A 1,016,115-nucleotide genomic window follows, 5' to 3' on the forward strand; every position below is an offset into this window, starting at 1 on the left:
TGTGTGTGTGTGTGTTATTCTTATGGAGACAAGTCTAAGGCACAAAATATTCCATAATTTACCCTTAACTGCCGTAACTGTTATCATTCGAGCCTTCTCTGTTACTCTAGTGGCTAGTGTGCCTTTGGTGCAATGCGTCCCGGGTTCGATTTCCGGTAGAATCACCTTGAAATTTGAACGAATTACGGTGGTTCGGACTTCGCCTTAAAGTGTAGGTCCACGTTTTATATAACTTAGACACTAGAAGGTACGTTAAACTTCAATCCAATAATAACATTCAATTATTCGAATAGTCGACAAACACTTGTCACGATTTAGAATTTTTATCTTAATATTAAACAATAAGTAACATCTTTAAATTGCATTATTACATCAAATCATTTACAGAACGAATAAAATATCTAAATGGAAGTGAATTTCGATGCTGGTGTTGCCCACACGACGAGAAATAAGGCTTTATTGTCTCGTCTCATAAATTTTGCAGTCTCGTCTCGATTCTCGAAGATTTTTCATATCTCGTTTTATAAATTAACGTATAAAATTTATAGGGGGACAAATCTCATCTACAAGGTATCAGGAGTTCTTCTTTATATGTCACGAGAGATCCAAAGAGTGTTATAATAAGAACATTTAAACCATATTTATTATTGGAAGATGTTGCTAAATGGTCTTCATTATGTCCATACAATACCTTTATCGATTTGTAGTTGTTTATATTATGAATCATGGAACATTAAAACAGTACTTGATATCTATGACTTGGATAACTAGTGGTGATAACGGGACTCGAGAATTTATCATCTCGTCACAAAACAGGGTAAAAATATTAGTGTTTCTCAATTCGTCTCTAATTTTAAAAATGCACTTCTCGTCTCGTTTTAAAGACGAGAAGTTTCTCGTCGCATGGCCAACACTATCCACTGCATCGAGTAGATCGATACCGTAGGTTTTACTTCTTGATGTTCCCCCTGAACGTAAAGACTAGCCACATTATACACAGTATGATATACGTAATTTCGGGATAAATATCTTGTCGTGCTACCAGACTTCGCAGAACTGGACCCTACGATCTGGGTTCTATTTCAGTTGATATCTGAATGCATGTCATTTATGTTTAAGATTCTATGGACAATACTATTAAGGATACCATGTTCTTTTAATGGGTCCTTGGCCATTGCTGGTTCAAAATAGATGTATCCCCATCACTTGTTGAATATAGACGATTGGATAAGAGAACTATCTTCCAACGATCCTAAGGCTGGAACTTCACTATTACTTCTTGATAGCATTCTCAGGACTGGTTTCCGACTAGTGTGTCGTTCACACGTGAAACTACTGCCGCCAGCTAACAAGATTATCTCGATCTTTCCGTCTTTTGTCAGTGGCATTGTATCAACCACACATCAAGGCATTAGTGATGAGCAAATGCAAGACCAAGACCACGACCCGGGTGGTCTTGGTCTTGCTTGCAAGAGTCATGCAAGTCTTGCTTTTAGGAAATCTTTTGCTTTTCACAGGTAAATTTTACTCTGGATATAAGGGAAAATAAATTCTTCAATGTGCCAATAGTAACGGAAATAAAATGTATGTTTCTAAATGTAATATAGTTTACCTTCGTGTAAGTATGATGATAGTGTACAACGTAGCGATGACCTTTATTATTATTTTTTTCAATGAGTGCCCAAGCTTCACTACTTATAAGATAAATTACAACGTTACGTAAGCGTTTTATATTTTTTAAACATATCCAATACTCCACCGGTTCCCAAACTGAGGACACTAACCCTAAGACACATGAAAGAAAATCAAGACGGCACAGATTACTGAAATATTATGAATTGCAAAATTATTTTTACACACTAAAGGCAAACATACACACATACATACATATTTATATATATATATATATATATATATATATATATATATATATATATATATATATATATATATATATATATATATATATATATAGTCTTTTTAACTACGATTAGCTAATCTTTGTACTGAACAAACTTCCAATTAAATACTGAGATTTTGTTTTGCTGATCTCAATATGTACTCTATGGGGCAGAATCAATGGGAAAAAATGGAGGCTTTCGAAACGTGGGCATGGAGAAACAAGGAGATAATTAGCTGGGTTGAACGGAAAACTAATGTGTTAGAAAAAGTAGTAGTAGGTGAGAAAAGAAGAATTTTAGATGTAATTAAGAGAAGGAAGATGAACTGGTTGGGACATTAGCTGAGGAGGTACTGTATTATGAGGGACATGCTAGAGGGTATGGTGGAAGGAAAGAGAGGGAGGGGTGAAGGAGACTGTAGTTGAAGGGAGGTATTAGAACAGAAAATTGCTACGTCAAGATGAAGAGACTAACTGAGGACCACCGTATATCGAAGCTTCTCTGTTGCAGCAAGTGACATGCCAATAGTGGCAGAATAGCTATGATGATGATGATGATATTTTTTAGCAATATTGGTCAAAAAGGGAGAGAGAAATTAAAATAATAATGATTATAATCAAACATCTTAATATTTTAGAATTATTTCAGTGAAAACTGAAAACGACTAAAGTGTCTGTCTATTGTGTAAATTCAATTTATATAAATACCTTTGACCTATATTAGAAATACAAAATAACAGCACCAAATTCCATGTTATTTGAAATAACTACAAAATCCCTCTCACTTCTGAATATGGATTATTTATTGTTGTATAATGTTATATCACCTAATCCTCGGTATGCCGAATACCTAAGGAAGCTAAAAGTTATATTGATAAATAATTATTGAACGTATATGCATCCGCCCATGAAATCAAACTTGCGGTCACATGCACTAAGCTTTTGTTTGTCATGAAAATGTTATTTCGATATTAATTTTATGAGCACACACTAACAATTTCCAATGGATGCTTGAGCCTCGGAGCCAAGGCCATACCTATGTAGTCGGCACCTATAGTGTACGTAATTACTAATGTTCAATACTACATTTCTCTTTAGTTTTGGAAGAAGAACACCATTAATATGTTTTGAAATGAAATGAAATATCTAGTTTAACGTCCCACGTTATACACCGAAGCTAAGGGAGAAAAGAAATTTTAGGAGGAAACGGGAAAACCCCGAGAAATTCCACGCATACGGTGTTTGTTCACCAAGAAAAGCTCACATGGCGCAAGCTGTGATCGAAACAAGAACTCCATGCGCCAGAGGTGAACGCTCTACCACGGAGCCACCGCGGCCACAACATGTTTTAGTTTACTTTTCGCTTATCCGTTTCTTATGGACATAGGGGCAGATCGATTCACAAGGATTGCATAAACTACTCCAACAGCATTTTTACTGAAGAAAATAAATTCAGGTGGAAGTTGTAATGATTTCCCCTTTCCTTTTTACATTCTATAAAAAATCAAGTAGTACCGGTACTTGTGCAAGACTCTTGGGCTCATCATTACAAGGCATATCCTGTTAACAGCACATGATTTCTCACAATTACACAAATTCACATATTGTACGAAGTAAGTTACTACAAACATAAAAACAGCTTTTACCTTATCACAGATAGTGTACCATCTTAGTATTCATTTGATCGTTTCGCGATTTTTAGAGCTTCTTTGTGGCTATGTGGTTAGCGTATGTGCCTTTGGCATGGGGTTCCAGTTTGACTCCCGGCGGGAGCTCATGTGCTTCAGATCCCACGTTAACCTGTAGATCCATATCTCATATAGTCTCGCAGTTCAAATCCAATACAATCCCAACTAAGTCATTTTTCATGAAGAAATCAACAAAGGATACTTTGCGTTTCGGAGCGAGTATTCTTCGGACGAAGTTTTCTGAAAACTTTTAATAGTTTTGTTCGTATTTCACAAATAAATATTTCAGTAATAACTGCAGCGTAACACGATTTAGTTTAAGAAACTCAAGCAAGAAAGTTTAGTGCGGTGGCTCGTACCTTTTCTATTTACAATAATAGTTATAGTCAGTGGCGTATTTACGATTTTGTTTCGGGAGGGGCTTTGCTAACTTTCGGGGGAGGGGGTTTGCCTGGAAATGTGAAAATTCTGCAAGATATTTTTTACTTTACTATATTTAGTAAGATTTCGGGGGGGGCTTAAGCCCGGAAGCCACCCCCTAAATACGCCACTGGTTATAGTAATAGTTTGAATCTATCTTAAATTATTTTGTAGAGAAGATGGTCTACTATTTTTGCATAACCAGTATATTATGCTCGATTTTCGATTTTCCTGTTTATCACCGTACTATCAAAAGAGAAACTAATAAGTTGTACGTAGGAATTACGTATAAACAGACATGATTTTGAAATTACGGTTTGTGTGAAGTTCATTGCGACAAACACAAAAGCTTAGCATTGGATTGAGAATCCTGATATTACGCATTTGTTGTTACCGCAAAAGCAGCTCATTAATATTTTGGGGTTATAAAAATAAAAGAACAAATCCAATATAGCCACAAGCGATATGTTGTTCAAGATCCACACCATCATCATGTATTGTTGATTTGCACTACGTTTCGGATAGCTTGAAACTAGCTAAGGGCGCTTCTAGAAAAACCGGAAACTTTTTTTTTTTTTTGAAAACATTAAAGAAGTTGTTTTTCAAAACATCCAGTTTTGAAGAAAATCGAAATTTTGGGTTTTCGATTTCCGGATTTTCGTATTCCAGTTTTTCCATCCTTACTAAAAACTTCAGTTTCCCTATAAACCCATTTGTCACGGGCGGAGTGGACCCAGTAATGATTTGAACGAGGATTGAACGGAGAATAATCACGTCCCCATTCTGGATCAAACTTGTGCTGTTCGGTTGAAAGTACACACTACATAGACTACACCACCCACCGCTTGATTGATTCTAGTTAGCATCCTCTTCCAGCACCAAGGTTATATGAGACGTGGTCCTTCTGTGTAAGGTAGAATCGAAGCCGGGACCCCGTGCATTAAAGGTGCGCACTAGCCATCTACACCAGCCGAAAGAGCGACTACGCTATCGCAGTTAAAGTCGTAAGAATATAGCTAACTGTGTGCTGTAACAGACTGCGGATTGTGTGTTATAATCAGATCTCACTTGTGTCATCTTTCTCAGGTCTATTCCGCAAAACTGTTCTCGAAGGCCACGAGCGTTTTCTTTACAGTCTCTCCTCCATCAATAGAAGGGCAGAAGCAAATTAATTCATACATGATGTGGTGGGAAGTGTGTTTCTCCCATTTCAATCGATAATAAGGTGGACATCGCTTTCTTGCAAAGATTCGTGTGTAAAACCAACGGGATATGGTAGAAATCACTGACATCTTAGGTGTGATTTTCTGCCCACATTAAGTCCATCCACTGTCCAGCAGTCTGCCATTATTCTTTTATCACGTTAGAAGACGATGGGAGATTTCTCTCCGACCGCCCCCGCAAAGGATTCGGGCAAGAGCAGATTCTGTAGGTACTTGAGCGCAGTCGCACATGGCTTTTCCTTCAACGTCCAGCATGCTTTTCGCACGGTCCTTCGATCCGAGACTACAGGAGGCGGGGCCTCGGTGCTGGAAAAGTGGGGGTAAAGACAAGGCGGAGCACATCACGCGATCTGAAAAAGAGATTCTTGTTTTCCTTTCTTTTATTGTAGTAAAAATAACTTTTCTTTCCTTCTCTCTCTCTCTCATATATATATGACTGAAACTAAGCTTAATTTCTCAAAAACCAACAATCCTAAAATGGGGAGGAGATGAAAAGTAATTCTTCCAGAAAATTATTTTACTTATTTTCTCGGGGCTTCATAATGGAAAAAAAAAAAAAAAGATAGGGAAAAAAGTTCTTTCGAACACAATATAAAAACTACGGTACTGATAGCTTTCGAGATTGAATAGATTATTCATCTAGAATAAACTGAGCAAAAGGAAACAAGTTACTGAAACAATTTATAAATATGGGTAAATTCACCTTCTCACTGGCTTCACAATGTTTTGAGTGATTCTGCTAAATAATTTACACAAGATATAAATGTTCAAACTTTAAAAACTTTGTTACATGTTTTTATAAAGTCATTTTAAAGGCAATCCCATATAAGTCTACTTATTTGTTCTTAAATTGACAATGACGCAAATATTTGTGAATATCAATTCCCAAATGAGGGAGTATCTGTGAGGTGCTCTCAAAAAGTTACTTTTTTTTATGTGACTAAGTGACTGATGCGCGTATTGCTATACGCTTGATTCCGAATCTGATTGCAATGGTAATACCATAGCCTCGGACATAAAGTGATCCGGATTTCTCAAAGCAGAAGCCCTGTCTCATACAGCCTTGGAGCTGAATATATATATATATATATATATATATATATATATATATATATATATATATATATATAAGTTTTCCAGGAATTTTGATTTTACCCTCCTCCAAATTTACGCTCCCAAAATTCATTTTTTTTGCAGTAACAGTAATTTGAAGCTCTTTGGCCTACACAGCTTCCAGGTTTAAAATATTTTTTGTGGTGGTATTTTACAGAAAACACACGGACGTTCTTCGGAGCATACTGACCAATATTCAAAATATAGTGAATTGTGTTTTGCGTTGCCTTGCCGCCGATCATGACCATTTTCAATACGTTATGACGTAATCTAACACACCGTACACTTACAGTTAAGCACAGTTTAAATGTCATTATGACATTTTCAGTACTATAGAAATCATTGGATAAAATACTTATTGAACACACTGTATTGAGGGAAAAAAAAGGATTACAGTTACACAAATCAAACATAGTTTTATACATAAAGTTTGCGATGTATCATGACTCACATTAAGTATATTACATAAGAGCGAAAAAAAATAAATAGATAAGAACTAGAATTATTTATTTATCGAATTTCAAACGGGACTTTACGTGTCTGGGGGCACGGTGGCTCAGTGGTACAGTGCTTATCTCTGATATGCTGGGGTCCCTGGTTGGATTTCGACCAAGTTAATTTGTGGTGGATAACATCGTGTTAGTGGATTTTCTTGTGGTACTCTCGTTTCCTCCCACATTCCGCTCACGTTCCCCCCTCATATATCACGTATCTCTTGATCATCCAACGTGTGATATTCGGATATCCACGAATGATAAATGCGTAAAGAACAAAAACACGAAATGAATAGGTTTGTCACTCTAAAGAATACTGAAATACAGGAACCGCGTATAGTGCAAATTAAGAAAACGAAGTTACTGATACATCGTTTCTTTTGTATAATTCAACTATTTTAAAAAGTTTTACTTTTACTTAAATAAACATTAAGAAATTTAGGAAAGGTTCCTTTTCATCTTTCTGTATTTTTATTCTTATTTTCTCCGCTCCCAAGACTGTAAAAAATGCAGCTAGTATTATCGTCATGGTGATTTCAATGCTCTTATATAAGGTTAACTCTTAAACTCTCCAAAGCGGCTAAGACAAAAGTAAAAACTATTACCATCATTTACTATGGTTAATGTGATAGGGGGGAAATGTCGATGCGCAGCTGCTATTTACAAGAAAGCTAAACTGATAGCATACAAGACACAAGGAATTTACATCGCTCAGATTCCATTACCAAAGAGTTTCAATCTAGAACACACAAGTATTCTATAAGATTTAAATATTTAAATAATTTAAGACGAGCCATACTCCTACTTGCAAATATGAGATTGTATACACACATAGAAGAGAAAAAGGTAAAAAACAAATGTATCAATAATCTTTACCAACAGTTTCTCAATCAACACTATTATCTAGGATTACTTACGAGACAAGTTGAGGCTGTTTCGTCTGGAAAAGATGTCAATGTGATGACTCGTCTCGGAAAGTATATGCTTCTATTGGAAAAGATTTGTCTAGTCTCGTATTTCGTCAAGAAAATTTGTATCATATGCAACCCAACTTTTAGTCAAGCTTTAAAAGCTGCCCCTGCAAGCTGCCTAATATTCTGTCACTTAAAAAACTACCAACGGGACACATGTGTCCCGTGCGAATAATTCAAACATAGCTAGGATTTTTTTATATATAGAAAATTCTAAAAACATGTTCTCCCATCGGTTCAGATGTGATTAGGAGACTGTGTTTAGTTTTCAAAACTGAGTCGTACATGTACACTCAAGTCCAAAATTATTGTCGCATGTCTATAAATATATTGTAGGAATATAATTTGATAACGAATTCGCACGGTATTTCTTATAATGTTAGTATGTGTATAATCGACAAAGAAATGTATGTGGTAAATTTCATGTCAAAAGAGCCGTAAATAAGAACAATAAAACGAAATAAAACTTTCTTGTTCATTTAGCACCATTTTGTTTTGCTCATTCTAATTTTAGTATTTACAATTAATTCCCTATGAAATTTACCATAAATACATTTCCCAATTATACACATAGTATCATTATTAAAAGTATCCTGCAAAATCATTATCAAGTTATATTCTTACAAAAAGACAGTTATAGATATGCGACAATCATTTTGGACATGAGTGTACATATAAAAGAATATTCACGTTAAAAAATTGGTAGTAAAAGGATTAATACACACAAGATGCTCGATCATTTGCTTATTTTGATAATTATAATTACAGGACGGAGGGGAGAGAGAGAGAGGAGTGAGAGTGTGTGTGGTGAGTGTGAGTGAGTAAGGCATGACAATCAATGTTCAAAACAAGATAGGAAGTTGAAGTGCGTGTTCCAAAACGTAACTCAAAATACTACACAAGAAATTTCTCTTTTTATGGACAACAACAGCCATCTGCACCGCCTGGAAGTTCATTTTCTTGTTCGTTTCTTGGCATAACACATGATCTCTCAAAATTTCCTGATCTGATTCTTTGCAACGGGAAATTTTGAAATGAGTGAACAACTCTGAAATCTCACGATCCATATGGAACACAGGTTTGAATCCTACTCCTCTCATAGCATCATGGGCATGCTTCCAGCTTTAATCATCTACATACATTTGCGGTATAATCAATATTTCTGTTAATGTCATTACTAATGCAATGAAGACCACGGCAAACACCAATCTAATCATGCACTCCTTCCTCTGGTACATTACATATGCATACACTCAAGGATCGATTATGCACAAAGCAAGCTTCCGCCGTATCCAAGCATTACAATATTCGTCAAAGTACGTCACAAAATAACCCCCCCCCAAAAAAAAATCATCAAAAGAAAGGGAATTCCAGTAATTAAATGAGGATGTGTCACGTAGTTTGTAAGTTAATGGGTCTTGAAGATGAAATAACCACATCGACAGATAGGGATGCGCACGAGACAAGATTTGTGGCTGTCTCGTCTCGAAAATGTGCTGTAAAAGTAATGTCTCGACTCGAAAAATGTATATTTCTCTATTGGAAGAGCAGTGTCTCGACTCGAATTTTGTCAGGAAAATCCTGTCTCGACTCGTCTCGTGCGCATCTCTATCGACAGAAGTAACAACATTAAACTGTTTTTACGAAGGAAAAACACAAATCTTGATTGCTTGAGATTACAATGATTCGAACGTCGAGCGGGCTAGATAACATTATACACTTCTGATATCTCAGGTAATGTTCCACCAGTTTCGCTGCTCCCTTACTGTTTGCAAATTAAATCTCAATCGTGAAATATATATATAATTCTGTCTCGTCCCAGTCTCGTGAGCAACACTAACAGAAAGCACATGTGAATGACATCTGTGTCAAAAGATCTGTCTTCCTGGTAAAATTTATCAGACGAATATTAATTGGCATATACAACTGTTTAGAACGTGGTAATATCCCAGATCTGTCAATGGATGGATCAAATATGATGGTTTTCCGCCAGTACTTGAGAAGTCGTTTCTGGTGGATTCCGAAGACATGTGCTATAAGTGGAATTTACAGTGTTGTGTTGACCTATTAACATTATAATGGAAGAGAAAGAGAAATTGTAATTTTGGATTACATTTTCCGAAATAAGAGACATTAGAAAATAAATTCAGATTATACACCGGCCTATGCTTTCTTTACCTAATAGTCATAATCTTTGGACCCGCCAAGTAAATGGGGTAGAAACTGAGTGAAACTCGGACAGTGAGAAGACGACAAGACTAATGTTACGTGACACGACATATCACATGACACAAAAGGAAGATTGACGGAGTGAGCGAGTGATACACGATTTGTGCCAAACCAGGGGCGTCATTTAGGGGGGGACAGGAGGGCAATTGCCCCCCCAAGAGTTTGAGCAATACGTATACCTTAATTGATTGTCTTCTAATATACTAGTACAAAACGTGAATACCTTATGTAGGTGGTGCTCTGCCCCCCCCCCCTCAAGCAAAGTCTGAAATGACGCTCCTGTGCCGAAGTTTCTTGATAGAAGTTTCCGATTTGCTACTTATATACATATATTAAAATTATTTTTATTAAAATTGAAAAGTCGTATAAAATAGGATAATACAAAGTGATATGGGACAGAAATATACATTCAGACAATAATTTGTTATATTTTTCACCGTATACACTCTCTTTAAATGTACTTTAGCACTCACTAGTGTATATCAAGCGTCAATTAATAACGAGGAGCTGAGGAATGGACTGAGTGGGCTTAGATTATGGAAAAGTATCTGAAATGGTGAACAAAAAATTTCAGTCCATTTTCATAATGATATCATTATGCTAAATGCTGTCTTTCTTGTTAAATCACATTTTCTCCCAAGGAAATAAGTAATTTACCCAATACAAATATTACACGAAAGTATCACAACTACATAGAAAACACAAGTACTGGCACTTTATACATGGATATTTAGAATAGGATTTCCTGTTAAGAATATATTTACTCAAATTTTAAAACAAATTATCAGGTACCAGCACTATGTTCCCTGCCTTCTCTTTAGTTTACTGACAACTACTCACACATCAAACCAACCATTCGGAATTCAGTTAAGGAAAAAGAAAGCCAACATAGAGAATAAGTTCTGTTGAACATGACTGCAAAACTGCATACACACATTAATGTCTGAATATTATTTGCGTTGCGTGTTACTTGCCACGGTGTTACTTGCCACTATTGGAATTTCGTGTTACTTGCCACGGTTACCTTATCGCATATTTATCTATCTATGACAACGTGTCCGTTGCCACGCATCTGCATCTGGATTTGACCTTAAGGGGGTGGGATTAATTTAACTGTGTTGTTTTATCTTGGCTGGAAAGCTCAATCTAGTTTCTTATAACAGCGAAACACACTTCCTTCCACAATTTCTTCTTTATATATATATTTCTTCTTTAATGCTGGGCGTTTCTCTATTTCCTCAAGTAATTTTTCATAGTCTTTATCACTAATTAAAGACATGCTAGTCACTAATCAAAGAATGTATTAGTTTCCATTGCGAACACTTCTTTCCACGCGCTACACACGGAACGAACTGTTACGTGAAAAAAAAATTGTAGAAAACATTTATTTTTTACCTTTCTACTTGGAGATATCTCGGCAACTTTTCTGTTGCCGTCGCCTCAGTGAGCGGACTCCCATAAGATTCAATGCATTTTTAGATGTTGCGCAACTGTTCCGTCGCCGAGCTGTTGCCCTGCTGTCACCCTGCTTAGCAACACCTCGGCAACTTTTCTGTCACCGTCGTCTCAGTGAGCGGACTCCCATAAGACTCAATGCATTTAGCCAGAGCAACAAGATAGCTGCCCGACAAAATGTTGCCAGTGAGCGGTAGGCCTAAGGCAACCGCTTGGCGACGAAACAGTTGAGCAACATCTGCGGCGACGGCGACAGAAAAGTTGCCGAGGTACATCCAAGCAAGAGAGATAAAAAAAAATATATGTTTTCTACAAGTTTTTTCACATAACAGTTCGCTCCGTGTGTAGAGTATGAAAAGAAGTGTTCGCAATGGAAGCTAATACATGTATGTCTTTAATTAGTGGTAAAGACAATGAGGAAATAGAGAAACACCCAGCGTTATATAAAAAGAAAAGTTTGCAAGAATATTCAGATATAAATTGAGAGAAGAAATTGTGGGAGAAAGTGTGTTTCGCTATTGTAAGAAACTGGAATGAGCTTCCCAGCCAAGAAAAAAATAACACAGGTATTTACACAGGAGTCTATTACATTTTGCAATGAAAATTAAATGAAACCTTGGAGTTTTGTTCCACGGTTATGCCGGGTAGGCTAAAGGAGACGGCGATGATGAGGATGAATGAAATGGCAAGATGAAGAAAGTGGGAGGAAATGGGAAAACCCATCTACATGGTGTTTGTCCACCACAAACCCCACTTATAATCATTATGACGTGCGACACGCAAGTGACAAGGTTCGTATTGGAACCACCTAGGAGTATGGATTGAATGTAATGTAATATATAAATCATTGCGTTTCTTCCATGCTTTCAGGCGGCAAAATGAGCGCTCGAATTACTGAAGAACTTCAATTGTTTGTGTAGATTTGCAAGAATACTCCTTTCATCAGAATCTTGTTTTGTTTCTTGTATTTCGTGCGAGTTTTGTGAGTTTTGTGACACGCATAAATGTAACAAGGCAGGGGCGTCATATAGGGGGGCAGGGAGGGGCATTTGCCCCCCCCCCTGAGTTTGAGATTTATATAGATTTTATCAACAGAATAGTAGCAAATCTATGAAAAACGCGAAATTTTACTTATTTCAAGGGATCTTACCCCCCCCCCAAGCAAAATTTGAAATCACGCTTCTGTAACAAGGTTCCTATTTCTTAAATCAGAAATTTGGTTTGTTTCTTGCGTTTCAGGTGATTGCCTTGCTTTGAAAATTGCTTGGGAAATTACTCCCACCCCCTCAAGATCAAATCTAGATGCAGGTGCGTGGCAACGGACACGCTATCATAGACAGATAAATATGCGATAAGGTAACCGTGGCAAGTAACACGAAATTCCAATAGTGGCAAGTAACACGCAAACATTATTTGTTAGTCAATTACCAATCAAGTTCAGATGTTAGACTAGATCTCTTCAAAGTACTGTTAAGCTTTTGCATATTACTTCGCTTGAGGATTCTAACCCTAATTAGCACATACAAAACAAACAAATAAATTAATGCTATTAAACCATTCTAAGCTCAACAATGGTATTTTTTTTTTCCTGAGCGGTTCTATAAATGAACAATTACATAATACTACACAACACAACGTCCAGTACTGAAGCTCCTGACGCAAGTACAACATTGTTACGTACAATTATAAAGATAGCCTCTATAATACAGCTCAATATTGAGTTGTCAATCGGGTGTATGTAGCATGACTTTAATCTGACAAATAGTTTTAATAAAGAAGAGAGGGTCAGCAAGGACATATCAATAACACTGTTATCGAAACGTTCACCTAACACGCAATATATTAGAAGATAATAAATACTTTATTTATATTTGTTTTATCACGAAATGACTTGCACGAAGCTTTCAATAAACAAATACGTACATTTTTTTCAAAACCAGGTTTGGATAAAAGAACAAATAAATAAGCACTTTGTTACAAAATAATTATATTTTTGACTACATGTACACGAAATACATTAAAATTTAGAAATTATGAAGTAGATGTCACACTAGTCACTTTTACATTTCAAATAATATATATATATATATATATATATATATATATATATATATATATATATATATATATATATATATATAGCCCTATCCTGTGTAGACACATAAGAGATGGTGTGGTTTGTAGTTTGCCTTGTTCGGAGGAACAAATCGTGAGGCAGTTGAAAAGGAACTTGAATTAAGATGTAAAAAGGCAGAAAAATGGATAAGTGTGCTGACTAAACACATCAATCAATCCACCTGACTGACATGATCCATTGATAAATTCTATCACTTTGAGAATCTACACCAGTATTTTCCAACCACGGTCCTGGATATAATTTTATTATTACAAGTTACATGTCAACAAAGTTGAATGAAAACTGGTAAGTGTCAAGCAAGTGTTGGCATTCGTTGGTCCAATAAACAAAAACAAAAAAGTGTTTCAACCACAGCGTTAAAGCAAACGGATCAGCTACCTCGTTATCCCGATATAATGAGACCTATATCAAGAGAATTGTATACAGTACAAAGATGAGGTCTATCTATAACGCATTAATGTTCTGATTGTATTGAATGTTTAACATTCTGGGCAGCGCGCATGATGGAATTATATATCTTGGACATCCTACAAGCAAGCAATGGTATGCCTGTAAAGATATAATACTGAATATAACGAAAAAAAAAACTTTCATTTCTGGATATATTGGAGGAATGTAAGTCCATTGTTCTACATTGTACATTCGTTTTGCAAACGACTTGTTACAACTAGTAGAGGAGCTAATGCATTTTTCTGCAGTCCCTTTCGCCCCCCATACATTTCATTCAATACTATACTTCTAGAGGAACTGGCCATCCCAGTGGCTCAATGGCCACACGTAACTACTTAGGGTAAGTAGGGAAGAACCTGCCTTCGGGAAGAACACTCAGGCATCTGTACAACTTTCCTGTTCACAATCTCACTACGCCTTCAAAATCTCGCTGGGTGCCTCAAGCCATGAAGTTCCCTACAGTTAAAGGGTATAAAGGATGTGAAAATTTTGCGCCCGGGAAATTTGCGTCCTACCTACCTCAGAAAGAGGAGAAAATGCGCCTGCTATAGGTTGCACTGGGACGTCTGCGCCCTACAATTCAACTTGTTTTTGTAATGTGTAACATAGCTTCCCCTCATATTTGAACCAGGCTTGCCTTTCGTTGTCTCAGTGATTGTTATTTCATCAATTATAATATCTCGTACTACGCGGAAAAAAATAGTTCACTAAAGGGCAATCCATACGAATACAATTTTTCATTATACTGCAATATTTACAATAAGAGTGTAAGTTACTGTTACTAATAATATACTGTAAAGTTGCTAATGAAATTTGTAACAACTGTAATTTGCAAATTAAGCGTTACAAATTGTATATATAATTAACTAAACTCTAAACTAACTATGTGAGTATAATTTAATCTATATAAGGCTGTTTGGCTCTACCCAGACATCTCTGTCCACAGTCCTTGCGAGCTGTTTAGCTTTTAAGGACAAAATATAAAAGAAGTAAAGTAGGGATGGTCGGAACCGGTTTTCGGCTCTGAACGGAACCGGTTTTGAATTTATGTACGATGTCTCGTAAAGAGGAACGTGTGAACGTAATCGAACAGGAATTTTGTGTGTCAAAGCTACAACTGATTTTATTTTTCGCAAACGAGTTCTGAAACAAATGGTGTAAACAAAATCAATACTGAACACAAATAGTTCAGACTCATTCCAGCTTTCACTAATGAAACAACTTTTAATTTTCCTGTGTGTATTTAAGTATTTCCGATGAAAAATTACCACAGTAATATATCTACGGACAATTTTAATTTCCTGCAAATTCTAAACATATTCCCACGTAAAGGCAAAATTATAGCTACAGAAAAAAAAAAAACCTATCCATAGGGATGACCGGAACCGGTTGCTGGTGGAACCGGTTTTCGGATCTGGACAGATCCGGTTTCAGAACCGGGTTTTTTGATCCAGGTCCGGAACCGGTTCTGAAAACTGGATCTCCAAGAACCGGTTTCTGGTCATCCCTAAAGTAAATGTAAAATCATTTCAGTAATGTATTATCAAGAAAACTATGTGCAATATGTTTACTTGTTAGTTGTTGGAATTACACTGATCCGTTGTGTTTGTTTGACTTTTAATTGAAGTTTATTCTCCCCCTTATATAGCTCCAAGCTATCACAATCAGCTAATCAAAGTAAATCACAGGTGACACGGCTGTGGGGGAGGATTTTTTTTATGCTGTAATGTTCGCCCTACAACGATAATGTTATATTTTGTATGTACTTTCTAAGTATTCTATTTTATTTTACGGACAAAAGTGCTATTCAAAAGGTACAAGCTTTTAACGAGAAGAAAATATATAAAGAAATAATTTAAATATTTGTATTATATTGACATATTTCTTGCTTTCGTTGCTATGACAATTTGTTTATCTGGTTGTTGAGGTAACTAAGAAAAGATATAAGGAAGAACCATCTTGTTAGAATAGAATGTATATTATTTCAAGGTGTCCAATTTGGTATATATGGCGAAATATATATTGAAAAGTGCATAACTGTGTTGTGTAATTCATGGTAATATCTTGTACTCTATAAATATCCCAAATATATTTGGAATCAGGGAATGTAGCGAAAGAAATAACGTTACAGCCCCTTCGAGCAGGTGCGTGAGTTCGAACAGGTTCTTTTATTTCGAAGTGCGCAAACTTTTCAGTGCAGGTACATCGCGGGCGCAATTTTCTCTTCTTGAGATAGGGCGAAAAATTCTCGACATCGGTAAAAAGATGTATATCTCCGCCACAACTTCCCAATACAAAATGACTTCAGTAAGTGAAAAAGTATAGGTAGGGGAAAAAATCCTATTTCCCAGTCAGCAAAATTTATTCGGGCCTTTTCTGATTCTCATCACGTAGATAAAAGGAAAAATGTAATATCAAGAGATGGAAAGCCATCTTCAGTGAAGTTCTCCGAAGAACAGGAAAAATAAGAGGGGATAGTGCCACGAAACTTTAAATATAAGTATAAAATTGTGATAACCTAAAAAAGGAAAAATATTACTGACTTCCAAATTTGTTCAGATATAGATATTTATTTTATTTATTTGTTTAACAATCACCAGATACAGCTCAGAGGCCATTTTATACTGGATATCTAACAACAACAACATCAATGGAAAGGATTTGGGAAGGTATCGGCCAGGGCCTGCCTTAGTAGGTACCATCCCGGCATTTGCCTGGTAGGATTGAGGGAAACCCTGGAAAACCCCATTCAGGATGGTCGGCAGCGGGAATCGAACCCGCGACCGCCCAATGCGAAGCCAACGCTCTAACACTTGAGCTACTTCGCTCGGTAATTTATTAATACATGTAACTATTTCTGCAGAAGCCGATACGAAAATTGATCTTAATATTTTTCGCCCTTGTGGAGTATAATTTGAAATTCACACTTTTTACACCCTGATTACAAAATCCGAAGTTACGTGGAGTTGCAACATTACGTAAAAGAAAAGCAAGTGTATACTGTGCATATTTCTTATTTACATGAGCAGAAAATGTAGGTACTGCAACAGGAAGGTAAAAATATAAAGTCAAAATTCAAAATACAATAGCCAAGCCCTCTTTTTTTTTTTTCTTACTTAACTCACTAATTCAGAATGTTTTGAGATGGAGAATCCGAAAATCTCCAGAATGACTTTGTTCACGCGTGCAAAATAATACTAAAAAATAAATATGTCGTCAAAAATTGTCTTCTCAGCGTCGAAGCACTTCACCAAAATCAAAAACCCACAAAAGGAAAAACAACCATACTTGTGAAGATTACGTCTATCACCTATGTTTTTAAAAGCGCCTACTCAAAGGGAGTAGTTTAAGCAACGAAAAAAGGTAAGTCAGTCTTACAAATTTGGTATTATGAGAGGTAAAATTCCATATCCTAAGTCACGTACTATCAAGTTTCTAAGAAATATAGGCACAAATATTAGTAGGTAATACATTATGTCCGTTCGCCATTACTGTCTACTTCTGGTGTCGATGTTTCATTGATTGCACTTCGGCATAACCGCGGTCTGATTTATGTATGTCTGAGGAGCTAGTGAGTGAGTACAGACCTGCACCAGAAACACGCTTAGGAGAATGAATGTGTGTTTTGTTTGCTGGACTGGCGGATTTCAGATCTTGTATTGCCTCCTAACCTGTTTGAAATTTCGCAAATCACCAGCGAACAGTAATGATGGTTCATTATGGATATTTCAATTAAAATGATGTCATAATTATCTCCGACGTTGGTAAGAGATTTTAAAAAGAACTCAGTTCTAATACTTTCATGTTTCTAGCCTATTGGTTCAGAAAAAGCATACTTTATGATCGAATCACAAAAACGTCGTATCATTCTCTTCTCCACCTTCAATTGTTCACATGAAGAAGAGACTCTTTTGAGTTTGATGTGGTCTGGAATCATAATATTTTCGCTACATAAGAATCCTATAATCCTTAAGAACAAAGAAGAACTAGTTTGCAAGACCAAGTTACGGAGTTTATTCAATTTAAATATAAAAGTTACGTAATTTCACGGAGAAACTTTGTAGATGTACTGTAATCTAATTTGCAAGACGTTTACCGATTACTGTAAGAGAGTCTACTACAGACAAGACGTATTCTATACACGTATGCTAATGAACAGCAATGGGATCAAAGTTGCAAAGCTATTTCACGAAATCTAAAAATTACGAAGTATTTTCAACATTTAAGAAAATCGATCCCCATACATTGTGCTTAGGATTGTTTTTATTCTTTTTTTTTTTTTTAGTTCACTCTCAACTCATTAATTCCTTTCATTTTTTATTTATTTTTTAAATGTAAAGTATCTTAGTGGAATAGGTGACAGCACGCAACGTTGACAGTTATTATCCGGGCGGCACGAGCAACGACATAGATAACAAGTCCTTATTTATCAGATACGTTTTCCAACAACAACCTGAGTAACGCAAGTCGCGACGTTAAATCATACTGAAAGGAGAAAAGAAAATTATTTGCGAACATTCTGCTCCATTTTTGGTGTATAATACTAAAACAAAATAATGTCCAACAGAAGTTAAGTTGTCCCAAGTTGAGAATATAAACTAACTTGGACATTGATTACGTGATTTATACTAGTTACTTCAACGACGCTCGCACACATGAAAATACTCAACTGAACTAAAAGCAAATGACTGCGAAATTATTTTCCTTAGTTTTCACGGTGCCAATATTCCTGTAAAAAACAACTAATAAGGGAATAAAAATAATATACGGGAAATTTAAGTGGAATATTCATGTGTAAATCGTTAAGGATACATACTAGTATTGTGAGTAACGTGACGCAGGAACGTATATCATACTTTGCTACATTTTTGAACGTCTTATCTCAGTTTGCTACAGGTTTGAAAAACTGATCTGCAAAAAGAACTGTGTACGTGCGTTATTAAAAGAAAAGTCTCTGAATATTTTTAAAAGCAAAAACAATGTCTCAACTTGTTCGACAAAAGTATGCTCATTGTTTGAAATGAATTCCTGCTAGCAAATCAGAATCACCTGAGTGCCATAATTCTACTATATTATTGAAATATTTATATGGCTAAACGTCACAACCAAATGTTTATAATTCCTAACAAATATAAAAGTAGCCTACAGGGATCGAAGATCAGACTGTTTACATAATTTCGTCTTCGAGATCGTATACCGTAAAAAGTCTACCACTTTTTAGTGCAGAAAGATGGTTTTCGGTAGTGATACTATTCAAATCAACCAATATGGCAGAACAAAGTGAATATTTCCTATAATTGTCTTCTTGACATCAGAATTAGAACTGATATTCTACACTGTTTCCAGTTTGCACCATGAGCGTTTCTTTACGTTACATTTGTCCAATACTATTTTATTCTCTACCGTACAGGATCGCAGATTTTTGAAGCATGTAATACAGAATGTAGAGTGTATTAAGAACAATGGCTATTTGGACTGGATTTCACTTCATTTATCCACTTATTGGTCTACTTCAAAACGTCGGATCAGCAAATGATACTTTAGTCCATATCTATAATTTCTGATTTTATCCGACCGGAAGGATGACAAACTACAACCTAAAACTATACTGTTGTCTACTGAAATTGCAACACTATGAGAGAGAGATTAGTGTTACATTTGAAAAATAAGCCTTTAGGTACCAATGATTACACTTACGGTTCAGTGTAACGTTCCACGATGCTTCAGGATCCCAAAACAACAACATACTTAGTTCCATGTTGCACCAAGCAACAAACTATTAGTAACTATTGCGACACAGCAAGGCATCAAGAGGAATCAATACTGGCTGTCTTGAGGTACAGCATGTTATATGGCGTGGTCACACTTCAAATTTCATCTGTTGTACGTGTTCACTACGCGGAACATCAAGAGATGCACGGGCCAACGAAACAGAACATGGTGTCCATGCAGGACGTTGCGTATCAAACGCGATCGCTAATGAATGAGATTCGTCATTCAATTTAAGTACAAGGATCTAAAACATTGTATCTTCCAAGCAAGATGTCTACTAGGTACACAAAACATAGGCCAATATAGGTTTCACTTTATTTTCGTGTAAATAGGTTTCCTTACTTACTTATCTTTCATCAATTTGCTCTTTATGAAGTTCACTCTTCCAGAAACTTCTTTAAATTTAAATTCTTTCTTTCAATATGATATTTTTACGTCAATCCAAAACATAACCATTGTTAAGCTTCATGTATAGCTCACGACTATGGAGCCCTGCGGAAACAAACAACAAATACCTGGCGCAATTACGTTATGTCTAACCTGTCCATTGTCCTGTTAGAAAATGGAACTACTGAAACAGGACCATAACAAGTTATAATACCTCTGCGATGTAACGGAAGTCTGTCAACACACCGTTAATGCATGCTTGACACAAGCAGGAACCTGGGATCCCTTATAGTTATGTGTAAAGTCATTGCACTTTGGCGCGGGACACTTGGGTTACATTCCTGGCGAGAGCTCATGTGGTTCAGATTCCACGTTAAACTGTAGGTGCAAGTCTAATATAACACCGCTACTGAAAAAGAACTAAACTGAAATCCAACCAACCAAGTAGCAACAACTGAATGCAACGGAATTTTATATCATAACACCTGATGAAGGATGATAATGTAAAATGCATGCATCGCCCAGTCTATCTATGAGATATCGCCGGATAAGGATAGGATCATCGTGGTGCTGCAGGCAGGGAAGCTATTTTTCCGCCATGTCCGACGTTCTTTGCACTATTCTAGTTGCACAAGCTCATAGTGCTCAGTGAAAGGGAGCCTCAGTAATTGTACTGAGCCGCTGGTACCATATTCACATTACTGTACTGAAGTTCAACACGGGCACCAATTTCGCGGAATAATGATTCGCGCTCTTCACATGCCACAAATTTTCCACAACTAATGTATGAAACCTGCCGGTATGGCAACCGCATTCGCCACGAGGTGTATTTCTTCCTTCAGGAAACTGAGATTTCCACTAAGTATCAGCAGCTCTCAACTCCTTCCTCAGTTAAGGTTATTAAAATTCTTCACTACAGCGAATTAAACTACCACTAATTTTAGAGTTTTTCTGTAATATCTTCAAAACAAATAAAAATATTCGAAAAGCAGAAACGTAGTGAACTAAACAATGCAATTTTGAATGTGATATCTTTAGCACAATTCACCTATCTGCTTTTAGTATGGAAACCGCAAAAAAATGCTAAATATCTACAGTTGCAATTCGAAAGAAAATAGACGAGTTGTGATACAGGATGTCTACAAGTGTTGAGAATTCAAATTTCTTGACTTTTTCTTGACGATTTTACAAATTTTCTTGACCAAGTACTACAACGGCCGGTGAAGATGAACGCTGAAAGCAGTGGCGGCGTTTGGACGTTAAAAGTGGGGGGGCAAGACATGATCTGAATATTTGTATGTCAATCTTAGTTTTCCTGGTTGTTTCTAACACTTTGTTTCACGAAAGGCTGTATAACTAATAGGATACTATATTTTTAAGTTAAAATACTGTATATCGTATTTCATATTTTATTAAGTAAATTGACAAAACCAACGCAAGTAGGTACTAGACCTTTGTACTCTGAAATAACGAAAATGTAAGAAGAGATTTGATTCCTTGCTCATGAATATCTTAAAATTCTGTCTGAAAAATTGTGTAATCAGATTATTTAATAACAAATTTGAAAACCAAATAAATAGAAATAACAATATTAATCATAGTAATGAATAAGGAGTCTTGTTTTGTAGATGCTATACTGAAACAGGGGATAATTGAACAACTTAATTTTTAGTTCCACACATGCTATTAAATGCATATTATTACTCTTAGAAAATGAAAGACAGTAAATACTACAAGCATGTGCTACGACATTTAAGCAATATTTGCTTTTGCAGCTTCCCGAAGCATGTTCGTTACCACTAGGTGTAGTTTTCACTTTCTTGGAACACATCAAAAGACAACAATACTTAGAATCACTCTACACTTTAGCTATACAAAATAATCCTAAAACCTAGAATTATGTTGAATTCACTAAATTTAATTGTATATACAGTTAAACCCTTAACACACACGACTTCACTCGTATATTACATTATAAACAATGGAAAAGGTAGAAGTTGTTTCTTATTACGCTCTTTTTAATCAATATTCCTTACTTTAGAAAGAAGATAAGACATTTTAGGAATTGTCAGTTTTTGCGCAATTAAAGAATAACTTGTGAAATACTTCTTTTTTTGCGAAATGTTCTCTCAATTAGTTTCAAAGCGGCTGACTGACATATCGAGCCTTTGTAAGAAGGGGATATAGAAGCAAAACCTGCTAAATCCATTTTTGAATTTTGTCTGGGAACGAAGAAAAAGTGACGCCCTCATGTTTTCAGAATTGTTGAACAACTTTATTTGTTTAATGGTTGATTTCACTCATTTGTATTAAGTAGGGACCTCTAAACAAGAAAATTGTTACAGTTCTGAAACATAAGGACATCACTTTTTCGTTTCCTGACAAAACTGAAAATGGATTTAGGAGGTTTGGCTTCTATACCTCTGGATTGAAAGTATACTCGAATTGTTGTGCTCCAATAGGTTAATTTTAGGTTGTTTTCCGTCGCACTTAAAACGCAATTCCTGTAGCTTTCTTAACTTCACGGGTAGACAACCAATACGTACTTACGCAACGGCAAATGTTACATAGCACCATTTTTCTTATGAAACAGTAATACATACATAAAATTTATATTTACAAATGAAACTACGATATATACATTAATGGGTTGCTTCAAAAAAGTGGGGGGGCAACTGCCCCCCTTTGCCCCCCCTAATCGCCGCCCATGGCTGAAAGTATTTTATCTTACTTTTGTCTTAGCAACTTATAATTAATAAAGACTGCACTTCTAATTTACCTAATATTATCATCTCAGTGTTACCTCTTAGAACACACTAACTTTCATCCTGGATGGAGTATGAGTTTATTTATTGTTGTGTCATAATTAACACTTTTACTTACGAGACACTCGTAATGAGCTATTCGCCATTACATCTGGTGAAAGACAAGAGGCCTCTTTAACAATTCTGCAGGCCAATGGGTACTTTTCAACCAGTTTATGAACAGAGTGATCAAAAATTCTCTGCACTGGTTCCGAAATGACAATATCTCCAGATCTTTTAAGCCTTTGCAAGTAGCAGAAGCACCAAAACTAACATCTACATTCTGAGTCATTTTGATATTGGACGGATTTCTCAAGTCAATGGGAGTGAGCTTTCTGGAGTTGTTTATTCCATTCAAGACATTTTTGCGAATGACTCGGGTTGCAATACTATACAATTCCCTCTACATGAATGGCAGAAGTGAATCATTAGACAAATATGGCAAGAAAAGGCTCCAACTCAAGTGCAACTGACTGAAGAAACTAAAGCTTCGCAACTAGAAGGTAATCCCGCAGAAGTTCTTAGTTCTTAGTTTGAGGCGGCTTTTTTTTTTTGGGGGGGGGGGACACCACTCTCATACCTCCTAAGAGGTGAGATCATTTCTAAGGTTCATTTAATGACTTTCGAGTTTTGCAGCCACCTGACTGCATAAAACCTTAAAGAAAATCTTAATGAACCAGAAAGGCGTGTGTAATCTGCTTGTCTGGAACGATAATCATTGAAATAGAATGAAGAAACTCATGAAGTCAAGTGACCACCCAATCTTGTATGAGCAGTTTGGTAGGCTCCATGTACAATATGCAAAGAACATGTTCAAACGCGAAAAATGTCTGGCTGGTCTGGATCATCTGCTTCAATTTTGAGGCGTTCCTTCAAATCACGCAAACATTTAATGTTCATATTGGAACCGTCCATTGCAAATTCTTGACCTACGGTACCATTTTTTTTTTTTTTTTTTTAACTTTTCTTGACATTCTTGACCTAGAGTTCGATTTCTTGACTTTTCCTCGACTTGCTTGACCTGTAGACAACCTGTGATAACGGTATCACACGCAAAGTCGTATTGTCTAGTTCACTACGTTTCTGCTATTCAAATATTTTTATTTGTTTTGAAGATATTACAGAACAACTCTACAATTAGCGATAGTTTAATTTCGCTGTAGTGAAGACCCTGTAAGAAGTATAACAATCCTGTGTGATGCGCAACATCTTCCTACCGCCTAGTGTGGACTTTGTGGAGGACAAACACCGTGCTCGTGGGTTTTCTCGGGGTTCTCCCGTTTCCTCCCACTTTCTTCATTCCACCATTTCACTCATCTCTCATTATCACCGTCTCCTTTAGCCTAACCGGCATAATCGTGGTACGTAAAACTTAAAGATTTCATTTCATTTTTTTCTTACCGCCTACACATACTGTATGTGTCTAATCTGTTGGAAGTCTTCTTCCTGGTGTCACAATAAAAATGGTCAAACTGATTGGGGGACATGCATATTTCCATATTAATTTATTTCGCATGAGCTTACAATTCGCAAATAAGACAGCATGAAGCTGTCTTCCGTTTTTGTCTATTATTACTTAGTTTTCTGATAAGGCTAAATAAAACTTCATTGTACAGTAATATTCTACCGCAGTAGATACTTACTGGCACATAACAGCCGTCCAGTTCAGAAGAAGTAAGTAGCCACCACATTCTTTTCCTCCAGAAAGAGCTTTAACTGAAGTAGTTGTTCCACTTGTATGGCTATCCATCAGTGTCTACTTAATTGCTCTGACTCTTTTTGACAGTTATTTCCACTCGCCCTCATGACACGGGCATACGATTTTTAAGAGAGCTTCGAACCAGTACTAATATGTTAACAGCGTCAGCCTAATTAACAAGCAACTGCTTTGACAGCAAAGAAAATATTTGCACTTGAACTCAACACTAATGGCAAATGTATGTGAAACAGATGAATGATTTGTACTCTTTAAAATCGGTTTCTTTTCTTTCTCTCTCTCTCTCTCTCTCTCTCTCTCTCACTTTTTCCTTCTTCTGAATCAAAAGGTAATGAAATCAGAAAGAGTCAGAAGTTTGCCAACAAACCTTGTTAACAACCCTGAATAAACTTGCGAAAAGTTATTTATAGGAGAGAGAAGGAAAAAAAAACTTTCGTTCCGAAAGTTTTTCTTCCTGTAAGAACTTCAATTCGTAAATAGTTACCTCTATTTTGCCTTTCATTCAGCCAACATATCATTAACATTCACGACGTTTAAAAGGTAAAGAAACCTAACGTAACTCAAACCAATAGGGATTAAGTAAGGATAAGTAATAATTTCTACATTACAGAAAAAAAGGAAAAAAAAAAAAAAAAACGAGTCCTCTATTCAATTTCTTATACCATTTCCTATTCTGAGAGACTTTTAACTGTTTCATCGGATACTGAAATATAGAAAAGCTAGACCATAATGGAACCACAATTGGACGAAAACAACATTTAAAAGGGCCATATCATCAATATTTTAAAGACACGTTTATGTACAGAAATATTAAAAATTACACCCTCTTATTCTCACACTTGTCCTTTAATAAAAATGTGAATATTCTATCTCAATGATTTTTTTTTTTTTTTTAAGATGATATACCAAAACGCGATACTTACGGATGCGAATAGGGGGTCCTTTTCTCACTTTAAATACACTAGAATGGGTAATGATAAAGTCGGAAAAGTATACTTCATATTTTTTCAATATTTATATTATTAGTAGAAGTAGTAGTAGCAGTATTGGTAAGAATATGGATAAGTATAGTGACTAAATATGTAAAACGAAAAGTGGGCCACGAAAAAAAAAATAGCTAGGTCACACAAACTAATAATATGACGAAACACTGTATTTCGTTACGGAATGTGGATGATTCTTCCTTTAAGTTGCTTCTCAAGGATACAGTCGCACAACAGAGGCACAGAGTGTACGTAGGTTTCCGTGAGCAAATTTCCCTCAAATGGATCAAAATTTTCTCTTATCAAATTTTCCCTGGTCTATTGAGTGTCCAATTTCTACAACAGAACTTGTGTGATAAAATTAATTTAACTATATTAAAAGAGGTGCTAACCATATTTGTCTTATTCATTTGCTTGCTCTTTTTCCCTTCATGTTCTTTTACAAACACACACACACACACACACACACACACACACACTCTCTCTCTCTCTCTCTCTTACTCTCTTTCTCTCTCTCTCTCTATTGCTATTGTATTGGTTTATTTCTGAAGAAAAATTTAAGCATTTATACTGGTCAATAATAACTAAGTGCGAGAATTTCCCTGGATTTTTAACGTTTTATCGACAAATTCTCTTTTCCCTTGTTGATAAAACGTAGGAAGCAGGGCTAAATTTACCTTCGAAATTTCCCTAGATTAGGGAAATTTTCCTTACACTACAAACACTCAGAAGCAGTGCACAGTTCATTCATAAGCGAGTAACAGATGTCAAGTAAACAATTATGATTTATTTATAGTCAAACCAATAAATATTAATATTAACCTATGTCTACAAATACGATACAGATTTGAGAGGGTACACAGCAATTATCATAACCCATAGTTTGACAACAACGCGGGGACACTATTTTCCAAAAAGTAACACGAGTGAACCTGAGATCTTTTGTCATTTTGGAAAGGATAGGAGGGAATGGAAGTTGCTGCTGTTTCGTTCAAATCCCCTCCCCACTTTGCCCTTCAAACCATCTCTTTTTCAGTATCTAATTCGAGTACATTCTTTCATTCTGTAACTTCACGGCAATCTATTGCTCCCCTTACTATGCTCCTGGTCTTATGTAATCCAAAACCAGAAATTCAGAAAATACCAGTTGAATTTTCCCGCTTTATCTACTTCTGTAAGTGATGGAGAGTACTGATCATATTTATATTTAAAAGAAAAAAAAAGCGTCTCAGATAACTTCCACATTTCACTTTCATTTTACTTTCTAACTTTTATATCATTTTGAAATGCATCTCCCACCTCACCCTTATTTTTATATACACACAAACATTGTGTGTGGTAACTATTAAAAAAACTTTTTTCAAAATTTGACAATCACTAATGCTTTTGAACAAAACATCAGACAGAATTAAACTTCATCACTTTTCAATTAATATTTATTCTTCTCTTCCCTCCCTCCCCCGTTACGTACCTGACCATTGCAAATGTCAATGTCAACCACAAAGCTTGTGTTTAGTCTAAATTGGACGATTGAGAGGGAAATTTTTACAGCTCTTAAAAAGAAGAAATAAAAACACAAATTAATAAAAAGAAATTAAATCATGTTGTCACCGCCAGGTGTTAATAAGAAAACAAATGAACAATGATATGTCACATGTATTTGTCACAGAATAAACGAAAAATATTACAGCTCCTACATCCGCAGTTAATCTCCCTTCTCCGCTGTTTTGAAACCCTGATAACAATAGCATGTAACGGTTAATTTTCATCAAGCATTGCACGTTAATTCAACACCAACAAAATGAAACTAAATGTTTCAGTTTTACGTCCCACGATTATGCCGGCTAGGCTAAAGGAGACAAGTAATAATGACAAATGAATGCAATGGTGGAACGAATAAAGTGGGAAGGAATCCGGAGAACCCAGAGAAAACCCACACACACGGTGTTTGTTCACCACAAAGACGACTTGGCGCGAACCAACAAGTAATTCATAATGCACCTGGTTCTTTCACTAACAAAGCTTGCTCGTGTCCAATTTGAGAGGTTTTGGTTTCAGCATCTTACGCCCCACAAATTGTTCTCGATTGAGTCATACATAAAGCTGGGATAATCATTCGACGAAACTAGACTTGAACGATTCAATCTTAGTTCAAAGTTCACTTAGTTTCAATGATTATCCGAAGCTCCAAGTTGTTAATTTTGGAGATTATATTCATATATTAAAATGGTAATCACAAGCTCTAGACGTATTGTTCTCACTAAGCGATTACAAATTTTGTGTAATTTGTCAGTTCCTCTTCATTATTATTATTATTATTATTATTATTATTATTATTATTATTATTATTATAGAGAACTAGCCGTTATTTTTGTATTCAACGTTTTAAGGTCATTTTGAGTTCATAAGATTAACAATGTTACTAAGGTTGCTAAGGTTGATATCCTTGTATTAAGCAACTAGGAGAACTAAGTATAGCAGGTTGATTGATAAAGTTTCAAATATATAAAGTTTCAAAACAACAACAACGTTTGGGAGGTGATTCCTGACACCAAGGTAAGACAAAAAGTATAGACCAACCTAGGTGCACAAATGCATCCTTTTGGGAGTTATAGGCTGCGGAAACATATAAGAAAAAATTAACTTTAAAAGATCCACAGCTCCAAAACAGTAGGACCTACCGTAGTCGGGTCAAGACTTCAGTTAGGAACTAGTATGTGCCCTATCCAAATATCCATGTTTCAGAATCCTGAGATACTACCGTTACAATTTTTATAGAGGGAATTTAGCTACGGGCATATGATTTGAAGTACTCACCAACTACCTCTATAAAAATTGTTACGAAAGTATCGCAGGATTCTGAAAGATGTGTTTTTGGATAGCGCACGTATTAGTTCCTGAGAGAAGTCTTGACACGACTACGGTAGGTCCCATAGTTTTGGAGCTATGGACCTTTGAAGTTCATTTTTTTTATGTTTTCGGCGGCCTATAGCTCCGAAAGAAAGCATTTATGCACCCAGGTTGGTGTATACTTTTTTGTCTTCTCTTAATGTCGGGAATCACCTCCCAAACGTTGTCGGTATTGTTTTGAAACACCCTGTATATACTCGTTATCCTTAGTTTGCAACATTGCATGCCACGTGTGGTACTGTACTTCCCTTTTACATGTAGATTTGAAATATGTAATAACCTGACGTACTGCCATTTGAAAATATACAACTTGATGTTTGGTTGACAACACTGTTAACCTTGTTGGGTCACAGATGGTATAAAATTTCAGCGGTTTTTGAGCATTAGTTTAAAAGTTACAAGGGCGAATCAAGATAAATGGTCCACCAACATAGAATATAACATCGTCTATCACTTCTCCAAGTTTGTCACAAATTCACCCTGCTTATGTTTTGTCTACAGCAATTTGCTCTGTTAGTCGTCCCGTCCTTCACTTGCGTCTGTAATACTGGGTTTAGCTAATTAGTACTTTATTATACTAACTTCGTTCCACCCGCTTGCTCGGATCACCTAAAGGAAACAGAATTGTTTATTAATTTTCAAAGTTGGTTAGAAAAGTTTTAAAATAAGAAAAATTAACATAATTATGAACAATATGCCGAAAGTGCAATAATGAAAAATTTGAGCGAAGTGAGTGGTCTAAGTTCGCGCAAGTTTTATGGAAATTAAAATCAATGTACGAGTAGATATCCAGTGACCAGACCAACAGTGAGAACACCTAACTTTACATACGAAGAATATCGGGAATATTTCTCATTTAAAATTTGTCGAAGACCGGAAAGAGAACTTGGAAATCGCTAAGGGTAACTTTCAATATCATTTGGGTTAGTTTTTTAACAGTTCCCAAAGCAATTCCAATAGAAATATGAAACGGACACGACATATGGCATTCTTTGCATAATGCAACACAATCAAAAGAATAGATGCCTGGGAAGCCTGAAACAACGGATACACAATGTTTCACAAAAATCGAATAATTTTTAGGAAAGTATTGGCGTGGTTAACATGTTTTCCTATGATTGAGTGAACTTACTCCAAATAACGGGAATAAGTCTCGAATCTCAATCTATGTTACATCTACAGAGAATTTTTAAGAAATTTTCGGAGAAAGTCGAATCATCCCCAAATCTTGACTGATTTCAATATAAAGCAGTGAGCATTGAAACAAAAATATATGCACCACATTGTATCCAAATGGAATAATTTTAAGAAAGTTATCGCGAAACTACTTTTGAAAATCGAGTGATGGGGGAGAGCGTGAATTCACTCTTATCATATAGAAACTTTAATCTCAAGCAAACCTAGTTTTACCTTAAATTTCATAATATATACGAAACTGTGGAAGATACTTTTAAAATACGAGTAGTAGTAAAATTAATTCTCATTCTTGACAGATTTCAGTCTTAAGAAGTGAGAATGATTGGAAAACCCTGAAAGAAAATACTGTATCAACATCGGATTTTGACGTAGACTATATAGGAAAATTGATTTATCGTATGTGAGCGAACTTACATGAGGTTGATCTTACGTCCGCTCCAACTTCAAACACAAGGCTTACTTCCTGAAGTTGGATGAAGGAACAGCAAAATTCCTTTCATTAACAGACACAAATCGGTAAATCTCGATTGAGCCGAGTATAATATTCTGGTAAAAATCAGTGAATGTTGACGAAGTACGTATATAGTGCCAAGGAAGACTATAAGAATACACACCAAGACAGAGTGAACACATTAAAAAAATGTGCAAAGGACAGTCATCTCCTATCTACGGAATCATTCAGTTTCGATTCGTCAAACAAGTAAACGAATCAACTGTAGAAGAACTACAAATTAAATCGGCAAGTATGAAGAATAAAAGCTTATTGCTTTCTATTCTGAATATATGAACACTTAGCGCTACAGAATAGTTATTGATTGATTTGAATTTAAAACAATCAATCAAGGCCACATGGGAAGAGACCTGAATTTGAAGTGGGATCTCTCAACAAGAGTTTAAATACATCAACATTCGTCAATATTTCTAATAACAAGACGGTTCACCGATCTATTGTGAAGTGTCTTTCATTCAATCTTAGATCAGCGCATTTGTTGGGCTCATGCCTGTGAGATTTCTTGAATAGGGTTTTCTCATTTTACAGATTTAAACAATTCTTTTATAAGCCATTTATTTATTTATTTATTTATTTATTATACATACATACATACATACATATACACACACATACATACACACACATACATACATTACATACACACACATACATACACACACACACACACACACCTTTTTCTTGGCTTCATGTCCAATTTCGTTAGAAAACCTTCTTCGCAGATTTGGTGGCTAGCTAGTACGTGTACCTTTGGTGCACAAGCTCACGGGTTCGATTACCAGTAGGTTCGGACTCCAGGCATTACGTTGGTTCGGATTCCATTTTAAATTATAGGTTAACGTCTCATATGGCTTCGGAGCTCAAAAGGGACAAACTTCATTGGAAAATTCATTCTGGGCTAGAAAACTTTTGATAGTGTAACACTAATATTTTTCGGCGCCTCTGACCACCAAACACACCAATTTTGAACCTTGTTTGAACAGAAGTAGTAAAGATCGCTACAATTAGTTCCGGTATCACCTAGAACTCATATCAGTGTATTTTCATTAAACGACGAATAAGTAGAACCTTACTAAACTCTAACGATAAATTCAGAGAACAATTACCAGGCATTATTTTTTTAATGATTTGTTCATATTGTACAAAATAACTTGTCATTTGTATTTTAAAATATTACAATGCTACTTAAAATACTAGAGAAAAATATGATATATATATATATATATATATATATATATATATATATATATATATATATATTATTGTATAAAAGTGCCTTGACATCCCTTAAGTCTTAATATGAAATATTTCTGAGAAACTCAATCCTATATAATGATTATTTTCCTATAACGAAACGGAACAATAGGAGAAATAACTTGCATCAATTATTTCAATTCTTTGAACCTTAGTCATCTCAGATATATATATATATATATATATATATATATATATATATATATATATATATATATATATATATATATTCATCTTTACATTACAACAATCAATTTCGATTTAAACGAAGAAAAAAGCAAAAAAATAATCTTCAGTGACTCTGGGTCTTTTATTTGCTCCGTATATTTTTTCTGAGCTTCATTATTTTCTTCCTCTTTCCGACTCACTTTTTTTTCTTCAAATTTTTATTATCTGAAAAAGTCCTCACCCTATTCCTGCCATTGTCATTGTTGAAATCGCGCACACAGCCTGTGTCCCCATCAAGAAGACAAATAGAGATTTAATGCCAGCCTGATCTCTATTATTGCGCCCTCTAGTTTGGCGAACAAGCGGCGAATTAAAATGCTGCTTTGTCTCGGGCTGCATGCATGGTATAGCGATCCCTTGTTAATGAGGCATGGTTTGAATAGCATACAGCACTTTTACTTGTAGTCTGCCTTCATTATTTCTCCTTTCCACACCAAAAGAAAGGAAAAAACTTCCTACCCCCTTGTATCCTGTCATTCCCCTCAGTGTTCCCTAAACTACTACTGTTCTGGCTATTGTCACCCCATACCGGTTCATTTTCCTCTCTTTTAAACGAAAAAACAGTGCACTATTGAAACAAATAGCTTGGCTAATGCAACTGTTTAGAAGCATTGACCAGATAATAATAATAATAATAATAATAATAATAATAATAATAATAATAATAATAATAATAATAATAATAATAATAATAATAATAATAATAATAAAGCCCGTAACGGTAGTATTTTAACCCCGCTTCGATGTATAAAGTACTAAATTTTCAAATGATAAATGAAAGATTTAAGTGGGGCAGATTTAAATGTCCTGCTGAGCACAGAAACCAGATATAATAAATGTCCTAAGAAGTTTCCATTCTCAAAAATGCGTATGAAATTAATTAATTATTTTGGATTGAGAACTTGCATTTATAACGCTGATACTATAAAATTTCCTCTAATGTAGATCTAGACTAATACCACATTTCTTGCACGGCCATGCACCTTACTTTATAGAGAAGCCAGCAAGAGAAGGTCTCTGACAACTCACAGTGGTGTTGTCACTACTCACGTGCTTTTTCGGCACCTCTATAATGGCAGTTTTCAGAATGGTGTAAAACAAGAGTGACCGTCGTTGATAACACTAGCAGCAAAATAGGGGCTGCATTTTTCTTTCGCACTTAATGAGAAACTTTAGAGACCATCTCCTGATGGCTTCTCTTTAGTAAGGGAATAAAAGCGAAACACATATCTTTCAGTAGCTTTATTTCTTTATACCTTCAGTTGTTAATTGGAAAGTAGGTCCAGGATTCAGCATGTAGTCACATAGGGACATGCGCTCACCCAGATTTTATTTTGAGAGGTCGAAGCTTTGAAAGGGGGGGGGGGGATTCCAATACTACAAGCCACTATGTCTATGTAGTATTGGTCTATTATTCTGCACCTGATGTATTACCACCAAAGTGTATTATTCTGCACCTGAAAAGACAGTAAGTAATTGTATTTTCAGGGAAAAAAATGACAGAAGTAGGTTGTTTTATAAGAGAAGGAGTACAGATGAAGTGTAAGATCAAATTTTCATTCTACATCAATCATTCCCCTCTTCTGAATAAGTACTGTTTTATTAAAAAAGTGTACGAATGTGTGTTGAATTAGGAAGTTTTGGGGTAGGGGGTTCGGATTCAGTGGACCCCTGTGGGTACGCCCCTGTATACGGATAGTTAGTTAGCATTAGGAAAGGGCTATCAGTATACTTCTTGAACTTAGTCGTCATATGATTTAAACATTTAAGTAGTTCGTCATTTAACTGCAACAGATAAATTTACTTGGCTTATGGAATATGTGGCCACAGGACAGGAAGTTGAATCATGCAGCAGGTATGATACCTGAAAAAAAGTTTTCTAAATTGCACAAAAACAGTCTTACGTTATGCTTGCAAAAGTATAAAGTCAGTCAACAACAAATGTTACAACCTTTGATAATAGTTTAGTTGCCAATCGAATTAAATTTTCCTAATATATATATTTAGTATTATGTGTTTGAATGAAGAATACGAAAAGGTAAAGTTATTGGAAATTTAAATACCCAACGAACACAAATATAAGAAGTAGGGTAGTTTGATAGGATAAAAGTAAAAAGATCCGATCTTCTATTTTCCTTATTCAATCCCTTCACTGAATAGGTAGACGAGTAAATAATAATAATAAAAAGTCGTATGCACGTACATAGTACAATATTCGAGCTCACATTTTTCTCTCCTCTTCCTTCTTTCTCATCCTCATTCATTCACTCTCGCTCCCTGTCTGTATTTTTAAAAAAAATCGAGGATGGAGAGGGGTGGAAATCCACTACAGCAGCTTTTGGACTAGCCGTTGCAGGTTTTTCGACAATTGAAGTCGACCGAAGCGCACGGTCGATCACCACAATTCGTCAACAATACTGGCTTCTCGGAAGGATAAGGATGCGGCGTTCCGGCCCAACAAGACCATTTCGTTTCCATTTATTCCCGTCTTTCCAATGCGTTTTCCATTACTGAAATTAAACCTCAAACTCCAGAAAGAGAGAGCTATTGAGAGGATAGAAACACATGGAGGGATGAAGAGGAAGAAAGGGAGAATTGGAGAAAGAGGTAAAACGAATTCAACAACAGCGACGGAGGTCTTGTTCAGAAACCAGGCACAGGCAGTCAGGAAAACTCTTCAGATACACAACTTCGGAAGGCTATTGTATGTGATACAGCTTCCGCCGAGACGCATCAGAGTTGCGAACTCAACTTCTTTATATGTTTTCTCGTCAGAATTGTATTGTTCTGAGTTGGTAATGTACATCAAACAAAAACTATTGACAGACGCAAGAAAACGTCTATTTAAATTTATTTTCAATATACTCTAATAGTAAGTACAAACTAGATTATTATATATTAAAAATAAGAAGAAAAGCAGACCCATATAGTATTTAGAACCAAGTTATTACAGCGGTTTACTACGATACAAATAGAAAATTCTTATGAAAAACGTGAAGAGATGGCGGCAAGATCTTCGATTAGTGTCACAATCTAGTGTTTACTTGCGTAATAGTCGCCTTCGCATAATAGTTGCACCTTAAGTATGAAGTAAAATATTACCCCCCCCCAAAAAAAAAATCCCCGCATAGAAATCGCAGTCTACAGGATTTTTGTCTTCGTGAACGAGACTTCCTTCAATTTTTTTTTATCTTGCGTGAATCCGAGCTAAAGAACTTTTCGTGTTTACTGATACGTAATACTGTGATTCATCAGTCAACAGAGATCAAGCAACCTACTTCCACCTTCTATTACACAATGCTGTATGTATCAGATTTTTTTTTTTTTTTTTTTATCATCAGCGATAATCGAATGGCAGCTTTACTCGCGTAATAGTCGCAGTTGAATTTCCACATTGAAAATTGGTACAAAAAGTGCGACTATTACGCGAGTAAACACTGTATTCCACTAACTATAATTATTCATACATTAAGAACATAAAAATTGTTCAAAGAATAATACTCGAGAGAAGTTTTACCCTCTTCATTAGTCTAGCTGCTAGCACGCGCAGCTTTGAGGCACGAGATTCCGGGGTTTGACTCCCATTCCTTTTAAATAGTAGATCCACGTTTCTCTTAAGGGTAGCTTTATTTTAAGCAAAAGCAACATTTAATTAAAAAATTCTGCGTTCACACTGTGAACATAGTACTTTCGCATAAGAAGCGTGCATTATGAATCATAAAAAAAAAGTCTGATAACTATAGTGTTACGTATGCGAAAAACTCAAAGGTTTCCTGACGTTAAATGCGGCAGTAATCTAGTACAATGACAGCATAGAAAAAAAACTAATATCACTCTATGATCAATGATTGAATATGTAAGGAAAATGTTTAAAAAGGCAGATTCTGAACATACCAAAACGTTCCTTATTTTGGATGACCGTTGTAAATTAACGTAAGTTTCTCACTTTTAATGCCAAGTACGGTCACAATCGAATGCGCATACCACTTTTCTACATATTCTATCAGTTTTTTTTTTTTTTTTTTTTTTTTAAACGATAAGAGAATGTAATTCTTTTGTTTCTTACAATGTACTCTCTCCGAAGAGGTAGGCGGGAGGCAGAAGTGTAGAGGCCACTTCTGTTGTCGACTACATGGCAAGCCTCAAACACTGAATGGAATATTCACTTGCAATTAATTATATAAATGTTAAATTAAAAAAAAAAATGGTACATGTAAACTGACAATTCCAAAGTATCTGGGTGCTATAAACCAAACAAATCGCCTGATTATAGTAACCACCAGTAACATATATCGTACTGCAGCACTGGAATAGAACTTGGTTCAGACCGGAATATTGTTTGAAATGAAATGTAAGGATATCTTTTGAAAATAAATACTTAATTAAGAGTACGGAAAATTGATGAATATGGTAATGATGTGGCACTTAAAGGATGGTCAATTTTGGTAAATAATATTAGAAGTACGTTTACATTTTATTTTGATCTAGCTTTCGAATTACAAACTCTCTATACATATGTAACAAAAGATCTTCAGGAAGTTGGTAATAAGAATGAGCAGTTGGCAAACTGAAGGAGCATAGTCGCCCAGCCACTCGGTAACATCGAGGACAGTTTCATCTTACAACTGAGATTAAGAAGAGTTAGAGAAAAGACTCGAACAGATGAAGGAAAACAAAATGGAAAGAAAAGATGGAGAAGGAGACAACTGGACGATGTAGAAAAACGGACAGAGTGTGAGAGAAAGAGAAATGAGTAGCGGAGAGAGTTGGAGGTAAAGGGAAAAAAATCCAATATCCTTACCTAACTAGTTCCGAAGTAACTAGTAGCTTGCATTTTTCAAGAAGATCCGAACAAGAGAAAGAAAGAAAGAAAAAAATAATCGTTTATAGTTTTTCCTTTATCAGTTCCCCTCCTCTCCCCTTTTCCAACTCTGGCAAGGTAATTCCGATAATACGGTGGCTAACTAAAAAGAAAAAAAGTACTATACGAAAAGAAAATGAAGAAAATATTAGAAAAAGTGGACAGAAAAGAAATTATTAGAAGACGGAAATCTACTACAAAAGCTCGCCAAACATAAAAGTCCATTACGGATATTGGAAAAAATGCCCGCTCTCTAAAAACCCATGAATGATACAACTTAGTGGCGGTGGGATGTATTCTCACGAGTAGCGAAGCAACGAATCTCAGTTCCACAAAATCAGTAGCTGTTTTATCAGAAATACTCTGCTCGTCGGACGGTTTTTACTTGAAAGATGGTTGTTAAACACACCTATTCCCGTAATAGTTACCTACTTATATTCTTATTAAAATACGTCTATAATTCACATCATGACCTTATGACAGAAGTCTATTACCATGCCATTAGTTCAGTTTTTGAATTCTTGCTTTGCATCATTATTCAATATCGAAGTTATCGAGGATGGGACCTACTACTAACATGGACTCCGAATCTCGAACGGGACTTGAACTCGGTACGGTTGGCTTGTGCACAGACAGACCATCATTCAAGACAGTAATAACTCTATAATCTCCAACACACAATTTTTCATCCAAAGGAGTTGAATTACAGGACCACGTCTACACTACTTACAATTAAAATTAGTGTTTAAATGAATGTTAATTTTGAAACTTAGTTCGAAGCCAGCACTTACTCAATATTGTCAAGGCGTTGAACACCAACTTACCACCTCAGTTTATGAACCACAAAAGATAACAGTACCTCGGTATACGTCCCTAATCTGTTTGAGATCCTTGGATTTCACCAAACAGAACTATTTTTTCTCTCGTAAGAACTAAAGGCAGAATGGATATTCCGTTCAAATACAAATAATAATAATAATAATAATAATAATAATAATAATAATAATAATAATAATAATAATAATAATAATAATAATAATAATAATAATAAGTCCTATATAGAGTGAATACACTGCTCTATTTTCTAGTGATTTTTTTCTACTTCTCTAACAGTATTTTATGGATACAATGTGAAAATGAAATAATTTAAAATATATTCGTACCTAAAGCAGAATAATTCTCACTCTGAATGTAGAGTATCGAAGGCCCATTATTTGCTATACGCTCTTTACGTGCAATAAAGTCTATGGTATGTAATACTCTATTAATCTATGATAATGACGCATGTGGGCAGTGTGACTGTCTCGACAGAGGTAAACAAGATACCGCGACGTGTAGTGACTAATTTTGACCCCATACAAATTTTTAGCACGTGAGTCTTATTCCAAACAAAAGTCCTATACCAAGCACATATGTTCGTGTCCAAACAGGACGTACACCAACTTGAACTTATTCCAGTGGACGTATACCGAGGTACCACTATTTTTAAGAAGATGAAAACTAAATATATCCTGCTAAAACAGGTTTTCGTTCTACTTAGCAAAACAATTTCCTTCTTAAACATAAATTGAAAGAGTTTTCTTAACGAAAGACAAAAAGTTACAAATTATTTATTAATAAAAGAAAGTAGAACTTCTAGTATTTCTAGAAGCAAATCACAGAAAACTGAAGTGATAACACCTTCATCCTAAATGGGATTAAGTGGGCTGAAGAGATTTCCTCATGTTCCTCAAGTTAAATATTCTTTTCTTTAATATCTTAGATGCTTCTTAGGTCTGCTACAGATTAATGTATACACATTACATATCTTTTTCTTTCCTTATTTCTCTTATAGTTTACCTGTATTCTAATTGTTTGTGTTAGCCTTTTTCTCCTTTCCATCTCTTGCGGTTACTCGTCCAAAGACGCATTTCTCCTATGATCCCGCCGGTTACGTCCCCAAATAGTTAAACTACTCTTATTAGTACATGCGTAATTGTAATATCATGCTTTATTTGCAGCGAGCATTGTTAACATTCTCTACTGCAGAAATTTTCTATTTAAAATAAGAGAAAAGTTAAGAAAAAATTAAATCTAATAGTCTAAACTTCTTCAAAATTAACTTTTCTGTCCGGTAGCGAAATAACTTCCTTAATTGTAGCCTATGAAGAGATACTTAATTAAGTGATCACTGGTTTGCACATCAGCTTTTATCGATGCCATTTCTACATTTTTTTTTCTTTTGGACAAAACATTTTTTTTCACGATAATGCCTCCTTTTAGAAATCAAGTTGTATCAGATTTATACCTGTTTCACATGGAATATAGAGAGGTATTTCCTAAGTGAATCGAGTGCCAATCTCAAATTAATTAAGGCTAGGACGCTAACCATCTTGATCTAAAGGGAGCTGCTTCGTAATCCTGTTATACTCAACGATAAGAAAGAAAAATCTGCTTTGGAAATTGTAAAAAAGCATGACACGTACCAGAAACAAAGATAGAAGTTATTTTAAGAATCGAAAGTTCAGAAATAAATTCCACATAGAGAATACCATAATTTAGCACGTTTCTCTCTTCCGGTATTACATTGCAACCGCAAGTTATGCAACCGCGCAACACCACACTGTTTAGCGGGCTTGCATACGCTTACTACTTTTCAACAATCATTAAAAATCTTGCACTTCTCTCGATGTATAGTCATATTCAAAAAGTAAAGTAATACTTTGGTTAAACTGTGGTCTCCATCAGTTCCATTTAAAAATTTTACTTTTATGTCTTACAATAATTGGACACTAATGAAAAGTATATGCATGGTATAGAACAAGCGGATCCACATGAAATATCATTTGCACGTATATACTAATTCTCAACTATATTATGACATATTAGGACTATATGTTGTATTTTTTTCTCGCAATAAATTGTATGTCGAACTGCGATTTATGTTTTACCACGAATCTCTACGATTTTTTTTTTTTAATTTGGTGTTCGGCCTAAGGCAACAAAGAGGTGTATTGATCGTCCTTCATTTTTTTCTTTTACAAAATCCAATCGCACGAGCAGTTTATACACATACTTATCAAATTAATGGAAACACATGTAGTTGGAAATACATCATATGTCTCGGTTGGTAACGATCATGCAACGGTAGCAGCTTGGCGCTGCTCTTGGTGATGTTTTAGGGCTAACTCAGTACTACGTACAACGACATTGTATATCTGTGAGTTACTTCCGTTTTTCTTTTAGCTATTTTGGGCAAAGGTGCTACTTAAAAGTGCACAATCTGTTGTTAAGAAGAAGAAAATATATAGAATATATGTAGATGTTATATATATAATCTGTAATCGTGGTTACAGTAACAACAGATAGTTGTTTGTTTCAGGATGCTATGACAACCGGTACTTGTTAATGGTGACTAAGAGAATAAAACTTGTTGTGATGTGTGTATTTTCAAGATTATGCAATCAATAGTTCTTTCAAATATAAACTAAGGGTACCTGATAGTGGTATTAGTATTCGAACTGGGCTAATGTAACGGAAAATACGTAAGAAAGAAAATATAACGTTACATACGTGAGAAGGGAGTAGAAGTTTAAAGCGAACTGAGAATACAGTAACACTGTAAAATGGGCGACCTATGTGATTTCCAAAGAGGGCAAATTGTTGGCGTCCAGTTATGTAGTGCTATATGTGTTCAGTGTATTGCAAAAGATATAGTATTCAAGGTGATGCTGGTCCTTATATATATATAAAAGTAAACCATATCGACGAAGAGGAACAGTGGTCAGAAGAGTCCTCAGTAACTGGTCTCGCCGAACATTAAAATGGGACTGTCACTCAGAACTGTCGTCTGATTGCGAAGCAAGTGAACTCAAGTAGCACCTCCCAAACTCTGTGTCGACAATCATAAGCCGAAGCGAGTTACATGATATGGACATAAGAAGTCGGGTTGCATACGAGCGAACGTACTGATAAACCATAACGCTATACATGACATGCATGGTGCTGCGAACATACAACATGAATTGCTGATGACTGAGAACGTGTGATATCGTCGCAAAGAGTTATCGCTCACCTTATTTCAAACTATGGGTCGTGTCTGTGTGGTGGACGTCCAAAGAAGCGGATGATAGCAAGGGTGTCCCCGTCCAACCGGACCGCAATATTATAAAGTCGGCCCTGCACTGACGCTTACCGGTCTTGTCACTGTCCGCAATCATATCAGCATTTTGGATTCACAGAACTGGAGCTGTTGCGGCGTGGTTTGAGGAACATAGAGATGAAGTTGGAACATCTCACATGGTCCGTCCAGTTGCCAGACCTGAACATAATTAAACATATGTGATCTCATTTGGAAACATGAATCCAGCGCAGATTTTCTTCTTCATTCTCGTCCATGGAACTCTACACGGAATATTCCACTATGCACTCCACACGGAATTTATAGCTACCATTCACAACCTCAATGATTAAATTTCATGTTAGAGCTTTTTGAGAGCAAAAGGTAGTCCAACGTCATATTACTCTGGTAAATTACACTTATTTTCAGGCATTTTCATTGAATTGATTGGGATCAATATATATTATGTGATTGATAAAAACTCTTACAATCTGGACCAAACTTTACTTGGTATTAGATCTTCATGAGCTTAGTACACATTAAATATTATGATGTGTATGTATTTGGTTCTTTAGTTATGGACCATCAAATGATATTTATCTGATTGCATGAAACAAAGACGTTATTCGACGTTAATTTAAGGCATAAGAAATTAAATGATTAGCTACATAATAAATGCAATGCGCATACTTATAATGAAGATTTGCTTTAAAATACCGACCAAGGGCAATTAGTTAATGAATACAATTAAAGACTGGTTTAAAGTTGTTACGCTACTAGCCTTATGAGAAGGTGCCTGCAATTCCGTTCAGGGAGAAGAGGTGCACAACTTCCTCAAACATGTCCAAAGCAGAGTCGTTTTAGTCTGATCTAATGACATTCATGAAGACGGTCTTTCAAACAGCAGTGGATAGCCAGCGTAATAATAATAATAATAATAATAATAATAATAATAATAATATAGTTGTGGTAGTGGTTATAGTAGTAGTAGTAACGGTCACCCACTTCTGGAAAGTTCTGTCTTCTTATACAACATGGAATTAAATCACGAAACATGTTTGGTCAGTTGAGATTATGTTATGTCGATCCAAAACATCCATTTCCTAAATACGGCTCCGAAAATACAAATCATGAAAAGAAGTGGACTTTATATTATATATATATATATATATATATATATATATATATATATATATATATATATATATATAAAGACGGTACATTAACACAGCGTAGTACATTACAATAAACATCAGATTGACAGTAAAGATCCTGAAAATGTATTTATTTATTTATTTTGTCAATATTCCCAAGAAATTCACGTTGTTTAAAAATTTACCAATCCTTTGGCAGTCAATGAGACAAACAAATAATAGTCTTGACTACGTCAGGTCCAGTCTAACATCCAAAGGTCTCTCAATTTTTTGACGAGTCGTTGGAGTTGTCTGCGGTCTGTCCTTGACAGCGTGGTATACGATACACTTTCTGTTGACTACTTTCGGCCGTTTCTTTTGAATTGCTAACTGCACTCGCGCTAATTATAGGTTGCGGCAACCCTTCCAATCCCATTATATGCACAGCATAACCACCTGGAATTTAGGGTAGATTTTGCCACAGACTGTGGAGCTTCTCATAGATCGACCATGATTTTTTCCATACATTGTTATCGTTCGTTACGTTTCAGTAGAGACTTTCAGATAAAAATTCTATCGAGTAAATGTTTTTGAAACATCATGTAGCACCCAAATGTTGAGCTTTTTCCACAGTTGTTTAACCCCTTCAGTGTGTAATTTTCAGATGCGAACCGCTGTAAAAAGTGTAGTCTTTTTTTGAGAACTTTGGATGTTGATTCTTAATCTGTTTCAAAAATCACTTACATCAGAATCACTAATTACTAACTCTTCCTCGATGTCAGCATCGTTGAAATATCGTTTTGAACCCATTACTGTGCTGTCTGCTCTCAAACAAAACAAAGAATGAAAACTGTATTTGACGAAGCCCAAACTCTATTTTAATTTCTTTCTTTTTCCTCTTCTTCTTTTAATTAAGCAACAATTAAAACCAGCTGAGCGCAAACTCGCTAAATATTGTCGAGATAACATTAGTCATACTATGGGCAAGTATATTCGCCATACGCACAGCAGGTGCGTTTTGAAGATACGAGTTAACTCGCCACCCACACTGAAGGAGTTAACACTGCTTGGTGATGGATGATAGGTCATACTCATTGGCAATGGCATGACTGCTTGCTTACATGCTGGTTTTGCTCGGCTTTTGCCAGAATATCATCTACTTTTTCTTGACTGATCGCCACTGCGAAGAGCATCTTACAAACCGAAACTTCTAGAACGAAAGCAGTCGTACAGTCTTTTGGTTGTTGGTACTGACTACCATCTTGCTCATAAATACAAATTTCTTCACGGGCCTGTGCAGCATTTGCGCCTTTATAGAAACAAAATTGTGAAATATGGAGCAGTATCGCGGAAAATTTATTCTTCACAGTGAAATACTTTTTTTTTTTTTTTTTTTTTTTGCATATCTACTAGCTCCAACTATCAGTTGTGAAATAACATTAAGCCTGACCTCTTATGACTCATATACCCCGCGATTTGAGAAACTAACGCCATCTCGTGTGCAAAAGGGTAATTATCTTTTAGATACCTGATAATACAGACGTATAGTACATTGGCTGTGGAAAACAACAAACACTAGTAGTAGTGGGTGGTTCTTTGTATATCATTACAATAATTTGGCTTCTAGTCTTCCGTTAAGCAGGTGGTCTGCTTATGTACTCAATACATACTTAGATGGCCTTCCTCCTTTAAATAACACTCGACATGATTATTTTCAACACCTGTCATGAAGGAAATGCTACCTAAAGAATTACCTACAGCTACTCCAACCAACCGTGACTGATAATACAAAATTAGCATATAATGACAATGAATCAACCATCTCTTTTAATTAATTTGCATTATTTAGTTTCCGTGCTCACCGTGTTTTTCATTACTAATATCGCGTTTTTAAGGTGCCGTTGTATGTAATACTCTGAAATAAAATAAACACGTTTATATAGACGAACAAGTAATTATGAAATATGGATAACATTAGAATAAAGTAAGTTAAAAAGTTGGAATTATCCTTGAGATGTTAAATAGTAACTTCTGAAAGCACGTTAAAAACAAAACAATAAAGCGTTATCATCAAGACAGTCATACAAATATCAATGGTCTTCAGCAAAAGTTTTTATTTTTTCACTACAAACTGGAAAACAAAGGAAATACAAAAATGAAATTATATAAAATCTTTGTTTTACGTCCTACAATTATGCCGGTTAGGCTAAAAGAGAATTGAAGACAATGGTGGAATGAATAAAGTGAGAAGAAATAGGAGAACCCCGAGAAAAACCCATACGCACGGCGCTTGTTCACCACGAAGTCCACTTGGTGCGAGCTGGGATCGAACCAACGACTAGAGGTGAACGCTGTACCACTGAGCCAACGCCACAAAGGAAAGACTAATGCTATTCATTCACGAAATATTATTTGTGTTTCTTTTCAGGTTTAAGAATAAGCTATATTGACTGTGTTTAAAATCGATCAGGGTAGAGGACTGAATTCCTTTGAAAATTGAGGGAGGGGGGGAGATTCGCTCTGTGCTACCGTGCACGCCGCCCATGCGAGGTACTACACGGCATTTCAAGAGACGATACATGATTTGAAATCTGAAATCTTTAATTACAATAGTGATGATGATAATTTCTTTCACAAGATGGAATCTAGCAAGAGAGAAACACAAAAGTAAAAGTATTATAGACAGAACATACGCACTAACATTTTCCAAATTCCTAAACTCAGAAGAAAAAATCTCATGAAATCCCTCTAATATTGTTTTGAATTCACTAGTTTTGGGTTAAAGCCAGGCTTGGTTTTGTCTTTATATTCTCCTCGCTTGGTCCCCGAGGGAGTTCTCAAACTCGCATATCGGTCTCCATTATACGGTATAAATTCCAAAATCCTCTTTCTTTCTATTTTTTAAAAACTTTTTTTTTTCCACTAGTACTTCTTGGGAATCCCTTTTCTTCTACTGGCTTCTTTTAACTCAAGAGCAGCAGCGAAACAGGGGAGTTGAGGAAAGAGGAGATGCCGAGGCAGAATGTAGGAAAGAAAAGAAAAAATAATACCGGAACTGTCCCACAGGCGACAGGCATGTCTTTTTCGCTTTAATTAGGTACATTTTTTTTCTATTTAGATTTTTCTCTACAAAAGAACTCATCTCTGCCAGTTTCTCTCAACTCTCTTAGAATTTTATCTTTTTTCTCTTTCTTTCTTTTCTAAATCCAATGAGAGAAAGGAGGAGGAGGCGGAGAAGGAGAGAAAACCGCAAGCGAAGTCCTATTTTTATTTCTATCCTACCTTGCCCTCGCCCCTCCGTCATTCTTTTCTTTCCACTACCCATGAAAAAATATAGAAAAAAGAAACACATGCACACATACACAAATAGACCTTATTTCAAGAGTTATGAATATACCTAATCAACGAATTAAAAGCAAAAGATGAAAAAAAATGCATATTTTTTTAGTCACAACTCCAGCAGCTGATGCACAATCATATAAGATGTTTTCTTCTGCGCACAAACAGAACACAGTTTGTTTATATTATATATATATATATATATATATATATATATATATATAAGCTAATAAGAATTAAAAAAAACTCCAAGAGAAAATAAAGAAGGTTTACATACTGAAAACAAAAGAACATACAGGATGTTTAAAAAACGAAAACTCTAATGATGATGATGATGATGCCAATATATCTGTTCAATTCTTTTTCTTTTAAAAAAAAGGAATAAAAGCTATGAGGAAAATATTTTATCTTTCACTTTTTTAAATAAAAAAACGTTCTGGTATAGAGTTGTATCCTTCTTAGTTATTTTTAAAATTCAAAATACGTCTCAGTATTAGTGAAAAAAGGCTTTTACGTAAATAAGCCATTAGAGTATTCTTGAAAGAAATGGTTCGAGCTAGAAGCCTATAGATACACACGGTAAAATAAAACTAATGCTCCTCGCCTCTACGTATTCATTCCTTGAAATACACCTTCTGTAATTCATAGAATTCTTCACTCTCCCCCTCCCCCTGTCGCCAAAAGAAGGGATATTAACTTCTCGTACTTAGTCATCCATATTATGTATTTTTCTAAGGTTTCTCCAACACATAAACAAACAAACAAACAGATATCGTTAACCAGGAGTAAAACACAACATACATCTCAATAACAAGGCTTCTGAACAAAAGAGAACCTTTCTATGCAGTAGAGTGGGGGCTTCTGAAATTCAAGCACACTTGCCATACTAAACAATAAGGAAGGAAAGAAAAAAAAATCTTGGAATTACAGTATGCGTACACATACATGTTAGTTTTAAATACACATAATATTCAAAACTTCTGCAATGTGTGCAACTACACATCGTGATTTTTTTTTTAAAAAAAAAGAAAAAACTACGAATTACATCTAAACTGTTTCATTAGGAGTAATTCACAGCAGATTCACAGTTTTCTTTAAACAAAATATTTTTCAAGGAACAGATAAATGAAATAAAGAAAAAGCAAAATTCAGAAATACGAACTGTAATAATATAAAACAGTGTTGTTAAAATCACAATAAACAATATTTGAGTAATAATAATAATAATAATAATAATAATAATAATAATAAATTCCAATAATAGCAGCAAAAAAGTTCCAGGGAATAACTGTTTAAATAATTATTTCTTTAATAATAGCAATCATATGGACTTGAGTTTGTCTTTTTCAGAAGCGAGGCTATATGAGACGGGACCTACTGATTAAGTGGAATCCGAACCACATGAGACCCTTCCAGGAATCTAACCCGGGTTTCCCACGCCAAAGTCGCGTACACTAACCGCTTAGCTAAGAAGGAACTCACAGCAATCATATGGGCTTGTCTACGCTCAGACGACCCTTTCTCAAACATAATTGAATCGGATAGTAGAAAAAGAACATCATTCCAAAAATAAAGGATAACATTCCACGATAACAATTTCCCCATAACTAAATATTCAATCCCATTACATTTTTGGAATTTTGGCAAATGAAAGGTCTTAACATACGCTACAAATCTCCCATACAGATAATTTTACGTAAGCAATGGTATTTCCGGTAGGCAGTTTTCGTTTTTTCAAAAGTAACGTGTTGGGGAATATTCTCCTTTTTCTACTCACATTCAATTCAAGCGATACTCTTGGTTGATTGAAAGTTTACTGTCCTTTTTCACAACAGACGCTACACGATACGGACATGAAAAATCTTATATTAATGGCTAAGCGGGTAGAGTACGCGCTATTGGTGTAACAGACTCAGGTTCAAATCCTGGCGGGAGCTCGTGTGGTTCGGGTTCACGTTTCATATAGCCTTGCTGCTAAAAGGGACACTAATCAAAGAAAACTTGAAACGAATGCAAAACAATGGATTAATTATGCCATCATGGAAGGATATCTTTTGAATAAATTCTTATAGAATAACAAAATTTCTACCAAACTTGAAAAGCAAGAAGTTAAAATAATATATTGCGTGGTCTTTATGAATTTAGTAATATATTTACCAGAACAAGACTGTTTACAAAAAAAACTAATTGAATAAATACTTCTAAGATTTTAAAGAAAAATTTCTACCGAAAGACAATGTCAAAATAGTTGATTAATTATATTATTTAAAGATACCTTTTGGTTGAAAGGTTTTGAGTGAATTGGTGTTGGATCTTAGGGAGAAAAAAAAAAAAAAAACTAAAAATAGTGGCTTAATAAAGTTACCATCTAAGGTTATATTTATGTATTTAAATGAAATGCTCATGGAGTATAAAATTTGTTTCAAAACTTAAAAAAAAAAAAAAATGATTATATTTTTGAGAAAAAATTAAATTTAACCCATTTGAAAACAATAGATTACAAAATTTTGAACTTAAAAGAAAACTAAAACTAATAGACTCATTATACCATCATCTAGGGTTATCTATTTACTGTAGTAATTTCATATGAGATTTTATAACAATTTCCACTAAAAGTTGAAGAAAAGAGTAAAATAATGAACTTATTTTTTCCTCATCTAAGGATGTGTATCTCTATTGCAGTATTTTAAAGACTTTTTTTTTTTTAACGAAGAAAGTAGTAGTTTCATTTCCTTACTTAAAAATATATATATATATCTGTTTCAGTTCTCTTCAAAATATTGTTTGTTCTTAGGATATCATTTCTTAATTCCATTTTTTTTTCATTTTTCCTTAATTCCTACTAGCTGCTCCCTCTCTCAATGCTTCCTTTGCAACACATTTAATTACTGTAGCAACGAAAAAAAAAAGTGAGGAGATACCAGTATTTTACGTTACATTTATTACACGTTTTTCTTAGGTAGAGAAAATTTTAAAAAAAAATTACTAGTGGTTATTCTTCTGTACTCTAAAACGAAATGGAAGCGATGAAGCCCGAAGTAGAAAGGGAACAACATACCAACATTAACATTAAACTTGATACACAAGAATACTCTCGTCAAACCCCTTCGCTTTTGCTTCTGTACGTGCACAAGTGTGTGTGTGTGTATATGTGTGTGTGTGTTACAGACGACTACAACGACAATGATACATGATATTTGCAAACAAGATGGCATAACACAGAGAAAATGTAGCTTGGGAGAACATGGAGCTTGTTAGTCAAGCAAGACTTTCTGTAGCCTTCCTGCAGCAAATTCTACGTGGTTGAAGTCTCGCAGTTGGCGACACCCTCTTTCTCTTTCTCCTTTTAATTATATCATGTATCACCACGAGAGATTTATCACATGCTCATTAGCAAGTCTGTAGTAGGAGGATAGAGATGGTGCCTCCTTGCTGCAGGTTACAGAGGAACACGGAGCCGTTACATCTTTGAGAGCGACAATGGAAACGTATATAGAACCTTCCGTGTAGCATATGAAACTGCTCATTTTTTTAACGCATAAAAATTCATTTTTTAAAAAGCTCAAAACTAAATAAACATGACTCTTCTGAGGTAATGTGGAGCACACACGCTTATAAAGAAAACAACGGCAAAATAACTCATATTTATTCTAAATCATGAATGAGTTTTCTTTTATAAACGAATGATTGAATACTATTAATTGTTACTTATATAAAACAACTCCGTGTTAAAATTACGTATCGCCAAACGATTTTATAGCTATGCCCATCTTTACACACTGTAACGTAATTTACATCTGAAAACAAAACATACATTTAACACGTTTAAAATTTATAATACAATTTTAGCTATTGGTAGGTATTGAAAAATCCGCTTGCCTGCTCGCCAATGGCTAGTACTTTTTCTATATTTAGCGAGTAAATCTGTGTAAACGCTATGACTGTAAAATAATCTGGTTACTAGATTTTTTGGCTGGCTAGTACTTGCAAGCAAGATTTTTCAAGCCCTGGCTATTGGCGTACATGTGGTATAGACAACGTACTTGCGAACAAACAACAAAAAAATACTTAACTATTTTTTCGAAGTGATAATTAAAACTTTATGACTACCCCTCGCAGTACTGTACTTGGGAATATTATGAACCCTTAGTTCTTTTAACAATGAATACAAGTACAATGTGTACCATATCAATGCTTTCCTCACTGGTCTAGTGGCAAGCGCGCGCTTATGTAGTGAGAGAGTATGTTGAACGTATCCATTTTAACTGTAGTCCCAGGTCTTACACAGCCTCGGTGCTGAAAAGGGACTCTAAACGTCCAACAATCTAGAAACGCACACAATGACAGATGTACTTTCTATGTAGTAACAAGAAACGTATGTCACAGGGATGCTGTTTCAGACCATTCATTCGGATAGGTAGGAAAGAATGCACAAGTATAGAAGGACCCTGTTAGATGCTTCTCAACTAATGATGATTTACTCTCACCTATTGGAAGCTACTATTACAACAAACACTCCACGTACATGCATAAGTGTTTTCTTTTCTTTCTTTCTTTCTTTCTTTTTTTAAAGTACTGGGATTGAGGAAGTGGGCTCTGCATATGGTTTATGCCTGTTGGTCTTTCCTTCTTTCCTTGCCCAAAAGACACTATTGTTAATGGTAATTAGATCCTCCATGGGACACCACACCTTCTAATGATGATAAATGGTGTCTCTGGGAAAGAAACATTGTCGTCTCGGCTGACCATCAGGGGGTGCTGAGTATCATTACCATAATATTCATTCAAACCAAGCCTCACCCTACACTTGGAAACACTGTTATTAACTGCCGCCCACTATGCCCACCACGCCTGTCACCTCATTTAGAGTAGCCTTGTTAAATAATTCACATATCCTCTTCTTTTCCTTTCTCTTCCACACAGATAAGATTTAATCTTTTACGCACGAAAATACAAGACTCACGTCCTTTATAGTGTATTTCCATGAAAACTTTTGTCTCCTATAAATGTCCCAACTATTAACGTTGATTACAGTTAATAAAAAGAATTTCATTACCTATGATCAATTGAGCCACAGTAGTTACAGACGACACGCATCAAGTCCTGCACACAAGATTCAAAGAACACTATAATTTCGGAGTTAAGAATGAATGTTTTCAACTTTAGCTTCCGCCCGTAAACTGGGAATATTTAAACTCATTTACGGTTATTATATTTTACATTTTTCTGACTAGTTAAAAACTTGGACAAAATATCAAGACAAAATGGTCTAAAAAAAGTTGGTTAAAAAAAAATCTGAGCCAATATAATGACAACCTAGCTCGAAAACAAAGGAACCTCTAAAAAGTTATAATTGGTATCAATTACTTGTAAACAGTCAAGTTACAGAATAGTAAGGCACTGGTACAATGATTTTTACTCTGCTTGGCTATTACAATACCGTCTACAGTCGAAAACTACACACACTCCGCTACTAAAAATAATATTAGCACAAAACAATAATATTAATTACTAGGGCATAGAAGCAGGGACATACGTAGGGGATGGGTCATGCTGGTACGGATCTCGCCGACATCCCGACTTGCTCTAAATTTATACTTCAATTTTAGGGGTGACTTTTCCAATTTTTAATATAATTTATCCTTCTATTGAATTTCCCAAAAACTCTGAACCTATCCCTGAATCCCTGCGTACGTACCTGTAAGTATATTGTCATTGAGTATGGTTAAATTATCTTGTAAACCAAATAACTATACATATAAAATGATCTTTGGAAATATGCAATAGTGTTTGGTCGTCTGAACAGAACTATTTTGAACATCTGAAGTGGCGCCCAGCACGTTCCAAACACCGTGTATTACCACACTTTATTTTAAACTTAATATATATCTGACGTAATTTCACAGGTTAGTATATTCAAGTTTAAGGGGAAAAAAAAAACCTTCTAAGTTATGTGTTATGCTTGACTGCAAAATCAATATAGTGGAATCATGGTGGCTCAGTGGTAGATCGCTCATTTTCGGTGCTAGAGGTCTCTGGTTCGATCCCAGACAGTGAGTTTGTAGAGGACAACATCTTATCCGTAGGTATTTCGGGGCTCTCCCCTTTCCTCCCACTTTCCATAAATTCTTTCATTACTACTCACCTTCATTAATCTTCCGTTTCTTTTAGCCTAAAGAGCATCAAAAAGGAGTAACAGAATCCGAAGGAAACGTGATCAGAACAAGCTTTGCCAACTCTATGATACATAATTTCAGAAATGTACAACCGCCAAATTAAATGAAAATAGATAAATAGTTCGTGTTAGCAGTTCATAAGTGAGAAGTCCCGAGTTCAATATCACAAGCAGCCATCACGACTAGGATCTTTCCATTGCTTTCTCAATCCTACCAGGTTATCATCTTGCGCCTTGCATCGTTATGGCAATTCAGTTCCAAAGTTCTTATCCTGCTTAGTTAATATTTCAATATAAAACGGACTCTTGGTAGTACCTGAATTTTTATTAATAAAGACACTTCTTAGACTGTTAGGAAACTAAATTCATGCATCTAAGATTGCTAAATAAATGAAATCTAAGTTTAACGTTCCACGATTATGCCGGTTAGGCTAAAGGAGACGGTAATGATGAGAAATAAATGAAATGATGGAATGGAGAAAGTAGAGGGAGAACCCCGAGAAAATCCACGCACACGGTGTTCGTTCACCACAAAGTTCGCTTGGCGCGAGCTGGGATCGAACCAAGAACTCCATGCACCAAAGGTGAACGCTCTACCACTGAGCCATCACGGCCCCTTCCAGATTTCTAGTTGTTCTGCAAGTTGATTAGGCAAATTGCATTACATTTATTTGATCACCCAAAATTCTTTATCCTCGTCCTCGTGTGATTAATGCTAAATTTGAATTTCTAGACTATACTACGACATATAACGCTACAGAAGAGTTACAACATGACGAAGAATATCTATATTTTAAAATACTAACGTTAAGTTCAAAAGAAAAATGAAATTATGTCTTTTTGGTTCAAGAAGACAGATGATTGATAAAAGTTAATGATTATTACAGAACTGGTGGAATGAGACAATGGGAATCTCCCAAGAAAATCGTCAAATACTATGTTGTCCACCACAAACTTACACAACCAGGTATCAAACCAGGAACCCTTTACACCAGGGATGACTCTGCCACTGAGTCACTCTCCCCCTAGCTCCCAAAGAACTTTACAAAGTACTGTGCACCCCTCCACTGCGCAACGCATAATTATAAAATTTCTTGCTCGTGAAGGAGTTATAGCGGCAGAAATTTGTCAGAGATTGACTGCACAGTTTGGGGATCAAACATTGTCAAGGACGCGTGTGTATGCCTGACATAAAAAGTTCAAGGAAGAGCGAGAACGTGTGGAAAATCAGTAACACTATCGCCGTCCTCGGATCAGCATTACGGACGAAAACATTCGTGAGGGTAAAGGCATTACTGACGACGATCGACGAGTAAAAGTATAAAAAATTGTAGAACAAGTCAGAGCAAGCAATGAGAGTTGTCAAGCAATCATTAAAACGACCTACAGTTCCGTGAAGTGTGTTCCAGACGAGTCCCTCACCTTTTGACCGAAAATCTGAAGTTGAGACGTTTGGAGGTCTGTCAGAGGCTTAAAGCACGGTCTGCGGAAGAACGTGATGCATTTTTGAGTCGGATCGTCATTTGCGACGAAACATGGGTTCACCACTACACTCCTGAATCCAAACAAACCAGTAAGGAGCGGCGGAGCCAGCACCAGTGAAAGCCAAGATTCGACTGTCAGCTGGGAAGGTTCTTTCAACCGTTTTTTTTTTTTTCGATCCGCGAGGCATTTTGCTGATTGACTTTTTACATGAGCAATGCACAATAAATGCTGAATACTACTGCGAGCGGTTGAATAAGGCGAGAGTTGCATATCGTCGCAAAAGACGAGACCAATCGATTTGACAATCCTCCTAATGCACAACAATGTGCGACCCCATACTGCAGCTCGAACTGTCTTGAAGCTACAGGAAATGCACTGGACTACACTTCAACATCCTCCTTACAGCCCGGACTTATCGCCCTGCGATTTTCATTTGTTGGGACCGCTTGAAGCAGCTCTAGGAGGGCAACGATTTGAAGATGACGAGAGTGTGGTAGAGTTCGTGTGCAACTGGCTGGTGACACGACCCTGTTCTTTTTACGATGAGGGCATCAAAAAGTTGCCCATACGCTGGGACAAATGCATTTCCAAAGGAGGAAACTATATGGAAAAATAAATTGTAAATGCCTTGTGGTTTACAATAAATGAATTTAAATAAAAATAAAATCCCGTTTATATTTGATCAACCCTCGTATCTCAAAATATAAGCGCCAAGGAACTCCTATTTATAGAAATATAACCAGTTTTATCAAAAAATTCCCAAATACGATAGATTGCCAGGGACAGAAAAAACAAGTCTACTTTGTGTCATGTAGTGCCTGTGTACGTGGCCGGTAGTACGAAAACATTTGTTTTTACTTTTCATCCATATTATCCTTCCGAATGATTTTCGCTTGACGATTTGAAGAGAAAAGCAAGGAATACGTACTGACTGGTTCTTTTCCCTTTACCTCTGATGTGGCGGAGAAAGTCAAGATCATCAGACTAGAATTCTTTCCAAGAGCACTGACAAGGAAATAATGTTTGTTTGGTGGAAGCCGAGCTGACATACAAGCTCTATGTGTATATATATATATATGTGTGTGTGTGTGTGTGGATCGTGTAGTTTGGTCTAATAGGGCAAGGTTTGTGAAGTCAGTTGGAGTTAGGTCATGCGTTTAATTCGACATTGGGAACCAGAACAGAGCGAAAAACGAGTGGTTATTATTTGTAAGCAGAAAGCAAATAGTAAGGCAAGCACACACACACACACATACACACACTACCCCTTCTTCTATAGCTGTTTCCCCTTCCCCTAAAATTCCTCCCACTCCACTTGCTTATTCATCGTTCTGGCGTTAGATGGCAGCACTATCAGAGCTCACAATATTTGTATTGTGAAGCGTCGTCCTGGTTTCTTCATAGTAGCGAGTGAGGTGGAACTTCTCGTGGTGTACAAATGAGCAATGTCATCGTGATGCCAAAGTATATATGGAGAAGGTGTAGGGAGAGGAAAGCACAGGAGAACTGAGTAAAAGAGAGCCCCATCAAGAGAAGAAAGGTGGAGAGAGACGAGGAGAAACTAATTGGACGTAGAGATGGAAAGCCAATGTGGAAAGTCGAAAAACGAGCCCCCCCCCCACTTGCCTTATTCTGATTATTGGCTTGGCAGTCTGCTTGCTTGCTGACTATAGATGCTAGGGGAAAAAAGGGCAGAAAGAAAAAAAGCTGCTGTGTCATTGCTCAGCGGACCTTGAGCTTTTATTGAACTCCACTCTCGTACATTTGAGTGTACTAGCTTCTAGGATATTAGGGTGTTCTTCAAGTTTGGTAGTGCTTCGTGACCTTTTGAAAAAAGGTTTGTTGGCTCGCTCTACGCTCCAAAAATCGTATGGACTGATATATTAAAAGGAAAAACGAAAATAAAAAATTATACCTGACTGACCCTTTGCTTTCTTATCTATTCTGTTTCTTCCCTACCCTATCACTTCATCATATGTACGCGAGCTCTTATAAAAGGAGAAAAAAATCAATCTTTCATCTATTCCATACAGTAAATGTATAGCCTTCCCTATATGTAACTGCTATGGTAAACTCGAGAACTACTACAATAAAAATCGCTTCCATGTTATTTGAGGGGGGGGGGACATCTTACCTGTTACCATTTACTATAGTATTTAACAGAAGTAACTCAAATATAGTTCGAACCTTCTCAATATTGATTTAAAAATACCTATATACTTCGTATACTGCTTCCAAGGTACTACGTACAATGCCCTCACCAAGAACATTTTAGTGCCCAACTTGAGTTCACTAACAAATTTTATGCAATTACTCATTTTCAAAAGAAAGTTGCTGAATGCTAAATGTGAGATTGCTATCGTTAGCAAGGAACGAGATCAAGTAAAACTTGGTATTATAATATTACAAGGAGGCTGAATAATTCGAATAAACCACACCACATGGTGTAACAGCCTTTTCTGGGCCTGAGCGACTCCAACGTCATCTGTTAGTGACCGGCTGAACTACGTCCAACCTAGCGACGAGCCCGTGGTCAGTGTGCTGCATATTGCCCTGTCTCTATTTAGGCTTTCTAGACCTCGTGGCCGTCACGCCTTTTATTTACTTCCTAGTCAGCCAGGCCGGTAACCAGCCAAAAAATGTAGGGAGGTAGCAGAACTTAGGGGAGCCCGATCCAACCATATTATAATTCATTTGCAAGCCTACCGTGAAAATTTCAGGGGGCCAGGCCTCCCTAGATCCCCCCTAGATACAGGCCTGCAGTCAGCCGGCCGGGAATCGAACCCGGGACTGTGCGGACGTGAGTCTAACGCTCTAACTACTAGACTACGGTATCCATCTGAATATTCTAATAAGTTATTTTAAAAATTTTCCTAATGAAAGTCAAGTTTCATTTAGTATCAACAGGTATTGAAATAAAAAGGAATGTTTAAACAAATCCTATTCAGATCTTTATTTAGTACGACCTCGATTATCGAAATGTTACGGAAAAAATCACGCAACACTCGTACCCGCGATAATCGGGATAAATAATGCGTGTACAATGGATGCGTGAACATTGCCAAGGATTTTTCAAATCTATTAATAAAATTTTGTGTGGTGTGTAAAAAAAAAAATGTGTTAAACGTATTAATTAAAATATAAAGGTTCATTGAAACACGATTATTCTTTAAATGTTTATTCATACACGAACTTTCTCTATTTCACTCGTACAGCTTCTTGTCAGATAAAAAAGAAAGCCCTACTAGAGCGCTATCTAGACACTAAATACTCCAACTAAATACAATTCGGGTTGCATAATGTAGTAGACTACATCTCGCGACAGCAATAATTCATATTTGGAACGGAAAAATCACAAGGTGATAATCGAAGTATTTCCGTAGATAGTTAGGAAAGTTACTAAAAATACAAAAAAAAAAAAAAAGGGGGGGGGGAAGGAAACATTAGCTTCATTATCGTAGCCTCCTTAAACCTTAAGAGGATATGTAGGACCCATTTCTGGGTTTCATGATAGTCAATATGTCGAATTAGAACAATACTAGTCTCTGGTGATAAACAAGTTACGGAGAGCTATGGCCAGCTACACGCTTAGTTAAACGATGCGTTATCAGCCCAGTCTGGATCCCATGAATTCGAATTTTCAAAATTATTTTAACAAAACAGACACACACTGGATTTAATAGTAACACAGTAGGATCCCAACAGCCTGACGGTCATTTATTATACATATATATCTATCTATATAATGTTATCGCTTATACATGGCACAAGACTATATCTACGTTTTAATTACTGTATTATTGTAATTACAGTATTTTTTCGTATAAATATTAGCATATTCTCCTGTTCTGTTCAAAGCTTGTTTCCGGCATCCAAGTTTCAATTCTTGTTCTTTTTCCTTTGTTTTCACTAACTCACAGGAATTATCTAACAAATTTGGTGATTTATTTTGTTCTTTTCATCGAAATTCTAACCTACCATATTCCTTCTTTCTAATGTTAAAAGAAATTGAAAAAATAACTCACACTGAGGGACAAAAGACCGCTGATGGAATGTTCCCTTACTTGGAGGAGTATTGACATTTTACGTATATGATGAAGCTGCACGATGCCGAAATGAGTCTGAGACAATCTAGTAATATGAAATTTTGTTTTCTGCACAGAACTAGTCAGTTATTCAGTTTTCTATGTTAAAAAAAAATAGTGTATGCTATGCTTTTTCTATGTCCTGTCTTGTGCTAGAATCTTCATTAGAGTAATGTACAGTAAAATATTATGACTTCATTCCGTACAACTCGACACTTACGAGTAACCCGACACACACTCAGTCTACATTACAACGAGTTTGCGGGACTCTACTGTATTAACACAATAATAATAATAATAATAATAATATATTATATATATATATATATATATATATTAATAAAACTAAAAAGATGTATCTACTTTAAAAAGGAATTGTGATGACGTATGTAGAAGTTGGAAGAGGTGAGAGCGATTATTACTTCGAAGGCGAGTCACCTTCCACAACATTAGGTAACTACGTTAATGATAGTTGTAGTGTCTATGTTCATAACGTGTTAGGCGTTCAGTTTCCAGGGCAAAATTTGTTCCAATTCGTCATTCAGATTTCAAGTTGTTCTTGTCTGGGAACCTTTGGTTTCCAGAGGCCATACTGCATTTAGACTCCGTGTATAAAGAATATTTCCATTCTTTATATACAGGATGGCCCAAAAGTAGGTATACACCCCTGTATTGATCAAGTATAACATTCTAATTTATAGGTTTATTTGCTTCGACTGTTCCGAGCTTAAGATATAAATAAAAAAAAACCTTAAGAACAAATAATAAAGAAACTAAGTCTACCTGATGGATAACAATAAGAAATGATTTTAAAAAACAATGCGTTGATCAGTACGGAACAGTATACCTATTTTTGGGCCACCCTGTATAAAACGAACCACCATTTCAGGATTTATACCGAACTCGAAAACTACGTTAATATAGTGATATTATATTATATGCGCGTTATTTGGTAATGACTGTTGTGTGACCTCCGGAAGACATTTAATTAAGAACTTTCACAAAATCCGATTAGTAAGGAATAATATCCAAGGCAGAAGCTACTTTTCAAAACCTCACTTAGTGGTTATTGGTACAGTAACGATGGTACTGACAGTAGAAACACATACTCATATCCAACGCTCTTATGAAAAAAAAGGATCAAGTGACAATTTCAAACGCAGAAGAGTTACAAAGAAAGAAAATATATCACGAGGGGAGGAAGCAGAAAGCAAAGAGTGAAATATTGTTCTTCAGGAAGAAAGAGAGGATATCTATCAGGAAAACTGCCTATTATCTTGAAGAAATAATTAGATGGTTCTGCCGCTTGTGCCAACCGCAGTGACTGTCGAAAGCAGAACGTAAAGTCTACATGAGCAAGTACGTGAAAGAACCTTTTCATAGGACCCTTTCTTACTCTTTTGTTTTAGATTTCCCTCTTCGATGACAAATCACCAGGACATCAGGACCCCTTTCAGCAACTTCATTCACTACTCCTATTGGTTCGTAAACTGATTCGAAGTCTTCTTACGAACAAATCGTACTGCATGACGAAAAATAAATAAATAAAAACTCAAAAATGTTTTCAATGTTATTCAGAAGCGGATCTAATCTAATGAAATAATACTACAGCAAAACTATTGAAATAAAATTGATCTGACACGGAGAGAATATCCTTAATCTAAGCAACCCACTGAAATGTAATGCTTTGAGGGTTGCCTACCATCACGGCGATGAAAGCCGTACTTCCATAGCTTGTGCTTCTTCCAGAATTAGTACAACAAACTGATTAGAGAAACAAATTGTTAAACACAGTGGTGACAACCAAACATGAACATGCCCTCCCCGCTGGTTTACTAGCTAGCACATGAGCCTTCTGGACACGAGGTCCCGGATTCGATTCCTGATAGGCGAGCATTAGAAAAAACTTTCAACCCATTACGGTGGTTTGAATTCTTCCTTAGGCTATAGGTCCACGTCTCACACAGTCTCGGTACTGAAAAGGGGCACAACTTCAACACACAGACAGGCAGATAACGAAAATCGATGGTTTCGCCCCTCTTCGCCCAGAAAAAGAATGCATTTAACTGCTACATCCATTAATTTTCAAGCCATAATTGTATCTACGGTTTCACGAAACAAGAATACAATCCTGAGGAAACAACCATATCTTGCAATGAGTCACTTCAATCATATTAGAATTTTATTTTATTGTCCACCTGAGTAAGACAGTGTCCTTCATATTTTCATAATTTCTCACCTGCTTCGCCTATTTAAAATATATGGTCTCTGAGAGACTTATCCAGCTAAAATTGTACAGCATCCATCTCGAACAACATGTCCTGCTGATTTTCATGTCCTAATATCTGCAACACATTGGGTATTCAGTTATTGTCATTTAGAAGCTTCTTAGGCAATTTCTGTATCTATACCGCTTAACGAGTATTTTTGAACACCTTTACCACAACTTGGTTTCTGTTTCGTTTAAGAAAGAATGAGTAATCAATAAATCTGATTGTCTTGTTTGTTAAGGGTCGTAACAACGGACTTCTGCACAATTTCATTGTAATTGACACCTCTCTAGTTTATACTATTATTCACAGTTCGACAGTAATTTAATGTTATTTTCTAGATGGATATAACATTCTTGAAACTGGGTTAGATCTACTCATTGGAATGGTTTAGTGTGGCACTTTAAAACTTAAAAAGACCTCGATTTCTGGCTCTTCATTACGCTTTACACCACCGTAGTGAACACCGCGAAGGCTGCCACATTGAAAAATTAGGAAGTAGGCCATGTTGTATTTTAAAAACATGTCAAAATAAGTATGGTAACAAGTAGTTGCCGATGGAAGTATTTTCTACAGAACAGAAATCTGAAAGCGGATTATGATATTAATTTAAGACCTTGAAATTTCTGTACCATATGAATATTTCTGAAACCAACCATTAGCTCGTTAAACAACATATTACACATAACAAGCCTTCCAAAAGTATCATTCTATTAATTGTTATTTAACAAAAACTCAGAAAATTAACGACGAGCCTTACAGCAATGACACACAGAGATTGTATATGTGCTTGCTTGCTTTTACATGAAAGTTCTTACGAAGTCCTACTAACTCTCGAATCGTCCTTACGATGGCGCTAGTGGAGCATTCCAGTTGTAGAACGCGCGCTCTACAAAATTATTACGAATTGCTTCAATGGTAAACATCGTGACTGCTAAGGAACATTACAAAGAGAACAGAACACGTAATACAAATCAGAACTGCAAACCTAGTTCTTGTATTCCCTCAAAGTAAAAAAAGTTTTCACCTGCATAACTACTACTACTGTAAGAGCAAAATTATTTCTTCGTATTCATATGGGATGCTTTCACGGCCAAGTGGCTAGTAAATTTAATTTCTGCGTAACGTTCCCGAGCTCGATCTCTGGCGTGCCGCGGACTGACACTAGCCTCGGATAGACAAAACCTGAGTAGCAGTTTAGATCCGACTTCGAGCAGCAGGATCTGCCTCTCAAACTCTCTACCAAAACGTCATATTAAATCATGTGCTCTTACTACAGAGACTGTTTAACCACTAGTCTGGTGCTATTACAACGTAAAAAATAAAAGTAAACAAAAAAAAAACGGAGTGTAGACAAGAAATAGAGAAACGAGAATAAAGAAAACGATTGTATTGAAAGCTTACTTGAATATTTAGCTAAGTGCATGATTACACTTTCGCTTCACAGTCTAGAGGCCTTGAGTTCGAATCCTGTGATCAGTATGTCAGTTCAGTCCATATTATTTCGGTTTCGCAGTCCTATTATGCAAACAATGACTTTACATATAAGCACGGGTCAAACTCTGGAATTCCTTCGTCCGTGTATTATTGTTAGTACTAACAATACAATATTTCTTTTGTTAATTTCAGAACTACAAATAATAATAATAATAATAATAATAATAATAATAATAATAATAATAATAATAATAACACGAACAAAAGTAATTAGTACCTTCGAAACACTAGATATTAGAAACTTGTTTGCAACTGTACAGCTAATTATTTCTATCGTGCCACAAAATGACAATTCCAAAACGGATAATATATGAGAAAATACTTTCTTACGCACTAAAATAGATGACCTATTCATCTTTGCTATGTTGTCCCCAAATACGTATCACATGGACAATGCAAGTCAAACTGTTGATGAATAACGAATCACATAACTAAAGGATAATAATATCTAGAACATTAAGGCTGACCAAACACTGCTACGTAAAGACAACAAATTCGTATAGACTTAAAGGAAGGAAAATCCATTAAAAAAAAAAAAAAAAAAAAAAAAAAAATGAGACATTTAGGAAGGCGCTGCAATTATTCCAGTCATATACGTTAACAACGGTACATTAAAATAATGCACTGAGCCTGTCTCGAGAATCAGCATTACTCGAGGCATTCTAAACACCTAATTTGCCACCACAGGGAAGAGGATTAAGACAAACCATGCAGCTTCCAATTTGAACTGCACTTTTTCCCTCCAGTTCTCTAATCAAGATTTGTTTCAATCACCAATTTGCATTACTTGATTCCTCGTTTCAGTCTTACTACGATATTGAAAGAAACAATTCAAACAGCATAACGGTAATTGATTAGAACACTCAACGACCGATGCTTAACATTGTTAAGTGATTGAATACATTGTTCGTGTTCACGCAAGAAATCTTGAGGTGGAAAAAGTAAAACGAAAAAAAAAAAAACGAACAAGCACACCTCATCATGACTATTTCTTAAGACGTAAAGACTTCGTATAGACCATTTGACGTCACACAGCCCCGGCAGTGACTGTTCTGACGCCACTGTCATTAGTGCATATACGAACAAAGAACGGAAGATGTCTTGGCAAGCTAATGCACGTTCAGGAGCTAAGGACATTTCGGAGTAGATAATAATTGAACTTTAGCGTGAAAAAGAGAGAGGGAAAGCAAGAGTGTAATTTACTGATGCGGTTAGCGTGACTACAAACAGTCAAGGAGCGTTAGAGTAACAAAAACCTAATTAGTGCTATCTACACATCTTTTCAAAACAAACAGCTTCACTACTGTGTTTATTTTTTTTATGCAAAGTCAATGCTTATAGTGTCAATTTTTTTTTGAACGCACAGAACCGTAACAATCTTGTAACTTTTCGTAAGCATCTTCTTTCAGCCATGTTCATACTTTTCAAACATTTTAATATCTCGATTCCAATAAAGAATATTTGAGGAAAACATTATACAGAGAAATCGCCGTTTAAGTACACCTTTCAATATTTTATTTTTTATTTATTTTTTTATGTCCCCGTAAAAATACACGTATTATTACAAGGCACAACCCGTCCTTCTATGAACACAATCAGATCCGGACATGAACACTTTTGTTCTCTACAATGTTTTATCAATCTCTCCATACTGAACAGGAATTACTGTCAGTTCATATGTATATATCACAGAAAATACTTCTTGTAATTTAAAAATAAATACGAGATATAATACAGTAGACAGAAAACTTCTTCCCCATAAAATATATTTTCTTATGTATACATATAAGACGGTAACTTGTTAACCATCTACACAGAACAGTTGCAAAACTTAACTTGAAAATTCTCAATTTCTCTGTCCAAAATAAATTGCTTTCTGTTGGGAATCGCAGAAAAACTTTCAATAAGTATAAACAATCTCGAAGAGCCAATCCTATGGCTAAGAATACTATGCGGAATACGTTCCTTTCCCACATAAATTCACTGCTTTTTCTCCTGAGGCTTCCATCTTTTCCTGCAACTTTAAAGTAGAGGTGTAAATGTAGTTTGCTTTTACAATAAAATTTGAACAAGAAAATTTGTCCTTGTTCACACAATCTCTGTTTCGAAAATACACCTAATAATTCAAACCTGAGTACAATCCCTATTTCAACATTAACCTCTATTTACATTAATGCATTTGCTGTATACTGCGTACAATTACAGCACGAATGTTAAGTTATCTATATTTGTGTAACCCCTCATTGATAAATTGTAATGTACCAGCGGTGTCCGTTATTCAGAGGTTTCTCTATATATTTACATTAAAATAAAAGAATACCTCCAGTTCGAACGCGAAAAATAATTACGTGAATATTTTTCAAGTCGACGCTTTAAAAGAATGTTTGCGTACCAATTTCCGCTTAAAATCTCTACTTTTAACGTTATACGGTTTTAAGATGTAGTTCTATAATTACGTATATTTTGCGTTTCGTAAAACATTACATAAAATAAAGTTTTATTGGTGTCTTTTGGACTAGAAATGACAGATCGTAATTGGAAGTGAATCATCGTGGAAGAATTGGAAGAATGAATCTACGCGGAGAGAAAATAAGGTCGAGAAAACCAACTGATGTGATTAGAACCACCGACTTGATGTGAGCTCTGCTCTTTTCCTCTGTAACACGTATATACTGCATATGATAATGGGCTATATTATATATATATATATATATATATATATATATATATATATATATATATATATATATATATATATATATATATATATATATATAAAAGAATTGTTGGTAGTCTTCGCAATATTTGGCGCTTTATTATAAAACTAGAATAAATGTCTCCTCATAAAATCTTCTGATTACGAGGTTACAGAAACTTTTATAATAGATTTTTTTAAAAAATGCATTCCCTGTTGTTCCCATTGATAAGCTGTGGATAAGGGTATCGGACTGAGCACAAAAACACTTGATGAAAGCGAAAGACTTACCAGCCTAACCACCTGTCAGCTCCAGGCGCTTCGGCTTGTGAACGAAATATGGAAATCGGAAAGGTGGAAGAAACACGTGCTCCGAAAAGGGGACCTCCCATGATGAAGCTGGGCCGTAACGCCATATAACTATGTTATACAAAATAGCTCATTCAAATGGGAAGGAAAACTGCCTCTTTTTGCACATCGTTCAAGCTACATATTAAAAATTGACATTCGTATTATACGCCTTTCGCTCCCATCTTCACAATGTCAATAAACTTTCTTTCTAACTTCCGTTTTTGTACGCTAATGAATTTCAAGTGAATTTAATGCTAGAAACACGCAAATATTTGTTTTCTTACACAAGTAAATGTAGTCACAAAGAGTGGCTATAAAGAAAGAAAAAATACTATTATTAGTAATATACGCCAGCAGTCAAATAATCTCCTAACAGTGTACTTAAAAGAAAATCAATTACAAAGATTTACCTAGAGCTCCTTGCTTTGGAGTAGGAGACCCAGCTTGAATTCTCTGCGGGAGTTCAAGTAGCCTGTAGCTTAACCCCTACGTTAACACTCCACGTTAACCTGTAGGTCCACATCTCATATAGCCCCGCTGCTGAAAGAGTCGCTAAACATTGAAGATTTATTTTTAATGACAAAATACAGCTAACAAATACTATATTTTCTCTCTCTCTCTCTCTCTCTCTCTCTCTCTCTCATCATCTTTTTCTTCTTCATCTTCTACTACTATTACTACTGAGTAACTTTACAATGTTCCTGAGTATTGATCGATTTCATAGTTTCTAATTGGTAGGATTTATCAATTGTTTTGGATGTACCCCGTGGACCAGGCCTGGCTCTGTTCACATCTCCGCTGAAATTTTGTCAAGTCTTGTATTCTTTAATATCTTTTTGAAGAGTATGAATAGCAGAAACATACGATGAAGATGAATTAAGAAAGGTGTAAAAGCAACATTAAATATTCACCATGATTATTCATAAAGATTACATATTCACCATGCTTTTTCATTAAAACTGCTCTTTTCAGCTATTTAGGCAGTGTGCATTTTATTATTGTTTCAGATTTATAAGATTGTTTCGCTATGAAAAAAAAATCTTCACGATGCTTCTTTAATATTTTCAATAATTATTAAAACATTATTTTTCGTTTTAGCAAAGACAATAATTTTTTAAAAAAGACAAAAGGATTGTTTTATTAAATTTTTAATTACTTTAATTGTATATTCAAACCGTTATTATTATTCAGTTTGTTATTGTCTGGAGACAAAATTGAGAATGTGAAAGTAAAGAATGACGAATGAGGAGTCAAAGAAGGAGCGATAAAAGGAACAACAGGAATGAAAATCAGCAATAATAGTGTGAATAGAGTATAGAGCATTTCAAAATGATTTGAACAATAAAAAGAAGCTGCGTTACCACAGTTTAAGCATGGTATGTAATATATTCAAACAAATCATCAACTTTAATTAGAATAGATCCATAGCATTTCAAAATACTGTACTGCTGTCTGGTGGCAGGCTGACTGGTAGCAAAATGGTTGCTAGTGGTAAGAATTGCATGTGAGTACGTCGGTTTTGAGTGTCCAGCGGGAGTTTCGTACACGATTTAAAAAAAGAACCAAAGAAGATCTCTATTTGATGCTGGTATGATAAATTCCAGTGAACAGGTTGCATTTGTAAGTTCAAGTCGTTAGGTACACCTTTGACATCTAAAGATAGTGTAGAAGAGTGCTTGGAACGTGTACAGTATGACAGCAAGCCGGAGTGTATTATTTCCCAAACAACTGTATAGCAAAGACTGTGCAAGCCTTTATTACAAATATACTCTTATCGAGAGGTGTTGCTACAACATCTCTTATGACGACAAGAACATATTGAAACGCATCTTCCAGGAGTTAACATCACTGTAATGACATTTACAGATTAACGAAGGGCGCTCACATTGGGCATCTGTGGTATAATTTCACAATAATCATTGGTAATTAAATTTGACACATTGTATATACGTCAAACTGTATGTTATTTATACACTCTAAAGTAACATAAATCACTTTAAATCTCTCAAATCATTTTGAAATTCTATCAATCTATATTCTTAGCGAATTAGTTTTCACTTCTGAAAACAAGGGGGAGGCGGAAATGATTTAATGAAAGAATATAAAACAAATATAAATGTTTCTATATCTTCAAGTACAGAGCTAAGTCCCAGTCACCTACACCACTAAGGAATGTCATTAATAGCCGTTTTGTAGCGTCGAGATTTAAATGATTAAGAAAAAAGTAAATGAAGGGTATTAATGAAATAAAAGACTGCGAATGAACTTCTGTCCTCCTAAAGCACATTTAGCCTACATTTTCACGTATTTACTACATACACGTTACATAATTACAATAAATTTGACAATTTAAATCTGTAATGAATGTTAATTAAGTGTTGAAAAATGATGCGTTCAGTACATAACGGAATCAAGTCCACTTTTTTTTTGGGGGGGGGGGGTCATTTTAGACATATTTCATATTTAAGATCTTTATCTGAAGCTCCTTTCAGAGCTTAAAAGATTCATGTTCAGATATTGTAACTAACTCTAATAAAGAAAAAAATCAATGTATTTAAGCATACTGTACACACATTGTCCCTATCACAACTGTGGTAACTATACTATTCCCTTGTGCCCTGAACACAACATTGGTATAATGCCAGTTACCAAAAAACATTCATTGACAAAGACTCTTATACGTGTAGCCAAATATTCGATGGGAGGGGGGGATAGTAATAATATATATCTCCTTCATATTGTTTCATACAACACATATTCGCTTCTTCCTCTTATACTGTCCTCTTCATATAACATCTCTCTTCACTCTTTCATGTTCAGATTCCAAATACTGTACAAAATTCGATATTCTGTGTCCCCAGTATTTGTCCATTTCACGGAATGCGTCAGTTTGTATAAGTTTTCCTTCTTTACATCGAAATAATAAAGTATGTAGACATTAAAAGTACCTCCTCTGGGAAATCATGGAAGTGTATGTATTATAATCGCGTGCCTCTCACGATGTCTCTCTTGTCCAATGTAACTATGATGTGGTACTCCAGCCTATCGTTTCATACAATTTCTTCCGACTTTCAGTTTAACTTTGTACGATTAGATGAACAGTCAAATTGCTAGAAATTCCTTTCACTATCTTTAACTTCAATCATAAATTTCCACAAATCCCTTCGTCTTCTTTCCAACTCTAGATAAGTAGATACTACTCTACCCACTCATATCATCTAAGCTTTTGGAAGTGACGTATCGCCATACACAGAAATTAACAAGAAAACGGAAATTTCCATTTCAATAGTATATGGAAGATTCAATGGCAGGGGTTACATCCCCACTAGTCCCTCCTAAAATACGTCAATGGAGAGATTGATATGGTTGACACTATTTGCACAACTAATAGTTGAACTTATTTATTTACTTACAAAGGCAAATCATTCAGCATCAACAATAACCAAGTTAATATTATCTATTTGGAAGCAGACATAATGCAGCACCAACACAAATAATTGAGAATATGTATAAGGTTGCAGAAGTGAATCATGAAAAAGAAAGAAGTAAATACAAGAGCGAGAAGAGAGAGTGCTTTTGGTCAGCCGAGCCAACTAACAGCACAGCACATTGGTGGACCTGATAGAAAATTCATTTACGCAGGGCAAGGCGAAAAGCACCGATGGCCTATAATTACCTCTTCATACAAGGGAGAATGAAAAACTAGAAGGAAAAAAAGAGAGAATAGAGGAAGAAAAAAACGGAAGGGGCTGGGTAGAAAGAAAAAAAAGAGCTAAATGGGCCTGTCATTTTCTCTCCGCTATCAGCATCTCCGCTCCCTTCCCCCTCCTATCGTCATGTCTATTACTTAACGTAGAGGTTGGAAACCTGAACTCTTGGTGTAGGAACAATGCATGCCCCATCCTATAACAATGAAAAATCTCCTTCTTTCTAAAGTCACCATGTGCATCTATGATAAAAGAGCTATGCTGCATCAAAACCAACGCAAATATAAAACAATTGCTAGAATATCTGCACAACAGTGCATCTTCGTAGCCAGGTTGCTAACGCGTGTTTTCTCTACATGTGATTCCAAATTCGATCCCCGATGGGGTCTTACTTAGCCTCAGATAAAATCGAATAGTGATTCGGATACAACTTTACATAGGATATACCGTTTCATAGAGCCCAGGAGCTGAAAAGTATCTACTGTTCATCTCCAATCAATTAATCCTATCTTACAACGTAACATTGCTGCATATTCAATGGCAGTTCTTGAGGAAAGTCACATCGGCAGAAACCAAAATTCTATGATCACATCGTAAGGAGGAAACCCACCCAACGTCAGAATTCCTTTTTATACAAGAATTAATATACTTGGTAAATGTTCACACCTAGCCCGCAGAGATGAATTTCCAATTTTTGGGTTAACTCTAGTAGTGCCCCTCAGTTTTTACTAAAAATTTGGAAAATTTATATGAGAAAGCAGGTAAGAAAAGGTGATTTGGAGTTCTTATGTGGTCTTTAAGTCTGTAAGCTTCGGAGTAAGCTTGTGTTTAACACGAGAAATTATATATAGAAGTTGGTACTATTTGCAAGACGCGAAAGGTTTCGATGCTTCAGGAGCATATTTTAAAAGGTAACCTAACAATTTTTAATGTTTTAAGTGCTTTTTTGTAGGTCTGGAACTAAAGTGAAGCAACAGCCACCACTGATTATGATCTGTAATTCAACGCAATTTCTTCCCACAATTTATCTGGATACGCCGCTATTTTGGCCATAACTATACAGTAAGTATTAATGCTGTCAAATTTACTGAGCTAATAACTAAATCTATCATTGGAAAAAACTATTTTGCTCCTTAAAATTTTCACATCACACTAGTAGAGTCTGACTTCGGTGCTGTCACTTTTTTTTTTTTTTTTTTTTACCATCCATCTTATGCATGTATAAGCTTAATATAAGTGATCATAATTGCAGTAATTATAATCTTTGGTCAGGTTGTATTATATTTTGCATGTTGCTAATCTGAAAATAAAAAAAAGGGGGGGAAGAAACAAAATAAAGACAAAAAAAGGAAATTATGTGCGAAGTCACTTAAATACTAGAATCATGCAAAACAAACCTATCATTAGCACAGAAATCACTCAACGCTATGTTCGTTTAATTTTTTTTAACATTTTATTTTTCTATTACCTTGAAAAAAGCCTTAAATTAAAAAGCAATTGACTGATGTTTTTGTTTGATAAAAACATGAAAACAAACAACAAAGCGTTTGATGCAAAAACAAGAAGTGAGGTTATTTTGGAAGTAATTTATCGATTTAAAAAGTTTTTTAATTTTTTTTTTCCTTTTTTTTTTTTTTTTTTTTTTTTTACTAAGATCTACAATAGGACGATAACTAGAAACGTTCTTTTGCTTTTTGTTAGTATTTATAATGTGATTACATTGTTGCCAGTATTTACTATCAAAATGTCAACAGTTAATGGACAAAATATTTTCTGTCTCCACTTTCCACACTACAAGACTTGAAAAAAACACGCTTAAAATTAATACTTATGAATAAATAATAGGTAAAGAAATAGATCATGTATAATTGCAAACTCTACTTACACCGCAGCAAAAAAAAAACATTCTAATTATTCTTTAAACTTCAACTTTTCCGTTCCCTCAGTAACAATCTTAGTTGTCCCAATACTTATGCATACTAGTAATCACTGTAACTAGGTGCAAAATCCAAAAGTAATCGTAATGTCCCATGATTATCCCCGTCGGATAAAGGATGCAGACAATTGATGATATTGAATTATTATGGAAGAACTAGTGGAATGAGAAACAATATGCGAGGAAACGGGAGAATCCCATGTCCACCACCATATATTTACATGTTCTGAAATCTATTCAAAAACCCTACGCGCTGTACCACTGAATTATAGTATGCATAACTCTCAAGTCACGTTATGTTTTTGTGCATATTATATTAACTATTTACAATATAACTTTTTGAAGTATACTAGTTTTACTGTTAAAAAGTAATAAATTGCAAGAGTAAATAGTTGCAGGTTATTGTTTGTATTTTTTAACGAGCTGTAAACTCTCATGTTGAGGAAAAAAAGAAAAGAGCACATGACATGAGTCAATTTTCAAGCGTCAATTAAATATTATAAAATTGTTATTCAACCACTCAGCAGCTTATTCTCCACGTTGTGTCATTGGTTTTCATCATCATCATTATTATTATCTGCTTCATTTGTTCCGTCTGATCTCTTCAACAAAATAAGAATTTTTACAGTTCAATTCTACAGCACCAAAAAAGATGGAATGTTGGATCATCATTCCACGTCGTCTTCACATAAACATCTCAAGAGCGGAAATCAGGTTTTAATTTAAAGAGGCTTTAATCCGTCTGAGAAATGCCTCTTCAGGCTCATCGAAACATCCAATACTCTTGTGAAGTGAAATCCCGATATCTTCCCGTCCCACGATGCTTTGTGACGCATTTTATAGCACTGTCGATTAACTGCACATGCAGCATTGGCTAACAAAACTACTTCCAGGATCTATTTGATACTAAACTGTAAGGCATTATAGTTTGCAAAATGCTTATTGGCTGGTATTCGGCTTTGTTTTCGTTGGCTTCTAGCATCACAATTTCTGGTTTTCCAGATTGAAGTCTCACGATTTTTAGTAAGCTCCGAAAAACCATGTCCTAGCTCTTTTTTTTTTTTTTTTTTTTTTTTAAGTGTGATCCGCGAACCACAGGTGCCTTGATATTTGTCCTTGTGATAGTCTTCGATTGAACATTAATAAAATAAAATAAAAAAAAAACTCAAGTTAACTGCGTTGAACAAGACTATAAGTTGAGAATCTCAAACAGGACAATTTGATAACGTTATACGAACTCTAACAGCGTATAGAGGTATACTGTTATAAAATACTCTTAACAGCATTAATTAACAAAAATACGTAATAGCTTTAATTAATATCGATATAAAACAAAGGGAATTTCTTGGTTTCGAAAGGGACAAGGGTGGTCTATATATCATTCAGATTAATAAAATTGGTACCCACTTCACAAAAGTTTGAGAAACCCTGTCCTTAGGAATAGGACAACAACTGCACCAACAGAATATTAACCCATGTTTTCTTAATATTAACTACAAGAAAAATACTTTTATTTTGCTAACATTTTGTCATCACGCAATGTCAATAATGTATAAAAAATCGTAAGCCATACTAAGAATTCCTGTACAAGGCTACATACATATGTTTTATATAAAGGACTCACTAGTATATGTGTGTGTGTGTTTGTGTACAAAATATCACGGCGACGCACATTTTTTCTTTTTCTTTTTTCTTTTTTTCTTTCTTTTTTTTTTAAATGAGACGTCACTGCTGAAATAGTGTGGCAAAGTGACTGGACAATTCCTGGAACAAAAAGCTGCTACAAAATTGACCACAACCCAACCTTGAAGCAGCTGTTAATTCCCTGTCTTCGAAGCTTGGGTATGCTTTGCAGTTTTCTTTTTTCTCTCTCCTCGTTTCTTCTGCCATGCCACCCAAATAGAGGGAAACTTTAATGAATAGGAAGTTTTAACTGCAAATAAATTTAACATTAACAGAGAAGTCCTTAATGGAATTATATGCAACGAATCTTGCTTTCAAGATGAAAAACGAGGAACGGAAAACGTCTTACGGAAAGGGCTACTATACGAATACTTTTATTATTATTATTATTATTATTATTATTATTATTATTATTATTATTTATTAATCAATTAATCAATCAATTAATTAATTAATTATTATTTCTCGAGGTTCACAGATTTACTTACATATTTTCATTCCGCAAATTATATTATTATCATTGACTTTCATTAATCCGCAGTTTTATTTAGCATAAGAGGAAAAATTGTAGGGATTCACACTAAAAATTTGATTTTATTGCCTAGTGGCATGATTGTTTCCGACCATGAGTTTCTAGACTAAATTTTATCAACTAGGATTCTCTCTTCTGTCCTAACAAGCCATTACTGATATATTATCGAAACACCTAACTTTCCAGTACCTAAAAGAAAGAAAGAAAGAAAGAAAGAAAGGTACAGCTCTAAGCCATTGAAGAAAAGAGTGAAATCTCGGTAACAAACTATCGAAAATTAACTATAAACTGAAATCGTTTTTGTTATTACTAATAAAGATATCTCGTCAAAAACAAATTAGAATGTCGAAGGATTTTAACAGGTTGTACCAATTTTAAACTAAAGAAAATTCAAGACATTCGTGCAGGTAATATTCTTTGAAACAAACAACACAATACTCTTCCTACTTGTCAATTATCACGTATGAATCATGATGATTATAGTGGTCAACCAGATATGTGACTTGTTTTTGTCTGCATAGAGGAAAAAGAACGTCTTCAGTCTTTTCTTCTTATAAAAGAAATAAATACGAAAGAACTGAAAAGAATAAAGGAACGAACGAAAGCAAAATTTAAGAAAAAGAGCGAGAGAGAAAGGAAAATAACCACTAAGACAAACAACGGTGGAAATAGGGCGGGATTGATTCTCCAACGTGTCTGTAATTGATATCCAGTTATGCTGGCAGGGACAAGGTAATAGCAGAGTACCTTAGGGATGGATTGTAGGTTAAACGAGAGAAAAAAAGAATAAAGGAAATTCCACAAGAACCTTGTTAATACGTTATTTCCGCTCTGAAAAATTAGTTGATCTCTCCACAAACCTACCGCTTGTTAACTTGATGTTGATTGGCCAATATATATTTTAACAACACTTTTTATTTTACCTGTATGCTTCTCTAAACACAATTTAAACATTAATAACCAACCATCTTAGTCACCAGCTTTAACTAAAAATTGAGAGAGAAAAATCTCTCACTCTCACGCGCACACACAGCGACAGAAAGAGAGAGAGGCACCCAACACCCTTTTGTTTTACTATTAACCGAGATTCATTGAGAAATGTATCAAACCATTATTATAGTATAAACGAGGAATGTTTTGTAAGTAAATGCAATTGTGCTCCAGTTGACAAGTTGTAGCAGTGCAAATCCACTACCGGTATATAAGATGAAGGCCACAAGGAGTTCTTAATGTCACTATCAGATGGCGTCCCTGTTAACGGCAGGGAACAATCGACAGAAAAGGATATACGAATTAATTGATCATTCAGACCAGGAGCGTCATTTGGGGCTCCAGGCTGGCAGCTGCCCTCCCCTCTACGTTTCATATTTATATACACTTTAATCCGTAAGGTAAAATAATATTTTCTTTTTTAAAAAAACTGAAAATCTACTGACATTTAGGCTCCTTCCCCCCCTCCCTCAAACAAAATGACGCTGCTGTTTCAGGCTTTAATATGGGCAAACCAACAGAAAGGCACAAAGTAGGGCTATGGTACATACATAGCACAAGCTTATACACTTCAAAGCAGTCACTAATCATGTTCATCGATTTTTGCCAGTGATAGTATTACACTCTTGTAGTTAATATATATAAACAAGATCTAAAATAGCTCTCTTTTAACACTGTATTCTCATTGTTATTTTCTAACCTCATTACGCCGTATTTAAGCAAGCTATAGAAAGAAAGAAAGAAAAAAAAAGTAAAATTTGTTTGATTGAAATTGAACTTTAGTCTGCAGCACCAAGGCTATAGAACGTCAACCTCTAGTTTCAACTTGGATTCGTACAGATATGGACTCCCACTTCTTATCTTAAGACTAGTAAACTACTACAGTATATCCTTACGATTATGCAGCTCGTATCAAGTCCTGGCAAAGGTTATAGTAGCATATCGTCCAGGATAAGAAGGAAAATAAATTATTAGTAAATTAAATTAGTGAGAAATCACTAATGTAAGATGCAGCAAAACCAGATATAAACACTTACTTTTCTTCTTTTAATACGCGAAAGACAAAGACAGTTTTGCCTACCTCATAATTTTATCTCGTAGTTGATTCTAAATGTATGCGAAACATATTTTATAATAACAAGCTATTTAAAATACAAAATTACGTATTTTTACTATTATATATATATCAGATTTGTCTACAATAACAAGAGGGCGTGCCCACCCCCACGCGACTCTGGCGGTAATTAGCGGAACTAAAGAGAAACAGAAAACAGGTTCTTGTATGTTCGTGCAGTATCTCGTCATAATATTTTACGGTCCTCTTTTCGCAGCTACGACGACGATGACGACGAGGAAGCAAAGTAAAGAGGGGAAGGATGTCAGGGAAGTACTTTTATCTTTTTTTTTTTTTTTTTTTAAGCAAAAAATATATAAAAAGCTTTAATGCGCTAGATCCGTAAGGGGCCGCCGTGTCATGTCATTTACAATTAACCACGGCTTTGTGCCGCACAATTTACACTTGTAACATCACAACACGTGAATGCAAATGCCTTAGTGGCATAAAAAAAAAAAAGAAAAAAAGACGAAGAAATGAGCATGCATGGCTACAAAAGCAGAAGAGAAAATTCAAGCAATTTACGTACTACGTGAGAGACAGAGATAAAGGAAGAAAGAGCAGAGCAACACATAATCTTCTCTAAAACAGGCCTCGTATACAAAAGCATATATGCACACACATAGTGTTCAGATATTCCTTGCTGTTACGTCAGACCCCCCCCCCCCACACACACACAAATGAACTCAATTGAAGGCTTTTCCCGCAAAAGAAATTAAGTCTAGCATCCATCATTTTAATGGAAAATTTTAGGAATCTTAAATGACTCATACACTATCTAAAAAATATTTTGAAATTGTCAAAATGTGAAATTTTCTTACGGAGTGTTCGCAGATATTTCCAAAAGGTTGTTGGATTAAAATGGCAGTATTTTCAACTATTTCTTTAATTGTTGTTCTCCCTTTTCGCACGGAGGCTACAGAAATTTGAACGTACACCTTAACGTAGATCCGAACCATATAGGCCTCCTAATGGGAATCGAACCCAGGTCTATTGCTTTTTTTCTTTTGCCGTACGTAATTGATTTTAATTCATGTGTGCCTCCGACAGTTAGCAAGATCACGTACGAACAAATTTCTTTAATTTTCTTTACTTCTTACAATTTTCTTTAATTCCGAAAATGACATTATATATATATATATATATATATATATATATATATATATATATATATATATATATATATATATATATATATATATTGTATAATATAATGTCATTTTCGGAATTAAAGAAAATTATATGCGTTTCAACCAAGCCAACACTCTTTACATAAATATCCAATCAGTTATTTAATAAGCTTGAAATACTATGTCCCCTGATAATAAAATATTATCCCCAAAAAAAAAAAAAAAAAAAAAAAACCTTTTGATTACATCATTGTTTATCCTTACCTAGAACTAATAACATAGGAAAAGGTGTGGCAAAGTCAGATGGTCCATCCGAAAGACCAGCAGTATATTTACGCAGTAATATTCATTCAAATAAGTAACAAGCTGTAACTGGAGTTTGTGGTTTTGTGTTTACGTTCTCATGCAACGCCTAGGGTATGAAGGACATTCCAATGGTTCCGAACCACACCTGGGGATTGAACCCATTGCAAATGACAGGGAAACAGACTATCGGGCAAGATCAATCCTCACAGTACGGGACTTTCCCCACCACTGTCTCCACCTCAAAAGCTGTTACTCAAGTTTACAAATACGTTTTTAATACGAAAACTTAATGAATGGACGAAAAAGAATAATTTAATGAGAACACTGTTTAAAAAAAAAAAAACGAGGTACATACAGAAAATATATAATTGGACAAACAATTACTTTCGTGAAGACAAACACTTTCGACAATCAACAAACTTAATATAAATCAATTGAAATCAAGGGCACACAAACTATTTTGTTGTCATGCGTAGGAGACTGAAGCAAAAAATTTTGAATTAATACAAATCAATTGAAATCAAGGGCATACAAACTATTTTGTTGGCATGCGTAGGAGACAATGACTGAAGCAAAACAATTTTGAATTAAAGCATTATGATAAGTTCTAATATGATGGTAGAAAACTGAACTATGCCTTGACTCATCGAAAAGTTAACGTAATGATTAGTTACTGTGTTGAGACGAGACCATTGTACTTAAAGCAACATCTCTGTTTAAGTCTCTCAGATGGACCAGCATTAACTCTTGCTAGAGCGCATTCTAAGTGACTATCTTTGAGCCCTTATTACCACAAAGAAAACAGAGGAGAGGAAGATCTGTTCCATGGAAACAAATAGTTCAGAAATGTTGTAACAAAATAAAAAGATGGAGTACGGAATTACATATGACTAAAATTTCAAATTTCAAAAGTGTGGCACTTTGTAACCCCCTTTCCCTCTGGTCCCACGAGGTCTAAATCCCTGAACAGTGTCTCTACAGACAATGCATAAAAAGAAAAGAATCACTGGTGGTGTACGAAATGTTACTACAAAATCCAAAATAAACACCTCATTACGACATTTCATAGAATGTATTTTTAGCATTTTAACTCTGTCAAGGAAAATTAGATCGAAACTTCTATTTAAATACAATGATTATAACACGTCTTCCCGATGATCTAGCAACTAACGCACGCCCCCTTGGTGCACGGGATCCCGGGATCGATCTCCAGTAAGAGAGCACTGAATGCATTGCGAACGTTTACATTCAACCTATATTGTGGGTACACTTCTCACATAACTTCGATGCTTAAAAGAGACATTAAGCTTCCACAAGTAACAAGGACTTACTTTCAACACGAGAAAAGTCATTAAGTAAATAAAATTTACGTTCCAAGCGAGTAATTTTCTCCTTTTGTAGTGTCAGCCTCGCTGAGGAACGTTAGAGTGCAATTCTATGAAAAGAATATGGCCCTGGTAAATCTGGAATATTAACAGACCATGAGAAACTAATTGGCCTCTACCAGATCAAACTGCGGGAAACCACAACACGGAAATTTCTGTGACTGCCCGCCATACTGTTACTTTATAAAATAATAGTTACTCAATATTTCGGAGAACTCAGTGCTGGAACTCTTCTCACATAATTGTACTTTTCCTGCCATTACGAGTTGCTGATGCACGAAAGTCATCCACAAGCCACAAACAACGAATCAAGTTTTTCAAGAAGAAAACCTCGACACTATCAGTTAATCATCAATCCAATACTTTAACAACGTTTGTTCTGTTTCACCGTAACTTCGTTTCTGAAACTAGTGTTACATAATCATGTTACATTCAATCTGTTTGAATATCTGCTTTTTTTTTTTTTTTTTTTTTTTTTTTTTTTGGTAATCTTTGGATTCAATGTTATTTCAATCTGTATCTATTCACCTTCTGATGAAATTAAACCAAAAAGCATACATTGACGGAAGCAGAACTGAAATTAGCTCAGATCTTCTAATGTTTCAGTATCAAATATAAGATAACGCTGATGAAGTTCCGAAACAATGATTTAGATAAAACTAAGAAAATTTAAAGCATAGTAGAGGTGCCGGCGGCTCATTGTTAAAATCTTTATATTTGATGCACTGAGATTACTAGTTAGATCCCAGCTCACGCCAAGTGGACTTAGTGCTGACAAACACTGCATTTATGGGTTATTTCGGGGTTCTCCAGTGTCCTCCCACTGTCTTCATTTCACCATTTCGTTCTTTACTATCATAATCATTTCTCTCTCTCAGTCTCGGAGCATAAACGCGGGTCGTTAAAACTAAAAATAAATAATGACCCAAAAACGGAAACTATAAAAACAAGTCTCCCACTGATTATGCCATGACCCTAGAAATACTAATTTAAATTTTTCGTACACTAAGGAAGGGAAGAGTGGGACTCACATCAAAGGTAGCACTGGAGCCAATTTCTTAACTGACTACATCAGAAGGTGTACATTTAACCCAGACAGCCTGCAGCGCCGCCTAATCTGACCTTTTCTGTGCTTAAACACAAAATTCTCGATCACAAAATCAGAATGTTAACGCACATAAACATCCCAGATTGAACATTCTGGTGGCGCGTATCAGACAGAAGGGAGGGGAAAATAGCGTAACTTCACAAATAAAAGCACTTTATTACTCACCACGATATCCTACGTGTTAAACTGAATCTGATACTCACCTGAAAAGGAAAGAAAAACAGAAATTACGTTAGAAAACAAGTATTAATTAGACATATCACTTAAAATACATTCAGTTTATCCTATCAAAATAGCTGTTCACACAAGGAAACTATTTATAACAATTTACGAAGTAAGGATGTCTTACAACGTTCAATATACTAGACCGAAAGGACAAAATTATTTGTATTATTGTATTGCTACTGTTGACTGGCACAGTCTGTTTGAAAACTGACAGGCTTATCATTCAAGGTTTCGTGGTAAAATATAAAATGCATCATAAAATCTGAGACATATTGCTTTCTAAATGGCATAAAACATACTTTGAATATTAAAATTTCGTGGCACAACCAATGGGGTTACGCAACATACCAGTAGAGAAAAATAGCAATATTGCTATTTTAAGATTATATATATATATATATATATATATATATATATATATATATATATATATATATATAATTAGTATTCAACTGGTTAATATCATTTCAATAAATTTACTTTATACGACAATCATGTCCGATTACTGTTTATTTTTCCACTTCCTGTATTTATAATTACCCTCTCCCTGCATCTATACACACAAACTTTTTAACACTTCTTTTTCATTCTTCCTCCATACAAAACACCTCAGTATGTCCCCTCTGGATAAATTTGGAAAATACACTTTACATACCGTAGTGCCAATGAACAAGAAATATATATATGTTTATTCTTACCACGCAATGCTTCTTGCCAATAGCGTTGTACTACATTTTTATACTTTTGTTCCTCAACGCTGTTCTGACTCTGTATGGAAAAGAAACCTCAATTAACTTTTTAAAAAAAAAAAAAAAAAAAAAAAAAAAAAAAAAAAAACTAAAGAAATGAATCGGTTAGCAGCTGATCTCTTCAAATACGCCAGGTGCTTTGAAGTCAAAACGAAACCTGTGCAACACAAATTGTGTCTTTGTAATTCCTAATTTTATATTAGAAACATGTATATGGACCAAGAGAAAACTTACAAGCCTAAAGCACGAAAAATGTTACATTTTCTAGTTTATATAAACTCAATATTATAAACTTCACGTGCTTTTCGCTTTTTCACTAAAACCAGACGACAATTCCTAACCATGTTAACACATCACTTTTTTTCTCTCCTTTATTCATGAAATAACACTTCCTTGAAAATTAACTGATGACCAGTAGACTATTACATAAAAAAAAACTGTTTTATATTAAATATGCGTTATATTCATAAATAATCGAAAGAAATAAAACATTGTCCAAGTTAGGGCAAAGCATTATGTTCAGAAGAATGGCTCATTGTCCAATCATCTGAATTTTCAGTTTTATAGTCATGAAAACTATTCCACACTGTAGTCTCTTAGTTTACAACACGCACGTCAATCTCAGTATCTCAAGGGGTCAAATAGTCATCAGTATACAATAGAGCGGGCCGTTAGAGAGAAATCCATTTCCATGCTTAATGATGTATTTAGAAAACTGAATACATACATAAAATTTTGACCTAATACTGTAGTTCTTTAGAGGGTCCATACGAAAATCCTGGAAATGGGTAAATACTTGTTATTTCTTTCCCGACACTTGGCATATTTTTCCTGCAACCAGCTTTTGGATGTCTGGCTGGAGACGTGCTGCTTGCACTAGTCACTACCAGAACAGGGATCATATAGTTGTCTCTTAATCTGGATCTCCCTGAGAACTCATTCCTCGGACACTGAAGGCATATCAAAAAAACTTTACTCAATATGCCTTACATATTTATTGTAAGGCAATAAAGGTTGAAACCGGAAGTCGTTAATTTGAACCACTTTAGATTGAATACGTGGTTAAGGGAGGATATAAAACCTATGCATGGGAAGCTGAATCGACTGCAAAAACCACATCTTGATATTCCTTACCCTGTTTACTCTACGGAAATCAGTATTGAAACATGTAGTAGAAATTTGTTCCGGTTTTGGTACAGTGTTGTTATGTACTCTTGTCACCTCGAGGATATCTATCGATTCACCTGAATAAATTCCACAAAACCGTTTTTGTCGCTTTTGCTTTATGGCGATAAATATTGCAACAGGAAGTGGTTAATTTGTACCACTTCCAGTCTGAATACAGGATTAATCATGAAGAAAAAAAATATTCTTCATAGCTGAAACAATTGCAAAAAAAAAAAAAAAAAAAAAAAAAAACATATCTCGATATTTCTTGCCGTTTTTGCTCTATAGAAATCAATATTGAAAATGGAAATAATACCCTAAATTTCAGCAAGTTACAGTTTTGATTAGTGTTATAAAACCTACCCTTGGGAAGTTGAATCGATTGCAGAAAAACTGCATCTCGATTTCTCTTACTGTTTTGCTCTACGGAAATTAGTATTGAAATCGGAAATGATAGTAAACTTCAATCACTTTCGTTAGTGGTGCTGGTTGTAATGATTTGTCACATCGCACAATGAGTCAATCAGTAAATGAAACATTTTGCCCTCAAGACCTTATTTGGATTATTCCACATCATTTGAGTTAACGTGATAAAACATGTATACACAAATTTTCCGGAGTTCTATTTTCAAGTTCATATTCTACTAACTCACCGATCATTTTCTTACATTTATTATCATTCTTCTTCGGCATTCGGAGGAAATTCTAAGATTTAAACTAAATAATATTACTATCCCTCAAAACCTAAGAAGACTTTTACAAGGCAGGCTAGTCTAAAGGCAGAAAGTAATTGAGACAGTACGAATCCTGCAAACAGACTTAATGTTAATGTATCTCCAGATAAGCATGAATAATATTCCAACATCGTCGATTTTTTTTTTTTTTTTTTAAATGCGAGAAGAGGAATTGTGTGTCGAATACCTGTGGTGTACCAAAGAATCCTAGCTCCTCCTCGGTATCTAGGAACGACAAGACTTCAAGTATCTACTACCATCCTCTGGCCTCAGACAAGTTTTATGCAGGATGATTTCTCTCTCTCTCTTTTTTTTTTTTTTTTCCTAACAGTAAGTCCCAGTTTTTCTCCTTTCCCCTCTCTTCATTGTCTGTCACGTTTCGAAACATAATTGAAGCAGGCGAGAAAAGCACCGAGATATAACACATCGAATGGCGTGAGCAAGGTTACACACGAATTTAAAAAATAATAAGTACAGCCACCCAAATGCTTACTATTTTGTTTATGTCGTTACTAATATAAATTGCTATATGCGCATACGTCCAAGGTTGCTTCTCACTTGTCTTTTATCAAACTAAGTTCATCGGTTTTCGTTCTCAGTTCAGCAGGATGTTCCCTTGGCCGTTTACCATAACAATACAGAATTGCTGGGAAACGAATTTAGCATTTATATGCTAGATTCTCTCACACAACAATGTCCACGTCCCCCGTGTCACTTTTACGTGCCCGTTTGGATGGCCTGCTGATCTGGAACCGTTGCATTTTCATTTAACATAAGGTCTCTTGCCAGTGTAGAAGCCATACGGAGAGCAGAATTGGCAAATTTCTCAATTCTAGATTGAAAACCACCGATTTCTACCAACTTTCCTCTTTTTCCATTTTTTCGTTCCTTTACTCGCAACGGAGTTGGTTCGTGGCTCCGTGCTTCTCGTACACCCGGTGTATTATATATATATATATATATATATATATATATATATATATATATATATATATATATATATTAGTGTATAACTTAATGTAACAAACGTCGGGAGGTGATTTCTTACATTTTTGCGAATTCATCAGCTTTATGGAAAAGATCAGAGTTACTTACGATTTTGCCGTGATTTACCAAAACAAATAAAAATTGTGTACCAGGTAACAGATGGGACCTTGGCCTTTTGCCAGTTCAGCCACCCTGTAGGTACGCCCCTGCTCAGCACATATTTCCACATATAGGATATGAACAGCCATCGCCAAAGTCATTGTTATCCGCGATGTTAACGGATTTATTCGATTAACAAACTCGGACGAGATAATTAGTTCAAAAGTTATAATGTGATTAACAGGCAGATGGACGTATTAACATTGCAATCAAGGTCCACTAGTGATCCTAATAAAACTTCAAGTAAACCATGAACAAGGCGAGAGAATTATCTGAAGTAGGATCTTATTTATGACCCTCCAAGAGTAGAAAGGACAAAAATATCGATGCTGAACTTTCGCCTCCTTGGTTTAGTGGCTACAATACGTCCTTTGGTGAAGGAAGTCCCTGCTTCGATCCTCGCTGGTAGAGCATCGACCGTACTACGGTTGTTCAGATCTCGCTTTGAACTGTAGAACTCGTCCTATATAACCTAACTGTTGACAAAAGACAAATACAAACTCAAATTATCCCCATTCCTTGGCAAAAACTACTATATATACTAGTTTCCATGGCATATGAAACTACAGAATCTTGACGCAAATTCAGCCATGTTTGAAAACTGACTAATAAAATACAGAGTGGCCCAGAAGTACGCATACATCCCTGCCTTGATCAAGTATAACATTCTAGCTTATAAGCTTATGTGCTTCGGCTGTTCTGATATAAATAAAAAGCCGTTAAAAACAAATAAGAAAGAAACTAAGTCTACCTGATGGATAACAATAAGAAATGATATAAAAAGCAATGAGTTGATCAGTACGGGACTGTATACCTACTTTTGGGCCATCCTGTACATTGAAAGCTTAATTTAAAAAACTCGTCAAAACTTCCTAAAAATGTAGTAATTGTGTCCGTAATTTACTGCTATGAAGGAAGTTCTTAGGAAATAAATTACCAGGATTCAGTAGTACGTAATTTTATCTGCTACTTATTGAATTCATAATGTCGACACTAGGATGTAACACTGAACAACAGAAACTCTGCAATAATATTTGGTCTAGGAATTAATTCGTGCGGGTGGACAAGAGATGGCGCAACGAACGGAGCGTCCCACAGTTCCGTGTATCCACACGTGTTGCAAACCCCTGTCATCGCGTATCGTTCGTAGTATAGGGCAGTAGATTAAAGCGTCAACAACACCAGTTTGTAGTTAAGTGAACATGGCGCAATTTGTGCCTGATAAAGTGTTTTTGCGGGGTGTCCTGCTGCATTACTTTAACATGCAGAAAAGTGCGACTGAAAGTCATCGTATTTTGGTGGAAGTGTATGGTGACCATGCTCTAGCTGAGCGAACGTGTCAGAAGTGGTTTGCACGGTTTAGAAGTGGTGATTTCGACTTGGCAGACCAAGAGCGAGCTGGACAGCCAAAAAAATTTCAAGACGAAGAATTGACAGCATTGCTCGAGCAGGATTCGTGTCAAACGCAGGAACAACTTGCAGCAGCATTAGGCGTTGATCAAACAACAGTCTCCAAACGCTTGAAAGCCATGGGAATGATTCAAAAGATGTCACATTGGGTTCCACATGAATTGAAAGACAGAGACGTTGAAAGACGAAAAACCATTTGCGAATTGCTGCTTCAACGACAGAGCAGAAAGGGGTTTCTGCATCGAATTATTACGGGTGATGAGAAGTGGATCCATTACGAGAACCCTAAACGAAAAAAGGCCTGGGTGAAACCAGGTGAACCAGGTCCATCACAACCAAAACGAGATATTCACTGTGCAAAGGTTATGCTGTGCATATGGTGGGATATGAAAGGTGTGGTGTACTATGAGCTGCTGCAACCGGGTGAAACTATGAATGGAGAACGTTATCGACGACAATTAATGCGTTTGAAGCAAGCTCTGGCCAGAACACGACCAGAATGGGAGAACAGACATGATAAACTTATTGTTCAACATGATAACGCTCGCCCACATGTCGCAAAACCGGTCAAAACCTATTTAGAAAATGTCGGATGGGAAGTTTTACCCCACCCGCCGTATTCACCAGACGTTGCTCCTTCGGACTACTACTTGTTCGTTTGCATGAACAACGATTTGATTGGACAGCGGTTTACTTCTTCAGAAGATATCGAAACATGGGTCTCTGACTGGATCGCTTCCAAGGATGAGGACTTCTTTCGCCACGGAATCCGTACATTGCCTGACAGATGGGCGAAAGTGGTGGCTAGCGATGGACAATATTTTTCTTAAGGTATTTATGTATTTTGTGTTTGTACTACAGCTTCAATGTGTGCGTACCAACCGCACGAATTAATTCCTAGACCTAATAATAATAATAATAATAAATAATCCAGCTGATGACCGAACACAGCTGCCCTGTTTTATGACTGCCAAATAAAATAGTTAATCAGTTCGTGGTATTATGATTATTACGTGAATAATTCTAATCATAAACAATTATTTTATACTACGTTTTATGTACCGTGTGGGGAAGACAAGGTCAGAAACTGCATACCTCTTCAGTGCAAATGTTCACTGTTCATCTTTTCACCTCCCCTTTCCCACCATATCGATATGCTAAATATGTTAAACCAGCCCTTTTCAACATAATGACTACCTTCGCGCTGCAATATCCCTCAACGTAACAGGTCAAAGTTCATCAACATGAACCTGACTATTCCGTTCCTCTCCGAACACCTAACTTAAGAGGCATGACTTCAAAACACACACGCCTTTTTTCGTGCCAATTTAAAATTCGTCAAGGTGTGGGCCGTGAATACTTAACAAGAGTTAAAAAGGCGTGAGAGCATTCACGACAAGCCAGTGTGCAAGACACAAACGCTGCTATGAATCGTAAAACACAAATATGGCAACAAATGCATATGGCTATCCTATAGTGCTAAGGTGGCTGACGACTTCAACCTTGAGTACTTGTAGTGCACAGTTCAACCATTTCTTTTAATGAAAAAATCATAATGACCATCGTGTGCAGATGGAACAGTCTAGCAATTGCATATGAGCTGTCCAGTTCCAAAACGTTTCTTTTGTCTATTTTACAAAGCTGTCGGAAAATAAAGTTCTTTTTCTTTTCTACAGCCGACAATAAGAAAATAAAGTTTTATAAAAAAGTAAAATAAATACCTCAACCAATGTTAAAATATTAACAGATTGTCTGAATCTATACATTACGGGCCTTATTCCGTACGTTATTACGTGTAATTAGCGATATGCTAACGGCTTGACTAACCACTGAATCACGCGGTGGTCAAACTCTTATCATAACGCTAATCACAAATTGTGAGAACGGTTCTAAGGCCCAACATGTTCAAATGGTTAATTTACAAGTTTCCCCTTTATATCTCACTTTTTATATGTGTATTTTTAAAATTGATTCTTTACTGCCTGAAAATCTAAAGGCATTCTATGTGATAACTTACTTCCACAATGTCCTAATAGGCTAAAAGACAGTAATGACATGGATACTCAACACTGTTTATTAAACTGATAATTCTTTAGTGCAAAAATGCACCAGTAGAACGAGCTGATCACTAATGATAGGTTAAAATACAATAAAAAGATGTTACACAGTCAAACGGAGCTCAGATATTAACTAGTTACAGTTCAACGTTCCTTTTCAGCACCGAAGGGGTCTTGTTTTGGGATAATGCACACATAAAGCACTCGCTTAGCCACTTGCAGAAGATAGTAGCGAGAGACTCAGTGGGGCCTATGCAGAGTCGTCCTGACTCGTGATTAAATAGTGCCATACTAAAGAGTTCGACTAACATATGCTTCCTGCAGTCGTCATGCCTTTAATTTGACGCTAATCAAACCGTCAAAACGACTCTGCATAAGGCAGAGTGTCTCTTTCAGCACTGTGGAACTGCAGTTTAACACAATCCGAATCACCGTAATATGTTCAAAGTTTACGCTCTCATTGGGAACTGAACCCGAGACCTCGTACACCAAAGGTACAGAGTGATACTGGTAGCAGCTCAAAGTGATTTTGTTTTTGGAATTTGTTCCACACATTGCCAATACAATGTTATTTTAGCTTAGAGTAAATTTGCAAATTAGTCGTTTCAGTATATCACAAAATCAATGTGGTTTGCATTTCAAAGGTATATATTTTCTCTCAGTATCTTTTCATCCTTCATTCCCTCCATTTTTTCCTGAAAAATCAATCATAAATACACATATATATCGTATCGTATGAATGTCATTGATCTGAATCCCCCATATCTCTTAGTTCCCTACATGCCTTTTGGTGTGCATTAGCCAAGTTCCCTAAGTTATATGTAAAATAATAATATGAAGGGTGATTTTCTACGACTGTGTGTAAGGTTTACCAGTTGTTTTCTCAGTTCTTTTTTCAACACAAAAATTAACATCTAAAAGGTCACCTTTATTTCAACGTCTTAAACTCTTTGAGCAACACGTTTTTCTACAGTCGAATTATTGAGTAAATGTGATATAATCAACAAGAACTGTTGAAAATCGCTACAGATTCTTTTCGGTCTGCCCCCCCCCTCCTCTGCCTTCTAAGTTCTTTCGGTAAACCCAAAACGTAGACACCACGCAAAAGCACTTACCACATCATTACGGCGTGCTTTCTTCCTTTTCGTTCCTTCTCTCTATTCATCCCAAACAAGATAGGAAAAGCGGACAGCGAGTTAGAAAGAAAGAAAGGAGGGGGGAAAGGAAGAGAAATATTTGATGAGCACTCGCCAGCCTAATCCAATGATGTGATGCAGTGCTGTGCTCTCTAGAACGCAGGGAAACTAAATGGATGCTTATTGAAGAGAGATGTGAACTTTTTTTTTTCTAATAGGGTGGATGTTATTACGGGTGGAGGGAGGATATATGGGGATAAAAATGTAAAGAGGCTGCCCTCGGAGGGTTGCATCAATCAGAGGGTGGGTGCGCTGAAAGGTTTTCATGTCTAATATTTAACTCACTATGTTGCGGTTTATTCTTCTACAAAATCATCGAATAGGGTGTTGTGAAGATAATACGCATATAATATAGTCATAAATGTCGGTCGAGATGATCTGGAAGGGTGCGCCAGTTATTGACCTTCGCCCTTAAGGGATGAGGTTTGGCAAATGGAAACATTATGGGTTTTCAATTGTTCACAGCTTTTCACTCTCTTCAGCCATGCATTATGCATGCGCATATGAGATACTTTCATATACTGGAAGTCAAAAGGCCTCATATGGATTACAACAATCACAAATCAGAAATGAATATTTTTAAAAGCCGTTTTATTATTTAGTACAACAATATCAACCTTCGTGAGTAGGATGGTGTTAATTTTTGTATTAGTTTTTTTTTTTAATCATATTTTAGTGAAGAAATTAATAATTGGAAAAGTAGTCGATATATCGCAGGCCAGTGGCGTATTTAGGGGGGTGGCTTCCGGGCTTAAGCCCCCCCCCCCCCGAAATCTTACTTAGTATAGTAAAGTAAATGAAATACCTTGCAGAATTTTCACATTTCCAGGCAAAGCCCCCCCCCCCCGAAAGTTAGCAAAGCCCCTCCCGAAACAAAATCGTAAATACGCCACTGTCGCAGGCACATTTTTAAAAGATATCTAACTATAACTTAAAAAATTTTTGACGTTTATTTCGAGTTTATAGCTTGTTAATACCTGTACACTACACAGTAAAAGTTGACAGTATTTCCCGACGATTTCCTTCATAAATTATTCTGAAATAATTTGAAATTCTCCTAGGAAGAAAAAAAATGACTATAAAAGATTACTTATTGATTACCTGCGTAATTTCTAGATGAAGTGGAAACATGCTTCGAATTCTGAGCATATGTAACCACTAGTGCTGCACACGAGTTGAAACGAGTCAACGAATAAAATTAGGGCCCTATTTTTATTTCTTAATTTCACCTACAAGTCATCATAATCCTTTCATATCACAAAAAGTCTACAAATGGTGCGATAGAACATTTATTCCATATTTATCACTGGAGCATATCGTATAATGACTTGGGTATTTTTAATGTTGATAAATGTTCATCGTGTTCGCACAATCACTTTATTGATTTATAGCTCTTGATTCATGTTAATACTAAAGCAGGGTTTGGGATCCAAGACTTGCAGGAACTAATATTGTCCACGAGATTAGAAAAATCTCTTAGTCTCGGATTTGAAATGTACTTCTGGTGTCGACTCTCGTCTCGTTTTCGAGAAAATAGGCGAAATTTCACGTCTCGTGGGCAATACTAGTGACTACAGTCTCGAGTAAAATGTAAAAAATAACATCCTTTGAAAATAAACAGAAGTGAAATTTAAATGGTACTTGGTCAAATATGTGATCTCTAAGTTCTTCCTGAGACTGACTAGTTTAGAAGCAAGGATTTACTGAAAATGAAGCGAAATTTCTTAGGAGGAGAGAATTAGATTTCTAGGCTTTTAGCATCTATGGTCATGTTTTCTCGTCACATATGAGGTATGACGTCCGTTGGCGATTACACTATCTCAGGAAAGGAAATGAAGAAAGCAGTGTAGAAGGAAGGGAACGGCCTGGAATCTTTATGTTAGGTACTATCCTGGCATTTGCCTGGTGTGAATTAGGAAAACCTCACTCAGGATGGCTGGCCTGGAAAAGCTTTTAGTTTTTCGACCGAGTGTCCCCACCGGGGATCGAACCCGGGACTCGAAATTTCTAGTTTAACATACCATGATTATGTACCGAGGAGGTTAAGGGAAACTATGAAGATCCTAGTGAATTAAATGGTGAAATGAATAAAGTGGGAGAACCTCAAGAAAACCCACGCACGGTGTCAAAGATCTTTTGATTAAAATGAAGACAGAGAGAGATGTATCGTCTAATATTTCCGCTCGGTTCTTTGTCTTTAAAGTCTTTTTAACATTTCTGAAAGGAAAACACAACCAAAATACTATGCCCTTGAAATGTATGTTTATTCAACCTAGACACAATGTGGTGGTCGAAACAAGTAGTAAATGAAGAAATGGATTAGCTTTCACAGCTTAATTTTCAACAGTTTTTACAGAAATCTGCATATTTACAATATACAGTATTACCAATTAGTAGTCACCAGAACGTAAATATCTAGGGAATAAAGAATTACTACAATAAATTCGAAAAGAATGATATATCATTAACTCGGAAAAATTCAATCAAACTGCTTCTATCACAATTATATCACACGGTTAACTACTTTTAAAACTAAATCTTATGGAAAAAAAAAAAAGGTACAACAGCGAATCTGACAAAATGATTCTTGACTCAGAGCGAAAGAAAAGATTTCATGGCAATTATTTTTAGATCGTTCTTAGTTCTGAGTGATATTTCGATATATTAATCAATATTCTATTATTTTCCACATTTTATACAATATACTGTCTATTTAAATATTCGACGGTGACCCCGCGTAGCGTACGGTAGCCTTCGGTGCGAGCGGTCCCGGGTTCGATTCCCGGTGGGGGGCACTCGGTCGAGAAAGTGTAAAAAGCTTCTTCAGGCCAGCCACCCTGAATGAGGTTTTCCTCATTTATACCAGGTAAATTCCGGGCGGTACGTAACACATAGGTTCCATACCGCTTCCTTCCTTCCCCAATCCTTTCTTCCTTCTCTTTTCCCGGACAGTGTGATCGCAGAGAGACGTCAATACGTGACGGGCTAACATGGTCATGGACACAGAAAGCTCAAAAATCTAAATCCTAAAATCAAATATTCTACGTTAGTTTTTGAAACAAATTTTTGTATTTGTAATATCTCAGGAGACTAACTATATTAGCAACACAGTTTTCAAAGAATAATCATTTAAATGGCAATAATAATAATAATAATAATAATAATAATAATAATAAAAACAAAAAACAAATATAAGTTAACTGGAAATCAATACAATGTAAAACAAAAGCACTGAATTACGAAGACATATAAATTGTAGTAGCCAATGACAAGTAATTCTGTCTCTTTCAGAATAGAAGATTCAATAATAATTTCTTACGACTTCCCTGACTTTTTTACGACACAAGCCTACATGATGTTGCCGCATAAAAAATTACGCTTATTTAGAAATTACAAACACTAAAGTTAAGTAATACGGTATACCGCAGAAAATTGTGCTTTAAATAGAGTTTCTATTTCATGTTATTTTTGAAACAAATAAAGTTCTAGCGGACAAAACAAAAAACTGTTACGGGTGTGAGCAATTCACCTTTTGAAACTAACTACTGTATTTGCTCTTCTGAAATGCATTGTAGATATATTTTTGCTGTTGTTTAACAAAAACTGGCAGATAAGAATCAAATATTGTGTTCACATATGAATGTGCTGCCAGTTTTTTTTTTTTTTTCCGAAGGTTGGGAGGGGGCAAGAGAAAATCCCCTGTGGAAGCATTCTTTGAGAGACAGGTGTAACGAATGGAATTGCAGGTTTCATGGATCCCTACCGCTCAGGGGACGCACAGACCTCTGGGTAATTATCACGTTTGTTTCATGATTTCAATCACCTCTTCACGTCACTCATCACGGGAGTCCTTTGTTTTTACAGTGTCAAAGCAAGTGTGCCTCCCCCTTTTCTCTTCACCAGGTCCTTGCCCCTCCTGCAATTTTCCCTCCATAAATTCCATCGTGTGTATTCATTTAATAATGGGGTTGCATTTTTTTTCTTTATATATACTCCAACGTGTAAATGTGTCAGTTAGTTTGATTTACCTCGTTGGTTTGGACTCGTTCTTCCATTATTTTTTAAAATAAAAACTTTTTACATGACTCTCAACATGTAATAGAGTTATTTATTAATTTACTTACTTGTTTGTTTTATGTACCGCACGTGATTAAAACCACATACATTACATATATAGATACACTGAGATTAATATCTCCACTCAACATTACACATCTGTTTCCTCAATTTCAATGTTAAGTACAATTACAGATAGCTTTTTTTTTAATTTTTTTTTTTAAAAAGTGAATGTGATTTACTAAAGAGTAATTGGTTCCCCACAATTACATCCCCCCCCCCACACACAAATCTAGCAAGTTTTCATTACTATAACTTAAAAAAAAAAAAAAAGGAATAGTACAATACACAACTCGAACAGGGTAAATGTAGCCTAAGATTTTATTGTATTTATACATATTTCTGAGCATTATGGGCATACATGGTCTGAAGCCTATCATGTACGAAGGATGACGTCCTTCGGCCAGTACACTGTCCGAGGAAGGAGGAAGGAAAGAAACGCCCTGGGACATCTACGTTAGGTACCATCCCAGCTTTTGTCTGGTGTGATTAAGGAAAAACCTCACTCAGAATGGCTGGCCTGCAAAAGCCTATTCAATCGAATGTTCCCACTGGAAATTGAACCCGGTACAGTCTAAAATTTCAAATTAATAACTGAATAGCACGTACTCGATCCTCCAACCAGGCACGCACATATGCGCCTTAAGCGCAGCAGCAGCTATACATGGTTATCTGAAGAGAGTACAGGGAAGGACAAAACAGACTGATTATGAATCACTCGAGTGTGGTGAATGTGGAACGAGTAAGGCTAAGTCAGCAGGGCTGAATATTGTATATTTATTCCAACAATGCTCGTTTTTCATATTTGAACTTACTTCCCTTCCCCCCTTACGATACACATTTCAACGAAAGTGTAATTATAAAACCCTTAAGATACTTCATTTCTGGCATAAATGTTGGACTCCTTTACCCCTTAAGGCACGACGTGATAAAAGCCTCTCCCCATGAAAAAAGTTCGTGTTCCTTTGAAAGGTAGAAATGAAATAAGATTCTTGGAGATAACGGTATACCTGGCCCTTGGAAGTTCTAGTCGACACACAACCTTGTAGCAAACGAAACAAAGCACTTAATGTCCTGATTGATTTAAGTGTCTTTCGAGAAGAAAATCAAAACACTTTGTTCTACAGATCATTACTAAATCTTGTGTTCCACGTGTCATTGTTCAGGGACAGGTAGTCTGGAGCAGAAATGAGGTGGGTCAATGAAAAGTTGACCCACCACCAAAACCCATCATCATCTGCGACCCATTGATCAACGCTCTCCTCTTTACTGACTAAAGAGTTTACACTTGTAATAAAACAAAGCTGTGAAATTATTACAATCGGAGTTTGAATTTCTACGGTCAATCGCTCAAGCACCGCCCTGCTATCTGACCTTCAGGATTTAAAATAAAATCTGACCTTTCCAGTGGAAAATAGAATAAAATTTGAGTCTGAAAAGCAGGCTAACGTAAAGAAAGAAAAAAAAAACAGTGTAAAATTCTACTCTACTATTAAAATTACAATTGCAAATATCAATATTCTGAAAGCACCTGGAGTTGTTTTTTTTTTCCACTTAATAGAAACAAATGAAGAAAAATGAAGGCCTTGAAAGTGAATCGTACACAAATTTCGAGTGTTCAGAAGATGCCGTCTACAATGCACTAAGCTGATGGGTCGGTAGGTCATAGTGGGTCATGAAGAGTCGGTGAGTCAGTGGGTGGTAGGTTGCAGTGGGTCGCATCCTGTTGGCCCACCACCCACTGACCAACTCCATCTATGGCTTGAAGAATGGGTAGCAGTTTTCAGCAAATATTTTAAATATTCTCCAGGATTATCCCCACCGTGTGATGATAACATTGCGTTTTATTTTGGTGACCAGAGCAGACCGCTTCTGCCGGAAAATGTTCAAAACCACCCATTGTAGCTGTCCACAGTCCACCTGTATTAACGTTTGACCATCGGGCAGAAGGTCATATACTGAAAACAATTTCTTTGTCCTATCCACCATACTCAGCAATAACTCCTGTTGTCATCCATTCATGTGATTATTTGGAATTAGTGTGTGACACCAACTTGTCACTGTACACTGAGACTATTCCGAAAAGGATCTCTGTTGTGACAGGAGAGTAGTAAGGGTCATATAATGAGACGAAGTTCGCACAACCAATGGTACATTTTCTATCCTCCAGTAACAAAGCTGTTGATTGCTTATTATACAAAGGGCAGTGTTTCTCAAATTGTTCTCTGCAGGTCCTTAAAGTTCTCTAAGCCCTTGTAATCCTCATGGTTTGAACATTAGTATAAAAAAGATAAAATAAAATAAACAAATAAATAAATAAAATAAAATTTAAGTGAACTACATTTCACATACTATTGTTGGGAATCGCAAATTTTAGAAATCATATATACACAAGCGTCTTTCAGTTACCCATCCAGCCTTCATTAATATTAAAAAAAAAAAAAAAAAAAAAAAAAAAACTATATACGAGTGTTTTGTACTATTAATATAACATTCAAGTAACTTTAAATACAATTTCAGGAAAAAAGATAATTGTAGGCCTGAAAAAAAGTAAAAAGTCCCTGCAGTTAGGTACACTCATGTCCAAAATGATTGTCGCATATCTATAACTGTCTTCTTGTAAGAATATAATTTGAAAATTAGAATGAGTAAAACAAAATGTTGCTAAATTGACAACAAAGTTTTATTTTCGATTTATTGTTCTTATTTACTGCTCTTTTGACATGAAATTTGCCACATACATGTCTGCCGATTGTACACATACTAACATTATAAGAAATACCAGGCGAATTCATTATCAAATTATATTCCTACAACAACATATTTATAGACATGCCACAACAATTTTGAACATGAGTGTACATTGTAAGTAGAATTTTTTCTCATTTGCATGAAGTTTATGCACTTTCGAGACGGATGATTGGGTAATGTAAGAGAAAACGGGGAACCCTGGCAATACTCACGGACACGATTCCGTCCTCACGTAGCCGGGTATCGAACAAGTGATCTCTCTCGCAACAGAGGTGAACGCTGTATTACTGGGCCACCGTGTTCCCCAATTTTACTTATATTTGAACTTAAAGGAGCAGTTCGACTTAGAAATGCATTTTTTACAATTTATTTCCATTTGTAGAGTTGAAAATTCTAAAAGGAATGGTGTTTGTTTGATCGCGATACGTTCAGTCGTTAGCGAGTAACAGAGGAAGAAAGATTTTGTGATGACGTCATAGGTGGGCAAAGAGCGAGAGCAGGCTTACAATACATACTACACAGTACCAAGCATTTCGATTGTGAGAGGTGCGGTGGCACGTTCTAAGTGCGGTTTCCTTTCCCAGAACTGATTGCAAAGACTTACAAATATCATCTGCATGTAGAACATGATATCTGATGGTGGGCTGTACAAATGTTTTTATAATATTATAAAACGTATCCTATAAAGCATGAGTTCAGCGTTTCAAAAAGAAAAAAAGAAATCGAAACCAATATGTAAATAGATGGCGGACGAGATTGCTGCAACACCTAAGTACCTTTCCTTTAATCATTCTTCCGATTCCCAAACATAAGTATGTTCATTTTCACGTTTTGTTGCAATTTTTAACGCTGACCCTATAATTTTGTGCTTCAAGGTATGTACAGGAGCGCAACATATGAGGCAAAAATGAAATAACATCTGTAAAGTTTGCCAGAATACGAAAAACACTTCACCGGTTAAATTTCTTTTATTCTCATAGCTGTCCGCGGAACAACTCTCATCACCCGTTTCATCATCATTGTCACATGATACAGAGAAATTAAACGATGAATCAATGTCTTGAGGAACAGTCATCGTCACTGATTCCTTCTACAAGCCGATATATTTCACTCCCTAATTCACATTGTACAGCTTATTTCTAAAGTAGTATCTTCAGAATCATGAGTGACATTGTCTCTATTACCCTCTAATGCCTCGTCTTGACTACAACCGTCAATTGCGTCTTGTACGATATTTGTACGTTGGTAACTGGACATAGATCGGTGCTTGTTCAATGGCTCGGATTTTAAACCTTTCAATAATATACTTGGAACAGCATTCTTTCTCAGTTTGCGTGTAAATAATTCTCCTGTCATTAGCCATAAGTGGATCTAGACGGTAAAAACTCAGGGGGGGGGGGAGTCAGAACCCAGACTATGATATGTATATCATGTTTACTAAAAACTTTCAAAAATATCTAAATAATAGCTTAAATCAATTTTGTCACTCAAAAACTGGGGGGCCTAGGCCCCCGGCTCCAGTCTAGATCCGCCACTGGCATTAACTTTTCTTTCAGTAAACTTCACTTCTTGAAGGCAGGCTCTTCAAGATGTTTGGAACACTAGTTAATATATTTGGTACATTTTTTCCCATTGATTTTCTTGAGCCATAATTTATATCGGTCTGGTGATTTTTCACGACTTAGAAACGTAAGAAAAGATGCTTTAGTCCTCAGCTTCAATTGCACAAGAATTACAACCGAAAACACAGTAAGTGTTAGGCATTTGTATTTCACTTCACAGAGACAGCACGTGCTGTACTAACACGTGTTTTCTACTTCACACTAGTGTTCCTTTCAGAAAAAAAAAATCCGGGGGGGAGGGGGGCACTTAGTATTCGGAGAGGCACATTATTTTTACACAGTACTATTATATTTATTACATTACAGACGTATTTTGGTCTCCTCCGGGGGAATCTCTCAGAGCTCCGGGAGACAGTGCCACCATAAAAACATGTCTGGGAGAAACACTGTTTCGCACAACAAACGTAATTACTGCTGTCTCTCTCTCTCTCTCTCTCCTCTTTTTTATACTAATGCTATAGGAAAAACAACTAACAAAAACTTCGCTCAAGAATTCAACACAGAGCAACTAACAAATCCAAAACACAATCTATTAAATCCAATGCACTATTAAAGGTTTATCAGCTGCGTACAAAGGAGTGGTTGCTGACTCACATTGAGTTTCTCGCGTATCCCACCAATGACGTAAGCAGTTACGATTCATCAAAAACAAATGTCTGTAGAAGCTGAACGAGACGGCCTATCAAGATATAAAAAAATACGGGTCTCTTATTTTTTGTTACTCTTTCTATTACACCAAACTTGTTTTTAACTCGAACTGCTCCTTTAACAATCAAAAAAGATTTTTAAAAAAGAATTGAACTGCAAAGGTCTTTAACGAAAGGAATAAGTGGTTCACTATGTGGGCGAAAAAACTGAAGCTCACGTCACATTTTCCCTGAGGGAGTTGGTGTGAATAACTCCCAAGTTCAGAGTAAGCCTCCATTGGCTATCATCAGCAAAGAACAACCCTGTTATTTTCTGTTATGTATCATTCATAGGCCAGCCCTGCTATTGTTCCCATTATTCAGGTCGTTACTTTCTTTTCGTTCATTCATTCCGCACTGCAGTAAATAGAAAGGTAATTTGATACCTCTAGATTTACGGCGTATGAATAGAATTATTGACTTCAAATTTCAACTTCATATACCATCAAATTTTCTTCTACACACACACTTCAGCAGAGCAAATATTTTTGTCTTATGACTGTGTCAACTCTAACTTGTATTTTCCTGCACATAAAATACATAAACAAATAAATAAAATAGTCTTCCAGCAAAATAAAAGCTGTCAATTGTTATTGGCAAAGAAGACATATTTTTTACGCCACAAAAGCAGTGGCACTTTTTTCTTTCTTTTTTCTTTAATTTTTAGGGGAAATTGAACACTGCACATTTCTAAGGAACACATTTCTGCAGGCAGATGATTTAAATATAATACAGCTATGTTTTATGTTTACAAGTGTAGTGCTACTAGTCTAAAACAATTTTAAGTGCTAGGACAGTTAAAATTCGTGTGTGCATATGAGAGGTTTGTATTAGATACTGCATTCTAATCTTACACCGCTGTAGAATTCCTGCACAGTCTAGTTTATTTATTTATTTTAATTACAAATGGAGCGTTCTTACTGTGGAACGATTAACATTGCGCATTTTACTGTATCGAAGAACTTGTGCCCTTTAGAAGTGGATTGGGTTTCATCTCCTTTACTTCGTGACATACTATACTGGAAAATAATTTGAGCCTCTCCCATAATTAAAATGCAATATTACGAGATCAACTAAAGCCAAACACTAATCTGTACATGTATAGAGACGCAGTAAAATTGTGAAATTTCGCAAACTATACATTGGCAATAATAAAAAAAAATCCTTGAGGGATCTGTTTCCTTAAAAAGATACACTAGGAAGTGTGCATTTAGTATCCAAAAAGAATAGTTAGCTGCAATGCCACTTCAGAATATGAACATTGGGTTGTCTAACCCTTTCTCCGGCACGTACGTTCCCTGAGAAGGACGACCAAGCGGACAACGTAAGGTTATGCATGGTTAAGGTAGTGTGTTCAGAGTTTCAGTATATGAGGGTGTGAATGTAAAGCACAGGGGAGACAGAGCAATTTCCACAGCCCCTGGAGGCTTAACAATTTGTGCGAAAACGGGAGGAAAAATGTTTTTTATACGAGAAACGCGTGAAAATTCTACATCTCCAACTTTACTTTGTTCGTAACCTGCACATTAATAGCTTTCAAAGCTTATCACAAATAGTTCCTCTCCCTTCTTTTACTTTATATAACGCTTTCCCTTCCCGCTCTATTGCTATTCTTTCCCCGTACCTCTTCATTCTCATCAACTTTCTCACACGAGCAATTTGCATACGTTTTACCTGCCGCCTCCGTCTGTTATTCTTTTTGAGGAAAGGTACTCTCAGCTGCATCAAGAGGATCAAAAAGAAAACTACTCTCGATGAAGGTTTTTGCCTTTTTCATTCTCTAGTATTAAATGGTGGGAAAAGGTTTGCATAACTTTTCTTTTTATGGGGGTTACAAGTGACACATATGAAGCGATTTAGTCTGTGCATAATTTTACAGAAGAAATAACATGGAATCTTTAAGGTCTTGCGATCAAGCTCTGCAAGCTAGAGCAAACGGATGATGGATGCAAATTCATGATAGTTTACCCTGAACTGGTGGAATAGGAAGATGTAGCATAATCGCTGGTCCAGTAATTAGCGCAAGCGTCTTTGGTACACGGGTACATTTGACAACCGGTAGGAAAGCCTTTAAAAAAAAAAAAAAAAAAAAAAACTCACATTACAGTGACTCGGGGTTTCACCTTAGTCTGTGGCTATTTGAGAATGTGTTTTCGAAGCGTTATACCCTAAAGCGAACGCGACCAAGGTGGCTATTTGGTAATTTTACTTTCACCAGAGTTATAAATCATACTGTGAGCCATCAGGGTTTCCAGGTCTATAATAGAGTTCCAATACTCTGCACAAAGCATCTTCAAAGCAGTTGTTTCTTGTTAAAATCCCTTTGCCTGGCAACACGTCTTTCCTTTTTTTTTTCCCTTCCTTTTGACATCTTTCTAACAGCAGGCGGTCTACTGTTCCGAAACGCACCAAATATTCTCGAGCTGACGTTTTCTCCGCGTTTTATTGCTTTCGCGTTTGTGATTAGCTATCTACATTTAAATACATGGTCAGCGTATTCCAAGCGTACGCATGAGCAATAAAAACGCTTTGTAAACGCTACAATAAGCCGGGGACTTAAAGTGTAAGTCCGCGTTCCATGTTGTCTTGGTGTTTGGAAAGGGACTCTTGTAGTTCAATAATAACAAGAAAAATAAAGAAAACTTACGGACACGACGTTGTCCAACACGGTCCGCGATCGAATTAAGAACTCCTCGTATTAGAGATCTTCATTCCAAGATGGCCACCTTGCAATTGGAGCTCACTCGGGCTCACGAGCTTAGCCTCATAATCCTCAATGAGGATCACATTCACTGATTTCAATGAGGCTTATGAAAGCTCAAGCTTGCGCTCACAAATCTTATTAGGTCTCGAGCAAACTCGGACCATAAGCTTTAGTCCGAAGCTGGGTTTTCGTGTTTGAGCTTTATATCGTTGTATATCACACAAGCGCGCACAATACTTTATACAGGGTGTTAATGAACTATACCGACAAACTTTAAGAGCTGATTCCTCGCATCAAAATAAGAGAAAAAGTTCATATGGACCTATGGCGAAAAGTGCATAGTTTCAGAGCTAGGGCTGTCCAAAATCGCGAAAAAGCCGAATTTCAAGAGGCCATATTTCTAATTCGAGAGACTGTGGTTAGTGGTCCCTACCAGAGTAAAGGAAGTCTCGCATACGCAATCCAAAAACGCCTATTTAATTAATGTCCAATGTGTGTACAGATTTCCTGCAGGGTGAAATTCCCAGACACGCCATCAAACGAATTTTTGAGATATGCTCTGACTTTATGATTGGTTCAAAATAAGCCTTGATAGCAGTGAACACGGAATCCTTTAGCGCGATGCCGGAAGCGTTAAGGATCGTCAGCACCTCACGGGTCTCTCGTACTCCTGAAAACGCATGGTGTTATGTTTTCTTTTACGCTTATAAGTGAAGAAAACGTAAAATATACAGTGACGAAATACATATCATACGTTATTTCGAACAGAAAGAAACATGGAGCTGCCGGTTCCTAAGACTTTCGTATTCCCTCCGAAGCATTGGATCTCCATTGTTGTCAAAGTATACCTCCTGCCTACTTTGGCCCTTCTTAAAATCAGGGTATATCTGAAAACTCTATTGAAAACATATCTGAGAATTACACCCTGTAGGGAATAACGTCTACACCTATTGAAAATTGATGAAATATGCATTTTTGGATTGTGTATGCGTGGTTTCCTTCACGCTGATAAGAACAATCATCCACAGTTTCTGGAATTCGAAACAGGGCCTAATGAAATTTAGCTTTTTCGCGATTTTGGACAGAACTAGCTCTGAAACTATGCACCTTTCGTCATAGACCCATATGAACTTTTTCTCTTATTTTGATGTGAGGAACCACCTCTTACAGTTTGTCGGTATAGTTCATTAACATCCTGTATATTAACCAATGTGTTACCTCGTTATCGAAAAATGAAACATCACTCACTAAAGAATGAAAGAATACTTCAATAAATAAATAAATAAATAAATAAATAAATAAATAAATAAATAAATAAATAAATAGATAAATAAATAGATAAATAAATAGAAGTAGAGGACCATATGCCTTTGGTAGCTTTAATCTGCAGGTTTCTAGCATTATGATAAACCACCATTTCATCATTTTAATTCTCACAGAAAACGTTGATATGAGATTCACTCATTTTACATTTACCTTCGCGACAGTTAGGTCCTGAACACGGAATTTCTAACAACCCAAAAGTCAAGATTACGAATGCAACAGATAACGTGGTAAGCATTTGACCAAAACTCAATCAATCTTCGCCAATTACTTTCGCCACGGTAATATGTACTCTTGGTGCTCGTTTTACTATCTTCTTATACACTTCCAGTCGGTTAATTGACAGACAAAATTATGTAATATCCCAGGGGGTGGTAGAGCAATATCGAGTATTTACTTCCTTGATTGGAAAAAGATTTGTACGATGATCATAATAGAAACGATCGATTTCGTTGAAGTCCTCTAATTTACAAGAGCAACAATAATAGAAATAACTAGAGCACGCGTGTTCCCTTTTCTATTATTATTATTCCAACGTTGCATCATCTCCCCTATCCTACTTGACGAAATGGTTATCCCTTGCTCTCCAACAATGAACACAAGGGGTGGATTTTTTCCTTGTCCTGACACTGACAATAACAAACCCATGTGTGTGCATCTGTCGGGCAGAGCAATCCTTTTCCACTAAGGGCAACGACAAAAGAAAAGAGATTAAAAAAAAAAGTCATCCTACGCAGAGAGGTCCTTTTCCCCTTTCTACATAACATCCCACAATGATAACGCAAACTAAAATATTCCACCCCTTTTTCCTCTTTTACATTCTTTTCACTCTCATGTCAACAAACTTGTTGGAACAGAAAAGTTGAAGAAAAAAAAATGCTTGAAAGAAGTTGCGACAAAATCTTTAGTTATACGTTCTTCAATAAATGTAACTGATTTTCACTATTGCGTAATGGGTACTAGTGCTACCATGTACCTAACAAGAGGGATAATTAGAAATATAATGCACATGTGTATTATAACACACACAATTCACATATAGACATATAACACACATAATCAGGGGTAAAAGTGGATCTGAAAAAGTAGGGGACGCTTGACGTCACGCCGTCCCCCTGCTTATCTTTCCCTTGTAATTTTTAGAAAGGGGGGAACGCCGCAGACATTTTCTGGAAGTGGGGGGACGATGTCCCCTCGTGTTCCCCCTCACTTTTACCCCTGCACATAATATAATACAAATAATACACGTAATATTAAGTTTTTTCATGTGTAAATTGTATATTCATAACCAGAAGCATCATTTCAGATTTTGCTTGGGGGGAGGGGCAAGACCTCTTGATATAAGTAAAATTTCGCGATTTTCACTGATTTATTACTATTTTATTGATAAAATCTATAGTAATCTCAAATTCAAGGGGCAATTGCCCCTCCCTGCACCCCTTAATGACGCCCCTGTTCATAACGGAATGCAACTTATTATTTTGTTGTTGAATATATTTAGGTGAGCTGCAATTACAAATTAGAGCATTTTTTAAACTCAATTTGATAACTTTCTGAGTTAGACATGCCCAGTCTTGTTCTTAAAAAAAAAAAAAAAAAAAAAAAAATCTTAGCCACCCATATCTTTCTCTCTGAAAAGCCCGATAGATCTAAATGAATTAAACGAATATGATTCATATTTGGCCAATTATCTTGATATAAAGTCATAATATTAACCTTTTTTGTACAGCTGTGAAATTATGTCCTTTAAAATGGTGGGTGGCCACGCTTTTTGAGCTTACTTGATTGTTAATACTCAACAGTCTTGGATGGGTGTAAAGGTGAAGGTTATACCATCAAATGTGGCCTCAAAATAATATTGGTAATATTACACAGTCCTGGATGTTTCGTAAAGCTGAAGAATATATTGCCTCAAAATAGTATCAATCTTAAAGAGATCCCGATGCTTTGTAAAGATAAAGGATATATCAAGAAATGCTTCAAAATAGTATCGGTAATACTACACAGTCTTGGATGCTTATGCTTTGTAAAGCAGGAGATGTATTCAAACTGACCTCAAAATAGTATCAATTACTCTTGGATGTTTTATAAACTGGAGAATTAATCAAAAGTCATTGAATTATTTCAACGAACTGAGTTGACTGGCCATGAAAAGTTTCATGGGACCAATAAATAAATAAATAAAATAAAATAAAGGCTGGATGCGACAGGTCCGGACTGTATAGTGGGTCTGTCGGCTCTTCCGAATTGCTTCTTCAATGCTTATGAATGACAGTAGCATTTCGGCGTTTACGTGACAACTAGTGATATTTTTGCGGTTCATGCATTCAGCCCATACATTTTTACCGTTTCTTTATGACTTTTGTTTGGAGTTTTCCATTATCTCACTGCCCTTCTTTCCACCTCCTTCGCAGAGGATAGACAATCCAACTATATCGATCTCTACATGAACTCTAGCTGCTGCCAAATTGCAACTCACAAAGAAGAAAAACCTAAGTACTTTTTCTTTCTCTTTAGTTATTTTAATTCTTAGATACAAAGTACTATTGTCAATTGCAATATTCCAATAACACACTCTTTTTGAAGTTATCCTGTTATACATTAATTTGAACTGGACACTGTTAGGAACAGTGAGCTCTTTTGTTATACTTTTCTTCATATATAATTCCAAATCAACTGAACAACAAATGATTAAGTTAGTCACAGGCAGAAACTAGTTTTTTGCTTCCTTCTTTCTTTTTTCCTAGCTTGTTCCCAGCACATTACCTTTTAGGTATGCCATTCATATCTTTACGATACATATATATCGCAAATGATCTCCCCGATGGTCTAGTGGCTAGCGCGTGCGCCTTTTGTTCACATGGACGCGAATTTGATCAAATGGGATAACAAAAAATAATTTCACAATCATCACTTTCGTTACTCATGCGCTTCCATAGTCGTGTGACAAACTTAAAGAGTGAAAAATAATATAATTTCATGACAAACCATTTGAACATACAATGAGCTGTTCTGCTCTAAATGTATTTTAAAGTGCAGCAAAATTAGTGGCATACTTTTAGTAAGTGTATGGCAATGAAACTTCAATGGACGTTCTTTCTGATCTATGAAATAAATGTTGTGGGAAACTTAAGTACCCTACTTTAAAAAAGGATGACAAGATGATTGTCGCTGAATTTAGCTCATGATGGAAGTAACGCAGTTTTAAAAACCAAAAAATTCTCAGGAGAGAAACGAAACAGACCCTTAACCATCTGTAGAATATGACCTAATCTTAAAGTACAACCCAATCCTATCGAATTTCACAACGTAATGGTCCAATAGATTACTTGCACCAGATTATACTCCAGCTAGACTAGGGTACCCCACGAGCGAAGGTCCCAAGCGGAAAGGGATAAACGGAGAAACAAGGGAGAGCAAAAGCCTCCTCCTCGCCTGCCCCGCCAAAAACACATTGTTACAAAGAGAACATTCAATATGGATTTCTCGTCCTCTTTCCCCTTTCCCCCACCTACTGCCTTCTCTTTCACCGGAGTTTTCCGGTTCGCCGGAGCCAATTGAAGCCCGGAATTTATCCTATCAATTTCTGCTCGGTAGACCAGGAAAAAGGTGGAACAGGCAGCAGACGTATTGCGCCCAAGCCGCCTCCTCCCCAGCCCCTATACCTAACAAAACAACGGGCGCTAGAGTCTAGTAAAATGGACGGAGAAAGTACAAGTGTATATGTGAATAATATATGCCGTGTGGTGTATATGAGTGTATGTGTGTGTGTCTACTCAAACCACTCGTAAACCGTACGGGTCACATGATTTCAACCGAAACGGAACAATGACAACTCCATCCATACACAAACATAGCGTAGCACATGGCCGTTAAAATTTACTCTGCATTTCGTAATGCTTTGCTTATCTACATAAATTTGCTTCTCGCTTTTGTCTGAAGAGTAGATTAAAAAAAACAGAGTTAAGAGACGTTGTTCGAATACAAATGGCTATTCACAAACCACTTTATTTAAAATAAATAAATAAAAAAAAGTTCAGGTTTGTTGTACACAATTTACATATTAAGAGGGAAAAAAAGCGCAGTACTGGAAAAATTAATGTGAAATATTTCAATAACGACAAAATCGATTCTACTAGAAATGTCAGCGTGTGTGAAACCACTATTATAAATTATCTCAGTTGTTTAAGGAGACGGAATATTCATTACTGAATATACAAATAGCAATACTACAATAGCAATGTACAATATAATGAATAAATAGTTACGGTGAATCTGAATAACAAGAAATGTAAATATAAAAGAAAAAGGGTTTAAGAATTCCAGTCGTCGGCGCGGTCGGATATTACGCAATCTTAAATATATTGGTCTATCAAGCTTGAGAGATTTTTCTAAGAGAAACTATGGAAGGGAAGAGAAAGTGGCGGAAAACCAAGTCGTATTCTGTCATGTAACTTCGATAAGGGTAGTGTTGTAAATAGAAAAAAAAAAACGGTTTGTATTTTTTCAGAAATTTACGTTTTTTTAGAAAAAAAAACATTGCCTCTCGTTTTTTTTTTCTAAATTTCGTTTTTTTTCAAATAGTCATTTGTAATGCATCTTACGTCAATTTAAGTATGAAATATTTTTATGTAGGTGTGATTACCGTAAAATGCAACATAAATTATACGCTAGATACTGATACGCTACAAATATTTTACAATTTACATGAATATCATACCTATTAACAATTCGGGTTTCAGCAGTTTTCATCACTGTCAACTAAGAAATAAAAGTTGAAATGAATTTTTTTTTGTTTTTTCGTGAAAGCAGGCCTTTAATAAGTACAAAAATAATGTCACGAACAGTATCCAATAACTTGTCTAAAGGTAAAAACTAATACTAATTTGCCTAATAGTATTTTTCTAAATGTCATATATAAATAATTTGTCGACTAGATATATATGATATGCAGAGCCGACTCTACCATATATGCAACACGTGCATTTGCGTGGAGCGGCAAGCTTGGATGGTCCGGCAAAATCTGTCATAAGTATATTGTAATATCCTATGTGATGTGGTAAACAAGCAATTCCACATCAATGTTCACAAACACCTCCACATAGTTCGGCAAGAGGATCTCCCACCAGAGGGACCTATAATCACATGCAGACGACGGCTTCTGGCCCCTCCCACGGAGCAGAAGACGACATCGGAGCAGCAGCGTCACCGCCACCCAAAGGACCCTATAAATTGGATGGACGAAGGCAACTCGATACCAGTTTTCTGGAGACCCTCCTTTAGTCTGCTACGGGACTCTTGGAGTAACCTAGCCCCAGGCCTCTAGTCTGCTATGGGACTACGCCTTCCCATCTCCTGGCTTAGCCTGCTACGGGGCTCTGTCTGGGAATCCTAACCTCAGCCGCTTAGCCTGCTACGGGGCTCTGTTGGAGATCCTGTCTGCGACCTTACGGTCAAAGACCACCTATAACTCACCTTGATTCTAGAAAGATCAATTTGTATAGTATTTTGTGAAAATACTTTTATAGAGGAAACTTTTTATAATAAAAACTGGTAGTGGAGAGTCGATTCCGGACGCTCTTTTTATTAACTCCTCTACCCAAAGATCCTATATGAGACAAAGTTTTACAATATTATTTAAATTAAATATTTCTTGTTGGAAACAGACTTCATGAGGATGGTAGTTACATTTACTAAGCTAACCTTCTATTTGAATACTACATTCATAAATTAAGTTTAGGTTGCATTAGTTTAAGGCTACATGGACAATGCTAAAGCAAATGGCCGAATAAATCCGAGCACAAATTGCTTGATTGTTTCAAATGCAAGAATTCAATTCTCGAATAGTAGTGAATATCTGTTCCATGTAGTACGCTATCACAGTTTTGATATGAAACTAGTCTTGTTTTTGTCAGAAACAAGTTCCTTATCATTGAAGATAGAAACAAGTTTTTTTTTAAAAAAAATGTTAGAAGATGTAGAAGAAAAAATCAAGAAATAAAGATAAGAGAGCTAGTTGCACTGGAATTGCAAACTGATACATTGCGATTGAAGCTCGATAGTGAATTCTATAAAAAAGATTACCATCTTTCCTCTGCAGGTGTGTTTGCTTTATCTTTCACTAACATAATAGATTAATATTTAAAAAAAAATAAACAGCCACGACGGGATTGCATTTTTAGTAAGTATTTAAGCCTTTCTGAGTGCGACTGCACTTACCCTCACCTTTGTTGTTCATGCTGGAGTAGCATACTTAAAATCATGACTTTTAAGATTTGTTCTTTCTGGAGAAAGGGGGAGGCGGCAAATTATGGCATTGCACGAGGCGACAAATTGACTAGGACCGGCCCTGATGATATGTACATAAAAGACATGAATATAGGATGACTCAATTTGAAGTAATGCAGGGTGTTTCAAAATTAATATTAGGGTTTTGAAACTTTGTAGTATCTATTACAATTAACTTACAATTATAAATATTATATCAAATGAAAGAGCAACTCAAACAGTTTTGTACTCACGCATGTACATGCATTGTTTCTTCTGTCTGCCGTTAGAAAGAGCAAGTAGCAAAGATGGAGACTAGAGAGCAGAAAGCTTTTTGTGTTTTAATAAAGACTGAATCTGTAGTTACAGTGCAACCGTTTGTGTGGAGAATATTAAGGAGACGCTTGCAACTACGTCCTTATCGTTTGCAGTTGCTACAGGTCTAAAGTCTACAGACTACGGTTTACGTGCCAATTTCGCAAGTGAAATATTCCTGCATAACAATGAAGATTTTCTGGATCGTGTCGTCTTCAGTGATAAATCGACCTTTCACCTAAGAGCTAATGTGAACACTCATAATGTTTGCGAGCTCCCTCGTGGCTAAGCGGTTAGCGTACGCGCCTTCGGCGTGGGAGACCCGGGTTCGATTCCCGGCGGGAGCTCATGTGGTTCGGATTCCACGTTAATCAGTAGGTCCACGTCTCATATAGCCTCGCTGCTGAACGGGACGCTAAACTAAAATCAGCTCAACTCATAATGTTTGCATCTGGCCGTCAGCAAATCCTCAGGAGATAGTACAGTTGAAACGAGACTCCCCTAAATTGAATGTGTTTTGTGTCATATGGCAGAAACTTTATGGGCCTTTCTCGCCTATCGACTAGATGTGTGCCGTGTGACGAATGAATCTCACATCGAACACTTGTAGCAAAGACTGTTAGAGGTGCTCTTTTACTTGATGCATTGCTTATAATTGTACATAAAATGTAATAAGTACTACGAAGACTTAAAGCCCCAAAATTTATTTTGAAACACCCTGCATTTCTCACCAACAGTGTTGGAACTAAGATGTAAAAAGGAGAGAAAATTTTCCTTAAAGTTATTATTTACAACGATATTATTATTAGTCGAGACTATAACTACAAAACAACATGAGTTAGTAGTCAAAAAATGTAATCAAATGTATACTCGGTGGCCCAGGTGGCCAAAGTGGCACACACGGGTGTGTCAGTTGTTTAATCCGCTCCTGTGTGGACACTAATTAAGATATCGGGATATTATTCTTGCAAAATATGGCTGGACTATAGTTTATCATATTAATTTCTTTTTCTTCTGGTATCGAATTTCCTTTTCAAATTTCACCCCAGTCAAAAATTCGAGAATTTTCTAATTTCGAATTTCCTTTACTTCTTTTTTCCCTGTAGCTTCCTTCGTTGTAGAAAGACATCCTTAAGACTTGCCAGGGAGATACCTCGGATGGATACCTAACTGTTGACATCAATTGGACGGGCCTGCGCGCAGTGTTGCCAATTAAGGAAATTTAAATTATCCTATATTTGGGCAAAAAATTAGAAATTTTTGTTTATAAATCGGTATTTATACGTCCGAGTGCAAGTCAACTTACGCCAATCGAAAATTTGTCCTTACTTAACAAACGCAAGTACAGATCGTTACAATGGGGCAATTAGGGGGCGTACGTAAAATTCGTATTTAGGTTCTAACCCTTGATTTTTCTAGTTTTTGCCTACTTTTCTGTTTACCGTAATATATTTTTGGTAATTAGAAACTTTATTCCTCAAATATCGCCATCATACTTGTAGGATATATTAGTGGTGAACCAATGTTTAATTTAAGATAATTTGCGTCTGTCTGGTAGCAGTGTTGCCAGCTACAGAAAATTTTATTTCCAGATTTTAGGGGGAAATTTTGGAAAAATTATATGTTTTGTCTCTATTATTTACCTCTTGTTGGCTATATCGGAACAAACGTACCAGTATCTGGAAGTCTCGTCTTTGCTCTACACAACGCACTATAGAAAGTTTCAATAGGATAATTAGGGGAAGTACAGTTGAGGTTTACAGTAGACCTTGTTCTCTAATTAGAAAGATAACTGATTTTTTTAAAGGTAGAATGAGATATTTTTTATTGACATGCTTACTTTATTAGATATCGTCACAATACTTGTTGGATATATTAGAGGAATACCAAAGCTTATTTTAAGATAGTTTGTGTGTGTCTGATGGTAGTGTTGCCAGCTACAGAAAATTTTAATTCCAGATTTTAGGGGCAAATTTTGGAAAAAAAATCCCTTTTTATTTCTATTATTTCCTTCTTGTTGGCTACATTCGAACAAACGTACAAGTGTATAATAGCCTCATCCTTAGCCTACACAGCGCACCACAAAAAGCTTCACTAGAATAATTAGGGGAAGTACAGTTGAGGTTTATAATAAACCATTTTCTGGAAATGGTTAGAAAATGGTGAATTTGTGAGGTAGAATGAGATTTTTTTAAAATTTCATGCTTACTTTGTTATATATCGCCAAGATACTTGTAGGATATATTCTTGGAGTACTACGGTTGATTTCCAGATAGTTTCCCTCTGTCTGATGGCAGCGTTTCCAGCCAAAACAATTAATTCCCACTATTAGGTGAAAAATTCGAAAAAAATCCCTTTTCCCCTCTATTATTACCCTCTTACTGGCTACATTGAAACAAACGTATCACTACCTGAAAGCTTCCTCTTTTCCCTACAGAACGCACCATAAAAAGTTTCAATAGGATAATTAGAGAAGCTGTAGCCTCGGCATATTTGATTTTTGCTTCTGAGGCCTAAAAAGTGTCAAAATTTCATGTGTATGACAGAATTTTTTTCCCCTCTTTGAATGGAAGCCAGCGACTTCAGGATTTCACTGTACCTTGTCAACACACCAAAGATTTGTTTAGGTGACTTGAACTCATATAGCAGCAGTGGTGCTAGATACAAAAAATTTTGAAATTCGGTTAGGGAATTTTTTGTAAATTTTCACCCCTACATTTCCCTCAATAATTTCCCACCCGTTGGCAACAATGCAATGCAACTTACACCAAAAAATACCCACTTCTATTTTCTAAAAAACAAGACCTTAACCATATCAATCAAGGAATAGTTTTTGAGCAATAAGTCACTAACTGAAAATGTAGGAAAACGCCAAAAATGACCTGAAGCCGAAAGGAATAATCGCATAATTTTGCTCGTATAGGTACAAAGAAACAAATGATTTGTAAGTTACGAGGGCTTCGACTCAAGTTCTGTTGATTATTTCAATAATCTGCCACATAAATCAATAAATAATAGTTGCCAGAAAAAAAAACAGACTTTTGAAAAAAACATGAAAGAGAACGATGTTTTTTATTGAAAAAAAACTTCACAGAAAAAAAAAAACGTTTTTTTACAACACTAGATAAGGGTTACAGCACCAATGAGGTGGGCTATGATTTGTACTCTGTATCATTCCACGACAGTCTAGAGCCCCAATGGAACCTCCTGCGGCTGTGTTAGCGTACTCGGGTTCATTCCCACTCATATTCAGATCCAACGTTAAGCCGTACATTCACATCTCATAGCCTCGCTGCTGAACGATACACTGAATTCCAAATCAAGCAACCAATCGAATCCCAGCAATATGAAACATGCACATCCCTCTCAAGATATCCTTTGACTACATTTCCTCATGTACCCCATTCTGATTACCAGATCCGATCATCGACGTTATTATTGGATAATATTTTTTTCCTATCGCACCTCATCATATTATAGAATTGATTTCGCAGTAGTAACAATAATAGTAATCACAGCAATTAAATGGCCATGGCCTTAACAGCAACAATGTTAATAAGACGCTCTGACGCTGAGTAGAATTCTTAAGTCTATCCCACACTTAACGAGATCCCACCGTTGTAACTCACTCTTAAATCGACTACTTCAGGATGAATTCCTATTAATTCCACTCTATTTACTTATTTTCCCACTCGGATAGTATCAATTGATTTGTCTAGATCACTGATTACTGCAGTAACGGATTATTTCAGGTGTTCACATTTAAAATGTGAACTTTTAGTGCTTATGAAGTTCAGTTCTTCACTGTCGAGTACTACGTCTAGAGAACCAAAACATTGTATATTTTTTGCGTCCTATCGCCCAGAAATGACTGAGTTGTTAATAAATGCTAGTTATTTTACTTTTTGTAGTACATTGGAACATTTAAGAATAAGCAGTGTGGTTCAATGGATAATAAAATAAATAAATAAAAATGAAATAAAAAACTCTTAGTTGTTAATTGACTTTCGTAGTAAGCTTTTACCGGTATTTGTCAGTTTCGTCTCTAACGAGTAGCTAAATTCCTGAATCGTTTGAAAGTGCCTCTTGCACATGCGTACTTTATTAAGCACAACTGCTTACTAAAACAAGAGATGAAATAAGATTAATCACCCAGCACTTTTGAACTGCGGCTTCCACGTCCACTTCCTAACATCCGCACACGGAAAAGGAAATTCATGGAAATGCACTCGGGAACCATATCTTTTGACGTATGACACTATCACAATAAACACGAGCAGATACCAATGGCCGCAGGTAAAACAAAAATAGAAAAAAAAAAGAAAGAAAAGGACACAAGAGGCAACAGACGGACGACACCACTCCAGATTCATCAAGCATCTCTTACTCAACTCCAGGTTTCTACATTTTTGTGTTCTCTCAAACAATCCATAGATCCATCCAATCATCTTCGTTAGCTGCTGACATCCACAATGCTCCTCTCCTAGATCTTGTGACTTATCCAAGTGGCTCTTGACCATCATTCTGTGGGAAGGTTGCCATGTGGCATTGTGTGTGTGTGCGTGAGTGGTACAGGGCTCAGGCACTCCACTTGAACCAGTCTTCATTGAGATTCTCTGCGTGTGTCCTCTTGTTTCCCCTCCTTCCACCTCTTCTCGTCATTCCGTAGTTTTTGGCACTGCTCGACATAGTGTTGTTCTATTTGCTGGTGGCTGACTCTACGAAACCCAACAACAAACTGATTCCTCTACATCGTTTGTCTCTTCTGCACATGCCACTCAACATTCCATCCCCTGAAGAACAAACAACCAAAGCTCATCTTTCAGTCGTAAGTGCGAGTTTGTTCAGAGAGAAGTGCGGTCAGTTCTTCCACTATATTCCTCACTTGAATCCTGCAACGAAAATTCAAAGTATGGATGACGGGATACAAAGCAGAGTATTAGTATAGTTTCTTTGTGGAACATTACATACAACGTAAAAACAACATTCTAGGTTTCAGTGCAAAGCTGCAGACGTTTTAACTTTATGTCTTTAGACACATTACCAAACTGGTAACATACACATTTCTTGCTATCTTCATAATTTCTAAGTGGGCGTAACTCTTGTCTTTCTGTAATATACAAAAGTAGATAGATTTACTTTTTGCTTACAACAGGAAAAGGTGCAAAAAAATTTATACCTTTCCTCGCCTGAAGAATTCAAAATTTAAAATTAGGTAAGAACAGGAAACTACGTAGTTCCTTGAATATAAGAAAAAAAAGGGGGAGAAAGTGGATTTTCCATCTCATTGTGAAACTGCTTAAGACTGACTCCCAAAATATGGGATTCAATATTAAAACCGGGATAACTATCATTTCCAGCTTCAGTTAGAGGGATGTGATGCCGAATTCAAATCAAAAATAGGTCATCACTCTCTCAGTTTCTGTTCTATGGAAATAAGGAGTTGGAGCGAATTTGTAGCAACTCTACCACTTCTGAGTTCATTAAAGAAAACTTAGATGGAATCTATTTGGGATACCGAATTCCTATTTAAAAAATAATTTCTCGCTATTTATTACCGTTTTTCATATATGATTATCAATATTGAAATCAGATCTGAAATAATTCTTACCAACAATTTCGATTTTAGGAGAGAGAGAGAAAGATGGACGCTGTATTTTTGCAATGGGATTTTTTTTTCTTTCTTTATGATTGTGTTGAAACTGAAATCCTGCTCCTGCCAATTCTGGTTTGAACAGAGGAATAGGGGCTATAAGTTTTGAGATAAAACCTACTCCTGGAACGCTGATTCCATATCGGAAAACCGTTTCTCCATACCTCTTATAGTATTTGCTCTGCGGAGACCAAATACTGAAACCGGAAGTAGCAGTAATTTACTACTACTTTTAGTAGTAGACAGAGAAGTGAGGAGATAGAACCTATTCTAGCAACTCTAAAGCCAGACAAAAGAAAATCTCGCTATACGTTACAGTTTTCGCTCAATGGTGATCAATCTTGAAACTGGATATAGCAATTTCTAGCACTTCATGTTTCACTAGAGGGTTAAGGGAGGAGATGAAACCATTTATCTCACTCTCTCTTATCGCTTTTTTGCTTTGATATCTGTCGACAAACAGACGACATTGCAGTTCTACAAAACTTCCTATACTTACGCATATTATATTGGTAATTGATATATGGAAGGTGGGGGTAGTATGTGATGTTCTCACATTTCTGAAGTATCTTCTAGACCGAAATTTCTAACAAAAATCTAATTATTGTCAATATTGTATGTTTAAGATTATATCTGTCCCGGCTTTAATTTGAGCCAGAGCTGAGATATTCCACGCAATTTTACGCTTGTCACATATTATAAAGCACGCATCATAAAAAAAAAAAAAAAATCAAACCGCCAGTTCTAGATCACTTGAAATGAATTCGCTATTATTAGCATTATTGAGGGGGGAATGATATTTTTCAGTTTAACGACCTACCAATATCCCTTTTCGGCTAAGAAATTCTAATCATTAAGACAAGTGAATGATCATTGAAAAAAATCAGTGGAATGAGAATGTGGAAAGAAATGGGAGTACCCGACAAAACCCACGTACACGATGTTATCCACCACAAACTTGACCCCCACACACCAGAGATAAACACTCTACTACTGAGCCACCACCATGCCCCTTAATAAATTATTGAGGAAAGTGTATTTATAGTTACATTGCCAACACATACTTCCCCCTTTACACCCCCTTCAAAAAAATACACAAAAATAAAGTTCTAACCTACTACTATGACACACAGGGTACTTCGGTTTCTTGAAAATTGAATTTACAAATAAATATAGTCCTTTAAAATCCGTTGAGTGTAAATCCTCACGACGACTGAAACAAGCCAGCCAATATTGGAAGAGGCAAACAGGAATGTCAAAAGAATACGCTTCTGGTATCTTCAATATTTTCACTCCAGAGCACAGAAAATTAGTATGAGAGAACAGTTTCTTTCTACTACAAATCCCTGTAAGAATTGTACTTCTAGATGCTTTGCTCTTACTGTGCTAGTCGCGGCTTCTTGATCAACGAACTTTCAATACCACAACACAAATACCTTTCCCCATATTTCGACCGTCAGACTCGGAGAATCAGTTAGCCAGTGCCTCTCTTGTCGCCAGTACAACAAAATTAGACTTTACAAGTCGTATGAGATGAAGCAAAAGAGAGAAAGAGAGAGAGAGAGAGAGAGAGAGAGCGAGAAGGGTCAAATTTTCAGCAAACTGAACAATACGATTGAAATTTCAGAAAATGATTAAGAAAGCCTTCCTGTAATCTTGTCTGTGGACAAGAATGGGGAAGAAAGGGGAGGAAGAGAGAAGAAAATATATCGAATATACGGACAGACAACATGAAAAACGAATACGAGAGAGAGAAAGCGAAGTAAATATATAACTAGAGACGAAAACCAGAGGTGAACTCACTCTCTTTTCCAGTTTCAGACGAGATCAAATTCTTTTAGAGAACTTTTTTATTTCCTAGGCACAGTTAGGTTTGTTCTTGCTGAGCATCCCTCCCTTCCATAACTTTTCACCGATCTATCTCCCTTCCTGATGTCGAAACACAAGAGGTTGAGCAAAACGAGAAAAGCCGAGAGAAAGAACGAGAGAGACTGGAGAGGAGAGACAGATGACCTCGAGGCAGAGCGGAATGCTTCGAATGCCAATCCCTGAAAGAGGATCTCTGACCCTCCCATGTCCTCATCCCCCAACCTAGCTCGTTCCTTTTACTTGGGACGAAAGTCGGAATTTTCATTCGATTCAAATTTGATGCTTGGTCAGTGGATACTTCCATTAAAATGAGGAATTCTTGCAAAGCTTCAGAGTGGAAAGAAGCCACCCTAAGCAGACAACGGGTCACTGGATCGGCGGACGAGACGAACGAAAGCAGACGAACAGCATACCAGCAAAATTAAGAAAGCGGATGAGAATAATGCTTAGATCCGTAACATAAATACCTATTCTCTCTCTCAACAATGCACACTTACAATTAAAATAGAAATGGATTCAGTGTACTTACATGGATATAAACGATATGTAATTTTCAGGGATTTCAATGTTTAAACTCTTGTATAACCTAGATAGGTTTAATTATTGTAATTCTAGGGCAAGTGCAGTACAACCGAAGTTGATCTTGGTTTCACAAAATATATATATTATACAAGTGATCAACTTACTATACAACCAGAGTTGCCGATTATCTACGTAGAGTACAGTGTGCGGAAGAACATTGATTGCAGTTTTAACGTTCTTTTCCAGCACCAAGACTAAACGAAATTAGATCTACTCCTTAACGTGAGATCCGAAGCCTAAGACTGCGTACAGAAAACACGCGCATTATCTATTTGGCCACGAAGAGACTGCTGCGACAGAAGATAAAAGCATATTGTGTATATATCATGTAATTCCAAAAAGTTTCCGGTCCCATACTTAAATATTGCGCCACTCATAAAAAGTCTGATGACATAGTAACATCTACGGGAGAAATAATTATCACTTCAACTATCTAGCTTGGGCAGTTGGTTGAAGCCAGTCACTTGAAATCAGTCGTGCGTCGAGCTCTCATACTGCATGGCAATGCTGCTGATTACATGGTTGTTTTTTTCCAAGGCTACGGTGAAAGACTGCGGTTTCTAGGAGATTCAGCATCTACGCTACAGCCCAGATTTATCTCCAGCCTTGAGAACAACAGCCATGTGGATTGGGTCATTGTGTGACATGCAATGTGCGAACTCACGTGACTGATCCAAATGACTGCATCTAACGAACTGACACAGCTAGACATGTGAAACTGATACGTTATTTCTTCCATAGATGCCAAGCCACTAATCATATGTCATAAACAAGTTATTATCAGTATCAAGACCGGAAACTTTTGGAAATACTTTCCTACAGTTTGTATATAAGTTATCACATTTTATGTATCTTCATCTTAATTTTGAAACTGTACTTCGATATATTTTACCTTATGCTTACTACTTCCTGATACTTATTTAAAAAGGAGGGAAAGGAGGAACAGAGAGAAAAGGCTACTAGATGAAATACTGTTGCTCTGCGTTCACTACTTTGAGGTAGTAAAATGTCGATAAACGCACTGAAATGATTTTAACATTTTTGCCAATGTTGCTCCACATATATATCTGATTCGCTCATTATACATTTCTTCCATGTCCACTGTTACATCATATGTATGTAATTTCAATTTGCAAACCACTTCGCATACAGTAGATATTCTGATAGGATTGGTATTAAAAAAAAAATGCTTATCTAGTATTAACTGGATTTACCTCAAATTCTTAAATTAAAAGGTGTGTGAAAGATAGGTGCAAGGCAGCTAGAATTTTCTCAGGAACAATGAGGTCGATTTCTTAAAATTCGTAGAAATAAAACATCTTGTCATTTATATTGAGCAAAATGTGTTTCTTAAAAAATATTTCACGACATGTGTGATCGGAAAAATCGGTCTCTCCATTACATAATGTGTCACAGGTTCTCTTCGACAAAGATACATATTTGTACCCGACGAAAAAAAATTTCCATGAAAAACCTCTGAAGTGACAGTTATACAGACCTCAATAATACGATTCTTAAGGTGATCCACATCACAAAATTTAACGGAATACGTACACAACAGTCTCCAAGAATCCCCATAGAAAAAGTCCAAAGGTGTCAGATCAGTTGACTGTGGTAGCCACCACACTGGACACGTCGCCCAATCCAATGCTTTGGAAACTATTGATTGAATCACTCAGTAACACAACCTTCATACTGAGGTGATTCTCAGTCGTGCTGAAAGTACTGAGGGGAACTCTTCTTCTCATTTAGCCAGTGTTTGTTCCAGATGTTTATGGGGAGGCATTGCCCCTCAGAGTTCTGAGAGTGCCTCCCGGAAATCAAAATAATAAGTCTATAATATAATAATAAATAGATTAGTGCCAGCTGCGGCCGTGGAACATTTTTTTGAAAGAAACATTGCATTTAGCAAGATAGGTACGACAGAATTCCCCAGTATCTGCAGGTAGTTCGTTGCATTTCGGTTCTCACGGATGAAAATGCAACCAATTAGACGTATATCCCAGATGCCACACCAAACCATCAGTTTCCCTAACCTTGTAGCTCGCACAGATGTATCAACAAATTGTTCTGATTTGACCAACAGCATACGTTCTGTTTGACTTTCCATGTACATAAAAATATCCTTTTATGTATACATATTTGTACAAATTAAAAAGACTTCCCTATTGTGCTTCTGTGGAAATTCTATCATTCATTTATGTATTGCACATTTACCTTTCCACACTTTTGAATTGGGCTAACTTCAATATAGTATTTACTGTAGTTGGTAATCACCCTGACAGGTGTTGTCCCCACAGTTCATGTATATTCTCGAACTAATGCTATTTGGTGCAATTTTCTCAATAAATAACCAGTCCTGACTTTTGGGACAACCTGTATATCGAGGTATGAACAATAGAATCTGTTCTAACTTTTAGAAATTTTGCTTATCAACAGAGTTCAGCCATTTTACAAATAATTCAAGTGGATATTAAAAATAATAGTGTCGATATTGAATCACTATACGGTACCTGCCTGCATACCACGTAACTACTTTGTTACGCAACATTTATTCTGGTTTAATTTAAGGTAATACTATATTTGTCGGTTGGAAGACTAAGCTTCCCGTATTTTCAACTTCGTAATCACGAACTAAGTTTACTTCAACCCTATAATATGACAATATCTTAAAGAAAATGAATGGCGCAGAATCACATATATCCACAACAGAACATAAATAATGCTCAATAACAAGAAACAGCCATTCCAGTGTTGTAAGGTTAGAATTTTTCGTATGTATATGAACAACCGTTTTCAAAAAATTAGCGTGTACCTTCTCCCGTAAATTTATTGTTGTTGTTCGTAAATTTAAGAACAGTACACACTAGACCACAAAACTATTGGGTAGGTATTAAGGTATATACCCCATTGCTTTTCTGAGCAGTAGCTATACAGATTCATGCGTTAAAGACTGCAATAAACAGCGTCACATTTCTTGAAAGCATTCATGTTACAACAAAAAAAAAAAAAAAAAAAAAAAAAAGCTACTTGCGTTTCTACAATTTTTGTTGGATACAGAAATATTCTTTTAGACTTCACACATTAAAGTACATTACATTAAATTTATCAACTTTAAACCGTATATTATCCGCATGTGGCTTTTATTTTTTGAGCAATCATCCTGGGATGAGATAAACGACAATTTAAAAGATTGCCGAACATCTTCCTCATATTCAGAAGAAAAAAACTGTATCGTACACAAAACATGAAAATACTAATGACTTTTCTATGATGGACCGTCCACCTGCCTCAGCATCCAGAAGAGAAAAAAGAAAGAAGATATGGCTATGCGACGGAAGGTATGGTGGGGGATGCTATGTGTGCAAGTGGTTGATCGTGGTTGGCAGTTGTTGCTGTTTCCAGGAACTGATTGGTTGCTGGACTCGCGTCTGCGGCTTTTTCTTCTCTTCCTAGAGCACTAGCTTTTTCTGCAGCAACTCCCGAAGGAAATCTTTCTCTTTTCAGCTCTCTCCCTATTCCTCTCAACTTGATGGAATATTAACAAGAGGGGGACTGTGCAGAGGGACATTCTTTCGTCCAACAATTGGCACGCCTAGTTTAAACACACAAGAGAGGAGAGGAAAGAAGAAAGGGAAGACATAAGCATTGTGAATCCGAATACTTTTTTTTTAATCTATTAAGGGAAAATGTGGGGTAGATTGGATACATCTCTTCTCGATACAAAAGAGATTAAGTTACACAACCACGCCGTCCTTTTTTTTTTTTTTTTTTAATTTAAGTCGTCCCATCCTTTCCGTTAATGATGAACATGTTAATGAACTACTCTTGACAACAAGCCATTCTATCACAATGGTTGGCTGCATCGGTCGAGTGGTCGTTTTCAAAATATGGCTTGTACGTAATAGTACAGATGTTATCCTAATGAAGCTTTCGTTAAAATTATATAATCTCCTTTTTGCACACAACTGCTAAACTAACCCATTACGTACAATTTACCGCATTTCGATATGTCACTTGTGATCATAATACCCAAATTCTTGGAGTACTGTCTTGATCAATATTCAATAATCCGTTAAAATCATATCGAGGTGTGAAAAGAACTCGGACGAATTTTCATTAATACTTTATTGTGCTTTCCCTTTAACCCGACAAGTGTAAATATAATTTAAACTTTCTTCGGAAATTGAATCCGGAATTAAGTGTGCAAGAGACAGAAAATAAAAAGAAGAACTAATTACCACAGATAACGAATTCTGAAACCAATTTTATAAAAACATTACAAGAAAAACGGGAAAATATTGAATAAACATTCCGTTTAATTTAGTTAGAAATATTTTCTTTCATGTACAACAACGTAGATCCAAGGCAACGTAACAGTTCTTAATTTTTTCACTACAAGCATCCGTTCAATAACGATGCTTCATTTTTTTCTCTCTCATGGTTCTTGGCAAAAATGAAGTTATTGAATTATTTTAAAATGTTATCATTTCTTCCTGACAGTTACTCTTAGAAGTTGCTTATATTCTGTGCCAATAAGTTTGCTTAACTTAGCGATTATTTTTTTTAAAGGATATTAATAATCGTTGGTTCTACTTCAGATCTGAACTTCCAGTGGACAACATCATGTCCACTAAATTTAAGGAGTTTTCCTTTTACTTTGTTGGAGTATTGCTCTTTCATCCATCAATTCTTTCCAACACCATTCACTTCCACCCTACAAGACATACTAATATTACGTTCAACTACAGATTTTACTTTCTTTCATTCCTCTGGATCAAACTATTTGTGTTGTAAATGTGACGATATCAGACAGAATTATCGTGACAATGTGCAAAACCGAATTCTTACAACACGCACACACACACACACACACATATATATATATATATATATATATATATATATATATATATATATATATACTTTTCGAGACGAAACAGCACATTCACAACATCTATTCGCGACGAGGCAGCTCCAAATCTCGTCTCATTGGCAACACTACAAACTATCAGGTGGCAATGCACACGAACAGAATCCTTAAACACAGGGTTCAAGTTAAGACGGGGGGGGGGAGGGGCTTTGAATGTTATATGTCGATGAGTGTATGTGTGTTTTACACAGTGATATCTATATGTAAAATGGGGAGGAATATTTCCCCGAAAAAAAATATATTCTTTGGCGAGCCAGAATAATACCTGATGAGACGGGAAAATCACTCTCATTCTCTACATCGATTCGGACCCTGTTTGGATCAAAATTTCGTGTATTATATAGCCATTCCCTGAGAAGTCAGTGTCCGGCAGAATATTCCAGCGGGGAAGGGGACTAGTGTTATGTATAGGTTTAACTAAAATTTTCTTGCTACAAAAACAAAAATACATTCTACCATGGAAAAAATAAATTAAGACAATACATAGGTGAAATTTCTGAAGTTAGATATATTTTTTTAAAATTAATTATCCTTTCGGCAAAATACGAAGAGCAATGACTAAAATAAAATTAGAAAGTCATTTAAAAAAATATAAATCTTATACACTGGAAACCCAGAATTTCTACCTAATTACTGTACAAAAATATATCATGTAACTATATGATTATCGAAAGTCTTTTACCTATGACAATAATACTCAAATCTGTGCAACGTCTATTAAAAAAAAGTATCAGTGTTGAAATTATTTGTCCTCTTCCATATGTTCATTCCAACCACTACAAAGGTAACTCCGGAAATTATAAATAAACTTTCGTTGTTTTACATTTTAATGCTTATGTATGTTGTTGTTTTAAAATTTCCTTTCTTTATGATTTTCTTTCAGCTGAAGGAGAGGAAGGGTCTTGTTTTGCTTGCCTGGAGGAAAGTTTGAGAACCCTTCTTTAATAACAAACAAAGGAAAAAGACTATGTCGAGATGGAGGAGAGAGAGAGAGAGAGAGAGAGCAGGCATGTAGGCTGTTTCTCATCTGCGCCAACAAGATTGGCCTTGGGCCGCCTTCTCCATCACTTCAGCTCCCCAAAGAGGCGCAACGAATCCTCATGAACAATTAGACCCGACAGTGTACACACCTCCCACCCTTGCTTCGACGTTGGACGTAATCACTGCTATTACACATCACTCACTCACGAACAAGAAAAAAAAAAAAAAAAATCAACCCACACACCCAAACTGACACCCCTCCTGCCCGCCAAGTATGTCTGACCCATCCGCTAATGAGCCTCACTCACTCCACTCCGTTTTCTTATTGAGTTTCTTCAGGTTCATCTTCTTTCTTGTCTCTCGAACCATTGGAAGTAGAGGTGCTCCTAATAATCTTTTCTGCTACCTGTCTCTTCTTTAATGATCCTCACCATTAACAGTGGGGCTGTGACGTAATAACTGACTGCCAAATTCACCACCCACGGTGAGAGAATATTTGCCGACGTCTTTTCAAACTAGATTCCTTTCTTCTCTCTCTCTTCCTATACTTGTTTCCATTTACAAAGGGACACCGCAGAATAAGCCCATAATTACATCTGTACATACATATAATTTTTCAAAACTCCTTCTACCATTACCAATTTGCTCTTTTCCATCTCATTTCGTATGTCATTTATATCCTCCTTTAAACAGTGTTCACATACTCCACGTAAAGCATTAGCAGGCGTAAATACGTGAAGAAAACTATAATGAATGATAGTGAATGAAGAAATAGACCACACAAATATAGGGTTAGGATCTTCACCTTCTTAATGAGTTTCCTTCTCTAAACACAAAAGTTAACGCATATTTATGAGTACAAACAAATTTTGCGTGTTCGTTCAGTATATTACTAGGCTTGTTAAGAAAGTAAAAGAAATTGAAATATTATGAAGCAATTTTAGAAGGATAGAAGTAATAAAATGTAGCATGACGCAGAATAATATTAGGCTTTAGCTCAACTCTAACGAATAAGAATGAAAAAAATATATTCTTATTAATATTTCTGGAGACCGTTATATTACCAGTGCTTTATTTTCTTGTTATGCCTTTATTAACCGACTTTATCGCTATAGCGTTATAGCTGCAATAGTGAAGAAAGTTATCAATAACATATGGGAAGAAGTCATCCAATCTATTCCAGACTATTTAAAAGATATTACCTCAGCCTCTGTCTGTCTAGTAGAATTGAAGAAACAAAATTCCTTCAAAAACCTAGCGTTACACCTTCGAGAAGGGTCACCCAAGTTTTGATTCTTAGTGTGTATCAATGTGATTCGGATCTCATATTTCGCTCTAGTTAGTCATTCTGTTTATCAACCATAGTCGAAGAAACATATAGCCGAAACTACTTTGTCCAGAGAGAAAATTATTTTGATATGCAATGAAAAGATGGAGAAAACTTAAAATGGTGGTGTGTTAATTCCGATTTTCTTGTTGCTTTCTAGACTTTTCTTTCTCTCTTTCTTTCTTTTCTTAGGTACTCGAGTGTAGGTTTCTTGCTTTGTTTGTACAGAACTTGCAGTCGCTTCCGTGAAGAGCATGTCCAGTCTGATGAATATCTGATTTTTTTTTTTTTTCTTTTTCAATGCATTTGAAGAAATTGTCTTATGCTATTGCTGATGGTGAAATGCTACTAAGCCTTTCAGTCTTAATAGTTTTTGTCTTGATAGGTCTATTTGTATAGTTTTTGTGTTCATCTTTGAAGTGATTTTGGTAGCAATCCTTGGGTGAAAGTTTGTCGAAATATTTCAGGTTAGTCATCAATTTGTCGACCTATTAGTTATTTTGGCTAATTACTGAATTTGCTGGTTGTTCCCAACATGAACTTTTCTTATCCAGCGTATCTCAATTTTTGCGATTTCTTCTGTGCTTTCTCGGTTATACATAGAATGAATTGATATGATGATGAGTTTGTATTTTGTGTGGGGGAAGGGGTTAGATCGATGTTTATCATAGTTTGTTGGATTTTCAGCTCTAGGCTCACGTTTCATACAGCTTCGAAAGTAAAGAAGGGCGCTAAATTCCACAACTAACTAATCTGGATACACCTTAGTCCTCCACAGGATCCAAAACCACCAAGCACCACCTCCCAGTTCCGAAGCGAGACAGGATTCCGTCCATCACCGATGGCTCCGATAAATAAAAATCGTTAGTATAGTAAAGATAAAATGCTACAGGAATCGCAACTGTCATTATCCACACAACTAATCAAATACTTGCACTATATGACACGAAGGAATACACTGACCAAGTAGCCTGGTGTCAGATTTAAACTCAGATTTCTTTAGAAGTATTCCTATTAAATGTTAATCGTCGAAACGTTTATATTATAAGACCGCCAAGTGTTTGATTAACTAATGTTAAAATGTAGGTGATCATAAATGTTTCGCTAATTAGCCCTAAAATCAGCCACTATTGAGACAGCCCAGTCAAGAAGATAATTTAATATTAACAAGTGCATTACAAAAATAAATAAATAAATAATGAACTTTGCTAAATACACTAAAGATGATCATGAGAAACGTACATGTATGAGCTTGCGCTTATGATAAGGATTAAGAATATCTAAATACGAGTATTTTCGCCTAGATCTTTATGCAACCCTTCACTCTCACAGGTTTTGTGGTTTGCATATTAGCGTTACGTAAACTACAATTATGAATTAATGGGATACGGATAGCCACTGTTACCTATGAACGAACTCAGTCGAAATAATCGCTCTAGCTGTCTACTAAAAAAAAAAAAAAATAAATAAATAAATAAAATACAAAAAATCGAAAATTCGCTTTTGTTCAAGAGTTATCGTGTGTAATAAAGGACATACTATCATAAAACTCACTAGATCGATTCTAATAAAATATGACACCAGCTAATAATATCTGTCTTGTCTGAGTATTTTTCCTGTCGAAAGATTCTAGCTCATTTACCCAGTATAGATAGGTGAAGCCACCATGCCAGAAGAGAAGAGGGAGGATGATCAGTTTCTTTCCTACTGTAGTTCAGAAAGATATATAGATACAGAAAACTGAAAATTAGGAAGAATTACATCTCCATGTACACAAGGGCTGAGTAATCACATGTCAATACTCCTATAATATTAGGCACTCCACTACCTAATGGCGAAGAAATCTTGCTTCTTCATTCGAGTCAGTTTTCAATATTCAAGTGGGAATTTAAATCCAAGCTTTCTTATTTCTTAATCACTAACAACAGAATTACTGGGAGATCAAGAGCTAAACTCCTTTATCAAAAACTGAAAAATGCACAGGATTCAACAGGTCTTTCAGTTCTGAAATGTCCAAACTCGCAAGCCTAGATCTCAGGTTCAATCGGCCTCAATTGGGAATTAGATTTCTCGACTTGCGGCATTTATCACCATCTTAGCCCGTCATGTATGAGGGATGACACCCCCTGGTGATTACACTACCCGGGAAATCAGAGAGGATAGAATGGGCAAGCGGCCAGAATTATTATGATTGATATTATCCCAGCATTTGGCTGGTGAATGAGGGAAACCTCACTCAGGATGGCTGGCCTGAAAAACCTTACGACCGAATCTTCCCACCAGGAATCGAACCCGAGACCGCTCACGCTACACAAAGGCCACTACAATCGATCGGCCTTGAGTTCAATTAATTAGCAAGAGTCATTAAGTAGCCAGCCGGAGTCCCAGTCCGAGTATAATGAGATTAATAAGAGCAAAATCCAGTCAGCGTGAAGCGCAAGCCTCATCATTGAACATAGTGAGGCGCAGTTTGTTCAAGTCTAGTGAGAGAGAGTGTGATCTTCACCGACTGTGAGATCAGTGAGTGTGAGATAGTGCCTTCTAAATAGCATTATAGACCCCTGGGCAAACCATTTGTACAGGGGCCTCTACGACTAAATTTTACACGTAACCGATGTAACTGTCTGCACAATCCGTAACAGGTAAAATTCTGCTTGTGGAGCCCCTGGGCAAGTAACAATTAGGTCCATACATTATAGTACGACAGCCCTGGCGCAAGCTCCACTGAGATTAGTGAGGTTGAGCTTTCGCAAGCTTCGCTCGAAAAACGGTCATCAACTAATACGTTCAATTGTATATAAAAAAGGGGGTGTGAAATTTAATCCTCGTCAAATATCAAAATAATATGTGAATCATCAGAATTTTGTATTTGATGGTCCCACTTCATGATTACCATTTCTTAGTCTTTACAAGCAGAAATACGCAGTCTTTTTAACTTTTTTTTTCATTCATATAGAGAAATTTCGAAAGTTATTACAAGTATTTTCTTTTTATAATACTTGAAAACTAACTATGGGAGGTAAGAAGAAGTACGGAGGAGAGGATCAATCTGTTTTCTTTCTTTCTTTTTTTCCAAATTCGAATATACCTCAGCCTTTTATCTTCTTAAGAACAACAAAACGGTCTCTTTCCCAACGTCTTTCCTCCAAGGCACTCGACAAATCAACCGCCATCGGCAACCTCGCACTAGATTGACTCTCACGGGCCAAATCTTCCCCACAAAGGCTATAAACAAATACTACATGCTCTTCTCGAGTGGTCCCCGTCCACTACTACCTACTTCAGGGAATTGCAATTAGGCTAACAATGGAGAACAACAACGAAAGCAGGAAAAGGAACGAAGAAAAACCAAAAGAAGTTTTTCCATCCCCTTGTTATATATCCATCAAAAAATGAAGTCGTCCTATCATCATTTCTCCACATCTTCCTTCTTTTTAAGTAGAAAAATTCAGAAAGCATTATCGTGCAATGTCTCTATGTAAATTTCTCGCACTTTCGAGATATTATTCATTGAACTAATTACAGTTTCTAAAATATGCCCTATTGTTAATATAGGTTTTCAAATCACTTATACCGTCATATACTCTGACGAAGAACTACTCAACAATAAAGAGGATTTCGCAAACAGTCTTTCATTTAATTTCTTTTCTCTATAACAGTAATATTCTTTTTTAAAAAAAAGTCTGTCAGAAAGACAGTATACAGGTACATAAATCACAGAATACATCCGCTCTTGACCAAACTTGGTATGAAGTTACAGAATTTATCTCCTCTTGACAAAACTTGGCATGGAGTTAACGGAATTCATCCAATCTTGACCAAACATTACGCATTTAACGAGTAATCACTAAAAGCACATGCTGAGATGTAAAATTAAGTACTTTCAATACCTAGTAGTATTTTTTGCCCTTTTTCTAAAAAGCGATTTTTTTTTTTTTTTTTTTTTTTTTTTTTTTTTTTTTTTTTTTTTTTTTTGGTTACAGATTCAACTTGCCTTTCGGGACAGTTTTAACCTCTATATTTTGAATTTGACTGAGGTATTTGGGGAATATTATAATTGTATAAAATATAAAATGCTGCCATAGTCATCTAGCGCCTAGCGCCATATTTATCTAGGGTTCCCACTGTCCCGGTTTAGATGGAATTAACACAGAATTTCTACATCTTGTTCCGGAGTTTTTTTTTTTTCACCTGGACGGTTAAAATCTCGGATTTCAATCTTCAACTGTTTTGAATAATGAATATACGCTATGTTGTTACAAAAATAAACACAAAATGAAAACTCAGCTGAGGTAACGAAGACTGATCTATCTAGTAGCAGTGTTTACAAAAAAACAATTTATATTCCTGTCTTTTTAAACAGATTATACAAAAAAGTTATCATTTCCTCCTGTATGTGTAAGTATGTATGTAGGGTTGTACGCGAATACATTCAGAACTGTTGGTCATACCTCGATGTGGTTTAAACTAATCAAATAAGCAATTCCCAACGAAGGTTTATAGGTCTGCATATAAATATTTGAAGATTAATGAAATGTTTTAAAATAATTATTACATAAAAAATGGATCAAAGGGCTAATTAGTTTTTGGATCAGGGTCTACAAATTTTTGAACGGCTCCTAAATCGAGTTTACGTATTTTCTACGGAATAAGCACATCATACTGAGTGAAGTGATAGTTTGGGTTTGGCTACACTTTATGCAGTTGTCCAGATATAAAGCGTACGTACCTAAAAGAAAATTTTTGATTGAAATATATTGGATCTTTTGAAGCTGGCTTTAATAATGATGGATGTTTAGGTCATTCGCAACGTTATGATTGTTTACATGCCGATCTTGCTAAACTTTTGCCAGGATGTCATCCACTTTTTCCTCTGATGCACATACCACTGCGATGAGAATATTGGACGGAGAAATTTCCGGAATTGTTTTACTGAGTCTTGTATCATGTTTTCTATCTGAAATGCCTAAATATCCGCAGCTAACAACGAACCTAACAAAGTGACACTGACCCAATGGTAGAGTTCTTACATGTTATTTTAAGAGTCGGAGATTTGATCTCAGGCAATAAGGGTTTGTAACAGACGACATTGAGAGAGAGAGAGAGAGAGAGAGAGAGAGAGAAGAGAGATTGAAATGTGGGGACAGGCAGGGATATATTCACATATGTAAGGTTAGAATTGGAGAAACAAATGATTGAACACCACCCATATTCTGAGGAAAACTGTAATTTTGTGAAGCATAAGAATCAAAGTTTTTCATGGAACTTGCATCACACCCGCAGTTGTCGAAAAAAGTGGAGAATACTTTTCTTAAACCATCAGATGATTGCGCATTAAAGGATTTTAACATTTGGAGAATGAAGTAAAAATATCCCATCTCTTGGAGAAGAATTACAAATCAAGAACCTCTTGATTATAGAGTCCCGAACCACTAACTAATGGAGAATGCTAATTGACGAACCATATTCTTGTATATCTCAAGAATGTTAACACTTTCGAGACATGAAAGTAAGAAATATACCTTATTTCTATTAGAAATAGTTATAAATACTCACATAGGTGATGTTCCAATGTGACGAGAAAACCATGTTTATGGTGCATGGTACGTGAAAAAGTTCAGTGTTAGTACATATTTCTGGGTATTACTGTTGTCTATGGCTTTCAGCCAGGATTAGCAAAAACCATGGTTTTTATTAAACCCTTTTTGTTTGTGTTTGTTTGTTTAAACCAGGTTTCTTTCTTTTTTTTTTTTTTTTTGTTTAAATAATTTGCTCTATGTATTTACATCACATATCGATAGAAATAAGTTTATTTCGTCTTGGTGTTATTATGCAACAACCGGGATATGCTCCAAGAGGTCACATACGCTTAAAACGGAATCCAAATCGCTTCTCGGCTTACATCCGAGAGAAACTGTCCTCCATTTGAACTCGAAACCGGGACTAATTGGCCACAAATGCGATACGTCTGCCGACTCACGAAGGACTCCTGATAAAAATACCTTTGTACTCATCTTTACATACTTGTTAATATAATTGTCAAGTCATTTGAGAAGGACAAAAAGATAAAACAGCTGCACAAGTGAAACCATTATACTGAATTACATATGGACAATTTCAAAATACTGCAGAGTACAGAAGAACTAATTTGGTCCAAGTAAGTTCACTACGACTTTTATTAGTATTTGCATACCACTAAGAAAAGTGAATAAAGATACGAATGATTTTAGTCCACTTTGGCTCTGACCCATTTATACATAAATAGATACCAAAGATACTTCTGATTTCAGTAAATGTCTCTCGTGGGATTTGTATGACTCCCCCCCAAAAAAGTACTGCATTTCGATGTTTCTTTTTTTAATCAATAGTAAACATTATTAACACGAAACAATATTTAGAATTTTTCTTTGATTGCAACTGCATAACAATAATATTAAACTATAACAAATCACAAAAGAAACATTCATAAGCTTATAAAAAAACGTAAGTTGCTTTTGTAGTATAATCTCTGAGTAATAAATGGGGAATGTAGATCTGAATATAATACAAATAACATACGGGAGTGAAACGTGACAACCCGCAAATATGTATTCATATTCATCACGATTTTACGAACACTTACACTTTTACGAACATTTCTGTTGTTTGGTTTAAACCAACAAGGTTTAAACCAGCCAACCCTGCTTTCAGCCAATCATGTATAAGAGATGACGTCCAGAGTAGAAGAAAGGGATGGAGGGAAAGGAAGGGCCTGGGATTAGTAAGTTAGGTACCATCTCGTTATGTCCCTGGTGTGAATGAGGAAAACAGGATAAAACCACTCAGGATGGTTGTCCTGAAAAAGCTATTGCACTTTTTTGACCGAGTGTCTCCACCCAGAATCAAAGCAAATTCCACTGAAAGTACAATCATTCTTGAAAATTCTTATCTCCTAGCTATGATAATTAAAACATTTAGATAATTTATTTATTTATTTGCCTGTTTTGCATACAAATGAGAGTATTCTCGAGTACGCATACAGTTGTCAAAATTACAAAATAATTATATATATGCTATAAAAGCTTACAAATAGAGAAATACATACATAACCATGACTTTCATAAGCTTACACAGTCATAACATAATTAACAAAACACATTTATACATTATCTTCAAAAAACTCATTTACCGAGTAGTAACACTTATCTACTAAGGACTTGGGAAGAGGAATTTAAACTTAGAATATGATTCATTTTGCTTTAGAAAGTCAGACAAACATCCGGTATTATAAGCAAAGGTGTAAGGCCATTTCTCCTTTCATGGAGGATACTGTCAGAACTTTTGTATCTCAACATGCTGCAGACATCGCTATACCCAAAGACAGAAAAGGAACATAACGATTTCATTTTTCAACAGGATGGGGCATCACCACATTTTCATAGAGATATCAGAAGTGAGCTGAATAGGAGACTATCACATTGGAGGTGTAGGTCGTAGGGATGAAGAGCTGCTTTCTTGGCCTCCACGTTCCCCTGACATTACCCCGTGTGACTTCTTTTTGTGAGGTCTTGTGAAAGAAAACGTCTACCAGCCACTATAAATGATCTTCAGACCTCGCTATCTGTCGATCGAGAAATGTTACTACAGAACTGGTGTGTGTCGAGTTACAAAAGGGGCTCACATGGAACATCTGTGATCTGAAAAATAACATGAAATGAAACAAAACTTTTTGAGTTCCTCTTTCATTTGATATCATTTTCATGTATGGGCGTGTTTGGCAAAAACTGCATCGTGAAGTAGTCAAAACAATACAGTAGTACGGTATGGGACAAACTGAAGGAAAAGCCTAGAGGTCAGAAAATCTTTAATATGGCGCAAGAAAATTACCTTGAAATATTTGCTGTGTGCATTCACTGGAAACTTTAATTTTTTCGAAGTTGCAATGACTTCCCCCATTCCATAATTAGTCTATACGACTATCAATTATTCCCCCCACTATATAATTACTGTATATGACTATCTCACTAAATTATTCGAAACTGCAATTACTCCCTCATTCTATTATTATCTGGCTGTATCTGACTACTACTATTTTCAAAATAGTCATTTCTAGAAAAGACAGTTCTAGAGTCAGAAGCAACAGGCCGTAGATACTTGTCTGGAAACGGACCATCTACTTGTTGGTCGTAACCTGATTCGCTGTCTGCAGTGCCTGTTGACTATCGTCTCCCCTTGCCCAAACATTACGAACACTACCACGCTTCTTCCCAATGGGCAGCCAAGGGTCCGTTACAAATATCCAAACAAACGGAAGAGCTAGGCAAGGTTCATGTGAATGAGAGAGAATGTATGTGTGGAGGGTCTTCGCTTCTCCCAGACTGGATGGTCAAACTCCCGAGTAAACAACCAAAGAAAAGCGGGAAACTGGAAAGATCAAAGGGACTGATAGTTCTCGTCTGTTTGTAGGATGATTCGCCTTCTCCCCTCTTCTATTTCCATGATGCATCTCATTCATAACATCCCTCAAGCCACTAATACATAGCAATGAAATGAAATACAATTTAAATTCTCTTTTCTATTATGTTTGTTTTTCCTTTGGTTGCAATTTCTGCAACGACTCCCACAAACATTATATATAAGGAGGGAGATGAAGAAAACAGAAAAAAAAATCTACTCTCCATCACAACAAGTTGTAAAAAAATATATTTTACTGTGATGTAAGATGCAGAATTAACGCTCCGCAAGCAATGGATTTACTCTTAAATTTTCGAAACAAACAACTTGAAGATTCAATTATTCACCACCCGAAATTATTACTACAGACACTTTTAATATTACCAATAATCACTGATCAGTCTCATTTTTTCTTCAAATTCATCGAGCCTCTGCTTTCGAAATTTGACTCCGACCAATTGCGAAGGCCATTAATGTCTACAAATCGCTCAAAATGACTCATTTCGATACAAGGAGATAACAAGACAGGTGGTGTATAAAAGGGGATAATGAAAGTTGTACAGACGGAATATTATGTTTAGTTAGGAAATAAACTGATAAAGGATTAAGTTTATAATAGTTCATATTGTGGGAAGTAAACAGACAATTAACACATTGTTTGGATACTTGAAAAGCTGTGAATATAAAACGAAAATAAACGAAAACAAAATGGTACTGGTAAGAAGCTGTCTATTAACCATAGAAACAGGAGGGGAGAAAGAAGAACAGGTGACCAGTTCTAGATACTTGCATGGTGTTACTAGTGAAGACCTAAAGTGTGGATGTAAACAGGAACCAAAGATAGCAACGGCAAAAAGTCTTCTGGAAGATGAAGACAAATGCATCGTGTGGGGTGTCAACAAAGACAGACAAGAAAAGATTCACTCGCGAAAAAATATCCTACCGTAGTACAGTAGCGAAGCCTGGATGTGTTGGGGGGGGGGGGGGCAAGTGCTGTTACAGGTACATATAGAAAAATTACAAACAAAAAATATATAAACAAAAATATATTTAAAAAATTACCAACATCAAAGTACCATAGTACATTGTCGGACCTCTTTGGGGGACTGGCTCCTCTGCCCCCCTTCCCTACGCCACTGCCTACCGGAGATAAATAATAAATAATAATAATGATAATAGAAAAACTCTTTCAGGGTAAAAGAGTACGAGATTGGGATTGAGTGCGTTATACAAAGTCTCATTGCGCCCGTCAATTTGTGAAATCCAGTAACGAGTCTGCCACAAAAGACATTATTATACAGAAAAATTGCAAACACAGTGACAAAAGCACACGAGTAAAATTACTAGCACAATGGGATAGAATTATATTAATCTTTTGCCAGGAGTATGCGGCAAGGGTAAAGAAACACTCAAGTTAGTATAAAAGATAACCGTAACAGACATGTCGGGATTGCCACTAAAACTAGAAATGAAAAGACATTTAGTGACAATATACACGGGACAAATACATAGGAGGGAGTGAGAAAAGAGCTACACTACGACAGTCACAATGCGAGTAGGAAGGACATGGTGATGAAGAAACATAAAAGCTTGAGAGATCGTTCTGTGATCATCTCCGAGCACTGTTGGTATTAATAATAAATAAATAAATAAATAAATGACTTCGGGCTCTCGAGTTGAGAATGAAGAAGAATGGAGGAAATAACATTACATGTCATTAAAAGAAAAGAAGATGATGGTTGAAATATTGAGATTAAATCATATTTTGAAAACGAAATGAAATCTGAGTTTTACGTCCCACGGTTATGCCGGTTAGGCTAAAGGAGACGATGATGATGAGTAATGAATGAAATGGTGGAATGAAGAAAGTGGGAGGAAACGGGAGAACCCCGAGGAAACCCACGCACGCGGTGTTTGTCCACCACAAAGTGCACTTAGCGGGGGCTGGGATCGAACCAGGGCCCCAAGCACCAAATGTGAACGCTCTACCACTGAGCCACCGCGGGCCCCTAAATCATGTTCTGAGAAACGTGATTAAAAGTAATACACAAATAAGTAGAGGTCTGCGCGGATGCGGATATCCGCGGATATCCGCATCAAAATTGGTATTTGCGGATATATATATCTTATCTGTGCGGATAGCGGATAAAGTTGCGGATAATGTTTCCTACATTTTTTCTACCTAAAAAAATGCTGTGAATTTTCTGATAATGGTGGAAAGAGCACTAGAAACGTTCGTTTTGAAACCAGTTGAAAAATACTAAAATCAAAATACAAGTGTGTTTGAAGTTTGTGACTCAGTGACAGCAAAAGGACAAAAAATGACACGAGAGAGTTGTCCTTTTATTGTTGTTTTCAATATTTTTAGCAGCCGTTTTGTAGGTGAATGACATCTCTGACCTAAACAGAAAGAAACGACAGGCCCCATCGCTATTCCTCAAGTACCGCTATTTGCTGAAAAAAAAAAAAAAAAAAAAAAAAAAAAAAAAAGTAATTGCCGCCAAAGCCCCTCTGACAAAGCTGAAAATTTTCAGACCATTCGCCTTGAAGAGGAAGAAATGTCTTCAAATAAAGTTGTTCTAGCCTGAGAGGTCAGGAACCAATACCCTAATTTAAAACACCGCATCCCCTTCCATAAACTGAAAACTGGTCAGCAGAATTATCTTTGCTTTTTGTGACAAACTGGAGAAGCGCGTAGGTTACCGAAATAGTAAACAAATCACATCATATGCTCATCTTTCTCTCTCTCTTTAAAAAAAGAGAGAGAGAGAAAAAAAAATCACTGTTTCCTTTGAAGTATAGCAGATACTGAATACACATTTGCGACCCCACAGATTTCTCGCTTCGGAGAGGTGCCACGGACCTCAATGAACATTCCGAGGGATTGGAGTTTTATAACAGCAATTGTTTCTCTCTCTCTTTCTTCTTGTGTGTATGTGTATATGTATGTATGTTCTGGGCCTCTGCTAAAGAAAGAAAGAACAACCAATGCGTTGTTTCTCCTACCCTAAATGTGTCCAACAATGAGTGGGGGCTGCAAAGAAAAGCAGTAAATTCTAAACTACCTCTATTGCTTCTTCCCAAAATTAACGGTAGGGTCTTTATTCCTATTTGCATTCGAAGTTATTTTCACTCCTAGTTTCAGTAAAAGCGTGATCGTGAAAGCTTGAGTTGATTTTGAGTTTAACGTCCCGTTCAGCAGCGAGGCTATATGACACGTGGACCTACTGATTAACATGGAATCCGAACCACATGAGCTCACGCCGAGAATTGAACCCGGGTCTCCCACGCCAAAGGCGCGTACGCTAACCGCTTAGCCACGAATGAACTTGGTTGTGAAAGCATGCATTGTATTGCGTTGTTAGTTTCGTCACTTATTTTTTTTTTTTTTAATTTAGTGCAATTACTGGTTCTAGTGTCAGTTCGGGATATGTGGATGTGTTTGCGGTCCTGTGATTAATTTTTATTTATTAATAACCATTATTTCTATTTCGCCTTTGTGTTTAGAACAAATGCCCCCTTTTTTTTATGAGTAATGATGAAGTTTAAAAACTTAGTGACGTGCTCTAAAACTAGTGGATTGAGGGGATATTACCTACGTGGCATTATTTTGGTCCGATATCTACATTTGAATATCTCGGGTAAGTATATAAAACGTTCATTAATTTTTAATTTGTATCTGCACGGTTTATATTGCATTTTACTTATCGTAGTTGGTATTTGATCACGAGGAAACTGATATAATATATTATTTCGCTTGATTCAGAAAACTACGTGTATTATAGAATATGTAAGTTGTATATATTTGCTACCTCATTATCTGCGGATGCGGGTGCGGATAGAGATGTTGCGGATGCGGGTGCGGATGCGGATAGAGATGCTGCGGATGCGGTACGGATGCGGATGCGATATTTTGTATCCGCGCAGACCTCTACAAATAAGGTAACGGAGAAGTGGAAAAATATACTTTTTAAGGATACTACTCATTGTACCTTTGATTACAATTTCGGCAACACACCACTGTCCTCATTAGACACATTAGCTAATGAGGATACGGCGTTTAATGTCTGGGAGTAATTTATTTGATGGAGATGATATACTGTAATATGGGTTATTAAAATATAGGTATTTAATTTGGTTAATTTAAAATTTAAAAGAAGTAACAGTGTCACTTATACACCCCGTGAAGTTTGGTTTGTATGGCGTGATGTTTTTCAATTATTGTTGAAACCGGAAGTAGTAGTTTTATACCACTTCCGGTTTTAGTAGAGAGAGCGGAGATGGAATAAATTCTTGGGACGCTTAATTGATTACAGAAAACATAACCAATTCTAGTTATGCATTACAGTTTTTATTCTATTGCAATCAAAATTAAAACCACAAGTGGTTGATTTAGGCCACTTCCGTTTTTTTAAAAAAAGTTAACAAGGAATATGGTATCAATTCTTAGAATGCTAAATTGATTTCAAAAGACCGCTACTCGCCGTTGTTTTTGCTACGTAGATCAATATTGAAACCGGAATCTGTAGTAATTTCTACCACTTCCGGTTTCAGTAGAGAATTAAGGATAGAGATGTATTGTTGGGACGTTTAATCGACTTCAGAAAACCACCTCTCTCTATTATGGTTTTGCTATATAACGACCAGTTAAAAGCGGAAATGGTGATTTTTGTACCACTTCCGGCTTGAATATTGGTTCAAAAAATACATTCAATTCCTACCTTTTGACGCTCTGCATTTGTACCAAATTTGGTAGTTCTTGAGGTGCTCTTCTTTGATCCTGGACAGATCAACAGGAGAAATACAGAGAGTAAGTCAAAATGATGGACAGACATTTATTGTGAAATCTGTAAACAGTCCAAATTTAATTCAAACATATCACAAGTGTTCTATGTGAGCACGTGTAACACGGCATACATTAAGCCGATAGTCTATTTCTAGCCAAGTATTTTGTAGTATGTTGCGCAGTCAATATCAGCAATTAATTTTATGCTAGCTGCTGACTCTTAACGGTAGAAAGTGGGTTAACACGTTTATTAGATTTCACGGAATAAACTCCTGACATCGGGTCCATCCTTTTTACTTGCTTTGTACGTTTTGGTACTGGTACTGGTGGTACAACTACAACTACAATAATAATAATAATAATAATAATAATAATAATAATAATAATAATAATAATAATAATAATAATAATAATAATAATAATAATGATGATGATGATAATGATGGTAGCCTTATAAGAACTGTCCAGATATCAACAGATGACCTGAATAATTTATGACAACAGGGACACGTTGCTTTATTCAACTAAAATTCATTAGATGAAAAAATTATGATATTCACATTTTGTGCATCTGTGCGCTAAGGTTGTACAAAATATTGTGTGGATGTATGTCACTCGTTATCCACACTCATTAAGATATTCAACAACAAAGTTCATACTGTAGCCTACTTCAAAAGAATTGTGCGTTCCTTATTCCCATACAAAAATGTTTTTCTGGAGAATAATTTATTTATTTGTTAAAATAGACATCTGTATTCAGCACTACACAAAGTGAATATTACATTTGTTAAGAATTTAAACTGCGAGCAGACGCGAGATTTCTCCCATCTAGTTGTCACATAGAGTTCATTCGCTGTCTCATTCTCTTATCATTTCCAGAATCACATTCACATTCTGACGTTCTCTCACACAAAATGTTTTTTTTTTTTGGTATTATTTTAAAAAGCAGTTTCCTCTTTTCTCTCCATTTTTATTCTTATTTTAAGGTTTTGAAAAAGTGAGATAATGTATGTGCATGATCCCAGACGTTCAAACAGCATTTTCTCAGCGTTTTCAAAAATACCCAAGCATTTTAAAGAGAAATATTAAATCTCTCTCTGCCGGCAGTTTATTCGAGGAAACATGTTTGTCAGGAAAGAAATGTGGAAATGGAGTGGTAATGAGGAGGCGACGAACATAACACCCCATCATATCTCTTCTTCTGAAGCTTTCTTTTCCAGTCAATCTTGCAACTTATATACAGTTGGAGAACAGCCAAGGAGAGAAAAAAAATGACATGTATAAGCTTTCTTTAGTCTACATTATTCAATTGTTTAATAAATATATATGTACTGAAATCTGGAATATATATATATATCATTATTCACAAAGATATGTATCACTTGAACTTCAATATTCAATGTTAACAGCAATAATATATTTTCTGGATATTTCGGGACCTACTTATAAAAGTACAGCAATCGAGTGTCCCCAATGGCATCAATGATGTAAGTCAGTATTTCCCAATCTATGGTCTGCAGACCCTTGCGAGTCGCGAGATTTTGAAAGGGTATCCGTGAGACACTTTCTTCATCGAACTTAATCTTACCATGTTGGGAGTCGTCTTTCCCGACTTTTCCTTTAAAAAAAAAAAACTGGATAAAAATCCCTTTTCCGCACTTATGAAGTTTTTTCTGTCCAAGAACAATAACTTACGGAGCTGTTTCGTGATTCACATTCAAAATGCTCTTCCCTTAGCTGCCGTGATTTAGTTTTGGTTCCAATCTATAGTTGTTTATCCTTAAATTTCCAAAAAGGCTGAAGGACTTATGTTGCCATTTACCAGTATATATCTGAGAGATTTTCTCATTTCATACATATGAAAAGCAAACATAGAAACAGGTTTAACGTAGAGTCAGACGTAAGTCTCGAAAACAGCATTAGCCCTCACAGTAGAGAGTGCTGAATTGAAATTAGGCCTAACTACTACGATAGCAGTTTTTTATTATTATTATTTTCATTTATAACAGCATTATAGTCATAAATTACACACTTCGTATTTTAAAATTGTAATTTATCATTTTAATTTTGTGATACGTAAAATACACTATTTTATGGGAGCTTATGGAAAATTAACAGTCGCCGCGGGGGTTTTGCGACATCAAAAAATTGGGAAACCATGATATACGTAATTACGGAAATTCGGGTCTCGGTGTTAAAGCGAAGATTATTTCGTGATAAGCACTATGAATTAAATGGATAATAATTGTTTACAATTGACCATTTCTTTTCAGCATTGAGACTATGATAACAACGAGACGCAGATCTACATTCTAGCGCTATCCGAGCATATGGTATCACTGGAATAAAGTTGATATTCCACGCACAGAAATCAGCGGCTGCTAGGAAACCCTAATAGCCAAATGTTCATTATAATATAAGATTAACGACAACAGGATATAACTAAACTCCGTGATCTCCCTTGTGGCTATGTGGCTACCGTACGTGCTTTAGGGGTGGGAGACCCGAGTTCGATTCCCGGCGGGAACCATATGGTTCGGATCCCTTGTTAAGTTGAAAGTTTACATCTTATATAGTCTTGGTGCTAAACTCGAATTCAATGAAGGTCCGTCACTGCTATGATCAGAGCCTAGTACAAGAAACCTAAATTCGATATCCAATGACAATACATGTCTGGCTCCACGTTACATTGTACAGTCATGTCTCACAAGGCTAGATTCTCAAGAAAAGAACTGAAATCCCACGCTACACGAAGCAGTTGATGATGTAAAGCAATTATGACATATTTAATGGAACCAGAAATTGAAGAACCCGGCGAAAACTCACAAAGTTGTTTACATGAATTCACAACAACCAGAACCAAAAAGAAGCCGGTGTTTTCCTGGATTTGCGTTGCGTACGTACCGAAACAAAAGGCATAATACTGTAAAATAACCTGAAGTTTTAATAGGTAGGTCAGCTTGTCAGAACATTATAAAAGAGAACTTTAAAAAGAAAAGTAAATGAGTTGCATATTTTGAGCATTTTCATGTAACATCCTTCCCGTTATTATTATTCCTATTTCTTTCTTAAAAGTCCGTTTATTTCGTTTTCAGCTACATGAAAAAAAAATTTTAAAAAAACAATCCGTATGAACGAGTACAGAATCCTAATTTTATGAGGGAGCAATTAGGAACTACAGTAATATCTATTTCAACATAACATCCACGCAGAAATCACATAGCATGGGAACTGACTGATTCGACTGCAATGAAAAATTTCGAATTTATATTAATGATGTCAATATATAATCTTTAAGGTCACCATCCACACTAGAAAACTTCCTGTTGAAATTGATAGGCAGTTGATAAAGTATTAAAAAAAAAAAAAAAATACAACCAGGCTGTAAATCAAACTATTTCACTATTAACTTTGTGACATTTGTGAAAGAGCAACGAACCACTCACCGGCTTTGACGGATCCCATGAGAATATGACAAAATACAACTTTCTCGTGGCTAAGTGGTTAGCATACGCGCCTTTGGCGTGTGAGAACCGGGTTCAATTCTCAGCGCGAGCTCATAATGGTTCGGATCCCGGATGTTAAGCTGTAGGTTCGCATCTCATATAGCCTCGCTGCTGAATGAAACACTAAAAATCAAATTAAATTAAATATGACAAAACGTATGTTGAGCGTTACTGTTAAGTTGCTCTACCATAAGTGTAATCCTATATTCGAGCAAACCGACTTACAGAAAACCGATTACTACCAAGCATTGCTGAACTACATCTTTCACTTGTAACTCAGAAAAAACTTAAAGCGGTTCTTTAAAATACAAGTTCACTTGATACTGTCGAATTCTTTTTACAAGTAGCCTGCGCGTCAGTAATATGATTATATGAATTAGTGGAGAAATCACTCTACTACAATAAAAATTATCAACTTAATGTGACTGGCGCCGAACGACGGCCATAAAAATTAGTTTTGCTCAATTTTCTCGAATACTATGCCTAAGAATGTCATTCTGTTCAGTTCGATGTGATCTATCGATTTGTAATTGCACCCCTCGAATAAGACCATCGTAACTCTAAAATAGCAATTTTCCAGTTAAAGGGGGGAGGGACTTTGTATCCAAAGAAACTTCATTATCTTTCCTATTCTTGGGAATTGTAACGTTATTTCAACATGTATAGCATTAATCATTGTACAGCAAAAACATTTCTTAAATACATACAAATTACAATTCTTAGAGACTAAAAGTTGATAATTTAAAACATACTTTAAGTTACGATAGTCTTGTTTTGGAGGTGCCATATGTATTGTCTTGGACCGCTATGATAGTTAAACAAAATTTAAAGTTTAAGGGTTAATTATATTTTAGCTATACATCATTACCCATCCATACTCTATGCCAGCGTTTCCCAACCTTTTTCAACTTGCGGCACACTACGGGTGTAACTTGAATTCTCGCGGCACACTCATAGATATTATTATTATTATTATTATTATTTATTTGCAAATATAAAACAACATGGTAATTTTTTTCTGTGATTACTGATGATCTTCTCCCAGAGATGAAAGCTCGATCACTGGTTTTCTCCTATGCTAATTCATTATGCTTATTTTTTATTCTAATTTTAAAATAGAAAACAATTGCAATGAAATATAAGACTCAGATTTTTAAAATTACGCTTTCTTCTTAGAAAATTGTATCCACCCTTTTACTAAAAGCGAAGATCACTAAATAACGAACGAACAAACAAATGTCTTGTACTTTTGACTTTGCTGTTTTAACCAAAACCGGTGCATATTATTGCATTCACTCAGCTTGCGATGCGTCGAAGTCAAAACACAGCTGTTGAACAAAGTGTTGTTCTGTCATTCACGTGCGAATGAGTGTTCTACGAACGTTCACTTCACGCGTACTGTACAAGTGCTTCCATTTCTCGGTGTTAGTATGACTCTCAATTGAAGCGTAACATAGATGCTAACCGTGGAAATGTGTACGAGCCGAAATACTGTCTGCTACACAGTAATAGATGTAGAATAATATATTACAATTACAGTAATTTTTTTCCATGGTAGAAATTCATAGTAATGTGAAATACAAAAATATACATTTTTTCCTACGTCTTGCAATTTGGTTGCTATAGAATTCATAATTTTGTTTCGATTTCTTCGCGGCACACCAGCGGTCCATTCGCGGCACACCAGTGTGCCGCAGCACATCGGTTGGGAAACGCTGCTCTATGCTGTAGTTTTGCTAGTATCATAATGAAACGCTTTGCTAGTGTATAGTTTTAGCTTAATAAGTGAAGTGATTATCGTGAATCAACAATTTCAACAATTTTTAGCTTCACTAACAAATCCTTTTTTCTCGATATTCTGGAAAACTATGCATATGGTGATTTACACTTCCCCATATCATGTCAGCATTTCTGTATATGGTTTACAAGTGATATACACTTTTTTTCCCCTTTCTTCTAAACTGACAAACCGTTTCGCTGTTCTTATTGCTAGCATTTTCAAGAGAGACAGTACTGACGCTGAGGAGGTTGGCAATAAGACAAGCTAAATAATCGTCAGTTTAGAACCAAAAATACACGACGTATCAATTGGAAAATCATAGACAAAAATGAACTCTTGTTGTTAAACCTTAAAACAACGAATAGACATACTTTATTCTGCTCAACAAGATCTATCGATTTCTGTTATGTCTCATTCTTGAACTTCTTTTTTTGTTAAATGTTAGGCCCTATGTAGTACTTCTAAAATTAAATCATAAATGCCGGGTCAACATCAAACATTTTGTGCCTCTACCCTGAACCTTACTTTTTTTTTTTTTTTTTTTTTTTTCTAGAAAGGCATACTTTCTTGAATCACTTAGTATCAGCATTAGGGTTACCAGATTTTGTAAACGAAAAACCGGGACACCAATCTCACAGTCAGGCTATGTATAAGGTCAGGGTTAGAATCAATTAATTACCTTCCTTTTCCAGATTATTACTCACAATTTTCCAGTTCATTCTATACACAGTTAACATAAATGTAGCCGCACAATGGGTGTATAAATAATGTAAAAAGGTAACATAAGAAGAGCTGTGTAGCGTCCCTTATTTCGAATTCCAATTTGTTATATTTAACAGATCCTAATATAGCGAGCAAAAGCTTAAAATACTCCTTCGCAACAACATGGGTTTTGCTATTACCAATATTTTTCCACTGTTGTAAGTTTCTACTGGCAAAATTTATCTCATTTTGAATTTAGCGTCCCTTTTAGAAGCCAGGTTATATGAGACGTGGACCTACTGATTAACGTGGAATCCGAACCTCTGAGAATGGAACGCGGGTGTCCTACGCCAAAGGCGCGTACACTAACCACTTAGACATGAGAACTCTGCAAAAACAAATATTTTATTATTGAGGTGTTCTAAATTCCCCTGCCCTCCCCTTGCTACAGTAATGTTCACAAACTTCTTGAACTCTTTTTCCGCTAATATATATTCACAGGCGCAGTTAGTGTTATTTCCAAAACAAAAGTACTTAAGCTAACAATAGATTTTGTCACTGTAAGTCCTGCTTGAAAACAATAATAATAAAAGTGAAAATTTAAAACTACGAGTCGGCATTTCTTTCAAGCACGTCTTATAAGAAATGTCTGATATAGTAGAATGGAAGTTTAAAGCGACATGTTCTGAGTAGGCAAAATCATCCAATATATAATATGGTAATACTGTCACTCAAGGGCGCCCATCAGGGGGGCAAGGTGGGGCGCTTGCTCCCCCTAGAGGAAATTGTACTTCAGAATATCGAAAACCCAACAGAATTTTTACATTAGTTACAGCAAAATTTGAAACGTCGCTTATACTTGAGCCCCTTGGAAACCACAGCTTGCTGTCACTATATTGTAAAAAAAAGATTATTATTATTATTCAGGAAATGATTCTCATAACATTATGCCCCCCTTTCGAATATATATATGTCTGAACGTTATACAAACTATAGGACAAAAGAATGGATGTGATTTTCAAGCTGCTTCTTGTGTAGTAAAATTAATTGGGTACACAAATCTTCCAAAAAAACTTCCGTTTTTAGTTGAGACATACTAGTTCTTGCAGGTTGATTTTTTTTCAAACTGAAGAACGAAAACCGGGACAAACAGGTGTCCCGAAAGCCGTTTTCGGGACAGTTAATTATTTCATTGAAAACCGGGACGTCTGGCAACCCTAATCAGCATGTACAAGTAGTAAGTAATATATTGATTCAATTGCAATTATCTGCGAAATTTTTTTTACACGAAAAAAAAAAAAGTTGACTGACCAATCAAAATTTCACTTCCAAGTTCTAGTTTTTTCTTGCAAACACCTCTTAAATTGACCACATGTAAATTGATTATAAAATCTTCTGGTAGTTATTACTCTCACAACTACTTTCCAAAGTAGTGTAGTGTGGAAAACACTCCCGTGTTTGCAAATCGAATCATGAACAAATTGACGTCAATCGTTACTAAGGTGACTTCATTTTTCGTCACTACGGAGATGTTATCCAAATAATAATTTAACTATCAGTTCATTAAGGTTTTACTATTTTTAACGTGCATCATGTTTTTTATGTTATTTCCATCAGTGTCGAAGATGAGCTTTCGTGTGCCTATCCTAGATGATCATTCATGTGACCAGGAAGAGGACAGGGGGTAACACATATTTTTAATCAGTTATTAACTAATAAAAACTTGAAATTTATCTCGGTGAAGAACGCACCCCCTCCCTCAAAGCAAAAACTGAAATGACGCTGCTGCATGTGACATGCTATTCACAATATGTGACTCACTTAAAAAAAAAAAAAAAAGGCTTCTCGAAAATTTATACATCATTTTAATTCTTTAATCTGGAACATTGAGATTCTATATATTTAGGGTTGCAATTAACTTCAAGTATCCAGTTTATTCAAGAATAAGTAATCTATTACTACTATTATTAGTATTACTCAAAAACACTGTTTCTAGCCATCTCTCTATCGAGATTCCAATCCTGCAGTACTGCAAGGGGGGTGGTCTGGCAAAGCACAAAACTATTGTGTAAGAGTAAGTAATCTCCTTGAAACAACAAAATAAAACTTCGTATGTTCACGCAGTTGCTGGCAATATCTAGAGAGTCTAGGGTTATTCTAACAGTAGCTTATATTATACCCTATATATCATGGCATATAGCATACCATTAATGGAAATAAAATAGTTACATGTAATTTGGTACAAGATCTTGTGTAATATTTTATGAAATTCTTAACTGTGTTCTTAATTATGCTACGCAACAAAGGTTTCAAAATTTCAAGCCCAACTTGCCCTTCATTTCACTTCCCATGTGATGCACCCTCTAACATTTTCTTTCTTCTTCTTATTTTTTTTTAATTTTTTTAAATGATTATTATATTTAAAGAAAGCCAAATCCGACAACGCGGTAAATAAAAATGAATAAGGAAAATTGTACTAGTTTGTATCAGTGGCGGACCTAGCCCAGAGCCGGGGGTTCTAGGCCTCCCAATTTTTTGAGTGACAAAAATAATTTAAGATATTATTAATGTATTTTTGAAAGTTTACAGTACACTCATAATGTACCTATCATAGTCTGTGTTCTAGCTGGCCCTCCCAGATTTTACCTTTTAGATCCGCCAATGGTCTGTAGTCTTTTAAATACAAAAATACAAAATTAGAATAAAATTATAAGAATTGAAGCTTTCCTGGTGGTGTGATGAATACATTTGTTCTCGGGTTATCAGCTAAGTCAATTGGACAACGTAAAATTCACCTGGCCGATTGCCCGAGAATAATTATATTCAAAATTATTGATGGTTCACAGGAAAAAAATATATTTTCTTTAAAAACGTGGTGTATGAACACGCATTGGTTACTCTGCACCTTACATTTCACTGATCATTCATTACAAGTCGAACTACTACTTACACAGCCCCGTAGTTAGAGTGTGACCCCCCCCCCTTTCCCGCGTTCTTGCTGCGACCATCAAACCCGCTGAAACTTCCACTTGTTTGTTGGTTTATTGGCCTAAGTATGGTGTACGGTGAAAAGTTAGCCCTTCCAAAAATTATCTCCCTATCCTTGTTTAACGTTGTGGCTATGGGCCTAGTAACGCCCCACACTTGTTTCGCAATACAGTTTACGATCCCTCGCGCTATAAGATAAAGTTTGACGGGATGATAGGAACGAATATTCAGTTTTATGGCTAACATATAAAAGCTGCTATTTTACCGCAAAACTGATCAAGAATAGGTCTGATATTTTCAAATTAACTGTACAAGAGCGAACACTGCAAACAAAATAATAAAGATAATTTACAAAAAAAAACAAAAAAACAAAAAAAAAGTAACTTATTCATCAAATGAAATGGTGTACGAGTATAACCTGATATACTGAAGAAAGAAAGCTAAAAACACAATGCAAAAGAGTGTACACATCTAGCTATCTGAAATGAATTCTCAATTACCCTCAGCAAACATTCAACTTCTTTTCCCAAGTACTACTTAGTGTCTGTTTCAGGACCGAAATAAATCAAAATAATACCATTTCGAAACAATGACACATACATTTTGAAAAGCAAGCTATTTATATCTGCAACTTTTTTAACTTCAAAGTGCGAAGAAAAAAAAATTCTCAAACGTAAAACTTTGGGCTTACTCATATTAACATACCTTTAAATATGTATAAAACCAAATGTATTTACATAACGGTGAGAATTCTTCTTGTGTATCTACTGTATGCGATATGAGATTATCGGGATTTTTTTCTTCTCTTACTTCAACATAAAGGAAGTTGGTATGACTGTAACAAGTTCTGAATCTATTGTTGTGTTTTGTGTCACTGGAAAGTTGTCGCACAGGAAATGCTATACAGTACCTACAGATAAGACATCCTGGACAGTTCAAAGTGTTCTTACATGTCTTTGTACAGATCATCAGCATATAAATGAGTCTATTTCTACACTCCGACATGTACATACGTCTCGGTCAGGTAGCACAGACGAAACAGAATTTGCTTCGCACAGTTAACATGGTGTAAAACACATTAGCTATTTTTTTTTTTTTTTTAGTTTTCTTTTTCATATTATGTTGGAGAAAGTCTCCATGTAGAAATTGCATTTTTTTTTAATGCTGATAATATTTAATGCTGAGAAAAACATAACAAAGCTACATGGTGATTCGTAACCACCCGTTATTTTTAATGGTTAAAATGAATTATGTACTCAACATAGTCATCAACCTCAATTCCACTTAGGTCTATACTACATTCCAAAAATATCCGCTATTTTTACGAAAATGTGAGTTACATACTTTATTACACGATAATGCATCTTACGACCAACTTAAAGACAACAAGTTTAATATTTTCTAATTTAACAAATATGATGTTTATACCCAGAGATGGATTTAAATTTGATGAGGTCCTATTAGCTAATGTGTCCGAGCTGTACAAACTAGTGATACTGTAGAGACCAGGTTAGCAGGAGGGATTCTACTACCTACATCATAGGGTCCTAAACAACATAAAACACTATTGCTATACGTAATTTTCTTTTTATCTTAATTTTTCCTTTAAATTTTTGGGGCCCCCCAAGAGAGTGGGTCTTAAGCTAATCGGGCACTGTTAATAAATACATATATGAAAAATATCCATATGGAAAAGCCTTATTTTTCAATCATATACACGGTGAACCATTTATCTTGATACCCCCTTGAAATTTTTGAACTAATGGATCAAAAAAAAAAAAAAAAAACGCTAGAATTTTGTATCATGCAAATACAGGTAAGGGGACGTTATTTGGCATGCTCTATATCACACGGTCAACCGCGCTGACAAGCAAATACTGTTATTATTTATAAAAAAAAAAAAAAAAAAGGCACTACGTTAGGTTATCACACATTTTAAATCAGCATGTTAAACGAAAACTTATTCAGTGCTGCAAATTGACAACGCTACAGCATTATAAATATCCTAATTTTGGAGGGTTCTACAACAATAATAGCGCAAATGAAATGGGCGGTTTCCATTTTAAATGTAGATTTGAAATTTGTAATAACCTGACTTGCTACCACTTGAAAAAAAAATAAAATGTATGATTCCTAACTTTGTGGTAGCACAGAACATGCCAAACAATGTCAATCTGTCGATATTTACACGGTACATAATTTCAAAGTTTTCTGTGCATTAGTTTAAAAAGGTAGACTACAAAGGAGTATTAAGATAAATGGTCCACCCTCTATGTATGTCCGTCCTTATGAGTACTCCTAAGGAAAGTAAGAAATTGAAAAATGAAATGAAATCTTTAAGTTTATCGTCCCACGATTATGCCGGTTAGGCTAAAGGAGACGGTGATAATGAGAAATGAGTGAAATGGTGGAATGAAGAAAGTGGGAGGAAACTGGAAAACCCCGAGAAAACCCACGAGAACGGTGTTTGTCCACCACAAAGTGCACACGGCGCGAGCTGGGATCGAACCAGGGACCCCAAGCACCGGAGGTGAACGCTCTACCACTGAGCCAACGCGCCAAAGTAAGAAATTGATGTCATGTCAAGATATTCTTTAATGAGCGTCCCAGCGATGTGCGCGGAGGCTTGTTTCGGGGCGGTGAAAACAAGAAATCCAACAATCTGACCACCAACAGCTGCAAAAACAGTTTCCCTGCGTTCCCAGCACCTTGAAAATTTTACTTTTGCGATTACCCTCGTACAATCACAATACAGTATGTAAATACTAACAGTTTCATGGTCAGCAGTGTCTACTTTGAATCAAGAGTAATTCATCATCTGCTTTAGTTGACAGTTAAGCTTTGCTACACTTAATTAGATTTTATAATTCTAAAAGGTATCTAAACAAGAAAATCTTGAGGTTCACCTGAAAATCATAACTATATTGTCATGCAATATTATTATTACAGTGTTTATTTATATAGCTTTATACTACCAAACAAACTTAACTCACTTGCACAAATATTGGTAAACAGCATTAGATTTCAGTTTACTAGTATGGAAGATTAATATAATGTCTAAAACATTAACAGACAAATACTAAAGAATTTAGATTAATATGTGCACACCGTTAATTATGTTCAAAACAAATTTAAAACAAAGCATAATTTGTAAGATAAATCATAATGAGGATTGGTCTATTATTTTCAATACCTTAGCAAATTTTCTTCTGTGATCTGCGGAAGAAAAATCAACGAGGTCATTTGCAAAAGAAACAAGAAAAAAAAAACTCTCCAGCCATTTGTCGCCAAACACACGCTCCTGGTCAGGAAGTATTCCTGACCCCTTTCCACACACACAAAGTTTTTAAAAAGAAAGAAAAGTACTATCCATATAACCTCTACTATAAATGGTTAGAACAACATAGTTTGTATGGAAATAATATACACAATTCTTTCTGTCAACGAGTTTCACTGATTACAGAACTACGACAAAACTGGTTTTATTTGCTATTTCACTTCCCCTTTCCTTCCTTCAAACTCGTTTGAATACCATTTGAAATACCTGAACACATACAAAAATACTAATCTTATAGTTACTTGCTATACATGTATTACAAAAATGTTATCTGCGAACTTATTTAGCTTCACTTTTGTTTTCTGTTAGTCACTTTACATCTCAGATTATTAAATGAAAATATGCCACTTCTGAAAGATGCGTATTGAACGAAGTATGATTTGAACGCATATATATATATATATATATATATATATATATATATATATATATATATATATATATATATATATATATATATATATATATAAATAAATGTATGTAGCCTACTTATAGACTAGGTATCCCATTTAAAATGCAAAATTAAGAATTTAAGCAAGTTTATCAAGTGTCACTGTCCTACAACGTCCGCTCTTAACAAATATCGGGAAGAATATGCTTCTATGTTGGAGGTTTTCTCACGTCTTCCCCAAGTCGCCCCAAAATAAGTTTCTGAAAACTATGATCTAACAAAATCGAATTTCGCATTCCACAGTTGAGAGCTACACAGCTTTCAAAGCACCCGAAAACAGCACAACTACCTGATTTAATGAAACCGTTAGGTCTCTCAAAATGAGTTTCTCCCGAATTAGTTTCATCTCAAATTTGTAGTAACACGTAACACCTTTTCAGTGACCAGTATTATTGTACAAATTTTGATGATCACCTTAGCTTTTTCCGTGGTTTGCGAACTCAAAGAAATATAGCGTTCATGAAATAGTTGAACTCCTAAACGCTTGTGGTTCTTCAAACACTTCTACTATTTTTTCAAAATACAAAATGGATCAGAAATCCATTACGAGGAAGATATACAAAATACAAAAAATGGAAAAAGATAATTGTTAGAAATCCGTGGTTTTCTATCTAAAATAGTAGAATCTTCTCAACATGACCAGTCTTTTGGGCTCCACATTAGTAAACACCCCATGTTAAATGGGGGGGAAAAATGTTAACTGTTCAGACGCCTGTTCGAAATGGAAAGTAAGGGCACGTGGCAATGCAACGAGTAAAAAAAGCACATTGCTGTATGAGGGAACATTTCGAATCAGTTTCTCGAAAATGTTGTATTTTTGGAATGGTGAGGGCCTGTCATGTACTGATTCCCTATTATGATTACTGAAATGAAATTATAGTTTAACATCCCAGGATTACACCACGGCTAATGATAATGAATGAAATGGTGGAAGCCCAAGTAAATTCTTGCACATGGTTTCCGTTCACCACAAAATCCACTTATCAGAGCTGGAATCAAACCAGGGACCCTACGCACCAGATATGAGCGCTCAATGATTAAGCCACCGTTACACATTGTTGTTATTATTATTTCAATAAGTGAGTTTCATTTCATAGTGTGAATCTACGGTAGACTTCCAAACTATAAGAATTCAATACTCAAACTTGAAGTAGTGCATCTATAACTACTGGTTAGAACCTGTTCCTCGGACGCACAATCTATACAAAAAGCCATTACTTGGTATTCCAGATCTTTTTTCTTCTGATGATAAAGGTTAGATCTATCTTCTGAAGATAGATGGTTAAGGGAGGAGATAAAAACCTATTCTTAGAAAGTTAAATCGACTGAAAAAAAAAAGCATCTCGATATCTGTTTTTACTCTACGGAAATCAGTATTCAAATCGGCAGTAATAGTACGTTTCAACAGTTTTGTGTTTGGGTTGTAATAGTATGTACTCTTGGGACTTTGAATCGATTGCAGAAAACCACTTGTTGCTATATATTACCATTTTTGTTATACGGTGATACAAGTCGAAACCTGATGCCGTTAATTTGAATTACTTTCGGTTTGAATTGAGGGTTAATGGAGAAGGCGGAACTTACTCTTGGTAAGCACAATCAATTGCAAAAAACTGCATCTCAATCTCCCTTACCATTTTTGTTATATGAAAAAGAATTGAAAGTGGCAGTAGTAGCAAATATCAACTACTTCTAGTGGGGTAGGGTAACGTCACGAGATAGGGGAATCTTGCAAATCATGATACAAACATGCCACTTGGTAATTTAGTAGATATATACCTAAGAATGAAATTTAGATGTAGACCCCAAAAATCACACCCTTTATTTGCCCCTGTGACGTCATCATACAACATGGCTGACATGGGCATTACAGAAACACAGTAAAGGCACATAAACCGTTGATTACAAACGATGTATTCTATATTTTGAGGGATGAACTGAATTATGTATTGATTAAAGTCTTCCACATTGCCATAATAGAAAAAAGTATCACTATATAACGAGTATTAAACAGAGGCGGCTCGCGAGGGAAGTCACACAGGTAAGATTTGGATTTTTCTATTAAAACTAAAAGATGGAAACTTTCCCAATTTACTGATTGTTATATATAACAATTATTATATTAATTAACTGTTTTTACTTAATTTGAAGAGAAAAAACATTAATTTTTACCGGTGCAACTTCCCTCACAAGCCGCCTCTGGTATCAAGATTATCAAGAGTGTACAGATTACACGATATTTTTTCCTGTAACATTAGCATACCTCCATCACTCACAGATCACTAATTTCCATTGGAAGTATTTGTTTTACACTGACCATCGCACACACACAAAGGTGTGCAGGGAAGAGATAACTTAGCACATTTACATGCACGCGAACACAGTGATTTACATCCACAGTGAAAATGCTCTTGGTAGTGTTCAGACAATTGTTTCAGTAAAGACCATAAAGGTAAGTATGAGGGATCAGCTTTTTTCCAGGCCCATTGCTGAGGATCGGGTATATTAGGTTTTAACTTATGCCACTAAGACCAAATATATCCACCTTGAAACACTGCTTGTTTCACATGCTGAAGAAGTGCTCCCTCAGTTGGAGGTACACTTTCCAGTGAACGACCTTTCTTGGTAACGAGCATTTTCCGACATTCTTTAATACTCTCCGCGGTGCTTCTGCGATCATACAAGTACACAGTAAAGCGCTGCATTTCCCCGAATGAACTGTCTGCAATTTCCGAAGGACACTGTGAAAGCTCCACAAATGCATCAGTGACATATGAGTTTGCTTGCCAATCTTCCCAGGCTGTTTTCTTCCCACGTCTTGCAAAGGCTGATACCGTATCGCAGCCAGTGAATGCGTGCCAGAATGGTATTGCTTTGAAAATCTTTGTTCCAAGCTTTTTTGCATACTCATGGACAGAAAAGTATCCTCGATTCCTTCCAACTCCGTAATCAATCCATAGATGAGAGAGGGTTAGGTTGGTAAAGGCATGTAAAGCTAGCACCACCACATCAGAATCAACTGTTCTGATGATAATCGATTTGTGACCAGAGTCACTGGCCTGTTCGGCATGCAGAAGTAGTCGAGCATCGGCTTCTTCATGTGTACAGGGTGCGATTTTGGAAACATCAACATTGGGCGTGATCCATATGCCAGTGTCCTTAGTGCAGGCAACAGTCTTGCCTTCTGGTGTGTGAATATTTGACAAGAAGTGTGCAATGAGTTGGAATAATCGTTGTTTGTGTCTTCATTATGCAGAAACATGGTCCAATTTTTAGGAATCCGCGTAGAGTCCCCAACTCGTACTCGTGGCGAAATTCCTCGTTTTCGACGTTCTTCCGTTTTCAGGCTGCCTGGTAGATAGCGGTTAAAAACAAAGTCCACTCTAGTTTTGTCCGTGAGGATTGATAATATATATGGTTTCACTTTCGTATCAAAGTAATCTCGGAAGGTTTCTGTAGGAGATGGTTTCAACATGTGTATGACAGCAAAACCATCAAGTATCACACATGTGGCCTGGGGGAGCATTATGCTGGGAATCTCCGAACTTTTCCAGCCACGTAACAACATCTGACTTAGTTCCCTTGCGAATGAAACCATCGTCAGAAAGAGATGGAGGATACTCCAAATTTTCATGAGCGAAGAAGTCAGAAAGATCGCCCTGTCGGCTCTGGCAAGCAATAAACATTCCGCTGAAAAGAGAACAATCATTTTTCATGATACTAACCTTGCGGTGTGCGGCAGTGGTTTTTGTGATTTGTTTGCGTTGGAGGGTTAGATTATTTCGATGAATTGGTTCAAAAATTGATTTACTTCACTACATTAATCGTTCTTTTTTGAAGCTGTCTACTGGTCTCTGCCGAGTTTTTCAGCATTGTACACTGATGCAATTGCATCTTCGCTCATAATTACGTCAGACACTATGCTTACAAGGTCAGTGCCGTCTTGCGTGAGAGGATTTCTGTCGTCTTCTGAAAATGTACACACCAGTCTTGAGACGTCTTTTACAAATCGTTTATTGGCAGGCAGAGTGTCTTCGTGATGAGTCTGACAATCACCTTCATCAAGTAACAATATATATTCTTCTTCAAAATTGGAAATGAGATTGGCAATAACTGGACCAGACACCATCCACTTCAAGAGTGCTGAAGAATTGTCAATTATTCCAACTGCTACGCCTTCAGACTTGACGACTTTGTTGCATTGTTCATGCATTTGATCATGGCCCATACAAGAATGAGGACGACTTGTCTTAGTACTAACGAAACCTCCTCGCACAAACTCTTCATAAATGGTAGGATGTCTGCAACTGAGCTCCTGTAATGACTTAAATATTGGCATCTAACGTGCGTAGTGCGTGTGGTCCAAGGCGAACATCCAGGGACACAACTCTGATAGGGAACTGATGTAGAGTTCAAAATCTGCAGAACGCAAGCTGCGCAAGAGCCTAAAGAGAAGCATTTTAAGTTCAAATACTTACACCATTCATTCTGTCTAATTTTAACCCACTGTTCAATTCTTTGGAGACATTCAGGCGATGCACTTTGAGTATGCTTTCTTCAGCATTTAGTACAGGGCTGCAGATGTCACTTCGTGAGCATATCTCGCTCGCTTCACGTGGAATCCATGTAAGCAATTATCTGCTTTTCCAGCAGTGGTTACGCCTGCTTCCACTAGAAGATTAGTCCACCCACTCTCAGTCAACCAGTTACCCAACATTTCTAAGGTTGTCATTTCAATATGAAGTGGACCCATCGTAGCTACCATCTTGTCTTCCCCATACTGAAGAGGCTGGGACCACTGAACTTGCTTTGCTACAGCAAAAACGGGTTGATCACAGGTAACCACGGGGACTTGGGAAGGATTAAGTGATGACACAGTCTAAATGATTATGTCAATGTAATGACGAATCATGGCAGACGAGTTTATGGAGTCTGGCAACAAGGTTAGTAGAACACACCTACTTGTAGGTTGAATCTTATCACGAAGTTGCTGAGAATAGAAAGCTGCCCAGGTAATATATTCTTCAGAAATACTGCGCCTTCTCTGTGTTAATAATCTCGATTGCTTTCAACCACATATTTGATAAAATATCTTCCTGTAGCGGTAATTCAACACTATTGACGGTAGAAAGAGGCACACATGATTTAAGCATTGACATCTGAGGAACATTTGTGAACCATGCATGCAAGTCACCTTTGCATTTGCCGGACCACTTGTTGATTATAACCCCAGTATCGCTGCGAGGATAAGACGGCTGAATTCTAGATATCCCTGTCGCGTGAAATGCTTGCATAGAGGTTGCTGACGACGGGTTGTGATCGATATTATCTATGGCAGCACAAGTAAAAACGCCTGTTTGAAGGTTATCTTGATGTACTCTATTCTTAGTTTCAAATTGTTCACACAGTGCATTGGTCATGGTGGCCGATACCTCCCGAACTCGATCATATGATACACTCACACCTACTTTATTCAGTCTATCTATGATCCCTCTGTTTCGCGCTTTTGAATGGATCATTAATCCAATGTACAGGGGCAGCGGAGTCTCGCTTGATAGTGGATGGCGTACATTTCCCTGTCCTTGCTTTCTTTCTCGTTTCACTGCGTGTCAGTAACTGAGACACTGACAGTGAAGCACGGCTTACATCAACAGTTTCTTCATTTGCAATATTAGGACCTTCAAGATTCATCCGTACAAGTGTTACTAGTGATTGTGGAACTGATTGCTCCTGGCAAGCTGTGGTAAAATGCCCATTGAATTGTGGGAAAGCTTTAAACATGTGCTTCCGCATGATGGATTCAGCCCTAGCCAAACATATACCATCATCTTCTGAATTCTGTAAGCAAGCACCGCAAATCAATTCTGCAACGCCAATTCTGAAAATGTTGGTTGCAATAGGCAATCTCAATTACATTTACATTTAACATTGGGGTTCATAACATTCTACGGTCGCCCAGATATGTACCTGGAGTTTTGGCTATTATACTTCCATTACTTGAGGTCCAGGTACTTATGTGGGTGACTGTACAGCACAAAGTCTGCCCAGTTTTAAACGTTGCAACATATTAAATTTAAGATGACATATTTCCAACAATTTTGCTTTCTTTACATTTCTTTATTTCTGCAATAATAAGGGAATTGCCCGATTTCAACGGACTTTTGTTTCATCCTGTATAATACTAATTACAGGATTCAGTGGCAAAAAATGTACCTTTTATTAGCAAATATGACTAACACGAATTCAAAATTTGATGTGAATCGTTTGTAATCACCGTTTTATGAGCCTTTATTGTGAGAAACGGTGTTTCTGTAATGTCCGGGCGGCCATGTTGTATGATGACGTCACAGGGCCAAATAAAGGGTTTGATGTTTGGGGTCTACATCTAAATTTTATCCTTAGGTATTGGTCTACCACGTCACTAAATGGCACGTTTGTATCACGATTTGCAAGATTCTTCGGTTACCCTACACCACTATTCCGGCTTGGTACAATGTTCAGGATAGTCAGTCATCGCTGAATCGGCTTTGAGGCGCTGAATCGTTCGTAAAAAAAACCGCTGTTCACTATCTGTTACCGTTCACGTTCGATAGCGATAAACGGTGAAACCGGAAATGACTAATTTGAATCATTTCCGGTTTGAATAGAGAGTTAACGAAGGAGATGGAACCTATGCTTAGGTCGCCCAAACGATTGAATAAAACTACATTTCGATATATCTGACCGTTTTTGCTCTCATACTTATCGAAAGATGAACGAACGGACTAAACCGTTCTATAAGTCCTTTGACACTTGTTCTGTAAGCCCTTTGCATAGTTTGGAAGTCTAAAACGTAGACGCACAGTTCGATACTTGAAGCTACCATACCTAGTTTACCTTCTCACATCAACGGACCTCTATATTTGAGTCCCTAAAGCGACATTATAAGTGTTCACCCATACTGTGCAAACGATCTGAGTTCGATTTCCCGGTGGAAGTATATAGACTATATCGTACTTAGAGAAGCAAATTTCATTTTGCTTCGGTACTCAAAAGGATCTCGAAAGAAACGAAGACAACAAGTAGATTTATGCTCAAATAAACGCCTTTCCTTACTTGAAATTCGAACATTCTGTACTAGCAGCAATTGTCACCACTACTCACGTCCCAAGGCCTTTTCGGCACATCTATAATGGCAGTTTTCTGAACGGTGTAAGAGTGTCCGAGGCTGGTAACACTAGCACTAAAGTAGGGGCTGCATCTTTCCTTTGTACGTGGTAAGGAACTTCAGGGACTTTCTTGTCATGGCTCCTCTATAGAGCTAGTTCTTCGAAAGTAGGACATTGAAGTAGATTATTTGGTATTCCAAGTCACAGTACAAAACGTTTCTATTCCAAGTGTGTTGACACAGTAGCTTTTCTATATTAGTGATAGCAGATCGTACACCTGTTATTATTAATACGTTATTACTGTTTATAGGCCTATCTGTTATTATTAATACGTTATTACTGTTTATTAGTTCTCGTATTACCATAGGTTGTTGGTAAATAATAACGACTTCACCTAACCTTGACACCCAGTCATAAGTGCAAGTTATCGAATAACTGTATGTGGTTCCCTTACCTTCTGTATCAATTCTTCTATTCATCTCAAACTATTAAGAATGGTACGTTAGAATCTCGTAAAAATACTATTAGCTTGTATGATACTAACAGCACCTATTGTTTAGCATATTTGTCCATATTTATCAAACATTTCAATGGCCCTCGGATTGACCACAGACATTGTAACGAAGTATACAATATACTTGGGGAGTTTACCTTCTTTCCTTACGTTAATGTGATTAACTCGCTGTATATGCTATCAACAACTAATACGCTTACAGGCTACAAAAACACATATTATATATAGTAGTTTAGGTTATCGCGTATAGAAGTGTCGATGAATATTTTCAGGAGGTTACCACGAGCCGTGCTATTGCCATGGCAACCAACCAACCACCAAGAACGCCGCAGGGTACAGCATGGAATTGAGAGGTAAGCAGAATGAGAGAAAAGAGAAATTTCCAGCAGGGAAAAGGAGGGTGCATTCGGCGACTACCATGAGAAGTTTGGTTATTCGTATATAAAGTCGATATCCAACTAATATTTCTTTTTTTCTATTTGTGAATTAATTTGAGTTTCTGTGTTCGCCTTCTCTGAGGAAAAAAGCTTCAAATATTTTAAGACTAAAAATCCTTTCTCAGCAGTGCTACTTCCTTTCATATCCAGTAAATAGATGTGAGGCGTCCCGGGTGCTAAAGGTGAACTCAACGAAAGGCTTTGTTTCCAGAAAATATACTCCATCAAAATAACCATCCATTTATTTTTAAACGAAAGGAAGGTAGAATGACTGTCACAGAGCAGTTTCGTATTACTACTTGAAAATTTCAAATTAAATTAACGTAACTTCTGTTGACTTCGCCTTTGCTATACGGAATGCTTCATATGCAAACGAAACATTGAAAATGAACATAGAATTTTTGAAGTTTTTAATTATGTTTTTCCATCTTTCGGATTTTTTTTCTGTCCTTACGTACAAGGAGTGTTTTCCAACTGTCAAACGAGTCTTGAAAATCTGAAACGCCAACTTCGTAGACCTCATCGAAGTTGTACTTTTTACAAAGTTGTAGCTCCTAATGTTCATAAATTTACAACACAATAAAGATTTGATTTATCGTAAAATCCGATAATTATTTTGTTTTGAAGGTAACTTAAAACACATTATAAAGTTACTACGTGTTCAGGCCAATTGACCACAAATGAAACTATAAACAAGATACAGTACCGCCCCGTTCCCTACAGAACTCCACGGTTAACTTTTGTTTTATCTCGGAATTTCTGCTTTTTAGGCCGTCAATTTTTTTTGTCGATGGAACATGCAGCATGTTGATTCACTGAACGAAGCAAATCTTTCATTCCAATGGATAATTTTCACACACACCGGCCATCTATTTGTTATTTGATTATTGTTAGTACAAAAGTAATTAGAAATCGATGTAATGCCTAAACTTTGTTTAATTTAGAATTCATTTATATGTACGAAACAGAATATTTCTGTTTGGGTATGCACGAAGGTGTCATATTGGTAGAAAGAATATACTTGTCTTGCATGAAACAGCATTTCAAAGCTTGATAGACCGAGGATAGATGCTGGATAATGCAGGAAGACTAACAATAACAAAATACATGAAAAAGAGCAATTTGACATCGACGTAAGTAGTTCAAGAGAATCTGCTCAATCCTGTTCACAAAAATCATACAGACGTAACGAATAATGTGGCCAGAACAAAACTAGCTTTAGCGAAAGTAACCAGAAAACAAAAGACTAGGGTTAAAATGCCTATGATCGATTCGTCTGCTAGTACAGAACATGGTCATGCGGTTAGATACTGGACTATCATGCAGGGAGCCAGTCATTGAATCACATAAAGACTACTAGATTACACCTTTAGGTGTCAAATATGAGAAAATTCATCACTTTGAAGTGTGGATTCACTATCAAGCATCTCTAATAATTATTCAAAAGGCAGGAGAAAAACGTTGGTTGTAAACTAAAAACAACAAGTATGACTTTTTTGTGATAATACAATATGAAATAATGATTTACAAAAATTAATAAAAATTTCTCATATTCTAACAACACTCTCTTCAGCTCATATAGAATAGCCCAGAACTAAGTTACCATTTTCAATGGACTCAAAAAGTTCGTTACTGAATTCTTTATGTCTGTATGTATGTGTGTGTCTGTCTCTGTTATTTGCGATTTTTTTCAATTTTGAATCCTCCATTCGATAGGGCATCAAAAACTCTGAAAGAAGAGATGGAATTTCTCTCGTTACTCTTACCATTCGCGAGATATTGGCCAAAAAAGTTCTGATTTCGGGAGATTTAAAAGAAGCCATATATCGAGAACCGAAGTCATAGAGAGGAGATGGTGTTATCAATACCAATACCAGTTACTGCTTCAATAATTTTATTGCGTTATCAGTTACTAATTCAATAATTATTGGGTCATTAGTTATTCATATAAATCTCATAAATTTCGAGAAAAAAAATCTTTTTAAGTCCGTTCTGGCAATCCTTTTCGAGCATTCTCAACTAGTTCTTTCTGTGTACTAGATGGTGACAATATTTCTAATGTTATTATATTATAGATTTTTTCGCTATACGTATTATATATATTAAAAAGAGATGACATTCTCTTAAATCACAAAACGTGTTAATTCCTTCCGTCATTCTACTCCTGTAGTAAGAATCATTCTAAATTCTAGATTAAAATCATAGCTATGTTCTGAGTTTAATGCCAGTAACTACAGACAACTTCTAGAAAGAACATGTGGCAAGTAGCTTCATCTATCGGTTTATTGAAGTACCCTTTTCTAGGGAATCTGTGCAAAGACGAACTATTCCAATTTGACTATAATTGATTTGGAAACACATCCAGTCTCCCTCCTCACCTCACCAGCCTCAACTAAAGACTCATTATAGTAAAACAAACGTTCATAAATCAAGAGAACGGAATGGCAAAAGAAATTTGAAATACCCAGGGAAGAATACAGAATTACGAAAACACACAAAGGTTCAAATAACGAAGGGAATGTTTAACCAACATTACTAATAAAACCTTAAATAATAATGACGGCATACTTCATTACTACGGTAGCGCGTTACACAGACTATTGTCATCCATAAAAATTAAACGAAACGCGCAAGAATCATGGAACAAACCTATGATGTATATTTTCTTATCCATTTTCAACTGCAAGAAGCGCACTCCATACACGATGCTGACAAATTTACAATTCGAAAATCTCGCTGACATCTTTAAGTTTAAAAGATAAACTTCAACGCTGAACGGAACAGATTTATGAACACGATCCTGTACTTAAAAGTACAGTTACCCGCGTTGGTTATCCAATACTTCATTTAAGTTCATATGATTTTGTTGAATTAAAAACGAGGTGATTATTGGAAAAGAAACAACTACTTTGTGGTAATAGTAAACCGGATTTAACCAATTTCTGGGATACCTTTTGCTTCGAGTGAAGTTTAGCGGACTTGATCAAAAGAAATTTACAAAACTCGAAACGGTCTTTTAAACATTTGAAGACCGCAAAGTTTCACAATGTAATGGAAAACTAATAATAATAATAATAAACTCACTCTAGTCTCCAAGAGAAACAAAAATGAACTTATTCTTTTAACTAACCTAGCCTATTACAGTTAAATCGATATTGTCGTTATGGTATGCACAAACAATGAGATGCTTTAACTATACGTTTCACAAAAAAATACCAGCCAATAGTACTATTCTTGTGATGTCAAGTATCTGCATTATATTGGCAACAGAAAGATGACGAAGACTGTGAAGGAACAAAGGACTTCCAAAACAGGGAAGATGGTCAATGTTCATGGCTTCTTATCTATTTTTTTCGAACACAGTTTTTTTTTTCTTCTTTTTTTAACGAGTAAACAGGGCTAGGGTTGGGGGAAGTGACGAGAAGAAAGAAAAAAAGAATTAAAAGAATACGAGGAAGTGCCTGACTATAAACGACCACCCAAGTGAAACCATTTCCACATTGTCAAGATATGAATTCAATCACTGTTGAGAAAGTAGCCATAAAACACAGATGAGAAATGCGTTTTCAATTAAAAGTCATCACAAGACCTCAGAACAGTGAGACCTTGTTTATGATGATTTCTTATTTGAAACGGACAGCGAGACAGAGAAAGAGAGAGAAAACTACATTAATTTCTCGAAATAACTTACACACCTATATTTGTCTTACCAACTGCATTTGAAAAATTATGCAGCAAATGGTAACCAGAAAATAACTGAAATATTTCAGAGTATGTCTGATGCACAAATAATCAATACTAGTGGTGGTTACAAAACAAAATTTTCGTTATATAAATAAATAAATAAATTTAATAATACATATATTTATTTATTCAATATTAAATCCCCATAAAGAAAAACAAAAAGGTTGATGGTGAAATGATCTAAACGATTAATTAGACGTCGTTAATGTTTACACAGCGTTCCGTACATAAATCCAAGACTATTAAGGACAAAGTTACACTCTCATTTTTGAAACACAAAGAAATGTCATAATACGTTTATAATTCTTTCCAAAGAAGAGAGAAGAAAACAAGCAACATCAGTTAATTTCTCCTCCTCTCAGACAACTTGACCTATCTCTGAACTGCAAACACACAAACAAGAACAAACATCTAAGGATAATAAGTTAAATGTTTGCAGCAAGTAGACGAGGGATCAGGAGAAAGCAAATCCACATGAACGAGATTAATCGTTCGCACAGCCCACAGAGCATAATGAAAGAGACAACTACTTAGATCTACAAATTTAAAAAAAAAAAAAAAAAAAAAAAAAAAAAATCCTTAGAAAATCAGCAGACCAACGACGACTTCTTGTTCGCAGTCTTTTTCGCACACGAAAAGTATTCACTTCTTCTCGTGAACACCGCAAACTTCCATCTTCTGCTAATGGTGGCAATATGCGGTTACGACAATCCATCTTGTACGACGACGGTACATAGCCGTCTTGTCACAGCAGCGCAGTAATCCTTTTAACACGCTGTCTTAAGTCCTTTCCGCCTCTGTAGGGAAAGATATAGAAATAAGAAAAGAAAAAGATTTGTCTCCTTCGCCAAGCTTAGCTTTTGAGTCTTGATTCCTTTTAGGCTGGAGAAAATCCAGGAACAACCACATTCATCCATCTATCAGCAACCGTGGCAGTTCCAACAGCAACCATGTCACCATGAAACTTCGTCGTCTTAAACCGCACCAACATTACTTGACACATGAAACAAGGTTTTAGACGAAACAAGAAAATTGGAAAGGCAAGTGTCCAAATGTATCTTAATTACAGTCACAACAAGACTTCCGCTGCCAGAAAACACTGAAAATCTTTACCTTCTGAGAAAACTCATTTGTTCGTCTTCTGTGGTTTATCCCACGGCCTTCTTCTAATCACAAGATAAGAAAGTTCTTAAAATACTGAAGTTAATTGATAGTGTTGGTGTGCTTGTAGAATTACAGTAAGCAGTCGGTGAACTAAGTCACCAATTGATCAAAACAGATGAAATCGAAATGTTTACGCATATTACTTTCGTTTCCAGTAAGAACAAAACTGCCAGAATCAGCAACTTTCTTCACACTATTGCAGAAGCCTGTGATGAAGTGAAACTATCGTTTTATTTATTTTTTTGGTGAATGAATTACACGTCGAGTAAAAAGTACGCTACATGTGTAGGTATTGGGGAATGTCAAAAAAAACACACACAAAGAGTTAAAAATCAGACACAATTTTCCATAATTATTTCTTACGAATGGAGATGCCAGTGAATATATTTAACAGGACAATCTTATTATTCTACTCATTATTATTATGAAAGTTTTCGAAATATTGCTACCATTGGTATCTGACGTGAAATCTTAATTATTTCACAAGAAGTTTCATTATTATTATTATTATTATTATTATTTTAAATTCTGCTTCTCTTCCCGCTTAATGTAAGAACATCTTCGTTGTCCAAATCTAAAAACCCTCCAGTCGGTGAGTGAAATATGAATATGTTTTTTATACTTTACAGGAAGAAGTTTACTTGGGTAAATATAAAACTAAGTAGTTAACTCTATCGTGTATGAAACGCGAAGTCTCAATCTCGCATTCAGGAAAGTTCTTTACTGACTTCTGGTCTTAGCCAATTGCGTTCCTCCCATTTCTGTGAGATTCACCTTAATATTGACTTCCCATCTCCGTCTAGGTCTTCCTAATGGTCTTTTTACAATTGGGTTTTCAGTTAAAATTTAAAAACATCAGTACTTTTTTCCATGTTGGTTATACGACTAGGAAGGACAGACCCCAAAGCTTCCTAGATTTAATGACACTAACAATGTTAGTTAGATAAACTGTGCAATTTCTCGTTATGAAGTTTTCGCCATTCTCCATTCATGTCCCTCAGTATTCATTTTCAGTTACTTTCAGCCTCGTTTTTCCTCAAAGTAAGAGACCATGTTTCGCAACTATACAGCACAACAGGTATAATTTTCGTTTTATATTATTTCGTCATTATATATTATTATCATCTTATTTTTACTTGGGTTAATATTGCATAATTAACGGTAAAATTTCCTGAGTTTTTGTTTTTAATAAAGCAAAACACACAGTTTCCTTCTAAGTAAGAAGTGGGGTTTACGCAAGCGCTAAGTACATTTCTTCCAAAGTGTTCTGAACTGAAGTTTTGCCACTGAATCAATCCATTATAAAAGTACTGTATTTTATTTTTCAACTTACCGCATTTAAAGACTATTACATTCCCTATTAATGACAGGTTCAAGTCAAACGAAAATACTCACCTGAAAAAGAAAGAAAGAAAGAACATTAGTGGAGTTACAAATTAAAAACCAGAATTATATTATTTGTGAAGTTACTACTAAAACATTCTCATACCTTAACCTAGTAATAGTCTAATTAATTACGACTTGCATGGCACATCCCACACAAACTGAAAAATATTGCATGAGAATTGTTAAATTTATAATACACTAGTCTTTCGTTTAATCGATGGTGCTTCGGTTGAACGAAAATTCGGTTAAATCCGAATACAAGATTTTTCATAAGACAGTTCACTATATTTGATCAATTTCGATATATTTTAAGTGTGAAAAGACTTTTTTGGCAACAATCCCGCCTTCAAAACTGAACACTACTAAACTAAAGTCGTAGAACTAAAATAACGAAGTTCAATTCAGCTTGCGAAAAAGGAAAACAATCATATCTTAGTTTGCTTAAGATTAGATGAACGGTTCTTAGCATTATATGTAGCATATAAATAGTGTATTGCATATTTTGATGAATCTCATATGGATCGCATGCATGCTAAAAAAGCCTAAAACAAAACAAAAAATGGATTAATATCTTCATTCAGTTTTACAGCAGAGGGAGCAAGTGATTAAATAAAAAGAGAGAAAAATTAACTTTTTATCAAGCTTTCCATTTTTTTTTTCGAAATTAAGATATTTACTGTACAACCGAACACATTTTCTATGAGATGTACGGAATAATAGAGTTTGTTTTTATTTTATTTTATTTATATATTTTTTTAAATAATGAATAGATGTTCCAGAGAGAATCTCTACATTTATCGTACCTCAGGACGAAGGGATGGAAGAAATTTCTCTCCGATTTGCTCACCAACGACAAACCAGACAGTACGTAGGCAGTATACAACAAAGAATGTATCACTTGTTACCCACCTAGGAATAAACCAACACAATCCATTTTCAACACCAACCAAATGTTTAAGAAACTTTGTGTGTTCATTACTTCATCTACAAAACAAGCTACAAGTTAGAAATCGTGCCAATTATGATCGAGATATTCCTCTACTGCAAACAACCAAAACAAATATAAATTCGAACATTAAATTTTACCTCACCTATTAACTCCGTACACAGTTCAGAAAGATCCGTGTTATCTGAATATAAGATCGGTACATGAGAGATGTGAACAAATACACATCTTCCCTATAGGTTCAACTCAGCTTTCAACGCAATAAAACATACAAATCACAACTATTACGAGATCATGTAAACATGAAAAACAAGCTACAAACGAGTTGAATACGAAGCTGTTCACTGTTTAGTACTCCATTGCAATCGTTAAGGAAACATCTAAATTTTGAAACTGGTATCTGTGCCATTCTCGCAATACAATCCATGCAAAATATTTTGTACCATTTAGTCTTACTTTTCATGATTTTATAATACTGTGTATTATATGCAGACGTAAACGGCATGACAACTCTTCACTTTTGAACCTGATAAGGTATCATATATCATTGGTGATAGAACTCTTGTATCAAAAAGAAGTTAAAAAGTTTTCAAAATATAAACAATTATGTCTCATGTTAATCCAGAAATTTAATTTGTTGTTATGTTGTTTACACCTGCGTAAAATACAGTTCTAAAACTATGAAAAATAAAACTTAATAATGCAAAGCATCTAGCACGAATTGTACTGAGATAGTAACACTGTTATCAGTTTCTCAAGTTCTGTTGACACTGGTCGATCCCCAAACCACCCATATAAAATACTGACGCTATAGCAGACGAACACACACATACATGAGCAAGTACTTAAGTTTCTCGTGTACGAAGGTGTATGTGTCACGTACTATAATCAAATTCCAGTGGCGTGATGGGCAGTTAAAAAATGTGTGCGATCTACCAAGCGATGAGCACCAACACCATTGTATGCTCTATGAATTTCGTAAATGAAAAACGGCAAAGATGGCAGCAGCCAACACTAATGAAGCACATCTACACCTGTGAATATAAGAACGTCAGAGATTGAAATATTTTGAAACAGGGGAACTCGTTGTTCTGATGTTTCGGCGACACTCTCCACGTTGATTCAGTAAGGCTCTGAGTTATAGCGGAAGACAATTGGGAATAGATGTAGTACGAAATCGAAGGAACATCTGGCATTGACCATGTTACATTCTGACATTTGCAAGCAATGAAAAAGGAAAACAAGAAATGTATTTCGCATGCTTTGACGAGAACCAAGAAAGTGTAACACGTTACCAAAGGAACTTTTTATGTTTTTTTGGATCGGATTATTAACGAGGATGAAAAATGAGTTATATCACAATCCCATGCAGAAAACAATTAGCACCCAGTGACACACACACCGAAAACAACCTCAGATCCTGATCTGCATGGGAAAGTGTGATTGTGCATTTGGTTGGAACGATGGGTTGAAATTCATGAGTTTCTTAATCCTGAAGAGAACTGAAATTGACTGTGCTCAACTCGATCGTTTACAAAAGAAAGTTGCCTCTCGCTAACAGAAAAGTAGTCTTGTTACTGCATGATAGCGCACACTTGCATACATAACGAAGCCCACAGCAAAAGTAAGTGAATTTCGTTGAAAAGCCCTACCTCACCCAATTCACAGTCTAGATATAGCGCCGTCTATTTACAACGCGTTTCGATCCCTGCAGTAGTTATTATTAGCCTAGAAACATTTCTACATATATGAGGTTCTTTAGCATATAATTAAAAATTAATTAGTCTTCAACCTACCGCATTTTAACAGCAGCCTGATTTTCAAATGGGAAATTGCGATATACAGTGGAGTCTCGTTAATTCGCACTTGGATAATTCGAAGTATTGGATAATTCGAACAGAAGTCCATTCCCCTTGAAAACTGTATTGAAAACAATTGTAAAAAATCGTGGATAAATCAAACTTTTGAACCCATGTTTTGGATAATTCGAAGTAAATACAGTTCAAAATTTTTAATGTTGGACATATGTAAACAGAGAACTACAGTTTTAACGTGTTTTCAGTTATCCAGATGCAGCCATGGGGAAGAGTGATACAAAAGATAAATAGAAAATCTATGTAATGATAAAGATGAAGCTGAATTGGGGAAGAAGTAAAGATAGAGAACGTGTGCCAATCTCATCTTGTTTCAGAATTGGTTGAAAATTTAAGATGAATTATTGATCAAGTCAACCAAATGTTATTAATATCGTATTTTACGCAATACATGAAATTCAAGATTTATTGACCGTACAAAAACAATCAAATTTAAGCAAATGAGGTTTACGACTTCTTAAAACAGGAGAACAGAATATTCAAATTGTTACTGGTGTTTAATTGTTTGGGCTATTTAATTTATGTTGTAGTGTTGTACGTAAATACATTTTCCATTGTACACGTAGTTTGAATTATGTGGAGTCAATGTCATTTGTTAGTTTGCGGTATTTGATCACGCAAATAATAAGCTGCTTTAAAAGGTAAAGTCTATACCATATCAATGTGTTTCTGATGCACAATACTTTGGTTTGTTTGTTGTTATATATGTGAAAATGAATGTTGTTGGATAATTCGAAGTTTTTTTTTGTGTCCCCTTGGACTTCGAATTAAAAAGACTCCACTGTAGTCAGATGACTAAATTACTGACTAAACTCTCAGTGCTTTGGGTTCGATATGATCTCAAAGAACGGTTCTCAAACAACAGAACTTTTGGAATGAGAAAACATGTCAGAAAGAATTTCAAAGAAATTCCTGTCACTTCAATGCATTGTCGTTCAAATATCCATTTTAAAATAATCTTTATCGGATCTCTCATTTTGAATCAAAGGTCACAATTACAAAATTAGAACCCAATTCTTATAATTCCTGTTAACTATGTTTATTATTACGCTTTCCGATATACTGTGCATCCACAACAATAATAATAATAATAAAAAAAAAATCAAGAGCTTTTAACTAATTCAAGTCCATCATCCCATGAATGAGTCGTCTTTAGAATTTAAAAGGAGGATAGATAATAGGAAACAAAAAAGTAATACGCATACGGTCGGTCGTTCAAACGGTATCGTACGCGCCTGAAGCATTCAAGCCACTAACTAACTCTTTCTCCACTGAGAATCAACAGAACCAAGCATCTCTCCTACCTTCGAACGTTAAGCTTATTTCTCCCTTTTCTCCCCGATGATCCTAACAGCAAGATTGTATTGAATCCTCTAGGTTCCAAGCCTTCTTTTTCTTCAATTAAGCCAATCATAACAAATTACGCTTCGGCGAGTCCTTTGTGTATCCAAAAGCGACGTTAGCACGTTAAGCATGCTTTGATGTCTTTGGAGATGCGGAGAGAGGGAGGGGAGGCGGATCAGAAGATTGGAAACGAGCGAGGAGGGCAACAGGAAAAGTGAAGTGTGTGTGTGTGTGTATAGATGTGTATATGGTATGGCCTTGCTATGCTTGCAAAAAGTGCAACAACCACGATTGGTAGAAAGTGAAAGAGTTTTTCTACGCGGAAACGATGAGAAACGTATTGCATATTTGTTGAAAAGCACGCTCACTATATTAGGAAAGAAGAAACATTAACTCTGGACTCTCCAATGTTTACCTGGACGGAGAAAATTTCCTACTGAAAAACAACAACTAACTAAACATACCCAACTCTAAAAGTAACCAGTAAATAATACCAAATCACAGGTACAGAAGTCATCAGGGTTTAGTTTCCAAATATTCCAAATACTATCCGCTAGAAGTTGATTCACTGAAGAAAGAAAAAGAAAGAAAAAAAAAAGCACGACTGAATACAAGCCATAATCAGTTAAATCATAGTAAATGCAAAATCTAGTCAACAAATCTATGAAATGACATAAAATCTTTAAGATTACGTTCCACGGGAATGTCGGTTAGGCTAAAGGTAATAAATGAATGAAATGGTGCAGAAAATGAGAGGAAACGGAAGAACCCCGAGAAAATCCCCACACACGGGGGTGTTTGTCCATCTCAACAAATCCAATTTGCAAACTTTCAATCAAAGAAAAATATATATTTATAATGGACTAACAGAGAGGTGACTGTTCTTCGCATGGGAAAAAACGGGATTAATGAATATAAAACCGAAAACCTGAATATGGTACTCCTTCATCCCCAACCATTTCTTCTTCAGAAATAGAATTTTTTTCAAAACGCTGAAACAAATGTTCTGTTATTTTCTACCAAAGAGTTAATTTTCTGATTTTCAGCTTCTAACTTAATCGAATCTTTATATTGGGAATTTTCTGAATAATAAAGAACCAGAAATTCATCCACTTTAAGAATGAGTTTGGAAAACGCTGAATCATGTTTTCTATTATTTTAATAAGGAGGTTATACCCTAAGTTTCATCTCTCGAACTTCATAGATGGGGTGAAGAGAAAAATTCTCTTTATTCGTGGAAGAAAAATTGAGCCCTTAAGATACGTGCCGGGTCTGTTCTAAAAGTAGAATAAATCAAAAAAAAAAAAAAAAAAAAAATTGCAGATTGAAGTACAAATTACTAAAATTCTTCAAAATAGCTTCCTTGTGCATTGACACACCGTCAGAGGCGGGCTGGGCCGCCCGGATACCCGGAAATTTCCGGGTGGGCCCTGCTCTCGGCAAAATCACTTACGATATTGCTCGATTAGTTATAACTAATTCAAACTCCACTCTCGTTCTTAGTAACCACTGGCGTAACTAAAGGGCCCGTACTGCTAGCGAAAGAGGCACTAGTCTGAAAATGCAATCTCGCCCATATTTTATGTATTCAATAATGTGAAGTGCAATCGATAACATATAAAGAGCATGGAGCTGATTCTCCTTCGGTAAGGAAACCATGTTAGACATGGAGTTGTTGGACACGAGTGTGACAATAAATAATGGCACCCTGAGCTCAGCGGTGATATCAGAAAACGGGCCCCGAAGTTTCGAGCTTGGGTCTCTTCTATTCACCAATAAAATATGTAGTTCTTGGATATGGGAGGTGGCAATAGAAAGGTCGTGGTCCCCTGAGCACAGCGGTGATGTCACAAATCAAGGCTGGGGACTTATGTCCCAAGATATCGGGCCTCGAAAGTATAGAGCCGGATCCCTTCTTTTCACCAATGAAGCATTGAGTTTTTGGATGTGGGTGGTTGCATTGGAAAGGGTCTATTTCCCCTGACCGGTGATGATGTAAATCTGGCCCGGGGCCCGAAGCCCAAGAAATCGGCTCCACAAGATGTTCATGCCATATTTTCCATGCTTTTTGCTCACAAAAGTAAGTTAAGACCTTAAGTAAGTAAGTTTCCTTATTATCCTGCCTGAATGTTATTCAACCGAACATTACAAGACAGTACTGTGATGCTGCATGTGAGTAAGGGAAACGCAATACGTATACTTATATTGAATAGAAGGGGCCTAAGCCCAAACATGTGGGGCCCGAATTCTTGGGTGTCGGACCACGGAACCGATTTCTAACATCACCGCTGAGTTCAGGGAATCCGGTTCTTTCCAAAGCCACAACTCGCGTTTCCAACTCCATGTCTAGCACGGTTTCCTTATTGTAGGAGGATTTTCATGGAACAGGGGATTCTCCATGTTCTTATCCAGGAGTACCAAAGACATTAGAAAGTTGTCGGAATGAACAGGGCATTAGATTTGGATATTTTTTAATAACTTACTAGCTAAAATATCCATTCTTCGCATAGGGGCTGTATTTGGAAGTCAACGCCTGTGAGAATATCACCATTCATCTCAGCGACCGCGAAAACTATGGATTTGACACTAATATCGGTCATATTGGATTATTTTTTCGTCTCCCCCCTCCTCTCCCGCACTGGATCGAATTAAAAAAAAAAAAAACTTGGGACTTGGACCTAGGTACCCGTTGCCAAAATTTGGTAACTCTAGGTCCACTCGTCTGGTCCCAACGCCGCACACAGACAGACACACATAGACAAACTTTTCATTTTATTTATATTAGATTAGATTAGATATAAATTACACGGAAAATAGTGAGCCCGAATGGAAAGGCACCACTCCTTTCTAGCAAGTCTTTTTTTTTTTTTTTTTTTTTTTAAGTTATGATTTTTATTTGTTTTCAAAATTCGGGTAGAAGGAGGCCTCTATTGCTGATGCAATTATAGTTCTTTTTTTTTTTTTTCGAGTCTATAAAGAGGAAGGGGGATAGCAAGATGGGATTTCTAATTCGGTATGCCCACAGTAGTGCACGAATATTGACAGGAGCCCACTTGCGAATATTGCCCGGGTTCGGTGCATGCGATCTTTCTTACGCTACTAAATAGTAACACTAAAAACAATTAATTTAAACTGTATTTATGCGTGGATATGGAATAATTCATAAATGTATGGATTCCCTAGACATTCATATATGTCTTCAATACGAAGAGCCCCCGAAGCAAACAGGTCACGCCTTCCCAATTGGCTGCTCCGGGAGAAGACTTACGACGCTGGGTGAACGCCGATAAGTTGCACCCTCACAGGAAATCGAACCCGGGACAGCGCAAACAGAGGTCCGACGTTCTAGCTACTAGATGAAACCAGGACAATTGCTCTGTATAGTTTGTTTCTCTTTGAGTTAAAATTAAAAAAAAAAAAAAAAAAAAACACTCATATTCATCAAGGCCCTTAAGCATGCATCATTCTCCGGGTGGGCCCCTGTACTCCCAGTCCGCCTCTGCACACCGTTGCCAGCGCCTCTACCAGTCGCCGTATGCTTCCTGGAAGACGTCGACGGAAATCTCGTTTAGGCACCTCGTCAAGGCCTCTTTGATGTTATCCAACGTTTTTAAAATTGTTTGCTTTTCAGCTCTTTTTTGTTCTTTGAAATAAAAAGAAGTTCGGCGGTGCCAATTCGGGCCTGTAGAGCATCTGGGCAGCGTTGCCATCTTTTACTTGGCCATTTACTGGGTTGCAAGGAAGGCGGTGTGGGACGGCAAGTTGTTCTGCTGAAGCCTCCAGCTGGGGAAGATCTCCCTGACGCGTTGCACTGTTTTCCGCATAATTTTGAGGATTTCCATGTAAAACTTCACTGTCTGTTACTGCGGCACAAACTCTTCATGGATAACGCCTTTTCAGTAGTAAAAATGATGAGCATCACCTTCACCGGGATTTTCTCATCCTTGCTTTTTTCGGGCGCGAGTAACTCTTCGTGTGATTCACTTTGTCTTTTTAACTCGAAGTCGTACTCAAAGACGCATGTTTCATCTCCAGTAATCACGTTATCTAAAAAATGTAAGTCACTTTTACAGCGGTCCAAGAGTTCACACGAGACTGTCACACAAGCAGCCTCGTGATGTTCCGACAGCACACCTTGGCAGACATCTTTCTCATTACTAAATCTTCTGCGAGAATGCGATGCACTGTGGTTTCCGGAATATTACACTCTTCTGCTAACAGTCTGATACTCTGGTGTTGGTCGAAATAGATCATGTCTTTTACTTTATGCATACTTTCGTTGCACTGTTATTGACGGACGTCCAAGTGTTCCGCGTCGTCAATCTCCTTTCTGCTCTCCAAATCATCTTGTGCCACCAGATAAACATTTCTTGGGACATTACTTCATCCCTCCAACGCTCTAAGCATCCTTAACCATGGCGAGCGAGGAGAGTGAAGGAAGTTCCTTTTAAACAAAGAAATATTTTTAACATTCTCTAGGATGGACTTCTTTAATGAAAATACCACATGATAATGAAGAAACAATCTAGACAACGTAGCCAGCAACTGCTTAGCATTCTTTCATTCCCTTGAGAGTGATAAATAACCTGATTATGTCATAACTTACAAACCTACGCCTGCTTTACATCGTATCACTACAGTGCTTTTGTTTAAATTGGGAATGAAATGGCGTGATCGACATTTCATATTTCAAAATATAATCAAGAGAGAATTTAACGCTCTTAGCAATTCGCTGGAAGCAAAGCAAGGCTCTTTTGAGCCCATACTTCCGAAATAAGGTGGACAATTGTTCTTTCCATTCACCTACATTTATTAACTGATACAGGGGTTAGACAAAAAAGTTTGCAAAAGTGTGCAAATCATACCTAATATGGTGTGGGGGCCCCTTTCGCGTCCAAAATAGCTTGGATCCGACGTGGAATGGACGTATACAGCTCCTGAATCGTGGTGTGGAATTTTGTACCATTGTTCTTCCAAAACATGCTCCAGTTCCTTAAGGGATGGACCGAACACGCCTTTCTAACTCAGACCACAATGGCTCAATGATGTTCAGATCTGATGATTGTGGGACCTAGAGGAGGTGTGATAGCTCCTGGTCATGCTCCTCAAACCATGATTTCACCGTTTTTGCAGCGTTACAGGGTGCCAAATCATCTTGGTAGATGTCATCACCATCAGGGGACAATATTTGGGCCATGGGTAGAACCTGGTCCCCCAAAATGGCCTCATACGCCTTAGCATTTATCATTTCATGCAGGGCTATGATGGGACCTGCAGAAAACTCACTGCCCATACTGTAACAAAACCACCCCCATGCTTTACAGTTGGGAGCAGACAGTTTATATCATAGGCCTGCGACGGTGTTCTCCATACGTAAACACGACCGGTTGTTGGAAAGAAGGCGAAGGTCGATTCATCGGACCACATTACAAGTTTCGACTGCTCATGAGTCCACGCCTTGTGGTCCTTGCACCACTGGATACGCCTCTTCGCATTTACTGCTGTGACCAGGGGTTTGACGATAGCGGCCTGCCAAGAATTTTCATTTTATGAAGTTCCCGTCGCACTGTTTTCGATGAAACCGGGTTCTGTAGGCCGGAATTGAGTTCAGACGTAATTTTCATTCGTCTTCTTTTTAGCTGCTACAATCTGTTTTAATGCCCTCCGGTCCCTATCTGACAGGATTGTCTTTCGACCACTGTTGTGCTTTGCAGACGTCGTTTGCCCATGAGTTGTGTATGCCCTCGTGACATTGGACATAGTGCCTTTCGATACCCCCACAATGTTCGCCACTGTTGCCACTGAAGCTCCAACCAGACGGGCACCAACGATCATGCCTAGGTCGCCCATTTTATTGCACCACTTTCACACCATGACACTCACAGGTGAACTGGTTACTGCTGACGGACGAGGCAGTTCCACATGACATTGAAAACAAAAAGCGATCGGCAACCACAACACGTGTTGTACAGTAGAGTACCAAACTTACGTGTCCTGTGTGAAGTGTTTTTAGATTTTTTTGTCTACTCCCTGTATTTCTGGGCATTACCGGCACCTATGGACTTTAGCCCGTCACGTATGAGGGATAACGTCCATCGGCGAGAACACTATCCGAACAGGGAAGGAATGTAGCGGCCCGCGACTTGTATGTTAGGTCTTCCCGATATTTGATGTGAATGAGAACCCAGGAGAAACCTCATTCAGAATGACTAGCCTGAAAAAGCTATTACATCTTTTCGACCAAGTATTCCGACCGGAAATCGATCCATTCAGATGCTCTTCATTATCTTATTGGAATATATTACGAAAAATTTAAAGATCCTTTTGAATCACCTTGTACTTTGTATAATGGCAATATGCTCAGAGAGTTGCTACAACAGAACATGAACACTGAACAATATATAACCTCCTCTTTATTTCGTTACGTTTCGCCCACGTCCTGGACAGAGCGAGAGAGAAAGACAATAAGAATGGAAAAAAGTCTTTTCCGAAGAACAATAAATCTGGCGAGACCGTTAAACTCTTCAGTGACCCGCGGCCCACAAATCTGGTGTTACGAGACAGTTTACAGGTTGAAGCTGTCCAAATTCAAGTTACAATCTTTCCTTCCAATACACACACACACAACAAAAAAGCATATAAAAACCACTTTCAATTTGAAACTCTACGCACTGCTTGCAGAACAGTACATATAGACAAAATAGACAAACAGAATAGAAACCAATAACATACACTAAAAAGAATCGTTTTATTATTATTTTTTTTTTTTTATTTTGACTCGTTTCGCTTTTTACATTGGCTCTACAGGTAGAGACAAAAATCTAAATTGCTTAGTCACTTAAAAAGTTTGAATAAGTAACGTACCTAGGGCTATGATTCACTAAAATAAATCCAGTTTCAATATTTTACATTTAAGATCCACGAGGAAAATGCATTTCGAGAATAACATTCCTTCTGTTCAAGCATAAATCATACATATTTCACCACTTTCTTTTACAAAAGTATATACGACTTTGTTCAGTAACCCTATTTCATTAACTCTGGGAATATTGGAAAAATTATGCACATCGGAATAAAAATGAGTCCTCTATTTATATTAGTGTTGTAAAAATTAGAGTAATTCATTACTGGAATATTTGAATTATTCCAGTCATGAATAATGTTTTTTTTTTTTAAATATTCATTTTTCGAATAGTCGAATAATTATTCGAACAGTGACTCAGATAACGAATAATTATTCGAACAGTGACTCAGATAACGAATAAATAATAAATATTTAATCGAATAATTTGTATTGTATTCTATAGTTTTAAGGTTTTGGCTCCTTGACACTGTTGGAAATCAGATTCCTTTATATCCGAGGAATATTAACTGACATGTGCAAATGAACATCTCGGTAATAAAGCTATAACATATATTGCTATATAAGCAGTGTCTCTAATCCTTGTTCTCAACCTATTTCTTTACTCCAACTCCGTATTTCCACTTTACCAGATTTCTTATAGCAATGACTGTTAGATGGTAACCCGCGAACCAGATCCGGCCCGTTAATGAAAACGAAAAATGTGCAAGTTTTAAAACCACACCTAACATTAAAAAAAAAAAAAAAAAAAAAAAAAAAAGTGTAGCTGGTCGTCATAATATCTGAATCATCTACTTTTTTACTGAAAATAATTACTTAACCTTTTGGTACACCAAGCCCATTCTGGAAGGGTAAGACAGTTATATCTAACTGATTATTTTTTTTTATTTTTTATTTATTTATTTAAAGAAAAAATGTGGTTTCCATATAGCTACTTCCAAATGTTAGTAGCTCATACCACACAAGGAACAAGAAGCAACATGCTCAGTCAGAACAGAACAAAGATCCAGAAGATAAGTGACAGGCAAATTTAGCAAACCGTTCCAACAGGGAGGGAGCAGAAAATGTCCCCCAAGTATTGCTCTTCTTCTCGTCCTGGCCTACAGTGTTATAAATTGTCCATCACTGCCTCGTAGCACCTTTTTTTACTTCAGGATACTTTTCTTTTATGCATGATAAATCGGGAAAAGCACCAACTCTCTTAAAATATACACAACGTGATACGCAATTATTCTTCATAGGGAGCACTCAAAAAAAAAAATAAATAAATAAAAATAAAAAAAGAGAGAGAGAGCGAGAGAAGGGGTGACGAACAGCAAGGAATTATAGTGATGACTGGGTAATTTCTAAACCTAACCTCCCACTCAATCCGCGACAACCCAAAATTTCGTCTTCATTCCTACAAAACTGAGCAGAACGACCCTTGAAATCCAAGGACTCGATGGTTCAGAAAAATCATCACTGGAAAGTTTGTTCGCCGTCGCCGTATATGGGCACGAATTCACGACCTGGGCAGAGAGTATTTAGGAAGATTAAAAAAAAAAAAAAAAAAAAAAAAAAAAAAACTTTCACAAACAGGCCAAGAGTGGGAGAAGAGGTTCAAGCCTCAACCTGCTGAAAAATAAGAGCCTGCCAGATCTCAACAAGCCAACATTCACCCCCAACAAGAAAGGCGGGGTAAATGAGGGTGGAAATGTGGAAGGGGCAAACACTCATTTTTTTTTCTGTCCAGAAAAGAACCTATTTCCTCTCCTCTTCCACGAAAACAGTGGCACATATAGTAACTCTCATCCTCCAGCCACTCAGTGATACTAACTAGTAAAGAATAAAACCAAAAACCATACAACACTCGAACACGTATTTCAAATTATGGCAAAACAAAATCCACTGTGAAAAACTAGAACGTATACGCAATAGTTCTGCTTTGAGATGTTAGTTTCTCGGATAAAGATGTCTCCATTCGCCTGTTCCATGTCAATATGGAAGCGGACTGTTCCATTATCTTTTTCTCCCTCTTGAAGTGAAGTATCAAATCTCAGCGTCAACTCCAGAAGACGAAAGCATAAAAGACAGGGAAAGCAGAATACTGCTATTAGGTTTTTAACCCCCCATTGTAGAAGCTATGCATATACTTTTTCCAAAATGAAACTTTTCGGTTCTTTAAAATTCACTTTTACATAAAGTTATCATCTATTGTCTGTAACAAACAATAGATTACAGAATATTCAGCATCATGTGTGCAATACACAAATTGTTATTACGTACTATTAAGTAGTGGTATGCGATATCCGGAACTGGATATTATTGTTGTTCGTTGAAGTTTTGTATCCCTTTTCAGCACAGAGGACCTACAATTTAACATGGAATCCGAACGACCGTAATGTTTTTTTTTTTTTTTTTTCAACCTTTTTAGACCCAATCCCTTCCAATGCACGTGTGCTTTTATTTTATAATGGAATGTTTTCACTAAGAACATTTGGTACCATACATGGATACTTGATTATACTATCAACTTTTATAATTTGTCACCTGACTACTTCCTTTTTGATTGTGTGAAATACATAAATACTTATTTTAATAATTTTTAAAAAATCAGGTTAAAGGATTAATGCTCTCCCACTCAAAGCAGCACCACTGAGCACATGCACCAAAGGCGCACGTGCTAACCGGTAGACCAGCGATGAGGGTGGAGTTCATACCGAAAATAAAATCGAAGCTTTTTCCATGCATCGAAAAATACCAAATACCGACCACTAATCTTTCAAATATCGGATTTGTTATTATTCGAAAATACTCGATCGATATCTTGCATAGTCCTAACCTCAAGTACACCTTTCATAAATCTGTAAAGCAGTCATGCAAAACATTAACAATCTGGACTTGAAATTACACTTTATAAATCAAATTTTACACGAGGATATAAGTACATCATTTGCACGCAATTAAATTTTTCTGAATATAAATATTCAGCTGAAACCGCCGTCAGTTCACTCAACCTCAAAATTTACTACTGTTTATTATGAAAAGTTTCTTAATAGTGCAAGCGATTAACTCTACCGTCTCATGAGATATATTCTTCAAAAGTACAATATTAGAATTCAAACAAATATAAGTGAACAGTATCTACTAGCAAAGTGTAAGGCCACCTCATACGTTTCGCGACAACACAAATAGATGTTCATACTAAAGTATCAAGTAAATTAAGAAATATGAATCTTAATACATTTGAGGAATTTCCCTCGTAGTTAAAAAACTATACGAAATCATTCACATGAATATAAATTTGTTCTCATCTTACGTCATCCAAATATTGAACTCATGACACGACAAATATTCTATTATTAGAAACAATCCTATGGTCCAGCAAAGTTCCAGTTTGGTATTTTAAATATCAAACCGCTAAGTATAGTTTTCATTGGAGATTATGAATTTACTATTATATGTATTACACAGCAATTTAATGCGCATAAATTGTCATCATTCAGGATTTTTAACGAATAGTGTCAATTAATAGAAGTTTTCAATGCGTTCAAGAAAATTGCAAAAGGAAATTCTCAGTTTTTAAACAATTTGCAATTGTTTAAAGAAAAAAGGGAGGGCGTGGGGAAAATGATGAGCAACGGAAACAGCAGTACAAACACTCAATACAATCGTTAATATTAGAATGCCGTAATCAAAGGAAACGTAAAGTAATTAATACACAAACTTTAATTTGGAAGCATTACGATATTCTGCGGAAGTTAACACTACCAGAGTACAAGAAACGTTCTCAATTGGGCACAATCTTGCTATGATGACAAATTCCGCTTTCAGAAAATCTGTACAATGCTCACAACAACAATGTTAACATTTCATCACTTTAAAAGTTTATTCTCTCTTTAGTGGTTCCTTGATAGGAAGAAACGTTAAAATTAACACCTTTTTGTAAGACATAAATCTTGCCTCTGGAGCTCTTCAAATCTGGATGTGTGTGTGTGTTTAAAAGTGGCAGGTGTAATAAATGGCCCGGGGATTTGGAGGGATCTCATTATATGTAATTATATACTTCCAAAAAACTACGAACAGAAAACACGAAATGTAGACTTCTACTGCACGCATTCGCTGGCTAAAATCGTAAGAATACAATATAAACAAATACATGTAGTCTTTACACTGTACAAATAAAACAGGCGTTAACATTTGCATGTATTTCATTTTAAAATTGTATAAATAGTTCAGCCTACGCTTCAAATCTATGAATGATGCAATTCTTTTCTATATATGAGTAGTATAACAGCTGTTGTCGATTTTGTGTAGTACTTCTGGAAATCGATGTTACGTTATAGAACAGCAGCATTTGAACATCAAATTTATCTTCCGTCTGTACAATATACAATTTTCTGGGTTCGATAATGTGAACAAACAACATTTTCTGTAAAATGTACTTCGTTATATTACATTAGCCATATCTTCGACTATATATAAAATGATTTAACGGAAACTTACTCTAATATTTTCGGCCTGATTACTTGCCGTGATAAGCACACGGGTAATCCAAACATATGAAATCAAGGAAACAAGACATTTGGGTAGTCTAAAAAGTAACGGGTAACAGAAGGTGATTGGCTGGATTCTGCCTTGCCTGGACTACCTTGGAAGAGGGTCCAATGATAGGCTTTTGATTTTCCGATTATGAACCTTGGAGATAGTACGCCGTACAGTTATTTATGGTTCAAAGCGTATAATACAGTCAGTCACGTGCCTTCCCAATTAATTTGTTAAAAAGAAAGAAAAATGAAATAATTATAGGCATTTATTCCTGTATACAAATGAGAATCGACTTTAAATTTTAGTTAATTTAATATGTAGTCTGCATTCCTGATTGATATCTACGAGAGATCTGACACTATAGCATAGGTCACAATGATTATGTTACCCTCTGTTCACCGTGTTCTGACTTGTCCCTTACTAAACATTCGCGTACAGTTACAGAACAGTTCATTTAAACGTCTGGCCGTGTCAGTGTGACGGCTTCTTCTGGGACAGAAAGAGATGCACACATTATTTAAAGGGTGAGAGGACACAGCAGTAGATTTTCGAAGCATTAAATTTGCTTTGCGACGCTCCTATACAAATTATGAAGGAAAAAGTAGAATATTCTCTTTTAGTGTACTTTACAATTTCGAAATTTAATAATACCTGATGTATGTTTACGTAATTTTATTTCAAGCACCTAAAAAACGAGTGAATATTCTTGAACTATTTTGTTTAATTGATTCACACCTCAAATGTTAACTGTGAAATAAATAATGCAAAGTCACATACAAATATGAAAATTTATACTTGTAATCCAAATAATTTTGAAAAAGTAAGAAATACAGAAATGTCGAAAAGTAAAATTTCAAATTTTATAAAAGAAATGTCCTCACGAGCCTGAAGATCAGAATTATCGTGAATTCGAGTTAATTGTTTAACGCTAGGAATCTTACGAGGAGTCCCCACTTCACATACAATTTGGAGCTTCCTCGCAGATAAATGGTTGCGAAATGCATTACGAAATAAATATCATAAATACAAAAATAAGAAAATGGCTAAAACTCTTCCAGTACTGCGTTCTGCTGCGTACAACCAGAAAAACGATTGAGCGTAATAAACATCGTATCCTGGTATATACACCTTCACCAATAAAAATAAAAAAGTTACAAAAAGAAGTTTAGTGTCCAATTTCTCTAATGCGAATCACAGATTTTTCGTAAAGTCTGAATCTCAATCTCTCTCCCTAAATATGAGACTTCCGTCGTTTTTTTTTAACGGATATCCAAACTTTCATCCAGTTTCACTTTCCTGTATTTATTTATTTATTTATTTATTTTAATATTGATATTTGCGTTTCATTTCTACAAACTAATGAGTTCCCTCGAAATATATGGTTTCCATGAGAGAGACCGCAGTTCGATCCCTGGTGAGAGCTCGTGTGTTCGGATCCTACCTTAAGTTATACACCCACGTCTCGCGTAGTCTCGATGCTGAAAAAAGATGCTAGAAATTCCAAAATCAATCAATCTGCATAATAATACACACACTTTTCTGGAACTTAGAAGGTATTTGAGAGTGTGAAGGTTCAATCTAACTATTCACGAATTGAACTACAATTGCTAGTACATCAAATCACAATTACAATATACTCTTCATTGATTTGATACTAATGTGTCTTTGACCCGATAACTAGATGAATGCTTTTTTCAACAATATATGGAAGTGTTACTTTTTGAACTGTAAGGGATGGATATACTGTAGAAGTTCCCTTCAACTAGCTGAGCAACCTGACTTGCTTCAAGGTCATCATTAGTTCAAACACTTCCAAAAGCCGTTGTCTACTACGGGCCTTTCAAGAGGAACACCAAGGCATCCAATACTTCAACCCAAAAGAATTGCATTTATTTGTTGTTGTAAGCATCCCAACCAAACACGGGACTATACACCACGAGTATTCAAGAAGAAATTCGTATTGATATAGTGTTTGTTGCAACATAAAAAGAAAATCTTTACACTATGCAAAATATGCGCTTTAAACTGATTAAGGAACAGTGAGAACACATTATACGATTAATAAAATCACATACTACGTACACTTTTATGTTCATGATTAGTTGTGCTAATGTTCAACAAAGTATTTCCAATATTCCGGAGTAAGTTACGCTCCCTTTGAGGATTCATCTTAACGTTCGAGTTGAGTTGAGCAACTTTACCTCCAACCAACGTATGTAGCTTGGTCGCTATGACACTCCTGTAGTACTCACTAGGAACTGGTACAGTATGTACAGTTACATGTGTATTTCTCCCTCCCTATATATTAATGAGTGCAATTGATAAAATTAGTGGTAACAGTTGACACAGAAATATCTACACTAATCCTTGTAAAACAGTAAGTATCGTTAAGGAACTCAAAAGCTTCGTCAACAGAGGGATAAAATCGAACGGCGTCGAGTCAAACAGTCTGATTAATACCTACTGTCCTCCTCTACTATAGCGGACCCGTAGTCTAGTGGTTACAGCGTTCGAGTCATGCCCGCGTGGTCCCGGGTTAGATTCCTGGCCGGAGCTTCTCCAATTTACAGCGTACACCCAGCATCGTGAGGCAAACTGGGGAGTCACGTGAATAAAAGACGTGACGGCCACGAGGCGGCGCGCTGACCACGCGTTCGTCGCTAGGTTGAACGTAGTTCCACCAATCGCTCACAGATTGTGTGGAGCGGCCCGTTACGCCTTTTTTTTTTTTTTGTCCTCGTCTACTATGCTTTGTTCTATTTATCTTCTTAGCGTACCTGAATATCTTTTTCCATAAGTTTTCCCCCACGGGAAGCGTGCTTTTTTTTTTCTTCAATATAAAGCGTCTTGATTTAATGCCACTATCAGAGCAGAATTTGGTAATCTGTATTTATTGTGAACTCCCGCATAGTGTAATTCTCTAAATTGGTAGCTTGTTTCTTTTTGCTAAAATACATACTTTTATGAAAACTTCTGAAGCTACATGCAGCCGGGGTCGGTGGCGTCCTCCTGAAATCCAGGATTCTTAGAGGCGAAATAGTATTGTGAGGAAGGGTCTAGGAGCAGTTGTTCTTGAATGACGACCTGGGTGTGACCTGTCAACTCACCGGATCAGAGCTCACAATAGCAGACCCTGTCCTTCATAACCTCGATGTCGCACTAACGACGCAAAGCACATAAAAACACAGAAAAAAATATTTAAAGGACCTTCAGCCACCTTTTTCCGGCAACAAAAAATTAAAAAGAAAACATCCTCACAGGAACCATGAGAGAGTTTCTGATTGTCCAGATCGTACTTTTTGCGAGAAAGTTTGGTTCTTGTTAACCATTTACATTTTTTAGTTTGTACGAGTGTAAAACTACAGAAATTCACAATTTTCTTCACATCGACTAACTAGCTGAAGATGATTTTCATTTAACAACCACTGCAAGGTGGCAGCACCTATGTGGAATACGTACAGTGCTACAAAGATAAAATGTACGGAATAAAAGTGAACTACTTAGTTACTTTTCTACCAATAGAAAATGAAAGTGGTTAACTAATTTTCGAGAGCTTGCAGGATGCTGACAGAACCGACTGTAATCAGTAGTGCCAGTAAACAGTGACGTTATTTTAGGAGGGCAATTCTTCTAAGTTTGAGTAATACATATATTTTATTCAATTGCATACTACCGTAAAACTCTTATGCCAGTGGAGAACTTCCCATCCCGTTCCTTCTCTAAGCAAAATCAAAAAAGACGCTGCTGCCAGTAAAACTCCATTCAAACAGGCTGTTTTCCATTTTGGTACGAGTAATTATGTAAATAGAATACCATCGTGCGATCAAACGCACTAATGTATAATATAAAACATAACACCTTTGTGCAACTTCTCATCTTTACATCAGGACGCTATTGATCTGCTAAGTGTCCAAATAACATTATGTATGATCACTTAGTTCTTGCAATACACATACAAAAGCTTGTTTTGACTACACATTAATTGCAATTTTCTTTTTGTGTTTGTGCCAGTGCATTTAGTAACTCATTTTGACATTTTCCGTTCTTGAAACAACTTCTTCCTCACCTGCCTTCCACAGGAATGATCTTATCCTTTACCACATAATGTGCATAACATATATATCGAAAATTGTTTTTTTTGATGCAGATCGTTTTGATTCTATTCTGTTTACATATTTATCCATCAAAGAAGGGTAAAAGCACACACTGTTCTGTACGTGCTCAATCAGTCATTTCTACGTCAAAGTTTACATCGAGACGCACATCACTAATGGAGTTGAGTTAAGTTTAACGTCCCGTTCAGCAGCGAGGCTATATGAGATGTGGACCTACTAATTAACGTGGAATCCGAACTACATGAGCTCCCGCCGGGAATCAAACCCGGGTCTCCCACGCCATAGGCGCGTATGCTAACCGCTTAGCCACGAAGGAGCTCTACATCACTAATGGAAACGTGAACATGATTACTCGTATGAAATCAAATCTTTCAGTATTACGTCTCAAGAAATACCCTGTAAGCTAAAAGAGACGGTTGATTAATCAAAGTGAATGAGAAAGTGGGAGGAAACGGGAAAACGTCGAGAAAACACAATGACGTGATGTTGTCCAACACCATTAATCATATAAAAATATTAAATTAAACCTTTGAGTTTAACGCCTCACGATTATGCCCTTTAGACTAAGGGAGACTATGATTAAAGCAAGTGTATGAGATGATGGAAGATCGGTGGAATGAGGACGTGGGAAGAAACAGGAGTACCATGAGAAAACCCACAAGTATAATGTTATCCATTACAAACTAACTTGGCCGGGAACGAACTAGGGATCGCACGCACTAGAGGTAAGCGCTCTACCACTGAGCCATCGTGTCCCCCGATTAATCATATAAACCAAGCCAATCACCATCAGGGCAACCTTAATCTGGCCGTTCCAAAAATTAAATTATCAAAGTGAATATACGTAAAATGTAAGAAATCAATATAACTAAAAGTTACTATTGAATAAAACCAGTGGCGGCAATGTCAGAGGGCGCGTCAAAAGGGGCATTTAAGCGAAGATTAAATTTATGATACAATGTTAAAACACACTTCTCAAATTTCATATTATTTCACATCCCTTCTCCCAGTACAAAATAATAAATCCTGTTGAATATCCCACCACGGTCTTCTGATTTGACACCTCTGGAGGACAGTCAAGAATGGCGTGTATCGATAAAAACCAACAATAACCGACGAACTACGTGAAAAACTCATAGTCATGTGCTATTATTACGCTAGACACATTAACAACCGTAGTTCGGCGCCATAGGTATTGCATAGAAGCGCTGATGGTCATTTAGAAAACATACTATAATCCTCTCTCAGGGCCAAATATTGTTATATCAAGTCAAATTTATCACGAGCTATGGACTAGCAAACAGCAAGTATATTTTCTGGACTCCTCTGCATATGAATTACTGTAATTAATTTGTATGCTTTTGACAACAGTATTTTATTTATACACAGTCCCAGAGAAATTTTAGAGAGAGGAAATTTTCTTACAAAAATATTAAGTGTGAAAAAAAATCCCCTACTTCCCAGGATTTGGCACTCTGGCGTCTAAATGTGTGACTAAAGAAAAACTAAGACTGTAATTCAATGTTTTCTGGAGTCTCCGACTGTCAATTAAGAAAGCATTGGCGTGGTATCCAGAACTTTTCATGAGGGCATGCATAAACGTATACTAATTAAAGCCTACCCACCCTCTCACGTGCTCATTTTATTGGATTTTTAGTGTATTAAAAGTCGGATAAAATGTTACTTCACTACACTGAAGATCTACAGATAAAAATTTAGAATTGATGACAAGTGAAGATTTATTTTCATAAAGACAATTTCATTTCAATAAGACGCATTTTATTAGCTTTTACACAGACATAACCCGTAGCTACCCTTATGTCCAATGAATAAGGTAATACCTTCACTTCAGTAAGGTACTACCCGAAGGATGCTCAAAATATTTAAAATAAGTGTATATCAACTGACTTATTGCTCACCCTGTTCTATAATTCTACGCCTGTCAAAAATTCTGCGTATATACCTCAAATGTGATATCATGAATTGTCATGTCAAGTCTCTGCATTATTAATAAAAAATGGTGTTCTCAAAGTTTTTTTTTTTTTAAAAAAAAAAGAAAAGAAAGCGAAACTCTTAGAACGAAATTTCTTGTAATGAACAAAGAAAAAAAAAAAGAGAAGGGATTTGTTATTTCACAATGTCATTAAAATCTAATATGTTACATTATTTTTTTAAAAATACATCTGTCAAAAAATGTTAACAAGCACTGTCGGGAAACAATATATGCCTGTGAAATGTTGTTAGGCCTTTATGAATCATATACTAGTTTTAAGCCACACCTGGCTTCTTTGACATGAAAATTAATTCTTGCTGAAAATCCTGACTGGCGCTATAGCTTTTAATACTTCGTGCATCATTGGGCAAATAAGAGGACATGATGTTTATCTGAACAGTACTTTAATTTCTTTCTTTCTTGAGACTATTATATATATATATATATATATATATATATATATATATTACACCATTTGAGCCATTTGTATTTTCACAACGAAATCTTCAGTGCAAAACAAAATATTCAATTAATTTCGCCAGCTCATTTCTTATTTGTTTTAAAATTCACTGTTCATTTCCCGGGTCCGCCGTTCTCAAATATTGGATTTTGCAGCGGATGCTCAACTTTTGGCTCTCCTCCAGAAGAATAGAAAACAGGACCCCATTTATTTAATTTTGCTCTCTATGGCACAAGATCTATTTAGTATATTTAGTACTTCATCTTCTTTCTTTAAATTTTCGAACTGAGAAGTTGTGTATAACAACATAAAGTTAACTCCCTTACGACCAAGGACATATTTGTCCCATCCCTTTCAACTGCCGTAAAATTGTGTTGGTTCATTTAACATGTTTCAATTTTCATGTGATTGGTGTTAAAGATACTGGAACTACCTATTATGAGCTTGAATATAAATTGCTCTCTAATAGTTATACAATCAGGCGCTGGTTTTGTAGTTTTGACCAGCTACTTATAAATTTATGAAATAGCTATGACAGCTGAAAGTTTAGCCTGTTGGTTAGTACTATCCTTATTTTTTATTTATAGATATATCGGTAGTTTTGTTGAGTATCCCACCTTACCTACAATGCCACACAGCAAGAGTTATCATCTGTCCACGTGATCACCAGTTGTAACCAAGAGGGCGACTGGTATGAAAGTATGGTTAAAGCAGAGAGCTGTATATAATTCTTAACGGCGGAAGGAGTTTCGCCTGACCAAATTTTTTGCCGGATGCAAGTTGTGTACGGTGAGGTTTGTGTGGGCGAGCGTGCCGTTCAGAAAATTCAAGGTCTGTGCATCTGCGGGAAAGGCCACGTTGACTATTTTTGGATGCGAATAGTGTTGTCCGAGTTTTTTTTCTTTCTTTCTTTCTTTTTTTTTTCAAAAGGATAAAATCGTGAACTCAGAATGATACATCGAAACCCTGAAGAAGGTCAAGACTCGACTGACAAGCGTCAGGGCTGCCAACAGAGCCCCTCTTCTTCAGGACAACGTCACCAAACTGATCACCGACGCCTGAATACACTGTCCTCCCATACATCTCATATAGCTCTGATCTTGCACCCAGTGACTTTGCATCTTTCCTAAACTGATTGAACACTTTATGGGTACCCATCTTGGTGTCGGTCCAACGGCAAGGATTTCGACCATAACGCCATGGAGGACTGGTGTGCCGTCTAAGGAAGTGCGTGGAGATGCCTACTATGTGGAAAAAGTGATGTTTCAGAATTGACACCTAGATGTGAAGGTACACAATTTTATTTCATTAAATTACGTTCACTATAACCCGAGGTATTAACAAGAAAAACATTCCAATTCACCCGCGTAGCAAATACTGCTATTGGCATACACAGGCATTGTAAGTGCTAATACTGTATGCAGGAATGAATTTAAAAGAATCAAGTAGGACTGCTTGCGCCTATTTATAAAAAATCTCTTAATGATCACAGAGCTCCTTCGTGGCTAAGCGGTTAGCGTACGCGCCTTTGGCGTGGGAGACCCGGGGTTCGATTCCCGGCGGGAGCTCATGTGGTTCGGATTCCACGTTAATCAGTAGGTCCACGTCTCATATAGCCTCGCTGTTGAACGGGACGTAAAACTCAAAATCACCTCACCTCTTAATGATCAAGCGAGACATATTTTACACAGATAGATGTCAGCTTAACCTAAATGGATTAATAAATGTTTTTCTTACAATTCTTTTGATGTAATATTAAATTATTAAAGGAGTGGCGGCGCCACCTAGGGTAGAGGCCTGAAATTGATTGTGTTAACCTCATATCAGTGGTACCCATCAATGGGTAAAATTCCATTTCATGGGCATTTTCGTCGCAATTGAGTTGAGGGTATGTATGGGACTTTTCATATACAGTAACAAAATTTTCTATGGGAGGGAAATAAACTACTGAGTTCCAATAATCTTGAAATCAATGTATAAAATCAACTTTTATCACCGGAAAATGCAGGCTCGTGTAGAAACAGCTTGGGATTCTTTATACAGTAAAACCTGCTTTCTACGGACCCTTTATTAAACGGAAAACTGTCTTAAAGGGAAATATTTCATGGTCCCATGGATTTTGGAGTAAAAGCCATGTAAAAGTCCCTTCATTAAGCGGAAACTGTGTTATGCGGACAACGGAAAGCAAAATAAACCTTTAACGGAAAATTCTGAGTTTTAGACTACATCGTTTAGAAAATTTTTAAACATCCTGTGAGAGGGTAAACATATACTGTCTGCGATAAATACTTCGTTCTTTTGTTAAATCTTTATGGGCAGTGTTGACCTTCGTCAATCACTACTCATATTCAGCTCCCACAATTTTTCGCTAGTCCTACGTAGCATGTCAGCTGTCAGTCTTCTTTGTAGGCGTACTTCTGTTCCGCTTGTGTAGCAACTAGCGACAGCCAACAAAAATGAGAAGAAAACTGACAAAAAGTTCTGGAAAAAAGGAATTGAGGTGAAGCAGAAGTTATATATCTCCATCATGTGTCGTGAAAACAAGGAGGAAAGAGTTCAGAGGACTTTCAAAATTCCAGAGAAAGCTTTTCTGTGTCCTGAAGTATACCGCAGCCAAGTAGTAGCAATGTATGCAAAAAATCCTGCTTGACTATTGGGAAAAATAAAGGAAAGTGTGCACAGCATATTTTGTGTTTATTTTAAGTTTTTTTGGGGTATTAATCCGTAGAAGGAAAAAGTACTGTAATTGAACAAGTTGCGTACATCAATATATATTCTCATTATGTCCGTTATAAGCATATATATATTTTTAACGGAAAGATCTATCTCCATTAAGCGGAAACCTGTCTTTAACGGAAATTTTTGCGAGTCCCGCTCGATTCCGCTGAAGACAAGTTTCACTGTATTATATATATATAACCTCCACGAAACTTAAATCGTGCTCTGATATCTTTTAAATAAAAACTGGATAAAAAGTAAAAACGAAATAAAAAATAGCTTCGATAAAAAATAGCAACATTCCACATAAAATTGCCTGAGAATGAAGTTCTACTATCGTATGTTCATTCGAAAGTAATGGCTAAAAAGCAATGATGTAAATACTAATTCCTGACAAAGTTGTAGTTTTCGTAAACATTTCTAATTCTCTTTCAGTCATGTACAACACTCCAACTACCGGTATCTGTAAATGTAGAGGATTGAAATTTAAGGATAATTCACATACATATTGATTTTTCTTCGGGAAAATTAACGACCAAAATGGGAATTTTCGCCTAGTTTTAAAGCAGGATTTTATAACGTTTCAGGGTAGCATCACCGTCAACCACAGCTTTTTGACGATTCCAAGTATTTATACTCTTAATTCGATAATATGAAAAATATCTGGTAAGAAATACGTACTCATAAATTTGTAATAATTTATAAATAAAAGTACGAGGGCTATCCAGAAAGTAGATTACGTTTTGGAATAAAAAATCAACAAAGTATAGGAAACAAATTTTATTATATACAGATGAAAGCCACACACAAATACTACTTTTCGACATAGTCACCATTCAAATTAAGGCATTTATCGTAGCGATGTACGAGCTTGGAAATTCCTTCGTCGAAAAATTCGGCCGCCTACGACTTCAACCACTTCGTTACCTCTTCTTGCAGCTGTTCGTCGTCATCAAAACGCTGCATAGCCAGCCACTTCTTCATTGCTGGGAATAGGTGGAAGTCGCTCGGTGCCAGGTCGGTACTGTACGGCGGATGAGGAAACAACTCCCACTGAAAAGATTCAAGAACTTCACGCGTGACATTTGCCGTGTGGGGCCGGGCGTTGTCGTGAATCAACAAGATCTTAGAGCTCAACATTCCTCTGCGCTTGTTTTGAATTGCTCTTCTGAGGTTTTGCAGAGTTTGGCAATACCTTTGAGCGTTTATTGTAGTGCCTCTTTCCAGGAAGTCCACCAAAATCACACCTTTTCTGTCCCAAAAAACAGTCGCCATCATCTTCCTTGCCGACATTGTTTGCATGCATTTCTTGGGTTTTTGGGGAGAACCTGTGTGCCCCCACTGCATTGATTGCAATTTCGTTTCACAGTTCACGTGTTTCACCCATGTTTCGTCACCAGTAAGGATGCGATCGAGTAAAGAGTCACCATCCTTATTGTAGGCGTCCAAAAAGTGCAACGCTGCAGCCATTCGCTGATTTTTGTGGTCCTCTGTCAAGATTTTTGGAATCCATCTTGCACAAAACTTGTGGTAACCAAGCTTTTCGCTGATGATTTCGTGCAACAAACTTCGCGAAATTTGTGGAAAACTCAAAGAAAGTTCCGTTATTGTGAACTTTCGATTTTCACGGACTTTAACATCGACTTTTTCGACAAGTTCGGCAGTCACTTTGCTGGGTCTCCCACTTCGATCTTCGTCGTGAACATTGGTTCGGCCATTTTTAAATCTTATGACCCACTGTCGCACTCCACCTTCAGTGATAATGTTGTCCCCATACACTTCACACAGCTGCCGATAGATTTCTATCGGTTTACAGTTTTTTGCTGTCAGAAACCTTATTACTGCACGCACCTCGCAGCTCGCGGGATTTTCAATTAACGCAGACATTTCAAACCGTCACAGTATCTTAACGGAGCACAGCACGAACCTCTCACTAGCACGGCTAGATGCCGACTGAGCTGCGCAACGCTCTGACCCCAAGATGGCCGCGCTAGCCCCGCCCCTAGCGGACACAGACGAAAACGTAATCTACTTTCTGGATAGCCCTCGTATATAAGCGTTTTTTTTTTTCTTACTTATAACTTTTTATTAAGAGCAAGCTAACATTTTTCGTCATGTTCACAGGCCAACACATGACGGAAATGTTCCGTAGCTGCCAGAAAAAAAAAAAAAAAAATGAAATCTAAGGGAGGAAAAGGAAACCAATTAATAGCTAGGAAGACTATTTTTGATGCACAAGTGTAGTGACTTGCTTTTTTTTTTTAATTTTCTCTCGTCTGTCCGTTCCTATGTGACATGTCTACCGAGAAAAAGAAAATAATAATTCTTCTGTGCGTGCAATAGTTTTCGATGGCTATCTCACAGTGATGTTTCCGGTGTTGACAATCTCAAGATTGCAATGTTTCTGCAGTGATTTATGGATGGATCGCCATCAATGTAACAGATTCACATACGAAGAGTTCTGACGAGAGAGCGAGAGAGAGAGATGTACTCTTGTTCTTCATCTCATGTTACGTTGCTCTTGTCAGTCAGAAAGAAAGAGAGAGAAAGCTGTTGATGTGAAGGTAATGATGCCACAAGCATTGTTCTATCATTTCACGGCTTTATCCTTCTCAGAGGCATTTCTTTTTTTTCTTTCTTTCCTTGTGTTACTACATTGTAATCATAGGCCACGGTTAATTAGGGTTATTGTCACCCTGAAGTGATCTGGATCTGTTGTAACTACGAGTTGAGAGCAATAAAAATATTAACATCAGTAGTTATTCCATTTGTTGCATTCTTTCTCTCTTCATATCAGCAAATCCCATGTTCTCTGCAACATTTGAGCCTAGTAGTACTACTAACAAAACAAAAATAATACTCTTTAAGGTTTTTTTTTTTTTTTTTACTACTACTTAAGCATGTGTTCCGTCATTGCATTTTTTGGTCTTGTTTCTGTTAACTGGTGTTCTAATCGATTTGCTATCCCAGGAGTAACCATTACGTTTGCATTTCATCAGAAGCTAAAAATATCCACAAGGATTCCGTCGAGGATATGTGGACATGGTATGCGCCTCTGGTGTGTGAGATCTGGGTTCGATTCCCGGAGGAACCTCATATGGTTTGGAATCAACGTTAACCTGTAAGTCTACGTCTCATATCTTCGCTGCTGAACGGGATGCTAAACCCAAAATACAACCTAATCTAATCAACCACATGTAGCTGTACTGACACACACCCATTCAACTAATACTGTGAAACCTCTTCATACCACGTCACGTTTCCCTATTCCATTTACGTGCTTTGATATAAATTAAACTATTGTTGTTGCCCAACATTAAGAGCTAAGGTATTTGATAACTGAATTATTACGATATTCTTCGCGATAGTTCATTATGTACAGCAGTCATAGAACGAGTCACCGGGTCACGACTTTTGTCCAAGTCACCTGGGTCTGGATCTTGCCTCACTATTAAGGTTCATAAAGATTCAACAAAACACTGTTTAGGTTCAGTGATACCTTTTATATTGTACACGGCAAGTTTTACTGGAATTTTATTGTCTCTCATAATAAAAAAAACTTTTAGATTTTCTGTGATTATCACGCGTTTGTATCCTGAAAGTCCTTGTAGTTGTCTTTTAGTGCAATGCTCTGACACACAAAGACTCTCACAACAAAACAACTCACAAAACAAACGGCAAAGGAAATTATCGATTTACTGAGAAAAGAGACACAAGAGAATGGTGTTTGTAGTAAGCACATTAGAAGGCTCATGCACACTCTCCATGTGAATGACGAGTTTCGTCGTCTCCGGGTCACATGTCGTCTAGATCACTCGTCACTCCAGGTCACTGGATCTGTAGATAACAAGTTTGATTGCTTCCGAGTCACGAGTTACGAAATTTGAAATTGGCGAACCGTTCTAATCTCTGATATACAGATTGACCTTCAATGCTTCACCATGCTCGGTCATTATTGAACAATTTGGGCTTCGAAAAGTAATCGGATCCGGGACTAGGCGTGCTGACGTGAAATGAATGTTTAATAGGACAGAATATATAATAATCCACACCCTGAGCGGAATTCGAATCCACCATAGAAAGATCTTGTAATCGCCAATCAGATGTTTTAAACTGCTTCATCATGCCAGTTGCCCGACTTGCAAATTCTACGTTTCACAATGTGCACGATATGTGCCTGCTACTCAAATACAACAAAAATCTCTACCACTGTAGCGTGATTACAAGTAAATTTAAAAAGTACAGGAACAGATATAACTCGTGCGTAAATATACATATTTGAACTGCAGAGTTCCTTCAGGTAATCTGCCAATCACGTCGATCTTATCAAGGCAAGTCAACTTGAAAAAGCAAAAGATATCAACTCTCGAATTGTGATAGTACTGGGATGATTGATTGAAAGGCATTTATTTGCAAAAAACAGTTTCACGATTAAAGGAAATACATCGTTCATTTGTGGCAGCATTAAAATGACATTCCACTGACTATTATGATCAATTAATTTCAAGTAATTTTGTGTATTTTCTTATATTCTTGAACCAAATATTCAAAATTAAACTTTACTAAATTTGACCCTATTTGCAGATAAATTGTTTTAGTACAAGAAAATAATGAAAAACATAGTAGACTAATAAACAGAAGTCAATTACTGAAATATGTAATGAAATTAATCTTTAAAATATTGACAGAATATCAAAAGTTGACATAAATGCAGGTAACCAACGAATTTAGTGCCTAAAAAGTTACTTTATTGGGGTCTACAGTATTAACACTTGATGTAAAGAACCACATTTAATATACGAAAAGAAGTCAGAAAGTTGTTACTTGACCGAGACAAAATTCATACCTTGACTGCTTCGTGCACAGAATTAATTTCAGTGTTTCATACTAGAATAGGTGCGTAAATGGTGTCGGGAATTCAGTGGTGGTCGCGCGAGTCTGCAAGATGAACAAAGGAGCAGGCATTCTCGTACATCAGAGCTGATCCCTGCAATTGATGAAGCTGTACAAGCGGATTGCCCAGTATCATTGACAGAGTTGGAAATACACGTCATAATGCAGATGATTGTCCACGAATGTTTAAGTTACGGAAAACTGTGCAACAGGTGAGTTCCGAGATAAACGACAGTCGACTACAACAAAACCACTATAGACACAACTACCATCCCTCGTACATCTACGCTTTAATGAGCATGGGAAGGATTTCCTGAGCAGAATCATTACTGGTACTCCTAGGGAGTCAAAAGTACAACCAATCGCATGGAAGCATCTAGGATCTATGTACAGTCAAAAAGTACAAGACAAGACATCAACCAGCACTGGCAAACTAATGGCAACGGTCTTCTGGGATATCTATGGTGTGCCCCTGGTGGATTTTTGTGCCCGTGATCATACAGCGAATGCCGCGGCTTATCACACAACACTCCAGAAAGAAGAGATCAATTCAACGCAAAAGGCTTCAACTGTAAACTTACTCCACGACAGTCAGTCACAGTGCCCGTGCACCGCATGCAATATTAGGGTTGGGAAATACTTTCGTACTCACTATACAGCCGGATCTGGCTCCCGTCTGATTTCCATCTTTTCCTCAAAATGAAAGAACATCTGCGTGGGAAACTAGTCACACCACACGATGACGAAGTATGTATGCTGACTAAACATGGCTTCGTGATTAGGATCCAATTTCCAATAGCCAGGGTTTCGATAACAGATTTTCCGCATAGACAAGTGTCTCAAAGACAAGCTGATTCATCGAGATAGAGAGAAAGAGAGAGAAAAAGAGAGAAAGAAAAGAATCTTTAGTCTACATATACGTAATCATATCATAAATACTGTACTGACAAATTCTGAGGCAGGGTGTACATCCGGTTTTCAAGGTCGTGATCAACCCGCCTGTGCAAAAGGATGGAGTGGGTTATTGTGAGTTGAGCTGTCATAGAGAAAGTGTGTTCATGAAAGTGTAGCTACGGAGTGGGTCGATTACGAAAATTGTGTGGCAGTAACAGTTCTTCATTAAATGGATCAATCAGCCCCCATGATTTTCACGCTGAATATTAGCAAATCTTTCGTATATCCATCAAGCGATTCAAGGAGACTGGGAGAGTTGACGATCGCCCAAAGCAAGGCCGCCCACGCAACATAAGAACCAAAAAGTTAGTGCAAGCAATTGAGACTCGTATTCGAAGAAATCCTGTACGAAAGCAGTCTGTGCTTTCTCGTGAGCTGAACATTTCCAAAATATCAATGGCTTGTGTGTTAAGAAGTGACTTGGGGTTGAAGGCTTACAGGCAAAGTACAGGTCACTTCGTCGATGCACGCCTGAAAGAGCAAAGGGTGATCAAAGCAAAACGCCTATTGCAGCGTTACGCAAACAATGGGCACAGGAGAATTCTTTTCATAGGTGAAAAGATATTCAACATTAAGGAAGTTTTCAATCGACAAAATGACCAAGTGTATGCTTCAACTTCCCATGAAGCTCGGGAGGAAACCCCGAAGATCCAGAGGGGTCATCGTCCCGCCTGAGCCACGTTTTAGTGGGGAATGACGTATGATAGCACCACCAAGCTGCATTTTTGTGAAAAAGGGTGAAAACGTCAACCAGAGAGTGTAAGAAAGTACTGTTTTGAACTTTGTTGTGAAGCCTTTGAGTGATACTTTGTTCAGGAACAGACATTGGACTATCCAACAGGATTTCACACCAGCCCACAAGGCACACTCTACCCAGGAGTGACTCACGAGAAATGTCCCGGACTTCATTGCTCCAGCTCCAGATGATTGGCCTGCTAGCAACTTTGACTTCAACCCGTTGGACTACAAGTTGTGGTTAGGCTTGAGGGCATGGCCTGTAAGAAGAGGGACGCCAATATTGACAGTCTGAAACGTTCCCTGGCGATGGCAGTGTCGGATTTCCCTATAGAGACAGTGCATAATGCTATAGATGAGTGGACGCAGGGACTTAAGAACTGTGTGAAGGTTAAAGGTGGCCATTTTGAAAAGTAACTGGTGCTGTGTGTTCGTTAGACTTTTAAGTAACCTATACAATAAGGATATTAAAGTATTTTTAACACTTTCATAATAATTCACTTTCAATGTTGTGTTAGTATTTATGGTACGACTAGGTATCTCTCTTTAGTATCTACAACATATCCGAAGTAGGTATCTTACTTTCTCACGTTCCCTCGTACCTGAATACTCGCTTTCCTTTCAGAAGTAGGGATGCGCACGAGACGAGTCGAGACAGGATTTTCCTGACAAAATTCGAGTCGAGACACGGCTCTTCTAATAGAAAAATATACATTTTTCTAGTCGAGACATCACTTTTACGCACATTTTCGAGACGAGACAGCCACAAATCTTGTCTCGTGCGCATCCCCATTCAGAAGATTCTTATCTTTATCTAACGGTGGGATTACAGGAAACAAACATGTAAATTCCATCATTCTGTGCTTGATGCTTTTCTTGGAAGAGAATATACCAAAATATGCGACCACCCCACAGGTAATACTGGAGAGTACTTAAAAAGGAAGATGAATGTTTAAGTTCTCTCTTTTTACTCTTATATATCAATTATGAGCCTGACTGTGAACAACTGGGAATTAGCGTGACTGACAGACTGAGGCATGTTGCCTTTGTAGTAAGAATTAAATATTTTGCCTGGACATTTATGCAACCTGTAACTCTTCAATATTTTCAAGTTTGGATTGTAGAGACTGAGTAGTACTCAGACATATATTTTTACATTATAAATACGATACGATTTGTTACGGAGAAAATAAACCCATGTTGAGGCATGACTTTACATCACGGGAAGAGAATGAACTTCATTTATTTTTAATTCAGATATTTCCACAATTTTGTATCTGTCAAGATGTTGTTTGAAATATTCTCTATCCTCCGGAATTGAACCAAGGATTACAGACAAGCACAGACGATGACAATGTAGTTACACGGAAGCACGCAAGTAGGCAACAGAGAGCCGTAATTTATTCTGAATATGTGACAAAGTTTAAGGAATAAATCTACCTTATTTTATTTCTTCGGTACATACAAAGTGCTCATGAATATTCTGGTTTCAAAAATGCTAACATTATAGAAAATAATCATAAACAGTAAAGTTGTTTATTACGTATAAACCTAATCAACAAAAGTATTTCAAAAATCTATTCTACAAAGCTAGTCAATAAACTCCACCTAGATCTTTACAAATGAATGACTCCAAAGAAAACAGTGGAAGACCATAAATTTGTCACAATTTAAATAAAATGTGACACACTTTAACAAGACATCACTTTGTTTCCCCCCCCCCCCTCTACTCACTGTCAGATATGGTCACTCAATTGGAAGAACTCCATTCTCAAAGAATGAGCAAAACGCCGCAAAAGAACACTTGCAATTCACAGCGATTACTACTACTACCACTAACACCTGTCTACTTTTCTTCGGCCTTCTCTTTAATCTTTCTCCCATCCCACCTGTTTCCCACCATATCACCACGCCCACACACCGTGGGGCGGTCTCTCTATAAGCGGCGGCCGCCAGTGTTAACGACAGATCAACTCAACACTGTGTAATCGGTCTATAAACTATGAGCACAAACTCAAATCATCAAGCACTGGGGCTGTCTTTTCTTTTTACCGGCAGTTTTTCCTCTTACCGCTGGACAAGCACAAGCAACTAGCCTATATTCCCCTCCCTCCAAGTTCTTCATCTTCTACTACTCCGAGTTTATAAAGTAGTAGTGGTAGTGGGGCATGGAACCAAAGGGGGAAGAGTGCACGGCATCCTTCAAAGGACCTGCTTCTTAACCACCGATACGACAGGAAAGACCATTGCCGGAGCTAGTGGTCTTTGATCGTGTGTAGAACCTTGCCACGCGAGCTTCCACAACTCGTCCATGGATGAATTGAGAGAAGAAACGAGCAATTCCTTCTCGCCTCTTACCCTCCCCTCCTTCAGAAAATCACTAACTTCTGCCCCCTCAGGATACCCCGTGCCGAGCCTTCTCTTTTAAGAGTCGCCGACACTGAACCCGACCTGCAATCGCGAGAAGTGACAGCGCTAACAAGTAGGCTTTAACCAGGTGCAAAGTCAAATATAAACAAAATTTTTACCTCGAGGTGGCCTTTGCTGCTTCAAGGCATTCATTCTACTCACATAACACGGCAAGCAGCCAAGCAAGAGGAACTAACAATATTGCGTATGTACACTGATGAAAAGTCACTCCCCCCACCCACCTTCCTCATAAATTGAAAAACTAGACAGGTAATCAACATGGAAAAATATTAAAAGAACAACAAAAAATAGTACATTATTCCATAGCTCCCCCCTTCTTCTTCCTCTTCTTAACTTTCAGGAATGTGTGTTCCAAAAGGTTTCGCTTTTGTTACCTCTTTCTTCACGCGCCTTTCAAGAGAAATTTAACCAGGTAGATGCACAATGTGGTCTTTCCTTAAGCTGTTTACTTTGGAACTTTGTCAAAATACACAACATTGCTCTCCTCTCAAGCTCAACCAATGATTGCTGAAACTACCTCCTCCCACCAACTGAAGAACCACACAACAAATGGCTATAAAAAGTTTGACATTTCTCTTTCTAAAGTGGACAATGTTGTCCAACAGAACTGATACCTTGAGAAGAAAAGCTGGCAGATTGTAGACACACTTATCAACATATTTTAGACAAATAATCGTAAAAAGCTTTTTCATAACAGTGCAAATATTTTCATGACAGCAAAGAAAATCAAAAACAAAATGCTAACAAGAAAAGCTACTAAAAATATACTATCTTAATTTTAAAAATACACTACAAACGCAATATGCACGGCGACAAACTATACAACTTTGCAAGATCACAAATCACAAACTATTTGTTTCCGTGTGATTTGTGACCTACTTGACTGGCCTATTTTGAAACGATACTGCTGTTTTTGCCAGGAACGCTGAACTTCCCTTCCACTCATGGGGACTCCTCAAAAAGTCTCGTAACACACTCTCCGAAAAGAATAACTTACATTTGTTTAAAGTTTCTGACCGCCAAAGTTTCCCTAGAGACGGTCTTGACTATATATGAGTTCCTCTTGTATCACTGTACAGTGTTAGAAATATTCGGCTGCAATCTTGTTTTAATGTTTTGTTTTTCCTCGATCTCAAAAACAGGGAGAATGGTGGATCGGTGGAAGAGTTCGTTTCTGACTCGAGAAGTTCACGACTACGCAGAGTTTGCGGCGGACAACACTGAGTTTGTTTTCTTAGGGTTCTCTCGTTTCCTCCCAGATTTCTACTACAGTTACTTTCATTAATTATCTGTCTCTTTTAGCCTGAAGGGTATAATCGCGAGACGAATTCACTTCATTCAGCATCAAAAATCTCACTCACTCAGTCTGCACTGTTCAGAAATGTTCAGAAATTGCGAAAATTGGTTGAAAATCCACATTGAAATAAAATGACAATATAAATTAACGCAAGTCTCCATTCAACATTACGCTACTGCAGCACAGGAAAATAGGACATTAGTCAGTAAGTCTCATTTTATACATACACATTAAACAAAAAGTACGTTCTTACAAACAGATATTGCGAGTTGTATTATGCGAAGATTGTTTTCTCATTACTGGCTTTTTCCAAAAAAATTAATTTAACAACAGAAATGAATATTGTATTTCCTGAATTTTACTTCCATTACACCTACACTGTGATAGATAAAACGAAATAGTATTACATGGAAGTCAAAAAGAACGGCCGACAACGAGAATAAATGAATTTTACTACCGTGTAATAAATTGTCCTCCAGTTCCGTAAACCAGAGACCAGCATTACCGTCCACTGAGAATAATTCTTCCTGGTCATGATTGACACACTTGTTTTTATCGCCACTGTTTCTGGGCTCCTAAACCCATTTCTCTACCTCTTAATTTAAGTGGCTTATGCCAAATCAAACACGAACATTCTGCGTTCATACTGAAAATCGATCACGATGAATATGCCTCTCAAAGGAAAGCATACTCACTACTGAACAAATAATAGGACAAACTTTCCTAAATAACTCCACAAGAAAATGCTGACTAATTGAAAGGGAGTCAATGCTGACTTCGGGTATGAATTAGAAAGACACTGATAAGCTTATTGAAGGGATGGCTATGAGACGAGATGAGAAATATAGTTTTCTCGTTTAATATAGTCTCATAAATACTTTTCAAATTCTCGTCTCGTCCCGACTATCGGAAAGCTTTTCTCGTCCCGTTTTATAAATTTACGACCTACTTCTCCCTCTTTAATTTAACTAGAAATTGGTCAGTATATTGTGTAATGATAAGACGTTCTGAGATCTAAGATTTGGGTGAGCCAGAGTTACCCACGAGTAGTAATAAGCAATAGGTGGGTCATGTATCATTGCCTGTGTTATTGCGTGAATAGAGTAACGGAAGTTTTTTTTTTTTTTTTTTTTTTTATGAAAAAATGTGAGTATGATATGATATTGTGCAAGTTCAATATCATATTTCACTTTCTTCTACAGGAACTTTACTAACACGTTTCGTTAGGTTTATTTTTCAACTACCTCTTTATCTTAGGCACACTATTTTTTTCGTAGGATTTCACAGAATTCAACCATAGGCTATCGGAAATAAATCAAATGAAGGATAAAGTAAATCTGACACTGGAAAAAAATCTGAAACATAACAATTTATAGAATTGTGCCCTCTGTCGTCTTTTACACACCTTTCCAATTCACTGCCGTGCTCCAGGTAAGTTCCAAAGGAAGGCCAAACATATACGGAAATTGTTACTCTTCTTGCTTGCTTCTACTAAGGAGGACTCTTGCCCATAACCCCACTCAACCAATGATAATGAGACTAGTCACGGCTTAAGATAAGCTCTGGCAGACAGAAAAGATTGATCAAAAGTAAAATTACTTTCGAGATTGAAGAGCAATACTTTGCTGTGGAATGAATCCGTGGCAATACAACCATCAGTTGCATCTTACTCACTCTTACGAATCTTTTGTTTCTATCGTAAGTTTAGTGTAAGTATACACACAAAAAGACGGAAAAGAAAGAACAGTAAAGAGCAAGCATAGTATGAATTTTCCAGAGTTGTATTGAAACATGTAAGTCTGAAAAGTAGTTATGTATGAGGTGTGTTCAAAAAGTATCGAACCTTTGGTTGGCAAAAATTAATTTATTGTTTTGAAAATCCGAAGCAATAATCCGCTTCAAAACAGTCTCCTTGGTAATGCACACACTCCTTCCAGGGCTTCCGCTATTGTCGGCAACACTTCTGCAACGCAGTTTTTGGAATAGTGAGCAACCATGCCGTCGCATTCCGCATGATGTCTTCTTGACTCAAATTGGATCCCTTTTAGTGGCATTTTCAGCTTGGAAAATAACCAAAAGTCACATGCAGCCATATCGCGTCAGTAGGGAGCCTGACGACACATAGGAATGTTGTGTTTGGCGATGAATCAAATGTACAGAATGTGCTCCATTGCTAGCAGCTTCAGTACAAATTTCATGCGTCGCCTATGCCCAAATTCTCGTTTAAAATTAAAGTACCGATCCGATGCTTACCCTTATATCGTACGCAATTTCTCGGACTGTGATACGACGGTCCTACAAGACGGCAGTCCGCACTTGTTCAATGACATTGTCATTCCGGATTCTTGAGGGCCTACCTGAACAGGATTTACTATCCACTGATGTGCGGCCACCTTTGAAGCGGTTGTATCACTCCTTTATGCGTAAGGTGTTCATGGCATCAACCCCGAAAACCTGTTGAATCTTGCGAATGGTTTCCGTTGGGTATCGCTAAGCTCAAGTTTTTCTGTCATTTTACAAAAACTTAAATCCGACGACCGCTCACTACACGTCTTCACCAGCAACTAACGCTTTCTGCGAGCGAGAAAAATTCACGACTGCGCATGAGTATCCCTCTACATCTACACTGGAGAAAGTCTCCCGCGCTTGATTAGTTGATGCGGAGGAAAAAAATACTGTTCGATACTTCTTGAACACAACTCGAATATATAAACCTCGAAAAGATACCTTGTACAAATGAATGAGATCTGTATATTTTATATTTAGCCTTGGTATATAAATACCAATTACTAATAGCAATAAATACACATATTTCCTTCAACAAAACATAATTTATTTAACAAAAATATTCAAGTAGTACGTGTGCAATTCGTCTCGAATTTAAGAATGTATTTCTCATAACGTTTTCGTGACGAGAAAATTTTCGTCAACACCACACAACAATAAAATTAATTTTATTTTAGTATTATTATTATTATTATTATTATATTATTATTATTATTATTATTACAATAGAAAACGTCTCCTAGGATTAAAAAAGTCAATCACAAACATTCCGAAAAGTAAAAGCAAACAAGTGGGCAGTAAAATCTACTCACTTGTTACACGGTAACCAAAGCTACGGAAGGAAAAATGTGGTCGATTGGTAAATGTTTGCGAATTTCTTTTATAATCAAAACAAGATCTAGCGCTCTGAATGACTGAATTCAACGGATACTAGATACTCCCCCCCCCCCCCCCATTGCTTTTAAAAAATAAAGTTTTCTGCTCTCTGAACCACTTTCATCACTTCAAACGTTCTTCGAAACGCCGATATCTTGAAGTATTCTTTTCAGTTTTCTTCTCTTCACTGAGATGGGATTGGAAAAGTGAAGGATTCTCTTTCTCTCTTCTTTAAATATTAAAAGTAGCGGCTGGGTAATGGAATGCACGGTTAATGCTGAAGCGTTTCAATCAATCAACCGCCTTTTCACTTTACCCAAGATTTAAAGACAAACACTTCGAGAGGCCCTTCCTCCAAAGCTTTTGCTGCAGTCTACTTAACAAAAAAGTGAAGGAAATGCTATACACAACGGAAAGGGAAATATACGCTTCGCCACTGAAATAAATGTTGAATATGTAACGCTGAAGAATAACTTTGGAATCTCCTCTTCGGCTTGAAAATGAAAATACAAGACTTTTTCTTTAACAAAAAAGAAAAGAAAGTAAAAGTGAATTAAGGAAGAGACATCATACACACACATTTTCTTCTTGGAGAGCTAGAAGGCGCCAAACGTTCGTATCATTTGAGATTTATACGTGAGGTATTAGTTTATCGTCTCGTAAAACATTCACTGAAAGCTTAGGGAAGAAAGGGCATATGTCACTCCTTTAAAGAAATAGTTTTTCGTTCATTATATGAAAGCTAATATAGGGTTCCTACTGATCTGGAGGAAATCTATTTCCCTGACTTCTCCCTGACCTTTGACAAGAAATTGACTTTCATGACAGGTGTTCGATGACGTTGGCATATAAATATGGAATAAATAACGGTGAATATTTATATGAGAACATTTATTCTATAGAGACACATAATAATCAATTGCTCATATGTACACTCATGTCCAAAATGATTGTCGCATATCTATAATTTCTTGTAAGAATATAATTTGATAATGATTTTGCAGGGTACTTTTAATACTGATACTATGTGTATAATCGGGAAATGTATATTTGTGTTAAATTTCATAGGAAAAAAAAGTTATAAATACGAAAATTAGAGTGAGTAAAACAAAATGTTGCTAAATGAACAAGAAAGTTTTATTTTCGTTTTATTGTTCTTATTTACTGCTCTTTTGACATGAAATTTGCCACATACATGTCTTTGCCGATTTTAAACATACTAACATTATAAGAAGTACCGGGCGAATTAGTAACCAAATTATATTCTTACAAGAACATATTTATCGATATGCTACAATAATTTTGGACATGAATGTACATTCCACTTACCACCCATAAAAATCTGAGCACCGTTCCATACTGTGATCATTAATGGTTGGCTAAGTTGAAATTGGTGTACAATTAATGTCAGAAAAAAATATATTTTATAAAATTTTCCCTGACTTTTCCTGATTTCCAGTCTTTTTCCCAAGTTTCCCTGACCTTAACATTTTCCCTGACTTCCCTGACCAGTAGGAATCCTGTAATGCTATCTTTTATTTGCGATTTAAATTTCTTTGTTGTCGGATATGTCAAACTTTGTTTAATTTGCTAGGTTTACTAAATTTTGTATAGTCATCCACTCTCTGTCTTTCTCGAAAACTTTAAATGCTTTGCTCTCACAAGGCTGAAAAAAGGGGATACACATTTGTTCCACCAGGCTCTTCAATATTAATATCACGGACTTTTCAAATAAAACATTTTTCTTACAACAGTAAGTTGAACTCTTGCAGCATTTTGGTACACAACATATCTGGAGTCATTACAGTATAATGAAACCACGTTAACATTCAATTCATTCAAGGTATAGCCCCTCATGTTGAACTGCCTGCAGCCATCTTTCTGCTAGCTCCTCGATATTTTCTTTAGAGGCAAAGAAGTTCAGCCATGCTTCTTCCACCTCTTGCTCGTTGATGAAGCGTCGTGGTTTCAGGAAGAGCGCCATGGACCGCAACATTTACTAGCCCTACAACGATAGTGTATATTTTCTATGTATTTCTAAATATTGTTTCTATTTACGGGCGAAAAGTGCTATTTAAAGGGTACAAGCTATCAAGAAGAAAAAGAAGAAAGTATATGAAGAAATAATTTAAATATTTGTATTATATCGAGATACTTTTTTTCTTCGTTGCTATGACAACTTGTTTATCTGGTTGATATGGTAATGTAGAAATATATAGAACGAAGAATCATATTGTTATAATTGGATGTATATTATTTTGATGTGACAAATAAGGTATATGTGGAAAAATATATAATCTAAAAGTGCATAACTGTGGTGCAATTCATTTTTGATCTCATGAACTTTATCAGTATTCAAAATATATTTGAATCAAGGAAGGTAACGAAGAAATAACGTTACAACCCGAAGGATAAGGGTCAAGACTATATGTCGGTTGTGGCATCACTTGGATGCCTCAATTTCCTGTTGTTTTTCTAACGATTATTATTATTATTATTATTATTATTATTATTATTATTATTATTATTATTATTACATTGATTCATACAAAAGTTAAGCATTTGGAAGGAATGGTCCGATGTCGATGCAATTTCGTACAAGTGCAAACTCTCAGCGAATATGTAAATGATTCGAGTTGCAATGGTGTCTGATGGTTAGAACGACCACCACAGCGCATTAGTGTTCTCATTACGTTATTATGTGATTCTAATTCAGTATCCCCTCGAGAATGAATGCTTGCACAGATTCAGTTTGGAAGGGTTTCATACAACTCTTGTGTCCTCTCGTGAGGCAAGTTGGCCCAGGACTGTTGTAATGGACCTTGATTTCCTGGATATTGGCACTGGGACATACTGGACTAGCAGATCCGCTGACATCATGAAGGTCGTTCACTGCAAATCTAATCACTTACATTTCCGCCGATGGTATGAACGTGTACGAAATTATGTTGGCATCATATCATTCCTTCCAGGCGCTTCTTTTTGTCAGTCAGTGTATTATTATTATTATTATTATTATTATTATTATTATTAAATATTTGAAATTTAATGCTGCATTTGAAATCGCATAAGGGTTCACAAACACACAAATTATACCTAATGACTTGGAACGAGGGAGGCGTAAAGTATGTAGGGTTTACGAAGGTGGACGCCCTACACAGATTGGGAACCATGATTTAGATTAATGCTTAATTTGACTCAAATAGATCCCAACTCTAATTTGCTAATTAATTTAAAAATTAATTGTACGGAAGTAGATATATTGTATGGATGTGCTCAAAATAACTTGACTAATGTTACTGAGAAACGTGAACGAGTCAGCATAAATGGCCTGACAAACTCGAAGTGCGATATTTAATATTAATTGACGCAAGTAGTTCAAATCCGGACACTAACCAGCAATAACGTAGCACTTAGAAGTGTTTTATTTCTTGCAATCCAACAGTGTACGGACTAACATCATACTAAAAGAAAGACGCATGTGCATTTCTGAGAAATTGGTAACTCACAGAATTGTGCATTAGAGAACCATTATCAAACTTACTTCATGCAAGGAACTAACATAGGCATACTTAGCGTAGTTTTCTAGAATTCACATACTTACGTATGAAATAAATATATGATACTCCACTGCTGATTACTGAACTGACAATTAATTCATCCTACATATTTACAGAATAAGAAACGGGTAAATACGATCAAAAAATAACGAATATGTATGTCTGTTGTCACTTAATAGGCTACATGACCTCAACAGGTTTCAGTAGTAATTATCATCATTTAACCTGTTCGACGAATAATTATCGAATAATAATAATGATAATAATTTAAAAAAGATTCCTTTGCTCTACAGGACACTAGCAATAAATCAGGCACTAAAGGCAAAAATCTACATGAAATTTATGAACGAAGTAGATATTTATTAGTGGAACGTCTCCTCAGTCAGTGAGTATTTGGCATAAATTTCTTTTGAAACAGCGTTACCAAAATAGTTTATGAGCTTCCATGATTTGGCAATACTCCAAGCACCCTACTCTCAATAAACAAGTTTCCTACTACACCCCTCTCAGAATAAAGAAGCAACATGTCGGAGACCCAGTGTTGCTGAAACACATTGCCCAAATTACTTGGAAAGAAATGTAAATAAATAAAACGTAGGAATCACAAGAAAAAAAAATTACTTAAGCTTTATTTCCTCTCGCTTTAAGCTTGGTATGTAAAAATACAGAAATCAAACTGAAAATTTCATAAACATACTTCTGTTGAGTACCGATCATGAGTCCTCAATGAACTGATAATCACTTGCTCTATTATGTTTATAAAAATTCAGCCACATACTTCTCAGGTGAACCTTATCAAACACGTTATCATTCTACATTACTTTTTAAACTTTCATTACAAACTTAAGTATACATTTAAGAACAGTTTCTGAAATATCACAAAACCTCACGTGCTGGGAATAGTTTCTAAGATAAAATTTCCAGGATACAAATTTGTTTTTATGTATGACTACATACCTATAAAATCAAAAATAGGCCTATATATATTACACCAAGCCTAAGTGACGATGCATTGATCAGAGGAATCGTGAGTTGGACTCCACATGTGTATAAAAAATAAACCCCACGATAAAACCGTGCGCTTTCCCGGAATAATTCCGTTCCTTAAATTTCATCACTCTACAATTAATAAAATTATTCAATTGCATTTATCGTCTTTCAACCTTCCAGGTTCAAAACATCAGTCTTCATTTCATTTTGATACATTATTAACAGAAGAAAAAAAATTAACAACCTATTAAATAACTAAAATATGCCAATTTTACAAATGAAGAATTTCTGTCTGAATCTATTGCTCTTTTCCTTTTTTTCTTCACTGCTCAAGGAAAGCCAAGGCCATTTCCATCCTTATTCTTTGTTCAACAGACAAAGTATTGAAGTATAGAGACTTATGATGCTGGTAATGGCTACAAAAGTAATAAAGATTCAAATAAAGGATTTTAACGAGCAACCTCTAGCTTTTCATTACCAAAACAATTTTCTTCCAGTTGGTACCACTGATTTAATGCATGCCAGTTTCGACGAGCGAAGAACATGACTAGTTAGTACAACAAGACGAGGAACAAAAGAAGAAAAAAAGGAGTGAGAAAAAAGGAAAAGGGGTAGGAGGAAGACCACAGAAGAAGAAAGAACAGACTAGGAAAGAAAGGGGAAAAAAAGAAAGAGCTGTTAACACATCAAACTTCTGCATCACCTTTACTTCATAATGGGATCGTCGTCTATGGCAGTCTCATTTTCATTCTTTCAGACTCAGAATGGTTAGCTTACAAGAAATCAGGTGAGGGAGGGGAAGATACATACTCAGTGAGAGAGAGAAAAAGAAGTCTCGAAATGGAATATGAAGGGTGATGGACTCACTGGATCCGTTCGTTGTGAGCGAGCGAATACACACTCACGAAGTGACCGAAAAAAAAAGAAAGAAAGAAAGAAAAAACTTTTCGATACAAAAGATATTAGATTCCGTTCCGGATCAGTGATTTCGATTTCTAGGAACTATTTAACTCAAACTTCATGTATTTTATTATTTTAACGTCAATAATATAAGGATATGAAGTTAAAATTAACCAGTGGATTTCTACACACAAGTCTACTTAAAATTTTCAACGGTATCTTTCAATTTGTAAGTGGATCGTTTGGTGAGTTGGAAGATATAAATAGCTAAAGTTCTTGCAAGTTAACCAAGAAGTTTGCGTATTATATCGACAGGCTCCATTACAACTAAGCAATTCGTAAACTCAAGTTCCATTAACTGTCACGGAAACCACTTTATTGACTTCAATGAAAAATCACAAAACGTTTCCGTTTGACACCACTTTCGATCCTCTGGGCAGATTCACTGACAAGGTCTCATATGAGATGTATCCAACAGGCTAAGACCCAGAGTAATTTTAAAATGTACATTGAAAAAAAAAAATCCCTAAACAGCCTATATAAAAAACTTCTCACTTATGAACCACACGAGCAAAACACATTGTATCGACCTAAATGTGCATCACTATTGAAAGTTGTTCTACATGAAGTCCATCTGAAGATGTTACGTTAGCTCTATATTGATCATCTTCTACCCAACGTTCTGCTCCGGCTTTACGATATTTGATCGATAATTGCACAAAGAAAAATTGATGTAGAGTCTGAAGACCTCGAAACCAAAGAGCACTTCTTGTGTTACCATTACCATGTACAATTCCATAGTTTAGATTTTACAATTAGGTTATTGCTCTCTTTTCGAGTTAACAAACAATTCATCAGGCTTATTTGACTTGACTCGAATCGGAACTCAATTCCAAAGTCACCGATACATCCTGATCACTGCTCCAGCTGACTAGCAGCTGTTCCGCGACCTTGAGCTCAACGCTTTCTTTTTGTAGCTGGTCCAAAACCTCACGACTGAGGTGGCTGCAGGATGGAGGTGGGGGTGAATGAGGTGAAGAAAAACGAAAAGGAAATTTTAAAATAAAGGAAAAAAAGAAAGCACCACTACATTTCTCAAGGTGAACAAAACTTTAAAAAGTTTAGATCACCACAAACATGCATCTCCAGAAGGAAAAAGTTCCTTCAAAAGGCTGTAAAAGAGAATATCAGAAACTGAATGATAAACAAATCGTTACAACTCGCTCAGAAATAAGTATTTAGTTAGTAGTGAAGAATAACAAAGTTCTAACTTCAGCCGCAGCGGAACGATTTGGATGGAACGGAACTAGTATTGCATGCTTCTTCGTTCGGTCTTCGACCTCCTCCTAATTTCCTCCCACAAACAAGACTCGATCTGTTCATCTATATACTATTTTCTGGATCGTCAAACTTAAATATATCCAAAATTACTGGTAATACCTAGAGCACAGAGCTACCTTGAGTACTCCACCCACTTCGGTTTAATATTCTTGATACAACTATCAAAAGTACGCTATCACTCATTTAAACGATATAACGTTTGGACCAATGGTTTTCAACCTGGAGAGCGTGAAGAATGAGCGAACAAGGGAAGGGGCGCAAAAAAAGAAAAAAGTTAATGCGGAGGAGAGAACTTTTTAAACCTAAAACATGATTGTATGGATGTTACAGGTTATAGGTACAAAACATGATTATATGAATGAAATGAGAGATAGATGTTACAGGTAGAAAGGTTAGGCATGTGCCCGGCCGGCCAATATTTACGTGTGTTCTGTTTTCATGTAATGTTGTTAAGCACGGAAATTAAGAGAATTGCAATAATATTATAACGAAGATTGAACAGTTCATGGGACTAGCCAGACAGCTCGGATTGTTTGTGTATAACAAGTGTTCAGATTTAGGTATTATCATACATACAATACTTATTGTTTGACTTTAGTGATTGAACCTTTGTACTGTATTTTGAAGCACCTCCGTATGACTAATAATACCTTAAAATTCAACTGGATTAATTATCTACCTGCACTGTTAAGTTATTTATTTGAAGAATGACTACACTAATTATAAATAAGAATGTTGAGCAGTGGTGGATTAGCTGGGGGACGGAGGGCCTAGCCCCCTCTCCCCTAATTTTTTTTTGGGGGACAAAAATAATTTAAGCTAGTATTTATATATGTTTGGAAGATTATAAACTTATGATATACCTATCAAAGTCTGAGTTCTGCCTGCTCTCCCCCAGTGTTTACCTTCTAGATTCGCCATTGATGTTGTGATAAAGGTGTACAAACACCGTACAGACACGAAATCATGTTAAGTAAGAACGGTAATGAGAACAAATAATTCTTGCTGGGAATAATTATAAACTGGTGAGAGAGATTTATTACTAAAATCTGAGAATTCAATGCATCTGAAATTACAAAAGGGAACCGACTAACCAGTGGGAACGGATGGGGCGTTAAGTGTGCTGGGTTCACGAAAGGGAGGGCAGGTAAAGACGGTTGGGAACAACAGTTCAGACGAAAAATGAAATAGATAATCATATTTATTTGTAACACTTAAATGCAGTTGAATCCATCACAATTAATTACTACGACAAGCTTATTTTTACAATTACTTGCTTCAATTCTACAGAGTGAGAAACCCAAAGTTTGGGATAGTATAACTTTTGAATCTGAAGCGATACACAAATAATGGTTATACCAAAATGCACCTTTGTTCATGCATGTATTTTTAAACTAGGAAGCAACGATTGAAATACACTAGGAACCATGAATACCGGTAGCAGTGTTGCCGGTTGCATGTAAGTTTTATCATGATAATTTCAGTACTTAATTTTCGTTGTTTCGTTGTGTGAATTTACGAAAACTACGATTTCCCTAGTTCCCCTTACAGAGGCTTCATCCGATTAGTTATTGGTGGAAATGAAAAATTCTTTTTTCTGCTCCATAGTTTCCAAGCTACTCCAACTAAACAAACTGAAAATTAACGGCAAAACATCCATACGTATGAGTTATGAGTCAACTGACATATTTTACATGTACACCTTCGGTTACATCTGGCAGCACTGTGTGGTTCCTAGTGTACTTCAATCGTTGCTTCCTAGTTGCTTCATTTTGGTATAACCATTATTTGTGTATCGCTTCAGGTTCGAAAGTTCTACTATCCCAAACTCCGGGTTGCATTGTATATTGGACACCCTGTACAATCACTTGTAAAGAGCCGAAAATGAGGAAATTGATTAGTGCATTACATTTTAAACATGATACAACACCTCTGCTAACTGCAGCTCCAATAATTAAAAAACGTTATTATACACTGTTCAACAATAAAGTAAGTAAACATAAAAGTGGAAATCTCACACTGCAATTGGCCCAAAACTTTCGCTTTGATACCTTTCGTCCAAAGTTTATTGGCAACAATATTCCAACAAACTAACATCCGCGCGACTTTTATTTCTCTGTGTGTCGCAGGTTTAACTTCTAATGATGGATGGTGTGAAGTGTTTAAAATGATGGATGAAAATGTTACGTGTCAACCTGTTTCTTCTTTATTAAAGAATTTTCGGTCCAAATTTCGAAGCCGTACATTATGCCATTTAATCAATAACCAAGAATCGGGAGAAAAGAACTTTTCTTGTTTTTTTGCCTTAAAAAGAAAGATCTTTTATTGCAAATCGTTACGAAATATACTCACATAAAATAATCTTCAGATTGCATGTTCTAAGTGTACGCGTGAACCTTATCTCATATTGAACCTTCAAACTACTATAAATTCGAATCTTGAACTAGGAATAATTAATACAAATGAATGCATCAGTTTAATACAGGTACATACACTGAACATTGAAATTACACGTAAACTATAGTACAATTTATTTTATTAATATTCTAACGCTAGTTGCCCAATTACATTCGTATTAAATTCTCTTCACAAATTTACTTAAAATCGATCTAATTGTTCTTAGTTAATCTCAATTTTAAGCTGTAATAGCAACAAACTTTTGAAAATTGTCTAATGCGGAAATGAGCATAAAGATTCATGTCACTCGGAAGTGGACCTGTTTCAAATTACAAGTAGCATCGGAGTTATCGATAAGAGAGAGAGAGAGAGAGTTGTTTTCCCTTTATTATTTAATCTTCCTTCTTTTCTGGAAATATCGATCTTTGCTGATCACTGTAATACATATACACCTTTTTTTTTTAAAAAAAAAAAAAAGACATTTAATATATAACATATTTAGTAAGTTGAAAAATTAACATAACATGTACACTCATGTCTAAAATTATTGTCGTATATCTATAAATATGTTGCTGAAAGAATAGAATTTGATAACGAATTCGCCCGGTATTTCTTATAATGTTAGTATGTGTATAATCGGCAAAGACATGTATGTGGAAAATTTAATGGGAAAAAGAGCAGTAAATAAGAACAATAAAACGAAAATAAAACTTTCTTGTTCATTTAGCAACATTTTGTTTCACTTATTCTAATTTTCGTATTTATAATTCTTTTCCTATGACATTTACCACAAATATACATTTCCCGATTGTACACATAGTATCAGTATTAAAAGTATAATGCAAAATCATTATCAAATTATATTCTTACAAGAATACAGTTACAGATATGCGACAATCATTTTGGACATGAGTGTACATTAACAATACATGTAAACATAAATATAACACGTTTAAACCGTTGGGAAGATCAACTAGATAACAATTGTTATGAGAAATATCATTACGTGACATCATCTATGTAGTACCGGTATTTTAGGATTCGGATGAAGAATCTGAAGAGCGAGAAAAAAAACTAAGGGCTGTGAAGAATGCGGGATGAAAATAAGAAAGACAAGCCATGGTGATAGGAACGAAGGAGTCTGTGTCAAATATAGAAGTAGGAGGGAAGTAAATAGAACAGGTGACTAGTTTTTGATACCTTGGTAGTATTATTAGTAATGATATGAAGTATAAATATAAAATAAAAGCAAGGGTAGGAATGGCAAAAGTCTTTAGGAGGAAGAAACTACTATTTTGTGGGACTTTGAATAAAGAGTTGAGAAAAAGACTCAAAGTGTTTCGTCTGGAGTATTATGCTGTATGGGTTAAAAACATGGACAGTACGCAAAAAATATGAAAAATGACTGGAAGCTTTTGATATGTGGGTGGGGAGAAGAACTAAGAGCACGGGCGTCTCTGGTGGGAGGACGAGGGGGACGCGTCCCCCCAATATTTTGAAGTACAAAATATTCAATATTTCATTCAATTTTAATTTGTTTACTAACGACAGAATAACATATAAATAATAATAATTATATTTATTTTGAATATAATATTTAGGCTGTGAAACGATTATAACCGAGTTCTTGATATACATTACGGAGTCCATGAAGGTAAGCAGAAAGGTAACCAATGGGATCGAAGATAATACACAGGTAGGGCTAGGTAGTACCATTTAAATAACTTTCTTTTATGTCCCCTCCCCAAATTTTACATGCCAGAGACGCCAGTGATGGAGAGAATTAACAGGGTCGAGTGGAAAACGAATGAGAGGGTGTTAGAAATGGTGGGGGAGAAAAGAACAAATTTAGATATTATTAAGAAGAGGAAAAGAAACTGAATGGGACATTGACTACGAAGGAACTGTATTATGAGAGACATTTTTGAGGGTATGGTGGCAGGAATGAGAGGGAGGGAGCGAAGGAAACTATAATTAATGGACGATATCGAAACAGAAACCGCAAGTGAAGACAAAAGAGGTAAGACCGTGCAGCATGGCATGGAAGCTTCTCAGTTGCAGCAAGTGACCTGCCAATAATGGCAGAATACCTATGAAGAAGAAAAAGATGATGTACACTTGAAGACATGTACAGGATATAAGATTATTACAGATTACGGATTTTAAGTTGCATAATTTTATGATAATATAATGGGGCATGACCATTACATGCTAAAAGAGATATTCACTGAATCCAGAGACTCAAGTTACCATTTTACAGATAGACGAAAATGTTTTAGAAATAAATAAGGAATTAACTTGTACGTAATTTATTAAATTTCAACACAAGAAATAAAATATTCTATTGTTATTCAGCATTATCTGTCATATTCTCAAAATAATTACTAGAATAAGTAAAACAAAAACTTAACACGTCTTTTAAAAAGCATAAACAGCATATTGATCTGAGGATAATTATTCTTCTAATATACTTGATGAATCCTTAAGAATAATTTCAGAAACCTGTTAAAAGAACAGCATTAACTCCATGCAGAGCAGAACTACGAAAAGCAATTCATCCATCGTCTATTATCTTCCCTTTCCCTTAGTCTCATTTTTATTTTCAGTCGAAGGGAAAGGAGAAAATAGGAGCTTTTTATCATTTACAGCTCCTTCTTGCCCTCCCAGCCATGAAGCCGACTAACTCACCATCGTAGAAAGAGAGAAAATAAGCCAAATCCACCAACTGCCTGACCTAACAGCCAACTCACTACTAACAAAAGACTATCGATTTGAGAACTCAGACAAAAGAAGTTCGATCTGCGCTCACTGCACATTAATTACAAGAGGAATTCTTACAACTGGCAGGTAATACCTTGTCATCTACCCTTCCTCACCCTCTAACTCAATCTTTCGCTTAGAACCCTCTGCTTGCTTTTTTTATTGTACCCGTATCACACAGCTAACCCCCTTTCACCTTCGTTGATTTTTCCATCAGGGTTGCTACAGGTCATGAAAAATTGCCCTTACTAGAGCAATACAATCAAACCACTGACTAACCTTAGGTCAAACGTTTAATGATGATGATGACTGTTCCAGGCTTCCACCTTTCATTCCAAAATATACTTTAAAAAATAAATAAATAATAAATAAAAATGTTATTATTGTTATTCTCTGTGGCACTACCAATCTTCCCAGTAAGTCTGCAGCATCTGATGAAGTCCAATTTAAAATCTTCCTATCTATTACTCACAATCTGGTTCTTCATTATCATCATCTGCACACCTACAAAGAGTCCTTTCAAGCCTTTCTGATATCAGAAGTATCTCAAACTGGATGAGACTGGTTGTAGCTATTCGTCCCATGTTTTGTCAAATTACAATCTCATATTAGATCTATCATGGTGCTACACTGTTCAATTAATTATTATTATTATTATTATTATTATATTAAGGTGATAGCAAAAGCGCAGCCATTTCGAACCTTTTTTCATTTATTTCATAATTCTGCCATATTCATAGTTACATAATACGCTGATCAATTTCGAAGTAAATAATTTTCTTAAATACTGTGTAACATTTTTAAAAATATGTTATTAGTGAGAATGCCCACGGACTACCAACACTGCTTTTACAAGACCAAAAACCAATGTTCACTATATAAATAAGAAAAAGGGAATATAACCATAAAAATCTCACCTACATAAACAGAAACATCCACTGAGCAGAAGGTATGCGCAACAAAAAGTTAGGAACAAATAATGGGATGGGAAGATTGGCAAATGCGAAATATTACACGATGAACGAGAAGGTACAAAAAATAACACATGGGGCAAGAAACAATATATACTACTCTGTCCACCTCCCCCTCTACTCAGACAACAAAGATTGAAGATGATTAAATACAATATAATGCAAATATGCATATAAACCTGTGAAGCTTATGCATACAGCTCTCCACTGTACAAATGTCATTTCCTATCTAATAGGTCTGGGTGTTGCTGTATATCCACGTTTCACATAATCTCGGCTGAACGAGACACTAGATTCCAAATCAACCAACCCAGTAAATTATTTTAAAAAGAACATATACCAATGCAGGTATTACACAATATGCAGAAATACAACAAATCAACAAGTTTGGGATTCATAATAGTTACACTCTTAATTCCTCCGTATTTAGCAAGAAATTAGCTTCTAAGTAGTCTGATGTTATTGATTAAAGATTTATTGCTATTTCTATCTTGTCCTTCTCTTGCACAATTTTCATGACACATTCGAGATAACTCTTAACATACTGTATTAAGAGAAATTACTGTCATTAAAATATATTTCTAATATAGATTCAATTTGCTTTCAATGATCTAAATTGATAATCAAATTTAGTTTTGTTTATAATACACACATATATAGTAAACTAATCCCTGAGTATACACTGGCTAACATCGTTCACCTCCCTCTCTCCGTCCTTTCACACATACATCAAAGCTTGAAATTCTCATTATGCAAAACCTACATATGTTCGTTTATTTTTCTCGGCAGTAACCATGTGTAATCAAATATTAAAATCTCTAGCCTCGTCTAGCACATTAATTCAATAAATCAGAATTCAAATCTTTGGGGAAAACATTCCAACTTATTAAACATTAAACTATATTATATATTGTTGAACAAGAGGACACTTTGGGTGTTATTAGCACATACAAGTTGATTTATTTATGAATATGAGCTGGTATCACATTACTGCTTCCATTTGAGTAATGGAGTGGACATGTTACTTTTAAAGCGGAAAGGGATTACGACCCATCCTTTGTAGAGACTACATTAGGAATTTGATGACAGCGAAAGAAGTTCTTCAGCTGTTTTGCTATTAAGATGCTACACAGGATCAAAGACAATAGCGCCAAAAACCAAATGAAAGGGTGAAGACAAACACTATAAAATTTAACCCTTCACCATACAACATTCTCATAGTTTGTTATCCTTACACGAACGTGTTATTTTAAGTGTAATGAATTAGTTAAGTTTCTTTGATCAAGCTTCCCCAACCTTTCGTCATTGGTATACCCGAAAAATAGCGTAACAAGCGCAACATCAAAAGACTTCTCACACAAAGGATATACAAGATCAAACCCATAAAACGTAACTGAAGAGATGTTTGCAAAATCCACGACCTCTCATGTGTACGACCGATGCATTTCTTTTGTGTCAAGCATATCTCTTTAGGTTTAGCGTTAACTTAACAATAGCTCACAAACACCCTTAACCATATTAGAAGCCTAAGGATCAAGATTTAATTCCTGGTAATTATATTTCTAGTATGGACTGAAGTTGCAGTAGCCATTTCGTATTTGAAGTTAGCAATTGGGAAGAACTATTACGACGTACAACAGTTTTATTTCATATTTTGAACACAGCTAGATGAATTAGCTTTAAATTGCCAACTGGCAATGAACAACTTTCAAGCTGGATGAATAAAAATGAGGAGCTAATTATTGATATAAATAAAATATGCACCTTAAATTTTTATAATGTTAAAAGTAAGCAAACCAATACAATAATAAGAATTGATCATTTCTAAGTTTCTCGGAGTTAAAATATCTAATAAATTCAACCGGGAAACATATATAAAATTTAAGAAGTAAATAACCAAACTGTATTATGCAGTTAGATGTGCAAGAGAGAAGATTAATGTAAAAACAGCTAAGTGTATATTTTACTCAAATTTCCATTCTATAATAAAATATGGCCCGTGTACTAGCAGAAGTAGAATGGAACTCTATGAAGAAATATTTTTATAGAACTTGAAATAATGACATTTCCCTCAATGTATTTGTTTGAAACATGAACATATATGAAAAATATAGTAGTGAATTTATTGTCCAAGACATTCACAGAAACCACAAAAGTAAAAAGACACTCACTTGCATACACAGAGAACAAAAATAAAAAGCTCACACAGATACTCTATGATGCTACAATCTACTTCCATTATGAATTAAAAAGGAAAAAAAAAAATAAATCAGGTCTCTGTAACAGCTCTAGAATCAAACTTAGAAGATAGAACGATGCTTTTCCTCTGTTGAAGAATATGTTCAAAATAATTCGTATTCGTAAAATTAAACGTAAATTAGCGTAATAATAACGTAAATTAGTGAATCTGAAATAATCCACGGCTAACTACTGTATATTTGTTTCTGTATATATTTAAAACCGGCATGTCCAATTTTATTGTACGACGATGAACAGATGCAATAAATTATGTTTGTGATTAATTACAGCTATAGAGTAAATGTCTCTAATTGTTTTAAGTAATATCCAGTAAAATTGTTTTACTTTATGACATTCCAAGCCACAAAATACTAATTGCGGATCTCTGACTTCATAGAAGAAATCAAATCGCGAAAATGATTATCTAAGAAATATGAGAAAGCATACAATATATTTTAGATATGTATCATGTTGCTGTGTTCGTGGATAATCTCTGCATATGAAATACGAAGTCAGATTAAGTATTCAAAAGTAATACAATTAAGGTATCTCCTATAGTACACAAATCTATTTGAATAACAATTTCTAACTTTCGTAATTCAAACGAATGTTCGTTTAGTAAAGGCCTCCATTCCAAGACCAAAAGGTGTGAACAAGAAAAATTGACAGACGATCAATTTTGGCAAGTTTTACAAAGTAGTTCATTTAATCTAGGAACATTACCACATGAAGATTGGTACTTCGGTTAGTACTTGAATAATTCACACGAAACAAAGCAAAAGTTACCTTACTTCAAGCTTAATATGAGAAACTACATTACCCAGGAAGCATTTGAACGTTTCAATGTGAAAAATGTATAGAATAGATTCTGAAGTTTTCCTTAAATAACAGTTGAACAAATAAACGCATCATTCTCTGCAAAATCCAACCACAATATAAACTTCAAGTTATTGTCTTCTGATTTTAATTATAGGATTCTACAGAGGTGTTTTCATAAAGGTGTAGACAAGGACAACCTTTACTGTGATTTCTAAACACGTTTCTTAAACGTTCAGAACAAAGCTTTTTTAAACAGTACTTCCATTTCTTAACAAGACATGCTTGGAGAATGATTGCTGTTTAACAGAAATCATCAAAAGTAAAAGGGAACCTTGTATTAAGTAAGGTCAGGCAGGCGCCCATTAAAAAAGAGATGGTTGCCATTGTTTTTTGCTCTTTTTCTACTTATAATTCCTAAAGTATAACTTAAATCGAATGTGAGGTGAGTTATTCCACCCAATAGATAGATAAAGAAAGTGATGTGAAAACTAAGCTTTATAGTGTCACTAAAGTGTTTCATCAGTGTGGCGCCAGGGGTAGAGTAGACAGACACTCCCTTCACTTCTTACTTCCTAGATATGGCTGTACCTGATGGGTCCTTGAAATTTCTTCTTCGGATAAGAACAGACGAGAGGAGATAAAGAAATATTAAGTCTGTATACGACTGGAAATAAACCAGGAGGGATGAAAACTCTCAAAAATATCGGACAAAGTCACACTACTCAAGGTTACAATCTTCTAGCTCTGAAGTAAAAAGAAATCCAGACTTAAAAATAAATTCATGACATGATTAGTACTTTTGCTCTAAATTTCTATACGTAATACCAGCATAGATAATCAGTATATTTTTCTATATATCTAGCACGAGAAAGGTGTGTATGTGTGTGGCTTACGAAATGTAAATAATAGTCTGTACTTTATTCTGGCATGCATACCACCACTTGTTTGGAACATAGTAGGCCTTATGCAGAGTCGTTCTGATGCGTGATTAGTGCCATACTACAGAGTTCGACTAACACATGTTTCCTGTAGTACTCAGGCCTTTAGTATGACGCTAATCATACGTCAAAACGACTCTGCATAAAGCCCACCATGTTTTACGTTATGCCAACACCCAAGCCGCATTGGAAAATAGCTACTCGTTAATTCAGCGAAGCACTGGATCTGATCAGAGAAAAATAGGTGACCGTTTGTACTCACTAGATGATGGTGTTCGCATGGGGGGTCAATCCAGCGTAGTGATGAGAAAAAAAAAAAAAAAAAAAAAAGTGAACTCCGGTCTACAAGCCAGCATTAACAGTGAGAGGAGCTGATGTGTTAACCACACTTTACTCCAAAGGCATCAATGCAACAATCCTGCTATTAAGCTCTGGGCCCAGGCCCCTAAGAACTCTTGTGCTAGTTTAGTTTCGATATTTATTTACAAATTTTAATGTTATACCTACGGTTGAATATTTCTGTGTGACTACTAGCAATGTGTCTACATATACTTTTGAGGTATAGTAATATACAGCTCTTTACATTTTTTTTTTTTTTTTAAATTACAGGACTCCTAACTTAATCAGGTTTGTCATTAAACTGAACAAAATTTGCCAATAAAAAAAAAAAAAAAAAAAAAAAAAGACTGAGAACCGAATTCGAGTCGAACGTAGGAAGCATAAAACAGCAAGTGGAGCTTATATATATATAAAGCTCTCCTATATATATAAAAGACAAAGTTAAAATATGAGTTCAAAATGTCATATTTATATTTGATTCTGTGAACCGAGGTAAACATTACGCACTATTTGGCTTGGCTGTATTATTATTTACTATGTACTTATTATTTATTGTTTTACACAGAAAATCATACGACGCAAGTATCATCCACTACCCTTTCCACGCATACCTATATGTGATATCTATCATGCATAAGAAGCAAATTTGAGTTAAGTACACACCGTACTCTCAGCAGATGACAAAAGCTTGCTTGTTAGAACGGAAAATATAACGGAACTAAAGCAAAACATGAAAATTGATGTAAACGAGTTCATATTAAATGACTCAAAAACACAATACGTATTCTTTCACATACGCATATTATACACACGCACAAAAAATAAATAAAATTCAATACCACATAAGCCACTTCAAAATTTGGAGTCACAAAGTAGTTCCTTAGGTTTAACAGCAAACGAAACAGACTGGTTGAACCATATACGATGAAGAACGAAGGAAAAAAAAGTGAATTATATGCTTTTAGAATTTTAAAAGAAACGTTAAATGTATTGACTAATTCATTCATTTTTAAGGTATAAGGTCTTCTGGGAGAACAATGATAGCATAGTCATTTTCAGAAAACAAAAATAAGCCCTGCGTATAATCGCTGGCGCGCGCGCACAATTCGTCACTCTCGAGACAAAACGGCGTATCTCATTTTCTTTTCCAGAGACAAATTTAAACCTTTTCTCATTATTCTATCGCCTAGTTTGATTTTCTTCGTTTCAGGTATACAACTTAGGAAATCAATTAAACATAACACGATACATCTTTAAAATTGTCTCCCGGAAAAGTTGAAAAATAAAATGAGATACGCCCCTTTGTCTCGAGAGGAACGAATTATTCAACAAATACGGAATTTTCACTGTTCCATCATTATAAATTCTGGGAACAGCTACGTGCGACAAGAATGAAATAGACACTACCAATACTAACACAGCACAACTATAACAAGATTTTTTTTTTTTTAAATGTTAAAATCTACATATGTAATATATTCCGGGCTTTAAGAAAAAGGTCAAATATATTTCAACGTTAAAAAAATCTCTGAGCAATAAAATTATAACTGTTTTTTCCATGTATTAACTACACTTATTCACATTTAGTTTCGTAATGATTGGTTACCATATGGAATTTAATGTAACATTTACTACTGTATAATTAACTATATCGACGAAAACTATCAAATTATTGCAAACTTTAAATACTGTATGTAGCTCCAACATCATGCAATATATTTTGAACCTATGTATTCTGAACTGAACCGCCAAACGCTTATTATCTTGGTTATGCAGAGTAAATAAATGAATAAAGAATTTCCTTGCATAACCCAAGTTGAGTCTTCCGACTTGAAACAGAATCTGCTTCTACTGTTTCCTGCTCGCTGCACGTATCACGCTCAATGACAGCACTAAGAGCAAAGGGAAAATTATTTCCATTTATGGATCTCTACTGAAGATCATGTAGTTCAATAGCATACGCGAAGATTGTTCATATTGTATGTGTAAAATCAATTAATGTATTATTAAAAGAAAGAAGAAAAAACTTCAGTGATTAAAGATGGCAATCATTTCTGTCGTTACTGAAAATATTCGTTAGAAGGTACCATTCTTTCTCCCTTGTTTTAACATAGCTTGTCAAAGATGTCTTCAAGGACACGTCACGACGGAAAACAATTGACTATCAATTTAGTATGCATACTTTCTTCCCCGGAGACAAGAAAGTAGTTTGCCGTGGTCGAAATGTAGTATTATCCTCCTCCTACCAGTTCACTCTCAGATAACTTCACTTCTGCAAGAGATTTTTGATGCACTCGACAAACTAAAGTATCAACTTTAAATTGCATAAAGCACTTCTCGTCATAACTATAATACATGTTCTGTGGAAACTTGTCAATCAATCGATTACTATAAACATTGGTGTATTTTTATTTTACAATGCATACATACGAGAAATATTCCCAAAATTCCCTAACAAATTAAATTTAAATTTCTAACTATACATAGTTCAACAGTCCCAAAGAATTCCTTCCGAATTGCTTCTCCCCTTCATTCTTAAGGACAAACTTCATGAACTCCATACAACAGCAAACAATACACTATATTTTTGACATATTGACATGTATTTCTGACTGCTTCTCAATAATTATTACTGGTTTTTAAGAAGAACCAACCAATAAAGTTGTCTCTAAGAAAACCAGTCTCGTGATGAAAATTTCTAGTCACCTAGGTAGCATGATGAACCTTAAAAAAAAAGATTAACTGTTGGGTGGCAGATCTATTTTCCTTATTACACGTACTGATAGCTTAGTTACTGAATTTACGGCCAGCTGTCATATATGCAACTTGTTTTACTATACCGTAACTATACCATAATGTCACCACAGTATTCTCTGAACAGAGTATTTACAAACCAGGAAACATGAACCAGAATGACGTATTAATCAAAATTACAAATCTCTGAATAACGCGAAGAGCGACAATTCAAGCATTTTACAGTATTTTATACCTGTATTTTACAAAAGTACATTTTGAAAGCAGTATTTTACTTGAAATTTCCACAGCGGCATGCTTTGGCTCATCATAACTGTCCACACAAAAACACTTATAAATAAAATACCTTCACCTTCCAAATCTACGTTCTTCAATGATACTAATCAAATTCTTTTGCTCCTTCAGATAAAATAGACTAGAACAAAGTTCTGAATCTAAATCAACCTGTTCTCCAAATACTTTCTTCTAAGCTCTACAAGTTGCTTTATTCGTTTCATTATTTAGTTTCATTCGAAGTCTGCAGCTTTAATTTAACAAAAACAAAAAGTAACAGTATCAAGAGGACAAAGAAACAAAAAGTATCAAAAAGCAGGGGTGAAGTGAGTGTCAGATATAAACATGGCGTCGTCGCGGGATGTATTTCATCACAAACGCCTGAATAGCATGACAGACTCTCATTTGTCTTCCTCCCAAGATAGCCCTTCGTTTTCCGGCTATTGATGAGGTGGCGGTGAATATGCGTTTAGCCAACTCTGAATGAGCACCACCACTCGCTCGTTTGCCCGCATTGCCCTGGGTCTGTACCGGACCTCTTTTCATGTAAATATTTTTTTAACAAAAGCTTAGATAATTATTACACACCACGTCGAAAAAGAATAATATCCAACTACCTAATGAGACTTGAGTTTTCTTTTTAATACAAGATAACCAAGAAACGTTTTGTAATTTTATTCATAATCTTAGATTTTGCTTCTAAGTCAACGGGGCCCTCAGTAGTAGAGCTTTCAACTCTAGCAGAAAGGGTTCATGGTTTGATCCCAGGCCACGTGAATTTGTACACGTCTACGGGTTTTCTCGGGAGTTCTCCCGTTTCCTTATACATTCTCATTCTACGGATTCTTTCATTATCATTTACTTACATTAATCATATCATCCGTCTCCTTTAATCTAAAGCGTATAAAATAAATAGGATGTAAAGCTAGACTTCTTTCATTTTTACGTAAGTCAATGCTAGATTATTCAAGTTAGATCCTCAGGCTGAGAAACTTGTACAATCCACACCAATGTCTAGCTTGAGGACTCCGTCTAAATACATTAAGCAACCGAGCCAAAATCTGTCTTCGTGTAAAACATTCAGAAACACTTTACAAAGCTCTAGTAAACTGTACTAGTCTTCTAAAAACATATTAATCTTTCATCATTTTCTTCTCTCTTCTGGAATTTGTAGTCATCCGACAACGGAAGTTCAATACTTCAGTTGTTTCACGAAGAGTTCTTAATATTTTAGTAAGTGGTACTACCGATTATTCTGAACACAAGAACTCATACAAAACTATCTTTTAATTCTCAATGGATGCTAACACTCCATTGTTTGAGCGATGAGTCATTTACCATGTTAAATACCTTTTCGTAACAGTTATCTACATGTACTTTCCAATTTAAAATGGCTGTGCCTCGGAATCTACCACATAGATTTTTTTTTTTAAGTCACTACGATTAACGAGTTGTTGGTGAGAGGAAATATAAACGTTCAAGAAAGGATCAAATCAGAAGCCTCTTAACACCAGAGTTGTGCGCGCTACCATAAAGCCATAATGTCTTCATTTCTATTTTTGATAATTAGCAACATTAAAATAAATAAATAAATAAATAAATACCCAGAAGCCAGAATATTCTATGATACTCCTGATTGAAATATGTATATTTTTACCTGAAACACGTGTGTTAATTAGTAACCTCCTCTTAAAAAGACTTAAAAAATCGTTTGGGGGTATAAAAAGCCCTTATTTTGGGGAAGAGGGAAGTCTTCACTTTTATTTATAATTTTATGACTTTTTTGTTCAAGTACCACTTTTGTTTCACCGTAGTGAATTCTACAATTAAGAGAATGTATTTACAACATCCAGTACTAACTGTAAGTCCTATATTCAGTCTGGGGTTTGTTTTCGAACTAGCACTGCAGTTGTTTACAGACATGTGTAAGTTATGTAACCCCCACATCGAAAGTGTCGTTTTGGTTGCCTAACAATCTTATTAAGTACCCGGATGTTTACATCTTGATATACTTGTTTTACTGGCTGCCTGAATTCCATCTGGTAGGCAGGGGGGGGGGGGAAGAGATATATAAAAAAAATGCTTTGATATAAAATATTGCTTACAATCGCTCTGTTCGGGGAACATTTCTTCCTGGATATGATGTTAGTTCAACATCATTCACAGAATCCCTTTCTTCTTTATTGCCATATAGTGTGATTTTTTTCAAATGCTAGTGGATAGAATTTTAAATACCTCGCCCTTTAGTAGTCCCAATAAATGTTATACATAGTTAAAATGAATTTTTAGTTTATTCATAAATTTTAAATATTTCCCCCCCCCCCACGAAATCTGCTACATTCTCAGAACAGTTATTTCTAATACTACTGTTAAACTTTATTTAAAAAATATTTTTGTTACTGAACATTAACTCTATAATAAACAAATCGTTCTAAATGGAAAATCCATTGCTTCCATCGACTTGCACTCTCTCTTTCCTATGGAATGATCGATTTTTTAAATTCTCGAGATATATATATTTAAAGGATTATCTCGTCAGAATGCAATAATTAAATGCATTTTTCGTGTTATAATGGAAAAACAAAAATTGAGCGTATTGTTATTTCTTCACTAAAATTGGAATATTTAGGGAAGTCCAAATTTTCCCAGACAAAAAGTCGATTTATTTTTTCAAAAAGGCTGCCTTGAAACCAGCCCTTAGATCTCTATCTCCTCTGCAAAATATTTGAAATCTTGTCTAAAATACTTTTTCCATCATTATTCAGCTTTTATATATGAGTGGGTGAGTGCAAATTCTCATGAGTAAATTTCTCGTTACCTACTACTTTTCTCATTCCACAATTATTATCCACCTCATCATCACAGTCTCAGTGTATAATAGTGGGATGTAAAACAATAGGAGGAAGAGGAAAAGTTTACTACCATTTAAAAACTTCTTTTAGCTTTTTAGAACTTCCAACTTTTTGGTTACTCATGGTTTATATTTGTTTATTTAATGGGTTTTTAATTAATAATATTAAATAATAAGTGCCAACCCAGAGCAGGTTTCTTCACTTAACTCTATGAAAGGCCAACCTAAAAATTGTGATATAAAATGATACCTGCAACCGTATCTGAGCCTTCTTGAAACTTATTACTGATCAAAAATAAACTATTGCTTATTTTGACGAAACTAAATGTTCATTATAAGTAAAGACAACGTTCTGTGACCAATACAAGGGCAGAAACAAACAACGAAAAACTTGTTATTTAGCCTTTCACATGACCCTGCGAGGTAAAAACGAAAATTTTAAAGAACTGTTATCATTACAATATCACAATAACAATATGCTGTAGTGTCTAATATTTTGTAAAGATCTGTTCAATTATTTTCTCGTACATGCATAAAAAGAAGAAAAAAAGGATTATTGAATTGGTGGTATTATACAGGGTGGCACATGGGAGACGAACGTAATATTGAGAGTGCGGTGGTGGGAGGTGGTCGTGGTGGGGATAGTTCTGCTCTACACAAGACGCCATTTCATTTACTCAGTCACTATGGATCAGTGGGACTTGCAACGTCGATTGTTTGTCTATGACAGTTTCCTGAGAAGTGGTGAGTCTATTACAGCTACGCAGCGATTGTTTCGTGCGCAGTTTAATGTCGGTCGACGTGGAGCTGTTCCGAGCCGTAACAAAATCTTCAGCTGGGTGAAATACTTCAGATCGACTTTGATTTTGTGTAAATAAACATGCATTAATTTTCAAATCGGCTGAGTGTTATTTCATTAAAAACCGTCCATCTCCCATGTGTCACCCTGTATTATAGTTGAATACACTGAGCGTGAAATGTTAGTTCAATAAGCCAATTGGAGAGGTACGATCCTAATGGTAAGACGTTCGTGCGACATTGTAACAATTGTAACAGCTAACGACAAAATATACTTATTCAATATTTATATTAATGAGCAATAATTTAACATACAAACATATTAACCCGTCCATGCGAGTTTTTATTATAGTGTGCTATCGAAGGAGATTTATATAAAAGAAGTTTAGTGGAGTCAGATTACAGAGGACATTATCCTTTCGATAAAGACAAAAAAAGGAACATTGCAATGCTGACTTCTAACGCCAGATGCCGTGACAGCCACTAAATTTCTTGTGACGGTTAAGATCGCACAAAAATGTTACCAACCAAATACGGAGGATGGGCACAGATTTGACAGTGGAATTGAGGGGTCAAACGAAAATGAAAAGTACTCCTGGAGAAAAAAAAAAGAAAAAAATCATTCACTGATTTAAGTACAATCTGGTTGCCCACATATTTTATTTGGGACAAATGAACGACACATAATCCCCTTTTAAAGTTTATGGACAGCAAAATTTCACTCACAGATTCTAATACTTTGTTCATTGAAAGCTATACGAAACAAAGAGAGATATAGAAGTTAGAAGAGGAAAAACTTTTGCATTACATGGATAGATACATTTCAACACAATACTGATATTTCGCTCTTTACAGAAGCACTTTATATAAGACACACACATCTATCCACACAGTGGTCAACATGAAACATGCCGTGCGTGCACTCTAACTCCAACTCAACTCCACCCGTGACAAAGTTAATTTCACCATCAGACGAGAAACAACCATCTGAAAACATACATACACACACACACACATACACACATTATATATATATATGCTGTGCATGGCTTCTCAACAAGGCGAATCAAATCGAACGTTAACTAACCAAACGCGAAAACGTGTTCTTCACAAATACATGCTAGTTTGACTAATACCATCCAATTCGCAAGAATTAACGAAACATGCAGATAGTATATTACTATTACTAATGGAGCATCCATCTACCTGTATAACGCTATCATTAAAATATATATGAGATACAAAATACAATCTGTGCTTATAATTTTTTGACGATAAAAAAAAAAAAAAAAAAAAAAAGGAAGTGCTCTTTGGATAATTTCTCCCCTTAAGTCTTGTCCCCCTTCTAAGCCTCCCACTCTTTCATCTCCAAGAGTCAACTCCCCCTCCCCCTGTCCTCTTTCCTTTAACTCTTCTTTCGTGCAGGGAGATTTTATGAGCGAACCCTCAGACATGCGAACAACTGCACGCATCAAGAAAGTGAAGTTAAAAAAAAAAAAAAAATCTTCGAAGCCACCAAGAGTGTTGCCAGCGAAATAAAAAGCTACAAAACGAACATTATTAATCTAGTAATCTTATGACAAAAATCAAACAAAACTGACTTTATTAGCAAGATACCAAATTAAATAACAACGCACAAAGATCATTTCTCAACAAGAGTTCATGTGCCGTTACACGATTCACAACATTGGAATTACGTTACTATCATAATAATCATAACCAACGGTTGTCAAACCATGATATCTAGGGGAGGGATTCGAATTGTACCACTTTTAAATGTAAACGAAGGCTTCCTTGTCTCTTGGTACTCAGGGGCCGTATTTGGAAGTCAACGCCTGTGGGATTATCACCATTTATATCAGCGACCGCGAAAACTGTGGATTTGACACTAATATCGGTCATTTTGGATTATTTTTACATGTCTCGGTAAACCCCGGCCCGCATACAATGGTAGCTGGACTTGAAATTCGTCGCTAATGAAAGTGTCAACATTGATCTCAGCGACCACGAAAACAGTGGTGTCATAGTGGTTCCGTATCTTCTAAATAGTTGAAAAGTGATCAAAAGCACATAAAAAAAAAATAACTTTAAACCTTCATCCCAAACTTGAGCATAAATTGAATTTTACATTAAAAAAAAAAATCAAAATAGGGCCCGCTGGATCACAGCTAAAATACGTAATGTTTTAACATGTTAAGACTAAAAATTATTTTACTTAATTTGTCAGCTCATAAAAAAAAAATCGGATTACTTGTGTTTAGAGGTTCATTATTAATTATATACTTTGTACGGTTTTATATTTCTACTTTGATCTGGATGGGGTAAGGCCAAATTTCTATATTTTCACTATGTCCAACCGAGTCATGAAGAAAATTCATTCTTTTATATTTTTTTTTCTCAAAATTCTCCGTTTGGATTTTTTTTTCCTGGTAGGGTCATTACACAAAATTTCCGTTTTCAGTAGTTATCATTGCCAACTCAACTGGGAAGTTGACATCCTGTGTCGGTGGTTTGTGCATTTCAACCTTCCTCACGACGGACTGCAGGCCTGGATGCCGAGCTTCGAGTTGTGATGGAAGATGCTCTGGAAAAATCTTCTTTGGGCTAAATTTCAGTTCCATTTTCCGGAGACAACTGAACTGGTGAATGGATTAGTGATTGCTGGTAGCATATTTACACGGGGCCCAGTACGTGTCGCGACCACCAGTCAGTAATATATTTGCAGAATCCATAGTCCTAAGGAAAGTTAACGTATTATATATATGGTAGGATCCAGGATTTTCTGAGGGGGTGCACCAATAACTACCAATACATTTGAATTGAATTTGATTTCTTTTAATGCCTCTAGGCACCTGTGATGTGAATGAAGAAATGCCCTGGAAATGGTAAGTGATCTCGGTGAATCCTTTTCTTTCAATTTTTAGAAAATTGACTTAAACTATCGATTTTGCAAAATTTCCCCTTTAAGCCCAAACGAAAACATGACAGCAGATATTTTCGGAAAGTGTTGTTATTTTTACTGCTAGCTTCTAACTTTATGTAGTATATATTTACAACGAAAGGGGAGGAGGTGCAAGTGCACCTTTGCACCCTCCTAAATCCGGCCCTGTATATTATATATATATATAATATTTGTAAAAATGTAGAAGGGGCTCCTTCTAAAGCAGTCCTGTGATACCCTTGAAACGTTTTGCCCTTGAGATGACAAACTTTAACTGTGCTTTCCTTGGTGGTTTTTTCAAAATTTTAGAAACTGACTTGTACTTTCCAGTAACCATGAAGTATGATTTCTTCAGAGGAAGAAACTTGAAGAAATACTCCAGAGCACTGAGAGGTTCAAGAACTCTTCCACATGATTTTTCAAGTGTAAGCCGCCATGAACTTACATCTATATTATAAAAGAGAACGTACAAATCCTTTGTTCCCTCATCACGCTAATACGGCTGAACCAATTTCTTTTATTTTTGGGGGGTTATTAGGATTTGGACCCTAGATGGTTTTTATCATATCACTTTAATTTTTAATTACCAGTGTCTTGAGATAATTGACCATTCAAGTGTCCATAACGTACAAATCCTTTGTTAGTTCATCATAGGTATAAAAATAAACGTATTTATATGCAACCCGCATGACCGTGTCACTCGGCGGGTTAACATAAATGACAGGCGCTATAATGTTAACATTTACTGCAATTTGAAAGCGAAAAAGTAAAAATTATCTAAGTAACAAAGTTTATTGCGTTCCGGGGTGACCGCAGCGAAGCGGGGTGAACGCTGCTAGTGTTTGATAAATCTATGTTTAGGCAATCCTAACTTACTGGCAATCTTAGCAAAATCTTCCGACCTTGATGGCCAATCCTTGAGAAAAAAAAAAAAAGCACACATCGATGACAAAATCACTCATTTCAATTCCAAATTCTTGAAGTCCTTTTTGGAACGCGTTATGAACTTTCTGTATGTTACATGTTGCTATATCAAGCAAACCCCTTTTCTTAAATGTTTTCATGTCCTCATTTATCATTCTGTGAAAATTTTTATTAGTACTTGGTCCATCATATAAAGAGTTTCTCTCTGGGAAGGTTTTAACTGTCTATTGCTAGATTTGTGTGTTTCACGAGTTCTTCTGTGGTTCTTTCTAAGTAAAATGTCTCCACACAGCCGTTTCAATACGAAAAAATGGCTCTACCCCTCACCCCCGCAGAAAAAAAAAACGTAGAGACAAAAAAAAATAACTTTTAGTAACCAACGTGAAAAAAGTTAACTTTTAGTTTAAAAAGTGATTCGCTATGAGCCCTGTGAAAACTATGGATCTGACACTAATATCGGTCATTTTGGAATATTTTTACGTCTCGGTATCCTCCCGGTGACCTCGGGCCCGCACCTGAATGGGGTGAATTTTGAAGTTAATGCGATCGGAGTTCACCATTGATCTCAACGACCGCGAAAATTATGAATTCAATACTAATATCGTTCATTTTCTACTACATTTAAATGTGCCGGTAAACACCTCTCCCCTGAGTCCCCCTAGTTTGAAATTAAAAAAAAAAAAAAAAACGCTTGTCTTGGTCTGCGGTCTGGATCAAGGGTCAAGATACCCGTTAATCAAATTTGGTAAGTCTCGGTCCACTCGTCTAATCCCCAGACAGACACACAAACAAAAAAAATATTTTATTTATATTAGACTAGCAGCGTTCACCCCGCTTCGCTGCGGTCACCCCGGAACGCAATAAACTTTGTTACTTAGATAATTTTTACTTTTTCGCTTTCAAATTGCAGTAAATGTTAACATTATAGCGCCTGTCATTTATGTTAACCCGCCGAGTGACACGGTCATGCGGGTTGCATATAAATACGTTTATTTTTACCTATGATGAACTAACAAAGGATTTGTACGTATGGACACTTGAATGGTCAATTATCTCAAGACACTGGTAATTAAAAATTAAAGTGATATGATAAAAACCATCTAGGGTCCAAATCCTAATAACCCCCCAAAAATAAAAGAAATTGGTTCACCCGTATTAGCGTGATGAGGGAACAAAGGATTTGTACGTTCTCTTTTATAATATAGATATATCCTCTCGTTTAAGTACTATTAGGCAGTATAATCACAAAAAAGTTTTTTTCTGAAACATACTATATTTGAGAAGCTAGACAATAAAATACCCTCACCTTCTGGTAAGAAACCTCTGAGTGACATATTCAAGAGCGAGCGAGCGCGCGCACCTTCCCCTCCCACACACACAACGTGATATCTTTTTTACTGCATGTATGCTAACCCAGTTCTACAACGCAGAAAACAGCATTAATAGTACCATATGTTGTTCAAAGGGTTTTAAAACGGATATTTACTAATTTATCAGCACACTTACCCTCGTAAAGAAAGTTTTATTTAGGTATAAGAACAGTCTCTAAGAAAGATTCTGAAGTGTCTCTCAATTTATCTCTGTGCTGGTTGAGTACAGACTTGTGTATATGAAGAGATAATATTAGTTTATTATTATTATTTAGACAAATTAAAAGGACAAATGTATTATGTAACCTAATATAATGCAAAGAAATATTATTTACGTACAAGCTGCAGTACGCTTTTTATAAAAAATTACAAAAGAAAATATTTTCCACGGCTAATACACACACACACACACACTATTTTTTCTTTTACCATCAATTCCAGAAAAAGACTACCAGTTTTAACTCGATTTCTTTTGGCGTAAAAATAAAACAACACTGTACAGTACAGGACTTCCATGGCAAGTGCAATAGTGCTGTTGACAACTCGTCTTCTAATTAAGGAACAATACCAGACTCACTTTATTGCCTTAAGCTGCTCGCCGTTAACATCGAAACACAATCAGCAATCTCTCTATATAACAGAAGTCCTAACTGGCTGATCAACACCCAGGCCAAATCGTTTCAGCTAGAAATTTGAAAGGCATAAGATTTGCAATGTAAGATCTCACTTAGGAAGTATTTTGGAAATCCGATGAGAAGAGGGATGGCAATTATTATCTTAAAATGCCCATATCTCCGAATCTATGAAGAGTACACAACATGGAATTTGGTATATGGACTTCTCATTTAAAGTAATTCGACATGTGTTTCACTGTTTTTCTGTATTTTTCCTACAAGAGAAGAAAAAGAGTGGAGAACACATTTCGAAATTTGTTAAGGTTCGAAACATGAAATTTGGTATTTAGGTTTTTATTTAAAGTAATTAAAGACGTTCCTTGTTCTTTTTTTTAAATGCATATTTTCCATAGTAGCATGTAATATGTACCGGTATGCAACTTTACAGAAGCAAGCCGAATGTAAGTCGTCAAAAGATGCAATAACATGGAATTGATAAAAATTCCCAGAAAATTTTTGATAATTACAACAGATTTCAATTTGTTTTTGTGCAATCATATTCTAGAAAATAATCACCTTCCATCTTTCATGAAATAAAGTGTCAGGTATTTCATCAACTGGGCTTCTAATAAACGTTTAGAAGTTGCAAAAATGCCCAACAACTGGCAATCCTGACACATGGATTGAATATCCAATAAAGAGATTGACTGAAGCTAAGAACAACGTGGGAGTCATGGCAAGCCTAGGGCCAACATCCCCTTTGCCTCCCACTTTCCTATCTTTCAACGAATTTTTTTCCTTCTTTTTATTATTTTTTTTATTTTTACGACCTTCAACTAAAGAAACGTCATCTCCAATTTAACCAGTGAACTAGGCCCTCGTTAGTCCGTTAGTTGGCTGGTGAGTAAAACCACCCCTTAAGGTCTTAATATAATAGCACTTGCCACAAAGGACTGGGTTTTATTGTTGTTATCATGAAATGGAAAACAAGACAGGCTCCAGCAAAGAAGGAAAAAGAGGACAACAGCTACAAAGAGTTGACAGGCCTTGGAAATACAAAGAAAAGAAAAAGAATATATGTATACGAAAAGAGAATTACATGGATCAACAAAACCTACCAGAAAAAGTAAACAAAGATATGACTTATTAATTAAAGAATGAAAAGCATATGCTTAGTATGTTCTCGACAGTTATATTCTATAGCCCTGCAGTCCTCATTTGTTTTTTGTAATTACTTTGGTGCCATTTATTCGGCCGGTATGGAAGGATTTTTTTTTTAATAAAATTTTTATTTTTGCATGTGTCTATGTGACCTGAACTTTGGAAATTACTATAAATTGTATTTTTAAAAACTCTAAGACACATGGAGAAATCATTATTGTAGATCTTTATGATGCCCTATTGTCAATTACTCTTCTATTAGAGCACCTTTACTTTCTTCATAACTCTTCTTACATGAAGTAATGACAGGCGCACACAAAGAATTTTTTTTTGGATGGGGTCAAACCTTTGGGGGCAGTCCAATATTACAAGCCACTACATCTATGTAGTACTGAACGGATATTAGGCCTATTCTGCACCCGAAAAGACTAAGTAATTGTAAAATACTTCCACCTATATTTTCAGGGGGAAGGGAATGATAGAATTGAACTGTTTTTATGAGAAAGAGTACAGATGAAGTGTAAGATCAAATTTTCATGCTACATCAGTAATTTCCTGTTAAAGAAGTATAGTTTTATTGACAAAGTGTACAAATATATGTTGAGTTTGGAAGTTTCTTTTTGGGGGGAGGGATCTGGACCCGGTGGGCCCTCCATGGGTGCGCCCCCGAGTAATGATACATATCAAATATACTTCCGCGCGTTGCAGTATACACATACAAAAATTTCGAACTTGAATATCCGAGTTCCACAAAAATACTTCAGCGCAAAAAGAGATTCCAAAAATTTCACAATTATGTTCTCATCGCCGGGTACGGTGCGAATAATTATGCCCATTTTGAACGTTATAGAACTTCCCTCCCGCCCCCAAACATTTATTTCTTTATTTATATAATATAAATTTTTAATTTAACATCCCGCGGTTATGTCCTTTAGGGTGAGGTAAGTAAACGGAGACGGATGAAAGAGGATGATTATTATATAATTTGTGGATGAATAACAAAAATTGTCAGGATTCGATTAGTACATGAAAGTTACACTGACGACCTTTCGTACCTGTAGCACTGGACCTCGGACGACGTTTCCTCACCATATTTTAATGGATGAATCAAGCAAGTTCGTCACTTTCATTGTCAATCTACGTCTAAGGATCCAAAACTCACATTTTCGGGTCCAAACAATACATTTGCTACGTAAGAAAATTATACCCTAGGTCATTTGATTTTCTGGTAAATTAATTTTATTACATTTCTTATTTTTGATACATTCGCTCTTTAAGGAGTTCCTTCTTTCGGAAATTTAAACAAAAATTGCAAAATATTACCACTATAAGTTTCATATGTAGTTCACGTTCTTGGAGTCCACCGGAAGCAAATAATGCCGGAAGTACATCATATTTAACCGATACACTTACACAACACAAATTTTCTTAATCCCACCAAGAAATTCAATCGCTACACTGTGGATTTTAGATAGATACTATAATCCTCACCACGAGAATAAGAATAAAATGAAGAAATATGCGACATTATTATTATTATTATTATTATTATTATTATTATTATTATTATTATTATTATTATTAAAGTTCGAATTAATTCTTACTTCTCAAGTACGGAATGCAAAGCCATTTTTTTTTCAAGCGGGCATAAAATTAAAGAAATTTTCGCAAAACAGGGTAATACTTCAAGTCTTACACATTTCATGATCTCTGTATGAAAAAAAAAAACTTCAATCAGAATGACCAGTCTTATGATTTGAACTCGATACTTCGAGATCGTGGATAACGCTAACTGTTCACCCACACCGCGTTGTAATTTGACTAAAGACTGGAAAATTCAGTTAAGATACATTCATTATGTAGGAATGTTCCACTGAATACTGAATCTATTTTGACTGTTGTTTAGCCTAAATACAAAAGCAGTTTAACAAAGGAAGAACAACTGTTTTAAAAATAAGAATATCCAAAATTCCACCCCTTTAAGAACAAATCAATGAATATCAGAAAGAAAGAAAATCTTTCAGGTTTTGACTTGGAAACACGAAAGTAACAGAATCCATCATACAATGGAAAGCTCGTTGCACGAAAACAGTATTTGCGTTTCAAATTCTCTTTAAAAAGTTTAGGAAAAAGAAGAACCAAAATAGAAGACGTGGCCACCGCTACACATTGAACGAAGACGTTTCTGTTGTAGCAAATAATTTCAGATTTCTGACTGTATTAGACCCTATATAATCACTTATTAAAAAATATGCAAATGGGAAGCGAAATTCGTGTTATACCGTAGTAAGATTCAGAATGTGGCATTTTAAATATCAAATACTGCACAATCAAGCATGGGCGCCGATCCTGGGGGGCCAGAAGTTCCCCCCCCCCAAAGCTCATGTAGGCCCCCTAGTGTATTTATGAATATACAATATTTGGCATAATTTGAATGCAATTTGTCTTAACATCCTCATATATATATATACACACCTTCTGCGTCTGAGTGGGCCCCACCAAATTTACAGAGAAATCGGCGCCCTTGCAATCAAGCTAGGATTGCCAGATCTTACGTTTCTCGAGCACGTTTTTACCGTTCCCGTAAAACAATTTTTTCCATTTTTTTTTCTTTTTTAAAGAAATTAAGTAATAGTATGTACAGTTTAAAAAGGTTTCTATAAGTTAATGCGATTTTTTTTCTCTTTATAGATTAGAGGAACTGATTTTAATATGCACTGTTGACAAAGTAAACCCACCGATATAACAGTATTCAGGGAAAATGCAACAGGTTGCGTTCTTATCTCCTATTTAACCAGCGCTCCTTGGTTTTACCATCTTACCCTTCGTCTGTCAACACCGTCTCTATTATATCCGAGTTTACACCGATCGTGATACACTGATGTGAGGAACAAAAGCTGCTTTGAATTAGGGATGGCCACATTTTCCGGAAAAACGGAAAATATTTTTTCCGGAAACCGGAAAATTGAAAACAAAACGGAAAATTTTCCGGAAAGTCGGAAAACGGAAAATTTTCCGGAAAAACGGAAACGGAAAATTTTCCGGAAAATCGGAAAACGGAAAATTTTCCGGAAAAACGGAAACGGAAAATTTTCCGGAAAATCGGAAAACGGAAAATTTTCCGGAAAATCGGAAAACGGAAAATTTTCCGGAAAATCGGAAAACGGAAAATTTTCCGGAAAATCGGAAAACGGAAAATTTTCCGGAAAATCGGAAAACGGAAAATTTTCCGGAAAATCGGAAAACGGAAAATTTTCCGGAAAATCGGAAGACGGAAAATTTTCCGGAAAAACGGAAAACGGAAAATGTGATTTCCGGAAACCGGAAAACTCTTTTTCCGGAAATGGCCATCCCTACTTTGAATTAATAAAAGCAAAACTCCAAGTGCTTCTGAACTTTGTAAATATATCCTGCAAGTATTTTTTTTATAACTATAATAAAGGATGCTGGAACTGTTAAAAGAGACCCAAAGTATTAATTAAAATACAATTAAAAGGGAACAAAGATTCGTGTACTATACTTGGTTGGATTTGAGTTTCGAATTCCTTCTAGCACCGACACTAATTGAGGCGAGGTTTAACGTGGGATCCGAATTACATGTCCTCCTACCGCGAATTGTAATAAATTTTGTCCATGTCCGCCCGTAGCGGTCGCGACAGTGCTTATGTGCCGGCCTTTTGCCCCCTCCCCTTTAATCGTCTATTGGCCCTACTGTAAAATTTCTGCGGGCGTCCCTGTCTAAAATCCATCTATACTTCCCTATTCAACGATAACAGGTATATAAATAACTTGCAATACATTAAGCTGCAATCGAATTCGCAATCAGGTCGACGATTAAGCTGTGTAGACGAGCAGTAGAAAATGTAAAATACTGAACCGGAATGAACAGGAAATGTCAACATAGCACCCTAGGATAATTAGACCATCGTTAATTACCACTAACCTGCTATGCTCCAACTTTCAGTACGATGCTCAATGTTTAAATATAAAATTTTCACCAAGAAAAACTCGGGATTATCAATGATGAAAAGGTAAACTAAAAAATTCAAAAGTATGATCACATGGAGTAAGGCGATAGCCACAACAAAGGAACCTAAAATCTCCAGAAGAAAAAGGCTATTACCCTCTATCCTAGTCAGCTAGGTATATAGACAAGTGTAGGAACTAGTCGTATGTGGCTGTCTTTTTAGATGAGACGTGAAACAGTCGTTGACAGAATATCGGCTTTTATTCACTCTATCATCCCAAAATTTGCCTTCGTTTGAAAAATACGTCAAATCTGACAACGAATCAGTCAATTTTTACTGGAAGTTTGGAAGTGTAATTACAATAATTCCTCAATTATGTTGTTCCTATTTACTAAATTGACTGGCAAAGAGCTATTTAAAATACTGGCAGAAACCAGAACATCTCTTTTTCACATCCTTCGAAATAATCATTGAATGTAACAATTTGTATTAACAATATGAATTTGTAACATTTGTAATTACGTCTAAAATAAAATAGAGTCACATAAGACAGAAAATTTTAGACAACTTATCTATAATAAGTTTGAAGAGTTAACTAGGTACAAATACCATATTTCTCTATGGTTATCCTTTTAAAAATGTTTGTTGTGTTTATATATATATAAAAACATAATGGAAGCGAACACATAGAAAAAGAAAAATACACAGGGCAATTGACAGTATCATGTCATGTAATTATGGTTACTGCAAGTTGTAACTTAATGAAGGATCGATCCGTTTCGGCGACGACAAGCTCTTACGGCTAGACATACAGAACAATGGGGTAATTAAGCATGGGAATACGATACTACATGTACGCATGATAACATTTATTAATTTCATCTGCAAACACAACAGTATCACAAAACGGAACAATTACGTAATTTGTCTCGAATATTGAAAAAATATACATATATATATATGCAAATGAGAGGATCGAAACACCAATGATATTTATATTTATATTTCATGTTTCTTGAATTTAGTTCTCTCTCTCTTTTTTTTTTTTTTTTATCTATCATTATAACGACATGTATGTAATCAAATTTCTTTGCGTATTTTTCTCTAATAAAGGCAAAATTCACTACTAGTTCCGTCAATCCGTAAAAACAATTCAAGGATTTTATTTACTCACAAATATTAAATCATGTTCAACCACATCTTCTAATTTCAGCTTTCCTTACGTTCGTATTAATTTCACCCTCACGTCTTGTACTACGTTAGATTCCCTTGTTATTTAAATTCGCGAAAATACTATTCAACTTTAAAATTTTAATTTCATCTTCGTCTTCGTCTTTATCACTGTATTAAAACTGGAAATGATAAAAATCTGCCAATTCCTGTTTCAATACTGATATACACAGATTAAAAAAAAAAAAAAGTCAAATAGAAATGATTATATATTATATATAGAAATTTAGCATCCCAAGAATAGATTCTACATCCTCCCTTACCCCTTGATTGAAACCGGAATGGAACTATTTTCATTATCAATATATGCACTCAGCGTCTTAGAATAGGATTCATATCAGTCATTATCCCTTTATAGAAGTTAGAAATTATATCTATCACGTTTGGTATCAACATCGGAATCTTCTAGTTTTGCAAGTTCACCATAGTTTCAGAATTTCAAAAAGACACTTCTGGGAAAGGTCAGATGAGATGCAAAGTTACTGGTAAAATACATTGAATATTAAATTTACAGGAATATCTAGTTCTTAAAAACCAAATTAATTGAATACAAGAATTTCTCGTATCAGTAATGTCTGTTGTGTAACTGTTCGCGCCTCAATGTAATAAGGAAAGGATTAAATCGTAATATTGCTCTTATTTAGACTACCACCATATTGCAAAGACGAGTGAACAAATGCACAGAACTTACAAATATTTTGGTTTTAAAGTTTAAGTTTTCCTGTAAATATGATATTCAATATATTACCAATAACCTACAATTTAAGACCCCCCATTAAACAAGTCCGCCGGTAGGATTAAATAAACTCAAAAAATTCGGCTTCTTTACTATACAATTCTATGGTACGTTTTAGTACGACATTTTCGTATCTTATGAAAACAACCGTCCTGTCACAGAGAGAGAGAATTAGTTAATTACAATAATTACTGTCCTCGATACAAACCATGTTATATATGTTGGTAAAAGCCACAAAAACTATTCTACTGCTTTTTATACTTGCTTCGGTTAATGCTGACCATCACGTGTTTATGGTCCAACCTCGGTCTAAGATTTTTTTAGATAACTAGTTAGATAATACTACAAATAAATATTTCTTATTACACCTCTATTACTTGAATACTAGTGAACGTAACTTGAATAAATAAAAAACAATAGTAACTCTCTCAGTATTTACAAAATTATATTAGATTTTTTTCAGGTTTCTTCTAATCGAGAATTCGAGGGCGCAATCTTGACATTTGGTTCAATTTTTAATCAATTCCATTTTAATGTTGACCTGGTTAACTTTATTAATAAATTTCCATCCCACTTCCTATTGTTGACACTTCCAGTGCAAAATTATCTCACGACATGAGGTAAATACGCAACACAAGCCAGTGTCATAAGAGGTTTGTCAATAGTTGCTTTATAACGGTTTCTCTAAGAATTAAGGAAACTTCGACATCCGACAAAGATTATTGCACTAGTAACACTAAAAATTACTAGTTACTACCACCGACCCAGTTTTAACAACGAATTCAAGACTATATCAAAGCCCAGTAGCAGAAAATACTCTCAGATACAATTCTCAATATAATACTAAAATTTAATAATCAGTAATTTTATTTACTATTTAAATACAAGCTTTCGTTTTTGAACATTCTTAGTCGGGACATGAGGCGTAATACTGTAACCCACTTCTCTTTCAGATGAAATAATGTGATGGGGAAGGTTATATTGTGAAGGTTGATCCTGCGTGATGGTATGTGCACCCGGCAATTGCACGGCCTCAAACCTGTCATGGCTGGGAATCTAGTATAGATTATGTTCTTCATCACCTCGGTGATTAATAAGGGCGCAAAAAACACAAACAGACTCGAATATTATTATACTTCCTTTTATTTACATTTCAACTATCACAAACTACCTATCTTATGTTTCTTAATAGCAGTGCAATATGCTGCAGCTAAATTATCTGAATATGTCCGTCCCTTCTTTCTTTCTTTCTATGTGATCTGCTCAAAACATTTTCTTTCACTTCTACAGGATATGACATGTTAACATGCCCTCGTACATAATGAAGTACTATCATTATTTCCAAGACATCGATCTGCAAATCAAATGCACCCTCTCCAATCGGAACTCTCCATCTATTCTTGCGTGACGAGCAGCGCTTTGGCGTATTAAAACAAACCGAACACAGAAAACACTTATGGCAACTCTCGGACTATTTAATAACATGTCACTTGCATACAATAAGAGGCATCGACCTCGTGTTCAAATAACCTCTTCCTTTTTGCGAAAGTTGATGTGTTTACATAACCAAGAATTAAAGAAAGAAAAAAAACTCAAGTTTTTGTTCATGTTTTGTTTAAGGTAATGTGTCATTCATTCTATGTAACAACAGTATATTGCTTCTATTGGTTGAAGGCTTTTCACAAAGCCTGATTAAAACAATTCCCGGATTTCACACTTGACTCAAATATTGTATGACTAAACTATAAAGAAACAAAGCCTGAGTCCCTTTCTTCGTAATGCAAATTATCATTCTTATCATTTTAGATCGTAATTTAAAATGTAGGAAAATGAAAGCTTATAACTATCAGGATGCACACACGAAAAAAGAGAGTTATCAGATTTTATTAACATTATAACATTATAATCACCAAAAGGAAAATTTACATTTCATTTTACTCGTGAATAAAATAGCCGAAATTGGACTGGATATTTCATTAATACCATATACCTCATCATATCCTAACCTACTCACAGAGATTTACCATTTCGATCGGTATTTAACACATGGGTTTATGTAAATACATATGCAAAAACTGTTACGCTTTTCGTACACCTGAAATGTCTTCAAACGATAGCACATCTATTTCAAGTCCTCATATCCCCAATCTCAAGCTTTTAACTTCAAAAACAAATTTTAAAAACTACAAGACAACTTTGGTACATAATTTCTTTTAATAAAATACAACACTGTGGGCATGTATTTTTATTACAAGTGCTTTCCGAGGCATTTCTCGATCACTGATATAAGAAACACAGACCAATTGAAGGGTAAGGGGGGGGGGGGGACAAGGAATGTCCATGTATGTGCTTTTTCGGGTGCTTTGTCCTATCTGTTGGTGACTCTTGGTACTATTTCACTGTATATGCCATGCATACATAGATGTAAAAATGTCCATGTAGAAAGGAGCAAAGGATATAACTAACCCTATTCTTCTTACGCGGTTTTCAATATTAAAACGCAGTTTTCTCGAAAATGCAGTTTTGTGATATTCCTTCTTTTTTTCCCCCATACCCTTCAATTATAACCTGGGTGCCAAGTTTGTCCCCCACCAAAATGCTTGAGCCCCAAGGATCTGAATAATTTGCTTGCATATATGACAATAAAACACACGCATGCCTGAATCCATATTATGAATACATATATATATACACTTCCCAAAGTAATCTTTTAGAACTTCCTTTACCTTGATAAAACATTTTATAAAACGTTCGTCAAATCCATTCCACAGATGTTCGATACGTTTTAAATCGGGAGTTTGTTGGATGCATGCAGTAGTGTACGCAGGATTTCTCAATGGGGTTAGTTCCAGCTCCCAACTACATATTGCCTCAGTACTTTTGTATACCTAACTATTTTCCAAACTGCAAGGTTAAATTTCTGGGAAAAAATAACATTATGCTTGCTCAACAGGAGGCACCAGAATCGTCGGTCTGGCTGTGCAATCCAGTTAGTGGCAAAACAGTAATATCAATACGAAGGACGGACGCGCGTTTGAGCTTTGAAGAGTGGAAGCAGGTTATTAAGTGTTATAGGAGGTTTGAGAACATTGTTGCGGTTCAGAGACAGTGGAGATGTGAGTATGGGACTGATTTACTTTCAAAGATGACAATTACACGTCTACGAGACAAATTCGAGATTCGTGAAAGTTTGTGATGTGCACAAAGATGGATCAAGGTAACCTCGCACGGCTACAAGTGCTGCATTCTCAATTACGGTGCTGAAAGTGTTTCAGCATTCACTACAGAAATCTTCAAGAAAGGTAAGGTCAAGAAGGCGCAGATATATATGAGGCGCAGTAGAAGATGAAGTGTACCTTTGTAAACCGTGTAAAATGTGCACACTTTGGGGCGAAACTCAAACGGTGCGCGCAGAAATCCGACTGGATACTTTTGATGCGAAATATGGAAGCAGTTGTGGCTCGTATTCAGATATGTATCGATGCTAAAGGCCACCATTTTTAACATTTACTTTAACCACCATTTGAAACATTCAGTTTGACCAGAAAATAAATTTTCTATGACAGCTCGAAGTGTGTGTACTTTTTTTATGCACTCTGTCTCCCAGAACGCCCCCTCCTCCTGAATATGACACTGGGGTGTATGAATATTCTGTCCATTTTGTACCCGAGAGAATGCAAATTTCCAATTTTATGTGCACTCATGCGCGTTTAGACGAGTTTTCCACCTAAAACTTGAGTGTATACATTCCACTGTGCATTGTGTTAGCTCATCCGTCTAACCTAAATACAGCATCATTAAATTTACGTCCTTACTGAATACAGAATTCTGGAAGATCATTTGTTTACGTTGTTTATTCTTGCAAACTCGATATATATATATATATAGTGCTTGTCAAAAGTTACGGAACGGCTAAACATCTTGGTTAGAATGAGTTTTTCTGAAAATTTGAAAGATATCAACAGGCCTATTGAAAACTCGTGCCTGCCAAAATGTGTGCGGCCCCGTGTGGCCCATCTGTGATTTTTCAAATGAGAGCCCCCATTTTTTTTTTTTTAAATTCCAAATTCGGTATCTACGGAACGAACTAAATCAGAATATGTACTGCTCAAAGCTGTAGGATGTGAACATTAGGCCCTACAGGGCAGGAAAAACTATTAGGGTGAATAGTGTGAAATGTTCCAGAACGGCAAAATATCTTGGTTAGAATGTGTTTTTCTAAAAAATTTGAAAGATACAAAAGTTGCAGGATATCGATACAACTATCGGATGCCCGTGCCTTTCAAAATGTATGCGGCCCTGTTTGGGCCCCATGGGGCACATTTGTGATTTTTTAAAATTAGAGCTTCCATTTTTTATTATAAATTCGGTATCTACGGGACAAACTAAATCAGAATATTTACTGCAAAAAGCTGTAGGATGTGAATATCAGGCCCAACAGGGTCGGAAAGACTATTGGGGTGAGTACTGGGAATAGTTCCGGAACGGCTAAGTATCTTGGTTTAGAATGCGTTTTTTCTGAAATCTTGAAAGATACAAAAGTCGCAGGATATCAATAGAACTATCGGAAGCCTCTGCCTTTCAAAATGTGTGCGGCCCTGTGTGGACCCTATCAGGGACGTACGCAGGAATTTATTTCGGGAGGGGTCCAAAGCTTTTCTGGGGGTTCCAAACACAATTTCAGGCTAAATTATATTAAATATTGTAAAATTTCCCCTAAAATTAGACTAAATTTACAAAAAAAGGTACGGATTTTGGGGGGGTCCGGACCCCCAGGACCCACTCCCTGCGTACGTCCCTGTGCCCTACGGGGCCCATCTGTGATTTTTCGAATGACAGATTCCATTTTTTATTCCAAATTCAGTGTCTACGGAACAAAGTAAATCAGAATATGTACTGCTCAAAGCTTAAGGTGTAAATACCAAGCCCTACTCGACTGGAAAGATTATTACGGTGAGTAGTTTAAAACGTTCCGGAAGAGCTAAATATCCCAAGTAGAATCTGTTATTCTGAAAACATAAAAAATACAAAAGTCGCAGGACATCAACAGACTTATCGGAAGCCCATGCCTATCAAAATATGTGCGGCCCTGTTTAGATTCCATGGGGACCAACTATGATTTTTCAAATGAGAGCTCCCATTTTATTTATTCCAAATATCTACAGAACAGACTAATCAGAATATGTACTGCTCAGAGCTGTAGGATGTGAGTACCAGGCCCTACATTTCCGGAAAGACTATTAGGGTAAGTAGTGTGAAAAGTTTCGGAAGGGCTAAATATCTCGGTTAGTATGAGTTTTTCTGAAAAGTTCTAAGTTATAAAAGTTGCAGGAAAATCAACAGGATTGTTGGACTGGTAGGAAAATGAAAATGTTTTGACCCTATGGGCAGCAGGGAACCGAACTGTTATTTCGCAAGTAGGTGCCCCTGTACCAACAAGGTGAATGTGTGGTATAGATCATAAATATGTTCTGCAAAATTGATGTATTAAAACAAAATTAGTGTAACTGTGGTGTATGATTGGTAAAGAGAATAGAGTGCAACAGGCACAGATTAAGAATAAAGGTTTAGAAGAATTCAAGTGTGTATTTACGTAATTATTGGCGTCTTCACCTCTGAATATTAGACACAATTGCATTCTACAATTGCATAGTTTCTTGAATTGCATTCTATTAGCCACAATGAATTTAGCCGAAAGAGTTACTAGTCTGATGATGAGACGTTATGGTGATAGAGTAAGGTCATATCATAGGATGGTGATAGAATAAGGCCATAGAATGGCCATCTAGGTCTCCTGATCTGTCTCCGCTTGACGTTTTGTACTGGGGATATCTAGAAAGCAAAGCGTATGAACAGAAATCTGATAATATTGAACAACTGAAGGAAAGAATAGTAAATATTTCGAGTTAAATTACATCAGATATGTTAGCTGCACTTATGGATGAGTTTTATTTACGTCTGGGTCATTGTCAGGTCGCAGGAGGATATCAATTCGAATACTTAATTAAATAGTAAGTTTTCTAAAATGCAAACACAACATTTGCGACCGAGAGGGTTTGAAGTCGAAAAATACTAAGGGAGTGACGAACCTTTGGGTCCCTGTATTTCTAGTGACATTTTGTACAGCACATAACAGGCTGCACGTAGACACAGGCAAAAGGATATGAGGTGCATTTTACAGGAACGATGTTGCTGATCCCCTTAGAATTTCTTCCCACTTAGGCTTGCATAACTACTCATTCTGCAGCTGTTCGACATAACAGGATTTTGCGACGTCGAATTCATTTCTGACAACCCCAGTAGCTAATGTTTCATAATCACCTTATACTGTGGAGCCATACATACTGTATTATAATACTTTCCTAGAATCGGAATCTACTATGATTACTAGGGACTAGCATTTAATAAAGCAAACTTGGGATTTGTAGGGCTCCTATACACTGTTAAAAATGTGTACACGTTGTTATGAACTCTCACGTCAGTAAAGTTTCGCACAAGTGTTGGTATTGCGTTTTCATTTACATGAAGGAACATCACAGAGTTGTTGTACGGATCCAGTTGCCAGTTTTATACGTGTGCAGAATGCGAAAACTGTTTCTTATCGTATCCGTCAATGCAATTCTGATCTAGTATTTGCTGCCGCCATCGTGATCATTCATTTTTTTACAGAATTTGGAAATATTTTCAGTGAATGACAAATTTGATCTCTAGATAACATTTGCAAATATGATTAAAATGTGACTTAAAGTCGTGTGCTTAATGCAGTTTATGTTCTCGGAGTTCAGACAACGCACTTCCGAGCTTCAATTCTGTTTGGATCTGAAATTCTCTGTTTGGAAATTTAATGAAATCAATAGGGTCCTGGATTTGTAATATATCAACTCAAGTTCAAACCTTATTCAAGGTTGCCGTATTCTTTTCTCTTTCTCCCAGTATTCCTGAAAACTAAACGGTGGCTTTATTTTTTTTTAGCCAAGTTACTGGAAATGCCCAGAAAGCTATGGTTGCTTTCCATTTTACAAGCAAGTTTTAGAAGATTTTTAAGAGTGGTGTCCTATACCAACCACGTAGTATCTACTTTCATGAACTACGAATCTACTTGTCAGTACGATTCGTGGGATTGCTTTTAGCAAATTCAGATTCCTGGGACATTTCATCATTAACCCGCTTTTGAGCACTTTGGGGAACATCGTCCAAAACCCAACAGAACTGAGCATGATAGCATGTTCACATATTTTCGTACAGAACAATTTCCAGTGAAAACTGTATTCTGTAGGGCCTGGGACTAGCTTTGAGCACTACATATTCTGATTTAGTTTGTTCCGTTGATATCGAATTTGGAATTAAAATGAAGGCTCTCATTTGAAAAATCACAGATGGGCCCGTCGGGCCCACACAGGGCCGAACAAGTTTTGAAAGACGCGGGTACCTGATAGTTATATTGGTAGCCGTTCCGGAACTTTTCACAGTACTCACCCTAATAGTTTTTCCGGCCCTGTAGGACCTAATATTCACATCCTACAATTTTGAGCAGTACATATTCTGATTTAGTTGTTCCGTAGATACCGAATTTGGAATAAAAAATGGAGGTTCTCGTTTAAAAAAATCACGGGGCCGCACACATTTTGGCGAGCACGAGTTTTCTATATAGGTCTGTTGATACCCTGCAACTTTTGTATCTTTCAAATTTTCAGAAAGACGCATTCTAACCAAGATATTTAGCCGTTCCGGAACTTTTGACATGCACTATATATATATATATATATATATATATATATATATATAAAAATTTTACCACCACTGCATTAATTAAAAAAAAACTAAGTTTCATTTTCAGACTGCCGTTTAACTGTTTGTCAACTTACTTGCACAATACTGTTGTCATATTAGCTTTCTACAGAAACTACAAATATGTTGTCATGATTTTATTGATTTATTTGGACGTTTGTATGCTCGTCCTTGAGCAAAATCTTAAACGCATATTTATGAAATAGCTATCAACAAAATGCACACTCCTTTTTTTTTTTTTTTTTTTAATACATTTTATAATCTGATCAGAGGAGGCTCTTGAGCAAACTCACATCGGTAGAAAGTACAATTTCATCGAACTTGCTAAGGTATACACAAACTAGAACATTAGGTGTTTTATTTCCTCGCTGCAGCCCATGGTCTAGTTTCACACTGTAAAAGAGGGAACCTTCTCTTCATAATGGTCATGATGAAATTTATTGTTGAAAAAAAAAAAAACTAAAATTAGGGGAAGACCAAACTACATTTGGAATTCGTATTACATCAGGATTTCTACTGATCTGGAGAAATCTATTTCCGTGACTTCTCCCTGACCTTTCGCAGCAAATTCCCTGACTTTCATGACAGGTGTCGGATGACGTTGATATATAAATAAGGAATAAATAACGATTAATATTTATATTAGAACATTTATTCTATAGAAACAAATAATAATCAATTGCTCATATCTACATTCCACTTACCACCCATAAAAATCTAAGCAACGTTCCATACTGTGGTCATTAATGGGTGGCTAAGCTAAAATTGGTGTACAATTAATGTTAGAAAAAATATATTTTATAACATTTCCGTGACTTTCCCTGATTTCCAGTCTTTCCCTGACTTTCCTGACCAGTAGTAACCCTGTACATTGTTAATACTGATTAAGAATAACAATGATAGAATATTGTGTGCATTATTTGGATTTCTGTGAACTGCGGGAATCTTAAAATAAATAAATAAATACAAACGAAGTGTATAATGACTCGTGTGGATCTCCAACTAGGGTCGGCAATTATGCTTGACTAACAATCTCAGTCATCTCCAGTTATTATATTAAAACTGAAATAAATATATTTATGCTAATTTTAGGTATGAGAACATGATGTAAGACGTTGGAATTCACCAGCACCAGATCTGAACATTACAAAAAGGTGCAGAAACTGTCCATGTATTCCAGGGTTAAGGAGCAGCGACGTATCAACCAGTGACAAATATAACAACATCCGTTAATAAAAACTTTGGAATAGGTATATTTTTATCTGGATGAATAGAATGAAATTCAAAGCTTGCCTTGTACTTATATAGTTGATCTCTGATCTGTCTCCATTTATTTGTACAGTAGGTGTGCTCCATTCTCCATCACATTCCGCAGAACATGCACGTCCAATGCTCTATATCAAATGGGCTTTTGTTTAGTTTTATTTTGAGACATGGCTCTGCAGAGAAAAATGAGAACATGAGCAAAGAACGGAAGTTCAAGCCAAAACAAAGTCAGAGAATGAAAACGTGATAGTTGATAGGTGTTAGGATTTATCACCGCACTACGCAGAAAGCTGACAAGCGATAAACTCTACACGAAGAGTGCAGACGTCACAACAATCTCTGCTCTAGCTTTTATTCTCTTTCTTTCTTTTTCAGTCATAATAAAGTTTGTAATGAATGAAGTCTACTGCTACAGGTGCAGTAGACGCACACATTTGATTATCATTTTTTTCGCCTTCTATCTTCTTATCTCCTGCTTTTCTTTAATGTGATCTTTCGGAAGGCACTTCTAACAATGTAAGTTGAGAGCCGCCGATATGACTTCCTAACCGGTGTATACGGGTTCTAAGACATCCTCTTTCATAAACGTTACATTTATTCTGCGCTTACGAAGCAAAGATAATAGTTTCTCATGTTTTATTTTCATACAATGCTTCACGAACGCAAGCATCAACTTTTCTCCTACAGACTTATCTAGGGACCTTCACTCTTAATATGTTGCGTGATGATTCAAATGAATGAATGATACTGCGGAAGTATAAATCCACATAATATACAAGTGAAACTCAACTACGCACATATTAAAAAAATACTGTTGCGTATAAATAGATAAAAAAAATAAATTGTGCTGACCTAAACCAAATTTGGGACCAGAGACACTTTTTTTTTTTTTTTTTTTTTTTATTGTAGAAAAGATGCGCTATTATGACATTCTATTCTTAGTTAATTCGGAATGGCATGATCACGATGGGTAAGACAAACGTATACTGAAAATTGACGATAAATTCACCAGACTATCAGATCTTTACGAATTAAATTAACTGAATCTGAAGTTGTACTGTCCGCAGCAAAAAACCTGCAACATGAATATGTAAGTTTATTGTGAAACTACGCCTAACAGCCCAGAGAATCACCATAACGTCTAAGTGGCACGAATCACGCCAGGAGAAACCTCGTCGTCCTCCCCTGCACACTTATTTTGGAACAAAAGACTTCGTCGTTTCACAATAAATTTACATGCTCATGTTGCAGGTTTTTGCTGCGGACTGTACCAAATAAATACAAAACTGACATATCTCTTTCAGTATAACGAATAGAAGATAACGTTCTCCTTTCTAGCAAGCAATTGTGTCATTTGTCCCCCCAAGTTACCTGCAAGAGTCCCAATTTTCAACTCGCTCTCCTGAAAAAGTCCGTACAAATGACATTGGTTAATACAGCAGAAAGATTTTCTCTTCTGTGTGTGTGTATTGGCTCCGTACGTATCTGCAAACAAACCTAAGGCATTCGATTGTGTTTAAGTAGCTACACTGCTACCGAAATTTTCGTTATTTCCTGTACCGAACTGAATTGAGTTTTCTTTCTCCCTGTAGTTTACCGTATTAATTTGTTTTGGTGTATGGATGATTCACAAGTACTGTAAGTTAAGTTTCTCATTAAGAATTAAAAGTATGTATCAACTTAACTACCCGGAAGCCACAGGTCTCTTTTGCATTATCTTTAGCTTTTTCAACCTAAACTTCTTCCTACATACCGCTTTCAAACAAAGAAACTTTGCGATTAATTCACATTGTAAGTTCAGTTATCATTCTCCTGCATAACCTTCTTATCATAAACGTGAAAGATGTGAGATACCGGTTACCTACTGATTTTCGAATAGAAGACAATCTGCGTACTCAAGTCACCTCTAGAGCAAATCATACAGTAAAGATAATTCCTTCATTCTAAGAGGAAAACATTTCAATTCCCTTACTCTCATTCATCAACTGTGATTGGCAGCTGAGTGACTGAATTAATCTTCTACAAAACGCTCTGTAAACATTATAATCAAATCTGAAATGTTATTATTGAATGCTTGTTACATAGTTGATAGAAAAAAGGTAAGTTTAAAATGAATTTCTTTCTAGGTCCTCTCGCATACCTCTCAGAGTTGGAAAAAGATTATTTAAATAATAATAATAAATTCACCGATTTTTAGAACAAATATTTTATTTATTATTTACTTACATATTTCTGTGTGTGTGTGTGTGTGTGTGTGTTATTTATGATGTAAATAAATATATTATAATATATATATAATAGTCAAAGTTTTATTTCTTTACAGAAGCTCAAACACAGAATGAAATACTTGTGGGGCGAATTTCACTCTTGTTACGAATGATGGTGTGTGTCTATATAGCTAACTTGCTAACGCGTATGCGTGCCTGTGTATATTTGGGCCAGAGTTCATTTCAAGAGAGGAAAAAATGTCGATGATTTAGAAATACATAGATTCTTTACTTAAAACTACGTAGATTCTACGAAAGCGGTACATTCAAATTACTTTTGGTTGTTCGAAACTAAATCAGATTGGTGAAGTGACCTAAGGAGTCTTATATTCTATTGCATATAAATTTACTCTTAAATATTTATGATATGGAAACCACTTTGAGATATACTAAAATTTTATAATGGTGACGACATTCAGACAAAAGAATAAGAAGAAACCAACAGAAACAACTGTTACAGTTTGGATAATAACATGAAATTTAATACCAGCCCCATTTCCTCCTATTCCCCTTATTACCCAAAAAGTGATGATAGTATAATATTAGTTATGATCCTGAACAATATACTCCCATAAATAAATAAAGCACACCTCGATTATTTTTTAACAGTCAAGGAAACGGGCAGGAGCTCACGAGACAGACGATGAATGTCACAATTAGGTAGGTAGGTATTGGCTTAAAATAAAGGAAATCATAATAAGGATCAAGGAAAGTGTTAGGGAGATAAAGACATAATTTGGGATTTATTTAAAGATTCTGAAAGTAATTTCTGTGTTAGTACAATACAATACTTTCCATAAATTTAAAATTCAAATCGAGACAAAATATTTCTAAACCATACATTTTGACAGGAAACTCACACTTAAGTTAGACACAAGCAATCTCAATAAACATGGCATAACGGTTTCAAATTGAATAAAATTCATCAAACGAGTTACCACAAAAATGCCAGAAGTATGGAATATTATTTGCAGATTTTAAGTTAATGAGTATATTTTTAGTGTTGACCACCACTTAGCTTCTCGGGCGTCGATAGATCATCTGAAAAAAACGGACAGATTAATTTTTGGTATAAGAATACCTTATCCAACTGTCAGTAATTCATGAAACAGTTGTTTGTTTCTTTTTGTTTCAATTTTCATTTGTTGACATGTCGCTACTATAAAATTTTAGTCTACCTTAAAGTTGTTTTGTATCTGTTCTCGTACGTCAACCGAAGTAGGAACTTATTTGATATACATGATTGGTGATTTTTGCTTTACATCGTCACTTACAACACCAAGGTTGTGAAAGCCTAGTCCTATCCCAAAGCAGTGAATCTCAGGACCACAAACGATCATTCATCATCATCATCACAAGGATACTATTAATCCGAGATTCGTTACAAGAAACACTTCTTCATTCGCTCATCTCAATAATGACTAACATTAACACTTGGCGGACGGGGACAGGGTCATTTGACCCATCAACGCGTTATTTCGCTTCTAATTATATTTTTCAAAATAGACTTTATACGGTATATCTTTTGTGAAAATCTTTAAAAAGCTTTGAGAAACTAGGAATGTTATAAAATACAATATGATTTGATTTAAAATTTATCGGAAATTTTGATGGGTAAAAAAATTACCTTATGTTCGACAAAAGCGTTATAATACGTAACATCGCCGAGTTAGTCTTAAAATCACTACGAAGTTCTGGATTTAGAACAAAAAAAAAAAAAAAAAAAAAATGCAACAATGTGTTAAGTTACACTTTAATTTAACGTAGACTTCATGACAGCAAACTTAACGAGTATTTATCGTTTTACAAAAAAAAACATACTAATGGTCTCAATTTCTATTACATTCAATAATTCAACTAACTGTTATTCTAGTTTAACGTCTCAATTTTACGCTCAGAGGATAAGGGAGGCTGATAATGAGCAAAATGGTGGAATGAAAGAAGGAGGAGGAAACGAGAAAACCCTGAGAAAATTCTTGTAGATGGTGCTTGTCCACCACAAAGTCAACATGGAAATAGGATCGAGCCAGGGACCGCACACACCAGAGGTGAGCGCTCTAGCACTCAACTGAGCCACCGCGGCCAAGAAATATTTAAACTGTCCACACATTATCAGCCCTATCTACGGCATATGAGGATACCAAAGATAATGTGTTTGTAAAACAAGAAAAATCTGACTATCATAGTATAAAATTGTTTCAAAACACTATTATGTACTTTTATTTCTCCCAGACCATTCTTTCCCCTTATCAATGGCGTGTTTACTGTGTTAGACAAAACGACTCAAGAGATTCATCTTAGACACCACAGGGTGAAAAAGAAAGCAAGAAGAGTGGGGAACGTGGCAAGGCTATTCCCAAGCTAACCCAATCGATCCACTAACGACAGGGCAAATAAGATTACTCCGGATTCAATAAAGGGAATGAGAGCTCGAAGAAGATGGGAATGGAGCGGGAGAGGGAAAAAAGGGGGAGAGGTCTCGATCCGATTTGCTCTTCCACAATCATAAACAGCACATTTCAAACTCTGTCGCACACAGATGCTCATATTGGCATCACATCGCAGGAAACTAATACAGCTACACGAGAATATATTTTATATATATTGATACAAAGAAGAAAAAAAAAAACATGGGAAAACTGAATGTTTCAATGAAGGTTTTGTCTCTTGTACTTTTACAGCAACCCAAATCATGTACAGTTTTATGATAAAGACATTTTTTTAAAATAACATCTACGTAATCACTATGTATCTAGGTATATGAAGAAATTATTAAGTTACGACAATGCAACTTAACTGATTAATAAAGCATTTTGATCACATTTGGTCTCTAGTACAGTCTGTTTGTTATGCAATTATGCACATGACTCGTGATCGTTTCTAGAACGATATTGAACCATTCTTCATGCAGAGCAGCACTCAGGTGCACTAGCGATGGTGGGAAGTGAAATTCACCACAGATGCTCAATAATGTTCAAATCGAGAGAGAGTAAGAGGGCCACGAGAAGTGTTGGAAGTTCATCCTGATGTTCTTTACACCACACCTGAAACAGGTCTGATTTTGTGTATTGGTGTACTGTCATCTTGAGAGACTGTGTTGTTGTTAATTATTACTCAATATGATCAACGGAATACTTTGGAATTGAAACCACCACAAAGTGCCGGCGTTTACTGGTAACAAGTAGGCATCCCGAAACATACATCTTTTAGGCGTTCCGCCATACATAAACCAAGCCTCTGATTGGAAACAAGGAGAAAGGTTACTCACTGAATCATCTCTTCCAGTCATCCACGGCAAACGACTGCTCGGCACTAGCTTTCTCGAGCAACTATGTTAGCGCAATGATCAGAGACTTCGTAATAGCAAATACCTGAAGCACGGTGGTTCAGTCGTAAAGCGCTCATCTCTAGTGTTAGGGGTCCCTTGTTCGATCCTAGCCCAAATGAGTTGGAAAATGAAATTTGAGTTTAACGTCTCACGTATGTGCCTGTTAGGTTAAGGGAGAGGATAATTAAAAAAAGCGAGTGATGCTGAAATAATTGGTGGAATGAAACAGTGGGAGGAAACGGGAGTACCTCGAAAAAAGCCATAAGCACGACGTTCACCACATACTTGACCGGGGATTGAACCAGGAACCCCACACAGCAGAGGTAGGTGCTCTACCACTGATCCACCGTGATCTAAAGTGAGTCTGTGGTGGACAACATATTTTCTCAGGTTCTTCTCTTTCCTCTCATTTTCTCATCCAACGAACTATTTAATAATAATTCACCTTCATTATTCACCTGTTTTCCTTCGCCTAAGGGCATGACCGTAGGACGTTAAGATTAGATTTTTTTTTTAAATATTTGAAAATCGCAACCTGATCACAGATGTTAAGATTATGCAGCTCTCGTCGGACTGTAGAAATAAGTTCTTCCAGTTGTGTCACATTATCTTTACGGTTTTTTCTTTACGGTTATTTTCTTCAATATTACGGAATTCATCTCATCTAAGCTTGATTTCCGTCCGTTATTCCTTTTCTCTGATTATGGCTTGTCAGGATTTCTGTATCTCGCCATCATTTTGGATCTACCTAATATATAATAAATTTCATTATAGACTTTTATTTAATTATTTTTAAATTATTCCCTGAGCACGAGTAGTTTTCGAATAATGTGCATCAACAAATTAAGAAAATACCGTCAGAAGTAAAGGTAAATGAGAATCAAAACGTGTTAAGAGAGGAAAGAAAAATACTGGCTATTACAAAAATATTCAATCAGCGCAGTTTCAAAAACTGCATTCCGTACTTCAAGTCTACATGATGTACTTTAATTAAAAATTGTCAATGCTTTAAAGTAGAAATATTTAAACTGCAATTTTCTTTATATCCTAAAACTTACGACACATCAGCAATTCTAACTTCACAACGCAGAAATGCTGGAATGTAAAACTGTACGTCTGTTCATGAAATACACGAAGTGGCCATACTGTACGGCTTCATCGTCGTCTGTACGTTATCTGTATGCAGTGTTGAATTCAGGCATGTTCAAGGGGATTCTGAGCCCTCTCTAAAATATATATGCGTCCCCCCTAGAATATCTCCAAACATGCACTGAAATATGCTTTTATTTGTTTCGGAAATAAGAAGTCTTAAAAGCAAATACTTTTTTTTTTTTTTTATTTAAGAAAATTAGTTTCTTCTTTTGCAAAACCTAATTGTTCTAATTAACAAACCGTGTTTTCATATAAACTCGAGGTTAAATAAAATAAAAAAATAAAAAAAACTTGGATATTAGATACAAACGCACACAAACGCTTTACAACATTAGTTAGGTAAAAATGGCAATATGTTGGTTATTGCAATCTAGAACAGAGCCTCTCCTTAATTTTTATCCCTCCCCCCGTTGTACAAAAGTCTGAATTCAACACTGTCTGTAGGTCTCATTATTTAACGTGTTCTTGTCGGGGAACGAACCCGGGACTTCATTTATCAAACGCACGCGGCTGGTCACTAAATCATACAGGAGCTCTTTATTGATTTCAGTATTTATACACAGTACTACTTAGTGTAAAAGTATTGTGATGTTGAATAATGTCAGGTTTCCAAATCAATTAATGTCATACGCTCAATAGTAAACATCGCAAATATCGGATTATCTTAGAAAGATATCTTGTAATCATTAGAAGAGAAGCTGGCCTATGAGGGTACTCTCTGAATTTTGCATATTCGAAAATTAAAAAGTGGTACCACTGTATTGACGAAAACCCCAGATTGATTATGATATTCGATGGCATTTTGATATGAATACACCGATTTACGAAAAATTCAGAATGGAAAATTTGTCATGCCGCGCATAGAAGCTAATCAACATATCAAGTGACCTGCAAACTCTCTGTATACAGAATACCGTTAAGCCTATAATTCAATGAATTAATTTCATTTGCAAAATCTTCTATCTAGTAACAAAACAGCGTGTACAGGATATTAACAAGACAAGTAAAACCAACCGACCTCACGATAAGAAGCAACAACATATGTCGCGAATCACTCATGAAGAAGCAACTACCTTATACCTGAATGTGTAGTACATCAACTTTAATTATGTCTTGCATACATGAAATCATCGAACCGTAAATAACCTATTACATCCTTCGTTTAGTAGGATTGAAAAAGCAGCACTATTTTTGTTGTTCAACGAACTCGAGAAGGAAAGCGCCGTAATGTTGTTCCTCCCCCCTATTTTTCTCCAACCTGTCATAACCTTGGCACGCCAGTTTAGGCCCAAGTGGACGTTGAAATCAGAATTCCACACATGCTTACACATATGTCGTTTAGTCTTTATTTTTCGTAATGCATCATGGGTGTCGTCGCTCACTTAGAAGCCACCTTGTCACGTGGTTGAAACTCTGCTACCGGATTTACGTTTAGCTTTTTTCTCTCAACCTGTATGATTTCAACCTCCCACCGCACCAAACAACAAGGATCTCACTCCAGACAGACCAGAGAGATCAGCTAGTGTTGCAAACTTACGTACACATGGTACCACCATGCCCCTTACTCAATATGGATTAACTAGAATTGAATGTCCCATTCATAATTATATGAATTGAAAGGTAGAGTAAAAACATAGGAATAATAGAAAAGAATAGACCGTTTCAATAACATTGTATATCGAATTGCATGTTTCATTTCGAAATGTACGTAGAAGCTATTTACACTCAAATGTACACACATAGGATAACAAAAAATGAGACATATAAAAAAATGTAGCAGCACAAAAGCTTATTTTGAAATAACTTGATTTCACTGTAAATCAGTACTACCAAATAAAATGAACAAAATAGTGTTTATTGAAAGTTAGAAGCATAATAAAGCAATATTACATAATGAACATATAACAACAAAACTTAATTATGGGATTTTGTAGTGAAACGACAATTCCGATTAATCGAGATTTATGGTCACCCCAGATAAAGCCGGTCTCCATTACACAGTATTTCAGTTTGAAGACAGTAAGTAGTAATTACTATATGAAAGCGTTGATTGTGTGCTATACTACGAGTTGACGCATGCAGCTAATATCAGCAAAATTACCGACACTAAAAAGAAACATCTTTCGATGCCCACTCACTTTGGTAGGACGCATGCAAACGAGGAAAGCTTACTTTTTTTTATGTACTCATGAATACAAGTCCCCGGTATTAACATTATAGAACCCATTTTCTATTTTTAAAAAGTGATAGCATGCTTGCCTTGCTTATTGCGTCCTCGTCTTCCTGAATTATTTCAGCTATTTTTAAGGTTTATTTAGTTACATGAAGACTGAATCACTTAATGAAAACTGATACATTTTACGTAAAAAGGACAAAATGTATGCATATTGTTTATTTGATCTTTATGTGTATGATTAAACCTATCACAAAAATCTATAAAATAAGTGGCTGAACACGCAACATACGAGGTTGCTCCAGAATATCACTTTTAAAATGTGTAAATTTCTTCCTTTAAATAAATTGTAGAACTTATTTTACACTAAGAAATATACAATTCGATCTACAAGTTTACTGAAACATTATTATTATAGCCTACGTATGTTCCTTTACTCTGCCTTTTAATTCGAAATGAATATATGGCAGTTTGGTTCTTAACCAACTAATCCATGGGAATCATCACACAATTCCAGTCATGGACGAGGAAATGGAATGAAAAGAAACTGTTACGTTTTACGTCCCACAGTTATGCGGCTAGGCTAAAGGAGACGGTAATGATGAAAAATGAATGAATGAAACAGTGGAATGAAGAAAGTAGGAGGAAACGGGAGAACCCATGCACACTGTGTTTGTCCACCACAAAGCTCACTTGGCGCGAGCTGGGATCGAACTAAGGACCCCATGCACCATAGATGAACGCTCTGCCACTAAGCCACCGAGACCCCAGTCATGGAGGATACAAATTCTTTTATTATTATTATTATTATTATTATTATTATTATTATTATTATTATTATTATTATTATTATTATTATTATTTATGTACTCTATACACAACTTTCGGAGTTTTTATATTAAATGTAACTACGCAAATAAGTCTAGTTTACTGAATATGAACAATAAAGATAAAAACTATGAGTTATAATCTGCAATTTTTTTAAAGTCTTAATTACACTGGTAACGTAAATTCTCTCGACAAATGAATAAGACGCAATATTATACGGAAATAGGAATCCCCTCTCTGAAAAACAAGTAAGGTACGCTTTTCTGCTTGGCACTACTGAAACTTACGAAACATGACTGTTTACTCACGAAATCCTCCCTTTAAACCTGAACTTTAAATCTGAACTTCAATCATATTTGAGTAACTACTCTTATTAATGCGACCTGGACAGTGAATACACTTCAGAAGATGACACGTTGGTAGTAAACTGAAGAAATCTTGAACCGTAACCTTTTAAATAAATATTGCCAGTCCTTCCTGTTTCACGTGATCTGTTTATAATTACTAAGTTCCATGAGCTCGTGTAACACGATTTCGAGGACTTATTCGAACAGTTTATTACTAGATTTTCTCATCCGTGTCGAAGTACCCACATAAGCAAATGTTCTGTTATCCTGATCACTTTACCATTAACTGTCACTACTTCGGCCACTTCTGTAATATCTTTAGGACATGTAATGAAACTTTTTTTTTTTCTGGAACATTATCTGCATTAATATATAACCCTGTTTATTCCCAACAGCTAAAAAGATCTGGTTGGTTGCAGTTAAGCGTCCCTTTTCAGCACCTCAGTTACAACGTATGTGGACCAACAGTTTTAAGGTGGGATCCGGACCACTAATTTTAAGGTTCTTTCACACGAAATTAAACCCCGAACCTTTGCACCAAAAGGTGTGTGCGTGCTAGCCACTAAAGCAACAGATAAAAAGAGAAAAATGGAAAATAAAACAATCGAATCTTAACCGGAAACCTGGAATTAAATATGAAATATTGAGTATTCTGCGTATAAGCATAAGTTATTTCAGTGTGAAAGGCAAAAAGGTATTATGTAATTAATAATAATTACTGGTAGGTAGACTGAGAAATGTTAAGTGCTTATCCATTTATATATTCCACACATAATGACTTACTTCATGTCTTTGACGGTGATAGCATTACAACATCTTAGCTTATTAAAGCTGTCACTGGATTGTTTTATCATCCAATTACAATGGTTTATTAAGAACGAACAATTTTACGTTACATTCACTTCCATTTGATAAAGTAACAGCTTCTTAAGAAATTCGTAAATTTAGTTTCAAACTATCTTTACCATCAGTCACCGTGATTAACCAATACATGTAAAATGAAATATCAGTAAGATTTACCAAATAGCCATTGCAGTTCGCGCCCTCCCTTTCCCCATTGAAAAACATTCGAAGTCGGTATTTACGTCTGTAATAGTAATCATGTAATTTTTGAAACAGTATATATTACACTGAAATATCTCATTCACATTACCAAATGACTTACGGTAAATATCCTTTGTCCACTTACACGATTTATGAAAAGCTGAATAGTTCTATTGACTATGTCATTTTTCGATGCTGACAGATATATTCAGCAATAAAACAAATAATTTAAAGAACAGCTTCTAGCCAAGGATTTTTCCATGAAAATATTGTGTCTATCATTTTAGAACTTCCACAACTCTACTACCACTTCGTCGAGGATCACTAGTAGAAAATTGTCAATAATTATTACTCCACCCCCCCCCAAAAAAAAAAATCTAACCTTTATTTTATCTACTCATTCGATACTATAGGATGTCTGTTTACCTACTTTTGGGCCACTCTGTATTTGGTGATTTACTTAGAAAGTTTCAGCACTACATTATTAACTTCACTATTAACAGTAGTAAACAGTTCATTATTACAGTATTCCATACGAGTTTCAGAGGATTAAGAATTTACTATTTTTTCTAGGAACATTACACAGGGAAGGACGATCCTAACAAAGTGTCCAGTTTACAATTATAAGATGTTACTGAACAAAGTGTTAAAGCATACCGAAACAGGTAAAGTGAATCACCAAAATTTGAGATACGAGGTAAGAACCGTTCTTTCTAAACTTTATCTGTACAGGTAATTTTATTCTCTCTCTCTCTCTCTCTCACTCTCTCTCTCTCTCTCTCTCTCATCTCTCTCTCTCTCTCTCTCTCTCTCTCTCTCTCTCTCCTCTCTCTCTCTCTCTCTCTCTCTCTCTCTCTCTCTCTCTCTCTCTCTCTCTTCTCTCTCTCTCTCTCTCTCTCTCTCTCTCTCTCTCTCTCTCTCTCTCTCTCTCTCTCTCTCTCTCTCTCTCTCTCTCTCTCTCTGTCTGTCTGTCTGTCTGTCTGTCTGTCTGTCTGTCTGTCTTTCTCTCTCTCTCAAGTAGATGAAATTTATTCACCGACTGTTGAAATTTGAACTACTGAACTTTTTTTTTACATTGGTAATTTTTACAAGCACGAAATCCGGTACAAAAATGCTATAGAACAATCTTCAATTGACATTTTGTAATATATTTAGGAATGGTTCGACAGTGAGCAATTATGCTATTTACATTCTTTATAAATGAGCGAAAACTAATATCAAGTGCCAGTGCCACGAGAGAACGAAAAAACACCTAGAATTGGTTGTGGAAACTGTAGGTAGGGAATCAATGGTTCAAAACACTGACTGAACCAAACCGCAACGCACAAAACAACCAAGCAATGTTGCCATGATTGTCGGACACCTCTTCTTCTTTGTCCAACAACACCGCTAACACCTGTACGACGAAGATTCTCCCACTGCCGAGCCCAGCCTAATCACCTGTAACCGCCAAGGATTCAGAGAGGCAGCGAGAGCGGTGTCTACCATCTGGCAACGTCTCACCTCAGCGAATCTGGCTCCTGGCACAGGGCCGGCCAGGTTTGTTGGGGTTTTGATTTACGACTGGCGTCAATTCTGGCGTCTCATATTCATAAATTATCCCCCACAAAACAGGCTAAAAGTTCTTTCACTGGCAGTGTGGCTGCCCCTACATCACATACACACCTTACCCCCCACCTCCAAATACCCTCCACTACCGCAATAAAATCTTGTCAGGAATTTATTCATACTTTTCTCACCCTCGAAGGCATATGTTGTTTATCTCCGCCCGTGAGTATAACTACAATACACGTTCAGACATTGCATCCTTTCGGGAATGAGTAATCCATACAAACAAAACATGTAAAATACATTCTCTCTCTCTCTCGATTTATTAGTTTTTCCAGTAATGTAATATATTATTAGCCTCCGACATCAGATTCGTAGCTTTGAGGGAGAGAGAGAAAAAGCCTTTGAGGCTTCATATTTCACAAGTATTTAATGAGTGGCTTTCATTAAATAAATTTACTTCTTCGTAATCAATACTAATTATTACATTGCTTTCCCGTTTCGTAGTAATTTAGCTTTATCCGTTTCATAATAAATATTTCATTCGTTCCCTATAAATTCATAATTAACAGCATTTCTGTTTAACAACAACAACAAAAGCAAAACAACTTTATATATATATATGTAGTTCCTTCTTCATTACTAAATAATGAAATGCAATTACAACGTGTTTTCATTTATCAAAGATTAGTGGCTGTGTTCACGTTCTGAATGGCAATTTGTGATTTAAACATTTCTCCTGATGTCAAAACTATTATTCCCCCTTCGTTTTTTAAAAACAAATTATCAGTTACTCAATTTACCTTCTGCACATGAAATTAAGATAAAGGAACGTTAACAGATAAGAGTCTGAGTTACCTGTTTATAAACTGTGTTAATATGGTTATAATTACTATTGCAATGAGGTTAAAAATGAAAAATTCAACTAAAGCATTGACTTTATTTGTACGACGAAAACAACACGTGCCTTTTCCTTCCCGACTTTTTTTTTTTTTTTTTAAGCAATGTCAATGGATTTTTTTTTTTTTTTCAATTTACCATTCTTTTCCCTATAAATCCAAATTACTAGTTTACTTGATGAATGAATGCCTTACCCATCTAGTGCATTTTTAAATAGTGTCACTAAAAGTCAAATTCTAACGAAATCCGGCCTCAATTTAGTTTTTTATATTTCAGGTACTGGGTTGTTAAAACCCGAAAAAGTTGTGTGTGTGCAGAAAGCAGCGGCTTGTAACGTCGGCAGTATCAAAAGTCAGCTTGCATTTATCAAAGCAATGAATAACAAAATTGGAAATCTGTGGCTTACAACTTTCCACCGTATTGTGTGTGTGTTCCAATAAGCAATAACACAAATTTCTCCATCGTCACTTAAGAGAAATACATATGCAAAAAGGCAGAATAAATTGCTGCATAAGTCCTTGGCTCAAATCTGTTCCTGAAATAAATCGGCGTTTCAAGGAACACTTCATCTTACACTGGTAATATTTACTTTACCTTATATATTTATCTTCATAAATGTGTATAACATCTTATGGAACAACAATCAGAAAACATTTGTTAAATGAAAGAATTCCGAGAAACTTGTGATCTAGCGATCATAAAACTTTTCGTTTACTTAATTTTCTCCGTGTTTGTTCCACAAGATTTTATATGCATTTCTAAATGTGGAATATTATCAATATAAGATGAAGCAGAGGCCTTGTTCTGTTGAATAACGGAAGTCGTTAGGTCTACCAAATATTCCAATACTGAAATTCATTTTTTTAAAAAAGGAAGATGGAAATACGTTTAATTTATTTTGTACAGGTACTTACTGTTGTTAGAATATTTTAATTGTAGCTTTGAGAGGGTATTGTTTGAAATGTAGATCTGAGATGGGTTGGCAGAAACGACTTATTAATACAAGACGATGAATGTTGTTTGTTGACTACAATGGTGCGTTTGAGGAGTGCTCATGAATCAGAAGTTAAGACCGAGGTTTATCAGCCACCTTTCATCATCGTGGATTATCTCATCAATATTACTATTACATAAAATAATTATTAACAAAATTTCCTGAGGATATAAGTTTGCATCTAAAGATATAAAATCTCAATTGATGCTACGAAACAAAGAGTAACAATAAAATTTATTAAGATGTTCAGAAAATGGTCCGTAACTATTGTAATTATGGAATGTATTATTGTATTGAAACTAATTATGATTACCATTGTGTTAAGCCTTGCATTTTGATATCTTGATCGCTTATATTCCAATTACAATGGCCTGATGCAAAACTTCCATTTGAATCTACATCAGGCAAGTAGCGACAATATTAACTATTAGGAATTAGTTTGCATGTAGACTGGTGTCTTTACAGTAAGATTCCATTATTCTCGAATTTTCACTTACTCATATTTGTATCTGAACAACTTACGAAAACCTTAAAAGATAGGAAAATGACATTCTTCCAAATTACAGAGAAATGGGACACTTCTCATTGAAATCAATACACGATTTCTTGTTTGATTTTTCTTCTTTGTTTGAAGAAGATATTTTAGGAGTATAAAAAATTGGTATGAAATATTAAAATTGGTATGAAATATTAAACTATTCACTCTAATTTGTACTCGAGTACTCGCTCGACTGGTCGAATGAAGCATTATTTAACAGCACTACATACATCATCGAAAAGGTTGTAACTGATACACATTTCCTGGGAAGAGGAAGGGGGACAGTGGGCTCTACTGAAAATAATTGTTGATGTTCAAAATAACGTATACACTTCATTGACGTCTTTTTGGAAAAGAAAAAATACACGGTGTGCAGGGAAGAACTTTCGGAATGAATCTTTAACAAAAACATGATAAAGAAAATAGATTCGCATACACGAATTCGTCATTTGAGGGGGAAAGGGGGATTCCACACCGAAAATTGGTCGGAACGATAATATGAGTCAGTCAGAAAGAAAACGAAATGGGGGAAAACTGAAATGAAATCTGAGTTTTACGTCCCACGGTTATGCCGGTTAGGCTAAAAGACTGTGATTATGAGAAATGAATGAAATGGTGGAATAAAGAAAGTGGGAGGAAACGGGAGAACCCCGAGAAAACCCACACACACCGTGTTTGTCCACCACAGTTTACTTGGTGGGGGATGGGATCGAGCCCGGGATCCCAAGCACCAGAGGTGAACGCTCTACCACTGAGCCACCGCGGCCCCCACGAAATAGTGGAATAAGGTAGTTAAAACAATTTTTCTCCCAGCCAAGATTCCATTACTGTACTAGTCAATAACAGAGACGGGATTAATCTCGAAGCACAGAAGATACATGAGGGCTGTAATTCCGAAATGACGCATTTGTGCACTTATGTTATTATATATATAGTTAGTTAGTTTTCGTGTGACGATTCTTTCTCCAATTTCTTTTGTTTTAGAACATCCTGTATACTATACATATAAAGAGAACTGCTGTACGATACAGTATCATCTGTTCTCACAAGTCTTATGTATTATATCCTTGTCGCGAAACTAACAGAGTCTGTCCGGGTCCTACTATAGTACTCACATTCCTTTGATTCCGCTTGTGCGTCACAGTTAACACGAACTTGTATTCTCTCTCTCAAGGTTCTCTCAATTCAATCTCGTCTCTTCTACCACCACCACCACAAGAGTGAACCACACCCTCCTCTAAAATCACTCCTCCAAGTCATCAGCTTCTAAAACCCAACAATGAAAACACTTCCCTCCTCCCTCTCCGTTTCCCCTACCAACTTCTTTTACTAACGTACCAGCTGTCTATCCTCTGTTGTATGTGAATGTGTGTGTACCTGTCTTGCCGGAGGCTGGTCAGCTTATTCTTCATCTAGTTTGTTGGACCATAATCAGTACTTACCTGAAAGAAAGAAAAAGAAAAAAACTCTTGTTAGCATTTTTTATTTTACAACTCTTCGCTTACAATTCAAACAGAAATTATGAGGAAAAAATAATAAATGTTAGAATTACTCTCTTAGTAGGTGTGTGGTGGGGGGGGGGAATGCTGAAAATGAATGACCACCAATTTTGAACCTTCTTTATGTTTGTTACCTGCACAATATTTTGAAATAATATATGAAACCCTTAAAAGTGAATGGATGAAAATTAGTTGGTATATTGTTTCAACGACTACTAGAATATTTTTTATCACATTGAAATTCGATTAAAACGTAGCGATTATTTTATTCATCACACAACGATAATTTTTATACCAATATCTGAAATAAATGGAAATGAAATTATATTAAATGAAACCTCTCATACGATAAGAGAGATGGATGATAAAACGAGTAAGTGACGAAAGACATAGGACGATCAGAAAATGTAAAATTGCAACGAGTCACAATGTTGTATAACACAAATTATTATAGCTTGAAATCGAACAGAGTTCTACAACTACCTATTTCTTTAAAGTAATTACAGTATTTATCGTACACCAAAGGTATATCTGAAAGAAAAAAAAATCCTACTTCACACATTTTCTCAGCTTCCCGAACAACGAAAACTAAAAAGAAATACTCAATTCAAATATACTGTATATAGAGATGCAAAGAAGCAGAAATTTTAAGAATGGATCTTTTTTTTAAAAACAGCTTTTTGGGGGAGCGGGAACCGGAAATTTCCAATTTATTTATGCCTTTCTGTTAAAGTACCACTTTTATTTCCTTGTAGTGAAGTGCGGAAAGTACATATGCAACATTTAGTACTTGCCTCTTATATTCGATCCAGGACTGGCTGTCTTGATTGTTTCCCAAACTGGCATTGCAGTTGTTACCTTCGAGTGTAAGTTATATAATAGAATACACATATCCTAAGTGTTGCTTTGGCTGCCTATCTTAAGTACGTGGAAGTATGTGTTTTATCTGATTGCCTAATTTCAATTTGACAGGCAAGGAAAACATAGGCCTACAATAAACAAAGAAATAGATACAAAAATAGAGATAGAAATAGTTTGTTCTCCGTTCGGGAAGCTTACAAAATGAAGCCATAAACGGCTATTAGTTTAACATCATTACTTACATATTCTTTCCTCTCTACTGTTATATTGTATCATTTTTTTTTTCAAAGAAACTTGTGGATAGCATGTTAAACGTTCTCGCCCTCAAACTTTAACAATCTCAATAAATGGTATATTAGTTATAATAAACTTTTAGTTTATTCGTAAATTTTAAACGATAATTTTGGTTCACGAAGTCTACTACAGATTCAGAGCAGTTCTTGCTAACACTATTAAACTTTTACTGAAACATTTTTATCGTTTAACGTTTATCTAATAGCTCTCAAAAACAATTCGTTAGGAATAGAAAATCCACTGTGTCCACTCATTTGCCCATTTTCTTCCTTTTCAAATGACCAATTTTCCCCAATTCTTAAAACTTCAACAATTAAATGTTTTTTCGTGTTAAAATGGGAAACCAAACTTTGGAAGGTACTGTTCTCTCTCCAATAAAATTGATTTAAACAAAACATCGCCAATATAACAGGCACAGAAAAACTTTTTTTAAAAGCGTTTCTTTTTCGAGTCCTTGCAGCCCTAACTGTATATACACAATATTCTCTTCCCCCATATTACTTTTCAAAATAGTTATTTCTTTATAATTTACTGTATTTGGTTAAAATTTTGCATTTCTTTTTCAGTACTGAAGTCATGTACTGTTCGGAGTAGGACGTACAGCTGAAGCATAATACATGAAACCGGGAAAAGAATAAGTCTCCGCAACTAAAGCAAAAATGCTAATTATCTATATTTACCATTATACTTTTTCTTTTTTACCCTTGAGAACAAACGTTAGAGTTTCATTCAATTTTTGTTCTTCGCATGACAAGGCCTCTACTAGTCAAAAGCTTATCAGAACTAAACCCGCTGGAGTTATCCCCACGAAAGGCTCTGACCGCTCAAGTGGTTTTTGATTAAGTTATGTGTACTTAATACATCAGTTCCCATCAACGTTATTTTGATCCTTGTAGTTCGGAGTTCGATATTTCGTAATTCAAACAATTCGTTAGTTGTCTCACGATATTTGATCTATATCTGCCTCCCATCAGGAATAAAAATACGGAGTAGGAAATTTTTCAAAGAATAGCAATAAAATGGTGTTGTTTCATAACTTTATATTACACTACAATTTTAAGTTTTATTATATTAGGTCGCTTGACCAATATATTTATTTATTTATTTATTCTGATTACTTTTTTGTTCAGTTCCTAGATTCATAATGAAGATTTAAACCGTCAGTAACTCTCATGTAGAAACAAAATTCTGGAGCTTTGATGCTTACTTTAAAATACAAGGTTCCTACTGATCTGGATAAATGTATTTCCTGACTTCTCCCTGACTTTTCCTGACGTTTGGCAGGAAATTCTCTGTCTTTCATGACAGGTGTCGGATGACGTTGACAAATAAATAAGGAATAAGTAAGAAATAAATAAAGTGAATATTTATGAGAAAATTTATTCTATAGAGACAAACAGTAATCAATTGCTCATACGTACAGCAATAAAAACCAAATAGGTATTATAATGGTTGGCTAAGCTGAAATTAGTACAGCTGAATAGAAGATTAAATAAATAAATAAATAAATTTATTTTATAAAATTTCCCTGAATTTTTCTGATTTCCAGTCTTTCTTCCTGAGTTTCCCTGATATGCACCATTTACTCTGACTTACCTGACCAGTAGGAACCCTGTAATAGCATAGCAATAATTTCCATATAAGAATAAAACTCATCTTTGCTCCTGACGTTTAGAATCACAACAGTCATTTTTATAACAAATTTGGATCTCGATATTTACTTTAGTAGTATCGCAGCAGATATTTTCATATGGAAATGAATTTCTGCATCTCTGATGCTTACTTTACTATTACCGTCGCAGAGAATAAGTCACTGTTGCAATCAAAAACGAAAGAAAAGTAATTTATGTATTATACACATAATTTATTATTATCATAATCACATGTTTTGAAATGTTGACACCTTTACATTTCTCAACCATGCAAGACTGTACAACCGTGTAAATATCACATTACCAGATACTAAATACCACTTATCTAACGCCGTAACGTGGTTCTACTGTTCAATATCGAACATTCCTACTCCCAAACATACTACTATATACACTTTATCATGTTCTTCCACTGAAACAGAATTATACGTAAATGATTATTTATTGTAGTGAAGAGAAATAAGTTACATTGCATGATGACTTCGCGACCCAATCTACAAACCTGGACGCAGATATTCTTCCTTTTTTTTTTTTTTCTACTACCAAATTTCAAACACCTGTCGACATAACTAGCCACCGTTGTTTCGCTCATGCATGCCCTTAAACAAGAGAACTTTGTTATTCAAATCAACGTCCAGCCACATTTAGTACTTTCATTTGAAATCGTGACACACGAGAGAAAGAATAAAATAAAATAAAATAAAGCAAAAAATAGTAAATTCGACAATTTACACTATAAAAAGGAAAGTAAGAAAGAGGAAAGTAATCATGATATCCACTGGAAATAAGTGAACAACAAGGTAAAACCGGTTTTAACAATACAAAAGAATCTTGAAAAAACATCCAACAAAACTGCTTTGGGTTCTTTTTTCTATTTCTTTCGTTTTATTTAATACATCAAAATATACATAAGGTGATAACAATGCATATAATAGGTGTAATATGTTACGAGAATAATTTTGAATTAAATTCCCGAAGCACAAAAAATCATTCGAAGTATGAAAACTACCACCAAGTTCATATTAATTTACAGCAAGATAATGAACGTGATGTATTTACAAGTAGTGTTACGTCACTGTCTCGAATATATGTGTCACTGTTAGGAGTATGTTCGTCACCGCAGAAAAAAAAAAGTAGATACGATCAGTTTCATTTTCACATACAATAAATGAATACACTATCTGTTCAGCCAGCAGAACTGATAGTTGTATATGCAATATGTAACAACCAAGTTTTTTTTAATTATTATTATTATTCGATATTCTTAGAAACTATTCACGAGACTTTCACCTCAAGCATTTAATTTTGTTCAGCTCGATGTGATCTATCAATTGGTGTATGCCTCGACTTAAGGACAATATTACGGCTTAACAAAAGTTTATAAGAGAACTATAATTTTGGCCTATACTTGATTAATCATATTGTGTAGGCCTACTGTTATCTTGCTACTGTCACAAAAAAAAAGTTGATGTTATTACTATTACATGCACTTACTCACCTCCTATAACAATGTATTATACAAGTTTTGCATAAATTTACATTGTATTTTTACACTCACCAATCTATCTGGAAAAGAAAAAGATTAAAGCAATGTCAAAAGTATAGGCGGAGCCAGGATTTTGGTAATGTAGGTGCAGGCTAGGATGGAACAACACATCCTAACATTGTTGCCAAAACGCTCTGCACTATTGAGCCTAAGATCGCAAAAATAATCCCTAAGTTTTCCTTTAAAAAACACTAGAAAAACACGGTATGATAGCAGGAAGTAACTTACGAAAGATTTAGCCCTGTACCGGCCAGTGAATTTGCTGCGGTTCTTTGTGAATTCTTGAGTGTACGGACTTCAAGAGTCCTTGTACTATACTACTAATGAACCATTAGCGCAAGTGGAGGTTTTTTTTTTTTTTTTTTTTTTTTTTGCCGAGTCTATACTGTGCATAGCGACCAGCAGTATTGTGATTTTAAGTTGTGTTATTTTGATGTTATAAACGAATAGCGGAAGGGAAGAACATTTGCTGTTGCAGGTATGTATCTAAAGAACACGAATTCCTAATTTCTATTTTGATAAAATAAATAGCATTTGAGAAATTGATTGAAATGTGGTTTGTGATTTTAAAGTCACACTGAGCGTTAAGATCATGTTTTTCTTCACTGAAGCAGGGTGTGTTCATTTTTCACTTTAGTTTCCAAAATCAAATGTTACCAAGTCTTGTTGATAAAGAGAAAGATCTTAGCCCAAGAAAACTTAATTGAGGTATGTGATTTGAAAATCACATAAACTGTTTGTGACTTGTTTCATATTTTTTGAATAAATATGTATATGGTATGTATGGAATTATACGATATGATATATAAATTGATTGTGTAGAACTTTTTTGTTCTTCCGATACCTTATTTATTATACGAGTAAACATCTCTGCTCTATGATGATATATATGAAATGGGTTTCTTTTTCTTACATAATACGATACAGACTCATGGATTGGACTGCCTGCTAGTAACAATTGGAAATTAGGAATCTGTTGTAATGTACAAAACTGAACAGATACGGATATACTTTTCAAATGCCTATATTTTCTTTTTATGACAAATTCATACATTTTCGAATGGAAAGTATAATCTGTTCTCATTTACTATTACAGATTCCTATAGCGAAACTAATGATCTCGATTCTTCTGAAACAAACCAGGAATATCAACCCAGTAACCAGGTACATAAACCAAGCAATCAGAAACATCAATCCAGCACGCAGGAAATGGAACAGCTCAGTGTGTTGCATGATCAACAAGAAGACCTATTTCGCGAAACATGTCTGGAATATGTTCCTCGAATATTTTCCTGGAACATGTTTGGAATACATTCCTTCCACAAATGTACAAAGAAGTGTTGTTCTGAGTCTTTGTATTTATATATTTTGTTGTTACAGCATTTAAACTTTGTAATTTTTCAAGCATAAATGAAGATTTGTGGAACGTATATGTAGATTTACCAGTATATGTAACTTACCGTCCAATGTGATTTTCAATACGCATTGCCTTTTCTGGAAAGTGTGCATCAACTTTTGCCAAAATGATTATTTTTTTAGTTTCTAGAGACAAAATTATATCATATAAACACAAAAAGGAATTTTTTGGATGCTGTTAAATAATTCGGCCGGTAAAAGGTTAAGAAGTCACTCAAATATATCCAAAAATAGGAAACAAGAAATATACAAAGTAGAAAGGATTCTTACAGGAAATCTGAAAATCGAAGTTAATGTGAGTGTCGGTGCACCCACTGTGGCGCCGCCTATGGTCAAAAGATCATTTAATCAAAGATTACTTGAGCTATGCACGATCCAGCAAATTTTCTAACAGAGTCTTGCCGTTCTTCTTCTTGTTAACTCATCTTCAATTTAATTAAGAACTAAAAGAATTGAAACAGCTACTGACAACTTGTGAATCAACTTAAAAACTAGACAGTCATTCATCAACTCTCAGCTTGAAACTGCTCTCATTATATACTTGGTGAGAACTGTACACACACACACACACACATATTATATATATATATATATATATATATATATATATATATATATATATATATATATATATATATATATATATATAATGTACAGTAACTAGCACAAAAGTTCCTAATTACCTGTGAGGTATAGTGTTTCACGGTGACCGCAATTAGTTTTCGACCCATAAATGGACAAAGACATACACACAAATTTGCTAACAAAAGGTAACATTTTTCTTTGGTGAACCAAACGACAAAAGGCTGCACGAAAAATAAAACCGTTGAGTAAACAAAAAAAAAAAAAAAAAATCAAGACAAGAGTTAACAACTCATCTGCCGTTAACTACTCACATTAGTTCATGGTTAATCACACTTTTCTATGTAGGGAAGAAGGACTTTTTTAATTTATAAAATCACATTACAAACAACTTCGACATACAAATAGTAATAATAATAATAAAAATTAGGAACGTCAAGTCAAATATCACAATTCAGCCCACAATACTATTTTCACAAAACCGTAACTTTTCTTTTGTTCCAACATTTTTACTCCAATTCTGCAAAAAAGAAAAAATGTTTCCCGTAACACTACACAAACAACCGCGTAAGTAAGTTTGGACAAATAATAATCGCAGTTTGTTATTAGTTATTTAACTGCCTTGTGTATTTTCCATTATGTACTACAACTTTCAATAAAACCCTTACTACACAAATACTATCATAGGCCCTATTTATTTTATAAATAACATCAAATAGATCAGTTACTTTTAGAACTTACTGTAGCCGTAAGTAATAGAACATCTGAAACTTATACTTAGGTATAGTGCAAGTACTACTGAATCATTAATTAAGTTTTTGCTAGCTTAACCACATAGGCAGAAACATCCGCAGATTTTTTTCAGGAGTGTGTGTGTGTGTGTGGAGGGGGAGACAGACAGACACACTAGCGAAGTCGCAAATATGCATATCATGATTACCATAATACAATTACTGATGCACATTGCATAACTTCATTAACTAGTGAATATGTTAAATATTGTAAAAACTAAGAGAATCTGTTTTGACATTGTTTCAAAATACTAAACACTTTCCAAAATCCAGGAAGAAACAACTGACCCCCAGCGCCGGCTCAATTAAATATATATGCAACATGTGAATTTGGGCGGGACGACAATCTTTTAGTGTCAAAAAAGGGTCTATAAAACTAAAATATGAAAAATATTATTTAAATCTCTTACTGGAATCTAGCTTCATTATTACTAGAGCAACCTACATTATGCTTTATGTTTTTGTTTAATTATGCTTCATTTTTTTTTCCAAACTATGCTTTATTATGCTTTATTGTTAATTTCAATCATTGTTTTACATTAATCCTGTATAACGTATAATATTTACTATACATCAAAAATTCTAAATATCTTGATCTATTTATTAATATTTTATGCATCCAGTTTCTTTCATATTTAATGAACTTTGTACTTAACACACTGTAAAGAGATATGCTTTAATAGAGTCAGCTTTTTTTTATCACTTGTGTGAGCCTTAGAAGTACATATATACAAAAAGGGAAAGTAAAAGATGCCACCAAAAAGTTCAGAAAGTGCTCAAGTTCATACTACTCATTGCTGGCGGAAAGTTTTCTTCTTTTCCTTTTTTCTATTCTCCACATCAAAGGACTACCCTGAATAGTTAACAGAAATAAAAAAATAAGCTTTTTATTGTTGCATTGTTATGTTCTCAATGATTTTGCAATGTAAATATTGGTTTAAAAAAATATTAATTCTGTTAAACTTGCAATTAAACAGAATTTTCCAAGAATTGTGCTATATATTGTAAATTATGCTTTATGCTTTATTTTCTAAAATTATGTTTTATTATGCTTTTAAAATTAGTTTCTTCTGGACCCTTAGACAACCACAACCATGTTCAAGGTACCAACAATATGTGTAAATTGCTGTTATGCTTTTTATGCTTTTAAGTTGCTCTAATAATTACGTTAAATTTACTAATCCGATCAGTTTATTTTCATATTTACGTTGCATTAATTTATTAGTTTATAGACAGTTAACATTAGAGAACGTAACGCGACACCACAAAGCAGGTCAGTTATAGAGTTGAATAAATACATAGTACGAATAGTAACTAAGAGGTCCGCCGAACCACGGATTGGTTTTGGTTTTGCACGCACCTCTCAGTCACAGTTTTCAATAAACTTTATACTCGTAACCTAAAACTATTATTACTACTATTCAGTGAATTCTATATTTTCATTAACGTTACTAAAATTGTGATGTTATAATGCTACTTAAAATCCTGGCTTTTCAAAGTATGCTCTTTCTACGGAAGGAGTGATTGCAAAATAACGCTCTTGCAGGAGCGGCAAATTGCCTAGGGCTGGTCCTTTTGCTCCGCTACGGGTGCCCATGACCAAGGGTATGCTTTGTACGCTAAACCAAACGGACAGTAAATCTGGGACTGATATTGTGGTCCTATGATCCAGTTCTCTTGGAGGCGATAATTGGCCCATAGACACTGTGTGGGTTGATCTTGCATGATGGTATTTGAACCGCTAGCTCTACCAGATTCAAGCCTTGGTCGTGGTTCGGAGCCCATATTAATGGTAGTTTCATCATTATGACCTCGGTGTTGCGTCGTCAGCACATAAAACACACCTATAATCTGCATTACTCGAATTGGCGTATGGCGTCAGCCAATAAGCTCGCAGTGCGCTGTTATCAAATCTTTACTGACGAATCATTCATAATTATCCATAAATACGAACAAAATCAATTATGGATAATTAGATCTCTCCCTGAAGGTCTAGTAACAGCGCACTGCGAGCTTATTGGCTGATGCCATACGCCAATTCGGGTGACGCAGAGTATAGTCAAATAAGCTCAGATGGATGATAATTCAAATGAAGGGTGACAAAATACTGTAAAGTAAGGGAAAGTACGAAGAAATAATAATGTCCCATGAAAAGACTTAAATTCACAGGAAATCAAGCTTCTATGGGGTAGTAATGTGGTATGAGACAAGGAAGATTTTGCTTTACATACTTACAACGAAAAGATTGAGAGAGAGAGAGAGAGAGAGAGAGAGAGAGAGAGAGAGAGAGAGAAAAGAAAGGATACACTACTTACATGGGTTCTGATTCACGTCAACTTAATTCAGAGCAGTTGGGAGCAATGGTGATCATCATATCAGAGGGGAAAGAAAAAAAAAAAAAACCTCTTTCATATCCAAAAATGCATATTACACGAGCACACTAAAAGGACTCCGGCGAGGTACATGACAAGTTTATAATTTTGCCACTTACCCCTGAACTTTCTGAATGTTCACGGCATACATCAATTACCGTAGCGCAATAAAGATTAAATTGTTTTGAAGCTAAAGAAATTTAGTTTTAATTTTATATACTATATATGATGAGGTAACCCTCAGTCGTATCTAAAATTGGAAAAAAAGAAGAAAAAAAGCAATATTTTGGAAACATAATGAATCCTCCTATTTCTGGGTTGTCAAAACATTAAAGGATCTACATGTATAATCTAATATTCAAATATATTGAAAAACCTACCTCTTTAACAGAAATTTTCTGGAATTTTTTCAACATATCTTTAAAAATAACAAGAATTTTAGGAATGGTCCAAAAAGTAGATCAAAAGATTGCAATCTTAGCCAATAATTAGTTTTTGGATCAGGGGCCACAAAATTTTCGAACGGCCCCTAAATCGAGTTTTCGTGTTTTTTACGGAATAAGCTCATCATACTAAGTTAAATGATAGTTCGGGTTTGGCTACATTATATATAATTCTCCAGATATCAGGAGTACAAGAAATTTTTTTTTTTATTGAAATATATTGGATCTTAAATCCAAAAATGTAAAATTAATTACTAATATAGTCAATTTGAATTAAAAAAAAAAAAAAAAAAAAAAAAATCCATCATTGAATAATCCTAAATTTCCAGCATAATCACTAGTAATCAATTCCATCCAACACTCAACGCAAGTTAATGAAACGAAATGAAAATTTTACTTTAACGTCCTGCAATTATGCCCTTAAGGCTGAAGGAGACTGATAGTTCATAAACCAAAATGATTATAAAAGAACTGACCGAATGAAAGTATGGAAGGAAACGGGATAATCCATACACACAATGTTGTCCACTACAAACCCAATGATCTAGGAACAAACCGTAAGCAAACTACCATGTTCCCCAATCCAAATTAATATTGCAACGAAAATGTAAAATGTTACTTTTCTTGTCTCATTCCTAGATTATCTTGTGAGTTATTCTTGCACAACAGCAGCTCTCTACGACAATATTTCAGTCTCTCAAAACTACGAAGAAAGAAAGCAGAGGCTAGTGGGATTCATCACTCTAAAAACGTATTCTGCGTTGAACTAAGATTATACATCTGAAGTAATCTGTAGTTTAAAACTGAACATACCAAAAGTATTTTAGTTGCGTTAAGTTTTCTTTAATTTTATAATTGTTATTTAAGTTAACTATTGTCATATGTAACGGATTATGCCACTACGCAAACAAAAGACGTATATCCACTAACTGTCTTGTACCTGTCATGTCCAATCCAAAACCAACATGTATGCCATGTTGGTTGAAAGAATAACTACTTCGAGTCGGTCACAGGACATAACAAATTAATGTTTCGAATCTGGTTAGCTGTTTAACGAGAAACGAGCCAACAAGGCCGACATAAAGGCATCAATTCTTGTACTTCTTTTCTTCTTCTTTGTTTGACTGCAATTCAACATCAAATGTTACACAAACACACACACACACACACACACAAAACTTTTTAACAAGTTTAAAGACAAACACGAAGCTGCAGCCGTAAATAACGCATATTCGCCACTTGTTACCACGTCATGCCCACGGACATCAACATCTATTCTTACTTTTATTATTGTGAATCTCTGCCCTCTGCAATGAATTATTGTGCTCCCAATTTTTCGGATTCTGCGGTCAAAAGAATTACAATACGTAAGCGCTATAGTAAAGGAAAAAAATATTTTTCAGAACAAAATAACGCAACTGTAGCATTAATTTGAATATCGAAAAGTAGCAAATCTGACATGATTCGTCATGGATTAAATACAAAAGTTTGACGAACCTATAAACTACAGCACTTTCAGCCTAGTACTAAGAGAAAACCTAGTCCCGACAGCAGATCCCATTTCATATAGCCTCTGTGCTGGTAATGGCCGTTAAATTCCAATCAAATACAATCGAGCAGCGATTTTGAAATATTGCTAGTAATGGAGAAAATTTGTAATCTATTCTGCGGCGCCATAATTTCTTGTAAAATTGGATTATTCATGCCCAAATTGATGTCCATGAAATGGATAGTGATGTTCAAACACTACCACTCAACGCCTCAGTCCTGTTTCATAAAATATCCAGACGTATTGGACTTGGACTTGTAATAAAATTACACATGCATATACCATAAAATTTCATGTGTACATAACAAATTACAATTAAAAGCACGTAAGTCCTGCCAAGTGGGCTTTCTGATGGACAAGCACCGTGTGCGTGGGTTTTTCAGTTTCCTCCCACTTCGTCATTCCATCATCATCATCCATATTATCACTGTCGCCCCACAGTGCGTAATCGTGGGACGTCAAACCAATAAATAAATACAGCATCTGTACGATATTAACCAATAGCTTCTGGTAAATATTTTTTTAAAATACTGAATTGGTCTTGCTATTTCATGATAAACAACAACTTGAACAGGATTCATAAAACTCTATAATAGTAGTCCACTTGATACTTAGCTCATTCCTTATAAAATTCCTCCGTAGACCACTGAAGTGCTAACACACACTACATATATCCTACATTACTGAGTTTAGTTATTATGAAAACTTAAAATGAACTACGATATCTTTTAAAGAATTCAATTAAGTAATTCAATTGAATACATTTACAGCTTTGAATGAAGCCGTAATATACGAATAACTAAAGAGGAATGAATCGCCTATGAAAAGAATACATAGGCATATGCGAAACTACTGTACTCAAGAATAGCAGAGAAGTAACGTTTAAGTCGTTTTTTTAAGAATGAGATTTACTCTTTCTGATCTGAAAAAAAAAAATCTATAAAGGTTTATTCATGCGTTAACCATACAGAAAGAAAATATCAAATTAGAAGATTTTTCTTTTCATTTAGAAATACACATTTTAGAAAAAAAAAATACATATGAAGAAACACATCTTAAGTCCAGTGAGTGAGTCATTTTGACTTGATACGTGTATGTGTCTGTAAATGAAAGTGTCAGTCACAAACAAGACAGGTGTTTCGACCAGTAGTTATCATCTAAAGGAATTTCACAATGAAAAGAAAGGTAGATGGGGGAGAGAGAGAGAGAGAAATGTTGCTCGTTTTTCCCTCCCATAAACAGCAATGTAACGGAATTTACACTCATTCACACATAGGTTAATGCTAATTTCAGATCTGTTAACAAGTCTCTACGAAACATTTTAAAGAAAGAAAAGCACTTCCTTGGTGTTTTTCAAGTTTTTTTATTTCTCTTTTTAATCTGTTGTATCGATTCCTTCTCTATTTTGTTCTTATTGTGTCCAAATTGCGTTCTAATCTGTAAAAACAACGTGACTGGGAAGAAGGTTCATGATCTTTATTTAAAAAACAAAAAAGTTTTGCACAACACCAAATGTTTATTGACGTTAATAATACCTACACTGTTTTCTGCTGTTTCTCGATGTCTGAGAATTCTATGCTTAAGCCGAGTAGAGAGAAAGGAGGCGGCTAATACTAAAAATGAATAAATTTGGATTTTACAAATCGAGTTACCACAATGAGATTGTGTTCAATTATCACACTATTACCTAATCAAGACGACCATTTCCTTCTTGGGACGTATAATACCTCTTTCAGTTCCCTTAGAACTCGTGGAAGCCTTTTTTATTTGTCTCCCAAGATGGACACCCTTCCACCTAAATAAAACGATAATGAGATAAGTAGAGTAACAATTAAAATAATTTGGAGAAATTTCTGGAGGAAGAATGTGTGCGTCATCGACTCTTTTATGTTGTGTTCATGGGACTAAGATAATTATTTTAATACACAACAAAGCAAAGCTAAGGATTTTCTTAGGAAACACTCCACTATATTTTAGACACTTTTCCGGAGAACTTAAGTTCTTAACATATAAGAGGGCAACAACTCAAAGAAAATTCAGACTATTTCAAATCGAAAACTTATGCAAAGACTTAATTGTTGACTACAATTAACAACACAAAATTTTCACCTTACTCAGATACATGAGAGATGAATGTCTTAATAAATAAATAAATATCAAAATAATAATTACAAGGTAATGACGACAAAAGTCGAGTTAAGAAGCACAGCCTGTTAAGTACACTGTTATGGGCAGAATTTTACTTCCATGTTAAGTACCTTCTCACCTCACAGTTGTCTTTGATTATTCACTATTATATCTCCAACCAGTATTAATTGACTGTTCTCCGAAGTTCATATGTGCAATTTCAATCGTCTAATAAAAAAGCTCAGGGCTGCATTTTATTTAATATTGAAATAGTGTAGGACTAAATTAGTTGACGTTTACGATGTATATGGCACAGATGGTAATTATGATTCAATCAACTATGCTGTAGTATTCTTCTCTCACAGAAATTACGCTGTTGAAATTTCCTCATTACATTGAAAACATTATTAACCTTGTAAAGTCAATAAAACACACATATCCAATAATGGTTTATTAAACATACATGGTTTTTACATATGTGCTATAAAATTGAGGCGCTGTGCGTTGTGATATGTAAACAAAATTAAAATACCTAACAAATGAAACCTTTAAAATTATCAGAACGCACTGAGAGGGCAGCAGTATTTGCGCGTAAGCTGTGTCTGCCCATTAATGCTACTCATTAAGTAAGTTTATCTATATTATATATATATATATATATATATATATATTATATATATATATTATATATTTGGTCTAAGAATTAATTCGTGCGGGTGGACAAGAGATGGCGCAACGAACGGAGCGTCCCACAGTTCCGTGTATCCACACATGTGTTGCAAACCCCTGTCATCGCGTATCGTTCGTAGTATAGGGCAGTGGATTAAAGCGTCAACAACACCAGTTTGTAGTTAAGTGAACATGGCGCAATTTGTGCCTGATAAAGTGTTTTTGCGGGGTGTCCTGCTGCATTACTTTAACATGCAGAAAAGTGCGACTGAAAGTCATCATATTTTGGTGGAAGTGTATGGTGACCATGCTCTAGCTGAGCGAACGTGTCAGAAGTGGTTTGCACGATTTAGAAGTGGTGATTTCGGCTTGGCAGACCAAGAGCGAGCTGGACAGCCAAAAAAAATTTCAAGACGAAGAATTGACAGCATTGCTCGAGCAGGATTCGTGTTAAACGCAGGAACAACTTGCAGCAGCATTAGGCGTTGATCAAACAACAGTCTCCAAACGCTTGAAAGCCATGGGAATGATTCAAAAGATGTCACATTGGGTTCCACATGAATTGAAAGACAGAGACGTTGAAAGACGAAAAACCATTTGCGAATTGCTGCTTCAACGACAGAGCAGAAAGGGGTTTCTGCATCGAATTATTACGGGTGATGCGAAGTGGATCCATTACGAGAACCCTAAACGAAAAAAGGCCTGGGTGAAACCAGGTGAACCAGGTCCATCACAACCAAAACGAGATATTCACTGTGCAAAGGTTATGCTGTGCATATGGTGGGATATGAAAGGTGTGGTGTACTATGAGCTGCTGCAACCGGGTGAAACTATGAATGGAGAACGTTATCGACGACAATTAATGCGTTTGAAGCAAGCTCTGGCCAGAACACGACCAGAATGGGAGAACAGACATGATAAACTTATTGTTCAACATGATAACGCTCGCCCACATGTCGCAAAACCGGTCAAAACCTATTTAGAAAATGTCGGCTGGGAAGTTTTACCCCACCCGCCGTATTCACCAGACGTTGCTCCTTCGGACTACTACTTGTTCGATTGCATGAACAACGATTTGATTGGACAGCGGTTTACTTCTTCAGAAGATATCGAAACATGGGTCTCTGACTGGATCGCTTCCAAGGATGAGGACTTCTTTCGCCACGGAATCCGTACATTGCCTGACAGATGGGCGAAAGTGGTGGCTAGCGATGGACAATATTTTTCTTAAGGTATTTATGTATTTTGTGTTTGTACTACAGCTTCAATGTGTGCGTACCAACCGCACGAATTAATTCCTTGACCAAATATATATATATATATCTGAAGACGAGGAAAATATCGTTGGATGGAAATATAGAAACAAAGCAAATGCTTCGCATATTTAAAATTATGAAATTTTGGAATACATTAAATACCATTCACATGTTATTTTTTTTTATCTAAAAAAGTATTTTTTAAAAAATTACTTGCTGTTCCAAATAAGGAACTGTACTGTATATATGATACTTCAAATAAATGTACGTAAAATACGAAAATTATGAAAAATTATTAATACGTCTATATCATACAGCTCGAACAATCACAACACAGTTTTAAAATAAGATAAAATTAATTGAACTCTCAGTGCGTTTTAGGACATAATAAACAGCGCTCTACAACCAAAAATTCCTGTGGTAGTTTTCTTAAAACCCAACAAAAACCACATACAGAAACCTCGGTTTTATCCACTACTAAAGATTGTTGACCCATACATTGCGTGATGTAACAAGGGCCATATAACTTGGTCCACCTCTTAGATTATCTTCAGTTTCTTTTTCAGCACTTGTTTCACGAAATCACACGAAGTTAGCTGAAGTCAGGTAGACAGAATTGACGCAAATTCAAACAAGATCTGTTCCTCAGATAAAAGAAGAAAATTAGATACACATAATGTATTGCCACGAGTTTGAAACTTGCATTATGAAGTCCACTGATGTTATATAATCATAACACTCCCAGGATGTAGGAAGTTAAATTTCTAAGCTACTATATATCTTAGGGTAATTTCGTGCTGCGATACGCACATCCGCTAAATGTATTCTATGTGACGATAAACACATTAGTGAAATAGCACCTCCTTATGAGAACGTTAACCCGTGCCGACTTGACGACAAAGTCATGAAATGACGTTTCCACATTATAATATAATTTAGAATGTCTAATCCTGATAACGGAGAAACTAAAAGAGACAGAGAAACAGAAATTTGCACGAAGCAAGTAGAGAAAGAACATTGTCCGTGTACTAACGAACATCACTGAATGAACAATGTTCCCAACCCAAGAGAAATTTGTGTTTTTGTAAATAGAATGACCTAAACTGAATATCATCATTGTAAGCAACAATGAAAATAAAGACAAAAAGAGATGGTAAACGCATATCAGTGTTACAAATTTTTCGATATTATATAACTGGTGTTAATACAAACACTCAAACTAACAGGACTAAAGTAGAGGAGAAACTGATATGACTAATATATGTTCTTCAAATATGAAAAAGGTCATACATTGATAAAAATATTAAACTTCGTTGTTTGCAACAGTAATTAATACAAATCAACGCTTTTAACGACAGATTTGCAAAACTTTTTTTTTTTTTTTTTAATATAAATTTACTGTAATTCACTTTCATTATATTAAACGCAGCAACTGTAGCAACTAGACTCTCAATGAAAAGCTATGAATAAATGTTTTGACATTAATTGATTGACCCCTTCCGCTCAAATCCTTTCTTGTAAAAGATAAGTCGACAAACCACTCAGTCATTTAATGTATTACAATGTCATTATTTTTCTTATTGCTCTTAAAACTACACTTTTAAGATTAAATATTAATTAACAGCATTGCTAATTTTATATTTCCTTTAAACAATTATTCGCGGTAATTACTTAAATTATATGAGAACACTATACGAAAAGAAGAAGAAAACTAAAAAAAACTCAAACTGCACCTTTTCACAAATATACTGTGTTAAGTAACTTTTTTTCTCTGTCTTCCTTTCAGTTAAACGCGTGTTGATATAGGTGTGTGAAGAATTTTATTGACCATAATATATGCCTGCAAGGTGGGCAAGAAAACAACAGAATGCTTTCTTCTCCCTCTCCCCCAACTCTTCCCATGAAATTTTCCGTCAATTAAGACTTGGTTTAAGAGAACTCTTTTCTGCTTCAACTCATCCCACTTTTAAAATGGTTATTTTCATCCTATTTTAACCTCTTCTTGATTTTCTGCCTCTTTATATTCCCCTAAAAGGAGTCATCATAATCCTTCGGACTTGCTCTTATACATAGTCATATCATAGGAGGCACAGAGGAAGAGAGAAATACACACACACACAAAAAAAAAAAAAAATACTAGTAATGAGCATACACGTAGAAGAAAACCAGCCATGACGCATGTGAGAGAATAACTGCAAGAACCAAGATGGAGACAACAATAACGTGAGAATTTTACCTTCGATATATAAACAAAACTAAAAAGAGTTCACTCATTCATCTCTCACCCCTCTGAAAAACCTAAAACGTCGGCAATAATAATAAAATAACTTCTAAAAAAATAGAACCATAAATATTACTTCATTATTTTATGTTCTTTGTAAATGAGACAACAAAATAGCCGTTGGCTGTCCTCAAGAGTGGTATTGGTTACACGCTTCAGTACGTATGTTAAAAGGCAATACACAAAAGTGAATAAAAATAAATAAATAAAAAAAGCAATACAGTGAAAGACCGGAAATGATCATACATATCCTAATACCATTATACATCCGTCAAAACTTAATATGCAGCATACATGGTATGAAGCATAGGGGGCGAACACGCATTTGCACACAAACTCATTTTAACAACTGAAGTTGCCGTATGTTTTTTAACGTTCAATTTTTGCTTTTATACCCCTAAAAAGGGGAGGGGATTGGTCTAAAACAGACCGAAAAAAAATTAAGGATTAAATAAATATGGAGATTTCGATATTGTTTATAGTATCACCAAGGAAAGACGTCTATTAGCTTTCCTGCCTACTCCCATAGAAGCTGGTTGTACTAATGAGAATCACGCTCCTGTCAAGACTTGGATTAGTACAATGTGGTAATCTAAATATCGATACACACTGCGGCAATTATGAAACGAAATTGCGTCTGTAGACGATAAATGGATAACATGCGGAATCAATTTATCTCAAGATTATTCCAACCAGAAACATCCTTTGTCCACACATGCCTTTGCACGATCCAGTTACAGTAAGTCATTGAATAACTTCTGAAAATCCTGGACTCTTTAATGATGTTCACGATCTCCGTCGCCACTTTCTGGTTGGTGGAAACATAGTCAAACGAAGAAAATCAACCCTTTAGTGGTGCTTTTAATTTAGGAAAACATAAGTAATCACAGGTGGACAAGTGTGGTGAAATGTGGAGTGTAGTAACATACGAACAGACTTTATTATTATTTTTTTTTTTTTTAAAGCCAAAAACTCACGGACAATCACTGCGTTTTATCTGCTGAGACAATGATGCATTCTTTCCAGTTTCTGCTCCTCCGTTAAGAAATGCAATACAAAGTGCGCACATACCTTTTGCATCTTTAAATCCTCTGTTATTTGGCGAACAGTCTCTTAGATAGACACGAGCTTTTATATTAAGCTGAGATTTGCATTTCGGTTATTCAAAATATTCAATCCTTTGTGTGTCAATCCTTTCACTTGTTTTGACAGACCTGCTTGAACCTGGATGTTCGTTAGCTTCCAGAGACTCCCTGCTAGCATTGAACCTCTTATGCTGTTCAAAAACACTGAAAAAGGTTTATGGCGACTTTTTTTTTTTTTTTTTTTTCATTTCAAATCTTTCCGTAAGAGCTTTCCGTAAGTGCGTACAGAACTTGCTATTCAATTTTTGCTTTATTATTTAAACGGTGACGAGATATCAGAACACCACACACTTAGCCGCTTCAACGTGCTACAATGGCGACAGGCCGAGCTGGAACCATGCTCTTGTTCCCAAGGTTACACACAAGATTCACCACTGTGAAAAACTTCCGTGCCAAAATTAACTTCGCACCAAAACAAAGTCAGTCAGTCTCGTTCCCTAACTGTCACACTATACAGAAATTCCCACTATCTCTTACCATTTTGCCTTTATAGTAACAATTATTCGAACAAAAACTGTTATTAAAAAAAAAAAAAAAAAAAAAAAAAAAAAAAAAAGTTTCTTGCTTTTATTACCACCCTTGCTCTATGATGACCAGTAAGAAAACTAATGAATTACAATGAATTTCAATCACTTTCGGCTTTAGTAGAGTGATAAGAACAAAGAAGGGAACTATTCTTGAAATGATGAAGCCAATCATAAAGCAGTTTCTTGCTCTACTGCGATTAATACAGAAATAAGAAATTGTAGGTTTTTACCATTTCTGGTTAAAATAAAAAGATAAGGGCAGAGATGGCATATTTTCTCATAACGCTGAATTTATATCAGATTTCTTCCTTTAACCATTTTTGCTCCGATACCTGTTGACCAAGCTTGCCAACCATACGATAATTTATCGTGAAATACGGTAATTTAAACCTTAATGCTATATACGATAAAGCCCTTGCAATAATAAGTGAATATAGGGCCTACGGTAATTTTAGAACGCATTTTTATTTTTTATTTTTTTAAGTTTTTGAGTGTTAAATTGTAAATGTGCATTAAATAACTATAAAACACACACACTAGGTTTTTAACAGTTATTCCCGCTGAAGTAGTCAATAACAATTTGAGAACTGATAAATGGTACCCCTGCATCCATTCTTTAAATTCAATTACGTTTACGAGGGGTTTAAAATATTGTTGTTGCTCAGAGTAGTGTGAGGATTTTAAACATGGTAAGAACAGTGACGTCGATTTGGAGTTCGAAAATGAAGATTACTACTAAAGTTTATCAATATTGCTATTATTATTATTATTATTAATAGTAGTAGTAGTAGTGTATCAATATTGCTATTATTAGTAGTATCATATTTATTTCTACAATTACCACGTGCATAATGACTATACGACTTTTTTTTGTAATATACAACTTTAAAGACTAAAATCGATAATTTTGTTATCTGAGGTTGGCAACTCTGCTGTTGACAGACGGACGGACATAGCCGTTCTATAACACTTCCCATACTTATGCTTACCGTTGTTTGAAAATCGAATTAGTCTTTATTTTCTAGAACCTTTTTTTTAAGTATGTATTATGGATTTTCCGCCCCCTGCTTAAGTCATGTACGCTAATGAACCGAATCAATTTTCATTGATGGTCTAGGAGCTATAAATACCTGTACAAATATAACTACTTTAGAAACACAATCACAACAAATAATGTTTATTTTCTTTGAAATAATGCGAATTAGTGCTATTGAAATTCAAATAATTCATTATGCGTATATTGAAAACGAACCAACGCAAATAAAAAGTTACGAACAAATGTGCCAATCTTCTGAAGGAAGAGGATTAAACTCCAGTCTCCCGGCCATTCTCTGACTCGTCACTGGGTTAAGACCACTGAAAGATCCTGAAATTTTTTTGAACAACAGACGTTTAATCTCACGAGGTTGGCAGACATATGACTAATAACTAGAGGTTGGCAGACATATGACTAATAACTATCTTATTAGCCATTGTATTGTGAAGTGTGCTTTAGTGTAGCAGAGGCCTATCAAAGTGAACGTCGAAGTTACCAGATCTGAGAGTAATTTTCCTGCAACTCGCTCTTTTTGTTCTTGGTACTTGCTGCCAATACTGAAAATACGATGCTTGGACCAGAGAAGGTGTTATTAATAAATGTGTCCAGTTGTAGCTAGTTTACGAAGTCTCATGCATTGCCATTCATAACGCTGATGTCCGGAAAGTGCCTGTTCCATGTTAAGTTAAATTATAATACTCTGGCTCGGCGTCTTTTAGCATATGGAAAGCGAAACAATTTCATACTTGTATTCAGCATCGCCAAACTTCAGTCAACGACACGCTTTGCGCATTCTCGAAAATATGAGTTAGGAGTTTTGCATTGGATTGTTCCCAGTCATGATGAGGTTATTCTGGTACGATTAGAGGGAAATAATGGCTGAATTATGTCCAACATCTATGGTGACGCCTAAAAGTATCTACTGCTTAATATATCTGCAACTGGAATCATATTTAATGCTTTACATCTGAGTTCATGATGCAAGTTTTGAAAGTAACTGCATTTCCACCGTTTAACTACTAATGAGTACCTGTCAATTTACTGCGTTCGCAATTCTACCAATGTCACGCTCATTGACTATTCCAATGTTACGCTCACAAAAAACGAAGACAAATAGCATGAAACTAGAAATTCAAGAGAACTTCTTCTAAAAGCTGATGATTCAAAAAGGAAAGCAGAAGATTACATGAAGAGTGATAACTAAACAGTGCAAAGGACAGGTAAAGAAGCTGCGTAACAACCTCACTGAATGTTCGTCACGGGGCGTGCGTGCATAATAACAGGTTTTTCTGACAAGCGGAACCAAATGTTCCACCACCTATGAAGGAAACACACACTTATATTATATACATATATACACATACCCAAGTCACAAAAACAGAACTGCTTAATAAAATAAGTGAAAAAACATTATTTTATCCCCCTTCCCTTCTTTCGGCTTCTTATCTTGCCTATATAAGAAGACGTGATTTAAGCTTTCAACACACATCACAACTTCCGCATTACCATTCGATTTACTTGCTACCGGAAAAACTAAGACAAGAAAGATGCTTTAGATTAAATGTTTCCCCACAAAGCCCTTGATGCAACTTACATACAAAAAAGTAGTCTTTATATCTAGTGTATTACTATTTAAATCAACGCAATTTACGTAAAACGTTCTCCTTTAGTGCCTTTTCTTGATTTCAGTATATCAAACTTTGCTTATTTTATATGACAATGGACCACAAAACATGATTAGTCCGCACCTAAACTTAAGATCATTTTGCTTTCCTCACATTCGATGGAAGTAAATTTTATGTAATGTTACTGAACCCATACCCTATGCCTTTATATGTTCCGATTTATTTATTTATTTATTTATTTATTTATTTATTTATTTATTTATTATTATTATTATTATTATTATTATTATTATTATTATTATTATTATTATTATTATTATTTGGGGGTTAAGTCCCTTTGCAGTACAAAGTTATATCATTTCCTATTATTTGTGATGCATCAAAAATATGCTAATATAAGCAAAACCGTGTACATGAATTGTGTCAGATTGTATAATAAACTTCCTCTATACTTGAAAAATATGACCGATGTTTCCATTCTTGGTAAGACGTTATATAATCTACTCGCTTAAAAAGTGCTATTACATCATTAAAGAATATTTAAATCAGGGGGTGGATAGGCCCACCGGGTGGCGCCCGGTGCGCCCCTTCAAAGAATCGCCCACGAGATGCACCATATAAAAGAAAATTTCGAACTGAATCGACCAACTTTTAAATCGTGAAAAGCGATGCGTCCTCGTAGAAAGAAGGCAAAGCTATTAGAAGCAGATACTGATGCCTGCAAAAAGATCACATACCTATTCAGTGCTTCCAAACCTGCAAGACTATCAACTACTGACTACCAACAGACTGAACACAGTATTCAAGTTGGCGATCCTACCTCATCTGCTACCAATGCTGCTGTCAGAGAGGAAAATGAACAGGAAAACTTTAGTTTCATGAATACTGAAATTAGTGCTCCCACTACATCAGCTACGAATGTCATTGTCAGAGTGGAAAATAAACAAGAAGGTCCCACTTCCTTGGGCTTGAAATTAGTGAGCTTCCAACATCAGCTACGATTGTTGCTGTCAAAGAAGAAAATGAACAGAGATCAGCTGTTCTAGTTTGCTGATTCCGAAGTCAGTGAAAACATTGAAAAGAGCGATGCAGCAGCAAACAGAGCAACGAACTGTCGACAAATGTACGGACAGCCGTCCTATAACACTTCTCATATTCATGCACAGCATAGTTTGAAATTCTAATAAGAATCATGAAATTGGTATCAGAAATACTTTTTTTTTTTTTTTTTAAGCAATACATCAATTTTCTTCCCGTTAAAGCATGGAAAATTACTTGCTATACCGAAGATGTTCTGACTCATGTAATGAAAGGTATATTTCTCATAGTCGACGGTTGCTATTGTTAACCAAACATGTCCTTTTAAATATACACCATCAGAAACACAAAACCGTAGCTGTAATTCGCTTTACTATTAAAAGCCGGAAAAACTACGTATATTCCTTTATACATATTGTTATTACTCTTCCTAAATATTGTTCACAGAATCTATGCTTCGTTGATCTAACGTCGATTTTTCCGTCAAAACTATCGCAGTTGCTAGTTTAAGTTCGCTAAATAAATTGTACGACACCCTGTACAATTTCTTCTTCCTCGTCCACATTGAAAAGCATATCATTAAAACAGACCCATTTCTGACAATAACGTCCATAAGCATTGACACAGAGAATCAGGAAATGAAAGAGGGGGGCAGGGGAGAAGGCAAAAGAGACGAAAAGGAAATAAACAATAAAAAGCGTTGCATCGTTCAAAGATCATGATGTTTCAACCAATGCCAACACAGCAACCTAACATACTTTCAGTGAGAATGCTTTAAAACATACATTGATATTTACGGTATGCAGGAATTAGTCGATTCGAATTAAGAATGAGGTTGAATCTGAACCATTCCCGAAGAAATGGCCGGCCTGGAATCGGCTGCATTGTCAACCGTCACACATCTGGGAGCTGAATAATGGTTGTGTGTGCTAGACGCGTTCATAAAACTCAATTGGCGGTGACGAAGTCGTTCAACTAAAGAACCGAACCGTATCTTTATTCGATCTAAGAGGCTTTCGATTCGTTACGGCAACAATACATCAACTTTTAGTAGTCGATAAACACTAATCGGGAACTAATCTGCTTCCCAGCAAAACTATTGCTTTCTGAAGACTTTGTGTTCATATAACTACCTGTGTTCAATTTCCTTTTTATTATTGGTGTTGCTTTTATTTGTGCTGTCATTATGATATCGAACACTGAAATGTTATCATCACAAGAAAAACAACAGAAGGGCACAACACAAGGAAAACGATGGAAGGATAAGAGATTCCAACGTATGCATCGATGTGTTGTCATATGTACAGTACTAATTTAACGTCTACCGCTAAACAATATAATAAAGAGAATCACAAAACTCAGTTACACTACGTCCTTTTCAAGTTATTCTAGTAAAGTTCTTATATACTTCCTTTCTCCCACCAAAATTATTTCCTGATTCGTGAAACAAAAACAGCATTTTGTTTCTATATGTCGACAACTGCATTCGCAATCTTCAGAATAGGAATAGTGTTATAGTCGAATAAATTTCCGATACAGATTCGTATGGTGAGTCGGATTCCACTGGAAACAGTAATTCCGGTGGTAGTGAAAATTACAACTTCAATTCAATTGCAAATTTAAAGATTATACACTAATATACAGTCGAATAACAATGAAGTTATACAATATTTTACTGTCACCATTGTAAACGAGAGATCCATAGCACCTTCCCTTAACCTGAAGTACAATATCTCGAAGACGATAGCCGTGACTACCGAAAATATCTTAAATAAATACTTTGTTATGTTGCCTCAATATACAGGATGTGTCAAAACAACGCCAACAACATTTGGGAGGTATAACACAACCAGCGAACGAGTGCGGGCGGCCGATTTTGGAACTAAAATGCAAGCAGCAGTGTTTCTAACCGGACGACTAGTAATCAATCTATCACAGTTCTGTAATCAATCTATCACAGTTCTTTCTGTCTTGTTCGTAATAAACCACTTCACGCATATGCTCAAGTCAGGGGCGGAGCGATCGGGGTCTTGAGTAAGAAAATTCTTTTGCATTGACATCATATTCGGATGTACTTCAAAAATTAGGTGAGAGAGAAAACTGATAATCTTTCACCGCCACCCTCCTAACCGTCTCCCCAGGGGTCCTGGGTCCACCCCCTGATTGAGATAGTACATAAAGATAATTTTGTCTAATCTCTGTCATTATTTAGCATGGTTTAGTAACTTAGAAACAAAAAATATTTCTGCCACATTTTGAAAACTTTCAAATAAAGTTTTCAAAATGTGGCAGAAATATCGTTTTTAAAAAAAAAAAAAAAAAAAAAACTAAACCATGCTAAATAATGACAGAGATTAGACAAAGTTATTTTTATGTACCATCTCAATCAGGGGTGGACCCAGTACCCCTGGGGAGACGGGTAGAAGTGTTGCATTGACGGCAGAGGGGAAGCGATTAAAATGGGGTGCCTGATAATTGAAGGTTCCTTATAACTCCAGTAAAATTCAGACAAAATCTCTGAATTACGTAAAAAAGAAAACATACAAAATACATTTTCAGGGTAACTCTTACAGCCATTACTTTATTCTAAGATTAATGTTACTTCTGAAATTGATTAGAGCGAATATGTATTTGAATAACAAAACCACTTTCATAAGTTTTTCAAAGTATCAAGTTTGAAAAGAACGAACTTTGTTTTCCATTGTTATCTCATTGCTCAAAGATACCGGTGATGAAGTAATTGGCTGGAAATCAATCGGCCGTTTCTTACATCAATTTATAAAGAAGATGAGTGCCAATGTTAGATATGTCAGTTCAGTACTTTAAAAAAAGCCACCCAACCAACCTCTTGCAACCATGCGTAGCGCATTTTAATACTTACACGAAATAAAAATACAACTGAATAAAGACGATTGAATTTGCCTTTGAATTTCATATGTGAATAACAATATAGGACTTTTCAGATAGAGGACAGGGAGGAGCAGGTTTTATTAAACAAGATCGTACATCTGATATGTTTGAACTATAGGCAACTTGTATTTACGGGCTAAACTCAGTCCCTGAAGTCAATCGACAAATACCTTTAAGATGTTCAACAGAATAACGTATCAGCATTATTATATACTACAGACACAAATATAACACTAGGCTCCCAAGTTTCAAAATTATATTGTGTGTGAAAACAGCAGATTTAGTACAGTTAGAACAGTTAGTAGTTCTTTGTGACCTGATAGCTAAAACCTGAGAGAAATTCAGAGATAATTTCTTTCCTCATAAATAAAATTTATTGTGTGCTGAAGCAATGATACTTACTCTTACACTACCCATACGCTGATGTTTTATCAATACTTTTATTCGAACTCTACCAAAGGGCTGGATTTCTATAATGATCCTAAAAGAAGGGTGCACTGAACCAAATTGTACAAATCAATCCCTAAAGGCAAGCTATCCAATCCCATAAATCTTTAAAAAATGAAGGAAACATTTCTTCACCCCCTTTTCCCCCAAAGGGTCCACATTTCTCGAACAAAAAAATGAAATTTCTTTATTTTAACGTCCCATGATTATGTTGTTTATGCTAGAGGAGACAGATGATTAATGAAAGTGAAGGATTGTAAAATTAAATTTTGTTCTCTCAATGGGAATCAAACCCAGAACCACATACAATAAAAGCACATGCGCTGGCCAATAGACCAGCGGAAAGGACTTTCACAGTTCTCGAGAGGAAACGTTTCTAGATTCCTCCAGGCCCGTAGCCAGCCCCAAAATTTAGGGGGGGGGGCGATCCAACCATATGATAGTTCATCACCATATTATAGTTCTTTTGCAAGCCTACTGTAAAACTTTTAAAGGGCCAGCAAAAATTTAAGGGAAAAATTTAGGGGGCCTGGATACGGGCCTGGATTCCTCCCTAGCTAAAACTCGAAAAAATAATTTATTTGTCAATCGATAAACATACACTTAAACAGCAGCACCATGAGCCTTAACCTTAACTTGATTTAAACTTACAGTTACAAGATATTACGCAAAACTCTAAGCTATCAACCCAAAATTAATCTTTTAGTCACTGACATTGTCATTCCTGCGTTTTACAGGCTGCTACTGTTTTATAATGAAATAGAATAAAACTTAATCAATTTTTATACAATCTGCTCAATATACGGTAGAAGCTCACTGAATTGTCAACTGTGCTATGTTGTTCTTAAATTGGTAATTTCCATTCATAAATCACTATTCACAATACATCTGCATTACTTCAGGGATGGTTCACTACAATACATACATAAGTTACGGCGTTTTTTATTAAGCGTAGAGAGATTAGACTATGCACAACATCTAAACTGCAACTTTAAAAAAAACGTTGGATACACTGCAAAGTGAAACTCTCCGCTCCCCTGTCCCACCGCGCTTGCCAAGAAACTGATGTAAACACAACAGCAGCGCCATCCTCCCAAAACCGCACAGCTATAACTCCTGACATCAAAATAAGACAAAAAGTATAGACCATGCAGGGTGCACAAATGATTCCTTTCGGAGTTATAGGTTGTCGAAAACATGAAAAATAAACTTTAAAAGGTCTACAGCTTTAATCTATCGGACTTACCGTAAAACGGTCAAGACTTTACTTAGGAATTAGTATGCACCCTATCCAAGTATCCAAGTTTTAAAATTCTGCGGTACTTCCGCAACACTTTATGGAGGTAATTTGAGTGCTTCACATTAAATGCCTGTAGCCAAACTACCTTTATAAAAATTGTTGCGTGAGTACCTTAGGATTCTGGAACACGTATTTTTGCATAGTGCACATATTAGTTCCTAAATGACGTCTTGACCAGACTACGGTAGGTCCCAGTTTCGGAGCTATGGGCCTTTAAACTTAATTTTTTCATATTTTCGGCACTCTGTAACTCCGAAACGAAGCATTTGTGCACCCAGGTTTGTCTATACTTTTTGACTTATGTTGGTATCAGAAATCACTTTTCAAACGTTGTCGGTGTTGTTTTGAAACACCCTGTAGATAGGTTCTTGTTCGGATAATTCATGTTTCAAATATTTAATTGATCTAAGAAACAAAAAAGGATAGTAGCAACGAAAAAGAAAGAAACACATTCGCTACTAATTAACATTTTAGAAAAAAAAATGTCTCTCACCATGTCATCAACAATCATTACGATTATTATTATTATGTTATTGTTTACACATGTCAAACAAACAAGAGTAAGCGAATCATGTGAATAAACAGGAAATAACTCGCGTCTGCAATCTGTATATTTACCACTGTCAAGGGGAGTGAGTTAGTGAAAGGAAAACAACAGGAAAAAAGAGAAGCGAGCAAATCTATCTACTACCCACCCGCCATTACAAAAAATGAACAAAAATATAAAAAATTAAAAAAAAAAGCAGGAGGTGATATTACAGCAGGTAAGTGCTGGAGCCTGATTCACTCTTTCCTCCTTTTTAACTATTCACACAGTTTAAACGACGCAATGGGTAAAGCGGAAGGTCGCGTTTCGTGCTGGGAGGAGACACAGAGAGGAAAAATATAGGGAGGACATATGGCCGCCGTTTAAAATTTTTAAACCTTCGCTCACCACCATTATGGTCTTTTATATATACATTAACCAGAACGTAAGGTAGGAAGATTTGCTGAACAGAAAAAAAGGCAAACAAAAAAAAAAAAAAGTACATAGCGTAAAGGAGGGGAGAACGACGATCTGTATTGCAAGGACGAACGATTGATCGCGTCGATTGAGTGACACTTTAGTTCAGCGAAAAACCGTTCACATTAAAATTTGAGAAGGATGGAAAAAAAGACTGTCGCAACAACTCAAAGAACATGTACACAAAACAGGGGGAACAGAATACATAATGGTTTGTTTATATATGGCTGTGTGGATTACGTATACATACAGAATGATTTTCCAACTGCTGTTTCAAAATATCACTACCACCACTTCTCAGTACAAATGTATTTTGCCGTAAATTTCAAAATGATGCTTAAAGAATAATGGTTCATACAGTTACTTCTGGTGTTTCATAGTACTGGTACGAATACTATTTCCTCAAAGCCGATCGAAAGAATTCACATTCTACAACACAAGTCATTTAAAATATGCGAGTCTGATTTCAATCAATCTATACTTAATTCACACAGAAATCACTCTTGACAGTTCACCAACTTAAATACTTATTAAAAGAAATGGTCAGCAACTTTTAACATACAACAATTGTTTAATTTTGTAATACTGTATCAATAATTTAAAAAGGCTTTCCACTATCACTGATCACAATCCTCTGACTATAATTCCCAAGATACGAACTGTAGTGAAAGAAAAGAGTACCGGTATCTGTTGGTGTACGCCACTAAAATGCATAAAGGATAAAAATTATGTGCTCACAAAAATGTAAATGCATTAATATCTCGTACCTTTCCTGTATACGTTATTCTAAGGATATGAAAATCTATACTCATATCGATTTTTTATTAGTTAGTATCGAAATTCCAAAATCTTTTTTTTTTTTTTTTAAGTGATAATGCACAAAATGAACTTGATTGCACAAATTACAAACAAAGTGACATTTCTTAAATGGATACAGCTGATATAGATGAAGAGCTTTGACTTAAAATGTGTCAAACACTTATTTTATATATATACATATACACCCTGGAGCATTCGACAAGTTCGCGGAATACTGATGATGTAGTTTTGGCCTCTGCGATGCAATCTCAATGAATCGTCTACAGTACAGTCCTTAGGTTGTCTAACTATGCAATTGACAAGTGTAAACAGGTTCATAACAGGCTACAGGCAGTGTTATGAGTAGCATAGTTGAACGAAGGAGTGCGCGATCAGCTGGCACAGTGTCACAGATCGAGCAACGCACAAACGTCAAGCTCGTGTGCAAAATTAGGGTAAATCTGCTTCAGAGACTTTGCTATTGTGCTGCCAAAATGTCTTGAGCCGTGGCAAAAATGCGAACTAAAGCTCACACCCACGCGTTGAGCCAATAAGGGTTCAGTTGTTGCTAAGCGAGAGAAAGCTATTGGAATTCCTTCAGCCGATAGCAGCGCTTGCAACGGAAGGTTAGGGATCAAGTCAATGTGGCATATCTTTAGCCTTAAAAACAATTTAACGCTATCAAAAGTATGGCTCTTCCCAAAAATAGAAATAGGACTTTTCCGTCTTGCCAACGTAGAAGAGATCAAAACAAACGCGGCAGTTGAACTTCCGAAGATACCAAAAGAGGCTTTTCGTCGGTGTTTCCACCAATCGCAGGAGCGGTGGAACAAGTGTGTGTGTGTTCCGAAGGTGCCGATTTTGAACGCGATTTAGTTAATGTATACTTATATAGTGGTAGAGCTACGGCCCCTCGTATATAAATTTCCTTACGGAGTTTTCCATTATGAATATTACGGAACTTTTATTATGCCCCACGAAGCTTCCATCGGTACACACACGTTAATGCAGTTGTACTGATGACAGCTTCGCGTGGGACATAATTGAGTTTTATATTATTAATAATGGAGAACTCCGAAGGAAATTATTAGTAAAATGATAAATAATAACTTTAATATACCTGTGAAGCTTCCATCAGTGCAGATGAATTTACGTACATGGTGCTTCTGAACTTTTTATTTTTTAAACTTCATAAACCTGGGATTTTACATAGTGTTTACAAAGCCATGTTAAATTTTAATCCATACTCGGCTGTACCTGTTAGTAAGTGAAACGGGAGCAAATATTTTCATATAAATTTAAATCTATACTGGTTATGAAGGAAAAGCACATATCTATCCACATTTATGAAAAATATATGCCAAAAAAGAAAAAGTAAGAAAGATAAGAAAAATATAAAATGTACCTTGCATTTTTTGCTTTAATCTCTTGCTCTTTCATACATCTACTTAACCTTCTTCAGAAGTCAAAGTTAAGGCTAATAAATATTGTCGATACGTAGCACAGTCGTAATATTACGACTATTTAGCTGACATATACCTCCCCAACGCAGACTTCCCCTCCCCCTCTCTGCAATGAGGACCTTGTTCACCGATTGTTATCACAGGCAGCCACGTAACAAAGCATAAATAATCTCTATTGCCCTCATCTGGGACACAGTCTTCAGCAAGAGAATGCTTTATTGAACAAGCCCACTTCCAGCAAACTCGCACTGTGGCTACACCCTGTACTAGGGACGTTAATTTACTACAACTTTCTTTTGTCTCTTACACCGTAGCTACTTGCTGCACTAACGGACCGAAAAGGAAGAAACAATGAACGCACGTGCACTGCCTGAGTCAAACAATACGCCCTGATACGCTTAAGGAGATGCAAAGGCGCCATAATATTGGAGGAGCAATTAATCCGAACGACCCGGAGGCCTTATAAAGATGACATAGCCTTAAGCACAGCTGCCTCTGTAATAAATTGGGTACCACCCTGGTTTTTTTTTTTTTTTTCCAACTCACACGGATAATACAAGGAAGTGTGAGAAAGTAACTCAATGTTGTCTTCTCTGTCCCATTCATTTAAGTAAGAACATAATGAGTTACCTCAATATCCACTACATAGAATGGGTAGCCCTAGCCTCATCAGTATTTTGCATTGTGAAAGGTTATTTAAAAAAAAAAAAAAAAAAAAAAAAAAAGTACGTGCAAAATAACAGAAGAAGAATTGAACTTTTAACTAAAAATAGTTTCGTTTCACACTGTGAAATTACTATAAACTTCCACCTAATATGAAGTCAATATTGAAACCAAAAGTTAATATAATCTATAACAAAGTCAGAGATGGAAGGAACATCTTGCGCTAACGAATCCATGTGAAACAGTAGCGTAGGTAGAATTTTTTCAGAGGGGAGGCCAATGAAGGGCCCAAGAAAATTTTGAGAGGGACATTTCCAATGAATGAAAAATTTTATTCACATGATATACGTATACATACATATATATATATATATATATATATATATATATATATATATATATATATATATATATATATATATATATATGTGTGTGTGTGTGTGTGTGTGTGTTTGAATTGATGTCTAATGTTTTAATTACGGCGTTTAAAATGTGTGTGACTGGTTGATTTAAGTGGAAGCAGAGAAACACACTTTTACAGGTAAAGAAAATACCTTATAGGTTCATGCCTCTATTTAAGAGGATCTTTCTATTCTTGTGGGCAGCAGTAAACATACCAACAACTTCAAAATCTAACGATTTAGCAATTTTCTTCTTCAATATAAAATAATCCTAAGTTTTTTAACGTATCAGTCATTGAACTGCGTATGTGTCTTTAATCTTTTCAAACATGAGAATGACCTTTCACATATAGCACTAGACACTAATATAGTCACAGAGATGATATCTGGCTTATAGGTTTCTAAGAGTGAATTTTTGTAGACACAAAAAGATCAATGAAATTCACCAAGAAATCAACTTTGGTTGTCTCTCGTCTTGATACAACTTTGGGAGGATTTTGAGTTCTCATTTGAATATTTCCGGATCACTTTCATAATGCTGGGCCACATACTCCACAATGGAGTTTAGAGAGTTTTCACTTTTTGGATGTAGAGCGGTGATTGATCTAATGATTTTACAACATGATCCAAAGCAGTTTTCCATCTTAGTGACTGCCTTATCAATAGTAGTGTGAAGTGCAGATTTACGTATCCACTATTGTTCCTATCAATATGTAAATTAACTAAATATCTGCATATCAAAATGTAAATCTAGGGCAATATCTTTTATTATTATTATTATTATTATTATTATTATTATCTTTAGAGTACTATTAATTAGTGTAAGCGTCTGACTTCAGATTACTAATTATTCAGAAAGCTAATTTTATTATTTTCTTGGTATAGCAGAATGTATATAGAAAATTAACATTATATGCATTTCAAGTTAGGGTTGTCAACGGGAAACTCCGAATAAGAATAAAATTTACCATTATATCGGTTATCTGCGAAAACCTTTTCTAAATTTCTTTATTTTCATATTCAAAATAAAGAGAACATTGGTTGTTGTGAATGAGGAAGTATGCTTGGTTCCTAGACGAGCTTACTATACTTTTGGCTGCTTCTGGGTAGAAACATTGCTAATTCTGGGCAACTGAATGCTGTCAATTGGATATATTTTTGTAAATAAACATACCTTGTTAGGAAAATTACACAGTAATATACACATTTACATCTGTGTATATCCAAATGACATATCTTCGAGGCAGTGTTACAAACTGTATAGTAGTCTACTATAAGCAGTGATTGATATAGTACTAACCATCGTTATTTTCTTTTTCTTTTTTTCTTTTTCTTTTTCTTTTTTTTTTTTTTTTAGTAGAAATGTTAATAGAATTTCATAACCAAGTATCGTTTATGCTAGTGGAACGATGTACATTTTTTCTGTCAATCGTACCTGTGTGTATTACCGAGTAGAAACATTATCCGTCTGATTACTAATGGAATAATAAACATTAACATTTTTGTGAGACTATTGCGAAATCCACTCTTATGAAAGAAAAAAAAAAAAAGTGGCGAAGAACGTTGAGCATGATACAAGTTGTACTGAAAGGGAAGCGAGTACAATGAAGATCACAAGGATTAACCCGGAACTGTTTTAAGAATATCAACGTATTCTGTGAAAATAAAATAAATATTGAAAACATAGCTGTTACTCTTTTCGCTCTATGACAATCAACGTTAAACTTGAAATGGTTGATTTCTACCACTTCCGGTTTGAATGAAAGCGTTTCTCAACCTATAGTCCGCGAAGATGATGCAGGTGGTAAAAGTCATGACCGATAATCCATTCCAACATTGCTGTATACAACAAAAGAATAAACTTTAAAACAATAAAATAAAAAAAAATCGAAGCAAAAGGGTAGACTTATAGTTTTATATTACAAAATTACACGCTACGAAAGATTCTATTATTATTATTATTATTATTATTATTATTATTATTATTATTATTATTATTATTATTATTATTATTACAAAAATGCACGACCAAAACATTCTATCATTCTTATTTAACGTTGTTAGTACTTATGTAAAATGAACTTATTTCAATGACCTCCACCCTCAAAACAACAATGGCTTATATACGTAAAATACTTGGAAGTGTTCGTAGTGAAGGGAAATAAATAAAGAAAGAAAAACAGATTATACTATGTCATTTCCCCAGTCAGTAAGTTGTGAGCCTGTTGATATCTTTCGCAGGCACATCATGTCTTGTCAGTAAATTATGAAGAAAGGATGCCTAAGCCTTCACGGTACCACTAAGAAATTCGCCTTATTTACACGCCTCGCTACCAAACTAAAGCTAAATTTGAATGAAAATGGCAGATGGTTTTGCCACAAATATCAGACAACTTGAACATTAATAATTACACCACCATTTCTACTGTACGCTCAGTGTATTTATAATGTATGAGATTTTCAATATATTTTCCAAACAGCTCAACGAGAAACAATATGTATAACAATATAGTCTTCATCTTGCAAACGTATCAAGTACTAGGGTAATTTTAACATTTAATACAATATTTATTTGAATAATTATTTCAACACAAATAAATGATTTTATTAAAAAAGAAAAAAATCATCTATTGAAACAGATCCTCTTGCCTTTCTAGTTCACAGCATTCTGCTGAAGCGATTAATATTATGAATTTATAAGCATACTTGATAAAATTTACGCAATAATGGTTTTACTCTAGCTTCCAACCTGATAGTACACCGGTTGGACAGTTATGCTCTCAAATGTGGTTAGTGGTAGTATCTTTGATTGATGAAGTGAACAAGTCACCGACACTTTCCTTTTTTATTATTGGGAGAAAATGTTTTGTTGAGAAGGTACTGAATGAATATGTTCATATTAGTTAGTATCCACTTGGAATCACATGTTCAACTATTAAAAGTTAACAGTTTTTTGATGTTTGCTGCATCATTCAATCAATATTTTTGTAGCGTGAAATAGACAGACATATAATCTTGCATTATGTACTCAAATTATGTACGAACATTACTATAGTGCGATACACTCTTAGCACTGTACAAAAAAAAAAGGCTTTATTTACACAAGGATATAATCGATTTTCTCAGCTTGTTTCTTTTCCCCCTTTTTATCACCTTCACGTCCTTCTCATTCTGCAAACTCTCTCCTGCGCAGTAACACCTAATTCTGATAATAGGATACTATTAGAAGTAACAATACAATCTACTGTTATTTACCGTTGATGACAACCTTAGACAATAACCATTATCAGCATTCCGAACACATTTCCATTCGAGAAGCGTAGACAAAGAAAATGAAAAGGAACAAGAAAAAAAAGAAAATTATATGTTTCTTAGTCACTTAATCGATATTCAATATATTTTATTTCGCCGCCTTTTTATTTCTTCTTTCGTTATTTATTTCGAGGGAAGTCAGTGATGGATCACAGTGACTGCCAAGATACATCGTCGCCCTCTCAAGAAATCGATAAAACAACAATCGCTCAATAGATATCGGTGCTTCATCTCTTTTCTTTTAAAAAGAAAGAAAAAAAAGATACGCACGCAATTCTACGTGAGAGACATGTAAAGGTGAATAAGCAACAATTTGTAACAAGAACTAACTCTGAAAACGAATTTTCTGGTGTAACATTCCTCTTCACTATGCCAGCCCCATTTTTTTTTTTTTTTTTTTTTAATTTTAGTGAATAACTTAAAATACATGAACATCAAATATTAAGAAAGTGAACCAGATGTTATCCGCAAAATACTACTTACTGTATTATATGAGCTTAATAATGGCTTTTATTAATACCTTTCATATAGAGGACCGTTTCTCGAACTTTTTTTTCAATTGAGGAGCACTGTTATTAGTGTTCAACAGGGGGAGGGGAATGGTGGCTCAATGGCAGAGTGCTTACCTCTGGTGCCATGGGGGTCGGTTCCTGGCCAAGTAAGTTTGTGTTGGTCAACTTCGTGCATTACTCCCATTTCGTTCCACTTTCTAATTTCACCAATTTTTCCATCATTCACTTGCTGTTATCATCGTCTTCCTCAGCCTAACGGGCATAATCGTTTCATTTCATACAATATTCAACGGATTCTTGTCCCCTTCGAAAGCATTTTGTTGTTGCTGTTACGCTTTAAACCAGGGTTGGCAAAAACCATGGTTTTCATTTAAAAAAAAAAAAAAAAAAAAAAAAGTTTTTTTTTTGTTTAAACCAGGTTTTTTTTTGGTTTAAACCAGGTTTTTATGGTTTAAATGATTTGCTCTATATATTCATATCATATATGGACAGAAATAAGTTTGTTTCGCCTTGATGTTATTATGCAACAACCGGGTTATGCTGGAAGGGGTCACATAAGCTTAAAGCGGAATAAAAACCGCTTCTCGAGTTACATCCGAGAGAAATTGTCCTCCATTCGAACTCGGAACCAGGACTAATTGGCCACAAATGCGATACGTCTGCCGACTCACTCACGAAGGAATCCTGATAAAAAAAAAAAAAAAAAAAAAAAAAAAAAAAAAAAAAAACGTTGTACTGATCTTTACATGCTTCTTAATATAAATGTCAAGAGTCATTTCAGAAGGGCAAAAAGATAAACAGTTGCACAAGTGAAACCATTACCCAGAATTACATATGAACAATTTCAAAGTACTACGGAGTACAGAAGAACTAATTTAGTTCAAGTTAGTTAACAACAACTTTTATTGGTCCAAATTAAAGAAATACATCGACTTAATCTGCATATCACTAAGAAAAGTGAATAAAGATACGAATTATTTGAGTCCACTTTGGCTCAAACTCATTTATACATAAATAGATACCAAAGATACTTATTTCACTAAATGCCTCTCGTGGGGTCTGTATGACCCCCCCCCCCCACACACACACACACAAAGTACGGCATTTTCGATGTATTTTATCAATAGTAAACATTGAAACGAAACAATATTTAGAATTTTTCTTCGATTGCAATTACATAACAATAATAACAACTACAAAAAATCACAAAATAAACATTTATAAACTTGTAAAAAAAAAGTTGCTTTTGTAGTATAATCTTTTTGAGTAATGAATGGGGAATTTAGGTCTGAATATAATACGAATAATATACGGGAGTGAAACGTGATAACCCACAAATGTGTGTTCATCAAGATTTTACAAACACTTACACTTTTACAAACATTTTTTTTTTTTTTGTTTTTTTTGTTTTTTGGTTTAAACCAGTTGGTTATTTTGAAAAAACCAGCTGGTTTAAACCAGCCAACCCTGCTTTAAACACACGTTAATATCACTGTACCTAAGTACACATATTTAAAAAATAATATTTATTAAAATTTCATTTATTTTATATTGATATAAGAAAATATATATTAGTTTTTAAAAACATACTAATTAAAGACTATTTATTTATTAGCCTGTTTTGCATACAAATGAGAATATCCTCGAGTATGCATACAGTTGTCAAAATTACAAAATAATTATATATGTGCTATAAAAAACTTACAAATAGAGAAATTCATACATAACCATGACTTTTATAAGGTTACACATTCGTAACGTAATTAACAAAATACATTTATACACTGTCTTCACAAAACTCATTTACCGAGTAGTAGCACTTATCTAAGAACTTGTGAAGAGCAGATTTAAACATAGAACATGATTTATTTTCCTTTAGAAGAAAATTAGTTTCTTATTTTGCCCAAAATAATTGTTCTAATTTCAAAAGCGCGTGCTCGTATAAAGTCGAAGTTAAATAAAAACTTGGAAATTAGATACAGACGCACAAGACAGTTTTACAACGTTAGTTATAGAAAAATGACAACATGTTGATTATTACAACTGACCAATGACTATGTTGGTTCTTACAACCGATCACACAATAACAAGCCGCTAGTTTAGTTGCGGCAGATTCCAGCCGCTTTATTGCAATCTAGAGCAGAGTCCCCCTTAAATTTTTATTGCCCGACACGGCGTACATAAACCACACGATCACGATCGAATTTATGAAACAAAAAGCAACCCATTCGCGAATATCAATTTGCAAAACTAGAACATCATGAAGAAACTATAACTTGACTTCCGTTGCCTTCAGATGGTCATAATTCTCAAATCGAATTTGCTCCCTCCTCCCTAAATATTTTAAAATTACATACATGTCAACAAAGGATTGTGAAGGTAGTTATAAAATTTAACAGAAATGATTACATTACATTGAACTTGGGGACAATAAGCGTATTAGTTTCAACATCCATTAGATATCATTCCTACTAATCTAGGATTATCACAAATTTTTCGGTATGCAATTTACGAAACAAGCGAATGAAGTATAAGATACGCCCCCTTTCATAATATTACTTCATTTTACTGAAAGAATTTTACACAAATAATTTTAGGAACATTTTAAACACTTCCGCAAGATATTGTCATTGATAAATTATTTATGTAGATATAAGCATTAATAAATTAATTAAATACGTAAAATTTCAAGTGAAAAACCTAGTGCGAAGTAGTAGATAACTATATAGCAACAAACTCAACTCATTATGGCATGCCTGTCATGTTCACTTTTCGAAACGAGGAAATATTTATACTAAGACAGATAGTTGGAAAGGTCAGGGCACAATGAAATAATCTACAGTGCAAAGCGAATGACCTTTACACAAGATACGAGATAAATGCAATGTTGTCTGATCGAAAAGAGAGCTGCTAAATAAACACATTTTACAACCATGTACTTATCATGAAAAAAACTCTCTCCATATTACAGACATATGGGTGCCAACAGTAAAGTTTTCAGAAACTATCAATTTTCCTTTTAAACATTTAATGGAGGTACTCCCATGCACTTAAAAGATCTGTTACAATGTTCCAAGATTGAAGGCAGGCAAAACTCTCATTTGATGCATCAAAGTTATCACACCTTAGCTTACGAATTATGGATACTTTTCTCAAATCACTAATATTCTAAATTTCTGCTTCAAAAAATTTTACTTTTATATAACTTTATGAGTAAATCTAGATAGATAGATAGAGATAGAGAGGGGTGGGGGCAAAATGTGTCCAGCATGCTCTCATTTTCAACTGTTTTAACTTTTTTTTTAAATGTCAATTAGTACGTCTAAGGTTGGAATCACCAAAACTGAATTGCGAAAGGAGCAGCAAGCTCCTTTTTTTTTTTTTTTTTTTTAATTTTGGTGAATAACCCAAAGACAATGAAGAACACCACAAACAATAAACTGATAATTTATAAACCTTTTCTTATAGGTCAGAAGTCTAGGTACGAAGTTTATGACGACATATTTCACTATACAAAATGTCTTGAAAACAACTATCAGTTAATTTTATACCATTTTGCAGACTGGCTCGCTTTCTACATTTTTGATATGTTTCACTGTTGTTATTTATTAAAATAGTTTCTCAAACTGTGGTACACGAGCTACTGTTGGCAGTACGTACGACTTGCGGTGGTATTACATTAATAATAATTATACTTTGGTCTTGGTGATACGCCTGTGTAAAAGATTGGGAACGACTGCACTAACATTCACAGAAGAGGGACTGATGTAGGTAAGACCCTTAATTTCATCAAATCTTTTGACGAAAACGACAACACATTCGGTGCGATGGAGAAAGTATAAAGATATATATCAGTAAAATAATAAAATATTACTGATTGAATAGTAACGTAAATAAATGTGTGTTATGTTCAAAACTTTTCACTTCTGACTCTCTGGTAACAGCACTTTTGTCAACAACAGAACTGTAATAGATGAAGGAAGGGGCAAATCGTCCATTATAATCACCTGTATTGTATATCAATGATATTGTATATATATACACACTACATCCATGTCACTCAAACAGGATCCTCATAGAGGAAGCCACCGCATCAGTACTGAACTCTTGAAAAGACAATACGCTTTTCAATTCTCGTTAATGCTGTCTTCCAAGGTTTATGTATTTTAGCACACTATACAGATACGAGCAAGTCTCTAGTGTCTATTCCGTATATTCTATAAACTTTTCTTCAACCGACATACCCAGATACACAACAGAAAGCTATTTCTATTGTATTATCTCCCTGCCTTAAACCACATCTCAGGATAACAAACCCACAGCCTCAAATTGTATGTGTGACAATTGTGCCCTTGAGAAGTTCGCAACATACTTGTCAACTCCCACTGATTGTTAGTATTGTTTTCTTAGTGAATGATGTAACAACTAGTAAACATGATTTTCATTAACTTTAGAAGACATATTTACATTTGTACATGGAAAAATAATGCTACAAAGTCAGTCACAGAACATTAGAGGTGGTCTGTTTACAACGATGTGGTTGGAAATTTTCTACTCAGGGTTTTCTCTTTCCTCTTTCGTTTGATTCAGATTTTTAAAATTAAATAAATAAAAAAGAGGATGCTTCTAGAGATATATTAACTTACATATAGAGGGGAAATCAATTTAGTTGAAGAGCCTCGTTACCCAACCACGAGCCATATTTGTCTAAACGAAGAAATTAAGAAATTTGCTGTAGGTTGTAAGGACGTATCTTCGCCCTTACTGGTTTGCTGTAATAAGGTAAAAAGATTAAATATATTTTATACATATTTATATGTTAATTAGTAAGACTATATATATATAATCTATTAGGTCTGGCCAGACACACATCTATATATATATATACATATATAATTGTAGAGGATAACTTGTGTATAGAATTGTGTTCATAGTTTGTGCTTATATTTTTTTTTTAACGTACTTTTTTCCTTTAGCTTTTAAATATTTGGTGGCTGCAAATTTTAGAATGGAATTACTAGAATCTCGGAGGGTTTGCCTACCCAAGCTGTTCTTTTTCTTTAGCGAAAATATAAACCTAATAAAAAAAAGAGAAAGTAACGCGTCCACCGACCATATAAAAGAAGACCCTCAGTCGCATTTTTTTAGAAGATGGTCAGGAGGGCTAAGTGATGTCCTTTTGAAATTCTCTGTCTTCTGGTAGGGAACTATCTAAATGATGATAGTTGCAGAGAAAAGGAATTTTCTCTGGGCCTAAGTGATGGCCGTAGAAATATTATGTTGAAATAAAATTCATGTAGGGGACTATCTAAGTGATGATAGTTGCAGAGAGAAGTAATTTTCTCTGGGCCTAAGTGATGGCCGTAGAAGTATTATCTTGAAATAAATTCATGTAGGGAAGGCCTGAATGATGGTCTATACAGAAGCGTTAATTTAACTTAGTTCTGAGATTCAAATGGCTAATATATTGAAGTATTAGATATTTTTTTTTATTTAGGCCAGAGGAGACCAAAATGATGGTGTTCTCTTTAAGGAAGTTAACCTTCTATGTTCACAAGTGGGTGTCATAGATGAAAGGTTAATCTAATTTTTTTTTTGGATAGAAAGTTGAAATCAGGCTTTCTTGATAGAAGTAGGACATCGGTCGAAGCTTGTTCGAAGTGGCGGACAGCGGGTTTCCGAGTAGAGTAAATTTGGGAATCTGTGGGCATCGATTAAGATACTTTTCTATTCAAAAGATACAAAGGTTAATTAGTTAAGGCTGAAGAACTTCAATGACAGAATTTTGATTATATGTACATATGTATATTTGCACTTTTATTCTAAAAATAAATTGATATCAATTCTACAAGTGTTATATATTAAATATATATTTCTCAGAGCAAAAACCTACGACCTTAGTTTGATAGATTAAAATTAGATTTCAGCTAAAACCTTCGGTTGTAGGAGAAGAAGAGGATTAAGACAATTTATTTTATTAGTAAAGGTAAGATAAGAGTAATGCTTTATGAGAGAAGCATTATACTTAATTATGTAGTGGCCTGTTACATGCTATGCATTTGAGGTTATGGAGAAGAACAGGTTAAACCACTAACAAGGTGTCAAGCCATGATCAGTTAAATTAACAAAACAATACGATGTTTATTAATAAATATTAACGGATGTTCAACATTTACCCAAAAACATCAGAGTAACATAGTTAATCCAAATGTTTGAGCGATAAATTCTCGTTACCTTCAGTGCATTCTTGAAATTCTACATTCCTTGAAGTACTATACTTTGAAAACATCTTTTTTTCCTTTTTGATGAAATTTCCCCTTGCAGGAATACTGGTACAGAATTGCTCGTTAGTAGTTTAAATCTCTGAAACCGTTCCACTATTTAAAAATACTTGAAGTGAAGAAACGTTGACAAACTGTAAATATGTTCACAAAAAATCTACACTTCTTTCCAATATAGCGTATTATGAAACTAATTTTCACCGCCTGCAAAACATTAACAAATTGAACTACCAAACAAATGAACAAATGAAGAAATGGAAAGTAATTGCCAAAACTAATGTTTCACAAGCGGTGGAGAGTAGTTTCATGATACGCCATATTGAAAGGGATGTAGACTAATTCCATTTTTTTTAAATATTTAAATTTATAATACTATATATATAATTTGTCAATATTTTTATACCGTACTTCAAGTAGTATCTCAAATAGTGGAAATAATGAGTAGATTTAGAATACCGAAGCAATTCTTTACCAGTATTCTTGTACTAAGATCCATGAAAAACTAAAGACTTCAAAAATTTTAGCATTTCCACCAACGTTCAGAATCCAGCGACGATGGCGAAAATTTATCGCTGAAACGTTTACCGTAAGTTTTCAACTTGGATGTTTTGGAGTACAACAATATTAAACGATTTTTTTTTTTAAAACCTTCGTGTAGAACAGTTCTATTGTTGTTAATAAAATAATTAGCACGTAAGATATTTCCCTACACAAAAGAATGAACCGAACTACTTCGCTCGCTGCGTGACAGAAATAACAGGTCCTGATTGAACTTAACAGTAGCTCAGTAGACGTTATCATTGTCGGATCAGCGCTTGGCAAAGGACAAGTAACTTCATATTTATATATTCTGATGACAGCACTTCCACTGTCACCGCTAGTAAACATCACCAGAGGTGTAACTAAGCAAACAAGTGTTTCGTTTTGATGACGTTATTTATACTACACGTACGCTTAGGGCTAAAGCTATTGTGTACAGAAAAAAAAAGGAAGAAAAGAACTAAGGACCAATTAGACAATTATGAGAATGCTTCGGCCGAATTCTAGAATTGATGTTCTTATACTTAGTTCCATATTTAGTATAAAGGATCAGAGTTAAGGACACAGTTAACAACATTTAAAAATTAATGCGTGAACATATCAACAGAAAGTACGATTAAATTGAAGCTTAGAACTTAAATTATCTATTACTACGGAATTGCAGGGTTATTAATTATCCTGAAGTCTTGATTTGAAAAAAAAATATATATATATATTTTGTGCGTTACGCTACGGAACCGATCCATTGTGTACATGTGAAAGTTGGTCGCGACTTTAAAGATAATGGATGGGTCGCTTTGATTCTGCTTTTCGGTTGTATGATAAGTAGGCTTAACGTGGAATCAGAATCTCATAGGGTACAACTAAAACTGAACCAGTCTGACACCAAAGGCAGTAACGCGTACTATTTTACCGCGGAGAAGCTTAGTAATTTGAATAAAATCAGAATGTTTGAGCATAGCTTTGAGGAAAGATTTAGTATTTAAAAAAATGGATAAAGTTAAACACAGTCCAACTTCAAATGTATTTAGAAGTCCAGACGCCTAAGACAGAAAAGATATATTCCCAGTTTGGAAAATACGAACATAGAATATATTCTGGTTCTGGTTGAAAAGCCTATTAGAAAGCGACTATTTGTAAGATTAAGAATAATATTGGAGGATATAAAAAACATATATCTCAGATCATGAGTTGTGGTATAAAAAAAAAAGCATTGGGATTCTTCCACCTCCTCATACATTCTCATTCCACCATTCTTTCATAATCAGTCATGCACTTTCATTAGTTACCTGTCCCCTTTAGAGTTAGACTGAAGGGCATATCCGCCCACGTTAAATTAAAAGTTTCAGTTTTAAAAATAATATAAATGACTTACGACTATCACCCACAACGCCTGTCTTTTAGCACATTGAATAAAAACAATCTCAACACACCACACACAAAAACAGTAGTTTTCAGACTGATTAATCAAGGTATTTTTGAAATCATTAACGGTGCTAATTACGGAAGATTCCTCAATTACACTTTGATCCCTCAAAAATAAATTGAGGGCCCGATCAAAAATTTCTACCAGGAATGCTTGTCCTCATTAAAAAAAAAAAAAAAAAAATGTTTAATGAAAATAGTGGCGAATTCTACTTCCTTCTATCCTCTTATGAAATTTTAATCCACTCGCTACATTCCGAAATGAAAGAAACTATTCACTTTGGGGTCCTCACTGTTACAATAATATACACATTCTTTTCAGCTGTTTTCACTGTCAACCAGTTGAATTACCGAATTATGTTTATAGTTGTCCGTTATCACTTGCAAACGTATTCTCATACAATGCAGTTCGTCGTCGGTAGCGAATTAGATTGATTACGTTAACGAACTCCCGTATGGATTTGTCAATTATCGTGCTTACTTTCTACATATGCAATATAGAATAGTTTGTATCACGTACTACAGGTTACATATTCGAACAAGCTAAAGAAGGTACAAGTATTTAAGGCAACAGTATAGTTAATTTAGATATCGATTCGAAGTTCACTGATTTAATCAATTTCTTCTTAATTATTGTGGCAGATATTCATGTGTATTCATGTGTTGGAGGGAGGAGGGGCGTCACTCTCTCCTTTTGAAATACAATATTTTTACACTTTCGTTTATTGTCGGGCTTCACTCCACCCCACCCCATATACGTAAATAACCTAATCAGCACACAGAAATAACAAACAAATATCCTATGTTTATAAAGTTTAACGGATTTATTACGTATTGCTGTTCTTTAAAGATGGTACAGTGGTAACTTTAACCATTAAACTCCTTAATTTCGTCCTTCCGTAAGTGAATACTCTTTCCGTGTAAGGGACACATGTTTTGAATTGTCTGATCTTCAGTGAAAGAAAAAGATCCATGTGTCCCGCTGAAAGACGGGCTTCGAAGAACCACGGTGCGGCATATTTCAGTTTCCGGTTCCAATTTGTTTGTCACACAAGAACGTGGGAGGAGAAAAATATGTTGTAAATCTTTAACAAAACGAAATTGGAAAGCTGAAATATCGAGTGGACAACCATGGTGGTCCCCGAGCTTTTCATATCCCATCTGAAAGTCCTGTGGCCACACTTAAGTATTAGTAAAATCTAAAATGTGAACTTCTATGTGACAAAAAATCTTGCAATTAAGGTTGACAAGTTTTCGGTGCTCGCTCACATTTCCTCAATTTTCTATTGCTATTATATTCTGCTTGTACGATAAGAATCTTCACAACTTACATGTAACAAATATACAGAAAACTTCATGCATCAACCTTTTATTTTAAAATAATATATATCGTGCAAGCACGGCTAATATGGGCAATTTATAAATTTGAATTTCAAATACTGACATCTTCCTTACCTTACATTGAAAGTATTGCGATTTATTATTGATAGTTATAACAGGCAGAGGCGGATCCAGGACGGACTTCTAGGGGGAACGGTGGGTTGGAATACTGCTACTTTTAAGAGGTCCAAACTCTGGGATTGGTATAAAATAAGAAAGTTTCCTCTTCTGGGGCGGGGGGGGGGGAATCGCCCCGATCGCCTCTCCCACTCGATCCGCCACTGATAACAGGTATTTTTCAAATTTGCTTTTTTATGCTAATTATTCACATACGTTTCTCAGTATCAATGATACTAAGAATCTGCTGCAACCTTCTTCCACAAAAGAAAAAAAAAATATGGTACCGGTAGTTAAATACTGAAATACCCTGCTCACCATTAAATTTCCTTTAATCCTTGAATAATAGAATTTACCACATACGGAAATATGAATTGCACGAAAGTTTGGAAGTCTTAAAATTTAATAATAATTTATTTTCAAGATGTTCAAGATTAAAATTATTTGCAGTTTGATGTTCAAGATTGCTCTGTCATTTTTTTTTTTTTTTTTTTATCTGGTGCTTAAAATAAAATCATGCACTTTTAACCGCAAAAACACTTAAGCAAAACATTAGTCTTTTGTATTTACTTAATTTTTCAAAATCATTATCATCATCATCGGTATTCTTCCATTATCGACACATCATTTGCCACAAACCGAAATCCTTCCTTCTAGCTACCAAAGTAAGCAGCTAACATTTTCGTTTTAATATAGCAATCATAGTTTATCATCTGTAGTTTCTTTCACCCATCCCTCACGATACAGTTCTTCTCAACCAAATGTTCCAACAAGTTTCTCTTCATCTTTTTAATTACGTCTCTCCCCTACACAGTATATTCATCATTCTTCCTCATTCGTTTTCCTTTGGACCCAATTCATTTTCTCTATTCTCCACATACACTTTTTCGAAAGCCTTTTTTCATAGCTTTTGGGTAGTATCTCTCATGTTTCTCTCCCACAGAGAATACAACTAGCAAGGAAGCGTCACAGTTATCAGGTGCCTAATAAATTATTATTTCTCATCGGAAACTGTATTAACTTTCAAACAGATTACACGCTTATTGCTACAAAATTCGATCTTCGGTTCTACTTATATGCCAGTTAGCAGAAATGATTAAACCTAATTCATATTTTATCATTTGGTGACCGTTTCGTTAATCAAGTATTTGGAAAAGACGAACTTCTTTACCCACGGTCCTGGTTGAGCATTCCGGACATGAATGTTTGTATTGAATACCAAGACGTTCAATACAGCACAAAAGTTAAATGCCTGAGGTTGAATTTCAAATTGCCCACAAAACCCAAGTACACAATGAATAGTCAGGCGATGGATGACATTGAACAATCACGTATTGCTATAAGGGCATGAATGTTAACACCGATAGTTGATATATACAACAAACACAAAAAGTTGCGTGAACAGTTTTATCTCAAGTGCCCGAATCATCTGAAGTTCCTATTTAACCATGAGAAATCCTTTCTTCGTTTGTTGGTGTGTTATCTTTTCCGTATTTTTTACCCCCTTCAGAACTAATAACATTAAATAAAAGAAAAGTCACGAACCAATTAATCAAAAGTTGATTTTCCCCTTGAGTTGCTCCACAGGCAGGAAAATCTGCTTACAAATTGTTTAATTAGATTGAATATTCAACTTCGTGTGAATCGTTTCATCCGCAATCTTACAGCTTTTGATTTTTTTTTCTTTCTTTAATGCGAGCACCTTTACAAAAGTTTACGAAGAAAATAAGACATTTTCTTCAGTCATGGTGATTTGCCAAACATAATGTTGACTTTTTTCTTTTCTCTGTTTTCTTAATACTGTATATATTACGAAAAAAAAAAAAAACTTCGCAAAGTTTTCTTTCCAGTTCATCGAACTTCGCCTGACATTGACCTCATCCATTCATCTGGTCAATAATGAAGTATATCACCTAAAGACCGTTTAAATTAACCGTACAAAAAATGGCCAGGTTCCAATCACAGTTAGAACACACAGAAAGAACACTACATAGTTACGCCTTCAAACTTCGATTTTCAGATTCATTCTATGCCTGTTGGCAGAAGAGAGTATAGTAGCCTACCTGCTCTTCAAAAAAGATAATCTGTACTGTCCTTATTTCAAATGTCCTGTAGCATCTAAACTTTATCCATACTTAAAAACAACCAATAAAATACGATTTCTCTACACTCAACAAACTATATATATAAGCTGTAAAAAAAAAAAAAAATAAAATAAAATAAATAAATAAATAAAAAATAAGTTCTACTATATTGAAGTACACGAGAGAGAGCTCTATGCACACGAGCATATCAATAGTACGATTTTAAACTCGACCACTGATTAGAATCGTACTTGGACCTCTGCAACTAAAATTTTAAATCTTACCTCAACATTATTAGTATAGTTATTCGTATTTTAAAAAATCGAATAATTGTAACAGCATTTCTCCAAAGTTTAAATACTGATTTATAGGTGTACAACTATCAAACAAGGTACATCCGTTATGTTTTATTTATTTACAGTAGACTACCGACTATCCGGTCTTCATGTTACTCGGTTTAGTTTAAAGAAAAAAAAAATGAAACTAAAAGTAAAACTCTCAGTAATAAAATTTAGAATTGTTTTAAACGACCTATTCGACCTGTAATATTTTTATAAAAACTCGACTTTTCCAAGGAAAAGCACTTTCTATCAAGGATTTTTTAAAAACTAAAAGCTGCAATTATTGAATATTTTAGGCTTACCTTTTCATATTTCAACAATCATTTGTCAATTTAAATCATTTATTTAAGAATTAGGTCTATGTTTTAGGTTTATGTTTTATTTTAAAACTGTATGTATCCATACTATACAATACAATACAATACAAACCATCGTAGTTTCTTGTCTAAGTTAAGACATTATAAAATGTATTTTCAGTAGTGTACAATATTTTATTCTTGGACATCCTTTTTCTACATATTTTTAAAAATGTACAGCACCATACATAAAGTATTTAAAAAGTACTAGTCTATACGAAGAGGTCAGAAAACAAGATTAAGTGCGGGTGGAGCAAAAAGTGAGTAATCACGTGACTACGAACTATCGGACTTTTTTTAAATCCGGCCTGTCCTTCCGCTTCGGGAGTCTACATTATTTATTTATTTATTTATTTATTTATTTATTTATTTATTTATTTGAGTTTTACGTCTCTCGCCTGTGCCTTTGAGGGTAAAGGAAATTATGAGGAATGACTGACCCATGTCCTGAGAGAGATTCAGTCCCGCAGACAGGCCTCGCGAACGCCAGCCCAGTTATCGTACAGCACTTGACCATGCCAGCTGACTACATCCGCAATGAAGTTTGGAATATTAAAACGAAAGCATACATGGACAATTTTTCTCAATTAGACTCAAAGCTAGGATCAAAACTAGAATTTGAGCCTTTCAATACAAAATATATTTTATACAACTAAGCCTATAAAACTTATTTGTTGAAGAAGCAAATAAAACTAATGTAGTCTAGTATGTATTGACTCACAGATCATTATTCAAGAGATTAACTATCAATTTATATATAAAATACTTTAGCCTTTAAAAAAATGAATAAAATAAATCCATATTGAATTTCGTTGGCTGAGAGTCAATTGTAGTCGGAAAGATTATTGAAATTTTTCTTTGGTGCACATCATCAGATCTAATGGTATTTATCACTAGAATACAAATATTAAACGAACTAAAGCCTATTACACTGGTTTACAAAAATGCTCTGAACAATTTCCAGGTTTCCTTAATTCAGTTATAAATATATACGAAGAAGTGAGGTCTTGACAGTTGATATACGCATCTTACTGAAGCAGTCTATTCGATTATGCTTAATTGAGCTTATGAACAAAATGTTATTTGTCAATTAAAATATTCCAAAATTACCTTTACTTAGTGGTATCGAAATAGATCAACGATATGGGTTTGTGATACAAAATAATCAGTAAACTGTGAAAGATAAAAAGAAAAAAGGAAGGGGAAAAAAGCAACCCTGGTCGGTCTACAATATGCTGCAAACATCTGTCCTGTCCTCTCCTGTGACGGTGACCTGATACTTGCTGACGTAAAAAAATAAATATTTGACAGCAAATGATGACATAACCAAACATCTGAACTGTAAACCACGTAAAATGGTGAGTGTAATATTAATGGGAGATTCAAAACAACTACTAAGATCACAACACAAAAATGTTGACATTCTCTTCCCAATTCATTATATTTTTTTGCTGTAGATATTATTTTAGCTGGAAATTAGTACACTGCTATCTAAAATTTACAATTAAACAGTTAACTTCTATAACTTCGGTAATCGTTTACTTCCAAATATTAACCCCAAACGTAATTTCATGTAATCTGTATTTGTTGTTAACTAGAACATAATAATCAATTAAATCTGTACCTGATGTTCTATAAACAACGAACTAACTTGCATTGAGTCAAATTTCAAATACAGTACCACAATTGTGATTTACGATCTCTATATAGCCTTCTAGTTATTATCACACGAAAACACGTTAAAATCTAGGAAAGTTTTTGCCTTAAGTCAACAATTTTGTATTTATCCAGCAAACTTAACCCTTTGGGGATCCTATGGTACAATTTGTACCATATGCACTTTTCATGGTACATTGCGTTATTTCTCTTCTATTTGAGCTTTTTCGTCCGGGTTTTTTTTTTTGTTTTCCAAGTCCAGAGGCCTTGTAGAAGACATTACGTATGGTTTCAGACCGTCTTGCGTCCAGACATAGGAGGTGATGACGTCATAAGTCAAAAATTTATTTTCTCATTTTCTAAGCCTATGTTCAATATTTTTTGGCGGGCTTATTTTTCTACGTAGAAGATTGAAATTTTGCACAAACATTCAGTCTACCGAGTAGTATTTACCAGATTTTTTGTTCCGATGTCAGTGCCAAAACAGGGGGGGAACCAGAGGGGAAAAGGGGTAAAAATAGGGATTTTTTGCCCCCAAAATCCCGTTTCTCGTCATTTTCCCGCCTCACATACAAGATAGGACTACGTGAGTCATACCGTCTGAAAGACCGTTCTATTCTGAAGAGAAAGACGGTCGAATTATTATTCTAGGGTAATTAGGGACGTCTCAGGGATTTTTTGAAAAATTTACTTCTATATAGGGAAATATGGGGCATTGTCGGTATATATATTTTTTGGCGGGCTTATTTTTGAACGTAGAAGATTGAAATTTTGCACAAACATTCAGTCTACCGAGTAGTATTTACCAGATTTTTTGTTCCGATGTCAGTGCTAAAACAGGGGGGGAACCAGAGGGGCAAAGGGGTAAAAATAGGGATTTTTTACCCCAAAAATTCCATTTTTCGTCATTTTCCCGCCTCACATACATGATAGGACCACGTGATTCATACCGTCTGAAAGGCAGTTCCATTCTGAAGAGAACGACGGTCGAATTATTATTCTAGGGTAATTAGGGCCGTCTCAGTGAATTTTTATCCAAATATACTTCTGTATAGGGTAAAATTGGGGCATGGTAGGGAAATTTTTTCTGGCGGGCTTATTTTTTCACGTAGAAGATTGAAATTTTGCACAAACATTCAGTCCACCGAGTAGTATTTACCGGAAGTTTTTTTTCCGATTTCTGCGTAAAAACAGGGGGGGTCCAGAGGGGCAAAAGTTGAAAAAAGGGAAATTTTGCCTTCAAAAATCCCTTTTGTGAGGAATTTCCCGCCTTAGATACATGATGGAGACATATGAATGGTACCGCCTGAAAGACAGTTCTATTCTGAAGAGAATGATTGGCGGATTATAGTCCTAGGGTAATTAGGGATGTCTCAGGAATTTTTTTCCCTGAGATCATAGTGTTTTATGGTACTTTGGGGCACTGTGGGAATTTTTGATAAAAATTCTCCCGCCCTTACTATTCAAGATAGAAACTTGAAATTTGGCCCACACATTCAGTATACTAAGTACTATTTCTCAGATTTTTTTAAGATGGCTTCGATCACACAGGGGGGGTCCAGGGGGGGCCAAAGTTCGAGAAAAAAATTTTTCTCTCCGAAATTTTCACTTTGACATTTTTTTCCCCGCTTCTGGTATATGGTATGAGCACGCAAGTGGTATCATTTGAAAGCCAGCTCTATTCTAAAGAGAATGAGGTATGAACCATGATCCTAGGATAAATAGTGACGATACAGTAGCTGCTTGACTGAAAGTCTAAAAAATAGCCCAAAAAGCCAGGATCCCCAAAGGGTTAATCTACCTGATATACAATTACAAATATTCTATCATCAATTATGGACAGTACTTAATTGGCGTACACATATTCCCTGACTTTTCCAAGTTTTTCAGGTCACGATTTACAAATTTCCAGGTCTGTATGTAACATTGTAAATACATTAGTTTTGCAAAACATTTATTTTATAAAATATTCCGTAACATATAGCTGTGTAAGAGAAAAAGAGAAATGGGTTCTGAGCAATAAAAATCCTTACTTAAAATCCCTTACTTTCACCAATTTTTTCAACTTTTCATGAAATTTACCAACTTCTCCAGGATTTTCTTCGAGGTTGGTAAAATCCCTAATGAAGTATTTACCTATATGTTTTACCTAACGTTTTTCGAAACCGAAGATTCAAAGAATGAAATGTAAATACGTACTTCCATTGCAGTTAGAGCAATTGTAACGTTAGTTCAAAATTTTTCCAAACGATCATTTATCAGTTTACAACAAAAGGAATCATTATTACCCTATCGTTCGGGAGATATATATAGAAAAGTACCTTCATTTGCTTCAAATATCTATTGCTCCCTTCCATTTACAATTCCCACTGCGTCCACTAGATTTCAAACCGGAGAATTGGTAATCAATTACACTAACAGATTTAGACAGGAAAAATATTAAATACTACCATCCCAGTCACAAATCATTCAAGAAAAACTCATCTTCGACAGATATTGCGTGACACGAAATTTAAGTTTGATGTCACGGTTTTATATATATAAGAAACCATGACAGTCTTGTCACAATCACATCCATCAAACTCACATTGAAGCTTTGCTAAGTACCTCTTTCGATAGATCAAGACAATTTTGCACAACCAAATTTGAAGCAACTGAAGCAACTGAACTCACATTGAAGCAACTGAACTTCATTAATTATTGCACGGAAAGAAACAAGAAAAGTATTAAACTTCGTCCAATTTTATTTCGAAATTACACGTAATACTTCAATATTCCACCAGTGCTCTGAAGTGATCTGTTTTTCGAATCATTTATAATTCCTACACTCTTCACTTCCAACTGGATACTCTTTGACGTAACAGTTTACTGCTCATATTCTTAGTGAACTACAAAGAAAGGAAAAAGAATAGAGCCAAAGCTAACCTCGAATTGGCTGTGAAGACAGTGTTTGCAGGCAAACAAGGCATCGTTGATAGTTTTACAGATACATAATTCGTGAGTTCATGATGAATCGTACAGTGCCAACAGTTATTTTATTTCATTTCACTATCTCGTTCCCTCCCATTCTTTGCTTAACCCCTTCTGTATGCCCTGGCTCTGATCATTAAAAAAAAAAAAAAAAAAAAAAAAAAAAAGTTCTTATGTCTTACATCGACCAGTAGGGGCTTACTATCCTAGGCTCAACTTGGAAAATAGGACATGCGATATAGAAAACTCAGTCGACTTTCAAAGAGTAGGTCATGGCCTATATTTACAGCATTCAGCAGTGAAAACTTGTCAGGATGACCGGCCGCAAGATTCCAACCTTGGACCTCCCGATTGCAAAGCAAGAATGCTAACCAATAGAGAAAAGGCAAGGGGTCAATTTCTAATTATTTACTTATTTATTTTCAATATATAAAAATGTTTTCAATATATAAAAATGTTTTTCGAGGTTTTCAGTCCCATCATCAGGAAACACGAGTCAACTATTTGAAATGAATTTTTGAACACAGTTACCACTTGGGCCAACATGTGTTTTTATCATGTCACTTTTGACTGAAATGCGTACTCTAAGGGGGAAAGGAGTTTAAAATTTTTCGCAAAGAATAATAAAGCTGTAGCCCAAACAAATCCAGGACGATGTCCTCAGTTAGCCTCATGTCCAACTGTATCATACAATAAGTGCATTGAACAGAGAAAGAATGTGAAATAGCAAGAGAAAGGAAACGCAACAGTTATGAATGGACATAATGGTTGATCAGCTGGATTAGCGTCCGTTTTCAGCATCAACAGTGTATGAGACATAAATTAGTTCAAGATAGAATCCGAACCACCGTAACGCGTTCAAATTTTAATAATCTCCCAGGGGAAAACGAAGTCGAGGCTCCGTGTACCAGCGTACGTTAAATACTAAACCAGCGGGGGGAGGGGTATAAACATGAAGACGTTCGCTTGAAGATCACATGAGAAGAAATAATACATCTCTCCGCACGATAGATGGAGTGTATGATAGACCTCCAATACTCACTGAAAGCAATTATTCAGGTGGAGGGAAGAGAATAAGAGAAATACGAATATCTTATATCCAATTCCGGGCCTCCAGATTTTGAAACAACGGAAACTATCCCGTTCTGGACAAACAGCTTATAATACAAACCCATGTCAGTCTGTGGATAACGCTAATTCCTAATAGTACACAGTTAAGCTGATAGATGTCGCCATCTGTGTAACCTGCCTGCCTAAAGCCAATAGATGCCGCTGGCGTCCAGACAATTTGCAGACCTGAAACTATTGAGACTGAATTGCAACTTCAGGACTGGATTGTTTCAATCTAATTATATTTTAAAATAGGCCAAGTGCAATCATATTTAAATTTGAGTATTAATATTTGTGTACAGTAATATATTGTGACGATCTAACTGCAATTTAAACTTTATTATTTCAATTTAGTTATTTGAAAATGAACAATGATGATAATGAGTAAGAACGTGCTTTGAGGTTTATTATTAGGACAAATAAAGAATTACTGCTTTCAATTAAGCACGAATGTAACCTATAGTGTACAGAGGGCTGAAGGCTTGGGCGCAACAATTACATTTTTTATGACATAAATATTATGGCTTAAGGCTAACAGCGTTTCTTTCAGAAACAATGTTCTGGGGGAGGGAACATACTTAGTATTCCGGAGGGCACTGCTGGTACTATTCTATTTATTATTATATTATTACAGACTAATTATTTTAGTCTCCTCCGGGGAGAGTGGGCAGTGCCTCCCCAAAGAACATGTTTGGAAGAAACACTAATGGCTAATATAAATATGTTACTCGCAATAAATAAACGCTGAAGACAGTATTTCTTTAAATCGACTTTCTCATTTTAGTATGAACTTTTAACATTAGTTATCTGGAAAACATAGTTCTTTTATCGTATAAAAAAAGCTCTTTATCTCTCAACATCCCATTAAACTTTCTACATCTACGATGCTTCTAGTTTCCGGAACATAACAACCGCAATTACGATTTCAAATAGTCTATAGTTCTTGTTATTTTCTCGCGATCACCATGCAAATCAGAAAACTGAATCAATAATGCCTTATTTTTGCATTTTATGAAATTCACGCTTCTACAAGATCCTTTTATTCTTTCGCAATACATTGAACGGATTTATGGATTAATAGCAATATTGTGCCATGACAATTCAACAACTCTTCTTATCTCTGAAACATACCTTCCATATCTTTACTATTCTATGATACATATAATACGTATATATCTACACACACGCGATTTTTTTTTCTACGTTTCAGGAAAAACATTTTTATCCTCTCACTTCGCTTAACTTAAACTTCCTTTGCATTTCCCTTTTATAAGTTTTCATTATCATGAATCATCTTGTACACATCTCATGTCACTCCGCCTTTTAACGCAATCTCATATCACTTAACACACACTTCGCACGAATAAGTTTCAGGTCTAAGCGGCACGCGATTCACTTTACAGGGGGAAAAATGGAAATAATACGGTATCTCCCAAGACGATTTTTTTTTTTTTTTTGTATAAAACACAAAATATGGTTACAACACAAAAGGAAGAATTAAAAAGACAACGAACGTATCACCATGAAGAACTTTAAAAACTTTTATTTTTCTTTCTCTCCACACATTACTCGACAACTGTTAACTTTTTATTATTATTATTTTCCTGAACCGCAAAAACAATTGAAGGTTTTCATCATGTGGGGTGCGCATCTTCTCGATTACGTGGTGGAAGATACGAAGAAGAAAACATTTACATGATGATACAATATTAGGATATATCACATCACGCTATAGAGTCCTCGCCGAAGTCTTCCCTAAGCGTGTGAAGAGGAAATTAACTTTCAAATTCGTTTTCATTGTCCGTAATTTGAAATTCACACCTCATCAAGGCAGGAAACAGTCTCTTCAATATTCTTCGAAAGCGTTTCCATAAAAATATTCTTTTTATTTTCTTTCTAATCCAAATAAAAGTACACAGAAGAACTGTAATTTTACCATTCTATACAAAACTTGCTTTTATTACAGAAGAGGATGGAACGGGCGGCGCACCTTAAAAAACTTTTTTTTCGTTCTCTTCTAAACTCTCCCAAGTAGGTAACTTGGTTTGGCACCCACGACCCTGCTCCAAATCCTGACTTTTCTGTAAATTTGGTCTAATTTTAGGGAATCTTCATACTGAATTTGAACATCACTCAAGAAGCTTTGGACCCCCCTCGAAATAAATTACTAGGTACGTGTCTGCACCCAAGGATAGAATGGAGTCCTGAATTGTTAAGCAACATGAAAGCCACTTTAATTAAGAGGTATCGAATTTCGAAGTAGAAAACCAAAAATTAACTCATGAAAACCGATGTGCTAACGATACATCAACTACTTAAAACCGTCTGGCCTGCTAAAGTCTTTAATGAACTATAATGTTAAGTATTTAGCAGGTTAGTATTACCTGCTATCAGTAAGTCAAGAGTTCAGAGCTTAAAAGTAGTATATGTATCTTAAGTCTGTAGATATAAAACGGTACAGGTCTGAGTTAAAACGATAAAACTACTGTCTTGATTTGAACCCGACCGATATTAACTTAGTAACTAAAGTCAGGAATATTTGCTATTTAAATTATTTCTTTCCTTTCTTCGTTCAATTTACCATAGAGGAGATAGTACTTCCATTTTTAATTCTGTGTATCCGTTTGTTTCATATTTTAGGTAAAACCTAGTACGTAAAATATGAAACTAACAATAATATAGTTCATGTCGTATAATCACTACATCCCTTTATTTCAAACTCTTCGTGCTTACTTCTTCACGACAAATATCATTGCAGTTAGGGCCTATATATACCTATGTTGTATCAATGATATTCCGGGTCAGACTCTCTCATAGACAGGAATTCACGTATATAATACTATAAATATTTAACATAAAAACCTTTAGTATACTTAATTTCCACTTTGTGATATTTGCATCAATGATCCTTTTTTGATTACTGACGTGCAATTTTCACTGCTCAACTTTACGAGTCACGTTGACTCGTCTTATCCTCCCTACCTCTCCCCCCTTCATTGCCGTTCACCTAACAATCCCTAATTCCCGTGATCTTACGCCACAACATCTAATCTCTCTAAAGTGTATTTTCCCTTCTCCTCGCCTTGTCGCGTCCATATCAAAAGTAAATACAGTGAATGAAATTTATGTCAACAACATAGATTAACATGTATCCCTCTTTGAAAAGTTTCTTCACTCAACATTTGCTGACAAGTAGAAAAGATTACAACTGTTCATTCTTGAACAAAGGAAGAACATTGTCACTTCCCAAACACGAAGGGGAAACGCGACCTGTCAAAGCAATGACAAATTTCTTCAAAAGTATTATGGGAAAATTATTGTTTGCAGCATCCTGACATGTTTCAAATACAGGCCAAACTAAGAACTGTAAAAGAGCTTTGGCTCTTACACCATATCAATTATATATCCTCAAAAGCACAATGTCTCCAGTTAGGAGTACACAATTTAATTAACCGTTCTCTGTTTTTCCAATAGAAGTTCCGGTTTTCTAATTGCTACTGGTAAATAAAACCACAGCCACGCCTTATCCAAATTCTACTATTACTTGTTTTAACAATGAAATTAAGCAGACAACTATGGCCAGACCATAAAGATCCTTAAAAATGATTTAGTTTACGAAAATGTCTAAATTTTGACGTATATATAGAGAGAATAAGGCAATTTCAGAATTTGTTAATGTTGTAGTCATTACTGGTCACCAATGCACATTCTTCAATTAAAAACAGTATATATATATATATATATATATATATATATATATATATATATATACTTCGAAGGGCTCATTTGGACTTTCTGAATATCTGACCGTCAGAGAAAACCTAAAATCGCACCAGAAACATGGAATAGCATTTGAAAATTATATGGAAAAATAAGGAGAGTTCATATGGTAGTTTCTAAGAAAGTCTTATGTATTGGGAAAAAAAAGTAAATATACTTGAAATAATTATGGAAGTGGTGTGGAAAACGTCCCTTAGGAGAATACACTATTTGTTTATTTATTTTTAGTTGGAAAGTATATTTAATTGGGTCTGAAAAAAATAGAATTTCTTCCTAAGCTCTAAGATTTAATGTCACTAACTGCCATAGAATACCGATGAGAGGGTTCACCATCCCTTAATATTTTAAATAACAGGTGACTGAATAGAAAAGTTAAATTTTGCAACGTATGCTTAAGTTTCATCAACCTCATGAAGACGTCCCACAGTTATACCGGCTAGGCTAAAGGAGATGGTGATGATGAAAAATGAATGCAATAGTTGAATGAAGAAAGTGGGAGGAAACGGGAGAACCCCGAAAAAACACGATGTTTTTCCACCACAAAGCCCACTTGGCGCGAGCTGGGATCGAACCAGGGATCCCACGCTCCAGAGGTGAACTCTCTACCATTGAGCCACCGTGGGCCCGTTCGCTAAAGGAGACGGAGGGTAAATGAAACTAAAAGATGAAAGAACTTATGGAATTAAAAACAAAGGGTGGAAATTAGAAAACCCGAAATAAAAAAAAAAACGATAAGGTGTACTCCATCACAAAATAACATCCGAAATCGAACCAACGGCCAACTGTACATGACGTAAGCGCTCTGTCAACAAGCTTAGCTAACAGCTTCTCCAATTGCAGATCTTGTTCCATCACTCCACATTCATAACAAACAGATTTAAATTTTCATTGCAAGTACAAACGCCAGAAAATAAGTTATGAAGTTTCATGAGCTCCACAATAAAATAAAAATAAAATAAAATAAAAAAGTTAAGTTACAAACTTCCATCCATATCACACGAAACAAATTTTGTTAGCAGGCTTTACTCAAACATATACACACAAAGCAGGAACAAAAACAAAAGTTACCGACATCTACACCAAACCAAATATAATGTTTGTTCATTAGCATTACCTCGAATTCTCTCCTCCCTGAATCCCCGTCACACTTGAAGATCAACCGACAATTGCATACATAGAAGACAAAGATATATTCGTATAGTAAGTAATACCTATGAAGGTATGATTATGTAATTCGTATTCAGGCAGACGGAATTGCAAATAAAACGTCAGTTAGCAATTCGGAGCTACAATTAAAATAATTGTTCTATTACAACCGTCAGAGAAGAAAACTAAATTGTCAAGCAGCAAGCATAATGGTTGTGGAAGTTTATGTGGTGAAGTTTCGGAATTTCCGTTGGTAGAAGTGTAATTACAACCTTCTCCAAAGTTATTACAACGTGCTACTCAATTTTCAGCCACAATTAATTACGACTTCCAAGTACCTTACGTACCGTTTCTACATTTATCCATTTCTATGTAACTGAACTGGAGAATGTTTTGAATATTGTATTATATTATTATTATTATTATTATTATTATTATTATTATTATTATTATTATTATTATTATTACTATTATTATTATTATTAAAAAGAGGAAACTCTCAATCATAGATAACGAATCAATGAACATTTTTAATTTATAATATACCTGTTTTAATAATTAGATTAGTTCTAGTAAATTTTCAGTGGTCTGCACTAAATAAAGACCACAAACAGTAGCATGAAGTGTATAATTGAAAGCTCTTGATGATATAATACGAGATGATACAACAACTTCCTGGGAGGAAAAAATAAATAATACGAGGACACTGTGTCGAAAAACGCTGAACATAAGGGTCATATCACAAACATTGAACCTTAGTCCCCGTTACCTCCTTCCCCATTTTTTTTTATAAGAAAGTTTTTTTTTTAATTTCAAAATTATACGAGGGCAGGGTGAAAAATTCTCGGCCTGACCCAGAGATGGCACTTCAATCAGCAAAATTTTATTCTTCTTGCCTGGGGGAGTTTTTCAATTGTTCGTATAACAAGTGTCAATTTGTTCTCTCAAGTAGTTTGTGTGCTGGCATTGTTGCAGTTTGACGTCTTGCGTGTTAGTTGTGGAAATGGATAAACTTTAATATCGTGCGGTAATCAAATTTTTCGTTTTGGATGGATTAACCCCTACGGAAATTCATCCTAAGTTGACAAAAGTTTACGGGGACTCTGTTCCTTCCATGCCAACCGTTAAAAAGTGGGCAGCTGAATTTAAACGTGGTTGCACATCCTCGAAGATGACCAACGTGAAGGAAGGTCAAAAACCGCAACAACACCGGAAACAATCGAAAAAATGCATGTTGGACGACAGGCGAGTAAAGGTGAGTGAGATAGCTGAGAGTGTGGGAATATCGGAGAAACGGGTGCGAAACATCTTACACAAAGAACTAGGGATGCGAAAGCTCTGCTCAAGATGGATGCCACATTTGCTGATTGCCGACCAAAAGCAAATGTAAAAACGATTTTCGCAGCAACCTTTGGACCGATTCAAAAGGGATCCGACCGATTTTGTGTGGCGATTTCTGACAATGGATGAGACATGGGTTTACCACGCCAGAAATGAAACAGCAGTTCAATCAGTGGCTGGAAGCCGGTGGTGAAGTGCCGAAGAACGCGAAGACGATCGTACCGGCTGAAAAGGTTATGGCCAGTGTGTTTTGGGATGCGAAAGGGATCCTGTTCACTGATTACCTTGCAAAAGGGAGAACAATTACAGGCGAATATTACTCCAATCGTCTTGACCAGCTGGAAGCTAAAATTTGCGAGAAGAGGCCTGGCTTGAAGAAGAAAATCATCTTTCACAAGGACAACGCACCTGTGCACAAGGGTGCGAGGAAGATGGGAAAACTGCGGGATTTGGGGTACGATTTGCTCGACCATCCCCCATATTATCCTGATTTGCACCATCGGACTTTATCTGTTCCCAAGCTTGAAGAAATTTCTTTCTGGGAAGCGCTTCACATTGAATGGAGAAGTTGAGATGGTCGTAGATGACTTTATTTTCACAACCTTCCAGACTCTCACTTCCAGGAAGGAATACTGATGTTTTAGAAACACTGGACCAAGTGTATTGAAGTTAAGGGAGATTATGTCGAAAAATAAAATCATTTTTGAACTGAAATTCGCAGTCTTTCATTGTCAGGCCGAAACTTTTCACCTCGCCCTCGTACTTCCCTGACATTTTTAATTCAAGACAGGAACAATAACGTGATTTTTTTTTTCAAGTTAAAAAGTCCATGGATGGATTGTGTTCAACAATTGTACTCATAGTGGGCATTCTTTTTACAACACAAACAAAACTGAAGCTTGAAGCAATAAAAGCCCAACGACTCATACCTAATTATGTTTTGTGTGTAAAAAGGAGTGTTCTTAACGAATAGTAATCTTTATGCATACACCCAAGAAGTCCTGACTGACTTATCAACATCCAGGTCAACCCGCTTAAGCTAGAAACTTAAAATTTGGACACTCCATAGGATTTGTGATATAAGGTCCCACCAAGAAAGGATGTTTGAAAACTCGGCGTTGAAAGGGAGGAAAGAGGAGTACAATATCCGTATCTTGAAATCTATAAATGTTTTCGGCATATGGACTTCTCATTTAAAATAATTAGAAATGTCTTTCAGCGCTTTTTGATATTTCCTCTAAAACGGAAGAAAAGGGGCGGATGAAAAAAAGAGTGGGAGTTGCAATTGTTAAGAATATCGAAGATGGTTATATGTCGAAATTAGTTAAGGTTAAAGATATGAAATTTCGTACTTACAGTCTTCATTTAAAATTATACACGTGTTTCACTGATACAATTATTATTCAGAAGGTTGATCCGTTTGTGTGTGTCCGATTTGAAAACCTTCAGCTCTACTCACAGAATCAACCGATCCAAATGATTCAGACAGCAGAATAAAGCCAAAAGGTTTCTATATCGCGGCAAGTTCGCGTGCGTGTGGTGTGTGCATCATAGCTCCTAAGGTGATCTGGTTTTGGAAAAGTTACTTCTTTCCCTCTTGTAGAACTTTTCAATATCGTCTTCCGTGATAGATTCAACAACAGTACAAGGCAAATGGATGTGCGTAAGATCAACGACGATCAGGAACATAGCTAGTTTGGCCTATTGAAAAGAGCACTTGCATCTCGTCGTGTCACAATTCTTCGTGACCTCTGGAAAGCCTACGTACCTGGAGGACTGACTCAAAAATCCCGTCAATGTACTTGAACAGAGCCTCCTACAATGGAAGTTGCTGTGCACGACTATTAATTAGCAAGATACATGCTGCTCACATCGAGAGCAACCATTGTGGTATCGTGGTTTTTCCTAAGGTACATGAGATGTCAAAATCGGACACACACACATGGGAAGGGAAAAAAGGTAGGAGCTGCAGATGGCCATATCTCGAATTCCCTTACAAGATATGTTAGGGATGTGAGAAGTGTGAGGGTCTGAGGAAGTCCCCAGCTGGCAGAATGAATGAATGAATAAATAAATAAATAATAATGAATAGTGTAGTGTGTGTAAATTTCTTAAGTCATCCAATAGGATCTATAATTTGTTTTGGGGGCCAGAAGCAGATTCCCTTTTATCAAAATGTAGCGCAGCTTCTAAGCTGTACAGTGTTAGTCATAGAACATGTGGCAGTGGAGGCTAGATCTCCATATTTATGGACAAGAAAACAATATGGATTTTTCTTAAAAGTACGAAGAAATTCATTCAATTAAAATCATATGTTAATTGATGACCACGTATTGTCATTTAACTATTGTTTACACATGCTTAATGAAATTGTAAAAGCCTCCCGTTCAAGACACAGCTGCAAAAGTTGTTCATTACCAACTATTTTACAACAGTATCTTCATCAATTCTATTCTGCGTGCCGCGCAATGCTTCTTAATTTCTTCTTACAATATGCTATACCCATTGCCACTTTCGCGCCTTTAAAATTTGTAATATTTGTTACTTCTGAAATCTTCATCTGTGTTATTATATTCTTATCCTCGCAAACCTCTGTGTGGTTCATGCTATACACAGGAGATTGTCTGATTTTAATGTAGTACTAGCTGAATCTGTGCTGTCTACACAGCCTATCATTCCTTTTTCTTATAAATACATATCAGAGTACTCCTTACTGCGGCTCTACAGCCTTTGAACGTTTGAAGTCCTCATGGGTAATAGGTTTTGTCACTGAAATTAAAGGACAGTGCCTGTAATGCCTCCACCCGCTACACGTAGCTTTTCTCCTGGTTGCCTAATATCGACCTAATAATCCCTAGCGATAATGTTATAGCCTTACTGTGGTTTCCGAGATCTCACTGTCAAGAGGGTTTGGTCTATGCAGCATTTTAACAAGTAGAATATAGGGGCATACTATTCAAGTAGATAGCTGCTCATAAGGGAAGGAATAACCCTGACCAGTGTTGGGAGGGACGATCCATCGGTGGTCTTGCGTAAAAATCTTTTGATGTTTTTTCTTCATTCAATTGCAATTTTTTCTTTATCAAGTTGAAATTCCCGACAGGGACATAACAATCCTAACTTTTCTAGAGAATAAATTAAATAAAATCAAGTATGAAAATGTTCATTTCGAACTTTCTAAACTCCCTTTCGTGACATGAATAAAGTTTAGTCCACTAATAATACAAAAATTTAGCCACTTTTGAAGTGTCACCTGGCTATTTTCATGAAATTCATGTGCGGCCCTCAAAGTTGTTAATAACATTCTCATGACTGAAAGGTCGGGCTAGATCCAAATTAAACATTACTGATGAAATTATGAGTGGAATAATAAAATCAGCAGGAATAATAATAATAATAATACAGTAACAAACCGTTCCTTATCTACGAAATCTATGTGAAGCAACGAGAATTCTAACTTACAACTTGTGCGATTTGGAGACAAGCATTTTGCTACTAAGTTACCTGCGAAGTACGTATACAATTGACAGCCTTTATTCGTTATACGAGAAAGCATTGAATTCGCTGTTGCTGCTTGATACTTGAAAAATCGTCTTGGATAGAACCTCTCAACTATCTCCCATTAAACTGAAAGAACAGTATGAACCAAGTATAACAAAATTTCAATATAGTATTTTATAGAAGATAGTGGTAATACAATATAAAAGCATTAAGTTTTAAAAATATATATTTTTAAAGTATGATGTTGTCAACGTTAGTAATCGAATCGCTACCAATAAAAGTAGCTTTAGATTTTTTATGGGAAAAATATAAAATTTTACATTACGCTCTGGCAACACTGTACTAAGTTAACTGGATAAAGAAGATAAGATGAAATAAGAAAAAAAAAGTTAAGAGCAACGCTGCAAGCTATGGAATTCGGGTATGTGAGTGGGTGGGAGAAAGGGCCCCTGCATGCCCTTCCACTTCCCCTCTGCTTAAACCATAATGTACTGTTCTGCGGAGTCACGTTTTGTAATTCGTGCAGCTACGAGTTTCAGTGGGAGTAAATACCTTACACCATCTTCAACTACTCGTTACCAGCGTTGCCAGCCCATATGTGGATTATATACATCTCAGTGTTTATACCGAATGTAAGCGCTGCATGAACTAGAAACAGGGACACATTGGAGACCTTCGGTGTAATGTCTGGATACTGGAGGTATGGGAAGAAGTTAAACACTCCACAAAACAAATGCGCTAACAGATACATACTATGTTAGCAAAAGCAAACGAAAAAAGATGCCTTTTTGGCCACAAAGAAGAAAACTTATACCAATGGTTTAATTCGTTTCATGCTGTTGATGGGAAAAACTGAAACGAGAGAACCAGTTGAAGATGAAGAGGGGTCCCTATGAACATCCTGGAAGACGAGCACGTATAAATGGACTAAAATTTTCTTCCATATTGGCTACCAACCTTTGGTCGAGGAAACAATCACATGACTTGTTTAACAATGTGAACATTTACTATTTCCTTCTCTTTTAGAACTTAATTATAATTGCAGTGGTGAATAACAAACTCATCCAATCCAATGTCCTATAATTTTATGAATGCTAGTGTCCTAACCACATTGGAATATCACTTCTCGAGACATCAGTGAAGACAAGGAGTACCAGGCCTGGTCAGAAGAAGACTGTTAATAATCATCACATGATTTTAGGATTGCTGTGGCCACCGAGCGTCATGAGATCAATTGGGGAGATACTAGAGAGAATGAAGTAATGGATTCAGGTCTAGAAAGCCAACATTAACGGTGAGGGGAGATGATGCCCTTAAAAAATTCTTGCATTAAACTTGCATTAAAGCAAAGGATGTTCCAAAACAGAAATAAGTAGGAAATACACTCGAACTACTTCATCGAAGCTAAATAGAAAAATGGGAAGGAACGGTGGACTTGTGATAAGAAAGCTAACCTCTGCTGGGAGGATTCCTTAGTTCGATCCCAGTATGCCATGTGAACTTACGATAGACAACATAGTGTTGTTTTCTTCGCTCGGGTCCTTCAGTGTTTTTCTCACATTCCCACTATATCAATTCAATCATAATAGCATGCATTCACTTCTCTAATCATCCGTTTCCTATAGCCTACTAGGCATAATCGTGAAACATAGAACTACCAATTTCATTTCATTTATTTCCAATACAATCTGGAAGTTTTAATAAATAAATGTAAGTTAATTTCGATATTATATAGTATAAATAACCGTTACTTATAACGGGCATGTATGTATTGGTACAAAGTGACTCCGAATTGACAACTGTAATTATTTGCGTCAATCGATTGCTATTGTTGAACAACATGGTGTGTCACTCTTACATAATGACACGTCATTATTACTTCAAGAATATCATGAAGAGAATTTACGCATAACGTATGAAGTAATTCTCATTGATTTTTTTTTTTTTTTTTTTTTTTTTTTTTTTTTTTTTTTTTTTTTTTTTTTTTTAACATCACAGCCATGCTGCATGGTTGATTCTAATTCATTTCCTGCCTTCATTCCATTCCATTTCATTTCGAAGGGCAACCGAGAAAATTGTTGTTTCCTTTGCTACCAAGCAAAAGATTTGAGTCGCCTTTGTGTATTTAAACCAGTGAGAGAATGCTTAACTATGCTATTAGCATGCAGTAACGCATAATTAATTCAGAACCTGCAAGTCGAACAACCAAGTATTCGCAGAATGCGTTTGTTTCATAGACGTATATATATTCATTGCATATGCATTCAGAATTTCGTTAGTTTTTCTACACACCAAACCTTAAACACGTTAACAGAAATTACCGTTAAAATGACCGTGCTCTATTCTTTCAACACTGGTTTACAAACTTCCTATACAAGCTCTCTCTCCTGCATCCAATTAGCAATACTTTCAATGCGACACACGTACAGTTAACATTTGTAAAAATCCTTTCCTTTGCGAAACGAATTTCAAAATGTTACGAATATGGTATTCCATTTTCTAATCTGGTACGTTTAGCCATTTCTTGTAATTTTTCTATCGTGATCCTTATGCAATAAATACTTAACACAATTGATGTACTAACATTTTCTTACATTTCTTCTATATACTGAGTTTTTCTCTTTCTTTCTTTCTTTCTTTCTCTCAATCCATGCATACCATAGACGACATGCGGATCTTAAAAAAAAAAAATCACTATGCAAAATCAAAGAAAATTATTATATGGTAAAAATGACAGCCACCGTGTTTTTAGTCATAATGTCAGTAACGAATCAATAAAATGACCTTCCTTCAATGTGCGTCGTAGGTCTATGTTTCACACCTGTCGCCAAATTTTCGCAAAAATAGCTATTTATTTATACATATTTCTAGGCATTAGCAACATCTATGGCCTGAACCCATCATATATGAGGGATGACGTCACTCAGCGAGCACACTATTCGGGGAACGGAAAGCAAGGAAGCGGCCTGGGACCATTATGTTAGGTACAATTCTAGCATTTGCCTGGTGTGAATAAGGAAAAAATCAAGAGAAAACCTGTCTCAACAGCTGGCTTGAGAAAGTTGTTACACCTTTTTGACTGTGTCCCTAGAGTGAATCAAACCAGGGACTTTTGCACTAAGGGCGAGAGTGTTAGCAACAACGCTACAGGTGGCACTACAATTCAAGTTAACGATAATACTGCTAATGATACGAGGAAAGTTTATTGATACTTTTATGAGTTCAAATTTGCAATATCAGGCCTCCACAGGTTTTCAATTTCATGTGCTACAACTTAGTTGTCTGTATGTCACTAAAACTTCCTTGTGTTACAATTCATAACGGATTGTGCTGTTCAGATAGCTTTTCGTCGAGTGATGGAAGCCGATGCGCTAACCACAAGTAATTAGTTATTATTTCAGGTGTTCTAGACCAGAGTTTATTGCCTTTAATTCCGAAAGTTTTCCAATTCTCTTGTTGCTAGGTCAATTCAAAGAAAATTCTACAATATCACTGAGAATCGGACCTGGAGCCTCATCAGCACTGAGAATATGACAAGACTTTGAGATCCAAAACACTACTTGTGTTTGTGACTTCTATAGAAGGCTAGATGTTACCCACTGACCATCGTAGTTCGTAGTATATAAAAAAATCCTCGTTCCATACCCCAACTCCACCATTCAATGACTTTTTTTACTGCTAGCCGGTCTATAATATTCAGTAAGGCAAAACTCCTGTAAGTTGCCGATCAAGTAATTACGTAATCCAATATTTCGAACAGATTTGGAGCCAGTAGATTCACAATTTCTCAAGAGTAAATCAAAATAAAACTGTTTCGTGTTGTTACCATGCTGTTTTCTGGTCGCATCAAAAGATACCAAAGCATGTATTAAAATTTCTTGGAAAATGAATTCTACTGTTTTGTTATAGATAATGAAACAACTAGAATTTCTAGTGTTACGATTACGTCGCACAGTTAGGACCTTTACGCTAAAGAGACGGGTAAATAAAATGATTATGGAATAATTGTGAAATGAGAATGTGGGAGGAAACCAGTCCCGATAAATCCACTGACATTCATGATATTCACCACAAACTCACATAGCCCGAGATTGAATCAGAGTCCCCTCCAAACAGAGGTGAGCTCTCTACCAGGGCCACTGTATCTTCCTTGTGTTGTGTACAATGTAATTTGCTCTATTATTTTCCAATTTCAAAATAAAGGGAGACCACTGTGCACCAAACATAGCCTATCAGCTTTCATTCATAACATGATTTCTAGTTAATTTAACAGAGAGATCACACAGAAAATATAAACTTGGCCATTAAAAAAAAAAAAAAAAAAACTTGGATTCGTATTACAGTATAAGTAATTTCATAGTATGCCTACTTGTTCCTAGGTTTATAGTTCTTTTTAGAACTTCGAGTATCTTAAAATACCTTAGCACAATAGCATTGTAGTACGTAATGCAATTAAAAGAAAATACATATTCCTCTTAATTCTCCTATGAAAGTTTCCTCTTGGTTTCACTATCCGGTAATGCATCATATAAAATTACGCTATAATACTTCGCTAAGTAGTTAGTTACAAATAACGATGAAAAATGATCATAAAAAAATCAATTATTAAAACTCGCCCAACCAGTCTTCATAAGTTCTTCTGCCCCCTCTCCTTTTCCTTTAATCTTCCAAGCTTCTTTAAATACCCCTTAGGTTATGGTTGTTACTGGGCAAATTACCCCATGATTTTTCACGCCGACTGGCAAATGAACACAGTGGCCAACTAGCCTGTCACTCGCACTACAATTACTAGTTTAGCGTTACGAATCCACACCTCTCCGCCCCTCCCGTCCCATTTTATTTACCCATCCCCCTTTCATTACAATCTCCTTGGCGTCAAGTTGGCATTTCCTCTCTCTCCCTCTCTCTCTCTCTCTCTCTCTGTCAGTACAAATGTTTTAATGAAGAAACTTTAAAATAAAGTCTTGTTAAGTTGCATGTACTGACAGTATCAGAACAAAAAAGAAATAATAATCAATTGGTGTAGAAAATTATGACTCCCATGATCTAATTCCTTGTTTCAATCCCGTGTTTTCATTATTGCCTCGTTCTTTGTATCTTAAGCAAAATACTGAGCGAGAAGGTTCTCTTTTAATACAATTACTGGAAAACTAATAATAAACATATCTCACACATGGAATTGTAAAAATTTCCTCTGTATTCTTATCTTCTACGGGGGTCCCGCGTAGCGTAGTCGTTAACGCTCTCGCCTTCGGTGTGAGCGGTCTCGGCTTCGATTCCCGGTGGAGGAAAAAGTGTAAAATGCTTTTTCAGGCCAGCCACCTTGAATGAGGTTTTCCTCATTCACACCAGGCACTTGCCTTATAAGTTCCATGCCGCTTACTTCCTTCCTAAATCATTTCTTCCTTCCCTCTTCCCGGATCGTGTGGTTATACCTCAAACGTGACGGGCTAAATGAGCATAGAAGCCGAAAACCCAGAAATCTAAAACCCTAAAAATCTTCTTAATTACATTTTTGTTGTTGTTACTCAGTAACGTTAAAATAATTCCTAACTCCACATGAAATATTCAACATTTAAATGAAATCTTTAGTTGCACTCTTTATGCCCTGTAGGTTAAAGAGACGGAATGGCTGTGGAACAATTGTTGGAATGGCACTCAGTGAGGACGCTAGGAGGAGTAGGCAAGGAGACCATCGTCCCCGGTAGCTACGCCTACTCCTTAGTCATTTATTGTACTATAGATCAAATATTAAAACACTATTATTTTTAGCATACAATATATATATATATATATATATATATATATATATATATATATATATATATATATATATATATATATATATATCCGCCCATACTTACTCCCATCCCCCAGAATGGAAAGTTGGCGTCGTCATTGATGAGACCAAGGGAGAAAACGAAAAAGATTCAGAAGGGGAGGGGCAAGTATGGGCAGGATGTCGTTCTCTACAAGCTAAGCAGCCTAACCGCCCCCCCTTCCCCTTGCACCAGACATGAGCGTACTACCACTGCTATAGTGCCCACTAGGGTCGGACTGTCAAACTTTGGTCCACCCGGTTTAGGAGAGAATTGGTCTGCCATCAGAACTGATTTACCTAGAAAAGGAATTTTAATCTTTAATTATTGCTCACCTGGCGATGGACACTGGGAACCAAATCCACGAACATGTATCACTAAGTGAAATGTGCTAACTATTTGGGTATAATGGAACTCTATATAGAATATGGTGCTAGTAATAAATCGCTACTTCAGACAAATTTCGGATAGTGCAATAATTCCTCATCTCATTTTCCATGTTCATTTCACTGAATCCACCACTCACTCCCTGTTTCTGAAGCGAGCGAGCGAGAGAGAGACAGGGAAGTGGTTGAAACCCAATAGCGAATTCTACCAAGACTTTCTCCTCCCATTCATACACACAAAAACCACAGAAGCGAACACTCAAATGAACAAGTAAAGGTTTGTTCTCGACTAGTGCAGCAGCAGCATAAGCATACTTAGGTATTCCGTGCAGAGGATTGTCCCTTCCGAGTTTCAGAAAAGCCCTGTCAGCCTCTCCCGGCAGCAGCACGCATACACACACATTATATATATATATACGCCCGTCCCACCTTTTTCTCGTTTATAATTGCTTCCTTTGAGTAACGGAGGTGTAATTTAGTCCAACCAACAACCTTAACTAATTAACGGACGGGTAGTAGAAAAGAGAAGAAGATACGAAAGAGAATGAGGGATGAAAGAAAAGTGAAGGAGAGATGAGGTAGAATAGTATTAGCACCAATGCAGTGTAGGCGCAAGGCAAGGCAAGGGCTGCTGGCATAACAAGACGTCGACGAGAGGGTTTGCACTCGAAGAAAAGAAAGTTTAGAAAAGAAAGAAGTATAGCAGAAAAGAGAACAGAGGGAGTAGAAATAAATCTTTCATATAAACTATGGGGTCTGATGAATTCAGACATAATGACATGCCTTGGATCCGATTACCCAAATTAAAAGGACTTCTCGAGGGGGAGGGGGTGAACTCTTGTCTCCCTTTGGTCTTGAGGAGGAATAGAGACGGAATCAGATAAAACACACACACAAGGAGAACAAGAAGGAATTCCCTTAAATTCAGCAAGCAGGAAGAGAGAGAAGAAAAGGCAGCAGCAGCTCAGAAATATACACAAACCCAACTGAAGAACTCACTAAAGATGGGGTTTTGATACTCGCATATTCTCTGTTCATTTTCTCTATTTCTTTCACCCATCGTTGGTACGACACATCTTCATTTACTCACATCATCCTCGTTTCTTTATTTTTCCTTTTCCTTTTTTTCTGAAAAAGGGAGCAACACAGCTTTTCGTATATAGTACAAGTTTCAAGTATACTTCTTAGACGGCAAATTTCGTGAAATTCCCCATCTTTTCTCTGTCTTCCCATTCAAAGTTACTCACAATATGCCATTTATGTCTTTCTTACAACCATCAACTACCATCTCTCCCCCTATCCGCTATTCCAAGCGACAACCATGTCAATCAGGATTACAACACACTTCGTCAACGTTGAATAGAGAGAGAGAGAGAGAGAGAGAGAGAGAGAGAGAGAGGCCAAAGAATTTACTTTCTTGTGAGGCTTTTCATAATACATGACATCGAGTATTAATAAATATATGCCTATGGTTTCCCCTTATTATACACCAGCACTGTCACATAGCGTTCTGTTAACAAAATCAGGGTAAATCAAATAAGAAATAGCGAAAATGAAGCAAGAATAACATCCATGACGATAATAGTAGTTTCACTTCTTTCGACGTAAAATCTATTGACAAGAACATTTCGTCGAAAAGACGTTCTAACTAATTAGGAAATAATTATATTTGCAAATGTTGTCGAAGAAAAACTACGATGATGCTAACTGCTTGTTTTTATTATTATTATTATTATTATTATTATTAAACTCGCTTACTCTATGGCTTATGGAACCCGGAGGTTCAATGCCGCGTTCACAAAAGGTGTCCACTGACTTCTATACTTAGCCAACTGGATCCAGTTTCTACTTTGTATTTCTACTTCTGCGAAATTAATCTTGTCCTTCCATTTGCGCCTAGGTCTTCCTAATGGTCGTTTTCCGATTTGTCTTCCATTTTATTATTATTATTATTATTATTATATTATTATTATTATATTATTATTATTATTATTATTATTATTTTCAAGCACCCAGTTACAGAAACCACACATATGCAACGATGCCGCTACTTTTTAAGGAGCTCTATAATCTTAGCAATCATGCACATTAGCAACGGCGTGTATACGTTGTCTCTTTGAATACTTTTCAGCAAGCACATAAAGCATAATGCTTGTGGGTAGAAATTTAAAAAAAAAAATTGAAAAATATTGCTGGTATTAAAGTTTTTCTTCTTTCGTTCTTTAACATGATTGTACAGCTATATTCAAAAGTGGATTCCTTTTCTAGTAAAATTTCTTTCGTCAATATCCTGTAGATATGCTGACAAACTGGAAGTTACAATCTTCAGTTAACAAGTATGATAAATGCACGTGAACTATGATCAAATCATTGTTGATACAGATGATTATATATATATATATATATATATATATATATATATATATATATATATATATATATATATCTTCAAGTTTAAACGTCACCTTAACTATGATCTGCAGGCTATAGAATGCGAAGAATTAAAAAAAAATGATGAAAAACTACTGCAGTGGGAGAGGAATGGGAGAATCGATGAAGGCTACAAACACACCCAAAAAAGACTTGACACGATGAATAATGTACAGTCATCCGTAAAAATGGCTGCACATTCTCTATTTGTTGTTTTTATCAATTTCAGAATGAACTAATTAGAATACAATTTGTAGTAGTATACGAAGTTTTTTTTTTTCAACTGCATGCTCTGTGACGTCAGTCTGGTGATTCTATTATCCGTAAGCCCCACAGAGAGAACAACAAGCAGCCAGAACCTGTAGCTTAATAAAAGCAGTGGTGACAAGCAAACAAGAACATCGAAGAAATAATAAACACTTCTGACCAGAGTATATACACTTGTTTATTAAAAACTAAACTTAAAATTTCTTTCGTGAGTTCCAGAGTCGTGATGGATAGAGTTGCATGGAAGAACATCGATGGCGTCATTGATGGTTTTGAACATGCGCTACTCTTGCATCCGTGACTATTCGTACACTGCCAACACTTGTTTTATTACACTCCCTTTCTTCGTCCCCCTGCTTCTTTGCTACACCTATTTCTTACTGTCTCTCCTCGAGATTCGTAAAAGTACGCTCCTACGTCATACGTCGACCAGTTGGAAATGATTGGTATAAACAATTACGTTGTCTTTTTATGTGGAATCTGATTGAAAAATCTTGTCAACTAAAAGTGGATACCCACTATTTCAAAAACAACACTGGCAATGTTTGAGAGGTGATTCCTGACATTTGACTGCTTATTGCCACGTTCTGGTTCATTAAAATGATAGACAACTGTACTCCGAGAAATTCACAAATACAATGTCTCTCTACAACAATACAAATTACGGGAGACCCGGGTTTCCATTTTCAGTGACAGTTCATATGGTTTGGATCTCATGTTAAGCTGTAGGTCACGTCTCATATAGCCTCGCTGCTGAAAGAGGTGCTGAACTTTAATCCAACCAACCAACAATGCACAAGAAGCCTGGGTATCAAAGTGGAACTCGATATATTAAAAGTAGCACTCTTCATTGCGCCATTGTACTCTTGACCAATGAAAATATAGTTCATCCAGTTTTAACTATGTAAGAGATTTAACTTAAATGATTCACTTATTAAACAGGAACACACACTGTTAAGTGTTATGCGATAATGATCATTACTAATATCCAATTGAACTCAGTAGTGATAGTTAAGATTTTTTTTCAATGAACGCCAATCAAGTTTAAATATCATTATTCGGTAATTTAAAAAAAAAAAAAAATCTATTGCATTCGACACAACTGCCAGAATTATTCCTATTCGATCCAAAATGGCGTGTTTGGTACAGTACCAACCAGATGGTCCGGGAGGGATTTCTTCTTTCTCTTCTGCCATCGAAGAACTTCATCCAGTTTCTGCCACATGGATTGCTGGGAAAACTCCACAGAGTAAACGCTACCGGAGGTGGCCATATCGCATCCTTCCTCTATGTAACGAAGTCCCGAAAATGGGTATCATTACTCTTACCCTGTTCGCATTTTACTTTCTCTTAGATACAGTGTTCCAATATTCCTTTCGATTTGCTTATTTCCTCCTACACAAAAACAGATATTCATATATACCAGTGTGCATTTCAAGGACTCTTCGAAATGATTACTAATTTCGTTAGAGTGCGTAAGCATTAGATAATGGAAAACTTGTATCAAGTTGTTTCTACGAAACAAAACGTACGGAGCGGAAATACAAGGGCCATCAAAAATTCCACTCGCGATTACACCGTGGCGCCATTGGTTATCTGTACACAACACGATGCATCACATTGAAACGAGGGAACACACACACACACAAATACACACACACACATACAGTGCGACCTTCTTCGGCTTCAAAACACGTGACATCTTTCCTAAATTTATTTTTAAAACCCTATCTAAACGTTACATTTCAACTAGTTCTCGTCCAAATAAAATATTTTAGATATATTACTTTTCACACAAAAAACTCATATTCTTTAGTAATAAATTTTACTTTATCTTAATTGTATATTCCTTAAATTTGGTTCTATTTACTACGAGCTTTTTTTAAGTTTGTAAATGTAGTACTTTTTTTCAATTTGATTAATTTCAGATTTAAAAAATAATAATCAGCTTACCAGGGAAGATCACATTGAAGTGTCGATTCGAACACTTACCTATAAAAACAAGAACAACAACATTAAATATGACAGTTTTTTTCTTTTTTAAAATAATTACATTCTATAAAAGTAATTACAGGTACATATATAGTATGTTTCAAAAATGGGTTGAACGATGAGAAATCGTTCCATAAACGTTAAAACTCTACCCACAATAAAAAATAATATTGAAATATTTTCGACCCTATTCTCGTGTTTTATTTGACATGGTCGTAGTAATTCGAAATTCTTCCGCCAGGTAACAGAGTGACAGGTTGCAAGATGACTGCCTATGGTGCAAATAAAGCATTATAGAACCACTCACGCGCACATTAAATATAAAAAAAATCGCAAGTGGTATCAACAATTCAATATAGCACGATGGGTTTGCAAGAGAAAATTATCTCATAGGCCTCCACGTCTAGGTAGATGCCAAGAGTTCGAGCTTGTTTCCAACGCAGCCCTCTAAAGTTTACAGTGATAACTAGTAGGGAACTTACATTGTCTCGAATTGTGGCACATAGTGCATAAGCATTTACAGAAGTATCCCTATCGAGTGCCATTATTATAACATAACAATGCTCACACGTCCTGCAAAGGATTTTGCGAGCCATTCGAAGTTATGCAGTGATTTTTTTTTTTTTTTTTTTTTTAATGTTTTAGTGATGAAGTTACATTTCATGTGATGGGAGAAGTGAATAGACAAAATATTTGTATCTAGAGGACTGAAAAGCCTTATAAAAATCATTGAAATTGAGCGTGATTCACCAAAAACACATTTGTTTTGTGCCATTTTATCTTCCAAAGTGTAGATTCCGTATTTCTTTCCTGAAGAAACTGTGGAAAAACATTCCTACTCTTTTGCTACATGGCTTACAACACAGCTTGAACATGATAGCGCAAACTATCTATCAACTGAATGGGGCCTCTTACCACTTTCATCACAATGAGGGACTGTAAGACCGCTGGATTGGGCAAGCTGATCACATTATTCAACAGCTTTTACGTTGGCCATCAAGTTCACCGGACTTCAATCACTGCGATTTTTGGGGGGGGGGGCATCAAGACATTGTGTACAAACCCCTCTAACCCAAGAAGTTTGTGAACTGCAAGAGCGCATTGCTGCCGCAGTGCAAACTGTTGACTGAAAACATGCTGGAAAATTCTGGTAGGAATTGGATTACCGAATTGATGTATGGAGAGTAACAAGGGGACACCACATTTAGTGGGTTATTGTACTACAAATTTTTACCACTAAAAGACAGTTATAGTAGGCCTACTTGCGTGTAAAATTTTAAGTAATTTGCACAACTGAAGAGTTTGATGAAATAAGAGCGTGAGGTTTCGCTCTTCTTGATCAAACACATACGTGGCTTTTATTATCATGTTTGTTTAGCCTCCTGTCAAAATTTCAACTCAATATCGGAATAAAATGCTGCATATTACGTTGTTTTATGTAAGAAAAAAACTACTTAAATTTTCAACATCGTTTTTCTGCAAATGCATATTTCAGACTTACGCTCTTATTGCATCGAACTCCTCAATTAATAAAAACATGAGAAGCTGAAATCATTAAAATAATTTTGAAACACCTTGTATATTACATATATAATTCAAGAATTACTGAAACTTGCACATAGAGTCAAATATTGTAGTCAAAAAATTATATCACGTTACCCTTCTGAAAATACGTATCATGTAAGAACGATTTTGTTTGTATCATGTAACACTTCTTATATTTATGAGATACCAGATCAGATCTCTCGCTGTTCTTTTAGACTAACGGAACATCAAGGTTACTCTCAGGGAATAGCGAGGAGGATAATTGTACAGCCCGTGATGTAACATTTTAGCTTCAATGTTTCAAAATTTCAGGTTAGGATCTATTCTGACATTGACTAAAACAAGCTGGATGAAGGAGCGTGAGAAATTTTTCTTCCGAGTTAGAGTTTTTATAGGCGGTACTGAATACATTTTATTTTTGAAATTCCTTTTTTTTTTTCATATTAATACTGATGCACCGATTAAAATCAAGATTTATATATATATATATATATGCATACAGTAGAGCGTCGATTATCGGAACGTCGGTCAACCGAACGACCGCTTAACCGAACTGCGTACTCGCTCGCACCTGTTACTCTCCCACCCTACCGTCCATCATCCCCCCTCACTCCCAAACCAAGTTTCCCACAGTAGTCACCGCACTGAGCCACCGCTGGCGGAACATTGCTTCTAATGGGGCCTTCATAAGGCGCTGCTGACCGGCCAAGCCGCCAGTCGCTGTGTTTCAACAATCAGCACACTTCTGTCGGTTTGGCACTGGCTGTAGAAGTAGCGGCAGTATCAAAGCTCTTCACAGCAACAGCTGCGCCAGCTTAGAGTTGAGGCGTGCCGCTCCGCGCATGGCAAATAAACATGTACAGTTCGATTATCCGAACAAACCAGTTTTCCGAACACCCATGTCCCCCAATTACTTCGGATAATCGACTCTCTACTGTATATATATATATATATATATATATATATATATATATATATATATATGGTATCAACATAGCTATTTTATGAACTATGATACTATGTTAATTTAATTTATGGAAAACCTGGTATATGAATAGCTCAGAGCTCACATTTGATCTTGTGATTGTTAAACGGTATGGTAATGGACAATGAAACAGTTAATTGGTTTAACCCTTTCAACAATTCTAGCAGATTCACACGTTCTATTGCCACATTAGGTGAATCCTCGGGTGATACCTAGTAAATTCTTCCTGACATTTGCTGGAAATGGCATCGTCAAGGGACTCGAACAACTGCAAAAACGTTAACCTTCAAGTATTGTAGATCAATTACATTAGAGCATTTAAATACTTGAATAATAGAGATGATTAGAAAACGTTTCCGAATACATAAGATTTATATATGGATATCAGACATATTCCATTTCATGATTATTTTATGAAGCAGGCTGTTCCGCTAATATAAAATGTGGAAGTATCTGAAGAACGCGATAATGGAGTAAAAAGAAAAGAACGAGTTCAATCAGGCAACCAAAGAACATAGTTGTTCTCATTACCAGTCTAGTGGCTAGAACGTGCGCCTTTACTACACGTGGTCCTCTGGAAAAGCCTTAAAAACTTGTACAGGAGTAGATTCACGTCACCTATAGCCTCGAAACTAAAAGGGATGATGAACTTAGACACACACACAGAACCAGTGTCAGACTGCCAAGTTGAGGACCTTTGGCGTGGGTCCTTAAACGTCCCATATTATAAATTTAACAGGTCAGTTGCAAAACAAGTGACAAAATCATATTTTCTGTACTGAATAAATATGTAGTACAAAAGAGGTCTAAAAAAAAAAAGTCTAAAAAAAAAAAAATACTGAGACAATCAAACGTAATCGTGAAGTTACTTCAGTTACTTTGACAGTTTTGACTCAAAAGAAAGCATTTGCGATCGCGAAAATTCGACCAAGGCCTACCACGTGATCTCTGCGGGGACCCTCGGGCCCTTGGCGAGTCCGGCACTGCACAGAAGGCAGTTTTACTTCAAACTATGCATCAACGTAGTACATGCATTTCTGAAGAATGATCCTTTAGTGATGAATGGTTCTCGAAAAATTTTTAAAAATTTAGTATAGAATTTTACCTAATATACATTAAGCAGCAACTTTACCAAATAGTTCAACAACAAAAAGTTACACAGAAACTATAAATAAAATACGATCTAAATAGTCATTTGAAAGCTGATTAGTTCCTAGAGATATTAATAATAAAAAAAAAAAAAAAACAGACAAAATTCATACGAAAATTTCACGGAAATACACATGATACAGTATTTCTAAAGATTAATAGTCTTAAAATTTCTGATTTTCTAACAGTTTATTACTTTGCTTTGGAATATAAAATACAAATAAAAACATTAAAAGTGAAACAAAAATGACTAGGAGATACAATTTGTAATGTGAATCTACAATATAGTTAGTTGGTTAATTCACTTAATAATTGACCACAATCCTTTGCTTTCGAGACCAAATTACCTATACAACAAATGGGTAGCGAACTCAAAATCTTCCTTTAAGTTAAGGGCAAATTATGCTTAAAACAAACAAAGAAAAAAAAACTTAAAAACACCAGATTAAACCAATTGCTTTCCTGAACATGAAGCTAAAGAAGAAATTATGAAACCTTGAATGATTAACGTTTTTCTTTCTTTCTTTTCCTATTTTTTCAATGTCTGAGATTGAACCAAAGAACTAACACCTTGCTTACTCCACACGCACACCAAAAAATAAAGATATATGTTATACTGTATTCTCTGAAGACGCAAACACATTACAAGAAAACAGCGCACTCGATACATCTACAGCTGCTAGGTTTCTCATAAACAATGAAAAAACCTCAGTCACTTTGAAATGTTCTCGGTAGCTGTTTCTATATACACACATACAGTATATTAATACTATAACAGACCCAAGGCCGTGCACATAACAAGTTGCTTTGTCTTCTATTAGGGGGCTACAAGTGTTAATTTTTACAGCAGCATGTAAATATAAGAAGACAGTGAGGGACATTATATGCGACTAGCGATAGGGTTCATATGAAGGAAGCTACGGCAGACTGGAACCAGCTTATAGTTACATTTAAATGACCCTGTAATTACACATCGTGCAGCTGCTTTGCATCAATACAAGAACGTGTGATAAAACAGGTGGTTAGTACAAAAGAAAAGTTAATATGCTTTGATAATATGGTAACTGTAGGAAGATATTAAATTAAAAAAAAAAAAAAAAAATCAAGAAACTTAGACCTTATCAATTTGCAAGTCGCAAGCAATTCCCAAATCAGTTTTCAAGAACTTCTCGAAAGACAATGAACCGCAAAGTCTACAAAGGTGAATGAATTACACAGCATGAACATGAAATCATTGTACTATTCGTTAAATCAAGTTATACAAAGGTATATACATAATTATCAAGACCGAGATATTCAGACTGACAACCTACATATGAGGATAACGCACTGATGGTTACCAATCATATGTTTGTTCTCGTCCAAACACACAATGCTCAATATAGAATACAACAACACAGCAATCTAATTCATGAACTTATTGGATGTCATCTAATTCTCGAATTCTTAAAATTACTGTTCTAATGAGAAGTATAAATTGTCAATTGTCGAAAGTGTCAATTGGCGAAATTCTCTAAATAAATGGAATCCGTCTATAAAAGTATATTTGTGGACCCTAGAAAAATTCTCAATACGTTTTAAGGCTGAATTTATTTAGGATAATATTATTCAGGATAAGTTATTCACTTAATTATATTGACGATTTACAAGAATTCTATTGGAGTAAAATGACTTAAAATTTCCTCTTGTACAAAGAAGAGTACATTTTTTTTTAAAGTTTAACCTCACAGCTCCGAGGCTGAGAGAGAAAATGGTAATGTCGATGAATGAAATACGTAGTGGAGTGAACAATAACGAGAGGATGGAGAGAGCCCACGCACATGGTATTTGCCCTCCACGAAACCCACTACAATGTTAAACAATCTTCACCATGTCTCATCATCTCTTGTATTATTATATTTTCAAATAATGCTTCAGTAAACAATAGGAAAATTTTGAAACGAAAGATTATTTAACTTGCGATATCCAAAAACAAAGCATTGAACATGTCTCAATATTTTTTAAGACTATGTGCCTGATAATTATGACGTCATTACGTCCTAAGAATTCTGCTAACTTAGTAACACTTTGTAGATACAGAAAGTCTTATTCTACGTTTCTGATATTCTTCGTTGTCTTTAAAGTATAAAAAGTAGGCATAGTGAAGAGCTGTATTATATATCTTGAATGTTTTGTTTTCTTGGCCGACTTCGCATAAACTGGGTTTATTATTTAAATAACACGTTTCCTAGAAAGCCGCTTAATCTCTTATTGTATTTCGGGATTATCCGTTACACAGGAGCTACGTTGTGTTCTTTTAGTCCCACGAGCCAGGAACCATTCCTACTGGAATGCGAAAAGTAATGTGGAATATTCACAAAATCAGTAGACCTGAAAGAATAAAGAATACGACTGAGGTATGGAGGGTTGGGGTTTAGATACTGCCTCAAGACTAAATCAAGAGTCTTCTTGGTCAGCTTTATCCAACATCAGCAACAAGATTTTGGTCGCCTCTTATGTTGGTTGTTAAGTCAGTCATCCAGTTATAGACAGTAATTTAATACCTTTTAATTCTTCCAAAAGAATAAAACTGTACTCTTTGTGATAAGTATTTTTGTGTGTTCTTTTCATGTATTAAGATGTTTTAACCAGTCTTCGTGGTACAGATTTAAATTCACAAGCTATTTTCATTCAGCTGATATATCTTCTAGTCCAAATGCTTTTCCAATCAGTAAAACTTCACAAAACTTCTTAGTAACTGCTATCATTGGTGCTAAGGGATTTCTCGAGGATCTTGAGACAAGAGTAATCTTCACAAACAAGAATCCAATGAAACTCACGAATTACACAGACAGTGAAAAATGCACGTAGTTTTTTTTCTTTTTCTTTCTTAAATGTGTCTTCTGATACTCTTCTCGTGTTTTCCACGACTGCAAAATTCCATGCGTTACATACACAGAACAAAAATTTGTTACGGTTAACGGAAATAAAAATCCTATGCGACCCCCAAGATTGTTTTTCCCTTTTCTTCCAAATCCCTAGTACATTTCTCGAGGGAAGTCGACAAGATGACATTTTTTTTTTCTTTTGAGACATTTCCGTTTCCTTCCCTTGCAAAGTGAATCACATTGGTTAACAAGTGTAGATACATCAGTCGCATCCTCTAGTTACTGTGTGTGACGATGTTTGAATCAATTACTAATGTAGTTACGCAATGGGAAATCTCATTAACCAGCGGATGGATTCAACGTTAGTTGGAACTAGTTTGCAATTTTAGAGACAGGTGAAATTTGATACATAAAGACGAATTACGACATACATCTATTACTATTATTTGAGTTCTAGACATTTTTGTACCCCTGTAGAATGCAATATTTTAAGAAAAGTACTGATATCAAACTACTTCGTGTTTCGAAGACATTTACATCTCTCACATTCACACCAAAGTAAAGTTACTTTTGCATTCCTGTAACGAATAGGGCGAAGAAGTTTGGGAAAAGCATGTTGCGTACTCTTCTTCTTAGATAGTTTTCTTTTAAGTCCCTTTTCAATATACAGATAGGGGTGTTTTGCTTTGAAATGATAAGCGAAGATAAAAATAGTAATGTAACGTAACGTTTACCCAATTTTCCAGTTCTGATGGAGTCTACGGAATGAACTGGTGCGAAGGACCCTTCATTAGATCCCAGGCCATGTCAATTTGTATGGACAACATCCTGTCCGTGAGTTTTTTTCGGGGTTCTTCTGCCCTCTTCCACGATCTCATTTCATCGGTTTCTTTTATAGATAATTTGTTTTAATCATCCGTCTCTTTTACCTTAAAAAGGACATAATCGTCGGGTTCAAACCTGAGAGAATTTGATTTTCATTTTTGATCATTAATGTTGCCTCTTTAACCTTCGAAGGAAACGTGTTCATTAATTCTACTTCTTTAACCACGCCAATGAACGCAAAACCATTGATAATTATGTATGTAAATCTGGCCAGGGAACATCTTGCATTTATCTGTTTACATAGCTAATATTTTATATTGTTTTGAACATGATTATTTTTTTAAAAAATATCTTCACAACAATTTTATTTTAAGATATAAACAAAGAGTCTATGATCTTATTTCTAAAATATATTTTGTATGTATTTGTACACTAAGGGACACTTCTGAATGGTACACCCATATGGAAATTTACGGCAAAAGTGTACCATCCAGAAATGTCTCTTATTGTACCACAGAGTATATTGTAAATATTTTTTTTTCTCTTCTCATGGCTAAATAATAGGTTATCATGCTACTATGTGTATAGACTAAAATAAACATCATACAATGCTTCCATTTTAACATACAAGTACATTAGTTTGTGTGACCTATAGTTACAAGGTCCGGTACAAAAATCCACCGAAAATCGAACCCGCTTCTTCTTCTTTCAAAAGTTATCTACTCATCCACAAAGGTATATTCTTAAGACTTTTGCCGCAACCATTGGAGGAAGAAAAAGTCATGAAATATGATACTGAAATATTAAACTATTCAACACGGCTACGACAGCAATACCAAAGCTAGACATTTAGAAACTATAATTATTAGAACTTATTCTTCAAATCCCATCCCGCCTCCGAAACAATTACACCCAGGAAAAAATAAAAGAAACTTTTACAACTCATGCTTGAATTGAAACGTTAATTGGTTAACTTTTATGATCAATCGTAAAAATAATAATTTCTCAACCTGGTAGACCTTTCACCCCGACATTACTTTTCAAAGTGATTAGAAGAAGAAGAATGTTATTGAAAAGATGTGGGAAAAGTGCTGAATTTTCAGATTTTTATTCTATTAATGAAAGTTCAATTTTTTAGTCTAATTTTTTAAGGACTTAATTAGTAAAACATACATTGCTAGCATCGATTCCATGACAACCATTTGTTTCGTTAGGTTTATTGCTTTTCAAAAGTTAAAAACGGGGCCATAAAGGCGGCGATGGGCAGACTATTGTGTTACTAAATGCTATTCTATCAATTGTATTACACTACTAGACAATGCGAGAGAAATACGGCCGAACAAGACTTTTTGTTTATACTCGGACCATTTGCTGTTAAAAAAAAAAAAAAAAAGTTTGTTCTCACCAGACCCTCTCTCTCCGCCTTTAATCTTTCTCCCCCCAATCTCCTTAACGTTACTTGCTTTTTTTTTTTCCTTTCTACCTTCTGCTTAACGACGTGTTGAGGTCACTGATGTTCATTCATAGTTATAGTGTCAGTCACCGCAGTCAAACAGACGACCTTGAGCTCGGGTGCGAAAGAAAAATAATAATAATAAAATGGAAGGTGTAGATTGTCGGTTTGGGGGATAGCACACGACGAAATCTATAATGCGAAAAAAAGGGAGTACATTATTAAAAAGAAAAGAAAAAAGAAAAATTATAAAGCAAACCTAAAGAAGAATAGGTTTAAAAGAAATGTGCTACACTACATGCTTCATTTAAATACCGAAGCAGTTATGTTTATCCTCGTAACGATTATTTCCCTACTTCTACAGCCTCTATTTCTTGTTTTTACGTACCATAAAAACTAGAAATCTTCCATTATTATCAGTAACATGTCTGACCATCAACTAGTCAACAAGAGGCTTTTGTACAGTTAATGCTTGCTTCATTTTTTTTCTCCTTGTTTTATCGCTGCAAAGTTTCTTTTCCCTCATTTTATAACAGAATGGAAAGGTAACAACATTCTCTTACTTATTAATAGTCACTAGGGAAACCGAAAAGTGTTCAAGCTAGTTTTTGTTTTTAAAATAGTGAAAAGTTTCTTTCCATAAACCTGCAAGTCTCTATCTTCATTCTCTCATACGACTTAATGGCATCTGTATCCTCCAACTAAAATACTCAATTCATATTAGTACTTGAACAGGGTAACAAAACATGAGTTTCTTTCCTTTTAATCCGGGTTCCTCTATATTCTTGTTACTATCAGCAAAATTATCAAAATCTTGACTCGCTTTGTCGTAGTTTGTAATTTGATACCAAACTCCAATTTCTCCGCTCCAGATTCGAATTATCGTGACCCCGAGATGTATTCCACTACATATTTAACGAGAATTACAATTAATTCGAGTTTCCACACGTCAGTACATGTGAATTGAAAACTCATTAGAAAATTAAAAATTCGTCCACTAGGAATTTATAGCATTTCTTATCGTTTTCCTTTTATTTGCAAGATCCTTCCCTTTCTTTATTGTTTAACATTACTTATGTGTGTTCAATATTAATATAACATTTTTTACTAGGGTTCGGTATTCTGAACCGCCGGAGTGGTATGTCAGAGCATCGCTCCTGGAAAAGGGGGGTGCCATACTTGTATATATTATATGTAGCATTTTTCTATATTACATTTACTTTACTTACTTTATAGTACAATTTCTTAATGATATTTTAAAATTTATTAATTTCATGTGATTATTACATTGGTGTAGACAATGAAATTATAAAATGATTGTATTAATATCATACATTCGAAATCCAATTTAGTTCATTTGTAAATATTCCATGTAAATTCAATTCAAATCCAAAAATTGAGAATTCCATCCGTTGCTACCGAATTTTCTACGAAGAAAGAAAAAAAAAAGACAGGAAAATTCTACCAGTCAATCCCACACCAATCCAAGAAAGAATAATTGAAGGTACGCATATCACTTCTTAATAAAGATTAAAGAATGATCATGTTTTCCTAACTGAACCTTCAGTTTTCACTTACCACGTTTCAACATCTCTATTTCTTCCCTCATATACAAAATTTGATTTGAAAAAACCTTGACAATGATAAATTACTTTTACACGCATCCGGATTATTACAGGTTCAATTATTGAGGTATTTTTCGTGATAAAAATAACATGTAACGGAGATACTCCTGTGTGTGACATGAGTTCAAACAAGCAGCAGTGCTGAAGCGTACACTAATGTGAAGTAGTTTGGTTTATACGGCGTGATATATTATCAGTTAATATTAAAACCGGAAGTTATACTAAATTTTTAACACTTTCGGTTTTAGTAGAGAGTTAAGGATTCAGACGAAATGTATTCTTAGAATACTTAATGGATTGCAGGAAACTGCTTCCTGCTACCTTTACAGTTTTTACTCCATATAGCGATCAACGTTAAAATCGGAAATGGTTCATTTCTACAACTTCCGGTTTTAATATCACCTACATTAACGAACTCGATTTTCAGCTTTTGATCCACCTACATCCTGGCCGAAATTGAGGATTTCCTGGACGGACGAACACCACCGAACTCCATAAAAAGTAAGCACCCGTTTTATTTTGTTATACATAACATGGTCAATTACACACTCATAAAACAAGACTGAAATTGTTCTTGGACACTGATGCCATATTACTTCTAATTTCAGAACAGATCGATCGTTTCGTAGGTTTTGTCGTCAGTTTCTTCAGGATCTTCCTTCAAAAAGTCCTGATGAACCTAATGACGAGGTTAGTCTCAGGATCTTTCTTCAATCTAATGACGAGGTCAGTAAATCAATCATCGTTTCTTAAATGACAATTTCACGAGCAATGCCTGACCGAGAATGTATGTCTCGCTCTCAGGAATGTATAGTCTAGTTGATTCATCTGAATACAATCCTGCTTTAACCCTGCAAATGAATAAACTATACATGAATATCTGAAAACTAGCACTACAGGAAATTCGTAAGACATTTTCTAGGTGATTTTGTATCTTATTCATGAAAAAATTAAAGCTCCTTCCAAACTCTAAACCTAATAATTATTTTGACACTAAAGAAACCTTAATTTGGAACAATATTGGTCTTTTTATGAAGATTTGCTTTTCAGAAACCAAAAAAGATACAAATTGTTTTCCTTTATGACATGTACTCAGCATTTACAACTAAAACAGTAAACGGGAGTGAATGGACGATCACCATCTTAATATGTAATCACATAAAGATGACTCATCTAACAATGATGCTTCCTACTGTTGTATACAGGTATTAATAATTGGTGATCTGAAAGGAAAAGAATGGTAAAGAAAGAATTATGACTTACTGTACTAATGGAACTGTTTTCGTTTATCAACTGTCAGTAATGTTCTATCATCATATGAAAACTTCAATACTACTATTTTTTTTTTTTTTTTTTTTTTCCCGAAGCGTCAACATAGCCAAGTGAATATTATTGGTAGGGAAGAAAAGAACTCCAACATAAACTTCCTACTTAACTTGACTACACTAATTACCCCTGCTGTTAGCCTGTACATTATAGCAGGTGCTTCCCACTTATTAAACCCAACGTATTTCATGCCAAAATAATGCGTTGAAACTCTTTCAAGAATGCAAGTGTTTATGTGCTGTGTGTTAGTTAGAAATTAGCATCCGAGCTCTACACCTGACCTTAACTGTCAATCACTGAAATGACAAGAGCACGTTTTCTAATGATTCAGAGGTCAGTCACCTGCGGTTATGTCCTCTCTTGTGTGCCTTTTACAACTGGTAACTAAGTGCACTCGGGCTATTTTTGGTACAGCTTATTTTGTTGACATCTGTGCATTTCCATTCTTTCAATACAGTTGCACGTGAAACAAGCTTTCAAAATGCTGCTTCTTCAGTTATAAAGAAAAACATTCAATGAGTCCTTCCACCACATCCCATTATTTCAAAATGTTAAGAAAATCAAAGAATAATACTAAAATTTCAATGCTGTTATTTGTGTTGAGACAATATTCACTAAACAGTTTAACTGTTCTCTTTTGTCTTTAGATCAATTATGATGTTACAGGCTGAGATGAACTAGGCGAGTTTGAAAACACTGACTCGTTTACCATGTAAGTAGAAATTTAAACCCTCCATAGCCTGCGTACTCAATTGTAACATCACGGTACGCGGGCGGAGTCTCATTCCGCAATATTTATTTATCTTGATTTTAATGTGAACTTTATTTTGAAGCGATATTAAATTGCTTAATATTGCAACGTTTCTGACAATTGCCCACGTATATATTTACAGCACAAACTCTTTTAACAGCTCTAAGAAAACTAAAATTCCTCTATCCGCGGAGTGTTACTCCGCTGCGCGTGCTACGGCGGGTTAAAATTTGGCGTTTACGCATGTTTACTTACCAATGGACGAACAGAAAAATACACGACAGATAGACAGACATATCTGAATCAAAAGATAACTTTCCAAGCATATACCTAGGTGTAGGACATGAAACGTGTAAATCGACTGAAATATTGTATTCGATTTTGTTCTCTATCGTATCTCTTATTCTCGTTCAGAAGAAACAAGTAAGACATTTACAATATGTTGACTTAAATTAACAAATCTTGCAAGTTATATCGGGGACGATGAACGAACAGTTCAATACCACGTTTTTCTGCATTGTAGGACTGACGAATATATAAACATTTTTGGATAATTTATAAAATTTTCATGTGTTTTAATTCTAGCGATGCTGTGCGATAGTAGTTTTCTTCTTCTTAAAATAATAATAATAATAATAATAATAATAATAATAATAATAATAATAATAAAACTATTAATATATTCGACTGTAATTCGTTCCCGCAACTCAATTATTCTTAAACTGTAACTTGAAGTTTATCTTCTGATTGTATCAAAATGTTACATTATATAGGTCATGAATTGATACATTTACTTGTTTTTAATTACTCCTAGCACAAAGGCTAGCTCCCTAAAAAGTTACACCCTTTAGAGTACTTACTTATGATCTGTACCACTATTTCAACACAGGCAACAAACAAACAACAAATGACTGACTTCGTTTTATGATTTCAAAATTTCATAGTGCTGATGGTTAATGATCTAATATAGAAATTTCCTAGTCGCATTTTAGGTGAAATGCGAATTCCTCTCTCTACTAAATGAAATGAAATGAAAGCTTTGAGTTTAACGCCCGACGTTTATGCCTGGTTAAGGGAGACGATAATTAAAACAAGTGATTATGATGGAAGAATTGGTGGAATGAGAAAGCTGGAGGAAACGGGAGTACCTCGAAAAAACCGAGCATGATGCTGTCCACCACAAGCTTACTTGGTCGTGGATCAAACCAGGGACCCCACACACTAGGTATAAATGCTCTACCACTGAGCCACCATATCTCATTTTGCCTAAACGGTGGAAATTCCTATCTCGGCGAAATCAGTGGCTGATAGGCCATTACGCGAGATGGGAGGACACCAACACATAGGTGAAAATTTTATAGTTTGCAGTTATAGTTGGAAAATTTTCATTTTTTTTTTTAACATCTTTTGTTTTCTAAGGCACAAGATAAGATTACATCGACTGCAGTTTGACATTACAAATAAATTTAAAAACACTTTCTCTGTTCCAGAATTTATGTTTCGTCTGTGTTTATTTATTATAGTAAATTAAAAAAAAAATCGTTCGTCTGTTTGATGTCTTCCTTAGAAGCCTAAGTATAAAAATTTACCATTCGCTGGTACGAACACAAGGTTTCAAAGATATTTGTGTCCAAGTTTATTAGAACATGACTGTATACTGCTACCAATCAAAACAGTGCGTGTATACACAGGTGATCTAACAAATTTTATGTATTTCTTGTAAAAAAAAAATAATAAATAAAATGTATACGTAATATATTTAAATAAGTAAACTCAATTTCAGTAATCTGTTTGCTATTACAAAGAATTTCTTTTCCACAGTTCTTTAAAAAAAATGAAAGGAAAACAAAGCTTTAAAGAAACGCCTTTATACTTGATTCTTACGTAGTTGAAACTTTGTTTGCAAAGTTTTTGCTAAGATATACTTGTCTGCATCAATAATGAGTGCCTTCTCCCTTTTCTTCTTCCTCTCGCCGTCTATATACACCTTCCATTGCACAAGTCGTTGTTTAATGACCCTTTTTAACGATCCGTCACACATATCTGCTCTTCTGGAACCACGCATCCTTCGGAGGCCCTCAACGATCTCGTTATGACAGTCACACCACCAACTATCAGCGGAAGCCCTGGGCTCATGTTCGCACATACTACTTAGCTAAGATCAACAGACATACAAATTGGAAGCTAAATAAAAAGAGAGGGAAAAAAAATCCCTTCGTGTACTTCACATGTTGCTTACGGTTATTCTACGACTAAAAAATTTACTTCAATTTTGACCAAGAAAAATAAAACTACAAAAACTTTCATATTGGTACTTAGAGGAAATCTGTAAGCGAACAATCGTAAATTAAATATTTTAATTTCCCCCTTTGCTTTATACATAAATCATTATGTTTTATTAAAACAGCTTATGTGTTAAATAATATATCACTTAAATTAAGAGAGTGAGATTTCTTTTGCTTGCATGAATTGAACCTTTTATGTGCCTGAATGCAAAGATGTGAAAGCTGAGCAAAGAGCTCTTAATATTACATAATTTTTTTTTTTCATCTCAAAAAAGACGACAAAACAGATGTATATATATATATATATATATATATATATATATATATATATATATATATATATATATATATATATATATATATATATATATATATATATATGTGTGTGTGTGTGTGTGTGTGTGTGTGTGTGTGTGTGTGTGTGTGTGTGTGTGTGATATATACCGAGTTTGGGATGTGATTCCTGACACCAAGATAAAAAGAGTATAGACCAACAAGGGTGCACAAATGCTTCCTTTCGGAGTTATAGGCTCCCGAAAACCTGAAGAAACGAACTTGGGATACTATGGGACTATTTCAATACTATGGGACCTACGGGTCAAGACCTCACTTAGAAATTAAAAATATCTAAAAATACATGTTTCAGAATCCTGCGGCACTCACGCAACAATTTTTATGGAAGAAGCTTGGTTACGGGCATATGATTTTAAGTACCACCAACTACCTCTATAAAAACTGTTGTGGAAGTGCCGCAGGATTCTGAAACTTGGATATTTCGATAGGGCACATATTAGTTCCTAAGTGAAGTCTTGACCCGACTACGGTACGTCCCTTAGTTTTGGAGCTAAGAAACTTTAAAATTCATTTTTCAAGTTTTCGGCAACCTATAACTCCGAAAGGAAGCATTTGTACACCCAAGTTGGTCTATACTTTTTGTCTTATCTTGGTGTGAGGAATCCCCTCCCAAACGTTGTCGGTGTTGTTTCGAAACACCCTGTGTATATATACAATATAACTCGGATTTCGAATACACGCACTCCCACCGGGATCGAACAGATTCCCACAAAAGGACGAGCAGAAAACCATTGTATGGAGAAGCAAGAAATTTAAACAGTAAAAAAGGAAGTTAAAAATAGGAGAGTTTTCTAATGACACTGATATAGGCATCCAACTAAATAGAGTATGGGACACAATCGATGACGTGTGGACTAAACAAATGAAACTGTGGCCGCGCGCAGCGTAGTCACTAAAGATCTTGCGTTTGGTGCGATTGGACCCGGATTCGACTTCCGGCGAGAACACTCGGTCGACAAAGTGTTAAAGCCATCTTGTGTGAGGTTTCTCCCATTTACACCTGGGAAATGCCAGGATGGTACCTTATATAATGGTTCCCGGCCACTTTCTTCTTCCCCAGTTCAGTTTGATCACCGGGGGATGCCATCCTTTATGAGTATAGATGTTCATTTTACTCTAACCTCACTCACCCTCACAATCGCAGTGGCAGTTGGCCCTTGCCCTCGTTCACCCTCACCCTCGTGTTGGAAACGCCCTCGTGAAGGAAGTTGTTTGCTCTCGCCCTCCTTCACCCTCGTGAGGATGGTTGTCCATCGCACTCGCTCGCCCTCGCTCCGGTACTGGAAACTTCTCCTCGCCATCGCGAAGAGAGTTCTCCATCGCCCTCGTCCTCATATCATTGAGGGCGAGGTTATTTGAGAGTGAGGAAACCATGGCGAGGTCCTCCCTCGTGAAGATCAGATCCTCAATTTTCCAGCTATTTGCTGAATTATTTCCTTAACATACGTCCTAAACAAAGAAAACTAAACATACTATCGTATAACTTACTACGGATCACCTAAAATGGAACAAATCATTGACTACTCCACGCTTAATATTACTATGAATAAGTCCAGATGAAATTTGAATAGAGTTTCCTTTACATCTTTCGGTGTAAGAAGGGTATATCTAACAACATTTAAACCATATATATTATTGGAATATATTGTGATTTGAGTATCTTTAAAAGCTTATAAATAGTGTTTGAGACCTAAGACTTGAGTGAACTAGTGTTGCTCACTTGATTCGAAAAAAAAAAAAAAAATAATAATCAAGAAATGCGTATTGGTTGGTGAGTAAGTGATATTGTCTATTGTCTAATAATAATTAAAATGATAAGAACGTGTGTCCGACCGAACTTGATTACCTGCAAAAAATAAAAAAAAAAACTAATTAAGAAATTAACATATTTAATGTATTTTAGCAGGACAATATGTCTCCAAACACATAATTTGAAGCTTTCTTGCTTCAAAGTAAGGGGGGAAAAGGTAATCTAATGGGCTTAGAAGGTGCAGGGCTCGATTGGGAACACTACTGCGGGACCATTATATATATATATATATATATATATATATATATATATATATATATATATATATATATATATATATATATATATATATATATATATATATATATATATATATATATATATATATATGTGTGTGTGTGTGTATGTTGGGAGAAGATAAACACAAAGATATCGCACCAGGGCTATACTATCCGGGTGTTCATGGATGTATCATATCACTTAATATCTATTTTTACAACAGAAGTTGGAAACGTAAAGAAATAAACTACTGCTCAATTAACTTCCGAACATATTGTTTGGTTCCAGAAACAATACAAACTACTCATTTAATAATGAAGTGCTAGCCAAACTGAGAGAACTGAGCCCGAGCACGAGCCCAGTTCAAAGAAATGTGCTCGAACTCGAGTGAATGCGAGCCCAGTTGAGAGAAATGAGGGCGAACCCAGTGCAAATAGGCCATCTATGAAAAAAAAAAGTTATTCCATCAAGTCTTTTTAAATCTGATTCTCTAAACATGACAATGTAGACACTTTTTATCCAAAAAGTCTACCATAGGCTGGGCAACAATGAGACACACTTGCTTCTAAACGTGGAGTTATTTCTATCCGGAAACATTCATGAGAAACATGCAAATATTATATTCATTTGCATTATTATTTTTAATAATTAAGTGGAAGTGCACAAGAGAAATTGTCTATTGCAATTAAATGAAATGAAGACCAATCTATAATCTTGCTATGACATCAACTTTTCATCTAAGGAACATGGCAAAACTTATTTTAAATATTACATTCCTCCAAAAATGGTCAAACACCAAATTCAAATTGTTGTTGTTAAGGAAGCTTGTCCTCCCTCGCGTGCCCTCGTTCTCGCGAAGAAAATTGTTCCTCGCCCTCGCGCACCCTTGCAATCGCATTGGAAGTTGATCCTCGCCTTCGTACACTCTCGCCCTCGTTCACCCTCGCTATCGCGAAGGGAGTTGTTCATCGCCCTCGCGGAACCTCATGTTGGGAATTTCTCCTTGCCGTCGCGCACCCTCGCCATCGCTGTCGAAACTTGTCCGCGCCCTCGTTCACACTCGCCCTCGCAGTGACATTTGGTCCTCGCCCTCGCGAAGGTAGTTAGCCACTCGCCCTCGCAGTGACATTTGGTCCTCCCCTCGCGAAGGTAGTTAGCCATCGCCCTCGTGTTGGGAATTTCCCCTCGCCCTCACTGTCGAAATTTGTCCTCGCCCTTGCGATTCCCTCGAGAGGGCCACCCTCACTAGAGTGAACATCTCTGCTTATGAGTGACGGGCTAACATTGCCATAGCTGCTGAAAGCCTAGAAATCTAATTCATAACCCTAACTCTGGACTAATGAAACGATGGTTGTGACGTGACGGTGTAGTATGGTAAAGAAGAGACTAAGCAAACGCACTATAGTGCTACAAAATGAGAAGGTGACGGACATCTATATAGGGTGTAACTTAATTGATATAACATCGGCAGGTGATTCTTGACACAGAGATAAGCAAAAAAAAAAAAGTCCTATGAACATATAGCACAGTGAGTATATTGACAGAGGTAGAGAAGGCCGAAAGCGTGGGAACAGTAAGTTCGAAGCGGCAGATATCGACGTGCAGAGAGAGGCGAACATACGTTCGTCGAGCACATCACATATATTCAAAGTATCCGCCATGAACAGCAACGCATGAATGACTAAGCCGGATCAAGGATTGGCGAACCCGTTCGAAGATACCTGGGTCATGGCGCTATGGATACACTGTCCCAAGTCGTTGACAGAAATAGCATACACCACATTTTTCATGTGTCCTACAGATAAATATTCCTGTGGATTTAGATCCGGAGACCGGACATTCCAATGCACTCGACTGCTACGCCCGACTCAACTTCTTGGGAAGTTGCTGTTCAACCACCAGAAGACATTAATATTGAAGTGTGCGAAAGCCCCGTCATGCATGTACCACAAACTGCGGCAAATCTCTAGAGGAACATTTTTCAGTAATTCGGGCATTCTATCCTGCAGAAAGGTCAAATACTGTGCTCCAGTCAGTCTTCGGGGTGGCATGTATGGGACTATCAGTTGATCATGGACAATACCACAATTGAGTCCAAACTGGTTGACGATGAGGTCACAACCGTACAATGGGGATGTGAATCTGCCCACGTGTGTGGGTGATGCATGTTGACGATACCATCTCTTCGAAACGTGGACTCGCCGGTGAACAGTACTGATGCCTGAAACAGAATGATGGTAGTGGTCTGTTGAATGAACCACTGACAGAATACTCTACATGGTTGAAAATCCGCTTCTGTCAGTCCTTGTACCCTTTGTATGTGGTGTGGATACAAGGCATTTTCATGTAACACACGCCACACAGTCATGTGACTAACATGCATTTCACAGGTAAGTTTCTCCACATCCTACATGTCTCGTTTATTTTAACACGGCTTTACAACTTCCAGACGTTGTTAAAAACCGTATGAAGTCCTTAGCGACAATTAGTACCAGAAATTGAAAACTGGAAGGGAAACGTGGTTAGGTTAGTTTGATTTACTTTCGTTCAAAGCCATCCCTACGCACACTAATCTTATGTTTCTACTACTTTAAAGAAATGTTGAATATAATTGGTGAGAAGCAGTCTTGTGGAACACACTTCCGACTTCCACTTTCCACTGTAATTTATTTTAACTCTTACCAAACCATATTGAAATTTCCTACGAGCCCTGTTTTCTATTCGACCCTAAACGTCTTAAACGTTAAGTTTTGTTCATTAACAGCAGCATTATAACTTTCTCAGGTCGAGTGGGGAAATGGAATATACAGTAAAAAAATATGGACCAACTGCACAATAAATTAGACTTAAAAGTTATTTTATGAATGGAACCAAATAAACTAGCCACATATTTTGTAGAATCGCATAATGTTCTATAGATAAAAGCAAATTAAATGCAGTGTTACCCTAAATGTCCGAGTTTCTGCAATTGTTTAGAAAGCTATTTATTGTTTACTGTGAAATCAAACTTTAGTCAATAATCACTCAGAAAAATAAATGAAAAAATAAAAATAGTATTACGAGTTTTCACGATCAAGTCAGCATTACAACAGAAACTAAGAGGAGACACGAAATAATTTCACTTACTGAGGATAAACTGTTGTTTACCAGCTAGGCTTGGAAAACTTTTCTAATTAAATATTGATTTAACAAAGCTATATTGAATTGTCTTCTACTTCGTCCGACTAAATCAAATATACTGTATAATTGATTTAGTCCAGTGAGAATACAATTCATGTAGATAATTTGTTTACAGAGTACAAATGTAGAACGCTGAAGCAAATAATAAAAACATAAATATTAGGTACTTAATTTATTGTTTAACATCGTATATGTAAAGTTATTCCAGCTTTTGTACACAATCTATTAACAATTGATACATATCAAAATTATATATGTATATAAAAGCCATCGCCACAAACTATAGCTCGTCATAGCACTCAATACTACGCCAAGAAATGCCAGAATTAAAGTTATCCATCTGCATCTTGGTCTATTTTCACACACAGGAGCATCCACGCGATAGGTTCACCGGGTGCGGAACTTAACCCTACCCCCCCCCCCAAAAAAAAAACTTTGTAGCTTGATTTGTACATTTTCTTAATAAAGTTATATTTATTTTGCAGTAAAATCATTGATGTAGTATTCTAACTTAAAGAGTTGATCTATACAGATCACATACGCTTTTCATATAAAAACAATCTAGTTCTATCATATTTTTTGAAAGTGTAGGTGGGAGTACTTAATAATTACGTATGGTCTTTTTGCATACAGAATAACACCTGGTAAAATACTACACACATGTAGTATCTTTTGTATTGAATTCCCGAAGTGCTGAACCTCAGTCAACAAAAATTTCTGGGTAAGCGCCTCTCTTCATAGGATTCGCTGAGCTAGAACTCTACACATCTCACGTCTATTTCAATGAGAATACCCATTACTACGCTTTTAGACATAGTTAACTTATTATTTGTATGTTATTCCGGGATAAGTTTATACAGTTTTGCTTCGTGTACCTCTATCCCGTCTGCCAGTTTTATTATCTATTTCTTTTCCACTTCCCAAAAGCAACTATCAGCTTCTGTTCTCTGGAAGCCAGCTAATAATAATAATAGATGAACTTTTATATATATATATATATATATATATATATATATATATATATATATATATATATATATATATATATAAGAGCAACATGCAACACCAGTCAAAACTAGTTCTATCATAGTTTAAATGGAATCTCAAATTTCTGAGCACTGAGACTTGTTTTGCGAAAATTAAGGTACTTAGTAATGTTAAAATTCGAATATTCGAAGAAAACTTGTTGAGTTGAGTTTAACGTTCCGTTCAACAGCGAGGCTATATAAAGACCTGGACCTACTGATTAACGTGGAATCCGATTTTAAAAAATGAAATTAAATCTTTCAGTTTAACGTCCTACGTTTACGTCCTTTAGGCTACAGGAAATGGAAGTATCGATGGAATCAGAAGTGGAAAGATCGTCACGGGGAAAAATAGCCTCGATGTTGACATCCCTATTTTAATCAATCAATCAAGAAGTAGGATGAAACGAGAGTAGCCTACCTACAGAGAAAACCCACGGACGTGATATCGTTCACCACAAACTTACTTGGCCAGGGATCGAACCACGGAGAAAAAACAGAACAACATAAGGAAGCATACACCCAAAATTCACTTTCTCGGACGCAAAGAATCATTAATGTAAACTACGTGACAAGAACTGTATAAACCGTCCGAGCTACTGACAGTTTTCAGATAGATATGTTTTTCTTTAAAATAAATAAATAAAATAAAATAAAATAGTGGTCATTTCTACCCGAAACTGAAAGGCTAAATTCATATAACGGTCAGTTTCGCACAACATAGTTAATGCATCTTTACTTAATTTTTGAAATTTTAACAAAACTGACCGTATTATCAGCGTCTATTATAAAAATAATCAATATAGCAATAATCAATATGGAATAACTTATTCACCTTAAGATGCCTTCAAAATTTTACAGAAATGCTTGTTTAAATTTAATGAATGTTGGTAAAGTCGCAGTAATTTCTTCTTTATACGTTTAACAATACGAAGCGGAAGGAAATTTCTTATTCTTATCAAAAGACTAGGTTGAACTACAAATTGAGGTCAAATCAAAGCACTGCATTTACTTTATTTTGTGTACGAAAAGAAAAAGAGTTCATAATGCTCGTAAGATAAGGTCTTTCGTGCTTCAAGGCTGCTTCCATGTGCATTTTATGACTCGTATATGGGCTAGTTCACAAAATTTGTTACAAGCCACAATGAAACAACTTCCCTCCAAAATACCAGCTTGACACAGGTAGAAGTTAATTAAAGGACCCCGCACTTTTCTTATGGAAAGTGGCTTTCGGCTAATGTTGTTGAAACTTCGCTGGTTGATAGTTCTTAACATGTGGATCAAAAGTCTCAATGGGCACAAAGACCGAAATCCACTCCTTCCCCCCCAAAAACCGCCTCCAATTAGCTGGGGGGGATCGAACTGATTTCAGCATGTAAAACAATTTGTTGCTTTAATCAACTCAACAAGGACCCCAAACAACCACATGTTAGACTATCAAACTACCCCACTTGACACCACCCTTTGCCCCCCACATATCCCCCCCCGCGAATTACCTTATGGATGTTCCATATTACTGTAGTTTATAGTTCGTGTATGTGTTGAAATACCTACAGTTTTGGTCTCACCTTCGATATAATGGGTTTCATGTATCCCTGATTACGAATCTGAGGTGAGAGTTCTAGAATTCAAGATGGATGATCAATATGGCGGATCAAAAACACGAAACTCCTGAATGTAGCCACAAATAGCTGTTTACTAGGGTATTTTGGGTCGTTGGTTACGAATCTGAGGTTAAAATTCTTGAATTCAAGATTGCAGATCCAATATGGTGGATAAAAACGTCGAAGCCACAAACCGTAGTAGACTAGAGTGTTTTTAGATCGCTTTTTAAGTACGCAACATTCCTTGATACTTCAGCCACCATGTAGAATTTTTCTGCACCCTTGGCCTTTACCAAAACGCACCACAGATATCTTAATGCTGAACGGTGTTAAAATAATTCATCAATTATCTGTTCATTATTTTCATCATTTCGGTTTGCAGCATCTAATGTGGTATTTAGCAATGAGTCATCGGGATATCTAATATTCTGTAAATGTCATGCATGGCCTAAATACCACAAGACACTTGCAACGTGCGCACATGTACCTAATGTACGAGCACCGCTTTGACATGTACAGTAGTAACCTTGAATAACATTTTGATCATAATCCTGGTCATCTTCATCATTGGCTACATATGCTATGAAAACTTGATGTTTAGTTGCATTGTGGAACCTTGAGTAGAGACGTATGCTCAGGAATCCCGGTTCAGTTACGTTTTCGTCAAGCTGGAATTGCTCATCCTTATCTCGTATTAGTTTATCTTGGACCTAAGAGGATGAGAGATCTACTTGATATGTGCCTACAGTCAAATCTCGTAAGTAGTTTAAGTTAAGTACAAAGAAATCAATTAGGCCTTGATCATTCAGCGGTACACATTTACCGTTCCTTCTAATAAGATTATCTACCTCCATTCTTGCTTTAACAACGTTCGGCATGATTGACCTATTTCTCATTTCTCTAGCTAATTCAATGGTTGTATCTTGCATGAAAATAACGGGATGGTATCTGTTCAAAATAGCTCCAGCTATGCGATAGAAACTATTAAGTTTCTTTGCATGTTGAAGATTCAACGTTTGTGCTAGAAACTTAAAAACAGATCTTAGATGCCCGTTTCTTGCCTCGACTATCCATCGACTTTTAGTAACTAGTCGAGAAGTATTCGCATCTTCTGTTGATAGTTGTCTTTCGCGTGGTAGTAGGAGTGCGGGCATTCTATGATCAATTCCTAAATATTCCAGTAAAGGAATTGCATCGCGGTATCCTCTGTCTACTAACACAATGACCAGGATTATGATCAAAATGTTATTCAAGGTTACTACTGTACATGTCAAAGCGGTGCTCGTACATTAGGTACATGTGCGCACGTTGCAAGTGTCTTGTGGTATTTAGGCCATGCACGACATTTACAGAATATTAGATATCCCGATGACTCATTGCTAAGTACCACATTAGATGCTGCAAACCGAAATGATGAAAATAATGAACAGATAATTGATGAATTATTTTAACACCGTTCAGTATTAAGATATCTGTGGTGGGTTTTGGTAAAGGCCAAGGGTGAAAAATAATTCTACATGGTGGCTGAAGTATCAAGGAATGTTGCGTACTTAAACAGCGATCTAAAAACACTCTAGTCTACTACGATTTGTGGCTTCGACGTTTTTATCCACCATATTGGATCTGCAATCTTGAATTCAAGAATTTTAACCTCAGATTCGCAACCAACGACCCAAAATACCCTAGTAAACAGCTATTTGTGGCTACATTCAGGAGTTTCGTGTTTTTGATCCGCCATATTGATCATCCATCTTGAATTCTAGAACTCTCACCTCAGATTCGTAATCAGCGATACGTGAAACCCATTATATCGAAGGTGAGACCAAAACTGTAGGTATTTCAACACATACGCGCAACTATAAAGTACAGTAATATGGAACATCCATAAGGTAATTCGCGGGGGGGGATATATGGGGGACAAAGGGTGGTGTCAAGTGGGGTAGTTTGATAGTCTAACATGTGGTTGTTTGGGGTCCTTGTTGAGTTGATTAAAACAACAAATTGTTTTACATGCTGAAATCAGTTCAACCCCCCCCCCCAGCTACTTGGAGGCGATTTTTGGGGGGAAGGAGTGGATTTCGGTCTTTGTGCCCATTGAGACTTTTGATCCACATGTTAAGAACTATCAACCAGCGAAGTTTCAACAACATTAGCCGAAAGCCACTTTCCATAAGAAAAGTGCGGGGTCCTTTATCGAATTCCACAAGTGGAAATTTGCGTGCACACTACGGTTGGTTTGTTTTACAAGTCTCTTTGTGGATTCCTACAGAAATCTTAGAAGTCTATCAAAACTAATTCTTCTTCTAATACATACAACAATCAAAATATTCTCCCGAGAGAAAAGAGAGAGAGAAAGAAAAAGAAACAATGACACGCAAAGTAATCAACAGGTTTTAATTAAATAGTAGAAAACATAACAGAGGTTTAATGACAAGCGAAAAACGACAAGTAGTCATTCATCTGATTTATCTAAGAACAACTTGCTAGGATATGAAATAAAAAGGAGGTATACGTTTCTATAATTGTGTAAACTTTATGAAATACAAGTTGTTTTTTGAAGAATTTTAATATATATTATAAAACAACTCAAAAAGAAAGTAACCATGAAAAATTTTTCAAAATAAATATTTAGTGTTATAAAACGAACTTCCATTTTCGAAAACTTGCATAAAGCTGAGGCCATGTAGAAATGGAATATCCGACAACCTGCTCCTCCATTTCCCCTTTCTGGTTTGTAATTTTTTAAAAACAATATGGAAACTAACATGAACAGATACGTACTTACACGGCATTTGAGAGTCTGGCACCCATTAATATTATTATTGTTACACTTTTAAAATATTGTAGAAATTAAAAAAAAAAAAAAACTAAAATTTATCTATGTAATTATTACGTAATTAGAAAATTATACTTAATTAAATAGTCTGTTACCAATAAGTTCTACAGAGCTCCTTCGTGGCTATGCGGTTAGCATCGTGCCTTTTGCGTTAGGTTCGATTCCCGGCGGGAGCTCATGTGGTTCGGATTCCACGTTAATCAGCAGGTCCACGTCTCATATAGCCTCACTGCTGAAAGGGACGTTAAACTCAAAATCAACTCAACGATAAGTTCTATAGTGTCAAACATGTATTTAACTGAATAATGAGTGATATAGTCTTACACTGAACAAGATTATCATCAGCCCTTCCCTTCCAGCAGAGTTATTTCAGATTTTGTTCGGGAGGCAAGACTACCGATGAGTGTAATTTTCTCGTTTTTCATTAGTATGTTATTATTCTATCGATCAAACTGTTATCCCAAATTCAAAGGGCAGTCATCCTCCTTCAGTTGTGCCCCCATTGGAAAAACGCCTCTCCTTCCTTCTTCTATGAAGAAAAGATGTATACTACAGTATTTCAAAATTCTGGGCTTTGAAAACCTGTAGTACTATAACGTAAATCTGATACAAGTAGGTAGGTTACATACAAGGGCACAGAAGTTACTTCGAATTTGGGTTGAATCCGGTTTTGCAAAATATCATGCGAACGTTCAGTTATCTCCCGTTTGGAGAAAAAAGACATCGCACAGGACAGTTAATGTTCTAATTTTCCCCTCTTAATGTACGTAGATCGATACGACAAAACACTGTTTTGTCAAACGCAATATTATGGTACGGTACTTGGAAACTAAATCAAGTCAACTCTTGTTCCCCATTGGCAACAGATTAAAAAAAAAAGCCAAGTCTCTAAGATTGTGCTGCTAAACATTTGTCCATGTTTTAACTACATTCTTGTAACTTTAACAATTATCTGGAACGTTAAAATCATATGAAGCTCCACTTGGTAACAATCGAAAGCTTTGAAATCACTTACACGAACATATTTCTCTCTCATTTAATATAACTGGCGTCTTTCTCACCTAACCTTGTCTGCCTCTATCTCTCGTCCCCGAAATTATATTATATATATATATATATATATATATATATATATATATATATATATATATATATATATATATATATATATATATATATATATATATACATACACATATATATAAAATAGTGAAAAGGCACACCACTAGCTAAATTCCCAACTCCATTCATTCATTGTTGCTGTCAAGTACGATCACGCAACAGCACGCCCCAACTGCCCCACAAACACATATCCTTTCTACCTAGACACGAACACTAATATTTTTTCTCTCTCTCTTTTCCCCCTTCCTTACACACCACAATATAAAGCACCATAACCATGAAAAAAGCATTGGTGCGGTAGCAATGGAAAAGTGCGTGAGTTCAAGGTAGCGTTAAGAGAACAAAAATTATTACTCTAATTTCCTGCACTTACTTCCCCTCACTCACAACACCTTGCGATGACTCTAAGAATTTCCCTATAAAACATTGATAATCTGCAAAAATAACAATCCGATTGAGTTTTATTTAATCAAACTAATTTATTTACCAATCAGCATTAACAGAGCACATGCCATTTACACGAATTTAAAATCCAATATGATTTGCATTGATATTAATGCATTAGGGTATTCTTCAACTATATCTTACAAATCATGCTTTCGGATTTGTAACTAGTAAACGGAACTAGTAAATACTACAGTAAAGATTTTATGAACCGGCGGTAGAGTTCATCTTTGATGTGTGGGGTCCATGGTTCGATCCCAGCCCGCACCAAGTGAACTTCGTGGACAAACATGCGTGGGTTTTCTCGGGGTTGTCCCGTTTCTTCTCACTTCCTTCATTCCACCTTTATCACCGATCTCATCGTTACAGTTTCCCTTAGCCTTGGTGCATACTCGTAATCAAATTTCTCCCGAAGTATAAATCCATAGATAGCTACAGATACCTGAACTCACTTATTGAGATGCAAACTTCATGTATGAGAATTTTAATACAAAAGATGTGGTTATCTAAGTTCCGTTGCATGTCTAACACATTATTTCGGTGGTTAACTCCATTCCATACTTCTGATCATATACACATATAACATTTAATACTGATGTAAATGTTATCGGTGATTATTGTTTCCTTTTTGTCTTCTCAGAGCCTACGCTCCAAATTAGTAAATAAGCATACCGCTCCTCAGAACAGAAATGCGACGTATTTTAATGAAACAATGTGCGTCACCAACGAAATGTTATGTAAGTGCGAAATGCGTATTTCAACTGATCTGGCAAAGAAAAGTGGGCGTATTCCCTCCAAGTGATTAGCACATATACATCACAAAAGGAGAACGCATCAAGTATAGATAAATTTAAAAACTGTCAATCATCGGTTAGTTGGTCTCTCATAATTTGTTTCCTTTATAAGTTCTTAAACAGCGTACTTTTAATGCAACATAGCCAAAAACAAAAAAGTTCAATCACTTTCGTTCTGGAAATGTCAATATTCAAGATGCTCTAGCAGTGGGTGATCAATCACAGCAAAAGCGGGCGATATTCTGGTAAAAGTCGAGTAAGACCGAAATGTAAGCAGTTATGCCATGGCCAATGACCTAAATCCGTCAGTAAATAGTAGTAAACCGTTTGGAGAAAACTGGATACAAAAAGAAGCTTTGAGTGTCACATGATCTGACTGATCACACGATTCCACTTTACTCGATCGAATTTTTATCTGTAGATCTCTACTGAATATAACGAACTCATTCTTGAACTCATTCAGGGTTGACCATGGGGGGTAAAAACTAGATAACCTAGGTAACAGTAGATTACAATGATCGGAAAAGATCATGGTCAAAGTGAGAAGTAGCTCTGCAATCTGTGGCGCAAAGCCCACCCTGACGCCCATGAAAGATATGCTGTGCATTTGGTGATACTGGAAGTACATCCTACATCACGAGCTGCGGCCACCGAGCAGAATGATAGAGACTCGGCCCTGTACTGCGCGAGTGCAACCAACGATTCAAAAGAAACGGCCGAACCGAGCAACAGAAAGAGTAACGTATATCAACGTCAGACATCATACATCTTTAACGACCAGTCAGAAATCGAGAGAACTTGGTTGGGAGGTTTTAATGGATATAAGCCCAGACTTGGCACCGTCAGACTATCACTTGTTTCAGTCTTTGCAGAACTCCCCGAACTGTGTTAAGTTAGTATCAAAATAGGTTTCTGAAAACCACGCTTTTTTTTTTCAGTAGAAACCACAGAAGTCCTATAACGACAGAATTATGGTGTTGCGAAAAAAAAATGGTAGATTATCGAACAAAACGGTGCATATGTGGTTTCATTATATTTTCAATTAAAGTATATGTATTCCCAAGTTTTACCTCCAAGGTTCAATTCTTTTTAGATAATCTGATATAATATTTACAAGTTGTATGAGCATCACTGATAGAAATGTGCGTGTCACTGTCAGAACAGACACAATAACAGATACAATCTGCTAGTTAACTGTGTATTTTTTATTTTTTCACATGTACGAGGGTAAGAACTTTAATAGTGGCAACCTTGTTTTAGAGATGTTACGCAACGGAATTAAATAATGTTCCTTGTAAGGCTACCACATGTTATGTTAAATACCTACAGGGAGTGATTGAAAAGTATCAGAACTTTTCCCGCCACGCGACTCCCTGGCGTTCGAAAAATATGAGGGGTGGGGGGGAAATGTGCGCGGAACCTTCCTCTTTCAAGCGGAACTTGGCCCAGTGCGCTGCGAGCAGCGGTTGAGAAAGCATCGCTGTCCGCGCGAACGTCGTTTTGGTCGTCGGTCACGTTTTTTGAGCGCCGAAAATGGAGTCAAAGATTGACCAACGCTACACCATCAAGTTCACCGAGGGGTCGTACTCGTAGCACCATGTTTCATCACCACTGATCACACTGTCTAATAACTCTTCGTCGGCTTCCATTCCCGGCGGGAGCTCATGTGGTTCGGATTCCACGTTAATCAGTAGGTCCACGTCTCATATAGCCTCGCTGCTGAACGGGACGCTAAACTAAAATCAACTCAACTCTTCGTCGGCTTCCACACAATCCAGCACTTCACGACTCATTTTCACTAGCAGTTCTTTTTGCTCCTCGGTCAACACCTTGGGGACCAGTTTGGCGCACACCTTCCGCATGTTCAATTCTTCAGTCACAATTTTTTGCACTGCATAGTATGTCAAATTAAGTTCTTCGCTGATCTCCCGGAGGGTTGTCCGACGGTCCAGGTTCAGGTATTCGCGAACTCGGTCGACGTTTTCATCGGTTTTCGACGTCGGCGGCCTCCCAGAGCGTGGTTCGTCATCGGCGTTCTCCCGGCCTTCCCTGAAGGCCTTGTGCCACTCAAAGATCCGAGTACGGGATATCACATCTTCCCCAAAGGCTTCCTTGAGTAGGTCTTGGGTCTCGGTGAGCGTCTTTTTTAGTTTGAGGCGTAGCGTTGGTCAATCTTTGACTCCATTTTCGGCGCTCAAAAAACGTGACCGACGACCAAAACTCCGTTCGCGCGGACAGCGATGCTTTCTCAACCGCTGCTCGCAGCGCACTGGGCCAAGTTCCGCTTGAAAGAGGAAGGTTCCGCGCACATTTTCCCCCACCCCACACATTTTTCGAACGCCAGGGAGCCGCGCAGCGGGAAAAGTTCCGGTACTTTTCAATCACACCCTGTACCTTACCTCAGCGCAAATGAACTCTTCCGACGTCACGCACAAGAACAGTAGACAAGAAGAATAGAACTTCGTGTAGCGGGTAGGATTAGCTCGGAGAGTACCGCTCCCGGAAGTATGAACAAAATACACGGTTCTGATTGGTTGGCGTTATCCATCTTGCCACGTACCATTTATATACCAGAAATCAAACTCTCGCTGCTGTTAGTCCTCGTTGCCGAGCGTGCTAGCGCTAGGTGCTAGTAATGCAAATCGCTTTTGGCGTGGGTTCATACCCGGCCCAAGGAAAGGTCTTTTTTTTTTAATTTTCATAAAACTTTTTTATTAAAATAAGATATACAATAATACTCAAAAAATGATTTAGTTACTTTTGTGCAGATAAGTAGTAGTAGTCGTAGGAACGGGTTAGAAGCCCCGCACAGCTCGTTTTGTTCCACCTTAATATAAATTTTGTAACCAACTTAAAACAGCTGGCTAGGATAGCGCATGAAACAGCTGGCTAGAGCAGCGCACGAAACAAAAAGTAGTTCCGGGAGCATTACTCTCCCGAGCGGGTCGTTAGCAAGTACGCGAGTAATGTAAAGCCATATTATTCTTGTCATGATGTTTTCTAAATAAGAACAAAGGAGTTGGATAAAAATTTATGTGCCAGAAGCCTTACAGTACGAGAGTGTTATCAAGGTCTTCAAGAGTCTTGCGGGAAATCTGTATTGCTATACAGAACAGTGGCAAGGCAGGTACGAACCTTAGGACGGACGCGAAAATATGGAAGACCTGCAACGGTCTGGTCGTCCCCGTGTCAATGAAGAAGACATTAATGCTGTGATGAAAATAGGACAAATCGAACGGGTCACAATTGGAACACAATCAAATGAGTGGTCTCATTATGGGTCACCACAAAAATCCTAAGTTTGTCAGAAGACCAGAAATGTGAAAGTTTTGGTGATTCTCTTGTGCCACTGGGATGGTGTAATCCTAACGCATACCTCCCCCCCCCCACATCAGACCACCAACGCGGTAGTGTTTTTGTTCCTTTCTGGAGCACAACTTGAGAACAGCCTTGAGAAACAAGCGGCGACATTTTTGCAGAATCTATCCATCATTTTGGTGGACAACGCGAATACAGCGCATGGTGTGACTGATTTGTTAAATCGATGGGAGTGGAACGTGCTGTATAATTCACACTTCTCCTCGGACTTTTACTTGATTCCTAAGATGAAAGAACCTTTTCATGGCATTCGTTTCAGAACTGTTTAGAGTTTCTTCAGGCAACAGACCGGTACATTTAAACTATCAATACAACAGGTGGTACAGGTATCTAACGGCTTCCATAATGCTGGTGACTATATTGAAGGACTGTAAATCTTTAAAACGTGTATCTATCTTGTTTGCGCGATAAAAATGATTTTTTCTCGATTTTCTAGGGAATTATGCATGACAATTTTACCCACAAGCATGTCATTTTGTTCAGCTCGATCTCATTTATCAATTGATATATATCTTATCACTGGACAATGTTAAACAGAATTTAAAATTTAACAGTTAATGATAATTTTAGGCTCGTTAAGGCACTACACATGTATTTCAGCACTAGTTTCAATCCAATAAATAGGATGGCTCACGTACTGCATCAATTTTTACATTTGCAAATAAATTGTTTTCTTCATTTTCTCGAAAATTATGCATGAGGTTTTACAGTCCCATATATAATTTTGTTTAGATCTATAATATATTTGGTGTATCTCATGTTTGGGCATATTTTTGGTTAAACGCTGATAACTTTGATGAATTTCAGCCGATCTAAGTATACCAAATATGTCAAGTGACATGTACGTATATTGATCTATATATATATATATATATATATATATATATATATATATATATATATATATGAATGTTAACGAGAATCCTAGGTGCCAAAATACCCAATTCTGCTTTTAAATTCTCCTTGTCATAAATAACACTTCAATTATGGAAGATTGAACAATTTTAAGTATTCACATTACGTGAACAATTTATCTGTTGTAAAAAAGCTTACACACGTCCTCTCCCCCTCTTCTTTCTACAACTCACACACATGTAACCCCTCTTTATTCCAGTAACTTTGTTCTTCTGCCCCGTTTCTACACCGCATTCCACGACACAACCTATCTTCTTAGTTCTTAGCATACCATTTTCACGTCTGAAAAGTAAACAGCGCTGCACGCACGCTCACAGGTGTGAACGCAAAGGCTCCTGGGAAGGCAAAGGATGAGAGGAAGATTCTTCTTATTTCTTTCTAGATCTTCTTTTTTCTCTTCTTCACTCGTTTGTTCGTTTTTCCTTATAGCATGTGGCAACGACGCAGTTCCAACAACTCAGACCACTATCCCATCTACCCCTTTATCTTCCAGTCAGCTAACAAAAGAAAATTCCCTCACCTTTCTTCTTCTAACAAACAGAAGGAAAGAGAGAAACTCCCTCCGCTCTCCTTATACCCGAGGCTGAACCTAGCTAGTTTCATCTGATGAAGGAATTATCTGCCTGGCCACCCTCTCCACCTTAAATCCCTTTCACACTTTTTTTCTCTTCTATAAAATTTATTTATTTCTTTTCCACCAAAAGCTCACAGTTTAACTTCACTTCACCCTGGTCTCCAAAACAACATATATACACACCCCTCTCTCCTCCCTCCTCTCTCTCTGACACACAAATACCCATCTTAACCCACCCGCTGTCTTTCGAATCCTACAAGAAGTTTGTCAACGTCAAACTTGCTACTGTTCACCCGAACTGTCTGTCGACCGACTGGGTGGGTCTTCAACGATGTTGCCACATTCTCATTGTATAGATAATTACAACTATAACTCCCACACATTATTACAACTACTCACCTTTCTGTTATTTCATTATAGCTACTAAGAATTTACTCGAATAAGGAGTGGATTTTTTTAATGTTCTTAACACCCTATCGTAATCATAACAGTATTTAATAATACATTATCTACTTTAAAAAAAAAAGTTTTAGTTACGGGAACTTAAATCTCTATATTTCTTATACAATATCTTTCGGAGGAAATTAAATAAATGCATATATGTCCAGAGTTAAATTACTGTTGAACTAACGCCTCACTATTTACCAGGACATACTTAAAAAACGAAAATGAGACTAATCGGTAGGTCTCATCGAGAATAACAAAATAATATGGGTGAACGTGAATCCTCATGCGTAGTTTTCGAGAAAAGCTAATTTTTCATGAATGTAAAAACTGATGCTACACGATAACCACGTCACCTATTAATATTAAATTTGGCTGTGAAGAAAGAATGCGTTCATTTAAGTTTTACATTATTACAGAAGCAATAAGACACTACACATTATGCCTAATGAGATATAGCCTACAAATATTATCATCTCTTATTGGTTTTTGTTTTACTCATATTGTCCGAATATTAAGTTGGCTAAGGACAAAAGTCAATGGACAGCTTTCGCGAACGCGGCATTGAACCTCCGAATATGACATGTGTATCAGTCAATAACATCACATCGAGCTAAACAATAATGTGAGACGCTTAATAATGAATTCTGATGCATAGTTATATATATATATATATATATATATATATATATATATATATATATATATATATATATATATATATATATATATATATCTATATATATATATATATATATATATATATATATATATATATATATATATAGAGAGAGAGAGAGAGAGAGAGAGAGAGAGAGAGAGAGAGAGACAGAGACTAATTTTTGTGGTGCTAGAAAGTGTCCTTCATTACCAATAATCGAAAAATCGTATTTTTCTTGGTGCCCTTGACAACCACCATTACTTTTTTAAGCGCCGATGTTTTATGAGAGGATATACATAAAAAATAACGTGGAAAATATTATATATATTATATATATAGTGGCGGATACAGGATATGATCAAGGGAGGGGCTAAACCATAGTTTGCAGTTTTATCCAGTGTAAAGCAGGATTGAAGCCCATTTTATCCAGTGTATACCTGAGCGTCAAGGGGGGGGGGCTATAGCCCCTATAGCCCCCCCTTGGATCCGCCTCTGTATATAATCTACTTGGATCAAAATAAGAAACAAATTGACATTCTACGTCACGTGGAGTACATGATCGCTCTGTTGCCAGCCGTCCGTTGTGCCACCTTCACTTCAGTTGACAAACACTTCTGAATACGTAGGCGGCAACATTGCAATGTTGTCCCTTCTTGAAACTATATAGCACCACGAGCACGACATTTGTATCTAGCTTCTTTCTTAGTGAACTTAATACCTCCGTGACATTGCTTCCCTTCGCAACACAAGTTTCCACGTTGTTTTGAACCGTCAATTCATTTCTAATTTTGATTCGAGTTTCGGTAGAAAAACACTACTTTCTACCGGGAATCTAACCTAGATCTTCTGCAATAACATGTACGCTAACCATATAACCATCCGTGAGCTAATAAAGGAAATCGTATTTTGATTTCTTAGTACAAAAGTACAAGCCAACAGTATTCCTAGAAGTGAAAATTTTATAGAGCTCTTAGTTTTTTTTACACGCATTCAGGTTCAAGCAGGTAACCAAAATTCTTTCTCCAACAAAAATTCCGTTACAAGAGAGCATAAAATAGCATTACAAAAGGTGAGTCATAAAGGGCAAGAAACAAATATTTACAGCTAAACGTCCAGCAGAATATTTTTGAAAACTCCTATTCACTTTCCCTTGGTAATCAAAATATGACCACTAAGTTCATGATTTTACCGTGACCGCCCAGTTCCAAATAAAGCACTGTCCATCTGACAGGTGAAACCGCCTTCCGAAGGGATACCGTTTATTTCAAATTAGACAAAGGCCAGTCAGTCAACGCATACACGCAGGGAAGGAAACCAGACATGCTGAGCGACTGGAATTTTCCTTTGAAAAATCTCTTTTGAAAACCAGAAACTAAATCTATTGAAAAAAATGCTGTCGGCCTGGAACATATTACCTGAGCATGAATGAACTTCACTTCTTTCGCTCGGTGCGGTACTCAAATTAAGAAGTCAAGCCCAGAAGTTTAACATGTGTCTGCGGTATGATCACAACAATTTTTATGCATTTGATATCTCTACCGCTAATGACGTTCAATGTGAATTTTACTCCGAAGTAATTTAGAAATATTTTCACCACTTCCACTAATATACACACACACTAACACTATACTTAGGTTGTAATTTTATTTTTCGATATATCAATTATGTCTGAATATTATTCAGAAGTGCAAGATCACTTGAGGCCATTCTCTCCAAAATCCATTGTTCAATACTGACCAATTTTAACCTTTTGTCACCTTAATTCACCCTCACTGCTATTCCTCAAGTGGTTCCTCCCCCTCTTACACCTTAAAGCTCGCTGACGTGCTGCAATTGTAGTAGTTTCCAGTACAGGTTGAGGAAATAGTTTCGTCTGTGTTTGCTTTTTTCAGACGCGCGAGTAGTTCCGTGATAAAAGTAGCAAGCATATATTTTTATGGAGTTTGAAATTTTCCAACGCGCGATCGTTAATGTGATAATTACTGTTTATGAGTAAAGTTTTGTTTTTTCTGAGCAATGTCTCGCTTCTTTAATACAAGCGAGATACAGAAGTATCTTGACAATATTTATGATTAGTCTGATGTTAACTATCGAAAATTAGTGGCTGCTGAAAGTGATGCGGATTTAAGTAATGAAAAAGTGAATGAAGATGGCATTGATCATGATACTGAAGCAGATAAGAACAGTGTAGGTGCAGACTCAGATGCAAAATATATGGATGTGAGTTACAGTTACAGTGAAAATAGTGAAGATTGTTTCATTGGGAAAGACAGAAAAACAAAATGGAAGAAGTAACTGGCACCATCGGCAAAGACAAAGTGTAAAAACATTTTGAAAAAGATGCTAGGACCGAAACTTACTGCTAAGGGTATCACTGAGTAAATTGATTTTTTTTTTTTTTTTAATTTATCGATATATCCGTGATTGATGAAATTGTAAAATGTACTAACAAGTATATGAACAAATTACGAACAAGTTTCGACGAAGAATGCACTACAACTGTACAGCAACTTCAAGAGCGGAATTAATGGCTTTATTTCGACATCTTTATTTGATTGCCACAAAGAAGGGGGGCACGTGATGATGTAAGATCACTGTGGGCATGTGACGGAACAGGAATTCCAATCGTAAGAGCAGCAATGAGTTACACGAGCTTTTTACTGCTACTCAGGGCATTAGATTCGATGATTTTGAAACCCGACCTCAGAGAAGAGGTATTGACAAACTATAGATATACCACATTGACTTGACGCCTAGTCTTCTGTTTCAAGCGCTGCTATCGGCTGAAGGAATCCACTCTCTTTCGCCAAGGCTCTCTCGTTTAGCAACAGCTGAACCCTTATTGGCTCAACGCGTGGGTGTGTCGATAGTCTGAGCTTTAGTTCGCATTTTTGCCACGGATCAAGACATTTTGACGCACCATAGCAGCAATTCGAAATGTTCAAAGTAATTTACTCAACAAGTGCATGCATTACTTCAAATAAATGTTACTAAATATATTGTTTGTATCTCAAAATGTCAATGTTGTAAAAAAGCAAACGCGCGAGTAGTTATGTTACTAAATTTGGCGCGAGTGACAAAAGGTTAAGTAAGATACATTTAAAAATGAACGTTAATAGTAATTTAATATGAACTACGAAAACAAATATTTGCTGATATTTGAACATGAATACGAAAAATATACTTCAATTTATGTATTACAGTGGCGGATCTCGGCCGAGGCTGATGGAGGGCCTAGCCCCCCCCACAATTTTTTTAAGTGACAAAAATAACTAAAGCCATTATTTACATGTTTTTCCAAGTTCACTATAAACTCGTGATATACTTATCATACTTCTGGTTCTATCTGCAGCCAGTTTTTATCTTCTAGATCCACCAGTGATGTGCCACCCATTTATCTATATGAATATTGCTCAGTCTAGCTTTGGAACTATACGTGTAACTTAAAATAAAAATAGCCTAACCAAAGCAGCCACTTATTATTAACAATCTATGTTACAGCTCCGGCAATATATCGTTACTTTCATCAGTAATTATCAGATAGTATCTGTCAGTGGCGTACAAAGAAGTTGGTCAGGAGGTTTCAACTTGATAAAATTTCAGTGTTTTTATTCATATTGCAATATGGTAAAACTTTATTTTTGCATATCTTGTTGAAGGAGAAAACCCATTACAAACGCCACTGGTGTCTGATGAAAACAATGAATGATATCTTGCCAAAACGGTAACGCATTAGTAAGTGGTCAGACTTTAGTTAATTTCCTTTTTGCTAAGGAAAATTCGCCGGCTACACCCACTAACTGGTATAAATAATCACTTATACCGTTAATGGATGTAGTCATAGGTCTAGTGTTACCTGTGTTCGCAAAACAATTTTACACAACCGAAGTCTAGTACCAATTTAAATCAGCACTATTAGTCAATATTTGAGTTTAGGCCGAAGAGACTTAGGAAGCTCTTTAATAACAGCAATACTTGTGTCAATGCAACCTAAATCAAGTACGAAATAACCGTACTAAACCAATACTTGACACTAGCAATGTAAGTTACAAATACAAAATACACAGTACTTTCGCAATTTATATATTAGATAGTGTTACAGTTGTTAAGTCTTTACATACAACATATTCGTATTATCCAATAACGATTATGTACCGTTACAGAAGTCCGGCGTTAGCTAGTAAGAACCAGCGGCGCGAACAAGGTCACTGTTAAGTTTAGCGTTCCTTTTCAGCACCGAAGATATACGAGACCGAGACATGGACACACAATTTAAAGTGGAATTCAAACCACCGTGATGCGTTCTAATTTTAATGTTTTTCCACCGGAAATCGAGCCCGGAACCACCTGCACTAGGAAGTGCGAGTGTAACCAATCACTTCATTATTAACGAGTTCTGGATTCTGCTCTCTGTGCTGACCACCCTCTCTGTTATGTTGAAATCTTAAGTCTCTCAGGTCAAGTGGTCATAATTGTCGCAAACCGATCATCTTGCTGGACACACAGTAAATACAACTGTCGACTGATGTTCGAACCATTTTACTTTATTATTTCAAATTTGAATGTATTTGTAAAAAGAAATGTATCATTCTTATTATCCGACACAAACAAATTTTCAATCAAAATCAAACTGTAACAACATACTGTATCAAGAATAAGCAAAAACCACAAGTTCTTAAAGTAATGCACGTATTACGGAATGTTTCGTTCCAAAGCGGGAACCGAAACGGTCCGTTATATTGTTTCGTTCACTGTTGACGAAAATACAACCCGAGTTTAATTTCGCCATGCAACCCTCGATCAAAAGAATGGACCGTATACATACTGTCACAATCTTCATTTTTTCCTGTTGCATTAATGAGATATGTTATTTTATTTTTTTAAAACCCCTCGATATAAGATATTTCCGATTCGTCCTCAGAATTGTTCTTGCGCATGTATGCATAGAAGTTTACCGTTTATTTATTTATATAATTTTCCCCTCGACATCATGTTGGTCCTATCACGTTCTTTTAATATTAATTGACAGGTTTGTCATTTTATTTGTATTTCCGCAAAAACTGGAAAGGAGGTTGGTTATCCAACCATTATAATTATATTAAGTCAGTGTTCCAAAGACAGTTGATCATGTAAAAGGATGTATAGGAAATGAAATTTGTAAAAAAAAGAAGAAAAAACTGCCACCCGATATTTTCAACCATTTGGATGAAACCCACACTCGCACAGCCCTTGGAACCTTGTCGTCGAAGGTTATGGGAAAACATGAGAAGGGTATATACGAGACTAGAAGGCTAGGGTGTCTTTTAAGTTGAAGCTTCGAATTTCAAACTATACACACAATTCCTTAAATTTTTCTTTCCGTCAATGCGGGAGGATGCAGACACCATTTGCTTCCCCCCTCCTTTCCCCTGCTACATATCCTCTGTCGTTTCTACTTTTCTTTTGCTTCGTTGGGACAAAAGATTATACGTGGTACCCTGGAGCGCACGAGAAAGGACCCACAACACAAAACTCACCACTGCTAAGGATTTCCGTTTCATAAGAAAAACGTGGACGCATAGACCTTACGACTGCTTAGTCAATGAGTCAGTTTTTTTTTTCTTTCTTTTTTTTTTTCAATCTCAATCCAACTTTTCTCTAATCCAACTTCTCTTCTTGTCATTGTTGGACTAAACTTGGTTCTTTCTCTTTTTTTTTTTCTTTCTCCCTCCACGGTCTGAGTCTCAAAAGAAGACAAAAGACGAAGTCGCGTACGGACAGGCTCAGTTAGGATCAATGCGTTTTAGTCTTCAAGTGTTTCCCGGAAATATACGGTTATTTTATTTCTCCGTAAAATTCTTCCTTCTTTCAGAATAGTAGCACAACAGTACACCATGTTTAAAAATTACGCTTTGTCTGGTTCATATGGTTGTCACACTCTTATACAGAATATTTATACTGAATGTCGTATAGAATAGTAGTATTTAAAAGGTATTATTTTATATGATAGTATTAAAATAACTTTACGTAGTAAACTTTGTTAACTTTGTCACCTGATTAATGTGTCGAAAGTAACAATCTACAGTGATGCGCTTTTAACTTTTAAAATTCTAACATTTCACAAAATTCATGTTTTTAAAAGCATGCGAACTACTACACAACACGTATAAACGAAAGTGGATTATAACACAAATTGTATCTTAATAATGCAGAGCTGTGTGTTTATTTCCTTGCAACTTGAAAATAATCTTAAAAAAATAATAAAATAAAATCTTAAGGTGCACTTACGGAAGCTGTGCTTCGTCTTTCACCTTTGTCCTCGAAAACTGCTTGCGAGCAATGTACCTCAGTACATAATGATCAAGTTATAAAATCCCAAGCCAATGCTTCGCTTTATTCTTACCAGAATAATTGCAACGCAATAAAAATGGCATCTTACACTCCTGTACTATTTTTCGTAGTACGTACATTTTTATAATAAAAGCCTGGAGAAAACACTAAAATCCACGTAGTCAATCCCGTCAAATTAACACGAACTGTGATTATCATTTTGCTTTCATACAAAGCTATATGCAGCAAACAACGTTTTATGCTGTCACCGCGATAACGAAAAATGTTGATCCTTAGCTACTCATTCGTCGTTTTAATTTCGTAAGTTTTTAGTGCAACGCCTTTTTTCGGTACCGAGACCAAATGAAACAATTGACCTACAACGTTAACGTGGGATCCGAATTATATGAGCTCTCACTGAAAATGGAACCCGAGCTTCCCAACGGCAGGCGCGAGGTTAGACATTTAGCAACGTGAAGTTCCGTTAGTCTCTTATATACTTTGAAAATTTTAATTGGACCAAGAACAGCAAATTAGGCTACTCTGCGTAATTTTATCCTATTACATACTATTATAATAGGTATAATGCAATTTTTAAAGGGATTAACAAATTCGAAATCTCACTGTACTACACCAAATAATATATATATTTTTTTAAATGCTCTTCCGCTATGGTTTTGAATTTAATTATAAACACATTTCTCGCAACACACCCTTCACAAAAATTACTGATCTTAATTTTATACAAAATTATGCGTAACGAATTCATCCCGCAATAATATTTTCAAACTGTATTTATGAGTCTGTTCGAGATAAGCAACTAACACTATTCTTCTACATTGATCGGAGCAAAGAAGCAAACCCTTAACATTTTTAAGCATGTTTCGCGTTAAATTAATAACATTTTATGCAAAAGCTTACGTTTCTGCTTACAAACTTTTGCTCTCACATTGATACGAACATACTGAAGTGTTCCCGAAAGGAAGCAAAAATTATGAAGGGTGAACATTGGCAGATTCATGTATCTGATACAACAGATCAACTAGATCCATTGAATGGATTCCCATATAATTATAATAGAAAGATGTACAGAACAGAACACTTTAACTGGTTTATTTCTACTTTTATTCCTGTCGGCTTCTCCCTCTTTCTTTATTTTTCCTTTCATTCTTATGTTCCTAATTTTCTTCATAATTTGTTAGATAGCTCTTTTATGATCGATATTGATTGTTTCCTTTTCTTTCTCTTTTTTTAAGGACAGAAGAGGGGGCGAATCTGATTTTATCTCCTATGTTACTAAAAGGAGCATTATGAAACTTCTATCTGTCTCCCTATCTATTCACTGCATTTAAATCCATTTTAACTACTGCGAAATTAGATATGCATGTATATACACACAGCTATTGACTCAGAATGTGGTGGCCGATTAGTGAGGTAAATTAGCTGTTGACATCTACTAGATATAGAAACATTTGCTTCCGCTATGTAAAGCGAAAGCATGAAGATATACGTTTTTATTGATATCAATCGAAGCAAATTCTTATAAATCGACGTTTTGCTTAACCAAATGTTTTTTACATCATGTGTGTACTGCGAAAATTGGCTTTTTTTATTCATCCCGCTTTTTTCGAAAGTATAATTTTCGCTGTGATACCGATTTACCAACACAATACGCTAATTTGTCTCACCAGTTAAGTAATTTCCACTACGGAAAGTGTTTCTTCACAACGATTGAACTCTGCGCTATGGCATTGGCCAGAATGATGATGTACATCTTACAAGATAACAACATTTGCTCCGCAACTTCGAAGAATTTCAAAAGTACTTTCATTTACTGTCTATTATTCAGTTTTACGTCGCGTGGCTCTGCCGTTTAGGTTAAACGACATAAGTAATTAATGGTAGAAAGACAAAGTATAGATACCACAAAATATAGAGGAAATCTAGCACTACTCATATCCTAATTGAAATTCAAATCCCGTCAGACAAATCTTACAGTCATAAAATATGAATTCATCTTTAACGTTGCTAGAGAGTTTTCAGAGAGAGAGAAAGAGAGAGAGAACTTAAGTGATGTATGATATTCAAAATAGTAAACCGTACCGGAAACACGTAAACCTTACAAGAAATACCTAAGACCTTGCAATTCTACTCTTCTCTAATTACTTCCCATATTGTGCTAGGGTTGCCAACTTCGGAGAATAAAACACCGGCACCCCCAAAATACCCTATGATATAAAAAATATCTAAGTGGGAAGTATGTTCGCACCCATCCATGGGGGAGGAAATGTACTATTGTGAACAAAAGTGCATTAGCGCCTGTATTCTGCATATTCTTAGTATATTCACTAATAAGTTTAATAGATACATCGTAGTATAAATGGGAAAATGAAATCGGCATTGATCATTGTATTGTACTTAACAGTAACTGCCACTTCAAAATTATCGAAACAAATGAACAAAAGTATATTAATCTTTACGTGACAATTTTGGATTTGGAAAATAAAATTTTTAAACTTATACTTTGACTACAGAAAATTGCTTTAAGAAGTCCTTTTTCACTCTCAATAAATGTATAAAATTCCTTACAAGTAAATTTGAAATTTTCCCTGATACAATCCCTGTCATCTCAGATGAACAAAATATGTTACTCGTTGATAGATTGTAAAAGGTGACAGTTTTGAATTTACAGAATGAAAGTTACTTTTTAAATCTATACTTCGAACTAGATTCAAATTTGAAAAGAACGGTCATAAAGAGGCTGGTAAGAAGTTTGAACCGGTCACTGGCTTTAATCAAAATAAGAGCAATATTTCCGGCCAAGCCGGTGAAAAACCGGCCAGTTGGGAACCCTATATTGTGCACTTCCCATAATAGCATTTTTTTTTTTTTCCTAATCTAATACTCAACAATCAGCACATCTCGGAAATTGTGACCCTAAAATTCTCAGTTATATTGTTCTCGGTTTTTGTTGCTGATCTGAAAAATAATAGCGTGCAAGTTATAAACATTTAAAATTATATTTTTCTAAAGGAAACAAAATAATTTCTATACTTATGTTCATAATCGATATGTGCTGATATTATTTCTGTGAAAAAAATTTAGATTGAGATCCGTGATTCAAACTGATTACGAGGTTTCCAGTACTGAGTTTTGTTGTTACTTTTTTAAGTGGCGTCACTTAAGGAAATAAAAATCCGACGAAGACCTCCCTCAGACGCGAGTCTTTTGTGGTTTACTTAAAAATAACGTAAAAATGGGAGGTGCACTATGTCCTTGTTAGGTTTAGCACTGTTGGGGGTCATTCCGCTATGAAAAGAACGTCCAAGGACCACGAAGGTTTCCAAGGACCCAGCGGCCATTATTTTAGGTGCACCTGCTGTTAGTGAAGTTACAATCTGTAAAGAAATGACCATACACCGACCATATAAGTTCAAAACCAAGAAAGGACAGGCTAATTTTGTTTGTTTTCCATGGCATGCAGTAATTCCCTAATATTTCTTTACTATTTTAAACTTGCACTCTACAATTCTAGATAGTCGAACATTTCTAGTTACTTTGCTGCTCGAAAAACGACTTCAAAGATTACGTTGGTTTCGTATTATCTTATGAAATAATATATATTACGCAACCGCTCATATAGAAATACACACACGATATATTTAAATTTTGAGATTACAATCCGTATACTCTCAGTGAAGAAAGGTTATTAACTTTACTAACATCGCCATGAAAAGGACTACAACAGTACAAGTAAAATACCAGTCTACAGTCAGGGCTGTAGTCGAAAATATACGCGGTATAAGTATACTCCATCTGCTGAATCTTATCTTCTTCTTCAAGATGTATAGTACTTTTGTCTATTTAATTACATGGTTAATTGAGTCATGACTCCAGTGATGAAGTGTCTATAGCACTTACTTTTTTATCCTTTCTTAGCCATTGTTCAAGTATAGCGATCATGCAGGAAAAATATTTTTTCTGACTACTTTTCTCTACGATTGTAGGGAGCGACAGAATACGGAATATTACGTCAGCTCAATCTCTGTTCAAGTTAATGTTGTTTAAATCAGTGAACATTATTAGTACAAAAGTTCTGTTTAACTGTGATATTCACGTTCACGTATCCTATTCTTCACCACAATTTTCTTACAGGGCACGGTGGTTCAGTGGTCAAACTTCATCTCTGGTGTGTGGGGGTGGTATTCCTGGTTCGCTCTCCGAAAGAGTAAGTTTGTGGTAGACATCGTGTCCCGTATCCTCCCAAATTCTCATTTCACCATTTCTCCCATCATCATTCCCTTGTCTTAAGCATCTGTCTTCCTTAGCCTACAAGGCATAATCGTCGGACGTTAAACAGAGATTTTTAAAAACAAAAAATCCTTTTGATATATCGGGGGCGATTTTTCTGTTCTTTCTCGTAGTTCGTTGGTTCCATCTGCGTACCTATCGCAATTAGGTACCAACATTACACTATACTAATTTACCCTACCCCCTATGGAGTATTACATCAAGGAATAGAATAAAATGCTTTTAGAGCAGGCCCGCAACTAGAGGGGACTACGGGGGCCTGCCCCCCTAAAGTTTTCGTGCATCCCCAGACTTCAATACAAAATGTCATCATTAACACAAAAATACACAATTTAGATATTTGTAAGAGAATTTTTAATGAGAGCCCCCCTAACTTATTCATTCCCCCCCTCCAACCTCTGTGGCTTGTTGCGGGCCTGTTTTAGACTATAAAACAGTATCACAGCCTTTATATTTTAATGGTGTTTTTAAATCATACGTTTTACAATGTTAATTTTTTAATGTCTTTTCTATTGTGTTGTGTGCCCACCATAGATGTTCAGAAATGTCTACCCTGTGAAAAGTTTAGGACCAAGCACTGTCAGAGTGCAGGACTGTCAGAGAAAGGCCAATATTATTTTTCACACATAACTGTATGAAAAACAAAAATGAAACCTATACATTCTTAAGTCTTCTACTCGCACTTATCTGTAACTTGTTTCTACCTACTTCAACGGGGTAGACCTTTATTAGCTGCAAGCCTAACAATGTAAAAAATTCTAATAGTCAAGAGTACCTTGTCTTCTATCTGAGGAACAGAGTAAACAAGTTATTATCTTTGTAGTGACGCCTCAATTACTTGGTTTTTGAAATGGATGTGTACGAAGCTCAATCCATTTATTCCAATACCCTAATTTAACATTTTCCATATAACCCTTACGAACAATAAGAGCAAAGGAACTGGTAGCCCTACTCTTGGTCTAGTGCTCTGGTAGTTCTGCCTGTCTACCTGGTAACGGTAAATGGCAGAACACTATGCGTACACAGCACAACACTCTACAACAAGATCCTTTATAAGGAAAGAGATTTAAATGTTTTACTGTTTGAACATCACTATACAATCAAAAACACAAATGCAGTTTGCGTTACAACTGTCGATATGCCATCAATGCCGCAGAATTCTAATTAACGAGCTTAAAAACCACCAAGCAGTACAGTCTAGAAGAGAAACCATGCACGATTGTTACTCTTATGATTTGGAGTTTTATAGGGACTACCAACCGCGTTTCCTGTCATGACTGCGGAATCAACAGCCAAGTGGCTGACTCAACGAACAAACGGAATGGGAGTGAACAACTAACACTTAAACGAAGAATTATTTCCCTCATTCACGCAATCTCCAAGTTATATACAACACACACACACCATACACACAAAAAGAGAGAGAAACAAGCAAGCGAGTGAGAGGGAAATCCCCCTGCGGCACCCGACACAACATTTTTGTTAATGATTATAGAGATCAACAACGAGCCAACAAAAGAGAGGGACTATTTCCCAGCGGTGTAAAAGCTATTATAAAGGTTATCATCAATTTGAAATTAGCGGTGCTGTGTTAAAGGAGGGGGAGAGGGGGGGGGGGTACTCTGGTTGTAACATTTTTACAAGTTGTCACTAGGCTGTAAATTACTAGCAAAAACTAAATTATAACTAATTCTGCAAGAAAGTGATGGAAGTCAAATTAGATATTAGATTTTGACAGCTAATCCCACAGACTTGGAATCGCGACTTCGTTGTAACAGAAGAAACAATTTATGACGTTCACTTGTTTAGGTATAAGCCATCTCAATAATGTGTATTTGTGTGGGAGACCCGGGTTCAATTCTCGGCGGGAGCGCATGTAGTTCAGATCTTACGTTAACCAGTAGGTCCCGTAGGCATATAGCCTTGCTGCTGAAAGGGACGTTAAAAATCATGAATAGTGTGTAGTCCTGGATGCGGCTTTCAATGAAGGGAAAGGTCGTCTTCAATGCTAAAATTAGCATTATTATAGCATTTTGGGACCTAGTTCTAGAAAGAAGTTAGGAGTCAATATGCTAACCTCAAACATTACCAAACTAAAAGTTATGCACAGGCCACAGTGCCTTGTGAATAGTGCAGTGTATCACGAGAAAGTCTTTGTGTCATTATCCAAAAAGAGAAGGAAAAGTTCGACGTCCCTTTTCAGCCTCAGACTTCATAAGACGTGGACCCATAGTCAAAAGTGGAATCCAAACGAACCCCTGTCATGTGTTCCAATTATAATGCTCTCCCACTGAGAATCGAATCCGGGACCATGTGCAAAGGTGCGCGCTTTAGCCATTAGACCAGCAAGAAGAGCAAAGATGCGATGGAATGGAGCAAACGTTGATAATTATTAGCTAATGAAGATCTTTACTTGAAAGCAAAGTTGAAAAGCTACGTCCAATTGCAAAGATATGGCCTTTAAGGAAGGGGAAGTGGGTGGTCAATGATTTTGAACAAAATAGTGTACAAGCTTAAGTTACTCTGTGTTAAAAGAGTCAATGCTTAGATAATTTTCTTTCTAATTTTCGAACAGAAAATAAAGTAAAAGCTGACTGAAGAAAGTTATCTGATTTCTGTATTGAAAACTTAAGTTTGTTGTTCGATTTCAAGAAATTCCGAACACAATAAATTGCGTGAATATATGTAATTGTAATGCTCGAAATACTACGCAATTATACGGTAGAGATGTCTTACGTTAGGGCGAGACATAGGGAAAATATGCACGTGACATAGGGGTCTACAGGAAGTCTATGGGGACAAGACCACTGAACAAACAAACAAACAACAGCTTGAATTTAACATTCCACGATTACGCTCTTTAGGCTAAATGAGAAAAATGAAGAATGGTTATGAAAAAACTAGGAAACTAGAGAACCACGAAAAAAAACTAACAGATATGATGTTGTCCACCATATCAGGGGCGGATCCAGGAGGGGGCGATCGGGGCGATTGCCCCCCCCCCCCCAGAAGAGGGAACTTTCTTATTTTATATATATAAATAAAACCCATTCCAAAGTTTGGAGCCCTTAAAAGTAGCAGTATGACAACCCCCCCCCCAGAAGTCTGTCCTGGATCCCCCTCTGCACCATATACCCATTGGGACCTTCGAGTGAACCAAAAAGATGCTCTCATAGAAATGAGTAGGGCTTCTAAATTCGATTGGGTTTTTCCTTACGCGTGTTCTTAGCGTCGTAATTCTTAGCGTTTAATTAATGTTGTCGGTACCCACTGTCTTTTAAGGAGCTTCCTCGTGTCTATTGCCTATATGGTTACCGTACGTATCTTCGGCGCGGAGGAGGCCAGGTTCGATTCCCGATAGAAACTCATGTGCTTGTATCGCATGTCGAACTATGGGTCCACCTAGACCTCTCTACATGTATAAATATGTACTCATGTAGTTGGCGCGATATTCACCGACACATTCCTTGCGATATTTGCCAACGATTCGAAGCATATACCATATTATTACCATTGTAATTCAATGCTTAAACAGTTATTTGGAAAACCTATCTACAACGACCGACTACCCCTTTTTGAAGCACGAAGAACGAGAAGAAAAACACCGTTAAAGGATTTCTACAATTGTGTGTAGCAGGGAGACGGGGAAATCAACCAGATGAATTCCCGTTTGATCCGAGTCCACTTTTCACGCTCAAATGACTAGGTCTAGATGGATTACACACGCATATGGACGACAATGCAGATAGTGGACATCCATTCCGCTGCAATGGCCAAGTTCCGTGATTGATGTGAGTGTGTTTAGTGCTTATTGTTGGCTGTGACAAATTCACCGTGATAAATCATTTAGAGTAAACATTACGCTGTAAGAGAATAAATGTTGTTGTGAAGCACAATAAACAGAAAGGGAATAATCAATGGAGAGGAATGAAAGAAACAGAAAAAGGTGCCAATAGTAAATTCGATCATTGAACACTAAGTTTAGAACAGACAGAGAGAGATACAACAAATTTATTGTTATGAATAACAATAATAAATGTGTGAGCATATCAAAGTCAGAACAAACATTGAACTGTAACCATCTACTCCTATAAAGGAGACGAATACAAAGAAAAACTTTGCTCTACTGAACATATGTTTAATAATATCGTTTATGTTAATATCGAAATAGCCCACTGTGCTGCAACAATCAATTAACAACTACGTAAATTGTATTCACATTTTAAAGTGCATATATCTACGATGTTCCCTCAAACTAGATACAACTAGTTTATAAATTTGTCTGCAGCGGAATTTCTCAACCTGGGAGGTCGAGACCTCTAAAAGGGGTCGCGAAAGGAATACATGGAAGTCGCGAAGAGAGGTGAAGATAAAATGTAATTAACATCTTGTAGCAGAAATATATATTTTTTAAAAAAGATTAATTTAAATTTCATTTTAATAGACACTTATTTCCATGCGTATTGCCAAATGTAGCTATTACTTACTCTCAAATATCGTCGACAATTAGAAACGGATTAACTGTATTTGGAATCCTTTGTGCTCGTGCCAAGTGAACTTTGTGGTGGACAAACACTGTATGCGTGGGTTTACTTTTCATTCCACCATTTCATTCATTTCTCATTATCACCTCTCCTTTAGCCCACCCGGCACAATCGAGGGACCTAAAACTCAAAATTTAATTAATTTCATTTAATTTTGGAATCCTGTTATTCTTTCCGGAGTCGTATACGTGTGTAACGCTTTACAGACATGTACAACTATAAGCGACACGTAGCGATAATGAAATCGCTTACTACAAACCGAAAATTACTTAAGGTCGCTGACTGACACGAGGATATGATGAAAAGAGGATCGTGATCGTGATATGAAATAGGTTGAGAAAATCTGGTCTACAGAGTTGAAAGAAGATTGCCTTACGTAGATAAATTCTACAATACTATTTGCTTATAACAAACAAACAAACGAAAGAAGTCCAAAGATGAGACCCACACCAATCAGTAACCTCGCTGAGGTTACCAAATGATGGTAGGTAATCCTCATGAGTAGTTAACGAGATTTTTCTAAAATTAAAAATGGATGTTATACAATAATCACACAACGGGTTAAAATGAAGTACATTCTTATCAAGCTTTTCATTATGACATTAGCAGTGCTGAACATTGATCATAACAGTACTGATCGTGAAGTATATCCCAAAATATCAATCAACTCAAACTTTTTGTATAACTATAATATTGTGCAATAATGAGGGACATATCACACATACGATGTATGATCAAAAAACACGGTGATTAATTTTATTAGAAACAAAGTAATAAGCTTATATGGAATTTGATTTAATCATCTTCAAAGTACCGTCCTTGGCTAGCAATGTACTTATCCTAAAGCTGCTTGGCTAGCAATGTACTTATCCTAAAGCTGAATTAGTTTGCTGTAAGGCTTCTTTTGGAACAGCGTTCAGCTACTCTGTCATGGCCCTCTCAATGTGAGGAATGGTGTTGAAACGTTTTTCTTTCAGCAACGTTTTAATTTTTAGGAAGTCAGAAGTCGCATGGTGCTGTCTGGAGTGAACAGGGAATGTGGACAGACAGGAATATTTTTTTCGGCTCAAAACTCACGGATCAAGAAGAAAGAAACCATTTGCCACTTAATTGGCGGTTAAAATGCTTTTCACGGGCCCATACGAGATGTTTAGTTCTTCGGAAAGCTCTCGAATAGTTATCCGCCTGTTTGAACAGATTATTTGTGCCACTTTTTTGCACGTTCTCATGTTTGTGACGTCTCGACCGTCGCTCGTTTGTTTTCAACCGCTCCCTGTCACTTTTGAATCGCTTATACCACTTCTGAAAAGTCTCCAATGCCACCGCTTCATCGCCATGCACTGATTTTATACTTCGTGGGCTTCTTGGGCACTTTTCTGCAGTTTAGAACAAAACTTAATGCAAATTAAATGGCAAATGCAGTCTTCTGCCTCTGGAAGCCAACTAGCATGTCACAACTCGTTCTATCTCGACACTGATTGTATCAAAAGGTTTACGCTACCGGGCTTACTAGTTGAAACTAGATATAACCTCGATAGATGGCACTGTGCAACTACATTCAACGTACTTTTTGATCATACCTTGTATACACTTAACCAACAGATGCTATGTACTGTTTGCTACTGATTATACTTAATGTGTTTTACTTTAAGAGTGACAGCACACATACTAACTGAAATCACATAGGGAAAACACTAAAAACGTAAGAAAAAAACCTTTTCATTATTTTTAACAAAGTGTTCCAGAAGCAAACGAACAGCAATGATTTCTCCTTGTAATTTACTACTAAGTACAAAATGTTACTCAGTATGCTAGTAATATTACCTAGTACGCTTTTGAGATAACATTCTTTCTCGCCCAGTTCGCAACCTTAAGTCTAGCACTTTCTAATTGGCTTGAAGACTTATTCGCTGATCGTGGAGAACATATTGACTGTAAGAACTTTTTTTTAATAGATAGTGTCCTAATACTCTTTTGATTTACGCAACATTAAAGAAAGAGAAAAAACTGTACTGATAAGCCCTTCAGTATTGCAGCAGTCGGAGCTGAGAGGCTATTAGAGAAATAAATTATTCAAAAAACCTAGTTTTAAAAACCAAAATGTCACATATAAGGTGTGGCAACATAAAGAAAACACTAAAACAAAAAGTGGGAAAGAAGTCTCATCATGGCCGTCGGTTGAGCGTCAGTATCCTCGTTAAAAGAGAACTTACGAATCTCCTGAGGTCGCGCGACCTATGAATTATGAATAAGTAGAAGATCTCTGCCACAGATAACTCATTCTTTACCGACGTCTAGTTGTCGATTTTTCTTTTTCGTTTCGAGAGAGAAAAAATGCGCGAAAATTTCACCTGCCATGTTATCTTGCAAAGCAGTATTTCAAACATACTAACTAACGTGCAAGCAACACATTATTTTTTTCCCCAGTGCGCCTGCCATATAGTTCACAAATAGTGAGGAGGAATATAACTACCTCTTGGGTGGTGGTGGGCTTATAGGAGCTAACAGAAAATGATGGCAGCCAACAAAAGCAGCATCTACTTACATTTTGTTCTCCTTAAAAACCCAACATTTAATACTCTTTTATGCTTGGGCGCCGGTTTTAGTGTTCGTATTTTATGAGTCTCGGTGGAAAAAACGAACAAGAGAAAAAAAGAAATTTGCCTGGTGCGCTGTAGTACGTGTTGTTTTATGATCTGTACCATGAAACTTAATTTTCATTGCATATCTCTTCTGTTTTTCGTTCTCTCCCGACCCACCCACATCTATACATTTCAGGAACATAAACACGCATTCATATATATGTGTGCTCAGGTAATATCCCATATTGCATTGGACACGCGTGCATGTTGCTTTCTGAATGGTTCTCCCGTTTCTGTAATAGACAACACGAAGATTGGTATCTTTCTTCACTCGTTACAAACCTAGGAAAAAAAAAAAAAAAAAAAAACACCACACACGTCTACACAACATTTACAAGTCAATCCTGTATGTCTGAATTAAATAAAATTTGTATATTGTATTTATAAACTTGTCAGGAAAAAGGAAACAAAATTATTTACCTATTCCCGTTATCATTTTCCGAAAAACAAATATCTGTAATATTGTGTACCATATTTACATCCTCCTCCCCCCCCCCCGGTTGATTTACTAAATGTGACTTCGGTGCTTGTGATTTATTTTATTTAATTTTTACGACGAACCTTTCAAGAGCCAAGCGCCCCACTTGCTAACCTATCACGATGTCAAAAGTAGATTGTTGCTACCCACAACAGAACCCAAATTAAACCCTAATAAGAGCGCAATAACCAGTGAATGCTTTCTGTGTATATGAGAGATACAGACATCACACAATTAGCTATGGAGAGAATGATACAAGGAAAAAGACATAACGGAAGGCCGCGATTGAAATATAAGGTTCAAATAATATACGGAAGAAAAACATGAGAAATGTACAGTGACTCAGGACAAGGAAAGAGTGGTCGAAAAGACTGCTGACCCAAAAATAAAGAAGTGCTATATTACTACAATATTTTCGTTAGGAAGCACTGCGGAACAGAAAATCGTAATCAGTTCGAGTTCTCGCTCCACCATCGGGAGGCTTTGGTTTCAATTCCGCGACTTAGCATTCTGACTTTCTCCTCTGTCACACTATTATGCAAATGCGGGATATTATCTTTAAAAGTATATGCGCTGAATTCCTACCAAAATTGCTTCCTATGTTACACTGTGAACGCTATGCAAAACACATGTCTTCAAAGTTCTACCTGAAAATGTTAACTAATAATCCTCAGGGTGGTAACCAGTGCGCGTGTATGTTAGCATAAAACCATACTAATAACAGCACAACACTAATATTTCATTTATTCAAGACAGCATTCATGATTTACCCTAAAAATTTGATCTGATTTTCTACAATAATTTCGTAGATAAAACTGTTCTCTTAGGGCAATTTAAACACCTCCCTGACTATTGGAATACCTATCTAAGGGATTAATTAATAAATGTGTGGGTAGTCACCATTTCTTTGAAGACTTCCTTGCAAAATATGCGTGTGCCAAAATAGGCTATTAACATGTATATATCTTAGCAGCAAGGTTTTTGATTTGATTTTAGCGTCCCTTTAAGCAGCAAGGCTATGAGACATGGACCTTGCTTAACTTGAGATCCGAACCGCAAATCACTCCTCCTCGTAATCGAACCCGGGTCTCCCACATCAAAGGCGTGTACGTTAACCGCTTAGCCACAAGGGAGCTCAGTAAGGTTATTAAGTGGAAGGTGATGTTTTTTTTTTTTTTTAGTTGAAAAATAACCGCTCTCTCTCTCTCTCTCTCTCTCTCTCTCTCTCTCTCTCTCTCTACGGAGCTTATTTCTCATCCGACCTGTTTCCTTTCTCGCACTGAGCAATGAGCAAAACTTACGCACAACTTAAAATGTATAAATTAGGAACCAAAAGTCTACGCACACCATAATCTTACACAAGCTTGTATTCTACAAGCTCAAGATCTACCATCATGCCAAATTTAATACAGATCACATTAGCTCGATTGAACTAGTATGATATTAGTGGCACTGTAGATTTTATAAATGGACACCATCTTTAAAAAACAAACCGACAACGAATTTACTGAATAGTGTTTTCTACTTCAGCAGAAGATTACACTCACACAAATGTATGCATTTTATATATAATTTGATTGTTGCCATCCAGATTTTTTAGTTATTTTCGCACATCAGGATGCCTCAGTATAGTGATACGTAACGAGACAAATACATTTCTAATCTAATTTTATTCATAAATTGGTCCGATTCTTAATTGGTTGTCGAGTGTGAAGTATACGAGTTCATTATAATTGCTGGAAATTACATACGCAAAACCGTCTGAATATAAAATAATTTAACGAGTTTATTTCATAGTCGAGATTTTTAAGTGTGATGACATTACATTGGAATAAATAAGTTTTTTTTTTTTTTTTTTTTTTTTTTCTTGCGAGCTGAGTCATTCGTTGCGTTTGCCCCTTTTCCGTTTCTTGCTTAATTTAGAGGTCGCGCTAAGAGAGTTGCGGGAGGTCTTCTGTTAGGCCAGTGAGTAGTAACTTATCGCAAGAAACTCAAACCACCCATCTCGTTATCAGACTGCGTATCCTAGCTTCTGTGCGTGAAAGGAGACTCTTGTTTGGACTTCCATCAGACAAGAAGGCAACAGCGGGAAATGGAAGAGAAGCACGGGGGGAGGCCTTATTTTGTAATCTTGCAAAGCGACATTTCTACATTTCATCTGAATATAAACCAACATTTAATTTTTTGCTCTTTCTCTGCAGAAAAAAATTAACATACAGTAATGGAAAAATTCATCGTAACATCGTGTTTCGTGTAAAACCACCATTCAATACCAGCACAGTCTAAATGATTAGTGAAAAAGATACAAAGGATCGTAAGAAAATCTTATAAATGTAAGATTTCCTCCATATTTGTGTTGTAAAACTACACGAAAAAACTGGACGGTACTCGTTCACTCCAAATGAAGCATCTGTTTATCACATTCCCATTCCACGAGTAATTTCTTTCTCGATTTTCTCACATTTCAAATTTTCGAAATTAATATCTAAAAGTGAATTTCGTGTAGCCTGACAATAGCATTGTGCGTGGTTCTGGCTTCAACTTTCATTGGAAGCATGGAATTTTAAGTATTGACACTTTATTCTGCAAGATACTTGAGAATCTACTTGAATTAACCAGGCAGCAGACTCCATCTATAGGAGCAGATCAACCGTTTGGCAGCTCATTCTTCATGGGCAGTAACACCAAGTAGGCTTAAATTGCTATCTCACTATAGTTATTTGTGCAGTAACTAGATCCTTTACGATGCATGCACGCATTTACTGAATTGACTTGATTTAAAGAATTTTATGGACTTCCTCCCCCTCCCATCGACTCTAGATAATGCTTAACGTTTTAACCGAGGTTTCTTCAAATATTCTCGTATTTAATGTATGCAGTACATTTGCTTGTTTCTTAAATATGAGGCAATATCAGCCATTATCGCAGAACCAGAACAGTGGACGATTTTGATTTGACTTAAATTTCACAGAACTGTTCACAATTATACAGAGTGTTTCAAACCAACACCGACAACGTTTGGGAGCTGATTGCTGACACAGAGGTAAGACAAAAAGTATAGACCAACCTGGGTGCACAAATGCTTCCTTTCGGAGTTATAGGCTGCCGAAAACATGAAAAAGTGAACTCTAAATGTCCATAGCTCTAAAACTATGGAGTTGCTGAGTACTTCAAATTATAAGCCCGTAGCCAAACTCCCTCTATAAAAATTGTTGCGTGAGTACCTTAGAATTCTGAAACATGCATTTTTGGATAGCACACATATTAGTTCCTAAGTGAAGTCTTGACCCGACTACGGTACGTCCCATAGTTTTGGAGCTATGGGCCTTTAAAGTTCATTTTTTCATATTTTTGGCAGGTTGTAACTACGAAAGGAAGCATTTGTGCTCCCAGGTTGGTCTATACTTTTTGTCTTACCTTGGCGTCAGAAATCACCTCTCAAACGTTGTCGGTGCTGTTTGAAACATCCTGTATATAATGTTATTAGCCTAACACTTTTTATATGAATTCATCCAAAATAACGTTACTTTCAAATTTTAATTGCATGTGCGAATAGTATATAACTACTTCCATTAAATTTTGCTCACTTTACTTACCACACTATCAGGAAAATTTTTGTTGAAAGAAATCTTTCACTTACCTGAAAGTAAAAGAGAAATATATGTAAGTAAGATGAGTTGTAAAACGTTTGGTGGTGTTAAAATTATCTACTGACTTTCCACTTTTCTTTACATTCCTAGAAGAGATTTTATTCTAGAACTGAACCAGTTTGCTTGGGATTAAATTCGAATTTCAAATTGTACAGAATATGAAATTCATACAAAAGCTTCGAGGTTTCGAGTACGTTCATGTGAGCAAGTAACAGCCCAGACTATTAACGACATTCAGACAATTCACAATTTTAAAGTACTTTCTTCATTAACAAATTTGAGACATGTTATACTCGTAGCTTTGGAAAAGCGAATTTAGCAAAGAACATTTCATTTACGTGGACTATTTTGATTGGAACAATCTTAATTCTTGTTTAATATATTACCATTATGTCACCAGAGACAGAGTATGTGAATGTGTGTAGAAGGGGTAGGGCATTCACCCGAAGTAGTTCTTTCTTGTTTCGTATCATTCATTACCTTGCTTCATTCTTTGGAAATTAGTGGTTTGGTATTGACGAAAGTAAGTGACATGGCCATATCTTCTTGAATTAGGCTGGATGAATAAGAAAATGTGCAAGTTTTTAATTAATTCCCATAATGAATATTACTGCAGGAAATGGATATCACAATTTATTATTATTATTATTTAATAAAGACATTATGTGCTTTGCTGCTGATGTGCTTAGTGAGACAAAACTGATAACTGTTACTGTATATCAAATTTAGGAACTCTTCCTTACAATACAAGCGGAAGATTTATTCAATAACCCAGTTAGTGAAGAAAAAAATGATTTAGACTTATTTTTCCTTCGGTAGGCACATTTGTGTTTAATAAATGCAGGGAAAAAGCTACCAAATTTTAAGCACTTGACCTAAAATCTTTCTTCTTTTAGACTCCTAAGAAACCTTACATAGTACGTTGATTTCTCGGTAATTTGTCTTCCCACATAAATAATATTAACATACGAACATATATAGATAAAGATTGGATGGATGGGAGGGAGCGAATGATACAAAAGAAGCGAAGAAAGAAACATAGAGAATGGAGATCATCAATCTCCGCGGAAACATGTGGTACGTGACAAGTGTTTTTTGCCAAATCATGACCGTGAAGTGAAGGTTACAGGTCTCGTACCCACTGTTTCAGTGTCGTGGCCAAGGTGGAGAGACTGGTCATTACAAACACTATGATCAACGGCTACAAACTCACGACCTCTGGTTTGGGAAAGCCAGACAAGGTTCTATCCTTCGAAGGAAATAAGGAGGGAGAAAAGGGATTAGGTCAGGAACCGCAACAATATTAATTTCTCCTTCGCATCTTTTCCTTCGTTCTCCGAACACAATAATGTTCTTCCAATCTTTGACAGAATTTTCTACTGCATAGGACAGAGAAATTTGTGCGGTGTATGGCTGTGGTGTTTTGTGTTGTGTTCCATCACTGGCTTGAACACAATCTACCAGCTTTATAATCTACTTTTGGGAAAGTCAAAATTTCAACTTTTCCTTCCAGTCATTTACAAGAGATGTTCCGAGTAATAAGAGTGAAATCACCAAAAGCTTGTTCTTTGGAAATGACTCCGAACAGTGAAAATAATCGTCCATTTATTTTGAAACTATATTTAAAAAAAAAAAAAAAAAAAAAAAAAAAGAAAGACGAACGATTTCCAGAAATCATACACACAGGCACGATAACTGAATGCCACAGAGCAGTTAGGTTCTACTACTCGAACACCTCAAAACATAATTTTCCGAGTATTGAGATTGTAACTTCTGGTAAATTAGTCTTGACTATCCAAAACGCCTCATGTCTTACTAAATAATTCACATCTCATAATTTTGATATTTTCAATAAGTCATACGGTTGAATTTCCTTCAATGACATTATTTTCAGTGGTTTATACAGCGCCTCCCTTACCCCTTTCAAATACATCGTTATGATCAAAATTAATTTCTGGACCTTCCGCAGCTATGACAATGTATGAGGAATGACGTCCCTCTCTCAAGGAACAGGAGAGAAAGGAAAAGAAAGGAAGCTGCCTGGGACCATTATATTCGGTACCATCTAGCATTTACCCAGTGTGAATTAGGAGAACCATAGAAACTTCATTTAGGATGACTGGCCTGATGAAGCTTTTACACTTTTTCAAACGAGAGTCCTCACCGGGAACCGAAGCCGGGAGCGCTCGCACCAAAGGCGAGAGCGTAAGGAACTAAGCAACTCAAATTCATCGTAATCAGAGCTCTTACCTCGGTTTTGGTATGATCCTGCTGGCATTACTATAACTACAGTCGAAAGAAATTAAGTTTAATGCTCATCTTGTAAAGCAATGATGACTTATTTTACTTCTTTATTTTATGTAGGTGAGTGAGAGTTATAACAGCTGGTATCCAACCATATAGATTTTTTTCTTTCTAAAATGCAGTCCAACAATATTAGTTTGCTGTTAAGTAAAGAAATTTATTTCTAACTACACCGCTTGGAGTTTCAACTACAAATCACATCTAGTACAATGGAAAGGGTGGGCCAAACACATCATTCGTCCCGTTAATATTACTCCAGAGGCGACAAAAGCAGCACATTTGGTACAAATAAAATTAATTTCCGCGAACATTTAGTGTTTTAGCGTTGAAATATTACTTTCCTGTATATTAAAATATAATAACAGAACGAAATTTGTTTTCAATACTTAAAGGCTAAAAAATGAAATCGAAATAATTTAACGTCAGCCAGTTAATGTCCTTTAGGCTAAAGGAGGTGAAAAGGGCCGGATTTAGGGGGGTGCAAAGGTGCACTGCACCCCACCCCCCGTTGTAAATATGCACTACCTAAAGTGAGAAGCTAGCACTAAAATAGCAACACTTTCCAAACTTTCAGCTGTCATGTTTCCGTTTGGGCTTAAAACAAAGCGAAGTTTTGCCAAATCGACAGTTTAAGTCAATTTTCTAAAAGTTGAAAGAAACGGATTCAGCGAGAACAGACACTTAGCATTCCCAGGGCATTTCGTCATTCACAGCACAGATGTCTGAAGGCATTTAAAAAAAAAAATCTAATTCAATTCAAATGCACTGGTAGTTATTGGTGCACCCCCCTCAGAAAATCCTGAATCCGATCCTGGAGGTAGATATTATGAAAAAAACTGGAGAGAGAGAGAGAGAAAGAGAGAGATGAGAGGAAAAGGGAGATCCACAAGAAAACTCAAGGATGCAAACAGTAGCTCGAACAAATACTTCAGAAATACACATCATTTCATTTTGCTTTGGAGATTTCAGTTTTGAAAATACATTAAAATCGTAATAATATCTAAATTACAAAGATTGCCCACAGTACGAGACAAAATATGACAAAGGTAGTCTATGGTAACGACCATATTGATTACTTTTATTATTGACTTTACAGCATCACTATTTAAAAAAAAAATCAAATAGTTTTGTGCTATTATTACCGTCATTTGCACCATTACATACTACGATATACTAAAATACGACCAGCCACGGGCGGGGGGAGGGGGAGGTCTGGAGAAATGATTTCCTGACTCCGAAACGGATTTGCCTGTTTAAAACAAAAGTTTATTTAACTAGCTTTTAATAGGCCTATGTGAAAAATCCGGCCCCTTCAAAAACTCATGTCATGTGGCCTCCTCCTTTAGACCACTTGCTGGTTACACAACCAAATGCAACTTTGATCATGGTGAATAAATAAATCACGAGAGTATGATAAATGTTTTAATGATGTATGTTGGGTAAATTTTATCAATTCTACATCAGTTACATTATCTTCCTAATAGCATATTTTGGCCTAACAAAATTTGGTGGTAAGTAACACAGTGATCACAAAAACCTCAAAAAGCAAATATACAGCTGAAGGAAAATCGCATGTCAGGGGGAGCAGGGAAGAAATCAGCACTGAATAATACTTTATTATTCACCTGTTTTAGTTTTAAACATTCACACGTTAAGTAACCGCTCTTGGAAACGCATACAACGAAAATAGTTTTATGATACACAAAAGATTCCTCCATTTCTTTCTCCCGTATCCAAGACGATCTCAACTCCTACGTGCACACGAGAATCCTTAGCAATATGAAGAGGATAATCCTACATGTATATAAGAAATCGAGAGTCAGGTTTTTTCGATCACCAAAGCTGCTTCCGTCTGGGAAGACCAACAGATAAGAGATGTAGGGGAAGGGTAGATAAAGACGAGCCAAGGATAACCGATGTGTACACAATCTGACCACAGCAAAAACACAAAGGGTCCAGATTCCCTCAAGAAGGAAATAATCCCACAGAATCCATGAAGAAAAGAATATTGACCCAAGCTTTTGATTCTAAGTTGGGGATACACGTACCCAGCAACATCTATAAACTATCATTCAACCATATGCATGTATGGTATAATACAGTACTATTCAATGAACAAATAAAAGGAGAATATATCACGATACAATGTGCATTTTGAAACAAGGATCATCCTATGCTTCAAGTTAAGTTTTGATGCGGGTACGGAAGAAGAAATTTCAATTCCACACGTTTATTGTATATTTTTAAAAAAAATAAATAAATAATGTAAAGGAAGTTAAGAACATTTTAAGAGAAAGACCAAGCAATCGGAATGTAAACACTGTTAGGAATGATGTAACATTCAAAATAATGTCCAAATGCAAACACAAATCTCAAAAAAGACTTATTATGTTACAGTTCTATCGCTTCCTAGTTCAAAAGCTTTAAAAATCAGAAATTATAAATTGATGACATTAATTCATTAGAATTAAGATTAGGAAATCGATTTCTGAGCTTTCGGCAGCTACAGCCATTCCGACACGAATACGGAATGATGTCTCTCAGCCATCATACTGCTCGGGGAATTGAGGAGGAAGAAAAATCGGAATGAAGGAAGCGGCCTGGGACCATAACGTTTGGTACTATCCCGGTATTTGGTATGAATGTGAAAAACCCAGGAAACCCCCACTCAGGATATCTGGCCTGAAAAAAGCTCTTACCTTTCCGACCGAATGCCCCACCATGAATCGAAGTTGGGACGCTCGCACTAAACGCAAGAGTGGCAGCAAATACGCTAAACAGAGCAACATGATATTAATTCACATACACAATCAAGATTAATATACTAAATTAAAATTTTTTGTCGTCGATTTAGACAAATCTCCACACTACACAAAAATATGTACAACAGTCATATCAAATATCACGTGCGCCTTTGCTGAGCGTTCCCTGTATTCGATTACCGGTGGGGGCCATTTTATGTGTTTACCCGGTATTGAGACCCGGAAAGCTACTTGGAATTAATAGATAGTGGACTCTCAATTCCTAGAGCCTGGAATATGCCTGATGGAAGCTGATATGCTAATCGCAAAACCACTCCGTTTTCCGTAGACTATGCCGTCAAGGAGTTTTCTAAATGACGATTCTAATACCCACTGAAGCTAGCTACATTGTGTGTGCGTGCGAAATTTAAAGGACTCACACACAGTTAAAGCCACTACCACACAAAATAACTCGTGTGTCACTCGCACTAAAAACAGTGAAATTGGCTTTGCTCTCCACCCCAACACAGAAAACAGATCCTCAGGACCGTGGGTCCCTTGGCACAATAAGGTATACGGGGCCGCTATCGCTACCACTGGCTTTCACTCTCCTACATATACCAACAAAACTTGATCACGTCTCCCATAAATCACAAGGCAACGAACTACTTACACTGTTGGAGAGGACAGGAGGGGAAAGAATCTTTGAAATACAAAAGCTGTTAAAACGAATATTCTAACTGAAGAAGCAAAATTATTTGAGTAATTTTAACAACAATACTGAGTAAAACAAAAGTTGTTATTGCGATTGTATTATGACTGAATCTGAGTTATATACAACCAAAATTTACCAATGTTTTGAATATAACATCTTAAGGTTTCACCAACGGAAATCTGATGGTATACAATATTCCAAAGATTGATCGATCTTAATTGCGCATTACAACTGAATATACGATACCCAAATGCACATATATATAATTCTCGAAAACCAGCATTTTAGTCACGAAAAAAATATCGATCCATTAACAAATAAACCTCAAAGCATTACTAAATGGTGAACAGTAGATAAATAGCTATTATTATTTACATCCTCGTAATTTTCTACGAAAGGAAAAAAAAAATGGTATTGAAAAATATATTTGAAGATGACATCTACAAACCATATACAAGTGCTACATTTTATAGCTTTTAGTTAACCTACAGTAAACAATCTTCCCTTTACCTTCTTCCCCGCCCCCTGTCTTTATATATATATAAATTTATTTCTGATGAAGGCAATGTTACATTGCTGAAACTGTAGTTTGCTTCAGTCATATTTTAAGTTATACGTATTTCCAAAGCTAGAATGTACAGTCTTTCATTTACTAAACAAGAATAATACATTTTAATTAGAAGAATGCAGATCCATGGGGGCAATAATTCCAAGATATTAGTGCGACGATAAGGATTTGAATTTCATTCTGATTTGAAAAAAAAAAAATGCACGAATTATGTATTCGTATGAAAATAAAACATGCAGGGAGCGAAGAAGATGCAATTCAAGTTTTGTTCTATATTTATTACGATCTCACTTGTTTTGATCTCCTAGCTCGTATGGTCAAGCGATTCGCAGGAAGAAATAAAAAGTATTGTGTAGTTTCATGTTTCTCGTACTCATTAGCTGCTCTTTTCACGAAAGGCCACGACGAAACCTGAAACCTCTGCACTGTTCAAACGTGGAAAACCACTAAACATAACACACATTATGAGGCATATGAAGAGAAGGTAGAGGGGGAAATAATCGTGTACAGGGGATATAGGATTAAGTATTTGTGGAACATTGAAAAGGAATTATATCTCGGATGTATGTATAACAGTCGCCTGATTTGCCGGCTGTTAGAATGATGAATACAACGGTTAAAGGCTTATGAATCAAGAACATAAGAGAATCGAAAGGGGGGAGGAAAGTTACCCGATGCTGTTATGATTTTAATAACAGTATTAGCCTTTCAACTGAAGTGAGACCCGTAGAAACGCTCTGCTCAGGGGAGAAGAAAATTGTTGAAAGAAAGTGAAGAGTGAGAGAGGGAATCATATGTGGAAAGAAGAGCAGGGGGCTGGTTGCTGGAAATATAGATGAAGAACAGCCCACACAAGAGAACCACACTAGCAACATAGAAACCACATGGTTATTACTCGTCCATCACTATTACCACCACCACCATACTTCCCCTCCTGCTCGTATAATTGTACCGACAAATCGACAACCCCTACAGCAAGGGATGACAGCTTATGAAAGCTACAATTGAAAGGATATTTAAGAATGGATAATATATGTACCAATATAAGAGGGAAGGGGCATTAAAAAAGGAGGGGTGAAATATGGTTCACAAAATAGTAGCCATTGTTAGCTCAACCAAAGGAATGAAGATGAAATACTATACGTCTCCCAACCCTTCTTGTAAAAGTTAAACCTTCCTCTTTATGCCTGACACATTAGCATTCATAAAATAATAATCGCAAGAGAAGGTTGGGCGGATTATTTTGACAGCCAGGAAGGAATAAATTAAGCAGAAGCACTGGGCTTTTCATACCTCAGTCGTTTTGCAATACGTTATACAACACACTATACATTCTGCTACTTCGAGGTTAAATGTTGGTGAGATCCGGGTTCGATTCCAGTGAAAGCCTAAAAGGTAAATTTATACATTAATTCTCTTACGTAGAACGCTGTACTAGAAACTTACCCTATGTCTTGATTGGGCATTTGAAAAAAAAAAAAAAAAAAAATCCACATTATTTATTCTCGAAGTAAGTGTGTATTTAATTTACCAGTTATACCTAACCTAGTATAACATTAAATTAAACGCTAAATTGTAAATAACACAGGTAACGAATTCTCCAAAATAATACTTGCAACAAACACATTTATATGAAAGAGTTACAGAACATAGAATTTTACCACATTGCAAATGATTTGATTGATGTCTACAACTGAGTGGGACATTACTCACAAGTAAAATAAAAACTCGCAAAGCAAAATGTGCACAAATTTGTAACTGAGGATCACATATCCTTTAAGTAGGGATACCATGACAATATACGGGTATGTTCGCAATTTCAGAGTAAAAGTTTCTGTCCGCATGCATTTTCCGAAATTCCCTGATTTGTCCAGACTTTCTAATCTTAAGTGTATTCTAAATTCAATTTCAGACGTTTTACACAAAGATACGTTTGGCCATTTGCACTCAAAAGAAGGAATTATCAAAAAGTTCAAGTCTACTGAAAAATATTAACAGACAACGTTAACATGATGCTCTGGTTTAATTATTTTTATTGAAGTAAGAATTCTGATTCTTGTGTCGAAATGTTGTTTATATAATGAGAAGCCAGGTAGAAGTGTATCCACATTTTGGCATTTCATAATATGGTAACCCTACCTTTGGACAAGCCAAGACGGTGGAAGAAAAATAATAAAATGGATTTTGAGAGCACAGACATGGCCATTTTGTTAACCGAGGCTCACTCGTTCGAGCTCAGCCACCATCTTCAACAAGGCTTGCATTTGCAACCTCATTAGGGGTTGTGCTACTTTTAGACTTGCCATTTTAGACAATGTTGCTTGAGAGAGGATTTTGACTGGACAGATTTAGCACAAAGCACAGGGAATTGGTTTCTTTGGTGATGAATTTTCTATGGTTATATCCTCAACGATTTTGAGCTATATCTAAAACCCAATATTAGGTACGAGGCCTAGAACTTGTCTGAGACAGGACACTCAGATATGGTGACACAGCAAAGTATTTCTCGAGGAGGATTAAAATTGAGATTTCTGGGCTTTCTGCATCTAAGGCTATTTAGCACTCACGATTTGAGGGATGACGTCCCTCGGCGAGCACACAATCCGGGGAAAGCGAAGAAAGAATGGATTGGGGAAGGAAGGAAGCGGACTGGGATCTATAATAAGTTAGGTACCACCCTGGCATATGCCTGGTGTGAATGAGGAAATTCCAGGAAAGCCTCATTCAGGTTGGCTGGACTGAAAAAGCGTGCTACACTTTTTCGAGCGAATGACCCCACCGGGAATCGAACCCGGGTCCCAAAATATTTCTTGTATTACTTGGAACTGTAATAATAATAATAATAATAATAATAATAATAATAATAATAATAATAATAATAATAATAATAATAATGAATTTTATTATCATTAACCTATATATAGCAATAGACAAATCTTCTCATTTAAAGATCTGCAAAGTAACAGTTCTGACGATATAAGTATTTGATGAAAAGTTTCTGAAAGGTCCTTTACTAAGTTGCTAAGTAAACATACAAAACTTTCTTCAATTGCAAGGGAAAAAGAGGAAAAATAGAACTTTGAATTTCTACGGGAAAGTTAAGGAGAAACTAAAATGTTTGTGGCAAAAAACATATATATATATGTGTGTGTGTTAGCTTTTGGTCATGGTAGTGCACGCTATCATAATTGATTCTATTTCTGGAGCTAATTGAAAATTTGTGTGCTACCTTTAGCTTTTTTTCCCCCCTCTCGTCTTCCATACTCTAAAACTCATACGTCATCTATCATCATAGAAAACAAAAGAACGAATCCGAAAATAGAGCTAAGAGCGAAGAGAGAGGAAAAAATCTCCGTATGAGGTAGATTTATACAGTGAAAAAGAGTATATGAATGCATTGAAAGTGCTTTTGACTGACGTAATACTTCACGGTCAATATTAATAATACACAACATAATAGCTGTCGCACGTGAGTGGGGAACTAGTGATGGTTTCTCAGCCTGTTTAGTCACCCTTTCTTCCGCAGCTCTTTGCCTGCGTGCATGACAAGGACGTGTCCATAGCACGCAACGCTCGCTTACTGTTTAACGCAATACAACACACACACACAAACAGAACTCGAAGTTCTTTTCTCTCTGTATTCCAGACAAAGCACATTAGTCTTTCTTTATACATCCAAGTTTGCTTCTGCAGCAAACCATACCACAGTAGTAGGTGGCAACAACTGAAATTATACTTATGACAAAAAAAAAAAAAAAAAAAAAATTAAAAGTCTGAAGTGGGTTTGCCACACAAAACTAACAGACAATCTGATTTTTCTTTTCTATCCTGGTTTTTCCTGCAAGAACTAAATATTCAGTACCATTAGAGTCACTTCTTACAATCCAATGATCTGCCTGAAAATTATAATATCAACAGTTGCGATGCGAACTCACTGCTATACGAAAGCTTCCTCAACTCTTCTACACAACCAAGTACGTAGTTGGGAAGTTGGAACAACATGGAGGATGACCTCTAGTGCGAGGGGTCCCTGCTTCGATCCTCAACCACATGAGTGCGGTAAACTGTGTGTGTTTTTTCGGTTTTCCCGTTTCCTCCCACATTTTAATTCCACCAATTCATAATCATCCAGCCTTTAGCGTAAAGGGCATAATAGTAAGGCACAAAACTAAAAATATCACTTCATTCCAGGTTTAGTTATAAAACTTTAATCATTGTGCTCGCAATCACTTATTATATTTCTATTTGAAAAATGAAGTGGTACGTACTCTTTCAGAACTGGACTATAGCAACGCAAGGGCGTCGTTTGGGGCTTCTAGCTTCCCCCGAGTTTTATATATGTTACTGATGTAAGTAATGAAAAACGAGAAATTAAGTTTATATCGGAGATACTTGCCCTGCCTCTCCCCCCCCCTTCAAGCAAAATTTGAAATGAAACCTCTCAAGCCCGCACTATGCTACGTTACCAATAAACAGTTAAGTAAATATTTTATACAGTTATCTCCTCTGCGCTCTTTCATAGCCAAGGTACTAACACGAAACCCCTCCGTGCGCGCGGTCCCCGGTTGCGATTCCAAGTATGGAGAACACTTTTATCGGATACAAACCCAAGAATAAGTGGGATCCCACTTTTAAACGGTAGATTCCGTCTCACGTAACCTCGCTTCTTAAACGAGACATCAAACTCCAAATAAATAATTAATGAACCTCTTATTTGTTTCAAATACAGACAACATACACGTCTGTTCTTGAGCAGGAAAAACTGTATAAATTATATTATAAAGACTTGTCAATGTCCTAGCTGTACAGTGTCTGTGCCATCCACATGATCGAAGCAAATAAACTATGGATAAACAAACCAAGAAAAGGCAATCTAGAGGTTTACATAAGTTTAATTGCATGGATAAGTGCTGTAGAAAACGAAGAGTGACAGTTAATTTTTTTATTAAAAAAAGAAAAAGAAAGAAAAGCGAGAGGGAAAACTATACGCACAAGCTACACATACACAGGAAGACGGGCGCCGCATGTATCGTCTGAAGTTGACGTGCCATGAGTTCAAATAGCTGACAATCACCATCGAGCGCTTCCCCTTCATATGAACACATTGCAAGATCCATTATCTACTCATACATAAACTGATCACACAGGCAAATGATGTTTTCTCTAGTTACGCTCTTAATGATACACATTTTAACAGACTGGATAAGCATTCGGCTTTTTTCCTCCTCCTTGAATTTGTTTTTCTTTAAATTCGTGCTTGGATTCGTCCATGCAATTAATTTTTAATGTCATATATAAATATATTTTAAAAGAAATGAATCATGACATTTCTGGAAGTGACACCATTTGCTACATACATGCTTACTAACGTGTAAGGAAGTATCTATTTCATAGTATGAACTGAATGATAGACAACCAGCAACACAGGATGTTGGGTTGTCTAACTCACAGGATATAACATTCATTAGTTACAGGTATTATGTAGAACAAAAACAACCAAAATTATCGTTAGTTTAAATGGTGTTTTTGATCGTTTATTTTTGTTCCGTACATTATATTTTCATTTCTATCTATTTGAAGCTGATGATGGGTTAGCGTTATACACGGCAAGATACAGAGATATGTATGTGTTCGTTTTTGTAGCAAAGAACCTTTTCCTGGTTTTCTCACCTACAGTGTGTTCATTGATGAAACAACTTGAGCTAATCAATGGTTTGTCGGTTTATTTATTCCGAATATAGCATGATACCTACAGTCGTTTCAAAATAATTTATACTGTAGTTGAAATTGTGTAACGTAATATATCATACAGTAAAGGTACCAGATCGATATGCTGTGCCGGCTGCAGTAAAATACCTTGCTGAATCCATCTATAACTGAGCAACTACCGAAATCCAAAAATCACATTGTAGGTGATTCGATTATAACTGGAAACCGTAACCTGTAAACTAATCCGAACGTCATATAAACATGATTTCCTCCGTCAGATGCTAAACAGACACTTCTCGTTATGTTATATGACTCTTGGTATTCGCATAAGAATTTTAACATTTTTTTTTTAAAGATTGTGTTAATCCTTTTCTCAAATTGTATCCAATACATTATTTTCCTAATTCTTCCAAGAAATTCTTATTCCTGTTCTTGAGCTCCTGCAGGGGAGGCCAAGAGGAGCAATTGGCCCCTCCCTGGATTTTTGTAAAGGATTCGATTCCTCAAAATATGTCCGAACATAATACAGATTTGCTTACTCACACTATAGAGTGTAATATATTTTATATAGTTAAAGTCATAGAATGTGCGTAAATAATTTCTGCTTAACATTAAGTATTATACACATGTAATAAAAAATTACGTATGTATGTATTCGCGTTTTCGCTTGTGTCAATTTTTTTCCTGGGGAAGGGGAGGGAAAGCAAAATCCTGCGGACATTTCCATTCCTGATAGGAACTACTAAATAAATACGTAAGCATCTAATAGTACACATATATGTTGAAATCACAATTAACCACAAGCAACAAAATGTAATCACCACACGATAAGTTTCTTAAAATGGTTGCATTATTAAACGAAGAAGTTGTCTTGTAAACAAAAATATCTTCAGAGTCAATTAACAAGCTAACACTAGTGAAGAAATTGTTTAACCTAGTAATAAAAACAATATTCGCTTGTAGTTTTGCTATAATGGTACTAGAAATCTCGAAGTGGCTTCTATATAATTCACTACAAAGAAAAATATTCTGTGCCATCCCTTTTTGGTTGCAACTTTTTTTCTCTCTCTCTCTCTCTCTCCCTCTCTCTCATTGAAGCAAAATGAGAAAGAACGTCGATGGGATGTTGAGCATCCCTCGAAGGATGTTTTTTAAGAAGGGACACATACTAGACACGGGAAAAGGACTCGCGTCTCCCAAGTTGATTCCCCAAATCCACCACATTAATATTAATGAGACCTCATCCTCCATCCGTCGTTGTCGCTGAGAAGCAATTGCCTTCAGCTTTGCCACCTCTTCACTTGCTTCTAGTGAAAACCCTGGAAAAGTCAACGCGGTCTTCCACTTGCCACGATTCCCTCCAACACAACTTAAATGGACTCTGAATAATGGAACAACGTGAAACCGGCAACTTGTCCCACAAAATCTTCTACTTCTCTGCCTTGTCCTTCCTTTCTCACACTTTATACTAGTCTATGTAGTTATATACTCATCCCAAAGTGTCACTCCATTTCGCAGTCGCTTCAAGCCTATAATGGAAACGGAAAACTGAAGATTTCTTTAAATCTAAATTTGTGTAGTTTAAGTACAAGTATCGTACTCCTGAAATTTCAATAACATCCCTACCAGACAGAAACTTGCTACCTAAGTTAACAAAATTTAAATAATAGCGTAATTTGGTGAATCGATAGCGTGTGGAAAATCTGAAGTTCGCATTCAATATAATTCCTTCTGAGTGTGTAACCGGCATTAAACCCGTGCTCTCAAGGATTAACCCTTTTAATTTTTTTGGGCTGTATACAGGCCATGGCGTCCATCTTCGGAACTTGGTTTATAAATCTCTAGTAAAGCTTTTTACACGTTTTTCTTTCTTTTTTTTCATTTATTCAAGTATGGAAGCATTAAAGAACATGTTTTATGGGTATTTTGAAGTCACGTGTGCGATGCCTGGGGGCAGTGACGTCACAAACAACGAAGGTGGCTTTTAAAAAAGGGTAAATTTTAGAGCTTTTTCTTTAAAACTTCGTGACGCATCCCTATTAATCTTAAGAAACATAGTTTGTACCTCGTTGGTTTCGTTATAAAGCAGAGTTTCCAAATGTAGCACTCAAATTTCTCTATTATGTACCAGAAGCGGCAAAATCTCATCCAAATCGATAAAAAGATTTTTTCACGAGAAAATTTTCATTTTTTCAAAATTTCTCCCCTCAGGGACATATAGACATATTAGAAGTGGTACCGTTAGAAACCTACTCTTATTTGGAACAAAGTAAAATACAAATCATGATCCTAGAGTAAATAGAAATGTGCCAGGAAATTTTCCAATTTTTGAATTCTTGCTTTATTTACACATTTTTAGTCAATTTGTTTAGTAAAGTATCTACAGTATTATCACTATTTATCTTAAAATCATGAATCGTACCTCGTTCTCTTTGGCATGAATCCGCCTTTCGAACGGCATAACTTGCATATCCGTATCGTGCACCTGAGGGGAGAAAATTCCCCCAAAAGGGAATTTTTTGTGTAAAAAAAAAAGGAAATTTTCTCCCCTCAGGTGCGCGATACGGATATGTAAGTTATGCCGTTCGAAAGGCCGATTCATGCCGAACAAGACGAGGTATGATTTATGTTCCTACAATGATTAGTCTTTATGCTGAAGCGGATTGGATAGAAATTGACTGAAAATGTCTTATCGAGGGAAAATTGGTAAATCTGCTATAGCGTCAAGACTATTTTCCCGTACATTCTTCGTTCCTCATTATTTTCACAATGAAGCAAAGTTGTTTTAGTACCATTGGCATGTGTGTGTCATATACCTGAGCGGAGAAATTCGCGATAAAAGAGGATTTTTTTAAAAATCCCGTTTTCCCGCTTTGAGAGGGAATTTCTCGCATTTGGTATGTAATAGGGAAATTTGACTGATGCAGTTGGAAACTCTGCTTCATTACAAAAAAAAAACGCGTCAAGAGTGTTGGTACTGTAGCTCCTTGACTGAAAGCCTAAAAATTACCTATAAAAAATTAAAAGGATTAAATATGAACCTTGGCTATCAATTGTGTCAACTAATTAAATACGAAAGTGCTTAAGCTAATCGAGTAGTGAAGAATTCAAATATATCTCGATCCCTGGAACTTCACTTTAATCCGATCCTGCCTCATATAGACTTGGTACTGGAAAAAGGATATTGAAATTCCAACCTATCAATCACTATAGTTTCAGAAAATCTTCCTATTTTTTTTCAATATTTCATATTTATATGCATTGTAATGGATAAATATTCAAGTAAGGTACATAAGAGATGTCCCACACGGTCTCACATACACAAATAATTTTATACAGGATTCCCAAGTACAGACGAGTAAAATGTAAATTTGACAAGCATTTTGAAATCAATCTAGACATAGACTAATGAAGTCAATATCTAAAGACTCAATCGGAACCGTTGCTGGATCAGGTCTGATTTTTGCTGGATCACATTATCCTTTCCACATGGAAATCGAAGGCTAGTGTGTAGTAGGTTTAAGGTGTAACTGTTGGAAGGAAGGTGGGCAAAGTTGTTACTTTAGTAATAATAATAATAATAATAATAATAATAATAATAATAATAATAATAATAATAATAATAATAATAGTCTAAGATTGATTTATTCTAGAGATGTTAGCAACATTCTGAGAAAGGCTTGTGATTAAATCTTACAGACTAAGAATATTTTAGCTAAGAGTACATTACCTACAATAATAAAAAAAAGAAGCATCCCGAGTTTCCCTTACTATGATTATGCCCTTTAAGCACCAGGAGACGGATAATATTAACGAAAATGAATTACTATTAAAAACTTGGTAAGATTACAATGTAGAAGAGAACGGGAGAATCCCGGACACTATGCTATCTACCACAAATTCACTTGGCCTGCTACTACACGAGGAAACGTAGCACCAGAATTTAGCAATATGCCATTAAGGCACTGTGCCTCTTCCTCAGTATGCCCTTCAATCATCGAGAAGTTAGTTGAGTCTAGTTAATGACGAAACAGGTCTAGTTAACAGAAGTTTAACGTCCCTTTATGATTTACAGATTAACGTGGGAGATGAACCAAACGAGTTCTCGCCAAAATATCGAACTCTGGCCCCACGTGCCAAAGGCGTGTACGTTATTCTTGATTAGAACTCCGGTCTGGCTGTGAAGTGTACGAAACTACTCAGAAAATGTTAAAAGAGTCCTTATTTCCACAAGCAAACAGATTAAGTTTTCGAAAATTAGAGGTAAAAGTTGAACACGCATCAGAATCAAAAATCACACTGATTCATCTTCAGTCAGTTTCCTATAACCATTATAGAGTCAATCGTCAATCCTAGGAGTATTCCGTGCAGCACCCTTTTTTTCCAGACTAACAGGTAAGGACATGGATAGCTGTTCTCCCCTGAAATTACCCTTCCACGAAGGTAGAATTAGGAAGCACTTTGGGGACAAGGAAGAAGACTCGGAAAGAAGCCACAGCAAGTAGCGATTTGATTCGTGGGTCATGCATAATACAGAGTCAAGTGAAGAAACTTACCATCGCCCCACCTGGAGGGAGCATGTTAAGTGGTATCTATCGACGAAAAAGAAAACTAATGGGAACGGGGAAGAAGAAGAGAGAGAGCTTATACAGGATTTAAGACGTAAAAAGCGAAGAAGCACGAGACATGAAAAGGTATTAAGCAATAATGCTCACTAACTGCCAGATTTTCTTTCTTCCACGGTTTTTAAATTTAGAAGAGGTACCACGCCACCTTATTCATTGATGGCACTTTTCACGCAATACTAAAGGAAAATAAAACATAAGTTTCACACGAAATTCTTTTTTTTCTCTCTCTCTCTTCTATACATAAATTCCAAATTCACTCCCGTTTCTTATTTTAATTTTGTTTCAGTCAACATGCGTTTGAGAAGTGAATTTTCGCTCTTAGAAATATTAAGAGACAGGAAATGAGGGGAAAAAATGTTACTTTTTTTTTTTTGTAAAAACCCACCCACTCTGCTAAACTAGATGAAAGCTCTTCAGAACACATTACGAAGTTCAATGCTCGTGAATTACGTACAGTTCTTGAAACGAAACTGCCTAGAAGAAATTACCTTTACAAAAAAAAAAAAAAAAAAAAAAAAAAAAAAAAAAAAAAAAAAAAAAAAAAAACTTATTTTGCAAAACTGAAATCCAAAAAACTGGCGATTGTATGTTACACGAACGAAAAGAAAAAATGCGAATTTTCGGACATGAATAGAAAATTATTTCCAAATTTCATGTAGTGGGGTTCTCTCGTGGCTCAGTGGTTGTAGGCTAGTTTCTCCCTTTGGGAGAGAGACACGATCTACATATTCACGTTTCACACAGCCTCAGTATTGAGATGGGACATTTATGAATATATTAACAATATTCATTACAGAGATTACTAATATTGTATTACAGCCGCGGTACCGAGAAGGGACGTTCTTCAAGCTGTTCGAAACGAACGTAAGGGCACACAAAAAAGACATGGAGAACGTGCATAACACCTCCAATCAATTTCGCAACAATGCTGCATTGTTAGTATGATGAGGATCCAAGGGAACATCGTGCTGAAATGTAACGTCCTAAAAAAAAAAAAAAAATCATTGTGCGCCTTATCAGCGTGAAAATCAAACGGTACTGGGATGAGAAAAAATCCACAATTTTAGATTTAAAACCGCCTATTTCCAAGAACTTTCTTCAAATTTTTTGTATATTTTCTGATAACGGAGTTAGCCTATGGTTCCAGACTCCATAAAATGATAATTCTACTTAACCAGTACGGTCCACCTCTGTTTTCCCATTACAACACGAAAAATCCTGGGAAAATTCAAGAATCTAAGAAAGAAACTTGCTCACTCAATAGGGAACAAAAACTGCAAATCAGTGGACGTAGTGGGTTTCTAATTCCAACGAATTGTTTCGAGACTTCATTAAAGTTCAACAACGAGAATGTTTTACTAGTTTTAATAATGTTAGCAGTTGTAGATTTCGTGGAACAAAATTATAGTTTAAAATTTACAATGTTTAAAATCTTATATATAAAAGAGAACGTACAAATCCTTTGTTAGCTCATCACGCTAATACGGCTGAACCAATTTCTTTCATTTTTGGGGGGTTATTAAGATTTGGACCCTAGATGGTTTTTATCATATCACTTTAATTTTCAATTACCAGTGTCTTGAGATAATTGACCATTCAAGTGTCCATAACGTACAAATCCTTTGTTAGCTCATCATAGCTAAATCTAACCGTATTTATATGCAACCCACATGACCGTGTCACTCGGCGGGTTAACATAAATGACAGGCGATATAATGTTAACATTTACTCCAATCTTCTATGGTTTTTATCATATCACTTGAAAGCGAAAAAGTAAAAATTATCTAAGTAACAAAGTTTATTGCGTTCCGGGGTAACCCCAGCGAAGCGGGGTGAACGCTGCTAGTTTACAATAAAACTAAAACTTCATTATACAGTAACTATATATAATATTATTGGGACTGTTAAAACTCGAGAAGGGAAAAACGTTTAAAACGCTGCCCATAAGTTTCTCATTTCAAAAATCTTGACAGGACATAACAGTACAGAAACAAGGGATTCTGTAAATAATGATGTTCAACTAGAATCATACCCAAAATAGGCGTTTATGGCATTAATTTTGCAAATTGAATTCTCGAAAGCTAGGCATAAAATATTTCCCGAACGGAGGACAAAGATGTAAACACTGTAACAGAAAAATAGTTTTGTCTGTTTACTAGTTTATGGTACATTTTTCTTACCTGTCAAATTGAATTTAGACAATCTGTAAAACACATATCTGTATGTGTAACTTCCAGGTATTAGATTAAATGTATAGGCAGCCAAAGTGACGGTCGGATTGGATTAGGAATTCGATTTCTGGGCTTTTGGTATATACCTGCATGGCCATGTTAGTCTACCACGAATGAGGGATGATGTCCCTCGGCGATTACATTGGCCCGAGAATTGAGGAGGAAGAAAGCTGATTGGGATAATTATGTCAGGTACCATCCCGGAATTGGCCTGGTATGAATGAAGAAAAATCCTCGCTCAGGGTGGCTGGCCTGCAAAAACTTGTATAAAACCTTTATTCATGTTTGTGTTACCAAAGTTTACCAATTTGTGAAATTCTAAAGCCTAATAACAATGATCTTGTGTTGTAGAAGAAATTTGCTTTGGATATATAATGATTTATTTGATAGTTGTTACTATAATCGTGGTAATAGATGTAGATATTGGAAAAAACTTTGAGTTTTACGTTCCGCGGTTAGGTTAAAGGAGACGGTGATTATGAGAAATGAATGAAATGGCGGAAGAAGGTGGGAGGAAACGGGAGAACCCCGAGAAAGCCCACGAGAACGGTGTTTGTCCACCACAAAGTCCACACGGCGCGAGCTGGGATCGAACCAGGGACCCCAAGCACCGGAGGTGAACGCTCTACCACTGAGCCACCGCCCACCCCCTTGTAGGCATTGGAATAAGCCTATCACGCAGCTACAGTTGTAGTTTTTAAAGTATCAGCTGACAACACTACTTGCAATCGAGTAGGAGGGAAAAGTTTTGTGTTAAGCAGGTTCTCAGGAAAACATTCCACCACTACACTGTTTCGATTTGTCCGCACCAGAAATCGAACCTGGGACTGTACCAACGGCGAGAGCGTTAGCGACTAGCCACAAAGGGACATTCGGGATAAGGGGATTGCATAATTTACTGTTGAAGGTAATAACTGCAACGTCAGTTTAAGAACCAACCAAGATAGCTATCTCTGGACTGACCATACAACTCACAATGCTGAATGATGAAAATGCACCTTATTAAGTGTAGAAACATTACAGGGAATCAAAGGCGACACTTGAACAAAACAAACAAACAAACAAAAAAAAAAAAAAAATAGAAAAATGGCTCTGTCTTTTGTATCTCTCAAGCACGACACATCTACCTGTCGGGGATGATTCACAAGAAACTAAGTATTTTAATAATAATACTACGAATATATTCTGATGCTATGCTCAATATACTGCTATTCATACATCATTGACAATCTCGAACATCAATATTGAAACTATACAAATAATGAGTGCATGCTTTCGTGTTTAATTTATCAAGTATCTGTTTTTCTCTCTCTCTCTCTCTCTCTCAATGACATCCTCTTGCACACAAATATTGGGCACCATGTTTCTCACTTCCAGTATCCATTATACATATAAGAATGCACTTGGGCAAAGCAGGCAAGTTCTTTGATATTTTCGGCACACTTTTGTCAATTGCATTTTAGCATCTTGAGGTTCCTTTGATCTCTTCTTCCTGAAGTGCTTGAATTTATGTTCCATGACCAGATGGTTTGAAGGGTTGAAGAAAAAAAAAAACTAAGTCTGAAGCACGTGAATCTGTTTGTATACAAGACTACAATCTCCTTGCCATTAGCACTACTACTACTACTACTACTACAAGGCAGATTAAAGCTTATAAGTCTTTAAAGAAATACTCATTTGCAGCACAAGAATACTGTATACGTGTACTGGAACAAGCATGCTTACACACCTCCTGTACACGTCACTTCAGCATCATCGTTACTGGAATGATGATCGGTATTCAGGTTTAAATGGATTATCATCATCATCTCCACATAAGAGTAAGCAAAACAGGGAAAATAGAAAAATAAACGAACCGGCAGTAACAATATAAGTCATACACCAAAAGTTAACGGAATCGTGATACACTGTAAACCTAGTACTTGTAGCACAGCATACACAAATATTGTTCAACCTTCGTTATTAGTTTGAATTCAAGATTGAAGAAACTTTAACCCGGTTCTTCCTAAAATAAGAATCTTCATTTATTGCCTGAAGACTGATATGTAAGTGAATATGTACTGTAGTACTGTCAAAAGCAATATCATGATTCTTTTACTTTGATATACGTCGCAGTAAATGATCTAGTTGGGAATCCTAGCTCTACGACCTTTTGTTCGTAAGATGTATTCAATAGTTTTAGGTCGCTAATTTTAATATGTTGTAACTCATGATAATACAAATCACCACAATCTGATTCAACTAACCTTATGCAAGGTAAAATGGCACATGGCAGTTTCATTTCTGCTGTATTAAATATAGTTAATTACTTTACATTAATACACCCGTACTTCTTTCAGAAGCTTCCTACCATTATTCTCAGGGAGAATCGTAGAATACTTATATTTAGAAAAAGTGTGAGAGATTCTGAAAGTAACGTAAGTGTTCTTGTTTCATTCACAATATGCTGTTCCATGTGGCAATACTCTCCAATCAATCATTAGTAAACGCTAATAATGAAATTCTAGTTCATAACATTAAAGCCTCCCCTCCTCTGCTTCAAATGTAAACGGTAAATGTTCTTTGGCATCCAACGTCGAAACAAATAAAATGATTGTCCAACACATATAGAAGACAAAAAAAGATAGAGCATGGCTTCATTCGTTGTAAGGAGTGTACTACCGATAGAGTGATTTCTGGGTATCATGTAAGTCTATGAAAAAGAGAATCTCAAAAAGCCTGCGTCAAAATGCTGAAAAAGAGCACACACACATTTTTCCAGCAACTTTTTTCTATAGCCGCTTTTCCTTTCAAAGCACGAAGAGGTTACACATATCGGTCCCACATCACAGAAGCACTGCATGTTATTTTCGTCACTTGTGCATCTTTAGTGAGCAATATGGTACTTGCAACATTTAGACAAAGTAAGCCAACCTCTCTCATAGCAACAGACACGCTTTAAAACAAAATATCCAACTTGCATCCAGACGCACGGCTGGCACAGACATCATGTAAAATTTCCTGTCCATCACATTACGTGCTTCGACTGGGCATTGCTATTTTGCCAACTCTTAAACAGCCGACAGCGCCTAAATATTTGATAACATCTGCGTTGGAAGAATGGGATTACAACCATCACGATGAATCGTAACTTGGTGCTACAGTGGGAAGGGTCAAATATGGCGTACACACGTTATAAATACAGGCGCGTAGTTGATCATAATGATGCATTATGCAGTTCTAGTAACCGTACGTCACGTTCGGCAGATTAGAATTATACACACATCCCATACAATATCTTTATTTATTGGTAGATGCATTAATGCTGGTCATAAGGATCTGTGTGAGTTATTCTGATGTATTTTGCTCTCTCGTGTAAGTTTCTGTAATGCAGTTAGGAACTGGAACACCAATTCAATATACTATTAAAAAAAAATACAGTATTTTATTATGTCGGAAGAGCGCACAGTTTTAAACCAACAACAAAAGCTACAGTATTTACTGTACAGAAGCACATAGCCTTCCAGCAATTCTATATACTCAATCGTAATTAATAATAAATAATTAATTAACTGGTCATCATCGAAGATATAATAGAAGTACATAAGTGCATCATATTGACAACAATATTTATAATAGTAGCTGGGGACGCAGTGGCTCATGGCAGAGAACTCATCTCTGGTGACTGAGCTCCCTGGATCGATTCCAGCCTCCTCCAACTTCGATCATTCTACCACCATCTCACCGTTTCCCTTAGCCTCGGTGCATAATCGTGGGACAAACAAAACAAAAAACATCAAACACTTTTCAACTAAATTGATTAAACTAAATACATGCATATCACAAGCACATCTGTGTGTCAAGCTTTTTTGTTCATAAGACACTGCCATTCAAGTCTCAAAGTCGTACCTAGGAAGTTTTTTTTTTTTCTTATTTTATTTATTTTTTCAACTATCAAACTAGACCACAGAAGATTCGTATATATATAAGGTTTTACCAAGAGTGTTCGCTAACAACGTTTCTTTCAGTATTCCGTCTGTTGATGCATTTAAGTTCGAAGGCCTTCGGTCATATCACATTGTGAAGATAATTCAAATAATAGTGGCTTTTTAAAATCAACTATATTCTTTCCATATTTAAATAATCTGGCAATCTTGCTGGCACTGCATTATTTCCCCTTTTTGTAAGGATTTGAGGTAGTATTTTATTTTAGCCAATTTATTCCATGATCGGACTCCTTACAAACACATTCAATGGTGAAATGATTTCACAATCGTAATACAAGTCAACTTAATTTAACATTATGTTACCCTATACATTTATACTTTTCTAATATGAATACCGTGCAGTCCCAGTTTTGGTAACCATTCTTAGATTCAAGATATATTCACTTGTTTCATTAGGAGGAACTCTTACTACCTTAAAATGTTTCTTAAGGGAGGATTACATTACTGGGTAAAATTCACTTTCGGAAGGCTAATCCGTTATGGCTACAAATATAGCATGGTGACTTGTCATAAAAACTTTAGTGCAAAAAACGCTAGCAAACGTTGATATGTGGCCACTAAAAAGCGATTATATCTAGCCGAGTTAGGACAAGAATGCAAAAGGGGCCCCCTCACAGTATCGTAGAGATATCTCCTTAGGGGTTAAATTCCAAAGTTGGGCGTCCGTTTCCAGCGAAATTTTTAAAATTTACAGGAAATATATGGATAATTTGATCGTTTGTGTGCTTGATAATATATAAGAGTCTCGAAAAATCTGTATATTTGTTGTATATAAACGGTTATAAACATGGAACTATATGGCGAACGGAGGGAACTACTTGGCGCAAGGTAACCGAATAGTTGCATTATGGAAAAGAAACGAGCATTTATGTTACCAACATGGCGAATGTACAAGGGCAATGAACTAGCATTTTTAACATTTGTGAAGGAATACATTAATAACGAGCAAAATCTTTTAAAAGTTTGTGAAGAGCACGGATTAATGAACCTAATAACACATTGCAGAAAATGTGGAAAGGAGATAACAGTGAAAAAACTTAACGAAAGCGGACGCCCAACTTCGGAATATATGCCCTCCTGAGGAAGCAGACGTGCTAGCGATGGTGTATATGAATAAACGAACATACATAGTGGAAAAACACTATATAACATACAAACACGTGCTTTGCGTGTGGTACAGCTATGCGATATTTTTATGATCATTTTGGCTTATGTTTAGCAGAAGGATTCCAGTAATTGTTTCCAAAAAATGTTACAACTTTGGTAATTTTTGTTCACATTAGGTGAGGTTAGGTTAGGTTAATTTGTTACATTGTTAGTGTAGCGGTCCAGCGTAATTTTCCAAAAAAGACAGAATTTAGCTTATTTCTATTAATTTTAGGTTAGTTCAGGTTAGCTTCAGTTAGATTTGGCCACGCTATGTTAGGTCTAAGTAATTGCATCATCCATTTCTCCTGTAAATTTTATGTTTTTTACGTGCTTCTGGACCCCTACTGCTAAACAACCCATCATTTTGTGCACTGTTCTTCACTGCATAGACTTCAGTTCTTCATAAGTACCTTCGGAATATAACGTGGCAAAGAGCACACTTTGCATTTCGTATTATTACAAATGTGAGTGAGAGTAAGATCCCGGTATACTTCCAGTACTTATACACTGGTCTTCCAAAGTAACAACACATTTTTCCGTAATTCTACAAATCTATATTTATCTAACTTGGGACAGAACTATGAATACTGTTGAAACCAGTAACTATAATGAATAAATAAGCTGCTTAAAGTAAAATCTAACCAGGCTATGATATTTACCTACAAATTCTTGAATTAAGAATACTAGTTCCGTCTTTGTGGCTGCTAATTTGTGTAACTAAGAAAACATCAGATCATTATCTACCATTATCTGAATATTATTTCCATCGATTTCACTTCACTTCACTTCATCAACACCTTGACAGGTGTTACTTTAAGTCACAGTTAGAAATTACAGTCGACTGCATGTATTAACCTATTTCTGCATAATACATGTATTAACTGCATGTATTAACCTAACCTAAGATTGCTGAATTTCAGAAATAATTGGTTGTTGTATCTGGTGGTTTAAAAGTGACGTCCTTTATAATCTTGATGCTATATTAGAACGTTAAACAAAATCACAATCATAAAAAGCAAAGAAACCTTTATGATTATTATTATTTACAATTTCTATTGCGGACAAAAAGTTTTGTTTTATTTTTGGTGGACTATCATGAGCCTTAATACTAAGAGCCACGCTTTTATTATTGCAATCATGAAAACATTGTTCTGGTTTGTTCAGATTGAGTCTGATAATCCATGAAACCTATCCCTTCATTGACACTTATAACAAGTATAGCACAGCTGGCAATGCGTGGGATACAATCACGAGCAACAGATAAGATAAAGAAGTAAACAGATAAGCTCAGGCGTGAACATTTTATACAAAAATGATAGTCAGGAAAAAAATATTTTCAAATTCTGACATTTAGCTTTTAATAATACATCTCGTTACAATGTATGTGGCTGGCTGTTAAACCATATAAAACTGTTTAGTATGCATTGGATTGTTCTTGAAGATTCTTCTCAGGCAAAGTCATTCCGAGACAAACCTTATTAGTATTTACAAGATACCTTAAAATTTAACAATTTTATTCTAATGAAGACAAGTTTTAGTACTAGTTTACTTTTGGCACACTACATTTTGGAAAATTACAGGTAAAATTTGATACTTTGATGAATTTATGAAGAACAAATTTCTACAAGTGATTCAATTAAGTACGAAGTAATACAATTATTATTTTAGGTTTACAAAATCGTTACAAGTGCTTTACAGTTGGTAAAATACGTGAATGCATATGAAAGAGGACTGTATTAGAAAATATTTTTTCCACCGGCGGTGTATTTCTACCAATATAAAGAAGCTCTATTTCATGTTTAGAAATGTGGCGCTACTAGTATGAAAGCATGACAAGTGCTACTGAAAGTCGTATCATTGCCAAAATCTACTTGAGTTCATTACCCTCGCTTACGCGTATACTCATGTTGCCGTCGCGCCTGCTCCCTTCGGATGCACCCCGCGCCTTCGCGTGGGCCCAAGAGTTTCTCCCCGCGTTGCAATTAAATAAAATTCATGCTTTTAGTGACCACCTAGCATACGTTGGTTTATGTTTTTTGCACTGTAGTTTCTATGCCATACATCCGGACGTCGTATTTATATCCAAATTGTGAAAGAACTTTAATTTTTCGAAAATTACTTCTGATGGACCCCTTGAATTTTATCTATGCCAAGTTATGAAAGCTCCATCACCGTAACGCGACGACTCTCACCGCGTTCGTTGTGACATTACTGACTAGAATCGGTGTTGCCGCGGCCATCGTACAGTTCCGACATGAGCGCACTGGACTGTTTCTTATTCCACAATCTCAAAAGAAGCTTGAACGGTCGTCGTTTTGACAATGTTTTACCCATCGAAGCAGCAATGACGGGTATTCTGAGGGAGTTATCAAAAGCTGACTTCCAAAAGGCATGCACTGCGTGGAAATCGTGTTGGCAGCGGTGTGTCTATAGCTAAGGGATATATTTCGAAGAATTTTAACAAGTTATATCAATAAGACCAAAAGTTTTATTTCTTGGACCCAGTCTCGCTCCTTTCCGTACAAACCTTGTGGAAGATACAGAAGGGACATAATTTATGGAAGTTGAGAGAAGGACCCACGCCATGAAATGTTCTCAAATTGTGGAAAGCAACCTGCCAGCAATGACAGGTTACTTATAATGATTAATTACATGTAGAAAATGCTCATTTAGTACCATTACGTCGGCATCCTCTAAACATAAAATTTTCCACATTTAATTCAAATTATAATTTTTACTTAATTTACACACACACACACACACACACACACACACACACATACATACATACATAAATGCATCAAAGTTCTTTGAAAATTTCTTTGCATTTGGAACACAAGTCCAAAAAATTACTGATAACCCTCAACAGCCTGTGCTCCTCGTACGACGAGAACTAAAATTCTAATTCTGGCTATGACCTGAATATTAGGAATTTGAAGTTTTTGTATAATGACTCTTTCTCTGCTAAATATCTGCTATACATGTGACGCGTCATGTTATTTCAGATAGTACAAGACAAATATAATATAAAACGCACATACAAATGAAGAAGAATGTGTGTTTTCAAGTCCATTACTACTGAAATAATAAACACTTCTGACCAGAGTTAGTGTCTGATGAAGACAACGTTAAGTTGTCGAAACCGTTACACTGTAATTTAGTTGTTAATAAACAAGTGTATATATTCTGGTCAGAAGTGTTTATTATTTTTTATTAGTGAGTTTCAGAGTCGTGATGCATAGAGTTCCATTACTACTCTCTCGCGGGGAAATTTTTCGCGTTCCCGTCTTCGGTTTGTGAATCCTAGGTTTGTTTTCTGATGGGAGTTCAGGTTTACTCGAACATGTGTAACAAATTGTCAGTGTTAACGCAGAATGAACTAATAATAAAGGCTATTCAACAAAAAACTAAGTAGTCTAACCCTAATTTAATATATCTTCTTGCTTCACCGGCCAGCTCTATACAATGTAATTCTTCACTTATTTAAGAGAATCAATCGTATTGACCCAAGAAATAAAGTTCCGAACAAGTGCAATGAGAGCAGATGTTATTTGTATGCAGTCGACGGATTAACAAACGAACAATCGAAAAAAAAAAAAACTATAGGTCTTGACAGAGCACGAAAGAAAAAGGAACTTGTTGTGGGAAGACCAACTGCATTTCTTTTTATTTCTGTTTTTCTTCTTCTTTACCAAACAGTAATAAAAGCAAACAAGGGAAAGAAAATTCGTTATAATTTGGTATTTCCGGTGTTTTGTTGATTTTCGAGTGGTGCTCGTCCTCTTAACACTATAACTACATGGCATGCACACGATTCATCTGAACTGCCACACACCACACTGCAACCACCAACTAACGATCAGGATCACGTGGGTTTCACAAAGGATGACAATCAGTGTGCAACTTGCCTCATGAAATTCTGTAACAAACTAGTAAGTTTCTCTTGTAGAAGTACGTTGGTAATGTAGAATAATTTAGAACTGTAAATATTAAAGACGGCAATATTTAATTTAGGAATAAAAGATAAGCCAATTATAATCCTGACCGTACACAGACCGACAGGACAGCCAAGTCTAGGTACATAATGTAAGCAATGGAATAAAACTTCGTACCGCTGTTCACTCGATCAGTGCTAGTCAAAAGCCTCCATAAACGTTGTGACTATGAGCAATACAGTCAACTCACTCAGGCCTGCCTCTCATTGCCTCGACTTGGATGGCCTTCCTCTGGTTAATTTACAGCCGGCCTAACCACAGTAAAATAGCCGCGATCTCTGGCGTGTTTCTATAATCCAAACAGGTAAGACTAAGATGGGTGGAAAGAACTGCTGAATCCAGGAAGGCCGTAGGTCATGTAGGTCTTCTAAATTACTGCATTATTTTCTTCAGATAGTTCGAACAGGGGCCTATAGCTGGTCAATTTTGGCTCTCTAGGGCCTGAATCAAGATCTGAGGATAAGAGAGTACGTAGTGAATAGTTTATTCTGTGGGAGATGCATGATGGTCGATCATGTCAAGCGAACTGGATTCAAGTCCGTATGTGTTCAAAGCTCACATAATCTATTATAACTTATTTATCTACGGTTCAGTTCACTCAGCCTCTGTAAAATGGGTTCCTGAGAAAACTTATAGGGACCTAGGCTCATCATCCCCTATAATGTCAAGCCATACTTCTACACAACCTCATGGTCAGTCTCTCGATAGGGTGATTTTCTTTTACCTTCATAACCTTTGTATTGCATAATGACATGAGGAAAAATAGTGAAAATATGTATGAAAACAAACCTTGGTATTTCGATGGCTAGCACCACTTACGCAGTTTTATGTATTAAAAAAACACGAAAGTATATCTTGGTAATGAACTGAAGTTCACACACAATCAGTCTTACTAAAGGAATATTGACTTCTTGTACGATTCTGTTTTTTGTGTCAGATTGGGTACACGAACAACTTGCAATGTCAAGAGTAAGATTCCTTTTTCAATATGAACGTTAGTCATGAAAATGCTGTGTGTATCATATGAAAGCCCCTTGATTTTTTTTTTTTTAAATAATAATACACTGCTATTGTATAGAAATACAGTAGTAGATAAATAATAATAGTAGATTATCAAAGCAGAAAGACCAACTCTTCCGAAATTATGATAAACACAAAATGTAACCTAGCCTTGATACTCGGTTCTTGAAGGCGAGATACTGTGCTGGGAAAAGCCTGTATGTTACGTGATATTTAACGTAAGAGAAAACATTCAAATTACAATATATGTTTGACTCAATTCATTTCTAAGGTATGTGTAGGCCTAATTAAATTTTCAGACGCAAATTATGAACACTTTCTTCAAGCTATCTACCACCCAGTACTTGTTAGGATATTGCTAATTAACTATGTAGTTCCAAAACGATACACATTGCACACACACTCAGACTAACTCCTGTTTGTTGCTAAGATCAAATAAATTCATAATATCTTTTCTACGGTAGATTCAGATAACGGTGCAACCGAAGTTTTAGCGAATGGTCTCAGGATCGATTCCAGGTGGACATAGCAAGCTCTGGTCTAGAAGGCCAGAAATAATGAGATTGGAGATAGCGGAGAGAACAAGAACAGTTTTTTAGGTTTCCTATAAAAAACGGTTTCGGATTCAAACCAGGTTGGGTTTTTCGGTTTTCTATCAAAAAACCTGTTTCTGTTTTAAAACAGTTCGGTTTTAAACCAGATTCAATTAATTAGAACAAATTCCAGTTTCAATAGATCGTTACGAGAAGAGACAGAATCTACTGTTTGGCAAGCTGGATAGATTGCAGAAGCCTGCATCTCGAAGTATTTTTTAACGTTTTTGCTCTACAAAAATCAATATTAACACTGAAGCAATAATAAATTTCTACCACTTCTGGTTTTGGTAGAGTATTGCGGATTGTGGCGGTATATACTCTTGAGACCCTAAATCAACAGCAGAAAACTAATTGTCGCTATTACTATTTTTGTTCTATGGTGATAAATAACGAAACCGAAAATAGTTAATTTGAACCACTTCCGGTTCGAGTAGACTATTGACGGGAGATAAAACCTATTCTTGGCACACTAAATGAATTGAAAGAAAAAAAATCGATATCCCTTATAGTGTTTAATTTATGAAAATCAGTATTGAAGCCGGAAGTGCTAGTAAAATTTCAACCACTTCCAGTTTTAGCAGTGTTCAGAGTAGTCATGGTACGTTTCTTGAGGCGCTGAATCGTTTGCAAGATACCGCCTCTCGCTATATGTTACCGTTTTCGTTTTATGGTAAAGGCTGAAACCGGAAATGACTAATTTGGACCACTTCCGGTTTCAATAGAGGCTAAACGGAGGAGGTGAAACCTATCCTTGGGACGCTGAATCGATTACAAAAAAGAAAAAAAAAACTTATCTCAGTATATTTTACCGTGTTTGCTCTGATACGTCTCGACACAAACAGACGAATGCACAAAGCTGTTCTATAACTTCTGACACTCAATGCATAGCTTGGATTTTTTTTTTTTTTTAAATCGCACATAAATGAAAACTGTTTCGGCGAAAAACCTGTTTTGGAGAAAACCGAAGAGTCAGATCTTTCTCTTAACGTTTTACCATCCCCAGTTTAGCACATATGCTGATCTAATATTGTCCATCTAAGAGAGTCCTTTGGTCTGGCAGACTCCTCTCTAAATGATGGTAAAGTTGTTGTTATTATTATTTTAAATCCCTCATATCCGTACCACGTCACAAATATCGTGGAACTTTTACGCTTTTTTCATGGAGCTTAGGTTTCTGTTCACTTGTCATAAAATTTTATTCCACCTAAACTTACGTCGTTCCTTTAATAACTGGAACTACTTGCTATGGAACTTTTTTAAATGCCTTTATTTTCAATTATACATTTGAGGTTATGCATATTTATCAGACTTTAAATTAATGTTAACAGCCTTAAATAATTTATATAGTGCGAAATATACCAAAATACATACATATAAAACGCTTGAGAAAATAACGAAATATCCCTTCCCCGGGAAATTTCCCTTTCAACATGACACCACTGAATGCAATATTCCCAACGCATTTCAGAAAAAAAAAGGGAGATGAGAAATGGAAAAGAAAAGACCTTGAGATACTGTGGACGAACCAGGAGATAATTGGCAGTACGAGGTGAAGTCAGCAGGGCGACGAAGAGGAGAGAGAGGAAAAGAAGCGAGCGGAACTGAGAACAAGACAACGAGAAAGAGAGAGAGAGAGAGAGAGAGAAGAGGGGAGAAAAAACCAGTAGCAGCAGTCATTTTGTTTCTCTTCTTAATTTAATTATTCATCACACGTACTTGTCTTTATGCCGTAAAACTAGTTCCAGTTTACACCACCATCACTTCACATTATCAACAATCCGCCTGTCTAAAAACCTAACCCCTCCCCTCTTCCCCCGGCTACGTTTTTCTTTCAAGCTTAAGCATTTGAATGTATGGCATAATTCAGCATGGCTAACGTGACAGCTTCACCCATACTACTATTCGTACTGTATCATAGACACAGACCAGCTGTTCCCGTAATGCAACAACATTCACTTGTTATGGTCATAAAAATTTTTGCACAAATAATAAAAAAAAAAGTGCACAATTTACTTACAGGTGTGACTGATACAGTGTAAATATATATCTAAAAAAAAAAAAAAAAAAAAAAAAAAAAAAAAAAAAAAACCCGAATTACAGACTTCAGTGTCATAAATTGTCTAACACAATTGAGGGTTTAGGTTGAGAAAAGGCCAACATCATGAATTAACTTTCCGCAGAAGCATTGAAATGGATACTCCGAGACAACGGTGCTGATATCTGTATAACATTTGCACGGACACGTCCAAGTATGCTTAATTTTGTTCTAACAGATATGAAGATTTAGATACAAATACGAGCAAACTAAGAGAACTTCGAGGGGGAAGCCGACATCTTGCTTCCCAAGGATCGGCGCCCGTGCTTCGAGATATCTTTTCGTTTATGCTTCCGAATAACTCCTAGATACAACTCATTGGCCATTTTACGATGAAACATGTGATAGTAATAGGCAATAGAATAACATAATATAAACGAAAATACGTACGAAAAATATGTAACCAAACTATAAACACTTTTACATTATAGATAAAAAAAAAGAAAAAAAAACTCTTTAGCGAGTCATTATCTAAGGTAGGTGGAAGCCTGCTGAAATTCAGTAGGAAAGCTATAGACTGTATATTTTTTCTACCTACTTTTTGCCACTCTTGTCAGCGAAGCTCCTCAATTATCAGAGACCTAGTTTTTGGTTATGACAATTTTTAAATGTACCCTCAAAAAATTGAACTGCATATCATTAAAGTGTGTCACAATTAATGTTGTAAAATTTCCGGAAATTTTGTACCTGCTGGTAAAAAACAGTTTCTTTCGGTTTCTTTCCGGAAAAAATGAAAAAATTGGGGAAATAATAAAAAATTTTGTATTAGGTTAGTTTTACTAGTAATGGGACCTTTTTTTTTCGAACGCGTGAAAAATGTAACTTGAGAAATTTCAATATTCTGATTTTTTTTAAAAAAAAAGCATTCGAAAATAAAACTGTTGTAATTATTCTTCCAAATTAATAGTCTGCACTCATTTCCTTTATGTGCCTTTTAGTCGTTTACTCCTGGTTGTGCATTAATTACAGAACTTTTACAATTGCATACACATCTACCATCATGAAGCCTTTCTGTTTTGCAACAAATAGGGCTCTTGAATGAAATTGAGTCCTTAATGTGCTCTTTGATCTGGTCAAATTTTGTTAATTTTAACCAAATTATTTCTTAAAAGAAAGAGCAGTAGGCAAATTTCTCTATTACTCATGCACTTAGATATATAATTACTATAATTTAATATTTAAATACAGAATTTACTATAAACTTTATGTACGAAATTTTGTAAGTAAACAGATACCTGTTTTCTACTGCGACAAATTACCTATCTATCTATATTATATATATATATATATATATATATATATATATATATATATATATATATATATATAAAGGAAATAGCCGGTATCAGTATCGAATCCATAGTTTTCGAGGACGCTGAGGTGAACAGTGACACTTTCGATGCCGTTTCAATCCAAATTTATTCCCGCAAACTAGGGGGAGGGGAGGTAGACTATATAAAAATGATGCAAAATAATAGATATTAGTATGAATGCATAGTTTTCAGGACCCCTGAGATGAACAGTGACATTTCCAATGCAGTTTAAATCAAATTCAACGCCAAAACTTTAGAGAGGGGGAAGGGGATGATATATATATCTTATATATAAAAGAGAACGTACAAATCCTTTGTTCCCTCATCACGCTAATACGGCTGAACCAATTTCTTTTATTTTTGGGGGGTTATTAGGATTTGGACCCTAGATGGTTTTTATCATATCACTTTAATTTTTAATTACCAGTGTCTTGAGATAATTGACCATTCAAGTGTCCATAACGTACAAATCCTTTGTTAGTTCATCATAGGTATAAAAATAAACGTATTTATATGCAACCCGCATGACCGTGTCACTCGGCGGGTTAACATAAATGACAGGCGCTATAATGTTAACATTTACTGCAATTTGAAAGCGAAAAAGTAAAAATTATCTAAGTAACAAAGTTTATTGCGTTCCGGGGTGACCGCAGCGAAGCGGGGTGAACGCTGCTAGTATATATATATATATATATATATATATATATATATATATATATATATATATATATATATATATAAAACGATCGAAAACTACTGTTACTAGTGTCGAATCCATAGTTTTCGGGGTCGCTGAAATGAGCAGTAACACTTCTAATGCCGTTTAAATTCAAATTCAGCGGCGTGACCTGGGGGTTGGGGAGAGGGGAGTTATATATACAAATGATCGAAAATGACCGATATTACTGTCGAATCCATAGTTTTGGGGGTTGCTTTGATAAACAGTAACACTTCCGATGCTATTTAAATCCAAATTCAGGCCCATAACTTGGGTAGGAAGAGATATATAAAAATAACTGAAAGTAGCCGATATTAGTGTCAAATCTATAGTTTTCTGGGTCGCTGAGATGAACAGTGACATTTCCGATGCCGTTTAAATCAGAATTTATCCCCGTAACTAGGGGGAGAGGAGAGGTGCCCGATATTAGTGTCGAATCCATGGTTTTAGGGGTTCTGAGATGAACATTAACACTTCCGAAGCCGTTTAAATCCAGATTCAGCCCCAAATCTATAGTTTTCTGGGTTGCTGAGATGAGCAGTGACATTTCCGATGCCGTTTAAATCAGAATTCATCCCCGTAACTAGGGGGAGAGGAGAGGTGCCCGATATTAGTGTCGAATCCATGGTTTTAGGGGTTCTGAGATGAACATTAACACTTCCGAAGCAGTTTAAATCCAGATTCAGCCCCATTAGTACTAGTAAAGGGGGAGGGTGACATGTAAAAGTAATTGAAAATGACTGATACTAGTATCGAATTCATAGTTTTTGGGGTCCCTAAGTTCATTGGTGACAGTTTTGGTGCCCTTTATACCCAAAATGAAACTTATTCTCCCCGTGCGAAGAACGGGTATTCTGCTAATCTTTAATAATTACGAACGGAAGTTACACATGTTAAATTTATTAATATATTTGTCACTGCTCAAATTTACGCACTTGTACGGCGCATGTGGTAATGTAAATAAGATCATCTCTCTTTTTGAGTTGTTCGAAAAATATACAAATAATAAACAGGGATTTTTATCAGAAATCAGAAAACTAAAAAAGTAAAATTAAAAGCTGTTGCTTTAAATATTTTTCCTGCTAGCGAAATACATTGTATACATTCTGCAGACACGTTACAGCAAATAAGATTAGCATCAGGCGAAGAAATAGTTTTTAAATTATATTTTCCAGGATTTGTCAATATTTTCGAACAAAAGATTTTTTCTAATGGGTTCAAAATTTCCGGAAATTTTACACAGCACAAGGAAGATACTATCTCCATAAAATATATATTTGATTTTAACACTGGTTATAACTGAAATGATTCTGGTCCTGTTATATTTTAACACCTCCCTGCCGTAAAACGGTAACTTTATAATATTACCTAAGACAATTTAAATACGTCTATATTAATTAATCTAACTAGGATTATATTTTAGTTATCTTTTGTAGCCATAACTTCATTCTATCACGGTGCGTACTTTAAAGGAATAGTGCAAATATATTTGTTGCCACAAAATTTCCCTATTCTAATACAAGAAATGTAACTACTCACTGATCTTAATTGTAAACTAGTAAATATACAATAGTTTTCATTTTAAAAGCATAACGTAGTAAAATATTCGAAAATTTCAATTTTTACCAATTTTTCCGGTTTTTTTCAAGCTCGGGGAAAAAACGGTAGAAAACTGTTTTTTTACTCAAAATTTCCGCTTTTTTTTAGGCGTTTACAACACTAGTCACAATCGTGAATTTTTGTTTTAATCCACCCTGCTAACAAATCCCAAGATCTATGAGAATTTTGTGCTCCCAATTTTGAGTTTTTAACATATCACTTTAGATTTACAAGAAACAATGTCCAGATCGTACACAATTCCACAGATATGACAACAAAAAGAAGTGGTGTCGTCAGGAATTTATTTTGGAAGTGCTTTGATTAGAGTCAGTTCAAACTAACGATCATCTTTATTCTATTATATTGAAAATCTACAAATTTGTCCTATAAATCATAATTCACAACTTCTGTCCAACATGTAACTGATTTACTCCGATAATAAAACAGGAAATAATACGTATATTTTGTACATATATCACTTAATCTCTTTTCTTCAAGATTGGAGAAGCTGCAATCCTTTTGCCGTGTCTTAAGCCATCTCTAAATTGAATTGGGCAACATAACTGATCTACAATCAAATTATTTGTAAGGCCGTACAGATAATATAGATATCATGAACAACTGATAAACTCGAGCTGTGCCTATATAGATAGAGCACTAACATTTTTGCGTTTCGCTACACAAGATAAGATTTAATCTCATTTGCTATGGTTAAGTATGTGATTTATGAACTTTTTCGTTAACAAATTCGATTACAGTCTCCTCTAATGCCATGGCAAACAGTAATTTAAAGAAAATGCACTCGCCCACCAGATGTTAAAAAGCCAGTATGCAAATACGTTAAGCTAGATTAGATTTTAGCAGAACTCACTAATACAAGAGAATACGAACGATAAATTTATCAAACTGCATTCTGTGATACGTAGTATGTTATTAACTTTCAATATCCTTCAGTGATTCCCTTGTATACACACGCTTTGCTTGTTTCCCAGGCCCATAGGCAGCCCAAAAATGTAGGGGGGGGGAGATCCAACCATATTATAGTTCATTTGCAAGCCTACCGTGAAAATCATAGGGGGGTCAGCAAAAAGTTAGGGGGCCTTCCCCCTTAGACTCCCCTGGATACGGGTCTGTAGTTGCCCCACCAGAAATCGTTTATATAAAAAAAAGTGAAAAGAAAGATCAAGGCTACGTACTTTTATATATTGGTTGTTTGGGTAGTTGAACTGTCTGATACGTGAAACACATAACAGTTCTACAAAATCGACAGAAAAGTTATATTTATATAATGTAGTATCATTTTGATTTATTGATAGAAATTTGCAAGTAGGTGTATACGTCTAACAGGGATATGTGAAGACTAAACATTGAGAGATTCACACATAAGAGTATATTTTCTTTACAGGTTCAAACCTGACTATTTTACACAACGGCGTCGATCCTGGGGGGACCGGGGCCCCCAAAGCTCATGTGGGCACCCTACTGTATTTATGAATATACAATACCTGTCATAATTTGAATGCAATTTGTCTTAAAATCTTCATATATACACCTGCATCTGAATGCCCCCCCCCCCCAAATTTACAAAGAAATCAGCGCCCTTGATTCTACATACCAAATATTAATTAGGTTTCGAAAATTAAAACTGTATGACTTACGAACAAAACACTACCCCAATGATAGAGATTATCCAATCAAACCGATAGATTTTGGTGTCCATAACAGGAAGATTTTATACGTAAGTTGTTCAGTCTACGTTTGGCCAATTTCGTTTCTTCCCCCTCCCTGGCAGAATGGACTCACCCAATCTGGCTCGTGGCTTCCTGCAGTGTTGTGCAGTGGCTTCCTGGGAACGGAGTTGTTTTTCCACGCGGACGACAATAACGCACAAAACAGGACCACTCTTGTGAGTGTTGTGTTAAATTTGTTTCCAAGTGTATGCGTTTCCGCTCTGTGACCAAAATGCAGCCCAAAATAAGCCGGTTTTGGGAAAGCTATTTTGCGGCTCTTTATGAGGCCCACTTTAGTGTTTGTCATTAGAAAACATTGCAAGAAGAATGTTTTCTAACATCATTCAACATTGCAACATCAGTTTAAGTGGAATAAAAAATGTTATTAAAAAGTACAAAGGCAACGAAGCTCCACCATTTGGATCACCAAATGAAGTTGCCTAGGAAGCGGGAATGCACCAAGGTCACCTCCGCCATGCAGAAGAAACTTTGCTAAATGGCAATACAAGAAAATCCCCCAACACAAAGGTGTATGGCTAATCGTCTTGACGTGTCTTTGGGGACTGTGAGCCGGACGTTACACCATCAACTCAAGCTGGAAAAGGTCATGAAAGGTCGCGGCCATCTTCTCACGGATGTCCACCAAAAGGAACGAAAGTGTAACGCCCGGAAGCTGTACGAACGGTATCTGGCAAAACAAAAGGTGGATGTACGTCGTAACGTTCGATGAAGCATGGATTTACCTTTCTGACTGTGGCAAACCGAGTGCCATCATGTATCGAGAGAAAGGCGCAAGAACAGAAGGTGGGTCCGTGTCTGTAAAGAATCCTTTCCAAAAGGGTTCATGGTCGTTACTGGCTACTGTTACCGAGGTAAACTGAAGATTCGTAGGGTGGCGAAGAACTGCAAAATAAATTCGCAGTACTTTCAGGAGCAGATCATGCGACCGATCTACGAGCATGAAATTCCAACAATGTACGGAAATGACGCCAATCTGGTACGCATTCACAAGGACAAGGCCTTATCACATACCTCACGATCGTCCCTTGAATTCTACAGGGAGATGGAAGAGGCAAGTGGTATACAGGTGATACCTTTCAATGAGGTACCTGTTAATTCTCCAAATGAAAGTCCTATGGACTATTGTGGATTTGGATTGCTGAAGCGGGCTTTGGGAAAACGGTGTGTGACAACTGTGGAAGGACTTTGGAAAGCTGTGCAAAGGGAATGGGACAAGATTCCCCTCCCAGTTCTTCAGAGAATCCTGTTACATCGGAAATTACGCTATCGGGCTATTGTTAGGAACCAAGGGAAATACATCGAGTACTTACGGACCTGGCGCCATGGATTCTTCTAAATTTTTAGATAAGTCGAAATTGGCCAAATGTAGACTGAACAACCTCTGTATCTAATGATTAGTGAGCACTGACAAGCTCATATAACGTTAAGTCAAACCAGGAACCCGTCATAGCTAAGGTAGCAATCTGCTTCTGAGCAGTGTGCTCCCCTTGAAATTAGCCAATTAATGTATTATTTCCGGTCTTTCTTGACTGACGGATTTAGAACTTAGCATCAAATTAGGAGTTTTCAACATCTTTGTTTTATAGAGTGGAATTCATATGTTCCTAATTTGCACAGCTCCTCAACTGTCAAACAATATTTTGGCAAAACTGTTATCTGCAGGAATCGAATCTCCGATAATGTGCAAAACCACTCAGTTTGGTTTGTTGAGTTTAGTGTTCCTTTAATGCGCCAATACCGCAGAATAATAATAATAATAATAATAATAATAATAATAATAATAATAATAATAATAATAATAATAATAATGGACTATTAGTTAAAACGAACCAGTAAAGCATGCTGGCACGACGTATACCATCATCAACTGTGAGGATGTAAGATGTTAAAGTCATGAAAATCTTGGTTTAATAGTTTCGGAACCTGAAAACAGCATTTCACAGACGATTACCAGCAACAACCCAACGAATCAAGCATCGCGCATTGATCTGTGTGTTCATAAATAATGACACAAAAAATTGGTCTTCATCTAGTCAATTTACAGAATAAGGTCTTCATCTAGTCAATTTACAGAATAAGGTCTTCATCTAGTCAATTAACAGAATAAAGTTCCAATGTGTTAGTCGAGAGCCTGAAGCAGACTTCATGTAGAAATGATCCAGTATTATCTACTACCTCGTAACTGACTACTGTAAAAGGAGGACATAAGAAATAATTCTCCAAGGCTTTAAGTCAACAAAATTTCCTAGTGCCAGATCACATACTACACAGATAATTGTTCTGTGTCACTGAAATGAACCCAACAAACATATCAGTATTCAAAAATTATTCCTTTCATACTTTCTGAACCTTAATGCTCTATAATCATTAACAGCATTTAAAATTAAATATAATGGTAACATTTCATTCATTTCTGCAAATCTCTACAAACAAGTTTTGCTTTAAGCTCGGGAGTAAAGATTAGTAATAGTTTTAATCTCTTCTATCATACCACTGCTCGAGGTCACAGAGTGTATTAAATTATTTTCACATATGACAAGGTTGTTGATACATTTAACTTGTATGCTACAGGGTCATGTATGATTGACGATTTTGATAGCAAGTACTTTTGCAGGAACTGATATGAATGTTCAGTACTATACACTTAACTACAGCATTATTGGCAAACAATTATAATTTCTATCAACGAAGCTGGCTGGTTGGTTTGGTTTTCAGCGTCCCTTTCCAGCACGAGGACTGCATAAGACATGGACTTACTACAGCTTACCATGGAAGTTTAATGTAACAAACTACATGATTCCATCGAGAATCGAACCTGGGTCTACGACCACCAAAAACGCGTAAACTAACCATAGCTACAATGGAGTTCTGTTTTATAAAGCCATAGGCAAGTGTATTTATTGGTAGTAGAGTTCCTGCATCGACTAAACACTAACTTATAACTCAGTGAAGTAATTTGGGTTGTCGAACTTAAAGGGCGTCTTAGAAACGCTATACTTTTTATATCTCGAGAACGTATAATCCTGAGTTCTTTCCCTTGTGAGTTGAAAAATGAAAACTTCAAACGCGAGGTACTTCGAAACAAAATTTGGTGTATTTAGAGAACATCTTTCCATGCGAAAATCTGACACACAGACAGATATATATAATTAAAGGTAAGGATGGTAACCGTTAATCTACTGAAAATGTATATTCACATACAGAAGCGCATCCCAAAATCTTTCTTGAAGAGTGGTCCAATACCATGACACAACGTCTATGTAGTACTGAATTGGTGTTATTCTACACCCGAAAAAATGGAAGTAAATTTTAACTATTTCCACCTATTCTCAGAATAAATGATAGATGTACAGATGTTGTGTAGAGTCGAATTTTCAGGTTACACCAAGTATTTCTCTGATAAAGCAAGTATAATTTTAAGAAAGTATACAAATGTCTGCTCAATTAATATGTTTGGACGAAGTCCGGACCGGGTGTACGTACTTCCCGTGAGACGTTCTTGGTGCAGACAAAACACCACAAGTAACCTATATTGTTGGTACGTGCCTTTCCGAACGGAAGCCAGATGAGACAAGACTACAGCTAAACGTGTCATCCAAATCACGTAAACTCGGCAAGAAATGGAACTTGGATCTCCTGCACATAAAAAAAAATTGTAATTTGTATATAATATTATATTAAGTAGGTATGTAAAAATGTAAGATCAGATGCTTAGTAGCAGGTGGTTCGCTTCTGATACGAATGGTCCCGTAATTTGGCCCTACTTCCCACGACAATGTGGTAGAATATAATTTCTAATTCTCTCATTCTACTGATATTCTTTTGTGTTGTCTTGAGTGTCTAGGACATAATCACAAAAAGTGACTGCGAACACACACGAATGTTATTATATACAGACTTATATGTATCACGGGCACAATAGCAATGCACAATACAACAATGATACAAAACAGTGGAACACTGTTTAGAGTGCCATGCAGTGATTCCCAACCTTTTTGGACTGACACTGCATTTCACTGAATGGACATGACCTACAAACATACTTGTTTGACTTTCCATTAATAAGAATACAGTATGAACAGTAAACCGATATGTTTCTATGAAGTACTTAATATTGTTGCTGTGGAAGGAGGTATTGCCTGGTTTGTATCAAGATGTATTTTAATTAACAATTAGGGATGGCCATTTCCGGAAAAAGAGTTTTCCGGTTTCCAGAAATAACATTTTCCGTCTTCCGTTTTTCCGGAAAATGTGGCCATCCCTATTAACAATGCTTCACGATTTTTTAAAGTTCTACACTCTCCCGACAGAACAGTTGGAAACCACTGCTTTACCGTGTATAATATATTGCAGGATTGAAGCCCATTTTATTCAGTGTATACCTGAGCGTCAGGGGAGGGAGCAATAGGCCCCTCTTGGATCCGCGCCTATATACTATATAAATTCCAAGCATCATACTACAGCCACTTTATTATTACTAATGTTCTATATTATTATTATTATTATTATTATTATTATTATTATTATTATTATTATTATGCAGGATATTTCTTCCTGTTTGTACATAAATAAAAGAATTACAAAACCACATTCCCTGCTTTCAAATCCACTTCTTGTTAAAGTAAGGTGTATTGCAATTGTAAAAGAGCGGCTACTGGAACGTGAAATGAAATTTAGCTTCCTCGCTTGAAAACCAGAGATAGCTTGAACACTGAAATACGGGAGGATAAAGCTTGCCTTGTTTCCGCTTATCCCGCTGCAAACAGCCATCTCACCTCCAGCCACCATACGTCAAGGACAGGCCATTCCTACTGATTTAAGACATGCACGCTTGTTCCCGCACTAAAAGGGAAGTCCACACACACTCACATATACAAATAGGCACAGTCTCACTGCTCATACTACTACGTATAATCAGGTTTCCTTTAAGATATATATATCGCATACTGTACTTACATAAATTGATAAAACATTATGAGACAACTAATATTAAAAATTATATTTAGTGAGTACACGTAGAATAAGAATTTCGAAATTTTGTGTTTTGCGTTTTTCTGAAATACAGTGATTATGGTGGGGAGGGCCACTACTGGAGTGGGCTCCGAACCACGTCCGGAGATCGACAACCGCGGTGGATTACTGGTATACATAAGATAACCATGACTTGATCGCATAGTGAATTAGTATTATAGCTAAATATACTATTAAGAAACAATAATCAAGCCAGCAAATGCCCCCAGGAGTTACTCTGAGCAATGTGTTGCATTTTTCCTCCTGTGTCTTTCATACAGAATTCGTTTGCACTCGGAAATCTCTATGAAATTTTAATTTATCGTGTATGGACATCATTTGAACACCAAAGCCTCTTTCTTCCCTTCTAGGTCGAGTATTAAAAAAAAAAAAAAAAAACGCTGAATATATATATAAATATTTTAAACGAAGGGTCAAAACACTAAATGTCATGTCTCTTAAACTTAATGGATTTCTAGTATTGGACATCTTATAATAATTGCAAGTATTACCCCCCTCCTTTCCAGATTTCTTCTTCCCTCCTAGAACAATATGAAAAAACGCTGAAACACGTATCTAATTATTTTAAATGGACAATTCATATACCAAATTTCGTATCTCTAACCAGCACATTCCGAGATATGGCCATTTTAATCGCAACAACCGTTACCTCTATTTCCTACTGCCTTCCATGTTGAATTCCCAAAACTCCTTCCTCAGAGGTACTTGTACGTCATACATCTACACCCTGACAAAATTTCAAGTTTCTACCTTAAGCGGTTTGACTTCAGCCTTGATCAGTCAATCACTTACATAAGACACCACTTTTATATCGACGGATATTGCAGGCGCTACCGCTCAAACTGAATGACAAAATCTTACATGCAGGCAGGCAAACTTAACAGAAATGAGGTGTGCTAGGATATGGATTTATTAGGAGGGGGGGTGGGTATTTCGATTTGACATCAGCTATCACTTCTATTTGCCACAAACCCACCCGAACATTTATATATTAAATATGCTACGTTTATATGTCTGTATATTGAAATCCACTCAATTTGTAAATTTTCGTCGTCCTTTACTTGTTCTAAAGGGATATATACAAATAGCGAGGTAATACGAAGGAGACTGATGCTCACAATACAGGTTCAGCCAGTCCACTTCTGAGAAACGATCTTACTATATAGCGCTAAGTTAAAAGAGTTTCACTCTTAGAGGCTTCCCAGATTTCAAGTAAATGAGTAGGGTTACATGGAATTCAATCGTTCAACAACAATCAATCAAAGCTTCACGATCTCCTTGGTTCTGACAAATAGTCCTGGATCCACAGTACATGCCCGTAAAAATTTGTGGGTGCACGGAGTTTTATTGTTGTATCGTCTTCTTCAAACTATCGTTATCTGCTTTTTCTTGGGTAGACTTCTCAATTATGGTCGCTTATCTCCACAGACGCCATTTTCCAATATGGCTGCCAAATAAGCATCAGCATACATAACTAAGGAACTAAGTCACCTAGGAAAGTCATCTTGATGTCCAATCATAGGTTTTTGAGGTCAGAGAATTCAAATATTACTACAAAATTGCTTACATTGAAGTATTTTATATATTACCGACAAAAAATACACTTTATATGTAAAAGATGGACTATTTTAATTCATCCACGGGAATATGTCGAAAACCACAAATCGAATCAAGGAAAGTTTTCAATTATATTTACTCGCCACAAAGAGGGACATATTTTGGCCTACTCTTTAATACCACCAGATGAACAGTGTTGCCAATTCAACACAAAGGTATTTTTCAAGTGTCACCACTTCAGGTTATTACAAATTTCAAATCTGCATTTGAAAAGAAAGCAAGCAATACCACATTTATTGTTCGGTATTGTAAACTAACGACGCTACAATATCAAAAACATTTACAACAACCCAACTTTGAAGGCTTCTAAAACAATACTAACGCAAGTGAGGTGCGAGGGAAGGAATATCGAATGTACCTTAGTGTCAAGTACTACAGTCACGATGTGACATATTTCGATGAACAAAGTTATAAGAAATTAAAAATTTTACTTTTTCAAAAGGCTTCATTTCGAAAAATTGCATAGGTAACTATCACATCTAATTATGTAAGTTCTTTTCAAAAAGCATGAAAATCATAATTCCGTTTATAGCACTTGGTATCTGAAACTATTGGAGAGCAGTGGCGTCACTTCAGACTTCGCTTGAGGGGGGCAAGAGCACCACCGACATAAGACTTTCACGTTTTGTACTAGTATATTAGTAGACAATCGATAAAAGTATATGTGTTCCTCAAACTCTTGGGGGAGGCAATTGCCCCCTCCTGCCCTCTAAATGACGCCTCTGTTGGAGAGATATGGCAATTAATGTTAAATTTGGCAAGACTGCTTAAAATCATTAAGTGTGAGAACTTGTTGCAAATACAACTGCCAAAAACTGTTAACACTACAACATTGTAAGTAATTTTCAATTTCTTATCATTTTCTTCCAATTATTCGAAATACGTCAGATTATAATGGTAGTATTCGACACTAAGATGCATTCGATATGCCTTATCCGTTCGTCTCACTTGCGTTATCATTATTTTATAAACCTTCAAAGTTTGGTTATGTTTAATGTTTATGATACTGTAGTGTTGTTAGTTTACAGCGCTGAACAATAAGTGTGGTATTGCTTGTTTTCTTTTTAAATGTAGATTTGAAATTTGTAATAACTTGACGTAGTGACATTTGAAAAAATACAACTTTGTGTTGGAATGCAACATTGTCAATCTGGTGGTATAAAGAGTACACGAAAAATGTCTCTCTTTGTGGCAAATTTCATTGTAAAGTTCTTTTGATCCGATATATAGTTTCCGAAATATTCCCGTGGATGAATCAAAATGATCCACCCTATATATATGGTGTATTGTATTTGTTACAGACATTGGGGCCCTGTCTATGTTAACTTAAAAAGGTGCGAAAACAAAGTTGATATACAAAATGTTTTATGGTTTACAGTATATGTAAAAGCAGTATATAAAATATTGTGATATTAGTATCATTATGAATTATTTGTTAATGGCTCAAAATATCATTAATCCAAAAAAATAAACCATTAGAAAAGTTGCTGATGTGACTAAACAACTGAGTATTCTTACAATATTTCCCACTTATAAACAACATTATACACAACATTTGAGCAACCACAATATTTACAGTTTCTAATATTATTTTGTCATTTTGTTGAGGTAACTGCAAAAGTTTTGATTTCTCGCTACATTCGTTCATAAATCTTAAATATCAATCTCTTAGTTCTTGACTTGACACTAACAGTTGATTGTGAAGTAATTAACACTTTCCTTTTGCTTTATTTTGTAAGGCCAGTCGAAACTGATTTAATTCTTTATGCAAATTGTTATATGCTTCCTTTTCGTTATAACCCCAGAAAGCATCCCTAAATCATTTTATCGAATGCTTCAGAGACAATTAACATTCCTTGAAACGCCCGGGAAAATAATGTTTTTCATTTAGTACACTCTTAACTGAATTCACTCCGAAGTTCTCTGTTTCAACCAGAGCATCATCGAAACCGCTGCCAAGGAGGTACTTCCCAGCACACCGTAGAGCCACTTTTGTGCAATGAAATACTCCAAGCATTGACAATATGTCATAAAATTCCTCTGGATTATTTGGAACTATGTCTACAACTGTACAGAACACTCCTTCGTCGCAGAAGACCGGAAGATTGGGTTGTCTCAATTGTTGTTTTACAGATTCAAAGTTTTAAGGGCAGTACAAACAGTAGCGTAATCAGTAACTGGGGAAGAAATAACTGACAGAAACCCAACTTATTTAATTGGTACAACCTCGGATGAAATTAAAGAGTGTATACTGCTCCACTTTGGTGATGCATGCTGAGTGTTGCCTAAAAACGCACCACACCGAGTAAGAGAAATAACAAACTCAGTTTTTAGAGCACATGTGGATGCCTCATCAGATACATAAATGCCAACATCTTCAGCGACTTTTAAGTTGTTGTGAAGACCAGGGTTGGTTGTATTCTTTCTTTAGTTTAGTATTTTTTTTTCGACACCTTAGCTCACACTGAAGTTTACAAGTTCTCTTCATCAGTAGTGTTTGTGGAATATTTTTCTTTCTGTGGATCTCTTCTGATGTCTTATGTTGAAAAAAGATCCATGGCAGTATGATGGCTTCCAAATGCACCTGTGAGGAGCGATGACTTGTCTTCGAAGTCGAAGTTTCAAGAACTCCTGTTGTAAAATCTCCTAAGTTGAAAGACTTGGTATTGGTGTGTCAGCAATTCCACAGGCTTTTACAGAGTACGCAGAGGTAAATTTGTATCTCTTATTAAATCTTAGTAGCTAATGGAAACACCAACCCGATTTAAGGAAGTTATTAACGTTTTACTTTTGCATCGATCATAAATTGTATACGCCATCATCATATGAAGTAGTGTTTTCTTCATACCATGCCATATCTGATAATACATTATTTGGAATAGAGAGAATAGTGGAAAAGATTTGCATTATAGTGCATTAGTATCAGAAATGACATCATCTTCCAGTTCATTATCATTATTGATGTTTGCGACATCACTATCTCCTGCTGCTTTCATGAGTAAGTGTGTTTTGCTAATATTGAATAGGAATGAAAGAATGGTAATACATCAGACATCGTCATTATCTTCCTGGATTATAGAAGGTCTATGGAATCATAGACTTTGTCGCTTAAGTTAAAATCTACTTCCTTAATAGCATTACGTAGAAGTATCCCAGCAGTCTTCACGGCATTGTGGGATCTAATCATTTGGGCTAAAACTTCTGAACTCAGATCAGAAGAAAAAACAAGCAAAGGTTCCTTTCGGTTTTTTGATGGACAAAACTTGATTCTGTCCTCATATTCCCTAATCAAAAATATCTTCAACTCATTGTTATAAATTAGAATATTGTCATCGAAGTTGTTCATCAGCTTCCTAATTTTAGAAAGCGTGAAGCCATAATCTTTACTGAGCAAAGGTCAATAACTGTTTTGCTTCTTTGAATATATGGAATTTCTGTAACAATTTTGTACTTTTCGGCTCTTTAACACTTGACAGGCAGTCATATTTTCTAAAATAAGCTTTTATGCAGTTTCCATGGGCGAGTACATCGGCTGCAAACAACTTGTACTATCTAAATCTTCAATATGATCTAATACTTCATCTTGAAAGAAATTTGCAGCTGCCAGAAATTTGTGGGCTTTATTCTCTTCACACACACGAAACTTATTTACTCCACGCACTTCAGTTATTGTAGCCGAAGTATTTCCGCAGATAATCCATGGAAGATTATCTTGGAATTTTCTGATTAGGACCTCGGCGGGAAGTGGTCAATGACCGATTTTAATACAATTTGTCCTCATATTGAACTTGGACTTCCCGAAAACCTTTGGACCTCTCCGAAATAAATTTCTGCGTACGCCCCTGGCTATATTATGCATCAGAATTCAATATATCGCAATTTTAAGATAATATTTGAATTCTCTGATCCCGAAAACCTACGATTTGACACCAAGATGACTTTCCTAGGTGACTTAGTTCCTTAGTTATGCATGTTAAATGCTTATTTGGCGGCCATATTGGAAAATGGCGTCTGTGGAGATAAGCGACCATAATTGAGATGTCTACCCAAGAAAAAATAGAAAGCGATAGGTAAAAGAACACGATGGAATAATAAAACTCCGTGCACCCAGAAATTTTTACGGGCATGTACTGTGGATCCCGGACTAAAATTCACATCTAAAACCTAGATTAACATCATATTCACAGAAAGAGAAGCATCCCCTGCGAAGTTTTTCAGTCCCTATAAGCAACGTCTATGGCTCCAAAATATGTTGTGATCCAAGTGGGTAGATAGTTCTTGAGGGAATGTATCAGTATTCTCAGAAATACATACGAATCTGTTGGCACACGTTCTACACAGAGGGAGGGAAGTTCAAAACTAATATAGTAAACATTAATAGTTCAATTTAAGTTTAGACCCCATTTTTGAGGCATCGTGGCTGCGTGGAGTAAACTGATAACATGAAATCGTATGACTATTAGGACAACAGGACTCAGCTGCTGTTGACTGCGGGAGTAGTCACAAGCTACAAATTAATGGATGAGTTAAGCATGTCGTGTTTCCTTCCGGAGTCATTAGTTTTTGGTGGGTTCCACAGCTATGATCCACATATGCAACTTTTGGTTGTATTTTGAGTTGATCGATTTCAAGATTATAACGAGATAGGGAATTGTACTTTTTGTTTAAATTTCTGAAAGAAGATGATTTAAAGAGCAAATGAGCCAAAGATAAACTTAAAGAAATCTATCTCAAGGAAATAATAATAAAACACACTGGCCTATGCTTTGTTTACCTAGCACACATTTTGTTTTGAACGGAAAATGAGCCTTTTGAGGTCTTGCTCGTAAGTGACAGCGGAAATGACTAAACTAGGCCTACTTGACTCAGCCATTGTCGATATCCGGTATATTCCTATACATTTGCGTATACCAGACATACTAAAAGCTGGTTAAGAGGTAAATAAGTTTACTATCAAAAATGAAGAAAAAAGTCACACAAAGACATTAATAGTTGGATTAACATTCTAATGAAAATTAATAACTCGAAAGTACAGAAGTTCCACATCTCCGCCCCCCCCCCCCCCCAAAAAAAGCAGTTGTCCCCCAAAGAAATACAATTGCCACAGGTCATGTTTTTGCACCGGGTCCACGTTACGTTTATTTGCGATTCTCAGAGCAGATCAGGAAAAGAGAGAATATAAGGATGTCTCGTAGTAGCGACCGTGGGAGAAGTGTACGTGAAGAGGCAAACAAGCACCAAAACAATCATGCATTATGTAGGAGGCATAGACAGAAAACAAGAAAGAAAAACACGAGATGTGAGTCTTGATTCATCGAAACCTGTAACATGTTGTTTCCACGACTCGATTTGGTTGAGTGATTGACCGAGGGCGTGCTTACTAGTGGTGGTGCTAGAAGTGTCGACTTCATTTCCCCCTTGAATTTTTTTTTCTCCCCTTCCACGTCGCCAAGGGCAAAATTTCTGTCCACCTGCATCAACGAGGTTAGAAAGAAAACGAGAGAAAGTAAGGGGACCGGGGATTTTGGGAGAATACATTCTGGAATGTCGTACCCCTGACCTCCCTCCTATTGTTGTCTGGTTTGAAGCTATAGGATCTACCAAGGGTCTTTTTTTTTCTTCTTATAGAGGGGGTTGAAGGGTGAGTGAAGTGCTTCGACAAGCAAGATCAACCAAGGTCTCAAGCTGACTCGTAAGAGGAAGTTCCACTATCTTGCTTTTTTTTTCTTTCATTCTCCTCCCCTGCCTTTATTTCACCTGAATCGTTCCATATAATTCGGTGACAAAAGGAACTAGTGATGTTTTTATAGCTCAATTCGAAATAGCTCCAAGAAGTTCAAATCGTTCAAGAGCACGTGGAAATACTAATCAGAGACTTCTTATTAACGTGCCAGAATCTCAATTTTTATCAACTTTCTTCGCTTCTACTGTAAGTTTCCCGTGTCCACAATATCCCCCTTTTCCTTTACACAAATGCCAGCAATCTTTCAGTTACACACTCCACTATTATAGGATAAAGGAGACAGGCGTTTCCTTTAAATGAGACTATGTAAATGAATGATTATGAAGCAACTGATGGAATGAGAAAGTGAGATGAAATGGACACAATCTTGTCTACCACACATAGCCTGGGATCGAACAACGGTCTCCTCGTATTAGGGAGCGATCTAGCATTGGGTAATCGTACGCCCCTAATTAAGACCTATGCTGGATTGATTGACGTATGAAACTATATTGTAAGGGACTATACCTATAGTTCATAGTGGATCTGGTCTGAACCACTGTTCTGCATTGTATGTTCTCCCACCGGGAATAGAACCCTTGGGACCGTGCGATTAAAACACGTGTTAACCACTAGACCACAGCAGAGAGTTTAAAGCAATGAGTCGTCCCTGCATTTACCAAATACCAAAATACGTGTGACGGGCCGAAACGGGAAATTTATTCAAATTTCCAACAAAGCAAATCAGGTTACGTACGCACTGTTCCACTATTGACAACATAAGTGTCCAAAAACTGTATGACTCGAGCTGAACTCAAAAGATGGTAGTTTTAAGCAGTTATTATATTACGAGATGAATTTCGTAATGCCATCAGATGAGTATTCCCGAATTTCACATCAAGAACATACGCCTACGTTGTAATTTACAGCTATTACCCACAAAGAATAAAGAAATTCAACATACTCTTCAAATTCTTGGGACAGAAGAATTTATATAAGTAGGTCAAATGTGATAGAATAGATTTGCATTTCTTATCTGGTTCGTATACATTACAAATCTGTAGATGATCATTATTACTTACTAGGTTTGTGCTTGGAATCGTCACGGTTTGTCGGAACATTTTGCAGTAATAGTTCTGAGATTTGGCACCAACACTAAGCTCCTACAGTAAAGACTTAAATACCTACTTCTTTCCCTTCCCCTTACGTACAATCTGCCTTCTCCCGATAAGCATCTATCGCCAGCTTCAGTGGTCACGAATTCGTGAAAGAACTTTAAGGAATACACAATCCTAACCACACCGTGACAACCCGGGACTTGCCTACTAGCACCTCTGAAAGGCACTAATGTTATTGAGAAAAAAAAAAAAAATCTTAAAATTTTGGTGGTCAGAACAGCAAATCCTCAGATGAGGACCATTTTCTTCAATGATACTTTCACTTATGGTCCAACATGATTTTGATAATGTATGCATGTATAATGAAATATTTGCGAGACAGTTCCTTTGAAGACTTGGAAGTTCATTAGCAATTATCTACGAACTAACAGCTTTGCCAACTGGCTGTAGAGAATAATACGTCCATATCAAATGTGGATAAATACCAGAAGTTCGGAGATTGTGTACACCGTACAATGTAGGTAGTGCCCACAGCTGTAGTTCTTTGCAATCACCAGGTAAAATAGGTACAATCCGGAGGGAAAAAAAAAACTGCAACATGAGCATGTTAAGTTTATTGTGAAACTACGCCTAACAGCGCAGGGAATCGACATAACGTCTAAGTGCACGAATCACGCCAGGAAAAACCTCAGCGTCCTCCCCTGCATACTACTTATTTTGCAGCAAAAGACTTCGTCATTTCATAATAAACTTACATGCTCATGGTTTTTTCCTGTGAACTGTACATATACCCTACACACTCTTCTGTCATTAACTGTCATTCAAAACTGTGCAACTGGAATACAATATTCAGGACTCATAGAGAATGAGGTTTTTAGAGAATAGAATTAAAATTCGTGGATTCGTTTCAATGATACTGATAAAATAATATATCGATACGTGTATATTCGTATCTACTGAAGAATAGTTTAATATAAGATTCAGTAGTCATCAGAAACGTTTCTCACTAACGTCACGGAGAATTAGAATTTAACAAGTCTTTTATATACAGGTCAACATCTCTTGGGTTTCTAAGCGCTTTTCCTAAACAAGAAATCCGTAAGTCAGCTATTTTCATTTGGCCAGTGTATGACGTAGGAGCACAAAAATTTACGAAAGGGCCGGAAATTATGTTCTGTCGCCCCTAGCCCGAAAGGTGCTTACGCTCCTCACCCCGTCGTACAAAATTTTACATAAATAGAAATTTGGAAGGGACACATACTATTCATACAACTCAGAATGATTAATTTCATTTTTACAATTTGCACAAGTCTAATAAAAGATTCACGTTTGGTTTTTCGTTCAAAATAACGTGAATACTACAACGAACAGAATAACTGTTTTCATTACAAGGAACAAAACTTTTTCAAGATTATTTTCTTATTTACACTAAAATCATATAAAAGTAAACGGAAGAGGAGAGAAAAGGGTATTATGAAACAGCATAAGAAAAAAATCATATTTATTATTATTAAACTGCACTTCGTTCCCGTCTCGCATATTAAAATTTTGTCCAACGTGCGCCTCTACGAACGTTGGGCCCTGGGGAGAGAGAATATAGAGCAGAGGGGGGGAGGAAGACTATACGGTAAGGAAATTAAAGAAGGAAGTCTTGACAGTGTACTCCTAGTCATGGCTTCGCAGCTAGTATGCTTGCTAAATCACGGACAACGCTATGTTGCCTATCAGTGTAGCCAATAGTTGACTTCAGAAAATAGCAAAATGATGCATAAGATCTAGAAAGTCTTCATTTCAGCATTTCTCGTGAAAAGCAAAAACAAATATCAGAATATTGTAATAAAATGCGAACAAAACTATCAACTTCAATAGTTCTTTTGTTGTAGGGTATTGTTAGAAATATATTGGATATTAGACTTTCCATACCTATTAACGCATTATTTGTATTTTAATACCTCCTCATCGTAAGTAATCTGTCTTCACTGACATGAAATTCACTGCAAACTGAATTTTCCGTATATCATACTGATCGTATTCTTACAAGAGTCATACATATTACAATTAATTCTTCAATACAATTATTTTTTTCTTATTCTTATTTTTCATTCCATATTATTTTCTATCATACTCAGGCACGGACGCAGGAATTTATTTTGGGGCGGGGTCTAAATTCAATATAGATGAACTGTATTAAAATTTGTAACGTTACCCCCTAAAATTCGACTAAATTTACACAGGAATCCTGATTTCCGGGGAAGAGGTTGAGTTGAGTTGATTTTGAGTTTAACGTCCCTTTCAGCAGCGAGGCCATATGAGACGGGACCTACTGATTAACACGGAATCCGAACTACATGAGCTCCCGCCGGTTCGGAGGAAAAGGAAATTCGAACCCACCCTCTCTGTGAGTCCCTGATCATTTCCTCAGAAAACTTCTTTAAATATTAATTTATTGAATGAGACTGTTAATAAAAGTTAATCAGCAAGTGCGTACGAGAAATAAAACTCTCATCTCTAATTCTACCCGCACAAAGTGCTGCCCATTATGTCGTAAAAAATCTGAAAATTTTACTTTCCTAATTTCACCACCACCTTCAAACTAGTTATCTCACGTTTGTACGAAAATATTCCAGCTCATATGGCCTCGCTGCTGAAAGGGACGTTAAATTCAAAATCAACTCAACTATTTTCCCCTTCAATGGAACTTCATTTTCAAGATGAAGCCTAAATTGCAAGGAGCTAGACCGGACGAGTAGGGCAACAGCAGCAATGTTTCATATGACCTAAAACGATGGTTTCATTGATTGTCGTTGAAAAGATTAGGAACAAACTTCGCTGCAAAATGCATCTCATGTTCAGTTCATCCGTTAGAATATGTTAACATGTTCCATAACCATAGTAGTCCAACTCCACTGCAAACATGTAACTGACTACCTACTTGTCCTCAGGAGTCACTTTATGCACTTCTGCAATTGTTTCCGGAATTCTGCATGATGACGATAGAGCCAAACGTTTTGTAATCCTTCACAGACCTCCAGCCATTTGTGGCACATTTAAACCATAACAATGTACTTTGTTTAGTTTAAGACTCCCTTTCTCAAAAGGGAACACTGTAGCTCAGTAGTTGAGCGCTTGCCTGTGGTGCATAGCGTCCCTGGTTCGATCCCGGGCGTTAGGTACTCCTGTTCCCTCGCATACTCTCATTGCACCACCAATTCTTCTATCACCATTGACTTGCCTTAATTATCGTTCTGCCTTAGCCTAAAAAGCATAATAGTGGGACAAACAAATATTTCATTTCCTTTTCATTCCCCTCCCCAAAAAGGTCTCTTTCAGTATGTAGTTGTTTCAGCTGCAGCTTTCCTTTACTCCTTCACTCCAATCACTTCATAACTATTCCAATTGGCAGACTCCTGGCTGAAATACATATCACAGAGGAAACTACAACGGGAGTTCGTACTGCTGTCACTGGTTTGGGAGGAATATTAAAATGCTGTATTTGGAAATCTTCAGTAGTACCTCGTACATCAAATTTGAAAATAATCACGTACGAAATATGAATAGTGTAATATTTATTATGAAATTTTCTGAAACTTTAAATAGCCTTATAATAGGTTATAGATTGCATTTCCCCCTTCGACTATCTTCAGCCTCCTGAAACTTTCCGTTGTTTGCTTAGAACCCTATGTTCCCCACTGAAATAAGCAGTCAAGAATGAACGTGAATTTAAGTATCTCGTTTCCCCACTCCTGTCTTAGTTTACTGACTACGAGCCTACCCCCTCCTTTAAGATTCAATTTTATACTCATGTATGGTACTTGATCTACCAATCGGCAAAATCATATACAGCAGGTGGGAAACCGAAGGGGCGGAGAAATATGTCCTTACATCACTTTGTCCGCTATAAGTGCTGCTAACCAGAACACCACTCGGTCGGACGGACATCTAATCTATAGACGGATCTAGACGGGATTGTGTCAAAATGGTTAGCAAAGTCAATGTAGGTAACGGAAGCACGTTAAAAAGAGCTTCGATTATAATATTACCCATCTAAAACTTGTATTACGTATATTTTAAGACAAATTCCGTTTAATCGGGACTTTTATTAATCCGGACAGGGTCTGGTTCCATCTGGTCTCGATTAGCATATGACTACTGTATAATTAAGGGATATTAGTTATAAATTTGGAGTCGTCCTCTTGAATCCATGTCACCTAAATCAATATTAGGCATGGAGATAATTTCTTTCTTTCTCTCTAATATATGTTTTATCCCCCTCTAATTTATTAAGTTCTTTAATTTCTTCTATAATAAGTAAATTATTCTCGAGGTCTATTCCACAACTACACACAACGATCCTAAGCATGCGAACTCTTGTTGCCAGATTAAAGATCAACAGATTTAGAAAAGAAAACTCGTTATCGATATCGACACTGCTGACCTCTTATCTGTCCATAAATTATTACCCTGACAGTATCCTTTTCATTACAGAAAGGAATAAGCTGTTCTGTGGAAAACAAACTTAAAAGAGTCCAATAACAAACCAAATAACCTATGGATATATTTTTTTAAAGAAACTTTTGTAGCAGTTATATAATTCAAAAGAACTACTACTACGTAAGACTCAAAGTAAGTTACTAACAGTGAGTGACATTACATGATGCACTTAACTAGTCAATGTATTTAATTTTATTCTTAGCACCTACTTATCACAATACAGGACTCGATGATATTTAAATATTTCGATCATGTTCAAAATTTTCGCTTAGAAGCATGTATCAATACTCAAAGGTAAACCACAGGTATAAATACAAATAAAACTAAAACTGGAACTTCTCGAACTTTATAAGCAGATTCATCGCCATTAATTGTTAGGCTTTTTTAACAGAAAATTTTCTCCGGGAGGGCAAAATCAAAAGGTGAGGTGTGGCTGCACTTGGACACTATTTGCTAAAAGATATAGCCTGGACAAGATTGACATGTCATGCCAATTTTACCTCTAAGGGAGCGATAGGAAGACTGCATATCATACAAAAGTTGGTCTAAAAGTTACTAGGGATAGGCACGAAAACAACTGGGGCTGTCTCACTCGAAAATGTGTTGTGAAAATTGTCTCCTTTCAAAAATATATCAGTTTCTATTGGTAGAGATTTGTCTCACCTCGGGGCAACCCTAGAAAATATTACCAAGTACTGCAATCAACAAGTATTACAGCATCATAGCTTACAATATTGTACGTAAAGAACGCGCACCCAAGATCTATTAGTAACTTCATTTATTTTACATTGCAATAACAAAAGTTGAATCAGCTTTGTACACTGTAACTACTTCAATATAGTTTTATTTATTAACAAAAAAAAATCTTTGTAATTCTTATTTCCTGAACTTATTTTGTCAGACAGTTTCCCTATCTTAATAAAATATGTAGGTGTTAAACCCTACAAAGAAACATTGAAGCCACATGTTAGATTATGCATACTGAAACACGAAGTACGAAATGTCACTGCAAACTTTATTGCTTTCTGCCGCGGAGCAGTGCACTGTCAAGCATTTGAGGCAATGGCCAGATGTCGGTACTTGACTTCTTATTACACACTACCTGGAGTGGAAGAACTAGTGTAATGCTGTTAAACGTGGCATGTTAATAACATGATATACATATGATGTTGCATGTTAAGCAAAGGATTATACCACAATCTTGTGTGTGTGTCCTGCATGTATTAAAGGTTATAAACAAGATTGTCCCAGTACACTTGAAGTATTGTTCAACATAAAATACCTAATAAATCACTGTATTAGTACTTCCGGTGTCCACACTTCGAAGCTATGGTCATTTCCTCTTGTAACATTCTTGTATACCGCACTCATACTCAGTAAAGTGTACTTCGCTAATTCTAATACAAAAATTAAAATACGCTCTAAAGCCTTGAAATGCTACTTCACAATCTGTAAAATTAGTTTAACAGACTGCAATTATGTTCTGAAAATATCCTCTATTAGAGCTATACCATTAATCATTTTTCAATGTATTTCTTCCAAAAGTATCAGCAGCTTATTGCTTTTAAACTATGTAGCGTATCAATTGAAACGCTTCCGAGAGAGAGGGGGGAACAGTAAACAGTAAATAAATCCCATCCCCCCGTTTCCAAGTACTGTATATACATAATATGACAGCAGGTAGGCTATATGAGACGGGACCTACATTAAACGTGCAATCCGAACCACATGGGCTCCCGCCGGGAATCGAACCCGGGTCTCTCACGCCAAAGGCGCGTACGCTAACCGCTTAGCCACGAAGGAGCTCTAATATGAATGGAACTCATAGCCCGTATCCGTATTATCATCATCAGAGTGATCTATCGACTCCTCACAATATACCTTATTCTCTATCAATTTCTTAAAATAAATTTCTATTGTTATAAACAGAAAGCAGTTAGTAGCTTCATTACGTTGGATCCACGGTAGCACTTCTATCACCCCATCTTCAGTACTAGACTAACTGTAAGACTTCTCCACAAGTAATTTGAATTCCTTACTCCTTGCCTCTTTTTCGGTTTCTGTTACCAATCCTTGAAGCCCATACAATTATCGGTAAGTTTGGGTGAATCCGGACAGTTCTGACGTTTCTTTCTTTTACTACTACCCCGCTAAACGAAAATATCCAATACTTCGTCATATTATTTAATGATATGTTGGTATGCATGCACAACTGAAATAGTTTTCCTGGAATGGCATGTTAAGAAATAGAAAATAAATTTCTGAAAGTTGACGAAATCTTTGATTTGCAAATTTAGAAGGGTGAATCCGGACAGTAGGTTGGCGATTCCGGACACTGAACTTTGAAGGAAGATATATATATACATGATAGGTATATTTTAGCTTACTACCTTGCTACACTGACATTTTAACATAATAAGTACAGAATACAAATACATGATAAATACATACAAATTACGAACACAGCGATTTCTATACTAATTTCTTTACTGTTGAAATTGTAAGCTAAATGCACAGTAGTGTAACTATATAGCGTTTAATCATTAAACATAGAAATCACATTTATTTCCACTAGAACTACATTGTACTACTATTTTTTGCAAGTAACAACTAGATTATTAGTAAAATGTATAATGTGTGTGCATCGAGACTAGCATTTATTTTATTTATTTATTTTTTGCGTTAATGACCTCTGCCAGTTTCGTGAAGCACTAGTCATAATTGAGACATCATCTACAGATAAAAACAGTTCCTTATCACCTGCAACACATCTTTCATGAAACCAGGTCTTACACACAGTACAGGATACCCAGGAATCGTATTTGCTTGATGATGGTGCATAATAATTCATCCCAGAAAATCTACAGTTGTTTTCATCCATACCTTCGATTATGTTTGAGGAGACAGTTTGAAACAAACTGCAATTCGTGACACTTAATCTTTTAGCAACCCCTGGCCTTTGGGATTTGAAAGAAGCAACAGCAGGAAAAGATTTGAACTCGGAAGGCAAGGCCTGAGGACTCTGAAGGCGATTGAGACGTGTTTGAGGATAAGTCTGACAACACAGAAGAGGAATTGTTTCCAGCTACTGGCCTTCATTTGACAAAAGAAATTCATGTTCCCGAACTTGTTGCGGATCGAATGGGAATATACCAGATGATGTAGCCATTCAGTAGTGTAGAGTTTTTGAGCACCTTGTGATTAACATTTTGTAATTTAGTTGTGTTTGTAGATCCTAAGACAATTTTATGGCTTTTTCTGGTGATTCCTCGGAGTCCATTTATGGCAAAAATGAATAGACGGTAGACATAAGCAACAAACCTCACGTACTATTTCGCACTCATAAACGTGAAAAGCAAGAGAAGAGAGTGTGCTCTGAATTTTCTTAGTTCACTAATCACATTGTCCGGATTCAGCTTAACGTAATAAACGTGTCCGAATTCACCCTTCCCTAAACGTCCGGATTCGCCCGTTTCGAGCACTGTACACTTGAGCACGCGTTGAGCAGGCACTCACGAAGTAATAGAATTCTTTCAATATGCAACGAGTAAAGTAGGGTCTTCGCTTCGATAATGTCTTACTTAACCATTTGCTGACCACCACTTCTATGTAAGACTAACATATTCCACTAAAAACTTACATCAGGTCAAAAAACGTGCATGAACTTTCCTGTTTCTTCTTCTTCTTTCTCCCACCGTCGAAACTACGTGTAACACTCTTTGCACTTCGTACTCAGCACTGAACTGTAGGAAGGTACGGTGCTTCAAATAGGCATCACAACAAGTCTCCACATTACACATGAGAACAGTATTAAAGTAAGTTTAGGATGTCCGGATTCAGCGACTGCCCGGAATCACCCAAACTTACTATATATATATATCAACTTCTATATACAAACTTCTAAAAAATAAATAAAAAGTGAATGATGGATGGAACCTACTACACAGTGTATTTCCAACCATGTTGGACTTGAACTTAGTCCCTTCAACGAGTTGATAGACTAGCGTACAAAATCCCGCACAGCAGTGTTTCTCAAACTTTTTTTAAGAAGGTAATAGCCTACTTTCAGTAGTTAGAACGGACCACTCTATTCTTGTTCCTATTTATACCGTATTTATTATTATGTTTTAAGCATATGCAAGCATACTTAAAATTCCCTTAACTTTATATTAGTATTACCAGAAGAAAAACTATAATATATTTTATAATAATAATAGATCTCCATAAGCTATTAGAATATTTACGATCTTTACCTTATTATTTATCTATTATTTGTGTAATTGGAGTTTATTAATTATTATTATTGGACAAATGTTCACCCTGAGAGGACCGCAAGGCCTAACCTTGAGGACTCCGTGTGTCGTGCAGACCACACTGAGAAAAACTGTCGCACAGTATTTCTTGCAAGTACATCTCATCTCCCAAGAGAGAGAGAGAGAGAGAGATCCGATTAAAATAAATAAATTAGAGAAAATGTTAGAAGTTAAGACCTATTAGAATTTAAAAGGCAAATACTAGTTTATGCTTACGTGATTTTTTTTAAAAACACATTATTATCTGCCGTTAAGAAGCGGGACTGAGTTACCAGTTTTTAAAATAATGATAATAGTAATACAGCTAAAACGAATGTAGTTAAGGTTTAACACCGTGTACTTATTAAAAATCTTAATATATGAAACCAAAATTTTTAGTTTGCATTATGAAGAATACAACCACCGCTTTTACGATAATAATAGAAAACGCCAAGCACATTATTCAGAAACCGGAAATTTCTCACAAGAGGGTATGCAATTATAACAGGGGACGAAGCCTATCATATTCTACTCAAAACATTCAAAAGGGGAATAAGGGAAACCAGGGTATCTGCCTTTAACTTAGAATATCTGAATGAGGATCCAAGACATGCAAATATGTAAATCGAGCATGAACACCCATAATGTGCTCCAGTGCTGAGATAAAGTTAAACAACGTTTTCCGGTAACGTGTTTTTATACTAATATCGTACTTCGCGTGTTTATTTAACTTAATAATTCCTTCAGGTATATGTAATTAAAAGAATGGCAGTAAAAAACAAACTTTGGGGACGGAAGAGGAGAGTAAGATAAGTACCTTCAATTATATAAGATAAGTGAAAGTTTTATTTTTATTTTATTATTATGAAACTGTAATAAATCCAGCACACTTGTAGCTTTTTCATCGTCACACTTCAACATGTACTTACTTTGCTCGTCTCTTGAGTGTCATGCTTCAGTGAATGCCGTGCATAACCAACTGCTGTCCTTCAAAACTGTCACGCTGTTTTTTGTCAAATAAAAAAAAGAGGGGGAGGGAGGAGGTATCTCTCTCTGTCTCTTTCCAATCTATTCTTTCTTTACCACTTACGACGAATATAAATGAAGATAGGTCAGTGCAGAGGCACGAAGAATCCTCAATCAACAGTAAGCTGCGTGCGTTTCCTACCCCATTTTCACTTCCGATCTTACTAACCTTTATATCCATTTCATATTATATCCTGTCTGGGTCTGGGTCCTTTATAATTTAGCACTAGGCCACTGTGATGTTTCAACATATTGATTGATATTTTCAAATATCAAAATATCGAAACTGACAGCTTTTACTAATCGATATTGTCGATATTTTCCATTTTATTTAAATGGACCTCTTATTCTTATGTTTGATGATTTCCTAACCCAGTGGTTCCTAACCGGGTGTCCCGACATGCTGATTTGTTGCGGAATATTAGAATTTAAAAATCAATAAGCATTTAAAAACTAGTTAAAAAATCATTTTTAGAGAGACTTTATCAGTTGACGCCCTCAGAGCTAACAACAAGACTCACTACTACATAAAAACACTATTTCATAGTAACTTACACTTAGTGTTGTCAACGAAACAATAAATTTTTTGTCTCCTCGCGAAAATCAGACGAGAATTACATCTTCAGATTCGATACAAGACGAGAACTTTTTCTTGTTTCGTGGATAAGTTTCATAAGTTCACCCAAATCTTAAATCACAAACACTATTTTAGTGTTCCATGATTCATAATATAACACTTATAAATTGATACAGTATTTGTACGAATATAGTAAAGAAAATTTATCAACGTTTATCAACGTTTAAAAATGCGTAAGTCATTATACAATATATTCCAATAATAAATGTGGTTCGTATGTTGTTATATTACAACCTTCATGGACCTTTTGTGGCACGAAAGGATTCGGATTATCTTTTAGATGATTTTTTAAAGAAATCAGAGAATAAACGTTATGCATATATTTATAAATTATATACGAGAGAAATTTCGAGACAAGAAAAAGAAATCCGAGAATCGGGACGAGATGACAAAATAATTCTTCAAGAACTAAGACGAGACGAAACTTCCATAAATTTACGAGATCGAAACTAAAGCCTTATTTCTCGTCTCATGAGCAGCAGTACCACCACCAATATTATTATTATTATTATTATTATTATTATTATTATTATTATTATTATTATTATTATTATTATTATTATTATTATTATTAATAATAATAATAATAATAAATGAATTAAGTGTTTGATGTTACTACAATACTAGTGATAAAAATCTAATCGGATATTTCAATGGTTTCGCATGTTTCGTACTCTGTACTGTCCCCTTCAGAGGAGAATACAAGTGCGGGGTGAGGAAGCGGGGAACAGAGGGTATAGCGGGCAGCAGAGGGGAAGTAGAAGAAACAAAATATTGTTACACAAGCCTGTACTGTTCTTAACGCCGAAAGATCCAGATCTTTTGATTAAAAAGTGTGGTGCTGATGTGAACAACAGTGTCCGTCCACTAAAGGTAGGGACTATAAAAGAAGCGCATCTTCCTTCTGAGGAACGCGAACAGGTCACACACACTGTGGGGAGTCACCTGCATTGATCATCTTCGTAAATGAATGCGGAAATATGGCAGCTGACTTTGCAAAGACGCGCTGCTTTTACGTACCTATCTCCCTGTTCACGGTACACACAAAACACGCCATCCAAAAGGGAAAGAAAGGGGCAGGAGAGCGAGTTACACTAGTGAGTGACGCACTTCCGGTGTTATTTTCTTCCGTAAACTGTACTCGGCGCCAGAGTTGAAGAGAAAATAATAAACTAACTAGGTCGAGGTTGGGTTTGGAGGAGACTGAGAGAAAAATTATTATAGATCATTTGAATCGCCCCTTCCTTTCTTTTTCTTATTCTTGGCTTAATTTCGTTTTACCTGATTTCTTCGCCTTTTTCAGTGATCAGAAACATAATATTGAAGCACATATGGTTCCCCAACATGAACACATGAGGTAACTCCTATTCCTCCCTCCCCCTTCCACTTCCTTCCATCCCATTCACAGTTTGTGCCACTACAATAACAATCTTGGTTCACCAATCACACACACATACAAATCCTATTCAGCAACTAAAAATTAAGTTCCAACATGCATACCGTCACATATGTTTTTTATCCTCTCTTCCTGTTTTACGAACGCTCTTTTTATTCATTTATCAACAGACGGTGTTCGAGTCAAAGACCAGAAAATGTAAACAATGATGGAAAGTGTCATACCAGATTGCTATTTTGAAAATTACACGAAATTGTTCTTATATATATATATATATATATATATATATATATATATATATATATATATATATCCCTTCAATTTACGGGATTTCTTTAACGTCTTATATATGCACAATTTTTCTATATTACATTACAGGTATGTTTTCAATTTTTAGTAGTCGGCGTAGTGATGAAAATATGGAAATTTCATCACATTCAAATATCAGGATGCCAAGAAAGTAAATAGTGTATCTTTTATTAATAGTCACTTCTGTTGCTAAAAATGGTGATTTGGACGTGGAAATAAATCACAAAATGCAAGAGGAATGGCGTAATTGACCGCAGAGTCACGGTAAAGAATAAAGAAATGATTTACCAGCAACGATTTAAGCAGAAAGATGCCAATACATAATGCACATTTAAAAAAAAAAATGAGTGTTACAGAAATGAAAATGATACGGTAGATGTGTGGGAGAACAGGAAGAGGCACAGCGAGGAGTGAGTATAAGGGGAATAATTAAGGTTGTAGAGAGATCTAAGAAGACTCAACAAAGAATACTATAGTGGAATAGTCAGCTAATAAGAAAAACAAACGATTATGTGGTCAAAAGAGAGATGGCAGTGTAAGTGGATGGGAAGAAAGGTAAAGGAAGATCAAGAAGGACATGGTTAAAGAATGAATTCAGGGAGAAAGGCCTGACAGGAAAAAAAAATCATGGAGAAGATTCATCAGAAAAGTCGATCCCGCATAAAAGACGGAGAAAGAAGTATCTCAAGGAGATAGTATAGATATCTGGATGCGGATACAGATATCAATCTAGTTTACCTTCTTTGTGGATGGTGGATAAAAAAGAAATGCAATGTTTATGGAAAGAAAGGAGTTTTCTGTGATTACTCTTAAACACTATTAATCATTATTATTTGTTGTATTAGAAGAATTCTTTTGGGACAAATAAATGCCAGACCTAAATTATGTTTTGTTGTTTTTTCTTTCTTTATTATTGCTTTTAAAACCTTGTAACAAACATTCATGGTTATTTTATTTAGTGTTTGAGGTCGCTTACTCTCATTCTTTCACGAGGGTTATCCATTTCAGCTTTGTGTTTCTGAACAAAGACACTTACGTTCAGTATGCTCTAATACTGACCCCCTTTGCCCTTATGTAGGATCATGATTTTAACATGTGTAGAAAGTAGACATCTTATGATGACTTTATGCCGCAGTGCAAGTTATTTGACCATGTACTTTCTTCTTTGCAGGTGTTTGCAGTAGAGCATCTGTAAGAACTCTGAAAATGGAAAATAGTGAGGTTCGTGCGGTCATCAAGTACCTGCAATTGAAAAACTTACAGCCAAGGGAAATTCATGACGACTTGGTACAAACATTAGGACAGTCTGCTTCATCATATCCCACAGTTGCGAGATGGTGCCGTAAGATCAGATGTGGAAGACAATCATGCGAAAATGCCCATGCAGGTGGGCCACCAGTAACAGTGACCACCGAAGAAAACATTGCGAAGATTCTGGACATGGTTATGGCAGACAGACGAGTTACCATCATCAGGTATTTAGCAGAGAGTATAGGGTTGACAACCGGCACAGTTCCTAACATCTTGACCAATCATTTGTATATGAAGAAAGTCTCGGTACGATGGGTCCCGCGAAACCTGAATGCTGATCAGAAGAGGAGCAGAGTGACATTTTCAAGGCAACTTTTGGACAGGTATCGTGCAGACCCAGAGGACTTTTTGACACGATTTGTGACTGTGGACGAAACATGGATCCACCACTCTGACCCCGAATCCAAACAAAGCTCAATGCAATGGAAGCACACCAGCTCCCCAACCCCGAAGAAATTTCGTGTTCAACAGTCAGCCAAAAAGGTTATGGCAACTGTTTTCTGGGATGCCAAGGGAATCCTGCTGGTGGACTATCTGGAACATGGAACCACAATGACGGACCAGTATTATGCTGACTTTATACCAAAATTGCGAGCTGCAATAAAGAGCAAAAGACGAGGAATGTTGGCGCGTGGAGTGTTGCTGCATCAAGACAATGCTCCCGTTCACAAGTCCGGTGTTGCCATGGCTGCAATTCATACGGCTGGATTTGAATTGGTGCCTTATCCCACTTATTCACCCCACCTAGCCCCAAGTGACTTCCACTTGTTTCCACATTTGAAACAGGATCTCCGTGGACAGGTTTCTCGGGATGACAATGCCGTCATGGATGCTGTTAATACGTGGTTGCAGGAGCAAGAGGACATCTTCCAACAGGGTATAGAAGCTTTGGAGCGGCGATGGACTAGAGCATTGAAAGGGCAGGGGATTATGTTGAAAAATAAACATATTTTCATTTCTATTATATTTTGCTTTCTTGGTGAGTATTAGAGCATACTGAACGCCCCTCGTATGTGTAATGAGTAATAACATGATGGAGGAAAAAGACACCGATTTGCTCTTAAATTATTTGACAAAATAAGATGTTGGCAAATTAGCAATTTCCTTACCAAAAATTAGCATTTCAGAGGACCTGACTTAAGTCCGTGTGTTTTCCATAAATTTTGTTCTGTTTTACTTTGCGTGGTTGATTACAATCGGAAGATATACTGCTGAGTTTGAATTTTACTGATATACAATATCATTCACGAAACTTCAAAACGAAGTATTCACAATTATTAGGTTAAAAATTATTATTATTTTTTTTTTTTAATGTACTGTAACTGTTATAGAACAAATAAGCTGTATACATTTAAGCTGAACGTTGACATTAAACTAAAATTCAAATCAAACAATCAGAGAAAGACACTGTACATGCATGTTACTTGAAGTACAACTATTTGACTAAAACACATTGTAGCTGAAAAGTGTTGTGAAAAGCAATGAAATATTTAATTTGACGTCCTTCACATACGTTGTTTACAGTACATTAATGAGTGCGGATAATAAAAGTGAGTGAAAAATTAACAAGAGAAAGAGTTTGTGAAATAAAAAAATAACAAAGATGAAAGAAGAATCCTGAAATAACCCACTAAGTTTTTCAATGTAGGGTCATATAGGCTAGAGCTGAACCAGAAAAGTCTCATCCGAGATGCTCTTCCCGAGGCTTTATTACTTGTGCATAACGAATCAGCTTTTCTGAAGTTATATGACGTTATAGTAGGACTATCTGTTTCATTGCCCTATTTGCCAGTTTGAGCTCTAAAGTTATTTTTTTCAACCTACAAGAAATAAGCATAACATACATATTGTTATTCTATACACATTCATGTGTGCACATAACAGTTAACATAAGAAAAGCATCTTGTGTTTACCTTCCGCTTTTCTATAGTGAAAGTAGCTAGAATAAACATTTTTAACAATCTCTTAATCTATTATAATTATTTCAATCAGTTTTAGGAAAATATTGTTTTTACTACGTAATTCATTAGCACATTGCACAATCCGTTGGCAAAGTATGTTCTTGACGTAATTACGCGAGAGTAGGAACACACAAGCAGGGGGATTAAAAAGCAACTAAGTGGTCGTGCAAGAGAGATGTCACTGCACCAACTATGTCATTAATACTGCCGAGTGACCAAGCTGGTCAACTTTCACTCCATGATAGCCTATTTCCCCGCCCTTCCACGTAAAAACTTTTATGGCTTCATTGAGACAGATTTATTTTAATCATAACCAGATGAAGTTCAAACAAAGTTATGTCCTAGTTCATATAGAAAACTGGTAAAGCTGAAGAAAAAAAAAAAATATCTCGCTAATGAGGTGGTAGATCATGGCCACTATATAAAATAAACGATCTGCCGTAGTTACCAAGAAGCAAATTTAATAGTTGAATTATTTTCTTTCATCAGTGTGCAGTTTTAAACTTTTATTGCATGCGGAATTTCTTGTAATCAGTTATTCATGAAATATGGCTAGGTAAATAACATTTAAAAGATGCATATTTCTCAACGTATATACCAGACAAAGCATATTTCTAAGTTTACAAACATCATACCGACATTAAATTTAAGACTGGGGGAGGGAACAGTATTCGGACATATTCTATACACTAGATATACATGAGACATAAAAATATTGTTGATCCGAAAAGCCGACCCCAGCTAACTTGGGAAAAGGGTTTAGAAGAAGACAAATATAGTGTTGATGAAATGTACTAATATGTATGCAAATACCATTGACGATTATTTTAATATCCAAAGGGGAAACCATGAAACATATGTATATAAATTTAAAGGATTAGAAATCAATCTAGGATTTTACATGTTCACTATTACATGCATTATTTTTTCTTCGGAACGTGAATTTCTAAGAGTATATACAGTGGTGGCTCTAGCCCGGGGTTGGGGGCTAGCCTCACCAGTTATTTTGAGAGAGTATACTAAATTCGTGATAAGCCTATCATAGTCTGAGTTCTGGCTTCTCCGTCCCAGTTTTTACCTTCTAGGTCCGCCTCTGACTATGTATTATAAAGAGTGTAACTACTAACACAATTTCTACTACATAATCAGTAGTTCTTAATTTAGCAGGCTAAGACAAATGAAATGAATACTAGTTGCTAAAAATATTTTAGCATACTCTTTCCCCCTACACACATTCCAAATTTTCAAACCGACTACATGCTTCGCGATAAGAGAATTATTTTACGATCGCAACTTGAATGTTATAAATGAAATTCATCCTCAATTTGTACAAATTTTCACACCTGCTAGCTCTGAAGAAGAAACAAAACGTGTCCATATTGTGAATCTTGCTTTTACGTCATTGTTTTTAACCAATACTGAAATGTAGAATTGCCCACGAAACGAGAAGTACATGTTCAAATTAGAGACTAAATAAGAAATTTCTTGAGTCTCCTGATAGTAATCAGTTGACCTACGGCTTAAATCTTACACATTGTTACAGCGATACATGATAAATAATAAAAACTACGGATGGCCAAACTGGAATCGAAAATTTCACTTTCCGAATTTCGGAGAAATTTCAGATTTTTTTTTTCGGTTTTACTTTTTCGGATTCTGGAAAGTAAAAATTCCAGGATTAGCCATCCCTGATAAAAACTATATAAATTGATAACACGATTGTATGAACATAATGAAGTGAATTTATTGCCATTTAAAGATACGCAAGTCATTACACAATATACTGTACTTCAATAATAAATATGAGTTAGCTATTGTTATATCACACCTTTCGTAGACTTCTCATAACACAGGAAAATTCTGATAACTTCGTTGAAATTAAGAAAAAAAAAAAATCAGGGCGCATAATTTTTGAACATAGATTTACACAATGAGACGTGAAAAGCATTCCGATAATCCAGACGAGAAGAGAAAATCATTTTTCGTCTCGTCTTATGCGCGATTCCCTGGCAAGTGGTCCATTGTCAGTAAATTTTCAAATTTAATTTGAAACTACGATATTTATGTTTTTTTTTTATTATTTAGAAATAGTATAACTATATACTAAGACATTTAAAATCTTTTTGTAAAATATATTTACTAGGTTTTGACCACATAAACTTTATCTGTTCTATACCATGCTCAATGTTGTTCACATATCCCAATTTTCTAATAATTTTCAAACTAAATTCGAGATTTGTAATTATATGAACAACAGCTAAAAATATAAAGTGGACCCTTGGCAAACATTTGACAATTTTGTTTTATTTAATGTTTTATTCTGGTAGGCAAAAATCGTAGTTTACTCATGTCATGTTTTGCTGTCCCGTGCGTAACAGAAAACATGTATTTTTCGTGTTTTCTTTGTAATCGTAGAAGATAAAGTATTGAAACTTTTGCTCCAAAGTAGAATTATTATTAGCCTGTTAGCGGTATTTATTAAATTTGTTTATCATCATCCTCATTTATTTTATGAGGTATACATGAATAAAATTAATTAAGATTTCAATACCTGTTTATTGTTATTGGGGGTTAAACAGTGAACAATACACTTTTATATTAACTCAAAGAAACTAATTTATTGAGAGAAACTAAACCAAACATAACTACCAAAAACGTCTACGTTAAGTTACATAGAAACATTTACCACGAGGCTTAAAAACAAATTATCATGATAAATCACACTTCTTCCTTTTCATTAGAAACGTAGGTATCCAAGTTGGTTTGACACTCTTGTAGGGGGCAAATGGATTCGCTTCAAAGCTCTTTAGTTCTATACAAAAACGGCTATTGATTCTGGAACTTTATAGTATGTTCTTTCACCCTTTATCAGCAAATTAGGTGCTTGAAGTATATTTAAAACTTAATCGAATGAGACATAAGATCTGCTCTTTTCACCAAAAGAAAACCCTGTATAACTGTTGTCCATGCATTTCAGATTTGTTACTCTATAATGTCCCCGTCTTCTACATCACTTTCAGATACATACACATACAGCTATTTAATCCCATTTCTCGAAGAACCACAATCAAATTTCACTAGGAGAAATACACCTGTTCTAATATTGCCCATTCTGAGCTCAACAGTTGGAGGGTTGGAATATCATTACGAACATCGTCTTCAAACTTGTATTCTGAATTAATGTCGCTCTCATCACTTGATGAATATATCATTCTGTACACTGGCACTATTTTCGTTTTATCATTCTGTAAACTGGCACTCTTTTCGTTCTCCTTGAACCAATCTAACTTGAATTACCTTGTTCTTCACATTTTAGAGTGTTTTCCTCTTCTAAATGGCCAACAACAAACCAATGCGGAATGAGTTTCGCAAAAGGAACGTGAGAGGAAAAAGAGTTATTTTTTTTTAACTTGCCTGTAACACTGCATCCTTACTTTATTTTTCAGTCTCACCTTGTTCCTATGTTTAAGTCTAAATTTTCTAGCCCTTGCAGCGCAACGCATTGCTTTTCTTGATCGATTTAGTTCATCACTGACAATATTAGTTGTAACAGATTTACTTGCTCGTGAATCTATATTATTTCCTTTATTAAAAAAAAAAAAAAAAAAACTCACTAAAGCAAATCTTTACTTCAATTCACTTTCCTGCATTTCACCTGACAATGGCAGCGTTCAAACAACTCAACGTTTGGTAGGTAGCACAGAAGATCGAGCAGCTCAACAGTTGTACATTATGTGGTTTGAACGCCACCAATCAGCGCTCAGACAAATACCCCAAAGACATGGTACTAACACTAAGCCAGTTGCCTAGCAAAGTTCGACTTTGATACTTTGGAATGTAATTTAATTCATTTAAATTAAATTATGAATGCAAATTTTTTATGCTTGTCGATGTCTAAATGTTAATCTTAAAATATCAATCTCTTTAGTAAGGATATTGCATAGTCTTAGAACAACCAAACAATTGCATGACTACTTTTCTGTCCCGTGCGTAACGGTGAGTCGAAAAGAAAACATAAGGTGAAGTTAATTAAATTATATTTTCCAATTTAAAAATATCATGCACAGCAAGGAGAATGAATGCAGAACATAAGTGATGGCATATAAAATGAAAATGCTGCCATAAGTCGCAGGGAATATCCAATGAAATTGAGGTTGTCAAATGAGCTTTTGGTCTGAGTACCATGCGTAACGCTTAATTTTGGCTTATAACTCAAATTTGCAATTATTTTGAGTGTTTAATTTTGTTTAACTATGCACTAATAATTTCCCCCCCTAATTTTGACATACTTTTTTATTTGAAAATACATTTTTGTTTAAAAAAGCAGTTTTTATGTACAAATGTCCCGCGCGTAACGCTGAGAATCGCCCTTAAAGAGCAAGAGTACTTAAATGTCTTGAACGTTCATCTGACCATGAATTAAATTAAATCACAATACTTTATATGAAAATGTTCCGGGAATTTCGCTTGTAACTTCATTCAACTTTAGTTAATAATTTCTTCTAAGTTATATCAACAAATCGTGACTATCAAACGCAAAAATCCCCATCTGTTACTGAAGGTTTTGAAGTCGAGAAATTTGTTTAATGCACTTACTTACAATGCAATAGTCAAGTGTTAACACTTGTACAAGCAAGTTATGGTAAAGATGTCCTAAGAAAAGAAAGACGATTTACAGATAATAAACGTGAGTAAGAACTGAGGGAAAGAAAAAAAATCTAATATATGTTAATAATTCTCCTTGTTTTTAAGAAGTGTAATCAAGCCACTAAAAGTCTGTCCTCTACTTCGCACGCACACAATATTAAAGCAACACAAACTAATTTCGTTGGAGTAAATAATAATTACAGAACCACGTTTTAAAACAAGACAACGTGCAAATGAGCTTATTAGCTCTCAACACTTGACTTCTCTCTGTTTCAGAGGAAACGTCCCCACACGTTTTGTATCGCCACTTGTTTAAAATTCCGTATAACTAGAAAACTAACTCCTACACGCAAATTATTGTCCCTGCACAATCATAAGTACAAAATTTGTATTCTCCAAACAGTTTCTGACGTCCCTCCCCTCCTCCCCGCGGACAAAAACGAATATTTTAATTTATATGTTTCCGTTTCCGAACAATGTTTTTTTAAAGTTACTCTAAGAGGATTCCTCAACACTATTTTTCTTTAAATACAAAAATTATTTTCATAACCTTACAAAGTGTTTATTATTACGAGAATTCACCCCCTTATAAAGTACATGTTTTCATTTTCGGTGTGTGTGTGTGTGTTGAGCTTCCGGACAACGTACACATACATACATCACATGACAAGCATGTGAGGAATTAAGTCTTCCTTATTTCTCTCTTCACCCTTTTCCCGCCCAACTGTCTTCAAAGTAAAAGAAGAAGAAGAAGAAGAAGAAGAAGCCTCCACAACATCAAGTTTATAAATGGGTAGAAAGTATATTTGTATTACAATGCCACTCACGTATGCAGTACCTTAGCGACTGGTCTTCGTTCCTATTGTTTTACTAGGACAAGTACAATAACATCCAAGTGTTTATTCTACGACGCAGAAGCAAAATTTAGTAAGTACTACGATAAGTAAATTTTTATCATTAAAACTGTACTAATGAAAATGCCTTTGCTTAATTTTACATTACAAATTTGTATATTTAGCCCAGAATTTAAAGTATATATAAAAAAAATCAATTTATGAAGTAAATTGCTTGGTTTGAAGTTTATTTCCCTTTCAGCACCGAGGCTATCTGTGGCGTACGCTTACCGCATACTGTAAGATCCGAATCGCATCAGCTCCTACCAGGTGACAAATTTGTGTCTCCTGCACTGAAGACACGTATGCTAAAACCATATAATCACACAGAAGCTACGTAAAGTATAATTTTTCGTGAAAAAGAAGAACAACCATTTAATTACACAGTAGTATTATTACGTTTTCTTGACGCTCCCCGATTTTTCCGCATGTGTTCGGTTAACGAGGGCTCCAATGAGTATATCTCCCAGACGTCCCAGTTTAGCCGGGGCACTCCGGGATTTACATAATCTTCCCTCTTCCTAATCCAAGAATCCTGGTTTTCCTCCTAAACATGAAGTAATAATAATTCGTGTAATATTAAAATAATCATAATAATACCGCTTTTTATTAGTCACCGATACTCAACTAATGGAATAACGTAATCTCCGTCACTTTAGTGAGTCTTCGCACATTTAATTCGATTATTATGATATTTCAGCAAATAGACGTTCGTAACTATAATGTAAATTTTCATAGGGTGTCCTGTCTTTTAATCTGAAAATTTGGAAGCTCTACCAATGAGGCTAGAAAGTGCGATCCCCATTGAGGATAGCGAACCCGAGAACCAAATCGAACATGAAACAGAAAACTGCATTTGGGCACTGGCCTGCAAATCTACCACCACCCGAGCCTGGGCAAAGACCTGAATGAAGTTGCAAAGATCTCCGTGCAATTGGATAGTAGGAAAGGAGACTAGACCAATGATATTTTGACCCAATAGGGTCTTTCAGGAAAATGTAAAAAAATCAATTTGGCAGACTAAATTACATCTAATTGTGATTATTTAATTAATAGCACAGCCGGTCTATGCTTTGGTATATTAAAAAAAAAAAATCTACACCCTTAAGCAGTAGAAGTTCGTATACTTACATAACTCAATTTCGAAAGACTTGTACTTGGTCTAGTCTGCTTTGTAACTATCTAATCAATTATGAATCCAAGGGTACCGTACAAGTTAGTTTTCATCTCCAAGAACTCGTAAAAGGCTATCTAAAATCTGCAAAAAAAAAAAAAAAAAAAAAAAAAAAAAAAAAAAGATGACTAATAATAGTATTTAAAAGCTGTAAGTGTGTAGATCGATAATCCAGAAAGATGAAGAAAAGAAAATAATTATATATTCCAACTGATAAAAGTGCGATTGCCCGATTGAAGGACGAACACCGAATGAGAGAAACAGCAGAGAAAAGGTACAAATGCAGTATTTTAAGTTAGACTGAATTTAGTCAATCACAAACCAGGAATAGGAATTGGTTCCAAAGCACTGAAAGAGAGTTAGAGCCCAGGATTAGGTAGTCTGAATTTATTTTCTAAAAGATCGGTGTTCGCAGAGTGAGAGTTTCGCAGTAAACAGTGAGCCTGAGAATGAGCGTATGCAATTCTCAATGAGAACAGTGCGCCCGAGACCCACTAATGAAAGCGATATTGAGCTCGCGCTAAGATAACTGAGTCCCATTAAGGATATTGCATCTTAAACCCCCTTGACGTGAAACGTTGGCTGGGAGTAGCACTATAGTACAGATTGTTCAGTCTACATTTGGTCAATTTCGAATTACCTAAAAATTTAGAAGAATCCATGGCGCCAGTGCTCGATGTGTTTCCCTTGGTTCCTAAAAATAGCCCGACAGCCTAATTTCCACTGTAATAGGTTTCTCTGAAGAACTGGGAGGGGAATCTTGTCCCATTCCCTTTGCACAGCATTCCAAAGTCCTTCTACAGTTGTCACACGCCGTTTTCCCAAAGCCCGCTTCAGCAATCCAAATCCATAATAGTCCATAGGACTTGCATCTGGAGATTTAACAGGTACCTCATTGAAAGGTATCACCTGTATACCACTTGCCTCCTCCATCTTCCTGTAGAATGCGAGGGACGATCGTGAGGTATGTGATGAGGCCTTGTCCATGTGAATGCGCACCACATTGGCGTCATTTCCGTACATTGTTGGAATCTCACGCTCGTAGATCGGCTGCATGATCTATCTGCTCCTGAAAATACTGCGAATTTATTTTGCAGTTCTTCGCCACTCTATGAATCTTCAGTTTACCTCGGTAACAGTAGCCAGTAACGACCATGAACCCTTTTGGGAAGGATTCTTTACAGACACGGACCCACCTTCTGAAGTTCTTTGCGCCTTTCTCTCGGTATATGATAGCTCTCGGTTTGCCGCAGTCGGAAAGGTAAATCCATTCATGCTTCATCGAACGTTACGACGTACATCCACCTTTGTTTTGCCAGATGCCGTTCGTACAGCTTCCGGGCGTTACACTTTCGTTCCTTTTGGTGGGCATCCGTGAGAAGAAGCCGCGAGCTTTCATGACTTTTTCCAGCTTGAGTTGATGGTGTAACGTTCGGCTCACAGTCCCCAAAGACACGTCAAGACGATTAGCCATATACCTTTATGTTGGCGGATTTTCTTCCATTGCCATTTTGCGAAGTTTCCTCTGCATGATGGAGGTGGCTTTGGTGCATACCCGCTTCCTACCCAGACAGCATGTTTGCTTACCGCAAGCTTGCCTGTCGCTTTTATTTGATTTTATTTCGCTTTGGCTTATACACAAAAGCTTATTTCTGCTTAGCGCAAGCTGTAGTGCGGGCAACCCATGCTTCACTTGCGAGACGCTTTTCTTTAGATTGAAGTAAAAAGCCAGCGCGCGTTCGATTTTCAGTTGTTCTCAAAAACCACGTGACGCTGACCTCTTAACTTTTGGCGACAAGGTAGTGTACGCGTTGTTAGCGTCTTGTTAGCATTCAGCTTGAATAAAGGACAAACTTAATTATTTTTTAATTGTGCTGTCTAGTACTCTAGTCCCACGTACCTATAATATCACTCTTTATTTTCTCATATTTCGGTAACCATGAGGCATAACGAATTATAGTATTTATATATAAAGCATAAATGTGAACATAGATGGCAGCAGATTTGACCCTACTTATTTTGCGAAAGAATACAGAACTGTTGCAGATATTTTAATATAAACTTCAAGTTTAACTTACAGTATAAACTTTATCTGAACGCTGTGTTTAAAGTATAAACATTTTTCTGCGTTTTTATATAAAAAGGTAGAAATTTCAAATACTCGCGGCTAATATAACAACGTATTAAATATTTGTAAGAAGCAACGGCGCGTTGCTTGTCACAACTAAAATGTAATAATTATGCTTATTTTGATGTTTTGCAGAAGTGGATCCGAGACTTGGGTGTTTTCACGATTGTGCATTTGCTTCAATAATTGGGAAGGGGAGAGGAAAACATATTGTAGCATAGATTTAGTCAGACAGTTAAATTATACTGTTTTATCTAAATTCGCTTACTGAAATATTCCATATAACTTGTTTGGCGTGTTTTCGCTTGCAATAAGCTTAATAAAGCTTGCCATTGATGAGAATACGCTTATACTTGGATTGCGTTTGAGATAATTTGACTTGTGTTTAACTTGTGAAGACAAGCTTGCGCAAGCCTTGCCCAGATGTAACTAACTAGCTTGCCACAAGCTTGCAGCAAGCTAATTGGCTTGCATAATATAGCTTGCGGCAAGCTAATTGACCTTGCCACAGCAAGCTTGTGGCAACTTGCAGCAAGCTTAAATTGCTGTCTGGGTAGGCAACTTCGTTGGTGATCCAAATGGTGGAACTTAGTTGCCCTTGTACTTTTTAATAACATTTTTATTCCACTTAAACTGATGTTGCAACCATTCTTCTTGCAAGGTTTTCTAATGACAGAAACAATAAAGTAGGCGTCATAAAGAGCCGCAACATAGCCTTCCCAAAACCGGCTTAGTTTGGCCGGCATTTTGGTCAAAGAGCGGAAACCCACACACTTGGAAACAAATTTAACACAACACTCACAACAATGGTCCTGTTTTGTGCGTTATTGTTGTCCGCGTGGAAAAACAACTCCGTTCCCAGGAAGCCACTGCACAACACTACAGGATGCCACGAGCCAGATCGGGTAAGTCCATTCTGCCCGGGAGGGGGAAGGAACAAAATCGGCCAAACGTAGGCTGAACAAGCTCTGTATTAGCAGAGTGAATAGAACAGATTCTATCACTCTGGTATTAGCAAAAGTATCAGATAAATTAAAAGCTAATAATACGACTGAGAAATGTGCGTATATCCAATATTTTTAAATAAGATATTTCTGTTTACAACCACATTAAAAACTAATTAAAAAGCTATGTAATAACAAAATTTTACAATTTACTTCTGACAGATGTTTTTCTTCTCTGCTTTGAAAAATTGCTATGTCATAACTACTACTCCAGCAATATTTCAATTTATATATCAAAAAAAAAAATCTGTAATTGGAATTTAGAAACGTCATATCGCTATCAGCGTATTCCTAATTCTCCAATAACATTCCGACGTAATGATAAAGCAGATTCAATATATAAGGAAAGCTAATTACAAAAACAAAAAGACATATTACAATGTCAGAGTTAATGAAACTGTCAAACCAAAAAAATTAAGATGGACTGGACAGTTTACTTTATATTATATATATACAGGGGCGGATCCAGGATATGATCAAGGGAGGGGCTAAACCATATTTTGCCGTTTTATCCAGTGTAAAGCAGGATTGAAGCCCATTTTATCCAGTGTATACCTGAGCGTCAAGGGGGGCTATAGCCCCCCTTGGATCCGTCACTGTATATATATATATATATATATATATATATATATATATATATATATATATATATAGTTCTTCTTGCTGACATTCTCTCCCACTTTTCTAAAATAATAAAAACAAATTCGCCAATATTATGACTGAATGTCTATAGTTTCATAAGCATATTTTTTTTACTATTTATGCCACAGGATATGGAGACCGCCCAACTCTAGTCCTCGTAAGCTCCGAACCGAATATAACTAACTCACTTGTCAATATATGAATTTGAATGTTACGAATCATTTCTTCCCAGTTGAATTCTGTCATTTTCCTTTCTGTGAATTAACTGTAAAGATAATAATACGAGTTCTAAGAACTCAGGATGTTTATATAAAATTCTGTATTCCTATCAGTTAGTTAATTCCTCTCCTCATTCTGCAAACTGCTTGCATGCTAGCGACAACTATCAGCCTAAGAACTATTAGAAATTAATGCGACGGACAGACTGATGCGTCTTGAGTTCCTAACCCTTTGAAATTCTAGTACCAATTTTTAGGTATTAAAGTAGTGTCTTCATTATTCTATTAAAAAAAAAGAGCCAATAAAGCTTTTTACTTCGGTTTTTTGTTGTTTTTTCAAGTCTAGAGGCATTGTGAATACATTACGTATGGTTTCACGACTTTCTGCGTCGAGACATAGGAGGTGATGATGTCATAACTTTAAAAAAAAATATTTTTTTTTTGTTAGGTCTATTTTCATTATTTTTGGCGGGCTTACTTTTACACCTAGAAGATTGAAATTTTGCACAAACATTCAGTCCGCCGAATAGTATTTATCATATTTTTTCAGATATCTGCGCTAGCACAGAAGGGGGGACGGAGGGGCTCAGAGGGACAAAAATGTTTTTAAAACAAGGAATTTTTAACCAAAAATCCCCTTTTTCGCGGTTTTCCCGCCTCAGATACACGATGGAGACATGTGAATGGTACCGTTTGAAAGGCAGTTCTATTCTGCAGAGAATGATGGGCGTAAAATGATCTTAGGACAAATAGGGATGTCTCACGATTTTTTTTAAAGCCTGAGATCAGGGTTTTTGCGGCAATCTGGGGCACTGTGGGGATTATTTATAAATGTTTTCCCTCCCCTTACTATTCAAGATAGAAGGTTGAAATTTTGTACACATACTTAGTACACCCTTTAGTATTTTTCAGTTAATTTTCAAGTCTTTGCGTTAACACAGGAGGTCCAGAGGAGCTCTATTATATTATATATTATATATATTCAGAGAAAAATACAGAAAAATACAGGGACATGATAGGGAAATGTGAATGGCACCATTTGAAAGGTTGCTCTGTTGTGAAAAAAAACGATGTATGAACCATAATCCTACGAAAAATAGCGATGACGCTGTAGCCGCTTGACTGAGTCTATAATTTACCTTAAAAGGTTCAGAACCTAAAAGGGCTAATAAAGGTTATGAATTTCTTAATATGTTTGCCTTTGTGTTTATGCAACCCGAAACTCTTAAATGTTTTGCAGAATCCATATTAATGTTATTCACAGGATAAATGTTTTCGAATTATAAACAGGACAATACGAGGGCTGTCTAAAAAGTATCCGACCTTTGGCCAGAAAAATAGTTGCGAATACCTGACAGATTTGGGACCCTAATCCCCTTCAAAGTAGGCCCCTTGTGCTTCCACACACTTAGCCCACCGATCCTTCCACTGCTGGAAACACCGCTGGAAGTCTTCTTTTGGAATGTTGTTCAGCTCCGTCGTCGTGTTCCGCATTATGTCTTCTCTACGCTCAAAACGGGATCCCTTCAGAGGCGTCTTCAATTTTGGAAACAACCAGAAGTTACAAGGAGCCAGGTCTGGAGAGTAGGGAGGTTGGCGAACGGTTGTAATTCCATGTTTGGCTAAGAACGTGTGGATCAATTGGGATGAATGTGCTGGGGCGTTGTCATGATGGACGTGCCAGTTCTTTGCTGTCCACATGTCTGGTCTTTTGCGCCGGACTGCGTCACGGAGTCGCCTGAGAACATCTTGATAGTACTCCTTTGTCACTGTTTGTCCTTCCGGTGCGTACTCGTGATGCACAATTCCACGGGCATCGAAGAAAACAGTCAGCAAGACCTTGATTTTGCTTCGCACCTGCCGCGCTTTCTTCGGCCTTGGAGAATCGGGATGCTTCCATTGAGACGATTGTTGTTTTGTTTCTGGGTCGTACCCGTACACCCATGACTCATCTCCAGTTATCACGGAATTCAGATACCCAGGATCAGTGTTGGTGGTGTCCAGAAATTCTGTCAAAACGTGTGTCTTTTTGTTCCTGAGACAACAACTTGGGTACAAATTTAGCAGCCACTCGTTTCATGTTCAAATCGTCACGCAAAATTGCATGTGCAGAATCTTTACTCACTCCAACATCTTCTGCAATCTCCCGCACTGTCAAACGGCGATCTGCCATCACCAAATTTCGCACCCGCTCAACAACAGCTGCATTCCGAGCAGTTTGGGGCCTGCCGCTACGCTGCTCACTCTCGACTGATGTGCGGCCATCTTTGAATCGGTTGAACCATTGTTTAATTTGTGTTACACCCATCGCATCTTCTCCAAACACCTGCTGAACCTTACGAATTGTTTGGCTTTGAGAATCACCCAGCCTTTGACAGAATTTGATGCAGTATCTTTGCTCAATTCGTTCAGTCATCTTGCGTGAAACACTAAATCCGACGAACACTACCAACAGCACCTCACTTCGCGACCACCAGCTCACGACTGGCACACGCGAACGCGGTGAAAAAATTCAAGCATGCGCATTAAGGTTCCTCCTTCCACCGTGCACGGTGGCGCCGCCTGAGAATCACTACTTTGCGTGGAAAAAATTAAGGTCGGATACTTTTTAGACAGTCCTCGTATACCCTAAGTTTGTCTATCAAGCTTGATCCCAACGTACAAGTAACTTGGAGCCCATATTATTAATTCAGGACAGATTTTTCACTGCTACAGATTATAAGGAAAACACATACCTGATTGGTATCGTTGATAGAGACAATAGTGACCGGCGATGGATAGAAACATAATAATGTACTCGTATACCAATCAGCTACCAAACGCCTACTGTATCTGGTTCTCACAACCTCATTATTAGATTATTTGACACTTGATCTGTTTACGAATAGACGGCTTAATACACTCTAAATTACATTCCACGAATACGTACTACTCAACGGACTATACATAAATATAAGAAGCAAAATATGCTATAGTGTAATCAGAATGTTTCCTTATTATTGTCCTCAGATTTTGTGTCATATTAAATAAGATTCCTACTAAGAATTTTAATAGAAAGCGTTCTACTTGCTTTCTACTGAGAAATATCAGTAATTTTATGAAGACAATATGAGCATGACACATGTATTTCACAGCTGAAAATAACAAGCCTGAAACTTGTATTTCACACACCTTCTCTGTTCTCTAAATTTTAGCACTGCTGATTTGTTTTACTGTCACTCTGATAGTAAACAAGGCGCAAATTTTACACAGAAGAAATTTAACCTCGTACCTTTTCCTCAAACCTTCCAAATTCTAGGGGCGGATCCAGGGGAGACGATCGGGGCGATTGCCCCTCCCAGAAGAGCAAACTTTTTTATTTTATATATAAATAAAACCCATCCTAGAGTATGGAGCTCTTAAAAGTAGCTCCAAGTAGCAGTATTACAACTAGAGATGCAAGGGCTCGGAAAAAAACCGGCTTTTTTGGAAAAAAACTCGGTTTTTTCTGCTTTGCTTTTTTGCTTCGGAAATTTTGGGCTTTTTTCAAAATACTGCTTTAAATTGATAAAACAGACTTTGTATCGCTTCTCTATAACACAAAAAAATCATTTAATTAGTGGTTGATGCTGATAATAATATAAAACATCGAAAATAAACTATGAATTTCGAAAAAATATTTCAAACAATTTTTCTTCAACATATTTACATTATGAATTCCACAGGATTAACCAATGTATATAATAAGAATTTTTTAACCTCCTATATACAAAAGTAAGCAGAGTTGGCAAGAACCGTGGTTGTTTTTGAAAATGCCAAAAACCCGTTTTTTGGGGGATGTTTAAACCAGGCTTTTTTGGTTTAAACCAGGCTTTTTTGACTTAGATTTTTTGCTTTATGTATTTATATTACATATTAACAGAAATAGCCTAAGTTTGTTTCGCCTTGATGTTATTATGCAACAGCGGGGTTATGCCGGAAGAACTCCCATAAGCTTAAAGAAGTGCGGTCAGTAAATTTCTTAATTTGAGAATCTCCCGCCCTAGCCATTGGGAAAATCCCGTCATTACTTGAAATGTAAGACAATAACGGGAAAATCCTGTTATTGCTTTGCATGTAAAATTTAAAGGTCAACGTACCATAATCAGTACGCTAAAACTGAGGTATTAAATTACAAATTTAGTACCGGTACGTAGATATCATTGAAAGTCCAATCCAAGCTAATGTTGGAAGCTACGTAGGCAATCGATAAATTTTGCCAATTTCTATCAATATATTTAAGCAATATTGGCTTCTTTATAAAACAACACGCATCTAGGCATGTAGAAATATACAATTTGGTTTGTTTCGTATATTTAGGCTTAACATCCTTACGAAATACCGAGGTTATCAAGGAGAAGACTTTCGCTTAAACTGACATCCGAACCGCTACTTGGGTTACGCATGAAAGAAGGATTGTGGTTCGACCGAGAATTGAACATGGGACACCTTGATTAAAAGGTGAAAGGGAAATAAAACTATTGCAGATAGTTTGATATCTGGAAACGTCACCATGAAGTTCACACGATTCGCATTTTTCATTCTTTTTATTTTTGTGGTTTAAACCAGTTATTAAAAAAAAAAAAAAAAAAAAAAAAAATTGGTATAAACCAGCCAACCCTAAAAGTAAACACTTCTTTTTAAAGAATACACAAATAACTAGCAAAATAGTATGTAGTATTTTTACTTCAAAATATTCCATACCCTCTTTTTGAAACAAAATAAAATTAAAATAAAACATAAGAGAAATACTTAGATTTATATGATACACTTAAAGGCTGCACATCTAGAGCTTTTGGTTCTGTATATTCTTGAAATTCTACAGTTAAGTTTTATAGAACCACCATCACAGTTTACCCAATCCTCAAGTTTTCTGAATTTTTAACAAGAGGGATTCAACATATCATTACGGAACTCCCCCCCCCCCCAAAAAAAAGACTACGGAATATATTTAAGTTAAGCTAAATACAACTGCACAACAAACATGACTGAGTGATTAGCTTTTGCGCTTCTATCGGGAAGTCCGGGATTCAACCAGCATTCGACCATTCTGACAAAGCTTTTCTTCATTCCATCTGTGAATGTAGAAATAGTGCGTGTACTGAGAGTTGGGCGACTTCCTTTTTTATTGTTTTTAAATCGTTATTATTACTAATTATCAGCAGTGACGGTTTTGCGAAGGTTAGGGGGGCGGTCTTTCGGACTGAAGCCCGTTTCCCAAAGTTACGGAATGTCTGCAACAAACGAAATATCTATTATTTATGCCTTTACTCATAAACTTGAAGCTCCCGTCAAATAAAAATTACGAATGTTTAAAAAAACTAAACATTAGTAAGAAATCCTTCCCAAAATACTTTTCTAAATCCGTCACTGATTCTCAGTATAAAATGATTTTTAAAGTTGTATCCGGAAGATTATTGCTAAACATATAAACGAAACGAAATATTAGTTATGCCTGTACTCATAAACTTCAAGCACTTCCCAAATAAAATTAGGACTTTTTAGGAAACGAAACAATCAGAAAAAATCCTCCTAAAGTACTTTTCTAAATCCGCTACTGATTATTTGTATAAATTGGTATTCAAGGTTGTGTCCAGAAAATTATTGCTAAATCACTTCACAGCTACAGTATAACAGAAATGTGGAAGTACGGTTTGACGGATATATTGAAAAACGTACGCTTTGACGGATAAATAGAAAAACGGGCAAGTTTAACTTTTGCGCTAGAAGCTAGAGTACTAAAAGCTCCTAGAAATGAAACACGGATGACAAACTAGAGAAGAAAAAAGATGTCGATAACTCAAAAATTAAAATAAAGTTAAATAGCCTCTAAAATTACCCTCAAATACTACATTCTTCATGTTAGCTTTAATTCGTAAAACATGTGCTGCATCCATCTTGATGGTGAATTTCAGAGCGAAATATCACATTCAGGTCATGGAATTTTTATCTAACTATAGAATATACTATAAGAAAGCTATTTAGATAGAAAAATCATGAAGTTGAAAAAAGCCAAAATTTCCAAAATTCTTGTTTTTTTCCCAAAAAAGCCGGCTTTTTATGTGAAAAAAACCATCGATTCAAAAAAGCCGGCTTTTTTGCATCTCTAATTACAACCCACCGCCCCCCTTCCCCCGGAAGTCAGTCTTGGATCCGACCCTGCCTAATTCCACCGTGTGAGTTCAATCTATGATAAAGACGTTTTCTCAGTGCGAAATATTAGAACTTAGAAATATTTCCACACCCAAATAAATTCCAAAGAATATCACGATATATACCCTTATCCAAATATTCAAACAAAATTCTTTTCGAACAGCTGTTTGAATTATGAAGAATCTAATAACACCACTAGTCCATGACAACAACATCTACAAATATTTCCATAAAACCCTTTTCTTGTTTAAAACTTATTTCCAAGCGTCAAAAAAAGAAAGAAAGAAAAAAGAATGAATCACATACAGTAGCTGTAAATTATATACAGGGCGTTTCAAACCAACACCGACAACGTTTGGGAGGTGATTCCTGATACCAAGATAAGGCAAATAAAATATGTAGGCCAACGTGGGTGTACAAATCCTTCCTTTCCGAGTTACAGCCTGCCGAAAACACGAAAAAGTGAACTTTAAAAATCCTAGCTCCAAAACTATGGAACCTACCGTACTCGGGTCAACACTTCACTTACGAACTAATATGTGCCCTATCCAAAAATCCATGTTTGAGAATCCTAAGGTACTTACGCAACAATTTTTATAAAGAGAATTTGACTGCGTTCATAAAATCTGAAGCACTCACCAACTACCTCTATAAAAATTCATGCGGAAGTATAGCAGGATTCTGAAGCATGGATATTTGCATAGGGCACATATTAGTTCCTAAGTGAAGTCTTGACCCGACTAAGGTAAGTCCCATAGTTTTGGAACTATGAACCTTTACAAAGTTACTTTTTTTTTTTTTTTTTTTTTCATGTTTTCGACAGCCCATAACTCCGAAAGAAAGCATTTGTGCACCTAGGTTGATCTATACTTTTTGTTTTACCTTGTGTCAGCAATCACCTCTCAAACGTTGTCGGTGTTGTTTTGAAACATCCTGTATTGTTTAATATTTACATTTCTTACACCATTATTATGCTTGCAATCTTAAATACTGTAATAAAAGAAAGTTTTTCGCAAACCATTTCATGGATAACTTATGGCACTACAGCTTCCTAAAAGCTTTGACTGACCGAACGAATTATATGATCCTAGGTGAAACACGTATGGTTACCACTCCAGTTTCATCACAACTATCTCTGGTTTGCACTACTTCATAATTCAAGAGCTCTCCACATATAAATATAAAATACGTGGAAAGAAACTATTCTTTGCAATACACGACTCCATATATAGAGTTATGCTGAACACAATGCTAACAAAAGTGAATGAAATGGAAGAGCTGAACGCTCATCTTGCGGTTTTCCAATTCTCATGCACACTTCCATCTGTTTATCTGAAATCAACAAAAGCGCTATAAATGACTCCTCTGCTTACATACATTTTCTTCCACACACATACACACACAACGTTCGCTGTTCCTTCGCACACGAAAAGACTAGATTTGAAAAAAATAAAAAAAAAAGTTTCTGCTAGTTATCTGGATCGCTGAGTTTCTTTTTTAGACCACATCTACCTTCCTCCGCTTAGACAGGTCTACAAACAGCGCGCTTTTTGTTCCAAGGGAAACGGGATGTGATCCATGTACTTGGAACAATCACACACTGTGTACATATTTTCGGGGTTTCAATCCTGTATAATCATCCCTCAACGGTATTTATTTACCTGTCAGGCCTTTTGTTTATGCCGTACGTGAAGTGTAGGACTTTTTGTGTATTATTGTAGCTTATTTTGATCTTTTGATAGCTGCAAAATAAGAGGAAAAGAACTGTTTCTGCATGGATAGGTGACACTCGGTTGTTCTCCTGATATTTTCTCTTACACAAACATACTGACACTAAGATTCTATATTAAAAACTTCCGTTCCTTTTTTTTTTTTTTTTTTTCCTCTCTCCTCAGTAAGTTGTTCATGAACACATGTGTTCAGGTACGGATAGTTATTAACAATATCTTTCAATGCTGCACACCGCTCATCTCTTCTCAACGAAAAGAAATAAACTATCAGTTTCCACACTGAGATGTTTCTTTCATTAGCTGGGATATCATTCGATTTACAACTAACAGCTTATTTTTAGAACACTGCTAAGTAGTCCTAAATAAGTGCAATTTCCATTGGACTTAACATGAAAAAACAAAAACTATAAATATTTGCATTTCTAACGTCTATTACAAAACTCTTTTGAAGTATGGTGTTCAAAGCTCAGAACGTATTAAGCTATTTCAATCAAATCTTCAGCACTGACATTATTTTTATTATTATTATTATTATTATTATTATTATTATTATTATTATTATAGACAACCTAGAATCCAGCTTCGACCGTATGGAACTAACCAATCCACAAAATTGGATGAATCTATCGTTTTCGAGTGTGAGAATGCAACTTAGCTAGAACTAGACTTCGGCAACGCAACTCAAGAATGACTTCTTTAGGAAAAGAGGTTCTTCGGATCTGCAATAAAATTGAAACAGCTCGAGCTTGCTAAGCCAGAAGCCAGAATAATTCAATTAATGTTACTCCTTACAGGTAACTATCTAGAATATATTTTAGTATATACTATATAGTACATTTTAGTACCGATATAGTATTCGATCTATACAACAATACTGTAACTTCAAACGTAATACCGGTATGGCAATTTTTGTATCAGGTCTTACATAAGTGAACCTTTGAAACTATGAACTTTTTTAAAAACTCACCCATGAACACTAAAGATACAGCTAATCCAGCTTCAACTTACCTGAAAAGATAAAGAAAATAATAATTTAATTATCTACTGAACAAATAAATACAGCGTATGCAAAAATAAATAAATAAATAAATAAATAAATAAAAATAAAAAAAATCATGCCAAACTAATTTGTACTCTCATTAACTTCAATGTTACCCATAAATATATAAATAAACAATAAAATGCAACATTCAAAAACTTCCACAAAATAGCTATTTTCTAATTCATGAACAAGCTAGCATTGTTCAAACTGCTTGTTATGCTTCAAGAAACCGTTGTACTTCTTTTTATTCCATATGTGGATTTAGAAATTACATTTCTGGGTTTTGGGCACCTATGGCAATGTTAGCCCGTCACGTATGACGGATGACATTTCTCGGGTCAAAAAGGGAAGGAAGGAAGCGGTCTGGGACATATATGTAGGTACCATCCCGGCATTTTCTTGGTGTGAATGAGGAAACCTCAGAAAAACCTCACTCACGATAGCTGGCCTGAAAAACCTTTACACTTTTTCGATCAAAGTGTTCCCACCGGGATTTTATAGGTAGAATAAGGCAACTCTGTTAACTGTTGCTTCTAACGTCAATTGTGAGCGCAAGTATTAAACTTACCTACTGTTGGTAACAGAATGCCTTTTAATGGAGGCTGATAAACTGTAATATACGTAGTATTTCTTTTCTAGTCTGTGTAGCCAATAGTAAAAGTATAATATTATTATATGAAACCACTTTTGCTGAAATTAAGACTCATTTTCGCAATGTACAATTCATATAGGGAATGCTAGTCAGTAGATGTTAAAGATCACAGTTGAAAAATATTTAATACTGAAGTTCCAGATCAAGTCAAGTACACAAAAGGACTTATGATGGAAGAAGAAACTTGGCTTTTTCAGAACTGTGTTTACTGGATCTCCATGTTTTTCTCCACGTATTCCTCATATATTTAAGTCAAAAGAAAATTAGGGTTACTGAATACTATCCATATAATGTATTACGGTAACGCAATTAAATGGATAGAATTTAAAGTCCTTCAGGATCTTTGATGCCGGCAAGTATTCGAAACAGTCTTACTCTTATTTCTGGTAATTATCTTTACGCCTGCAAGTATGATGTAATCGTAACACATCTCTTTACCCAAATGATTCTGAAGATCGAACCCGGTAAACCTTGAACTCAACTGTGTAATGCTGTATCAAGTACCCCAGTAAACTCTGCGTTACACACTAAAGCATTACGCCTATTATTATTAGCCATATACTAAAATGCTATGTGTGTGTGTTTGTAGCCAACTTTCTTTTGACAATGAGATCAAGGAAACCGCAAGCTCCAGAAATGACCCGTTTTCGCTGGTCGAATCCAAATTTTGTGTAGATTTACTAGTTCTCATATTCATTTTTGTTATTTTTCTGTTTAGCGTTTAACGGACCGCTTGGAACCTGTAAGCAGTAACATTGTCTCTAGGGTGAGGCTGATATACTTGTATTATGCAACCAGCAGAAGAGATATGTATATCGTTTTGATGGACATTGCAAGCGCTTTGCTTTAAAATCTGAGTGGCAAAACTTACTGGATCTGGCAACCTCCACATGTAGAGGCACACTGAAGCGTACTCGGATATGGGTAGATTTATAAGAAAAATATATTCCCACTTGATATCTATGATTTAGCAATTCTCCAAGTTTAGCACAAACTCACCCGAACTCTATACAATAAAATGCCACTGTTTATGTTTGTCTCTAGTACTTTCAGAGTCCTTCACTACATGTGCAGATATCGTGAGGAAGGAGATTAATGATCATATTAGAACGATACCCTGTATAGGCAGCACAGGTTAACTAGTTATTTTTTTACATTAGTTACTGATTTTTTACACCCACCTCTCTCCTTACTCTCACATACTGTTCATCTCTGATTTTCACGTTCAATCTAATATTTTTAATTTAACGTACACGACTGGATAGTGTATGTAATCCTAAATCTGATTCCTTGTGTTCCAATCACCACGTCAGGCAATCCGAAAAATACTTGATTTAATCAAGAGTCAGACTTACGTCGTCAAGGAAGGCAGCAATACGAGGAATTACGACTTAATATGTGCTGACCACACATATCTCAACTTAAAACGCAGGCAGGTCGACTTAAGCCCTTCAAAGTATTTACTGCTGCTACATGTAAGAAAATAAACTGACAAGTTACGCATAAACTTTGGGAAGAATGAACAATACAATCATTTCTTATATATAATCTCTTTTATATATATTCGACATGAAATATTAAAAACACCTACACAAATACTTCTAATCTAAATTTATACCCTAAAGGCGTTGCTGTTTGTATAGAGTATATGAAACAGTAGTTAGTCTTGGGGTCAACAAATCATCAATGTTTCGCAGTAGGTTGGTATTTAGAAAGAAAAAAAAATCCTCGTACACCGAAATTTTCAATTTGTAAAGCGTCTCCCGATCGAACGAACTATCGGTGACTGACGCAGACTTGCCACAAATGGGGAAGAAAACCCCTTTTTCACCACTAAAAAGACAGCACAAAAGCTATGGCAAAAAGAAAAAAATGTAGGTGATGAAAAAAGGGTGAGAGGGTATAACAGAGGAAAGAGAAACATGGATTTTCCTATAAAGACACATTCTCCCCCTTTCGCCCGTTTACGTAGTTCCACAATCATCGCTGCCACCTGCCTGCCAAACGCCGCAACAAAAGAGTAGACCCGTTTGATGTATCACGTTCCTTTAGCCATGCTACGAAGCTGACAACAAACCCATTCGCATTCCCCCTGCAGTGCCCATCTACAGTCAATAACACAAGAAGAATGAAGGCTGGCTGGAATGAGAGACCACGGGAAGATTAAATGCATCAGCCTATATAACCTCCAGGTACCCTATTCTTCGACAATTTCTCATGCCCCTCCTCTTCTGTCACGGTAACAAACTCGAATCTCTCCCCCCAAACCCTTTTCTATCCAAAATAAGAAAAGAAAGAAGAACAACCTGCAATATATTCGTCCGGGAAACACGGTTCAAGCTCTTTCGAATTAAATCACCTAATTTTATTCTCATGATTTTCCATTTTATGAAGTGTGTTAGCGAAAAACTTGCAAAAGATTATAATAATAATAATATGAACACAACGAAGTTAAGGATAAATACGGTATATCTCCGTGTCTAACTTGTTCATAATTTTTTCTATTATTGGACTGATGACATTCTAAACTGATGATTTATACAGTGGCTCAATAAAGAAGTCGGACATAAACCTACTGACATATTCTGAGAGAGAATAAACATTCAAGAGCATGCTTCAGACGAAAAAAAAAAAAGTATTTTAATTACCCTATATTATTTACTTATGGAAAATAGAAATAGCAATAACAAAACTCAATTTCATGACTATAAAAAATACAAAATAGTGAAAATACAGCTAAAATCCATGCCAAAAAAGAACTCGGACAGGTGGCAACACTCTCTTTTCGGGATTAATAGGGGAATTTGTAAGGTTGTGTCTACTTGACAGTTTTAGGTGTCAAAGTGAAACGAGTTGAAGCCGTGCTGTTTGTAGGTGGTGAAACTGTGTGTTGAAAAGTTAAAATGAGAAGTCAACGTGGGCAAACTTCTGTAGCAGCTAGAAGTTATTTTAAAATATTATAAAATAGGAAAATCACTTCGTGATTATTGTAGAAATAGTAAATAGATCACACTCCACAGTACATGACATTATTAGATGCTTTAAATCAACAAAATCAGTGGAAAATAAACCCCAAAAAGGTAGACCTAGGGTAGTTTCAAAGTGAGACTAGCGATGGATTGTATTACAGGTTAATAAAACCCTAAGATAAGTGTCGTAAACTGACCAAAGAAGTATGAGGATATCTTAACGGAAGCGTATCCCGAAACGAAAAGACTGGTTTTAAGAAGATGCAATTTACATAGAAAAGTAGCCCTTAAAAACCCGTTTATGAGCAAGTGCAATAGAAAAAAAGAGATTGCTTTGCAAAAACTTGTAAAAATAAAGATTTTTCGTTTTGGAGCACTGTGTTATTTGCGGGCGAAAGCAAATTTAATTTATTCCTCTCAGAGGGTCAATGTTATGTCTGGCGAAAACCTAAGGAAAAACTACGATCCACTGTAAAACATGGAGATGGCTCGGTAATACTTTGGAGCTGTATATCTGTTGCTGGTCCAGGTAAACTGTGTGTAATTGATGGAATTATGGACCAAACAACGTATTTAAACATTCTGAAGTAAAAAATGGTACAAAGTGCTGGAACATTGGGAATAACAGAACTTCCAGTACTACCAGGATAACGATCCTAAGCACAAAGCACTCAATGTGCGTCTGTGGTTCCTGTATATTTGTCCGCATGCGCTCGAAACACCTCCGCAATCTCCTAATATCAACGTTATTGAGCATTTATGGGCTTATTTGGGAAAAAAAATTCAAAAAGCGTACTATTAAGACAAAGAAAGACTTGGAATCAGCACTTCAGACTGAATGGGCAAAAACTGATCCTTTCTTCCGAAAAAATCTAAAACTTTCTAAAATTTTCATACAAATTAAAGTGTCCAAGTTCTTTTTTGTCATGGATTTACGCTATGTTTTTACTTTTTGTATTTTTTATAGTCATCAAATTGAGTTTTGTCATTGATGTTTCTATTTTTCGTAAGTAAATAATATGGAGTAATTAATATATTTTTTGCTCTCCGAAGCATACTCTTGGAATGTTTATTCTCCCTTGGAATGTGTAAGTATGTATATGTCCGTCTTCTTTATTGAGTCACTGTATAAAACTTACGGAAGTATTTTACTCTGAATATCGAAAATTTATGTTGTTTTTTTTCTATTATTCTGTAAAAACTTAAAACGCAGAAACTAACAGTTTACTCTATGATAGTCTTTAACGATGTAACGAGTAACAATTGCTGAATAACAATATTGTTTTGAACTGAATTGCTGTACATGATCGATAGGACTCTTGCAAAATAAAGTAATATTAGCCATATTACGATCTTTCAAATAAAAATGGTTAACGTTCTCGTCTTCTGTGTTGTAGACCCAGGTTCGATACACGGATTAAGTTACCGTGATCCGGATCTCACGTTAAGCTGCATACTCATAATTCATTCATTCACTTATTACATCCGTTAATCGTCACAGAACGGAACTGGGTATGTCACTTTAAAATATATGTGTATACATAAATATGCAACTATTATATTTAGAATACTCGAAATTCATTAATATACTTTATTGTACTTTTTTTTTTTTTTTTTTTTTTTTTTTTTTTTTTACATATATGGATTACTTTGAATATACTCTTCAATTGAGTAAAAGCATTGTTCTATCTCATATAGAAGGTACTAAAAATAGACACTTAACTTCCAACACCACAGCTGTCAAAACGAGCATAAACCTCAAAAAATTAGTTACTGGAAGAATATAGAATTATGATCAATTTAGAATACGGTGTGAAGATAACTTACAGGAAACAATTATTACTATTATTATTATTATTATTATTATTATTACTGACGTGTAGCGCGATCATAAGCTCAACATACAATAGCATGCGTATTAAGACAGTATAATATGTATTATAATAAACGAACAAGGTACTAATGAGATAGAAATTAAAATTTATGAATAGTACATCAATTTGTTTTAAAAGCCTGAGCACTCCGTTGGAGTACCAAAAACTACTGTTCCTCTCACATAACACGAAAACTGAAATAAAATTCACCTTTAAGCTAAAGAAGGTGGATGGTTACTGAAACTGAATGATGATGAAAGCATTGGTGAAATGAGAGAGTGTGGGAGGAAACCCGAAAATTCATAGACAAGATGTTCATTAGAAACTCTCATGACCTGGGATTCAACCAGACATATCTTGCACTAGAGGTGACCACTCTGCCACTAAATCTCAGTTGCTCTTACGCATGCTTTTTCGTGTTACAATTTTTAATCCTGTCACTGCAAAGTCTAGCAATCCTAGTTGCCAAGTCTAGCGATCATCATTGTCAATCCACTACTGGATGAATTTCTCTCGATTCTACTCAACTAAATCATGAGCATTTCTCTTCCACGTTATTCCACAGTGCTTCTCAGTTTCGTCACGAGGATGCTTCCTAGTTATTCTTATCTCTTAGTATCCAGCGAAGAATAGTTTTTGTTCATCCATCATTTCTCCTCCTAATATATCCATGTCAAGCTTACTCCCATTTTAATGCCTTTTTTTTCATGATGTCTGCCACAGAAATATAGTGCAAAATACGTTATCAACAATGTCGATTTCCTTTACCACTAAGAATATTAGTTCACCTTGGTGATTCGAAAATTCAAAAAAAGTCATCAAACGGCTTAATTCGAAGCAGAAGTTTTTGTCCTTCACTTACTTCCCAAACTTCACTTTTTAATTTTTATATTGAAAAAAAAAATATCACTGTGCATGAATTGCAAAATACGTGAGAAAGATATTTACAATCTTGATCTGAAAGAAAGCCATAAAAGTTAATGTTTTTGATTGACAAGTCTGGCAACACTAGTTTAATATTTACTATATTTTTTAAACATAAAGCAAACCACATGTGGGAAACTTGAAAAAAGAAATAAAAAATGGAACAGTATGTAAAGAGTTCAATATTAACAGTACTTTTCGATAGAATGGCAACCCATTACTCAACCCTATTCAGGTGTACATCTCAGCCCGGCCGATATCAAATGTTTCTAAGTAATACGTGTTTGCGTGCGAGTTGTATGTGGACACTTATTATATTACAAACATTTGAAAAATTGGATTAGGCGTTTAAGACATGTAGATTTATGACTCAAAAATGTCATCCGTGTTATAGACGCTAAGTAATATACTCTCTCACACAGACACCGTACGCCTTTCAACAATAGTGCCAATTTCTTATCCTGCGCTGATCAATCGAGCATCCCCTGACAGCTTGGCAACTAAGGGTAATCGTGCCATTTATATTTCTCTCACCTGCCGCGAGATTTTTTTTTTTTTTTTTTTTTAACAAGGAAGGATCCATTTTTTGAAATAAAAAGTCATAAATATTTACTTCTTTCTTTTTACCTTTAACCGTCCTAATACACAAATTTTCATCCTTTTTTCTATTATCGATATAAAAAGGAAAAATAACCGGAAAAGATTTTTTTTTTAAAAAAAAAAAGCTTTCAGTGTATATTGGAAAGTGGTAACAAATGACGTTAATATAAAATAAATATCCTCATATGTTATAACAACTGAGATGTTAAGTAACTGAGCCCCAAAGGGTCATAACAACAGATGGTTTTACTACAGATTGTTTCGTTGCCCACAGCCACTGTGAAGTTTTTACCGTGCTACATGCATCGAGAAGGAATATGGAGTGAGAACGTTCATACAACATTTGGATGCACGTTAGCGGTATATAACAGCTGGCTATATAACCTGAAGAGCTTTGGTTCAGATCTGATTGTAGATAAATCTTGACCTTTTTTAAGGTTGGATTTTGATTGGCATGCTTCCGGGATCGGGGATAATTAAATTAATTTGCTATTTGCATATCACTCTTGTGCAAAATACATCGTTCAGCAAATACCTAACGCCTCAGTACAGCCTCTCACTTTTTTTTTATTTATTTATTTATTTTGTGCCTTACCTGGACAGTTTTCTAAAGAAAGCTGTCTGGACTGCTATATTTTTACCAGAGAAACTTCGAGCAAACTTATCAATTAATTCATGGTAAGTACATGTCAGACTTCAATTAGCTTGGCCTCAATCCCAGTCAATTCGAGAAATACTAGCGAAATTAATCGACAGTCAATCAACATCGAACGCGAAAAGAGAGGAGTTTTGCTGAATGTATATTCCTCTACTTAAGTCTACGACACCGTCTGTCTACCTGGACTATTACGCACCATGGATTTCTATACTGTGAATGTCTCACAGCAAACTATCCTATCGAATTTACAGGGGGGGGGACTTCCCCCATCGACAATGCGATTCGACATAGTTGACAAGTATTAAAAGAAAACTTAAAAAAAAATTACTTAAGACAAAAGTCTGTAATATTTTAAATGTTTTTATCATGATACAATATTCACATGGGAATGTGCAATATTTTGAGTTTCAAATATCGAAATATCGATATCAAAAGTATAGCACATGTAGGCCTATTAATAAAGCACACCGATCAAGTAAGACTACATATATTAAAACCAGTTGTGTAACATATGAATCACCGTCATCAGACACACACCAAGACTAACGTGTCTGATGAAGGCGATAATAAATTGCCGAAACTGTTTGATAAGTGGTTTCACATTTTTTAGTGTTTGGTCAGTATACATGTGGAATATCATATATTCAACGCTAGAATGAACACCATTCAAAATGATTGATCGTTATATTGATATGTGGATCAAGTCTCGATTTATAGTCTATTTTTATATCCATATCCATTTTTAATATGCAAAAGCAGAAATCGTACAGTCCTAACTATACGATGGATCGTAATGGTGTCTGAAGTAAGGTTTTGCTTGTAAGAACTAACATGTCGAAATGAATACTAACAGAAAATGCCCATACGGTATTTTTAATTTTGGTGTAAGTACTTCCTCATTCCAAGTTTCATTATACAACGAAACTACGCGTCAATTTAACTTTTGTATCAGTTTAATTTATAGTCTCATCTTCTATAAACACGCAGATATCGATCATAGTATACTGTCATGTATATATACTAATTGTACAGTAAGCGACTTGCACAAATTGTAAATAGATGTAATACCTATAGTAAAACACGGAAAATGTACTGTCAGTGTGTGGGGATGTTTTGCAGACAATCAAGCTAGTGATTTAGTCCAGATCAACATAATGATTCAGAAAAACGTGTATCACAACATTTAAATGAGGTACACGATTTCATTATGAACGCGGATTTTTGGGGCTGTAACCTTGTACTGTATCAGGATAACGATCCCACACATTCTTCCAAGTTACGCAGTACTTATCTGCAGAACAAAACACCACCAAAAAGTTGCTCGCATCGTACTGTCTCAGGATTCGAACTCTTATGAGATGAATTTTAGATGACAGTCCGTGAACACATGCCACGAATAATGATCTCTGGAAGGCTCTTCAAAACGGTTGGAGTCGCATAGCTTTGCTTGGGCAAATTGATCAAAGAAATGCTTGGGATTTGTAAAGCTCTTATCAAGGCTAAGGATCGGCACTCCGATGAACGCAAATTTCCTCACAGGACAGTGTATTTTCGTTTCCTTATGTGATTAATGATGTTTATTTTGCAAACCAAGTCCAACAAGTACAACACAAGTTTGTATGGATATTACGTATTTTGTTTGGAAAACTCTGAAAATCAGTAGTGTACTCAGACTTTTGAGAATGACACTATATATATATATATATATATATATATATATATATATATATATATATATATATATATATATATATATATATATATATATATATACCGCATGTATATGAAAATTCATGTTATTTCTCTTTATTATTATCATTATTCATTAAACACATGTTCCGTTACTTGCATGTTTTACTGTTCCCGTAATTTTGTAGAAAGAATAAATTAATGTGTATATAATATGAACTTCTGACTTAAAATCAAGACTGACAATAATAAAACTGCAGCTAGTAAACATATTATGCATGCATAACTTAACGGTCAACAAATAAAACATGCAAGCACATTTTTCAATACCCATGGCCTTGCTTTGTGACGAACATCCCTGACCAGCCGAAATAATAAGTGGCCACAGTAGGAAAACAATTAACCAGCCATGCCAATTCAGGAGTAGTGATGAGTCACCATTCATCACAATTTCTCTCTCTCTCTCTACATGTAATCCTACCCATCAATCAGCCATATCAATAGCCTCATCATTCTCATTGGTAAGCATTAAACATAGAAACATATTCTATCACTTTAGGAGATTGGATGACAGATACCATTATAATCTAAGCATGTACTGTATATTAGTCGAGTATTGAATATTAATCTCGAAATAAGTTTTATATTCTGTCACATGAAAGTCTTTAAAATTTTATTTTCTTCCTGATTAAATTTGTTTGATACAACTAATAAACCTAACCAAACATAGCTACAAGGAAAATACTATACTCAAACGTGATAGAAACGAAGCGTACTCTCTATTTCATTAAGTTACTAGCACCACAAGTAAAACTAGTGGCGCTAAGGTAGTTTAAGGAGCGTTCAAGTCAAACTGGGACTCCAGATACAAAATAAATAAGTTTAAAAATGAGGAAATCGTGTTTGTTTTTCGGCACACAATTCTGTTACATTATTTTCCCCATTATTTTAACTAATGCCTAGAAAGCTCCAACAGAGAAAGATTTGTCAGTACGCCTAACCATCCCAGAAACCAGGACATCCTGGTCTTCCCTATCAAAGTGCTCTTTCATCTCAATGCACGACTTCAACTCTTCTGTGCCGATCTAAAGCTGAAACGTTGTGTTGGGACCTAGCATGCGACTTTTCGAAACATACAATTGTCCGTTACGCTTTGAGGCACGGTGGGAAGTTGTGCTTACGACCTTTGATATTCATTTTTTAGTCCAACTATTAACTGAAAAATAAAATTAAATTTATTTGGCGTGTTTTGAGATTGGCTACATGTATAATTTTAATGAAAATTTAAAAAATTCAAAAGAAAATTTTTTGTGCAACAAGAGAGACAAAATAACGCTGGCTCCCGTGCCTCAGAGTTAATGATTGTGGTTACCATACCGACAGAACTTAATATCTTTTGTAATTTGATGACATTTATGGGTCGAATACCTAGAATCAAAAACGCTGACTGTTCACACGAATGACACCAGCGACTGTGAGCTGGAAATTTACACCATTCAAATGTCTTATTGAGGATTAACATCTCACTAACGCACGCTGCTTGAAGTCTTCTTAAATATTCGCAAGTTATACGCCTTCATTTTTAACAAGACACACACTTCCATGAACGTAATAACATAGTTGCCTCCTATTTTGATTACAATCTTTGAACTGGCTCCTAACAAGTGCACAATAATACAACACTTTTGCCACTTACTATTGCTTGTGATCTAAAAGTCTCGGTTTGACTTGGACTTCATTAAGTATAGTAAGGGAATAACATGCAATGTTAATTAGACTATCATTACAGCTTAGCATAGAATCCAAACCACATGTGCTTTTACCGCGAGTCGAACTGGCAAATCCCGATCCGATATCTAACACGTCATGAAATTTCTCCACATGCTACACAAATATATAAAACGCACTTTTGTTCTGAAATACGGGACGCGAGAGCGCTTGTGTTTTTCATATCTAAAAAATAAATATATTCAACTCTTCACCGATGTTCAATTACTGTGTTGCAGTATGTATTCCAGATTTATTGAGTTCAATGTTGTTTGTCTATGATAATAGTGACATAGTAGGTCTCCTTTCGTTCATTTTGTGATACTTCAACGGACATTTGAAATAAGAGTAAGTATAAAACATGTGAAATATGTAAAACTACAAATGAGGAACCACTCTTTGAACACAAAAGCCGAGCAAATTTTCTAGCATAAATACAGCCAAACTTTCTTAACGCACACCTTTCAATAGTGCAAACCTCCCTAACACCATGTTTATCTCGGAAAAATGTTTGTATTATTATGGGAGAGAACCTCTCTCCCTTTTACGGTCCCACCAAATATGGTCAGTATCCTTTCATCCTCAATGTGTTAACAACGTCTTCATAGAGGGCAGGAATTTTCTCAGCTTGAGGCATTTAGCACAGAAAATCCACTTTGCAACCTGAACATCTTCGACAGATCCAGTGGTTACAAGCAAACGTCGAGCAGAAACTCATGTCTGTACGATTAAAATTATGACTGATTCTGTCCACATATTCAGTATTTAAAAAAGAAAAATATTTTAGTTTTACGTCCCACGTTAAGCCGTATAGGCTAAAAGAGACGATAATGATGAGTTGGTAAACAAAAATTAAGATACTTTTGTAGACATATTGCGTTTTGTCTACTGCTACATTCTGCTGGAAGTCTGCTAATAATTGCGTCACAGATTTTGCCCTATCCTGTTGTACGAATCTCGAAAGTCTACATTTTTAATCAGGGATGGAAAATGAACCGGTTCTTGTGAAAACGCTCCGGACAGGTTCCTACCTTTAGTATGGGTTCTTGGTGCCTGAACCGGTTCAAAAGCGGATCAGAACCGGTTCTTTTTCCATCCCTGTCTTTAATAAAATGTGGTCGCTCCACTTCTTGTAGTTATGATTATATTTAAGAAGAAATTACTACCACATGCATTATATTTTGATTACATGCCCATATAAATATGTTCCATCAATAAACCAAACCAACCACTTAGCGTAACAGTCCTTTCTGACATGAGCCACTAATACCATCTCTTAACGACCGGCTGAACTACGTCCAGTCTAGCGACTAAACACGTGGCCAGCGCGCTGTGTCACCGTCTTTCTAATAGGCATATCAGAAGCTTTCTAGACCTAGCGGCCGTCAAGTCTTTTATCCCAATTTGCATCACGACGCTGGGTGCACGCCGAAAATTGGGAAGCCTCGGCCGTGAATTGAACATGAGGACACGAGTCCAACTCTCTAACAACTAGATTTACATCTCAATAGATATATTTTTGTTTCTCTATAAAGGGGGACTGATTTATCTCTTAATCCAACAGTAATGCAAGCACTGAGTACGGTATTTCAATATTAGCCTATATTTAAATATATAATGAAATGTATCGTTATTTTACTGTATGCTGCGTATAACAATCACCACGTGGATTTGTGTAACTTCTCTGTAACGGACACTTCTCATTTGTGGGAAAAAAAAAATCACGTCCCAACCTGGTTCTTTATTTTGACGGTGTTATGCATCCATTGACCAAGCGCTAAAACATGGTTCTGAGATATTGAAGGAAACACAAAGATGTGACCATTATGATCCAGTTCTTGGCGCTTGGTCGAATAGATTTTTCTGAACATTTAAGCAAATAGTATGGTTTCAAACATTTTTTTTTTTTTTTTTTTACATTATTTACATTGTCTCCTACACACTAATGTAAAAATCTCGAAAATCGAAAAATGGCGCTTCGTCAATTCATGCATAACATCGTCCAAGATATTTTGACTGCACTAATTTATATCCTCTATTTAGAGATTTCATTGTACTACCGGTAATTTAAATAATTTAAATCCTTTATTTTAAAGATTTCACTGTACTAATTTAAACGCTATTATCATGCAAGCTTAATATATTTTTCAAGAGATGTACTTCAAATTTGAGTCATTACAATTCTAAACCATTACAATCTTGAATCGCTTTCTTAAACGCCTTAAAATGTTAAAATCTATATTTACTTATGTGACTTCTTATGTGAAGTACATGCGTACATATTTTATGCATAAAGTATGTTCATTCATAAATATAAAACATTTATTCCAGCCAATTTCAACGACTAATTTGAATTAGAGCCAATTATATAGGTTCAGCAAATAGTTATTTTCAGTATTGAACAATAAAGACTTTGTCATTCCAAGTTTAACGCACGACGTCACATCCTCTGCTCTCTTATTTATAAAAAAAAAAAAAAAAAAAATAATCAAGAAATGAGCTTTTAAACATGTTACGTCCTCTCTTTATGATGAATTACGATTCCTCTCTCGTCGTAATTATTATTTCTTTATCAAACGAGTATATGAATGAATATTAAGAATCATATTAATTTCATTATGAGGATCACGCTTTAGAAATACAATTCCTTATGCGCACAAGGAAATAGTTAAAAGCTTTCTTTGGAAGAGTTAAGACTGAAATTAATCATGAACGAATGTAATGAGAAAAGTGCATACAGTGTCAGTGACAAATGGAACAATTCATATGCAATAAATTCAGAATTCACATACATATATGTATGTATGTATATTATTCCATTTCAGCACGTAAAACAACTATCGAATGCAACGTCACATAATGCACAAACAGCACCAACAAACAGAACTATCACTCAAGCCAAGTGGTCACTTTTATTTGTGTTGCTATAGTGTTTTGTGTTGAAAATGTCACATTAAACAAATAAAAATAAAATAAGAGACACTATGGTGATACTTAACTTTTCTTCTTTTATTTGAATACTGACGACAATAAACTGGGCTACAGAAAAATGAATCGGTGTAATTCTGATATTAAAATTGAGAAAAATATTTTCAAGGAAAGTTGTTAAACTTGCATATCGTTGCACATGTTTTAACGACTCATTACAACTCCAGCTTAGCCTGTCAACCATTAAAATCGAATACATTAAGCTTAACCACTGTTATTTTAAGACTATTTAAGACGGTTTGCCAAACATGCAAAGTTTAAATGGGGAAATTGGAGGGAAGGCATTTTCTCAGATACGTCACAACAAGGATTTATACGCAATAATACTGAAGTGTCATGTTTCGAATAAGATAAACATAAAACATTTATTGGAGCACTGCAGATAATTTAAAGTAATGGTACTGCAGATAATTCAAAATTTTTCCATCAGTTTTGAAGTATTTTTCTCAGTGTTTGCCTATTAACTGTATAGTCAAGTAATTTTCTATTCTTCTTCGTCATATATTATTTAAAAGTCCCATATCATCATGACACGTGGATACAAAGGACCCAACTATGGTGACAAATTTAGAGTTTGGAATATTCTTTAAAATTATTTTAATTCACTAGCTGAACTTGTGCTATTTACGCAAGCGTAATATGAGCGTGAATCTTCTTCCCACTTCTCACTATATCTGTGCAATCCCCTTAACGGGCACATGTAAAGGGGAGGAAGATTCTCAAAGAGAGTGAATTACTGTAGACAAACATATAAATGTAGTATTTTAATATATAGAACGTTGGGGTGAGTTTGTGGCAAACTTGGATAAGTGATAGACGATACCAAATGCAAATATTTTTTTTTTCTTATAATTCCATATCCAAGTACGTCTCATTGTGGGTCTATAAGCTTTCAAAGTTACCAGCTTTCAATAGGTTTTGCCATTCAGATTAAAGCAAAGCGCCTGAAATGTCCGTCAAACCGCTATACGTAGCTCCTCTACTGGTTGCCTTTCACAAGGGTATCAACCTTAATGTCCTAGTGGCAATATTAAACTAATAGGGTCAAAACGACGCCTAAAATATGGAATAGAAAAATGAACTTTAAAAAAATAAATGAGTTCTAAACATTGTAGTGTGATGACACCCACATTGATACATATTTTCAAGAAAATCTGCACTGCCGACTAAAAAAAACTTGATACATACGCCATAAATGCAATGCTATAGTCAGGTGCCAAAATGTTAATTTGTTTACACGCAATAACAGACTGAATAGATTAACCAAATTCGATTTATTCTTCAATAATGTAAATGCATACCATAACACCCATTTTATTCTTCCTTAACATCTAATCACATTCTTTTTCACAATGAATAATATTCCAATTTCTTCCAATTTGCATAATGGATAGCTGGATGGGTGTTTTTAGTCAAGTCTGTTACTATACTTATCAGTCATTCTATGCATAAAAACAATATACGAAATTAGCATTAATGTGAAATGATACATGAAATACCAGCATACAAGGGTGTTAAGAAAACTATAATATGGCTTTAATATCAATAAATAATAAATCGTGAATTATGTGAAAGTAACTACACTACTTCGGAATTTCAGGTTCTGTAGATCATTTCCTCTAGTTTCTTCGCTATTCATTTTAATGATTTTTTCAGCTTACAAATAGAGATGTATACACACCATATACCTTCTCTTTATACAAAAATGTAACCTCCTGAAAACAGGTTTAATAATAATAATAATAATAATAATAATAATAATAATAATAATAATAATAATAATAATAATAATAATAATACTTCCTTTACATAAAAATAATATATAGTCTATTGTTGACTGGCACTATTGTATGAAAGGTTTCAGATTCTGAAGTTATCCCTACAAGCAATATCAAGTAGCAGACTTTTAGTTAACTCTACAGCGTATGGAATTCCATGTGTTTTATTAATTGCTCCCGATTCTTTGTCTAAAAGAATCGAATTTTCTAACGATGCAAAACTACAATTCCGTAGTTAAAATATGAAACTTTTCTCAAGAGGTGTATAAATGAATACTACATACGTATACAACTTCATTTTTGTTAGGATAAGAAATGGTAACATTTTAGATCTAAACTGTGGTCACCAAAACCTCCATTATCTCTCTAACCTCAATTTTTCAACGAATGTAAGCTACAAAACTTAACGTTTGACTTTGAGACTTGTTGATAGGCATAACACACGCCAGGATAATGGGAAATTTCACGTCTCATTCTACTGAATGATAACTCGCGTATCGGAGACTAAAGTCACTGCTTTATATGATCATTCTCTGATCTTAAATCTCAGCTCGCACCAAGTGGACTTCTGTGGACAAACACCGTGTGCGTGGGTTTTCTCAGAGTTCTCCCGTTTCCTCCCACTTTATTTATTCCCCCAATTTACAATTATTATAATTCTAAACTTTAAATATGACAGTTCGCAGTTCTATCTATTAAGAGGAGGCTGGAGTTGATATAGCTAATATGAATTAAGAACTTCGACTTAACTAAAGATGGCCAAAATTATCCGTATTACAAATTTTCCGGGAAATTTCATTCTGGATTTCAGAAAAATTTCGGATTTTTTTTTTCGAAATTGGAAATTTTTAAATTCGAAATTTTCTTCGAACCCCGGAATTATTCCGACATCGGATTTTTTTTTTCGATTTTACTTTCCGGATTCCGGAATTGGCCATCCCTACATTTAACATAGGTCACGAACACTTCATTCTCGTCTCTATGAAGTTTGAGCAAAAATAGCACAATAGTTCAATGTATACGAGTTATAATTTATTATACTGGTATTTACCTACTAAAAAAATTATCGATTATTAATACAATAGATTACATCTTTAATATGCCCCATGAAGCTCCCATAGGTCCAGTTCCGTAAACATAACTATTGTCTCACGTTGGGGATGCTTTACTTGTAAGAACTGACTATAAATGCATGTGTGTGTAGAAAATTGCTGAGGCAGTAGATAACATCGCGATGAAGACAAATGATTAATAGAATATATGTATACACTTTTATTTTTCGTTGCTATGTTCCGTAAAAAATAATGCTTCTAAAGCGTTTACTATCTCTGATTTCTTTTATTACGACTGCAAAACAACAAGTAAGGAAGTTGTGTGTACACTTTTATACGTTTTTCTTAAACGCGCAAGTACTACTAAAAAACTCAGTTTAGTGCCTTTTATTTCAAGTTTTGAATTACGGTGTAATTTGCATTGTGCAATTCCGTCAATTCAGAAGTATCCCCCCCGTTATATTTTCGTTCGTACCGGTATCAGTGTCTATACGAATGTTTTGATTTCTTGATTTTGATCGACTGCTCTTAAAATTCTGTATTTGTTGTTCGCCTAATTATCCTGTGACAATATTTCAGTTATTTATCGTCGTTTCACAATCTAGTGGTCTGTTACTGTGCCGTGGATAATTATTACTTATAAATGAAACTATCTTAACTTTACATTCGTAAGATTCGCTGCAAATTGCATCTTCAGTATTATACATTGCACATATAAAACAGATTTCATGATGCAAAGCAATTGTTTTCAGAATGCATGATGCAGTGTGGTATATTTGATATACTCGGCATAAAGCACGTATTGATAAAAAAGGTGTGTGTGTTGGAGAGGACGGGGAGGATACATGGTTGTATGGCTGTGGAAGTACTTGTTTCATTATTCTCACATGGAGAGTATTGTATGTTTCTTGAGATGAACACTGCCTTTTACTTGCTTGCGTATATTGCGTACGCCGCAATGAGATAAGAATAGGGAAGTCTTTACGGCAAAGTTTCAGCGTGTGCTGTAGATAATATACCTTTTGTCCTGTCCAGAGGAAAGAGAAGTCACAATATGCATCGCGACCTTCAGTGTAGCCAGTGGAGCGGCAAATAACGTTATAAAATAGTATTTTTAAATTCAAATGGAAATACTTTGTTGTCACAGTTTCAACCATTCGCAACTTCTTATTAACAATTGAAAGGGGGTTGCAAGCAATACATTCACTGATTCTCCTATTTACTGCCCTGGATGTAGTTCTACTGGTAGCGCGCCCGCACGCATACACAAATATTATATATATATATATATATATATATATATATATATATATATATATATATATATATATATATATATATATTGAAATGTAAAGATTTCTGAGTTTGATAACCGTAAGGGCTAGCTGGTTATCAGGAATTTTCTTAGCAATCACATTAGTCGGTGCGGAATGTTCATTTCCACAGAGATTTAGGATTTTAGATTTCCGGACTTTCGGCATCTATGGCCATGTTAGCCCGTCACGTTTTGACGTCCCTCGGCGAGCACACTATCTTGGGAAAGGGAAGGAAGGAAGGAAGCGGCTTGGGACCTATATTAGGTACCACCCCGGCATTTGCCTGGTGGGAGAAAAACCCAGAAAAAAAACTCATTCAGGATGGCTGGCCTGAAGAAGCTTTTTACACTTTTTCAACCGAATGCCCCCACCGGGAATAGAATCCGGGACCGTTCGCATCGAAGGCAAGAGCGTTAGCGACTACGCTGTCATTTCCACGAAGAATATTTGTTGAGAATCTTGCTCATCAAATGTGAAATAGGCTATACGTATAATATAGTAGTGAGGGATATACACTACCGTCTGAATTACCGAATTTTACGCAACTAATTCACGTATCGTTGATTTACGTGAAAAATTCTGATTTCACTTATTTAATGCTTCTTTTATTTTCATAAAATTTGCTTTTACAATGAATTCACAATAAATTTATAAATCGTTACTTTATATATCGTTATGAAGTAAAACGCATTTAAAAACCGCTGAAGCAATCAGTACAATGAAGAAACTGAAAACCTTCCATTTTAACAAGAAACACAACAGGAATCATCTTGAATAGATAAATAAATTAACGTATCCATATAATTCATGGCAACCTTAAGCCTAGAAACCTTAACTCTTTTCCGACAGTGCAAGTACCATCTGATTTGCACAAACATCATTTCTCCTGTACCGTAATATCGAAGCCTAACCGCCTGACGAGACTCCTGAGTTACCTTTCCCCTCAGCATTGTTGAGCAACAATATAAGCAAAATTTATTTTTATTTGGTCTAATATACCCTCGCTATACTATAATTTACTATCATATCAAATTATAGTAAAAAAAATTAGTTGGAAAAGGGTTAATATCAGTATTAGTTTTTTTTTTTTTTTGGTATAATTTCTGCTCCTTCTGTCCACACAATAAAGTTTTAAAGAAAGAATACTTGGTAGTATGACTATTAAATATTGGCTTTATACGAAGTCATAAACGTACGCGAGTTACGTTACTGCTACGGAAAATCTAAATATTGGTATTTAACGTCCAATTACTATGCCCTTTAAGCTGAAGGAGACATATCTTGCTCAAAGATGGAAATAAAACCCAGAAATCCACCGTGCGTACGCCACTGCCTTCAAATGATTATTTCATTCCGTAGTATGTGGCTAATGATAGAGCTATGCACTTAGTGAACGTAGGAAGTCAGATCCTTAATGCCTTGAAGAACACGAAAATGCATAGCTGTACAGGTAATAAAAACAAATGTACAAAATTTCGTAATTCGCATGAATACTAGAATATAATAACACAATGTATCATCAAACTAATATTCATAATAAGAGTGGCTAACAAACGTCTTTCCGTGCACTCTGCTCGATTCCCGGTCGCATGGATTGCCTCCGATACAAATCCGAATAGTACCTCAAGGTCCACATGAAAACAGATCTCGTCTCTCATAGCATCGGTGCTGAAAAGAAACGATATAAATTAACAAAAAGGAGATACAGTATGGTGGAGAACATCCTATGTTATGCGGATTGATCTGAAACAGTGTGGTGGGGAACATCCTTATGTTATGCGGATTGATCTGAGACAGTGTGGTGGGGAATATCCTATGTTACGCGAATTGATCTAGACACGGTATGGTATGTGCACACGCCAACTGCATTGGATTCAAGACTTGGTCGTCGTTAAGAGGCGACTAGTAGGTATCGTCCTTTATAACGTCTACATTTCATAATTACGCACAACTCCAACTTCCTATCGTTACAGCCTACAAAGGGTTATAGTCGATCAAATTATTAATAGCTGGGTGGTATGTGGTCAGCATCCGGTTCTCATCTATGTTATTTCTGACTTTCTACTTCAGAATTCGCCCTCTTAATTCTATTAACTCTCCAATTACCTTACGTTGCTGGGTAAACGCTAAACTTGTTCCCATCGGGAGTCGAAATCATATACCGTAGGTCATGCCTAGCACACTGTGATTATTGCATCATTTTTTAGTTCCTGGACAAAATATTTTTAAAAAAATATTTAAAGAACTGGTATTTTAAAAAATTCCTGTGGAATATTATTACTAGATTGAAATATTTATCTACTACTTTGGCTCTAAATTATGACTACAAGCAGAAGTTAAAAAAAAGTATTATTATATCCCACTGTTAGAAGATGCATAGGTTTTTCCACATTCTCTAGTAACGGAAGTAGAAATAAGGAAACGTAGTCGATCTCTGATAGCGTTAAGGAGAGAAGGAAAACCAGTCAATTTTATCACAAAATTAGTTGGCCACCTTTGATATGAACTACAGCCTCACAAAGTAAAATGAACAATATAACTACATATAAAATAGTGAGAAAGAATAGATACTGTTGATGATTTTATTTTTGGCGGGAGGGACGCTATACCTACCAGATTTTCCAACCATCATCCCACACATCAACGGAGCAGCAGTAAGCATGATGGCGGTCACCGGAAGTCCCGATATAAACACGACGACTTGGACGCACGCCCTGTCACGCCGGGAACTGCACAAGAAGAACATCTAAATTCATACAGTTTAGCTCTGCCACATGTCACTCTTATGTGAGAGAAGTTTATGATTTTAAAAAGAAAAATACACAAATTACATTGGAAAATCTAATGAATTGAATTACGTTATCCGGAGAACAAAATGTCAAAAAAGCCTGGTGACAACACTGTAATAAAACGAAACCATCACATACGTCTACGCGGCATATCAAGTGGTCAAAGCTGTCTTTTGTACAATATACATATTAACACATATGGTCTCAACATATCAATTATCAAGCGAGATATTTCGGGAAAGCATGTAAATTTACATTCCACGGTTATTCGTGACAATAAAAATACAGGAAAGTGAATATTAATGCACCTATCAAAATTATTATGTAGTAGGAAATGCGAGGAGGCTGGAACTCACGTGCGACACGAAAAAGTAAACCTCCGAAATGACTCACTTAAAGCGACAAACGGATCAAGGACGATCTTAAAGAACATTTACTGAAGCTACTTAGATCGTTTAAAAAACTAAACTAAGATAAAAGCACTAACATGGCAACGTTATGACTTAATCACACTACTATTTTCAAATATTTCACTCTGAATAAAAGTATTATCAAAGAGGTCTTAAATCTTCCACTCGATGTCAATACACCCCGATTAAAATATGAAAATAGGGCAAACATAACACAATATTGTAAGTAATAATGTATATATTGACTTCGCATTAACTTTGTTGATCAGATATCTGTTTCTTGGAATGAAAGTGTTTCTTGGAATTATAAAGGAACCAAATCATGGAACACGTCACACGACGCTGGAATAGAAAGAAGCTAATAAATCTTCTTACCAGAGTGAGATTATAAATACTCTCTGCGTATTTTAAATTGTACTCTAATTTTTGTTATTGAAGTTCATAGACACACCATAATATTTGACGGCTAAACTAATTTCTTTATTGTATATCTTTACATCGAGAGAATTCACATTTGCAAGCGATTGGATTTGCACCACCGGCGGAGTACAGGACACACAGCTGGGAGGTCTCGGGCTCGAATCCATAGGTCGGCTATCGCGACAGGTTTTTCCACAGTTCCACCACAGATGAATACTGGGATAGTGCCTTTACGCCGATTTCGTTCCACTTTCTTGCCAATTGTTGTTGTTGTTGTTGTAAATTTATGTAATTCCCGATTAAACTGCCCTGAAAAGGTTGATCTGGCAAACTGGTTAAATAAATTAAGATTAGGAATTACATTTCTGGGCTTTCGGCATCTATGACCATGTTAGAACGTCACATATGAGGGAAAACGTCCCTCGGTGACCACACTATTCGAGGAAAGGGAAGGAAGGAAGGAAGCGATCAGGGGTCTGTATGCTAGGTAACATCTCAGCAATTGCCTGGTGAGAATGAGGAAAACTCAGGAAAACCTCACTCAAACAGGCTGACCTGAAAAAGGTTTTGCACTTTTGCGATCGAGTGTGCCCCCGGGAATAGAACCTGGGACCGCTCGCACCAAAGATGAAAGCGTTAGTGACTTCGCTGCGGGGGGTCACCTGGTTAAAAAAAAAGAAGTATTTTATGTAATGAAGCCACAATTACTGATGTTTTTATATACATGGTACCCATAACCTTAATCCTCCTTTATTCCCATATTACTCCCCATTGTGTTGGAGCACTACATAACGTGTTTCCTAATTATGTGGTAATTGCGATATAATAAAAACAGTGACTACTACTAGAAATGAAATGAAATGAAATATTTCAATGTCACGTCCCACGATTATGCCCTTTAGGCTAAGGAAGACTGTAATTAAGGCAACCGAATGATGGTGGTAGAATTGGTGGAATGAGAATGTGGAAGAAAAAATGCGTACATGGTTTCCTACCACACACTGATTTGGGTGGGGATCGAACCAGGGACCCCATGCACCAAAAGTAAGCGCTCTACGACTGAGCAACCGTGTTCTCAGTAACAACTGCCAAACTGCGAAAGAAAACAAATATATTTTTAACTTTATGACCAATGTTTGTACCCTGTAGGACAAAGACGAATTATTAATGAAAGTGAAAGATTACGAAAGGACTTGATGGAATAAGAATGTGGAAGGAAACAGGAGAAACCCCACCACAAAGTATCAGGGAGGGACTGGACCCATCGCACCAGGGTTGGAAAATATCACTGAGCCACAATAGCAGCACGAAAAATAACTTTTTTACTCACCTGACCCCTTCTTCTCGAGAGAAAATTCTGTCAAAGCGGTTCCTTTGTTTTCCAAATCATACAAGTGCCCGTTCTTCGTACGGAGACTGAAAAGTATACAACCCGTAATGCAAGAGAATAGTTTGAATTGTCTAACTTCAGTGGCTTCTGAGATACTAGTTTTTGAACCTCCATCCTCCCTCGAGTCGAAAATCGAAAAACATGCTTCGTACGCGATTAGATATGATTAAGAGTGTTATCAAGCTCGGATGAGTTTTTGTCTCCTCTTCTTTCCTTCGGTAAGGTGCTTCTTGAAAACTACTGCCATGGTTAAGACAGAATTAATTTATCTGGATATTTGAATAGATTAGTAATCGAAGAAATTGCACCCTTATTCCGAAGTGTAAGTTTACATGGTTTCATTTAATTTGTATCCTTGTATCCACAATACTTTAAGAGGAAGCTTTTAGGACTGGTGGTACACATCATTCCACCAACTAAGCATTCACTAACCATGTAACATAAAACATATTTATTCTTAGTCGAATTTATTTCTTGAGCAGTCTCTTCCTTCGTTATGATATATGATCAGAGTGAAAGAAAAATGCATGTTTCCAATAACCTGTCCCCTATGCAACATCAAATTTCCAAATAAAAATTTTTGAAGTCATATACATGTATAATGCTTTGATTGGAATATTTTCCTTTTTCATTTATAATAAAAGTCAACTCATCCCTCATTATACTCTGCCTACAGGATTTGCAAATGATGCTTGTTATCTTCATTTTCTTTTTAATTTATTGTATTCTTTCCAAATGCAAAAGAAGCCAAAATATACTAATTTTCCCACGCCTGCCCTAAGCAAATTTTTCAGTAAAAACAAAAAAAGCCAAGTTGTGTGACACTAACATGCGAAGATGAAAGTATATATTTTACAATTAACTTCATGTGAAAAGTATAAGGTAGTTGATGCTGAAAACAAAAAAGCAACAAAAAAATGTTGCCAGAGCCTGAAGGAATGTTTCACGTGACGACAGCCTCGTTTTCCACGACTAGCATAACTCGTGACGTTCTTCGGCTGGAGGCTGATGATTTTCTGCGCCACACTCCACAACAGATTAGTTCAGCCACACGTATCAAACGGGCAACCAGTAATCACCAACTTGGGTTGGCGTGGCGGCCAAAACCCAGGGGTGTCCAGGCGAACAGCATCCCACGAGAGAAGAATACTTTACTGTCTCACTCACTCCATATCGTACGTTTTTTTTTTCTTTTGTTTTCGTTTTGAGCTAAAAGTCTCCCGTTGATCATCTGTTGTATCATGTAATGAGGCTGCCACTGAGCCACGACTATTCTGGTGTCTACAAAAGCAATTGTAGCTTGTTTCAAGCCATAACATAAACCAAGATAAGCTAATTATGCTCTGAAAGATCATATATAAAACTATTGTTAGTGGAGAAGAAAACTTACTAAAATTTACCCCACTGCCGCGAAACCTTCCACTAAAAATCTTTAGCGTAATAAAGGGTACTGAGGTTCGGAAATGATCGTACTGCGGTTTAACAGCTCATACATATATTTACTCTGTTTGTCAAGGTGACCAGAACTTTTACTTTCAAAAACGGGACGCATACGAATCGGCGACGGGGAGTGGGGGTGACTTCCACATTGCATTTTAGGACTCTGCAGCGTTTTCAATTTACAAAATACACAAGTAAGAATGATAACAGAGCATATCTAACTTAAGTACTACCCAAAAATACTTCTAACTACTTCAACACTCAGAATTCCCACTCAATTCCCACTTGAACCACAGAACACTCAATTCTCATTTGAATATTCAGAAGTTCTAGGCACGGCTGAATTTTCACAATGAGTGTTGGTACGGAAGAGTGTACAATTAGCATTGACCATTTATATTTTGAATAATAATTACGGGACACCTGGGTCATGTTTGCTTAAATACGGGACATTTAGGCGTCCCGTTTGAGAATCAGAAAAAAAAACGGGACAACGGTTGAAAATAAGGGACTGTCCCGGGTAAAACGGGACGTCTGGTCACCTTGCTGTTTGTTCATGTGTCCATCTGGGAGAGAGAAAAATCTCAAGAACTATTTACCATCAATTCTTAGCCAGCATATAGATCAAAAGAATTGATTTCGTTAATGAAGCGGATCCATCTAGTTGATCCAAAGATATGGTCAATTAAAAATATCTGTTAACCATGCATTCTTACGGGAGTAATTATAGATATTATTGCCTCGTAGAATACCCATACTGCTGTTGACATTAGCGGGTTAGTATAATGCTCAGCATGTAAAATATTAACCTGTACATGGAATTCAACACAAAATGAATCTAAAAATTACTTTCTATCGACAAATCTAAGGATTTGAGTATTTTCTATTTTCAGACATTCATACATGTTCAAGTATATTTCATTTACTTTGAGGTAAAACACTACATTCAAGCCTAGGCTCGTTATTTAGCTTCTTAAGCTGCTTCCATTTTGAAAGAATTAAATTGAAACAATACAGGTATAATTACAATTAAACAGTCAGAATATTACTATAGGAATACACATATATTAATCCTCAAATCTAAACGTGGTTGTGGCCCTCGTTCTATTTTCAAATAACCATTCCGTGCGTAAAAGGTGTATTATTTTTTAGACACCTCAAATATCACGTATAGAATAAATCAAAGTATGTGGTAATGTAAATCTAACAGTAATTTCCTGGACACTATAACGAATGAAAAATAGAATACGGAATCTGTAAGAAAAGTAAAGAAACATTTCTTTCGTAATGTCCGAACTGTTTCTCTTGTTAATTACAGAGTTTCGACTGGCAACAATGAGATATTCCATACGATTATATATATATATATATATATATATATATATATATATATATATATATATATATATATATATATATATATATATATATATATATATATATATAAAACTGATGATCATTAACAATACTAGTTACTATACCTTAATCTAAGTTTCTGAGATTCCGACAGCTCAATAATAATAATAATAATAATAATAAACTAATGTTGAGAAAGCGGAAGGTCTAACTTGACCAGTGCTCCCTACCCTACCCGGTGGTTAGGCTTGATATAGTTAGCAAAAAAGAACCCTATTCCCCAACGTTCTCTCTTCCTGAGCTGAAACATCGGAAAATTTTTAAATCATACTGTAGTGAGTTATGATTCTTGTTTTAAACTGTTAATTCATTTTAATGACAAAACGACCACAGATGAACATGAGGCGGGCTAGCAGAGAAAACGATTCTGCAATGACACCCGACCTACTTCTGCTCCAATGACATCACGCAACATTTCGCAAAAATAACAGTGCCATATGTGCGACTGTGTTTGTCCAACACTAAGCAAATAGGAAGAAAAGCTGTTTCAACACTAATCAAATGCAGTTTCGTGTGAATCATGAAGTGTGGTCCCCAATTCATATTCCAATGTCAGTTTATTCGCACGGAATGGAACCATTTAAATAATGTACAAAAGAATCATGTTCTCCCTACCTCGGAGAAATTTAATATTAAACAATTCTACAATTTTCTCCTAGTTGAAAAATCTGGCACCTGCGTTATTTGCAGCAGAAAATGCTGACACCTGTAATTAACCACGGCAAAAACTCATTCCTGTCCTGAGTCCTATCACGTATTCTTTGGCACAAATTTCATTGTGGTCCAATGTGGAAGCACCTTTTTTAACATGAAGTGTTCAGAGCACAAGGGAATCAAGTCACATTAAGTTGTGAGAAAATATATACAAAGTTTGCACGGAATACTTAATTACAGAGGAAAATTTACACTATTTTACCTTGTAAGGAGTTATTTATTATACAATATCTAGACAAAAATCTTGTAAGCCCGAAAGGGGAGCTTCCGATCTGGTTCTGAAAGATGAAATACCCCCACCCAAAAAAAGGGGGTCTTGATTCCCTAGCGCACTAAACGACCCAACATTAACCATATACAGTACTTTATGCTTACACTAATTTTCTCTTGCATAAATTATGTATTTCTTTTATTCATCCTGTTCTTTATGTTCTTTACGTACGATTTATTTTATTAACTGTTATGAACATTAAAACTAGATAGTCACGATAAAACAATCTTTTTAATCAGTGGTTTTATATCATTTGAAGCTAACGTTTCTTCACGTAATTCTTTGTACAATAATAATAATAATAATAATAATAATAATAATAATAATAATAATAATAATAATAATAATAATAATAATAATACAGTGAAACCTCTCTAAAGCGGACAGCCGTGGGGAATCAAAAATTGTCCGCTATAGAGAGGTGTCCGCCTTCAAGAGGTTTCAGTATTTTGTTATGTAAATTAGTGAGCAAGATAATATACAATTACAAAAAAAAAAAAAAAATCCATGAATCACGTATTTACAAATATTACATGCATTATCCTCTGTCATCCAATACTCTATGTTCGAGGCACATATGGAAAAAAACTTGTTATAGTTCTCTGCACTTTACACTTATCAGTACTTCCTTCGTTTTCAGTATGGCGCTATAATTTGCTGGATAATTGCAGTCCTGAAGTGTCCTTTTTGAGACAATATATATACATGAGGGCAAAAAATACTAAACTTGTCTTCTGGTTGGTTAGAGACTCCAACGGGACAGTAGCATAACGTGTCATCCCTAACGGCGGGCAACTGTCAATCACTTCTGTGTCTAAAACAGCTTGGGTGGGAGTTGGATGCAAGCAAAGGACATAAGAGTGTTGTTAAACAGAGACGCTTCATCTGAATTACTGAGCAGACAGTTGAGGAGGCAAAATGTTGTCACAATGCATCCTTGGTGACACATGTATGAATTACTAAAAATGTATTTTTACTACACTTTTCAACTTATTTCTAGAGAAAGTGTCCGTAATACGGAGGTAAATAATACTTATCAAAGACAGAAAAGTCTGTCCGTGTCCGTACTAGAGAGTGTCCGCTTTAGAGAGGTTTGTCAATATGTTTTTTCCTATTATAGTGTTTGGAGATTACAAAATATGGCCGTTAAGGGAGGTGTCCGCTTTATAGAGGTGTCCGTTAGTAGAGGTTTCACTGTAATAATAAAATTCAAAAAAAAAAAATAACGTTTAGTTCAGTAGCGTCAGCATGTGTTTCTCAATCAGAGATGACAAATGTCCCCAACCTGACATCCCCAAATGACGCCACTTATTTAGCTGAATCATTCTGTGATTTGGGGTGAATATGATCTTTCGCATAAAAGCTGAGGCAAGCTCTACTAATGGGCCACCAGGTCCTATCAAACTTACATATGTCGTTAAATATTTACTTTCTAAACCAGCAGTACAAAATATGACCTCTGAAGTTATACAATTACAAAATAAGATAGTTATTCTCAGTACTGTACAATACCAAATAAAAAAAATTAAAAAAAGACAAAAAAAGTCAAGTTTATTCCTGACTCGTCATGTCCGATAGCTAATGTAAGAAGCAAAATATCTTTTAGGTCATCCTTATTACCAAAATGGCACTGGGGAGATAACATTCTTCAGAAGCCAAACCCCCGCTGAAACAGCATTCATCTCTCTTTCCTGGTAGAAGGTTTAAAGTGATATCACTGATAAGAAAGCGTCATTAGAGCGTTATTTCCAACAAGCCACAAAAAGACAGCTAGAATTGCAACACAAATTTACAATTGTTTGGAATTCCAAGTGCAGCTATTTACTCTTAAAAGTTCACGAAACTAACATTCCAACCAGAAAACTCTTGACAGTAATTGGTTTACTGGCACATTTTTATATAACGTCACCTTCCATTTCCCCTCCTCTTTTTCTTCCTCAATCTCCAGCTTTATATGTTTGATGGCGTCTGTGTATACTGCCTGGAGCGACAGATTCAAGCACTTAACATTACAATGCAAAGTTTCGCGGTTGCAGCTTACATGATGCATTATTATAGACAGCCGCACATATAGTACAATAAAACGTTATTTGCTGTTACATTGTACTATGAGCATAAACCTTTATTTAACATTGTCTTCTACCGTCATACCACTGCATGTTAAAAACCATGTACAGTATAGTAAATCATTCTAAACAAGTTATCACACGATTAAGTCTCAAAGGCAATATATAGAACTAATTTTGCAATGAGCCATAACCCCTTAGCTTCAATACAAAAGCAACTAAAATCACTGATCCGCTAACCGGAGCTTCAACATACGTTTTTGCAATGATCTTGTTCATACTGATCAATATATAATGCAGATAACCTTCGTGGCATAGTAGAATATTGTAAGAATGTTAAAATCTTTGGAATGGAAGTTCGCAATTTCATCGTGTTGACACCATGTGGACTTCATAGAACACAGAATAGCCTATTTGGTTGGATTGTCTTATCACACACTATTTTCTCATTTCATCAATTATTACGGTAGCAATTATCTATCTACAATTTCAATTTGCCTTAAGACCACAACTTGGAGAGCTAAAATCATCTTCAGTGGTGGCTCGTCAAGGAAATTAAACCGATAAAAATTCAGGTTTTATCACTTCAAACGAAGGGAAGAAAAGTTATCTTGCTCCTCGAGAACGCTCTGGAGCGGTGTTAAGTCCCAGATGAGGGAGCGGCAATTTAATCAATTTTATCCATAGGCCTATATTAAAATGTTAGGGTTATATGTTTATGATCAACTGCTTTCGACAATGAGATCTCGAGAGCCACAAGTTCCAGAAGCTTGCCGTTTTCGTTGGTCGATCCCAATTTTTTTAATATATAAGATTTGTAATTTCTCATTTAAATTTTAAAATGCAGTTATTTTTCTATTGAATGCTTAGGATAGTGTTAGCTCCTTGCGAGAGCATTGTTAAGGTCGATATCCTTGTGTTAGACAACCAGTAAAAGACCAACGTATAGCGGGTAGATAGATGTTGCAGGCGCTTTAAATTGAATGGGCAAAAACTATTCAATGCTGGCAATTTCAAAGGCATGTAGGGCCGCAATGAGGAGCACTTGGATATGGATTTATATTATATTATATTATATATATATATATATATATATATATATATATATATATATATATATATATATATATAGAGAGAGAGAGAGAGAGAGAGAGAGAGAGAGAGAAAATGTGAGGAGATTCATTCTCATAATAGGATAACGCGCTGTGTAAATTGCGTAGATTCACCTAGTTTTAAAAAATTTTAAAGGATTGAATATGTTAAACAGAGTCAATGTTTCAAATCAAAAATTGTTATGTACGACAATAAGTACATTGGGTAAGTTCTCTCACCTTAGTTTGAAGCGATAAAACTAATTTTTACCGATGTGACTTTCCTCGCGAGCTACCACTCAATTATTGTTTGTTCGCACGCCACCATGACTTAGTATTCGAATAGGGAAGATAGGCTCATCTTTTCCTCGCTGGATTTTTCATACATAGTAAACAACTTTTATAAATAACTTTCATTTGACATTGTGAAATTATGATAGATTTACAAAAATATGGGGATCCAAACGTGATAAAATGGAGTTGGATCTTATTCTTCGTATGCTGCTTCCATATTAAACAACTCGTTGACACACATACGTATTATATAATACGTGTTTGTGTGTATGTATACAGAGATTGTTCAGTCTACATTTGGCCAATTTCGACTTACCAAAGATTCAGAAGAATCCATGGCGCCAGGTCCAAAAGTACTCGATGTGTTTCCCTTGGTTCCTAACAATAGCCCGACAGCGTAATTTCCTTGTAATAGGCTTCTCTGAAGAACTGAGAGGGGAATTTTGTCGCATTTCCTTTGCACAGCTTTCCAAAGTCCTTCCACAGTTGTCACATGTCGTTTTCCCCAAAGCCCGCTTCAGCAATCCAAATCCACACTAGTCCATAGGACTTTCATTTGGAGATTTAACAGGTACTACATTGAAAGGTATCACCTGTATGCCACTTGCCTCCTCCATCTCCCTGTAGAATGCGAGGGACGATCGTGAGGTATGTGATGAGGCCTTGTCCATGTGAACGAGCACCAGATTGGCGTAATTTCGGTACATTGTTGGAATCTCATGCTCGTAGATCGACCGCATGATCTATCTGCTCCTGAAAATACTGCGAATTTATTTCGCAGTTCTTCGCCACCCTACGAATCTTCAGTTTACCTCGGTAACAGTAGCCAGTAACGAGCATGAACCCTTTTAGGAAGGATTCTTTACAGACACGGACCCACCTTCTGAAGTTCTTGGCACTTTTCTCTCGGTACATGATGGCTCTTGGTTTGCTGCAGTCAGAAAGGTAAATCCATATTTCATCGAGCGTTACGACGTACATCCATCTTTGTTTTGCCAGATACTCTAAATATTTAGTTAGTTTTCCCCTTGGTATAGTAAGTGTATTCATAGAGATTAATTCAAAATACTAGGAAAAACGTATAAAATATTGTTAATGTAATGAAAGCATTCTCACGTATTAAATTCAGGTAGAGCGAAACTTTTCATAGTACATTTTGTTAGGTTCTAAATCACATTAGCATGAAACGAGTTAAAGAAGAGAGAACCTTATCTTCCATTATCTTAGTATGAACGAATCGGTGACTCACAGGACAGTTAACAATTCCTGTCGTTAATAGGACTGTCCCAAGTGGGACGACACCCAGGGCAGAAGTCTCATAGTGCAGCCCTTCACATTTCACTTCTGCCCTCTCCTCGGACAAAATTTTCTACAGGAAAAGTCTGCTTATATAGAACATTGTTTCTGAAGTCTAAACATTTATACCCGGAAGAAAAAAATCTGACTGAAAATTTTGAGAGCATTTTAAAAATCCCATACTAACAATGATCAACTTTCAGCAATGAGCATCATAATAAACTTTATTACGTTGTTAAAAGGACGCTTATATTTTATACCTATACCAACTTTACAGCTATGGATACTACTAATAAGCATTATGAAAATATTAGCTTGCAATTATTATTAGATGGAAACACTTTTGTAGTATATTTTGCTATCCATCGAGAAACATTTTAAAGCTATGGTTAACAGCTTACAGAGAAATAATATACACTATTAACTTGAATTAACTTATTATAATTACACAACAACATTTATTTTGTCCAGTTTGAACACAAATCATGGCACGGAACTGGTTTTACATTACTTGGGATATAAAGAAATCATGACATTTAACTTTTCACTAGATTATATACCTTGTTTCACAAAATTTCGCAAAAAATAATTTAAAAAGAAACTAATATTACAATCTAGAGTGTATCTAACAAACAAACGAACAAAAAAAAAAAAAGTTTTCGAATATTAGCTCGGTTGTTTAGAAATTGTCTGCCATCAGTTGTAATAAAGTGAGAAGCTTTCCAGCACTAAGAGACTTCTAAATTTCACAATCTGCAGTGTAGAACAAGTATGTATTTAAGTAATTGATAAATTGAAGTGATACGAACGCTTGTCATACAGAAAAAAAAAAATGTAGCTTTGAAATTAGAATTCTATCACACAAGCATACTCCCTTTTGTCCTACATCGTAAAGAGAAGCTACATTCGAAAGTGCTGGACATATCGTACAGTTTTCATGTGGTGACCACAGAACAGTGATTATTTTAGGGGTTGACAAGGGGGGAGTTTCCTTCGTAGTGACAAAATTCCCTGTTAGGCATACCTCCGATTGTGTAGCTACAAAATTCCCTGTTAAGTATATCTCCGATTGTGCTCAAGTGAGTTATCAGCATTTTCGCAATAATACTTTTACCCGATCTACTAAAAGTCCGTCCCTTCCTCCGTCCGAGGGAAATAATCTGAAATCACCACTGGATGTAACAAGTGAACGGCCGGTAAAAGTTTCAAAAGCTGTGTGATATGTGCCGATTACAAAGGTAATACAAATCTACTGTGGGTAACCAACAGCTGTGTTTGTCCACATTACACACATTTCAAAAATACTTATAGAACACCAGTCTACATAGTAATAACGCATGACTTTTAGTGCTCATATAAAAAGAAACAGAATATCCATTCGTTTCAAACTGTCACTCTTGAATTTGCTTATGTTGGAAGATATTCTGTCTAGGATGCCCTTTGACCTCTGGAGATCGACCCTTATTGGCCAGGAAGGTCACTGCTATCACTCACTTCGCAGGAATGCGTACCCGCCTCAAGGAGCTGCCGAGAAAGAAAGCTTTCCACTGACGAGATAGATGCCAACAAGAAAGGTGGGGAAATACAAGAGAGAGAAGAGGATGAAATGGTGTGGGCAACAAGCTGGTCTGCAGCAACAAGACTGACCAGTGTTGCCACATTTCCCAAATTTACATCACAAACAACAAAACACACTTCCACACGACGACAACGAGGAACAAGAAAAGAGGAAAGCAGACAGCGCACAGCACCTGTCCCGTTGACGAAATTCCAAAACAAGCATTCCTCGTGATTGTACCTCCATTTCCATTGGGGAACACTATTTCTTTTTAATACCTGTGCACAAGGAAATCGACTCTGCACGAACACCTTCGTTGTTGATAGTGGTGTATTAGGCGCCAGATGCTTTCTGGGGAAGATCACCAGAAGGAACATTCACTTGACCATAGTTGCGCCACTATGGCAACATGGCGCACTGAAAGGAAACGACCCATAATATGGTTAGCAAAGGGAAGATGTGGAATTAGACGTGCCTAGTGGGAAATAAACAAGGGCAGAAAAGGAATAAAAAGATGGAACAGAGAAAACAGGTTGCGTAAATTAATTTTACAGAGGATAAATCTCTAGGTTGAGACGGTTTAAGTGGACGAGTGACTACTCTTCCCTCTTCTTCTTCCTCTGCATAGAGTTAAGACGAACAAAGAAAGGCATATGGATATAAAACCACGTGATCAGTAGCAGAGGCTCCAGGTACACAACGATTAGCAGGAGGTAGGGTGTAGTTAGTCAACAATTATAGCCTTTGTAAAAAGACAGCAATTATCCTTCTTCTACTTATCTCTTTGTATACGATTTATTACATCAAGTCCATACTTTAAGTGCCAAGTATACGCTCCCTTCCTTCGTCAAAAACATTACTCTCTCGCTCTTTCATACTTTCTTTGCCATGCCCCGTGCAAACACGAGAGTTTGCTGCTGTCCAATTCAGTTGTGTTGATCGACTTCCAGAAAGCATTTTTAAAAAATGCCTATGACGAATTAGACCTAAAAACGCACAAAATGTCTTTGCACAAAACTCTTGGTATCGACTGAATGCATTTCGTCCACCGGCAGGCAAGTGGTACCCAGGAACAGAGAGGTTAAAGGGAACAGGAGTACAGTTAGCATGGGTTGAAAGTTATAGAACGGTTCTCAATGCGTCTATGATTTCTTTTCCTTTAATGGCACAATAAGTCAACGTAAAAGATACATATGTTAGTGCAACTGTATCGATGGAACCTCCATGAGGCACATTATATGTTGTAATTTATTATATTAAAATGGAATGCTCCATAAGGAAATCTATTAGATCTCACGAGGGACGATTATATTCTTTTGGTCGCTTACTCTGAGGGAAGAATAGACTAAAAGTATTTGAGTACAAGATCCTGAGACGAATATTCGGACTCAAGAGGAAAGGAAATGGCGGAAACTTCATAACGAGAAATTGCATAATTTACACCGTTTCCCAAACATTGTTAAAGTCATCAAGTCTAGGAGGCTTAAGTGGGCAGGTCATATAGCCAGAATGGAAGAAAGCAGGAACGCTTTCAGAGTTTTAACTGTAAACCCAATCGGAAAACGATCATTAGGAAGACCTAGGCGCAGATGGGTCTTGCAGAAACACGAATACAATGTAGACACTGGATCAAACTGGCTGAGGACTTAAGTCAATGGAGAGCTTTTGTGAACGCGGCATTGAACGTTTGGGTGCCAGTAGTGTAGCCAGGATGTGTGTTTGGGGGGGGGGGGGCAAGTGCTGTTATAGGTAAACGTAGAAAAATTACAAACAAAAAATATATAAACACAAAAATATATTTAAAAAAGTAAAAACATCAAAGTACCAAAGTACATTGTCGGACCTCTTTGGGGGGGGGGGCGGACCCACTGCTACCCTTCCCTACTCCACTGCTGGGTGTCATAAGTCATAGAGTTAGTTATATGCATATGAAGCTTCATCGACGTAGTCGCATTAACGTGCCTATCGTCTACACTGAACTATTGTCATTTCAACTAAATAACTTCATAATTTCAAAATATACAATTAGAAGTGCTTATAGTTCATGTTCACATCAAAACTCTATCCAAATTATCATTTAATCCTTGCACACTCTTAATTGATTTATTCATTCATTTTTTATGATTTTTTAAAGAAAAATATAATATACCCAATGGTGGCTCTTGAAGGAAATTACATCGGTAAAAATATACATTTTATCGGTGCAAACTAAGGTACGAAAACTTCATACAATTTCAGCAAACTGAATACAAGAATTCGAACTTTACGTAAGTTTTGTTCTTTTAGTTTGTAGTGATGAAAATTAAAATGTTTTACGTACCCTAGGCGAAAAAGAAACATATCCATTACAAGTGTTATTTAAATTATTGCTTCTTTCGTTAATTACAATACAAACGTAAAATAATTCATTAATTCGTATTTCTACTTGTTTTTTTTTTAATTAATATTCTAGTATTTCCTTCTAGTTCTGTCTTTTTGAAAAGAAAGCCAATCACGCCAGGTATACTTCACTCTCGTTATTTCCTCCAAGAAACAAGCCAAACTGAGAAAGAACTTCAAAATGGTTTAAGGGAGTACATTATGCGCCAAAATACATATAAAATAAGAAACAAGGATCCAGTCATAATGACGATAGGCTGTTTCAGTTTTGTATCTTCATTCTCGCGTTCATGATTAATCATCTCAAACTGTTTAATTTGCGCATTCGGAATACGTAATAAGCAATAATAAAATGTACGTCAAACAATATTCAAAAAATCCAGACAGTCCGGTATATTTAATACTCTCTACTGGTGTTTCTTCCAGGCATACTTTCAGATTCTATGCATATTTATGTATGTAAGGCTACGTTATATTTTGTTTCCCTTTATTTGAAGCAGTGGCCGGGAAAACTAAGAAGTAATCAAAACACTCAGCGTTTAAAAGATACATTCTGTTGGGATGGTATACTCAAAACTGAAAGCAAAAAGTGATAATCCTGCTATAGTATATAGTAGAGGACAAAAAATATAAATAAATAAATAAATAGCTTGAGTTATCATTATTCTTAATGACAATTTTGGTCCTTTATTTCTGTTCTGTACTTTACTACACCTACGTAGTTTTAATAAGCATCATCATAATTCTAGTTTTCTGATTAAGGAAACAATATGTGACACCTCTCCTTACTTATATTCATCTCCTAAAAGCATAAATATGCACTTCATTTGGGTCAATACCGTATTTTTCAACTTGTCATGATCTGGATCAGAGCATACACTATTAAAGACTTTCTCTCCCGGAAATATATGCAACAACTTATCTGACAATGAAAAGAAATCATTCAATTGTAGATTTCAAAAAATTCCTGAATTCTTAATTGTGTATTCTTTTCGGCTTCAGAAAAGGGTGTCCTCATAATTAGTCATCAAAGAACAATAATGTGCCATTTCGGTACATACTAGTAAGGAAAAAAAAAAAAGAATATATATACGTACGTACAATCTGTGTGAAATGGCCCCAGCTGGAAACTTTTTAAGAATTTTTAAACACTAGTGAAGCATTGGAATATTAAGTTTCGTTGACAAGATCTTCGTACCACGTGCTTGCAAAGCATTGTCTTTCTTTTCTTGTTGTGGAATCTCGGCTTAACCACAACTACAAAGGGATCCGACATCGGCGTGTACTACATAACGGAATATTCACGTGGTTTGAATGTTTCAAAAGCACATAGGCACACCTTTTCAACATTTTAATCATTCTTCCATTCCTTATTAAGCAGTACGAAACAGGATTTAATATCTTACAAAGATGATAATACTATAATGCCCTGTTCAACTAGTGGAAATAGTTTCTTTCATTTCGTTTCTTTTCTTTCTGCCAAACACTGTATGCACGGAATGTATGCATAAAACTACTGCAATTATTTTTATTTAATAAAAGAACAATATATATATCTAAAGGTATAAACTCTCCGAAGCATGGACAATATCTAATACATGCTCAAGATCACGAGACACGCGAGAATGTTAAGACTGTAATTTATAGTTATTTCCGAAAAATAAAAATTCTGTTTACATCATGTAAATTGAACAAAATGATGATACCGAATTGAGTACATGTTCTGTTTTCTGTTATTACTTTTTTTTCAACTACTAGCCTAACACCAAACTAAAAAGGAAAATGAGATTCTAATACTTGTAGGATATACATACAAATATTTTCTTTCCATTAACCAATTCATAACAGTTGATCAAGAATAAATCATATTATCTTCTTCACTTGACATGTTTTCATATCATTAGTGATCCAGCAATCGCGGTTAAGCTTTTATGTATTGAGTGTAGGTTAGTGGTTAGCGTTCTTACTTCACAAATCGAGAGGTTCCGGGTTCGAATCTGGCGGCCTGTCATCCTAACATGTTTTTCCTTAGTTGCACCAGTCGAATCCTGGGGTGACAGCTTTAAATACATGTCCTAGCCGACTTCTATCTCACTGTTGATGTTGGCTATTGATTATCCCAGAGTTAATTTGCTTCACGGGTTGTATTAGGATGTTTGTAGAATAAATAAAATTATTTTTCACCCTCTTTAATGCATTTGTAACAATCAAGTCCTGAATTACTGAGCCGATTTCAGTACTTTCATATTTACAGAGAACATATTTCAACATAAAACAGTCCACACTGTTCTCAAATTTGACAATTCTTGTTAAGTGCGAGGAAAGTGATTTCTTTAGAATTTAGATGGAATATATACTCTTTATAGTGTACAGTCATGCTTTAAAAAATAAAAATTCCGAAGGTACGTTTCCTTCTTACCAGACAAGATTCACAGAATTCCAATAACAAATAAATATACCTACTACTTTGAACTTACGAATGCATAAAGAGATTTAAAAATACCCTGTGTTAATATTTTATGAAGATGACCGTACACTTTTGTTCTATTTTTTTCTTTATCAGGAAATCAATTCATTAATTCCACAGATTGATCCAAGTTACAACTCGAGACATCCATCAAATCAAGTCAATATAGTCTATTTATCCCCCTTCGAGAAGAGGGGAGGAGACTGATCTGCTAGTAGCTATTTTGTAGAGTGTTAGTTCCATTTGAAGCTCAAATACTATTCTTGCTGTTGGGTATATTTGAACTTCGTCTAATGCCTTCTATCTGATTTACGATACTTTAGTTTAACAGCAACTAGCTCGAATACCAAATATAAGCACACTCATGCGTTACTGCATGCTGCTTTGCGGTTTAAATCGCCTATTAGCAGTTCAGCTAATTCGTTTACTCCAACAGAAATCATCCATCAACAACTTTCTTCATTAGAAACAATGGTTTGGTTAGACATGGTTCAATGTTATAAATATGGGGTAAGCAGTAGCTAAACTGTTGGCCGCTGTCAAGTTTTGCGGATGAGAAGCAGCAGGAGCAGGTTCATATACAGTGTATCAAATGCATACATATCACTTCCTCCAAAAAACCAGAGAATTACGCGAGACATGGATTTCAGAAACTTCTACTCTACAACAAAGGACTATTCCCCAAACTTTCCAGCAGTCTAGAACTGAAATGGAATTTCCAGGACTTCGTCCCACGGTTGTGTCCTTTAGGACAAAGGGGGGACGGAAAAAATGCACGGGTACGATGTTTCACAATTAACTTACATGTCCTGGGATCAAACCATGGACCCTTAGGATTAGATACACTACAGTAGTATGGCAAAGACAATTTTGAGCAATGCCACCACTACAGTAGTGTGGCACTGTTCAAAATGTGTTTTGTGAAATCAATGAACAACGTAACACTTTACTGGCAAACATTTAAGAATTCTCGTAAAATTGTTTCCATTTGTTTTTAAAGTTGAAATACATCTTCCTGATCACGATTCCGTAATTTTAAAAATATTCTTGTACTTTGGATGCAAAATACAAGATGTTTATTTACGAAAAATGAGTTGTTAATTTTTCTCTTTTTATATTTTTGCATTAACTGCGAAAGCACTTTTACCTTACTCTGAAAAAAATAATTGCAAAGGAACTTTAATGGCACAAGTTCCTTTAAATATGTTGAGAATACCAGAACTTCGAAAAAAATCTCATATTAACAAATATGCTAAGTGAATTTTCAGCCTAATTCTTGAGCAAATGCATATGGGGAAGAGAAACATCATATCACAGGGTTCATACAAAAACATTGAACTCAATTTTCCAGGTTTTCCAGGTATTAATTTTGCAATTTCCAGGCCTAGTGGAAGAAACTAACAGTAAGAGAACACACAAATTTTAAGAATAATATATTTAAGAATGGCCACCCTTCTTACCAATGAACGATTGCAATTAAATATTGAGTCAAAAGAAAATAAAATAATTAAACTAAATAAAATTTAAGTTGAAAAAATATTAAGTTGAGAAGCTTACTAAGGGAATTAATAAGTAAATACTTTTGTTCCATACTTGAATAAATTTAAAATATACAAAAATATTGAACTCGATTTCCCTGGTATTTCCACGTTTTTTTTTACTAAAAATGATCGATTTCCCTGAATTATCCAGGATTTTTTCTTCCAAAATCATTTCCCTGAGATTTCCAGGTTTTCGAGATAGTGTATGAACCCTGTATCATCAACCAGGGAGGAGTGATTTCTTTTTCGAGAAACTGTACAGAACACTATACTATACTCCAATAATAAGATCAAGTTCTTAATTAAATTGTACACTCCAAAATTTAAGTATTTCACTAATGCAAAAGACGATACACATTCTGCTGATTTGGAACTTATTCCCGGTTAACCTAAAACCAGAATTCGTAACACAATTAAGTGTGTATTTCCGCTCAAATTAGTTTTTAACAATATTCTTTATTTTCACTGTATTCACGTAAGTAACTGTGTTATTGACTACCCACAGTTTACACCAATAAAATATCCAGGTCCTTTCATGATGTACAGAAAGAATAGCCTTTGTGAAGAGTACGGCCTTCAGTTCCAGAAAATATATTGCTTACAATAGAAATAGGGCAGTCTACAATGAATGTCCCCATTTTCCAATGAAAAGATCCTACTGTGCAGAAAATGAAAAGGGAATTTTCTTTAAGTAAATGAACCTAAAATAAAACACCTGCATACACTACGTAAATGATCGCTCGCTAGTAAAAGCAATGCAATTCAAGCTCACTGAGATTTTAAGAAAGGTCTTTTAACTTCAAGTATCTCAATGCGAACCCAAAACTTTTACAACACATTTTTTTTCTTTCTTCGTTAAATGTCAAACCCAACACGACAGAAAATATTTTGCGATATTTGAGGAACATTTAGGACTTGAATCAATATTTTAATTGGAGTGGATTGAGTTTAATGTCACTTTTTAGCATAGAGGCTATAAGGACAGGAGCTATTCGGGTTTGCATCCAAGACAAGACCCTCCCACACAGGTAACAGAATCCGAGACTACATGAAAAAAAAAAAAAATGTGCATCGACCACTCGGAGGAACATTGTTGATTTTAAATCTGAAATCAAGACGTGAGTAACCCAAATAAAAAATGTATGCTTTTATTTATCATGGAAAAATTATAGGGAATAGTATAAATTATTATTATTACTGTATTATTATTATTATTATTACATAAAAAACTTCTTTTCCACAGCAGAACGTTTGAAGGGCTTCGTGTGTCGCAGCGTTACGCGTACTACTTATTATTAGAATATTCGTCATTCGGATAACGAATTACGATTCGATCACTACTTTCAACCATTGGTTTAGCGAGAATCAACATGTACGCTATACCACTGGCCTACAGAAAATGACCTATCATTTCTACGTGCATATAAAATAATATGTGTGTGTCACTGTGGGGACTGAATTTCAGATACAAAGGAGGCATCGAATTTGGTATGCATATAGATCTTTCCCAGATCTAATCATGCAATCATGTTTTTTAACTTTCATCTCGGGAGGGAGGGAGAGTTCAGTTATTCTTATTTGCTTATTTCTACGAACGCACTGTCTGTATGCAACCCACGTTACTTGTTTGTTATGCGGGCTCACGTAACAGCCGATAACAATAATAATAATAATAATAATAAAACGGGCAAAGGAATAAAAATGAATTCATCTTCCTCTCTTATTTATACGTATACTAACTTTTCGGACGTTAGGAACTACATGACAATGATTTTGTGAACCGTTTTCGCTTCTGCACATGGGTGGTTACAACACGACACTCCAGATTTCTCTCTTATTCTATTTAACGAGGAGGCAAACTTTACAGATCACGGAAAAGTTAACCTAAGGAACATGCACTTACTATTGGTCCGTAACAAATTCACATTGGCTTAGACAAGTGAAACACCTGCTCCTATGGCAACCCTGGTGTACATGGGTGAACATCTCTTTGGACTTTTTTTTTTTTTTTTTTTTTTTTTTTTAATACATGGGACATTGAATCCTGACTGATACATACACTTCCTACAAAATGAACTGCCAACACTATTAGATGACATACCGCTTTAGACAAGGAGGAAAATGTATCAAAATGACGGGTACCCAGCTCACACTGCACGACGCACTACAGCATGTTTGAATTAGGTTTCCCAACAGAAAGATTTAACGGGGAGGATCTACCAAATGGTCGGCTCGTTCTCCAGATTTCGGTCTCCCCGGATGTCCAACACCTCTAGACGGTATCCAAGAACCCACTAGGGCCATTTCACACGCGATGCTACATTCTGTGCGATGATCTTAGCATATGTGCCTGTATCACAGGGGACAGACACCATTTTGAGCATACACTTTGACAGAGTAGGTTTACGCTCACTGCACATGTCAATCTCTATGATTCTTCGACATACTATCATGATCATTCTCATTACACTTGAATAAATGGTCGTTTCGTGTTTCTTCGTCTCTTCCCATGACTTCTAACAGTTCATACTTACCGTAATATTGATGGTTAATTGGGTCATTTGCCTTTCTGTTCACAACCATTGTATGTGCACTAAAATCAAGACAACGGCGTCGTATATCCCCACGTGTACCCTTTCATGTTATTCATGTTTGTGTCTATCGTTCCACTACACACACACACACACACACACACACACACACACACACACAAAAAATCACTTCCTGATGGTCGCTTTGTTGGTATTTTTTCTACCACACCGTTCGACGAGCCCAATTTGATATTGCTGTTTACCGGAAAACGTAAATTGCTGGTTTCTGGTTTCTTCGGTATTTCTGGTGGTAGTCTTAGATGTCTCACCCTGTACATATATCATTTGAGTATTCGAGTCCGACTGTATACTGTATCGGGAGAACTTATGTATACAAAATAAAAGAGCTGAAGAATGGCTACATAGAATGTATCGGCGAAGAAATAATAACATATGACTTGAAAAGATTACGAACTAGGCCTTTAATTTAGCATGTCACCCTTAGTAATAACGCTCAATCCCCATTACCACCGTCTTCAATTACACCCTGCTTACTCATGCACGTGGTCTTTCATCTTACGCTACACAAAATAATCGACTTCTAGATTTTCGGGTTAAATGTTGGCAATCACGCGACTTGACCGTCAACTAAACTGCCAATCAAACGAAAAACAATATTTTCTCTCACAATATATATATATATATATATATATATATATATATATATATATATATATATATATATATATATATATGTGTGTGTGTATGTATGTGTGTGCACGCACGACATACGCAACCGTTAGTACTATGTTTCATTGTATAACTGGTTGTTCCCTGCATTTTGACACTCATATAGTTAAGTAATTTCCTTGTATTTTTCTAGCAAGAAAACTGCAAAAGATATGTTATATATTGTACAATATTGTCAGCGTTTAACAAACAAACAAACAAAGAGGGGCCAAAGATCAGCCAATAGATCTTATTGAAGTGAATATAAAAAAGCGCGAGTGTAAAACCTGATGCGTAATTTGAGAAAATTGAAAATGAAATATTTCAGATTAACGTCCCATGATTACGCTCTTTAGGCCAAGGGAGACGATGATTAAAGTAAATGAATGATGATGGAAGAATTGGTGGAATTGAGAAAGTGGGAGGAAACAGGCCTATCCCGAGAAAACCCATGGACACGATTTGTCCAAACTAACTTGGCCGACGATCGAACCACAGACCCAAAGTATCAGAGGTAAGAGCTCTTACCAGTGAACCGTCGTGCCCCATCTAGAAAATTTAGGAAACTCAATTAATATGTAAACTTAAAAAGTTTGTGTTATACGAGAACCATGCCACTTGTTGAGCTGAAACTGATATTTAGAACATACCCTCATTTAAACTCTTCATTATGAGACTAGCAAGGAGACAGTGTATAGTACGGTTGTTGACATACAGCCTATAATTATGATTAAAGTTTTTGTTTAACTAAAAAAATTTCCAAATATGTATGAGATTTAATAGTAACTAGCTGAATAAAATGTAATATGCCTGAGAGCAAATTGTCATAGGTAGTGACAAAATCAAAACAAATTAACTTTTGTGGCATTAATAAGTATGACGTTCGATGCCAGAAATAACAACAATTAACTGAGTTTTTAATTTGTTGGCACATTGTTGTTGCCTTTACCTAATGCTGACATAGATACTGCTTACGTCTATACTACTTGTAACTTAATCTTGATTGCCTTCTTTTAAGCCAGCAATGAGCTCCCTATTAAGAAACAAGAAAGTTAGTCCTTCATTCATTTCAGCAAATCTTCACGGTAAATACACTTTTCAATTATATAATGTTTAACCTCAAATGCATCTGTGACAGATTTGTTCCATTTTGTTTTCCCCTAATCTTTATCCCAAGAGCAAATAGAGAAACCTATTGGGTAAATATAACTAAATCAAAAACAAGGAACTTATATGGCTCACAACCCAGAGACAAAAGTTAATTTAACGTCCCATATTATATCCTTGAGGCCAGTGGCGTATTTAGGGGGGCTTCCGGGCTTAAGCCCCCCGCCAAATCTTACTAAAGTATTTGAAATATCTTGCAGAATTTTCACATTTCCAGGCAAAGCCCCCCGAAACAAAATTGTAAATACGCCACTGCTTGAGGCTAAGGAAGACGATGATTAAGGCAAGTGAATTATGGACGAATTAGTGGAATGAGAACAGAAGAGGAAACCGGAGTATCCCGCGAAAATCCACGATGTTATCCACCACAAATTTACTTGGCCGGGATCGAACCAGGGATCCCACGCACCAGAGGTAAGTGCTCTACCACTGAGCTCTATGTCATTCGCGTATTAAAAAAAATAGTTTGGATACTCCAAGCACACCATAATATGAGATATGTACGTACAACACCAAAGAATCTGAAAATCTACTGTTTCTTTTGTCACCTTCCTTGTAAACCTACGTAACTGGGCTCAACAATATATCGACTACACAATTTCTAGCACAGAACGACCACCTGAAAAGTCAAAATAATTATGTAAATTTATGTTGAGAGAGCTTATTTACAGTTCTGAAGAAGGGGAAGAAACAATTCCAAGTTCCCTATAGTGTGCTGGGAAGTGGTAACCATTTTGTTTTTTTTTTTAATAAACAAAAACAATATTATATATATATATATATATATATATATATATATATATATATATATATATACACTAACTTTTTATCTTGTGGGTTCCCAACATGGCATATATTTTATGGAGAAATAAAAGACTTGGACGGAGGTGCAGGTGAGAGAGAGGAGGGAATTTCTACCTGTCATCCGTAAAAGACTCTTGTTGTACCCATAAATTCCGGAGGATTTTTCTTTCTTTTCTTCAAGATGGCTTTACGAGTGGCAAGTTTGTATTCCCTTGGAAATGTGACTAATTACAACCAACTTCACCGTGAAAAATCTCGCTACTTCACATACTTCACGGAATAACATCGAAGCATCACGGTTTAATTCGTAGACAAAGGTGCTTTCGCCATGTTGAATACGACAGGTAATCCTTCAGCGGGGTTCCACGACCATATTCCACGCCAATTTATGTCCCAAACAACAAACGAAGAAACAAGAAAGGGGGTGGGAGGCGCAATCCATAAGAAAAGCGGGAAGTGTGTGCCCAATGGCAGCAAGATTTTGAAATCCAAATTCGACAAGGACGGAATGTTTTCCAAGCCACCAATGCAGGTCATTGGCGAATGCTGCATAAGAGCATATTAAATGAATATCCATCCTTCAGGTATGGCATCGTATCGCACACGTAAGCTTTACTGTTAAAAAGACGTGTACGGAATAGCCATAAAAAGGTGTAGCTTGATTTCTTTTATATTTTTTCAAGGTTCATTAGATACACCTACAAGGCTTCTCACAGCCTGTTAATAAAACGACAAGCAGTCATAAGCAACGATTTTTCAAGCTAAGCCGTGCGAACCGAGTGGCCACAATAAAAGCACATCAAGTTAAGTGGAACTGCCAACTAAACGAGGATCTTGACCAATAGAACAAAACATATGCTTACAGTAGTCACATACACACATATGCATCGTAGACACACACTGTCGACCAGTGGTAGTCAACAACAAACATCCAACTGAATGCAATCAACAACATCGCCTCCCCTCTGAAATCAAACATGTGTCTGTTTACTTTTCACTTTTAACAATTCAATTCGCATCACCTTCCCCCTAAACCTACCAAAACACACACAGTTTAAACCTTGTTTCTGATCCAACATCCTTCTTTCTTCACAATATATTATTTTAAATATTACTTCTACCCCACCCTTCAAAAAACTTAGATCAGAAACATGATAACTAAAGCAGAAACTTCGCAAACGGATTTTTTTTTAAAGGTTTTTATTCTCTGAACTCCTATTCTCGTCCAATTTAGTGTTTACATTTCCTTTGCAGTACTTAAACGTCATGCGTGTGGAACGCACAGCGACACACAGGATGCTACTGTTTTTCTGAACGATAAATCATGCGTTGTAGAACATCATTTCGTCTTTTGGCAACTACTATGTTCTCGAGAAGTCGACAGTCAATAACGAAAACTTGATATCCGTTTGTAGTAAACATTTGGGAGAACTAGGAAGAAAACTTCTGCAATTTCTTCAACGCTGATCAACATGCGTTCACGACTAGCAGTTTAAGCAGTAGGTCTCATCTCGTCAAAATCACTCCATGAATAAATCAGCTAATCAACATACGATAATTGTTACTAAGTAATATCCGTCACTTGCTTTTAGTAGACCCAGATAATAAATCTGGAAAGACAGGAGCTACAGTCCATTGCTGTAGGGATAATTAAAGGTTAATCACAGCTAGCTGATTCTATTCTCTACCAATGCTATCAGATCTGTTCATACCATGTATCTGAAATTTTATTTAAAATATCCTTTCTCCTTGTCCAGATTTCCCTAGTCAAGCGTCATACCCTGCCCACCTCAGGCTATTACAATTTAACAATCCGTTTTGAGACAAGTACATATTGTGGATTGCTTACGCTTTTACGCAGCAAAGCTAGATGAGAGATCTCACTCCTTTATATACATATACAACACTACTCATACCGACGCCAAGTAGTCCCATCGAAGATACAACACGTGCGGTAGCCACCTATTAGTGTAGAACTCCATGTAATTTAATATTCTGTACTTACAATATTTACCTCAAAATGTGTCTGACGCCCAACAACATCTGTGTACATTTCAGCAAAAAATCAACGGACTTTTGTTTGAAACTCCAAAAGTGAAATATGCTCGTCCTACCAGAGGCTATTTCGCATTCGGAGCTCACTCGGGCACAGGTTCACTATTCCCAAAGGGGCTCGCTCTCGCTAATCTTCATCAGGCTCACCCCTAGCTTGATATCGTGCTCATTAACCTCAATGGATTTGTGCCTCTAGAACTCCGGCTCTGGTTCAATATCCGCTTATAGAGTTTGTGATCATTTATTACACTCTAGGCTACTGATACTCAACCTGAGGGTGTGCCACCCAGGAGGGCCGTAACTTACTGGAAGTAAGCAAATTGGCGGTTTTTTTTTTTTTTTTTTTTTTTTTTTTTTTTTTTTTTTTTTTTTTTTTTTTTAAAGAATTTAATGCTGGATCTCAAATCGCAAAACGGGTCAGACAAAAAACACGTATTACAAAGAGTGTCTGGAAAAGAGAAGGCATAAAGAGAATACGAGATTGAGAGTGAATGCGTTATACTGCAAAGGTCTTTTTGCACCCGTCAATGTTTAAAATTCAGAAATAAGTCTGTCATGAAAGAAAATATAAAATGGAAAACATGCAAACACTGTGATAAAAGCACTAGGGTAAAATTAGTGACAGATATTAAACTCCGCGGCAAGGGTATAATATATATATATATATATAAAATAAAGTCGAGTTAGTATGAGAGAAACAAGAAGTCGGGATTGTCAATTGAACTGGAAAACGAAAAATGCCAGATAGCGGACAAATAAATAGGATGAAGCAAGAAATTAATTAAGTATCAACACTAGGACCATCATAATGCGGGTAGGTGACGAAGAAACAGGGGGGGAAAACGTGGGAGATCGTTCGGTGGTCATCTCCGAGCACTGTTAGTAAGTCTGCTGGTATGACAAAGTGAACTTGAAGCTGAGCATGAGGACAATCTACAAAAAATACTTTACCTAGCTCCAAAGGCCGCACACACTTATAGATTTTCGCCACGAAGTAGAAATTCGTGTGTTTGTGTAAATGGCTAATACAAAGTCGAGTCAGAATTACTTTCTCTTGTCGAAAAGATCTTGAATTGGTGGTGCAGACCCCAAGTGTGGGTTTGAGAACATGTAACATATTGTTGACAGCCTGGCTCCATTCTAGCTGCCAGCGCTGATGCAACTGAGCAGTGAATATCGAACGCAGATATTCGTGCTGTATGAGAAGATGGAAGTTTTGTTCCTTCATAGGAAGAGAGCGAATAAAATAAGCACTTTACAAAGGAGGGTGCCACCTAACTAAATAAGGTTGAAAACCACTACTCTAGGCTCTAGGAACTCGAGAGCAAAGCTCGCAAGTTTCTGCTTTCTAATTATGTGAATAACAATGAAACTGCACGTTATGTATATGTAGTCCTGAAAACATGTGAAATATAAAGCTTTCACCTAATTTACTTCACTTTTAGACTTAGCTTGAAAATGAAGTATTTGTAATGATGTGATCTTTCTATAATTCCAATGATCAGCATTAAGTTAATTTAGAGATATCTGTACCAAGTTCTGAAAACTGATATTGTGATCTCTAAGATATTCAATATTTCAAAGGAGTTTCCTGAAGGAAGCAAGATAACTCTAGGATACTCAGTTCTAACGAACTCCCTCCCTCAAAATAAAATAAAATAAAATAATTAGTGGTACGTAATTCAAAAAATGAGTAAACATTTGGTATCAAATTGTTTTAGAATAAATTAGTTGAAATGCTCGTTCTTTGCACGGCCAGAACAGGTTTATGGAAAGTATTTGAACTCCTTAGGATCCCTTTATCATCTTGCAGAAAACATGTTAAAAATTTAAGTTAGACCAGGGTCACTCAACTGTCAAATATAATCGGTACAACGGTCTACGAGGACTTAAACATCGTTACATTCTCTTTAATTTATGTAGTATTAAATTAAGAAAACTGAACACACAATAAATACATAAAATGTACAACTACAACCTTCGGAAGAGCGTCCGATGCTTTTTCAGTCAGTTTCATTCTATCTCCTAAAGACCAGGCCGGTAGCCAGCCCAAAAATGTAGGGGGGGAGGTAGAAGTTAGGGGGGCCGACCCAACCATATTATAGTTCATTTGCAAGCCTACCGTGAAAATTTTAAGGGGGCCGGCCCACCCTATTCCCCCGCGGATAGGGCCTGCTAAAGACTATTTATGCGTATTATAAAAGCACTTATTACAGGTTATTATTCAGTATTTATTCAAAATACTGACAATTAGTTACTCCTAATCGCCAGCAACCAACAAAACTTCAGTTCAATATGGGTTGTATAAGCAGCAGGCACTTCATAATTACTTCAAACTTCGAAATTTTACAGTAAAACGACAACACACAATATTTTCACTGGAGCTTATCATTGGGTTTATATATCTGCACAAAGGAGTATAGTGGCTCAGTTGTAAAGTGATCAATCCTCCTCGTGCGTGGGGGCCCTGCTTCGACTCGAGCTCCCTCCAAGTAAGCTTTCTATTGGATTAACATCATATATGTGAATTTTCTCGGAGTTCCCCAGTTTGTTTTCATTTTTATCATTTCACCATTATCATCAATCTCATCATGAGCGTCTCCTTTACCCTACGTACATAATTTTGGGACGTAAACTTAAAAAAAAAATACCAAGCTCTAATCAGTACTGAACAATGTGTAATTTAAGTTACAAGATTTAAAAAAATAATCTAATAAAATGAATTTATATAAATTTGTATATATTCATTTCTAACTATGTTGAATTTTGTATATTAATTTTTGGAATACTTTTGATACACCTCTAATAAATATGTACTTTATGGTTGTATTAAATAGAATACTTGTGTATATATTTTTATTAGGTTACTTTGTTTTTCAAGTCAAATCTTACAACTTAAACTTCACGCACTTTCTTGCTAACAAAAGCTTTTCGTACCGAAACATAAACCTAATGACAATATATTCCCCATACGTTTGCTGTAGCGTTTTGTTTTAGTGTAACATTAATAACTTAAAAGTAATTATATAGTGCCTGCTACTTATACAACCCAAGTCGAACAGGAGTTTGGTTGGTTGCAGACGATTGGGCGTATGTAATTGCATGATATACATAATTCTTTTTAGTATTTTTGATACTGTATTGTCGATGAAAGAATATGGATATGATATAGCCCTATATCGTGTACTACACATGCCCATCAATTGTATAATACCATACAAGACAGGGCACAATTTCTTTTTCAAGGTAATATTTAACTAAGTTTTCAGCTTTAGATATCTCTCTTATTTGTGAATTTAAACCGGAACGATCCCATAAAAATCGTTAAAACATCTGATGCCAATTATAATTCAATATACTAAATTGGCATAACTATTTTTCTCCCCAAAATATCTTCTTTCTCTTTGTTTTCAACATAGTAACTCTTCAACACTCTTGTATCTTCCCAGAAACAACTACTTAACATGAAATCCTTATCTTCAACTCTTAACAAAATTAAGAAAGTATAATTAATATCTAGCAACAGCAATGAATGCACCAACCAGAAATGATTTATATTATATACTTCTACCTACATATATTTTTTTAACGAGATGATAAACTTAATTCTTGTAAACATGCCATAGACATAATTATATCAAGAAAAAAATTTACTCATGTGGTAAATCCATAAATTGTCTTAAGAGAGAACAAAAGAAAAAAAGAACGGAATTATGCGTATAATTTTATGCGAATAAGCTAAACTAAGTTTATATGTCCTTCAAACTTTCGATGCTAATGCTATCTGACGTACAAAATTCGGAAAACCGAAATTTACATAGCTAATGCGGAGTATTAAGCCACAGCTTAAATCGACACCTATTTAAGCCAATTAGTGTATAGTTTTAATTCTAGTAAGAAATACCCGAAAAAGAAAATAAAATGAAGCTCATGATTAAGTCTTGTAAAATAAAATTGGATAATAGAAAAAAAAGGCAAGAGAATAATTACGACAGACTTGATCCAATGAAGAAAGAGCAGAAAGAAACGAGTAAATTGGCAAGAAAAATCCACAAATATGAGGTTGGTTACAAACATTTCATACGACGTGGATCGAACTAAGGGCACCTTCACTTAAGTGAAGTGCTAATCTTATTTTCAACAAAATACTATGCGCAGTTTCGTATTACAGAGCTCAAATATACATAATTTTTTAAAAGTTAGCAATTGGGTAATTGAACTAGTAGTGAATTTCTAAAACAGGTATATGGCAAAAGATTCCAACAGATATTTATCACACCACGATCATCACATCTAACGTTTTCGTTTTCACATACAATTTTTCCCCTCAACTGTAGATTTGTTAGGTCCCCTCCCTCTCTTTTCTACCACCACACCTAGCACATCCCTTATGATGCAGTTCCTCCTCAGCCAATGTCCTACATAACTAGCTTTTCTTTCTTTTCAATTAAACCTAAACTTGTTCTTTTCTCTCCCACTAACATCTTATTTTATTCCGGTTCGATTCAGCTAATTATCTCCATTTTTCACCACATCTACTGTACATTTCGAAAGCGTCTAGTCTATTTTTCATCGCTTTATGTAATGCCCATGTTTCTGCTCCGTATAGTATAATCCTTTACACGAAGCATTTTAAGCGTGAAAGTAAATTTCCATTTGTGTATTTGCGAGAAAATCGAGATTAAAAAATCTGATTTGTGATAACTACGCCATCTACTACGATACTGAGACTTAAAAATTCTCTCGCGTATTTTGCAAGGAAAACGAACAGCGCGTCGGTTGTTGCCAATAACAACATAGATTTCACTCTGCTGGTAAGATAGTTTTATAGCATGCTTTATATGGAACTTGCATCTTTCTCACTATAGCTTAGGAAATATTCCACAGTATTAATAAAGCTTAGGAAATATTCCACAGTATTAATAAAGCTTAGGAAATATTCCACAGTATTAATAAAGCTTAGGAAATATTCCACAGTATTAAAAAAGCTTAGGAAATATTCCACAGTAGTAATAAAGCTTAGGAAATATTCCACAGTATTAATAAAGCTTAGGAAATATTCCACAGTATTAATAAAGCTTAGGAAATATTCCACAGTATTAATAAAGCCTAGGAAATATTCCACAGTATTAATAAAGCTTAGGAAATATTCCACAGTATTAATAAGGCTTAGGAAATATTCCACAGTATTAATAAGGCTTAGGAAATATTCCACAGTATTAATAAGGCTTAGGAAATATTCCACAGTATTAATAAGGCTTAGGAAATATTTCACAGTATTAATAAAACAAAACAGACCAAAAGATCATTTACATACCAGGGCAGTTCCCGCAATGTTGATGTAGCTTTGGCATTTGTGACGCAATCACAATGACTCTTGTACAGTACAGCCCTTAAGTTGTTTAATTATCAATTTGACAAATGTGAAAAAGTCATAACAGGCAGTATACAAATAATATAGCTGGACGGAGCAGTGCGTGGTGATTAGTTGGCGCAATGTCGAAGTTCAAGCAACGCGTAAACATCAAGTTCATGTGAAAATTGGAGAAATCTGATTTAAAGACTTCAATAGCCTTAAAACAGTTTACGGTGATAATGTTTTAAAGAAAAAATTGGCCTCAAAAAGGTACACGTTACGCCACCGTGGAAGACGAACAAAACCAACGTGACGGCTAAATTTCTCAAGATATCAAGACGATTTTCGTCTGTGATTCCAGCAGTGGCAGTAGTAGTTGAGCAAAAGAGAGAGAGAGAGAGAGAGAGTGAGTGAGTGAGTGAGAGAGAGAGAGAGAGAGAGTGAGTGAGTGAGTGAGAGAGAGAGAGAGAGAGAGAGAGAGAGAGAGAGAGAGAGAGAGTGAGTGAGTGAGTGAGTGAGAGAGAGAGAGAGAGAGAGAGAGAGAGAGAGAGAGAGAGAGAGAGAGAGAGAGAGAGAGAGAGAGAGAGAGAGTGAGTGAGTGAGTGAGTGAGTGAGTGAGAGAGAGAGAGAGAGAGAGAGAGAGAGAGAGTGTGTGTGTGTGTGTTTTCCGAAAATGCCTACCTTGAAGGCGATTAGGTAAATGTGTACTTATATTGTGGCAATAAAGAACAGCAACAAAATTCCCGAAACTTTTTGACTACCTTCTAATATATAATAGTTTCAGCAATGTAACATCGCCTTCCTCAGACATGCTATGCAAGATCCAAGAATATTCATATGAATATTTAAATTGTTATTCTTGGGATTAAACGTTCATAACATGTCTGATGAAGGCAATGTTACATATCTGAATCTGTTACACAAGTAGTGTTAATATATATTTGCTGGTCACTTTTGTTTTATTAATATTGTGTATGTGAAAAAAAAAATACATTTTTAAACAGCAGACTGTATGAATTGTTTTTCTTCTAAGTGACACACACTCTAAAATAGTGAATTACATACTCGCTATAAAGACAAGTTAAAAGCGTCTGCTCAGTTTAAAATACCAGTAAAATTAAGGAAGTATTTGATTCTCTATTGGAAACGTGAGGAAGCGCCAGCTCTACAGCGACTACTAAATGTGCTTCCGGTCACTTGTTATAATAGGTATTAACAATTTAACTGCTATTACTTCCATTGTGCAAATGATACAAACTGTTCTTCCAGCAGATAACTTTGAGGGTATTACACATCTAATTTGTTGACAATAGGTTGGAAATGTTATCTCTTATAATCCTGATTCGAATGCTTTTCACTTGTTCTTCCTTGCGGAATGAACACAATTGGTCTCGTTTGTTCTGCTTTATTAATGTTGACGCTGTTTGGTAGTGTAATATGTAAATACAAATACACATTGTGAACAGCGATGCGCACGAGACGAGACTCAAGACTGTCTCGTCTCGAGGAATATAATATGATATTTCATTTCTAAGACCAGTTGACAGAATGGAAACCCACTAACACCAATTGGTATGAGAATTCACCGTCGCCATTATGGACATTATATCGATTCTGTTAAAATATTGAAATACAAAGCGGATTATTTAAAGGATTTTTTCTGAACTTTTTTCGAAATACTAGAATGGTTTCATTTGGGGAAAAAATGTAGATGTTAAACCTGAGATGTTGGCATCGTTGTATCTGGGATAAATTACTTTTAAAAAATACAATGAAGATGGTCTCTATGACAATAGAACATAGTATGCCTACGGCAAAGATTCCGAAAACATTAGTATTAATTTGATGACAATTTTGCTAGACCCCATCATAGAGCCTTGCAAATACTTCTAAGTTTTACTTATCTTGAATTCAGTTATGAATACCTCAAAAACGAAATCAAGGTAAGAAAATCAAAAATACATTTTTGATAGGATTCTAACCTTTAATACGTCACACGTACACATGAACCCTTTGGTGCTTCAAAACGTCGATGCAAACACCTACAAAATGATGTCCATAAGGGCAAAAGCTTGGGTCTCATAAGCATACAGGATCTGCACTGTTGCTGGGTTTTCCAGTTTATATATATATATAAAACGATATGTGATAACCGTGCCAGAGAACTTCAACACTTACCGAAAAAACGTAAGATCTAACAACTCTAATACTATCAGTGATTGAACTGAGCCGGTATCAGATACCAGTATTAAATTAATATATCGAAAATCATACCGGCTGCTAACACTTAAATATATACTATAGTACATTGACGTATATCCAAGATAGGTATTGCACACATGCACACCTGTAGTAATTTAAAATAATTTATTACCAATACGATAGAGACCTGACGGGCCGGAATTTTTAGCCCGGGTCCGGCCCGTGAATTTACAATGTGAGGCCCGACCCGAGTTCGAAATAAGTTTGAGCACTTAGGCCCGAGCCCGTGAGATAATCAAATGAACCCGAATTACAGAAACTTAATAATTAACGCAAAATTTTATTTTTATTTACAGCAATTAGAGGTAAAATTTTGCAGTTGTGCTTTAAAAGTTCTCCAGAAAGAACGGTGTAAAATTTTATATATATATTGTTGTACAGTATATTTACAAAGTTAGGCCCAAAAAGTCCCGAGAAATATGGTTGTATATTTAAAATTTTACGGCCCGAGCCCGTGCAGACCTCCACAATACGACTACTGTATAATTTATATTTGGTTGTCTTAACAAGAATCAAGCGTTTGAAAGTAACATTATGAACTATTTAGTTCGATAACAGTGTCATTTTCCAAGCAACCGTAATTCCGTTGTTATAGAACTTCTGTAGTTTCTGGTATTAAAAAAAAAAAAAAAAAAAGCCGTGATATGTTATTTTTAAAGGCTTCTTTCGAAACTAACTTAACACCATTCAGGGAGTTCTGCAGAGACCAAAACAAAAGATGTGATGGTACAAGGTCCAGACTATACGAGGGATGCATTAAAACCTCCCTCGGTCGTTTTCTGACGGCTTGTTAAAAATGTAGGCCGTCTGGTGTTTTCACAGTGGTATACGATACTCTTTCTGTTGACTAGTTTCGGTCGTTTCTTTTGAATTCCTAGGTGCATTTGCACCAGTTGTCAACAATGCAAGTACCAGCTCGTGATGCACGATGCCTTTCCAATCCTACCTAACGCACAAAATAACTGTCCTGGGTGTCAGCGTTGTCCTTTGCAACAGTCTTTAGAGCTGCTTCTCATTTCGACAAGACCTTTTTCGCCCCTTTTTTGTTGTAGGTTATTCGCTTTTAATCAATCGTAAGCAACAGCTTCAGAAATTACTCGACTTCATTACGTCACGTCACGTCACGTTTCGTTTCGGACAGATTCGCAGATAGAAATTCGATTGAATAAATATTTTTTCGAGTCAGATCATGTAGCACCTAGGAGTCGGGCTTTCTTTTGTAGATAACTTTCTCAAAATGGTTTGACACTGTTTGGTGATTGTGTTTAGGTCGTTGGCGATATCAGGACTGCTTATATGTCAGTCTTGCTCAACTATTGCTAGAATATCATCCACTTTTTCTGTGACTGGTCGCCTACTGTGAAGAGCATCTTGGTCATCGAAATTTCCAAAACGAGAGTGACATTTTTTTTTGGGGGGGGGGCTATTGCTTTTTGATAACGTATTTTGCCCATAAACAACACAAATTTCTACAAAGACTTGCGCAACATGTGTCTTTATCGACATAAAATTTTAAAATGTAGCACAGTTTTACGGAAAGTTCATTTTCACGACGCAACACCTTACCTCTGATAAGAATTCCAATACTTTTTCCTATTTTCCAGCTTAAATAGCGTTAGGTGAGCCGCTGCAACTCAAGTATTATGAGGTTTAGAATCTCGTCCGCAAAAGGCTCAATAATTCTTAGACTACCCAATGTATAAATCTGTTGTAAGCTTCTAGTTTTCATTTTCAGAGCAACTTATAAATCTGTATAAAGTAGCCTAACATGGCAAAAATACTCTTGATTATAGTATGTCGCATCTGTTGCATGAAGGAAATATGGACAAAGCGGAAGTTACTTCGTAACTTAATTTACACACCTTCATAATGAAACATGTTAACATGTTTCTCACGATATTGCTTCTGTGAAGTCTTATACTGGCAACGAAAAATCAAATCTTATCTGTTAAACTCTGTAGCCAATCACTATAAAGAATATGACTACGAAAAAAAAAAAAAAATCCACTGCTTCAATTCATTATGACCTTGCACGTGAATGATGCCAAAGTCCTCCCTGCAGAAGATGATCCGAGACGTCAAACTATCTACATAGCTGCAGGCAACAAGCACATAACAGGTAAATTGCCTTCGTTGCGTTGATGATCACCCATCCATTTATCGTGCAAATGGTTTGTACACTCAACAGCCTTTTCTCATGATTGATGGTATGAATAATCAAATGCGATTTATTAAGTCCCGTGCAAGAAAGAAAGAAAAACAAAGAATTAAAAAAAAAAAAAAAAACAGGGGGAAATGTCTGCACTTAGTTGTTCTCACTTTCAATCACCTAATAGTGTATCTCATATGATGGCTAATGTATCCTGAAAGCTACACACACTGAAGACATTACTCTGTTATTTTTAAAATTATGTAACTGTAAGAAACGTTTTTCTTTTCTTAACCTTTTCAGTCTTTATATCCACTTTAATGGGAATGAAGTTTATCATGCTCTTTTTTTTTTATTATTTATTTATTTATTTATTCTTATAGCAAAACATTTTAGTTGAAAGCCTGGTTCCCAAGATGGACACCTGATGGTGCTGTCAATTAGTAACTCTCGTGTGTTATTTACTCGTATATTCCTGTTAAACTTCCTCCAATGAAATATTAAGAAATATTTATTAATGCCTTAAGTGTAATGAATAACTTAAAGACAATGAAACATATAAATGCAGAAAGTGAGTCAGAAAGTATCTACATGAAGCATATAAAAATGCAGAAAAAGAGCCAGAAATTATCTACATGAAGCATATAAAAATTTAGAAAGTAAGCCGGAGAGTATATACAAAACTCAATTATATGAACTGATAACTGTTTTGAACACCTTCCGTATAGTGTATAAATCTGGGTGCCCCACAATTAGGACGTCAAAGAATTTCTTCTCTATAAGAAAAGGTTTAGAAACTTTATTGGTTTATTTTATAACATGTGTAGATATTACGTGGATCACTTTCCTTAATTTTAATATTTTTCATTGTCTTTAGAAGTTATTCACAAACTGTCAAAAAAAAAAAAAAAAAAAAAAAAAAAAAAAAACCGAAGTAAATAAGCGACGAGACTTAAAAGTAATGATTTCGACAAATATAAGACATAAGTTACATACATTAATGATCGTATTAGTGTCAAAGTTTTGTATTGTTATGACACTGAATGTTGCTGGATTTATCACCGGAGGTTTGACAACATCGCGCTGAGAGCTCATTGGTTGACGCCATCCACCAGTTAGGCTGATGTGGACTATAGTTCCAAGATTTATGAAGGAAAATCTCGCCAATCTTAATCACCCTTTAGATTTAACTTTAAATAATAATAATAATAATAATAATAATAATAATAATAATAATAATAATAATAATAATAATAATAATAATAAGAAGAAGAAGAAGAAGAAGAAGAAGAAGACCTCGTTCATAGCTACCCTAACATTAACTAACAAGTAAGGTTTCCCAGGTGATACACGCCGATTTTAATCAAACTTCACAGGTTTGTAGAACAGCAAAAAATAAGCGACACGTATTTTTTTATAGCGGCCCATATGCATATTTAGGCGGTATAATAGGGTTGTCAAATTGGGACAACAAAGCATACTTTATGTAATAGCACGAAAACGAGAAGAGATAGCCAACTGTTGTAAACGAGCAAGTTGTCATGACACGATAAGCATTTCAATAACACATAGCGCTTCCACGGGGATAACCCACAACATCCGCAAATGGACCAATCAGGGATGAAAAACAGCACAGAGCTTTATCTATTACGCGGAATCCAAATAACGTAGGTAAGAATAAAGAATGATAAAAAATAAGTGATACGTGTTTTTTCGTTTTTGCAAAATGAGACAAAAAACGTAAATAGATGCATCGTTATCTCAATGTCGAAAAATTGGAGAACTGGGAATATGAAGATGTGAACGCCTGTATGAGAGGCAACCTGTCAATCAGTGTTGTAGAACTGGTTGCAGGTGACAGGTAGAATCCTGCTCGAGAGAGAAATACCAAACCTGGTATTGTTGTTCAATGGTTTATATGTTATATCTATTAGTAGTTAGTGATTGCGAACAGTTCAATGCTCATAATCAGTAATTCAAAAGCCACCCAGCAGTAAACGAAATCAAGCCTTTCCTGTAAGAATCGGTCGTATAGGGTAGTAATACAAACATTGATATTGTTTTGCAACAAGCCCGTTGTAGGGATAAATACGCCCTTTGCGGGATACTAAACAACATGTTGAACACAATTGAACAGGTTGACAAAAATAGACAATTCATAGTCACATGCATATGAGCATGCATTTAAACCAAAACACATGAATATGTTACACAAGCACTATTTTCGGTAACATGCTGTATGTTGAACCATAGCCGGCTGCTATTTAACAGAATGTAGCGTAATGTGGAATATTGTATGGAACGAATATAAGCAATTGTAGTAAATATTCGTCATACAAATGATTCTTATTGAAATCGGACATGAGCCTAATAGAACTTCCGGCCACCAACTTGTGGAAGGTACGCAGGCTGAAACCATAATTTGATTATTTCTTTGGTTACTTTGCCGGATGTCGATGCACAAATCAGCAAGATTTCTGGTCGAAGCATTGTCTGTTGTACCCGTGGCCCGAACTTCCTCTGAGGTTCTTTCTAGACGATGAGCATAGGCGACAGTAGCTTTCCATTGGCAGATACGATTGGCTGTATCGTGTAACTGTGTGTCGTCGCAGACAGAGACTGCACATTTGCGTAGACCTGTTTCTCTCCACGCATTACCAGACATCTACCCGAATGAAATTCCAAATTGAATCCACTCTGATCTGTATTATACACATTCTCCGCGCCATGAGAATTTATACATGAGCGAACACTTTGCACGAACCTATTAGCATTATCATGTATATCTTTGGATTGTTCTGCACTATTGTACGTGACATATTTTGTAATTTTCCGTGATATGATGTGATGACGCTTTTTAAACTGTCATAGTCATTTCTTTGACGCTTTAAGCCCGTCGAATCCCACAGTTTGACTAGCTTCTATAGCCCAACGTCGTAAGTCTGTGTCATGAATTATAAGATTTTTGCATTTAGCAGTATGAAATTTCTCATATACGATTGCATCAATATGCGTCCCTTTTTCATAATTTGTTCCACCGTCATGCAACTGTCTTTCTCATTCATAGAGATCTTTCCTACTTTTGACGAACTTGAACCTATGTTTCACAGTTTCAAACGACAGAAGCCTCTTCTTTCCACTTTTCCAAAACTGAACTGCCTTCACTTTATATTCTGTGTCTACAGCTTCGCTGGTGCTCCCTTTCTCCGCAATACCGACGTTGTATTGTGATAATCCTTCGTCTTTGTTGCTTTCTGTGATCTTCACTCGCGAGTGAAGAAGCGACGTCATGTACATCATTATCAATAAATACCAGATCATCTTTAACGTCCACTTCGGTATTACAACCTTTCCAGAAACTTTCCAGGACATCAACAAGTATATCCTTTATTTCCATTTCATATTTTGTTTTTACAGTGTTAACACGTTTTGTTTCTCTGTGTGTGTCCATTAACATATCCAGCACATTGTGTGGATTTACATACATCATTTTCACAACACTGCAAACAATAGCATACCATTTACACACACCTCATGCTGACTACTTCACAACACACGGGTTCATATGTTCAGGACTTCTACCGGTATCTTTACATGGCATATACACACAAACACACGTATATCCACGTATAGGATGCACAAACGTTCGCCATCAACCGGTCATCTATTAGTTTCAAAACACAACTGTGCCCCCACTTCCACACTGTAGGGCTTCCGTGTTTGACGTTGACATACACTCGCACGTAATACCCAGTTTTCGCCGCATTTCTGGTTCTGCTTCTTTACACTACAATGTCCTTGAACCAATGTCTCTCTTCTGGCGTGTCTGCAGCCAGTTCTACAACTCTGATTGACGGGTTGCCTCTCATACAGGCGTTCACATCTTCTTATTCCCAGCTCCAATCTTTCGACATCGAGATAACGATGCATCTATTTACGTTTTTTGTCTCATTTTGCAAAAACGAAAAAACACGTATCACTTATTTTTTATCATTCTTTATTCTTACCTACGTTATTTGGATTCCGCGTAATAGATAAAGCTCTGTGACTGTTTTTCATCCCTGATTGGTCCATTTGCGGATGTTGTGGGTTATCCCCGTGGAAGCGCTATGTGTTATTGAAATGCTTATCGTGTCATGACAACTTGCTCGTTTACAACAGTTGGCTATCTCTTCTCGTTTTCGTGCTATTACATAAAGTATGCTTTGTTGTCCCAATTTGACAGCCCTATTATACTGCCTAAATACGCATATGGGCCGCTATAAAAAAATACGTGTCGCTTATTTTTTGCTGTTCTACAAACCTGTGAAGTTTGATTAAAATCGGCGTGTATCACCTGGGAAACCTTACTTGTAAGAACTGTTCCCGAGACCTTTCGTATATAGCGTACAAATTTGAGTGGCAAACTATTATGACATACACTCGTACACAAGAAACTCTGGCCCCTACGAAAATATTTGGAAACATACTAAGATAGTATTTTATTTACAGTTTATTTAATAGTATTTTATTAATGCTGCCTGGCTTACTTTCTACATTTTGGATGCGCGTCACTGTGTTTACGTTATTTCACTAAAATTTTACAAAGTAGAGGTGGGTTTTTAGCGAACGGCCTTAACGCAAAGTACAAACTTTTATTTATTTATTTATTTATTCATCGCTGAGCATAAGAAACCAGCCTGCACAACAACAATCCGTGTGGGAGAATATGGTTGCCAAGTAACTGAATTAATTTTGTACTTGATGAGGCGTCAGAAATGGTAAATCACAAATGTTAATGCTATGAATGTGGTAAGAATTATTGAAATATACCACAAACAACTATGACAGCATTTAGGAGAAAGCGTAATGTGAACTCTCAGCAATAATAACAACATAGAAGGGAAAGATTATTATTATTCTAGTCAGAAATTACAAGTTGTTTTATTTATTGTAATTTTGGACTAGAAAAATGACATTCTTTTCCTTCTATGTTATTATTATTGCTGAGAGTTCACATTCAGTATGTACTGAACATATTTAATAATTTACAGATGCTATACCTTCAAATTACAATAATCAAATCATGCCTTCTCGTTTCTGCTAATATAAATAAGCATTCAAGACCGCAGGGAGGATGATTTATATTATTATTATTATTATTATGAAATTTTGAGCTTATGGAAGGACATTATCTATACAAATAAAATTTCAAGTATTATTTTAATTTGTTACGAAGTTCTACTCCCTAGTAAGGTTTCAATACACGAATGAATACACGCATCACTAAGTAAAGGCATATATCAAAACTACAAATGCTCTCGCTTTCTTTCTCTCGTTCCAGTAGCAATACAAAATGCAGTTTTTTCTTCTTTTTTTATTTAAAAAAATGTTGACTATTGTTCATTTCGATGAAAATATTACGTCATTTAACTTTCGTGTCGTAAATAAAAAGAAAAGACATGCTAAGGAGTAAATTATTCTTTCCTGTAATCTGTATATTTAATCGAAACTGGCAAACGAAAATACTAAAATATATAATACATTCTTCAGAATTCCTATACATTATTTTTTAAAATATGCAAAGTACAAAATACGTAATATCTGGCACCGGTTCCTATTCCCTTTTCCCCAAAGATACCAACGTGCACTCTGCTCTAGCAATTGCACTCGACGAGTGCAGGTTCTTCAACCTTTGTAACCGAGCATTTGCTCAAACCTTGGACAGTACCGAATGCTCCTATATATGGTAGGAAGAGTGGAGAGTTCAAAAGGTAGAGGCAGGAAAGAGCGTGAAAATATTACACATTCCGAAGTACGTTGAACACTACAAAGTACAAACCACGTGCTCATAAAAACAATAGCTTCTTTCTGTATTGTTAACTTGCAACAGGACTACACGATCGAGTCAAAAGTCACCTCACACAGGACTTTTCCCCTCCTAGTTTCAGATAACCGCGTACAGTTGAGAGCTAACGCACGTCGAGAGGGCGGAGATGGTTTTCATGAGTGACAGTCACAACTGCAACAAGAAAATGATGCTTAATTGAATGTCCAGTTTTCTGACACAAGGATGGGTATTAGTGTGGTCTCGTCTAATGGTCACCGCGATCTCCAGATCTGACACTGATGACTTTGGTCCGATTTAACTCTCTGCTGACTAACTCATTTTTTCAGTAGATGGAAGTTTTCTGATGCAGTCCCAAAATTCGTAGAAAAAGACTCGCTTATTTTAAAGACATGACTGAAAACTACAAAGCTTGATATAAAATATAAAGCAAAGGGAAGGTCATGCACATTTTTCGTCTTACTGGATGTTAGTTCCACGACAGCTAGAGCCTACCACTCGCCTGGAATATGTTAACCCTTTAACTGGCACATTTTCTGAAAAAGTGTACTCTCAGGTGGATCCCTACGTAGTACTACGTCATAACCAGTTAAAGGGTTTTAAAGATGGTGGGATCTACTCAGCTAAGATTTAGAATATCCAGCATCTCAAGAAACACAGTGTGTCATATATAGACATTATTATTCTGGACGTCCTATGAAAAGTTTCTGAAAACTGGAAACGAGACTGACATACAAACATTAACATATACTATAAATCCCTGTATAAACTAACTTTTACATTCACTTTGTATACTCTTTTACTTATACGAACTCATCTACGAAAGAGAACTCTTAAAGCATGTTCATAAGGTCTAAAAAACTACATGCAGTTTACTTCAAACTATGAGGTAAAACTTTCCTTTGATCAGAAAGACAGTACTGAAGGCACTATCTGCTGAAATAAGCTCAGAAGTGAAATATGTAATCGCGCTTTACTACACATGACAAAATACTTCATTTAAGATTAAGATTACTTTGATGCTTTAAAAATGCAAGATTTGATTCTTTTGTAATTATGGATGATTGATTTATTATTGAATTTATGTATTTTCCATAGCAGAGTGCGAAATTTTCAGCTTCCAGGTCCACATTGGCGGTAGGCACTTGATCCTTACTTTGTTTGACTTCGAACTGCGAAGAAAAAAATTGCGACCAAACTTTCTGATCTGACTACTACTTTCAGATCTAAAAGTACGTGTCCTGCTACCTAGATTGCTCAGTACATTGTCCTTATTTCAACCTCATTAATTCACTAGGATCAAAACTCAAAATAAAGAAGCGAAGTATATCTTGATTTTGACACATTCACAAACCTAGCCTATAAATTTCAAAGTAGAACATTTAAGAACGTGTCCTGGAAGGCCGGGGTTCTTAAACACGATTCAAGTTCACTTCTCTAAACTTTGAAACTATGGAAATTCAGGAGACGGCAAGTTTACACAATATTCGATCTTATTACCGGGCATAGACACATTAGCTATATTTGCTGCTTTCTTTTGTTAAATATTTCGTAACTGAAACGTGTTTTTTCTACCCATTGTTTTTTTTTTCCTATCATCCTGTCCACAATAACGAGGTGGTCTTTTTTTTTTTTTCCTTTACGTGGTACCATTAATATGCTATCAGAGCAACTCTGCAAAAACAAAGGCATTATTGGCCAGTGACTCCTAACTTTGCCTTGTCAAGTCTCACAATACATCTTCTGTTGAACAAAACTGGAAACACGGACAAAAACTGTACAGTCAATCTAGTTCTTATCACTCATTAAACCACGTAAAAATGCGCTAAGGCTATTATAGTAATACTGAAAGAAAGAAGAAAAAAAGTGATTTGTCACACATTATAGCGCTAACAACCTGGTAAAACGTACGAACCGCCTCATTTATTTAATTAACAAGATAACAAAAATCCAGCATCATCATCATTATTACTAACACCGTCAGTGGGCACATAAAATGACCTGCATTACTATAAAATCTTCCCTTGCTTCAAGGACAAAGATACAATAGTACCATCATCTCATGATGGGTGCTGGAAGCAACCAAAAAAATGAAGAGGGAGAACAAAATGCAAAGAGCAAAAAACAACAACAACAATGTTTAAAGCAAACAAAAGTTTCCTTGCAAAAGCTTGACAGCAAAAGACGACATTTGTTCTTAACTTTCGTTGCACAGACGCCTCGGGAATTGCTTACTTCTTGTGCACAAGAAAATGACAAAGAGAACGCCTAAGTTTCTGGGGTCCTGCAGGCAGCCTTTGCCATCAAAGGACAAGCAAAGCATGTAAAACAACCTAAGCTCTCATCAGAAGCATGTTTACGTTACTTAATGGCTAATTCCAGAGGAAGTCTCAAGGAGAGGACCACAACGCACTAACTCTTATGCAAACGTATCAGATATAATCCAGCGAGAACTTTTCTAAAAACCTGTTTCACAACAATAGACGAATGTTGATAAGTTTGTGTGTGCTGAATGAAAACTTTACATGCAAATCTTGATGGCCAATTGACCCTGAGCCAACGAAAACTTAAATATGTTTTTTTTTTCCTCTCTCTCTCTCTCTCTCTCTCTCTTTAAGTCTCTTGCAAATGGACGACTTTCAAAGGACAATAACCATATTAAGACAAGTTTACAAATACTAGTTCTTCTGACTTTGAAATATAAAATTTATTATAATTAAAAATCATTCAAGTACACAACGCAAGTACCAATTATCCTATAGACAATCATCTAAAGACACAAATTACTTCAATCCTGGCATTCAACAAGTAAATTAGATTTTACTTATTAAGGTAGAATTTATAACGTTTTACAGTAGTAAGTTTAAAAATATTGTACTGAAAATATCTAGCAATAAATGGAACATGGAATTCTTGCTGTAGGTTTATACTTAAAATCTTCGACAATCATGAAGTCAAAAATTACGTACAGCCGGCCCTGCTCTGCCTGTTGCAAAACGACAGTGAGTGAACAACAGATCTATTCGCTCTGCTGAGAGATGAGATCGTAGTTTCTGAAGCACGTAGAAAAAAAAGTAATTTGTATTTTTTTTGCGTTTTGGTACGTACATAGGCGTCACCAATATGTTTCAATGGCCAAAAATAATATATATTTGTGTACTTAATGCAGAAATTTCATGGCCTCGGACGGAAAATTTGCTCTATTATGAAACAGACAACACTATAGTCCTGCTTCAATCTGTCCTACAGTGGCGGCCCTATACGCGTCAGATGCTATCGTGGAAAGCGCAATCTGCAAGCACCGATTGTCAAAACGCAATAGCACCGAATGTGATGTGATTGCGGGAGCGTCATTAGATAAGTGAACTTGTGTGGAGCGGGTATGACACGTTGGTATCTTGCTCGTTACGGTCCTCCAGCAAACAACATCGATGTCTTGTGGAATCCCATACAAACACCGTGTCAGGCGACTCGTCAGAAACAAATCTGGCAACTGTACCAGGATGTACAGAGGCTCTGATAGAAGCACATGGAAGCTCTAAATCATTTTATGACTAAATTTAGCCATTTTCATATAGTGTTCAACTGGTAAAAATTTAATTCTTGGCTATTTCGCACTCATAATTGCTAATTTCCACTTATTAGCGTTTAGTGTTAATGCTTTTTTGTATTCAACCCAAACTTCTATTAACAAATATGAATAAAAACAAAATGAAATGTAACTTCCTTCTGTTTGCAGTCGGTCAGTGCTTAGCTTGTATCATTCTCGCTCACGTTACGTATCTTGATTTCGTATATTTCGACTTCCATAGCTAATTTCAACGTGTGGTGAAATTGCATATTAGTGTTTCGAGAGTATTTTTTTTATTGTTGTGTGTGTGTGTGTGTGTGTGTGTGTTGTGTACTTTTAGTGTTTTAGTCTATCAGATCAATAGTGTAACGATACTTATAGCCAACATTAGTGTAGAAATTGGAGAAACATTCAAGAGTTGCTTAGTATAGCTGGTTCAAATAAGTGTAAACACTGGATTATCACGAATAGATGATAGCACATTTATCTTTCCAATGCATTTTCTAGGGAGCAATAATATTTCAAGTAATTCAGCTTTTGAATTTGACAATCATTTTGAATATTTTTGCCCCCTACAAAATACATTGGAAAGAAAGAAGTAGTATTGCGATCTATTGGTCATTACAGTTTTTTTTTAATATATATATATATATTTCATAAATCTTAATGACGGCTATCTGATAATACCTTAAATGTGAATTAAGATATTATATTTAGCTTGATATACGATTCTCAGGAAGAATATTAATGGTGTTCAAGTATGTTCAGTAAAACTAAGGAAAGAGCTTAGCCATTTTTAGCTACTTTGGAATGGTTCCTACTGGTAACAGTGACTTTCACGCCAAATTGATTTATGAAGGTTAGATCTATAGGTCTTGTAGAGTTCTGAAATTGTAATAATTTCTGTACAGTCATATAACGAAAAACTGTTGTATAAAGCTCATTCCAATTACACATGTCTTTCTAGATGTTCCAGTTTTCACAAACATAAATATATATTTTTAACCGTCAGCACAAGGTGCGTAGAGCAATCACAAGTAATCACAAAAGGAACATTAACGATAGTCTTAACAGTAGTGATTCAAAGTCTCAAGATAAATATTTGGCAACAATTTTCGAAGAGCTTAGCCATTTTAGCCATTAGCTTATATAGACAGAATTTACATAAATCGAAACATACAAGGAATCGCAAGTAACTCACTGCATCGCAAGTAACACTTTCAACTCTACGTAAAATCGACACTTGAAAAAAAAAATACAATTATCTGCTACTGGAAAATGTAATGAACTAAAATAGTGTGAAGCAGTACGGTGAAAAACTTTCCCCTGTCAAAGTTCCAAAAATAGCAATGATGCCTGTCACTCGTTACTGAATAGTTTCACAAATACCATCCTTCAAATAGAGGTATATAACAACTAATGTTTCGTTAAGTCGCACGAAACACATACTAAATTCATCCCTTTTTTTTCTGTACTAACCCTATAATACGCAAAAGTAGTTACAGAAGAATATGCCAATAATATAGCGCCAACATATGTTAATTATAAATGCCATCGAAAGTTTGATATGATACTGTGATCAATCGCTACAAGTCCCCATCCCTTCCCTCCTGAGAGAAAGAAATCAATAATAAACGCATGCAATCTGTCGTTGTACTTGTGTATAAAGTACACGAACTGAAGAACTTTGAACCACACGCAATATAATGCAATCTACAAACAAATATGTTTCAAACCGAACGAACGTCACTAATAATGTAGAATTAACTAGTATACGTAATTAGGTAAGTAATTCGTATCTGTAATGTTATTCCTCGGAATTCTCTATACATTCACAGTAGCTTTTTTTTTTAATTTTTTTTTTTTAAATGTACGTTTCCAATTCTACCTTAGACATTTTGTAATGCTTTAATTACCTTTAAAATCAGATTTTGGAAAGGTTCAGGTTTGACTATAGAACGACTGAGACATTCCCGGTAATGGGAGAAAACTCGACAGAAATTACGTGCAATCAGAACGATCAGAAATTACATCTGTGATGTTCTAGTAGTAATAGCAAAATATTCTTTGGCAGGCAGTTCTCATGCGCAATAGATATGGTTTGAGGAACTCATTTCTCTTTTCCTTAGAAAATAGAATTTCACAATAAATGAACAATTATATGGACCGTTCTGAGTGTACACTCTGGAAAATAAGCCTTTTCTGTAATCACATTCCCTATGCGGTACACTTTGTTTGGCTTGAAAACAAAATTCACAAGATACAATCAACCTTTCAATCGCGAATACAAATCTGAATCAATGAAATAAAATAGAATTAAAATTCTCTTCTTCCATACACGAAGGGAGGACAGGTGGCACATAAACTAGAAATGGTTTGAATAGAACATGCCTTACACAGAACGTATTCTGCGTAACACTGTTACAAACACAAAAGTTTAATAAGCAAATACGTCGCATATGCTAAGCTTAGGGAGAACGATCAAGCTCCAAATAAACTTACTACGATTCGGCTCTCTAGCGTAGTATGATTGATTGTGCTGGAGGAGCAAAAAAAACAGGGCATATTGAAAACGGTAATTGTATTTTTATTTTCATTTGCGGTCTAAAGAGAGATGCAACATGTAAGTTCTGTTCCAATTACGTCAGGCCCAAGTGCAACCTGTTCTGTTCCAATCATGTGAGGCCTTAGTCTCGAACATTAGCATTTCAAAAGGAGCTTGAGCAGACCCAGTTTAAGGCCTAGGTTAAGTAGGCTGGAGACTCGGGCGACACTTTTGACTTTCTCTCTCCCCCCTCCTTATATTCTACAGAATACATTGATTTATTGTATTCGAAATTTTCCATGTGAGTGAGCGTTTTTGCATTATGAATTATAGTAATATGCCTTTTCGTTTGCGAATGATCCTGCTTTATAAGCGTGTACTGAACAACGGGATTTTGTGTAGCCATGACTGAGTAATGGATCCATTATCAACATTGGTGGATGTAACTTAAAACCGTCTAGAAGTTCGATCAAATATGGAATTTTCTTACGAAAACTGCGAACAATGTTGTCTTCAAATTCGGTAAGTAGACATACATTCGAAATTACTTTTTCTGCGGAGGGAGGAGACTGTTTCAGAAGTACAGTCTATATGCAAGAGAATAAGTGATGAGTGCTTATCCGGTCCTGAGTGTCTCACGTTTCCCCCCACATTTTTTTTTTTTTTTTTACTTTTTCTTTTTAAAAGTTCAAGGGTGCATCAAGGAAAGGAAAATTTGTAAATTAGGTCCCATTCGGGCCACTTTTATGGGATATATCTCCTGTCGACCTAGACGTACATGGAAGGACAGAGCGCAACACGGTGGCTCAGTGGTAGAGCGTTCACCTCTAGTGCGTGGGGTCCCTGGTTCGATCCCAGTTCGTGCCAAGTGGGCTTTGCGATAGACAAACATCGTGTCCGTGGGCTTTCTTGGGGTACTCCCGTTTCCTCCCCCATTATTCATTCCACCACTGCATTTATTTCTCATCATCATCATAATCATCTCCTTTAGCCTAGCCGGCACATCGAGGGACGTAAAACTGAAAGATTTCACTTCATTTCCAGGGAAGAACAGAATTTTATTTGTAAAATCTTTGTTCGCTAACTGAAGAGGTATGCATGCTGTAAGTTTTGTTCTTTCCGGACAATCGCTCTAGTCTAGACCAGAGAGAGAACTCTTAACTCTTGAAAATGCTAATTTAGATTACGTAAGACTTTTAAATTTTTATTTTTTAACATACAAACAAAATGCTGAAATTAATTTATCACCTACTACCAATGACTTTGCATTGACCTCTTTGCACTAGTGCACGATGACATCACTGTGACAGCAGATGATATCAATTTGCATACGAAATATTTTAATTACTTCTTCCAAATAACCGCATTTCTTAGTAATAATATTTATCTGGCATCCATCTTCGTCGCAATGGTTTTCCCATTTCCCAAGAAGAAACAGCCAAATTGCTGAGCTGAGTGTTAGGCCCGAGTGACGATGGAAATGCTCCTAATGAATGAAAATGGCAGCAGATGTACAGTATTTCCTTACGCGTTATTTTTGTTAGCGATAAAACCGTGTGAGATTATGAATGATCTCGCTGTTGTTGTCTGTTAGCTGGATGTGGGATTATTTTCGAAAACAGCTGTTTCATTCACCAGGGCGTTCTACTTAGTTAACACGTCGTCTTGCCTTCCTTCCGTACATTAGTGAATGCTCTTTATATCAATATACATATACCAGCTACTCCCATAGCCACACCCGAGAGTGTCAAAAAAAAAAAAAAAAAAAAGTTTGTTGGTTTTTCGTATACATAACTACTCACATCATCATGAAAGATCACATGTTTGCAAGTAAGCCAAACATGACTGACTCATGTGCTATACGCAATGTTTACCTGTTACATTTAAAGGAATTTGACAATTATTGAGCACGCATTTAGAGTAAGTAGAACCTTGTTGTGGTAATTGACCACGAATAATTGTTTATCTTCCCTTTATGCCTTATATAAAGGCTTTTTTTTTTCTCTCTCTCTCTCAGGCATCCTCACAACTTGAGTAAAGCTATCGTAACAACGAAAAAGGATTTGGCAATGCTGTTCGTGCGTTTGGCAACACTGCACAGACCAGGCTCCTGGCCGCGGCTTGTAGCCAAACCAAGCCAGTTTCACTCCTGCCAGCTTTCTTCGAACGAAGGGACAAGCTAGTTGCTAACACACACACATACACACACTGTACATATATATATATACATAGCATCTCGTAAGTCTTTAACCGTATGAGATACACAGCATAAGCTTTAGCTCTACCACGGCAACACAACGAACGACTGGTCCCTCGATATACGTAACCGCCTGCTTATCTCCGATCTCTGCTTCGCTTCTCTTCAAGCTCTTCTAAACTGTATTGAAACCACGGGTATCCTTTTTGCATGGTCACCGTCAAACAACAACACTCCTGTCTTCGGTGTTTCTACTCAACAGACGTTTTAACTACAAGCAAGCATGTACACTATACACGCACTTCGTATACAAAGAACGAGTTTTTCAGAAGTCACCATTCATCTGTGCTAAAAGTAGGAAGAGTAGTGAAATGGACCAAACTGTATTCGATGCTGAAGTCAAAACACATCTAATTCTAAAGTACCTTATCCCATTGGATCATTTATATTGTTTATATCATCTATCCCAGAAAAATGATGCATTAAAAGAAAAGGAAAAAACAACCTTTGAGTCACAAAATTGTCTTATTCCAAACCACACTTTTCAGGGGATATTTCATTAACATTTTACATTAAAAAAAAAAAAAAAAATCTCCAAAAGCTGCTGTAGTTATTGTTTAACAAGGAAAGTCAAAATAAATAAATAAATAAAATAAATAATCCGAAAATACTATCTCAGCACTTGCCTTAACACGATTGAGAGAAAATCCCAACAAAATAATCAGCCCCGAGATCTAAACCACGGACATACCTAGATGGAAATCGCAGGGCCGGATTTTCCATGAGGTCCGGGCGTAGGGGTGCACGTTGGACGAAAACTTAATTAGCATGACTATCTATCTATTAAAATGCTACAATAGCAATTAAAAGCGCCTGAGCTCCAACCTATAACTTTAGCTTTCAAATCTTTCATTTACGGTTATGTGTGATTTCACGTTTAACAGAGACAAACATTTTAAGTATTTGTACTTTCAATAGTCTAAATTAGTTAACTATATATTATTCATAAAGTTTATGATATAAAATTATTGTTCAAAGCCTTTGTATTTTAATGTCTTCTCTAAATTCAATGCATGTGAGTTGTGCTTCCATCTTTTGAGTTCTTTTAAACTATGTTTATGTGTTTGTGGTCAATCCTTTCGACAATGAGATCTCTGAAACTACAGGCTCTAGAAAGATGCCGTTTTCACTGATCGATTGCAAATTTTGCGTCGATTGTCCAGTTCTAATTGAATATTTAAAAAGCATGGTCATTATTTCTTTATTACATTTTTAAGGGTACACTGGAAGCGTTGAAATTAAAAAAAAAAAAGAAAGAAAAAACTAAAGCATCATATCCTATGCGTCACATTCCAACACCATATTGTATATTGGGGTTGTATATGACTCAGGCGTTTGATTCATGGCCAAATAATAATGAAAAAGGAAGGATAACCATTTCTCGAGTCTAAAATATTTTTTTATTTTTTTGAGTGTTTTGCCCAATGAACACCATATATAACTGCCATTATAATTAATTGTATATGTAATGTATTTGCTTATTACATACTGCATGCAAGAAGAAAGAAAACACTGATTATATATGAATTAGAAACTCCAACCGGAAGTAGGCTTAAATCTTGCAAACGGTGCGACATATTGAGAAAAAAATAATCAAAAATCTCTCCTTTATGATACCCCTTGCCGATTTTTTTTTTTTTTAAATCAAGACGTCTTTCACTTGTGTCTGTAAAGGGACATGTACATATGTTGTAAGGAATGAGAAGGATATTTATGCTCATATGCGAATGATGCGCTGTGTAGAGAGCGCAGGTTCAGTTTATATATATACAGAATGTTAATGAACTATACCGACAAACTGTAAGAGATGATTCCTTAATCAAAATAAGAGAAAAAGTTCATATGGACCTGCGGGGAAAGGTGCATAGTTTCTGAGCTAGGGCTGTCCAAAATCGCGAAAAAGCTAATTTCAACAGAACCTATTTCGAATTCCAGAAAATGTGGATGGTGGTCCTTATCAGTGTAAAGGAAGTCACTCATACGCAATCCAAAAATGCATATTTCATTAATGTTCAATGAGTGTACAGAGTATTCCATGCAGGGTGAAATTCCCAGACATGCCATCAACCGAATTTTGAGATATGCTCTGACTTTAAGATTGGTCCAAAATAGGCAAACGATAAGCCTTGATAGCAGTAAAACGGAATCCTTTGGCGCGATGACAGAAGTGTTAAGGATCGTCAGCAGCACGGTCTCTCGTATTCGGGAAAACACATGGTGCGATGTTTTCTTTCACGCTTATAAATGAAGAAAATGTAAAATATATCGTGACAAAATACATCGCATCGCACGTTATTCCGAACACAAAAAACACAAGAGCTGCTGATTCCTCCTACTTCCCTCCGAAGCAATGTCCATTGTTGCCAACGCTTACCTCCTGCCTACTTTGGACTCTCCTTGAAATGAGGGTATATCTGAAGACCGTATTGAGAGTATATCTGAGAATTACGACCTGTAGGGAATACCCTGTGTACCTATTGAAAATTGACGAAATATGCACTTTTGGATTGTGTATGCATGGCTTTCCTTGCGCTGACAAGGAGCACCATTCACAGTTTCTGGAATTCGAAATAGGGCCTGTTGACATTTTGCTTTTTCACGATTTTGGACAGCCCAAGCTCTAAAACTATGCATTTTTCGCCATAGGTTCATATGATTTTTTTTGTCTTATTTTGATGTGGGGAATCAACTCTTACAGTTTGTCGGTATAGTTCATTAACACCCTGTATATTGCAAAACGATTAATACGAGTAAGAATAAAAAGAAGGAACATGGAACTCAGAATAAACGCCCTCCAAGTAATAATTCCTGGTTTCCATTATTGGTGGTTGAAGTTGAATGGATTTTTTTTTGGTAGGCAGTTGCGTTAGGGCGCTGTTGTGCTAGTGCTCCTCGCGCGCCCGCGCATGTGCCCCTAACAACATGGTATTACAACACTAAAATTCATTAAATTTGCATTAAAATGTTGAAACATAAGTTCGCATAAAACAAGTTTATTTTTTAATTTTTGTGTGTTAAAATTTTGTACGTTAGAGTGAGCTCGGCAAAATACTAAATCCGGCTCTGGAGATAACTACTGTACTGCAAAATGAGAATACTCAACTTTTTATTTATTCTTTATTATTTTTATTTATTTTTGTAAACTATACAAAGTACATCGGGGCTGACAACGATACATGAATCGAGAGTTTGATCAAAGCATTGTGTTCGCCATCTTGTAATGATGTTGCAAATTATCTTCTTAAGTCTATTCGAAAGAACGGAACCTCTTTTACAAAATCATTGAAGAAAAATTATAAGTTCTTTGGCAATGTGGACCGTGATGGATAAAAACTTTGGATGCGGATTGCCCCCACGGTTCTTAAGTTTTTGTGTTACTTTACCAACTGACTTATTGTCAGCAAAATTCACAGGCATTTGTCCGTTTCCATTAGTCTAATGACTACCAATTCCAAGTCAGTAGATCAAATTCTAAAAAAAAAAAAAAAAAAAAATTAAAATACAAAACATTTCAAAAATTAGTGTTCGGTCAGAATCCCGCTAAATCTTCAAATATCGCTGAATAGTTGGGCAGCAATAAATTTCGACGTTTACGCATCTTCATCTTATTAAAGAGGTTATCAAAAGTCCGGGACCATAAACCAACCCAGTTATGAGTAAAGATATAAACAAAATTGTAAATAAAGGGAAGTTGTTGAAATAGGTGGTCTCTAATCTAAAAATGAGGATTTTTTCCAATTGCATAAGCTGTTTGGGCTTTACATTGGTAAGGCGGAAGGGCGCCATATATTAAATGAATGAAAAAAATGTAGTTCAGTAGGCTGTTCGAATTGAAATATTATTTATATATATATATATATATATATATATATATATATATATATATATATATATATATATATATATATATACGGGGAACGTTTACATTGTTATGTGAAGGAACCTAGAGCACCTCAAATCCGTTTCTCGACAATGCTGTATTGTTGGTAGAGTGCCTTATCAGTGTGAAGCCCAAATGGGTCGTGTGATTGGGAAGTTTCTACCATTTAAAATTGAAAACCATGTATTTCCTACAATTTTCACTTTTTGTAACTTTACTCATAAGAAAGTTGGCCTATGGCCCAGATATTTGTTACGCCCGGTATATCTCTTGAGTATACAGGGTAAGGCCTACCAGTACATTTACGCATAGAACATGTGCCTCTGAGCATATAGGATAAGACCTACATGCAGGTCGTCTATGTGTAAAATACATACTGCTACGATTACAGGTAAAATTCTGCTCTATTGGTCAAAATATCGTATTTACAAATTTCGTCGAAATCAGAGACTGTCAACATGCGGAATAAACAAATTATAATAATACAAAAAAAGTGCTAAGGAAGGATGAAATCGTTCTGTTTAAGATTTATGGCCTACATGATTTGGTAAATGAATTTAACTGGTGTATAGAAAATAAGCTAAATATAAAAATTGGCAAACACATATCCATTGCCTTCATACGTAGTAGAAATATATTTGATTATTCCTACACTTTACATAACATTCAATTAATTAAAGAAGAAAGAATTAAAAATCTTGGTTTTATATTCGATAGTCATTTGACATTTGCAACTCACATTTCGCCGGTACTTTGAAGCTACCTCGTATCTCAAAAACAAAACACTACTTTACAGAAGAACAAAAAGTTTTAAAAAAGTTAGAAATTAGCTGAAAGTCAGCGACTTTATTGATGGAGAAGTGAAGAAGAAAAGTCGCTGATTTTTAACTAATTTCCAACGTTTTTTCAAACGTTTTTTTTTCTTCTGTATAGCTTTGAGATAAGATGTACTAGCTACAGTGTAAAGTCAATTTCTTTCATAGTATATGAAGAAGATTTACACATGATCTTGTGTTTTTACATAAAATACTACACGACAGAATTTACTTTACTGACTTGTTAGAAAAGATCAATTTTAGGATGCCTCATCCAAACACACGAGATCGAAATAACGTTCTCTTCTTTTGCAATAAAGCGAAAACAAATATCAAAGTCGTCTCATACATGGCAAATGTGTGCTTCCTACAACAGGGTTTACGACTTTGGATGGACAAAAGATATTCTTACTAACAATGAGACTAAATTAACAATATAACACGATAAATTATATTTAGGTATGTTATAATCAGCATCTTGTGCATATATTCTAATGAATAGTCTTAATAATACTATCACGTTACTATATTAATTAAACATCAAGATTATAATTACTGTAACTTAGAATAATGTAATTGGTCAGTAGCTTGTTGTATTCTTCTTTAAGTAAATAAATAAAATAAATATTAATGGCAAAGGTATCTCCCGCTCCCTCCATTCGAACAGACCAACGTAGTGCACAGGAGGTATGAAGGTTTAAGTTTCGCCACTGTCAACCTCGGAACATAGAACGAAAAAATAAATCCGCCTCCGCCGGGTATTGAACTCGGCCTGTACGGTGGTAGGCAGACACCTTACTGACAACGCCCCGTGACTATGGATGGAATACATATCAACACAGATTTATTACGAACGTAAAAGTTACATGTAACTGACATCACAAAGGAACTAAGAGAAACGATCCCATCCTAAATAACAGTAATAATAATAATAAAAAAAATGTCCATAGATTTATTTCCTATACATTTATTTCTAAGATAATAAAATAGTGCGTGAGTGCGTCTGTCTCATCAGTATTTTACATAGAAAGGAGTGACGTAGAACCACCAAATTTTCACACGATCTAATCGCCTACGAAGCCTCCCTTTTTCAAATTTCGGCACCGGGTGGGGTAAATTACGGGGGAGTTTAAAACGTATGCAAAAGACAATTATATAAATATCCGATATCCCGGATATTAGCGTGAATTTCATAATTTTCAGGGTTGCTGAGATGAATAGTAATACTTCCGACGCCATTCAAGTTCAATTTTCGTACCCATCGTTATGAGGGTTGGTGGCGTGAAAAACAACATGTCCAAAATGACCCATATTAGTGTCAAATTCATAGTTTTTGGGTTCGCTACGATGAATAGTAACACACTCAACGCCGTTCAATTCCAACTTTAGCCCCTGTCGTCGTGGAGGATGGGAAGGAGACGAGAAAAACAGGATATCCAAAATGGTCAATATTTAATTCGAGAAAAAATATAAACAAAAACACTTTTATAGCATTAGAAAATACGTCGCTTGTTTCCAATCTGACACAGTTGACATTTATTCTACAACAGCATATTATCATTTTATGTAGTATATATATGAAATATATGCCCTTAAAATAGCATATTATATTCATTGTTTGAACCCTATATACCCCTATTATATACTTTATATATATCCCTAACAGTGACGTACATTTAAACTTACATTCTTACAAGATAAGTCGTGTCTATTAAAAGGTCTCTGAACGCGTATGAATCGGGGGGAGGTGTCTGGGTCTGTCACTCATTCAAATACACAAGGTGTCTGCAATTCTTTTCAAGTTACACAATACCTAATTGGCAAGTTAAAAGTTTCATAGGCTAGAGGAGACGGGTGACTAATTGTAAAATTAAATTTTTATGCTTCTCCCTCCAGGAATCGAACTCGGGACCACATGACCCATAGATATACGTGCTACCTACTGGACCAGTAGAAAGGGCTGCACGGAAGAAAAAAAAAATCTGAATAAATATTGATACCAAAAATAGCTCTATACAAAGTCATGTAGAATCTGCTACGATCATTTAGGCCCTATATTTTAAAAACAACTTATAGTATACTCATTTTTTTTCATTGCTTAAAATAGGGGCATTTAGGCGTCCCGTTCGAGAATTTTTTTTTCCAAGGGACAACGGTTGGGAAAAACGAACTGTCCCAACTAGAACGGTACTTTTGGTCATCTTAGTCTATTGACTTATTTTGTTTAAAATTTAAGTGCAGAGCAAAATTCTACATGGATGAAATCTATTAACAACTTGAAACATGCAATTCTAGAATGTAGTCTGCATAATCAATATATTTTTCTTCACATGTTCACGCCCACCATGTAGCGATAAGATCAGTATCCCTACCTGGTAAATCCTTTACACAAAATTTTCGCATCACGAATATCGATAAATGGTGGTAGTTCACTATTAAAAAAAAAAAAAAAAAAAAAAATCGTATATATATGTGACGATTCAGTCAATAGAATATGAAAAAGATTTTTCAGTATCATTTGAAAAGGAATCGCTCTCAAAGGATGGGATTAGGTTGTGTCAGCTGGGAAGGTGAAAAGAAAGAGTGAGTTGAATGTAGGGAGAAGGGGAAGCGAAGAGGCGGAATAGAAAAGCAGAAAACTGGGAACAGAAAAGGTTTCGAAAGATCTTGTTTCACGCGAAGATTTTTCTATTCACAGCTCTCTGTGGACAGGTAAATATTTGCATGGTGCAGACCAAGATATTGGCTGGGGACTCAAAAGATGTCCTTAAATAACAACATAAAGTCTTGACCTGACGATTAGCTTGAATGGAAATAGGGAACAAATAAAAAAAAAAAAAAAATTAGGGTTCTGCTGGAAGAACTTCCAACCCCTCTTTTTGTTAATACTTACAAACCTGTGCGTTGGTTGACATTTTTTTTTCTGCCTGTAAGTGAAATTCTAGTGTGTATGTGTATCAATTTCTATGTAGGTGGTATTGATATAAATGAAGGGGGAAAAATGTCAAGACTTCTTCGCTGTTTGTGAATGAAATCCTAGGATTAAAATAATATTAACAAGGATACTTACCAACCTTATTCCAACTGAGGGGCCCTAAATCAAAAGTAAATGTTAGACTGAGCTCTGAAACGTCTTACTGCGATCATGAAATTTGGGGAAATATTACTATTCAGTAAACCGGAGTGTGAGCGTGCTGTACGTCCTGTTTCTTTGGAATTTGACGTTTTCTTTTCGCATGGAGGTTACACAAAGATTAATTTATACTATTAGTGTCAGACAAAATATTATAAAAAGGCATTTCCCAAACTGTGGTTCACGGATCCACAAGTAGATATCGAGCTTCTCTTACATTCATAAGGTGACCATACAATGAAACAGCTGCAACTGTATTAACTCTGGTCTTCATTTTTCCTAAAACAATTCGTCTACTATACTCGCATCAGCTACTACGGTCCACGCTGGAGGCGCTACCTGTCTGAAAAGATATGATACTCTAAGTGTAAATGCTTTCATTAAAAAAAAAAAAAAAAAAAAATCTTTTCCAGGTTACTCCTCAGTGCTTCTTGATCTTGTCGCACCACATTGTATAAGAACGTTCCCTAGGCCCCCTCTTTTTGTATCTAGTCAAGAGCTGCTTTTGTCCAGATATCAGTTTTCCTGTCATCTATCTGAACCATACTGATTTTTTTCTTTTTACCTATCTTTGTGGGTGACTTCTAGCATATATGTCTCTCTTTACTTCATTATGTAGTATGCAGACAGCTGGATGTCTGATTTTGCTCGTGTCGAAACATGTTAAGGCGGCAGACTACTAAATATTTTTGAAAAACTAATAATTTTTCTTTAGCCCGTTTTTCGTAACTGGAAAGAGGTAATAAAATGTAATTTACTACAATAATAGATAATGTTATTCTACACCCGAAAATACGAATCGGAAGAATTTTCAGTGTTGCCATCCATAGAAATTACAGTGTGAGCAGAATTTGAATTACTCAAAAATCCTGGTTAAGACAGCGACTAGAAAAATGAACTCAACGGTAATTGATGACTTATGTTCACGCTGTATATGTTCCTTGTTTACTACTTTTTAAATAATATTTCTATTTCTATTATAAAACTTACATAAACTATTACAAAATAAATAAGTTATTACAAAATAAATAGAAACATTATTTAAAAAATAGTAAACAAGGAACGTAGACAGCATGATAAGTCATCAATTACCGTTGAGTTCATTTTTCTAGTCGCTGTCTTTACCTAGATTTTTGAGTAATTCAAATTCTGATCACGCTGTAATTTCTATGGATGGCAACACTGAAAATTCTTCCGATTCGTATTTTCGGGTGTAGAATAACATTATCTATTATTGTCGTAAGTTACATTTTATTAAGTCTTTGCACTTACGAAAAACGGGCAAAAGAAAAATTATTAGTTTTTCAAAAATATTTAGTAGTCTGCCCCCTTAAAACAAATAAAATACATTGATTGCAAATTTTACATCTTAGGACATATTGGGTTAAGCTGATTTTGAGTTTAACGTCCTTTTCAGCAGCGAAGCTATATGAGACGGGGCCTACTGATTAGCGTGGAATCCAAACCAAATGAGCTCCCGCCAGGAATCGAACCCGGGTCTCCTACACCAAAGGCGAGTACGCTAACCGCTTAGCCACAAAGGAGCTCTAGGACACATTGGATATATAAATAAAGCCTTAAAAGTGGGACCTAAATTAGGAATCTAATCCCTTTCTAGCACCGAGAGGACAAAGTCTGTCATACAACTGAATGAAAAAGAACTGCAATTCTCATCATTCATTATCAACCAAAGAGTACATGCAGCCCTACTTCAGAAAACTAAACTGCAGGAAAGAGGCGTAATTTGAATACACAAATCAAGATTCCTTAGATTGAAAAAAAAAAAAAAAAAAAAAAAAATCCGATTTCAAATAGATTGTTGAGTGAGCATAACTCAGAGGTAGTTTATAATCATTTCTTTAAATATATATATATATATATATATATATATATATATATATATATATATATATATATATATATATATATATCTGTACTTTAAAGGCAATACTATTTCTCTATTGTATTGTATTCTATTGTATTTGAAAGACAGAATACCAAAATCGCGGCTTTCTAATATCGTGAACAAACAATGGAAATGTCATAACTGATAGCTTTTAGGGGAAAGAAAAAAACTAGTGTTTTTTAAAAGGTTTTTTCACATTTCAAAACAAGAAAAAGCACTGTTTATTTACTCTGATAAGTAAAATGTGATTTCTATTGTAAATATATTCGTTTCCTAGCACGGTTCTCGCAGTTATACATGACGTTGTTGCTTTTAATAAGCATCTCAGGTCAGTCGGTCCTTCACCCATCCTACATAAAGATTCTTCTGTCAAATGTCAATTACTAGGTTCCATATTTTAGGTCTATCTTATTTTCCACTCCTACTTTCATCATCCGTACTTTAGTTTCCAGGCATTTTTCATTTCAAAATATTATGTACAGTTTCGAAGAAGTAGTGAATTACTAAAGTTATCGTTGTCCCTATTTCATTCGAAAACCTACATTTAATAAAATTGTAATTGTCACTATTCTTCCTCTACTATACCTCCCTCATAGGTATAAGGTTAAACGACATCGGCGTGGGTAAAGCCGGCGAAAGCTCATGTGGTTCGGGTCTCACGTTACGCTAGGAAAATCTCCCCCTAGGAAAAGCTGACAAGCTTAGTCGGAATGCTTTTTTTTCCCCCCCCCATATACACTCAATTCAAAAAATCTTGGATCCCAAACGTTGGTGCTATAGAAATTCCACCATTTTAAATTTAAAAGCACATATTTCCGGCGCCAATAACTTTTCTTTCTTTCCTTTTCTCATAACACTGTTGCGTCTATGGCCCTAGACTTCTGATATACTAGAGGGATATACTGTTAAAAAAAAAAAAATCCTAGCAGCTCTATTTTGAACTCTACTAAGATTCCAGCAAATTAGGTATATACTATATTCTTCATCTCTCTTAGTTCTTTCTCGCTAGCATATAAATCAAAATTTACCATTTGCGTGTGCGAATAGATAACGTTGAAGTGAAACTGTAGCTTTAATTTCAGAACACCTACTATAATCCACTGTATATCGCAGCACCACTGCATCACTCACATTCCAGTCAGTCAGGAAGAATGACTTCGTCATAATCTTACTCAACAGTTCTATCGAACACAAATCTAATGTGACATCTTAAATTTTGTACAGTAATTTCGCTATACATTTACGTGCAAAAATACCTTTAAATGATAATAAAAAAAAAAAACGCTAAGCGCATTTCATTAAAATGACTACTCTTATCTATAAGTGGAACTAGATAAAACAAAAGAATATAGTCTTCAAATCAATAATTTATTTCAAGCCTCAAATATCTTTCCTACAGTTGGAAGGTCATTGAAAGAGTGGTGGAGGCCGGGTGATTTTGAACAAGACTAAATACAGAAAGAATCGTCAGTACCTTCGCCATCCTTGCTTCTTAGCTCATTGATTTTTTTTTTTTTTTTTTCAATTACCAGGGATTTTAATAGTTTGGTTTTACTTCAAGTCTAGTTGACCTTCAAATGCCCTTTGACGCAAGACTAAAGACCTCAATAACTCAGCCCCTAATTAAGCCAGGAAGATAATTTTGGTATCAATGTATTCCTGAAGGATGAAGCTTTCCGCCGATATGCGTTTTATGCATGTGGGGAGTACCACGGCGGAGTGGAAAGGGTAAAGTTTTTTTTTTTTTTTAATTAGAAATTTTTGGGGGCCATTCCCCCTTGCGAATACTCATAACAATTGGTGTGTGTGAAGCAATGAAGTAGTCTACTACAGGGTAATACATTTAATACACATTAGCATCACTGTCAGCGTAAGGTGATTGAAAGAACTGCAAAAATCTCCCAAATTCTATATATATATATATACGAGGGCATTCGGAAAGTAAAGAACGATTGCGTATCCCGCCCGAAACCGACTTCCCACCATTGTGATCGACTGCGCGGCAGTTAGCTCTTTCCTCCACCTCACTTTGAGCCGAGTCTGAATGCTGTGCGGTCACGCTATTTGTTTTTGCAGCGATTCAAAATGCCAGAGCCAATCGAAAATCCCGCCAAATATTAAGTACGGAGTTCATGGCAAGAGGAGCAACAATAAACTCAGAAGCCTATTATGAAACTCTCCAACGACTTTGACGCGTCATCCAAAACAAGAGACGTGGAATACTGTCGACAAAAGTTTTGTTGCTCTATGACAATGCCCAGCTTCATGCATCAGCACGAACACAGCAGGAACTTCGTCTAAAGTGGGCCATCTTTGGACATCATGCTTACCGTCCTGACTTGGCACCAAGTGGTTTTCACTTATTCCCGAAACTTAAGGAATTTTTGGTAGAAAAACAGTTACCAAGCGATGATAAACTCAAGCAAGTAGTGACAGTCTGGCTCAAATCTTTGGCGGCAGATGAGTATGACATCAGCATTGAAAAACTGGTCCCACGCTATAACAAATGTTTTGACAACTATAGCGATTACGTAGAAAAGTAGAGTAAGGTCATGTTGCTTTGTAAACAAAGTTTTGTGCTGATATCTTTTATTTTCATTTAACCATACAAAAACGTTCTTTACTTTCTGAATGACCCTCGTGTATATATATATATATATATATATATATATATATATATATATAATTTCTTATTCAAGAATAGGGCGGGAATTACACAAATGTTACCTTGCTGGAATCTGTGTTCCATAACCTTTCCAACGATGTAACAACAATGACTGTGATAATTACGAGAGTCAGTCACCAGGGCCCCCAACGTAGGAGTCTCCGATTTCGTTCAAATCCCTGGCGGGCGTAGAAAGGTTAAATACCCCTTGCCATGTCAAACTGCATTTGCATTTTATATAAATTTAATATTACTTAAATTACCTTTCTGATCATCTATATTATTCATCTCACAATATAACACAGCAAAAAACATTCAAATCGATTTGAAGAAAAAAAAAATCAGAAAAATCAAACAACTGGAAGTCCAGTTAATATCACACGAAAAAAAAAATTAAGCATGCTTCCGCATATAAATAAATGAGCTAAAAACAAACGATGGCTATAGTACTCAACATCCTTCATACATTTCATATCATGGAGCTTGCCTTCTGTATCCAATGGACGAAGCTAAAGTCATTTCTTTGACACGTGAACACTTAAAAAAGAGAGCAGAATTGCTGCAATAACTTGAAACAATGGAATCACATCCAATTACATTGTCCTAAAGTCAATTAAAAAGATTTCTTTGCTTACACCAGAATAATGTGATTACAGTATCAAGAACTCTACCACCATTAAGAATAGCGAAAACCAGATCCAAAATGTTAGAAGCATCCCTCTTATATTAAACACCGATAACAGTGAACTTGGTCAAAAGACATTTAATCGTTTCCACTTTATGCTAATTCTCATTCAAATAAAGTAAACGTAGTAACACTTCGAGAAATAATAAGATTACTTCTATTAATCAAATATGGAAATTTTTTCAACTGTAGTGTATGCACATTGAACACATTTAAATAACTCAGCGTGGCTATAATGGCCATAAAACTACAATAAGGAATCTCGTAAAACTGTAAACTGATACTTAAAATAGAGGAAAATACGTAGTTCAGTCTCATATCTATAATAACCACAATCCCGTTACAAATGCGCTATTACTTGCAAAGAAATATGTGTACGATTTATCGTTATACAGAGAGCTGTCAAGCAACTAGTCCTTAACAGTTGTTTATATTAACATGAAGTGCATATTGTGACATGTGCTGAAAACACGCATGGTTTTACTTTTTATTATTATTATTATTATTATTATTATAAATCCACAAAATATTACCCTCTTTTACTGCTTTCAATTCACCCTTACAAAACAAGTCCAAAACTAGGATACGGGTGAAGGGGGAAAAGAGGAGAATCGTGAAAACAAGAAAAATATTCTTATCACAACCTCTTGTGGACCAAAGTCCTCATGAATCACAAAACTTTCCTCCCCCTTTCAAATATACGATAACATTTCGTTATCAGTATGTAAAGTAATTAAAGACTACAACAACGGCAGAACAGAAACAAGAAAGAAGAAAGAAAAAAAAAAGGAAAATAAAAACCAGTTTCCGGTAAAGCCCTTGGCTCTACCATTTATTTTAATATTTATTTAGTAGACCTTGCAGAACACATGCTGTTATATTGAAATGCATATTACCATTATTTAATTAAGAGAAAATAGGTATAAATGCATTACTGCCATACGGTCTTCGAACTATTAAATAATGAGATGTCGTTAACAGCATTTTTACCATAAAATGTGCTACGGAGACTGTACCTCTGTACAGGGGCGGATCCAGGACTGCCTTCTGTGGGGGGGGGGGGCGGTGGATTGTCATACTGCTACTTTTAAGGGCTCCAAACATTGGGATGGGTTTTATTCATATATATAAAGTATGAAAGTTTCCTCTTCTGGGGGGAGGGCGATCGCCCCGATCGCCCCCCTGGATCCGCCCCTGCCTCTGTAATAAACATTGAGGAAGGAGAAAAATCGATGACTGGGCCTATTAGAGGTACCCAATTACACAGATGATGACACAGTAGCCTAAATATTATGCTGACGTATTGCATCCTGTCATGTCCTAATCTCGGAAATTTGAAAACTGAAATGAAATGAAATGAAATCTTGCAGTTTAACGTCCCACGATTTGTGCCCTTTAGGGTAAGGGAGACGGATGATTAAGATAAGATAATGATGATGAAAACTGGTGGAATGAATTGCGGGAGGAAATGTAGTACCCCGAGAAAACCCACGGACAGATGTTACATACCACAAAATTACTTGGCTGGGGATCGAGCCGGGACCCCAAGCACAGAGGTAAGCGCTCTATTACTGAGCCACCGGGTTATAGCCTCGGTGCTGAAAGGGACACCAACATCCAATCCATCCACCCAATCGCATGGGTCTGTAGAGGACAATATCTCATTCGTGGGTCTTCTCGGTTTCGCTGCACTTACACAATTCTGTCATCTGAATTCATCTCCGTTAGCCAACGGAGCGTTAAGTGGTAGGTCAAACTGAAGATGCTATCCTTACTCTCCATTAATACGACTGATTAACCTTGCTACGATTTTAGTATGTTAGCGCTACCCATTTTAAAAGAGACCCGCTCTACAATACATCAAGTTAGCACGTAGTTTTCTATTCTTCTGTTCTGTCCTACAAGCTCGAAATAAATCACTAAATATATAAATAATAATAATAAAAAAGCATCAAATAAAAGTAATACAACGAAAGTATCAGTACATTTGTCACAACCGCAAATAACTTCTGCATTACCTAAATATTTATATTGTGCCTAGATTCTTTATATCCACTGACAATACAGAAACCAGCCAGCCAGCCAGACATACAGACATACATACATAATAAACATATTCGCGTGCACGGACGGACTAATGAACGAGAGAGGGGAAATTTAGAGAGAGAGAGAGAAAAAAAAAGTCGACGCTGGCACAGGCCGAAAAACCCTGAAGGAACATCGTAATTTGTCACACCAAAGACACTACCTCCTCCGTCGATTCAACCGCCCCCTACTTACACTCAGAACAAACATTATCTGTCGCACATATTCCCCATGAGCACGCAATGAAGAAAAAAAAATTGAAGAAAAACTTCTAAAACGCACGACAACGACGAAACAAACACTACATGTTTGAGGAAGTTGTTCTCAGCAGCTGTGAAAGCTCGATGGTTTCACTCTTCGACATTCAATTGTTTTGTTTCATTTTCTTCTTTCCAAACCTTCGCCACCTTTAAGTCTACTCACAAAAAAATCTGGCAACGCTGCACATCAGGCTTAATGCCAAACTGCTTCGTTAGTATAAAAACTAAAGACAAATATAGGTGCAGCCTGGCAAACTACAAGTGCTTAGCGTCTGAAATGCACACTCAAAGCAAATAGTTACAACAGATTGTATACAGTATTTGGATAATGCATTTTTTTTTCCTCAACAGCAGGAATTGAAATTGACTTTTGCCTACAACTATATACTAGCTACCTTGCTACTATAAATTCGACACTTGATTAAGATTAGTCACATTATGCTTAGTTAAGAACAAGGAGTTTGGGACAATGTGTAAACTAGTAACTGCATAGCGAGCGAGCTATTTCTAGTTTTTCAGAAAAAAATAATTTAAAAAATTTGGGCATTCTTGTATGTTAATTAAAGCCATACAAAAAAAAAAAAAAAAAAAAAAGTTCTGTTCAGCGGACCCAAGAGTAAGGATTCGATGTATTTTGTTACACAAAATCCAAATTTCGAAACCCCAGGACGATTGACCGTGCCAATTGTTATATGGGAGAAAACTTTTGAGCGACTTTGGATAGGGAGGGGACACGTTTTACGCCCAGAAAATAAAACTGACACGGTCCTAGGGTTTCGAAATTTGGATTCTGTGTAATAAAATACATCGAATCCATACCCTGAAGTCCACTAAACAGTTTTTTTTTTTTTTTTTTTTTTTTTTTTTGCGCGCGTGTGTGGCTGTTATTAATCTGAAGTATATCATACCCAGGTAGTTCTTTCGATAGGATGCTACAAAGGACACTGGGACCGAATGCACTGATCACACATCATTCAAATGAGTACTCAGTATATACTGATGTTTAAACGACTGGAGCTATAACTAACTCCCTTCTATTATAATAAAAAAAAAAAAAAAAATCTAAAATGGTAGAAATTTTTCAATCGCATCAGACATTTGGGATCTACACTAGGAGTCGTCCTATGTTAACCCTAGGAACACCAAGGTATTTTTGGGTTACATGGAACACCAACCATATTATATTACTATTTTTATACCGTGCAGTTGGTTTGGTACCGTGCTCAGAGTGACCTGCATGTTGTAATACCAAAATTGTTTCAAAGGAAAGTAACGTAAGTAGTCAAGACACTGGAATATAACAGTTAGTGTATGCGGTGAATAGCCCCTTAGTACTATCAGGAGGGGGAGAAGGGGCTCTGAGGGCCATAACACTTTATTTGTAAATAGAAAAAACAAAACACTAAAAACTAAGCAAGTACGTTTTTTTTTTTTATTAATCAAGGTGTCAAGCTTGACAATATTTTTTTTTCAGATTTTTTATGCAATTAGAAATGTTAGAAAATATAACAAAAATAATTTGTGGGCCTCCGAGTCCCCCCCCCCTGGTGTTCCAAGGGTTAAATTAAAAGGTGACATTGCCAGTTCAGCACGCTGTTCGCAACGGAACCCAAGGACACGAAAAATAATGCGGGGAACTCGATATCTCGAATCATTATTATTGGGAATGTTGTATTGTTGATATGATGAAAGCTTAATGAAATAGCCTGAGAACTGGCAACGTTGTCGATTCATTTAACATAGGGCACGTTATCAGTATAGAACCCGAACTGTTGGTACGACTAGAAAATATTAACTATCTTAGATTGAAACCCCCTACTTCCAACAGCCTTCTTCTCTTCCCATTTTTTTTTTCTTTTTTTTTTCTCATAACGAAATTGACCTATGGCCCCGGACCTTTGATCCACCCGGTATGTACTATTTTACAATATACAACTAGTACTTTCGTGATGAGGTCATATATCTATGCTGACGGTCCTGACAAAACATTTAATCACGTTGTTCTCAATCTGAACCGATTATATGCTTTGTTTTGAAATTAAGACATTTTACACATGTTTTCTAATCCACTAGTGGGAGTCCCAAAATGAATAAATTAGATTATTTATATATAAGTTTCAAACTAACTTTGCTCGGTCTTGTTAACATCAGATGGGTAGTTACATCCATGAAATGTGGAATTTGCAGACATCAGAGAGCGAACACAGACTATATAATCATTACGTCTGAACACTGTAAAAGATGCCACATTACCCACGTTATGCACCGGAACTCACGACTCGACTACTTCACTATAATTACACACACGAAAACAGTCGCTAAAAGCATGATGATAGCTTCCGTTTTGCAACGGAAAAGAGGCACAAAATGTCGCAATTCACATAGATATATGATGCATTCAGTCTATCTATCTTTGTTTATTTGTATGGGTTTATTACATTTCAATGTTCTAGTGTATCAGTGCAAACTTGATCGTTTCTTTCTTGAATATAAAGAAACAGTGAATTTATACTGTCAAGTCTACGAGCGGACGCAAACTGAACCTAACATCCTCGTCAGTAGCGTATTTAAGGGGGCTTCCGGGCTTAATCCCCCCTGAAATTTTATTTACTATTTTTAAAGTAAATGAAATATCTTGCAGAATTTTCACATTTCCAGGAATAAAGTTAGCAAAGCCCCCGAACAAAATCACAAATACGCCCCTGTCCCTCGCGCTACATTCAAGAGGCTCTTACCATTCACGCTGCTTTTGTGAGAATTAGGAATTGTATTTCTGGTTATCACTGATATCTATGACCTACCTAAGCCCGCCACGTATGAGGGATGACATACGTCGCCAACCACACTGCCCGGGAAATTGGGAAAGAAAGAAAAGAATGGAGAAAGAATTGGCTTGGGGCTAATATGTTAGGTACAGTACCATCCTAGCATTTGTCTGTTGTAAATGAGGAAAACCTAGGGAAAACTTCTCTCAGTATAGCCTGAAAAAGCTCTTACACTCTTCCGACCAAGTGTCCCCACCGGGAATTGCTCGCACTACCTCACACACTGCTTTTGTTGAATCTCAGCACACCAACTCCTACCGCTATTAGTTCTGGTACTTCTACCCAAGTCCGCTATTCCTCAAATCAAGTAGCGAAAAACATGTTTCTAGGTTGCAAATTCTTTGCCACTGTAAGAATGGAAACATCTATGCGCCCAACGTACGAACCCTAGCTATCGAATTAATACACTGAATCGTAAGTAATATAGAAAAGCTATTTGTGATTTAATACAACCTCAGCGATAAGAACAGAAGTCAGTCTTGTACATTTTTTTTTTTTTTTTGGTAATAAAATCACACTGAACTAAACAGCAAGTTGTCAAATTCTATTAATATCTTCCACATTGTCATATAATGAATAAACAATTTAATATTTGATTTTACAGGAATTTGGTATTTGTAGATTAACAGGAAAGAAGTATTTATTTTTCCAAAGTATACATTTTCCATCACCAAGCGAGTGTAAGCTAATGATTAGCGTTCAGGAAGTCCCGGAACTAAATCTAGTAGCCTGGCAACTTCACTAAGTTTCCTCCAGAATTCTCCAGAAAAATAACTGCTCTACAGCTTTAAACTTCTTCCCACTAAAACTGAAGATGAATTTACAACCGCGCTGAAATAATAATAAAAATAAAAACTACATGACCCCAGCCAATTACACTGTTCAACAACGAAAATGTAAATTGAACAAAATCAGCTAATTCTTATTGATTTTGTGGTGCTGATCACGAATTTGAAAGTTACTTTCGAATATTAGCTCTACTTTTCGTTTTACAGGCATGTCTAATAATAACGCTTTAAAAATAAATCTATTCGCTTCGTTTGGGGTAAAATGTTACACTGATCCGGCAACACTGGAGAAACTATATGAACGCTTGGTTTCATTGTGTTCCTTATCTCAGTAGTGTTTTGCTATTGTTAGAAAAGACAGGTTTAGTGCAGTTATCAGCGTTTTGGGTGTGACGTTTGTGTAGTGCAGGACATAAAAATACAACTACAAGTACGCAAAAATACTGGTATTTCGAATGTATATTTTTAAATAGTTGTCGGAACTATTTCAAGTGACATTTTGAGGATTTCAATAAACAAAAATGCCGCGAAATTGTGTACAGTGCGGATAGCTTCTGCTACGTGTGTGGGGAAGTGACATTTTCCTCACAAAAGCAGACTATAACACCACTAATAAGAAAAGCCTATCAATATTACTTTGGTTGTAAAATTGGAGACCAAGATAAATCTTGGGCACCCCACATTGTGTGTAACACTTGTGCCAGCAATCTAAGAAATTGGATTAATGGGAAGGGGCGCTTAATGCCTTTTGCAGTGCCCATGATTTGGAGGGAGCCAAGCGACCACATCAGAGACTGTTATTTTTGTATGGTTCCTTCCGTCAAGGGAAATTCCACGAAGAAGAATCGGGCCTTGATCTATCCTAACATTCCTTCTGCAATGCGCCCTGTTCCACATGGAGAAGGACTACCTGTTCCTGACCCACCTAAAGAATACGATCTTTTTTCTGATGATGATCAAGAAGTTGAAGCTCCTGAATCAAGTACTTCGAAGGACCCTACGTTTGTTGTAGAAGAACCTCCATGTGAACTACATAGACTTACTCAAGAGGAACTAAGTGATCTAATCAGAGACTTGGACCTCTCGAAAAGCAAAGCCGAAATTTTAGCATCACGCTTAAAGCAATGGAATTTATTGCAGGAAAAAGTAAATATTTCAGTGTATCGGAATAGGGAGAAGATGTTCACTTCATTTTTTTACTATGGAAGACACACTTGTGGCATGTACAGATGTAAATGGTCTCATGAGGGCACTTAAAATTAATTACGAACCTACGGAGTGGAGGCTCTTTATAGATTTGTCCAGGGTGAGTTTAAAAGCAGTGCTTTTACATATTGGAAATGAACTTCCTTCAATTCCTGTAGGTTACGCAGTTCATATGAAGGAATCTTATGAAAACTTGAAACGTTTACTTCAAGCCATTAAATATTACGATTTTCTGTGGCTCATTTGTGGTGACCTCAAAGTAATAGCACTGTTGCTAGGTATGCAGTTAGGGTATACAAAGTATTGTTGCTTTATAGGTGAATGGGACAGTAGAGATCGTGGATTTCATTACCGCAAAAGTGATTAGAGTACCAGAGAAACTCTTCAGCCAGGAGTGAAAAATGTGCAGCATGAACCACTGGTAGATCGTAACCGAATTTTGCTTCCCCCTCTACATATTAAATTAGGTCTTAGGAAAAGTTTTGTTAAGAGCATGAACCAAGAGGATGAGGCCTATAAGTACCTAAGAGGACAATTCCCTCGATTAAGTGATGCCAAAGTTAAAGAGGGTGTTTTCATAGGGCCACAGATTAGGCAACTATTCAAAGATCACAAGTTCGACGAAATTCTCCAAGGTGAGGGGAAAGCTGAGTGGGAAAGCTTGAAGAGTGTTTGTTCACAGTCTTGGGAAGACACCGAACAACAAATTACAAACTGGTAGCAAAGTTGTTATTGTGCTACGAAAATCTTGGTTGCAATATGTCTCTGAAACTCCACTTTCTTCATTCACATCTAGACTTCTTTCCCGAAGATTGTGGAGCAGTAAGTGATGAACATGGTGAGCGTTTCCATCAAGATATTGCAGCCATGGAGAAGAGATATGAGGGAAAGTGGAGTTCTAACATATTGGCCGACTACTGTTGGACTATTGCAAGGGATGCTCCAGATGTAACCTACAAAAGGCGACCCAAGCGAAGACGCTCAAAATAAAATAAACAATCCTGTACAAGGGATCACTTGAAACTTTTGTCTACATTGCAGTGTAGTTCTTGCACAAAAAAAGTATTTGTACATATTTTTCATGTTTTGATGTTAATACTGATTTTTATTACGGAATTGTAAATGTTTAACTTGACCACGGTTACTTTATTTTCTGTATCGCTGTGAAACTGGTATTTGCGCAATTTTGAAAAAGGAAGTACAAGGGTATAGAAAGCTATAGGTTAGGGTACTTCTTAACTCCCCAGCTTATCACATCACAGTGAAATAGATTTAAAAAAAGTGAAATGTAGATTTTTACAAGGATTTTGCTTAAATGTTCTATAAATATTAATACATTTGTATATATACAGCTACTGTTGTACAAGGGCTTTATATATATATATATATATATATATATATATATATATATATATATATATATATATATATATATATATATATATATATATATATATATATACAACCTGAGCTAAGAAAATTCTTCTATTATCATTTCCTTTCATATTATGCTTAAATGAATGTAAAAATCGCAATTTCAAAGAATTTACATACTTTCGATCAAAATTTGTTGAACAGTGTTATCTGAACGAAAATATTTGACTTCTATGATGCTCGTCATTACGGCGATATCAAGCTTTACGAAATAATCATTTTAAAAAAAATCTAGTGTTGAACACTTTATTTCAATGTGTATGTTACGTTATCAAATCAATATTTCACCTTACAAATAGTTTCGTGTGTTTGCTGAGTAGAGTTATTTAGCAAATAGATGAAATACATGACAGTGCGTGTGAGATTTTATCCATTCCTCCTCCTTTTATCGAAGAATCCAAGACATAAAAATCAAAACACACGGAAGGAAAACCCAAATAAATCGAACGTACATTTACATTCCCCCACGCCAGCAGATTGAAATTATCATGAACATATTACTACATGCACACACAAGGAATTATATTACCATTTCTTCACGCGCACCGCAAGTTCACGACAAAACGCCAATAAGATACGAAATATAAAATCTTGCTTCACAAAGTAAACTTTTTTATTTTATTATTAAAAAAAAAATGCGGGGTAAAACTCTCTCACAACTAACTTCTATTCAATTGTCTTAACTTCGAAAATCATGACCTCGTCACGAAACCCCGTTTAACACCTCTTCGTCCCGTATATGTTACATATATTTATTAGATTCCGTTCAACTTACCATTGAGACGGGGATGGGTCCAGCAGTTCCGTTGGGGTAAGGGTATGGTGTGACCAGATATCCCATGTTGAGAGATGACGGGTGCGGCATGGGGTCCACTTTCCCTGCAAAAGAATTAATAAGCATCAAATAGCAAAATCACCTATAAATTCTTTGCTAAATTACTTTGCATATAATTCCTGTAAATCATACTGAATTTTCAATCACATTCCAACTGTGTCGTAATTTCTAAACTGAACAAAACGCCACATTGACCATTCGTTACGTTTTAGTTCCATTTTACATGTTTACGATTATACTAATTTAATAAGGTTATTCCAGACATATTGTATGTATCAAGTAGAAGAGCTTGAAATCACAACGCTTCTCAATGTTTATACACAAGCAGACAATAGCTAAAATATTACATATGATAGAAACCGTCTCCAAAAACGTATACCTAACTCATTTTATCATTTTCATTATTTTCCTATTTAATACTGTATCTATTTTGATGGAGCGTATAACAGCCGCAACAACGTTTTATAAACACATACCGGTACTGTGAATAGGGAATTACCAGTGTAACTTAAGGTATCTTTGACAAAAGACAATATACATACCTCATTTTCTACAGAAACATATGTTTAAAATAAACCAAAAAATAAATATGTTTTTAGTTCCATATCTGCTTTATTAATTTCTTCTAGTGTTTTATTTTCCCTAAAAATTGCTGAATATTAATTTTAATCAAAGAAAATTACAAGAATTTTTCATTTTGCGTTTCTTCTAGTAAATATAAAAAACAGTATTCAGTAAATTATATATTATATATATATATATTGAACGGGATAGAACTCATCCAGTCCTAACTAAACTTTGTACTGTGGTAGACCATAGTAAGTATAGTATGCACATGAAACATTATGACGTGTAAACCTTCGGTTTCTGAATTATTGCCCATTAAATTTGGATCTGGAAATTTTCGAAGAAAGAAAAAATTATACTGTTTAGAAGAAAACTTCTATTAAATGCTAATTTGAAGCATAAGGCAGTACACGGTTGTTCATATTGCAAATGTAGTGATAAGATCTACTTAAATTAGGGACGTTTAATTGATTGTAATAAATAGCTTCACAACTTTTCGATGATTAGAAAAATAAGAAAATATTGGGAGTTACAGGAGAAACACACAGGATTGCCATACTTCTTAAGAATCTTCACTACAGAAAAATTAAACTACCGCTAACTTTAGAGTATTTCTGTAATATCTTCAAAACAAAATTATTCGAAAAAAAAAAAAAAAAAAAAAAAAAAAAGCAGAAACGTAGTGAACTAGACAATACGATTTTGCATGTGATACCGTTCTCACAACTCATCTATCTGCTTTCGATTTGCAACTGTAGATAGATTTAGCAATTTATTGCAGGTTCTGTAAATAGCGGCATACCAAAAGCAGATAGGTTAATTGTGGTAAAGATATCACATGTAAAATCGTATTGTCTAATTCACTACGTTTCTGCTTTTCGAATATTTTTATTTATTTTGATGTTACAGAAAAACTCTAAAATTAGCGGTAGTTTAACTTTGCTGTAACGTAGAAGAAACATTTCTATTTTATGAGGAAAAAAAAAAAAAAAACTACTGGTCCCAGTACATCCCAACACGTAGAATACTGAATAATACGCTGAACTATGCGAATTATGCAACTATGGAAATACTGCAAATGAAGTTGAATCTATTTTCAGTTACTAACCTCGAGAAGAAATTACGTACACTTAATAAGAACAAAAAACTAATATTATAGTCTATTCCTTTACCTAACACGGATGCGTGTTCTTAAACATTAACCTTAGACTCTTAGCTTATCATATCCTCAGAAGTTGAAAAGGTGACATTTAAATTTGCTCATGTGACAGTTATGCAAAAGTAAAATGTCTGTACAGTCACCCACAAAAGAAAATTGCATAGTACAAACCGATATACAGTATGGTATTTTCTTTTATCGCACATGGGGGGAGAGGAACAGAATAGTGTTGCATTACCTTGTCACGTAATTTCGTCATTTGCGAGCGATAAAACAGAGATCGAGAGAGAGCTTAGTGAAACGGTTCCCGTTGCAAATGACTTCCATAGGCATTATTTGTTCTGGCGGGGGGGGGGGGAAAGGGGAATAAAAGAGACAAAAATTTACGAGTTTGTGCCTTAAATCTTTGATGGATTAGAAAGTATGTGGTGTCTGCTCTTTCTGCAGGATGATAGAAAAATCTAAATCCATAGGACACTAAATTTATTGATCAGAACTTTACACAAATGCTGTGTGTGCCCACGTTACGTACTGTACGTGGTAAATTGCACATTATACGTGGGGAAAGCAAATAGTAAAAGAAATTCTGCAATTTCTCGCACTAGGGTTTGATAACACTACTAGTATCCAGCGCTGAATTAGTGTCGCCTGCAACACTTCTATGTAACGTGTCACTCTTAGTTAGTCCTACGTTAGTCGGAGTGTAGCAGACAGTTAATCTTCTGGAGTTCTAGTACCTATTTTTAGGTACTAAAGCAGTCTCTTCATCATTCGATTAAAAAGAACCAATAAAGCTTTTCACTTCGTTTTTTTTATCATTTTTTGTTTGTTTTTTCAAGTCTAGAGGCATTGTAGAACACGTCACGTATAGTTTCACGCCTTCCTGCGTCGAGACATAGGAAGTGACGTAACTTTTTAAAAAATATTTTTTGTTAGGCCTATTTTCATTATTTTTTGGCGGGCTTACTTTTGCACATAGAACACTGAAATTTTGCACAAACATTCAGTCCACCGAGTAGTATTTATCAGATTTTTTCAGGTTTCTGTGTTAACACAGGGGGTTCCAGGGAGACAAAAAGTTTTTAAAAAGGGATATTTTAACCAAAAAAATCCCTTTTTCGCGATTTTCCCGCCTCAGATACATGATAGAGACATGTAAATGGTTCCGTTTTAAAGGTAGTTCTATTCTCAAAAAAAAAAAAAAAAAAAAAAAAAAAAAAAAAAAAAGCGAACCATGATTCTAGGGTAAATAGGGACGTCTCAGGAAATTTTTACCTAGATCCTGGGGGGAAAATGGTGAGGCATATATTATTTTATGGGAGGCTTACTTTCGCACCTAGAAGATTGAAATTTTGCACAAACATTCACTCCACCGACTACTATTTATCAGATTTTTTCAAGATCCGTGCGTTAACAAGGGATTTTTTTAAACCTGAGATCAGGGTCTTTTGCGGTAATCTAGGGCATTGTGGGGATTATTGATAAATATTTTTCCCGCCCTTACTATTTAAAATAGAAGCTTGGAATTTTGTACACACGTTTAGTACACCTCCTATTTTTCAGTTTATTTCAGATTTCTGCGTTAACAGGGGGAGGGGGTCGGACGTGCTCAAAATTTGCAAATATATATATATATATATATATATATATATATATATATATATATATATATATATATATATATATATATATTTCAGAAAAAAAAATCCCGATTTCTCTCAACATTTCCTGCCTCAGGGACATGATAGGGAGATGTGAATGGTACCATTTGAAACATTGCTCTACTGTGGAAAAAAAAAAAAAAAAACGAGGTATGAACCATATTCCTACGATAAATAGGGATGATGCTGTAGCCGCTTGACTGAAAGTCTATAATTTACTTTTAAAAAGCCGGAATCTTTAAGGGTTAAACATGGCAACTCTATTGTCGATCTGCAGCAAGGAGGAAATTAGGTCAGTGCTTCGCTTTTTGTTTGCGGAAGGTGTTAAACCTGCGAAATTATTCGTCGAATGCAAGCGCAGTATGGTGACAGCTGTTTATCGGGAAGCATAAGGCACAAAGATTGGACATCTCTCTCGTAAACATCTGGCCTGTTATCGTCGCGAGAGATGGAATTTTACAGCAGATCATTACTATAGATGAAACTTGAGTACATCATCAGGAATCGGAAAGTAAGGCTGCGAGCATGCTTTTGGAAACACCCATCATCAACCATCAGCCAGTCATTGATGCGGTGGAAAATTGGTTACAGGTGAAACCAAAAAACTTTTTTTTTTCCCCAACGGAATCAATAAACTTGTGAAATGTTGGGAAAAGTGCGTTGAAGTGCAAGGAGATTATGTAGAAAAATAATGTACGTTTCAGTTTTCTATCATTAGAATAAATGTACCTTTTTCTCGTCCTTTTACATTTTGACTTTCCCTCGTACATTGTTTAAAAGCAAATCTCTACATAACGTCATGTTTTAAGTTACGACCGCTGTTAATTTATCTCCTGGCAACTAGCACTAACAAACATCCAGTAGGAAATAGTAGGAATCCTAGTAATGATTTCCGGATTATATTCAAAAACGTTCGAAAAATGTTCCTACAGCCTTTGGGATATGCTAAAGTTATATGACAGACCTGAGAAAGAAAGAAGGAAAGAAGATGAAATAGAATAATTCAGATTTCACAAGAAAAAAAAAGAATCTCTTAATATCACGGTGAGAGAATTTAATTTATAAAACTGAATTTTTACAATACTGATTATGTTAAATATTCCTTTGCGCTAGCTTATAGTTGCCAAACGTCCCATTTTAATTGAACTTAAAAAGAAGAAGAAAAGAGTCATCCGGTACAATGAGAAAAATGCAATCAGGATACAAAATGTCTTTTAATTTATTATTTTTTTAAAATATAAAAAGTCCAGTTTTTGGCTCGCAGTTATGTAGTATAGTTTTTACATGTTCTTGAACTCCACAGCTTTGGAAAGATTCCAAAATTTTGTAAAATTTTGTTTCATATTTTTCGAATAGATGGCTCCGGAATAAATTCAAAGTTTCGATATTGAATTCCTTCCCTGGGTAGATAATTCTGAAGTTTACTTCTTGCTCACTTGCACAAATAACGACATGACGACTACACCTAGGTGAATTATTAAATTATGCCAGTTTGTCAAATGTCTTGGCTTTCTTATTTTATTTCTTTATTTTTCAAAATCTGGTTACTCTACGCCAGCTTACTGTGTTATATTTCCTCGGAAATTAGATGTGACAATATTAACATGAACTACTTTTTACATGTATGTTATACATATTACGAATCTTGAAGTGGAAAACAGTTGTGTTTATTCTTCATTTATATATATATATATCACAAACCCATCCGGATAATTTTTAGGAAACGACAAAGAGGACACTTTCGAGTAGAAGAGGGCGTCTGGTACCAATTTACAGCTGTCGGGGTCATGATAGCCTAACAGAAAAGTAAAAGAGAAAATACTGTATGCAGTATTTTTCTACGAACACAGCTCTCTCCCACGTTAAAATTTCACTAATTAGCTATATCATTGCTAACTGATTTCATTACGATTTTTTTGCGATTATTATTTACTACGCACTTTAAAAGGCAAAGTGCCACAGTTATATTTATAAATCCAACGCCTACATTTAATTTGTTCTCTAGTTGCACCTGCAAGTACAATAGATTGTTTCGATTTTTTCTTCCAGCTATTGTCAGGGAATAGTTTGGAAATCATTGGAACCGTTGCATAAGACAAATTCTACTATATTGTGAACGTGTGTTTGGTCTGACTACAGGATTGGAAAAAGAAGTTTTGTCTAGAGACGCCGGTAAAAGTATATCAAATGTTCACTAAGGCTTTCTTAGAGAAACTTTTGCCCAGGGAAAGGGGCAAAATCTAAATGCACTGAGACAATATTTTGGTATATTCGCAATAGCAAGTGTTTTTTCTTAACTCGAGGAGGAGCACGGAGGCTTTTCCTGCACAACCTATGCCTAGCAGAAAGAAGGGACCTTATGCAGCTGACACGTGATTAGTGCCATATTAAGGAGTTCGACTAACATGTTTCCTGCAGTAATCAGGCCTTTAGTATGACGCTAATCATACATCAAAACGCCTCTGCATAAAGCCCAAGAAAGTTATTCATGAGTTTTCAATTAGATACCTTAAAACATATACTATAAATTATATTGACCACACGAACTGTAATGACAAAAAATCCAGAGCTTGCTTAGGAGGCGGGCATCCAATATATCTAACAAGCCACCGAATGGCGGCTCTTGAGGGAAGTCACATCGGTAAGAATTTATTTATCGCTACAAGCTACGGGGAGAAATCTTACTTAATGTACTAATATCCTATATACAGCTTTCTGAACACAATTTAAATTTCTGCTGATGTGATTTCACCTTAGGAGTCTCTTCTTTGATCACACATTACAAACACTAACAAGGAATCGGGGTGGTAATAACAGCGGATTATGAAGCGATGTAAAACTATGCTGGCATTGCAAACCATCGCCGGCTACGATCTCTTAGCGCCTTACCATATCTCTCTCGTAACATGAGATTTAGCGTACAGGGGATAGTTGACCTTTCGGCCGTTGTGGCGCTACTAACGTGCACTAAACAGAAGGACAGGTTGTCTGTCACATAAGTCTGAGTGGATTTAGACAAGTGTAGTGTGGTCAGGATTGCCAAATAAAAATAGTCTAAATAAGGGATGGGTTGACTAGTTTCTATGAGTATTAACAGGAAGGGTTTTAATAAACATAATCTAGCGGTAGAAAATGAACCAGGCATCAAATAAAAAAGTAATCATTTTAGACTGAAAGGAATACAAAAGTATGAACTAACACAAAGAGCTAGCTAAGAAAAAATAGGTAAATCTTACTTTTAAAACATTGAATTTACGTAATCTAAACTATTTCAAAAATCCTACTTTACGCTTGACTTAACTGTACTGATAAAATTTTTGAAGTTTGGATTTTTCTTTAGGCTGTCGAAAAACTCAGCTGTCATAAACTGGGCAGAAACACATATTTCTGTGTCAGTCAATTTCAAATTCATATGTGAGAAAACTCTTTTCACAAATGAATTTGACGGTGGGATCCTTAGGCAAAAGGGGACGACTTTAAATAAATTTGGCAAGTCTGAGCTTTTCTGAAATAGCATTTGCCATTTACTGACCAGGCTCATGACGACTCAATAAAAATTGCGGGCTTTAAAGTCGTTGTCTGAGGTAAATTTGTCATTTGGGCAAAATATGGGACTTTTGCTGCCCCGTATCGAAGCTCCCTGGGATGCGGGACAAAATCATAAAATAAGGGACTGTCCCTTAAAATCCGAGACATATGGGAACCCAGAGTGTTGTGTTTTACGTAATTTTTCTCCTTGCTAAAAAAAAAGTCACGTGGTGTATGTAGGCACTATAGTTGCATAATACTTGCAGTATCTTTATGTACTGAAATTAACAGCACAAAAAGTATTCTTTTATTGTTTTAACTATGGTATATTGTTGTGTATCATTTTGTTTGGGAGCAATGATATGTAGGTTAGCAGAGGCATTGTGCACAATAAATCGAATTTTAAAAACTTGATTACTATCTCTGTCTTCCACCGCAAATTCTACTAATATTTCTAAGGAAAATACACATTCCTAGCCACTTTCCTGATTCTGAAGCATATATCCCCATACCAGTTACAGAATTGTTGACTGGTCTTCATATTGATCCTAGTAAGTGTTGTTTTTTTGCTTGTGTAATTAATTTTATTTATTTATGTTTCTGAGTAGTAATGGGATCTATGCGTAGATTGGTTCTTTTCTAAAGAAAAAATAGATCTAAAACCTTTAGCTTATGGGCGAGTGCCGATTTCTGTGTAACTTTGGGGGAGCCCTATGGCAGATATGCTTTAGTAGAACAGGAAAACGAATTACCATGTACTGTAGAAACTGGAGAACCTACTTCAACTTAGCATTCCTCTCCCCGCCCCCAATTAGGGGAGCCAATTTCAACTTCGGGGGGCCCGGCCTCCAAAGCTTCCCAAGATTGATGCCCTTGCTAATGGAATAGAAGAAGAACCCAGAGCCTTTATTTCAGATACTATCCCAGTATTTGGTGTGCCAGTGGTAATCCCAAATTTCCGTAATATTTATCTAAATAAAATGATTTTATTTGCTTTTGTGAAATATCGTAGTAATATATTAGTAGACTCCTATTTACATCTTATAAAACAGATAATATACAAAGATCCAGTTTTGTAGAAATATATTTATGTATTTCTGTCAATCTACCATATGAAACCTACTAATACGATAATGCCAGGGAAAAAAAATAACCATTTTGCACTAGGAGAAAAATAGACACATTCATTAAAGTGTAAACTAAAAGTGAAATTCAGTTAAATCATAACGCAAATGAAATCCAATCCTTAACAATTCAGACTGTACACACTATATACACACTAAGAAATTAGTCAACTCATAACATTTTTAAGAAATTAGTCAATTCATAACATTTTAGCCTATTGTTCACTACTATTGTCACAATTTGTATAATTCTTTAATGTACCCATTTATGGTTTTCAGACATTTTATCAGGAACAGTGAAATTAGCGTCTACTGTTTTCTTACGAAGTTTTGTAGATCGGAAAATTATTCAAAGTATAGATTGTGCCTCATGTCACAAACTTATCAGTCAGAACAAATATAATTCCACGCTTATGAATTTGATATCTAAAAACAAGACAGTAGAAACGTAATGTGCTATCCTACAAAAGAACTAGTGTGGGTGATTCACGTTGTTGAAAAGGCCCATCGGTTTGTGAATACCCGAATTTCGGAAACTTTCCGCCTATATTGTTTCCTTTCTGCAACACTTTAGTGTCTCTTTTCGGACAATCATTCATTCAAATTAAGTGTAAAAAATTGCGATGTAATAGTTCCAGTGTTGCTGAAGAACATAGCAGATGTTGAAACAGGATATTTTGAACATACAAAATTTCTAAATGCCAAGCCATTATCTGGCAAAGTGCCCCGTTTGTAATTTGTAAAGGATTTCTTGTCGGTGTGTTTGTATTATTTTTTATTCTTAATTAATGGATACTAATTGTATTAAATTTTAAAAACAGTTTAGTTTTGTGATACTATATGGGGGGGGGGGCTTAAGAATTCTTTTCCTGTTATAGCTAGCCGTTTCATTTGCCTGCTACACAGAGAAGATATTGGTGCACGTAACTAGCGCCACAGCGGCTCCTAAAGGAACTAGGCCGTGTTCGCTTGTCTCTGCTATTTGGGAAGGCGCTAAGGGATCGTAGCCGGCGATGTTGCAAACAAAGCATATTCTGGAACTGCATATGGAATTATTTTCAGTTGCTTCCATTTCTGATATTTTCCCTTTGAATTTGTATCCATTATTAACAGTAGTGTTTTATTTTCGATAAACTCATGTTTTTGTGTCTAATGAAAACAGATTTCATAATCCATAAAAGTAAAAACAATCATAGCCCTATACCCAGAATCTTCGGATGTGAATAGAGTAACTTTTCACAAAAGTCGACGTATCTTACCTGCCCCGACAGTAACCACTAACAATTGTGCAAACAAAGACAGCTAATTTCCTCACGGCCTCTTGGCGAAGGAGGGAAAATACGAAAAACATACGAAGTCCATTTTACGATCTGGCGAACATACTAGAAATCCTGGAAAGAAAACACTGACTTGTCCAAGCAATGGAAGAGAGAGAGAGGGAGAAAAAGTTTATTTTCTCCCCTGCTCTCTGCAGTAGATGATATCAATTCCAAGGCCATTTTCATGGTCACATACTTGCGAGTGTCGTGGTTTCCCCCGAGATTAGAAATAGTATACGGCACTGTTTACCTTATGTTAATTCGAGAAATGCTACGTCAACACGCCACTGTGGCGAATATTGTGACCAATCTCAGGGCACAAAGCTAAGCACGTTTTACTTTTCAAATCACAGCCAAACCCACCTATTTAATGCGCCATCGGTCTGGTTTGCAAGGTGCCCTTTCACGTCATTATTTGCTGATGAAATTTTGCGGAGATAATTACAATACCCGTCGATAGTTAATCATTCACAAACGAACAAAGCAAAGGGAAAAAAAAGCATGATTCTCTTGCATTTTAAGCCAGCTACTACAGTATTCAAACATCAAAATAATACACAAGAAGTAGTAGATTCAAAGCAGGCAGCCTTAATTCATATACAGTTCAATTTGGCAGCAGTGAACTCAATTCTACATTTAATACCGGTATGTCTTCTACCCACAAACTATCTTCCTTGAATATGCGTAATCACTACGAAAATTCTCTAACCTACGACACTCGAATCCGTTACATTCTTTGATGTAGACAATCAGAAAATCTGATTCGGTATAATGTGGTTCCCATATTTCCCATATACACAAATTCGCTATTTTGAATTCAAACTGCTACCCAAATACTTCAAGTAAATGTTCAATGGGTCTCCCCGAAGAATGTATTATACACATGTTCCATTTTAAACGTTAAGAATCTAGGACAACATAATTTAGAGAATGTAAGCTATTTGTACGGTTTTGCCATATCACACCAGAAGGGGGAAAAAAAAATCACCAAATAGGTCCGTGAAGGAAACGACTGAACTAATAATAATGCTTAGAACAATGGAAATGATTCATTTAGATATACAAGAATTTAGTTGTATCCCTGAAGTTACTGAACGAAATACTACAATTTCAAATATTGGTATTCACTCGTGACAGTACTTATTAAATGTACAGTTTTCACATTATGTTCTACAGAGTTAAAGAAAACGAGATGAAAGTATGTAGTTTTCGTAAATTTACGAATTTCTAACACGTCCTGAAGAGGGTAGTTGCCAGATTGCCGTTCGATTAACAGAACGCGTCACTCCTACTTTTTTTTTTTTCAGTTAAATACCACTGATCTACAGCCCTCCTTGTCCAATGCGATGATGTAATCATTTTGTATGAGTCATTTGCTGATAGAACAAATGTCCACTCATAAATGAAAATATAACACTAACATTTCCCGACATAAAGGATAAAATTACCATCCCTCTTTATATAGAGAGAAATCTATAATTCATTTTTACAAAGGTGTTAATGGTGTATCTGAATCTTTTTTTTTTTTTCTTCTTTCTTTTAAGTTTCCAGTGATTATTAATTTATGTTCTGCAAACTTTATTACCGCTGTGAAAATTTCGAACACGCAATGAACGAAATAATCTTTATAACGATGTAAATATGGTTATTACGGAATATATTATCCTTAGATTTAATACAGTTATTAAAAATTAGACAATTTTAATATAATATTAATATCACATTAATGTTATATCAAGTACTCTGAGCATGATTAAAAAAAAAAAAAAAAAAAGGAAAATAAATTGCTCTCCAAATCTATATTAGTTAATTGTGCTCGACGACAGTAGGGAGTTGTAATCTTCAGTGGTTAAAATCACTCGTGAGTTGGATAACGGTAACAATTACTGGTTAAATGAATGAATTGTACACAGTAAGTTTAATTTCTCCCTTTTCTCGAACTCTTTCATATTTATTGAAAAAGGTTTCCAGTAATAAGTACTTCTACAGAAACTTTCGAATGAATCAAATCAAACGGTGAATATAATCACTTACTCCCATTTTCAAGACGCAAAGCCGCCTAGCACATAGTAAGTTATTCTCAGAATCCAATATAGCAATAAACAAAATAACATATAAAGGATAAACATAGAATCTACTAAATGTACAGCACAATGAAATTACTATCCCCACCAACGAAACCAAATAAATAAATAAATAAATCGTTTTTGTTGATATATTGACTACTTTGTTCACGAAATACAAACAATCAAGTCGGTTACTTAATCTAATTCAATCTGGTATAGAATAACGATACATGTAACTTAACTTGCATTAGTAAAACTAGCTTGTTCCGCACGAGCCTTCGGCCGTATATTATGGATTAAAATCATGCTTCTTTTTTTAGCTTAACGTCCCTTGCCCTTTTAAGCTAAAGGACACGGATAATTAATGAAATTGAATGATTGTTAAAGAGTTAAACTAAGCTATCGTGCCGGGAATCAAACTCGGAGCCACGTATACCAAAAGCACGTATGCTTGCCACTAGATCTGCGGGGAGGATTCATGTTTAATGAAAAGGTCTTATTATTCAAATTTAAAGAAATTATTTGACTTTGCCCACCAACCACAAAAAAACAATGAACAACTTACAGTATGTTATACATGCAAGCGAGCGACATCTATCAGCGTGACAAACGTTTGCCACTTATTGTTAGGGCAGCCAGCCCAAAACTTCATCAAGGGCTTCATTATACAGGCATGCGATAGCGCAGTGATATAGTGATATCTATTTAGCGCCAGGTACGCAACTGGTCGCACAGATAGCAACATCGATTAGTCTGCCTCATTATTATTAGGTTTAGCGTAACGCACAGAGACGTACGACGTATAGGGCTATCATTAGGATCCCATTGCTATTTTGAAATTTATATTAAATTTATTTCTCCTAAGGGTATGTTACATTTATTTCTCCTTAGATAAAAAGTATCCGCGGTCATCCGGTGTGAATTCCAATATTACCACATTAAACTAAGCATTTCCATTGACAGCTTCACAGTGAAACAACTCCAGAATGGTCTTACAAAAACGTGATACTTCATTGTGAACGTGTAGAATGCGAGAGAGAGGAAATGTTAGATAAATGATGTCAAGAAAAAAAAGTTACGCTTATTCAAATTGTGCAGGAATTATTGACAATACACAGTAGTTTCAAGAAACGATGTTGTAAAATTGGCACTTACAAGTTAACATCAAAATGTTCGGAGATTTCAAAGAATATAATTTAATGTGTATATTCTCAGCCTGTAATATCATAATATATTTCATTGCAAACTACGCGAGAAATAATCTCTCTACGACAGGCACCGGTAAACCTGATAATCGATTAACTGCACGGAAATATCTTTTGAAGATGGTTGTCGAAAGACACCTTTCCGAATTGGCTGGAACTTTGCCTACATCTCAAATTATTTGAAGATCAAAATACACTTTCACGAATGTACGCGAAAACCGTAATTAAAAACATCACGTCATTTTAATTAAATAATGCTTATTTTGTACTCTCATCAAGAACTGCCTTATCTTTTTGAGATTCTACTTTATCACCATTATCTATATTGCTTTTACATGTTTACTCGTGTTTCAATTACTAATACAATTAGTTGTTCACTATAGTCCGCTAAGATAAGCCTTACTATTTTTATTTTTACCCAACCTTGTCACATAAAGTTATACTTAGCGCCAACATATTTCCTCCATTCTCAATATCATCCAAATGGAAGTTAGTACGTGTAAATATTAGTAACATCTAAATCTATGTAAAATGACAATAAATATAGTACACTCACTAACATAACCGAAGGAACAATTTGTTATAACTTGTCTTGTAGTTTCAATTTGTTCTGCTACAATTCCGGTGAACATATAGTTTTCATAAGTTAGCAGAAGAAACAAACTTGAACAGATTCAGAAGAAACAAACTTGAACAGATTCAGTACGGACGATCAGAGTCATAGCCTATTGAGAATAAAGAACTGTTTGGAGTGTTTCTTCCAGACATGCTTTTTTTTGGGGGGGAGGGGGCGTGTTCCCCGGAGGAGGCGGAAATAGGGATGCGCACGAGACAAGATTTGAGGCTGTCTCGTCTCGAAAATGTGCTGTAAAAGTGATGTCTGGACTCGAAAAACGTATATTTTTCTATTGGAAGAGCTGTCTCGACTCGAATTTTCTCAGGAAAATTCTGTCTCGACTCGACTCGTGCGCATCCCTAGGCGGAAATAATATGTCTATAACATAATAATAAATAAAATAGTACCGTGTGAAAATAACATGTGCCCCTCCAAATACTAAGTGTGCTACCTAAAACACTTTTTTTCCTGGAAGGAACACTGTGTAGGAGGTTCTAACTCACTCACTATTCTATTATTCGAAATCTAGGAACAAAATGCAATTGTCGAACAAATTTACAAACGAACTGTGCCACATTCAGTGTACAAAATTGTGATCTGACGCATGTCAATAATGATGTTTAGGATGATGTTCTGTTCTAAAATTTCGAATTATAAATCTGTATACGACAGAAGCAGAAATTGTTTCTGCTAAATTTATTCTAGACTAGCAGCGTTCACCCCGCTTCGCTGCGGTCACCCCGGAACGCAATAAACGTTGTTACTTAGATAATTTTTACTTTTTCGCTTTCAAGTGATATGATAAAAACCATAGAAGATTGCAGTAAATGTTAACATTATATCGCCTGTCATTTATGTTAACCCGCCCCGCTTCGCTGCGGTCACCCCGGAACGCAATAAACTTTGTTACTTAGATAATTTTTACTTTTTCGCTTTCAAGTGATATGATAAAAACCATAGTAGATTGCAGTAAATGTTAACATTATATCGCCTGTCATTTATGTTAACCCGCCGAGTGACAGGGTCATGCGGGTTGCATATAAATACGTTTATTTTTATACCTATGATGAACTAACAAAGGATTTGTACGTTATGGACACTTGAATGGTCAATTATCTCAAGACACTGGTAATTAAAAATTAAAGTGATATGATAAAAACCATCTAGGGTCCAAATCCTAATAACCCCCCAAAAATGAAAGAAATTGGTTCAGCCGTATTAGCGTGATGAGCTAACAAAGGATTTGTGCGTTCTCTTTTATATAATAGATTATATAACTAAGCAGAAATAAAAGGAAAATCTGCAGAATATAATTTTTCTGCCTTAATTTTCTACAATTAAGAGAATACTGAGTGAACAGTCAGTGCGCTCGAGACAGCATTCAACCGATTCAGCTCTTGAAATTCAATGGAAAACAACCATCCACACTAGGAACTCTTATGAAAATCCTGACGATATATTTTCAAAGTAGATTAAAAAAAAAAAAATACAGCACAAGTAGGCTGTGAAGTATATGCGCAAGCATTACGAATTTATATTTTGGTTCATAATTTAACAAAAATTCTTCATCTAAGCTCTACTGATACCATCTACCCATTTTTTAAAGCTCTTTCTTTGGTTGATTGATTAAAGCTTAGCGTTCTTTTTTAGCACCAAGGCTATAGGAGACATGGGATTTACAGCTTAACCTGGGATCCACTCAGAATCAAAACTAGGTCTCCCGCGCTGAATCGCCACAAGTGAAATTTCCTCACTGGTCTAGTGGTTAAGACATGGATTTACCACACGACGTCCTACAGTGGCTCAGATCTAACTTAAAATCATAAGGCTCCTTGCTATATAGACTCGCTGCTAATAAAGGACGTAAATATACTCTAGGAAACCAATCGATGTAACTATCACAATCTTACGATTTGTGTAATCCATCTGGTTTAAAATCTGAACTGTTTCCGGACTGACTTTTCTCATTATGTAAAGGATTATGACCGCCCGTTGGAAGATCCGTGGTCAGCTCTTCTGACTCGAAATATCTTATCTGACATTTCCAACCAATAGCCCGCTACCCTGTACGATTATGCTAAACCAACACCGAAAATTAAGTACTCCGAGTGTGGGTGAAATTGAAATTACTTACACCAATGTAGCTATTATATTGTTATCGAAGTAAATGAAACTAGATAAAAAGGGTGAAAAAAAAAAAACTCAATTTGAAAGAATCAAACTGTACCTAACTTTTACAACAAATCAAACTAAATTTGTCATTTTTCTTTCTTTAACATAGTTCCAAAAACCAGTAAAACAGTTACGCCAACGCTTGTTCTTCACGATACGGAGGAATCAATCAATCAATCAATAATAATAATAACTTTTCTCTGCCAAGCAGGCAGAGACGGGCTCGGAGGAACCTACGCAGCGAAATATAATCTACATAATAAATAAAGTTTGCCACCCAAAATGTAATTAAATATAAACAACTACAAAGTATTCACGCATAATCATGAATTATCTCACAGCCTACAACTGCACCATTTAACCTGTCTGTATCAGAGACAGACAATAAGTAAAACTTGTTTCGTATAGTACCGTCTTGTATTGACGTGCGGGAAGTTGTAGCCCCTCATACTACCTTTGTATCTATGTATACCTTTATAAGATAAGTTATCAAAAGAATGAAAAAGTTACAAAGAAAGAAAGAAAAAAAGATAAAAAGGTAACATAGCACAGTACAGCTGATAGCAAGAAAGTAATCAATCACAGCTTTCATGGCAACTATCACTTATTATAAGCAATACTGTCCTCTTCACTCATACGTATCCATCTAAAATACCATAATCATTATTATTAATATTTACCTAAAAGCATGAAAGAAAGATCTCTCTTGCCCTTAAAAAAAGCTGTACTTTCGCACATATATTTATCATGCTATTGGTAACTAATCACATAACTGCGCATGAATTAATAGATAATGAATTAACAGTCAGGGCACTGTCCATTAGTAATAGGCCTTCGGAGAAGTAATCCTATGCTGTATTATGATATAACGGGAGTGGAAGTTCAAAGATAGGGCATTCCAATCCACGAATCTCATTGCGGAGATCAACATAATATAGGAGAGCAAATCCTTACGCGTAACTTTCGAGATTTTTTTTTTTTTTTTATTTTTTTTAACCTAAACCAAATAACAAGACACATACCAATCGAGCTGAGCATAAATTCTTGTCGTTAAAAAAAAAAAAAAAAAAAAAAAAAATCCGGTTGGGAACTACAGCTTTACTTCATGGGCTACTTGCCCACCAAATCTGTTTCAGATTCGGCCAGTAGGTTACCGAGAAAATAAGGTATCACATACTCATCTACAGTTGAAATGAAACTATTAAAGTAACTGGCTATTTATTTACTGAATATAGTTAAGTAGCAAAGGATTTATAAACACTACTCTTCTCTAAACAAGAAGACACATACATACTCCTAACAGTGACGTAATGTCACAGCTAGAACATTGCTGCAAAAGTTATAAATTTCATCTCATTGTCTACAAGTAAAGGTGATAAGCAGCAGAAACGAGAGGGAGTGTGTATATGTTCTTGACCAAATCTACACGAACCAATTGGAATAACTGAAACCTGAAAGGTTAATGCATGCCATGTTTCATGAAGATCAAATTTACTTCTTATATTTGACAAATTCATCCTTTAGCTTGGCAGACTAACTCCGAACAATGGAGGTACGCGAAACATACGTTAAGTCCCGAACAAAACACCCTATATTTTATAAAAAATAGAAAGAACTTTACCAAATATAGGCCATCAAGTTTTTATATTATATATATATATATTATACGGAAGTTATCGCGAAATACACAAACGCATGTCGGTCTAATAGTAAAGACTTGCCTTAGTCAAGCTACTAGAAATGCTAAGAATTTATTACTCGCAAATGACACTCCTCATAATATAAATAACGAATATAATTCTCTCTCACCACTAAGAATTATAGCGTGCATTTGAAGAATATCCTCGCAACACCATTATGCTGACCTCCAGACATGTATCTGCCCTTTTAACAACAAATTGTTTAATATGTATCACCGTTGCAATGAGAATGTTACGCTGAACGCAGAATCTTAATGACGTTCTAACTCTCCAGAACGTACCGCAGCGGTGGGTCCTGGGGGTCTGTTCCCCACGGAATTTCGACTTCACTGATTAAAGAAGAGTATGTAAGACCCATTCTTCAAGCGAGATTCGAATCTATGAGAGAGAATTTGTGATCGCAAGCGTAAGCATTTGATCGTTCGACCAAGACTTTATAATGCTGAATGACTTATTATAACCAATGATAACAGGTGTTGCCTTTTGTTAATTTAAACATGTGGCAGGCATCTGGAGTAGATACCGCGCTTTCAACTTTTTGATTTGATTTGACCCTAGATTTTTTTTTTTTTTTTTTTTGTCGTAAATGACAATCAACTTTAAAATTGACAAAATGACTCCATTGAAAACATACCAGCAACAAATCTGAGATCTGGAACTACACCAAGTTAGAAATACGTATTCTGTTATGCGGGATCTTCGATTTCGAGTATCCATATTATGCACCTGTCAGACCATATTTACGTAGCGGTGGTAAGGTGAAGAACACTGAGATAGCACAATTGATCCTGTAGTACACAATATTAATAAGCAACATTCAGTAATGATTGAGGAGACAACACAGATTGCTTGTTTGGAACTTAAAAGCTCTTTCCAGCACCCAGGCTACAATGTGAAGGGAATGAAGTGAAACATGGAATCCGAACTACATATAACACTATCTACAGCTAAGTCTTTTGCTCTCTACAACTATATAAAAGTTCAACAGAAACTAAAGAGAACACAATATCCTTACCACAGGCGTATGAAATAAAACTTTGAGGTAAATAAATCAAGCAGGACTAAGGGACACGTTTCTCCTAAGTCCCACTTACCCTTAAAAGTGGGGACCTGAACTTTTAGTTTTAACGATAACAAAAAAAAAAAAAAAAAAAATATTACGGAAAGCAAAATAAACCTTACAAATATGACTAGAAACATTGATGTATTTTGTTGTGTGTGTATTGGAATCGTGAAATAACGTAAATATACATCATTTGTCAGAATAAAACCGAATTTTACTCAATTCGCGAATAAAATCGCGGTTAGCGCACGCCTTTGGCGTGAGAGACCTGGGTTCGATTCCAGGCGAGAGCTCATGTGGTTCAGATTCCACGCACGTTAAGCTGTAGGTCCACATCTCATACTGCTTCGCTACTGAAGGGATGCTAAATTAAAATCAAATCAAATCGAACAAATCGCGAAATAATATCATGCTGTTAAAAATCTAGTGTTTCAAGAGCTGAAAAATGAAAGGGAGATAGAGAAAATTCTCTTCAAGAGATAATAAAAGCCTACGTTCCTCTAAAATAGACACCATGGATGGATCGCCTGAGAACAAAAAAACATGTGAACCTTGTGGAGAATCTATGAGCACTTGAAATTGTACATAAAGAGTTTACTGCTCAGGGTATTCAAGCAATATTAATCCCTCCTTCGAACTTAAACACTATGAGAGATTTTTCTCGGAATACAATAATGTGGTCACAGTGAGAAAGCAAAATCTCTCAGAACAAAATGTAGGAGCACCAACAATTTTGTCCTTCAGGAAGTGAATGAAGAAAGGGGAGAAATATTCAGTACCAAGTGAAGCATAAAATATATCCATTTGAAGATACAGGTGCAATTTGTACCTGTGAACGTTTCTTTGTGGAGTTGTGCGAGAAGGAATATATTTTTAAGATAATAGCTATATTATAAGTGAACTGCACAAAATATTAAATTATATTCTTTGTCCGTGAAAAGTTTAAAGTGGTTTCGTATGAAATATTTATCCACATTTTCCTCTGAATTTATGTGAGAACCGTGATGACGTTTGTACTCATTACTCGGATATCTATATTGATGCTTGGCTAAGTCTAGAAGTATTATTTTGATAAAAGCAACGGGAAATCATGTTTTTTTGCAAGCAAAGATTTTAATCGCAAACTTTTTGGACAAATGGGAAAAGTACCGGTACAAGCTATTTTAATTGTTATAAACAAGGGACAAGAACAAGACTACTTTGACGAAGTTCTAATGTCGATTGTTTAATCCTTCAGCTTAATAACACTGCATGTAAGCTCGAGCATATTATTTTCCAGAATGAATCGAGATACTACCGGTAATTTATCTGAAAAGTTACTTCTAACCATTCACGTTTTTTGCAGCCTATGCAATGAAGATCCATTAGTCCAATAGTTGCGTGAATTTTCTGAAGCTTCTTAGCATATTGTTGTAGTTGCATTATTAGTATCAACCGTCGGTATAAACATGGTTACAGCCCGGTAGCACCCACGGATCTGGACCCTCAAAAAATCTTTCCTTTCTTTAATGATTGTGTTTTGTCTGTACCAGGGCGCACTAATGGGAAGTCCATCCGATCTGGACCGCATCCAATCTTGGTAACTTGACAGACATTTGTGCACTTTCTTAATAAAACTATACTCACTTTAACAGAGAAATTATTAATGTGGCTTAAAGATTTGATCTTACATTATATCTGTATTCTTTCCTTTCTTATAAAAACAATCTAGTTCTTTAATTTTTTTCTTTTGCATATAGGTAAAGTAGGGGAAGTCATGCGTACCTGGGAAATAATTTACCAGAGGACATGACCCTCCTTAATTTCGTACCAATTTTGCCTTCCTATCACTGAATTCAGTTTTCTATACTTCATTTCAGCAGCATAAAGTAATTGCACATAGAGGCAAACAAGTCAATTGGAAGAGATATGTGTTTCTTGTATTTTTTTTTTATTTATTTATATATATATATATGTGTGTGTGTGGAAGGACTTTCTTGCTGCGCGTAACGGGAAGTAACAAGTAAATGCTCCAGCACATTTAAGATACCTGTGTACTGCTTCTACATTCTGAGGACTTTAATTTACTATGCACTCCTTTCGTAAAATTTACTTTCATTTATAAATAGGACGATCCAAGTACCAAGGAACACGAATTTTCACGTATCAAGGGGCAATATCATGATTGATACCTATTTGATGTAGTGATGTTAAACTTATGAATTTGTATTTTCCTAAAACCAATATGCCTAGTTCCATACTTATTGCACTGAGAAAAATTCGTTCTCCGGACATCGGTATATTGTACAAATATACGGAATCCTCTTGCTTACTACAGAAATCAGTACGGAGCATACGTTATCTGTATGCTACATAGTCACTGCCCTTGGATGTGGCATCATGCCGTTGCAGGATGCCTGATATCTAAGTCTTCCTTATATTACATACATATATTTATGGTACCTTCGTCAGCCATATGTTATATACGTCCATTTGTATTTGAGATCCTATCCTGACCGCCTATATTGTTTCATACGGAAAGTACGTACAGATGGAACACTTATACAGAAAGTATTATAAAACATGCGTTTGGAGTTATATGTTTGCTGTAGGTTAAGTCCCAAAACTACAGGATTTACGTTACATACGATTGCTCTGGCCCTTGTTATTGCTGTGATACTCATGTAACTTTTACAGTATGAAACAAAAATATCATGTTATCGGGAACATATTTTTTCTTTAGCAAAACATAAATATACACAATTTTCAAAAGCAAAAAACAAAAAGTGTTTCTGGGGTGCACGACTTCCGCTACTTATTTATCGTTTACTCGGGTGCGGAATAACGTCGTATCTGTGTCTTGCAGTATTATACCTCTCCCAACTTTCGACACCTGCACAAAAATTTCTGGGTGGACGCTTGGTTCGAGTTTATACTTTAAGAATGTAACCACAAACTTTAGTTCATAAATAATAATAATAATAATAATAATAATAATAATAATAATAATAATAATAATAATAATAATAATAATAATGAAAAGCCACAAATGACTTTTGAATGGATATTATATGCATGTATAAACTTACTATGTCAATAATGTTAATTACTTGAAACAATACAAAGTAATTTAAATTAATGAAGTTATCAAAAAAAAAAAAAAGCGCAAGTTGAGATGTCGCAATACTGCCCACTACAACATTGGTCCAGGGATATTATTACATCCAGGCACAAAACCATATTTAAAAAAAAAAATTGATGGTAAGACTACTATAGACACTATTAAATATGTCAAATGCAAGAATCACTACAATTGTTATGCATAAATTGAGGTAAATTAATAACAATTTCATTCAGTAGAAAAATTCTGGGGAAGGCCAGCTTGGCTTTCTAGGGGAGGCTGGCACCACCTGGCTCCCCTCTAGTTCCGCCTATGGGTCAAATCTGGGCGCACCGTGAATCTAAATTATTGTGCTCATTATATGCTTTTAGTGTATCAGTCAGTAAGGGCAGAAAAGAAAATAGCACCATAAAAATACGTGATGAAATTAATTATTCTGCGTGAACATTCTGGCATATTAGAATATGGCGAGGAGGTCCTACACCCGTTGGTTTGGAACAGCAAAACTGAACGCGGACAGGTAGGTTATCTATATGAGCAAATAACGTTTCTTTTACAATAAGTCTGCCACGAAAAGTAAGGTCTTTTACCACTGAGAATAATAATAATAATAATAATAATTATTATTATTAATAATAATAATAGTAGTAATAATCTTTAATAGCAATCATTACAATGAACCTAACTGACTGGAATCTAAAGATGCTGAAGAACTCACATGTAACATACAGTAAGACAGTAACATTAAAAGATCGGATGTAAATGTTGTTTCATACGTACTAAATAGGAATGATCCAGTTTGTTCTACTGAATATCAAACAGATTCTTTACAGCTCATGAAGGACCTGAGTCTGAGCTAATTGCACTTAAAATTACCTTATCATAGGGATGGCCCAACAGTAGAAAAGTCACATTGCGAGTCTCACCGTGGCTCTACCGCTAGCCATATCAATACGCACTGAACGATATTAGTTTTTTTTTTTTTTTTTTTTTTTCCCGAGAAACTATCTCGATAAATTTATGTCCCAGTAATCCCTCCATAATAATTTACTTATCTAACATCGACTCTTTAGCAAAGTTGAAAACAAATACTTGCTCTGTCTCGGGGAAGGGATGGGACTGTATAAAAGAAAGAAGAAAAAAATGATTGCCTTAGAGATGAACAATCCTTATACCGCTCAAGATGTATAAAAACCTAGCAGAATACAGCCTCACTGTACATTACTGGAACACCGGTAGGCCCTTAGCGTAAATTGAAATATATAACGCATTTCAGCGCTGTTAACCTGATCGTCTGCATGTAAACACCATCAATCATCATCTTCACCCTCCTCGTTTTCCTTTCACCATATTCTTCACACAGTTCTTTTTAATAATTTTCTTTTTAAAAAAGTGTATCAATTATTCTAAACTCGCTTTTCCAAGTCTTCTAAATTCATTTCTTGTTGCTTTTGAGCAGCATCCACGTTTTTGTAATACATTAACCCAATAAACTATTTGATCAGTCTTTAAAATATAGAACTAAAATTAATATCTAGGTACAGCTTTTTTAATATATAAGGATATAAATTCTGAAGCAAAATCGAGACATACTTTGACAAAGTTGGATAATATAGTCAACATTGTAGCTATTTACCGTTTTTCACCTTCCATCCAACAAAAATACCGTAAAAACGCACTTTGAGTGTTCCAGTTCCCTCCGAAGTTCCAGCTCCGTTTGGCTATTTTAGCCTTTTCTTATGGTTCTAAATCAACTACAAAATTAGTTTTCCTAAAGTATACTCTACAATTAACGACGAGTTAACGGAATACAGTACATGCGAGATCTAGATACGAAGCAAGGTGTCTTGATTAATTCTCAATGAGGCACCGTCTTCTTCGCGTGAAAGAATATGTAATATAACTTGATACTGTATTAGTACTGCTCGGGGTATCTAACCCCAAACGTTCGCAAGGTCTGAAAGTTACATATGCGTGTAGTTTCGAACCTCTATAACTAACATACTACAGTGCGCAAAAACTTCCAACAGGAAAAACAGTTACTTTCCGTTCCTTTTGATACTAAAATTGCCTGCCTATAAATTAGTTTTCAGTGGAAGCATTCTTATGAACTCCCAAATGTTCGGTTTGAATAGTCTTAAGATTAGCTATGTTTGGGAAATAGGTTACCAAGCAGTCTTTTCTTCACGATTATGATGTAAGCCGCACGATAGTAAATGATATTACGTTCACAGAACTTATGTCTTTTGATTACAGCTGAGAAAAAGTGTCATGCCGCTGCCAAAATGCCAATACAGTGGACGTCCGTTTCGAAGTATTCATATTTGTAAACTAAAATTAGTTTTCCGTTGAAATTAAAGCAAACGGCCCATTTCAGCCACAGAAACATGGTACTCTATGCAGTTCTACATTTTTAACTGCTTTTCTGTGATGACTATAAAGGCATAGCAATCCTTTTTATATATAAACAAACAAAACAGGATGAGGGCTAAAACATCATAAAGAGGGGAAAACGTAGCTTCTGAACACAGGACTTCGACGAATAATGTCTATGGTAAATACGCAGAACAACTTCTGGGCGGGTGAAACTGTGACTACACATGTATGCGTATTCGTATCCCGAAATATTGTTCGTACGCCAAAGTAAAGTCTTTTTACAAAACTTGTTCGTAAACGGAATGTCCACTGTACAGTTAAAGTGGAATCTATCTTCTGCAACAGTAGCCGTGGAAGAAACCCCGAATATAGTATTTGATTCCGGTCGGTGCCCATAAAGCGGGTTTTAGAGCGCAGATTGGATAAATGGGATTACTTTATGGTTGGAGTGACAAGTTTTCATTGAAAATGGCTCACGCCTACACTTTTAATAATAAGAGTTCTGAGATAGAATGAAATTCAGAATACAAAAGTTTTCAAAACTTTAAGAAGTAAATTCGCAAATTGAGCCAAAGCACACTGAAGAAATATCAGTGGTTCAGAGCGTAAAATTGGTACACCCTTTCTAATTTCAGGGTCCCGTAAATAATGTACATATACTTTTCGGGCCCGTTTATTCATAAAATGTTACTTCACAGCTTTCAAAGTACGATTTTTCGTACTCCTCAGATCCTGATTTTTATTAGCGGCGCTGGCAAGCAGATAAATATGAAGCAATAAGCCAAACTGAGCTTTCAATCTAAACATTGGCACCAATCCCGGGGGGATGGGGGGGACATATCCCCCAAATAATCCGATTTGAAATGTGTTTTGGGCGGGAAGAAATGTGATGATTAGTGTCCGATTGCCACAAAGGAAAATGAGATGAAATTGAAATCTGCCCGCGTCACAAAGTTGAACACAACCCTTCTCCCCTAATCTTCCCCAGCACTGTTTTTCAACTTTATAAATAGGCCTATTTTAAGCGTTGCTTAATATATATACGGCCTTACCCGTCCCCGCCCCCTTCCCCCAATGTTCTAGAAAGTATTGCGCCGCTGAATCAACTATCAACAACCGCCAATTTTATTTTTTATTCAGAATAAACTTTTGTAATTTGACCACTACCCTTTTGAATAACCACCAAACAATCAAAGCTTCAGGTGAATTAGGAATGTAACTTAGAAAACCTATAACTAAGAAAAGAACGAAATAGAAGGCAGAATAATTTCGATTACTACCTCGCGACTTTCGTAACTGACTTTACTCACTATTAACCAAAGCAAAGGCCAACATTTGAAAACCCGTATACCGGAGTATTCACTACAGGTCGTAGATCATTTCAACAAAAATACGTACAGCATACAGAAATTACTACTCTCCCATATAGAAATAAACAGTACCACAAGTTAAATATTTGAACTTGCCAATGCGAAGCAAGATTCCATTACAAGAAAATACCTACATTACACGTTCATGTCCCGATTACTCCAATCGGAGGGGCAATCCACGGGTCATCTAGCCTATGCAACTCTAGTAGTGTGGAATACATGTATATCAAGTACGCGTAGATGGAGGATGATTCGAGTTTTTGTATTGCAACCAGGTCTTGATTAGTGGTTCTCATCCTCAAGGGCGCCGAATTCTCTGTAAATTAAGGGGGGATGGGCATTCAGATGCAGAAGGTAAATATATAATATGAGGATTTTTAGACAAATCGCATTCAAATTATGCCAAATATTGTATATTCATAAATACAATATGGGGCCCGGGCCCCATAGGGTCGACACTCTTGCTCACCCCCCCCCCTCCTTCGCACACACACACACACACACACAAGGAAGGGGTACCTTTTACTTTCCTCCCATAATCTTGCACATATAAGATCTTGTGTTACTTCAGAAAATATAGCTGAGCGACTGAAGGGGGGTAAGCCCAACAGGGCTAGTTCTCTGCCTTCATCACACTTTAGACAAAAACAAGGTAGCCTACTCGGTTCTGGAACCATAAAACGAGTCGGGGAGATTCTAAATGCCATCCAAAAGTAGTAGAAAAGACCAGTGTTAGTTGTAACAAAATCAAAATAATTGGTTTATACACTGAAGTTCCATCAATTAAGCGTTCTTAAATCAATCATAATTAGTTTGAGCCAATTTCAACGAAAACTTACACAATAAAAAAAAAAAAAAAATCCTTGGAAGCAAACAAGCCTGTGGAGCCCATGCCCTGATCAAACGTCACCTCAACGTCAAAATACTCCAGTGTACGAGTAGCAGTGAAATGGTGCCTTTATAAGATAATGCCACCTGTACACAGATGTGGTATATAAATCAAGATACAAGAACCGAAAGATTATCGGAGCGCGTTAACTCAATAAAAACTTCGGTGCTAAATAGTTAGCCTATATCACAGGAACTAAAAACTGAAGGAAGAACTTTCGTGGTAACAAAGGTTCCCATTGACAATGGCCTGGGATAGAATTACGCCCGTGCAACAGAATGCTTGGTAGGACTACTTTACAAAACGGAATTTTTGACACCAAACTTTTTATAGTTTAACGTTGATTTATGAATTTAGTACTTGAACAACCGAACCCGAAAGACGAAAACGAATTGTTTCGGCAAAACATTTACCGAAATTTACCCACATGTATTAGCACAACACATTAATAAAAACATAATATTAAAAACAATAGCATTAAAAACGTAATTGCTATTGGGGACAATAAAATTAAAACAAAAACTAAGAATGGCAGCAAACGCACTGAATAAAATACTTCAAGAGCGTTTGAAAAATCACCAAGCTTCTGCTACTGTCAAAAGTGACTACAGAAAATACCACCGCTCAGCACTTGGCTGGCAAGCTAACAGCAACCTCGCGGGAAGTAGTCCTGTCAAGCACGGTACAATTTATTGCTCGTCGAGTAATAGACTGGCCCTCGACAGAAAGCCCTTTTCCCCTCCACACCCCTCTTTAAATAATCTCCATCCCCGGCGGCGAAACGAACAATGTGGGACATTCCATCAAACAAGAACCAACAGATAAAATGAATACTGCTACGACGAAAATAATAGAAACAAAAAAAGAAGAAAACCTGTCACAAACTATTCAAAAATTCCCAATAACCTTATTCACCAACACTCATGTCCCAACTTTATGACTCCCTACAACTATTTATATTAAAAAAAAAAAAAAAAATCTTTAGAAAGGGAAAAGGCTACAAAATATGATGGTTCAGGTATAAGTAATACAAAATCCAAACAGATTTATTGTTTAACAACCGGATCAGAAACTCCTTTGCTAAAGTCAACTTCAGAAATGGTAAATCAACAATACTCCCAACAATAACATTAAAATAATAAAACAATGGGTCATATGCACTCTCACTGCTTTCAATTCAGAACAATATTTGCTGCAGTGCAAATAACAAATATCCCCACCGTCCTTTGTTCTAATACGCAATTAATATACAAAGAGGAGCCCGTCAATCTAGGATAAACAGACAGAGCGATAGACATTAGACAAGTTTAAACACCTAACAGGAAGGCTACGTTATAGAACGCTAAAACCATCCACATATAAAAGGGCCTACTTGTAGATAAATTTGGTCATTATTATTACTACAATATTCCCTGTGTTATTTCATCTATGCAATACGTCGCCTCTGCTAACAAGAACATAAACTAAAACAGACGAGACGAAAGAAGGGAGGGGATACGAATCCACGTGACCTCAGTGTGAGGCCAATATATAAAAATTCATGCGCACGCGTTGTCACTAACACAAATATAGCACGCGCATTTTAACTGTTTATCTATCCTGCAGCTTAAAAACACATGCTTTGCAAAACTTTGTGATTAAAAAAAGGAACATAAACAAAAATGAAAACCTCTCTCTTTAGTTTTAGCTTCCACGTTAGGCTTAAAAAGCAAGCAACTCTTGTACTCGCATGACTTGAAGTGAGCATGGTTTCTATTCACCCGGGCACAACGCCAGACCTTGCCCAGGTTTTCCTGCCGCCTTATGTCGTGCGTTCGTTCTTTCAACCAAGCTCTCTGGCATTCCCGCGACCTTCATACGAAACATGCCCCTTACAACAAGCATGCTCCTCTCTCGCTCGCTCTCCCTCTTCCACGCCCGAAACACACCAACAAGGTTATCTATACTCTAAAGAATTCTTGTTATTACACAAAACTAATTTCTTATTACATTTTTAAATATTAACTTTACAGAACAAGAACTTCACTCACCGAAAACAGGACTGGGTTCCGATCTAGGTACATTCTTGCTCGTAGAATATGGTACCAAAGCTCCCGAAAGATGATCAAGTCTCTTTTCCTGAAAACAACAAAATCAGGTATCAGATACCTTTGCTCTCTTACGCCCCTCTTTCTCTCAATCTTCAAAAACTTCATTTTATTATTTTTTTTTCAAAAGCACAAAAATAACAAAATTGAGAAATCAGAAATAAAGAAACACAAAACTGAAACACTGAAAAAAAGCACACGTATTTAAAAAAAACTCACACAAAAACACACGACGGTGAAGAAAACAAAAATAAAAGCTGTAGCACGTTCTATATAATAATAAAAATAAGAGGAAATTATATATAGAACATAAAATAATACAACACAAAACACATTTAACACACTGATTTGTCGTGGTCCTCATCTTCCTGAACACACTGTGACACTATTATACGGAGGATTTTTTTCTTAAAAAATGAAAATATCGTGGCACATGATTTACATACCTCCGATTCGGTAAGGTCTATCAAGCTACTTTTTTCTTCAGTTAAATTTTCGGATGATCTCTTCTCATCCTCCCCCTCATCTTTGAATACTTTGACTTCATCTGTACTACCCAGGTCGTCGCCGCCCCCGCTACTCACATGCGGCATCTTCAAAAAAAGTTTTTTTCCCCTACTACTTTAGTAGGGGAGAGGGGGCACTTATACTGTAACGTCCAAGTTCCGAATCACTAAATTTGATGCACCCTGACGATCAGACCGGGAGCGGCCATCCCACTGACTTGCCGGCGCGCTTTGCTCCTGGGCCGTCAAAACGAGGCTCACCCGCCGACCAATCAGCGCTTTGCTTTGATGTCTACAGTACTAAAGCATAGACGTTCTTCTCCCTTTGCCCCTCGCGACAAAAACGAACACTAGCGCCGTCTGTGAAGAGGAAACGGTAATGGCAGCCGACTAAACGAACGAGTGTCCCGAACGGCGCAGCGTCGACGCGCGATAGCTCAAGCTCTCAGCTCAACGAAGCAACTAGCGAGTGAGACCTTACCAACAGTGGAAGACAGGCAGAGCCACGCAAGGCACGTGGCGAAATTCACAAACACGCCTGCGAAAAACGTTCTAAAATTCGGGAGGAGAGAGGGAAGAGGATAAAGTGGGCAAGAAGTTACCATTAAGATTTTTTTAAAAAAAGAATGAAGTTTCTTGCTAAAACAATTAGCAGAACACATCAAAAAAAGAAAACAAAGCAACTAGCTATATTCTACAAGGAAGAATGGAAGCGAGTATTCTAGAATTGTCTGCAGAGATTTTTGTCCTCCGACATTTTGAAGCGTCAAGGAAGTCCAAATAAGAAACTGATTATTTGAAACTCATTTAACCTTTATTGGCACTTAGCTGTTGTATCCTCACAACTGTCTTTCAAACTTTATTTTCGTCGCAAAAGGAATATGCTTCATTTTTAACCTATAAAGAAGAATGAGAAATTATATTAAATGACTTTTCGTTTTCAGTTCAAACTTTCGACTATTTGTTTCGTTTGTAAATAAGGAAGGACCGCGGTGGCTCAATGATAGGGTGCACACCTCTGGTGCGTAGGATTTGTTTCGATCCCAGCTCGAACTTTGTAGTGGACAAACACTGTGTGCGTGGTGGGTTTTCTCGAGGTTCTCCCGTTTCTTCCCACATTATTCAGTCCATTTCATTCATTCTCTCAGACCAGGCAAATGTCGGGATGGTACCTAATACAGCGATACAGGTCCCAGGCTGCTTCCTTCTCCAAATAGTGAGTTCGGCGAGGTACGTCAGCCCTCGTACTTAAAGGGTCGGTATGCCGCGTTCGATTCCCTTTTCGCTACCATTACCGGCTTCCACTCCTGCCAGCTTTTTCAGGCCAGACATCTGGAGTGAGTTTTTCCTGGGTTTCCTTCATTTACACCAGGCAAATGCCGGGATGGTACCTAAAATAATGGTCCCTTCCTTCCTTTTCCATTCATTTCTTCCTTCCCTTTCCTCGGATAGTGTGATCGCCGAGGGACGTCATCCCTCATATACGTGACGAGCTAAATGCCTTAGATGCCGACAGCCCATAAATCTCATTCCTAATCCTAATCCTTGAAGTGTCGGTAATCTCCAGAAATATGTGTGAATAAATACTATAAGTACTATAAATACTATAAATAATAAATTCTATTTCATTTCTCATCGTCCCAAGATTACATACCGTCTCCCTTACCCTTAGTGTGTAATTGGGGACATTACACTAGAATTTCCTTTCATTTGTAAATAAAAAGCGAATCTTTAAACAAAAATATTCTTTATGTCCTTTTAGTGATCACAGAATGATTTATTTCAGTACACTGCTATACTGTGTATTCAAGGCAGCATGAGAGCTGCCTTTACTATATTCTTAAGTTTTTAAAACGATCATTAAGGCTGACGTAAGAGAACAGTTCCTATTGATTTTGTGTGTATTTACGTCCTTTATCAGCAACGAGGGTATTTAAATGGCTGAGCGGTTAGCGTACGCACCTTTGGCGTGGGAGACACGGGTTCGATTCCCGGTGGGAGCTCATGTGATTCATATTCTACGTTAATCAGTAGGTCCACATCACATGTAGCCTCGGCGCTCAAAGGACGCTAAACTCAAAAACTCAACTCAACTTGGCTAAGCGTTTGTTTCAGCATTCTCTATAGGCCGTTCCAAACTCGATTGGATAAGATTAGAAATTTTAGATTTATGAGCTTTCGGCAGTATGGCCATGTTGGCCCGTAACGTATGAGGGAGGACGGCCCTCTGTGATCTCACTACTTAGGGGATTGGGAAAGAAAAAGGAATGGGGAAGGGAGGATGAATGAGGAATACTCACGAAAACCTTACTCAGGAGGCCTCCCTTGACTAAGCTTTTACTCTTTTCGGATCACCCGAAATCGAATCCGGGGCCGCTCGCACCAACCATTCTCAATTGTAGAATGGGTCAGCATTATTTATACAACCCTGTGTCGGTACCGTATACTTGTGTGCAGATCACTGAATTACGGAGAAGGAAAGGATACCACTTGCTAGGCAATGCGAGATAATTTTCTAAGGGGCTGTTTTAAAAATTGTTTTCAATATATATTGAACATACGAGGGTGATTCAGAAAGTAATACCTCCAAGCCCACTACTTGGCCAATAATAGTGCAAACATTCTGAACTGTTTATCATTAATGCACTGATATTTAAGCTATAGAATGTTATTTGTTTCAACTTTTGGATCTTCCCCAATGCAACTTTTGGATCTTCCCCAAACGTAGGATCACCTTAAGCGTGTTTGCACACGATACCGACAAAATCGGAGGAAGCACCGATAATATCGGTGTCGGTGTCGGCATACTTTGCACACGTCGCCGACAATATCGGTGGAAACCCCGACAATATCGTTGCCGGTGATGAGCGAAGTAAGCGACACACACAATATACTCTGCACTGTTTCTAAAAAATCTTCTCCATATATGAAAACAAATAAAAGTAATAATAATCGGGAAAATTAATTTTTTAAATAAAGATTACAAAAACTGTTCTGAAGAGATGTGGAGAACGGTACAAAACTTAGAAAAAAATAGGCCTATGCCTAAACATGTTTAGATTTAACAATGCCGTTTTAAATAGATGTAAACATATTTGTACATTGCAAACTATATTAGTTTTTAATTTTTGTTGAAACACTGTTACATATTGTATGTATGTATATTATTTTGTTTTCCATGCAATTAACATTAATGTCATAGTAGATTAAATTACTGTATAAGATTCGAATTAGTGATTTTGTTTTACATTGCTCCATACATACACTGGCGCAAATCCCGAAGGGGTGAAGGGGACATGTCCCCTCCAATCTTGGAACTGGGGAGATTGTCCCCCCCCCCAATAATCCGATTTGAAATGTGTTTTTTGGGGGAGAAATTTGATTATTTGTGTCCGGTCGCCAGAAAAGAAAGTGAGATGAAAGTAATGTCCACTCAGAATAAGCCTCAAAACTGCCCACCTCCCAATGTTGAAGACAACTCTGCTTCCCTGATCCTTTGAACATCGCTATATATATATATATATATATATATATATATATATATATATATATATATATATATATATATATATATATATATATATATATATATTATGGGAACGATCTTACCCTCTCCCCCCAATGTTGAAGACAGATTTGCGCTCTTGCATACATACCTGTCGTTTCTCGTTTCTTTTCGTCCATGAACCAAAATCCTGGGTAAGGCTTGCATAAACTTCTCGCCATGCTTTTTGCTTTTCAATTCTGTCCTTGAAAGAGTCCATATATTATCCCATATGCAAGGTCTACATTCCACAAGTTCAATAAGGGTTAAAATATCGAATGGAAAAATTCTTGCCATCTCTAAAAATCTAAGCAAAACTAGAAAGGTAAAAATGCAATAATACACAACCTTTTCATTCAGTCACTGTAGCTAAACTGCAGAACTCTATGAGGGGGTCGATCCCGGTACAAAGAGGATAGGGAAAACTTGGATACATAGCTTTGGTCTTTGTTTTCATTGCCATTCCACAAATTCTTTTTAAAAATGGGGGTTTGGGATAGTTTTGGAAGTGAGAGAGAAAATCTGCAACAAGAGAAGCATGAAGTCACATCCCTGCTATTGAGATCGCAATCAAGAAAATGCTAAATGAGTCACTTGTCCTTGGAGCTTTGCAAAGAGTGTTTGATTGTGCTGGTTTCGTTTCAAAATAATAATAATTCTACTTTGACTTGTCAACAAATATTCTATTCAATCATTGCTTATTGAGTGGGACCGAGAAAAGTGATCTGTACACAATTCTGATGAAAATAAAAGGAAGTAATAATAATCAGGATTTTTTCCATATGCTTATGTTCACACAGGCACGTAGCCAGGATTTCGTGAAGGGGGGATCCGCGACATGAAATACTGTGGTCATCACACCAGGGGCTTGATCATTCTAAACTATTTTCTGGAACATATATTGGTTCTTTTAGCCAGGATTTCGTAACAGGGGGAGGGGATATGAAATTCTGAAGGCACAGGAGATCGATCAATCTAAACTACTTTATTATCAACATATATTGGTTTGTTAGGACAATAAAATGAGGATATGTTGGTAAGTATTTTAATAACAAACTATGAAGAAATGTCGAGTAAAATAATAATAAAAAAAACGTACTGAAAAAAATTACAATATATAGTCCTTCCTCTGTTTATTCAAATATAACAATTTTCCTTTCATTATGGCCTCAACTATTATAAAAAGTACATACTCAATAATGTCTTATAAACTATTTTACAATATCTGCATTTCTTTCTCTGTTGAATTAAATTCTAACAGAAATTTTTTCCACATTTTTTTTTTTTTTTTTTTTTTTTTTTTTTTTTTTTTATTATTCCGTCAACTATTGTCGGTTCCAAATGACAGGTTATTAAAGGAGTAGTAGAAAATTGTTCTTGAAATAACATGTTTGATACTGCAAGGATGCGATGATGAAAAATTATGATTTAAAAAATGGCCACAATGTTACACAACGGCACTATGCTTTTGGAAGCTTAAAATCTCCCTGACTAGCAGCAGAAATTCTGAGAATTCCGTAACTTTTCTAGAAATTTCAAAGTCCCTGACTCTTTCAGGATATCTCGCTTACCTCGAATATTGCAAGTAATACAAATCTCCTCATAAGAAAGAGTAACCAAAAGCTTCCTGTAGTTTTTTAGTTTTATTTTTTTTTATTTTTAACGCTGATCCTTCTTTTTCTCATTTCATTTTGTTTCAGCTTTCCTTATTTTTTTATTTCTGGTTTCGAAGGGGGAGTCCGGACCCCTCGGACCCTCCCCCTTGGCTACGTGCCTGGTTCACAGTGTATCAAACTTTGAAAATTACGCTTAAATTAATTATGTATTAAAATGTATTAAAATTTAAATGCATTAATAGATTAAAAAATATACCATCAAAGTGTGTGTGTGTGTGTGTGTGAGAAAAAGAACAAAAATAAAAAAAAGAGTGGAAAATAATAAAGAAATTGGTTATCTAAATTTCCTATATTCTATTTGGTAATAGCTATTTAAAGGGAAACCAGTACTCTTCAGACTTCCCACATTTTATATTTATTTAATAAAGGGAATTAGCTACTCCAAAACAGAGACTGTAAAAAAATAATAAGCTGTTCCGAAGTTGTTTATAGGACAAGATAATAATAATAATATTATACAATTGTAATAGAAAAAATGGAAGCAACAACATTCCAAAGACAAGAAACGAAACAAAAATACACAGCGCCTTGTCACTCACTCTCTTCATCTAACCCGCTGGCCGGCCGACATTATCGGATGCATGTGCATCCAATCATAAGAAAACATTACCCCCGACAAAATCGGTGTGGGCGATATCGCCGACAATATCGGGGGCTTGGCCGACAGCATCTGCGTGTCGGAGGATCGGCCGATAATGTCAGTGGCGTGCGCAAGCTACGATTTGAGTACATTGAAGTCGATTTCACCGCCGACATTATCGGCGCTTCCACCAATATTATCGTTGCCGTGTTCAAACGCACTAAGGGCCAACGCTACAGTTGTGACGCGAAGATGGAAGCAGCAGTTTGCAGTAGCCACATAATTCTTCGACGACGGCACGAAAAATCTTCTTTCACGTTGGCACAAGTGCATTGCCCATAATGGGGACCATGTTGGAAAATGGTGCCACCATTTGTAGCTGACATTGCAATCTTTCCACTGATACCTGTATCGGTGCTGTCTGATAAACACAAATAAAGGTGTCACCTTGGATGCATTACTTTCTGAATCATGCTCGTATATATATATATATATATATATATATATATATATATATATATATATATATATATATATACACGAGATAGATAGATAGATATATAGATACAGTGGCGAATCCAAGGACTTGACACTGAGGTATACACTGGATAAAATGGGCTTCAATCCTGCTTTACACTGGATAAAACGGCAAAATATGGTTTAGCCCCTCCCTTGATCGTATCCTGGATCCACCCCTATATATATATATATATATATATATATATATATATATATATATATATATATATATATATCATATGATTAGAGATAAGTTAGAAATAACGTCAGATATACTATGTGTTTGTGGTTAAAAACATCCGAAAACGTATCACATGATCCCTTCCTATTAAAACAATGGTCCTGAATCTAAGATGATAGACTTCAAGATGCCCGCCATGATGGTACTATATAGTAATAGACGAGGTTCTGGCTTCATTACCCTATCTAAGATATTGTATCACTTCTTCTAGCCGTTCTAAACGTTGGTATCTTTGTCTCATATTATGTATTGTAAATGCGTTGAAAACTTCAGGTCGCTATACACCATTTAATATTGTTGAGCTAATGAGTTACTTTGGTCTGTTACAGAACCATTTTGATTCCATGTCTGAAGGGCCCGGACAAAAGGGCGAGGACTGGAAGGTCCGAGTCAAAAGAGTCCGGGTAAAACCCGCCCACGGTCAAAAACCCTGAAATCAAAGCAGGAGTGGAAATCAAGGGGCACGAAGGGATGACGTCTCTTTAGTAAGTTTAAGTGTTTGTTCAAAAGAAGGAGGAATATCAGTAGTTATTAGTAACAAATAGGAAACTAAAAGATGATCTTGATTTTGTTTGGTTGTTGTTTATTCTGCAAAATTGCTATCCTTTAAGTCGGTTCCCCACGAAATTTGCTTTCGCCCGCGTCTCTCTGGGCTTGTATACTTGTGACAGCCTATCAGACTACAGGATGGCCCAAAAGTAGGTATACAGTACCGTACTGATCAGCTCATTGCATTTTATGTCATTTCTTATTGTTGTCCGTCAAGTAGACTTAGTTTCTTTATTATTTGTTCTTAATGTCTTTTTTTCTTATACCTTAAGCTTGTAACAGCCGAAGCAAATAAACATATAAACTAGAATGTTATACTTGATCAATGCAGGGATTTATACCTACATTTAAGCCACACTGTATATCTATTAATGACGCCTCCTTAGTTCTGGAATTCAATTGGAATATCTCATCCTATTGAAGCAAAGAAAACCTGCATTGGATGATGGAGCATCATAATCAGTATCCTGAAAAACTGAATGTTTGGGCAGGATGATAGGAAACATCATTATTGATTCTTTTTCACTGACGGTAATTTGACAGGTAAGTAGTATTTGACAGCGGTTCGTAAACAAATTCTTCCTGCCATCACGTCTCCACATATAATTTTGATCGCGTTTGGTTTCAACAGAACGGAGCGCTGCTACATTATGGACTAAATTTTTGATAATACTTACGTAAAACCTTTCCACAATGATGGATCGGAAGACGAGGTGTGATCGAATGGCCTGCAAGCTTTCCCGACCTATCATTCCTGAATTACCTTCTATAGGGGTACAGTAAGGACAAGGTGTATCACACTAAGGCACGTACTCTAAATGACTTACGGCGTCGCATTGTGAAAGAAACAAAAAGACCACCGTGATATGCATGCATTTTCCAATTTTTACGACCGGGTGGCCTATTGTCAGACAATCGACAAAGTGCAAGTAAATGTCATATTTCTTTGTTCATGTTCTCTTTAATATGCAGTGTGCAGTTACCCACACGAATATAGAAAATCTTTCCGATAAATCTCAATTGTTTAATGTCAAACGTAGCACACTCTATCTCGTAAAGAATTAGTAATAGCTGAAAACTTAGTACAGATTCTCGTCTCTGGAAAGATCCTACAACTGTCAAACATAATATACCTACCTCGTAAAAGAATGGCAGTAGGTAAAAAAATGAGTTCAGATTCTCGTTTGAGAAGGACTCAAGTCTAAACTGATGGGGCAAACATACTCCTATCCAGGATGCGAATTACCAGGGGGATGAGGGGGATTTCCCCCCTCAATCAAATTTTCTCCACCCCACCCCCCAAAGAAGTCAGCTGAAGTATCCCCACCGGGAATGCTCGCTTTTCCCCCCAAACTATGCTTAGTATAACGTCAAATTTCACTGATTTTTGTCATTTCTTGTAAGTTTAATTTTCTAGCTGTATTTCGAAATGAACGATGTAAACTATTCAGTTTTGGTCATTTCTACTTACCACCTAATTACCCACTATTTTCAACGTTGTTTAGTTGAACTATATATGATTATGACTACGGTTGTTACCTGCAACCGTACCTTCGTACCCTTCAGTTCGTCATCGTAATTGCGTATAACAAAGTTACATATGGATTTATAAATGTTTTTAGCGGTTGACCAAGAAGAAGCAAAGAACTAGTTTCTTCCACCATACTTGGCGAAGTTCGAACATGTCATATTCATCCTCTGCATTTGTATCGATTATTATCTTATTTTAATTTTTGTTATATTTCATTTTCCAGTGTATCCTTTGTTAGCACATGATCCTCATTCCCTAGTAGTTTGTGTACATGCAACTCAAAAGTTGCATTTAATTTGTGGTAATTAGCATAGTAATCACTGCCTTTTACAGTTTACGGAAATGAACTTTTGAAACTCTACTTAAAATCTGAGATATAGGTATTCTCTCATAATTACATGTAACGTACACGCTGGAGATGCGTCCGTAGTGAGGAGACATGTTAGTGAAGGTGAGTAAGCGCATAATTGAAGATTTGTTTCAGCATTTGTTAATATTACTGGTTCTCCCTGTCATTGTCCGTGTCTGTATAAGCACTTCAACTGGAGCGGGCCCTTTAAAGTTAAACCATTTTTCCATCTTTCTTTTCGCTCTACAGTTTGCTGTCCACACCAATAATGTTCTGTGAAAAACTTCAACGTAATGTTTTACTTTATTTGAATAACGTAGCACATAGTGAATCAACTCATCTGTAACCTAATAGTATAGTAGTTATAAGTGTTTACTTCCTGAGCTCCATCACGCAATCGATATTTGGAGAAAAAAGCCTGAAAAGCGCAGCTTTAAAGGGGAGTAGAAGCACAAGCTCGAAATTCGAATTGAGGGGTTTTAAATATTTGGCCTTCGATTTGACCTTGATGCCAGAAATCGGGACCAGCATTAATCCATTTCTCGTATGATAAGCTAATACCTAGATTTTTTTTTAAAGTAAGTCCGGTGTATTTGATAACTTTAGTGGTTTTCATAATACTGAAGAAGGGTTTCTTTTGCAAGCTGTGTGTAATAACGCGAAGTGGAAGATTTCAATATGAGTGAAAAATTAACATAAGCTTGTGACCATCGCTATCGCTCGGGCCGAATTATTAAGTAAATAAGCCTTAGAGAGCTACGGGGACAAGAGTGAATAAAGGTTAGGTCGTGGGATGTGTATATGTCAGACAATATATACGTAGATAGTTATTGTCGGTAGATTTATTGAATTAATAAATCTCTAATTTATTACACATGTCATTTTTCTATGTGTGTGGGGAAGGGGTAAGGCACTATTGTCTCATTTTGAATTATTGCACTTTAGACTTTACGTCATGTTGGCCTAATTTTATCGCCCCCCCACACTGCTCCTATCCATTAAAAATGTGTAATAATGAAAGTAATTGAATGATCGTTTAACTGTTGCTTTTGACAACCTATCTTGCTCATAAATAGCATACATTACAGGCCTGCTCAGCATTTGCGTCTTTATCGAAATAAAATTATAAACTACAGTGCAATTTTAATGGAAAATTAATTCATCTTCGAGGCGATTATAAGAATTCTATCACTTTTTGAATATCTAGTAACTTCAATTGTCAGGTGTCAAATGACGTTACCTGACCCGCTGCGATTCATGCCCTTAGATTTGAACACTTAACGTCATCGTGTGCAAAAGGCTCAAAACTTTTTAGACTACCTGATACTTAAAAAATGGGGCTGCGTTGCACACTGGACGAAATGCACAATCTACAGCAGCTGTGGAAAAGTCCAAAATCAAGTTGCTTGGAATTGCACCCATTATACCCGTAATGAGTCACAAAGAAATCACAGGTGACAGGAACAACAGTAGAAAAATATGACGTTCTACAGGGAAATGGGTTTGCACGTATAAAAAAACGAGTTGTGATGCAGCAGTAGGTATTACTAATGGTGATCAGATTTAGAGAGTCAAAGTTAACCTATCATGCTCAACGGTTGCTCGGCTGTTAGGAATCGAAAACTGCTGCATTTGCTACTGCAGGAATGTACTATGATTGAAATACAAATTGACTGGAAAATTAAATGTGTTTACCACAAGTAGCACGTATAGAGCATCGGAAGTTGTTGTTCGTACAAAAAGGTACTGTATGTAATATTGCATTTTAAGGAAACAATAAAGATATCCAGCTATATCCACCTCCAAATTTGTTTATGTGCAATAAATGAATGTGCACGATTTCTGCCATTTTTGATACACTTTGCTATTAAAATTGTTTACTTGCTGCTGAATGTACTCGTTTTCATCTAGATTTGTCTCTACAGTCCCAGTCTGCTCCACACATACGTATGTTGCAACTGCACATTTTTGGCAGTTAGAGTTCTTTTCTCACGCCAAGTACCAAACAGCTCTCTCCGGGATATAGACATGGTATATGAAATTATTAAACACATCATCAGGTTGCAATTTGCTGCAGCTAATGTCACTATTATTGCATACGAGAACATTAATTTATTGCACATAAACAAATTTCGAGGTGCCTATAGGTGGATATCTTTATTGTTTTTCCTTAAAATGCAATATCACATACCTTTTCCGATGTTGTACGCGTGCTGCTTGTGGTAAACGCATTTAATTTTCCAGTCAATTTGTATTTAAATCATAGTACATTCCTGCAGTAGCAAATGCAGCAGTTTTCGATTCCTAACAGTCGAGCAAACGTTGAGCACGATGAGATGGATAACTTTGACTCTCTAAATCTGATCACCATTAGTAATACTTACTGCTGTATCACAACCCATCTTTTATACGTGCAAACCCATTTCCCTGTAGAACGTCATATTTTTCTACTGTTGTTCCTGTCATCTGTGATTTCTTTGTGACTCATTACGGGTACAATGGGTGCAATTTCAAACAACTTGATTTTGGACTTTTCCACAGCTAGATTGTGCATTTCGTCTACTATGTGGCGGTTCAAAGGTAGAATTTTCACCGCTGGTGCGTCGGATCCCTAGTTCTATCTAAACTCGCGTCAATAGGGTTTTGTGTGGACAATTATGTGCGTGAATTTTGTCAGAGTTCTCCCGCTTCCTCCGTCTTTCTTCATACCACCATTTAATTCACTCTACTTCTCATCATGAGAGTGTCCTTTAGGTTACACGGCATAAACGTGGGGCATAAAAGTGAAATTTCGTTTAATTTTACAGTAGCAAAGGAGTGTTTTTTCTCTTTGCACCACCTCTATACTTGTATGAATTCAATTATGTTTCTAGGGGTCGCAGTGGCTCAGTGGTAGAACGTTCACCGTTGGTGCATGGGGTCACTGGTTCGATCCCAGCTCGCGCCATTGAATTTTGTGGTGGACAAACATCGTATGTGTGTGTTTTCTCGCGGTTCTCCCGTTTCCTCCCACTTTCTTTATTCTACCACTTCATTTATTTCTTATCATTACCGTCTCCTTTAGCCTAGCTGGCATAAAAGTGGGACGTAAAACTTAGTACGGATTTCATTTATTTTTTTTTCAATAATGTTTCGAGTGTAATATGACTTCATACAAATCAGTGTGGGAACTTTATTACTAAACAAATTAATTTTGTTAGTTTCTGTAATTTCTTCTAGCATCCCTTTCTCTGAGGTGGTAGCGTCCCTTTTCAGCGTCGAAGCTATATGAAACCATTGGTGGCTCTTAAGGAAAGTTGCAGTGGTAATAACTAAACTTTTATGGCTTCAACCCAAGGAAAGAAAACTTACCTAATATACAAACTCTTATAAAGAGCAATTAAATTAGAACATTAGGTAGTTTTCTTTTTTTAGTTTGAAGGGATACAAGTTTAGTTAGTACTTCTGCAACTTCCCTCAGGAGCCGTCACTTAGTGAACCTACAGTTTAAGGCAGAACCGGAACTACCATAATGCGTTCAAATTTTAGTGCTCTACTACCGGGATGAGAACCGAGGATCACGTGCACCAAAGGTACCCACGCTGCACACTAAACCAGTAGGAAGAGCAAATTATTTAATTATTAACAATGATAACGGAATAAAAAATTATAATGTAGCACTCACTTAAAAAGTGGTAAGAAATAGGAATGATTGAGCAGTATGACAGTAGGCAATGGCCATAGGTTCTCAAATTGTGTGTTGTTGTTTATCTGTTTAGAGAAGAGCGAAAATCGTGTACTTGTTGATGACTAGCATGTATTGAACGTTATCCGCAATGCCAGTTAATAACAATGCCAGTTAATAATTTTATAGAAATAGAAAAGATCTGTAATGTGGGAATTACCACGTAATCTGTCTTAAAATCTCGCAGACAACAAACAGTTCTTATTCGCTTTTGGCTACGAATCTTTGTTTGTTTGTTTTTTTCGCAGTCACAACTACGATGAGGTATCTTCCACGTCTTTCATTCACGTTACTCCTCAGTTTGCCTCACGACGCTGGGTGGACGCCGAAAATTAGGAAGCATCGGCCGGTAATCGAACCCGGAACCACGTGAATGAGACTCCAACACTCTAACTACTGTACTACAGTGTTCCGCCGAACTCATTAAGCGGATAAGATTATATGGATGAGTATAGTCGACTGAAGCAGGCGGTAAGAAACAGGAGGATTAGTTGCCCTCCCCCTTCCGGAATTTCGAAGGATGTTCAGTTCTTCGAAGTATATATCATGACAATCCGATTTGCTTCCTCACTTACTTATACTTATGATATACTATAGTACTGTAATTAAAAAGGGTAAATGTTTAAGTATTGATTTACATGATGTGTTATGCACGCGTTATTAAAAATATGTATTTGCGACTGCGGTTGTGTGTCGGTCTTCTGCCCTCCCTTGGAAAAATATCCTGGAGGCGCCACTGTGGGAAAGTAACTAAATATTTATGCATAGTTTTCGAGAAAATAGAGAAAAATAATTTTTGTAATCTTAGAAATTTATGCACTACGATAATTACGCCATCTATTAACATTAAGCTGAGATTGACGTATTCTTTCAATAAGCTCTTTGTTACAACATTAGCAAGACGGAACTGCAAGGCATGATTAATATATATACAGTGGCGTATTTAGGGGGGCTTCTGGGCTTAAGCCCCCTCGAAATCTACTTACTTGCAGAATTTTCACATTTTCAGGCAAAGCCCCTCCCGAAACAAAATTGTAAATACGCTACTGTATATATATATATATATATATATATATATATATATATATATATATATATATATATATATATATATATATATATATATATATAGAGAGAGAGAGAGAGAGAGAGAGAGAGAGAGAGAGAGAGATACAGGGGTAAAAATGGATCTGAAAAGGCAAGGGGACGGATGACGTCACGGCGTCCCCCCGTGCCTATCTTTGCCAATTGTAATTTTTAGGAATGGAGGAACGCCATACATATTTTGGAAGTGGGGGAAGGGAGTCCTCCCGCGTTTCCCCAAATTTTTACCTATATAAATCTTAAAGTGTAACTTTTGTTTACCTATAATATTGCTGAAATATAAAAGGTATATCTATAGATAAATCAAACTGTACTAAACATATTGACATGCTTCAGGGTAAATTCTTATGTGTAGTTTTCAAGGAACTCGAGAAAAACAAAAATTTCACGGCCCTAAAGAAAGTATTCAATTCGTAAGCAATGACAATTGAATTGTTTAATCTACTGGAAGAAACTGTTTATTTATCTATTTATTTATAACGTACGTAATAGATTATATCTACTATTTTTTGTCTTCTCTATCGATAACATTTGTACGTAGTAATAACAGTGACACACACAGGCCCGTATCCACGGAGGGTCTAGGGGGCTGGGCCCTTCCTAAATTTTTACTGCCCCCTACAATTTTCACGGTAGTCTTGCAAATGAACTATAATATGGTTATGAACTATAATGTTGTTAGATCGGCTTCCCCTAACTTCTACCGCCCCCCTACATTTTTGGGCTGGCTACCGGCCTTGACACATACACCTAACAGTAACGCGGAGACAGCGCCATAATTTCGAATCTTTCCTACACAGATAGACAAGCATTGTATTTAGCACTTCTTACAAAAATTTGAACTTGGTTCCCTTAACAAAAATATGAAATTTGGGACACGTATAATTCAAAACTTTTAAACATTTTTACTCTAGGGGTCATGCGCGCCGAGTTTTTTTGAGTTTTTGAGTTTTATCATGCGCGCCGATTATGTGGTTGCTTCTGGGCTCCGGCACCCTCACCACACCACAAGAATTTGAGTTTGGACCCGTTTTTGAACCCATTTCTCTTGTTTCAGTCAGCCGTGTTATCGACTGAGTTAGGGCAGCCTCAACTTATCCTTATAGTACCGGTATATTTTACTTATCACAGCATAGCCCTTTAAGACAGTGTCCATAAAAGATTTTAACTAAAAATAAATCAATCGAATATCGAGACGTCCCACCATTGATATGCACCCACATAAATTTTTGGGAAGTCGGCGCCGTTGCTAGGGGTCCAAGTTGCCGTTTTATTGACATAGAGCCCAGATTACATCTATGCTTCATATTATTAAGTGCTCTAGTGAGCGCATTCCGTGCTTTACAAGTTAAATGAGGGGACAATATTTAACATAATTCAAACCCTTAAGAAATATATATTATTTCTAGTGACCCTATCAATAGACATTCTACTGTAAAGGGCGAAGATCACATTTTCGTTTCATTTCTTTGCAAGGAAGGGGTGAACCTATTTCATGCTTTATTTTACATAGCCTTTTGCGCACGAGATGGCGCTAGTATCTCAAATTTCAGGGTATATGAGTCCAAGCGAGCCAGATCTAACGTCATCTTACAGGTGGGGTGCTGACTGCCACAGCCAATTATTGGTGCTGATTGCCACGACTGGCGCTGATTGCCAATATCAAGGTGCTGACTGCCACGATGGCGTGCTGACTGCCACGAACCTGAGAGAAAGTTGCTAGACTTAACATTATCGGACGCCAAGAAACATGAAAGAAACTAGATGATCCTTAGGATCGTGTTGTTCAGACCAACACCTAACAAAGTTAAACAGGTCTCTGTATGTACACTCATGTCCAAAATTATTGTCACATGATTATAAATATGTTGTTCTAATATATAGTTTGATAACGAATTCGCCCGGTATTTCTTATAATGTTTGTATGTGTATAATAGGCAAAGACAAGTATGTGGTAAATTTCATGTCAAAAGAGCAGTAAATAAGAACAATAAAACGAAAATAAAATTTTCTTGTCCATTTATTTTCATTACTCATTATGATTTACTCATTATTTTACTCATTATGATTTTCGTATTTATAATTATTTTCCTATGAAATTTATCACAAATATAAATTTCCTGATTATACACATAATATAAATATTAAAAGTACTCTGCAAAATTATCAAATTATATTCTTACAAGAAGACAGTTATAGATATGCGACAATAATTTTGGACATGAGTGTACTTTCAGTTTTGTCAGGGAGCGGTGCGTACAAAATTGGTACAATTTATGTATTCTCACTTGAACTCCCTATGTCAGCATGAACTGTGTACAGCTGTGCAAATTGTTTCGAGCAGCTCTTGAAAGTTCCATCAAAAAAGCACTGCTGGCTGTCGCTCACAAGGGAAGTTCAGGAGAAAGCACTCGCCTGCATAGAAATTAATCATGCCATTTGAAGTCCCAATTCATGCTGATTATAACAAGCTAATAAAATTCCTGTACGGTTGAGAACGGTTCGAGATATTCAACTTGGAAGTTTATATGAGAAAATGACGATATACGCATTTATAGGGCCTACGTGTTAAGTACAACATAATTAGTAACGAATATTGACATACGAATTGAAAGCTGTCGGAAGTAACAGAAAAAAAGTGTTTCGCAATAACTAACGGGTTTGTTAGATACAATTAGTCATTACATTGTTCACAATAATCATAGGTTAGAGATGAAAATTGATCACTGTTGTTCTTCTGTTTTATGAAGAAATGACGCAGGCAAAATACTCCCGTGCACCATGAACATTTTATAGGTGCAGTTGTGTTGCATCTGTCAAGAGAACAGTTCGCAGAACCAAAGCAAAAAGCAAATTCGACAAGTGATTCAAAAGTTGTTCGTAATTTGCCTATAATTTGTTCGTAACCTGCCTTGCAGAACGCAAACTGAAACAATCAAATGTATCGCAGTGATCGGAAGTTATTCGTATGGACACGAACTTTATTTGATTGTTTCGTTGGTACATTATAACGTCCAGATGAAGGAGATTCATACTATGTACAAATCTCCTGCCATAATCTTTGATTGATCAGAATCAAAACACATCAAATGGTTGCACAAATCGTGTGCAATTCTTTGCCATCTTCTCAACCATCCGTCATGCAACTTGTAATGGACAATTTGTCTGTGAATGGACCCCAGTGATCAAGCAATAGCAAGTTTAAACCATCAGGCTTCGCCATGGGTGAGAATACTTAACGCATTGAAACGTGAATCCACTCATTTTCTCATATAAATTTCCAAGCTGAATATCTCGAACAGTTCTCAACGTACAGGAATTTTATTACCTGTTGTAATCAGCATGAATTGGTCCTCCAAATGACATGCTTATTTCTCTGCAGGCGAGTGCTTTCTCCCGAACTTCCCTTGTCACCTGGCTACAGACCATCATATCCATTAAATAATAAAACAATAAATATAAACAATAAAATGTGCAAATTGTGCATATAACAGAAAAGACAATCCCTTTATAAACATCTAAGTGTATGTCGTTCCACTTAGTGAGCAACTTTGTAACTTATAGGATGCCACATAGATTGGCTGCGATGATTACTAAATTAATCCCTACTAAATTAATTAATAATCATAAATTTAGTATGAGGGATTAATTCCTCTCTTTCCAAATACAGTTTCTCCCAGGCTCGTGGCAGTCAGCACGCCGTCGTGGCAGTCAGCACCTTCATATTTGCAATCAGCGACAGTCGTGGCAGTCAGCACCAATAATTGGCTGTGGCAGTCAGCACCCGTGGCAATCAGCACCTATCCATCTTACAGCTGACAGTTGAAGCTATAGTAGCTGTTCAAAAAGGGTGGAATTCTTATAATTATACCGTACTTGAATTCGTCGTTATTTATGATCTGAGCTTTCGGCTAAGACTTATTTATGCCATTACCATGGTCAAAAAATTGTCGTTAAAACTGATTCGAGCTTCGAAAATTGGTTTTCCTATGCAGAAGTCGAATTTCTTAACAGTGATCTCAGAATACTATATGGAGTACATATTGGATGCTTAACCAGGATTAAGTTAGACTTTCTTCCCACCAGTAATGCACTGGTCAAAGTGACTCTCTCAAGTCCTCTACCTAGCTTTTAAGGGGTCTACCTAATATCGTGTCACCCTAAAACTAATCAGTGGTGTAATGGATTAAGGCCATCAAGTTTGATATTTTGCAGTCTATTAACCAGTCTCCTATTCATCAAGACGACTCGTCTAGCAGCAGGAGTCTCCCAGCATCTGCAATACAGGTACCCGAGTATTTTTAGGTAAGATCACAACCTCTTTGGCAGCGGGTTCGACCGGCTTCAACAAGTACTTACCGAACCCACGGTATGCCACAGCTTGACAGTATGCTAACTCTGTTTTTAACTGAATTGGAGTACCATGGGCACTACCGGACCCAATGGACGTGATAACCGATTTGGAAGAATGAAAAATTTCCTGTAGTGGACTAGTCCCTGCATGATTCCCTCTTTCCCAGCAAGAAGCCAAATCAATAAAACATTTTTTTCATATCAAAATATTTTAAAAGTACAAACCGAAGAATATCACAATGAATTAAACAAAATTATCATCAAAGAAGAGAGTGATGTAAGAGGAACTAATATGAAATCTGTACCAGTTTTCGGCGTGTTGAGTGGACAGTTGATTGAGGGGAGTTGTATATAGATATACAGTACGTTGTAACAAATTAAAGTTTGATTCAAACCTGTTTGGTTGTGCTGAAAGTTGAAATCAATTGAAAAGTGTACAGATAACAGATGAAATTTTCAGCGAACTTAAAAAGTTCGTTACTGAATTCTTTCTTTCTTTCTCTCTCTCTCTCTCTCTGTGTGTGTGTGTACGTATATATATATATATATATATATATATATATATATATATATATATATATATATATATATGTATGTATGTATGTATGTGTGTGTGTGTGTTGAGAATTTTTCAATTTTGAACCCTCCATTCGATAGAGTTTCTAACTCTGTCTGAGAAACTGATGGAATGTTTCGCGTCATTCTTACCGTTCCCGAGATATTGGCCAAAAAAGTTTCGATTTCGGGGGATTTAAGGAGCCGTAAGTCATAGAGAGATCATATTGGTGTTGATGAATACCGAAGAGGAGTGAACGTTTTGATTCCAAATAGTAACCGGAAGCCACTGTTTATCTGGCCACTGGCTTGGCCAGTGGCAACTGGTCACTTGGTACCAACATATTTACCATGCTCTTAGGTATTGATCAACATCAATAGCATCTCTCCATGTCTCATCGTTCCTGAGATATTGTCCACAAAAATTTCCGATTTCGGAAGATTTAAGGAGCCATATCTCGGGAACCATAATACATGGAGAGACGATATTGATGTTGATCAATACCTAAAAGTATGGTAAACATTTTGGTACCAATAGTGACCGGTGGTCACGGCCAACTGGCGACAGTTCCCCAGATATTAGAAAAAGAAGTTGGGATTTCGGGAGATTTAAAGAGTCATATCTCGGGAACTGTAAATGAGAGAGAGATGATATTTTGCGAATTTTTCAATTTTGAGCCCTTCATTTTGAGCATGTTTTCGTAAAACAACGTAACGTAGAATGTTTTAACAGGTTTCCCCTCACGTATAAAATAAACACTTTCTCATCACTTCCAATTTCACGGTTCCAGAAGTCTTGTGACTTGTTGATGTGTGTCCTTGCGAACTCTAATCAAGCATTATATTTGCAACTGCTAATTTGACCTGCAAAGTAGAACACATAATATGAGTACAGTTACATGTCTGTGCATTGCATTCGAAACCCAAATTTGTTTTCAGGTTAGTCGCAGCAGCGAATGGTTGCATGTGTTAGCTTCAATAATAGACATTTTTATCTTCAATTGTCAATTGCGGTCTACCAACTTTCTGTTTAGTTTGTAACCCCTGTTCCTTCTGCTTCGAATCGTTCAATCCAATGTCTTACTGTTTTAAGATCCAGTTCCATGGCTCGAACAATTTGTTTTTTAGGCATTCCAGCTTCCCACATGCCAATTATTCTTCTTCTAGTTATAAGGGGCGAATAGCCTTCCACCTTCGTTTTTTATTAAATCAATTTGCCGTACACAACAAACAGTTCTTTCCAAGTCCGTTCCGGCAATGCTCTGGGAGCATTCTCAACTGGTTTCTTCTGAAGTTGTTTTTCCAATTCGAACGGGTTGGTACAAAATTACTAAGAGAAAAACTGAAAAGAGATACCCTCATTTCTTTACATTGACTAACAAAATGACGTAAACAAGACAAAAATCTTGTATTGGGTGTAAATCAACATTGCATTTAAATTCTGAAAGTTTTCAGAGAATTAGACCAATAAATGTAGTTGAAAAATTTAGTTATTTTGAGAAACTGAGTATTGGTACTTTTACTTGCCAGTGAAAATGTCGCAACCTAATGTTACTGTACTAAAATTTTCAAACTGTAGAGTTCCCAGAACATTGTAACAGGGTTATGCTTTAGATTATAAAATGAACACTGACATTTTTTCAGATGTGACAAAAAGTGGAAACAGAAGAGCTTAGGTTAGCAGAGTTCGTCTCCTCTCCGTTCCAAAATAAGTAATGAGAATATTATCAAATTAAATATGTGAGACGCAATACCAATAAAGAATCTCCATTTAATGAAAGTAATATATTTTTCATCAATTCACTAAATGCTTTCACTGGACAGATACAATTCCTCAGGAATAAGAGAATCTTCGTCTGTGATTTAGTACTGATTCTGTTTACTGTAAAAGTATCGCAACCTAATGATACTATACTAAGATTTTCAAACTGTAGAGTTCCCAGAACATTGGAACAGAGTTGTGTTTTTGATTATAATATGAACACGGACATTTTTCAGGTGTTACAAAAAAGTGGAAACAGAAGAGCTTAGGTTAGCAGGGTTTGTTTCCTCTACGTTCCAAAATAAGTAATGGAAATGAGGAAGAATATTGTCAAATTTAATATATGAGACGCAATACAAATAAACGATCTCCATTATATGAGAGCAATACAGGGTGTCTAATATACAACGCAACCCGAAGTTTCGGATAGTAGAACTGTTACACCTGAAGCGGTACACAAATAATGGTTATACCAAAATGAAGCTTTGTTTGTGCATATATTTTTAAACTAGGAACCAACGATTGAAGTGCACTAGGAACAACACAGTGTTGCCAGATGTACCCGAAGGTGTAAATCAATTCTTTGCAAAACATGTAAATTGACTCATAACTCATACGTATGAATGTTCTGTCAGTAATGTTCAGTTTGTTTAGTAAGAGTAGCTTAGAAACTATGGAGCAGAAAAATATTTTTTTCTTTTCCACGAATAACTAATCGGATGAGGCTTCTGCAAGGGAGAATTAGGGAAATCGTAGTTTTCATAACACTTTGAATTGGCAATATTGCTGTTTCAGTAGATCAAAAGTTGTGTTAAGGATCTGTCTACATTATGCAATTCATGAAAACAACGAAAAAGAAACTGAAATTATCGTCATAAATTTTTTACTTACATGCACCCGGCAACATTGCTATTCATTTCTATGGGGCTACTTGAAGCAAGAAGTATACAAGAACAATCCTCGAAATATACAAGACCTGGAAACGAACATTCGCAGTGCCATTGAGAACATTAACACTTGTACTCTTCGTAATGTTGCTGCCAACTTGATGAAACGTGTGAACCAGTGTTTGAATCACTTCCAGCATCAGCTGTAGAACTGATACCTCATTCGTGATAACACCAGTGTTTTCCGGGTGTATGTAGACAGATCTTTAACACACTTTTGATGCACTGAAACATCAGCATTGTTGCCAATTCAGAGTGTTAACTTATGAAAACTATGATTTCCCTAGTTCCCTCTTACAGATGCCTCATCCGATTAGTTATCAGTGGAAATGAAGAATTCTTTTCTCTGCTCCATAGTTTCTAAGCTACTCCAACTAAACAAACTGAAAATTATCGACTGAACATGCATACCTATGAGTCATGAGTCAATTTAAGTGTTTTGGAAGAAAAATTGATTTACACCTTCGATTACATCTGACAACACTGTGTGATTCCTAGTATACTTCAATCGTTGCTTCCTAGTTTAAAAATATATGCATGAACAAAGCTTCATTTTGGTATAACTATTATTTGTGTATCCCTGCAGGTTTAAAGTTCTAGTATCCCAAACTCCGGTTTGCATTGTATATTGGACACCCTGTATATTTTCACCAATTCACTAAATGGTTTCACTGGATACATATACAATTCCTCAGGAATAAAGTAATCTTCTGTGATTTAGTACTGATTCTGTTTACTTGGTTGATTTCGGTACCATTTTTTTATTTTATTCGAAAATGTTAAGTAGCTTTGCACAAATATATCAAAATTCATTCTACAGATAGAAAATTGTTTGCCATTATGTTTTAAATTTTTTGCTTCTTGCTCAGATAATTGATAAACAAGAGTGTATATATGTGATACATTATAAGCACATCTATTATTCGAACTTAATCCGTGTAAATTTAATGTCAACTATTTAATTTGTTTTTACATTCTAGTGTCAATATATTCTACTGGTGATTGCATCAAACAGTGCAAACTTACTGTATCATCATATATACTTAAACAAAGTTCTCGAATGGTATTTTCTTATTTAAAAACTTGAAATCTTGAATATCAATAATGCATTGACTCACACATGGATGAATTTCACATGAACAATGTATCAAAAAAAAACGAAATACTTTTTCCAAGTAACCTTTACAGGACGGATAGGGATTTCAAGAAAATCTAGACGTTTACGTTGGCGGCCCTAGCACCTTTTTTAATTGTCACATGAACATACACTGTGATCAAATGTATCCGGACACCCCCAAAAACATGTTTTTCATATTTTGCGCATTGTGCTGCCACCTACTGCCAGGTACTTACTATCGGCGACTTCAGTAGTCATTAGACATCGTGAGAAAGCAGAATGGGGCGCTCCGCGGAACTCACGGACTTCAAACGTGGTCAGGTGATTGGGTGTCACTTGTGTCAGAAGTCTGTACGCGAGATTTCCATACTCCTAAACATCCCTAGGTCCACTGTGTCTGATGTGATAGTGAAGTGGAAACGTGAAGGGACACGTACAGCACAAAAGCGTACAGGCCGACCTCGTCTGTTGAGTGACAGAGACCGCCAACAGTTTAAGAGGGTCGTAAAGTGTAATAGGCAGACATCTATCCAGATTATCACACAGGAATTCCAAACTGCATCAGGATCCACTCGAAGTACTATGACAGGCGTGAGGTGAGAAAACTTGGATTTTATGGTCTAGCGGCTGCTCATAAGCCACACATCACGCAGGTAAATGCCAAACGACGCCTCGATTGGTGTAAGGAGCGTAAACATTGGTGATTGAACAGTAGAAAAACGTAGTGTGTAGTGACGAATCACGGTACACAATGTGACGATCCGATGGCAGGGTGTGGGTATGGCGAACGCCCGGCGAACCTCATCTGTCAGCGTGTGTAGTGCCAACAGTAAAATTCGGAGGTGGTAGTGTTATGGTATGGTCGTATTTTTCTTGGAGAGGGCTTGCACCCCTTGTTGTTTTGCGTGGCACTCTCACAGCACAGGCCTACATTGATCCTTTAAGCACCTTCTTGCCTCCCACTGTTGAAGAGCGATTCGGGGATGGCGATTGCATCTTTCAACACGATCGAGCACCTGTTCATACTGCACGGCCTGTGGCGGAGTGGTTAGACGACCACAACATCCCTGTAATGGACTGGTCTGCGCAGAGCCCTGACTTGAATCCTATAGAATACCTTTGGGATGCTTTGAAACGCCGACTTCGTGCCAGGCCTCACCGACCTACATCGTTACCTCTCCTCAGTTCAGCAATCTGTGAAGAATGGGCTGCCATTCCCCAAGAAACCTTCCAGCACTTGATTGAAAGTATGCCTGCAAGAGTGGAAGCTGTCATCAAGGCTAAGGGTGGGCCAACACCATATTGAATTCCAGTAGTACCGATGGAGGGCGCCACGAATTTGTAAGTCATTTTCAGCCAGGTGTCGGGATACTTTTGATCACATAATGTATCTTGTGGTAAAGGTTATGGAACAAGATTCGAACGAGCAAACTTTTATGCACCCGTTCAAATGCGTAGAAGATGAAGAAATTTTTGTAAGAAATGAGATTTTTTTTTGTTTATGCAAATTTTTGAGGAGTTGCCAACACGGTTACTTGTCATACGGAGGAAAAAATATTTTCACATGTATGCCAGGCATTTTGTAAATCATGTAAAGAAAAATGAATGGTGGAAGTCCAATACTGAGAAAAAAATTCCAAACGTGTTTCCTTCGAGAATTACCTTTACAAATTTTTAGAAATAGTTTGATCTACCCTGACGCCGCTAATCGTGACAGAAATATAAGCCATACTCATTGGAAAGCTTATGGAACACAGATTCCAACGGTGTAATTTTTGTACCCCCAGTCCCCAACCGGCAAAAGAAGAAGAAGGAATTTAAAAAAAAATACAAGTTTTCGAAGTTGGGAACTCATATTTGTCGTGCGCAAGAATGGCCATACACAGAGTATGATTAGTAAGGATGTTTATTTATCTTTATCGATACCACTTTTTATCCTTGTAGCTCCTTTGGGAGAGAGTTTCCTTCCCCCAAATGCTGAGGGGGAGGGGATACTGAAAACATCCAACTTTCCCCCTACCATTCCGCTGCTGGACCCCCGATGTGGGCGAAATGCAAACCGTTGGATAGTTTCATCCGTTCTGAAGAGATGGACACCTGTCAGCTCTCTAGGTTAATTAGGAGCGTAGAGATGGAGGTTTTAACTGCTGGCTCAGTCATTGAGTTGTTAGTCCTGTAAAGGTTAATAAGGCATTAGTTGTCGCACAAAGTTTGTGATTGAGATTTCGCTATGCTTTTTTCGAAACAATTCAAATAATTCAAGAAGAGTTTTCTGATTCGATAATTATTGTACTGCATAAGCACTAACCACTAATGTTTTCAGGATTCACCATCAATTGATTATAACAGAAGTATATATTTGTTGGTTTTAACACACGTTAGACCTTGCCTAATATCATGCTGGTTCTCCTCAACAAGAAAACCTAGACTTTCCAAATCAGATCAGAAAATTTTGGTTTCCTTTTTCTGAGATCAGAGTGGTGTCATTTTCATAGACTACTTGGAACATAGCTTCACAATTAACAAGGAGGAGTATTGCTTGTCACTGGTTAAAGCACGACGACGCTCTCCAACTCCATCATGGCAATTCCAAGCCTCACAGAGCCATGACGACACTGCAGAAAATCATGAAAATGGGATGCGAAGTTATCCCTCAGCCTCCATATAGTCCGGATTTCGCTACTTTGAATTTCTTTCTATTTGGCCGTCTGAAGATCCACCTGCGAGGAAAAACATTCGACAGTGACAAGGCCTTCATTTTTTTTTTTTTTTTTTTTTTGAAACAATGTGTGAAAGCCACATGAATGTTAACAAAGTGCATTCAAGGTATGGAAGGAACGTTGGACGAGATGCGTCACAGCAGATGAATGCTACATAGAGTGACTTGGTCTTGTAGCCAAAGGATCAAAGTATGTTTACATAAAATTCCATGAACATATAATAAATAAAAATATTATACCCATCTGTCCAAAACTTATTGAATGCACTTTGTATGTTAATGGATATTTGAATCTATGCCCACTGAAGCCTATCACGTATGAAGGATGACGTCTCTTAGTAATCAAATAGCCTGAGAAAGTGAAGAAAGAAAGAAATGGGTCCGGGGGGAAGGGGCCCGGGACCTTTATGTTAGGTAGCATTCTGGTTGCTTGGTGTGAATGAGGAAAACAAAGGAAAAATCTTACTAGAACAGCTAGTGTGGAAAAGCTCTTATACCTTTCCGACCGAGTGTCTCCATCGAAATTCGAACCCAGGATTGTTTGTACCAAATGTGAGATCGTTAGCGACTACGCTAAGCGAGACCACTGGAGAAAAATATCATTATTTCAAAGTTTTTTTACTTCAGTTACCACATGACAGACTTTAAAATGGATGACGTTCAGTTTAAGTTAGTTAACACGTTTTTTAAGTGAATTTGTATTATATAGTTATAAAAATCTAATGTAACGTAAATTAAATTTGATTAATAAATACTTAAAAACATATATACATCTTTAACCAAATTTAATTTTCATAAAGCAAGGTCCATTTAAATAAATTTGAACAAGAAATCAATAAAATCAAATAAAATTTAAGTTTAATTCAAAGAAAACAGAAAAATATCGCACCAGTAAATCAATAGGCTAAAATATCAATTATGGTGCAGATATTCAACACCGTTAAGTTTATAGTAAGAAAATATAATTTATACAATTAACTTTTGCAATACCAATTACGGAAATAATACGTTTTCTAATTTCGCGCTTACAGCTGGTTATGATGTACTACACGTTTAATTTATTTGTGCATGCGACAAATTTACGAACTAATTTTCTTACTTGCAAGTTAGGTTAGTCATATGGCAGGGTTGCCAGAGGTGCTAGTTTTGCTTGAGATTTCTTTCATACAGGTATGCAGCTTTTAAAGAGAACCAAAAAAATTATACTGAACGGAATCAAATTTAATGCAAGCAGTTGCGTATATATACGTTAAAGTCGTTTTGCGCTGAGCACGTATATATACATAAGGTGTCCAGGAACTCTTTACAAAGCTTGCACATTTATTATGGGGATATTTATATATGTATGAGGTAAACGAAAGTCGTTAGCACATGAGTAAGAGCAAAGACCAAAGTTCTGTCCTAACTTAGTTCAAAACCTCTCTCTCTAGCCATAGCTTATCAGCTCTCAGATGTAATTGCTGTATTTCTGACTTTCTGAACTTCAGTTAGATTAAATGAAATCCTTCAGCTTTACGTAGGGTTGCCAACTGGCCGGTTTTTGACCGGCCTGGCCGGATATATTGCTCTTATTTTGATTAATGCCGGTGGGTGTCCCGACAAAACGTACCAGCGACAAAACGTACTACTTGAATTTTCGCGACAAAACGTACCACTTTTGACGACCTGTCATAAATGACAACCTGTCATGGTTTAATTATAGCATTTCCACGACAAAACGTACCACTTATATAAATTACAACCTGTCTTGGACTAATTAAAACATTTCGGATATTTAATCCGCGACAAAACGTACCACTTCGTTTTTTTTTTTTTTTGTTTTTTGTTTTTTTTCAGCGTGTTCACAGACTATTCTCCAGATCGAACAAACTTCTCTTAAAAGTTCTGTACGTGACAAACGTAACATTAAACACGTTTATCAGCGAGTAAGAGAACACGAGTCTTCCAAAATACATTAGATCAATGTGGGTGCTTACATATCTAACAAAAGAGAACATAATGTTAAGAAATTACTTCCTCATGAACAGGTAAAACAACGGCAGTATAAGGTTGACAAGAACAGACAGGTTATGTATCGAGTTGTCAAAGTGTAGAAACTCATTGGTAAAAGAGGGCTCATTTACAGAGGAAATGTAGCAGCCTATAAACTGAAAGACACAGCTATAGATCATGGAAACTTTTTGGATATTATTCCTTTCTTAAGCAAATTTGATCTTCCGCTTAAAAGTAATTTAGATAAGGTTACCGAGAAGAGTCATATACGAGGAAGTAAGCAGGATAGTGGTCGCATAACTTTTACTAAACACGGTGAATTATGTTTTCAATGCTATCAGCACACTGATCAGAGAAGATATTTCGAAAGAAGTCTCTCAAGCTTCAATATTTTCTATTCTATTAGACACTACTCAAGGTATAGTAGTTTCAGACCAGTGCTCTGTTGTTTTACGGTATGTTGTTAAAATGGTTGTTAAACAAAGTATTGTTGTCATTGTAAAATGCATATCTACCACAGGCCAGTGTCCTTGCGGTTTACTGCTAGAAATTCTGCAGAAGTTGAACCTTGATATTAAGAAGTGTATTGGAAATTCAACCGATGGCTCAAGTAACATGCAAGGACAATATTCGGATTTTTTCAATTCACCTATGATCAGTTACACCGTGATTCAGTTGATTTTGAGTTTAACGGCCCTTTTAGCAGCGAGGCTATATGAGACGGGACATTTATTTATTTATTTATTTAATATATACAACACAACAGGCTTAATACCCAATTACAGTGTTGTGTACATACAGCAAACGTTACATATATAAATTTCTTAACTATTACTACAGAAAATTTCTTGTTTCACATATGATCTGAACCTGTTTTCTGAGAGACTAAATACATCCACTTTATCAAGCTTATTTACAATATCATTGTATAATTTACACAGCCTCCACATAGGGGATTTATATAATATATTGCTCCTGGCTTTTGCACAATAAAATGTCCCTGTATTTTCTACTCTGGTTTTGCAAGTGGGAATCCGTAATGATATTTTCGAGACCAACTCCATACAGTCAATCTTATTGTTTAATAACTTGTATAAGAATAACAAGTCCAACATCCATCTTCTTTTTTCTAGAGTTTCAAAATTAAAGTTGTTTACTAGATCATTGTAGGAAAAATATTTGGGATAATAATTAGTTTTTTTTGTATGTAAGCATTTTCAAGAATTTTGTTTGGATGTTTTCTATTTCTTGAGAGTATTTTTTATTATTGGGGGTCCATATTGTAGAACAATATTCTAATTTTGATCTAACATATGTAAGTGTTGTAAACGTTGTCTCACTGGAGAAATCTTGCCCTATTCTGTAAATTAAACCTAAGTTTCTATATGCGCTGTTTGTTATATCTATGTGTTGATTGAAATTTAGTTCAGGATCAAAAATAACGCCTAAATCTTTGAATTTTCGACGACATACTGATTTACGGGAAATCCGAAGCACTGGAGCTCCCGCCAGGAATCGAATCCAGGTCTCCCACGATAAAGGCGCATACGCTAACCGCTTAACCACTAAGAAACTCAGTTACACGTGTGGTGTTACGCTTATATACTCAATCATGTCATATGTGATCTGACAAAAAATTGCATTGATTCTGTGTCATTGTTCTGCTGAATGACTGTGCGATATTTATGCGTGAGTCTTATCAGCGAATGGACATTTGGAAGATCAAATGTTAACAAAGGCGTCTTACAGTTATTGCGGAAACAAGATGGTAGAAAACACACTGTTTTTCAGAAAAAGTTTGGTCATTTTTCGAACCCAGAAAGTGCTTTGTATATAGAGTTGACAATAACAATTAAGAAAATTGCTTCTACAGAAAATATCAAACCAAAAGCTAGGTGTAAAGCGAAAGGATATGTAAAAGATCTTCTCGAGTTCAAAACAACTCGGACAGCACAAATGTTCCTTAAGATATTTCAAGTGACGACCTCTCTGTCAAATTATCTCCAAATAGAGGGTGCTGCTAGTGTAGTCCTATCGGATGGTGCAGACTACTCTGTTCCAAGTGAAAGAGTAGAGAGATGATTTTGAATCCGTTAAGAATGCAGCATTAAGCTTTGCAGAATGGGCCAATAACAAATTTGAAGACTTAGAACGTGATTTCTTTTTCTTTTTCTTTTTTTTTTCTATTGACCTGTCGACAATTCGCCTTCAGAGATGAACAAAGATTTTCCTGTGAATATGAATATGAAGCTGCTTCTATCCAATGACCAGGTACTGCATCGAAGCATCCAACACAATATTGGACGTGGTAGTTTCGAGTATTTCTTCAAGATTCAAGAAGCAATGTACTTTATGGATTATTTGGACCCTAGACACTTCAACCAAGTAACAGAACTTCCAGATGTGCCTTTCGATAAACTTACATTTTTTCTGAAAAACTTCAGTAAAGAAGTTTCGAAGAATAATATAAATGTATTCTCTTGGACTTTTGAAGGACGTGGATATCCTTAAAAGTCAGTCTTGATGACGAGCACAACCGAGAAAAAATGACTGTCCTGATGGTGCAAGTGATTCAGAATTAGGAGAAAATACATTTGTTTACAAAGAAAATGAATGCAAAACGTGTTGCAAAATTGTCCAATGTGCTGCTTTTTTAATTTTGCAGAATTGTAAATTTTGCAGTAATACTTATCCAGGTTTCCAGCATACAAATTTTTATTGACTTTACCCGTAACTCAGGTAACATGTAAAAGAAATTTTTCAAAACTTAAATAAACTGAAATACATTAAAAATAGGCTAACGAGTACCATGTCTCAGGAACATTTGAAAACATTTATGTTTATGTCTATTGAAAAAGATTTATTAAAAAATATTTCGAATACAAAAGTGATAGATACAGTAGCATCAAAAACTAGTACACTAAAACATCTGCTAATTTTGTAAAATAGTATACGTTCTCCTTGAACTTCATATAATATTTTGAACAATTCAGAATAATATACTGATGAAAGAATATCAGGTTTTAATTGTCAATAGTTAATACTATTGACTTACTGTAGAAAGAAAACTGTGCAACTTGATTTGTGACATTGGCCCTTGTGGGAGAAAGCGCCCCTCTAATAATACCTATCCGTCCCTGGTCCAAAGCCTGGATAAAGTGTGATGAAAATCAGCAAACATTCAAATATTACATATGCAAGATTCTTGCTGGTCTGGAAAGAAACTTGCAGGTATGGTCTTGGTGTTGCGAGAATCTTGCAGGCATGGTCTTAGTCTTAGCCTTAGTCGTAGTCTTGGTCTTGCATCGGTACTTTTCTCACCACCAATCTGTTCAACTTTTAACCTTATTTTGGCCGATATATATATACTTATATGCTGTCCTATCAAGTGGTACGTTTTGTCGCCTTTCATTATTTGATGGCTGATTGGAAGAGTCTTCGCAAGTAGCCCTCCAGTCAAGTGGTACGTTTTGTCGCTTGTCATTATTTAAAGTGTTTTTAGAAAACCCTTCACAAGCATCCCTCAGGGTAAGTGGTACGTTTTGTCGGTGGTACGTTTTGTCGCTAGTACGTTTTGTCGTGTATTCATGCCGGTGACCGGGCAAACTTCTTACCAGACTCTTTATGACCTGTTTTTTAAAATTTGTATCTAGTTCGAAGCAATTTCATCTAGTTCGAAGCATAGATTTTACAAGTAACTGTCATTCTGTAAATCCAAAACTGTCACCTTTCACCATCTATCAAGATTAATATATTTTATTCATCTGTTTAGATAATTTTAAAAAGATGACAGGGACTGTTATCAGGGAAATTTGAAATTTACTTGTAAGGAACTTTACACATTTATTGAGAGTGAAAAGGGACTTCTTAAAGCAATTTTCTGTGGTTTAAATTTAAAGAATAAATTTCATTTTTCAAATCCAAAATTGTCACGTAAAGATTAATATACTTTTGTACACTTGTTCCGATAATCTTAAAGAAGTGGCAGTTACTGGCAAATACAATAAATTGATCAATGCTGACTTCAGTTTATCATTTATTACATAATGTATCTATTAAGCTTACTAGTGAATGTACTAAGAATATGCAGAATACAAGTACTAATGCACTATTGTTCACGATATTATATTTCCTTCTCATGGATGAGTCTAAAGAGAGATACCTCACACTTAGACTTCACACATAGAAAATTTTGAGGGGTGCCGGTTTTTCTTATTTTCCAGAGTTGGTAACCCTATTTACGTCCTACGATTATGCTTTGGAGGTGAGGAGGAAAGATAATGTGAATGAACGGAACGGTGGAATGAGGAAAATGACAGGACACGGGAGAATCCTGGAAAGTTGACATAATGGAAGTTGTCAATCGCAATGTTCACTTGGTCTTAGTTGGGATAAAACCAGGGACCCCACGCACTAAAGAAGAACGTTCTACCACTGAGCCAGCGCGGCACTTGATGATGAGAGGTCAACACCGAAAGATGTTAATGATCCAATTGGGAGTAGAACCAGGGAAACACTACGAATCGAAGACGCGTGCACTAACAATTCAGGTATGCAGGAACTCAATAAATTTGTTTTGAAAGACTTCAACACCCTGTTTCTTTTTTCTTTTTTTTTTTTTAATGCTTTGTACTCGCACCCAGAGATGGTAAATTTTAATGCCTAAGCTGATGAGAAAGAGCTCCTCTCCCCAAAAGAAAAATACAGTACATAACCAGTTTGTTAAATCTTATGCAGGATTAAAAGGAGCTTCTGGGAAGTAAATTTTTTGACGTGACTGTACAATTCTTGAGATAAATTATAAGAAAAGTTATTATTCAAATATTGTAGGATCAAACTATGTAAGCCCTATAAGGAAGTCACCTGAAAGCAGGACTACCTTGGAAGATTTTCCGAGAACTTTCCCAGAACTCTCGATAGAGTGCAGCACCTTACACGAAAGTACAGCGTGAGCGTACTTCTCCACATAATGTGTAAAAGATTTTTACACACTTCTGCTCATTGTTGAATAAACAAAGTGTTGTTCATTGTAAGGACCTAAATACAGTTTTCTGTTTCCATTTAGTACTGTAATAATGTTTTAGATTTTTTTAAAAGTATTGTCTGAATGAAATTCCATTGCTTAATAGGTATTTTAAGTAAAAATGAAACGCGAATGAGTCAAACACGAGGTTTCCTCCGCCCCCATTTTGGGGGAGGGGGTGTACGTGGGTGTACGTGAAGTTTTCAAATGGGAACATAGGTCGAGTGATACCTCGTTCGAAAGAGCTTGGAAAATTGAACAATTTTTGTAGGAAACAATTTTTGATATAGGGCACCGTTTTCAAGATGGCCCCTAAAAATGGTCCTGTAACAGGTAAAATTTCCAGTACTATTAAATCAGAAACGGCTGAGTACAAAACGGTGAAACAAAAAATGAAAAAGGAAAACGCCAGAGGCAACGTGAACTGGTGTTGTCGAGGTGTCCCCAGGGTCCCCATCATGGGGTCCCGGGACCAACTTGAAAATTTCAAATGGGAATATAGGTCGAGTGATATCTCGTTTGATAGATTGATAAAGTTGAACATCATGAAAACTGATACCGTTAAACTTAGCGACCTCAAAAACTATGAATTCAACACTAATATCTGTCGTTTTCGATTAATTTTAAAATGTCTCCATGTTGTTCTTAGGGGGATTTTGCACCCACATATCTCAGTTATGGTGTAATCTAGGGAATATAGGTCATTTGGATAACTTCTCTGAGAACTTTAAAAAATATTAAAATTTGAGTTCCTATCAATGGTGGTTTTCGAGTTGAAAAGCGCTACAGACAGACAGACAGACAGTTTATTATATTATTAACAGTGGTCAAAGTGAGGCTGTATGCGGTGGTATGCCATACCGCCTCTGGTTTTTCAGTGATCAAGACATACCGTCAATGGAAAGTAATGCTAAATACCTTTAATAAATCCATTTTTATACACAGTAATTGACGAATGGCGTTGCACGTAAAAAATATTTTATTTCTTATATATAGAAATAATTTCTAAGTTGAAAACACCAACATTTCTATCTTTTTCGTACCTTTTGTTTTTAAAATGAGTCTTCAAAGAAGTTCATCTAGTTTATATTTTGATGTGCCATATTGAATTGCTTCTTTCATATATATATATATATATATATATATATATATATATATATATATATATATATATATATATATATATATATATATATATATATATATATACGTGTGTCTTCTTGTCTTAATTCATATAATTGTCGTCTTTCGAACATGGGCGGATTTAGGGGTTGTCCGCTGTGAGGACAGTAGTTAGATGTAAGGATGTCCTCAGGATATCCTGTTTGATAAGACTGATTTATCAATGTATTTCCGGTATTGGTATACACTATGTTATAGAGAGACCCTATGTTTTGATATCAATGTTTTCCGGATGCTGATAATGATAAACGTTAATTGGATGTAGTGGAAGGGGGTGAGTGGTATGTTGTTGATAAGTAGAAAATGATAAATAGGAACAGGATGTAGTAGAAGAGGGGTGAGTATCATATAAATGATAATAATAAAGATAAGTTCCGGAAAAACGCGACGTGGCGCGGGGGTGTGGGCGCAGGGACGCGAACGGGAAATATGTGCGGGCGCGGGCGCGAGCGCGTGACGTCATTGAAAATTTTTCTTTAAATATTACTGTTAAAATTTGAGTGTATAGTTTTGTTAGCCATGGACAAGCATCACTTGGTTGAAGAACTTGTTGAGAAGCGAAAGTCTGACGATGAGAATGATACATCTTGTAAAAAGAAATCAAAAATAGAAGACCATCCAGATTCTCCCGATTCATCATTTAATGAAACGTTGTTAGAAAGATATGCAAATAATGTAGAAGTTTATCCTTGCTTATCATCAGATAGTGAAGAAACAAATGATTTATCCGATGACGAAGTATACGAGTTTTCGGAGGATCAATTGGATTCTGAGGCGGAATCACACGAAGCCGTGGTATCAAATGTGGATACGTCGGCACCATCACCTGCTGCATCGGAATTAGCTTGGAATTGTGAATGTAGTGATAACCAGGTGGATGTAAACTGTATTAGAGATTGTATTGTGAAATGGATTCCCGATGGTTATGTGATATGTTATGCATGTTATTGGAATGAAACATTTCAGTGGGCTCATGAATGTTTTTATTGTGAGGATGACATTTTAGGTATACGTGCATGGTCTGTGTTGATGACTCCTCGTGTACAAGACGAATTGTTTTATATTTACGGATTAACTCATGCTATTGGTCCATTAACAAGAGACTATTTTAATATTACATATGGTGAACTGACGGTTGATATGAATGCACGAGAAGATCTCGTACGCATATTACTTGAAAAAGACAGATATAATCCTGATAGTGAATGTGATTGAACTGTGTTAACAAAATGTCTTGCGAAAATAGTAAATGTGTATATTGTAGTGATGATGAAATTAGTGAACAATGTGTTTTGAGAACTATAAACGTATACTTACTCTTTAATCCAATTGTACTGAATTCTGAGAACGTTGGTGATTTTGCAGTGCAATATTTATCCAATGAAATAACTCTTATTGATTTGTTTGAAGTGTTTGAAGAAAGACATAGTGAAATCTCAAGTATAAACTTTATACGAAAAACGCGTGAATGTTTAAAGAACACTGAATTTGTTGGACAAATTATTCCATTTTTATTGCAACGTAAACATGAAATTTCACCATTTGCTAATGAATACATTATTGACATACAAGGTTTCAAGATTTCAAATCATGAATTTATTATTCGTGAATTTTGTTTAACTGCATGTGATGATACAGTAAATTTGCATTGCTTAATAAGATCACCAATAGAATATAATTTACTACCGTTAGGTTGTCAAAAACAAATTGATTGGTTAACATTACACTTACATGGACTAAGTTGGAATGATAAATGTGGTTATACTGTATCACACATACGTAACCTTGTATATCAACTTTGTAAACACGATGCAACCTTTTATTCCAAAGGTGCAGAAAAATCAGTTTGGATTAAAAAGATTTTTGCATTAGATAATGTTATTGATTTAGAAAGGAAACAATGTCCATCATTAAACACATTGCATGCGAACGTATTTAATGATTTGTGTTCGTTTCATGAACAAAATATTAAACTTGAGAAAAAATCCGGATGTGCATTTCGTAATGCACAACAATTATGTTCTTGGTGGAAACATGTAAGATCAACATCATTAACTAATGCATTTGCAAGAATGTGATTATTGTTGTTGTTGTAAATAAAAACACAAGATTTAAAATTGTAAATAAAACATTTTATTAATCTAATCTACTTGTTTTTTCTTTTTTTTTTAATATTTTGGTTACATGGTTAAATACAATTTTATCATTTTGTTTAAGATTATTTATATTGAATAAATTTAAACATGCTTGAAAATTTTTCTTGCGTACAATATGATGAAGAAAATATAGAACGAAATATCCACACAAGATTGAATTTCCATCTTGATATGCGGAACTGTTTGTAAAATATATTTTGCAATTTTTATTTAAAAACGTTTTTATTTCTTTTGGAATTGGTAATGCCAGGCTATCAAAGTAATAGCCTCTTTGATTTTCATCAATGAATACACACACCCAATGTGATCCAGTAGAAGCAGAACTGTCCAAGTTTATGATAAGTCCACCCGGTGGTTGCACATTTTTAGGTATTCTATCAATTGCATAAATTCCAGTAATACTTGCACCAGTGAGTTTATCACGAAGTAACACTTTTATTATATCGTCCGTGTACATGACTTTTTGGAACACATCACATTTTATACATACGTGCGTATATGTTGGAAGACTTAGTGACGTATATGAAATATTCTCATGAATTCAATTAACATATTGAAAATATTATTGACAGATATTTTTATAACTTTACCAATAATTATAAATGGTGCTAACGATAGGAAAATACTTTTCACACACTTCATGGTATGACACCTTGCAAACTCTTTTAATAATCAGGCAGTATATTACAATATAGAATGTCTAGCGCCAACTTTGTACCAGTAGAATACATGTAATTTGATTGATTGATTAGAAGTTTACAGTTATACTTCTTTTAGTAAAATGATAATTTTAAAAAGTATTATCGGTATATATATTCCTATCTTTATCAATTTGAATTAAGGAATCGAACTGTGCATATACAATACAAGTTATAGGTTCAGTTAAATTTTCAGAAAAAGAAACTTTGATATTTACAGGTGCATCATGCACAAGGTCCCAAGTGCAGTCATCTAATGTTGCTGTAGGTGATAGGATAAATGCATAAAGAGTATAGCCGTGTGGATATTCTTCAGGAGTAATAGTATGTGCATCATCTTTATAATATAAACCAGTACCGGAAAACAGAGAATGGTAGCTTAGAAGGTACAAATCATTTTTAAAATCAGGGGTAAGAGGGTTGGGAGGAAAAGATTTTGATCCGACCTGTAGCTGCAGTTTGTTAACGTTAAAGTGTTGAAAATGAAATGGATTTAGTTCAGATTTTCCATTAAATGCCGAATTAGAAACAAACCCAATAACGAGACCTTTAGGTACGTTACCCAAGAAAATATTATCAAGATTGTATGAATTAACATTTGCAGGAATAGTATAAGATCTGGTTTGAACTCTTGTGAGAGGATATTTTGTTGTTTCCCGAACCATGTTAGTATTAATTTCCATTGCTAAATGGGGTGCAACATCTATACGTCGAATATGTAAAGTTACATCTTCAAGTTTTACTTTATAAGAAGTATTTGCAGGAGACATTAAACAAAAAGCATCTTTAGTACGATGCAATTTTATACGAAGACCTACTTTATTTACCAGTGCTCGTGGCAATCCAGCAATGTCTGTATACAAACGACCATACATTTCAAACGATTTACTATTTTTAACATAATTAGCACGTTGTTGAAAACCTGTATTATCAGCAGTTAATGTATTGAATTGTTTTGCGGTATCTTTGTACCACATACCTAATTTTAAATGTGTATCAGTAGCATCACGGGAATAATTTAATAATGTTTCAATGTATGCACGATAAGGATAAAATCCTGATGATGAAGTAATTAATTTATCATTTAATGAAATGTCAATTTGACTAAATAATGAATGTAAAAAATTATTGGTTGGTGCTACCTTATCATTTTCACCTAAAGGTGTATCATCGGGTTTTGTAATTTTACAACGAACATATAGATAAAGATATGCAGTATGAATAAATTCACCTGTTTCACCCGGTATAAAAAATTCAATAGGACCATCAGAAGTTAATGTAGAAATAGGACGATATTCAGCATTGATTGAAGACTCAATTGCAGTTTGTGTCATTGGCGTACTAAATAAATCAAAATCATTGGTGCAACATTCTACACTGCCTGAATTAAGTAATGCCATTATGAAAATATATCTTTAACACGATTTATTTTCCTTTTTCGTTTGCTTTTACTTTTGTTTGTGCGTTTATGTTTTGTTGGAGGCCCAAATCGAATAATGGTCGGAGCTTTACGTTTGCGTGCCCGTCTCTTACCACTTCCAGTTAATAACTGACCAACTTTGTTAGCAGCTTTTGTCTTTAATGTTTCACCAGCTTCTTTTACACGTGCGCGAACAGACTCTTTAAACGGTTTATCTTGTAATACATCACCCGCTACTTGTATTCCCGTTTGTAATGCTTGACGACCTATCGTTTTTGCACCTTGTTTAAGAAATGGTAATGCAAATCGAAATAAACCTTGGAAAAAACTACCTATGCCATGTCCCCGTTGATATACAGGTCCTGAAAAGTATGGGATACCATGCCCGTAATGTCGTCTAAATTTCATGTTTTAAATAAATTATATTTTATTAGGAGCACGCTTAAAATGAAGTGTTACACTCAGCGTCCTAGAACGAAATGGCAAATTTCTCCCTGCATGGTCTTTTAGTAGTATTTCAATAGTGTTGAAGGAAAATTTTGCAAGTGGTAAATAATGAATATCTTGAAATGTTAATGTTCGCACTTTACCATATTTCACATTTGATATTGTTCCAATACGTAATAAAGGTGCTTTTGTATCACCTAAAAACTGATATTGTATGATATCAGTATAAATAAAAATTTGATGTGGATAACCAATATCAACGTACGGTTGTTTAATTCCGCGAGGATAAATTACAAGATTTTTATTTTCAGGAAAACCTAATTGTAACGCTAATGTTGGTGACAAAGTAACCGATTCAACGCGTTCATTACAATCTACTTGCACAATAGTTGATAGAGAAAATTTTATATCTTTTGACACTTTATTTAATTCATCAATGATATGATGTACAGATGGATAATATCCACTTACAATTTTACTTTTTTGCGGTTCATTGTTTTTTAGTTTATACCAAATAACATTTTCACCATCGGTAACATTATAACATGTTAAAGGAACGTGTAATTCAGTTAATCCTACATACCAATCGGTTTGTGATAATTGAATATTATTTTTTAGTTGATTTATAAAATGTGACGGATTATTTTTAGGATACACATCGGTACTAGCTATTTGAAACTAATGTGATGTAAAAACTATCATCTATACTTTCAGAAATCATTTTCGTTTAAAGTGAAGTGTCAAGTTTGAAGTTCCAAATTGAAATGGCAATTTTAAACCGTGCTCATCTTTTAAGTTTACTTCAATTGTGTTAAAATATGATTTTTCAACTTTTACATAATGTGGTGTGTGAAATAGAAAACATTTTACATGCCCATGTTCAATATTATACGCACTAATTTTACGAAGTATCGGGCCAATATTTTCTTGCTGTTTTACAATATCAACACAAACATTAATAATGTTTGGTATATTGTACTCTAAATTACATGGAAATTTTGCTCGTGTTATTGATGGAACTTCTATATTAAAAGGTTTTAGAAAAACAGTATCGTGAGCATAGCTTGTATTTTCATTTAGAAATCCAAGGATATGTTGTAATCCTTCTGTTATACCAATTATACATTGATCTTTTAATTTTAAAGAATGCTTAATGTTAATTTGATTTTTATTTTTATAATATTTTAACATGCGTACATGTTCCGGAATCATATCTAAAATAGATTGAACGGAAGAATAATATCCTGGTATTATATGAATATCATTAATTTCAAGTTCATCATCAATGATGCTTTGAATTACAATTTTTTCCTTTTCACGAACATTATAAAAGCTAAATGGTATATTAAGTTGTGTTAATGCAACATACCATTCTCCTTCACTTAAGTGAATAGGTTGTGCAAGCTTTACTGTAAATGATGACGTTGTATTATTACTAAAAATATCACTACTAGCATTTGAAGGAAGAGTAACATAGAAATCATGTTTTATCGTTGAACTCATTTTGAAGACTGAACAGAACTCGTTTTAATCCATGAATTCATACTTGACGGATAACCTAACCATTTTACATACATCATATCTTTCTTTCGTTTTAAGACTTTTTCAATTAAAAATGTTTTGTTTGAATTAAGATTTATTTTTTGTAATTCTTGTGTATAAAATATACCTTTAATTTCTTCCCCATTCCAATCTTTTAATTTATACGTAATAGGATTTGTTGGAATACATTTATCAATAATAAAAATTTCCTGTGACCATTTTGGTAAATACCCTTTTTCAAACTTATGTTTATATTTACTAACACGTACATAATCACCTGGATGAAATTTACATATTAATTTCTTTTTATTCAGTTTATTACCGTATAACGTATTCCACACTTGATCTACATTAGAATCATTTACTTTAGCAGGTGCCATTTTAATACTTCTGTGATACGTATGATTATAATTTTTTACAAATTGATCTAAAACATCTATATAACGATATGTATTTTTAGCAGTAAAATAACGATACAATTTTTCTTTTAATGTTCTTATAAACCGTTCTGCTAATGCACATTTAATTTCTGAATGCACACTATAATGATTAATTTCATATTCTTTAAATAAACGTTTTACATGACGATTATAAAATTCTGTACCTAAATCAGTTTGTACATTAAACATGGGTAGTTTAAAGTTTTTTAAAATTTTTGTGATTGCTTTTACCATTTCAGGACCTGTTTTTGTTTTTAAGGGAACACAATACGCGTATCGTGAAAAAATATCTATACAACACAAAATATATTTAAAATTGTTGTTATACTTTGCAATATTTTGCATATCTGCTAAATCCATTTGTAATGTTTCATTTGGTGCACTAACATAATATTGTTTACGTTCAAATACTTTACGTGCTGGTGCATGCAATGTATAGGCATCTTGAGAAGCTAACCAATCTTTAATTTTCTTTTTTGATAATTTGGTTTTCTGTTGTATTGTTTTAATACTAGATAAAGAAGCAGGATTGGTATAATCATAATATAATTTTGATAATTTTACCATTTTCACATTTTATAATCTTTCCAATTTTTAAATATATTGGCTACTATTGACGGACTTCGTGATTTTTTAATTTTATTATGTGATTTTACTATAGGAGTAGAAATAAATTCACGTGGTACATTAAGATCATCTAATAAACTTTTAAATTCATGAATGCCTATTGGATTTCTTGAATATTTTCGTGTACGTACAACATCATTTATTAAATCTATAATATTAGAACCTGGTATTGTTTTTCCTTGAATACGCACTGTTCCTGATTGATCCCAATGAATTTTATTGGAACTTGTTAACTGTTTTAATAATAGGTTTGTTTTCCTTCGTTGTGTTTTTGGTACTGATTGTAAAATATCAGATACAAAGGGTAAAATAGAATTATTCTTTTCTTCAGTTGTTGTTTCAACAACATCTTTTTCAATAATAGGCAATGTGATAGGATTTTGTGAAACTGATGAAGTATAATTTAAGTACTGTTGCAATGCTTGTTGATACAATTTCCATTTTTCATCAATACTAAGATCATTACGTTTTAAAATATTATTCATTTCTTCATCTAAACGAGATTGATGTGAATCTATTGATTTCATATTTGTATGCATTTGTTGCATAGCATTTTCAGGAACTAATATCATTTTACGAAATTCTGACATAACTACCTTCCAAATAAACTACTTGCTACTGCACCAAGTAATGGTCCTAAGATTAATGGTAAAAATGCACCTCCTTTTTGTAATAAAATTTTCTTTTTCTTCTTAAGTGATGAACGTTGCGCAGATAAAGCACGCAAGATCTTTTTATGTCTACGTAAACGTTGCTTCTGACGCGAATTTAACGGAATGTTTCCTTTTATTGTATTTTTAGCAATTTGTGAAATAGTACGTATTAAATCACCAGACGCATGTTGAATCATTTGTTTCCGCTTTGCACTTTTGCATTTGCACAAAGCACGGAGACTATCAATGTGTTGTTTCACCTTCAACATCTTGAACTAAACTAAACGTAAACTACAGAATTACTGTCTTTTACATTTGCATATACGTGCAGTGTTTCACCAGGAAAAATATTTGTACGTAATCGTAATGCATCACTTGTTTTTTGCGTTAAATCAAATAACAAATAAGTGTGAGGTTGGCGTGTTACTTCTTCGAAAACATTTACAACTTGTTTACTATATCGGGGCATGATTTGTCTAGCTAAATATTGCATTTGTAATTTATCACGTGGATTTTTAAATACTATAATATAATGTGCATTTAAACTTATATCACGTGCATGTTTTCCTTTTGGAAATAAATTTTGTACGATGAATATAACAGTTAATTTTTTATGATGTGCATATTTTGTGAATAAGTTTGCAACATCCCCATTGGTTTCAGACATTAAGTCATCTAATATTAATAATGAATTTTCTTGTATTTCAAAATTATTCATATCTGGAATTCCTTCTACGAATCTAATTTGTGCACTTACATCCAAATTTGGTATTACTGCACCATAACACCATACAATTTCATTAAACTTTATAGTAAACATTTCATTGCGTTCATTTAATAAACGGTTCACAAAACAGGTTTTACCTGCACGTGAAGGACCAGCAATTAAAATAGTAGAAGGATGTTGAAACTTTAACATTTTGTTTTAAACTGAATGCATACAACAAATACTTTACTTTATATACATTCATTCAAATACATACACACACACACACACACACACACACACACACACACACACACACACAGACTTAACATTTTACAATGAGTTCTTAATATAATCACACATTTTAGTATTTTCGAAACGTATAATTTTATTCGATCACAATCAATTTTAACAACGAGTTCCCAAAGGAAACGATCCAATAAATAATCACAATCTACGATTGTTCAGAGCTTCTATAAGAATTTTAATATTTTCGCATTTTAACAACGAGTTTCCAAAGGAAACGATCCAATAAATAATCACAATCTACGATTGTTCAGAGCTTCTATAAGAATTTTAATATTCTCGCAACTATGTTGCTCTCAGTTTGCATAGCAAGCGACACAACTATTTATAAGTGTACACTGTAAGTGTTCTTACGACTTTTCAAAGAAAAGGAGAATATAAAATATAAGAAACGATCAAATAAAATAATCACTTATAGGTCAGGCTAAAATTACTGTACATAACCATGAGGTAAACTTCGTGTCTTTGGTATAGGTCCAGTATAATGTATGTCGTCAATTCGTTTTCGTTTTTTGTTTACCTCCTGGTGTGTTTTTGTTTCTTTACGTGAAAAGATCCTGAACCCCTGTTTTCGCACAATACTATTTGGATTCTCTATAGTTGTTGAATTTATTTCACCACTAACTAATGCATAGAAGCTCTCAAAGTTTATTTTTTGAGAAGTTCTATCATTCAATGTAATTCCCCTAATTTTGTGTATATATCGAAATTCCCCAGAGGCATTTTTAAGCCTAATACTGTAGTTTTTGGGCCCAAGACCTATAAATGTTACAAACTCCCACCCTTCTTCTATTTCATCAGTTAGATCACCCAAATAGTTTCCAAGCTTTAACGGAGGTTCCTTATCTTTTCTGCACGTAAACATAATACTGTCAGTGTCACAGTAAATAGCGTCATCAGGTCCTACAGTTACAAGCAAGTCATATAATTCTAGCCTAGCCCATGAGGTAATAAACCCAGCAAGTATGACGTTGGAAAATTCCAGAGGTACATTCTCAGTTTCCAGGTCTTTATATGTGAGAATAAGATGTTCGTCACCAACTGGAATAACACTATGAACCTCATATCGCGGTGTTGTAAGATACCTATGGAACTCTGCCCCACTATCAACAATCACACACTGCGTCATATCTGTACGTTGTCCCCATTTTCCGTATAAGGAATTGAGGTACAACTTTGCGCATTGCCTAAGTCCAGGGTTCGTCCTAATATTTTCTTTATTTAATTTGATGCCTTCATGAGCATAATAATCGTCAATGTATTTTTGTTTGTCTTCTTCAGTTTTGCACCAAGCAGGATAGCCTGAAGCTTCCTGCTTCATTTGAAGAAACGTATTCACATAGTCCCGGAATAAACTAGGTGAATTTCGATCTTCAGAACCCATAAGTTCGAATTCCCAAATTTCATATATTTTGACGATTTGATAACCGTTTTCAAGAGCACGGTGAAGCTCTGGTGTACAAAAAGTTCCAGTCATTGCGCGTTCAGAATCGCTATGTGTGCAATTGTCAATATTTTCTTCTTCCATACATGTTCTACAAAGTCCAAATAGTAATCGACCTTGTGCCACGTACGGGAGAATGGGAAAAAAGAGTTGTTTTGGAGCCATTACAGTACATTTTATAATCCCATTTATTTTTCCCACATCTGGGAAAACTGGCCCCTTATGCACCTTAGGTGGTCCCACCGGAAGAGGTTTCCTTGCCATGACATGGGGGTATAACGATGTAATATCGTAATATTTTACGGTTTCATTATCCGTACAATCCACATACGAACGAAAGACTTCTGTACGTCCTCCGTTATAGCAACTCTTAGGAATAAGAAAGTCGCTTGCATTAGTGCAATGTTCTTTAAGGAACTTTTGCAACTGTACATCTGTGCGAACTTTATCATCCCAAGAGCACTCCCATATTTCATACAAATTCATTTTTAGAATTTCCTTGAAATATTTACGACGGAGTTCCGTATGTTCGTATCTTTTTTCGAATGTGCTATACGGTCCATGTGCGTTATCTACTACGGCATTACGGTTATACGGGAAACAAAGCCGGCACCCGTGCCAGAAACAGCCCAGAAATTCAAAAACAGCGTTAAGCTCTGCGTGGTATCCGTCAACATTATACCTTCCAAAAGATTGTTCTCCGTTTCGTCCAACATGCTGGATTTCTATACCCAATTGGTGTTCCATATATGTTAGCCATTTTATTGCTTTTTCACTAGTTTTAGTTTTATGATGGAACCCCAAAGGTGGTATAACAGAAATACTTTCTTCAGGAAGATATGATGTACGATACGTTTGCATGGCTAAACTTGCAATTGTAGACGAAACAAGAAAACATTGTAACCCATCCGTTTTCTCTTCTATAATATTAGTAAATTTGATAACAGCTTCTGTGAGAATTCTCACATCGTTTTCACAGTACTCCAGCATTTCCTTTTGCAAATTAAATTGCTCTCCCAAACGCACACGTTCTTCGTGCCATGCCTCCAACCGCTGCTTTTCTTCAGCACTCCGCGATTCAGGGTCATAGTATTCTATTTCCGGATATGGTCCTACATAATTTTGATTTTCTAAAGTATTAAACAAATATGGGAAATCTCCCTTCTTCAAATTTCCAGAAAGGCCTAATGTTTTTGGTAATTTGCTTAATTTGCATCCAAGAAAAAGAAAAGAATCTCTAAAAATGATTTTATCTCGAATAGAAATACTAAAAATCTTTTGACCCTGAATTAAAGTTTTTGGAATAATATGCTGGGACTCAATGAGAGATCTCAAACAGAAAATGTTGTCATATTTACCCCCATTATGTGCCACTACGCAAATCTTAATAAATAGAGGTCTATCTAATAAAATATGTGTAATAAACTAATCAATGGTTTTAAAAGAAAACGAACGATTACCGTTTTCATCACCACATGTAGTGCAGGTCTCATCAATGTTTTTGTTTATGCATACATGGCAAACATGTCTAAGACAAACTAGGCAAACTTCATGTTCCCTTTCCCCACGCTCATTTTCCGGCTTGAGCATGGTTTCCACGTCATAAACAATATAAAGAAACCTCTTGATATGAGTTGGTTTCAGTTTCTTCACATAACATGTGTGACCTTCCTGTACATGTTCACGACATGTACTACAAAAATATTCCCCACATGTATGATCCGATTTCCGTTTTCTTAAATCATAGAATGCATTACAGTTGGTGCAAACTTTAACATATTCACACACACTTTTGCCAACTTTATTACCTTTTAAGTGATTGTCAAAACATTCGCCTCTAGTAAAGTATCTGTTGCATGCATTACATTTCATTTTATACATGTTAATATCTCGCTGATGACAATGTTCACAAGATGAACACACTACTTCACACTTATGTGTTCGAGGATTTCCATTATAACCAACTAAACAATGTAAACAATACTTTCTCCTTCTTAAAAATGAAGTAATGGTTCTAATTGGCCTAAAATGACCAATACTCCCCCTTTCGTCATAATAAATGTAAATTGGTTTTGCACCCTGTAAATCTGTTCGCTCTACTTCTGTTCTTGGGTAACGTACTCTAAATTCCCGTATTGTTTCCGGAACTTTTTCATAAATAATAATTTGATAGTTTGGACTTAAATGTTTTTGCAATAATTCAACATCATTAAAATCACAACCATTTCTTCCTTTAACACTAACACCTGCACGCGTACAAAGGGCAATAGCTCTATGCTTTAATGTGTTTCGATCAGGGTCTGTTAAATTACTTAAATTTTTCCGGTTTTCAGTATGCTTAGCTATGCCCCAAGCGATACTCTTTGGCAAACAAAGTTTGTCCGTATCGCTCCCCGGAAAATCTACTAAATGCTGAACTAAAAATTCGTTCAGGGGTAAATATTTGTTCAGTGAGGAATTATTACTTCTACTTTTTCCAGCACCAAACATTACGTTTACTATTTGAAAACGAAACAGAACATGATAACCTAAAAGGAAGTCCTCATTACTATTTAACACTCTAGTAATAGAAGCTAAGATGGATTGTGCAGAAATATCTTTGCGGCGTCTCCAGGGAACATACATTGCCTTGTTATCCTTACTATTTGAGGAATCAATGTACATCCCAACAAAATCATTAGGTCTCGCATCAGTAAGTACATTATTTAATGCGAAGTTCATTAAGTTTTCAATATAGGCCGCAGGATTTCTAATGTCTTGATTTCCCCTTGGCCTAACCGCAATTTCATGTCCCACCAAGTTAAACTTAGTAAAACTTTTTCTGCTTTCACGTACCACTTCGAAGTTACCTTCCCCTGTATTTTCAACATCTTTTTGTGCGCTACGTTGCACCATAGGGACGTACCCAGACGTCCCGGGCTGTGGAGACCTCATCCCGTAACCCCGAGTATCGCGTGAACATTGTACACTTGAATGTTCTATTTCCTCAGGTACAACATTCACTTGATTTTGTCCAATTTCAGATAATTCATTAAACAAGGCCTCCACATAGTCAGATGTTCCATATTCATCACGATTCACAACCACAGCGGAATTTTGATTCATGTGTGTACCATCTGTCTTATTTAGTAATTGTTCATTAAGAATTTCATCAATTAAATTAAAGTCTTCTTCTTGAAGTGTATTTTCCAAGGGTTCACTTTCTTGGTGGACCGAAGTTACGGGATTCTGAACAACAGATGGCACCACATTATTAATCGAAATAAATCGCGAACCATAATTACAAAATTCGGCTACCTCTGCTGCATTTATTCTATCAACCTGTCCTTGATTAAAATAATTTAAATGTATAAATTTATCATGTGCCCACTGGTACATGACTTGTTCACGGAAAAATCCGTGTGTAAACAAATCAACAATGTCAGCACTAGACATTGCGTATTGTAAAATTACCGCCTGATCATTTTGATAAAATTGAAACAGAGTGGAAAGCAAGGTATCATACCTTTCAGTTCCCCGTAGGCCTTGGCGTTGCTTATCCATAATACGCCACCAAGTCTCCAACACGCGCTCCTTCGTGTGCAGGCCTTCTATAACAGCAGCTAAGTAAATTTCGTCAATTTCATTGAACTCGTTTACCAACGATGCGCCGAGGAATTCCATCTGAAAAACATACATAAAATAATTTTGAGTATTTTATAAACAAATACATACAACATATACAATAGAATTTTCATCTTTAAAAAAATCTTCAAAACTGCTATACTGTGAAAATATTAAAATTTTAATAAAACACTTAATGAGTGTAAACCAAAAAAATATTTAAAAATATGATTTGAAAATAATAAATACATGTGTTCGCTAAAATCGTTATACATAAATGTATTAAGTTTAAATAATTGTATTGCATTATTCAAATACTCGCATATATATCAAACCTAATAATGTAATGAACGCGTTGAATCGGTTACTTTGTCACCAACATTAGCGTTACAATTAGGTTTTCCTGAAAATAAAAATCTTGTAATTTATCCTCGCGGAATTAAACAACCGTACGTTGATATTGGTTATCCACATCAAATTTTTATTTATACTGATATCATACAATATCAGTTTTTAGGTGATACAAAAGCACCTTTATTACGTATTGGAACAATATCAAATGTGAAATACGGTAAAGTGCGAACATTAACATTTCAAGATATTCATTATTTACCACTTGCAAAATTTTCCTTCAACACTATTGAAATACTACTAAAAGACCATGCAGGGCGAAATTTGCCATTTCGTTCTGGGACGTTGAGTGTAACACTTCATTTTAAGCGTGCTCCTAATAAAATATAATTTATTTAAAACATGAAATTTAGACGACATTACGGGCATGGTATCCCATACTTTTCAGGACCTGTATATCAACGGGGACATGGCATAGGTAGTTTTTTCCAAGGTTTATTTCGATTTGCATTACCATTTCTTAAACAAGGTGCAAAAACGATAGGTCGTCAAGCATTACAAACGGGAATACAAGTAGCGGGTGATGTATTACAAGATAAACCGTTTAAAGAGTCTGTTCGCGCACGTGTAAAAGAAGCTGGTGAAACATTAAAGACAAAAGCTGCTAACAAAGTTGGTCAGTTATTAACTGGAAGTGGTAAGAGACGGGCACGCAAACGTAAAGCTCCGACCATTATTCGATTTGGGCCTCCAACAAAACATAAACGCACAAACAAAAGTAAAAGCAAACGAAAAAGGAAAATAAATCGTGTTAAAGATATATTTTCATAATGGCATTACTTAATTCAGGCAGTGTAGAATGTTGCACCAATGATTTTGATTTATTTAGTACGCCAATGACACAAACTGCAATTGAGTCTTCAATCAATGCTGAATATCGTCCTATTTCTACATTAACTTCTGATGGTCCTATTGAATTTTTTATACCGGGTGAAACAGGTGAATTTATTCATACTGCATATCTTTATCTATATGTTCGTTGTAAAATTACAAAACCCGATGATACACCTTTAGGTGAAAATGATAAGGTAGCACCAACCAATAATTTTTTACATTCATTATTTAGTCAAATTGACATTTCATTAAATGATAAATTAATTACTTCATCATCAGGATTTTATCCTTATCGTGCATACATTGAAACATTATTAAATTATTCCCGTGATGCTACTGATACACATTTAAAATTAGGTATGTGGTACAAAGATACCGCAAAACAATTCAATACATTAACTGCTGATAATACAGGTTTTCAACAACGTGCTAATTATGTTAAAATAGTAAATCGTTTGAAATGTATGGTCGTTTGTATACAGACATTGCTGGATTGCCACGAGCACTGGTAAATAAAGTAGGTCTTCGTATAAAATTGCATCGTACTAAAGATGCTTTTTGTTTAATGTCTCCTGCAAATACTTCTTATAAAGTAAAACTTGAAGATGTAACTTTACATATTCGACGTATAGATGTTGCACCCCATTTAGCAATGGAAATTAATACTAACATGGTTCGGGAAACAACAAAATATCCTCTCACAAGAGTTCAAACCAGATCTTATACTATTCCTGCAAATGTTAATTCATACAATCTTGATAATATTTTCTTGGGTAACGTACCTAAAGGTCTCGTTATTGGGTTTGTTTCTAATTCGGCATTTAATGGAAAATCTGAACTAAATCCATTTCATTTTCAACACTTTAACGTTAACAAACTGCAGCTACAGGTCGGATCAAAATCTTTTCCTCCCAACCCTCTTACCCCTGATTTTAAAAATGATTTGTACCTTCTAAGCTACCATTCTCTGTTTTCCGGTACTGGTTTATATTATAAAGATGATGCACATACTATTACTCCTGAAGAATATCCACACGGCTATACTCTTTATGCATTTATCCTATCACCTACAGCAACATTAGATGACTGCACTTGGGACCTTGTGCATGATGCACCTGTAAATATCAAAGTTTCTTTTTCTGAAAATTTAACTGAACCTATAACTTGTATTGTATATGCACAGTTCGATTCCTTAATTCAAATTGATAAAGATAGGAATATATATACCGATAATACTTTTTAAAATTATCATTTTACTAAAAGAAGTATAACTGTAAACTTCTAATCAATCAATCAAATTACATGTGTTCTACTGGTACAAAGTTGGCGCTAGACATTCTATATTGTAATATACTGCCTGATTATTAAAAGAGTTTGCAAGGTGTCATACCATGAAGTGTGTGAAAAGTATTTTCCTATCGTTAGCACCATTTATAATTATTGGTAAAGTTATAAAAATATCTGTCAATAATATTTTCAATATGTTAATTGAATTCATGAGAATATTTCATATACGTCACTAAGTCTTCCAACATATACGCACGTATGTATAAAATGTGATGTGTTCCAAAAAGTCATGTACACGGACGATATAATAAAAGTGTTACTTCGTGATAAACTCACTGGTGCAAGTATTACTGGAATTTATGCAATTGATAGAATACCTAAAAATGTGCAACCACCGGGTGGACTTATCATAAACTTGGACAGTTCTGCTTCTACTGGATCACATTGGGTGTGTGTATTCATTGATGAAAATCAAAGAGGCTATTACTTTGATAGCCTGGCATTACCAATTCCAAAAGAAATAAAAACGTTTTTAAATAAAAATTGCAAAATATATTTTACAAACAGTTCCGCATATCAAGATGGAAATTCAATCTTGTGTGGATATTTCGTTCTATATTTTCTTCATCATATTGTACGCAAGAAAAATTTTCAAGCATGTTTAAATTTATTCAATATAAATAATCTTAAACAAAATGATAAAATTGTATTTAACCATGTAACCAAAATATTAAAAAAAAGAAAAAACAAGTAGATTAGATTAATAAAATGTTTTATTTACAATTTTAAATCTTGTGTTTTTATTTACAACAACAACAATAATCACATTCTTGCAAATGCATTAGTTAATGATGTTGATCTTACATGTTTCCACCAAGAACATAATTGTTGTGCATTACGAAATGCACATCCGGATTTTTTCTCAAGTTTAATATTTTGTTTATGAAACGAACACAAATCATTAAATACGTTCGCATGCAATGTGTTTAATGATGGACATTGTTTCCTTTCTAAATCAATAACATTATCTAATGCAAAAATCTTTTTAATCCAAACTGATTTTTCTGCACCTTTGGAATAAAAGGTTGCATCGTGTTTACAAAGTTGATATACAAGGTTACGTATGTGTGATACAGTATAACCACATTTATCATTCCAACTTAGTCCATGTAAGTGTAATGTTAACCAATCAATTTGTTTTTGACAACCTAACGGTAGTAAATTATATTCTATTGGTGATCTTATTAAGCAATGCAAATTTACTGTATCATCACATGCAGTTAAACAAAATTCACGAATAATAAATTCATGATTTGAAATCTTGAAACCTTGTATGTCAATAATGTATTCATTAGCAAATGGTGAAATTTCATGTTTACGTTGCAATAAAAATGGAATAATTTGTCCAACAAATTCAGTGTTCTTTAAACATTCACGCGTTTTTCGTATAAAGTTTATACTTGAGATTTCACTATGTCTTTCTTCAAACACTTCAAACAAATCAATAAGAGTTATTTCATTGGATAAATACTGCACTGCAAAATCACCAACGTTCTCAGAATTCAGTACAATTGGATTAAAGAGTAAGTATACGTTTATAGTTCTCAAAACACATTGTTCACTAATTTCATCATCACTACAATATACACATATACTATTTTCGCAAGACATTTTGTTAACACAGTTCAATCACATTCACTATCAGGATTATATCTGTCTTTTTCAAGTAATATGCGTACAAGATCTTCACGTGCATTCATATCAACCGTCAGTTCACCATATGTAATATTAAAATAGTCTCTTGTTAATGGACCAATAGCATGAGTTAATCCGTAAATATAAAACAATTCGTCTTGTACACGAGGAGTCATCAACACAGACCATGCACGTATACCTAAAATGTCATCCTCACAATAAAAACATTCATGAGCCCACTGAAATGTTTCATTCCAATAACATGCATAACATATCACATAACCATCAGGAATCCATTTCACAATACAATCTCTAATACAGTTTACATCCACCTGGTTATCACTACATTCACAATTCCAAGCTAATTCCGATGCAACAGGTGATGGTGCCGACGTATCCACATTTGATACCACGGCTTCGTGTGATTCCGCCTCAGAATCCAATTGATCCTCCGAAAACTCGTACACTTCGTCATCGGATAAATCATTTGTTTCTTCACTATCTGATGATAAGCAAGGATAAACTTCTACATTATTTGCATATCTTTCTAACAACGTTTCATTAAATGATGAATCGGGAGAATCTGGATGGTCTTCTATTTTTGATTTCTTTTTACAAGATGTATCATTCTCATCGTCAGACTTTCGCTTCTCAACAAGTTCTTCAACCAAGTGATGCTTGTCCATGGCTGACAAAACTATACACTCAAATTTTAACAGTAATATTTAAAGAAAAATTTTCAATGACGTCACGCGCTCGCGCCCGCGCCCGCACATATTTCCCGTTCGCGTCCCTGCGCCCACACCCCCGCGCCACGTCGCGTTTTTCCGGAACTTATCTTTATTATTATCATTTATATGATACTCACCCCTCTTCTACTACATCCTGTTCCTATTTATCATTTTCTACTTATCAACAACATACCACTCACCCCCTTCCACTACATCCAATTAACGTTTATCATTATCAGCATCCGGAAAACATTGATATCAAAACATAGGGTCTCTCTATAACATAGTGTATATCAATACCGGAAATACATTGATAAATCAGTCTTATCAAACAGGATATCCTGGGGACATCCTTACATCTAACTACTGAGGACAGATCTTCTGGAGACGTGGAATACCCGTCAGTCGAGGAGGGTCCGGGAGTTTTCCCGTAGGAAATTAATATAGAAACTCGGTTTTTGAGCATTTTCGTGTATAGTTCTCTATTGTACAACACAAGAGGATATTTTTAAAAAATATTTTTTCAGTAAGTTATTGGCGAGGGATCAATGTCTCCCTATGTCCTCTCCCCCGTAACTAAAGAGAAGCCCTCCAGTAGTTTTCAACCCTCACTTTGTTTTAACATTTAGATAGCCGGTATTTGGATTCAAAATCATAATAAAACATACCGCCTCTGTTTTTCCCCCCACTTTGATCACTGACTATTAATATAAATGCTATTAAACCATTACTGATGGTCAATTATCATTGAGAAAATTAGGCATTTAAAATTACGTTGTAACTTTTGTAACTTGTAATACCTGAACTGCTACTCAACAAAAGCTACTATGTTTGCAAAATCACGGCTTGTTTTCTTGTTTGAGACATAAGTTTGTGCAAATTACTTAGAGCACAGGGGCATACAATAGAGTCTATATAAATATGGGCCTGTGTGCGCATAGGTTTTCAGACCAGGTTCTGCCACTTTCTTCATTCCACCTTTGCTATGCATTTTATTGTCATCGTCTCTCTTAGCCTCAGAGCATAAACTAAATATAGTCTTGCGGCGTTAAACCAAATAATAATAATAATAATAATAATAATAATAATAATAATAATAATAATAATAATAATAATAATAATAATAATAATAATAATAATAATAGATATTTATTTATAAAATATCATCGAAATCACGAAATCATATGTGTCGCATTTGAAAAAATTGTTTGGAAAGACTTTCCGCCAGGAGTAAACTACCCCTTCTGATATTGTTTAATAGATAATTTACTTAGCTTATATTATAAGGGTGTTTATTAATTTTTGGTTTCTGACAGCCATTTTCAACCGAGTGCTATGTGTACTCACAGTTTTCTGCTCACTTTCTCAGCAAAAGGGGAAGGAGTATACACCCCGATCAAAGACAGTGGTGACACATAAACAAGAACATCGATACCATAGTCGATTTTCTTGTTGGCGCACTACTCGTGGCGTCGTCTCCTTTCTTCCTCTGGTTATTGTATTTCTCTATCTGCTTTCTTCAGATTGTAAAACCATGCTGCTACATCATGCATCGGCCAATTCGGAATGACTATACATATACCAAATTGACTTGATCCCTATTCTTCCGTTGCAAGCGCTGCTATCGGCTGCAGGAACTTCACTCAAATTCTCTCGCTTAGCAACAGCTGAACCCTTATTGGCTCAACACGAGGGTGTGTAAGGGTGAGAGTTTTAGTTCGCATTTTAGCCATGGCTGAAGACATTTTGGCAGCACAATAGTTTCTGAAGTATAAACAAAATCGTTTGAAGCAATTTTCGAGAAATTCACAATTTTCCATTTTCATTACCCAGAAAACTCCGCTTATATTTGGGGGTAGAAAGAAAATTCGACTTCCTGTTTCATAAATCTTATAAATATATTAACTCCTTAAATGCACCGCTTTTCATATCTGCAAGGCTAATTGCATTATTCTTTTGATATTCATTACTTTATACAGATTATTCCTAATCCCTTTTTCATCACGTTAAAACTCGAATCGTTCGCATAAGAATATTTTTACGATTACCACATTTTTTTTGTCATCCATCATCGCTCGAAAGTAAAAAGAAAGTAGAAGATAGAAATTTTACAATCTCGTAACAACGTAAAGTGATTTTTTTAAAAATTGAAGTCCAATATATCTTTTGATGCCTTGCTATATTCTATTTGATAATACAAGAAATTCAAAAGTCTGTTACAATCTTATAAGTAGGAAGTGATTGTAAGAACTAGGATGAAATCCACGCTATGGTTATTGAGAGTGGGGACTCTAGCTAAGAAGGCGTATGACTATCATGTCGGCCATTTGAATCCAACTAAAATTTCTGAAATGGGAGGTAGACGATGTTCGAGGCTAGAGTGTTATCAAAAATACGAATCAGATATACCTATCGGTTTTCACCGAATTTTATGCTGTAGGGTGATTCACATGTCAATTAAGCAGTTACAATACGTGTTCAATCTGATGACGAGCTTGTTCGATGCATACTGCAATGTTTTTTTTTTTCAGCTCTCATATTTACTTCTGAACACATCAAAATCCACGCTGGCACAGGAGTGCGTACGGAAGCTGCTTTTTATTTTATCTGGTATACAATGATATTTACGTGTCTCCACAGACAAAGGTCAAAGGGCGTGTGGTCTGGGGATTGTGGTAGCCACTCCATTGGATCTCATCTGTCAATCCAGTGGTGAGGGAACTGTTCATCAAAACATCAATTGCACCTGCAGTTCATAGTGTAAAGGTGCACCGTCATGCTGCAAGCAAATTGGGAACGCACTATCTAGTTTCAAGAATGGGAGAATCATCTCCTCGCGTAGTATATCGATCACCATGCAATATTCCTTCACTAAACACTGAACCCACAATGCGTGTGCCTCATATTCAACAGCTCACCCACATATTTACACATATCAGTCCAGTGTGTGTTCTTGCTCAACAAGTCGATTGTTCTGTTTGTTTGACTTCTCATTCAGGAATGAAAATGCTTGTCACTAAACAACATCTCATGCAGAAGCTGTAGATCAGCGTTTCCCAACCTTTTTCAGCTTGCGGCACACTACGGGTGTTACTTGGATTCTCGCGGCACACTTATAAATATTATTTGTAAATATAAAACGCAATGGTATTTTATTCTGTGATTATTGATCTCCTTCTCACAGAGAAGAAAGCTCTATCACTGTTTTTTCCCTGTGATATAAATCATTATGCTTATTTTTCATTCTAATTTAAAAAATAGAAAACAATTGCAATGAAATATTGGACTCAAGTTTTTAAAAATACGCTTTCCTTTTAAAAACTGTATCCAACCTTTTACTAAGAAGGAAGATCATTAAATAACGAACGAACAAACAAATCTCTTTTACTTTGGAAACACAAATGTAGGTAATTTGTCGAAAGGATTGAATGATATTTTAAATTTTCGAGTTGCGAAATAGTGTGCAACAATAAAGAAGCAATAATGGTCATAACAATGACAACAAATACTTTTTCAACATTAGTAATGTACAGAACAGTAACACGGTATGAAACTTAAAATTGTAGATTCAAAGTAGAGATTCATAGTAATGTGAAATACAAATACGCATTTTTCCCTACGCTTTACCATTTGATTGCTATAAAATTAATAATTTTGTTTCGATTCCTCGCGGCACACCAGCGGTCCATTGACGGCACACCAATGTGCCGCGGCACACCGGTTGGGAAACGCTGCTGTAGATTAACATGGCATGCATGATTTTCATATGCCCTGACAATTAAAGCCTCGCCCTTAATTGGATAGCTCAGATTTAATTGCTATTCATGAAATAGTTTCCAGCTTATAAGAGTGTATCCAGACTTTTGAACCCCCTATAGATCCATGACTTTTGCTAAGTAGTTTACACGTTGACCCCTGTAATAAAGTATGAAGTTACATGTATAACTTCTTTTAAAAATCTTTACTGTATATTCTTCTAAACCTTTTCTTCAATTAGATGAGTTCGACTTTACGGATCGCTGTTCTCCACCTGTTTCTATCTTATGTCATATCCACTGTAACACCATACCATTTCTTTACACAATCTCCCCCACTTCTTCTTTAGTTGGCATCGTGCTCGTTTCCCATTTTGTTCTATAGCATCCACTCGGTGAGCTACATATTCCCGAGGTATTCTTACACGCCCAAATCATCTAACCAGTATATTTTCTTGCACACATATATGAGTGATATTCCATACCCCGAGACATCCGGAGTCGTGAACTGTCAGTGCACCACTACTTATTTTCAAAACTCGACACCTTTGGTTGTGATTAGGTTAGATAGGGAAAATGTCCACTTTGTGTGTCTTATAACTAAAAGAAAAGAAGGTATTTTGCTCATTCATTTTATACTTCCCTTTGAGAGACAAGTTGTTCTTAGAAACACATTATTATTCTCTTGTCATCACCTATGTAATTATGGATCAATTTTCATGAGTATTCTAGTGTGCTTTCTTCAACATGTAGACACATTGCGTGTGTAAAATTTCATTAAGAAATACAGAGGCAGGGTACTTCCTGAAGAATTTCTTCTCTATTCAAGCTATCCCCCCCTTATTTTTTCTTTCAGTTTTCCGTAGCGAAACTTAAAGTGAGTATGATATAAACGTAGCTTAAGGCGTAACATTAAGACAACATCTGTCTTTGGTAATTATACGTTACAGTTGAATATAATATTATGAATAACTGAGTATGTGGAAGGACAAACTATTACGTACTTCATGTTTTTAATTGGCAAGGCAAATCACAATGAGTTAATGGTGGAAATGAACAAAACATATAAAATTAAAATAAAGAAAGAAAAAAATAACGCTTTTTTCGAGGGGAGAGGGACGAATAAACACGTGGAACATACATATTTGCGCTCTTTCTCCCTCCTTCCCTCCCTTTCTCTCTCTCTCTCTCTCTCTCTCTCTGTAGCTCTTTCGTAACCATATGGTTAGTGCACTCGACTTCGTTGCGGAAGGCTCGGGTTCGTTTCCCGATAGGAGCTGTTATTACCTGAGAGAATTTGCATTGGTATTTATCGTTTAATATGAGCAAAGCTTTGTAAAATATCTTTGGCACTTATTATGCCAAGTAACGAATACTGTTCTATGTTTTCTGTAATCGGTCAGAATAATATTGTTGTAAACCTGTGAATCATATGACAACAGTTCTGCCATCTTATGTTCATATATGCCAAGACCCAAGAATAACAGATTAAAAAAAACAGATGGAAGCACAGGATCTGTGTAACTGTTGTCAGATGATTCACAGGTTTACAACAATATTATTGTGACCGATTACAGAAAACATAGAATGTTATTAGTTACTTGCCATAAATGCGAAATATGTTTCGCAAAACTTTGCTCATACCAAACAATAAAAAACAATGCAAATACTTACAGCCAGTAACTAGGTATTTCTATGCTCTGAAGGCGATGTGGCTGGTGTTGAATTGACACAAGTATCACGCTAAAGTGGTAGTCATTTTGTGTTATTTCAACACCTCATTTTTTGCTGTGTAATTAAGATATCGGGATAATTTTTCTTTAGCCAAATATGGTTGGAGCATAGTTTATCATATTAGTGTCTTTTTCTTCTGGGCGTCGAATTTCCTTCTCAAATATCAACCAAAAGTCAAGAATTCGAGAATTTTCGAATTTCGAATTTTCTTTTTTCGCTGTAGCTTCCTTCGTTGTAGAGAGATCTCTTTAAGATTTGTCAGGTAGATACCCAATTGTTGACATCAATTGGACCGGCCCACGCGCAGTGTTGCCAACTAGGAAAATTAACATTTCCCTAAATTTGCTCAAAAAATGCTAAATTTTCTTAATTTTCGTTTGTAAATCTGTACCTATACGTCCGAGCTCAAGTCAATGTACACCAGTCGAACATTTATCCTTCCTGAACAAAAGCGGGTACAGATCGTTGTGATGAGGTAATTAGGGGGCGCACGAAAAATTTGTATTTAGGTTCTAACCTGATTTTTCTATTTTTTCCCTACTTTTCTGTTTACCGTTTGTAATTAGAAGCTTTGGTTCTTAAATATCACCATGATACTTGTAGGATATATTAGTGATGTATCAATGTTTATTTTAAGATAGTTTGCATCTGTCTAGTGGCAGTGTTTCCAGCCAAAAAATAATTCCCGATTTTAGGTGAAAATTTCGGAAAATTCCCTTTTTTGTCTCTATTATTTTTCTATTCTTGGCTACAATCGAACAAACGTACCACTATATGAAAATCTCGTCCTTAGCCTACACAACGCACCATAAAAAAGTTTCAGTAGGATAATTAGGGGAAGCACAGTTGAGGTTTATAATAAACCATTTTCTGTAAATGGTAAGAAGATCGCGAATTTATGACTAGGAATGAGATTTTTTAAAATTTCATGCTTACTTGGTTAGATATCGCCATGATATTTGTAGGATGTATTACTGGACTAGAAAGGTTTATTTATTTATTTATTTTTAGATATTTTGCTTCTGTCTGGTGGCAGTGTTGCCAGTCAAGAATAATTCCCGGTTTAAGGTTTAAAATTCAGAAAATGTCCCTTTTTCCCTCTATTATTTTCCCCTTACTGGCTAAATTGAAACAAACGTACCACTATCTGAAAACCAAAAAATAGCCACATTCATCTTCTAAAAAACAAGACTTTATTCATATAAATCGGGTAAATAGTTTTTGAGTAATAAGCCACTAACTGAAAATGTAGGAAAATGCCAAAAATGACCTGGGTCCAAAAGGGTTAACGTTTTTTTTTTATATATATATATTTCCCTAGAAGCTAAAATAAGGGAGTAGAAACAAGTGGGATCACAATTATTAAAATAAGATGAGCATATCTCGAAATTTGTTAATGTTAGAGACATTAAATTTGGTATTTAGACTTTTCATTTAAAACAATTAAAGACGTAGCGTTTCTTGTGCAAGGGAAGAAAAAGGCAGAGGGGAAAAAAAGTTGGAGTTGCAACTGTTAAAATAAGATGGCCATATCTCGAAATTCCTTAATGGTACGTTGTCACTTTACATGAGTCTTGTAGCTGTCATTTAAGAAAAAAATCTTGAAACCCTGTAAACATAGTCTTGAAAGGGACATACAACACTTTTTTCCATCTTGCAAGGGATTGAACCATGTGCAAATTTCTGGGTCATCTTGCCTGCTACCTGCTATCGCTCTCCCACTGACATAAAGAGAAAACCAGTACAACGAATCAACGGTATCTTTTGGACAGGGAGGGGAAGCGCGCCAAAATACACGTTTTTAATGAGGAGGTTTACTATTTGTCCACTAGAGTGCAGTGCTGCATGGGTGGAAATATCTTCCTTGCTTTCAGAAAGTTGTAATGTGTAAAGAGTAAATAGAAAGATTGGGTTGCAAGATTTTTTAATGACAGCTACAACATTCATGTAAAATGAAAATCTACCTTAAGAGTAGAAACATGCTAATTAAATATGTGTTTCAGCATTTTTTAACGTTTCCGATAAAAAAGAATAAAAAAGTGTGTGTGGATTAGAATTGGTATAATAAGATAGCTATCTCGAAACGTCTTAAGATTAGAGATATGTATTAATAGTATGAGAAATGCTAGGCCTGGTAGGCCGAGCAAATATGGGAATCAGGGAACGAAGTCCTCAGTTAGCCGAAAGCTAATTTATATTATTATTAACAAAAAAAAAAAAAAGTGTATCGTCAGTCAAAAAAGGTTGATAAGCACCGAGCTTCAGTATATTAGTAATACTAGAACTTTATTATTATTATTATTATTATTATTATTATTATTATTATTATTATTATTATTATTATTATTATTATTATTATTATTATTATTATTATCTATTTTGTAGTTATTGCATGAATTATCGTAAAATAACGTAATTCATTGCAAGTATATTGAGGCAACGTTTTTGTTCTCTACGTTCAGGTTATTATAAAATATAAATTCCGTCAGTGTCTTTAATGACTTCCTAAAGAGGTAATCAATGTCACATCAAAAGGAGACAGGTTTTTCATAAGTCATATTTATTTGCTAGTGGACTGTGTCAATAGAAATCTCTTATCTCTTTATCAGAAAAAAAAACAATGTCCTCCACTTAACATGTATCATAGAAAATATTAGCAGTAAATATTATCGAAGTATTTTTTAGATGGAGTATAAATTCTGTACTTTCTATCAATTTTTGAAAATCTCTAGTCTTCAGTATTTTTTGGCATATATTCGATGCTAACGCTACCAGAGTTTTAGGACTTGTACAGTTAGGACTTTTACATTTTAGGACTAGTTTATCTTAATGATTTCCAGGACTTCTACAATTTATAATATCTGTAGCTTAGGACTTGTGCACAGTAATGATTTTAGATTATTTTCTCTAGGAGAACTTTGAATAAACAGTGCGTGAAAGCAGTACTACGAAAACCTGGTAGCACATGTTGGGCCCGACTGATAGGTGAAATGCTCCGGGGAATTTTCTTCAGGTCACTACTAAAATCACTACTGATTCTGCACCTAGGGTTTTTTTTTTGTTTTTTTTAGAACTTGTGCATCTAGTTGATTTATAGGACTTCCGCACTTTAAGACTATATTGTATACGAGGTTCAGAATTTAGGACAGAATGGCAGGAAGACAAAATGGCAGGAGAGATAATGGCAGGAAATAAAGGCAGGAGGACAAAATGGCAACGGACGGAATGGCAGGAAGACAAAATGGCAACGGACGGAATGGCAGGAGGACAAAATGCCAGCGGACGACATGGCAGGAGGACGAAATGGCAGAAGGACAGAATGGCAGGAAGTTAATTTGGCAAAAATTATAACTCCTAGGGCTTGTATTCTTAGGTTTCACCTATTGTGTTTGTTAGTGGATAACGGTTCTCGATTTAGTCATTTTTGCCTCGAATGTCCAAAGCATATAAACACGGCTAAATTGAGCCAAGAGCGTAAAAGAAGGTAAATATGTTATCCAAATCTTAACTTTTTTCTTAAATTTATTTCTTTGTAACCATTTTCCAATTGATATATTGGTCTTATAACAATTCTAACTACAAGAAAATATAGATTGAAAGCAAACAAGGTAAGTACAAAACTGAAAGAATTGTTACTATTTATTCTTCAATACTAATACATATCATAGTACAGACCTATAAAATTCCTTTACAGTTACAGGAATGACCAAGTTTTTTTTCTCTAATTTCCTATAACATATTCTTTAAATTATAAAAACAGCTTGTAGTTGTAAGAAGGACTAATTACGTACATCTTTCTTAATTCTCAATAATAACGGATATCGTAGAACAGACTACAAGGAACACTCTGCAGTCGTCAGAATGACCAATTACTTATATCGTCATTAATTTTATATAAAAATATATCGTAATATAGAATATAAACACACCTTGCAGTCGTAAGAATGACTAGTTACTTACAATGTTGTTAAGAGCCTATAACATAAATCCTAGAATACACTGTAAAAACCCTATGTACTAGTAAGAATGACTAAAACATAGTCCTTAATTTTATATAACAAAATATATCATAATATAGACTATAAACACACTTTGCAGTCGAAAGAATGACTAGTTACTTAAAGTGTCGTGAACATCCTATAACACATATCATAGAATATGCTATAAAAACATTCTGCAGTCGTAAGAAAGAATTGCTAATTATTTACACCGTCGTTAATTTTATATAATAAAATATACCATAAAATAGACTACAAAAACAATTTGCAGTCATAAGAATGACTTGCTACTTACATTGTCGTTAATTTCAAGTTGTGAGCAATTCCCCACAAGAATTCCTCGAGAAATCTTTTGTTTGTGTCATAGTCCACACATAGGTTCCTCAATCTATGCTGCAGATCAACATAAACCTTTTTAGTTTTCTTGTCCTCTTTCGCACTGGGAAATGGTAGAATGAACGGTGGAATTCTCTTTCTGTAGGCTTTGTATGAGTTTCCATACCGTTGGATGGTTGTGTCCAACCAAATGAAAAAACTTGATTTCACCCCTCACATATGGGGTTACATGCGTAGGATCAAAACTTCGTAGCATCCAAACTGCGTAGGATCCACACTGCGTTCAATCCAAAATGCGTACGACCGAAACTGAAACCGGTGTAGGATGCAAAACAGGTATGGTGATGGTCATATGATCAAACAATAAAAAACAATTATTTTATAATCACAGAGTATTAAGTATAATAATATTTTTTTAAAAGTTATATAGGGAAAAACCGGCGTAGGATCAAAACTGTATACGGCCGAACTGCGTAGGACCAAAACTGCGTAGCGTCAAAACTGCGTAGGAACAAAACTGCATAGGATCCAAACTACATAGAATCTACACTGCGTAGGATCCAAATTGCGTAGGATCCAAACTGCATAGAAACGAAACTGACAAATAAAATAGTGGCAAATATAATTAAATAATCATACGGGAGTGTACCTTGGAAGTTTTTCTTGGGGGACTATGACTTATTCAGGAGAGCCGGAAAAGCTAACCGAAAGTCTTGTCTCAGCAGGGGCAAAAGGGGGAGCATCTCCCCAAATTCACCAACTTCTGATCAAGTTGGCAAATGCCTTGTTCAGAAAATTGTCGTTACGTTCAATTGACTTCCTTAGCTTAACATTTTCCTATTTACCTAGTTTCTGTGAATTGTCACTTCTTTTATAGACTTTGCAGGTGACACAAAAGAAGGTTTATGGAACTAGTCTAGGCTTTTGCTAGGTGGGGCTTCGTCCCAAATTTAGTAACTTCGACCAAGTTGAAAAATTAAAATGCGTTGTTGTCAATGTTTACTTAAAAGACTGCCGATACTTTTAATTGACTTACTTGGCTTAGTATTTTTTTACTTACCCAGTTGCTGTGATTTTCAATTTCTTTATGAACTTGGCAGTTGGTACAGTTGAATGTTTATGTAATTAGTCTAGTTTTAAGTAGGTGGGAATTTGTCGCCAGATACAAAATTTCCTCCTACGGCCTCGCACCTCATAAACCTACAAACATACCAAACTTCCTAGTTTTTATTTCGATTTCAATTACGGTACCGTACCTAAAATATGAGAAACGTCTATTTAAATTACACAGTTTCTTTTGTCTCTTTAAAGCTGCTAAAAACGGAAAATATTCACTTTTGGGAATTTTCTATATAGTTTCAGGAGGCTACAAACTTTGCCAAATTTAATCGTTGTAGTCCTACTGGAAGTGTCTAATCATTTTTGGGTGTAGAATATGTTCCATAAATACCTTGGGATGCTTTAAATTGAAATAACATGGAATGATTTTCAGTTCCCCATAAAACACAACTAAAGTTTTAAACTGTTATTTCATTTATTTTTATTTATTGTAACTTTCATAGACAACCCTATCCAGACCCTACAATATAATACTAAATTTTAATTGTTTTTTTAAATTCCAATTTGTGGCCCCTGTTGCTTAGTCACTAACGCTTGCGCCGAAGGCAAGAGCGGTGCCGGGCTCGATTCCCAACAGGGCAACTAGATCGAAAAGGTGTACAGCTTTTCAGGCCAGCTATTCCGAGTGAGGTTTTTACGAGTGTAGGACAAAATCCAAGCGGTCAAAATCCAAGAGGACAAAATCCAAGCTAAATTCTGGTAAGACGGACAAAATCCAAGCGGATAAAATCCAAGTAAAGTATCATGTGCGTAGCTGTGGTATGTGCCTGTGAACACCCTAATTAAATTGTGTGTTTGTTTCTTTCTTCAATTGTCATACATTCTAAAGTTTTATCTGTAATTCTTCAATTTATTGAAATAACATTTCATTTACTTTTAAAGAACTGAAAATCCAATAAAATATGAAAGATTGACACAGTAAGAGTGCAGATGCAGATTATTCATAAAATATTCTGGCTACTGCTAGGACATGCCCAGGTGGATGATCAGAAATATTTTGACTGAAAAGAGTATATTCACATAAATAACCAGAAAATAAAAGCACTGACTTGCTAAATCAGAGATGACAAATAACAGCAAAGCAGCCCAGTCTTAAAAAGAGTACACTTACGTAATTCTATTCTATTCATTGAGAATTAAAGTAGAAATAAAATTAAAAAGATATAATTTAGATAAAAAAGAATTACTTCTCTACCCTCAAAGTATTTACATCAGTTACACTTTTGAAAATAACCAATAATATATACATTTTCATTTAGTTGGTCTAGACACATTTTCACATTTCGATTTTCTAGATAACACTTTTACATTATTTTATTCACACACATTATTACATTATTAAAAATACACACTTCAAAAGCATTCAAACATAATAAATGGTGGATGGCAACGAGTAAAAAAAAAAATACTCAGCATTCTACCATCACCATATTCACATTTTGATCTTGATAGATATATTCATATTTCACTTACTTAGAATATATAGGCGAAACACGAGAATACAAAAAGAAAAACTCAGCATTCTACAACTACCGTACATATTTTACATATTGATCATTTCTGACGAAAATTTAATTAGTATAACAAAATTATTTGTTTCAAAACAGTGTGTATAATACTTTTACATACTTTCATATGGATGTGATAAGTAATTAAAGCTCATCTGCACTCTTACTGTGACAATCTTACATGTTCTATTGGATTTTCAGTTCTTTAAAAGTAAATGAGATGTTATTTCAATAAATTGAAGAATTGCAGATAAAACTTTAGAATGCATGACAATTGAAGAAAGAAACAAACATACAATTTAATTAGAGTGTTCACAGGCACATACCACAGCTACGCACATTATACTGTTCCTTGGATTTTGTCCGCCTTGCCAGAATTTAGCTTGGATTTTGTCCTCTTGGATTTTGTCTGCGCCCCGTTTTTCCTTGGGTTTCCTCACTCACACCAGGCAAATGCCGGGATGGTACCTCACATATAGGCCCCTCGCCGCTTGCTTACCCTCCTCATTCCCCTTTTCCCTTTTCTTTCCCGGATTCTGTGCTCGCCGAGAGACGTCATTCATCAAACGTGACGGGCTTAAGGCTGTTGGTTGATACCGCTAACGCCATAAAATTGTATAAATATATAATAGCCTACATAAAACTATATGAACTAACAGAAACATTCTTCTGGCATACTTCTGGTTAACGTGGAAACTTCAAATTTGCCATATTTGTTCATTTCCGGAAATGACCGATTGAAAAAAAGTGCCAAAAGTGAACATTTTTAGTTTTTATTAGGTCTATGGGAAGGAGAAATTTTTCTCCATGTTATTCTTATGGGTGTTGTTTTGGACATAAGATCTTATGTTTTAGGTACCTAGAATTGGAATTAAAAGTTCAAAGTCGGTATCCTTGTACGTTTCCGATAGCATCATAGGTGTAAATCAGAAAAAAAAAATCCAAATTTATTGAGGTTTAATGGGCAACTGAAAAATTATAACATTCCGGGACTAACCTACAGGAAAATTCCGAAAAGTGAATATTTTTTGCTTTTAGGGATCTAATGGGAAGGAGAAAATATTCCCCATGTCATTCTTAAGGGAGATGTTTTGGCCACCAAATTATTGGACACTTCGAGTAGGGCCCCAGTGGTCAGCTTTTCCATGCCTATAGCATTCCGGGTCCAACCCAGATGAAAGTTCCGAAAAGAGAATATTTTCAGTTTTTGGGGGGTCTAATCGGAAGGAGAAAATTTTTCCCATGTTATTCTTATGTTTTAGGTACCTAGAATTATAATTAAAACTTGAAAGTTGGTATCCTTGTACGCTTCCGATAGCATCATTTAAGTAAATCACCAAAAATATATAAAATAAATTCAACTTTATTGAGGTTTTATGGGCAAATGAAAAATCGTTCCCATGTTATTTAAATGGGACATGAAATTATTGAGCACTTCGAGTAGGGCCCAAATGATCATCTTTGGCATGATTGTAGCTGTCTGGGACTAACCCACAGGAAAATTCCGAAAAGTGAATATTTTCAGTTTTTAGGGAGTCTATTGGGAAGAAGAAAAAACTTCGTTATTTAAATGGACGTTTCCTTGAGACATAAAATATGATTGAAATGGGAATAGGAATTTAAAATTCCGTATGGTTGTAGGCTCATGAGATGCGAGGTCGTAGACCGAGCTAAAATGGATACCCCCTTCCCGTGCTCCTTTGTTTCCAGGTCCATTATATGTCTCTATCTATTATATATATATATATATATATATATATATATATATATATATATATATATATATATATATATATATATATATATATACAGTATATGTGTGTGTGTTTTTGCATGTGCTTGTCACAGGAGACCTTCGGATAAACTAGTAGTAAATTGAAGAGATTTCTTGGAAAACTCGATTTCCGTACCCCAAAATGCAAACATTTTTAAAGAATAAGTATGACATTGGCGAACACGGTTTGTCTAGGAACTGTTTAGTGATATATTTTGGTTTGAGATATAGCATAGTACATGAAGGGCAATTGGTGTTTATTCCGAGAAAAAATTACCAACTTCAAAGTACCAAAGTACTTGAACGAAAAACTTTTTTTTTTGGGGGGGGGGGGCGTCTACAAGCTTACTTTTCTTCTGCCTATATTGTATCATGGCATAAAAATACGATAGTAATTGTGGTTATAGTATACAACAGTTCCTCATCATTTCCCGAGGACTCACGAAGTTCAGTCTTTTACGGATTATTCATTGAGGATCTAGGAACTTGAAAATGGGGTAACAAAGCGACTTTCATTTACTTATCGACTGATACGAAAATAAAAAAAGAACGAACCTGTATTCACCTTTGTTGTTCTTCTTACGTGTTGTTTTTCTTCACGACTGCTGATGTTCAAATGTCTGAGATGTACGAAGTAGTACCAGGTCAAGCGTGATTGCTTAGCGGTGTTTGCAGACAGAAAGGAAGGTTTGGGGGTCATTCCGTACAGGTTTTCGTGAAGACCTGTACGTACCCGTTACTTTATGTGCGCCTCTGTAGTGCTCTTGTACTTTATATTTCACTATGTGTGTGTGTGTGTGTGGGGGGGGGGCTTGAACGCATATTGCATGTCTCGTGCTCGTGGATAGTTCTTACTGTTGCATTACGTACAAACGTGATGGTATTTCATGTAGAAGTTATAATAGCACACATAAGAAACGCAGATCACGGTGTACTCACTACTCATACTGCATATTCCAGTGTGAGTACAACATGATCTGGGTTTCCTCTGTGTTCTATTACCACTTGTACATGACATACCACCATTTCTGTACGTGGTACAAGGGTAAGAACTATCCTTGAGTACGGAACACGATGTGGAACTGTTGTATACTATTACCGTAATTGTTTGCCAATTGTATGTTACATAAAGGAAAGATTATAACACACACACACACACACAAAATGAACTGATGGAATGAACGGATAATGAAAGAATGGTAATGCAACACTTCCTCTTGTTGCACCAAATAAAATACATATACAAGATTGGTGTGAATTTACTTTTTACTCTTACCACACTAAGATACAGGCCGGTAGCCAGCCCAAAAATGTAAGGGGGGCCCGGCTGAAGTTAGGGGGAGCCGATCCAACCATATTATAGTTCATTTGCAAGCCTACCGTGAAAAATTTAGAGGGGGCCAGCAAAAATTTAGGGAGCCCGGCCCCCCTAGACCCCCCTGGATACGGGCCTGCTAAGATAACACCATATACTTGACTAATGATACATAACTTGTATGTTACAAACAAAAAAATTACAATATACTATCTTCTTCCTTCTCTTCTACGATTAGTGCCGACTTTGATAACATTCATCGTCCCATTTATGCTCAACAAGTATCCGTAACAACTGTACAATGTTCTCCGAAAGGACTTGATGCTAGAATAGCTAACAAGCATTACCTCTGTACAAAACATAACAAATAAACATGAACAATAATACAATTGAACGATAAACGTGTTGAAAAAACATAAGTATGAAATTATTACGCAAGTTAGAACATATCAGCTTTAAAGAACGCTGGACTTCAATCCTAAAATATGAATCACTCTGTACAACGTGTTGGATATTTACAATTCATAATAATATTATGGAGCACTCCTTTATACTATTAGGTTCATATAACTCAAGTTGCTCAGCGCATGGAAGATATTGAAAAGGATAAAGTAATGTCACAAAAATTGTATATGACATTAGTGCCATGGATGGGGTGGAATATATACAGGGTGGACCATTTTTCTTGAAACGCACTTGTAACTTGTAAACTAATAAATAGAGAATGCTGAAATTTTTCACCATGCAAATATCGGCAGGAGGACATTTTCTCATGTACTCCTCGATACCACCAAATTAACAGTGTTGCCAACCCAACACAAATTTATACTTTTTTCAAACGGCACTACGAAAGGTTATTACAAATTTTAAATTCACATAAAAAAAACAATACCAACCACAGATGTTGTTCTGTGATGCAAACTAAAGAAGTTATAGCATCACAAACATTAAAAAATATCCAAATTTTATAGGCATATACAAGAATAATAACTCAAGTTAGACGGACGGGACATTACACATCCAACCTACTGTACGTTAGTGCAGTGTATTACTATCATGGTATGACGTATTTTGAATAAATACAAACAAAGCTACAAGGATTTGAAAATTTGACTTTTTAAAAAAGGCTTTATTTCGAAAAAGTGCTCAGATAAGTGTTCAGAAGTTGGTAAATTTGGGACGAAACTCCACCTAGCCAAAAACCTAGACTTATTACATAAACCTTCAACTGTGCCAACTGCCAAGTCCGTAAAAGAAGTGATAAATTCATACCAACTGGGTAACTAAGAAAATGCTAAGCGAAGAAAGTCAATTGAACGTAACGACAGTCTTCTAAGTAATAATTGCCAACTAGGCATTTTAATTTGCCAACTTGTTCAGAATTTGGTAAATTTGGGACGAAGGCTCTCCTAGCCAAAAACTTAGACTAATTACATAAATCTTTAATTGTGCCAACTGCCAAGTCCGTAAAAGAATTGATAATTCGCAACAACTGAGTAACTAACAAAATGCCAACTCGATCAGAAGTCGGTGACTTTGTGAGGGGATGCCTCCCCTTTCCCCCTTAGCTACGCCCTTGGTCGTATGCAGTGTGGATCGTACGCAGTTTGGATCCTACGCAGTTTGATTCTACGCAGTTTTGAACCTACGCAGTTTGGATCCTACGGAGTTTCGGTCGTGCGGAGTCCATGAATATAACCCTAATTGATAGCTGCACAGATTAAACAAATTAAAGAGACAATAAAAAAAATGAGCGCATGATTAAAACTTAAATTATTTCAGGGCAACGTTGTGGGACCAAAACTGCGTAGGATCCAAACTGCATAGAATCGAAACTGCGTAGGAACAAACAATTCAGCTCAAAACCTGTTTGGATCCTACGCAGTTTGGATCCTACGTCGCACTCCCTACATAAGTTATTTGTGCGAGGATTGTTCGACAGAGTTGCCTCATGAGCATTCCAATCTTTCGGCGGAAATCTTGGTGGCACTCTCTTAATCCTCACGACATCATTGTTTACTCCTACCATTCGGTAACTGCCTGTCACATACACAGAATCGAAATAATCTTCATCAAGTGCTATAGTTCTTAACAAGCTCATACCTTGTGACACATCATTAACTGGAAGAAAGGCTAGACCACTTATTTGGCAAGAGTATAAAGCAAATTCGTCACTTTCTTTATATAGTCTGTACAGTCCTATTTACTGTATTTTCCTGTATACTGCCTGCCGGAGATGAAATAGCCCTGCACAGAAATTTGATAACCAAGCTTATTCTTCAAGGCATTATGGACAGCTGCTTCGAAGTCACATACAATAGTTACAGGTTGACAAGTGTATCCCAGATCTTCACATTTGCTCTTCAAATCTGAAAAAAAAAAAGCCATTGATTGATTTTATTTGATCTCAAAATAAACTAATGCCGAATTCTGATCTGACAGCAAAGTGAATCTCTAAAAGAGACATAATTTAAAATATCTTTCCTAAACTCTTATATTTATGTAATTATAATAACAGAGCATTGGTCCCGAAAGCATAACAGAGCGCATTCGGGAAGTCGTAAGTTTGAATCCCAGCAGCAGGAATTTGAAATCTTCATTTACCAAGTAAGAAACAAAATACGTAGTTTAAAACCCGAGGATTCAAATTATACTTTCTGCCTTTATATCCTCCTGCCATTCTATCCGTTCCCCGAGGTTCAATATAATATAGGACTTGTGCATTTTAGAATTACTGCCTGCGAAGGAATTGTACTGGAACACTATTTGCTAAAGGATGTGCCCTGCAAAAGACTCACATGTAATCATTTAGTTTGAATTTTCATGCTTTTCTAACTGGAATTTCGTCCGGATTTTCCGATACAGTAACTTTGTATTCCAGTACTATCTTATTGTTACTTTGTTTTCATTACGCCACTATTATTGTAAGATACATCTTGTTGATTTTATTGTAAACTGATGATCTTTTATTTGAGTGTTCAATTTCAGTTATCGTGTTTCTGAATATTAGCAATGTTGTTTTTGAAGTACGTCTGCTTTTGAAATAAAATGAAATTTTAGTTTAATGTTCCACGGTTATGCTCTTACGATTGAAGGAGTTGAATGACTAATGAAATTTAATGATTGTGAAATTAATTTCTTTTGCGTTCTCTCACTGGGAATCGAACCAGAGACTACGTGCACCAAAGACGCACGCGCTAGCTACTAGACCAGGGAGAGGATTATCGTCTACTTTCATTTCAGCACGCGTTTCGAGTTATTGTTATCCGAGATTGAGTTTTTCACAAAATTGTCAAATGTAAGCCACGTGAAACTCCTTTATGCTATCTAGTGGCTAGGGCGCGTGCGAGTTCCTTGGTTCGATTCTCATTGGTAGAACATCGAACGTAGTACAGTGACTCATCCGGTCAGGCCATAGTTTAAACTGTAAGGTCTTGTCCTACATATGTTCGCTGCTGGCAAAGAAAGTGAATACACAAATCAATTTATCAATCTTTCTATTTTACGAGTGGCGCAGAGCGCTTCATGTTGCAAGTCCTATAGTTGAATTAATGGTTAAACACCAGCCTCTGTAGCCTGAATTGGTGGCGTGATTTCTTTGGAGACTAGATAATGAGATGGAGAACAATCTATACTATATGGGTTGATTTTGCACATGCACCTGGTAACTGCACCCGGGTTCAAACCTCAGTCATGGTTCGGAACTAAAGTTAATAGTAGATTCCGTTCTTCATAACCTTGACGTTGCATAAGGGAATAAAATATAAAAATCTCAAATTCGAAACTAGCCTCTGTACCAGGGCCATGCCTTGTGATTGTTTTTAGTTCATGACTGACATTGGAGCCAGTAACCTTTTAACGCCCATTGACGCAGCTGAGGCTTTAAACCTCAATAGCTCAGCATCTAGAAGCTAGGAAGATAATTTTGGTATCGATATGTTCTCGAAGGATGAAGTTTTCCGTCAACGTGCATTTTATATATGTAGGGGGTACCAAGGCGGAGTGGAAGGGTAAAGATTGTTTTTCTTTGCATCAATATTTTTGGAGGGCCTTTCCCTCCCCCCCCCTTGGGAGTACACTCATAAAAATTGGTGTGTGAAGCAATGAAGTAGTCCACTACATGGTAATAACCTGTATGTGTACTTGAGGCTTATATAGGGGAGGAGGGGGAGCTAAGTTGGCCAATTTTTTGAGTCTCACGTCAGTTTTTTGACGTCATTCGCATTTATTTTCAGGACGTTTCATATAAGACTTCTACGAGTAGGGCGAGAATTCCACAAATATTACCTCGTCGGAATCTGTGTTCCATAAGCTTTCCATTGGTGTATTAATCATGGCTGTGTGATAATTAGGGAGATCCCCAAGGCCACCAAGGTGGTCTGTAACAGCCCTTTGAAAATGATATACAGGGCGGTTTTATAGAAATTTCGTTCAGAAATTTTTATCTTGCTTTGTGTTGCAGCAATGACTACCCTCTTTTATATTATTGTCACAAGTGAGTTACCTAGCATCATGTTGTCAGCGTAAGGCGAGTGCAAGGGTTGCAAGGGCCCCCCAAATTTTATTTCATATTTTCATATTTTTAGGGCTTCTTAGTATTTCTTCTTCTTCCACGAATAGGACGGGAATTACACAAATGTTACCTCGTTCGAATTTGTGTTCCATAAGCTTTCCAATGATGTATCAATTATGCCTCTGTCGCTCTGTGATAATTAGGCGGATCATCAGTGCCCCAATGTAAGAGTCTACGTTTTCATTCAAATTCCTGGAGGGTGTTTAAAGGATAAGGACGGGACCTACTATTAGAATAGGACTCAAACTACTGTACTTTGTATGCAAGGTCCTACGGTAAGATTTGAACCTATGAACTTAAAAACTCCTTTCATAAGCCTCCTTATTCACTTGATTTTTAGCCCTTCCCGTTTAATCGGGGTCATTATTTAAAACCTGATTTAGAATTGTAATTAAAATACAACAGTACCTTTTTAAAATCTCCCACTACATATATAATTAAACATGTTTATGATCCATAGCGTATCATATACGTTTATCTTTTTCTCTCATATTTTTATTGCCACAAAAAGGCCACGGTACATTATGAAAATAGTTAGTAGAAAATTAATGGAAGATATCAAGTAAAAGAAAGATCTGAAGTGGCGGTTAATCATGAACGTGAGTGGTTTGGGTACGAGTCAGGGCGTCAGTTCGTAATAAGCTTTGTGAGAAGACTTACAGGTATATAAGTCGTGTCATTCGCACTTCTGTAAATCAAGAAGGTCATAAAAACGCCCGGCCACCCAAGGATCTAGAAGAGAAATAGCGCGTTCTTGTTAGCGTGTTTGTCATTACACGCCCACCCAATTTCTAACATCGACGAAACAATGACGTCACCGTATGTAGCGTTAATTTCGCTTTACTTTGATTATCATTACATCCATATAGTGAGCACGCTACAAACAAAATTGGGAATTACGCGGATAAATATGGCTACAAAGGCTTTTAAAGACAACAAGAAATAAAATAAAAAATAAAAGAATCACGATTAATTAGTTTTTACCAGCTGCTCACTGCGCCTCCTAGCGTTATTCTTTAGAAGCACCTTTTCATTTTATGCTTATTCGTAATTTGGTTAAAGTTTTAGCATGGTTAGGAGAAAAGAAGTGTTGTCTTTTTCTAGCTTCATGACAATTCAACTACATAAATGTAAAGTTGTTTATTGTTGACGATAATAAGGAAAGATTTTTTTTTTTTTTTTTTTTTTTTTTTTTTTTTTTTTTTTTTTTTAGCCTCAAGAAAAGCGTGAATCGGGTTAGGCATAACAAGCTTTCGGTTAAGGATAATTTGTTATCGGATAATTTTAATCGCCTGCCTAAGTTTTTTTTCTTTCTTTCTTTCTAATTTTTATTTATTCTTTTTCCACTTTTATGCTTTCGTTCCGCATTTTCTCCACCTATTCTCGAGGCAAACTTTTCTTTCCATAATGTTTGTAGAATATTTTTTCCCTTACTGGTCGTACATTACATAGGGGAAGTGGAAGCATATAGGAAAGATGGATGGAAGTGAGAGGGACGAAATCATACACAGACAAGAAAATATATGTATAAGGGAGAGAGAGAAAAAAGAAACTACGATAAAATAAAGAAAAGAAGTCGCTAATGATGCTCAAATTACGCTGCGAAAATTTCCTCTAATCCGCTCGCTTCGCTCAAGCCTAAAAAATTCATTCATCAGGTGCTTTTTCTTTCCATATGCTCGTACTAACCAAAAATCTGTGTTGTCTCCTTTTCTTGTTTTACTACTACTACTACTACTACTACTATATAATTCGTGATCTCTCCCCCGTCCCTTTTAGTTTTCAATCCCCCCTCTTAAGTTAGTGAATAATAACAATAATAATAATAATAAAAAAAAAAAACATACTGACAGCCCACTCTGTCATCCCCATATAGTACGAGCTGGTATCCCCGCCCCTCTCTGTCTGAACGTGCAATTCAAGGAGAACTCTATTTAATTCTGGTCAATGTTTTAACATGAGGGAACAAAACCTCTCCCCCCTTTTTAGTCCGCTCGCTCTAACTTCCTCTCCTCCTCCTCCCTGTTCTACCGCTAGTCCGACATGTTATAACTCCAGGGTGTTCTGCAATTTAAATATCAGCCTCCGCGGCTGCTTTGATCTTGCTAGTCGCTTCCTTTGTGTGCCCTTATATGGAAAACAAGCGCACTTTGGAATGCATAAGCGATAGCTGCGCGCTCTATCGGCACTGAAAATTGGGTAATGACAAAAAGTACCTAAATGAATCTTAGCTTCTCTGCCTCCCTTCCCTCAGCACACTCTTTCTATAAAGCATGTACAAAAGTTCTAAATTGGCTTCCAAAATAATGAGAAAACGTAATGCGAGAGGAATAGAGAAGAAGAAAACGAAGAAGAAGAAGGAGGAGGAGGAGGAGGAGAGAAACGGGAAGGAAGGAAGGAGATTTGGAGAAGCTTTTTTTTTTCTTATGAAGGCGGGACGGGAAGCATTGAGATGAAGAGCGAGAACACAGTGTTGGCAGAACAAAAATATTGAAAAATACACTAAGTAGTTAAAAAAAAGAAAAAAAAAACTAAAGTAAAAAAAAAGAGTACATATTATGAACAAGAAGTAGATGGGCATTCGAGAAGCATCAAAAAGTTAATGAAGGACCCTCACTCTTGTTCTCGAACCATAAAGACATGATGATGCACATGTATTATAGTAGAGTTTTTTTTTTTCCCTTGGTAATTTGTTATCATGGTATAACGCAAGATTGTTTAAAAGCCACTATGATTGTAAACGTTAAAGATGAAGATGATTAAGAGTAGAAATGAACAAAGTACAGGATGCAAAGAGCATGTAAATTTTACAAAAGAAAGTGTATCAAGGTGATTATCGTAAAATCTTATTGACAGCACTGTGGATAAATGGTAAGCGTACGACGCATCTTTTTACGCGAGACGCTCGGGTTTGATTCCCGGTAGGAGCTCTAATATGGTTAAGCTGTAGGTTTGTCCCTCACATAAAATCGGCACTGAAAGAGACATGAAAATCTAACCTAACCTGGGGGCACAGTGGCTCAGTGATAGAGAAAGGGTCTGTGGTTCGAGTCCGGCTACTTGAGTTTGTGACGGACAGCATCGTTTCCGTGGTTTTTTGTTGGTTCTCTTCTTTCCTTTTACATTTTCATTCTACCAATTCTTTCATAATCATTTACTTTCATTAATCGCCCATCTCCTTTCCTATAAAGGTTATGAGACAAAAAAAAAAAAAAAAAAAAAAAAAAACGGCGCAAAAGCCTTTAGGGGCCATCGCACATCAGTCGGTTTGTGGAACTCATATGTTTGAGATGATATTTGATCAGCACATCGGTTTCCCTCGCCGTTAATGCTGATGTCAGTACTGGGGTTACGTATAAGCCTTCGGCATTGCCCTATCACAAAATAAAGTACCAAGTAGAATGAGTGACAACAGCCAATACCTACGTGTTGCCCTGTAAATTTCCGAGCCAGCTCAATTTCCATTTGCTTAAGCTTCTGCATCGGAAATGACACCAGACAGCTAAGCTACCCCGAAATGATGCTTGACCCAGACGGATTCAACAGTAATCTCGGTTATCTTCTACGTTCTATTTTTCACTTCTTCTTAGTTCTCAGTATTCTTAGTCTTTTTTTTTTTTTGCTCAGGCCCGTCTTTCAGAACCGGCATCTGAAAATTTTGACCGGAACGGGTTATCATCATTGCCATTTATTTGTTTTCTTATCTGTATTGGATATCCATGTTTGAAAGAAAAAGGTGAAAAGGAAAAAAGGAAAGAACAAAAGAACCACAGCACAAGAACAAAACAAACAAAAAACAAAGAAACAAACAAGAATAAACTATGAAAAAAAAATAACAACAATTTTCTTGCAAAGTGTTACTCAGCTTAAATCTATCCGCACCTATCCTGAACTATAATACTTAGTATTTCAATTTCTGATCCAACAACTGTAATAGTATGGAATACGATATAAAATACTTAAATAATACATTCTATTGTTATTAATTCTTATCTATCTATATTGTCTAACTAATCTACTCTTCTATTTTGCTGTTATTTGTTTATTTTTATATTTTATTTCCCTGTAGTTCTTAACCATTTAATTCCTACTGATTGATTTCTTTTCTTAATTATTAAGATGTTTTTTAAAGATTGTAGTCTTATTATGTTTTTTAGTTACCTAGTTTCTAATTTTTATTTTTTAAAAAATTGTAATTATGGTTTCCTATTCTTATTTAATGGTTTATTATATTATGTATTATTATGTATTAATACATTTATTAGTTAGGTTACTATTTATCCCTTTTCCCTCTTGTTATTCCACATGAGTGTTTAATGATATTGTTTAATTAATTTTATATTTCTTTATTAATTATTTGAATTGTTATATTATTTAGTTAAGTTTTATTTAATAATGTGTTGCTTCATCTTCTTTCTTCGGTTTTCACCGTATGACAATGGTTCCTCTCCCGTATGCTGTATGGTTATTTATCAAACTGCACTCCTCTTCAATTTTCACAACAAAACAGATCACTATGGTTTTTCACTGTATGATTGGTTCTCTCCTGTGGTCAACTGAACACATTTACACTAACATTTCACTTCACTAATAACTTCCACTCTTATATGACCTAAATTTAATGGTTATTCATGAAGTATTCTGTGAGTGTTCTCAGTTTCGTGTCCATGCCATATCACAGTCCTGTATGTGCTGACTTGAGGTCCAGGACTCACTCAGAGCACTTAGTGTGGATCCTGGTCAGTTGTGTCCTTCCGCTCGCACACCCAGGCTGGGACCGTCATTTCGGCCGAGATCGACTGAAGCGGTCACTAAGTTCACTATCTCTGAGACACTCCTCTTCACTTATCGTCCATAACGCAATGAGGTATACCCAAAAACCCGAAAACCGAAAACCCGGAAACCACGAACACAAAAGCACACATGCGACGCACACACACAAGACCATACGCATCCGGAGTTCCATCCGGTGTAAACCGGGGATGCGATGATCCACTCGCTCCTCTCCCCCGGGGGTACGAAATACCAGTGCCATCCTGAAGATTTTCTTCGGTCCGGAAGATTTCATTCATTCAAAAACACTCAAAGACACATCCACTCTAATTCTATTTACATTTATGCAACGCTTATTCGTTTTCATTGTCATGAGTTCTTCTTCTTATTTCTGAATAGCTGTTTGCTATTCGCTTTAAGATGTTAAAATCATTTTCGTTTTCGATCATTTGTATTATATTTTTACATCTGATATTTTCTCTCTCTGGTATTACATCTTCTATCAGAGGGCACCAAAAGATGTGATGCTCTGGTGTTCCAATTTCGCCGCATTCACAGATTGCATTCTCTTTGGCCTTTATTCTATACAGGTAAGTTTCATAGGGGCCGTGCCCACTTAGAAAGTGAATGACACCTGGACTTGGATCTAGATGTTTTAACTTTTTCCTTTTATTAATTGTTGGAATAATATCCCATAATCTTCTTGATTTGTTTGAGTTTGTCCATTCTAAGTTCCATATTTCTTCTATGGTTTCTTCGATCTCCTTCTTTGTTGTTACTGCCTTGCCAAGAAGATCCATTAGCTCTTCGTTTTCTTTCTTTTTTAACCAGTAGAATGCTGCTCTTTGTAGTATTACCAGATGTAGTGGTTTTATATGTAGTAGTATACATAATGCTTCATTTGGCACTGTGTTAAATGCTCCACTTAGTCTTATAAGTAAATTTCTTTGAGGTCTATTTATGGAATCTCTAATTTTTTTTTTTTTTTGTTCTCGAAAATTCGATGTACCCATAGACTTGAAGCGTATGCCATAGTCGCACATAGTATTGTATCATGGTATAGCTTTAATATTTTATTTGGTAACTTGTATGTATTTTTGCCAATTGTCATTAGTTTGTTGGCAATTTTATTACTTTTTTCAACTATATACTGTACATGTTTCTCAAAGTTTAAATTTTCATCTATTGTTACGCCTCAGTATTTAAATTCTGTTACTCTTTTTATTTTTTGATTTAATATTTTTATTTGTGGTTCCCTAGTTAATTTGGTTCCAAAAAGCATAAACTTAGTTTTTTTTTTCGCTGATAGCTTTAATTTATTTTCAGAGCACCAGTTATATAGACTTTCCACTATTTGGTTAGTTTTTGTTTCTATTTCTCTTCTGGAATTTGCCGAGGTTATTATTACAATATCATGAGCAAAGGCTATGATTCTATCTATTGACTCATTCTTTGCCATTTTCTCCAGGCAAGGCTGTAGTTGTATATCCCACATCAGGGGTCCCAAGATTGAACCTTGTGGACAGCCCTTTTCATTTTGTATTTCTTTATCTCCCATTTCTGTTTGTATAACTATTTTTCTGTGTTGGAAATAGTCTTTTATTACGTTTTGCAGATATTATGGAAGCCTTAATTTCTTTAAATTCTCTAATAACGCTGGTATCCATAAATTATCGAATCCTCCCTCGATGTCAACAAACAACGCTAGAGCATATTTCTTTTGGTAGTAACTATTTTGTATTTGTTCTTTAAAAACATTCAGTGCATCCTCGGTCGATCTTCCCGCTCTAAAACCATATTGTAGAGTGTCATTCTGTGTATTTCTATACTTGTTTATCCTATTAGCTATAACTCTCTCATAAATTTTGCTTATGTTCTTTAGTAAACATATTGGTCTGTAGGCACCAATTTCTAAGGGGTCTCTGTCCAGGCTCTTAAGTAGTATAATTAACTTCGAAATTTTCCATTCATTTGGGAATGTTTGTTTCTTTAACAATATGTTGTAAAGTCTTGTTAAGTAAGGGACCCATATATCTTTATTCCTTTTATATATTTCATTTGTTATTTCATCAAGACCTGGGGTCTTACCTGTTTTTAGTTTCTTTATAATTTTTTCTACTTCATCATTTGTTACCAATTCGGAGTCGTCCACATCTACTACTGTTGCTTCTCTTGCATGATTTCTTCTTAGCTGCATCTGTCCCATTGTATCATCTTCCATCGTATCCTTAGGAAAAAATTTCTGCATTAATTTGTCTAATGTTTCTTCTCTTGTTTTTGTATACGTTCCATCTGCATTTTTAATTGTGCATAATGTTGTAGGATTAATCTTTTGCATAATTAATTTATATGGAAAACCCCAAGGATCCATTTCTATATTTTTCGCCAGAAACAATTCCCTACTTCGTTTTTTCTCCAGTAATACCGCCTGTTCATATTCGTCCTTTACCTTTCTATAATTTTGAAGCCTAATATTTTTGAGCCTCGGTTCTAGGGTTTCCTGATAACTTTTTCTTTTTGCTTTTACCAATTTTTTTAATCTTTCTAATTTTGGGTTCCAAAAGTCACCGTATCCTACTTTTTGCACTAATTTCGGAGTGGATTCTCTTATCGCGGTTATTGTGGCTTCTTCTACCTTTATTACCATATTGTTAGCATCTTGTGTTTGTTCTAATTGGGGGAGGTCTAGCTTGTCTTTAAAAACTTTCCAATCTATTTTCTTTATATTTAATCTTTTTTATTCCTTCCTTTATCCATTTTTACGTCGAAGGTTATGACTTCGTGGTCACTGGTAGTTTGTTTATCGTGAACCATCCAATTTTCTATTTTGTCCATAATGTTTTATTGTGCTGATTGTTACGTCTATAAATGATTCGCCTCTTGATCCTACGAAGGTTGGCTTGTTTCCAGTATTTATAATCGCAAGATCGTTTTGCATGATAAAATCTCCCAATTTCTCTCCTCTTTGATCGGTATATGGTGAACCCCACGCTGTGTTCTTGGCGTTTGAATCTAACATTATTATGATCTTTTTTTCAGGGTCTTGTCTGATTATTTGCTGTAGGTTATTTAGAAATGGTTTAATTTCCTTACTATATTGGAAATAAGAATTTACTAGCCAGATTGAATCAGTTCCTTGTGTAATTTCAACACATACAGTCCAATTATAACAATATTGTGAGATTTTTAATACTTCTAGATTTTTGTTCATGACCACAATCACTGCTAGGGAGGCCTCACCACCATAAATTATTCTCGCTGATGTTGGAAAAGCTACTAATCTGTTATTATACGTATATGGTTCTTGTAGAACGATTAAATCGATATTTTTTGTTTCCACAAATCTTCTTGCTTCCATTGTCGCGAGTTTCGACCTGTGCGAGTTGTTTTGTGCAATTTTTAATGTTAGTAAGCTGTTTTAATGTTTGGTGTATACAAAGGCGTCCATACCAGTTTTGCTGTAGTCGAAACAAATTCTGCCGTGGGCGTTCACCATTTGTTTGTATACATTCTCTAATTCCCAGTGTATACCTCTTCTCTCATATACTTCATTTATTAGATCTACTAACTCCCATCCATTAGCGGGAAGATCGTATGTTCTCAGTTCTATTCTATCGATTTCTTCCAGCGTAAGGTACGTTATCGTCCGTCCCTTGTCATGTAGATCTCTAATTAGTTGTCGAAATGCCACACTAAGAATCAGTGACGACGCCAGCTGTAAGTTCCTAGGGGGGCAAAGGAGGGGCAGATACATTTTCGGGGGGGCGGCTATTTTCCACACCAAAAATGACATTTATTATGTTTGACTTACTTTATATTGTGTATTTTGTTGTTGTTTTTATATTAGGCCTATATGATAAACTTATTTCAAGTAAAATTTGTAACTAACAAATAAGTAACGTCTGCACATGAAATATTTTTCAATGCAACTTTTGAAATCTAAATTGAATTACTTTCTGAATTACTTAAATGTATATATATATAATTTACGAGGGGCTGCTGAAAATCTCATAATCCAACCCCAGAAGGAGTGTAGGTACTAGGTAGAAAGATGAAACTGTAGTTTTGAAAAACATGTTTTCAACAAATTTTCATATTAATAATGAAAACAAATTTTCATATTAATAATGAAATTCTTATTGCTTTCTCAGGCCTCTGAAGTGATTATGTGTGCCCAAACAGCGAATTTCACGAACATCCAGATCACAACTATTATAACATTTTTGTTCCATCAAGGATAGTCACCAAAGTAAATTAATGAGAAAATCAGTGAAACACTAGGGACTCTCCTCCATTATATACAGTGGTGAAGAAGTGATGGCTTAGTTCAAACGTGGCTGTTTCTCAACAAATTATGCTTTACATCCAGGATGACTTTACATCCAGTGACTGTTCCCGAAATTATGGATGCAATTTGTGACATTATTCTTGCAGCATTTCTGCCAGTGGTAGATATAATCTGGGGCCGGGGTTCCTACGTCACCCCAGTTTTTGACTGACAAAAAGAATTTAAGCTATTATTTATACACTTTTTAAAGTGTATAGTAAACTCACGAGATACTTATTAATTGTCTAAGGTCTGGCTGCAGCCCCCTTCCCCAGGTTTTACCGTCTCAGTAAAACTTGTGTCAGAGATTGTGGGCATTTCTTTGGAACGCGTCGGTAGTATAATTCAGAATGGCTTCGGTATGCGCAAGTTCTTGACACAATGGGTTCCCAAAAAATCTGTCAGGAGAATAAAAGAATTACGGCATTAAGAGAAGTCTTCTTCCAATTTGAATGTAATGCTGATCATTTCGCTCACGAATAGTAACCATGAACGAAATATGGTTGTACCACTATGATCCTGAAACGAAACAATACTCAATGGAGTAGAGTAGTAGCACTCATTTCTCCCTCGCCCCAAGAAGTTCAAGACACAGAAGTAGGTTGAAAAACTGTTTGCAACATTCTTCTGGGATAAGTATGGAGTCGTACTCATAGACTACCTCCGCAACGGTCAGATATTTAATTCAGAACACCGCGGAAAATGAAAAGAAAGGAATTGTGTTTCTTTAAGAGAATACACCTGTCCATCGAACCCCTACAAACACAATTAGCATTCCATAAGCTAGGATTTCAATGTCTAGATCATCATCTTTATTCCCCAGATTTAGCTCCGTCTAACTATTGCCTGTATTTATTTCCCAAACTTAGATCTGATTGAACTTTAGATCTGGTAAGGGTAGTGTTACGAACAGTGGTGCGAGGACGTCTCCAGATTTTTTTAACTTCTGCAAAACTGGAGCACTGTACAAGGTAGTATATTGACTCTCGGAGAAAGTGTAGAAGAAGTAAAACTTCACCATTCCACGTGCACTCCTGGGTTGGGCTACGAATTTTTCAGCAGCTCCACGTATATTTCTAGTCAATATGGTAGACGTCATGTCAGTGCTTTGAAACAAAATAAGTAAGGGAGCACTAATGCATATCAATTACTAACTAAAGATCAACACTCTGACAATACGTTTTATTGGTAGCTAAATAAATAATCGATTTAATTCCATACATTTATTATTATTATTATTATCATTTGCAGGAAGGGAAAACACAACTTTTTTTTTTCCTTCAAAAAATTAAGCCCTGGTAGTCGCAAATTAAGCTGTTATAAGCCCATCCTCCGGATATTGAAAGCCGAGAATAATGTTTCAGGAAATAGAAGTATAGAACCTTTAAATAAAACAAAATATGAAACTGAAAACTTCAAAACTGGATAAATACAAACAAGTTATGTAATTGGTTTTACTTTTCTTTTGTTTTTAATCGAAGTTGATCCAATGAGAAGAAAACAAGTCGACCAAATCTGCTATTGTTCGCTAGGCACAGTAATTAAAATTCATAAGAAAGAACTGTAACTAAAATTTACCGGAAAAGGCGCTAAATTAGAAAACAGAAATATGCGTGCATACTCAGACGCTCAAAGAAGAAAGCTTGAGGACTAATCTGCCACATAGTAAATGTATAGATAGTACGATCTGACAACGAGATTAATTATGATACTGATATAAAATACTATATGTGGAATGTTTTATGATTGTAGGAGTCTGGGGGGGCAGTCTGGATGGCAGTCAGGGGGGCAGGAGTAGCCATCAGGGGGGCGCTCTCCCCCCTTGCCCCCCCTCTGGCGTCGTCACTGCTAAGAATGTTCTTGTCCTCCAATTTGGCTAATCTATATTGATGGCTCATATTATCATATAATTGCCTTGGTTCCATCAAAATTGGTTTCGTATTTTCTGCTTCTTTCGGAGATTGAGTTGATGTAATTTTGTTATCTTGAATTGGTTCTTCTTTGATTGGAAATAGATATTTCTGCTCGCCATTCACAAAATTTATCTTAAGTGTTGCTTTTTCTTCTGCTGCTGGATCTGAAGTAGTTCGTTTGTCTTTTTTCTTCCAATATATGTCAGGTGGTTTCTTAATAGTATTATTATATTTTTCTATTTCGGTTTCTATACATTTATCCTTTGTAGATGCCATAGCTCTTCTTTTTCTATCCAAAAATTCCTCCAAACGTTTTTTGTCCCTTTTGGCTTTGCTTGGTGATTTGTTTTTCTTTTTCTTGCATACTTCTTTGTGTCCTTTATCCATAATTTATTTTGCTGATTATCCTTTCACGCGCTACCCGATATGAAACACATTCTTCCGTATTTGGAGTTTGGCATATTTTGTGTCTCAGTTTACATGGAATGCATACCTTTTTGCCTTTATCTTCGCAGTCTTCACTTTTGTGGCGAAGGGATCTGCAATATCTGCATCGTACTTTGTCCTTGCTTTCACAATATTTCGTGATGTGGCCAAATTCTTGGCACGTGTAACATTGTGGTACCACAATGAAGTCTTTAACTTTATGTGATTCATAATCGATATATATGCGATCTTTATTAATCAACATTTTCCTTATGTTTGGTGTGACCTCTATAACCAGGTGGCATTTCTTTTGCCCTCTCTTACCAGCTCTAAATCTTGCCTTTATGTTCTGGGCTTCTGCTAATTCTTCCTCCTCAAAGTTCTGTTGGATGAGAGCTTCTATGAGGTCGTTGTCTTTTATTTTAGTCGGTACGCCATACACTATCATCAATGGGTTTCGTTTCCTACTTTCCTCAAACTTGAAATCTCTTTTTATTTGTTCTTTATCCTTTATCCTGTTTAGGTCTTCTTTTGTTGCGGTTTCCAATACCACAATATCCTTTGTCGTACGCATACCAGTTATTTTTAACTCTTCCTTCCTTGGATCTATTGTTTCTGTTAATCTTTGAACAGTTTGCTTAACTGTCTCTCCTTCGTTGGGTCTAAATATTAGGGTAGGTTTGGTTTTAGCTGTTACTTCTAGGATTTTCTTTTCTTTCTCTGTTACTTTTCTCCCTCTCACTACTTCCGGCCACGTTTGTCCCTCATCTGTTTCCATCTTTTCCTGCTTTTCTTCAATCTTTTTTGTTAGTGCCTGTATTTCGTGTATTACTGCGTCTGTGTCGGTTCCCTGTTTGTTTCTTAATTCTTCAATCTTGTCCTTGTAGATATTTTTCTGTTTCTCCCATGCTATCTCCTCTCTACCAAAAGCATATTGTGAGTAGTAGTAACAGATTTATGGCTTAATCGATACTGATTCGTGGGTTTGGATCACGTGACGATTCTGATTGGTTATTCGAGGTCATAGGCCGTGTCCCCGCGAGGAAATCAAAATCAGCCCTTTTCCTAGGTCACGTACTATTCCTTCATTGAACCAGGATCTTTCAATCAGGACACATGGTCCCTGGCTCAGATGCTATGGTCCAGGGGTACGTAGTAGCGCCTCCTTTAAATTTCATGTTTATCTCGTTCCTTTTTATGAAAAAACTCCAAAAATTACATTTGGGAGGTTTTTCACCTATTTTATCCTCTTTGATGAGGTTTTATTACCTTATATGGCTAGATAGATAAGTATATGATTCATAAACTTTCATAGAATATAGGTACATTGCGGGAAATTTAAAGTTAACCTCGTCCCTGGAGTCAAATGATATGACGTCATTGACGCGAGAGTTTTGATTCACGGGCCATGGTCTCTGCTTTGTACCCCTGAGTACCTGGGATTCTGGTCATGGTCGCCTACTCTTAAATGGTCTTTATAGGACTTGTGTAAATATCACAGGACTTTGGAATAGATCTCTGAAAGTTTAAATGGTCCTATTCGTTCCTAACTTTGCCAAAAAATCAAATTTGGGAGTTTTGATTTAATTTATCTTGTATAATGAGACTTTCATTACAACGTATGGTCTTATGGTTAGGTAAATGAGTTCATTTTCTTTCATAGAACATGAATACCTTGAAACTATCCTCTAAGTACCTCTTGAAAGTACCTTGAAACTACCCTACCCTCTAATTTTGGTAACTTTTGAGATAAAAAGGTCAAGATCGAATTTTTATTTTTCGCAGGAGGGTCATGATCCAGGACTATCTCCTCTAAATTTTGACATTTGATTACTTTTTATTCTATTAAGTAGTATAAAATTACCAAAAAATTACAAATTTGGTAGGTGTCTTCTTTTCTAAGATACGGTATGAATAAATTTGTTAGGTTATATGTCTATGAAAAGATATCATGGAGGATGTATGAACTTGGCCTTTTCAGTGTTAAAGATCATGGTTATGATTAGTGTACGAAGGCCCTGAGTTTGATTCCAGGTGAGAGATTATATGATTTGGACATTATGTTAAAATTCTTATGATATTTGTATTTGTGTTCTATTAGACCTACATAGACCTCGTGTTGAGTTTTCCAGTTTAGATTTTGTTGTAATTTTATTCAAATATAATGAGAGTATTTTAACGACATTAAGTACCTTAATGCACTCCTCTTAAAATTTTCAGAAGGGACACACACAACTCATCAGAACTGCATGATTTGTCAAAGTTTAACGTCATTTTCCTAGTCCTGCTATGGATTGAATTGAATGAATTCTAAAAACATTCAAAAAAAATTCAAATCAAAATTTCCACACTAAATATTTTAAAACTACAATTTTCAAACTAAAAATTTTCAAAATTTTAATGAATACAAGAACTTTTCAAACGAAAATTTCAAGCTAAAATATTTCAATAAAGTTTTATAACTAAAAATTTCAACTTCAAAATTTCAAGTTTTCAGTGAACATAAAAAGTTCCATACAAAAATTTCAAATTAAAATTTCCAAATCAAAATATTTTCAAACTAAATTCATGAAAAATACATTCGACCAATCCTTTAAAGAACTATGAATTTTTAATAAAAGCGTGCATAAAATATTAACCATTATTAACACTTGAGATATTAGTTAACTTGAAGAAAACTGGTAAGAAATTACTGGTCAGAAAACATGTCAGCTCGTATGGTTCTGATTTCAGGTTTGTATCTAAAATAACTTTGATGTTTCAGTTAAATTATGAAAAAGATTCAAATTAAAATTTGAAACCAAAAATTCCAAACTAAAAGTTTTCAAACCAAATTTTAGAACTAAAATTTTCAAACCGACATTTTCGAACTAAATATTTTTAAACTTAATCTTTTCAAACAAAAGTTTCAAATCAAAAAATTTAAAATTAAAATTTTCAAACCAAATATTTTCGAACTCAAAATTTCCAGACTAAAAATTTTCAAAACAAAATTTCCAAACTCAAAAGAGAAAACCAGAAAATTCTCAACAGAGATTTGAAAGTGATCTCCTAATCAGATTGCAACAAAGATAACTTTTTTCACTGATGACCTTAGACTGTGAGTTGTAAACTAAAGTTCAAAGTATGAAATTGTTGTTAGATATCAATCGTTTTAATTATTACCTATTACAACTTTCAGCTTTATAAGCTCAACTACATTTTTTAGCAAAACATTGACAAGTACAGTAAATAAGAAACGCGTTTCACGGTTAACCGTTATACTTTATGGGGTTTTCAATTATTCGATTAGGAAATAAACGGTTTTCAACTATTCGATTAACAAATGAACGGTTTTCATCTATTTGACTGTATCTGTAATCTTAGACTATAGGGGCCGCGGTGGCTCAGTGGTAGAACGTTCACCTCTGATGTTTGGGGTCCCGGGCTCGATCCCAGCCCCGCCAAGTGAACTTTGTGGTGGACAAACACCGTGTGCGTGGATTTTCTCGGGGTTCTCCCGTTTCCTCCCACTTTCTTCATTCCACCATTTCATTCTTTACTCATCATCACCGTCTCCTTTAGCCTAAGCGGCATAACCGTGGGACGTAACTCAAAGATTTTATTTCATTTTTCTTAGACTATAATCTTAAAATTCAAAGTGTAAAATTGTTTATGTATATCAATAGGTTACAATAATTACCTAGCATGTTTCAAGTCCAAAACTTGAAGTTAGAGAGAGGGATTAACCAATCAGATTTTTCACCAAAACTTATTACCAATGACCTTAGATTTTCCTATACTCATTCATATGCTATAATAAAGTTTCTCATCTTAAATGAGGTGAAAACCCTCACAAATTTAGATTTTGGCAATGTTTAGCTCATGCATAAGTTTTGATAATATTTTAATCTTTTAATCTCTTAACTTAATCTTAACCCATTTGACAAGCCATGTCCTGCTGGCTGATCATAACCGTTTACTGATTTTCATTTGTAAATATTTCGTTATTTAATATTTAAATTGTCTTGGAGAACTGATCATGATTAAGTTTTCACTACTCTCTCATCCCTTAGATAATGAACCGTTTGGCTAGCTGATAATTTATTTCTTTACAAGACATTGATATTGCTTGGAATGAAGTTTTTCTTCAATCGTGAGACCTCAAGCTTCATCTAACAAGACAAACTGTCTTGTTAGCCCTAATTTATGAACCGTTTGCAAAACCATAGCCAATTGACAAGCCGTATCCTTTTATGGATTTTTCATTTGTAATAAAAATATATTGTGTGATTTAAGATTTAAATTGTCTTGAAAACTGTTCAGGGCTACATTTTCACTACTACAACTTAGTTTGTTTATGTGATGAACCAGCTAACCAACCATAGCCTGATTTTATATCGTAGCGAGATATTTACGTTGTCATGAAAGCAAGCAAAACTTCTTATATTCACGAAATCTCAACCTTTACGAATTGTTTGGTTAGCCATAATCCTTATTAAACATTTGGCTGGAGATAGCCTGTAAAGTTGCCAGGAATTAATTCCTAAGGTACGCTAATTGGTTACATTGTAGTTTTGCAAGAAATGAGACGTGGAATAAGGTGAAATTGGAACCACCAAATTTCAAGACTCGACCATCAGAAATCGAACACAGAAGCCTACAATAGAACAAAGATTATCAAGTACATGCTGTGCGTTTTCTCCACTTCAAATCGAATCCTGAACCATGTATTGATTGATTTCACAGACTTGCAGATTTCCGGATAACTTTGAGGGAAATGGAAGTTAAAATATATATGCTTCGTTTACTTATCACAGCGATCCATATCCTATAGGTCCAAGAAACTTTGTGGGGCACCCGGTTCCTCTCGCCACTAAAAATCGACGCCCTTGGCCTGATCTGCTCGGTCCTCAAAACGGTGCTATACTCTAAACCGACCAATTTACAAATTTTCTATTTGCATTGATAAATTCTTCGTAAATTACATATTATCAAGATAAGAAATATTTATTCAGCCTCCGGTATATTGAAATTGCATAACAAAAATCACATGCAAAGGTGACAATTCTTCAGTAGTAAACGAGAGGCGAGGGAGGGGAGTTGTTTCTTTACTTCCTGCATGTGTTTCGTGACGAAATGCAATGAATTTCATTACAAATGCTCATTTCAATCTCATACTTTATCTGTCATAGGAAAAGTATGCAATATTTGCATTTTTCTTCTGTGTCGTCATTAGTTAAGAATTAAATCTCATATTGGTAATCATTCAGATTATCTTTGCATTCTCTTTAAAGTGTGCTAGTGGTGCTTAATTACAAAGATATCTGTCCCGTGCTTGTGTAATTCACTTAGCAAAATGCATTATTTATACGATAATGATTTCCTACAAACTAATTACGGAACCGTGTTACTTATCTCATAGGGGATTTTCCAGTAGTGATGTTATAATGGGAGTGATGATGCGTTGAATTCAAATTATTCTGGTGCAAGAGGTTTCCAGTTCGATTCCTTTATTGCTAATTAAGAGGGCTTCCCTTCGTTCTCATCACAAGTATATAGGATTATATGTAAGAATCATGTTACCTAAGTCAAAGATTTTCCAACAGTCAGTGATGATGCTTTGAACTCAATTTACTCGGGTGCAAGAGGTTCTTAGTTTGATTTATTTATTGTTAATTGACAGGACTTCCCTTCGTTCTCATAAGAAAAAAAGTACATGGGGTTGTAAATGTATAAAGTAAAAAGTATTACGATACCATGGCCGGGCTTTACTTTTGAAAAGGAAATGAATTGTTTACTGTCCTGAATTGGTATGTATTGCGGGTATGTAATACGAGTGATAAGTGCGTGTTTGTATTAAATAAACATACTTGTAAATTGTAATATATGAAGTCGATTCCGGGTAGTGTTGCCTCGAGACGAGACAGAACCCTTTTAGACGAGACGCGAGACGAGACAGACTACTTGTCCCGTCTCGAAAACGAGACGAGACGGGACGTCTCGTGAAATGTCTCGTCTCGTCTCGTGTCTCGAAAATGAAAACGCTGGTGGGAATGGCCAAGATTGAAATTGCTAGTGGTCATATAGATTGCAAAAGGAAAATCCCCTTTGTGAGAAAACATGTTGAAAAGCCTTCATAGAAAAGTGTCCTCTGTCTATTGAATAAAACAATCGTGATACATGAGCTTCCAGGAATATCATCCTTAATGTCTTGTCCCCAATTCCCCTTGCTGTAAACTGAGGAATTCTCATTTTTTTTTCATTTCTGGCTGGAATGATGAAAAACAAAATCAAAGACAGGGAATATTTTTACAAGGTCAAGAAACCGAACTACCACCATCATCTATTCAATTTGAAAACTGGGTAAGGTCTACACTCATTACAGGCTGTAGTTGAAAGTTCTGGCTGAGATGGCGGAAGAGAACAGAACAGACTACACTTGTCTTTATTCTCTGGTGGCGGTATTCTTTTTGCTATATGAACCGAAAACGGCAATTGAAGTATGTCATCTTGCAACTAAAATTTTGTCTTCTCTCTCTCTCACACACACACACACTCACACATACGCATAAAAACACACTTTTACCATTTTACCAATCGCTCGCTTATTATACAGCAGTCATGTTGTAAAATTCACCTCTTCGTTTGTAAGGCGGGCGAAGGACAAAGAAAGCAAATATATTATCGACGAATCCTTCAAATTGTTTGCTTTCAGGAAATTTATGATACTACTAATAACACTTTAGGTGAAGAGGTTTTACAGGGGGACCTTCGTTTTGTTACGCGGAAATGTTTGATCTGACCAGAGTGCGAAATTGCCCTCTGCTTCCATGTTAAGAGGAGGGGAATACTTCCCTTTCCTAGTGAATAATATTCATTAGGACCTGAATTATCTTCAGAAATGGTTTCTTGCAGAGAGTAAAGAACATTTGGTATAACATTCATGGAACTCCGTTGAAAGCAGAAAATATCATGAGAATGATCAAAATTCGAACATTGAAGAACATAATTAACAGAAAAGAAATAGGATAACCAAACCATATTTTTAAACCTGCTATAAAATGTATATTCTATATTTTTACTAATTCCTTACTCCCACGAAAGTATCCTGGGAGGATATTCTCTCCAATTTTTTCAGACTGAAATCCTTTTATCCCGTACGATTTCCCCTCCTGACACAATACGAAAAAACAAATCCTGTTAAAATCCATACACCTGGCGCTTCCGGGACTCAACCCGGGGCCTTTAAGCCGATGGTCTATCGGCACGGACCGCTCGGCTTGGTATGAAGATGTACGTTGTATGATTGCGAATAGATCACGACAATATAAAAAACTTTAATCCAAAATGGCCACCCAAAAATCAACTTTTTTTAGACCACTACCTAATCTGGGTGTACTGTCATGAGTTTGTTACACAAACGGGGCAACCACCACATAGTAGCACACACCCCGCGGTTATGGGAACAGATTTCAACCATGGAGGTGAAGAGTGGCCCCAAGCATTCTTTCGTCCGATGTGTCGTTAAGCTCCAATTACTATGGTACTTTAAGTAAAGCTTACCGTGTAGTAACATATAAAATTTCAATCAAATACTTTCCATTATTCAATAAAATTATTTTTAAAAAAAATATTTTTTAAAACTTTTTTTTAAAAAATAATTGCAACAAATCTAAACATGCTAAAATGGAAAGTAGTTTTTCGATTGGTATGGGTTAACACTGTGAAACCTAAAGGTTGGAATATATGAAATCAAAGTGTATACACATATCTATCTCTCTATTTATCTATGTATCTTTCCATCTCTCTCTCTCTCTCTCTACATATATATATATATATATATATATATATATATATATATATATATATATATATATATATATATATATATATATACAGACACTATAAAGCAAGTGGGCTGATAGTATACGATAGTGTCGGGGATGGTGACACCTTGACACCTTTACATCGAACTTTGCTTGTCGTGTAAACATTATTTGACATTAGTGTATTTATCTTCGACGTACCTATGAGCAATTTACTGTAGATTCGTGTATTGAAACTGAGGAAACAAATTTCAATGTTCCAGAATGGAAAAAAAAGAAGCCAGGGTCGAGAAGCCTCAGACCAGCAGAGATATATTATCTTGTAAACTATTTATCATTGCCTTCTGAGCTTATTTGAATTTATTTTTAAAACCTTTAGGCAACTTTGGCCGAATGGATGATGATGGGAAAATTAGTGGAATGAAGAAAGTGGTAGGATACTACACAACTTCGAGAAAACACACACATTCGAAAAATGAAATGAAATGAAATGAGTTTTACGTCCCACGATTATGCCGGTTAGGCTAAAGGAGACAGTGATGATGAGTAGTTAATTAAATGGTAGGATGAAGAAAGTGGGAGGAAACGGGAGAACACCGAGAAAACCCACGCACACGGTGTTTGTCCACCACAAAGTTCACTTGGCGGAGCTGGGATGGAACCCGGGACCTCAAGCACCATAGGTGAACGCTCTACCACTGAGCCACCGCGGTCCCTATACACAATCAATGTATGTCCACCACAAAGCTCACATGGGACTAACCGAGATCGAACCGACTACCACATACACCAGAGGTGAAGGCTTCACGGTGTAACTACCGTGACATTTCTTGTTTTGTGTCTTCTGGGTATTACTTGTAACATAGTTGTATCTTGATTAGCATATTGCATCCTGCTACATTTTACTTTCGTTCCCATGGTATGCTGCTATATTTTTTACGAGACAAGACGAGACAAACGAGACGAGACAAAACGAGCCAACGAGACGGGACAGAACCTCTCGAGACGAGACACGAGACGGGACGAGCACATTGTTTCGAGACGAGACACGAGAGGAGACGAGACAGCCTGAAGTCTCGTCTCGTCTCGTCTCGTGGCAACACTAATTCCGGGTGACCAAAAAAGCTTCATAAATATGAACAGTTGCCTCTAGTGCAAAAAGGATTCTAGTTTCATCTTGCTGATACTATCTACTTTTTTTCTTAAGTGAAGTTTTATATGATAAATATATTTCACAAACAGTGCAAACTCTCTCATGATAAATTTTGAACGTGTCTACCGTTAAAACTACATTCCGGACCTTAACTGAACACAAATAGAAATTGCTATAATGAAATTCATCAAACACAAATCCCTGGGTGTGGATGAAATTCCGGCTGAGTTAATTTTAGTTGGAGGAAAGAAACTGTGGAGCGAGATACACAATCTCATTTCCATCTGGAACAAGGAGGAATTTTCACAAAAGTGGAAGGAATCAATCATTGTTTCAACTTGCAAGAAAGGCGCAAAACTGATTATAATAATTATCGAGGAATATCTCTTCTGTCAACATCCTATAAAAAACTATCAAACGTTATATTAGAAAGATAAACATATACAGGTGAAACTATTGGAGACTGTCAGTGCGGATTTAGGGGAAATCGATCAGCTATCGACCAGATATTTACCTTCGCCAAATATTCGAAAAGAAATGGGAATACAATGCCCTGGTACATAAGCTACGCGTATTGATTGATTTTAGAAATGTCTACGACTTGATTAGGAGGGAAGCATTATAGAACATTTTCACTGAATTTGGAATACCAAAAAGCTAGCTAGATTTATTAAGATGTGTTTAAATGAATCCCAAAGTAAAGTTCGCGTAGGAAAATACTTGTCCAAGAGCTTTCACGGCTTGATATAAGGAGATGCGTTGTCATTATTATTATTAAATTTTGTTCTTGAGTACGTTATATCAAAAATAGTAATCAAAAATAAAAATAGGAAAATCAAAAATAGTAACTAGGGGCTAGAGCTTAATGGTATTCACCAGGCTATGGCGCATGCCGATAATGTAAATCGTATAGGGAATAATAAGGAGAACAATAAAAAAAATGATTAGGTTATATTAAATGCTGGCAGGGACATAAGTTTAGAAGTAAACACAGAGAATACTAAATACAAGAAAATTCATCAGGATCGTAATTCTGAAAATTATGGATACATCAAAATACCAAATAACACTTTCAACAAAGCGGATGGTTTCAAATATCTAGGAACAATATTAACAGCACAAAAACGTATACAAGACAAAACTAAATGTCGACTGAAAGCAGGGAATTTGTGTTATTATTCAGTTCAAAATCTTTTGTCGTCGCGAATTTTGTCAAGGAATTTGAAGCTTAAAATATAAAATGACAATCATGCCTGTTGTCCTTTATGGTTTCGAAATATGGTTGCTTACTCTGGAGGAAAAACACAGGCTGAAAATAGTTAAGAATAAGATCCTGAGATGAATATTCGGATCTAAGTGAAACGGGAATGGCGAATGGTTGAATCTTCATAACGAGGAACTGCACAATTTACGTTTACCAAACATTGTTAGGGTAATCCAAGTCTAGAAAGTTGAGATGGATAAGTCATGTAGCCAGAATGGAAGAAAGTCGGAACGCTTTCAGAATTTTAATTGGAAATTCAGTCGGAAAAAGGCCAATATAACAATTATATATATGTTTGTGTATTATGTATATTAACATTGCATGTATAAAAATAATTTAATATTTCGTATATCCTATGTATGTAAACACGTATGTATGTAAACACGAACACGTAAGCATTGTATTCAAATGTTAATTTTTTATTCAAAATTTGATTATTACATAGCTATTGAAAACCAATTATACCGACAACATTGTATATTATTCTATATCACTTGTCCCTAGAAGTTCATTACAAAATTCCTTTTTATTTTTTTAAAAAATGAAATGAAATCTTTAAGTTTTACGTCCCACGATTATGCCGGTTAGGCTAAAGGAGACGGTGATTATGAGAAATGAATGAAATGGTGGAATGAAGAAACTGGGAGGAAACGGGAGAGCCCCGAAAAAACCCATGAGCGCGATGTTTGTCCACCACAAACTTTTTATTTTTAAATGCTGTATAGTTGCTGTATTAGTACATGTTGGCGCGCGAACCTTTTCGCAGGGAAGCCTTTGTATGTGTGTGTGTGTGTATGTTTTGGTTGGGTTCTCATTCGCCAGGGTTTCAACTGGCGCTGCTCTGGGTCTCAGCTGATATGCGTGGAGCGGTGATTTCTCGTTCTTTTCCTGCCGCTACGAAAAATGTTTCTTGGTTTATTTGTTTTTAATAATTCATGAAGACACGACAATAGTAACAAATGTATTGGAAATTCGCACGTGATGTATTTGCAATCCTCACAATTAAAACTCGAGAGCATGAAAACTATTTTAATTATTGATTTCAATTGATTAAGGTAAGAAAGGATAAGAAATGAAGTTACTCTCATATATCTACCTGGAAAAGGTCAATCATAAACAGAAACACACAAGCAGCCACCCTCCCATATAATAAATTAAAAATACGATTTTTTTTTTCTCAAAGCACAGCAACTCTACGTTAGGAATAAGTAAACCAGCTGCAAACCGGCAACAATCATATCAACAATTTCTTCAACAGTTTTGTCTGCATATTTTTCTCTTAGTCGAGAGTACACATTGTTGACAATTTACTTTGCTTGACTTTAAAGAGGTTTCCCTTCCTCGTGTTTGCGATAATACTGAGAAGATAATTCGGATTCATTCATGATTTCAATTTCGCGCTTAACACTCTCCATGGTTTCAGTTTCACTACACCCACGTATCCACACTAACACACGCGCGAAGACGATATTTGGCAGAGCAGTGTTACTCTCTGCATAAAAATTGCAGAAGTTACATGTGAGTCCCGTTCTCTCTTTTGTTTCATTTATCAGCAGGCATAGAAGTTTCTTACGGGGTAGCAACTCTATTTAATTTATATATCATATAAAAATATTAAGCCGTTTCCTATCCATTGTGGACGATTTCTAACATTGATCAAATAACTAATTTTACTGGTCTTGTTTTTGATATAAGATTTTTCAAGTTTATAACCTTGCAACACGTGCAAGAGACTCGCATCTTAACTACCGGCTTTTCACTCTTTTCTTTCCTTCTCTCTTTCCGATTCTGAGTCGTGACGTCATTTTCATAACCCGTTACTAATAAATCTAGTACCTTTTATTTTAAATATTGTTTCTGTATTAACATTTCTATATACTTGAACTCAATTAGCTCTTTGAATTGATCTCCAAAGTAATGTTTTACGTGTGTAACGTGAAGAACTATGTAACATGCGCGGAGTCGCCCGAATTGAAGCTGCGTATCTCGGCTATCAGGATAAGGTCGCGGCGAGTATATATATATATATATATATATATATATATATATATATATATATATATATATAGAGAGAGAGAGAGAGAGAGAGAGAGAGAGAGACAGACAGACAGACAGACAGGCAGAGAGAGGGTGTCCAGGAAATAGGGACGAATATTAAAGTACTATAAAACTAATATAAAATATATTGAAAACAATATAAACACATTGAGTAACTTCTCCCATTTATGTATACATACACCTTAGATAATTTTCTCACATTTATGTATGAAAAATTGTATCCGGCATATGACCACCCAAGGCTGCACGGCAATGAGCAATGCGTTCATTGAAATTTGCGATGACGCGTTCACAAACATCTGGTATGATGCCGTTAATAACCCTCTTAATTTCATCATTCAGTTGTTGTATTGTCTGTGGTTTGTTCACGGACACTTTAGATTTCACAAATCCCCACAAAAATAAGTCACCAGGGGTAAGATCGCATGATCTGGCAGGCCATTCCTGATTTCCTCGCAAAGAGATATTTTTTTTTGAGGAAACTTTTCATTCAGCCGACCAATTGTTTCCGGGATGTGTGACAGGTCGTACCATCTTGGTGAAACCAAAAATCGTTATTTTTAATTTCCATTTCATCCAAAACTGGGAAAAACCAATCTGAAAGTATGTGTCTGTAGCGGTCGCCGTTCACAGTGACGCCAGCTCCTCATCGTCTTCAAAAAAGTACGGGCCAATCACTCCTCCTGCCCGTCCAGTTTGCTTAACATTTAACACTGACCCCGTAGTCTCAAACTTCAGGACCAACTTCCGAACTAATGATTCAGTAGGAGCAACATTGCGTCCAAGTGTCAGAGACGCAAATCTCGAACGGTTGCCGTGGGACTTTCCTTGTTTTTATAATAACTTTTAATCACTTGGATGCGTTGCTTTGTTGTCAAACGCTCCATTCCGAAATAAACACTAACCAACAATGCTCACCACACAGGCTACTAATCGGGGAAGGATAGAGGATAACAAACATGGTAAAACCACGGCTGCCAATCGTCATATGACTCTCTCTCTCTCTCTCTCTCTATATATATATATATATATATATATATATATATATATATATATATATATATATATATATATATATATATATATATATATATATATATATATAATTTGCAGTGAATAAAGATTAAGCTAATTTCTGCGAATTTTATTTCTGTATTTAGCTAAATAATTTCCTTCTATTTTAGAAGTTGTTCCATAAGAACTCTTTAACGTACTTTCAATTGAGAAATAAGTTTAAAAAACCAGTAACAGCAATAGATTTGTTGTGTTTACAAAGACGATCGTGGAACATATAGTTTTAATTATAAGTTGGCGGGTTTACAATAAGTCATATTAATAGTTGTGAAAGAATAATACATATTCATATTTGAAGTAGCATTTTGTTTTTAGTATTTGTAGGGAGACATTTTCTAACAGCTGCTAATATGTCTGTCCTATATTAAATATCCAATTTACATAAATCATTACACAATTATTATTATTATTATTATTATTATTATTATTATTATTATTATTATTATTATTATTATTATTAGGATATACACACTGTACTAATTAGTGTTACGATCATCTGTCAACTAATCCTTATCCTATGCCTAAATTCCTTAAATTCTAATACGCATTCTCCTCGTTAGATACCTGTCCCCTAAAGACGAAATAAACCTGCACCAAATATCACCAACAATAGACCAATTATTAGGCATCAATACGCCGCAAATCAACCAATCAAGTCCAATCCTAATAACAAAATTCCTGAAATGCTAATACACAACCTTACCACTGGTCTCCTGTAACCTATAACAAGATCAACGAACACCGATCCCTAAGAATACGTCAACTTTCAATAAGTGTCATCCATTTTCTAACTAGCTTTTATCCTGGGGCCAAACACTTTGAAATTCTAATACACTTTTCCCAGAGGGTCCCTGTCCCCTAAAGACGAAATAAATTTCCATCAATTATCCACAACAATAGCCAAATTATTAGCCAACAATACACCGCCTATCAGCCAACCAACTTCTATCTTAAGGTCAAACTCTTTGAAATCCCAATACACAACCTTCCAAGAAGTCTCCTGTACCTACAAAACCAAATAAACATGCGCCAATCATTTCCAACTATAGACTAACTATCAGGGAACACTACGTCGTGCATCAGCCAAGTTCTATCCCAATGCAAAATACACTGAAATTGTAGTAAACAACCTAGAAGTCCAAATAATCACTTACCACTGGTTCCCAACAATACACCATCAACCAACAATGTCTAACCATCTACCAACTAACTGTCATCCTGTATCCAAACACCCTGAAATTCTCATGTATAGTGGGCCAAGATCGGTGACCCTCTGCCTCTACAACTGCAATTAAACTTGTGCCAACCGCGTCCAATCTTAAACCTAGCACGCTGAAATTCTCATATATAGTGTCTCCCTTAGAGGAACCATCTATCCATACATCTTCAATTAAGCATGTGCTAATCATGCCCATAAATAAGCCCATACCAACTATGCCCTACCCTAACCCTAAGCTCCTGAAATCCTCATATATAGTGTCCCTTGGAAAGGAGTCTCCTGACCCTACAATCCCTCCCGAAACAGTGTCCAACAGTCTAGTAAACCACTTAATTCCAAGCACACTGAAATCCTAATATATAGCGCCCCCGGAGAAATTCTTTCCTAGAAGCCCCTACCCGAATAATGTCCAACAATCTATCAAACAACTCCTATTGTAGTTCTAATTACATTGGAATCCTCATATATAGTGTCCCCCGGAAAGGTCCTCTTCCTATGTAACTTCAAATACGTCCATGCCAACCATGTCCCTCACAAAGTACATTGTCATTCACTATACATTTAACTTTTCTAATACGAAGTATTAATTCGTTCGCAATCACAGATTGTTCTTAACATTTTGTCCAAAATCTCTGAGGCAGGTCAATTTATAAAACGTCACATAGGAGTTAAAATTATGAGATAAATAAAGTAGAATAGTATTCACAGTTCTATAGAATTAATGCCTTCGAAACACACAAATTCACCATAGTTTCCAAACACCAGAATAATGATACCGAAAAACAGGGAAAATATATCATTAGGGTTAGTATACATTTTCAAGTGGGATGAGAAGGTTTTACGTATTTATTAATTAAATGTTCATATTAATAGGTATTAAATATTACCTATCATCAGGGTTGGCAAAAACCATTTTTTTTATTGATAAACCCCAAAACACGTTTTTTGTGTTTAAACCCGGTTTTCTGTTTAAACCAGATTTTTTGGTTTAAATAATTTCCTCTATGTATTTGTGTCATATGGACAGAAATAAGTTTGTATCGCCTTCGTGTTATTATGCAACAACCGGGTTATGCTGGAAGAGATCACATAAGCTTAAAGTGGAATCCAAACCGCTTCTCGGCTTACCTCCGAGAGAAATTGTCCACCATTTGAACTCGAAACCGGAACTAATTGGTCACAAATACGATACGTCTGCCGACCCACTCATGAAGCACTTTTGATAAAAATACGTTGTACTGATCTTTACATACTTATTAATATAATTGTCAAAAGTCATTTCAGAAGGACAAAAAGATAAACAGTTGCACAAGTGAAACGATTATACAGAATTACATATGGACAATTTCAAAATACTGCAGAGTACAGAAGAACTAATTTAGTCCAAGTTAGTTCACTACGACTTTTATTAGTTCAAGTTAAAGAAATGCAACGACTTAATTTGCATATCAGTAAGAAAAGTGAATAAAGATACTAACTATTTGAGTCCGCTTTGGCTCTGACCCATTTATACATAAATAGATACCAAAGATACTTCTTTCTGATTTCAATAAATGCCCCTCGTGGGTTTTGATGGCACCCGTCCCAAAAAGTACGGCATTTCGATGTATTTTATCAATAGTAAACATTATTAAAACGAAACAATATTTAGAAATTTTCTTCGATTGTAATTGCATAACAATAATAACAATCTATAAAAAAATCACGAAACATTCATAAAATAAAAAAGTTGCTTTTGTAGTATAAAATCTCTTTGAGTAATGATTGGGGAATTTAGGTCTGAATATAATAGGTATAATAAATGGGAGTGAAACGTGATAGCCCACAAATGTGTGTTCATCAAGATTGTACGAACACACACTTGTATGAACATTTTTCATTTTTTATTTAAAGCAGTTTTTTTTTTAAAAAAAACAGCTGGTTTAAACCAGTCAACCCTGCCTACCATAGAAACTAAATCTGTGGTGTACGAGAGTGAATCTATGTCAAAGTCAAGCGTTGTAATTACTATTCTTGCCATTCGACTCTGTGAAATTTTCATCATTTTGAAATTAAACATTTGTAAAAAAAAAAAAAAAAAAGTAATCTATTTTTGTGAGAAACTATGTCTCAAGAGGAAAAATTCAGAAATATTTGCGTAACGTTCACAGGTGGGAAGATTTTTTTATATATCTGTAACCAAAAAATCCGTGAGGAAAAAGTGCAACAAGTTTCCTGATTCCAAGTTAATATGTGTGGAGTGATTTATATATTGTTGAAAAGTTGCGAACAACTTTTTTTTTTTTTTACCAAATAAAAAAGTTTTAACAAAATTAAAGAAATTAGTAGTAGAAGCCATACATCTTCGACTAAAGATGATGGTAATGTGATCTCATTAGTACGGTAATGGTTAAAGTGTTTTTTTGTAGAACAAATGGTACTAACCATTATTTTAAGTTTTTTCTGCAATTTGTGCATTTCCTATCCATCATGATGTACAGAACATGAAGATAGCATATTTGTTCTGGCTTGGAAAAAACCTTTCGAGGGTGATGCAAAATTCACTTTTGTACAAGACAAGTTGTCATTTGAATTTCAGAAAAATGAAGAAATTATAGCAATTAACGTAAGCTCTGTTTGTACTTCTGAAACCTAGAGATATTTCTTCTTTGGGTGTCATTTGTAAGCCATATAGTGGTGTATCAATGTCAGGGATCATGGAATCGAATGTTATATTTTGAAAAAAAAAAAAAAAATGAATTAGTACTAAATATCATATTTAAAAAGTCATTTTGCATGAATGATAGAGGTCGGTTTTAGCAAGAGGAACACAGAGGGGGCTGCTCTTCAATTTGAGCCTTATTTCTTTAAAATATGTTAAAACGTTTCTTTGATGTAGGCTTAAATACAGGGTTTTCATAAAGTATGGACGGATTTAATTCGCTTATAATTCACATAAAATGCTCATATTGAAATCAAATAAAGTGCAAATGGTAGCGGAAGGATTAAATTTTTACCTGTAATCTGCACCAGCTCAGTTCATTCACCGCCACACCTCCAACTGGGCGCCATTTACGTCCACACATTCGCGTAGGCGGCGCTGGAATCCACTCACAGCGTTCATTTATTTCTTTATTTCTTTATGAATTTCATTTATTTCTTTATTTCTTATTTCATTTATTTATTTCTTTAAAAGACACACACACCAATACAGCTTACAACTTACTTTTAACAGTCAACATTGAAACAACAATGAAAACAACAATGGATGGAATTTGGTAAGAAACTGACCCTTGCCCTCCCTCTCCCTCTCTCAACGTGTTCAGAGTTACCGCTTATCTAACAGTGTAGCCAACTAAAAATTTTAATCCTTCCGCTACCGTTTGCACTTTATTTGATTTCATTATGAGCATTTTTATGAAAATTATAAGCAAATTAAATCCGTCCAGACTTTATGAAAACCCTGTATATAGTAGTACGTAACAATGTATAACAATTTAAAATTGTTTGGAATCAAGTGACTACGCATCTCGCATTAATTAACTAGGAATTTTCCAAATCGATATCAGATATCTTCATCAATCCATTAAATTCCCATAGCTTCAAGAAGTTGATTTAATGTTACCTGTCAATCAAAGTATTCAATTCGCGCTTCTTACCACATGATATCATCCGTCCCTTAACCATGAACACTTATTAGAAACAATATGCCAACTTACACAACAACCACTAATCTACGGTGATTGAAATCAGAAAAAAAAAAAAAACAAATAAAGAGGAAAGAGATGATGACATCGATCAGGAAAAGCTAAGGGGAGGAAGTGGCCATGACCGTGGCTAATATGTCAAACATCTCTCTACTTCCATGGCGTCAATTTTCACATGAGTTCCCAGAGCAATATAAGATGAAGTCTATATCTTATTTTGCTCAATTGTACCAACCGACGATTAATCTGTGGATAGGGATAAATCTAATCATTAAAGTGAGATTATATATGTTGCACCAACATTGATCTCAAGATTATTTCGACAAATCATCGGATTATGATAATATCGTCGAAAAGGGGAGATTAATCCTGTTAACCGTTTTTGCAGGATAACTTGCAGGTGTATGTTTACTGTTTATTTATATAGTTATGTGGATATAAATAATATAAACGATGTTACTGTGGTTATTTCCATTGTTAAGAGTGTTATTTGTACCAATAATCTGACATTACTAGAATGGAACGATTAAAGTATAATATTTGTATTACTTCATTATATTAATTTAATTAATTTTATTTATATATTTACTACAGTTTCTGAACTGAAGAAATTTCGTTTTTAGTGTTACCTAGTACATGCAAAGATAAACCCACAATCATGTGGCCCTCACATAGTACATGTCGCATATTAAATTTATGTCATATTTATGGTAATTGAGATTTTGTCTTCCACTCTCTTGGGCTCAATTATATTTTACGGCATACTGCTCCATCCATTCACTGAACTGCTCTATTGACACTTTAAATCTGTATAATTTTGCTTTATTTGAGTTGAATATACCCTTGTACATTAAATGCTGCAGCAGTAAGCGTGAAAAGAAAAAATGAACCGAAACAGTAAATCGGAACAGGTTACTGTGTATATCATGAATTAGGATTCTTATATTAAATATGTTGGCACGTTCTGCAAATTTTACGAGATTCTGCAATAAAAACTATTGCTTACTGGTGCACTGTCAATCTAAAAAAGAAACAACGGTAATGCTAACATGCTTTTACCAATGAATCAAGCAGTAACCCTTCCTTTTATCACCATATGCAGAGGTGCCCACAAGGGGGGGCTATGACGCAAACTGCGTCATTGAAATATTTGGGGGGTTTAAAAATCTATATAAATATGTTTGAGAGGGTGTAAAAATTAATCGGAAAGATTTTTTTTTTTCATGGAAGAACATCTGCGGATAGGCAATTGAGGGGGGGGGTGCGTCATGGACATGAGGGGGGGTGGGCACCACTGTCATATGTAAAACTGTGATGTATATAGATTTTTACTAAATGTAGTCAATTTTTCATTGTTATTGCCAATTACGCAAACCCAACAGTGAATTACTAACATAACCTTTGCTTACTTAATTAAAAGGGCCATATTTACCTGCACGAGTGCAACTTTCTGGTTGCAGCATAACCAACTGGGATGCAAATGTCAACTTAAACCTAAAGGGCCTTATGCAGAGACATTTTGAAGTATGATTAGCGTCATACTAAAGGCCTGACTACTGCACGAAACATATGTTAGTCGAACTCTTTAGTATGATACTAATCACAAGTCAAAACGACTCTGCATAAGGCCCAAAGGGTCTTATGCAGTCTTTTTGACGTGTGATTAGCGTCATACTAAAGGCTTGACTACTGCAGAAAACTTGTTAGTGAAACTATTTAGTGAAACGTTGGGTTTAAGAGAAGACAATGTTTCTGGAAAGTTTAGCGTATTTGGTAGCCAAACATTATGTAAGAAAAGCGAACTGTTCATCTCAAACGCACCTTTGCTTGAAAATGTCGCTTGAAAGGTGGATAAAGAAGTATGATCTATTAGAACATTTTTTTAAAAAAACTATTTGCCTCGTATCTGGATCCGTATCCTTTAATGTCGTACGTATCATTAAAATAAAACTCTGCGCCCCTGTATCCTCTGAAACATCAGAAATGCAGTTTTTTCAAGGATATCTGGGTATTTGTCCTCCAGCATTAGAACATATTCGCCTTTCCGAGGAGAGAAATTCGCTCGCTTTCTTTCCATATCTAGTGCCAAAATTTACCACGTGCTACGCGAATCAGTTTTCAGTTGTTACACACAGTTTTTAGTCAATCAAATGTATGATATTACATAATATAATGTCATGAATGTCATAGTTTTATGTAACTTGCCATTATTCGTGAATAAGTTAATACTTTCTCACTAACTGTTGGTGCAACGACGTTAAGGTTCTTATCAAAGATACAAATAACAAAAAGATTATCTTGTCCAATCTTAACCCCTGATTGGTGCACTGAGCATTAGGCTACAGCCACTATGAAGAGAAGATGCATGTGGACTATGCTCCGTGAATATTTAATAATTAGTTACTACCTCCTTCCTTTTTACCTTGTCAATTTTGGTGGATCCAATCAAAAGTCATTGGGCGGTTCTGTGTTTAATCTTTTGCCAATTAAAGTAAGTTAACGCAATTATTTAACTTTGAACTGGTAGAGGGCTCCGGTTTGTGTGAGGCTTTTTTTTTTTTTTTTTACAACAATCCCATATTGGTTGAGAGGATACAATAAGTGGTCATCATCAAATTAAGGGCCACGTGTTTGTGTAAGGTTTTCCATAAAAGGGGAAGCATTTGTTTTCACATAATTTTATTTTAATTTTTAAAATGCGACCATATTAGTCGAGAGAATGCAATATGTGGTTGTATTGTCAAAATAGAACCGGGTATAGTATATTACGTAATTTTTATTTTATTTATTTCCGTGGTTCATCACTTTTAATATTTTACAATGTTTATTTTACCAAAATGGCACAATGGCGCTTTAAGGGCAATGCGATTCTGAGTTTTCCAACACGGCCATATTCACCGAGCGAATTAAAAAAAGCTATATGTGCCAATACAAATTACAACGTGGACAAGTAATTAAAGAATAAAATTAGGGCACTACCAACATGTAGAAACTCGTCTTGAAAATTCATGATCTCCTATGAGAGGTCACTAAAGAGAAAGTGGCCTTAGTATACCATCCAATATTATAACATACCCCTTTGACAGGGACGTACGCAGGGGGTGGGTCCTGGGGGGTCCGAACCTCCCGAAATTTCAACTTTTGTGTAAATTTAGCCTAATTTTAGGGGCAATTTTAGGAATTTTAATATAAAATACTCTCATATTGAGTTTGGACTCCTCCCGAAATAAATTCCTGCGTACGCTACTGCCCTTTGAGGGTCTAAGTCACATTTAAAAAGAGTATTAAGTATTAAAAATCACTGATCAAAACTGCCACGCATAACGAGAGCTTGTCGATCATTACTGCTATGTTATTTTAACAATTGGTAGCCGCTACTCTCTTTTTCATTCCGCCTTTTTCCCTTGTAGGAAAAATATCAAAAAATGATGAACCATTTATTTAATTATTTTCAATCAAAATTCTAAATATCAAATTTCATATCTTTAACCTTAATGGATTTCGACATCTTAATGTAATAATTATGATCCCACCACTTTTTATTCTCCCTTGTTTTCCTTCCCTTCTAGGAATAATATATATACGAGGAAAGCCCAAAAATAACCGGAATTTCCTGAGAAAAGGCATAGATTTTATGTATTTGTTAATACAACTTTTTTCAAATACAACTTTAATCACCCTCAAAGTACTCTAAGTTAGTTCTAGTGGACTTGTCCAAATGTTCTTTCCATTGTTGCAAAAACCTTGCAAATTTAGCCTCTGATACCTGACTTCCACTGACTTGACTATTGTTTACTTTCAGGATCGTACCCATAGCACCAGACTCGACGTGTGTGATGATTTTGTTGAAAACTCTGGCTCATCTGTAACTATGTCCTCATTGCACAACAGGCTTCCACGCGACGCTCCCTTTGCTCTCTGGTGAAAAGTCTGAGCAGTGGGCACAAACTTAGCAGCCACTCGTCGCATTTCCATATCGTCGTGCAATATGCTGAATGATCTCAGGATAACCCGGATAAGTTTTCGAGTTGGTCTATTGTTCTGCGTCGATCTTCCCTGATGAGATCATGGATTTTGGCGATGATATCATGGGTTCATGATTTTGAAGAATGACAGGATCGGGGATGATCTTCAATAGTCCTTTCCCCCTTTTAAACTGAGCAAACCATTCGTACACTAGTGTTTTGCTAAGAAGATGTTTTCTGTAAACTGTTCGTACCATTATAACAGTTACTGCTGCGTTCTTAATGAGTAAAAAACAAATCTTCAGAGGTGCACGTTGTTCGTGAGAATCTACCATTTCTTCGTGTTACGAGTGCACTATAGACGCACACACATAACTGCCTAACCACACGCGTCGTTTTTGGTTGACGCCATTTGGCATACTAATTCAGTGATGCCAACTTAAAACAATATGAAGTCCCATGTCGAGAGGCAGAAAATCCTATTTTAAGTGTGAATTTCCCACGTTATACTAATTAAAAGTATGCTATCATATTAAAAATTAAATTTCTCTGTGTTAGTCACTTTTTACAAGATCTAAATGAATAAGCCGTAAATTTCGATATTTTTTGAAAAATCCCACACATACTGCTTATTTTCCCTTTCCGAAAAAACTCCCACGATATGGGATTTTCCCCACAGGTTGGCATCACTGTACTAACTCAGGAGAGGTGCTCCCACAGCTACCTAGCGGCGCAATCTCGTACTACAAGTACACGATGCGGAGGAGTATAATTCCTATTATTTTGGGGTTATATATAGCCTATATATAAACACTGAAACATGTATATAATTATTTTAAATTGGAAGTCCATAATATACTATGTCTCTATCCTTCAGATATTTGAAGATATGGACATTTTAATTCCCCGCTAACCCGTTAAATTTCAAAAACTCGTTCCTTAGTGGTACCTAACGTTAGAAATTTTATGCACCGTCAAAATTATAAATTTCTAGCTTAAACCGTTTTGCCTGGGCGTTAATTTGTCAATTAGTCAATTATGCTCATTCTTCGCACAATGAGAATAAGTTTATGGGAAATATTTGAACTTCTTTCCCTTTATGATATGTATTTGAATGAAAGTTTAATTTTAAAAGTTCATAAGATATTAAGCCTTGGCATACATTTTGAACTCTATACCCCTTAGAATACGCCCCTGAAGCATGTGACACGATAAAAATCTTGAGGCAGGAACTATATTCCGAGATCAATTTCAAACGGGATCTTACCGCAACTAGGAGCTAACCTAGGACTTAAAAAGGCACCAAAATTGTCACCAATCAACATAAGGACCCCGAAAACTATGGATACGACGCTAATATTGGTCATTTTCAACTATGTTTACATGTCACCCCCCCCCCCCCTTCTTTACGAGTACTAATGGGGCTGAAGGTGGATTTAAACACCATAGGAAGAGTTGCTGTTCATCTTAGCGGCCTCGAAAACTACGGATTCGACGTTAATATCGGTCGTTTTCGATAATTTTATATGTTACCGTTTTACTCCTCCTATGCTAAGGGGATGAACTCACTAGCCTAACTAGGAGGATGAACTTGGAGTTAAGAAAGCATCGAAACTGTCACCAATCTGCTCATGGACTCCAAAAACTATGGATTCGATACTAATATCGATCATTTTCGATCATTTTTATGTTTCCTACTCCTACTCCTCCTAGGTGAATACTCTTTCTCAGTCTGTAAGTAATATGTGTACCAAGTTTGATTAAAATTGCTCAGGGCGTTCCAGACTTACACACACACACATATATATACGTACATCCATTTTTAATATATAGATACTATCTGAAACGCGCATTATGGGAAATATTTGAATCCCCTTTCCCCTTAGAATATTTGTTTCAATCAAAATACATATTAAAACATCCTACCCCACAAAATACGCCTTTCACCAAATTGATGTGATTTATAAAATCCAGTTTGAAGTGAGTACTATTTTTCCAAAAGTCATTTCAAACGGGTCAGACGTTTTCTCGACCCCGAAAATTATGAATTCAACAGACATTTCAGTCATTTTTGACATTTTATTTTTTCACCTTTTCCCCACTCTCTATCGATGGGGCTGAACTTGTACTTAAACGGCATTAGGAGCGTCATTATTCATTTCAGCGACGCCGAGTACGATGGATTGCTCACTAATATAAGTTGTTTTGCATTATTTTTACATGACATTCCTTCTAACTCCCATACCTTGGAGTGTCTTATTCCCACAGTTTTTTTTTTTTTTTAATTGAAAGTCATATATCTACCAAGTTTAATCAAATTGTTCCGGACGTTCAGGATTTACGCTAGAATAGGCATTCATACACATACATCCAAATATTAATACCGTACGGTAGATGTTCAAGCGGCATTGCACCTGTAAATTCCTAATTCAGCTGACATGCCCGTTCATGTCTAACCTTGGGATTAATGTAATCACGATTGCAACCTAATATCTTAATGAACTCAAACTATGGATTCAACACTAATCTCAGTCGTTTGACATTTTATTTTTCATCCATTCTCACCCACATGCTGATGGGGAATGAACTTGGACTTCAATGCTCTCAGGAGTGTAATTTAGGAGTTTGATGCAATAAGGGCGTAAGTCTGGAACATGCAGTTGGAGAAAAAAGATGTTGACAATTTAAGTAGTGTTTTTTTTCTTACATAAAAGAATGTAATATGCAGCATTTTATTCTGATATTGAATTGAAATGTTACCAGGAGGCTAAACAAGCATGACAAATGCTACAAATGCGTTTGTGCAAAAAGGAGCGTAAACTCGCTTAGCCCTTATTACATCAAACTCCTCAATTATTAATCTCAGCAACATCAAGAACTATGGATTCGACACTGATATAAGCCCTTTTCGATTATTTTTACGTGTCAACCCCTTCTCACCACCTAGGGTTGCTAATGGGCTTAAATGTAGGGCCTATACCTTAATGATACATGTAGTCGCCAATCAACATATGAAGCCCCAAAACTATGGATTTGATACTAATATCGGATGTTTTAGATTATTTTCATTTGTATCACCATTCTCTTCTTTCCCAAGGGTATTAATGGGGGGCCGAACTTGTATTAAACGGCATGGAGAGTGTTGCTATTTATCTCAGCGACTCCCGAAAAATATGAATCGTTTTCGTTCATCTTTATGCCTCCCCCTCCCCCTTAGGTGTAATTAGGCGGTCGTACCAGGAGAGTATTTTTTCCAGACTGTAAATAATTCGTATACGAACTTTGGTTAAAATTGCTCCAGGCAATCGACAGTTGTGCTGAGACAAACATACACACACACGTACCTATACGTATTTTCACACATAACTTCGACATAGTTCCACTGATTTAGATGGTTCTTCTTTGGCTTTATTTATTTATTTAATTTAAAGAACATACTTTCCCAGTGTTCTAGTATAAATTTTATAAAGATGTAATAGTTTTTGGAGCCAGACCGTAAAACACCTCAACGAGTTTAGTGTTAAAAGTGTAATTAACTGATTTTAATATTCGTATAGTGACACTAACTTTGGTATAAATACACCGACTTTGATTTTTTTTTTTTAAAAAAAAGTATACTTTCCTGTTGGGTGCACTGAAATTGCGCAAACTTTTATTCCCTTATCTGTTGACACAGATAAAGCCTTAATGTGCAGGCAACAAAATTGGAAATTGCACAAAAATGTTGTGCAACGTTGCCATCATTACCATAAGCATTTCTGTTCATATCTATCTGTAAGATTGATAATAAGATTAAAAAAAACTGTAAGAAAATAGCTATTGGAAGCAAATAGTTATTTAAAAACTGTAAGGAAAACAAACTTATATAAAATAAACAAAAAATGAATATTTTTAGAAGTTCCCTTCAAATATCGTGGACAAGCGTTCGGCCAATCAGAGATAAGGATTTGTTTACATTTTCCAGTTTTGGCCAATCACAAAGAAAGAATTTGTTAATATATATCAGGTGTGTCTACCACGTCTCTTAGTAACTGTCCTTTCACCTTTCTCTAAGTGATCCTTATATTTGCATTTGCATCTTAGTTACTGTTCTTAGGTGCTGTGAGAAAGATTTATTATACTAGTTGAATGTACCCATGCTTCGCACGGGAGCTGTATTTGGAAGTGAACGCCTGTGGGAGTATCACCATTGATCTCAGCGACCGCGAAAACTATGGATTTGATACTAATATCGGTCATTTTGAGTTTTTTTTTTTACATGTCTCGGTATCCCCCGCCCGCTGACTCCCGGCCCGCATACAATTGTAACTAAATTTGTAAGTAATCGCTAATGGAAGTGTCACCATTGATTTCAGCGACCGCGAAAACTATGGATTTGACACTAATATCGATCATTTTTGATTACTTTTATATGTCTCGGAATCTCACTCCCTACCCCCCGACCCGGAGCCGAATAGCGTGACTTTGGAAGTTGATGCGATCGAAGTTTCACGATTGATTTCACCGACCGCAAAAACTATAAATTCGACACTAATATTGGTCATTTTCTACTACTTTTACATGTCCCGGTAAACGCCCCCTGAGACCCCCCTGGTTCAAATTTTGACCAAAACGTTTAACTCTGGTGTAGAGCCTGGACCAAGGTATTCGTGACTAAAATTTGGTAACTCTCGGTCAATTTGCCTGGTTCCCAAACCGGTTCCGGTAAACGCCTCCCCCCCCCCGAGACTACCCTGGTTCGAAATTAGAAAAAAAAAAGGCTTCGTCTTGATATGGGGCCTGAGCCATGATACCCCTGACCAAAATTTGATAACTCTCGGTCCACTCGTCTGGTCCCCATCCTGAGACCAGACAAACACACAAACAAACTCTTTATTTTATTTATATTAGATTATTATCGCATAAATTGTTACAAGATTGAGTAGTTAGTGTGCTGGTTGCGGATATAAATTAATAAGACAATAACATAAGAAGCCAATAAGAAACGAGAATCGTAACAAGCCAATCAGGATCGAAATATTAGAATGCTTTGTAAATAATAGAATACAATACAAGTATATCTCACAACGGAATAGCGTTTATATATTTTATTTCGGTGCAAAATTTCACACAATGTCCTGAATCCTGTTGTTGGCAATGTCGCGGTGGAAATTTGCGCAATTTCAACATTTTCTGTTCCTCTTTAATAAGTCATAGATTACACAGATTATCAACGATATAATCCTTATAAAAATTTGCGCAATGTCGTTGCACCGTTCCTGCCTGTCTCATATAAACTTCACAAGGATCTAACTTTAATCTTCGGAAAAAAAAAAAAAAAAAAAAAACCATAGAAGCTTCTCAATGAATAACAATGTTTATACCATAACTGTATGATCACACACAACTTACACCTAAGTACACTAATTTAGGTTATTATCTATCTATTAAAATACTACAATAACAATTAAAAGCGCCCGAGCTCCAACGTATAACTATGGCTTTCAAATCTTTCATTTACGATTATGTGTGATTTCAAGTTTAACAGAGAGAAACATTTTAAGTACAAGTACTTTAAATAAATCAGTTAACTAGATCTTTTTCATAAAGTTTATGATATAAAATTGTTGTTCACAGCCTTTGTATTTTAATAAGCCTTCTCTAAAATCAATGTACATGAATTGTGCTTCCATCTTCCGAGTTCTTTTAAACTATATGTAGTGGAAGTTTATATGTTTGTGGTCAATCCTTTCGACAATGAGATCTCGGAAACTACAGGCTCTAGAAAGATGACGTTTACACTGATCGATTGGAAATTTTGCGTAGATTCTCCAATTCTAATTGAATATTTTAAAAAACATGGCCGTTATATCTTTATTTACATTTTTTTAGGGTACACATGGAAGCGATGAAATTTTAAAAAAGCATCATATCCTACGCGTTATACATTCCAACACCACGCTGTTGTATATATGGGTTGCATATGTCGCAGGCGTTTATTGCATGGCCACATAATAATGAAAAAGGAGCGATAACCATTTCTCCAGTCTAACCAGTAAGATGAATCTTTATTTTTGGAGTGATTTGCCCAATGAACACCATATATAACTGCCATTATAATTAATTGTATATGTAATGTATTTGCTTATTACATACTGCATGCAAGAAAAAAGAAAACACTGGTCATGCATGAATTAGAAACTCCAACCGGAAGTAGGCTCAAATCTTGCAAACGGTGTGAGACATTGAGGCCCCCTTTATGATACGAGTTGCCGATTTTTTTTTTAATCAAGACTTTTTTCACTTGTGTCTGTAAAGGGACATGTACAGATGTTGTGAGGAATGAGAAGGATATTTATGCTCATATGCGAATGATGCACTGTGTAGAGAGCGCAGGTTCAGCTAGTTATTATTTAAAATAGTATGCTTTCATGGTGGTTTCGTATAAATTATGATCTAATGAAAATCTTCGGAGGTAGATCATGAAATTGTTCAACGGTTGACAGTGTTAATATCGTAGGTAATTAACTGACTTCTTTGTACGCATGTTCGCGTATAATTTGAAAATAGGTGTACCGATTTTGATTTTTCCTCTTTAGTTTCAAAAAGCATACCTTCTCGCAGATTTCATATAAATTTTATCGTGGTCTAATGAAAATTGTTGGACTTAGACCATGAAACTCCTTAACTGTTAACAGTGTTAATACCCAATGTATATTAGCGTATAATTCCGTAACACGTAGAGCGATTTATATATCTATGGTCACACATGTTTCGTAGACTGACTCATTTTATAGAAAGTTAACAGTGGCGGATCCAGGGGGGGGGGGCGATCGGGCCGATCACCCCCCTCAGAAGAGAAAACCCATCCCAGAGTTTGGAGCTCTTAAAAGTACGAGGGTCGTTCAGAAAGTAAAGAACGTTTTGGCATGGTTAAATAAAAACAGAAGATATCAGCTCAAAATTTTATTTACAAAACCACAGGACCTTACTCTACGTTTCTCTGTAATCGCCATAGTTGTCAAGACACTTGTTAGAACGTGGGACCAGTTTTCAACGCCGATGTTATACTCATCTGCCGCTAAAGATCTGCAGCTCATCAGCCAGGCTGTCACTGCTTGCTTGAGTTTCTCATCCTTTGTGAACTGTTTTCCACCCAAAAATTCCGTAAGTTTCGGGAATAAGTGACGTTTTCGGGAATTTTTTCTTTGATTCTTCACTTCTTTCGTAATAAGTGATTGCCTCCCACTCCGATCTTTTCATGCACGTTGGTCCTTTCTTGATTAAACATAGAGATGCAAGGGCTCGGAAAAAAACCGGCTTTTTTGAAAAAAAACTCGGTTTTTTCTGCTTCGCTTTTTTGCTTCGGAAATTTTGGGCTTTTTTCAAAATTCTGCTTTAAATCGATAAAGCAGACTTTGTTTCGCTTCTCTATAACACAGAAAGTCATTTAATTAGTGGTTGATGCCGATAATAATATAAAACCTCGAAAATAAACCATGAATTTTGAAAAGATATTTTAAACAATTTTACTTCAATATTTTTACATTATGAATTCCAAAGGATTAACCAATGTATATAATAAACACATTTTAACCTCCTATATACAAAAGTAAGCAGAGTTGGCAAGAACCATGGTTGTTTCTGAAAATGCCAAAAACCCGTTTTGGGGGGGGGGGCAGTTTAAACCAGGCTTTTTTGGGATTTAAACCAGATTTTTTGATTTAGATATTTTGCTTTATGTATTTATATTACATATTCACAAAAATAAGTTTGTTTCGCCTTGGTGTTATTATTCAACAACGGGGTTATGCTGGAAGAGGTCTCATAAGCTTAAAGAAGTCCGGTCAGTAAATTTCTTAAATTGAGAAACTCCCGCCCTAGCCATCGGGAAAATCCCGTCATTCTTTTAAATGTAAAACAATAACGGGAAAATCCTGTAAAATTTAATTTGCATGTAAAATTTAAAGGTCAACGTATTATAATCAGTACGCTAAAACTGAGGTATTAAATTACAAATTTAGTATGTAGGTATCATTGAAAGTCCAATCCAAGCTAATGTTAGAAGCTAAGTAGGCAATCGATAAATTTTACCAATTTTAATCAATATATTTAAGCAACCTTCGCTTCTTTATAAAACAACAGGCATGCAGAAATATATATATAATTTGGTTTCGTTTCGTATGTTTAGGCTTAACATCCTTACGTAATACCGAGGTCATCAAGGAGAAGACTTTCGCTTAAAGTGACATCCGAAAGAGTACTTGGTTTACACATGAAAGAAGGGTTGTGGTTCGACCGAGAATTGAACATGGGACACCTTGATTAAAAGGTGAAAAGGAAATAAGACTAATGCAGATGGTTTGACATGTGAAACGTCACCATGAAGTTCACACGATTCGCATTTTTGTTCTTTTAATTTTTTTTAGTTTAAACCAGTTATAAAAAAAAAACAGCTGGTGTAAACGAGCCAACCCTAAGAGTAAAAACATCTTTTAAAAAATACACAAATAACTAGCAAAATTCTATGTAGTATTTTTACTTCAAAATATCCCATACCCTCTTATTGAAACAAAATAAAATTAAAATAAATCATAAGAGAAATACTTAGATTTATATGATACAATTAAAGGCTGCACATCTGGAACTTTTGGTTCTGTATATTCTTGAAATTCTACAGTCAAGTTTTTTATACCACCATCAAGGGCGCCCATCAGGGGGGTTAAGAGGGCGCTTGCCCCCCATAGACGAAAATGTACTTCGGAATATTGAAAATCCAATAGGATTTTTACATTAGTTACAGCAAAATTTGAAACTATTTTTGAAACGTCGCTTATACTTGCCCCTCCTTGGAAACCACAACATGGGCGCCCTTGACCACCATCACGGTTTACCCAGTCCTCAAGTTTTCTGAATTTTAACAAGAGGGATTCAACATATCATTACGGAACTTAAAAAAAAAAAAAAACTACGGAATATATTTAAGTTAAGCTAAATACAACTGCACAACAAACGTGACTGAGTGGTTGGCTTTTGCGCTTCTATCGGGAAGTCCGGGATTCAACCCAGCATTCGACCATTCTGACAAAGCCTTCCTTCATTCCATCTGAGAATGTAGAAATAGTGCGTGTACTGGCCGACTAGGAGTGTAGGAGTTGGCTGACTTCCTTTCTTATTGTTTTTAAATTGTTATTATTATTAATTACCAGCAGTGACGGTTTTGCGAAGGTTAGAGGATCAGTCTTTTGGACTGAAGCCTGTTCTCCAAAGTTGTGGAATGTCTAAAACGAACGAAATATCTATTATTTATGCCTTTACTCATAAACTTTAAGCTCCCGTCAAATAAAAATTACGAATGTTTAGAAAAATTAAACATTAGTAGTAAGAAAACCCCTCCCAAAACACTTTTTTTAAATTCGCCACTGATTCTCAGTATAAAATGATCTTCAAGGTTGTATCCGGAAGATTATTGCTAAACATATAAACGAAACGAAATATTTGTTATACCTGTACTCATAAACTTCAAGCACCTCCCAAATAAAATCAGGACTTTTTAGAAAACGAAACAATCAGAGAAACCCCTCCCAAAGTACTTTTCTAAATCCGCTATTGATTATTTGTATAAATTGGTATTCAAGGTTGTATCTGGAAAATTATTGCTAAATCATTGCACAACTACAGTATAACAGAAATGTGGAAATACGGTTTGACGGAAATATTGAAAAACGTATGCTTTGACGGATATACAGAAAAACATAAGTTTAACTTTCGTGCTAGAAGCTGGAGTACTAAGCTCTTAGAAATGAAACACGGATGACAAACTAAAATGATCTAGAGAAGGAAAAAAATGTCGAAAACTCAAAAGTTAAAATATAGTTAAATAGCCTGTAAAATTGCCCTCAAATACTACATTCTTCATGTTAGCTTTAATTCGTAAAACATGTGCTCCATCCATCTTGATGGTGAATTACAAAGAGCTAAATATGGCATTCAGGTCGTGGAAATCTTATCTAACTATGGAATATACTATAAGAAAGCTATTTGGATAGAAAAATCATGAAAATGAAAAAAGCCAAACTTTCCAAAATTCTCGGTTTTTTTCCAAAAAAGCCGGCTTTTTATGTGAAAAAAACCATCGATTCAAAAAAGCCGGCTTTTTTGCATCTCTTTAAACATAATGCACCATTTCCTCACTGATGACTTGTTAATTGCACCATCACCATAAACATTCTTTATTTGCCTATAAATTTCAATAGGCTTAACTTTTTGCGCGTTCAGAAAGCGAATGACACTCCGTACTTCACATTTGGCGGGATTTTTGATTGGCACTGCTATTGTGAATCGCTGCAAAAACAAGTAGCGTGACCGCACAACAATGAGACTCGGCTTACACTGAGGTGAAGGAAGGAGATAACTCCTGCGCAGGCGGTCGCAATGGTGAGGGGTCAGCGCCGAGCGCGATGCGCAATCGTTCTTTACTTTCTGAATGGCCCTCGTAGATCTAAGTAGCAGTATTACAACCCCCCCCCCCCAGAAATTCGTCTTGGATCCGTCCCTGAAAGTTAGTATCCTACTTTAATTAAGGTACCAACTTGGAGTAAGGAAAAACTGAAAAAATAAATAATCTTTAAAGAAAAATAACCAATTTCAAGAACGCACTAAAAAAGCAGAAAAAAACTTTAAAGAAAACAATATTAATTTATTTCAACAAAAGTGTTAAAAAGTAGAAAATAATAATAGCGCTGATCATCACCATAGATATTCTGCCATTATTGGCAGGTTATTTCCCGCAACTGAGAAGCTTCCATACTCCACGGTCTTCCGCTAATCTCTTCGTTTTTCAAGTACGATTTCTCTCTTTTGATATCGTCGATTAATTGATGTCTCTTTCGCCCTCTTCCTCTCTTTCCTGCCACCATACCCTCTTGCACGTCACTAAATGGTACAGTTCCTTCTTTTCCAACGTCCCAAACAGTTTCTCTTCCTCTTCTTACTAATATCTAAAATTGTTCTTTTCTCCCCCACCATTTCCAACACCCTCTCCTTCGTTTTCCCCAGCTAATTCTTTCAATTCTCCTCCACACTCACATTTCGAAGGCTTCCAGTCATTTTTAATCCTTTTTGCGTAATGTCCATGTTTCTGACCCATGTAGTACAATAGTCCACACGAAGCATTTTATGTCTTTTTCTCAACTCTTCATTCAAGGTCCCACAAAATAGTCTTTTCTTCCTCCTAAAGGCTTCATTCGCCATTCCTATCCTTGCTTTTATTTCACTTTACACTTCATATCATCACTAACGATACTATTCAGGTATCGAAAACTAGTCACCTGTTCTATTCCCTCCCCCCTCCTACTTTTATATCTGACACAGATCCCTTCGTTCCAATTACCATGGCTTTTGTGTTTCTAACATTTATTTTCATCCCATATTCTTCAAAGCCCTTTCTCATTTTTTCTAACATTTTATTGATTTTCTTTTCAGATTCTGCAAGAAGCGCCATATCGTCTGCAAATCTTATGCATCTAATCATTCTACCTCCTACCGAAATGCCATCATCATCATGTAGGCTCTTTTTCACTATCTCTTCTAGATAGACATTAAATAGTGTTGGCGAGAGGCAGCATCCTTGTCGAACTCCCCTTCCAATTGCACTCTCTTCCGTCAGTTGTTCCCTATCCTAACATTTACTTGTTGGTTCATGTATAAGTTTCTTATGAGTCTTCGATCTTTCCATTCCAAGTCAGCTTCCTTTAGAACGTCCAACAACAATTCCCAATTCACGCGATCAAAAGTCTTTTCTAGATCAATAAATACTACATGCACCTTTTTCCCTTTTTCTATAAACCTTTCACCGATCACCTTTAATAATCCAATTGCATCTCTTGTGCCCTTACCCCTCCTAAACCCAAAATGTTCCTCCTCAACTTCTTCATTTGTTCTTCCATACAACCTTCTGTTCAATATTGGAAGCAATAAAAACACTTAAAACCAGAAAATGTAATAACAATAAGCGCTTAAAAGCTGAAAATAATTCAATACCATTATCCATAAGAAATTTTGACGTCTGTACTAAACCAAACAAATTAATAAATCATAAAATTACCATTCAAACTAATTTTATATTAGGCATTAATTTGTTTGGCTTGACACAGGCTTCACAAATGTTTATAGCAGGGATGCAAATAACCGCTCGCCCACTCGCCCGGGGCGAGTAGTTCATCGGTGCGGGAGAGAATTTAATATCATACCGAAGGTAAGTAAATGATTTCTATTGTGGAATGTGGTCTAGTAGCTTTTATCTTGGACGAGTAAAATTTTGTTGCTTATTTGCATCCCTGGCTTATAGATAATGATAAAGAATTATTATCAGCTTTAAGCGATTATTATTATTTTTTTCTTTTTAACGCTTTTATTATTTTCTACTTCTTAGCGCTTTTGTTGAAGATGGGTAATGTTTGTTTCTTTAAATTTTTGTTGCATAATCTTAATATCTTAACCTTGCAGAATTAAACGTTTAGACATATCTTCAGTGGTCGAAGTGAGACGGCATGCGGTGGTATGCCATACTGCCTCTGGTTTTTCATTAATGAGGACATACCATCTCTCTTTTTTTCAGCGATCAAGACGATATTTAAATAGCAGGTATGTTGAGTCAAAATCATAATAAAACATACCGCCTCTGCTTGTTTTCCACTTCGAACACTGCTTATCTTAATACCTTATATGGTTAACTCAAACCCTATAGTTGAGTCTTGGTTTGGAAAAAAATCGCAAATTTGTAAAATAGTTTCATATCTTTCGATCACATGGCTCCGTATTAAAGTCCACGTTTCGATATTCAATAATCTCCCGTGAGTGCGAAGGTAGATTCGATACTTCCAGTTTCTTGCTTCCTTCCTTTGTATGCTTTACTATATCTAAATAGATTGTCAAATTATGCCTGTTTGCCGAGTAGTTTTTCATTTTCTAAATTTGGTCACCCTATCCCTGGTCATGCCAAAGTTACATGTCTGATCCGGAGGTCTCACATTCATAATATGAACGGTGTTTGATGTGTATTAAACACTTATTTTTAAAGATGACCATTAATTGTGCCATCTTTGTTTATACATGGGAAAGTAACTGCTTTGTAAGCGTGTGTGTGTGTGTGTGAGAGAGAGAGAGAGAGAGAGAAATCAACAACATTTTAATGGTTTAATTTCTCTGATTTCTTCTAATCCAATTACATGTCTGTTATTTGGTGGGTTTAAGCTTCGTGATGTATAATTTTAATAATTCCAGTTTTATATACAGAAATCAAAGTATACAAACTAAAGGATATTTAAATGAAAAATCAGTAAAATCTAAGCATTAAAATCCCCGTTTATTTTGAAGGAAAAAAAAAAACTTCCTTATAAATCAATAGGCAGTAAAACAAGGATGAATTAGGTATTCAATAATGTTCCATCGAGCTTTCCAGCTATAACAAAGCCGTGCCTAGCAACCCTGCTATCCGCATCTCAGGAAAGCTGAAGCTTTGAATACGTTTGCCCCCTAGTGAGAGAAATATGAAATATCTTGGTAAGAGAATGTCGCAACGTACACAACCTTGTTATACGACTTTCCATTCTACTGTTAATACCTCGGTTCTCCACTAGATCGTGCTCGCATCGATGAGATCTCCAGCTGAAAGCACCGATATCCTCGGAAGAATATGTGAAGATGTACACCTTATACAGTATTTTTAATGTTGCTGAAAATTGGTAAAAACTAGTAGTGGTACACGGTTAAGTATTTTTACCTTATGATGACACAACTTACATAAACATTTTCAGTGGCGGCACTACAGAGGGGCGAGGAAGAGCGACCGCCATCCCAATATTTTTTCTCGCGCCCCCTTCCTTCGCCAGCCCATTTTTCTATGTACAACCGGTTAATAATAATAATAATAATAATAATAATAATAATAATAATAATAATAATAATAATAATAATAATAATAATAATAATAATAATAATTTTCTTGGCCCCTTCATTGGCCCCCACTGAAAAAAATTCTAGCTACGCTACTGATTGTAGTAAAGAAAATTGAGTTGGAGTAGGCATGCTCTTTGCCCACATACTTCTTTGTGGTTTTCGTTTTTTCATATAACCGGCGAGAGCTGTTAATACAATCACATAGCTTTAGCTACCTCACGGTTTAGTTTAGGAGCCATAATTGCGCTCTTCTACAGTGATTTGTTTGCTACAAGACGAGATGCTTATGAAGATACTACCGTGTAAAAGCACCATGTACTTTTGATGTCATAGAATATTATACGAGAATCTTTTTCAGCACGTCTGTTACGAGAAATACTACGATAAATTCTTCTGTCTATGGGGGAATTATACGGCGTCCTCTGGGCAGTTACTCGAAATCTTGGCTCTCTCAGTGCCCAATCTCCTTCTCAGTAGTGGACATGTTGATAGTACCTAAAATATTAAATATTAAATAGTACCTAATATATTTACTGATCGATAATTTATGTTATCAATGTTTCATAACTTTAAAAAATAGACCTATGTAATCGCAAGTACGGATACCTCTTAAAGCGTCAACTTTTGAGTCGAGCACCAGAAAATAAAATCGTTAACATAATGAGTCTGGAGTGTAAAGTTACTTTATAAAACAATGTATGTTGTAATTCTTTTATTTATACGGCTAATATATATATATATATATATATAGAGAGAGAGAGAGAGAGAGAGAGAGAGAGAACTGGCTATCGGAAATCTGTTACTTTACCTAAAAACCTTGGGAAAACCTCATTTTTTTTTCAACCTACACTTATTTGCTTCCTGGTGTTCGGTAAGGAAATAATTTGGAATTGTTACTTTATATGAGTCAAAACATTTCAAACCGGTACATTGCACTCACACTACAGCAATGATTTTGTAAATAGCATATTGCGCTTTTATAAGTACACACCCACATTTACAACACAGCTAATCAACCGTCCAGTTATCTGCTTTCTTATTTCTCAAATTAATGTTTCACTCCTAGATGGTAAGCCTATTATCCACCTCTTAACCACATGTTCCGATCTCTGAGACCGTTAATGGTATTCGTTTTTTAGACTTCCAAACTATGCTAAGCGTAACTGTCGGAAATTTTATAGACTAGGTTTGTTCGTCCGCCTGTCAACAGAGTAAAAATGGTAAGAGATGTCAAGATACGTTTTTTGCAATTGATTCACCTTCCCAAGAATAGGTTCCGCCTTCTCCATTAGCCCTCTTTCCCGGTGGGGCCACTCGGTTGGAAAAGTGTAAAACGCTTTTTCAGGCCAGCGACCCTGAATGAGGTTTTCCTGGGTTTTCCTCATTCACACCAGGCAAATGCCGGCGTGGTACCTAACTTATAGGTCCCAGGCCGCTTCCTTCCTTCCCCAATCCTTTCTTCCTTCCCTTTCCCCTGATAGAGTGCTCGCCGAGGGACGTCATCCCTCAAAACGTGACGGGCTAAATGACCTTAGATGTCGAAAGCCCAGAAATCTAAATCCTAAATCCATCAGCCCTCTATTGAAACCGAAAGCTGTTTAAATTAAGGATTTTCGGTTTCAACATTTATTACCATAGAACAAAAATGGTAATAGAAATAGACGAGAAGTTTTCTGCAATCGAAAATGGTGGACAAAAAAAAAAAAAAAAAAGTAAATGTTTGAGCATTTAACTAAGAATGATTTTAATTTCTAGATTCCCAGGTCCGAAGGCTTAGGAGAAACAACTAATTTTCATAAAGTTTTTTTTTTTTTTATTTCTCCCGTTCTTAACCTCTGGAAACCAATGGAGGTTTGCGTTCCAGCCCTCCTACCTCTGTCGTTGAATCTCATGCGGAGATACCGCAAAAACGTTGAGGTACTTTCGTACTTCATTCCCAACCCAATGGTACGTGTAAAGTGAGAATTTGGAATTAACACCACACCCACACCATTGCCATATATATATACTTGCACTATTTATTAATGTAGCTATCCAGCCGAATCTCCAGGTGTGCTGCAATGTCCTCAGTCCTGAATGTCTCCATAGATCTCTGGTTCCAATGGCAGATGACTACATTGATGTGTTTTCCCATGCAAACTTGCGTTCCTGTATTTAATTTTGTTTCGTTCTCTTACGAGGATCAAATTTTTATATAACACAACCTGCTAAACCAGTGAAGCATCTAAAACAAACAACATAATCAGTAGTAGGGTGGCTCTGCTTTGATGCGAAGGATATCTAGTGTAATCATGATCCATGTAAACTTCTTTCACACATTAACGTGTTTTTTTAAAGGGAGAATTATTCCGTTTCCTCCCAAATTTTCATACCACTAATATCTCTGTAATAATTCGCTTAAGTCATCTTTCATCATCTCTACGCTAAAGAATATAATCATGGAATATTATTTTTTTCTCATTGAATAGTTATCATCTTCGCCGTTCCTATAAGAGACTTTGGTTTGATTTGCATTGGGAATACTGTGGTTTGGATGTCATATTGAACTGCTGACCTATGTCACATTACAGCCTTGATGCTGGAAAGGTTTCACCATAGAAACAAAGAAACAAACGAAATTGTAAACTTCTAAGAAGAGACATATTCATACGGGCAACTCGTTTCAAGGAAAGAGCTTCCTCGTGACTATATGGTTAGTGTATGCATCTTTGACTATAAAAGACTTGGGTTCGAATCCCGGTGAAAGCTCATGTACTTCAGATCCTACGTAAAACTGTAGCTTTATGTCCCATATAGCCTCACTGCTGAAAGAAACGCTAAACTTTAATCAACCAACCATCCATTGTTACAAGGAAAACATTTCTTAGTTTTACTATTGTGTAAGTAATGTTCTCGGATACGAAAATATACTTTTATTTTCTAGCGCTCTTCCATAATACAGAACTTTCGTCGTTTACACTTTTCCTTAACAAAAGTACATTTAGGCAATGCAATTTCTACATAACCCATGAAAGTCTATTTTAGTAAATAATACGGCTGTAACTATATTTGAAGATTGATATATTTCGTACTGTTTTTCATTGCATATTCGTATATAACGAAATGAGTTCAGTGCCAGACACTGGTTACGGTATCCAGGTCCGTTGTCCTTGCTGCTGTAATTTGCATGTGTTGCATGGATTGTTTAATGCACTCACCTTGTACTATGAGAGATAGTAAACAAGTAATGTGTAATTAAAACTTTACATTTCAAGAAAATAATATTTACATAGAGACTAAGACCTTGACATTTATATGACAGATAATTTATTACTGGGTTGATGGGGTCTGTTCAGGAGTTCTTCCAGTGCCACGGTGACGTACACTCATGTTCAAAATTATTGCCGCATGTCTATAAATATGTTGTGTAGGAATATAATTTGATGAGGAATTCGTCCGGTATTTCTTATAATGTTAGTCTGTGTATAATCATTATCAAATTATTCCCGGCGGGAGCTCATGTGATTCGGATTCCACGTTAATCAGTAGGTCCACGTCTCATATAGCCTCGCTGCTGAAAGAGACGCTAAACTAAAATCAACTCATTATCAAATTATATTCTTACAAGAAATCAGTTATAGATATGCGACAATCATTTTGGACATGAGTGTACTTGATAAATCTATATCTATGATTCAAAAGGCCCGGGTTTGGTCTACGGTCGAGGGATGGGGATTTACATCTTTCTATACCAGTGGCGTCTAGCGTTAACGGCGCCTAGGGCATGGACAGAAATTATACCCCTACCTTCTTAACCCTACTACCTATATCCTACACTTCTATTTATATTATTTGAATTCTATCTTTTCCTTTCTACTACTTTGTTAATATGATTGTGACTTTGCACAGAAAACAGAACTTCATTATTCAAAATATTTTATTTAATTGATTTAATACAATCTTCCTACAAGATTCAAAGATTTTAAATGATTGAAAACACTTTAACATCATCCTACTTTTGAAGATGTTTAGAATATTTTTTCCATACACAAATTACCTATTTTCGTAGGTGCTATAAACTTATTTATGATGTCCTTAAAGTTTGTTTTTTTAAAGTTCTTTTCTCTCAATACGTATTTTTAGTAGAGCAAGATCATATAGTCTGTTTTGATCAATGAATGCTCATAAGTATGAAGGAATTAGTTTCGATGTCCGTAATGATCTATCACATCTGGAACGGCAGTACGTATGGTTAGTATTATTTTGTGAGATTGGAAAACACCTTCATCTCCTTACTTCATGATGAGTTCAAGAAACTCTTCATTCATTTTTTTTATTATTATTATTTTTTTTTTAGTGGTGAGTTAAGAGCTACATTGAGCTGTTCAAAATTTATTCGTGTAACTGTTGTGCAATAATATAATTGTTATACACAATATTGTGCTCAGGCTCCTATAACTGTCTTCGAAGTTGTTAGTGTCAGAATCACAACATAGCGTGTTCACATTCAGAAGGAACCCAAATCAGCATCTTGTAACAAAATGACTCTTTCATCCATTTAGGTAGGAACATTCTTAAGTGATTCGTTTACTATATTTTCGATATCTTGTTTAGCTATTAATCCCTCATCATTCCATATCTCATCGACTATGATTTTCTTTCTTCTTTGACGTCACTAAACTTCAACATTCCATTTCTACAGAATTCAAATATTTCATCCAATGACTCAGAGACTTACAAGTTTTGTTTTGAAACCTTTCAAATCCAGAGCGACATCATGCAGCGTGGCAGAATGTTCATCTTAGGATCCCGGAACCTCTTTTGAACTCTGTAGATTGAAATGAGTTCCTTGTAACAAAGCCTCAACCACAGTTAGAGATCTGTAATTCAGGCTTTTGTATCACTTTTCTGTATTACTTCTCTTGTACTCCACATCTTTTCTGATTCTGATTTTAAAGCCATAAGAACAGTAGTTTTTAACATTTTGTTTTCAACGTTTTAACTGACGAACAAGGTGAAGAAGGCCTCGATGATTTCAGAAAAACACTAACATCAATGCGTCCTATTATGTTGAATTTATAGACCCTACACTCACCAAGTTGAATGAATGAGTTTTACGGTTCAAGCATTGTCAGGTTCTTTTCCCCGTTAATTCTTTTATTAACGCCTCCGGGACCTGTCAATTTCATCAACCTCGAGTTGCTTCAAGACAACTTCAACCAATCCTTCCGCAGTCTTCCGTTTCATTTCTATAAAGCTAAAGGGACTCTCTATAGCATGCTATCCTCCCCCCCCCCCCTGAAAATCAACTTCTAAAATACCTTACTACTTCTAACACATCTCCTCCTAGTGTGCCTGATCACGGGTAGAGTCAAAAATTAAACTATAGTACTCCGTTTTGCGGGTATTTTCTAGTAACCTATGCGGGTGGGGTGCTGACTGCCACGGGTGCTGACTGCCACAGCCAATTATTGGTGCTGATTGCCACGACTGGCGCTAATTGCCAATATCAAGGTGCTGACTGCCACGATGGCGTGCTGACTGCCACGGGCCTGAAAGTTGCTAGACGTAACATTACCGGACGCCAAGAAGCATGAAAGAAACTAGATGATCCTTAGGATCGTGTTGTTCAGACCAACACCTAACAAGGGTAAACAGGTCTCTGTATGTACACTCATGTCCAAAATTATTGTCACATGATTATAAATATGTTGTTCTAGTAATATAATTTGATAACGAATTCGCTCGGTATTTCTTATAATGTTAGTATGTGTATAATCGGCAAAGACAAGTATGTGGCAAATTTCATGTCAAAAGAGCAGTAAATAAGAACAATAAAACGGAAATAAAATGTTCTTGTCCATTTAGTTACATTTTATTTTACTCATTACGATTTTCGTATTTATAATTCTTTCCCTATGAAATTTATCACAAATATAAATTTCCTGATTATACACGTAAGTATTAAAAGTACTCTGCAAAATTACCAAATTATATTCTTACAAGAAAACAGTTATAGATATGCGACAATAATTTTGGACATGAGTGTACTTTCAGTTTTGTCAGGGAGCGGTGCGTACAAAATTGGTACGATTTATGTATTCTCACTTGAACTCCCTATGTCAGCATGAACTGTGTACAGCTGCGCAAATTGTTTCGAGCAGCTCTTGAAAGTTCCATCAAAAAAGCACTGCTGGCTGTACCTCACAAGGGAAGTTCAGGAGAAAGCACTCGCCTGCAGAGAAACTAAGCATGCCAATTGAAGTCCCAATTTATGTTGATTATAACAAGCTAATAAAATTCCTGTACGGTTGAGAACGGTTCGAGATATTCAACTTGGAAGTTTATATGAGAAAATGAGGATATACGCATTTATACGCGTTAAATACAACATAATTAGTAACGAATATTGACATACGAATTGAAAGCTATCGGAAGTAACAGAAAAAAAGTGTTTCGCAATAACTAACGGGTTTGTTAGATACAATTAGTCATTACATTGTTCACAATAATCATAGGTTAGAGATGAAAATTGATCACTGTTGTTCTTCTGTTTTATGAATAAATGATGCAAGCAAAATACTCCCTTGCACCATGAACATTTTATATGTGCAATTCTGTTGCATCCATCAAGAGAACAGTTCGCAGAACTAAAGCAAAAAGCATATTCGACAAGTGATTCAAAAGTTATAGGCCTATAATTTGTTCGTAACCTGCCTTGCAGAACGCAAACTGAAACAATCCTATGTATCGCGCTGATCGGAAGTGATTCGTATGGACACGAACTTTATTTGATTGTTTCGTTGGTACATTATAAAGTCCAGATGAAGAAGATTCATACTATGCACAAATCTCCTGCCATAATCTTTGATTGATCGGAATCAAAACACATCAAATGGTTGCCCAAATCGTGTGCAATTCTTTGGTATCTTCTCAACCATTAAGTCTTTGCCATCCGTCATGCAACCTGTAATGGACAATTTGTCTGTGAATGGACCCTAGTGATCAAGCAATAGCAATTTCAAACCATCAGACTTCGCCATGGGAGAGAATACTTAACGCATTGAAACGTGCATCCACTCATTTTCTCATATAAATTTTCAAGCTGAATATCTCGAACAGTTCTCAACGTACAGGAGTTTTATTACCTGTTGTAATCAGCATGAATTGGTCCTTCAAATGACATGCCTATTTCTCTGCAGGCGAGTGCTTCTCCCAAACTTCCCTTGTCAGCTGGCTTCAGACCATCATATCCATTAAATAATACAATAAAACAATTAATATAAACAATGAAATGTGCAAATTGTACATATAACAGAAAAGACAATCCCTTTATAAACATCCAAGTGTATGTCGTTCCACTTAGTGAGCAACTTTGTAACTTATAGGATGCCACATAGATTTGCTGTGATGATTACTAAATTAATCCCTACTAAATTAATTAATAATCATAAATTTAGTATGAGGGATTAATTCCTCTCTTTCCAAATACAGTTTCTCCCAGGCTCGTGGCAGTCAGCACGCCGTCGTGGCAGTCAGCACCTTCATATTTGCAATCAGCGACAGTCGTGGCAGTCAGCACCAATAATTGGCTGTGGCAGTCAGCACCCGTGGCAATCAGCACCTATCCCCTATGCGGACTATTAGGTAGATGAATTCGTTCTGAACACTGGCGACAGGCAAGATGTTAATCCAGGATATATATATATATATATATATATATATATATATATATATATATATATATATAGATATAGATATATAGATATATATAGATATATATAGATATATATATAGATATATATATATATATTTGCTTGAAATCGAAAAATCGAAAACGGATTCAGTTGGGCTAGAGAATTACCTACGTTGGAGTTATGGTCTGAAGTTATTGTCTATGCCCGGTAGGGTCAAGCTTTGTGTGTCAAGAAATTTCGCGCAATAAAATAGTCTCTACCATACATCACGCTATTTTCCTTTTCCATTGAATCTTAGTTTGAAGTTTACATCAAAACTCCTATTTTCAAGTGAATTTCTTTCCATTGGGTTCGGTAAGACGATGGATGTGATGTGCCTTAGCATTTTCATCAACACTAATCGTTTCAGGTGTTTTTCTATAGTTATATTCTATTCCATGTTATAATGCAGACGGATGACTTAATGAAGAGAGAAAAAGAAAACAGCACAAATAAAATGTAGAATTTTTAAAACGAGAGTAGAGGAGCCATGAACGAATTACTTCCTTTGTTTAGTTTCCTTTTAAACCAACTTTCGTACATCGAACAATTATTTGTAGCTCCTCACCATTTTTTAAATATTTTGTACGCAGTGGTCTTATTTCTGTCTCAGCGGGTCAAGTAAGAGTGTTCCTCTTGTGTTCGTGTCAAATTTCTGAAGTTCAATCTCATACTGTTCAGTATCTGTGGTACCTAACTTCAAGGGTCTTTCAGAGGTACAACGAAAAATCTACATGGTTACTTGTATATTGATCTTAAATTATGGCAGTCTATCACGATGTCTCCTATAGTGAAAAATGCTGATTAACCATTGAGATTGCGTACAATCATGCCAATACAGGTGGTTCACTAATACGTATTATATTATTTGTGAATTTTTGTTTTAATGTCTTAAAAGGCAATACGCAATTAACAAATAAACAGAAATCAAGATTGAAACGCTCCGCTACTTCGTGGGCAAAATAAATCATTGAATAACAAAAATAATAATAATAATAACAAAAAAATAGCCGTACAAAAACTGGAGGAATCTTCACAAGTATTCCCTGCACTTGTAACAGTCGTGTTATCTAAACTACTGTTCAAACTGTGTTCATACTGATCATACAATAATAATTATGGAATATATTAAGAACATGGTTTTAGTGCCAACAGAAATGCTTCAACAAATTATCACCTCTACTGTGACTACAAAGAAAAAAAAAAGTGAAACCAATTTTGACGATAAAATGAAATTGAACACATCATACGCAAGTAATAAAGAAAAGTGGAATCAGTATAATAGAATACTACAGAAATATCTTAGTCAATTCGTAAACAAGAAGAATCAATACCCTTTACAATTACGTCAATGAAACCTGATGCTGATGTTAGGCAAGAAATATTGCAGTCACCACAAAAGAAAGCAGAATTATTATTTTATTGCTTAAAACTAGATGATGCAATTATGTGGGATCATAAAGGAACTATGTACATCAATGATCATAAACTACAAAGATCTAATATTGCAGCTTTAATTCATGATGTGACTCTTCCGAGGAAAGATACAAATCCACAAAGTTGAGAATTCTTTTGTACATTACACCATAAAACACACCTCAAGGATTGATTGGTAAACCACGAAGACTTATATATATATTTTAAATCTTAACAATGCAACATCTTTTGAGTCACCACAAATACAACCACTACCATAACTGTTTCCTTCCTGGGAAGAAGAAAAAGAAGAATGATGAAGATGATTTAGAAGTGCGATAGAAAAGAAAACATATCGTTTCTTGGTGGTCAATGTACAAGTCATGAACAAAAAGTTTGAATTCATTTATTACAATCTAGCACGTCCACCTTCATTTTTTGCTACTAAAAATTTATGAATATCAACGGAAAACTCTTTATTTCTAGTGAAAATTAAAATTTGGCAAAACAAACAACCGTCGTATGCGTTACATCGGCCAATTTCACTGGATTTTTTTTTTATTTTATCAATATAGACGAACAGTGGGAATGAAAGGTAAGTGATTTCCCACTACTTCAAAAACATAATGACAATTACCGTTACACATTTACAGTGACTGGTGTGCTTGGTTGATATGGTTGAGTAAAAAATGAAATGAAATGAAATCTTTAAGTTTAACGTCCCACAGTTATGCCGCGTAGGCTAAAGGAGACGGTGATAATGAGAAATGAGGGAAATGGCGGAATAAAGAAAGTGAGAGGAAACGGGAGAACCCCGAGAAAACCCACGAGCACGGTGTTTGTCCACCACAACGTCCACACGGCGCGAGCTAGGATCGAACCAGGGACCCCAAGCACCGAAGGTGAACGCTCTACCACTAAGCTCATCGCAGAAGTTACAGGCATATTTATTGTGTATGTTTTCATGTGAACAACTCCCGAATGAAGCAGCTATCCAACAATTTGTAAAATACAAAAATATAGGAAACACCCTCTATATTTTTCCAATTTGTTCCAAATGTTGTTGAGCAAAGCTACACACTTCTAGGAGATTAGTCTGCAAATTTGGTCCAAATTGGTTGAATAGGGGTGGAGATGGACCAGATAATACGGAAATTTAGCCAAAATCGCTGATAACAAAATCATTATATTAAATGTTGTATGTGCAATTTTCCTCTGAGCTGTCTTATTTCTGCTTTTCTTTTGTCCCTCGTTGAAATGTATTGTGGAACTATCAAGTAGGAGTTACATTTCAACAGCGATAACTTATTTTTGGACAGCTGCTTCATTCGGGAATTGTGCACATGGAAACATACACAATAAATACCTGTAACTTTTTATCAAATGCACGTATCTTAAAACTATTGCTACCATTGTTTTTCTGCTTAAATTCTAGACCAAAATCATGTATCATATTGATCTATTCCTATTTACAAAACTTGACCTGAATTCAAGATGGCGGATTTGAAGATGGCTGCTGTCAAGGTTCATCTTACCGTACGACTTCCCCTTAGGTATAGTATGTACCCACATTGTTGTTATTGACTTTTTATTATTAACAGGCCGTTTACAAGGGGTGGTACTGAACGTATTGTGCAATTGTCGACATGGATACGCAACATTTCAGTCTGCCATTTTGGTTAATTCCACTTCAAAAACGCAGCTGTTTTTTTTTTATGTGTGGTGTCTTTCTGTAGGACTTCCTTCCTCTGAGTGAAATTTTACGGTAGGTTTCGATATGAGCTCATTCATACTTCCCTTGTTAGATATATACAAAATCATGGTACGGCTAAAAATTACATCTTCTCTCCCGGACTAGTACTTCTTGAAGTGTGTACTAAACAATAGACATAACTAGTTTGAATTTGAAAATAGAATAACCATTCTTCTAGCAAGTTGGTTTGGCCATGGGTCATTTTCTCTCTTCGTTGCTAGTCAATAACATCTTTCATCACTCTTACAGTTTCAATTGTATTTTTGAAGAACCCATTTTGAAATTGACCAGGCTATAATAGGCTCATGAATGATATTTTTTTTCGTTTATGAGATTCTACTTACTTGTTTGGAACAATTATTTAATAAAATTAAGGTTACGATAGTTTTTTTTTTTTTTAAAGGCCTTTAATACACAAACGAAATACCGAAGTTGACAGAAAAATTCATACAATTCCGCTGCAAGCTGCCCTTACGTAAAGTTTTAATCAGCAACAAACATTTGGAAAATTTGTTCCAAATGACAATTTCGTTGTACTCTGTAAAGAAATAAAGAGATACGGTGAAATCGGGATGCAAAATGCCTGTAATATAAACCTGGCTGGGAGAGGAGAAACTAGAGTCGTAATTTTCCTCATAAACTAAGAAACTAAACAGAACTGGAAAGTGTATTAGTTTACCAAAGTTTCAACCGTAATCAATGTTATAAAAAAAGTGTTTCAAAAAATCGGCTTAAATACATACGAGCGTAAATCCAGACTAAATTTGAAGTAAAATTGAGCGAGATATAAGCAATATTTTACGGGCATTTTGCAAACTAGTAGATTGGATGATTATTTTGGAGTTGAACGTTCTTTTTTAGCACCAGGCTATATGGGACATAGACCAACACCTTAGTGTGAGATATGAACTACATGAGCTTGCACCGGTGAACGATCCAGTATCTTCCGCTCAGCGGTAAAGCGCTGACTTCTGGTACGAGGGGTTTATGGTTCGATTCCAGATCATATGAATTTGTAGTAAATGATATCATGTCCATGAGTTATTTTGGGGTTCTCGTTTTCTTCCACATTCTCATTCTACCAATTTTTTTAATAATCATCTGTCTTCTTTAGTCTAAAAGGCATAACGTGAGAAAATTAAATTAGAAATTTCTTTTCTGAACCTGGAATTAAGATATGAACATTTTCCATTTATTTTTTGATTTTAATTTCAATCCTTTTTTTCTCATTTATTGCTCCGAAAATTTGAAGAGGAGCTTCGGGTGTGTTCGAAATGATTTTTTTTTTAAAAAAAAAAAAAGAATATATGAGTTGTAAGTGCAACAATATTTTTTTTTTTAACTTGACTACGAGACACCTTTAATATATAATATAATAACACATCATTACGCTTGGATTCTTGGTAGCCGAGACCAATAGCGTTAAAAATGGAGTAAAGTCCGAAGTATGTAAATAATTGAATGAAGTAATGTCTTACCTATTCATTGATTTAATTTCTTAGGTCTTTTTACCTACCGTTGACGAATACGAAAAAATAATTTTACTAGTTCTCGAGTTTTGAAAAAGGTATTTAGAGAATTTAGTAAAATTCATTTCGGCGGGAGGCCAATGAGTTTCCCCTGGTGATATTAATGAAAACTGAAGTAAATTTATTATTGTCGGTTGTCAGAAAGCCATTTTTATAAGGGATGGAACTAATGGTGAATCTTATTTTCTTGTTTGTGAAAAAATAAAAGTTTACTTTGAAAATGTTATTTAGAAACGTGTGTAGGACAAGTCGTTTCTTCTTCCTAGGCGTCTCTTATGAGCCAGTCGGATCAAATGCCCCGCGTACTTACTACTTCCATCTTGTCGACCTATAGCAGTGGTTCTCAATCTAATTCCTATGACGATCCTCGTTTTATCACATCCTCTTGCCAGCGACCCCCTTATACTTTCTGGCTTGTAATAAGCTTGTGTGAGATTTTTAATATACCTATTGTGGAGATCTCACGATATCCATCTATTTCTATAACAGTAGAATCCATTTCTTGTATATAGTGGATACAGTAACTTTCCTAAAAGCGAATGTATTAAAACCAAATTTGGTCAGTTCATTCATATTACAAATATCGAAACCGATCTGTCATACTGTTTTAAAATGAAGATCGTTTGTAAAATTTAAAACTTCACAACTCCCTTAATTTTGGATCATATGATAAAAAATAAAGTGATTTGTAACTTTTTTTTTAAACTTGGAGAGTTATTTAAAACGTTATTGAGTATTTTAATTTTGGAGAGGCCGCCATTCTGAGTTAACTCATATTGATGTGAATTTGGTACATTATTGTGTGTGTGTTCAGTATCACTAGAAACTGTTAAAAGCAAGTTGTTTAAATTTAAAATTTAGGAAACAAACAAAATTCCACCAAAAATCCACCTTTATTGTGACCAGCTTGCTGAAAAAAAAAGACTATTCGCTCAAACACATACACATCTCATTAGCTTTCAATTTTAATTGTATTTCAATATGCAGGTTTTGCATTTGTATTTTCTGGTGTTTCGATATGCAGTTCCCATTAACTTCATATCGTACTTCTTTCATTTAAATTGATTTTTAAACAACTTTGCACCTGTTGAAAATGTTTAATAGATCTATTTTTTGTTATTCTTAACAGCATTATAAAAATAAAAAAAAAATATGCCTCTCAGAACAAAATTCAAAATAATATTTAAAAAATATTTTCCGGTATTAGATTCTAATTATATTTACCTCTTCCGCTTATCTTCGCGACTCCCATGAAACCCTCTTACGACCACCATAGGGGTCGCGATCCCAGGTTGAGGAAACTGACCTATAGTATAGGAACTACAAAATCTGTTTGACATACGTATTGTTTGTAGCGTTACAATAATTGTTACTGTTCATTCTCGGTCCTACATTATTACTATAGCATTCTGTATTGTTACTTATTATTATTATTATTATTATTATTATTATTATTATTATTATTATTATTATTATTATTATTATTATTATTATTATTATTGGATTGGTATGATTGAAATGTCCTTTGATATTTGCCACTTTGAAAAATAAAAAAAAAAATGACAATACCTGCCTACTCTAAGTAGTGTCCGACTATAGTCACAAACGTCGACAAATCGCCCAGTCAACAACTTGGTTCCACGACAAATGAAATCAACCTATAAAGGCATATAAAATCAATTGTATCAATTTAAGAATGTAAATTATGTACAGGAAGTTGGTATTGTGTATTAATTACCCGCTTCGCTGGGTTAAATTAAGAAGAAAAAATAGTAATATTTCCCATTAGTCAGTCACTTTTTACTGTTACTAAAACGCTCTCTGATGTTAGTCACTTTCGATCATTTTTATATTTTTCCTTCCTCTCCTCCCCCATGTTGGGTGACTAAATTTGGTTTTAAACGCCAGCTGAAATGTCACTGTTGGTCATTTTTGATAATTTTACATATCTCCCCCTCCCCTCCCCAAGTTGCAGGGCTGAATTTGGACGTAAAAGAGACCGGAAGTGTCACTTTTCTACTCAGCAACCCCGAAAACTATGGATTTCACACTAATATTTGAGGTCATTTATATACAGGGTGTTAATAAACTATACGGACAAACTGTAGGAGGTGATTCCTTACATCAAAATAATAGAAAAAGCTCATATGGACCTATGGCGGAAAGTGCATAGTTTCAGAGCTAAGGCTGTCCAAAATCGCTAAAAAGTCAAATTTCAACAGGCACTATTTCAAATTCCAGAAACTGTGGATGGCGGTGCTTATCAGCGTAAAGGAAGCCGCGCATACACAATTCAAAAGTGCATATTTCGTCAATTTTCAATAGGTACACAGGGTATTTTCCACTGGGTGTAATTCTCAGATATGCTCTCAATAGAGTTTTCTGATATACCCTGATTTCAAGTAGGCAGAAGGTAAGCCTTGACAACAATGGACATCCAATGCTTCGGAGGGAAATCGGAAGGATTAGAAACCGGCAGCTTCATGTTTTTTGTGTTCTGAATAATGTGATGTAATGTATTTCGTCATGGTATATATCACGTTTTCTTCGTTTAGAAGCGTGAAAGAAAACATTGCAGCATGCGTTTTTCCGAGTACGAGAAACCGTGCTATTGACGATCCTTAACGATTCCGACATCGCGCCAAAATATTCTGTGTTCACTGCTATCAAGGTTTATCGTTTACCTACTTTACACCAATCATAAAGTCAGAGCATACCTCAAAATTCGGTTGATGACATGTCTGGGAATTTCACACTGTATGGAATACTCTGTACACCAACTGAAAATTAATGAAATATGCATTTTTGGATTCCGTATGCTTGACTTCCTTTACGCTGATAAGCACCGCCATCCACAGTTTCTGGAATTTGAAATAGGGCCTGTTGAAATTTGGCTTTTTAGCGATTTTGGACAGCCCTAGCTCTGAAACTATGCGCTTTTCCCCACAGGTCTATATTAACTTTTTCTCTTATTTTGATGTAAGGAATCACCTCTTAGAGTTTGTCACTATAGTTCATTAACACCCTGTATATATATATATATATATATATATATATATATATATATATCCTTCCTCCCCTTCCTCCAAATTGTGGTCTGTATTTGGATTTAAAGAGGATCGGATGTGTGTGTCACTGTTCATCTAAATGATCTTGAAAACTATGGATTCAACACTAATATCGGTCATTTTCCATCAATTTTAAATGTCCGTTACTCCTCCCCTAAGTTATACACCGCCAAATTGATATATTAAAATCATCCCGGGCCCGAACCTCATCTATGCTGACAATTTGATCGAGATCGGTCCGGTAGTTCAAGAGTCATGAAGTTTTATATACATAAAACTCCCCTTCCCCTAAGTTCTACCATGAAAGTGAAATTATAAAAATCTTTCCAGACCCAAACTTCATCTATGTTCAAAATGTGGTCGAGATCGGTCGGGTGGTTTAAGAGTTATTAAGTTATATATATACACAAAATACACGCTTCAGAATCCTGCAGTACTTCCGCAACAATTTTTATAGAGGTGCTTAGTGAGTACTTCAGATTATATGCCCGTAACCAAACCGCCTGTACAAAAATTGTTACGTGAGTACCTTAGGATTCTGAAACATGTATTTTTGGATGGAGCACATATTAGTTCCTAAGTAAAGTCTTGACTCGACTACGGTAGGCCCATAGTTTTGGAGCTATGGACCTTTAAAGTTAATTTTTTCATGTTTTCGGCAGCCTATAACTCCGAAAGGAAACATTTGTGTACCCCGGTTGGTCTATACTTTTCGTCTTATTTTGGTGTCAAGAATCACCTCCCAAATGTTGTTTTGAAACACCTTATATATATATATATATATATATATATATATATATATCTTCCCCCTTCCCCTACGTTGCACCGTCAAACTGAAAGGACAAAAATCGTCCCAGGCCCGAACCTTACCTATGTTGAAAGTTTGATAGAGATCGGTCTGGTTGTTCAAAAATCATTAAGTTTTATTCATTTATATATATATATATATATATATATATATATATATATATCCCCTCCCCCTCCCCTAAGTACTACCGACAAAATAAATTGATGAAAAAAAAACTTTCTAGGCTCAAACTTCATCCATGTTGATCATTTGGTTCAGATCAGTCAGGTGGTTCAACAGTATACGAATATAGTCAATTTTATTTTTTATTTACATTGATTTTTGTATATCTCCCCTTTCCCCCCTCCCTACGTTGATCAATCAAAGTGAACTGATACAAAACGTCTCATGCACGACCCTCATCTATGCTGAAAATTTGATCGAGATTGGTCGTTTGGTTAAGAGTTGTTTTATTTTTTTTTTTTCAGATCTCTCCCTCCTCCCCCTTCCCCAAGTCACACCATCAAAATGAATAGATAAAAACATTCCCAGGCCCAAACCTTATCAATGATGAAAATTTGATCGAGATCGGTCGGGTGGTTCAACAGATTAGAAGTCACACACACACATACCCATTTTCAATTTTATAATATAGATTTTCGAAATTGAGTTAATATTATTCTTTCTTTATGAATTATTGGATCAAAAAATCCAATATATTTCAGGCAAAAATTTTCTTGTAGGCCTTATATCTCGAGAACTACGTATAGTGTAGCGAAACCAAAACTAAGAATTTACTTAGTATGATCTGCTTATTCCGTAAAGAGTATGAAAACTCGATTTAGGGACATTCATAAATTTTGTGGTCCCTGATCCAAAAAAATCAATATATTTCATTGAATCAAATATATTCTTGTACGCCTCATATTTTGAGAACTACATATAGTGTAGCCAAGCCAAACCAAAACTAAGAATTTACTCACTATGATGTGCTTATTCCGTAAAAGTACGAAAACTCAATTTAGGGACCGTTCAAAAATTTTGTGGTCCCTGATCCAAAAAATTCAATACATTTTATTGAATCAAACATTTTCTTGTATGCCTCATATTTTGAGAACTACATATAGTGTAGCCAAACCAAAACTAACAATTTACTCAGTATGATGTGCTTATTCCGAAAAAAAAAAAGAAGGAAAACTCGATTTAGGTGCCGTTCAAAAATTTTGAAGCCCCTGATCAAAAAAAAAAAAAAAAAAATCAACATATTTCATTCAATTAAACATTTTCTTGTACGCCTTATATGTGGAGAGCTACACATAGTGTAGCCAAACCAAAACTAACAATTTACTCAGTATGGTGTTTTTATTCTGTAAAAAATACAAAAACTTGATTTAGAGGCCGTTCAAAAATTTTGTAGCCCCTGATCGAAAAAATTCAATATATTTAATTGAATCAAACATTTTCTTCTTCGCCTTATATGTGAACTACATATAGTAAAGCCAAACCAAAACTAACAATTTACTCTCAATGATGTGTTTATTCTGTAAAAAATATGAAAACTCGATTTAGAGACCGTTCAAAAATTTTGTGGCGCCTTATCCAAAAAGTTCAATATATTTCATTGAATAAAACATTTTCTTTACGACTTATATGTGGAAAATTACATATAGTGTAGCCAAACCAAAACTAACAATTTACTCAGTAACATGTGCTTATTCCGTAAAAAAAAATATGAAAACTCGATTTAAAAACCGTTCAAAAATTTTGTTGCCTCTGATCAAAAAAATTCAAATTATTTGATTGAATCAAACATTTTCTTGTACGCCTTATATGTGGAGAACTACATACAGTGTAGCCAAACCCCATCTATCAGTCAACTCAGTATGATGTGCGTATTCCGTAAAGAATACGAAAATTCGAATTAGGAGCCTTTCCAAACTTTTGTGGTCCCTGATCTAAATACTAATTCTTGGCCGAGATCGCAAATTTTTGATGCACTTTTTTGATCATTCGTAAAATTCTTGACCAAGATCGCAATCTTTTGATCCATTTTTTGGATCATTCCTAAAATTCTTGTTAGTCTTTGTAAGCAAGTATTCTAAATATTGGTACGCAGTTTCTTAACCGATATCAGGAAATATTGACATTGTACTTCAATAATTTGCTATAGCGATACAACATAATTATGAATAAATAAATAGGGCGTTGAAGCACGAAGCACTAAAACTCTTTTTAAGGAGGCAGTACATTATATCCAGATATAGTTTTCTTTTAAATCTATTATCACATAGTTAAAAAAAATATCAATATCGAATACAATACACAATCTACATCATTTATATGAGTCAATATAGCATCATAAGATAATATGGGATAATTGAAAGACTGATTTCATTTAGAACGTTATGAGTCTCTTTTGATGCAAAATGCTTTGAATCACTGAATTTCTTTAGTACATTGACGGTGTTAGATATACCTGGCGTTATGACAGAATTATATTTTTACTGTGACGAGACACTTGTAGACGATCAGTCACAAATCCTGTCTCACAGTGGCTTTCCCATATCCTGGAAATATCACTTTGGTTCATCTCTGTGAAATTGACTAACATCGTAAATATTTCAATAAAGACAATAACTGTGCAGACCAACTGAAACTTGTTAGACAAATTTGAAGGAGAAATACGTTTGTACTGTGACTAATACGCATTGTACTGTGCTTATGTTTCTGTTTTCTGCTCTCATTTGTACCACCAACGAACTCTGCTGGTGGAAATTGGAAGTTTTGGAAACGTATTTTCCGAAACGCAATTCTCTAACTGTGAAGTTTTCCGCAAGCTTGACATAGTTAATCTGTTCAAAGCATCTAGAAAGAAACATTTAGATATAGTAATTGTTAGCAATATGCAACAACTTTTATATACTTTATAATGTATAATTCCCAACTGTATTCACTTGCTCTTCTTTGAATTACGTTATACAATTATTGTAGGGAAAGAACTCAAATATAGGGAATTAACCTGTGGAGATTTCAATTTCTAGCCACGTTTGGTGACTGAGTAAGGACTGTGTAAACTGACTCTTACAAACTTTTAGAATTATATAGAATATTTACATTTTACAATAACTGATTCCGCTTACAACATATTTAATTTTAATAATAATTTTATTATATGATAATGATGTTTTTAACTGCTAAGTGTACGTTAAGTATGTAGACTTAGAAAGTAAAAATGGAAATAAATATTTTAATTTTATCGAAATCTTTGTTTAGTTTACGCACGTGGATTTCTTAGTTCTTTTTTATTCGCTTGTTAAATTGTTCAGGCAGGCAAAGTGAAAAAGAATAGCCTTATGTCTATATATGCGAATTATGTTGTTTGTCTGTATTGTATAACTTCCGTGTCATATAAAACTGTGCATGCAACGAACTGTTACAAACTATAAGGACTTCCGAGTTACTTATGCTGAAGAGTAAATTTCTCCCAAACTGATATTTTCTCTGAACACGTCGGGATTTTGTATTTGAGACATCTCAGATAGTACCTTTTCACGTTTCAATATTATCTCTTCCGTGGTATACCTATAAACTGAGAACTTCCTAAGTTTCATTCAGTTCGATCTCTAATATAATCAAACGTCACCTTAACCTTTCAGAGATAAACGGCCGAGTCTGCAACGCTAAGTCTAAACTTAACCTATCGTATAAGAAGTAACACACTCAGTTACTATATGTCCTCATTCTAAGTCGCACTGGTTAAATACAAAGTACTGAATCCAGTGAACTTAGCGTCTAGTCACATTCGTCGGTCTACAAGGACGAGCCGTTTCCAGGTTCATAAGAGGGAAGACACGTACATCATCAACAGTAGCTTGGTGAGAGAAATACTGTATGTTCCTTGCATATACAAAATCACTACACTACCTTAAACACTTTCCGCCTTATGCAGAGTCGTTTTGAAGTATGATTAGCGTCATACTAAAAGCCTGACTACTACAGGAACCTTATGTTAGTCGAACTCTTTAGTATGGCACTAATCACGCGTCAAAATGACTCTGCATACGGCCCTTTATGTTTTTTTTTAAAAAAAATGATCAACGAAAGACTATTAAACTCAGATAATAAAACATACTTTTGTGTCGAGCAATTCATTTCTGCGATAAGACTAAGAAACCAATATAAGATTTGTAAATTACATGTGGCTTTATAACACTGAATATTGTAGTATTTAAGCTTTACTTCCAGTTCCAGTTCCAGTTCCAGTTATCTCCCTTACGGGAGATTTATATAAAGGAAGTTGCGGCCTTAGAGCCCTGTGGACTGTTTCACTAATGTTCTTTTAAATTAAAATTGTTTGAAATAAGATTATGTACGATATTAAGATGGCTCGTGCCAAAATGGTCGAATTAGCCTGTTTTAACTATAATTGTTTATCACACTGTTAATGTAATAAGGAAGGATAAGCGGCGCATGAACATATTGAAATTGAAGCACAGTATATTAAAATTGTAACAAATAACAAAATTGTCAAAAATATTGAAATGTAAATAGTAAAAAATAAATAAAAACTGAGAACAAAGCTCCCTAATACTTAGTGTTTACAGCGCCATCTCTTATCCCAAGCTCTACTTTCATCCCTATAACAGTGTCATTAAGGCATGTCAAATATTTATTTGTGTTTTCTGTCCCATTAATTTCTATTGATTTCTATTGAAAGGAATTTTAAATTGTAGAGTTTTCCATTACCTGTTCGTTAAGTTTATTTTATACATTCTAAGAAGTTTCCATTGTCGTAATTATCACTCTCATGTTTTTTAAATTCAACCTAGCACCCATCAGAGATATACTAAAAACACATTATTATTATTATTATTATTATTATTATTATTATTATTATTATTATTATTTAGTTATTGTTATTTGTTTAGATCATAAGTTCCCAGTTGTTCTTTCTATCTGATTTCTTTGGAACCATGCAAACTCTATATTTCCTTGATTGATCTAGTATCACTATGCATGCCTTTGTTACGTGTGGTCTATAGTTCGATTTGAGAATGGAATGCATTGGATAATTCTTTTTCAGCGCCTTCTTTAGCTTCAGTATATCAGCACAAGTATATGATTCTCTAAAGTGCTTGATTCTCTAAAATGAAGGGCATGATTCTCTAAAAGTGCGAACGAAGGGTATGATTGTCTAAAAGAATCAAACCCTTCAACAAAAGCAAAGTTACAAATCACACAGTTTAAATATTATATTTGTCATGTCAGCTGATTTATGTAGTCAAAGAGTTTCACTTTGTAGCATTTCCCTCTACAGGAAAAATACACGCTTCGCAGAAATTTCATCTCACAGAACTTTCCCATAGAGTTTAAATACTTGTTAAAGTGGTTTCAATTTTTCTTTCTGCAATTCAAATATGTACTTAATTCAAGCTTGATTATAATACGAAACTGTTGAACGAAGTGTGTTTAAGTTAGTGTACTGCGTATGTAACTAGTTTGTATAGGATACCTCAGTACCTATACTGAAATAAAATGAATTTTACTACCATGCGAAGCACTTGTAAAGGTTCGGCTTCCACTCAAGTCGACGGTGACATCTTCAGATTTGTATAAAGAGACTGAGCACCTATTGTTTGTATGTTTTAAATGGTGGAAAATAATAATTTAAGTGATTCCATTACTCTATTATTTGTGATGTTGTTTGTTGAAGATTAACATCACTTTTCAGACCGAGGCTATGAGAGGTGGATCAATCAATTTAAGGTGAAATCCAAACTACCGAAATGTTTTCAAATTTTAGTATTCTCCCATCAATAATAATCGGATCCGAGGCGCACATTGTAGCCACTAGACCACCAGGGAGATCTATATTAATTGTAATGGTTGGGAAGATGAACGTGTCTTTGAGCGACGAGACAAGACAAGAGATTATAGTTCAGTGTATTTTTTTATCAATATAACTCATGCTATAAGCATGCTAATACAATTTTTCCCGTGTGCATGGGTTTTAACGGGGTTCTCCCGTTTCCTCCCACTTTCTTCATTCTACCATTTCATTCATTACTCATCATCACCGTCTTCTTTAGCCTAACCGGCATAACCGTGGGACGTAAAACTCAGAGACTTCATTTCATTTTTACAATTTTTTCATTGAATTTAACTATCCTTAGGATACATTTCACTCTTTTATATTTTTAAATTGTAGGACGAACCAAGATCTTGTATTATTTTGACACCCAGTAAGAAGGAAAGAAATGCAATACTGAAAATTATGGGATGAAAAGTTGAGAATCTGTAGTTTAAAAAAATTGAGAAAAAGAAGGAAGATGTTAAAAAAAACTTATTTAAGCAGCCACTCTGATTAGCTAAAACCACTCATATGTGAACTGACGAAGGACAGGAAGGCAAGAACAACTAGCAAAGAAGAAGATAGGAGGGTTTTATATATACAAGTATATCTAGATTTTTAAAAAAAAAAAAAAGATACGAGTTTTCTAGCTAATTAAGCCTGGCACTCGCCGATTTTATGAAAGAGAAATCAGATGAGAAGAAAGAGTTCTCTAAAATAAAAATTTGAAAAAAAAAAAATGTGAACGAGAATTGGGAGATTGACGATAAAAGCAAGAAAACAAAAAAGGAAAAAAAAGTAGCACAGTGGAAGCCAGTTTATAGAATGCAGCTGTACAAGTGATTTTTTTTCAATATACGCGTATTCTTTTTAAAGGGTGCTTTGTACGAAATAAAAATTTTAAAAAAAACTACGAATGAAGAAAAGAGAAACTTCAAGGAGATTCTTTCTTTGATTTTTAGCAATCTTTCCTGCCCTGCCCCCTCCTACCCTTCCGTTTCTCGTTTATACTACGCCACTTGGTCTCTTAGAACTCTTGTTAGCAGATAAAATTACGGAAGCGAATAAATTATTACTCGTTAATTAGCAAATTTTACCCTCCCTTATTTTCGTCTGTTCCGTTTGCCGTCAATAAGCTTCGCTCTTTTCTGCTGCCATTTTTTTCTTTGCTTTTTCTTCTACTTTCCTTCATCCTTAATTTTAACTCTCCAGTAGGATTACAGTGTATAAATCAATCTCACTCTCGTTCTTCCTTTTCTTTTTTCAAAAATCTCACCCAATGTTTTCTTCTTCTTCCTCTTTTACTGATATTAAGTTCTCTTTTCAGTATCATCTTCTACTGAAATGTAATCCATTTTTTGTAGTGTTTGTCTTATATAATTAAACACTTTAGTCTTTTATATAAATCTTTTCCAGTTATTTAAACTCATTTAAATCTTCACGCAATTATAGTGCTGCCCTCTACCCGACAGTTCTCAAGATTTACGATGTTGAGTTGGGTGTTCGTTACCTATTTTTTTCTTATTTTTTTGTTACTGTTGAAAAAAGAGAAAAAGAAGAAACGTTGCAAAAATGATTACAAGCAGAAATAATAATAATAAAAAAATAAATACTTTACTAAGGAAGGCTGTAGTCGGGACAATAAATACTAAATATGAACTCATAGGATATGTTCATTGTTTCCCTAAATCTTATGTTCACATTTGTATTTCCTTTAGAACTCATAATGCGTTTATTTTTCGCAATGAGTAAATGGTCACACTTCTAACGATGAATAACGTTTCCTGGAAAAGTTTATTTTCGCATTCGCAATGGATATTTATAATGAATTTATTTTTACACGTCTATGCTTATGACCATGGCCGGTCACACCGAGAGGTTAAGGGAGGCCATGGGTTTTCGAAGGGTGTTCAGTTCTTGGAAATACATCCATATATTAAAGCGCTAGAAAAGTTTGTATTTGTGGTCAAGAAAAGTTTATATGTTTGTTTCCAATCTTTTCAACAATGAGATCTCGAACCCACAAATACAATAAGTGCTAGAAGCGTGCCGTTTTTGCTGGTCGATTCCAAATTTTGTGTAGATCGTTCAGTTCTAATTGAATATTTTAAAAAAAAGAAAAACATGGCCGTTATTTCTTTATTACATTTTTAGGGGTACACTGGAAGTGTTGAAATTTTAAAAAAAAGTAAACCAGCATATCCTCTGAGTTATACATTCCAACACCACACAATTGTATACAGGTGTTGTATTCTCAGGCTTTTGTTTTATGGCCAAATGATAATGAAAAACGAACGATAACCATTTCTCCAGTCTAAGATGAATCTTTATTGTTTAGAGTGTTTTGCCCAATGAACACAATATATCTTTGACATTATAATTAATTGTGTATATATTGTATTTGCTTATTACATACTGCATGAAAGAAGAAAGAAAACACTGATCATACATGAATTAGAGACTCCAACCGGAAGTAAGCTCAAATCTTGCATACGGTGCGAGCTATTGAAAAAAAATAATCAAAAAAATCTCCCCTTTATGGTACCCTTTGCCGATTTTTATCAAGATGTCTCACTTGTATCTGTAAAGGGATATGTACATATGTTGTGAGGAACGACAAAGAGATTTATGTTCATGTGTGAATGCTGCGCTGTGTAAAGAGCGCAGGTTCAGCTAATATCAAATAAAAAAGGTACAGGCTACCGCACTAAACTATCTCGCTCAAATTCCTTAAACTAAGTCATGTGCTGGAGTTGTTGGTGAAACATTTTGTTTTGAGATACCGTTTTCCGAGAATTTCATAGAAAGAAAGTTCATCTCCAAAAGTAAAATATCTCTTGTAGATTTTTCCATAAGAAACAACTTATGCCATATGTTAGGATTATTAATGAAATATTTGTTTATAAAACAAGAATTTTAGGAATGATCCAAAAATGGATCAAAAGATTGCGATCTTGGCCAAGAATTAGTTTTTGGATCAGAGGCCACAAAAGTTTGGAACGGCTCCTAATTCGAGTTTTCGTACTTTTTACGGAATAACCACATCATACTGAGTTGACTAATAGATTGGGTTTACCTACACTATATGTAGTTCTCCAGATATAAGGCGTACAAGAAAATGTTTGATTCAATGAAATATATTGAATTTTTGGATCAGGGACCACAAAATTTTTGACGGTCTCTAAATCGAGTTTTCATATTTTTTACGGAATAAGCATGCCATACTGAGTAAATTGTTAGTTTTGGTTTGGCTTCACTATATGTAGTTCTCTACATATAAAGCGAAGAAGAAAATGTTTGATTCAGTGAAATATATTGATTTTTTTTTTTTTTTTTTTTTTTGATCAGGGGCCACAAAATATTTGAACGGCCTCTAAACCAAGTTTTCATATTTTTTTACGGAATAAGCACATCATTCTGAGTAAATTGTTAGTTTTGGTTTGACTACACTATATGTAGTTCTCCACATATAAGGCGTTCAAGAAAATGTTTGATTCAATGAAATATATTGAATTTTTTGAATCAGGAATAACAAAATTTCTGAACGGTCTCTATATGGAGTTTTTGTATTTTTTCGGAATAAGCACATCATTGTGAGTAAGTTATTAGTTTTGGTTTGGCTACACTATATGTAGTTCTTCACATATAAGGCGTAAAAGAAAATGTTTGAATTAATGAAATATATTGAATTTTTTGGATCAGGGGCACCAAATTTTTGATCGGCCTCGAAATCAAGGTTTCGTATTTTTTATGGAATAAACACATCATAGTGAGTAAATTGTTAGTTTTGGTTTGGCAACACTATACGTAGTTCTCCATATATAAGGTGTACAAGAAAATGTTTGAATCAATGATGAAATATGTTGATTTCTTTTTCTTTTTTGGATCAGGGGCCACAAAATTTTGAACGGCCCCTAAATCGAGTTTTTGTATTTTAACGGAATAAGCACATCATTCTGAGTAAATTGTTAGTTTTGGTTTGGCTACACTATATGTAGTTCTCGAGATATAAGTCCTATAAGAAAATTTTTGCCTGAAATATATTGGATCTTTTGATCCAATAATAACAAAATCGCATAAGTAATATTTTACAAAATAAAGAAAAACTCACCTCAAGAGTAAAATACCCCTTGTGGATATTTTCATGGAAGTAACTTATGCAACATTATAAGAATAGTAATGAAATATTTATTTATGAAATTTGACCAAAATCGTCCCTGTCCTTTTTTGAGAAAGTAATCTGAAAAGAAACTCATCCCCAACTACCCTTTTTGATTTTTCGTAAGGAATAATTTACAGAATTATAGAATTACTAATGAAACAATTATTTGTGAAATATGAACAAAATTGCATGACTCGTTATTAAGAAAATTGTCTGAAAAAGTCAGCCTCAAGAATAAAATACTGCTCCTAAATCTTTCCCCCACAAATGAGTTATATTGTATTGTCAGGTTATTAATGAAATGTGAACAAAATCACCGGTCATTTTTTTTTTTGACAAAACCGTCAAAAAAAAAAAAAAACGAACTAAGAATTAACTACCTCTCGTAGATCTTTTCAACACAAATGAATTACACCATATTGTCAGGTTGTTAGTGAAATATTTATTTTATGAAATATGAACAAAATCGCCTGAATCGTTTTTGGGAAAATCGTCCGTAAATAATTCATCCCAATAGTACCTCTTCGGGTTTCTTTTCGAAGAGAAATGCTTATATTATAGAGTTGTTTATTAAGTATACTATCCTTATTTTCTGGGGTCGGAAGAAAATTCAAGAAATTCCCCTTGAGTATCTGAAAACAATAAATAAATAAAATAAAATAAAATAAAATAAAATAAAATAAAATAAAATAAAATAAAATTTTGTCCAAATACGCTGAAAGTATGGCCTCTAGGCGAACGTCCATCAGAAGAAATGGACGAACAGACATCCAGAAACCAATTTTTTTTCTTTAAAAAAAGTATATATGGTTGCTTTAAATGTATTGAGTTTTTGGAGGTCAAAATTGAGAATACATTGATTATGATTAAACAGTAACAATATGAAGCCAGATATGCACCAGTTTGCTCGATCACCTGTCATTTTTCCGACAGCATAAACCTATCGGTATAGAATTGATTCTGCTATATATAATATGACGCGAGGCTTTCACAGACTTCTTCTGAAACTAAATTATCACCATTCAAGGAGTTCTGCAGAGACCGAATCAAATAATAGTCTGACAGTACTAGGTCCATGCTATACGATGGATGTTAAAAGCTTCCACGCAAGTTCTCTCAATTCCCGATAGATTGTTAGAGATGTATGCAATCTGGCGTTGTCAGCGTGGTACATGACAACCTTTCTGTTGACTAGTTTCAGCCGTTTCTTTTGATTTGTTAAGTACACTCGCGCTAATTGTCGACGCCGACAGTACAAGTGTGAGTCTATCGGTCTGTCCAGCAGCAGCAAGCTCGTGGTGCATGATGCCCTTCCAATCTCATCAAACGCGCAAAATTACAGCTTCACGGGCGTCGTTATATGGGGTTTCCCACAGGCTGTGGAGCTTCTATTCGCTTCGAACACGATCTTCCTCGCATATTGTTATCGAGGTTATCCACTTTTCATCAGTTGTGATTAACCGCTTCAGAAACGTCTCAAGTTCGTTACGATCCAATAGAGATTTATAGGTAGAAAATTCGATCGAGTAAATATTTTTCAGGCACATGATGTTGCGCCCGAACGTTGAGCTTCTTTTTGTAGCCAGCTTTCCCCGAATGGTTTAACACTGTGTGGGGATGAATGTTTAAATCATTGACGATGTCATGTGACTATTACTTGCCAGTCTTGCTCAACTTTTGCCAGAATATCACCCACTTTTGCTGTGCTTGGTTACCCATTGCGAGGAGTATTTCATACTGGACACATTCCCATGTACCTGAGGGAACATGATAGACATATGCCTGCTATGTAATTGTGCTGTTAGGGGGATTGGCCGGTGGCCGCACATTGAGCGAGAGCATGCTCCAGGATCACTCGCACTTCCGCATGACACTTAGAGAGCAACGTTGGACGCCTACCCTCATTTGTATGTTGCTCGGCAAATTTGCGAGAGCATTTCGATCGGCGCTTACGCAGATCAAGACCTGAACTGGTTGTCGTCTATATATGTTTATTACTGTGGATTGTGTTGCTGTTGAAGTGAAGCTACCGCGTATACTAAGGAAGCAATGAGCTAAATTGCTCCAATATATATATATATATATATATATATATATATATATATATATATGCAACACTTGCTTCTACCCATTTGTTCCCTCAGTGTGCGGCTAGGAAGTGACGTGAAGCAACTTCGTGTCTGGTAAAATATTTGGCAAAAAAAGAACTTTTTGTTAGTGATTAATACAACTTTTGTAATGAAAATGGGATTTTTTATTATTCCCGTGGAACAGAATGGTTAACGCCTAATGCTGGATTCAATTACACTTACGGATACAGACTTTTTGATGTTGGTTCAGTATAATGAGCCACTTGGGGGAGTTATTTGCATTAAGTAGCGAAGTTCGTCTAGTTCAGAAACAATAATGACCGCAGAATAAACGCAATCCAGTGGATCATAAGAACCCTACTTGAGGTGCAAACATCAGACGAAGCAAAACTCACCAGAAAGAACCTAACGTCATAAGCAGACTCGTCAGAAAGCATACAGGAAAAAAAAAAAAAAAAAAAAACGAAAAGAAACCGACGAGACTGGTTGTCATACCAAGATAGCCAACTCTACATTCCTCATTGAACACTGTTACAATCACGAAATACCACGTTAGGAAGGCAATACACTTGAGCTTAGAAAATGCACACAAATCGGAATTTCGAAAAATGTATGTGAACGAACTTTTTACTCTTTAAATGTGGGCATGTCTGCATAAACCCTGACGGATGGGAACCCTTCGTAGCTATATTATATTGGATGTCATTACCTGCAGAACTTAAAATCTTGTATACAGCCTTTGTGTACAAAAGGAGTGAAACCGTATATCCTTATTTCACCTAAATACTATTTAGTTCCAATCTGATCTCTGCTGAAAATGCTTTTAGAAATACCAAACACGTAAATTAACTTTGAATTATTTTATAGTTGCCTATTTCAACGTGATACATTGTACTAATCTCGTAATTTTATCACAGTTAACTTGTCCTTCGTGGTATGGGAGTGGTTAGATTGTGTAATACTATGAAGCGTGTGCAATGCTATGAATTGACTTCCTGCATTTTCAGAATATCTTATTTCCTTTTCAATCAATCACAGCGTTCACCGAGAGGAAGTCATCGATTTTATGTGTATGAAGATACAAAATGAAATCATGTATATACACATAACGATGTAAACTCTCCGAAATATGCACATAGGAAGGATGTTTTAAAATTCTATCTCAAAATCAGTATTTTAACAAAAGCTGTTCTGGAAGAGACATAGCCTATGTTCCCTCTTGGTCACATTCACAATTTAATTTTAGAAATCCAGAGCAAGGTAAACTTGATGTTGTATTTCTCAAGCTGGATTTCCAATATGGTAATGACACTTTTCGGCGTTATCTAACATTGCGAAACGGTTAAAAAGTGACTATATTGAAATTGAAATTGAAAAAAAGACATAATTGACAGCATCGCACGGCCCGCAAATGTACGCTAAATGGATAATATCTGGTGAATTTGTACGACATTTTTGTCCCCAGTTTAACAATGTCGAACTCTGGCGAAGTCAAGAAACATTCTCCACTGAGACAATGCATCGCTATGCAGTTATTAATGTGCCAACTTTCTTGATTGATTGATTGGAATTCAAAAACCCTTTCGAACTGCACTGCCCGGCTTTTCTATCAGAGATTCATACAGTAATCCAATCAGCTATCGAATTTAGGATCACACACATAGAAAACAAGCATCTTGCTCTCTAGGTGCACCATTTTTCTTGGGGATACGCACACTAAAGGTTTTATTTTTCTTTCTTTTCACCTGTAAAGAAATTGTGGAAATAAATCAACCTTAAAGAGAAGCGTAATGTGTGGAAAGTATTCTTTCTCTCTCTCTCTCATATATATGCAGGGCCGGATCTAGAATTTTCTGATGGGAGTGCAGGTGCACCATTAACTACTAGTAAAATTTGAATTAAATTTTATTTTTAATGGTATGAATGAGGAATTGCCCTTGAAATGCTCAGTGCCTGGTCTCGGGAATCGAACCCACTACTTTCCGAATGCAAAGCCAACGCTTTACCAACTGCGCCTCGGCCGCTTCGTATCAGTATAATTTTCTATATATAATTAGCTTGCTGCTTGAGATCAATAATTTCTTTAATCATGGACACCTGGAATATGATGGATACTTATACCGTACGGAATCCTTATGAAAGTATTGCTATTTTCACTGCTAGCTTCTCATTTTAGATAGTGTATATTTACAACGAAGGAGGATCCACGTGATCCCCCACTTAAATCCAGTCCTGTATGTATGTATCAATGGTTAAATACTCTAAAAACACTTCTGATTTCTGAGTATTTTATCAACGGCATCGAAGACAGCGATGTCATCTTTATGAGATCATGTGTCCTAAAGTTTGTCTTCTCTTTTTCTAATTGTACTTCCCTACTTAACCCGTCAATCTCTACCCAATGACAGAGATGTTGCACAGAAACTTTCAGGATATCCTCTCAGTCGCTGTCTTCACTGTCTATTCATAATCCATTCTCGTCTTTCCATTATTAAATTTTCAACATTCCCATTCCATCATCTTTGTCTGCCTCTATATTTTTCCAGTAGGTATTGGCTCCTATTCTTGTTTACATATACCATCTTCTACTATCCTTTCTTATTACGTGTCCCAGTCATTTTAATTGAGTATTTTATATAATGGTCGTTACTGATTCTAACTCCATATTTTTTCTAACATCTACTTTTCATTGCTTTGTATCTGACTTTGATGTATGTTCATTAGTTTTTATGATTCAGTTGTATTTTGAGAACAATCCTACAGTTGATTTATACAATGATGTTTGTTTCTTTTAATTAAGCTCATTTTAATTAGGTGAAATAACCTTAGTGTAGCAGAAATTCTAATTTTCATTTCTTCATTCTCTCCGAATCACAAATCCTAGATATATGAAACAAGTTACTTGTTCTATTTATTCTCCAAGCTTTATTTTACCTTGTTTCGATTTCCTAGCAATAACCATTGCGTTTACTTTCCCACTGTCGACTTTTAGATTTCTCTTTTGCAATTCTTTCATTCATATATTCAGAGTTTATTGCACTGGTTGGTGCACCGTGTATATAAGATATTGTATAGTTCTGTTACGACATAATCCACATTGCCTCTCTTGAAATGAAATCTAAGCTTTACGTCCCATGGTTATGCCGACTAGGCTAAAGGAGACGGTGATGATGAGAAATGAATGAAATAGTGGAATGAAGAAAGTGGGAGGAAAACGGAGGACCTCAAGGAAATCCACGCATACGGTGTTTGTCTACTACAAAGTTCACTTGGACGAGGTGGGATCGAACCAAGGACCCCATGCACCAGAGATGAACGCTCTACCACTGAGCCACCGCGCACATTGTCTCTCTTCTAGTGTAATTGTTCTACAGAGCACTTAGAAGTGAGATTTCTCCACGCTCTATTATTTTCTTTCAATATATAGGGATTATTACTAATGTCCCTGTCTTGAGCAGCAAGATATTAAGTAAAAATAAACATTACAAACATCATGTTTATTAATACCATGATGTTTTTAAAGATATGTTTACAAACATCTGAACTTGGGAGCTTGAACTTCCCTTTCCCTAAACAAAGTTCTGAGGTATTGAAGGTGGATTGTTTCTCTTGGGTCAATCCATACGAAGTGGTCCAGAGGTGGTTGCTCGATCATCTCCAAAAATTATAAAACTTTTGAGTGTAACGAACCTTGTGTATGAGAAGGTCAATAACATTATTCACGCTGTCGTATGTACAAGTGTTCCTGAATGGTGGCCATCTTTGTTGTCGGTGGAGTGCCAATTTTTGCATTAGCAAGCGTTTACGAAAACTACAGGTGCTCAGGATGTATGAATCAGACGAACACCAAACAAAAACGAATGTATAGAGGAGAGATTGAAATACACAAAGAACATACTCTTGCTTCTAAATAAATATGTAGGGTTGCAAACCAATACATGAAATCACTAGAAAAAGTACCGAAAATTACACTTTTAAAGGGGCTGTATTTTAGAATGGCATAAAGTGAGGGATTCATAAATTTTGTGCTGAATACTATTGCATGTAAAGAGTCTGCATAAATATGGACAGCTATGATACTATCCCCGTACGACTACAAGCGGCCACATAGACTGTCAAACAACAATTTTTTGAGGCACCTTGCGACGAATTGTATCACCTAACTTGGTATTAACTCCAGCATCAGAAATGGTTTCACTGTAGGCACTGATAGGTAGCAATAGCTACAAGCTTATTTTTCAAGTATCTTTTTACGTGTGTCTGTGTATTTGTTGTGAATAAGGAACCGCTCTAATTTTCATTGGGTTTATTGGAAGGAACGGAAATAACATACCTTTCTAGAACGTGGAGTATATTTTTAGAAGAAAATGTAGTGTTGTTAATTTAATTTCATAAATAAATACATATATACATACACTTTACTTACTTATTCAATCATTCATTCATTGGGCCGCGGTGGCTCAGTGGTAGAGCATTCATCTCTGGTGCTTGGGGTCCCGGGTTCAAACCCTGCTCCCGCCAAGTGAACTTTGTGGTGGACAAACAGTGTGCGTGGATTTTCTCGGGGTTCTCCCGTTTCCTCCCACTTTCCTAATTCCACCATTTCATTCATCTATCATCATCGGCCCCATCTCCTTTAGCCTAACCGGCATAATCGTGGGACGTAAAACTCATCATTTTCATTCATTCATTGCCACTAGTACAGAATATTGAAATGAAATAAAAAGCTTCTTAATACTTACCAAATAAATCGCGTTTTACCAATTTTAATTTGTGATTGGAGTTCAAGTTTTCTTTTGTGTACGAGGCTATTAGAGAGAGTACTTACGCAATTTATAAATGGAATTTACAGTCAATTGAAACACGACTTGACAAAATAATTTAAAATTCTCCCCAATCTCATCGCTGCGACACTGTTAGAGACGAACGATTTTCATTGACAAAGCCAATCTACCGAATAGTGCAAGTCTGTTGCATTCGTTTTGAGTAAAATTTCTATCTGTCGAATCCTACTTAATCTGTGTGGAATTAAACTAGGATTCTGCTGGTGTCCAAAAGACGATAGACATGTGTATTACTGCATACACACATATCTATACCAGGGTGCGAATTACCGGGGGGGATGAGGGGGATTTTCCCCCTCAATCACATTTTGTTCCCCCCGAAAGAAGTTAGCTGAAGTATCCCCACCGGGGATGCTCGCTTTCCCCCCCCCCCCCAAACTATGCTCAGCATAACTCCAAATTTCACTGATTTTTTGCCATTTCTTGTAATTTTAATCTTCTAGCTGTATTTCGAAATGAGCGATGTAAACTATTCACTTTTGGTCATTTCTAATTTCCGCACTATTTTCACCGTTGTTTAGTTGAACTATATTACTATGACTACAGTTGTTACTTCCAACCGTATCCTTCAGTTCATCGTCCTTCGTGAATTTGAATGTACTAATTGCGCATAACAAAGTCACATATGGATTTATAAGTGCTTTTAGCGGTTGGCTAAGAAGAAGTAAACAAATAGCTTCTTCGACCATACTTAGCGAAGTTCGGACATGTCATATTCATTCTCTACATTTGTATCGATTGTCATTTTTATTTTTGTTATATTTTTTTCATTTTCCAGTGTATTCTTTCTTAGTACATGGTCCTCATTCCGTAGTAGTTTGTGTGTATGCAACTCAAAAGTTGCGTTTAATTTGTGGTAATGAGCATAGTAATCACTGCCTTTTATAGTTTACGGAAATGAAATTTTGAAATTGTACTCAAAATCTGAGATATATTCTCTCGTGGCTGTATGTTAACATACACGCTGGGGATGTGCCCCTAGTGAGCAGACATGTGAGGGTGAATAAGCGCATAATTGAAGATTTATTTCAGCATTTGCTAATACGACTGGTTCTCCGTGTCATTGTCCATGTCTGTATAATATTAAGTATGGCGGGCCGAATTATTAAGTAAGTGAACCTTAGAGAACTACGGGCACAAGAATAGTATATTTAAATTTTAAACACGTTTAGAAAGATTAGGTGTGGTGTGTGCATGTCAGACAATATATACGTACATAGTTATTGTTAGTAGATTTATTAAATAAATAAATCTCTTACTTATTAAAGATGTCATATTTATGTGTGTGGGGGGCAGTGGCGTATTTACGATTTGGTTTCGGGGGGGCTTTGCTAACTTTCGGGGAGGGCTTTGCCTGAAAATGTGAAAATTCTGCAAGATATTTTATGTACTTTACTATAGTAAGATTTCGGGGAGGGTTTAAGCCCGGAATCCCCCCTAAATACGCCACTGGTGGGGGTAAGACATTATTGTCTCATTTTGAAGTATTGCACCTTCAGACTTTACGTCTTGTTGTTCTAATTTTATCCTCCCCGATATAGATTATTTAATTCGCACACTGATCTATACGACTCTTCGTTCAAAATATCCCGAATATTTGTATAGTAAATTAAATACCAGGTCAAACAAGCATGTATACTATATGTTATAGAAACACTCTTGACGTTCCTACAATTACACAGGCTTTCACTTTGTTAGTGCTTTCAGAAACCGCTAGTTTGTTCCCAGTATTTTGCAGCAAGAGGATGAAATGCTTTAGCTTTACCATTCCACGTTACAAAATACCCACCAAGAGAAAGAAATGTTTTCTACTGAACAGATAACAAATAAGTTTATGAACGTTATCTCCATCTCGCTAGAATTTACGATGATACAGCTGCATGTTTCCGTATTCCATTTATTTCTTCATTGTTGTTTTCTTTTCGTCAATAATTATTTTTCTATGTTGTGTAGTAGTATTACCTGACCAGCGAACGAGTGCGGGCGGCCGGTTTTGGAACTAAAATGCAAGCAGCAGTGTTTCTAACCGGATTACTTGTAATCAATCTATCACAGTTCTTTTTGTCCTGTTCGTAATAAACCACTTCACGCATATGCTCAAGTCAGGGACAGACTCTGGGGGCGGGGCGATCGGGGCAATTGCCCCCCTCAGAATAGGATATTTTTTAATTTTAAAAATAAAACCGAAGAATTTTCACCTTTGTATTATAAATGTAAAATAAAACCTCAAATAGGTAGGCCTTACAAATTTTTTTGTTTTACGTTACAGAAGTCAAATAAAGCAATAAATTGCAAGAAATTACTTACATTGGCGTTCTTGTTCAATATATATATATATATTTTTTTTTGCAATACACTGTTACCTTGATTTGACTTCGAACAAGCTCCCTCAAACATTCAGCCTGGATCCTACCCTGGCTCAAGTTAAGACAAACAGTTTCAAAAGTTATTAAAGTTATTTGCAGAACATCTTAAGTAACAAGCAAAAAACAAACAAAATACACTCTCCATATTAACTTGCGAGCAGCGTTTTACAGGCTGCTCCTGTTTTATAATGACATCGAATAAAACGTAATCAATTTTTATACAATCTGCTTAATACACGGTAGAAGCTCACTGAATTGTCAATTGTGCTATGTTGTTCTTAAATTGGTAATTTCCATTCATATATCACTATTCACAATACAACTGCATTATTGCAGGAATGGTTCACTACAACCACATAACTTACGGCGCTCTTTATTAAGCGGAAAGAGATTACGCTATGCATAACATCTAAACTGCAATTTTTAAAAACCATTGGATACACTGCAGAGTGAAACTCTCCGCTCCAATGTCCCACCGCGCTTGTCAAGAAACTGATATAAACACAACAGCAGCGCCATCCTCCCAAAACCGCACTGCTATCCTGGTCAGATAATATCTAGTATGAATGTACTTTTTGTACTTTTGGGATTAGTAACGGATTTTTTTGTTGTTGTTAGGATTAGGCAGTAGGTCTTATACAGGGTGTCCGAGAAGTCCTTCCCTGATTACAGAAATTGATAACTCAGGCTAGAAATAAGATAGAAATATGAAACTGGTGTTGAATTATTTACAAACTATAAAAGTTTTGGTCACATCAGTACACTTCCACATGAGCACCCTTGGTAGCACGTAGCACATCTAGGCGATATTCAATTTCCATCCACACATTAGCCAACATCACTGGAGGGATCGATGCAACGACTGTGGTTATTCGTTGCTGCAGAGTTTCAAGATCTGGTACACGTGTTCGGTAGACCTCATCCTTGACATAACCCCATAAAAAGAAGTCTAATGGGGTTATGTCAGGAGAGCGTGGAGGCCAAGCTGTTGGTCCATCACGACCAATCCATCGCCCAGGAAATGTCCTATCGAGATAGGCACGGACGTCCAAACCCCAATGAGGTGGTGCACCGTCTTGCTGAAAAACGACATCGGGGCGATACTGAAGCAGCTGAGGAACAGCATACAGCTGCAACATATCCAGGTACACTGCAGATGTGATGGTATCCTCAGCGAAGAAGAATGGCCCGATAATTCGATCGTGCAATAACGCGCACCAAACATTCACCTTTGGACTGCCTCTGGTGAACTCCCTGACCTCCCTGGGGGGTTCTGAACCCCAAATGCGTACATTATGGCGATTCACTACTCCACTGACAAAGAATGTCGCTTCGTCGGAAAAGGCAATTCGTCTGAGATAACCATTATCGTCCTCAATACGTGATAGCATTTCGACGTGTACCGTCGTCGGGCAACAAGGCCTGAACGAGTTGCACTTTGTAAGCACGAAACAATAAACGTTTGTGTAAAATGTCATGGATAGAGCTTTTTGGCATCTGTAATTCACGTGAGGCCCTGCGCACCGATTTCTTAGGACTTCTCAGGAAAGACTGCCGCACAGCCTCCACCGTGTCTGCTGAGGTTCTTGGTCGACCAGACCTCGGAAGGTCAGCAACCGACCCTGTGTTCTTGAACTTCTCATACCAGGCTTGAATGCTCTTGACATCAGGTGGAGTCCTCCCAAATGTTGTCTGGAACTTTCTCTGCACCGTGGTTGGTGATCGTGTCTCATGGTACCGCAGGACACACTGTGCCTTCTCCTGGTTGGTTGGCATGGCTTCTTGGGCTTCTTACTTACGTACTACAAACCTAAAACAAAAAAAAAAAAAAAGAGACTTGGTAAAACAGAAAAAACCTAACACAGACAAAAACTTTTATAGTTTGTAAACAATTCAACCCCAGTTTCATATTTCTATCTTATTTCTAGCCTGAGTTATCAATTTCTGTAATCAGGGAAGGACTTCTCGGACACCCTGTATGTAATGTTAGTACGCACGTAGACGCCCGTTCGTTACTCCACATGATAACTCTTGAACGAAAGCTATTTATTTTAAAAATCTATTTCTTGTCAAATATAGCAAAAAGTTACTCCTCGTCGCCACTGTTATACAGCTATAACTTTTACTACTAAAAATAACTACTTCCAAACTAAGGTACTCTTTATTTACGGACACTGGTACATGCACACAAACTTCAAAAGTACTTTACTAATTTTTATCCCCATACTACTAAATACTATTCTTCACAGTATTTCTAACAAGCCCACTTGCATACTCCAACTTCATTCTCGCTCCCACGAACTCTTTGACTTATGCCAAAGCCGGCCATCCTCATGCCCATCACAGACTATTGACAGTAGTCTCATACTCTTCACAGACTATTTGCTATACCACATTTTCCACAGATTATTCACTATTTGATTCTTCCACATTCTTCACAGATTATTCACTATTACAGTTACCTCCAGTGAGTTCGTCAACGGAGTCAATCCGTTAACATCTTAACGGATAATGGTGACTTCTCATGGTCGCTATCTATATCTAAGCCCAGTGGCGGATCCAAGGGGGCTATAAGGGCTATAACTCCCCTTGACCCTCAGGTATACACTGGATAAAATGGGTTTCAATCCTGCTTTACACGGGATAAAACGGCAAACTATGGTTTAGCCCCACCTTTGATCATATCCTGGATCCGCCACTGTCTAAGCCTGCCATATTTTGTTCATGAGAATACGGGACACCTTCGATCCCTCCTCCCTTCCAAACTTCCCAACACATTTATGGAAAACATTTTCACTTCATCTTCATTATCTGAAAGGGATACAAAGAAGTAACGAACAATCTGTAGTAAATTCTATTCCCAGGAAACTTTATGCTTCTGGACAACTCTTATAAGCGTTTTGCATATACATAATATATATATATATATATATATATATATATATATATATATATATATATATATATATATATATATATATATATACACTTCAAATTGGAAGAAAGAGTGCACTTCCATTTACACATTCTTGTCGACACAAAACTGGAACACTTCGTTTGCAATGTATTATCAGCTTGTGCAATTCAAAGATTGCAGACACCCCCTGACTGCCAATGAACAATTGCAACTCTGCACTGCGAGTCTAGTCTATTGGTTTACTCGCTATGGAATCTGAGAGAGTTGTGTAATTGTAACCTCCTCCAAGCTGTTTCATGTTACAACTTATTGTTAATTCACTAATAACAGAGTTCCTAGTCGATAAGCTGATATTGACAGCAGAAATAGGGCGGGAGTAAAATACGAGACATTTGCTTGTCCCGACTAAATCGGGTCCAAAATCGGGACTGTTTTTTACGGGACGTATGGCAGACTTATCTATATCTCATATCCCAAACATGTAAATTTCGCGTGATCCTCCTTACTGTCTTTAGCAAAATTAATTTTATTTTATTAGCTGATATATTTTCATACGACGGCCATCTATAAAAAAAAAGAATGTTTCGGAGTGAAACACATATATGATGTGCAAAAGATTTACGGTAACACTTCAAGCACTTATCAGAGTGTGGTACTATTTTTTCAGTATCGTCATTGTACTGTTGTTACCAATTCATTCATGTTGTTTGTCTTCCAGTTCACCAGAAGGGTGAAAGTACTTTTTGAACATAGTATTTAATCTTCCAAAGCAAGTGGAAATCAAGAACCCTCCATCACAGTAGACACAATTCTCAATTTTGCAGCACATGTTTAGGGCTAACAATTTACCATCGTTCATGTTTACTTGTGTACCGCCGAATGTATATGGCGAATATGTTGAAAAATGAAATCTTCCAGTATAACGTCCCACGATTATGCTCGTTAAGCTAAGGGAGACATGATTAAGGCAAGTGAAGATGGAAGAATTAGTGAAGTGAGAATGTGGGAGAAAACGGAAGTACCCCGAGAAAACCCACGGACACGATGTTGTCCATCACAAATTTACTTGGCCTGGGACCCCATGTACCAGAGGTAAGCGCTCTCTATCACTCTACCACTGACCCAACGCGCACTCGGCAAATATGTTGAAAATGATATTTTATGTTAAGGGCTAGAAGTGTATGGCGAATATTTCATTCCGAATTTAGCGTCCTTTTTAGCAGTGAGAATATATGAGACATGGACCTACAGCTTAACGTGGGATCAGAACCACATGAGCACCCGCCCGGAATCGAACCCAGTTCTCCCAAGCCAAAGGTGCGTATGCCAACTGCTTATCCACGAGGAAGCTCTGTATAACGAATGTTGAAAATAGTTTTCCGGTATGATAAGAGGTTAAATGTTCATATTGAATACGCTGAAAATGGTATCACGTTATGATACGAACTTCCTATCCTTTTCTGTCCTCACCAAATTCGTATGGCGAATATGTTGTAAAGCAGACTAAGATATGTAGTGCCTGTACCATAAATGTTTTACACACATCATTCTTCCTCTGTGTTTCACACAAAAACGTTCCTTCTTAAAGAAAACTAGTTTACCAAATTTTCTTTATATACTTATCCTGTCTAACCGGCCGTCCCGGAGAAAAAAAAAAGTCCCAATAACTATTTCATGTATCACAATCGATTTTGGTCAGGATTTTCCGCCAAATATGATTCAGCTGACTAACTTAGCAATCGTGGTAATTTTGTAAAACTTTGGTAGTCGCAGCGATAGACCGTGTTTGTGTCGTATTCTGTAAGAATCTGGATGCAAATTGATGTTAAGCGGTGCAGTCTTGCAGTCACTCTCTTGCCGTAGTTCTTTTATCTGAAAGTTTTATGAAAGCTTTTTTCCCTTAAATTTCTCGTCCTCATGTCAGTTTCGTTTTATGCGTAATATATTACTCAGATTTTTATTTTTTATTTTTCACAACAGCAATCCCTTTTCTTGTTGCAATTTTCGTCTATCTGACTGGCTCCTTGTTGTTTACCATTCTTCTTCAGACTAACTGAGAACACATGGATTTCAGGGTGAATGTGCTACTATTATCAACTTACAGACACACAAGAACACAAAGAATACAACAGGTTGTTTAATATTACGGGAATTAAAAACTACATACAGGGTGATTCATTTAAAACTCACGGATTTCATTCGGGTCCAGAATTTCTAACTGAAGTACAATTTTCGTGCGGTTTGTGGCAAATGATCAAGGAAGGATGGGAGCTTTATGGTACTGTGTTTATTGGTTTAAATTCTTACGGGGTAATATCGATTACGCCTCAAGAAAAACAGCAAATTTTCGCCAGTGTACCTTACAATTGGAATGAGGTGCAGTGCGGTGCTGAGACTGATTTTTCTTCGTTAGATGGCAACCTCGCCAAGGTCAATAAGAAACAGGAAACTAAGCTGATGTATTGGGAATTGTGCTGTACTGTTCTGTGCTACTGTGTGAGTATGATCAGGGCATAGCGAGGATAGTGTACTTTTGGAAAAACTTGAGTTTTTCGTTGAAAGTTTTGGGGAATGGAATCTATTGTTGGTATGCAAAGGATACTTACAAACAAATTTGTTTCATGTTCTGCTCCATACAGGAACATAATGTGGTTGCTAGTGAATAAATGGGAAGAAACACAATGGCTTCCGAGTGAGACAGGGATGCATCGGATCCCGCAAGCGGTGTTGTGGAAGATGTCAGATATCAACTCCTTACGTCGCCCAAGAAATCTCGTCGTTTGTGCAAGAAACCGTCTATAGCTATTCAACATGTGATTTATGGATGTTACCACTAACACTTAATTTGTATTCTGCACTAACATTTGATTTGTATTCTGCAATTTCGCTTCAAAACTCCAAAACCTAATTCCAACTGTAGGGTACACTGCCAAAAATTTACTGCTTTCTTGAGGTATTGTCGATATTACCCCGGACGAATTTAAACAAGTAAACATAGTCCCATAAATCTTCCATCCTTCCTTGACCATTTGCCACAAACCGCATGAAAATCGGACTTCAGTTAGAAATTCTAGACACAAATGAAGTCAGTGAGTTTTAAAATAATCACCCTGTATTACATATCATTAAGTGCGATTATGTGTGTGCATATGCAATAAGAATACATGCACTATGCAATAACTTCGAGAGTTTTTTGATAACTTCACATACCAGCAGATATAATTGGAAATTGTATTCATTGTAGAACACCAGAACAACTGTTAGGCTTATTCTAAATAGACCTAATTAATGTCCAAAGGTATTGCCACCACTAACTTCAAATTACTAAGTTCACTCAAAAAGCCTATTTACTTCTTTTCGCTACACATTTTATTTGAACTTTACAGCTACTACAAATTAATTTTCCACAAAAGAACATAATGTAACCGCACAACAGAAAAATTATTCCTTTGAAATATTTTCTACTATATCATAGACCAACAAACCATAAAGCTGCCTGCGGGATTTCTCGGTACTGGAAATCTGTCATAATATAACGAATGAGAAAATCAACCAGAATAATTTGTATCAGTTGTTTCCGATAGAAAATTAAAACGGAACTTTTACACAAAGTCACACCTACTCATACTTTCATGAAAATCGGTTATTATGAGCCCGGTGAAAACTATAAAATACATATTTCCTCTGCTGCTATTTGATTATTTTAGACGAAATTTTCAGTTTAAGTTGAACATAAAATAGGACATACAAATACATTTTATTATTCACCTAGTTCGCAGTGTTGCCATATAATAACTAAAAGCATCGCAAGAAGGGGCTTACGGGAAATTTTCTTAAATATCCCTAAATTATTTTCCTCTTGACGCAGAAATATCTTGTTCATTACGTGAAGTGAAAGCCTACACCCTTACAAATCGGCATAACTTGTACCAGTGTTGCACTAACGGTCTGAACTATAGACATTTAAAGAGATTCCATCGATGTCTGTAAATATACACGGGTACTAAAGGATTAAGGGCCCCAGGACCCAGGTGTTGCACTTATACGTTGACCAATAACTATTTTTCGATTCTCAGAACCCTAAGGAACATTTACTATCATAGTGGCGAGAACTCCCCAAGGGAAGAGGGAGTTATCACCTCCTTGGTCTTTATTCTATTGTAATTTATTATCTCCACTCTATTAAAATTAGCATTTCTCTGTTCAAACGTTTAACATAAAAACAACAATAGCCGAACGTGTTTATGAGGAAAAATACGGAGGTGGGGAGTATAAAGAATTTTACCAGTGAGCCCAGCAAAGATTTTTTTTCTTTTTAAGTTGAGTTCTGAAATTCAAGTTCCGCTATTGTATTCACTATAGGTTGAATGAACTGAGCAAAATTAAATAATCAAAATTAACTAGGTAATTTATTTTGATAAGAAAAATATAATATTTGACAAATACTTATAACCACATTTTCACTGTGGTAAGTTATTAAATTATACATCACTTTAGTCTGCTTTTACAATAAGTAAGTGAATTCAATAGTTTTGTTAATGAAAGAAAAATTATTGTGAAGTGAGTAGATGAAACTAATATAGCACAACATATATATGTAATTTTTATCTTGATTTTACATTTTTGTCATAAAAAGATTTTATGTGCAAGGAGTATATGGAAGGAGAACTTCACTTTTTGTACACGTAGCTTTCTGCACCACCTCGTCCGAAGCCTGAAACACAAGAGAAAACGAATAAATAAATACAAAAAATGATAAATGATAATTAAGCTATTAAGGTGGTTTGAAGAAATGAAGGAAACTGTACAGAGTATAAGGTTTATGACTACCAATTTTAATAACTATGTACCGGAGACATCTACATAGCTCATTGAATTTAGCATTTTGTGTGTTCATTTACTTTATATATAGATAGTGATGAAGCTTGACTATTTTGTGCCTTAGAAAAACTTACAAATAAAAATTGGGAGATTGTGAAGTCAGGCTATTTTCGAGGGCTACGTAAAACCTCTTGCCGTACTCATTTTCATGTATTATGTACAGATGGTGATCAGAAAAATGGAAACACCTTTAGTTGGCAACACGTCAGATGTATGGGTTGGCAGTGGTGTCGTGGCGCCCGCAGCGTCGGACCGCTGGTGGTGGTGTGTTAGGTCGGTCTCCATACTACGTCAGGCACAGTGGAACAGCAGTGTCCAGTGGCTGCAGCAGACGGAGGTAGTGTAAAATGGGAGAACTCTCAGATTTTCAAAGAGGGCAAATTGTTGGTGCGCGGTTATGTGGAGTGAGTGTGACGGCAGTGGCTACTGTGTTAGGTGTGTCGCGTGCGACAGTGTCGAAGGTGATGACGGCCTACACAACACACGCGAAAACCACATCGGGGAAGCGGAACAGTGGGCGGAAGAAAATCATGAGTGACAGGTCACGCCGGGTATTAAAGCGCATTGTCACACAGAACCGTCGTGCCACTGCGGAGCAAGTAACGGAGGAACTCAATCAGCACCTCCCCCACCCTGTTTCGACAATCACAGTCCGCCGCGAATTACATGACATGAACTTATGGGGTCGTGTTGCACGGGCCAAACCGCTCATCAGGGACCATAACGCTTTCGCACGCCGCAAATGGTGCCGCGACCATGCAACTTGGACCGTTGAGGACTGGAAACGTGTGATATGGTCGGATGAGTCATCCTTTACCCTTATTCCCAACCACGGGCCGTGTTTATGTGCGGAGAACGCCCAAAGAAGCTTATGATTTGCAGTGTCTCCGCCCAACTGTGAAACATGGCGGCGGCTCGGTGATGCTGTGGGCCGCAATATCATGGTTTTCATTGGGTCCTGTGGTCACACTTAGCGGACGAATCGCTGCCAACGATTATGTCGCAATTTTAGGAGACCACTTGCATCCTATGGTCCGGATGTTGTTCCCGGACAATGACGCCATCTTCCAGGATGATAATGCACCCATTCACACAGCTGGCGTTGTTGCAGCGTGGTTTGAGGAACATCGAGATGAAGTTCAACACCTCCCCTGGACCGCCCAATCCCCAGATCTCAACATAATTGAACATCTGTGGTCCGTCTTGGAAACACGACTCCGGCGACGATTTCCACCTCCATCCTCTCTCACAGAACTGGCCGATGCCCTGCACGAGGAATGGTGTAAAATTCCACTTGCTACCATTCACGACCTCTATGCCTCCATCCCACGTCGCATCAAGGCTGTTCTGAAGGCGAAAAGTGGCCCGACACCATATTAATCCGGTAAGTTGCAATTTCGTTCAGGTGTTTCCATTTTTCTGATCACCATCTGTATATAATAGTACAACTTAGTTTGTTCCTTCAGTTATATTTCGAACAGCCTAATATGTCTATAACGTTAATGTGTCAATAGCTTCCTTCTCTTGCTCCCAACTATCTTCGTGAACACAATCAATTCACCTCCGACCAACGGCTGTTACGTGAAAAGCGATCTGGGCAAAAGGACTACACACATAGGCGGAACTAGAGGGGGGGGGCAGGGAGGGCCGGTCCCCCTAGAATAGGGTGACCAAATTGTCAACTAGAAAAAACGGGACAACTTTTTACTTTTGGATAGGTTGCTCCCCTTAATATATATTTTTGTCTCTCCGTTCTCTTTCTCTCTCTCTCACACACACACACACAAAAAAGAAGAGGGTCAAATTTACACTTTTTCGTTTTAAAACCTATTGAAAAGGTTCTGGAATCAATTAAATAACAAGTAACTATCAGTACGCAAATTACATTTTGAAAACATTACTATATATGAAACATTAATCAATATCTGTCAATCAATAAAATCGGTCATCGGCAGAATGACTATAACAAACTACTTTCAGCATCGGATTTGAACTCCCTTTATTTGCTTTTTCTTACTTTTAAACATTATTTGACTTACAACTAGTTTTCTTTTTACTTTAACTTTTATAGTTCTATACTTTTGTTCCCCTTTCGTAAATGACAGTATGTTACATCTTACATCTAAGTCAAATCACGGAAACACTGTACTGTACTGTAGCGCGTCAGTCTTCCACCGCCCGAAACAGTTTGTTTTTCATAAGACTTTAAGCCCCTTGCACTGTCGTCTGCGGAGTGGGAGTCTTGGATGGGGAGGCCTAGGAGGGAAAACAGTGCAACCACCACATCCAATATCGCAAACGTCGTAATGACGTTGCTCAGTAATTAGACATATTCCAATATAATCATATAGCTTAGAAAATAATAATATAAATTAGGAAATTTTAGATTAGAAAGTTTTTTGTGCCTAATGAACGTAAATGCGGGACATTTTGGCGTCCCGGGAAAATTTTTCGGGACACCGGGAATGGTAGTGAAAAAACGGGACATTCCCGTTTTTACGGGACCGTTGGTCACCCTACCCTAGAAGCAAAGCTGGCCCTCCCCAGAATTTTTCTACTGGACGAAAATAATGTTAATTAATTTACCTCCAATTTACGCATAACAATTTTAATGATGCTTGCATTCGACATATTTAATAGTGTCTATACTCGTCCACCCGTCGATTAAAAAAAAAAAAAAAAAAAAAAGTGATCTGGTGTCTGGATGTAACAAAATCTCTGGACCAATGTGATAGTGGGCAGTATAGCGACCTCTCGACTTGCGCTCTATGCGATTTTTTTTTAATTTGGCAGCTTTATTAATGTAAATTATTTTTGTATTGTTTCAAGTAATTAACTTATTGACGTAGTATTTTTTTCTTGTTTCTGTATGTATGATAAATCAGTCTTATTGTTGCCATTTTATTTATGGCATAGTAATGTTTGAATAGTTAAGATTCTCAGGGCAAATTATTGTTACACTATAATAATAATAATAATAATAATAATAATAATAATAATAATAATAATAATAATAATAATAATAATAATAATAATAATAATAAAAGAAAGAAGAAGCAAAATTCTTCAATTGCTAAACTCAAGCGATTGTTACTCATTCAAAGGTCTCTATTCAATATCGTTTGTTCCTTTTCCTTATTATTATTATTATTATTATTATTATTATTATTATTATTATTATTATTATTATTATTATTATTATCCAATCCTAATAGGAGTCTTTAAAGACAATGTGATTGGTTCCTTTTGTTTTTCTACTTTGTTACATCTACAGGGTGGCTCAAAAGTAGGTATACACCCCTGCATTGATCTAGCATACCTACTTTTGGGCCACCCTGTATATCTGTACAATAGATTGTTACATTAACAGAGTAAATGTAGAAGTATTAAGAAGAGCAAAGTGTTATTGTAATCCTTATGGACCTTTTGCGGATTTTCGCAACATTCAAAGAAAGAATGAACTGAAGTTTATGCTTACATTGTTAAGGTATAAACTGTAACCAGGCGCGCACGCAGAAATATTTCTGAAGGGTGTCGAAGTTAGAAGGGATAAAATATTGCAAGACAAAGACAGAACGTTACTCTGGACCCGAGTAAACGATAAAAAATTCTAAGTAGTGGAAGTTGTGCACCCCAGGAACACTTTTTATATTTTGCTGTCGAAAAGATAGTATGTGCTATGCTAAAGAAAAAAAATATATTCCTAATAACCTGATAATTTAGCTTCATATAGTAAAAGTTACATGAGTATCGCACCAATGATAAGAGCCAGAGCAATTTTAACCGAGCAAGTCATCTCGTCTTTTGGTACGGGGGCATTACCAAGGGACTTAAATTATTGTACCTAGAGATAACCATAAATCTGATGATAATCGATTATTGCCAACTACTTTGTACAATTATAAGTACAATACAGAAACCATAGCTTGCTTCCACATTCTCAATAGAATGGGAATTTTTGCATTCTCAAGTAACTTTCTAAAAGGAATATGATGTTATATAAAACAAATAATATTGTAGTTTTATCACATTGTTGCTGAAATAGCATGCAATGAGTATTTAACTAGGCATATTGTTTTTTTTTTAATACAAATTCATAAATTTATTCGGGTTACATGAAATAGCTATCATCATATGCAAAGTATTGTTCCTTGGTACATGAAAATTCGTGTTCCTTGGTACTCGGATCGCCCTATTTATAAATTAAAGTAAAATTTAACGAAAGGAGTGCATAATAAATTAAAGTGCTCAGAATATAGAAGCAATACACAGGTATCTTAAATGTGGTGGAGCATTTACTTGTTACTTCCACTTACGTGTTTCTCGTATATATAGCATACGATAAACATACATATTGTCTTCCAGTTCACTTGTTTGTCTCTATATGCAATTACTTTATGTTACCCAAATGAAGTACAGAAAACTGAATTCAATGATAGGAAGGCAAAATTGGTACGAAATTCAGGAGAGCTGTAGGTGTCATGTTCCCTAATACATTGTGTCCCTGGAACGCACGACTTCCCCTACTTTACCTATATTCACAGGAAAAATTAAAGAACTAGATTGTTTTTATAAGAAAGAAAATAATACAGATATAGTTAAGATCAAATCTTTAAGCCACATTAATAATTTCTCTGTTAAAGTGAGTATAGTTTTATTAAGAAAGTGCACAAATGTCTGTCAAGTTACTAAGATTGGATGCGGTCCAGATCGGATGGAATTTCCATGAGTGCACCCTGATACAGACAAAACACAATATTTTTTTTAAAAAAAAAATAAGATTTTTTTGAGGATCCTGTGGACCCCTCCGTGGGTGCCCCCTGGCTGTAAACCATATTTTCCGACTTCCCCTACTTTATCTAACTACTAACGATGCAACTACAACAGTACGCTAAGAGGCTTATATGTAATTCAGGAATATACAAGAGATGTCTTCCTATATGCTGCAAAACATTGAATATGTTGCTTATAAAATCACAAAAATGTGTAGCTAACTGCAATTTAAGCAATTAGGCTATATTAATATTTAAAAATATTGCAGTGTACGAATGCGTAGCTTAGATTTTATATAGTTAATTATTTTTTTTTTATATATATATTTTGAGTTTGTAGGCAACACCCACTTAGAATCTTTAAGAGAACTAATATTAATTTTGGCTTTATTTATATGTAATTTTTTAGTGTATTGTAATTTAGCTATAGTCTACTTACTACTTATCTTAAGAGATGTTGCATTAGATAAACGTGCTGTTTTCACTACAAATTTAATTTGATTGCTATTGCAGTCCCTTAAGTCCGTCTACAAGTCTTCTCCTCCCGTATTGTTGGTCTGCTTCTCTTTTAATTGCATTTTTAAAATATTTAAGTTCTAGGGAAGTTAGCCAACTATATTTCTCCGATTCGATAGTTTTACATACTATTATTTTTATTGTCTTTCTTAGAAAAATGTTTTGTGTATAAAAAATTTTTATTTTTTTGTTCGCAATACTTTGTGTAATTAGGCTGCAACTCTAGTAAACGACAACGATTTATTGTAAAACGTAAAATGAAAAGATTCTACACTTTACTTTAAATATAGAAATGAATAATATTAGCCAATAACTGATTTTTAAAAAGTTATAATTTTAAATCATGTCATTGCTTGTTTGTTTACTTGTGCTTCTATTAGATGTAAGAGTAAATTGACAAGGAAGGGACATGAACCTGTTATCCTAACTTCCGAATCAAACCTGGTCCATTCGATAAACACAACAAAGATATCTTCATGCACAAAAAAAAAAAAAAAAAAAAAAAAAATGGGTGCCATGGACAACGAAGTAAGTCCCTGGGGCCATTAACCCTGTTAGTATAAAGAAAATCGTCAACTCGCAGTGAAATAGCTATTGCATCAATACTGTTCATTGGAAAGTCTGGGTTTATAGTTTATTCTCTTTAGCATGAAGCAAGCTCTCCAGAGGTGCTATGTATTGGGGTCCATAACGTACTTGAACATGGAAAATTGGAAGAATGTGGGGAAAATTCCCTCCAGAAATCCCTCCCATCAACTTTGAACCCCTCTGGAGTGGCCCCGGGTAAAAGCACTCAATCCAAATGTATCCAATCATTTAGGAGCAAATGAATACAGGAAATATACAATTTTAAGCAAATTTATAATGTAATATATTTCCACTGAACTGTTACATGACAGTCTTGTGTTAGGAGAATATATATATAAGCAGTATATATAAGCATTACAACAAGGTCTCCTAAAAGATTCTTCCAATCTTCAGAACTAAGGGGCCATGGCCCCCCTGGGACACTATCCTAGTTACGCCAATGACTACACAGGATATCATCAGGTGGCATGTAGTGAACGGAGAAGACTAATAGGTCAATTTTCAGGACCATCAAGAAATTACAAGAAGTCTATAGATACAACCGCAGCCATGGTATTTGCCGAAGTTATTGATATCTCAACGCGGATGTCTTCATTCGTATTCTCCTCGCTGGTCTAGTTCCTTAGCTCGAGCGCATGCCTTCAGTGCACGAAGTCTCGGATTAGATTCTCAGTTGAATAACATCAAATGCACTGCAGTAGGCATTTTCAATTTCTTACATTTGAAATCTCATCCTATAGCCTCGCCACTGACGAACGACGAAAATACACAAAAATAAAGAAATGTTCATTCGCGGGTCAAAAGGCAGAATCGCCTCTACACACACGTTGAGTGCATGTCACTGTTAAATGGGACTTTGAGAATTTTTCCTCTTCTTTCCGCTAAGGTACCCAATTACGACATTTATTTAGTTCAACATTACAGAAGTGTGACATTGTGAAAATGTGAATGTTTTTTAATAATCTTGTTCCTGTAAAAGAAAAAAAATCATTCATATATACTATCTAGTGTTGCCACGAGACGAGACGAGACGAGACTTCAGGCTGTCTCGTCTCGTCTCGTGAAAAGCATGTCTCGTCTCGTGTCTCGTCTCGAAAAAATGTGCTCGTCCCGTCTCGTGTCTCGTCTCGAGAGGTTCTGTCCCGTCCCGTCCCGTCTCGTCTCGTCTCGTTTTGTCTCGTCTTGTCTCGTAAAAAATATAGCAGCATACCATGGGAACGAAAGTAAAATGTAGCAGGCTACACCATGCTAATCAAGATACAACTAAGTTACAAGTATTACCCAGAACACACAAGACAAGAAATGTCACGGTAGCTACACCGTGAAGCCTTCACCTCTGGTGTATGTGGTAGTCGGTTCGATCTCGGTTAGTGCCATGTGAGCTTTGTGGTGGACAAACATCGAATGTGTGTGGGGACCGCGGTGGCTCAGTGGTAGAGCGTTCACCTCTGGTTCGATCCCAGCCCCCGCCAAGTGAACTTTCTGGTGGACAAACACCGTGGGCGTGGGTTTTCTCGGGGTTCTCCCGTTTCCTCCCACTTTCCTCATTCCACCATTTCATTCATTACTCATTATCACTTCTCCTTTAGCCTAACCGGCATAATAGTGGGACGCAAAACTCAAAGATTTCATTTCATTTCATTTCATTTTTCGAATGTGTGTGTTTTCTCGAAGTTTTCTAGTATCCTACCACTTTCTTCATTCCACAAATTTTCCCATCATCATTCATTCGGCCAAAGTTGCCGAAAGGTCTTAAAAATAAATTCAAATAAGCTCACAAGGCAAGGACAAATAGTTTACAAGATAATATATTTCTGCTGTTAGTTGTCTGAGGCTTCTCGACCCTGGCTTTTTTTTTTTTCTTCATTCTGAAACATTGAAATTTGTTTCACCAGTTTCAATACACGAATATACACGAATATATTGGTCATAGGTACGTCGAAGATGAAGACACTAATGTCAAATAATGTTTAAAAGACAAGCAGAGTTCGATGTAAAGGTGTCACCATCCCCGACACTATCGTATACTATCAGCCCACTTGCTTTATAGTGTCTATATATATATATATATATATATATATATATATATATATATATATATATATATATATATATATATATATATATATATATAGAGAGAGAGAGAGAGAGAGAGAGAGAGAGAGAGAGATGGAAAGATATATAGATAAATAGAGAGATAGATATGTGTGTACACTTTGATTTCATATATTCCAGCCTTTAGGTTTCACAGTGTTAACCCATACCAATCCAAAAACTACTTTTCATTTTAGCATGTTTAGATTTGTTGCAATTATTTTTTTTTTTTAAAAAAAAGCTCGGAACCAAATAATTTTATTGAGTAATGGAAAGTATTTGATTGAAATTTTATATGTGACTGCACAGTAAACTCTACTTGAAGTGCCATAGTAATGGGAGCTGAACGACACATCGGACGAAAGACTGCTTTGGGGCCAGTCATCACTTCCATGGTTCAAATCTGTTCCCATAACTGGTTCAAATCTGTTCCGGTGTGTGTGCTACTATGTGGTGGTTGCCCCGTTTGTGTAACAAACTCATGACAGTACACCCAAATTAGCTAGTGGTCTAAAAAAAAGTTGATTTTTGGGTGGCCATTTTGGATTAAAGTTTCTTATATAGTCGTGATCTATTCGCAATCATACAACGTACATCTTCATACCAAGCCGAGCGGTCTGCGGCGATAGACCATCGGCTTGAAGGCCCCGGGTTGAGTCCCGGAAGGGTCATGTGTATGGATTTTAACAGCATTTGTTTTTTCGTATTGTGTCAGGGGGCGAAATCGTACGGGATAAAAGGATTTCAGTCTGAAAAAATTGGAGAGAATATTTTCCCCAGGATAGTTTCATGGGAGTAAGGAATTAGTAAAAATATAGGATATACATTTTATAGTAGGTTTAAAAATATGGTTTGGGTATCCTATTTCTTTTCTATTAATTGTGTTCTTCAATGATCGAATTTTGATCATCCTCATGATATTTTCTGCTTTCAATGGGGTACCATGAATATTATACCAAATGTTCTTTACACTCTGTAAGAAACCATTTCTGAAGATAATTCAGGTCCTAATGAATATTATTCACTAGGAAAGGGAAGTATTCCCCTCCTCTCAACATGGAAGCAGAGGGCAATTTCACACTCTGGTCAGATCAAACATTTCCGCGTAACAAAACGAAGGTCCCCCTGTAAAACCTCTTCACCTAAAGTGTTACTGTTAGTATCATAAATTTGCTGAAAGCAAACAATTTGAAGGGTTCGTCGATAATATCTTTGCTTTCTTTGTCCTTCGCTTGCCTTCCAAACGAAGAGGTGAATTTTACAACATGACTGCTGTATAATAAGCGAGCGATTGGTAAAATGGTAAAAGTGTGTTTTTATGTGTATGTGTGTGTGTGTGTGTGTGTGTGTGTGTGAGAGAGAGAGAGAGAGGACAAAATTTTAGTTGCAAGATGACATACTTCAATTGCCGTTTCCAGTTCATATAGCAAAAAGAATACCGCCACCAGAGAATAAAGACAAGTGTAGTCTGTTCTGTTCTCTTCCGCCATCTCAGCCAGAACTTTCAACTACAGCCTGTAATGAGTGTAGACCTTACCCAGTTTTCAAATTGAATAGATGGTGGTGGTAGTTCGGTTTCTTGACCTTGTAAAAATCTTCCTTGTCTTTGATTTTGTTTGTCATCATTTCAGCCAGAAATGAAAAAAAAAGAAATCCTCAGTTTACAGGAAGGGGAATTGGGGACAAGACATTAAGGATGATATTCCTATAAGCTCATGTATCACGATTGTTTCATTCAATAGACAGAGGACACCTTTCTATGAAGGCTTTTCAACATGTTTTCTCACAAAGGGGATTTTCCTTTTGCAATCTATATGACCACTGGCAATTTCAATCTTGGCCATTCTCGCCAGCGTTTTCCTTTTCGAGACACGAGACGAGACATTTCAGGAGACGTCCCGTCTCGTCTCGTTTTCGAGACGGGACAAGTAGACTGTCTCGTCTCGTGTCTCGTCTAAAAGGGTTCTGTCCCGTCTCGTAAATGTCTCGTCTCGTTTACGAGACGAGACGAGACACGAGAAATGTCTCGTCTCGTGGCAACACTAATACTATCTAAAAATCATAATTTATCTATCTACTATCTTTATTTACTATCTAAAAATACAGTTAGTAACCAACGTTTCCGTTCTTCAACGAAAAAATAATCCTTGATTCAATAAATTTGCTCATAAAACATTTGAGACTTCTTTGTTCATTTTAATGTTCTAGGAAAGAGCCTAGGGCCAAATAATTCTACGCTGAAAATGTTTTCAGTAATGACTTATTCGGAATCGGTTAAGAATTTTTTCAAAAGTGAGAAAATTTGGATTGAATAACGATTTTTATAACTTATAGATACTACCAAGGACTTTAGGTTAATGTCACACTTACGCAAGTCTGACCAAAGAAAACTGTATAAACATGATACCAGTACTTGGCCTGAGTTCGATCATCAGTGAGAACAAATATTATTCGATTTTATGAGAGTTTATATTAGAATTAGTCTTACCCACGAAACGAGATAGAATTTTCCTGATGAAATATGAGATGAGTTCTTTTAATAGAAATATATACATTTTCGAGAAGACACTCCACTTTCAGGACATTTTTTCGAAACGAGACAGCCCAAATTTTTGTCTTGCAGGTAAAATACATTAGAATGTATCTGTCTTTCTTTGTATAATTTGCATTAAAACTCGCCATATCGGTTGAAGCATTTGTCGCATCGTGGAATGAATTTGAAGATTCCCTCCTGGTAAAAATCCTGTCCTTGTGTGTTCAGCCACAAAGTATTTCACTTCCTCGTCTGAACCGAAGCGACGGCCTCCTAGGTGTCCAAGTGTGAGAACAGGTGAATGTTGCTTGGAGCGAGGTCTGGGATGTAGAGAGGGTGGTCGATGATGTTCCAGCGAAACTGCTTCAACAGTGTGATGGTCTTCTGGGCTGTATGCGAGCGCGCGTTGTCATGAAGTGACATCCTGACGAGACATTACAGTCTCTCCGTAAACCTCTACCAGTTGCCGGTAAATTTCATCCGCGGTTACATGTTTCGCCCACGGAAATCAAATAACTAAGCGGACTTCTTCGCGAGACCAGCTTTCCAAACCAGTCGCCATTTATGTTCACCAGTGCCGTAGGTAGCGGGTGGCTGAAACTGCACAGTTGCCAACTCCATGTATTAAAATTACCACACACTCAGTGATGCCAACTCGTGGGGAAAATCCCAGTTTATGGGATTTATTGGACATTTTTCTCGAAAAGGGATAAAGGAAATGTTCGTTAAGATTGGTAATATTTATGGGATTTTTCATACATCAGTAACAGCAAAACTCTCTATCGGCGTGAAATAAGACTAATGAGTCCCGAATAAGGTTGAAATCAGTGTTAATTGTTAAATTTTCATACCGGAAAATGCGTACAAGTGCCGAAGTAGCTTGTAATTCAAGCTCTACGAAACGTAAATTGTGCTCTGGTATGCTCTGGTACTTCTTTTTCTTTAAAACAAAGGAAGAAATAAAATACGAAATGAGAAACAAACAACTTAGAAAATATTCCACACAAACTGACTGATGAATGAATAAAGTTGTTCTAATATCATTATGTTATTAGAAGATGATCTCACAAAAACATGATGTAAATACTAAACACTGACAAAAATGTATTTGTTTTCGTCAATATTTTCAATTAAGAAAACCTATTTGATAAATGCAGAAGATCGAAATTTACAAATAGTTCACTCATATATTGAAGAAAGTGAGTCATATTCAATACTTCATAGTGAGTCATATTCAATTCATAGTGAGTTATAAATACTTCATTTTCATATTTTATATTTAGAAAACATGTAATTGGTATAGCGTGGGAAATTCAAGAGCAAAATGGGAATTTCTGCCTCTCGAAATGGGATTTTATAACGTTTCAGGTTGGCATCATTGTTCCCACTTCTCATTTCTCTATAACAGACGAAACTCCAGAGCGGTCATGTAACCTTATTTTCTGATCCTACGAGCTATTATAACCATTTGACAAGTGAGTTTCTTTTTAAATTGTGAAACTACAGTATAGGTGCAATTTATCGCAATCTAACATCGAAAACGGAAGTTATATAGAGTTACTACAGCCAATGATTATTAGGCAAAACAATATTTAATACTGCCCTGTTCGTTGGTCTTTGATCCGCGGGGTCCTAGGTTCGATTTCTCGTTAAGAGAGAATCGAAATTTGAGCGCATTATGTTTGGCTTGGAATCCACATTATACTATACGTCTCACATCTTATAAGCATCTCGGTAGTGAAAAGATACTAAAGTTCAATAAACAATAACACAATTCTGACACCAATTACTCCAATTGTGATTGTTCAATTAATATCGAACCACTCTTAGAACCTTGGGCCCCTAGACCAACAGACTTGTAATGGGCCAGCACTACGCGAGGGTTTTCTCCGGGTTACTTTTGTTTCTAATGTTTTTCCCTAATTACTTGAGTTTATCATAATTTTCTGGATCGTAACACTATCAAATTTCTTTTCATTATTTACAAGATTGATTGATTGAGATGTAACAATCCCATTCCACACTGTAGGTGCTATATATGAAACGTAGAGTTACAATATAATGTAGGATCCAAACAAGAGTTACCGGTCTCAATCTCATACAGATTCTGTTAAAAAAAAATCACTATGTCAAGAATATATCCTATTTCCATCCTTAACACACTGTTCAAACCGAAACTAGTAGTTATCTACCAATTCCATATTAATCTCAATACGCAAATACATAATACGAAAAGTTTTTTTTTTTTTTTTTTTTTAAAAAAAAAGCAAATTTTGCATCCGAAAAATTGACAGCGTCTCTGCCCTTAACTCTACTAGTTTGGGAAATCTTATATTACCACTTCCGGTTTTAATATAGATCTTCATACACGAAAAGTGCTAAGATTTGGTATGTTTAACATACCTAAGTATATATGGATTCCGTATTCAAAGAATAGGTTCTATGAATACCAAACAAAGCATTCAAACTGGAAGGGGCAAAAATACATTTCCGGTTTCAACACTGATCGAGAGAGAGAGAACTAATAAGAGCGTGAAACTGCTTTCTGAAGTGGACTTTGTTGGAAGAAAAGACTGTTTCCAGCCTTATCTCTCAACTGAAATGGTAAGCGGTAGAATTTAGTACCATTTCCAAGGGGTCCAAGAACTAGAAAAACAACTTCTAGGGAACCCAAATAATAATGCTTGCCCCCCTCCCCCCAGAAAAAAAAAAACTAAGTTAGGGCGCTAATTGAAACCGTAAGTGATAAATCTATACTGATCAACATTAAATCCAAATCACCATAGTTTGAAGTGACAATGTAACACGAAGTCAACACATTTTTAAATTCCCTGTATAACAAAGTTTACAGACACTTTTAAATTAAACTAAAACGACATAATTTTATCTCTATATAATAGGTTAAATAGAGTCGTTGGCATTAATTACCTCCTGGCCCAAACATTGCTGAATAGCATGGCTGATGGCAGTAAGGCTTCCCATCATGCTCTGCGTGTCCTCCTGGTGTTAGTGTTTTGTTACATTTTTCACAGCGCAAACAAGCCGAGTGCCAATCCTTCCCCAAGGATGTTTTCCTCTCCGCTATAAACAGAAACATATACAAAATAAATAACAGCAAATAATAAATGTATTTATTAAATATTCATAGCTATTTAAACTTTGTACTAAAATCAACAAATCATCATTCACCTTAGGTTCAATAGTATACTGGATTCCTTTTTTTCTGGAATTTTCAGGGTAATAATTCCAGAAAATATTAAACAAAATACAGAACGACAGTTTAACAGTCCTCAATTACATTCATTAAATTAAAGGAGTTGGATGGTTAATGCAGATAAATGATTACGAAACAATTGGAAGGATAAGGAAGTGGTAGAACTACGAAAGAAAACACTCAATGTACTTGTATATGTAAATAATAATAATAATAATAATAATAATAATAATAATAATAATAATAATAATAATAATAATAATAATAATAATAATAATAATAGAATCTATGTTTGTTCGCACCAAAGGCGAACTCACTATTACTTAAGCACCAGGCACAATGACTGGTTTCTGCACAATTTCATTATTATTACACAGATTTTCCACTATTGAACCAAAAAGCACAAAGTTCTGTAGTTTTTCTTTTCTTTTCTTCCTTTCTTTTTTTGCTGCTTCAGAGCCGAGTTTCTGAAACTATGGTCCGCGAACTACAGAGGGCCCTCAAGGTCTCTTCTTGCGGGACTCTTTACATTGAACATTAGCCTCAAAAGTTAGAATTCAAGTGATCTGCATACCACAGATTACGGTTGATAATCTCAGTTATAAATTATACATTCTAGTAGTTTATGCATTTATATACAAATATTCTCGGCAGCCTTCAATAATGAATAAGTAGTAGTGACAGAGTATACACCAGGTGAAGGAGTTTAGCTTGGTTTTCGGTAAACCAAACTTCTTAAGCTGAATGTTAGTAACTTTGGTCTTAAATGTGGCATTTTTTTTTTTAATGAAGTATACTTTAGGATAAATGAATATTTGAAAATAGAAAATATTTAAGACTTTACATTTGTCGAGTAGGAAGTGATTTAGTTTAATTTTAGCATTGTATTCGACGGATATTTTAGTATTTTACATCCTGAGCAATATACTAACCCACTAATCTCAACAACACTGCGAATAGTCTATGGGGAAAGGATGATACCCATAATTACTCCCATAGTCAATATATAGGTAACCGATTTTTATTCTCCACGTCTTGGGATCAACTGAATGGATCTCACCTCTACGTCCTGGCCAAAAGTGATGGTGATCCAATAAGTACTTCTTGAAATTTTGAGTTTCCCAGAAGGATACACGGAAGATAGAGTAATTATGTAAAAAAGTTTTGGTAACAAAACTCCTTTAAAAAGCTGATGAACGAAGCTTCTTAAAAAACTAATATATATTTTAGCTATTAAAGCCAATATAAAATTAAGGTAATTTTAAAGAATACTAATCTGAAAATATAAGCATGCTTGTTACTATTTAACAAATGCTTTAAAAAATATAAATTTGTTTTCCAATGAAATAACTCGCTAATAAAAGTTGTTCCTAGTTGAAAAATGTTTGAAAAACGGTGGTTTAGAGAATGCGAATATTTTACGAAATTTATTTGAATGAATTAAATATGACGGACGCACAGAGACGATATTTGCTAAAAGAACTGCTAGATGTACAGGCACGAAGTTTGATATATGAAGTTTATATACAGGGTGTTTCAAAACAACACAATACAGACAACATTTCGGAGATGATTCATGATACTAATCTCACTCACTAAGATAGGACAAAAAAAAGTATAGACTAATCTTGGTGTAGAAATGCCTCCTTTCGGCGCTATAGCCAGCCGAATATTTGTCGGAAAAACACACACACACACACACACACACACACACACAAATAGCTATAACTTGAGAACAAACTGTCGGACCGAAGTCGGATAAAAGAGAATCTCCATTACTTTCAATCATAGATTCCATTAATGAATAACAAGTGGTGAAAGGTTGGCGAGAATTCCTAGAGAATTGTTTATCAAAACTTGAATGACGAAAAAAATACAATATTTCAGCAAATTAAAATCGTAGTAACAGTTCATATTAGAAGAACAGTTAAAATTCTAAAAAAGAGATACACTATTTGATTGCTCTACTTTGTCTCACTATACAATGTGCTCTAGGAGGAAGAACTGAAATAAAGTATTTACAGGAGGGACTCCATTGCTCGAACCCACCCACACAAAACAGAAGCAAAATAAAAAACAAAAAGAATAGGAAATTACAAGAAAAAAAGAAAATTCAAATATTTCAATGCATTTCTTAAATTAAAGTAGAGTCTGATATTTTCATAGAGTGGAGAGGAAAGTTCGTGCAAACCTTACTAGAGATGAAAGCATGTAGAATTTAGGAATTGTGACGCTGGGTATTTTTAAAGTGACATTGAGAGTTTCTCCATGCTATTTTCAGCCAAAATTTTTCACACTTCCCATATCACAATGGTCAGCGTTCACAATGGCGTGAAGAGAACACAGATCGGAGCTTATAAAATTAGAACCTTTCTGGTTACACCGTCATACTCTAATTCGATAATAGATCCTACATTATTCCCACTGTGAAAAGAAAAGAAAGCAAATCTGAAAAAAATAATTTCCATTCAAAAATATCTAAAACCACTTCAGAAGAGATAATTTTCAAAAATTTCCGGGGTAGGATCCCGAACCCCTGCTAAGCCTTAGTTGTATTTCCTACTCCAAGATTCCTTGGCGTAAATTGTGAGAGCACTCCCTCCGATTTTCAAAATCTGGCTTTTAGGCTAATGGAAACGGATGATAAATAAATGCTAATTTTGGGGGAAAAATTTGTGGAATCAAAAGTGCAAAAGAAAACCGGGAAACTCGCAGAAAACTCACGAACACAATGCTATCCGTCAACTTTCATGATCTGAGATCGAACGAGGGATCTGTTGCAATCAGAAGTGGCCACTATCACTGAGTCACTGGGTCCCCATTTTGGAGGAAGAATTGTAATTTCGATAGATGTATCAATCGAGTAAATACCATTTGTGATAAACCAATACAAGAAGTACTGATACTCAACGGTGGAATTCGTAGAGTTTTCTTCGCCCGAAAACGGTAACTACGTTTTTCTTAGTCAATCTCAGCTAGTGGGCCACGTTCCTCCAGGGTACGCGGAGAGATCATCAATAAGTCACCGTTAAGGTAGTTTCTAATATTAGTATTATTTTTAAGAAAAAAGAGGCTACCAAAAGATGGTCAAAAGGCTGAGAACTTCGGTTCTAGGCTAATTGTAGAAAATGCAAATTGCATGAATAGCGTATAGAGACGTCAAGTAGATTCTACTTATGAGTCTTAAGCAATATTAGTTGTATCATTTATAATGCAATGATTCACAAAGTTTTCTATTGGTGGAAGAAAGGGAAACAGGATTATATAATGCCGAAGTAAAGAAACTCAGCTAAATAAAACGCGTAAAAACCTATTGTAGCAACAGAAAATACATGAAGAAAGAGTACAAATAATTTCAACTCTTATCGGATAAGGTCTGGACATTAATATGTGAAAATATTTACTATAGTGAAAAATATTCACAATTTATTTTAACACGGGGATGCGTCCGTAGGAAGCGATGGTGGGTAGGAGCTTCAGCAATGGTGGGTATACGCGTAAAGGAGGATTCTGGAAAGCCATTGCTTTTACGATGCAAAGATATATTTTTGTTAAAGTCATTTGCATGTTATATTGAGGTGTGCACTTACATTCCCCAGGACAGATTCATTTTAAGAGGTCTTGTACAAAAACACAAACCAACCTGTGCTAGGTGGCCACTAAAAACACGAATGCTATCTAACCGAGTCAGGGCATGAGCGCAGCATGGTGCGTCCGTAGGGGGCAGGCGCAACAGCGCGTTTAAATTTGGAGGAAATTGATACAGGAACTGACGACGCCACCATTAATTTCTTGGAAGGGATGAGGCAAACGGAGGGCACGAAAATTCGAGTGACAACAAATTTTTATTCATCCAACAAAGAGTTTTATGTTACTTAACCTAATTACAATACAACATGTCTGGAAAGCAGGCACAGTACCTCAATCTGGTGGCGTCACTGATTCTTAACTTTTACATAATTTACTGCATGTAAAAGTGAAAGGTAGAAGGACACCGCAAAGGAAATGCGACTATAGAACTCCAATTAGGAGAACTTCAAGAGTGAGAGAGGAAATGACTGCCAGGTAAAATGTAATAGGGAAGATAAAAAATGTCATATAATAGGAAGTTGAATAGTGCACTAGTTTAGGAATACCTAGGTCCTAGGTATAAACACACTAAGGATAGAATTCAAAAATTGAACACAAGAAGAGAAATAAAACTAGTGGGTTATTCGTAAAGTCAAGACATTCTTAATAATTACATTTACAAAAAGCCGCTAACTCCCACTCAATATACGTATTTTAATACTTTTCGTAAATGATGTTGGATACCCAAAGGATGTGTCTATCGGGAGGGACAGATCTTCCTCCAAGAGTTTATTTTACACTGAAACAAAATAGAGCAATCAAATACTTTTTTGTCTTACCTTGGTCAGGAACCACCTTCCAAACATTGTTGGTGTATTTTTGAAACACTCTGTATATAATGTCATATTTCCATATAATATTATTCAATTGTAAGAATTCAAAAATGAAATATTTAATTTGTAACATACTTATGCCTTTTACGCCAAAGGAGACGGATCAAACTGAATGATAGTGAAAAAAACGACTGGAATAAGAATGTGGGAGGAAACAAGAGAACTCAGAAAAACCACGAAAAATTTTCACCTGAGATAAAACAAAGTCCGTTTGCGTCAGAGGTGAGTGTTCAAACGTTGAGCCAGCCACTGACCTCCTTTAGACGAATTCAGTATATCAGATTTTTTTATTTCGTACAGCTGGATTAAAGACCAACTTTTGAACTTTTGAGGGGAGCCATTTTCGGAATTCAAGTGAAAATGGCTTCTGACAATGTCGTTGGACCCAGTATATTTTATATATATTACTGTATGCAACGAATCAATAGCGTAAGCAGACTTTCGTCAAGGAGGCTCAGTCAGTCAATTTCAGTTCCTTGTAAGACAATCGTCACTTTTGTATCTTAATATAGTAAATATTTATTTTACCATAAGGGGGACGGGGTTAAAACCCCGAAACCCTTTTACGCACGCACGGCAGTGAAGAACATATTAAGTAGATTATTTTTAGCCATATCATCATCATCATCAATAATAATAATAATAATAATAATAATAATAATAATAATAATAATAATAATAATAATAATAATACATAGCATTTGGCAAAAAAAATGTCCAAAGATAAACACCCCCATACACAGATCTAATCAAACTGGACAAAATAATACTAGTGTGTGTAAATCCTTATGAGTAGTTTTATGTAAATCTAAAAATATTATGTAAATCTAAAAATTGATGCTATGCCGATAGCTACATCATGAAAGTGATACTGAACTATAGAGTATGTCTTCATCAAACTTTTCATTATATAGCCCAAAATATTGGTTAACTCTTAGAGACTTTAATTTTTATTTTACTACAATACTGTCCACGGAAAAACATATACTAATCATTAGATCTCATACAACTGAACAGATAAGAATTGGATGCTTGAGGGTAAATTTCGATGGGTAGTTTTCGAGGAAATTGAAGAAAAACGAATTTTTCTTGTGCTATAATGTCGTTTAGTAGCAATAATAATTAATTGACTGTTTTTTAATCCTTTGATCATCATCACCATAGGTATTCTGCCTTTATTGGCAGGTCACTTGCCGCAGCTAAGAAGCTTCCATGCTCCACGGTCCTCCGCTAACTTCTTCGTCTTCGCGTATGATCTTTCTGTTTTTATATAATCCATTAATTGTAGTCTCCTTCGCCCCTCCCTCTCTTTCCCGCCACCATACCCTCTAGGACGTCCCTCATGATACAATTTCTTCTTAGGCAATGTCCCAACCACTTCCTCTTCCTAATAATATCTAAAAGTGTTCTTTTCTCACCCACCATTTCTAACACTCTCTCATTCGTTTTCCGCTCGACCCAACTAATTGTTTCCATTCTTCTCCACACCCACATTTCGAAGGCTTCCAGTCGATTTTCATCCTTTGAAGTAGAGGCGTTCTCCTGACTAAGAGCCTATTGTCACAATGATGGTTTTGAGGAAAACGCAATTAAAAGTCGGTAGCACTTTTATTCAATAGAATTTTGGAGTCACATCAATTCAAAACGGAATTAACATAATGAACACTTTGACAAAGCTAATATTAAGTAACTTTCGAGACGTAGGTATTACTTCAACACATTTTGTAATAGTGCTCAAAGTGCCCTTTTGCCGAAGAACACAAAATAAACTGAAAAATAATGACAATCCCATATACTGATATACAATATGTAGAAAACGAAATGAATGTACAGAAAACGGATCTGTGAGTGCATTTCTATTAACCATATTTGAAATAGTATATAAATACCATTGAAAGTTTTGGAACATAGCTATGTATCAAACTTTCTGTACTTAATTCGGATCTAGATCTTCCTGGTTTCTTTTTCTTTCTTTCTTTAAGAATACACACTTCAACATTTCCGTTCAATTTTTAATATTATTCCGATCCATTAGAACACTGAAAGGCGCTATTAATTCGACATTTCATCAGGGCATCCTAATAAGGTTGAACAGTACCACTACTGCCATTTTCTTCATGACAGATTTCGTTAAGTATTTTTGAAAATGATGTTTCGATAAAATGTCACTTTGCCTTGGTCACTTAATTTTCAGGGTTTTTATTCCGGGAAATTTTGCTACTTATTCATTAATTAGATATCTGAAAAATGAAATGAAATCTGTGAGTTTTACGTCCCACGGTTATGCCGGTTAGGCTAAAGGAGACGGTGATGATGAGAGATGAGTGAAGGTGGAATGAAGAAAGTGGGAGGAGACGGGAGAACCCCGAGAAAACCCACGAGCACGGTGTTTGTCCACCACAAAGTTCACTCGGCGGGGGCTGGGATCGAACCCGGGACCCTAAACACCAGAGGTGAACGCTCTACCACTGAGCCACCGCGCCCCCCTAATTAGATATCTGAGTGCAAACTATCTTTGTCAATGGCCATAAAAAATATTTGCAAATGAGCTTTTATTTTTATTTATTTATTTATTTAAAAGAAGTTATATGTAGGATTCAACAGGTTGAGTTGAGTTGATTTTGAGTTTAACGTCCCGTTCAGCAGCGAGGCTATATGAGACGTGGACCTACTGATTAACGTGGAATCCGAACCACATGAGCTCCCGCCGGGAATCGAACCCGGGACTCCCACGCCAAAGGCGCGTACGCTAACCGCTTAGCCACGGAGGAAGGATTCAACAGGATCAATGATACTGTAACGTTAATTTATCCTATTCATATAGCAAGAGTTCGAAATATGTATCAGTCGATAGGTAGACAGATTTGGTGAATCTGTCAATGCCAGAATTTTCCTTATATCAATCACAAACTTTGATGACGTTCTTGATAACGGATGGTCTATTTTTATGGAACGTATCATAACGAAATTGCATGTTGTAAAGACAGATACTAAGTTATTGCTTTTTTTTATTATTATTGTTATTTCGCGTTCATATCGATAATAATTAATCCAAGAAGACTTGTCAGTCAGTCATGCTAGTATAACACATCAAATATTGTCCCAGTTGTCTCTCCAGCCTTGGAGATTAAAAGAAGGAAAAAAAAAAGAAAAAGATAACTGCTTGTAAATCTATCGTAGTCACGTACATGAAATGAAGCTTCATCTCATGAGATAAGGCCAATAAAATTATCAGCTTTAGAAGTAAATGCGATAAAACCCCATATTATTATTATTATTATTATTATTATTATTATTATTATTATTATTATTATTATTATTATTATTATTATTATTATTATTATTATTATTATTATTATAAAATGGAAAAAATATTATTCATATAACTATTATTGGTTAGTTATTGGGGACTCCAATCTCTAGTGGAAAGAAGGAAATTTATTGATAAATCCGTTATTCAAATAGTAGTGGAAAACAAATATAATAGTGAATATTTCTTTAAAAATATAGGAAGGAGAGAGTGACTGCGTCTAACAATAATTTAAAATGAACTTACAAAAAAAAGAAAAAAGAAAGAAAGAAAGAAAGAAAGAAAAGAAAAGAAAGAAAAAGAAAAAAGTTCGTTAACAAATTATTGTTTTAACTAAGACAAGGGATCTGTGTTGAGTTACAAGTATGTTGAGAAAGTTAGCTCGAATTTTTGCCTGCGGGACGTATAGTTTTAAGCATAGTTCATTAATTCTTTCAAACGATAGTTAAATGGAACTTTTTATTTGCATATATCTGAAAATGGTATATTTTATGCCTCTAATTTTAATCTTGTTTCAAAAATCAGCGTGAATCTTGAAATTTGACTATATTAGTCTTCTGACAAATGCCTCAATTAATTTGCTTGATTAACAATTCTCTTATATATTTATTATATACTATAATATTTTCTGGAGGGAGGCACGGCGGCTCAAAGGTAGAACAACTACCTCTTGTGCATAGAGTCCCTGTTTCGATCCCCGGCCAAGTAAGTTTGGTGGACAATATCGTGTCCGTAGGTTTTCTCGGGGTACTCCCCTTTCCATGCACATTCTTATTCCATCGATTCTTCCATCATCGTTCACTTGCCTTAATCATAATCTTCTTGAGCCTAAAGGTCATAATTATGGAACGTTAAGCTCAAACCGCCCTATGCAGAGTCGTTTTGACATATGATTAGCATTATACTAAATGCCTGACTACTGTAGGAAACATATGTTAGTCGAACTCTTTGGTATGGTACTAATCACTTGTCAGAACGACCTTACATAAAGCCCATGGATTTTATTTCAATATTTTCTCGCCTGTTGTAAATGATTCTAGAATGGTTTTAACCAAGTGCTGTATTTTTTGCCTATGAGCTGTTCGCAGCACTGAAAAAAAGGCATTATTATTACAAGTAGAATGCGTATCAGTGTTACGAGAGTGTGTCACAGTTAGATGACAAACAAAAATGAATACAATTTGCTACTACAGAGTGTGTTTTTCACACATATAGTAGATAAATACATGGAGGCGTTCTCCTGCGGCTTACGGGCTCTTTTTTCCGAAGATCTGTTTAGATGAACCACCATAGTTGATTCTATATAGGCCCTAACCTCTGAAAAAATCATGTTGATATGTCAATACTGTGCTTTCTTCCGTCGAATTATAACAAGTGATTTGCATTGCAAATGCAGGGTGGAAAAAATCATGATTTTTTTCAAAAAAATCATTTTTGTTGATTTTTTTGATTTAAATCGATTTTTTTGATTTAAATCAAACCCTTTTCTTCGTATAATACAAGTCGTGAACTGAAGAAAAAACATTAGGAATTAGTATTAAATGTTAATTATGCCATTTAAGTGAAAGTATGGCGTTTTAATTTTGAATTAATTCCCAATCGTTAACCTATTTCAATCCCAAACAATGTTTCTTAAGCATTAAGGAAAAAGTACAGCAATGTATATCAAATTACACTTTTCTTTTCACGAAAGTTACTGATATTTGGCAGGGGTATACTTTTAAGCAATTGGAACTAGCTAGCGGCAGGAAATACATATAAAGTATATAAATTTCGCCTAAAATTAATTAACTCACTCTATGACCTATGGGAGGTTCAATGCCATGTTCACAAAAGCTCTCCTGACTTTTATCCTTAGTCAACTGAATCCAGTTTCTACTTTGTATTCTTATCTCTGCGAGATCCATCTTAATATTGTCCTTCCATTTGCGCCTAGGTCTTCCTAATGGTCGTTTTCCGATTGGACTTCCAGTTAAACCTGAAAGCGTTCTTACTTTCTTCCATTCTCGCTACATGCCCTGCCCACCTGAGCCTCCAAGATTTGATGACCCTAACAATGTTTTGGTTAACGGTATAAATTATGCAGTTCCTCATCATGAAGTTTTCGCCATTCCTCATTACCGTTCCTTTTGGTTCCGAATATTCGTTTCAGGATTTTATTCTCAAATACTTTCAGTCTGCGTTCTTCCCTCAGCGTAAGCGACCATGTTTCACAACCATACAGCATAACAGGCATAATTATCATTTTATATATTTTAAAGCTTGAAATTCCTCGACAGAATTCGCGACGATAAGAGATTTTGAACTGAATAATAACACGAATTCCCTGCTTTTAGTCGATATTTAATTTCTTCGTGAATATAGTTTTCTGATCCTATATATTAGCCGATGGCAGAAATTTCTTTGTCTTTATGCGATGAGTTTTTGTAAGTCAAAAATTTTCTGCAGGAATTCCAAAATAAAAAATCAAGATGATCAGTTCCAGAAGAAGAAACACTTGTGATAGTTAAAAATATGCTTTATGTGACGTGAAAAACAGTTCAAATGCGAGTTGTCCGTGCATTTAAGACATCTATACACAGCAAGCACGTTTTTATACTTTTCTGTTAGCTATTTTATTTGCTCAGACAACTTTTCCTGCACGGGCACGACAAATTTTCTACGATCACATCGCAGATCGCAGCATGTTCTGCAATGGGGTCAAATATCCACTTTATCAAAAGTATTATTCGATATTTTAATGCATCCAAAATTTGTATTACGATCCCGAGAAACTTCTATGTATTTAGTACATAAATTTCGCCCATTTTTTTTTTTTTTTTTGTTTCGGAGAGGGGATCGGACCCCTCTAAATACGTCCCTATTATCTGGAAATAGACGTGGACACAAAAGAGTTTTCATCTTAAATGTCCATGGTGATTTCCCCTTTGGAATAGAAATTTTAAAACCCTGTGTAAAAAAAAAGGAAGAAAGTAGGGTTCACCCGTTACCCGTTCAAACGGGATTTTCCCTTATCGTTCTCTACATGATACTCCTTTTCATACTGTACTTACATACATTTGAGTCTCTTTGTATTATGATTATTATCTTCCATAATCGAAATAACAGGACAGAAATACTTACTTACTTTCACTTCAAATTAATTCATTTCGGAATTTGATTTAAATCAACGATTTTTATTGAAAAAATCAAGTGATTTAAATCTTGATTAAAATCGTGATTTAAATCAGACTGATTTAAGTCAATCCACCCTGTGCAAATGCATTGTTGATCTACTGGGTAGGGCCATTTTTAATCTCCCCGGCGCCCTAGGCACTTCAAATTGTTACGCCCCCCTACTATTTCCAGAGCACCCCCCTCCTTCAGTTATTAGCTTGCCAGTTTTGGCAGGGTAATCCCATGACAAGATATTCCAATGCATATACAGGAGATTGAAATTTATTGGGCGCGCTTTTAATAATAATACATGAACTCATCAAAAGTATATCATAATTGTTGTTCTCTTTTTTCTTCTTTTATCATGTTGATATTCAGTTTATCGTATTGAGTGACAAGCTAGTAGTTTTAAATGGACGGAGGTTGTATTTATAGGTTCTCGTAAATTATTATAATTAAAAAGTGCACAAGGAATCATTTCCACAGTCTCAGCTTTTGTCTGATAATAGCAGAAAACACGAATTTCCCCTAATATTAGTACAGTTAATAGTTTGTTTTCACCCCCCCCCCCTCAGTTATCCTCACACACCTGTCCTTAAGTATTCTTATTTATCAAGTAATATAAATCTCCATTTTCAATTAACAAAAGTAAAATTATACGTATTACATTTACATTAGCCGCCGAGATCTAATTTGTTTGTAACCAGGTAGCTCAATCGGAACGGAAATGTCGTTTCCTGCACCAGCGTATTTTATTATATATTTTTTCGACCTCCAAGTTTTGCGCCCCCAAATCTTTTGCGCTTTAGGCACGTGCCTAAGCGGAAAAGCGGCCCTGCTACTGGGAACTGTATTTGTTCAAGTATGGTATGTTACTTCAATATGGTAAGTTCACTTAAAATAATAATAATATGAACTTTTGCTATGTTTTTCCAGTCAGGAGACATTCATTCAACCAATGAGAATCAGAATGTCGGACTTAACTAGTTCAGTTATATCTATGCCTAACTAAATGATAACTTAAAGTGCAGCAATTAATGCAATGAAAAAGCAGGATTTCTACACGGCTTGGTTTACCGTCGACTGTACTGGACCCAACGCAACTCAAGGTAGAAGAGGAAGTCGAAATACGCTCAGTCTGTTTAAAAAGGTACCATTCTGGCATTTGTCTAATAAAACTGAGGAAAAACCTGAAAGAAAAGTCAAAGATGACGACTCGAGTAACTGCTGAAATCTTGATATCCAGACTTTTTTAAATCGTTGAGAGGTACATCAACAATTCCGAAATATAGATAGTTGATTTTGAGTGTAACGTCCCGTTCAGTAACGAGGCTATATGACACGTGGACCTACTGATTAACGTGGAATCCGTACATAAGCTCCCACCGGGAATCGAACCTGGGTCTCCAACACCAACGCCGCGTATGTTAACATGAAACATTGATATTTAGATAGAAATTATACCAATTTTCTTATCTTCGAATCTCTTAACTTATGTCTCATAGCTCTCAAGATAGTAGTCTTCAACAGACATTTCTTAAAAATTCTTTCGGTACCTTTTAGCTTTGAAAGGACACGTTTTCTTTATTAGCGTTTATCAGAACTTTATTATTTTGTTTGGTATTAAGTAAATAACTAACATTTTTGCCTTTGGTGTGTGATGCTTGGGTTCGATCCTCAGTAGAATTTATGTCATTCTAATCAAGATCTTACGATGCTACACCTCATATAAAAATGACGTTAAAAAGGATCCTAAATCTCAAAGAAACAAACTGAGAAAAACTGGTATAAGGAATTGTTTTAGTTTAGTATCCCTTTTCAATATGGAGACTATATAAGACGTGGATCTATAATTTAAAGTGGAATCCGAACCATCGTAATGCGTTCAAATATTTCAAGACCCTCCCACTGAAATCAAACCCGAGACTATGTGCACCAAAGGGAAGGGTATATAAGGAATTACTTCTTGAAGTCTGATGACATTTCTTTGTGAGTTTACACGTTTATACTGAAATATTTATATTGTGAGTTGATTGACTAAAGTTTAGCGTTCCTAAGCAATATAACCATTAGTATTCTTACATTACTATATTTAATTATTTAGCTAGGTTCCTATACTTGAGTCCTGTATACAAACATTAGGAATATTAGGCCCTTTTTTTTTGGCCTAAGTTTTCTTCTCACAGCAATTTTTACCGTTTTCCACCAGCGCGCCACTGTATCTGAACGTTCACACTGTATATTTAAAAAATAATAATAAAAAAAAAATCATCATACAATGTAACGAAATACTCACTTGTAATGTTACACCGCTTGTCAAATTATAAGCTACATCTGTTTCTCTTTTTCTTCTTGCGGTAAAGAATACTGTAACATATATTGTAGGTGTAGAATAGACTAATCCTTTCCTTTTATGGAATTCTTTTTCATTTGTGGGTGTTGTGTAAGCAAGCACCTCTGTAGATGTTTAATGTTATGTCACAACATTGCTGCGGGCACAAGCACTTAAACTAGGACAAGCAGAGTCGTCGCTGGTAGTAGCTGACTTAATAATGTAATAATGTATTCATGCAAGTCAGCGAAAGTAATACGTATAAATACTTCAACGCATGTATGAACTGCAGTCCAAATGTTAACAAATCTATAGTTCTACTATAAGGTACAGTCATGTCCAAAATGGCTGTCGCACATCAATAACTGTCTTGTTGTGGGAATATAATTTGATAATGATTTTGCAGGGTACTTTTAATGTGATTACTATGTGTATAATCGGGAAACTTATATTTGTATTAAATTTCATAGGAAAAGAATTATAAATACGAAAATTAGAATGAGTAAAACAAAATGTTGCTAAGTGGACAAGAAAATATTTTTTTCGTTATATTGTTCTTATTTACTGCTCTTTTGACATGAAATTTACCACATGCATATCTTTGTCCATTATACACGTAATAATATTATAAGAAATACCTGGTGAAATCGTTATCAAATTACTGTATATTGCTACAACAACATATTTATAGACATGCGACAATCATTTTGAACATGACTATACAAATGATACTGTACAACTGTGTCACTCCCTTCGAAATTTGTGCAGTGTTCCCCGTTTATCTAGACTAAATCTCCATGATGGGAAGTCTCGGACGGTGTAGCCGGGGATAGGTTTGTTGGTTCACTTGGAGCAGAAAATGAAATGAAATCTTCCGGTTTTACGTCGCACGATTATGCCGGCTAGGCTAAAGGAGACGGCGATTATGAGAAATGAATGCAGTAGTGTAATGAATAACGTGAGAGGAAACGGACGAACCCCGAGAAAACTCACGCACATGGTGTTTATCCGCCACAAAGTTCACTTGGCGCGAGCTGGGATCGAATCAAAGACCCCACGCACCAAAGGCACACTAGGGCTCGCTGCCGTCAATGAGGCTCGGATCACTCAGGCTCACTAACCTCAATGGGCCTCACTATTATCAACGAGGTTCACGCTAGCTCAAGAGGCACTCGCTCAGGTTCGCTATCATCAATGAGGCTCTCGCTAGATCAGGCTGGCTAGCAATCGCTCGGGCTCCCTATTCTCAACGAAGCTTGCTAACCTTGTACGGACTCACACTCGCTCTGAAGTCCTATCCATTTGTAAGGCTCGCAGTTAAGTTATTGAATTCGAACCATATTGAGCCAAAGAACCGCGACAGCTACTTTACATACATTAGAATTGTACTGTGCTTTTCGCAGTAGATATTAATGATAAGGTAATATCCAAACCAATAAGCATGTTGGTCTATGATATCCATCGTTTTCTCATGATTTAGCAAGTAAATCAATGAATCTCTACCTAATATTTTTTTTTTTTCTCTCTCTTCGGAAACTGTAAATTATGAAAGCGAATACTGCCACTATTACTGTTACACTGTATTAATAGCAATAAACACAGTAATTCTTGGTTGTTTATCTGTAATCTTTAAGGTGGATCAAATAGTTTTCATGACAAGTGAATCTACGATTTCCAAATATGACAAAACAATTTAGACCGTATTGACTTTGGAAAAACCGTTATTGTTTTCGAGGCAATTTTGGATTATATTATTAACGATATTTTGAGTGCGAGAAAGTGACTTAACTAGATCTTGACTTTGAGAAAACTAGTTTCGGAGTGACTTTGAAAAAAAAAAATTAAGTGTACTTCACAAAAGCAAAATTCTTTCAGATCTTAATACAAGTATCACTTCTCAGTGGCCACTTGCACTATATGGAGATGTAATACATATATAACATATACTTAGTAAGGAAAAATAGGCAAAGTGGTTGTGAATACTGGATCTTTTAGGGAAAAAAATATAAATCCTTGTATAGGAATAGATCATTCATTCTGTTCCCTTCATGTTCTTTTTTCTTTTTCATTATCACTCTATTTATTTCTTTTTTCTAGAAAAATAGCTTTCTTTTTCTAAATTTTAACTCGAAAATGCCTCCACCTCTCGTCTTTTCTGGCTGATTCTTGTGCATGATCGAAAAAAAAGAGTTTCTTTGTGCTTATTCCGGGAACACCCTTGGGATGATGAAAACTTCGTGGGGGTACATGAAGAGGGGGGCAACAGGAAAGAAATTTTCTCTCTATATTCTGTCTTTTTCGGACAACATTGCCAGACACAGAGGGAAAAAACTAAAAAAAAAGACTTGAACAAAGAATAAAGGGAAGGAGTGCGGAGATAGGGAAGTTTTATTGATTAGTCTGCCGATAGCTGGCGCTCAGCACGCGTTCGCAGTTCTAATTAAACGACTAATTATCAGGAACGAGTCTAAAGCGTTGGCGGAATGAAAATCCGTGCGCTCTTGCTCTTGCCTCTGAGCCAGCCTCGAGGCTGGACCCCTAGAAAACTGCGCTCCAAGCACGTCTCATATCGATTGTTGACTTTTTTCCCCATTTTCGTTTCGTTCTTTCTTTTCCTCTTTCTTCGTTTATTATTTTTTTCCTCAGAATTAGTACCATATCCCTGATATCCTCTTTTCAGTTTTCCTCTTTTTTTTTTTTTTTTTTTTTTCATTATACTAGAGCATATTACCTCCTGCGAAAAAGCTCCCCTCCAGAACGCATATTAAGAAAGATTTTTTTCTGTTCAACTTGAAAATCGAAAATCGCCTTTTCATTTGCCCGTGTGACTTGCATCTACCCAAGCTGCAGGTTTTGCAATGTACGGACGGTATCAAACCCCGACATTCATTTCCGACCTTCAGTCCAATAGTAGCTTGAGAGAGAAGTAGAAGGTAAAAAATTTCAATTTTTACAGTTTCAAAGAGCAGAAAACTTACCTAATGTTCTAATTTTTACATACAGCAATAAATAGCATTAAAAGTTTAAATTTTATCGAACTTACCCAATGTTCTAATTTTTATATACAGTATTAAATAGCATTAAAAGTTTAAATTTTAACAAACTTAGCTAATGTTCTAATTTTTATATACAGCACAATACAAGAAACATTATCTCGAAATTCTATGAACGGAACATCGATGTTTTTCGGCACTCTAGAGGTCATTTTGACCCACTTCCGATGCCGCACAATACTTGGAAGTAGACGCACGAAACGAGCACAATATATTGGAATAATATCGGCGAAACAACCAAGCTTTTTTTGGGACTATTTGAGGTCTGGTGGCGCACAAAACGAACATAATTTAATGCAAAAGGAATTATCGAAATTCGATGGGAGTGGACAGCAATTATTTGTTCCGCCCACTTTGGGGGATAACTTCTGACCTACTTCCGGTGGTGTATAAGACGTGGAAATAGACTCACAAAACTACGCAAAAGGAATGGTGTCGAAATTCATATGAGACGGAACAAGTTACGACTCTGATTCATGAAACTAGGTAGGTACAAAGAAGACATTTGCAACTGTTACAGTACGAACTATTTTTGAAATTGTAATTGCCATATAGAAGAAAGAAGTTTTACACATTTGCTATCTCATTGTATGATATTGTTTACTTTTCTGTTTACATTTATTTTTGTACGAATAACCCGGCAGTTGTTACTGAAGTTTTAGAATGGTCTATAAGTTTTGCTCCATTCGCCACACTTCTAGGTTCAGAGAAAATTTTGGAGGTCGTTACCTTCCCAGCATACAGAATGTTGTGACAGAGCGTATAGTAAAATCAAAGTACTGATAATACCTCAGTTCTGAAACATTTTTGAAGAAGAACAGACATTAAACCTCTTACATTTTCCAATCGTAGCAGCAACTACCATTTGTCACTTCAGTGCAAAACAACAGAACAAAGATACATACATATATATATATATATATATATATATATATATATATATATAAGCATTCCGAGAAACTCAGACTCTCACCGAAATCCTGGACATTTGGCAATTCTATTCTCTCAATAATGGACGTATTCTCAAATGAGCACGCTATAGCTTCGACGTTTATAGGTTCGAAAGTTCTCGAATAGTTCTCAATATATGTCTTGAGTACGAGTCTTAAATTTTAGATCTTTTGCGGTTTAGGACTTCTCCACCTTAGGACTTGTCCGTCTAGATTATTTACAGGATTTATGCACCTAAAAAGTTCTGAACTTTTGACATGACTTATGCATGTTGATCGTTCTGATTTTTTTAGACTTCTACTCTGCATGTTGATAAGTATTAGGACTCTATACTTTAGGCCATCTGAACGTTTGGTTGCATACAGTTTAGGACTTCTGTCGCGTCCCCACATAGCCTTCCTCCAACTTGTATTGACAATTATTGTATTCGGGAAGCTAGGTAAAGTCAATATATAATAGATTTTTTATGTCATTAAATAATGTAGTTTAGAACATACAATTGAGAATATTGTAATTATTGAATGGAGACAGATGTTGACTGCTGTTCTCGTTTAAAGAAATCAACTTTACCACCAACCACGTAGCAGCACGTAATTTTCAAATTTGATGCGATATTTTGCACAATGTGTTGCGAAGCTCCTTTATTCCCACGTACAACAAGCACAAGTGTATACAAAGAGAATACAAAGAAAGTCACAGTCTCATCTACTTTCCATTTTCATTCATAATTTAAGGACGAAATGCGAAAAGAACAGAATTTTTATTTCTCCCTTACACGTCTCTCCCCTTTGCCCGTCTGTCGCTGGGATTGCAACAAAATCTACGACTCTGGGCCATCGATTTTTTACAAATAAAAAAAAACTACCGTGATGGAATAAAAATACGTACATATTGTTCCACGAAAATGATAATACAGCAAGTGCCAATCAACGTATGAAATGGTACGGAATAAAAACAAATATGTAATTCTGATTTGTGTGTGTGTGTCCTGGCCGGCAAGTTTCTAATCCACCTGCCCTAACAGCTATGAGGGGTTTAGGGATGGCGTGGGTCAATGAAAACTTGACCCATGACCCACTGATCCACCACTTGCTGTGACCCATTCTGACCCACCATCCATCATACCCACTTTGACCCATCATCAACTGACCCATGATCCACGCCCTCCTCTCCACTGACTAAAGAGTTTACACTTGTAATAAAAACAAGGCTGTGAAATCCTACGGTCAATCGTTCAAAAACCGCTCTGTTACAATACCAGTGGATCTCGCCTTTACGATATACAATAGTAAAGTGTTTGTCATGAGCCACACTACAATGAATTTCAATTTAATTATATGATTGTTTCCTTGTTGATTTACAGACACTTTTCATTAGAAAATATGATAAAATTTGAAAATCTCAAATCAGAATAAAGTAGGCCAACATAAAGGAATAAAAAAGAAATGTGTAAAATTCGACTGTCTTGAAAGCCAAGTAGGAAGCAGTAGCTGCATAGCCTATTGCTGTTATGACAATTACAAGTGTCAATATCCAAAAGTGCTTCTAGTCCTTCTTTCACTTACTAGTTAGATATACTCATCTCAGGTGAGTAAAGGGAATCAAATGGAAAAGGAAGAAAAATGGAAGCATTGAAAGAAAAACATAGACAAATTTACCAATGTTCAAAAGATGCTGTCCACAATGCACTGAGCAAAGTGAGTCGGTGTGGTAGAATGGGTCACGATGGGTGGTGGATTGCAGTAAGTTACGTTCTGTTGACCCTCGACCCATTCATAAATCTTGACCCAAGACCACGTTTATATCTAAAGGGGTCAATAAGTTAGTAGAAAGGGGTAGAGTACCCACTTCATTTCCCCTGTGGTTCAACAAGGGCTATAGCAAACTGGAATTTGATTGTCAGTGCAAAGAGGTTAGGTGAGGATTAGAGATACCACATACAGAACAACTGTGTAACTGTGAACTCATTGCATCAGTAGTCGCTTGTATAGTTATTCGTCAATTAATATTCTTAAGATACAAGCACTCTTGGTCTCTTATAGTGTCAGAGTGCCAGAATATTCAGAGGGATAAATCCACATTGGATACATGAAGACAATATACCCTAATACAGAGAAGCTTTTTGAAAAAAAAGAAAAAAAGAAAAGAAAAGAAAAAGAAAAAGAAATAGCACTGGGCCCAAAATCGAATTGCGGTCTCCACCACCTCCCGTCTTCCCAGGCCTATATTTTATACTAAGATATTAATATTAAACAGTGGTTACCTTTCTTTGTTTACCAACCAGAGGAGAACCGTGCGTTCGAAATATCAGGTTTGTAGTTACTTATTAGGACAGGACCATGCTAATGGGGCGTATAAGACGTTATTACGTCTTTTTGTATATCGTGATAACTTGAACGGAAGTAATTTTTTTTAAAAAAAAATGTTTCTTGCAACAGATTGTCTTGGCTGACTTTGCTAATGGAATCACCCAGTTAACATTCTGAAATGAAATGAAATGAAATCTAAGTTTTACGTACCACGCTTATGCCGGATAGGCTAAAGGAGATGGTGATGATGAGAGATGAATGAAATGGTGGAATGAAGAAAGTGGGAGGAAACGGGAGAAACCCGACGAAACTCACGCACACGGTGTAGTTAACATTCTGAGTAACGTCTACTTTAACGGTGGCTAAACATATAAGATTCATTCAAGAGCGTACGTTTTACGTAACACTACTACGCAACGATCAAAACACTGAAGATTTGCGGGTTGCATAAACAATTGGGCGAAACTCAAGTCAATTCATTCATAAACGTATGTTTCATCTAATCCTCTTTACTACCTTTAGCAGGATTGATTTTTTTAAATCTTTATTTAACAAACTCCCAATTACAGCTTACAGAACAATTTATGATACACTGAAGCCATTAACTGTCACTAACAATAAGGAGATGATGTGGAAGAAAGTCAATCAAAATTTATTTAAAACACCATACCGATATTTGCCAGATGAAATAAGAAATCTTTGACAAACTTCGGTCAGGAAGGTTGGTCACCGGATTCGAACTCCAGGACTTTCCTATTGTAAAGCAAGAACCTAACTACTAGCAAACGACGCATTGCAAAATAGTATTATGTATATACTAACTGGACTGCTCTTTCTTTGCCTGGTAAGATATTAATGAAAAGTATTTGAAATGTGTTCGTTGAAGCAAGACAAAATTCAGTAGAGTAACATAACCATCCAAGTGAGTCCAAAATAAAGTCAAAACATGTACTAGACTATAACCTTTAACTTTGGGTGCATTTACTGAAAAAAGAAAAAAAAGCCCACCTTACAGAAGAAAAAAAAACATTCGGTACAATATGATCTATTTAAAATAACTCGTTTTTTTTTTTTTAATGAGCTATTAAATCATTTTACCCTACTACAGAGGTTGTTCAGCCTACGTCTGCCCGATTTCGTTCCTTCCCCCTCCTGAGCAGAATGGACTCACCCGACCTGGCTCGTGGCGTCCTGCAGTGTTGTGCAATGGTTTCTGGGAACGGAGTTGTTTTTCCGCGCGAATGACAATAACGCACAAAACAGGACCATTGTTGTGAGTGTTGTGTTAAATTTGTTTCCAAGTGTGTGGGTTTCCGCTCTGTGATCAAAATGCCGCCCAAACTAAGCCGGTTTTGTGAAGGCTATGTTGCGGCTCTTTATGACGCCCACTTTAGTGTTTCTGTCATTAGAAAACAGTGCAAGAAGAATGGTTGCAGCATCAGTTTAAGTGGAATAAAAAATGTTATTAAAAAGTACAAGGGTAACGAAGCTCCACCATTTGGATCACCAACGAAGTTGCCTAGGAAGCGGGAATGCACCAAGGCCACCTCCATTATGCAGAGGAAACTTCGCAAAATGGCAATGCAAGAAAATCCGCCAACACAAAGGTGTATGGCTAATCGTCTTGACGTGTCTTTGGGGACTGTGAGCCGGACATTACACCATCAACTCAACCTGGTAAAAGTCATGAAAGCTCGCGGCCATTTTGTCACGGATGCCCACCAAAAGGAACGAAAGTATAACGCCCGGAAGCTGTACGAACAGCATCTGGCAAAACAAAGGTGGATGTACATCGTAACGCTCGATAAAGCATGGATTTACCTTTCTGACTGCGGCAAACCGAGAACCATCATGTACCGAAAGAAAGGCGCCAAGAACTTCAGAAGGTGGGTCCGTGTCTGTAAACAATCCTTTCCAAAAGGGTTCATGATCGTTACTGGCTACTGTTACCGAGGTAAACTGAAGATTCGTAGGGTGGCGAAGAACTGCAAAATAAATTCGCAGTATTTGCAGCAGCAGATCATGCGGCCGATCTACGAGCATGAGATTCCAACAATGTATGGAAATGACACCAATCTGGTGCGCATTCATATGGACAAAATCTCATTACATACCTCACGATCGTCCCTCGCATTCTACAGGGAGATGGAGGAGGCAAGTGGTATACAGGTGATAGACCCTACCTTTTAATGAGGTACCTGTTAAATCTCCAGATGCAAGTCCCATGGACTATTGTGAGTTGGATTGCTGAAGAGGGCTTTGGGAAAACGGCGTGTGACAACTGTGGAAGGACTTTGGAAAGCTGTGCAAAAGGAATGAAACAAGATTCCCCTCCCAGTTCTTCAGAGAAACCTATTACAGTGGAAATTACGCTGTCGGGCTATTGTTAGGAACCAAGGGAAACACATCGAGTACTTACGGACTTGGCGCCATGGATTCTTCTAAATGTTTAGGTAAGTCGAAATTGGCCAAATGTAGACTGAACAAACTCTGTAAAAAGTGTCTATTCATCTATTTCCTCCCGGTTGTTAGCCTCCCTACCAAATGATTCTTTCTACAAACTCGTTTCTGAAAGATTTCTCAAATCAAAGATTCCAAGAATTATTTTCGCATCTTCTACCAGAATTTTGTGAGATTCCGATGAAAACGCTAGTGAAGTGTTAATCGAGGTAGGTGCAATAGATTTCGAGTTAAAATCGTTGTGTGTCCAATATTTTATATTATATATATATATATATATATATATATATATATATATATATATATATATATATATATATATATATATATTACACTAGCTGATATACTCGTTCTCATTGGTTACTTTGGTCTGATAAGGAACTATTTAAGGGGTCAGACTCAAAAGTCTCCCTTAGCCTAAAGCGGTCAAACTCGAAAATTTCATTTCATTTCATTTTTGTCAGACTCAAAAGAACTCGGAAAACGAAAAATAAACACCACCTTAGTGTCCCCCCATGAAGGGATATGTTTAAAAATAGTTTAATTGGATCTGGTGTCCTTAAATTAGTATCAAAAACACAGTTAGGAATTTATCCCAACGTGGGCCAACTATGGACTCTTTTTTACCATTGGCGTGACCGGTGCTTCTTTATAATCGTACATGTGTAAAACTGTACATGACAAATTACAAAGACAGCACTTGCATTTCTATTTACAACTGATTTTTACTATTGTAAGGCCTCGTACGGGCCAGGGGCGGCTTTAGGATTTTGAGTAAGCTTGCTCCCCCGCTCATGTATATGTACACAATATTTTCTTGAATAATGACAGTAAGAAAAATCGATTGATAATTTTGGATATATACGTATGAACCTTTGAATAATTATAACTTGATAATAAATTAATCCAACATGAGTGATACGAACAATAATAATCTAATTATGAATCAGAACTTTGAAAATAATTAGCTTTAAACTTGGACAAAGCTAAAGAAAAAATAATTTTGATTTAGGCTAGTTTAATGTCAACGTGTACGCTTATACATCATTATTACAAGTTACCTACTAGGAGAAACTTTAAACATCTTAAATAAATCCATTATTATTATTATTATTATTATTAAATATGAGTGTATTGACTTTGTTCATCTGCAATAAAAGTGTATATGAGAAGGTCCAGCTTATTCGCTAAAGCTGTCTCTGGTACGGGTGTTGTTTCATTAGAACACCTGAAGCTTTTGGAAGTGTTATGAAATGGGCTACGGACATTCGAGCACATTGATATGAAGGAATATTTGGCTTTTGTATTCTATTATATTATATGCCTCGCACAGAAATCAATCCCCCAAAGCATCTACGTAGTTTACGGAGTACGTTTTATGTCACACAGTGATTCACCAATTGATTTTATGAGATTGAGTATCTGAGTCTACATTTATGTATTTGTGTGTGCGTGAAAGAAAGAAAGAAGAGGGAAAAAGAAATGCCATTTAACTTTATGCGTAACCTGGAAGAGTCAGTTCTTTTTGAACAAAAGACGCCGACTGAAGTTGAATAATTCCAGGAGACATTTTTTATTCACTCAGTTTGACAAATTCCCTCGCGTGCATCGTTCGGAGGGGGGCTTTCTCGCGTGTGACTATTTTCCTTAAACAGGAAGCTCAATGCGAAACAAGCGTCATCTGGGGGAGACAATCGAATCATATCAGTCATTTGTTTCATGTAAATAATTTTCTTGTGTACGTGTGTGTCTCTCTTTTTTCTGTATCTTCTTGTTCTATTCTAAACCTCCCCTTCTCCAAGAAAACCTCTTCAAGATTACTACCACCAGTAAACTCCTACGCTAACCTGCTTCTGTAAGACTTTTTTGTATTAAAATTTAATCATCTCCCGCAGTGTCTTTAAGAACTTCATTTTTTTTCTGTTTTGTAAAAATCACATTTAAGTGTGAAGCAATATTTCACGGTATACTGTATTCTTTCAAAGTAAAATACATTTTTTTAAAAAAAGGTTTTCGAAGTTATAAAAGCAAACTCTATGACACAATATCAATTGTCTATTCATCCAGTCATTAAGGACAACTTGAATTTGGAGAATCCTCCTTAAGCCCCTTTCCTATTAAACACATCGCTTTTCCGAAGAAATAATTTTATTAATCGAGTGAATACAAAATGGTGAACATACAGAAGTGTATTACATAATATTAGGTTGTCTATAAAGTATTGAGCCTTTGGAGGTCAAAATTGACAATACATTTATCGTGTTTTGAAAGTAACATTACGAAACCACATATGAACCATTTTGTTCAATGACCTGTCATTTTACCGACTACATCATAATCCAGTCGCTAAAGAATTTTTAAAGTTTCTGGTCAGAAAATTGTGCCAAGTGATTTTCACAGGCTTCGTTTGAAACCATCTTAACACCATTCAGGAAGTTCTGCAGAGACCGAAACAAATGAAAATCTGACGGTACCAGGTCCGGGATATATGGTGGATGCATTAAAATCTTCCGTTCATGTTCTCTCAATTTCTGACGGATCGTTGAAGATGTATGCTGTCTGGTATTGTCAGCGTGGTTTGCGATTTTTCTTTCTGTTGATTAGTTCCAGCCGTTCCAGCCGCGCTAATTGTCAACAGTACAGATCCTGAGTGTATTGTTCTGCCCGGTGACCGCGGGTCGTGACGCATGATTCTTCCCTTCCAATCTCACCAAACGCACAGCAGAACTTCCTTGGGCGTCAATGTACGCTTTGATCAAACTGTGGCGTTTCTCCTAGATCTGATCACCATCTTCCCCCCACGTTGTTGTTGTAAGTAATCCACTTTTCTACACTCGTGATCAAACGTTTCGGAAATGGCTCGAGTTCGCTATATTTCAGTAGAGATTCGCAGATAGAAATTCGATCGAGTAAACGTTTTTGAGCCAGGTCATGTTATACTGAAACGTTCTGCTTCTTTTTGTAGCCAGCTTTCTACAAACGGTTTAACACTGTTTGGTAGTGGCGATGTTTGTGTCCTTGCCGATGTCGTGACTGCTTACATGCCAGTCTTGCCCGACTTTTGCCAAAGTATCATCTACTTTTGCTGTGGTTGGTCGCCCACTATCAGGAGCACTTCGGACATCGAAATTTCCAGAACGAAAGCGACTCAATCATCTTTTGGATATATATTTTTTTTTTTTTTTGATAACGTATCTTTTCTAGAATTAGCACACATTTCTTCATGGGTCGGCGCAGCAATTGAGCCTTCATTGAAATGAAATTGTAAAAGGTAACGCAGTTTTAAGGAAGCTTTACTCAGCACCTTATGTCTGATTAAAATAATTCCAACTTTTTTTTCACATCTATAGCTTCAAATATCAGCTGTCAAATGACGTTAGGCCTGACTCGCTGCGACATTTGAGACACTAACACCATCTTGTACGCAAAAGACATGTAATACTTTTTGGACTATCTGATTGTTCACGCAACAATAAGAAAAAAAAGTTACAATCAATATACTGTTGATCCGTTGGAGTTTCTTGGAGAGCTAGCCTTGAAAAAAGAATGTTTTCCTAAGTTTCAGAATAAATACTATTTATGTGCATTCGACGGTTAAAATAGGAAATAATCGACTGATACAGAAATCATGAGGGAAATTATTATTATTATTATTATTATTATTATTATTATTATTATTATTATTATTATTATTATTATTTTGCCTCAGGTATCTGGATAGTAAGGACAAGAAGTATGATCATGAAATAAAAGCAAAGGCAGGAATGGCGAAAGAAATATTCAGGAACAAGAAAGGTCTCTTTTGTGGAGCCTTGAATAACAATTAATACAAATACTCAAAGTAGGTATACACCCCCTGCATTGATTAAGTATAACATTCTAGTTTATGGGTATATTTGCTTCGGCTCTTCCTAGCTTAAGATGTAAGTAAAAACACATTAATAACAAATAATAAAGAAACTAAGTCTACCTGATGGATAACAATAAGAAATGATATAAAATGCAACAATGAGCTGATCAGTACGGTACTGTATACCTACTTTTGGGGCACCCTGTACTATGCGCCGTAGAAACATGGATACTACACCAAAAAAGAAAAAGTAAAAAGCTAGAGATTTCGAATGTGGTTGTGGAAAAATGAACAAAATTAGCAGTTCGAGGCAGACAATAATATCGCATGAATATCGTAAGCAGCAAACTCTTTGTGTACAATTTCAAGTGCACACGCATTTTCCACAGGCGCATATGTTTTTGGCTCTCAAATGTCTTACAATGCCTTTACAATGTCTTTTAGAGAAACAGGCTTTCATTAGGACTTGAGCTCTTAGGACTGTAGATTTTTTTTTTTTTTTATCAGAGTAATATTTCACTATTTTATTTGTGTATTAGATAAAATTCGGTGTTATTCTGACAAATTGAACGGGCGGTGCAACATGGGGTTGACGTCTCCTTCGCATCGTAGGCTTTTTTGGCCACAAGATCCAATCATTGACTGAGTGATGGCAAAAAGGTTTGCAAACGAATAACCAGGGTACTGTAACTTCATTCTTTGGCCTTTAGAAAAGGAGCTAATATTTCATTCCAAGCTAACAGGTATCTGGCATTTTAATATCAAAATATTCTTTTACTTGTAATGAATATTTATGTTTTGAATAGTAGACCCTATACTTAACTAAACCTTGTTCGGCGTAAGCTCTAAACTGCGATAAACAAAGCCACGTGAAACTAAATCTCGCTGATTTGTTGTCCTACCGACGCTTGTACTCCTCCGCAAAATAGTTCATGTGATTGGATTATTACTTTTACTATGAAGCTCCATATAAAACTGCTATATTATTATAAATGACAAAAATATAATACGGATTATCAAATAATGCTGCAATCGAGTGTGGCTAATGAAACAATAGAAACAAACACTAAGCATGCGCAATAATTATGGCGCCAATTCAACTATGAACGCCTGTGCTGCTTTTAAAGTCTGAAAAATGGCTGGCATGAAGCCCGGTTCCGCGAGTGTTGTGGTGAAATACCAACAAGGTAAACTTCTACTCACTAAGCAGCAATTGTTTACCAGCGAAATTCATTTTTTTTTAATTTTTCGAGTTTTTTTTCTTTCTTTTCTGCTGCTGCTGTATCTGGACAACACGAGACAGTATTGTCAAAATTCACGTTTATAATTTGCTCCTCCCCGTGGGAAGTGGGAGTGATACATCACTAAACTCTTTCCAGCCTTAGAAAAAAGTAAATGTAAACAAACCCACCTGACTACCAGTGGGTCGATGACCAGTGATTGGTTGTTGGACTCACTGCACTAGTATCCTACCGCAATATAATCCCTACTAAAATAATAATTTCAAATAAAGATATCTGAATTTATCCTGCATTTTGTGATACTAAACGCAATATATATAATATTTAACAACAGATGTAGCTTTATTTCAACCTCACGCGTATTTGGACATATGATATTTACTGCGCATGCGTATGCGTTCGCGCGCCTACCCCACGCATTTAAAATTATAGCAGAATGCAGAGTTTCGTGGCGACGATATGTGACAATAAGTCCATTTTCGTCTCATGTTATAAAACACAAAAGAGGACACAGGAACAGCGGTAAGCTCGTTTATATAAGGATTTAAGAAAATACATATTTCCAATATTGTGTCAGTGCGTTAATTATTTACCAACCAACTATAGCCTCAACATTGTGAAAATTATGCGACGACAGTAAGCTAGCAGACGATCTTGCTGTTCACGTCTCTGGCTGCCGAAGGACGTGTGAGCCGCGGAGTAGTACCTTTCGCTTTGTTTATGTCTACTTTGTTCTAAGGCTGGAAAGAGTTTAGCCAATCGTATTTGTGACAAGCGGAAGGATACAAATATTTTTGTTTTTATTTTTTTGTTTATCGGAGTTTAGAGCTTGCGCTGAACATGGAATAATCAGAATGCTCGTTCAAAGCACGGGAAGAATATGTTTATATAGATAACCCTTTTCTCCCTTAGGATACGCATTTTAATAAAAAGTTTTCAAAAATATATTTCAATCGGTTCAGCCGTTTTCCTGTGATGAGATATCTTGCGTCCATTTGAATGTGGACGGAAAGAGAATGGAAATTTCCCCCTTAGCCGAATTTTCGAAAATGCTTGAACAAGTGTCAGCTTATTGTTAGTAAGGAGTTTATATATCAAGTCTCACTTTCCTAACTTGAGGAACTCATGAGATACTAAATTTTTGTCAAATTTCAAACTCCTTAGGATATTCCTTTAAAAATTACAAACAGTCCATGACGTTTTCCCTACATTTAACAGTAAGTATGCAAAGCCAATAGTGTGCGTTTATATAGCGTGTAGTTATAGTGTAAATTGCCAGTTCAAAATAAGTAGCAAGTGTGATAACTTTCAAGACGGACTCAAATATGACCCGAGAGGCAAAGTGGCTCAGTGGCAGAACGTTCAGCTCTGTACGTGGGGCCTCTGGTTCGATCCCAGCTCGCGCCAAGTGGGCTTTCTGGTGGACAGATACCATGTTCGTGGGTTTTCTCGGTGTTCTCCCGTTTCTTCCCACTTTATTCATTCCTTATCATTGCATTCATTTCTTAACACCTTCTCATTTAGCCTAGCCGACGTAACTGTGGGATGTAAAACTGAAATATTTCATTCCATTTCAAATATGATGCCAAGTAGCATGTTATGCCTCAACTTTTTAGAGTGGCTTTCTGAGTGTTAGCGCTAATCTTTATTCCATATTCTTCACAACTTTAGCTCAGAGTTTTTAACTTTTTGCTAATTGTCATTCAACTTCCACTGTAAGAGCTATAACAACAACAAAATAAATCATATGCACGGAAATGGCTTCACAAAATAATAATAATAATAATAATAATAATAATAATAATAATAATAATAATAATAATAATAATAATAATAATAAAGAAAAGAAAAGAAAAAAGTGAATATTCACAAACAAGGAAAGGGATTTTGCTTTAAAGCATCTTGAGTATTTCCGGCTTCCCGTTCCCTATCAACACGTGACCATGCAGACACGAGATAAATGACTTTTTCCAGGAAAAAAAATAACGTAATCGCTGTGATGTTGGGTATAGCATTATCTAGAAATGTCTGCTCCAAACACTACATCACGCGTATCCCACCAAACGCTAATCGTAGGCCTAAATAAAACATTACATCACTTGTTAAATCACTAAACCAAAACCTTCTGCTTAGCATTACTAACTTAACATTTAATTATATTTAACTTGTCATAGTTCCTATTTGCTCATAATGAAAAGAAATTAAAACTTCAGTTGTTATGACTATATCTTGATGGGTTAAAGATTGTGCAATCCTGAAACTTTACGAATGTGAAAGGTATCGCAAAATTTTAATTATGCCACAGAAATTATCGAGGGAGTTTGCTGTAACTTGTCTTGTGTAGATATTAGACCTTATATGTGATATAATGAAAATTATTCATTTATCTCATTTATTTCTTCATACATAACGCTGTTGTCAGTAAGGTGAATGATGGAGAACATAGAAGCTCGTTCGTGATTAAGTTTCCGCATTTGAAGGGTTACAGCATCCGGCAAATTCATGATGAAATGAAATTTGGGTATGGTAGTGACTACCCACCACATGAGGCTGTCTTGAGATGAAAGGGGAATTTCCAAACAGTTCATATGTCCTTTTTTATCATAGGTAAGCCAAGACCTGGGTGTCCAGCAATCACGAACGACGCCGCTACAATGAGGAAAATTGAAGAGCTGATTCTGGAAGACCGATGAATAACCACTCATAACATCATCCTGAGAACCCGTAGACTATGCACAGATTGCGAAAGGACATAAAGCAGATACTGTCTCTATTAGCTGATGGCGTTAATTGAAATTTTCCGGTATTCATAAAGCCTAGAATATTGAGTATTAGCGTGTAACAAGTAAGTCCAAAGATGAAACATCTACCAATCGTTAGATTCCATTGACCTGATTAAGATCATATGGGGGGGGGGGAAGGAAGAGTGGTGTCGTTAAGCCGGTAGAACGGTAGTGCGTGGAGCACCTGGTTCGATTCCAGCCTGAGTCAAATGGTCATTTGTGATGGATAAATACGGTGTGTGTGTGTGAGTTTTCTAGGGGGTTTCCTCCCACTTTCTTTATTCTACCATCTCATTCATTCTCATCACCTGCTCCTTTGGCTCGTACGACACGGGTGAAACGTAAAACTGAAATATTTCATTTCAAGGAATGATTAGAAATCCTCATCTGTGGTTAATTTTCAACAAAAGATTATTATTATTATTATTATTTTATTATTATTATTATTATTATTATTATTATTATTATTATTATTATTATTTGTAAACCTAAAAGTTGATGCTGTACGATAACACACCATCTATTAAAATGAAACTGATACTGAACCATAACCTCATAAAATTTATCATGGCATTAGCAAGAAGACAATACGCTACTATGGTTAATAATAAATTATACAATTAGTAACTCTAAAACTTACTATAATGTTATTTGAATATGATACTCATACTCATACATCAATCGATAGACAATATTAGGTTAAACAAAGTTAAGTGCTTGAAAGTAGAGATGCGAGGGCTGTTTTTTTATTTTTATTTATTTATTTATTTATTTATTTTTGCTTGAAAAATTTTGGGCTTTTAAATATATTTGAATTTTAATGGAGAGAGAACAGTGCGTTCCACCTTTATTTGAGTTTATAGTTATTTAAAGAAAGCCTATATACAACTTGATAGTATCAAATGTCTATTGGCTGTGTGTTTGTTTCTATTATTAGAAACAATTAACAGTACTATTGGTCTGCTAATGTAATTTTGAGCATATCATTTTGATATTTAATTACTCATTATAACATTAAAATACATTTAGTTATTGCATTCCGAAGAGTAAATCTTGAGAACTTTCTATAATAATAAACTATATAGGGTACCTTTGCTGTACTGGATTATAAGCCCCACTTACCCTAATTGAACTAAAACTTACCTTTAGATAGATCATTCAGACAAGATTTACTTCTGGTTAAAGGTTGTCTCAAGCCTTAAAAACAACGAACATGATCTCTAGGATGTAATCGAGTGAAACAAACGTGAAACTTTTCTAGAATATTCTTTAAAAACATTATTATTCACCAGTGAACTCTCTTATATTACTGTAATTGTTGGAAATCGCAAATATTTTAAATTTCGAGTTTTAGAAATCTTTATTTGAAGCGAAGTAATATACTCTAATTATATCGTGGGTTTTCGAAATGCGGGTGCAGAGAATATTAGATGGGTCAAACGGAAAACAAATAAGAAAGTGTTAAGAAAAGTAGGAGAGAAAAGCACAATTTTAGATATAATTAAAAAGACGATGACAAACTAGTTGGGACATCGATTTATACGGAACTGTATTATAAGAGACGTGCATAAAAGGTACGGTGGAAGGAAAAAAGAGGAGGAAACGAAAGAGGCTACAACTGATGGACAATATTAAAATAGAAAATGGTTATGTCTAGATGAAAAGGTTATCTGACCGTGACGTATCGAAGTTTCTCATTTTGAATCAAGTGACCTGCCAATAATGATTATGAATATCCATAAATATTATGGTGATCATGATATAATGAATATAGGAAACAACTACCCGTAAACAAAACTAAATATGCCTATTAAAATATGTTAATAATTCCTGGCTCCATCTAAAGTGACACGTTCAAGTGATAGAGCTAGTCAATCCTTAAAAATTCAAATTACACCAATTTCTCATGTTGACAGAAGTTGATGGTTAGGAAGGCTGTTGTTGGTTTTAACACCTGCACGTAAGCACGTAACTGCATTTAACTTACCCCAACCAACACATCTTATTAGAATACGTGCCACACAAACACAGGAAGTGAAAAATAGCAACAGGATAGCATAATGTCGTGTATATACATAAAGAAAACAAGGTGTGATGAAGACTACCTGATTCCAGGGTTCGTGACATCATGCATATGGTGGAGGAACCTAATGACCTCATTGTTGTTTGGAGCGAATAAGGATCTCGCTTCGGCGACAGACAAGGAGGAGAGGAGGAAAGAACAAGAATTCTGTTTACAACAACTTCGGGGTAAAAAAAAGTAGATACCTGCGACACTCACGTTTCTTTTTTTTCCACACAAGTATACAAGAAAGAAAAAAAAACTTATACAAACTGATCTGAAGCACGCAATTTAAGACCTGAATTGTTGAATAAAAATAAAAAATCGTAAGAGGGAAAATAAAAAAAAAAATAGACATAGAATAGAGATAAATCTTCTCTGACTTCCGACAGACTCACCTTCCACTTTCCTTTTCTACTATCTATCACTGTTGCAGACACACAAAATTTCAAAACAGCCATGACCGCACCGTACTAGCATCCATGTTGAGTATTAGTGGAGCCTAGGACAGCATATTTGACTCCCTCTCCTCTGCCTTATATAGGATTACCATATTTTAAAGAGAACATTTTTAAGATTTCAAGAAAAGAAATACATAAGGAGCGTTCAAAAAGAAACGAGCCGGAGGCCGAGGAACAGAAACTCTTACCTGCATATTAGAAGTATACAGGTAAGAGGCTGGTGAGGCACTTGTCCCACTGCGACACAAGGCGGTGAATGATTGTCTCGTAGAATTCCCAGGACTGCGTTGCAAACCAGTCCCGAACGTACTGCTGGACATCGTATCTTTTTAAGCGGACCAAAATTGGCGCAATCACAGGAAAAGAGGTCTGGACTGTATGGAGGGTGACCGAGAACCTCCCACTTGAATTTCTGCAAGACTGTCTGTGTTGGCCGTATAAGGTCGGGCATTGTCATGGAGCAAAATTAACCCACGAAGGAGCTTGCCTGCTCGTTTCGATTTGATCGCTTGGCGAAGGTTGGTCATCTGCGCGTAACGCTGGGCATTCACTGTTGTCCCGTGCTACAGGAAGTCTATCAGAAGGGGGCTGTCTTTGTAGAAGAAAAACGTCAGCATAACCTTTCCTGCACATATGTAGATGGCCTTGGACTTTTTTGATGGTGGTAACCCTGGATGCTTCCACTGGAGACTTTGTCATTTCGAATTAATAACGCCAAGACTCATCTCCAGCCACCACTCGTGCCAGGAGCTCATTCCCTCTCCTGGCATAGCGTTGCAGATGATCAAGACAGTGGGCCATTCGACACGCTTCCTGTTGTGGTTGAAGACTGTGGGGCATCCATTGCGCGCATATTTTACGCCAGTTCAGTCTATCCGTTATGACGACACAATTCCGACGCTCAAGTTGACCTCGGAGGCTACGGCTTTCACTGTAACTCTGCGATCCTGGGTAACGAGTGCACAAATCAACTGGACGATGTCATCGGTAATGCAGTATGTTGTTCCAGTCCGTGCATCACCGGCTAACGGCACCCGTCCTTCCCTGAAGCGCTTGTACCACTCCTTGACCCTGGCAAGGGACATACAGTGTTCACCGTACACTTGTAACATTCTTCGATGAATATGCGTTCTCCCTACTCCTTCCGCCTTCAGTAAACGAACACCCTCTTTGTTCTTCCTTAGACGCCTCCATTTCACTGTTGTACTGCTCACAACACGACTGACCGCGCTGGACCGCTGGACGATTGGTGTCTGCTTCTGCTGGTTTTTAAGTCACGTGACTTGCACACGTGATCCTCTAACGGCGGGCTGTGAACTTCCGTGATCTTGTCGGAACGCCTATTTGTTACACACACAACGATATTACCGTTCTATCTCGTGTGCACATTACAGCATCCGGCTCGTTTCTTTTTGAACACTCCATATATTATTGCAAAAATCTCTAAATGTCATATAACTTATAAAACCAACTTTTTACAACACTGGGTGATTATCCAGGACATAATTGTTGAATTTCTGAAACTTTGCACACTAAGTCCTTAAACAACATGCTTTCTTCATCCAACATGGCGGCCAAACACACTTACTAGACGGTATAATTTAATGTTTCTGCGTTTTATTTTATTTTATTTATTTATTTTTTAAGCCTCTTGGTTCCATTTACAGCAGAAGTATCTCTGAGCAAATACTTCACACATTATCGTGATGTGTAATATAATTATTAATGCACACCCTGGTATAAAGGAAGACAGGTTAGGAAGATAAAATTCAGTACATGAACTGCTTGCTCATTATAAACAAGGGGACATACGTTCAAGTGCTTCTCAAAAATTTCAATTTGTAGAAAAAAAGAGCATCTATGTATAAAAACGCCTATTACACAAGATGATTATAAAGTTTCAACCGACTCTGCTATACATAGAAGCAAATGTGAATTACTTTCTGTTCACGTGATAAGTACTGAAGCAAATAAAATGATATTTAGTATGATTATGAATGTTGATCCTCCCAACGATCTTATGATATTAAATTTATTAAAATCCATATGCATAAAGTGGGAGCTGAAGTCATAATTTGTGAAAAAAAAAAAAAATGGAATGGTGGCATGTAAAAAATAATCGATAACGCTTGGTATTTGAGTCCGATCCATAGTTTTCGAGTAGCTGAGACGAATAGTGGTACTCCACATACCGTTTTAATCTAATTGGCATGGAAAGTTGGGGGCGGAACAAACCAAATCTTCATTGCGTGAGCTAATGGCACCTTATCATGACGCCGAACTTGAAAGTGACGTTGAAACTCGCGTGTTGCAGCTTCTAAACAGTCTTTGTTTTCACTGCAAGTGAACGTAGTTTACGTGAAAATTCGTCCACATCCACTAAGTGACAGTATTGTGGAAACAAAATAGCATCGTTACAATCTTGCCAACGTAAAAAAAAAAAAAAAAAAAAAAAAAACTTGAAATACACAGGTTATAATCTTCCTTTACTTCTAGGCAACCTAAAAAAAAAAAACTCAAGAGGTAACTTTCCTTTAGAAGAGTGAAAAACAAAGTATGCAGGTGAGGGTTCTTTTTTTTTTTTTTTTTTTTGCTGTGCAGCTCTTTAGATCCATTATATTTCTGCGATATATAGTATTTAGAGTAATTGCTTCTTCTAGCTTGAAGGACACTGGCTTTATTTCAAACAAGAGAATACTATTTATAGGAAATCAATTAACAAGTCAATGGGAAAAGAAAAATTATTAAAGGAAAGTCATTTTTGAACATGACTGCTGAAAGAAACGTTTGCCACATCTAGAGTACTCCGAACCACATAAACAGAATTTCTATATTGCTGGAATGCATGCTAGATTTAATCATTCTTATATCTGTATGATAAATTACACGTTACTGTGCTTCATTGATACGGTAAGAGACATACTGAGATATGCAGATGATCGACAAATGAATTATAATAGGAGAAAACCCAAGCACATAGTTATTGTCCACTTGCCTTCCCTAAAGCCAAATATACATCAACAAATTTGTATATAAGAAAAGTTACCCTGCGTTATTTTTTGTTGTGATAGACAGAATATACTATTCTGTAACTTTCAACAAACGTCTAAGTATATTTAGATTTATTATCTTTCACAAACGAAAACTGAAGGCAAATGTTCCATATCTTGACACTTATCAAAATTTCCTGACATCTGCTCTGATAAACTGGCATGCATGATACAATCCCACTTTTCAACTTTTGTCCCACAATCGGTAGTGGCCGGATGAAAAATATTACCAGTACTACCATAGGTTGGTTGGATCAGAATTTAGCGTCCCTTCCACCAATGAGGCTACGTAAGACGTGGAATTTAAGATGGAATCTGAACCACCGTAATAGGTTCAAATTATTCAAGTCTCTCTCACTGGGAATCGATCTCAGGAATTCATCCACCAAAGGTGAGTGCTAGCCATTATCAATAGAAGTAGCTTTATTAATTATTCGTCTTAAGATTTGAGTGTAAACCGTAAGAAAGAATTTCACTGCAATGCTATACATAGATCTTTGAAATATACAGAGTGGGCCATATTGACGAGACATACTGCAATCGATAAGCAATATTTTTCATGTAGCTTAACAGGAAGTATAACGATGGGAGTTACTGATACATGTTTCTTTCATTGTTGCAGGGAATTATAGTGATGTGGAATGCCGTTGAAATTTCATACGTCGTGGAGGCATTCTTCAATTGTGGAAGCTCCATCATCACAGCACAACGGAGTTTCAAACGACATTTTAAGAAACGGGTAGCATATTTAGAATCAATTTGCAAAGTACACCATGAAGGATACAGACAAGCATATTTTCCCAGCTTGTGTTTTTCGTAGTTATTGTACATGTATAAAACTACGCACAGGAGAAAGTGTACTTGAGTTTTATTGAGAAAGTGTACAAATGCATGTTGAGTTAGGAAATTTTTGAGGGAGTCCGGACCCGAAGAACCCCCCGTGAGTACGCCCCTGGTGTGGTGGACCATTTATCTTGAAAGGATCTTGTAACTTAAAAAAAAAAAAAAAAACTGAAATTTTGTGCAACGCAAATATCAACAGTGGCTTCTTTTTTACATACATGCTGCAATACTATCAGATTAACAGTGTCGCCAACCCAACAGTTATATTTTTCGAATGCCATTACGTCAGATTATTACATACAGTATTTCAAATCCACATGTTAAACCAAAACACAATACCACATTTATGATGAAATGAAGTGGTGGAGGAAATGGAAGAACACGGAATGAACCCACAAACGCAATGTCATCCACCACAAACTCGCATAGATTGAGATTAGCATTGCCTTATCCCTATTTCTCGTCTCGTTCTGTAAATTTTTGTTGATAATCTATGCTCTGATTTTCTTCTTCACTTCACCTAGAAGTGATCATAACCCTTCCGCGCCACGAAAGTTCCACGCAGGGTGTGATGGTAACATTTAAACCATTGTATTTATTGTTGGAGTATATTGTAGACAGAAAGACTTGCGTACCTCGAAACGTTAATAAATCCTCTTCACTATGACCGTACTATCATCTTATCAATTTGTACTTTTGATACTATGAATTACACAACACTAGAAACATTGACATCTAAGACTTGGATGAACCACTATTCGTCACAAGACTCGTTAAGTTCTCGTCTCGATTCTAGTTTCAAAAAAAAAAAAAAAAAGACGAAAAATATCATGTTTTACTCATCTCTTCCCAAATTTAAAGAGTACTCCCCAACTCGTTTCCGAGATAAGACTAGAATGAGCAACACTAGTTGGAACTGAATCTGAGGTCCATTGCATCAGAGCTGAACGCTTTACCAATGAGCTATCGTGTATCAAAAGTGTATTTTATAACTTGTGTGTTTGTGATTTAACTGTCCGCAACACTAAATGGATACTTGTGTACTCGAAGTAAATAACTTCCAACAGAATAACCATTTTTTTTAAAAAAATGCTGTAGTTGGCAACGATTTATTATTACTTACCTCCCTCTGTTTACTTAGGAACCTCATGACAAGGATGCTAACACAGGATGACCTTCAAACACTGGCTTTTCAAAACTTTACATTATGGATATTTCGTTATTCGTTCCGGTGATGTAACGTTCTTCCTCGTACTCTCGACGTGCCCAAAGCTGTTTTTACTACACACACAGCTATAATAAACACGTGACTCTCATGTACATGAAGCTCATGTGTACTGTATGGTGCTTAAGTTGTTTTAAAATGTTTTGCTTTTTGTTATTTGAGAGAGAAAAGTTGATGTTACAGTATTCAAATTCTATACAATGTATCACACTCTACGGCTTAAGAAACCTGGGTTCATTGCCGCAAAAATAAATGCCTTTGAATTCCATCCTAATTCAGTCATGATCGCTCCACTTACTTTTCCTGCTTCATATTATATTTTCATCCAATCCTACCTATTCAATTTCCAACTTGCTTCATATTATCTTTTTTTTTTTTTTTTTTTTTTTTTTTTATCTAGGACCGCATATTTGGATTTCCAATCTGCTTCATATTATCTTCTCATCTAGTAATGCCTATTCAGATTTTCACTGTGCTTCATATTATCATCTAGCTCTGCCTACTCATTTTATCTGTAGGGTCATCTGAAGGCAAAGGTATACGCCGAAAAGATTCGGGATCTTGAACACCTGGAAGAACGCATATTTGCAGCCTGTGTCGACATTTCACCAGAAACTCTTTTGAGGGTCATGGACAATTGGGTTGAACGACTTACCTTGTGCATAACTCAGGATGGGGGCCACATAGAGCACGTGTTCCGCCATGCGTGACAGGTAAAATTAGCAATTTGAAATGCCTGTAACTTTTGAACAAATTAAGATATCGACAAACCGGTTTCAGCATTGTGTTTGTCTTTAAATTCTAGCCTAAAATGATGTGCCGCATGACCATGTTCCTATTTAAAAATCTTGACGTGAGTTCAAGATGGCCGCCATCTTGGCCACCATCACAATCCGACTTCCCCCTCGACCTGCTATGTTACTACATGGTTGTTGTTCACTATTTTCCACGAACACGGATTTTACAAGGAGTGGTAAGCGACTTATGTATATTATATCGCCCATGGTTCATATTGTGGAGCATAAATGGAAAATCACAGAAGTGTATTAATATATTTACTAAATACTTCAAAAGTAGTCATACATTATTGATATATTGGTCATTTTTCTGCAATTTTAAAACAAGTCATTTAAAGAATAAACAAATTAGCAATTAACATCCATCTCTATTCAGTTTCAGACATGCTTTCCTATATGTCATCTTTCTAATAGGTGTGTGTCTGTAACTCAGGGGGAAAACTTTCTTTCCTGTCCCCGTAAATGACACCTCTGAACCCAATCCAATCGATGTGACCGATAGACTAATGTATATCTTATGTTTAGACAATACTTTACTTCAGGGTTGGCTGGTTTAAACCAGCTGGTTTTTTCAAAAAAACCAACTGGTTTAAACCAAACAACAAAAAAATGTTCGTAAAAGTGTGTTTGTAAAATCTTGATGAACACACATTTGTGGGTTATCACGTTTCACTCCCGTATATTATTCGTATTATATTCAGACCTAAATTCCCCATTCATTACTCCAAAAGATTATACTACAAAAGCAACTTTTTTTTTATAAGTTTATAAATGTTTATTTTGTGATTTTTTGTAGTTGTTATTATTGTTATGTAATTGCAATCGAAGAAAAATTCTAATTATTGTTGTGTTTCAATGTTTACTATTGATTAAAAAAAAAATCGAAAATGCCGCACTTTTTGTGTGTGGGGGGAGGGTCATACAGACCCCACGAGAGGCATTTAGTGAAATAAGGATCTTTGGTATCTATTTATGTATAAATGAGTCTGAGCCAAATAATTCTCAAATAATAATTCGTATCTTTACTCACTTTTCTTATTGATATGCAGATTAAGTCGGTGTATTTCTTTAATTTGGACCAATAAAAGTCGTTGTTAACTAACTTGAACTAAATTAGTTCTTCTGTACTCCGTAGTACTTTGAAATTGTTCATATGTAATTCTGTGTAATGGTTTCACTTGTGCAACTGTTTATCTTTTTGTCCTGAAATGACTCTTGACAGTTATATTAAGAAGCATGTAAAGATCAGCACAACGTATTTTTTTTTTTTTTTTTTTTATCAGGATTCCTTCATGAGTGAGTCGGCAGACGTATCGCATTTGTGGCCAATTAGTCCTGGTTCCGAGTTCAAATGGAGGACAATTTCTCTCGGATGTAACTCGAGAAGCGGTTTTTATTCCGCTTTAAGCTTATGTGACCCCTTCCAGCATAACCCGGTTGTTGCATAATAACATCAAGGCGAAACAAACTTATTTCTGTCCATATATGATATGAATATATAGAGCAAATTATTTAAACCATAAAAACCTGGTTTAAACCAAAAAAACCTGGTTTAAGCCAAAAAAACCGGTTTATTTGGTTTTTTAAATAAAAACCATGGTTTTTGCCAACCCTGCTTTACTTAAACAGAAAATAAAATTTAGGAATTAAATGGCAGAATACTCGTTATTCGCAAGGGAAATACGTATCATTTTGAACGTAAAGTACTAATGGGGGCTGAATTTGTATTTAAACGGAATTGGAAGTCTCACTGTTCATCTCAACGACACCGAAAACTATGGATTCGACACTAATATCGATCATCTTATACATATGTCTCTCCTCCCCCAAGGTTCGAGGCTGAATTTGGATTTAAACGAAATCGGAAGTATCACTGTTCATCTCAGCGACCCCGAAAACCTTGGATTCGAAACTAACATCCCCTATACTAATAGATTTTTAAATATCCCCTCCCTGTTCCCTAAGTTGCACCGTCAAAGTGAAATAATATGATATATATATATATAAAAAAAACATCCTAGGCCCAAACCATATCTATGTTGAAAATTTGATCGAGATCTCTTGGGTGGTTCAAGAGTTATTAACACATAGTCACTTTTATTTATATACTTATATATAGATGAGTGGTTCTCAAACTTGTTACCGCGACCCACATTAAATATTAAAAAGTACTTTGTGGCTCACCTACTTTTATTCAAATACACATTGTCATTCTACGTAATGATGGTATTTCAATTTTGTAAATCATAATTCTAATTCTTCCATATAAAGGTAACACAAAGCTCTCACTATTCTCAACGCAATGCTCTACCCGTGACAGATTTTGACTCACCCATTCTCTTTTCATCCTAACCCAGCATCTCTACTGACTGTACAACAGGGCAGTGGTCTGAATAACCACTTACTCTTCACCTCATTAACAAACGCTTTCAATTTTCACTTCCTGAATGGTACTTACTTTTCAACTGTATGTTTCCGCATCAAATTTTCACAATTAAAAGGAAAAACTTCTCGCGACATACCAAAGACGGCCCGCGACCCACACTTTGAGAAACACTGATATAGATTATACTTTTAGATTATATATATCATAAACCGTATTATGTATTGTTATGCTAGTGTGATAGTGAAGAACTTAATAAGCATATGCTTTAGTATCAGTTTCATCACAGTAAGTGGCATGATTGTCGTAAGCATAAAATTGTGGGTTTACAAAGGAATTCATTTTCTCGAAACTACGCATAAGCTCTTACACTGATGAATATCGTTATGTTCCGCCCTATCTGTTCTATCAATTGGTATAGGTCTTATTTTTTCGTTGAAATTAATAGCTGGGATCAACATTTAACACGTTATTGAACATAACCTTGATAAGTCTCATTTAACAGGGAAGTGAAACATAACTCTCTAAGGAAGTTCCGCGTTCGACTATCACACGAATGAAGGAAATATTCTATGTATTTTATTCTTGGACATGCACGAACTTCTTTGCAGAGAAATTCACAGCCAACTGAATATGTCAAGGGTATTCCTATGATTAACACGGAAATTAAAAAAAAAAAAATCTCAAAATAAAGGCATTGACATTACAGTTAAATAAAAACTTTGAAGAGGCAGTGGATCTTGAATCTTGACACTGTGAAACACAAATACACCTATAATAATAGGCACAATTTCCTGAGATAGGCACCTATATATTTTTTTCTACATAAGAAACTGGAGTAGCGTTGTGTTAAACTAAAAAATAAAATTTCAAGCCGAATCCTCCGCTTACAATATGACGTAGTGTTTACATAAAACAGGGGCGGATCCAGGACGGACTTCTGGGGGGGCGGTAGGTTGTAATACTGCTACTTAGAGCTACTTTTAAGAGCTCCAAACTCTGGGATGGGTTATATCTATCTATTAAAATACTACAATAGCAATTAAAAGCGACTGAGCTCCAACCTATAACTTTGGCTGACAAATCTTTCATTTACGGTTGTGTGATTTCACGTTTAACAGAGACAAACATAACATTTTGAGTATGTGTACTTTAAATAAATTAGTTAAATACATCATTTTCATAAAGTTTATGTTTTAAAATTATTGTTCAAAGCCTTTGTATTTTGATAAGCCTTCTCTAAAATCAATGCACGTGAATTGTGCTGCCATCTTCCGAGTTCTTTTATACTACGTTTATATGTTTGTGGCCAGTCCTTCCGACAATGAGATCTCGGAAACTACAGGCTCTAGAAAGATGATGTTTTCACTGATCGATTGCAAATTTTATCTAGATTGTCCAGTTCTAATTGAATATTTAAAAAACATGGCCACTATTTCTTTATTACATTTTTACGGGTACACTGGAAGTGTTGAAATTAAAAAAAAACTAAAGCATCACATCCTACGCATTATACATTCCAACACCACATTGTTGTATATAGGGGTTGTATATGCCTCAGGCGTTTGTTTTATGGCCAAATAATAATGGAAAAGGAAGGATAACCATTTCTCCAGTCTAAGATGAACCTTTATTTTAGGAGTGTTTTGCCGAATGAACACCATATATAACTGACATTATAATTAATTGTGTATGTAATGTATTGTCTTATTACATACTGCATGCAAGAAGAAAGAAAACACTGGTCATAGATGAATTAGAAACTCCAACCGGAAATAGGGGCCGCGGTGGCTCAGTGGTAGAGCGTTCACCTCTGGTGCTTGGGGTCCTGGGTTCGATCCCAACCCCCGCCAAGTGAACTTTGTGGTGGACAAACACCGTGTGCGTGGGTTTTCTCGGGGTTCTCCCGTTTCCTCCCACTTTCTTCATTCCACCATTTCATTCATTAGTCATCATCACCGTCTCCTTTAGCCTGACCGGCATAACCGTGGGACGTAAAACAAAGATTTCATTTCATTTTCATTTTTCCAACCGGAAGTAGTTTCAAATCTTGCAAACGGTGTGAAATGTTGTGAAAAAATAATCGAAAAAGTCTCCCCTTTATGATACCTCTTGGCTTTCTTTTTTAAATCAATACGTCTTTCACTTCTGTCTGTAAAAGAACACGTACAGATGTTGTGAAGAATGAGAAGGAGATTTATGCTCATATGCGAATGATGCGCTGTGTAGAGAGTGCAGGTTCAGCTAGTTTATATATAAAATAAGAAAGTTTCTATTTATTTGGGGGGCGATTGCCTCCCTGGATCCGCCCCTGGCAGAAAGGATATATTTTGTTTCATATACAACTGTGAAGCCAGGGCCGGATTAAGTGAGGGGCTTAGGGGGACTATAGCCCCGGAGCTCCAGGTGGACAGGGGTCTCCACCCTTTTCAAAATCTCAACTAGCTGTCTAAAAGAATCATGACGATACAATCATCACCATAAAATACAATATGACCAAAAATGAAACATATTCCCTTAACTTTTCTACTGTACTTTCACAGAAATGTATTAGGTGAAGTCAGAAGGGGCCACATATTTTTTCTAGCCCCGGGCCTCCAGATGGGTTAATCCAACTCCGTGTGAAGCACATAATGCGCAAGGGTGCCGATCGCAAGCGGGTTCGATCCCTTCAAAGTTTACTTGGGCCGCCTTAGAATCTGGATAGTTTCGCTTCAGAATCTGAAAATGAAGCTCACACGTACAACGCGTAGTAAGTAAATAGGAGAGAAGAAAAGTGTCACATACTATTTCAAATGTCATTATACATGCACTGAAATAGCATTATTGCATGCCAGTCACGGTCCCAAACTAAGGCCGTTATAGCATCACTAACATTTGAAAAACGAAGAATAAGGACTTTATATAAGCAAGTATAGAGGAAGGGAATATTCGTGTTAAGGACTGCAGTAGCGAATATTGCGAAAGTCATGGTACCGAATAATTACGATTGAAATTACAATAGGAGTAATGGCTGCTGTTCAGGGAAATCATAGCAGTAAAACTTAAAAATTTTATCGCTAATGAGAAGAACTTACTTAATGTACTAATCGTTATACGCATTATATAAGTACACTAGACAATTTTTCCCCCATAGTTAGTTGTGGTAAAAATTAATTTTTAGCGATGTGCTCTCAAGTAACCCCACTGAAAGAGTTAAAATTAGCGATCATTTGTAAAAGATCTGTATCTTGAGATACAGAAAAAGTGACCCTAAGTTTCACATCTTTCAACGTAGAAAGTTTCTTATAGGCAGTGGCGTACGCACAAGTTTGTCAAGGCGAGGAGTTTAACCTCCTAAGTTAATATATTTTAAGGTGTGTGTACACATCACACTGTTTTTACATGTCTTGCTCAAGCAGGAATTAGGATCTGACTCACCCTTGCGTACGTCAATTATTGTAGTACAAGTTTCATAATCCCCTTTACGTGAATTAAATATCCCTAATCTGTTCGAAAAATATGAAAATATGTGCAGTTTCTAACGTTGAAATAAATCTTAAAACGGCACTGCACACGTTACGAACTCTTGTTTAGTAGAATATTGCAAAAAACCGAAGAATACCACGGAAAAAAAAATACAGACTTATCTTATGTACTGTATGAGATGTGGGCCTAGCATTTAATGAAAGATCAGAACTACACGTAGCGCCACTATTAGAAATTCAAACTCGGTCTCTCGCAATATTTAACGCAAATAACTGCAAGATTTTCTAAAATACAAAATAATATCCCCATAATTTAACGTCTATCTTCTTGACAAGGAAGTTCAAATTAATCTTATCAGAAATAAGATTAAATTGCTTTAAAACTAATTATTTAAAAGTGGAACTAAATAGAAGATCCTGTCAACATTACGTAACTATGAACTGAGCAGTGTGTTGAAAGAGATCCGCCTACGTTTACAAACAGGCATTAAAACTTTCGCAATATAGGAGCAGAATAGCACTTAGCCAATTCAGTAACTGATTTATGTCTTAAAGGTATCTTTTTAGCTCGAAGTACCCATTACTGAAGTGGAGATATAGTTTTCATTTGGACAATGATTCATACAGGATTTTCTTCTATTTTTTTAACGTATGTCTTCAAGACGAATTCATCCTACTTAAAAATAAAAAATAAAAAACGTTATGTGCAAAATTCAAATACCTATATCTACCTATTAAAATGTTACACTACCAGTCTAAGCGCCTTAGCTCCAACTTCTAACTTATGTCAAACTTTTCATTTACGGTTATTTGTGATTACACGTTCAACAAAGACAAATATTGTTTTAAAGAATGTGTAGTTTAAATAAATTATTATTTAAATAGATCATTTTAATTACGTTTAATTTTCAAAAGCATTGTTCAAAACCTTTGCATTTTAATAAGTCTTCTTCAAAATCAATGCAAATGAATTATGCTGCCATCTTTGGAGTTCTTTTAAACTATATGTTTGTGGCCAATCCTTTCGACAATGAGATCTCGGGAACTACAGGCTCTAGAAAGATGACGTTTTCACTGATCGATTCCAAATTTTGTGTAGATTGTCCAGTCCTAATTGAATATTTATAAAACATGGCCGTTATTTCTTTATTACACTTTTGCGGGTACACTGGATGTGTTGAAATAAAAAAAAACAAAAAAAAAAAAACGAAGGCATTGTATCCTACGAGTTATACATTTCAACACAACATAATTGTATATAGGGGTTTTATATCTTTCACAGGTGTTTGTTTCATGGCCAAATGATAATGAAAAACGAAGGATAATCATTTTTCCAGTCTAAGATGAATCTTTATTGTTTGGAGTGGTTTGCTCAATAAACACCGTATATCACTGACGTTATAATTAATTGTTTGTGTAATGTATTTGCTTATTACATACTGCATGCAAGAAGAAAGTAAATACTGGTCGTACATAAATTAAAAACTTCAACCGGAAGTAGGCTCAAATTTTGCAACAACACTTGTCTGCAAAGGGATATGTACAGATGTTGTGAGGAATGACAAGGAGATTCATGCTCATATGTGAATGATGCGCTGTGTAGAGAGCGCAGGTTCATCTAGTAGTACACAGTAAAAAAAAAAATGCTTGTGTTAATTCAACTCAATTTTAACACAAGGCAGTGGTTCCAGCGTGACTACCACTATGCGGTGTTAGTTCAACACACACCCCGAGGTGTTGGCGTTTAACACAAGAGGTGTGTTACGTCTTTAATACACAACCGGTGTTGAGCCGTGCCGTAAGCGTTAATGAACCACAAAATTACTCCCTCAAAATATGTTAAATCGCCTATATGCGTAATGTGTTTACATCATGCTGTCTAAAAAGCACTATAAACAAGTAAAAAAAAAATACTCCAGTGGCGGGGGAGGGCACGAACCATCAACCCTTCGATTACTAGCCGCGTGCTCTTCAGACTTGGCCACGGAGGCGATGAAGAAAACGTCGCTTGTAGAGAGATAAATTGTTGAGGTCTTTTGAATTTGGCTAATCAGAGTATTCCTTTAAGCCGCGTATATTCAACGATAACCGTTCGGGATAAGATAAAATCTGCTCGCCATGTAATTTTATAACAAAATGACGACTGCGTATTTACTTTATTTCATAGTTCTTCCATATTAACTTTCAAATAATCGGCGATAGTTGCCATCTAATAAAGTTGATGCGTTTGTTGCTTCTAGTACACAATCGCTTAGAAAAAGAAGCAATACATGTATCAAATTTGTGAGATGAAATTTTGCGTATACCTGGATTTGTTTAAGTATTTCTTTCTACTGTGTTTGTCTGTAGCTTCAATTCATATGCCTTTATAAGTAGATGCCCAACATATGTGGCAATCACGCAGAAAACAACACCGAAGATTCTACACTTGTATTAATTTAACACGCAGGTTGTGTCATTTCAACTACCGGCATTTGACACAAAACTCCAAACGGAGAGTGAGTTGTTCTAACCACTTGTTTGTGTTATATTTTAACACAATCGTGTTAACACACAGGCATGTCGTTGAAATAACACAACGATTTTTTAGTGTATATTAAAAAAAAATACATAAAGAAACAAATTACAATACTCAGGACTTATTTAACATTTTTGCCGTCCTGTTATATTAAGGGCTATTATTAAAAATGCCAGCCCCTAATATAACTAAAAGCCGATGTGCAAACTTTGACACAAGTTGAAGTCAACCAAGCTAAGAATAGACTTTGTTACAACAATGAAATACTCATAAACTGCACGCGCTGGCCGCTGGGTTGATAAATTTTGAAAAAAAAAAATAGTATGTAATTCTGGAAGTTAATGAAGAATGGAAATATTTTGAAATAACGATGAAAATTGTCAACAATGGAGAATGAAGAAAAAATGTCCAAAATGACCGATATTAGTGTCAAATCCATAGTTTTCCGGGCCACTAACCTGACTCGTGACAATCACAATCATATGTTAAGTCCATGTTTAGTCAAGAACGGGCATATTAGTGATTGGCGTTGCTCAACACTGGTTATTCTACTCAGTTGCTTATTTTCTGACGGGCAATGCTCAAAGCGTTGCTCATACATCTATATATGTGTGGACATGAGACATTTCTAGGGATGGAGTGGCAAGTAAAAATAATAGAAAACGACCAATTACTGTCAAGTTCATAGTTTTGGGGGTTTCCAGAGATGAATGAATAATGATACTCCCAACGCTGTTTAAGTCTAGATTCAGTCGCCATCCGCATGCGGGTGAGAAAGGGCGAAAATGAAATGGCTAAGATTAATGCTGAATTGATAGTTTTCGAGATCACTGGAAGAGAGATTGACTCGTTTGAAATGATTTTCACACTTTACAAATATCGTGTGCACCTCAAGCCTGACTTTTATCTTGTCACCTTGATTAAAAGACTCATTCTCTGATCGCCGGGGCAGGATCTTTCAAAAATTGTGTCAAAAATAGAGTATCTGATACATTTTTCATTACATTTTAATTAAAATGCTTATCCTAAAGGAAAATGGAATTATAATATTGTCCATAAACCCATTCTTTTTGTGTGCAGAATGGCCATTTCAGCTAGCAATAATATAAATGAGGATATAGTAGTGTAAGAAAGACTAAGTTTTTATGAAATATTGACTATGTAGACTAAGTATTTTTGCTACCTCTTGAAGTGTTGACTAGTACAACTAGTACTCCTAAATTGATCTTAACTAATTATCGAATGCTTCATGATTTTCACACCCTAAAATTTTGCAACATACTCTATGGGATTGTGCGACACACAGGTTGGGAACCATTGTGTTAATGTACATATGTTAAGAATGTTGTTACAGTTCTTATTAATTCATTATGATTCCAACTGACATTAAAATCGATTTAGGTTTAATTAATCAATGTAGCATCAGACAAAGCCGTTTTACACAGGAAACAATGCACAAGAACTTGTAAACTCCCTATACAGGTTATTTACGTGCATACTACTATCTCTGCTCAAGACCGTAAAGAGGGTCCAAAGAGAACTTACCTTTATGAATGAATGGGCTTGTATTCATAGTAACTATTAATAATATCTAAACATTTTCGCCTACATGTTTATGCAAACCGAAACTCTTACATGTTGTGAGGGTTGCATATAAGTTACATGAAACATTTATGAATGAATGATAGGCTATATGGATAGCCACCGACCGTTGCCCGTAAATATGTTAACGAACTGACTTTATTGACGAACTCGGCCGAGATAATCGCTTCATTGGGAATAAAGAAAAAAAAATGCTTTCGTTCAAGGGTTACCGTGTGGAGTAACCGATGGACGGACATACTAATATTACAATCTTCAAGGTCCACTATGGTGATCCTAAGAAAATACCAATTTTTGGGAAGAAATAATAATAAAAAAAACCTAGGTATCTCACTTACTGTAGTCTACGTTGGAGTTTGAACCCAGGGTCTTCCAATTGCGAAGTGAGAACGCTGATCATTCATATAAGCCACTCAGTAAAAGAAGAAGTGTTTCCTTTCGATATCGCACACAAATAAATAATAGGGCTAATGAAGAATACATTAAACACACCTTGTAGTACATTACTTGTTCAAAAAACAGAAAAGTACGATATCGCACCTTAAGTTATCTCTTACCACAACTAGAGATCTTCAGATTAAAATTATACAATTTTCTGTAATCATATTAAAAATTATTGGAGATAAACGACGCACTACTTTAAAACATATACGGTTAGAAAGTATTTCAGAGCCGTATAAGATGCCGAAAAGACGTGAAAACTAAATGTTGAAAGCTACCTAGCTCTACAAAAGCAAACGGGAAAATTGCGTAACAAGTAGTCGTTTTAAAAACAAAGTTGACAAATCGTGCGATACCAATTCAACGACTTTTATAAAGTTTAGTCTGAAAAGAAACTCGGTCTATGTCCGGGATGCCAAAAAGAAACATTTAGCTGCGATTTCCTCGTGGTACTTCTTGAGCTTGTCTTAAACATCGGAAAGGGCATACTGAGAGACGAAGAACTTTTGCTAAAGCTAAAGGTGAAGATATTTGTTTCGTTTGATCACAGTTTTTCGTACTCTGATTGATTACATACGAAAATAATCATTGAAACAATTTTGTTATATTGTATGTATTGCAAAAAGAATTTAATTAACCTTATCAAGATTTCTTTAATTCCAAAAACAGTACATGATAGGCAGTACTAATCTTCCTTTTTTACAGGTTATATACAGGGTGGACCATATATCTTGATACGCTCTTCTAACTTTTAAACTCATGAACAAACAACGCTGAAACTTTGTACCATGCAAATTTATGAACAGGACCAGATTTAGAGAGGGGTGCAAAGGTGCACGTGCACCCCCCTTCGTTGTAAATATACACTAGGCCTACCTAATGTCAGAAGCTAGTAGTGAGTCTTGCAAACTCCATAGTTTCAGTCAATTTTCTGAAAGTTGAAGGAAAAGAATTCATCGAGAGCAGACACTTAGCATTTCCAGGGCAATTTATCATTCACACGACAAATGCCTATTCAAATTTAATTCAAATGTACTGGCAGTTATTTGGTGCACCCCCCTCATGCCGCTTCGTTTCTGAGATACGTGGCGTTCAAATATCGAGTCCCTCCATGGCTCACTATGGGAAAGTGAATGGAAATGTTCAATATTACAGGAATAATACAATCAACTGGAATTATGCTTAGGCAAATACATTTACGCTAACATAGATAATGATACTAATCAACATTTGAGGTCATTGGGTTGTCAGTGTTGCCAACCTTGTACAAAGTATTACTTTTCCAAATAACACTAGACGTTCACACGAAATGGACAACATTGTTACTCAATAACATTACTTTGTGGCTTCATACGTAAGTTATTCTCATTTGCATTCATTTGTAACGACACAATAACACTTTTATGCAAGAGATGTGATCCACGAACCGTTGTTCCCTATTATGCATCGTTAATTGACATCACACTTGGACGCCTTGTGTTTCGAAAACGAAGTAGAGTCTGCCCCATGATTAAGAACGTTTTGATGTCAGTAATCCTATGCTAACGTGTGGACGTATAGTGCTATTTGAAAACGTAACACTTTGTACCATTGTGGCAACACTGACAACGATAACCCAATAACCTCAAATATTGATTAGTTTCATTTTCTATGTTAGTGTAAATGTATTTACACGGACATAATTCCACTGGGTGTTTTATTCCTGTAATATTGAACATTTCCATTCACTTTCCCATAGTGAGCCATTGGAGGGACTCGACATTTGAACACCCTGTATCTCAGAAACGAAGCGGCATCGGACCCATGTTTATAGGAACAATTTTACTTATTCCGATGTCCACAATTACCTCGTCACTTTAGCCCCTCCCTTGATCTTATCCTGATATATATATCCTGATATATATCAGGATAAGATCAAGGGAGGGGCTAAAGCATAGTTTGCCGCTTTATCCAGTGTAAAGCAAGGCTAAAACCCCTATAGCCCCCCTGGATCCGCCCTTGAATATACATACATACATATATATATAATTATATATTGAAAAAATCATCTCAACATTCACCTGATCTTCTGAAAACCGTACTTGTATTATTAGATAACCCATTTAACTGAAGAAATTCCATTTTTTCCGCTCACGCAGCAACACGAGTTTTGGCTTTCCGAGTGATACCTGTTGTTGATTAAAGGAAGTAACTTCAATTATCATCAAACTCGGTAGTAAAACCAGGAAGCAACGTAGTATTTCTTCTGGTGTCAAGTGAGCTTTGTGTTAGACAAGGATCGTGTGCGTTGGTTTTCTCGGGGTTCTCCCATTTTCTTTCACTTTTTTCATTTTACAATTCATGAATTTCCATCATCACCACTTTCATTCCACCATTTCATACCTTTCTCATAATCACCGTCCCTTTTAACCTAACCGACAACCGTGGGACATAAAACTCAAAAAGTTCATTTCATATTTTCCTTTAGCTTACATGGCATAATCGTGGCACATAAAACTGAAAGATTTCTTATTTTATAGTGTCGTCATGACTGACATCTGCGTCTTTATCGTTAGCCTGAAGGATACAAATAGGAGAGAGGGAAGTTAAAAAACATTAAAAGAAGTCAATATCAAGTTATACCCAAAAAGTCACTACAAACAAAATGCCAAACAATAAGATTGAATCACAAGGCTTGTTCTCGATCCCTTCAGTCAAGAGAAAAGTAGCTCTCCTTTAGCTTCTCAAACAAAATAACAGCAACGGATAGCTTTCTTCTCTCATCGCCATAACAAAGGACCTCTTCTCTCCAATGTAGCTGCTCCATTCGGCAGAAAAAAATCTTGATCCAACGAACCACAACGCAGAAGGTGAAGCTCGACAGTTTTCTATTAATTTAAAGCTGTAACTGGGATGACTTTCCGTGAATGTTAGGGAATTTCTGAGGACATACCCTTGTATTCTGGCGTTCTTTAAATTTTTTCAACCCAAATTTCTACACTTTTATCTCAACGCGAAAACGTAATTTCGGCTCATATGTTTCTCCAAGCAACCACCACAACACATGTAGCGATGATATTACTGTATATTTTTTACCAGTATACTTCAGTTTTCTGATGACACTCAAGTGCTCTGGAATTTGGATTTCAGTACACGTATTCTTTACTTTAAAAAATGATAGAACCACAAAGCCAATTTGGACTATCATCTTTCAATTGGTTCGATATTTTCAGGGGCAGATGACACACGGTCTCAGTAAAAGGCTAAATTTTCTGCAAAAGATCCGTGGTTCATTTTCTGGATATATGAGCCTATGATAAACAAAATCATATTTATGGATTTCTTTAGAGCCCTTATGTTTCTTTGCACACTTTCAAGGGCGCCCATCAGGGGGGGGGGCGTTCGCCCCCACTAAGAAGTTGTACTTGGGAATATCGAAAACCCAACAGAATTTTTACATTAGTTACAGCAAAATTTGAAACTATATTTGAAACGTCGCTTATACTTGCCCCCCCCTGGAAACCATAACATAGGCGCCCTTGCACACCTACTGTCGTTTTAAGCCTTTACTGAGAGATGCTAAACTAAAAAAAAAAAAAAAAAAACATTTCATTTTCCTCTCCATAACTTTCTATATTGAAATGGAATATTTAATTCAAAGTACTCTGTGGCCTAAAAGCAGAAATAAAAGTGAATGATTATGTAAGAAGTTATAAAATTAAAATGTCTGAGGAAACAGGAGAACCTTGAGAAAACCCAAGTAGTAATTGCTGTCTTACATGAACCCACAAAGCTGCAAGGACCAGAACTAAACCAGGAAACCCTTGCACTAGAAATGAGCAATCTACCACTGAAATGCCATGCCAGTTTTTGGTTGGCATTTAGCATCTCTCCCAAATCCATCGACGCCCCCAGAGCCGATATTGTGAGTTACCGTGAGCCGTTGTAAATGACCTCGTTTATGGATATTATTGGTGGGCACAAAAACTGGTTTTCGGTTTTCAGGAAAACCGAAATCAGTTCTTGAAAATTAAAAAAAAAAGTTTTCACCGAAACTTATCGGTTTTCTCCAAAACCAGTTCCGTTTTTTTTTCTTTTTCAAAATTTGTTCTATTTCTGACCAGAACAGTGTTTCGTTGTTCTCCGGAATCCGATTCCGCTTCCACAGAAATAGTTTTATGTGTTTTCCAAAAGTTTTCACCAAACCGGTTTTGAAGAAAATCAAAACCGGTTTTGTAGAAAACGGAAATGTCGGTTTTTTGGATTTCAGTCTTTCTAGAAACCGGTTTCAGGTTTTTATAAAAACCGCTTTTGCTCATCCCTGTGGTACCCACTTCGCTGACGCGCTTGCTCTCTACAGACGCACTCCCTCGTTGCCGCTCGAGCTTCCCCTGCTGCGCTCATGCCCTGACTTGGTCAGATACCATTCGTTTTTTTTTAGCGGCCATCTAGCACAAGTTTATTCGTGTTTTATGGGCTGTGTTTTTTATCCATACGTCCAAATTGTATTTATACTCAACACAATTACAAATAATGAACCGTAATCATACCAAGTAAGCTAGAGTCCCTACCAAGTAATTTGGGGAAGAAAGTAAATAATACCTTTAAAAAAATGAATAATGGTCTTTTGGCTGTTAACACGCTTTCTTAACTGAAATGCATAACTATAGTAGAAAATGAACCCCAAAACGATTAAATCTGATAATTTACGCTGCACCAATAGGTATTCACAAAATAACGTTTTCTCCCGGGGAAAAAAAAGTACAAGTTTCGAAACATGAGTATTAACTACCCTGCCTCTTCACAGATCCTGGTACTTGTTTTTAAAGTCTGGAAATGTTTCTTCCTCTTTTACCGATCGAGTATACTACACAAGCAGAAAAAAAAAAAAAAAAACCTATTCCGGAGAATTCCTGTGGAAAGTTGATTAAGTCTCTTTTCTTCCATCTTTAACTTCGCAATCGCACCATTAATAACTTATCGCAAATACCAAAAGCGCCAAGCCACGCTAATAAAACATGCAGATAACCCTCGTTAAATGTTTACACACGATATTGGATTGTGACGGTGCTTTTCAGCGGTAACGCCTCTTTTCGTCGTAACTTTCAAACAACAAAACAAGTGGTCAAAAGAAAATAAATATAAATAAATAAAAGAACTTACCAAAATATACAGGTTTGTCACACTTTGGACAGTTTGGCATCTTTTGTTTGGTAAAGTTTCAATGAAAACAAGAAAACGGAAAATAAAAGTAACAACTTCAATGACAGTAACGTCGTCGTAAACTTGATGCACTATCACTTCACCGAACGAGAAAGAGGATAGCTATATCCTTGGCCTCTAAACACTGCCACTCACTGTTGCCGACTGAGGAAGGTGCTGCCGCTATAGTGGTTCGTCTGCTGGCTGTGTTGTGTATAATGTTGTAGTCACTCAAGCATTGAATAGTATATAGAACTGTGTGCAAAGGAAAATAAACCTAATGGAATGAGAAGAGACTGACTGAATGACTTGTAGTTATTATTTACAGTGTTTTACGTAATTGCCTGACTTATATGGGCTAAAATGATAACAATTAGCTACACGTTTAGGATCATCACATTCTCATTTTATCTAACTGGGACGCATTAGTTTATTATTATTATTATTATTATTATTATTATTATTATTATTATTATTATTATTATTATTATTCGTCAGTGGCGTAGCGTGTCGTGAAAAATTGAGTTCACGGATAGACTCTATTAACAAACTTATCCAAGATAATTACAAAAAGAGAGCTATTACAAAGAGAGAGAGAGAGAGACAAGGTGACCAGACGTCCCGTTTTAGCCGGGACAGTCCCTTATTTTCAACCCTTGTCCAGTTTTTTTTTTCTGATTCTCAAACGGGACGCCTAAATATCCCGTTTTTAAGCAAAAATGATCCAGATGTCCCTAATTATTATTCAAAATATAAATGGTCAATGCAAATTCTACACTCATCCGTACCGACACTCATTGGGAAGGTTCAGCCGTGCCTAGAACTTCTGAATATTCAAATCAAAATAGTGTTCTGTGGTTCAAGTGGGAATTGAGTGGGAATTCTGAGTATTCAAGTAGTTAAAAGTATTGTTGGGTAATACTTAAGTTAGAAACACAGTGTTATCATTCTTACTTGTGTATTTTCTAAACTGAAAACACTGCTGAGTCCCAAAATGCAATGTGGAAGTCATCCCCTCCCCCCCCCGTCGCTGATTCGTATGCGTCCCGTTTTTGAAAGTAAAAGTTCTGGTCACCTTGGAGAGAGAGAGAGAGGGAAAGAAAATAATTCAAAAGTTCACTTTCGTTCAAGAGTTATCTTGCAGAGGAACGTACGTGCATTAACATTATAACCTTGTAAGGCCCACTAGCGAGATTTACGGTGTCTCTAAAGTAAGTACCCTTTTTTTAAAAAAAAAATATAAAGCTACTGACCTACCTATCATGAGTTTTTGTACCACATGATGCATATTTTCCGTAAGGTTTTTAGTAGAATGAAGACATTACATGGATTCAAAGTAAGCGCCGTGTGTGTCGTGAAAAACATTGATGTGGTAATCTAGCTCTTGACGGACTCTGGTTAACATGTCTGGTGTGACCGTAGCTGCAGCTTCTTCAGTCTTCATTCGCAGTTCACGAAGGTCTCACGAAAGAGGGAGCACTCGAAGGAGGTTATATGGTTATATCTGGTGATATTGGAGGCCATTTCAGAAGATCATTGTCCGAATGTCCTGTTCATCCTTTCCAACGTTCTGGAAGCAATTCAGAGGTATGCACGAACTGTATAGTAATGCGATGCTCCATTCTGTTGGAACAGATAATCATCCGAATCCTCCTTCAGTTATGGCACCAACCAAAGCTGGAACATGTCGAGATATGACATATCTGTAACAGTGTTCCCCACGAAGACAAACGGCCCGTACAGCTTCCGATATGACATGGCAAGAAATACATTCATTTTGGAGGAATTTAGTTCATGTTCAATAACTCTGCCTGGATTTTCTGTTTTCCGAATTTGATAGTTGTGTTGATTAACCCTCCCACTGTTCACAGTGGGAGCTCATGTGGTTCGGATCCCACATTAAGCTGTAGGCCCATGTCTCATATAGTCTTGTTGCTGAACAGGATGCTAAACTAAACTAAAATTTAAAAAACCTTCCCACTGATGTAGAATGTAGACTCATCACTAAATTATGATGCCCTCGGAAAAAAAAACTAACTCTTCAAGATGACAAGCAAACTGAAATCACTCTCCTTTACCGTTAGCCTTTAGCTGCTGATGAAATTGCCCTTTGTATAGCTTCATGTGGAGGTGTTTTCTTACAACCCACCAGTCATGAGGAGCTCTGCGCATGAATTTTTTTAGGTCGACGCGTTCACCACACTGCTGGACACCCGGTTCTTTTCTGTGGACATAAATAACCAGCCATGATAAATTGTTGATGACAAACAAATCTCCTTCGACATGAGTGTTTTACTTGCACAGGACACTGTGTTTTTAGAATTCCACTACTGAGAATGTTTTTTTAGCACCACCAAATTCCTTTTATGTTGCTTTGATGAACAGTACCAACATGCGGTCAACTTTGGAAATGCAGACATGTAATGAAACGATCGTGAAAAAAGACCTGTGCATTATATGCAACTATTGTATAACATCACGAAACACATTATTATTATTATTATTATTATTATTATTATTATTATTATTATTATTATTATTATTATTATTATTAGGTAGTTCTAATAAAGCTTTTAAAGTGGGACTTACTTTAGAGACATCGTACCGGACGGTATGTGTGTAATAAATGTCGAAATTGTAAGTATTAATGAAAGCAGAACTTCATTTGCTTGTAGCATGTAAAAATCCCGGCCCTCCTGAAAAAGTCTCGGGCCCTCCATAGAACACTTTGCTATCTACACTGCTGTTGATACGTAGGCCTATAGTCTATATACGTAGATCTTACATAAATGTATGACTACATATTAGTGCAAACATCTTACATTTTATAAATAATGAATTGTCAACATAGGCTATATACTACAGTTGAATTTTTAACTGCTACTTTATTAATTTCTTCAAACATTTATTTAAGGCTCAGTTTAAGAATTGGTATTTATCGAACAACAATAAAATTACCCACCTCGAGTGAGTTAGTAATAACAATAATACCTCACCAATAATAACTTTATGGTATCTACAGTAACTTGTTACTGTATACTGCGCAATGGGTTTGCACGTTTCTTGCTTAGAATACGGATTCTTTTGAAAAGTAAACAGTGAAAATTTTCATTTGTATTGTTTAATATTAATATAGTGTTCGTAAGAGTATATTATTTAGTGTAGATACATGTATACAGTCATTGAAGACCTAAATTGAAAAGCGTCCAAAGTTCAGAGGTGTTTTTCGGGGAGATCAAAAAATATTACAAGATTGAATGTCTTTGTTTAGAGGTGATTTTTTGTCGTTATGTTGTTAAGTAACATTACATATTCAAAGTGTGAAGAATAGTTTACATTTTAATATATTGTTATTACTAATAAAAATGTGAAACTAACCAGGGTTGCCAACTGTCCCGATACTGTCGGATATTTTTACAAAGGAATAACATAACTTTACACGACCAGTTTTATGTGTAGAATCAATTTAGCAAATTTGTGTTTTAATTTGACTCATGAAAAATAATTAGCAGCTCTGTTTTGAGTTGATAATTCAGCCGGTTATGATGATAGTATATTCCATGCAGCGCTAAGAATATTGTTTTTGACACCTCTACATAAAAGCGACTGCTATTGCACTGTTGCCAACTCGCCAGTGTGAAATGTCGCTAGTTTAGTACTCTAAAGTCGCTAGAAGTCGCTAAACGCCTCTTCCCAAGTCGCTATACAATTTTACAAAGGAATTAAAATAATTTAAATATTTTTCATATACAATGGAAGACTCGAGTATTTTTTCTTTTTAAAAAATGGCCATCTTGACTAAATACTGCACTATGCGCTTTGAAGAATACAAAATTAATAAATATAGCATTGAAAGTTTGCAAATACTTAAAATTTTGGATCACTTTTCCCCATTCCCTCTTATTGACTACGATTATCTTTTTTTTTTGGGGGGGATTCAAGTTGCTTTCGTATTGGAACACTTCACCGAACTCACCCCACGAAATTTCTGTTTAATTTATATTAAGAACAACTGCAGTTCAATTAATATATAAATCACACGCACTACACTGAACCACAAAAGCACAATGTTCTCCAACGTCACTGTCACTGTACGCACTGTGCAATGCAAGAGGTTACCAGCTATTACGCAACTAGTTAGATACGTTAAATTCCCGGATTTCCGAACCGCAGTGAAGAAGGGCATAATATTCATAGCAGCGATGAATCTAACGAAGTAGGTCGCTCATAGCAGTAGTGCAACCGAGTGTGTAAAAGTAGTTATTAGTATCACGAACTGCAAAATTTTGGATACTTTAATATAAATATAGAACAAAATATCTGAATTCCTAAATGTCGCTAGATTTGTCGCTAGGCGCTAAATAAAAATTTTTGTCGTTAGACACTTCCAAAAGTCGTTAGTTCTAACGGCAAAGTCGCTAAATTGGCAACACTGTGCTATTGTAGTGGCAGTAACACTAGCGCTCTCTTTAGCGGGTGGCGCCCACGCTAACTCTTTTGTTTGTGATAAAAAACCAAACATTCTACATAGTTTTCTTTTTAAACGTTGTTTATGTTAAATAAATTGCAGTTGTTTTGGTTTGAATTTGTTGCATATATCGTCGACAGCGTCACAAACTGTCGTATCTCAGTTTTCTAAACTTTTCAGGAGAGCGATTTTTAGGTTTTCACACAACTTTGAACAGCCATAACTCAAAATCTATTTTACCGAAAGGAGAGAAAATTTACTAAATTATAACTTAAATCATAAGAAATCGGTGTAGAAAGTTTTATGGAATTTGCCTGTAAAAGCTTGTGGAAAATTTGGCGGGAAAAAGATACGACAGTTTGTGACGATGGTAATCCTCTCTTGTATGAAAGATACGACGCATATTTTTTATACTGAGAACTACATTAATAGATGAACAACCGGAATATATTGCACTTTTATTGAAAAACTTCGTGTTTATTACACAAAATAATTTAACAAATGCTTCCTGAAATTCTTGAGGGTAAAACGAAATTCCTGAGTACACACAAGAAACACAATATTAAGAGCATACTAACCATAACATAAAATAATGCTATCAAGTTGTCATTGCCAGAATATAAAATCTTGCAAAGTAATTTGTAAATTGCATGCTTTGATATTGCACTTGAGAAGGATGGCTAATGTGGTAAGTTTCTGTAAAATTGAACATGTTCAGGGTTTCGAATGATTGGAGTTGGGCCCGGACACAATGATAACGAGTCCTCATAGGCGTGGGAGACCCGGGTTCGATTCCCGGTGGGAGCTCATGTGGTTCGGATGCCATGTTAATCAGTAGATTCACGTCTCATATAGCCTCGCTACTGAAAGGGACGTTAAAAATCAATCAATCAATCAATCAAGACGAGTCCTCGTACTTCTCTGGATAATTTTTGACAAGTCTGCAAAGTAGGAACTTCTATCTGGTGGATTCAATCTGCGTTCTTTTCAGGGAAATAGTTATGTAAGTGTCCTCAAAATGACTTGTCTTAAACTGAATGCAGTTTGGATAATCTTTGTTCACTTTCACTTCGCGCATTTCCGTCCAATTGATTGGATCTCCATTTTCGTCACGTCTAACTGACAGAATATAAAGACATTGGGACAGAGATCTAGTCTCATACATCGCTTCTGTCAACACAATGAACGGTATATGGGTTCTTTTTTCTTGCCAGTTTAACAATAGGTTCAAGTTGCGAGGGTACAAAATTACTGCCACAGTGCTTACTAGATGTGCTTATAGCACTGTGGATTGAATCTCCTTCGTTTTGTCCATGCCTAGATTCAAATAATTGGAGAGAAATTTATCTGATGATCTTACGTGTTTGTACCGCATACCCCATCATAGCAACCAACATGAACTCCTACTAGGTCCATCCTGTATTTCTCTAACTCATTCGTTACGGATTTTAACGCGCCTCCCTATAAAGAATTCTAATATTCCATGTTCCAAATCTCATGTCCATTTTCTTTTGCTGATGTCGTGCCAAGTTATCAGTCTTGGTCCGAGGTTTCTGTGATTGTTTCTGAAAAAGTGTCTTTTTTTTTTTTTTTCTATTACAGGATGATTTTGTTAGGCTCACCCAAACCCTCAAGCTGGAGGGCCACTCCTTGTCTGCCTGCGACTGCTTATTCAGTATCTTCGCAGCTAACCTCTGTATCTAAAACCTTCTCCTCGACCCGCAACCTGGGGCCGCGGTGTTCACCTCTGGTTCGTAGAGTCGCGGGTTCCAACCCTGCTCCCGTTAAGTGAACTTTGTGGTGGACAAACAACGTGTGCGTGGGTTTTCTCGGGGTTCTCCCGTTTCCTCTCACTTTCTTCATTCCATCATTTCATTCATTTCTCATAATCACCGTCTCCTTTCCTATATGTATACAGCCCCGCATTGATCAAGCATAACATTCTAGCTTATAAGTTTATTTGCTTCAGCTGTTCCGAGCTTAAGATATAAGTAAAAATACATTAGGAACAAATAATAAAGAAACTAAGTCTACCTGATGGATAACAACAAGAAATGATATAAAAAGCAATGAGTTTATCAGTATGGGACTATATACCTACGTTTGGGCCACTTTGTATATATATAAACAAATTGCTTTTAATATAAGGCGTATCTGTCCAGTTGCGAAAGATCTGTTGCTCACAAACTGTCGTTAACTCAAGATACGACTGTTTGTGAAAATGGTTTATATGCTTCATCTTAAGATACGACACAGTGACGTCATGACCACCGTCAAAACAACGCACATTACAGATGTGTCGTTTTGGGAAATTGTAGAAGTCAGTGTATGCAACTACATAGTAAAATATCTCAATTTTCGATTTTTTTGAGATACGACACTTTGTGACGCTGTCGACGATATTGCTTATACATAGTGAGAGCAGTGGGTGGGGAAAAAATAAGGTGCTGCATTCATTCAGGTTCGTGCTATTCAGCTGAGTATTTACGTTGTTATCAATGATTCCCTGTATGTGGAGTCATGTCCCACGGGGTTAGAGGGGCGCTCCAACACCGAATGTTGAGTCCCTATTTTTCTTAAGAAAAGTTGGCAACCGTGACTGATATCTTCGAATCTTTTTCCTTCCGCATGGAAATCCTGAAATGACGTCACTATGTTGTGTTATATTATTACTGAGTGATTGTTGTGATCTACATATTGTTGTGATATTACGTGTAAAAGCGTATCGAAATCAATCAGCTAAAGAAGTATTGCCGCACCGATTGCAAAAGGTAGGGTTCAATAATGTTGTTAATTAATATATATATATATATATATATATATATATATATATATATATATATATATATGGACGGATCTAAGGAGTGCTATAGCCCCCTCTTGAAACTCAGGTATACACTGGATGAAATAGGCTTTGGCAGTATAGTTAAGTATCCAGTATAAAATAGTGAAGTCTGCTTTATACTGGATAAAGCGGCAAACTATGATTTAGCCCAGCGTTTCCCAACCTTTTTCAACTGCGGGTGTTACTTGGATTCTCGCGGCACACTTAAAGATATTTTTGTAAATATAAAACACAGTGGTATTTTTTCTGTGATTATTGATCTCCTGCTTACAAAGAAGAAAGCTCGAATATTGTTTTTTCCCCGTGGTAAATCATTATGCTTATTTTTCATTTTAATTTAAAAATAGAAAACAATTGCAATGAAATATTGTACAAGTTTTTTTTTAAAAAATACGCTTTCTTTTTTAAAACTGTATCCAACCTTTTACTAACAAGAAAAATCACTAAATAACGAACGAACAAACAAACCTCATTTACTTTTAGAACACAAATGTAGGTAATTTGTCGAAAGGATTGAATGATATTTTAAATTTTCAAGCTACGAAATAGTCTGCAACAACAAAGAAGCAATAATGGTCATAACAATGACAACAAATACAGGGTGCGGCACGTAAAACCGGCCCGTAAAGTGAGCACATAAAATGAAATGTAATGTATTGAATATGATTAACTACAACACATAAATGAAATGTATTGAATATGACTACTCACCTTCACAGCAGCCTTCACAGCAGGTGCTGAAAGTGTCCTCCGCCCACTTCAACACACATGTGAGCACGATTGAGGAGATTCATATATACCCTTGTCAGTTCTTGTGTTGTAATGTATTGGTGACATCCTGGATCCTGGTCTTGAGTTCTTCAATTGTGTGTGGATTTGTTTCGTATACTCTTCCCTTTAACAGTCTCCATAAGTAAAAGTCACACGTGGACAAGTCTGGTGACCGAGGAGGCCACAAGCCTTTGCTGATTGTCCTCTCTGGTGTAAACATCTCATGCACAAGGGACAATGATGCAGCTGATGTGTGGCATGTTGCACCGTCTTGCTGAAAGTAACATAACTGACGCTCCTCTTCGGTCAAGTGTGTATAAAACTCCTCCAGGATTCCCATATACACGTCACTGTTCACTGTCGTCTCAAAGAATATGGGCCCAATAACGCGTGTGGCGGAAATGGCACACCAAACACCAATCTTCTCATCATGCAAGGGTACCTGGTGGATTGCGTGTGAATTTTCTGTCGACCAATACCGGTTGTTTTGGGAATTTACGTACCCAGACAGGTGGAACCACGCCTCGTCACTCATGATGAGCATTAGTGGATCCAAGAAACCACTGACAACATTGCTCAACAGCCATGAACAGAAATGCACCCTCTTCTGCAGGTCAGGCTCCTTCAGTTCTTGCACAACACTTATCCGGTACGGTTTTAACTTCAGTCCCCTTAAAACACGTCTGCAACTTCTCTCACTCGCATGAACCTGTTGACTCAATCTCCTGGTTGACTTTCGAGGACTTCTTGTCATTATCTCTTCCACCTGCATCTTTAATTCAGGTGTGCAGACAGATGGTCGTCTGTTCCTGGGAGCATTTAGAACCGATCCTGTACGCCGCCATTTTTCAATCAATTCCTGAATGGTGCTTTTTGCTGGCACAGAACGTCCTGGAAATTTCTCCCGAAACAAATTCTTTGTTTTCACAAAAGATCCAGTGAGAATGAACCCTTCAACAATGGCAACACGCTCGGGTATCGAATACGGCATTATCACACACTGACACTCACCTGGCTTAACACAACGAGGCCTTTTTCTCAACTGGTTTCGACAAGTTTCACTGGCTGCGGCTGCACGTGACTGCTGCAGGTCACGTAAGTCGACCCGACCTCGACACGCCATCTCTTGGTAGGAAGGTAGATTATTTAAGTGTTGCCAAAAACACAATATACCAGAATATTACGACGGGCCGGTTTTACGTGCCGCACCCTGTACTTTTTTCAACATTAGAAATGTACAGAACACGGTATGAAACTTAAAATTGTAGATTCATAGTAATGTGAAATACAAATATACATTTTCCCCTACTTTTTACAATTTGATTGCTATAAAGTTACTAATTTTGTTTCGATTCCTTGCGGCACACCAGCGGCCCATTCACGGCACACCGGTTGGGAAACGCTGATTTAGCCCCTCCCTTGATCATATCCTGGAACCACCACTATATATATAAGCATTAGAGCAAAATAAAATTTTGTCAGTCATTATAAAGTTTTCCATTTCAGTGATGTGATTCGCCTGAATACAAAAAACGTTCTAAATCTCTTAACTGAATTGCCAAAAATCTCAAGTTCTTTGACTCGAGATGTCATTCTATTCAACTGAAATTATTTTGTGTTAAGAAGAGGTTTCTATGTTGGACTCAGAATGTAATATTACGCAAGTGAACAGCGTTTGAAACATAGATGCTGATGAATAAGAAAACTGAAAATACGAAATAAATAAATAAATAAATAAAGTGGCCTTCGGATGCTTTTCAACTCAGGTCCTCAGTTGTTTATATATAAAAAAGTACATAGACTTAGAGAACTCTTTTACGAGGGCCACTATTTATATTTCGAGGCTAACAATGAGAAAACAGTAATTTGTCATTGAAAATTGATTTATTGTTTTTCGAAATATTCTACTTTATGATCAATACACATTTGCATTCGTTCGAACCATTTGTCAAAGCATTTTTTCCAATCTTCTTGATACACCTCCATAATATGGTTTTCGAAATCATCAACGGCTTCTTCCGCCGACGAAAATCATTGTCCACGCAATTTATTCTTGACATTCGGGAACAAGAAGCTATTGGGTGCCAAATCAGGACTGTACGGTGGATGACCCATCAATTCGATTTTTTATGTTCAAACAGTCGGTTGTTAGACGAGATGTGTGAGGGCTCGCATTGTCGTGATGAAGAATGATCGGACGATGTTTGTTTGTTTTCCGTATTTGAACAAAGACCTTCGGCAAACAAATTGTGTACCTTTCAGAGTTGATCGTTCTGCGTTCCTCAAAAGGCACAGTTGCCACATGACCAGTTTTTCCAAAAAAAAAAAAAGTGTGACCATTTTGTCGCTCCCCGAATGGTCTCAAGGAGAAATAGACCTTCGTGGCCGACTGGTAGGATATTCAGTGTTGTGAAGTTGTGACAACACTGAATAGTTTGCTCGCTGAGAGAATAATGAATAGTTTTCTCACTCTCCCAAGTAAGCTTTTGTAGTATCCACAATTATTGATTCGAACAGACACGAGCGCTTAACTAATTTATGGTCATGCTAACAGGGTGTTTAAGACACCGACAGAGAACGATAGCCAACAACAATAAAGTATTTATATACTCCATATCATACATATCACATAATAAGAACAATTCGTAACAATCTACCACTTTTGAAGGTCATAAATCACATCAGGGCGCGTAGGGCACAATAGCACGAGAATAAGCAGTCTTGGAGAGGCTGACAACCACCAAAACGTGGTAAGTCCATACGCAACAAAATAACAATATTAAAGAATAAGTAGTAACCTTGAAAAAGGCTGTTTATATAGGGACTTTAAATTAGTCCGTATCAAAGGCGAGCTACATGGCTCGGGAGGTTAATGATTTATTTCACAACTACAATATCAAATAAGTCAAGGCGCAAAGGCGCAGATATCCATCTCAAGTAATAAGGCTATAGTAGTGATGATTTAGTGTGGTATCCATAAAAGAGATGCGACAGTTGATAAGAGATAGTTTATCGTTTGTTTAACTATGGATAAGGGGGAGTATCGAAGGAGGTGATGAAATAGGGTCAGTTTTTTTTCCTGGAGATAGATGACGAAAGGAAAGGTTGAATGACCACTACGAAGGTCACAGTGGATGGTCCCTACCGCATGGTCCCTGGTTTGCAGGACCCCTGGAAATGGCCCCCAGGACCCATAGCCCCTATGCAGGACCCATGGCCCCTACGCTTCAATAGAAGCTACCTATTAAAAAGATGTGAGCATATTTTAATGTTTTGGATAGCAAGCCATACTCCTTGCTAAAAAGGTGGGAGTAGATAAAAGGAAATGGTTCCCAGGACTACAGTGGATGACTCCTGGAAATGACCCCAGGACCCATAGCCCCTATGCAGGACCCATGGCCCCTACGCTTCATTAGAAGCTAACTTAAAAAGATGTGAGAAGTGAAAAATATAGCAAGCCATACTCCTTGCTAAAAAGGTGGGAGTAGATAAAAGGAAATGGTTCCCTTCCCTGCCTTGCAGGGCCCCTGGAAATGACTCCCAGGACCCATGGCCCCCTGTGCAGGACCTATACAAACAGTATGTGAGCATATATAATTGATTAGAAGCTACCTGTTAAAAAGATGTGAGCATCCCTCGACTTGAACAAAGTGAAAAGTTAAAAATAAGCCCCTCCCCCTCCTACAAGTATACTATGAAAAGGGTAATATTTATTAAAAATTATTTTTTTTCTTACTTGTGAGCTGAAGAGTAACATGCACGGACATCCTTCCTTGAGAGCCGTTGAAATTGAAATGAACGGGTGAAAAGCCGTTTGGCTTGGCTTTAGTGACGTCAAGATTAACTTTGTACCGTATCAGAATGATAAATCTGATTGACCTATATGATTAAGCTAGACTTTAATTATTTACACGAAAGAGAGATTAATTGCAATCATCTACAAACATTTGTATGATTTGAACTTAATCAGAACTCTGAATAACAATCACGTGCAAGGTTAAAAACCTTTATTATTGACAAGCATGAGTGATATCTAACAGAGTTAATCACAGATGGATCACGAGTTTATGTGTACGAGTTTAATTGATACTGATGATAGAAAAAAATAAACCGATAATCACGAGAACTGATGGGTTATTGAACGCTTGTTTGCAATCATTTACAAACATTTCTATGATTTGAACTTAATCAGAACTTTGAATAACAATCACGTGCAAGGTTAAAAACCTTTATTATTGACAACCATGAGTGATATCTAACAGAGTTAATCACAGATGGATCACGAGTTTATGTGTCCGAGTTTAAATGATATTGACGATAGAAAAAAATAAACCGATAATGACGAGAACTGATGGGTTATTGAACGCTTACCCTATTACAAACTGAACTTGTATTTGTAAATATATATAAACAATTTGGAAACGTTATTACTTAGAGATAACCAGAGAACGGCAAAAACATTTATTTTGTTATTACAATCTAATACGAGAAAATAAACTGCAACTTTAGAGATTAATGCCCCGAACTGAACAATTATTATTGTATGGATTCAATGTCCACGGTGAGAACATTGACCATGCCCCGCCTATATGCAATAAAGAACACGGACTTATGGGTAAAAAAATGGTTCCGCCTATACTAAATAAAGTACTTATATATAAATCCCTTTGCTCCCTTTTTCTATATATTATAATTGTTGCTACTGAGAGTGTCTTTTATACTAATTAATTGTGTGATTTTACGTGTGTGTGTGTGTGTTTGCGATTTCTAAAAAGTTTGGACGAGCAGCGAAAATTGTAAGTTATTATTGTAGTTGATGTATATATCCACACATATTCACTGACGCGCCTCTTGTACATTAATATTTAAACCTAGGGCTAACGAACAAATGTAAAATTGTAATTCACTTTAAAAGTATAACACATAATCGTTAACGTACCACCACAGGCATTTACATTGAAACGTGAGAAAAAAGTGATTATTAGTAAAACATTTTGGCATTAATGCTACGCGTTTGTTTAAAATGCTATTTATGTTGTGCGCTTACACAAAAGATTTATTTTTTAATTATAGCAGACATTTACGGAAATAATTTTAAAATACCATTTCCCCTAACATATTGGTTGTACTTTTTAAAATTGCACTAACGCGAAAGCGAAATAAAAAATTACTGTGTGCACCTAACACATATTGGTTGTACTTTTTAAAATTGCACGTACGCGAAAGCAAAATAAAAATTACTGTGTGCACCTAACACATTTTGGTTGCACTTTTTACAATTGCACTTACGCCAAGCTGAAATAAAAAATTACTGTGTGCACCTAACACATATTGGTTGTACTTTTTAAAATTGCACGTACGCAAAAGCAAAATAAAAATTACTGTGTGCACCTAACACATGTTGGTTGTACTTTTTAAAATTGCACGAACGCGAACATAAAATAAAAATTATTGTGTTCACCTAACACATGTTGGTTGCACTTTTTACAATTGCACGTACGCGAAAGCGACATAAAAATTAATGTGTGCACCTAGCACATACTGGTTGTACTTTTTAAAATTGCACGTACCCTAATACAGATATTTAACCCAAGGCGACCACCAACTTACATTTGAGAACGCGTTATAAAATAGTTCGTGTTATATAACTTTTGCTGACAAATTAGTTACCTAGCACAAAAATTAAATTGCCTATCTATTAAGCTAAGCTAAGATGCCTATACTTGCAAACGCGCCTTTACTTGAAAACCGCATGTTTTTTTTACTAAGCTAACCTAAGCTGGGTATAATTGCTAACGACCCCCCTATCGTAACGTGACCATCGCTAACGCGCCTTTACTTGAAAACCATATGGTTCATTACTAAGGTAACCTAAACTAAGCTGGATATATTTGCTAATGCGCCTTTACTGGGAAACCACATGATTTTTACAAAGCTATTGTAACGTAACCGTCGCTAACGCGCCTTTACTTGAAAACCATATGGTTTATTACTAAAGTAACTTAAACTGGTTATAACTGCTAACGCACCTTTACTAACCTATTGTAACGTAACCATCGCTGACGCGCCTTTACCGGACGACCTTATGGTTTTTTACTAACCTAACCTAAGCTGGTTATAACTGCTAACGCACCTTTACTAACCTATTGTAACGTAACCACCGCTAACGCATCTTTACTGGACGACCTTGTTTTACTAACACTCGCTCAGCGACGTGAAATTTAGTAATAACACACGCAATGTATTTTAAATGCAATAAAATATTTTTTACTATTAATGCACCGCCTTGTTTGGGAAAATGCACACGTTAACATTAAGGAAATACTAGATTTAATTTTATTCGATAGCTAGTACTTTTTTCACTATTGCTTGCGCAGCATTATTCTATAGTACAATTATTGTTGACTATTGTTTTAACTTTATTGTATATTGCTAGTACTTTTTTCTTTGTATATGAAGCGTAAACTTATGTTACTGAAAACATATAATTTAAGATAATGAACACATGATTTTAGGAAATGGTTAAGATTATACAGAAAGTACAAGCACACTAGTATGTTTTTTTTTCAATAAATTAGTATTCTAGATTTTATCTACATGTAGAATATTCAATGAATATTTTTTGCGTTTTTCGGAGCAACAACTATATTTGATTTTTACTAACTTTAACTTTTAACGCTAGCGATGAAAATTATATGTAATATTTTATTGTTTCTTGTAAAAGCAAAAACACGGAACACATATTGATAATAAATGATGATTTTACAAAAAATATTGGATATTTTAACGTATAAAAGAATTGAAAAATACTTTACTCACCAGAACTGCATTTTTCGTCATAACACGTGTTAAAGTATGATTCACAGACACGATATTGCATACTTACGATTACACCCACTAGGAGGCAGCACTAATGCTGCTTTGCGATACCGTATCTATTTTTTTGCGATTTGCAAGTGTCCTTAGTATTTGAAATAACTTATTAATAAACGTATTATATATTCAGAAATGGTAATTTTTATAATATAGTTTTAGTATATGTAGAAAAAAAGTATATGTGTTGCCTAGTTTGTAAAATAAAAATAAATGAAAATGCTTTAGGTCATTTTGTAATGTAGCCTATAGGAATATGAGCCGATTCGTTACCCTTTATGATATTTAGACTGCAAAACACAGACTACAAATAAACACATTTGCTTATTTTATGGATTTTGCGATGGATTATTTACGCAAACTAGGATGCGAAGACAATTTAGTAAGACACAATGTGTTAGTAACAAACAAAATAGGTGCAAACTAAGAATAATCAAAGGGGGTATACTAAAAATAGTCAAGGGTTAGTTACGGAATACTAAAGATAGTCAGGGACTATTTAGGGGGTAATCAATGGGTAATTAGTGGATACTAAAGATAGTGAAGGGTTAGTTACGGAATACTAAAGATAGGCAGGGACTATTTAGGGTATAATAAAGGGTAATTAGGGCAAACTAAAGATAGTCAAGGGGTAGTTACGGGATACGAAAGATGGTCAGGGACTATTTAGGGAATTGTCACAGGGGAAAACTAAAGATAGTCAAGGGGTATACTAAGAATAAAAAAAAGGACTATTCAAGGAATATTCAAAGGATATTCAAGAAATATTTAGGGGATATTAAAGGATTATTTATGGTATATTGAAGAACTATTTAGGGGAAGCTTAATTATAGAGTATAGAATGAGGGCCTTTTCTTTTTTTTGCTATACTTAGTTTGAGAATGAATATTGCGGTGGGGCGTAGTACAGAATGAGGGCCTTTTGTATTGATATATTTAGTTTGAGAATGAATATTGCTGTAGCCAGCAGTACAGAATGAGGGCCATTTGTTTTGCGATACTTAGTTTTAGAATAAATATTGCGGTGGGGCGCAGTACAGAATGAGGGCCTTTTCTATTGATATATTTAGTTTCAGAATGAATATTGCTGTAGCCAGCAGTACAGAATGAGGGCCATTTGTTTTGCGATACTTAGTTTCAGAATAAATATTGCGGTGGGGCGCAGTACAGAATGAGGGCCTTTTGTTTTGCTATATTTAGTTTGAGAATAAATATTACGATGGACAGAATGGGCTTTAGGATATTTTACAATTGGAACAAGGCTACATACAGGTGTACTGTTATTGGAAACACGTATAGAATGTGAATCGGAAAAAAATGCACAGAGACGTGTTGTTTTATGAACCCGTTTGCAGACTACTTAATACTATACTGAATGCTTTTGAATAAGGCCGCTAGGTGGCAATACTTACCACATGATTGCGTCAAAACATGCGTAAACTTGTTTAATGTAATGACATATATATAATAATATCTATTCCGTTTTAATATCATTTTATTGTACGCCGTTGGACGTAACGTGTTGTTTACCCCTGACTTATTACTAGTGCTAATAGTAGTACTGAATTGAAAATATAACATTTAGTAAAAAATATTATTACTGTTTTACAGTGTGCAGTTGCAGAATAAACATTAGCGAGGCCAATTTTTAACAGTTTTTGAAGAACAACTAAGAATTAGAAGGTGAGTGTATTTCATAATTATTATTAATATATTTATTGAAAGCAATTAGTAACCAAGACTTTTTTAAAACCAATTTAATGAACATTTGTTTAGCTGAGCTTGTTTTTAACCATTAATTATTTAACCAACAGTTAGTAAACAAGACTTTTTAAAACCAAGTCATGAACATTTCTTTAGCTGAGCTTGTTTTTTAACGAGTAATTAATAAACAAATTTCTTTTATAGTTTTTTCAAAGCAAGTTATTAATTATTGCCTGTTTTGCTAGATTTATGTTAGAACTCAAAAATTTTTTCTTTTCTTTTGTTTTAGATGGATTTCCTGTGTTCAACTGGTGAGTTCAATATGATTGATGAACTTTTCCTGCATGAAGTTTTACGCGGGCTTGATGACTATTCTCGTGTCTTCAGTACGTGGAAGGCGATAATGGAGCTGCAGCGATTAGGTCATCGAGCCAGTGTAAGATGTGATGCTTTACTACACGCTCTTCGTGCTTTAGAAGGTAATGACCTTATACTTTTAAATCATTGCGTTTCAGCCGCCGATGTGCTTGAGTTATTTGTACATGGATTTTTTCGTAATAAGGAGTTTTACAATTATGCTCAAGACAGATTTATGTATTTAATGGCGTGCGGAGAAGGGCAAATAGATAGAATAAATAATACAGAGTTATCCAACTTTTTTGATTTTGGTTCGCGATTTGTTTTGGATGAATCTTTAATTCCATCTGAATCACCCATAACTGTGACCCCTCAAGAAAATTGTAACTTGAGTGATGAAGACTTGGCATTTTTAGATGGAGTAAATCTAAATTCCGATGAAGAACAAGAAGTGAGGAGATTGGTTAAAAATGTGGACGATGCTGTGGTTAAACCCACGCAACAAATCCAGGGACAAAATCCTGTATACAATCACCCTTGTGTTCAGGACAATCATGGTTATGGGGACCAATCTGATCCTCAACCTGGACCCTCACATGCTCCTGACCCCGTGTTTGTTGGATATGGGAGCAATAATGGGAAAAGTACAAATAGTACTGATTGTAGTGCTAGTGGTAGTACTAGTAGTAGTAGTAGTGGAAATAATAATGAGGGGGAAAATCAGAGTAATAATAACTTCGAAGTAGTAAGAGAGAGCAGAAAACGGTTTCGTAAGTTTCATCTTACGGGCCATGAAATCGCGGTTAGACCTGTGGATAATGAAAGACGTATTGATAATCCACAGGCCTATATTGAAAGCTTATTTAATTTTGCATTAGAACATGTGTTATCTAATGCTCGCCCCACAGATTATATTGGACTGTACATTGATAGTAGCAATAGTAGAAATAACAAGTCTGTATATGTTCCATTTAGAAGAAAACCCGATTTTTCTGCTCAAACTGTCCTTTCCTCAGTTGAACGAGTTTTAAATTCAAATGAGGATTTCCTTTTGGGGCATGAGGTATTGTTTCGCTTCCATGTAGCGGAGAGTATGCATGGAAACGGAAGAAATGCAGCAAGTGCTGTTGAAAAGTATTCCAAACATCAAGATTATTTGGAAAAGCGTTTAATACGCATAGAAAACAATAATATGTATTGCTTACCCATGGCAATTGTTTGGGGGATTACGAAGCACACCGCAAGTAAGCAAAGTTTATATAAATTAAAAACAAGAGATTATGATACATGGGTTCTTAAAGCAGAAGTTCTCTGCGAAATGGCAGGAGTTGACGTTAAAGCAAAGGGTGGATGTGATTTTAAGGACCTGGATTTGATACAATCATATTTAAGTGGTGAGTATCAAATTGTGGTGTATGAGGAAGATGAAAATAATGACCGGGAATATATAGTACGTTACCCGGGAGAGTATGCAGAGAATAAAATCTTTATTTTTTATAGGAGAGGTGACACTGTTGGCCATTTTGAACCCATTCCATACATTAAAAAATTCCTTGGTAAACTGAAGTATTGCTATTATTGTTTGCAAGCATATAATGGGTTAGCATATAAACATAAGTGTGAAACTCAGTGTTCTTTTTGTGAATGCAAACACGAACGAAATTATAATACTAATAAAATTAAATGTAATGCGTGCAATAGAGAGTTTGCTGAGGGTACATGTTTTCAGAATCATAAGAACTCTAATAAAGGCGGGAAATCTGTGTGTGATAATGTTAAGGTCTGCAATAATTGCGGTATCATTATTGATAATAGGCGTCGAAAATCAAACCATGTGTGTGGTGAACATTTTTGCACGACTTGTCGTAAGCATGTCGATATTACTCACACATGTTTTGTACAACGACAAGAGCCTGTACATACTGATAGGTTTATGTACATTGCATATGATATAGAAACGATGTTAAAGGCACCAAATGCGCGCGGTGAAAGGGAACATGTGGTAGTACTTGTATGCTGTAAGCATATTTGCCACAACTGTATGAATAAAGGTATCGATGAGTCCTGTAAAACATGTGGTGATAATAATGGAAATCGTTCGTTTTCTTTTAAGACAATGACGGACTTTATTAACCATGTTTTGGCAGACCGACCTGACTTTAGACGTATAATTTGTATTGCACATAATGGTAGCAGATACGATGGTCTTTTCTGCCTTAGAAATCTAATAGAAGAGCAGCATCTTATTCCTAATGTGGTAATTCAGGGTCAGAAAATTTTTAATATTAATATTGGTAATCGAATTTTCTTTAAAGATTTTTATTTATTTATTGGTTGTAAATTATCTAGACTTCCCAAAACTTTAGGCCTGCGCGGAAATTTAAGAAAGGGAGATTTCCCATATTTATTTAACACCGAGGAAAATCAAAATTATGTTGGTCCCTATCCCCCACTTGAATTCTATGACCCTGAAGGACGAAGCACTGAAGAAAAACAAGAATTAATAGCCTGGCACCAAGAACGTGCGGCAAGTGGCGAGGAGTTTAACCTCGAAAAGGAAATGCTGTCTTATTGCGAAAACGATGTTAGAATTCTAGCAGAAGCGATCATCAAATTTAGTGACATTATCGAGGAGAAAACGAATGGTTTGCAATGTTTCATGACATCATCTACCATTGCAGGTCTTGCAATGCGTACATATCGTACTTTGTACTTACCTAAAAATACTATTCCCGTAATTCCCGCGTTGGGTTTCCATCATAAGACAAAGTATAGTACTAAAGCTATGCAATGGCTTATGTATATGGAAAAACAATTAGGGATAGAAATCCAGCATGCTAGGAGAGGTGGGGAAAAGTATATTGGTAGGTACCAAGTTGATGGATGGCATGAGGGACTCAACGCTGCCTTCGAATTTTATGGTTGTTACTGGCACTCGTGCCCGCGTTGTTACCCTTTCAACCGTAACGACATTTTACATGACGCTCAAGACTCATGCAATACAATGGAAAAAAGATATGAACAAACAATGCTCCGCCGGAAGTACCTAAAACGTTTAGGTATAAACCTATACGAAATCTGGGAATGTTCTTGGGATGAAAAGGTAAAGACGGATAAGGACGTACAAAGGTTTATTAAAGAACGTTGTACTAGCCTGCCTGATTTCCTTATTCCCAAGAATTGTTACAATGGTGGACGCACTGAAGTGTTCAAATCTTTTGTGAATTGCACGGGTAATGAGAAGTTATGTTACGCCGATATAACTTCGTTATATCCATATGTGATGTCACGTAAGCCTATGCCCGTTAAATCACCTAAGATACATACGGGGCCGGACTTTCCAGATGTGGAAAGTATTCATGGTGTAGTAAAATGCACTATTTTGCCCCCGAAAAACTTGTATTTTCCAATTATTCCGTATGTGGCTGGAGGCCGATTACTTTTTGGTTTATGCCGGACATGTATGGAAGAGGAAAACACTGATGATTGTACTCATAGTGACAATGAGTGTGCTATTACAGGTACGTTTTGTACTCCAGAGTTACACCTGGCTCTTCAAAAAGGGTACAAAATACTCGATATACATGAAATATGGGAATTCGAACTCATGGATCCTGAAGAGGGGAATTCAGGTGGTTTGTTCGGAACTTATGTGAATTCCTTTCTTCAGATGAAGCAGGAAGCCTCTGGTTTTCCTGCTTATTGTAAAAATGAAGGAGACAAGCAAAAATATATCGAGGACTATTATGCCCATGAAGGCATACAGTTAAATTATGATAACATCAGGACGAACCCGGGATTGAGGCAATGTGCAAAACTTTACCTCAATTCATTATATGGCAAATGGGGACAGCGCACTGATATGTCACATAGTGTAATCGTTAGTGACGAAGTTACGTTCCTTAGGTATTTAACGTCGGCAAGGTATGAAATTCAAAGTGTGGTCCCAATTAATGATGATCATTTAATTATCACATATAGAGATAATGAAACTGAAAATGTCCCACTGGAATTTTCAAACGTTATATTAGCTGCCTTTATTACTTCGTGGGCTAGACTTGAACTATATAAATTACTAACGACTGTAGGACCAGACAGAGCCATTTACTGTGACACTGACAGTATTATGTATATACAGAAAAAAGATGAGGAACCTTTGTTACCACTTGGAAACTATCTGGGTGATCTAACAGATGAAATTCCAGAAGGTTGGGAATTTACAACCTTCTACGGTCTAGGTGCGAAAAATTATTGTTATAGGCTAATTAATGCCAAAGGGGATGTTCGGCACATACTCAAAATTAGGGGGATAACACTAAACGATAGGACCTCTCAAAAAATTAACTTTGAGAGTTTCTATAAATTAGTGTCTGGACAATTAGAGTCCACAGTAATAGAAAACCCAAATAGTATTGTGCGTAAACCAGGGTTCCGCATCTTTAGTCGTACAGAGACTAAGACACACCGTGAGGTAAATAAAAAACGTAAACGTGTTGACGAAGATGACGTGACTGACGATATACCAATAACAAAACGTGCGACTTTACCTTACGGATATAGGCCCACGAACGAGTAAATGTGACTTGTGTGAATGTTTTTTTTTCTTTTTTAACCAGTTCGTTTTTTATGGAAACTCTGCTTTTATATTCTTTCGTTTCTTTGGAAACTCCCTGTTAAAATTGAATGTAATTATGTTAAAATTTCCAGTGGAAAGTCGTTAATTATTTGTTGGACTGCTTCTTATAGAAGTGCATTGTTAATTATTTTTTCCTTCGCTTCTTATAGAAGCTCGTTGTTAATTATTTTATTGTTCTTTCGCTTCATTAGAAGCTTATTGTTAATTATTTATTTGTTTGCTTCTTATAGAAGTTCAGGACAATCGTTGATTGTTTTCTTACAAACCTCTATCTCTTTTCTTTTTAAATGTGTGAGTGTATATAAAGCAAAAGCTCTATTGCATGCATTCATTTGAGTACAACATGTTAAAGTTTCAACATCCCTCTACCATTTTAATTGCGGGTCCATCAAGGGCAGGAAAAACATGTTTTGTAAATCGATTACTTAATGAACGTGATCAAATGTTTAGTATAAAATTTAATGATATTGTTTGGTGTTATGGTGCAGTAATACCAAACCTGGATGCACATGCAAAAATACGTTTTGTACAAGGAATACCTGACATGAATAATTTTGAAATTAAAGAAAATTCATTATTAATACTTGATGATTTAATGTCAGAAACTAATGGCGATGTTGCTAATTTATTTACAAAGTATGCACATCATAAAAAGTTAACTGTTATATTTATTATTCAAAATTTATTTCCAAAAGGAAAACATGCACGTGATATTAGTTTAAATGCACATTATATTATAGTATTTAAAAATCCTCGTGATAAATTACAAATACAATATTTAGCAAGGCAAATTATGCCTCGATATAGTAAGGAAATTGTGAATGTATTCGAAGAGGTAACACGTGAGCCTCACACTTATTTGTTATTTGACCTAACCCAAAAAACAAACGATGCATTGCGAATACGTACAAATATTTTTCCTAATGAAATTATGCATGTATACGCCAACATAAAAGACATGCATACAGAAATTTTTATTTAGTTGCTATCAAGATGTTGAAGGTAAAACAACACTACAACACGCTCCGTTCTCTGTGCAAATGCAAAAATACAAAACGAAAACAAATTTTACAAAATGCTTCAGGGGATTTAATAAGAACAATTTCTCAAGTAGCTAAAAACACAATAAAAGGAAACATCCCTTTAAATCCTCGTCAGAAGCAACGATTACGTAGACATAAAAAGATCTTGCGCGCTTTATCTCAGCAGCGTACTGCATTAAAGAAAAAGAAGAGGTTGTTACTACAAAAAGGTGGTGCACTTTTACCATTAATTTTGGGACCACTTCTAGCAGCAGTAGGCAGTAGTATTTTTAGTCGATAATTATGTCAGAATTACGTAAAATGATTTTAGTTCCTGAAAATGCAATACATGAAATTCAGTCCAATCTTAAATCAATAGATTCACATCAATCACGTTTAGATGAAGAAATGAATAATATTTTAAAACGTCATGATATTAGTGTACAACAAAAATGGAAATTATATCAACAAGCTTTGCATCGTTACTTACAGTATACATCTTCTTCTTCACATAAACCTATTACATTACCTGTTATTCAGGATGAACAAAAAGAAGAAGAAAAATTATCATCACTTGCTTTGCAACAGGATAACAATACTTCTATTTTACCATTTGTATCAGACATTTTACAATCAGTACCAAAAACACTACGTAGGAAAACAGATCTATTATTAAAGCAGTTAACAAATTCTGATAAAATTCAGTGGGATAAGTCTGGCATAGTCCGTATCCAAGGAAAAACAATACCTGGTTCAAATATTATAGATTTAGTAAATGATGTTGTTCGTACAAGAAAATATTCAAGAAATCCTATAGGTATTTATGAATTTAAAAATTTATTAGAAGATCTTAATGTTCCTAAAGAATTTATTGGTACACCAGCATCAAAACTGAATACTAGTAGTAGTAGACAACGTATTCGTAAAATAAGAAAATCATCCAGTCCTAAAGCAGTATCTAATTTATTTAAACATTGGAAAGAATATAGTATGTAAAAAAATGACAAAGTTATCAAAAATATATTATGATTATTCAAATCCTAATTCTTTATCAAGTATACAAACATTACATCGTAAAACAAAATTATCTAAAAAGAAAATTAAAAATTGGTTAGCTTCTCAAGATGCATATACATTGCATGCACCAATTCGTAAAGTTTTTCAACGGAAAAAGTATTATGTTAGTGCACCAAATGAAACATTACAAATGGATTTGGCAGATATGCAAAACATTGCAAAGTATAATAATAATTATAAGTATATATTATGTTGTATTGATATTTTTTCACGTTATGCATATTGTGTCCCCTTAAAAACAAAGAAAGGTCCTGAAATGGTAAAAGCAATAAGAAAAATTTTAAAAAATTTCAAGTTACCCGTGTTTAATGTCCAAACCGATTTAGGTACAGAATTTTATAATCGTCATGTAAAACAATTGTTTAAAGAATATGAAATTAATCATTATAGTGTTCATTCCGAAATTAAATGTGCTTTAGCAGAACGTTTTATAAGAACAATAAAAGAAAAATTGTATCGTTACTTTACTGCAAAAAATACTTATCGATATATTAATGTCTTAGATCAAATTGTCAATAATTATAACCATTCATATCATTCAAGTATTAAAATGGCGCCTGCAGAAGTAAATGATTCCAATGTGAATCAAGTGTGGAAAACATTATACGGAAATACAATAAATAAAAAGAATACAAGTTGTAAATTTAGTCCGGGTGATTATGTTCGTGTTAGTAAGTATAAACATGTATTGGAAAAAGGATATTTACCTAAATGGTCACAAGAAATATTTATTGTTGATAAATGTATTAAATCTAATCCTGTGACTTATAAATTAAAAGATTGGAATGGAGAAGAAATTAAAGGAATATTTTATGCACAAGAATTACAAAAAGTAATTATAAATTCTAAAAAAACTTATCTTATTGAAAAAGTATTAAAACGTAAAAATGGGTGGATGTATGTAAAATGGTTGGGATATCCGTCAAGTATGAATTCATGGATTAGATCCGATTCTATTCAGTCTTCAAAATGAATTCAAACCTTACACATGACTTTTACGTTACTCTTCCTTCAAATGCCAGTAGTAAACTTTTTAATAATAATACAACAGCTTCATTTCGCGTTAAATTAGCACAACCTATTGATTTAAGTGATGGGGAATGGGGTGTTGCATTAACACAAATTAATATTCCGTGGAGTTTTTATAATGTTGGTGAAAATGAAGAAATAATAATTACTACTGTTATCAATGATAAAGTTGAACGCCATCATGTTCGTGTAACACCGGGATATTATTCGTCTATCGAATCTATTCTTGAGTTAATTCCTGAAAATGTTCGTATGTTACAATATTTACAAAATAAAAATCAAATTTTAATTAAACATTCTTTAAAATTTGAAGATCAGTGTATGATTGGTATTACACCAGGATTACAACATATTTTTGGATTTATTAATGAAAATACACACGATATTAAAAATGTAGTATACACAAAAATTAGAAATGTTGATTTATTATTATCACGGGGTAAATTTCCATGTAATTTAGATTATAATATTCCCAATTCAATTAATGTATGTGTTGATATTGTAAAACATCAACAAAATATTGGACCGTTAATTCGAAAACTTAGTGTATATAATGTACAACACGGTAATGTAAAATCTTTTGTGTTTCATACACCCCATTATGTTAAAGTTGAAAAGAAATATTTTGATACAATAGAAGTAAACTTAAAAGATGAACACGGTTTAAAATTACCATTTCGTTTCGGGACTTCAAACTTGACACTTCACTTTAAACGAAAATGATTTCTGAAAGTATTGATGATAGTTTTTACATTACATTAGTTTCAAATGCTAGTACAAATGTATATCCTACAAATAATCCAACACATTTTATTAATCAGTTGAAAAATAATATACGATTATCAGAATCCGATTGGTACGTAGGGTTAAGTGAAGTACATATTCCATTAACATGTTATAACGTCACCGAAGGTGAAAATGTTGTATGGTACAAATTTAAAAATGCAGACCCTATGAAAAGTAAAGTTGTTGTTGGATATTATCCATCCATTCATCATTTAATAGATGAATTAAATACAATATCAAGATTTATACGGTTTAGCTTTTCAAATATTGTACGTGTTGAATGCGATGAACGTGTAGAATCTGTTACATTGTCACCTACATTAGCTTTACAATTAGGTTTTTCTGAAAAATCAGATCTTGTAAAAGAACGCCGTGGATTCAAACAGCCATACGTAGATATTGGATATCCACATCAAATTTTTATTTATACCGACATTATACAATATCAATTTTTAGGTGATACAAAAGCTCCGTTACTACGTATAGCAACAATTTCAGATATTAAATATGGAAAAGTTCAAACAATTACCTTTGAAGATATTCATTATATGCCACTTGCAAAATTTTGTTTTAATACAATTGAAATACTATTAAAAGATCATGCAGGGCGAAATTTGCCATTCCGATCTGGGACACTGACCGTAACACTTCATTTTAAACGCTCTCCTGTTAAATAATAATAATAAAATGAGATCTAGACGTGTTACTTTACATCGTGGACGTGGAATACCATATTTTTCAGGACCTGTATATCAAAGGGGACATGGTATAGGGAGTTTCTTTAAAGGGTTATTTCGTTTTGCATTACCATTTCTTAAACAAGGTGCAAAAACTGTAGGACGTCAAGCATTGCAAACCGGTATACAAGTTGCGGGTGATGTATTGGAAAATAAACCATTTAAAGAAGCCGTTCGTGCACGTGTAAAAGAAGCTGGTAATAATTTAAAGACAAAAGCTATTAATAAAGTTGGACAGTTGCTAACTGGTAGTGGTAAGAGACGGTCACGCAAAAGAAAGGCTCCTGCAATTGTAAATTTTGGACCACCAACAAAACGTAAACATATAAACGATATCTTTTCATAATGTCGCTCCTAAATTCCGATAGTTCTGAATGCTGTACCAATGAATTTGATTTCTTTTCAATACCAATGACACAAACAGCTATTGAAGCAACTATAAATGCTGAATATCGACCTATTTCTACATTAACATCCGAAGGACCAATTGAATTTGTTATTCCTGGAGAAACAGGAGAATTTATTCATCCAGCATATCTATATCTTTATGTACGTTGTAAAATTACAAAAGATGATGGTAAAAATTTAGTTAATGATGATGTTGTTGCACCAGTAAATAATTTCCTACATTCATTATTTAGTCAAATTGATATTTCGTTAAATGATAAATTAATTAGTTCTTCATCAGGATCTTATCCTTATCGTGCATACATTGAAACTTTATTAAATTATTCTCATGATGCTTCTCAAACACATTTAGCATGTGCTATGTGGCATAAAGATACTGCAAAAAATTTTAATAAATTAGACAATACAAATGATGGTTTTCAAAAGCGTACCAATAAAATAAAAAATAGTAAATCTTTTGAAATGTACGGACGTCTTCATACTGATATTGTAAGTTTAGATCGTATGCTTCCTAATAAAGTAAGTTTACGTGTAAAATTACATCGTAGTAAAGATAACTTTTGTTTAATGTCTCCTGAAAATACAAGTTACAAAGTTGCACTTGAGGAAGTTATTCTACATGTACGTCGTATTGATGTTGCTGCAGATTTAGCTATGCAATTAAATACACGAATGGTTTCAGAAACGGCCAAGTTACCTCTCACAAGAGTAGAAACAAGATCTTATACTATTCCTGCACAAGTCAAGTCATATAACCTTGATAATCTCTTTCTGGGTAATGTTCCTAAAGGTCTGGTTATTGGTTTCATTTCCAACACAGCCTTCAATGGTAAATCACATCTTAATCCATATGAGTTCCGGAACTTTAACGTTAACAAACTGCAATTACATGTTGGATCAAAATCATTCCCTCCCAATCCCCTTACGCCTGATTTTAATAATGATTTATACCTTCTAAGTTACTATACTCTGATATCAGGTACTGGTATATATTATCAAAATTATTCACATACTGTTACTCTTGAAGAATATCCTAATGGATATACCCTGTATGCATTTATTCTATCTCCAACTGGAACTTTAGATGACAACACTTGGGATGTAGTTCGTGATTCTCCTGTAAATTTAAAAGTATCATTTTCAGAAACTTTAACTGAACCAATTACATGTATTGTCTATGCGCAATTTGATTCGTTAGCACAGATAGACAAAGATAGAAATATTTATACTGATAACACCTTCTAATTTATTCAGTTGAGTAGAATGAGGGTTGTTGTACACTTCTCCGCATTCCATAATAATGATGAGGAATTTATTGTAAAGGAACTAGCAATTGTAAATCCTGACGTTCCGTTTTTACAAAATTGGATATTTAAACCACCATATCCATTAAATAAGCTGTCTGAGCCAATCATAAATACAAACAAATATCTAAGTGAAAATGTATATGGCATTACCTGGCACGAAGGCGATGTAGAGTATTCACTTCTTAAGGAAATAATTCAATCATATTGTTCAAATACCACCAGTATTTACACGTATGGATTAACTAGAAAGTGTTTTCTTGAAGAAATTCTGCAAAGAAATGTTACAAATTTGGAAGAAATAGACTGTCCAAAGTATACTGCATTAAGTTTCCACGTTCACAAGTGTGCACATAATAAACATCGTTTTGGACAATATAGGTGCAGTATTCATGAAGCATTACTATATAGTGAATATGTAAAAGTGTATGATTATGTTTTACATGTGAAAAACAGTGATAATTACATACCTACTATAATTAAAAAATAATAATCATGTATAGTGACGAATTGTTAAAAGTATTAGTGACTGATAAAGTGACTGGTGCAAGTGTTACCGGGATTTATCCTATTGATAAACTTCCTGTAATGGTAGAACCACCTGCAGCACTTGTAATTAATCTTGATACATCCAATTCAAGTGGATCACACTGGGTAGCAGTGTACATTAATGAGAAAAAACATGGATTCTATTTTGACAGTCTTGCTATGGACATTCCCAAGGAAATAAAAAATTTTTTATCCAAAAATACTAAATTATATTTTACAAACAGTGAACAATATCAGCACGATGATTCTGTGTTATGCGGATACTTTGTATTATATTTTTTGCATCATATTATTCGCACTCAATCATTTGAAAAGTGTTTAAAATTGTTTAACAACAAAAATTTAAAAAAGAATGATGATATTGTTTATAAGCATGTAAACAACATTTTAAAAAGAAAACACAAGTAATTTTTTTTATTTTTTATTATTGTATATATATTTTTTACAATAAAAATTTTTAAACTATATTCATGCATTTAATTTACAAATCCTCGTTACAATCTTGATAATGCATTAGTTAATGCTGTTGATCTTTCATATTTCCACCAGTAATTCAACTGTTGTGCGTTACGATATGCACATCCTGATTTCTTTACAACATTTTTGTGAAAAGAACAATATTCATTAAATGTATTTCCACACAAATCATTTAATGCTGGACATTCTTTCGTTTCTAAATCAATAACATTATCTAATGCAAATATTCTCTTAATCCAAAGAGATTTTTCTAAACCTTTACAATAAAAGGTTGAATTCATAGCACATAATTGATATACAAGGTTACGTATGAATGATACAGTATATCCTGTTTTACTATCCCAGTTCAAACCGTGTAAATTCAATGTCAGCCAATCAATTTGTTTTTGGCAACCTAATGACAATAAGTTATATTCTATTGGTGATTTTACCAAGCAATGAAAATTTACTGTATCATCACATGCGCTAAGACAAAACTCACGAATAATAAATTCGTTATCAGACATTTTAAAACCTTGAATATCAATAATGTATTGATTTACGCAAGGTGAAATTTCATTTGTGCGCTGAATGAAATATGGTATAATTTGTCCAACAAATTCTGTATTTTTTAAAAGATCACAAGTTTTACGCATAAAGCATATAAATGATATTTCACTATGTTCTTGTTCATACAATTCAAAAAGTTCACCAAGAGTTTTATCAAGAGATAAATATTTTGCTGCAAATAATCCAATATCATGAAGAGTACTTGATTTGCAATCCAGCGGATTATTCTCACGTAAGTATACATTTATTGTTTTTAATACACAATTCGCATTAATATTTTTAGCACTACATAACACACATAAAACACTCACACTATTCGGATACATTTTTCCTTCTGTCTTTTCTTAATAGAACCTCTAGTAATTCCGGAAAATAGTCTGTATCATTTAATAGTTCCAAATATGCCTCATAAAATTTTTCTCTTGTTAATATTCCAATAATGTGGGTGTTGGCGTACAAATAAAACACATCATCTTCAACACTAGGGCTTGCTATAACACTCCAAGCACGAACTTCCAATGATTTTGGGGGTAGATTCATACAATCATGCGCATACACATGATACGATCCTTCTCTGCAACCATCACATATTAACGTGTCGTTAAATTTCCATTTTTCAATAGCTTTCTTTATACATTCTGGGTCCACATTTTGACTATTACAAGAACAGTCTAAACTCCAAAATCTTGATGGTGATAATGCTGGGGTTTCTAAAACTGTTGATACTGATGAATCTATTTCATCAATATCAAATTCTTCATCTGAAGATGATTCATATAATTCTGTTTCAGCATCAGATAATGATGCTTCAATATTGCAGTGGTCCTTCTTCTCATACGACTGCATTGTGTGTCTTTATATATTTTCTCTCTTAGGACTTGTATTTAAAGTACTTTCAAATTCATCACGTGTTCATCTTATGCCTAATCAAATGTGCTTAGTCATCAATCACATGCTACTTAATCATACGATTGTAGCCCCAAATTACTTATCACATGATGTTTAGTCATGTATCAATGGTCAAAATTACTCACCGTCACATGATGTTTCGTCGTTCAACAAGTTTATCTAATCGTACAAAGGTCAATTCATCCGGGTTTTCAAAGCGCGCAAAACCTCAGTTCATATCTTAAGTTCTTCGGTGATGGATGTGCAAGAACAAGACTCCGTCTTTAGTACGGACACCATGTATGGCTAAATAATGCAATAAAATAAAATAAAGTTATTTCCTATTTTCCCCAGTTCAATTCCTGTGTCCACATATATATAATTTCATATTTTTTAAAATTCATTAAACAGGGGAGGGTGTCCCTAAAAAACGTGGTCCCTATACAGGGGTCAATCTTGGGTCCTGGGGGCCATTTCCAGGGACCATCCACTGTGACCTTCGTAGTGGTCATTCAACCTTTCCTTTCGTCATCTATCATTGTGAAACACATCACGTGTTCTTTATCAATCAATTGACCTTTCCCCTTTCCTAATCCTATTGCATCACCTCCTTCGATACTCCCCCTTATCCATAGTTAAACAAACGATAAACTATCTCTTATCAACTGTCGCATCTCTTTTATGGATACCACACTAAATCATCACTACTGGCTATCGAATGACCACTTATCAAAGGGGTCAAAGTTTGGGTCCCAAAGCAATACAAATAACTAGAGTGTGGCGGTCTTGAGAGATATCGGACAAGCGGTGTTAGTACGCAAAAGAATGAGCAATTACTCTGGGCAAGGTGGGGTGCTCGCCCCTAGAGGAAATTGTACTTCAGAATTTTTACATTAGTTACAGCAAAATTTGAAACTATTTTTGAAACGTCGCTTATACTTTCCCCCCTTGGAAACCACAACATGGGCGCCCTTGTCTCACAGCACAGTTAATATTCGTGTGGAGGCTTCAGTGAGTTGGAATGCCACTGCTATCAGCCAGTTTAGATTACTGAACAATTATCATATCAAAATACATCATGCCGCTATCATTAAACAAAGATATTATCATTCGTTATTAAATGAGATCTTCGAAATCAAATATGAATAGCAATTGGCCAAACGAGAGGAGCGCTTGCAATTCGCTCTATCAACATTCACGTAAGTTATATCAAGACAATAAAGGTTTCAAAGTAATTTCGAAACTACTTGGGAGATGATCTCCTTTACAGTTAAGCGACTTGATGGAAAGGAAATGCAAGCGATAGGTACTCTAAAATACTAAAAAAAAACTGTTGTAACCCACCTGAGGTCCGTGATCCTACCGCCAGGCACTCTGAAGTCGAGATGGTGTAAACTCCTGGGTTACCAACGGCGTTGCTCTAGACATTTCGTACACACCAGATAGCGAGTTTCACTTAACACACTAAATCACACTGATGTTACAATTACTCACTTGTATTCCGAGCGGCTGAAACACAAGAGCAGGACAGAAGGACGATTACCAGGAATTCGTACAAGATGAGGTCGTCACTAGGCTTCGTAGAGGATTAGAGATCTTCTAAGTATTGGTCTTCTCCTGGTTCGATCGTATTGGAATGGAGGTGAGACGAATGGTAGAATACAGCACCCAAATAGTTTGCCATCCAATGGGACTTCACTCCCAGTGGCGGAGCCAAGGGAAGGCCTGGGGGCAGGCCCCCTTGCTCAAATTCTTGGCCCCCTAGTGGCCCCCCAACACAGAGTGATACTGCTATAGGTCGACAAACAATGAGTTGATAGTGGCCACAAGTGAAACTACTACCGAAACATCTCTCGACAACAGTTACCTATTGCAGAGTACCGTATGTTGCAATAATCTGCGTTCCTAGTAAAAAAGTTCCAGGCTCGTTTTTGTTTGTAGTACAGATCTAATTAATCGAAATCTGTAAGGTGCATGCATTGACTCACCATCTGAACGTTCCTTTTAACCTCTGTACCTTATTTGATTATCTTCTTTGTTTTCGGCAAAGAATAATAATAATAATAATAATAATAAAGCAAAATCAAGCGGCAGTCTCATTTGCTTCGATGTTGAAAGTCATACTAAAATAAGAGATGCTTACTTACAAATAGCATGCACTGCAGTAAAACATTACACTCGTGTTGGACGAAAGAAGTCTTCGTACACTAATTAATTAATTTCCATTGATTATGGCGACATAGAACAAATGCATAGCATCCATTAAATAATTTGGTATTATTATCAAATAATATCGAGCGTCTTGTTTAATATACAGTAAAAGAAGAGAGTAGAATTTTTTTATTAATTCTGTCATTCTCTCTGTTGTTTGAATCCCAATCGTTCGAGAATCCCAAAGAGAAGGAGAACCAACACCTACTATTTGCTACTGACACTGGTTCTCCTTCTCGACTATCTTCTGATTTTGTCTCTGGTGCGTCTAGTTTCCAAACGCTCTTGATCGTTGGCAACTCAGTAGAAACCTTTTGCTGCGATGTTAACAAGCGATACTAAGAATATCTAAGGAAAATCGATGTCAGCGCTTTGTGGACCTATACTACTAACTAAAGCCTGGGGAAATGAGGGTAACAAAAATCAGTGATTCTTTATAAATAAATCGTTCAAAGGTGTTTTCTTTTTAACGATTTTAACTGTAGCTTAATCCAAAACTGCTACTACTAGAGAAATTCCGAAGTTGATCACAGAACCAGTACTACAATCTCCTGATTACCAACCATCAGGTAAGATACCGAGATGATACAACTTGGTCGCGGCAGTAATGCTATTTTGTGTAAAAGTAATAGTTACTTCCGTGACCAGGTTGTATCATCCCGTTAACTGATGTTTAGTAATCAGAGATATATCAAGAGTTTGTGGGACTGGCCCACAAATATTCCATTCAGTAAGTTCAATCAGTGAATACTATTTTTTTATCACATATTTATATTTGTTCTTCGTTAACATGTGCATTTCTGAGAAAATTACATGATAGGAATTATGCAGAACAGTAAATCATTGGTGATATGAATTTTCAACAAGATATACTAATTAATGCCTCTCCTTCAAATCTAATCTCAAAACTAACAATATTAATTTAGCATCGTCTACAGGATATAGCGTTATTTCAACTACATTTGAATTTTAAGGCTTTGAAACATCCGAGACTCAAAGGATAGAAATGAGGAAAATGAGTCGATAGGGACATAATAATTTCCCTAGTGACACCGAGGAAGAATCTTGGTAATCTCCTCAGTCGAATATTTATCCACGAGGGATCGATCACACCATCTTCCGAATCTTAAGCTGATGATCTACTGCTGAGCTTTGGCCCTTCGGTGTGGGTGTGAAGTGTTTGCGTATTAGAATTCAAGTCAAAGTCTAAAAAACTAGTGAAGGTAAACAAACGAAAGAAAAATGCTACATATACTTCTTTTGCTGTAAGAGTCTCGATTGAAATGTCTATTCTAACACTCTTTGATATTAGGGAATGAAAAACACATTTCCTGTTTTTGCTTCTAAAGAGTTTTCACTTCATCATTTTAATAAAGTAAAGGCATATTCATTACTCAGTTTTGGAGCTCAAGTAAGCAAAAATAATTGAACTATGGCCAGATCAAAACAAGATGCTGAAATCGCAAAAGTTGCCCCGGGCGCCAGCAAACTAATCTGTGTGTTTATTGGTGTAGATGTAGATGAAGGGGATGCTAATCGCAAAATTTGCCCTGAGCACAAAATATCTAGTTTCCTCACTAATTAGGCTACCTTATTTTTAGAGCGTGAAATCGGGACATTTTTCTGAAATATTAAGAATACTGGCAGTTTACCGGTACTTTAAAGTGAAACTTAGCTTCAAGAGCAAGGCTTAAAATTTAAAATGGGCTGGGATGGCAAATCAGTCTTCAGTTCCTGTTTTTGTGCGACGTTTGTCTCTTAAGAACATCTGTCCTTGTCCATCACTTGTTACTTTATTATTATTATTAATACAGTTTATCTTCCAAACAACTATTTATATTATTATGCGGTATTAAACCAAATATGGAATTTGTGATATTTATTTACTTCCATCATTCCATCCGGCAAATTAGTGTGACCTGTACACGAGGGAATGTTTTCGGGGTGGCAAAATTTGAGATGACTGCTGCTATGCTATAACCTTGAGCGTCGCCTTATCTCAAGTAGATGCAGACATAGTAGTATTGATTTAGTATGGTAAACATCAAAAGACTTGCCGCGCCTTGATAAGATAGTTTATCGCTTGTTTAATTAAGGATAAGGGGGGAGTATCGAAGGAGGTGATGAAATAGGGTCAGGTTTTTTTTCCTGGAGATAGATGACGAAAGGAAAGGTTGAATGACCACTACGAAGGTCACATTGGATGGTCCCTACCGCATGGCCCCTGTGCAGGACCACAATGGATGACCCCTGGAAATGACCCCAGGACCCATAGCCCCTATGCAGGACCCATGGCCCCTACGCTTCAATAGAAGCTACCTGTTAAAAAGCAAATAAAAGGAAATGGTTTCCTTCCCTGCTTGAAGGAACAGTGAATGACAGCAGGCCTCATGGCCCCCTGGAAATGACCCCAACCCATGGCCCCTGAAGATTGCCCCCTGTGCAGGAACCATGGCCCCTATGCAGCACCCATACGAACAGAATGTGAGAAGTGAAAAATATAGCAAGCCATACTCATTGCTAAAAAGGTGGGAGCAGATAAAAGGAAATGGTTCCCTTCCCTGAATGCATGACCCCTGGAAATGAGCCCAGGACCCATAGTCCCTATGCAGGACCCATGGCCCCTACGCTTCAATAGAAGCTACCTGTTAAAAAGATGTGAGAATGTTTCGTATGGCAAGCCATACTTATTGCTAAAAAGGTGGGAGTAGATAAAAGGAAATGGACACTTCCCTGCCTTGCAGGGCCCCTGGAAATGACTCCCAGGACCCATTGCCCCTATGCAGGACCTATACGAACAGTATGTGAGCATATATAATTGATTAGAAGCTACCTGTTAAAAAGATGTGAGCATCCCTCGACTTGAACAAAGTGAAAAGTTAAAAATAAGCCCCTCCCCCTCCTACCCCCTCCTACAAGTATACTATGAAAAGGGTAATATTTATTAAAACATTATTTTTACTTGTGAGCTGAAGACTGAGTGGCACAGACGTCCTTCCTTGAGAGCCGTTGAAATTGAAATGAAGGAGCGAGAAGGCGTTTGGTTTGGCTTTAGTGACGTCAAGATTAACTTTGTACCGTATCAGAATGATAAAAGTGATTATAGACTTTACTTATTTACACGAATCACAGATTACTGGCAATCATCTACAAACATTTGTATGATTTGAACTTAATGAGAACTCTGAATAACAATCACGTGTAAGGTTATAAACCTTTATTATTGACAAGCATGAGTGATATCTAACAGAGTTAATCACAGATGGATCACGAGTTTATGTGTACGAGTTTAATTGATATTGATGATAGAGAAACCGATAATCACGAGAACTGATGGGTTATTGAACGCTTGCTTGCAATCATCTACAAACATTTGTATGATTTGAACTTAATCAGAACTTTGAATAACAATCACGTGCAAGGTTAAAAACCTTTATTATTGACAACCATGAGTGATATCTAACAGAGTTAATCACAGATGGATCACGAGTTTATGTGTCTAAGTTTAATTGATATTGACGATAGAGAAACCGATAATCACGAGAACTGATGGGTTATTGAACGCTTGCCCTATTACAAACTGAACTTGTATTTGTAAATATATATATAAACAATTTGGAAACGTTATTACTTAGAGATAACCAGAGAACGGCGAAAACATTTATTTTGTTATTACAATCTAATACTAAAAAAAATAAACTGCAACTTTAGAGATTAATGCCCCGAACTGAACAATTATTATTATTGTATGGATTTAATGTCCACGGTGAGAACATTGAGCATGCACCACTTATATGCAATAAAGCATATGGACTTATGGGTAAAAAATGGTTCCGCCTATACTAAATAAAGTACTTATATATAAATCCCTTTGCTTCCTTTTTCTATATATTATAATTGTTGCTACTGATAGTGTCTTTTATAGTAATTAATTGTATGATTTTACGTGTGTGTGTGTTTGCGATTTCTAAAAAGTTTGGACGACCAGCGAAAATTGTAAGGTATTATTGTAGTTGATGTATATATCCACACATATTCACTGACGCGCCTTTTGTACATTAATATTTAAACCTAGGGCTAACGAACAAATGTAAAATTGTAATTCACTTTAAAAGTATAACACATAATCGTTAACGTGCCACCACAGGCATTCACATTGAAACGTGAGAAAAAAGTGATTATTTGTAAAATATTTTAGCATTAATGCTACGCGTTTGTTTAAAATGCTATTTATGTTGTGCGCTTACACAAAGATTTATTTTTTAATTATAGCAAACATTTACGGAAATAATTTTAAAATACCATTTTCCCCTGTCACATATTGGTTACGCCTTTGTTATAATTAAACTTACGCGAAAGCGAAATAAAAATCAGTGTGTTTACCTAACACATGTTGGTTGTACTTTTTAAAATTGCACTAACGCGAAAGCGAAATAAAAATCAATGTGTTCACCTAACACATGTTGGTTGTACTTTTAAAATTGCACGTACGCGAACATAAAATAAAAATTACTGTGTGCACCTAGCACATATTGGTTGCACTTTTTACAATTGCACGTACGCGGACATAAAATAAAAATTACTGTGTGCACCTAGCACATGTTGGTTGTACTTTTTAAAATTGTACGTACGCGAACATAAAATAAAAATTACTGTGTGCACCTAGCACATATTGGTTGCACTTTTTACAATTGCACGTACGCGAACATAAAATAAAAATTACTGTGTGCACCTAGCACATATTGGTTGTACTTTTTAAAATTGCACGTACGCCCACCAACTTACATTTAAGAACGCATTATAAAATAGTTTGTGTTATATATAACTTCCGCGGACAAATTAGTTGCCTGGCACAAAATTTAAATTGCCTATCCATTATTAAGGTAAGCTAAGATGGCTATACTTGCTAACGCGCCTTTACTTGAAAACCACATGTTTTTTACTAAGGTAACCTAAGATGTTTATATTTGCTAATGCGCCTTAGTGGAAAACCACATTTTTTTTACTAAGCTATTGTAACGTAACCGTCGCTAACGCGCCATTACTGGAAAACCATATGGTTCCTTACTAAAGTAACTTAAACTGGTTATACCTGCTAACGCCACCTATGGTATCGTGACCGTCGGTAACGCGCCTTTACCGTATAACCTAACTTAACGCAGCATTATTTACCTTTGATAATAATGTATAAAATAATTATTATTTTGTTTTAACTTGTTGCTACGCGTTTGCTAATACTGAATAATTGCTTGGAAATGCACACCGACTTTGCCCTACCCTGAACCACTTGGTTGCGCGACGGTTTTACCCTGCCCTGAACCACATGGTTGTGCGACGGTTTTACCCTGCCCTAAACCACTTGGTTGCGCGTATGTTTTGCCCTGTCCCGCCCTGCACACTTGGTTGCGCGTATGCTTTTTTTATATAGAATAAGCGACACTGCTATGTATATACCATGAACTTAATTGTGGAAATAACAAATGTATACCCGTTTTGCACGGCCCCGCCCACATGATGGCATGCACGTTTTTTACATGCACACCGACTGCTACATGTTTAGAACTAATAAATGTAATTATTGTACGCATGCTTCCGTATAAATGCACGCACGTTTTTTTTCACGAATGCACACCGACTGCTACATGTTTAGAACTAATAAATGTAATTATTGTATGCATGCTTCCGTATAAATGCAGGCACGTTTTTTTTACGAATGGACTTTTAGTGCTACACGTTTAAAACTAATAAATGCAGGCACGTTTTTTACATGGAGATTAACTGCTACGGCTTGAACTATTTATTGTACGCATACTTCCGTATAAATGCACGCACGCATGGGAACCAATTGCCACGCTTTTAAAATTAATTACTGCTATATTTTTATGCACCTACATTAACAAATACTAAATATAATTGATTTTAAAACACGGAAAACAACATTAGCATGCATTCGGCTAACATTTACTTGGTTGAAATACCATTAAATAGTGTAGAGTACCATCATTTGCTTAACGCACATAGTGACGAATACGATTTTCATAAGTATTTATAAAATAAATGTAGAAAAAAAAAGATTATCAATTGAAATATTTTATTTTTAGTACATACTAAATAATTTAATGCTAAAAATGATATTAAACTTACCTTTATATATAATCTTCTTTTGAATTACATCTCGAAACCACATTTTGAACTACAGGTACTCCTATATGCGCGTGGACAGGAAGTGACTCAACTTCCTGTAGCAGTGTTGGTAAATCTTAATACTTTGTGTTTAGTTAGAGAATGGTAATGGAAGATTTTTGATTTAAAGAGATTAATATATAAGAAATTATTATGAAATGGGGAATTGTTTTTTTGGTATACTTTATTTACAAGTGCAGAAAAAGTATATGTGTTGCCTAGTTTGTAAAATAAAAATAAATGAAAATGCTTTAGGTCAATTTGTATTGTAGCCTGTAGGAATATGAGCCGATTCACTACCCTTTATGATATTTAGACTGCAAGCCACAGACTATAATGTAACACATTTGCTTATTTTATGTACTTTGCGATGGATTATTTACGCAAACTAGAATGCGAAGACAATTTAGTAAGACACAATGTGTTAGTAACAGACAACTTAGTAAGAAACATTGTGTTAATGAAAGACTATTTAGGGCAAACTAAGAATAGTTAAGATTTATTTAGGTGGTAATCAGGGGTTAGTTACGGAATACTAAAGAAAGTCATGGGGTATACTAAGAATAAAAAAGGACTATTCAAGGAATATTCAAAGGATATTCAAGGACTATTTAGGGGATATTCAAGGAATATTTAGGGGATATTAAAGGAATATTTATGGTATATTCAAGAACTATTTAGGGGAAGCTTAATTATGGAGTACAGAATGAGGGCCTTTTCTTTTTTGTTACACTTAGTTTGAGAATGATTTTTGCGGTGGGGCGCAGTACAGAATGAGGACCTTTTCTTTTGCTATACTTAGTTTCAGAATAAATTTTGCGGTGGGCCGCAGTACAGAATGAGGGCCTTTTGTTTTGGTATATTTAGTTGAGAATGAATATTGTTGTAGGCAGCAGTACAGAATGAGGCCCATTTGTTTTGCGATACTTAGTTTCAGAATAAATATTACGGTGGGGCGCAGTTCAGAATGAGGACCTTTTCTATTGGTATATTTAGTTTGAGAATGAATATTGCTGTAGGCTGCAGTACAGAATGAGGTCCATTTGTTTTGGTATATTTAGTTTAAGTATAAATTTTGCGGTTGGCCGCAGTACAGAATGAGACCCTTTTTTATATATATATATATATATATATATATATAGTTTTAGAATAAATTTTGTGCTGGGCTGCAGTACAGAATGAGGGCTTTTTCTTTTGGTATATATAGTTACAGAATAAATTTTGTGGTGGGTTGCAGTACAGAATGAGAGCCTTTTTTTTATATACTTAGATTGAGAATAAATTTTGTGATGGAGCAGAATGTTCCTTAGCTTATTTTAGAATTGGAATAAGGCAACATACAGGTATACTGTTAACGCAAATGTGTATAAAATGGGCTTTAGGATATTTTAGGATTGGGATAAGCCTACATAGATGTGTACTGTCAACGCAAATACGTATAGAATGGGCTTTAGGATATTTTAGGATTGGAATAAGCCTACATAGATATGTACTGTTAATGAAAATGCATGTAGAATGGGTTTTAGAGTATTTTAAAATTGGAATAACCCTACATAGATATGTACTGTTATTGCAAAGGGATATATAATGGGAATCGGAAAAAAATGCGCAGAGACATGTTGTTTTATAATTTCGCTTGCAGACGACTTAATACTATACTGAATGCTTTTGAATAAGAACGCTAAGTGGCAATACTTAACATATGAATGCATGAAAACATGGGTGAACTTGTTGATGATATATATATATATATTATCATAATATTTTACTTGGCATTATTTTGTATGTCTAGACATATATGATCACAGTACTAAAGACGGAGTCTTGTTTTTGTACATCCATTAACGAAGAACTTAAGACATGAACTGAGGTTTTGCGCGCGTTGAAAACCCGGATGAATTGACCTTTGTACGATTAGATAAACTTGTTGAACGATGAAACATCATGTGACAATGTGTAATTTTGACCCTTGATACATGATTAAACATCATGTGATAAGTAATTGGGGTCATTGACGTATGACTAAACATTATGTGATAAGTAATTTGGGGCTACAACAGTATGATTAAGTAACATGTGATTGATAACTAACTACGTTTGATTATGCATAAGGTGAACACGTGATGGGATGTTCACCAACAGATGAATAAACATTATATGACACTGCCACAAGTAATGTTGATTTTACGTATTGTGAACATGTGATGGAAACGCTATGATAAGATATTATAAAAGAAACTGTTGACGTACTACGAAATAAGATAGATAGGGTATTGAACTTATATGATTAAAGATTCTTGTCACTAATTAAGATCGCCAGAGCGTTGAATACACAAGCGAGAGATTACCAATAATAAATAAAACTAAATTTAACATTATAGATGTTTTGAACTTTGAAAACTTGTTGTTTTCGAAATAATATTTGTTTTAATAGGTCGGTTTAAAATATCATATGGTTTGACTATAACATGATAGCATATTGTTTACGTGTTTTTCGTATATCATGTGCTTATGATGACGGGTTGTTTTTGAAATTATATTTGAAAAAATATAATGATCATGTGATATGACGTTGGTGATAAAATGTTTCCTTATATACTGGGGTTTGAATAGAAGTTGTTCATAGAGGCATTAACGCTGTAGAGTCGATTAAGAGTTAAGTAGAGAGGCAGATTTGAGATGGATTCTAATATTGAACCGGCAATGAAGAAGTTTAAGTCTTTAGACGCTCCGGAATCTCCAGAAATAATTATTGAGGAGGAGATTATTCATCTTAGACATGAACCGGTTTTAATTCCAACATCACCAGTGGGATCACCTTCATTATTGAGAGCATCAAATACTGGACCATTGTTTGGTACAACATTAAAAGTACCAGCAATGAAATGGACGCTGGATGTTGAGAAAGAAGAAGAAGAAGCAAAACAATCACCACCAGCAGCGATATATGTGGAGAATGAGGAAGCAAGACCCTCATCGCCGGATTTATTTATTGAAGAGGAGGAAGAAGGAAGAACAGCAGCACAACCACCATTGATATATGTGGAGGAGGAGGAGGAAGAAGCAACACCAGCACAACCACCATTGATATATGTGGAGGATGAGGAAGCAAGACCCCCATCGCCAGATTTATTTATTGAAGAGGATGAAGAAGCAAGGGTTCCATCATTATATGTGGATGCGGAGGAAGCAAGACCACCATTGACAAGTTTATTCATTGAAGAGGAGGAAGAAGCAAGACCACCAATGTCACATGTAAAGGAGGAGGAGGAAGAAGAAGTAAGGCCCCCATCGCCAGACTTATTTAGTGAGGTGGAAGAAGAGGAAATTCTTCGTTTATTTGAGGAATTGGACGAATGTAAACCTGATACACCATCACCACAAAAAGAACCAATGGATTTATCAGTGCGACGAAAAGAAAAGTGTGAGTGCGGTTTTGATATTGTGGACAAAAACTGTGTACATAAAAGTATTTTAAATTGGAAACCTGAAAATGTATTATTGTGTCAAGGCTGCAACTTTAATTATTACAATCAGCTTGGGCATCATTGTTTGCTGGCTAACCAACTGTCATTAGAGGCGGAAGCATGGCTTATTATGTCAAGGGAAAATGTAAGAAACGACGTTTATATTATTTATCTGATTTCACATGCTAATATGTATGTTAATGAACAATTGTTTAAGAAACAATATAATGAATTATTACAAAATCCGAAATACATTGAGGAATTACCCAATATACTATTGGAAAAAGATAGAAATGTAACATTTAAAGCATAATTTTTGTATTCATATTTTGTTTTGTACATATATTATTTCTTTGTATTATTATTATTATTTTGCTTGTATATATTTTTCTGTTAGTGAAATAAATATTTAACCAAAATTTTATTTTTTGATTTTTATTTATTATTAAAAACTTTTCCTGAATAATAATAAAAATAGGTAATATACTATTATTGGATATAAGAATTGGTATTTACAATGAGCTTTAATCCGAAGAAACTTATTTTTCAAATACACAACTTGTAAATTATAAAAAGTTATACGTTAATTAGAAATGCAATATGAAAACTAAAAAATTTGTTCATATACATATGGTATAAAAATTTCAAAACAAGTTTAAAACAAAATGAAAATGAAAATAAAAATACAAGTTTAAAAAACTAAATGCAAAAAAAACGCAAACGAAAAAAGTTTTTTACTTGCATACATTATAAAATGCACAAGTAAATTTTATGACATGTGAATTTTGTATTGTTATATGCACATGTTAAAGTTTTTTTACTTGCATGAATTAATTTTCACAGAATACTTTAAGTATAATAATATTGTAAAACGCATTTACACAAAACAAAAACACATTTAAGGAAATAATAATAAAAAAAATGAAAACAAGTAATATACACTGATAAAATTTTATTCACAATAAGATATACACACAGATACATTTGTATTTTTAATAATGTTAACATTCTTTGATATATTGTTTAATACATTTAAGATTTATATTAGTATATGCACATTTACATATTGGTCAGTTTTCACTAATTTATACACATTGTTTTATTATTTGTAATTGATTAACAGAAGAGTTTCCATTACAACTTTTTAAAATGCGGATTATATAGTAAATCTTTTTGTAAAAATAATTTAGTAATTAATTCAATGTTCTCTTTGTTTAATAAAATGTTATATAATGTCCATGTAAATTCCCAATCATCAATTTCAGTATCAGAATGCACTGTTGCAAATTGTTCATATAACTCATCAAAAGTTTGTGCGCTTACCATTGTACGCCATGCATTATAGCATAACATATTATAGTCCGAAGTAATACAATCGTGTTCTTCTATTTTGCTTCTGTTTTGAAAACATCCGTAACATAAAAGTTCTCGATGTGGTTTCCAACGGGCAATACACATTAACACACAATGTTCTTTTATAGAAAAAGAAGAACAATGATATTCGCATTCCTCGTATCTATTTAGGAAAATACAACGATGCTATAATGCATGGCGTACAATGGTAAGCGCACAAACTTTTGATGAGTTATATGAACAATTTGCAACAGTGCATTCTGATACTGAAATTGATGATTGGGAATTTACATGGACATTATATAACATTTTATTAAACAAAGAGAACATTGAATTAATTACTAAATTATTTTTACAAAAAGATTTACTATATAATCCGCATTTTAAAAAGTTGTAATGGAAACTCTTCTGTTAATCAATTACAAATAATAAAACAATGTGTATAAATTAGTGAAAACTGACCAATATGTAAATGTGCATATACTAATATAAATCTTAAATGTATTAAACAATATATCAAAGAATGTTAACATTATTAAAAATACAAATGTATCTGTGTGTATATCTTATTGTGAATAAAATTTTATCAGTGTATATTACTTGTTTTCATTTTTTTTATTATTATTTCCTTAAATGTGTTTTTGTTTTGTGTAAATGCGTTTTACAATATTATTATACTTAAAGTATTCTGTGAAAATTAATTCATGCAAGTAAAAAAACTTTAACATGTGCATATAACAATACAAAATTCACATGTCATAAAATTTACTTGTGCATTTTATAATGTATGCAAGTAAAAAACTTTTTTCGTTTGCGTTTTTTTTGCATTTAGTTTTTTAAACTTGTATTTTTATTTTCATTTTCATTTTGTTTTAAACTTGTTTTGAAATTTTTATACCATATGTATATGAACAAATTTTTTAGTTTTCATATTGCATTTCTAATTAACGTATAACTTTTTATAATTTACAAGTTGTGTATTTGAAAAATAAGTTTCTTCGGATTAAAGCTCATTGTAAATACCAATTCTTATATCCAATAATAGTATATTACCTATTTTTATTATTATTCAGGAAAAGTTTTTAATAATAAATAAAAATCAAAAAATAAAATTTTGGTTAAATATTTATTTCACTAACAGAAAAATATATACAAGCAAAATAATAATAATAATACAAAGAAATAATATATGTACAAAACAAAATATGAATACAAAAATTATGCTTTAAATGTTACATTTCTATCTTTTTCCAATAGTATATTGGGTAATTCCTCAATGTATTTCGGATTTTGTAATAATTCATTATATTGTTTCTTAAACAATTGTTCATTAACATACATATTAGCATGTGAAATCAGATAAATAATATAAACGTCGTTTCTTACATTTTCCCTTGACATAATAAGCCATGCTTCCGCCTCTAATGACAGTTGGTTAGCCAGCAAACAATGATGCCCAAGCTGATTGTAATAATTAAAGTTGCAGCCTTGACACAATAATACATTTTCAGGTTTCCAATTTAAAATACTTTTATGTACACAGTTTTTGTCCACAATATCAAAACCGCACTCACACTTTTCTTTTCGTCGCACTGATAAATCCATTGGTTCTTTTTGTGGTGATGGTGTATCAGGTTTACATTCGTCCAATTCCTCAAATAAACGAAGAATTTCCTCTTCTTCCACCTCACTAAATAAGTCTGGCGATGGGGGCCTTACTTCTTCTTCCTCCTCCTCCTTTACATGTGACATTGGTGGTCTTGCTTCTTCCTCCTCTTCAATGAATAAACTTGTCAATGGTGGTCTTGCTTCCTCCGCATCCACATATAATGATGGAACCCTTGCTTCTTCATCCTCTTCAATAAATAAATCTGGCGATGGGGGTCTTGCTTCCTCATCCTCCACATATATCAATGGTGGTTGTGCTGGTGTTGCTTCTTCCTCCTCCTCCTCCACATATATCAATGGTGGTTGTGCTGCTGTTCTTCCTTCTTCCTCCTCTTCAATAAATAAATCCGGCGATGAGGGTCTTGCTTCCTCATTCTCCACATATATCGCTGCTGGTGGTGATTGTTTTGCTTCTTCTTCTTCTTTCTCAACATCCAGCGTCCATTTCATTGCTGGTACTTTTAATGTTGTACCAAACAATGGTCCAGTATTTGATGCTCTCAATAATGAAGGTGATCCCACTGGTGATGTTGGAATTAAAACCGGTTCATGTCTAAGATGAATAATCTCCTCCTCAATAATTATTTCTGGAGATTCCGGAGCGTCTAAAGACTTAAACTTCTTCATTGCCGGTTCAATATTAGAATCCATCTCAAATCTGCCTCTCTACTTAACTCTTAATCGACTCTACAGCGTTAATGCCTCTATGAACAACTTCTATTCAAACCCCAGTATATAAGGAAACATTTTATCACCAACGTCATATCACATGATCATTATATTTTTTCAAATATAATTTCAAAAACAACCCGTCATCATAAGCACATGATATACGAAAAACACGTAAACAATATGCTATCATGTTATAGTCAAACCATATGATATTTTAAACCGACCTATTAAAACAAATATTATTTCGAAAACAACAAGTTTTCAAAGTTCAAAACATCTATAATGTTAAATTTAGTTTTATTTATTATTGGTAATCTCTCGCTTGTGTATTCAACGCTCTGGCGATCTTAATTAGTGACAAGAATCTTTAATCATATAAGTTCAATACCCTATCTATCTTATTTCGTAGTACGTCAACAGTTTCTTTTATAATATCTTATCATAGCGTTTCCATCACATGTTCACAATACGTAAAATCAACATTACTTGTGGCAGTGTCATATAATGTTTATTCATCTGTTGGTGAACATCCCATCACGTGTTCACCTTATGCATAATCAAACGTAGTTAGTTATCAATCACATGTTACTTAATCATACTGTTGTAGCCCCAAATTACTTATCACATAATGTTTAGTCATACGTCAATGACCCCAATTACTTATCACATGATGTTTAATCATGTATCAAGGGTCAAAATTACACATTGTCACATGATGTTTCATCGTTCAACAAGTTTATCTAATCGTACAAAGGTCAATTCATCCGGGTTTTCAACGCGCGCAAAACCTCAGTTCATGTCTTAAGTTCTTCGTTAATGGATGTACAAAAACAAGACTCCGTCTTTAGTACTGTGATCATATATGTCTAGACATACAAAATAATGCCAAGTAAAATATTATGATAATATATATATATATCATCAACAAGTTCACCCATGTTTTCATGCATTCATATGTTAAGTATTGCCACTTAGCGTTCTTATTCAAAAGCATTCAGTATAGTATTAAGTCGTCTGCAAGCGAAATTATAAAACAACATGTCTCTGCGCATTTTTTTCCGATTCCCATTATATATCCCTTTGCAATAACAGTACATATCTATGTAGGGTTATTCCAATTTTAAAATACTCTAAAACCCATTCTACATGCATTTTCATTAACAGTACATATCTATGTAGGCTTATTCCAATCCTAAAATATCCTAAAGCCCATTCTATACGTATTTGCGTTGACAGTACACATCTATGTAGGCTTATCCCAATCCTAAAATATCCTAAAGCCCATTTTATACACATTTGCGTTAACAGTATACCTGTATGTTGCCTTATTCCAATTCTAAAATAAGCTAAGGAACATTCTGCTCCATCACAAAATTTATTCTCAATCTAAGTATATAAAAAAAAGGCTCTCATTCTGTACTGCAACCCACCACAAAATTTATTCTGTAACTATATATACCAAAAGAAAAAGCCCTCATTCTGTACTGCAGCCCAGCACAAAATTTATTCTAAAACTATATATATATATATATATATATATATATAAAAAAGGGTCTCATTCTGTACTGCGGCCAACCGCAAAATTTATACTTAAACTAAATATACCAAAACAAATGGACCTCATTCTGTACTGCAGCCTACAGCAATATTCATTCTCAAACTAAATATACCAATAGAAAAGGTCCTCATTCTGAACTGCGCCCCACCGTAATATTTATTCTGAAACTAAGTATCGCAAAACAAATGGGCCTCATTCTGTACTGCTGCCTACAACAATATTCATTCTCAACTAAATATACCAAAACAAAAGGCCCTCATTCTGTACTGCGGCCCACCGCAAAATTTATTCTGAAACTAAGTATAGCAAAAGAAAAGGTCCTCATTCTGTACTGCGCCCCACCGCAAAAATCATTCTCAAACTAAGTGTAACAAAAAAGAAAAGGCCCTCATTCTGTACTCCATAATTAAGCTTCCCCTAAATAGTTCTTGAATATACCATAAATATTCCTTTAATATCCCCTAAATATTCCTTGAATATCCCCTAAATAGTCCTTGAATATCCTTTGAATATTCCTTGAATAGTCCTTTTTTATTCTTAGTATACCCCATGACTTTCTTTAGTATTCCGTAACTAACCCCTGATTACCACCTAAATAAATCTTAACTATTCTTAGTTTGCCCTAAATAGTCTTTCATTAACACAATGTTTCTTACTAAGTTGTCTGTTACTAACACATTGTGTCTTACTAAATTGTCTTCGCATTCTAGTTTGCGTAAATAATCCATCGCAAAGTACATAAAATAAGCAAATGTGTTACATTATAGTCTGTGGCTTGCAGTCTAAATATCATAAAGGGTAGTGAATCGGCTCATATTCCTACAGGCTACAATACAAATTGACCTAAAGCATTTTCATTTATTTTTATTTTACAAACTAGGCAACACATATACTTTTTCTGCACTTGTAAATAAAGTATACCAAAAAAACAATTCCCCATTTCATAATAATTTCTTATATATTAATCTCTTTAAATCAAAAATCTTCCATTACCATTCTCTAACTAAACACAAAGTATTAAGATTTACCAACACTGCTACAGGAAGTTGAGTCACTTCCTGTCCACGCGCATATAGGAGTACCTGTAGTTCAAAATGTGGTTTCGAGATGTAATTCAAAAGAAGATTATATATAAAGGTAAGTTTAATATCATTTTTAGCATTAAATTATTTAGTATGTACTAAAAATAAAATATTTCAATTGATAATCTTTTTTTTTCTACATTTATTTTATAAATACTTATGAAAATCGTATTCGTCACTATGTGCGTTAAGCAAATGATGGTACTCTACACTATTTAATGGTATTTCAACCAAGTAAATGTTAGCCGAATGCATGCTAATGTTGTTTTCCGTGTTTTAAAATCAATTATATTTAGTATTTGTTAATGTAGGTGCATAAAAATATAGCAGTAATTAATTTTAAAAGCGTGGCAATTGGTTCCCATGCGTGCGTGCATTTATACGGAAGTATGCGTACAATAAATAGTTCAAGCCGTAGCAGTTAATCTCCATGTAAAAAACGTGCCTGCATTTATTAGTTTTAAACGTGTAGCACTAAAAGTCCATTCGTAAAAAAAAACGTGCCTGCATTTATACGGAAGCATGCATACAATAATTACATTTATTAGTTCTAAACATGTAGCAGTCGGTGTGCATTCGTGAAAAAAAACGTGCGTGCATTTATACGGAAGCATGCGTACAATAATTACATTTATTAGTTCTAAACATGTAGCAGTCGGTGTGCATGTAAAAAACGTGCATGCCATCATGTGGGCGGGGCCGTGCAAAACGGGTATACATTTGTTATTTCCACAATTAAGTTCATGGTATATACATAGCAGTGTCGCTTATTCTATATAAAAAAAGCATACGCGCAACCAAGTGTGCAGGGCGGGGCAGGGCAAAACATACGCGCAACCAAGTGGTTTAGGGCAGGGTAAAACCGTCGCACAACCATGTGGTTCAGGGCAGGGTAAAACCGTCGCGCAACCAAGTGGTTCAGGGTAGGGCAAAGTCGGTGTGCATTTCCAAGCAATTATTCAGTATTAGCAAACGCGTAGCAACAAGTTAAAACAAAATAATAATTATTTTATACATTATTATCAAAGGTAAATAATGCTGCGTTAAGTTAGGTTATACGGTAAAGGCGCGTTACCGACGGTCACGATACCATAGGTGGCGTTAGCAGGTATAACCAGTTTAAGTTACTTTAGTAAGGAACCATATGGTTTTCCAGTAATGGCGCGTTAGCGACGGTTACGTTACAATAGCTTAGTAAAAAAAATGTGGTTTTCCACTAAGGCGCATTAGCAAATATAAACATCTTAGGTTACCTTAGTAAAAAACATGTGGTTTTCAAGTAAAGGCGCGTTAGCAAGTATAGCCATCTTAGCTTACCTTAATAATGGATAGGCAATTTAAATTTTGTGCCAGGCAACTAATTTGTCCGCGGAAGTTATATATAACACAAACTATTTTATAATGCGTTCTTAAATGTAAGTTGGTGGGCGTACGTGCAATTTTAAAAAGTACAACCAATATGTGCTAGGTGCACACAGTAATTTTTATTTTATGTTCGCGTACGTGCAATTGTAAAAAGTGCAACCAATATGTGCTAGGTGCACACAGTAATTTTTATTTTATGTTCGCGTACGTACAATTTTAAAAAGTACAACCAACATGTGCTGGGTGCACACAGTAATTTTTATTTTATGTCCGCGTACGTGCAATTGTAAAAAGTGCAACCAATATGTGCTAGGTGCACACAGTAATTTTTATTTTATGTTCGCGTACGTGCAATTTTAAAAGTACAACCAACATGTGTTAGGTGAACACATTGATTTTTATTTCGCTTTCGCGTTAGTGCAATTTTAAAAAGTACAACCAACATGTGTTAGGTAAACACACTGATTTTTATTTCGCTTTCGCGTAAGTGTAATTATAACAAAGGCGTAACCAATATGTGACAGGGGAAAATGGTATTTTAAAATTATTTCCGTAAATGTTTGCTATAATTAAAAAATAAATCTTTGTGTAAGCGCACAACATAAATAGCATTTTAAACAAACGCGTAGCATTAATGCTAAAATATTTTACAAATAATCACTTTTTTCTCACGTTTCAATGTGAATGCCTGTGGTGGCACGTTAACGATTATGTGTTATACTTTTAAAGTGAATTACAATTTTACATTTGTTCGTTAGCCCTAGGTTTAAATATTAATGTACAAAAGGCGCGTCAGTGAATATGTGTGGATATATACATCAACTACAATAATACCTTACAATTTTCGCTGGTCGTCCAAACTTTTTAGAAATCGCAAACACACACACACGTAAAATCATACAATTAATTACTATAAAAGACACTATCAGTAGCAACAATTATAATATATAGAAAAAGGAAGCAAAGGGATTTATATATAAGTACTTTATTTAGTATAGGCGGAACCATTTTTTACCCATAAGTCCATATGCTTTATTGCATATAAGTGGTGCATGCTCAATGTTCTCACCGTGGACATTAAATCCATACAATAATAATAATTGTTCAGTTCGGGGCATTAATCTCTAAAGTTGCAGTTTATTTTTTTTTAGTATTAGATTGTAATAACAAAATAAATGTTTTCGCCGTTCTCTGGTTATCTCTAAGTAATAACGTTTCCAAATTGTTTATATATATATTTACAAATACAAGTTCAGTTTGTAATAGGGCAAGCGTTCAATAACCCATCAGTTCTCGTGATTATCGGTTTCTCTATCGTCAATATCAATTAAACTTAGACACATAAACTCGTGATCCATCTGTGATTAACTCTGTTAGATATCACTCATGGTTGTCAATAATAAAGGTTTTTAACCTTGCACGTGATTGTTATTCAAAGTTCTGATTAAGTTCAAATCATACAAATGTTTGTAGATGATTGCAAGCAAGCGTTCAATAACCCATCAGTTCTCGTGATTATCGGTTTCTCTATCATCAATATCAATTAAACTCGTACACATAAACTCGTGATCCATCTGTGATTAACTCTGTTAGATATCACTCATGCTTGTCAATAATAAAGGTTTATAACCTTACACGTGATTGTTATTCAGAGTTCTCATTAAGTTCAAATCATACAAATGTTTGTAGATGATTGCCAGTAATCTGTGATTCGTGTAAATAAGTAAAGTCTATAATCACTTTTATCATTCTGATACGGTACAAAGTTAATCTTGACGTCACTAAAGCCAAACCAAACGCCTTCTCGCTCCTTCATTTCAATTTCAACGGCTCTCAAGGAAGGACGTCTGTGCCACTCAGTCTTCAGCTCACAAGTAAAAATAATGTTTTAATAAATATTACCCTTTTCATAGTATACTTGTAGGAGGGGGTAGGAGGGGGAGGGGCTTATTTTTAACTTTTCACTTTGTTCAAGTCGAGGGATGCTCACATCTTTTTAACAGGTAGCTTCTAATCAATTATATATGCTCACATACTGTTCGTATAGGTCCTGCATAGGGGCAATGGGTCCTGGGAGTCATTTCCAGGGGCCCTGCAAGGCAGGGAAGTGTCCATTTCCTTTTATCTACTCCCACCTTTTTAGCAATAAGTATGGCTTGCCATACGAAACATTCTCACATCTTTTTAACAGGTAGCTTCTATTAAAGCGTAGGGGCCATGGGTCCTGCATAGGGACTATGGGTCCTGGGCTCATTTCCAGGGGTCATGCATTCAGGGAAGGGAACCATTTCCTTTTATCTGCTCCCACCTTTTTAGCAATGAGTATGGCTTGCTATATTTTTCACTTCTCACATTCTGTTCGTATGGGTGCTGCATAGGGGCCATGGTTCCTGCACAGGGGGCAATCTTCAGGGGCCATGGGTTGGGGTCATTTCCAGGGGGCCATGAGGCCTGCTGTCATTCACTGTTCCTTCAAGCAGGGAAGGAAACCATTTCCTTTTATTTGCTTTTTAACAGGTAGCTTCTATTGAAGCGTAGGGGCCATGGGTCCTGCATAGGGGCTATGGGTCCTGGGGTCATTTCCAGGGGTCATCCATTGTGGTCCTGCACAGGGGCAATGCGGTAGGGACCATCCAATGTGACCTTCGTAGTGGTCATTCAACCTTTCCTTTCGTCATCTATCTCCAGGAAAAAAAAAAACCTGACCCTATTTCATCACCTCCTTCGATACTCCCCCCTTATCCTTAATTAAACAAGCGATAAACTATCTTATCAAGGCGCGGCAAGTCTTTTGATGTTTACCATACTAAATCAATACTACTAGACATGTTGGAATGTTTGATTCTTGTAGATTCACTAGTTCAAACGCTGTTGAAGATGATGTCTGGAAAATATGACTCTCAACGAACAACATTCGAACAAATTTATCACGAATGTTTGGAGATATGCAAAGAAAAGGGTCTTGAATTTCCAGAGCCGGAAACAGATAGAGTTCTTCGTGGAAACGAACCAGACATTTGCCATCGAAATATCACAAACTCATTTTGGATGAATCTCTTCCTTCATTGGAGGCAAAAAATGAATTTTCTAAAGCTGATATACTAAGACACATTTTCTGCTTACTATTGATAAGGATTATGTAGCAAAATCATTAGATCAATCACCACACCCAAAAAGTGAAAACAATCTAAATTATAACATTGTCGATCCTATGACCCAGCATTATGGAAGTGATTTGGAAATATTCAAATGTGAACTTAAAATCCTCCCAAATGGGGTCAATCCATTTGAAGTGAATCTTTACAGGAGAGACTGAGGTACACGCAGAATATAAACTTTTGCGTCTAAATAAATATGCAGGGTTGCAAACCAATACATGAAATTACCAGAAAAACTACAGAAACTTACACTTTTAAGGGGGCTGTATTTTGGAATGGCATAAAGTGGGGGGTTCATAAGTTTTGTGCTCAATACTATTGCATGTAAAGAGTCTGCATAAATATAGACAGCTATGATACTACTGGCATCGTAGATTTATGGGGGTTCGAAAGTTGAAGTTTGTGATTTTGATGCCCGTTTTGGGGCGTAATATCTCAGGAGGGCAAAGTGCTAAAAGTTGCTGCTTATGCCACAAAGTAATTCTGTATGTGAATAAACTATTGCAAGAAAATCATGAGTAATATTACACGAACAAAAAAGTGAGGACATGGCGAAAACACAAAGAAAGCACGTGCGCCATGATGGTTATAGCCCGGAAAAAATATATGTTTGGATATGTTTCATGCTAGATCTCAAAACTATGCATGGTGCAGCAATTAGGCCCGCTTTTATTTGTGTTCAGTTGTGCAAAAGCTTGCGAGTGGAGTTTGTGTCATCTTTCTAGCTCCATGAGCGTGGCCGACTATGATTTTACTCATTTTACACTAAGTTGTACCGAGGGTATCAAACCATGGTCAAAATATATTATACGAGACCTGGTGCTGCTTCTGTGGTGGAAAAAGAAGGTAGTCACTCAAACATAACTCAAAAATATTTGAATTCGTACATTTTCGACGCGCTTTTCGCTAAAAATTTGAAGGGCGAAACACATTGTTCCTTGTTTTCGGTAAGGCCCTTCAGGCGAAGTACATTCATATATATATATATATATATATATATATATATATATATATATATATTTACCCTCGTAACTTATGTCGTTTCCGAAATATGAACAATTTTTGATTTTCAAATTTTCAACAACTTCGAAATTGGAAGGAATTTGAAGTTGGTTTTCTAGCCAAAATTATATTTTGACATGAGGTACCTTTGATATAAATATCACAGCAATCCTTGTAAGGGCACTTTTCACCTCCCTATACTTTTACGCACTAGTATATCTTTTTGAACACATTATTTTCTTTATGGATAGCGGTTATAATTGTAAATACTCGCGACTAGCCAAAGATTTTTGTGATAATCTTATGACATATAATTAATTATTGACTTCTTGTATTTAAGGCATGAATACCCTTTCGGAACAAATAATCAGAAGAGGAGAATTGTGTTTCATTAGATTTTGTTTGTTTTTAAAATCCGTAATAAATATGTCGATTTTAATACAACTTTGAGGTGGATTATTTTTCTTTGCCAATGGTTTTTATATATTCACTTTCACCCTTACAATCTGAGCAAAGACACTCATGAACCATGAGTAATGAGAAAAAATACAGGGATGTGCTCTGAAATTAAATATTTAACATATAGAGTCTAACCAACTTGGCAATTTTCTTATCACTAATCTGAATTTGAAAGAACCTTAATAAGTAAGTACGCATTTCTTAATTTATTTCGTAATGTGTGCCTGCATGGGATTGATTGCATTTTATGTAACGTAATATACTTACGATCGGGGTTTGAATTTGAGTTACATGATACTATAGTATTCAAAGAACCACAAAACAGATACCGGTATTTACAATAATTCTGTTAAAAACTACTTTTGAAATCACATACGTATGTACAGGGTGAGAACAAACACAGTCCCTGATTTCGCAAGGATATAACTTTAATATTTAAAGGGTTATTTTGCTCAATTTTTTATAATATTTACATAAACTTAAAAAATGGTTATTTTGTTTAGAATCACGAACACTTGATGCGTGCTCAACCTGTTACACGGCAAAATATCGAGACGGTAACCGAGATCCAACCATACATCCTGAAGCGTATCCCGTGTGATGCAGTTGACAGCTGCACGGATGCATTGTCAAGATCATTAAGGGGTTTGTGTAGTGGAAGTGCATAGATCTTGCCCTTCACAAACTCCCAGAGGTAAAAATCACACATTATGTCCGGTAATCATGGGGCCCACTTGCAAAAATGCTGATCATTGGGCCCAACTCGCCCTATCGTTTGCCAAGTTGTCTTTCAGAAAGCTGCATACATATTAATGCCAGTGTGAAGATGCTCCTCTCTTTGTAGAATGTAATCACCTCTTTTTGCAACACGTTAAGTAATTAACCAGTAGCGTTGCATTCTCAAGTAACGTTCGCTTGTGATTGCTTGTTTCTGAAAGATGAACGGACCATACATTCGACGCTCTGACATTGCACAAAAATTTACGTACGGTGAGTCACGTTCCATATCAAGAGTAATATGCGGATGCTCTTTTCTCAGATCCTAACACTGTGTCTATTCACTTTTACACTCAAGTGGAAGGTCGTCTTAATGAAAATTATCTTCTTCAAAAGGATTTCATTGTCCTCCATTAAAGTGGGGATAGTTTCGTAAAAATCATGTCGCTTTACCTTGTCTTGTGGGTGTATATTTTGAAGCAGTTGCAATCGATATGAGTGAAACCTCAAACGATTACATAAAATCTTGATAACGGTTGTTTGTGGAATCTGTAGACTCATGCTACCTTGATATGTTGATTTTTTGGGGCTGCGTACAAAGGCTTCTCTCACACGATCTGAGACGGACGGTTGGCCAGCCAGAATGCCCTTTTCTTTGATCACAAATGAACTCTGTCTGAACAAATATTTTATGCCACTTCACAATGGATTTGGGTGTAGGTGTATCAACATCAAATTTCCGTTTAAATGCACACTCTAATGTTACAACACTACTTGTTTTGGTCAGTTGTAGCACGCACTAGCATCTGTGCTACGGAGTAAACTCCATTTTCGACATCAATGCCTTCTAGCTGCGTAAATTTGACCTAGCGATTCTAAAAAGAAAGATATGAAAATATTTTGAATTAACTGAGCTTTCAAGAATTTTTTTCAAAATATGTATATAACTATTCATTATATGATATTGAAATCAGACTGGCCAGTTTTTGTGCTCACCCTGTATAAGACTTTTATAAGTGATGGACATTTCAAAACATACAAAGATATTTCGATTACGAATGGAGGTAGCCGAATCTGGCTCTCAGCGTTTTAACTGATGAAATGATAATATTTGGAGGTGATATGAAAATACACCGAAAAGCCCCATCCAGAAGTTACTATTCCTATTAATATTGCATAGCAACATGTAGATACAAAGACATGAGAAGGTGGGTATTTTTTGCAGAGGCCACTGCGATTTTTTCATTTGTTGTTCTAATAATAATTCAAGAAAACTTAACAAAAAAAAAAAAAAACTAACGTATAAACACATATTGGTGTCTATCCATGACAGCATAGGAGATATGATAGTGAAAAAGAATTGTTGTGAGGAATTTAGTCGGTGGAAGAGAATCCTTCAATGCTGTGGGAGGGTCGGAAAAAATCATGGTTTTCTGTAGCACAAGGTGTCCATTACCTTCCAAGTGGTTTTTCTTGGGAACGCATTAGCCTGAGAGGGCCAGACACAAACACTTCAAACGAAGCAAGAGTTACTGAGAAATTCTGACAGAGTAAAAGTGGTACCAACTAGTTGAAAAATACTTTAAAGGTTATATATTTCATTCTTATATTTCTTATTTTATTTATTTATACATATTCCTGGACGTTACTGATATCTATGGCCTTATACCCGTCACGTATAAGGGACGTCTCTGTACGAGTATACTATCCGGATAAGGAAGGAAGAGGCCTGGGACCTGCATGTTAGGTACTATGCCGTCATTAAATTATGATGTTTTCCTAAGAATACTTTTAAATAGATTTGGCAGAACTTGATTGCTCTTTGAACAATGCAATGTAATATTTTACCGACAACTACAAGAAAGTAATTCAAAATTGTTGTAAATATTATGTGCGTGTTACTGTTAGGCGTATTTGTGTTACCGCTTGAAGACAAACAATAGACACAATCTGCTAGATGACAGTGTATTTGTATCGTACATAAAATGGTATAAGTCTCACGTTTGGACATCATTATAATAGTTAAACAAAAATTGAAGTTAAGAGTTAATGAAAAAAAGTGTGTCTCAATAGTATAGCAAAGTGTCTCTAGTTCAAACCTAGACTAAAATGAAATGAAATGAAATTTTTAAGTTTTACGTCCCACGCTTATGCCGGCTAGGTTAAAGGAGACGGTGATGATGAGAAATAAATGAAATGTGGAATAAAGAAAGTGGGAGGAAACGGGAGAACCCCGAGAAACCTCACGCACACGGTGTTTGTCCACCACAAACCTCACTTGGCGCTAGCTGGGAGAGAACCAAGAACCCCATGCACCAGAGGTGAACGCTCTACCACTGAGCCACCGCAGCCAAAACTCCAGACTAATCACGTTGTGGTGGGCAACGCCATCTTCGTACCTGTTTCCTCCCACACTATTATTTCACCAATCCCTTTCGCGATCATTCACTTTCATTAGTAATCTCTCATGAATCAAAAATTTAGATGTCCAATTTGACGTCATAATTGGTGGGCATTCTAATTTATATATTACACGGAAGATCTTCAAAAAGAATCATTCGTGTAAACCGAAGCATTTTGAAGAAACTAAGCTGACAATTTCTAAAGGACACCGTACAAAACCATTGCATTTCCTTGTCTGTCCGATTTGGGTGGTTTTTGGATATGTTGTAGCTGAGGACCCCCCGGTCAATTGTTTGTATGGTCACAGGGTTGTTCCTATGAGCAACCCTGTGACCTCCAGAGGTCACTAAAGGTCACACCGTACAAACAGATTGCATTTCCTCCGTCTGTCCGATTTGGAAGATTTTTGGATATGTAGCTGAGGATCTCCTGGGAAATTCTTTAAACGGGGTCAACTCCCTATGACCAACCCTGTGCCCTCCAGAGGTCGCCAAAGGTCACAACGGGTGTTGGTACAACGGGTTCAAACTTCGCATACAAAAAATAGTTGAGTGTGTTATACTGAGCTACGGCAAAGTAGAATAGTCCGCGTGACGGTGTGACTTTTTGTGACCTCTGGAGGTCACAGGGTTGGTCATAGGGAGTTTGCTCCGTATAAACAATTGGCTGGGGTTCCTCAGCTATGCAAAAAACACCCAAATCGGACAGATGAGGAAATGCAATGATTGTTCTACGGTGTCCTTCTTAGAATTAAAAAAAGTTGGGGTGAACTTAGCGAAGATGAGGCAGTAGCTGAACTATCTGAAATACTAGTTACTTGAAATACTAGTTAAAAGACAAAATCCACAAATTTTGAATGAAGTTAAGAAATAGCTTATAAGTAAAATAGCTTAAAGTAAAATACCGATGCTTCTAAAGAGGAAAATTTTCAGTGAATATTTTTTCGATAGATTTAAAGTATGAATTGGAGACACGAATACTAATAAAAACTATGATGGCGTGGGAGACAAGGGTTCGAATCCCGGCGGGAGCTCATGTGGTTCGGATTCCACGTTAATCAGTAGATCCACGTCTCATATAGCCTCGCTGCTAAACGGGACGTTAAATTCAAAATCAAAACAAATCAAAACTAATAAAAACTGACACTCATCACCTGGAGAGCACACAACAAAGCATGAAGAGATGTATGCCACCATTATTCTTGAAAGATAAAAAAGGAAGAAAATACACGGATTAGAAAGATAAGACAAGTGACATAGGGGTAAAAGTGAGGGGGAACGCGCGGGACGCCGTTCCGTCACTTCCAAAAATATTACGGCGCCCCCCAGTTCCTAACAAAATACAAAAGGCAAAGATAGGCAGGGTGACGGAGTGATGTCATGCGACTACCTACCGTCCCCCACCCTTTCAAGTACACTTTTTTCCCTGAAGTGACAGATTCAATGACTATAACGGCACTGTTTGTGCTATTGTAGCGCTAGAGACCCTTCTGATAGTAACTTTCTGAGATTTCCGTAGATTTTTTTTTAATTAATACAGTCTGTATATTGGGTTAAAGTACCAAATTGTATCCGTTAAGATTGGTTGATATTACTGTGAAGAACGTTTTTCTTACGAAAATAAAGAAAAGAAAAAAAAAGCTTAAGACAGACAGAGAGACAGAGAGAGAGAGAGAGAGAGAGAGAGAGAGACAGACAGACAGAAAGACGAGATGAGAAAGCACTTTCTGAACAAGCATGTTCGTTTTTAGAGAAGAAGTAGAACGAACACTTCATAGGACATAAGATAATCATCTTTTGGGGGTGTTTTGGAATTAGCCCGGAACTAGGTGCACAGTGTTGCAATACGCAACACACACAGACTGTCAAGTATTTCACGTTCTGTTTCTAAACAAGTGTTTTGTGTGAATACAGTTCGTATTTCGCGAAAATAAATACATAAATAAAAATAAGTTATTGTTTTGTTCAATGAATCTTAGCCTTTAAGTTTCCTTTCATTTTTAAAGCTCAAAAGAGCACAAGATTTCATATTTGATAGTTAACAATGGCATTAAATGAACACTAGTGTTGTCCACGAGACGAGAAATAAAGTTTCCCTCTCCTCGTCTCGTCTCGTAAATTATGTCTAGTCTCGTGTCATTCGAAGAATGCTTTCTCGTCTCGATTCTCGAAAAGTTTTTCTCATCTCATCTTGAATTTTTCTGTCTCGTTTTGCTTATTTTCTGACTTTTTTTAAAATTTCATCTACAACTTATCAGAATCCTTCTGCTACAAAAGAGGTCCACGAAGAGTGTGGTATAACAACAATTTACGGTAAACCATATTTATTGATTATGTTTTGTAATGATATGTTTATCTTTAAACATCGATAAGTGCTCTTCATCGTGTTTGTACAATTACTTATTTCAATTTATAGTTTTCATACGAAATCATGTAACACTAAAGGTGTCATTGAGTTCTAAGACTTGGGGTAAACTATTGTTGCCCAAGAGGACTTGTAAAATTTTTCCTCTCATCTCAAATTTTAAAATGTCAACTACTTCTGATCTTATCGGAAACACTAATAAATACACTGGGGCCGCCTTGGCTCAATGGTCGAACGTTCACCAGTGGTACGTGGGGTCCCTGGCACAATTCCAGCTCGCGCCAAGTGGGCTTTGTGGTGGACGAACACTGTGTGAATGGGTTTTCTCGGAGTTCTCGCGTATCCTCCCATTTTCTCCCTTCCACCATTTCATTCATTTCTCATCATCACCTTTAGCCTACCACGACATAATCGCAGGACGTTAAGACTTTATAGATTTGATTTCAATTCACAAATAAACACACTCGTATTGTAAACTATAGTTCCAGAGCTCTTTAATTTTTACATAAGGCAACTTACAAAGTCCTGCTACACACAAAGCCACCAAAATCATGCGACTGTGGTGTCAACATAATAATATTCAGTTGCGACTCTTGAGGGGTTGTATTGGTAAAAATTACAATTGAATTACTGCAGACTGAACGACGAAAGTCCTAATTGCTTAATTGAGGACTTGACTTGAAAAACATCCCAAGTCCGCTTTCTTCGTATTTTCATTTTTTTTTTTAATTCGTCGACATCTATGTTCCAAGAGTTATTCACTTGCATAATACTACAGCCTAAGTAGGTATAACGCAAAATCTTATTTTTAATACCAAATAATTTCAGCTAAATTGAATAACATCCGAAGTTCTTTGGTTTGAGATGTTATTCAATTCAGTTGAGATGTTTAGGACGTTTTTGCATTCTCCCGTTTCCTCCCACTTTCTTCATTCCACCATTTTCATTCATTACTCATCATCACCGTCTCCTTTAGCCTAACCGGCATAACCGTGGGACGTAAAACTCACAGATTTCATTTCCATGTCGAATTTGAGGTCAAAGTCTATTTTTACTTTATAAGTATTTAAGAGTTGAGTTGATTTTGAGTTTAACGTCCCTTTCAGCACCGAGGCAATATGAGACGGGACCTACTGATTAACGTTAAGAGACAACAAATAACACACTACGTAATGAAATACTGAAGTATTACTCGTCTGATTTTCCTCTGCATGCTGCGAAGTTGGGAACTAACTTCCTTGTTTTACAAGTGGTAGGAGCAACATGGCAGGGCCGCTGTTTTATGGTAAGGTTTTCGAGAAAATCAAAAGGATATGAACAGAATCAAATTTGCGTGACAATAATGTTCTTTAGTTGGCAGGAGAATAAAATAGGGAAATGATATGCATGTTATACTCTATGAGGGAAACGGGGGTGTTTGACGGCGGAAGATCTAGCTGAGGCAGAAGGCCTGTTACTTTGTAGGAAGACGTCCTGGCAATCCTGTAAAGGAACACAGAAAACCATTCCTGCCTTCCCTCCCACCACCCCCTTCGCCCACTGCCAAAACAAACACAAGAGCAGCGCCACTAGAGAACTAACGCACAAACTCGTGCGACGGACGGGTATAGTAAGTATTTTTTTTTTAGTGTAACGCCCCATGGTTATCCCATTAAACTAAAGAAGATGAATGATTAATAAAACTAAGTGATTATGTAATTAACGTTTTTGTGCCCTTCCACCGAGAATTGAACCTGGGATTACATGCACATTAGAGACAAGACGAGAAGGATTTGTGATTTGGTTGAATATATATGATTTAATTTCCTATATTAGGTATGACATATTTATAATTTTCTTGTATCTATATATGATACATGAATGTTCTTTGCAATAAAATGCAGATTCTTTACCTAAACTAAAACTTGTAGCAGATAAGATTCGAACTCTGGCTAAAATATAAATCTTTGATACTACCCACATAGCACGCGAACGTCTACAGGACATCCGAGACTGATCCGCAATGAACAACGGGATATCCCGTGATCATCCGAATTTGCTCCCGGGATATCCATAGGACCTCTACCGGATATCCAGATGTCCGCTAATATCCCGGAAAACGGGATATTCAACGGGAACTCAAAGGGATGTCTACTGGTAAATCTGGGATAATGTGATTCTAGGCATGTCCGGCGTGGGGTTTCCTTGGGATCTCCTGTTCTATTCGGGAAGTCCCGCGGACATCCTACGTGGAAATCCTTTAGGAAGTCCCATGCAGGACGTCCATGGGATGTCTACTCATTGCCCCGAGAACTATATGGGATAGTTGTTATCTAAATGGGACGCCTTCGGGACGTCGTGTGCTATGTGAGTAACGACCCACGGATATTAATGGCACCAGAACATGACTTTGGAAGCGCTCTGTATGTATCATGCTTTTTTGGTGATCCTATCCTTTACATGCTTGAATCACCATATTACCCAGTATGCTAATTTTGACTTGTATCTATATCATTTTTATATATAATTACTTGCCGGCGACGTACAGATGGTCAAACGCTGTTGCAAAACTATGTATAATACTCTCTGTCAGAATGAAGAGAAAATAAATGTTTCCTGTAAGCACAGAGTCCAGGGATGTAAAGGTCTACAGTGATCGCAAGGAGTCATGAAGCTTGACGTAGATCTACCAACTTCACCACCCAATAGAATGGGAGGTAGTGTCTCTGTCGTCAACACCCTTCCATGAAATTTTGCCAGTGTTGTCTTTCGCGCTATACGGAGAATATCTGCTGAGGGTACAGTGTCGTTGGATTGCTCTTAAGTTTCGTTTTGTTGTTATTGTTGTCATTATTATTTAAAAAAAATGTTTGCTATAGTTATTGTTACCATTTAATTCAATAATTGTTCGTGTTATATTTGGTCTAGGAATTAATTCGTGCGGTTTTACAAAAGATGGCGTAACTAGCTTATTGTCCCATAGTTTCGTTGATCCAAACATGCTTTGAAAACTACTGTCATTGAGCATCTTGTTTAGTATATGTCAGTTGCTTGAAGCGGAAACAACAACATTTTTTCTTCAACTGAAAATGGCGCATTTTGTGCCTGATAAAGTGTTTTTGCGGGGATTTATTCTTCATTGCTTTAACATGAAGAAACGTGCTACCGCAAGTCATCATATTTTAGTGGAAGTGTTTGGTGACCATGCTCTAGCTGAGCGAACGTGTCAAAAGTGGTTTGCACGGTTTAAAGGTGGTGATTTCAGCTTGGAAGACCAAAAGCAATTTGGACAGCCAAAAGAATTTGAAGATGAAGAATTGAGAGCATTGCTTGATCAGGATTCGTGTCAAACGCAGGACGAACTTGCAGAAGCATTTGGAGTTGAGAAAACAACAGTTTCCAAACGTCTCAAAGCCATAGGAATGATTCAAAAGATGTTTTATTGGGTTTCACATGAATTGAAAAGAAAGACGTTGAAAGAAGAAAAACCGTTTGCGAATTGCTGCTTCAAAGACAGAAAAGGAAGGGATTTTTGCATCGAATTGTAACTGGTGATGAGAAGTGGATTCATTACGAGAATCCTAAACGAAAAAAGGCCTGGGTGAAGCAAGGTGAACCAGGTCCTTCACAACCGAAACGAGATATTCATTGTGCAAAGGTTATGCTGTATATATGGTGGGATTTGAAACGTGTGGTGTACTATGAACTTCTGAAACTTGGTGAAACTATTAATGGACACCGCTATCGACAACAATTAATGCGTGTGAAGCAAGCTCTGGCCTGAAAACGACCAGAATGGAATAACAGGCATAATAAACTTATTTATCAAGATGATAACGCTCGACCACATGTCGCAAAACCGGTCAAAACCTATTTGGAAAATGTCGGATGGAAAGTGTTACTCCACCCGCAATATTCACCAGACACTGCTCCGTCTGACTACTACTTGATCGATTGCATGAATAACGATTTGATTGGACAGCGGTTCACTTCTTCAGAAAATATCGAAAAATGGATCTTTGATTAGATTGCGTCAAAAGATGAGGAATTCTTTCGACACGGAATCCGTAAATTGCCTGAAAGATGGGAGAAAGTAGTGGCTAGCGATGGACAATATTTTTGTTAACGTATTCATTTACTTTGTTTTTGAAATAAAGCTTCAATTTTTATTAAAAACCGCACGAATTAATTCCTAGACCAAATAGTTCTTTAAGTGCTGATTTTTTCGCGCTCGTTTGCCATGTCTTCTAAGTTTAGCAACGTTGTTGGTACACTTCTGTTATTTCACTTGTTTGTGTTCGGAAAGAAGCTCCACGACTCGTACCGGATTCTTCCGATGCATTACACGTGAGGGAAAGCAGTTCAATGGTTCATGTAGAGCTCAGTTTCAACTTGTGAATGTAGTCTCTGGAAAGTAGTCTATGTTTTTGTGACCAAAAGTGTACCACTGATCTCTAGTAACAATTAGAAACAGGCTTCAGGTTGTCAACTGCTTTCTTATAAGTACTGTAGGAAGGATTCAACCCGTGCGTGCATTGCAAAAACTCAGAACCAACAAAACATACTTCGCAAATTAAGCAATTCTGAAGACAAATACCTTACGTAATGTTACTAGATTTCTTTTTACCTCTTTCAAGTTTGCTGTTTTCTTCTCTCTCTTCTACCGGATTCGTTGTTTCCGACTGAGCGCATGGTGTGGGCATACTTGTTGCTGCAACATGGTTTGTTTTCCATTTTTCTCTCACTGCCAGTGTTGTGGTATGATGTCATGAGAAAAGGAAGAAGAAAAGGATGATGTAATCAAATGTGTGATGTCAGAAGGCAGGAACTTGTAAACGAAACAATGGCCTTGATCAACGAAATACCAGATTTTTTTAAAAAAAAATATATGTATTAATCAGTATTTTTGCAGGGTTGTCACGATATAAATGCCACTCAGGAGTTTCTACAAAGGGAGAGGGTATATGACACGCAGAATGTTGAGGTTCATGGTAGTTGGTGGCCTGGCAACACCCAAATGGTCTCGGGCGCTTGGCTTCGGATCATTAGGCGCAATCAATTGGGCGTTCGATTTCCTCTGAAGAACATGGTCAGAATTTTGACTATCCTGGATATGTGTTCGCTTTGGTACGGGTTAAAACTCTGTACGAGGAGACTTGGATGCTCAAGAAACTAAAGGAATGATAGGTTGATTTGTTAAAAAATGATAGCTCATTGGTAGAGCGATTGAGTGTGGTGCGATGAGTCCTTGGTTCGCTCGCTAGCTACGTAAATTTTTGATACAGTTGCGAAACAAATACTTTTGCATTTTTTTCTTATTAAGCGGATATGAAGGATAATAAAGTTGCGGCATAAATTATAAGTGGTTACAAGGAATGAAATACAGTCAACTACGAAGAGGAATATAGTGAACATGGGAACAACAAGTGGTAGCACTTCCACTTATGTACATGCCAGAAAATTCATACGCTCGGAAAATAATTTTCATTCAAGATTTCGGTAAATATATAATGTGTTGTTCGTTACTTCGTATATATCGCCCCAGAAAGCAGAAAGGTGCTAACCGCCAAAATGCAAATTTCTCAGGAGAGCATAAGAACGAATGAAACATTACTTAATTCCGATTCTTTCTTTCTTCTAGAATTCAGTTTTCAATGCAGAACTTTCATATTTGCGGATTTGGTGTATCTAAAGGTAAACTAAACAAGGGTCATTGAAAAATTTATGAAGCACCCTATTTTGACCCCCTTCATGATGCTTGGCACCTTTCTGTATTTTTGACATTTTTTGTATTTTCAGTGTCCAAGTGCTAAAAGTAGGATTGGTGAATGCTGATTTATGGACAACATGAATTGTTTTCTTTGAAAAGAATGTGCTTTTATTGACTAGGACCCATTTTGTTTCAGAGCAACCCATTTTCACCCCTTTCATGGTGCTTGGCATCTTTAAGCATTCTGGCGTTTTTGCACTTTCAATGTCTTGAGTGTCAAAAATGGTATTGGTGAATAGTGGATTGTGAAAAAAAAGAACGCGTTTTGTTTTAAAAAATGCACGTTTATGAACCAGGACCCATTCAACTTATACATTTTGTAAAAAGAGAATTTTGGGCCTATTAGTAACCAAGTCATTGACTTTCACTGGCAGTAGGCTACAACAAATTTTATAATAGGCTTATAGTGGCGCAGGACAATATTATGCAATAAGAAAACACTGTGGCCTACTCCAAACAATCCAGGCTGTACAACATTTGGTTAAGAAAAAAAAAACACCTTATACACGATTGGTAATAGGCCAGGTCTAGTGGGACGCTGAACAAACAAAAAATAAGAAAAAAGGGGGCTTAGATCTATTTTTCCAGGTCCACGAATGCAAGAAAACTTACACAAAAGACTAGTGTGGCACAAAGTTTTTTTTTTTTTCTAATAGTCCTACAGTGGCACTAAACAAACAAAATAACAATAAGGAAAAAGAGCTTAGATCTACTCTGAATATTTTTCCACAATCAATCATCTCAATATCAGAAAATAAAACTCATACAAGCTAATTACAATTTCAAGGTGACCAGACGTTCCGTTTTAGCCGGGACAGTCCCTTATTTTCAACCGTTGTCCCGTTTTTTATCTGATTCTCAAACGGGACGCCTAAATGTCCCGTTTTTCAGCAAACATGACCCAGGTGTCCCGTAATTACTATTCAAAATATAAATGGTCAATGCTAATTCTACTCTTCCGTAGCAACACTCATTGGGAAGGTTCAGCCGTGCCTAGAACTTCTGAATATTCAAATGAGAATTGAGTTTTCTGTGGTTCAAGTGGGAATTGAGTGGGAATTCTGAGTGTTGAAGTAGTTAAAAGTATTGTTGGGTAATACTTAAGTTAGAAACGCTGTGTTATCATTCTTACTTGTGTATTTTGTAAATTGAAAACACTGCTGAGTCCCAAAATGCAATGTGGAAGTCAGTTCCACCCCCCTGTCGCCGATTCCTATGCATCCCGTTTTTGAAAGTAAAAGTTATGGTTACCTTGAATTACATAGGAATAGTAAAGTGAACAGGAGAGGTGCTGATTAATCGTCAACATCATCTCATGATTCTGAATCTGTCTACGTCGACGCAGTCTCTTGCACTTGTGGAATACGGGAGTACGCAATACTCAGCCTTCATTGCTCTTGTTGGTATAACACCATCGTCACAAAGTTTTTTTTTTTTTTTTTAAGTCTTTGTATTTTCGCTCGTTGATTGGAACTTTGTAATAACAGTTTGCCTGTGGAATTTTGGTCCTGGATAAAATTATCATTGTTATACTCTTCTTCTTCAGCAAAAGAATATCTAAGGTTTGCTAGCTTATCACATTTGGTGAACTGAAGCATCTTCAACAAGCTCCACCGAATAATGTTGCCGGAATTGTCCTTCAACTGCAGACGAATCATTCTTTTTTTGAACTGTGGTCCAGTCCTGGAACATTTGTGGTCCATTTCTCTGACTACAAATGGTTTTGGATTTAAGCGGCTTGCTTCTAACATGAGAATCCACACCGAGGAGGCCATAACTGATCTCCTTTTGTGAAAGAAGTAATGGTTCCATGTATAGTGTCCGCCCAAATGTCTTTTTTCCAGAAACTTTAGCGTGAGACTTGCAATATGGGGAAGAGTTTGAGCTGCATCGTATAGCATGGTATACATGGTTTTATTTTTATTCTGCCCGGCACAATTATCGCAGTACATAATTACGTTCAACACTTTGCCTGAAAGTGGCACATGCAGTTAGCCTGCAGGAAGGTTCCGACTCCATTGTACTTACCAAAGTGGTTCATGCAATTAGTCTGCAGAAAGGTTCCAAGTACCAGCAAATGGTGTTTGGCACCTTTCTGCAGAGGGAACTGCTGAATATTAGCACTTAGCTCCTACCTCTAACTTTGTACCTGCACTTCTGCCACTTGTATCCTTTTTGCACAACATTAAATATGAAATGGGTAGTCAGGATATGCACTTAGTTGGAAATCAAGGAAAGTGGCGCTTAGCACCTTTCTGCTTTCTGGGGGCGATATGTCAAATATATCATGTAAAGGTTTGCACACAACAAAAAATAAACAAGTAAGCTTCATTTTCATTTCACAGTGTGAAACTACGGTAGATTTACAAACTATCGGAATTAACCCTGCGTTACTCGCGCACGGTCTCACGTTCCGGGCGTAGGTTTTTTTTTTTTTTTTTTTTTTTTTAAACTTAATTCATAGTTATAAGTTGGTAACACGTGCGGACAGTCCGTATAGCTTCTGTTTCTACCTCTCCAAGTCCAGAGCAGCGAAGATAAACCTTCCTCGTGAACTGCAAATGAGAGTTCGAAGAGCAATGGAGTTCCAGATCATCAGCAACCTGCAACTGTCGAAGGTAATGCTGCAAGATGCTCGTTTTGGTCGTGGAATCAGAACACAAAAACCAGATTTACAAGTGCCAGATACAAGAAATACATCTGTGGAGAGCATACAGGCCCAAAAGCAATGTTTTTTTGATAAGTTATTTCCAGTAAAAAGTTTTTTTTTAGTTAGAGATTTAGTTACAAGTTTTTAGTAGAAATTTTTAAGTGCAGCTATTATTGTAGGCATGTAATTACGTAAAACATGTAATTACCACTAGCATACTTACTACTGTATGCAATATTAAAATTTTTCGTAAATTTCAACGTTTCCTTTCCATTATAACCCAATTTTAGCAATAAAAAGAAAACACGGTCTCTCAGTCCGTGCGCGACCATTATTGTAACTTTTCTAGCGCGGGTAACGCAGGGTTAAATTCTCAAACTTCAAGTAGTACTTCTATAACTACTGGTTCCAATAGATCAATAAGATCAAATATAGAACCTGTTCCTCGGACACTGAATCCATATCAAAAAGTCATTATTCTTTCGCCTTACTGTTTATATATATATATTACTAACTTTGGTAAAGATTATTGCTTATTTTCCACTCTGGCAATTGAGGTAAGGTTGTTGAATTTAAGATCAATTAGAAGATTGATATCTTATTTGTAATATCTCGAAAGACAATTTTATTTCAGTAAATTTAAGAACTTAAAATAAACCATTTACAAAAACCTTCCAGTGTGGCATCTTCGGCATGCATGTGGGGTAAAGATGCCCCAGTTTCACAATTTTTCAAAATGTGTTCATAAACATCATAGAAACAGGCAATTATGCTTTTGTGCCACTAATATTACTAACTTTAATTTCTACTAACTATCTATCCAATTATAAAGAAAAATGACAAGTATTTTCCATGTATATTTTCTAAATCCGTTTGTAAACAACGGATAAAAATAGAAGAGAAACAAGAGTTTTAGGAACGATCCAAAAAATGGATCAAAAGATTACGATCTTGGCCAATAATTAGTTTTTAGATCAGGGGCCACAAAATTTTTGAACGGCCCTCAGATCAAGTTTTCGTATTTTTTTACGGAATAAGCATATTAGACAGAGTTAAGTGATAGTTTGGGTTTGGCTACAGTATATGTAGTTCTCGAGATATGATGCGTACAAGAAAATGTTTGATTGAATGAAATATATTGAATTTTTTGGATCAGGGGCCACAAAATTTTTAAACAGCTCGTAAATCGAGTTTTCGTATTTTTTTACGGAATAAGTTCATCATACTGAGTTAAGTGATAGTTTGGGTTTGGCTATAAGAAAATGTTTGATTGTATGAAATATATTGACTTTGTGGATTAGGTGCCACAACATTTTTGAACGGCTCCTAAATCGAGTTTTCGTTTTTTCTACGGAATAAGCACATCATAGAGAGTAAATTACTAGTTTTGGTTTGGCTACACTATAGGTAGTTCTCAAAATATAGAGCGTACAAGAAAATGTTTGATTGTATGAAATGTATTGAATTTTGTGGATGAGGGGCCACAAAATTTTTGAATGGTCCTTAAATCGGTTCTTTCGTATTTTCTACGGAATAAACACATCATAGTGAGTAAATCGTTAGTTGTGGTTTGGCTACACTATACATAGTTTTCGAGATATAAGGCCTACAAGAAAAGTGTATATTGGATCTTTTGATCCAAAAAGAACTGTTGTCCTTACATATTATTATCATTTGTTCATTTTTTTCAAACTTGGATTCTTGTGATCACAATTAATGCAGTGACATGCAGTGAACCTACAGTTTAACCTCTACAGACCTGAATTTTTTTTACTGCACCAAAAAATTATTTCTGAATATTTTCTGGTTAAATATATGTATTAGGGTGTATTAAAAGAAATTTCTTATTAAAAAGTGCCACAGGGGCACAGGGAGGGCATGTGCTCATTTGAGTACTTTTGGGGCGTACTACATGTATTTATTCTAAATATAAAAATAAATAAAGGATGTTTTTGTTAAGAATGAGGCAAATATTAGCAGTTAGTTATCAATAAAAATTTATTTGCTTTCGTTTTCAAACAGAATTCTTTCTTTTAACATCATTCAAGATCCATTCAGTATGAGTATAATTACTCCTGAGAATTTGGTTGAATTCAATCCATACCATAAACGACCTTTTGCAAATATTAAATGAAAAATCGAATGTTAATGACAAAAATATTGTTAACAAAGTTAGAACAAAGTAGGCTATATTGTTGTGATGTATCGTAACAAAATAAGAAACAAAGAAAATGTATTAATTGTATATTTACCTTCATTACCTTATAAGATAAGATACTATTATAATCATATTCCGGCAATGTTTCATTAGAACAATCGTACATTTTACATCACGAAAATAACTTTAACGAGAACACTCTTAATGTCCTTAACTATCACATTGATTTAATTCATACATGCCGTGTTCTCATATCATGTCTCTTTTTGGTGCTTCATTTGGAAAATAAGAAATAGAATCTAATTCCACCTTAGTCTGCTGAGCATCATACTCTCGTACAGTACTGATGCTGGTTTCATTCATTGTGAAGTCACTATTGCTGGCCTCATTGTCGTCTGATATTGAAATGTCACTAAGACATTACCTAAAGTTGTAGAATGTGATCAGGATTATACGTACTTTTCTTCTATAAGATCCTGAAATAAATTAAGAACAATTCTTTAGAATTTAAGTAGCTACTGCTGAACATTACTCCATAAAAGAAAGTTACTTGAATTTAGTCGCAAGCAAAGAAAAACTGGTAAAATTAAAACAAAGAAAGAGCGCAATTTAATATAAAATATTTAGAAATTATAGTAGCGATCACCTCTCATGATATTCCAGCAGTTAAAACTTTCATTAACACTACTTAATCGGAAAACAAGTTAAAAGCATAAACAGAGAAAGGATAAAATCGATGTTATGGTCGGTAACGGCAATTACGGCTTACGCCCGCAGCATAAATAGACGTAAAACTGTTATAAAGAGAATATTACAATACACCCCTATTTTGTTACATTATTTGTATCTCAACTGCTTTTAACACATCTTCTTAATCCAGCATCTAATGCATATTTATTTCTAAATGTAACTAAAACAAAACAAAACTTAAAATAGCTTTTGAGAGGTAAAAAATATCTAGCAATATGAAAAGTACTCAAATGAGTACAGGGGAATAATATGTATACATAAGTACCAAAGTACTCATTTGAGTACATGGTAGTTTTTACTTAGTTCTGAAATGTAGAGAACGTTCCTGCTACTAATAATACCTTTATATCAAGAAGTTGATATTAAATTACAAGAAAATAATTTTTTGAACCATGCCGAAGGTAAATAAACGAATATACTCACGTTTATTTGGCAGGACCTTCAATCCTTTCCTCTCCTGCTACAGCCATTCTTCTGAATCTCACACTGTGTGCTCAATGCTGCCATCCAATAGACCCATAGTGCACTAAATATGTCCTCGAATAAGTACTTGAGTAGCAAAACGTGTATGGATGCGATTGAAATGAAACAACACATATTTACGTAGTATTAAAATGAATGTACTCAAATGAGCACTAGGGGACCGTAGAGGTTAAGTCCAAATCACCGTAATTCTTCAAATTTTCCAAGGCGTTCCCACCGGGAGTCGAACCCGGGACTTCGTGCACCAAATGGACACGTACTAGCCACTAGACTAGAGGGGAGAACAGCTTTCTTTTAATATGTAAAAAACCTGCTCCCTGAAAAAGTAATGCCTCCTCTTATAACAACTTGTTGGGTGCAACACTGATACACCTAGACCCTATGATGACATCTGGTGGATTAGTGGAAATGCTCTTCATTTTGCAATGAAGGGATATTTGATTCACCCAGAGATTTACCTTTTCAAAATAATTCAACCAGATAAAGGAAGTTGTGACAAATCAAGCGTGTCACAAGACCCCTCCCCCAAGTATGTTTTTTTAGTATTTTGAACAATCCTCATACATATTCAGCTCACACAAATGACTTAAAACTCAATCCATGCACATTCTTTTGATTCAGCTTGCTAGCCAACTAGTTTCATAAATATTAGCCCTATGTGAAGTTCATTCAGTTCAATATTGATCAGGTAAGGAGCGAAAAGAAACTAACTACTAACTCTATGGCCTATGGAACCCGGAGGTCCAATGCTGCGTTCACAAAAGCTCTCCACTGACTTCTATTCTTAGCCAATTGGATCCAGTTTCTACTTTGTATTCCTATCTCTGCAAGATCCATCTTAATATTGTCCTCCCATCTGCGCCTAGGTATTCCTAATGGTCGTTTTCCGATTGGTCTTCCAGTCAAGACTGAAAGCGTTTCTACTTTCTTCCATTCTAGCTACATGACCTGCCCACCTAAGCCTCCTAGACTTGACGACCCTAATAATGTTGGGTAAACCGTATAAATTATGTAGTTCCTCGTTATGAATAGGGATGCGCACGAGTCGAGACATGTCTCGAATCTCGACTCGACTCGACTCGAATTCGAGTCGAGACACACTTTGTAAAATTCGAGCCGAGTCGAGACAAACGTATTTCTCGAATTCGAGTCGAGACAGCTGGTAAAAATCTCGACTCGACTCGAATGTCTCGAAAATTTTTCTATAATTTTTAATATTATTTTGAAGAAAGTGCTCGCTCAGAAACACTCGGCACGAGAATTTCGGAAACTGCAGGACTTGTCAGGTGTTCGAGGAGTGCTGTGGTGATTGTCTTCAGCAAGTGACGAAACCACGGGGAAAAACGTCGAAATGTCGAGGGGTTGGGTGCCCCCACCTCATTACAGATGTCGAACGTCGTAGGCTGGGCAGACTGGTAAAACAGAACAGGCGGCGAACTGCGTCGGAACTAAGATCAGAGTTTAATGCTGGGCAAAGTACAAGTGTGTCTGAACTAGTGTTGTCAAATTTCCGGAAATTTTGAACCTGTTTTTTAAAAAAACGTTTTTTCGATTTTCCGAAAAAAATAAAAAATAAATGTTCGTATTAGGTTAATTTTACTAGTAATGATATCTATTTTTTTTTCAAACACCCGAAAAATGTAAGTTCAAAAATTTCAATATTGCGAATATTAAAAAATAGCACTCGAAAATAAAACTATTCCAATTATTATCTATATATTAAAATACTAGATTTACGCGTATATGTTTCTCCTCACAGAAAAGTTTATATGTTTGTCTCCAATCCTTTGAACAATGAGATCTCGAACCTACAAGTGCTAGAAACGTGCCGTTTTCATTTGTCGATTCCAAATTTTATGTAAATTGCCCAGTTCTAATTGAATATTTTTATATTAAAAAAACATGGCCATTAGTTCTTTATTACATTTATAGGAGTACACAAGAAGTACTGTGGGGCGCGGTGGCTCAGTGGTAGGGCGTTCAGCTCCGGTGCTTGGGGTCCCTGGTTTGATCCCAGATCGCGCCGTGTGTACTTTGTGGTGGACAAAGACCATGCTCGTGGGTTTTCTCGGGATTCTCCCGTTTCCTTCCACTTTCTTCATTCCACCATTTCATTATTCATCATCACCGTCTCCTTTAGCCTAACCGGCATAACCGTGGGACGTAAAACTAAAGATTTCATTTCACTAGAAGTACTGAAATTTTTGAAAAAGTAAAGCATCATACCGTACGAGTTATATATTCCAACATCACATAGTTGTATATAGGGGTTGTATATTTGTCAGGCGTTTGTTTCATGGCCAAATGATCATGAAAACGAAGGATAACCATTTCTCCAGTCTAAGATTAATCTTCATTGTTTGGAGAAGTTTTTTTTTCAATAAACACCGTTTATCACTGACATAAATAATTGTGTGTGTACTTTATTTACTTATTAAATAATGCATGCAAATGCATGCATACACGATATGAGCATTCAGTAAATGGATACTTGAATATTTGAATTCAATTATCTATAAAAGCCGGCTACGCGTCTTTTGTTCACGGGTGCAGTCCAAACTACTCTTTGGGATGAGCTTCTTACCGGATGTGTAGCCTACCGAAGGACCACACAGATGTTATCGAAACTATTGTGCTATTGTTTCTTTGTATGCTTTGGCAGAAAGTTCTGTAGATATCCAAGCCCGCCAGTGAAGCCATATCTAGCATCTTGGTGCTAGATCTAGCATAATTCACTTCCATTTAGTATCTAGCATCTTGACTTAAGCATCTTGGCAAAATCTCATTTTTTCCTCTGGAGAACAGAAAAAGAATGAAAATTTAGATGGCTCATTGACCGTTGGGAATTATCCCTTAGTTGAAGCGATGGTTGAAGTATAAAACCAGTTAGCATTTCCGCTGTTGTATTGTTGAATTCACAGAAATGTTCAAAAATAAGCAAAACGTGACTCTGTACAAGATGTTTACTTACCCATAGTTTTATTATTGTCAACTGAACCCTGAGTGTCCGGGATGTTTCTGTCTCTTCTCACTTTACAACTTGAGAGGGGAGGGGGTATGACCGCTAGAAGAAATGTTTCAGTGCTGCGTCGGAAGCGGCATGTTTTGTATATATTTCTTAAAATGTTATCCATTCATAAAGTATAAATTCCCCCTCCCTCCCCTGATTCTCTTTTCAATACAGAGAACCGACCCTTTAAATGAAGAAAGAACCCTGAACCCTCCCGAAAATGCAAAAATAAATGATGGGTACAAATAACAAATCTGTGGATGAATCAAATAATGCAGATACATGAGAAGATGATGACGAAGATAACAGTGCTTGATGCAGCGCAGTCCACCACATGTAAATAGATTTGAAGTGTTCATATTTGTGTGTGTGTGTGTGTGTGTACGTGTGTATGTGCTTGTTTCTGAGTATTTATAAGCGCGTGTGTCTTGTAATTGTTATATTAATATCCACTGGATTAAGTGAAAGTATAAAATGGATTTGATGACTGCCAAATTGACGTCACCTTGGTAAGTCATTATTTTTTAATATTTAGTAATATTAAATTAGATTATAGTTTAGCGTCGTTTTCAGGAGTAAAGCTCTACAAGACGTCAACGTACAGTTTAACGTCGGATTTGAAACACATGAGCTCCTACCATGAACCAAACCTCGTTCGAGAAAGGCGCATACGCTAACCACATAGCAACGGGGAGCTCGACATTTAGTAATAGGTGTAAAATTATATTCGTTTAATTTTCACTAATATAATCTTCACAATGTAAAGCATTCGCTAGGTACGTTATCTTGTTTAAAAACAAAAAGGCTATCTCTTATGTTTCGGTCTCGGGGTTGGACTGCGGGATGATAGAAATCCGAAAGAGATGTTTTTATTATATTTTGTACAGTAGATCTGCTCCTTCATAATCTCCATGTTTGATAAGAATGAACCTCCCTGGCTCACGAAAATGTATACGTAATATAACAAACCATGCACATTAAATGCCAGACTAAAATAGCGAACATTGAAGATGCCCCCCTAGAAAATTTTCTTCGACCGCCCATGTCTGGAGGTACACAATTTCGCAACTCAGTAGATACGATGTGGATGTATTCAAAGTCTACTTATTTACCCATCAAATTTAAATTTTATAACAATATTCTCAGTGAATACTAACCTGAGGAGAACTATTTTTTTTTTAATTCGATCGCAAAAGGAGTTTTTTTCTTTTGTTCACCAGGTCTCGGTAATCGTCCGGCACGAAAACTGCTACAAGTGTTTCCCCAGCAATATTTTTGAGAAAGGAGTCCTTCAGGAGCGTTATTTAGGGGGTAATTCCTGCGTTTGTTATATACATATATAGATATAGATAGATATAAATATAGATATACTGTGTATATATATAAAAAGATAAGTAGGAGCGGGTCTTTAAAATTAGTGAGCAAAGATAATATGAAAATCTGGCATAATTTGCAAGAATCTATCTAGTCTAATATAAATAAAATAAATAGTTTGTTTGTGTTTGTCTGTTTGTATGCGGCCTGGGGACCAGACGAGTGGACCGAAAGTTACCAAATTTTGGTCAGGGGTACCTTGGCCCAGGCCCCAGATCAAGACGAATCTTTTTTTTTAAATTTGAACCAGGGGGTCTCAGGGGGCGCTTACAGGGACATGTAAAAGTGGTAGAAAATGGCCGATATTACTGTCTAATTCATAGTTTTCGCAGTCGCTGAAATCAATGGTGAAACTCAGATCACATTAACTTACAAATTCACCCTATTCGGGCCGGGGGTCACGGGGAGGGGGTCGTATACCGAGACAAGTAAAAGTAATCCAAAATGACCGATATTAGTGTCAAATCCATAGTTTTCGCGGTCGCTGAAATCAATGGTGACAATTCCATTAGCGATGATACGCAAATTCAGCTACAATTGTATGCGGACCGGGAAAAAATCTTTAAGTTTTACGTGCCGCGGTTATGGCGGTTAGGCTAAAGGAGACTGTGATGATGAGAGATGAGTGAAAGAGTGGAATGAAGAAAGTTGGAGGAAACGGGAGAACCCCGAGAAAACCTACGCACACGGTGTTTGTCCACCACAAAGTTCACTTGGCAGGGGCTGGGATCAAACTCGGGCGGGTCCCCAAGCACCAGAGGTGAACGCTCTACCACTGAGCCACCGCGGCCCCCAATGCGGGCCGGGAGTCAGCAGGGGGATACTGAGACATGTAAAAATAATCCAAAATGACCGATATTAGTGTCAATTCCATAGTTTTCGAGGTCGTTGAGATCAATGATGACACTTTCATTAGCGAGGACTTGCAAATTCAGCTACAATTGTATGCGGGCCGGTAGTTAGCGAAGTCTCAGGGGGACGGTATCCGCCCCCCGGTGACCCCCGGCCCGAATAGGGTGAATTTGGAAGTTAACGCGATGAAAGTTTCACCATTGATTTCAGCGACCGCGAAAACTATGAATTCGACAGTAATATCGGCCATTTCCTACCACTTTTACATGTCCCTGTAAACGCCCCCCTGAGACCCCCTGGTTGGATTCCGAGACATGTAAAAGTAATCCAAAATGATCTATATTAGTGTCAGATTAATAGTTTTTGCGGTCGCAGAAATGAATGGTAATACAACAGGCGTTGTCTTCCAAATACTGCCCCCATGCGAAGAATGGGTATATTCAGCTGTCTAATATAAATAAAATAAAAGAGTTTATTTGTGTGTTTGTCTGTCTGTGTGCGGCCTGGGGACCAGACGAGTGGACCGAGAGTTACCAAATTTTAGTCACGAATACCTTGTTCCAGACTCCAGACCAGAGTTAAACGATTTTGTCAAAATTCGAACCAGGGGGGTCTCAGGGGTCGTTTACTGTGACATGTAAAAGTAGTAGAAAATAACCGATATTAGTGTTGAATTCATAGTTTTCGCGGTCACTGAAATCAGTGGTGAAACTCCGATCGCATTAACTTCCAAATTCATGCTATGCGGCACCGGGCCGCGGGTCACCGGGGAAGGGGAGTTGAGATATCGAGACATATAAAAGTAATCCACAATGATCGATATTAGTGTCAAATTCATAGTTTTCGCGGTCGCTGATATCAATAGTGGCACTTCCATTAGCGATGATTTGCAAATTCAGCTACAATGGATGTGGGCCGGAAGTCAGCGGGGGGTGGGTACCGAGACAAGTAAAAGTAATCCAAAATGACCGATATTAGTGTCAAATCCATAGTTTTTGCGGTCGCTGAGATGAATGGTGACACTTTCATTAGCGATCACTAGCAAATTCAGCTACCATTGTATGCGGGCCGAGAGTCAGTGGTGGTGGTGGGGGGGGGAACCGAGACATCTAGAAGTAATCCAAAATGATCGATTTAGTCTCTGATCCATAGTTTTCGCGATCGCTGAAATGAGAGTAATACTTCCACAGGCCTTGACTTACATGCGAAGAATGGGTATATTTATCTTATATATATATATATATATATATATATATATATATATATATATATATATATATATATATATATATATATATATATATATATTTATACTGATCAAAAAATTAGGGAATCAGATGAAAACACATGTAAAACTTCTTACGAATAATGTGAGAACACTGTATCTTGTCCAGTTCAGATTAAAATCATGAAGGCCCAACGTGCAAACGAATCATTTGGAACACCTGTGCATGTGATCAGTGACGTGGCGCTACCAGATATCATTTTGTAGTGTGGCACTGCCAACACATTCCAGCTCCAGAATACCTTTGTTCTCATTGTGTTTAGTGCGTCACAAATCTACTTAGTGAAATTGCGCAACAACGTGATTTGCCAGAATCGTTGGCATGGCGAGCTGTCGGCAGGTTGGAAGCTGGTCAGTCAGGAGTGGCACAAAGTGTGATTTCCCGATTGTGGAATCGATTTCAAACAACTGGAAGTGTTCAAAGAAGACAAGGACAGGGCCGTCCACTAGCAACCAAAGCCAGAGACGATCGTTATCTCTTGTTAACAGGCCATCGAAACCGGCGTCAGAATACAACTCTGCTCCCGCGAGCCTTCCGAACAACAACAGGACGCACAATATCTACTCAAACGGTCCGCAATCGCCTTCGAGAAGGTGGTCTCTACGCATGTAGGCCTATGGTGTGTGTCCCATTAACTGCACGACACCGTGTTGATCGAAGAGCGTAGGCGGAGGAACATCGTGGGTGGGGACGCAATGAATGGGGCAATGTTTTGTTCTCTGACGAGTCTCGATTCAGTGTAGAGCCTGATAATCGACGTGTTTTCATCTGGAGAGAGTGCGGAACACGACACAATCCCATGTTTGTGCGAGAAAGATCCCAGTATCATGGTGGTGGACTGTTGGTGTAGGCAGGAATCAGCATTGGTGGGCGTACAGAGCTCCACATCATCCGAAATGGCTCTTTGACGGCTCTCAGATATAGGGATGAGATCATGAAAACTTTTGTTCTTCCTTATGCTGTTGCCATTGGTGATCCGTTCCTTTTTATGGATGACAATACTCGTCCGCACAGAGCTCGGTTAGTGGATGAGATGCTGGATGCTGAGGGTATCGTTCGGATGAAGTGGCCAGCATGCTCTCCGGATCTCGTTCCAGTTGAGCATGTCTGGGATATGCTTGGCAGACGAATTGCCGCTAGGCCAGTAAATTCAACAACCATTCCAGAGCTGGAAGTCGTTCTTCTGGGTGAGTGGCACAACATTCCCCAAGAACTTATCGATAATCTGATTGAATCCATGCCACGCAGGTGCGAGGCTCTGTTGGCTATTCGAAGTGATCATATGACATATTAAGGAACAATCAGTGTTGTTGCCTTGCCTGTTTGTGAGCAGTTCGAAAGGTGCACACATAACCGTCTTGTGTTATGAGCCATGTGAACAACACCATTTCCGTGCCCCAACACCAGTATGTGCCCTAATTTTTTGAGCATTATATACAGTATATATATATATATATATATATATATATATATATATATAGTGGCGGATACAGGATATGATCAAGGAAGGGCTAAACCATACTTTGCAGTTTTATCCACTGTAATGCAGGATTGACGCCCATTTTATGCAGTGTATACATGAGTGTGAAGGGGGGGCTATAGCTCCCTTGGATCCGCTTCTCTCTCTCTCTCTCTCTCTCTCTCTCTATATATATATATATATATATATATATATATATATATATATATATATATATATATACATGATCGAAAATGGCCTCGAATCCATACTCGCTCAAATGAAAGAAGATGCCGTTTAAATCCACAAATTCAGCCCCATTAGTACTCTAAGGAGGATGGTGAGATGTAAAGAAAATGGAAAATTATCGATATTAATGTCAAATTCATCGTTTTGGGGCTCCACAAGTTCAATGGTGACAGTTTTGGTGCCATTTGTGTCCAAAATGAAACGTATTCTCCCCGTGCGAAAAACGGATATTCTGCTAACTATCGGAAGTTTCACTTAATATATTTCTCGCTGCTCAAATTTACTCACTTGTGCGGTATATGTGTGTAAAGTAGAATTAAAACCTGTAGCTTTAAGTAGTTTTCCGTTAGCGAAATACATTGTATATACAGTAGGACGTCGATAATCTTAACGTCAAAAATCCGAACGCGGTCCCTAGAAGCTTTTTATATTTTGTCTTAACGCTAGCGATAAACAAACAATAGCGTGTCCATCGACGTTATGTGAAGTCAGTGCTTTTACAAAAGTTCATTTATATGTAATTGTTTGTCATGTATTTTTATTTTTATTTTTTCTTAGGCCTATAAGTTTTAAGTGTGACTTACAAGAACAGTGTTATTTAGAGTACAAGCAAGTTCTTCAGAAACAGTAAATGTAAGTAGCCTTACGTACGGTATTGTAATTACTGTATGTACTGAATAACCACAGTATCGATAGAAGAACATACCGTACAGTATATGTAAGCCTAAATGGCATTTTCTTGGTCATTTTCGAAAATCCGAACAATTTGAAAATCCGAATACCTGTGGTCCCAATTAGTTCGGATTTTCGACTTCCCACTGTATATGTTGCAGACATGTTACAGCAAGTAAGATTACTAGCATCGGGCCAACAAATAGTTTTTAAACTACATTTTCCTGTTGTTGCCAATATTTCCGAACAAATGATTTTTTCTAATGGTTTCAAAATTTCCGGAATTTTACATAGAACAACGAAGATATTTCTATGAAATATATGTTTGATTTAACATATTAACTAAAATGATTCTGTGATTAACAAAAATGGTGATTCTGATAATACCCAAATTTTCCGTCTTTCCCCAAGCTCGGGAAAACAGTAAAAGAACTGTTTTTTAACCCAAAATTTCCGTTTTTTTCACAGGCCTTCACAACACTAGTCTGAACACAGTGCACCAAACACTCCTAACGATGGCGAATGTTAACACCACGACATCGGCAACTATAACTGAAATGAACACGTGACCATCGCCACTAGACCTTTGCACAATGGCAGAGCGTTGTATTGTCTGATGAATCCCGATATCTTCTTCATCATGACGATGTGAGGGTACGAATCCGCCGTGTTCAAAGGGAACACCTCCTTGACATCTGTACTGCGGGACGGAGACAAACAGGCAGCGGCTTAATTATTGTCTGGGGAACATTCAGGTGAGCATCCATGTGTCAAGTGGAGCTCGAGCAAGGCACCATGACGGCCGAGGCGTCGCACGCTGCTTGTAGACTACGTACACCCCTTCATGACGGCCATGTTTCCCATGGGTAGTGGTATTTTTCGACAAGATAATGCACCATGTCAGAAGGTCAGGAGTGTGATGGAGTAGTTCGAGGAACACAGGAGCGAATTCCAAGTGATGTGCTGGCCCGCAAACTCTCCGGATCTGAACCCAATCGATCACATCTGCGATGTGATTGAACGTGACGTGAGGGCGCATCACCCCCTCCCCGGAATTTACGGGAATTAGATGACCTGTGTGTGCATATATGGTGCCAACTCTCTCCAGCGACTCACTGAGGAACATTGCGACCATGCCAAGACGCGTTGCCGTTGTTATTCGTGTCAAAAGGTGGACATACTAACAATTAGGTAGGTAGTCATAACGGTCTGGCTGATGTGTGTGTATATTTTAACTCGTATATTTTGTCAGGACTCGAATTTCGAGGCGTCTCGACTCGAATTCGAGTCGAGTCGAGACAGAGATTGTCGAGTCAAGACACGAGTCGAGACAGCAACATATTTTCGAGTCGAGACACGAGTCGAGACAACATTTTCTCGAGACGAGTCGAGACAGGCTTAAATCTCGACTCGACTCGACTCGTGCGCATCCCTAGTTATGAAGTTTCCGCCATTCCCTATTCCCGTTCCTCTTGGGTCCGAATATTCGTCTCAGGATCTTGTTCTCAAATACTTTCAGTCTATGTTCTTCCCTCAGAGTAAGCGACCATGTTTCGCAACCATACAGAACAACAGGCATGATTATCGTTTTGTATATTTTAAGCTTCAAATTCCTTGACAGAATTCGCGACGACAAGAGATTTTGAACCGAACAGTAACACGAATTCCCTGCTTTAAGTAGACATATAATTTCTTCGTGAATATGATTTTCGTCTGTTAATATTGATGCTAAATATTTGAAAGTATCCACTTTATCAAAAATATTATTTAATATTTTAACGTTGCCGTATTACGGTCCCGACGCACTTCCATGTATTTAGTTTTCTCTGCATTTATTTCTAAACCCATGTCCCTGCAAATGTTTAATAAGATCTCTGCATTTCTTTCTATTGTTCTCCTATCATCCCCTATTAAATTTACATCATCAGCATATGCCATAACCTGGTGAACATTGTTCAGCTCTAGGCCCTGGCTACTATCTTTGATTTTCCTTATAGCGTATACCAGCACAAAGTTAAATAATAATGGCGACAACGCATCTCCTTGTTTCAGGCCATTTTCGACGTGAAAGCTCGTGGACAAAAATTTTCCTACCCGGACTTTACTTTGGGATTCATTTAAACATATCTTAATTAATCTAATTAGCTTTCTCGGTATTCCAAGTTCTGTAAAAACGTTGTACAATGTTTCTCTCCTAACCGAGTCGTACGCCTTTCTAAAATCGATAAATAGTTGATGCACCGGGGTATTGTATTCCCATTTTTTTTCGAGTATTTGGCAAATGGTAAATATTTGGTGGATAGTTGATTGATTTCGTCTAAATCCGCACTGATAATCTCCAATAATTTCTAATAGAATATTTGAAAGGATTTTATAGGATGTTGACAGAAGAGAAATGCCTCGATAATTATTAGTCAGTTTTGTGACCTTTCTTGTGAATTGGAACAATGATTGATTCTTTCCACTCTTGCGGCAATTCTTCCTTGTTCCAGATAAGGAGAATGAGTTTGTGTGCGAAAAGAAAAAAAGTTTATAAATATAATATTGCATCATTAAAAGCAGCAACCCAGCCAGGAAACAAAATCACTACTCCAAACAGGAATTTCCCGTTTCCTTCTGAGTGAACAATTAATTACAGGTTATTACTGAACAATTAGTGTTTCATATTCAAACCAAACATTGTTTAAAACATTACGAAGGCACAAATCCTTGCAACATGTCATAAACTGGTTGTCCCGAACAGAAATCTTAAGTTTTAATGTTATAAAGTGGGGCATATTTGCTTCGATTTCACTGCGATAACTTTCCCAATTTTGAAGCAAAGACGCCCCAGTCGATCACATGACATACTCATGGACGCAGAAACACAACAAACCACATTAGCGTTTGTAAAAGACTGAAGTTCTTAAGCAATTATGTTTTATTCATGTATTTCTATTTAACTACCGTCAATAGCATTATTATGTTTCACTCTCTAAAATAGACACTGAAATAAGAGTAACTTAGGTTTGTGGAGAGGTCTGAACAAAAGCAGCTTCTTTCTTTCTCCGATGCAGCTTCCACATATATTTACTCAAGACTGTGTACCCTTTCATGCGCATGGCAAGTAATGTGACTGCGATTCGCAGGCCTTGAGCAATTCGAGTAGGGGCGTCTTTACTCAGTGGGGCATCTTTACCCAAGATACTATATATACAGGGTTTTCATAAAGTCTGGACGGATTTAATTCGCTTATAATTTACATAAAAATGCTCATATTGAAATCAAATAAAGTGCAAATGGTAGCGGAAGGATTAAATTTTTACCTGTATTCTGCACCAGCTCAGTTCATTCACCGCCACACCTCCAACTGGGCGCCATTTACGTCCACACATTCGCGTAGGCGGCGCTGGAATCCATTCACAGCGTTCCGCCGTGTTTGATCCGAAATGCCAGCCACAGACGCCCTGATTTTGTCCTTTAAGTTCTCCAAACCACTTGGCTTCTTTGCATAAACTTCCGTTTTCACATGACCCCAAAGCCAGAAGTCGCAGGGGGTAAGGTCGGGTGATCTTGGCCAGAATTGGTGATTTTAGCTCTGCGTACCACAGAACACATTGCGCTTTCTCTTTCACCGACGCCATCTTTGATACGGTAAAAAAAATAGTCTTCTCAGAGGAGTTTTTCATTTATTTATTTCTTTAAAAGACACACACACCAATACAGCTTACAACTTACTTTTAACAGTCAACATTGAAACAACAATGGATGGAATTCGGTAAGAAACTGACCCTGGCCCTCCCTCTCCCTCTCTCAACGTGTTCAGAGTTGCCGCTTATCTAACAGTGTTGCCAAGTAAAAATTTAATCCTTCCGCTACCGTTTGCACTTTATTTGATTTCATTATGAGCATTTTAATGAAAATTATAAGCAAATTAAATCCGTCCAGACTTTATGAAAACCCTGTATACGTAAACACGTAAACACCTACTCTTGAGGAGCTGAATATTGCAAAAACTGCATCTCGATATCACTTATACCGTTTTCCCTCTATGAAAATCAGTATTGAAACCGTAAGTAGTAATAAATTTCAATTACTTCCGGTTTCGTCAGAGTGTTATTTATAGGTTGTAATGGTATGTTCTCTTGACACTTTAAACCGATTACAGAAAACCACTTGTCGCTATATGTTACCATTTTTGTTCTATAGCGATAAATATTGAAACAAGAAATATTTAATTTGAACCATTTCCGTTTTGAGTAGAGGATTAACAGAGATGGAACCTATTCTTGGGGTGCTGAATCAATTGCAGAAAACTGCATCTCGATATCTCTTATACCGTTTTCCCTCTATGAAAATCAGTATTGAAACCGGAAGTAGTAGTAAATTTCAACCACCTCCAGTTTTGATAAAGTGTTGCGGCTTGTGACTTGCCAGTGTCTGTTAAATTTTTTGTTCTATGGCGATAAGTCTTAAAACCGGAAATGGCTAATTTGAACGGTTTAAATACAAGATTAACGATGAAGATCCAACCTATTTTTGACACAATGAAACGATTGTAAAAAAACAACAACAAAAACTGCATCTCGATAGTTCTTATCGTTTAAACGAATTTAAAAAGTTCGTTACTGAATTCTCTATGTCTGTGTGTCTGTCTGTTATTTGCGATCTTTTTTTTTTCAATTTTGAGCCCTCCATTCGATAGAGCATCAAAAACTATCTGAGAAAGTGATAGAATTTTTCGCTTCCGAGATATTGGCCAAAAAATGGCCGATTTCCGAAGATTTAAGGAGCCATATATCTTGAACCGTAAATTATAGAGATGAAATTGGTGTTCATCAATACCTAAGACAGCGTTTCCTAATCTTTTTCAACTTGCGGCACATTACGGATGTAACTTGAATTCTCGCGGCGCACTCATAGATATTATTATTTGTAAATATAAAACTAGTATTTTTTCTGCGATTATTGATCTTCTCACAGAGAAGAAAGCTCAATCACTGTTTTTTTCCCCGTGGTAAATTATTATGCTTATTTTTCATTCTAATTTAAAAATATAAAACAATTGCAATGAAATATTGGACTCAGGTTTTTAAAACTAAGCTTTCTTGTTCGAAAACTGTATCCAACCTTTCACTAAGAAGTAAGATCACTAAATAACGAACGAACAAACAAATCTTTTTTACTTTTAAAATACAAATGTATTTAATTTGTCGAAAGGATTGAATGTTATTTTAAATTTTCAAGTTACAAAATAGTCTGCAACAATAAAGAAGCAATAATAGTCACAACAATGATAACCAATATATATTTTCAACATTAAAAATGTACAGAAAAGTAACACGGTATGAAACTTAAAGTTGTAGATTCATAGTAGAGGTTCATAGTAATGTGAAATAAAAATATACATTTTTCCTTCGTCTTGCAATTTGATTGCTATAGAATTAATAATTTGCTTCGACTTCCTCGCGGCACACTAGCGGCCCATTCACGGCACACCAGTGTGCCGCGGCGCACCGGTTGGGAAACGCTGACCTAAGAGGATGGTGAACATTTTGGTACTAAATAGCAGTCGGTGGCCAATGTCGGTATCAAAATGTTTACCATCCTTTTAGGTATTGATTCACACCAATGTCATGTCTCTACGATTAACCATTATGGAGATATTGGCCAAAAAATAGTTCCGATTTCGGGAGATTTAAGGAGCCGTAACTCGGAAACCGTAAGTCATAGAGAGATCATATTGGTGTTGATCAATACCTAAGAGGATGGTTAATATTTTGGTAACAAATAGTAACCGGTGGCCACTGGCAAACTGGCCACCGTTCCTCAGACATTGACCAAGAAAGGTTCGAATTTCGGGAGATTTAAGGAGCCATATCTCGGGAACCGTAAGTCATAGACAGATGAATTTTTGGGAATTTTTGCAAGAAAGAGAAGAAAGTGGGGATAAAAAGATTTACTTCTACAAGTAGGAACAATAACTAACTAACATCACGCTCCATCTTTCCATTCTTTTTAAGATCGTTCTGGCAATGCTCTTGGAGCATTCTCAACTGGTTTGTTTTAATACCTGTCGACATACGCCGTTCTATAAGACTTCCGATACTTATACCTAGTATAGTTTGGAAGTCTAATAATAAAATTCTCAACGTCAGTTATTAGATATTATTATACCCTTGCATAGGAATATGTGTGCTTGAAATTATAGTACAAGTGTATATATCTGAACACAGGATTTTGACGAGCTATGATATTTTTGTTATGTCATTATTTTTAGCAATACAATGTTTCTTTGACCACTGACGAATGATACAGTTGTTACTATTAACATATCAATGGCCTGCATTGAGATACTAATATTAATAACTAACTAACAACACATGTGGTCTTAAAAAGTCATTCTGAAACGTGATTAGTGCCATACTAAAGAGTTCGACTAACATATGTTTTTTGTAGTAGTCAGACCTTTAGTATGACGCTAATTATACGTCAAAACGACTCTACATAAGGCCCATGGTGTTTATATAGAAAGATCACCGTGACACTTGCTATTTCCGCGTTTTTTCGTTGATTCATCTAGTTCTGTAATATCGCCGCAGTGTTATTTTCACACTAATCAACATCATCACTGTGTCAAATTAGTAACACTAAGCCTGTGCTAGTCGTTGGTGTTGAAATAACGGTACCCAGTCAAAACAGCGCAAGGACAAAAACAGCGCATGAACAAAAACCGCGCAAGGGCAAAAACAGCGCATGCAAATATCGCGTGAGCAAAACAGCCCATGGACAAAAACCATAGATGAACATTTTGCATTAGGCTCGCTCGCGCTCGAGCACACTTCTTTCAACTGGGCTCGCGCTTCCGACCTTTTCCCTCGATTGTTCTTGCAATCACTCGCGCTTGGGCTCGCACTCACCTCGCTCAACTGGGCTCGTAGTCACTCGGGCTTGCACTCACACGAGCGGGCCAAGATATGAATTAGATTGAGAACCACTTTTATTTTATTTATTTATTTAAAGAAAGAAGAAAATGTATGTATTGGATGTATCCAATATATTAAAGAATATACATAAAAATACATAAACATACTAAATTATAAAAATAATAATATACAAAATATTAATGAAATAAAATAAAAGTATAAGGAAAAAAATAACTGTTACTGAAATTAGCAAGTCAAATTTCCTACTTTAAGTGCTATTACTTCTCCAAAGGAAATCGGACTTCCTAGATTCCCTTTATTAACAGAGTTTAACGTACCCGGTATTTATAGATGACAGGACTTCTGACTTTCAGAAGTCATGTCTATCTTCCGGTGTTGGGCAGATTAATTCAATGCACTTATTTTTATATTGCGAAATTTTTGTATTCCTAATGCAAAGAATAAAGAAAAGATAGAAAATGGCTCACATAAGCAAATGCTTGTGTGTGAACCTGATTCTCATGTTTTATTTATTTATTTTCTTACCGTAACATATGAAGTAAATAATTCTTACTTTTAGCTAACAATTGTTTTTTAAATACTTTTTAATTCTTTTAACCACTGTAAAATTAACCTTTTATATGCTTTGAAATTACTTTCCTCTTTGATTCGGAGTGGGAGTTCGTTATAGATCTTCGGAGCTCTGTAATATGTTTGATATTGAGTTACAAATTTACTCGTTGTCTTAATTTCAAAATTTTTGTTTGTCACATTTCTGGTTATATATATATGTTTTATTACGTCCCACTTGTTGCTATCCTTTTTAACATATATTAATATCTTTTGCAAATATATAATTTTGAAAGTGTTAACACTGAAAATTGGTCATAGAGCCTATCTAGTCTACTTTCAAGTCCCATTTTGGATCAAGAGATCCAATATATTTCAGGCAAAAAATTTCTTTTAGGCCTTAGATCTCGAGAACTATATACGATGTAGCCAAATCAAAACTACCATTTAACTCAGTATGATGTGCTTATTCCGCAAAAAATACGAAAACTAGATTTAGTTGCCGTTCAAAAATTTTGTGGCCCCTGATACAAAAAATTCAATATGTTTCATTAAATCAAACATTTTCTTGTACGCCCCATAATTTGAGAACTACATATAGTGTAGCCAAACAAAAACTAACAATTTACTCAGTATGATGTGCTTATTCCGTAATATATATATATATATATATATATATATATATATATATATATATATATATATATATATAGGAAAACTAGATTTAGGGGCCGTTCTAAAACTTTGTGGCGCCTGATACAAAAAAAATCAATATATTTCATTGAATTGAACATTTTCTTGTGCGCTTTATATGTGGAGAACTACATGTAGTGAAGCCAAACCAAAACTAACAATTTATTCAATATGATGTGCTTATTCCGTAAAAAATATGAAAACTCGATTTTGGGGCCGTTCAAAAATTTTGTGGCCTCTGATACAAAAAATTAAATATATACCTGTTATATACCAGTTATGTGCCTAAATTTTTCAGCATTTACCTAGGTAATATTAACTGATGATTATCTATCCATTGTTTCACTTTCTTCATTTCTGCTTCAGTTTTCTTGAATACATCTGTCCCTGTTTTACCAGTAAATACAAGAGAGGTGTCATCAGAAAATGATTGTATATGCCCGTCCATTTTTAAATTACACAAATCTAATAATAAAAATTAAAAATAATATTGGCCCTAATACAGTTCCTTGTGGGACTCCTTATTTTACATATGAATAATTGCTTTGAAAATTACCTATTTGGACGGCCTGTTTTCTGTCTTTCAAATAACTGCTAAACCAAGATAGCGATATACCACTCATTCCACATCTTTCTAGTATATTTAAGAGAATTTTGTGTGATATTGTGTCGAATACTTAGCTAGGTCTAGGAAAACTGCAATTACTTTTTCAGCTTTATCAACATTTTTACAAACAATCTCTGCTAAATTATACACTGCATCTGATGTACTTTTACCTTTTTGTAATCCATATTGATTTGAAGAAAATAATTTATTTTGTTCAAGAAAATTAACTAATCTTCTCTTTATACATTTTTGTAACATTTTAGCACCGTTACTGAGGATTGATATGTCTATAGTTATTAGGATCAGCCTTTGAGCCTATTATTTTATATAGGCTTTATTACAGCAGTCTTAAAATCATCAGGAAATACACCTGTTTCTAAACTTAGGTTAAAGATATACTGCAAAGGTTTTAATATATTTGATTTCGTATGTTTCAATACACTTGCTGATAATCCATCTTTACGAGATGTTTTTGGTGATAATTCATTTATGAAGCGTTCAATTTCCTGTTCAGTGATTGGAGTGAAAAATATAGAGTTTACTACTTTAGTTTGGGAATTCAAATTAAAATTTATTTTATCATCAATCTTTTTGTTAACATTTTTTTTGCCAACACTGGAAAAATACTCATTAAAACTTTCAACTATTAACATTGGATCACGTTCATACGTTACTAGACCATTTTTAATGTTTAGTTCATTTATTTCTACATATTTTTTGTCATTTTTATCTATAAAATCTGTTATTACCTTCCATAATTTCCTATCATTGTTATTATATAATATAATTTGTTTTCTATGTTAGTCATTTTTAACTTCTTTTATTAATTGTGTAAGTTTATTTCTATACCTTCTGTAATATTCCTTAAATTCTAAATCGTTTTGGTTTTTTATTACTAAACGACTTAATCTATCTCTTTCTCTCATAGAGTTGACAAATCCTTTTGTTATCCATGGTTTTATTTTGAGATATTTACTACTTACTTTTTATTTTTATTGTTAATACATGAATTGCTTATACAATTTTTCATCATTTGGATGAAATTCCAAGTAGCACTATTAACACAATTACTCTGTATTTTTTCAATTCTTCATTTAATAAAGTATAATTTATAATTGTTGTTGCATATGGTATATTCCCCCTCTTTTACATTGTAATGAGAACATTTATACTAGTGAGAAAGTGGTCAGTTTTACTTGTTTGTAGCACAGCTGATGTGACATTCAGTGAACTTTGGTGTTTTAAAAAAAATATGATCTATACAAGTCTTACTCTGTCTTACAGTTCAACTTCCAAAGACTGTTTAAAATTTTTATAGACATCCTTAGGAAAGATGAGTCAGGAACAATTACAGCAGAAGTCAACGAAGTTAAACAGAAATCAGTTTAAGTTTGAAAGCCCAAATGTCTTTACTGTGTTTCAGGTTGCATAATTGACATACACTCTTCCTAGTTAAATAAATATAAGGACAAAAACAGCGCATGGACAAAAACCTCGCAAGGATAAAAACAGCGCATAGACAAAACCCGGGCAAGGACAACAGCGCATAGACAAAAATCGCGCAAGGACAAAAATAGCGCAAGCAAGGACAAAAATAGCGTCGGAAAGTGTCTAGCCGAGCAGTAGGCAAACAGCCGTAACGGCGCAGTAAATGCGCCGGCGCCGCCGTCGAAAAGATGCCGGCATAAGGAGTCGACAGAAAATCGGAAAGAGGCTTTTCCGACTGTTTTGCCGACTCTTACGGTTGGTAACAGTCGGCAAAGAGTCGGCAAAGGGCATTTTATTTTACGATTTTCGACCATTTGCCGCTTCGGCAAAAGGTCGGCAACTTTGAAGAAGTAGAATGTCGTGCCCCCGCGGACGGGTGCCGGCTACCTCCGGCGGCCCGCCACCGTCGGCGATGGCAATCCCTCTTTCCGACCGCGACTTCCTGATGGGGAATACAGCGTGGACAAAAATCATAGGTGGACATATTGCACTAGAATCGCCTGTACTTGAGCACACTTCTTTTAACTGGGCTCGCGATCACTTACCTCTATTATGCAACCCGAAACACAGTAAAGACATTTGGGTTGTCAAACGTAAGGGACTTCTTCTGTAATTGTTCCTGGCTCATCTTTCCTAAAGATGTCTATAAAAATTTTAAACAGTCTGTGGCAGTGTTTCTCAACCTAATTCATATCTTGACCCGTTCGTGTGAGTACAAGCTCGAGTGACTACGAGCCCAGTCGAGAGAGGTAAGTGCGGGCCCAAGTGACCGCGAGCGCGAGTAATTGTGAGAACAATTGAGGGAAGTCGTCAGAACCACGAGCCTAATTAAGTGATCGCGAGCTCGAGTGAGCGCGAGCCGAGTTGAAAGAAGTGACGTCGAGCGCGAGCGAGCCTAGTGCAAAATATTTATCTATGGTTTTTGTGCGTGAGCTGTTTTCGCTCACGCGATATTTGCATGCGCTCTTTTTGTCCTTGCGCGGTTTTTGTTCATGCACTGTTATTGTCCACGTGGTATTAGCATGCGCTGTTTTTGTCCTTGCGCTCGCAAGGATCAGTGTGTAAGTCCGTTCGTAGTTGTCGAAAGAATGGAGGAAAAACGAATTATTTTGTAAACTTAAAAAAATATGATGTATGAGAACGATGTTACTTACTGCGGTGAAACTGATACTGAAATATATTTTCAATAAATTCTTTATTAACACACTAGCACGATGACCGTACATAGAACAGTTAATGAGGTGTAGCCTAAAAGTATTATTAAACTCTTAAATTTCAATTTCTGTTTAATTAGAACCTTGAATAAAGAATTGAGGCAAAGACTCATAGTATGCTTCGTGTGGAGCATTGTACTGTGTGTATAGAAACATGGACATTACGCAAAAGTTATGAAAAACAACTGGAAACTTTTGAAATGTGAATGTGAAGAAGAATGGAGAGAATTAGCTGGGTCAAGCGGAAAACGAACGATTGGGTGTTAAAATTTTGGGAGATAAAAAGGACAATTTTAGATATTATTGAGAAGGGAAAGAGAAACTGGTTTGAATATTGACTAAGAAAAAAGTGTATTGTGAGGGATGTGCTAGAGGATATTGTGGCAGGATAGAGAGGGAGAGGTCGAAGGAGGCTACAATTGATGGACGATATTAAACGATGCCCTGGTTCTTGATTTTACCGTAATCATTCTTGAATGGCATCCTTATTTTGTAGGAGAGATATCGCACAGGGTCTTTTCAACCGTATCACTAAAAATAAAAATAAATGAAAATATTTTATTGAAAATAATATTTATGTTGTTTCAAATACATTTTACTACATTCTTAAGGCATTACTAAAATTCTTCAATTTGTTCCCAGGAAAGTGTAGAGAAGAAGATAGGTGGGTGATCTGACTTGCAATCTATGCCGCATAATTGTCCATTGCGGTCTTTTAAAGTGCAAAGCAATTCCTAAGCATTTTATTATTATTATTATTATTATTATTATTATTATTATTATTATTATTATTATTATTATTATTATTATTATAGTAGTAGTAGTAGTAGTATAAATATGATCATGATTTTACAAAATATGGCATCTTTCGCGAATTTTCCGGGCCTGAGAAGATGCCAATTAATTGAATGAAGACCCTCAGCGTCCATGCCCTGCAAATTACAAAGAGGAAAGGAATCTGAGGAAGATACCACTAAGGTAAACAACCGTCGAAACTTCCTTTTCATAAAGGGTCTTGTTCTGGCGTTGTTTCCCTTCCCTCTGTTGCCCCTAAGTAATCTTAACAGCCAAGTTACAAACTAGCATATTGATTTAACATTCATGCTAGTTCTTGTACACACGCTCTTTAGTCATTCCTAGTAACGTTTTTAACCTCAACGCCACTAGGAAAAAAGTGGGGAAGGAGAATTACTTACCTGCACACACTCACACGGAATTTTTTCACACGAGTAACAGAAACTTAACTCTTGGTAACGGTTTGATTGTTGAGTTTTTAAACAGGAGTTTATAAATTAAAATTATGATTTTAAACAATGTTAAAAATTATTAATAATTATTTTTAATGTATAATTTTCAATTTAAATAAACTTCATCTATTATATAAAAGAGAACGCACAAATCCTTTGTTAGCTCATCACGCTAATACGGCTGAACCAATTTCTTTCATTTTTGGGGGGTTATTAGGATTTGGACCCTAGATGGTTTTTATCATATCACTTTAATTTTTAATTACCAGTGTCTTGAGATAATTGACCATTCAAGTGTCCATAACGTACAAATCCTTTGTTAGTTCATCATAGGTATAAAAATAAACGTATTTATATGCAACCCGCATGACCGTGTCACTCGGCGGGTTAACATAAATGACAGGCGATATAATGTTAACATTTACTGCAATCTACTATGGTTTTTATCATATCACTTGAAAGCGAAAAAGTAAAAATTATCTAAGTAACAAAGTTTATTGCGTTCCGGGGTGACCGCAGCGAAGCGGGGCGGGTTAACATAAATGACAGGCGATATAATGTTAACATTTACTGCAATCTTCTATGGTTTTTATCATATCACTTGAAAGCGAAAAAGTAAAAATTATCTAAGTAACAACGTTTATTGCGTTCCGGGGTGACCGCAGCGAAGCGGGGTGAACGCTGCTAGTTGTTAATATACGGTAGGTATATATTTAGAAAGTAATTTGTGGTAAGACAGGGAAAGTACCACTTTGTTGATTTCATTAAAAATATATGGTTAGTTTTCATTAAGTGAATTATCTTGTGTTACCTTTCATATTCAGCACAATAATTAGAATGCGCTTCTTGTATAAAATGCAATGCATCCATTCTATAATGTTATTGCATTATGAGTGCTCATCGTTTTCCTCACGTTTCTTACATCTCATTTTGTTAAGTTTATATTTTCAAAAGTGTCCTATGTAAGTTTGCCCTAATACGAGGGCCATCTAGAAAAATAAAGAACGATTGCGCATCGCGCGCGGCGCCAACCCTCAACCACTGCGATTGCGTGCGCGGCAGTTAGTTCCTTCCTTCACCTCATTGTCAGCTGAGTCTCAATACTGTGTAGTCACGTTACTTGTTTTTGTAGCTGATGGCGCCAATCGAAAATCCCGCCAAATGTGAAGTAGCTACAGTGTCATTCGTTTTCTGAGCGTAGAAAAAGATAAAGCATATTGAAAGTTGTAGACAAATAAGGAATGTTTATGGTAATAGTGCAATGAACGAGTCATCAGTGAGGAAATGGTGCATTATGTTTAATTAAGGAAGAACCAGCGTGAAAGATGAAGATTGGAGTGGGAGACCATCACTTGTTATGGAAGAACTGCTTACAACCATGACTTGGCACCAAGTGATTTTCACTTATTCCATGTTTGGGATTCTATGGTTCAAGAATGGGACACAACCGGGACCAGGAACCCCTTCAGGCTCACATAATGGAATCGTGGGATCATTTCCAAGTGCTTCCGGCAATGTGTTCCAATCTGGTAGCCAACATGAGGAAATGCCTGTCTGATGTCATTGCTGCAAATGGTGATTATTGCAAATTTTAATGTCTCCATGCAAACATGACGTGACTTCTATACTTCTTTACCTTTTCACGATAGTCATAGAGTCACGGTTGCTCAGTGATAGGGCGCTTACATCTGGTTCCAAGGGTCCCGTCGCGTGAGTTTGTGGTGGACAACACCGCGTTTGTGGTTTTCTCAAGGTTCTCCAGTTTCCTTCAATATTATATATTCAACTAATTGTGTCATAAATTATTTACATCATGCTTCATCGCCTCTGTACCCTACCCAGCATAACTGGGAGAGCTAAAGTAAAGTTTCCTCTTATAGTCGTACGTGAAATTTTTATTTCGTTCATTTTTCTTCTTTATCTTGTTTCTTTTGAAGCTCTTGGGCAAATTAAATTCTTTGTTATGCTTATTACTATAAATTCCACTAGAAATTCTGGTAAGAGTGAAGTATCTTTTGTTATTCTTTTGTATAGAAAACATTTTTTTAGTATTTCACATTCATGTGTTATGATATTTTAATATTTAACCCGATATGGACGACGAAAACAAATTTGTAACGTTTCAACGCATTGTTGTATTGCAAGCCCGAGCATTTTTTTTATTCGAAACGACGAACGTTTCATATCCGTTACGTTTCGAGGATTATCTTTGACAAGTAGCGAAGCCTGGCGTCTTCAGTGTGGATCACAGCTTGATACCGAAAACATTTTTTTTCTTCAACAAGAAAATAATTCCGTCCATAAAGGGTTAAGTAACTATTACCTCAATATCTCAAACAGAAACGTTTTAGTTTATTCCATTACCTTCTGTTGATGTTTCTAAACACGAAAGAAAAATTCTTTCTCACGATCACACAAATTCAAAGTTTCTACTTTTGTTGAATGCATTTTTTATATTTTATTCCTCTCTATTTAGAGAGGAATAAACAGAACATAGCCACTCTGGTTTCTTCTTTTATTTACATTCCATTCCTAGACACAGACAACTCATCTTCCCTCCATTTCGTTGTTTCTTTAAACAAGTCACGTAATGACCCATACCATAAGACCCAATGATTCGGTCTTACATGTTAACTCTAGACTTCATGTGTCTCGATTCGTTTTATTTTTTGCTTTTCCTACTTGTGCTCAAGAAATAAATAATGGTTCTGCGTGCGCGGGAATTGATCTGTGGACCACAAGATCTTCAGACTACCTTACTATCGTATACTCTACGAGAGACGATGGGCAGAGCAGAGAAACTGATTTATTTGTTCAAGAGACATACGCACATTACTCTGGCTTCGTTAGTTCGATCCGTGTCCGAATTTACACAACTGACTCGATCTCCAAATTTTACTAGTAATTTCGCCAAATTTTACTCGTATTAGCTTTAACGCTACATGCAAGATTCATAAAGCATTAAAGGAATGACGCAAATTACAAATAGTGATCGAATTTACACCTCTAGTCCCAAGAACAATTCTATTCAAGGTATCACCCCACTTTCCTATTTAGAAGACCTGGGTTCGATTCCCGGCAAGAGCTCATGTAGTTCGGATTCCACGTTAATCAATAGGTCCCGTCTCATATAGCCTCGCTGCTGAAAGGGACGTTCAACTCAAAATCAACTCAACCTATGTAGAAGGGCTAAACAAAATTAATTTCTTCCACCAGCTAACAAATATTTATACTCCATTTCTTTTTGTTGTAAAATAATAGTTCTATTTGTCAATCCATAAATGCAATAATATTATAACGTTCATGTGTAAACCTAAGAAGCATCTGACAAAGTATATCTCTTCTGTTCCTATCAATACCTTCAATTATGTGTCTTTTTCTTTCCTTCTTTCGTTCTAATAATAATAATAATAATAATAATAAATAGACTGTTTTCGTCAGAAACATGCGACTTTAAGATCTACATTGTAGAGCTCTGCCAACGACAACACACTTGACATTGCTTATAAAAAGACGGAAAAAGGTTATTCACTATCTTATTGTCCACGATGTGAACTGCAAGAGGTGATAATGTGAATACCAAGGTGAAATGTGTTTCTATACAATTTTCTTTTCTCGTTTGACTGGATAATTAAAAAAATCTATTGTTGTAAGGAAAATAAAACACACGTGTTCAGCGGGAATCGATCTGTGGATCTCATGAACTTGAGTCCACGTTGTTATCTATTACGCTATCAAAACCTGCTTACAACGAAAGCTATACATTGAGTGATTTGTCGAAAGAGTCAAAGCACTTTACATCTCATTGTATTTTTTTCCTTGTTTCGTTTTCATTGCGTTCACTCTTTGTGGTTTTCGTGCAATGTATGAAGAAACAAATACATTTTTCGCTACGACGTCCAGAAATACTGTTTTAACTGCTCAGCAAATAGGAAGCTACTGGTGAAATGATATGGAATAATGTGTAGTATTTTATTTTCATAGCAGCAATTAGCAGCCTTCCTACGAAAGATACTGGCTAAAGCATCCCCTTCACTCCTATCCGTTTTAAAACATATTCGTTTATTACTCTCTCTGTCCGCATTATCTTCTCCATCTTCCTCCAACACCACATTTCGAAGCTCTCTAAATATTTTTTCTCCAACTTGCGTGATGTCCAAATCTCTGAATCATACAGTCCAATTCTCCATATACAACATTGACCAACATATATAGCTTCCTTAGTTCAATATTAAACCTGCTACTTAACAGTGAGTTTCCTTTGTTGAATACTTTCTTTCTCCATAGACTATGGCAATTCTTGACTTGATCTGTTTGGTACAGTAAGCATCTCTCGCTAAAATACTTCCCAGATACCTGAAATTATCGACCTCTTTAAGTTCTCTTTGTTTTACTTTGACCCATAAGGATTTGAACGGCATCGGAAGTGTCAGTGTTCATCTCAGCGATCCCGAAACTATGGATTCGACACTAATATCCGTCATTTCGATCATTTTTGTACATCTTCCCCTCACCCAAGCTGCGGTGCTGAGTTTGAATTTAAACGGCATCAGAAGTGTCACTGTTCATCTCTGCGACCCCGAAAACTACAGATTCGACACTAATAACGGTCATTTTCGATCAATTTTAAATATCTCCCTCTCCCCTCCCCTAAGTTGCACCGTCAAAGTGAAATGAGAAAAGCCATCCCACGCCCGAACTTCATCTATATCGAAAATTTGATTGAGGTCGCTCGGGTGATTCAAAAGGTAAGAGGTCAAAAACATAGTGACTTTCATTTATATATTATGTATAGTGTTATACTTAATAATTACGTAATGAAAATTCAAATAAACCAGACTTCATTCCATATGAGACATTTGTTTATCTTTTCATTTTCCTATTTGGCGAGGTTTCTATTGGCTTTTTAAACCTTTCTTATGGTATTTTAATAGTTATAATGTTTTGATCTTGTGGGAGGGAACGTGCTGTAACATCGATGCAAAACGTAAAGCAACTCTTGCACTATACTAACAAACTGTCAGTCTTAGTCTTCTCATTTTCGATGTAAGAGAGGAATTTAACAATCGAATCTAGGATGCCCCTCACTGGATGACAATTTCTTCTTTAGCCTATCTTACATAATTTTCTCCTTTCCCCCGCCCCCAAGCCTGCTGGCCTTGCAAACACACGCAGGTTGGAAACCACTGATTTAAACAATGTGAGATTCATAAAATCTGTTTCGTATGATTACATTGATTCTAAAGTGAAAATTAATAACTTTGATTTTTTCAATTAATACTATAAGGACAGACATTTCTTAATTTCCATTCGCTTAAAAAGATATTAAGACCTTTTTAGCTCATTGTAATCAGCTGGACGAGAACAAAGAATTAGGGAGGGAAGAATAGGATCAAGAGGGAAGGGAGAAAGGCAGCAGAAAATGACGTGTAGAGGCAAGAACAAAGACATAAAATCTCTACAAGGGAGGGCAGTACATCCTTTAACAACCGGATTACCTTATGATTTTTTTAGATGTCAAACAGATTTCTTAATGACCTCCATGTCACACATTAGCTAGAAGATGATCTAGTCATGAATTGTCCATTGCCTCCTACTGCTAACTCCGCCTGCTTACTTGCTGGAAACAGTTGCTTTAAAATAGAAAAAAAGATATAAAAACGCTTCCAGGAGATTGAATTAATGACCATCCGCAGCCGCCATCTTGGATGGGGAAAGAAGGAATGATAAAATAAAAAAGAGAAAAAAACGAAAGAGAAGAACAGATATGAACAGTAGCTGCATGAGAAAAAGGCGGAATGAGTCTTTTTGAGCAAATTTGAAATTCATGCATAATTCTCTTTACATCATGTCGAGTCCACTCTTAATAACGCAGAGTTTTATTCAAAGTAAGAATTTTTACGAAGATACACTCTCACCATTTCGCTCCTTCCATATAACATTTTTCTATTTTTGGTGTTAGAATGTTCTATTTATTTATTTTTTGTTCTAATTCTTCGGCGATTTTCTTTAGTTCTTTCCTTTTTAATATCTGGACATATATCTACCAATTACAAGCACAATGATATTTATGCATTAACAGTCTCCTCAACAAATTCTTTATATTTTCAAGTTATTTAAAGTTAGTATCTTTGTGAGTTGTCTTTTATAAGAGCAATCTGTTGGTTACTAAAAATTTTGATCGTCACTTGATATTAAGTACCCAAGATAAAATATTTATTAAATAAGATCCCTAAAAATGGAAGCACTCTTGTCGAGGTTTAGATATATCCTGAATTTTTCTTTTTTAATGTGTTAAACATCCGAATGGTATATTACACTAAACAAAACTAAACTCTTGGCGCAAAACAAACCGTACGGAGCTGGTTTGTGACACTCATGATTTTAGAGTGACGTGTGGTCAGCATGGACTTTATCGTCTCGCCTCGCCATTAATGCTTACTTTCTAGACCGGAATTCGCTGTTTCTTTCCCTCAAGTAGTCCTCAATTGTCCTCACGACACTGGGTGGATACGGTAATGCCAATGCTATCGGTGACTGTGAGTATGAACGGTCAGCCATCTTTCCTCTCACCAAACCGGCATTTCTGACTTCATTGATTTCTCGAGAAGTGAGAATATAGATAAAAATAGGATGATTGTAATAAATTGATGCTGATCATATGTTTTATTAAATTTTAGAAATCGAATTACTTAGCATAATTTATATATCCCTACTTTCAACAGTACAATAGATAAGTGGTTCCCAAGCTAAAACTCTCTACTCCGAAGACGTAAAAGATCAATAAGGTGACGTGGGCTACGGAATGACTGTAGGTTATAGGTTGAAAGAGATAATGTGAACTTAATAGTTTATACCTAGGTATATATATATATCTTGATGTAAAGTTGAACATGCAACTATATACGCTGAAATCGTATGTGGTAGTGGAGTTCACCGAGTTTACAAAAGAGGCACCAAGTAGACCTACAAAAGACTGGGGGTCTAGGTTGTAGATAGTGGAATTCTCAGTCTTCGATATAAATACTGTTGCTCACGAGTCGAGAAAGAAGGTTTTCTCGTCTTGTCTCGTGTTTTTTAATTACTTTTTTGGTAATATCTTCTCGTCTCGATTCTCGGCAAGCTTCTTTTCATCTCGTTTATAAAATATCTCGTCTTGTCTCGTCTCGTAAGCCTGACTTTTGGAAATAATACAAACTATAGTTTTGATAGATTATATTTAGTAATAGGGTATGTTACTGTTACGCGAGGGTAACTGTTGAAGAATAACTATTAGAAAAAGATAAAGCACTCAGGTTACTAAGTGCATATCCATTCCGAAACGAAGAGAAAACTTGTTTACAGTACAAAACTACTAGTAAGTTATTTTAAACATATTAGTATTTGACGTATATGTGAAGTACAAAAATACTGTAAAAAAAAAAAAAAAAATCAGACCTCTTACAGATATAAGTAATGGAAGAGTTATAATAGGATTCAACTCGCCAAACATTAGACAAATGCGTTCATGTAGAAATTACGCTACCGCGTTCATGTAGAAATTTTAACGATGGAATAGTACTTTGTATTTATTCTTAATAAAAAAAATAACCGAATATTACTAAAATGTAATGAATACAATGAACTTAATTTTAGTAAACGCAGAAAAGAATTAAAACCTTTGTATATACAAAACAACATAATACCATGAATTATATAAAGGTAATTTCTACCTTTTGTTGATATTCTGGTTTTCTAAACAAATCCAAATTTGTTGTTTGAGAACGACCTTCTGAGACGCTTGTACTTTGCACAATCACCCGGCACGTGGTCTCTTGTTTCATCTCAAGCTCTTTTGCTGTCCCTTTCTCTCTACATACGAGGCAGGATGTCATTTTCTGACTCGTGTTTAGAACTCGAAATTCGACATATTTGCGTTATGTTTGCACACTAATTGCCATGTCAGAGGAACTGGAGTAGTGTTGGCCGACTCATATTTTTGTCTAAAATGGCGAATTCAACTCGCAGAACAACACAACGATCAGTCAACATAGAATGCATTTGCTTGAATATAACAATAAATAGAGTGCCACTGTAATTTTTTAGGAGAGACGCTAAATTACAGTATTAAAATTAGAAGCCCTAAGTTTTAAACTCGTCATTTAGAAGGAATACAAAATGAAGCCAATTGGCGTTTGGCTTTAAAGTTATGTTGTGTTTCTCTGTAATTCTACACATCAATTAAATAATTTGAAAACATTTTCACAGTTAGATTTAAATGGATCAGAGCATAGAATCTTTAAAAAAAAAAAAAAAAAAAAAACTCAAGACTCAATGCAGTATCGTAGCCAGGATCTCTTTTCAGAGATGACAAGAAAAATTTCTTCCTTTCATGTACCAAAATTTATTTCAATAAATATTACAGTCTTTAGATTTCAAGTGGCTCGAGCTCCCCTGGCTACGCTACTATACGCAGATTACTACACTATTCGTACGCTTGGATTCCGATTTTCCTGGCGTCACTCTGGAATACTGCGAACACAATCATACCGTATGATTTGAGTAATTAAGTGCTATTGCAAATAGAAGTATTAGGGACGAAAAAGTTTAAATTCGTGTTTAAACAACTATTCATTGAAAAAGAGGTAGAGTTCCTGACGATATTGTTAAAAGTTGAATGCGTACTTGGTTCAAATAATAACTAACAGCTGAACTACTCGCTAAACTAAATCCAAACTCACTGGTCTTATAACCCATGAAGAGTTATGACCAGCCAAATGACACACGTCCTACTTGGTCATTTGTGGTCCCGTATTGGTTCCTCTTTTCTAGTCCAGAGTCCACTACCTCTTTATTTAGGAAGATCTAGAATTGCATCATAATGCCGGGCCAACACTGGAAAATCAGTGCTTCCCCGGAATCGAACCTAGAATCAAGTACCCTAAGTAATCCGGATAGTCGGGAGTTTTTGCTGGTTCCGCTGGTGGAAACGACTATATTTAGCAATAACGTTGCTACATTGGCAATACTGTATTTATCTACTTATTGCTGTGGGGAAAATTTTTCATCAGGACATTAATATGTACGTTACAAGAACCTACTTACACAAAGCTTATTTTAACGGAGATCAGAGTTTAAAGTTCGCGAAACGTTCAAGAGCAGACGATTACTGAAATTGAGTTCATAATGTAACAAGAGTACTGAGAGCTGCTGAAAACAGGGTGGGCAATGTCACCCTTGCGTAGTAATAGCGACTTACCTTGTAATTTAATGGGTCTACACAAACTCCAGCGTTGCCTCTGGATAGTTAATACTTCTCCATTTCCTTTCTGACATTTATGGTTAGGCTTCGGATTTTTAGGTCCCAAAAAATTCAAATTAGGATTTTAAAAAGTGCATTTTAGGATTTTATAGTTTTTTTAAAAACACCGTTTAGGATTTTTAGCGTTATATTACTGAAAACGGAATATTACTACACTTTAAACCCTTTGTTAGCTATTTCATACTTAAACGGTAACCTTAATTTAGTAAGCTTTATGCTAACCAGTCTTCTGCGTAATAAAAATAATAAAACTCTTCTTAGCTTGGATTCTTTTTGATAGCTGAAATATAGTTTAACATATGTATGGCCTGTCGTACTATAGTAGTAGTAGTTTTTTTTTTTTTTTTTTGTCAGTTTTCTTATATTTGAAATTCTATACAACACCACAAATATCACTTCACTTTTCTAACGATACACTGAGGAAATACGAAATATTGTTTTTCCGGCACTTTTCATGTTTGCTATAGCGCAAAAAGTGGTCACTTCACTCTCTGTAATGGCACTGAACAACAAATATTTGGCAAGATTTTCTGTTGTGAACTTTTTCCTGTCGTCTGACAAAATTCTCTTGAATGCAGAAAAACTGCGTTTCACATCACACGATGTAAGAGGCGCATATTTCATACTGGCTAATTCCTCGGGATTCCATAGCAAATTTTCTTGGACATTGTCTCCACGAAGAATTTAGCCCACTAGTTGTATATGTATGAAATCAGGACTGCGTTTCAAAACCGCCTCCAACTTGTCCGCAATTTTTGTTCCAACTTCCCCAGGTACTTTTTTCTCTTTCACTTCTTGAAGAAGTTAAAGAGCTTCTGCTAGTGGAAGAGACTACGTGTTTGAAAGTATTTTTCAGGTTAAAAATAACTATAAAGAATCATTTAGAACATTATAGGTTCTAAAAGCTAATTTAGGATTTTTTAGGTCCTAACCCCCCAATTAGGACATTTTAGGTCCTATAAAACTAATATAGTTCTACTTATAGTAACTTGAAATGTAAAGAAAACACGAATTTTCTGCATTCACTGTACAGGAATAAAATAGGTTCGAACCTAAGAATCCGGAGCCTATTTATGGTGTACTGGTTGTTAAGACTCTACGGTCACAGCTTTTGTCAGTTTGTCATTTGCTTTTAGCCATTTTCTCTTACAAGCTCACAGGTTGTTGTCCAGCGTCTTTTGTGGTTTTTAATATTGAATGTAGTGGAGGGTTGCACTTATTTTTATAGCAAAATATTCTAGGATTTATAGACTGAAATAGTGTGACGCAGGGTGCGAAATCGAGGGGGGGAATTTCCCCCCACCAAAGATTTTATGCATGCATTTTCCCCCCACCAAAATCTGTAGGTGGGGAAGGACGGAAAGCAAACGTCATACATTAATAAAAATGAAAAAAAAAAAAAAATCATGGTCACACCTTCTAAATAGTGCTAAAATAAATCAGTAGCATGACTATAACTTCCTTATAGGCTTTAAGGGGCTTCTAGAAGGGAAAAATATTTAGTGCACTGCAGACAAGCGTCTGATACAGGGAGTAATGATAGGGAGTTTGATCAAATAAAGGGGCAGGTAATCCAGGATTTAGTAGATGAAGTGGAAAGAAGGTTTCGTTCAACTGATGTGCTAAAATGCTTTTCAGTGTTTGTAAATAAAGTTCATAATAGCATGAGTAGTTTATACGGTACCATAGACGTACGGTAGGGTCTATATAATGCAGTTCAATTATTGGGATTGAATCCTGATACTGCAGTGTCAGAATGGAGAGAGTACAAGTCAAGTTCTAATTCGGTAAATGATTTTCCAGTTCTTATAGCCCTAACGAGGAAAGTTAGCTCTGTGCCATTATCAACTAACTGCTCGTGTGAACGTGGATTCAGTGTTGCTCATAATATTAAAAGTTCCGAAAGAAACCGTATGTTGATGAGTATTTAAAATCTTTATTGATAATGCAATTCAATGGATTTAGGGGTGGAATCAGGACGGACTTCTGGGGGGGGGGTTGTAATACTGCTACTTAGAGCTACTTTTAAGAGCACCAAATTCTGGGATGGGTTTTATTTATATATAAAATAAGAAAGTTTTCTCTTCTGGGGGGCGATCGCCCCTGAATGGGTATCTCCTAAAATTATGGGATGCTGTTAAAATTATGGGGCAAGTGAGTTTCGTCTGACCATCACATGTCCAATTCTCGTTACACACGGAAAGAAAGTGAAGAGGTGAAATCTAATCTTAAAATGTTTCTCTAAGGTAATACGTTATTGCAAACTATATATTAGGTCTATAAATCATTCACAATCATTATTGTGGCTTTCCCCACTGGTCTAGTGGCTAGCACGTGCATGCCATCTTTGGTGTACGGGGTCCCGGGTTCGATTTCTGGTGGGAGCGCCTCACAAAAATTTGAACGATTACGGTGGTTCGGATTCTACCTTAAACTGTAAGTCCACATCTCATAGCCTCGCTGCTGAAAAGGAATGCTAAATTTAAATCACCAAATCAATCGTATTATTGTGCTTCTGCTTTCATTTTTTAAAGTTTAGCGTCATACGAATGTCCACCAAGGCTAAGGAAGGCGGTCATGATAAGATAGATGATAATGGCGGATTAAGAAAGTGGAACGAAACGGTAGGACTCTGAGAAAATCCCCATACACAGTGTTTATATACCACAAGCAGAATTTTCCGCGAGTTACGATCCCATGCACCTGAGGTGAGCGCTTTACCACTGAGATAACGCGGCTTTTCGTTGTGCCTTCAAGTATTTGTGTTGAAATAATATCTGTTATTTATAATAATACATTCTTCCTAATAATACGATATAGATACATAGTATTATTTAGACTTACATAGGTGGTCGAATATCTGAGCGACCAAACTGAAACACTGAATACAGTGAAGAACCGTGAATTGCAGAAATAATAATAAAAACTATACTCTGGCTCTACAGTTCATGGGACTCTATGGCTGGTCAGGTGGAGCGCTTCAACTTCGTATGTCTAATGCTTGGTTAGCACATCGGTTCTCACCCGCTATTATTTCTGACTTCTAGATCTCACACCACTATTTTCGTGAATGTAGTCCCCCTTATGATGGTAAACACAAGGGGACTGTGCTCCCAGCAGTGGCGTATTTACGATTTGGTTTCGGGAGGGGTTTTGCTAACTTTCGGGGGGGATCTTTGTCTGGAAATGTGAAAATTCTGCAAGATATTTCATTTACTTTACTATACTAAGTAATATTTCGGGGGGCTTAAGCCCGGAAGCACCCCCCTAAATACGCCACTGGCTCCCAGGAAGTCTAACCCTGGACCATACGCACCGAAATGTATATTAAATGTAGAAGATAAGTGTACTAATTTAGGTTAAATGAATAAATACCATTATTAAAGTATTTTAAATAACAACGACGACTAGTTTGAACATTTATTATTATTATTATTATTATTATTATTATTATTATTATTATTATTATTATTATTATTATTATTATTATTATTATTATTATTATTATTATTATTATTATTGTTGTTGTTGTTGTTATACAATAATAATAATAATAATAATAATAATACATAAATATTGCAACTTTTTGGAGCTCCCACTTGATGTGTTAAGTACAGTGAGGCATTAGTATGGACCGCTGAACTTCTTCCCCCCCCACCATTTTCAAATGATTTCGCACCCTACTGTGACGTCACATCCTTCTGGTTGCCATGGTGATCGCAGTTTTATTTTCTAAACAACATGGTCTGAACCTAAGTACAAAGCGAAAACAGTGACGTATTAACTTCTGGATTACAAACATTAGATTAAAAGAAACATATGTATATGTAAAAAAAAAAAAAAAAAAAAAAAAAATCCAATGAATGAAACTACAAAAAGATAGGAAAAGCAAGCAATTTGGTAAATAATGTGATAAAATATGACAAGCGTTGAAACCGAAATGTTTCCCCTGATATCGCAGATTTTGTGTATTTGTTGCTTATTATTGGATATTAATTTTCAATAATTCTAGGAAATCTTTATTTAGTACCATCAGTATCACACATCACATTGCATATGTGTAGACCTACAGAATTACTGTTTAAAACTTAACCGATCAGAAATTGGTCCAGATTGAAAATTCTTAGGACGCATATGGCTACAAGCTTAGTGTCCTTTTTTGTTTTGATTGTTTGTTTCTTTATTTTGTATCCAATGTAACTATGCACTCATATTTTAAAGCGTGGGTGTAGGAAATCTGAATGCGCCAACATAATTAACATTATTTTCAAACTGGAGAGTGATTTTTCCTTATAGATAAATAGTATATTTGTTCTATTTTCATTGTGCCGACAGCTCGTCAGTCTCTATCTTTGCTTTTACAAACCGGAGTTTTTACACTGCGTAATTGCTTTTGTTCATTATGCATTACATGGTAATGGCACTGCCATTTCTTATGGAATATCTATCTTAACACTTTATGTAGAGATGTGGTCCTTGTAGAAAAAGGTTCCTTAGATGGTACTTCATGAATTACTGGATTTCACTCGTAAATTTTCTAAATAATGGCCCCATATTCTTAATCTGTTCCTTTTCTTACTAACTTTACTTTGTTTTCAAAATATTTTTCAATTGTCTAATTAACTGTCTGTCATTATTAACAGCAGACTTAACAGTATTCCTTTGGATTCATGCATTTGTTTAGAAAAAAACATGGCGATCACCATGGTAACGAGGATGAAATGACGACATTACTATTTTAGTCTATTGTACCCAAACGCTCGCAGCCCAAGTGCGAAGAAATCTCCCCGGTAAGCCAGTGGCTAGCGACTTCGTCTTTGATTCATGAGATCCCAAGTTTGATTCCCAGAGGGAAGTCTTTGAAGTTTGAAGGTATCATGGAGGTTCGAATTCCACCTTAAATTAGATCCACGCCAGTGGCATATACTGGTTTGATGGCTTGGGCTACTACTAACCTTTATAATACCTGTACATTATTATTATTATTATTATTATTATTATTATTATTATTATTATTATTATTATTATTATTATTATTATTATTATTATTATTATTATTATTATTCAAGTTTAGTTTCCACGTTATTATGCAGTCTTCAAAATAAGAAAAACTCTTTCAACACACTTACCGTTTATCAAGTAGATAAATAGGATTTTCTCTTCACTAGCAAGATTTATATGATCTTATTAGTACAGCCCGGATTTATATGCAAAATGCATGTTTATAGTAACATGCAGGAACGTCTGGAAAATGTTTTGTTCTTTCCGACAGTGTTGGGAAGTAACGTAACGCAAGTAACGCGTTACTTTTTAAGTAACGTTTCCTAGTAACGCGTTACATTTTTTCCAAAGTAATTGTAACGGTAACGCGTTACAAATTTTTAAGTAACGTACCTAGTTTGCGTTACTTTTTTCGCGTTACATTTCGGATGAGTAACTACAATATATGTATATTTTTTTTCGGAAAAAGATGTTTCTTTCCTGTAAATGAATTTCTCAGAATGAAACAATTGAGCATGAACTATGTATGTCAGTGACGAGTGACCGACAGTCACAGACATACAGAGAAACAGATAAGTTTGTAGTGCCACTTGCTGTTTTTTTAAAGATGAGGACAGCTTTAGGGAAATCACGTGTACTGATTGCATCACCTGGAAGATTTAGTCGTAGATTTTGACAGCTTCAAATCAATACATTCAGTGAGTGAACTTGGAGTGCAACGATACCGGTAGTCTATTTTACTTTGATTGGTGTTTTTTTTTTTTTTTTTTTTATAAAGATGAAGAACGAAAATATTTTACCGTTCGAACATTTGAAAGATTTTTTTTTTTTTAAAGAGTGAGGATGATGGTGGACAGAATTTAAAAGTAAAGTGTCTGAACTGCCCCGGCGGAAAATATTTATCAACAACTAGGTGCCATAATTAACGATTTACAGTAAGGGTTTAATATGAATAAACTGTGTTTTGATGAGCAGGTCTACTTTATTACTAGAAAATAGTTTGCTGATGGTATGTAATATTGGAGTTCTTTCAGATCAGTTTGCTTATCCTAGAGTCCCGTTGATTATAGAGTAGTGTAATGTTTCTCTATATTCTTTATTTTTAATTTTGCATAGCAACATTGTTATTATTACATAATTAGTTTAGCAGAATAATAATAAGCAACCATTTTTTCTAACGTATAGGGATGAAAACGAGTCAAGCTAAAACTCGACTCGACTCGAATTCAAGTCGAGCTTCGAGTCCAGTCAAGGGTAATATCCTTGAGTCGAGTTCCGAACCGATTCAGTCTTTCGCGTCGAGTTTCGAGTCCAGTCGAGTTTGATAAATGGCTCGTTCGTTTTAAGTCGTCTTGAAGTCATGGCCTGATTACACTGGAAAACGAAAGCCATGGAATACTTTTAGTGTTGCTCACGAGAGGGGACACTGCTCGCATCTCATCTCGTCTCGATAGCGAGACCACAAGAGATTTTTTTATAACAAGCTAAGCTCGGCTCGGCTCAACTGAGAAGGTGGCTCGAGCCGGCTCACTTGGGGTGAACCATCGGCTCGAGCTGGCTTGGTAGGGATGAGCCATTTGCTCGGTTCGGCTCAACAGAGCCGAGGGCTCTAGCCGACTCGGTTGGGTGAGCTGTTAGCTCGGCTCACTTCTCGGTTCGATAGTGAATGAGCTGTGAGCCGAGTTGCTCGAGTCGTTGACAATTCTAAACCCGGGCCGAGCAGTTTTGAAGATATTTGGCTAGTGACCTATAACTTTAACAGTGTTTGGTTCGAGTCGACTCGGAACTCGACCCCAATTCGAGTCGAGTTGGAGGAAATTTTCCGAGTCGAATTCTCTGGTCGAGCTCAAAGATGTCTGTTTCTAGTCGAATCGAGTGTCAAAGAAAACTCGCTCGAACTCGCTCGTGTCCATCCCTACGAGTAACGCAGTATGGCATTTTATCAATGTTACATTATATGAAAATGTTCATATATCAAGTAAAAATTTGTCCTTGCATTTACATAAAGCGATTCAGAACGTGCAATAATAATAATAATAATAATAATAATAATAATAATAATAATAATAATAATAATAATAATAATAATAATAATAATAATAATAATAATAATAATAATAGCGGTAGTAATAGCAGTACGGAAAATTGAAGTCATAACTTTTTTCACATTTTTAAAATTTCGGACCTAAAAGTAACGCGTTAGTAACGCGTTACTTTCGAAGTAAAGTAGCAGTTACTTTTTGGGGGCAAGTAACGCGTTACATTTTAAGAGAAAGTAAAGTAACTTGTAACGCTTTACATTTTTACAAGTAACTTACCCAACACTGTTTTCCGACAACCTGCAAGGATTCGTTTGAGGCGCATGTGATGGTGCCTAAAAGTGCATATTTTAAGTGAATTTCGATGTGCATGCATATTTCGTAAACTTTGCAGGATACTGCATATTTCCGAATTTTATTGTTGCATTCTAGCATATTTGAGAGTATATCTCAAGAAAGTAGTTTAAATTTAAAGTGAACTGACTCACTTTTTAAACGCAGATATGGAATAAAATGTATAGAATAATAGATGACAGTGTTGTAAATTAGTTCTAAATTAGTCCACCTGACTTGTCTTGCACACGGTTTTCATTGCGTAGTAGAAACAATCAGATGCTAGTATCTAGCAGTAGACGCGCTTGTATCAAGTGTAAAAAAGTATTTGTGAAAGCTCCATCACACGTACGTATTTTTCGCGAAGTTGCGAAAAATGTTCCAGTACCTTCTCAACCAGTGGAACTCCTGGTTAGAAGCTGAGCCGTATTATGTAGATAACATAAATGAAGTGAAGACAGCTGGAGACGCACGAAGTGCCGATGATACAGACGTTATTTTTGTGTCTCAAAAATGTTTCTCTACAAGTGGCATTGAGAACAAAATTAAGCACATACACGACCACTTCTCGAAAATACCTGAAATTATCAAACAGTTGGAATCCCGTAAGAATGCTTTACGGTATTCACTCTCCTTGTTGGATGAATTATCGCAGACTTTGTCCACTGATACAACTCGTGGACTTGCGGAAATAGCGTCAGAAAAACTTTGCAAGGTATTAGGGGAAAAAAGGGTACAAAACAATCTGTGCCATTGCAAATGTACTTAATGGTGAAAAAATGGAGTTGGAAGAGAACGTAACACAGGAAGACATTTGGTGTTTTTCACATGCACCAGCGACTTCTGCTGATGTAGAAAGAAACTTCTCGACCTACAAAACGTTTCTTACTGATAAATGCAGAAGGTTGATAGATGAAAACCTAAGGAGAAGTTAATAATTCATTGCAACAGAGATCATTAAGATAACGTATTTTTGTAAAAAAAAAAAAAAAACTGACATTTTATTTTCTTAGTGTATATTTCAGTGCATATGTTAAAATTTTTTAACCCGGTGGGAGCTCATGTGGTTCGGATTGCACGTTAATCAGTAGGTTCACGTCTCATATAGCCTCGCTGCTGAACGGGACGTTAAACTCAAAAATCAAATCAAATCAAAATTTTTAAATGCATATTTAATGCATATTTTTGATATTTTTCGTGCATATTTGCATGCATATTTTGGGGTTGGTTTGTGCATGGAAATTCGGGCTCTACTTATTAGTATTACGGAAAAGTGATCGTACATTTCTACCTTCATTTGTTACATAAGTATCCCAACATTTTGCCTTGGATATATAGTAACCCTACTCACCAGAGTAATTGGAAGCTGTCTGAGTAATAAAGAACGCTGAAATAAGCGATTAGCAATGAAGGAGCCCCAGTCTGTAAGAGCCTTCTCAACTAAACGCAAAGAATGAAACAAATGTTTATAACAGCTATTTCAACTACCGCAAAATACTATAAAACAAAAATTTTCGTTGCGTTGACGCAAACCGCTACAGAGCAAGGCTCAAGATGTCTGAGACAATTCCCATAGACCCTCAAACTGCACTGTCATTACTCGTATCACCTCCCTTTACTCTTTACTCACGCTCAAGGAACCAGCGTTGCCAGATAACACAAAAAAATTTATCGTCACAATAACTAAAAATTATCGAATATCAGAAGAAATTATCGTATTTTTCGTGCACACACAAAGTATATATATATATATATATATATATATATATATATATATATATATATATATATATATATATATATATATATATATATATATATATAACACACATAACTTATAAAGGTGTACAAAGGAAGGGAAAAGTGAAAAAGCAGTTAGGATCATCAATTCGCTTGTTCTCCTCGCCCACCAAAAAGATAACCGAGTTTCACTGTGATTTTATGGTCATCTTGCTGACCTGAGATTTGTCCGCTGAAGCGGTTAGGGATTCAAAAAGGAAAATGTCATTTTGTTTGCTCTTTCCTATTACAGTCGACATCTTTGTTCCTCTCCATCTCCGCACAAACAGCTGTTCTTCCTTATGCACAAAGAAAATCCAGTGGAAAATGTATATTGTATTCAACCCTAAAATTATCGTACGTTCTATAATTATTATTTTCTATCAACCAGAGCTCAAAATTATCGTATGTTTTGATAATTATCGTACAGTCTGGCAACGCTGCAAGGAACTGATTTATCTAGAGACAACAGCCCGTTCGTAGGCTGTGGGTGGAGGTGGAGTAGGGTTGCCAACACTGCAAAATATAAAAACTGGCACCCCTCAAAATTCCCTATGATATTGGTCTAAGTGTGTGAAGTATCTCTGTTCGCACCCATCCATGGGAAGGAAATGTACTATCGTGAACAAAAGTGCATTAGCATCTGTATTCTGCGTATCTTAGTACATTCACTAATAAGTTTAATAGATAGGCGTACATTGTGTTATAAATGAAAAACTGAAACGGCATCGATCATTTTATTGTATTTACCAGTAACTGTTACTTCTTTAAAATTATCGAACAACAGATGAACAAAAGTATTTAATATATTAATCTTTAAGTGAATATTTTGGATGTGGAAAATGAAATTTACTCTTTATACTTATATTTCAACTACAGGAAATTGCTTTGAGAAGTCCTTTGTCACTCCCAATAAATATATAAAATTCTTTATAAGTAACTTTCAAATTTTTCCTGATACAGTCCCTGTCATCTCTTTAAAATTATCTAAAGAGATGAGCAAAATATATTAATCGTTTGATAGATGGTGAAAGGTTAGAGGTTTGAATTTACAGAATGAAAATTTCTTTTTAAATCTATACTTCAAACTAGATGAAACTGCTTGGAACTAGATACAAATTTGAAAAAAAAAAAAAAGTCGTAAAGGAGCTGGTAAGAAATTTGTACCAGTCACCGGCTTTAAACAAAATAACGGCAATATTTGCGTTCAGGCCGGTGAAAAACCGGCCAGTTGGCAACCCTAAGGTGGAGCGAGGGGGAATGCGTTGATAACTATACGATTCTTACTGCATTAGATTAGAGAAGTGGTTTCTGCTGCGTCGTCATATCGAAGACCTCTTAAGAAAGCGAGACAAACTGCGTGCAAAGATGTTAGTGAATCTTTCTAAATACATACAGTTCTCAGAAACTTGTATCATTGAAAGAAGATACCAGAATACAAAATTATCAATATAATTTAGTTTATATTATAATAACTTTTATTTTGTAATGTTCTAGTAGGGATGGTATCGAGACGAGACGAGACGAGACTTTGCACAGTCTCGGTCTCGTCTCGATTGATAAATAACGGTCTCGGTCTCGGTCTCGTCTCGAGTAAAAAATCACCGTCTCGGTCTCGGTCTCGTCTCGGTCAACAGATGCTTGTCTCGATCTCGGTCTCGGTCTAGAGTACCAAGTCTCGGTCTCGTCTCGAAAGTCTCGAAATAAATAGTGTGAAACTAAAATAATGAAATTATTATTCTCGTACAGTTTGTCGTTTCCGATTATTTTTTCCTTTCATTTTGACTTAGAATTATGGTATGGTGTACCTCTTCATAGCTAATTTGCTAGTGCTAAAGCCCTAATATAACCCATATTTCACTTTCAGCAATAGACTTTGTCTCATATAGCCTCAGAACTGCCTATACATTTAAACCCTATTAAATTAACTCCAGTACTATACAGTAGTTTATTTCCTTCCTTTGAATCAGAATTGTTCAATACCTCCTAACGGATAACACAACACATAGCAGCACAAATGTATTTAATTGTACCGAAATTGAAACTTTACAATTTCTTATTTATTATTCAATACATTCTGCTTTGACTGTCATTTTAAAAACAGAATATAACCTTCATTATCTTAACAAATAGGGTAAATTATTAATAGGGTAAATTATTACTATAATATATGTATTTTGTTTGAAATTGATGAAATGCTTTATTACCATTTCACATCTCCGTGTTTAATTGACACTTTATAACACGAACGTCCTGAACTTTGTGATGGGAGCTACTACACTCATCTTTGCTATATGAGGTCTCGAGTTGGATCACGAAACAAGTTAGATTCAAAATCCGATATTTCGCATAATTCGCGTCTCATTTTAAGTGCATTCTGTTTCTTATACAAGTTCGTAAGGTCGTAATGCATTACGTAAGCACATATCCAGTGCCTAGGGTGACCAGACATACTCTTTTTAAGAGTATTATACTCTTTTCGAGATTCATATACTCTATACTCTTTTTTCTTCCCAAAAATATCGAATTATACTTTTTAGTGGTATTTTCTATTTCATTTAACGTTTAATGCATTTTCCCATTAAAAAACTTTTTTTCCTGTAAAAACTTCTACGTTTTCAACGCTGCGTTTCTCGTCCTCGTTGCATTGTAGGGTTGCCAGATTTTCTTTTTGCAAAAGAAAAAAATAATAATATAACTAAACTGTTTCATTAGTTAGTACTAAAACTATAGTAAAGACGGCAAAATTGAAGTGATAGATTTATCCAAACTTTCAACGTTTTAATTATTAAATTGTTAATTAAATTGATTGAGTACCTGGAATGATTTATATTTTCTGAATTTATATCTGGTATTCCTACAGTTCATGGCACGGGGTTTTGTTTTCCATTCAAAGTGAGTCAGTTCTTGGTAGTGGAATCGCGCAGTGATTATTATTCCAATTAACGTGCGTACGTACACTCAATCAATTATATTATTTGAGGATTGGAAGGATTTATTTTGTTAACAAAGTCGCGAAGAAAATGTCAGTATAATCAAGCGTTTGAATTAAGCTATACTTGCATTAAAAGGGCCCGCAGTAACGATGTTTACAAAGCATGGTACACGGTATGTAAGAAGGAGTTCTCTATAAAAATAATAATAATAATAATAATAATAATAATAATAATAATAATAATAATAATAATAATAATAATAATAATAATAATAATAATAATAATAATAATAATAAAGGGAAATATGATATAGAGCAACATATAACATCTAAGTCTCACACTGAGTGCTCATCAACTTCCGAAGCAGGTAAGTTGGATAGTTTTTACACCACAGAATCTTCAGAAGAGCTAGATTTAATTCGAGTAGAACTTGTGTGCTCATACCATAATGTTAAACATAACCACTCTTTTAGAAGCATGGACTGCACTAGTAAACTTTTGAAATCAACAGTAAATAAAAAATTTGCATGTGCGAGAACGAAAACAGGCTTTGTTAACAAATGTGGTGGGAGTGTGGTCAGAAAATATTTTAAGTAATAGTGTTAAAAAGGCTCCTTTCGTTGTTGTTGCTTGTGATGCTTCCAATCGTAAAGCAACCAAACTCTTGTTTTAGTGCGGTACTGTGAAGTAGATACTGATATTAATGTAAAAACATGTCTTCTAAAAATTCATAGCATATCAAATGAAACCTCGGAAACTGTGTCGAACGTATTAATGGGTACATTACGTCAATTTTGTTTGGAAAATAAGGTCATCGTTTTTGTAGCTGATAATGCACCAGTAAATTTTGGAAACATAAAAAATAAAACAACAGGAAACGTGCATAGCGAGCTAGAGTGCAGGTTGAAGAAAAGTGTTTTGCCTAACGGGTGTGGGGCTCATATCCTTCACAATGGAATTTCTGTGGCGTGTTCGAGAGTAATACCGATCGATATTGAGAATTTGGTTTTTAAAATATACAACCATTTCAGTATTTTTACTGTAAGGACAGAAAGTTTGAAAAACTTTTGTGAGTTCATTGGCTGTCATTAAGAGTTTCTTTTGTATCACTCAAAGACGAGATTCTTGTCTCTGCTTCCGTGTGTAGAAAAAAAATGTACGTCAGTATGAACCACTTAAGGGGTACTTTTTGATTGATGAAAATATTCCAATAGCTATAGTCAATTTCTTTCGAGACGAAACAAGTGAGTTGTGGCTGTATTTCCTGCATGCTCAGCTAATCTTGTTCACTGAAAAAATTACTAAAATTGAGAGGGAGGATATAACAACGACTGAAGTTTCTGTTGAATATTTTGAACTTCTGAGGAAATCTAAAGATAGAATTGAGCAAAACTTTTTTCTGTTTTCTGCTAAAAATTTACTTACGAAACTTGTAAAAGAAGGGATTATAAAAGAGGAATATGCCTACTCAGTGTCAAGAAGGTTTTACTTTGAAGTAATAACATACTTAGAGATGTGCTCACAACGTTTTTTCGGAGAAGTAAACAAGATGAAACATTTACTACTTGACACATCAGTTACCTATGAAGAATTTCAGGAGTCGTTTGCATATTTCTATGAGCAGGTAAAACATGTAGACAGTTCGTTGGAATTCAGTGATAATGATATTTTTGACACTTACTGTACAATATCCAGATATGTTAAAGAATACCTTGAACAATGGGGAGAGAAAAGAGAGACAATGATGGGCAAATGGAAAATAGTGTAGAAAGATTTAGTGCGGGCTGGGTCAAATTTAAATGTGATTGTGCCACTCGTGCAATTCTTGTTTACTTTACCGGGCACTAATGTTGATTGTGAGAGACTCTTCAGTGCTATTAACATACTGGAGCGAGGAAAAAAGTCAACTCACAGTGTCGACACTGGAACAAGTGATGAAAGTGAAGTTCAATGTAAGCATGATCTGTGAAGAGTTCAGACTGGCGATAAAGGATGACATTAACTTACTCAAGAAAGCAAGATCGTCGCAGAAGTATGAATGATGGCCAGTAAAACTGTTTTAAGTATTTAACTCATTTGCATGCGCATTGGATAAAATACTGTAATTCATCTTGTCTTCATACCTACTGTCATTTTTTTTAATATACTCTTTTGGATTTAAAAAATCTGGTCACCCTACCAGTGCCGTAACATAGATTTATCTTATTCCTGAGCTCTCAACGGTGCATGCAATCTTTATTCGAGAAAACTAATCTTGCGTTCATTACGTTGAAATTTTATATTGATTAAAAATTACTTGCGAAACATGGACATACATATTATATAAGTATATAGGTAATTCGAGTTATCTGTATCTATTTTTTCTCACTCGCCAAAACAAGTGATTCTTAACTTTATAGTTTTCTTTTGTATTAATTTTCGTAGTTTTTCTGCAACATGATGGATTGAATAGTCAAAAATATTTTTTTCGCTCTGTGATTTTCATTAAATTTTGGATCCATTTTAACCCTACCTTACCTAGTAAAAGTTATATATTTAGTCTTAGTTGAGGAACCGGTTTTTCGCTTCTGTAAAATTACGAAATTATGACTTGGTTTAATTTACCTCCGAGGTTTAGATATAATAAAATCATCACCATCATCATAATCAATCATCATCAATCCATTGCTGGATGAAGGTCTTTCCAAGTCTTCACAACTATCTAACTTGGGCAATCCTTTTCCAGGTTACTCCTCAGTGGCTCTTCATTTCGTCACACCTTCTTGTATGCGGAGGTTTACTAGGCTGTTTTTGTCTTGTGGTGTCCAGTATAGAATTGTTTTCGTCGTCTTTCATAATTTCTTCTTGCAATACGTCCAGCACATTTTCCAGCTCATATTAAATTATTTCATTAGCATAATCAATATTCATTTCTATATATTTGGGCTACAAATAATTCGAATTCGCTACTTTCGGTGTACAGACACGCTACTTTTTAATCTTCGGATCTGGTAACACTGACTGAATGACTTAAATCAACATAATGTGAGAACCCCCATTTGGTCTAGCGGCTAGCACTCTTGATTTCGGTTCGCGTGGTCTCGAGTTCGATTTCCGGTAGGGGTAAAGTTGAACGACCGAAGTGGTTCGGATTCCAGTATAATCATTAGCTCCACGTCTCCTTTAGCCGCCCTAGCATAACTGTGGGACGTTAAACTAAAACAAAACAAAAGAAAAGTGAACACTGTGTATTACTAACTGTAAGTCCTTGAATAATTGCATATAGCTATATGGTATGGATCGAGTTTGAGGTGATCGGTGGTCAAACTAAAGGAAGTGAAATATAATTAGTGTGTAATTAGAACTTTTAATTGAGCACGGTCTTAATCTAAAGAGTACACCAGGCCTAAGGCTTAGGGGGAACAACTAGTGTTACTGAAAATGTATCAGTTACATTTAATTTCAGTTACAATTTGCATTTACATCTATTGCTGGAACGAAGACTTAAACATTAACATTATAAGTAGCCCAAAGACCATGAAAAACGTCTTCTCTTGAAAGCATTCTTGCACCATAAAACAAACTACGAGTAATTTTAAAATATCTTGCAGTTCATCTACGTTATTTGCACATATTTAGAATAATATTTAGCAATTTATTTAAGTGGGCAACGCTGCTTAAAATAATGTAACTGCCACTTGTAATTAAAACCACCAAAAACTATTGTTGTAATGTTATAGAAGCAAAGGAAAGCAATAATCATTATAAAAATTTAATACAAATACGTCATTTTACGCAGTATAACAATCACTACCAATGTGTTTGGTATCTCTGAAACGATTTGAAATAACAATTGTTCTAAATGGCGTTACAAGCATTTAAGTCTTTTGGAAGCATCTGTATGATGAGACTTGATATGTCAGCGCGTTTTCGAAGTAAAGTCTTCAGAAACATTTAAATTTTCCGTTTCTTGTAACTTTGTTCCCTCATTCATTCGAAATATATTATACCATGATCACAGTATTTGACGCTAAGATACAGTTGATGCGCATTGCACCGTCCATGCCATTTGAGTTATTAGAGATTTTAAAATTGTTGATGTTAATGATACTGTATTTTCCTTTGTTACACTAAATAATGTATGGACTATTGTGGTTTTGTTAAATAACTAAATTAGAAGTATGTAATACTTTACGTAGCGCAATTTGAGAAAATACAACTTTATTTTGCTTTTAGCAACATTGTTTATCTAGTGATATTGCAGAGTATCTAGAAGAATTTCCCAACTTGGTACAAAATTTCAGCATTTTTAATATATATATATATATATATATATATATATATATATATATATATATATATATATATATATATATATATATATATATATATATATATATATATATATATATATATATATATATATATATATCACATAATAGGGGAGGGCTATAGGGACTTGAGCCCTTTTAACGCTCGTCTCGGTCTCGTCTCGATTTATAGAGGTCTGTCTCGGTCTCGGTCTCGTCTCGGTATTTAGAAGTCCGTCTCGGTCTCGGTCTCGTCTCGGTATATAAATGTCCGTCTTGGTCTCGGTCTCGGTACCATCCCTATGTTCTAGGGCTACCGCCGGTAAGCGCACGAAATACACCACTGATCCACAGCTTATGTAACCCCAGAGCAGATTAGGGACGCTACACTCCATCCAACTAACAAGATGTGAATAGTTATTTGAATCTGTCATTTTGCCCAAGATCCTGCTATCATAATGTTATACTATGTATTTGTTAATCATCATTGTCACTGCAATTATGGCTAGGATTATCATACGTTCAATCCTCATTCAAATCAGGCTAATGTCGGGATGGTTCCTAATTTAATTGTCCTAGGCCGGTTTCTTTCCTTTCCATTCCCTTCTTACTCCATATTTTCTTCTTGATCGAAAGTTGTAATTTAGTGATACCATCATGTAGAGCTGGTCTTCAATATGACACACACCAAAAATCTCACAAAAATATTTCTTAGTTACGGTGATTCACAGCTTCAAACAACCCAAAAATGCGCTGCTTTCGTCACGGGAACAGGAACAAACTATTTTGGCGTGACGTGTTATATCGGTTGTAGCAAGCTTCAGAGATTGCTTTCATATTGCAGCTTCTTATTGTAAACTACAAAGAAATTTAGTGGAATAGTGGAAGGAAAATGACAAAATAAGTAAAATACTCACTGTATATAAAATTAACATGTTAATAAGAGATATGCACGTACAAAGTCCCATATTTGAGTATAATATACTAAGCTTTTAAACAAAATTCTGTTTTCATGGAATTCCTTTAAATCAAACATACTTATAGCAAGAGATATTTAACTCAATTTCGGTAAAAATTGAATTTGGCGGTTTTTGATGCTAGGCGCTTCAAATCATCGCACTCATAAAGTCACCCCTTTATTTTCGACCGATTTCGCCTCGAAGTAATCGCCATGGTTGGTGCTTCAAAAATAACTCCGAAATCAGATCGTATCAAATGAATTTTGATTGACATAGAAAATCTCATACCAAACGAAAAGAAGTTTGTTAAACGCAATGTCGATAATTGCATACTGTTCTAGAATTCTTTTGTTCTTGTGTGCGTGCAGACGCGGACACACAAACTTTTCTTGGAGGAGTCTGAAGTCGAAAAATTGGAAGGGGTCCGGACTGTGTGGTTGGTGTGCCCCTGTTTCCGCATAAGATGGATTCACATTTATCAAAATAGCTACACCGAAGAATAAAAAACGAAAAAAGTGACATATTGATTCAGATTTTCAGGATCTTGATGTAATTACTATTAGTAATAATCCACATAATGAATAAAGATAATAACATTAATATTAATAATAATTTCGTGTACTTTGCATGTGAATAAAGAAACTAGAATAATTATTTGCACATAACAATTTATAGAAAGTAAATGAAGCATAGTATTGGAAATGAAAATTGTAACTGAAAATACGAAACAATAAAGAGACTAGACATCATTTAATTAATGTGAAACCATGAATTTGTAGTATAGTGGTGAAAAACAACTACGGGAAAATGGGGGAAGGGCGACCAGTTAAGGGAAAAATTAAAAATCTCAAAAACTGTACGGAATAAAATAAAAATAAAACGTGCATTTGAAAATCCACTGCGTTTAACAAATTTGTTTCTGTTTGATATAATATTTTTTTATGTGAATCAAAATTCATTTGATACGATCTGATTTCGGAGTTCTTTTTTGAAGGACCTACCATGGCGATTACTTCGAGGCGAAATCGGTCGAAAATACAGGGATTACTTTATGAGTGCGATGATTTGAGGCGCCTAGTATCAAAAACCGCCAAATTCAATTTTTACCGAAATTGAGTTATATATCGTTTGTTACATGTTTGATTTAAATGGAATTCCATGAAAACAGAATTTTGTTTAAAAGCTTAGTATATCATACTAAAAAGCGAGTTCAAATATGGGACTTTGTATGTATATATATATTTGAGATTCACTGCACATTTTGCAAAATTACTCGAAGCTAAGTTAAATGCATGTGGCGGATTTTGATACTAGGCGCCTCATTTCTTAGATTATGCATGTCATTTTCTTACTATAGATATAAATCGTAGGTCATTAAGTTATTGTCAAATACTAGAGAAAATATGAGTCGTCCAGTTCCAAAGTGGCTCTTGTCCATTTACAGAAAATCCCAGAAAACTTAGAAAAAATGTAGGATTTTCATGTTTTGTAGAACTGGGAATACTTCAGTGTTCATGTGAAAAACTTGGACATTCTCAAATATTTCCAGTTCTACAAAACGCATCGATCCTACTAAATAATCCGGCAGAGAGATTTGTCGTCTATAGAATTTCTTTTTACACTTTTGTGTTGATGAAATGACAAGATAACAAAAAATGCTGAGTGACATAATGTCACTATTGGGCATTTGTTAAAAAAGCAGGGTATCAAGCTTGCAAAAAATCACTGTGAATCAAATTTACAATGTTAAAAATTGTAAAGAATACTTTGTAAATATAAAAGCTTTAGTTTTATTCTTCCCCTTACATCATAGATAGTCATAAGAAACCATAGAGAAAGGTGTATACTATCATACTAATCTATCACTTATATATCAGAACAGTGTATCCAACTTACAAGCAAAAAAAATCCTGTCGTGCCAAATGCGTTAAGAACATGCATATAATAGTTCCCATTCCCTATTCAAATAAAGGTACGGTGTTAAATAATAGAGAAATATGCTGACGTCATTTGATTGTATTGTATCTTAAAACAGCAAGGTATCTAACTTACAGAAGAAAAAAAATCAATAACAGTGGCATTAGAAATATCGCATATGATAACTATGGTTTCTTTCGACTATTCATTTCAAACATAGTGATAATATACCAGAGAAAATGTAGGTCAGAACAAAGATCTAACCGTTGGTTGATTTTTCTTCCCTTTTGCGTTAATGAAGTGCTATTTAATACAAAATTAAGTGGTGTCACGAGCATCTATGTTGGATGAGAATGGAGAAATACGAATATCAAAAACAAAATCAATCCTTAAAAGACTTCTGCAAGTCACTACACCTGCAAGATTAACCCCTCAATCCAATGTGACCATCATTGATGGTGTTGCTCTTCTGTGGACTCTCCTAATCATGGAACGGTGAAGGATTTAATATTAAATCTAAAACAACGCATAAAAGCCAAGCTGCAAATAGGTGATGTGTACCTAATTTTTGACAGATACTATGATTACAGTCCAAAATTTGCAGCAAGAAGAGGTAGATCTACTTCGGCAACCAGAGTGTATCAATTGCAACAAAATACTCCAATTCCAGCACAGAAGATTGTAATGACAGTGAAAAAAAAAAAAAAAACTTATTGAACTTATCTGTGAAGATTTGTCAAATGATGAATCCTTCTTTGAGGATGTATTAGGTGGCAAAAAGAAAAAAAAATGTCATTACAGGTCCAGGTAGTATGCCTCTCGAAATATCTTCAGACAGTGCAATGAGACTTCGACAGGACATGGAAACAAACCATGAAGAAGCTGATATAATCCTTGTAGAGCAAATGCTTGTAGTTGCAAAAGAACAACGGAATACAATCATTGTAGTATCCGATGACACTGAAGTCTTCATACTACTTTTGTACTACTACTATAAGGAAAATATAACGAACTGTGTACTAATGGATTCTCCAGCTGCAGACAGATTAATAGTTGATATTGGTAAGACAGTAGACAAACACACTGAAATCGTCTCAGAACTTCCACCAGCACATGCCCTATCTGGGTGCGACACTGTAGTCTGTCTTTATGTTATAGGTAAAGGTAAAATGTTAAGGGAAGTTCGCCCAGGTTGTCACTATCATTCCTAGGGGACGTGAATGTGCCATTAGACCAAGTTCTACAACAGGCGACAAAACTTGTTTTTGCATGCTACGGCCAACAGAACAGCAATACAATTTCTGATGTTCGTGTGAAAGTTTGGGCGAGCAAAACTAGCAAAGGGTTTGCCATTCCTCAAAGTCTATGTTCTCTTCCACCAACCAACGAATCATTTACTGAAAATGTTAAAAGAGCACATCACCAGGTGTATCTATGGAAATCAGCAGGAATAAATAATACAAAAGGTCTCAATCCTGTGGATTACACTAGTTAACAAATTTAAACTTTTTGTTTGTTACATGAGAAAAATCACCTGATCTTAAAGGAACTTTTTGCGCTGAATTCGAATATGCACTCGGTTTCTCTCCATCACGTACAGTTTTCCCGTAACAGAGGGATTTTCGGGAAATTCCCTCAAAAATTTCCCTTTTTCAGATATTTTATTCCCCTAGCTCCTGTCCCCTTACATATAGTAACATAGAAATTATACCTAAATATACCTTGATTTATATTTAATAAACCCTAAAAGTTTCGTAAAAATCGCTTTGTTCTTTCTAGAGAAATAAATATATTTGTATGTATACTGTGTGGGGATCTCCTGAGAGATTTGCTTTATTACTACAAACTCAGACATAAAAATGAATATTTACAATAGTCAACAACACACTTGTATTGCTCTCTGTAAATTAGAAACGTGTATAAAAATAGAATGTACTTCCAACGTATATTTTTTTTAAACGTACAGTATATGTATATCTTAATACATATATATACAATTCTCCAAGTTTTTTCGTTTTGTTCATGAAATGGTTATCAATATTTGTTATCAAATGTAACAGAATGCAAAAGAACTTCCACTTCCCGAGCCCCCTACCAACTGGGAAGAGATATGGCCAAAAGACTCTGATGATGATCATGAGCTTGATGAACCATCGACATCAACATGTACATCCAAGGATCCAACGTTCATCCCTGACTGTGTTCGCGAGCCACATTTCATCCGGCAATGTGAACTTAATGACCTAGTCCGTGATTTGCACCTGACAAAACAAGAGGCGGAACTTCTGGGATCAAGGCTCCAGCAGTGGAACTTATTGGATGCAGAAACGAACATATCAGTGTACAGGAAAAGGCATGTTCAATTTTCAAGCTATTTCTCAATGCAAGATAATGTGTGCGTATGTACGGATATAAATGGGTTGATGGCGGAGCTAGGAATTCCTTACGTTCCAGAAGAATGGAGGTTATTTATCGACGCGTCAAAGGTCAGCCTTAATGCTGTCCTTTTACATAATGGAAATAAAAAACCTTCTATACCACTTGCGCACTCAGTGAAGATTAAGGAATCCTATGACACCATGTCAACTTTGCTAAATCTTATAAATTACAAGGACCATTGTTGGCAAATATGTTGTGATCTCAAGGTAGTTGGTATTTTATTAGGACTGCAGTGCGGTTACACGAAGTACCAATGTTTTTTATGTTTATGGGATAGCCGAGCTGATGACAAACATTATGAAGTGAAGGAATGGGAACCTAGAGTGAATTACGTACCTGGAGAATGCAACGTCAAATACGCTCCTTTGGTAGATCCTAATAAGATATTACTACCGCCACTTCATATCAAGTTAGGACTTATGAAAAACTTTGTCAAAGCCATGGACACATTTGGTGAAGGTTTCAAGTATTTGCGAGCTAAGTTCCCTAACCTAAGTGATGCTAAGATTTCAGCGGGAGTGTTTATTGGTTCCCAAATTAGGAAATTAATGCTTGATGATAGCTTTGACAGCAAGTTAAACAGTGCTGAGCTAGCTGCCTGGACAGCATTTAAGTGTGTTGTGCGCAACTTTCTGGGCAATAACAAAGCTGAGAGTTACACAGAAATCGTACAGGACATGATACAGAAATACAAAGAGTTGGGTTGTAGGATGTCTTTAAAAATCCACTTTTTGCACTCCCACCTCAGCTTCTTTCCTGCTAACCTAGGTGCTCTCAGCGACGAACAGGGGGAAAGATTCCACCAAGATATAATGGCAATGGAGAAAAGGTACCAGGGACGATGGGATCCTTCAATGATGGGGGACTATTGTTGGGGTCTTGTTAGAGAATGCAACATTTCTTACAAAAGAAGGAAGTAGTGTACGTTTTTGTAACCCAATGGAAGTTTCATATATTGTGATAGTTTTGATTGTCTTTTCATGACCTTTTGGTACATTTGTATTATTGTTTATTGTAAATTGTCACACTTGTAAATTATATTGTATTATATTTTATATATGTGTTTGTGGTAATAAAGCAAAACGTTTTACCTCAACTTAAGAGATCTGAAAGCATTACTATAAGGTGCAATAAACAGTACACACAGTATACATACAAACATATTTATTTCTCTAGAAAGAATAAAGCGATTATTACGAAACTTGGAGGGTTTGTTAAATATGAATCAAAGTATACTTAGGTATAATTTCTATGTTAGTATATGCAAGGGGACGAGATCTTGTTCTGTAAAATAAACGAAAAGGGAAATTTTTTAGGGATTTTCCCGAAAATCCCTCTGTTAGGGAAAATCGTACGTGATGGTTAAAAACCGAGTGCATATTCGAATTCAGCGCAAAAAGTTCCTTTAATAACAGGTATTTCCTTTTATGTAACAAAACCTTTGTTAACTAGTGTTATGGATGGGTTAAGGACGAATTGAACAAATCACTGGTACCCAAGACAATCCCTCCTAGAGTTCCGTATGCCCCTGAATCAATTTTGAAATTGGTAAAATGCGGTTGTTCCAAAGGGAACATATGGCGATCCTCGGCATGTTGCTGTTTTGTTAAAAGAATACCTTGCACTTTATTCTGTAGTTGCAGTGATCTAGATTTAGAATATTTGAATTTTCATTAATGGAAATTCATTCACTGAATCCTAAGACATTTCATGATTAATTATCATCAAAATTATTTTTCTAAATACTGGTTTCTGAACAACAATTCGTATCATTTGTGAAATGTGCATAAACATTTGTTGTAAAGAGCCGAAATTACCGAATTGTAAATATAGTAACGTTTTTAATTTATACTATGGAATACCAATTGCTTTATGCATATAACGTGTTCTTAATGGCATCACATAAGGGTATTTCTTTTTTATCGCCATTTTGATACTCTGTGTTTTAGTAAATATTAAGTACTGAAAGATATTTTAAATAGGATATTTACGTGTATCTTTGAAGTAAAAATTAAACAATTAATTTAGCTTTCTGTATTTATATTATTCGTTAACTTGTTGTAATTTTGATTTACACAACATGTACTGGTAGATTTGATACTTTTTTCAGAAATACTGTGCATTGACAACAATTTGCCGGTTGGTTTCTAATACTTAACATAAAATCACATGACGTCACCGTACTTCTCTGTTTAATACCATACCTTTATTAAAATAAGAAATAGAAACTATTACATAACGTGTTCCTAACGGGACTCAGACATATGAATTTTTGCTTGTAAGTTTGATACACTGTTCTCATATATAAGTTGACTGATATGTAGTATACACCTTTTTCTATGGTATCCTATGACTATCTATGATATAAAAGGAGGATTAGAACTATGGCGTTCATATTTACAAAGTATTTTTTACAATTTTTAACATTGTAAATTTGATTCACAGTGATTTTTTGCAAGTTTGATACCCTCTTTTTTTTTTAACGAATGTCCAAAAGTGACATGATGTCATGTCACCCGGCATCTTCTGTCACCTTATGATCCTAACTTTAAAGTAAAATGATAAAATAAAGTATAAACAAACAAACAAACAAACAAACAAACAAAAAACGCCTCAGGAAAAAAATGATGTTTGCCGGACTATAGGTCTATTGTTTTTCTCGGTTTCCTGGGATTTTCTGTAAATGTACAAGAGCCATTTTGGAACTGGACGACTCATATAATTTTTTATAGTATTATAATAATAATACATAATATTGTTGTAATATCTTTATTTCAGAAAGACTCGAGGTTTTTGAATTACTCCTTTGAATAAATGGATGATCAGTCATGGTGTTTACTGCGGCTGTACGAAGTTAAAGATTGGGTCGCTAGATGTCAACACATCTATATCGTACGCTTAGGACTTGTTTTCATGTACTGCCATCTCTTGTCAGAAATTAAAATTATGTGGAAAAGAAATTATATTTTCTATACCGACTTGAATATAATGCATTTTTTTTTTTTTTTTCAAAACTGCGACCGTAGCTTACAAGTAGTATGTGTATAAAGAGTATTTGTGTCACCCAAGGGCACCGATTTCTCTGTAAATTTGAGGGGGAGGCATTCAGATGCAGAAGGCATATATGAGGATTTTAAGACAAATTGAATTTAAATTATGCCAAATATTGTATATTCATAAATACAATGCGGGCCCCCCGACCCCCAAGGATCGATGCCCTTGATGTCACCGTTAGATGAAAATATGTTTTTTTTTATATATATAAAAATTATATTTATTATTGGCATAGAAAGTCATAGAATTTTGCGCACAAAAGTTTGTTGTTTCCGATTTTCTCGAACAATACACATGCGAATTTACCCTCAATCATGTTATGTTGTTTAACTTGATTAAGTCTATCGATTGATATGTCGTATATTTGGACAATATTTGGGCCGCGGTGGCTCAGATAGAGCGTCCACGTCTGGTGCATGGGGTCCTTAGTTGAAAATGATGGAATGAAGAAAGTGGGAGGAAACGGAAGAACTCCGAGTAAACCCACGCACACGATGTTTGTCCAACCACATATCTCACTTGGCGCGAACCAAGGACCCCATGCATCAGACGTGTGAACGTTCTACCTGAGCCATTGCGGCCCAGTTTGCTTCCTTGTAACCTGAAAAAGCAATGTTTCTAGTACATTTTCGCGTATTACTTTGTTGTTTATTGTTAACAGCTATTTCCGCAAACGTTACAAAGTAACAATGTACGTTTGAGCGCAGTTACCCTACCAGTAGGGCAATGGCACTCACGGTCAGCATCCATCCTAATAGTAAATCAGTATCATTTCTTGTACTATAGAGAAAGCGTATATTTCTGTACCTATATTTATTAATATGAACGTACAAATTAAATGGAACACCATAACAGACAGAGAAGATATAATGAGAGTGAAACATGATTACAGTATCTGCCCTTCTATGTAGTGAGATGTTCTCAATTAATTACATACACGTGTAAAATAAATACCGAAGGAATCTTCAGAAACAACTACAAAAACAAAATCAACACCTCTCAAAAGTATGTTAATACTAGGAATGCAATGGATATACTCGATTGCAATGAAATGAGCTGAGCGAGCTTAAACTACGTAATCAGGAAGCGTTTTTCGGTGATTATTCCTCGATGGTACATCGGATTTTTGATTTCGACCTATGTTGTCACTCAGCACGACATACTCTATCAGCGTGCTAAGTTTGGTTGAGATCGGCCAAACGGTCTAGGAGGAAGCGTTTTTCGGTGATTATTCCTCGATGGTACATCGGATTTTTGATTTCGACCTATGTTGTCACTCAGCACGACATACTCTATCAGCGTGCTAAGTTTGGTTGAGATCGGCCAAACGGTCTAGGAGGAGTTCGCGGACAACCAAACGGCTAACCCGAGTATAAGAGCTTCGCTTCGCTCAGCTCAATTAGATTTTATTAAAATCCTGAGTTTCTTTCAAATAACCGAACACAAAATAATACTGGAAAAACCCAAACTGCTGTAGCGAAGCAAAGAAAAACATTTTATGAATCTCTGTAACCACAAAATTATCCAAACATATTCTTTAATATAAGAAGCCGCATTACACGCAGAATGTGCCGACTGCAAACAATTTCCACACCTAAACCAAAACTCGGTGTTTTGTTTTTACCAAATTTATACAAACATCTTAAGCATCATTTTCATCATTATATAGATCTGTAGAATCAACATCGTCAGTGTCTGACACTGAAGACACTTCTTTCTCTTCAACAGAATTCCCTTCCTTTCTCCTATTGAATACCTTTCTGGTTTCTTATCCTCTTTTTCTGCGTTCTTTGCTTTCGTGATGATTGATTCCTTTCCTTTTTAACTTGTAATTTGGACTTCATTGGTGTTGCTGTCAAAATCATTGATTGTCCTGGTTGCCCAAGTTTCGTCTTCATGTATTTGACATTTTCTACTCTACACCATAACTCGTAAAAATTTTGTATGATTAAGTATAATGTAATAGCCCTCAGAACGAAAGAAATTTAAATTTAAAATATAAACTTATTTTAATAATAAGTAGCTGGGAAATGACGCTCAGAGTAGGAAAATACCGCTCAGCCTGATACCGTTAAGCCGTCATTATCCGATAGGCGCAATTTTGTATTATTATTTATTATTATTATTATTATTATTATTATTATTATTATTATTATTATTATTATTATTATTATTATTATTATTATTATTATTATTATTATTATTATTATTATTTGTCTCAAGAAGAAGGCCAAGTGTTTAGCTTATAATAATGAAATACACAAGAGATACTATTATTATATATGCAATAATGGCAATACTCTATCTTAAACACTGAATCCACTTTTCTTGCACGTTTTGTCTTCTCAATTTTATAACAAATAATCCAGAATTTGTTTTTTTTCACGTTGCTTCGCCGACGTAAACCCCACATGTACAGTATCTTCTTTTTTCTAGGGTCTCTCAGTGCTGGATTCTAGGTGTTACAATAAGTTAGACTCTAATATCACACTTCGTAATGGCTACAGAGGGGTGAGCGCCATTGCATTCCGAGTGCCATTAGCCGACTCTCCCTTATCTTTGATAACTTTTCTTTTATTGACTAGCAGAATAGCATCGTTAGCTACAGCATTTCATGTTATTATGGCCAAAGAGCAGCAAGTGTCAGAAATGAGTCGCTGCATGTAGTTTCTGAGAAACGTGGATGACACTCCATTCCCCACCGATCCCCATTACTCCGTCTCCACTACCACTATTACTACTATTACTACTACTGGTGCTTCTACTATTGCTACTACTACTACTATACTGACAATAATAATAATAGTAAATAAAAGGGAAAATACTGAACTGTCTGCAAAGTGATTGTTTAGGTGCACTGTCGTGTTGCAAATTGATATCAATTCTTGCTGTTATGGCTATATCATCACCAATATTCAGGCCCGTATTTAGGTAAGTGCTATTCTGTGCTCGAGCATAGGGCGGCAGAATTTAGGAGGCGGCAAAATTTTGGATTTCTTTTAAGATTCTCAATAAAGTAATATTTAAAAGTAGCAACCCACAGAGTCCTGCGCAAGTGCGAGAAAATATGTTAATATGTTTAATTCGTTCTAATTACAGTAGTTACTAATTAGCTAGCTTACTGATTACGTTTAAAAAGTCATCTCCCATCCCCACTTCAAGGTGTGAGGATGAACTTAAACATCATGAAAACTGATGCCGTTAAACTCAGCGACATCGAAAACTATGAATTCAACTCTAATATTTCTCGTGTTCTTTTTTTTTCTTTCTTTTCTTTCTTTCTTTCTTTTTTTTTTAAAGTACACCCATGTTATTCTTACCGGGACTTTGTACAGCGGTGGACACTTCTAAATGGTACAGCCATATGGAGATTTACGGCTAAGGTGTACCATTTAGAAGTGTCCACCGCTGTACCTCCCATATCTCAGTTCAGGTGTGACCTAGGAACGTGGAGCAGGTCATTTGGATCACTACTCTGAGAGCTTTAAAACATATTAAAGTTTCATGTTTCTATCTATTATGGTTCTTTAGTTGAAAAGCACTACAGACAGACAACCTAAGGATTAATAGAATGCATTTTCTCCGGACAGTAAGTTAAAACCTCCATGAATAAATTACATGCTAGTGTTGAGAGAATGTGTCCCCACTGGATAAATGGTTAAGCTCGTTTTCTTGTAATCAAGGTGTCCCGGGTTCGATTACCGGTGAGGACACAAGTGTTTCGGATCCTAAGTTAAGCTGTAGGTCCTGTCCTTAGTACATCATCATCATCCCATGGAAGGCAATGGCAAAATACCATGGACCCACCTTGCTCAGGGACCTCAGGACAGAACACCACATCTTAATCATCATTGAGAGAATTAGGCCATTTAAAAATACGTTGTAACTTTTGTAACTTGTCATATGTACCTAAACTGCTACTCAACAACAGCTGGTATGTTCACAAAATCATGGCTTATTTTCTTGTTTGAAACATAAGTTTGTGGGGCAAGGGGCGACAAATTATTTAGAGCACAGGGGCGCATAATATATAAATACGGACCTGCCAATATTAGAAGCGTGTAGTTTTTTTTTTTTTTTTTTTTTTTTTAATGGGGAATTTACCCATGGAAGCGAATCTTGTAGTGCGGCGTGCTGTTCCGATCCCCTCAAAATGTCAATAGTTTTGCTCGGATCTTTCTTTGGATATCTGACAACGAAACATATATACATGAACTCCTCCGCCCCCATCCCCACCCCAAATTATGCAGAAATTGGCGCCACTGAATTCACTCTGGTTTCTTGAAGTAATTTCGACTGCAGGTCAAAGAAAATGAAAACGGATTTCAACCCCAATTTAAAGGAAACATATATCGTGCTAATTGAGAAAGATGCCCTGAAACATTTTATTAAAATTTAATTGAATCCACTCTCTAGCCCTGACCGATTTCAACTTCAAGTATTGGCTTCAAGAAAGCGTATAGACCTACACAAAGTTTCACGAACATCGCGTGTCCCTGAAAATTTGTCATTAGATTAAGGCTCTTTTGAGTTGTTACTGATTTCCATCACAATCTATAGCATTCATTATTGGCACATCCCCAAAGAAGGGATACGACATATTTACATTTGGATAAGTGTGATGATTTGTGTCCGACTACCACAAACGAATGTAAGATGAAATTGATTTCTCTTGGCTTTTCCATTTTTTAAAATCGTATTCTGTAGTATTTCAAACTAAACTTCGTGCTGTAGTGCGTTTAGTAGTCTCATAAATATATATTAATTCCACTTCCGCTACTTGGACACAAATTGTAATAAATGCCAGAGGAGGATATGCCCCTCTCCTCATACTGGAAAGGTGTCTCAGCTGTAGGTACGGACACAAATTCCGGGGAAATGGGGGGACATGTCCCCCCAACATTGGAACTGGAGGCTCTCCCAATAATCCGATTTGAAAAGTGCTTTTTGCAGATAAGTGTGATGATTTGTGTCCGACTGCCACAAAGCAAAGTGAGATGAAGTTGGTTTCTCTTGGCTTTTCCATTTTTAATGAAAATGAAGGCGTGCGACTGTGCATGACGTAACCTGATGTGAAATCTCCTCCTCCTCTTATCTTGTGATTAGTGATGAGCGCAAGAGTCTTGGTCTTGCAGTTTTTGCAAGAGTCTTGCATGCAAGACCAAGACCAAGACCAAGACCAAGACCAGGAATCCCGATGCAAGACCAAGACCAAGACCAAGGGGTGCAAGACCAACACCAAGACCAAGACCATACCTGCAAGACCAAGACCAAGACCAAGACTCTTGCGCAAGAGTCTTGCACAAGTATAGACACTACTTGATTTTTTATAGAATGTAAAAAGGAAGAGGAAAAATCATTACATCTTTCACGTGAACTTCTTGGCTCCAGTAAAAATACAGCCGGAGTGAATGTATTCCCAGTAGTTTATGCAATCCATGTGAGTCGATCTGCTCCTGTAACATATAGCTACTTTATGTCGTTTTTTGAATCGGTTGTTCACGAGACGACCGACAGCATAATTCTATGAATTGTTACAAGCTATAATAACTTCAGTGTCTGATTTACTTTGGTCATCATTTGATCATTCACGACATCCCATGATTGGATTTTGGGAAATCATATGAAGAATAGTTGTGTTCATAAGAAGTGGATAAGCAAAAATAAACTAGAGCATGTTATGGATACGGTAGCTCAGTGGCAGAGCGTTCACCTCTGGTACATGGGGCCCTGGTTCGATCGCAGCTTGCGCTATGTGAGCTTCTTTGGTGAACAAACACCCTGTGCGTGGGTTTTCCCGTTTCCTCGTACTTTCTTCATTCCACCATTTCTCATCATCACTGTTTCCCTTAGCCTCAGTGTAATAATCGTGGGACGTTAAAGTAGATATTTCATTTCATTTCAAAACATATTAGTGGTGTTCTTCTTCCAAAACTAAAGAAATGTAGTATTGAACATTGCCAATTCCGTACACTATAGGTGCCGACTACATGAGTATGACCTTGGCTCTGAGGTTCAAGCATCCGTTGAAAATTTTTAATGTGTACTTATAAAATTAATATTGAAATAACATTTTCATGACATTGACAAAAACTTAACGCATGTGACCGCAAGTTTGATTTCATAGGTGGATGCTTATACGTTGAATAATTGTTTATCAATATAACTTATACCCCCCTTAGGTATACGGCATATCTAGGATTCAACGATATAACATTATACAACAATAAATAATCTATATTCACAACTGAGAGTGATTTCGTACTTATTTCAAATAATTTGAAGTTTGATGCCGTTATTATGTATTTCTAATGTAGGTCAAAAGTATTTATATACATTGAGTTTACACAAAAGACATAGACAGTTGAGTCGTTTTCAGTTTTTACTCAAATTATTCTAAAATATTGGGGCCGCGGTGGCTCAGTGGTGGAGCGTTCAACTCTGGTTTTTGGGGCCCCGCGTTCGATCCCAGCACCCGCCAAGTGAACTTTGTGGTGGACAAACATCGTGTGCGTGGGTTTCCTCGGGGTTCTCCCGTTTTCTCCCACTTTCTTCTTTCCACCATTTTCATTCATTTTTCATCATCACCGTCTCCTTTAGCCTAGCCGGCATAATCGTGGGACGTAAAACTCACAAATTTCATTTCATTTCATATTCTAAAATATGAAGAGGTTTAATTATTATTATTTTAATTTTTTCTCTCTTTTTTGGTCAATATTGCAAAACATATCATCATCGTCATAATAATAGCTATTCTGCCATTATTGGCAGGTCACTTGCTACAGCTGAGAAGCTTCGATGACTGTGGTCCTCAGCTAGTCTCTTCGTTTTAACGTAGCAATTTTCTGTCTTAATATCTTTCTTCAACTATAATCTCCTTCGCCCCCTCCCTCTAACACGTTCCTCATAATACAGTTCCTCCTCAGCCAATGTCCTTTTATTAATTACATCTAAAATTCTTCTTTTCTCCCCTACTGCTACTATTTCTAAAACCTTCGCATTCGTTTTCCGTTCAACTCAGCTGATTCTCTCCTTTTTTTCTCCATGCCCACATTTCGAAAGTCTAATTGTTTCATCGTTTTTGCGTAATGTCCTTGTTTCTGCCCCATACAGTACATAGTAGAATCAGTAAAACAACATTTCAATATTTAATTGGGAGTTTGTTCAATACAAAGATGAGTTAATCGTGGTTGGAAAGAAAAAAATCTGACGCCTTTAGAGTGTAAAAATAATTTTGCAATTTATGGTATTTCAGTAATCTGTGCCGTCTTGGTTTTCTTTCATGCGTCTCACTGTCAGGGGTAGCCTCCCCAGTTTGGGAACCAGTGGAGTATTGGATCTCTTAAAACATATAAAAATATTACGAAATGTTGTGATTTATCTTATAAGTAGTGAAGCGTGATCACCCATTGAAAAAAAAAGTAAAGGTCATCGTCTATGTTGTACAGCATCATCACACTTACATGAAGGTAAAATATATTACATTTAGAAACATACATTGTATTTCCCTCACTATTGACAGAATGTAGGATTTATTATCCCTTATATACAGAGTAAAATTTACTTATGAAAATCATAGATTTCTTAAAAGCAAAACTTGCAAGACTCTTGCAAGCAAGACCAAGACTGGGTGTGCAAGACCAAGACCAAGACCAAGACTAGGTGTGCAAGACCAAGACCAAGACCAAGACCGAGGGTTCCAGTGCAAGACCAAGACCAAGACCGCATGTGCAAGACCAAGACCAAGACCAAGACCACCCGGGTCTTGGTCTTGGTCTTGCATTTGCTCATCACTACTTGTGATGTGAATCTTATCTCCTCCTCTCCCCTAGGCCCTAGCACACGAAGAGTATATAGAATACCCAATGTCAGTAGAACCCATTTTTTCAGTAAATGCGCATTTCATCTATTTGTAGTATCAGCCTAGGGATCTACTCATGCTTCGTAAGCTAACTAACTCTATGGTCTATGGAACCCGGAGGTTGAATGTCGCGTTCACAAAAGCTCTCCACTGACTTCTATCCTTAGCCAACTGGATCCAGTTTCTACTTTGTATTCCTATTTTTGCGAGATCCATCTTAATATTGTCTTCCCATCTGCTCCTAGGTCTTCCTAAGGATCGTTTTCCGATTGGTCTTGCATGGGAGACCCGGGTTCGATTCCCGGCGGGAGCTCATGTGGTTCGAATTCCACGTTAATCAGTAGGTCCACGTCTCATATAGCCTCGCTGCTGAAAGGGACGCTAAACTAAAATCAACTCAACCCGATTGGTCTTGCAGTTAAGACTTTGAAAGCGTTTCTACTTTCTTCCATCCTAGCTACATGACCTGCCCAGCTAAGCCTCCTAGACTTTATGACCCTAACATGTTTGGTAATCCGTATAAATTATGTAGTTCCTCGTTGTGAAGTTTCCGCCATTCCCCATTCCTGTTCCTTTTCGGTCCGAATATTCGTCTCAAGATCTTGTCCTCAAATACTTTCAGTCTATATTCTTCCCTCAGAGTAAGCGGCCATCTTTCATACAGAACAACAGCCATGATTATCATTTTATATCAAGGATGTTATAAAATAGAGGATCTGCCCATACAACAAAATCGTGAAGCCATACGCCACAGCTTTGCCACGCCTACTCTGCCCACTGCGCGCCACTAAGATCGCAATGTTTCGAACCAACAATCATGGCGGAAGCGAGAGTAGCCAATCAGACATGCCGGTTTAGACGATGCTCGGTTGTTTTTTTGGCTTCATTGAGTTCATATGATGAAGATACGTATGGGCAGATCCTCTATTTTATAACATCCTTGTTTTATATATTTTGAGCTTCAAATTCCCCGACAGAATTCGCGCCGACAAGAGATTTTGAACTGAATAATAACACGAATTCCCTGTTTTCAGTCGACATTTAATTTCTTCGTGAATATGATTTGCGCCTGTTAATATTGATCCTAGATATTTGAAAGTATCCACTTTATCAAAAGTATTATTTAATATTTTAACGCATTCATAATTTGCCGTATTACGGTCCCGACGCACTTCCATGTATTTAGTTTTCTCTGCATTTACTTCTAAACCCATTCCCCTGCAAGCGTTTAATAAGACCTCTGCATTTCTTTCTATTGTTCTCCTATCATCCCCTATTAAATTTACATAATCAGCGTACGCCATAGCCTGGTGAACACCGTTCAACTCTAGGCCCTGGTTGCTATCTTTGATTTTCCTTATAGCGTATTCCAGGATAAAGTTAAATAATAATGGCGACAACGCATCTCCTTGTTTCAGGCCATTCTCGAAGCTCGTGGACAAAACTTTTCCTACCCAGACTTTGGGATTCATTTAAACATAGCTTAATTAATCTAATTAGCTTTTTCGGTATTCCAAATTCTGTAAGAACGTTGTACAATATTTCTCTCCTAACCGAGTCGTATAAGCGTTTCTAAAATCAATAAATAGTTGATGTACCGGGGTATTGTATTCCCACTTCTTTCCGAGTATTTGGTGAATGGTAAATATTTGGTCGATAGTTGATTGATTTCGTCTAAATCCGCACTGATAATCCCCAATAATTTCATCTGCGTATGGGGGTCAATCTTGCTAATCGGATGTTTGAAAGGGTTTTATAGGATGTTGACAGAAGAGAGATGCTTCGATAATTATTACAGTCAGTTTTGTCGCCTTTCTTGTGGATTGGAACAATAATTGATTCTTTCCAATCTTGTAGCAATTCTTCCTTGTTCTAGATAAGGAGGATGAGTTTGTGTTCCACAATTTTTCGCCTCCAGCTATAATTAACTCAGCTGGAATTTCGTCTACACCTGGAGATTTGTGTTTCTTTAATTTCTTTATAGCAATTTCTACTTCTATTCGGTTGGGTTCTGGGATATACGATTCTGTGGTTGTATCTCCCTTTCTTCACGCACATTAGTTTTTGGCTGCGTGTTAAGCAAATCTTTCAATCTAAAATGCATTATGTATCAGTGAGAACTGTTCCGTCAGATTTCTTTAATATAAGCACGAGGTTGATAGCCTTTCTTAAATTCGTTGATCCCTTTATACATGTCCCGAATGTTTTTATTTTTACTATTATCTTCAAGTTCCTTAATTTTAGCTTTCAAAAAATTGCATTTCTTTGTTGTAAAAGTTTCGGAAGTTTCCCGCCTAATGTCTACGAAATTTTGTGTAGTTATTTCATTCGGATGTTGTAGCCAACGTAATTTTGCCTGTTTTCTCTTCTCTGCTAGTTTAATGCATTCCTGGTCGAAACATGGTTTGTTCCTACCTATATCCACGTGTCCCAATTTTTCTTTTGAGAGAGTGTGCTTCGTAAGCAAAGAAAAGAAATCTCCATAATCTTAAGGTTACATCTGTTAACTAAAGAGTATATGACATGCGTCAGATTTCTGTAACGATTCCTGTAATGCTATTGAAATTATCATCATTTTGCTCAAATAAGAGTATTGTTGCGTCATACATAATTGGTATTCTTTCTTCGTAGTTTTGGGGAAGTTATTATTTATATTATTATAAAATAATTTTAACGTGAATCTATGTGGATGCCTAATTAGAAATATAGGCTACAATTATAAATATGCATGTATTCAGATTTCAGAATGTGTTCACGGCAGTGATTTGTAAAACTGATATGTACTACTACTTCATCTACATCGCCTAATATATAATATTCTCTACAACAGCTTCATCTCAAATTCATCTACCGTAATATGAGCTCCATCTCCCTTTCCTAGAATAAGTCTCAAATCTGCTCACCTCCCAATGTTGAAGACAACCAATGGCTTATTTAGGGTTTTGTTTCGAGGGGCTATGTCCAACACAGGGAAGGAAGTGGGCAATTGCCCACCTGAGCTTGCGAATTAAATATATTTTAATTTATGTATAAATTGAAGTTATAATGGCAAGAATTGCAGACCGATAAATCCTATATGATATGATACAAAATTTACGAGTGAATCTAACCCTTTATTCTATTCATACAAGAAAAAGGAAGCATCCTCTTGGCCTACCTAATTTCCCGGGCTAATTATTCCCCCGTTTTGATTTTCTTTAATTCAAACATTTCCTTCTTTTAAAAATAACGTACTTTCGGACCACCCCAATGCTCATGTGGCACTCGCATTGTATTTGTGAATATACAATATTTGTCATAATTTGAATTCCTTTTAAAAACCTCATACTGCCCCTTCTGCAACCAAACACACGTCGGAATGTCTCCGCCCCAAAGTTACAGAGAAATCGGGGCTTTTGGCTGGGCGCTCCTCTTTCTCTCTGTGTGTGTTAACTAAATATAGGTTACAAAGAAATCTGGAGTCCTTTTAGACTTACAAGTTGTCGCAAATGGTGGAAAATAACCAGAAACTTCATAGCGGATAGAATAAAGATGCGAAAGAAAACAGGTCCCAACTTTGTAGGGAATGTCATATCATAACTGAAGGACGCAATACCATAATAGGCAGAGGATAGTCGACGTACTAATACTTCCAAATTTGCAATCTAGATGCTCATATACCATACTAGAAATGCGCGAAGGCTCCGTCGTAATGGAACTACGTATATGTGACGGTGAATATTCAGCAACAATATGTATTGCAGGAATTGCAAATGCACAAGTGTGGCCCTGTTACAAACTGGCTACCAGCGAAGATGCTACTAGCAAAGATGTTGACTCTGGACTAAGTTAATATCCATGAGATGTAAGTGCACAGCGGTTTCCCCAATTCCAATAAGATTCTTCACCTGTAAAGAGAAACAAATGCTTCATGGAAAACACTATTTTTCCACATAACATCTCATAAAGTACATAATGTACTGCATGGTTCAAAATTCCCGGGCCTCATGTCTTGTTCCCTGTGTAAGTGGCACTGATGGAGTTGTTACCCGTTTAGAACACGCCAGACACGTTTCGAACAATTTCTCAATCACTCCTCCACGTGCTCCAGCACTATTTCTTTAACTTTAGCCATATTGTACACGTACCTACCACCGCAGTTACCCTCTTGGCTGTAATTATACCAATTTCCTCAAACGCACTTTAATTCTTGTAAATATGGCTGACGTGAGACGACTGGAAAAGTGTTCCGTTTACAAGCGACTGGAAGCTCGTCCATTGCATTCACGGTAGATCAGGAGCATATCGATATACTCGCTAAAGATATATTCCGCCATTGAACGGTTGGACTGGAGTGCCTAAAGGAAATGTGGAAGTATGAAGTATCGTTGTGAAGTGTTTCAGAGGGCACATGCGAACGGTCAACCAATCGAAAGTCGTTTTACCGCCTGCCCACCCAGGTGTTTTAAAAGGTTTGCCGCCTGGCACACCACCTACCGAAGAATAGTAGAGTGTTAAGTAGTGCTGTTGAAATTTTGTGACATTTGCGGTTTTCGGTTTTTGAGAAAACCGATTTTCTGAAAACCGAAAACCGCAAATGCGGTTTTCAAAACCGAAACCGCAGATGCGGTTTTCAAAACCGAAACCGCAGATGCGGTTTTCAAAACCGAAACCGCAAAAGCGGTTTTCAAAACCGAGACCGCAAATGCGGTTTTCAAAACCGAAACCGCAAATGCGGTTTTCAAAACTGAAACCGAAAAAGCTCTTTTCGAAAGCGAAAGCCGCCCGAAACCGTGTTTGCGGTTTTATAAGGGATTGTCCTTTTCAAAGCAGAAACAATGTTTGCTGTTTTTAATTACACCTTTTAACAATTGTGAAAGCATCTATCGATCGAGACAAATGTATTGATTTATATGTGTGTTTTAACTTTTTTTATTTGCTCCAAGACTATTATGGTAATGTGTGCAGCACAGTGCGAAAGGGATAATTCGATGGTTGTACAAGTCACAGCTAAATTAGGGTGACAAATACTGACGTTCGATTCTTAGCTATTTTTTTTTTTAGTTATTTCTTTGACGACACTTTCAATGTACTTTTCGGCTGCAGGGAAGCAAACTGGACCCCACCTGATTTTCATATATGTTGTAAATTAGACCACCAGGAACACGAATCTGAAGGAATTTTGACATTTCAAATGTCGGAACTCGAGATATTCGAACATAAATTGACCATGGAAGCAAACTGGACCCCACCTGATTTTTATATATTTTGTAAACTAAACCACGAGAAACACGAATCTGAAGGAATTTTGACATTCCGAATTTCGGAACTCGAGATATTCGAACATAAAGTAACCAGGAAGCAAAAAGGACACTATTTGATTTTTATATATTTTGTAAACTGGACCAAAATTAGCAATTATCTGAACGAATTTTGACATTCCGATTTCCCGATCTCGAGATACTAGAACTTATACAGTAGTTTTATGTAATATGTATAAAAGTAACGAAGAAAGTTCTGTCGCTTTTTGACCTATCACTTAGAGCATAGATATGTCACCAAAGACGTACCTGGAAGATTAAAAATAGTACCCATCAGTATCAATGACCTTCTGCCAACGTTCGGGATGGGCATGGATTCCTTCGCGGTAGAACTTGGTTTGCCATGAAGCGAAGAAGGTATCAAGTGCATTTAGCACCTCTACTACGGAGTTGAACTGGAGTCCTCTAAAGTGAGTGTCCAAGGAAAGGAACAAGTGATAACCGGACGGTATAATGTCCGGACAGTATGGCGGATGCAATAGTGTTTCCCATTCAAGGTGTAGGATGGTGTTCCGGCTCATTCTAGCTATGTGGGGCATAGCGTTGTCCCGTAATGGGGGAACCCCTTAGCGATTGAGAAGTGTTGGCTCCAGGGTTTTGAGTTTTTCTTGAACACGGCTCAACTGCTGACAGTAGACAGTTGCATTGATGTTCTTCTCTGACCGCCCGGTAACAGTTCCCGATGCACGCTGTCGTGAGCAGTCCACCAAACACACAGGAGGACTTTCTGGCCCGGAAACAAATCATCTGGGACACATAGACCCAACTTGTAGTGCTTCCCAAATTGATGGAGGTGCTGGCGAATGGTTTCTCGACTAACATTGAATGTTAGCACCAGTTCCTCACATGTCTGTTCGGCTCAATTGCTACCTGAAGATTCTCATTTTGTACATGTGTTGGTCTTCCGGCACGTGTGGTGCGTCTTTCGTGAGTGTTTCTTCACCGTTCTTAAACTTGCTAAACCACCCTTGCACTGTCTGCGTAATCACGACACCCTCACCAAAGTCCTGAGGTATCTTCCGCCCCGCTACAGTGGCGTTTGATCCAAGTTGGAACTCGTACAGCATACACGCCCCTATGACGCTCTGTGGACGTTCCATATTCACTCCGTCCTTACATACGTTTACGTTGTAACTGAACTTCCACAACCAGGTAGAATGTCGGATATACCCACACCAACAACTGACCTTCGCCTTATCTCCATTCGCATTAAACTCACGGTATGAGGGTCAATTTTACACAGAATTCCACAAAAAGCGACAGCACTTTCTTGGTTACCTTTATATATCTCTCAGGACATAATGTTTCGTATAGAGAATATTGTGTTTTTTTCATATAGCGTCTATATTAAACTTTAAGTTTTAATATCTCGAGTTCCGGAGGTCGGAATGTCAAAACGCCTTCAGATTCGTGTTCTTCGTGATCTAGTTTACAAAATATATAAAAATCAGGGGAGGTCCAATTTGCTTCCCTGCATCCTACTTTTCAAACGAAACAGTTTTCCAGAGTGTACATTTTGCTTCAAACTGAGTTCTGCCCTGGCTAAGAAACGTAAATTAGCTTCTATAAGAGTCTTTAAAGTTACACTTGAAATTGTCGTTCGGCATTCTTGTAGCTTGTGAAGGTATGAATAATTCAAGTATGTTTGTTACAACATCTACAAACGAACATTCATTCGTATAGAACCTCCAATACATTACATAGAAAACACATGAACTATACAAAGAAAACCATTGTGCATTAGAGCAGATCTCTTATTAGCAAATGATTCTGCACACGCGCACTGCTCAGATAGCCCAGAGCTTGAGCCTGAGCGCGAGTCCAAATTTAACTCAATTGCGATTGCGATTGTCAAAGGTGTAGCGGTTTACGTTGAATATACCATACCAACACTTTATCAACTAAGTCCTCTTAGATTTTTCTCCAATCCCAAAAAGCGGGTGATTTTTCGTGATTAAGATATGTTTAAGCGGGGGACGAATATATAACCTGAAAATCGGGTGGTACCCGCTAAAATAGGGTAATAAGCCAACACTCAATAGAAATAAGGTATATCCCTATTTAAGATCACTACACATGCAACTCATGAAATTCAATTTGAAATATCATCCACTTAGACTGACATCTTTTATATTATTATTGCTCTTTCCCCATATTTTTAAAAATAGTACTGCCACTCTTTCTTTTGTTAACAAAAAGGCACCACCTCCCTTTCTTAATATAAAGAAAGAGAAAAGAAAGAAAGAAAATCTCTATCGCAATACACAATTTTATTGTTGATTTGTTCCCACTCCGATAAATGTGAATGTTGTGGTTTTGCATGTGTCGACTGGCTTCTTATCGCAAGTCCCAGACACCTGCAATAGTTTATACTAGACGGAGACACCGATCATATTTTATTCTGTATCTTTTTACTTCCCAATAACGATAGCCGTGCCTCTTTGAGAAATTGCAACTTATTTTTTTTTTTATTCTGCCAATTGTAAAAGTATAGAATTTCCCTACACTTTAGGACATTTTAAAAAAAATACCTTCTTTTCCTTCTGCAAATTTTGATCATTTTTCCCTAAGCCGCCGAGGGAAATTTCCCTCCATCTGGCAACTGAGAGCCGGTTTGGGAAAAGATTCTTTGCTGTTTTCTCGTCGTTACTTGATATTAGTGCTGTAGAATTTTTGACATTTGCGGTTTTCGGTTTTTCAGAAAACCGATTTTCTGAAAACCGAAAACCGCAAATGCGGTTTTCAAAACCGAAACCGCAAAAGCGGTTTTCAAAACCGAAACCGCAAATGCGGTTTTCAAAACCGAAACCGCAAAAGCGGTTTTCAAAACCGAAACCGCAAAAGCGGTTTTCAAAACCGAAACCGCAAATGCGGTTTTCGAAACCGAAACCGCAAATGCGGTTTTCAAAACCGAAACCGCAAAAGCGGTTTTCGAAACCGAAACCGCAAATGCGGTTTTCAAAACCGAAACCGCAAATGCGGTTTTCAAAACCGAAACCGCAAATGCGGTTTTCAAAACCGAAACCGCAAAAGCGGTTTTCAAAACCGACATTTCGGTTTTATGAAATTTCACTTTTTCCGAAAACCGGTTTTCGGTTTTTTCAAAAACCGATTTCGACAGCACTAGTGTTAAGGCGAGTCTACTTAAGTGAGCACATTAGAAGTACGACACAGAAAGAGCAAGAGCGAGAGAGGATATAGCTAAGTCATTCTTTTTCACACCATCTCTGTTCTGCCTTTTTTTCCTTCTCTTCGTTTCTGTATAGTATTACGTATGTGCGTATTAGGCCTATGCGTAGCGACAAGGCAGATCGGAAATAGTCTGTCTGGAGGGGACTTGTTTTTTTTTATTATTATTATTATTCTTTTTGTATGTTAGACAAACCGTCAGTTGGTTCAGCGGGGTTTTCTCAGGAGATAGCAAGGTTTTATAGGAAGTTAATACCCTACTTATGTGTACAATGTATTACAGTAGACTGTCGACCGAGCTAGGCAAAAGTTCGCTCTTGTCACTCTGTTGTTTCGCCACTGATCGCACTTGGTGGTTATGTACTGCATGAGTATTGTTAGCCATTTGTTGGCTTATGCCTCCACTTTTCGCGAAGTCCTCGTAATGTGTTAGTATATTACGTTCCGTGCACATGAAAACGGTAATTCTGTCATTTGTTAAAAAAAAAAAAAAAAAAAAAATCTTGCACCACATTCCTATCGTGCTGCATACGACAGAATTGCGTCCTTCAGGTATAGCTTCCTCTACAATGTTAAGGACTGCTTCGTATTGCACCTTTCCTTTGTCCCCTATGAGGTGTCACATGTCTTTCACAACTTGCGACACTTTGTAAGTCGGAAAGGACGACGAACTTCATTGTATCGGTCCAGGGGCGTCATTTAGGGGGGTAGGAGGGGGCAATTGCTCCCCTCCAAGAGTTTGAGAAATACATATACATTAATCGATTGTCTACTAATATACTAGTGCAAAACGTGTAAGTCCTATGTCGGTGGTGCTCTTGCCTCCTCAAGTGAAGTCTGAAATGACGCCCCTGTATGGGTCATATAGGCTTCTTTGTCATTTCTTTTTTCGTACGTGCTCTTCTCACAAATGTTATAACATGTTTTCAGTCACACCCTGTATACATGTAGTAATATAGTTCTTTATTTGTTATCTTGAAGAAAGCGATTGCGTGGTGGGGACTTTACATAAATTTAAGTAGAATATAAATGTAATATCAATTAACTTGTTATTATCATAGGTTATTAGAAGGACTAAGTAGAGATTAAATAAGGAAGTGAAGTTATCTGGTTAAGTGCAAACCGCCTTCGTTTTTGTTAACACTTCGAAGATTGAATAAGCTTCTTCATGACATGACACAAAGACGATCGTTGTTATCGTAATGAACAGTTTTTCCTATCTTTATTTTCTTTTTTCAACTGGACGTCATCAGCTTAGAACGATTAAGCGATGTCTTGGATTAAGATGTGTTCGTGGCGCCTTCCGTTTCTTACGAGAGTTTAACGCCGATTATATAGAAATATCATCACAAGAATTTTTAAGATCTCCACATTTCTCAGCTCAAATTCAAGTGTTTGGCCAAATAAAGGTCTTTGATGATTCGTATCCTTATTATAAAAGGAAAATGTTTCAGTCTGTGTAACATTAATTCATAATAGATAACTTCCGCCCTTGTGCTACGTGTGCTGCCAGCTTACCTACCTGTCGTCAATAGATAGCGCTAGCGTGCAAGCAATTTGTAAATTTAAAACTATTGTTATGATTTGATTTGATTACAACAGGGTTTCTCAACCTGGATGTCGCTACCCTTTGGGTCGCGAGAGGGTTTCATGGGGGTCGTGAAGAGAAGCGGAAGAGATAAATATAATTAGAATCTAATCCCGGAAGATATTTTTAAATATTTTGAATTTTGTTCTGATAGACATTAAAAAAAATCTACATACTGTTAAGAACAACAACAACAAAAAATAGGCCTACGAAACATTTTCAACAGGTGCAGAGTTGTTTAAAAATAAATTTAAATGAAAAAAGTATGTTATCAAACTAATAACAACTAGATATTGAAATATCAGAAAAATACAAATGCAACAAAACCAGCATATTGAAATACAATTAAAATTGAGAGCTAAATGATATACCTGAGCATAGTGTGATTTCACTAGTGCGGCAATGTCCGGTACAATCTTCGTAACGCACATTATCAAGTCATCTTCAACCGATAAGCGATTTCTTGTCTTTGTTTTAATGCTTACCGTGAAAAAAAAAATACTCCGACCAATGGTATTCATTTTAAAACAATATGACGGGTCAGATTCGATATTTGTAATATGAATGAACTGACCAATACTTTTAATCCATTCGCTTTTAGGGAAGTTCCCAAAGATCTTATAAAATAGAGGATCTGCCCTTACAACAAAATCTTGAAGCCATACGTCACAGTTTCGCCACTCCTACTCTGCCCACTCCGCCCAATAGAATCACAATGTTTTGAGCCAACAATCATAGCGGAAACGAAAGTAGCCAATCAGACGATTGCAGAAACGAGAGTAGCCAAATAGACGTGCCGATGCTCGGTTGTTTTTTGGCTTCATCGATTTAATAGGATGAAGATACATATGGGGAGATCCTCTATTTATAACATCCTTGGAAGTTCATCTATCCACTATATACAAGAAATGGATTCTACTATTAGAGAAATATATGGATATCTTGAGATTTTCGCAATAGGTATATTAAAAATCGCAGACAAGGTTATTGCATTATTATTATTACAAATCCCATACAGCTACATAAATATTAATATTCAAATCTATACAAGGTTATGGTAGCTGTCTTAATAATAAACAGCAGAGCACATTCAGTACAAGTTTAGTCAGTAGCTTTGAAAAGGTCATGAGTCAGAAAATGACAATTTTGTCTTAGTCCAACTTTTTATTTATTTATTTATTTTGTAACAGCAATTCTTTACAACAAGTTGTTCATTTCGTACAGTAACAAGAAAACTATACTTTCTTAAACAGAGGTCGATCTTTTCATATTTAACAGAATTTCCAAATATTAAACAGTTTTTATCGGTTTTCTCAAAACTTTACTTTACTTTTCTGACTCATGACGTTTTCAAAACTACTGGTTCAGCTAGTATCCATAATTGAGGAAAATGAAATAATCATAATCATATATATATGTATGTATAGAAATACACAAATATTGCTGTTCAAATCATCTCATTTGCATAGCTACTTGGCTACTGATAAATCCAGATTACAGGATTTCATTTTAAAATACGCGTCCTGCCTTCTTATAGAAGGGATTCAACTGAGAAAAAAAAAAATCTAAATCCTTATTTAAAACTAGTATTAGCTTTTAAAGAAGAACAAATGTATCACACTATATGAATAAATTTGTTTTGTATGGCGTGATATTTTCCCAATGTTGAAATGGAAAGTGGTAGTATATTTCTACTACTTCCGGTTTTAGTATAAAGATTAAAATGGAAATACCTATATATAAATGGATTAAAATGGAAATATATTCTTGGGACTCTTAATTGATTACAGAAAACCTCTTCTCGCTCCAATGTCTATTACGGTTTTGATTCCATGGCAATCATCAACTTTAAAACCGGAAGTGGCTAATTTCTGCGAATTATGGTTTGAACTGAGGGTTACAATAAGATGGTACCTATTCTTAGAACTGTAAATCGATTCCAAAAAAAATCTCTTCTCGTTCTCTGTTATCATCTTTACTCTATAGCGATAAACGTAAAACCGGAAGTGTTTGAATTCTGAAACTTCCGGTTTCAATATTGGGTTAAGAGAAAAGGTAGTATTTTGTCTTAGGACGTTAAGTCAATTCAAAAGAACTGTTTCTTGCTTTTTCCTATTGTTTTTTTTTCTCTCTATGTAGATCAAATTTATACTTGATGGTCACTTGAGATATTGGAGAATTGTTAGCGTGATTTGCTTTCTAGAGTTAAACTAATTATTCAATTAACATATATAAGTTACACTAATTGACGTAACAACTTGGAATCAATTTCAACTTCAGTAGTATCTATATTTTATTATTCTATCATTCCACTGTCTATCTTAATACAACAAAAAGATGACTTCTTTTAACTATACGTGCTAGTTGTTCCCAGAATTCTTTGGCTGGTCTGCAATTTACTTGCATACTAGTGACTTCTCTTGGCATTAGGTACGAATCACAGCTAGCGACAACTATTTGCCTGTAAATTATTAGGAATTAACGTGACTGATAGACTGAGACGTGTTGTGTACTTGGGTTCATACATGGGTACTTCGGTACTTGTAATAAGGATTAAGGTTATCTAAATATTGTAATAGTAACGGTACATGAGTTTTCCTTCACATTCTTTATTATAAAAGATTACAGTTTATATACAAGATTACAAATAAGCAAATCTCTAAAAGTTCTTTCCTCTATAATTGGTTCTCCTGCCTCTCGCAGCTCGGAGATTTGATGATTAAGAATGACCTGCCCGTTGCAGTTTGGAGATAGGTGAGTATACCTCTTCCTCGTTGCAGCTCAAGATCGGAGATAGGTGAGTATACCTCTTGCCCGTTGCAGCACAGAGATAAGGTTAGAGGAGTCTCTTCCGCCCGTTGCAGCTTGGAGAGATAGGTAGTATTTACCAGTTATCACTTATGTTTTCTACGTCAAAATGTCCGTTTTTATAGCCAGTCTTTGGAGGCGGAGCCTCTGGAGGGATCGAAGGGGTCTTCTTCGTGTCTCTTCGTAACCTCTATCGGTGGTGACAAGCATCCGTCTGCTGCCTGCTAGTGCTGGCGCCGAAGCACGTGGTTTTGTTTACTAGCATTAGGGGATATTGCAATCTTTTCACCTAGATGTTTATGCAACCTGTAACCGTTTGTATGTTACCGTTGCTCACAGACTGATTTCTTTATGCATTATAAATACAATACAAACTTTAGCTCAATTTTTCTCCTCTACGCTCTGCAGGCATTAACCCTATTGTGTCGGTACTTGCCTGTTTGTTTGGTGCATGTCCACTATTCACAACTAATTATTATAATGTCTAACAAAGTGTACTTGACCCCATAGATTAAATGTCATATTCGTTGTTAAGGTGCTCTCTTTCTCTACCCCAATTCATGTTTTAAACGGTATTTTCAAGTGTAGATGTGTGTCCAAGTCATCTATATCAGTAATACACATAATTGTTTTATAATAATATAGATTGATTTGAATTTGAGCGTAGCGTCCCCTTTAGCAGTGAGGCTATATGAGACGTGGACTTACAGTTGAACGTGGGATTCCATCGGAAATCGAAGCCGGGTGTCTCACGCCAAAGGCGAGTATGCTAATGTCTTAGCCATGAGAGAGCTCTTATAATAATATAAAATAGTTTATCCAAGTCTTTTATTGGTAATTGTTTCAAAAATTCCAAGTGTCATAAATTATCCTGGACGAAACTATATTATACCATTCTCCATTATTCCTTGTTGTAAGAGACCTAGATGAGGTAAATAACGTTCTTCATTTTTTCTGAGTTGGACGACCCACGATAATGTTCCGTGGTTAAGGGAGATGGTGAAGATGGTAATGAACTAAATGGTGGAATAAAGAAAGTGACAGCAAACGCAAGAACCCTGAGGAAACACTCGCAAAAGGTGTTTGTCCACCATAAAGATCATTTCGCGAGAGCTGTGTTCGAACCAGGGATCCCACACCAGAAGTGACAAGTGTTCTACCACTGAGCTATCGCGGCCCCCTATTCTTCATGTTTAAATTTTGTTTTTTTTTTATATTATATTTGTATAAGCAAATGCTATCACGTGTTACTATGGCCAATATTTTGCGTTCTTTCATCTGCATCTTTTACATATAATTCGTCTGAAGTCGGAGTATCCCACGCCTCATATAAGCATTTTAGTGAATCGCCACCATCCCTTTTTCTTCCATGCTAGGTCAAACATCGAAATACGCTTAAACACATAGTTAGTTATTTTAAATAAAAAGTCCAAATTCCCAATTTTATGTCCCTAAACTTAACGGATTCCGTATTTCAGATGTAGACAGGACTCCCGCTAGACCTAGTGACTAGCACGCTTGCCTTTGGTGTGCGTGGTTTCGTGTTCGATTCCCGGTGGAGGTACAGTTGAATGAAAAAAGTGGTTCGACTTCCACTATAATCAGTAGGTCCACCGCACAGGCGTAACCGTGGGAAGTTAAACAAACCAAAAAACCGAGATATGGACATCTTATTATAATATTGTAACACCTACCCTTTATTGCCACCTCTTTTCTTCCGTTTCACTCTTACTTCTGGTATGTTTGGTCCCTGGTTCGAGCCCTAGCCTCCATTAGCCTTAAAGGGCAAAAACGTGAGACGTTATACTGGAAGATTTCATTTCATTTTCTTCCGTTTTAGGTCAAATATGAAAAAAAAAAAATTAAACACGTGCTCAATTATTTTAAATGAAAAGTCTAAATAGCAAGTTTCATGTTTCTAAACGTAAAGATTTCAAGATATACACGTATGTCCGAGATACACATACTTATTTTATCTCACACATATGTATACTAGGCTGTACCTGTATATTTTCGATCCTAAATTACAAAAAAAAAAAAAAAAAGTATGTCAACACTGATTGCAGGGACGTACGGAAGGGGGGGGACACGGGGGTCCGGACCCCCCCCGAAATTTCGACTTTTTAAAAATTTAGCCTAATTTTAGGGGCAATTTTAGCAATTTTAATATAAAATAGCTTCATATTTAGTTTGAACCCCCCCCCCGAAATAAATTCCTGGGTACGCTACTGACTGATTGTTTTACTTTGAGCACTGATAGATAGTCCATTGCGTTTTGCCACTTAAAAACAAACAAGCAAAATTAAATTATACTTTTAACACAAATTCAGAGATCATTTCACATTTACTCAGTTACGTAGACATGTTACTATAGCAACATTTTTCTACGCGTACAACAAATTCACAAGTAAAACAAATTTAAAAGTTCCTGGTACTATTGGATCGAGACAACGAGTTAGTAGCGTATATAGTGCTGAGCTGAAACAAACAATGAGTGCATGAAGGGAAGGGAACAGAGTGGGTCACCAAAAATAGGGCGCACCCAACACAAACGGCTGCCAAACTAGCGTACGACTTTGGAATAGGTCGTGCTCTGGTTCAAAGAGCTTAGAATGTGGATAAACATGACGAAGAACCTCTGTGAGTGTCACAACTCAAAATTTAAATTAACACAAAAGAAGTCAGTAAAATAAACTAATTAGATGTAAACAAATTTAATTTAATGTAAGAAAACCTGAAATAATGTTGCTGAAGGGTAGGTTTGAATGTAAATGTTAACATGACAATAGCAATATTAACTGAGACCTACAAAAGTTGTACAAAGCCCTCATCAGTTGTTGCGTATGGAATTTGGTGTATGAGATCCCGGGTTCGATTCCTGTTGGGAGAGCACAAAACTTTAATTTCACAATCATTCACTCTCATTCTGTCTACTTTTTTTATGTAGATTTTGTCCTATATACAGCCTAGTGCTCAAAAAAAGACGTAAATAGAAACGAATTAAGCAATAAATCGAAAGGAAGATGACTCCGCATAGTGTAGTCCCTAACGTTTTCGCCTTTGGTGCGAGCGGTCCCAGGTTAGATTCCCGGAGGAGACATTCAGTCGGAATGGTGTAACAGCTTTTTCAGGCCAGTCATCCAGGGTGTGATTTTTCCTAAGATTTCCTCATTCACACTAGGCAAATGTCGGGATGGTATCTAATATAATAGTCCCAAAATGTTTCCTTCCTTCCCCATTCCACGTCACGCCAATCCTAATAATAAACCTTCATGCTACCATATGTCGGTATCTCCACTATCATTTGCCTGTCTAATGCCAATAGATGTCATTACGTGCGCTATCGGATGTTAAAATATGCAGGCAATTTTCCGATTGAAAACTATTGTGACGACTTAGTTGCAACTTAAAAACTGTATTGTTTTTAATTTCTTTTCAAATAGAACAAGGGCCTTAACCATATTTACCCTAGGTAGATTTGATAACTATACTTTACATTTTTGTAACCGTTATGTTTAGCTCATTGAATACATTTGGTACAGATATGGTTTGAATGGTTAGTTACTACAACTACTCTCATTTTGATCATGGGTGCAGGACAAAAATGATATTTAGTGTGCTCTTTGCGCTCAAATCTATTTTGGCGCTTCTTCTTTGATGATGCAACGGGCCGAAGCTTCGGGCAGAACAACTAGTTAAAAAAAAAAAAAAAAAAAAAAAAGCAGACAAATGAAGGTACTATAGGTATTGTTGCTTTGTAATATGGAATTTCCTAGTTCAATTTCTTGGGTGAAGCACTGTGATTAGATTTTTTGCCGGAATTACATTTCATGGATCGCCTTCCTAATATTACCATTTCAAAGCGATTTCACTTCATCGTTCATGATTCCAGTGTAAAATGGTTTTACTAGTTGTGTTGGAACTTGGATAATACTAGATAAACAATAAACTCATTCGAAAAGAGAGTTTCTGTTGACGAATCATCTCATACTCGAAAATTAACTTGAATTTACACGGGAGTTAGTTCGATTTATATTCAAGATTCAATCAAAATTAGTTTTGGACAGATCCTAATATCTTTGTTAATTTCTGACAAAGTGCAACACTTTAGTCAGACACGTAGTCAGAATTTCGTAATAGGGAAAGGGGGGAGTCTGTGACGAAATACTATGATTATCACACCAGGGGCTTGATCAATCTAAACTATTTTACTGACAACATACCCATATTGGTTTATTAGGACAATAAAATGAGGATATGTTAGTAAGTATTTTAATAACAAACTATAAAGAAATCTCCCCAGTAAAAGAATATTTTTAAAATATTGAAAAAGATATAGTCTTTCGAGGTCATTCGAACTCGGTTCTTCTTGTCTTCTTTCTTCTTCCTCTTATCTTCGTTTAATGCCGTCAAGGATACCAAAGAGATCTCTTTTGGCAGTAAAGATGTCCTATAAAATGGATTTGTGTTGCCGCGAAACTGATATTTTTTTTAATAAGTGTAACTGGAATCTATGTTGCCAGGCTCAAGTTATTGGTGATTGTGGGCATTTCTTACGTTCTACCTGAGAGTATATCTGATCGAACCAGTTTATCGATCGTCATTTGTAGTCTATAGGATTAGAATGGAGCTAGATGAAATTCGGAATGTTCCGTTACAATAGTAATAGCTATCCATCTTCAACTTGACTCCCCTCCCGTTTTCTCCACACAAAGCTCCTAATAAGAAAGAGTAACCAAACACTTGCTGTAGCTTCATATTTTAAACGCTGAATATTTTTTTCTTGTTCCTTTTTCTTTCATACTTCCCTAATAGTTTTCATTTCTGGTTTCGAAGGGAGGGGCGGACCCCCGGATACATCCCTTGGCTACGTGCCTGCTTCAGTAAAAATATTGTTTTGATTTTGAGATATTAGGGAACTCAAATATTCGTACGTAAAAATCTTCTAACAAATTGGATATAAGAGATCCGTTGTGAGTTAATGGCTAATATACGTGCCTTTAGTGAGATATACCCAGGTTCGATTCTCGGTGGGAGCTCACGTGGTTTTGATTTCACATTAAGCTGAAGGTTTCCATGTCTATATAGCCTTAGCGCTGAAAAGGACGCTGAATTCCACTCCAACCCTCCAAATTGGATTTAAAATGTTTGAAAGACATACATCTTTATTGAGAAATGGAAAAGCCAAGTTTTAGCTAGAAAAACTAGTTGAAGTTACTATTTGACGAATCAAGTAACAGTATTCGTGAATAGTGTTTATGTTAAAGGAATTCAAGTAGCTAATTGCTTTTGTTTTGTCATCGTGTTTAGGGACTAAAAATGCCAGGGTATAAAAAACAATATAAATGTTATCTTAGTTGCCAAAGTTAAAGGTGTCTTTCTTGGAAGAAATAATTCTTCAGCTAGAAATGTCATTGGCAGAGGAAATAGTATGTTTTATGGCACAACACACAACAACGATTCCAGGAAAACATTTTATGTAGGCAACAACTTAGGACATTTTGCTGTCTTACGAAATGCACACAAACTATGTAGAGGTAACTCTTAACATTGTGGTTTTATAAGAATACATTTTCTTTCTTTTTTTTTTTTAAAAAAAAAAAAATAGAACAAATCATACCCTCTACAAATACACAATTGATGATTTCTTAACTACAGATAAATATGTGCAAATATAAAATCATCTCAGTCTGTAACGTCAATTCCCAATAATAAACAATCTCTGCTTCACTACGTTCGTTACCTGCCTACCTGTTTGCCTTTCGTTACCTGCCTACCTAGTCTGGTGGCAGAGCAAGAGAACCTTGCATTTTGGGGTGACCAAGGTTTTTTGATGTTTTCTTATAGATTTTGATGTGCTGAATCCAAAACTGCCGGGTGCAACTCTGGCACCCTTGAGCATTTCCCACAAAACTCACTAACGATTTCCCCTCCGCCCTTTTTATTAAAAAATCGTTGACTTCGGGGAACTTATCTGTAATTTCCACAGTAATAAACGTAGAATAACGGTTCAGACCTTGTTATGCTTCTATTGGAACTGTCTTTCCAACTATGTTAATCACTTGGGCTGCGACGATCAGGAAAGGGAAATAAAATGGGAAATTCTGGAAAATTCCCTCCCAAAGAATCTTTCAGCTCTTAATATTCAAGAGCCGTACATCGAATCTTCATCCAGAAAGAAAATATTTTTATATTTTCATGAACTTTCGACACTAGCAAACAATATTAGGAAGGATACCGTCCTGGTACCCTTGAACATTTCCCACAAAACTCACAATTTCCCATCATTAGTATTTTACCAAAAAAAATATTGACTTCTGGGAAATTATCTGTAACTTCTACAGTAATAAACGTAGAATAACGGTTCAGACCTTGTTATGCTTCTATTGGAACAGCCTTTCCAACTATGTTAATCATTTGGGCTGCGACGATCAGGAAAGGGAAATAAAATGGGAAATTGTAGAAAATTCCCTCCCAAAGCATGTTTCAGCTCTTAATATCCAAGAGCCGTACCTCGAATCTCCATACGGAAAGAAAATATTTTTATATTTTCATGAACTTTCGACACTAGCAAACAATATTAGGAGGGGTACCGCCCTGGCACCCTTGAACATTTCCCACAAAACTCACAATTTCCCATCATTAGTATTTTACCAAAAAATTATTGACTTCTGGGAAATTATCTGTAACTTCTATAGTTATTAACGTAGAATAACGGTTAAGACCTTGTTATGCTTCTATTGGAACAGTCTTTCCAACTATGTTAATCACTTGGGCTGCAACGAACAGAAAAGGGAAATTTTGGAAAATTCCCTCCCAAAGCATCTTTCAGCTCTTAAAGTACAAAAGGGATGGGGTGTATCTCCTTCCGATAGAAATATTTTCAATTTTCCTGAACTTTCTACCTTCACCATTTCTCATTAAACTCATGATTTCCCATCATCTAAATTGAAAATGGTTCATTGCGGGAAATGTACCTTGAACTTCTATACAAATTAACAAAGAATAATGTTTCATCCCTTTCTGCTTCTGTTCTAATAATCTTTCCAACGATTTCAGCCCTTAGGGCAACATTTGCAATTTCGAGACATTTTTATTAAGTACGAATGTAATGTATTTAGACTGTTCCAAAATTTTCTATTATCAGTAAAGTGTATTAATAAATCGTACGTTTAAAAAAATATTTTTATAACTTTCTTCGATTTTTATGATTTTGATTAAAATGTAGCACCTGTAGTTTGAGAGGTTTCGCACACTTAGAAAATGAATGTTCTAGTGGTATTCTAAAAGCCACACTTATCTGTAAAAAAAATGGTTATTCAAGATAAACTTACATAATGACTTAAGTATGTCATATTTATTTGTAATATTATTCCTCACCACCTCACTGGTTATATCTTCCTGAGACCCCAATTTTTTCAAGATAACTCCTTTTAACACTTGTTTAATGGCTGTTGATTTTCTTGTATTATAGCCACCATATTCAGGAGTGACTTCAGGACTCCTAATGATCGACTTTAAAAACTCGAAATCTATTCTCTGTGCTCTGTACACTGAACAAACTTGAGATGCAAGTAATGCTAGAGTTGGCACTTCTTTTACTGAGAAATGTTGGGGCATTGGTGGGTTTTTTGGCCCTGTGTACCGGTGTACAGGCACTCCACTAGTCACACGTTCCTTCATTTCTTCCTTTGTAATGCGACAAATTTTGTTACTTTTGCAACTCCATGACTTCTCCACATGAGTTATCAGCAGAGCCATACTGTGAGTTTGACGTAGACCTTTTTGAGATGAAATAGACGTGTCGAAGTTGTCACCAACAGCTTGCACAAATCCGTCTGTTGAGGGATTAAGTCCTCGCAAAGTTGGTGCTTTGCTGGCTTCTGCTGCAGCTGACACTTTAAATCTTAGGGTCTCACTGTAACTACAAGTGATTCCAAACTTATAGAATTCGTCAATGAGACGTTTGCTGTTCAGAAGCATAGCAAGAGCAATCTGGAGAATAGTTGGCTGCTTTGTCAATGCTGCAGTTACGATATTGCAGGTAGTTTCCAATGAGTATTGCAGATAGCTCAGTAATTCCAAACATCTCTAATAAGGAAAGTAAAGTTTCACTAACATTATTTTTAATATTGTCTTCAGAGAGGGTAGTTTCGTAACTTTTCAATCTATCATCAGGCTTCTTCACTTCATTCATTATCTTTGTACTTAGTTCTTTTATTGTTTCTCCATCATCGTCGTCATCTTCGGTAATATTCATGGCAAGAGCAGCTTGATTTTTAAAGGCAAGAATGCTGGATACACCAGAAGAGGACAATACTAGAAGGTCTTTACCTATTCTTTCCTGAACATCTCTTATAATTGCAAGATGATCAGTTCTAGATCCATTGTTCTGTTGATAAAGATGTTAAACTTCGATGGAGTTCCAAATACGAGAGGCGTCCTCTTTTAAAGCTGTCGTGACTGCGTTGATTCCATCTCCGTCACTTCCTTTATTTATGCTGCGTTTCAGTGAACAAATTTTAGCTGACTTACTGTGCAAAAATTGATAGTAACAGTCTTTGTGGTAACGAGCGTCTGCCGCACGTAGATCTCCAACAGCTCCATTTACAAGCATTCGAACAGCTTCGGATAATTCGTCATTTCTAACATCACATATTTTGAGGATAGCTTCTTGAGGTTGCCCTGGACAATCGACCGTTCTAAGAAGGTGATATCTGCGCCACCGACTTGGATTTTTTGGATCAGAATCGGAACAGATCTCTCCACAGAATAGACAGTCAGTACGAAAATTGAAAGGTTTTGCGTCTGATCTTCTAATCCGTTTCACCTGTGGTTCAGAGGAGGTTGAAGTTGACTGTCTTTGGCTCTCTTGATATGCCACTGCGAAGTATACGCAGTACTTATGAAAGTATACTGGCACATTTTCCTCAAGAGAAATAAACCGTCCGTCACGTCTAAGACTACTTGCCAACATAATTGATCGAACTCGAGCTGGTCCTCTAGTTATAAGCCGCTCTTGTTTTTTCTGACATGTGAAAATGCACTTCTTTTCATCCGCCATGATTTTAAAAAGAGCTCTATGAAACACTACTTTGAAACGTGTTAACACACATAAAACAGTAACAGTTTATTCACTTGGCACTAGTCAGCTATAAACTCATCCACATGATCACTAAAAACTGTTATGTCTATGTGATGGCTGCTACCTGTAGATATATAAAAAGGTTGAATTAATACACGGAGGAACGTTAGAATTAATAACGATGAAAAAATAAAAGAAAATTTAAACATTAAGATTCATGAACTTTTAGCCAGGAATCGTAAACTAAACTTAAATTGTTAAAAACAAAAGCGAATACAAGTACTAAATATATCCTACTGCCCAAATTATATGAGGAAGATAATTGTACCATTTATTGTGCTACTTATCAATTCTACAAATGTAAATTCCTTTTAAATTTTAATTATTGAAGTGTGTATCGCACGGTTACAGTTCACGTGTGTACGGTTATTTTCACATGTAGAAAGTTCATAAAAATATATAAATATTTCTTTCGGAAGGAGATACACCCCATCCCTTTTGTACTTTAAGAGCTGAAAGATGCTTTGGGAGGGAATTTTCCAAAATTTCCCTTTTCTGTTCGTTGCAGCCCAAGTGATTAACATAGTTGGAAAGACTGTTCCAATAGAAGCATAACAAGGTCTGAACCGTTATTCTACGTTAATAACTATAGAAGTTACAGATAATTTCCCAGAAGTCAATAATTGTTTGGTAAAATACTAATGATGGGAAATTGTGAGTTTTGTGGGAAATGTTCAAGGGTGCCAGGGCGGTACCCTTCCTAATATTGTTTGCTAGTGTCGAAAGTTCCTGAAAAAATAAAAATATTTTCTTTCCGGATGGAGATTCGATGTACGGCTCTTGGATACTAAGAGCTGAAAGATGCTTTGGGAGGGAATTTATTTCCCTTTTCTGTTCGTTACAGCCCAAGTGATTAACATAGTTGGAAAGACTGTTCCAATAGAAGCATAACAAGGTCTGAACCGTTATTCTACGTTTATTACTGTAGAAGTTACAGATAATTTCCCAGAAGTCAATAATTTTTTGGTAAAATACTAATGATGGGAAATTGTGAGTTTTGTGGGAAATGTTCAAGGGTGCTAGGGCGGTACCCTTCCTAATATTGTTTGCTAGTGTCGAAAGTTAATGAAAATATAAAAATGTTTTCTTTCCAGATGGAGATTCGATGTACGGCTCTTGGATACTAAGAGCTGAAAGATGCTTTGGGAGGGAATTTATTTCCCTTTTCTGTTCGTTGCAGCCCAAGTGATTAACATAGTTGGAAAGACTGTTCCAATAGAAGCATAACAAGGTCTCAACCGTTATTCTACGTTTATTACTGTAGAAGTCACAGATAATTTCCCAGAAGTCAATAATTGTTTGGTAAAATACTAATGATGGGAAATTGTGAGTTTTGTGGGAAATGTTCAAGGGTGCCAGGGCGGCACCCGTCCTAATATTGTTTGCTAGTGTCGAAAGTTAATGGAAATATAATAATGTTTTCTTTCCGGATGGAGATTCGATGTACGGCTCTTGAATATAAAGAGCTGAAAGATGCTTTCGGAGAGAATTTTCCAGAATTTCCCATTTTATTCCCTTTCCTGTTCGTTGCGGCCCCGAGTGATTAACATAGGTGGAAAGACAGTTCCAATAGAAGCATAACAAGGTCTGAACCGTTATTCTACGTTTATTACTGTAGAAGTTACAGATAATTTCCCAGAAGTCAATAATTTTTTGGTAAAATACTAATGATGGGAAATTGTGAGTTTTGTGGGAAATATTCAAGGGTGCCACGGCGGCACCCGTCCTAATATTGTTTGCTAGTGTCGAAAGTTCATGAAAATATAAAAATATTTTTTTTCCGGATGGAGATTCGATGTACGGCTCTTGAATATAAAGAGCTGAAAGATGCTTTCGGAGAGAATTTTCCAGATTTTCCCATTTTATTCCCTTTCCTGTTCGTCGCGGCCCCGAGTGATTAACATAGTTGGAAAGACAGTTCCAATAGAAGCATAACAAGGTCTGAACCGTTATTCTACGTTTATTACTGTAGAAGTTACAGATAATTTTCCCAAAGTCAACGATTTTTTAATGAAAAGGGGGAGGGGAAATCGTTAGTGAGTTTTGTGGGAAATGCTCAAGGGTGCCAGCGTTGCACCCGGGAGTTTTGGATTCAGCACATCAAAATCTACAAGAAAACATCAAAAAACCTTGGTCACCCCAAAATGCAAGGTACTCTGCAAATCTTATGGATTGGCTGCCTGTTTGCCTTTATTTGAAAGTGGATAGTGATAATTATTAACATGTATGTGTTTGCTGTTTATTATTAATACAAGGGCCGTATTAAATGTAAAGAAGCTTATAATTAGTTATATAAAATCCACAAGTATTTATTCCATGTCAAGCACAATCATAGGCACCGACTACGTGGGTGTTCTGTGGCACAGGCACCCATTGAATTTTTGCGTTGCAATTGAGTTCGAAATTACACTTTCATGTGGCGAATAATAAAAAGTAACAAACTATATTGGAAAATGGCCGCCAAACCGTGGTTTTTAAACTTACTATCGAATCCACGATGAACTTGCATATAGGTATGAAATTAGCTTTTATATTGTTGATTTTTTCTTATGAATGAATAAAATTCGCTTCGTAAGATCGGTCGGTGACCGAAACATAGAATATTAATTAGTTTCTTACTTCAGGCTGCAAATAAGGTCAATAATATAGTAAATTAGTACATTTCAACTTTGTCCTAAGATATTCAAGTATATTTAAATAATTGGTAATAAATATTTAATCAAATAAATAGCTTGCTTTTTAAATAAACCTTAAATTCTATTACTTTTCTTATTCTTTGTGATATTGGCAACGTCGTACACATTTGAAAAACATGCAGCGTATCTTTCGCTAAGCCGTTTCCTTAATGAGTGGCGCAGACCTTTTCCCCTGTACCGACCTGTGACGTACAAACATGGTGGTCGTTGTTTTAAGCGCACGAGTAGCAGACCGGAATTCAATCGCAAATTTCGACTAGTTAGAATCGTTGCATGAGCGAAAGGAAGTGTTCTCCGTAATCAGCTAGCTCTGAAGTTTTTTTAAGAACAATAAAAAAATCAGTGAAAGTGAGTGGAGAAACTATTCGGCAGCACCTCCATCAACTTGGGAAGTACTACAAACTGGGTCGATGAGTCCCTTATGATTTGACTCCGGGCCAGAAGTCAAAGAGAGCAGACACATGTGCTTCTTTGCTGTCTCGTCTGAAGAAGGAGCCATTTCTGGACAGGTGTTGACATGTAATGAGAAGTGAGTCCTGTTCGAAACTCCATGGTGCCATCGTTATTGGTTAGCATCCCATGAACCGGTTCCAAAACAGCTGAAACGAGCACTGTACCAAAAGAAGGTCCTCCTGTGCGTTTGGTGAACTGCTCGGGGCATCGTGCATCGGGAACTGGTACTAGCTGGACAGAGCATTAATGCAACTGTTTACTGTCAGCAGTTAGTCGTGTTCAAGAAAAACTCAAAACTCTGGAGCCAGCACTTCTGAATCGCAAAGGGGTTCTCCTGTTACAGAACAACGCTAAGCCCCATGTGACTAGGATGACCCGGAACACTATTCTACGCCTTGGATGGGAAACACTATTGCATCCGCCATACTCACTGGACTTTGTACCGTCCGATTATCACCTGTTCCATTCCTTGGACAATCACCTTAGAGGACACCAGTTCAAATCTCTAGTAGAGGTGCAAAATGTACTTGATACTTTTTTCGCTTTACGACCAACCAAGTTGTACCGCGATGGAATCCATGGCATTCCTGAAAGTTGGCATGTCATCGATGCTGATGGGGACTATTTTTGATCTTCCAGGTACGTCTTAGGTGGCATATCGATGTTTGAATGTGATGGGTGAAAAAGCGACAGAACTTTATTGATTACCTTTATAAAAATGGTAAATATGTCTTTATGTATCCAAGATTTTCTTGTAATTTTCTTGAACTGAAGACTTTACAAGGAACTTTTCCCTTGCCAGGTTTAATGAAAGCAACATCTATTTCCTCACTTGCAAATGAGACCAAAGGTACAAACAGATCAATATCTCCCCCAATAATTGATACCGGATCTGGGTGTTTGAGAAAGAGTTCTATTGCTGTAAGCACAATCTGGGTATCTGCATCTTCAGAGGCTTGAAGAACACTGGTGCTAGCAGCCGTGAGATGTTTAGAACGTATTTCAATAAATCTAGACTTGTTCTTTAGATTCGCAAGGAACTTCTCTTGAGATGTGACAACTGGCGTTGAAGAAGTAAATATAACAGGGGGAATGTAGCTTGACAGAACGCTTGTCCACTGATTAAGAAAAAGTAATCAGAAGAAGGGAAATTTTAGGATTTTTAAAAAGAAATCCCTCTGTTAGTAACCCCATGTGCGTAGTAGACTGGTAAGTGTCTGTAAGCGTAGTCCTTATTTTCCCGTCTGTAAGTATGTAACAACACTTTCCCAAAAGTATGTGCGAAATTTCAGCTTGTTATGATTTTTTTCTGTGTTAATATACAGGGTGTTTCAGATAAAACGTCCAGTGCTTATAAATCCGAAACGGCTGAGAACAAAAAGATGAAACAAAAACTGAGATAGGAAAATGTCATAGGGCGCATCACATGGTGTTGTTGTGGTGACTCCCAGGGCCCTCCTTCAAGGGGGCTCAGGGGCCAACTTCAAATTTTCAAATAGGAACACGTATTGAATCATACCTCATTCAATAGTACTTAAAAAACGAAACAACTTTTGTAGGAAACAATTTTCGATTTGGGCCACCGTTTTTAAATGGCCGCAAAAAGTGGGTCCTATATAAGATAAAACGTCCAGTGCTTATAAATCCGAAATGGCTGAAAATAAAAAGACGACACAAAAACTGAGATAGGAAAATGTCATAGCGCACATCACATGGTGTTGTTATGGAGACTCCCAGGGCCCTCCTTCAAGGGGGCCCAGGGACCAAATTCAAATTTTCAAATGGGAACACGTATTGAATCACACCTCATTCAATAGTATTTGAAAAACGAAACAACTTTTGTAGGAAACAATTTTCGATTTGGGCACCGTTTTCAAAATGGCCGCAAAAAGTGGGTCCTGTATCAGATAAAACGTCCAGTGCTTATAGGCCTAAATCAGAAACGGCTTAGAATAGAGAGATGAAACAAAAACTGAGATAGAAACGATGATAAAGCATATCAAGTGGTGTCGTTGTGGTGACCCTCAGGAAACTCCGTGAAGGGGGCCCAGGTGCCAACTTCAAACTGATACAGGACTTTTTGCGACCATTTTGAAAACGGTGCCCCAAATCGAAAATTGTTTCCTACAAAAGTTGTTTCGTATTTCAAGGAGTATTGAATGAGGTATGATTCAATACATGTTCCCATTTGAAAATTTGAAGTTGTCCCCTGGGCCCCCTTGAAGGAGGGCCCTGTGGGTCACCACGACAACACTATGTGATGTGCTCTATGACATTTTCCTATATCAGTTTTTGTTTCATCTTTTTATTCTCAGCCATTTCGGATTTATAAGCACTGGACGTTTTATCTGATATAGGACCCACTTTTCGCGGCCATTTAAAAACGGTGGCCCAAATCGAAAATTGTTTCCTACAAAAGTTGTTTCGTTTTTCAAGTACTATTGAATGAGGTATGATTCAATACATGTTCATATTTAAAAATTTGAAGTTGGCTCCTGAGCCCCCTTGAAGGAGGGCCCTGGGAGTCACCACAACAATACCATGTAATGCGCCCTATGACATTTTCCTATCTCAGTTTTTGTTTCATCTTTTTGTTCTCAGCCGTTTCGGATTTATAAGCACTGGACCTTTTATCTGAAACACCCTGTATAAGAATGGAAAGGAAATTTTGGAGGAAGGAAAAATTTGGGGAGGATTTTAAAAAAGAAATTCCTCCGTTACTTCCTGTATGTGGAGTAAACTGGTAAGTGTAATACATGGTCTGTAAGCGTTGTCCTTTGTTATTCGAATGAAGTAAAAATAACATCAATAATGCAAATACAACGTAAGTTATAGCTATTAAAGTGAGAACCAGTTATTGCCTTTAATAACCACGGTTTGGCGGCCATTTTCCAATATAGCGGTCAAACCCTTCACCGGATATTTCAGGACTTTTAGTATGTTGTTACCAGTGGTGTATTTAAGAGGGGGATTGCGGGCTTAAGCCTCCCCAAATTTTATTTACTATATTATAGTAAATGAAATATCTTGCAGAATATTCACATTTCCAGGAATCGTTAGCAAAGCCCTCCCGAAAGAAAATCGTAAATACGCCACTGGTTGTTACATATACTTTCCTAAATGTATGTGCAAAATTTCAGCTTGTTTTGATTTTTTTCTGGGTTTAGCCTTTTTTCTGTCTAATTTGACTGGACTATATTCTGTATGATAGAAACACTACAATTTATTTACACTAGAGGCAGCACTTTTCAATGCAAGAACTAACGAGAACACGACCAGTTAGAAATTGTGGTTCGATCGGACCTACAAGGGCATTTTCTTAAACCATTCTAGTAGATCCAATCGGACTCACTCGGCAGCTGTGTTAAACTCTGTGAAATTAATAAGTTAGATTCAACTTCATGCATTTTTATGTGGAGAAAACGACGAACACATTTTTAGCACTTCCTTTTCACTTCAAACCGGAAATTTAATAAATGTGCTTTTGAAAAACCATCGAGAACATGTTACTCCTACATTTCGCGTATTTCTCATGTTACTTGTCAGTTCCCATTGCTTAGTCTAGCGGCTAGAGCGCGTGCCATTTTATTGCACGAGGTCCCGGCTTCGATTTCAGGTGGGAGGAGCACAGATCCCATTTTAATCTGTAGATCTTGTCCTGTATAGCCTCTCTTCTAGCAAAGGATGTAAAATACAAATCAAACAGGTAATCTTTTCTTCTCGTATTCAGTTTGTTTGAAATATTGCTTGAAATACTTCATCCTCTTATTTAATATAACTACTACAGATGTGTCCTTTAATCACTTGGGAATGAAATAATACGACGGGAAACGACCAGAGATGCTCACAGGCAAGTTTTAGGTCGCAAGTTTTAGCGCCCATGAGATTATTTTGGGGAAGATAACTTTTCATTGAAAATGGAGAATCAAACGGCAGAACGGTACATTGGTGGAGATAAATGTATATTTGGTGGAGCTGAATCGTAAATTTTGGGGGAAGAAAGGTATATTTTGTGGGAGCTAAATGGTAAATTCCAGGGAAAGGAAATTTTGGGGGACTGAATGATGAATTTCAGTGAGGCAGAATGGTAAATTTTAGAGTAGAGAGGTACATTTGTCGGAAAAATGGAAAATTTGTGTGAGGAGGAAGATGGGTTAATTTCAGAAGAAGAATAGTAAATTTGAGAGGTTTGCGTCCAAGACTTTGGGGAAAGGTTATGACATCCTTAGGAACGATCTGTACTGTGAAGCAGGGCTGGATTAACCCATCTGGAGGCCCAGGGCTAGAAAAAAATATGTGGTTCCTGCTGACTTCACCTTATACATTTCTGTGAAAGTACAGTAGAAAAGCTAAGAGAATTTTTAATATTTTTGGTCATATTTTATTTTATGATCATGGTTGTATCTTCATGATTCTTTTTAGATTGTCAGTTGAGATTTTGATCAGAAATTAAATAAAATGAAAATTTTGAGTTTTATTTCCGACTATCATGCCGGCTAGACTAAAGGAGACGGTGATGATGAGAAATGAATGAAATGGTGGAATGAAGGAAGTGGGAGGAAACGGGAGAACTCCGAGGAAACCCACGCACACAGTGTTTGTCCAGCACAAAGTTCACTTGGTGTGAGCTGGGATTAAATTAGGGCCCCCATGCATCAGAGGTGAACGCTCTAACACTGAGCCACGCGGCTCCCAGATTTTGATCAGAAAAATGAAAAAATGAAATCTTTAAGTTTTACGTCCCACGGTTATGCCGGTTAGGCTAAAGGAGACGGTGATGATGAGAGATGAGTGAAATGGTGGAATGAAGAAAGTGGGAGGAAACGGGAGAACCCCGAGAAAACCCACGAGCGCGGTGTTTATCCACCACAAAGTTCACTTGGCGGGGGCTGGGATCGAACCCGGGACCCCAAGCACAGAGGTGAACGCTCTACCACTGAGCCACCGCGCCCCCCAGATTTTGATCAGAGTGGAGGCCCCTGTCCTCCTGGAGGCCCGAAGCTATAGCTCTCCAAAGCTCCTCCTTCGATCCAGCCCTGCTGTGAATATTGATCCTGCATGACGGTCTGTGTATCCGCCAAGTGCACCGGATTTAAGACCCGGTCGTAGTTCGGAGCTCACATTAAAAGTACTCTCTCCTTCATAGCCTCGGTTCAAAAGAAAGCAATTACATCGTGAATGTGAAAGTCACTGACTAAATTTTGAAACTGAAATCTTGTAATTATGATAATTTACCCAAATATGAAATAAAAATAAATGAATCTTGAAATTTTTGCTTCATATATATGTTTTAGGATTAACTAATTCATATCGGACTTCCGAAGAGAAACACCAAAGAAATTTAATGACCGTGTCTATAGCGACAACTCCCAGTCACGACCTCTCTTCAGTTTTATTAAAAAGAGGAAAGGAAAGAGTGAGAAAGAAGAGAAGAAGGTAGGAGAAAGGAGGAAAAGAGGAAGAGGAAAAGGAGGAAGGAAGAAGGAACTAGAGATAAAGGATTACTGGATATTTATGGAAATATGGTAAAGGAACTTGAATAGTTATTAAAAAGGTGATTCATACTCGAATGCCATTACTTGAAGATCGTTTCTGAAATGATCCTGAAGAGACACATGTTCTCCCATACTACCCCGACCTGGATCCAGGCAACTGCACAATGGGAGTTGCCCTAACCCAGCCCAGGTGACGAGAAATTTTTAATTAATTGTTTGTCTATTATTTCCAAACGTGAAATAACCTTTTATCCGGTATCTGAATTTTCGTAATGGAGATCGAACAGACATTTGAACTAGTCAAGAAAAAAAAATAAAGTAATGTATATATTTTCCAGAAATAGAAGTTTTGAGATTTCTGAAAAGACCGCCATTATTCAGGCTCATCGTGTTATTTTGGCTTTTCTGTCAGAGCCGATTTAGACTACTTTAGGATTAGTTGTGCTTCAGAACTTCCATCGTACACTAGTAAATATAACATACTATTACACACTTATTATAAACACTATCATAGGTAGATCGACATTAAATGCTCCCACTTAAAACTATATTTGTCATTCATTCACGCGCACTCACATACCTACAGGACAGCGTATCGACACGGTGAAAATAGTTTAAAAGAAACCATCTAACTACAATTTGGTGAACATTTATTACATCTATTGAAAAAATTAAACACAGAATTTTGTGAACATGCGATAAGTATACGTATAAATGTATCAATGCACATATGGAATTGAACATCAGCAATGTAATTAAATATATATACATTTTACAATATTTTGAGTTAAAAAATTTTAAATGAGTGTTATAATGAGTCTTTTCTCCTATGTAAAGAATTTTTTGATTCTACGAGTCCTCTCTCGTACCTTTAACCGAGCTATAATATCACACATATTCTTAAAGCACCCTTTCTGGTATCCATTCATTTAACTCCATTTCATTTTAAGATTCACACATGAGGTTATATCTATTAATCGTAACCGATAAATATTAGGTTCGTAGCAGTATTTATTGACACATCTCTTCCATATCTGGGATTAACAGAGCAAAGTTTTCTCACTAATATCACGGTGACTATGTTACTTATTCGGTCATTCTACTTACTATCTCATTCACTATCTTTGATTCAATATCACCTTCTATCACAAGGTGCACACATTTATTATTAGATTCACACAATGCATAAAGAATTTTCCAAGTCCAGAAGAAATTTTCGTTTGTATTGAGAACACGACTACTGAGATGGAAACACTGATCAAGGTTGAGGATTCGTATGGAAGGGAAGGAATCGAAATGTAATTCTACAGGAGGATTTCAGTTTACTAACTTGAAGGTAGATTCAATAATACATTAGGGTTACAATGACCTGCCTTAATCCATGCTACATGCAATTAATTTAATACAGACGATGTTAACAGTTACATATGTTACTTAATAATATTACAAGGATTGGAGTGAATATCTAACATGCAACAGTATTTTCTAACATTCACATTTTACGTTTATCGGATATTTCGGAACTACGGCAACCAAGAATCGTTCCGGGTAGGTACCAAGACCCTTTACAAATATTTGTTTACTCAATTCACCATTATACTTTTTATTTTAATATCATATCTATATTCCACACGTATTTATATCTCAATATACATATACTCAATAATTATTTAAACTTTCAAATTAATAACCCCAACAAATTAAATTTTTAAGTTGACACTTCACATAAGAAAATCCGAATATATCATAAATTTAACTAAGTGACCGCATATAATGATAAAATTAGTATTCTCAAGCATTCTATTTAGGCTAGTAGACATTTAATTCGCATGGCAGGCACGTAAACAGAATATGTATAAATATATGATTCTAAAATATTAATACTACTTTTGGGCCCAGACAACTAGAACAACATTCAATTTAATGGTTACCAATGGAAACAAAAGTAGAAATAACTGATAATTCAACGGAGAATTCCAAATGGATAGTGCTAAAGAAACGAAAGTAAAATTTAATCGTGTACTGAACCATCGCTCGCTATCGCAGTGGCTTGACATATGATGGAAAACGGTCCCTTGATATTCGACATCAACGAATACCTCCACGAATCGAGTCTCGTGACATCTCAGTTGGTAATTCAAGTTCAAATGATATAAGTTAAATCGTTGATATTTGTGAAGTTCAAAACCTTGGGGAGGTTGAAAAATTAAAAATAATTCTTGAAGAAGAGAATAAAGGGATAGATAGAGAAGAAAGAAAAAGCGGCGCGCCAAAAGAATAAGCTAGGACACTAAAATACAAAGATAAGTGGTCGAATTTCGACATACAACAATCAACAGCTAAATATACTTTCATATGCCGAAAAAAGTTGGCCTACTAAATACCTAGCCTGAGATAAATATCTCCAAGCCCATGAGCTAGCCCGTGTCCTGAGCGAGATTTCCACAAAGATAGTGCTTTATGGAAATCTCAGTTCGCGCTGTGTCCGGCCGAGATCCTGGAAACTCCGGCCCTACCGGAATGATAGTGCGGTCTCTTAATTTAGAATTTGTAAATAAAAAAATTATCCGACCCCTCACAAACTTAGAAGAGTTACGAGAAGTATGGAAAAATAGTCCAAAGTCAATAAAACAGAAGAAATCCTATCAGGGATATGCCAAATTTTAAAAAAATAAATAAACTACATTTTGTACTAGTAAGTTGTCTGCCAAATCTTACTGGTAGCTCCCAAGTCCACAAGGGTGCCAACCTTGAGCTGTCAACTAATTTCAAAACACTATATCTAGTAGGAGTAGAAGAAATGAAAATTCATGGGCATTGGGGGTTTTGGACGTCCAGGTACGGTATAACGAGAGTCTACTGTAATAAATTTTCTATATTATTCAACTCTATTCACTCCGTCACCTCTGCGAAAAGCAATGAACTTAGCTTAATCAGGTGACGTGGGAAAAAATTCAGAGTTACAGAGTAGTATCGCAAATGTAAGCTGAACGCATATATTTGAACTGTACCAATTCTGCAAACAGCTATTCGGTTCTGTGATTAACTAGAAAATATTCAGACCCATTTGGTATATGACCACTATTCGTATTGTCAGGCCGGATGATCAGTTAGTATGTCCGTTTACTATTAAGGTCAACCACAAAGTGAAAATACGATCCAACATTTTTCCATGACACTCTCTTCACACAATATTCTAACGTAATGCTTAGTGTACTAATATATTTATTATTATATAAATACAATCAATACCTCGTAGTAAAATTTACAACTGGGCACATATATGCATTGGTGTCCTATTATTTATTCACTCTCACTACATTATATATATATATATATCGTCAATATTATCATTACTCACTTATATATTTATTCATTTTCCTATAACGTCGATTTATTTTCAGATACTCTATACTCTACTACTACGCGCAGGACTGTACAAAGCTGTCTTATTTTATATTAAAATCAACAGATTATTATAGTACACTTATCAATACGCGTGAGCTCGTATGAACTGAAATTAGATTCTTTCAAAACAAATTATAGTATGTTTCACTTTACGGCTTCGAATTATTTTGTATGCAACGAAAATTCAATATTATTAACTACATGCAATTATATTTTCAGATGTCAACAATGCGATCGTTGAGAGAAAACAACGGAGAGAGAGAATTTGAAACTGCAGCCTGACAACAAACTAAAGCCATATAGACAAACTTCAGGAAAGGTAATTTATAAAGTAATTCGTCTAAATACGTATTCATATGGGTCGGAACTAATATTTAGGCATTAATAATTGCAAAACAAGGGTAATTTTCATGTTGACCAGATCGTTAAGTTTTGGAGTAACAAAAACCTAGCGGCGAATAGTTCTCAACCTGATACGAGATAGCATTGATAGTACAATAACTAACTTTACACTATTAAATAAACTTTGTACTCTGTCGTCGTTAAATATAAACAATCTATTAAATACTATGCAATTACGGTACAAGATTACTATGAATTTGCGTGGCGGATTGATTTGTCCCTTTAAACTCACCACAAAAGAGGACTAATTGTACAATACACTGTCCGTAAGGAAATGAATCATACTTTTACTCACACATCACTTCTACGGTCAAAGTATTAAACTACACACACATACATACTATATCCCACATGAACTAAGAAAACAAATATTAATATATATTACTACACATGTTAAATCATATTATCACACCAGTCGACTATACATAAATCAAACGAATCACTAAATTTCACCCTATTAAACCGGCTCTATGAACTATGGAAAGGAGAAGGAATAATCAGAGCCCAATGGTCCTCCTACTAATTAAATCATGGTTATCTGATTGCAGAATTATTGTCAATGCCCCAGAAGGGACATATTGAAGCTACTAATGGTAAGGGTCCATTTCTTGAAGGGAAAATAACCCTTTTTGATTCTTTATTTAGCCCATAATGTTAGAAGCAGTTATCAACTCAGGAATAAGAGAGAAAGTCCCTATTCTAACTTACACTGAGATTATAATAATACAAAAAGTAATCACGAAGAAATCTACACCTACCGCCATGTTACAAAAAATCACATTTACTACATACACAGACAAAAGCTATCGCAACCTAACAAGAAAATTTTTATTATAACGGAAGTTATCAAGGGAAACACTAATCTTCTAACCGTTTTGAAAAAAGATCACACACTACGATGAATCCTATCCATCAATATTATTATTTACGAACATGGCGTCGCTCGGGTTGAAGTCCATATCTCACTGATTTTCTGACTGTTCTAAAATGAAAATTCGATATTTTGGGACTCTATACTCTTCCAACGGATTTATTTATTAAGTCTAACTGGTTTTACCTTATACTATTACATTTTTGTCTAAAAATCCCAATATATATCTGCAGCAAACTAGCAGAATATTGCTTGATTCGTTTCCAGGTAGAGAATGACAAGAAACGTGCCTTAATACTAGAGCATCGGAAATAGTTCAATCAGAACAAAGAGCGATTAGAAAATAGTAAAAACTGAATGAAACCGGATTTTGGGAGGATATTGGCATCTCAGAAGGACGAAGGGGGTCTAAATTATTTTGCCAAATATCAGATTGGTGGATAATCTCAAGAGTTTCTGTCCAATTGCGGGCCTATGTTTTCGTATAGCATTAAAGTGTATTATTTCAATACTCATCCATTTGAAATGCCCATATACAGGGTTTACAATAAAATAATGTATAAATAAATATATTATTTCCCAAAATATAATTCTTCCGAAGCTCCCAAAATAATTTTGGGTTAAGTAACAAACAAATAAATTTACTACTTCGACCGAAAATTATGTGCGGGAAAACTACAGTACGCGGTACGTTCGAAAAGTATTGGATCTCTCCAGACAGAAAATTTCATTACCTTGATTGTAATGCCACATTACACGGTGACACATAAGAAAATTAAAGACAGAAAAAACTCATTATAAATATATTGTATCAAATTAATATTTCTCATTCTCTCACTTAGATTGAATGACTTTATTGGTTATGAGGTCTTAAACGAGTACCAAACACCACTACAAACGATATACAAACATAATGAAAACAAATATAGCTTCAAAAATCTCTGTGATCAATCTCTTAGGTCAATTTCGGTTTCGATTTTCTGTATTTATAATTAGTCTCAAGTTGTTTCGCTCTGTAAATTGAGTGTTAACCTTCAATATCTTGAAGAATACAGCTTGATTCATTGAATACAGCGAATCAAGTCATTAAGTAACAAACAAAGTCAAAACTTAAGAAATCATTTGGGTTCGAGTCCTACTCAGATCATTTTAACACCAATGTCTACTTTGAATAGGATAGCTTAATATTTTTCGAATGACAATTTACCTCTACAACAAAAATCCTAAATATACTGGCATTGCATTTTTCTACTGTTCACTTTGTTTTACTGTTCACTTTGTTCTACTGTTCTACTGTTCACTGATTTGGAATGAGCCATTTTATTTTGGTCTGACTAAAATTCTTGCCTTAGCCATAAAAGTGGCTATTACTCAGGTATTATTTACATGTTTCTAAACGATCTGTTTGATAATTGGAATTTAGTATTTACATTTAGATAAAAGTAATACGTGTTCACAAAGCACATAAAACTGTTCGTTTTCATTTTTAAACCAACAAAATGGAAGTATTTCATTGTATTGAGAAAAATGAATTATATTTTATGTGATTTATTCAGCTTTATTTTAGATCTCAGGATTTCTCTCTCTCTCTCTCTTTTTTTTTTTTTACCTGTAGATTAGACAGAAGTCCCTTCAGGAATCGAGTCTTAAGACTGGTCTACAATCGTTCCTCTCTTTGATTCCCGGATAACTTGATATTATCATTCTACTAGATATCAGATTGTCCCATCTTGTTCTTTTGATTAAAAGATTCATTATGCTTGCCACCCCATCTACTGTCTAAGAATACGCTATATGATTGCGGAGAATAATTAAATCAGATCCATGGCGATAAGTTCCTCAGAATCAGCAATGATTCGAAATGCAAATAACAAAATGTAAATAATAATCTTGCAGGTCTAGGAACAAGTGGCGGTTTCTCTTAATGTTTGCATGTTTGTACAAACCTCCTTCCAATATTTTCATTTTTTTATTTATGCTAAATCACTTTTCGTTTTATTGTCAACATCATCTTTCCTTAAAGAAGTGCATTTGAAACGGGGCTGGCTAATAGCTTTCTTCTTGGGAGTTTGTCAAACTCCCCAGCTGGGCTACTGCGGGGGTTGCGAGGTGCGAGGATCCTTATAGCACCTCATAGGAATCTATATGTTTGCAGATCTTTTGCAAACAAGTCTACCAACAAAAACAACTTTTCAAAACAAAATGCTTTGGAACTTGAAATTCTTCACCGTCTTTCCCCCTGCAATACTGGTTTCACGGTCCTCGCCTGACGGAGAATGGTCCGCTCCTCCAAGTCGTAAACAGAGGAGAAGAAAAAACCTTGCGCCTTGTCTAAACGCGAGATTGCAAAGTGGTCATAACTATTGCTTCTGTAAACCAAGTAAGGTCATGGCAGCTATGGAGACAGTAAAGGCGACCCTGTTAAGAGTGAAGACAGATTGCGAGTGTCAATAGTTAATACACTCGTGCTTGAATGAGTAGAAATTTGGCAGTATAGAGAGAATGTTTTCCTTTTCATATGTGTATGGGTAAATGAGAGAGTTGGAGAGCAGTTTTTAGAAAAAGAGGGTTAATGGAGGGAAGGGTTGAGATTTTAAAGGGGACTGCAATCCTTGTCCCCTTTAACTCGACCGACCAATGTCCAATGTAGGCAACTCGACTGATCACGATGAAACATACTTTTCTTCAAGTCCATGCGTATTTAGTGGATTAATTAATTTCAGCGCTGAACTTGACAGCGCTCTCAAGAATCATTTAGAAAACGCAACAATTTTTAAGGGTACGTCAAAAATCATACAAAATGAGTTTCTCCATTGCATGTTAGAAGTGTACCATGAAGAAATCGCTATTATTGTTTATACTATTATTATTATTATTATTATTATTATTATTATTATTATTATTATTATTATTATTATTATTATTATTATTTACTATATTAATAATAATGAAAAAACGAGGTCATATATTGAGCACCACCTAAATTTTAAAGCACGAGCCGCCACTCCTAGTAACAATTTCCGTTTAAATTAGGAAATAGGAAGGTAGACTATATAGGCATAATGCTGGCATTATAAATATAAAGAAACTTGGAGCTCCCTTGTAGTTATATGGTTAGCGTACGCGTCTTTACCACCGGAGGCCTAGGTTCGATTCCCAGTGGAAACCCATATGGTTCTGATACCGTAGGTCCTGTCTCATATGGCCCCGGTGCCGAAAGGAACGATAAATCCAAAGAACCAACCAAATCCAATTCTAACTTATTGGTTATTGTTTTTTGAATTTTTTAATAGTGAATGTAAGAATAACCTAAGAAAACTTTTAAAAGCAATGCTTTTATAAAAAGCATAAAAAATATTTTTAAAAGAAAAAAGGGTGAAATAAAGAAATGCTACTAAGACTAAAAACACTGGATGCTCTTACTAAGGTGAGAGTAAAGTTTTTATGGATATTAGGCACATAGTTTGCTTACGCTCAATTACAGGCCTACTTCTTCTTCTTTTGAGAACATTTTATAACTAAAACTAACTAACTAACTCTATGGCCTATGGAACCCGGAGGTTCAATGCCACGTTCACAAAAGCTCTCCATTGACTCCTATCCTTAGCTAACTGCATACAGTTTCTACTTTGTATTCCAATCTCTGCGAGATCCATCTTAATATTGTCCTCCCATCTGCGCCTAGGTCTTCCTAATGGTCGTTTTCCGATTGGTCTTCCAGTCAAGACTTTGAAAGAGTTTCTACTTTCTTCCATTCTAGCTACATGACCCGCCCACCTAAGCCTTCTAGACTTGACGACCCTAACAATGTTGGGTAAACCATATAAATTATGTAGTTCCTCGTTATGAAGTTTCCGCCATTCCCCATTCCCGTTCCTCTTGGGTCCGAATATTCGTCTCAGGATCTTGTTCTCAAATACTTTCAGTCTATGTTCTTCCCTCAGAGTAAGTGACCATGTTTCGCAGCCATACAGAACAACAGGCATGATTATCGTTTTGTATATTTTAAGTTTCAAATTCCTCGACAGAATTCGCGACGACAAGAGATTTTGAATCGAATAGTAACACGAATTCCCTGCTTTTAGTCGACATTTAATTTCTCCGTGAATATGATTTTCCTCTGTTAATATTGATCCTAGATATTTGAAAGTATCCACTTTATCAAAAGTATTATTTAGTATTTTAACGCATCCATAATTTGCTGTATTCCGGTCCCGACGCACTTCCATGTATTTAGTTTTCTCTGCATTTACTTCTAAACCCATGTCCCTGCAAGCGTTTAATAGGATCTCTGCATTTCTTTCTATTGTTCTCCTATCATCTCCTATTAAATTTACATCATCAGCATATGCCATAACCTGGTGAATACCGTTCAACTGTAAGCCCTGGTTGCTATCTTTGATTTTCCTTATAGCGTATTCCAAAACGAAGTTAAATAATAATGGCGACAACGCGTCTCCTTGTTTCAGGCCATTTTCGACGTGAAAGCTCGTGGACAAAAATTTTCCTACCCGGACTTTACTTTGGGATTCATTTTAACATATCTTAATTAATCTAATTAGCTTTCTCGGTATTCCAAGTTTTGCAAGAACGTTGTATAATGTTTCTCTCCTAACCGAGTCGTACGCCTTTCTAAAATCAATAAATAGTTGATGTACCGGGGTATTGTATTCCCACTTTTTTTCGAGTATTTGGTGAATGGTAAATATTTGGTCGATAGTTGATCGATTTCGTCTAAATCCGCACTGATAATCTCCAATAATTTCATCTGCGTATGGGGTCAGTCTTGCTAACAGAATATTTGAAAGGATTTTATAGGATGTTGACAGAAGAGAAATGCCTCGGTAATTATTACAGTCAGTTTTGTCGCCTTTCTTGTGGATTGGAACAATGATTGATTCTTTCCACTTTTGTGGCAATTCTTCCTTGTTCCAGATAAGGAGAATGAGTTTGTGTATCTTGTTCCACAATTTTTCGCCTCCGGCTAAAATTAACTCAGCCGGAATTTCATCTACACCCGGAGATTTGTGTTTCTTTAATTTCTTTATAGCGGTTTCTACTTCTATTCGGTTGGGTTCTGGAATATACGGTACTGCGGTGTGTATCTCCTTTTCTCCACGAACACTAGTTTTTGATTGCGTGTTAAGCAAATCGTCAAAGAAATCTTTCCATCTATTTAAGATGCTATCCGTGTCAGTGAGAACTGTACCGTCAGATTTCTTTAATATATAAGCACGAGGTTGATTACCTTTCTTAAATTCGTTGATTCCCTTATACATGTCCTGTATGTTTTTGCTTTTACTATTATCTTCAAGTTCCTTAATTTTAGCTTTCAGAAAATCGCGTTTCTTTGTTCTAAAAGATTTGGAAGTTTCCCGCCTGATATCTGCGAAATTTTGCGTAGTCATTTCATTCGGATTTTGTAGCCAGCGTAATTTTGCCTGTTTTCTCTTCTCTGCTAGTTTTATGCATTCCTGGTCGAACCATGGTTTGTTCCTACGTATTTCCGCGTGTCCCAATTTTTCTTTTGCTGAAATTTTAATGGTATCTCTAATTTCAATCCAGGTATCCTCAACACTAGTGCACTCCGAATCTTCTAAAGCCGAGAATGTATTCGAAACTTCAATCTGGTATTTCTCTTTTACTTGGCTCTCTTCTAATTTCTTTAAATTGAATCTCTCTGTTTTCGGACAATGAATATTACCTTTATTCAACGATAACCTCTCCCGTATTATCGATGCTACCAGGTAGTGGTCAGTGTCACAATCAGCCCCTCTAAACGACCGGACATCAATTATGCTAGATTGCCTTCTTCTATCTACTAAAACGTGATCGATTTGATTATGTGTTTTCCCGTCTGGTGATGTCCAAGTGTATTTATGAACGTCGCGATGTGGGAATTTTGTACTCTTCACGATTAGGTTTTTGGATGTTGCAAAGTTCACGAGTCTAACACCGTTGTCATTACTTTCCTTATGCAGACTTTCGTTCCCTATAATCGGTTTGAAAATATCCTCTCGTCCTACCTTCGCATTGAAATCCCCTAATAGAATTTTCATATGGTATCGCGGGAGTTGGTCAAATATCCGTTCCACTTCTTCGTAAAAACTGTCTTTTATATCGTCATCCTTATCTTCCGTTGGGGCATGTACATTTAAAACAATAATATCACACCACCGTCCCTTAAGAGTAATAAAAGAAAGTCTGTCAGTAACAAATTCAACCCGTTTAATTGCTGGTAATATGCGTTTATGAACGAAAAACCCTGTTCCTAACTGGTGATTTTTATTTCCTTCCCCGTAAAAGAACGTAAAATTTCCGGAATTCTCAGATCCATTTCCTTCCCACCTAACTTCCTGAACTCCTACTACGTCCATTCTGTATTTCTCTAACTCCCTCGTTACGGATTTTAACGCGCCTGCCCTATAAAGACTCCTAATATTCCATGTTCCAAATCTCATGTCCATTTTCTTTTGCTGAGGTCGTGCCAAGTTATCAGTCCTTGTCCGAGGCTTTTGTGAATATTTCTGAACAAGTGCTTTTTTTTTACAGGATGAGGTTGTTAGCCCTACCCAAACCCCCAAGCTGCTAGTCGGCTGTCCGCGACTGCTTATTCAGTATATTCGCAGCTAACCTCTATATCTAGAGGCCTTCTCCTCGATCCGCAACCTGAGGACGCGCCATGCCGTGGTGATAGGAACCCACGTTACACGGGAACATTTTATAACAGAATATTTTAATTTTTTTCAGTTATTATTTGACTTTTTAGATTTTATCTAACCTTATATTGCGCAATTTATTTATTTTTTCAAAAAAAAATATTTAGATGTTTTTCTTACTGCATTCGCGTGTCTAAAACGAACTAATAACAAATCGTCGGTCCAATGCCAAAACAGCGAATGTGCAAATGTTGCTATTTTCACCTAAGTGCAGTTCATGTTATTTGAGGCACACAGATTCCAATATCAAAGTCCCATTTGTGAAATATGAGTATATTAGAAGTTATCGTCAATTCCTAAAACATATACCTAAGTATACATACTGATTTTTCGGAGTAAGTTGAATAGTAAAATGCTTATAACTCAAAATCAAATTTAGCACATTCGCGGTTTTGGCATTGGATCGACGAAATTTTAACTCACATACTTACCATATGACGTCAGAAGGATTGTGAATTTAAATTAACATTGTGCAATTATGAACCTTATTTGTTTAATTTTTCATTGATATACAATACAGAGTTTTTTGAGAGGTTACAAAATTTCTTCACACATATAGTATTGTTCAGATATTCATAACATGCTTTAGTAAACAATATATATTTAATGGTATGCTGAAACACAGTACATTTAATCTGAAATTACTAACATATCTTTCATGGATACAATGAAGGCACACCTATTGTGTATGAAATGACACGAAAAAAATTTTCTTTGAAGTGAAACACAGTGCCGTGTTACATTTAAGCCTATCATATCCCCATCTTGAAGATCCTCTTGAGGCAACAGCAAATTTTTCTTTATGAGCTACCACCTCTTGTGAGACATGTTATCAGCAACTTGGGGAATTCTACAGGAAGAAGTCCAGTACAACCTTTTTCTTGGTATACGAATAATTGACATGAACATTACAGTTTCTGTAAATATATCTAATTCTTAGTTCCAAAGGTTGATTGGGGTCCTTCTGGTTAGAATACGAATTGCTTTCACGAACGATTAACTCCAGGATATCAGCACTAAAAAACATTTGAAAATATTCAATTGAAGATTTGATTTCACTTAGAGAAGACAAACGTGATTTCCACTGTGGTGCCTGAAGAGGTGGATCATTTCTTGTTATTCTTCTCCATTGGGGCTGACGACTGGCAGCAGTGGTAGCCTGACTGGAATTGGCATTTACTGTTTCGTCTGTAACAAATACAAACGATTCAATCAATTTACTAATCTCAAAGTATCGATTTCAATTAAATCAAAGCAAAATACTCTAGTACAATAGTTTTGAACATACCTCCTGATCCATTTTGAAGTTTCAGATTCAGTTCGCCATTCTTCATCATCTGAATCTAGAACTCCTTCTAAATCATCATCGCTTGCCTTGGAGCTGTTCATCCTCACTGTCGTCAGGCTGTATGTGTGGCTAAACTAGTCGTTTTTCCGAAAATATATTCTTGCTCATCTGTAAAAGTAATATAAAGTTTTTACAGTCTTCAAGAATCTTTATCAGGCAATAAATCAGTAAATAACACAAAAGGGTAAAAGAAAGGTAAGAGAGAGAGAGAGACAGGGGTTTCCAAAATAACACAAACTCGAAATCAATAGCAGGAAGATTTAGAAATGGCGTTGCTACGTTTAGTAATTTTTTTTCGGGTTCAACTTCGAATTATTTTCATTCATAAGTTGGCAACCTTGAAAGCATACACTGCATGCAACAATGCTTTCCATGAGCCGACAGTGATTCAGTGAATTTTCAGATCTAAGATAACAAAATTCAAAGAAATAAAGGATTTCAAACTTTCAATTAGGCCTATCGAAGAAATCTTTGATTCTTAGTAAAAGAGGTTCGTAGTTGCTCGATGTTAATCAGAATAAACAAAAACATTCCGGCCGATAAAATACAAAATGAAATTATGAAATTATTGTGATAAGTTACAAGCACTTAAAATAAACAAAAGACACTTGCCTTCCAGAAAAATATTTTTTCAAGGAAAAGTTTCCCTGTTTTTGACTCCTCTTGCTTCAAAAATAAACAAAGTATTGCATACTCGCATGTTGTATCCGCGCTCGAAACAGAAACTACTGGAAAATCTCTACTTTCACAACAGATGTAATTATGAATGTTCATAACAGACGGTAGGGCATAAAGTAAACCACCTGAAACAGGAGGGCACCATCTACGTTATGACTTTCAAACTATCACGCTCAACATGGTTTGTTAATTTAGATTAACACGGCGCCATATAGGACTAATATTCAGCTAACAATTCTTTAATCATAACTTCCTGATTTCTTATCTAAGGCAATAGTTCCTAACTTTTCCGTTAGAAACACCCCATAAAGGTCTCGAACCAATACTGAACCACATCTGCCATCTATTGAAATAATACTTAATTAAGAGACGATGCCCATGTATATGCACAATCTACTATAAATATATATTTAATACCGCACTTTAATTGATTTTGCTGGAAAATAATCTGTCAAGGCGGATGCACTTCCATGCACAGACACTGTTGCAGTTACTTGTCGCGTACCATTTATCGTGGAGTCTTGCCCTATTATTCTGCCCTTCGAATACACGTTTGTTTTGCCCGAGTCTTCTACACTTCGTCCCGTCCATACCATCATACATATGTTTTTCGCGGTTACAACATTGGTTTCCCTTTTGCATTTTACCTTACATTGATATATCATACACCCCGCTTCTCATTTCAATACCTTACGCTATATCCAAGATGGCGGCTTTCAAGATGGCCGCCAAGTCAGTGTTATAGCATATCAAATATCTTGATATCCTGGTGCTGCCCATCCTTTCCGTTTCCGACATAAAAGAGTATCTTGCGACGTTTACCTTATATCATATTGTCGCGTGGTGCGTCATGTTGCGGAGCATATCTCCGGTGTTTCTGGATGGGGGCAGCTCTAATTTGGCATTTTTTCTTCTTTTCTATTATGTGTTCTCTGGGCGAAGTTTGAGTCAGATCTGATCGTGCCTTGTTCTGTACGTTGCTTGTTAGTAAGGATATATATAAAATTTAAGTTACAAATATCACTCTAACAAACAAACAAACAAACAGAAAAGTAATCTAATAAGAACATTGTAATGAAATAGCACTTGATCGTTTTCATGAGATTTCTCAAGTTTTTGATATTGTTGATCGTGCATATTAATATTTTTCCTTTGTCGCTTGGATATATTCTTCAACGTGTTGCCCACGAGATGAGATGAGAATAGAATTAAAGTTTTCTTATCTCGTCTTGATTTTCCAAACAACTTATCTCGTCTCATCTCGTTTGATAAATTTATGTACTAAATATATGCACTGATTTTTTAAAATCTGAATTTCATCTAAAATTTATCAGAATTCATTCACGTCAAGAGAAGTCCATGAAGGGTGATATAAATAATAACATTTAAACCATATTTAATATTCAAGTATATTGTGTAATGACTTTCGTATCTTTGAACGTTGATGCAAAGACTTTATTACATTACAGTTTTATAGCTACTATCGATCGCAACACTAAAATACATGTGTTTAAGATCTAAGATTAGCTACTATCGATCGTAACACTAAAATACATGTATTTAAGATCTAAGATTAGCTACTATCGATCGTAACACTAAAATACATGTGTTTAAGATCTAAGATTAGCTACTATCGATCGTAACACTAAAATACATGTGTTTAAGATCTAAGATTAGCTACTATCGATCGTAACACTAAAATACATGTGTTTAAGATCTAAGATTAGCTACTATCGATCGTAACACTAAAATACATGTATTTAAGATCTAAGATTAGCTACTATCGATCGTAACACTAAAATACATGTGTTTAAGATCTAAGATTAGCTACTATCGATCGTAACACTAAAATACATGTGTTTAAGATCTAAGATTAGCTACTATCGATCGTAACACTAAAATACATGTGTTTAAGATCTAAGATTAGCTACTATCGATCGTAACACTAAAATACATGTATTTAAGATCTAAGATTAGCTACTATCGATCGTAACACTAAAATACATGTGTTTAAGATCTAAGATTAGCTACTATCGATCGTAACACTAAAATACATGTGTTTAAGATCTAAGATTAGCTACTATCGATCGTAACACTAAAATACATGTATTTAAGATCTAAGATTAGCTACTATCGATCGTAACACTAAAATACATGTATTTAAGATCTAAGATTAGCTACTATCGATCGTAATACTAAAATACATGTGTTTAAGATCTAAGATTAGCTACTATAGATCGTAACACTAAAATACATGTGTTTAAGATCTAAGATTAGCTACTATAGATCGTAACACTAAAATACGTGTGTTTAAGATCTAAGATTAGCTACTATATATCGTAACACTTAAATACATGTGTTTAAGATCTAAGATTAGCTACTATATATCGTAACACTTAAATACATGTGTTTAAGATCTAAGATTAGCTACTATATATCGTAACACTTAAATACATGTGTTTAAGATCTAAGATTAGCTACTATCGATCATAACACTTAAATACATGTGTTTAAGATCTAAGATTAGCTACTATCGATCATAACACTAAAATACATGTGTTTAAGATCTAAGATTAGCTACTATAGATCGTAACACTAAAATACATGTGTTTAAGATCTAAGATTAGCTACTATAGATCGTAACACTAAAATACGTGTGTTTAAGATCTAAGATTAGCTACTATAGATCGTAACACTAAAATACATGTGTTTAAGATCTAAGATTCTGGTAAATTAATATTGTCCACGAGACTCCACAAATTTATTGGTTCGTCTCGAATTTGGGAATGTACTTATCCGTCTCGACTCTAGTCTCGTGGACAATGCTATTCAGAGATAACGGTGACGTTAACGCTGGTTATACGTATCTCATTTTCTACTATTGAAACAAAGATGTAAAATTCTAGAATGCTAGAAGTTCCGCACATCCTTCAGTTGTTATCTTCTACTGGACGAAATTGAAACTTCTAGGTGTCTTAGCAGTTTATTAGAAATGACCACACAATGATTTACATTTCAGTACGTTCTAGTGATATATGTTTATTTAGGTAGTAGCGATTTATCTACCTCCAAATCATAAATCTGGGCATTTGTTCATGAGTACAAGATTTTAAAGCAGTAATGATTAATATTGGAGATATTGTAGTCTAGTGGTCGCGTTCGCGTAGTCCCGGGTTCGATTCTCGGACGGTGCTTCCCAGTTTTCAGCGTCATAAGGCAAACTGGAGAGTTAAGCGAATAAAAGACGTGATACAGCCACTAGGTCTAGAAAGCTCTTGATACGCCTATTAGATACAATAGCGTGCTAACCACAAGTTCGTCGCTAGGCTAGAAGTAGTACAGCCGGTCGCTAACAGATGGTGTTGGAGCGACTTAGGCCTACAGAAGGGTTGTTACGGGAAGTTGTTTTTAATGATTAATATTGTGCATTTGAAAGTGTGACTACTTCATTCTTAGATCATTGATTCTATGCCCTTGGGCAACACTAGTTCGGTGCTGGAAGGTCACGATGTTATTCTTCTTGGAGAAAACACCATGAAATTTAGGACGGCGGAAGGAGCCAGAAAACACACCTTCTCTCAAATTATTTGAAAAATATTCTGTGAACATTTTCAGTTGGCCCCTATTATCTGATTAACCTCTGGCTCCTGACTATGTTGTGAAAACAATGAAATTGATTGCCCTCCGCATAGTCTAGCGGCTAGCGATTCCTGATGGGAGACCCTTGAAATCTGAACGCATTGCTATTGAACTG

The 1,016,115-nt window shown here is 35.8% G+C and overlaps 2 protein-coding genes across 9 annotated transcripts; both read right to left on the reverse strand.

The window, feature by feature from the left end:
- Positions 1 to 77,056: 77,056 nt before the first annotated feature.
- LOC145693661 (protein pangolin, isoforms A/H/I/S-like) lies at positions 77,057 to 602,051 on the reverse strand. Of its 7 annotated transcripts, none has more exons than XM_081769912.1 (4): positions 601,520 to 602,050; positions 601,017 to 601,104; positions 573,012 to 573,115; positions 77,057 to 77,927 (listed from the first exon to the last, which is right to left on the reverse strand). In XM_081769912.1, the coding sequence occupies exons 1-4, from the start codon at positions 601,664 to 601,666 to the stop codon at positions 77,886 to 77,888; spliced, it is 381 nt and encodes a 126-aa protein (XP_081626038.1). In that variant the 5' UTR covers positions 601,667 to 602,050; the 3' UTR covers positions 77,057 to 77,885. The 7 variants fall into 7 exon arrangements, with proteins under 7 accessions (XP_081626038.1, XP_081626030.1, XP_081626063.1 ...); XM_081769904.1 differs by lacking the exon at positions 77,057 to 77,927 and adding an exon at positions 111,022 to 111,084; XM_081769937.1 differs by lacking the exon at positions 77,057 to 77,927 and adding an exon at positions 161,890 to 161,922.
- A 162,840-nt stretch (positions 602,052 to 764,891) lies between these two features.
- Positions 764,892 to 847,788, reverse strand: LOC145693694 (cysteine-rich protein 1-like). Of its 2 annotated transcripts, none has more exons than XM_081769959.1 (3): positions 847,700 to 847,788; positions 778,573 to 778,725; positions 764,892 to 764,974 (listed from the first exon to the last, which is right to left on the reverse strand). In XM_081769959.1, exons 1-3 carry the CDS (start codon positions 847,758 to 847,760, stop codon positions 764,931 to 764,933), a joined length of 258 nt encoding a protein of 85 aa, XP_081626085.1. In that variant the 5' UTR covers positions 847,761 to 847,788; the 3' UTR covers positions 764,892 to 764,930. The 2 variants fall into 2 exon arrangements, with proteins under 2 accessions (XP_081626085.1, XP_081626095.1); XM_081769969.1 differs by lacking the exon at positions 847,700 to 847,788 and adding an exon at positions 832,758 to 833,020.
- Positions 847,789 to 1,016,115: the final 168,327 nt, after the last annotated feature.

Source organism: Thermobia domestica, chromosome 1, assembly GCF_964235325.1.
Source record: "Thermobia domestica chromosome 1, izTheDome1.hap1.1, whole genome shotgun sequence".
Classification (NCBI taxonomy): Eukaryota; Metazoa; Arthropoda; class Insecta; order Zygentoma; family Lepismatidae; genus Thermobia; species Thermobia domestica.

Excerpts from the sequence above, each read along its gene's own strand:
- LOC145693694 (XM_081769959.1), bottom strand. The coding sequence starts at position 847,760 with ATGCAATATCGTGTCTGTGAATCATACTTTAACACGTGTTATGACGAA. Across the intron at positions 778,726-847,699 it reads TGACGAAAAATGCAGTTCTG|CGGAGAGGAAAACATCCTTG; the intron begins GTGAGTAAAGTA and ends TTCTGTTTATAG. Across the intron at positions 764,975-778,572 it reads AGCAATGTTTGGGCCAGGAG|GCTTCGGACGAGGTGGTGCA; the intron begins GTAATTAATGCC and ends CTTGTGTTTCAG.
- LOC145693661 (XM_081769895.1), bottom strand. The coding sequence starts at position 601,666 with ATGCCGCATGTGAGTAGCGGGGGCGGCGACGACCTGGGTAGTACAGAT. Across the intron at positions 573,116-601,016 it reads GGAACCCAGTCCTGTTTTCG|GGAAAGTGGACCCCATGCCG; the intron begins GTGAGTGAAGTT and ends ATTCTTTTGCAG. Across the intron at positions 569,640-573,011 it reads GACCCATCCCCGTCTCAATG|CGCGGTTGTAAATTCATCTT; the intron begins GTAAGTTGAACG and ends TTATTATTTCAG.